The sequence below is a fragment of the Mastigoproctus giganteus genome, chromosome 6 (genome assembly GCF_048544385.1).
Source record: "Mastigoproctus giganteus isolate SK-2022 chromosome 6, ASM4854438v1, whole genome shotgun sequence".
Lineage (NCBI taxonomy): Eukaryota > Metazoa > Arthropoda > Arachnida > Uropygi > Thelyphonidae > Mastigoproctus > Mastigoproctus giganteus.
The window spans coordinates 158759595-159912895 of record NC_143580.1 but is presented as its reverse complement, the minus strand read 5'-3'; the positions used below and the strand labels follow the sequence as shown (position 1 = coordinate 159912895).

The following is a 1153301-nucleotide window of genomic DNA, read 5'->3' as shown; positions in this document are numbered from 1 at the left end:
ATGCAAATTCTGACTCAGAATAAATTCCTCAATTTGAAATATCCTAGTATCAACAGTGTTACTATATCGCATATTGGATTTAGCATCCATAGCTAGAGGAATGTTCCTTCCAGAAATAAAATCCATAACACGTTCCAATAGTTGGATGAAACAATCGATACTCACACTTTGAGGACAATAAGTTGAGACAATATAAAAAGACAACCACTGTATTAAAAGACTCAGTAAGTATGAACACATGTAACTAACTCAGTACAGGACTCGAAATCATTGTCACATTATTTTTTTGTTTAAATGTGACAGTTCCTTTTCTACTTTCAGGTCTAGTTCTTATACCTAGGAATATTGTTGTTATATTCTTCCTGGAGCATTCCGTTAGACCGCAGAAAGCAACGTGCAGATATAGGATAAGTTTCCTGTGATTGTGCTGACGACCAACGTATGGCTTGAAACCATTTTTTATTATTATTATTTTTTTAATTCTAATACGTGGTCCCAGCCAGTTTTCTTGCCATCCCCACCACTATTTACATAATGTACAGACAATTACATTGCTCAATTATAATACATTGAAATTTTGCACTTTGTGCCTGCTCAATTATTAGGTATTGAAACCCTACAGTTTATAGCATGTGAGTATGAAGTGCTCTTGAATCATTTCACCTGTCTTCTTCCGTCATGTATGCGGCAGCTGAAAAGATATATACGCATCCGTTTAACTCACAAAAAATTTGAATGCGCTGTTAGCATTAGCTGAGGCACATGATGCAAGAAAGCAAACTTATACAGCATCAACCAAAAAAAAACCTTCCCATTTTACCTATCCGGTCATTCCAGATGTTTGCGTAGTTCAGCCTTAAATTTATTTAAGCTATCAACTTCCACAACAACAGATGGAAGAATGTTCCAGCAATCAACTAGCAATTCCAGCAATCAACCTGCTGGCTAAAGGCAAACTTCCGCACATCAATTCTACAACTGTATTTCCTCGAATTGAATTTATGCCCTCTCAGGTTCTTAATCAGAGCAAGCGGAAGTATCCCATCAGCATTGAGCATGCTCAAGCCATTCAAAACCTTATACACCTCAATCAGATCACGTCCCAGATGCCTAGTCTCCAAATTCTGCAACTTGCAGAACTTGCCTCTCTTGGTAAGAGCACCCCATTGTTCCTCATGTTGCCCTTCTCTATATTCGTTCTATCAACTCAACATCTTTCCTAAAATGAGGCCTCCAGACCTGTAGGCAGTACTCAAGGTGTGGCCTTACCATTGCCTTATACAAAAGGATAATCACCTCCTTGTCTCTGCTAGCAAGATTCCTATATATCATTGACAAAAGTTCAAAACCTGCTCTGGCAGCCCGTCTGCACTGATCAGAGAACTACATATCTGACTGCGCAATAACCCCAAGGGCTTTTTCATTCTCCAGCTCCGTGAGTGTAGTACCATTGGTACAATTCCCTCGGGTTAGTGCTACCCACAGGACTGGATTTCCCTTTAGGCACAGGGCCCGAGGCCTACGAATAAATAGAAAAATTAAAAAAAAAAAACTCTTCTCCTTTCACTGTGACTAAGTAAAAATTAGCTGAGAAAGAAGTGCCCAATCGACTCTGAGCTTCAATTCAATACACATACGCCATCTAGCGAATTTCTCGAAACTAGAAGAATCGATGTGAAAAAAATTGCCTAGGGAGACCAAAATCCAACCCTGGCTACCCATAGGCAGTACTTTGCATTTACCACTTTCAACCGATCTGCGAAATTTTCTAGATCCTATTGCAGCAGCATACTGTCTTTATTATCGTTATTTACCCTACCAACCTTGGTATCATCCGTAAACTTGGATATTAACCTAATATACCTTTATCGATATCATTGATAAATACACAAAACAACAATGGGCCCAGCACTGAACCCTGGGGGACTCCACTAATAACATTAGTCCATGTAGCGCAGTGTCCATTTATTACCACTACCTGCCATCTCCCAATCAACCATCCCTTTATCCATTACAACAATTTGCCAAAATGCTATACGGCTCCAATTTGTAATGCATTCTTCCATGTGCATCAAAAGCTTTCCTGAAATCCAAGTAATGATATCAAAATTATTTTTTGCATCCAGTTCCTTTGTTACCACATCAAATTAGTCAGAGAAGACTTCTCTTAAGAAACCGATGCTGTGTCTGAACTATTGCTGCAGTCTTGTCTAAGTGATCGTGCTGTTGTTATTCAGTTTTTAGGAGCATTAGCAACTAAGGCCATATTGCTCCGTGGATATGCGATGGTCATTCCCTGACCTTTCCGCATCCTCCGTATTTTTTTTTTTTTTTTTTATGTGAACACCAAACACGAGAGGTATTAGAACCTATAGTACTTAGTACCGTGCTTGGGTTGGAGGTTAAGAAGACGAAAGAAGATATTTGTTGACATTGGACTTGAACTTCTGTAGATTGTAATTTTCAGGAAATACGTATGAAGGAAGGTTGTTCCAGAAAACAGCAGTTGAATGAATAAATGAGGAAGATGAAAAGTTGGTTCTGTGGGTTTGAAGTTGGACAGTAAATGGATGTTGGCTGGTGGCGGCACGTGTTCGGACTGTTTTGAAAGAGAGAGCAGGAATTATAGAAGCCAATTCAGAAGAACAGTGCCCATGGAAGTAGCTGTAGAAGAGGCATGCAGCAGAAACAGTGCGTCTATGAGAAAGCGAGTGGAGAGACTCTGTTAGATATGAATCATTAATTAACTTAACTGCCCTCTTCTGAATGGAATCAAGAAGCCGGAGAGAGGTTTTGGGGGCACCACCCCAGATATGGGAACAATATTCCATTTGGTGGCTCACGGGCTCGAACTCCGGTCTAATCTAGAAGCATGTGCTACACACTGCTGCTCCTGGCTACGGAGGCGCCAAATGATCGTGCAACACTTCTTTAACCAGTGACTCCATTATTTCCCATAGAACAGAAGTTAAACTAACTGCTCTATAGTTATTTGTGTCACCCTTTCAACCCCCTTTGTGAATTGGGGATACATTTGCACATCTCCAGTCCGTGGGAACCTCCCCTGAATCTAGTGAGTGATGCGTTCATGATTATGGGGAATGGTTTACTAACTTCCCTCGCTGCCTCCTTCAATATAACTGGATAGATTCGTGCCTTTTTTAAGTTTAACTTCAACAATTGCTCCTCCACTTTGATCTCCATTATTGCAAATCATTTAGCTCCCTGCTAAAGTTTAGTAAACTTCTGTCCTCCCCTCCTTACAGAATTCTTCCTGTGTGAATGTAGATCCAAAATACTCATTCGCTTTATCAGTTATCTGAGCAGGATCACCAATAGTTGAACCACCAATATCAAGTGGACCAATCTGATTCATCCCCTTCCTTCTAGAGTTTACATAATTAAAGAAATCTTTGTTGTTTTTCTTTTCATCCTTTGCCAAAGATATCTCGTAATCAGCCTTCGTTTGCTTAAGTTCCTTTGTGACGTGATTACAGACTAGCTTATATCTAAAGGGACGGCTTGTCAATCGCCATTACAACACCCCCAGCTATTTAAATCTAGATATACAGTAAACGGAATTATATGAAATTTTGTGAAGAACAATACAACGCGATGAATATGTTCTTTAACAAGACCCACATATAATATGCACATCCTCTATTTCCAGTAATCATTTCAATGATACACGAATAAAAACACGAAATGGTTTCCAACCGTGAAGTTTAAATAACCGTAGGTCTCGCTGTGCTCTTAACAGTAACAGATTTTGCATTCCAGTGAATATCTGGTAGTTGGTTGCCATTGGCAACTTATCAATATATTCATTTTTTTTATAGGTGAAACGAATCACAGTCACTGTAAAGCGCGCAGGCACCGTTCACCATGATGGGTGTGTAGCCACTATGTCGGTGTCTTTTTGTTATTCGCCAGAATTCCCATTAAGTAATTAAATAATATCAGTGTTAAGTCAAAACTCTACATTCAACACTGTAATTATGTGATTACAGCTGAATTGAGCTTGAACTTGGTAAGTTAAAGTTATATTATGAGGTGATACATAAGTAAAACATTTCTATGACACACAATTTTTGTGAAATTTGAACAGCTTAGCAAGGCCTACAGACTTTCGATCTGCAAACATAACAGAAATTACCAAGACTCGTGAGGTATTATCTGAAATTAGACTTCATTACATTTTCTGGACTGGGTTAAATTCCTTTACGTGGACATGACGAAAAAGACGATTCTAAAATTCTGGGAGTATTCAGAGGATTAATAAAATTCGCCTGTACATTAGATTCCAATTTAAAGAACCATTTAGAAAGTAATGCGGCATTTAAAGGCATTTCAAAAATTATTCAGAATGATATTCTTGACTGTTTGCTGCAAATATGCCTGGATGAAATAAAAAGAGAAATTAAAGAATCTTCATTCGTAGCTGTCATGGCTGATGACACAACAGATGTTTCAGAACATATACCATTTGTATATGTTCTGAAACATCTGTTGGTATTTGTAATTATTTATTATAATTATTATTAGCCATAGGGTGCAAGGCAGCCTGAGGCTTATGCTGCACCAGCCAAAAAAAAAAAATTACTGAGTTAGTCTGAGAGAGAGCGCGCGCGCGAGCGAGCAAGAGTCAGAAGTATTATTATTATTATTATTATAAGCCATATGGTGCAAGGAAGCCTGAGTCTTATGCTGCACTAGCCAAAAAAAAAAATTCCCACATTACCCTGAGAGAGAGAGAGAGAGAGTGAGTGTCAGTCAGAAGTAGAAGGGAATCACCAAGAAAGCACGAAGAGAAGAATGATGATATCCAACTCAGAACCCTGGGTTTGCCAAACCCATACTTATTAGATGTGAGCCCCTGGGTAGAAAGGAATCACCAAAAAAGAGAAGAATGATGGTATCCAGCTCAGGATCCTGGGTGTGCCAAACCCATACTCATCAGATGCGAGTCCCTGGGGATAATTGTTGGTAAACGGTAATTGTTCTGAGATATGAACTGAAGGGAGACATTTTTGGGGTTTTTTTTCACTCCGAAAAACCAAACGGCAAACGAAATATCGAAAGGCACCTGTGGTGGATGGAAGGAATCTATCCAGTTATATTAAACGAGGCAGCAAGGAAATAAGCAAACCCTTATCCATAATTATGAACGCTTCCTTGGAATCAGGGCAGGTACCCTTGGACTGGAGATCTGCAAATGTAACCCCAAACCACAAAGGAGGATCAAAGGGAGACGCAGGTAATTACAGACTGAGATATAACTGGATAGATTTAACTTCTGTTCGGGGAAATTAATGGAGGAACTGGTTAAAGAAGCATTGCAGGATCATCTAGACTTCAGTTATAGCTCGGACACAGCTTGGGTTTGTTAAGATGAAGTCTTGTCTCACCAATTTGATTGGATACTATGATGTAGTCACAAAGGAACTGGATGCAAAGGACAATTTTCATATCATATATTTGGATTTTAGAAAAGCTTTTGATACTATTGCACATGGAAGACTACTGAACAAATTGGAGCAGTGTGGCAAATTGCTGCTATGGATAAAATGATGGTTGAGTGGGAGAAGACAATGGTAATCAATGGACATTGCTGTTCGTGGTCTAATGTTATTAGGGGGTCCCCACAGGGTTCAGTCTTTGGTCCATTGTTTTCTGTATTCATCAGTGATATTGATGATGGTATATCAGACTTAATGTCCAAGTTTGCAGACGATACGAAGTTTGGCAGGATTGTTAATTACACTAATGACATTACGCTGCTGCAACAGGATCCAGAAAGGTTGAGCAGGTGGGCTGAGAGGTGGCAACTGAAGTTTAACATTGACAAATGTAAAGTACTGCATATGGGAAGCAGTAATCCTAGAGTAACGTATCAACTGTGTTGTACTACACTGACAGTAGTAGTGGAGAGTGAAAAGAACCTGGGGGTAATTGTGCAGGCAGACATGAAGTTTTCTGAGAAGTGCAGACTGTCTGCAAGAGTAGATCATGGTGTCTTGTCAATGATATACAGGAATTTTTCTGGTAGGGATAAGGTGATTATCCCCTTGTATAAGGCAATGGTCAGACCACACCTTAAGTACTGTACACAGGCCTGGAGGCTTCATTTTAAGAAGGATGTAGAGCTTTTGGAACTAGTACAGAGAAGGACAACAAAATTAGTGAAATGTAATAAAGGGTTGCTCTTACGAAGAAAGACTTTCGTTTTGCCAATTGCAGTGTCTGGAGACTAGACACCTGCGAGGTGATCTGATTGAAGTTTGTAAAGCCTTGAATGGTTTGAGCATGCTCAATGCTGATGAGATTCTTGCAGTTGCTCAGAATAATGGTCAGAGAGGGCATAAATTCAAATTGAGGAAAGACAGTTTTAGGATAGATGTGCTTAAGTTTGCCTTTAGCCAGCGGGTGGTTGATTGCTGGAATAAACTTCCATCTGTCGTTGTAGAAGTTGGTAGCTTAAAGAGATTGAAGGCAGAACTAGACAAACATTTGGAGCCAGTGGTCGTGTGGAATGAGAAGGGTGTGTATGTGTGTGTGTGTGTGTGTGTGTGTGGTTTTTTTTTTTTTTTCCTGCTGATACTATATAAGCTAGCTTTCTTGCATCATGTCCCCTTACTAAAACCAATGCATTCTAGATAAGTTATACATAATCCTCGAAGGAAATACTCAAACTGGTTGCTCAGACATTTGATGGTGCAAGTGTGATGAAAAGCAAGACAGGGAGAGTTCAGTCTAAAATAAAAGAAATGTATAAAAATGCACATTTTATTCACTGCTATGCACACCAACTGAATCTGATGATGGGAAATGCATCAAGTGTATTCTTTTCGAACCTCATTTTGATACCAACGTTTTTCTCGAGATCAGCACATGTAGACATGTAGAGTATCTTCTGTATAGCGGCTCCAGGAACATAAGTTCATCTCCGCCCTGTTATTCTGTGATGATACAAAATTCTGTAGAGCCGCCAGAAACGTGTACTGTTATGTTTGTGTATATTATGTGTTGTTGTTGTGTTTTTTAGTTGTTTCTGGCCTCTTTGCCACCGGGCAGGCGATCTACTGGAAAGCGTGCCCGATGCCCGTCCACACCACATGTAGGTGGGCCACAACTAGATATGTCCCTATCCAAGTGGAGATAGACAATTACAATCTTTGGCTGCCCCGAAGAGGGCGAAGTCCCGCACCCACTCGAGATAGTGCTATACCAGTGGGTGCCAGCAAATCCCGTACCCACAGCAACCCAAACTTAGGGTACCATCATAGAGGAAAAAATTAATAAATAAAATCATAATTAAAAAAAAAAAAAACAAAAGTAAAATAAACTTAAGATAAAAATTTATACAGAAGAGTAGGGGGAAAAAATGAATGAATTGTATAAAAAATGAAAATAAAATAAAACAGTATTAAAAAAAGTAAAACAAAATAAATTTAAAAAAATAAAATATATATAGATACAAAGTAAAAAAAAAAACAAAAGTAAAATAAACTAAGATAATTTATAAAAGAGTAGGGGAAAAAATAAATTAAAAGAAAATGAATATTAAAAAAAAAGTAAAATACAATTTAAAAAAATGTGTATGTATGTGTATATATAGAGATAAAAAAAAAAGAATTTCTAATAAAATAAGTAAATGATGAAGTAAAATTATATAAAATAAAAAAAAAAGTTTCCCAGTCTTTCTTCTATTTTCTGTAGCTGGTACGACTAAAGAAAATAGAAGAAAAGAAAGAAGAAAAAATTATCCAAAAGTAAAAATAAAATATATTAAAAAATAAAAAAACAGGAAGAGAGAAAAGAGAAAAAAATATATATAAATAAATTTAAAAGAAAAAAAAAAGTGAATTATTGTATAAGATTGGACAAATCCCGCACTCACTGGAGGCAGTGCAATACCAGTGGGTGCCAGCAATCCTCGGGTTACCCAGCTCTGAGGGGATAAAAGTAAAAAAAAAAAATAATAATAAAAATTGGATCTGTGATCTTCTAGGAGCTATTCAAGGTGAAAATATTTTATCTTTGCAAGACACTGCTCACTGTTGAGGCTGACATTATTGAAGGTGCTGGGGGCACCGTAGGAAGTGAAGCTGAAGTAGGATTGGCCAACAGAAGTTTTCTTCTATCATATAAATCGGAAGCAAATTGTTGTAGGATTGTAAGGTGTGATGCAGATTCTACTAGATATTTTTCGTTGCCAGGTGAGGTCTTGTTCGGATTTCCGTAGGTCAGCATAAAGAGAGCAGTGATAAAGCAGGTCGTTCCTGTCTTCTAGTTGGAGACAAAGGCAAGAATCAGTATTGCTTATTTTGAACTGAAAGAGTTTGGAGTTGAAAGAGCCATGTCCAGTTATGATAAATGATGTGTAGAGGTTTGGAGAGAACCATAGGGATTCTTTCTTGTTGGCGGTAAAGGAGACATCTGGTATAAATTTATATGTAGTTCTGCCTTTATGGGTTGTTTTCCAACGACCTTGCCAAATTTTTGTTAAAGCCGACCAAATCCGAGTTTTTTCAGCTTTGGTGTCTACAAGGACATTCTGTATTCCATAGAATTCCATGGAGGTCTGATATTTTTGAAAGTGGCAGAAGGCCCGATGTAAAATATACAAGTCCAGATGTAATACTCCAGCTACGACCTGCAGGGCATCAGTTGAGACAGTTCTGCAGGTACGGAGCATTGTAAGAATCACGGATATTTGCAAGGCGAGTAGTTTTGATTTCAGTATGACGTTCTTAATTCTGTCCTACCAAAAGGGAGCAGCATAGGTTTCATTAGGTATGAATACTACCTTGTAATGTAAGAGAAGAACTCTGCGTCCCAGTCCCCAGTCGGTTCTCGTAATCCGAACAATAGCCATAGTAAATATCTTGATTTTATCCATTAGGTGGTTTATGTGGAGAGTAAAATTGAGCTTATCGTCAATGATCACACCAAGATGTTTTAAGTGCTTGACGTATGGTATTTCCTTGTTAGCTGTTTTCAAGATAGGAAGACGATGGATATTTAGTTGACTTTTAAAGATCATGAGCGGGTTTTGGATGGAGATATTTTAAGTTTCTTGACAGTTGTCCATTTAATGAGATCCTTTAACACCGGAAAACCTCTTTCTTGAATTTGCTGCCTGGAATTTCCTGAGAATGGAGTAGCAAAATCGAACTGTCTGGTTAGCCACGTATTTAGTGTAATGTTCCAGAAGAGCGGCCCCAGAACAGAGCCCCTGAGGACAATCTCTATTGACAGCTCGTGTTATACTGCAGGTTTTTGAAGTAAACTATATAGACCTGTGATCCAAGTAGGCTGGGATTGCTTGGTACAACTGAGAGGAGCATGAGATGTTCCTTGATTAGTTAGCATTAGTAGAGGCATTTGATGCAAGAAAGCAAGCTTATGCAGCATCAGCCAAAAAAAAAAAAAAAAAACCCACTTCCACTTCACCCCTCTGTTCGTTCAAAATACCTGTCCAGCTGAGCCTTAAACTTATTTAGGCTATCAACCTCCACCATAAGGGATGGGAGTCTGTTCAACCAACCAACCACCCGCTGGCTAAAGGCAAATTTCCGCACGTCTATCCTACATCTGTCTTTCCTCAATTTGAATTTATGCCCTCTCAGGTGATTATTCTGAGCTAGAGGAAGAATCCCATCAGCATTGAGCATGCTTAAACCATTCAAGGCTTTATACACCTCTATCAGATCACCTCGCTGGTGCCTAGTCTCCAGACACTGTAATTTGCAAAACTTAAGCTCTTTCTTCGTAAGAGCACCCCTTTGTTCCATTCACTAATCTTGTTGCCCTTCTCTGTACTCGTTCCAGCAGCTCTACATCCTTCTTGAAATGAGGCCTCCAGACCTGTATACAGTACTTAAGGTGTGGCCTGACCATTGCCTTATACAATGGAATAATCACCTCCTTATCCCTGCTGGAAAAATTCCTGTATATCATTGACAATACTCCATGAGCTACTCTTCCAGCCCGTCTGCACTGCTCAGAGAACTTCATATCTCCCTGCACAACCACCCCCAAGTCCCTTTCATTCTCTACCACTGTCAGTGTAGTACCACAGAGTTGAAATGTTGCTCTGGGGTTGCTGTTTCCCATGTGTAGTACTTTACATTTGTCAATGTTAAACTTCATTTGCCACCTCTCAGCCCATCTGCTCAACCTTTCCAGATCCTGTTGCAGCAGCATAGTGTCAGTAGTGTCCTTGACAACCCTGCCAACCTTTGTATCATCTGCAAACTTGGATATTAAGCTTGATATACCATCATCAATATCATTTATAAATACAGAAAACAATAATGGACCCAGCACTGAGCCCTGAGGGACTCCACTAATAACATTAGTCCACGATGAGCAGTGTCCATTAATTACCACTCTGTCTTCTCCCCCTCAACCACCCCTTTATCCCTCCAATGTGCCTCCAATGTCACACTGCTCCAATTTCTGTAGCAGTCTTCCATGTGCAACAGTATCAAAAGCCTTTCTAAGATCCAAGTATATAATATCAAAGTTATTCCCTGCATCCAGTTCTTTTGTGACTGCCTCATAGTATCCAATCAAGTTGGTCAGGCAAGACTTCCCCTTAACAAAACCATGCTGTGTCTGAGCTATAACTGAAGTCTTGTCTAAATGATCCTGCAGTGCTTCTTTAACCAGTGACTCCATTAATTTTCCTGGAACAGAAGTTAAGCTCACAGGTCTATAATTACTTGTGTCAGCCTTTGATCCTCCTTTGTGAATTGGGGTCACTTTGCACATTTCCAGTCTATGGGTACCTCCCCTGAGTCCAAGGAAGCTCTCATAATTATGGCTAAGGGTTTGCTTACTTCCTTTGCTGCCTCCTTTAATATAACTGGATAGATCCCATCCACCCCAGGTGCCTTTCTTGTGTTTATCTTCAACAGTTTCTCCTCCACTTTACTCCCAGTTATTTCAAGATTCTCTAGCTTACTGTTAGAGTTGAATACACCTCTGGCATTCCCCTTGCTGAATAACTCCTCATGTGTGAATGTCGATGCAAAATATTCATTTAGTTTGTTAGCTACCTGAGCAGGATCATCAACAGTTGACCCATCAATATCAAGTGGACAATCTGATTCATCCCCTTTCCTTCTTGAGTTTACATAAGTAAAGAACTCTTTGCTGTTTTTCTTTGCTTCCCTTGCCAAGGATTTCTCGTAATCTGCCTTCGCCTGCCTAACCTCCTTTGTAACTTGGTTGCATATCAACTTGTATCTATCATAGGCTTCTGTGTCATGTGTTAATTTGTAAGTATCCCATGCATTTTTCTTCTCCGCCATATGCCTCATTAGTTCATCTGACTTCCATTTTGGCCTAAACCTTGAACAATATTTCTTAGTTGGTATGTAAAGCCTAGTAGCTTCCAAGATAAGTTCTTTGAATGCTTCCCATTTTGAATTTGCTGTTGGTAACATCATCAGTTGGTCCCACTGTATAGAATTTAAATACTGTCTCAGTCCACTGTAGTCGCCTTTACGGAAGCAATAACCCTTCCCTTTACCCCTAATGGTAGTTACCTCCCTTGAGTAAATCCCACTTCAGCACACTGTGATCACTGCCACCTAGTGGTTCATTTATCTGCAGATTCTTAATGCATGAAGAATCACTGCTGATAATCAAGAGTATTACTCCCTCTAGTTGCCTCGCGAACATGCTGATATAGAAAACAATCATCCAATAAATCCACAAAAGCCCTGCTAGTGTGTGAGTAACCAGCCCCCAAATTCCAGTCAATATCTGGGAAATTAAAATCTCCCATTATAAGACTCTGATTTACTGGGGCACTCTATTTCCCTGTATAGTTCCTTATTATACTCATCAGAGTCATTAGGCCTATAGCACACTCCTACTCTCAATTTTGATCTCCCAATGCTTATGTCACACCAAACTGACTCAACACTACACTGTCCAGCGATGTCGACTGGCTTCACTTCCTTGGTTTTTATGTGTTTCTTAACTAATAGCATAACCCCTCCCCCCTTCCTATCCTGTCTATCCTTTCTGTAGACGTTGTACTCCCCAAATTGCAGTTCTGCATCCCTTATATCTGTGTGACACCACGTCTCTGATGTCCCAACAATATCTGCCTTTGATGTTTTGAGCAATACCTCAAATTCATGAAATTTATTTACTAAACTCCTAGCATTGGTGTACACGCAAGTATACCTGCACCTATTTCTATTCTTAGCTACCCTAACACAACCCATGTGTTTACTTGTACCGCAATGGCTCCCAGCAGTCTCTGAAATACCATGCATCTTGTTTTTCAGGCTTCTGCTCATTCTAATAGAAGCAGTGCAAGAATCTCTTTCACCTTTGCCAGTGGCTACTGTCAATCTATTGGTCTTTGTCTCCCCCCCAAGCTAGCAGTTTTCCGACCCACCTAACACTGCCTCGATAGCATCAGCAAACATTCTTGCACCCTTTCTATTTAAGTGTATCCCATCCCTGTAGAAGCAATCTCTCCTGTTAACAAGTACAGTCCAGGCTGAAAAAAATTCTACTCCTTGAGCCTTGCACAATCTTTCCAGGGCCGAATTGATCGACATGGCTCTCATCATATACTCCCTCCTATCGTGCCTGGGCAGAATTGCAGACACTTTCAAATTCAACCCTAATTCTCGGCTTTTGTTCAACAGTGACCTGTACTTGTTAAGTAATTCTGCCGGTCTCCTACTCTTAATATTATTAGTGCCAACGTGTACAACTATATCACCTTTTGTGCCCTTAAAAGATGATATTCGCTCTACAACGTCATCAACCTTTGCCCCTGGCAGACATACCCTGGTCCTGTTCCACCTATCTTTTTTACAAAGCATGTTCCCCGTTTCCCTGACAATAGAGTCACCAACAACTACTAGTTCCTTCGGGACCAGCGCATTCTGCCTTGGGGGTTGTCTCTGTGTCACGCGATGCCCAAGTGCAAGCTCTGGCGTTGATGTGGGCAGCTGAGAGCTTGATGGGCCCCTCAATTTAGTTTCTTCGAGGGCATCCACCCTGTCCTTCAAGCTCTCATATAGGCCCACAAGAACTCCGAGTTGTTGCCTGATATCGATACACTCCTTGCATCGCGCACACACAAAGACCTCCCCCTTGGCAGTATCATGTCCCGTACCCGATTGCTCTGCAAACATCAAGCAAACAGTGCATTTTATAATTCCGAAGGCTTGCGAGGGCACTCTCCCACCAGAAGGAGTTAAAAGCACCTTCAAGTCTATGAAGATGGCCATTTCATATTTTGATATGGAATTTTGGATGTAATTTTTTAACGTAAGAAGTGCATCTTCACAAGACTTGCCCTTAACGAATCCGTACTGGTGAAGTGAAAAGATATCTTGAGCTTGGAAAAGATCATAGATTCATGGGGCGAGTAGTCGTTCGTAGAGTTTTTCCAAATTTGGTAGGAGAGAAATGGGACGGAAGGCTCTGTGGGTCTGATGGTGGCTTGTTGGGTTTTCTTAGTCTGACTAGTGCATTTTTCCAGAGATGGGGGGGGGGGGGAAATACCACAGAGAAGACATTTGTTGAAGAGATTTAACAGGATGTTAGGATAAGATCAGCACAGCGTCTCTCTGTTTTCAAAAAGCATATGGACAGCTGTGTTACCCGGCCTTCCCCTACTACAGTGGTTCCCAAACTTTTTTGACTCTCGAACCCCTTTCAACATAATATTTTTTTTCGCGAACCTTTTTCAATGTAAATTTTTTTTTAAACGAACCCCTTTCAACATAATATTCTTTTTTTTCGCGAACCTTTTTCAATGTCAATTTTTTTTTAAACGAACCCCTTTCAACATATTTTTAAAGCGAACTACTAAGGCTATATTCTCTGAAATCGTATAATATTTCTGAATTTTTATTATAAAATATTTCCAGTACTACACTGGTGTGCAAAACTTAAGGACCAACACTATTTCTAAAGGCTACAACCACAAAATCGTTACTTAAGGTACTCTACTGATGAGAGTAGATTAGTCTAAACAGTGATTGTCGACGCCAGCTAATCTGGCAAGAGGTTTGGCACACGGTATTACCCCGCAAACATCACTGAAAGGGATCGATATGGCGATAGAGGTGTTCACGTCTGGGGAGCGTTATCTTGGATGGACGTATAGAACTCCAGATACTGGAAGGCGTTACTTTAACTGGTGCACGCTATATTGAGGTAATTCTTCCCCATGATATGCGTTTGGAAAGTGAGGACATTGTTCGTTTTGCTAGGACTGCCCGTTCCATTGATCTAAATCCCATCGAACACATGTGGGATGCTCTGGGGTGACGCCTAGTGGCACGTCCACACCCAACAGAAAATGTTCCGTTCCCCAGCCGAAGATGGCGCTGACAGAGGAACGGACGATGTTACCGCAAGAACTTAATAACATTGTTCTAAGTATGGACAGGCAGTTAAAAGCCTGCATCGACATTAGAGGTAGCCATATCTCATACTGAAGACCACCTCTTCCCTTTGTTCCATCTTTGGCAGTGATGCATCTGTGTCATGGCAGCCAGTGCTATGTTGCCATTTTTGAATAAAGTCCGTCTGTATCGTTTTGCTTCCGTTGTGTTGGTGTTGTTTCATTCATTTCTGTACCTCACGAGGTTCCTTTGGTATGCTTTTCCCATATCCACGCTACTCCTATGAGAAGCTACAGGTGAATACCTGACTGGTCCTTAAATTTTGAACATCAGTGTACGTTTTTATAAGCGACATAGTGTAACAATAAAAATTATTATTAAGCATCATTTATGCTTTGCTAAGCAGTTATTCATCAGTCCAAACTAGATTTCGAACAGGCTAAGAGCAGAAAACTTGCTTCTTGTACAATGGTAGCCTACCATTTTTGTCTTGCCAAAACTATTGGCTGCAATTTTTGCCCATCTCTGTTGGCACTTATGTCAAAACCAGATGGTTCTGTTGCTACCTCAGCCAAAAATAAAGCTGACCTGCTAGCATCCTAGATATGGGGATGTAAATACAGTATATGAGTTGATTACAAAGTTAAAGAAGATTGTGGTTGATTACACCACGAGCGAAGCCAACAAGGTTATAAAGACAGCATCAAATTTTATACTAGATAAATGGGTTGACATGGAGATAATTACTACAGCCTTGCTCATTGATAATGAGCATTTGAAGGCTAGGATTGATGAGCTACAATTAAGAGCCAATCTATTCGATGATCTTATTAGAGATCAATCCAAGCTGTTAACAGTTGGAGAACAACAGGCAGTTTCTTATGCAGATAAATTGAAATCAGGTGTTGTAAAGGTGGAATTGGGTGCCCAAGTTGTTTTTAGAGGATCATGAAGGTGTGTCAGATGGAAGTCATTGGATTCAACCTAAAAACATTCAGCAAAAACAGGGCAATACTCTTATATTGCGAGCAGAAGACAATACTCAATTTACTTCCAGTCAAGAGGTGAAGGATGTTGTGGCTCAATCCCTGAAAGAAGGCTTTAAGGACATTAAAGTTAGAAATTTAAAAATGATAAGAAATAAGGGAGTGCTGATTGAAACAGTTAAAAGGGAGGATTTGAATAAAATTATCAATTCTGAACAGTTAGTAAATAAAGGTTTAAAACTAGACAACATTAAACTTTCAGACCCTTCAATTTTAGTATATGATGTGCCAAAGGATGTGGAAAAGGAGGAATTTTTTGAGGACTTGTTTTATAAGAACTTTAAGGATTTTGGTTTTACTGAATTGGAAGTTAAAGAGGGTGTATTATTTAGATTTTGTACTGGATCTAAAGCCAGGTATAATAATTGGGTTATAAGTATGAATCCAAAATTATACAGCTGTATATTAGCTTGTGATAGGTTATACATTGGGTTTGCTTCTTTTAAATTCAGAAAGTTTGTAATAATATCCAAATGTTTTAAATGTTTGGGATTTGGGCATTCAGCTGGTAACTGTACACATAGGACTGTGTCTTGTGGGCATTGTGCCCAGGGGGGGGCATAAATATTGTGATTGTCAAGATAAGGATGGTACTCCAAAATGTGTTAATTGTAAAAGGATGGGAAGGATTTATGATTATTATTATTATTATTAATAGCCATATGGTGCAAGGAAGCCTGAGGCTTATGCTGCACCAGGAAAAAAAAAAGTTCCCGAGTTACCCTGAGAGAGAGAGAGAGAGAGAGAGAGAGAGAGAGAGAGAGAGTCAAAAGGAGAAGGGAATCACCAAGAAAGAGAAGAATGATGATATCCAGCTCAGGACCCTGGGTGTGCCAAGCCCATACTCACCAGATGTGAGCCCCCGGAGTTATTCTATAAGAGATGTTAATTGCCCTGAATATATCAGGGCATTGGAAATTGCAAGTATGCGAATTAATTATGATGAATAATGCTAGTACGTATGATCATAGAGTAAATTATTTAAGAATTGTTCAATTGAATGGGCAAAAATCAAGAAATGTCATGGATGAAATTAAAGTTGGTATGATTGAAGGAGGTTATGATATTCTGTGTCTCCAAGAACCTTATGTAGGTAAATTTGCAAACTCTTGTAAGGTCACTGGATTTCCAATAACTGCTCATGTTATACACACTACTGTAGTTAAACCTAAAACTGCTATTGTAGTTTTTAATAAGAGTTTTAATATCACTGTTATATCTAGTCTTTGCTCTGAACATGCTACTTGTATTCATGTTTCAACTAATGTGATATCATTTTATTTAGTATCTCTATACTGTCCACCTTCATTTAATATTGATATTTCAGTGCACTACTTAGAAAATGTAATGAATTTTGTAGCTTCTAGTAATCTTATTTTAGCAATGGATGCTAATGCAAAATCACATTTGTGGTATAGTGATATAGTTGATTATAGAGGTGTTCAATTAGAGGAATTCATTTTATGTCATAATTTAAGTGTTTTGAATGAACCTTTTAAACCATATACTTTTGATAACATTCATGGTGTTTCCAATATTGATTATCACCTTAGTAAATAATCAATTAAATAGAAGAGTCAGTTCTTGGGATGTTGTTACAAATATGACTAACAGTGATCTATTGTAATAATTATAAATTTATCTGAAATTAGCAATACAGATATGTCAACAGATGATACTTTGAGATTTAATTATAAAAATATTAAGTGGGATAAATTTAAAGGTGCTGTGTTGGATAGTTCAATTTATACTAGGGACAATTTAAATTCATTAACTGCTTCTGAATATGCATTTTTTGTTCAATCCTCTATTTTTTAATGCTTTAAATTGGCTGCTAAGAGAAGAAAACAGAGAGGTTATAAAGTACCTTGGTAGTCTTTGGAGCTATCAGTATTAAGGAGGGAAGTGTTTAGAATGAGGAAGCTTTTTCAGAGGGTTAGGAGTAGAAGTAATAATGAAGCATTAAGGTATAAAGAAATGTATAAAATTAAGAGGAGAGAATACCATAAGGCAATCTCTGAACACAAATTTAATGCATGGAAAGAATTGGTTTGTACTATTGGAAATAGTGAGCCATGGGGATTGTTGTTTAAGTTAACTAGAAACAAGTTGAATGTTAATAATTTAATTAATACTGTGTATTCAAATCATACTGAGTCTACTGATTGGTATTCTATAATTGCTGCTATTACTAGCACTTTATTTTTGAATGACAATTGTGGGGAAGATAGTGTACAGCAGCAACAAATTAGACAGGGGAATGAACAATACACTGGATCATCTGAGATGGAATTGTTTAATATTGATGAAGTGAAATTTGTATGTTTCTAAGGTTGGGGATAATAAAACACCAGGTTTAGACTTGATTGAAAATAATTGTGTTAAAAAGTTTGACTTGTGTCCAGAAATAATGGTTAATATGTATAATAAGTGTTTATTGAAAGGAGTTTTTCCAGGATTTTGGAAAATTGCTCTGTTAAAATTATTACAAAAACCTGGCAAATTTTTGACTGATCCTAGGGGTTATAGACCCATTTCTTTGTTAGCAAATTTGGGCAAAATATTGGAAAGATTGTTGTTGTTAAGGCTAGAGAAATTGTTCAACGAACAAAATCTTCATTTTAAATATCAATATGGTTTTAAGAGAAATAGTTCAACAGAGGATGCCCTATGCGATTTGATTAATTTTAGTGTAAATTCTGGTGAGAAATATGTGTTAGCATTATTTATAGATTTTGAAGGAGCATTTGATACTGTATGGTATCAAAGTGTGCTTTTTTCATTAAGAGAATTAAATTGTCCAAATTTGTTATACCAAATTATTAAAAGTTATTTAATGGATAGACAGATTATTATAAGATCCCAACATTTTAACTTTTAATAGAATTATTGATCGCGGTTGTCCACAAGGATCTGTGTTGGGTCCTATTTTATGGAATCTGGTCTTAAACCAGTGGTTAAGTAGAACAGTCCCTAATTGTTATAAGGTGGCTTATGCTGATGATTTGGTTTTGTGCATGACAGGAAGATCTAGAGCAGTATTAGAAAGTAGAATGGAGGTTATTGTTCAGGATTTGACTGATTGGGCTACATTAAATAAACTAAAAATTTCATCTTCTAAAACTGTCATGATGTTATTAAAAGGAAAATTAGACTACAACAGACCACCTCAATTATTAGTAAACAGTAAAAAATTCCTCTTGTTTCCCAGGTAAAATATTTAGGGGTTATCTTGGATGACAAGTTATTATTTTCCCAACATTTGAATTATTTAAGTAGGAAAATAAAAAATTACACTGCTTCTATAGTTAGGGTTACCAGAAAAGATTGGGGATTAGGTAAACGCATTTTGTATCTATATTATAAAGCTATTTTTATTCCGATTGTGTCGTATGCTGCATCAATTTGGTATGTTCGTACTGTCAATGTAAAATTTAAACAAAAACTATTATCAATACAAAGAATAATGTTGTTAACTATTTTGCGTGTTTGTAAGACTGTTTCGACTAATGCTCTACAGGTGATTGCGGGGGTATTGCCTTTGGATTTAACAGTCGTGTATAGAGCTTTTTGTTATTTTATAAGAAAAGGAATAAAAATTACATTTCTTGGGATTACTAATGAAGTTTCTTCTGCAGTCAGCAAACAGAAGAAAGAAATTTTGGTGAAATTAATTAAATTATGGCAGGACCGTTGGGATTCCAGTAGTACTGGTAGAGTAACTTATTTATTTATACCTAGTGTTGAATTTAATTTTAATAACAAATTGCATCGCTGGTTTTATCCAAGTATGGAATGCTCATATTTGATTACAGGGCATGGTTCCTTAAAAAGTAAGTTGCATCAGTTTAGTTTAGTGGAAGATCCTTACTGTGTTTGTGGAAGGTTGAAAACATGGGATCATATCTTATATGAATGCAATTTGTATGATGAATTTAGATTAGACTTATTTAATTTGGTAACTAATTTTATTAGGGGTTCTGAATTAATTTGGCTGTCTAATGAAAGGAATTTTGTAGAATTTCAACGGTTTTGCAGGTTGACATTTAATAAAAGGAGGAGTATACATGTTGTTACTAATACTGACTAAAGACCTGTGTTTTTTTTTTTTTTTTCCCCCCCCTCCTCTGGATGGATAGGCATTCTGTCTTGGAGGCGGGGAGAAATTTTTTTTTTTTTTTTTTTTTTTTTTGGCTGGCCTTGTGGAATGACCATGAGGTGGGATTGTTGCACTCACTAGTAAGATGTATTCTCCTAGTTGGTGCTTTTTTTTTTTTTTTTTTTTGCTGGCTCTTGGGTGTGGGCACCCCAGGAGCGGGACTGCTGGCACCCACCAGTCTTGCACACTTACTGGTGGGTGCGGGATTTAGGTGCAATATGCACAGCCAGAGTTAATAGATCCAGGCATAGCTCCTCGTGCCAGGGATGGGCACCAGGCGGTAATTGCCCAATGGACTATCACCTAGTGGCAGAGTAGCCTGTTTGACTTATAACACATTACACACACGTGTACACACACTTACACTAACAGGCCATTATGAGAATATGATATTATATGATAAATTGGTGGAGATGGATGTATGTCCGGGTGCCACCCTTCGACAGTTAAATACATACATACATAGCATCCTATTTTTCTTCCAACTCTTTTATTGATGATCTTGATAAATCACCTCAAACCATTCCCAGTACACTCCGTTCAATACCTCTTGTGGTTTTCCATCAAAAGGATTTTTCGAATCTTGATGCTAAGAAAGCTCCAGGTCGTAATGGTGTTTCTTTACTTGTTCTCAAAACCTGAGCTCCTGGACTTATTTCTGTTCTTTGCTGCTTTTTTTTTTTTTTTCTTCTTTATTCCAAAGGTGTTTTTCCTTCTGCTTGGAAATTTCCTCATATCCAGCCAGTTCCTAAAAAGGGTGACAAATTCTTCTCATCCAGTTATCGTTCCATTACAATTATGTCTACTTTTTCTAAAGTAATGGAGAAATCAATTAACCACCAACTCTTAAACTCTCGAGAATCATTCCGTCTGATCAACAATCTCCAGTATGGGTTTCATTCTGGAGATCGTTTTTGTCGATCCACTGGTGATATTCTCACTTATGTTACCCCATCTAGGGACAAATTCAATGGTAAAGTTGTGTGTAACACAAGCAGTTGCTTTTGACATTTCAAAGGCTTTCGATCATGTCTGGCATAAAGGTCTTCTAAATAAGCTCCCAACTTATGGTTGCCATTTTTTTTTTTTTTTTTTATTATTGGGTAACCAATTTTATCTCTACCGCTCACTGGTTAGTGGTAGACGGCTCTCTGTTTTCTAACTTCTCCACTAATGCTGGTGTTATCCAAGATTCAGATTTCTCCTACACTTTTCCTCTTGTATATTAATGATCTTCTTCCTTTGACTGGAAATCGTATCCATTGTTTTGCTTACGATAGCACATTGCATTCCATCTTCTAATTTGGGAAACCTTTCCCTGCTTAAACACCTTCAACTTCTCGAATATCCACTAATATTTCCTTATATGGTGATCTTCAGGTAATTCTCCAGAAGGGCAAAGATAACTTAATTGAATTCTTCTAAAACTCAGTCTTGTCTTATATCTCGCAAAAAGGATTCTTTTGCTCCTATGTTTATCTTCGATGGCGCTCTGGGTTCTAGGCTAGATCTTGGAGATTACCCTGACTTCTAATCTCCCTTGGAATAAAGCACATTACAAATATTGCTTCCTCTGCATCTAAAAAACTTGGTTTTCTCTTGGCGTTACTTTTTTTCCAAACTGTTGTTGACTCAGTAGAAATCGCAGATCTGGCCTATCACGGAATATTGAGACCACATCTGGGGCGTTTCCCCCAAAGTCTCTCTCAGGCTTCTAGATTCCGTTCAAAAGAGGGCAGTTAGATTAATTGTCACATTTCTAACAAAAAAAAATTGATATTAGGGTTACCTGTAAGTGATTACCTCTACCTATATATTTATTGTGTCTGAGACTGGCTAACTCAGCCACAGAATGAAAAAGACCATTAAAATTCCCCGCGTCAACGGGATTCGAACTCAGTGTGGGGAAGGACGCTGACGATACTACCGTGCATCAGTGTCATCTCTAACAGACTCCCTACTATCTGTCTCATATTTCTACAGATACTTCCACAGGCACTGTTCTTCTGAATTTATTTCTATAATTCCTGTTTTCTATAACACTCTCTCTTTTAAAGCAATCTGAACACATGCTGCAACCAGTCAACATCCTTTTACTGTCCAAGTTCAAACTCACAGAACCAACTTCATTTATTCATTCAATTTCCGTTTTCTTAAACAACCCCCCCCCTTATGTATTTCCTGAAAATTACAATCAGCAGAAGTTCAAGTCTAATGTCAACAAGTATCTTCTTTCAATCTTCAACCCATGCACGACACTAAGTACTATAGGTTCTAAAAAGTAAATAAAAAAAAAAGTACCTGAACATAATAATGGTCCTTGAGAATTAAAAAAAAAAAAATTTAGTATGAAAAACGTATTTATTTAACATGATAGTGTAATATAGTAAACTAATTATAAGGAATTGTGGGAGATGCGGTTTCTTTCTCTGGCAATTCTTTACTTTTTATTTAATTTGATTTTTCTTTACTGTTTATTATTAGTTATATTTTGTAGTTTACAATAATTACCTATGTAAAGGTAAGCAGACGCCATTATAGAATTTTTAGTTCGAACCCCCAGGGGTTCACCAAACACCGGTTGGGAACCGCTAGCTTAGGGTATACCGAGGTTTCCAGGTGTGGGCTTACACGTTTTACCAGGACATCTAAGAATGGAAGGGACCAGTCCACTTCTAACTGTAAAGTGAACTGGATGAACACTGACAACGAATTGAATTACTCCAGTAATGTTGCTTCAGAACCACATGGGATGCCGGTGAAGATGTCATCGATGTGTCTGCACCATGTTGTAGATACGCATGGGATTATGGTTATGGTGGGTCGACCAGAAGTGTTCCGCGATTGCGGATTGGTCAGTCTCATCAAGGCGAATTGACCTGTTGTGCTCTGTAAGGGGTCTTGAAGGCGTCTCGAGCTCTCCCCTATGTAGCAGCTGTCTTCTCCCTCCAACACAGCTGATGTGCAAATGATTGCTCTTGCCGACGATCTCTCCATCTTAGTACATGGTAACACCAAGTCCGAATTGGAACAACGGGCTAACTCTGTACTCAATAACTTGCTGGATTGGACTCTGAAAAATAAATTAAGTGTCATCATCTAAAACCAAGATGATATTTCGCCAAAAAACTAGACATTGTACTGTCCACCCATGTCAACTGGATGCAATGCCTTAGATTTTATGTGTTACTTAACTAACAGCATAACCCATCCTCCCCCGACTATCCTTTGTGTACACATTGTACTCTGAAAATTCCAATTCTGCACTGCTTATATCTGTATGACACCATGGTCTCTGACATCCGAACAATATCTGCCTTTGATTTCTTGATCAGCACTTAAAATTAATCAAATTTATTTACTATACTTCTAGCATTTGTGTACATGGAAGTATACATGCACCTGTTCTTATTCTGAGTTACTATTATCACAGCTCATGTATTTACTAGTTTCACTATGACTCCCAGCAGTCTTGAAACCCAGCAACCAGTTCTCTGGGCTGCTGCTCATTACAATAGAAGCAGTACTATAATCACTTTCACTTCTGCCAGCAGCTATTGTTAAACTACACTGGTATGCAAAATTTAAGGACCATTCGAGTTTTCACCTGTAGCTTCTCATAGGAGTGGCCTCGATATGGGGAAAAGCATACCAAAGGAACCTCGTGAGGTACAGAAATGAAGGAAATAACACCAGTAGATTAGGTTGGGGTTCTAACAGAGTACGGCTCTATGAATTTTGGCGTCAATTTTCGTTTGTTTTGCCGTTTCGGTTTTGAGCGTGTGCCGGTGAGGCGAGCCGAGGTTTAGGTTTAGCTGTTGCGCCGAGGCTTAGTTGCCGATTCGGAGGAAAGATATTTTAGTTCTTATTTCGTCCGCTAGATGGCGCCACTTATTTTCGAGTTTAATTAAATATACATTTATTTTTCCCGAGGCTCGAGCCCATGTCGTCGTTACTGGCGGTCCGGTGCACGGCACAAGGTGGCGCGGACACGGTGAAGCGGTTGTTTTAAGTGTTCCTGATTGTCACTCGATTTTTATGTTATAAGTGAATGTTAAAAAGGTTCTCACATGTTACAGTGCAACGGCCAAATGGTTCTACCTCTCCCGAGGTGAGTATATCCCGGATCCGTTTATTCTAACGCTTTCAAATTGTGTGTAAGTTTAATCGAACCAAGCACGTTCTGCAGTAGAAGATCGTCGTTTTCAGCAGTTCGGATTTCTGCCTACTGGATTGCAGCCCCAATCAAGGTCAGAGGGGAGTGATAATTCCCCCCTCAGCTGAAGTTTCTTAAAGTGACGTCTCGCCGTAGGGCGAAACGACATACAGCGTCAGTCACAAAGCCCTTGCACAGTGCCAAATGGAAAAGGTGGCTTCGTGTTCCTGGAAAGCTTTACGATCCTCCCCCATACAAATTTCTGTCGTCCAAAATGTCGGATTATAGTGTTTCAATAGCCGAGTTGTCTGGTGAATTGACTTTCTCTGAAGTTCCAGACACCAGTTTCAAGGAACCTCCAGCTATGATGGAAAAAACACTGGAAGACAAATTTCCCCCTATAAAAGGACCTTTAAACTCTACTAATACGATTAATGATTTTCAAGATTGTGAACAAACTGGTAGCGCAGCTATTCTAGACTATCTTTTTGGATTGAAAGCAAATATGCTTGATGTTTTTATAGAGAGCTCTACTGTGACACCTCTTATGTTTGTCGAGATGTCCAAAAATTGGAACAATATGGAAAGGTTAGTGATAGATCTAACTATAGAGAATGAAAAGTTAAGAACAAAATTAAATGATTTTAAAATTCAGAGGAAACAACAAAATGTCTTGCCAACCGTTCCGGCTCCCACCTATTCGGGTGTGGTTGCCTTAGGCGCTGGCAAACAATCTCAGAGTATTGTTAACTTATCGGACGTCCAAACAAAGCACGTACTCATAGTTAAAGCAAATGCAGATAGTAATTGTAAAACTAGTGAGGAAGTTAAAGCTGAAATTTCTAAAAGTCTTAAACCTGAATTTAAAAAATTAAAGTAAATCAATAAGAAAAATAAGAGAAAAGGGAGTTCTAATCGAAACTGACAACAGCAAGGATCTAAATAAACTTAAATCCTGCCCTAAGTTCAAGGAGTTAAAATTCTCTGTGGATTCCCCTAAAAAATTAAATCCCACTGTCATAATATATGACATACCTAAAGATGTCAATGACTCTGATTTTCTGGAGGACGTATTCAATAAAAACCTTGTGGATCATGGGATTTCCCAGGAAGATTTCGAGTCTGTTAAGGTTCGTTTTAAAATCAGGTCTCGGAACAAAAACAATCAACATTGGGTTCTTGAGATCCCAAATAAAATTAGGAAAGCGTTTTTGGCTTCAAATTGCAAGGTTTTTGTCGGATGGTCCGTCCATGGTATGAAGGATTTTTTCACAGCATCACGCTGTTTTAAATGTCTTGGCTACGGACACTCGGCTAAAAACTGCCACCAGTCCGAGTTTACCTGCGGATATTGCGGTGACTTGGGTCATCAAATTCAAGACTGTCCTAAAATGGAGGAACCTGTTGTTTGCCCAAATTGTCGGCTTAAGAAGAGGAACGTGGACCATTCCTTCAAGGACGTTAAGTGCCCTGAATTTGTGAAAGCCCAAGAGGTAACAAAAATTCGGACCGACTTTACCTAACTCTGAAATGTCTTGTGTATATACTTTACAGTTAAATTGTCAACGATCTTTATCGGTTTTAAGTGATCTTTCTAAGTTAATGGTCCAACACAAATTTCAACTTTTAGGGTTACAAGAACTGTATTCTTATAAGGGTGTGGTCAAGGGCCTCCCTCTCAGCTGTCGCATTATTACTTCAAACCCTGTTACGGTCGGTGACCGTGGTAACGTCACCAGAGTTTGGGCCGCCCTGGTTGTTGCTGACCCCTTCATTAATGTAACAAAAATTTCTAGTCTTTGCACCACACATGCCGCATGCGCATGCTTGGAAGGCCGTTTTGGAAAAATTTATGTAGTTTCTCTGTATGCTCAATGTAGTCAGGCTGGGCAGGCCATAGAGCCATTTCTAAATTACATGGAAGACGTCTTGATCCGTTTAACTGGTTTTCCCATCATTTTTATGATGGATGCTAATGCTCACTCCCAGCTTTGGAACAGTCCTACTACAGACTCAAAAGGTGAGCTTTTGGAGGAGCTTATTCAGTCTAATAACCTCACTCTGTGGAATACCCCGGGCCATCCGCCTACTTTTGTTTCTTCTCTGGGTGAATCTTATATTGACATTACCCTTTCAAACTCTACTCTTGGTTATAGCATTTCCAACTGGCTTAGCCATACTTCGTGGTGCTCGAGCGACCACAATGTCATCACGTTTATGATCAGTCCAAACAACAATCCTAGGGTTGTTAGGTGCTGTTTTGACTTCCTGCGGTTTAAGACAAAACACATTGACTGGAATATCTTTGATGTAAAGGCCCAAGAGCTTACTTCAGAAGAAATAATCGTCCAACTTGGTTCGCTTCCTGCTGATATGCAGGTTTCTAGAGTTCAAGAGATTCTAACCACCGTCTGTGAGTCCACTCTAAAAAGAAAAAACGAAAAATGAATAGTGTTTCATGGTGGACCCCAAATCTCACAATTCTCAGAAGAAACTTACAAAATGCTCGTGGTAATTTTCAGAGAGCAAAGAGAGCTAACAGGCCCAGAGATGAGATTGACAGACTTGGTGAGTTGTATAAATCCAATAGAAGGAGTTATTTCAATACCATTTTCCAAGAGAAGAAACTTGCCTGGGCAAGGTTTGTTCAGCATAACATAAATGAAGATCCGTGGGGATTACCCTACAAACTTGTTACTAACAAGGTTCATCCCGGCGATGTTCTTTCTTCTATTATTGTAAATGGTAACGAAACCCTGGACTGGAGTTTGTCCATAAATGCTATCTTGGACGGCTTGCTCCATGAGGACACTGCTTCCTGTGAAAACATCATCCAAACTACAATGAGATTAGATCATTTATCTTACCAAGGGCCCCGAACCGAAGCTCCTTTTACGGATACGGAGTTGGAATCTGCTATCTCAACCTTAAGGGATGGTAAATGTCCTGGACAGGATCTCCTTGAGGTTTCTGTACTTAAAAGATTTTGGAAAAATTGTCCATTAATTATATTAAATCTTTTGAATGCTTGTCTGTCTTCAGGATTATTCCCGCTGGCTTGGAAACAGGCTAGACTTAAACTTCTGCTTAAGTCCTTTGACAAACCCTCCAATGATCCGGCCTCTTACAGGCCCATTGCACTACTGCCCATCCTTGGCAAAGTCTTGGAAAAATTAATTGTTTCTCGTCTTCTAAATTATTATTTAGACAGAAACCTAAGTTCCCCACTTCAGTTTGGCTTTACACGTGGAAGGTCTTCTGTTGATGCTATTTGTCAGATCTTGAGTTCTGTTCAAAATTCCAATTCTAAATATGTCCTCGGTCTCTTTGTTGATTTCCAAGGGGCATTTGATACTATTTGGTGGCCAAGTGTCCTGGCGAGGTCCAGAGAGGCTGGGGTATCTGCTCCTATTTACCGTCTCCTTTCGAATTACTTTGATTCTCATAGCATCACAGTTTCCTCAGGATTCTGCTCTGTCTCCAGATCTGTTTCTAGGGGCTGCCCTCAGGGCTCTGTTCTTGGCCCTGTGTGCTGGAACATGGTCCTTGATGGGTGGCTCGCGGTTGATCGAGACAACATCCTTCAGATAGCTTACGCAGACGACCTTGCTATTCTGATTTCTGGTAATTCCCGCCGGGAGCTAGAGTGCAGAGCAAATGAAGTTCTAGAGGACTTGGATATCTGGTGTCAAACACATAAACTTCAAATCTCGACTAATAAAACAAAACAAATGCTGCTAAAGGGCTCTCTTGATGTGAATAGGCCACCTGTTATTAAGTTGAATGGAGTAATGATTAGGAGTACTCGGCAGCATAAATACTTAGGAATTTATCTTGACGACCGTCTTAATTTTAATTACCACGCAAAATATGTACTTAAGAAAATAAAAGCTATGACCTATAAAATTATTAAGATTACCAGGAGTACTTTTGGAGTAAAGAAATCTTCCATTAAATTATACTACTCTTGTATATTTATACCAATTGTGTGTTATGCTGCTGGGGCCTGGGGATACAGAATCGGTAACTCCCTTGTTCAAAAATATCTTTGAACAAAGATTCTTTCTTCTCGCTGTAAGTAGAGCTTGTCGAACTGTCTCTACAGCTGCTCTCCAGGTCCTCAGTCATCGACTGATAATCCAATATGAAGTAACGTTACACTATCTTTTATATTGTAGAAGAAAAATGTTCCTGCGATTGTAAAATCGCAGGAACATTTTCTTGCAAGGAAAAAATATATTTCCTTGCAAGAAAAGGTAGACATTAAAAGAATGAGAAATGAATGTTGTAGAGCATGGCAAAATACCTGGTCTACCTCTACTTTGGGTAGGGAGACCTTTAAGTTTTTTCCCGAGGTTGTTGATTACGACAAGAAAATGGACTGGTTCAATCCTGGTTTATATGTTACGTTTTTATATACCGGTCATGGAAGTCTCAACTTTAAATTGTTCTCACTAGGATTAAGTAACACTCCTCTATGTAGTTGTGGTGCTCAAGAAACTGTCGAGCACCTCGTGTTTCATTGTCCTCTGTACGATGATTTAAGACTGGACTTTCAAATTCTCACAAATGTATTTGACTGCTCCGGACTGCCAAGATTGGTTAACTGTTCCGAATATTATACTGCCTTCTCCACCTATGCAGAGAAATTGTTTAAACGGAGGAAAAGAATTCTTGCTCCTGAGGTTCAGTAAAATGCTAGACTGTTTCTTTGAATTATTCTTACCTGATGTATTGATCAGTCCGCTGGACTCCAAAGCCCAGTATTTATTTATGTATCATCATTGTATATAGAATTTTTATGTACCACCATTGTATATAGTCTTTTTATGTATAATTAATCATTGTACTTTTATGTACAATTAATCATTATAAATTGTACCCAATGTATAGATTACTTTCAGCGGTGAATAGGGGAAACCCTGGAGCCCGCCAAAAAAAATAATAAAATACTTTGAACTTTGAATACTATCCCCACAGCTACCCTTTCAGTTATAAGAATATGTGTAAATGTGCCTGTTATAGTTAAGAGTGGCGTGTGAGTGTGACGTAGGAAATTTATTTCGCCTTGTTCTGATTGCAGGGGGTATGAACCGATGTGCTGATTGGTCGGGGGGTATAAACAGAGTACGGCTCTGAGTCTGCCGGTGATTTCTGGTCGGTTGATGCCGTAGAAATCATCTGTTTTACCGCGTTGGTTTTCAAGGTAGCATTGGAGGGTGCGCAATGAATTGTGGGTTCACGCACACACCGAACAGCAGATCCCCAAGAACAAAGGATTTGGCGGGAAAAACGTGGGCACTGTAGACTTCGACTAACATATGGGTACTTGGGGGCCACAACAGTTCGTGCACGGAGATTGCCATGACAAAGGAAGACCCAGAAAAATGTGGCGCCATCTGTTGAAGCATTCTGAAAGCTAAAATTAAAGATTTTATTTAAGGTGATTAAAGATATATATATATATATTTTTTTTTCCCACATACTGGTACTTGGGGCCACAACAGTTCGCGCACGGAGAATGCCATGACAACGGAAGACCCAGAAAACTGTGGCTCCATCTGTTGAAACATTCTGAAAGCTGAAATTAAAGATTTTATTTAAGGTGTTTAAATATATATTTTTTCCCTCATACGGGTACTTGGGGCCACAACAGTTCACGCACGGAGATTGCCATGACAACGGAAGACCCAGAAAAACTGTGGCGCCATCTGTTGAAGCATTCTGAAAGTTTAAATTAAAGATTTTATTTTTCTCCAAAAGCACGGAGACTGTCATGACAGTAGAAACATTGTAACATCCAAGAAACTGTGGCTCCATCTGTTGAAACATTCTGAAAGCTGAAATTAAAGATTTTATTTAAGGTGTTTAAATATATTTTTTTCTCAGTAGCTATGACTTTGACGTTTAAAATATATTTCCATAGCTTTGCAAGATGTGTTGCCATCTGTCGAACCATTCTGAAAGCTGAAATTAAAGATTTTATTTTTAAGTTACGTTGATGTTTAAATTTTTTTTACCAAAAGCACGGAGACTGTCATGACACTTGAAACAATCAAGAAACTGTGTCGCCATCTACCGATCCATTCTGCAAGTTGAAAATCTGAAAATTAAGTATTTTTATTTCATATTATATGTTTAATGTTATGTTTTTTTTTATGGTTAAATTTATATGTATATATTTTTACCCATAACTATTTATGACGTTTCCTCTGCAAGTTGAAATTGTATCCTGATGTTTAGAGTCTTTCTATCCTGAAAAAAAACCTGAAAAGTAAATGTATTGATGTGTATTTATATATTTATTTACTGTCTTCATGAAACGCTGGCGCCATCTTCTGTTTCTGTCTGCAACTTTGATTTTTTTTTTAATCTATATTTGAAATCATTTTCTTTCCTAAAAGTAACTTCTCAATTTTTTTTTTTAAAAGGTTATTGAGTAATGGAAAATTAAAACTTGATTTCTACTTTCTAAGAAAAAAGACAGACAATATTTTTTTCAAATAGATGTTTTTATTTGTAAATAATAAAAAAATAAAATAAAATAAAAATTACAACTTAGGGGATTATCATCAGGTTTACCCCCTCTTTGAATAGTAACATCCAAACCACACATAAGGCGCAAAGAAAAATTATAGCAGCCATAAGTATTCTTGGTTGTCGTATATTAAGGCCATCTGGAAAAGAAAAAAAGAAATGTTAGAAGATTACAATGATCCACGTGTCGTGGGAAGTTTTAGTGGTGTTAATGCATTACAAAACATACAAAATTACCCCGGCGTATCGTGAAAGAGTACTTGTCATCTCAACCTGCTTATGTGAGGCACAAACCTCAAAGAGTTAATTTTCCTAGAAACCAAATAATAGTTCCTGGGCTACACCATACGTTTCAGTGTGACTTAGCAGGCGTTTCCAATCTGTCTGATGCTAATGGTGGAGTTCGTTATTTACTCGTCTGTATAGATGCCTTTTCTAGATACGCCTGGGTGAGAACACTTAGAAATAAAACATCAAAGCAGATGGTAAAAGCATTGAAATCAATTTTCAAGGAAGAAACGCCATTCAGTCTTAACAGCGACCTAGGCAGGGAATTTACAAACAAAGATGTGAAGGCCTTATTTAAGTCTCTCAACATTAATTTTTATACAACTAGATCAGAAAAAAAGGCCGCAATAGTTGAGCGTTTTATCCGAACTCTGAAAGAAAAAATATTTAAATGGATAACTTATTCTGAAAGTAAGAAATATGTGCATGTTCTTCCCGACATTGTAGCTACTTATAATCGAACCCCACATCGAACCATAGGAATGCCACCAGCCGATGTCACTTTGCATAATGAAGAAGATGTCTACAGGAAATTGTACTTGAAAAAAACCAAAGAACAGATTCCTAAATTTAAACTGGGGGATAGTGTCGTTCTAAGTACAGGTTCACATCTTTTCCGCAAAGGATTCTGGGGTAGCTGGACTCGTGAGATTTTTACTATATCTCAAGTATTGAAACGAAGAAAACCAGTTGTGTACAGAGTACAAGACAAAACAGGCGATACGATCGAAGGTACCTTTTATGAACAACAGCTACAGCTTGTTAATATCCACGACAAGTTGCCACTCGACACATATCTTATTGAAAAAGTACTTAAGGAGCGATGTGTGGGTGGAGAGCGTGAATTGCGTGTTAAGTGGTTAGGATATCCAGCTTCCTACAACAGTTGTGTTTCGGCTAAAGATGTTCTTCTTAACCCTACCGAGTAATGCGTGTATGGATTTCCATCCCCAGAATACGCAATTTATTTTGCCATCGTCTTACCCGACACTATAGCGCTCAAAGGCAAGTGGGAGGTAGCACTTGCAGATATACACGTACCTAAGTCATGGGACAATATTTCCGAAGGTTGGGCTGAGTTTGCAATTCTGCAGAAAGAACCGACAGTTAGGAACCCCGAGATTTACATGCTGCACGACGAGTACGAAAATTCGACTAAATTGATTGAGCATATATGTAGTCTTAATGGCAATTTAGAGTTTAAAGTAGAAGAGACAGAATTCAAAGTGAGATTCACAATTCGTGTTAAAAATGGCTGCGAGTTGCGTATGACTTTACGAACTGCCAGAATTCTAGGGTTAGTCCATAAAGCATCGAGCGATATTGCTGACAAATCTAGAACTTTCAAAGGGGAGTACATTGGAAAGTGGATACCTAAAGGTAAAATAGTGTTACCATCAATAAAGCCTAACAGTGAGTGTGCTGATAGGAAGGTTGTGCTCGTACAACCGCCGACTTGTGATGTTCGCGAGCATAAAATTCCTTATGGTAATTACAATAGCGTCTCTGAAATTCTAAAGGTTATGACTTTTATAGCCCCCGAAATTAAAGGTTCTGTTAATGCACATGGTTTTGTTTCTTTCGAAATAGAAAGCAGTGTGCGTCTTCGCTTCCCTGAGACTGGACTCGGCGAGTTACTCGGTTTTGAACGTATGCCCGAGGGTTTCGAAGGAACTGTGAGATCGAAATTTCCGTGTGATATAAATAGAGGTGTCGGTTCTTACTTTCTTTATAGTGCCGTGATCGAAGATCAGCTTGTGGGTGATACGAGAGCACCTCTTTTGCGAGTAGTACCGTTCGGAAACAGTGGTGAATTCTTACATTTGGATTATTACCCTGTGCTTCTCTCAAACATTCAATCCGTTTCTATTCAAATTCGCACAGACAGCAGGCAGTTATTTCCTTTCAGAGGTGGTAAAACTCTAATTAAGTTGCATTTTCGACCCCAATGAATGTGTACGTGGAATACTACAAAGTGCAGGCGGGGGGAAATCCCTTCTTTGCAGGAGCAGCAATACAGAGGGGTCAGGGCTTAGGCAGTATATTCCAATCTGCATTTACATTTCTCTCTCCATTTCTGAAACCCGCTGCCAAGTTCATCGGTCGCCAAGTGTTGTCGGCAGGCCGTAATATGATCAATGATGTCATTTCGGGAGCACCCGTGAAACGCTCATTTATAAAGTTGAGCTTCTGAAGTAGGACAGGCCATTAAGCAAAAAGTTCGTAGCCAGAGTGGAGGCAGGCGTTGAAAAAAAAATATCAGGACATCTTTCAATGATGGTTGAAGTTATGATGTCAGAACTAGACCTGTTTGCCCAGCCTGCTACTAATCTGTGCATCGAACGATCTTCATACGTTACTTTCTTGCCTTTAGCATCTGTGGATATGCCCGGGCCAATAGAATTTTCCATACCAGGAACATCGGAAGAATATCTGGACCTGGGAAAAACTTATTTGCGACTCAAAGTACAATTAACTCAAAGCGATGGAAAAGAACTGCAGTCAAGTGTGGGCGTTGTCAATAACTTTTTTCACTCCATGTTTAAACATGTGGATCTTTTCGTTCAAGACAAATTAATAAATCCAAGCAGTGACACATATGCCTATAGAGCTTATTTAGAAACGCTTTTGAATTTTGACAGAGGAGCAAAAAAATCCCAACTCGCTACAGAACTGTTCGTAAAAGACAATGTTTGTGATGTTTCACAAATGTTTTCTCAGCCCGACAGCGGTATGAATCAACGTATGAAGTTTTTTTCGAAAACCAAAACTGTGGAACTTCTGGGTTGTCTCAGACTAGATTTGTGCCATCAGGACAAATATATTATTAACAGTGTATCGCTCCGTCTGAGAATGGTTCGCAGTTCGCCCGAGTTGTCTGCTGTCTCTCGACAATACGGCGAAGATTCACATATGCGAGGCGTGTCTTTTTGTGCATAAAGTTAAACTTAACCCCAGCATACAGTTAGCACACATGAGTGTTCTCGAAAAACACCCCCTTGTATATCCCTTTAACAGAGTTGATGTTACTTACTTCTCAATCCCGAAAGGTATGTCAGACTCTACCAGAGACAATATATATCTAGGCCAGATCCCCGCTCGTTTAATAGTCGGTATTGTGTCCAGTGATAATTTCAATGGCTCCCTCAAAACCAACCCCCTTAATTTTGGTCACTACAACCTCTGTTATTTACTTCTGACGGCTGATGGAGTCCAACATCCGTACCACTAACACCCGATTATAAGAACGGACATTATACCAGATCCTACATATCACTTTTTACTTTGCTAAACAAGTGGAATTCAGACTGTGGAAACGGCATACCACTCTTGGCTTATACTGAAGGGAATGTGCTTTATGGTTTCGACCTGACTCCAGACAGCAACGCGGTCGGCGAACACATCAGTTCTTTACGACGAGGTGGAGTTCGACTTGAACTGAAATTCGCAGAACCTCTACCCGAAAACGTAACAGTGATCTTCTATGCCGAATTCGAAAACATTCTTTCTGTGACTAAAGACTGATCAATCCTAATTAATTATGAACACTGATCAAATTTTGAAGGTTTTAGAAGCAGACAGTGAATTGAGAAAACATCTGATCGGTGTCTGTGCCAGGGACGAATTACCGTCCAGAATACATAGAAAACCAACGCTTCTAGTCATCAATACTGACTTTTCCCATACGCCAGGTACTCACTGGGTGTGCATTTTCCTAGGAAAAAACGAAAGTCAATATTTCGACAGCTTTGCAAGACTGCCGACACAGGACATTGCAGATTTCCTTAACCTGAACAGTAAAAAATGGACTTATAACAAAGTGGTAATTCAACATACAGAATCTATAGCTTGTGGACTACACTGTATTTTTTTCCTAACTCATAGATGTAGGGGTATTTCTATGCCAAAGATTGTAAACAAATATTATTGTAAAGATTTGTGGGCAAATGATGTAATTGCCACATTACTCAGCATTTACTTACAAAATAAAATTTTTATTTATTTTTAAAAAAAGTGTCTGTTTTATAGAAAAAAAAAATTACCACAACGATATCCACGTATGTTTACGTCTCACACGGCGAGGTGAAATCAGCGCTGTATATCGGCGCTTGACCGGCTTACGGGATTTTAGCAATCCTCCCTCGGGCTGCTGCTGTTGTGACGTTTCAAAGGGAATTGTGGGTAACGATGTGGCGGTGCTGAGGTTGATACGGCCGTCTTGATGTTGTTTGATACCGACGACGTTGCTTGTTTTGCGGCATTAGTTTTCAGACCTAAATATGCCTGTAGTAGCTGAAGATACATTTAACTTTAGACTCAGGCTGCAAATCCAGCCTTTTTAAGATTGCAGACATTTGCTCGTCTAAAGAGAGCATCTGTTTTTGTTCTGGCGGTGCAGCTACAAGCAAGAATTTGCGGAAAGATTCGCTCATCTTCTGATCAAACTTGCAATTAGTGTTGCTACTATGCTCGCTAATAATGGAAACAGAGCACCTCCTTGTTGAATTATTAATTTCCGCCAGGTCTTATATGCCACTTTTTTATCTGCTAGTGTTCTTAGCAGACGTTTTTTGCATTGTAACTTGCTTTTCACTCTGTCTGGCAAAGGAATACTGCCTTTGATTATGTTTTTGCAGATTTCACAGAGTGAATTTATTTGTGTGGGGTCTGAGGTCTTTAATAGAGCGCTTGCCTGTTTTGGTCGAGCTTCCGACAGATACTTTATGAAGTTAGCGTTATGTTTTAGACGTCTAGCCATGTGGGTATATAAATAATCGTAGATCCTTCGCTTGGCAACACGTGTGATCGCAGTCTCAACCTATCCTCAGTGTCCTGACAAAAATCAAATAGCAAATATGAATGTGGCTCTCGTGTTGCATCTTTATATATGTCGACTAAAACACGTGACCTTCCGGGAAACACTTGACTAGCTAGATGTGAGATTTGTCTCAAGTCGCGAGGGTTTTTAAAAACAATCAGATAGTGCGAATTCAAGCCAATAGTGCGGAACTGAGTGCCTTGGGAGAACAGATTTTGCGTTAATAAAATAACACTCAGATTTCTGTGGTGCGATCCCTTTATAAATATCTGAGAAACTACAATACTATCTTTTGCCTGGTTAATGAGATCGTCTAAAACAAGTAAATTGTTTACTGTTGGATCGAATTCGGGGATGTTTAAACCCTCCACGAACTCGATTTGCGGGTAACACCGAAACTTATCTTGAAGTTCTGAATAGCAATAGACGATTCTTTGAGGTGGTGGAGAAATTAAATTTTCACTATTTTCTAATAGCGACAACACAAACGTTGTCTTTCCACTCTGTGTTGCTCCCGAGACTATCGCTGTGAAGGGGTGATTGAACATTTTGTAAATGATCGCGCGCGAGTCTGGACCATGTATTTATGTGTGTTCGCGTGCCGATGCGAGAGGCAGGAGTAGCAACGGTAAAGACAGAAGGTGACGTCTCCAGAAAAACGAAACATTGTCCCCTTTTTAAAAAAAAAAAAAACTGAGTTTTGAAAAAAGGTGCTTTTGGAAGTTCCATGACAACACGAAAAAGGATTCCCCTCATCTAAGCGCGCCCGTCACTTCGTGACTGGGTGAGAGGGTTGCCGCGATCCCCCCGTGTGCATGCCCATCACAACGTGATGGGTGGGAGGGTGCCGCGATCCCCCCACACCCCAGCGCCCAGCGATTCCCATCCGAGTGCCGTCACGAATGTGACGTCGGTGGGAATAGGATGGGGAAGCACGTGCTCGATCGAGCTCACCAACATCCTGAAAAAAAAGGAGACGTCACCAGAGGTAGCCACTGAAAAACTGCTTAGTGTCAAAAACATGGGGATTTCACTGGGTTTTTTTTTCTAATGTTGATAGTATGATGACTAGGTGGTTAGCTTTCACTGTGTCTTGGAAATATCCATAAGGGTAAGTGCGTGTGTCGTCTCCTACCACACGTTTAGTGAAAGTAAATCCAAACCTTTTTGATACTGAGGACTCAAGGAGACGAGAAGTATGTTTCTCTCCGGACAGAAAACGGTACCTCGACAGAAACAGCAACATGTTCGCCTTTTGCAGCAGCAATCATAACGTCCATGTTGACCAACTTTGTGTTTTAAGGGTCTTCGCGGCATTAAGGGTCACACCCTTGCATTTGGTCACTGTTTTACCTCCTGAGGTGTGGAAGGAGTAAGATTTAGGACCGGTCGAGGCAAACTCAACAATGTGGTCCCCAGACAATTCGTCTGTGAGCTGACCCAACGAGTGACCGATGGGTGGACGTTCGTCGCCCGGTTTTTGGATGAACACTATGCTATCGGTATCGGAGTACAATAAAGATTGGCGTAGAGGGGCCATAGCCTTGTAGAGCTTCATTTGGCCATAGGAAGCGACGAAAGAGCCAATGACTGCATTACCCCAACGGTATGGTTCCTCCGTTCCATCAATCGGGGCGATTGCAACTTGCATTATTTCTTCCGACACTAACATGGCGTCGTGTATGATTTTTGTGTCATCCATGAAAAGCTCTACAAGGTTTCATAAGTGTTACATACTGCTGTGCTCACCCTGTTAGTTCTCATTGCGAGCCGACCCCATAGAGAATTCAAACATAATTTTGCGAGCAAGCGCCTAGCGGGGTTAGCCTTTATTTTGTGCCTATCCATAGAGATACCTTCCCTACTTTTAAATTCGGTGACATATGCATCGGGTTCAACCCCTTCGGGCCAGCCCGACGCCTCCTGTTTGATTTTCAAGAAGGTGTCTATGTAGCCACCAAATAAAGACTTATGGCTCTCTTTGAAATGCCAAACTTCGTAGATGTTATCAATTTTATAACCGCTCTCAACAGCCAGGTAAAACTCAGGCGTGCACCAGATCCCCGAAAAGCTCCGATCCTCGTGATTACAAGTGGGCGACATCTGCTCGGCACAAGCAACGCATAGTGGGAACACTAGCTTGCCATTGGAGCTTATTGGGAGGACAGGTAAGAACTCCTTGTCGGGCGCTGTCACCCTAGCATGAATAATACCAAAGTATGCATTGTGACTATAGTCAAAGTCGCTAAGAATGACTTCAGGGTGACCGCGGGGAAATACGCCGTATTTGCAAACCCACGGATAAAAAGAACAGAAATCCACATAGTGAATCTCCTCGTTATCCGCCACCTGGTGGTAAAGTTTAAAACAGTCAACTCTACCGCCTCTGAGAGCACTACGTGGTGTAATTGATTCGTGCGTTATGAATGCTGCAACAAACTCTTTCATGGCAGGGTCGTTTTTCTGTTGGTTGTCAAACTGGCATTCCCATACGGAAACCACATCATATCCCTGAGCCCTAATGAAGGCCTCACGGTCCATAGTTTCAGCGTATAGAGCGCCCATAGGCTTGTTCCTCTGTGTCTATAGTGCTAGATCGAAAACACTTCTTGCACCCATGATAGTAACAACCGTAGAACTCGTAAGCTGTGCTACCACATACCCCATCTAATAAAAAAGGACCTAGTCTAGCTTCCCCTCCCCGTGATCGAGCGTGTTGAATTTTAATGTTGTTCTGTTGTTCCTGCCACGAAAGCCAAGCCAATGCCTTCCTACTCTGTGTGTTGCTCCCTATGTAGCCGCCAGGTGGCAGGATAGCCATTGTGTTTGGTTCTAAATAGTTTCTGGCGAAGATCCTGCTACAAGCACCGGCGATAGTAATATCCTGACAGAAAGGGTCAACTTGTGAGACTGCTATGAAGAGAGAATGGAACTTATTGCAAGAATCTCTCAAAACCCTCACGTCATCTAAGGCATAGGCCAAAAGCTCACATTTCAGGTTGTAGATATCTCGTGACTTCTCTTGGTACCATAACACGAATTCCGTACGGGTTTCTTCGCTCATGAATTCCGGTTTAAAATATTTTTGGTCGGGCAAAGCTCCCACATAATCTAATGTATCTATCTTGTGGAATTCGTGAGGGAAGAAGCCCTTACGCACCTCTGGCAGCTCGAACATAGCTGGTAGTTTTCGGAGTGGAACTGCTAGATATGAATAAGAGTCCAAGAAGACTATGTTTAACGATGACAGAAAGATGCGCAAAATCTTCGACCCATCATAGATCGTGTGAGGAACTATTTGTTTCGCGAAAATATAAGAAAGCACAAAGTAACCGTCAAAACCACGAAGGTTGTGGGCAATTACTCGCACATTCTTATATTTTGGCTCACTGCGTCGAAGTTTTTGGCCATCACTACCTCGTTTCAAGGTCTCTCGGACTCCTAACAACTCATCCAAAAACTCAGCCATGCAATTTCGGCCCCAGTAAACGCATTCCTGGTCGCCAAAAGAAGCAACGCAGAGCACAGCCACGTGTTCGCCGTCCAGCAAGACTGTTTCTGTGTCAAAGTAAACAACAGAAACATCTTGCTTCGAGTCCTCAGGTTTTGGAACAAAACAATTTTGTTTTTTGTGCACAGTCTTACAGTGGCTACAGAAGTCGGGATTGATGCATTTGTGTGCTGTATTGGTAAGAAAAGTGCACAAACGCTACAGCGATGCACTTCAGAGCAAGTTTTGTTTGCCCTGTGAGCGTTAATGCATGCTTCGCCTTGGAAAAAGCGATTACAAAAATTACACAAGAGAAGGTTGTCTTCATTATGAACGGCGACAGCTCTGCATCTATTGCACTTGAAAGAGCAATTGTGAGTGTTTAATCTTTCTCGAGTAGGTAAAACTTTAAGGCAGAGGGGACAATAGTAATCACTGCCAAACAGAGCTTTCAAAGATCGCACAAGATCATAATGTCTGTCGTGACTGAGAAGAAATACCTGTTTATCAGCAGCGGGGCCCCGATACGCAACTTCAAAACTGCACTCTGCGGAAATTACAACAAGTTGGTAATCGGGTATCGCACGCTGAAACAGTTCAACTTCATTCAAACCACAACTTTCTAAAGCAACCCCTGCGATTCCATGTAAATTTGTAGGTCTGATAGTTTGCATACTACGTTTATCCTCTCGCACCTGTCTGTATGTTTTAGCATCGTCCTGATGGGCAGATATACCGACAGCTATAGCTCAGGCAAGATATAAACTATCGGTAATTGTTGATTTGAATGACAGCTTTTTTTTTTTTTTTTTTAAAAAAAATCATTCAAATTCAACATTGCCCTTTTTTTATATTCTCAGAACGATTGCCACCCTCCCCCTATTGGTGATATTAATAAGAATTACGTCCAGACTCAAGTCGTCCGTTATCATAAATTCACTATTTGATTGGTCGACTGCTATGAAAGCTGCCATCACACGGTCAAACGTTAGATCTGTCAGGGGCATGAATGGTAAATTTATAGGACTTTTTAGACTGGGGGCATCTAAGCACAACCTAACATGGGAATAATCGCCTTGATTGCTTAAATTGGATATTATTCCCTCTAGCATCCGTCGAAAGTTCGAAAAAAACAGATCCCCGTCTGCTAAATCTACCAAGTTTCTAAACCGGACTTCATAAGTTTTAAATAAGGGCCGGTATTTTCGAGAATAACGAGCAACCCCATCCTCCACCTGGTAGTTGCTCCCGAAAGCTTGTGCGGCTGCTGGTTCTCTTTCTTCCGTCTAAAATTTAAAAAAAGCGTCGCATAAGATTTAGGGGATTTGTTTTTGCGAAAAAAAAAAAAATCTATAGACATACTTTCATCATCATTAACGTTAAAAAAATCTCCATCCAGTAAAGATGGACTCTCCATCTCCACTTCACATGCTCCTACACCTTCTAATCCTGCGTCATGTGAGCATCCAGGTTGATGCAGAACACCATAATCACCTACACCGGCACCAAAGAACTCGTCATTCTGAAAGAGTAACGTAATAAAGAAACACAATTACCAAACAATAATTCTATAAACATTTAAAATAAAAAATTTTTCAGTAATGAAAAAAAAAAGAAATACTCACACTTGTATACAGTAAAGGCTGGCAGAAATTAATCTCCGCCTCCACCATCTGCACTTCTTCATATTCCTTTTCCATCTGAAGAATGTCATCTAGGAAGGCAGAATCGTCATCCATAGCGAGAAAAGCTTCTTCAGTATTCATATTGATTCTTTGTAAGCATGTGTGAAATGTGGTCGTATTGACCCCTTTTAAAGCAAACTCGTGGATTGAAATGGCATTTGACGACAACCAATCAATGCTTAGATTCAAGAGTATGTGAATGTCACAACCAATAGGAAATTACTATGGTATTGGGAGTGAAATCCTTATTCATCAGTAAGGGTGTGACATCTTGGAATGTAATCTTTGAAGGTGATTTATCTTTTGCTTCTTGTCGATCTAAATTTGAACAAATGCTTTGGGGAGCGATACCAGCGTTAGTTATGTGAGATTATATACCCTTCGTATGACATGTCACAAGCAGGCACATTTGAAGGTGAGTTATCTTTTTTTTGTTTTTGTCAAGCCAAATGCTTTGGGAGTGATACCAGCATTAGTTATGTGAGATTATATATCCTTTGTACGACATGTCACAAACAGGCACATTTGAAGGTGAGTTATCTTTTTTTTTTGCTTTTTGTCAAGCCAAATGCTTTGGGAGCGATACCAGCGTTAGTTATGTGAGATTATATACCCTTCGTATGACATGTCACAAACAGGCACATTTGAAGGTGAGTTATCTTTTTTTTTGTTTTTGTCAAGCCAAATGCTTTGGGAGTGATACCAGCATTAGTTATGTGAGATTATATATCCTTTGTACGACATGTCACAAACAGGCACATTTGAAGGCGAGTTTTCTTTTTTTTTGCTTTTTGTCAAGCCAAATGCTTTGGGAGCGATACCATCGTTAGTTATGTGAGATTATATATCCTTTGTATGACATGTCACAAACAGATACATTTGAAGGTGAGTTATCTTTTTTTGTTTTGTCATGCCAAATGCTTTGGGAGCGATACCATCGTTAGTTATGTGAGATTATATATCCTTTGTACGACATGTGTCTACCTACTCCTGACACGTCACGAGTTTATGAGCCAATAACCAAACGACTAGATTCTAAACACACAATGTTATAGCCCTTGGATCGCATTTACAGTTTGGAACTTTCTCAGTGCGGTTGTTTTTCCCAAAATGTCGCGCCATGAAATGTTTGATGACATAAGAAAACCTAACGTAACTTTCTACAGACGTCTGAGTCACAGTAGCACAGTTCGTGTTTATTGCCACGAATTCGAGCCACATGTTGCGATCGAGACAGCTAATACGCATATGATGTTATCGAGAAGACAGTGGGATGAATTCAAAGACAAAATGGGTGATATCTTACTTTCCGTAAGAGCAAGATCTAAAGATGAAATCCAGATACATGGACTCCGAATCAATACCGATGGTGGCATTTGTGATTTCTATTGGAAGCAATTCTCACTAGCAGCAGAAAGACGAATGACTCTACACCTTTCTGAACTTGAATCTATATCTACTAGAATCACAGACATAGATTCTTTTCTTCAGCGTCTAGAAGACGAAAAACCTGCATTTCTGTTAATGCAAACAGTTATATTGGAACATCTTGACTGTGTTAGAGAGCGTATGAAGAATGACGTATTCATCGGTTCTATCGATGTTTCGTTTAACGATGTTTATGCTTATTATATTAGAAACGTTGAACCATCTACAAGTGTTAAAATTTTTTCTGCTAAGTGTTTGAAAGGTGTAGTTACTGAGTTCAAGTATTATGGTTTGTACAATGCTGTAATTTCGGTGATCGAAGAACTTCAAACTGCTTACACTACGAAATATACGAAGTATCCGTTCTGATCAAAGCAATGTACATATGTAAGTGTTTGTGTTGATTTTTTGTGATTAGTAACTACATCTGTAAAACTTATCAATAAAACATATCTATTTGAAAAAATATTGTCTGTCTTTTTTCTTAGAAAGTAGAAATTAAGTTTTAATTTTCCATTAATCAATAACCTTTTTAAAAAAAAAAAAAATTGAGAAGTTACTTTTAGGAAAGAAAATGATTTCGAATATAGATTAAAAAAAAAAAAAGTTGCAGACAGAAACAGAAGATGGCACCTGTGTTTCACGAAGACGGTAAATAAATATATAAATACACATCAATACATTTACTTTTCAGGTTTTTTCCACAATAGAAAGGCTCTAAACATCAGGATACAATTTCAACTTGCAGAGGAAACGTCATAAATAGTTATGGGTTAAAATATATACATATAAATTTAACCATAAAAAAAAAACAACATTAAACATATAAAATGAAATAAAAATACTTAATTTTCAGATTTTCAACTTGCAGAATGGATCGGTAGATGTAGATGGCGACACAGTTTCTTGGTTGTTTCAAGTGTCATGACAGTCTCCGTGCTTTTGGTAAAAAAAATTTAAACATCAAAGTAACTTAAAAATAAAATCTTTAATTTTAGCTTGCAGAATGCTTCAACAGATGGCACCACATTTTTCTGGGTCTTCCGTTGTCATGGCAATCTCCGTGCGTGAACTGTTGTGGCCCCAAGTACCCGTATGAGGGAAAAAAAAAAATATATATTTAATCACCTTAAATAAAATCTTTAATTTTAGCTTTCAGAATGCTTCAACAGATGGTGCCACATTTTTCTGGGTCTTCCTTTGTCATGGCAATCTCCGTGCACGAACTGTTGTGGCCCCCAAGTACCCGTATGTTAGTCGAAGTCTACAGTGCCCACCTTTTTCCTGCTAAATCCTTTGTTCTTGGGGATCTGCTGTTTGGTGTGCGTGCACGAACCCCCAATTCATTGTGCACCCTCCAACGCTACCTTGAAAACCAACGCGGTAAAAAACAGACAATTTCTACGGCATCATCCAACCAGAAATCACCGGCAGACTCAGAGCTGTACTCGGTTTATACCCCCCCGACCAATCAGCACATCGGTTCATACCCCCTGCAATCAGAACAAGGCGAAATAAATTTCCTACGTCACACTCACATGCCACTCTTAACTATAACAGGCACATTTATACATATTCTTATAACTGAAAGGGTAGCCGTGGGGATAAGCACCGGACTCGCCAGTAACGACATGGGTTAGAGCCTCGGAAAAAATTAAATGTATATTTAATTAAACTCGAAAATAAGTGGCGCCATCTAGCGGACGAAATAAGAACTAAAATATTTTTCCTCTGAATCGGCAACTAAGCCTCGGCGCAACAGCTAAACCTAAACCTCGGCTCGCCTCACCGGCACACGCTCAAAACCGAAACGGCAAAACAAACGACCGAGGAGGTAGCACACACGAAAATTGATGCCAAAATTCATAGAGCCATACTCGGTTAGAACCCCAACCTAATCTACTAACACCGACGCAACAGCGGAAACTCAACGGTAAAGAGGGACTTTAATCAAAAATGGCAACATCGCACTGCCTGCCATGATACAGATGCATCATTGTCAAAGATGGAACGAAGGAAAGAGGTGGTCCTCAGTAGGCTACTCTTAATGTCGATGCAGGCATTACACCACCTGTCCACACTTAGAGCAATGTTGTTAAGTTCTTGTGGTTACATCATCCATTCGTATGTCAGCGCAACTTCAGCTGGCTTACATTTTCTGGTGGATGTGGACATGCGGCTAGGTATCTCCCCAGAGCGTCCAACGTGTTCGATGGGATTTAGATCAGTGGAACGGGCAGGCCAGGCCAATCCTTACAAACAATATCCTCACTTTCCAAAAGCATATCAACAGCTGCAGTGTGGCGATATCGTCCGTAAACACCTCGGGTCCAATGGCACCTTGGCACGTGGGGAAGGATTACTTCAGTACAGTAGCGTGCACCGGTTACAGTGCCGCCTTCCAGTATCTGGAGTTGGGTACATCCATCCAAGATAACATCTCCCTAGACAAGAACAGGTGGACCGCCATATCGATTCCTTTCAGTGATGATTGCGGGATGATACCGTGCGCCAATCTCTAGCCAGATTTGCTGACGTCCAGAATAGTTGCTGAGACTGAATCTACTCTCATCAGTACTTTGTGGTTGTAACCTTCAGTTTTGCACACCAGTGTATTATTCCATGTATCCCCCCCCCCAAGCTAGCAGTTTTCCGACCCACCTAACTTTGCCTCGATGATAGCATCAGCAAATATTCTTGCACTCTATTTAAAGTGTATCCCAACCTTGTAGAAAGTCTACGTTTCAGCAAGTACAAACCACTCTGAAAAAAAATCTACCCTATGAGCCTTGCAAAATCTCTCCATGGCCAAATTGTTTGACAAGGCTCTCTCATTATATACTCCCTGCTATTGCGCCTGGGCAGAATTGCAGACACTTTCAAATTTAATCCTAACTTGCAACCGTTTTTCAACATTGACCTGTACTTGTTAAATAAACCTGCCGATCGCTTACGTAAGGTCATTTGCGCCAACGTGTACAACAATATCACCTTTTGTGCCCTTAAAAGATAGCTGTCCTACGTCAACTTTTGCCTCTGGCAGACACTGTGGTCCTGTTCCATCTATCCTTTTTGCATCATATATTCCATCTCCATGAGAATAGAGTTTGCCCCGAGCCACAGTACTGTCGCTACTTTTGGATGTTGGTTTGCTGCTCTAGTATGGGCCATTATTCCGTTTAAGTACAAATTAATTAACAATGAAATCTAATAAGATTAATAAATTTTGTTGATTAATTGATAATATTATACAAAGCTAACGGATTTCTAATTTTTACGTTAAACCTTGTTATAAAGTTTGGGATATACATGGAAGTATCCAGCAGCGCCCGGAAATGCAGGGATTATCCCGAGAAGGCTCACATCTGGCGAGTATGGGCTTGGCACACCCAGGGTTCTGAGCTGGATATCATCATGCTTCTCTTTCTTTGTGATTCACTTCTCTCTCAGGGTAACTGAAAAAAATATTTTTTTTTAGCTGGTGCACCATAAGCCTAACGCTTCCTTGCACTATAGGGCTAGTATTATTAATAATAATAACAATCTTTTTCCACATTCTTCTCACACAAGAACACCATCTCGCTTTAAGCGATTGCTGCATTTGTATATTTTTACAAGGTAAGTTATGCACCATTAATTAGAATGGTACCACACACTCAATGCTTACCCTGACTATATAATCTCAGTTCCAATGTCCAGTGGAATATTTTGCCCATCCACTCGACCACATTTCACACAGGTAGTTTTATCAGCAAATTTCTTGCTCCAATTTCAGGAATTGTCATCTGAAAACTTGTACAGCAAAATTTTGGAAAGAAACAGTCTGTACTTGTCTGCAATAGAAGGGCCTCACATCCAGAAGTCAGTGTTTGCACACTGGGTGCTCCATCAATCAATTCCTCTAATATATCCTGGTATTCATGGCACCTGTACAGAGATATAACCAGTCTTCGTTTTCTTCACAAGTACACGAATGTCCTGGAACACCTAAACATTTAATTTTCCAAAGGACCCATGTCCTATAAGCAAGAACGTTGAATACGTTTGGTTGAAACCAACTTTGCATACCCTTCCTAAACTGTTAAATGCTTGTAAATCTTTTTGCTTATTAAACCCTTAATACAATTGTTCCTCGTCTTTCCACTGGTCAATATGAAGTCCACAATCGTTTTCTCCCTCATTATAACAATAGTCACAACGAATCTCAATTGATGTCAGCTTATATGGCTGTCCATGGTGCAGATAGAAGCACTTTCACTTGAATACTAAGACCAGATCCAGTGGCAGCCATCCTGTTATCACTGCAAGGCTTCATTTGACAGAGCCCTACAGACCAATGTGCGGGTAGCAGTGGTTGTTGTTATTTGGTTTTTAGGAGCATTAGCAACTAAGGCCAAATTGCTCTGGGCATATGCGGTGGTCATTCCCTGACCTCTCCGTATTTGGTGGTCACGGGCTTGAACCCCCGTCTAATCAAGAAGCATGCTACACACTGCTGCTCCTGCCCACCTGGCTACGGAGATGCCTAGCAGTGGTTTTGTCGCTGTCCTCAAACTGGGTGGATAAGGCCCAGGTTTGATCCCGCTGATAACGCAAGGAACTTTAATCGGCTTTTTTCACTCCATACTGAGTCAGTTTCAGGCATAGCTAGCAATGTTTTGCTTTCTGTCGAAACTGCAGGCCTGTGCAATTTACACCAGGTACTCAGCTCCAACAAAACGAATTCTATTGCTTCTCTAATTGAGGCGAGTCACTATCCATCAGCAAAACTAAGCATAGGCAATCATAATGAGGTTGTCATAATCAAGTTTCAACCAATCATTTTGGACTAAAATCCACATTAATGGGTCAAGGACTGACTTGTGGGCAGCCGCTTACTTGTCTGATAATACTTCAACATGCTGATGTAACCGTTGTTTCACAGAAGTAATCTCTTATAGCAGAGTAAATCTCTTGTCTGCATTTTGTCTGATGTAATACCATAAGAACACAGTGAAGAATCAGCACAAGAATATTTGCTGATCCTATCCAGGCAATGTAATGTGGGTCAGAAAAGGAAAACCGCTAGCAGGGAAATCCCTTCAATCTACTGATGCTACCAGTCAGAAACCTGCTAGCTTAGAGGGTTTCACAGACCGATAGATTAACAGTATCCGCAGGCAGAGGCGGAATTGATAAGTGCCTCCTATTGGAATGCAAGTTGCTGGGGATTTCAGGAACTGGTGGGAGTCATCATCAAACAAGTAAAGACATAAGCTGTGTTAGGGTAGTTATGTGCAAGAACAGGTGCATGCATACTTGCATAAGCACCAATGCTAGTATAGTAAATGAATTTGAAGTGCTGGTCAAGACGTCAAAGGTGGATATTGTTTGAATTTCAGAGATGTGGTGTCACAGATATAAGGAATGCAGAATTCGAATTTGGGGAGTAGAATGTATACAGAAAGGAGAGACAGGATAAGAAGGGATTATGATATTAGTTAAGAAACAAAATCTAAGGCATTGGATCCAGTTAACAATGGTGAACACTGCAATGTTCAGTCCATTTGGTGTGAAATAAGCACTGGGAAGGCAAAAATTAAGGCAGGAGTGTGTTATAGGACAAACAACATTCATCCAATAAATCCACAAAAATTCTTGCTAGTGTGCAAGTGACCAAACCACAAGTTCCAGTCAATATCTGAGAAATTAAAATTTCCCCATTAAAAGATTCTGATTACTGGCTCACTCATTCTCTGTATAGTTGTTCATTGCACTCATCAGTGTTGTAGTAGTAGTAGTAGTAGTGGCACATGATGCAAGAAAGCAAGTGTAGGAGCTTATGCAGCATCAGCCAAAAAAAAAAAAAAAAAAAAAAATCACACCATTCTCTCCAAATGCCTGTCCAGTTCCTCCTTAAATTTATTTAACCTATCAACTTCTACAACGACAGATGGAAGTTTGTTCCAGCAATTAACCACCCGCTGGCTAAAGGCAAATTTCCGCACATCTATTCTACATCTGTCCTTTCTTAATTTGAACTTATGTCCCCGTAGGTTGGTAATCTGAACAAGTGGAAGGATCCCATCAGAATTCAGCGTGCTCAACCCATTCAAGGCCTTATAGACCTCAATCAGATCACCGCGCAGGTGCCTAGTCTCCAGCCACTGCAATTTGCAGAACTTAAGCCTCTCTTGGTAAGAGAATCCCTTCATTCCCCTCACCAATCGTGTTGCTCTTCTCTGTACACGCTCAAGCAAATCTACATCCTTCCTAAAATGAGGCCTCCAGACCTGTACGCAGAACTAAAGGCGTGGCCTGACCATTGCCTGATTGTCCCTCTGTATAAGGCAATGGTCAGGCCACGCCTTGAGTTCTGCGTACAGGTCTGGAGGCCTCATTTTAGGAAGGATGTAGATTTGCTTGAGCGTGTACAGAGAAGAGCAACACGATTGGTGAGGGGAATGAAGGGATTCTCTTACCAAGAGAGGCTTAAGTTCTGCAAATTGCAGTGGCTGGAGACTAGGCACCTGCGCGGTGATCTGATTGAGGTCTATAAGGCCTTGAATGGGTTGAGCACGCTGAATTCTGATGGGATCCTTCCACTTGTTCAGATTACCAACCTACGGGGACATAAGTTCAAATTAAGAAAGGACAGATGTAGAATAGATGTGCGGAAATTTGCCTTTAGCCAGCGGGTGGTTAATTGCTGGAACAAACTTCCATCTGTCGTTGTAGAAGTTGATAGGTTAAATAAATTTAAGGAGGAACTGGACAGGCATTTGGAGGGAATGGTGTGTTTTTTTTTTTTTTTTTTTTTTTTTTGGCTGATGCTGCATAAGCTCCTACACTTGCTTTCTTGCATCATGTGCCACTACTACTACTACAACACTGATGAGTGCAATGAACAACTATACAGAGAATGAGTGAGCCAGTAATCAGAATCTTTTAATGGGGAAATTTTAATTTCTCAGATATTGACTGGAACTTGTGGTTTGGTCACTTGCACACTAGCAAGAATTTTTGTGGATTTATTGGATGAATGTTTTCTACAGCAGCATATGTCAGAGGGAGTAATACTCTTGATGTGTTTATCCATGCATTAAGAAGTTAGAGATAGGAACCATTAGGTGGCAGTGATCAGTGTACTGATGTGAGATTTACTTAAAGATGTCACTACCATCAGGGGTAAAAGGAAGGTTTTATTTTTGTAAAGGTGACTATGCTCTCAGTTTTTAAATTCTATACAGTGCGACTAACTGTTGGCATTATCACAGCAAATTCTAAATTGGAAGCATTCCAGCATGCTATCTTGGAAGCTACTAGGCTTTTCATACCAACTAAGAAATACTGTTCAAGGTTTATGGTGAAATGGATGTCAGATGAACTAATGCATAGCAGAGAAGAAAAAAAGGAAGGGAAGCTTATAAATTATTAGGTGAGACGGAAGCCCACGGCAGATAAAAGCTATTCTGAAATCAAGTTGTGAAGGCAGATAACAAGAAATATTTGGCAAATAGCACTCTGACGTCTACCACCTACCTAAACATCGTTGCAGACCAGGTACACCCTTTTATGGCAATGGTGTTCCCCCTCTGGCGGTGCCTTCTTTCAGCAGGATAATGCGCCATGCCACACTGTCCGGATTGTTCGAGACTGGTTTGTGGAACATCAGACTTCAATCCCATTGAGCAGAGTTGGAACAGCAACTCTGATCTGTGGCATCTCAACGATGGACCTTACAGGAGTTAAAAGATGTGCCGGCTACATGTTGGTAACAGATATCACAAGACACATTCAGAAATCTTGTAGCGTCCATGCCTTGCAGAGTATAAGCTGTTTTGGCTATATGTGGAGGACCAACATCAGATTAGGTAGGTGGCCATAATGTTTTGGCTCATCGGATTATATCATAAATTGTCGAAGAGCCAAGTAATCATAATGAACAGTACTTATACGCCGAAAAATCGTACATTACGATTTTTCTAGTTTTATATAGATATCCAGCACCTGCTTAACCTGGCAGTGGCAGAACAGGGATTTATAGGTCTACTGAAAAATATCTATTGATCACTGAGAGCTCAAGGTTAGTGGCTCTTCCTGTCTGGCTTCCTAAATATACACAAAGCTTTGATTTGTGTAAAATTAGTTGTGAAATAGTGTATTCCAATTCCCCCGATACCAAATTGTACCAAACATCCGTGGGTTGAAGTGAAATGGGCTGTTATATGAATAGACTTCCTGCCTTTCTGCCTTCCTCTAGATATGGTCAAGCAGCCTGTAACAGCATTGATGCAATATTAGGTAGATAGTCCTATTTCCATGTCCCTTCACCATATATTTTAACTGATTCATGTTATAATGCAACATTTCAGGCTTTTAAACTTCAGTAATCAGTTTAAATTTAACTTTTGCTTTCCAAACGCCTTACACTAATATATTCCAGACAAACAAATTTATAACAACTAATAACATAAAACTTTGATTTTTGACAATGGTGTATTCCAATTTTCAAAAATTTTCTGATAATATTAAGGGAATCAGGGTATGCTGCTATGCAACTGATATAAAAATTGGTAATTAAGCTTTAATGTTAGCAATGGAATGGTTTTGCAATTGTTGCTATATTATAAGCATGGGAGTAGCTGGGGAAGGGATGGAGATTCTAATTAACCGAAAGTGGCAACCCTGGACCTCGGGTCCTGCACAACTGTGTCAATTGTTGGTTAAAGATAAAAATCTGTTTTCAGTACCTTCCTAAATATTGACAGATTTTTACCTGATATGGTTTTGAAGTGATTTTTAGTTTTGTCAGAATAATTGCACATGAGAATCTGTTAGCTGCAAATATTATAGGTTTATGTGTATGTTTAAGTTTATGTGTATGTTTCTAAGTTTATGTGTATGTTTCTATGTGTATGTTTATAGAACTCTTCCACGAGTTCTATAAATATCTACAATATTTTTGAAAGACTTGCATATTTTTTCTCAATAAATATGCAAAAACACAGAAAGAAACATGTTCATTCAGGACAGACTGTTAGCAACATGCGTATTATTCAAATTTCATGCACTTTATGGTGCACCAAATTTGAAATATATTTTTAAAAGGAAACAAATAACAGCAATATATATATATATATATATTATTTAATTTTTTAAACTATTTATACACATGTGCATGATTAATGGTTTTTTTTTTAATGGAAAGTGAGACAGTTTTTGTTTAAATTTTATGTCTATGATGTTCTTTAATTTTCAGCAGGATCAAAATTTTTTTTTTTTTCTAATGAAAATAAAAGCTATAAAAAACACTTCGTTTTTTAGATAGTGTATAATTTTTTAACAAATTTTTTTTGTTTATTATATTAAAATTATACTTGTATAATTTTTTAACAAAAAATTGAGTATTGCATTCCATTAAGAAAATATGAAATATTGTGTACCCAAGAAAAATGTAAGAAACCAAAAATCTTCAGAAATTTTAAAAAGATGTCAGGTGACACACTACAGTCTGTCACAATGAGGGCATTACCACCACACTGTTAAGGAAAGATAAGTTTGGATGCCGACTGGGCTAGCCAGGTAGGTAAAGTGTCTGCCTGGCAACCCAAAGGTCGCGGGTTCGAATCCCACCTCGGGCTTGGAGAGTAAAATGCAAAAACTTTGGGAGGTGCATTATGGCCACAGAAGCCAATGTGCTAACAACTAACAAAAAAAATAAATAAATAAGTTTGGATTAGAAAGTTTATCTATTACTGACATTTCAGTTGCAGCCAAAAGTGCAATGAGTATCTTTTCATATACACCTGGTCGTCGACTTACGACCTATGCGACTTACGACCGGCCGCACTTACGACCACAAAAAAAAATAAATAATAAATTAATTAATCAATGACGGGAGGCCTGAAGACAGCACCAGGCACATACACCCAGTCACTCTCTCTCACATACACCCAGTCGCTTTCAAGTATCTGTTGCATGTGGTGTATTAATTAAAATTCTACTGAAATACACATAAAATGTTTAGTAAAAGGAAAATGACTTCATCTACATATACGCCAGCTAAAAAGTCAAGGAAAACTATTGATTTAGAGTGTAAAATGAAAATTATCCAGCAGTATGAAGGCGGAAAGAAAGTGAATACAATAGCATGTGACTTGAAGTTATCACATTCCACGGTATTGACGATACTTAAGGACAAAGAAAGAATTCGGGAAGCTGTGAAAGGTTCTGCACTTATTAAGCCTACAATTTTAACCAAACGACAGGAACCCATCCATGAAATGGAGAAATTGTTGTTTATGTGGATGGAAGATTTAATACAAAAAAATACACCCATGAGCCTTCACACAGTGCAAGCAAAGGCTAGAAGTTTGTTTCAGTTTAAAATCACGTGCCGTAGACGATTACACAGAAGATTTTCAGGCTAGTATGGGGTGGTTGAAGCGTTTTTAAAAAAAAGATTTTCTTTGCATAATGTCTCTATAAATAAACATTTCCTACCTCAACCCAAGAACATGGCCCTGACGATGCACAACCCAGCACAAGCAAAGATCTGTATATGATTCATATAAATGGGGAAAATCATCTGACATCATTATGATACCAAAGGTATCATAATGATACCTCAAGTGTTTTTTTATTTTTTTTTATTTTTCCATTTCTCTTTATATATATCCTCCAGTAATAATAACCACCTCCTGGGGATTGCACCTTATTTAGGCACTGATTTTGTTGTTTGTATATCAGAAGGTCGATAATGGTACATAATCTAAAGTGTTATAATGGTCAGTCAATACCTAAAGACTATATTAACTTTTTTTTTAAGTGCTACTACCTTCAGTTTTATATATATATATATATATATATAAAAGCACACGGCCATCAATAACAGTTTTTCTGATTATGAAGCTTCTGAGTTAAGCACACATTGCAAAACACACCCAAAAAGTATATAAAGGTAGTACAATTCTTAAACCTCCTTCTGCATATAAAGTTACAGTTTACAAAGCCTTGGCCATAAGAGTGCGATTTGTGGTACACATTTTCAAAAATGTGTACCACAAATCATGAAAGAAAATCAAAACAGTCTCAAAAACAAGAGACTGTTAACAATACAACCAAGCAACTCCCTGATATATTTTGCTGTGTGTGTGTTTCCATGAAGTTCATTCTTGCTTCTACATTGGTATCTGAAGGCCAATGGCCAAAAAAGAGTAGGAGACCAGCGGAATTACTTAACAAGTACAGGTCACTGTTGAAAAAAAGCCGTGAAGTAGGGTTGAATTTGAAAGTGTCTGCAATTCTGCCCAGACACGATAGGAGGGAGTATATGATGAGAGCCTTGTCGATCAATTCGGCCCTGGAAAGATTGTGCAAGGCTCAAGGGGTAGAATTTTTTTCAGCCTGGAATGTACTTGTTAACAGGAGAGATTGCTTCTACAGGGATGGGATACACTTAAATAGAAAGGGTGCAAGAATATTTGCTGATGATATCGAGGCAGTGTTAGGTGGGTCGGAAAACTGCTAGCTTGGGGGGAGACAAAGACTAATGGATTAACAGTAGCCACTGGCAGAGGTGAAAGAGATTCTATTGGAATGAGCAGAAGCCTGAAAAACAAGATGCAGGATATTTCAGAGACTGCTGGAAGTCATTGCGGTACAAGTAAACACATGGGTTGTGTCAGGGTAGCTAAAAATAGAAACAAGTGCATGTATACTTGCGTGTACACCAATGCTAGGAGTTTAGTAAATAAATTTGATGAATTTGAGGTATTGCTCAAAACATCAAAGGCAGATATTGTTGGGATATCAGAGACGTGGTGTCACATAGATATAAGGAATGCAGAACTGGAATTTGGGGAGTACAATGTGTATAGAAAGGATAGACAGGGGAGGAGGGTTATGCTATTAGTTAAAAAACACATAAAATCCAAGGAAGTGAAGCCAGTCGACATTGATGGACAGGGCAGTGTCGAGTCAGTTTGGTGTGACATAAGCATAGGTAAATAGCCTAATGACTCTGATCAGTATAATAAGATACTGTACAGGGAAATAGAATGGGCCAGTAAATCAGAGAGTCTTATAATGGGGGATTTTAATTTCCCAGATATTGACTGGAATTTGTGGGTTGGTCACTCACACACTAGCAAGGCTTTTGAGCATTTATTGGATGATTGGTTTCTACACCAGCATGTTCGGGAGGCAACTAGAGGGAGTAATACTCTTGATCTGATTATCAGTAGTGATTCTTCATGCATTAGGAATCTGCAGATAAAGGAACCACTGAGTGGCAGTGATCAGTGTGCTGAAGTGGGATTTACTCAAGGAGGTAACTACCATCAGAGGTAAAGGGAAGGGTTTTTGCTTTCGCAAAGGCGACTATGATGGTCTGAGACAGTATTTAAATTCTATACAGTGGGACCAACTGATGATGTTACCAACAGCAAATTCAAAATGGGAAGCATTCAAGGAACTAATCTTGGAAGCTACCAAGCTGTGAAAGGTTCTGCACTTATTAAGCCTACAATTTTAACCAAACGACAGGAACCCATCCATGAAATGGAGAAATTGTTGTTTATGTGGATGGAAGATTTAATACAAAAAAATACACCCATGAGCCTTCACACAGTGCAAGCAAAGGCTAGAAGTTTGTTTCAGTTTAAAATCACGTGCCGTAGACGATTACACAGAAGATTTTCAGGCTAGTATGGGGTGGTTGAAGCGTTTTTAAAAAAAAGATTTTCTTTGCATAATGTCTCTATAAATAAACATTTCCTACCTCAACCCAAGAACATGGCCCTGACGATGCACAACCCAGCACAAGCAAAGATCTGTATATGATTCATATAAATGGGGAAAATCATCTGACATCATTATGATACCAAAGGTATCATAATGATACCTCAAGTGTTTTTTTATTTTTTTTTATTTTTCCATTTCTCTTTATATATATCCTCCAGTAATAATAACCACCTCCTGGGGATTGCACCTTATTTAGGCACTGATTTTGTTGTTTGTATATCAGAAGGTCGATAATGGTACATAATCTAAAGTGTTATAATGGTCAGTCAATACCTAAAGACTATATTAACTTTTTTTTTAAGTGCTACTACCTTCAGTTTTATATATATATATATATATATATAAAAGCACACGGCCATCAATAACAGTTTTTCTGATTATGAAGCTTCTGAGTTAAGCACACATTGCAAAACACACCCAAAAAGTATATAAAGGTAGTACAATTCTTAAACCTCCTTCTGCATATAAAGTTACAGTTTACAAAGCCTTGGCCATAAGAGTGCGATTTGTGGTACACATTTTCAAAAATGTGTACCACAAATCATGAAAGAAAATCAAAACAGTCTCAAAAACAAGAGACTGTTAACAATACAACCAAGCAACTCCCTGATATATTTTGCTGTGTGTGTGTTTCCATGAAGTTCATTCTTGCTTCTACATTGGTATCTGAAGGCCAATGGCCAAAAAAGAGTAGGAGACCAGCGGAATTACTTAACAAGTACAGGTCACTGTTGAAAAAAAGCCGTGAAGTAGGGTTGAATTTGAAAGTGTCTGCAATTCTGCCCAGACACGATAGGAGGGAGTATATGATGAGAGCCTTGTCGATCAATTCGGCCCTGGAAAGATTGTGCAAGGCTCAAGGGGTAGAATTTTTTTCAGCCTGGAATGTACTTGTTAACAGGAGAGATTGCTTCTACAGGGATGGGATACACTTAAATAGAAAGGGTGCAAGAATATTTGCTGATGATATCGAGGCAGTGTTAGGTGGGTCGGAAAACTGCTAGCTTGGGGGGAGACAAAGACTAATGGATTAACAGTAGCCACTGGCAGAGGTGAAAGAGATTCTATTGGAATGAGCAGAAGCCTGAAAAACAAGATGCAGGATATTTCAGAGACTGCTGGAAGTCATTGCGGTACAAGTAAACACATGGGTTGTGTCAGGGTAGCTAAAAATAGAAACAAGTGCATGTATACTTGCGTGTACACCAATGCTAGGAGTTTAGTAAATAAATTTGATGAATTTGAGGTATTGCTCAAAACATCAAAGGCAGATATTGTTGGGATATCAGAGACGTGGTGTCACATAGATATAAGGAATGCAGAACTGGAATTTGGGGAGTACAATGTGTATAGAAAGGATAGACAGGGGAGGAGGGTTATGCTATTAGTTAAAAAACACATAAAATCCAAGGAAGTGAAGCCAGTCGACATTGATGGACAGGGCAGTGTCGAGTCAGTTTGGTGTGACATAAGCATAGGTAAATAGCCTAATGACTCTGATCAGTATAATAAGATACTGTACAGGGAAATAGAATGGGCCAGTAAATCAGAGAGTCTTATAATGGGGGATTTTAATTTCCCAGATATTGACTGGAATTTGTGGGTTGGTCACTCACACACTAGCAAGGCTTTTGAGCATTTATTGGATGATTGGTTTCTACACCAGCATGTTCGGGAGGCAACTAGAGGGAGTAATACTCTTGATCTGATTATCAGTAGTGATTCTTCATGCATTAGGAATCTGCAGATAAAGGAACCACTGAGTGGCAGTGATCAGTGTGCTGAAGTGGGATTTACTCAAGGAGGTAACTACCATCAGAGGTAAAGGGAAGGGTTTTTGCTTTCGCAAAGGCGACTATGATGGTCTGAGACAGTATTTAAATTCTATACAGTGGGACCAACTGATGATGTTACCAACAGCAAATTCAAAATGGGAAGCATTCAAGGAACTAATCTTGGAAGCTACCAGGCTTTACATACCAACCAAGAAATATTGTTCAAGGTTCAGGCCTAAATGGTTGTCAGATGAACTAATGAGACATATGGCAGAGAAGAAAAATGCATGGGATACATACAAATTAATGGGTGACATGGAAGCCTATGATAGATATAAGTTGGTCTGTAACCAAGTCACAAAGGAGATTAGGCAGGCAAAGGCAGATTATGAGAAATCCTTGGCAAAGGATGCAAAGAAAAACAGAAAAGAGTTCTTTACCTATTTAAACTCAAGAAGGAAAGGGATGAATCAGATTGGTCCACTGGATGTTGATGGTTCAACAGTTGAGGATCCAGCTCAGGTGGCTAACAATCTAAACGAGTATTTTGCATCTACATTCACACATGAGGAGTTATTCAGGAAGGGGAATGTCGTAGGTGAAGTAAACATTGGCAGTGAGCTAGATTATTTTCTAATAACTGAGAGGAAAGTGGAGGAGAAATTGTTGAGGATAAACATAAAAAAGGCACCCGGGGTAGTAGTAGTAGTAGTGGCACATGATGCAAGAAAGTAAGTGTAGATCTAAGATCTTAAGATCTAAGATCCAAATATATAATATCAAAGTTATTCCCTGCATCCAGTTCTTTTGTGACTACATCATAGTATCCAATCAAATTGGTCAGACAAGACCTGCCCTTAACAAAACCATGCTGTGTCTGAGCTATAACTGAATTCTTGGGCTCAACGTGGACTAATGTTATTAGTGGAGTTCCTCAGGGTTCAGTTTTGGGTCCATTGGGTGGATGGGATCTATCCAGTTATATTAAAGGAGGCAGCAAAGGAAGTAAGCAAACCCTTAGCCATAATTATGAGAGCTTCTTTGGACTCAGGGGAGGTACCCATGGACTGGAGATGTGCAAATGTAACCCCAATTGACAAAGGAGGATCAAAGGCTGACAAGTAATTATAGACCTGTTAGTTTAACTTCGGTTCCAGGAAAATTAATGGAGGCACTGGTTAAAGAAGCACTGCAGGATCATCTGGACAAGAATTCAGTTATAGCTCAGACACAGCATGGTTTTGTTAAGGGGAGGTCTTGTCTGACCAATTTGATTGGATACTATGGTGTAGTCACAAAAGAACTGGATGCAGGGAATAACTTTGATATTATATATTTGGATCTTAGAAAGGCTTTTGATACTGTTGCGCATGGAAGACTGCTGCACAAATTGGAGAAGTGTGGCATTGGAGGCAAATTGCTGCTATGGATAAAGGGATGGTTGAGTGGCAGAAGACAGAGAGTGGTAATCAATGGAAACTGCTCAACGTGGACTAATGTTATTAGTGGAGTTCCTCAGGGTTCAGTGTTGGGTCCATTGTTGTTTTCTGTATTTATAAATGATATTGATGATGGTGTATCAGGCTTAATGTCCAAGTTTGCAGACGATACCAAGGTTGGCAGGGTTGTTAAGGACACTACTGATACTATGCTGCTGCAACAGGATCTGGAAAGGTTGAGCAGATGGGCTGAGAGGTGGCAAATGAAGTTTAACATTGACAAATGTAAAGTACTACATATGGGAAACAGTAACCCCAGATCAACGTATCAACTCTGTGGTACTACGCTGACAGTGGTAGAGAATGAAAAGGACCTGGGGGTAATTGTGCAGGTGGGTAATTGTGCAGGCAGATATGAAGTTCTCTGAGCAGTGCAGACGAGCTGCAAGAGTAGCTCATGGTGTCTTGTCAATGATATACAGGAATTTTTCTAGCAGGGACAGGGATGTGATTATTCCCTTGTATAAGGCATTGGTCAGGCCACACCTTGAGTACTGTATACAGGTCTGGAGGCCTCATTTCAAGAAGGATGTAGAGCTGCTGGAATGAGTACAGAGAAGGGCAACAAGATTAGTGAATGGAACAAAGGGTTGCTCTTACGAAGAAAGGCTTAAGTTTTGCAAATCACAGACTCTGGAGACTAGGCATCGGCGAGGTGATTGATTTTTTTTTTTTTTTTTTTTTTTTTTTTGATTTGGTAGTTGTTGGCGCATCGGCTTCTGTGGCCATATTGCACCTCCCAAGGTTTTTGCAGTACTTTGATCCAAGCCCGAGGCGGGAATCGAACCAGCGACCTTTGGGTTGCCAGGCAGGTACTTTACCCACTCGGCTAGCCCGGTCGGCATCGGCGAGGTGATCTGATAGAGGTGTATAAGGCTTTGAATGGCTTGAGCATGCTCAATGCCGATGGGATTCTTCCTCTTGCTCAGAATAATCACCTGAGAGGGCATAAATTCAAATTGAGGAAGGACGGATGTCGGATAGATGTGCGGAAATTTGCCTTTAGCCAGCGGGCAGTTGGTTTGTGGAATAGACTTCCATCGCTTGTTGTTGAAGTTGATAGCCTAAACAAATTTAAGGCTCTGCTGGACAGGTATTTCGAACGAACGGAGGGGTGAAATGGGAGTAGTGGTTGTTTTTTTTTTTTTTGGCTGATGCTGAATAAGCTTGCTTTCTTGCATCATATGCCTCTACTAATGCTAACTCAACTTTCAGTTTCAAACAATTTATTTATAAATTGTGGAAACAACCCAGAAAATTGGGTGCACTTTGGCCTTTTCTCTTCTATTTATAATATGCATAAAAGCACCATCATAATAGCCTCATGCCATTTATTCAGGTGAGTGCAGTAAAAAGAAAATGTTCAATACTAAGTCTTTTAGATATTATCAGTATATTAGTACCGTAAACCCCCGCTATTCGCGGTCGCTTATTTAATATAAAATGAAACCTAAAAAAAATGTGAATTTTAAAGCGGCGTGAATGTTTTCCGCCATAAAAAAAAACACGGGCGTGGCTAAAATTCTGTCCTGATCAAAACACTGCTCAGTGAGTAGGGGGAGAGGGGTGACAAAATCGTGAGTGTGGATGTTTCTCGCTAATCCTTGTTCAGTATGTGTTATGCGCTTGTCATGGAAGGTTTCATCGTTTGCTTTTAATTTATACGATCATAAATTTATCAATTTATAAATTGATATGCTTACAAAAGTGATAAATCTACCATTTTGCAGTGTAAAACAGACTTTTTCTAGTGTGTTAATGGAAGAATGGAAGTGACTTTATTGTGGACAAGTTCTTTCTAACCCGTACAAAAGTATGGCTACGAATAACAAGAGAAATCTGAAAAGAACAAAGAAGGTGATGACTAGCGCATAAAATTTGAGCTATTAGATAAAATTTCTAATGGTGAAAGTGTCTCCTCACTTTCTGTTATTGAGAAAATCTATTATAAAATCAATGAGTCAACGGTACGATCAATCAAGAAATATGAAAAAAAAAAAAAAAATCCGCCGTAGTGTCCGTGAAAACGTGCTAATTGCTTCAAAAATTTGCTCTGTAACTCGTGATGTTAAATTAGAAAAAACGGAAAAAGGTTTAAATCTGTGGATAGAAGACCGAACTCAAAAGAAAATTCCGTTGAGTTCACTCATCATTCGTGAAAAGGCAAAACTCCTTTATCAACACTTTAGTGAAACTGGTGACAGCACTGGCAGGATAAGTTTTTTTTTTTTTTTTAGCTATAGCAAAGGTGCTGGATTGAACAATTTGTGTGAAATTTCTAATAAATATTACATTTAATATTAAATTGTTTCTTATTTTCATTTCGATGCCATATGCTTGCATTTCACTATGTACTGTCTATGTACATAGTAAAAATTTTAGACTAGTTTTTCTTATATATTTCGTACTTTGGAACGGAACCCCTTTATTACTATGGGAGCCATAACTCAGTATTCGCGTATTCGCGGCATTTCTCAGGAACGTAACCCCCGCGGATAGCAGGGGTTTACTGTAATGTGATAATAATTATTAATAACTGTAATAATTCACTAAATATATTTTTCATATCATTGCCTATGAAAGTAGGATTACAATATGTTTTCGACCAATAAGTTTCTCCTATTTCTTTTCCAAAGAAATCAGTACTAAAACCATTTCTCTGTATTTAATTTCAGACAAAACTGTTTAGGCCAGTTAAAATTACTAAATACTGCTTGGTGACTGTGAAACTGCTTATAAATCTATCTCATCTACCATTTCATTCTAAAAATATCAGTTTTCAATGGGTTCATAGGAGTACTTTCAAGTAATGCAGACTGCAAGAAATATTTCTTGAAAATCATCCATAGGTTTAAACATGGCAATTTATTTAACTTTCTTTTGATTATTAAAATTCAATATTGCTTGAAATATCATGTGGTTCTGGTATCAGCCCAGAACCAGTATAATTGAAATAAGGAATCTGTATATTCGTGGCATATAATTTAAAATCACCGAAACCACTTCCATTTAAAAAATTTAAATCTTCCACCTGAAATAATACTTTCACATGTACTTAGGAGAGTACTGACAATGGAAAAGTTTTAATGGAATTCCACACTTTGACAAATTACTTTGTACCAATTTAAACAAGAATACTTAAAAAAAAAAAAAAAAAATTGTACAAAGAAAGCTTGTAATGAAAACTAAATATTTTACAGTATAGTTATTTGCGGCAAATAAGTAACCCGAGGTTATTCATATAAATATCAATAATCACTTTTATTTCATGAGAACAATACAAATTATTTGCATTTTATAGAAAAATATGTTGTCTTTATTTTTAAGATATTTAATTTCCCAATGACTAGATTCTTGTAAAAGTAACAGCAGTATAACAAGACTGCAAAACATTTCTTGGTAAAATACTACATATAATGTACAACAAAGATGTAACAAATATCTGAATGGGTACTTGTGACAGAAACCTTTAATTATATATAACCATTTGGTGTATATAAATCACATTATTCTATAACGTTTTTTTTTTTAAATTGAATGGAAAAAACTTCATTTAAATAACTATAACATAATCTTACACACTTTCATTTTCTTAAAGAATAAATCAAAAGCAACAGCTTTTGTGTTACCTGAACATACAATTTGGTATTGCTGCATTATCTTATTGGGGGGAGAGAGAGAGAGAGAGAGAGAGCGTGTGCACGCAAGCACGCTTCCTCAACACACGATAGAGAACTATTAACAGATCCTGTAGCTACTTGAAGTCAATGAAATTAAGACAATTCTGAGATAAGAATCAGGTAACACAACCATTTCCTGAATTAAAATTTAAAATATCTCTAAATCTTAATCTTTTCATCATAATATTTCAAATGTCTAGATTATTAATTCTTTACAATTTTTCAACCAGAATAAGAATTTCACAGCATGGCTATTTCAGATTATTTCGATCATTGATGTCCTTTCTTTTCCAACGCCAATCCATTTTACTAAAAAAGAAGCAAACATAATCAGCAAAAATAGTATTTTCACATAATGGATTACTATAAAAAAAAAACTGAAATAACATTAAAAAAAATCTTGTGGCTTCTTCCTTTTTTGTAACAAATATAAAATGGCAGTTATTTCTGACATGAAGGGCATAGTGTTAATAACTATGATCCAAATGGAATAACTTCACCACATTCATTGGCTTTGTAAGAATTTTGAACCTGCAGCTCTTGTTACCTCCCTTTAATTTCATGATAAGATAAAAAATTATACAGCTATATGAAAAATGAGTATTGTTGCAAACACAAGGGTTTTTCAAAGTGTGCCCATCAAGTTTTTGTATTATATCAGTACTGTTCATTGTAACTTACTTTTGCCACATGTATCAAATAATTATTTGATTAAAATATAGTTATTGGTTTAATACATAAGTTTACAGTACAGTTATTTTTCACATGCTTCATACTTTGTGTCAGTCAGCTCTGGACATATTATTCTTGTCTATCTCTCTTATTCTTGTTTATAGCTTTTTTGGGCCCAAGTTGTGTACCATACGAATCAAATTATCAAAACATTCTGGGTGGGATTTTGAATTAGTTTGGTACATGCATTATACATCAGTGTCAAAAGTTTGGGATGCACTGAAGTGCAGTTTAAATTCATTTTTTATTGACAAAATTATAACCCAGGTTTCAGCAAGATGGAAATCTGATTTACCAGCTCATATTTATTATCTTTTAATGTTAATTTAGTGCAGTTAATTAGGGGCACTAGTGAGCTTCTCAGGATATTGATTATGTAAGAATTAAAAACTGTTAGCCTATAGTAAATTTATTTTAAGTTTTTATTATAAAGCCGAAAGCTTAGCTTCTATATTAAATATCTGGTGACAAGTAGTGCGGATCAGTAATGTGGGGGTTGAGATATTGATTTTAGTAGCTTCTAGATCTGCCCCTAGGTGGCACATGATACATTTCCATATATGGCATGCTGCAGGAAAAGGTTGGCTAGCCATGGGCCTGAGTAGGGTAAAAACTCAAAACATGTGGTCCGTAATGATCTGCAAAAAAAAAATGCCCTTCTATCAAGTCCATTTGTTATTTGAAATAAAAATTTTAACCATATTTAATTGACATGACAGTCTCAAGTACAATCATTTCTCTTAATTTAGGAATGGAATTATATTCTTCCATGTAATCATCCCCATATGGTCTAAAAAATGTCTATAATAAGGACTATCTATAAGTGTGTCCAAGTGGTTTCCAAAATTAAATAAATTAAAATGAAAATCAATGGTGGAGATTGATTACAAATACCCATGGCAAGCATTTTGACACAATGAATTGTTTTCAGTATTGCATTATGTCAATTAAATAATAACAAAATATACACAATAAAACAAATTTAACTGACAACATGCCTGTCTACCAAACCTGATTGCCTGTTAAACTTGAAAGGAATATATATATATATAGTCTATATACTAGATTTGCCAACTGTTCAAAATTGCTCACCCAGAGATGATGATCATGCATGATGACAAGGCATTACCAGCAGGTGACTGTTTTTTTTTTTATGTAGATGGTGGAGGCACGTAGTGAAGGAAATCCTGAATTATTTTCACATAAACACATTTTTTTTTAAAGATTATTTTGTAACTAAAAATTACTACAGAGACTTTTTCTTTCATTTGTTTATTTATAATAAACAAATAATTCACTTGTAAATATTGCAAATTTCCAATATAGCACCTTACTGGCACCACGGTTTGAGACTGTGCTGCACAGTAAAAGTATCAGATGGTTTTTATTAAAGTAGTATAAATACAAAAAACTATGTCACGGGGAACTGTTTGATTAAATAAACCAACTGAATATTAAACTGGAACTTTATTTTTGACCTTTATTGCCAATGGCATTTTGTGATCCATATAAATATCACAGAATCCAGTAGTATAAATACAAAAAACTATGTCACGGGGAACTGTTTGATTAAATAAACCAACTGAATATTAAACTGGAACTTTATTTTTGACCTTTATTGCCAATGGCATAAATATCACATATAAATATCACAGAATACCTCCAGATGAAATAAATAAAATATATAAATAATAAACAAAATGACCACTTGGCATGTGTGTTGTAAAAGTACACTGTGTGTAATCATAGTACTAACTCAACAATTATTTATAATACATATTCTCAAATATCTTTGATTAATTGACTTTTCAAAAACATTCATTACCAAATTAAATGATCATTCCCTATAAGGCCTAAAATCCATATTGCATGAGTAAGCCTTTATTACCAAATTCAATGATCAATTAAAGAATATTAATTACATGGTCAGTACAAATATATATTACAAGACAGATCTTCATCAAGTAAAGCCTATAGCAAAAATATTGTCTACCAACAGGTTATATGAAATAATGACAAGAAGAAAGTTTCCTATTCTTAGCCTGTTCAAATTCAGTTTGAATTGGTTAACAACTTTGTTGCAAATTACGGTGTTGGCAGGAAATGAATCTGATGATGTGAATAAAAGTCAGCTGTCATAACCAGTGATCTTACCTTGATTAAATAGTCTTGGTACATTTATTGAAAACCAAGGTTTAAATAAAGGATGAGATTTTAGGGTGGAATGCAGATTAAATGGTTTCAACACTAGAAGAATAACTTTTCTGATGATCTGAGCAAACACTAGGATCAAAAGATTTGAAGTAGTAAATTAAAGTATGCACAAGTACCACTTTTCCGTATTTGGTGGTCAAGGGCTCGAACACCGGTCTAATCAAGAAGCGTGTGCTACACACTGCTACTCCTGCCCACCTGCCTATGGAGGCAGCAGTGATACACCTTTGTGGTGGTTGAGGCAACTAATAATTGAGATCCTATTAGAAAAGTAAAATGTAGTGGGAAATGGACACAGACTAGAATTGTGGCCATGTATAATTTTGAAATAAATGAGGAAAATTTTTGGTGGGTTAGATCTTTTCATAGATAAGTTTGTTCTATTCATGATGCACTGAGTAGCTAAAGCAAATGTTGTGGAGAACAATGTGTATGAATTTACTGAAATTTTTAAGTATGATGTAAACACAGCAAGAGTATACCTAGCTCTCCTCAATAGCACCTCCCACACATTACTCAGACTCCTTACTGTCATTAGCTAGTACTCAAAATATAAATATTGGATTTGACCATCTTAACCTCAAAAGATATGATCATACTGCATGGTGGAAGTTGCCAGATCTCTGTTCTGAAGACTAAACACAGATTTCAAAACATCAAGCTTTCGAGAAGCAAAGTGATGGTGCTGCACTGGGTGATGAGACTGTTTGTTTGGAGATTTTTGGCAAAAGAGATGCTATGGCTAAAATGTGCCTAACATGTGGTTCTTGTTGTTGATGGGGTTTTAAGTGCAATGGCTACTTAGGCCATATTGCACTTATGAAAGTGGTTCATACTGCCTGTGTTGGTTGATTTAGAAGCAGTTAAAAATGGCTATACAATCATATTCATTTTAGGAAGGAGAAGAATTCTGTGAGGTTTGATTTTTTGCCTATGATATGGCTAAGCGACATAGGTTCCTTTAAACTTGCCAGAGAACTGAATGACACTAGTTGAGCATTATTATATAGAGTACATTCCAGAAGTATGTTTGACAGTGAGTGGTGTATGACAGTGATTACACTGAAGTATGATCATTCCCTGATAAAAGGAACAGATGGGTTAAATGAGCATGGCCAATTCTGGCTAGAATTATTTCTTCTTGTCTGTTTGTAATGAGGCCCTTAATTTTGGTAAAGGTTTAATTTGAAGTAGTTCATTATGAATTTATGCTTGCCATTGAAGAGTCCATCGACCTTTAGATATGCTTTGTATATTCTTTTTATAATGAATTCTGATGCCCCAACAAATTCCTTAGTACTGTGAACAGTACTAAGGAATTTGTTGGGGCTGAGCTGGATGGATGGATGGATGGATGTTTGGTAGCATCATCTGCAATTTCATTTCCTGGGATCCAGCAGAATATAACCTTTTGCTGATGCTCTCTGAGACTACTTTAATAATGGGTGAGTAGGTGGGGAATTGTTTTGCATGACCAATAAGGAACTTTGCGAGTCTGTGTATAGTATGCTCTTTTGAATTGATATACGGAAAATATTTTCTAAAGCAAGCTTTACTGCATATAATTCAGTCGTGTAACACTCTGTTGAAAGAGATAATGGTAGTATCGGAGAGTAACACTGCTGCACCCAATCCACTTTCAGACTTCAATCCATTTGTATATATTTTAGCGAAGTCAGGATAATGTTGAATATGCTCAATGTGTAGCTGTTGTATGTTAATGTCCGATAGAGAGTATTTTCCCCACTGGTGCAAAAAATTGTCACAAGATGACAGACCAAGGAGGGTTGGGATTTATAGGATCTTGAAGATTTTATTGAAGTATATATCCCGGTCTTCAGCTAGTTGCTTTATCCTAATACCAGCAGGCCGAACTGCCCGTGGTTTGTTGTTTATTGAAGGTCATCCACAGTTTTCGGAACAAGTTCAATTATATGGTTCATTCTTTCTCTTGCAAACAAAGTGGCATTGAGAACAGACCCTTGTGGAATTCCTTTTTTTGGATAAAGTTTTTAGAGAGGTTCCCTAGTAACAAACATGAAAGGATCTCTGTTGAAGGAAATTTTGGATAAAATATGGTAAATTACCTCTCAGGCCAAGAGAACGTAGATCTTTTAAGATGCCGAAATGCCACGTAGTGTCAATGGCTTTCTCAACGTCAAGGCAGACCATGTGAGGAGAAAAGTAGTCTGTAGGTTTGGATTTAGCCACGAAGTGGTTGTCTTATTCATAATAGTCACGTTTGTAAAAAAAATTTCTGGTAGGACTGGTTATCCAGTTGACAAGACCATCACTGATATGTTTGTTCTCACAACAGATATTGGTGCCTGTCTCAGGCGCCTCCGTAGCCAGGTGGGCAGGAGCACCAGGGCGTAACACACGCTTCTTGATAAGACCGGGGTTCGAGCCCATGCCCACCAAATACGGAGGATGCGGAAAGGTCAGAGAATGACCACTGCATATCTCCGGAGCAATATGGCCTTAGTTGCTAATGCTCCTAAAAACCAAATAACAACCTAACAAACCGGTGCCTGTCTTGGTTCTGACACTGAAGATCTCTGCAGTTTGACTGTGTCTAATGACATGAGAAAGATCACAGTAGGCTATGTGGAGGTCAAGGGGGAGTTCTTCCAAGGACTTTAAGTGCAATAGTAGAAGTTGTTGCTATGCAATAGGAAGTTGAAGAAGGATGGTTCTCTGCATGTAAAGAAGTTATTTAGCTACAAGGACTTTATCTGTGCAGTGGAACTAAACTGCCACTCTGTATGTGACAACAGAGATGAAAACAGAGTGATACATCAAGTGAAGAGTTCAGCCCTTCAACCCCCAATCTATTTTTGTAATTTTGGCAAGAACAGTGGTGTACTTCTTCACTTTTTCTCTGAGGTTCTGTGCATGTAGCACGAAGGTGATCTTTTTATCCAAGATGTTTGACAGAGTGGCAGTTTTGGAGAGACTTGTCTTGGAAGTGAATCGTGGGAGGTCTTTGCACATGAAGCTTACCTTTCAGCATTAATGTGTAATATTTGTTTGGAGAAACCGTAAGCTTGAGTGCAGGCCAAGTCAGAAGCTCCTTTAAGATATTGCTGGCAGTTTCCATGGCCACTCTTGAAGGTCCATCCACAACAACAACCAGGTCATCAGCATAAGAGGACATGGCAATGTCTGGGAATGAGTAAGCCATCCACTCATCAAGAACCATGTTCCATGACAATGGGCCAACAATCAAACCTTGAGCATGGCCCCTGGTGACAAGTCTGGAAATGCTGTGAAACTGGGTTGAGATTGTAATTTTCCCATTTGAGAAATAACTCTGGAGACAGTGATACATCTGTTTGTTTATTTGGTTTTTAGGAGCATTAGCAACTAAGGCCATATTGCTCCGGGGATATGCGGTAGTCATGGGCTCGAACCCTGGTCTAATCAAGAAGCGTGTGCTACGCACTGCTGCACCTGGCTACGGAGGTGGCAGTGATACATCTATGTAGAACAGCCAATTGCCATAAGAGGATTACCCCTCCCAAGGAGATCCATGGCAGTGTGGCAATTTAGAGCTCTATTCTGTCAATAAACTGAAAATATGAAGCAAGTAAGAAATAGCAACTGGTGTCATTCTCAATTGGGGCACAGGCAGAGTGTGAGTTACAAAGAGAGGAGCTCTAACCACCAGATCCAGCTTGCTAATAACAATCCAGTCCCCTGGTCATGCCTGCGTGACCAGGGGACTGGATGACTAAATGACAGTGGATAGTCTGAAACCTTTCCTCCATTGCAATACGGTTCTTGGAATAATAACACGTCCAGCTTCAGCTCTTCCATAAGCTTGTTCAACTGGTTGACAACTGCTATAGATTGTTGCGCATTTGTTTGTGCGATTAACAACTTAGAAGCAGCAGAATTTGGTCTGTCTCCTACCCATAAGCGATCTGGCTGTGTAGGCTATCCACTGCTCGTTTATACTGTGCATGAGGCATCCCTTGCTGAGTGGTCATGAGCCCTATTAATCCTTGTACAGTTTACTCATTATACTGGCGCCTTTCTTTGTTGAGGCACTCTTTAAACAGATGCCCAGTTTCAGAGGTGTCCACAGGCCAGTTCCTTGTAGGAATTATGGGCAGAGTTGTGCCTGTATCCCAGACAATGAAAACATTTTAGAACAGGCACCAAGTCTTTAAAGCAATGTAATGACCAACCCACGTAGTCTCTATGTTGAGATTTAAAAACATTCCTAATTCTTGGAGAAACTTCCGCTATCCAGTTTAAATAAGACTTCATCCTAGCCTTGGTTGAAAACTGGACCTTGATTTCTCGAAGGGCTCCATCTTTCTTGAGAATGTCTTCAAGGTTCCTGGAGAAAATGCCCTTTGGGGGGGGGGGGGAATATCTGCCTTCAGGTAGAGACTCAATGATTGGGCAGAACTTAATTTTATCAATATCTGACTGGGAGACCACCTACATGGAAATCTGTTTATTCCTGATCTTCCTCACTGATTTTACCTTTATGTTACCAATCTGAGGTTTAATGTTTTCGAGCATCTCAGTCTTCACTGGTAGTTAACTTGCTATCCACTTACTCCCCTGGACGTAACACCGTACGGTGGGTATCCAGGGGAGTATGACTGGTTTAGCTGGTGGGTGTTCAGCTTTTAGCCTTTCATTTTTGACCAAAGCTCTAGTATCAATTTTTCCATTTTGCCCATTTTTAGAGTAGCTTCCTTGGATACGGAGATTTCATCCCTTGCGAGGCAGCTTTCTAACCTCCTTCTGAGGACTGCAACTCTATCAATCACTGTAGGGTATTTCTGTTTGAACGTCTTGCATCTAGTGGGAATGGGCAACCTCCTCCAAGTCCTCATCTGAAATCACAAGAGCTCTGGCTGTGAAGTGTGATTTAAGTGGCTTCTCACCCACTTGGCCCGGAGGGGCACAGTGTCTGTATTTTCATCAACTTGCTTAACTACAAAGTAACCTGGTTCCCTGTTGAGACTCTCAAGAAGAACTACCAGCTCCAGTACCTTCTCCTTCGAGTTTACTTCCTTGTCAGACAGACTGAACAGCTGTTCACTCTGTACAAATCGCAAATCCACCCCATCATGGAATATTGTTCCCACATTTGGGGTGGTGCCCTCAAAACCTCTCTCAGGCTTCTAGATTCCATTCAAAAGAGGGTAGGTTATGTTAATTAATGACTCATTTCTAACAAAGCCTCTCCAATGTCTCAGACATTCTTTCTGCTACATGCCTTTTGTATAGATACTTCCATGTGCACCGTTCTTCTGAATTGGCTTCTATAATTCCTGCTCTCTCCTCCAAACCAATCTGAAAACATGCTGCAATCAGTCACCATCTTTTATTGTCAGACTTCAAACTCACAGAACCAACTTTACTACTTCTTCTTCCTCATTTATTCATTCAACTTCCATTTTCTGGAACAACCTTCCTTCATGCATATTTCCTGAAAATTACAATCTACAGAAATTCAAGTCTAATGTCAAGTATCATCTTTCATCTTCTTAACCAACTCATGCATGGTACTAATACCTCTTGTGCTTGGATTTTAATAAAAAAAAAAAAAAAAATATATATATATAAAATAAGTAAATAAATAGTAGTAGCAAAATGATGCAAGGAAGTAAGCATATAAAGCATCAACCAAAACCTAAATATAAAATAATAATAAAAAACTACCCCTATCATCATTTGCCAATTTATTCAAGTAACTCATTTCCAAAACACCAGCTGAAAGTTTACTCCACAATCCTCTGGGATAAGCACTGGCTGAAAGCAAATTTTGCAAAACCATACTTTGCCAATTTAAAGATGGTATTTAGTTTATTTAATTTATTAAACATGTTTTCTTACAGGAGCAAGTTTCAGGACAATTTACAGAAGTCTCTCTTAATAAGAGGACTCCTTTGTGATCATGACTAATCTTGTTGCTCTTCTTTGCACTTTTTCCAACAGATTTGCATCCTTCCAAAAATGTGGATTTTAAACCTGTATGCATTAGTCCAGATGCAGCATAACCACTGCCTCATGCAATGGGGTGTAATTTTCTCTCTATTTGTAGAATTCTTGCATATCATTGACAGAATCCAATGAGCTGTCCTAGAAGCCCATCAGCCTAAACACAGTCTAATATGAAGCCCAGAGAGCTTCATATTAGATTGTGCAATCCCTCTATTTTTTTTATTCTCCACTACCTTGAGTATGGTACTACCCAACTATCATGCTATTCTTAGTTTGTTTTATTTGCTTCCTGGTTATAGGGTGTTAACCATATTTAAGCACATTATTAAACCAGTCTTTATCACTCACACTGGTGCATAAATGGTTACACCAGTGTCACCTTGCTATAATAGCAAGCTGCAACAGAAATGGAAGTAAGTTTTGCGAATTTTCACAGTAGCAGATATTCTGTGATCAAGCTGTTACTGTAGTTCTCTAAAATTTACTTTCTTTTGTGTTATTTCTCAGTGGGTAGTGTGGCCTATTTCAGACAGCTTTTCTGCCACAGCTGCTGAGGAAAGCATCCACTATGCTTTCCTCAACAAGTTCAGACTGTTGTTTGTTTAATAATTCACTTTATTTAACTGTGGGGTAGCAGGCAGAAGTCAGTACCTCTCGAGCATTTCTTGTTGCAGTTAGCAGAAATTTTCATAAACTATATGAGTGGTTTCATTCAGACATTAATTAATTACACCAGTTTACTTTATCATTCCAGTTCATATTTTAGAATGATGGCACAGTGGATTAATCTTAGTGCTAAGAGTATTTTATTACTTTTTTATATATTTTTTAAATTAAAAGGAAATTATAAGTATAGAATTTCACACCATAGACAATAAAGAAAGGGTAGGTTTCCAAGTGTCCAATTTCTCTACTACACTTTTGTGTAAATATTTAATGCTTTCACCCTTTACTGCAATTAGCAGTATCTGCAATACAACATAAAAGTACTATCATCTGTAATTTTTACTGAATTCCTGTATTTTTGATTTCATTTACTTTTTTGCAATAATCATGTGTTGTAATTTTACCTGCTCATAGCTCTCTAATGCTTAAGAATGGGATAATTATGTTCAAGTAACATTTTCATTTCAAAATTACCTAACGAACAGCCTCCTGAAGCTTAGCTAGCATTTATGAAGCCCCTTGTATATACGTTAACTCAAAGAAGTAAAAATATCATATTAGAGTATAACTATTACTCACCGGGTACTTCTACTAAATCCTCTATAACACGGATATATTTTTGAGCTTGATGAGGCAGGTCTGAGAACTTTCTAGCCTTTTCAGTGCTACACAACCATCCTGGCAGCGTTAAGTATTCAACTTCAACTTTTGCAAGATCAGCCACACTAGCTGTTAATAACCAATTAAATAAAAAAAAAAATAATAAAAAAAATCAGTATCTGGTTATATGACCATATTAAAATGTATATTAACAGAAATTCAATTCATACAAGAGTACTGGAAGTACTCTCATAAAAATTAAATTTCTGAAAGTACTGGAACACTAAGAGAAAAAAAAATAACAGCAGTTTATAGATTAAATTTTACTGTGATCCAGAAACTCAACCTGTAATAGAGCATGTACTCTTCAAGGAACACTTTGCACTAATTTATAACACAAGCTGATGGAAATATCTCTTCATTTTTCTAACAGAACAGTTTTCAATCATGCAAGTAACGTTGACCTCCATGAACACTTCCATTACAAGTTTTTCCAGTTCAATCCACAGCAGACCTACTAGGCTCAGAGCAGTTTAGTCCATCAGTCACGTTCCAAGCTTTGTAACTGGGCACTATTCTCTTGAAAATTAAGCATTATCAAGGATGCCAAAATACTGCTCATTTTTCGAAGTACTAGCCAGCTTGTAAAACCATGGTTCCAATATGATACCATGAAAATCAAGCCTAAACCATCTGCAACTATCATGCTTTACAGTTGAGATGATACAATTATTTAAGTTGTGGTGCCTCTTGCAAGTTCTTTCATCTTATGAAAAAAAAGTGTATATCAAGATTACTGTTCACACTGTAACAGAGGATCCCTTCCAACTCCTCTGCTTTGTCATGACCCACTGTTTTCTCCACGAATATGATGTTCTAACTGAAGGCTTGGGAATACCAAGAAGTTCCCAAACTCACTGTATGCTATGTCTGGTACTGTGGCATCCCATCTGATTACATTCAAATTTGTAGAGCAAATTCTATATGACATGTTGATGTAAATAACACCTCCACATTTCAGAAAATAATTTTACATTATGTTCTCAGTTCCCATCAGGACTAAGGCAGTGCGAATATTGTTCCCAGACAACCACAACATAAAAATATTTGTGTTATGTTTTACTTGTCATGCCAGTCTAGATCTGATCTGAAAAAAGGATTATAATAGAATTCCAAGAGGAGAGTGTTATGGAAGATGTTTGTACTTAGGGGCTACATAAAAATTATTTAAGATATGAATGAGGGAGCAGTTACTTAAGTAAGGAATTTTTGTGTGTAGAGAGAGAGAGGTGTGAGTTTTCAGTGAGGGTAGGCTTAAATCAAGTTTCTGTCCTGAGTCCTTTTCAGTGATTTTAGATGAACTGATGGAGAATTCATCTAAAATCACTGCAATACATCATGTGGGGTCATTTTTGACATGGTACTGATTGAATCATCAAGAGAAAAAGTGAATGGATGAACAAAGAAATGTATTGGAAGGAATGAAATGAAGATTAGTAGGGCAAAAACAAAACATCTAAATGCAATTTTGGAGATGGGAATAGAGAGAAAGATATAGCAATAAGGATAAGAGAGTAGGTTGTAAAGCAGGAAAATTCATTTAAATATTTGGGCTTGGTAATGCTACAGGATGAGGATGTAACTAACAGAATCTGTGGTGGATGGCTGAAATGAAGATAAGGAAGTAGGTTTGTTATGCGATCAAAGAGTTCCAATTAGGATAAAGGGTAAGTTTTATAAAAAAAAAATCAGTTAGACAAGAAAAAAGGTTGCATGTAGCAGAAATGCAAGACTTAAGATGGATAAATGGAATTATCAGAAGGGATAAAATGAGAAAATTAATACATTAGAAGTTCAAGGGTTACACCAACTGGGAATAAAAAAAAGCGTGGGGGTGGGGAGAGAACTGATACTGTTTGGGCATGTAAAGAGAAGGGGTCAGGATGAAGCTGTAAACAGGATCTTGAATTTGTGGTAGAAGTCAAACAAGGGCATAGATAATCTAAGAGGCTCAAGGGTAAGTTTTATTTTAAGGAGGTGAGGGAAAGTTGGGTCAAGGCCCTCCAATTCCACATTCCTTTCCACAACCTCAATGGACAGAAATTGTGGAAAGGTACATAGAGGAGTCTAGAGCTTGAGGGGACTTGATTCAAGAGACAGAAAGGTATGGTGCAAAAGGACTCAGCACAGCTAGTATGAACTGTTAATATGCCAATTATAACTTGGGATAATTTATTATATTTCAAGCTCCCTTTCACTTCCCCAACAAAGCACAACTGTGCATCAATTGTTTTTTCTTTTATAATAGTGATTGATGGGTTTTTACACTAAAAGTGAAAAAAACTAATGCTGCAAAGAACTATTGCTCCATCTATTTCTTTATCTTTAATGACAAGTAGTAGAAACTTGTCCACAAAAAATTTCAAATTTGAAAATGATGCACTGCCAATTGATGAAATTTATTTTGCCTCAGCATTTATAAGAACATTTTTGAATGGGAACTTGTGCGCCATGTGGTCACATGTAACAATAAAGTACTCTCTCACTGAACAAAAGAACAGAATCTTCTCCACTTCTGTTTTATTCTCCATGACCTTGGCAGAAGAAATGCCTATGATTAAGTAATAAGCATCCTTCTGGTTTAGTCTGCTGTGGCATTCAACTTCCAAAATGGAAGCATAAGATTTAAAAACTGTTATAATAAATTTGCACACAGCATTCTTCAACGTTTGTAGAAATAACTACCTCAGTACACGAATGTAAGATAATGCTGGAATGAAGACTTATGCTGAGATTTTAAAACAATGACATAAAAGAAACAAGCAAATTACTTTATTCACACCAGAATAGAGGACACGAACAGACTTCCTACTTAAGTGATGATAGCATAACTAGTGTTATCAGCTTGTTGGCCAGTTTAGGATTATTTTCACCATCACCTTTCAAATGCTGGTACTCATAGCAAGCTGCTTTTGATTTTACATTTTTTTTTTTTTTTTTTTTTAAATTATTATTATTATGAAAGCTCACCATAATGAAATATAATTTGGAATTATGTTGATTACTACCATCTGGCAATCAAAAATTTTTCAGTGCTATTACTACCTCTTCTTTCCCTATCCATGCAATTTCGATAACAATGCTTGTTGTTTTTGCACAACTGTATTTCTGTATATCCAAAAGATACACATAAACAACATGTAAAGCATTATCATCACTATGAAATGCTATATCTGTTTTTTTTTTGCATTTCCCCCCTATACACTGCAAGCTGCCTTTTATGCTTATTTCCGTATAAATGTCTAATGACATCACATTTCTTGCCACTTGAAACTGAAAACATCCACATACAGTACACAAATGAAGTATGTTACAACACATGGAAAATTTTGTTTACATGTCTTCCGTAATTTTATGTTACACTTCAATGTTTGAAAGAAACTTCAGTTTCACACTGCAGGGAGTAAAGGAGAGAGAGAGAGAGAGAGAGAAACCATCTTTTTGCAAAAAGATGGGAGTCTTTTTGCTTATTTCTTTGCAAATATCTAATGACATCACATTTGTAACAAACTATATTACAATAGATGAAGAAGGGGTCAAACTGAGTAAAAAGGATGGATTCTCCATTGTAAAGCCAGAGAGTGTTGGCATCTATCTCAATACATCGCACAATTAACTTTTGCAAGATGGTTGACCAATAAGTGTGGGATAATGCAATCTTCTCAGTCATGCTTCAACTAAGTTACTGTTACCTCTGGCTTATATTAATACAATTCTGTTAATACTTACTTATTAGATTTAATAAAATTACCAAAAACATTATTTTCTCTTAACTATTAAAATATATTAAAAGTGTAGAAATTTACTCATTAATGAGATGAAGTATTAAATAATGAGCTTTTTTAGCTTACCAGGTGGAGCTAGCAGTCTTTCTCCATTCAAATTATAGGCTACTCCAATTTTAATCTCCTTAAGTGCATCAAGTATATCCAGCTTTGTAACTGCAATTCTAAAACACAAAGCAAATAGCATATAAAGCTTATAGTAAACAGTATTTGAAGAAAGCAGAGATAGAGAGAAATAATAATTGTCCAAAGTCAGTATATATATTAGAAAATAGTGTAATCTCATTCTTAGATTCCTCATTCAGAACAGCAAAAAAATGCACTGCATAAAACTAACAACAACAAAAATGCTATTATTTCAAACAAATCTGGCATGCAAGTATAAAATCAGCCTGTTGGGAATGTTAATAGATTGTCATTAGACTTTGGGATGATCCCCCTGGGGTGGTAACACCCAAATTCAATCTTATTCACAAAAGAGGTGCAAAAAAGGTGAAGTAAAAACTTAGGCTGACCAGTGTAATCAAGTTGTCTGATTACACTGGTCGGCATCACTTTCCTCCTCCCTGAAATAATTTTGACCGATTCTTGTAAGAACTATGTTCAAAAACCCAGATATGTGCTTATCACTCTCAGTTTCCAAATATTGCAGATTAATGATCAAAAACCGAGACCCGTTGTTAAAGCTTCATTTCCTACATTCCTACTTTGACTGTTTTCCTGAAAACTTGGAAGCTGTCTCTGATGAAGATGGTGAAAGGTTTCACCAAGATATTTCTCAAATGGAAAAAAAATATCAGAATGGAATCCAAATATCTTGGCAGACTACTGTTGGAATCTTATACGGGAGACACCAATGGACGATTATAAAAGGCAAAACACAACAAAATAAGTTTTGTTATCAGATAAACATTTTTGTAAATAGAATAAGGCAGTGAATATTTAATGCATCCCACTGTTGGGAAGCACTAAGTCTGGAGAACAGTAATTTGGGAGTTAGCAGCGTGTGTGGGTGGGTGGGTGGGGGGGGAAGATATTTAGGGAAAAAATGCTTAGAGGATTATGATATAATCAGATATGAAATTTACCAGGTATTGTAAACATGGCAGCTAGGAAGATACATGTTAACCTTCAATTGATTTACAGGACCCTTGCATTAGGGAGAAGAATGTCATTGTCCCCTTTGTATAAAATGATGAGACCATATTTAGAACACTGTATTGAAGTCGAGACGACACACTTAAAAAAAGAATGGCTTGTAGAGAGAGCAACCAGACTGCTAAAGAGTGCTAATCAATGCCCATATGAAGATAGTACAGACTGCAAAACCTAACAACCAGAGGGGGCTCATTGGTAGCCACTGTGGAACTGCAGCACCCCCAGCTTTTTAAATCTAAATATACAGTCAATGGCGTTACATGAAATTTTGTGAAGAACAATGCAATGCAATGAATATTTTTATTAACAGGTCTCGCATATAGTATACTCATCCTCTATTTCCCATAATAATAATAATAATAAAAAATATTGTTCCCAGACAAATATTGTTCACATAAAAAATTATGTGAAATAAATTTCACATAATAAAATAAATAATAATAATAATAAAAAAATAATAATTGCTTTAATTCAAGTATTAAACAGAGCCTGGGCCAGCCAGGCCCAACCATAGCCCAAAGCCTTTAGTTCATGGGAAAACAATTATTTCCAATAATTTCAATAATAAACAAATAAGAACACAAAATCGTTTTCAACTTTGAAGTTTAACAGTAGGTGGAACTGTGCACTAGACAGTTCCACATTTTACTCCCAGTGGTTGAGTCAATGCCTGGTTGCTGGGTTGCCAATACGCATTTTTTAGAGGTGACAAACCGAGTCAAAAGACCTGCAGAGTGAGCAGTACCGATCTGATCATTGACTGTGACGGGTGTGTAGCCACAATGTCAATGTCTTTTTGATAATGATCTGTAGTATTTTTAACTTTGTTCTTATTACTACTATCTATATCGACATGTCTTATAACCAAGACAATTTAATGTAACTTTAAGAAGCAGCACCTCTATACATTAGTCAACGAGCCGCCACTGCTAACAACTATACATTCAGTGTGGACCTGAATGATGTGTATAAGGTCTTGAAGGGAACAATAAAATGATGAATGAGGGAGATAGTTCTCAAAAGGTAGGTGCAAGAAGAAAACCAGGGTAAACAAAAATAAAATTTAAAAATAACAGAAAACCAGACTAAAGTTTTCCTTCAGATAGCAGGCTGTAGGTTGTTGGAATAAATTATTTACCAAGGCAGCCAGAGTTCGGCAAAGTTCACTTTTACAATCACTTAAACTTTCTTTCATTTTCTGAATCTTGAGGAGTGGTTTGGCTTTATCTGTAGATTTGGGGAGAATGTGAGAGAGACATTGTGGGATTGGCAACAAAACATCTTTTCTGAAAACCTCTCCTCAGTTTCATCAACTCTGAAATGGTTAGGAACACAATTTCCTGCCTCCTTTTCAGTAACACTGCTGGTCCAGGCATGACACCTATTTTTATTGTTAAATTTGGAGCGCTTTTGTTTAGCAAACTTCTTGCTGATGTATTAAGTAAATGTCTGAATCAAAATTATTTACTTGAGATTGGAGAGAATATTCTCTTTTCTGTTATAAAAAAAAAAAAAAAAATGCAGAAACCAATCTCTATCTCCTGTTTTTTTGGAAAATTAGTCAATTTGGACCAGGTTCATTTGATAAAAAAAAAAAAGCGGTCTCAGCAATCACAAAACTAATCTCCACCACTTTTCTGACCAACTCAAGCCATTAATAAAAATTGTCAGTTGGACTTCATTTATTTAGATGTCTCCTCTGCCTTTGATGCTGTTAACTCAAACTCTTTCCTGAAGGCTACTACTCAATCACAGGTAATATATGTTATTCTGGTACCTTTCATGGTGGCACCTTATACATTGCTTTTTAATTCTTTGATTCATCGATCATTAGAGCATAGCCTTCTAATAATTATCTATGCAGATGACTTGAAAATAGTCCATTCTCATTCAGCTGATAAAGCAAAACAAAACAAAGAAAAACTTTATTAACAACAACTGTATAAAAATAATCTACAATTTTCTGCTCTTCTTTCACTTTGTCCAAAATCCACAAAAATCTGCTTATCTTTCAGTCATAACATGATCTATTCCATTTCAGTTTCTTCCTATTATAGAGAATGCTATCACTCAAAAAAGTTGCAGTCCATAAGGACCTTGGAACTTAATCTGATTCTGTATATAGAATTTAATTTAAACTTTAATTCATACCTTACTCTTCTACAATAGTAAAACATTAAAAGTAATTTACACCTGTTATGCTATATGGTTATGTAATTTGGCTGATCTCTGCTAAAACAATCTCTCTCTCTCTCTCTCTATCAAATCATGTCTTTAAAAAGACTAATATTAATGTAACATTCTCTTTCACTTGATCTGAAATGTATAAGACTCTAGCACACATTTCAATCTCCAATCTGCTACTCTATTAGTCATTTAAAATACTTGTTGTAAAATTTAAAAAAAACTACAGAAATTTAAAATTTTTGTAGTTGTCAATTATTACTCTGAATCAAGTTTTATTTCTCAATATCTGGTTTTAGAATCCTCAAAACTAAACCAGATTTAACAGCACCAACTTAGTAAATAATACTAAAATTCTATAAAATTACTCAATATTTCTGGTAAAATGAACAGGCGCAGAGCTTGAAGAGCCTGTTGTTTGTCTAGTTTATCTGTTTACAAAGCCCTATTTTATGTTTATATCATTTATACTTTAAATTAGTTACGGTTTGCATGTAAACTATTAAATGTATGTCTATTAAATTGATTATTCATTTGCATATTTTGTATGTGCGTGTTTTTATCTATTAAAATAAAAATACACACACACACACACAGCTTTTTAGTCATGTGCTATACAGGGCAAGTCCTGATATTTTATTTACTATTCAAACCAGAACTGGATGGTCACTTTCCATCAATGGGAACATATAGGTGATTTGATTTTTTTTGGCAGATACAAAAAACATCTACTTTCTTAATCATCCATTCGTTATAATACTAAGTAAAGTGTGTATGTGTTAATAATTTTTAATAATGTTACATCATCACACTGAATTTTATACAGTTTTAAGTTTGGGCAATATTTTATCTTACCAGCTGAAATTTTCCTTATACAGCAGGCCCCCGTTATAACGCGGTTCGCTTTACGCTGATTCGCTATAACGCTGTTCTTACATTATAACCCGTATCTGATTATAACGCTGTTAAAACTCACTGTAACGCTATTTTACTAGCATACAGATTGAATTTTTGGCAAATCCGTCTTCAGTCCAGTCTGTTTTGAGCCTTTTTTTTTTTTTTTTTTTTTTTTTGGCAAAAGGAGAAAATAGCCACCATGAAATTAACTACAGTAATTATTTTTTATAATTTCTACTCTATGTACAAAATTGAAACTTTCAATATGCTCTTATTTTCTTGGTGTGGATAGTTTCAAGGGAGAAATTCTTTTTTAGTACTGTACTCGAGTTGAAAAAATTTACCATCCAGTGTCATATGTTGTTACGAAGTCTGCATTTTCTGTTCTGACCTGTAATAGAAAGATACTAAAAATAGATTTACTCCCTATCTCTTCTTTTGTTTTACTGTGGGAACTATAACTTGCGAAATGTTTTTCACACAATCAATCCCATCAGTGCTAAATGCAGTGCTGTTTCTTGTACAGTATTCTCTTGTCTTCTGAACTCCTCTGACCTTGTGGTTACCCGAAGTACATAAAATTTGTTTGTTTTACTGTTTTGGAAATTCCATAAACATTCTCCATGAGTCACACCATAATTGATTTACAGTACTTTTCCTGCAATAAACAACCATTTGATTTTACTGCACGGTAAAATCGGACTTTTCAGATAAATAAAACATTTGTTATCGTCTTCAGCTCACTTGCCAGAGGAATTCTAGATATCATTCAGTGCATACAGTGTTAGACATACAGACAGTTTACTGTACTCGAACATCGTATCACAATCAGTGCAACGCAGTTACATTTGCAGAGTTATGGCGGATAAGAATGAAAAAGCAACAATGTCTGGACACGGTGCAAAGATTGGAAAGGTAAAAAAAACATTGAGTTTGAAAATTAAATCAGACAGTTTACTGTACTCGAACATCGTATCGCAATCAGTGCAACGCAGTTACATTTGCAGAGAGTTATGGCGGATAAGAATGAAAAAGCAACAATGTCTGGACACGGTGCAAAGATTGGAAAGGTAAGAAAAACATTGAGTTTGAAAATTAAATTAGACGTTTTGAAGAGAATTGATTCCGGTCAAAGACAACTGGATGTGTGCAATAATTTAGGACTGGCAGGTTCAACTGTAAGAACAATCATAAAAAATAAAGAATCAATTTTAGCAGCTGGAAAAACAGCTGTTCCCCTGCAGGCAACTAAATTGACCAGGGCTAGGCCGGCTATTATGACTGAAATGGAGAAACTTCTACATAATTTTATTGAAGACAACATTCAGCGTAGAATTCCTTTAAGTTCAATTATTATTAAAGAAAAAGCGAAGAGCCTATATGAAGATTTAAAGGAAGCTCACCCCGAAAAAAAAAAATGTGGAACCATTTAACGCTAGTAAGGGCTGGTTTGATAGATTTAGAAAGCGCTATAACCTGCACAACGTAGCAATACAGGGAGAAGCTGCAAGTGCAGATCAACAAGGAGCCGAAACTTTCAAAAAAGAATTTGTTAAAATTATTGAAGAGGGATGTTATACTGCTCAACAAGTTTTTAACATAGATGAAACAGGTCTTTTTTGGAAACGAATGCCTAAAAGAAGTTTCATATCGAAAGAAGAAAAAAACATGCCAGGCTTCAAAGCAGCGAAGGATCGGTTAACTTTGTTGTTGGGTGGCAACGCTGCGGGGGATTTTAAATTAAAACCCCTTTTAGTTTACCATTTCGAAAATCCAAGGGCTCTTAAAGGTTTAGCTAAATCAAACCTACCTGTAATCTGGAAGGCTAATAAAAAAGCTTGGGTAACCAGGCCGCTTTTCATTGATTGGTATGCTGAGTTCTTCTGTCCTGCAGTGGAAAAATATTGGGCAAAAAATAACATTGGTTATAAAGCTATTCTAATCATGGACAATGCGCCAGGACACCCAAGCAAAGAGAGCTTAGAAGACTTGAACAATCACATAAAAGTTTTTTACATGACTCCAAACACTACGTCTCTGATCCAACCAATGGACCAAGGAGTAATTGCAACATTTAAAGCGTACTACATAAGGAACACCTTTTCCCAAGCTATTAAAGCCATCAACACTGAAAATGTACCGAGCTTAAAGGAGTTTTGGAAATCCTATAACATTAAAACTGCCATCTACAACATTTCAAGTGCCTGGGATGAAGTGACTCAGAAAACCATGAATGGAGTGTGGAGGAAAGTTTGGAAAAATTGCATAAAGCATTGCCAGGAACCTGATGATTCCGTTGAAAATGTTAAAACACAAATTGTTGAGCTCGGAAAAGAAGCAGGATTACACAAAATTGACGAAGACATCGTACAAGAGATGATCGACAACGACAGGGATGGCCTCTCTAATGAAGAACTAATGGAAATTATAAAAGAACAAGAGCTTGCTATTGATGGAGATGATGATCAAGATACTATAGATGAAGAACCGATGAAGTCGCTGACTGCAAAAGGACTTAGTGAAGCTTTTGAACATTTCGAAAAAATGTGTGATTATTTCCGGGAGAACGACCCTGACATGGAACAAAGTGCCAAGGTAATAAGAAATTTGAAAAAAGAAATGAATCCCTACATGATGTTGTACAATGAGAGGAAGAGGGCCAAAGCACAACCCAAAATTGACACATTTTTCAGTCCAAAGATATGAAAACTCGAGAGCACAGGGCCATCGAATTAATAAATTCATGATTTTCGTTAGTTAATTACCTCATAATTATATGTGTATATAATGTAGAATATTTTATATGTACAAAATTTTGAATATTAAATATTTTTAATCGACATTGGTGCATATTTTCACTACCATTTATTATTGATTAGAAAATATCCTATGGAATAGACCGCAACTCACAAATATATATGTTACCTTATGGGAATATGGCGCTCGCTTAGCGCGGATTCACTTAGTGCTCTGCTTTCCCGGAACGAACTATCAGCGTTAAGCGGGGGTCACCCGTACAAGGGTTGTTAGATTAATTTACACATACACACACATTGCAGAATACTAATGTGCAAGGTGAGTTCAAGTTATAAGGGCTCCAAATTTACTTCACATAAAGTATACAAAGGTAATGCTTGCCTCACTTTTCTCAACGTAGTCTCCTAGAAGTTGCACACATTTTTCACAGCTGTTCTTCCAATCTGTGAAAGATGCAGCAAAGTTTTCTTTGGAGGTGTGTTGGGTCCACTGGCGGAAAGCAGCTGCTTGTGCTAGTCAGCTAGGAAATCTCCTGTCACGAAGCACATCCTTCATTGTTGGGAACAAACAAGTTACTAGGTTCAAGGTCAGGAGAGTATGGAGGATGTGGGATTACTTCAGTGTCCTGATGGAAATGAATGTGATTTACTGTGTGGACATTTATTTCTTAAGTGCTGCAAGAAACTTTTTCTGAGTTTCCTGTCACTGTTGTGTCCTTGGGTACACAATGTGTAAGGATTATTCCAGAAAACAGCAACCATCGCTTTCTCTGTACTTTCAGAAACACAATTTTTTTGGGTAGTGGTGAATCAGGGTACTTTCATTGGGCAGACTGATGCTTTGATTCTGGATTGAAGAGTGGAACACATCCATTGTAATAACCGAGGAAAAGAATGATCCATTCACTGCAGCATCTTGAGTGAGCACTGCTTGACACAAGTTGACACGACTGTCTTTTTGTTTCTGGGAAAGTTGCCCTTGGAACCCACAGAGTTGACACCTTGCTCATTCTGAGATCTTTATGGTATATTGTATGCACAGATCCAACAGAAATGGCTGTAGCTGTTTCAATTTCATCCACTGATAACCATCTGTCACTCAAAACAGTTTCCTCAGCATGGTGAACATTGGCCTCAGAACAACTGTTTCAACGTCTTGGTTCATGTGCATTTTTCTAGCAGGAATCCCATCCTTAATAAAACTTAAGTGCCATGCTATGAACATTTTTCACATCTATAAGGCCCACAGGACACACTTCTGACATTTCCAATGGATTTCGGTTGGACTTTGTGCAATGCAAAAACTGGATAATGATGCATTGTTCTTGATGAGTGAAGGACACCATTTTAAGTATTATAAACATAGTATACTGTTTAGGACACTGAAATAAATGCAACGTAATGCATTGTGCTGCCATCTTCTGAAAACGTTCAGAACTAACTGGCAGTTAGGCAAAAAGCAGTCCAGCACACATACTGATTATTTTGTGAAAAATAAATTTGGAGACCTTATAACTTGAATGCACCCTGAATAACCAGTCATATAATGACTACAAAAAATTAGTGCATAAATAAATCTTGCAACGGATGTTTTTTTTTCTTCTTTCAGGTTTTAACTTTGTGTACGAATGTAGTCTTCAAATAACACATCATAGCACGATATCATTCCCTCTCGCTACTGTACGAGAAAATGCTATTGTGCATTTATAGTGCTATTGTACATTTTAATGTTTTTAGCATTAATATTAGTATTAGACATATAATACACTTGAAATAAAGAAAGACAGAAAATTAACAACATTGTACAGGTGACCCCTGCTTAGCGCTGATAATTCGTTCCGAAAAAACAGAGTGCTAAGTGAATCAGCGCTGTATTCCTGTAATGCAGTGGGTCCCAAACGGTGGTTCGCGAACCCCTGGGGATTCACATTAAAAAATTCTGTAATAGAGTCAGCTTAGATTTACATAGGTATATTATTGTAAACTACAAAATGTAACTAATAATAACAATAAAGTAAAATAAAATTAAATAAAAAGTAAAGAATTGCCAAAGAAAGAAACCACATATCCCACAATTCCTTATAATTACTTTACTATCTTACAGTATTTCATATTAAATAAATATCTAAAACTATTTCTTGACTAAATATCCAAGAGTATGAAAAAGGTTGTTTATATATGGTTACTGCACTTCCATAATTTCTACTACCCACGTAGTATGCATGCATTGTTTAATTATATCTCATATTGTGAATACCTTCACAACGAGTTGCAGAGGTATTGCACTGCTTTGAATAAGTAACGCTTCACCAGTGGAGAAGACTAATGTTACTTATTCTCGGCGGATACCACAGACCCAGACGGGACCGTTTCGAAGCTTGTTGGCTTACTCATCGTTGGGTGGGCAGGTACCCTGTTGTTGCAATAGTGACAACCCAGTTATGAAGTATGACTCCGCAATATGAGAGATGCTTGATGGTTTGCATGGTTTAATTTAAAACTGTTTCTTGACTAAATGTCTAAGAGTATGAAAAAGGTTGTTTATGCATGGGCAATACAAGATATAATCAAACGATGCATGCACACTGCTTGGGTAGTAGAAATGATGGGAGTACATTACCCATGCATAAATAAACTTTTTTACTCTTAGACATTTAGTCAAGAAATAGTTTTTAGATTAAACCATGCACACCACAAGCATCTCTCATATTGTGGAGTTATACTTCATAACTGGGTTGTCACTATTGCAACATCAGAGTACCTGCCCACCCACCAAGGAGAAGACAACAAGCTTCGAAACTGTGCCGTCTGGAGAGCTTAATAATCACACGAGTTTCCGAGAATAGGTAACAACAGTCTTCTATACTGGGGAAGCGTTCCCTATTGGATGAGTTTGAGTGGTGTGAGTATGACGAGTAACCGTCCTTTTCCTCTTCTTCCTCTCCTACTATCACTTTCCTACACCTTTTTTGCTTTCCTAAGTCTAATAGGGACAGAATGTGGATAACAGAGTATCTTATCCCATAATTTTTCAAATGGTGCTGTCTGAGTGGTGGTATCTGCCAAGAATAAGTAACATCAGTCTTCTCCACTGGAGAAGCATTACTTATTCAAAGCAGTGTAATATCTCGGCAACTCGTTGTGAAGGTATTCACAATATGAGATATAATTAAGCGATGCATGCATGCTACCTGGGTAGTAGAAATGACGGAAGTGCATTACCTATGTATGAACAATCTTTTTTAAATAAATGTTTTCCATACTAATTTTTTTTTCATTTTCAAGGATCATTGTTATGCATGAGTACTTTTTTTAGAACCTATCATGCTTAGTACCGTGCACAGGTTTAAGTTTGAAAATATGAAAGAAAATACTTGTTGATATTAGACTTGAACTTCTGTAGATTATAATTTTCAGGAAATACACATGAAGGAAGGTTGTTCCAGAAAACAGAAGTTGAACGAATAAATGAGGAAGAAGGAAAGTTAGTTCTGTGGGATTGAACTTGGAGAGTAAAAGGATGTTGGCTGGTTGCAGCACATGTTCGGACTGCTTTGAAAGAGAGAGAGCAGGAATTATAGAAGGCAATTTGGAAGAACAGTGCCCATGGAAATATCTGTAGAGAAGGCATGCTGCAGAAACAGTGCATCTATGAGAGAGAGAGAGAGAGAGAGAGAGAGAGGGAGAGAGAGAGAGAGAGAGAGAGAGACTCTGTTACAGATGAGTCGTTAATTAACTTAACTGCCTCTTTTGAATGGAATCTAGAAGTCAGAGAGGTTTTGGTGGTACTGATTAATATTGTTCCCAGATGTGGGAACAATATTCCATGGTAGGCCGGATTTGCGATTTCTACAGTCAACAACTGTTTGGTAGAAAAGTAACGCCGAGAGCAAAAGAGAACACCCAGTTTTTTAGATGCATAGGAAGCAATATTTGTAATGTGCTTTATACTAAGAGAGATTAGAAGTCAGGGTAATCCCCAAGATCTTGCCTAGAAATCGGAGCGTCATCAAAGATAAGCAGAAGAATCCTTTTTGCGAGATATAAGACAGGACTAAGTTTTAGAAGGATTGAAATTAAGTTTTCTTTGCCCCAGTGGAGATCGGTTTGGTTTGGATTTTATTGGCACATTAGCAACTAAGGCTATAATGCGCCAAGACCAGCCCCAATGGAGAACTACATGGAGAGCAAACATATAAAGATTTGGCAGTGGATACTCGAGAAGTTGAAGCTGTTTGAGCAGGGTAGGATTTCTCAAAATAGAAGGTGGAAAGCAATGTGCTATCCTCAGCAAAACTATGGATAGCATTTCTGGTCAATGGAAGAAGGTCATTAATATACCACAGGAAAAGTGTGGAGAAAGAACTGAACCTTGGGGAACACCATCATTAGTGGAGAAGTTAGAAGACAGAGCCATCTACCATACCTGCAGTGAGGTCAGAGAGAAAACTGGATACCCAATTATAAAGAACAGCTGGTAAACCATAGGATGGAAGCTTATTTAGAAGACCTTTATGCCAAATACAACCAAAAGCCTTTGAAATGTCAAGAGCAATGGCTTGAGTTTCACCAAACTTTTCCATTGAATTTGTCCATAGATGGACAACATCAGTCCAGAGTATCACCAGTGGAATGACACTGATGGAATCCATACTGGCGATCATTGATCAGATGAAAGGTTACAGATAGTTTAAGAGTTGGCAGTTAATTGATTTCTCTATTACTCTGGAAAGAGTAGAAGTAATTGCAAATTACTTCTACTCTTTCCAAATGATAATTGGATGGAAGGGATTTGTGACCATTTTTAGGAACTGGCTGGATATGAGCAAATTTCCAAGCAGAAGGAAAAACACCTTTGGAATAAGAAAGTGAAACAAGACGACACAAAACAGGAATAAGCTCAGGGGCACAGGTTTTGAGAACAAGTGTAGAAATACCATCAGAATTTGGAGCTTTCTTAGCATCAGATTCATCAAAACCCTTCTGACATCATTTTAATGGAAAACCACAGGAGGCATTGAATGGAGTGTAGAGATGATTTACCAAGTTCATCAAAACATGAGTTGGAAGAAAAATAGGATGCTAGCAGGTCAACTTTATCTTTGGCTGATGTAGCAACAGAACCACCTGGTTTTGACAGATGAGCAAAAAATTGCGGCAAAGCTTTGGCAAGAGACCAGAATGCTCGGCCATTTGGACAAGAAGTAAGTTTTCTACATTTAGCCTGTTCAAAATCTAGTTTGGATTGATTAATAGCTGCTTTACAAAGTATAAATAATACTTAATAATAATTTTTATTGTTATGCAATGTGGCTTATAAAAACGTAGTACTGGAAATATTTTATAATAAAAATTCAGAAATATTATACGATTTCAGAGAATGTAGGCTTAGTGGTTCGCATTAAAAATATTGTGTTGAAAGGGATTCACGAGTCAAAAAAGTTTGGGAACCGCTGCCGTAATGTAACATGTATTTGTGAGTCGCGGTCTACACCACCGTGACTCACAAATAATAAGTGGTAGTGAAAAGACAGCAAATGTCGGTCAAAATATTTAATATTAAAAATCTGTACATGTAAAATATTCTCCGTTACATACATACATATATATTTATGTAGTAAGTAACAACATTATGTATCACAATTAAACTTAAAATTCCAATTAAAATCATGAATCTATATCCTACGGCCCTGGACTTTCAAGTTTTTGTATCTTTGGTTGATTTTCAATTGTACTTTGGCCCTCTTCCTAGTAAACTAAAAGGGGTTTTACTTTAAAATCTCCCCCAGCGTTACCACTCAACAATAAAGACAACCAATCCTTCGCCGATTTAAAGCCTGGCATGGTTTTTTTTTTTTTTTTTTTTCCTTCTTCTTTCGACATGAAACTTATTTTAGGCATTCGTTTCCAAAAAAGTCCTGTTTCGTCTATGTTATAAACTTGTTGAGAAGTATAATACCTGTCTTCAATAATTTTAAGAAGCTCTTTTTTTGAAAGTTTTGGCTCCTTCTTGATCTGCACTTATGGCTTCTCCCTGAATTTTAAATCTATTGACAATCCACTTGTTGAAAGCAATTGATTCGCTTCAAAACGTATAATTTAATTTTCAAATTCAGTGTTTTTCTTACTTTAGTAGGCTTTGTACCGCGTCCAGACGTTGTTGCTTTTTAATTCTTATCTGCCATTATTCATCTTTGAAACTGTAACTGCGTTGCATTAATTATTATACAATGTTCGAGTAAACTGTCCGTTACCTAACACTGTAATGAGTGACAACACTTCAGATAAATGCATGTAATGCAAATATTCCAAGCAATATACTCGATCATTTTTAAAATTTTGATCTTGGAACTACGTAACAAGCCACCGTACTGCAATTAAATTAGTGTAGAATGAAATTTCTCTGAGCATGGGAAAATTTTGAATGCTGTTTTGCTATTCATTTTCAGGCTATCAACTGCATCAGATGAAACGTTTTCGTTAAACATGCCAAAAATCGAATCTGTACGCTAATAAACGAGCGTTATAGTGAGATATGGGTTATAAGAACAGCATTATAGCAAATCAGCATACAGTGAATTGCGTTACAACGAGGGCCTGCTGTATTTCCCAAGCCATCAGTTGTAGTTTATTCAATAGCAGTAATAATGGAGGCATGTGATGCAAGAAAGCAAGCATATGAGCTTAATGTAGCAACCCCCCCCCCCAATTTCACATATCCATTCCCTCTAAAGGTTTGTCCAGTTCCTCCTTGAATTTCTTTAAGCTATCAACTTCTACAACGATAGATAGAAGTTTGTTCCTGCAATTAACCACCTGCTGGCTAAAGGTAGATTTCTGCATATCTATTCTACAACTGTCTTTCCTCAATTTGAATTTATGCCCCACTCAGGTTCGTAATCTGAGGAAGCGGAATAATCCCATCAGAATTCAGCATGCTCAACCCATTCAAGGCCTTATACACCTTAATCAGATCACCTCGCAGGTGCCTAGTCTCCAGCTGCTGCAATTTGCAGAACTTAAGCCTTTCTTGGTAAGAGGACCATTTGTTCCCCCACCAATCTTGCTGCCCTTCTCTGTACACGCTCAAGCAACTCTACATCCTTCCTAAAGTGAGGTCTCCAGACCTGTATGCAGTACTCAAGGCATGGCCTGACCATTGCATTATACAAAGGAATAGTCACCACCTTTTTTACCTACTAGCAAAATTCCTGTATATCATTGACCTGCTCTGGCAGCCTGTCTGCATTGCTAAGAAAACATATCTGACTGCACAATTACTCCCAGATCTTTTTGATTTTCTACCACCCTAAGTGTAGTTAATGAATAGTTAATGATTACTTGCTAAAAGAAAACTTCCTACAATCCAGTCTAAATTTCTTTACGAATAAGAAAATTTTGGCTTTGCTTATATTACATCTTCTCTCAGAACCTCAACCGGGTCCCTTATATGGTGCCTGCTTGCTGTGCTTTGTAACTCATATAATCAAGTCTTGCCTCATATTTTTTAGATCTCAGCAAATGGGTTGCCTGTCTTTAGGCCCTTTCAAGCGGCACCACCATTAGATAAAGCCTAATCACTACGTCACCAGTGAGTTAATCCGTTGTTCTAAGTGGGCTGAGGGATAAAGGTCAAGAACTACAGTAATTCTAGTAGATAGAGCTTAAGCCCCTTCGTTGCCTTTGTTCATTACTAGTACAGTAAACCCCCGCTATTCGCGGGGGTTACGTTCCTGAGAAATTCCGCGAATACTGAAAACGCGAATACTGAGTTATGGCTCCCATAGTAATAAAGGGGTTCCGTTCCAAAGTATGAAATATATAACAAAAATTAGTCTAAAATTTTGTCTGTACGTATTATGTGTACAGTATTTACCTACATAATGACTATGTACATAGACAAACGTAGAAAGTACATAGAAAAATACAAGCATAAGGCATCGAAATGAAAATAAGAAACAATTTATTAAATGTAATACTGTACATATTTATTAGACATTTTAAACAAACCTTTCAAAAACATATCAAGAACATGGGTTGCTGGGCGAAAAATAACTCATAATCGAAGTTTGTTTCTTCATTTTTTTATTGAGCTCCTTTTGAATTTCCCCGTAAGGCAAGAGTAATTGTTCTAGGTCTCGTTTAAACTTGATGCTTCTTTCCAAATTAGGATCCGTTTCTACCACCTTTTCTGAAAGTTGTATAGAGAGGCTAAAGATTTCTTTTAATGACTTACTATTTAACTGTGGTCTAACAACGTCGAGATCTTCCTCCTCAGGATCATTTTGGTTTTCATTTGACCTTGTTACTAATTCATCCAACTCTTCTATTGTAAGTTCATCTGCATGAGTCTCAATAAGTTCCTGAATGTCTGTTGCATCGATGTTTTCAAAGCCCCCGCCTTCTATTCCATGTGCGATTTCTACAATATCGGCAACCAGTTCATTGACATTAGGGATTGTTTTAGCAACAACCACTTCTGGCCACAATTTTCGCCAACACGCGTTAATTGTAGATGCACTTATCTCATCAACTGATGTCTTGATGTTGATCAGGCAATCTGCAATGTTATAATTTTTCCAACTTTGGCTTACAGTTAAGTCTGACTCGCTTTCCATTTTTTCAATTAAGCCAGTAAAAGTTCTCCTAACATAGTAGGACTTAAACGCAGAAATCACACCTTGGTCTAGCGGTTGTAAAAGTGATGTGGTGTTGGGTGGCAAAAAAACAATTTCAACGTTTGGGTGGTCAAATTCTAGACTGCTTGAATGTCCTGGCGCGTTGTCAATAAGAAGCAGAACTTTGAAAGGCAAAGATTTTGAAGCTAAGTAACTTTCCACCTCTTGCACAAAGCTATCATTAAACCACTCTCTAAAAAGTGTAGTTGTTACCCAGGCTTTTTTATTGGATTTCCAATAAACTGGAAGATGACCTTTATTCTTTCCCTTCAAAGCACGTGGATTCTGCGATTTATACACGAGCATTGGTTTGGTCATGTGTCCACTAGCGTTTGCACAAAACAAAAGAGTAAGCCTATCTTTGGAAGCTTTGAATCCAGGAGCAGATTTTTCATTTTGTGTTAAGTATGTTCTGGCTGGCATTCTCTTCCAAAACAACCCAGTTTCGTCTGCATTGAACACCTGTTCGGGAACATATCCTTTGTCCGTAATTAATTTTTTTAGTTCAGTCGGGAAACTTTCTGCAGCCACGAAATCCACTGATGCAGACTCGCCTACCAGTTTCACATTATGAAGGCCATATCGATTTTTAAATCTTTCAAACCAACCTTTGCTGGCTAAAAAACTTATCCCGCCAGTGCTATCACCAGTTTCGCTGAAGCGCTGATAAAGGTGTTTTGCCTTTTCACGAATGATGAGTGAACTTAACGGGATTTTATTGTGAGTTCGGTCTTCTATCCACAGATTTAAAGCCTTTTCCATTTTTTCTAATTTCACATCACGAGTTACAGAGCAAATTTTTGATGCAATTAGCGCGTTTTCACGGACACTACGGCGGATTTTTTCTTCCGATTTCTTGATTGATCGCACCGTTGACTCATTGATTTTATAATGTTTGGCCACTGAGGAGACACTTTCACCATTAGAAATTTTGTCTAACAATTCAATTTTACTCGCTAATGTCATCACCTTCTTTGATCTTTTCACAATTCCCTTGTTATTCGCGGGCATATTTCTGTAGGATTAGAAAATAATTTGTCCACAATAAAGTCACTTTCTTTTAACGTTAACACGCTCGAAAATGTCTGGTTACACCAACACACTGCAAAATGGTAGATTTTCACTTTTGTAAATGTATCAATTAAAAGCAAGAGATGAAACCTTCTATGACAAGTGCATTACACATACTGAACAAGGATTAGCGTGAAACATCCGCGCTCGCAATTTTGTCACCCCCCCACCCATTGAGCGCAGGACGCTTCCTTTTTACAACTTTTAAGTTATTTTTACTCATTTTTAGGGAATAAAGCACAATTACAAAATGAGGAGGCACGCTTGATACACATAAACAAAGCTGTGAGCGTATAGCAACTGAATAAACAACGCCATAAAGGCAGAGACAACTCTAAAACACCTCATTAGCTCACATTTTACTAAAGCACATTTCTGCTTTAGTAAACAATAAAACAATAAAAACAATTTCCAGTTGCTTTCCTGCTAGTGGAATCTGTTATAAACGGGTAGTAAACTCGATCTAATTGCATTTGCGATAATACCGATAGCTGGAATTTTACGTTATTATGGTGAAATGTGTTTTTCCCTGCACTGCTATAAAAAAATAAATACATTTTCAGAATCTTCTCTTTATTCCTATGTTGGGTTCAGTTGGGGTGATTCCTGTCCGACTGCCATTTCTTGTAATCACAAAGGCGAATCGTGCATAAGCGAATTCGGTTCGTGTTATATAAAATATCATTCCCCTGTTTATAAATCGTGTATGATCGAATTCGGGTAGTGCAAACACGTGTTATACGACGACTGACTGTACTACTCTGTGGACTAGGCAAAATGATTTTAGCCACGCCCATGTTTTGTTCATGGCGCTTTAAAATTCAAATTTTTTTAGGTTTAAATCAGCGACCGCAAATACAGATACCGCGAATAGCGGGGGTTTACTGTATTGCTATTATTAGTGTGGCTGTGTTTGTACATGTCTTGTGCTTTTTCATCTCATAAAAGTGCTTGTGTTTGTACTATTTCAGCCCATAAAAGCACTTTGAAATTTTTAATAATGCCTGGAAAATGTTGTTCCTGGATGCCATGGAAATTTTACAAGTGGTCCGAAAGTATAAGTCTTTGGATTTCCCTTGAAGGATACTGTTTTAACTAACACATGGTTAAAAGCTATACCAAGAAAAGACTTGGTGCTATCTGAACATTCAAAGGTAAGTTTGTGGTACATTAATAGCAGTTATCTTAAATAGGAATATTTTAACAGTAATGAAACGATAATATATAAGAATATGAAACAGATATATCCTTGTCAGAATATAGAAGTAAATTATGTCAGAATTTTGGCTTTTGTGGTTTCATTTAGGAAACCAAAGGAAATTTCGGAAAGTCAAAGTCAATGGAACTTCCTGTGAGGATGAATAGCTTCAATCAGATTAGTGACATCTTACAACAGATACCAGTAATTGCCAATAGTAGTGATATTAATAATATTTCTTTTTTTTTAAATGCTGCTTGTAGTTTACTGAATTCAATTGCAGCAAACATTAATAGCAAGAGAGCATCAGTGTTTAAATTCATATATGACCAATTACATTTGTCACAATGTGAAAAGATTGCATACAGATATAACACCGAAGTATCAATATTTTCATCTTTGGTGTTTTCGATATCTCCACATGCCTACAAATTTCTACATTATGCATTCCTACTTCTTCTTCATCCAAGTACTGTTCATAGGCTCTACTCTTCTCTAAACCCAAAAATTCCAGATGACCAGCAAGAGAATCATTTTCTGATGTATGCTAAACAGAAATTGATCGATGAAATTCATCTGAATCTTATATTGATTATAAAGGTGGAAATGTACTGGGAAATTCCTTTCATAGTACTGACACAGCTATAAGTGCATATGTATTTATGATTCAAAGCTTATTGTCAAATTACAACAAAGATGTCATATTTTATCTGTGAAAAAAATTACTGCATTTCAGTTTTGAAAAAAAATATTGTGGGTTTGGAGAAAATTGGTTATTTGTCATCACAGGCATTTACAAGAGACAATCCTGAAAAGAAGTAGCGAAGATTAGAAGAAAAAAAACTTTGAGAAGGCCCTGGAAAATAGTATTAAGAAATGATTATGAAAAGGCTTGAGAATTTCATTTCTTAAAAAAGTTTAAGTGATGATAACTCAATTAACAGAAAAAGTAATACACTATTTACAAATCCTCCACAGCTGAGTATTGTTTATTTTAATCCCATTGATTTGTCACATCCCTTTTTTTTGTTATCATATTTTGAAATGTATTTGCAATTACTGGTTAAATGAACATAACTCTGATAAAAAAATTTATTATCCATCTTTTGAAGGTGCTGAACATCTTCATACAGGTTCATTATCTTGCCTTAAAGCATTGCATTCCATGGAAACTGAAAAATCTGTGAAATATGGTTACAACTTAACATTGAAGGCTTTGAATCCCTCAAGTATGGAGAGACAGTGTAAAACTTGTATTGCAGGTTTTCAATGAACATGTCATTAATAGACGCCTTCTTTTCTTTTAGGTCGAAAAAGAAATTTACTGTTTAATAAAGATACTGCCAATTTCATTAGAATTGTTTTAACATGGTGGTATATAGTGAATGTGAAAACGCCTGTAAGGGAACAAATATTAAAAAACCGTTATTAAGAACCCTTATTAAAATCATGAAAATGTTATTTTTCTAAATAAATTCATTGATTGGTTAGATAGATGGGAAATGCTACAGTCTGATATTAGTACAGGATTTTTAACAACACACACACACACACACACACACACACACACACACACACACACACACACACACACACACACACACACTGCTTTGAAGCATACAACTTATGCATTACTCCAAATGGCACATTATTGTTTTTCAGAATTACATGAGTTATTTTCTTACAGGAAAATTTCAAACAGACACCTTAGAGGAAAGATTTGGTCAATACAGACAATTATCTGGTTCAGTATATCATGTGTTTTATGGCAAGTTTACAAGAATGAAATGAAATTACGAATGTGTTCTGTATTACCTTTAAATTCAATCCTGATATTGACAACTTTTCAATTAGTGATTTCAATACAAATGCATTTCAGGAAAGTCTTGTTGAAGCAGGAATAGAAGCTAATACATTCACATTGTTTTCTCACATTACTGTCACAGAATGTGATTTAATAAAAGAAAAAGATTACGTGCCACTCTTAGTTTACCTTATTGGATGTGCTGCATATGTTGTTATCAAAAGATATCACTGCGAGGAATACAAACGTATTTTAACAGTAAACGAACCATTACCTACTGGTGGCCAATATGAACTAATTCAAAACATGGATACAAGTGGACCGTTATACCCTGAATCAAATGCAATTACTGTTGCTATATATTGTTATATATCATTTCAAAAAATTATATTGTCACAGGCCCTAGAGAAAGAATTCTTGAAGTTACGTAATCAGAGAGCTTTGTTATATCAAATTTCTTTGTAACTATTGAAAATTCTTTGAATTATGTTTGCAAAAATGATCATTTTGGAGAAATAATTTTAAATTTGCTAACTAATACCATTATCAATACTTTGCTCAACATTTATTGTAAAAATAAAAATTATGTATTAAAAGCAACATATAAGCATAAACTTCAAACACTGAAAAAAGAGCTAAATTTAAAGTAAAATAATCTGTGTTCAATAATTTGGATTACAAATTACATGTAAAACGTTCAAAATGTAATAAAATAATTAACTTTAAATATGTTGTCTTTATTTTTTCAGAATGTTATGATTAAAAAAAATTATCACACTTAAGTAGCAAAACTGAAAATTTTTATTTATTTTTTTGCATTGACCCTTGCAATATACATTAGCTTTCCATTATGCACAGAAATAAAGTAGATTTACATTCAACTCTTGCTTTTCTTAATTCTGTGCAGCGATGTAGCTTTGTGTACTTCTTATAGCCCACTTATGATGATGTCAAACACGCAGTGATCAGGCTTTATTTAAAAGTGCCGCTGGTTCAAAAAGCTCAATGTCTTTTTCTTAGGTGTAGTCTCCATACTTTACTGAAGTTTTTATACACAGCATTGTCAATTTGCTCAAGAGTTTCATTCACTCTTGTAGTAGCCATTAATTGCACATTAAAAGTTTTTATGTCTCCAAGTTTCTAAATTTTTTAGACCAAATGTTCTCTTCTCTCTTTGACTAGTTGCTTTCTTTCCTATGGGGGGAGGGTTCTCTTTCTCTATCACTTCTTAAATATTTGAAAATACCATTCACCTTATAAACCTTTCAAGTCAGTCAAAATTACAATCATGCTTTGAAACTGTATTATAATACTGTATCAAAAAGAGAAACAGTTGCATAAATCCCACAATTCTACTTCTGTCTCTGTGTTGAGCATCTTTTCAAAGCCATATTTTACATTGGTTTGTGTGCTTAGTGATGACTAGGTTCTCAGTGACTAGCAAAAATCACCTGGAAATCCACTGGCTCACCCATCCTAGCCATGATGAGGCAGACCACCTTCCATACAAACAAAAAACAAATTTGGGCTTCCAGGGGAGGGAAAAAAAAAAAAAAAAAAAAGAAGTTATATTGTATAAGATGCAATGTGAAGGAAGAACTTGGATAGGAAAGATCAGTGGTAGAAATTACATTTAAAGCTAGTGGAAGGCACAGTTTTGGGGATGTTATCAGAGGCATTGTCCATTGCCAAAAGGTCACAGGGTTAATGATGCAGCTGGCACTATGCTTCACCCATGTTGTTTTACAGCATCACATGGCTCATCAACACCAGGATCATGTTGCATCCAGGCAAGGTAGCTTCCATGATATATGTGAAGAAGACATTGACAGGGAGTGTCTCAACCAACTATGGAAGAAGTGAGCAGCCAGGACAATAGAAATATGCTTAAGAATATCTGATTATGAAGAGTCACACATTAATATATACAGCAGTAATGCACTGAAATAATTACATAAAATTCCATTTGCACTATACAGGTAGTTCTCAACTTTACAAGTTAATTCATTCCGAGCACATGCTCGTAAAGCGGAAATTTATTTCCCAAAGACATAAGGTTAAAAATAGGGGTTATGTTCTCAACAATGAAATTAGTTAGCTAATTAGTTTATTTAAACAATTAATGATTTATCGAAAGAAATTAAAATGTAGCCTGTAAAATCAAGCAAATTATAATAATAGAGAAATTATTTACGACTTACAAATGCTAAAGAATGTTTATTCTTCAACATCACCAACTAAATCACTCTTGATCACTCATTATTGGCTTGGCACTTGTTGGTTTGTTGCACAAGGAGTCGTTTTCAGAAATGTTTCAAGAGGTGTTGTTTCCAAGAAAGCCCAATGAGAGAAATTAAATATTAAGGAATTAGATATCATCAGGTAGGGTTCAACTTTGGAGGGCCAGAAACCATTGTGTAATACAATTTTCGCCCCATGTCGAGAATCCCTGCACTAAAGGAATATATTTTACATTACACTGTCGTGGTATGAGCTTGTCCCAGTGTTGCACTGCTGCCCCACAAACACAAAATCAACAATATTTTGTGACCCCCCCCGCGCCACAAACCAATACCCTTAAGATCGCTGTATATGTTCCAACCATAATCCTGGTATTTTATAGCATGTAGAACCTTAGACATGGTTTCGTAACTTTCTTTAAGTCCGACTGAATGAAACACAGGAACTGATGGAAATTCGTTGCTAATATGAGGCAAAACTGCTTTTAAACTTAATTTTGTGGCATCTATGAATAAACAGCATTCATTTGAGTGCATTTGACTTATGCACTTATCTGTCCACACCTAGTTATTTTAGAAGTCCAATAAAGTCTTTGCAAAAACATATACTATCCTCTGTAGCAAAATAATTCGAAAACATTCCATCTTTTTCGAAACACTGAAATCTTTGTTCCTGTTGCGATATATTCCAGAATCTAAAATTATTCCAACCTAGAATCTAACAGTTCAGCTTGTTCTTTCGGCAAATTTAAGTTTTAAACCAAATCATCTGGTTTGGTTAAATGTACCTCACTACCTGAATTTACTGGCTGATAGTCGACATCTTCTGAAGTGGAGGCATCCGGGGAATACTCAAATTGAACTCGATCACTATTATCTTCCTCACTACTGTTATCCCAAGTTTTTTTTTTTTTTTTGGGGGGGGGGGGGAACACTGGTATTGGCAAATCGTGACTGTGTAGAACAGTCCAAATTGCAGAAGGTATATTTGGATATATTATAGCATGTTTGCTTTTTTTAGACATACCAGATATATTTGTCATACAGCAGCAGTGATCATTTGTGGTTAGATGGTTCTCGCCAAACCATTGGGACTGCAAAAGGTAACACTTTAAGTTGCCATGTAACCACTTCTTAAGGTTTGTCGTACAGGTAACACAACACTTGTGAGCCACCCATTGTTTGTCTTGATAACCAATTTTACATCCAAAATAAAAAGAATACGAAAGTTTTGTAATGTCATAGGTATTTTTCCTTTGAGTCATTGAGTATTTTCTAAACCGTCCAAAAACATAACAAAATTTGTCTGGATGATTGATACACTTCCTATCTGTCTGCTTATTCATTGTAGCACTAAATGAATTTCTGAAAACGTAAATTCAGTTTTGAACACTACAATATAAAAACAACAAAAACATGGCAACTTAATAGTTCCATTCATGGGAAAACACTGAAAGGAAAAATATTTGCCAACTGGCAGGTAGAGCTGGAAATTATTTAACTGCTATCGCAAGGGTTGTGGGCCACACCCTCCTACCCTCGAGGGGCTATTTATGTTAAGAGGATAGATTATATCCCTGAAAGAACATTTCGTGATCAGTTAATACTTGGAAAACCTTGGCACGGCTGCAAAAATCCTCACCAAAAATGCTACGTAGTAGCAGTGCGTAGCACATGCTTCTTAATTAGACCGGGGTTCGAGCCCGTGAGCCACCAAATACGGAGGATGCGGAAAGGTCAGGGAATGACCACCGCATATCCCCGGAGCAATATGGCCTTAGTTGCTAATGCTCCTAAAAACCAAATAATAACAACAACAACAGTAGTAGTAGTGGCATGTGATGCAAGAAAGCAAGTGTATGAGCTTATGCAGCATCAGCCAAAAACAAATACAAAAAAAAAAAAAAAAACACCATTTCCTCCAAATGCCTGTCCAGTTCCTCCTTAAATATATTTAACCTATCAACTTCCACAACGACAGATGGAAGTTTGTTCCAGCAATTAACCACCCGCTGCCTAAAGGCAAATTTCTGCACATCTATTCTACATGTCTTTTCTTAATTTCAATTTATGTACCCTTAGGTTCAGAATCTGAACACGTGGAAGGATCCCATCAGAATTCAGCTTGCTCAACCCATTCAAGGCCTTATACACCTCAATCAGATCACCGTGCAGATGCCTAGTCTCCAGCCACTGCAATTTGCAGAACTTAAGCCTCTCTTGGTAAGAGAGGCTTAAGTTCTGCAATCTTGTTGCCCTTCTCTGTATATGCTCAAGCAAATCTACATCCTTCCTAAAATGAGGCCTCCATACCTATATGAAGAACTCAAGGTGTGGTCTGACCATTGCCTTATACAGAGGAAATCACCTTTTCCCTGCTAGCAAAATTCCTATATATCATTGACAACACCCCATGACCTGCCCTGGCAACCTGTCTGCATTGCTCAGAAAAGCTTCATATCTGACTGCACAATTACTCCCAGGTCTTTTTCATTTTCTACCACCTTAAGTGTAGTACCACACAGTTGGTACGTTTCTCTGGGGTTACTTCTACCCATATGCAGTACTTTGCATTTGTCAAGGTTAAACTTCAGTTGCCACTTCTTCGATCACCTGTCCAAATTTTCTAGATCCTGTTGCAGTAGCACACTGCCATTACTGTCATTAACAACCCTGCCAACCTTTGTATCATCTGCAAACTTCGACACAAAGCCTGATATACCTTCATCAATATCATTGATAAATATACAAAACAACAGTGGACCCAACACCGAACCCCGTGGGACTCCACTAATAACATTAGTCCATGAAGAGCAGCAACCTTTGATTACCACCCTCTGTCTTCTCCCACTCAACCATCCTTTTATCCATTGTAGCAACTTACCCTTAATACCATTCTGCTCCAATTTGTACAATAGTCTTCCATGCACAACAGTGTCAAAAGTTTTCTGAAATCCAAATATATGATATCAAAATTATTTTTTACATCCAGTTGCTTTGTAACCACATCATAATATCCTATCAAATTTTTCAGACAAGACTTTCCCTTAACAAACCCATGCTATGTCTGAATTATTGCTGCAGTCTTGTCTAGATGATCCTGCAATCCATCTTTAACCAGTAACTCCATTATTTTACCTCGAACAGAAGTTAAACTAACTGGTCTGTATTTACTCGTGTCACCATTCGATCCCCCTTTGTGAATTGGGGATACATTTGCATCTCCAGTCTGTGGGGACCTCCCCTGAGTCCAAGGATGCTCTCATAATTATGGCTAAGGGTTTGCTTAGTTGCTTTGCCGCCTCCTTTAATATAACTGGATAGATCCCATCCACCCCAGGTGACTTCTTATGTTTAACTTCAACAATTTCTCCTCCACTTTGCTCTCAGTTATTTGATACAGCTACAATTTGATAACCTTCTGCTAATTTCAAACCTTAATATCTCCTCATGTGTGAATGTAGATGCAAAATACTCATTGTTTGTTTGCTATCTGAGCAGGATCATCAACAGTCGAACCAATCAGATCATCCCCTTTTAGAATTTATAAGTAAAGAAATCCTTGGTGTTTTTCTTAGCATCCTTTGCCAAAGATTTCTCTTAATCTGCCTTCCCCTGCCTAACGTCCTTTGTGACTTGATTACAGACTAGCTTATATCTGCCATAGACTTCTGAGTAGCTTGATAATTTATATGCATCCCATGCATTTTTCTTCTCTGTCATGAGTCTCATTAGTTCATTTGATAACCATTTAGGCCTAAACCTCGAACAATATTTCTTAATAGGTATGAAACTTAGAATTTATTGTTGGTAACATCGTCAGTTGATCCCACTGTACAGAATTTAAAAACTTTCTGAGACCACTGTAGTCACCTTTATGAAAGCAAAAACCCTTTCCTTTACTCTTGATGGTAATTATATCTTTAAGTAAATCCCACATCAGTACACTGTGATCACTGCCACCTAGTGGTTCCTTTATCTGCAAATTCTTAATACACGAATGATCACTGCTGATAACCAGATCAAGAGTGTTACCCTCTCTGGTTGCCTCTCGCACCTACTGCTTCAGAAAACAATCATCCAATAAATCCACAAAAGTCTTACTAGTGTGTGAGTGACCAACCCACAAGTTCCAGTTAATATCTGGCAAGTTAAAATCTTCCATTATAAGACATTCTGATTTACTAGCCCACTCTATTCCTCTGTACAATTGTCCATTGCACTCATTCGAGTCATTAGGCTTATAACACACTCCTACTCTTATTTTCGCTTTCGCAGTGCTTATGTCACACCAAACTGACTCAACAGTGCACTGTTCATCTATATCAACTGGATGCACTTCTTTTGATTTTATGTTTTTCTTAATTAACAGCATGACACCTCCTCCCTTCCTATCCTTTCTGTACACATTGTACTCCCCAAATTCCAATTCTTCATTCCTAAGTATGCTCTCTTCAAATTGTAAATTGTTGCATCAGAATTTGAAACTAAAAACAATTATGTAGAAGTCTGATTATGATTATCACAAGAAAATTGAGGCCAGAATCGACTGCTAAAATTAAGAGAATTAGCTTTTATCTGTTAAAATAAATCAGTATGTCATGCATTACTGGCTAGATTACGCAAAATTGGCATATTTTTGTAAAACGTAACTCCCTCTATATAATCGTGAGGTGATGTGAAATTATCATAATGATTATTGAAATCTATACATTATGGTTAAAAACAGCATTGTTCTTGAAGGTAAAAATCGTGTTGGCTAGTGTAATCAGATCAAGAGTATTATTCCCACTTTTTGCCTTTCGAACATGCTTCTGTTGAAACAATTATCCAATAAATCCACAAAAGCCTTGCTGGTGTGTGTGAGTGACCAACCCACAAGCTCCAGTCAATATCTGGGAAGTTAAAATCCCCCATTATAAGACAATCTGATTTACTGGCCCACTCTATTTCTCTGTACAGTTGTTTATTGTACTCATCAGTCATTAGGCCTATAACACACTCCTACTTTCAATTTTGCTTTCCCAGTGCTTATGTCACACCAAACTGACTCAAGACTGCACTGTCTACCCATGTCAACTAGATGCACTTCCTTAGATTTTACATGTTTCTTAACTAACAGCATAATCCTCCTCCTTTCTATCCTTTCTGTACACATTGTGCTCCCTAAATTCAAATTCTGTATTTCTTACGTCTGTGTGACACTGTCTCTGATATCCCAACATCTGCCTTTGATGTTTTGACTAACACCTCAAGAGGTGCTGGTCAAAACATCAAACATAAAATACTTAGTACCATGGATAGGTTGAAAGTGAAAAGAAGATATTTGTTGACATTAGACTTGAACTTTTGTAGGTTGTAATTTTCAGGAAATATGCACGAAGGATGGTTGGTCCAGAAAATGGAAGTTGAATGAATAAATGAAGGAGAAAATTTGGTTCTGTGAGTTCAAAGTTGGACAGTAAAAGGCCATTGACTGTTTGCGGCATGTGCTCAGACTGCTTTGGAAGGGAGAGTAGGAATTATAGAAGCCAATTCGGAAGAATAGCACCCATGGAAGTATCTATAGAAAATGCATGCAGCAGAAACAGAATGTCTATAAGAAAGAGTGGAGAGACTCTGTTAGTGATGAGTCATGAATTAATCTAATTGTCCTCTTTTGAATGGAATTTAGAAGCCTGAGAGAGGTTTCTATCAGGGCCAGTGCTCCAGATATGGGAACTATATTCCATTAGGGCTATTTGTAAAGAATGAATGGCTGTTTGGAAGAAAAGTAATGCTGAAAGCAAAAGAGGAAAACCTAGCTTTTTAGGTGCAGAGGAAGCAATATTTGTGATGTGCTTAGGCTGATTAGAAGTCAGGGTAATCCCCAGTTGAGATATGTGATCCTGTATAGAAAATAAGGTGTCATCGAAGATAAGCATAGGAGCAGAAGAATCCTTTTTGCAATATATAACACAGCGAATTTTAGAAGGACTGAAATCAACTAAGTTATTTTTGCCTCATTGGAGACTTGGTATTTAAGGAATTGGTAGTGGAAACTGTTTGTGCAGGGCAAGGTTTCTCAAACTGGAATGCAATGTGCTATCATCAACAAAACTATGGATAAGATTTCTGGTCAGTGGAAGAAGGTTATTAATACACGAGGAAAAGAGTAGGAGAAAGAACTCAATCATGGGGAACACCTGCATTAGTAGAGAAGTTAGAAGACAGAGAGCCATCTACCATCACTTGAAGCAAGCAGTCAGAGAGAAAACTGAATACCCAATTACAAAAAACAAAACCATAAGATGGAAGCTTATTTAGAAGAGCTCTATGCCAAACATTATCAACAAAAGCCTTTGAAGTGTCAAGAGCAACTGAACAATATATGAGTATTGATAAATGAAGCTTATGTGTTACTCATCTATTTGTCCATAGATGAGTAACACATAAGCCAGTATATCACCAGTGGACCAACAATGATTGCCAGCATGGATTTATGGAATCCATGAACAAATTTCCAATTAGAAGGGAAAACACCTGTGGAATAAGAAAGTGAAAAAAAAAAAAAAAAAAAAGCGACACAGAGCAGGAGTAAGCTCAGGAGCACAGGTTTTGACAACAAAGAGAGAAATACCATAAAGACCTGGAGCTTTGTTAACATCAAAATTGTTCTAAATCCTTATGACAGAAGACCACAAGGAAGCACTAAATGGAGTATACTGAGAATGGTAGGAAGTGGTTTAGGAAGTGGTTTACCAAAATCATCAATACCTGAGTTAGAAGCTAACAGGTTAACTTTATCTTTGGCTGAAAACCATCAGAACCATCTGTTTTTGACAGAGGAGGGAAAAGAGATGGGCAACAGTTGGGATCAATAGCTTTGGCAAGAGACCAAAATGCACAACTATCATTTGGACAAGAAGGAAGTTTTCCACTCTTAACCTGTTTGAAATCTAATTTGGACTGATTAATAACTGCTTTATAATTGTGAGCTTTGGTGTAAGCAGAAAATGAACCTAGAGATTTGGATATAAGCCTATAGTGATATGCAATGGTCTTATCTTGAACAGCCTTAGCACATTTATTGGAAAATCAAGGTTTAGATAACGGTGAGATTGATTGCCAACATGGATTTACGGAATCCATGATTGCCAGCATGGATTTTTGGAGTCCATGAGCAAATTTCCAATTAGAAGGGGAAAACACCTGTGGAATAAGAAAGTGAAAAAAGCGATACAGTGCAGGAGTAAGCTCAGGAGCATAGGTTTTGACAACAAGGAAAGAAATACCATAAGGACCTGGAGCTTTCTTAGCATCAAGACTGTTCAAAATCCTTCCAACATCCTTATGACAGAAGACTACAGGGAAGCACTAAATGGAGTTGACATCATACTGAGAATGGTAGGAGGTGGTTTATCAAGATCATCAATATATGAGTTAGAAGAAAAGTAAGATGCTAGCAGGTTAACTTTATCTTTGGCTGAAAACCATCTGGTTTTGACAGAAGGGGAAAAAGAGATGGGCAACAGTTGCAGTCAATAGCTTTTGGCAAGAGACCAGAATGCACATCATTTGGACAAGGAAGTTTTATACTCTTAACCTGTTTGAAATCTAATTTAAACTGATTAATAACTGCTTTATAATTGGTGGAGTGTGGAATAAAGGATTTCATCCCTACAAGAATAATTTCACTGACACAATCTGAGCAAATGTTGACATCAAGAGATTTGAAACAGTTATCCAAACAAGGAAAAGAAGAACTCTCACAGATTATCCCATTTTGCATTCTTGTAATAACAAACATGAGGTTGAGAATAGCCACAAGAGAAAGACTCCTTGGAGAAGAGACCATTACCACTCACTTCGACCACGTACTTAGAAGGGTCATGTGTGAGAAAATTAAGCATGTTTGCTGTGTGTTTAGGCCTGTCTGGTATTTCTGGTAGGTAAATGAACAATCTGCGTGAGGTTATTAATAATTGCAAAAGCCTCAGCATCTCGACCAACTGGGTCAGTGTGAATAGAAAATGGAAATCAGCTGGAGTTCTGAACATTAAAATCACCAAGGAAAATTACCTCACTGTTAGAGAAGTTATACTAGAGAAAGTGAAGTTTCAAAGAGAGGAAGTCAAAGAATTAAATGTGATTAGTAGTTTTGGGAGAACGATAGAGGCAACCGATGAATTCGACAGAATGTCTCACTATCAGAAAACTTGGTAGAGATTTTAAAAGATCGAAAAGAGGAGATTCCAAATTACTAAGTCTCTGACAGGGAATATCAGAGCAAAAATATGTTCCACCTTTGAAGCAAAAGAAATCATACAGAGCATAATTTGGTCAACTGAGATGAGCAGTGGTTGAATCAACCAGTAAATTGTTTTATATCAGAAAAGATACATGGGGTTTGGCAGACTGTAAGTGGAAATGGACATCATTGAGATTGGAACTGAGACAGTGCATATTTGTGAAATGATAAGGAAGTGTTTGTAGGGTTTAGATCTTTTCACAGATACGTTTATTCTGTTATTTTGACAATTCATGGTATATTCAGAAGTGAGAAAAGTTGGTGAGGACATGCTGTATGAAGTAATAAAATTTTTGGATACGGTATACACATGGTAAGAATATACCCAGCTCCTTGACATAATGTGGCCTTGAAAATGCCTCTGGCATACACACTCCTTGGCCTCCCCCCAAGTCAGTATCTGGCATAGTAGAGGCAGCAAGATTATACACTAGCTGATCTGGAAGCCTCCTAGAGAGTTACCAACAGTTTCTGTCTGGTGGACTATCTAGAGGCTGGCCCTCAAAATGCAAGGAAGATTTTAACTCGCCATCTCTTCCATCATGCAGTATGATTGATGCATTTTGAGGTTATGATGGACATCATTGTAAAGTGGTGGTACTGCACTGGTTGATGAGAGTCACCTACCATCCAGGATTGCTCAATCCCTGCTTAGGTTGGTGGGCACCCCAGTGATCATCTCCCATATACTAGGTGCTGTATTTCGGGACTTGCACATGGGGGTTATACCAGGGTTTACTAACAACTCCACCACTGTGAACGTGTAAGAAGATGTGCCAGTCACAGACTGACTGGACTTTGCCAAAATTAGGTTCACTTCACTTGAGTATCACCTGAATATCAGTTCCTTCAGCATTTTAGACTTCCAGGTAGCAAGCCAACCCAGCTTGACGTACCTGAGAGAATGTCTGTGACAGCCTCAAGGAACAGATAACTAAATTTATGGCCCCTATTTCTGGAATCATTTGTAACTATAAAATTTGCCTCCATTCATTATTTTACTATCCTCTCTGGGAGCATTATAGGACATCCCATCTAAGGTGACTGGTTGGCAAGCTCTGCACCCCGCACGTCTTGCTGGCTTCATCATGCAGATTATCTGTCTATGGACCCTTTCAAGAAGACCATCTCTTTTTAGGTGAGATCTTCATAAGGGACCCAGTATTTCAAGTGCAATCGTACAATTGTCTTATACATAAGACTATGACCTTCCTATCTCTACAGGCTATTGCTGATATCTTAATTGATAAATCATCAATAGGATACAATAGGCTTTTCTTGTCACCTGGCCAAATTACTCAGAGAAATTCATATCCACCAGTATCATATCTCACAGATCTCTTCATTCCTGTACTGTATTTTGTTCAACTCCAGGAAGTGTATGAGTTAATTTTGGGGTTGCTGTTCCCCAAGTGTATGACCTTGTATTTTGCTGCATTAAAATATAGCTGCACCCTTGAAGTCTGTTCAAGTCATCCTGAAGAAGCACTGCTTGGCACTGATCATTCATTAACAATTTTCTCAATATTTACATCATCTGAAAATTTTGACATCATGCTCTCAATCCCATCATTGACATCATTTATGAAAATCAGAAACCAACAGTGGTCCAAGAACCAATCCTCGGAGGACCCCACTTCTGACATTTCACTGAACACATTAATGCTGAATATCCATCTGCTTGCTGCCTTGCAGCCATTCTGCAATCCATCTAAGGATTTTCCCTGTGATTCCAGCAGGTTACAGCTTGTATAACTTCTCATGGGACAAATCAAATGCTTTGTTGAAATCAGAGTAAACGTCAAAATTATCTCCTGCATCCAGCTCATGAGTGACTCTGTCAAAATATTTAACCAGGTTAGTTACATATTATTTTCCTTTAACAAAACCAAGTTGTGAAACTATGTTGTGTCCTTCTGAATGCTATAAATGCTCCTGGATTGCATCTTAATCATTGCATCTAAGATTTTTCCGCCACTGAAGTCAGACTGTGTAGACTATAATTACTAACTTCACACTTAGAACTGCCATTATGTACTGGCAATAGACCAGAACTTATCTAATCCAAAGGAATCTTTCCCAGCTGTCTAATGACACCTTCATAATTAACCTTAATGGTTCAATGCTCTCTCAAAATCACTGGGTATATGCCATCAACTGAAGGAAACTTACTTGCCTTTAGTCTTGAAAATTTTCTAATAAACAATCATCTGTAATTTTGAAATTGCTAATTTCATATATCTCTGCCTCGCTCACCATGAAGGTTCTTTTGTCAGTAAATATTAATGCGAAGTACATATTCAATCATCAGCAACATCATCTGATCTGGGTTATCTAAAACTTTCCCACACCCATTATACATGAGTCCGATCCGATTTGTTTTCTTCCTTGTATTCACGAAAAACTCCTTGTCCCCATTCCTTGCTCTCTTGGCTAGTGTTATCTCACGCTCAGCCTTTGCTGCTAACTTCAGTGGTACTATTACAGATCAAACTGTAACTTTAATAGTACCATCATCAGTCAAAAAAAAAAAAAAAAAAACACAAAACAGTTCACAGAATTCATCAGTAGTTATATTTTCTAGTTTTTTGGGATTAACAAATTTATATAGCAAATGCACTCCTTTACTGAGGCATTATGGAGAAATTAATTTACAGCACACTACTAAACAGGCAACAAGAAATAGCTTGGCTACATAATCAAAGCCTCTCATCAACTATCCTTATAGGATTTGTTTTTGTGACCTTCTACATAATGGAGTGCTGTATAAATTAAACACTTTCTTTAAAGTTACTATGCAGTGTAAATGTCACAATGAAAAAATTTAAAAGAAAAAGCAGAACTGAATTTAAAAAAACATAGGCAATGGTTCTTAATTCATATTTTACTGTAGTATACCACTGAGATGTGAAAGATTGCTGTAAAAAGAAGGGGCCAACTCATACGATGAATATTGGATTAATTCAACTTATATGTTGGAATATATTACTGTAATTAATTAATGCAATAGCACAGAAAAATTTGTAAAAAGGTTGTGGGATTGCCTACTGCAATTCCTGGATGGTTACATAAAAAAACAAACAAAAAAAACAAACAAACCAGATGGAAATCCAATCTAATATAGCAGGAGAAGAGAGAAAAACCAAAATCAGCCATTCTGTTTTTTTGGAAACAAAATCAGTGTCTTTTCAAACTCAGAACCAAAATTGTAACAGTATTATACAGCACTTGATTTATAATATAATTTCTTTAGCTGAGAGTTTAGCAATTTGGTAGTTTCGACAGCTAAACTAGTCCATATGCATATTCCTATGAGTCAGCGCATACCTTAGCTTAAGTAAATTTAAATTCATTTATTACTGCACTAAGAGAACTGCTAACTCACAGCACACCTGTTTACATTTCTTCCCACCCGGTCAGAATTTAGTAATCTTGCACCAGGGAGCCTTCGATTACATTAGCTTTCTGTAACTTTTAGCGATGGAAGACATATGCAGGATCTAGCACCAAGCATTTATGTAAGTACCAATATTTATACCTTGCTTTATAACTAGCTTAAAATATTGTACTATAAATATGACTAGATAAAATTTCTCCAGAAACCAAATCCTGAACAAATTAAATTTTGATATTTTATGACATAACTGTAGCCGACTGTAAGCTTTTTCTGGTTTAGTACGAAGTAGTTTCAGATACAGTTGTAATCTACATCTAAGCATGACTATTTTTCAAATCTTGTTTAATTTCGCCGATCCCATAGGAGCTAGTTATTGTCGATGACTCAAATTTTCAGAGAAACGGGAAATATATTGTGCAAAAAGGATAAGTGGAATAGGACCAGGGTGTGTCTACAGGGGCAAAAGTTTATGATGTAGTAGGGCAGATATTTTTTAAAGGCACAAAAGGTGATATAGTTGTACACATTAGCACTAAAAGAACAGCGTATTTACTTAACAAGAAGAGGTTAATATTGGAAAAATGTGATGAGTTAGGGTTAAATTTGAAAGTGTCTGCAATTCTGCCCAGGCACGATAGGAGGGAGTATATGATAAGAGCCTTGTCAATCAATTCAGCCCTGGAGAGATTGTGCGAGGATCATGGCGTAGAATTTTTCACAGCTTGGTCTGTGCTTGTTAACAGGAGAGACTGCTTCTACGGGGATGGGATACACTTAAATAGAAAGCGTGCAAGAATATTTGGTGATGCTATCAAGGCAATGTTAGGCAGGTCGAAAAACTGCTGGCTTGGGGGATTCAGAGACTAATAGATTAACAGTCATTGTGGAACAAGTAAATACATGGGCTGTGTTAGGGTAACTAAGAGTAAGAACAGGTGCATGTATACTTGCATGTACACCAATGCCAGGAGTATAGTAAATAAATTTGATGAATTTGAAGTGCTGGTCAAGATATCAAAAGTGGATATTATTGGGACATCAAGACATGGTGTCACACAGATATAAGGATGACAGAATTGGAATTTGGGGAGTACAATATGTACAGAAAGGATAGGATGGGAGGGAAGATTATGCTGTTAGTTAAACATAAAACCTAAGGCAGTGCATCTAGCTGACATGGGTGCACAGTGCAATGTTCAGTAAGTTTGGTATGACATATGCACTGGGAAAGCAAAATTGAGAGTAAGAGAGTGTTATAGGCCCAATGGCTCTGATGAGTACAATGATCAACTGTACAGAGAAAGAGTGGGCCAGTAAATCAATGTCTTCTAATAATGAGGGATTTTAACTTCCCAGATATTGATTGGAACTTGAGTCGGTCACTCACACAATAGCAAGACTTTTGTGAATTTATTGGATGACTGTTTTCTACAGCAGCAACTAGAGGGAGTAATACCCTTCATCTGATTATCAGCAGTGATTGCAGTGTATGGTGTGGGATTTACTTAAAGATGTAACTATCATCAGGGGTAAAGGAGGAGGTTTGCTTTTGTAAAGGTGACTACAGTGGTCTCAGACAGCTTTTCAATTACAGTGGATCCCAGTTATTTGGGCCACCGGATAATCGGCGCAGCCGTTTATTTGGGGCAAATCTTAAAAAACAGAAACCAATCGAGAAAATAGCCATGGTTTACTTCGCTTAATTGGGACAGCATGCCATTTAATCGGGGAAGGAGACAGCAGCACTGGAAATTACCCTACAATTGTCTCCGACGGTACCATGTGGTTCGGTTGAAATTCTAGAGGTCACAACCATAAAACAATAAAAACAATTAGCAGTCACCTGTTTATTGGGCTTTTCTGTTAATGAAATCTATCATAAATGGGCAGTAAACTCGATCTTACTGAATTTACGATAATACCGACAGCTGGAATTCTGTGGGTTATTATGGCGAAATGAGTTTACACTTCCATGAAATCTTCAATCATATAAAAAAATTAATTTTCAGATCTTCTCTTCATTCCTATTTTTAAAGCTTTGTAACTCGTTACTCCCTTCTCACTTGCGCGTATCGTGTTACTTGCAATTTGTGTGTGCCATGTTCTTTGTTATTGATTGCTTATCTTTTTACTGTTTTAAATTTTAACCCCCACCAACAAATGTCAGTGAACAGAAATGTCAACTAGTTAGTATGTACATATTACAGAACGTATTAATTATTCCGATTATCACATATATTCTTCCGATTTTCAAGTATCATTTAATTTTTTAATTGGTAAGATAATAAAGGGTAAATCTGTGCTTAATATATCTTTACTTTTATAGCCTGTGGATAATATTCCTCCTATTTTCTCTAATTAGAATTGCTGTTTAATAGAATTAAAATTCAATTCACAAATGTGATCACAATGACCGGCGTTTACTACACATAGTATAGTGAACAGTACTTTACCATGGTGAGTTCGTCGTAACGTGATTTGACTGTACAGTGAACTGATTGTAAAGGGGGGGGGGTGCATTGTATTTTTAACTATTTATGTGAAACTTCAGATAATTGGGGAAGCCGCTTAATCGGGCCAAAATGCACAAGTCCCGATGTGTCCCAAATAACCAGAATGGACTGGTTATATACAATGGGATCAACTGATGACGTTACTAACAGCAAATTCTAAATGGGAAGCATTCAAGGAATTAATGTTGGTATTTAAAGTCTAGTAGCTTCCAACATTAATTCCTTGAATGCTTCCCATTTAGAATTTGTTAAGAAATACTGTTCAAGATTGAGGCCTAAATGGATATCAGATGAACTATTGAGACTCGTGGCAGAGAAGAAAAATGCATGGGATGCATATAAATTATATAATTATCAGGTGATACAGAAGCCTATGGTAGATAAAAGTTGTCTGTAATTAAGTCACAAAGAAGGTTAAACAAGCAAAAGCTGATTACGAGAAATCGCTGGAAAAAGGATGCAAAGAAAAATAGACAAGACATCTCTACTTATGTAAACTCTAAAAGGAAGTGTATGACAAAGATTGGTCTATTTGATATCGACAGTGACTGTTGATGTTCCTGTTCAAGTAGCTGACAAGCTGAATAACTATTTTGCATCAACATTCACACATAAAGAATTCTGTAGACAAGTGGAGGCCAGAAGTTAATCAAACTCTAGTATGGAGATAAATGACTTTGTAATAACTGAGAGCAGAGTGGAGGAGAAATTGTTGAAGTTAAATATAAGAAAGTCAATAGGGTGGATGGGATCTATCCAGTTATATTACAGTAGAAAGTAAAGGAAGTAAGCAAACCTTTAGCCATAATTATAAGAGCATCCTTAGACTCAGGGGAGGTCCCCATGGACTGGAGTTGTGCAAATAAATTGCACAACTCCAGTCTCCATTCCCCAATTCACAAAGGGTGATACAAGTAATTACAGGCCACCTAGTTTAACTTTTGTTCTGGAGAAAATTATGAAGCCACTGGTAAAAGAAGCATTGCAGGATCATCTTGAGAAGACTGCAGTTATAGTTTTGACATAGCATGGGTTTGTTAAGGGGAAGTCTTGTTTAATCAATTTAATTGGATACTATGATGTGGTCACAAAGAGCTGGATGCAAAAAATAATTCTGATATCATATACATGGATTTCAGGAAAGCTTTTGATAATATTGCACATGGAAGACTACTGTACAAATTGAAGCAGTATGACATTAAGAGCAAATTGCTGCTGTGGATAAAGGGATGGTTGAGAGGGAGAAAACAGAAAGAGGTAATCAATGGATGCTGCTCTTAGTGGACTAATGTTATTAGTGAAGTCCCCTAGGGTTTGGTGTTAGGGTCACTGTTGCTTTTTATATTTCTGAATGATATAGGTATATCAGGCTTAATGTCCAAGTTTGCAGATGATATAAAGGTTGGCAGAGTTGTTATTGACAGTAATGAGAGTATGCTACTGCATAAAGATCTAGAAAAGTTGGGCAGATGGGCTGAGAGATAGCAACTGAAGTTTAACATTGACAAATGCAAAGTACTGCATAGGGGTAGCAGTAACCCCAGAGTGATGTACCAACTATGCAGGTGCCTCCGTAGCCAGGTGGGCAGGAGCAACAGTGCATAGCACAGGCTTCTTGATTAGACCAGGGTTTGAGCCCGTGACCACCAAATATGGAGGATGCGGAAAGGTCAGGGAATGACCACCACATATCCCCGGAGCAATACGGCCTTAGTTGCTAATGCTCCTAAAAACCAAATAACAAAACAAATAAAACAAAAACCAACTATGCAGTCAGATATGAAGTTTTCTGAGCAGTACACATAGGCTGCAATAGCAGCTCATGGGGTCTTGTCAATGATATACAAGAATATTTCTAGTACAGATAAGCAGGTGATTATCCCCTTGTATAAGGCCATGGTAAGGCCACACCTTGAGTACTGTATACAGGTCTGGAGGCCTCATTTTGGGAAGGATGTAGAGCAATTCTCTGAAACTAGTACAGAGAAGGGCAAGGAGATTTGGGAAGGGAAAAAAGATTTGCTCTTATGAAGAAAGCCTTACTTCTGCAAATGGCAGTCTGGAGACTAGGCACCTCCACAGTGATCTGACTGATGTGTATAAGGTCTTGAATTGTTTGAGCAAGCTCCGTGCTGATGGGATTCTTCCTCTTGCTCAGATTACGCACCTGAGGGGGTATAAATTCCAACTGAGAAAAGATAGTTGTAGAATAGATGTGTGGAAATTTGCCTTTAGCCAGCAGGAGGTTGATTTCTGGAACAAACTTCCATTTGTCACAAAAGCTGATAGGTTAAATAAATTCAGGGAACTGAACAAACATTTGGAGTGAGTGGATGGATGAAATGGGAAGTTATTTTCTTTTTGGCTGATGCTGCATAAGCTTGCTTTCTTGCATCATATGTCTCTACTAATGCTGCTTGATTTCTTTTCCTTTCCTCACATTATAATTTGTTTTCTTCAAAATTATATGCCAAAATGTTTCAAGGCATTTATTAACTGTAAAATGGGCAGATTTATTTTAAAATATATGCACATGCAGCAAAGTAACAATTAGTTATAGCTTTTATCTTTCCACTCCGTCCAATAAAATCCTGGGGAAGATGGTTTATGTTTTCTGCACTTTTTTTTTTTTTTTTAACACCATGGTTGGATTATGCAGGGCTAAAACCAACCCCTTGGCTACCAGCATGGATTGCATGGTTTTTAACATGCAGAAACTCAGATTTTTTTTATCTAGGAAAATAGGCAAAGAGACCATAGTATACCTGAAAATTTACAGACAGAATTAACTGATGCACTGTAGCCTTAGTTGGTTTGGCAAAAAAAAAAAAAAAAACAAGCACACAAACATTTTGAATAAAATCGCCACAGTTTTTGAAATAAAATATTTCCAGTTTATATCAGTTATATTAAATACACAACTTCACTTGATATTTCCTGTAGCTCTTTATAATAATCTGCAAAGCAGTCAAACTGGCTTCTCCAAACACTTCGCACAAACTATAGAATTGAAATTCAGCAAGCATAATCTTCAAAAAATTAATTTTTCCTTCTTATGAAAAGTACTAAACTAGATAAAATAACTTCAACATAAGCAAAGAACACAAGAAACGGAACCAAGTATTTAGCTTTTATAGAGCTCCTTAGACAGTGCAAAAAGCATTAAAAATCCCAGCCACAATGCAAATATGGCTGGGATAATGCAAATAGTCCATAGTCCAGTGTGCTGATATCAATCAGTCATTCATTTCACATGCCTTTCCTTTTACAGAGCACATTTATTGACTGCAATTGAATGGATGCATATTTATGTTAAAGCATAAAATTTGCAGTTCATTTTTATGCAACTTTGCATTCCAGCAGTGAATATGTTAAGCAGTGCTTCAAATTCATAAAATTTATTTAAGCAATATCAAAAGGCTTAAATAAATTTTATAAGCAAAAAAAAGGTGTGCCTGTTAGGGTTTTTAGTAACTCTAACCCAGCATATATAAATTCCCGTGCATTTAGCAGGCCCTGTAATCCCCTTGCTTCCTAGGCTACTGCATTTACCAAACTACATTTATCTTTCATAACTCTGAATGTTATGAAAGATAAATGTAATGTTGTTATTTGGTTTTTAGGAGCATTAGCAACTAAGGTCATATTGCTCCGGGGATATGCAGTGGTCATTCCCGGACCTTTCCGCATCCTCCGTATTTGGTGGTCACAGGCTCAAACCCCGGTCTAATCAAGAAGCGTGTGCTACGCACTGCTGCTCCTGCCCACGGAGGCACCAATAAATATAATATCTGGCATAATACTACAATTTATCTATTTGCACATGTATTCAAATTGGGAATACCCAATTTTGCATTAATATAATAATCACAATATGCAAATTACTAAAAGGAGTCTAATAATTCTAAGAAAAAGAGGAAAATTCTTAAATATAACTTACGCTGAATAACCATTAATCATATTTGAATACTGCAGCAGCACAACATCGAGCCAGCCACAACGTCTCTTTCTTTTTGTTGTTACACCAACTTCACATCCTCTAGTTTGCAGTATTTCACCTAACTCCTGAAAATAAAATCATGATATACCAAGCAGCCACATAGAAATTATGCACATTTATTAATATGACTGAACTTTACTGAAGAAGTGCACTGCTCAATCAATTTAAAAAATTTGAATTTCACACTACCTAAAATAAATAGTACTGAATTTTGAATTGTTTTTGAGGAACAACTTTTACTCTATCTAAAACTTTCTAAGTAATTAAAGATCAATCATGCTTCCCAATTAACTGGGAAGCATCCCAGATTTAAACAAAGGAAATTAGGTTAAATCTAAAATATTAAAAACTTTCCTTGTATTGAAAATGATAAATCATCCTACTCAATGACATTTTAGCACCTTCACTGGCTAAAAGCACAGGCAACCATATATTTCCAAAAATATATATTTTACACTTCATTAATGCAAACATCTTATTGACAGGTTCCACTTTTTTGCTATCAAACCTCACTATGTAAACTAGTGACCTTCCTGTTTCACTGCTATTGCAAAAAATATTCCACTATTTAGCAACTATCCACAGTGAAACATTCATAGGGTTCTTTCCAGTAGGTAAGAAATTAGAAACATTATAAGCAAAATTAAATATATATTTACAATATTAAAAAAACGTGAAACATGATGGATTTCTTTTTTCTGTTCTGTATTTTCTTTAAGTTTGCATGTGCTTTTTTTTTTGCATATACTGAGTTGAAGCTAGTGCTTTTTAACCTTTTCTGGATGAGTTCTCTAAACTAGACATTGACAACATCTTTACTACTTTACTATTTACAGACAATACACACAAAGGGACATTAATTTAAATTGGAAAACAGTGGTTCAGGTGGGATGTGCAAAAAACTGAATGAATTAAACTAGAGAGAGAGAGAGAAATTGTTGGAACAAATCTAGTGTTTTCTTGAATAATTTCAAGAGGGCACTCTGGTTGCAGAGGAGAACAATCGCTGGATTTTTGGCTGCTGTAAAGGGATAAGTATTTTTGATATTTTTAGCATATTGTTTGTTAATTAATATGCTACATTGTGTTTTACAAAGATATTAAATAGGTTTAGTAGTTTTCGTTAGCTTCTTATTTTAAATTTAACTAGTGATTTTTGGAAGTTACGACTCCTGGTGTTGGCATCAATATTGTTGAACTAGCAGCCATATTGTAATCAATAGGTTGGTTGTTGTTGGGTTTTTTGGTGCAAAAGCAACTTTGGCCACACTGCGCCTTGTAATCAATAAGAATAGTGTAGTGTATATATGTCGAACTGGTAGCGTGGGGCATGGCATAATACAAAGCACTGTATCTGTTAGCTTAGTATAGTATTATCAATTAATCAAAAATATTTATTAATCTTATTAAATTTCATTGTTAATTAAATTGTATTTAAACAGAAATCACGACCCAGACTAGAACTGCAAAGCAAAGATCACAGACTAGCGAGAGTGCTATGACTCATGGGAGTAACGAAGGGGGAGATTCTCCAACGCATCACAGTCTCAAACGTATGTGAAATGTTTGCAGACTTTTTTAAACAGGACATGATCTAGCCAAGGAGGATGTCTTTGTGTGTGCTAGGTGCCTAGTGTCAAGAAATTAGGCTCCAACTCAGCATTCTGATGGGTGTTTGGTTTGGTTTGGATTTTTATTGGCGCAGCTGATGAGTGTCTATGAGAGCTCAAGGTGTAGGGTAAATGCCCTCGAAGAAATTAATATGAGGGACCCATCAAGATCTCAGCTGCCCAGCTCAATAGCAGAGCTCACTCCTGTGCATTAGGCAACACAGAGGCAATCTCCAAAGCAGAATGCGCTGGTCCTACAGGAACTAGTTACTGTTGGTAACTCTACTGTCAGTGAGACAGGAATATACTATGCAAGAAGGATAAGTGGAACAGGACCAGGGTATGTCTGCCAGGGGCATAGGTTGATGACATTGTAGAGCAGATATCTTTTAAGGGCATTTAAAAGGCGATATTGTTGTAAAAATTGAAACTAATGACATTTAAGAGTAAGAGATCTGCAGATTTACCCAACAAATACAGGTCAATATTAAAAAAAAGTCGCGAGTTAGAGTTGAATGTGAAAGTGTCTGAAATTCTACTCAGACACAATAGGAGGGAGTACATGATGAGAGCCTTGTCGATCAATTTGGCCCTGGAGAGATTGTGCAAGGCTCAAGGGGTAGAATTTTTTTCAGGGTCATCTGTGCTTGTTGACAGGAGAGACTGCTTCTACAGGTATGGGGTACACTTAAATAGAAAGGGTGCAAGAATATTTGCCGATGTATCGAAGCAGTGTTAGGTGGGTGGGAAAACTGCCAACTTGTGAGGGAATAATACACAGACTAAAAGGTTAACAGTGTCTGTTAATCAAGTCACAAAGGAGTTTAGGCAGGCAAAGGCAGATTACGAGAAATCTTTAGCAAAGGATGCAAAGAAAAACAGCAAAGAGTTCTTTACTTATATAAACTCTAGAAGGAAAGGCATGAATCAAATTGCACCACTTAACATAGATGGGTTGACTATTGACGATCATGCTCAGGTAGCTGATGAACTGAATAATTTACATCTACATTCACACACGAGGAGTTATTCAATGAGGAGAATGCCAGAAGTTTTATCAAACTCTAACAGGGAGCTAAGTGATTTTGTAATAAGTGAGAGCAAAGTGGAGGAGAAATTGTTGAAGTTAAACATAAGGAAGACATCTGAGGTAAAGGGGATCTATCCAGTTATATTAAAGGAGACAGCAAGGGAAGTAAGCAAACCCTTAGCCATAATTATGAAAGCTTCCTTGGACTCAGGGGAGGTTCCCATGGACTGGAGGTGTGCAAATGTATCACCAATTCAGAAAATGTGACACAAGCAACTATAGACCAGTTAGTTTAACTTGTGTTCCAGGGAAAATAATGGAGTTACTGGTTAAAGAAGCATTGCAGGATCATCTAGACAAGACTACAGTGTTAGTTAAGACAGCATGGTTTTGTTAAAAGGTCTTGCCTGACCAATTTGATTGGATACTATGATGTGGTCACAAAGGAAGTGGATGCCAAAAATAATTTTGATATCGTATGCTTGGATTTCAGGAAAGCTTTTGATACTGTTGCGGAAAACTGCTGTACAAATTGGAGAGGTATGGCATTAAGGTTAAGTTGCTACAATGGATAAAGGGATGGTTGAGTGGGAGATGACAGAGAGTGGTAATCAATGGACACTGCTCTTAGTGGACAAATGTTATTAGTGGAGTTCCCCAGGGTTTGGTGCTGGGCCCATTGTTGTTTTGTGTATTCATCAATGATACTGGTTGGTTGGTTGAGTTTTATTGGTGCATTAGCAACTAAGGCTATAATGCGTGCATCAATGATACTGATAAAGGTATATCAGGAGTAATATCCAAGTTTGCAGAAGATACAAAGGTTGGCAGAGTTGTTAACAACAGTAAAGACAGTATGCTACTCCAAATGGATAAGTTGGGTAAATGGGCTGAGAAGAGCAAACTGAAGTTTAACATTGACAAATGCAAAGTACTGCATATGTGTAGCAATAACCGAAGAGAAACATACCAACTGCGTGGTACTACACTCAGGGAAGCGGAGAGTGAAAAAGACCTGGGGGGAAATTATGCAGTCAAATATGAAGTTCGCGGAGCAGTGCAGATGGGCTGGTCATGCAGTCTTGTCAATGATATATAGGAATTTTGTTAGCAGGGACAGGGAGGTGATTATCCCGTTGTACAAGGCAAAGTTCAGGCCTATAGTACTGTGTACAGGTCTGGAGGCCTCATTTTAGGAAGGATGTAGAGTTGCTAGAACGAGCACAAAGAAGGACAATAAGATTAGTGGGTGGAATAAAGGGGTGCTCTTACCAAGAAAGGCTTAAGTTCTGCAAATTGCAGCACCTGGAGATTAGGCACCTGCAAGGTGATCTGATTGAGGTGTATTAGGCCTTGTTATTTTGTTGTTATTTGGTTTTTAGGAGCATTAGCAACTAAGGCCATATTGCTCCGGGATATGCGGTGGTCATTCCTTGACCTTTCCGCATCCTCCGTATTTGGTGGTGACGGGCTCGAACCCCGGTCTAATCAAGAAGCGTGTGCTACGCACTGCTGCTCCTTCCCACCTGGCTACGGAGGCGCCATATTAGGCCTTGAATGGCTTGAGCAAGCTGAAAGGATACTTCCGCTTGCTCAGATTAAGAACATGAGGGGGCATAGATTCAAATTGAGGAAACACAGTTGTAGAATGGATGTACGGAAATTTGCCTTTAGCCAGTGGTTGATAGCTTAAATAAATTTAAGGCTGAGCTGGACAGGCATTTGCAACGAATGGAGAGGTGAAATGGAAGTTCCCCCCATTGTCCAATGCTGCATAAGCTTGCTTTCTTGCATTGTATGTATGCCTCTACTAATGCTAATTTTATTATTACTATGTGAGTTGTAGGAGACAGCAATTACAGTATGGTATCATGAAATACTGCAAGACACATCAAACAGCTTTGTTCACTACATATGCAGAATGCAAAGCTGTTATTCAGCCTTTCTGATCTCTAACAAAATATTAATTATGGTTTTAGACAAGTAATAAAACTATTTTATAAAATGCTATTATTTTGTCCCTTAGTAATATACAGTATGAATGAATATTTTATTATTTTTTATTTTTGATATCAATATACAGGCAGTTCTCGCTTTATGAGTTTCCGGGTTTACGAGCTTTTCCCCCCCCCAAGTATCAACAAAATCGAAAATATGAACATTAATTGCAAAAAATGAATGTTAAACATTCATAAATACAGCATTCCAAACCACTTGCATAGCTATACAATACAGTGTACTCCACTTTACGATATTAATCAGTTCCTGAGACACCATCGTATTGTGAAAATATTGTAATGTCAACCCAATAACACATTGTTTTTTTGGAAATTCGTTTCAAGATCTTGGAAGTTGAAATTTTTACTGTATAACTAAGCTATTTATCTCTCTAAAATGTCATTTTTAAGATCACGAGTGTGACCTTAAGGCCATATAAAAGGTTGTGAGCGTGGTTTGTAAATTGTATTAGTTACCAATTCAAATCATTAAAATGCACTACACTTTCATCATTATCATATGTTCCATTATAAGAATCAATTTAAAACACCTCTGTGATATTTTTCTAAAGCACATTTCTGGAGGTCGCAATCATAAAACAATTTGCACTTTCCGGTTTATTGAGCTTTTCTGTTACCACAATCAATTATAAACAGGTGGTAAACTCGATCTTCTTGCATTTGCAAAAATACCAATAGCTGGAATTGTGTGATTTTTTACGTTATTATGGTGAAATGTGTTTCCCCTTTACTGAAATCTTCATCGTATAAAAAACAAATAAATTTTCAGAATCTTCTCTTCATTCCTTTTTTTTTAAAGCTTCGTAAACTTGTTACTCCACGCTGTGTTAGTTGCAATTTGTGTGTGCCGTAAAAAAATGCTTATGCATGCAATCGTGAAATTTATAATTAAAACAGAAGATTATCTTGGAAACAAATGCCTCTTGAAGCATTTCTGAAGACAACGACTCCTTGTGCAACAAACCAACGAGTGCTGAGCCAATAACGAGCGAGCATTTAGTCGATGATGATAAAGAATAAACCTTCGTAAATCGTAAATAATTTCTCTATTATTATAATTTGCTTGATTTTACAGGCTATGTTTTAATTTCTTTCGATAAATCAGTAATTATTTAAACATAAACTAATTAGCTAACTAATTTCATTGTTGAGAACGTAACCCCATATTTTTAAACTTATGTCTATGGGATATAACTTATCGCTTTACAAGCTCGCGCTAGGAATGAATTAACTCATAAAGTCGAGAACTACCTGTATTTACTTTGGTTCAATTGCCACACAGATGCCTAGTTTCCATACACTGCAATATTCAGCACTTAAAGCTCGTACAAATGAATTTTGTAGTCACCCATAACTTTTTTGTTTATAGAAAATTCTGGGGAAAAAAAAAAAACAAAACCAAGAAATAAAATATAGACTGAAATAGGCAAGCTGCTATTAATTTGTCCAACATTGCATAATACGAGTACAGCAGAAAGAGAAATGTAACAAAACATGAAAACCATATATTTACGTAAATTATAATTCTCGAATACGGTATAAATGAAGGCTTCCCAAAGAGTAGAAAAGAAATATACTTTCAATGAGAGATGAAAGTGCAATAATTTCGGCTTCCTACTATTTATGCAATAATTTTTGTAATTTATCCTTTTTCCTTAACATACATTGTTTGGTTTATTCAGACTTACACGCCTAACTGAATGCTTACTCTGATTCACAATATTCAGGCACTTCCCTAAAACCTTGCTTTACATAGTGGTTTTCAGTTCTTGCTGCAATAACAGATTGTATGGACTATGAATATGTAAATATAACTTGGCTTGCTCATGCCAAGAGTGATATTTACATATTCTACATTAAGTTGAGGAAATACAACTTTAGTAACAAAGGAACATATAAAATAATATATAAACATACTCTAGTGGGAGGGTAGGCCATTTATAATAATTATCAATGGAATTTGTTAGCATACAAGGAACACATTTAAAAAATTCGTGGCCTGTGTATGAAGGATTTATTTGAGGAGTCTGCTAATATGATACTTTTCAACAAAGTTCCTTTTCGAGTGAATACACTTTTGCCGCTGACGATGCAATGTGTCGATCCAGCTGTGAAGAAAGTTTTTTCCTTGGGCCTCCAGGAATGCATCCACTTCAGCAATAATGTCACTGTCAGTGATAAAATGGATACCAGCCATGTATTTTTTTTTTTCAAATACGTACACTGGAGATCAAAGAAAGTGCATCACCCCTTAAAATTGTAATTGTCATCCGAATTATGTAAATATATAGCAATATTTCTTACAGATTGCATCAGATGAGATTGACACACGTAGGTGATGATGTAATATTGCATCAACTGTTACTTTCAGCCATATAAGCACGCTATGCAAGAGTTGCAGTCATCCCTTGCTTGTGTCAGGATGGTGATTTACATGCAGTTGACACCATGAAACTGTTGCTTTATGTGAGGAAGGATTATGCTTCCTATTGCTTATAGTGTCTTGTAATCAGTCAACAGTGAGTAGATTTCTTTCCAAACTCAAGTTGGTTCTGCTGATAGGAAAAAAAGGAACCAGATGCATACGAGTCTGTACGCCAAACCAGGATAGCGTTTTGAAGTGCATATGCCTTAAAAACCATAAAGCTTTTTTTGTCTGAACTGAAAAGAGAATGGGAAGAACATACAGGAGTGGTAGCAAGTGCAGTAACAGTCAGAAGACGCCTCTTCAAAAATGGACTTGTAGCTCGTCGTCTTAAGAAGAAGCCCCTCCTCACACAAAAAATGAAAACGGCTCCGATTAATTTGGTGGAAGGAGCATGTCAAATGGACTCCCAAGCAGTGGAAGTCACTTGGATGAGAAGAAATGCAACCTGATGGGAGATAAATGATTTGCCATAGACGTGGTGAAGAATACCATCCAGACCGTATGTCTGGATGGTATTCTTCACCACGAAATTCCCTACCAGCCAAATGGGAATTTCAAGTGAAATTCCCAAAAAGGGAATTTCACTACAGTGAAATTCCCTACCAGCCAAATGATATGGGGGTGCATTTCGTATCGTGGAGTAGGTCACCTGCAGTTTATAAAAAGGTTCCGTCAATGCCAATGGATACCTGGCTATATTGGCAGGCAAATTGCTGCCAACCATTAGAGACCATTTAAACCTGCCAAATAACTGTGTCTTTCAGGACGACTCTGCTCCTTGTCATTGGGCAAAAAGTGTAAGTAGCCACTTCTGTCATTATTTTAGCTTCATTTCTGCATTACAGGTTCGACAGTAATGTGTTTACATTTTCTACAGGTGAAAAAATGGTTGGGAGAATGGTCCATTACAACTGTTAGCTGGACAGGAAACAGACAGGACCTGAATTCTATTGAGAACTGTTGGCAGCGCGTGGAATCTGCAGTTGCCAGAAAGAAACCAAAGACCCTCCGTAAACTACAGGAAGCCACAATTCATGTTTGGAAGCCCAAATTATCAGTTGATTATCTTCAGAAATTGATCTTGTCAATGCCTGGACAGTGTGCTGCTATCGTCAGGGCCAGAGGCGGCAGTTAAACTAAATATTAGTTCACACCTGGTGAACTTTTTCATTTTATTTTACATTTAAAATGATAAACTGAAGCAAATTGATGACATGGCTTCTGATAAAATTTCAGCTATAATTGTAGTATTTACCAAAACTGTTGTATAAAGGTCGCAAATGCTCATTTTGGAATATTTTGAGAGCACTTGTCAAATATTACTTAGCTTTGCCTTAACTATTAATAAATATCTTTTGTTTATATTTCTATTTGCGATGCTAGTCATTAATGTAACATACCATCGCAAAAAAGGGTTAGAAATTCCTAGGTAATGCACTTTCTTTGAACACCAGTGTGTATGGGGGTGGTCCAAGATTTCAAAGCTACACTCATGCAGTGCAGTCAGCAGACTTGTGAGCAAGCATGTTATTCTGGTGGAAAAGAGACTCCTTTGCTGAGTTTTCCCTCACCATTTGTCTTTCATGTTTTCTGTAAAAAAGGTTTGTATAATATTCGCCTATGACTACCTGGTCTTTGTGAAAGTAATACAATAACAACATTCCGTTGGCATCCTAAAAATCCAAGCCTTCACCTTGGCTTTCTTTGGAGGGATAGAAGAACTGTATTTACACTGTTTGGACTGCTCCTTTGTCTCTGACTAAAACAGATGGACCCATGTCTCATACCTGGTCACAAACCTTGCAGGGAAATTTGCTGGATATGGTTGAAAATGATGCAAATGGTCTCTCAACTTGACAACTCCTGTGTGTTTTTGATATGCTGTCAATAACTTTTGTTCAGATGAGATGCCCAAGATAATAGCAATGTACTGAAATGTCACTCGTCAATCGCTTATTATGCATACTGACAATAACTTCTGGAATGATGCATGTTGCAGGTCTTCCACAGGTGTGTGTGTGTCATCTTACAGGGTCTCCCACCCTTGTGTAAATTCTACTGCCCCCTTCTTAACCATGGAATAGGAACAGGTTTCCTCCCTGTTGTAACCATAACCTCATGAATTGCCTTTGGCATTAGTTCCTTTTTCCAAAATATTGAATGGCTGCATGATGACTGATTTTGTCCACCTTTTACACAACTTTGTTGACATTAGGACCTGTAATTAAAAAAACTCTATTGAAACTGCACAAAACATGTTACTATCCCTTCATACTCAGGCAACAAACTTTTCAAACCCCCCCCCCACCTATAAATATACAGTGCTTAATGTGACAAGAAAATATTCCTACTTTGCAGACTCAGGCCACAGAATACAGTAAATAGTGCTGCTTTAAATTCTGGACATAATGAGAAAACAAAAAAATTTCTCACAGCCTGTGAAGTAAATATGCACCTTGACTTGGGGGGGGGGGGAGATACTGCACTGTAAATTGTGTGAAACAAATGCTTCCCCCCCCCCCCCAAAAAAAAAAAAAACACTGCACTGTTATCAGATTGGGATTGGTAAAGATTCCAGCAGTCTAGTGGGAAAATGAAAGCTAACATTAGGTCTTGCTCACACAAACTACTTTGACTTTTACTAGCAAATCAACCCTGTTTTATGCAGAAGTACATGAAGTTCTTATATGTGCTGATATTCCTTTGAACATCTTAAAACACCAAAAATTTTACAGGTTTTTCATAAAATATACTGGAAGGTCCATATCCAACAAATCCACACATTATGTAAAAATTACCCAGCTCAGTTAGCATTAGCAAAGGAACATGATGCAAGAAAGCAAACATATATAGCATCAGCCAAAAAAAAAAAAAAAAGCCCTTCTCATTTCATCCATCCACTAGCTACAAATGTTTGTCTAGTTCTGCCTTGAATCTATTTAAGCTATCAACTTCTACGACAGATGGAAGTTTGTTCCAGCAAGCAACCACACGCTGGCTAAAGGCAAACTTCCGCAGATCTATCCTACAACTGTCTTTGTTCAATTTGAATTTATGTCCTCTCAGGCAATTATTCTGAGCAAGAGGAAGAATCACATCAGCATTGAGCATGCTCAAACCATTCAGAGAAGTGTTCAACTGTAATAGTTGTTTCAAAGGTAACCTTAGAGTGCACCAAATACACGAAACTGTACGTAACTGAAGATATATGTGAGTACATCAGTCCTCGTATAACACGTGTTTACATTACATGAATTCGATCATACACGATTTATAAATAGGGGAACGATATCTGATATAACACGAACCGAATTCGCTTATGCACGATTCGCTTTGTGTTTACAAGAAACAGCAGTGGAACGCAGAATCACCCCCAACCGAATGCAACACGATAGGAATGAAGAGAAGATTCTGAAAATGTATTTATGTTTTTTATATCAGTGAAGGGGAAACACATTTCACCATAATAACGTAAAAACCAACACAATTCCAGCTATCGGTATAATCGCAAATGCAATTAGATCGAGTTTATTACCAGTTTATAACAGATTCCACTGGCAGAAACGCAACTAGAAATTGTTTTTATTGTTTTATGTAGTAACCCCTAGAAATGTGCTTTAGTAAAATATGAGGTGTTAATAGTGTAACTCTGCCTTTATGGTGTTGTTTATTCAATTGCTACAGCTTTGTTTATGTGTATCAAGCGTGCCTCCTCGTTTTTAATTGTGCTTTGTTCCCTAAAAATGAGTAAAATACTTAAAAGGTGTGAAAAGGAAGCGTCCTGGTGCAGACACTGCAGATTCAGAGAGAAAAATAAAAGCAATATCAATAAACAGAGGCAGATTGGGTCAAAAATTCTTACCCCAGAAAATTTATAGTGGCCTCATACTATGATTTATGGCCAAAATCACACTGGCCTCCGGCCCACTGGGGTGTCCCCGGTAAGGCTTATGGCCAGTCCGCCTCTGTCGATAGCGAAAAAATATGAAATTGTGAAATGCTTTGAGCAAAATGAAAGACCATGTGCTACAGTCCTAAATGAGGCAACGCTGAGAATTAGAAAGAATGCAGAGAAAATAAAAACAACTTTCATAGTAGGACCAACTCAAAGTGTAATTAAAATCCATTAGATTAAGACACAAAGAATTAGAGATGGAACGGCTGTCATCTGTTTGGATAGAAAATCAAACAAAAAAAAAAAAAAAAAAAAAAGTTTGCTTACGATAGAAGTAAAAGCAGTAGCAATATTTTATTACGTGATAGTCGTAATAAAATGCGTAAGTATTTTATTATGACTATTTATTGTGTTTGGTAATGTTCTGGTTACAAATGTGTGTTCAATCTTGGGTGGTCGGCACCTAACCCTATTTTCCCATTGGGCCTGTTGTTTATATTGCACGATTTTGCATTGCACGAGGGTTTCTAGGAACGCAACTATCGTGCTATACGAGGACTGACTGTATATCAGACAAAGGGTATTAATATCGAATTTATGTATCAAGGATGTATATTAACCAGATATATGTTAACTGAGCTTAATGGTGTACATTTTTTTTTTTTTTTTTTTTTTTGTTGTTGTTGTTGTTGTTTTTTGCTTTGCAGCAAATTGCAGCATCATCATTCTTCTCTTTCTTGGTGATTCCTTTCTACCTCTCTCTCAGGGTAACTCGGAAATTTTTTTTTTGGCTGGTGCAGCATAAGCCTCATGCTTCCTTGCACTTGTACGGCTAATAATAATAATCTGTGTGATGATCTGACTGAGGTATATAAGGCCTTGAATGGTTAGAGCAAGCTCAATACTGATGGGATTCTTCCCCTCGCTCAGATTATGCACCTGAGGGTGCATAAATTCAAATTGAGGAAAGACAGTTGTAAAATAGATTTGGAAATTTGCCTTTAGCCAGTGGGTAGTTGATTGCTGGAACAAACTTCCATCGATCATTGTGGAAGTTGATAGCTTAAAATGAATGGATGGGTGAAATGGGAAGGTTTTTTTTTTTTTTTTTTTTCTTTTTGGCCGATGCTGTATAAGCTTGCTTTCTAAGCTCTAAACCCCACTATGAGAATGTACCAATGGTATTTTATGGTACAAGGAGCATTCAATAAATTATACCTATCTATGAAGGAAATGAGATAGAGGCAAAAATCTGGTTTTAATTTTCAGTGTAACACCCCTGCCCCTGAACTTCAATACATTTGTTCCATTTTGTTTGGCAATGAGGAAATATCAGACAAATAAAACTCTTTGTCCTGTCCATCAAAGAACAGAAACAGCAGACTTCAATTCATTATCATCAACAAAGTGACATCCATGTAAGTTTTTCTTGAGGTGTTGAAACAGGAAATAGTCTCTGGGGACCAGATTTGGCCCGTAAGATGAATGGGTAAGTTAATATTAGTATTAGTAGCAATGGCCATATGGTCCAAGGAAACCTATGACTTATGCTGCACCAGCCAAAAAAAAAAGAAGAAAAAAAAGCTTTTTCTGTAAAGTCACAGTCTCTCAAAGCAGCAGCAACAGCATGTGGCATGTACACTGGTGCAGTGTGCTGAAAAAGCAGACAGTCGGCAGCACACCTCTGGAACGTTTTTCCTTTATGACATCCCTTAGATTGCACAGTAGGGATGCATATGACTACCCAATGACTGTCTGCTTGTGTTCCAAGCAGTGAATGTACAAAATTCCCTCAGCATCCTAAAAAATGGTGGCCTTAATCTTGCCAGCTGAAGGTTGTATCCAAAATTTTTTTTTGGGTGGGGAGAACCCCTATGCTTCATGCTTGGTCTCAGGATCCCAGTGATTTTTTTTTTTTTTTTGATTTGGTAGTTGTTGGCGCATCGGCTTCTGTGGCCATATTGCACCTCCCAAGGTTTTTGCAGTACTTTGATCCAAGCCCGAGGCGGGAATCGAACCCGCGACCTTGGGGTTGCTGGGCAGGTACTTTACCCACTCGGCTAGCCCGGTCGGCTAGGATCCCAGTGATGAACCCATGTTTCATCACCCGTAACAATTCTGGAGATAAAAAGTTTCAGGATCCCCTTCACAAAGCTTTAAATTCTCCTCACAACACCGTACTCTGAATTGCTTCTGCATAGGGGTCAGAAATCTGGAGACCCAGCTTGCACTGACCTTACTCATCCCCAAATGTTCACGGAGGATGGTTATAACAGATATGTCATATTCCCTAGAGATTTGGGACACCTTTAAACGTCTGTAATTCAGCGCCAGGGTTTCCACAGTTCGGCACATTTCGGGAATGGTCACTATCAAAGGCCTTCCTGGATGTGAATCATCTTTGATGGACTCTCTACTTCACCTGAATTGTTTTTACCAGAATTTCACCTAGTACTCTGACAGTGCATGGTTGCCATACACGGCCACCATCCTTTCATGAATGGCCTTTGGCCCATTTCCTTCTTTGGTAAGAAACTTTGACTCCAATTTCAGTAACTCCATAATTTGATACAGGTGTCTTGCTTTTTTGTTACAACAGAGAGAAGAAAGATAACCCTAAAAACACAGTGGGTTCAAAATTAGTATGATCCAAGTTGAGATATTTAGGAACATGATAAATCATTGAAATATAACCATGGGAAGTATTTCAGGTAGATAATTCATTGAACTACCCTCATAGCTTTCTTGTTGCATGTTTATTTTGGATAATAAAGTGACTCTATATACAGGGGGTCCCCGGTATCCGAGTGTTCATTATCCAAGTCCCCACAGTTATAAGGATTAATTTCTGAAACCGATACAAGCAATGAAAATAACATGGAGGATTTTTGGAAAAGTTTTATTATTCTGCACAGCATAAAAATGATTGAAGCAGCTTGGAAAGAAATTTCCTGTAGATTAATTAATAACTCATGGAAAAAGTTATACCCTGATGCAGTTTGTGAATATGAAGAATGCAATGTGACCGTTACAAAACAAAATGAAATTGTAAGTCCTGCAAAAGAAGTGGGATTCCATGAAGTTAATGATGGGGATATTACACAATTGCTCGAATCAAGTGCAAAACCACTTACAAATGAGGAGCTAGCAGAATTATGCCAACTACCACATAAGAGGAAGCTGAAAATGATGACGTGATTGAATCACCAACGGATAAAGATTTGAAAATTAAAGGAAGCCTTTGAGAAAAGTGACCAAGCACTTCAATATTTCTGTGAGAATGACCCTCTTCATGATTATGCACAAGAGTAACTAAAGGCTAGGATACAATTTTATCTGAAAAAATACAGCATGCAAAAAAAAAAAAAAAAAAAACAACAACAACCCTGGATTCATTCTTTATTTGTAAAACTGAAAATAGTGCAACTTCAATAAACTTTACTTAATCTTACATTGTTCAACATTATAATAAAAAATGTCTAATAAAATAATTCTCATTTTTCAGTTCCTTCAATCCACTGTTTCCAATGTAAAAGTACATAATACACATTACAAAAATTTGGTCCCCGTTTTAAGTGGAATTTTCTGGAACCAGTTATCCTCGGATAAAACATAAAATTTTATAAGCAGTATAAGAAAATAGCTTTGAAAACCTGAATAAAAACTCATACCTATTAGCATCACTTGTCTGAATTGGGCATATAGAAACCAAAATAAATTCTCAAGAATTCTGATCTGTAAGTCGATGAAACTGAATCGTGTAATATATTAATAAATGTAATATTACTGCTTGGAGGGGATATAAACACACACACACACACACACACACACACACACACACACACACACACACACACACACACACACACACACACACACACACACACACACACACACACTTAACCATGGAATTTAATTTTTCAGGATTTTTTAAAATTATTATTTTATTTATTTATTTTTATTTTTTTCAATTCTGATTTGACCATTGACAATCAAGTCAAAATAAGAAAAAACAGTTATGTACAAAGTGTTAATTTTTACAAAATTCCACAAAGAAACTCACAGCTTACAGTCCACTTGTATTTTGAAAATTTCCTGCTGGGGGCTCACACATGTTCCAAGAACTCAATTGTGAAAGTAGTACACAGAATGCTATGGTTTCTGTAATCCAAATATTGAGGTAATCTCCTCTTATTATTTTACAAAGTAATCCAAATATATGTGGGGAGATGTTGAAAATATGATATAGCTTGTTTATTGTGGTCTTTTTTTAAAATTTTATTTTAAGAATTCAGGCAGTTACATTACAGAATAAATCACAGACTAGGATTATTACTATATTTAACACCACTCTTATACCATGTGAAATTAATAATATAGTTTATTAAGCTATTTGCCTAAACTACATACATTAAGGTAATGAACGTTTCAGGCAACTTACTGATACCCATCACCATCTGTTGGGGGAACAAAAAATAGAAAGGGTTACAAATTTGAATACAATTACGACTGCAACTGCCATTATTACCATTACAATTACTTGTATTCTGATATGCAAATAAACAATTCTAAGTTTGGAATGTTTATTTATATAATTGTTTATTTGCAAATTGTAATTGTAAAATCAGAATATAGGAAACTGCAATGGTAATAATAGCAATTGTAATCGAACTATTGAAATTATAATTGTATTCAAATTTGTAACCTTGCTATTTTTGTTCTCCTAACAGCATGGTCTGATGATGGGTATATACCTGAAACATTACCGTAATGTATAGTAGTTTAGGCAAATAGCTTAATAAACTATATTATTAATTTCATGTGGCGTAAAAGTGGTGTTAAATATAGTAATAATCTTAATGGAAAACAACCACATAACATCCTTTCCTAACTATATTAAATCACAGACCCATCCATTTACTGGCCGACCGGGCTAGCCGAGTGGGTAAAGTACCTGCCCGGTAACCCAAAGGTCGCGGGTTCGATTCCCGCCTCGGGCTTGGATCAAAGTACTGCAAAAACCTTGGGAGGTGCAATATGGCCACAGAAGCCGATGCGCCAACAACTACCAAATCAAAAAAAAAAAAAAAAAAAAATCCATTTACTCCAACTTCAAGATATCAACTTCCACAAAGACGGATAAAAGTCTGTTCCAGCAATCAACTACCTGCTAGCTAAAGGCAAATTTCTGCACATCTATTCTACAAATGTCTTTCCCCAATTTGAATCTATGCCCCCTCAGGTTTGTAACCTGAGCAAAGAGGAAGAATCCCATCAGCATTTAGCTTGCTCAACCCATTCAAGGCTTTACACATCTCAATCAGATAACTTTGCAGGTGCCTAGTCTCCAGGCACTGCAATTTGCAGAACTTAAGCCTTTCTTGGTAAGAGCACCCCCCTTGTTCCCCCCCCCCTCACCAACCTTGTTGTTCTCCTCTGTACTCGTTCTAGCAACTCTACATTCTTCCTAAAATGAGGCCTCCAGACCTCTACACAGTACTTAAGGTATGGCCTGACCATTGCCTTGTACAGCAGGATAATCACCTCATTGTCCCTGCTAGCAAAATTCCTATATATATCACTGAGAAGACTCCATGACCATCCCTGGCAGCCCACCTGCACTGCTCAGCAAACTTCATATCTGAGAGCACAATTACTCCCAGGTCTTTTTCATTCTCCACTTCCCTGTGCGTAGTACCACACAATTGGTACGTTTCTCTTGGGTTTCTGCTACCCATATGTAGTTCTTTGTATTTGTCAATGTTAAACTTCAGTTGCCACTTCTCAGCCCATCTGCCTAACTCTTCTAGATCTTGTTGCAGTAGCATACTGTCTTTACTGTTGTTAACAAGAGAAAGAAATATTCTTGATCTGATTAATAGCAGTGATCACAGTGTATTGATGAGGGATTTACTTAAAGATGTAAACACCAACAAGGATTAGGGGAAGGGATTTTGCTTTTGTAAGGATAGCTATAGTGCATTCAGACAGTTTTTAAATTCTACGAAGTGGGACCAACTGATGATGTTATTATCAGCCAATTCTAAATGGGAAGCATTCAAGGATTAATCATAGAAGCTACTAGGCTTTTCATATCAACTAAGGAATACTATTCAAGGTTCAAACTTGTCAAACTTGTCAAGGTTCAAACAGATGAACTAATGAGATTTGTGGCAGAGAAGAAATATATATGGGATGTATATAAAGTATCAGGTAATACAGAAGCCTATGGTAGATATAAACTAGTCTGCCATCACATCACAAAGGAGGTTAGGCAACTTAAGACAGACTGTGAGAAGTCTCTGGCAAAGAATGCAAAGAAAAAGCACAAAGGTCACTTTACTTATACTAACAGAAGTAAGAAGTTGAATTACATTGGTCCACTTGATGTCTATGTTTAATTGTTGATGATCCCTCTCAGGTTGCTGACAGGCTGAATAGGTATTGTGTGTCTACATTCACAGATGAGGAATTCTTTAGAGAGGGGATGCGAGAAGTTTATCAAACTCTAACGGGGAGCTGAATGATTTGGTGATAATTGAGAGGAAAGTGGAAGAGAAATTGTTGAAATTAATTTTAAAAAAGCACTTGAGGTGGATATGTTCCCTCCAATTATATTAAGGAAGGCAGTAAATAAAGTAAACAAACCCTAAGCCAAAATTATGCAAACATCTTTGGATTCAGGGGAGACACCTGTGGACTGGAGATGTGTGAATGTATCCCCTATTCACAAAGGGAATCAAAGGGTGGTGAGTAATTACAGAACTATTAGCTTAACTTCTGTTCCAGGGAAAATAATAGTCAATGGTTAAAGAAGTAATGCAGAACCATCTAGACAGAAGTGCAATTATACTTCAGCAGAGTATGGGTTTGTTTGAGATCTTGTCTGACGAATTTGATTGAATACTGTGACATGGTCACAAAGAAACTGGATGCAAAAAATTATTTTGATTCATATAATGGAATTCAGGAAAGCTTTTGATACTGCTGCACTTTTGAGTGGCAAAGACAGAGTATAGTTATTAATGGACACAGTTCTTAGACCAATGTTATTAGTGGAGTCCCTCGGGGCCCAGTGTTCGGTCCGTTGTTGTTTTCTATATTTATTAATGATACTGATGAAGGTATATCAGGCTTAATGTCTAGAAAGATCTAGAAATATTAAGTGTATGGCTGAGAAATGCTGTTGAAGTTTAACATCAACAAATACAAGGTATTAAATATGGGGAACAGTAATCCCAGATTTTCAAATCAACTGTGTGAGTAGCAGAAAATAAAAAAGACCTGCAGGTAATTGTGCAATCAGATATGGAGTTTTCTGAAGAGTGCTGACAGGCAGCCAAGTCAGATCATGTCGTGCGGTCAATGATATAGGTCAATCATATATTATAAATTTCATTAGCAGGGATAAAAAGGTGATTATTCCATCATACAAGGCAATGGTTAGGCTGCATCTTGAATGCCACATACAGGTCTGGAGGTCTCATTTTAGAAATTTCTGCTGGAATGGGTGCAGAGAAGAGCAACAAGATTGGTATTGATGAGGAGGAACAAGAGTATGGCCATACCAAGAAAGGCTTCAGTTCTGCAAATCACATGTCTAGAGAATAGGCACCTGTGAGGTTATCTGATTGAGATGTTTAAGTCTTTGAATGGACTGAAGAAGCGCAATACCATTCTTCCTCTTTCACAGACCACACACATCATGGGGCATAAATTCAAAATGAGGAAGATGGTTGAGTTAGTTGGTTTTTAGGAGCATTAGCAACTAAGGCCATATTGCTCCGGGATATGCAGTGGTCATTCCCTGACCTTTCCACATCCTCCGTATTTGGTGGTGACGGGCTCGAACTCCGGTCTAATCAAGACGCCTGTGCTATGCACTGCTGCTCCTTCCCACCTGGCTACGGAGGCGCCGAAGATGGTTGAATGTGCAGAAGTTTGCCTTCAGCCAGCAGGTGGTTGATCATTGGAACAAACTTCCATCTATTGTTGTGGTAGTAAGTAGTTTGAATGAATTCAAGGAAGGACTACACAAATTTTTGGAGGGGTTGACAAACGGAGTGGTAAGTTTTTTTTTTTTTTTTTTGGCTTATGTTTTATAAGATATAGATACATTTCTTGCATCATTTGCTGCTATTAATACTAAAATTAATTTGGAAAAAAAAAAAAAAAAAAAAAAAAGATATTATTAAATATATATTATCATATCAAATAATGCTGTTTCCTAATGAAAGCTAGACCTCTATTTTTGCACAATGTACAAGTTAGTGCAAATGCATCATATTACTCCATAGCTAAAACTCTGAATTAGCAAAAATATGCAAGAGTGGCATTGTTTAAGTTATATCTCATATTGTGAATACCTTCAAAACAAGTTGCCATTGCCATCTAAATCTCTCGCAGCCTAAGGCTATAGCCCTTAACATATTTCAGCTCTATTTTTGTTAAATTCCTCATGTTTTCACAAAATTTCAACATGCTAAACCATGGAGAATTTAAATTTAATCCTTCCACATTGTAATCTATAATCCCAAGTGAATGCACCAAGAAAATCACATCAGCAGGGTAGGCTATATTTTATACAACATTGAGCATTTTTGAAATGAAGCCTAACAATATACCACATGAACCAAAGAATTTGGACAAACAAATTTAGTTGAAAAGGAGCTTTGATTTAACAACTTAATACAAAATGGAAATGCCTTTGGCCTGCATGGCATCTTCAACTGTTCTGGGTTCTTTCTACCATCCTCTTGTAGGTGTCAGCCAGAAATCCTTATACTCCTCTTGCAAAGCAACTGACAGAACCGGTTTGGAAGAAAGCCATTTTTGGGTGCAGCCAAATCTGGAAATCTTGAATTTGCATCTCATCAAAAACAGCTTGAAGGCAGAAACTGTATTCCCTGTATCAAATCAAGGTGACATGGATACTGAGTCAGTGTGGTGTGCAATGACTTGCAGTAAAGGGAAGATTTGTTGGGGTGAAGTTGATATTTGGGTTACAAGCCAAATGACTGAAGAGTATGATAAAAATCTCTTTAGACATATTGAATGGGTTAGTAAGTATGACTGTCTCATTATGGACAGCTTCAACTTACTCTTGTAGACTGGAAATACCCAATGATAACATTTTTTGAACAAACTGGATGATTGCTACTTATCTCAGCATGTCAAGAGAGTACAAGGGGCTCAAATATCCTAGATTTGATTCTCAGTAAGGAGCCTAACTGTAATGACTATAAAATGGGTTGTATCTAAAGAAACCTAAGGATCAAAAGTAAAGGTGATGGCTTCAATTTCAAGAGACAGCAGACTATAATGAAATGAGATTTTTTTTTGGGCTCCACTAACTGGGGAGATTACTGTATGATATTGGACACAAATATTTCAATGAAATTATCTTGAAACACTGATAATAGCGGTCAAACGTCCACGATTCCTAATTGTATAAGTGTTGTGAGGACATGTAACAAAGCCACTGATAAGGTAAGAAAAGAAGGATAAGAGAGTTTTCTATCATCACCCTATACTGAAGGATGTGGAATGGTGGTTAGATAGAAAGCAAGAATAAGTTCTGATCTATTACCTATACTAGCTTCTAACATAGTGCTGCTGGACAGGCAGAACCAACAATAATTTTGTATGTCTCAGCTGATATGCATACAAGGGATACACTACACAATATTTGTGGAGGAATGGCTAAATAATTTTGGTCACAGGGTAGCACAATATAGTGTAAAATTGCACTCTTTGAAATGTCATCTATTTACCATAATAAGGGATAAAATTAAGAATAATTATATTTTTAAATTTCAGCAAGACAACAGTGGATGATCAGGGCACTGTTTATGCACTCATACAAAAGTACACTATGCATGGAATAATTTGTCATTCATATGGGGGAGGAGAGCAAGAATAAAGCAACTAAAATAGAGGCAGCTGTTTGTTATTCATTATATTAACATTATTTTAATTACATAATTTTAAAGTTTTTAAATCAAGTTGGCCATCCCAAAAGAGCATGTGGCATGCTGTATGATTCTGAGGGTGTATGTGAGAATGGCAATATTTCATTTCTAACAAAATCAATGGTTTGAAAAATGGGAACTTATTCCCAAAGGGAAGTGTGAATGGTTCATTTTTGCTAAGGAAGCAAGAATAAAACTATCTGTATTGGTGGGGGGGGCAATAAAGTCAACTAAAATAAAGGCAACTGTCTGTTATTCATTATATTAACATTTATTCATTTATTTTTTTGAAAATTGGGCATCCCAAAAGAGACACGTGTTCATGTGCTATACTCGGTGATTTTGATTTTTTTTTAAACGGCTAAACCTTCATTTTTAACAAAATCAACGATGCAGATTAAAAGTCAAACCTATAATAAGGAAATCCAAAAATTCACATTGAGGTCTTAAATAGATATTTTAAATTTTATGTTCCAATATATTTTTTTATCATACTTTATATAACCACAACCATAATCACTTATGTATAAAAGAATGAACTATCCCTTTAAGTAAATTCCTATTCATAAAAATTCCAACTAATGTTCATCAAAGCTTAACATGAAGGATTTATTTTCTGTATTATAAAATGATCTCAAAATGTGCTGTGTACAATAAATTTGAAGTTATTCTACATATTTATCCAAATAGCTACTAATATATACATAAGCATTTATTTTATATCCATTCTTGAACTACTTCCTTATCTAACTCTTAAATATTTAGTCAGAAAAAAAATGGACATATTTCTATAAAAAAATATTACATCTTTTAGTTCAGTAGGGAATGGACCATCTCCAACGCGAGTGCAGTAAGCTTTAACAACTCCATAGACATTTCCTATATATTTGGGAGGGATACCAAGTCCTGTACACACGCCACCAATTGTGCAGTTTGAAGAAGTAACATAAGGATAAGTACCTGTAATTTAAAACAAACTTTTACAGGGCTGACTAATTATGTCACCATAATTACTCAAATGCTACTCAGTTCATTGAATTCTTCCTCCCATGTAAGCAAGAAAATTGTTACTGTCTTATAAAATATTCTCTCACTTTATAAAATGCTACATTCTGTATTTCGTTTATATAAGAATCAGACTAAAAAGGATACCTTGTAATCTTCAAAGAATTTGACTGTTTAAAAAAAAAAAAGCCAAACTATTAATGTGCTCAAATGTAATGATTAACTTAAACAACTAAATAAAACAGGAACTTTGTGGCAAATTCATTTTTTTATGTATCAGAATTAAATCATTACTCATGTCTTTAAATGATACAATCTCATTGCAGATTATATTCATCAAGAAATAAACTATTTCAACACTATAAACATCCTACAGGGGGAACTACGGAATGGGCTTTTCAACAGTAAGTTTAAGTAGCGATTAATGGAGTGGTGGGTGGACCCCCTGACTCTGAGAATGCTAGATACTGGATTAGAGATACCTCTTATGACATGATGATGTTAGCAGTTTGAGAAAGGCAGATATCTACTTCTTGTTTTTACTCAATGTGCACGTGAATAAGAAACTGGTAAAGAGGCTGGAGCATTATGCTCATTTATTAAAAATATTTATTGTAGTGTAAGGTGCTGGAACAGTTCATTTCTTGAAAAATTAAACCAAATGCTAATTCTCACAAAATATTTTCTTCATTAGATGGCATAATTTTTTTACTTTGCCATTATACAGAACCATTCTTTATAATGCAACAACTTGAATAAACAGGAGAGAGAGCACAATCATGAATCAAGAACAATTAATTTGCCATTGTTGGAAATTAGTTAAAAAAAAAAAGTGAAAATTTAGCGATCTCTTGAAAACTGAGCAATGAACATACTGCTAAAGAATTATGTATAGCTACTGATTAAAGCTATTTTTCATTTAACTAGAATAACTTCACATTCACTGTTCTTTTGAGAGAACCTTTCACACTCTATATAATAAGATAGGCACACTTTCTCATTACAGTAAGCAGGCAAAACTTTCTGATTTTCTCAAATACTTTTGCCTGCCTGCACACACAGGCGCACACGCACACGCAGGAATGTGTTAACCTATTTATTACGATAACATGTCCTAACTGATTAAAGTCCCAAAACAACTTCAATAAAATTATCATCTGCAGTGGAAAGGTTATAATCAATTAATTTAATTCATTCAATTATACTCAATTTTCATTATCAATGAAAATAGTGCTGAAGAATATAGTTGCTGATTAGTCATTTCTTATCTTACTACGATATTTTAAACAAAGCAAGAGAGAGAGAATTATGATAAGTATTTATTGTAAAAAATATCCTAACTGTGCATAATTTCATCCACAGTAACTTAATAAATAAAAAATTATCACCAGTTCTGAGTGGTCTGAAATCCACTTTTAAGCATAAAATCAATTTTTTTATTGAATACTAATTTATCTAAATTGCACATCATTTGGAATGCAATTTTGTTAAGAAATCATCGGTTTAAGACTTTTCTAGTGTTGAGCATAATTGAGAGGATATAACCAATTCATATGATCATGGCAAATCATTTAATTCATTTGACCATATTTATATAATTTGAATGACTAGTAGTAGTGAATTTTATTATGTCAAAATACAGATTAGTAATAATTATTCTCTTGACAAGGATGTCCGATGATCAGTAGTTAAATTATTCACTTGATATTATGAATGATTGTTAGTATTTGTTACTCTTCCTTGACTATTTGCATGTGATGGATGCGAGAACAAGATTATACAGTGGTGCCTCACAATTCGACTATAATCCGTCGCCGAATTAGAGTCGAATTGCGGGTCAATATTTTCCATATAAGTTTATGGAAAATTGATTAATTCGTTGTCGGAGACAAATACACAGTATTATTGACTTTACTATATTCTACCATATAACAAACGAAATTACTAAATACATAATGAGTACATACATTTCATTGAGCCTTAGATGTTGGAAGGATGTTTTATTTATCTTATTCTACTCTTTCTCTTCTCCTCTTGGCTTGAATGGGATGAGGAATTGATCAAGGGTGGAATGTCTCTCCCTCTTTTTCAAGATAGCCTTGAAGTGATGCGTAGCAGTGTTGTTAAACAAGTCTGTCATTCTAGTTACAACAGCAGTGTTGGGGTGCCATTTTAAACAAGCAGACTGCACACCTTCTCCCAATGGAATAAAATTTCTTTAATGGCAGCTGTTGGCATCGGCCCTTTTTCTGTCTTCTTCTTCTTCTTCTTCAAGTGAAATTTCCTTTTCTCTCTCTTTTGCTTCCTGTTCGCTGAGTGTTTTGAGTTCTTCCACGGTTGGTTCGTCATCGTGATCCTCCACAAGCTCTTCTACATCAGCCTCATCAACTTCTCCTATGTCAAGGTTCTCCGCCGTCGAAATGATTTCTCGCATGGCCGCAGTTGCTTCTGATTCTTCAGCGGCTTGGACTGCATTGTTGTCATCCCGAAAAAAGGAAGGAACGAGTTTCTTCCATGATGCACGAAGGGTCCTCTGTGTCACTCCCTCCCAGGAAGTTTTAATAAAGGAAATGGCGTGAAGAATATTGAACTCAGTCTTCCAGAACTCCTTCAGTGTCTTATCAGAAGAATGAGTCACGTCAAAAAGCTGTGAAAACAAAGCCTTGGTGTAAAGATTTTTAAAACAGGCAATTACTTCTTGATCCATGGGTTGGATCAGTGATGTGGTGTTTGGAGGCAAAAACTGGACTTTGATGAAATCAAAGTCAATTTCAAGAATGTTTGCCAAGTCTTGGGGGTGGGCACTAGCATTGTCAAGAATCAGCAGTGCTTTAAAAGGTAAATTGTCAATGAGGAATTTTTTTACGCTCGTGGAAAACTCCTCAAAAATCCAATCTTTGAAGACTTTCTGGCCTACCCAGGATTTTGCATTGGATCTCCACATCACTGGGAGTTTGGACTTGATGATTTTCTTCCCAAAGCAGCGAGGATTTTTAGAGTGGTAAACGAGAAGTGGCTTTACTTTAAAGTCTCCGCTTGCATTTGCTGTCAATAACAAGGTAAGCCTTGTGTCCTTATGCTCCCAGGACATAAGCCTTGTGTAAGGCTTATGTCCTGGGAGCGTCACTTCTTCTTGCATGATGTATGTTCGATTTGGTAAGCGTTTCCAAAATAACCCAGTTTCATCCCCGTTAAAAATTTGCTTCGGCAAGTAGCCTTCCTTCATGATTAAATCTTCAAATTTTTTCACAAACTCTTCTGCAGCCTTTTTATCTGCACTAGCTGCTTCCCCATGTCTGAGAACACTATGGATACCTGTTCTACCTCTGAATCTGTGAAACCACCCACGACTTGCCTTGAATTCATCAGTCTGATCTGAGATACATCCTGGAATTTTCTTCTGCAATTCTTCAAAAATTAACCTAGCCTTCTCACAGATCATTGCCTGAGTTACTGGATCTCCTTTCATCTGTCTTTCTCTAATCCACGTAAGAAGCAGCTTTTCCATTTCTTCATTGATTAAAGATCTGTTTCTGCCAGAAATTTTCATTGCTCTAACAAACACCCTAGCACCTATAATCTTGTCTCTTTGTTGCCAAAAAGTTGCCACGGTTGACCTAGGGATGCCATACTCTTGAGCTACATCTGTAATTGTTCTACCTTTCTGCACTTTTTCTATAATTTCTTTCTTCTTTTCTATGCTCAACCAAGTGTGTTTCTTTCCTGAATTATTCTGCTGTTCACTTCTCTTTGGAGCCATTATCAAATTTCACTCAAAAAATAAATAACTGCCAAAGCACAAAATTTTTTACTTTATGAGAAATGCAGAATTATAAATCAGCACAACGTGAACTCAGACTACGATTATTAACGAGATAATGTTGTCTCATAACTGAGGAAGAACTGATGGCATACCTGTAGCTATCTTTGAGGGCTGCTAACGTAGCTGAACGATTGAGGGATCTATTCCCGCTTTATCTATCATTGGTTAAATGTTACTCTCGCTCTTTAATACCATTGGTTAAAATGTATGAAGCAGCCGTCACTATTTAGTGCTATTTAGTAACGTTAAACGCAGTTATGTAGTCCAGCCAAGAATTCTATCGTGCAATATCACGTAGCGTTTTCGCTGGCCCGCGAAATCCGACTGTCGAATAGCGGTACGTCGAATTGCGAGGCACCACCCGTAATGTGAAGATGTAGACTTCTTGAGCTCCTGCAAACGATACGTTTTTCTTACACATTTTATCGTATTTTTAATTAACATATTCATTTGTCTTTTATAAATAGATTAAATAGGTTTAGTACTGTTTGTTAGCTTATTTTTTTTTAAATTAGCTAGTGATTTTGTAAGTTACGACTCGCTACTCATACCGCAATTGTATCGGAGTTTTGGGCGCAAATATTGTAGCATGTAACCAGTAAGTAGCGCAAAAGAATAGTAGGGTTTTAATTGTAATAAATAAGTAGTTTGAAGGTTTTTAATCACTTTTTGGGCATATATATTTTGTATTTAGCTAAGGATATAACTAATTTAACATTGTGAATGTTACGGTAAAGCATAACTTGATAGCGTATATCTCCAACTTGACAGCATAAGATATAACATAAAACTAGATAGCATAATATGTATCGCTGCATTAGCTTAGTATAGTATTTTATAGTCAAGTATAGTACAGTAGATTAATCAATTAAATTTATTAACCTTATTAATTTTCATTGTTAATTAATTAAATCACATTTAAACAGAAATCATGCCCCAGACTAGAGCAGCAAAGCAATGTGCACAAAGTAGCGGGAGTGCTGTCGCAGGGGTAAGAGCCATAGGAACGATTCTCCAATGCATCATAGCCTAAAAAAATGTGCAACTTGTGCAATGTTTGTGGAACTTTCTGAAACTGGACATGATCTACCCAGGGAGGGTGTCTTTGTGTGTGATAGGTGCAGGGAGTGTCAAGAAATTAGGAACCAACTCAGCATTCTGATGGGTGCCTATGAGAGTTTGAAGTTAGGGTAGCTGTCCTCGAAGGAATTAAAATGGGGGGACCCATCAAGCTCTCAGCTGCCGAACTCAACGCCAGAGCTAAATCTTTTGCATCAGGCAACACAGCGGCAAACTTCATGGCAGAATGTGCTGGTCCCAAAGGAGCTAGTTATTGTTGGTGACTCTATTGTCAGGAGATGGGAAATATATTGTGTAAAAAGGATAGGTACAAGAAAAGGATAGATAACAGGACCGGGTATGTCTGCCAGGGGCAAAAGCAGATGACACTGTAGAGCAGATATAACCTTAAAGAGTAAGAGATCAGCAGACTTACCTAGCAAATACAGTTATTGTTGAAAAAAAGCCACGAATTAGGGATAAAGTTGAGCATGTCTACAATTCTGCACAGACATGAGGAGGGAGTACATGATGAGAGCCCTGTTGATCAATTCAGAGAGACTGTGAAAGGCTCATGGCATAAATTTTTTCTCTGCTTGTTAACAGAAGATTGTTTCTGCAGAGATGAGTTACACTGAAATAGAAAGGGTGTAAGAATATTTGCTGATGCTATAGAGGCAGTGTTAGGTGGAATGGAAAACTGCTAGCTTGGAGGGGGGGGGGATCCACAGAGAAATTAACAGTGGCCGCTGGCAGAGGTGAAAGTGACTCTTGCACTGCTTCTACTGGAATGAACATCAGTCTGGAAAGCAAGATGCTGGGGATTTCCAGAACTGCTGGTAGTTTTCATAGAACAAGTAAATACACCCGCTGTGTTACGATAACTAAGAATAAGAATACGTGCATGTATACTTGCATGAACACCAATGCTAGGAGTATAGTAAATAAATTTGATGAAATTGAGGTGCTAGTGAAGACATCAAAGGCAGATATTGTGACATCAGAGATGTGGTGTCATACAGAGATAAGGAATGCAGAATTGAAATTTTTTTGGGGGGGGAGTTCATTGTGAACAGAAAGGATGGAAGGATCATGCTGTTATAGTTAAGAAAACAAAATCTAAGGAAGTGCAACCAGCTGACATGGGTGGACAGTGCAACGTTGAGTCAGTTTGGTGTGACATATGCACAGGGAAAGTAAAATTGAGAGTAGGAGTTTGTTATCGGCTTAACAACTCTGATGAGTACAATGAACTGTACAGAGAAATATAGTGTGCAAGTAAATCAGAATGTCTTATAATGGGGGATTTTAATTTCCTACATATTGACTGGAATTTGTGGTTTGGTGAGTGACTCGCATATTAGCAATTCTTTTGTGTATTTATTTATATGATTGTTTCCTACAGCAGCATGTTCGAGAGGCAACCAGAGGGAGTAATACTCTTGATCTGATTATCAGCAGTGATTCTTCATGCATTAAGAATCTGCAGATAAGGGAACCATTAGGTGGCAGTGATCACAGTGTACTGGTGTGGGATTTACTTAAAGATGTAACTACAATCAGGGGTAAAGGGAAGGGTTTTTGCTTTCGTAAAGGTGACTACAGTGGTCCCAGACAGTTTTTAAATTCTATACAATGGGATCAATTGATGATGTTACAACAGCAAATTCTAAATGAGAAGCATTCAAGGAAGTAATCTTGGAAGCTACTAGGCTTTTTGTCCCAACTAAGAAATACTGTTCAAGGTTTAATCCTAAATGGATGGCAGATGAACTGAGACTCGTGACAGAGAAGAAAAATGCATGGGATGCATATAAATTATCAGGTGACACAGAAGACTATGGTAGATATAAGTTAGTCTGTAATCAAGTCACAAAGGAGATTAGGCAAGTGAAGGAAGATTACAAGAAATCTTTGGCAAAGGATACAAAGAAAAAAAAAGCAAAGACTTCTTTACTTATGTAAACTCTAGAAGAAAGGGGATGAATCAGATTGGTCCTCTTGATATCGACGGTTCGATTCTTGATGAACCTGCTCAGGTAGCTGACGAACTGAATGAGTATTTTGCATCTACATTCACACACGAGGAATGTCTGTAGAGAAGTGGAGGACAGAAGCTTAACAAACTCTGGCAGAGAACTAAGTGATTTTGTAATTACTGAGAGCAAAGTGGAAGAGAAATTTTCGAAACTGAACATAACAAAAGTACCTGGGTTGGATGGGATCTATCCAGTTATATTAAAGGAGGTAGCAAAGGAAGTAAATAAACCCTTAGACATCATTACGAAAGCTTCCTTGGAGTGGAGATATGAAAATGTGTGCACAATTAACAAAGGGGGGATGAAAGGGTGACATGAGTATTTACACACCTGTTAGTTCCAAGAAAAATAATGGAGTCACTGGCTAAATAAGCAATGCAGGACCATCCAGACAAGACTGCAGTTATAGTTCAGAACAGCATGGGTTTCTTAAGGAGAAGTCTTCTCTCACAAATTTGATTGGATACTATGATGTGGTCACAAAGGAAGTAGATGCAAGATATCAATTTTGATATCATATACTTGGATTTTAGGAAAGCTTTTGATACTGTTGCAACATGGAAGACTACTGTACAAATTGGAGCAGTATGGCATTAAGGGCAAGTTGCTGCAATGAATTAAAGGATGACTGAGTGGGAGAAGACAGAGAGTGGTAATCAATGGATTCTGCTCTTCGTGGACTAATGTTATTAGTGGAGCCCCCTGGGGTTCGTTGTCGGGCCCAGTGTTGTTTTCTGTATTTATCAATGATATTGATGAAGGTATAGCAGAGTTAATGTCTAAGTGTGCAGACGATACGAAGGTTGGCAGGGTTGATAATGACAGTAAACTACTGCAACAGGAGCTAGGAAAGTTGAGCAGATGGGCTGAGATGTGTCAACTTCAGTTGACACATCTCAGCCCTGACAAATATAAAGTACTGCATAGGGTAGCAGTAACTGCAGAGTAATGTACCACCTGTGTGGTACTACACTCAGGGTAGTAGAGAAAAAAAAAAAACAGAATAAAAACTACTACCCTGAGTGTAGTACCACCTGTGTGATACTACACTCAGGGTAGTAGAGAATAAAAACAACCTGGGGTAATTGTGCAGTCAGATGTGAAGTTTTTTTTTTTTTTTTTTTGAGCAGTGCAGACAGGCTGCAAGAGTAGCTCATGGTGTCTTGTCAATGATATACCGAAATTTTGCTAGCAAGGATAAGGAAGTGATTGTCCTCCTTATCCTTATCCCTTGCATAATGCAATGGTCGGGCCACACCTTGAATACTGCATACGGAGGTTTGTTTGTTATTTGGTTTTTAGGAGCATTAGCAACTAAGGCCATATTGCTCCGGGAATATGCAGTGGTCATGCCCTGACCTTTCTGCATCCTCCGTATCTGGTGGTCACTGGCTCGAACCCCGGTCTAATCAAGAAGTGTGTGCTACACACTGCTGCTCCTTCCCACCTGACTACGGAGGCGCCGCATACAGATGTGGATGCCTAATTTTAGGAAGGATATAAAGGGTTGCTGTTCCCAAGAAAGTTCTGCAAATTGCAGCGTCTTGAGACTAGGCACCTGTGAGGTGATCTAACTGAGGTGTATAAGGCCTTGAATGGTTTGAGCATGCTCAATGATGATGGGATTCTTCATCTTGCTCAGATTATGAAGCTGAGGGAACATAAATTCAAATTGATGAAAGACAACTGTAGTAGAACAGATGTGCAGAAATTTGCCTTTAGTCAGTCAGAGGGTGGTTGATTGCTGGAACAAACTTCCATCTGCCGAGGTTGACAACGTAAATAAGTTCAAGGCAGAACTAGGCAAACATTTGGAATGAATGGATGGGTGAAATGGGAAGGGATTTTTTTTTTGGCTGATGCTATATAAGCTTGCCTTCTTGCATTATATGTCTCTACTAATGCCAATGCTAATATCAAAAATAATATTAGACAACATTTGTTGATTTTTTTTTTTTTTTTGTCAACTTCAAATATGGGGGAAAAAATTTTTCAATTTTCAGGGAAGAAAATTTTCAGTTTTACAGAAATTTCTAGTTTTGTTTCTTATAAAAATATAGAATTACAAAATTAAATATTACTATTTTTAAAATAAAAAAAAATATATATTTAAATGTTGAAAGATAAATGATTTCTTCATTTGCTTAAAATATTTATTGGATTTGGAGAAAATCAGGTTGAAAGTAATTAATATTTCTGGAACAGGGAGGTATGTAAATTTTTGTACATTTAGTCAAACTCCCAAATCTGGCATTCTCTTATCCAGTACTACATGAGTATAGATAAATTAGGACTTGGATTGGACATTCACCAAAGCAGAGCATAATTGTACAGAGTGCAGATTTCCCCTTTTAAAAAATTTTTACATTTTAATACATTTTACAATTATACATTTTAATATATTTTGCATTAATACCATTAATAAAATATACTAAAATATACAGGTAAAATGTACTTAGTCAAAGCTTAATAAAATAAATAAATAAAAACGAACTTCAAACTTCAGCATTTTAAGCTTTTGCTAACTCTAATCACGGGCATTAAAATATTCATTAATAAAATATAATATTTTATACTTTAATAACACGAATTTTTAATATATTCCTATATTGATAAATTGGTTGTGTTATGGAATTACCTAATTGCTATTTGAGAACATTAACAATTCACTGATAATAGGTGATGTATTACTCAGTTTGATTTTCCCTGATCTGTATATGAAGGATTAGACAGAGATAACAATTCATTCAACTTGCTTACTATTTAGTGAAAGTTTTTTGAACTTTAGATTGTCATTTACAAAGTGTTGACAGAGCAACCCTCCTCTATTTGTATTTGTCCATATGCTGCCTAAAAGAAAATTAAGTAGCTCAGAGGCCTTTCAAAACTTATACACAGTTCTTATCTAATGTGGAAAAGACTGTACTAGAAGCTCATCAACAAGAATTCAGTGAAGTAATTGCAGACAATATGGTATATTTTTGGAATGGGGATACAGTCGGACCTCTCTTTAATGAACTTCCATATAGCAAATTATTCTATGTAACAAAACTTTTTGATTTCCACTTGCTCATTGCATTGAAAATAGCTTCCGTATAACAAAGAAAATTTCCATATAACGAACTGATTTTGAGAGACCCGGATATACATTGTTCGCACCTCTGCCCTTTAGGCAATAGAGCTGATGCTGTAGAAAGCACAAATTAAGAGCTAAACATTTCACAATTTAGTGGTGCCCATAAAACCCTGCAGGAGGAAACTGGCCAACCATGGCACAGAAGAGAAAAAGGTGGAAGGTTCTGGGAGAGACCTTTGCCCAACAATGGCTAAATAGAAAAGGTAAAACCTATACATCCTATACACGACTCTACTGAGAATTTGTGCTGGTCAACTGCTATCTTTGTGTCCACAGCCATTGGCAAAGATTAAGGCATTTCGTGAAGCAGACAATGAGTCTGATCAATCTGTTTTCTACTGTAGGCATCCTATTAGAGAATTAGGAGAGAGCGATTTTCCTTTATCCTGGAAATTCACCTGTTGTTTTGAAGAATGAGTCATCCACGTTTTCAGTAAATTTCACCTGTCTCTGTTTACATGGTAGGTACAAGTGGTCCCTAATTTTAGTTTTGTTTTAGCTGCTGTGCAAGTAACCTTACAGTGTCTAAGAGGAAAACGTTGAGTGTAGTATGAAAAAGTGGTGTGCTGGAAGTGCACAAAAGTGTAGATCGAGGCGTTAAAAAAAAAAAATTGCTTTAAAATTTGGTATTCCTGCCAGTAGTGTGTTAGCCATTCTGAAAAACTGTTTCGATTTTCAAACTGTTTGAGGAAATGGGATCCAATGGGAAGCATGCGAAATTATGCCTGTATAAAGATGTGAACAGAAGCAGTTAAGAGGATGAAGTTTTTAAGAGGATGAAGCTGATTCAAAACCAAAACGTGCCGATATCAGAGTCATTAATAAAAGAGAAGGCTATGGAGTATGCATCTTTTCTGGAACATAAAACATTCCAAGCCTGTTCTGGTTGGCTGGTCAAATTTAAAGAGCACCATGACTTACTTGAAAAAGTTATTCTGATGAAAGTGGAGTTGCAATCGAAGAAGACTGCACCCATTGGAAAGAAACAGTTTTTTAAAAAAATTTGAACAGTGGATTTTAAATTTCAATAGAAAGTTGATAAAAGAAAACAGAAAAATCACGTTGATTGTCGACAACTGCCCTGCCAACCTTCACTCGGTAATTTCGAAACTTACAAGTGTGAGGTTTCCTTTACTCTGAATACCTTGTCTAAATTGCAGCCAATGGGCCAAGGATTTGAAAATGCACTACTGAAGGCTTATACTGAAAAAAATTATACTGAGAACAGAAACCAACCAGCCTATAGATTCTGTTATAGATTTTCGGTTATGCATATTGGAGTTGGTGAAAGTGTGGAGTCAAGATGTGACGGAAACAACGATTAAGAATTGTTTCACAAAAGCAGGTATTGATAAAATGCCAATTATAAAGTAGATTTTTATGTATTTTACCTTTCTTCATAAAAATGGTTATACATAAGTTGTGGTGCAAAAATAACATATACATAATGTGGTGGAATTAACAGCAATGGACTACTACAAGACATTGAGAAATCTTGGGAAAAGTTCCAAGCCAGGTTTGATCGGTGGAGAAATTGTCCTTAACTAATTTTTAAGAGTTGAGAATGATGTAACAGTAACAGAATATCCGAGTGACTCCAACATTTTGGAGTGTATTTAAAGATCTAATGACAATATCGATAATGTGTTGGATGAAAATGAGGGCAACAAAGGAAATGAGGGCAATAGCAATATTCAACCTTCCAAACAAGAAATGTTGGCAGCATTTGAAATTTGCATCAAGACCTTCAGTGGAAAGAAATTGCAACAGAAAAAAATATTTGAACATTTAAACAAGTGCAAACATTTTTATGAACGGTGTAAAACTCACAAAAAATAACCAAATATTTTACGACATAATTCTTAAAAGCGTACTAATACATTGTGCACATCATGTAAGTAGTAATTTCTTAATATGTATGTATTAATAAATTGTTTTAAAATGTTAAAAATTTTATTCATTCCTGCGTATTTCTGAATTTACAGTATTTTTTTACTGTTGCAAAGGTCATATTTCTTTATAATGAAATTTCTGTTTAACGAATTTTTTCAAGGGAACAACCGATTTTGTTATATAGAGGTCCAACTGTAACTAGATTTTTATGTATTTTTGTGGTTGTACATAAGTTGTGGTGCAAAAATGTATGATTTTGTGAAAACTTTTTTATGACCACAGTATGAGGTTGATACATTTGGTGGGGTTTTTTTTGGGGGGGATACAGATTTTAATGCTTACCACTTCTGAAGTGAATTTCTTGAAAATGCCCCAAGGAGAGAGTTTTCTGCTGGTTGTGGTCTATGTGGAGCAAGTTTCTTCTTGAAATTTTGAAAATTTGTCAAAATTAAACCGTACAGGTGCTTTTAAATACTGATTAATTCTTATTTTGACTTGGTTGCTAAACATTACCATGAAATTACTACCAATAATTAATTTCTTTTAAGAATACTATATTCTTAAACTAACAGGTCTATAACATATAGAAGTTCAAGTGTAATGTGAATAATGACCTGCTGTCTTCTTGGCCTTCATACAATATGTGTGATACTATTTGTGTAGTGTATGGGGCTTTCATTAAAAAAATCCATTAGCCTTTGGATCTAAATTCCAGAAAACTTTGCCCTCTGCATCCTGCTGGAAGAATTGTAACCTATTAAGTGCTATTTGAAATGTTATTTTATACGTAACTGAAATGGCCGAAAACAATACAAGGTGTGGCTATTAAATAGAGACTGCGCATGAAGCCACTACACACCAAGCACCACCTGCGAAACAAAGGCACAGCAGCTGACCATGAACCTTTCTGTAGTTATTTGCCAAGTTATGTTCCAACATGCTCATTCACTTTGCAATGAGATAGGTTTTTATTATCTTATGTTTTTGCAGTTTGCAGAAAAAATGACATACAAAAGAATCGAATAACAAACACCCTCAAAATTTTAACAAAACTAAAGAAAACAGCAACTGAAAAAGTTATGAATTGTTACATCAAGTTTATAGGAAAGGTATTATGCCATTAGCTCACACTGCAAGTTTGAATAGAATAAAAGATTTTTAAAAGGAAGAAAGAATGTCAAAGACAGTGAATGTCCAGATCATCTGGTATCCATAAAACTGATGAAAATGTGAACCAGGTAAGGAAATTGATTAGAAGCGATCATCATTTAAGCATTACAATGGTTACATCAGAACTCAATATGGTCAAAACAGACAAATTTCCAAATTTTAAATGAAGATCAAAGAATGAGAAGACTCCAAGCTTGTGAAGATGTTTTGAAAAAAAAATTAAAGAAGATCCAGACTTCCTGAATACCATAATCACTTGCAGTGAAAGTTGGCTGTTTCAGCACAATCCAGAAACCAAAAGACAAAACACTCACTCATATAAAAAAACAAAAGAAGAAAGAAAGAAAAAAGCAAGAATCCCAAAATCAAAAATGAAAACCATGCTTCTTGTTTTCTTTGACATCAAAAGCATTATTATGGCTGAATGAGTCCCATCAAATAACAGTTAAGCAAACATTATTACGGCTGAATGAGTCCCACCAAATCACTGTCAAGCAAACATACTACACTGAATATCCAACAAGGATGCATGAAAAAATTCAAAGGAAGAGACCTGAAGGACGGATGCTCCAGCACACAAAGTGCTCTCTGTTCACTAGTTTTTGGCCAAAAAAACAAATTCCTGTGTGTGAATATACATCCTACTCACCAGACCTTGGCCTTTGTGACTTTTTTTTTTTTTTTTTTTATCTTCTCTAGACTGAAATGTTTACGCAAGGGAACCGATTTTCGGTCAACTGAAGAAACGTCCAAAAAAAGGCTTAAAGAAGATGAAGCCCAGAAATATTTCTGTGTTTGGAATACATGTATGAAAGCAATGTGTGCTAGACCAAGGAAATTATTTTGAAGGGGCTTGTAAGGTCCAAAATATTTTATTATACTGTATTTACTTTATTGCATCAGTCTCGTTATTTAATAGTAGCGCCTTGTGTGTATATATTGGGGGCAGTGATATCTGTTATTTTTCTCTATCTGTCATTTCTTGTATATATACGTCCTCCATTATTCAACACTACTAAAATGAAATTAAAAAATTTTAAATATTTGTAGAAAACAAATAGGTCACTGTTTATTGAGAAATAAACATATAGAGCAGTTTTATAGGCAGACAACATTAAATAATCAAAGCTTTACATATGGACATATAACATAGAGCTTATGATGTGATCACTGTCAAGCATACTAGTTAAACAAACTGCCACGTTTAATATTTTGCAAGTTATATTTCCTATTTGTATATGTCACTTCCTAATGTTCAGCAGCACCAGACTACTAGGAAACACTCACGGTGAGAGATTTTCACACAGCAGTTCGATGCTGATCTTTTCTATATCATCATCATCATCATCAGCCATTTTCAATCCACTGCAGGATGAAGGCCTCTCCAGCAACTTTCCAGTTCCTTCTGTTTTGAGCACTGGCCATCCATTTACTACTCAAAAACTAATGAATTTCATCTATCCATCTCCGCCTTTGTCTTCCAGGTTTTCTTCTAGCTCCTCTTGGGTACCATTCTGTTATTTTCTTAGTCCATCTGTCATCATGTCTTCTAGCTTTCTATATATATATATATATATATATATTTTTTTTTTTTCTATATATATATATATATATATATAGAAATTTCTATATATATTTTCTTTTCTTTTATATATTTATATATAAATATATATATTTTTTTTTTTTTTTTTAAAGAGAAACTCAATGTCCATGTCTGCAAAGTTCAGAAAGCTAAGAGATCAAGGGCAGTCCCTACTCTGGAAAAGAAACTGAAAATTATTGCTAACTTTTAAGCTGGAAAATGAATAGCTAATACTAAATATGAATATGAACTCACAACAATTGTGGCTGATAAACAAAAAATATAAAGACATTGAAAAATTGCAGTGCCTCTCAGAATTAAATGTTTAACCATGGAAAACATCTTGCTGTTAAAAATGAGATATTATGGATTTGGATTTCTCATCAGCAAGCTAAGGGAGAAAATGCAAATTTCACTTTAACAAGGCAGAAGACTAAGATTTTCAACAATCTCAAGGCAGATGAAACAGAACTGCCACAGTAAACTTTCTGCAAGTAAGGTAAATTACTTCGATAAATTTAAATTAAGAAATGGAATTTATGTTTGAGTAAACTAAATGTAGGAAATTTTTATGGTTAGTCATGCGACACACAAAGGGACATAAATTTAAAAATGAGAGTGAGTAATCGTAGACTGGATATCGAAATACGTAAATGAAAAGAGGGAAGATGACAGTGGTTACTTTTACTTTATTTCTTGGCTGTTGCAAGATAAGCTTGATTCCTTCCATCATTTTGCCAGTACTTTACATGTACATATTCCAGAAAAAGGTTACAGTTACCATAAACAACTTTTTTTTTAAGGTATTCAGAATTTTATTGCCATATGCTCTTTTTTTTTCAACAAGCATCATCTTTGGCATTAGCATTAGTTAAGGCATATGATGCAAGAAAGCAAACTTATACAGCATCAGCCAAAAAAAAAAAAAAAAAAAAAAAAAACCCCTCCCATTTCACCCATTCCAAATGTTTGGCTAGTGCCTTAAATTTATTTAAGCTATCAACTTCGACAACAACAAATGGAGGTCTGTTCCAGCAATTAACAACCCGCTGGCTAAAAGAAAACTTCCGCACATCTATTATTCAAACTCTTTCCTCAATTTTAATCAATGCCCCCCTCAGGTTCATAATCTGAGTAAGCAGAAGAATCCCATCAGCATTGAGCCTGCTCAAGCCATTCAAGGCCTTACACCTCAATCAGATAACCTTACAGGTGCCTAGTCTTCAGATGCTGCAACTTGCAGAATTTAAGCTTTCTTGGTAAGAGCAACCCTTTGTTCCTCTCATCAATCTTGTTGCCCTTCTTTGTACTCGTTCTAGCAACTCTACATACTTCCTAAAATGAGGCTTCCAGACCTGTAAGCAGTGCTTAAGGTATGGCCTGACCATTGCCTTATACAAAGGGATAATCACCTCCTTCTCTCTGCTAGTAAAATTCCTATATATCACCGACAAGACTCTATGACCTGCATTTGGCAGCCCATCTGCACTGCTCAGGGAACTTCATATTTGACTGCACAATTATCACCAGTCTTTTTCATTCTCCATTTCCCTGAGTGTAGTACCACACAGTTGATACGTTTCTCTTGGGTTCCTGCTACCGTATGCAGTACTTTGCATTTGTCAATGTTAAACTTCAGTTGCCACTTCTCAGCCCATCTCCCTAACTTTTCTAGATGCAGTAGCATACTGTCTTTATTCTCATTAACAACTCTGCCAATCTTTGCATCATCTGAAAATTTCGAAATTAAGCCTGATATACCTTCATCGATATCATTGATTAATACACAAAACAACAATGGGCCCAGTACCGAACCCTGGGGGACTCCACTAATAACATTAGTCCACAAAGAGGAACAAAGTCCATTGATTACCACTCTGTTGTCTCCCACGCAACCACCCCTTTATCCATTGCAGGAACTTGCCCTTAATGCCATACCACTCCAATTTGAAAAGAAGTCTTCCATGTGCAACAGTATCAAAAGCTTTCCTGAAATCCAAGTACAGTAGGCCTTTGATTTAACAGACAAAAAATTTCTGTCCTAAAGGAAAAACCTAGAACCTCTTTTTTTTATTCACAAATAGAGCATGCTAAAAGGTTGAATCAATGAGTCAGCATTATCTTATCATGCATCCGGTGTTGGGCTCTGGGTATTATGTCACCTAGGTGAGGAGTGATTAGTGGTGCCAGTCTTCCGGTGCAGTTATTCCTATTCTGTTGTTTATATTTTGGTTGTTTTTGCGTTTTACGTAATTGTGATTTTTCACATATTTTATAATAAATGCGTAATAAAGAAGTAATGCATAAACGTGTTAACTTGAGTGTTGCACAAAAATTAGAACTGATTGAGAAGCTTGAAGGTGGTGTAACCTTTTTCATGTGTGCAAGATTTATAGTCATAAAGCAAACAGTTTCATGTACATGAATATGTACATATTCATGTACATTTTAATGCAAACTTAAGGAATTTGCATTAAAATACAATGTAGATGGTTGTTCCAAGACTACTTCTATAGTTGGTAGTAGAAAATGTATGAAAGTGGCCCAAGATAAAAACCTAGAGGAAGCAGTGTACAAATGTTTGTTCAGCAGTGCTCAAGTGGTATTGTGTTAGAGGTGTTGAGTTAGTCAGCTGCAGAAAGGCTTGCTAAGCATATGGGCCTAAAATTTTAGGAGAGTGATGGATGGATGGCTGTGGTGTTTTTGAAAGCACCACGGCATTGTTAATAAAAGAACCTGTGGTGAATCTTTAGGTGCAGATGAAGAACATATTGAGGCTTTCAGAAAATATCTAAATGACCTCAATAAAAATGAGGGCCTCATTTTATCACAGCTTTATAATGCTGACGAGACAGCTTTTTTATCGTGCTGTTCCTGAAAATACCCAGGCTTACAAGCACCACTGGTTGTAAGCTTAATAAGGAGCGAATTTCAGTTTTATTTTGTGCAAATATGGTAGCCTATGGTAAGGCAAAAAAACCTCGTGCTTTAAAGGATTTAATGAACCAGTTATTGGTGATATATTCCCACTCAAAAATGCCTGGTTTACAATGGATATTTTCTGTGACTGGTTCTTTAACCATTTTATTCCTGGTGTGCGACGCTATCAGACAGATGTGCTGAAAATTCCTTCTCATAAAATAAAGGCTGTTTTACTGCTAGATAATGCACCTGCTCACCCAAATGCTCAGAGGTTAATTAGCAGGGATGGAAGAATTAAATGTATTTTTCTGCCTCCTAACACTACTCCCTGATACAGCCGATGGATCAGGGTGCATCGTTGCATGTAAGAGGTTGTATAAAAAGAAGTTTTTGGAAGAAACAGAAGAAGATACAAGAGGCACAGGACACTGCAAAATTTACATGCATACAACATCAGATCTGCTATCTTAAACTTAGCAGCTGCATGGAAAGATATGAAGATTACTACCTTGGCCAATGCTTGGAAGAAGTTGTGGTATGATGTAGAACCTGAAATGGACTTTGAGGGAGTTGAGGTGTCTAATTTTCGGGGACACTCTTCTGAGGGCTGGCAACAAAAATGCAACAGGGAATGATATGGAACAGTGGCTCGAAAATGATGAAGGTGATCCAGGCTATCAAATTTTTTCTGAGGTAGAGATTGCGGAAAATGTTTTTCATGGAGAACAAGAGGACGATGACGATGACAACAAAGATGAAGAATCGGTTGCACCTCATCCTAAATTTCTGTTATAAGACAACAAATGGATAACATCATACATTATATTGAATCATCATCAGACCCTGATGTGCTTCCTTAACATTTTAGAGAATTTCGATCAGTAATAAGGAAGCGGCACCAAGGTGTTAGGCAACTGAAGCTTGATGATTTCTTCAAGACCACTTCATCAACTGGACTTGTTTCACCAGAACTCTGCCAGCAAGGAATTAACACTACTCCCTCCATATGACAGTTGTTTCTGACTATGAAAATTGTGATTCTTTCAATTAAGTTAATATTAATATTGAATATTATGTCTCTTTTTTTAACATTTTTTTGTATGTTTTTATTCAATGGAGTTTAAGAAGGAGGCTTGGCACTTGGCAGGTATATAGATACACTGTATTCATATAGATGGTAATTCGATGTCAGGATGGATAAATGTCGTGAGGGATGATAGTGGGTGCCCGATGCATAGGTCACTATTGTGGAGGTGGTACAGAAATTGCACTATCCCCATTCGACAATATCAAGAGTGTATCGGGAATAACATATTGTGGACAGCGCTGTGGGCGGAGAAAGGTGGTGGATGAACGTGGCCATTGATGTCTGTCTTGCACTGTTTCAGTCAACCACAGAGCCAGAGTGGCACAAATCACCACCATCTTCAACGAGGGAGGTGCCAGAAACATCTCTACCAAGACCATCAAACGATTTAGCCGCAATAGGTTGTGGGAGCCATTGTCCAACCAGATAGTGCCTGGAGTGCCTTCAGAGTCCCATTGCTAACACCATGACTGGACAAAAGAACATCGGCACTGGACCTTGAATGATCGAAGACAAGGTCTCCTGGTCCAATGAGTCCCGTTTCCAGTTATTTCGAGCAGACGGGAGGGTGCATACCTGGCAGAAACCGCACAAAGCTATGCACCTGTCATGTCAACAAGGAAATGTCCAGGTACGTGGATGGTTGGTAACGGTCTGGGGCATGTTAACTGGCACATGTTGGGAACTCTGGTATGTCTAGATGCATCTCTGAATGGTCCAGGTTATGTGTCCATTCTTGAGACCACCTGCATCCCTTCATGGTCACTGTGCACCCCCAGGGCAATGGACTCTTCCAACAGGACAATTTTCCCACAGAGCCATGGTGACTAGAACATGGTTTGAAGAGCATTCTGCATATTTTACCACTATGGAATGGCCTCGCTGTTCATTGGACACGAACCCTGTGAAGCATCTTTGGAATGCTGTGAAAAGGTCTGTTCGAGCTTTGGATCCTCCATCCAGGAATGCGATGGAATTATGGACAGTGGTGCAGCAAGCATGGATGAATGGAAATACCTGTGGAACGCTTTTGTAAACTAGTGGACTCAATGTCTCGTTGTGTGACTGCCCTTATCTGGGTGAGAAGTGGGCTTACCCATTACTAGGTAGGTATCCCATGATTTCTGTCCACTCAATGTATATATTGTGTACATTTTACCAATATACCAAAAAATTCAATTTACTGCATTATTTCTGAATTAATATGGATGTGTAATATGCATGACTTAGATCCTATTAACAAGGATTCAGATTGAATTTGAAATAAAAAAAAGTTTTATTTCAAATTCAGTGCAGTGCAGTGCAGTGTAAAATAGAAAACAACTGCGATTCTTGCATATATCACCCTTTGAGCACACGCACATGCATGCACGCACGCAACGAAGAATACATATATTTATATGAACTGAAAACATGTTTTTAAACAGAAACCTGCTTTAATGAGAAAATATCTTAAACTATTGATAATCTGTTATAAAGCAGTTTAGCATCTGCCATATTTACTTGAATACTTTCTCTTGCCGCCAAGGTTTCAATGCCATACTTTATAAGTTTTTTAATAAAACATATGTGGAGCAGCCAAAAAGTTCCTAGACTTGCATATTAAACTGAACCAGACCTATACATGTCCACTATTGAAGTACTAATGCACTTCTACTGATGCACTTGAGGCACTAATGCACCTTTCACACCACTGGTGCAATAACTAGTAGCAGTACAGGAACCATTCTAGTTGGATGGTGCAAAGACCATCTTCAGCTGCATCAAAACCTCTTATTTGCTGCAGAAGCGAGGGCCTTATAAATGTTTCATTTTAGGGAAAATGAAAAAAATTGTATGGTGAGAGCTCATATTGTGTTTGGCAAGTTCTTATTGCACAAGAAAGTTGACATCGAGAACGTGTACACAATGGTGGGTATCTTGTTAACTGTTCAATGAACTCTTAAGAACAACAGAACATTATTAGATAATGTTACCAGATCATAGAAAATTGTTACCCACTAATTCTGTTGATTGCTGGTAATCATCTGAAGCATCACATGCTGGGCAATCTAATGCATGTTCAAATCATAACTTAAAATTCCATGACAGCTTCCATGTAAAATAAAATGTTTAAAGCTTCTGCAAGTTTATCAACAGTCACAAACAGTTCTGAAATATGAGTTGCACAGCTGTTTAAATTTTTTTTTGGCATATAAGCAGTTAAATGTCTTCCCTAATAGTCATCTACAAAACCTTCTCTTTCCTATTTGAGTCTAAAATGCTATTCAACCACAATAGTACAAGATGGAGAATCCTTAACTTATCATTTTCAAATATTCAGAACCAATTTTCCCTAAACATTGGCAAATTGTTCCAAACTTGATATTTTTGCACTCATAAATCATCCTAAAAGGCTACCCTCATTATGGGGCACTCCCAATTAATAAATATGTGAAGGCTAACCTCCTTGCCATAACCAAAAGAGTCCTAATATTGTTATTCTCATATTTGTCAAGTTTAATTTCAAAATTTCTCTATCCTTAATTGATATATATATATATAACCCTAGGGCCTCTGTTCTGGATACTTGGTTTTGGGAAAAGGAAAAGTTTAATAAAACATGGCATGCACATATAACTTATATTTATATCCACATGAAGTATTTCATACATGTATAAAGCTCCTATATACACACTTCCTTCCTTAACAATTCCCCCCCCCACCCACATCCATAACTGTACCATTCATAACCTGTCATATCTGGTCATTTCGTATACAAACCACAAAAGATTCTCCAGTCTAAATATCTGCCAGTAAACTATTTCTAATGTTCTTAGCCATTCATATTATGCATATGCACAACCAAACTACCTTATTAACAACTCTTCACATATGATAAATTTCAATAAAATGATACCAGTTCTGGTTAAGTCTTTGCAATTACTACTAACAATTATCTATCTCAGACAGTACTCTCTCTTTTAAAATGTTCTTGAATCTTGTCCTTTAAAGCCCCCGCACATATAACTTATTAATTCTCCAGAAAGACTGAATACCATTGGAAAACTCTTTCTACTGGAAATATTCATTACTGTTTGTCAAGTATTGGAGGTGGTACTGGATAAAGAAAATTTTACTTAGTTCCCTCTCACGCTCCTTCCCTCTCCTTTAGGCTTGGGCCTGTTATCAAATTGGAAATTCCTCTAATCCCTGGAATTTTACTGGCTCCTTGCTACTTGGCTGATTTTCTTAGTTCAACTCCTATACCAGCAATTCTGGAGTGCCTTCATAAACGTCCACCCTATGTTTTCTTATTTTCAGGGCCCAACCCAACTCCAGCACTTCCAAAAATAACTCTTTCCTCACTGAAAAACATCCACAACACACTTTTCGAACGAATATTCAACCACACACCAAAACCAAAAATTCTCTTTCCACCGACTTGGATATCACTTTTTAAGAAGGTTGCATTCCCGCATACACCTGGATAATCCTTTATTCTCCTGATTCCTTTTGTCTTTCCCAGAGCTCAGCTTTCCAGTGACCATGGCCCTCCCATAGATTTATGGATTAAACCCACTTTTGTTTTTACATGGTTTGTAGAAAGCTCGATATAGAGAATTCGAGACTCACCCAGTCACACAATGTAAACGTTCCTTTGTATATATTCTCTTTTGTTTCTTTGATGTCATTGTGTTCCCCAAAATCATTCAAATATTTTTAACTTAGAAGTTGGAAAGTAGATTTATTAAAACTACCTTAAAATAATAAAAATATCAGTAAGCAAAGGATTACACTGAATAATTAACAAGCTTTTATGCCCATGTAGATGAGGGTTAACTGAATCTGACAATGCCAAATTGCAATGCATCAATTCACTGTGGTGCTGTGCAGTAAGTCTGGGAACGTTGTGAATGCACTAATAAAAAATATTTTAATAAAAAAATGCTAGATTACTAGTTAATAATAATATCAGTAAAAGAAAATACTGCAACTAGTAAATGGACAAAAAAGACATACCAAAATCAATATCCAGAAGTGCAGCATTTGCTCCTTCTACTAGAACTGTCTTACCCTCTCTTAGGGCTTTATGGATATAGGTGACTGTATCAATGGCAAAAGGACGGATTTTATCAGAATATTCCTGTAAAATATTAAGTGAATTTAAATTTAAAACTCACAGGAGGTTCATATAAAACAATGAGAATTTTTCATGTTTCTAATTTTTAATATTTTATTATATTCAGTTCACATTACACCAATAATGAAAGAAATTTTACTTTTTGATAAGCAGCATAAATACAACAAAAACTTCAAAAAATTCAATTTATATAAGTATTTATTATTACACACAAATATACATGGTTATAAAATGTGGAACTTGTGATAGCAGGATCGACTGTCTCTTACTTTTAATCTATATAATATCAGTGTAAAAACACATAGACAACTCTTAAAGGAAAAAACTACGATAGTAGGGTAAAAGGCATCATTTCAACCATACCTCATATTACGCTCCTCCTCCTCCACAACAAGTTACCAAGTATTGCACTACCTCGAATAAGTAGAGAAGACTATTGTTACTTATTCTCAGTGGGCACCACCACCCAGACGACACCATTTTAAAGCTTGTTGGCTTTTCATATACAGTTGAAATTATGCCTTTTACACTACTATCGTAGTTTCTATGATGTTTTTACACCAATATTGTATAGATAATTATAACTTGTAAAAATATTACGCCCAGTTGCATTTAGTCTTATTTAAACATTATCATGTACACCTTTTAGCATCTCTCATATTGTGGGATTATCTTCACAACTGGGTCATCATGTTTGCAATACCAGGGTGCCCAATGATGAAAGGCCAATAAGCCTTGAAACGGTGCTGTTTGGGTGGTGGTGTCCACTGAGAATAAGTAACAATAGTCTTCTCTATTAGTGAAGCATTACTTATTCAAGGTAGTGCAATACATGGTAACTTGTTGTGAAGGAGGAGCACAATATGAGATACAGTTGAAACTTAGTTGATTTCAACCCTTCTAAAACTCAGCCTTGTCTTATATCTCGCAAAAAGGATTCTTCTACTCCTATGCTTATCTTTGGTGACACTCCGATTTCTAGGCAAAATGATATATCTCTTTTGGGGATTACCCTGACTTCTAATCTCTCTTGGCACAAGCACATTACAAATATTGCTTCTTGTGCATCTAAAAAACTTGGTTTTCTCTTTCGCTCTCGGCGTTACTTTTCTTCCATACAGCTGCTCACTCTGTATAAATCGCAAATCCGCCCTGCCATGGAATATTGTTCCCACATCTGGGGTGGTGCCCCCAAAACCTCTCTCAGGCTTCTTGATTCCATTCAGAAGAGGGCAGTTAGGTTAATTAATGATCCATCTCTAACAGAGTCTCTCCACTTGCTGTCTCATAGACGTACAGTTTCTGCTGCATACCTCTTCTACAGATACTTCCATGGGCACTGTTCTTCTGAATTGGCTTCTATAATTCCCGCTCTCTCTTTCAAAACAGTCCGAACACGTGCTGCCACTGGCCAACATCCATTTACTGTCCAACTTCGAACTCACAGAACCAACTTTTCATCTTCCTCATTTATTCATTCAACTGCCATTTTCTGGAACAACCTTCCTTCATACATATTTCCTGAAAATTACAGTCTACAGAAGTTCAAGTCCAATGTCAACAAATATCTTCTTTCGTCTTCTCAACCTCCAACCCAAGCACGGTACTAAGTACTATAGGTTCTAATACCTCTCGTGATTGGGGATTACATAAAAAAAAAAAAAAAAAAAAAATGATGCCTTTTACACTACAAATGTACTATCATAGTTTTTTCTTTAAGAGTTGTCTATGGTGTTTTTACACCGATATTATATAGATAATTAGAACTCTTTAAAATATTATGCCCAGTTGTGCTTAGTCTTACTTACTTTTAATGTAAAATCCAAATTACGAATGCAGTCATAAAAAAACCAAAACTCACTTGATTAGAATATATGATGGGTGACTGAAAAGTTTCTGGCCTAACACATCTGGCCTTCTTTTTGTTTTATATGTAGTAAAGTTATTACTGTACAGTCGCGCTAATTGATATAGTGGTGTAATGTTGAATTAGCTTCAGGGCCCGATATCCTATGTCAATGCGTGCGTGCGTGCGTGCGTGTGTGTGTGGGGAGGTTGGAGTCAGGAGAAAACTTCCGAAAAGAAACGATGTTTAATATACACGAAATATGCTTATGAAAATGGAAGAAAATTACTATTACAAATGTTTTGCCATTCCTTGGACCGGGATGGTATAGCTTTTCTAAAGCATAACGACCCATGTATGTCCAATGGAATGGCTATTTACATATTTACAGCCTCCTACTAAGTGAATATTTACCTCGTGTCACTATGTGTGATATTGTCATGTTGTTTTGTGGGAGTAAGCTTCCGGTGGTATTTTTCATTACTAAGTTTGTCAGTTTTAAAATTTCTAAATATTTTGATTTAGTCTGGAGGGGTTTTTTTTGAATTCATGTTGTAGTGCAATCAAAAGACGAGCCTTGTCTGAGCACAATAAACCCATGTAACAAACTTAGGCATCAATTAACTTATTGCATTGGTATTTTTAGACAACTTAGTTTAAAAATGTTTCATAGCGTTTTCAATGAATGTATAGGGGTTGATGTTAGGGTGGTGTGTTTTGAGATTCGAATGTATGGCTGCTTTTATATAAGTAGTGGATTGATGGCCATGTGATGAATGTTTTTTCAAAAACTGCATTGCACATTATCATTTAGTATTGATATTTTCACAATCACTTAGTACTGATATTTTCATTTACAGTTAGTAATGACATTTTCATTTTCATTTTGTATTGATTGCTTCATAGTAATTTTAATGTTTACATTAACTTTACGTTTTTAGGCCAAACAGACTTAAGATAGCCTATATATGCTAGCTTGATTACCAGATCCGTATACACACTAATACCTATAGTAAAATACCACTTAATTGAATTAATTGACCAAAAATTTAATCATGTACGTATAAAAATACCACTTTATTGAATTTATTGACCTATATTAAATCATGCACGTATAATGTTGAATTGCCCTATGTACAATGGCATTAACGTTGCATATATGATTAAAACTATAATATACAATTCTATCATTATAAACTTTAAACATTACATATACACTAACGCAATTTATACAGTATGTTTATACTATATAAATATTTGTAATGTTTAAAGTTTATAAATTTCATTCTAGATGTATTCTGAACAATTGACACTAAAATGCATTGTATCATTAGCCAGGGAATAGTAGTGACTTCGAAAGGCATCACATTTCAAATAATGTAACATAAAATTAACAAGGATATATTGTATACATTCTTAAGTTGTAAACTGTTATGTAATTCACAACAATTTTCCAGCACGACCCCACTTTTATCCAACTAATCACTGTATACATAAATAACAATGCAATCTTTAGAACCTTTCACAAAGTTGATTTTCAGTTTTTAATTCTGGCTGATATACCCTAGTTCTGGTCTACTTATCTTTATTGGGAAAAAGTTCTGTTTCCATGACAACAGAGCTCCCAATAAAACAATCCTTATTCACCAGTGTAGCAAGCTCTTGGCCATTCTGACAGGTTCCCAGTTTTATTGTGTCAGGGCATCATTCTTTCAGTGACTGGGAACTCAGCCACAGAAGAAATGAGCAGGATCAATAAACTCCTAACATTAAGAACAGAGAAAAATTATTTGTCCCTGATGTAAGGCGCACCGGTTAAAAAAACATATGAACTCATGGTGGAATATAGTATTCTATCCTTAACAGTGTGTAATCATTATTAAGGTAAATCAATCTTAAAAAATATCAGGTATAACTTTACATATTACTTAAATCCTAGTTCCCAGATAAAATATTTAAGCAATGAATTTTTCAATGTAGAACAGGATGCTTTTCATGGAAGCAGGTCTCTTACATGATGCTTTATCTGTTCATAAATCTATGAATGAACCTTATTTTTGAGTGACTTTATGAATGATTTTGAACTTTTTGTATAGTTTTAAATGATAATTTAGTTTAAAACTCTATACAAAAAGGACATTAAGATAATTTGAAAAATTTTAATCATATGCTCTCCAAACAATTTGCTAGGTTTCTTTGTAGATACAGTATCAGTTTATCAGAATTAATCTTTTATTAACTATCTTAAGTTGTTTATGCCTCTAGCTGCTAGCCAATCATTCAATGATGCTGGTTTTTTGATTTTTGTCTCAAAAATTTCATTCACAGACAGTGAAGATAATGGCAAATGCAATCTCTTACAGTGCATGGTTAAAGCACATCAAAGAAAATTTTATTTAAAAAAATTTTGATTCTTCACAGTTATGGTAAGAAAATACTGAAAATAAATTTGGTATCAAAATGGTGAACATTTTTGAATTAAAATTTGCCGACTGTTAAGGTTATAAAATAGGATTACTTTTTTTAGGGGTGTGTTTATGCGCGTGGATGAAAAATAAATATATGCCTGGTGGAGGGTTAATTAATCTACACTACTGAATCAAAATATTTTCTAACTTGCTTAGCAAACTTGCATTGTCAAACAAGGTACTGGAACTGCAGTACAAACTGCAAATAAATTCACTATTAAGAGCAAAGCAACAATAAAAAATAACTCCCCCTAAGTCTGCTACAGTAATATATTTTCGATCCAGATTAGTAAGTTCTACGTCAATATCTTTCATCGAATCTGCACAAGATATAACAGTCACAAATTTAAATTCATTATGTGTATTCTTATGGTGAAAGAGGCCTATGCGCTCCGGATTCATATTATTGAAATGAAAAAATTATAATTCCTCAGAGCGGTTTAATACTAGAACATACATACAAAGAACGGTTAATATACAAAAGAGCTTTCGGCTGAGTAGACAGCCTTCTTCAGTTAAACAGAAAATATATTAAATGACAGTTAGAATGGAGATGTGCACTGCCAAGTTGGTGCGTGAGGTGCGTGGCTAATTGTTTCAGGTTGAAGTTTGTGGCTGTGACGTATGGTGGTGACGTGGCCAGCATTTGTCTATGGACAGAATTATTGCTTCTGTGATGGGGTTAACTTGACAACCACTGTTCCTGTTCAAAGAGGTATCCGAGCATTTTATGTTTAACGATTTCAACCAGGTGCGCCGTAGGTAATGATGGGACCTGTGCACCATTACCTACGTCGTGGTGGGTTGTCCAGAAATTGAGTCGCTAAACATGATTGCACCCCCTGTTAAGCACAGTCTGACGGTACAGTCAATTTACCAGCAGGTGCATGGCACACAGCCATTGGTTCCCCTGTCAGTTCGGTCACGGCAAACATCGTGATGGAGGAGTTAGAGGGACATGCGTTTACACACGCACCAGATCACATTGCCTTTTGGTGTCGCTATGTAGACAATGTGTTCGTAGTTATCCCTAGAGACTCGGGTCAGCGAATCCTAACCCACCTCAACTCACTATCGCCCTTCATAAAATTCACGATTGAGCTGGAGTCGAACAACACCATACTATACCTAGATACCCTCGTCCGGCGCGAAGACACATGCTTGAAGACGACAGTTTATCGTAAACCTACGTGTGCTGGCCAATTTACCAACTTCGGTCAGCACACGCACGGGGTCACCTCCTCACCACTGCCCGAACCTTGCTAACTCGTGCCTGGACACACACTCTAGCTCTGCAGGTGAAAGACGCACAGAGATCACCAGGGTCAAAGTGGACCTTGCGAGGTGTGGCTATCCCATCGACATCCTTGACAGGTGTGACCTACAAGCATGAGACAACGTGGCGACCAACAGTAACGTCAACAGTGGTGAGTCCTCCACGAGGGCATTTATCCCATACTCCTCCAACCTGTCACAACAGATCGGTAGAATCCTAAAATCACATGGGATAAAGTGCATCCAACTCCCAGGCAAGAAACTGCGTTCTCTCATTTCCAACGTGAAAACACCTGTCCCCACCCTTCTGCAGAGCGGTTTGGTCTATCGCATCTCTTGCCGTGACTGCACTAGCTGCTACTTTGGAGAGACTGGACGTCGGCTCGAGAAACGTATCTCAGAACATAAAAAGGGCGATCCGTTTGGCAGATGTGGAACACTCAGCTATTGCCGAGCATGTCTGGACAACCCACCACGACATTGAACCACACCGCGATGTCGTGGCTGTGGACAGGTCCCACCATTACCTACGGCGCACCTGGTTGGAATCGTTAAACATAAAATGCTCGGATACCTCTTTGAACAGGAACAGTGGTTGTCAAGTTAACCCCATCACAGAAGCAATAATTCTGTCCATAGACAAATGCTGGCCACGTCACCACCATACGTCACAGCCACAAACTTCAACCTGAAACAATTAGCCACGCACCTCACGCACCAACTTGGCAGTGCACATCTCCATTCTAACTGTCATTTAATATATTTTCTGTTTAACTGAAGAAGGCTGTCTACTCAGCTGAAAGCTCTTTTGTATATTAACCGTTCTTTGTATGTATGTTCTAGTATTAAACCGCTCTGAGGAATTATAATTTTTTAATTTCAATAATGTGTATTCTTAATCCGAAATGCAAAGTATAATAAAAATTTAAGCCATATCAAGAAATTATTAAATTCTAATTCAGAGTGCCAAATGGCCTGCAGGCTACTTCCAACCCCTCAAGCATTTCCTGGGCAGCCCAAGTGTTGTCAACTTTCACAGATTAACAGCATTAAACTATCTGAAAATAACAGTAAATACTGATAATTAAAGAGATACACTATATGTTAAAATACTCAAAATGCATATATTATACAAATCTTCCTTAGCGTTGCTAGTTCGAACATGTTTTTGTGTGTAAGGGTCAATGTAGGAAATATTTTGTTTTATTAATGCCAGTGGTATGTGTCTGCATTTGTGCACTGGTTAACATGGAAAAATATTTGAAGCTTGCTGCAGAGAAAGAGAGGGGGGGGGGGAGTCATGAGGATTTTGGAATTTACATCTCTGCCCTAAAGCAACATCTCATTTTGATCCTTTTGTTATTACTTTTGACAAAATATGTTTCTAAAAGTATTCTGTTATGTATTGTTGCAACAATTTTAGAATCTTATCTTGAGATTTTCAAACCTTTTAATTCCACTAGGCTTCTTTATGAAAATGGCATCAATATGTTAAAATTTTTCAAAATAATATTATTACTACTTTTGTTTAAGTATCAGTATTGTTGGTTTAAAGTAATTCTAAAATTCAGTAGCACACAACTATAACATAAATTAATCACAGTACCTTGTATTTAAGTAATTCTTCCTCAACATCCACTTCCAAGTTTGGATAAAGCCGTTCATAAGAGGCCACTAAACTTCGAAATCTGGTGAATATAAAAGAAAGATGTGGTATAATCTGATATACTGATGAAAAATAGGCTGGCAGATCTGATAAGAATGGTATATTTCCTGAAGATTGATATAACATGGGTGCAGGAGAGACTTTAACACCCCTGTTATAAGTAAAACTAAAATTTACCTAATTTTTTTTTTTAAGGGTACACAATGAATAAAATATATGAATTATTAAATACATAAATTCCTTTTACATTTTAATATTTCCAATACACTTTTCTGTAATATACTTCGTTTCTTTTTGAAATAATCGGATAACTTAGGAATAAATCAGATATTTTTAAAAAATTTTATTTTGCAATACAGTGAAACTTCTCCTAACGGACACCTCTCGTTAACGGACATCTCTCTACAACGGACATTTTCAAATTCCCCAACTCACCTCTATTGGTTTTAACGTGTTTGCAGCTTCTGTCTAGCGGACATTCTCTGTAACGGACGCAGACAGGCAATCTGCACTATTTCCTTTAGATTAGCACTTAATTTGATCTCCCCATAACGGACAGCGGGCGAGCTTACGGCCCTTTTCCTAGGAACTTTTCCTCCACGTATTGCCTCAATCGTGTGTTTATTTTCTATTTCCGATTCTCTGAATTTTATCAAGGTTTACGTCGCGGTTCTAAACCCTTTTTCAAGAATTTTAAGGCACGTGTAAAACTCCTGATGAATTCGGTGTGTGCAGGGGGGGGGGAATATGGTCAGCCTTTCGTCTTTTCAGTTTCAGTTTTCAGTTTTGTTCAGTGTCGTGTGAAGTGCACAATGTACTCTCGTAAACATTTAATTTTAAAAGATAAAGTCGAACTCATTAATGCGTATGATCGTCAAAAAAATAGTGTTCGCAATCTCGCTGCAAAATTCAAAATCGGGAAGACGCAGGTAAGCGACATCCTAAAGAAAAAAAATGAACTGCTTAAACAATTTTGGCAACACGGAAATGATCAGGTTCAAAAATGATTCCCGAAAACTCTTGGACTTCAAATTAACAATGTTACGTATGAGTGGTTTTGTCGCGAACGTGCTAAAAAAAAGCCTTTTGCCTATTGCTCCTTTTGCTCCAAAGCCTTTTGCCTATTATTAGGCAAAAGGCTTTGGAGGTTGCAAAATCTATGGGAGTAAATGAGTTCAAAGCTTCTGTGGGATGGCTAGACACGTTCAAAACTCGGCATAAAATTGCTTGGAAAACCGTAAGTGGTGAAGGTGGATCTGTTGATACTGGGGTTGTAACAGAGTGGACCGTCAAACTGGAAGATTTATGTCGTGATTTTGAAGCTAAGGATATTTACGACTGTGACGAAACAGGGTTGTTTTTTAAAGCTCTTCCTGAAAAAACAATGAGTCTAAAAAACGAAAAGTGCCAGGGCGGAAAAATTTCTAAGGAATGCTTGACTGTACTATTGTGTACAAATATGCTGGGAGACTTTGAACAACCTCTTGTTACAGGAAAACCACAAAATCCTCATTGTCTCAAGGGCATAAAGTTGAATCTTTTGAATGTTGACTGGAAGTCTAATAAAAAAGCGTGGATGATACGAGATATCATGAGCGAATGGATAAGTCACTTTAACCAAAACATGATCCGTCAAAACGGAAAAATTATTCTTTTCATGGATAATGCTGCATCTCACCCGCACATTGAATTGTCCAACATTCAAATCATTTTTCTGCCACCAAACACATCTGCAGTGTCAGCCCTTGGATCAAGGGATAATAAAAAATTTTAAACTTCACTACAGAAAACGTGTTTTAAGACATCTCATTGCAAACATGAACAATGTAACATGTGCGAGTGACCTTGCAAAGAAAATCAGCATCCTAGATGCGATTCAATGGATTTCCTCTTCAGTAAACACAATTAGAAAACAAACTGTCGTGAACTGTTTTGTAAAGTCTGGCTTCTCAAACGCAAAAATTGAAGTTGTGAACAGCAATGTGGAGCACCACGAAGAACAAGAACTTCAACATCTATTGATAACGTACGATACTTCAGCTACAAGTGACCCTGGCTACAAAGATATAGACTCGAACCTCACTACAGAAGACGGTGCTCTAGACATCAACGACATTATCATCGATATTTTTCAAGACGTTCCTCATGAAGATGAAGAAATGGAAGGAGGTCATTCTGTCGAAGAACATATTAACGACGAACCACCGATGAAAATAGAAGAAGCGCTCATACAAATCAATTGTTTAAAAATGTTTTTCGCCGCTGAAGATACTGAAGGAATTTCGATGGTTTCTTCACTCCAAACAAATGTTGAAAACAAAATCCAGGTAATCTCCAGGTAATTCTACACTGGGGCAAAGACAACTTAGTTGATTTCAATCCTACTAAAACTCAGTCTTGTCTTATATCTCGCAAAAATGATTCTTCTGCTCCTATGCTAATCTTTGGTGACACTCTGATTTCTAGGCAAAATGATATATCTCTTTTGGGGATTACCCTGACTTCTAATCTCTCTTGGTACAAGCACATTACAAATATTGCTTCCTTTGCATATAAAAAAACTTGGTTTTCTCTTTCGCTCTCGGCGTTACTTTTCTTCCAAACAGCTGTTCACTCTGTACTAATCGCAGATCCACCTGACCATGGAATATTAATAACTCATCTTTAACAGAGTCTCTCCACTTGCTGTTTCATAGATGTACTGTTTCTACTGCATGTCTTTTCTACAGATACTTCCACGGGCACTGTTCTTCAGAATTGGCTTCTATAATTCGCTCTCTCTTTCAAAATAGTCCGAACACGTGCTGCCACCAGACAACATCCAACTTTTAATGTCCAACTTCAAACTCACAGAACCAACTTTTCATCTTCCTCGTTTATTCATCCAACTGCCATTTTCTGGAACAACCTTCCTTCATATGTCTTTCCTGAAAATTACAGTCTATAGAAGTTCAAGTCTAATGTCAACAAATATCTTCTCTCGTCTTCTCAACCTCCAACCCAAGCACGGTACTAAGTACTATAGGTTCTAATACCACTCGTGTTTGGGGTTTTCATTTAAAAAAAAAAAAAAAAAAGCCATCAAAACAGTCCCTTAACCATAACACAGGCAACCTGTCAAACACCAACATTGCATCCAGGTGCATGACCTCATGTTGCTTTTTTGAAATGTGGATATGCTAATCACCATGAGAGAGTTGAATCAAGATTAATCATACAAGATTAATCATAGGCACCATATTTCTACATTTCGGTGGTCTAATTTAAGTGCTGATATGCCCATGCAAGTTACAAATACCTTGAGTCTCGCAGCAAGTATGTGCACTTGTGATGGCTGTCAACTACCACAGCCTATATAAATTAGTGTCTAGCACATAGTTCATGTGGATATTGGTCTTGCTGTCCCTACATTTTACTGGGCCACTGTGTGCTGCATCAGATGAGAGACAATGCTCACCACAGGCATTTACAACATGTGACTGCCCCATATGGCTGGTTGTTTGTGGTGTCATGAGCCTACCCAGTCATGGGTAGGCTCATGACACCACAGAAATAAGAGCATTTAATCCTGTTGGCTGCTGTCAAGATACTAGCACCTGTACTTCTAACCCCCACAATCACGTTATGTTTGAAGTCAGAAAGATCAATGCTGACCCATTCTTCTTTGCAGATACTCAAAAAGTTATCACCATGTGTGTGAAATGCAATCTTATATCAGCTGTTCCTGAGTTTGACCTTGAGCAGCAGCAGTCCATTCTACACAAAGGGCTGCTGCCAATGTAAATTGTTTTTATTGCTGAAAATTATTATAATGTTCAATTAAATGCAAAATAAAGTGATTTAATTAATGGAGAGATGTCATTTTACTAATAGTAGATTACTTGCTTTTTAAAACAGATAATCCATTATTTGTAAAAAGATTTACCCTTCTTGACTTTAGAAAACATATATAACCCTTATGTGTGAATATTCTAGAAACATTTCATTCAAATGTCATGCACAGATCATTTATCGGATAATACTCACTTTTCTTCGAACACAGAGAAGTCTCCCAGGAGGTCAGCTAAGCGAATCCCATTACGGCTGGCCTAATATAATAGTCAAGAGGATACATTTGTTACTTATTGCACTTCAGTGCCACCTGTTAACAACTTCCTATCAAATTACTGTATTCTCTAGAACAGGGGTCCCCAAACTTTTAGAGAAGCAAGCCACATATAAAATTTTGGAATATTTGGCCACCCAGAGAAAATTCCTAATTAGTGAAAACTACATTTTCTGAATAACTTAAACATTATGCAGAGAAATAAATTTTATACCTACCGTATTTCACCATGTATAAGACACACCTTTTTTCAAAAAATCTGGAGTCAAATAACCGGGTGGCGTCTTATACAGTGGTTGTAGATTTTTTTTACTTGCATTTTCCGCTTTTTTATGCTTGTTGTCTTTGCGCTCATTGTTTCGCACTTGTTACCGGTATATTAGGTTACGTTTTGCCACGTTCTGCCCAGAAATGGCTCAGAAAAGATTTTCGTACAGTGCTGAATTCAAGTTATGAGGAGTTGTATGAATTTTATGGTGAATAAAACTTGAGTTCAATAACTTTCTGTAATACATTTTTTTTCAAATTTCGGGCCCCAAAATTAAGGTGCGTCTTATACATGGGAGCGTCTTATACATGGAGAAATACGGTACCTATATCCACAGATTCAAAAATAAATCAATGGATATGTAATATAAAATATACCAGTTTGTTTATATCAAATATTAATTATTTATTTATTAAAATCAAAAAATACAGTCAGTAATATAACAAAATTAATTATTACTTATTTATTGTACTAGTCACAAAAATACAGTTAGTAATACAACAAAATTATAATTAATGCAATGAATATGGTTGTAAAGTGTGACTAAGTTTCGTAATATCAGGTTTTAAAGTACTAGTTCCAATTCTTAAAGTCATGTAAATGTGGGTCGATCAGATGTGATCGTATTTTTGATTTTACATATTTCATTTCTGAAAAGGTCTTGTCACATATAGATGTACTTCTGAAAATTGATGTATCCTTTCTTGCAAAATTTTAATTTTTGGATAATCAGTCAGATAATGTTGAATAAAACTGAATTAGATTTTCATTTTTATATATTGTATTCAGTGCATCATTAGATTGAAGATATACCAACTCTAATTGTAAATTCTCAATAACATTGTTGACGGATACATCAAACGGATTTTGAAAAAGTTCAAACACCTTTGAATTATTTTTAAAATCAGAAAATCTAGACACAAAATTTTCCTGCAACAAATTAACGTTTTGAACAAAATTAACAAAATTTTCAGTGGAAAAATTACAAGCAGGCACATTTTTAGATAAATTATTGCAACGTGGAAAATGTGAAAAATTATTCCAAAGTAGTTGACTTTTAAATAACTAGTTTTGTTTCAAATGCTTTGACATTATAATACAATTCATTGACAAGTTTGTCTCGTCTTTGTAGTTTCATATTAAGAAAATTCAGGTGTTCACATAAATCTGTTAAAAAGGCAAGGTTTCACTCAACCATTTGATATCTGACAGTTCCGGAACAGGTTTCAATTTTACATTCAAGAAAATTTTTGAATTTCCGATGATTCAGACCAGTCTTGCAAATAAAATTTACCTTTGATATTAGAGTTGACATGACTGAATCTATGCCCAAAAATTTTCTGCACAAAGACTGCTGTTGAATTATACAATAATAAAAAATTATATTCCTTGAACCACCAACACAATGAAATTGCATTGGTTTTTTTAATATCAAGATATATATATTCTCTTTCTTGGTGATTCCCTTTTACTCTCTCTCTCTCTCTCTCTCTCTCTCTCTCTCTCTCTCTCTCTCTCTCTCTCTCTCTCTCTCTCTCTCTCTCTCGCTCGCCTGGTACAGCATAAGCCTCAGGCTTCCTTGTATTATATGGCTAATAATAATAATATGAAGCTGACCCATGAACCCAATTTTAGTACCGACTATATTTTTAGTACCATCCATCGTAACTGCTGATAGCAAATCCCAATTTAATTTGAGGCTGTCAATTGCTTCTGACACACTCAAAACTATATTTTCACTGTCGTTGTATCTTTTAAGCTTTTTAATGCAACTAGCCCTTCAGTTACTACAAAATTTTGATTTACACCTCGGATATAAATTAGTAACTGAACTGTTTGGCTTGTATCTTCACTCTTGTCAACTGCTAATGAAAAATGTGTGAATTCACAAACTTTTTCTACGAGATGATTTTGAACATTGGCTCCTAAATCTTCAATTCTTCTTGTTACAGTTGATGAAGATAAACTTACAGATGCAAAATTCTTTACTTTCTCAGGACATACTTCTTCTGCAATTGCCGAACAAATGTGTTTTACAAATTCTCCATTCATAAAGGCCCTTCCTTCTTCAGCAATGATTTGGGAGGCTCGAAAACTAGCTCTAACCGCAGATAAATTTTGATGAGTAAATGTTCTATCTAATCTTCTGTTGTTGACATTGAAAAGTTTGGGTTAGTTCTTGGAGTTTGTTCTGCTGCAAAGCTCCTTGAAATTTACTGTAATTTGAGGCATGTTTTTTGGTGTAGTGACGTTTCACATTATATTCCTTGAACACCAACAAGGCTTCATTGCAAATAAGACATGTGCAAGTATCATCGAGCAGTGCAAAAAAAAGTAATTAAATGGCCATCGCTCATTAAAAATGTGACACTCAGCAGCAAAAATACTTGTGAAGTAAGCACTGACATGTTAAAATTTTATGAAATATTTTAACATAAAGGTTATTATTATATTCATATCGCTCTTATATCACACGAAATTAATAATACAGTTTATTAGGCTGCTTGCCTAATAAACTACATTATTATAATATAAAACTATATTATTAATTATAATATAGTTTAATAAGGTGACATTTCTGGTATCTGATGATACCATTTCTGGTATCATCAGACCATACTGTGGTCTGATGATGGGTAAGGGAGAGGGCTATAAATTTGAATATTTTAGGATATTACAGTTACAATTATCAATTCTAAAGTATTAAATTTTGAATTCCTGTTACAATAGAAAACAGGAAATCTAAGGTAATACACAAAGAGATTAAATTCATACCTGCCGACAACCTCCTCTTGCCGATGCTACCAGAAACTTTATGTGCATACAGGCTGCCAGCAGTTAATTTATAGCAGAGAGATTAACTGCATTAACCAATAGGATAGTGTCATGTTTTTACCCTGGATCCAGGGTTCTTGTATAGCAGAAGCCAGGAGTGACCTTTGCTCCCATACTCTGCACATTGGGGTTCATGTGCAGGCTGGTTCAGGACCGTACAGATACCAATCTGATATTAGACTATGCTGCTGATGCCAGGTTTTATCCTGGATCCGGGATTCTTGTGTAGTAGAAGCTTACAGTAACCTTTGCTCCCATACTCTGAACTTCAGGGTCGGTTTGCACGCTCACAAGTGACTAGGAAATCCCTAATTACTGTCTCTAACGCCTATTGCTATTTAATGCAGGGTCAATTAATGGATTATTTTAACAAAGTATAGGTTTGAGTGGAAAAAAACAACAACAAATATCTAACAAGGCTAAGCTGATAACACAGAGGCATCAACACTATTAATCAACTACCGAATGTTAAAATAACTCACCTGGGGAATCACTCACCTGGGGATTCTTTTCTTTGTGATCGATGTAAGGAGTGCACCGATCTTAAATTACAATTTGGTGCACTGATGGAACAATTTGAGTCCCTGAAAAAACAAGTGCTTGCCCTCGAAAATAATGCATCTGGGAGTTCGTCAGGGACTCAAAACTCCAGCAATCTACCAAGTGATGCACACCCGATTCGAGCCTCAAAACAGAAAAACCAAGTGCAAACTACTCTGGTTAAAAAGGACATTGTTTTATTAGGAGACTCCATTGTCAGGGAAACGGGGAATATTTTTTGTAATAAAGATAGGTGGAGCAGAACCAGGGTATGTCTGCCGGGAGCAACTATTGATGATGTCACCAACAGATTGTCAAATTTTAAAGGGGGTAAAGAAAATATTATTCATGTGGGGACAAATGATATTAAACGTACACGATCTGACGATTTGTTGGAAAAATACAGGACCATGCTGAGGAAATGTCGCGAGCTAGGCCATAATGTCTATGTGTCTGCAATTCTGCCCAGACACGATAGGAGGGATTATATGTTAAGAGCCTTGTGGATTAACTCAAGACTTGAAGGAATCTGCAAGGCTTTAGGGGGTAAATTTCTATCAGCATGGTCCACACTTGTAGGTAGAAGGAATTTGTTTTGTAGAGACGGGATACACTTAAACAAAGGTGGTGCAAAAGTTTTTGCCAGTATTATTGAGGATACCTTAAAGGTTCAGGGAAACTGCTAGTTAGGGGGGATGTGGGTAATACCGACACGCGTTTATCTGATAATATTGGTCAAAGTAACTCTTGCATATACCTCAAGAGTTCTTATCTGTTACCCCAACTGGACGTATTATCTAGATGTTCTGGGGGCAAAGACGTTTCACGTGAGCGGGTAGCTAATATCAGGGAAGAGAGCCTAAAAAACTTCAAGGGTTGTGTTAGGGTCGTTAAATATACAAGAACAGTAAATCTTAATTGTTTATACAGTAACGTTAGAAGAGTCTTCAATAAAATGAGCGAATTCGAACTGCTGGTTAAAACAAGTAACGCGGACATAATAGGGCTTACAGAGACGTGGTGCCACCCGGAAATTGGGGATGATGAGTTTCAGTACGGCTTGTATAATGTATTTAGGAAGGATAGGTTAGATAGAAGGGGTGGTGGGGTAATGCTTCTTATCAGAAGCAGCCTGAGTGCGACGATAGCTTACCAGGATTTCACATGCTAGTATAGAGTATAGAGTCTGTATGGTGTGAGATAGTTGGAAACAAAGGTATAATGTAGAGTAGGAGTAATCTACAGACCAGGTGATTGTGAAGATTATGACAAAAGCCTCTACATGCAAATGGAATGGGCAAGTAAGCGTCAATGCCTTATTATGGGTGATTTCCTCTAATTGATTGGAGTAAATGGGAAGGAAACTCGACATGGGGAACAAAGTTTTTAAATCAACTAGATGACTGTTATTTGTATCAACATGTCAGGGAAAGTACTAGAGAAAAGAATATTCTAGACCTCATCATCACACATGAATCAGATGGCATAACAGGGCTGACAGTAGAGGAACCAGTAGCAGGAAGTGATCACGGAGGTCTTCGGTGGATGATGACGAGAGAGGTAGCAGAAGTAAAAGGCAAAGGAATGGGTTTTAATTTCAGAAAAGGAAATTACGATGCCTTAAGATACTACATGGCCTCTATTAACTGGGTAGATATCGCACAGAGAATGAATACAATTGAACTGTGGTACACTTTTAAAACATTAATCACAGATGCCTTGAATGCGTATATACCATTAAAAAAATACTCCACGAGAAGGGTTCCAAGTTGGATGAATAGTGAAGTTGCCACATTACTTGAGCAGAAAAAGGTGGCATGGAAAGGTTACAGAGCAATAAAAAGTATTGAAGCCTATAACAGCTACAAGGTGATGTGTAATAAAGCCACAGAAAAGGTTTGACAGGCAAAGGCAGTTTATGAGAAATCACTAGCAAACAGAGCAAAGAGGGGGGATAAAGAATTCTTCACATATATAAATGCCAAGAAGAGCAGGACAAACCAGATTGGACATTTATGTAAGGGAAAGGGGATAGTAATAAATACACCAGCTGCCGTTGCAGATGAACTCAATAGTTATTTTGCATCGATATTTACAAATGAAAAGCCTTTTGTGGCAATGGGAAATTGTGGGAACGAAGTTAAAAAATATATAATTAATGATTGAAATTTCGCAAGATTATTTAATGAAAATACTTTCGAGCCTACAGACCAGTAAGACTCCTGGAGTTGATGGAATATACCATATAATCTTAAGAGAGGCGGCAAGCGAGTGCATTGAACCATTGAGGCTAATTATGCGAGCATCACTAGACTCTGGGGAGATTCCCTTGGATTGGAAAAGTGCAAATGTATCTCCCATACATAAGGGTGGCTCTAAAAGTGAAGTTGGAAATTATCGACCTGTCAGTCTGACTTCAGTAGTAGGGAAAATCATGGAGGCAATGTTCAAGGGTGGAATTCGGGATCATTTGAACAGAATTGAAATTCTCAAGGATACTCAGAATGGTTTTGTAAAGGGAAAATCATGTTTAACAAATCTGGTTCGCTATTTCGAAAGGATCACTGACGAGCTGGATTTAGGGAATAATTTCGACATTGTTTATTTAGATTTTAGCAAAGCTTTTGACTCAGTCCCACATGAGCGGTTGCTTTATAAGCTGGAACAGGTTGGAATCACTGGGAAAATCCTTAGATGGATAGAAGGATGGCTTCAGGGCAGGAGGCAGAGGGTTGTGATAAATGGCTATTCCTCAGATTGGGTTGATGTAAGAAGTGGGGTTCCCCAAGGATCAGTATTAGGACCACTGTTGTTTTTAATTTTCATAAACGACATTGATGAAGGGATAGAGGGCGTGATGTCTAAATTTGCAGATGATGTTAAAATTGGTAGACTAGTTAATGATCACTGTCAAGCTGAGCTTCTTCAGAGAAACCTAGACAGACTTCAGGAATGGTCAGAAAAATGGCAGCTGTGCTTTAATCCAACAAAGTGTAAGGTATTACACCTGGGAAAGAGTAATCCCAAAAAAACTTATTCACTTGGTGGAGTTCAACTAAACCCAGTACTGGAGGAAAGGGACTTGGGTGTTACGATACGGTCAGACATGAAATTCTCTGAGCACTGTAAACAGGTTGCAAGGAAGGCCCATGGTGTCCTATCAATGATCTATCGAACTTTTGCAAGTAGAGATAGGGACGTGATAATCCCATTATATAAGGCTTATGTTAGACCACACTTGGAATACTGTGTTCAAGTATGGAGACCGCACCTAAAGAAAGACATCGAGCTTCTTGAAAGGGTGCAAAGAAGGGTAACTCGCCTGGAGAGATCGGCAAAAGGGCGTCCTTATGAAGAAAGACTTCGAATATGTGGGTTGCAGAGTTTGGAAACTAGACACCTTAGAGGAGATTTGATTGAGGTGTTTAAGGCTCTGAGAGGCATCAGTAAAATGAATGAAGACAAAATTTTCAAGATTATAAATGATGCTAGAACTAGGGGACATAAACTCAAGTTACGGGGGGAAATGTTTAGATTGGACTGCAGGAAGTTTTATTTTAGCCAGCGAGTTATAAATTACTGGAATAAGTTGCCTTCATGGGTGGTAGAGGCCGACAGTTTGGGGAAATTCAAAGGTCATCTGGATAGTACTTTCGGGTAAGGGAAGCGCATAGGATGATAGGTTTAATTTCCCTTTTTTTTTTTTTTATTAATTATTATTTATTTATTTAATTTATTTATTTATTTATTTATTTATTTTATTTATTTTTTTTTTTTTTGGCTGGTGCAGCATAAGCCATAGACTTTCTTGCACCATGCGGCCGTTACTAATACTAATACTAATAATCTGTAAAATGTGTTTTTCATAAATTTCATTGTGATCTAATATAAACATTAATTTTTACAATCTAACTGAAATATATGCGGGCCAGATAAAATTCTTTCGTGGGCTGAATCGGGCCCACGTGCTGTAGTTTGGGGACCAATGCTCTAGAACATTTCTAGAAACTAAGAGAAAATTGCAGTTCTCTGTGAAGTAATAATATCAACTTGTATGCTAGAGAATATCAAAATAAAACACACCTTGCATGAATATGTTGGTCCTATTCCTTTTTTGGTGGTGCCAATACTGCAAAAGAAAATATTTTTTCAAACAAACTCTTATTATTTTTAGTACACAATAACAATATATATATATATATATATATATATATATATAATTAAAAATAATAGGTTGTAGTGATACTATGAAAAGTCGAAAAAAGAAAGAAAAAAAAATAATATCATAGAATGGATTATGAATCCTGGACAATACTAGTAATAGCAGATATGCCCAGCAACCATAATGAAATACAGCAGACTCTCGATTTACAGGGATCGGATTAACCGGGACACTTCAAGACACTAAATTAAAAAAAAAAAAAAAAAAATCAACCAGAAATCTTATATAAAATTCAAGTAATAAATATAAAGGTATAAACAAATGTTTTGCAAGTCATAAATAAATAAGAGGTGTTATAAGTTGTCATTGGGAGATTAGTGTACTTATCTTGCAACCCACCGCTGCTTAAAAAAAAAAAAAAAAAAAAAAAAAGACAATGTTTAGTTTGTTTTAGTGCATCATCGATTGTTGTGTTCTGTCACCAGCAAAAGGACAAATTATGTTTTGTTATTGTCAGGGATGTTGGAATTTTTTTTTTTTTTTTTTTTGTTTAGAAATCGCGAAAATTATGGGAAAACGCAAGAGTTGTGCTTTCAATTAAACAAAAACTTGAAATTATTCAAAAGTTTGAAAACGGTGCATCTGTTAAATCTCTAAAGAACCATTACAATGTTGTTGACCAAACCATATGCGTCATTGTAAAAAATAAAGGGAAGCATCGTATTGGACATGCAGGTAGTGCGTGGTAAGTTTTTTCATTTTTTATCTATTGCCATACTTTTTACATAGGTTGCTGAAAATTTTTCAATACAGTAAGTCCCCGGTTTATGTACCTTCGGACTCACGTTACGTTATTTATATATTTTTAATAAGATTGAAGATTTCAGTGAAGGAGACACACATTTCATCATAATGACATAAAAACCCACAGAATTCCAGCTATCGGTATTATCGCAAATGCAATAAGATCGAGTTTACTACCCATTTATAATAAATCACATCAACAGAAAAGCCCAATAACCCGGAAATCTGCTTTAGTAAAATGTGAGCTCACATGGGATAATAGAGAGTTTTCGTCTTAACTCTGTGAAGTTCTTTTCAAAATTTTAATTTTGACTGTTATCGTGATGCAGACAAAGAGAATAAGTGACAGTGGTACTAGTAAATCTATCAAGAAAAGGAAAGCAATCGAGTTGTATCAGAAAATTAAAATAATAAGGATGTATGAAAATGGCCAAACATTAACAACTATCGCTTGGAATTCAGATTTGTCAGCGGCAAAGGTGAACACAATAACGGAGAAAGACAGAATATGAGAAACGGTGAAGCGATTGGCACCAATGAAGTCAACTATAATAACCAAGACGTATCAGTACGAAATACATATCAGTTTTACAGTACAATAACATGCGTTTTTTCTTCCTTTTATATTTTCTTTTCTTATGTGCCACTCTGGCTACTTCACAGCCAGCCCCAGATAAAGTTTTTACTTGAACTAATTAAAAATATATAACTATTTTTATTCTTCTGAGGATATGTGGCTTTTGTAATTTTGGCATATCAGGGATATAGTAGCAATATTTTATTAGTCATTTGCGAGTTACGTAATAAGTCCTGGAACGTAACTCTTACGTATATCGGGGACTTAATGTATTTTTGATTTAACTGGGGAATCAATTATCCGGGAATTATTTTTTACCATCTAACCCAGAAAACCGAGAGTCTACTGTATAGGCAAATAAATTAGATTAATGTATGGGTAGAGGCGCTGCCTTGACAGGTGTGGCAACAATAGAAAAATTTGTTAGGTGGACATCCTTCCTGATAGTAAGATAATTAATAATAATATACCAGTTATTAATGCTCTAAATAATGACAACATCACTCATGTTCAAACATTTGACTTCAATAGTCTATTCACCAGGATAGACCTAACCAACTTAAAATCAGTCATGAATGAAATTTACAACTACAAACACCTCATTAGCTGTAATTCTGTTTATTGGAATAATAGTAATAGAGACATGTGATGCAAGAAAGCAAGCATATCAGCTTTAAAAAAAAAAAAAAAAAATTTAATTTACACAACCATTCCCTCTAAATGTTTGTCCAGTTCCTCCTTGAATTTATTTAAGCTATCAACTTCCACAACGACAGATGGAAGTTTGTTCCAGCAATTAACTACCCGCTGGCTAAAGGCAAATTTATCCACATCTATTCTACAACTGACTTTCCTCAATTTGAATTTATGCCCTCTTAGGTTTGTAATCTGAGCAAGTGAATCCGAGCATCTGAATCTGAGTAATCTGAGCATCTGAATTCCATCAGAATTGAGCATGCTCAACCCATTCAAGGCCTTATACACCTCAATCAGATCATCTCACAGGCGCCTAGTCTCAGGCCGCTGCAATTGCAGCACTTAAGCTTCTTGGCGAGAGGATCCCTTCATTCCTCTCCCAATCTTGTTTCCCTTCTCTGTACACGCTCAAGCAAATATACATCCTTCCCAAAATGAGACCCCCAGACCTGTACACAGTACTCAAGGCGTGGCCTGGTCATTGCCTTATACAAAAGGATAATCACTTCCTTTTCCCTGCTAGCAAAATTCCTGTATATCGTTGATAAAACCTCATGACCTGCTCTTGCAGCCTATCTGCACTGCTCAGAAACTTCCTATCTGACCACACAATTACTCCCACTTCTTTTTCATTTTCTACCACCATAAGCGTAGTACCACACAGTTGGTACTACACTTAGGGCGTTAATTGAGTTAATTTTCCCTTTTTATTCCATCAATTATAATGCCTTCAACAATGTAACAGCTCAACATAACCGCTTTAGAATAATTTATCATATGCAAATAACCATAAGGAAGGAAGCAGTCACAAAGGTCAGCTACACAGCATGTTGGTCCTACATGATTTGACACAACTGAATGCTGAAACTTAATAGTTAAACCTTGTATTATAAAAATGATATGGTATACTATGCTGTCAAACAAACATAATTGTTTGTCAAAAAATTTTAAAAGTATGTTATACAAATCATTACAAAAGTCCATTGAATTAGATATGAAGGAGAATAAGACGACATCAGGTTGCCTTATTCTTATCTTATCAGTCGACACAGAAGCCTGTGGTATATATAAACTAGTCTGTAATCAAGTCAAGAAGGTTAGGCAAGCAAAGGCAGATTATGAGAAATCTTTGGCAATGGATACAAAGAAAAACAGCAAAGACTTCTTTACTTATATAAACTCGAAGAGGAAGGGGATGAATCACATTGGTAACACTTGATATCAATGGTTTGACTGTAGATCAGCATTTCCCAAACTGTGTTCTGCAGGATCTGAACAAGTGCTTCATGAAACATCATAATTAATAATTAAAAAAAAATAAATAAATAAAATAAAAAATTTTTTTTGCATATTTGTAGCGTACACCACTTTTGTATCATCATAATTTTTAACATAATTTTTTTTCGGTTATTAATATACTGGCATAGACTAATAATCAAACATACAGGCGAACACTTTATTTTGGCGGGCTTTTGCATAGAGGTACAGTAATGACATCTACGAAAGAGTAGCAATGCAGTGATCTATGCCATTCGTATGCATTTTAGCCTGGAGTACACGGGTTGAAGTAGAGGGGAAAGCGAACAGATATAATTATTATTATTATTTATTTTTATTTTTTTTTAGCTGATGCTGCATAAGCTTGCTTTCTTGCATCATATGCCTCTACTAATGCTAATGCTAACAACTAAACTCACTTCCTTGCATAAATTTTTTTTCATAATTATCAGTATTTTGAAATATTATTATTAAAATAAATGACCATGGATTTATGGTTGAAAAAAAGGAACTTTAAAACAAGAAGCAAGTATTTCCAGTATTGAAAATGTAGTTGATGAAAACAAACAAAATATTATCACACTTCAAAGTGAGGATAAACAATTGCAGCCTTTTGTTCACCAAAAATCCGAAGTGAAAAAACAGCAACCAACTAATAAAAAACCAAAACGAAAGAATGATGACAGTAATTTGCATTTCAGCTTTACATGTGTTGGAAATAAAGATGCTCCTGATGCACAGTGCGTTGTATGTAATAAAACAGCAAACAGTTCTTTGGATCCAGCTAAACTTGTGTTCCGTAAATATATTGTGAGATGAAAAGTGTTCCATGACTAAAAACGTTTGGGAAACACTGCTGTAGATGATCATTCTCAGATAGCTGCCAAACTAAATGAGTATTTTGCATCTACATTCACACATGAGGAGTCATTCAAGGAGGAGATGGCCAGATGTTTATCAAACTCTAAAAGGAAGTTAAAATGATTTTGTAATAACTGAGAGCAAAGTGGAGAAGAAATTGTTGAAGTTAAACATAAAAAAGGGATCTATCCAGTTATATTAGAGGAGTTGGCAAAGGAAGTAAGCAAACCCTTAGCCATAATTATGAAAGCATTCTTGGACTCAGGAGAAGTCCTCACAGACTGGAGATGTGAAAATGTATCTCCAATTCACAAAGTGGGGGGGGGGGATCAAAGGGTGACATGAGTAATTACAGACCTGTTACTCTGACTTCTGTTCCAGGGAAAATAATGGAGTCACTGGTTAAAGAAGCACTGCAGGATCATCAGTAATAATTCAGACACAGCATGGGTTTGTTAAGGGGACGTCTTCTGTGACCAATTTCATTGGATACTATGACATAGTCACAAAGGAACTGGGTGCAAAAAATAATTTTGATATCATATACAGTCGATTCCGGTTATTTGGGACACATCGGGACTAGTGCATTTTGGCCCGATTAAGCAGCTGCCCCAATTATCCGATTTTTCACATAAAAAAAGGTAAAAATATAATGGACCCTCGCTTTACAATTGGTTCACTGTACAATCAAATCATGTTACAGTGGAGTCACCATAGTACCGTTCACTATACGATGTGTAGTAAGCGTCGGTCATTGTGATCACATTTGTGAATTGAATTTTAATTTTATTAAACAGCAATTCTAATTAGCGAAAATAGGAGGAATATTATCCACAGGCTATAAAAGTAAAGATATATTAAGCACAAATTTATCCTTTATTACCTTACCAATTAAAAAATTAAATAATACGTGAAAATCGGAAGAATATATATGAAAATTGGAATAATTAATACATACTGCAATATGTACATACTAACTAGTTGACATTTCTGTTCACTGACACTTGTGGGTTGGGGTTAAAATTTAAAACAGTAAAAAGATGAGAAATCAATAACAAAGAACAGAGCACACACAAACTGCAAGTAACACAATACGCGCAAGTGAGAACGGACTAACAAGTTACCAAGCTTTAAAAATAGAAATGAAGGGAAAATTCTGAAAATTAATTTTTTTATATAATTGAAGATTCCATGGAAGTGTAAACACATTTCACCATAATAACCCACAGAATTCCAGCTGTCAGTATTATCGCAAATTCAATAAGATCGAGTTTACTATCCATTTATGATAGATTGTGCTAACAGAAAAGCCTAATAAACAGGTGACTGCTAATTGTTTTTATTGTTTTATGGTTGTGACCTCGAGAAATCCAACTGAACGGTCGGAGACAATCGTAGGTTAATCTCCAGTGCTGTGGACTCCTGCCCCGTTTAAACAGCACGTTGTCCCAATTGAGCGAAGTAAACCCTGGCTATTTTCTCGATTGGGTTGTTTTTTAAGGTTTGCCCCAAATAAATGGCAGTCCCGATTAACCGGAATCCACTGTACTTGGATTTCAGGAAAGCTTTTGATAATATCGGACATGGAAGACTACTCTACAAATTGGAGCAGTATGGCATTAAATGCAAGTTGCTACAATGGATAAAAGGATGGTTGAGTGGGAAAGACAGTGTGGTAATCAATGGATACTGTTCTTCGTGGACTAATGTTATTAGTGGTGTCCCCCCCCCCCAGGGTTCGGTGTCAGGCACATTGTTGTTTTGTATATTTATCAATGATATTTATGAAAGTACAGCCTCCGTAGCTGAGTGGTCAGGCACGGGAGTGCAGTAGCACAGACCTTGAGTAGACTGGGGTTCAAGCCCCTGACTGCTAAATATGGTCGATCTGCCAACCTGCACTGGACCAGCATGGCAGATTATGGTCCATCTCCCTCAACATGAATTGTTGAGGATGCTTCCATCCTGCAATGGGTTGATAATGGCAGCTGTTTACCTTTATTTTTTTTTTATTTATGAAAGTATATCAAGCTTAATGCCTACGTCTGCAGATGATACAAGGTTTGGGAGGATTGTTAATAACAATAATGACAGTAAGCTGCTGCAACAGGATCTGGGAAAGTTGGGCAGATGGGCTGAGAAATGGTAACTGAAGTTTAACATTGACAAATGCAAAGTACTGCATATGGGTAGCAGTAACCCCAGAGAAATGTACCAACTGGGTGGTGTCACACTCAGGGTAGTGGAGAATGAAAGAGATCTGGGTGTAATTTTGCAGTCATATATGAAGTTTTCTGAGCAGTGCAGACAGGCTGCCAGAGTAGGTCATGGGGTCTTGGTAATGATATATAGAAATTTTTCTATAGATAAGGAGAGATAAGCAGAGATAAGGAGGTGATTATCCCCTTGTATAAGGCAATGGTCAGGCCACACCCTGAGTACTGCGTAAAGGTCTGGAAGCCTCATTTTAGGAAGCATGTAGAGTTGCTAGAATGAATACAGAGAAGGGCAACAAGACTGGTGAGAGGAACAAAGTTCTGCAAATTGCAGCTCTATCAGATCGTCTCGCAGGGGACTAGGCACCTGCGAGACGATCTGATTGAGGTGTGATAAGGCCTTGAATGGGTTGAGCATGCTCAATTCTGATGGGATTCTTCCTCTTGCTCAGATTACAAACCTGAGGGGGCATAAATTCAAATTGAGGAAAGATAGTTGTAGAATAGATGTGTGGAAATTTACTTTTACCCAGCAGGTGGTTGATTGCTGGAACAAACTCCCATCTATTGTTGTGGAAGTTGATAGCTTAAATAAATTCAAGGCAGAACCAGACAAACATTTGAAACGAATGGATGGTTTTTTTTTTTTTTTTGGCTGATGCTGTATATAAGCTTGCTTTCTTGCATAATATGCTTCTACTAATGCTAAAATTTCATTATAAATGGTGGATAGAGGTATTGCTTAAATCATACAATTAAATTAATGTGTTTCTGGAAATTGTCACTTACAAAATACAAAAACATAGATCTGAGAAATTGTTTTTGCATATATAAAATAATGAAATAAGGCTGGGAATTGAACTATGAACTCTCCTAACCATGACTTGCCTACAGATGTAGCCTTTAATATTTAAGCATTTTTAATTAGAATTCATTATACTTATATAAAAAATTATTTAACATATGTTATCTACAGATACAGTCAAACTATATATACAAAAATATATGCAAAAATAATAGCTGCAATTTCAACAATGATTACAACCCTTAGAACTGTCAATATGCCCAAAATGCACGGTAATTAGCCTTTAGCATTAGCAAGGGCACATGATGTAAGCAAGCATATACAGCATCAGCCAAAAAAAAAAAAAAAAAACAATTCCCCCCCTTCTCATTCCATCCACTCGCTCCAAATGTTTGTCTAGTTCTGCCTTGAATTTGTTTAAGCTATCAACTTCTAATAAGGATGATATGAAAATTAAGAATATTAAAAAATAAATAAAATTAAAGTGTGAGTGCACACTATGATGATGAATAAACTGATATCTGAAGAATGAGCAGATGCTGGCTAAACTAATGTACAGCTAATCACATGATAAGCTCCATGATGTGATTACTGCTTAATAATCTGCTTGTGACAAGCATTTTTTTTTTTTTTTTTTTTCCTGTTTGAACATGGGGTTCTATAAATATTTATGTTTGAAAACATACAGTATAATCTGCACAGTTCTAAATATTCTTTTAAGTCCTGGTAGCAGACCAATCACAGATTCACACTAACTTGAGAAACATTCATTCATTTTGTAAACTTTTCTAATATAATTTGTGCATATGCAAAAAATGCATTTCTCAGTGATACCTGTACTATTTAAATGTATACTGTTTGCTAATCTGGATTTTATTTTAAAAGATGTATCTTCAAACAGTAAAAGATCTATTGATCTTTGTTGTTTGTGATTATTAACTTGTCATATCTGCATTACCCAGTTTTTAGGCTTAAGCAAATGCCATTACTTTTATATCAGGCTTACTGTTTGACAATTAAGTACAGTAGGGATACCCTAAGTAAAGCCATTGGAATTAAAATTAGGAAGCACTTAAACCACAAAACAGTCATGGCAAATTAACACTGCTAATAGGTTATAGATAACGCAGGATGCTATTCTGCTCCTGCAAACTGAATTATCCCTATTTCAAAATAAAATATTTTAGTCATATTTCTGGATCCCTGGCTGCACTAAATTGAGTCATAACTGTTGTAAGGAGTCAATTACTGCACATTATGGAGTTTCCTCCTATTTCTCCTTGACTGGATATGGACCTATACATCTATGATGACATGAATGACTTCAGAATATTGTAAATTATTAGGATTGTAAACTCTTCTAGAGAGGCAATCTGCTTGCGTAGAATATTTCCAGTTTACCACTTGAAGACAAATTCTATAATGGCTGACTACAGCTTTAGATATTAATATGAGGGTATCTATTTTTAGTATTTCTCCAAACAAATCTAAAAACATAAACTATCTTGAATGTGACTTTTGGGTTTCCCAAAAACATTTTGTGATTCCAAACAAAATAACGTATAGTCATAGTAAATGACGGTATCTAAATTTACACCAATATTATATAGTTAATTTAAACCCATAACACATTATGCCTTGTGCATTCACATCCAAAATATACAGACCATAGACACTTTTTATACACTGTCAGTTTTTGCCTGTCTACACTATAGGTGTCCACCACTAACTAGCTTATATATTCCTAGTAGGACAACTTACCCAACAGACAGCACATTAATGATAGAAATGGTTAAACACGGTGTACATGTAAACTTTTCAGTGTGTATTAAACAAAATTTGATACTGACCAAAATGTATATCCTTTACAAGTCTCAGAGTTTATAAATGGGCCACCTTCCACAAAAATTGGCTTTTATTCCTATTCTCATTACAACACTGGTGTGCAAAATTTAAGGACCAGTCAGGTTTTCACCTGTAGCTTCTCTTAGGAGTGGCCTGGATATGGGAAAAGCATACCAAAGGAACCTCATGAGGTACAGAAATGATGAAGGAAACAACGCTGACACGATGGAAACAAAACGGTGCAGAGGGACTTTATTCAAAAATGGCAACATGGTACAGATGCATCACTGCCAAAGGTGGAACAAAGGGTAGAGGTGATCCTCAGTAGGAGATATGGCCACCCCTAATGTCAATGTAGGCTTTGTACTGCCTGTCCATACTTAGAACAATGTTGTTGATAAATTCTTGCGGTAACATCGTCCATTCCTCTGTCAGTGCCATCTTCAGCTGGTGAACATTTTCTGGTGGGTGTGGACGTGCTGCTAGGCATCTCCCCAGAGCGTCCCACATGTGTTCTTTGGGATTTAGATCAGTGGAACGGGCAGGCCAATCCTTATGAACAATATCCTCACTTTCCAAAAGTATATCACAGCTGCAGTGCAATGGAGTGTGGCATTATCATCCATAAACATGAACTCGGGGTCAATGGCACCTCGGAACAGACGCACATGGGGACGGATTACCTCAGTACAGTAGCGTGCACCGGTTACAGTGCCACCTTCCAGTATCTGGAGTATGTACATCCATCAAAGATAACGCCTCTCTAGACAAGAACACTTCGACCGCCATATCAATCCCTTTCAGTGATGTTTGCGAGGTGATACCATGTGCCAACCTCTCACTAGATTAGCTGACGTCTAGAACCACTGATGAGAGTAGATTCAGTCTCATAATAGGAATCAAATTGGGGAAATGTTACCTTATAATGCTTCATGCTGTTTATTATCATTAACTTTATTAAACTATACCAAGCTTTGCATAAAATTTGTCATTCAACTTGCAAGTATTTTCATTTGAAATTGAAGGTTAACATTTCCCCAATTTGATTCCCATTTTTTAAAATTTAATAACCTTGAAACATTTTTTATAACATTTGTAAATGCCTTTTAATCTTTCACAAGCAAAGATTTTGTTAGAATAAACGGCCTTTCTAACTAATTTAACCTCAATCAACTTCAAGAAATCATTAACACAGAAATTAGTGCAAACAAAACAGCTGATTATGCTATCACAATGTTAACAATACATTTCTTTTTTCCTTCTGATTCTCTATTGTTTCTATAAAATTAACTTCAAGAAACCATTAACATAGCAATTCGTGTAAACAAAACAGCTGATTATGCTATCATAATGTTAACAACACATTTCTTTTTTCCTTCTGATATTTTCTCTCTCTCTCTCTCTCTCTCTCTCTCTCTCTCTCTCTCTCTCTCTCTCTCTCTCTCTCTCACTCTCGTTTCTGTAAAATTATAAGCTTCTTTCTCCATGGACTAGCAATGCTAACCATAGCATTGCTAGTCCATGTTTTAGCGATCCGAAATGTAAAAACAACAAACTGCTGATTGAAGAGATTTAATGCAAGAAACATGGATATAATGGCCAATCAAGAATTACACAATAAATAACTTTACAAAAACTAATGTTGCAATCACAGTAATCTGACAGTATTCCTTACACATGCCGATTATAACAATGGCATGCATATGTACAGAGAGAGATATAGTTAGTGCATTCATAAGGAGAAAACAACGTTTTCTAACCTTTTTACACAGTTCATGTAAGACAGTTCAAGTGTATGCAGAGCTGCTATAATATAATGTAATATTATCTGTTCTTAAACTTATATAAAGTGGATTTAAATCACAGGAACAAAAAGTGCCTCTGCTGAAGATGTATCAGAAATTCACAATAGCGAATGGATTTTTTAAATCACTAAGTTGTGTTGAATTCATTAATGAGAAAATTTGCTATTTGATTAGGGAGCAGCAATAAGTCAGTGTCTCATCTTTTAAATAAATGGCAGACTAACTTTTAGTAATTCCAGTTTTTAAAAATATTGCAATATGAAATAAGGCAACATGAAGTCCAATATCTAGGCAACTCATGGTTGATTTTTTGTGAGATTAAGAATCACCACTGTAATATTCATTGCAGTTTAAAATCTGCTGGTTGTAAAAACGTGTAAGCTGACAGAACAGCCAAAATACATTTCCATATATGAATTAGGCTATATAGCTTTTGCTGTATTAATCTGGTGGTGGCGGTACGCCCCAAGTCACTAAAAACATGGTCTCGTGGTATCTCACAGGTGCAGAACTTTTAAATTTTTTTTTTTTCTGGAAAAAGTTCGTAGTGTTTTGGATTCTGCTTGATCTTTTACTAATACATAACAGTACTTATTAAATATGATTGTTTTATATTTTAAATGAAAAATTTGAAAATTAAAAAAAATTTTTTTAGCATTATTTTCAACAAAACAGAAATTTTATTAGTTATTCTGAAAATTCAATAGGAGAATATTGTACTCATAAAATATAAATATGAAACTAACAATCACACAATTTTCCAGCTCAGAAAATGTTAAGCGAGTGTGAAAAGAAAATTTAAACTTTGCATGTATTAATAAATAAAGGAATAAACAGAACAGATAAGTAATAATTGAAAGAAGAAACTATTTTACATCAATATCAATAAACAAAAACCATGTTTTGTACAATAATTAGGATTAACATTAGTAGAGGCATATGATACAAAAAAGCAAGCTAATATAGCATCGGCCAAACAAAAAAAAAAAACTTCCCATTTCACCCATCCATTCATTCACTCACTAGTTCTGCCTTGAACTTATTTAAGTTGTTGACTTCTACTACAAAAGATGAAAGTTTGTTCCAACTATCACCCACCCACTGGCTAAAGGCAAATTTCCACACATCTATTCTAGAAATGTCTTTCCTCAACTTGAATTTATGTTCCTTCAGGTGAGTAATCTGAGCAAGAGGAAGAATCCCATCAGCATTGAGCTTGCTCAAACCATTCAAGGCCTTATACACCTCAATTAGATCACTATGCAGGTGCCTAATCTCCAGAAGCTGCAATTTGCAGAACTTAAGCCTTTCTTGGTAACAGCGACCCTTTGTTCCATTCACCAATCTCACTGCCCTTCTCTATACTCATTCCAGCAGCTCTACATCTTTCCTAAAATGAGGCCTTCAGACCTGTATACAGTACTCAAGGTGTGGCCTGACCATTGCCTTGTACAAGGGGACAATCACCTCCTCATCCATGCTAGCAAAATTCCTGTATATCATTGACAAGACACCATGAGCTACTCTTGCAGCCTGTCTGCACTGCACACAGGCTGCAGCCTGTCTGCACTGCACAAAAACTTCATATCTGACTACACAATTATCACCAGGTCCTCTTCATTCTCCACTACCCTGAGTGTAGTACCTACCAGTTGATACATTACCCTGGGGTTACTGCTACTCATTTGCAGTACTTTAACATTTGTCAATGTTAAACTCCAGTTGGCACCTCTCACCCCCATCTGCTCAACTTCTGCAGATCATTTTGGGGTAGCATACTATCATAACTATAATTAACAGCCCTGCCAACCTTCGTATCATATGTAAACTTAAACATTAACCCTGATATACCATCATCAATATCATTGATAAATACAGAAAACAACAATGGGCCCAACACCGAAAACTGCAGGACTCCACTAATAACATCAGTCCACGAAGAGCAGTGTCCATTGATTACCATTCTGTCTTCTCCCACACAGCCATCCTTTTATCCACTGCAGCAATTTGTCCTTAATGCCATACTGCTATACTGCTCAAATTAGTACAGTACTCTTCCATGTGCCACAGTATCAAAAGCTTTTCTAAAATCCGTGTATATGATATCAAAATTATTTTTTGCATCCAGTTCCTTTGTGACTATATCACAATATCCAATCAAATTTGTCAGACAAGACTTCCCCTTAACAAATCCATGCTGTCTGAACTATAACTGCAGTCTTGTCTAGGTGATCCTGCTGGGCTTCTTTAACTAGCGACTCCATTATTTTCCCTGTAACAGAAGTTAAACTAATAGGTCTGTAATTACTCGTGTCACCCTTAGATTACCCCTTTGTGAATTTGAGATACATTTGATCATCTCCAGTCTTCCTTGGAATCTCTACTGATTCCAAGGAAGCTTGCATATTAAGGTTAAAGGTTTGCTTACTTCCTTTATAACTGGACAGATCCCATCCACCCCAGGTTCCCTTTTTTATGTTCAATTTCAACAATTTCTCCTGCACTTTGCTCTCAGTTATTACAAAATCATTTAGCTCCCTGCTAGAATTTGATAAGCTTCTGACCTCCAATTCCCTACAGACTTCCTAGTGGGTGAATGTAGATGCAAAATACTCATTCAGTTTGTCAGCTACCCGAGCAGGTGCATCATCAACAATCAAACCATCAATGTCAAGTGGACCAATCTGATTCATCCCCTTCCTTCTAGGGTTTACACAGTATAAAGAAGTCTTTATAGCTTTTCTTTTGAATCATTTGCCAAAGATTTCTTGTAATCTGCCTTTGCTTGCCTAAAGTCCTTTGTGACTTGATTACAGACTATCTTATATCTACCATAGGCATCTGTGTTTCCTGATAATTTATGTGTGTTCCATAAACTTTTCTTCTCTTACACAAGTCTCACTAGGTCATCTGACATCCATTTAGGCCTAACCTTGAAAAGTATTTTTTTAATTGGTATAAAAAGCCTAGTAGCTTCCAAGATAAATTCCTTGAATGCTTCCCATTTAGAATTTGCTGTTGGTTACATCATCAGTTGCTCTCACTGTATAGAATTTAAAAAATCTCCAAATCTCCAAGACCATTCTAGTCATCTTTATGAAAGCAAAAACACTTCCCTTTACCTCTGATGGTAGTTACATCTTTAGGTAAATCCCACATCAGCACATTGTGATCACTGCCACCTAGTGGTTCTTTTATCTGAAGATTCTTGATGCATGAAGAATCACTGCTAATAATCAGATTTTGCCCCACAAATGTGCTGCTGTAGAAAACAATCATCCAATAAATACCCAAAAGTCTTGCTAGTTTGTGGGTGACTAACCCCCAAGTTCCAGTCAATATCTGGGAAGTTAAAGTAATTACTATACTCCTAACATCGGTGTACATGCAAGTATACATGTACCTGTTCTTATTCTTAACTACCCTAACACAGCTCATATATTTACTTGTTTCGCAATGATTCCCAGCAGTCCCCAGAATCCCCAGCAACTTGTTTAACTAGTGACTCCATCATTCCAATGGAAGCGGTGCAAGAATTACTTTGACATCTGCTGGTGGCTACTGTTAATCTATCAGTCCATGTATATCCCCAAGCTAGCAGTTTTCTGACCCACCAGAGCATCAGCAAATAATCTTGCACCCTTTCTATTTAAGTGTATCCCATCCCTGTAGAAACAATGTCTTCTGTTAACAAGCACAGGCTACGCTGAAAAAAATTCTACCCCATGAGCCTTGCAATCTCCCCAGGGCCGAATTGATTGACAAGGCTCTCATCATATACTTCCTCCTATCATCTCTGGGCAGAATTGCACACTTCCAAATTTAACCCTAGCTCGCAACTTTTTTTCAACACTGACCTGTACTTTTTAAATAAGTCCGCAGATCTCCTACTCTTGATGTCATTAGTGCCAACGTGTACTAATGACATTAAGAGTAACAATAACACCCTTTGTGCCCTTAAAGGTGATATCTGCTCTACAACGTCATCAACTTTGGTCCCAGGCAAAATATGCCAGTCGTATTTCACCTATCAGGCGCCTCCGTAGTCAGGTGGGAAGGAGCAGCAGTGCGTAGCATACGCTTCAGGATTAGACTGGGGTTCAAGCCCGTCACCACCAAATATGGAGGATGCGGAAAGGTCAGGGAATGACCACCGCATATTCCCGGAGCAATATGGCTTTAGTTGCTAATGCTCCTAAAAAAAAAACCAAATAACAACCAATTTCACCTATCCTTTTTGCACAATATATTTCCTGTCTCCCTGACAATAGTAACCGACATTAACTAGCTCCTGTGGATCCAGTGCATTCTGCCCTGAAGGTTGTCGCTCTGTTGTCTGATGCACAGGAGTGAGCTCTCACATTTGAATTGGGCAGCTGAGAGTTTGATGGGCCCCTATCTCAATTCCTTCGAGGGCATCTACCCTACTCTTTAAACTCTCATAGACACCCATCACAATGCTGAGTTGGCACCTAATTTCTTGACACTGTGCACTTAGCACACACAAAGACATCCACCTTGGCAACATCATGTCCAGTTCCAGAAAGATCCGCAAACATTTCGCAGATTGCACATTTTTTTAGGCTGTGATGCATTGGGGAATCAACCCCTTTGTTTTTCCTCTGAGCCACAGCACTCCTGCTACTTTGTGCACATTGCTTTGCTGCTCTAGTCTGAGGCATGATTTCTGCTTAAATATGATGAAATTAATTAACAATGAAAATTAATAAGGTTAATAAATTTAAATTGATTAATCTATTATACTATACTTGACTATACAATACTATACTAAGCTAATGCAGGAATACGTAATCACTATGTAGTTTTATATACGCAATCAAGATATACGCAATCAAGCTATACTATATGATTATGTTAAATTAGTTATATTCTTAGCTAAATACAAAAGATATATTCCCAAAAAAGTGATTAAAACCTTCAAAATACTTATCTGTTACAATTAAAACCCTACTATTCTTCTGCACTACTGGTTAATGCTACGATATTCCTGCCAAAAACACTGACACAATAGTGGTACGAGTAGCGAGTTGTAACTTACAAAATCACTAGCTAAATTTTAAAAATAAGGTAACGAACACTAATAACCCTATTTAATCTATTTGTGAAACACAAATTAATACATTAACTAATCAAAAATAAGATAAAATTTCAAGGAAATCTTATCCGCTTGCAGCAGCTACAGAAATCTAAGTCTTCACCAAGCGACAAATTAATTAAACATAAAACAGAGTATCTAATTTATGTGGATCTGTCAGCCAAGGTGCTTATTTCAGTTTCAGGAACACATTCTCGTGTGATGCTGCCTTCCACTCCAGTGTGCTAGTTTTCAGGTTTCAGCATCATATCTTCATGTGATGCTGAAACCTCAAAACTAGTGCACTGAAGTAAAAGGCAATAATAGTAAATAGCTGTACAGCACCTGACAAGGTCCATTACATGAGTATTGCAGGTGAAATATTATATCTTATTTCTATTATTCTATTTCATGAGATATTATATCTTATTTGTACATGATCCTACTTTTACCACCAACATCACTATTGGGTAAATACAAACACTAGATTTTGATGGTCTATATTTATCTGAGATGTAAACAAGGTATCAAACAAATTTCATCTTATCAACATAGTGATAACTAAATAGAGTAATTATGCAGTGATGAAAAAAAAATTAAGATCATAAAAACAAGAAATCTGGCACTTGTGAAGAATCTACTCAACATTAAGTCAGAATCTCAGTTATGTCCATGGTATCCCAAAGGGTAATTGAAAGACAACTTCTGAATGACTCCTGTGAGATCTCCTGGCCATAGTCCCAGTTATCATCAAGAGGGAGATCAATGCCCCTCTCAGATTTCAGGGTTCAATTTAGAAAAAAAAGTTTCTTGTTAAAGTTATTTTGTCAGGCACATCTAATTCCACCCTTGTAAAAAAAACTTCCATATCGACATATGGCATTACTAAACTTCTTTCTCTAAATTGTGTCCTGAAGCATTTTAATCTTAATGAATTTTTGAATTTAGATGATGACGGATTTGGAGCCAGCTAATCTAGAGTTTGCTTATGGAACGTACAAACATACATCACACACTCCACACAACATGCAGACTCAGGATTAATGCAGCTCTGGATATCTTTTAATAGCATAAATCAAAGTCTCTACAAGTTTAAACACTTAAACATTTTTCAGCAAAATGTTTTGTTGCTAGTGCAACTTAATTCTCTTATGTAGTCATAGTAGAATGGTGTACCATCTTAAGCCTCACCAGGTACATCACATTTCCTAGAAAAAAAGTTTACTGAAAAAGATGTGCACTTTATGTAATCAGGAAATAAAGATTTACTAGTATAAGTACATTTTTAAAAAATATATTTTGTTCGTTTAGAGCAGATGAGAATTTTTTTTTTTTTTTTTTTTTTTTTTTTTTAATTTTTACAGGGAATAGTCTGGTAATATGTATAACTACTTACAGCCTCTTAGAAATAATGTTATTTCCACTATATTATATATTGTTCAAATTTTGATATGCCTTTTACATATAACTTGTGTTTATACTTTCTGTTACCTATGTGTTATTACTATGCTTGATGTTTGACACAATTAGTAAACGTTCTATAAGTTTTAAACTGATTCAGCAGATTTTTGAACTGAAAGAAATTAAATTATTCTGAATCATCTTGAAAATTCAGGATAATTACTGAGAGTCACTTCAACTAGATGAAAGTGAAAAACTGCTAATGATACAAAGTTGAAACTGGAATTGCATGTGCTAACCATCACTAATGCTTCTGAGAGGATTTAAAGATGGGAGATGTGAATACATTTAACCGATCTCAAAATGGTACTCCAAAAAAATTATTGTGCTCTGTTAGTAAAGCTTTTTTGCCAGAACAGAAAAAAAATTAAGAAGAGGACCACTTTCCTAAAACTGGCTATGCAAAATGAAGAGAAAATTCAAGGAAACAGGTGATTTATCTATAGCTCAAGGGAGAATATCCCAGTCTCAGCAGCTGTTATTGAAGAGATTACTGTTTCTGTCGTCAATGATTACTGTTTCTGTGGCCAATTAAAACACTTCAAATGGTTCCATGGGAACTTTTTGAAGTGTTTTAATTCATCATTCATGATGATACCAATTTCACAATCAGATTAGTTGTGAAAATAAACACAACCTGAACATTTTTTAAGCTGTGTATTATCAATAAATGTAACACAAATGCAATGAAAAATAAAAACATTTTCTGTGAACTACATGGAAAATCATAAAAGTTGGTGGGCAAATGATGTTGGGTTGACTTGAAACAGACAAGCTTAAAGAATGAAGTTATGGAAGGTATCACTGTGTGTGTGTGTGTGTACACTGATGAGCCAAAACATTATGACCACCTACCTAATACAGGATGACCATCAGTAATCCGGTTCCACCGCTAATTCGGACAATTTTTCGCAAACTAAATTTCAAATTTCCCGGGTTGGTGCACCGACCTGCTGCTACTGTTTTGGTGGCATTAGTTTCAGCATCAGCTGTTGGCACGAACTCGTAAACACTGGCAAGCCATTCCCACTTGTTTTTATGCTTTTATTATTATAACCTGCTCACATTTAGCCCCAGCCATGGTTCCAATGCATAAAGGAAGTGCCTCTCGTGGTGTAAAGTGCAAATGCCGTACATTGTCCATAACATATAAAGTTGAACTTCTGAAAAAAACTCGACAGGGGTGTGTCTGTAAGAAGTTTAACTCTGCTTAATTGTAAATTCCAGCAATTTCTCTCAGTTCCTCTTATTTTGGTAATTTTCTTTTAGCCATTCCTTTTTAGATTATTATTATATATATATATTTTTTTTTTTACAACACACTTGTACAAACTTGCGGAAAAACACAACACAATACGATGGATAATACAGCGTGCTAACGAACTTGTTTTCACAAAATCTCTAACAACACTGACAAACTTATTGTGACGCTCGCCGCGCAGGCAATAAACTAATCACAAACAACCTTCACATGTATGCCATGATAGTGTCACAGGTATGTGGCCGACATGGCTTCTCAAGAAATAAAGTAACCTACTTAGCCACATATATGCAACATAAAGACTTTTTTTTCTTTTTTTGATATTTTAAGCGAAAAAACGACAACACTGACATTATAATATTTATTTTAGAATTACTAATCAAATTATTTGCTAAATATTTTTTGGCCACTGTGGAATTTTTTTCTTAAACTAGCTTGGCAGTCAACGTGTTAAAGGTAGGATGAGGTGGTTAGCTGTTGGGTAAACTGTATGTGGTAAAATAACCACCAGTGATCTGGCATCCCACAGGTCCCAACGCTGCCGGATTAGTGACAGTCAACCTGTATGATGCTGGTCCTCCACGTGTAGCCAAAACAGCTCATACTCGGCGAGGCACGGACACTACAAGATTTCTAAATGTGTCTTGTGGTATCTGGTACCACCACATAACCATTAGATCCTTTAACTCCTGTAAGGTCTGTGGTTGAGACATCGCAGATTGAAGTTGCTGTTCCAACACAAACCACAGATGCTTGATTGGATTTATGTCTGGGGAATTTTGAGGCCAGGGCAATACCTGGAAGTCTTCTTCATGTTCCGCGAACCAGTCTCGAACAATCCGGGCTGTGTGACATGGTGCATTATCCTGCTGAAAGATGGTACTGCTAGAGGGGAAGACCATCATGAAAGGGTGTACCTGCTCAGAAATGATTTTTAGGTAGGCGGTAGACATCAGAGTGCCTGGCACATGAATGACCGGACCCAGGGTATCCCAGCATAACATCGCCGAAAGCATGACACTGCCACCACCAGCTTGTTTTCGTCCCATGGTACATCCAGGTGCCATCACTTCCCCAGATAAACAACACACACGTACCCGGCCATCCACATGGGGCAACAGGAAATGCCACCAACGTAGAAGCAGTAGAGGTTCGCCTAACAGTGGGGTTTATATTAACAGTCTGTTCGGTTTATTTACCATCTGGGGCTGATATCTCTCAGAAAGACCTTGATGATCTCATCATGCAGCTGTCTTACTCCTGGGCAATGGACATAACATCCTGTGGGGTAGTGCCGACGTTAATGGAAGGGGACGTGGCATTCTCATATACTTTCTTCAAAATCATAATATATGGGGTATCTATGCCTTGTCTTTCCAGTGCCTGACTGCACTGCACTGCACTGACCACTCAGTTATGGAGGCCCGTTTTTTTTTTATTGAATTGAAGCTCCTAGAGTCGATTGCAAAGAAATATCAACGACCTTCTTCCAATCAATCAAGGTCCAGTTTCAATGATTGCGTGCCCATTGTAGGCACTGTCGCTGGTGAACCATGGTTAGCACGGGCACTTGGAGCGGCCTGCAGCTGTTTGTTTGTTTGTTTGTTTGTTTTTAGTAGTATTAGCAACTAAGGCCATATTGCTCCGGGATATGCGGTGGTCATTCCCTGACCTTTCCGCATCCTCCGTATTTGGTGGTGACGGGCTCGAACCCCGGTCTAATCAAGAAGTGTGTGCTATGCACTGCTGCTCCTTCCCACCTGGCTACGGAGGAGCCACGGCCTGCAGCTATGCAGCCCCATTTTCAATAGGGCTCGATGTACTATGTGTTGTGACACATTACTCCCATCGCCAGCATTTCAATTACCGGTGAGTTGCACCACAGTCGCCCTTCTGTTGCCGCGTACCATTGGGGAGAGCCTTCGCTCACCTCGAGCATCGATGAGCCGTGGTCGTCCAACACCTCTCCTGGCAGTTCATGGGTTCCCCTCCTCGGATCACTTTCGGTAGGTACTAACCATGGCTGACCATGAGCACACCACCAGCCGTGCGGTTTTGAATATGCTCTGATCCAGTCGTCTGGCCATTACATTTGGCCTTTGTCAAACTCGCTTAAGTCTGCTGCCTTTCCCATCTGAAGAACACACACACACACACACACACACACACACACACACACACACACACACACACACACACACACACACACACACACACACACACACACACATTCCTGTATATCATTGACAAAACCTCTGAACTGCATGGGTAATCAAGTCCTTTTCATTTTCCATAACCCTGAATGTAATACCAAAGAGCTGGTATGTTCCTCTGGGATTATTGCTACCCATATGCATACCTTGCATTTGTCAATGTTAAACTTCAATTGCCATTTCTCAGCCCATCCGACTAATTTTTCTAGATCTTGTTGCAGCAGCAGCATACCTCCATTGCTGTCATTAACCACCCTGCAAACCTTTGTATCATCTGCAAACTTAGACATTAAGCCTGATATGACTTTATCAATATTAATAAATACAGAAAACAACAATGGGCCCAGTACTGAACTCTGTGGAACTCCAGTAATAACATTAGTACGCAAAGAGCAGTGTCCACTGATAACCACTCTCCGTCTTCTGCCACTCAATTATCCCTTTATCCATAGCAGTAACTTGCCCTTCATGCCCTTAAAGAAAAAGCAATTAGCCTATATGATGATCTGAAGAAACCTTTAAAAAAAAAGAAAAGAAAAGTGGAATCATTTAAAGCTAGTAAGGGCTGGTAAGATAGATTTAAAATTCAGGGAGAAGCCGCAAGTGCAGATCAAGGAGCTGAAACTTTCAAAAAGGACTTCTAAAAATTATTGAAGAGTGGTGTTACACTTCTCAACAAGTTTTTAACATAGATGAAACAGGACTTTTTTGGAAACGAATGCCTAAAAGAAGTTTCATATCGAAAGAAGAAAAAAAACATGCCAGGCTTCAAAGTGGCAAAGAATCAGTTGACTTTATTGTTGGGTGGTAATGCTGTGGGGATTTTAAAGTAAAACCCCTTTTAGTTTACTACAAACTAAAACAGCACTCTGCTTTTCGGGAACGAATTATCAGTGTTAAGAGGGGTGACCTGTACATACAGAAAATTCTTAAATTCAAGATGTTCTCACCACCTCAGGGTCGTGGACCTTTCAATGAAAAACTTGAAGCCTTTCGTCTCATGGAGGACACATACTGTCCATGTAGGGAACAGTGTGGACAGTGTCCATGCAGGGAACGTGAGAGCTGGCAACATTTGGTGCACCAATGTCCGCTGTACGACGACCTACGTGGAATTCTAATCACCAGACTAACTTACTTACCTCAGAACCGGGAACACCATCTCCTGGACAGCTTCAATGAATATAGTGCACTCACCAAATTTGCACAAGATTTATTTGCAAGAAGGAGAACACAAATTGCAATCAATGATGCATGCCATTAGCCCAGGGCTCCTTGCACATGAGCATCCAAACTGAACCAGACTATGACTGTTATGGTGGGACCTCACTCTCTCTCCCAGGATTGAACATCCATCACAAAGGATAGACGATCCGTCACTACCTATGTGGACTCTACTAGACAATGATCTCTCTGGACAGGACTCTTTCTTCCATGTGCGACGCAATGACTGGGCATGACCACAGCAGCTCTGCTGCAGCACACTGCCTGGTGTTCTGAACTGGGCGCTCTTTGCCCAGTTCACTTTTGAAACCCCATCCATAGGCAGGGAGGGGGAAGAGTTGGGTCTCTGTCTCATCCCCCCCTTCTTTCCCTGGTGGAGCTTGCTCCACTGACACTCCTGGAATTGCCTTCTCTTTCATTCCCATACTTCTACCTGTTCCCCCAATCTTCAGTCTCCCCCCATTCTACCTTTACTGACTGTGAATGTCCCAACTGCAAGCTGCTAAACTTCAATGTGAAAAATTAACCTAACCTTCATTTAAAACCTATCTTGGCCTTATCTAAACCTCTAGTGTCCACCCCATTTTTTAAACATAGGCCCTAGCCACTGAAATCTCAGGAAATTAGGTGGAAAGGCCTGCCAGAGTAAATAAATGTAATACTGGTGTACCTGGTCTGCCTCCACGGGGCTGAGTGTGGGCAACGTTGGGCCTCAGTAGAGTCTAACTTTGCTCTAATGGATTTCTTAGGACTTTGCAAAAAAAGAATTCTGTACTATCTTGATGTTCCCATCCAACACAAAAATGAATGGCCTTCAGTTTTACATTCTATAACACAAAAATGAATGGCCTTCAGTTTTACATTCTATCAGCCATAGGCTCTGAGGTCATTAGTGGCAGTCCTTAATGGTTTTAAGATCGAGTGTTATACACCTTCCCTTCATATCTGGATGTAATTTTTGCTCCGTTGCTGATATTCACTTGTCCAGCCATTATTTCCCTAAAACAAAACAAAAAACACTACAAGATATCAAGTGCGCAAATCCTTTTATAAAAAAAATTTAATTATTCTATGTGACTCTAAACTCCTACAAAAGTATTTCAAAAATATGTAGTGACTGTCCAAATACCTATAGTAATATTTATTTTACTGCATCGTTTTGAAATAGTGTATATTTATATACAGTGGAAGTTTGAAAGCACTTTTGAACTACCCTGTATATAAAACAAAAAAAATAATAATAATCTGATATAAATACTGAAATTATTTTAAACTATTAATTAACATCATATTATTATTAATAGATTCAGCACTGCTTCTTAATCCTGGGGTTCACTAGTGATGGCACTAATACAGAAGAGGCTTAGAGGGGAACAGACATTCTCTGTGTTATCAGACACTCAGTCGAAAACACTGATGGATCCAATATCTTTCCATTTAAGGAGATTTAGGAGAAGTCCGGTTGGCCTGCCTCGCCAAAATCCACTCATGCACACCTTCTCGATGGTAAGCCTTGTTACAGCTAATGAACATGTAGAGTGGTTCTCTTCAAGACACCTGGTCAGCTTGAAGAGGAAAAGACCAAACCCTCCAGCACATGACAGCACCACAAAACAAATGGCCCAGCGGCTTTCACTCCCCCTCTTATGGCAGGAAGAGGATCAGAGTGGAAGAAAAGCAAAGGGTGCTAAGAATCTCTGGGTACGACCAGGCTGCCATGCACGGAAACTCAACTTGCCCTGTTACAACGTAAGATCGCTCATCGGTGGACAGGATATTAGAGCTGGAAAAGGAATTATAAAATGTGAAGTGGAATATCATCGGTCTGGCTGAAACAAGAAGAAATGAATCACTTATAAGTTTATCAAGTGGAAATCTGATGTACACCAATGGAAACAGTGAAAGGAGCAAAGGTGGAGTTGGCTTTCTGGTCCATAAAGATATAAAAAACAACATTTCGGAATTCAAAAGTACAAGGGTGTCAAGACTATTACTCAGGATTTCTAAGAGATACAAGCTAAAGGTTATAATGATTTATGCACCAAAATCGAGCCACAATGAGGAAGAGCTTGAAGAAATGTACACAGAAATTGAGTCTTCTAGACGAGCAGAAAACCCACTACACTTCATTATGGGGGATTTCAATGCTAAAGTTGGAAAGAGACAAAACAGTGCAGAAAGGGAAACTATAGGAAATTTTGGAATTAGTGAAAGAAATGAAAGACTTGTGGAATTTGCAGAATCTCGAAGATTGTCAGTAATGAACACTTTTTTCAAGAAAAGAGTGAGCAGAAAGTGGACATGGAAGAGCGCAAATGGATTAACAGCTAATGAAATCGACTTCATCCTCACTAACAGAAGATATATCGTGAATGATGTTAACATCCTGAACAAGGTTGTTGTTGTTCTTTTTTGGTTTTTAGGAGCATTAGCAATTAAGGCCATATTGCTCCGGGGATAAGCGGTGGTCATTCCCCGACCTTTCCACATCTTCCATATTTGGTGGTCACGGGCTCGAACCTCGGTCTAATCAAGAAGTGTGTGCTACGCACTGCTGCTCCTGCCCACCTGGCTACGGAGGCGCCTAGCCTAAACAAGGTAAATGTTGGAAGTAATAACAGAAGGGTAAGGTGCACACTTGATATAGGTGTAAGAAAAGAAAGGAAAAAAATGACTCGAGTAAATAATACGAAAGTCTTTGAGATAACAGAAGAAGAGAAAAAGCAGTATGTACTGGAACTTGAGAATTCAAGTTTGAGCTTCTGCAGACTGCTCGGGACCAAGATATTGACGAGGAATATTACAACTTTCTGAAAGTGATAAAGCCCAAGAAACCTATAAGTAAAAAGAAATCCAAAGAAGAAAAAATTAGTCAAGAAACGCTTGTCACGATGAACGGAAGATGACAAATGAAGAGCAAGATAAACAGTGACAAGGAGAAAATTGAGTTTACTGAGCTATGCAAAGCCATTAGAAAGAGACTCAGAGAGAACATAAGAAGATTTAACACATGAAAAGTAGGACAAGCATTAAGGGAAAACAAAAAGCTTAAATCGGCAGCCACGAGCAGTAATACAGAAAGACAAATGATACTGCAACTGAAGAATAGCAATGGTGTACTTATTAATAGCAGAGAAGGCATAATTCAAATAGCAGAAGACTACTTGAGAATTATACAAGGAGTGAGGAATTATGCAAATTAGTAACACATATGACATACCCGATATCCTTCCTGATGAGGTAGAACATGTTGAAGAAAATGAAGAATCAGAAAGCCCCAGGGGAAGATGAAGTTACTGTAGAGTTGTTAAAATTGGGAGAAAGAGACATGACACAAAAACTGGCAAGACTCTTCACAAAATGCATTAGATGTGATGGAGGAGTATAATAATGCAATCATAGTTTAGCTGCATAAGAAAGGAGATAAATCAGAAATTGGAAATTATAAGAACAATTAGCGTGTTGTCCCACATCTACAAGTTTTTCACAAGGGTCATTACTAACAAATTAGAAAGAATACTTGATTAGAATCAACCGAAACAGCAAACCCATGTTTAGTCTCTAGAGCAAAGTTTCCGGCATCCCCCTCCCCCATACTTCTCCTTCAACCCTAACCCAAGCACGGTACTAAGTACTATAGGTTCTAATACCTCTCGTGTTTGGGGTTCACATAAAAAAAAAAAAAAAAAAAAAAAAGCTGGCTTTAGGATTCTCAACTATGGATCACCTTCACATAATATCACAGCTAATGGAGAAAGCAAATGAATATAAAACACCATTATGCCTGGCATTTGTGGATTATGAAAAGGCATTTGACTCCATACAGCATAAGGCAATGTTTCGGGCACTGGAAAGACAAGGCATAGATACCCCATATATTATGATTTTGAAGAAAATATATGAGAACGCTACCTCCTTTATAAGAGTACACAAAGACAGTAGGAAATTTAAAATTGAGAAAGGAGTTCCACAAGGAGACACAATATCTCCAAAGTTGTTTACAGCTTCCCTTGAGGAAGCTTTCGACTGGTCGCAGAAAGGAGTCCATGTGAACGGAGAGTACCTAAACCATTTACGATTTGCAGATGACATTGTGGACATAAGCCACGATCCCAAAGAATTAGAGAGAAATCTTAGTCAGTTATGCAGAGTTATAAGGATTTGGACTAAAGATGAATATGGCTAAAACAAAAGTAATGATGAACAAGTATGCCACAGAAAGGATATAATGATTGAAAGAGCAGTATTTGAAAAGGTGGAGTCATACTTATCTGGGACAAGTCATTGGCTGTAATGATGATAAATGGCTGGAAGTCAAGAGAAGAATAAATTTTGGATGGATAGCATTCAGGAAATATAGTCACATACTGAAGAGCAATATCCCAGTTTGTCTGAAACGTAAAATAATGAACCAATGTATACTCCCCACCATGACCTATGATGATAAATGGCTGGAAGTCAAGAGAAGAATAAATTTTGGATGGATAGCATTCAGGAAATATAGTCACATACTGAAGAGCAATATCCCAGTTTGTCTGAAACGTAAAATAATGAACCAATGTATACTCCCCACCATGACCTATGGAAGTGAAACTTGGGAACTCACCAAAAGAATGGAAGAGAAGCTGAGAACGACACAGCAAAGAATGGAACGATTTATATTGGGAATCAGACGGTTAGATAAGAAGAGAAACACATGGATTAGGCAGCAAACTCAAGTAAAGGAAATTCTTATCAAAACTAAAGAACTAAAATGGTCTTGGGCAGGGCACATAGCTCAAAGACATGATGACAGATGGACTAAGAAAATAACAGAATGGTACCCAAGAGGAGCTAGAAGAAAACCTGGAAGGCAATGACAGAGATGGACAGATGAAATTCATGAGTTTGTGAGTAGTAAATGGATGGCCATTGCACAAAACAGAAGGAACTGGAAAGTTGCTGGAGAGGCCTTCTTCCTGCAGTGGATTGAAAATGGCTGATGATGATGATGAATACAGAAGAATACCCACAGGGAAATTTGAACAAAATATTTTCTCATATATACTGTAACTGTATTAATCCTGAACAATACTTTTCCTGAACACACACAGTACAGTGTCATAGTGTTTATGCAAATCTAGCTTAGGCCGCAATTTTTAACTATCCTCATCTTTTATATCCTTAATAATTAAATAAAAAGAAAAACGACAGAAAGCAACATTAACACAGCAATAATACAGGCAAAGAATCATAAAAAGAAATCTACAGAAGCAGATCAATTGATTTCTATTTATGTTCTTATAATAAACTGTTCTTCCCAAACCTTTTCTTTCCTTTCTCCTTTTCTTGCAGGCCATCAACAGCTTGGTGGAAGTCAAATACTAAACAAAATACAGTGTGAGTTTAGGATAAAGTAAATCAAGGAAGTTGCTGAATATTAAAATTAAAAATTTAGTCATTTTAAATAAGAAATAAATCGTATTAATTGTAAAAAATGACTTCTATCAAATTTATATTTAATATTTCCATGTCAGCTAATAGAAATTTGATTGGCAGGTCATCAGTGCGTGGCACCAAAACAACAGAGAATATATTTGCAATACACTACAGCTTTTCAATCTGAAGGCTGAGTATCGATATATCCAAGATACAAAAGTAGCAGTCATCATGATGGTTTGTGGGCTCTCTCTCTCTCTCTCTCTCTCTCTCTCTCTCCACATTCAAGATACAGAAAAAGGCCATATACTTACGACTACTCGCAAAACCTCTAATGCTGACTTGTGACTAAACACAGTAGAAATGAAGTGCCTGCAACTTGTTTTGATCACCAACAGGCATTCCAAAAAGCTTGATGTGCACCATAAAACCCAACATTATCAACAATGTAATGCTTTACATTGCAAAAAAAAAAAAAAAAAAACCCTTATCATGTGAATGCTACAGGAATGTTATATATTACAGAATTGGTACACATGTAATATATATGTTGCAAAAACATAAAACCTGCAATTTCCTACAAAATATTAACACTAAATAAAAAATAAATTATACTTTTTTGATTCGGCATACAAAGTATAGGTTGAAACTGTGAAAAATTTAAACACAAACAAGCTTTTGTTTTTATGCACAGTGGAATTAAAGCAGGGGGTGAAAGGGGCCCGCAATAAATCATATACATGGAAGTTTTCTTAATGAATTACTGAAACCAAATAAATTGTAATGTCATTTAAATCTAAATGACAATCAATTTAAGAAGAGTGATGTGCATTTCATTTCCTTTAGTATAATATGAAAACAGCCTCCATTTAGTAGATGACTCCATAATATATTCAAAATTTCGTAGTTGAGGATCCTCTTTCCTGGATTTGAACTGCCTTAGGTCATAAAGCTTACTGAAATATCAAACTGGGATGCATTCTCAAAAAGGTTGGGAATTATAGTGAAACAGAATCCTTATCATTGAGCTGTCAATGAAGAATCTTCATTCTGATGAATCACATGTAACATCCAGTGCACTGACAGAATTATCTATGTTGGTACATGACACAACGGATCCCTCCTTGGAGTAGAAAAGAATGAATTCTTTTTTACAGCCAATACCAAGCATTTCTAAAAGGTGAAAAGTATGTGGTTAAACTAAAAAAAAAATAAATAACTAAAATTAGCTTAGACCTATACAGTGATTGCCTACTCAGCATTTCAAAATACTCAATAAACGTTAAGAGTGGCAACAAAAAAGACTAAATAATGGAGTAAGAGAATGTGACGCCACACTTCTAACACTAGATATGTTTAGAAAGAAAAAACAAGTGGTCGATAACCTTGTATCAATTTTCCCCCTTCCCAGCTTGTGTACTAAGCTCTAAAAAAATTATCATAACAGTGAAGTTTGTAATAAGATCGTCAAATATCATTTTACAGTAACAACCTCCTTTTTTTAGGCAAAGTAATTAAATATTCCTTTCTCATGGGTACATCAACCAACTATCCAATCAACTTTGTTGATAAGTCAACTTCATTACACTAAGGTCATCATATCTCTTATCTTTGATTGTAAAGTCCTTTCCCCTATTCTTCAGGCCACAAGAGGTTAGCATCAGCCAAAAAAAAAAAAAAAAAAAAAAATCCCTCTAAATGTTTGTCCAGTTCCTCCTTAAATTTATTTAACCTATCACCTTCCACAATGACAGATGGAAGTTTGTTCCAGCAATTAACCACCCGCTGGCTAAAGGCAAATTTCCGCACATCAATTCTACATCTGTCCTTTCGTAATTTGAATTTATGCCCCCTTAGGTTCGTAATCTGAACAAGTGGAAGAATCCCATCAGAATTCAACGTGCTCAACCCATTCAAGGCCTTATACACCTCAATCAGATCACCTCGCAGATGCCTACTCTCCAGCCGCTGCAATTTGCAGAACTTAAGCCTCTCTTGGTAAGAGGATCCCTTCATTCCCCTCACCAATCATGTTGCCCTTCTCTGTACATGCTCAAGTTAATCTACATCCTTCCTAAAATAAGGCCTCTAGACCTGTATGCAGTACTCAAGGTGTGGCCTGCCCACTGCATTACACAGAGGGACAATCACCTCCTTTTCCCTGCTAGCAAAATTCCTGTATATCATTCACAAAACCCCATGACCTGCTCTGGCAGCCTGTCTGCATTGCTCAGAAAACTTCATATCTGACTGCACAATTACTCCAAGGTCTTTTTCATTTTCTACCACTAAGTGTAGTACCACACATTTGGTACGTTCCTCTGGGGTTACTTCTACCCATATGCAGTACTTTGCATTTGTCAATGTTAAACTTCACTTTAACCTGATACACTTTCATCAATACAAAACAACAGTGGACTCAACACCGAACCCTATGGGACTCTGCTAATAACATTAGTACATGAAAAGAAACCCCCACTGATTACCACCCTCTGTCTTCTTCCACTCAACCATCCTTTTATACACTGTAGCAACATACCCTTAATACCATTCTGCTCCAATTTGTACAGTCAAAAGCTTTCCTGAAATCCAAGCATATGATATCAAAATTATTTTTTGCATCCAGTTCCTTTGTAACCACATCATAATATCCAATAAAATTTGTCAGACAAGACTTTCTTTTAACAAACCCATGCTTTGTCTGAATTATTGTTGCAATCTTGTCTAGATAATCCTGCAATGGATCTTTAACTAGTCACTCCATTATTTTACCTGGAACAGAAGTTAAACTAACTGGTCTGTAATTGCTTGTGTCACACTTTGATCCCCCTTTGTGAATTGGGGATACATTTGCACATCTCCAGTCCGTGGGAACCTCCCCTGAGTCCAAGGATGCTCTCATAATTATGGCTAAGGGTTTGCTTAGTTGCTTTGCCGCCTCCTTTAATATAACTGGATAGATCCCATCCACCCCAGGTGCCTTTCTTATGTTTAACTTCAACAATTTCTCCTCCACTTTGCTCTCAGTTATTACAAAATCATTAAGCACCATGCTACAATTTGCTAACCTTCTGGCATTTTCAATCCTTAATAACTCCTCATGTGTGAATGTAGATGCAAAATAACTCATTCAGTTTGTTTGCTATCTGAGCAGGATCATCAACAGTCGAACCATCGATATCAAGTGGACCAATCTGATTCATCCCCTTCCTTTTAGAATTTATAAGTAAAGAAATCCTTGCTGTTTTTCTTAGCATCCCTTGCCAAAGATTTCTCGTAATCTGCCTTCACCTCCTTTGTGACTTGATTACAGACTTGCTTATATCTGCCATAGGCTTCTGTGTTGCCTGATAATTTATATGCATCCCATGCATTTTTCTTCTGTGTCATGAGTCTCATTAGTTCATTTGACAACCATCCAGGCCTAAACCTTGAACAATATTTCTTAATAGGTATGAAACGTTTAGTAGCTTCCACGATTAATTCCTTGAATGCTTCCCACTTTCCTTTCCTTTACCCCTGATGGTAATTATATCTTTAAGTAAATCCCACATCAGTACACTGTGATCACTGCCACCTAGTGGTTCTTTTATCTGCAAATCTTAATACACGAATGATCACTGCTGATACCAGATCAAGAGTATTACTCTCTCTGGTTGCCTCTCGAACATGCTGCTGCAGAAAACAATCACCCAATAAATCCACAAAAGTCTTACTAGTGTGCGAGTGACCAACCACAAGTTCCAGTCAATATCTGCGAAGTTAAAATCCCTCATTATAAGACATTCTGATTTACTAGCCCGCTGTATTTCTCTGTACAATTGTTCATTGTACTCATTAGGCCTATAACCCACTCCTACTCTTATTTTTGCTTTCGCAGTGCTTATGTCACACCAAACTGACTCAATATCAACTGGATGCACTTCTTTTGATTTTATGTTTTTCTTAATTAACAGTAAAACCCCTCCTCCCTTCAATGTATATTGGCATTGGCATTTTATTAAGTGTTTCTGCATTACTATAGTGCAGAAATAGAAATTAATGTTCAGTGGAGATTGAATAGGAAGATTCTGATGAGACTGTGGACCAAAGAACCTATCATTTATATTTTTGTAACTATTCACTTAGTCAACTTGGTCTTAAAAAATAAAATTTGGCTAAGGTAAAGAAAGCCAACACAAGAACTAGGGCAAACTACAGACAACTTATGGGACAAACTGGTTTGCCACTAACGCAGCTTCGTGCTACATGCTCGGTAAACAGGCAACAAGTGCTATTGGTCTGGAGCAAACATCAAGAATGATACAATAGACTTTCATATTATCGGCACCTTCGGGGATTCAAGGTACCGTTATTTCGATTTTTCCATTATCCACAAAGTTTTATTTTTAATGCATTTAATGCAGAAATAATGCGGCCAAATAAGAAATAGAGATTAAGAATGCAATTTTATTAACCTCACATAAACATGTTGACGATCCAGTGTTACATTCTGCCATTAATACAATTCTGTTTACATCCCCTTTATATTTTCTTTATTATATAAAGTTTAGTCTGCACAGGTAGCACAGTGGTATCTTCACCGTCCTCCCCACACCGGGAGGAAAAGGCCTGGTATGAATCCCGTCGATGATGTGAGGAACTTTTTTAGGCTTTTTTTTTACTCTGTGGCTGAGTTAGTGGGTCTTTAGTGTAGATAGCAAGGTTTATTCAATAGAAACTGGGGTTTTTCGTCCAGCAAAACAGGCAAATGTTAGTTAGTTAGTTATTTGGTTTTTAGGAGCATTAGCAACTAAGGCCATATTGCTCTGGGATATGCGGTGGTCATTCTCTGACCTTTCTGCATCCTCCATATTTGGTGGTGACGGGCTCGAACCCCGGTCTAATCAAGAAGCGTGTGCTACGCACTGCTGCTCCTTCCCACCTGGCTACAGAGACGCCACAGGCAAACGGAGCAGAGAATGCATACAATTTACAGACACAATACACATGGGTATGTGAATTAACATTCCATGTGACCCTAATGTAATATTTTGGATTATATCAAGTTTGTCACTAAGCTTTAATGTTGTTGTTCTTTTCTTTTCTGTATGAGTCTTATTAACTTTAGGAGTCATAGTGAGGGGTTTTTAATTTAAAATAAATGTAAAACAGCGGTATAATCTGTGATATCAGTACAGAATTCACTTTGAAAATGGCAAACGTAAAAAAATACAGTAATCATGTGACTTGCTGTTTTCTTTTTTTCAGCACTGCAATACATCCAAACTCAATGTGCCGTTATTTCGACAGTATACTGTATATTGATTGAAACATAAGTGCGACAGACGATGCACTCATCGGTATGTGAACACGATAGACGATAACATCATAGCGTAAAGTGACTGATGTATGATAAATATATATTATATGTATGAAGAATCTTTCTTTTTTCCTTTGGTTAACCTTTAGAACAGGGTACATACTCCAGTATATTTGGTTAAGCTGTGGGTTTTTTTTAATGGATAAATATTCAGCTAGTGAAAAAGGGTTAGGTCAGCTCACACCACTAATTTGGGATGGATTCAAGAGAAAAACAGTGTCCGTAATCTTTAGTCTGCAGTATCGTATATGGTTGCAGTTTTTTCGCTTGAATTAGTCCTGAATTAGTGGAGTAAACTAACCTAACCTTTTTTCACTAGTCAAACATTAGTTTAATAGAAAAAAAGCACAGTTCACCGGTACTGCAATTTTATCAAATATACTGGAGTGTGCACCCTGTTCTAAAGTTAACCCCTTCTTTTCCTAATATTAGGTTTGCAAATAATAGGAAAAGAAAGACAGATTCTTTACACACACACACACACACACACACACACACACACACACACACACACACACACACACACACACACACACACACACACACACACACACACACACACACACACACACACACCATAACACCAATCAATCACTTAATGCTATGATGTTTCATCCATTGTGTTCACACACCAATGAGTACAGGCAACCATCGCATAACACGGTTTCACTCTAACACGATTGATAAATTGTGGAAATCCTCACACAACACGGTATTTATATAACACGGTTTCGCTCTAACACAGAGAATTTTAGTAAACTTCACATGACAGAGTATTTTTGAAATCCTGCTATTATGTTGGATGTAATTTTTCAACATTTCCACTCTTTTTGAATCCCTGCTGTTGACTCTCTAGTAAAAAAAAATTGAGAAATCCCTGTATTTATTTTGTTGGGAAATTCCCATGTTACGTTCTATGCTATCGAACTTGTGCTTGTTGAACTTGTGGGAAAATCTAGATTTCAAAGTTTTATTACTATTGAATAGAACACCAGGCCATCCAAATGTTGAAATTATGTTCCTACCACCACAGTTGTACTAGGTTAATACTACTTCTTTCATTCAGTCATTCGATCAAGGCATTATATCCACCTTTAAAACACATTAACATCAGAAAATTGTTACAATGGATTTTGGAAAAAAATTTATTCAGAATCTATTGAAGTAATGGAGGCATGGAAACATTTCTCAATTATGGACTGTATCAGAATCATAGTTTTATCGCTGAAAGAAGTAAAACCGTCAATGTTAAATGTATGGCCGGAGTCAGTTTATTCAGGAAATATGGTCGATGTGATAGTCGGTAGGAGGGGAAGATTTTATTATATGACTAATGAAACCCTCGTGGGTAGCACAGTTGATAGAACCACCCTCCTCCTCACACTGGGTGGAAAAAGACCCAAGTTCGATTCCCATTGATGAAAGGAGAAATTTTTATGGGTCTTTTTCACAACGTGGCTGAGTTAGTCAGTCTCAGGCGAGGATAGCATGGTTTTTTTTTGTCCAGCAAAACAGAAAATCGACCTCAGGACACACACAATTTATAGACAATATACACAGCGTAACATGACCTTAGTAGCCTATGCTCCTAAAAAAAAAAAGATATGATTACTAAAGATGTTCAAGAATTACTGGTAGAAAAAGAGGCTGGTGAAGCGGATTGGGTAGAAATGGCATCTGAGGTAAAACCAAATCAATTCAAAGGATGATAGTGCATACAAAAATTCTAAACTTCCAAATTTTACACTAAAAAGCGTAAGGGAAGGCATAAAGTAGCCGAGTAATTAGAATCTTATTTTTTGAATGCAGATTCTTGAATGAAAGGAGCCCAAAATTCAAAGGGGAGCTTCAAAAATGCTTAGTTCCATATGATGAAATTCACAACGATTTATCAAGCAAAAGCAAACAAACCAGATTACTGATATTTTAAAGAGAGGGATACACGAAATCTAGAATGGTGTACTTTTGTTAGCTTTTGTTTTTGTTAACGAAATAGTGTATTTTTGTTAGCTTTTGGAACGTAACCCCCCCTTTTCTACTTTTTCTTAGTCCCGTATAACATGGTTTCACACAACATGACATTTTATAGGAACCTAACTACTGTGTTATACGAGGGCTACTGTACATCGTCTGTCACACCTACATGTTGATCAATATATCATTCTCGACTTCTACTACAGACCAATAGCATGCGTTGCCTGTTTACCGAGCATGCAACGCAAAGCTGCTGTAGCAGCAAACCAGTTTGTCCAGTAAGTTTCCCATAGTTTGCTGTGATTCTCGTGTTGTCTTTCTTTACCTTCGCCTAAAATTTTAATAAATAATTTACTTTTTTTAAAAAAACATAACAGGAAACAATTTCAATAAAATCCATTAACTCTTCTTTTTTCTACTGGGATGTAGTGGTGTTAAATCTACACCAAAAATTGATCTTAAAATTGTAATATATCTATTTGAATTATAATCAGTGCAAATTTTAATATTCCACCAGTATGGTTTTAACTTTTTGATCTGCATTTTTCTGACTGCATCAAAAATGGAAAAATCTGGTTATAAAAAAAATCAGATCTCACTATCAGGCAAAGTCCATCAAGCACTCTTAACAAATTTGTAGAATAGCGATAAATGCCTGCTACAGATACAGAAAGTGCACTGTAGTGTTCTTCACATAGCTTTGGGTTTCAACTTTCTGTTTCTATCATTGTGTGCTGAAAGTAAATGGAGGCACAAGACAATTTACAATTTTCTGTGTAATAATTAGCATTTTACAATCCAACAATCTTCAATCTTTACAGTAATAATTTACAGTTTTCTTACTGTTAGCAGACATTATCATCTATATATCCGATCATGTAAATTAAATTCTTATTTCAATTTTTGCTTTTCCATTTTTCTTACATTGTCTAGGTTTATCGATTTTGTTAGAAATCAATCATGTTGCCATTTGTATAGGACTATACTAATATAAATATTAAAAAACAGCAAGAGCTACTTTTTAAGTAACACAACTGTAAGCATTATGTCAGTATTACCATAGAACTAAAACTTCAGTAAATGATTTTGATCCATTTTACAACTGCAGTGATTCAAAGTTTAAAAACTCACCAGTACTGGTAAATACGAAAATAATGTCAGTAATACAATCCTAGTTTGTGTTATAATGCAGGACATTTTTTTAAATTGTTCTAACATATCAAACACATCTAAGAAAGATTCTATAACAATATGTTTTACAATCAATTTAAGAAGAGTGATGTGCATTTCATTTCCTTTAGTGTCATATAAGAAGTGCATGCCAGTCATAACTTAAGTCATGACTTCTTTTACATACACTTCTATTTTGCACATAACATAAGTAAAAACTTTATATATTATATATTTATACATAATTAATATCATAATAATATATTTTATAAAAAATAATTCATTATGAGTAATACAAAATACTTTCCTACATGTAGTAGAACAAAGTGGCCTGAAGATTTGCAATTTCAATTTGGCACTGTAACTAATTTTTAGAAGTTAATAATGCAGTTTCCAACGATAATTTTCCTAGAAATCCTGTTATTAGATCAAGTATGTATCAAAGAAAGAAATAACAATATGGATTTCAAAAAATTCTTTAAACAGCGTGAACTTTTTCCTTTACATGAAATGTAAAGCAATTGTGAAGTTTATTCCGTCTGACACCAGTTTTTGGCAGCTTATACTGGGAGTATTAATAAATAATATTTCCAGAAGTTTTGTTACCAGATAAAATGCACATCCAAGAAGACATTAAAAAAAAAAAAAAAAAAAAATCTATCATGAGTGGTATTCTTTTTTAAATTTTTTACTTAATGTAACACGAACACAGTTTTCTGTTTAATAGGAGGGAATATATGATAAAAACTTTGTGGATTAAGTCTAGACTTGGAGGATTTTTCTTAGCATGGTCTACCTTAGTTAACAAAAAAAAAAAATTTGTTTTATAAAGATGAAATTCATTTGAACAGAGGAGGTGCAAGAGTTTTTGCTAGTGTCATTGAGGATGCCTTAAGGGCTCAGGGAAAATGCTAATTAAAGGGGTTATAGGGAGTCACTGGAATGACACAGGTTAGTGAAATGGACCAAAATCACACTTGGACACTCCTTGTGAGTACTACTGTACAATCAAATAGTGTTCTAGTGTTCAAAAACCACCACTCACACACAACTGGTAAAAATAAACAAAATTTAATTTGTAGTAATATCTGGAATACTGTAAATAACTTAAACCAAATTTCAGCTTTTGATTAGGTCAACCAAATGCTGATATAATAAGACTAACAGACACATGGTGCCATCAAAAGACAAAGGATGAAGAATTTCATTATGGTAAATAGAGAATATCCAGGAGCACTACGCAGGGCACAAGGAGAGGTAGTGGGGGGGGGGGGGAAGATGCTCGTTATTAAAAGGACTTGAAAATGATCAGACTGCATAAATCAGATCAGGTTCAGATAGCTGTTGATTCCAAGTAGTGAGAGATGACATGTAGTAAAGAGAAGATAATAATCAGAAAGTATTTACCTTGACTTCATCAATATGCTTTTGATAGTTCCCAATGATGCTATAGACCAAACAATTCATAGCAAAAATCTCTATAGGCAACTTCATATTGCCACTCACAGACTGGAAATCATGGAGACTAGCAATACATCGTGGGGAAACAGAGCTATACGGATGACTGTTATTTATTCCAGCATGCCAGAGAAGTTACAAAGGGTGCTAACATCTTAACTTGGTTCTCACCAAGAACCCACACTACATTCAAAATGTAACAGTAAAGGAACCAACGGCAGATAGTGACCACAATGTTATAAAATAGATAGTATCAAAAGAGATTTCTGTGCTGAAACGAAAAGGAGACAGCTTCAATTTCAAGAAAGAGGGCTATAGTAGATGGAGGTATTACTTGGGCTCTGTTAATGGAGAGAACTACAAAGGGTACTAGGAAAGTTTTGCAATATGACGCAACAATGAATCACAGGAAGCTGCTTGTTGCTGCATGTTGAGACATGTTCATACGTGCATAGTAGCAGCCGCGCCAAGTCAATGGGCTCAGTTATTCATTAGTAGTGAGAGTGTAAAGTGCTTGCGATGGCATCGTGGTCACGAAATGAGATAAGGATAGTTTTGCGGTATAATTTCGTGCGTGGTTTAACCATAGACCAGTGCTTAGAAGAAATGACTCTTGCACTAGATGATGATTGTCCACATCGTACAACGATATTCAGGTGGTATAGAGAATTCCAAAGGGGAAATTTCACTCTGGAGGATTCTGAGAGGCCGGGAAGGCCACGAACGTCAGTTACGGAGGAAAACGTTACTGCTGTGAGGAAAATGCTTGACGAAAACAGGCGAGTGACCTACGAACAGATAGAGGATACTTTGGGCCTAAATGCACCAGCAATTCGTTCGATTCTGTAAGATCATTTGCACGTGAAGAAACTTTGTCCTCTCTGGGTGCCGCATCAACTGACTGAAGAGCAGATGACACGACGTGTGACTTGGTGCCGGGAGATGTTAAAAAAGTTTGATAAGGGACAATCTCGGTATGTGAACAACATCGTGACAGGTGACGAGACTTGGCTGTACAATTACGATCTGCCGACCAAGGCTCAAAACAAAGTTTGAGTCTTTGATGATGACGACACACCCGTAATTGTCAGAAAATCCCGATCTGTAAAGAAGAAAATGATAGCTGTATTTTGCAAATCGAGTGGAATTGTGGAACGTGTCGTTTTGGACACGCAGAAGACAGTCACAGCTAAGTGGTATACTGAACAATGCCTGCCTAAAGTCATTGGATCTATGAAGAACCTGCGGCCAAAGTCAAGAATGGACACCTGGTACCTCCATCACGATAATGCTAAAGCTCACCGTGCCAAAGCCTGCACCGAATATTTGACCACGACAGGACTGAAACTTCTCGAGCACCCTCCCTACAGTCCAGACCTTGCTGCCTGCGACTTTGCACTGTTCCCGCATGTGAAAATGAAGCTAAAAGGGAGGCGGTTTTCCAGTGATGAGGACCTTCTACGGCCTTGGGACAACGAGTGTGCTTTACTCCCTAGTGAAACTTGGCAGAACTGGTTTAAAGATTGGTTTCGGAGGATGGAGAGGTGTATTGAATGTAGAGGAAATTACTTTGAAAAAATTAAATAAACAAAGCTGTATTGCAAAACTTTCCTAGTACCCTTTGTATATGCTGTTGGATGCGAGTTCATTATGTATTCAAGGGATTTATCTTGGAAGATAAATCCCTTGAAATCACACTGCATTTGTTCTACTGGAGAAGTTTTGCAAAAGAAAGATGCCAGTGGCAAATGAGGTTAACAATTTAACTGAACAAAAAATAAAAAGGATGAAATACTTAGAGGATAACACTAAGATACTGATTTATGAGTATTAAACAAATGTGTAACAAAATCGCTGATGAGTGAGACAAATCACTAGCAAAACAAGCTAAAATTGGAGACAAGGAGTTCTGTTTGTATGTAAACATAAAAAAGAAGAGTGAATCAAATAGACCTCGTACTTGATCAAAGCAAAGTTAGAAAGCCCACAAGAAGTGGTTGACAAATAGGTACTTTTCAACCACTATTTTGCAATGATCTTTACAGTAAAAAGACAGTTTGAACCATGAGAGAATAGTGACAAGGACTCAGATTGTAGTAAATTAAATGACATATCAATCTTGGAGAAGTATAGAAGAAAAAAAACTACTGAAGCTGAGTGAAGGTGAGGCTACTGGAAAGGACAGTATATGTCCTTGTTATATTGAAAAGGCTCAGATGAGTGCATTATCCCATTGGGGATGTTAACGAGATCATCATTAATGTTTTCCTAGCACATAAAGGAGGTGCAAAATATGTGATGATCAACTTGGACCAATGTTTGACTTCGGTGCAAAGATCACAGAGTTGGTGGTTAAGTATACAATACAGAATCAATTAGCTAGGAATGGTATCCTTAAGAGATCATAACATGAGTTTATGAAGGAAAAGTCTTGCTCAACCAATCTAGAAGGAGGGTATCAAAAAGTTTTTCCTCTAACCTTCTTCTGTGTATTCCATGATATGTTTTATTGGCTGTACTACTTGTTTACCTAGTAATAAATGACAGAAGTTTAATTGCTCTAACTCTTATGTTCCTTTTGTTACAGAGCTGAATATGTGAGAGTGTTATCATCGGCAAAGCTGAATATAAAACTATTACCAAATTCCTGTTTTCACAAGGCAAACAGTCAAGGACACTATCCACGAAGATATGTCTATGTGCATGGGAACATCTGTCCATCATATGACATTGTAAAACATTGGTGGAGCCAGTTCAAGTGCAGCCAATAGACCACGATGAGAAAAGAAGTGGGCAGTCATCGACATACTGAATTCATGAAGAAAATTGAACAGCTGATCTTCAATGACTGCCAGATAAAAATTAAACAGACAGTTGCTTCAGAAAGAAAAAAGGCAAGCCTGTCTTTTTTTCTTTCTGAAGTGATCACCATGTGTGACAGTGATCCTGACCTGTTTGTTTCCCAATTGGTGACTGGATGAATCATGAATATATCACTTTAATCCAGAAACAAAATAGGTTTCAAAACAATGGAACCATCCATCATCACTAACTCCCAAAAAAAGGTCAGAGTGCAATATCTGCAGGGTAGGTGTTGCTCAGTCAGTTTTCTGGGATGAGATGGGCATTATAATCATGGATTACCTGGAGAAGGGTACCACCATCAATGCACAGCACTACAGCAACTTACTGAGGCAATTACAACCACCATCAATGCAGAGTATTACAGCAACTTACTGAAGCAATTACATGTGGAAGTTAAGGAAAAGCGATGCAGAATGCTCAGCAAAGGCATGCTGTTGCTTTACAACAATGCATCAGCCCACACTACTATCATCACAACCACTGATCTTGTCCAGAAGTTATGACTTCACATCTTGCACATCTACCTTATTCCACTGACTTCACATCTTGAACATCTACCTTATTCCACTGACTTCGCACCTTTAACTTATTCCTCTTTCCACAGCTAAAATCAGTTTTGTGTGGAAAGCATTATTTGGCAATGCAGAAAAAAAAAAAAAATGCTTGTATAGCTTTTCTCACCACTTCTAACCTCTTCATATAAACTTTTCAGGGGTTTGCTGTTCTACCAGTCTAGTTACACATTTAAAAAAAGACAGTCAAAACATGTACGCACATGCACAAACACACACTTCAAAATCTTTTTACTTCAATGGCATGCATCATTTTATATTAATTTTAAATACACAAATTCCAGCAACAAAAGCATGATTTCAAGAGCAAGTGAGAGCTTCTAGAAAAAGGCACAAGGAAGTGCTACAAAAGATGGCAGAAATGTGTCACTTTGGGTGGTGACTACATAGAGGAGTAATATATGTTCTAAATCTTGACCTCTGTGGGACAGGTAGAACAGAGTCAGGAGAAAAACTTTTTTGATACCCACCTCATAGTTGATTATGACAAAATAAAACAGCTGGATTCAAGAAACAACTTTGATATTATTTACCTTGACTTCAACAATGCTTTTGAAACAGTTCAAGAAAGGATGTTACACAGACTGGAACAAATTGGGATTACCAGGAAAATCCTTCATTGGATCAAGGGGTGGTTAAAAAAAACAAGAGGCAGAGACGTCATAAATGGATATTCCTCAAGGTGGACCAAAGTAGCAAGTGAAGTCCCTCAGCAATCAGTATTGGGGCTACTATTTCTCATCTTCCTTAATGACTTAGGGAGTTACAATTCAGTCAAACATGAAATTTCTATGCAGTGTAAACAAGTGACTAGGAAAGCAGTGTCTTGTCTATGATATATAGGACATTCATAAGTAGGGAAAAGGATGTCACTGTCCATAATTAAAGTTCATAATTACATAAATTAGAAAAAAAAAAACCTAATGAAACAACTATATTTATAGAAAAAAAATTTAAATAACTGAAATCACTTTAACTAAAGCTTTTCAATGATTCTATTTACTCTTGTAATCAACTGTAAACTACTTGCAACAATTTTACAGAAAACAATACATCACCAAATATGCTCACTTCATGTCATGGTATTAGCAAGTGAAAAGGTTACCCACTTATCAACTGTTGAAAAATTTATAGACAGTCCATAAAAATAAGAACTAAAACTGAACATGTCTGTTAAGTTCATAATAAATATTCAGATGTTGAACGGTATTAAATATTTAAATATTAAATATAAAAATGCAATACTAAGAAGTTTTCAGGTTGTCAGGCTATATACAAGTATTCTCATTTTGATTCATTTTTCAAAGGATTGGAACCATTATTTCAATTGATACAAATCAAAAATTAAACAAAAATGGTAAAATATGCACTGCAGTAGACTTGTTAAATTATGTATACTCAGCACATATTTGGAGAGAGAGAGAGAGAAATTGAAATCACTTGAACATAAATATAATTTCGTATGATCATTTTTGCTATAAGATATGTGCAGGAGAGAGGGAGGAGGGGAGAGTTCTGCCTTTCTACTATGTCACTATATCCTCCACAGATTTTCCCTCTATTCCCAAGTTATTTGCATTTGTCATACATCTATTATAGAAGATGCAAGCTGTTTTGGTTCAAACATTTCCGATGTTTATCTAACACCAAAACTTTCTTAATGATAGAAGAAAACAGATTTTTTCTGCATCAAAGAAATAATTTATCACACTTCATCGAATTCTCTGCCTTGATATTTCTGGAAGCAATCTATTCCAATGATCTAGATCACACTACCCAAACGTAAACTGCAAACCTATTACTAAGAATTTATATCTGTCCCCCCCCCCTCAAAGGTTCCTGCTTTCCTACTATTGAAAATATACCTGTCATTCCTTTTAGTGATTCCTTCAGGGCCTTATACATATCAATCAGGCCACCCCCTCCTATGTTATTCCTTGTACAGACAGCACTTAGACAGCATATTACCAACCTACCCTTCTTTGAACACTCTCACTCTCTCTGAAGTTGGCTTTTTAAATGTGGCCTCACTGTTGTCTTATAAGGAGGAATAACGACATCTATTTCCCTACTTGCAAAGGTTTGATAAATCATTGACTTCCTGGCTGCCTGTAATCTCTACTCTCTATATTATAAATTTCTTAGTGCATCAACATCTAACTAATGCTAGTAGCATAGCACAGTTTTGGTGGTGCAAGTCAATAATAACTCAAGAAGCATACTGGTTGTTAACAACTGATCAGGAACCAATCATGGAGAGGATGGACAATGACACACTCATGTTGCATCATCAGCCCAAATACCTAGCCTGTCTTTCACTTTCTGGATTACCACCACAAAGACTAAAACTGAGATAGGAGTTACTGTGATGTTGATACAAAATATATGTATTAACAACAGCCTCTGTAATGGTTGATTGTTTGGTAAAGTCAATATATTAATAAATTATTGTTCATTCTTAACTGGTGAGAAACATGGTAACAGCATCACTATTCCTTGAATATACAGAATACAAAGGGTAGTCACAATTTACCACTTGTTCTCAATAAAAAAAAAAAAAAAAGCTTCCTGTATCACTGGCTTCATCACGACAACCAACATGTATTTGAAGGCTTATTTTTTGATCTGTGTACTAATTATGCACACAGATGAAAATGTGTGCATATACACACAGATGAGATTAAGCTGATCTTTGGTCAGCTTTATGTTGAACTATGACCAACTTCAAAAACTCACATTACAGCTGCCAAAAACCTCACAGAGAGATCAAATATAATTTGCAATATTGTGCAAAAAGAAGTTCTCAGCAATTTTCATGTCTGTGTAATGAGATTGAAAACTTTGTACATAAATACTTTTATATATTGATCTTTACTTATTTTTCCCCACACTACAGTAAAACTGTCGAAAATCAAATCAGAATTTGTAAAAATGATTATTACTTTTTTTTTTTTGATTAATTAATACCCTTAACATTTCAAATAACGTATCATTTGATTTTATTAGCTTCTCAATCTGAATTCATAGAATTCTGGCTTTTATAAATTCAAATCAGAAAATTTAGTTAGAATCTTCTATTTCCAAAGCTATTTTCATGCTGTCATTTACTTTAAATTCTACAATTAGTCAGAAACAGATAACAGATGGCAACATACTAGAAAAATTGTATATTAACAAATACACTGTTAGAAGCAGCCTTCAAAATCCATCAATATATGTATTCCTAAAAGGATTAATTATTATTCAATTGCTCTTACCAAATAAAAGAATTGCTGGAAATCATCCTTCAATTCAAAATATGAATACATGTAAATTTTCAGACAATGTCTCTATCTATAATATCAACCTCTTGAGAAGTACATATGATGTGCCACTTCTCACATGTGATTGCCAATGTTATATCAACCCCCCCCCCCACATTTCAAACTTGGAGATATGGGAGCTTTTTCCTTAGTCCTTATCACAGTTGCCATGCAGTGTTTTATATACTACTCCACTTTATATATCTCTTTTACCCGTGCCTTTTTGTTCCTGTGCTTAGAATGTAATATTTTACAGATGAATTTCAAAACCAACAGATCTCTCTCTCTCGAATTATGCTCACTGTGGTTCTTCCTATACCAGTCAATGGCTTAGAAAGTATCATAGTGAACATAATTCTAGAGATTCTTCTTATACCAGTTAATGAGGTTAGCCACATTTCATTGACAATGAGGCAATGTTCTACTAAATGAAGCTGTGGCAACATTATTGTGGCTAGAGCTTCATTTAGTAGCTCCAGGGCATGGGCAGACCTATATTCCAAATTGTGCTGTGCACATCAACTTGTAATGTACTACAGTAGTAAACTACCCGCCTTCTCTCTTCACTGGAACTTCAAAAATAATGAAATCCCTCACTCTTCTGGTTTCCACTGTAAACTAAATGTGCCCAAAAAGGAATGCAAATAAGATAAGTAGCTCATTCTAATCATCTCTGTCAACAATCACAAACCCATCACTATATACCTTTTCGAAACCCAGGTAGGGGAAAAGAGGAAACTGATAAAATACAGGCCTCAAAGTTTCTCCAATGTGATATTTGCCACCATGGTAGCACCATATGTTTCTACAAATTACAACTGTTTGTAAATGTGCTTACTAAACAACTCTAGGGCCTTTCCTGTTTATCTGGTTCTTTCATTCAATGTTGGAATAAAAAGGTACAATAAAGTCCAATAATTAGGCTTCTGAGCTGCTAGCAACATTATATACGAGGGTGGTTCAATAAAGAATCACCCTCACCTACTTCCACATATCGCAGAATCATGATATTTTGTGTGTAGCATCATACATATCTCTGTACTAAAGGTGTAAAATTTCAGCCCTGTGTCTTAATTTGTTTTTCTCTTACAGAGCTGAACGTGTGACGAAGTAGAATTATGGACAAAGTTTAAGCCACAGCTGTAATCTGGCATCTGTTCTTGAAGGGGAAATCTCCTAAAGAAATCCATAAGGAGATGACTGCTGTATATAAGGATGAAGCCCCATCCTATAGCATTGTGAAGCACTGGCATAGACAGTTTAGGTGTGGTTGGACATCGGTAGAATCTGAACCCATTCCAGGTTGTCTCCATTCAGCTACTGATGACAGCACGTTCAGAAAAGTGGAATCGTTAATCATGGAAGATCGCCGATATCTGTGCAAGAATTCCTTCATGAGCAACTTCATTTACGGAAATTGAGTACAAGATGGATTCCCCAATTATTGACTGGTTTCCAGGAGGCTGATCGACAACAGAAATCACTACAGTTGTTAGCCGTGTGCCAAAAAAATGAGGAAGACTTTTTCTTTCGTCTAATCACTCAGGATGAAAGTTGGATACACCATTTCGACCCTGAAAGTAAAAATAGTCGATAGAATGGCGACATCATGGTTCCCCACCTCCAAGAAGGCAAGGGTCCAAGCGTCAGCAGGATAGGTCTTGCTGACAGTGTTTTGGGATAAGAAAGGTGTAATAATGACTGATTACCCGCCGAAAGGTAGAACAATTACAGGTGAAAATCAAAACATGTAGGTGTAGCATGCTGTCCAAAGGTGTGAGAATGTTTCAAGACAATGCTCCAGTTCACACTTCTGAAATTGCAACAAAACATAGTGGAAATTTCAACTCAGTTTTTTTTTTTTGTAGTTGTTGGCGCATCGGCTTCTGTGGCCACAGTGCACCTCCCAAGGTTTTTGCAGTACTTTGATCCAAGCCCGAGGCAGGATTCGAACCCGCGACCTTTGGGTTGCCAGGCAGGCACTTTACCCACCTGGCTAGCCCGGTCGGCTCAACTCAGAGTACTAAAAATTCTTACTGCATTCAAAATTTTAAGTAAAAACAGTAATGTACAATATTTATACAACTGTTCTTTCTGAGACTATACTGTTTTTCTGCGAAGTTTAAATTCTCATAGAAAACATATGAAAGAAACAATGTAGTATTGTGCTTTTAACAAACATCAACTAGGCCAAATATAATAGTTATTAGCTATTTTATGTCTCCTTTTTTTTAGCTAATAAATAATAAAAAAGAATGCATGAAACATATAGATAGGATGGAGAATGACAGGTGAGCAATTCATAAGTTTGTTATGAGCAGTGGTTAGAATACCATAGGCCCCTTTTGGTGGAGGGGTTCCAACAATTGGATAGAGTGGCAGAGGGGGGACTCCATCGGAATATCTTGTGGGGATGTAAAATTCCAAGATCAGCCTCTGACTATCAAGTACTCTCCGATTACAAGCTTACTTACTTTTTACAAAATGTACTGAGAAAAACTACAAAGTACAGCAAATCAATTTACAGTTTAGTAATATTTATAAGGATAATAAATAATAATTTATGTTCCACAGTGTGCTATTTGGATACACCACAGTGCCTCTTGAGAATGTGTAAGTTTCTGTTATTCAGTTATACTTGCATATAAACTAAAAAAGTACTGCAGCTAAGCACATAGTTCAAGCATAAAGAGCCTAATATTAAAAAAAAAAAAAAAAAAAAATTGGGATATGTACTGATAGAGAATTGTGAATTGATATCTACTGGTAGAGAATAAAACAAGCAATGTGTAAAAGGTGCTGTCATTGGAATGACAACTTTTATAGTAGTGTAGGCAGTTTGTAAGCAACTAACTTTTTATATGATTACACTGTGGGAAAATATCATTTACACAATTTTGTGAAATTGCATAATTAGTCTAAAAATTGGAGCTGATAACATGAATGATGGGTGCTCCTAAGGAGTAAACATCAAATTAAGGTAAATTGATCAAACTGCTTTTTAATAAATGAAATAAATATTACATTATATATTTTAAGAAACACTTAATTTTAATGCATCAGTATGAGTGAGAACAGCTACAAGCAGATCATGCTAAGCATGCAGAGCACCTTGATCATTAGATCAACTTCTTTATTTCAGCTTCTAATACAAAAAAAAAAATGATCTGCTGTGAAAACTGTCAGAGTCACTGTATAGAATTTTCATTCTATATTTATGTCAGTGTTCATTCATATCAGTTACTGATCTAATGACATAAGAAATTACTAACAATTATTCTATAATATTCATGTCAAATAAATTTAAAACAAAAAACAGTTAATTTTACATACATACATACCTAAATGAGCCCTGTTAGATATAAAGAGCCTGCCTTTGCAATTTAACAAACCTTTATTTTCATTCTTAGTAATTTCTTCAAAAAGTTGTGATAAATGAATAACGACTCCATTACCTACAATGACACAATTTCATTTTGACTATAACTTAAAAATTGGATATTTAATGCTTTATTCATTCTTTATTAAGTAATGAAAATATCATCTCTTGTCTTAAGAGAAACTAACTACAAACAACATTATTTTAGATTTAAGAAACAAGCAAACTGCCTGTTTCTTAAAAGCCAGAAGAGAGAAATGAACTCTTTCCACAAGTAAGGATAACATTACTAGAATTATCAGCTTGCTTGGCCAGTTTAGGGTAGCTTTTACCAGAAGTTCTTTTTTATTTAACCTCATTAGTTTATCTTCTTTGAAAACTTTTGAATCAAGAATTAGATCTGAACATGAGTCAGTAGCATTCATTAGCAACCATTTGTACTTCTCAATTTGGTACCTCAAAAAAAAAAAAAAAAATGCTTGTATAGCTTTTCTCACCACTTCTAACCTCTTCTTCATATATAGGTTTGCTGTTCTACCAGTCTAGTTACACATTTAAAAAACAGACAGCCATAACATGTACACACATGCACAAACACACACTTCAAAATATTTTTACTTCAGTGGCTGCATCATTTGATGTTAAAATTTTAAATACACAAATTAAGAAGATGGCAGGAACAGCCTATTATCACCAAGTACTATCAGCACTAAGTGCCAGATAGTTTTTGAAGGAATCCTACATGCTTTTAGATTGTTCAGAAGATGTCCACTGTTGTACCATGTAGGGTTATGGTCAAAACTGGCACTGAGAGCAAAGCTGCTTTTGATTGTAAGATTATATTTTTATTATGAAGGGTCACCACAATGGGATATGGCTTGGAACGACTTTGATTACTAATATCTGTAGCAAATGAAATTGTCCCATTTTCCAGAGCTATCATTACTTCTCTATCTGTGCAATTTTACTAATAATGCCCATTATTTTTCTCTTCCACAACTGTACGTTTTGCTATTGGGAAACATATTTCTGAAGAATGCACCTGCATGATTGGTACAACTCAGAGGAAGTTTATGTTCTGTGCAAAATATGCAAATAAACTTTCAACACATACAACACATCATCACAATGAAATTTTTGCATTTCATTCTATGTACTGCACACTTTCCTTATGCCTATTTAATAGCAAATGTCTTGTGACATCACATTTCCTGCCACTTTAAACTGAAAAATCATATCTAAACAGTACACAAGACAAATGTGTTATTGATTTTATTTTATTTTTTTCAGATTTTACACATGGAAAAATTTGCATACAACTCTTGAAATTTTACATTGTATTTCTTTGGCATCCTAGTAAAAAGACCCTGTTAATCAGCTTTTTACACACACACACACACACACACACACACACACACACACACACACACACACACACACACACACACACACACACACACACACACGCGATAAAATAGTCCCATATTACAGAGAAGTCAGCTCTTACACTCATTATGGCAATCCATGTGCTGATGAAAAGAGAATCATCTCCAAAAACAGCACCATCCAATGGGTGGTACTCAGTTTAGGACAAACACCTTCTCCACTTGGGAAGCATTGCTTATTCAAAGTGTAATGAGTAGGATAATTTGTCATAAGGAAATTCATATAAAGAATGTTCAAATAATGATAATGCCATTTGCAAACTCTGTTTACACTTTTATAGCTATGTAAATTGATGCTTTGCACTATTTACACAACACAGTTCTATTTATTTATTCAAAAAAACACAGTACATGTGCATTAGTTTAAAATTTTCATGTGCTTAACCATTTTATAAACTTTAAAATAGAAGACAGTAATAATTTCATGCAATACTTTGTGCATGGTCATTCCCCCCCCCCCAACGGAATTAATAAGGTTTTGTGTCAAAAATGTGTGAAAAAAAAGTTTTTAAATTTAAACTTTTTGTTAAAAATAAATAATTATATTTACTAAGTTGCAATTCATTAAGAAAAGGTAAAGCAGCGGCATGCTGTGAGCAAAATTTTTAAAAAAGATGAATTTTTTTTTTTTCAGAAATTAAAAAAATTATGAGCCTGCAGATTCGGTGCGCCTTGTTGCCATTTTGAGCACCATTACTGCTAGTTCCTTTTATTAATGTATGACTTGTGTTTTAATACATAAAAATTCTTGATATAGAGATGTCTTGTGGTCCCATAACTGGTGATATCAGACACATTTATCGAATATCACTAAGTCATTAACAGGCAAAACTTTGTGCCAGTATTACTCTGCAGTTTGACCAATGTAATATTTAAGACACCACAGAAATACAATTTATATTTTAGATAATTAGTCGAATCTTCCTACTTAAACCAAGTATGCCCAAACAGGCATGGTTTAGTAGGAAGATATAACAACACTAATAAAAGCCCAGGAGAGTTCTACACAACGATGCTGAATTGCACTACCTTCAATATATTTAGGATCCAAAAGAAAATTATGCCTCACAGACTTACATGATAAACTGCCATAGAGGAAAAATTGGCTTATGCTGATCATAATGACACAAGAAGTAATATTTGTGAATATTCTATGTACATATAAATTAACAGGTGAAGCCTATGGTAGATATAAGCTGGTCTGTAATCAAGTCAGAAAGGATGTTAGGCAGGCAAAGGCAGATTACGAGAAATCTTTGGCAAAGGATGCAAAGAGTTCTTTACTTATGTAAACTCTAGAAGGAAGGGGATGAATCTGATTGGTCCACTTGATATCAATGGTTCAACTGTTGACTATCCTGCTCAGGTAGCTAACAAACTGAATGAGTATTTTGCATCTAATTTACACATAAGTTATTCAGGGAGGGGAACGCCAGAGGTGTATTAAATGCTGGCAGTGAGTTAATGATTTTGTAATAACTCAGAGCAAAATGGAGGAAAAATTGTTGAAGATATAAGGAAGACATCTGGGGTGGATGGGAGCTATGCAGTTATATTAAAGGAGGCAGCAAAGGAAGTAAGCAAACCCTTAGCCAATTAATTATGAGAGCTTTCTTGGACTCAGAGGAGGTACCCATGGACAGGAGATGGGCAAATGTGACCCTGATTCATAAAGGAGGATCAAAGGTGACAACAAGTAATTACAGACCTGTCAGTTTAACTTCTGTTCGAGAAAAAGCAATGGAGGCACTGGTTAAAGAAGCACTGCAGGATCATCTAGACAGAACTTCAGACACAGCATGGGTTTGTTAAGGGGTAGTTTTGTTTGACCAATTTGATTGGATATTATGATGTGGTCACAAAGGAACTGGATGCAAAGAATAATTTTGATATCATATACTTGGATCTTAGGAAGACTGCTGAACAAATTGGAGTAGTGTGGCATTGGAGGCAAATTACTGCTATGGATAAAGGGAAGGTTGAGCCGGAGAAGACAGAGAGTGATAATCAATGGACACTGCTCTTTGTGGAGTCCCCCCCCCCAGGGTTCAGTGTTGGATCCATTGTTTTCTGTATTTATTAATGATATTGATGATGATTTATCATGCTTAATGTCTACGTTTGTAGACAATACAACGGTTGGCAGAGTTTTTAGTGACACTAATGACAGTACACTACTGCAACAGGATCTAGAAAAGTTGAGCAAATGGGCAGAGAGGTGGTAACTGAAGTTTAACATTGACAAACAAAGTACTGCATGTGGGTAGCAATAACTCCAGAGTAACGTATCAACTGTGTGGTAGAGAATGAAAAGGATCTGGGGGAAATTGTGTAATCAGATATGAAGTTTTCTGAGCAGTGCAGATGGTCTGCAAGAGTAGCTCTTGGTGTCTTGTCAATGATATACAGCAATTTTTCTAGCAGGGAAAAGGAGGTGATTATTCCCTTGTATAAGGCAATGGTCCGGCCACACCTCAAGTACTGTATACGGGTCTGGAGGCATCATTTTAGGAAGGATGTAGGGCTGCTGGAACGAGTACAGGAAGTTCAACAAGATTAGTGAATGGAACAAAGGGTTGCTCTTATGAAGAAAAGCTTAAGTTTTGCAAATTACAGTGGCTGGAGACTAGGCACCTGTGAGGTGATCTGAGTGAAGTGAATAAGGCCTTGAATGGTTTGAGCATGCTGATGGGATTCTTCCTCTTGAACAGATCAGGGGGCTAATGAGCTTGATGTGACGGTGGAGCGAAGGTGTGTAAACAATGAACTAGAAACCATTTGGCAAAATCAATGGGATAATTCTGAAAAAGGCCGACATCTCTATGCCTTCAGTTCGGATCGTGAGCCGGGAGTGACGCTCATGGCTCCAACTTGGGCTGGCAGCCTGTGCCGTCCTCACTGGACATGGTCTGAAATCAAGGTTGTTCCACTTGGGGTTGTCCCCAACGGAGGAATGTGCATGTGGATTATCAGAAACAGGGTTGCATACGGTTCTCCACTGTCCATACTATGCAGGCATAAGATTTCGACTAGAGCGAGGGACACTCGCTCTATCAGAAATAAACTTAAAGGAATTGTTTGAAACTAGGAGTGCCTTTGTGCACCTAGAATTTTGTAAAATAGTGTATACAAGAAATAAGGCAATGCCTACAAATTAGATAGTAGAGACCTACCTCCTCGTGGTGGGGTGTTGTAGACCATTCTCACCGCAAGGCTGAATGGTTGAAATTTTGTACTAACAACTAACAAGTTTGTTGTTATGAGTTGACCTACAGTGATCTTTGTGTTTCTATTCTAGAAACTAAACCTACTAGAATGGTTGAATAAAACACGAATGAGAAACAAGTCGCATATGGGTGAGAACCTAGGAGGCGACTTGGAAGGGAGCTCACTCAAATGACAAATGCCCAGATTAATTGCCTGAGAGGCGATTAATCTGGGCAATATCAATAAGTCATAAATTCAAATTGAGGAAAGACAGTTGTAGGATAGATGTGCAGAAGTTTGCCTTTAGCCAAACTTCCATCTATCGTTGCAGAAGTTGACAGCTTAAATAAATTCAAGGCAGAACTAGACAAACATTTGGAGCTAATGGATGGGTGAAATGGGAAGGGGGTTTTTTTTGGCTAATGCTGTATAAGTTTGCTTTCTTGAATCATATGCCTCTGCTAATGTCCTGTGGTCCCATAATTGGTGATATCAGACACATTTACCGAATATGAATAAGTCATTAACAGGCAAAACTTTGTGCACAGAAGTATTACTCTGCAGTTTGGCCAATATAATATTTAAGAGAACAAGTAAATATAATTTTTATTTCAGATAAGTCCAGTCAAAGTCTTCCTACTTAAACCAAGTAGGCACAAACATGCATGGTTTAGTAGGAAGATATAACAGCACTAATAAACGGCCAGTAGAGTTCTACACAACATGCTGAGTTGTTGATCATTATGATCAGCATAAGCCAGTTTTTCCTCATATGGCAGTTTGTCATGTAAGCCTGTGAAGCATAATTTTCTACATTCTGGATCGATCCTAAATGTATTGAAGGTAGGATCCAGAATGTAGAAAATTATGCTTCACAGGCTTACATGACAAACTGCCATATGAGGAAAAACTGGCTTATGCTGATCATAATGACACAAGAAGTAATTCTGTATTTGTGAATATTCTATCCTATGAAATATCGCTTTATCAACAGGAATAAATGTGTACATACCATGTGATAAACTTGCTAAACAAAACTAGTGAACACCTGCCTTTTCAATAATGAACTTTGCTTCCGTCTTAGTGAATGTACACCATTTAAACATAGTGATGCCACATTTCTTGAAAAACATTAAATGTATCAAAGCAGCTAATTCTTAACAGTCCCAATTTTAAGTCTATCACTATGAAATTCTTGGACACAGCAGTATATGGAGGCAACATCACAATACATATAGTTGTAATGAAAGAAGAAAGTGTCTTAAAATGATGCACACATTTTATCATAAATATTTAGTCAAATATTTATAGTTAAACTTAGATTTTTTCCTCTTTAATAAATAAGTTTTGCTGATAAATGATGGCATTAGTTTTTTTAAAAAAATCGAAATGATGTGCACAATGCAAAGTGTAAAAAACATGGTAGTGGGAACTTGATATTTAAATAAGAAAAAGCAATTTTAAAGTCATACTGGAAATCCAATGACAAGTGTGAACTTCAGTGGAGACAAATTTGTCATAAAAACCAGAATTCATGATAAACTGTGAAAGATTTCACCAAGCACAGATCTGGGAAAACTCATTCATCAACAGGAAAGAAAAATGCTGATATGGTATTGTAGCAATCTGCAGAACAAGAGTACGTCAATTTTTCAAAAGTGGAAATCTTACATGTCAATTTGCAGATGACACAAAGGTTGTTAATGACAGTACGTTTCTGCAAAAGGATCTAGAAAAGTCAGGCAGATGGGCTAAGAGGTGGCAACTGAAGTTTAACATTGACAAATTTATTCAAAGTACTGCATATGGGTAGCAATAACCCCAGAGAAACATACCAATTGCGTGGTACTATACTCAGTGTTAGAGAATGAAAACAACCTGGGGGTAATTGTGCAGTCAGATATGAAGTTTTCTGAGCAGTGCAGACAGACTGCCAGAGCAGGTATTGCTTTTATTCCTTTGTTCTGTTGCAAAGTTCATCCATCTTTAAGCAGGTCTTTTAATAGTGAGTCCATCTATTCTGATTACACCTTACCTGGATGCTGTTAACCCTGGAAAAAATCTCAGGTAAGAGATTTCCCGACTTAAAATGTACTATTCTAAATTTTAATATTTCTTAATATCCTATATATTCTAATTATTATTCTATTTTTATTTTGTTTAAATTCAAAATGAGGACACAGATTCTATACAAGAGAAAATCATAATAAGTTACCACTTGTCCGATTTTTATGAATATTAGCGGGTCTTGATCACACAAGTTGTCTGCGACAACTTGTGTGTTATAGATATGCAACACACTAATATAAGGGGAGGGGAACTTACCCACAAGAGAAATGCAACGATCATTAATGATTCCACTAGGCAATAAATGAAAATCAAATTCAATTCCATCCACAACAACAGTGTGACCAGCATTATTTCCACCCTGGAGAGAGAGAGAAAAAAAAAAAAAAAAAGAAAAGAAAGAAAAGTAAATACCACAAACAAATGGGAAGTGGGAGGACAACTTAAATATAAATTTTCATCCAGTTTAAAACTAAATATACATAGCTAAACAGAGGTGTATAATACCATCCAATTTCTTATAGATCAAAATTGAGAATGGTACTGTTGTTGTTTGTTATTTTAGGAGCATTAGCATCTAAGGCCATATTGCTCAGGGATATGCAGTGGTCATTCTTGTTATGTGTTATGTTGTTGTTTGTAGCATTAGCAACTAAAACCATATTGCTCGGGAGATATGTTGTTTGGAGCATTAGTAACTAAAACCATATTGCTCGGGAGATATGCGGTGGTCATTGCCTGAACTTTCCGCATCCTCCGTATTTAGTGGGCACGGGCTCGAACCCCAGTCTAATAAAGAAGTGTGTGCTACGCACTGCTGCTCCTGCCCACCTGGCTACGAAGGTGCCCGAGAATGATACTGTGACAATGCTGATAAGAGTTGAACTAACTCCACCGTAGTTTTAACTTTCTGAGTTTTTATAGGACCTTAACACCTTTCCAAGCTATTTCAACCTGTACTTTAGTATAACAAAAATTACCTAAGAAAGCTAAACTTATGTAAAATTGTGTAAGTTTGCTTCCTTACATCATATTACCAATACTGAATACTAACTGTAATTTCTAAGTTTCAGGAAGTTGAACTTTCTTCTTATAATTAAACAGCTTCTTTTTTGTTTCTATGAACATTTTCCAAAAAATAATTCAGTTGACAGTTTTAGTCTTTTAATTTTCTCATAAAGTTCATGGTGCCAAGCAATCTAATCATTGATATCCCTTATTACTTACAAACCTCTCTCAAATTATATTTTTTTTCACCCAAAACATTCAGCCTAACCTCAATTAAATTATATGCCTCAGCAAATCAATCAAATTCATCCACATCCTATAATAGTATTAGCCATATAGTGCAAGGAAGCCACAGGTTTCTGCTGCACTAACAAAGGAAAAAAAAAAAAAAAAGTGGATAAGAAAATACAATTTATATGCTTCCCTCCTCACATAGATAACTATCCAGTTGACCTTTGAATTCATTCAAATTATCAGCCTTAATTAATCTGTTCCAGCAAACAACTCAGCAACTAAAAGAAAACTTCATACAATCTAGTCCAAAACCTCTTCCCCTGTAATTTGAATTTATGTCCTTGAGTTCTGGAATTTTCTATAACAGTGAAAATTCTGCCTTTGTTCGTTCTACTAACCCCTTTTAGAGCCTTATAAACCTCAACCAGGTAACCTCTGAGGTGCCTGGTTGCCAAGCTCTGTAGTCCACACAATCGGAGTCTTTCTGTATGGTCGTCCTTTAGCCGATCTCCTTTTTGAGTTGCCTGTCTTTAGATCCTTTCAAGAAGTACAATGTCTTTCTTCAGATATCAGATGTCTACATACTTGAACACGGTATTCCAAATGTGGTCTTATAATTGCCTTATACAGTGGAACTATGATCTCCATATCTCTGCAGGATGTTTCATAAATCAGTGATAGGGCACCATGGGCTTTAACGGCTGCCTGTGCAGATAACTTTATATCTGCACATATTTAACTCCTGGATCCATTTCTTCCTCTACTGTTTTTAATTCAACCCCAACCAAGTGAATAATTTATTTTGGGGTTGCTATTCCGCAAGTGTACGACTTGGCATTTTGCTGCATTAAAAACACAGCTGCCACTTTTCTGACCATTCTTGTAGCCCGTTCAAGTAATCCTGAAGGAGCGCTGCTTGGTACTGATCATTAACCATTCAATCGATCTTTATATCATCTGCAAATTTTGACATCAAGCCTTCTAATCTCATCATTGATGTCATTTATGAAAATCAGAAACAACAGTAGTCCAAGAAATGATACTTGAGGGTCCCCACTTCTGACTTTACACCAATCTGAAAAATATCCATTAAACACAAGCCATAGCCTTCTGTGCTGCAGCCAACTAGCAATCAATCTTAGAATTTTTCCAGTAATCCCAACATGTTCCGGCTATACAATAACCTTTCAAGCATTCATATAATCCAAACCTGTTCAAGTTTATACAGTAACCTCTCGTGAGGGACTGAGTAAATGCTTTGCTAAAATCTAAATAAACTATGTTGAAACTGTTCCCAACAACTCTTGAGTAACTGAGTCAAAATAGCTTACTAAGTTAGTTAAACATGATTTTCCCTTAACAAAACCATGTTGTGTGTTATTCAGAATGCTACATCTATCTAATTTCAAATAAGTCAGACTAACCAGTCTTTATATATCGATGATATGTTGGCACTTCTCCAATCCAAAGGAATCTCTCCCAAGTCCAAAGATGCCCTCACAATTAACTTCAATGGTTCAATACACTTCCTGGCAGGCTCCCTCAAAATTACTGGGTATATGCCATCAACTCCAGGATGCTTACATGCCTTTATGCTCAAAAGTTTTTCCAATAAACAGTCATCTGTAATTTTGAAATCAGTAATTTCATATGACTGAGCCTCACTTGCACAACCTCTTCTCAGCATGAAGGATCTTTCTTCAGTAAAGACAGATGCAAAGTACCTGTTTAATTCATCCATATCAGCTGGATTTCTAAAATTTCCCCACATTCAGTCCACAAGGGTTCAATCTTATTCATTTTTTTTTTCTTACTTACATTCATATGCATGAAAAATTCTTTGTCTTCATTCTTTGCTCTCTTATCTAGTGCTCTCATATGCAGCCCTGGCCTCCCTAACCTTATCTTTAGTACTATTACAAATCAACTTGTAGATGCTGTAGGCATCGGTACTTTTCATCGCTCTGTAACTGTCCCATGCTATCTTTTTCTGCTCTATTTGACCAGCCAGCACTAAATTCATCCATTTCAGCATCCTCCTCCTGCAGTATTTTCTTAATGGTACGTATTCGTTCATGATTGCTGTGATTTTTTGCTTTAAAGGTATTCTATAACCCAAGTGTATTCTCTCTCTCTCTCTCACTCTACAATCCTCTCAATTAAAAGATGCCATATAGTATCTTAAACTGTCAAAGTCCCCTCTTTTGAAATTAAAACCCATGCTGATGACTGCATGATCACTACTTGCAAATGGTTCTTTGTATTTTAAGCCCTGTGATGTCATCCAATTCGTGAGTAATGATGAGGTAAAGGATATTCTCACCCCTAGTATTATCTCTGACATGCTGGTACAAATAATAATCATCTAGTTTAACCAGAAAAATATTTCCCAAAGGTCAGTTTCCCTCCCACTTATTCCAATCAATCTGGGGCAGATTGAAGTCACCTATACCAAACATTGCTTGCCCATTCCATATCCATGTAAAGACTCTCATCATACTCTTTACAACCTTCCAGTCTATAGATTACTCCCACTCTCATTATATCTCTGCTTCCAACTAAAATTTTTTATTTAAAAATTGCCTCATATTTTATGCACAATTTCTTTATCTCTAAGAATAATAAATTGTATGAAAAAATCTAAATTAAAGAAATAATATTCGATTGTTTTTTCATACTTATTTTAATGTTTTTAGAACAATAAGTGCATTTTCTAATTTATATCCAGAAACTAAAATAATTCAAAATTAAAAAAAAAAAAAAAAAAACAATACAAAATTATATAATTTCCATCATTTGCTAATATTACTCCACAAACAATACACATTGGATTAGGTGCAAAACTATCACCACACCATGTAAACCCCATTTCTAAGTAACTGTCTTGATACATATGAGTTTTTTTCTTTTTTACAGTTGAACTTGTGCTTCAGTTTTTCTGCTACTCTGTGAAGTATCTTCATTGTATGCCACTATTTCTTGATTCAAATGTTCATTACTATCTTAATATTTTCTCTTTTTAATAATAAAGTTTTCCATGGCCACTGTTTTAAAGTATTTGAAATAGAAATATTAACTAAAACTTTAATGTACAAAACATGCTCGACTATATGCACAACTAGCCACACTGATTTGCCAAAGGAGGAATGCAAGCTAAGGGCTAAGGTCTGCTAAGCGAGTATGAGCGTTCGAAGCGGCGCTGTGCTATTTCAAATACAGTGTACATGACGGACGGCTCAGCTGTTCCATATATGTAGGTGTATGTACATAAACACCGAGATGTGGTCAGCAATTATTTCATGACGACTTCTAATTTACACAGTTGCATGAAAAATCAATGGCCTTTTGTAGTGACGGCCACGATGTAAGCCCATGCTAAATTTGACGTCGTGGAAGCCCTATAAAGAGTAAGGGCACCCACTTTGAGAACCACTGGTTTAAACTAACACAAAATCTATTCTAATACTAACAACACAAACACATTCACTGCATTCTCCCCTGGTCGGCAAAAATTGAACCCAGCTTGCACCTCAGCTGAAGGATAATAGTAAGCTGAGGTGCCCAGAGAGTGCAGTGCAGCAAGAAAGAGCTGAACAAATGAAATGAAAACCAGAAGAATGAATGTGAGTGTAATTGTGTGAGAGAAAGAACACAAACCACATAACGTTGCAGTTAAGAATTCACTAACCCCTAGTCTTAGCTTACCAAATCTACTTCATCTTAGTTATTAAGCTATACAACACACCATTGCATTTCTCCCTCCGTGTGTGTGTGTGTGTGTGTGTGTGTGTGTGTGTGTGTGTGAGAGAGAGAGAGAGAGAGAGAGAGAGAGAGAGAGAGAGAGAGAGAGAGAGAGAGAGAGAGAGAAAATGGATCAATGAAAAAATAACTTAACAGAAAATCTAAGAAAAAAGCATAAAATTAGTATTAAAAAAAAAAAAAAAAAACAGAATAAGAGCAGGGTGTGAATAAAGATTTTGAATGGAAGAATTGCCTGTCTCCCCCATCCCCCCTGGAATGACTGGTGAACAAAAGACCAGTATGGCCCCCATGCCTACTCTAGCAGATACCATGCTGTAGCTACTTAGTCGGCGTAGTGTGGGACACAGACACTATTCAGTTGGGCTTAACCCCTGCCAGTGTGGGAATGAGCAGCAAACAGGCGCTCTAACATAGGGACTCCTTTCCTTATGAACCTTGGTTGCTCTCTCACTCCACCTCTCCCCTTCCTCCAACATGGGTGACTCCCTCCCTCACTTTCATCTGGTGGGTAACCCCACTTCCCTATTACTCCCATCCTAGAGTAGGATGAGCATCCAGGGGGTCCGCTTCTGTTCTTCCTTTCACTCAGGCAGACACCTTAACTACTGCTCTCTCACTCCACCTCTCCCCTTCCTCCAACATGGGTGACTCCCTCCCTCACTTTCATCTGGTGGGTAACCCCACTTCCCTATTACTCCCATCCTAGAGTAGGATGAGCATCCAGGGAGTCCGCTTTTGTTCTCCCTTTCACTCAGGCAGACACCTTAACTACTTCCCCCCCATTTCCCTACCAGTTTACCCCCCCACTTCCTATCTTCTCACTACCACCTTCTTACTCTTGCTTTTTTTTTTTTTTCCTACTGGGCTCTTCCTGTCTGTAGCACTGGCTACCCAGGGTTTGTTCCACCCGTGCTTTCCTACTCCCCTACTGCCTGGCCTGCCTCCTTGTGATGTTGGATGGAAAACAAAGCTTTTGTGTGAAAACACAGGCCCCTAGGCTAAGAGGCCGGATGAACAACGCGACCAACACATCCCCACACTAATACTACACGAACACTCACCAACCTACATAAATCTGACCTTTACAGAGTTTTGTATTCATCACATTGTATGATGTGGAGTTGGGGGGAACCCCTGGAGCTGAATTATAATTAACACTATACACTATTCAACAGTCAGCTGAAAGCAGCAACAAGTCACCTATAACTGTCTTACTTAAATCAATTCTTAAAAAAAGTGTTGAACATCTTACAAATTATTTATACAATAAGCACTCTATACTGTACCTGGGTTTTCCAACTATCGATTTGAGATAGTGATCTTATATTTGTATACCAAAATTTTGCAATTTTTAGGGTCCGTAGTAGTCTAACGAAGGACCCTTGTGATGTCACTCGGTTGTCTGTCTGTCCGTCAGTCCATCCGTCTGTCACAGCATTGTATTTCTGGAGCCACTCAACATATTGACTTGAAATTTTGCATGGGTTTGTACATCATGTGAGCCAACATAAGGCCACATTGATCGCTGTTGACAAAAATTTGTCTGAGAAATTGGGGGACAAAAATGTTGTCGAAAACCTATAGCTTTTTATACACCGTTGGAAAGAGCTCAACAAGTAGGTTTAAAATTAAATTTTAAAATATTTTTAAAAGTAAAATTAGCGGCGCCAGACAGAAAAATGTGAGTAATTTTCATGTCCCCCCATCTCTTTCCATCGCTAATGGAGCTAAAAATTTTAAAATCACATTATCTATGCATTATTCGATGTTTATCAAGGGTAAACTATTCCGATTGAAATCTATCATTTACTTTTTGTGTTAAAATTTAAAAAAAAAAAAAAATTGTTTATTGCACTTGATAGAGCGCTTCTTTGTACTAAGTAACTCTCCTTTCAGTGACAAAAAGGTTGCTAAATAGTTAGTTAATAATTCTATAAGGTCACTTATAAATTTTGCGACAAGAAGTATTTTTTAACAATTTCCAAAGCTGGAATTGTCCCGGCAAGGAGGTACTAAGAGAGCCAGTGCTGAGGCAGCAGTGGTGGGGAGGCACCTGTGCAGAGTTTTGCAAGCCCCTCACCTACCAGTCACTTCACCCCCAAGACTTTAATTGTGCTTCTGCAGAAAGAAGTTGGGATCGCTTCTCCCACCCTTGTCATTCACAACAACTGGAAAAACTCAAACAGACAACATTTTCATTAGTTCCTCAGTAGTTTCATTAGTAACCAGGATACTAGAAATTTTTTTTCACTTACCATAAAGCTCTTTATTTGAGATACTACCTACTGACTGATTTACCTACAGCGCTATCTTTAACCGTTTTGACACTATTCAGACACTTTCCCTATTCAGGGTCTCCTGAATAGGGAAACTTATTTTATAACCACCCGGTACATATGAAGAAAATTTTAAAGGGGGAGTGCCAAATTTCAATTGCCACCCGGGCACCACATATCCTAGGAATGCCCCTGCATAGTTCATCTGACACCCATTTAGGCCTAAACCTTGAACATTATTTTAGTTGGTATGAAAAGCCTAGTACCTTCTATGATTAATTCCTTTAATGCTTCACATTTAGAATTTGTTGATGGTACGTCATCAGTTGATCCCACTGCATTGAATTTAAAAACTGTCTGAGACCACTGTAGTCACCTTAATGAAAGCAAAAACCCTTCCCTTTACCTTTGATGGTAGTTACATCTTTAAGTAAATTCCACATCAAAATACTGTGATCACTGCCACCTATTGGTTTTTTATCTGCAGATTTTTGATGCATAAATAATCACTACTGATAATCAGATCAAGAGTACTACTTTCTCTCTCTCTCTTGTTGCCTCTGTAACATGTTGCTGTAGATAAGTTATCAAATAAATTTGCAAAAGTCTTGCTAGTGTGTGAGTGACCAACCCACAAGTTCCAGTCAATATTTGGAAAGTTAAAATCCCAAATTATAAGTCATTCCGATTTATGGCCTGATATTTCTTTGTACAGTTCATTGTACTCATTAGTGTCATTAGGTCTATAACATAGTCCTACTCTCATTTTTGCCTTCCCAATGCTTATGTCACACCAACCTGACTAATTGACATTGGCCACCCGTGCAACTGAATGCACTGCCTTAGATTTTGTGCACTTCTAAACTAAGAGCATAACCCCCCCCTCTCCTGTCTGTTCTTTCTGTATATATTGTACTACCCATGTTCAAATTCTGTATTCCTTAGATCTGTGTTGACACTACGTCTCTGATATCCTAACAATGTCTGCATTTGATGTCTTGATGAGCACTTCAAATTCATCAAATTTCTTTACTATGCTCCTTGTATTGGTGTACTTGCAAGTATATATGTACTTGTTATTACTTTTAGTTACACAACCCATATATTTACTTGTTCCATGATGACTCCCAGCAGTCCTTGAATTTGCATAATATAGGATTACTTTTAGCCATATAGTGTAAGGAACCTCTTAGATTTGGCTGCACTGGCCAAAAAAATTAAAATAAAATAAATAAAATTAAATTTTAAAAAATGAGCAATTGCCAAAAAAAAAAAAATAAATAAAACAATAAAAAGCAAATAGCAACCGATATATTTCTTTCCTCATGTAGGCAGCTATCCAGCTGAGCTGTGAAATTTCCCAAGCTATCCTCAACCACTTATTGAGGTAATTTATTCCAACAATTAACAACTTGCTATCTAAAAGAAAACTTTCTCAAGTGCAGTCTAAATCTCTAACCCTGTAATTTGAATTTATGGCCTCTATTTCTAAAATCATTTATAATAGTGAATATTTTACCTCCATTCATTTAACTGTTCCCTTTCAGAGCCTTACAGACCCCAATCAGGTGCCATCTGGGGTGTCTAGTTGCCAAATTCTCTAGTACTTCTAGTACTAGAGAGCTTGGCAACATGACATCGGTTGCCATGTTTAGAGTTTGCACTCTAAACATAGTTTAGAGTACAAACTTACAATTGCTTTATACAGTGGGAGTACTTCCTTATTTCTCAAAGCAAATGTTCATTAAATCATCAGCATATCACCATAGTACTTGCTATGTATACATTGAGAACTTCATATCTGATAGTGTCATAACTCCCAAATCTCTTTCTTTCTCTACTGGTTTTAATTCAGTTTCACCAAGTGTATAAACAATTTTGGGATTTTATTCCCAAAGTAAAACATTTCATTTTTTTGCAATGAAACTTAGTTTCCTCTTCTCTGATCATCCCTGAAGTCTATATAAGTCATCCTGAAAAGCACTGCTTGGTGCCAATCATTAACCACTTTCTGATCTTTATGTTATCTGCAAAATTATATGGCACCTTCTATTCCTTCACAAATGCCATTTATGAAAATCACAAACTGGTCCCAGAACCAATCCTTGAGGGATCCCACTTCTAACATTAGACCAATCTGAAGGGTAACCATTAATCACAACCTTCTGCCTCCTGCCCTGCAGCCACCCTAGTATCTTACCTGTGATTTCAACATGTACATGGCTTATACAGTAACCCTTCATGAGGGACTAGACCAAATTGTTTGCTGAAATCTAAATAGTGGTTAAAATAGCTAATCAGGTTATTACTAACTTTATGATTTCCTCATAATACAACCATGATGAATAGCCTTCAGAATTCTGTTTCTATCAAAAAAAAAAAAAAAAAAAAAAGTCCCTATATTGCACTTGTTATCATGACCTCCATCATTTTCTCTCCTACCTACGTCACTCGTTTGTAGTTGCCCATTTGGCTCTTAGAATTGCCTTTATGTATTGGTGATACATTGGTACTTCTCCAATCTAAAGGAATCTCCCGAAATCCAGTGATGCCCTCATAATTAACTTTAATGGTTCTGTGCACTCTCTCTCACTTCTTCCTTCAAAATTATTGATTAAGTGCCATCAGCTCTAGGAGCCTTACTGCCTTTATGCTCGAAAGTTTTTCTAATAAAAAATCAGCTGTAATTTCATAATGCTCCATCTCACATGCATAGCCTCGCATCAATATGAAAGGTTGATTCAAACTACCTGTTAAATTTATCAACATCAGCTTAGTTATCCAAGACTTCTCCACACCCATTATCCAAACTATCAGCTTATTCATTTTCTTCTTCTTCTTTGTATTTACATAAATAAAAAATTCCTTGTTCCCATTCTTTGCTCTCTTTAGACAATGATTTCTCATATTCATCTTTTTCCAATCACTTTTTCTGTGGTACTATTGCAGATCAACTTGCAGCTGTCATAGGATTCAATACTTTTCATCACTCTGTTACTGTCCCATACCATCTTTTTCTGCCCTGTTAGACTGGCCAGCTCTGTGTTCATCCATCTCAACGTCCTCCTTGTACTTGGCGAGCATTTCTGTGAGTATTGCTTTATATATATTCCATAAATTCTAATGTACAAAGGTGGGTCAGTAGGATTGGATGTTTGTTTGTTGTTTGTTATTTGGTTTTTAGGAGCATTAGCAACTAAGGCCATATTGCTCCGGGGATATGCAGTGGTCATTTCCTGACCTTTCCGCATCCTCCGTATTTGGTGGTCACGGGCTCTAACCCCAGTCTAATCAAGAAGGTGTGCTATGCACTGCTGCTCCTGCCCACCTGGCTACGGAGGCGCCATTTGTTTGGTGAATTATTTTTAAATAGCGGGATGTAAACTGAGAATTTTTATTTAAAGGAATAATAATATTCACAAATGCAGTTTAGTATTTGAATATTAGGTTGTAAAAATGTAGTGTTTTAAATGACCTTCTTCAGACCTTCTTAAATGACTTAAATGACATTTTAAATGTTGTAGTCTTGGCATAAAACTGTTCATCACTCGCTGTAACAAATTTAATTCTTCCAATTTCTGATCCTTTAGTTCTTGAATTGAAAGTGGTCTTGTTTGTAAAATTTCACCTTTAGATATCACCAAAGAAAAACGTTGGGTGATCTTGATGGCCAGTGGATGTCGCCAAACCTTGAAGCCAAGCACCCAGGACACATTCTCATCAAATGGTCCTTGAGGTTGTCACAGACATTCTCTCAGATATGCCAGACAAACTGTACTTGCTACCTGGGAGTCTAAAACACTGATGGAACTGATATTCGGGTGACACTCAATTCAAGTGGACCCAATTTCGGCGAAGTCCGTACGGTCTGTAACAGCCAAATCCCCTGCTTGCACCTTCACGATGGTGGGGACTGTTAGTAATCCTGGGTATAATCTCCATGCACAAGCACACGATGGGTGACCACCCAGGTGTGAACCAACGTAAGAGGTCAAGGTGTGGCGGCCACACCACATGGAAGAAAGCCACCTCTCTGTATTACCAGGCAGTACTGGGTGGTAGATAACTCTCATCAACCAGTGCAATACCACCACTTTGCTTATTGGAGGCTTGAAGTAGTGGAACCCATGTTTAGTCTCCAGAGCTAAGTTCTGGGAAACCCTTCCCCATCTCTTCCATCATGCATTATGGTTGATGACTTTTGGGGTTATGATGAACATTGTGGCGAGATCCAATCTTCCTTACATTTCGAGGGTACAGCACTAAAACGGTGTTCGCAGGCCGGCCGCTAGTTAGTACATTGGACCAAACCTATTGGTAACTTTCTAGGAGGCTTCCGGATCAGGTAGTGTATAATCTTGCTACCTCTACTCTACCAGATAGTGACTGGAGGGAGTACGAGTAGTGTCTATGCAGAGGGCATATAGTGTAAAGCCACGTTACGTCAAGGATTTGGATATATTCTTACCACATGTACGCCATATCCAAAAATTTCATTACTTCATACAGCATGTCCCACCCACTTTTTCTTACTATTGAATACACAATGAATTGTCAAACTAATAGAGTGAACTTATATGCAAAAATATCTAAACCTCCCAAGCACTTCCTAATCCATTTCACAAATATATGTGGTCTCAATTCTAATCTCAATGATGTCCATTTCCACTTGCAGCCTGCCAAACCCCATGTACTTATTCTGACAGAATCTCAGTTATTGGTTCATTCGACTATTGCTCATCTCAGTTGCCCAAATTATTTGCTGTATGATTCCTTTCGCTTCAAAGGTGGTACTTGTGCATATGTCCGTTCCAATATTCCCTGTCAGAGACTTGGTAATTTGGAATCTTTTTTTTGATCTTCTCTGGCTTACAATCTCTCTACCTCATTCTGTCAAATTCATCTGTTGTCTCCACCATTCTCCCAACTCCACTAATCATTTGGAGCTCTTTGACTTCCTCTCTTTGAAACTTGACTTTCTCCAGTCCAACTTTCCTAACAGTAAGGTAATTTTCCTTGGTGATTTTAATGTTCACAACCCCAGCTAGCTTCTGTTTCCTAGTCACAACGATACAGCTGGTCAAGATGCTGAGGCTTTTGCAATTACTAATGACCTTGCACAGATTGTTCATTTACCTACAAGAATACTGGACAATCCCAATCATACAGCCAACATGCTTGATCTTTTTCTTACAAACAACCCTTCTAAGTACACAGTCAAAGTGAGAGGTCCTTTAAGCACCTCAGAACACAACTTAGTGATTGTCTCTTCTCCAATGGAGCCTTTGTCTCATAGCTATTCCCAACCGCGTATTGTTGGGCATAACAAGAATGCAAAATGGGATGACCTGCGAGACTTCTCTTCTTTTTATCCTTGGTCGGATTACTGTTTCAAAACTTCTGATGTCACTGTTTGCTCAGATAGCGTCAGTGAAATTATTCTTACGGTAATGGAATTCTTTATCCCACACACCACTTTAAAATCTTGTCCTTTACCTTGGTTTTCCAATAAATGTGCTAAGGCTGTTCAAGAGAATAACATTGCATATCGTAATTGGCTTGTTTCTAATTCTTCAGTTTTATTTTCTGCCTACACAAAAGCTCGCAACAATTGTAAAGCATCAGTCCAAACTAGAGTTTGAACAGGCTAAGAGTAGAAAACTTGCTTCTAGCCCTAATGGTAGTCAAGCATTCTGGTCTCTTGCCAAAGCTAATGGCTGCAACTTTTGACCATCTCTGCTCCCACCTCTGTCCAAACCAGATGGTTCTGTTGTCACTTCAGCTAAGGATAAAGCTGACCTGCTAGCATCCCATTTTTCTTCCAACTCATGTATTAATGATCTTGGTAAAACACCTCCCACCATTCCCAACACGCTCCATTCAATGCCTCCTGTGGTCTTTCATCAAAAGGATGTCAGAAGGATTTTGGCGAATCTTGATGCTAAGAAAGCTCCAGATCCTGATGGTATTTCTCCACTTGTTCTCAAAACCTGTGCTCTTGAATTTACTCCTGTTCTTTACCACCTTTTTTCCAAATGTGTTTTTCCTTCTGCTTGGAAATTTGCTCATATCCAGCCAGTTCCTAAAAAGGGTGACAAATCCCTCCCATCCAATTATCGTCCCATTGCAATTACTTCTACTCTTACTAAAGTAAGGGAGAAATCAATTAACTGCCAACTCTTAAACTACCTAGAAATCTTCTGTCTGATCAACGATCGCCAGTATGGATTCCGTCCATGTCGATCCACTGGTGATATTCTGGCTTATGTTACCCATTTATGGACTAATTCAATGGAAAGGTTTGGTGAAACACAAGTAGTTGCTCTTGAGATGTCAAGTAGATTCATTTTGAGAAATGGAAAGTGGAATGCAATGCTCCTGCTCAATCAGCTTCAACTGTCCTGCTCAATCAGCTTCAACTGCTCGAAAATCTGCTACCAATTCCTTAAATGCCGATCTTCAGGTAATTCTCCAGTGGGGCAAAGAAACTTAGTTGATTTCAACCCTTCTAAAACTCAGTCTTGTCTTATATCTCACAAAAAGGATTCTTCTGCTCCTATGCTTATCTTTAGTGACACTCCGATTTCTAGGCAAAATGATATATCTCTTTTGGGGATTACCCTGACTTCTAATTCCTCTTGGCACAAGCACATTACAAATATTGCTTCCTCTGCATCTAAAAAACATTGGTTTTCTCTTTTGCTCTTGGTGTTACTTTTCTTCCAAACAGCTGTTCACTCTTTACAAATCGCAAATCCGCCCAACCATGGAATATTGTTTCCACATCTGGAGTGGTGCCCCCAAAACCTCTCTCAGGCTTCTTGATTCCGTTCAGAAGGCAGGTTAATTAATGATTCATCTCTAACAGTCTCTCCACTCGATGTCTCATAGACGTACTGTTTCTGCTGCAAGCCTCTTCTACAGATATTTCCATGGGCACTGTTCTTCTCAATTGGCTTCTATAATTCCCACTCTCTCTCTCAAAACTGTCCGAATACGTGCTGCCACCAGCCAACTTCCATTTACTGTCCAACTTCAAACTCACAGAGCCAACTTTTCATCTTCCTCATTTATTCATTCAACTGCCGTTTCCTGGAACAAACTTCCTCCATACGTATTTCTTGAAAATTACAGTCTACAGAATTTCAAGTCCAATGTCAACAAATATCTTCTTTCATCTTCTCAACCTCCAACCCAAGCACGGTACTAAGTACTATAGGTTCTAATACCTCTCGTGTTTGGGGTTTACATATAAAAAAAAAAAAAAAAAAACCACACAAATTCTATGCTGGCAGACGTAACTTCAGATACAGGAAAAGCTTGTTTTGTTAACTCAGGCTGCTTTTCATAAGAAACATCCCATCCCTGCTATCTTTCCTAAATACATTATACATACATACTATAGTGGAACTACTCATCCCCAATTTCTGGGTGAACCCACGGTTCTGTCAGCCCTATGTCAGCATTAGTTGTTCTAACTAATTAGTTGCCCTAACCTAGGACATCCAGACATCTCATTTTTTTGTCCCCTTTTTCAGCCACTGATCCCATTGTTCTGAGAAAGCGTAAATGGGATGCCAAATGTCCCGTTTTTTTTTTAAAAACGCATCCCATTTTCTTTTCTTTCCCATTCCATATGCATGTAAAGATTCATATTCTCGACTCTCTTGTCGAGAATACGACAGATGACTTTTTTTGCATAGCATGGCCGACACGAAACACATGTGCGAATGAATTCTAGTATTTTCTTTGGTGTTTTTTAAAGTATTGATGTTAGTTAGTTAGTTATTTGGTTTTTAGGAGCATTAGCAACTAAGGCCATATTGCTCCGGGATATGCGGTGGTCATTCCCTGACCTTTCCGCATCCTCCGTATTTGGTGGTGACGGCCTCGAACCCCGGTCTAATCAAGAAGCGCGTGCTACGCACTGCTGCTCCTTCCCACCTGGCTACGGAGGCGCCAAAGTATTGATGCGTAGGTTGTGATGTAAACTCTAACATTATTTGAAGGGTCTAGTAATTAATTATAAATTCAATTTGTTGTTAATAGGTCATGAGATGCCCAAGCGAAAGTGCAGTTTCATGGACACGTTTAAACAAGAATTCCCTTTCCTAACTGAAAGTCATAGTGTTAATGGTAAAGTTTTATGAACTGTTTGTACAGCTGAATTTTCTATTGAACATGGTGGTCATTCAGATATTACACAGCAGACTGCTAAAAAGAAGCACAAAGAAGCAGTTGCAGTAAAAAAATGCAAGCCATAAACTAATCTCTTTAATGACAAAAGAACAAGATGTAAATGGTGAACAAAAACATCTTGATGGACAAGAAGGATTGCTAGCTTTCCATGGTATCAGGCATATCCATTCATTTAGATCAGTGGATTGCACATCTAACATCATACAAAACTTATTCTCAAAAATATTCACATGCAAGAACAAAATGTGAAAGTATAGTTGTGAATATACTGGCTCCTTTTGCATTTCGTGAAGTGATAAGTAACTTGGGTGAGGCAAAATATGTATCTGTTATGGTAGATTCTTCAAATAACTCAAGACTGAAGTTGGTCCCAGTTTTGGTGAGGTATATTATACCTAAGAAAGAAATACAAGTGAAATTGTTGGAATTCCAATATCTCATAGGAGAAACGTCTGAGATATTAGTGGATCACATTCTATATTGGAAAAATATAAATTAACCAACAAGATAATAACATTTTGTCATGACAACTGCAACACCAACTTTGGCCATTGTGAGAAAAGGCAAGAATAATGTCCTTCATAAGTTAAGCAAGAGCATATGAAAATGAACATTTTAGGAGTAGGCTGTGCTGCCATATCGTGCATAACGCTTTGCAAACAAGTGCAGATATGTTGCCAATTGATGTGTAATCAATTATTAACAAAGTGTTTCGACATTTTCATGTTTTCACAATTAGAGTTAAGGCACTAAAATCCTTCTGAAATTTTGTTGAAGTGGAATACAAGCAATTTTTAGGAACTGTGAAGACAAGATGGCTTTCCTGGCTACTTGCAGTGGAAAGAATGATCGAAATGTTTGATGGTCTCAAGTCAGGAATAACAGGCATAAATGCATCATTAAAGAGGGTTCTTTCTTTAATGAATGCTTTTTGGACTCATGAAAGGCACCAGTTGTCTGTTGAAACTTTACAGGCAATATTAATAACAAAAACACACTTTAAAGACATTTCTTGTATGGACTTTTACAGTTTGATAAAGGAACAGCCAAACCTTTTGGAAGAAATTCAGTCATCTAAAAAATATGACAAAGGTATTAGCAGTGTATGTCTTTGACCATCTGCTCAATAAAGATTTGTGTAATTTGACAATGTTAATGTGAGACTAAGACAATGATAAATATGTAACCAACCTATGTTAATTTTAATCAAGCTAAACAGTTATGGCTAGCTGGCAGGAAATGAGTACAAGAGGATCATTTTAACTAGTATGAGTGGAATCATGTCAACTCACCATGAGCATCCCTTTTTTTGTTTTATAAATCTGGTCTATCCTAACCAGGAGTTAAAATTCAACCATTTTACTGACAATACTCCTGACATTACTATACACCAGTTAAGACTAAGTTCTTCTACAGTTTCCCCTCACACGGCCCTTGTTATTTAGGGCTTGTTTCCCCATCTTTCTCAACCATTCATTTGAAATGTTACTACCCTCAGAACATCTTTCCAACATTTGCTGTTGAGGCAACAAACAAGAATTCTTGTTTGGCTGTAGACAATTTCATTTCAATTTTAGACATATATTTCTTTTAACTACTAGTCTTTATATTTGAGCGATTTTAGTGCATCATATACACCAAGACTGTGTGTGTGTGTGTGTGTGTGTGTGTGTGTGTGTGTGTGTGTGTGTGTGTGTGTGTGTGTGTGTGTGTGTGTGTGTTAACAAGGAGCATAAACCATAATTCATGAAACTGCTTGGAATGAATTACAGAAGCATTCATATGGGTAATGCTTCTATACTTCACAACAGCACTTAAAAACACCGTATATTACAGGAGAGGTAAAATGCGGTTGTGTCATTACACCTGATAATATAATCCATATAAAATTCTTTATATGCTGAGGCAAATTAGCAGAAGTAAAAGCCATTTAAGTAACAATTTTATGAGATTATAATTTATATGATAAAAAAAAAAAAAAAAAAGATTAGAAGTACTGTATTCACTGTGAATAAAATTCAGATGTGTACGTGTTTGGATATTAAAACCACTGAAATAATAATCTCTCTCTCTTGGCATTACGAACTCCTTTTTAAATTTCATTATATCTTGTTTTGGTTCAAGGCCAATATTTAATATGGTTGCAATCATCAATGCACAGTTTTAAATCATGACAGTTTTTGTTAGGACACTAATCATAATTAAAAATTCAAAGTATGCTCACTTCTAGCAAGACAATTCACAGTTTAAAATATCAAACATGGTTTGATACAGCACAAGCAAGTCATGGGGTTTCGTGGAATTTGTGTTAATAATCATATTCCATAAATTTACATGGGTAGCAAACTACGAAGTGAGTCACAATAATGGTTCCCACCCATGTAAACAAAGCTTTAGAAGTCATAATAATGTAACAGAGTACAGTATATATATGTAATAATAAAATACAGTATTACAAATAACAGTGTTGGTGCACAAATGAACAAGACACTTGGCACATCTTTGGTTGCAAACAGATTGAGGAGTCCTTGAGCGATCATTACGATCATTGACAAATGATGGTATTTATTAAAATTTTAATAAAGGATAAAGGATTTGCTGTATAAGACTTCTGTGCGCTTGTTACAACCATACCTTGTAAATCAAGGTATGGTTGTAACAAGTGCACAGGCCTATTATAAACCAAATACATCTTTACAACTAATACAAAAACATTTCTGCACTAAATATAATGCTAATAACTTAACAAAACTGAAGAATTTATATTAAAATCTAAACACACACAAGAGAAAATTAACAGAGTAAATACAAAAGTCTTACATTGCAATACTTCCCCCCCCCCCCAATTTTGAAGACATTTCAGAAAGAACCAAACAATAAAAGATGAAGTTGGGAGAAACCATATGGCTACTCCATTGACAGTATTTGAGGTTAACTCACTTTAGAAATGATGTTATAATTATAATAACATAATTTTATGTTATAATTATAATTATAATGCCATACTAATAATTTTTTAATCAAATACCATCACCAAGAATGCAAATTATTTCATTAAAAACTCAAAGTTGCTGTTACCAGTTTCAAAACTATTTGGTTACTCATCAGAAAACTGACAGCCTCAATTAGCAACTTTGTGTTGAATGGCAATCAAATGTATCAAATACAAAGGAGCAGCCAAGTGGTGTGTTGAAGTAAAACTTCCATTTGAAAATATAACTTTTATTACTTGCATAATATAACTGCTATTACCAAGTACCCTCCATCTTTAGTAATGAATGTCACCATTGGCTGCTGCATTTTTTTGCAGGAAAATTTTTGAAATCACTGTGGGTGTTTCAAACTTTTCTTAGAACCACTCAAGGATTAACATGAAGAGGAAACAAGCAAGCGAAAGAACTGAACCATGAATTATTTCTGCATCAACTGAGAAGAAAGAGAACCATCTACCATTTATCATAATAAAAATGTAAGAGTATGTAAATAATATGAATGCAAGTATATGGAACATGTTTTTGAAAAATCAGTTTTTTCAGTTATCCATTCCACCCATGTTAAAGAACACCCAACTAATAAAAGCAGTCACTAAAATGGGCATACTTAATTATTGTGAAATAAAACAATACAGCTATGGAAGATAGATACAAAAGCTGATTATTATTTGTTCCCAGTTCTTTTGTGACAATCCAAACATAGCTTATCATAAAAGAGAATGGGCCCATGGTACTGGTTTCCATGGTTTAGAAGAAGAAGAGAATACAGAAGAGCCAGTGGAAGCAGTAACTAAAATAAATTTAATAACTTTTAATATGACAAGTAGCTTTCAGGGTAACAAACCCCTTCCTGAGCAAGAAAGGTACGTACATACAGAAACATAACATAAAACAATAGGAATGGGAAATTATACTAAATATGCTGTGCGTGATCAGATGACTGGGAGAGCATGTACATGAGTGCGAGTGTTCAGTTAGTCACTCGGCCAGATCAGGTAACCGTTGGTGCGCAGTGTGCATATGGGATTGCTGCCAGCATTTGTCATGTTTCAAAACTACGGACTCCAAAATTGGGTGTAGTCTTGTACCTCTACTGCGATTTAAAACTTTGTGACAGCTGGATATATTTAGGGACTCTAACCATAGGCAGTGATAGTAGTGTCAAGACTGGTCAATCATCTCACTATCGTGCCTGGGGTTGAGGTCATGATGAGTTGACCAAAAATGTTCTGCGACTGCTGAGTGCTCAGAGTCACCCAAGCGGATGGACCTATCATGTTCCACGAGGCAGTCCTGAAGACGTCTGGAGCTTTCGCCTGCATAGCAGCTGCCACAAATGTGGCAAGTAATCCAATATACAATACCGGATGGCAAGTAATCCAGTATACAATACCGCATTACTTGCCACGATTGTGGCAGCTTCTATGCTTGAATGGTTTTATGATTACCGAAATGGGACTTGAAAAATTATTATGGTTAATTTTAATGTAGTCATAGGTCTTCAAGATTATGCTTGTTGTTCAAGGTTGTGACAACAATGTAGTGTAACAAAGCATAATATGTTTAGGCCTGTCAATAGGAATGTTATTATCAGAATAGTTATTTACAGAAATGTTATTATCAGCTAATAACGAAGGTATGTTTTCACATCTTGTTGTATTTCCAAATGAACAAGGTGTGTGTTAAATACTTTAAAATCAAGAAAGCCACAAATGAAACATTTGGTATTAAAATAGCATATTGAGACCCTGCAATGGGCTGTCACACATACGAACATTGATGCAATATATTTTTTTTTAGTTTATCAACAGCTGAGTTGCTTATTTTCATTTCTGAATTAAAAAAAAAAAAAAAAAAAAAATGTAATAGAATAAATAAGAATAATATATTCAACCTAAGATGTGAGCTGAATAACATCCATCACATAGGAAAAGGAACCAACAAATAATGGAGGTACTCTCAGCTATGTGAGGATTTATTATAGCAGTAGAAACCAGATGTTGATACAGTGAAAACTATATCCACAGGTGCCTGTGCTGACAAATAAACTGAAAAAGTGGAATGGTCAAGAAGCAGACCAATAAAAAAAATGGAACAGTCATAGAATCCACAAAACATCAGATTCAATTAAAAGATTGAAAAACATCAGATTCAATTAATTACTGATGCCTAATACTGATAATTATTGGTGCCTTTTAGTTTACTAAAAGGCATCAATAATTATCAGTATTAGGCATCTTTTATGTGATATAGCTATATTTCATAGTATCAATTTCAGTGTTCTACTGCTATAATAAAACAACCTACATGAATCATATTCATGCTCTGACAATGTACCATTTCAGGATCTTTGAAAGCAAATTATCATTTATAATTAAAAGAGTTTGTGTCGTTTTATATAAAAAATCTTTCCTCTTCATATATTGTATACAGGGTGTTTATAAATGGTGGGAACACTTTCAGTGATTTATTGCACAAAGACTGGGACAGATATCAGTGTCATATACATACCTTGTGAAAGAGAAAATGTCAAAGTTTTTTTTACATCACATCACAACGATTCAATGTGGGAACCACGTGTGACGTGGCAAATGTCCACACGGTAACTGAACTCTTGACATACCCTGTTTATCTATCCTGTGTGACCGTGGTGGTAGCTTCAATTCTCTGCTTTAGTTCCTGGACGTCGCATGGCAAAGATGGTACATAAACACAATCCTTTATGTAGCCCCACAAGAAGAAATCACACAGAGTTAAGTCCGGTGATCACAGCAGCCATTTCAAGAAACATTCGTCCCTTTCTCCAGCACATCCGATCCAGCACTTGTGTAGCTCAGTGTTAAGGTAGACCCGAACGTCATTATGGAAGTGGGGAGGGGTAAATAAAGTCATCACTATCTTCCTGAACTTGAGGCATCAACCATTGCTACAGCATATCGAGGTAGGATTGCAGTGGTAGAAGTACTACAGGTAACACCAACTGGCAGTGAATGATTGAACTACATGCCTCGGCAGTAACAAATAGGAAACTTTCATGTTTTCTCTTTCACATGGTATTAATAAGTAAATAGTATCTCTCTTACTCCACGTGCAATAAATATTGAAAGTGTTCCCACCATTTATAGACACCCTGTATATATTTCTTCACACTGATAATTTACAGATTGAGATATTAACACAGTTTCCAAAAAAGGTTACAAATCTTTTAATTTTGATGTATTATACTTAAGAACAAGGTTGAACTTTTCTAAAGCTCATTTCTTTTAAACTGAGTAAAAACTAATGTTCTTAAAAAACATATTGATAAACAAATTTTAAATGCAATGTGCATTAACAGTCTGCTTAAACAACACTGTATTAAATCAGTTCTTTGTAGGAAACTGATATTTATATAAGTATCAGCAATAATTAAATTTTCAATGAACAATAAAGGATGAGAATATACAGACAAAAGGGAGTTTAAATAATATGCTTCTTATACTTCCTGATGAAGCACTTATGACACCACTAATCAGTGGGTCAGAGTTGCCAAGCTATTATTAGACAAAGGAACAGTCTTTCCCCCCCAACAAGGTTATCTCTAGAAATGCTACAGCAGAGCAAAATATAGACCTCTGCACCAAGGAATAGAAACACTGCCAAATTCTCCTTCCAAGCTTGTTTTAAATTAAGGGTAAATGCTGAAGTGTAAATGCTTTCACAGATAGTTCTATACATTTAATGACCAATGTTCATATTATCTTAATTAACAGAAACACCATTCTGTTAGCTGGTACAATATAATAAACAGAGCTTTATACTGCTATTTTTTTCTATCAGTTTTTGAAATTAATTTCAAAAAAAGAATTATCCATATATTTTCATATTAAGCTACTCAAGAAAAGAAAAACAAATACACAAATTAAATTTAAATTAGACAGTTTGGCAAACTTACTTTATCTAACTGTGCAAAAATAAATAAATAAATAATTAAACAAAAAAAAAAAAAATATATATATATATATATAAGTTTAGAGATAAAAGTAATCAAGAGTCAACCATCAAGAATGCAAGTAAAGACACCTTTACTTGCAATCTTGATGGTTGACACTTAAAAAGCAGGGTTGTACATTATGCAACAAAATATTGTGTATATACACTGGCAGTTCTGTAGTAGATTATGCAACAATATTCATTCCTAGAATATTCGTATCATTATTTATTAGTTTTATATATGCTTCTGTATTTACAATTTTATTTTAAATTACCCTTTGTTTTACTTAGTACAGTATTAGTAGTGTCAAATGATGCAAGAAAACACACTTATACAGGATCACTCAAAAAAAAAATAAAATAAATAAAATAAAATTCTCATTTTACCTATCTATACCCTCCAATAGTTTATCTAGTTCTTCCTTGAATTTATTTAAGCTATCCACTTCTACAAAAACAGATGGAAGTTTGTTCCAGCAATCAACCACCTACTAGCTAAAGGCAAACCTGCACACATTTATTCAGCAACCATCCTTCCTCAACTGGAATTTACACCTCATGCACACAGTCTGAGCAAGTGAAAGAATCTCATCAGCACATGGCTTGCTCAATCAACCCATCACACAAATGCCTAGTTTCCAGATACTGCAATTTGCAAAACTGAAACCTTTCTTGGTAAGAGCCCTCTTTAACTCCCCTCAACAATCTCATTGCCCTTCCTGTACTCATTTCGGCAGCTTCACATCCTTAACATAAAGCCTCCAGACCTGTATGGAATAATCAATATGTGGCCCGATCACTCAAAAAAAAAATAAAATAAATAAAATAAAATTCTCATTTTACCTATCTATACCCTCCAATAGTTTATCTAGTTCTTCCTTGAATTTATTTAAGCTATCCACTTCTACAAAAACAGATGGAAGTTTGTTCCAGCAATCAACCACCTACTAGCTAAAGGCAAACCTGCACACATTTATTCAGCAACCATCCTTCCTCAACTGGAATTTACACCTCATGCACACAGTCTGAGCAAGTGAAAGAATCTCATCAGCACATGGCTTGCTCAATCAACTCATCACACAAATGCCTAGTTTCCAGATACTGCAATTTGCAAAACTGAAACCTTTCTTGGTAAGAGCCCTCTTTAACTCCCCTCAACAATCTCATTGCCCTTCCTGTACTCATTTCAGCAGCTTCACATCCTTAACATAAAGCCTCCAGACCTGTATGGAATAATCAATATGTGGCCCAACCATTGCCATTTACAATGAAATAATCACCTCCTTATCATTGCTAGCATAATTCCTGTATATCATTGACAAAACCCCATGAGCTGGATGACACCATGTCTGCACTACACAATTACCTCCAGGTCTTTTTCATTTTCCACTAACCTGAATGCAGTTATATAAAAAATAAAACTTACCACACAGTTGGTAAGTTACTCTGGGTTACTTCAATTGCCATTTCTCAGCCCATCTGCCTAATTCTTCTAGATCCTGTTGTAGTAGAATAACATCATTATTCTGTCAATAATCACCCTGCAAACCTTTTTATCTTCTGCAAACTTGGACATCTAATAAGTCTAATAAGCCTTCATCAATATCATTAATAAATTTAGAAAACAATGGCCCAAAACTGAACCCTTGGGATACTTAGCTAATAATATTAGTCCATGAACAGCAGTGTCCACTGAAAACCACTCTCATCTTCTACCACTCAACCACCCCTTTACCCATGGCAGTAACTTGCCCTTAATGCCACTGCTCCAGCTTGCACAACAGCCTTTTATGTGCATTGCTTTCCTGAAATACAAGTATAAGACAACTGATGAGACTACTTGACTATACTTTTTCAGGAGCTGCTAAGTCTAACTTTATTTATTGATTGAAAATTGTTCTTCATGACTTTTGATTTAAAATCAGTAGTGTAGTATTTATTTGAAATTCCCTGCTTAATTTGGTGCATTTTTTCCTTACTTGGCAATTGTAATTGCTTAAGCAACTACAGTTGATTTCTGTCAACATTGTGTTGTATTCATAAGAACATTTGAATTTTGCTGCCATTGTTTTAGCATTGACATAAAAGATACTTGGCGATTTCTACATAGCATTGTAATCAGTATTAGAAAATGCTTATAAAGTATAATTCATGGCAATACATACATGCTTTAATAAGTTAACTTTAATACATAGTACATAATGTAAGACATTTATATTTGTAGATTTTTTTTTTTTTTTTTTTTTGTAGTTGTTGGCGCATCAGCTTCTGTGGCCATAATGCACCTCCCAAGGTTTTCGCAGTACTTTGATCCAAGCCCGAGGCGGGATTCGAACCCGCGACCTTTGGGTTGCCAGGCAGGCACTTTACCCACCCGGCTAGCCCGGTCGGCTATATTTGTAGAGCTTTTTACATCAGCAATTTTGCATAAATATAGCATTGCAAATAGGTCACTGGAAAGTTTGAATCACATAGGCTGGCATCAGTTAGATAAATTTATTATCAATTATAACTACTGTATTTAGAACTTGCAAATGTAAAGGTTTAATGTAATGCATATAACTTAAACTTGATAGGAGATACGAAATACATAACTTAAACTTAACAGGAGACATGAAAGACATACCGTAAGCTCGATATTGCAATATATATATATTCAATAATGTAAATTTCATAGCAAAACAAGTGCATAGTGTTATTACTGCATTAAGTATATAAGTTTAGTGTAGTATTTTTAATTATATTGAATCTGAATGGAAATCATGCCTCAGACCTGAGTTTATAAAATGTAGTTTGTTTAATGTTTACAGTTATCAAAAACAGGACATGATATTGCAAAGGGGAATGTCTGTATGTGTGTGTGCTCGATGTAAAAATTGTGAGGATATTAGACACCAATTCAGTGTTGTTATGGGCCTTTATGAGAGCTTGAAGAAAAGGGTAGGTTCCCTTGAAGAATTTAAATTGGGAGCCCATAATGCTCTCAGCTGCCCACATCAACACCAGAATTTGCACTTGATCATCAGACAACAGAGCAGCAACCCTCAAAGCAGAATGCACTGGTCCCACAGGAGCTACTTATGGTCAGTGATTCTAATGTCTGGGAAACAGGAAATATATTGTGCAAACAGGATAGGTGGTATAGGACCAGGGTATATTCACCAATGTCAAAAGCTCACGATGCTATAAAGAAGATATCTTTTAAGGGAACAAAAGATCTCCAACTTCTAATGTCATTATGGCATTAGAAGTTGGAGATCTGCAGACTTACCAGATATGGGTCAGGTCAAGTCAATTTTGAAAAAAAGTCACGAATTAGGGTTAAATTTGAAAGTGTCTGCAATTCTGTCCAGATACGATAGAAGGGAGTATACAATGAGAGCCTGTACAAGGCTCATGGGGTAGAATTTTTCTCAGCATCATTAGCACTAGTAGAGGCATATGATGCAAGAAAGAAAGTTTATGCAGCATCGGCCAAAAAAAAAAAAAAAAAAACCCTTCCACTTCACCCCTCCGTTCGTTCGAAATAACTTTCCAGCTGAGCCTTAAATTTATTTAGGCTATCAACTTCCACAACAAGGAATGGAAGTCTGTTCCACCAACCAACTACCCGCTGGCTAAAGGCAGATTTCCGCACTTCTATCCTACATCTGTCTTTCCTCAATTTGAATTTATGCCCTCTCAGGTGATTATTCTGAGCAAGAGGCAGTATCCCATCAGTATGGAGCATGCTCAAACCATTCAAGGCTTTGTACACCTCTATCAGATCACCTCGCCGGTGCCTAGTCTCCAGACACTGTAATTTGCAAAACTTAAGCCTTTCTTTGTAAGAGCAACGCTTCGTTCCGTTCACTAACCTTGTTGCCCTTCTCTGTACTCATTCCAGCAGCTCTACATTCTTCTTGAAAGGATGTAGAGCTGCTGAAATGAAATGAGGCCTCCAGACCTGTATACAGTACTCAAGGTGCGGCCTGACCATTGCCTTATACAAAGGAATAATCACCTCCCTATCCCTGCTAGAAAAATTTCTGTATATCATTGATAAGGCACCATGAGCTACTCTTGCAGCCCGTCTGCACTGCTCAGAGAACTTCATATCTGCCTGCACAATTACCCCCAGGTCTTTTTCATTCTCTACCACTGTCAGTGTAGTACCACAGAGTTGATACGTTGCTCTGGGGTTGCTGTTTCCCATATGTAGAACTTTACATTTGTCAATGTTAAACTTCATTTGCCACCTCTCAACCCATCTGCTCAACCTTTCCAGATCCTGTTGCAGCAGCATAGCATCAGTAGCATCCTTAACAACCCTGCCAACCTTTGTATCATCTGCAAACTTGGACATTAAGCTTGATATACCATCATCAATATTATTTATAAATACAGAAAACAACAATGGACCCAACACTGAACCCTGAGGGACTCCACTAATAACATTAGTCCACGATGAGCAGTGTCCATTTATTACCATTCTCTGTCTTCTGCCACTCAACCATCCCTTTATCCATAGCAACAATTTGCCACCAATGCCACACTGCTCCAATTTGTGCAGCAGTCTTCCATGTGCAACAGTATCAAAAGCCTTTCTAAGATCCAAATATATAATATCAAAGTTATTCCCTGCATCCAATTCTTTTGTGACTACATCATAGTATCCAATCAAATTGGTCAGGCAAGAACTTCCCTTAACAAAACCATGCTGTGTCTGAGCTATAACTGAATTCTTGTCAAGATAATCCTGCAGTGCTTCCATTAATTTTCCTGGAACAGAAGTTAAACTCACAGGTCTATAATTACTTGTATCAGCCTTTGATCCTCCTTTGTGAATTGGGGTTACATTTGCACATCTCCAGTCTGTGGGTACCTCCCCCGAGTCCAAGGAAGCTCTCATAATTATGGCTAACGGATTGCTTACTTCTATGCTTGTTAACAGAAGAGACTGCTTCTACAGGGATAGGATACACTTAAAGAGAAAGGGTACAAGAATATTTAATGATGCTATACAGGCAGTGTCAGAAAACTGCTATCTTGGAGGATACACAGCTAACAGGGATGAAAGTTATTCTTGCACTGCTTCTATTGAAACAAGCAGCAGCCTGGAAAGCAAGGTGCTGCAGATTTCAACGACTGATGGGATCATCATGAAACATGTAAAAATGTGGGCTGTGATAGGGTAACTAAAAGTAATAACAAATGCACAAATACTTGCATATAGGAGCATAGTAAATAAATTTCATGAATTTGAAGTAATCGACAAGTCATGAAATGTAGACTTGTAGGAATATCAGACTTGGAGTCACTCAGTTACCAGGGATGCAGAATTTGAATATGGATAGTACAATTTGTACAAAAAGGAGAGACAGGATATGAGGGGGGGGGAAGAGATGTTATGCTCTTAGTTAAGGAAAAAACTGAGCCAGTACTTCCAGTTCATAGGGATATCCAGTGCAATGTTGAGTCAGTTTTGTGTGACATAACATAAGCACTGGGAAGGCAAAAATGATAGTAGGAGTGTGTTATAGATCAATGCTCCCATGAGTACAACAAATAACTATATAGAGAAAGAGGCCAATAAATCAGAATGTCTTATAATGGGGGATTTTAACTTCCCACATATTGACTGGAATTTGTGGGTTGGTCACTCGCACAACAGCAAGACGTTTGTGGATTTATTGGATGACTATTTTCTACAGTAGCATATTAGGCAACCAGGGGGAATAATACCATTGATTATCAGCAGCGATTATTCATGCATTAAGAATTTGCAAATAAAGAAACCACTAGGTGGCAGTGATCAGTGTATTGATGTGGCATTTCCTTAAATATGTAACTACCATCAAAGGTAAAGAGAAGGGTTTTTGCTTTTGTAAAGGTGACTACGATGGTTTCAGACAGTTTTTAACTCTATACAGTGGGCCCAACTGACAATCTTTCCATAAGCCATTTCTAAATGGGAAGCATTCAAGGAATTAGTCATGTAAGATACTAGGCTTTTCATACCAACTAAGAAATACTGTTAAAGATTTAGGCCTAAATGAATTTCATATCAACTAATCAGACTCGTTGCAGAGAAGAAAATTACATTGGATGCATATAAATTATCATGAGAATATAATCTTGTCTGTAATCAAGTTACAAAGGAGGTTATGCAAATGAAGGCAGATTATGGAAAATCTCCAGCAAAGGATGCAAAAAAAAAAGATCAAAGTCTTTACTTGCATAAACTCCAAAAGGAAGGGGGATAAATCAAATTGGTCTACTTGATATTGTTGGTAATTCTGCTCAGGTTGCTGACAAACTGAATGAGTATTTTGCATCAATATTCACAAATAAGGAACTCTTTAGGAAAGTGGAGGCCAGAATTTTATCAAATCTCTTAACATGGAAGTAAATGATATTTGTAATAGCAATTGTAATAGCTTAGAGGGAAGTGAAAGTAAAATTGAAGTTAAACATAAAAAAGCCATCTGGGGTGGATGGGATCTATTGAATTATATTTTATCAAGAGGGCAAGGGAAGTAAAAATGGAGAAAGCAAACCCTTAGCCATAATTATGAGAGCATCCTTGGATTCAGGGGAGGTCTCCATGAACTGGAGATGTGTTAATGTATCCCAAATTCAAAGGGGGATCAAACAGTGACAAGAGTAATTACAGACCTATTAGTTTAATTTCTGTTCCAGAGAACCTAACACAGTCACTGGTTAAAGAAGTAATATAGGATCACCTAGGCAAAACTGTAGTTATACTTCAGACACAGTATGGCTTTGTAAACGAGAAATCTTGTCTGACAAATATGATTGGGTACTATGATACAGTCACAAAAGAACTGGATGCAAAAAATAATTTTGATATCATATACTTGGATTTCAGGAAAGCTTTTGATACTGCAGCACATAAAGGACTGCTGCACAAATTGAAGTAGTATGGCATTAAGGACAAACTGCTGTTATGGATAAAGGGATGATTAAATGGGAAAAGACCGAGTGTGGTAATCAATGGACACTACTCTTCGTGAACTAATGTTATTAGTGGAATTCCCCAGTATTCGGTGTTGGGCCCATTGTTGTTTTCTATATTAATCAATGATTTTGATGAAGGCACAACAAGCTTAATGTCTAAGTTTGTAGATGATATTAAGGTTGGCAGGGTTAAGGACACTAATGACAGTATGCTACTGCAACAAGATCTAGAAAAGTTAAGCAGATCGGATGAGAAATGCAATTGAAGTTCAACATTGACAAATGCAAATTACTGCATATGGGTAGCAGTAACCCCAGAGTAATATACTGACTATGTGCTACTATACTCGGCCCCGGGTGCCAAGTAATTGTGACTGAGTGATTTCTCTGTGCTTAAAGTGCAATTTTCTAAAAGAAATTTATAGTTCTTTCCTTAAGAAAATTATTTATTTAATAACATCTCTTGTTACAAAAGTACTTGTACAAAGCAAGAAAGGAAACCCACCTTTCTTTATTTCTCATATTTTTATTACTAACACATACTACTTTTCGCTTGGTCACACCAGGCACTGCTCCTGCCTCCCCGTGGCAGGGCTGGAAACCTTGGCAAAACTGTTAATCTGTCAAGGGCCAAAAGGAGCAAATATGGATCAATGTGTTTCCGCCTCTAAAGCCAACAAGCTCTCAGCCAGATATAAATATTGAACATGACACGTTGCAACCCAAGAGGTTTAAAGCCAATTCCTCAGCAACAGATTTTCCTGCATTTCTCATAATGCACTCTCTTGCAGATCAGCCTCTCAGTAAGCTGTGTCCAATTGTTATCCAGAAACACCTGAAAAAGTCTTGCAGGATCTCCAAAGACAGTCAAGAGACTGCAATCAGGGGATATACTAATAGAAACAATAAACCATGGACAATCAGAGAAACTGCTAAAACTTACAAACTTTGCTGGAATTCCAGTAAAAGTTTCTCCCCATGCAACCCTAAATACATTTAAGGGTGTTATATCCAGCTCGGATCTATTGAATGTCACCGAGGAGGAGATAACGCAAGAGCTTCCCAAGATCAAAATGTTATTGCAGTGAAAAGAATTATGATTAAAAAAAAAAAGAGAATAAACTCACCTTTAACACCTCAAATCTACCCTCATCAATAAAAGTAGGCTGTCTACTTTCATTCTGCCCTACATTCCTTATCCACTGAGATAAGTGCCAAAGGTACAGTCACTCTCAAATGGCATGCAGAGGAAACCCAGTTTGTCCCAACTGTGGGTCCTCTGATCATACTGAAAGTGATTGCTCAGCAAATGAAATGACCTGCCCCAATTATAAAACTGAAAAGAAAATTGTGAAATATAAGACTGAAAATAAAGTAAGTTTTCAAGAAGCAAGGAAATTAATTGCTCCCAGTATGACTAAATGTGCATATGCCAGTATTGTGCAAAAATATCAATCAGTGGCCACCCAAACTGATATTACAGCCCCTTAACACGTCAATCTCAAACTGGGCTCTGACTGTTCTCTCTCAGCAAGGTCCAATATCCCTAAGCAGGTGAACCAGGCAAGCAATACTGTTCTTACAGTTCCAGCAACATCTCCTCCCCCCCCCCAGTGATTGCTTCTACATCAAATAATCAAAGTACAAATTTAAAAAATATATATTCAAGAAACATCTATGGATACAATTGACTTCTCCAGACAGGAAGACCCTATCTTAGAAATATATGTGGAAGAAGATATGGACACCGGTCGCCATTCTCAAAAAAAGACAAAACTGAAGCTGAAAACCATAAGCCAGTCACATTAAAAAAACAGTCAGATATAGCTTCTTTTACTAAACACTAGGAATGCCTTATATTCTAAAATGGAATTGTAGAGGATTTCGTAGCAACATTAACAATATTCATGACTTAATGAACAGCTACTCTCCAGTTGGTACAGGAAACTGTACAGGTAGAAAATGTCTACCACTATAAAGAACTATTCTATCTATCACAACAAGATCATAATAATTCAAATGCCACCCATCTGAAGTATTACGATCCAAACCAAACATATTGTCATCAAATTATCAAAGATCCTGACCAAACAAATTGTTTTTCAAAATCAAAGTAGTTCCATACGTTTGATAACCCAGATTGTGTTAAGACTAGTATCAACCTAACTCCCATCAAGTCATACCTTCTCTTACCAAGATCTTGATAACCTGCTAATACCTTCCCCTGTCTCTCTTGGGGGATTTTATGGGGATCTACTAAATTAGATAGACATGGCTGACTAATTGAAACCTTTCTGGATAAGCAAAACCTTTCTTAATACTGATGCACCCACTCACATACAGTTACCAACTGCATAAACTTCTGCAATCGATCTATCGATGTGCTCCCCGATTCTGTTTCCAATCATAGAATCGTCCGTTGATGCCATGGATAGTGACCATTTTCTAATTGTTTGTGATCTGCTCACTACTCAACCACCATTAGCCCAGCTCTGCAGGAAATGGAAATTCACTCAATTCAATTGGGTCAAATTTCAGTCAGCTGCCACCCTAGATGAAAAATTTATATCTGCAGCTAAATATTCAATTCCATTAACAAATCCCCTGACTGCAATGGCACCATAATTATTGGTGGAATGAAGACTGCACAAAAACAAAGAAGTTAAAAAATAAATCATGGAATTTATTTCGTAGATCCCCAAACACAGCTAATCTTATTAACTACAAGAAGATAAGGGCAAAAGCACATCTCATTCAAAGGCATAAACTTCTGATTGGAACTGATATTCGGGTGACACTCAAGTCAAGTGGACCCAATTTCAGCAAAGTCCGGATGGTCTGTGACAACCAAATCCTCTGCTTGCACCTTCACGATGGTGGGACTGTTAGTAATCCTGGGTATAACCTCCATGCACGAGTACATGTTGGGTGACGACCCAGGTGTGAACCAATGTAAGCAGGGATCGAGGTGTGGCGGCCACACCACATGGAGGAATGCCGCCCCTCTATGTTACCAGGCAGTACTAGGTGGTAGATGACTCTCATCAACCGGTGCAATACCACAACTTTGCTTATTGGAGGCTTGAAGTGGTGGAACCCATGTTTAGTCTCTAGAGCTAAGTTCCAATCATCCCTTCTCTATCCCTTCCATCATGCAGTATGATTGATGACTTTTGAGGTTATGATGAACATCGTGGCGAGATCCAATATTTCTTACATTTCAAGGGTACAGCTCTAAAACGATGTTCGCAGGCCGGCCGCTAGTTAGTACACCAGACCGAACCTATTGGTAACTCTCTAGGAGGCTTACAGATCAGCTAGTGTATAATCTTGCTACCTCTACTCTGCCAGATAGTGACTAGAGGGAGTCCGAGTAGTGTGTGTGTGTGTGTGTGCATGCGTGCGTGCGCGGGGAGCATTGTCGAGGCCATGTTATGTCAAGGATCTGGGTATATTCTTACCATGTGTACACCATATCCAAAAATTTCATTACTTCATACAGCATGTCCCAACCACTTTTTATTACTACTGAATACACCATGAATTGTCAAACTAATAAAGCAAGCTTATCTGTGAAAAGATCTAAACCTCCCAAGCACTTCCTAATTCATTTTCACAAATATACGTTGTCTCAATTCTAATCTTAACAATGTCCATTTCCACTTGCAGTCTGCCAAACCCCATGTACTTTTTCTGACAAAATCTCAGTTATCGGTTGATTCAACTACTGCTCACCTCAGACGCCCAAATTATTCGCTGTATGATTCCTTTTGCCTCAAAGCACAAGGTGGTACTTGTGCATATGTCCGTTCTGATATTCCCTGTAAGAGACTTGGCAATTTGGAATCTACTCTCTTTGATCTTCTCTGGCTTAAAATCTCTCTACCTCATTGTGTAAAATTCCTCTATTGTCTCTACCGTTCTCCCAACTCCACTAATCACTTGGAGCTTTCTGACTTCCTCTCTTTGCAACTTGACTTTCTCCAGTCCAACTTTCCTAACAGTAAGGTAATTTTCCTTGGTGATTTTAATGTTCACAACTCCAGCTGGCTTCCGTTTTCTAGTCACACCGATCCAGCTGGTCGAGATGCTGAGGCTTTTGCAATTACTAATGACCTTGCACAGATTGTTCATTTACCTACAAGAATACCGAACAATTCTAATCATACAGCCAACACGCTTGATCTTTTTTCTCACAAACAACCCTTCTAAGTACACGGTCGAAGTGAGAAGTCCTTTAGACACTTCAGATCACAACTTGGTGATTGTCTCTTCTCCAATGGAGCCTCTATCTCATGGCTATTCCCAACCTCGTGTTGTTTGGCATTACAAGAATGCAAAATAGGATGACCTGTGAGATTTTTTTTCTTCTTTTTCCTGGTCGGATTACTGTTTCAAAATTTCTGATGTCAACGTTTGTTCAGATCGTGTCAGTGAAATTATTCTTGCAGGAATGGAATCCTTTATCCCACACTCCACTTTAAAATTTCGTCCTTTATCTAAACCTTGGTTTTCCAATAAATGTGCTAAGGCTGTTCAAGAGAAGAATGTTGCATATCGTAATTGGCTTGTTTCTAATTCTTCAGTTTCATTTTCTGCCTACACCAAAACTCACAATTGTAAAGCAGTTATTAATCAGTCTAAACTAGAGTTTGAACAGGCTAAGTGTAGAAAACTTGCTTCTTGTCCTAATGGCAGCCGAGCATTCTGGTCCCTTGCCAAAACTATTAGCCGCAACTTTTGCCCATCTCTGCTCCCACCTCTGTCCAAACCAGATGGTTCTGTTGTCACTTCAGCCAAGGATAAAGCTGACCTGCTAGCATCCCATTTTCCTTCCAACTCATATATTAATGTTTGTTTGGTTTTTTTTTCAGGAGAATTAGCAACTAAGGCCATATTGCTCCGGGGATATGCGGTGGTCATTCCCTGACCTTTCCGCATCCTCCGTATTTGGTGGTCACAGGCTCGAACCCCAGTCTAATCAAGAAGCGTATGCTACGCACTGCTGCTCCTGCCCATCTGGCTGCGGAGGCGCCCATATATTAATGATCTTGGTAAAACACCTTCCCCCATTCCCAACATGCTCCATTCAATGCCTCCTGTGGTCTTCCATCAAAAGGATGTCAGAAGGATTTTGACAAATCTTGATGCTAAGAAAGTTCCAGGTCCCGATGGTATTTCTCCACTTGTTCTCAAAACCTGTGCTCCTGAACCTACTCCTATTCTTTGCCGCCTTTTTTCACTTTCTTATTCCAAAGACGTTTTTCCTTCTGCTTGGAAATTTGTTCATATCCAGCCAGTTCCTAAAAAGGGTGACAAATCACTCCCATCCAATTACTTCTACTCTTTCTAAAGTAATGGAGAAATCAATTAACCGCCAAATCTTAAACTACCTAGAAACCTTCCATCTGATCAACAATCGATAGTATGGAATCCGTCAGTGTCAATCCACTGGTGATGTTCTGCTTATGTTACCCACTTATGGACTAATTCAATGGAAAGATTCGGTGAAACACAAGTAGTTGCTCTTGACATTCCAAAGGCTTTCGATCGTTTGGCATAAAGGTCTTCTAAACAAGCTTCCATCTTATGGTTTGCCAACTGTTTTTAGTAATTGGTTATCCAGTTTTCTCTCTGATCGCTCACTGAGGTTGATGGTAGATGGCGCTCTGTCTTCTAACTTCTCCACTAATGTCAGTGTCCCCCAAGGTTCAGTTCTCTCTCCCACTCTTTTCCTCTTGTATATTAAAGACCTTCTTCCATTGACTGGAAATCCTATCCATAGTTTTGCCAATGATAGCACATTGCATTCCACTTTCCATTTTGAGAAACCTTGCCCTGTTCAATCAGCTTCAACTTCTTGAAAATCTGCTACCGATCTTCAGGTAATTCTCCAGTGGGGCAAAGAAACTTAGTTGATTTCAACCCTTCTAAAACTCAGTCTTGTCTTATATCTCACAAAAAGGATTCTTCTGCTCCTATGCTTATCTTTAGTGACACTCCGATTTCTAGGTAAAATGATATATCTCTTTTGGGGATTACCCTGACTTCTAATCCCTCTTGGCACAAGCACATTACAAATATTGTTTCCTCTGCATCTAAAAAACTTTGTTTTCTCTTTCGCTCTCAGCATTACTTTTCTTCCAAACAGGTGCTCACTCTGTATAAATCGCAAATCCACCCTGCCATGGAATATTGTTCCCACATCTGGGATAGTGCCCCCAAAACCTCTCTCAGGCTTCTTGATTCCATTCAGAAGAGGGCAGTTAGGTTAATTAATGATTCATCTCTAACAGAGTCTCTCCACTCGCTGTCTCATAGATATATTGTTTCTGCTGCATGCCTTTTCTACGGATACTTCCATGGGCACTGTTCTTCTGAATTGGCTTCTATAATTCCTGCTCTCTTTCAAAACAGTCCGAACACGTGCCGCCACTAGCCAACACCCATTTACTGTCCAATTTCAAACTCACAGAACCAACTTTTCATCTTCCTCGTTTATTCATTCAACTGCCGTTTTCTGGAACAACCTTCCTTCATACGTATTTCCTGAAAATTACAGTCTACAGATGTTCAAGTCCAACGTCAACAAATATCTTCTTTCGTGTTCTCAACCTCCAACCCAAGCACAGTACTAAGTACTACAGGTTCTAATACCTCTCATGTTTGGGGTTTACATAAAAAAAAAAAAATGGGGAGCAAAGAAGAATTCTTGGATTCGGTTTTTATCTACCGTAAACAGAAACACTAACTCCAGGTTAATATGGAAGAAAATTCAGTATGTACATAACTGGAAAATAAGATCTGCATATTTGAAAAAAATACAAACTTCGCCAAAAATGAGAAGAAAACAAAATGTCAGAAAACTGAAAGACTAACAGCCAACTATTAGAAGTTGGCAGATATGAATCTCCTATTCCACAGGCACTCAACAAGTTGCCTTCACCTATTTCAAATAAAAAAAAACACTATATTGCCATAGAGCAATACAGTTTTTGCAAATACACAATACAATGGGATAGTGTTTTTTATTTTAAGCGCATAGTACTATATTAACAATACATAATGAATGAAGTGTCTCTGCAACTGATGCACTTCCAAGCAAACTTGGTTTACAAATCGAGGCTATTGCCCTCCTGAGTAATGGCTTATTTTTAAAATAAATAGCGATATACCTCTTCCTATGGAACAATACTTTTTATTTACAGAGTATAATGCAAAAACTAAGCAACTCATAACTAACTGCCTCCATAATATAAAATAAATTTCATTTTATCCTTAACCTTTGACTAGGTGTGTAGCACATGCAGTATTAAGCAGCACAGAAAAATTTGTGTGAATTTCTAAAAAAAATGTGAAAATATTATAATTCCACAAAGTATATCTAAAGATAATTTTTCATATTATTATCCAATTTAAATGTCAGAATTAAGAATAATTCTTTAAGATTTCTCATTTTCAATAATTTATTGTTGTTTATCCCAAAAGCCTGATTGGCACTTCTGTACACCACTTTTAAAATGTGCCATGTCAAAGATTAATACAACCGGAACCAGAGGAATATTGCACTGAATTAAGGGGAGTCAGAAATTTTCTGGCACTTCGGGTCACAATAGGTCATGCAGTTTTCATGGTAGGGTATAGGCTGGAACCATACTTCCAGTCATGCATGCTAACCACAGGAATATGTATGGCCAAAAAAGTTTTATACAATAACTGCCCAATTTATAACACCATGCATTCATGAAAAGCAGTTTGTAAGGCAAAAGTTCATAAAATGGGTGCACCTTTTTCCACAGATATAATGGTATAACAAGAGGACGTGTTCCAGATATAAAATGTTTACTCCCAAAATTTACAACTGGGATAACCACAAGATCCATGTATGACAGCCCTAACAACAAATTTTAAATTTTTTACAATAAAACTTCAAAATAATTTCTTTATTGCAAGCTATAGCAGCAGAACTTTATTGCATTTAGGCCAAAATTTTATTTTATTAACTGAAAACACTTAAATTACTGAAATATACAAATACACAAGTATAGTTCTGCTTAGAAAGAAATCATAATGGCTTAGGAGTCTGCATAAAATGGTAACTACTGTAAAATTTAAATAAAAGTAAAAATAACACTTTTCTAGCATGAGCTTACACAACTGGTTAACCCCCAGTCAATCCTAATTCAAATTTCAGTGATTAACTTAATGCCATGTTTCCCAAACTTTTATGCTTGCAGACCCCTTTTGGCTTCGAAAAATAACCACAGAACGTATCCAATATTAAAAATTTATATCTCAGAACCCACGTTTACAATCTACCTTTTTCAGACTGACACCAAATGACTGAATAATAAACTATCACTATTTGAGTATACATTCAATCGTACCTCACTGGCTACTAGTGTGAAGTGTTTTTTCTCATCTCACAAAGTCGTTTAAAGTTGGGAGTGATTGCAGACAACTGAATTCTCATGACAGGTGCAACATCCAGTCTGTAACGATATTTAGATTTTTTTGCCACATATTGAAAATCCAGCTTTGAACAGATAAGTGTTGAGAAACAGAAGTTTCAGCACTGCATATTTAGACACTTGTGGATAATCTTGAAGACTGCACCAGAATTCAACCAAAGGAAGCTCACTGAATTTCTGTTTCAAGCTAGTATCAGATGTAATATCTATCAAACATTCATAATTTTGCACAGACATGTCATCCGGTTTCTCTGAAACACAAAATGGATTTCGGACTATGGTGGCATCATCAATAGAAGATAGGAAGTATTTCTGAAATGCCTGTTGCAAACCATTTAAATGTTGGATGATGCTACTATAAACAGTTTAGCGAAGGTAAAGAAAGCCAACATGAGAACCACTGTAAACTTTGGGAAACTTTTACCGGACACATGTTTCCCATTACCGCAGTTTCTCTCTGCATTCTCGGTAAACAGATGGTACGTGTTATTGGTAGTGGCAGCAGAAGTCAATAACGATGTATTGGTTAGTTTTTTTCTCATTATTAAAAGCAGATTATTGGAGTTCGTGAGTGTAATGCCTTCGCGGCTGAAATTTACTTACAGGTACACCCTCCAGACTGCCTTGGTCTTAGGGTGTTTATCCCCCTTTCCAGTGTTTTAAAATAAGAAAACAACTTCTACAGATGGTGTATGTTATAAGCAGTCGTAAGTAGATTTCAGCCCACTCATGTACTCCAATAATCTGGTTTTAATAATGAGAAAAAACTAATCAATACATCATTATTGACCTCTACTACTACTACATGCACCATCTGTTTACCGAGAATGCAAGGAGAAACTGCGGTAGCAGGAAATGAGTTTGTCTGGTAAAAGTTTCCCGTGGTTCTTGTGTTGGCTTTCTTTACCTTAGCCAATAGTTTCTTCCAGGCTAGATTCTGTCTCTATCAAAAAGTCATTCAGAGCTGGAAAGATTTCATACTGCCTTTTTTCTACACACCTCTTCCACAATTCAAGTTTACGTTAAAAACAGACAATTCTGTCCTCGTGAACACCGACACTTTTTCCTTGCCAAGATGTATTTACCAAACAGTGAGAAAGATAAATGGGTGATCAATAAAAAAAATAAATTTCCAAGCAAAGTTCTAAAACCCTAACAAGAACTTTCCCTGAGAAAGCCACCTTATTTCTAATTAAGCAGCAGTGCTGCGTATCCATTGCCCATTTCTTCGCAAAGTAACTTAAACACTGCTATTAAATGGCCTAGATTTAATCTGGTTTACTACCTTCACAGCATCATCCAACACAGTTTTTAGGTCTCTATCATTGTTTTGGCAACAAACGCTTGTCAATGGAACACAGTGACTACATGAACAAGATGGTGCCAACTCTTTGATATATGCCACCATCCCCGCCATTTTTTTTTTATCTGTCATTGTGCTCATCAGTGCACACACACACTCACATCAACACACTTTTCCCAACTGATTTCATGTTCTATCCTGTAACTATTTATGATAATAAACATTTTTTCTCCAGTCATGCAACTTTCAAGAGATTTTACAGAGTAGTAAATCTTCCTCTATTTTGTTCTGGAACAAATAATTTGGAAAATTAAATGCACTAGGCATAATCCTTATGGGTTTTGAAAATTAACTATATAATATCGGTGTAAATACACCATAGTTAACCCATTGATTTGAACTACGATCGTAGCGTAGAAGGCATCGTTATAATTGTATCTCATAATGTGGTTGCCTTCACAACAAGATAGCTCAAATAAATAACGAATTTCAAGTAATTCAATTTGAAGTAATTTCAATTTGAAGTAATTCAATTACTTCAAATTGAATTACTTCAAATAAATAACAGTAGTCTTCTCTAGTAGAGAAGACTACTGTTATTTATTTTCAGCGTACCACCACCCAGACGATCGTTTCGAAGCTTTTTGGCTTCGTCATCAGTGGGCGGGTAAGTAATACAACAAGCCATCTCAGTTGTGAAGTTATATCCACATTATGAGAGATGCCAGAAGGGTGTGGTGGTAAAGTATTTGGAAAATTAAATGCACTAGGCATAATCCTTATGGGTTTTGAAAATTAACTATATAATATCGGTGTAAATACACCATAGTTAACCCATTGATTTGAGCTACGATCGTAGCGTAGAAGGCATCGTTATAATTGTATCTCATAATGTGGTTGCCTTCACAACAAGATAGCTACTATTGAATTACTTCAAATAAATAACGCTTCTCTAGTAGAGAAGACTACTGTTATTTATGTAGGTAATACAACAAGCCATCTCAGTTATCTACTGAGATGGCTTGTTGTATTACCTACCCGCCCACTGATGACGAAGCCAAAAAGCTTCGAAACGATCGTCTGGGTGGTGGTACGCTGAAAATAAATAACAGTAGTCTTCTCTACTAGAGAAGCGTTATTTATTTGAAGTAATTCAATAGTAGCTATCTTGTTGTGAAGGCAACCACATTATGAGATACAATTATAACGATGCCTTCTACGCTATGATCGTAGCTCAAATCAATGGGTTAACTATGGTGTATTTACACCGATATTATATAGGAACAAATAATGTACAAATATAAGTAACACTTCTACCCCTGATACGTCTGTTGCTTCAATCAAGTTGCAATGAAAAAGCAAAGCTGAATTTAAGCGCGACATCAATTGTTTTTCTATATCTCCTGACAGATCTTGAATGCAACATTTAACAGTATTAGTAGATAACTGAACAGTTTCAAGTTTCTTTTTCAACCGTTCACCAAGAACAAAAGTTGCTATTTACACTGCGCATGGTTTAATTAGGGTTTCCACAATTACATGGGCTTTTTCTGCAAGTGCAATTCAGTAACTTATTCTGTAGGAAGCATTGGTAACATTTTCATTATCAGTTTTTGAAATTTTCCCTATAAGGCTCTGATAGTTTATTAATGCCTCAAGCTTATGCTTTAAAAAGCTAATATCTTTGACCTTATATTAAGAGTGACTGGTATCACGATGTCTATGAAGTTTGGCAAGTAACATAGAACTGCTTGATAAAACTTTGTTGCACAAAATGCATAAGGTATCAGGGGCAAGTTCATCACAAGTATACGTAAACCCTAGTGGCAAATCATTCTACTTCTGTTTTTGCAGTTCTAGAACTGCCAATACTGGATGGCGACGAAAAAACAGATTCACTTACAACTTGATTACGTTTATACTTACTGTAGTAGTACTTGATTGTTTACTTAAACTACCTCTTTTTAGTCAATGATCCACAATAAATAAAAAAACAAATTAACATTAATGTTACTGCTTACTTCACTAACAGTACTGTAACTAATAAAAATAACTACTTCATTTCCCTTGTAATTATGTTAATGCTATATGAACTACGACTAAACTGAACTAGTGATCCGTGGTGGTGGAGTCACAGCTAGAGATTACTAAAATCTGCAGCAAGTGCAATAATGCAAGTTTGGTAATTTAACGTGCATATTTTTCTTTCTGCATCCGCATGCAACATACTTTGTAATCAGATAGCATACGTAACAATGCATTACATGATTTGATCCTAATTAAACTAATTGCTGCTCGCTTTGTGGGTAAAATGAATTTCTTAACCAAATATTCTAACAATCATTAAAATAAAGATATCACCAATAAAAAAAGTTTTGCAATTATTTTTAACAAAACATTCCTTTAATTAAAAAAAATAAGTAAAATTCAAAGTAGCCAATACAGAAATATATCCACAGATCCCCTGGGAACTGGGGATCCATGGATAGATTTCATATAGTTTGGAAACCACTGATTTAATGGAAACTTTGCACCTTATACAGCTGCAGTAAAATTATTAAAAATCTGTTTATTTATGAAGACAGTTTGAATAAATTCAAAGAAGAACTAGACAAATTATTGGAAGGGACAGAGGTGATATGGGAGGTTTTTTTTTGGCTGATGATTTATAAGCTTGCTTTCTTGCATCATATGCCACAACTAATAATAATATTATCAGCATTTAGTAGATCTGGTGTAGTTGTGGTGGCAACAAAGCCATCCACACGAATACGGTCTTCAAATTCTTCCTCAAGGGACATGCATTCCCCTAAATCCCTCCCATTCATTCACCTGATAGATTCATTTTCTGAAACAGGGTCTACATCCTTCTTGCTAAAACTACTTTTGGCAATTTGGCAGAACAGTTGATTATGCCATTAGGAGAAATGCCACTCCAAGCAAAAATACAACATTATTTCAAAGGACATTAACATATTCTGGTGCAACACTGTTTTACCTTCCAGGTGGCAGATCAAATATATGAAGCTGGTTCTGTAGCCTTGCTTCAAGTTGTAAATGATATCTTAGTCCAGTGGCTGCATGAAATGTAGTGTTTAGACACAGAAAGAGCAATGTAATATATGACAGTTTACTGACCCCAGCAGAATTTGCAGCACTAATCCACAATCATCAGAACTGTCCTTTTCTGCATGAACATTTTTCTATCAATTTGCAATTTGTAATTGCATGCAAAATTTTAGCAATAAGCTAAACTCAGATGTTCTGTTTTGTTTGCACTCACAAAGGAGAGTGGTAACTCCATAAAAATATCTTGAAACCTTTTACACCAGAAAACTGCAATTTGTGTGAAATGTAAAAATGAAATGTTCTTGTTTATACTCTGACACAACCACTAGTTCAGAGGAGTTTATATTAATTATTTTGACAATGAATACAATCATTAACAGTATTTAGAAGTCATGCAGACTTGAATTACAGCCCACTCAAAGTAATATTTGACAGTTTAATATTTGGCAAAACTTTCTGCAATTTGTGTGAAATGTAACCTAACATTAAAAAGTTCTTGTTCATACTCCGACACAATCACTAGTTCAGAGGAGTTTATATTAATTATTTTGACAATGAATACGATCATTAACAGTATTTAGAAGTCATGCAGACTTGAACTACAGTCCATTCAAAGTGTACACGGTTCTGTAATTTGTGTGAAATGTAACCTAACGTTAAAAAGTTCTTGTTTATACTCCGACACAACCACTAGTTCAGAGGAGTTTATATTAATTATTTTGACAATGAATACGATCATTAACAGTATTTAGAAGTCATGCAGACTTGAACTACAGTCCACTCAAAGTGTACACGCTTCTGCATGCATTTTGTACTAACCACTTGGTACATCGGACCTAAACCATCTGGTAATAATTAAAGTTCTTCGGAATGACAAAGTAACTTTCAATTACATCCATAATAATCATCATGTAATAACTAGTATAGTAAACTAATTAACTTAAGTAACGTGTTTTTTTTTTGTTAGTTACAAATAGTATCCTGCTTACGCAGGGCATTGCTTGCCCCCACCCAGAACCAGGGTGGGGCAGGCAGGACACTCATTCCAGATGCATCAAAACCAGTGGTGATAAAACATAGGGTTTAAAAATAATATATGTATATTTATTCACTATTACTTTAACTTTGAAACCAAAAATTTAACGTGTATGATATACATTTAGTATATTTCATTATTTATTTGCTGCCAATTTATATTCATTTATGGGAAGGGGTGGAATGAAGGGAGTACAAAATTTTAATTTTGCCAAGCAGAAATATCTAGTTGCATTTCATATATGCTATAATCAAGTTTCACCTAATACTACTGTTAATCATTAAAAAAAAAAAAAAATCAGTCAGAAGGGGCTGTTGTCACTAATATACAGGTATCCCCAAAATACGTATAGTAAACTAGAGGGTGTATTCTAGTGACATAAACAATGAAAAAATGTTATAAAGTAAACCCTCAATTTTTCAGATTAATGGGGAGGACTGTACATTATTGTCAAATGTCCATTAATTTTGATATTTTTTTTGTACACCACATAACTGAAAATTTAAAGTTACTCTGTATACATATTACAAATGTTGAAATAAAGTTTAAAAATAAAAACCTTTTATTAAATTTGACTTTACAGAGTCACAGCTAAGTTGAGATAATGGTGAATTATCAGCCTCCTTAACTGTTAAGGATGTAGTTCCTTTGGGACCATGTAGTGATTACATGGTCTCAAAGGAACTAGTTGTTGTAGGTGACTATTGTCTGGGAAAGAGTAACATATTGTGCAAAAAGGATAGATGGAACAGGACCAGGGTATGTCTGCCAGGGGCAAAGGTTGATAACATTGTAGGGAAGATATCATCCTTTAAGGGCACAAAGGGTGATATTATTGTACATGTTGGCACTAATGATATTAAGAGTAGGAGACCGGCAGAATTACTTAACAATACAAGACAATGTTGAAAAAAAGCCATGAGTTTGGGTTGAATTTGAAAGTGTCTGCAATTCTGCCCAGACGATCAATTCTGCCCTGGAGAGATTGTGCACGACTCAAAGGGTTAAAATTTTTCTCAGCCTGGTCTGTGCTTGTTAACAGGAGAGACTGATTCTACAGGGATGGGATACACTTAAATAGAAAGGGTGTAAGAATATTTGCTGATGCTATCAAGGCAGAGTTAGGTGGGTCGGAAAACCTGCTAGCTTGGGGGATACACGGACTAATAGATTCCCAGTAGCCGCTGGCAGAGGTAAAAGTGATTCTTGCACTACTTCTATTGAAATGCAATTGAGCAGCAGCCTGGAAAGCAAGGCAATGGGAATTTCCAAGACTGCTGGGAGTCATAGTGGAACAAGTAAATACATGGGCTGTGTTAGAGTAACTGAGAGTAGAAACAGGTGTATGTATACTTGCATGTACACCAATGCTAGGAGTATAGTTAATAAATTCAATGAGCTTGAAGTGCTAGTCAAGACATCAAAGGCAGATATTGTTGGGATATCAGAGACATGGTTCACACAGACATAATCAGTGCAGAACTGGAATTTGGGGAGTACAATGTGTACAGAAAGGATAGACAGGATAGGAAGGGAGGAGGGGTTATGCTGTTAGTTAAGAAACACAAAATCTAAGGATGTGCATCCAATTGATGTGGGTGGACAATGCAATGTTGAGTCTGTTTGGTGTGACATAAGCACTGGGAAAGGAAAAATTAGAAGTGTGTGTCATAGGCCTAATGAATCAATGAATCTGAGAAGTATAATGAGCAAATGTGCAGAGAAATAGTGGGCCAGTAAATTAGAGTGTCTTTATAATGGAGGATTTTAATTTCTCGGATATTGACTGGAATTTGTGGGTTGTTGTTATTGTTGTTGGTTGTTATTTTGATTTTTAGGAGCATTAGCAACTAAGGCCATATTGCTGCGGGAATATGCGGTGGTCATTCCCTGACCTTTTCCACATCCTCCGTATTTGGTGGTGATGGGCTCGAACCCTGGTCTAATCAAGAAGCATGTGCTACGCACTGCTGCTCCTTCCCACCTGGCTATGGAAGCGCCTTTTTGTGGGTTGATCACTCACACACTAGCAAGGCTTTTGTGAATTTATTGGATGATTGTTTTCTACAGCAGCATGTTCGGGAGGCAACTAGAGGGAGTAATACTCTTGATCTGATTATCAGTAGTGATTCTTCATGCATCAAGAATCTGCAGATAAAGGAACCACTAGGTGGCAGTGACCACAGTGCACTGAAGTGGGATTTACTCAAAGAGGTAACTACCATCAAGGGTAAAGGGTTTTTGCTTTCATAAAGGTGACTACGGTGGTCTGAGACAGTATTTAAATTCTATATGGTGGAACCAACTGATGATGTTACCAACAGCAAATTCAAAATGGGAAGCATTCAAAGAATTAATCTTGGAAGCTACTAGGCTTTTCACACCAACAAAGAAATATTGTTCAAAATTTAGGCCTAAATGGATGTCAGATGAACTAACTAGATGTGTGACAGAGAAGAAAAATGCATGGGATATATATAAATTAACATGTGACACAGAAGCCGATATAAGCTGGTCTGTAACCAAGTCACAAAGGAGATTAGGCATGCAAAGGCAGATTATGAGAAATATTTGGCAAAGGATGCAAAGAAAAAACAGCAAAGAGTTCTTTACCTATGAAAACTCTAGAAGGAAAGGATGAATCAGATTGGTGCACTGGATATTGATGGTTCAACTGGTGATCTTGCTTAGGTGGCTAAAAAACTAATGAGTATTTTGCATCTACATTCACACACGAGGAGTTATTCAGGAAGGGGAATGCCAGAGGTGAGTTAAACTCTGGCAGCGAGCTAGATGATTTTGTAATAATTGTGAGGAAAGTGGAGGAGAAATTGTTGAGTATAAACATAAAAAATGCACCCGGGGGGGGGATCTATCCAGTTACATTAAAGGAGGCAGCAAAGGAAGTAAGCAAACCCTTAGCCATAATTATGAGAGTTTCTTTGGACTCAGGGGAGGTACCCATGGACTGGATATGTGCAAATGTAACCCCAATCCACAAAGGAGGAAAAAAGGGGGTGACAGGTAATTACAGACCTGTTAGTTTAACTTCTGTTCCAGGGAAATTAATGGAGGCACTGGTTAAAGAAGCATTGCAGGAACATCTAGAAAAGACTTCAGTTATAGCTCGGACACAGCACGGGTTTGTTAAGGGAAAGTCTTGTCTGACTAATTTGATTGGATACTATGATGTAGTCACAAAGGAACTGGATGCAAAGAATAACTTTGATATCATATATTTGGATCTTAGAAAAGCCTTTGATAGTGTTCCACATGGAAGACTGTTGCACAAATTGTAGCAGTGTGGCAAATTGCTACTATGGATAAAGGGATGGTTGAGTGGGAGAAGACAGAATGGTAATCAATGGACACTGCTCTTCGTGGACTATTAGTAGAGTCCCTCAGGGTTTGGTGTTGGGTCCATTGTTGTTTTCTGTATTTATAAATGATACTGATGATGGTATATCAAGCTTAATGTCCAACAGGATCTAGAAAAGTTGAGAGATGGGCTAAGAGGTGGCAAATGAAGTTTTCATTGACTAATGTAAAGTATTACATATGGGAAGCAGTAATCCCAGAGTAACGTATCAACTCTGTGGTACCACACTGACAGTGGTAGAGAATGAAAAAGACCTGGGGGTAATTGTGCAGCAGATATTAAGTTTTCTGAGCAGTGCAGACGGTCTGCAAGAGTAACTCATGGTGTCTTGTCAATGATATACAGGAATTTTTCTAGCAGGAATAAGGAGGTAATTATCCCCTTGTATAAAGCAATGGTCAGGCCACACCTTGAGTACTGCATACAGGTTTGGAGGCCTCATTTCAAGAAGGATGTACAGCTGTTGGAACGAGTACAGAGAAGGGAAACAAGATTAGTGAATGGATTTTGTTTTTAGCTAAGAAAGGGTTGCACTTACGAAGAAAGGCTTAAGTTTTGCAAATTACAGGGTCTGGAGACTAGGCACCTGCGAGGTGATCTAATTGAGGTGTATAAAGCCTTGAATGGTTTGAGCATGCTCAATGAGGATGGGATTCTTCCTCTTGCTCAGAATAATCACCTGAGAGGGCATAAATTCAAATTGAGGAAAGACGGTTGTAGGATAGATGTGCGGAAGTTTGTCTTTAGCCAGCGGGTGGTTGATTGGTGGAACAAACTTCCATCTCGTAGAAGCTGATAGCTTAAATAGATTCAAGGCAGAACTTGACAAACATTTGGAGCAAGTGGATGGATGAAATAAGGGGTTGTTTTTTTTGCTGATGCTATATAGGCTTGCTTTCTTGCATCGTGTGCCTTTGCTAATGCTAACTGTTTTTAGTTTTAAAGGGAAATATTTAACTATTCCTTTATTAGGAATGATTTAATTTCTTTTCAAAATTAAATTATATATTAAATTAAAATAATAAACTAATATTTATTATATTATACTTCTTTCCAAACAAGTTGTTTTTTTTTTGCTATATTCTCACTTTTTGATTCAGTTTTTGTTTTTCTATGAAGAAAATCTAATTGTTTTGGGATTTAAGACTAAAAAATTGCAGGAAATGGACAAAGAGATTGGGAAAATTTGGCTTTTTGACTTAACATATTAAATTGTGTTCAATGAATAGTTTAATAAACCTAGTCAGACACATTCATTAGTTTTTTTTAAATTTAGCTAGAGATTTTGAAAGTTACGACTTAATATTCATAGAGCCTTTGTATTGGTGATTTGGGACAAATATATCATATAACTAATAGTGGTATCACCTAACTAGCAATGCATGGTAGTGGAATTGTAAAGTTAAATTGTGGTAAATAAGTAGCTCAAAGGTTCTAATCACATAGTTTGGCATGTATTTTTTTTTTTTTTTTTTTTAGCTAAGAAATTTTATTTACAGAATGAATGCAATAGTAAAGCATAATACAAATAACATAAGCTTCATAGCATAATACATATAACGTAAACTCGATAGTGTAATATGTTTTATTGCATTTCAATATCTATTAGTTTAGTGCAGGGGTGTATGTTGCCTCCGTAGCCAGGTGGGCAGGAGCAGCACACGCTTCTTGATTAGACCGGGGTTCGAGCCCATGAGCCGCCAAATACAGAGGATGCGGAAAGGTCAGGGAATAACCATCACATATACCCGGAGCAATATGGCCTTAGTTGCTTGTTTGTTTGTTTGTTATTTGGTTTTTAGGAGCATTAGCAACTAAGACCATATTGCTCTGAGATATGCGGTGGTCATTCCTTGACCTTTCCGCATCCTCCGTATTTGGTGGTGACGGGCTCGAACCCCAGTCTAATCAAGAAGCGTGTGCTATGCACTGCTGCTCCTTCTCACCTGGCTATGGGGGCGCCTGCCTTAGTTGCTAATGCTCCTAAAAACCAAATAACAGTGCAGGGGTGGCCAACTTAATTTGTGATGCGATCTACTTTTTTTTCCTCAAAATGTGCCGCGATCTACCATCTCAAGAATATCATTGCACAATGGTTAAAATAGTTAATCAACACATATTGAAAAACATTGTTTATAAATTTTAAAATTAAATACAATTCAGAATTCTTGTTTTAAATTCATACCTATTTAAATTTTTAATTTGTGTGAAGTTTGTGTCTTAATGTCATCTGTCTGCTAAGCTTTCAAAATCGGGGATATACTTGATAAGGCCAACCGCAAAGTATCTTCTGCATGCAAGTCCATAAGAGTAGAGCGATTCTTCGTCTTTGTTTGTTTCAAATACAAAAAGGCCGATCCGCATAGATATATGGAACCAAACCAGGAATTTAAAAGTTTGCTGCATTTTTTTACATCTAGGTACTTTTCTCGGCAAACATATTTACAAAAGTATTTTTCTGATGACCTTAGGAAGATATCATTTTGCAATGTAATAATTTCATTTTCAAGTAATATTTTCTCCATGTGAAAAATCTCGGCGATTTTTTCTGCAATTTCTGGATAAGAAATATATTGAACAATGTCTTCAATTGTTTTAAAATGGCTGAAGCTGGTTTCAAAATCATCCACAACTTTCTTAATTTCAGAAACATATTTCTCACTATTAATACTTTGGCGCCTCCGTAGCCAGGTGGGAAGGAGCAGCAGTGCGTAGCACACGCTTCTTGATTAGACCGGGGTTCAAGCCCGTCACCAACAAATACGGAGGATGCGGAATGATCAGGGAATGACCACTGCATATCCCGGAGCAATATGGCCTTAGTTGGTAATGCTCCAAACAACAATCAAACAGTTCTTTTATCATTAAATAAGTTTTACTCTTTGATGAAAATGATACTTTTTACTCTTTTTCACAGTATTCATTTTAAATCAAAGGGTATTAAATTAACATATAAGTACTGTACATTTATTAATATTAAGTAAGCTAAATAAGAATTCGACACATCCACTATGCTCTCCACATCATAACTGCGTGAATTTTCACTACACAAGACTAGCAGCTGCACAGTGACAAGCGTAGTCATATGGTTCAACTGATTTTAATAAGCGTATGCAGTGGGGCGCATAATAATAACATTTAGATTTTGACTAATCTATTTTATATATATATATTTAAAATTCGTCATGATCAACCAAAATTAAAGCCACGATCGACTTGTTGGCCACCCCTGGTTTAGTGTACTATTCTCAAATTAAACTGAATTTAAAGAAATTTCATACCTTAGACTAGATCAGCAAAGCAATGGACTCAAAAGTAGCAAGAGTGCTGTGGCTCAGGAGAGAACTGAAGGAAAAGATCTACAAATTGCAGCCTTAGCATATGTGCTACTTATGCAATTGTTGCAGACTATCTGGAATGGGACATAATACATCAAAGGAGGATTTCTTATTTCTTTGAGTGTTCAGTGCAAAGAGTGAGACAATTAGGTGCAAACTCAGCATTCTGATGGATGTTTATGAAACTTTAAAAATATGACAAATGCCCTTGAAGGAATGAAAATGGGGTCCATCAAGCTCTAAGTGCCAAACTCAATGCAAAAAAAAGCAGCAATCCCCAAGGCAGAATGTGCTGATCCCACATTAGGTAGTTATTGTCAGTGACTCTACTGTCAGATAAATCAGAAAAAAATTGTGCAAAAAAGATAAGTGGAACAGAACCATGATATGTCTCCAAAAGTAGATAACACAGAGCAATAACATCTTTTAAGAGCACAAAATGTGATATTGTTGTACATGTTGGCATTAAAGATATTAAGAGTAGGGGGATCTGAGGACTTACTTAACAAGTATAGGGCAATGTTGGGAAAAAATTGAGAGTTAGAATTAAATTTTAAAGTGTCTGCAATTCAGCCCAAACATGATAGGGGGGAGTACATGTCGAGAACTTTGTCGATAAATTTGGCCCTGGAGAGATAACACAAGGCTCACGATATAGAATTGTTCTCAGCATAGTAGTTGTGCCAGAAAACTGCTAGCCTGTGGGGATAGACAAACTAACTGATTAACTAAATCTGTGGGCAGAGGTGATTCCTGCACTGCTCCTCTTGGAACATGCAGAAGCCTGGAAAGCAAGGTGTCAGAGATTTCAAGCCCTGCTACAGGTCATCATGGAAAACAAGTAAATATATGGGCTATATGTTAAACCAGAGGTCGCCAAACTTCTTTGACCGTCGACCCCTTCAAGAGTTTCTTGACTTTTTATCGACCTCCTCTATTTTACTATTACGTAATTATAATAGAACAAGCAAAAAAGACACTTGTGTGAGTTTTTAGATTGTTTATTTTACAGTTACAGTGTTTATTGTATGTATAATATAGTATATATTATTATATTGGCTTAATGTCAAAGGGATACGTTTTTTTTTTTTACGTCCTTCTTAACATTACATATTTGATAGGAGGGATAAATAATATATAAAATATAAAATTTAATTTAGATAACAAAATAACAATAATACAATCTTCCTTATATATATGAAAATAAGACTTTTATTAACTTAGTATACAATTTACTAACGTTGTCAATGTGAAGGGTGTGCTTCATGACTAGACAAGATTAGCAATGTTGGGTTCAAAATTAGTAAGTTTCAGCCTTAAATCACCACAGAATTCTATATCTAGCTTATTTCTTTATTTTGTTAAAATGGAATTAACGTGGCTGAAACCAACGTCAACCATGTACGAGCTTGGAAATGCAAGCAAAAAGGGGAGTTTCAGAATATCCACTTCAGAAAGTTTTAGATATTTTTCAACAACATTTATATTCATTCAAAAGTAACTTAAAGTCCTATTTTTAAAAAGCGTCTTAGCTTCAAAACGCTTTTTAAAAATAGCAAATTCAATAATTTGCTATTTTTAAAAAGCTGACAATTCAATAAGTTCATCTTGTAAGTTACATTCAATATTTTCAATATCTGCAGAAAATGGCGTGATAATCCAATCTGGAATGTGCATGTTTTCAAAATCTGCAAAGCGCAATTTAAATATCATCGTTCAAATTTTGAAGATGTTTTGTGTATATTTCTGTCTTCATCTTTTACTTCCAATTGCCATAGATTCGAAAAGTACTGAAAATCTTTTCGTAACAATGATGATTTAAATAAGGCTAAATTTAGATTGGAAGCCTAAAAGAATCGTCCAAGCTTGAATAATCGTGGTATCTTTACCTTGTAGACAGTACGTCATTAAATTTTGCAAATAAGTCCGCCAAGTAGAAAATATGATTCTTATTTCTCTTCTGTTCATCACTCAAAAACAAATTAACATTTGTAAGAAACTCTAGGGTTGAGTCGAACAACTCAACAAACCTTTGTAGACTTGCACCTCTAGACAACCATCTTCCTTCAGTATGTAAGAGTAATTGGTTCGATACTTCATTTTTTTCACAAAGTTTGGCAAACAATCGCAATTTAAGAGGATGAGCTCTAATTTGATTAATAGATTTAATACACACTCTTAGAGTATCATGCAGTTCGTCACTGAGAGTTTTTACCACCAAATGGTTTTGTTGCAACACACAGTGAATAGCACATACACTTTGATGAACTTTTTCTTTCAGAAAGGCAGCGAAACCTTGATAACGGCCCACCATTGCAGGTGCGCCATCTGTGGCTACTGCTGTTATATTAGTAAATGGAATATCATACTTATTTAAATATTCCTCCAATCGCTGAAAAATTGGCAACCCAAACATCACTTTCAAGATATTTTGCAAATAAAAATTCGTCAAAAATTTGATGTTTGGTTTTACTATAATATCTTACATAAGCCATAAGAATAGAAGAACTACTGAATGTAGATTCATCAAGTTGGATGGAGAACTTACTATTTTTGAGTTCTGATACTACGGTTTTTTCTTCATCTTCAGCCATTTCACCAATACGCCTTTTCACAGTATTCGCACTCAATGGTAAGCATTTTAAAATAGGGCCAGAATCTTTTTTCATTATGGTTTCAATTACTTCTTTGATTGCAGGTATAACAATGTCCTCTGCAATTGTATATGGTTTACCTTTTTTTGATATATTAAAAGAAATATTGTAGGAGGCTGTTTATTGTTTATTTATTATCAGCACCTGCCGAAACTGACAATTAATCCTTGTTTATTGTCAGCTTCGGCAGGTGCTTTCATAAATGATTTTATAGTTGGTCGATGTGTGTATTTCTCTTTCAGTTCTTTAAAAAAAGTCAAGATCTTTATCTTTCTTATTGGGATGGAAACTTTGAAGATGATCTTTCATTTTTGCTGGTTTCATTGCATCGTTACTTAAAGTTTCTTTCGCAAAGAAGACACAGGCCTTGTTTCGTTCGTTAACGAAGCAATAAACCCAAGTTTCAAATATTCTAACGAATATTGTGTGCATTTCTTTTTAGAATCTGAAGCTGCCACTGTGGTTACTGGGGTTGTAACAAAATAATTAAAACTGAAGTCAGTAAGCAAAAGTAATGTCTAAATAATATATCAACTCACGTATTTCTATAGGATGTACAAAACTACCAGCCCTGCTCAACTCTTCAACATAGAGAAGTTTAGTTCGTGAATGAATAACGATTGAATTACAATATGTATGTTGATGAATTTTAGAACATTAATGCTCACTTCTATGTCAATGTGCAAAAATGGGACTAGGATCGAATACGTGTGAGTATAAGTAAATAAGCAACCGTGCATGTGTTGCAATCTCGCGCCGGCCGGGCGGGAACCACCTACATCTGTTTATTGGTAAATACGTCATTTTGGCCTACTTGATTAGCCTCCGTAACTATTTTCATGACCTTGCTCCATCTTACAGGTCCTATTCATGTCACTGTTCCCACAATTCACTCTCAATTGCGTTGTCATTCAGGATGGAGGTAATCCAAGTTAACCGAATTAAATATTACCTGTACAATGATGTCTTATATTTTTCTATCGACCCCTGGGGGTCGATATCAACCACTGTGTTAAACTAACTAAGAACTGCTGCATGTATACTTAGGTGTACATTCATGCTAGAGGCACAGTAAATAAATTTGATGAATTTCAAAGTACTGATTAACATGTTCGCTGTGGCTTATATTTACAGGCTTCCTTTCTACATGTCTTAGGGCACTTTTGTGGGGTATTGGAAAAAATAGGCACCGCTTTTCAGCAAACAGATTTCATATGTGAAGAAGCATCACTCTAAGTAACACCGGGATATGCGGTTTGGAGTTCTAACATCAACAAATGCATCTGAAGGAGATTCAGAATCCACATCACTTGAATAGAATTCTATTTCAGTATCAGATGACATATAATAAAGAGTTGACTCAATGTTATCAGCTTCAACATACTGTCGATTCCTATTTCTCTTCAGTCCTTATGTTCCATGCTGTGGATCCCTTATAACAACCCTTTATGGTAAAATTTTATAGGAAAACACTTTTTACACAAAATTTATCAGTAGACACACAAGAATGATGTTCTGTTTTTTGCAAACTAAGGAATAGAAATTCAGCAAGTATAATCTCCATAAAATTTTGCCTTTTCTTCTTCTTGTGGAAAATACTAAACTGGATAAAATAACTTGGCTGAAATTCGGTTATAGGTGCACCCTCCAGTCTGTCGGCAAGAAGGCAGTGATTGACCGGTGGAGCCTCCGCCCACACTTTTTTCCTCCTCTTTCCCCAGTCATGTGACAAGTAGATGGTGCGTTCTATTTGTAATGGCTCAATATTAGCACAAAACAGTCATGTGACAAGGCAATGGTGGCATATGCCATTTGCTTAATTTCATTATTATTTTATTCACATGAATAAATTATTTTCATTATTTTTTTTCTTAATTTCATGTGACAGTTGCTTAATTTCATTAAGCAAATGTCACATCACTTGGGTTACCTTATTGGCTGATTATTAGGAATGCGTAATTTTCTTCATTTGTGTTTTTCATTGCTAATTCGCTTGAGATTCTTTTTTTTTTTTTTTTTTTTTTTTAAGTGGGAATCTGGGGTCTGCCACCCCCAGAAAAAAAAAATTTATTTATTAATTTGATTAAGCACTTCTGTTCATGTGAAAGAGAAATGTGACATGATGAAAGTGCCATGACTGCTGTTCTCCTGTCCTGAGTTATCTAATTGGCTGATTATTACAAATGCATAATTTCCTTCATTTGCATTTTTGATTGCTAATTTGATTGTGATTTTGGCTGGAAATTCATCAGTTTTTGTTTGCCATGGTTCTGTGTGGATGTCCCCGTGCTGCTGCTGTGATTTTTTCTTTGTTTCCCTTTGTTCAATCCCAATGAAGCGAGTGAGTGCAAAAATGTATCATTTGGAAAGTGAAGGTTGCAAAGATGTGATTGATTGGTGCTAAAGGTGAAATTGATAGCTTCCAAATATAAGTGTTTTCAGTGTGGAAGTATGATGAGCTTGGCCAAGCGCAAGGATCATACAGATGGTTTTGAGTGGGTTTATAGAAAGAAAGGGACCCATCCTCATCAGATCAAATGGTCTGTGCAAAAGGGTTCAAGGTTCTTGGAGAGCAGGCTAACCATGACTGATGTGCCCCTTCTCACTTATTATTGGTTTGTGAAGGTGCCTGTTGACTTTGTCATGAATGAGCTGGTTGTGGATTCTGCAACCGTGAGTGACTGGAGGAATTTTTGTCGTGAGGAATGTGTCGATGTGTGTGAGAGAGAAAGTTGTGTGATTGGCAGTGTAAATGTTATTGCTGAGATTGATGAGAGTAAGTTTGGAAAAAGAAAATACAATCATGGTAAAAGAGTGAATATGAAATGGGTGTTTGATGGGGTTGAACAAGGATCAGTATGCTGTTTATTCAGGGTCATTGAAAATAAGAGTAAAGAAGTTCTCCTGGACATAAGTAAAACTTCCATTTTTCCTGGTACTATTATAGCATCAGATTGCTGGAAGTCTCATGATTACCTAGGTGACGAAGGGTTTAAGCATCTAGCTATAAACCACTCGATTCACTTCAGTGATCTTGAAACTGGCACTAATTCAAACAGTATTGAGGGTACTTGAGTGACATTAAACTGCAACTGTCATCGAGAACAGTCAATGATCAGTTTGACTCCTACCTCACAGAATATATGTGATGTAGCCATTCCGGCAGCAGCAACTTGACTATGTCATCCCTCAATACCATATAACAGAAATATACAAGCCTACAGGCAAGGACAGGGATTGAGAGCATCCCACTGATTAGGTAAGTGTTTTTCTTTGTCTTTTTTCGGTAACTGTACAACTTGTTAGTGTCGATGTTTTTTTTTTTTTTTTTGTTTTTCATGAATTCATGTACTCTCCAGAATTAATCACGTCACACAATGATGAACTCTACCTACCAGGAGACGAGGGGAAAGGCAGTGATTGGGCAGTCTCCAGCAGTCAATGACTGCCTTCTTCCTCTTCTTGTTGCCACCATTTTGGAGGGTTCACCCTTAACTGAATTTTTACCAATAACTTCAACACAAACAAAAAACACATGAAACTGAACAAAATATATAGCTTATAAAGCGCTCTCTGGATAGTGCAACTAATGCTAAGCAAAATCCAACTAGCCTATAGTTCAATCAGTGTGCCACTATCAAACAGTTGTTCATTTCATATGCCTTTCCTTTTACAGTGCTCATTCATTGACTGCAATTCAATGGATGCAAAACTGCATTCAAGGCACAAATATTAAAGTGCATTTTGACAAATTTGTGTTATGACAGCAAATGTGTTAAGTCATCAAATGGAGACATTGCAGGAATATTGAGGGCATGGTGTCACTGAGACATAAGGGATGCAGAATTTGAATATGGGAGTTGTGTTCTTAGTTAGGAAGAATATTAAATCTAAGACAGCAATATCCAGTGCACATGGGTGGCCAATGCAATGTGTATAAGGCCTTGAATGGGTTGAGCAGGCTCAATGCTGATGGGATTCTTCTTCTTGCTCAGATTACAAACCTGAGAGAGAATAAATTCAAATTGAGGAAGGACAGTTATAGAATAGATGTGCAGAAATTTGCCTTTAGCCAACGGGTAGTAGAATGCTGGAACAAACTTCCATCTGTCATTGTGGAAGTTGATAGCTTAAATAAATTCAAGGAAGAACTGGGCAAACTTTTAGAGCAAATGGATATGTGATATGGGATGTTTTTTTTTTTTTTTTTTGGATGATGCTGTATAAGCTTGATTTCTTGCATCATATACCTCTGGTAATGCTAAAACAAAAATGTGAGTAGAGTGTTATAGGCCTAATGACTGTGATGAGTATAACAAACAACTATACAGAGAAATACAGCAGGCAAGTAAATCAGAATACCTTATAATGGAGAATTTTAACTTTCGAGATATTGACTGAAACTTGTGGGTTGTTCATTCACACAGTAGAACACTTTTGTGGATTTATTGGATGATGTCTGCTAAAACAGCATGTTAGAAGGACAACAGGAGGAAGCACAACTCTTGATCTGATCAGCATGCATTAAGAATCTTAAGAATCTGCAAGTAAAAGATCTACTAAATGGCAGTGATCACAGTGTAATAATGATGTGGGATTTACTTAACAACATACCTATTGTCAAGGGCAAAAGGAAGGCCTTTTACATTCATAAGAATGACTACAGTGGTCTCGCAGATTTTTAAACTCAATAAACTCTTTTCATACCAACTAAGAAATACTGTTCAAAGCTTAGACCCAAATGGATATTAGACTGAAATGGACAAACTGGTGAGACTTGTGACAGAAAATAAAAATGCATGGGATGCATATAAAGGTTATACTCCATTTTATGGGTATACCTTGTCACTGCGTTGTGAGCGTGGCCGAACAACAAAGTCATTGTCTGTTCTGTGATTGTCTAATAACTGTGAATGTGTAACGTGCCTTTCTGATTGGTTATAAATTCGCTTCAGATTTTAGAAGTAAATGCAAAATTATCATTAGCTTTGTTTCACCATGTTGTTTAGTCATTATTGTGCTCAATTATTGCTTAGCCACTGCCGTCGGTGCTGCTCTCAGGTATTTTGCTCTGCTGCCATCAAAAATTGTGATTTTTTTTAAGTTTGTTATTGTGTTCAACCCCAATGGAGTGAGTGACTGCAAAAATGTATGGTTTGGAAAAGGATGGATGTTAAGCAGTAATTCAATAGAGTTTGTAAAATGTACCAGCCGGCATGCCAGGACTGATGAGGTGAGTTTTCATTGTATTCAAGTAGTTTTTTTTACGATTTGATTGTGTTCCACAGTTATTGTATTAACTGTGGAACACAATCAACCAAGATTCTCTTGACAGTAGCAGTGGTGTGGGGGGAGCAGCCCCCACAGAAGTGGGGGTATTGGAGGTAGACGCCCCCCCCCCCAGAAAAATAAAAATAAAGAATATTTGCAGACGTGCATGAACAATTCTCATTATTAATGCACACGGAATCGTTTAGGATTATGGGGCCACAAAAGCTGGGATTTAGAGGCAGCAGCCCCTCAAAAATAATTTTTAAAAAAAGCATTTTTGTAGACATGCATAAGCAATAATCATTGTTAATGCACTAGAAATCCTCTAGTAACGTAGTGAGTGGGAGATGCCTTCACCTGTCAATCACTTCTTCCTCTCCTCACCAAATTACATAGGTGCAGCATAATCTGGAGTATTACCCATATAAATTATCAAGTGAAACAGAAACCTAAGGTAGATATAAATTGGTGTGCAATCAGTCACACAGGAGGTTAGGCAAGTTAAGGCAGATTACGAGAAGTCGCAGGCAAAGAATGCAAAGAAGAGTATCTGAAGAGCAGAAAAAAAGATCTCAAGTTTTTAAGGCTTTGAATAAATTGAGAAAGCTGTTGTTTGGTTTTTAGGAGCAACTTTCAACTAAGGCCATATTGCTCCGGGAATATGCGGTGGTCATTCCCTGACCTTTCCGCATCCTCCGTATTTGGTGGTGACGGGCTCGAACCCCGGTCTAATCAAGAAGCGTGTGCTACGCACTGCTGCTCCTTCCCACCTGGCTACGGAGGCGCCTATTGAGAAAGCTCAATGTTGACAGCATTCTTTGTCTTGCTCAGATTACACATATTACACAAGAGGATGATAGCAGAATGAAGAATGGTAGCAGGATAAATGTGCAGATATTTGTCTTCGGGCAGCACATGGGTGATTGTTGGAACAAACTTCCATCTGTTGTTGTTGTTGTTGTAGTAGTGGCATGCGATGCAAGAAAGCAAGTGTATGAGCTTATGCAGCATCGGCCAAAAAAAAAAAAAATAAAAAATTTACAAAACAATTCCCTCGATGTTTGTCCAGTTCTTCCTTAAATTTATTTAACCTATCAACTAGTAGTTGTTGGTGACTCTATTGTCAGGGAAACGGGGAACATGCTTTGTAAAAAGGATAGGTGGAACAGGACCAGGGTATGTCTGCCAGGGGCAAAGGTTGATGACGTTGTAGAGCGGATATCATCTTTTAAGGGCACAAAAGGTGATATAGTTGTACACGTTGGCACTAATGATATTAAGAGTAGGAGACCAGCGGAATTATTTAACAAGTACAGGTCACTATTGACAAAAAGCCGTGAAGTAGGGTTGAATTTGAAAGTGTCTGCAATTCTGCCCAGACACGATAGGAGGGAGTATATGATGAAAGCCTTGTCGATCAATTCGGCCCTGGAAAGATTGTGCAAGGCTCAAGGGGTAGAATTTTTTTCAGCCTGGACTGTACGTGTTAACAGGAGAGATTGCTTCTAGAGGGATGGGATACACTTAAATAGAAAGGTTGCAAGAATATTTGCTGATGCTATCGAGGCAGTGTTAGGTGGGTCGGAAAACTGCTAGCTTGGGGGGGGAGACAAAGACTAATAGATTAACAGTAGCCACTGGCAGAGGTGAAAGAGATTCTTGCACTGCTTCTATTGGAATGAGCAGAAGCCTGAAAAACAAGATGCAGGATATTTCAGAGACTGCTGGAAGTCATTGCGGTACAAGTAAACAATGGGTTGTGTTAGGGTAGCTAAGAATAAAAACAGGTGCAGGTATATTTGCGTGTACACCAATGCTAGGAGTTTAGTAAATAAATTTGATGAATTTGAGGTATTGCTCAAAACATCAAAGGCAGATATTGTTGGGATATCAGAGACGTGGTGTCACACAGATATAAGGAATGCAGAACTGGAATTTGGGGAGTACAACGTCTACAGAAAGGATAGACAGGATAGGAAGGGAGGAGGGGTTATGCTATTAGTTAAGAAACACATAAAATCCAAGGAAGTGAAGCCAGTCGACATCGATGGACAGGGCAGTGTCGAGTCAGTTTGGTGTGCCATAAGCATAGGTAAATCAAAATTGAGAGTAGGAGTGTGCTATAGGCCTAATGACTCTGATGAGTATAATACGATACTGTACAGGAAAATAGAATGGGCCAGTAAAGCAGAGAGTCTTATAATGGGGGATTTTAATTTCCCAGATATTGACTGGAATTTGTGGGTTGGTCACTCACACACTAGCAAGGCTTTTGTGGATTTATTGGATGATTGTTTTCTACACCAGCATGTTCGGGAGGCAACTAGAGGGAGTAATACTCTTGATCTAATTATCAGTAGTGATTCTTCATGCATTAAGAATCTGCAGATAAAGGAACCACTAGGTGGCAGTGATCAGTGTGCTGAAGTGGGTTTTACTCAAGGAGGTAACTACCATCAGAGGTAACGGGAAGGGTTTTTGCTTTCGTAAAGGCGACTATGATGGTCTGAGACAGTATTTAAATTCTATACAGTGGGACCAACTGATGATGTTATCAACAGCAAATTCAAAATGGGAAGCATTCAAGGAATTAATCTTGGAAGCTACCAGGCTTTACATACCAACCAAGAAATATTGTTTAAGGTTCAGGCCTAAATGGTTGTCAGATGAACTAATGAGACATGGCAGAGAAGAAAAATACATGGGATACATACAAATTAATGGGTGACATGGAAGCCTATGATAGATATAAGTTGGTCTGTAACCAAGTCACAAAGGAGATTAGGCAGGCAAAGGCATATTATGAGAAATCCTTGGCAAAGGATGCAAAGAAAAACAGTTCTTTACCTATTTAAACTCAAGAAGGAAAGGGATGAATCAGATTGGTCCACTGGATGTTGATGGTTCAACAGTTGAGGATCCTGCTCAGGTGGCTAACAATCTAAACAAGTATTTTGCATCTACATTAACACATGAGGAGTTATTCAGGAAGGGGAATATAGTAGGTGAAGTAAACATTGGCAGTGAGCTAGATGATTTTCTAATAACTGAGTGGAAAGTGGAGGAGAAATTGTTGAGTATAAACATAAAAAAGGCACCCGGGGTGGATGGGATCTATCCAGTTATATTAAAGGAGGCAGCAAAGGAAGTAAGCAAACCCCTAGCCATAATTATGAGAGCTTCTTTGGACTCAGGGGAGGTACCCATAGACTAGAGATGTGCAAATGTAACTCCAATTCACAAAGGAGGATCAAAGGATGACACAAGTAATTATAGACCTGTTAGTTTAACTTCGGTTCCAGGAAAATTAATGGAGGCACTGGTTAAAGAAGCACTGCAGGATCATCTAGACAAGAATTCAGTTACAGCTCAGACACAGCATGGTTTTGTTAAGGGCAGGTCTTGTCTGACCAATTTGATTGGATACTATGATGTAGTCACAAAAGAACTGGATGCAGGGAATAACTTTGATATTATATATTTGGATCTTAGAAAGGCTTTGGATACTGTTGTGCATGGCAGACTGCTGCACAAATTGGAGCAGTGTGGCATTGGAGGAAAATTGCTGCTATGGATAAGGGGATGGTTGAGTGAAGAAGACAAAGAGTGGTTATCAACGGACACTGCTCAACGTGGACTAATGTTATTAGTGGAGTTCCTCAGGGTTCAGTGTTGGGTCCATTGCTGTTTTCTGTATTTATAAATGATACTGATGATGCTATATCAAGCTTAGTGTCCAAGTTTGCAGACGATACAAAGGTTGGCAGGGTTGTTAAGGACACTACTGATGCTATGCTACTGCAACAGGATCTGGAAAGGTTGAGCAGATGGGCTGAGAGGTGGCAAATGAAGCTTAACATTGACAAATGTAAAGTACTACATATGGGAAACAGTAACCCCAGATCAACGTATCAACTCTGTGGTACTACGCTGACAGTGGTAGAGAATGAAAAGGACCTGGGGATAATTGTGCAGGCAGATATGAAGTTCTCTGAGCAGTGCAAGCAGACGAGCTGCAAGAGTAGCTCATGGTGTCTTGTCAATGATATACAGGAATTTTTCTAGCAGGGATAGGGATGTGATTATTCCCTTGTATAAGGCATTGGTCAGGCCACTCCTTGAGTACTGTATATAGGTCTGGAGGCCTCATTTCAAGAAGGATGTAGAGCTGCTGGAACGAGTACAGAGAAGGGCAACAAGATTGGTGAATGGAACAAAGGGTTGCTCTTACGAAGAAAGGCTTAAGTTTTGCAAATTACAGAGTCTGGAGACTAGGCATCGGCGAGGTGATCTGATAGAGGTGTATAAGGCTTTGAATGGCTTGAGCCTGCTCAATGCCGATTCGATTCTTCCTCTTGCTCAGAATAATCACCTGAGAGGGCATAAATTCAAATTGAGGAAGGACGGATATCTGATAGATGTGCGGAAATTTGCCTTTAGCCAGCGGGCAGTTGGTTTGTGGAATAGACTTCCATCACTTGTTGTTGAAGTTGATAGCCTAAACAAATTTAAGGCTCAGCTGGACAGGTATTTCGAACGAACGGAGAGGTGAAATGGGAGTAGTGGTTGTTTTTTTTTTTTTTTTTGGCTGATGCTGAATAAGCTTGCTTTCTTGCATCATATGCCTCTACTAATGCTAATGCTAAATTTGTGGAAGTGATTAGTTTGAATAAATTCAAGGAAAAACTAGACAAATTATTGGAGGGGACAAACAGGTAATGTTGTTTTTCTTTTTTCTTTGCCCGATGCATTATAAGCTTGCGTTCTTGCATCATTTGCCACTACTAACAATCTTTCAAAAATAGCAATAACAATATAGAAATTGTTATAACAAAATCATTTTCCTTTACAGAACAAATTTCTTTGGTCTCTAATCATTTTAAACTGCACAAAATTGACAAAACTTGTAAATAATGTATCTATAAATGGTAAAATCACTTCGACTACGACGCACGCCACCACATTAATACTACGACAGCTTTTCCACTGTAATGGAGGATTAAAATGGTAACTTATCATTACAGACTTCGTACTTGCGTTACAATCTGATATACCGTGCTTAGAATTTACTCTGGCACACAAGTAATTGATTGTTTTAGAAAAGCTGAAACCAGACAAGGGGGCGCTGTATATAACAAATATAATTAATATATAACTAAAATTCTCTCAAGCTTTAAATATCGTACAAAAGTTCATACAATATATTTTCGTCTAAAACGATATCGGTATAAGACCTTGAACCTTTTCTCTTAAGGGTTAATATGACTCACCTGACACCTGCACACTATATCAGCACTTCCTGCAAGCAAATCAACAACTTTTCCTTTTCCTTCATCGCCCCACTGAGCACCCAATATTACATTTACATGTGATAATACTTCTTTCCTGGGCCTCTTATGTAATGAATATTCAGATAATTCACCATTCATCCCGGCATGATTAATAATATCAGACCTCTGTGCCATACTTGCAAAAACCAGTCGCCGCTAATTCAAACACCACGCAGTAACGCCACCTTTATTAAAACACAATAAATTCTAGGACAACGATTATGCGCTCCTAAGGTATCTATTTTAGGAATAACGGTAATTAGAACCTTAAATTTTTCATAAAGCTCTTTTATATAACTAATGGCAGATTTTTCCCTCGTTCGAATCTTCCTGACTTCTAATCTCTCCAATCACGCTAGGAATTCTTATGAATCTTTTTCACAACGTGATTGAGTTAAACGATCTCCGGCGAGAATTGCATGTTTTTTTTGCCCCAGAAACCCGGATGTTTCATCCGACAAACAACAAACGTTATGGCCTGAGTTGCTTATGCGCCTAAAAACTTTACAACAAACCAGATTTTTTTTTTTTTTTATCACTTACTAATCTGTACCATCAGAGAAGAATTTTAGTGAATTTTAAATGGTTTCATTATTCACCGCCAAAGTTTTGAAAAAAAGCAGATAAAGTAAATGTCACCCTATGGCCATCCGGAATATTAATTCATCTACCAAAGGATATTATGTTCGTGAATTGCGTGTGTTCTTTGATCGATTTACCTGTTTTGCAGGATGACAAACCGGAGTTTCCAGGGAGAGAAATCCTTGCTATTTACTCCTGAAACCGACTAACTCAGGTACAGAGGGAAAAAATAAATAAATAAACTATAAAAGTTCCTTGCGTCATTGATGGGATTAGAACCCGGAGCTTTACCACCCGGTATAAGAATAGTTGTGCCACTGTGCTATCCGCGCAGACGACAAAAAGTCAATAAATTCTTCTCACCATCAGCAGATCGTCAGTAACCCAGTGGCAAAGGAACTGGTTGCAAAAGATAATTTTGGAATCATATGCTTAGAATTTAGAAAAGCTTTTGTACTGTACAACATAAAAGACTTCTGTAAATATTGGAGCAGTGTAGCACTCGTGAAAGTTAATACTATGGAAAAAGAGATAGGTGAATAGTAGAAGACAATGGTTATCGTTGGGCACCTCTTTTCTTAGAATAATGCTATTGAAGTGGCCTAACTTGTGATCATCTTTTCCAGTTCCTAGTTTATTTGCGACAATAAGTGTTTTGCTTTGTTTATTTAAAAGAGTTGCTTTATGCCTCATTTTGCGTTTTCGCGATAACACAGTGGTATCGCCACCTTCCTCCCCACACCCGCTGGCTGGAAAAGGTCCGGTTTCGAATCCCGTCGATGACGGGAGGAACTTCAATGGTTTTTTTTTTTTTTTTTTTTCACTCCGTGCTGAGTCGGTCTCTGGTGTAGATACCAAGGTTTTCCCTAAGAAAACTGGGGTTTTATTCGTCCAGCAAAACAGGCAAATCGACCAAAGAACACACGCAATTTACAGACATAATACATAAACGGACATACGTAAGAAATTACGGGTGGCTCTAACATAATAATTTTGTTTAGCCTCATTTCACCAATGTATTTCATGCCTGACTGGTTCTTCTAAGAGAAATCTATTTTTTTTTTTTTTTTCTTCGTTACTGTATTTCTACCATTGCTGATCGCGTGCTTGAAATGCTGATCTACTTTCTGCGTGGCCAGTAAACAAAAGAATAATTGTAGGCAGTTCCTCTACAAAAGGAATGTTGCGTTCGGTGTCCATCAATGCGGGAATGAATGAATGATTTCTCAGCCACAGACAAAGATGAACAGGCCCCATCCTCGTTGGCTAAGAACCTGAATCAAGCAGCTACCCGGGTTCTAGTTGCTCTCTTGCAGATTATAAAAATAACAGAACGGCTAGCCATCGTAAATACGTAGTTAGGGCCAACCTCCTCGTGGTGTAGACCTCGATGATTTCCATGAGAAGGATCTCATGGAAATTCTGGGCAAGATTTCCATGAGATCCTTCCTAGTAGAAAAGTGGCCAGAAACGACACAACAACGTTTATATTGCATAAACATAATATTACATTTATTTCTGGCAATTGCAGAGGTGTGTATTATCACAGTTTACCAAGGTGGAATTGAACTAACTTCAGATGCCCTTCAAAAGATACAGTATATATCGACATACTGTTTTGCCTGTTTGCGCAGCCAATACAGAGATTATATTCACGAAGAGACAACAGTTTGAAACTTGTCAATGACGAGAGGAAATTTAATGGATTAAAGTCCATAATAGATTAACGTCACTCCACGGTCTAAGGCGTATATAGCAAGGTTTTTCGCCCCCGAAACTGGGGTTTATTCCGTCCAGCAAAACAGGCAAATCGACCAGAGAACACACGCAATTTACAGACATATTACATGAAACGGTATATGTAAGAAATTATGGGTGACCCCAACATAATAATTTAAATTTGAATGGATTAACTACTGAATCATTTGTGAGTATTAGGCGTGGATAGCAACGTTTTTTTCCTTTGAAACTAGGAGTGTGGCAAAATTACTGGCTTTTTTCAATCAGCAAAAATGCAACTCGACTGCAGGACACCGGCAATATATGGACCAAATACACATCGGCTTATAAATTTGGATAAGGGTGGGTCTTATAACACAGTTTTTTAACATAATTTTTCCTCCGGATTTCAACCCCCTACAATGGATAAAAATTACTATATTAGGGTTACCCGTAAATGATTACATTAACCCGTATTCGTGTCTGTAAATTGCGTGTGTTCTCTGGTCGATTTTCCTGTTTTGCTGGACGAAAAAACCTCAGTTTCTGAGGGAAAAAAACCTTGTTATCTACGCCTGAGACCGACTAATTCAGCCGCGGAGTGAAAAAAGCCCACTAAAGTTCCTCCCGTCATCGACGGGATTCGAACCTGGGCTTTTTCCACCCAGTGTGGGGAGGACGGTGACGATACCACTGTGCTACCCACGCAGACACCCCTACAATGGATAAACTCAGTTTTTCACTTTGGTAAATATATAAGGTGGTCCTACCCTTTGAATCAGATGCGAGACATCCTTTATATCTAAAAACTTTCGCCTACTTTCAGATGGAAATTTGATTTTGCGTTAATTTCAACTTCAATAAGAAAAAAAATTTCATTAGATTTTCCAGCAGATTTTGGTCAGTTTTCACTGTTAGAATTTGAAAACAGATTCTAACACTTGACCTAAATCCACCGATAAATTGGGACAACAGTACACCACAATAGTTTCAAAAGAAGGTGAACATAAATGTAGGTCACTTTAACGCTGGATCTAAAAAAAAATGTTACATTAGGGACACACTGAAAGTTATTTAATCTACTGAAAGTTATTTAAGCAATTTACAGACACGATAATGTGTATCGTGTCTGTAAATTGCGTGAGTTCTGTGATTTGCCCGTTCTGCTGGACGGAAAACCTGTGTTTCCGAGGACCTTGCTATCTACGACGGAGACTGACCAACTCAGCCAAGGAATGAAAACAGCCCATAAAAGTGCTGACTTCATTCACGGTATTCGAATAAAAGTTCCTGACTTCATTCGAATCTCGCGTTTTCTACCTGGTGTGGGGAGGACGGTGGCGATACAAATGTGCTATTCTCACAGAAAAACTAGATTTACAGGACCATCTCAACATCGTGATATCTCATTGGATGATCCGTGCAGCTCTGTATTGGAAAAACCATTTGATCCAGTCTAATAGGCTCACCGGAGAAAGAAATTCAATAGGAAATAGAAAGCTTCTTAGCTCTTAATGTCTCCTCACTACAACACGCAGCAATTCTTATACGCAAAGATAAAGAAGGGTTCTCATTTCGTGAGTTAATGAGATCACTAAAAATGCAACCAGAGCTATATTAAAATACTGCAGTTATTCGACAAAGCTGTAAATTCTTTGATAGTATAAAACTAAAAAGTGTGAATGACAGTTGCAATTCAAAGTAATAGATGTGAAAAATTCAAAAACTGTCAAACTTTATTATTAGAGTTGAAAAGCTACGATGAAGCGTTGCAGGATTCTTCAGTTACAGTGTGTTTTAATACTGCTCTGGCCTATAAAGTATTATTATTATTATTATTAATTAATGTATTAGATCCAAAGCTGTATTAGATCTCAACAGATATGATATACACAATTGCCAACATCCCTTTACTCAACAAGATAGCCTTCCTCAGATAGTGAACTCTTGTGTAGTCTTAACTCCACAATACACTGAGATCCTTAAGATTATAGAAGAGTTGAAGAACAAGAAATCTTATGGACTGGACTGTATTACAGTAACCGAAGTAAAGATAAATAAAGAACAGCTCACTGTTCTCTTGGTGGAGCTTATAGCACGGATGTTAGAGTCGGGAAGCTATCTATCCTACAAACTTATTTTCATTTAAGATAATTCCTATATATAAAAAGGGATCGCCTGATGACTTTTACAATTATAGACCAATAACAATACAGTCAGTTATAAATAAGATAATAGAAAATTATATATTTTCTCATATAAGCAAATATTTACATCAATATGGACTGTTAAATAACTCACTATTCTCATATCAGAAGGGAAAAAGCACACAGACATTATTAGATAATTTAGTAGACTCTTAACTTACATTTAAACAACAATAACCTCATAATGATTTTATTTATGGATTTGACAAAAAAATATGACTTAATTGATGTCCCAATATTGAAACAGAAATTACTGAAATATGGAATAAGGGGAAGAATCAATCAACTCTTAGAATCTTATTTAACCAAAAGAAAAATAACAGTTGAAGTAGAAAATACAAAGGGAAAATCAAAAATAATGTAAAGAGGGGAGTACCTCAGGGTACACATGTAGGGCCAATCATGTTCAACATCTATATAAATGACATATTCGAAGTAATAAAGAACTCCTTTATAAAAATCTATGCAGATGATATAATCTTATATACAATAGGAAAGAACATGAAAAAAAATGGCAATAGACTTACAGCAAGATGTAATACGTTTACAAAATTGGTTGCATGATAATAAACCAGCACTCAGCTTTGAAAAAACAAAATTCTTGGTAATTAGACCTCCTCATCAACCGTGCACATACATCCGTTTATTGAATTACATGAACATGAATGCCTACATGACCAGAATTTTCAGAATTGCAAATGTCTAACTGTGGAAGAAGTTTCAAATCAGTTTTACCTTGGGTTATGGATTGACTTCAGTCTAAGTTGGACAATGCATATAACAAATTTGTACAAGAAAATGAGATTTTATGTGTACTTTTTTTACTACATTAAGAATAAATTAAATCTAAGAACAAAAGTAACCTTATATTATACATTAGTGGACCCACAACTCAATTATTTAGTAAATTGTATGGGCAAGAGCAAATATAACGGAAATAACAGTAATAATAAACAGCTTAATTAACAGTATTTTGAAAGTTTTAATGGGGACAAACTCTTGGAATGACATGAATAAGAGAAAGCAATTCTTCTTGAAATTTAAAACACTATATCCAGTTCAAAAACTGAAGTTAAATCTATTTTTGAAAAATCTTAACACTATTTATGAAGAATCGAATCTACAAAGGAATGTCTCACTTAATTTAAGGAACCCAAAAGCAATTGTTCTGCCACATCCTAGGGTACTAAATAGATTTGGAAATAGGCACACAATGAATATAATAAACAGAATATTGGCTAATGTTGATTTCAAGCTCAGGAGAAGTTATCCTATCTCCAAATTAAAATTCCTAATAAGAAAATTTTTGATACACAACGATACAGTAAATTAGAATAGATATGCAGAAAATTACTATCTCTGTTTGCAGTGTGGAATGTACTATGTGTAGTGATATCATTGTCTTTTCTGTAAGATAACAAATTGCATGCAAAAACTGTTGTAAATGAAGAATTACAACTTGTCAAGAAATTTACTTTTCTTAACAAGTTCATTTATTGCAAACAAATTCTCTTGATAAAATTGTATTATTATTATTATTAGATTTGGAGATAGGCACACAATGAATATAATAAACAACGTGCTGGCTAGTGTTGATTTCAGGCTCAGGAGAAGTTATCCCATCTCCAAATTAAAATTTCTAATAAGAAAATTCTTGACACTCAATGATACAGATTAAAATTGCTATACAGATAAATTACTATCTCTGTTTACAGTGTGGAATGTACTATGAGTAGTGACTTCATTGTCTTTTCTGGTAGTAAAATAATTTGTATACAAAACTGTTGTAAATGAAGAATTTCAACTTGTCAAGAAATTCGCTTTTCTTAACAAGTTCATTTATTGTAAACATATTCTCTTGATAAATAAATTGTATTGTATTTAGCTATAGAGTGCAAGGAAGCCTGAGGCTTATGCTGCACCAGCGGAAAAAAAAAAAAAAAATTTTCAAGTTAACCAGATAGAGAGAGAATTAGAAGGAATCACCAAGAAAGAGAAGAATGATGATATCCAGCTGAGAACCCTGGGTGTGCCAAGCCCATACTCACCAGATGTGAGCTCCTTTTCACACATCCATTTCATCCAAACGTTTGTCCAGTTCCTCCTTGAATTTATTTAACCTACCAACTTCCACAACGACAGATAGAAGTTTGTTCCAACATTTACTATTTACCCACCCGCCGGCTAAAGGTAAATTTCGCACATCTATTCTACAAATGTCGTTCCTCAATTTGAATTTATGTCCCTCGGGTTTTAATTTCTGCAAGCAGAAGAATCCCATCAAATTTCAGCGAGTTCAAACCATTCAAGGCATTATACACCTGAATCAGATCACCTTACAGGTACCTAGTGTCCAGCTGCTGCAATTTGCAGAACTTAAGCCTTTCTTGATAAGAAGACCCATTCGTTCCCCTCGTCAATCTTGTTGCCCTTCTCTGCAATGAATGCTCAAGCAACTCTAAAAACGAGGGCTCCAGACCTATATGAAGTACTCACGGCGTGGCCTGACCATTGCCTTATATAAAGGGATAATCACATCTTTTTCCCTAGTAGCAAAATTCCTGTTTATCATTGACAATACCTCATGACTTGGTCTGACAGCCTCTCTGCACTGCCAGAAAACTTCATATCTGACTGCACAATTACTCCCAGATCTTTTCATTTTCTACCACACTTGGGACGTTTCTCTGGGGTTACTTTTACCCATAAGCAGTACTTCGTATTTGTCAATGTTAAACTTCAGTTGCCACTTCTCAGCTCATCTGCCCAAATTTTCTAGATCCTGCTGCAGTAACACACTGCCATTACTGTCATTAGCAAACCTGCCATTACTGTCATTAGCAAACCTGCCAACCTTTGTATCATCTGCAAACTTCGATACTAAGCCTGATATATATACCTTCATCAATATCATTGATTAATATACAAAACAACAGTGGACCCAATACCGAACCCCGTGGGACTCCCCTAATAACATTAGTCCACGAATAGCATCGCCTATTGATTACCACCCTCTGTCTTCTCCCACTCACCCATAATTTTATCCATTGTAGCAACTTACCCTTAATACCATTCTGCTCCAATTTGTACAGTAGTCTTCCATGCGCAACAGTGCCAAAAGCTTTCCTGAAATCCAAATATATGATATCAAAATTATTTTTTGCATCCAGTTCCTTAGTAGCCACATCATAATATCCAATCAAATTTGTCAGACAAGACTTTCTCTTAACAAACACATGCTGTGCCTTCACTATTACTGCTGTCTTGTCTAGATGATCCTGCAATGCTTCTTTAACCAGTGATTCCATTATTTTCTCCGCAACACAAGTTAAATTAATGCTCTATAATTACTCGTGTCACTTTTCGATCCCACTTTGTGAATTGGGGATACATTTGCCCATCTCCAGTGCGTCGGACCTACCCTGATTCCAAGGATGCTCTCATAATTATTGCTAATGGTTTGCTTAGTTCCTTTGCCGCCTCATTTAATATAACTGGATAGATCCCATCTAGCCCAGGTGCCTTTCTTGTGTTTAACTTCAAAAATTTCTCCTCCGCTTTGCTCTCAGTTATTATTATTATTAATATTATTATCATTAGCCATATGGTGCAAGGAAGCCTGAGGGTTTTGCTGCACCAGCCAAAAAAAAAAAAAAAAAAAATGTGAGACTCTGGGGTAATTAGGCACTCAGTTACAGTTTGATAAACTTCTGTCATTTTCCTCCCTTAATAACTCCTCATGTGCGAATGTAAGATGCAAAATACTCATTCAGGTAAAGAGGAATTTAATAACTTGAAAAGTGACTTTAAAACAATCAAAATCAAAGCATTACAAACAAACTATACGGAAAATGTGACAGTACAACCCATTTTCCCATCTAAGATATTTAATGATATAAGGCTTCTCATCAGAATCTTCAAAAGAACTGATGCCTCCAGTATTAACGTATGACACTTTCTTACCAAATCAAAAATTTCGGTGGATATCTTTTACACTGATTAAAAGATTTTGCATTGAGAAGGAAAACAACAGAAACAGAAAAGGAAATTCTCTTATGTTTCAAAACTAATTGCAGTTTTACGTGTCGTCTAAATGAGGCTTTGGGAGTAGCTCCATGAATTTATTGTTTTCATGTCAACGGACTCAATTTATACCAGCTAATATTTCAAAATATTAGGCCCTCTACCGTTATGACCAAATTTGCTGACTCTTTTATGGGCACATCAAATACGTACTGAAACGAGATACCAACATGTGGGCATTGTGATTATTTAGAACACATCTTCTGAGAAATTCGAAATACACATGTAAAAAGGACGTGCCAATATTTACAAATGGTAAAAGGAATAAACGTTGTGTTAGACAATTGTTGCAGGTTCTCACATTACTATTGTATCCGGATATCAATTTAAAGGGGGTCATGATGCCCAGATTTTTGAGTGTTTTTTAAATAGACCTAGAAGCACTTAAACGCCTGGTTAAGGGGAAGATATGCCCCCTCTCCGCCCAAGGGTCACATGCCTCGAATATTATTATTATTGTTGCTCTTATATCATTTCTCCCTGATTCGGGGTTCCACCTCACGACGGGTATTGCTTCCAAGTACATAGGGTGTTTGTTGTTATGTCTGGTGTTACTGTTGGCCGAGGAACTCTAACTATACTATTGCTGTTCAAGATTGCAACTTTCTGGAGTTCCTTGTAGGCGTTCACTGAGAGACCTATTGCTGCTAGGCTGTTAGAAAGGGTCTTTGGCACCATACCGGCGGTTGACACGATGATGTATTAGATTTCGGAGTTCAGGTGGCAGGGTCCACATGTGTCATCTCACTCCGGGCTCCTTGGCGATGTATTTTCTATAGTTTCTGGTGTTGATTACTGGTCTTGGAATGCCAGCATGAATCCTTCAGTCTCGGGGAAGATTGTCGCTCTCGAAGAGCCATGCATTGGAAGCAATTATATCTACAGTGGCGAACAAAATAACTGCATCACTTTAAAAAAAAGTGCCATTTGTAATAAAACTTTTAAGATATTGCTTGATTACAGACATTTTGTTCGTCGCAAAGCAAAAGTATTGCGTCATATAACGCTTCTATTGCATCACACAGTAATTGCAAGGTATTGCATCAACCGTTTCTATAAATACGGTGTTGGAAGGATATAGACGGATATAGAAGGATTATTATCCTTCTATATCCGGATATAGAAGGATATAGAAGGATTATTATCCTGTTTTATAGCCTGGCTCCATATGTTCAGTTGACAACAAGAAGAAAAAGTGTAGCTGTTGCTCTGTTCCAGGACGGGCTTTCTCCGCGGGCAATCGCTGATAAAATAGGCTGCCACCAGTCAACAGTATCGCGGGTGCTGAAATTAAAGTGTGAAACCAGTGATGTGAAGAGAGAAGACCTGGATCAGGACGTAAGAGAGTGACTACGCCTTCCCAAGATCAATATTCAAAACAGCTATGTCTTCATAATCGCCATGCTAGTGCTCCTGATCTTAAACCTGGATTTAGAGATAGCCTCTGGTGTAGAAACAAATGCACGAAGAACTATCCAAAGACGGATTTCGGAATGTGGTCTTCATGCCTATCCTTCCAAGAAGAAGCGTTTCTTGACCCAACAGATGAGAAAAAAGCGACTTGCGGCGGCCAAAACGCATGTTTCATGGACAAAAGAGCAATGAGACACCGTTATCTTGCAAAACAACAACTGTAAAGTTCCCCACTTAAAGAAAAACACCAGCCAAGGAATTAAAAATTTTTACTATAAAAATAAAATATACAGAAATAAAATATAATGAAATACTGTGATACACTATAGGAAGACTAAAATATTACAATAAATTACGATAAAACGTTAAAAATATAGTTAAAATTATACCGAAGCAATAAAATTATCTAAAATAAACTGGATTAAAAGCAATAAAACCTGAAGCTTTCGGAGACTGCTGTCCCTCCTTCTTCAACAGTATACTATTACTGCAATGACACATCCTTAAGTAGCAGGCTCATGGCACTCATGCACGTGGTCCATCAGACACATGGTCGGCATTCCCACGTGCGCATCGGAAACGGAAGTGGCTAGGGAGCGTGTCAAACAGAACCGGTCATCCCGTCTGAGGACAACCGCCTCAAACAGGGGGTGTAAACGTATCCACCTGTCCCTGTTAATAGTATTACGACTGGATGAACTGATTCTCAAGCTCTTGAGCCACTTGCGTTCCCAAAATCCATGGACACGGTCCGTAATGACCGCGTCTTCAGGGGAGATCCAATGCTGCTTCTCACAGAAATGCTCTTCCACAGCAGACCTCGCATAATTAGCAGTCTTAATAGCGATCATGTGCTCCCTCAGACGGTCTTTTAAACGTCGCCTCGTCTCCCCCACATAACACTCCTCACAATCCGGACACTTAATCTCATAGACCACACTACTAGTATAGTGCTGAGCTACGAGATCTTTAGCTTGAGACACCACTGTGTGCAATCTCCGTCTTGGAAGTTGCACACAGCGGGTCTGACACTCCCGCAGTGCCCGTACAATGCGTTCTGAAAGGCCCGGATAGTAAGGAATGTATGCGGTAGCTACAGGGGCAAGCGACTCCTTCCGATTGGGCTCTACCCTATAAATTAGCATTAGCATTAGCATTAGCATTAGTAGAGGCATTTGATGCAAGAAAGCAAGCTTATGCAGCATCAGCCAAAAAAAAAAAAAAAAAAACCCACTTCCACTTCACCCCTCTGTTCGTTCAAAATACATGTCCAGCTGAGTCTTAAACTTATTTAGGTTATCAACCTCCACGACAAGGGATGGAAGTCTGTTCCACCAACCAACCACCCGCTGGCTAAAGGCAAATTTCCGCACGTCTATCCTACATCTGTCTTTCCTCAATTTGAATTTATGCCCTCTCAGGTGATTTTTCTGAGCTAGAGGAAGAATCCCATCAGAATTGAGCATGCTTAAACCATTCAAGGCTTTATACACCTCTATCAGATCACCTCGCTGGTGCTTAGTCTCCAGACACTGTAATTTGCAAAACTTAAGCCTTTCTTCGTAAGAGCACCCCTTTGTTCCATTCACTAATCTTGTTGCCCTTCTCTGTACTAGTTCCAGCAGCTCTACATCCTTCTTGAAATGAGGCCTCCAGACCTGTATACAGTATTCTAGGTGTGGCCTGACCATTGCCTTATACAATGGAATAATCACCTCCTTATCCCTGCTGGAAAAATTCCTGTATATCATTGACAGTACTCCATGAGCTACTCTTGCAGCCCATCTGCACTGCTCAGAAAACTTCACATCTGCCTGCACAACCACCCCCAAGTCCCTTTCATTCTCTACCACTGTCAGTGTAGTACCACAGAGTTGATACGTTGCTCTGGGGTTGCTGTTTCCCATGTGTAGTACTTTACATTTGTCAATGTTAAACTTCATTTGCCACCTCTCAGCCCATCTGCTCAACCTTTCCAGATCCTGTTGCAGCAGTATAGTCTCAGTAGCGTCCTTGACAACCCTGCCAACCTTTGTATCATCTTCAAACTTGGACATTAAGCTTGATATACCATCATCAATATCATTTATAAATACAGAAAACAATAATGGACCCAACACTGAGCCCTGAGGGACTCCACTAATAACATTAGTCCACGATGAGCAGTGTCCATTGATTACAACTCTCTGTCTTCTCCCTCTCAACCACCCCTTTATCCATAGCAGCCATTTGCCTCCAATGTCACACTGCTCCAATTTGTGTAGCAGTCTTCCACGTGCAACAGTATCAAAAGCCTTTCTAAGATCCAAGTATATAATATCAAAGTTATTCCTTGCATCCAGTTCTTTTGTGACTGCATCATAGTATCCAATCAAGTTGGTCAGGCAAGACTTCCCCTTAACAAAACCATGCTGTGTCTGAGCTATAACTGAAGTCTTGTCTAAATGATCCTGCAGTGCTTCTTTAACCAGTGCCTCCATTAATTTTCCTGGAACAGAAGTTAAGCTCACAGGTCTATAATTACTTGTGTCAGCCTTTGATCCTCCTTTGTGAATTGGGGTCACATTTGCACATTTCCAGTCTATGGGTACCTCCCCTGAGTCCAAGGAAGCTCTCATAATTATGGCTAAGGGTTTGCTTACTTTCTTTGCTGCCTCCTTTAATATAACTGGATAGATCCCATCCACCCCGGGTGCCTTTCTTGTGTTTATCTTCAACAGTTTCCCCTCCACTTTACTCCCAGTTATTTCAAGATTCTGTAGCTTACTGCTAGAGTTGAATACACCTCTGGCATTCCCCTTGCTGAATAACTCCTCATTTGTGAATGTCGATGCAAAATATTCATTTAGTTTGTTAGCTACCTGAGCAGGATCATCAACAGTTGACCCATCAATATCAAGTGGACCAATCTGATTCATCCCCTTCCTTCTAGAGTTTACATAAGTAAAGAACTCTTTGCTGTTTTTCTTTGCATCCCTTGCCAAGGATTTCTCGTAATCTGCCTTCGCCTGCTTAACCTCCTTTGTAACTTGGTTGCATATCAACTTGTATCTATCATAGGCTTCTGTGTCATGTGTTTATTTGTAAGTATCCCATGCATTTTTCTTCTCTGCCATATGCCTCATTAGTTCATCTGACATCCATTTTGGCCTAAACCTTGAACAATATTTCTTAGTTGGTATGTAAAGCCTAGTAGCTTCCAAGATAAGTTCTTTGAATGCTTCCCATTTTGAATTTGCTGTTGGTAACATCATCAGTTGGTCCCACTGTATAGAATTTAAATACTGTCTCAGTCCATCGTAGTCGCCTTTACGGAAGCAATAACCCTTCCCTTTACCCCTAATGGTAGTTACCTCTTTGAGTAAATCCCACTTCAGCACACTGTGATCACTGTGGTTCATTTATCTGCAGATTCTTAATGCATGAAGAATCACTGCTGATAATCAAATCAAGAGTATTACTCCCTCTAGTTGCCTCCCGAACATGCTGATGTAGAAAACAATCATCCAATAAATCCACAAAAGCCCTGCTAGTGTGTGAGTAACCAGCCCCCAAATTCCAGTAAATATCTGGGAAATTAAAATCTTCCATTATAAGACTCTCTGATTTACTGGCCCACTCTATTTCCCTGTACAGATCCTTATTATACTCATCAGAGTCATTAGGCCTATAGCACACTCCCACTCTCAATTTTGATCTCCCAATGCTTATGTCACACCAAACTGACACAACACTGCACTGTCGGGTGATGTCGACTGGCTTCACTTCCTTGGTTTTTGTGTGTTTCTTAACTAATAGCATAACCCCTCCCCCCTTCCTATCCTGTCTATCCTTTCTGTAGACGTTGTACTCCCCAAATTGCAGTTCTGCATCCCTTATATCTGTGTGACACCACGTCTCTGATATCCCAACAATATCTGCCTTTGATGTTTTGAGCAATACCTCAAATTCATCAAATTTATTTACTAAACTCCTAGCATTGGTGTACACGCAAATGCACCTGTTTCTATTCTTAGCTACCCTAACACAACCCATTGTTTACTTGTACCGCAATGGCTCCCAGCAGTCTCTGAAATACCATGCATCTTGTTTTTCAAGCTTCTGCTCATTCTAATAGAAGCAGTGCAAGAATCTCTTTCATCTCTGCCAGTGGCTACTGTCAATTTATTGGTCTTTGTCTCCCCCCAAGCTAGCAGTTTTCCGACCCACCTAACACTGCCTCGATAGCATCAGCAAATATTCTTGCACCCTTTCTATTTAAGTGTATCCCATCCCTGTAGAAGCAATCTCTCCTGTTAACAAGTACAGTCCAGGCTGAAAAAAATTCTACCCCTTGAGCCTTGCACAATCTTTCCAGGGCCGAATTGATCGACAAGGCTCTCATCATATACTCCCTCCTATCGTGTCTGGGCAGAATTGCAGGCACTTTCAAATTCAACCGTACTTCACGGCTTTTGTTCAACAGTGACCTGTACTTGTTAAGTAATTCTGCCGGTCTCCTACTCTTAATATTATTAGTGCCAACGTGTACAACTATATCACCTTTTGTGCCCTTAAAAGATGATATTCGCTCTACAACGTCATCAACTTTGCCCCTGGCAGACATACCCTGGTCCTGTTCCACCTATCCTTTTTACAAAGCATGTTCCCCGTTTCCCTGACAATAGAGTCACCAACAACTACTAGTTCCTTCGGGACCAGCGCATTCTGCCTTGGGGGTTGTCTCTGTGTCACGCGATGCCCAAGTGCAAGCTCTGGCGTTGATGTGGGCAGCTGAGAGCTTGATGGGCCCCTCAATTTAGTTTCTTCGAGGGCATCCACCCTGTCCTTCAAGCTCTCATATAGGCCCACAAGAACGCCGAGTTGTTTCCTGATATCGATGCACTCCTTGCATCGCGCACACACACAAAGACATCCCCCTTGGCAGTATCATGTCCCGTACCCGATTGCTCTGCAAACATCAAGCAAACAGTGCATTTTATAAGGCTGTGAGTCAGACGACAACTGCCCCCCTCAGTTCTGCTCTGAGCCACAGCACTTCCATTAGCTTGAGCCTTTTGCTTTGCTGCTCTGGTCTGAGTCATGACTCTATTAATTTATTAATTAATTATAATTAATTATGTTATGTTATTAATTATGTTAAATATAATTAATTATATTACGTTTGTAATCTAAGTCGTTATATGTATTTATTTAAACGTACAATTTAACTGCTAACGAAGTTCAACTAACGCTATCTAGTACGGTATATAACTATCGTATCACAAAGGCGGGAAAATTACGAACGGTAGCGGAGTTGAAACACTGGAAACCTTTACCGATACTTTTATGCAATTACAAGGCCGAGTAAAGAATAAATACACCAAATTAATCAGAAAATCACAAAATAATGTTATACTACTAAATTTAAATCAAAAGTTTTAGAAAAACAATAATTTCAAATCAATAAATAAGAAAAATCCACTTAGCGGCTTTGAACAGACCGTCTGTAGTAGCCTCGTCAGCAGAACGTTTTCTGTTTTCTGCTGACGGTCTTGGACAAATATATTTGTCCAAGACCCTCTGGGGGTACCCACACTTTCTGAGGTCTGCCGTGACTCTGCAAATTTCCATTTCCTTATCCTCGGGGGTACTACATAGTGACATAGTGACAGTGTTTTTTGACAGGCGGCACCGGTGCTTTTACACAACTCCGCATTTGAATCTCTTGTGAAGTAAGACAGTACTGTCAAGGCCAGATAGCATATGTTAGTGTATGTTCGTATTTGCTTAGTGCGGGTTATGTTGTTCATCTGGCCGCTTAGCCTAGGGTCTGTGGAACACCACAGACTGCTAGTTACCGTCACTGGCACTGGGAGCCGGACCAGGTAAGTGGGAAGAGAACTCTGGCTGGCCGACCCTGGGATTAGCCTGAGCTTCCCAGGGAGGGCCAAAAAAAAAAATAAATAAATAAAATAAAAAATAATAAATAAATTAAAAAAAAAAATAAATAAATAATAATAATAAATAAATAAATAAATAATAATAATAAATAAATAAATAAATAAAATAAATATATATATATATATATATATATTTTTTTTTTTTTAAATAGGAGAAGGTGTGAGAGATTGAGGAGAAGAAAGAGGGCGAGGTAGGGTGGACAACCCCAAAGGGGAACCCACCCTACCTCAGGAAGAAGTGAAAAGATTGTGAAGTCAAGTGACCCACAAAGTCAGGTTGCCTAATAGCATGACCCTGCATTTGATAAATCAAATGCCAGTCCCACTCCCAGAGGAGTATTTATGTGAGTTCCTACACAAGTAGGAAAATCAGTATTGTCCTACACCTCGAAGAGAAGAGGTGCCAGCAAGTGAGTGGGTCCCACATTGGGCAAGAGCCCAGTGTCAGCAATTTAATCTTCTTCAGCCAAGGTGACTTGTATGCAATGAGCTGTGTCCCACACTGGGTAGAGGACTTGGATAATCTTCTCTTAAGGGATGAGAGGAGGCAAATGGATTCATGAAGCTCAAGGATTGCTTGGAGCTCTTGTGTCTACTGTAGAAAAGTCCTTTTTTGGGTTGGTGGGTTTGTCAGATAGCTTCCTTTGTGAACGTAGAGAGATTCCTGTTAAGTCAGGATAAAGATCAATATCCTGTTGGTGTTTTCTTTGATTCCATTCAGGATATGTTCTGCGAATTGAGTTTTGGGTTCATTATAAGATGGGGTGCGCTGAACAGTTTGCTTTAGGTGAATTTGACGCATTTCAAATACAGTCTGGGCAAAAGTAGTGAAGGCTTTGTAGTTGGTTTCGTCAATTATGTAGCGATGTTCCTGCCCACTGGGTATATTTCCAGTTCTGGTAATTAGGAGACTTCTGAGTAAATCATAAAGAGGGCAATTATACATGAGGTGAATCCAGTCTTCATTGTCACCGCATGTGCAGAGAGGAGAATCGGTGAGACCCAGGGCATGAAGCTTGGCCCGAAACGATCCATGACCAGTGAGGAAGAACGAGACGTGAAGGCCTGGTGAGTACCACGGAAGAGGTTTTGGTGCAGTTATCATAACTTGTGGAAGAAATCTTTTAGTTGTTTCACCTTTGGCTGTTTGCTCCCAAGATCTTTGCCAATGCTGGAAGAGCTTAGAGTAAATCTGTTTCATTTTGTTTTTTGGATCATTAGCTACAGTGGGTCCCCACTGTAGGGGACCCACAAGGGGGTACTACAGTGGGTCCCCACCCTATTCAACAACGCCCTGGCTACACTATTCTTATGATGATAAGCCTGTGCCGAGATGTAATGAATATTACTGGCCACGACACATAAGCTTTCTATAAATCGTTGTCTTTATTCTAGACCCATCTCTGCTAACCAGGACATCCAGAAACGGGAGGGACCCAGCTTTTTCCACCTCCGAGGTGAATTGTATAAATGGGGAGAAGCTGTTAAGTAAATTGAGCACCTCATCTTCCTTTCCCTTTTTTAAAATGGTGAACGTATCGACCACATATCTCCTCCACTCGCACATGGGGAAATCTAACTGATGAAACACCCTGGTTTCCAGTTCCTCCGTTGCCAAATTGGCCAAAAAGGCACTAATGGGGGAACCCATGGCCGCGCCATGGATCTGCTTGTACATAACTTTTTGAAAGATCATGGTAGTGCTAGTGAGGCAAAACTCAATGCCTTTACAAATATCATCGATACTTAGTAAACATCTAGCACTTAAGTTATCATCCTGTTCCAAGGCCAATCTTACACAATGCACCCCATGTCCAATGGGGATAAATGTGAACAAAGATACAACGTCAAACAAGATCATAAGTTCATCTTCACCTATAGATCCCACTGGCTTCTTATAAAGTTCACAAATTCCTTGCTATCTTTAACTACTAAACTGGAGTATCCCACTATAGGAGCAATAACTCTAGCTAAAAATCCGGATAAGGCATAGGTGGGACTACCCACAAACGATACTATTGGCCTCAATGGAATGCCCACCTTGTGCGTCTTTGGGAGGCCTTAGAACCGGGGTAATCGACATCCTGAGGCTTGAAGAGTCTAATAATCTTTCATGATCTTGCCATTATGCATGCCAAGGAATTTACCATATGACTAGACTTATCGGAAATGGATAAACTACCTAGACAAACTAACCTAACATAAATGACCAACAAAATAAATACTTCTAATGAAAAGCAGCTGAAAAATGACAACATCCAACATGACAATCCTGGACTTAAAACTGCTCCTTGAAAATAACACTTACTGGATAGCATACCCTAGGGACACATTGGGAACCGACATGTACTACTATCAAATTACTGACCTTAAACAATGAAAATGAAATCAAACTGTTAGCTGACGAACACTGACATGGACCTTTTAAATGCACGCTTTGGAACTGACTATATGGCTATACTCTAAACACACAAAAAATGACAAACCATTTGCACGAACTGACCTAGCATAATTTCTCAACAAAATAATGCTCCCAACAAGAGACACAGGGAATTGAAACCACTGGACTTGAAAACCCTGGACTTAAAATTGCATCCTGAGAATAACAACACCTATCGGATGGATCAATACCCTCAGGACCCACTGAGAATTGATATATACAAATTTGTACTACTACAAATTACTACTTGAAACAACTTGCTGAGAGTGAAATCAAACTGTTCGCTGACGATCTTACCTTTGTTGAGCAGGAGCAATCTTACAAGACCAGACGTGTCGTACTTCGATCGGGAGCCAGCACAGCCACTGGAGATGCACCATGGTTGTGGGTGAGAAATGGAAACTTAGATGATCAAACTCATAACTGTGACTTCGTCTTATTAGAGGCAATTTACCTGGACCTGACCTCTCGTGACAACAGCCATTGATAAGGCAAGGAAGACCCAAGAAACACCCAGAGGAGGCAAAATAACACTAAATGCTAGCCTTCTGAATGTACTTCTTGTCTAGGATAATGGATCCATTACAGTGGCTACATGAATGGGGCGCTCTAGCCCAGTTTACTTTAATCCCCATCCCTTGGGCAGGGGAGATGGTTTTCTGTCCCTGCTTCCCTCTTTGCATTGCTCCCTGCTGACCAGTGTCCCGTTGCCATGCTGCTCTACAACTGCTTTCTTTCGTCAGTCTGAACTTTGACTTTGACAAATGAATGTTTGGGACGGTGACATACTTTCATCTTGGCGTGAAACAGTGCTTCAGAAAAACCTCAAAAGGCTTAATTTTCTAAGACAGAGAGAAGAAGACTAAGGCAATCGGTTAGGAATTAACTTGCTTCTTCTGCAGTAAATTCTCCCCCCCTCCTCCTTTCTGGTTGGCTGCTGAAACCCAACATATTTTCTAACACTTGTCAGTTCAGCATAGTATTAAATGTAATTTTGAACTTGCAAAGAAAAGTACTGCTACATAATGTCATTTAGTAAATATCTTTTACAATTTATTTACTGGCGATCCCACGGAGCAGTAGAGCAGTACTGAAAATTGTTTAATGGGAATCGAAATAACTTGTTTTAAACTATGCTTTTAAGAGTTGACCTTAGTATAATTGTTACATTGTACATAGGTTGTTTAACTTATATATAATTATTGTACATCTCAAGAAATTTTGTAACTATATCTGACCAAAATTGTTCATCTTCCATGCGAGGGGATTTGACCGTTGCTACGCAACTGGCGGAGGCTGGACTGGTGGATTTCCAGGACCCTTCTAACAATTTTGTTGTTATTTTAGGGCAACATTTTCTCCCACTTGGTTTGGTCCAAGAAAGGACAAACGAAACTGATAATGGTCAGAATAATGAGACAGTCCATTTAGATGACTGCTCTTCTTGATTACGTTTTTGCTCTGAAGAATAGTTTATTTGAATTTCTTAAGAATGGGACTAAGGTTATCCCTTCCATGATTGCGGAGGTGGCAAGGTATGGAATTCCATGGAACGCATGTTACTTGAACTATTGAGAATGGAAACCTAAAAACTGAAATTGCATGTAAAACATTGCCTGCTCAAATTTCAGCAGCTAGCTATGCAGGCGTAACTGCCTCTGGTCCAGACAAGCAGGATAATGTGAGTGCGATCCCCTTCGGGACACAAACCACACACGCGGTATAAGTGCGTGCTAATGACAAAAGTGAACTCAAAACAAGTGATGAAATAAAACAAATGGTTACAAAGGAGTTTAAATCAGAGTTGAAGAGAATTAAGATAAAATTAATAAGAGAGGTTAGAGATAGAGGCATTGTAATTGAGGCTGCCTCTAATAATGATCTTGAGAAACTAAAAAAGTGTAGTAAGTTTAAGGATCACAATTTAAATGTGGATCTTCCATAGAAATTGAATCCCACTCTCATAATATTTATCCTCCATTCATAATCTCATAATATTTATCTTCCATTCATAATCTCATAATATTTATCCATAATATTTATCCATAAAAATGCATTCATAATATTTATCCCACTCTTATAATCGTTAATAAAGAGATCACTGATAATGATCTTCTTGAGGATTTATATGATAAGAACTTTGCTGATTACAGTATAACAGATGATGAATTCAAAAAAATGTGTCAAGGATAGATTTAATATTAAGTCTAAAATTAAGAATAACTTTCACTGGGTCATTGAAACCCCTGCCACATTAGGAAAATTCTATTAAATACTGGTAGTCGTGTATATATTGGATGGGCACCACTTGGAGTTAAGGATTTTATTATAGCATCTCGATGCTTTAAATACCTTGGTTACGGGCATTCTGCACGTAATTGCCATCAACCTGAATATACTTGTGGGCACTATGGCAATCAGGGGCACCACATTGAGTCTTGTTCTGACAAAGCTTCCCCTGCAACTGTAAAGTACGCAAGAAGAAAGCAGATCATTCCTACCGTGACAACGGCTGTCCTGAGTATATTCGCGCGCAAGAGGTGACCAAGTTTCGTACTAATTACATTTAATCGCAATATAAATCATAACATCAGTGAACCAATTAAAGTTTTGCAATTGAACTGTGAAAGGTCGATCGCGGTCTCTAATGACTTAACTAGAATAATCTCTGACCATGATATCCAAATCTTAGCCCTTCAGGAAGTGTATTCATATAAAGGAGTTGTAAGGGGATTACCATTATCATCAAAAATTGTACAATCTAATACTGAAACTACTGGAATTGGCAGGAACGCTGTGGCCAGGGTTTGGGCAGCCCTGGTTATAGTTGATCCAGGTATAATTATCACAAAAATAACAAGATTGTGCTCCAAACATTCTGCCTGTGCCTGGCTGGAGCGTACGTTTGGGCTGTTGTATTTTCTTTCATTGTATTTTCAATGCTTTCAACAACATCAATAGATCGAGCCTTACATAAATTACGTAGAGGATATTCTCCACAGGTTGGCGGGTAGAAGTCATTATGTGTATGGATGCAAATGCTGCCTTTACATTGTGGAACAGTCCCTTTACAGATCAAAAAGGCTAGTTAGTAGAGGAGTTAATCCTAACTAAGAATTTACATCTTTGGAACACTGTAGGGCACCCCCCCTACTTTTGTTTCAGCATCTGGTCAATCCTTCATAGATATCACAGTGTCCAACTCTACATTTGGACATAACATAAGAAACTGGCAAGTTAGAACTACATAGTCAGCAAGTGACCATAACCCTATAACGTTTGAAGTTGTTATGGATTCAGGCTGTACGACAAGATGGAACTCATACGATTTTCCTAGGTACATGATTCAGGGTGAAAACTGGGAAACTTTTGAGAACAGGCTGTGTGTAGAAGCCACGGATGATAACATCGAGAGAATTGGGCAACTGCCGACAATGAAACAGGTAGAAGCCGTAAATGACCTAATAAGGTTGGTCTGTGACGCCTCTCTTACAAAGAAAAACGAAAACAGAATCATGTGCCCTGGTAGTCTCATGATTTCACAAATCTGAAAAATGATTTGAAAACTGCTCGGCATAATTAACAGCGTGCCAAGAGAAATAATAGGGCAAGAGTTGAGTTGGACCTTCTGGATGACCTTAACAAACTGGCCAGGCGAACCTACTTTAATCAAATTTATAGAGAAAAGAGGAATGCTTGGGAAAAACTGGTTAAATCGACACTAAAAGATGAACCGACAAAATTGTAGCGGAGAAATTGCACTCTGGGGAAATCGTTTCTTCTATCTTGGCTGATAGGCAACAGACTCTTTCTTGGATAAAGTCGATGAATGCGATATTGGATGGCACTATTTGTCAAAACATTTGTGTACCAGAGAGTATGGAACAAACTAAAGTCACACTTCAAAGGGTTCCCAAAGGCATTTGACCTTTCAATTTTTTTTAGTTTAAATGAAAATATATACTTTTAATTTGGAAATCAAATCGTATTCATCTTTAATCCAAAACCACCAAGAATAGAGAAAGTGGTTAGGAATAAATACTATAGAAAAAAAAATTATTTATTACTGTTTACTATATACAGTATTTTCTTAAATTCATTTTGATCCTTTAGAAAGGCAAAAAAATATAATCACGGCAAACAAGTATCTTTTTTTTCCCCCCTCTCAGCATTCAAAAGCCGCACTTTAAAGGGAAATGTTCCCAAAAAAACATTATACCTTGTGAGGTGGGTTTTTTTTCTTTTAAGTTAATTGTCCCCTATTAGACTTTATTATATTTTAAATATCTTGGTTAGTTCCCCTAATATAATTTGTATCAGTTAATTATACCCCCACTTGCGCATCTGACCTTAGACATCACAGGAGAATTCAAGTTCGGGGGAAACCTTTCAGTTAAATGTAATTCCTTTTGGATAGGCTGAGTGTTCAAAATAACAAAAAAAAAAAAAAACACTAAATATTGAATAATATAGTTTATTGTACATATTTACATAATTACAACAGGGAAAATTCATTAAAACTCAAACACATAACAAAGTCATCCAATTTACCTACTTAGTACCAGACATTTATATATATTGGTAATTAAGTATATTGAGCGTATGCTAGTTGGGGTACTTCCTTCCATACAACATAACTAATGACACCTTTCTGGAAACTGATAACGTTCCTTCTTCCTTACACATGATCACAAAGAAACTAAAAAAAATATCAGATAACATTTCTCCCCTCTATGCAAACCAAATTCTTATTCAAAAAAATGTTTAGACATCTATTCTCTTAACTACTGATTTAGTTGGTGTCCCTTTTCCGTTTAGGCTACTACTTTCTCTAATCCAGGTAATCATATTATTGCCAAATTTCTACAATTATAAGCTTGATAATTTGATAGCTATAATCATCTATCTATCTCCCCTCATTTCCTTCCAAAAATTTCGTTAATCATAACTGTTACACAGCGACTGCTAATAAGTATTAACCTCCTCTCTATTTCTTTCTTCATATATTAAATCATACCTCAAGTAAAACCATTAATAACAAATATCAATCTCCTCTTTATTGTAACGAATGGACCTGGTGCACTGGGGTCCATGGTTAAGAAATATATGCATACAATGATAAATATAATAAGTAGTAGTATATTATAATTATTATATTTAATATAATATAATAAAATATATAATATATTTTATTATAATATATTAAACTGGGTTATCATTGTATGTATATATTTCTCCTCTTTATTCTTCCTACATATATTTAATCATGTTATCATTAAAACCATTAATAAGGAGTATCAATCTCCTCTCTATTCCTTTCTTACATATAATTAATCATGCATTAGTAAAAACCATAAAAAATCACAAGTATCAATCTCTATTCTTTTCAAAAAAAAATCATATATCTAATATTTCCCCTTTTGTTAACGTCTTTCATTCCTAACTCCTTATTAACCTATCTTTACATTTAGGTATTTCTTGTACATATCTCACAGTATCTTTTATTAAAGTTCTGCTAATTTGTATCTGGGTTCCTACAGTTCTTTTGTGTGTGTGAGAGTACTTATGAAAACTGGTCTCTTACTTCGTTAACTAGGCGCGGCTTTGCGATAGGTCTTCGTCCTTCTCGTAGTGAACAATGGATCTACACGTCTGGAGCTGCATCTCATAAATTTCTGGGGAAGTTCGATTGGAGTTGCAAGATTACTTCGTAGGTCTCGATTACTCTTATTTTGTAAGAGTGATACATTTTATCTAGTCAGAATAGCTCTTTCCTCGTTCATCTGCTTAACGTCAGCATCATCTGGCATCGGTTCTGGTTTCTTTCATTACTCTCGTTGTAGGCTCTATCTGGCTACATTTCGTGTTTCCACCATTGCTCTTCCAGCTAGATTACTTTGATACTTCAACAAGTACAGGTCACTGTTGAACAAAAGCCGTGAATTAGGGTTGAATTTGAAAGTGTCTGCAATTCAGCCCAGACACGATAGGAGGGAGAGCCTTGTCGATCAGTTCGGCCCTGGAAAGATTGTGCAAGACTCAAGGGGTACAATTTTTTTCAGCCTGGTCTGTACTTGTTAACAGGAGAGACTGCTTCTAAAGGGATGAGATACACTTAAATAGAAAGGGTGCAAGAATATTTGCTGATGCTATCGAGGCAGTGTTAGGTGGGTCGGAAAATTGCTAGCGTGGGGGGGGATACAAGGACTAATACTTTAACAGTAGCCGGAGGCAGAGGAGAAGGTGATTATTGCGCAACTTCTATTAGAATAAGTAGCGACCTGGAGCGAGGGGTGTTGGGGGTTTCAGGGACGGGTAACAGTCATCGTGAAATAGGTGGGTATATGGGATGTGTTAGGGTAACTAGGAATAGGAATATGTGCATGTATACCAATGCTAGAAGTATAGTAAATAAATTTGATGAATTTGAAGTGTTGGTCAAGACATCAAAGGCGGATATTGTTGGGATAGCAGAGACCTGGTGTCACCCAGATATAAGGAATGCAGAACTGGAATTTGGGGAGTACAGTGTGTACAGAAAGGATAGACAGGATAGAAAGGGAGGAGGTGTTATGCTCTTAATTAAGAAAAACATAAAATCAAAAGAAGTGCACCCAGTTGATATAGATGAACAGTGCACTGTTGAGTCAGTTTGGTGTGACATAAGCACTGCGAAAGCAAAAATAAGAGTAGGAGTGTGTTATAGGACTAATGACTCGAATGAGTACAATGAACAATTGTACAGAGAAATAGTGGGCTAGTAAATCAGAATGTCTTATAATGGGGGATTTTAACTTCCCAGATATTGACTGGAACTTGTGAGTTGGTCACTCACACACTAGTCAGACTTTTGTGGATTTATTGGATGATTGTTTTCTGCAGCAGCATGTTCGAGAGGCAACCAGAGAGAGTAATATTCTTGATCTGGTTATCAGCAGTGATCATTCGTGTATTAAGAATTTGCAGATAAAGGAACCACTAGGTGGCAGTGATCAGAGTGTACTGATGTGAGATTTACTTAAAGATTTAATTACCATCAGGGGTAAAGGAAAGTGTTTTTGCTTTCGTAAAGGTGAGTACAGTGGTCTCAGACAGTTTTTAAATTCTGTACAGTGGGATTAACTGACGATGTTACCAACAGTAAATTCTAAGTGGGAAGCATTCAAGGAATTAATCGTGGATGCTACTAAAAGTTTCATACCTATTAAGAAATATTGTTCAAGGTTTAGGCCTAAATGGTTATCATATGAACTAATGAGACTCGGCACCGAGAAGAAAAATGCATGGGGTGCATATAAATTATCAAGCAACTCAGAAGGCTATGACAGATATAAGCTAGTCTGTAATCAGGTCACAAAGGAGATTAGGCAGGCGAAGGCAGATTACGAGAAATCTTTGGCAAAAGATGCCAAGAAAAACAGCAAGGATTTCTTTACTTATATAAACTCTAAAAGTAAGGGGATGAATCTGATTGGTCCACTTGACATCGATGGTTCGACTGTTGATGATACTGCTCAGATAGCAAACAAACTGAATGAGTATTTTGCATCTACATTCACACATGAGGAGTTATTAAGGTTTGAAAATGGCAGAAGGTTATCAAATTGTAGCAGGGTACTTAATGATTTTGTAATAACTAAGAGCAAAGTGGAGGAGAAATTGTTGAAGTTAAACATAAGAAAAGCACCGGGGTAGATGGGATCTATATAGTTATATTAAAGGAGGCGGCAAAGCAACTAAGCAAACCCTTAGCCTTAATTATGAAAGCATCTGTGGACTCAGGGGAGGTTCCCACGGACTGGAGATGTGAAAATGTATCCCCAATTCACAAAGGAGGATCGAAGGGTGACACGAGTAATTACAGTTAGTTTAACTTCTGTTGCGGGTAAAATAATGGAGTCACTGGTTAAAGATGCATTGCAGGATCATCTAGACAAGACTGCAGCAATAATTCAGACAGAGCATAGGTTTGTTAAGGGAAAGTCTTGTCTGATAAATTTGATTGGTTATTATGATGTGGTTACAAAGGAATTGGATGCAAAAAATAATTTTGATATCATATATTTGGATTTCAGGAAAGCGTTTGACACTGTTGCGCATGGAAGACTATTGTACAAATTGAAGCAGAATGGTATTAAGGGGAAGTTGCTACAATGGATAAAAGGATGGTTAAGTGGGAGAAGACAGAGGGTGGTAATCAATGGGTGCTGCTCTTCGTGGACTAATGTTATTAGTGGAGTCCCACAGGGTTCGTTTTGTATATTTATCAATGATATTGATGAAGGTATATCAGACTTATCAGTTTGATGAAGGTATATCAGACTTATCAGTTTGATGAAGGTATATCAGGCTTATCAGGTATATCAGTGTGCAGATGATACAAAGGTTGGCAGGGTTGTTAATGACAGTAATGGCAGCGTCCTACTGCAACAGGATCTAGATAATTTGGGCAGATGGGCTAAGAAGTGGCAACTGAAGTTTAACCTTGACAAATGCAAAGTACTGCATATGGGTAGAAGTAACCCGAGAGAAAAGTACCAACTGTTTGGTACTACACTTAAGGTGGTAGAAAATGAAAAAGACCTGGGAGTAATTGTGCGGTCAGATATGAAGTTTTCTGAGCAATGCAGACGGGCTGCCAGGTCAGGTCATGGGGTTTTGTCAATGATATATAGGAGTTTTGCTAGCAGGGAAAAAGAGGTGATTGTCCCTCTGTATAAGGCAATGGTCAGGCCACGCCTTGAGTACTGCGTACAGGTCTGGAGGCGTCATTTTAGGAAGGATGTCGATTTGCTTGAGCGTATACAGAGAAGGGCAAGAAGATTGGTGAGGGGAATGAAGGGATCCTCTTACCAAGAAAGGCTTCAGTTCTGCAAATTGCAGTGGCTGGAGACTAGGCACCTGCGCGGTGATCTGATTGAGGTGTATAAGGCCTTGAATGGGTTGAGCACGCTGAATTCTGATGGGATCCTTCCACTTGTTCAGATTACGAACCTAAGGGGGCATAAAAATTCAAATTAAGAAAAGTCAGATGTAGAATTGATGTGCGGAAATTTGCCTTTAGCCAGCGGGTGGTTAATTGCTGTAACAAACTTCCATCTGTCGTTGTGGAAGTTGATAGGTTGAATAAATTTAAGGAGGAACTGGACAGGCATTTGGAGGGAATGGTGTGTTTTTTTTTTTTTTTTTTTTGGTTGATGCTGCATAAGCTCATACACTTGCTTTCTTGCATCACATGCCACTACTACTACTACTACTACTACTACTACTGCTACTATTACTTCTCAGCAATCTTCTCCATACCGTCCGACACTATCTCACCAGTTCTCTCCACTTTGTTCTTTTACACCCATTCTCCCACATTAAAAAAAAAAACTCTCCTTATGCCTTGCTCCGACCCCTTCAATCCCTCATGCCAAAAAAAAAAAAAAAAAAACTCTGGGTCAACTCTGGTCCCTTCCCCTTCACTCCCTTTTTGTTCTCCTCCTCCGACATCTTACTCCCGAGTTCACCACACCCATTCTCTGTAGTTCCCTCCAATCCTATACTTACCATCGAATTTCTTCCTATTTCATTTTCTCATATTTCTTTCTCAGCCTGTCCCATAGCAGTGGCTCAATTTTCCATTTTTTTTATTATTCTTCCAGCTTCGTTCCCATATGGTGCGCTCTTTGATGATTGCCGACCATCCTCCTAAAAATACTCAAATTTCACCTAACGCTTTGTCCTCAATAGCATTGGAAAACACGCATCCCAATCTGGTAACTGCAGAGTCTATTTAGAGAAACTTATTTGCTGGACAAGATGCCCACTTCCTGTTTGTTTAGACGGTATTCTGATTGAAGTGAACTACTCGCTTACGTTAAACCCCGCTTCCTTTCCTGTGTATGTCTCCGTATAACCCTTATTTCGTTTGTTTGTAACCGACCACCTGCTGTCTCGACCGCAGCTTTTGTTTGGCCACGAGTATGATGGAAGTTGAAGGCTCGGTCCCTGCTAATTTTCCTTACCCATCATTAAATTTGTCTTCCCAAAGAATAATTCTTATTAGTGAAATCTGACAATATTGCTACTTTATTCCAACTTAAACAAGAATTCTTACATAATAGAACAGACCTCCAAAGTCTTTATATAATAAAATTGTAAGATTTTGTATCTTACAACCTTTCAATTTTTGAGTGTAAATGAAAATATATACAGCACTTTTAATTTGGAAATCAAACAGTATCCATCTTTAATCGAAAAAATCCACAAGAATAGAGAAAGCGGCATCACATTGAGAGAAAAACTCGTTTATCGGTAAATTTGATTACAATTCGTACGATCTTTACTCAAAAACACGAAACTGTCATTACGATAAAAATCGCTATTTTAAATTCATTGATGAATGTTCGTTTTAATCTTTGATTTGTATGTGATGTCAATGTAAGCATATCCTTAACCTCTCAATATCTCTACATCAGTGAACAAAGTGTAACTTTCAATCTGGAATTGACAACTTTGCTTTTTAGCGATAGTTTTAAAAAATAGTGAAAATATTTTTATGTTACTTATTTGTTTAAAAGTATTTTCAGAGAGATAAAAAAATCAGATTGTCAAGCCCAGTTGTTTTTTCTTTCCTGGTCTCTATAAGGAAGCGGTTTTATTGCACCAGTTACTATTCTTAGCAAGACAGTCACAAGATTTTTAGGCTCTTTTAAAAAAAATCTTATTGGTCCTTTTGAAGCAGAAATTCGAGGCTTCCTATTGTCCTTTTGAACCGCCATATCGGGGATTTCTTTTGGCTGCGATAGGGGACCCTCTTGATTCTAAGCTCTGATTGGTCAATGTCAACTGTCGTTTTAATCGGTGACTTTGCTTTTAAAAGGCTCATTATGAATGCATTAATCACTTGTTTTTTCTGAGCTTTAGCAACATGTCTGAACAATTACAGCTTTTAAACTTCTACTCTGGTGGGGCATGGGCATGCCCCACTGAAAACTGGGGCTATCTACTCTATTGGCCCCATATTTCTGTCTTTTCCCCCCAATCTTCGGTCTCCCTCCCCTCCCCTCTCTACCTTCATCATAGCGAAAGCCCCACACGTCAAAAACTTAATATGATAAAATTACCTTACGCCCAAAACTCGGCCTAGCAAACCAAAGCGACATTACCCCAGCGCAGATTTTTTATTTACTTATATATATATATATTTTTTTTTTTATTTTATTTTATTATTTTTTTTAAGGTCCTAGCCGCCGAAATCCCAGGAAATTAAGCGGCAGGACCTGCCAGAGTGAATGTACAGCTACTGGGTTCCTGGTCTGCCTCCACGGGGCGTAAGTGGGACAACGTTGGGCCTCAATAGGGGTCCAACGGCTAAATGACCAGATGAACAACGGTACAGAACACAACACATGAACAATTCCCACACACTTTTAAATCTCTGGCATTTCCCAGTGAACTGGTTCACCACAATGAAAGCAATGCGGAGATGGGGGAAGCCCCTGGTGCCGTAAGACAACAACACACACTTACACACTTACTTACACTTTTCAACAGTTTGGAAGAAGAGGACGTTCTTCCATTCGCTGACCGGCTTTTGCATGAATATGAGGCAGCCAAGCAGTTAGAGGCGGAGATTGAGTTTTGCCGGAATTTGAAGTTTTCAAGTGTGAGTATTTTTTATTACTGAAAATTTTTTTATCAATTTTAAAATTGATTATAGAGTTATTGTTGCTAATTATATTTTTAACCGTTGCTTTCATGTTTTTTTTCAGAATACGGAGTTCTTTGACCCCGCTCAACTAGATGTTTTTGCGTCTAGTAGTGGCGAACCTCTAGGAATGTCGGGTTGCTCTTCCGACGGTTCTCATATTTTGTGAAGTGCAGGGCTCCCATGAAGAAGAAGAAGAAGATGACACCCAAAAGAACACACACAGTTTGGAGGTGGTTGAAGTTGATGAGGAGGCAAGTATGTCTATATTATTATTATTTTTTTGTCGGTGAAAACGCTTTAAGTGAAAAGTTATGCGATATTTTGTTTTTTTTAGACAGAATTGTCCTGAGAACATAAAAAAACAGGCGATGCTGAATATGAATGACTTTAAAAAAAAAAAAAAAAAAAACAGTTATTCAAATCAATAATATCGATAGTTTATGTCTTGCCAGAGTGCTATCGGTCTGTATTTCTGCCCAGCAGGACAATGCTAAAGAGTACAGGCATGTGGGAGAGGATAGGTGGGGTATACAAACTACCAGGGCTACTTATTTACACGAAATCGCAGGGGTTGCTTTAGGAAGTTGTAGTTTGACGGAAGTTGAGCTGTTTCAGCGAGCGATCCCCGATCTCCAAATTGTTGTCATCTCCGCCGAGTGTGGATTTGAAGTGGCTTATCGGGGTCCTGCTGCGGATAAACAGATATTTCTTCTAAATCACGATGGCCATTATGATCTTGTGCGATCTTTGAAAGCTCTGTTTGACAGCGACTATTATTGTCCCCTCTGTCTTAAAGTTCTGCCAAATTGCCAGACTTGCTACACACAACTGTACATTGCATTTCATTATGAGCGACCGCCGTTCATAATGAAAGCAATCTTCTTTTATGTATCTAATCAATCGATATTTTCTGGTCATAAAATGTTTGGACTGTCACAGGGCAAAAAAAAACTTGCTCTGAAGTCCATCGCTGCCACATTTGTTTGTGCACTTTTCTTACTAGCACTGCACACAAATGCACGATCCCGAGTTCTGTACCCACTCTAAGACTGCGCACAAAACTGAGAACTCGAAGCACAATGTTTCTGTTGTTTATTTTGATACAGAAACAGTCTTACTAAATAGGGAACATGTGGCTGTGGTCTGTGTTGCTTCCTTGGGCGACCAGGAACGTGTGTACTAGGGCCGAAATTGCATGGCTGAGTTTTTGGATGAACTTCTAGGAGTCCGAGATATCTTGAAACAAGGCAGAAATGGCCAAAACCTTTGGCATGTTAAGAAAAAATATAAGAATGTATGCGTAGTCGCTCACAACCTTCATGGTTTTGATGGCTACTTCGGGCTATTCTACATTTTCTCAAAACATATGACACTACAAACTATCAATGATGGGTTGAAGATTTTGGGCATATTTTTGTCTATGTTAAACATAATAAATAAATTTTCTGTTTATACTCCGGGAAGACCAAACGATCAGAGGAGTTTACAAGATACACAGAATACAAGAAACAGCACCGTATTCAGCAGGCTTGAACCCTGGTCACTCAAGGCACGTGTACTTATGCACCCGTGCGCCTGACCACTAGGCAATGGCTGCCTTCTACATAGTCTTCTTGGATTCGTATTCATTTCTAGAATTCATTGGATTGGTATTCAGCTGCAGCAAAAGGCCAACATGTCGATGTTTCTGTCAAGGTGCCATTTTTTGTCAGAAGAGACAAACGCACTTCTCGTATCCTTGAGTCCTCAGTAACAAAAAGGTTTGGATTTACTTTCACTAAATATGTGGTTGGAGACGACACACGCACTTACCCTTATGGATATTCACGAACCCAGTGAAAGCTAGCCACCTAAACATCAAGCTCTCGATATTAGAAAATCCCAGTGAAATCCCCATGTTTTTGACAATAAGCAGACTTCAGTGGGTTCCCTGGTGATGTCTCCTTTTTTCCGGATGTTGGAGAGGACGCCCAGACAAACACCTCCCCATTCTCTCCCCTGACCGTTATGTTCGTAACGGCGTGCGTGGTGGGATCGCGTGTGCAGATGGGGGAATCGCGGCACCCCTGCCACTCGTCACGATGTGACGGGCGCGCTTAGAGGGGGAAAGGCATCTGAACCCCTTTCTTTGTCATGAAGGGTTCTTTTCTATTTAAAAAGAGAACAAAACAATGTTTCGAAAACATCTTTTCTGAGAGAAATTCTCACAATTTTTTTCAAAAAATGGGGACAATTTGTCTTTATCATTGCTAGCCCTGCCTTTCGAACTTGCACAGGTGGGCGAACACACATAAATACGGGGTCCAGACTCTTGCGCAACAGTTACACAATGATGAACCATCCATTTAAAGCAATAATCAGCAGAGCAACACAAAGTGGGAAGACATTTGTGTTGTCTCTGTTGGAAAACAGTCAAAATTTAATTTCGCCTCCACCTCAAAGAATCGTCTATTGTTCTCCAGAGCCCCAAGAAAAGTTTCTACGATACCCACAAATCGAGTTCGTAGAGGGCTTAAACATTCTCGAATTCGATCTTAGAGTAAACGATTTACTCGTCTTAGACGTTCTCATTAACCAGGCAAAAGATAGTGCTGTAGTGTCTGAAATATTTATAAAGGGATTGCACCATAGAAATCTGATTGTGATTTTATTAATGCAAAACTTATTCTCTCAAGGCACTCAGTTCCACACAATAAGTTTCAATTCCCACTACTTGGCTGTGTTTAAAAATTATCGCGACTCCCCACAAATCTAGCATCTAGCAACCCAAGTATTCCCTGTAAGTTATGTGTTCTCGTTGATATATATATATATATAAAGATGCTACACGCGATCCTCATTCATATTTACTGTTTGACCACAGTGTTCCCTTCGTTTTGCCAAACGAAGGGAACACTGTGGACTATGTACCCACATTCTGGATGTCTGAAATGCCATGCTAACTTCATAAAGTATCTCTCGGAAGATCGACCAAAAAGGCCACTCTATTTTGAAAGCCTCAAACCACGCTAAAATTAATTCTCTCTGTGATAGATGCAAAAACCTGATCAAAGGTAACATTCCTTTGACAGAGAGAAAAGCAAGTTACGGTGCAAGAAGAAGCTACCCAGAACGAACACAAATAAAAGAGTCACCTTTAAAACAAGGCAGAAATTAATACATCAGCAAGGAGGAGCATTGTTCCCCCTCTTATCATGCTTCATCACACTGCTCATTACAAGTTTGATTAGAAGATGAGCGAATGTTTCTGCAAATTCCTGCTTGTAACTGCACCACGAGAACAAAAACAGCTAGTATATTTAGATGAGCAGATGTCGCCTATCTTGTTGTCATTTGGTTTTTAGGAGCATTAGCAACTAAGGCCATATTGCTCCGGGGATATGCGGTGGTTATTCTCTGACCTTTCCACATCCTCTGTATTTGTTGGTCACGGGCTCGAACCCCAGTCTAATCAAGAAGCATGTGCTACGCACTGCTGCTCCTGCCCACCTGGCTACTGAGGCTCCTTGTCGGCTTTCTTAAAAAGACAAGACCTGCAGCTAGACTCAAAAGTTAAGATGTATCTACAAATTCTGCAGTCTTATTTGTGCCTAAAAGCCAATTCCGCAAAACACACAATTTTTATGGCACAGCCCAACGCTGAAGCCAGCAGGCCGATACTAGGCTCCGTGTTGTTACCCAGCATTCCGTCTGAAGTACGACAACAACAACAGCCAGAGGCCTTAAAGGAGAAGCGCCGCAAGCCAGTCAAACGGAGATATACAGCGCTAATTTCTCCTCAGCGCCTGAGGAGCAAACACAATTGGATATCATTATAGTGAGTATTTTTTCAATAAAGAGACTTTTTTTTAAAAAGAAATTTATTTAAGAAGTAAATGCTGAACTCCATCTAATGTGGCAATTCCATCATTTGCCCACAAATCTTTACAATAATATTTGTTTACAATCTTTTGCATACAAACGCCTCTATATCTATGAGTTAGGGAAAAAAATACAGTGGAGTCCACATGCGATAGATTCGGGATGCTGAATTAACACTTTGTTATAAGTCCATTTCTTGCTCTTCTTGCTAAGGAACTTGGCAATGTCCGGTGGTGGTGGCGGTCTTGCGAAGCTGTAGAAACATTGGCTTCTTTTTTCCCCAGGTAATTGCTCACCCAGTGCATGCCAGGCATATGTGCAAAGTCAGTATTGAGGACGAGTAAGGCTGGTTTTCCTCTATATTCTTGACGGCAATTTGTCTCGTGCACAGACGCCGATCAGAGGTTTTCCCGATTCGTTGTCGCTTCTAAAACTCTCAGGATCTGTTCAGTGTTCATAGTCTATGAGAACTGCTCTGTCTTTAGTCACAAAAAGAGTGTTTTCGAATTCGGCATACAAGATCACTGTTATGTTTTCGGGAAGAGGCTTAGAGAATTTCATTTCAAGACGGATGCCTCCTCGAGCAGTTGAGCAGATGTGTTCAGCAACTGCATTTTGATCTGGGGTTAAATCGAAGACATAAAGCACGTTGCCTTCTGTATACTCCAAGAGGGATACGTCGTTTCTGCAGTCTGAATTCCACTTGTTTAGGGCTGTAAAAAGTGACAGCTAGGATCTAGTATGATGTCCGTTCTTATAATCGAGTGTAAGCGGTATGGACGGATACTGGACACCGTCAGCATTCAGAAGCAAATAGCACAGGTTGTAGTGGGCAAAATTAAATGGGTTGGTTTCAAAGGAGCCATTGAAACTATCACTGGACACAACACCCACGATCAGACGGGCCGGAATCTAGCCTAGATATATACAAATTGTATTGTCTTGGGTAGAATCGGACATACCTTAGGGAACTGAGAAGTAATTATCGTTAACTCTGTTAATGGGGAAAACAAGCGGATGTGTAAGTTTTGGCTTACTAGTAACAAAAAAATATATAATACATTGGAACATTATATCTTCTTGCAACTTAGATTGACTCAGCAAACATTTAATTAAACATGTCAGCAATTGATTAAAATAGGATTAAGTATTAATGGTTTGGGAATGTACTTAAAAATGAAGAAAATCACTTAGAATAACGGTGAACTTCAACCTACAGAAGGTCAGGTCAGAATTACTCGAAAAGGACCGAGCCAGGAGAATTATATGGAGAAACAGGCTGAAGGAGCTTAGGAGGTCGGCAAGGGCGAAGGAATTTATCGGAGATTATATTAAAATAGGGACGGAACTTTAGAACTAAATGGAGTATATAAGGATTTAGTTGGCTGGAAAGAGAGAATAAGTTGATTGTTTAGTAAGTGAGTTGGGCGGTGAGTTTTTTGTGAGGAAATATAGTGGTGATGTTAAGAGATGAGTGGTAGTAGTGTACCAGGGAATATGTCTAAAGGGGTATAAATCAGAAAAGATTAAATGGAATAGGAGCAGTACAGGCAAGGAGATAATTTTGAGCGGCGTCTGAACAGCTGAATGAAGGATATGCGAAAGATGACGAAAACCAGATAGCCCGTTAACACAGGATTTCGATCTGATAGTAAAAGTGGAAAGAGGAAGTACAGAACAAAGGTATCCCGAAAATCAAAACCCGAATGGGAAATCGTCCTAAAACCAAGGAGCTAGACCAACCTGGAGAAGGGGACTATTAATTGTAAGTACCCTTTGTCATTATTATACCTAGTCCAAGATATAGTCCCGGAGAGAAGTAACATAACGTTGGAACTAAAGAGAATTACAAAATAAGGCACTCTGTACTCCTCTCTGCGAATGACTTCATTTACCTGTACGATGGAAGAACACCCAACTGATGTCTTTAAAACTACTGAGAATTATTCCTCGTAGTAGATGAGATTTAGTATAAACTTTGGTAACTGTGCATACCCCCAGGGGCTCACATCTGGTGAGTATGGGCTTGGCACACCAAGGGTCCTGAGCTGGATATCATCATTGTTCTCTTTCTTGGTGACTCCTTTCTGCTTCTCTCTCTCTCTCTCTCTCTCTCTCTCTCTCTCTCTCTCTCTCTCTCTCTCTCTCTCTCTCTCTCTCTCTCTCTCTCTCTCTCTGTCTCAGAGTAACTCGGGATTTTTTTTTGGCTGGTGCAGCATAAGCCTCAAGCTTCCTTGCACCATATGGCTAATAATAATAATAATAATAATAATAATAATAATAATAATAATAATAATAATAATCCCTGTGGAGTTTACTTGTACTGGACAATTAGTTGAAAATGTAACCTTTATTATTAATTACAATAATGTATGCACTTAATTTTGAACCCTTATGTTAAAGAATGTTGCAATTATATATGTGTATATGTCAGTTTGTCTCACTTTATTCTAGCTAATCCAAAATCCCTGAACTTGTATATGCAGTCAGAGGCTCAAGGGTAACATATAGTTACCTAAATAAAATAAGAGTATGTGGCAAATATATATATATTAATTAATTAAATAATTATATATATATATATAGTACAGAGAAAAAGCATACTCCTACAATTGGTCTAAGTTGCCAGCCAGATTTATTAGGCAATAGACGAAAGTTGCCAATAAAAGAAAGAAAACAGTGAGACAACAATAATAAGGAATATGATTAATAATTTGGTTGTGATTAATGATTTAGGTAATGAAATGGTGAATATATGAGTTAGGTAATGAAATGGTGAATATATGATTTGGGTATTGATATGGTTAATATATGATTTAGGTATTGATATGGTTAATATATGATTTAGGTATTGATATGGTGCATATATGAAGTGACAGGGTGAGTAGTGATTTATAAATTTATATGGTTGTAAAGAAAAACGGTTGGAAAAAGGAATTGTAAATTAAAGAGTGGTTAATAATAATTTTATGAATTTTAAATTGTAATTTTACCATAGTTGCTGGACTTATAAACCAGCTGGTGAGCCCGAAAGTTATTTTAAGAGTAGTATATTGTAAATTAATTAATTTGTAAAAAAAAAAATTGTAAAGGAAGACAGAATGCCTGGGGGTAATAAAAGAAACGGAAACGGGCGTCAGGAAGGGCCAGCACACCTAGACCAACTGTCCACATGTGCTGGAGGTGAAATGGCAGAAAGGCCTCAAGCACTATACTGTGGGGAGGGACGAAATGTTAACTTTAGAGGGAGAGATTACTTAAGAGTGTTCAAAGGCTAGAAACACGAAAACGTAGAAATATTATTAAATAAATTAGAGAAGATAAAGAGGGTAGACGGTTTAAATGAAGAAGAGATATTGATTTTCGTAGAATTTAAATTGAACGGCACAGCATTAAATAAATATCAACAGAAAACTTGGTATGAAAGGGTAAATTCGCTGGGAGAATTCAACGGAATAATGAGAAAATTATTTGCAAAAAAAGAATCGTTCTCATGGGGGTAAGCAAACTAGGGGGAGTATACGCAGACAAGGGGGGAATCGGTAGCGGAATTCATAAAGAGGCTGAAAGTGGTAAAAATGAACACGAAGATTGACACTACGGAACAAGGGGCATTTGAAAAATTACTGATGAGGCAGTTTGTTAAGGGGTTAAACGTTAAGTTTTGGAAAGAAGTCTTGCGCAGGAATCTAGGAACACGGAACCAGGCCTTTTTGTATGTCGAAGAAGAGGAGAATTTGGAGATAGCAAGTAAAAATGAAGCCAGATGGGAAACAAACACTATTAACAAACATTATTAATGTGAATAAACAAACATTATTAATGTGAGTTATATATAATTAAGGGGGAAAAAAGAAGGTGAAGGAACCATTGAAAAGTGAAGAACAAGGCGTAGAAAAGAAACCAGGGTAGACAAATTGGATCAAAATCTAGACTGGTTGATAGGCAAATTTAGCAAAATGGAGCAGGGAAGGATCCAGGCATAGAAAGGGGGATGCGAGCGAAAGAGCGTTGGCGCCCCAATGGCAACAAGAAAGGGGGAAATTTAACGGGGGCTGTTATATATGCAGTAGCCTAATCACTGGGCCAGATTTCGCCCAAGAAACAAGATGGCAGCACCTCACTGGCAGCAAAGGACGAAGAGGAGAAGAGAAGATGGCTGCTACACATGCAATAACTTAAGCCATTGGGCCAAGTTCTGCCCCAGAAATAAATGGAGAAGGACAGAAGAGAGAGAGGAAATAGAAGGGCCATGGCGGCAAGGGCCCCAATACCAACCAAGGATCCCCAACCACTAGCAAGCAGAGGCTGGATGGATCTAAAGCTAAATGTAGAGGGAGAGGAGGAAGTACCCAAAAAGAAAGAGGAGGTGGCAACCATGCTAGTAACTGTGGGTGACCCCGACGCATAAGAAATACTGAGGGGGAAATAAAATCTGTCAGGAGGGACTGGCTGAAAGACCTGGAGAAAGGGAATTTGCTGAAGAAATTAAAAGAATAAAAATGGGGAAAGCAACTGGGGTAAAGAAAAAAAGGGCCATCAGATGGATACCCAGAGATTTCTAGTACGAGAAGGGAGATTGGAAAAGAGGGGAAAACAGGAAATTAGGTTGGAGAAAGCTAGAATTTTGGAAAGGGTTCACAGTGGGGCAAGTAGGCAGAAACTGAGATATAAGTTGAATGGGGGACAAAAACATAAGGAATTCTCAGTAGGAGATTAAGTGTTAATTAAAAGAGAACAACCAGACGAAGGGAGGTTGGGAACGGGGGGGGCTAGGGGCCCCGTATAGAATAATGGAAACGCTATCGGACGTTACGTTTAAAGTAAGGGAACTTGGGGGAAGTGGAGAAACTAGAGTGGAACACGAGAACAGGTTAAAGAGTTCCCTTTTCATAGTTAAGAGATTTCAGGGATTTCATAGTTAAGAGGAAAACCCAGGAGAACTTAAGAGTCAAGGAACGCACCAGAGGGGAAGGGGGGGGAACCGAACCCCTGGGTAGGCTCCAAGCGGTCAGAAGGGCCGACTATTTTATATTGAACGGGGGTGATTTCTGTGGTCGAAATTAAAACAAAGATAAAGGGCGGGGGATTTTTGATAGGGAACCTGAAGCCTAAAATGGCATCTTAGAAAATCCCTTAGACTGAATTTTCTACAGTTGAGAAGGAGAGATTGCAAGCTTTGGCTTACTAGTAACACAAAAAAAAAAAAAAAATATATATATATATATATATATATATATATATATATAGAATATACAGGGTGATTCACTACCAGTGCGACAAACTTGCAGGAGGTGTAGGGGGCACAAAGACGAATCGGAATCACATAGCATTGCAGAGTCCGAAATGCCTTCGTCATGCTGTAGAGGACGTTGAACGGGAGGTTGCGTGAACAGCGATCCCGCTGGAAGTCAGCATTTGTGAACCGTTTCTGTTGAAGAAACCAAGTAGCAAAAGTCCTCCGGAGTGGATAATTCGCAGGCTCCAATGATTGGACGCGTTGCAGATGGTATGAACTCATTTGGTTTGTTGACAGTATCCTCCATACAGTGGATTGGGAAATACCCAATCGTTGGCCTATCGCTCGAGTACTCGTACTCGGATTGCCTTCTGCAAGACGTAGGACATTCTCCTCATTGTCTGGCGTCCTCGTCGTTCGCTCTCGATTCATGGTACCTCTCGTGAAACAACCAGTCTCACGTAACCTTCTGTGCACATGTGCAAAAATCGTATGATGAGAAGGACGCCTGTGCGGGAAACGTTCCTGGTACAACGCGCGCAGAGCGGCGCGCCCGTTACAGTCTGCAGTTCCATACGCGAGGTGCATGTCGGCCAGTTCAACGTTTGAATACTCGTCCATCCTACTGCCTCGGGAACCGGTTCGCAAATGCTGACTTCCGGCGGGATCGCTGTTCACGCGACCTCCCGTTCAACGTCCTCTACCGCATGACGAAGGCATTTCGGACCCTGCCATGCTATGTGATTCCGATTCGTCTTTGTTCCCCCAACACCTCCTGCAAGTTTGTCGCACTGGTAGTGAATTACCCTGTATATACATATAATTATTTAATTAATTAATATGTATATTTTTACTAACTACAGTTATTATTTAGGTAACTATATGTTACCCTCGGGCCTATGACTGCATATACAAGTTCAGGGATTTGGGGTTAGCTATAATAGAATGAAACAAACTGACATATACCAAAAAAAATTGCAACATTGTTTAATATAAGGGTCAAAATTAGATACATACATTATTGTAATTAATAATAAGGGTAAACTATTCAACTAATTGTCCAGTACAAGTAAACTCCACAGGGATGCACAGTTCCCAAAGTTTATACTAAATCTCATCTACTACGAGGAATAATTACAGTTCTCAGTAGTTTTAAAGACATCAGTTGGGTGTTCTCCTTCCATCATACAGTTTAATCAAGTCATTCACAGATAGGAATACAGAGTACCTTATTTTGTCATTCTCTTTAGTTCCAACATTAAGTTACTTCTCTCCCGAACTATTTTTATTCCAATGTTAAATATACAGGGCGATTCACTACCAGTGCGACACACTTGCAGGAGGTGTAGGGGGCACAAAGACGAATCGAAATCACATAGCATTGCAGGGTCCGAAATGCCTTCGTCATGCGATAAAGGACGTTGAACGAGAGGTCGCGTGAACAGCGATCTCGCTGGAAGTCAGCATTTGCGAACCGTTTCTGTTGAAGAAACCAAGTAGCGAAAGTCCTCCGGATGGATAATCCACAGGCTCCAATGATTGGACGCATTGCGGATGGTATTAACTCATTTGGTTTGTTGACAGTATCCTCCATACAGTGGATTGGGAAATACCCAATCGTTGGCCTATCGCTCGAGCACTCGTACTCGGATTGCCTTCTGCAAGACGTAGGACATTCTCCTCATTATATGGCGTCCTCGTCGTTCGCTCTGGCTTCATAGTACCTCTCGTGAAACAACCAGTGTCACGTAACCTTCTGTGCACACGTGCAAATGATGAGGAGCATGCCTGTGCGGGAAACGTTCCTGGTACAAGTACTGGTACTGGTAGTGAATCACCCTGTATATACAGGGTGATTCACTACCAGTGCGACAAACTTGCAGGAGGGGTAGGGGGGGCACAAAGACGAATCGGAATCACATAGCATTGCAGGGTCCGAAATGCCTTCGTTATGCGGTAGAGGATGTTGAACGGGAGGTCGCGTGAACAGCGATCCCGCTGGAAGTCAGCATTTGCGAACCGGTTCCCGAGGAAGAGTGTAGAGTGTGTTTAGTGTCAAACGGCACCAGGGTTTTCCCCCATCTCTGCGTAGTATACATTGTGGGTGTGAAACAGAACACTGTCAAAGCCAGAGGTTTAAAGTGTATGGATTTTGTATATGTGTAGTGTGGTGTACCGTTGTTCCTCTGGACATTTAGCCACTGGGCCCCTAAAGGATTCAAACGTTGTCCACACTCTGCCACGTGGAGGCAGACCAGGTACACTAGTATTGTAGTTATTTACTCTGGCAGGTCCTGCCACCTAATTTCCTGAGATTTCAGTGGCCGGGACCTAAAAAAAAAAAACACGCTACAGATAGGGGTCAGCCAAAAGGATTACTGATTATGCAACTTATGTTGTTATTAAGTTTTTGGGTGTAGGGCTCAGGCAATTTAGAGATGGTTCAGACGCTGGTTATAAGTTAGAGAAGGGGGAGGGAGACTGAAGGCTGGGGGGAAAGACAGAGATAAGGGGGTCCATAGAGAAGACGACCCTCAAATCAGTGGAGCAGGCCCATGCCCCACCAGAGGGAAAAGAGGGATGGCAAGGGGAAAGGCGACCAGGGGTAACCCCCCCCTGCCTGGGTGGTGGAGGAAAAGAACCACTCAAGGGAGCGTGGCAAGGAAAGCTTAATGGCAGCAGCTTCAGGGCTTCTGTCCATTTGGTCATTGCATAATATCATAGTTTGTGAAGAGTCTAAATCAAGAAGAATCAAAGCAGTGTTGTCATCCATGGGACAGAGGTCACATCCCATTAGCGATGGTAGTCGTTGACAGTCCAGCTTGAATTTGGGCAAGACGAGTTGATCAGGTGTATATTCATTCCAGCTGTAGGGATCTTCTTCTTGTGAAGAGCTCCCGGCAATATTGCGAGAAGGCCTTGTACTCTCTGTCGTTGTCCAATAAGTAATGCTCCTGGAATTTTGGATTGAAGTTAATTCTAGTAATCAGAATGCAGCGAAGGTCCTCATACAAAGGGCAGTCATACATTAGGTGAGTCCAACTCTCCAGCTCTCCACAGTGGCAGAGGGGATCATCAATAATTCCAAGACTTGAGAGTTTGGCTCTGATGGATCTGTGACCTGTTAGCAAGAAAGTTGCATATAGGCCGGGGGAAAACCATGAAGGAGACTTGGGATATACCTTGTTGATATGTGGAATAAATGAACGTCACCGTTGTGCCTTTTGATAGTTGGTAGAGAAGCCCGCAACGTATCACCTCCAGGTCCAAAGGAAGGGCGCCTGCCAACACCTGAAGGGCATGGGTACTGACAGTACGGCAGGCCCTGGTAATGGTAAGGAGTAAAGTGTAAAGTGTAAAGTGTGTTTAGGGTCAAGCGGCACCAGGGGTTTCCCCCATCTCCGCGTAGTTTACATTGTGGGTGAACCAGTTGACTGGAAAAGCCAGATATTTAAAAGTGTATGGACTTTGTATATATTTGATGCCTTGTACCGTTGTTCATCTGGTCATTTAGCCGCCAGACCCCTACTGAGGCCCGACGTTGTCCCACTTTAGCCCCGTGGAGGCATACCAGGCACTCACTAGTATATAGTTCACTCTGGCAGGTCCTGCCACCTAATTTCCTAAGATTTCAGTGGCTAGGACATTAAAAAAAAAAAAAAAAAAAAACGCGTACGCGTCGCGGGGAGCGCTAGAAGTCCAAAATGTTGGGCAAAATTAATTTAGGTTGGTGATTTTAGATTGTGTGGGGCGTGTACACGTTGCTATCAGATAGAGTGGGGTGAAGGCTGAAGACTGGGGGGCAAATAGACAGAAATATGGAGCCGAAAGGGAAGGCAACTCCAGTTTACAGTGGGGCATGCCCATGCCCCACCAGAGGGAAGAAATAGGGTGGCAGGGTGGGGAGGGGACAGTAAACTGTCCCCTACCCACCTGCCAGGAAGAGCTGAGACAGTGAGCCAGACAAGAGAGCTGGCTCAGGTTGCCAATGTGGCCTGTGTGCATGGGTGGGAGCAAACCAGACCGCAGGGTCAGGTCCGCACCATCCAGAAAAACTTGAGGCCCAGCAGAGGCGATCCAATGTTTGGCTGAACAGGTTGTGCAAAATGTCACAGTTGGGAGTCATTCATGGGACTGTTGTCCCGTCCGGTAGTCAATGTTCTGGGAAGTGGAGTTTTCTCACTTCTCATAAGAGTTCCAGTTTTGTCTTGCATGAAGGATCAAGCAGTGAAACCTGACATCTGGTTGGGGGGGGGGGTCTCTGAGAAGCCTTGTTTGGCACATCTATTCGAAGTTTGCAGGCAGAGGAATGGTCAAGCGTCTAGCATACAGGTTCTGGGCAAACTTGGTGAACGCTATTTATGAGGCTTCATCTTCCAGTAAGTAGTGTTCCCGGTTTTTGGGATTAAGGCGCACTTGGATGATTAATTCAACACGAAGATCTTCATAAAATTCGCAGTCATACATCTGGTGTCCCCAGGTCCCCACAGAGCCACATGCACACATTGGGTAATGCTATATTATAAGTCAACCTTCATTCCAGCAATAATCTACGCAGCTGCAGTATGGTACACCAAAACATCACTGGTAACCAACAAGAAAATCCTGGATATGACACATAGGACCATCCTATTGACAACCACACGAGCTTGCCGCACGGTAAGCACACCTGCACTGCAGGTGCTTGCTGGCGCGCTACCCCTGGATTTAGAAGCTGTGAAAGCAGGACTGCTCTACTTGCACTCAAAGGGAGTGGCCGCAAATCATCAGGACTTCACAATCAACCCAGCAAGCAGTCAAAAAACGGAAAGAGCCCGACTACAGACCTACCTCCTTCAGGAGTGGCAGCAAAGATGGACAGAGACGACAAAGGGCGAGATCACTCGTAAATTCTTTCCAGAACTGAACAAAATATACCCAAGGCAACCGGGTTGGTTCTTCCCGGGCTTGCACCTGACCTCATTACTCACAGGACATGGACCCTTCAACCAGAAACTGTTCAGCTTCTGCCTCGTCAATGACCCAAATTGCACGTGCGGGGAGGTCGAAAGCTGGGACCACCTGCTTTACGACTGCCCACAATACGAAGACCTCAGATGCACCCTCATCACGAAAATCCATTACCTCCCCAAAGGACTTGAACATCACTTCATTGACACGGAAGAGGAGTACCGAGCGCTCTCCCAGTATGCACAGGACCTCTTCACAAGGAGAAGGGTGTTAATTGCTATACATCGAGACTGATAGTACAGTAACATAAATCGCATAAGACAGAGACAATTCCTGGAAAAGAAAACTGTGGAAGAAAAGAAAATGAACGGAAAAGAAAGGAATAAAGAAAATAAGGAAAAAAGAAGAAGAAAAGAGAATCAACGGAGAAAAAAAAAAAGGGGGGGACAGGGATTGCCTCATGAGTGTCCCAATCTGAATCAAGTGGACAAGAATAGAGACAACAAACTGCAGCCTAGCTCCCAAAGCCTCACGGCAGCCTGAAGAGGGCACCCTAGCCCCCTTCACCTTTAAACCCTACTCCCCCGGGGAGACGATTCTCTCGTCGCCCCCCCCCCTCATTTCCACTCTGGTGGGGCATGGGCATGCCACACTAAACTTGGGGCTGTCTTCCCTATTGGCTCCATATTTCTGTCTTTCTCCCCCCAGACTTCAGCCTTCCCCCCCTCTCTATCTTCACGCTAGCGAAGTCCCACACACCTAAATTTAAATACATCCAAAATATCTTCACCCACGTTCTGGCCCAATTCAAGCGACGCCAACCCCACGATTGACGTTGGCACATGTATGCACGTTGTGTGTACATATATGTGCTTGTATACATGCATATATGCATGCAATATAAATACATTCTTTTTTTTTTTTCTTATTATCCTTTTATTTATTTATCCTTTTATTATTATTTTATTTCTTTATTTATTTTATTTTCTTTTATTTATTTATTTATTATTATTTTTTTTTATTATTATTATTATTATTTATTTATTTTTTTATTTTATTTATTTATTTATTTTATTTATTTATTTACTTTTTTTTTTTTTTTTTTTTTTTTTTAGGTCCTAGCCACTGAAATCTCAGGAAATTAGGTGGCAGGACCTGCCAGAGTAACTTAAGTCTACTGGGTTCCTGGTCTGCCTCCACGGGGCTAAGGTGGGGCAACGTTGGGCCTCAGCAGGGGTCCAGCGGCTAAACGACCAGATGAACAACGGTACACGGCACTACACATATACAATATCCATACACTTTTAAATCTCTGGCATTTCCAGTGAACTGGTACACCCACAATGAAAACTACGCGGAGATGGGGGGAACCCCTGGTGCCGTCTGACACTAAATACACCTTACACCTTACACCTTGCACACATTGGGTTGTTTTCGAGTCCGAGAAGGTGTAATTTGTGGCGGATCGCTCCATGTCCTGTTAGGAGATACGTGCTGTACAATCCAGGGCAAAGCCATACTGGATACTGTGGGTATATTTGTTGTAGATCGGGGAGGAACCTCCGCATGACTTCCCCTTTTGTGGAGGTCGTCCAGCGCTGCTGCCATATCGATCGCAAATAGATCTGGAGTCTTTTCTTCTCCACTGTCCGATTTGCAGTTGGGTCTGTGGTGTGATCCTGGAAGGTAGTTGGATTTCAGCGTCTAAGCTGCTGTAACATGCCTAGGCGAATCACTTCAAGATCAAGAGGGAGGATCCCAGTGAGTACTTGCAGCGCATGAGTAGATACAGTGCGGCACGCTCTGGTGAGGGTTAATAAAATCGGTCGGTGAATGATGTTGAGTAGCCGACGATTTACCGCCGTATAGGCCTTATGGTGCCAGACACCAGAAGCATATGCAATCGCAGGGATGATGGCTGCTTTGTAAAGTATTGCAAGGGTTCTTCTTTTCAGCCCCCAGTCGCGGCGGGTAATCCTGGCAAGCATGGCAGCATAGTTTTTCATTTTCTTCTGGATGTATTTTAAGTGGGGTGTAAATGATAAATTTCGGTCCAGGATCACTCCTAGGTACTTGAGTTCTGTGGCCAACTTGATCGTTCTGTTGTAGATTTTTATCTGCGGTGGTCTGGTAGGAGTTAGATATCCCTTTAGTAGGATAGATTGGGTTTGGTGGCAGAGATATTAAGGTGATGAGTTTCGGTCCACTCTCTTAGTGTAGAAAGTGCTGAGTTGGCAAGCGTTTCCAGTTGTGCTCTTGAATCAGCAGAGAGGATTAGGGAGAGGTCATCTGCGTATGCGAGCGCTTGCACACCTCCCAGTTCCAGGGAGAGGAACTCATCCAGCACGTAGTTCCAAAGGAGGGGACCCAGTACAGAGCCCTGAGGGCAGCCCCTGTGTACCTGATGTTCAACCTTGCAGTAGGGAGCTTGCACTAGGACCTTCCTATTGTTCAGGTAGCTCTGAATGCATCCGTATAGGTTTGATGGCAGGTTGGCAGCTCTTAGTCTTGCGAGGATGCTCTGCCACCAGAGGGCGTCGAACGCCCCTGCAAAGTCCACAGAGATGAGAAGAAGGTATTTTCGTTGGCAGTTTGACGCGGCATTCATGATATATTCTAGTGCATCCAGAGTGGATTTCCCCATTTTGAATCCGAATTGTTTGTCTGTTGTTAAATTTGCTGCGGTGTAATGTACTTCAAGCCTCTGTCTAAGAAGTTGTTCCAGGACTTTGCTGAGTACAGACAGGAGGGATATAGGTCGGTAGGACTCCGGTATATGTTGCTGCTTTGATGGGTTTTTTATGATTAATTTTATGCTGGCTACCTTCCAGTCCGAGGGGAACCAGCCCTGACGAAGACAGTGGTTATATAAGTCTAACAGCAAGTTCGGGACATACTCGGCCTACCTTTTTTACCAGTTCTGGTTCAAGCATGTCCAGTCCTGGGGTTCTTTTGTTTTTTATTTTTTGTATGGCAGTTTGTAAATCTTTAATGGTAAGGAGGATAAAAATCTTTGAATAGTTTCAAGCTTCCTTCTGTTTATTACTAATTTTGCTCTTGGATACCATATCCCTGCAGCATATGTAATCGCCGGTAGAAATATTGCTTTGTAGAACAGCGAGAGAGAGAGTGCGGCGGTTGAGGTCCCAATCCCGTCGCGAAACTCTGGCGACCATGACCGTGTAGTTCCTTAATTTTGTCTGCAAGTGTTTCAAATGTGGGGGGAATGTAAGTCCTGAGTCCAGGATTATTCCTAGATATTTCAATTCCTTAGTGAAACGTATTGTGGTCTCGTTTATCTTAATTTGTGGACGTCTTCTGAGGGACCCTTTCAGTAAGATGGAATTAGTCTTCATTAAAGAGATTTGAAGATTATGATCCCTTGCCCAGTTTTGTAATATCAAGAGCGCCTGGTTCGCAGAATTTTCTAGCTGCGCTCTGCTGTCTGCAGACACGACCAGGACCAGATCATCTGCATAGGTCTGAGAGATAACTTCATTAAGGTTAGTGTTGAGGAGGTCATCAAGTGCAACATTCCAAAGGAGCGGCCCCAGTACCGAGCCTTGGGGACAGCCCCTGTAAACCTGGCGTTTGACTCTGCAATATGGTGCATTGACATTTATTTCTCTGGCTGTGAGGTAGCTTCTTATGGTGTTATAAAGGTTTCCGGGAAGACAGGCACGTCTTAGTTGCCTCAGGAAGCTCGGCCACCAGAGTGAGTCGAACGCTCCAGCAAAGTCTATGGCAATAATCAGGAAATATTTTCTATTGGAGTTTGTGGCAGTTGTAAGGATATTCTGGAGTGCATCAACTGTTGAGCATCCTTGTTTGAAACCATACTGGCTTGTAGAGGATAAATTTTCTGCATTATAATGTACTGTGATTCTACTATGTAGTAGGTATTCAAAAAGCTTGCTTAGCACAGATAACAGGGCAATCGGTCTATAAGAGGATGGGATTTCTGGAGGCTTGGTTGGGTTTTTCAGAATCAGGTGCATGTTAACTATCTTCCAATCAAGTGGGGTCCCGAGGCAGTAGGATGGACGAGTATTCAAACATTGAACTAGCTGATATGCACCTCGCGTATGGAGCTGCGGACTGTAACGGGCGCACCGCTCTGCGCTTGTACCAGGAACGTTTCCCGCACAGGCGTGCTCCTCATCATACGATTTTCGCACATGTGCACAGAAAGTTACGTGAGACTGGTTGTTTCACGAGAGTTACCATGAATCGAGAGCGAACGACGAGGACGCCAGACAATGCGGAGAATGTCATACGTCTTGTAGAAGGCAATCCGAGTACGAGTACTCGAGCGATAGGCCAACGATTGGGTATTTCCCAATCCACTGTATGGAGGATACTGTCAACAAACGAAATGAGTTCATACCATGTGCAACGCATCCAATCATTGGAGCCTGCGGATTATCCACTCCGGAGGACTTTTGCTACTTGGTTTTTTCAACAGAAACGGTTCGCAAATGCTGACTTCCAGCGGGATCGCTGTTCACGCGACCTCCCGTTCAACGTCCTTTACCGCATGAAGAAGGCATTTCGGACCCTGCAATGCTATGTGATTCCGATTCATCTTTGTGCTCCCCTACACCTCCTGCAAGTTTGTCGCAATCACCCTGTATAGTACAGAGAAAAAGCATACCCCTACAGATGCTTTTCAAGGACACTCATGTGGGCCAGCTATATGTTGGGATTAAGCTTAACTTTACGCACAAAAAGGCAAGCTTCTCCTACGTGTATCTTTGCTGTAGTGTCAAGAGATACCAGGCAGAACTCGAGAGAGCTACGAACCATTCTCAGACGGAGTGATAGAATGTTAACAATATATTTGGCCTGGTGGCACAAATCTAGTCCGAGACGTTCTAGTAACACTACTGTCTTGGTTTTATTCGAAAACTACTTCATACGCTGATGAATACCGCTGTCTTTTACGAACAGTTCTGTACTGAGCTGCGAGCTTTTAGCCCCTTGGTCAAAGTTGAAAAGCGTTTCTAAATAAGCTCTATAGACATATGTGTCACTGCTGGGGTTGATAAGTTTATCCTGAACGAAAAGGTCGACATGGTTAAACAGGGGGTGGAAAAAGTTATTGCCAACGCCCACATTCGATTGCGGTTCTTTACCGTCGCTTTGGGCTATGAATCTACAACAGATCCAAATCTGCCCAAATCTTCAACAGATTCAAGTGTGCCCAAATCTGCAACAGATCCAAATCCAAAACAGGTGTGGGATGTGTGTCCAAAACTGCAACATTTATAGCACTTGGGTACAGCCACGTGCCCACGAAAGCAGTGGCTGCCCCAGTTGATGTCAATTTTTGACTGCATATTAAGAGACTGTCATGCACTTGGTGCCAATCCAACAACCCAGTTGTAGGAGTTTCCAGTTTTGGGCTTAGTTGAGAATTTTGATGTTATGAGTTTCTGATTATTTTGGTTGGGTAGGCAGTTTAGGAGATTGCATTGATATATCTCCTGAGTGAATTGTTCTGCAGTAATATCCCTGTCCAGGTCGAAGATTATTATAGAGGGTCCTCTGGTTTTAGGGGCTCAGGTGCTAGGCTGAATGTGGGGATCATTAGAGTTTGTTTGATTATCTCAGCGTCCTCCTTGGACTCGGTCTCAATAAGAACACCTATATTTCTTGTCTTACGTATTGTCTTAATTCTGGTTGTTTTAAAATCTTCTCGCAAATTGGTCATAACTTGGGTTTTAACCGCTAGACTGGTGAACACTTGTGTCAAGCAGGCAAAGTACCACTATGTGGTTGCTTAGTTTGTGGTTTCTTCTTTGGGATTTGTCTGGTTGTCGCAGTATGCTGTTTATCTCTCCTCATCACGTCTGCATAGGTAGGTAGGGGCGTGCTGTGGCATTTCATTGCCCCAGCTTGGCGGCATTCTTTTCAGACTCTAGGTGAATATTTAGTAGGATTGTTTCTAATTTGCTCCAAAGGATCACAATGTCTTCATGGAGGACGGTGGTGATGCTGTTACAGGATTCCTTCATTAAATCCTCGAGCTGTGTTCTGAGGTCGACACCTGCTCTAGGGCAGTGCCTTCAGGCAGGGTGTGATCTAAGGTATGTGTTGACTCTCTTTGTTTAGTTGCATCACTTAAGTCAGGGACTGCTACTTGGGAGCCTGAGTGGTCTTCTGACTTTTTTGGTTCGCTATGTGATCTTACAACTATTGTCGTTTTGGAGGCAGGGCTGAGTCTGGTAACTTCCAGCTCGTAATTTTTTCTGTTATAGGTAGGTCGCTCTGCCTATTCGGGCATCCAGTATATCCATGGAATGAAATTTTAGTGGATAAACACCAGACAGCCACCACAGAAGGAGTTCAAGCCTGAGCAAGAAAATAAATAAAAATTATAAAAAGAAAAAACACGCAGCGCCATCTATCTAGTCAGAAAAATAAAAACAAAAATATGTTTTGTCCCCTCAGCTCAACAGCCAATCACAGAGCCATCCTCAACAGTCTATCACTCAGAAGGAAGGGGCCACAGCAACTCCCTGACTCAACAGACTGTTTAAATATCCCCAATAAACAACCTCAGGCAAAACTATTCAGAAACCAGTCTTAACTACTATCCTGGTAATTTCCACTTTTGTTGAATTCTATATTGTTTGATGTGAAGGAAACCACCTTTCCTGCCATGGTTGCTGCACATGATTCTCAAGTCTGGTCCTTTCTTCTCTTCTCTTCTGTTCCCTGCTAGGTTCACGGAATATTCCCCCAGAGTGTAGGGCAATCCTTTTGTCAGGTGGTACGTCATTCTGCAGTGTATAACATCTAGATCCAGGGGCAGGATTCTCGCCAGGATGTAAAGGGTATGCATCCTAACAGTATGGCAAGCACGGGTGATGACCCGGGAAGAAAAAAAACTATTATTTTTAGACCACCCGAATAATTAAATTCATTTGTCATGCTGTCTTATTACTATAAATTGCGTGTGTGTTCTATAGTCGATTTGTCTGTTTTTCTTGATTAAAAACTTTCCTATCTACGCTTGAGATCGACTAACTCAGCCACAGAGTGGAAAAAAGCCCATTCAAGTTCCTCGTGTCATCGACCGGATTCAAACCGGGGCCTTTTCCATCCGGCGTGGAGAGATCACCAGGAGAGTGTAAAGTGCGTTTAGAATCAAATGGCACCAGGAGTTTTCCCCCATCTCACCAGGAGAATTGAGCATTATATGGTGTCCAAGATCTTTTTGTTAACCACCGTTGTGGCCCCATGGAACCACGTGGGGTAGGCGTACGTAATCGCCGGGATGAAGAAGGCTTTATAATACAGTGTTAGTGTGCGTTTTTTGAGCCTCCAGTCCTTTCTTGTTATTTTGGCTATTAATCTGGCATATCTTATTTTTTCTCTCAAGTATTTGAGATGAGGGTGAAAGGAGAGGTTAGGGTCCAGCAAGATATCTAAATGCTTCAGATCGGCGACTAGATTGATTGTCTGGCTATGGATTTTAATTTGTGGTAGTCTTCTTAAGTTCAGGCTGCCTTTCAACACTATAGATTTGGTTTTTGTAGATGATATTTTTAAGAAGTGCACTGTGGCCCAATCTTGAAGGAGCTTACGTGTTTGGTTTGCTTTGACTTCCATTTGTGTTGGGCTTTCAGTAGCGTCGGTCAGTATTAAATCGTTTGCGAAGACCTGGAAATTTACTGCCACCAAGTCCAGTGCCCGGAATTCGCCTAGATTCCAGAGCAGTGGCCCTAGAACTGAACCCTGGTGGCAGCCCCTGTAGAGCGATCTGGTCAACTTATTATATGGTGCTATCACCTGGATTCCTCTGTTGTTTAGGTAGGATTCCATAATTTTGTACAAATTCATAGGCGAGTTTGCCCTTCTCAGTCTAGCTAGGATGCTCGGCCACCAAATGGTGTCGAACGCCCCAACGAAATCGACTGATATGGCAAGGAAATACTTTTTTGTCACAGCTCGCGGCTGCCCTCAAAAGGCCGCTCAAGGCGTCGATGGTAGAAGTTCCATTGTTTGAATCCGTATTGTGTTGGCATGGTCAGTCTAGCTATTTCATAGCAGTGTCTGCGCGGTAGCACAGTGGTATTGTCACCGTCCTCCCTTCACCGGGTGGAAAAGGTCCAGGTTTGAATCCCATCGATGACGTGAGGAACTTTAATGGGCTTTTTTCACTCCATGGCTAATATAAAAATGCTATCATTTTTTTCCCTTTCGCTCACTTTTTAGAAGAATTTATTCCCCATAGTGCCCGATACTTTTTCTGCGGTCTGTATAATTAAGTAGCGTCACTCCATCGGGATTAACTCCATTTCACTTTCGTTTTGGCACGTGCAACCAGTTGCTGCCCCGGGGGGATGTGGCCGGTGAAACAATATACCGCCGGTAGGTGGTAGATGACTTTCATCAGCCGGTGAAATACCACCACTTTGCTTATGGGAGGCTTGAAGTGGTGAAACCCATGTTTAGTCTCTAGAGCAAAGTTTCCGGCATCCCCCTCCCCCCATACTTCTCCTTCAACCCATGCACGGTACTAAGTACTATAGGTTTCGATACCTTTCGTGTTTGGGGGTTTCATAAAAAAAAAAAAAAAAAAAAGTGCCTAGTCAATTAGTGACGTCAGTCCCATCTCCCGATGGCAACGGGCAGGCAGCAAGCTCTTAATTGCCCCAGGAACGACAAGAGGAGAACGCGACTTTTGACAGAGAAGGGTGAGTAATCAGAACAAGAGACATGATTTCTTACGCAATCAAATCTGATAATCACATTGTCTGTCATTTCAAAATTCCGTTCGTAAAAGTGTATCGATTTATGTTCGATGACCGCAATTGTAAAACAAAAGAAACTGCCCTACACAAATATGAAATTTCCTTTCGCCATATAACATATCATTTTTAGTATTGTCAAATCCCAAAAGTTGACAGTCCCCAAGTGTAATTCTTTGCCCCACATTATTGAACCGTGAGAGTAGAACAGTTCATGGGAATTTCAGATAGGGAATGCAGAGGTATATATATGAAAAAGGGATAGAAAACGACAGCTTTTGGCAGTCTTAATTAGATTTCGGAGGATTCAGAGTTGTAAGAGTCAGAGAGCGGATCCGAGAAACTTAGAGAGTTATTGAAGATATTCAAGAGGTTTTCCAGTATTTGTAGAGTTTTTTCTAGAGCCGAAAGTAGTGAAGAGAGAGGAAAAGATCAGCAGATAAAGAAAATCGAGGAAGACAGCAGACTGAACAGATACCCCGTCCAAAGTTGTACTTATGGATCAAAGAGTAGAATCAAGAAGTGCCGAGGAAGAACGACAATTTGTCGGCAAATTGACTAACCTTTTCTAAAACAATTCAAACCCAACTATTCGAAGTTAATCTTACTTTCCCCCTTCTTTTAATTGATCCATATCCACTGACCTCTCTTCTCATAGAATCATTCTGACAATTGTGTATCTCTACTTTTCAAAATTAGAATTTAACAGTTAACGCGACCTGTCATGAGTATTACAACTTAGTCGTTATGAGTATTATAACTTAGTCGTTATAATACTCATTGTAATTGTAAGTTGACATATCATCATCATCATCATCAGAAATTTTCAATCCACTGCAGGATGAAGGCCTCTCCAGCAACTTTCTGGTTCCTTCTGTTTTGAACACTGGCCATCCATTTACTACCCACTAACTCATGAATTTCATCTATCCATTTCCGCCTTTGTCTTCCAGGTTTTCTTCTAGCTCCTCTTGGGTACTCTTAGCTCCTCGTTCTGTTATTTTCTTAGTCCATCTGTCATCATGCCTTCGAGCTATGTTTCCTGCCCAAGACCATTTTAGTTCTTTAGTTTTGATAAGAATGTCCTTTACTTGAGTTTCTGCCTAATCTATGTGTTTCTCTTCTTATCTAACAGTCTGATTCCCAATATAATTCGTTCCATTCTTCGCTATGTAGTTCTCAGCTTCTCTTCCATTCTTTTGGTGAGTGCCCAAGTTTCACTTCCATAAGTCATGGTGGGGAGTATACATTGGTTTATTTTTTTACGTTTCAGACAAACTGAGATATTACTCTTCAGTATGCGACTATATTTCCTGAATGCTATCCATCCAAAATTTATTCTTCTCTTGACTTCCAGCAATTTATCATTATTACAGCTAATAACTTGTCCCAGATAAGCATATGAATCCACTTTTTCAATTACTGCTCCTTCAATCATTATTTCCCTTCCTGTGGCATACTTGTTCATCATTACTTTTGTTTTAGCCATATTCAACTTTAGTCCAAAATCCTTACTAACTGTGCATAACTGATTAAGATTTTCCTCTAATTCTTTGGGATCGTGGCTTATAACCACAATGTCAACTGCAAATCGTAAATGGTTTAGGTACTCTCCGTTCACATTGACTCCTTTCTGCAACCAGTCTAATCTTCTGAAAGCTTCCTCAAGGGCAGCAGTAAACACCTTCGGAAATATTGTGTCTCCTTGCCGAACTCCTTTCTCGATTTTAAATTTCCTACTGTCTTTGTCTAGGCTAATAAAGGAGGTAGCATTCTCGTAAATTTTCTTCAAAATCATAATATGTGGGGTATCTATGCCTTGTCTTTCCAGTGCCCGAAACATTGTTTTATGCTGTATGGAGTGAAATGCCTTTTCATAATCCACAAATGCCAGGCATAATGGTGTTTTATATTCATTTGCTTTCTCCATTAGCTGTGATATTACGTGAAGGTGATCCATAGTTGAGAATCCTGTCCTAAAGCCAGCTTGCTCTTTCGGTTGATTCTCATCAAGTATTCTTTCTAATCTGTTAGTAATGACCCTTGTGAATAACTTGTAGATGTGGGATAACAAGCTAATTGGTCTATAATTTCCAATATCTGATTTATCTCCTTTCTTATGCAGCAAAACTATGATTGCATTATTCCATTGCTTAGGCATCACACCTATTCTAATGCACTTTGTGAAGAGCCTTGCCAGTTTTTGTGTTATGTCTCTTCCTCCCAATTTTAACAACTCTACAGAACTTCATCTTCCCCCGGGGCTTTCTGATTCTTCATTTTCTTCAATGCATGTTCTACCTCATCAGGAAGAATATCGGGTATGTCGTATGTGTTGCTACTTTGCAATCCATCTTCCCCACTGCTGGCATCATTCCCTCGCTCCTTGTATAATTCTCTATAGTATTCTCTCTTCTATTTGAATTATGCCTTCTCTGCTGTTTATAAGTACACCATTGCTATTCTTCAGTTTCAGTATCATTTATCTTTCTGTATTACTGCTCATGGCTGCTGATTTAAATCTTTTGTTTTCCCTTAATGCTTGTTCTACTTTTCTTGTGTTAAATCTTCTTATGTCCTCTCTGAGTCTCTATCTAATGGCTTTGCATAACTCAGTATACTCAATTTTTTCCCTGTCAGTGTTTTTCTTGCTCTTCATTTGTCGTCTTCGGTTCATCATGACAAGTGTTTCTTGACTAATTTTTTCTTCTTTGGATTTCTTTTTCCCTATAGGTTTCTTGGGCTTTATCACTTTCAGAAAGTTGTAATATTCCTCGCCGATATCTTGGTCCTGAACAGTCTGCAAAACCTCAAACTTGTTCTTAAGTTCCAGTACACTGGAACTTAAGAACGCTGAATTTTGATGGGATCCTTCCACTTGTTCAGATTACGAACCTAAGGGGGCATAAATTCAAATTAAGAAAAGACAGATGTAGATTAGATGTGCGGAAATTTGCCTTTAGCCAGAGGGTGGTTAATTGCTGGAACAAACTTCCATCTGTCGTTGTGGAAGTTGATAGGTTGAATAAATTTAAGGAGGAACTGGACAGGCATTTGGAGGGAACGGTGTGATTTTTTTTTTTTTTTTTTTGGCTGATGCTGCATAAGCTCATACACTTGCTTTCTTGCATCAAATGCCACTGCTGCTACTACTACTACTACTACTACATACTGCTTTTTCTCCTCTTCTGTTATCTCAAACACCTTTGTATTATTTACTCGAGTCAGTTTTTTCCTTTCCTTTCCTACATCTATATTAAGTGTACATCTTACCATTCTGTGATCACTTCCAACATTTACCTTATTCAGGACGGTAACATAATTCACAATATATCTTCTGTTAGTAATTATGAAGTCGATTTCATTAGTTGTTAATCCATTTGGACTCTTCCATGTCCACATTCTGTTCACCCTTTTCTTGAAAAAAAAGTGTTCTTTACTGACAGTCTTTGAGATTCTGCAAATTTCACAAGTCTTCACCTCTTTCATTTATTTCACCAATTCCAAAATTTCCTGTAGTTCGTCTTTCTGCACTGTTTTGTCTTTTTCCAACCTTAGCATTGAAGTCCCCCATAATAATAGTGTAGTGGGTTTTCTGCTCATCTAGAAGACTCTCAATTTCGGTGTACATTTCTTCAACCTCTTCATCATCATGGCTCGATGTTGGTGCATAAATCATTATTACCTTTAGCTTGTATCTCTTAGAAATCTTGAGTATTAGTCTTGACACCCTTGGTGATGTTCTTTTGAATTCCAAAATGTTGTTCTTAAAATCTTTATGGACCAGAAACCCAACTACGCCTTCACTTCTTTCACCGTTTCCATTGGTGTACAGCAGATTTCCACTTGATAAACTTACAAGTGATTCGTTTCTTCTTCTTGTTTCAGCCAAACCGATGATATTCCAATTCACATTTTCTAATTAATTTTCCAGCTCTAATATTCTGTCTTCGCCGATGAGTGATCTTACGTTATGACAGGCCAAGTTCAGTTTCCGTGCATGGCAGCCTGGTCGTACTCAGAGATTCTTAGCACCCTCTTCTTCCACTCTGATCCTCTCGCTGCTGTTGACATATATCCCTATTCTAATAGTATAACAGTTGTATGGCATGACTGCCACCAGTGATTGTGAATTCTCGAGAGAAATAGTGGAAGAGCCCACACGAAGAACACTCTAAAATTGCAATACTATTAGCAGCAAGATTACGCCTGCTATTCAGTTAGTTTACCAAGCAACCGTATACCAATTAACCTAAAGCTTTGACCAGTTCTAATGCTAATGCTAATATCATAAGCCAGTCAAGGCTTCACATGTAATCTTATGAGATCACACTCATAAGATTACAAGATTACACAGGCTTCAAGATTACACTCTCATCACTGGACTCACTGCCCTTTGGCTAGCAACCGATTAGTAGGACACTCAACTTGTTTTCAAGTCCTCCAAATGATATTAGCCGAATGGAGCTACATGATAGCAAAACAGATGTGAATAAGGTCATCAGCTGGAAACAGAAAAACATAAATTTAACATCGGTACCTTGAATGTACAGGACATAGGCCATAAAGATGATGAACATTTAGATGAAATCCTAACTAGAAAGAACAAAAAAATTGCAGTATTTTCTAATACAAATAAAAAATTAAAAGGTTCAAAATTAAGTAATAACTATACAGGGTGTTTCAGTTAAACGTTTCAGAACTTCTAAGAGGGGTAGGGTACATCCTGACAACTCGAAATCATAGAGCAATGTGGGGTCGGAAATGCTTTCCTGAAGCGGTGTTGTACACAGAAGCACCATAAAGAAAAGAGACCGTAAGTGAGAAATCGTTTGAATAATACATGAAAAGAAGCAAAAGGTACATGGATTAAAGTAAGTGTTCGAAGTTTCTTCCACGGGCTACAATGCACGCCTCACATCTCCGACGCATGGACATCCGAACATTCTGGAATACTCCAGGCGAATTTCGAATTTCTTGAACAAGAACACCAAGTTAGTAGGATGGATGATTACACGAACGCAGAGTTAGCCGATATGCATTTGGCGTACGGAGCTGCAAATTGTAGTGGGACAGCTGCACAGCGTTTGTACGCGGAACGATATCCGACGAGGCGTATTCCCAGTCATAATTTCTTTGCAAGACTGTACCAGAGGTTAGCTGAGAGAGGTTCATTTGAAAGAGCTGACAGGGACAGGGTAAGAACAGCACGGACTCCAGCCGTCGAACAGAATGTGCTGCAGCATGTACAGGGGAATCCAAGAAAGAGTACACGAAGTCTAGCAAACGCAGTCGGGGTTTCCCATTGCAGCGTCTGGAGGATTCTCCGAGAACAAGACATGCATCCGTTTCACGTGCAGCGTGTCCAGACCCAGCAACCGGAGGATTATGCACCTCGTATTGCTTTCGCACAGTGGTACCTTGGAAAATGTGCTACAAATCCCCTTTTTCCTGCTGAAGTGTTGTTTTCCGATGAGGCATCCTTCACAAGGGAAGGAATTTTCAACACGCATAACGACCATATCTGGGCGGTCGAGAACCCGCATGCAATACGACGTCGTGCAGCACAGATTCGATTTTCGGTCAATGTATGGGCCGGTATTATGGGAGATCACCTCATCGGACCTTACCTGTTACCGTGTCGTCTAACCGGACCTATCTACTTGATCTTTCTGCAGCAAGTATTGCCACAACTTTTGAGAGATGAACAGATTTCTGCATCGACGCAACAGACAATGTGGTTCCAACACGATGGAGCCCCTGCCCATTATAGCGGAGATGTTCGTAACTACCTGGATGTCACATTTGGTCAACAGTGGATCGGACGTGGTGGTCCAGTGCGTTGGCCTGCTCGGTCACCCGACCTATCATGTCTTGATTTTTATTTCTGGGGTCATATGAAATCGCTAGTTTATGACACCCCTGTTGACAATGCTGAGGAGCTGGTTGCAAGAATCGCAGTAGCTGCCGAAGAAATTCGAAATTCGCCTGGAGTATTCCAGAATGTTTGGATGTCCATGCGTCGGAGATGTGAGGCGTGCATTGTAGCCCGTGGAAGAAACTTCGAACACTTACTTTAATCCATGTACCTTTTGCTTCTTTTCATGTATTATTAAAACGATTTCTCACTTACGGTCTCTTTTCATTATGGTGCTTCTGTGTGCAACACCGCTTCAGGAAAGCATTTCCGACCCCACATTGCTATATGATTTCGAGTTGTCAGGATGTACCCTACCCCTCTTAGAAGTTCTGAAACGTTTAACTGAAACACCCTGTATACAGGTATAGAGTGGCATAGGAATTAAAGAGATAGCAAAAGCAAGTATAGCATTGATGATACACAAATCTCTTACGTTTTGTTAAAGTCGAAATCATAGAGCAATGACAATTAAATTTATTGGAGTGAAATAAAACTATCGGGGATACCTGACTGTCATTGGGGTATATACACCGATGGAAGGCAAAGAAGAAAGTAGCAATAGTTCTTCTCTTCTTTACAAGAAGTAATGACCAAAGTAAACAAATCAGATTGTCTCGTGACAATGGGAGACCTAAACGCTAGAATTGGCAATAGTAAAATCAATTTCAATTATGAGCATATATGGCGAGCAAATTAATAACATAAATGGAATAAGGCTGATTGATTTTGCAACCTATAATTATTTGTTAAAGTATGAGTAACAAGTATTTGTAATTCTACCCGATTACAAATACTTGCTTCCCACACAAGGACTGCCACAAATACACTTGGTCAGCACAGGTCAATTATATATTAGTAAAGAACAAAGTAACAAATTTTGTTTTTGAATTGGAAACTGACTACTTTTTACGAAGTTTCACCATCAAATTCCCACCACGATAGACGAAAACAAAGAAAAAAAATTAATAGAAATAAAGACTGAAGAGTGTTTCAAAGTGAGCCTCTTGAATGACCTTATTATCGGATGGCTTTTCAGAGAGTTAAAAAATTGACACAAGATATACAAACTCGTGAATCAGTTGAAGAAGAATGGACGCATTTGCAAAATATTAAAACAGGCAGCATCTGAAAGTTTAAGCCATAAGAAAAGATGGCCCTGCAGAAGAGGTTAACGACAATGGGATGAAGAAATTGCAAAAATTATAGATGATAAAAGAAAAGCCTTTAAGAAATATTTATCAACAAATGCAGCTGATGATAAAAGTGAATATAAGAGAAAAAAAGCCATAATTAAAAGAGAATCCAGGAATAGGAATAGAGAGAGCTGGAATAACTTTGTCTCAAACTTAGAGGGAGACCTAACAAAACTAAACCAAACCTGATTTACTTATAAAATCAGAAATAACTTAAATCAGGAGACAAGAGAAAAAATAAGAATTAATGTGACAGATACATCTTCATGGCTGCAATACTTCCAGAACTTTTGAACACACAGCACGAAACAATTAAAAATGCCAAGAATAAAAAAAAAAAATAGCCTAGAAGAAATTTCCATATTAGAATTAAATGAAGTATTACTGAAGAATATTCACGTTTTAAGAAAAAAAAAATCACTAGGAGAAGATGCTGTCAACATAGAATTGTTCAAATATGCTGACAATACTTTAAAATTAAGACTTGCAAACCTCCTGAACCAAATATGGCATAGTGATGTCCCACCAAAATCTTGGCAGAAAGCCATAGTCATTCCAATATATAAAAAAGCCAATCGTAAAGATTGCCTTTTTTATATATTATCTCCTTAATAGTGAATACAAAATATTTGCAAAAATAATAAAAAAAAAACAAACAAACTAGAGAGGTATTACAGTTATAACACTGGAGAAGAACAAAATGGATTTCGGATTGATCTTGTACAGATGGAATTTTTACTCTGAATTAAAATGAAACTCCCGATAATAATAGTTGCAATCTATATGTATAGACCAGAATTCAATAAAATTTAATAATAGTTGCATTCTATAATATATATATTGACAGAATTCAATTGCAGTTATATTAGTATCAGAAATATTACAAACCTTGATACTTTACGATATGCTGACCGCCAAAGTACTCCTGATCAATAACAAAAATGAGTTACAATACTCAATATACCATCTAAATCTTATCACAAAAAATTTAATCTGCAAATATCAACCGAAAAAACGAAATGTGGCTTTTCAAGGAAAGTAAAGTAACCCATCCAAAGCAAAATTTGTACTGGTAATATAATTCTTAAACAAGTAAATTTCTTTAAATAATCTTGGCTAGAGCCTGACTTATGAAAGAGAATAATATTGGTAACAAAATTCAACACTATAACAGAGCACTTAGAATAATCAATCAAGTTTCTAATCCAATAAAAGTGCAGAGACATGCCAGAATAAAAGTATACAAAACGCTAGCCAGACTTATAGTCATATGCAGAAGCAAATCCTGGACCATCAAAAAACAAGATGAATGCCAAATCACTTCAGCTGAAATGAAATTTATAATAAAAACAGATAGATTTATGTTGCTAATCCACATAAAAATCAAGGACATATTAGACAGACAGACTAGAAATAACACCCATAACTGAACACATTGAATAGTACAGACAGAAATGCCTACAACTTGTGTGAAAAGAACAGATAAAACCAGGATACAGAAACATATTCCGAAACCTGCGGCTTCTATGACTTTGTGTATGAAGTCATGACTGATTAATTGAGTCAAAGGCTTTCTGTATATCGAGCCCTATTTGGATGCATGGTTTCTCAATTGTTTATAGCATTCATATATACATCTCACCTGCATTATTGTACTGTATCTTCAATTTTTCAACCCTTAATTCCACTTGTTTGAGCATCAGTTATTATTTTTCTTATAAATAAATAAATAAATTTTCTGTTTATACTCCAGGACGACCAAACGGTCAGAGGAGTTCCCATGATAGATTGAATACAAGAAACAGCACCGTATTCAGTAGTCACGGGCTTCAACCCCGGTCACTCAAGGCACGTGTACTTATGCACCCGCGCGCCTGACCACTATGTGTTTATAGTCTGGATGCTAGGATTTTGGATATAATTTTAAAGTCTGTGTTATTCCTCTCTACTGATTTATTTCATTTAGTTTAAACTAGTACGATAGTTGGCTGTTCAGAAAGCTTGTAATGCCTTTACTTATGGCAACGGTCGCATTTTCGTTGCATTTTTTGTCAATCCAAGAACGCAAGTTGGTCCCATCTGAAAACTGCCTGGAGCGCGCCTAAAGAAGTTTCACTTTAAAAATTATCGAAAGGTCTTCTGGTTCGTTGACAGGTCGGAACTGCTTTGTCAGAATACGATTCACGATAGGTTGTAGCTGGCGGTGACTTGCGAGCTGACCGTGATGCTCGACACTAAACTCCTGGAAATTGAATATAATCTGTGATTTTGAGGTCCTCTGCTGTAAACGGTGTCTGTGCAGCTTATGGCCCTCTCTGTGTGTTTTGCTACATCAAGTAAGTCACCCTGAAGCGCTCAAATATTGTTTCCCATTGCAGCTACCTTGCTTTTTTTTCATTGGTTTACATAATTATTGTTTAGATTTCACCACGCCACTTCACTAGCTATTATAAACTGAAGAAATAAACGACATTACACGGGCGGTATGTTTATTTTTGTCCACAATACATAAGGCCAGCTGGTATAAAAAAGAAAAGTTTTTTGTGCAATTGGGGTTGCATCGTAGTGGGTGCGCTGTGCTATTAAAATAAACTCCAAACAATGTATGTCAAAGCATGGGCGCCGGCAGGATATTTTTAAAGGTGGGAATAAATTTTTTCTTCACCAAATTTTCTTCAAAAAAAATTAATGAAAGTATTACTTCGAAATCCAAAGGTATTCAGTATTCATGGTGCTTATGGGGTGAGCCCAATGTGCCATTGGCTCAAGGCGCCAAAATTCGAAAGAGCAACCGAGAGAAAGAAAAAAAAAAAATAAATAAAATAAATGTATATATATTTCTCGCTCAAAGAAAATAATGAACAATTTAAAAAAGTAATTCTATATACAAATTTTTGAAAAATAAGCATTAAAAGCAAAACCCACCAAGAGCTCAATTTGAATATGTTGCAGTCTCAAGGTCTCTCAGCATTCAGAATAATTCGAATATCATAAAAATTGCAGAACGTGATAAATTTAAGCACCCAGACTATTGTTCCTGAACCTGTAGTCTGCACCACATAGTGAAGCAGCTTTTTTTTGCAGTAGGCGGGCATCCTATTGACATTGATTGGACAGACAACAAAATAATGTATAGCACGTGTGACAAGTACATAAAAAAAGTAGTTATGAATGTATTTGCACTTTAGTTTAATCAGTTTTGTACTTCCTTGCTTCTAATTCAAGTATAAAAATAGTTTGCATCTGAAAAGCTTGGGAAACATTGTTCTAGACACTGCAAAAAAAAAATTGTCAATTGAATTTGAAACTTAAATTTGAGCAAACAAGAATTTAGCATTAGTAGAGGCACATGATGCAAGAAAGCAAGCTTATACAGAATCAGTCAAAAAAAAACTTCCCATTTCACCCATCCATTCACTCCAAAACTTTGTCTAGGTCTTTGAATTTCTTTAAGCTGTTAACTTTGTGGAAGCACAACGATAGATGGAAGTTTGTTCCGGAATTCAACTACCCACTGGCTAAAGGCAAATTTCCGCACATCTCTTCTACAACTGTCTTTCCTCACTTTGAATTTATACCTCCTCAGGTTCATAATCTGAGCAAGAGGAAGAAACTCATCAGTGCTGAGCCTGCTATAATCATCAAGGCCTTAAACACCTCAATCAGATCACCTCTTAGGTTCCTAGTCTCTAGATGCTGCAATTTGCAGAACTTTTAAGCCTTTCTTGGTAAGAGGATCCTTTTGTTCTCTGCACCAGTCTTGTTGCTTTTCTCTGTACTCTTTTTAGCAACTTTTTAGCAAACCACCAGTTGCCACTTCCCAGCCCATCTGCCCAACTTTTCTAGATACTGTGCAGGATCTAGAAATTTGCCCCAAAATAGAATGTTTGATAATGAACACCAAGACAAATTTGGAATGATAGAGAAGGAAAATTTAGGATCTGCTTTTTCAACATTATTACTGCCAAAGATTCTTAGGTAGTGCAATCTAGTGATTGAAGGGTAGGTTGGAGATGATTGTGAAGGAAAATGATTAATTCCAATATGGATTTAGAAATTCTACATATAGATGGAATCAGAAAGTCAACTCTAGCATTCTGATTCCCAACATTCTGATTTCAAAGAATGAAAATATTTGTGAAACCATTTTGAAAGCAGTTATTCTGACCAAAAATCTCACATGAATTGTGAGATTTTTGTGAAAATAGCTGCCTTCTCTGCACCCTTTCCAGCAGAGATGTCGTCCTCCTAAAATGAGGTTTCCAAATCTGCTCAAATAAGTTGATTGCATCATTAGCAAATCTTTTCATAGTGCTGAGAATTCTCATGATACTGCCAATATCAGTAGAAATTTTAAGTTAATCAAAACCTACCTGCATTCCACAATGACAGTTGGATATTTGGCAACTTTATCGATTGAAATTATCCATGTTCAATTGATAAAGTTGAACATGGAACATCACAAAGTATTTAGACCTGGATGAAACAATCCAAAGATTTTCAGCTGTTAAGGCCTGAAAAATTAATATTTGAAGCCGAGAATTTAATGAATATGTAATAATTAATGCTAATGTTTGTTAAATTTAAGTTAAAATATATTTTCATTTTAAGATTTTAATATAATAAACTGTAGGAAATAAATGATAAAATTATCAAAAAGTTTATATTTAATTTCTGAACTGAATTACCTTTTTCCAGATTATAAATAGGATTGGGGCACAGGCACAAAATCAAAATTGGCTCGGGTCACCACAACCCTTTGAGCCAGTTTGGCCCCTGAAAATATAGGTGACTTTGAAGAGAAGATAACTATAATAATAATAATGGTTAAAGAGTGAAATGCTACTAGAATATATTTTTTTTTCCTGCCTCATTTCATGGGTTAAAAAAAAATACAAAGGATAACAACATTTTGAGTAACAAGACTAGTGTCATACATTGCAATGTGCTAAATGTGCAAAATGTGAAATATTTGCCGACATTTCTAAAACAGGACATGATCTAGCCAAGGAGCCAAGCCTTTGTGTGTGCTAGGTGTCTAGAGTGCCAAGAAATTAGGTGCCAACTCAGCTTTCTGATGGGCATCTATGAGTGCTTGAGGTGTAGAGTAAATGTCCTCGAAGAAATTAATGACGGACCCATCAAGCTCTCAGCTGCCCAACTCAATGGCAGAGCTCACTCCTGTGCATCAGGCAACACAGAGGCAATCTCCAAGGCAGAATGCGCTGGTCCCAAAGGAACTAGTTATTGTTGTTGACTCTATTGTCAAGGAGATGGGGATTGTTCGTTTGTTTTTTGGTTTTTAAGAGCATTAGCAACTAAGGCCATATTGCTCCGGGATATGCGGTGGTCATTCCCTGACCTTTCCGTATCCTCCGTATTTGGTGGTGATGGGCTCAAACCCCGGTCTAATCAAGAAGCGTGTGCTACACACTGCTGCTCCTTCCCACCTGGCTACGGAGGCTCCGGGAGATGGGGAATATACTCTGCAAGAGGGATAGGTGGAGCAGGACCGGGGTATGTCTGCCAGGGACAAAAGTTGATGACATAGAGCAGATATCATCTTTTAAGGGCACAAAAGGTGATATTGTTGTACACATTGGAACTAATGACATTAAAAGTAAAGATCTGCAGATTTACTCAACAAGTACAGGTAAATGTTGAAAAAAAAAGTCGCGAGTTAGGGTTGAATGTGAAAGTGTCTGCAATTCCGCCCAGACGCGATAGGAGGGAGTATATGATGAGAGCCTTGTCGATCAATTCGGCCCTGGAAAGATTGTGCAAGGCTCAAGGGTTAGAATTTTTTTCAGCCTGGTCTGTACTTGTTAAGAGACTGCTGCTACAGGGATGGGATACACTTAAATAGAAAGGGTGCAAGAATATTTGCTGATGCTATCAAGGCATGTGGAAGCCTTGATAGCATCAGCAAAGCTCCTGAAGCCTTGTAATCCCCGCCCTGTCTTATTTGTACTAATACATATCATAACGGAAGCAACGCAAGAAAATCCATTCTACCTCTTATAATTTTAGGCTGTCCTCAACAAACTAACAGTTTACTGACAGTCCTAACATTGGCTCAATAGCATCATCAAATATTCTTGCACCTCTTCTATTCAAATTCTTGTTTATATTCTGGCACGACCACCAGGTCAGTGGAGTTTACAATAAATCAATCAATACAAATGTTAATTGTATTTAGCAGTCACAGGCGTGAACCCCGGTCCACTCAAAGAACGTGTACTACTGCACTCGCACTCCTGGCCACTTGGTTACGGGCCTAAAAGTGTATCCCACTTTTTTTTTTTTTTTTTTTTTAATGAAAAAGACAAACGCAAGGGGTATTAGAACCTCTAGCACTTAGTACTGTGCATGAGTTGAAGGTTGAGAAGATGAAAGAAGATACTTGTTGACATTAGACTTGAACTTCTGTAGATTGTAATTTCCAGGAAATATGTATGAAGGAAGGTTGTTCCACAAAACCGAAGTTGAGTGAATAAATGAGGAAGAAGAAAAGTTGGTTCTATAAGTTTGAAGTTGGGCAGTAAAAGGATGTTGAGTAGTTGGGACACTGTGTTCAGACTGCTTTGGAAGAGAGAGAGAGAGAGAGTGTTATAGAAGCCAATTCAGAAGAACAGTGCCCATGGAAGTATCTATAGAAAAGACATGCAGCAGAAACAGAACGTCTGTAAAACAGAATAGAAAGACTCTGTTAGAGATGAGTCATTAATTAACCTAACTGCCCTCTTTTGAATGAAATCTAGAAGCTGAGAGAGGTTTATAGGCACTGCCCCAGATATGGGAACAGTATTCTATGGTAGGTCAGATTTGTGATTTGTACAGAGTGAACAGCTGTTTGCAAGAAAAGTAATGCTGAGAGTGAAAGAGAACCTAGTTTTTTTTTAGATGCAGAGGAAGCAATATTTATAATATGTTTATGACAAGAGAGAGAGATTAGAAGTCAGGGTAATTCCCAATAGAGATATATGATCTTGCCAAGCAATCATAGTGTCATCAAAGATAAGCATAGGAGCAGAAGAATTCTTTTTGCTAGTTATGAGACAGGACTGAGTTTTAGAAGGATTGAAATCAACTAAGTTATCTTTGTCCCACTAGAGAATAACCTGGAGATCAGCATTTTAGGTATTGGTAATGGATATTCGAGAAGTTGAAGCTGTTTGTGTAGGGCAAGGTTTCTCAAACTGGAAGGTGGAATGTAATGTGCTATCATTAGCAAAACTATGGATAGGATTTCTGGTTAATTGAAGTAAGTCATCAATATATAAGAGAAAAAACTGAACTTTGTAGAACACCAGCATTAGCGGAGAAGTTAGAAGACATCTACCACCTACCACTATCCACAGTGAGCAGTCAGAGAGAAAACTGGATACCCAATTACAAAAAACAGTTGGAAAACCATAAGATGGAAGCTTATTTATAAGACCTTTATGCCAAACACATTAACAGCCTTGAAATGTCAAGAGAAACTGCTTGCGTTTCACCAAACTTTTCCATTCAATTTGTCCATAGACGGGTAACATAAGCCAGAATATCACCAGTGAATTAATAGTGACAGAATCCATACTGATGATCACTGATCAGATGGAAGGTTTCTAGATAGTTTAAGAGTTGGTGGTTAATTGATTTCTCCATTACTTTAGAAAGGGTAGAAGTAAGTGCAATAGGACGATAACTGGACGAGAGGGATTGGTCACTCTTTTTAGAAACTGGCTGTATATAAGCACATTTCCACTTAGAAGGGAAAACACCTTTGGAATAAGAAAGTGAAAAAAAGGTGACATAGAACAGGAGTAAATTTAGGAGCACAGGTTTTAAGAACAAGTGGATAAATACTATCAGGACCTTGAACTTTCTTAGCATCAAGATTGTTCAAAATCTTTTTCACAGAAGACCACAGGAGGCATTGAATGAAGTGTATTGGGAATATTGATTGTTTACCAAGGTCATCAATACAAGAGTTAGAAGAAAAGCAGGCTGCTAACAGTCCGGATTTAAGAATAGAACCATCTGGTTTTGACAGAGGTGGGAACAGAGATTGGCAAAAGTTGTGAGCAATAGCTTTGGCAAGAGACCAGAATGCTGGACTACCTTTTGGACAAGAAGCAAGTTTTATACTCTTAGCCTGTTTGAAATAAAGTTTGGACTGATTAATAACTGCTTCACAATTGTTGCAAGCTTTGGTGTAGACAGAAAATGAACCTGGAGATTTGGATACAAGCCAATTATGATATGCAATGTTCTTATCTTATCTTAGCACATTTATTGGAAACCAAGATTTAGATAAAGGATAAGATTTTAAGGTGGAGTGTGGCATAAAGGATTTCATCCTTACAAGAATAATTTCATTGACACGATCTGAGGAAACGTTCATATCAAAAGATTTGAAACAGTAATCTGACTAAGAAAAGAATTCACACAGATCATCCCATTTTACATTCTTGTAATGCCAAACAACATAAGGCTGAAAATAGCCATGTGAGAAATGCTCCATTGAAGAAGAGACTACACCAAGTTGTGATCTGAGGTACCTAGATTACCACTCACCTTAACTGTGTGCTTAGAAAGTTTCTTTTTGAGAAAAAGATCAACCACTTTGGTGTGTGATTAGGATTGTTTGGTATTCTGGTAGGTAAATGAACAATTTGTGCAAGGTCGTTAGTAATTGCAAAAACCTCAGCATCTTGACCAGCTGGGCGTGACTAGAAAATGGAGCCAGCTGGAGTTGTGAACATTAAAATCACTAATGAAAATTACTGCACTCCTAGGAAAGTTAGACTGGAGAAAGTCAAGTTTCAAAGAGAGGAAGTCAAAGAGTTCTAAGTGATTAGTGGAGTTGGGAGAATGATAGAGACAACAGATGAATTTCACAGAAATTGGTAGGGAGATTTTAAGCCAGAGATTGAAAAGAGGAGATTCCAAATTACTGTGTCTGACAGGGAATATCAGAGCGGATGTATATACGAGTACCACATTTGAAATGAAAGGAATCATACAATGAATAATTCGGACAACTGAGATGAGCGGTGTTTGAATCAAGAGATAACTGGGATTCTCTCGACAAAAGTACATGGGGTTTGGCAGCATGTGAGTGGAAATGGATATCATCGAGATTAGAACTGGGACCTGGACCTCGCATATTTGTGAAATAAACAAATTTATCTTTTAGCAGATTAGTTTGTTCTGTTATTTTGACAGTTCATGACGTATTTATAAGAATTGAGAAAAGTTAGCAAGGACCTGCTGCATGAAGTAATGAAATTTTTGGATACGGCATACACATGGTAAGAATATACCCAGCTCCTTAACGTAATGTTGCCCCGACAATGCCTGACGCATACACACTATTCAGACTTTCCCTGTCCAGTCACTATCAGTTAGAGTAGAGACAGCGAGATTATACACTAGCTGATTGGAAAGCCTTCTAGAGATTTTCCAAAAGCTTCGGTCTGGTGGACTATCTAGTGGCTGGCTGTTTTAGAGCTCTATCCTTAAAATGTAAGGAAGATTGGATCTCGCCATGATGTTCATCATAACCTCAAAAGACATCAATCGTACTGTATGATGGAAGAGATGGTGGGTTGCTAGAGCTTTGCTCTGGAGACTAAACGTGGGTTCCACCATTTCAAGCTTCCAATAAGTAAAGTGGTGATATTGCACCAGTTGGTGAGAGTCATCTACTGCCTAGTATTGCTTGGTTACACAGAGGGGCAGCAGTCTTCTGTGTAGTGTGGGTGGTCATCCCCAGTATGGTAGGTGCTGTATTTGAGGACTTGGATATGGGAGTTATACCCAGGGTTATTAGCAGTCCCACCATTGCGAAAGGTGCAAGCAGAGGATTTGGTTGTCCAGACCGACCAAACTTTGCTGAAATTTAGTCCACTTGACTTGAGTGTTGCCCAAATATCAGTTCCATCAGCGTTTTAGACTCCAAGGTAGCAAGCACAGCTTGGCATACCTGAGAGAATGTCTGTGATAGTCCTAAGCATCTGTTGGCAAGATTGGCCATGCTGAGAAAAATTCTACTCCTCGAAACTTGCAAAATCTTAATGATTGACAAGGCTCTCTTTGTAAACTTGTGCCTAGTTTGTCTTTGCAAAGTTCCAAACACTCAAATTCAGCCATAACTCATAGCTTTTTTCTGAAGTTTTATATGTGTTAATTAAAGCCTCAGATATTCCTGGAGCATTATAACCTTCAACATTTTTTGCCAAAAAAAAAACAAAAATCAAAATCATAATGCCTCAGAGTGCATATACTTAATATTGGTAGTATACCAACATGTATTGCAGTTCTCCCCAGAAAATTTTGCCAGCTGGGTGGCATGATGAAGTAGCTGGGTGGGGAAGTGTAATACTCGCAATATTAGAAAAGTTTCTGTTATTTATAAATGTGACTTAAGCGAACCAGAGCAAAAATTAATTGCACAATTTAACGTTACATGCTCCTCTTGCATTGATCTCGATCGCTTAATATGTTTGAATTAATATTAATCTTGATCAGTACTATATGGTACTGCGAGAATTGCTTAAATTTTAGCTGGGCGGTCAGTTAAATTCACCGGGCGGTACGCTCATTCGAGAGGTCTTGGGGAGAACACTGTGTATTGTAATGTATATATACTCATAGCGCATGTTCAGCACCTTTTTTGTGCCCCTAATGTGCGCCTCCATAGCCAGGTGAGCTGGAGCAGCAGTGCATAGCACACGCTTCTTGATTAGACCGGGTTCGAGCCTGTGACCACCAAATATGGAGGATGCGGAAAGGTTAGGGAATGACCACTGCATATCCCCGGAGCAATATGGTCTTAATTGCTAATTCTCCTAAAAACCAAAATAACAATAACAATTGTGCCCTAAAAGATGATAATTCCTCAATCCCCCCCCCTCCTCAAAAATTAGTAATATCATCAGCTCTTGCCTCTGGTAGACATGTCCTGGTCCTATACCACCTATCCTTATTACATAAAATAATCCCACTTCCTTTACAGGTGAGTCACCAAGAGTAGTTGCATCCTCGGGACAAATTGCTCCTCTGCATAGTGATTTCTATGTGAAGCCAGATGCATGAGGGTAGGCTCCACTGTTAAGTTGTACAGTTGAGCACTTGATGAGTCCCATTATTTAATTCCTTCCATGGAAACAATGCTTATTTTCTCTCTCTCTCTCTCTCTCTCTCTCTCTCTGCACCTAGCACACAAAGGCATCCCCTGTGTTTTGTTCAACTAAAGTCAGGTCTGCATACCAGTAGATGCAATAAAGCCTTGATTTTTAAGAGAACCACCTTCAGCAATTTGCCTTTCCCTCTGAATGAAGGCATCCTCACTGGGTCATTTCCATTTTAATTGAAATTATGTAGTCCTAGACATAATTTCAATTAAAAATATTTAATTAGTCCTATAGCACTAAACTACCAGTAGCGCTATGTTATACCCAGTGCTACAGTAATAGCACTACAATAGAAATATAAGTATTCTGTAAGATATATAAAAGACCACAATATTATTTATATGCCACAGAACCTCACAAAAGAAAATATTTAATAATTATAGGTATTCTCTGGATCTGTTTACAAACTTTCCACTATATTGGTAGTCCAATATTTATGTTGGCAATGGTAGAAGTTTAGCATCCTAAATATTTAGATAAGTATTAGTATTAATAATGGCAAATGAGGCAAGAAAGTAAACTTGTACATCAGCCAAATAAAAAAATTAAAAAAAAATTTCATTTCACCTTCATCCCTTCTAATAGTTTGTTTAGTTCTTTCTTGAATTTATTCAAGCTGTCCACTTCCACAACAGCAGATCAGTCTATTTCAGCAATCAACCTGTCTAAAGGCAAATTTCTGCATATCTAATCTGCAATCATCCTTCCTCCATTTGAATTTTTGCCCCCCTTGTGTATAATCTGAGAAAGAGGAAAAATCCCATCAGTGTTGAGCATGCTCAATTCATTCCAAGCCTTAAACTCCTCAATGAGATCACCTTACAGGTGCCTAATCTCCAGATGCTTCAACTTGCAGATTGAAGCCTTTCTTGATAAGAGCACCCCCTTTGTTCCCCTAACCAGTTTTGTTACCCTTCTTTTTACCCATTCCAAGAGCTCCACACCCTTTCTAAAATGAGGCCTACAGATTTGTATGCAGTACTCAAGATGTGGTCTGACCATTGCCTTATACAATGGGATAATCACCTCCTTATCCCTGCTAGCAAAGTTCCTGTGTATCATTGGCAAAAACCCCAGACAGTTCTCTGAGCAGCGAAGACAGGCTGGCCTGGTAGCCTAATGTGTTTGTCCCTAAAGTTGAAAAATATTGCTTACAAATTGGGTGCCTTTTAAGATATTAATGCTCCTTGACAACAGTCCCAGTCATCCTAAATATCCAGATGATCTGCATGACAGTGTCAAGGTGGTATACTTCCCTCCAAATATAATGACTTTGATTCAACCAATCAATCAGGAAGTTATCCGGGCATTCAAAGCTTATTACATATGGACAACATTTTCTGAGACTGTAAATGCAACGGAGCAAGGGAAGATGTATCTGTGGCAATTTTGGAAGACATTTAACATCCTTGATGGAATACGCAACATTTCAAGAGCCTGGAATGATATGACAATAACTTGTATGAGCGGAGTTTGGAAAAAACTTCTAAAACATTCTGAGCTTAACAACGAAGACTTCAACAAAGATGAGCTGATGTCTTCTGTTATCAAAGAAATTGTAAACTTAGCCCAGGAGCTGCAGCTGGTCCTGGAGGATAAAGATGTAAAAAAGCTTGCGGATGAATGAGGTGAAGATTTAAAAACAGAAGACTTAGCCCAGTTGAATGTGCAAAGAGTTGAGGAGCAAGAGAGTGCTAAATCCATTGAGGAATTGGAATAACCCAAGAAGTAGTTCAAATTAAAGGAAACTGCAGAAGCATCTCATAAAATTCTCGAACATTTCTTGAAAATAGAAAGAAAAGTTCAAGATTGCTTATCTGCTTATCATGAAATTTATGAAGAGCTGAAAACCATACGAAACAGATGAAGAGCGAAGAGTTCATATCATGTACTACCTCCCTGACCTCTACTCAGTCTACATCATCTTGTGATTAATGTGTTTTGTTAATGCTTCAGATTCGTTTTAAGTTACCTTCAGTTAATCATCTGAAGTGTATAGACTCTGATTCATTGTGTGGTTTGGACGAATTTTCTTAAATATGTACACTTTGGTTTCGATTCCCTTAGTAGTCCTTATAAAGCGTACAAAATTACACATCAGTTTTTACTGTACATTAACAGTCATTTTTTCTTCCTTTTATGATTTATTTTCTTATGTGCCACTCCAGCTAATTCACCGCCGTCCCCAGATAAAGTTTTTAATTGTTATGGTATATAATTATTTTTCTTCATTCTTCTGGGGATATTATTTTGTAATTTTGGCATATCAGGGATATAGTAGCAATATTTTATTAGTTATTCCTGAGTTACATAAAAATTGACTTACGTAAGAAGTCCTGGAACGTATCTCATAACTTAAAAAACAAAAGTAAAGTATTTTTTTAAAAAAACAAGTCAGTCATATTTTTATAATTTTGATAAATTCTAAAAAATAAATCGCTGACATATTTTTGTTGAACATAAGTGTTGGGAATTTGCATTTTATATATATATACAGTAGACTCTCGATTTTCCGGGATAAATGGTAAAAAACAAATCCTGGTTAATCCAAAAATACTTAAGTCCCCAACATACGTAAGAGATATGTTCCAGGACTTCTTACTACGTCAAATTTTACGTAACTCGGGAATGACTAATAACATATTGCTACTATATTATTATTGACAAATCTGAATTCAGTGTGATACTTGTTAATGTTTGACCATTTTCATACATCCTTATTAGTTTAATTTTCTGATCCAAATCAATTTCTTTCCTTTTCTTTGTAGATTTACTAGTACCACTGTCACTTATTCTCTTAGTCAGCACAATGATAACGGCAAAAATGAAATTTTCTGTAAAGAACTTCACAGGGTTAAGGCAAAAACTCACTATTATCACCGCATGTGAGCTCACATTTTGCTAAAGCACTTTTCTGGAGGTCACTACCATAAAACAATAAAAACAATTTGCACTTTTCGTGTTATTGGGCTTTTCTGTTCGTGCATCTAATTATAAATGGGTAGTAAACTCGATCTTATTGCATTTGCAAAAATACCGATAACTGGAATTCTGTGGGTTTTTACGTTATTATGGTAAAATGTGTGTTCCTTTCAGTGAAATCTTCAGTCGTATAAAAAAAAAAAAAACCCCTAAATAAATTGTAAGGATCTTCTCTTCTTTCCTATTTTTTTGCTTGTTACTCCGTATCTCACTTGTGCAATTTGTGTGTGCTGTGATCGTTGTTATTGATTGCTTATTTTATTTATTTATTATTATTTTGTTTTAAATTTTATAATCCTAAAGAAAACAACAAAAAAAACAAATTTGAGTGAAAAAAAATTTACGTAAATCTGTATTTGCATAAGTTGGGCACTTGTTGTATTGAAAAATGAATGTTTAGCAACCTACATAAAAAATATGGCGATAAATAAAAAACGAAAAAGCCAAGTACTACTCACGTGTCCAATACGATGCTTCCCTTTATTTTTTGGGATGTCGATTTTAAGTCTAATAGCTTTCCTATATTTTTTTAGGATGTTGCGTATGGTTTGGTCACCAACATTATTATGGTTCATTAGAGATTTAACGGATGCACTGTTTTCAAACTTTTGAATAATATCAAGTTTTTGTTTACATTATAATTGAAAGCACAACCCTTACATTTGCTCATCATTTTCACAATCCCAAACAAAAAAAAAATGGTTACTATATATATAAAAAAAAAACCTGACATCCCTGACATATATAACGAAACAAAATTTGTCCTTTTGCTGTGCGATGGAACACGACGCACTAAAACAAACTAAACATTTGGTCTCTCTGTTTTTTTTTTTTTTTTTTGAGCGGTGGGTGTGAAGGCAGCAGGGGTTGCAAGATAATAGGCACACTAATCTCCCAATGACGTCTTATAACGCCGCTTCTTGTCGCTTATTTACGACTTGCAAAACATCTGATTATACCTATTCTATTTATTACTTGAATTTTTTTTTTTTTTTTTAATTTGGAAACTTGAAGTGTCCCAGTTAATCCGATCCTGGTAAATCGAGATTCTGCTGTATCTTGAAAATAAAAAACAGCAACATGAAAATAGATACAGTAGACTTTCAGAATAACAGCACCTTCAGGATTTCGAGGTGCCATTATTTCGATTTTTCCATTATCTAGAAAGTTTTATTTTTAATATATTTAATGCAGAAATAATGAGACTAAATAAGAAATAGAGGATTAAGAATGCAATTTTATTAACTGCACATAAAAAACATAAATATGTTGACAATCCAATGTTATATTCTGCCATTAATACAATTTCTGCTTATGCCCCGTTTTATTTTCTTTATTATATCAAGTTTTGTCTGTACGGTAGCACAGTGATATTATCACCGTCCTCCCCATACCGGGTGGGAAAGGCCCTTGTTCGAATCCTGTGAATGATGCAAGGAACTTTTTTGGGCCTTTTTCACTCCATGGCTGAGTTAGTGGGTCTTGAGTGTAGCAATATGTTTTTCACCCAGCAAAATAGATAAATCTACCAGAGAACACATGCAATTTATAGACACTACACATATGGGTGTATGAATTAACTTTCCGGGTGACCCTAATGTAATTGTTTGGATTATATCAAGTTTGTCACTTAACTTTAATGTTATTCATCTTTTCTTCTCTGTATGAGGTTTATTAACTTTAGGAGCCATAGTGAGGGTTTTTTAATTTAAAATGAATGTAAAATGGCAGTATAATTCGTGAATATCAGTACAGTAATCACATGACTTGCCGTTTTCTTTTTTCAGCACTGGAAGACATCCACGTTATATGTAAATGTCCGATCTCAATGTGCTGTTAGCTCGAATGTGCCATTGTTTGGGGTGACCTTATTTTGACAGTCTACTGTACTTCCTTTTACATGTAACAAGATATGGAAAATGAAACAATTTTTCTCAAATCGCTCAGTGCAGCCCTTGAAACAAATCTAACTTTGAATATGATCACTGTGTGGGAGAAAAAGTTGGACACCACTGTTCTATATAACCATTTTTTTTACATAGATTTTATATTTTAAGACAAACAAAATTATGGATAATTTTGTTTGTCTTAAAGTATAACAGTTTGTCTATAACAGTTTTTATAGAATAATTTTCAGGTTGGATATTATATGCAAGATTTTGGAATATCACTTTTATGAATGAGATTTTGTTGTTGTATAATAGATTGGGCCATCTGAATTGCAATATTTATGTTTTTGTAGATCTTTTGCCAGTAAGAATAACTAGCCATCAGAGGAAGAAGGATGGATATAACTGATGAAGAAATTACTAGAAAACTTCAGAAATTAAGAGGTGAAAGTAATAGTAAGTATTATTTATTAACCTGATATATATATATATATACACACACACACACTGAGTGGACAGAAATCATGGGATATGTATCTAGTAACAGGATAGGTAGTTATCCCACCTTTCATCTGGATAAGGGCAGTCGCACAGCAAGGCATTGAGTCCACTAGTTCAAAAGCATTCCACAGGTATTTCCATCCATGCTTGCTGCACCGCTGTCCATATTTCCGTTGCATTCCTGGGTGGAGGAGCCAAAGCTCAAACAGACCTTTCCACAGCATCCTAAAGATGCTCCACAGGGTTCATGTCTGGTGAGTGAATGGGGAAGCCATTCCACGGTAGTAAAATCTGTGGAATGCTCTTCGAACCATGTTCTAGTCACCACGGCTCTGTGGGGAGGTGCATTGTCCTGCTGGAAGAGTCTATTGCCCTGTGGGTGCAAGATGACCATGAAGGGATGCAGATGGTCTGCTAGGACGGACACACAACCTGGACCATTCAGAGATGTGTCTAGATGTACCAGAGGTCCTAACATGTGCCAGTTGAATATGCCCCTGACCATTACTGACCGTCCACCTGCCTGAACTGTTCCTTTTTGACATGATGGGTGTATAGCTTTCTGCGGTTTCCGCTAGATATGCACCCTTCTGTCCGCTCAAAATAACTGGAAACAGGATTCATTGGACCAGGAGACCGATCTCCAATCATCTAAAGTCCAGTGTCAATGTTCTTTCATCTAATTGAGGTGTAGAGTCCTGTGTCGTAGTGTTAACAATGGGACTCTTGTGGGTCGGCAGCTCCCATAACCTATTGCGGCTAATGATTGCCTGATAGTCTTGGTGGAGATGTTTCTGGCACTTCTCTCATTGAAATTAGCGGTGATTTGTGCCACTTTTGCTCTCTGTTGTTGTTGTTATTTGGTTTTTAGGAGCATTAGCAACTAAGACCATATTGCTCCGGAGATGTGCGGTGGTCATTCCCTGACCTTTCCGCATCTTCTGTATTTGGTGGTCATGGGACCAAACCCCGGTCTCATCAAGAAGCGTGTGCTACGCACTGCTGCTCCTGCCCACCTGGCTACTGAGGCACCTTCGCTCCCTGGTTGGCTGAAACAATGCAAGATGTCAACAGCTACGTTCATCCACCACCTTTCTCCACCCACAGCACTGTCCACGATGAGATGTTATTTCAGAAATGGCATACACGTATTTCCAATACACTCTTGATACTGTCGAATGGGGTAGTGCAATTTCTGTACCACCTCTGCAATATAGTGACTGATGCATCAGGCACCCACTATTATCCGTCTTTCAAAGTCGGTTAACTCATGACGTTTATCCATACTGATGTCGAATTGCCATCTATGTGAATGCAGTGATGCAGTGTACCTATATACTTGCCAATCGGGGTGGGTTTGTCCTCTAGCAAGAGGGATGACAGCATCGCGTTAATAAAAATATTCTTTATTATTGATTTTTCTTGTTTATTTTTGTTTGATATTTTGTAGTTGAGATTAACAAATTTTAATTAATAGAACACCATTTTCAATTCATTAAAAAAAGCTAAAATATTTTTATAATAAAACAAAAAAGCATCTTACAGATGCTACATTAGCTTATTTGTTCCATTTAGGGTACTAGTTGTGGAGGGGTTAAAAAATAGCGTAATATACCAATATTTTTGTATCGACTTGTTTGTAATCATCACTGATGAAATGGCATTAAATTTATTCAGTGCAATTTTTGATTACATATGCAACTAAATTTTGCCAAACCAGTTTTGAAATTGATAAAATGTGAAGTTTTTAATATAGCATAATAATTATAATTTAACAGCTTAATTTAATCATAATGATACCCATTATGATTAAATGTGAAATTTTTAATTGAATTTAATAACCTGAAGTTATAGGTAATCTCACTCTTAAATTTTTAAGGAAAGAAATCCTCAAAGAATTTAAAATGTCATAAAAGTTAGTGTGCTGCATGATTTTTATATGCAATTCAGCATGATGAAAGGAATTGATGTTGTGAAACCCTTGGCAATAGGTTGCTTGTCTTTTATACTTTCAATAAGATATAGGCAACAACAGAGAGGTCTGTTGTTACTTGTTCTTACTGGGTACCACTGGGAATAACTAGCAATATTATTAGCCTCAAACTGCAATAAGAATTCAACTGTCATACAAGTTAGTGCACTACACAGTTTTGAGGTTTACCTTTATAATTTATGAGTTTGATTATATGTATGGCATTTCTATTGTGGAAATAAGCCACAATAGAAATGCCATCTGGGTTGTCAGATCTTACAGCTACCTACCCACCCAAAGATGAGAGGTCAACAAACCTTAAATCAAGTGAAGAATGAAAGAGAATGGGCCTGTGGCACTGGTATCCATGGTTTAAGTGAAGAATAATACAGCAGGGCCATTGGAGGCAGTAACTAAGATAATTTAATAAGTTAAAATTAATACAAGAAGCTTTCAGGGTGATGGACCCCTTCCTCAGCAAGTAAAAGTAAAAATATATATACATACATACAGAAATGCAAACATAATATAAACGTTAAGAATAGAATGAATACTAAATAGGCTGCGTGTGCTCAGATGACTTGGAGAGCGCGCACATAAACGTGAGATTATACAGACATTCATTCCGGGGCATATATGGGATTGATGCCAGCATTTATTGTGCTTCAAAACTATTGACTCTACATCCTTCTATCTTGATGTAGATATCTTGATCTACATCCTTCCTAAAATGAGGCCTCCGGACCTGTACACAGTACTTAAGGTGTGGCCTGACCATTGCCTCATACAGAGGGACAATCACCTCCTTTTCCCTGCTAGCAAAATTCATGTATATCATTGACAATACCCAATGAGCTGTCCTTGCAGCCTGTCTGCACTGCTCAGAGAACTTCATAACTGACTGCACAATTACCCCCAGATCTTTTTATTTTCTACTAGCTGAGTGTAATACCAGATAGTTGGTATTGCAGTAGAATGTCGGTTATCCAGAATAATTTGAAAGGCTCATTTCTCTTCTTTTTCTTTTTAATGGTAGTATTTGAGACAAATGTTTATTATGTTACGAGCGGGAGTGCAGTAGCACACGCTCTTTGAGTAGACCGGGGTTCAAGCCCCTGACTGCTGAATACGGTCGATCTGCCAACTCGCTCTGGACCAGCGTGGCATATTATGGTCCATTTCCCTTAGCATGAATTGTTGAGGAGGCTTCCATCCTGCAGTGGGTTGATAATGGCTGCACTTTACTTTTACCTATCCAAATATACACACATGTAAATGTGCAAATGTTTATGTAAAAGTTATTATTATTATTTTTTAAAATAAATAAATTGTTTTTTCACGATATTTAAAGTCTTTTCCTTTTACCTTAATATATTATAACAGAATTTATTTATTCTAACCTTATGTTCGATTATCTGGAAAATTTGGCTATCCAGAAGAGGTCTGGGATTACTGCTGCCCATTTGCAATACTTTGCACTGGTCAGTGTTAAGCTTCTTTGCCATTTCTCAGCCCATCTGCCTAATTTTTCTCAATCCTGTTGCAGTAGCATACTGTCATTAACTAGCTTGCAAACTTAGACATTAAGCCTGATATACCTACAGTATCATTATTAAAAACAGAAAACAACAATGTGCCCAGCATCAAATTCTGGGGGACTCCACTAATAACGTTAGTCCATGAAACAGTGTCCACTGATAGTCACTCTTGTCTTCTCCCACTAAACCATCCCTTTATCCATAGCAGTAAATTGCCCTTAATGCTACAACTTGCCATTATTGCCTATATACATGATAAACATAATATTATCTACAGTCATCCATTTTGAGTGAAACTAGTTTTCCTATCCAAACTACACTCTGAAGTGACAGACATCCCAATGTCACACCTATGATCACTGTTGCACCTTCCAGATAGAAATGAGAACACAAGAACCAGACAACTCTACATCTCCAAATTGAACTGACCCTCTACAAATGGACAGGTTATTCCCAAAACTCTGTACTTAAACTAATCAGTCAAAAGAGAATTGATTGCCATATACAGAATTCAAATTGTTAACCAAATATAAAATAGCCAAAGATCTCATTACTGTAACCCTTTCCATAAAAGTGTCGAGATTATCTTAATTTCCAGGATCGCTAATAACATCGTAGACTGCAAGTGAAAATGGACATCGTTTACTTTAGGAACAGCAGAAGAGGTGGATGACAGGGCAGGTCTTCACTGATCTTCTACCAGATGTGTTTCAAAGCTACTGCAAAAAGAAATATTTGGATTTTAAGATTTTAATTGTTTTGGGCCATGCACCAAGTCACCCTAATTGCTGCTTTTAAGCACTATTACACAAGATGCACACTTAAGATGTTGATAGCAGCAACAGAGAGCAAAAATGCACCAACAGTTCTGGAAGGAATTCAACAACATAAAGAATGCAATTTAAATAATCGTGGAGGCTTTGAACGAAGTGACAAAAGAATGTTTACATGGTGTTTGGCGGCCTCTTTTACCAGATTTTGTGATTTTAAAGGCTTTGATCCTGTAAACGAGCTTCCTAAATTAAAAGCACATTGTGTTGCCTTTGAGGAATTGGAGGAAGAAGATTTAGAAGAGTTGCTTCAGTCTCATGAAGAAGAACTTTCAACTGAAGAACTACAACAACTTGTTGCTGGAGGGCAGGTGGAAGGTGAGGAAGATGACGAAGATGAATGCCTGAAATCTACCATAAAACAGCTTTCTACTTCAGTGTTATCTTCAGTTTTAAATTCATTTGAGAAAAGTATGCAATGGCTAGAAGATAACGAGTACAATGCAGAAAGAAGCAGTAGAGCACTTCATACAATTCAATCTGCTTTGGAGTCATATAAGCAGCTGCTTTGTGAAAGAAGGAAGATAGTGAAACAAAGGAAACTAGATGTCTTTTTTTATGAAAACACCCAAGAAAGAGACAGAAAATGAGTCACAGCCCTGTAGTTCTGGTGGGACCACATTTCATCCAAAGCCCTCATCTGCATCTCCTCCACTTCTCAGTTCCAATAATTATGACAACCTGCTGCCACTTTCCCCATAATTTCTCTGCTTCAACCCGTTCTCATGCCCTTTCGTGCAGTCTGTCTTCATTTATTTTTATGGTAGGAATTGAAATTTAAATTATTTAAATTATTAATTTTACATTTTTCAACTGTGTAAGTGTTTTATTATGATTATTTATTGTGTTTGGTAATGTTTTGGTTACAAATGAGTGTCCAATCTTGGGTGGTCAGCACCTAAACCTATTTTTCCCGTAAGGTCTGTTATTTATATTGCACGATTTTGCATTACACGAGGGTTTCTAGAAACACAACTATCATGTTATCGAGGACCGACTGTAGTTTCTTTGACACTATTTTCTTGTTCCAATGCTTCTGCAAAGCATTTCTCATGGACTTCTTTTGGAAATGCTAGTAGTACTTGTGTCTCGTTCTGTTTCCTCAGTTGTCGCAAATCTGTAACCTTTCAAGGAAGATTTAAGTTTAGGGGGAAAAATAACAGGGGGATAAATCTGTGAGTATGGTGGATGGGGTGACATACAGAGTGATGGAGTGTTTCACAAAAAATTTTCGTTGTCATAATACAAGCACCAATTCTCTAAAGTTTACTTTTTCATGTCATTTTCTTCAAATAGAATTGCACAGTCATTGTAGAACTGTTGTAGTATTCCTGGTTCACATTTTGACCATATGGTACAAATACATTTCCCTGTGCCAAAAAAATATGATAAACATGATCTTCACATTTGCTGAAGATTATCTTGGTTTTTTTTTTTTTTGGGCTTTGGTGAAGACTGTCTTCCATTGAGAGGACTTGACATTTGTTTCTGGGCCATAGCCATACACCCACAATTCATTCTGTAATGGTAGAAGAAACCAAAGTCAGCAGTACATTGGGTGCCTCCGTAGCCAGGTGGGAAGGAGCAGCAGTGCATAGCACATGCTTCTTGATTAGACCGGTGTTCGAGCCTGTCACCACCAAATATGGAGGATGCGGAAAGGTCAGGGAATGACCACCACATATCCCAGAGCAATATGGCCTTAGTTGCTAATGCTCCTAAAAAAAAACTAAAACAACAACAACAACAGCAGTACATTGACAAAGATCCTGACATGTGAGAACACACCACTCTCAGTGATCATTACTGAGGATGCGTGATGCAACCTTGGCTGACACTTGCTGCTGTCCCAAATCTTGTGGTAAAATTGATTGACACATCCTGTAAGAAACACCAATTTCATTAGCAACTTCATGAATAGATAAAACTTATCACTCCTGATCAAATCACCAACACATGCAATTGAATCATTCATTTTAGAAGTTGAAGGGCAGCCATAGTGATGATAGACAAGCAGCTGTCTCTAATGTCTCTAAAATGGTCGAGTCAGTGAAAAGTCTTCTTTAAACAATGCACATAGCATCTTCTGTGAAAGCTGTTTTTAACATTTATGTTGCACTTTTCCCCAGATTTTAAACAAAATTTCATGCATATTCACTGCTCAGTAAAATACTCACTTTAATACAGTGAAACACACAAAGCACCTTCAATTCAGTGTGCCTTAAGCATTAATTAATTTAAACTGACTGTAGATAAATGGGTGATTCATGTGCTACTAAGTGTAGATTAGTCACAAAATGTATTGTGACAAGTTGTAACTCTCTACAACATTGCAGTTTCAAGATACAAAGTCATTCCCCACTTTTGGCCACATCTAAAACTCTGAGAACAGATTAATTGCCAGCTTTTCTCTCTCTCTCTCTCTCTCTCTCTCTCTCTCTCTCTCTCTCTCTCTCTCTCTCTCTCTCTCTCTCTCTCTCTCTCTCTCCCCCCCCATTTGACACTGTTTTATGATACCACACAGCAGATGAGCATGTGGACTCAACTTGCATTACAATGTTCCTGGCTTGTTTATTTCAGCAAAAACGATATGGAAAAAGAAGTTGAATATACACAAAGGCATCTAGCATGCATAGTATGCAAGGATTGGTAATATAGTTTAATACCAGTAACATTCATATCTAGGATTCACAGCTATGCAACAGTAAATGTTGTACTAAGAAGTAAATGTTTTTCTAATGTGCATATATTTGGATTGGAGGGGGAGAAATGTTGTAATTATGACATAGTACTTGTCAGAGAGACTCTTGAGTTCCAGTGGTATGCAGTAGTTTCATAATAATATAAGTAGCATTGTTTTGAAATGCAGTTAAAAACAAGATTGGGATTGTAAAAACACAATATTAGAGTAGAAAATACTATAAAAAGTATTAATTTTTCTTTTGACCTAATCAAATTTTTAAAAATATTATAGCACCAACTGTAGCAGAATTAGAAGACCGACTTGCTAAACTGAAAGGCAATACTCCTTCAACTGAGGCTGCAGTGCCTAAGGTATATTGAATTAACGCATATTTTTCTTCCTTTATTTTACAAAAGTAAAATAGTCTGTGATTTAGAAAATATAAATGAATGTATTAAACAACACAGGGGAGCATATATATATATATATATTCTCTAGAGAATACAAGCAGACAAAACCCACATGATCATTTCAAAGATTACACTGATCAACATATAAAATGTTATGAAAATGAAAATACCCAATCTTGACTAATTTTATGCTGCTCTACATGAAAATCACATTAAAATTTGTTGATTGGCTCTTGTTTTTGAATTACAATTGGGGTTTCATATTAGCGAGTTACTCTACGTTATCAACTAGGATTCTCAGCAAAATGAATGGTAACGCCGCAGTTTCAGAACCATCACACTTTTATCACGTGATCTGCAACTGTCACCTCACTCTGCATCACATGATAAGTTGTTGTCGCCTCAAATGCATCTTTAACTCAGTTGCAGTTCCTCAAATATGGCTAGGTACCAGTGATTTGTACTCAGTTAACGGTTGTTCTCTGTGAGATTCCTACTTTTTGTGCAGTATTTGTGTTGTGTAAGATTAATATGCTCCATAATTGTGTAAATAGTCCGGATAATTTCTGTTACATATGTGAAGAAGTCATGTTAGCTTCAAGAATGCATCCCTTAATTCGAGCCATAAAAAAGCACTTCTTGTAAAACCGCAGCCATTATCAATCCACTGCAGGATGGAAGCTTCCTCAACAATTCAAGTTGAGGGAAAGGGACCATAATCTGCCACACTGGTCCAGTGCGGGTTGGCAGTTCGACCGTATTTAGCAGTCAGGGACTTGAACTCCAGTCTACTCAAAGAGCATGTGCTACTGCACTTCCACCCCTGATCACTCAGCTATGGAGGCCTCATTTCTTGTACTTTGGGTGTAAAGTAGATGACCAGGACAAGAACTGGGCTCCACACATATGCTGCACTACCTGTTTATCAAAACTCAATGCTTTGGTGAATCGAATGGGGTGTTTTATGCCTTTTGCTACCCATGATATGGAGGTAGCCAACAATAGACTGTTACTTCTGTATGGTGCCTCCTATTAGAAAAGAGATGAGAATGAAGAAAAAGTGGACAGTGACGTATCTTAATATACCATCTGCAAATTGTCCCATTCCTCAGTGTGAAGTACTACCCATTCCTGAACCACCCAACCGTTTTTCTGTACACTCTGATGAAGACACTGATGAACGTCAACTTGATATACACAAAGAAGTACAGCAGCCGTCTACATCAAGGGATCCACCATTATGTCCAAACCTTTATCCTTCCGAACAACATAAAATCACAGAAAGTGAGCTGAATGACATCATCAGGGATCTCAAACTGCCAAAGAATAAGGCAGAGCTGTTGACCTTGAGGCTACGACAGTGAAATCTTCTAGCTCATTCTGTGAAAGTGACATTTTATACTCAAAATAAAGACTATGATAAATTCTATCAAACAGAAGGTAAACTCACTGTAAGGATGTTGATGGTCTAATGGCAACAATGAGTATGAGGCATGTTCCTGAAGAATGGGGCTGTTTATAGATGCTTGTAAGGTTAGCCTTAAGGCTGTATTATTATTATTATTAGCCATATGGTGCAAGGAAGCCTGAGACTTATGCTGCGCCAGCCAAAAAAAATTTGAGTTATCCTGAGGGGGGGGGTGAGAGAGAGAGAGAGAGAGAGAGAGAGAGAGAGAGAGAGAGACAAGAGTCAGAAGTAGAAGTGAATCACCAAGAAAGAGAAGAATGATGATATCCAGCTCAGGACTCTGGTTGTGCCAAGCCCATACTCACTAGATGAGCCCCTGGGGTTGTAATAAGGATGTACAATGGAAATATGCTGCCTTTAATACCTCTTGCTTATGCCATCCACAAAAAAGAAACTTAAGCAAACGTAGAGAACATCCTCTTAGGTGTACACTATCAGAAGTATGAGTGGCAGATGTGGTGATTTAAAGGTAATCAGCATTTTATTAGGACTATGCTAAGTATTGTTGCTTTCTCTGTGAGTAGGATAGTTGTGCTAAGAAGGATATGTACTATGAGAAGAGGAGTTGGCCTCAATGAAAATCATTAACACCTCTGGTAGATCCAAATAAAGTTTTGCTTCCACCACTTCACATCAAACTGGGGCTCGTGAAAAATTTCGTGAAGGCTTTGGAAGTGAATGGTCCTGCATTCACATACTTGCAAGAGAAATTCCAAAGACTTAGTACAGGGAAGATTAAGGCAGGCATTTTCATTGGTCCACAAATAAGGCAACTTTTCAAAGATGAACAGTTCGGATGTGGCCTTACTGATAGTGAGAAATCAGCATCGCAAGCCTTTCGAAATGTTTTGACTGGCTTTCTAGGAAATGTTAAAACTGACAACTACAGGCAGCTTGTAGAAGATCTCATTGCTTCTTACGAAAAACTGGGGAGCAACATGTCATTGAACATGCATTTCTTGCACTTATGCCTGAATTTCTTCCTGCTAAACTGTGGTACTGTCAGCGATGAACATGGTGAGTGCTTCCATCAAGACATTGCAGTGATGGAACAAAGATACAAAAGCAAATGGAGTGCCGCCATGTTAGCCAATTATTGTGGAATGGTGAAAAGGGATGCTCCCGAAGCTGAATATAGGCGAAAGGGTCCCATGTTGGATACAGGTATATTTGTAGCTACAGCTTATTGTCATACAGGTATGTTTGTAGCTACATCTTACTAACATATAAATAAAATATACCTTGTACAAATATAAAAAAAAAAAAAAAACTACTTTTTTTCAAAAACAAGAGTCAATATGCCATTTTAAGCACTATTTAAATGTTTAGCACCCCAAAAATCTATTAAGTAAACTTACTTTTATGCTTGTAACAAGATATGACCCAAAATTTGTTGTTCAGTGAATTATTTGATACTAGTCCAGAGTATTATTATTATTAGCAGCCATATGGTGCAAGGAAGCCTGAGGCTTATGCTGCACCAGTCAAAAAAATTCCCAAGTCACCCTCGGAGAGAGAGAGAGAGAGAGAGAGAGAGAGAGAGAGAGAGAGAGAGAAAGTAGAAAGGAATCACCAAGAAAGAGAAGAATGATGATATCCAGCTCAGGACCCTGGGTGTGCCAAGCCCATACTCACCAGATATGAGCCCCTGGGGTATAATAGTATTAGTATTAGTAATGGCCGCATGGTGCAAGAAAGCCTATGGCTTATGCTGCACCACCCAAAAAAAAAAAAAAAAAACGAATAAAACAATGATAATTAAACCTATCATCCTATGCGTTTCCCTCACCCGAAGGTACTACCCAGGTGACCTTTGAATTTCCCCAAACTGTCAGCCTCTACCACCCATGTAGGCAACTTATTCCAGTAATTTATAACTCACTGGCTAAAATAAAACTTCCTGCAGTGTCCAATCTAAACATCTCCCCTGTAACTTGAATTTATGTCCTCTAGTTCTAGCATCATTTATAATCGTGAAAATTTCGTCCTCATTCATTTTATGCTAAGTATTGTTGCTTTCTCTGTGAGTAGGATAGTTGTGCTAAGAAGGATATGTACTATGAGAAGAGGAGTTGGCCTCAATGAAAATCATTAACACCTCTGGTAGATCCAAATAAAGTTTTGCTTCCACCACTTCACATCAAACTGGGGCTCGTGAAAAATTTCGTGAAGGCTTTGGAAGTGAATGGTCCTGCATTCACATACTTGCAAGAGAAATTCCAAAGACTTAGTACAGGGAAGATTAAGGCAGGCATTTTCATTGGTCCACAAATAAGGCAACTTTTCAAAGATGAACAGTTCGAATGTGGCCTTACTGATAGTGAGAAATCAGCATCGCAAGCCTTTCGAAATGTTTTGACTGGCTTTCTAGGAAATGTTAAAACTGACAACTACAGGCAGCTTGTAGAAGATCTCATTGCTTCTTACGAAAAACTGGGGAGCAACATGTCATTGAACATGCATTTCTTGCACTTATGCCTGAATTTCTTCCTGCTAAACTGTGGTACTGTCAGCGATGAACATGGTGAGTGCTTCCATCAAGACATTGCAGTGATGGAACAAAGATACAAAAGCAAATGGAGTGCCGCCATGTTAGCCAATTATTGTGGAATGGTGAAAAGGGATGCTCCCGAAGCTGAATATAGGCGAAAGGGTCCCATGTTGGATACAGGTATATTTGTAGCTACAGCTTATTGTCATACAGGTATGTTTGTAGCTACATCTTACTAACATATAAATAAAATATACCTTGTACAAATATAAAAAAAAAAAAAAACTACTTTTTTTCAAAAACAAGAGTCAATATGCCATTTTAAGCACTATTTAAATGTTTAGCACCCCAAAAATCTATTAAGTAAACTTACTTTTATGCTTGTAACAAGATATGACCCAAAATTTGTTGTTCAGTGAATTATTTGATACTAGTCCAGAGTATTATTATTATTAGCAGCCATATGGTGCAAGGAAGCCTGAGGCTTATGCTGCACCAGTCAAAAAAATTCCCAAGTCACCCTCGGAAAGAGAGAGAGAGAGAGAGAGAGAGAGAGAGAGAGAGAGAGAGAGAGAGAGAGAGAGAGAGAGAGAGAGAGAGAGAGAGAAAGTAGAAAGGAATCACCAAGAAAGAGAAGAATGATGATATCCAGCTCAGGACCCTGGGTGTGCCAAGCCCATACTCACCAGATATGAGCCCCTGGGGTATAATAGTATTAGTAATGGCCGCATGGTGCAAGAAAGCCTATGGCTTATGCTGCACCACCCAAAAAAAAAAAAAAAAAAACGAATAAAACAATGATAAAAAAAACAACTAATAATTAATAAAAGAAAAGGAAATTAAACCTATCATCCTATGCGTTTCCCTCACCCGAAGGTACTACCCAGGTGACCTTTGAATTTCCCCAAACTGTCAGCCTCTACCACCCATGTAGGCAACTTATTCCAGTAATTTATAACTCACTGGCTAAAATAAAACTTCCTGCAGTCCAATCTAAACATCTCCCCCGTAACTTGAATTTATGTCCTATTAATCTATTAAGTAAACTTACTTTTATGCTTGTAACAAGATATGACCCAAAATTTGTTGTTCAGTGAATTATTTGATACTAGTCCAGAGTATTATTATTATTAGCAGCCATATGGTGCAAGGAAGCCTGAGGCTTATGCTGCACCAGTCAAAAAAATTCCCAAGTCACCCTCGGAGAGAGAGAGAGAGAGAGAGAGAGAGAGAGAGAGAGAGAGAGAGAGAGAGAGAGAGAGAGAGAGAGAGAGAGAGAGAGAAAGTAGAAAGGAATCACCAAGAAAGAGAAGAATGATGATATCCAGCTCAGGACCCTGGGTGTGCCAAGCCCATACTCACCAGATATGAGCCCCTGGGGTATAATAGTATTAGTAATGGCCGCATGGTGCAAGAAAGCCTATGGCTTATGCTGCACCACCCAAAAAAAAAAAAAAAAAACGAATAAAACAATGATAAAAAAAACAACTAATAATTAATAAAAGAAAAGGAAATTAAACCTATCATCCTATGCGTTTCCCTCACCCGAAGGTACTACCCAGGTGACCTTTGAATTTCCCCAAACTGTCAGCCTCTACCACCCATGTAGGCAACTTATTCCAGTAATTTATAACTCACTGGCTAAAATAAAACTTCCTGCAGTCCAATCTAAACATCTCCCCCGTAACTTGAATTTATGTCCTCTAGTTCTAGCATCATTTATAATCGTGAAAATTTCGTCCTCATTCATTTTATTGATGCCTATCAGAGCCTTAAACACCTCAATCAAATCTCCTCTAAGGTGTCTAGTTTCCAAACTCTGCAACCCACATATTCGATGTCTTTCTTCATAAGGACGCCCTTTTGCCGATCTCACCAGGTTACTCGGTGAGATCGGCCGACGCGAGTTACCCGTCTTTGCACCCTTTCAAGAACCTGGATGTCTTTCTATCGGTGCGATCTCCAAGCTTGAACACAGTATTCCAAGTGTGGTCTAACAAAAGCCTTATATAATGGAATTATCATGTCCTTATCTCTACTTGCAAACGTTCGATAGCTCATCGATAGGACACCACGGGCCTTCCTTACAACCTGTTTACAATGCTCAGAGAATTTCATGTCTGACCGTATCATAACACCCAAGTCCCTTTCCTCCAGTACTGGGTTTAGTTGAACTCCACCAAGTAAATAAGTAATTTTAGGATTACTGTTTCCCAGGTATAATACCTTACACTTTGTTGGAATAATGCATAGCTGCCATTTTTCTGACCATTCCTGAAGTCTATCTAGGTCTCTCTGAAGAAGCTCAGCTTGACAGTGATCATTAACTACTCTATCAATTTTAACAACATCTGCAAATTTAGACATCATGCCCTCTATCTCTTCATCAATGTTATTTATGAAAATTAAAAGCAACAGTGGTCCTAATACTGATTCTTGGGGAACCCCACTTCTTACATCACAACCCTCTGCCTCCTGCCCTGAAGCCATCCTGATATCCATCTAAGGATTTTCCCAGTGATTCCAACCTGTTCCTGCTTATAAAGCAACCGCTCATGTGGGACTGAGTCAAAAGCTTTGCTGAAATCTAAATAAACAATGTCAAAATTATTCCCTAAATCCAGCTCATGAGTGACCCTTTCAAAATAGCGAACCAGATTCATTAAACATGATTTTCCCTTTACAAAACCATTCTGAGTATCCTTGAGAATTTCAATTCTATTCAAATGATCCCGAATTCCACCCTTGATAATTGCCTCCATGATTTTCCGTACCACTGAAGTCAGACTGACTGGTCGATAATTTCCCACTTCACTCAGAACCACCCTTATGTATGGGAGATACATTGACACTTTTCCAATCCAACGGAATCTGTCCAGAGTCTAGTGATGCTCGCACAATTAGCCTCAATGGTTCAATGTACTCACTTGCCACCTCCCTTAAGATTATAGAGTATATTCCATCAATCCCAGAAGCCTTACTGGCCTGTAGGCTCGAAAGTTTTTTCATTAAATAACCTTGCGAAATTTCAATATCATTAATTACATATTTTTCAACTTCGCTTCCACAATTTCCCATTGCCACAAAAGGTTTCTCATCTGTAAATATCGATGCAAAATAACAGTTGAGTTCATTTGCAACGGAAGCTGGTGTATTTTATTATATCCCCTTTCCCTTATGTAAAAGTCCGATCTGGTTTGTCCTACATTTTTTAGTATTTATATATGTGAAGAATTCCTTATCTCCCCCCCCCCCCTTTTTGCTCGGTTTGCTAGCGATTTCTCATAAACTGCATTTGCCTGTCGAACCTTTTCTGTGGCTCTATTACAGAAAAGTCCAGTCAGTTTCCCAGATATTGACTGGAATTTGTGGGTTGGTCACTCACACGCTAGCAAGGCTTTTTGTGGATTTATTGGATGATTGTTTCTACATCAGCATAATCGGGAAGCAACTAGAGGGAGTAAATACTCTTGATCTGATTATCAGTAGTGATTCTTCATGCATTAAGAGTCTGCAGATAAAGGAACCACTAGGTGGCAGTGATTAGTGTGCTCAAGTGGGATTTACTCAAAGAGATAACTACCATCAGGGGTAGAGGGAAGGGTTTTTGCTTTTCTAAAGGCGACTACGGTGGTCTGAGACAGTATTTAAATTCTGTACCGTGGGACCAACTGACGATGTTACCAACAGCAAAATCAAAATGGGAAGCATTCAAAGAATTTATCTTGGAAGCTACTAGGCTTTATATACTAAGAAATATTGTTCAAGGTTTAGGCCTAAATGGATGTCAGATGGACTAATGAGACATATGGAAGAGAAGAAAAATTCATGGGATACATATATAAATTAATGCAAGACATGGAAGCCTATGATAGATATAAGCTGGTCTGTAACCAAATCACAAAGGAGATTAGGAATGCAAAGGCAGATTATGAGAAATCTTTGGCAAAGGATGCAAAGAAAAACAGCAAAGAGTTCTTTACCTATGTAAACTCTAGAAGGAAAGGATGAATCAGATTGATCCACTGGATATTGATGGTTCAACTGTTGATCTTGCTCAGGTGGCTAACAAACTAATGAGTATTTTGCATCTACATTCACACATGAGGAGTTATTGAGGGAGGGGAATGCCAGAGGTGAGTTAAACTCTGGCAGTGAGCTAGATGATTTTGTAATAACTGAGAGGAAAGTGGAGGAGAAATTGTTGAAGATAACAAAAAAAATGCACCCAGGGGGATGGGATCTATCCAGTTATATTAAAGGAGGCAGCAAAGGAAGTAAGCAAACCCTTAGTCATAATTATGGCTCAGGGGAGGTACCCATGGACTGGAGATGTGCATATGTGACCCCAATTCACAAAGGAGGATCAAAGGGCGACACAAGTAATTATAGGCCTGTTAGTTTAACTTCTGTTCCAGGAAAATTAATGGAGGCACTAGTTAAAGAAGCACTGCAGGATCATCTAGACAAGACTTCAGTTATAGCTCTGACACAGCATGGTTTTGTTAAGGGGAAGTCTTGCCTGACCAATTTGATTGGATACTATGATGCAGTCACAAAAGAACTGGATGCAGGAAATAACTTTGATATTGTATACTTGGATCTTAGCAAGGCTTTTGATACTGTTGCACATGGAAGACTGCTGCACAAATTGGAGCAGTGTTACATTGGAGGCAGATTGCTGCTATGGATAAAGGGATGGTTGAGTGGGAGAAGACAGAGAGTGGTGATCAATGGACACTGCTCATTGTGGACTAATGTTATTAGTGGGTGGAGTCTCTTAGGGTTCTGTGTTGGGTCCATTTGTTTTCTGTATTTATAAATGATATTGATGATGGTATATCAAGCTTAATGTCCAAGTTTGTAGATGATACGAAGGTTGGCAGGGTTGTTAAGGACACTAATGACAGTACGCTGCTGCAACAGGATTTAGAAAAGTTGAGCAGGTGGGTTGAGAGGTGGCAAATGAAGTTTAACATTGACAAATGTAAGTACTACATATGGGAAGCAGTAACCTCAGAGTAATGTATCAACTCTGTGGTACTACACTGACAGTGGTAGAGAATGAAAAGGACCTGGGGGTAATTGTGCAAGCAGATATGAAGTTTTCTGAGCAATACAGATGGTCTGCAAGAGTAGCTCATGGTGCCTTGTCAATGATATACAGGAATTTTTCTAGCAGGGATAAAGAGGTGATTATCCCCTTGTATAAGGCAGTGGTCAGGCCACACCTTGAGTACTGTATACAGGTCTGGACGCATCATTTTAGAAAGGATGTAGAGCTGTTGGAATGAGTACAGAGAAGGGCAACAAGGTTAGTGAATGGAACAAAGGATTGCTCTTACGAAGAAAGGCTTAAGTTTTGCAAATTTCAGTGTCTGAAGACTAGGCAGCTGCGAGGTGATCTGATTGAGGTGTATAAAGTCTCGAATGGTTTGAGCATGCTGAATGCTGATGGGATTCTTCCTCTTGCTGAGAATAGTCACCTGAGAGCGCATAATTTCAAATTAAGGAAAGACAGATGTAGGATAGATGTGCGGAAGTTTGCCTTTAGCCAGTGGGTAGTTGGTTGGTTTGAATAGACTTCCATCCATTGTTGTGGAAGTTGATTGCCTAAATAAATTTTAAGGCTGAGCTGGACAGGTATTTGGAAAGAAAGGAGGGGTGAAATGGAAGCTGTTTTTTTTTTTTTTTTTTGGCTGATGCTGCATAAGCTTGCTTTCTTGCATCATATGCCTTCACTAATGCTAATACTCTTCTTTGCACATGTTCCAACAGATCCACACGTTTCCTAGAATGAGTCTTCCACATCCATCTGCATTATTCAGGATTTGGTCTAACCATTGTCTACAATGGAATAATCTCCTCCTTAGCCTGCTGGAAAAATGCTTGTACAGCCACTCCCAGCTTACATAATACTCGACTTACGGAAATTCGACTTTATGTAAAACTTTGCCGGCCGGTGCAAACTTAAAAAAATCATGGGAACATATTTTGCATCCTGTAGGAATAAATGGAGGTATCATGAAAATATTGTAATATGAACCCAATAACATTGTTTTGTTTTTGGTAATTCGTTCCAAGATCTTGGAAGTTGAAATTTTCACTATATAACTAAGCTATTTATCTCTCTAAAAGGTTATTTTTATAATGGAGCGCCACCCTTTCATTGTTATCATATGTTCCGTTATAAGAATCAATTTAGAACGCCTTTGTGATATTTTTCTAAAACACATTTCTGGAGGTCACGACCATAAAACAATAAAAACAATTTGCACTTTCCGGTTTATTGGGCTTTTCTGTTAGTGCGTCTAATTATAAACGGGTAGTAAACTCAATCTTTTTGCATTTGCGATAATATCTATAGCTGGAATTGTTTGGGTTTTTATTATGGTGAAATGTATTCCCTTTCACTGAAATATTCAACCATATAAAAAACATAAATAAATTTTCAGAATCTTCTCTTCATTCCTATTTACTTATTACAGTGATGAAGGGAAAGTGACCAACAGAAATTGTATTTGGTGGCAGTGCTAGGAAACCAAACAAAATTGATTTAGAAATGAAGATGAAAATGATTAAGATGTATGAAGCAGGACAAAGTTTGTCATCTATTGCACAGAATTAGGTCTTGCTGCTTCAACAGTGAATACTATTTTAAGGGACAGTGTGTGTATAAATGAACATGTTAGAGGATCAACACATTTAAGATCAACAGTGATCACAAAACAGCATTCAGGTGCTATATCGAAGATGGAAAAGCTATTAATAATATGGATGGAAAATCAGATTCAGAAGCAAGGCTCCTGAGTCCAACGGCCATTCAAGCAAAAGCAAGGATAATTATTTATGAAGATATTAAGGATAAGTACGGCAAATCCAAAGCCAAGTTCGTGGCAAGCAATGGGTGGTTTAATAGGTTCAAACATCATGCTGGTTTCCAAAACATTAAAGTATGTAGTGAAGCTGCCAGTGCCGATTCTGCAGCTGCAGAGAAATTTTGTGATGTGTTGGTAAAAACCCCTTCTAAATCTCCACAGCTCTCAACTTCCACAGCAGTGTGCTTATCAGCTGGAGAGTTAATTCTGGCAACGATGCTCAAAAGGTAAACTTGCTGACATTATGCCTGTCTCCTCTCTCTTTTTGTAATTTTATAATTTTGAAATTTTTGTAAATTTGTATTTGTAATTTTTCCTGCACATGAGATAAGAAAATTGAATAAATAATTCTATTTATATGTTCGTTGAACATTTGTTTTTTGCTTCAATCAAATTTTCGAGTGCTGCATAAGCATTTAAGGAAATTCCCACTCACATCCGCAGAACGCAAACCTTACATTAGTTGGAGAGTGGCTGTATATCATTGAGAAAAACCCCATGATCTGTTCTAGCAGCCCATCTTCATTGCTTAGAGAACTTCATATCTGACTGTACAGTTAACCAAGTCTTTTTCATTTGGCCACTACTCTTTATGTGGTACTACACATTTGGTATTACTGCTACCCATATGCAGTACTTTGCATTTGTCAATTTTAAAGTTCTGTTGCCACTTCTCAGCCCATTTGTCTAATTTTTCTAGATCTTATTGCAGTAGCATACCCAAACTTATTGCAGTAGCCTACTGTACCAATGGCCATTGATAACAACTTTTGTCTTTTCCCAGTCAGCCGTCTGTTTATGCAAAGCATTAACTTGCTCCTAATGCAACACTTCTCCAATTTGTACAGCGGTCTTTTGTGTGGAACAGTGTCAAAAGATTTTCTGAAAACTAAGTATATGATGTCAAAATTATTCTCTGCATCCAGTTCCTTTGTTACTGTGTCATAGTATCCAGTCAGATTGGTCAGACAATATTGCCACTTAACAAATCGGCACATTTTGGCCATAGCAGCCCTTGCGTCAATAAATTCCACTTCAACAACTTAACAAATCCATGCTATGAGTGCAGTATGGCTGCATTACTGTCTGGTTGGTAATGCATTACTTCTTTAACCAGTGACTCCATTATTTTCCCTAAAACAAAAGTCAAGCTGACACATCTGGTTTTATTCACTTCACTTTTTGATCCTTTTCTGAATTGGGGATACATTTGCATATTCAGAGTAACTTCCCATGAATTCAGGGATGCATTAATAATTATGGATAAAGGTTTGCTTACCTATTTTGCTGCCTCCCTTAATATACAGGCAACCTCCCATATAATATGGTACTTCTACGACACGGATTTGCTCTAACACGATTGATAAATTGCGGCAATCCTTGCAAAACGTGGTACTTCTATAACATATTTCACTCTTAACATGGTTAGAGAATTGCAGAGAACTGCGCATAACATGGTATTTTTGAGCTTTTGTGTGGGGAGGAAACTTGCTATTATGTTGGATGTAATTTTTACACATTTGCATTCTTTTTTGTGAATCCCCGCTGTTAACTTGCTGGTCGTTATGCAAAAAAAAAAATTATTGGGAAATCCCCTTGTCAGAGTCTGTGCTATTGAACTTGTGCTTGTTTAGGACCATAAAAAGTTGACTTCGAAGTGTGCAGTTCGTAACTTTTAAGGTTCTTGTAAGGTTATTTTGGTTTTTATTTGATCATTTATAAATTTTTCCTGGTCTTGATTACTAAAGTTTGTTCTTAAGAAGCTCATTGGAATAATTCTTTTATTGTGAATTCCAGCCCTAGATTATGCCTAAGGAAATTAGGTATAATTTGGGTAACTGCCAATTTATTTAAAGAATGGATTCTAAATTGTTTTGTGCCAGCTGCAGAAAACTATTTAAAGCAGAAAAATCTAGATTTCGAAATTTTATTACTATTGGATAATGTGCCAGGCCATCCAAAATATTTAAGTCATCCAAAATGTTGAAGTAATCTTCCTACCACCTAATACAACTTCTTTAATTCAGCCATTAGATCAAGGCATTATATGTATCTTTAAAACTCATTACATCAGAAAATCGTTACGATGGATTTTGGAAAAATTTTATTCCGAACCTATTAAAGTGATGGAGGCATGGAAACATTTTCCAGTTGTGGACTGTATCGGAATCATAGCTTTATCTCTCAAAGAAGTAAAACCACCGCCGACCGGGCTAGCCGAGTGGGTAAAGTACCTGCCCGGCAACCCAAAGGTCGCGGGTTCGATTCCCGCCTCGGGCTTGGATCAAAGTACTTGCAAAAACCTTGGGAGGTGCAATATGGCCACAGAAGCCGATGCGCCAACAACTACCAAATCAAAAAAAAAAAAAAAAAAAAGTAAAACCACCAATATTAAATGCATGTCGGCAAAATGTATGGCCAGAGTCTGTTCATTCAGGAAATATGGTCCAACCGGCAGAAAACAGAATCGGTGCGATAGTAGAACTTGCTAAATCGGTGGGAGGGGAAGGTTTTGATGATATGACTACTGAAGATGTTCACAAAATACTGGTAGAAAAGAGGTTGGCAAAGCAGATTTGATGGAAATGGCATCGGAGGTAAACCAAATCAGTTCAGAGGATGATAGTGCAGATGAAAATTCTGAAGTTCCAAATTTTACACTAAAAAGCATATGGGAAAGCATAAACTTAGTCAAGCAATTAGAATCTTATTTATTATTTTTTTTTTAATGCAGATCCTTTGACTGGAAGGAACACAAAGTTTAAAAGGGAGCTTCAAAAATGTTTAGCTCCATACCATACAATATACAAGGATCCATCACGCAAAAGCAAACAATCCCAGAATACTGATTTTTTAAAGAGAGCAGAAGATACACGAAATCTAGATGCTGCAGAAGAAAGTTCAAAAGGTGAAGATACTCTGTAACAGAGAAAACGAATGTTCTCTTTTGAGTGTGCTTAGCAGCAATGAAGAGGAAGAAAATTAAATGAATGTTACATTATCTGACATATATGTATTATTAGTTTGTATTACAGTTTGTAAGACGTTTGTTCAATTATTACTATTTTTAATAAAAATTAAGTTTCTGATAGTTATAAAAAAAAAAAAAAGACATTTTTGTTAGCTTTTGGAACGTAATCCCCCCTTTTTGTATTGGTTATACGGCACTACCCATATAACACGGTTTCACACTACACAGATTTTATAGGAACCTAACTACTGTGTTATACGAGGGTTACCTGTAATTGAATAGATCCCATTCACCTCAAGTGCCTTTTTTATGTTTAGTTTCAACTATTTATTTTTGTCCTTCCTGCCAGTTATCACAAAATCATTTATTATTGTTATTATTATTAGTAGTAGTAGTGGCATTACATTGCAAGAAAGTAAGTTTATAAAGCATCAAGGAAAAAAAAAACTCAGCCCCCTTCACTGTCCATCCCCTCCAATAATTTATCTATTTCTTGAATTTATTCAGATTACCCACTTCCACAACAACAGATGGAAGTGTGTTCCAACAGCCAACCACCTGCTGGCTGAAGCAAAACTCCGCACATCTATCTTGCAACCATCCTTCCTCAATTTCAATTAATGTCCACATTGTGTAGTCTTAACAAGATTTAGAATGTCATCAGCATTGAGCTTGCTCAATCCAATCAGAGCCTTAAACACCTCAATGAGATAAACTTGCAGATGCTGCAATTTCAAAAACTGAAGCCTTTCTCAATAAGACCACCCTTTCATTGCATTCACCAATCTTATTGCCCTTCTCTGCACCTGTTTCAGCAGTCCTACATCTTTCATCTTGAGTACTGCATACAGGTCTGAAGACTTCATAAAATGAGGCCTCCAGACCTGTATGCAGTACTCAAGATGTAGCCTAACCATTGCCTTGTATAATGGGATAATCATCTCCTTATCCTCTTTTTTTTTTTTTTTTTTTTTTAATGAAAACCCTAAGTACAAGAGGTATTATAATCTGTAGTACTTAGTATCATGCATAGGTTGAAGGTTGAGAAGATGAAAGAAGATATTTGTTGACATTAGACTTGAATTTCTGTAGGTACTAATTTCCAGGAAATATGTATGAAAGGTTATTCACCCTAGGGGTTCACATCTGGTGAGTATGGGCTTGGCACATCCAGGATCCTGAGCTGGATATCAGCATTCTTCTCTCTTTCTTGGTGATTCCTTTCTACTCTCTCTCTCTCTCTCTCTCTCTCTCTCTCTCTCTCTCTCTCTCTCTCAGGGTAAACTGGGGAATTTTTTTGGTTGGTGCAGCATAAGCCTCAGGCTTCCTTGCACCATAGGGCTAGTAATAATAATTCCAGAAAATGGAAGTTGAAGGAATAAACGAGGAAGAATAAAAGTTGATTCTGTGAGTTTAAAGTTGGACAGTAAAAGGATGCTGAATGGTTGCAGCACATGTTCAGACTGGTTTGGAAGAGAGTGGGAATTATAGAAGCCAATTCAGAAGAATAGTACCCATGGAATTATCTATAGAAACGGTGTGCAGCAGAAACAGAACATCTATGAGATAGAGAGTGCAGAGACTTTGTTAGAGATTGGTCATTAATTAACCTATCTTCCTGCTTTGAATGGAATCTAGAAACTGAGAGAGGTTTTTGGTACTGTCCCAGATGTGGGAACAGTATTCCATGGTAGGTCAGATTTGTGATTTGTACAGAGTGAACAGCTGTTTGGAAGAAAAATAACGCTGAGAGCAAAAGAGAAAACCGAGATTTTTAGATGCAGAGGAAGCAACATTTGTGTTATGCTTATGCCAAGAGAAATTAGAAGTCAGGGTAATCCCTAATAGAGATATGTGATCTTGTCTAGAAATCTGGGTGTCATCAGAGATAAGCATAAGAGCAGGAATTATCTACCTAGAGATCAGCATTTAGGGAATTGGTAGTGGATGTTCTAGAAGTTGAAGCTGTTTTTGCAGGGAAAGGTTTCTCAAACTGGAGGGTGGAATGCAGTGTGCTGTCATCACTATGGATAGGACTGCTGGCCAATGGAAGAAGATTATTAATATACAAGAGGAAAAGAGTGTGAGAAAGAACTGAATCCTGAGGGAAAGCTGCAAGTAGTTAGTAGTTAAGTTAAGAGTGTCATCAACCATTACACATAGTTAGCAGTCAGAGAGAAAACTAAATACCCAATTACAAAAATCAGTTGGCAAACTATAAGATGGAAGCTTATGCCAAACACAATTAAAAGACAAGAGTGACTCCTTGAGTTTCACTAAATTTTCCCATTGAGTTTTTCCTTAGATGGGTAACATAACCCACTATATAACCAGTGGATCGACACTGACAGAGTTTATAATGACGATTGTTGATCAGAGAGAGAAGGTTTCTAGATAGTTTAAGAGTTGGTGGTTAATTGATTTCTCCATTACTTTAGAAAGAGTAGAAATGCAATTGGATGGGAGAGATTTGTCACCCTTTTTTTAGGAACTGGCTGGATATGAGCAAATTTCTAAGCAGGATGGAAAACACTTTTGGAATAAAAAAGTGAAAAAAGAACACAGAACAGGGGTAGCACAGGTTTTGAGAACAAGTGGAGAAATACCATCAGTACCTGGAGCTTTCTTAGCATCAAGATTATTCAAAATCCTGCTCATATTCTTTTGATGTAAGACCATAGGAGGAATTGAATGGAGTGTACCGGGAATAGTAGGAGGTGGTTTGCCAAGATCATCAATACACAAGTTAGAAGAAAAGTAGGATGCTAGCAGGTCAGCTTTATCTTTGGCTGAAGTGGCAATAGAACCATCAGGTTTTCAGAGAGGAGGGAATAGAAATGGGTAAAAGTTGCGGCTAATAGCTTTGGCAAGAGACCGGAATGCTTGACTACCATTTGGACAAGAAGCAAGTTGTCTACTCTTAGCCTGATTGAAATCTAGTTTAGACTGATTAATAACTGCTTTACATTTGTTGCAAGCTTTGGTGTAAGCAGAAAAGGAACCTGGAGACTTGGATACAAGCCTATTGTGATATGCAATGTTCTTATTTTACCTTAGCACATTTATTGGAAAACCAAGGTTTAGATAAAGGATGAGATTTTAAGGTTTAGTGTGGAATAAAGGATTTCATCTCTACAAAAATAATTTCACTGACACGATCTGAGCAAATGTTGACATCAAGAGATTTGAAGCAGTAATCTGACCAAGGAAAAGAAGAAAAAAAATCCCATTTTGCATTGCATTCTTGTAATGCCAAACATGAGGTTGAGAATGGCCATGAGAGAGAGAAAGGCTCCATTGGAGAAGAGATAATTACCAAGTTGTGATCTGAGGTGCCTAGAGAACCACTCACCACAACTGTGTACTTAGAAGGGTTGTGTGTGTGTGTGTGTGTGTGTGTGTGTGTGTGTGTGTGTGTGTGTGTGTGTGTGTGTGTGTGTGTGTGTGTGTGTGTGAGAAAAAGATCAAGCATGTTGGCTGTGTGGTTAGGACTCTCTTGTATTCTGTAAGGTAAATGAACAATCTGTGCAAGGTCATTGGTAATTACAAAAGCCTCATTAGCATTAGTAGAGGCATTTGATGCAAGAAAGCAAGCTTATGCAGCATCAGCCAAAAAAAAAAAAAAAAAAAACCTACTTCCACTTCACCCCTCTGTTTGTTCAAAATACCTGTCCAGCTGAGCCTTAAACTTATTTAGGCTATCAACCTCCACCACAAGGGATGGAAGTCTGTTCCACCAACCAACCACCCGCTGGCTAAAGGCAAATTTCCGCACGTCTATCCTACATCTGTCTTTCCTCAATTTGAATTTATGCCCTTTCAGGTGATTTTTCTGAGCTAGAGGAAGAATCCCATCAGCATTGAGCATGCTTAAACCATTCAAGGCTTTATACACCTCTATCAGATCACCTCGCTGGTGCCTAGTCTCCAGACACTGTAATTTGCAAAACTTAAGCCTTTCTTCGTAAGAGCACCCCTTTGTTCCATTCACTAATCTTGTTGCCCTTCTCTGTACTCGTTCCAGCAGCTCTACATCCTTCTTGAAATGAGGCCTCCAGACCTGTATACAGTACTCTAGGTGTGGCCTGACCATTGCCTTATACAAGGGAATAATCACCTCCTTATCCCTGCTGGAAAAATTCCTGTATATCATTGACAATACTCCATGAGCTACTCTTGCAGCCCATCTGCACTGCTCAGAAAACTTCATATCTGCCTGCACAACCACCCCCAAGTCCCTTTCATTCTCTACCACTGCCAGTGTAGTACCACAGAGTTGATATGTTGCTGTTTCCCATGTGTAGTACTTTACATTTGTCAATGTTAAACTTCATTTGCCACCTCTCAGCCCATCTGCTCAACCTTTCCAGATCCTGTTGCAGCAGCATAGTGTCAGTAGTGTCCTTGACAACCCTGCCAACCTTTGTATCATCTGCAAACTTGGACATTAAGCTTGATATACCATCATCAATATCATTTATAAATACAAAAAACAATAATGGACCCAACACTGAGCCCTGAGGGACTCCACTAATAACATTAGTCCATGATGAGCAGTGTCCATTGATTACCACTCTCTCTGTCTTCTCCCCCTCAACCACCCCTTTATCCATAGCAGCAATTTGCCTCCAATGTCACACTGCTCCAATTTGTGTAGCAGTCTTCCATGTGCAACAGTATCAAAAGCCTTTCTAAGATCCAAGTATATAATATCAAAGTTATTCCCTGCATCCAGTTCTTTTGTGACTGCATCATAGTATCCAATCAAGTTGGTCAGGCAAGACTTCCCCTTAACAAAACCATGCTGTGTCTGAGCTATAACTGAAGTCTTGTCTAAATGATCCTGCAGTGCTTCTTTAACCAGTGCCTCCATTAATTTTCCTGGAACAGAAGTTAAGCTCACAGGTCTATAATTACTTGTGTCAGCCTTTGATCCTCCTTTGTGAATTGGGGTCACATTTGCACATTTCCAGTCTATGGGTACCTCCCCTGAATCCAAGGAAGCTCTCATAATTATGGCTAAGGGTTTGCTTACTTCCTTTGCTGCCTCCTTTAATATAACTGGATAGATCCCATCCACCCCGGGTGCCTTTCTTGTGTTTATCTTCAACAGTTTCTCCTCCACTTTACTCCCAGTTATTTCAAGATTCTGTAGCTTACTGCTAGAGTTGAATACACCTCTGGCATTCCCCTTGCTGAATAACTCCTCATGTGTGAATGTCGATGCAAAATATTCATTTAGTTTGTTAGCTATCTGAGCAGGATCATCAACAGTTGACCCATCAATATCAAGTGGACCAATCTGATTCATCCCCTTCCTTCTAGAGTTTACATAAGTAAAGAGCTCTTTGCTGTTTTTCTTTGCATCCCTTGCCAAGGATTTCTCGTAATCTGCCTTCGCCTGCCTAACCTCCTTTGTAACTTGGTTGCATATCAACTTGTATCTATCATAGGCTTCTGTGTCATGTGTTAATTTGTAAGTATCCCATGCATTTTTCTTCTCTGCCATATGCCTCATTAGTTCATCTGACATCCATTTTGGCCTAAACCTTGAACAATATTTCTTAGTTGGTATGTAAAGCCTAGTAGCTTCCAAGATAAGTTCTTTGAATGCTTCCCATTTTGAATTTGCTGTTGGTAACATCATCAGTTGGTCCCACTGTATAGAATTTAAATACTGTCTCAGTCCATCGTAGTCGCCTTTACGGAAGCAATAACCCTTCCCTTTACCCCTAATGGTAGTTACCTCTTTGAGTAAATCCCACTTCAGCACACTGTGATCACTGTGGTTCATTTATCTGCAGATTCTTAATGCATGAAGAATCACTGCTGATAATCAAATCAAGAGTATTACTCCCTCTAGTTGCCTCCCGAACATGCTGATGTAGAAAACAATCATCCAATAAATCCACAAAAGCCCTGCTAGTGTGTGAGTAACCAGCCCCCAAATTCCAGTCAATATCTGGGAAATTAAAATCTCCCATTATAAGACTCTCTGATTTACTGGCCCACTCTATTTCCCTGTACAGTTCCTTATTATACTCATCAGAGTCATTAGGCCTATAGCACACTCCTACTCTCAATTTTGATCTCCCAATGCTTATGTCACACCAAACTGACTCAACACTGCACTGTCTGGCGATGTCGACTGGCTTCTCTTCCTTGGTTTTTATGTGTTTCTTAACTAATAGCATAACCCCTCCCCCTTCCTATCCTGTCTATCCTTTCTGTAGATGTTGTACTCCCCAAATTGCAGTTCTGCATCCCTTATATCTGTGTGACACCATGTCTCTGATATCCCAAAAATATCTGCCTTTGATGTTTTGAGCAATACCTCAAATTCATCAAATTTATTTACTGAACTCCTAGCATTGGTGTACACGCAAGTATACCTGCACCTGTTTCTATTCTTAGCTACCCTAACACAACCCATGTGTTTACTTGTACCGCAATGGCTCCCAGCAGTCTCTGAAATACCATGCATCTTGTTTTTCAGGCTTCTGCTCATTCTAATAGAAGCAGTGCAAGAATCTCTTTCACCTCTGCCAGTGGCTACTGTCAATCTATTGGTCTTTGTCTCCCCCCAAGCTAGCAGTTTTCCGACCCACCTAACACTGCCTCGATAGCATCAGCAAATATTCTTGCACCCTTTCTATTTACGTGTATCCCATCCCTGTAGAAGCAGTCTCTCCTGTAGATGTAGAATTCGAAGTGGAATTCCAAGAAATCAAAGAATTCCAAGTGTTTAGTGGAGTTGGAAGAATGATAGAGGAAACAGGTGAATTTGACAGAATGGGATAGAGAGAGATTTTAGGCGAGAGGGGATTGAAAAGAGGAGATTCCAAATTACCGTCTGACTGGGAATATTAGAGTGGACATGCACTCTAATATTCCCGACTATCACCATTGAAGCAAAAGGAATCATATGCAGTGAATAATTAGGACAGCTGAGATGAGCAGTAGTTGAGTCAGCTGACTGTTAAAATAAGTATATTGGGTTTGGCAGACTGTAAGTGGAAATGGACACATTGGGATTAGAACTGAGACCACATATATTTGTGAAATGAACGAGGAATTGCTTGGTAGGTTTAGTTCTCATAGATAAGTTCTATTAGTTTGACCATTCATGATATATTCAATGGTAAGAAAAGGAAGGAGGACATGTTGTATGAATTAATGAAGTTTTTGGATACGGTGTATGCACAGCACGATATACACAGCTCCTTGACATAATGTGGCATCGATCTTGGACTCCCTACTTATTACTATCTGGCAAAGTAGAGGCAGTGAGATTATATGCTCGCTGATCCGGAAGCATCCTAGAGAATTACTAAGAGATTCAGTCCATTGGACTATCTAGTAGCTGGTTTGCAAACACCATTTTATAACTGTACCCTTGAAATGTAAGGAAGATTGGATATTGCCATGATGTCCATCATAACTTCAAAAGACATCAAATCATACTGCATGATGGAAGAGTTGAGAGGGGTTGCTGGAGCTTTGCTCTAGAGGCTAACATAGGTTTCACCACTTCAGGTTTCCAATAAGCAAAGTGATGGTATTGCACCGGTTGACGAAAGTCATCGACACCTGGTATTACCTGAATAACACATAGGGGTGATATTCCTCTTGTGATTAGGGCACCACATCTTGACCCCTGCTTATGTTAAAGGAGGCAGCAAAGGAAGTAAGCAAACCCTTAGCCATAATTATGAGAACATCCTTGGACTCAGAAGAATTCCCCATGGACTGGAGATGTGCAAATGTATCCCCAATTCACAAAGGGTGACATGAGTAATTACAGATCTGTTAGTTTAACTTCTGTTCTGGGGAAAATAATGGAGTCACTTTTTAAAGAAGCATTACAGGATCATCTAGACAAGACTGCAGTAATAATTCAGACACAGCATGGGTTTGTTAAGGGAAAGTCTTGTCTGACAAATTTTATTGGATAATATGATGTTGCTACAAAAGAACTGGATGCAAAAAATAATTTTCATATACTGTTGCGTGTGGAAGATTACTGAACAAATTGTAGCAGTATAGTATTAAGGGCAAGTTGCTACAATGGATAAAAGGTTGGTTGAATAGGAGAAGACAGAGAGTGATAATCAATGGACGTGCTCTTTGTGGACTAATATTATTAGTGGAGTCCCCAAAGTTTTGGTGTTGGTCCCACTGTCGTTTTGTATATTAATCAATGATATTGATGTCCAAGTTTGCAGATGATACCAAGGTTGGCAGGGTCGGTAATGGCAGTATGCTACTGTAACAGGATCTAGAAAAGTTGGGCAGATGGGCTGAGAAGTGGCAACTGAAGTTTAACATGACAAACGCAAAGTACTGCATTCAGGTAGAAGAAACCTCAGAGAAATGTACTAACTGCGTTGTACTATACTTAGGGTTGTAGATAATGAAAAAGACCTAGGATAATTGTGCAGTCAGATATGAAGTTTTCTGAGGAGTGTAGACACTGCTAGAGCAGGCCATGGGATATTGTTAATGATATTCAGAGATTTTGATAGTAGGGAAAAGGAGGTAATTATCCCTTGGTATAAGGAGGCAATGGTCACACCTAGAGTACTTCATACAGAATCCTCATTTTAGGATTTAGAGTTGCTTGAGCAAGTACAGAGAAGGGCAACAAGATTGATGAGGGGAACTATGGGGTCCTCTTACCAAGAAAGGCTTAAGTTATGAAAATTGCAGCATCTGGAGACTAGGCACCTGCGAGGTGATCTGATTGAGGAGTATAAGGCCTTGAATGGGTTGAGCACACTCAATTCTGATGGGATTCTTCCTCTTGCTTAGATTACGAACCTGAGGGGACATAAATTCAAATTGAGGAAAGATAGTTGTAGAAGAGATGTGTGGAAATTTGCTTTTACCCAGCGGGTAGTTGATTGCTAGAACAAATTTCCATCTGTCATTGTGAAAGTTGATAGCTTAAATAAATTCAAGGAGGAACTGGGCAAACTTTTAGAGGGAATGGATGTTTTTTTTTTTTTTTTAGCTCATGCTACATGACGGCCTCCGTAGCCGAGTGGGCAGGAGCGGGAGTGCAGTAGCACACGCTCTTTGAGTAGACCGGGGTTCAAGCCCCTGCCTGCTGAATACGGTCGATTTGCCAACCCGCACTGGACCAGCGTGGCAGATTATGGTCCATTTCCCTCAGCATGAATTGTTGAGGAGGCTTCCATCCTGCAGTGGGTTGATAATGGCTGCACTTTACTTTTTTTACTTTTTTTACATAAGCTTGCTTTCTTGCATCATATGCCTCTACTACTACTACTACTGCGTTGGTTCGCATCTGGGTGGTCATCTCCAGTCTACTAGGTATTGTATTTTAGGACTTGCACATTGGAATTATACCCAGGGTCTCGCTAACGGTCTCACTATTGTGAAGGTGCAAGCAGAGGATCTTGTCTAACCTCTTTAGTGACTTTATTGCAGACTGTTTATATCTGTTGTAGGCTTCTGTATTGTCCGTTAAATTATATGCAACTCATGAATTTTTCTTCTCTGCTACAAGTGCCTTCAGTTCACTTAACATCTAGTTAGGTCTAAATCCAGAACAGTATTTCTTAGTTGGTATGATAAGTCTAGTAGCATCTATGATTACTTCTCTGAATGCTTCCCATTTAGAATTTCCTGTTAGTAACATTATCAGATGGTCTCACTGCATAGAGGTGAAAATTGTCTGAGACCATTATAGTCATCCTTACAAAAACAAAAGCCCTTACTTTTATCCATGATAGTAATTACAGCTTTAAGTAAATCCCACATTAGCACTCTGTGATCACTGCCACTCGGAGGGTCTTTTCCTTGTGGATCCTTAATGAAGGACAATCACTGCTGATATTGCCTCTTTAACATGTAGAAAACAGTCATTCAGTAAATCCACAAAAGTTTTGCTAGAGTGTGAGTGACCAATTCGCAAGTTCCAGTCAGAGTCTGCAAAGTTAAAACCATCCATTATAAGACATTCTGATTTACTGGTCCACTTTATTTCTCTGTATAATTGTTAACTCCACATTAGAATTTGATATGTTTCTGGCTTTCCCAACCCTAAAAAATTCCTCGTGTGTGAGTAGAGACAAAAATATCTGATACAAAGGTGAGCAGAATGACATTAATTAGGATATGCCACTCCAACAAGACTTGAATATTTATTCAAGTTATTTAGGCTGATGGGTAGAAAACTGGGTAGCAGTAATCGCAGAATAGTATACTATTTGGTTGATACAAACTCAAGGCAGTAGTGAATGAAAAAAGACAGGGGAAATTGTAGTCTGAAATGAAGTTCACTGAAGAGTGCAAACATGCTTCTAGGACAGCTCATGGGGGATTCTGTCAGCATTATAGGAATTTTTCTAGCATGGACAAAGAGGTGTTTATTCAGATGAATAAGGAAATGGTTAGGCTTCATGTTGGAGTACTGCATACAGATTTGGATTCCTCATTTTAGAGAGGGTGTAGATCTGTTGGAAATATATGTAGAGTAGATCATCAAGATTAGTCAGGTGTACAAACAGGTTACCATTTCCCAGAAAATCTTGAGATCTGTAAATTTCAGCATCTAGAAACCAGGCACCTGCAATGTTTAACCTGGTGGCAATCATGCAGGATTGATAGTTGTCCTCTAAAAATATCTATTGTGCATTAATTGTTAATAAATGATAAAAATTTGCATTTTTTTCTACTTTTCTAAATATAGTTTTATTTTAGATGTTTTTGAAGTGAAAATTATTGTTTAAATGGAATTAAAAATGCAAATAACTTATCTGGTTAGTCCTGAATAGTTATTGTTTTTGCCTTTCACTTCGACATGCTAGTTTTGCTTACAGTATATCATAAATAACACCTTGTTCTCATGTATAATTTGAAATTGGTGCATCAGCTGATTTGACAGAGGTACTGCTATAGAAAGTAATTAGTTCCTCTCTGTTATGTTTATGTTTAATTGCTGCACAAAATGTGTTTTTTGTATCAGTTATTATTATTTAGCTGTTTATTCCTTTATTTGTTTGCAAAACAGTATTAATATGTGTGCCAATATAAGTTTTAAATTTTAACTGTAAGGGCCTCTGAACTGGAAAATGGAGTGACTGTTAGTTTCATGTTTATATTTTATGACTGTAACTTTGTATTTTATTTCAGAAGTATAAATATTTTAGTTTTTTTTAAAATAACATTTTAAAAAACACAGCATTTTTTAAAATATTTACTTTTTTTAATTAAAAAAATACATGCAAGATTTACTGAAATTCATTAAGAAAATAAGAAATATTGATACACTATAAACAAAAGATAAAAAAAAAAACTTTCCAGAAAATTTAAATGCAAATGGATGATTACAGGATAGATGTCTTGAAATTTGCTTACAACCAGGTAGAGTGATTGATTGTCAGAATACACTTATGCCTAGTGTTGTGCAGGAGGTAGTTTGAATAAATTTAAAGGAGGATTGTACATATTCATTGGAAGGGATGGGAATGAAGTGGAGTAATTTTATTTTGGCTGATGTTGTGTAAGCTTGCCATTCTTGCATCATTTTGCCACTATTAATACTAATACTAATTTGCTTGTAGAGATAGGGAGGTTATAGTTGACGCTTTACTGTATATATATCAGTAAATAACAAATTCTGATCCTTTTGGAATTCACAAGGGCTGATGAAGTGTTACTGCAGGTTCCTTATCTTTTTTTTATTTATTGTGAATGTGGTACTCTTCCTCTTTGGGTGTGAGGGTGTGTTCCTTTGGGTGAGGATTTGGAATATACAAAAACCTGCATCACCTTAAAAAAAAAGTAACATTTGTAGTGAAACGTTTAAGATATTGTTTAATTACAGTCATTTTGTTTGTTGCAAAGCAAAAGTATTGCATCAGATAATTTCTTCTATTGCATCAGACAGTAATTGCAAGGTTTTGCGTCAGCCATTTCTATAAATACAGCTTTGGAAAGGGTATACTCACTCATTAGTATCCTGTTTTGTGGGGGTGTAAGCATGGCTCCATATGTTCAGTTGACACCAAGAAAAAAAAGTGTAGCTTTTGCTCTGTCCCAGGAAGGGATTTCTATGCATGCTATTGCTGATCAGATAGGCTGCCACCAGTCAACAGTATCGCAGGTGCTGAAATTAAAGTGTGAAACCGGTGATGTGAAGAGAAGACCTGGATCAGGCTGTAAGAGAGTGACTATGCCCTCCCAAGATCGATATTTGAAATGGCTGTGTCTTTGTAATTGCCATGCTAATGCTCCTGATCTAAAATTGGACTTTGAGATGGCCTCTGGTGTTGAAACAAAATGCATGAGCTATCCAAAGACGGCTTTCGGAATGTGGTCTGCATGCCTATCGGCTGAGGAAGCCTTTGTTGACCCAATAAATGAGGAAGAAGTGGCTTGTTTGGGCTAAAATGCATGTTTCATGGACAAAAGAGCAATAGGACACCGTCATCTTTTCTGATAAATTTAAATTCAACCTGCATGGCTTGGATGGGAAGTGATATGTCAGAAGACGAAAATCAGAGGCATACCTTCCCGACTGCATAACACCGACTGTAAAGTTCCCCGCCGGTCAGATAGTCTGGGGATGCATATCAAGCAAAGGGGTGGGGCAAAATAAGTTTATTAACAGAATGGTGAATGCAGAAACCTACACTGCTATCTTGGAGGATTGCCTGAAACCTGTTATTAGGGATCACCACATAGACGTCCAGAACTGCGTTTTTCGGCGGGACTCAGCACCTTGCCACACAGCAAAAAAAGTTTTATGCTATTTAGATTTAGTGATGAGTTTTTCTTCTTTTCTCACAAGGCTTAAAACATACTTACGCCAATTCCCTCGGTTTTTCTCCCTTAAGTGCAATCATACCTCAGAAATGATGGCCTAACAGTGTTGGACTGGCCCGGCAACAGTCTAGATTTGAACCCTATTGAAAATTGCTGGTACATAAAGTCTAAAATTGCTCAGAAGAAGCCAACAAGTAAGATTCAGCTGCTTGAGAGCATTGTAAGGGTACGATACCACGAAATTGGGCAACCATATATCCAAAAGTTGATTAACTCTATGCCAGATCATTGCAAGGCTGAAATTGCAGCTCAAGGAGGAACAACAAAATACTGAGGTTTTATTTTACTGATTTACAGTACATAATACTATTACGTTAACTTGTCATTTCAGTTTGTACACGTAAATGCAATAAAATGTATGTTTGGTTGTCATGATTGCCATTTACATGATTTCTCATATTTTCATTAATTATGCATTTTACCCTTTGGGAAGATATTTTTGACAATTAGGTATATCAGGCGGAATCTTTGTATTGGATTTCATTCACAGATATATATATATATCCCATCTGACAATGCATTTCAAACATTTCTGTAGCCCACAGTGCAGTGCAAAACACATTATTTGCAAAATTCACAAGTGATACAGTTTTTTTGTCTGCCACCGTACATTGCTAGAAGTGAGTTTCAGTTTAGTTTGTTATTTAATTTTATGATTTTATTTTATTTCAAATGTTAAGGTTTCTTGGTATTTAGTTACCAGGGTTGCACCTTGCAAAGTATAATGTTAATTACCATATTAGTAGTTAGGCAGTTTACTAGTGTTTTTTTTTTTTTAGAGTAGTTTTGTAAAGACTACTATAAAAAAAAAAGAACACTATTAAACTGCCAAAAGAAATTGATTAATGCACACTATTTCTTTTGGCAGTTTAACATCAATTTTAAATAAATTTTAAAATGATTCAAAATTTAATGTCAGTCAATTTCTTTTGCATATTTAATAACCGCCAAAAGAAACAGATTAACACACACATCAACTGGATGCTATCTTAACTATAGGCTTGAAATTAAAGTCTATCTTAACCTGGTGTAGGCTGCTCAGAACCTGTTATGTGACTCATGCAAACAAAATTTAGTATTTTTTTTTTTTTTTTTTTTTGTTGTTGAAGATTAACAACTGTAATTTACTCTACCTTCCTAAATATAGATCCAGTTTTACTTAAGTTGTTTTTGAAGCAATATTTTACATTTTTCGTAGGGGAATTGTGTGTCAGACAAATGCACCATTTTTTTTTTTTTTTTTTTGGCTGATGCTGCATAAGCTTGCTTCCTTGCATCGTATACTAATGCTAACCCTTTTTTTTTTTTTTTTTTTTCAACTTTCAGTTTTCTCAAACTAGCTAGTGGAACCTCATAGGTTGATGTCCCCATTTTTTGATGCATCGAACAATTTCCATTCTACTTCAGGGAAACACACCACTTACACACTTTGACTTTCTAAACTTCTAACTTTCTAAACCATAGCATAATGCATAGTCTCGGCCTTTGTGGGGAAGTTTTTAGGATATTCCTCGAATAATTGCTGAAAACAAATGATTGGAAAAACATGAGAACTCTCAAAAGTGTCCTTCCTTCTGTGCAACTCTTGTAATTATCTTCTTGAAGAACTTTGATGTTGTGATGGGTGTATAATATATTTTAGATGTATCCTATGAAAATTTGAAAAGGTAGCGAGTATCCTCCTTATAGTTTGAAAAGTTTGCAACTCTAGTTTGGACATGCATGCAAATGGCAGATTCTCAGATAGATAATATCTTTATAATTTTAAATATATAAATATTGTATTTTCTGTTTCACTTTAATTCTTACTGAAACCAGTTTATTTTTTTAAATTTTTTCTCATACTTAATTTGAAGCAGGTATTTAGATCTTTGGATAGTCGTACACCAAGTCAGCAAGCAGATGATCTGTTAAAGCAGTACCAGGAAGAAATAATATTGGCCTCTCAAAGGCTTAAACCTGAAGAGGAAATATCAGCTCGTTTGGCTCAACTTCGAGATAAATCTATGCACAAACAAGAAGAACCAGATTTATCAAAAGTAAGAATTAATATTCTGTTGTATACTCTGTGTCAGTGTTCTCAACCTTTTTTAATAGTACAGCCAACCTAGACTTCAAGAAATTTCTCACAGCTCATTTGTAATAAAACTCATTTGTAATAAACCCTTAAAAGTCATGTAAGTTTTCATTTTTGTGGCTTTGATTATTCTGAGGTTATTATTATTAATTATTATTATTATTAGCCATATGGTGCAAAGAAGCCTGAGGCTTATGCTGTACCATCCAAAAAAAAATTCATTCCTGAGTTACCCTGAGAGAGAGAGAGAGAGAAAGAAAGAAAGAAAAGTAGAAAGGATCACCAAGAAAGAGAAAAATGATGATACCCAGCTCAGGACCCTGGATGTGCCAAGCCCATACTCACCAGATGTGATCCCTGGGGTGGTTATGTCTTTATACTAGAGGTTTTCATTATTCACAGATTGTCTTTGTACAGTATTTAACTACCAATTTAACATTCACAATTCTGATTATTTGCAGGTACTTTCTCTGAATGTTTGTATTACATTTGAAGCATACCTATATATACTTATCTCTAAGGGCTATACTAGACAGGTCCTTAAAGTATGGCACTGGATGCACCTTTGAATGCCTAATTTTACAAGAAGCAGAGGGAAAAGCCATGCAAACTAGACAGGTGTTACAAATGGCGCGTTGGATGATGTTAGTTGGCATTCAACGCCGTCAGAGGCATTGCGAATGCCAGCCACTTGATGTTTATATTGCCTGCGGATAAATTCTCCCCTTAAGCCTTCATCCGTTTGTTTGTTTGTTTGTTATTCTTTGGGGAGGACGATGTTTGACACAGAGAAGTTTATTTGTGAGGAAGAAAGGAGGCCTGCCTTGTACAACATGGCAGCATTAAAAGACTATTCCAACAAAGAAATAAAAGCAAATTGTTGGATTGAAATTGGAAAAGAAATGTATATAATTTAAGTTAATAAAGAATCTCATTATTATTAAATAATATCAAAACAGTAATTGAAAAACTACTGAAGAATATCCACTGCAACAGTTGATATTAATGTTGGCATTAACAAAAAAGAACCACATGCTCTCTCTCTCTCTCTCTCTCTCTCTCTCTCTCTTTCTCTTTCTTTTCCAAAACGAATTTTGAACCTTTCATTTCAAACATAACTTTGATGTCTTTCTGTATCTGAAGTAATTTTATAACATCTATTCCTCTCATTTTTTATTTGGTGGATGAATCCACCATCATTATTTTCTGTTTCTACTCTCAATCAACTGTATACATAAATGCGTAATACATCCAACTTCAACAACATCCATCTTGAAACTGAGAATAGAAAAAGTGAGTTGCTGGTGGTGTCCAATGCAACATTAGAAATGCCCCTTCTAGTTTAAAATGATCTGATGTTAGGAATGCACGTGTAGATTGCTTTTTTTGGAGGCATTCATGCTGCCAGCTGACACCAGTGCTTTAAGCGCTCATCTAGTATTGTCCTAAGATTTGCAGTGAAACCCTGATCCAACCAATGGATTAGGGTCGTATTGTAACATTTAAGTTGTATTTTGTCCATGTGTAATATTATACATGGGAACACATTACATTTATATGTAATATTACACGTGGTCTTATCATAACATATAAGATATATTACTCCATCTGATAGAGAATTTTTGCAAATTTGCACAAATTCTTTACCAGATAGAGATGGAAAGGTTTCCACTTTCAGTCAGTAATTACTAGAAAAGGCACAATGTTGCTGACCTCATAACACATATACAGGTGACCCCCGCTTAATGCTGATAATTCGTTCCGGAAAAACAGAGTGCTAAGTGAATCCACGCTAAGTGAGCTCCGCATACCCATAAGGTAACATGTATTTGTAAGTTGCGGTCGGTGCCATAGGATATTTCCTAATCAATAATAAACAGTAGTGAAAAGATGCACAAATGTCGGTCAAAATATTTAATATTCAAATATTTGTACATATAAAATATTCTGCATTACGTATATAATTATGTGGTAACTATTTACTTATCAAAATTAAACTTAAAATTCCAATTAAAATCATGAATTTAATTGATCTAAATTGATTTTAATTGATTTAATTTAATTGATGAATTTAATCATGAAAAATATGTCGATTTTGGGTTGAACTTTGGCCCTCTTCTAAATAAACTAAAAGGGGTATTAATTTTAAATCCCGCGTAGCATTACCACCCAACAATAAAGTCCCCCAATCTTTCGCCGCTTTAAACCTGGCATGTGTTTTGCTTCTTTCAATATGAAACTTCTTTTAGGCATTCGTTTCCACAAAAGTCCTGCTTCATCTATGTTATAAACTTGTTGAGAAGTATAAAACACAATACCCCTCTTCAATAATTTTAACAAGTTCTTTTTTGAAAGTTTTGGCTCCTTGACCTGCACTTGCGGCTTCTCCCTAGATTTTAAATCTATTCAACCAGCCCTTACCACTTTTAAATGGTTCCACATTTTTTTTTTTTTTTTTTAGGTGAGTTTTCTTCAGATCCATCATATTGGCTAATCTCTCTCTCTCTCTCTCTCTCTCTCTCTCTCTCTCTCTCTCCCCCCCTCGACGTGGGCACCTGTACGTGGTGAGGGGACCTCCCAGTGACGCTGCTGGACTTCCAGACTAGCATCACTGGGATCCAACGCCCACAGCCCAGGTTCCAGGCTTACATCAATGGAATCTGGCGTGTTTGCCGTGCGCTGCGACCCGTGGAAATTCGGAAAGGGGGATCCTGGTGGTTGAGGGGCCCGGCTTCAATACACCACTTTGGTCCCTGCTTCGACAAGATGGGTGGTCCTGGAAGGCCCGGCTAGGATCAATCGGCTAGTAGGCTCGCCTGCGAGGGTCAACCGTGTCAATGCCACGCCCCTACCCTCATGGTCCGAGGGACAGGATTCAGGCTGGCGGCGGTGCGGGTATAGTGTCTGGGTAGCCCTGGCGTCCCACTCCCGAGCGCATTTATTGCATGCCAGGTAGTGGGCGTCCCTTTGGGCTCCGTGGTGGGTGGGGAGCCCGGGCACTGAACAATTTAAAAAACTATATGAATCCTGATAAACTTACTTCTTCAGGGGCCCCAACCCGGTCCCTATCTGAAAACATAGATAACGATCCAGATAGCATTATTGCTAAAAAAAGGCAGCGGACTGAATTACCATCAGGGCCTATCCCGCGGTTTCTAATCATGCACTCCACCAATGAAAAACCGATTGGTAAAATGTCACCTTTCTTCATACAGAAAGGGTTAGATGGGTTAGCAGGTTATCCCAAATCAGTTAAGAGGCTCCATTCTGGAGACCTCTTAATTGAAACTAAAAATGATAGGCAATCCGAACATCTACTCCGAGTAACATCAATCGGAGGAATCCCTATAACAGTGACACCACACAGAACACTCAATTCATCGAGAGGTGTCATTTCGGAGTGGGACCTTCTCGACGTAACCGAGGAGGAAATCTACTCCGAATTAAAACCCCAGGGAGTTATTGCCGTCAAGAGAATTACTGCGCGAAGGGATGGAAAAATTGTTAAAACCAGGAGCGTTATCCTGACTTTTAACTCTCCTAAACCTCCTGACGAGATAAAAGCTGGATACATCAACTGTTTAGTGCGTCCATACGTTCCGAACCCTTTACGGTGTTTTAAATGCCAGAAGTATGGACATTCTCAAATGGCCTGCCGTGGAGTCCTTGCATGCGCTCGATGCGGTGCAAAGGACCACGAAACAACAGCATGTTCAGCCGCAAAACCCACCTGTATTAACTGTGAAGGCGAACACCTGGCCTACTCACGAGCATGCCAGAGGTGGAAAGAAGAAAAAGAGATTCAACGGCTGAAGGCAGAGCTTAACATATCATACCAGGAGACAAGGAAATCGGTGAAACCCCTGAATATCAACAGACCTACCTATGCCCAGAAGGTAGCAGGGAGATGTTCCGTTGGAACTCAGACGGACATGACCATTCCTCCAAAGGAGTCTTTCACTCCCATCGCGTGGTATCTCTTAAGTTCTCAAAAACCTGCACAAAAGGACCAATCAGCTGCCACTCCTATATCGGTACCTCCTAATGCTCCACAAGTAACAAAGGTAATTATGAAAGAAAAGAATAAGAAAGGGGAAGTCCCCCCCTAGTACCCAAGAAAAGATGGATGTCGAGCAGAAGGAGGTACCCGAAGATTCAGTCTTGGAACTCTTTGCGGAGGAGGAAATGGACACGGGACAGCGTCCATTCTTCCCCAAAAAAGATAAATCCAGGACTGATAAAAGTAAGCCCTCAGCACCTCGGAAGCCGCCTGATGGACCCACCAAGCCAAAATAATGGCTAAATTCCTACTATGGAATTGTCGTGGATTCCGGCGAAATATTGATGACATCAAGGCCCTCCTTCAAAAGCACGAGCCAGTTTGCTTTTGCTTGCAGGAGACATATCTAAAGGCAAATGATGATCCCACCATCCACAACATCACATTTTTTCGAAAGGATAGAATTGCGGATGGCCCTGTACATGGGGGAGTGGCTATCCTTGTGGGTAACTAGACCCCAGTGCAGCGCTTTCTAATTACAACCAGCATAGAGGCTGTTGCAATTTGCCTTTCAGTGGGATTTCTATTAACTGTGTGCTCCATTTATTTGCCACCTGGGACTGACATCTCCCAGGCAGACCGTGATGATCTTCTTACGCAGCTGCCTCCCCCTTTCTTACTTCTCGGGGATTTTAACGGACATAACACCCTGTGGGGTAGTGCTAACATCAACGGAAGGGGACGAGTCATAGAGCGTATGCTCAATGACAATGACCTTTCCCTTCTAAATACTGGAACAAACACCTTCTTCCACATGCCTAACCGTACTTTTTCTGCCATTGATCTCTCTATCTGCTCCCCTTCTCTACTCCCTTCACTCACTTGGGAAGTGGAGGAGAATCCATACGGAAGCGATCGCTTCCCCGTGATAACCTTGTTATACAGTGGGAGACCATGTCTTCCTTTTAGGTTACCACAGTGGAAGATTGATCAGGCTGACTGGACTGCCTTCCAACATCAGGCAAATTTTGATCTTAGCACAGTCAGTCAAGAGTCTATCAATGATGCAGTTAAGTACATCACAGAAAATATTGTCCAAGCAGCTGCGAATGCTGTTCCAAAAACATCTGCCCGGTTTCCACCATTTCCTAAACCTTGGTGGAATTCACAATGCACAGCAGCAAAAAAGGCTCAAAACAAAGCGTGGGGGATATTCCGCCGATATCCTACCACGACCAACCTTATAGCCTTTAAACGTGCACGAGCCAAAGCACGATATATCCGCCGTCAGAGTCAAAAGGAATCGTGGATCCGTTTTACATCATCTATTAACCAGTCTACCAACTCTAAGGTAGCCTGGGATAAAATCTAGAAAATGAAGGGAAAATATGCATCCCACCCTTCTTCAATCCTAGATTATAATGGATGCGCTATTGCAGATTCAACTGCAATAGCCAATTCTCTTGGGGAAACATTCTCTAACATCTCTGCAACATCTTCGTATTCCCCAGAGTTCCTGGTCCTGAAATATAATATCGAAAAACAGGCACTTAACTTTAAATCTAAGAGCATTTATCCCTACAACGGGGATTTCACTATTCAGGAACTGAAAAGAGCCCTCGCTCTTTCCAAAGCAAGTGCTGTTCGACCAGATGGCATCCATTATGAAATGATTAAACATCTTTCACCAAAATCTATGGATTGTCTGCTCCTTCTGTATAACAGAATCTTTATTGAAGGGCAGTTTCCGGACTCCTGGCGAAAGGCAATCGTTCTTGCCTTTCCTAAGCCAGGAAAGGATCCAAAAGTCACCACCAATTATCGTCCTATTGCTCTGACCAGCTGTCTGTGCAAAATCCTGGAGAGAATGGTTAATTCTCGTTTAATATGGTATCTCGAAACAAATGACCTTCTCTCCAACATCCAGTGCAGCTTCCGAAGGAACCGGTCCACCTTGGACCATCTTATTAGATTGGAAGCATCCATCCGGGATGCTTTCCTAAAAGGCGAACACTTGGTGTCGGTGTTCTTTGACATGGAGAAAGCTTATGACACAACTTGGAGATTTGGCATCTTAAAAGATCTGCATAGCCTTGGCCTTAGGGGGCAACTCCCCATTTTTATTAAAAACTTTTTAGCCAATCGAACTTTCCAAGTACGTGTGGGATCCTCTCTCTCGTCCCTTCAGCCAAGAGGAGGGAGTACCACAAGGATCAGTATTAAGTGTCACGCTTTTTGCCATCAAAGTCAATTCCATCACAGAACAACTTCCTCCAACTGTAAACTGTGCCCTCTATGTTGATGACTTTAGCATATTTTGTCAGTCATGCAACATAAGGGTTATTGAAAGACAACTGCAGAAAGCCATTGATCGCCTTAATTCCTGGGCACTTGCTAATGGCTTCAGGTTCTCGCCGGAGAAGACCGTTTGCGTACACTTTTGTCGCAAGCGTAATCTTCATCCTGAACCTGAATTAAGGCTTGGACAAAATGTTATTCCAGTAGTGTCAGACACAAAATTCTTGGGACTTGTGTTTGATAAAAAGTTGACCTTTCTCGAACATATTCGTCAACTTCGTACAAAATGCATGAGGGGACTCAATATTCTCCGCTCACTCTCCTCAACGCGTTGGGGAGCAGATCGATGCACCCTACTACGGCTTTACCGTGCACTTGTACAACCCAAATTAGACTACGGGTCTCAGGTATACTCCTCAGCTAGAGATAGTGTCCTCCGATGGCTGGACCCTGTCCACCATCAGGCTATCCGTATCGCTACTGGAGCTTTTCGAACATCTCCTGTCCAGAGCTTATACGTCGAAGCAAACGAACCATCATTATCCCTTCGACGTAAGCAGTTGTCTTTAAACTATGCTTTAAAGTTGAAATCCCTGCCAGACCATCCTACGTGGGCATCCGTTTTTGAGCCATGTTGGGAAAACTTGTACAATACCCGTCAGACTGCCAACCGACCTTTTGGTATTCGTGTCCAAGAGCTAATCAGAGAGTTTAGCATCATGGTAGACAAGGTGGCACAAACACCAAAAGAAACTCTTCCACCCTGGCATGCTCATCGCCCACCGTGCGACTTTTCCCTTAAGAAATGGGTAAAGTCTGATACCTCATCATCTGTCTACCAGCAGCTCTACTCTGCACACCAAGCTGAGCACTCAGACTTCCTGCCCGTTTACACAGACGGCTCGAAGTCTGAATCGTGCGTAGGATCTGCTGCTGTCTTTCTGGACACTATAATATCTCAGCAGATTCCTCCTGAATCCAGCATATACACTGCAGAGCTGTATGCTATAGAGCTAGCCTTGGATCACATTCGAACTTGTCAATTCCAAAGGTCAATAATATATTCCGATTCTTTGAGTGTATTACAGGCTTTATTATCTACGAGACATAATTCTCATCCAGTTCTTTGTCGGGTTCAGCAGAAGAGACATTCTCTTCATGAATGCAAGTTTGATATCCGCTTCTGCTGGATTCCTAGCCACATTGGGATAAAGGGAAATGATTTGGCTGACGCTGCAGCCAAATCAGCAACACCCACTCATAATCGTTGCCTGTCAGTCCCCTATACAGACTACAGCCAAATAATACGCAACAAGATATATTCCCAATGGCAAGAACTATGGCACACACAGAGAACAAATAAATTATATCAAATAAAGCCTGTAATAGAAACATGGCAGTCTAGTCTGCACAGGAATCGGAGCGAGGAAGTTGTTCTTGCTCGACTCCGCATAGGACACAGTCATCTGACACATTCTTTTTTGCTGAAGGCGGATGACCCTCCTATGTGCGAGTCTTGCGACACCATTTTATCAATAAAGCATATTTTAATAGATTGCGTTAATTTTACCGCTTTTACTCATCCAACTGAGCCTTATACACTCAGTCAGATTTTATCAGACAACGACCACGTGTCAGCAGTTTTTAAGTTTTTACAAGCTATTAATATACACACACATATATAAATTGGATCATTTATTTTTAAACTTATACTGCTTTATACATATTTATATATATATATATATTAATAACAATTTGACGAGGTAACCTTTTTAAAGGTTACCAGAATTTATATTTATTGTTATTTTAATCATTTCCTGGAGCAGTATAGCCTTAGTTGTTTTTGCGCCAATAAACCCAAAATCAAATTCAAAATTCTCTCTCTCGCTCTTTTTTTTTTCTTTTATAATATTTAACTTAACTGAATTCTGCATTGGACATTATCTTCAATAAAATTAGTTAGTCTTTTCCATTTTAATCCTAATGGCCGGCCTAGCCCTAGTTGCTTGCAGTGGAACAGCTATCTTTCCCACTGCTGAAATTAATTCTTTATTTTTTTATAATTGTGGCACACATCCACATGTGTGCTTGTCATTGACGGGAATCGATTCGCTTCAAAACGTCTAATTTAATTTTCAAATTCAGTCTTTTTCTCACATTTATAGTCTTCGTACTGCGCTCAGATGTTGCTTTTTCATTCTTATCGGCCATTATTAACTCTTCTAAAATGTAACTGCGTTGGTTGCATTAATTACGATACAATGTTCAAGTAAACTGTCCATTACGCAATGTCTAATACTGTACTGAGTGTGACTAGACTTTGGATAAATGCATATAACGCAAATATTACAAGCAATATACTTGATCACTTTTTAAAATGTTGATCTCAGAACTACGTAACAAGTGACTGTACTGCAATTAAATTAGCGTGCGAGAAAATTTCATTGAGTGTGGGAAAATTTCTCAAGTCGGCGTGGGAAACGTTTTAATGTTGTTTTGCTATTCATTTTCAAGATATCGACTCAATCAAATGAAACGATTTCATTAAATATGCCAAAAATGCAATCTGTAAAAGACGTTATAGTGATCTGTGACAGCGTTATAGTCAGATACAGGTTATAATATAAGAACAGCATTATAGCGAATCAGCGTAAAGCAAACCGCGTTATAACGGGGGCCTGCTGTAAAGTAATCCCTAGATGAAATCAAACCACTGACTTGGAATGAATGATAGAGAAAGCTAGTACCTGATGTTGCAAAAGAACCAAAATATATCTCATTGATAGAGTTACAGAAGATTACAAGTTTGCACATGATGTGGGAGGAGAGGGTTTCAGTGATCTCAAATAAAGTGAATAGCAGCATGGGGGGGGAGAGAGAGAGAGAGAGAGAGAGAGAGAGAGAGAGAGAGAGAGAGAGAGATTAGCCTTAGCTGTCACCTAAGGCACCAGGATTTTTGGACATGTCTAAGGTTTTGGTTGAGTGTTTGAAATGGGCTATTTGATGGAACATAGTGTAAAATTTAAACAAGGATTGGAAGCTCTCATGACCCCCCCCCACACTCCTTATAATGAAACCTACAGGGGCATACAAAAAACATGAAACAAATGTCCATGACAGGTTGTTTTAAGAACGCATAACTTCAGACTCATGTAAGCCACATTCTTGTAAACATCAACAGGAAAAGCTCCTATCTCTCTAATCCATCATTCTGTATAGTAGATACATCTTTAAGTAAATCCCACATCCGTACACTGTGGTCACTTCCACCTAGTGGTTCCTTTATCTGTAGATTCTGCCCCGGGTGCCAAGTGTTTCCATGGCCAAATGATTCTCGTGAGATTGAAAAGCGTTTTTCTCTAAGCGATTAGGTTCTCTTTTGTTTTCTCCCTTGCTTATTAAACTTTTCTGTTAAGCAGCCCTTCTTTGTTAAAAGCACTGAGAAAAGAGCTCAGAAGAAGGAAAGAACCTTTTTCTTTAATTTAATTCATCTTACTAACTGTACTAACCTATACGCTTGGCCACAAGCGGCACTGCTCCTGCCTCCCTGTGGTGGGGCTGGTAATCTGGGCAGTAAAAATATACCCCCAGGGCCAAAAGGAGCTAACACGGATACGAATAGTTATCCACCTTTAGAGCTACCAAGCTCAAGGTGAGAAATTCCTGACAACAACCGACCCCAAAAGGCTTAGAAGGGAACCTCAATGCCATGATGAATTACCAAATTTCTTGGTGATTCATTCTTTATCCTCCCAACCTATAGGAAAATTATCACCATTCTTGATTCAAAAATATTTGGAATCAATTACTGGATCACCAAAAATGGTGAAAAGACTACAATCCGGAGATCTCCTCATTGAAATTGCCACCGCTAAACATTCTGAGCGGCTCTTAAACACAACATCATTTTGTGGGCTCACAGTATCAATTACTCCACACAGAACCTTAAATTCATCAAAGGGTGTAATCAGTGAGTGGGACCTAATTACAGTCTCTGAAGAAGAGCTACTTCAAGAACTAAGTAGTCAAAAAGTTACAAACGTGAAACGGATTATGACTAAAAAAGAGCTGGCGCCTCCGTAGCCGGGTGGGAAGGAGCAGCAGTGCTTAGCACACGCTTCTTGATTAGACTGGGGTTCGAGCCCGTCACCACCAAATACGGAGGATGCGAAAAGGTCAGGGAATGACCACCGCATATCCCCGGAGCAATATGGCCTTAGTTGCTAATGCTCCTAAAAACCAAATAACAAACAAACTAACAAACTAACAGACTAAAAAAAGATGGAAATCTCACTCCAACGAGATCCATCATTTTAACATTCAGTACGCCCGACTTACCATCCTCATTTAAAGCTGGCTATTTGAATTGTCGTATTAGACCATATATCCCGAATCCCGTTCGCTTCTTCAAATGCCGGAAATATGGGCATTCGCAGCAGGCATGTAGTGGTGAGGCCATATGTCCCATCTGCGGCTCAAAAGATCACACTCAAGCGGATTGCTCTGTCAAAACCCCTGTTTGTCCAAACTGCAAAGAAAGCCACCCAGCTTTAACATGTGAGCTATGGATTACAGGAAAGAAAATTCAAAAATACAAAATAGAAAATAAAGTCACCTTTCCTGAGGCACATAGACAAGTTATGTCAACCCTGCCTAGTAGTCGTTCCTATGCAGCTCGCACTCGGAACTTCGTTTCTACTGCAGCTCAAACAGAAGTATCAGTTCCACCTAACACCTCTCTAGCGAACTGGCTCAAATCTACGCTTTCAACCTCAGAGAAAGAAAATTCTCCAAAAAGAACTAGTGAAGCCACAAATACTCCAATCAGCATTCCTACTCATACCCCATCAGTCCCAGTTGGAAAAGAACAATTAAAATCGGAATCCGTCTCTAAAAAACGGAATCTCCCTCCAAACGCATGGATGTAGATGAGCTGCTAGATAATGAGGAACCTATTCTAGAACTCCGTGCAGATGACACCATGGATACTGGAACTGGACGCCTCACATTCTCAAAAAAAGGACCGGAAAAAAATAGTCAGATGAATCACCCTCAGGTAAACCTAAATAATGAATAAGATCATACAATGGAATTGCAGAGGACTAAGCACTCATTCTGATGACTTAAGAGATTTAATAGCTCAATTTAATCCCATAGGTGTATGCTTACAGGAAACATTCTTGTCACCCCAAGTTTTGCCAAAATTTTCAAGTTATACCATTTACAGATGAGATAGGAACTCAGTATCACCTGCACATGGAGGAGTTGCTATTCTTGTTAACGCTAACATACCATCCAGGCTGATCCAATTGAGAACTACCCTAGAAGCTGTGGCAGCTCGCCTTGCAGTTGGTACATCATTTACCATTGTTTCCATTTATATTCCGCCATCTGTACCACTTCTGCTTTCAGAACTTGACAACCTCATTGCACAACTCCCAACTCCAATTTGTCTTTTTGGTGACTTTAATGGACACCATCCATTGTGGGGATCGGCCACAATGGATATAAGAGGCAAATTGATGGAGGAATTCATGCATAATAATGATTTTAATTTATTAAATTCTGGATATCCTACCTACATCCACTTAGCAACCGAATCTGCTTCCGCAATAGACTTGTCAATTTGTTCACCATCCATATTTCTAATCATGACATGGTCGGTATTAATCGATCCCTTCAACAGTGATCACTTTCCAATTATTTGCTCGCTACAAACAGGGGTAACTTCAAATCCTGACCAACGATCCACTTGGCAGTTTAAAAAGGCAAACTGGGGTGGCTATTCTGCCCAGATACGCTTAGACAGACTTTATGTTGAAAGACAGCCTCCATTCCAAAATCCACACCATATCGAAAATACAGAAATCATTTGTGGAATACAGATTGTTTAATTGCCAAACAGGAAAAAAACTGCGCCTGGAATCATTTCCGCAAGTATCCCACCACTAGTAACCTAATTGCTTTTAAAAGACTAAAAGCAAAAGCTAGACAAGTTAGGCGGAAAGCGAAATGGGATTCATGGATTGCTTTTGCCTCCACCATTACCAAAGACATGGACACACAAGTCATCTGAAAAAGAATACAGGCACTAAATGGCAAATTTGCTCGGCTGCCCTCTCCGATACTTCATTGGAAAGGGAAAGACATTTCTACTCCTGAAGAAGTTGCAAATGCATTAGCAGAATCATTTGCAAAAATCTCAGCTTCTGCCACCTATGCCTCCACCTTCCAGAACATCAAAGCAGGTGCAGAACAGTATAAAATTAACTTCTCCACGCGCTGCACATTCCCGTACAACCAACCGTTTACGTTAATAGAACTTCAAGAATCATTAAACAGATCTTCCAATAGTGCTGCAGGTCCAGATGGAGTTCATTACATTATGTTAAAGCATTTACTTGGAGAAGACTTGAGAACCCTATTAATTTTTTACAATCGGATCTTCTCTGAAAATGCCTATCCAACTTCATGGCACCATTCGTTCATTATCGCCTTACCAAAACCAGGAAAATCCTTCCTGTGTTGAAAACTACAGGCCAATATCTCTTACGAGCTGCATGGGAAAAATTTTCGAAAGATTGGTTCATACTAGGCTCGCCTACATCCTGGAGTCAGAGAATCTCCTTCCAGATCACCAGTATGGCTTTCGAAAAAATAGATCAACCCTAGATGTGCTCATTAAAGCCGAGTCTCATATCCGAAATGCCTTTGTCATGAAACAACATCTAGTCATGGTCAATTTAGATCTTGAAAAGGCATTTGATACTACATGGCAGCATGGTATTATTATGGACCTTTACCATCTGGGGCTTAGGGATCATTTGCCAGAAATAATTCAGAATTTCCTGCAATTGCGCTCTTTTCAAGTCCGATACAAAAACGTCCTCTCTACATCTCACATTCAGGAAGAGGGAGTCCCGCAGGGATCAACACTCAGTCCAACCCTGTTTTCAATCCGAGTTAGCAGCATGACACGAGATATCCCAAAAACTGTTCAAACTTATATGTATGCAGATGATCTTACCATTTCCTGTCAATCTCAAAGTATGAATACCATTGAACGGCAGCTACAACTTGCCATAACCAAAATAGAATCCTGGACTTCAATGGTTACAGACTGTCAGAAAAGAAATGCACTGTCACTCACTTTTGCAAGAAGTGAGCTCTCCATCCCAAACCTGAACTACAAATACACAATACTCCAATCCCGCTTGTTAATACCGTTAAATTTCTTGGACTAATATTAGACCACAAACTAAATTTCCAAGCTCACATCACTTATTTGAGAACTTCTTGCTTAAAGCATTTGAATATACTTTGTTCGGTCTCATCTATGTCATGGGGAGCTGATCGGTGTACTTTGCTGCATCTCTATAGAAGTTTAATCCATTCACGGTTAGATTATGGTTGTCCAGTGTATGACTCTGCCAGTAGCACTACTTAAAATGGCTAAATATGATCCATCACAGTGGTCTGAGGACTGCGCTGGGAGCTTTCAGGACTTCTCCGATCCAAAGTCTATATATTGAAGCTCATGATCCCCCATTACACCTGTGTAGAAAAACACTACTGCTTCACTATGCTGCTAAGATCCAGAGTCTACCCTCGCACCCAAGTTGGGAGTATCTCTATAATACTCATTGGGAAGCCTTCTATGAGAGCAAGCCAAATGAAAATAGACCCGCCTCTCTCAGGATCAAAAAGCTTGTTCAGACTTGGAATGTCAATTTAAATGAAATCTTCCAAGACACAACTAGACCTGTTGCTCCTTGGACTTATGTGTCTGTCTCTCAAGATACACACTTCCTCCAGTGGGGGAAAAATATACCTTTCTGCAATATCAGACAGTTACATTCAGCTCATGCTATGAACAACCATGCCTGTAAAATTTATACGGATAGTTCAAAAACTGAGAGTATGGTAGGTGCTGTGGCAGTTTTTCCTTTATGTACAAGTTCAGCCACACTACCGCTTGCTTGCAGCATCTTCACAGCTGAATTATATGCCATTAAGTTAGCACTTAGTAAGATAATTGAGCTTTCCATCTCATCTGCCATAATTTACACAGATTCTCTTAGTGCTGTCTCTGCCATAAGGAAGAATTCCTCCATTTCTCACCCTACATTGAAACAGATTCATTCCCAGCTATTCACTTGCAGTGTGTCCAATCAGGCAATCAGTTTTTGCTGGATCCCTGGCCATTCAGGCATTCCGGGAAATGAAAGTGCTGACTTCTGCTGCTAAACATCCTCATTCCGCTCTCTCACAACATCCTCAGGTTCCTTTCTCTGATTTTAAGTCTGTCATACGCAAAGCCTGCTACGATAAATGGTCACAGACCTGGAAAAGTGACACTACCAATAAACTTTACCAGATAAAAGAAGATCCAAAGCTGTGGCTGTCTGGCTTCTGAAGAAACAGACGAGAGGAAGTGGTACTGGCAAGATTCAGAATTGGATACACTCACCATACTCATCTCTTCCTATTATTGGGTGAAAGCCCACCACAGTGCTCATCCTGTCAGACGCAACTTACAGTCCGTCATTTCCTGGTTGATTGTCCCTTACATTCAACCATCCGGTCAGTTTTCAGTCACTCTCTACATTGAATATATCACCTGATTTATCTTGCATCTTAGGAAATGAAGCAAATATTGAAGAACTTTTATTATATCTAAAACATATTGGTTTGTACAGAAGCATATAATTTAATCTCTCTAACAATATGCTTTTTGTCAATTAACGACGAAGGGAGACAATTTGGCCTTAGTAGCCCTTGTGTCGTTAAACCGAACTACAAAAACAATCTGCAGATTCTTAATGCATGATAATCACTGCTGATAATTAAATCAAGACGATTATTCCCTCTGGTTGCCTCTCGAACATGCTGCTGTCGAAAACAGTCCAAAAAATTCAAAAAGGTCTTGCTAGTGTGCACCTGACCAACCCACAAGTTACAGTCATTATCTGGACAGTTAAAATCCCCCCTTATATGACATTCTGATTTATTGGCCTACTCTATTTCTCTGTACAGTTGTTCATTGTACTCATCAAAGCCATTAGGCCTATAACACATTCCTACTCATATTTTTGCTTTCCCAGTGCTTATGTCACGCCAAACTGACTGAAGATTGCACTGTCCACCCATGTCAACTGAATGCACATCCTTAAATTTTGTGTGTTTTGAATTTTGCATTCCTTATATCTGTGTGACACCACTTCTCTGATATCACAACATCTGCCTTTGATGTCTTGACCAGCTTGAAGTTACTTTGATTCATTTACAGAATTATTTCTGAATTAAATGAATTATTCATTTACAGATTCTGATATAGTACACAATTGAGAAATGCTTCCATGCCTCCATTACTTCAATAGTTTCGGAATCAATTTTTTTCCAAAATCCATTGTAATGATTTTCTGATGGAATGAGTTTTAAAGGTAGATATAATGCCTTGATTTAATGACTGAATGAAAGAAGTTGTATTAACCTAGTACAACTGTGGTGATAGGAACAAAACTTCAACTTTTGGATGACTTAAATCTTTTGGATGGCCTGGTGTTGCTATCTAATAGTAATGAAACTTTGAAATCTAGATTTTTTTACACAAATTCAATAGCACAGAAGGTAACACGCAGATTTCCCAACAAAATAAAATACAGGGATTTCTCAATATTTTTTTTTTGACTAGTGAGTCAACAGCGGGTATTCAAAAAGAGTGTAAATGTTGAAAAATTACATCCAACATAATAGCAGGGTTTCCCCTGCACAAAAGCTCAAAAATACTGTGTTACGCAAGATTATCTGCATGGGTAGCATAGCGATATCATCACTGTCCTCCCCACACTGGGCGGAAAAGGCCTGGGTTCCAATCCCGTCAATGACGCGAGGAACTTTAATGGGCATACTAAAATTACGGTGATTGGTGATAATCTCGGGTCTAATAAAGTGAAGGTTAATGGGCAAGGTATTGAAGAAGTTGGTGAATTTGATTACTTAGGATCAAAAATAAATAAAAATAGTCACTGCTCAAACAATGTAAAGAGACCACAGGCAATTGCTAAAATGTTGGTTACTGATCAAGATCTGCCCAGAAAGACAAAACTGAGAATCATTGATTCGTTAATTTTTCCAGTTGCCACTTATGAATGTGAAGGATGGAATCTGAAAAGAGATGACAGGAAGAAAATTGAGGCATTTGAAATGTGGTGTTACAGGAGAATGCTGCATATTTCTTACTTGGATCAAAGAACAAATGAGTGGGTATTGAATAAAATTGGCAGGACTAAAATTCTTTTTCATAGCATCAACAAAAGAAAACTCAAGTTTTTTGGTCCTATAGTAAAAAGGGAAAACTTTCTGTTGAAAAATGTAATGGAAGGAAAAATCGAGGGGAAGAGGTGCAGAGATAGATCTACAACTAGGTGGAAGGATGGGATCGGTGAACTTCTGGGCATGACACTTTGTGATGCCGCTCGTAGAGCACATCATTGATGCAGTTGGAGTTTCTTGGAGGCCACAACAGCTCCTCAGGGAGCTATGTAACTGGAAGAAGGCACAACTATTGCTGATGGTTCTCATATAAGCACAGAAACAAAAAAGTAATTATCAGTGAATTTGTGTATTTGGTAGGGGAGTTGAGCTGAGCTATCAGGTGTAATGTACATGTAAATGCAATAAAATGTATGTTTGGTTGTCATGATTGCCATTTGCATGATTTGTCATATTTCCATTAAATTATGCATTTTACCCTTTGGGAAGATATTTATGGCAATTAGGTATATCAGGTGGAGTATATATATATATATATATATTTACACACACTACACACACACACAAAGCTCTTTATAGTGACTCTCTTTTTATTGTCCCAGAATGTTATAACAACCTACATCGTAGGTCCCGGCCTATTTCCATAGATCTAATGTTATTTTACATTTATTATAATAACCTTGAAAGACTCATTAATTCACTATAACAACCCAAAAATTTCTACCATTCTATCATGTTTTTTACTTTTTTATTATAATATTTGCATTTCAAAATGAAAGAAAATACTCTGTTGACATACAACTACAACATCTTCAATGCTGATGAAACTGGACTTTTTTTCCCTTTTTTTTTTTAATTGCTACCAGATAAAACACTTACTTTTGAAGGTGAAAAATGTGATGGCCAAAAAAGAGAAAAAAAAAAAACAGTGGATTACTATTGTTCTAGTGGCAAACATGCCTGGCACGAGGAGCTTCCTCTGTAATTAGTAGGAAGCTCCAAAGGTTTGAAGATGCAGATTGCAGTAATGGATGCTAAAATTTGTAGTAAGAAGAGGAACCTACTATTGTTGAGCAAACAGTTTCACTGATGGACATTCATCAAGGATTAGAACTTGTATGTTGTGTTTTTCAAGTGCAAGTGCAGCCTAACTGCGGAAGAGAATGAACCACTGTCAAGCACCTTCATAATTCTCTTTTAAAACATGCTCTGCCACTGAAACCAATTTCCCTCTCTGGTTAGGCATTGGTATGTGTCTACATAGATACTGTACATATGTACTGTTGTATATAATAATCAATTAATTAATGCACATACTGAGCAGTACCTACCTACCTACCCACTGACAAGGAGCCAATAAGCTCCAAAACGATGCCGTATGGTGATGGTATCCACTGAGAATAAGTAACAATAGTCTTCTCCTATGGTGAAGCATTACTTATTATTATTATTATTATTATTATTATTATTATTATTGTTAGCTATATGGTGCAAGGAAGCCTGAAGCTTATGCTGCACCAGCCAAAAAAAAAAAAAAAATTCCTGAGTTACCCTGAGAGAGAGAGAGAGGTAGAAGGAAATCATGGCCCCGGGTGCCAAGCGATTGTGACTAAGCGATTTCTCTGTACTTCCAGTGCGATTTCCAGAAAGCGATTTACAGTTCCTCTTTGTCCTTATCGTTAAAAAATCTATTTATTTTATAACAGCTCTCGTAACAAAAGTCCCTGTACAGAGCAAGGAAGGAAAGCCACCTTTCTTTATTTTCCCATAGTATATTACTAATCCCTACTACTCTTCGCTTGGTCACACCAGGCACTGCTCCTGCCTCCCCATGGCGGGGGCTGGAAATCTTGGCAGAAAAATCTCTCTCTCTCTGCCAAGGGCTAAAAGGATCAAAGATGGACCATGCCAATACTGACTCTTGTGGCATCAATGCCCCATCACATTCTAGAGAGCAGGAAGATTACAACCCTTCCTTTGCAAAGAGACAAAAGAAGGATACAGACCAGAATATCTGGCCTCATTTCCTCATAATACATTCTTTGACTGACCAGCCAGTCGGCAAGCTTTCTCCTTTTCTGATCCAAAAAAGTTTAGAGAATGCCGCTGGCTCACCAAAAATGGTTCGCAGACTAAAATCAGGCGACCTGCATGTTGAAACAACACAATCCAAGCATTCTGACAAGCTACTTAAATTGAAAACACTTGGAGGAACTCCCATAGAAGTGTCACCTCATGCCACTTTAAACTACTCAAAAGGAGTTGTAACAGAATGGGATCTTCTACATGTATCTGAGGAAGAAATTAAACAAGAGCTTTCAGAACAAAATGTTATTCAGGTAAAAAGTTGATTAGTATTCAATGTTGAATGTTATTCAACATTGAATACTAATCAAAAAGGATAGTTCACTACTTCCAACCAGAAACATTATACTAACTTTCAACTTGCCAAACCCACCAACATCTGTAAAAGCCGGATACTTGAACTGTCATGTCCGACCGTATATACCGAACCCAATCAGATGTTATAAATGTCAAAAATTTCGGCATTCACAGACAGTATGTCGAGGGACTGCTGTATGTGCTTCATGCGGATCTAAAGACCATATCCATACTGAATGCTCTGCACAAACCTTACAGTGTCCAAACTGTAGAGGCAACCATTCCACTTACTCCAAAGACTGTGAAACATGGAAAAAAGAAAAAAAAAAGATTCAGAAGTATAAAACCGAGCACAAAGTCTCCTACCCTGAGGCAAAGAAACAAATATCACTAATTACAATAACACGCTCACATGCAGCAACTGTCCAACAGCATAAACAGATAACTACTGTTACCACCACTACCACTTCAGTTCAAACCAAACAGTCCCACCAAACATCTCTATTTCTGATTGGGCTTGCTCAATTCTAGCTCCATCAGCAAAATCATCTTCAATCTCAGCTTCTAATCAAGCCATAAATACACCTGTTACAATTCTGCCAACAATGCCTTCTATGTCACGGCCAACCATAAATACTAAAAACATAGATATAGATGACAAACTCCCTGCCCATGATCATATGGATACATATGAAAAAGAAGTCCCAGAAAAACCAGGTGCCTCTGTAGCCAGGTGGGAAGGAGCAGCAGTGCGCAGCACGTTTCTTGATTAGACCGGGGTTCGAGTCCATCACCACCAAATATGGAGGATGCGGAAAGGTCAGGGAATGACCACTGCATATTCACGGAGCAATATGGCCTTAGTTGCTAATGCCCCTAAAAAAAACCAAATAACAACCAGAAGAACCAATCTTAGAGATACATGCTGAGGAAGAGATGGAAGTTCGCCCAATCTTCCCCAGAAAAGAGAAAAAGCCTGAGCGATCCAAGCAGACCCCCACTCGTAAAAAGTCAGAAACAAATACAAACACAAAGCCAATATAATGGACACAATAATACAGTGGAATTGTTGAGGTTTCCGCAGTAACCTTGATGACATTCGCAACCTAATTGATAAATATCACCTGGTAGGCATCTGCCTTCAAGAAACTAACCTAACTCCACAAATAAACGCAGCAGTAAACCACTACGGTACCTATAGACAAGACCGACGATTTTCCGGAGGAGCTCATGGTGGAGTTGCAATCTTAATTGATTCCAAAATTCCGTGTAAACACCTCCAAATACCAAGTGTTCTGGAAGCAGTTGCAGTTCGAGTCTCAATACAATTTACTTTCTCACTGGTCTCACTCTACCTCCCCCTCCCCTCCAAATCAAGAATTTTCTCTTTCAGAATTGGAACAGTTAGTAACCCAGCTCTACCTCCAGTCTGTATCATGGGAGATTTAAATAGTCACCATGCCATGTGGGGATCCCGTCACCAAGACAAACGTGGTAAATTGATAGAGAAATTACTGGAAGAGCAAAACCTCTCTCTCTCCTTAAGAGAGGTTTTGCTCTCTTAAGGAGAGCAAAACCTCTTACTGAGACATACATCCATTTGCCCACTGGAATTGACATATCCATATGTTCACCTGTCCTATATCCATTGATTGAATGGTCAATATTGAATAATCCACTAAATAGCGACCATTACTGCAAAATACTAACAAATGATGTTGCACATCACGATGGCCAAAAAAGATGGAGATTCCATAAAGCTGACTGGACTAAATACAAAACAACTGCAGCAATAGACGAACAAATAATCACCACTCAGCCCATAGACAATGCTACATCTCATGCCACAAACCAAATTTTAATAGCAGCTGAAGCTACAGTTCCTCGGTCATCTGGAAAATACCATAAACATGACACAGCATGGTGGACTGAAGAATGCAGTATTGCCAACAGAGAGAGAAGAATAAAGCTTGGAATCTCTTCCAAAAATATCTCATTTTCATCAATCTCCTAAATTTTAAAAAGGCCAGAGCCAAAGCTAGATATCTCCAGCATAAAAGTAGAAAGGAATCATGGATATATTTTGCCTCCACAATTAACAAAAATACAGATACCCGTGTCATATGGAACAAAATCAGAAAACTAAATGGGAAATTTCTTTCAGTTCCAACTCCACTAATAATCTGGAATGGGCAGGAGATAACCCAACCCCAAGGAAATCGCAAACTTACTGGCAACTACTTTTGCAAATATATCAGCAGTATCGACATATACTCTATCTTTTCAGAACACGAAAACTGTAGCTGAAAAATACAGACTAAATTTTAATACCAACCAACAACTCCCATATAACCAACCTTTCAACATAGAAGAATTACAAAAAGTTCTGGCTAAGTCTAGGAAGAGTGCAGCAGGACCTTATGGAGTTCACTATGAAATGATCCAACAACTTAATCAAAAATCTCTAAAGGCATTGCTTATGCTATACAATAGAATTTATATGGAAAACTACTATCCAAATTCCTGGCTTCACTCCCTTATAATTGCCTTACCTAAACCTGGCAAAGATCATACGATCCCTACAAATTATCGACCAATAGCACTAACAAGTTGTCTTGGGAAAATCCTCGAGAAAATGGTGAACAGCAGATTAATCTGGTTTCTGGAAACATATAACGTACTTAACATAAATCAATACAGATTTCGTAAAAACGGATCATCTCTGGACCCCATGATAAAAGCAGAAGCAAATATCCGCAATGTTTTTCTAAGGAATGAGCATCTAATAATGATCAGTCTTGATATAGAAAAGGCCTTTGATACTACCTGGTGATACGGCATTCTTAAAGATCTCCATAGTATTGGTTTGCAAGGAAACGTACCACTCTTGGTAAAAAACTTTCTGAAAGTTAGAACCTTCCAGGTAAAATATCAAAACAATCTGTCACAAATATACACACAGGAAGAAGGAGTACCCCAAGGCTCAGTGCTGAGTGCAACCTTATTTACCATCAAAATAAACTCTCATTAAAAAAGACCTGCCAAAAACAGTTGAAACTTTCCTTTATGCAGATGATGTTACTATTTCGTGCCATTCACAAAACATGAACATGATAGAAAGACAATTACAAAGCGCAGTGAACAAAATAGAATATCAGATTATCACAACAAAAAACAATACCCATACACTTCTGTAGAAAACGAAAAATGCATCCAGATCCAGAAATAAAACTAGAAAACCAGCTGATACCTCTAGCAAATAGTATATGTTTCCTTGGCCTGATTCTTGATAAAAAAAACTTAACATTTTGGAACATATCAAATACTTCCGAACAACCTGTCAAAAAAACTAAATATTCTCAGAGTTCTTTCTGCAATGAAGTGGGGAGGCAGATCGGTTCACACTTCTTCACCTATACCATGCTATAATCAGATCAAGACTTGACTATGGGGCCCCTGTGTATAGCTCTGCAGACCAAGTTTGGTCTGCTATGACGTATGGAATCAAATGACACTTGATTCCATACATCATAGCACCTTACGAATCTCTTTAGGTGCATACAGAACATCACCAAAGCGTATATGCAGAGACTCATGAGCCCTCATTATATCTCCGGAGGCAAATGCTGCTATTAAACTATGCAATTAAAATCTGAAGTTTTCCTCATCATCCTACTTGGCAGTATCTTTTCAATCCACAGTGGGAAATTCTCTACAGCAATAAACCCACAGTAAATAAACCAGCCGGAATACGACTAGAAGAAACAATCTCAAAATGGGCCTAAGCTTTGAAAATGTACATGAGGATAATAGCATAAGTATTCCATCATGGCACACTTTCATGCCAAACTGTCACACTTATTTTCAACAATGGGGGAAAAGCACTCTGGCAAATGTCAACATAAAACAGATGCATGCAGCCTATGCATCACAGTTCCCGGAATACCTTCATATATATATACAGACGGCTCTAAAACAGACACCAAAGTTGCTGCAGTGGTCTTTCCACACACTGTTCTTCCACAACAACTTCCAAACCAATGCAGTAGCTATTCTGCTGAACTATTTGCCCTACAAATGGCCTTAAAATACATAGCTTCTTCCCCTCTTCTAAAACATCTCATATACACAGATTCATTAAGTGCAATACATGCTCTCCATCACATCCCTTTCTCTATCAGATACAAGCTCACCTTGTGAAACTTAAAAACAAAATGAGGCAAGTAAAATTCTGTTGGATCTCAGGACATACAGGCATTGAAGGTAATGAAAGAGCTGATCGAGCAGCAAAGAATCCTACAAACACAAACCAAAGGCTTTACAAAGTTCCATATACCGATTACAGACCTATTATAAAACAGTTTCTCCACAATCAATGGTCACAAATGTGACAAAATGAATCAAACAATAAACTGTTTCAAATAAAACATGAACTACAGCTATGGAAATCGAGTCTTCGCAAGAATTGGCATGAATTCATTATATCCAGACTATGCATTGGACATACACATCTTACGTATAATTATTTACTCACAAAGCAAATCCTCCAGAATGCCTTCACTGTTCTTGTCAACTCACTGTAAAACATTTCCTTATAGAATGTCCACAATACCACATGGCGCAACAATCAGCCTTCCATCTCCCTGTTAATTTCCAAGATTCTCTGACCTTATCACAAATCCTAGGCGATAACTCCACCATTGAAAATATATTTACTTATTTCAAATTAATAGGATATTTTGACCAGATATAAATCATATTTAAGAAATATAAACGTCGTTGTCACTAAACATTAATAGATAGGTGCAATATGGCCAAAGTTGCTTTTGTGCCAAAAAACCCAACAACAATCAACCAACCAAGGGAATCACCAAGAAAGAGAAGAATGATGATATCCAGCTCAGGACCCTGGGTGTGCCAAGCCCATACTCACCAGATGTGAGCCCCCAGGGTTAATTTATTCGAGGTAGTGCAATGTCGTGGTAACTTGTGAAGGTATTCACAATATGAGATATACTTAATGATGCCAATTTATTACTACTTAAGTAGTTGGCTACGTACAGAAATGATGCAATTGCACTAACTTGTGTGCACACGCGTAATTTATAAATTAATCTTACTACAACATACAATCGATGCAAAATGTGCACTCTTCATTTTTATTGTTTAATACAGTAGTACATGTTCTGAATTAGATTATCTTATATTGTATTAGTAGAATTACATTATATGTTTAAATTTTCCTTTTTCTTTTGCTGCTTATATGCACTATCGATATAATAATGATCTTCCAATCTAATGACCATTTTTCTCATTCTCCTGAAGGGTTACTGTAAAAAGCTTTAACTGATTTTAATTTCTTTATTTTCAATAATAATTGAATTTTAAATATGTTTTCTGGAGAAACAATTTGTATCATGGAGCCATAACATTAGTATAGTGGCTCTGTTATTTGGAAAAATTCAAATTTAGATCTATTCATTAGCATGATTGGACTTGAATTTATTTTCAAGTGAAACTGGGTTAGCCATTCTCAACAACTAGCATTTGTTGCTTTCGTTCCTGCCTTGAAACATCCTTTCAGGGCCTTGTCGTGATAGAAAATGGGAAGCAATCACATGCAGATGCCTGCTTTCAGAGGGTGCATAAAGAATCACATCAGCAAGTGATTCATTATGCGACCTCTTTTTTCTTGTAGAGTAGTACTTAAGTTAAAGTGGGGCAGCATTTTCTTGTTTTTATCCAAGTGCTTAGTCTTGATATTTAATTAAATCATTTAACCATAGCTCTCAGAATAAGTTATTTCAGAATTCTTTCTTTTGTCATTTTCATTTTTAAATATATTTTTTTGTTTTTATTCTTAGTTTCCCTTCAAAAATCTGTAATGAATATGCATATCATTGAATTATGTGAAATTATTTGATAGTATGTTGAATTATGTGCTATCAAATTAGAACATGCATGTTTGTTCATATATGCAGATTCATTTAAGGAATATTTATGAATATAAGATAGTACCCAAAAGTTATGATAATGGTCACATACAAATGCTACTGTAATAATAAGAATTTTTACAGCCAGGTGTCAGAGTAATTTGTGACATCATACACAATTCTGTGTTTTGTTAGGAATTGTTACGGAATCAATTATTCCGTAATAATTGATGTCAGATCTTTTCCGGATAGCCAAATAAATTTAATCTTACCTTACAATTAAATTAAATTAAATAATTAAGATTAATTAAATTAAAAAATTATAAACCAATCTCGGAAAACATAAACATCCATCCAGGCATTTTTATGATTTTTTTGACTTACCAATGACAAGCACGGACAATCTGTGCATCCCAATAGCATTTACACACATAGCAATTGTAACTTGCTCTTTTCTCATCTTAAAACCTAGTGCAGGCATTTTTCTTTTAGTGACTAGGGTTTTTCTCTGTAATGCTTTCCATAATAAACCCATCTCATCAACATTATAAATGTTTTCTTTCTTGTAATTTGCTATAACTGAAGCAAACTTACTTTTCAAAGGACACCACTGCCAATTCATCTGCAGAAAGTTTCTAGCCTTGAATATCTAGTTCATGTATACTGTGTCTCAGTTTAACATTTTTCAGCCAATCCCTGCTTGCCTTAAAATCTTCATTACCTCTTAATTTTCGATTAAAATCCAATGCTTTTTCCCACAACATTGGGCCAGACACTGGTTCATCTAAACTGCACTTCTGAAGAAACCACAAATAAAGTGCACTCTCTCTAACGTGGCATTTTCAGATGAAACCACAAATAAAGTGTACTCTCTCTAAAGTGGCATTTTCAGATTTTGACATCATCTTTTATCTTCTAGATCCTCTCACTATCCATAATCAACACAAATTCTGTTATAGCATTGGAATTTTTTCCGATGTCGTAAATTGTTGAAGTTCCCACATTAAATAAACCCTTTGGGGAGATTTCCTAAAATTTCACCTTTTCTAATTCTATTAATAATTTTTTTTTATGTTGCAATGTTAAAACTGCGCATTTTCATTTCGTTCAAATTTTACTGTAAAAAATTGAAAAAAATAATAAATCGCACAGAATCTGGAGCTGAACTAATCTGAAATTCATTCGTGGTTTCCGAGAAAAGCCAGGTCTCTATGATATTTTTCTAAAGCACATCTCTGAAGGTCACATAGAATTCTAGAGGTCACAACCATAAAACAATAAAAAAAATTTGCAGTTTTCAGTTTATTGGGCTTTTTGTTTGTACAACTGTTATAAACGGGTAGTAAACTCGATCTTTCGCTTATTAGAATCAAAATTCACTTTGCAAACGTGATCACTATAACCCGCACTTACTGCACGTACGTAGATCAGCCTTTCAAATTTATTTCGGATAACTGACGTTCTACTGTATTGTGAAGTGAGTAGTTAAGAGTAGAATTTACATCAAATTTTCTTCAAGCCTAGTAAAACAACTTCAGAAGCACATGCCATGTTATGACCAGCCTTTGAAGATGCTCTACGAAAAGTATAAACATTCAGGCAGTTTCTTAAGACTCACACCACCCCCATCTGACAGTTTCTGTTCAAGAATTGAATGTCTGTGGTCCTCCACCTCTCCATTATTCTCTGGAATTTTCTCCCTGCGACTTTGCTTCTAAAAATGAAATTGAAAACCCAAAAGATTTTTGAGTAGCACCTTTATCTTGCATTATGAGCAGAAGCACTTTCAGCATCAAAATTTATATAATTTTTAAGATATAGATAAATAAAAGATTTGAAATTAGTTTTGAGCAGTGTTAGTGAAATATCTAAATTGTAGCAACTGTCTTTTGAGTTTTGATTTTTTGTTATCTTTTATCATATATGATTTTTAGATTACCTCTTATGCATCAAGTCACGTAAAAGAAGATCTGGATTTAACTTTTGCAGAGTATATAAAAATGGCTGATGTTGCAGGAACTTCAGTACAACAAGAAGTTGTTGATTTATATCAGAACAAAGAAATTAAAGAAGCAATTAAAAGAACCAAGAAGAAAAACGATGAACTTAAACGTACAAGTCTTGCAGGTTTGCTTTTATAATTTTCTTATTCTCACAACTTCTAATTTTTATTTAGCATCATATACAGGGTAATCAAGAAAAGATAACAGACAATGTGAGGCTTGCACAAGCTGAAATTGAAGAAAGCTGCTGGAATTCAGATCCAGAAGTTGAAAACTGAATCAAATTATACATATATAAATGTAGAAGCTATTACTACATCAAATAATAAATGAAAAGAAAAAGAAACTGGGTTTTTATTTATTTTTTTTAAACATTCATTTAAGAATTTATCTTTTTATAATGAAATTTAGATTTAGATTTTATTTGTGACAATAATCTCATGCTGTCATTTCACTATAAAGTCAAAATAAGAAAAAAATCTGCCAGTTTCATAAAACCTTTTTACACAAAAAACATGCTGCTCAGCAGTGTACACCATTCATTTTTTCAGGATTTGCCCATTAGGGTGCATCTAACCAGTAAATGAACTCATGTCTTTCAAGTTTTCTCTTCCTCCCCTTCAAATAGGCCTCAGGGGTTGGGAAAATAATGACTCATAATAACCGCAATAAATAGATCAACTCCTGGCAAAGGCAAACACTTTAACAAAATAAAATTAAATTAACCACAGGAGAAAACTGTATATTTAATATAAAAATAGAGTACAAGGATAAAACTATGGAGTTAAAAAGCAATAAAAGCAACGCTAAAGCTTTCAAAGATGACCACCTCCTTTGTCAATAGTGGAAATTTACAGCCACTATACATCCTTAAATAATACCACCAGGATCATGACTCTCAGCATGTGTTACCGGAGGAGCACGAGTTTCTGTATTTATTGCAGTTGTTATGAATCTTTCAAGTTTAATGACAAGAACTGACCACTGCCAGCACAGTATTATCAGAAAATATAGGCATTCAAAGATGTTTCATCTTTTCTTGATAATCGTGTATATGAAACTTTTGTGAACCCAGAGGAAAATGTATTCTGTTTTGCCATGTAAGTGGCTGCTTATGATGATGTTCTGTATAATCACTTATTAACAAATCAAAAAAAGATTTTTTTTTGTGTTATAAGTAATATATAAGAGCATTGTTTTGTTTTATAAATAATATATCAGAAAATATAAGGGAACTTCAAATGAACCATATAAGATGTGTATAATTTATGAACTTTATGTATAATTTATGTATAATTATGTATATATTTTTTAGAATTATGTATAATTTTTTATAATTATGTATAATTTATGTGCATGCATAATTTATATGTATATATACACATAAATTATAAATGTATAATTTAATACATACAGTAAAAAATATTATACTTATGTATAATATTTTTTGTATAATATGTATAATATTGCATTGTTTATTAAATTGTATTTAAATGGAAATCATGCCCCACACTACAGCAGCAAAGCAATGGGCACAAAGTAGCTGATGCATTAAAGAATCTCCAATGCATTACAGTCTAAAAAATGTGCAACTTGTGAAATGTTTGCAGATCTTTCTGGAACAGAATATGATCTAACCAAGGATGTGTGTGTGTGTGTGTGTGTGTGTGTGTGTGTGTGTGTGTGTGTGTGTCAACTTGGTGTTCTGATGGACTTCGATGAGAGTTTGAAGAGTAGAGTAAATGTCCTTAAAGGAATTAAAATGGGGGCCCATCAAGCTCTCAGCTGCCCACATCAGCATCAGAGCTTGCACTTCATCATTAGACAACAGCAACAACTCCCAAGGCAGAATGTGCAGGTCCCACTGGAGCTAGTTATTGTCTGTGACTTAATTATCAGGGAAATAGAAAATATATTGTGCAAAAAGGATAGTTGGAATAGGACCATGGTATGTATGACAGGGGGCAAAAGTTGATGACATTGTAGGGTGGATATCTTTTAAGGGCACAAAAGGTGATATTGTTGTACATATTAGCACTAATGACATTAAGAGTAGGAGATCTGCAGACTTACTTAACAAGTATAGGTCACTGGTGGAAAAAAAAGTTAGGGTTAAATTTGAAAGTATCTGCAATTCTTCCCAGACACGATAGAAGGGAGTATATGATGAGAGCCTTTTCAATCAATTCTGCCGTGGATAGCTTGTGCAAGGCTCATGGGATAGAATTTTTTCAGTGTGGTCTGTGCTTGTTAACAGGAGATACTGTTTTTACAGAAATGGGATACACTTAAATCGAAAGGGTGCAAGAACTATTAATAGTAGCCGCAGGAAGAGGTGAAAGTGATTGTTGCACTGCTTCTATTGGAATGAGCAGTAGCTGCAGGAAGAGGTGAAAAAAAAAGGGTGCAAGAATATTTGCTGATGCTGTCAAGGCAGCATTAGGTGGGTTGGAAAACTGCTAGCTTGGGGAGGGAATCACAGACTAATAGATTAATAGTAGCCGCAGGAAGAGGTGAAAGTGATTGTTGCACTGCTTCTATTGGAATGAGCAGTAGCTGCAGGAAGAGGTGAAAGTGATTCTTGCACTGCTTCTATTGGAATGAGCAGCAGTCTTGCTCGGAGTCATCATGGAACAAGTAAATACAGTCCATTCCGGTTATTTGGGACACATCGGGACTAGTGCATTTTGGCCCGATTAAGCGGCTGCCCCAATTATCCAAAGTTTCACGTAAATAGTTAGAAATACAATGTACCCCCCTTTTACAATTTGATTCACTGTACAATCAAATCACATTATGACGAACTCACCATAGTAAAGTGTACCGTTCACTATACGATGTGTAGTAAGCGCCGGTCATTGTGATCACATTTGTGAATTGAATTTTAATTCTATTAAACAGCGATTATAATTAACAAAAATAGGAGGAATATTATCCACAGGCTATAAAAGCAAAGATATATTAAGCACAAATTTACTCTTTATTACCTTACCAATTAAATAAGTGATAATCAGAAGAATATACATGATAATCGGAATAATTAATACATACTGTAATATGTACATACTAACTAGTTGACATTTCTGTTCACTGACATTTGTGGGTGGGGGTTAAAATTTAAAACAGTAAAAAGATAAGCAATCAATAACAAAGAACACGGCACACACAAATTGCAAGTAACACGATATGCCCAAGTGAGAACGGAGTAACGAGTTACAAAGCTTTAAAAATAGGAATGAAGAGAGAATCTGAAAATTAATTTTTTTATATGATTGAAGATTTCATGGAAGTGTAAACACATTTCACCATAATAACCCATTGAATTATAGCTGTCAGTATTATTGCAAATTCAATAAGATTTACTGTCCGTTTATGATAGATTTCACTAACAGAAAAGCCCAATAAACAGGTGACTGCTAATTGTTTTATGGTTGTGACCTCCAGAATTTCGACCAAACCGCGTGGTACCATCGGAGACAATCGTAGGGTAATCTCCAGTGCTGCGGTCTCCTGCCCCAATTAAGCGAAGTAAACCCTGACTATTTTCTCCATTAGTTTCTGTTTTTTAAGATTTGTCCCAAATAAACGGCTGCCCCGATTAACCGGTGGTCCAAATAACTGGAATCCACTCAGAAGGGCTATGTTAGGGTAACTAAAAGTAAGAACAGGTGCTTGTATGCTTGCATGTGCACTGATGCTAGGAGTATAGTAAATAAATTTGATGAATTTGAAGTGCTGGTCAAGACATCAAAGGCACATATTGTCGTGATACCAGAGACGTGGTTTCATACAGAGTTAAGGAATGCAGAATTGGAATTTGGGGAATACAATGTGTACAGAAAGGATGGAAAGGGAGGAAAGGTCATGCTGTTAGTTAAGAAACACATAAAATCTAAGGAAGTGCACCAGCTGACATGGGTGGACAGTGCAATATTGAGTCAGTTTGGTGTGAAATAAGCACTGAGAAAACAAAAATGAGGGTAGGACTGTGTTATAGGCCTAATGACTCTGATGAATAAAGTGAACAACTGTACAAAGAAATAAGAGTGGGGAGGAAGTAAATCAGAATGTCTTATAATGGGGGATTTTAATTTCCCAGATATTGACTGGAACTTCTGGGTTGGTCACTTCCACATTAGCAAGACTTTGGTGGTTTTATTTGATGATTGTTTTCTGCAGCAGCATGTTCGAGAGGCAACCAGTGGGAGTAATACTCCTGATCTGATTATTGGCGGTGATTATTCATGCAGAAAAAATTATTCCTTTAGCTGCAGAAAAATCTGCAGTTAAAGGAAATGCTTGCTGGCAGTTTTCACTTTGTACTGATGGAGGATTTACTTAAAGATGTAACTACCTTCTGGGGTAAAAGGAAGGGTTTTTACTTCCTAAAGGTGACTTTTGTGGTCTCAGACAGTTTTTGTATTCACTAAGATGGGACCAACTGATGATGTTACTAAATTCTAAATGGAACACATTCGAAGAATTAATTTTGGAAGCTACTAGGCTTTTCATACCAACTAAGAAATACTGTTCGAGGTTTAGGTCTAAATGGATGTCAGATGAACTATTGGGACTTGTGGAAGAGAAGAAAAATGCGTGAGATGCATATAAATTATCAGGCAACACAGAAGCCTATGGTAGATGTAATCAAGTCACAAAGGAGGTTAGGCAAGTGAAGTCTGATTACGAGAAATCTCTGGAAAAGGATGCAAAGGAAAAACAGCAAAGATTTCTTTACTTATATAAACTCTGGAAGGAAGGTGATAAATTAGATTGGTCCACTGATATCAATGGTTTGACTGTTGATGATCCTGCTGAGGTAGCTGACAAACTGAATAAGTATTTTGCATCTACATTCACACATGAGGGATTCTGTAAGGAAGTGGAAGCTTATCAAACGCTAACAGGGAGCTAAATGATTGTGTAATAACTGAGAGGAAAGTGGAAGCGAAATTGTTGAAGTTAAACATTAGAAAGGTACTTGGGGTGGATGGGATCGATCCAGTTATATAAAAGGAGTTGGCAAATGAAGTAAGCAAACCCTTAACCATAATTATGAGAACATCCTTGGACTCAGTGGAGTTCCCCATGGACTGGAGATGTGCAAATATATCCCAAATTCACAAAGGGTGACATGGGTAATTATAGACCTCTTAGTTTAACTTCTGTTCTAAGGTGCAAAAGACCTGGGGGTAATTGTGCAGTCAGATATGAAGTTTTCTGAGATACACTGCCAGAGCAGCTCATGGTGTCTTGTCAGTGATGTACAGGAATTTTGCTAGCAGTGATAAAGAGGTGATTATCCCTTTGTATAAGGCAGTACTGCGTACAGTCTGGAGGCTTCTTTTTAGAAAGGATGTAGAGTTTCTAGAATGAGTACAGAGAAGGGCAACAATTTTGGTGAAGGGAACAAAGGGGTGATCTTTCCAAGAAAGGTTTCACTTCTGCAAATTGCAGCATCTGGAGACTAGGCAAGGTGATCTGATTGAGTGTATACAGCCTTAAATGGTTTGAGTAGGCTCAATGCTGATGGGATTCTTCCTCTAGCTCAGATTACGAACCTGAAGGGGCATAAACTCAAACTGAGGAAAAACAATTGTAGAATAGATGTGCAGAAATTTGCCCTTAGCCAGTGGGTACTGTTTTGATTGCTGGAATAAACTTCCATCTGTTGTTGTGGAAGTTGATAAATAAATAAATTCAAGGAAGAATTGGACAGATTTTGGAGTGAGTGGATGGGTAAAATAGGAAGCATTTTTTTCTTGGGCGATGCTGTATAAGCTTGTTTTCTTGTATCATATGCCTCTACTAATGTAATGCTAACAAGTGGTTGATTGTTGGAAGAAACTTCTGTCTATTGTTGTAGAGGTTGATAATGTAAATAAATTTATGGAAGAACTAGACAACCAATTAGAGTGAATGAATTGGTGTATTGGGAGGTGTTGAGTTTTTTTTTTTTTTTTGGCTGATTGCTGTATAAGCTTGCTTTCTTGCATCATTTGCCACTGCTGATGCTAAGCATTTAGTAAACAACAAGAGCATTACTGACCAGTTGATGATGAGTATAATGAATAACTATACAAAAAAAAAAAAAAAAGTTAATAAATCATAATGTCTTATTATGAGGAATTTTAACTTTCCAAAATATCAGTTGGAGTTTTCAAATTCTATTCCATGCCAGTAGCAAACACTTATTGATTTACTGGATAATTATTTTCTAGACCAGTATGTTAGAGAGGAAATAAAAGAAAGAAAGCAGAAGTTCTTTTCTGATTATCAGCAGTGACTCTTCATATATTGAGAATCTTCAGGTATGGGAACTACTGTATAGCAGTGATTATGGTTTATTGATGTAAGATTTATAGATACAACTACTGTCAAGAGTAAAAATGAATGGATTTTGCTTTTGCAAAAGTTATTTCAATAGTTTTAAACAATTTTTAAATTCTTCTCATTTGGACTGAATAATATTGTTAACAAATGCAAATGAATGCCAGATGGAAAGTGTTCAGGGATGTTATCATAGAATGCTTTGATGTATTCTACAAAATAATGTACAAAGTAATCTATAAAGCTTCTTATACCACGTAAGGGTTATTGTTCTAGGGAGAAGCATTGGCAGAAAAGTAAAATTCATGGGATGGGAAAAGAATGGTAAAGGACTGGATTTTACTTTTGCAACAATTATATTGATTTTACACAGTTTTTCAGTTCTTTTCAGTGGGACTGAATAATGTTAACAAATGCAAACAAATGCTAAATGGGAAGTGCTCAGGGAAGTAATCATAGAATATACAAAGCTTCATATATCGCTAAGGGATATTGTTTAAGGCAGAAGAAGAATTGGAAGAGGTGTAAAATGCATGGGATGATTATAAATTATTAGGGGACACATAAGCCTACAGTAAGTATAAACTAGTCTGCAATCAAGTTATTAATGGGGTCAGGCATGCTAAGGCAGATTATGGCTAACACTTTGATTAGGAATGCAAAGAAAGGTAGCAAAAATTAACTACCATTGATCCTCTTCTGACAAACTGAATAAATATTTTGTATCTACATTCACACATGAAGAAGTTTATATGTAGCATACCTAATTGTAACTGGGAGTTAAATGATGTTATGACAACTGAAAGGAAGATGACAGAGAAATTGCTGAAGTTCAAAGTAAATAAGGTACCTGGGGCTGATGGAATCTGTTTAATTATATTTAAAAGAAACAGCAAAAAAAAGTAAGCAAACCTATAGCCATAATTAAGAGAAGCATCCTTGGATTCAAAGTTGTAAGCTTTGTTCCGAACCAGGGAAAAAAAAAAATGGGTTCAGATTCAGTAGTCAAAGAAATAATGCAGACTCCTTGTGACAGGAACACAGTTATACTGCAATCACAGCATGAATTTGAGGGTTCTTGTCTGACCAGTCTAATTAGCTTCAGTGAGATAATCACAGAGAAACTGGATGAAAAAAATAATGTCAACGTTATACTCAAGTTTTACTAAAGCTTTTGATACTGTTCCACCTGAACAACTGCTGTACAAATTGGAGCACCATTAGCATTAGGAGCAAGTAAGTGATATGGATAAGGGATGGTTGAGTTTTACTCTAGACAGAGATTGCTTATTAATGACAACTTCGCTTCATTGACCACTGTTATTAGTGGTGTCTCTTTAGGTTTGTGTTGGGCCTCTTGCTATTTTCAATGTTTATTAATTAATAATAATGACGTTGGCATATCAAACTTAATCTAAGTTTGTCTAAGCTCAATCTAAATCTTAAGTTTGCTGATGATACGGAGGTGGGCAGGGCAGTAAATGATAGTAATCAGGATATGCTACGCCATAAAGAAACGGATTTGGGATTTTAATCCAGGCTAGTGCAAGTTCTCCATGTAATACAGAGAAGTGGCAAGAAGGGCCAGTAGTTTCCTCTCTATGATTTACAGAACAATTTGATATCATACAAAGGTCGAAGGGTATAATGAACAACTATAAAAAAAAATAATAATAATAAATAGAGTTGGTCAGTAAATCAGAATGTCTTATCATGAAGCTCTAGTTGTTAATGGTAACAGTGATTGTTATTGACAGTAATCAGGGTATGCTCCCAGAAGACCTGAATAAATTAAATAGATGGGCATCTATTAGTGTTAAGCCAGTTGAGGCTTAACATTGATAAATGTGATGTACATCATTTGGGTAACAGTAATTCCAGAATAACCTACCAGTTGAGTGGTACCAGACTCACTTTAGTGGAAAATGAAATAGGTAAAGGGGTATTTTGTGTGGCATAAAGCATATGGTGTTCCGATGATATACAGGAATTTTGCTAGCATGAACAAAGAGATGATTATTACATTGTGTAAGGTAATTGTGTGACCACATTGAGTATTGCATATAGCCAGGAAGCCTCATTTTAGGAAGGATGTGAATCTATTGGAATGGGTGCATAGAAGAGGAACAACTATTGTTGGAGGCAAGTACAAGTGGATAATCTTACCGAGAAAGATGAGTTCTGTAAATTTCAGCATCTGTAAACTAGGATCTGTGAGGCAATCTCAAAGTTTTTAAGGCTTTCACAGATTTTCACAAGTGAGTTTCCTGAATGTGTGAGTTTTCGATAGAAGTGGGCTCTATGGAGTGCATTTTATATTTTAAAGTTTTGTAAAAATTAAAATTTCATACATATATCCTTTTAAATATTAATTTCTTATTTTGTCTTTATTGCCCATCATTAAAAAAAATATTGTCAAAAATTAAACTAGAATTTCAAAAAAATCATTAAAAACCTCTCCTCTACATCTATTTATGGATCACTTAAGTTGATTTCATTACCTTGTGGATCTGCATTTTAAGCAAGCTTAGCTTTTGTAAGCCAGAATTGGTTAATAATGGCCATCCAGTGATGTGTCCTAATGATTTTCAAAAATATTTTCATGCTACCATCAGTTAAAACTGTCTGCTATTATTCGGAAACACAGATAAGATAGCAACATGTACTAGAAAAATTTCAAGGAAATTTGTACATAAATGGATATATTATTTGAAATATACTTGAAATGAAAAATTTATCAACGTATGTATTCCCCAGAGCCTGCACAAGAAAACTGTAGATCAACACTCTCATTCCTGAAAGGGTTAAATGGGATGAGTGAACTATGGAATTGATATTCTTTCTCGAATGAGCACAGATGTGTTGAAATTTGCTTTTAGCTAGAGTCATTGATTGATGAATTAAACTACCACCTGGTCTGGAAGTGAGTAAAGTATGTTGATGTCAAACAGCACCAGGGGTTTCCCCCATCTCTGCGTGGCTTTCATTGTGGATGTACCAGTTAGCTGGGAAGGCCAGAGATTTAAAAGTGTATGGATCTTGAGTTTGTGTAGTGTTGTGTACTATTGTTCTTCTGGCCGTTTAGTTGCTGGACCCCCTACTGAGGCCCAATGTTGCCCCACTTTCGCCCCGTGGAGACAGACCAGGAAACCAGTAGACTTAGATCTTGATAGAGGATCCTTTTTTCTTTGGTGGTTTCGCCTTCAGTCCTATGGTTAGTGTGAAATAAATGCAACAGCGTGCACCAACATACACTGTGTTTCTGTGTATGTGGGTCACGCTGTTGCATTTATTTCACACCACATTCAATATATGCTTGGAGCTTAGCTGTTGCTTTTTTGCTTTCAATGTATGTTTCAGTTAGGAATGTGTCGAGTTTGTTCCAGAGGTTAACTATTTGCCCTCTGAGTCTTGTGGTTACTCTGTTGATCTGTTCTTTGAACAGAGTTTCAAGGGTGGCTTTAAGGATCATTGCCTTCTCGGGAACGGTGCCCTCCGGCAGTGAGGGGTCCAGAGGGGGTTCTAGTTATTTTTTGTTGCTGCATCTCTCTGGCTTGTCTGGTTATCTTGGATTTCTTTTGGTTCAATTTGTGAGCACATCTCCCGCTCTGACTTGGGCACTCTTTGCCTTCTATTTTTCCTTTTGGCTGGAGGGGGGGGGTCGGCCTCAGATCTTCGGGGTCTCCCAGGCTATCTGTGGGCGTTCGCTCATTGCCTGAGTCCAGCTGTAGGATTTCAGACTTCCTGCTGGAGATTTCCTGGGTTGGTTTGTTCATTTTGGATTTACGAGTATCCGGATAATCAGGTAGAGAATTCCCCCTTCTTGTAGAGGGTGTAAATCTGAGTGGAAAGAAGTGTCACACAAGTCCATGCGATGATTTGCTTGTGCACAGCACTATTAGGGTTTTGGGGATATCCCCCACAGTCACCTGGGGGGGAACAGCCAGGTATGGAAATGCCCCTAGAAGAACAGGGTTAATTTCTTGTTGGGTATTTTATGACAGCGAAGACATTGACGACATTGAATTTGGAATTATCATTGGAACAGAAGTAGCTTCTCTCCATGGTCAGTTTATGGTAGAGGAGGGGGTGGAAACAGAAATTCATTGTTTCCGGTTAGAATTACACTCAGTTTGGTGGAAATAGTTGGGACACGATCACTGTCCAAAGTTACATTCACTGTAGCACCTCCCCAGTCAATAGCCAGATAGGTACGTGGCAACCACGTTATATCGGTGCACGCCCTATTTCCTTGTTGGTGGCCATTGCAGTCTCACAACAAAGGAAACAGATACTAACATAAATATCTGGTGATAAACCCAATAAAAACACCAAAAGTATCTCACTGGAGGTGTCCACTGACGTTATTCTTCAATTGGAGACACTTTCCTGGCAACAAAAAACACAAACCATGTATTTAAAAACAAAGTTCAAACTTTCCAACTCCACATACAGTAATATTATTATATTTATTATTATTATTAGTAGTAGTAGAAGTAGTGGCATATGTTGCAAGAAAGCAAGCTTATAAAGCATCAACCAAAGGGGGGGAACCCCCCACTTTTACTTCAATTTATTCATATTGCCAACTTCCACAACAACAGATGCAAGTTTGTTCCAACAATCAAATATCCAATGGTTGAGGGCAAACCTCAGCACATCTATTATCCTGCAAGCATCCTTTCTCAATTTGAATTTGTCCCTTCATGTGTGTAGTCTGAGCAAGAGGAAGAATGCCATCAGCATTATGCTTGTGCAATCCCTTCAAAGTCTTAAACACCTCAATCAGATCACCTCATAGGTGCCAAGTCTCCAGATGCTGCTATTTGCAGAACTGAAACCTGTCCTGGTAAGACCACCTTTTCATTCCCTTCTCCAATCTCTTTGCCTCTTTTCTGTATCCATTCCAGCAGATCTAGATTCATGCTAAAATGAGGCCCTCCAGACATGTGTGCAGTACTCAAGTGGCTTAACTATTATCTTATACAATAGGATAATCACCAACTTGTCCCTGCTATCAAAATTCCTATATATCATAAACAAAAACCTATGAGCTGTTCCAATGCTCACAAACTTCATATTTGACTGCCAGATTACCGTCAGGTGTGTTTTCATTTTCTCCTACCCTGAGAGTAGTACTGCACATTTAGTGCACAACAGCTTCTTGTGAATTAACGATGAACAGACATAATTTGAACCAACACAAGGGCTACTAATTCCCTTGTGTTGTTAAACCTAATCGCAACAACAACATTTGGTGCATTAATATCAGATTACTGATACCCATATGTAGTACCTTGGATTTGTCAATGTTAAAGTTCAACTGCCATTTCTCAACCCATCTGCCTAATTTTTTTAGATCTTGTTGCAGCAGCTTTGCCTGAATACCCTCATTTACCACACTGCCATCCTATCATCTACAAACTTAGACATTAAGTTTGATATACCTTCATCAATATTATTAATAAATACAGATAATAACAATAATGGGCCCAGCACTGAACTTTTGGGTGGAACTCCACTAATAACATTAGTCCACAAAGAGCAGTGTCCATTAATAACCATTCTCTGTCTTCTCCCACTCAACCATCCCTTTATCCAGAGCAGTAATATCCCCTTAATATGGCACTGCTCCAATTTATATAGCGGGCTTTTATGTGCAACAGTATCAAAAGCTTTCCTGAAATTCAAGTATATCATATTAAAATTATTTTTTGAATACAGTTACTTTGTGAGTGCATCATGAAAACCAGTCAGATTGGTCAGACAAGATTATCCCTTAACAAATCCATGCTGTGACTGCAGTATAAAGGCGCCTCCGTAGCCAGGTGGGAAGGAGCAGCAGTGCGTAGCACACGCTTCTTGATTAGACCGGGGTTGGAGCCCGTCACCACCAAATACGGAGGAAGCGGAAAGGTCAGGGAATGACCACCGCATATCCCGGAGCAATATGGCCTTAGTTGCTAATGCTCCTAAAAAACCAAATAACATATAACAAACTGCAGTATAATTACATTCTTGTCTAGATGGTTCTGATTTGCTTCTTTAACCAGACTCCATTATTTTCCCTGAAACAGAAGTTATGCTAACAGGTTTATAATTACTCATGTCACCTTGTTGTTTTACTCATGTTATTTTGTATATTTATCGATGATATATCTCTAGGCCGCCATAGCCTAGTGGTCAGGTGCGCGGGTGCATAAGTACACGTGCCTTGGTTGACTGGGGTTCAAGCCCGTGACTGCTGAATACGGTGCAGTTTATTGTATTCTGTGTATCTTGTAAACTCCTCTGACCGTTTGCTCATCCCGGAGTATAAAGAGAAAATTTATTTTATTTATTTTATATTGATGAAGGTATATCAGGCTTAATGTCGAAGTTTGCAGATGATACAAAGGTTGGCAGGGTTGTTAATGACAGTAATGGCAGTGCACTACTGCAACAGGATCTAGAAAATTTGGGCAGATGGGATGAGAAGTGGCAACTGAAGTTTAACATTGACAAATGCAAAGTACTGCATATGGGTAGAAGTAACCCCAGAGAAATATACCAACTGTGTGGTACTACACTTAAGGTGGTAGAATATGAAAAAGACTTCGGAGTAATTGTGCAGTCAGATAAAGACTTCGGAGTAATTGTGCAAGAGCAAGTCATGGGGTTCTGTCAATGATATACAGGAATTTTGCTAGCAGGGAAAAGGAGGTGATTGTCCCTCTGTATAAGGCAATGGTCAGGCCATGCCATGCCTTGAGTACTGCGTACAGGTCTGGAGGCCTCATTTTAGGAAGGATGTAGATTTGCTTGAGCATGTACAGAGAAGGGCAACAAGATTGGTGAGGTGAATGAAGGGATCCTCTTACCAAGAGAGAGAGGCTTAAGTTCTGCAAATTGCAATGGCTGGAGACTAGGCACCTGTGCGGTGACCTGATTAAGGTGTATAAGGCCTAGAATGGGTTGAGAATGCTGAATTCTGATGGGATTCTTCCACTTGTTTAGATTACGAACCTAAGGGGGCATAAATTGAAACTGAGGAAAGACAGATGTAGAATAGATGTGCGGAAATTTGCCTTTAGCCAGCGGGTGGTTAATTGCTGGAACAAACTTCCATCTGTTGTTGTTGTTGTGGAAGTTGATAGATTAAATAAATTTAAGGAGGAACTGGATAAACATTTAGAAGGAATTGTTTTGTAAATTTTTTTTTTTTGGCTGATGCTGCATAATCTCGTACACTTGCTTCCTTGCATCACATGCCACTACTACTACCTTTTGACCCTCCTTGTGAATTGGGGCCACATCTGCACATTTCCAGTCCAAAGATGCTCTCATAATTATGGCTCTGAGATTGCTTACCTCCTTTGTTGCCTCCCTTAATATAATTGGATAAATCCCATCCACCTCAGGAACATTTTTATGTTAAGCTTCAACAATATCCCTTCCACTTTTCTCTTAGTTATCACAAAATCATTTAGCTCCCTGTTAGATTTTGATGAACTTCTGGCATTTCCCTTCCTAAAAACATGCATGAATGTAGATGCAAAATATCTATTCAGTTTTTTTTGCAAATGCAGCAGATCAATATCAAGTGGATTAATGTGATTCAACCATTTCTTTTATTGTTAATATAAGTAAAGAAGTCTTTGCTGCTTTTCTTCGCATTCTTTGCCAGAGACTTCTCGTAATCTACCTTAGCTAGCCTAACCTCCTTTGTGACTTAATAACAGACTAGTCTATATCTACCATAGGCTTCTGTATCACGTGATAATTTATATGCATCCCATGCATTTTTCTTTACTACCAAAAACCTCATCAGTTTATCTGACATCCATTTAGGTCTAAGCTTGGAATGATATTTCTTAGTTGGTACTAAAAACCCAGTAGTTTCCCTGATTACTTCCCTGAAGGCTTCCCATTTAGAATTTGCTATTAGTATTCTCATCAGCTGGTCCCACTGTATAGAATTTAAAACTGTCTGAGCATCTGTAGTTACCTTTATGAAGATGCTGTAGTTACCCTTCCCTTTACCCTCGACAGTAGTTATGTCTTTAAGTAAATTGCTGCTGTGATCACTGTCACCCCAGAGAGCCTGTTACCTGCTGGTTCTTAATGCATGATGGCTTGCGGCTGCTAATCAGATCAAGAGTATTGCTTCCTCTTGTTGCCTCTTTATCATGTTGCTGTAGAAAACAGTCATCCAGCAATTCCATAAAGGTCTTGCTAGTATGTGAGTAACCAACTTACTAGTTTAAGTCAATACCTGGAAAATTAAAATACCCATTATAAGACATTCTGATTTACTGGCCTACTCTATTTTATACTAATTTCAGTCATTATGCCTATAACACACTCCTACTCTCGTTTTTGTTTTCCCACTGCTTTTGTCATACCAAATTGACTTAACATTGTACTGGCCACCCATGTCAACTGGATGCATGTCTTAGATTTAATATGCTGCTTTACTAAGAGCATAACCCCCTTCATGTCCTCTCTGCCCTTTCTGTACACATTTCACTTCCCATTTTTAAATTCTGCATCCCTTATTGCTAAGTGACACCGTCAACTCATCAAACACTTCCTCAATAGAATCCAGTGAATATTCAGGAGAGACTGTTTCTACATGGAGGCAGAAGCAGTCTCTGCTGTTAACAAGCACTGACCACACTGAGAAAAATTCTACCTCATGAGCTTTGCACAGTTTTTCCAGGGCCAAATTGATTGGTAGCTCTCAACATGTACTCTCTTCTATCATGTCTGGCAAGAATTGCAGACACCTTCAAATTTATTCCTAACTTGCAAATATTTTGTAGCATTGCCCTGTACTTGTTAAATAAGTCTTCAGATTGCCTGCTCTTAATATCATTAGTGCCCATGTGTACAACAGTATTACTTTTTATGCCTTTAAAAGATATCTGCTTTATAGCTTCCTCTACTTTTTCCCCTGGCAGACATATCCTGGTCCTATTCCAACTATCCTTTTTTTGCACAATATATTTCTTACTTCCCTGATAGTAGAGTCACCCACACATATTGCAATTTCTCTACTACAAATTGTAGAAAACATCCACTTAAAATGCTTGCCCTACTGGTATTATTGTAACCCACCCACTTATTTATTGAATCCTGTTATATACAGAGGTGTTCAAACAAACTGCATCACCTAAGAATTTCACATTTCTAACCCTTTTTCGCAATGGTGTTACATTAATGACTAGCATCACAAATATAAACAAAAGTTATTTATTAATAGTTAAGGCAAAGCTGAGTAATATTTGACAGGTGCTCTCAAAATATTCCAAAATCAGCTCTTGCAACCTTTATACAACAGTTTTGGTAAACACGACAATTATGGCTGAAATGTTATCAGAAGCCCTCATTTTGCTTCAGTTTATTATTTTAAATGGAAAACAAAATGAAAAGTTCACCAGGTGCAAACTAATATGTAGTTGAACCGCCTCTGGCCCTGATGACAGCACACTGTCAAGGTATCGACAAGATCAATTTCTGAAGATAATCAACTGATAGTTCATGGTTCCAAACACAAATTATGACTTCCTGAAGTTCACGAAGGGTCTTTGGTTTCTTTCTGGCAACTACAGATTCCACACGATGCCAACAATTCTCTATAAAGGATTCAGATCCAGCTGTTTCCTGGTCAGCTAACAGTTGTAATGGACTGTTCTTCCAACCATTTTTTTCACCTGTAACAAATGTAAACACATTACTGTCGAACCTCTAATGCAGAAATGAAGCTAAAGTAACTACAGAAGTGCCTACTTACACTTTTTGCCCGATGATAAGGAGCAGAGTCTTGAAAGATGCAGTTACTTGGCAGGTTGAAATGGTCTCTAAGGGTTGGCAGCAATTTGCATTCCAATATAGCCAGGTATCCATTGGCATTTACGGAACCTTTTTATAAACTGCAGGTAACCTACTCCATGATACGAAATGCACCCCATACCATTTGGATGGTAGGGAATTTCACTGTAGACACCATACAGTCTGTATGGTATTCTTCACCACACCTATGGCAAATCATTTGCCTTCCATCAGAGCTGTGCAGGTTGAGTTTCTTCTTATCTGAGAAAATAACTGACTTCCACTGCTCAGGGGTTCATTTGACATGCTCCTTACACCAAATTAATCGGGTCTTTTTCATTTTTTGTGTGAGGAGAGGCTTCTTCTTAGGATGACAGGCTACAAGTCCATTTTTGAAGAGGCGTCTTCTGACTGTTACTGCACTAGCTACCACTCCTGTATGTTCTTCCCATTCTCTTTTCAGCTCAGATGAAGAAGCTTTGCAGTTTGGTTTTTAAGGGATAAGTGCTTCAAAATGCAGTCCTGTTTTGGCATAGAGACTCGTTTGCATCTGGTTCCTTTTTTCCTATCAGCAGAACCAATATTCTTGAGTTTGAAAAGAAATCTACTCACTGTCAACTGATTAAAAGACACTATAAGCAATATGACAGGAAGAACATCCTTCCTCATGTAAAGCAACAGTAGCACTCTTTCTATGTGGTGTCAACTGCATATAACTCACCATCCTGATACGAGCAAGGAATGACTGCAATTCTTGCACAGTGTGCTTATATTGCTGAAAGTAATAGCTGATGCAATATTATGTCATCACCTATGCATCAATCTTATCTGATGCAATCTGCAAGAAATATTGCCATATATTTATGTTATTCGGAGGACAATTACAATTTTAAGTGGTGATGCACTTTCTTTGAACACCAGTGTATATGTGGGATATTAACAAGGCGCTCTCCAGATATATGTATTAAGAGGTTTTTGAGTCACTCCTTTTAAAGGAGTATAAATCTCTATTAACCTCCTTTTTAGATTAAAACAATAATAAACACTGATCTGTATCAGTATAATCATGTCTTTCCCATATCATGATTAGCATAATTTTTCCTTGTTTGTATTTTTAAATAATTTAAAGATTATAATTTGAATATTTATATTTCCTTATGATTTTATTTTTTAAGGAATAGTGATAGAAAACAGTCCAGAAGAAGATAAAGACCAAATAGCTGAAAACTTGATTGAAAAGGTTAAAAATTTTTTAACTATAATATTTTATCATTAAATCTTTTATGCTAATTTTAGCATAGAAATAGGGGTGTGATAATTATGGTAAATTATCAAAATTATGTACATATGGAATGCAACGTTTTCAACTAAATCAATAAAATTGCCGTACATAGTTTTTCAGATAGAGAGCAAGAAAACAAAATTGTAAATTTAAATTCTCTTGCTGAAAACAGACTTTCTTGTAGAAAAAACACTTATCATACCAAACTAGCAGAGCTTTTTTGTCAACAATTAAGGTTATACTAGGCAAAGTGTGAGTCTGCTACCTGAGTATCATGATACCTTAACAATCAAAATAAAATAAAATCATAAAATTAAAAAACAAACTAAAATAACATCCACCTCTAGCACTACAAACTTATGACTCCTTATCCAAGGAGATGCATTATCACATCCACATTAAATACCGCATTTGGTCCTCGAGGCTGTAACAGACATTCTGTCATGTATGTCAAGCTGGGCTTGCTACCTAAGATTAAAACGCTGATGGAACTGACATTTGGGTTGACATAAGTCAAGTGGACCTAATTTCAGCAAAGTCTGGTTGGTCTGTGACAGCCAAATCCTCTGCTTGCACTTCACGATGGTAGCACTCTTAGTAACCCTGGGTATAACCTCCATGTGCAAGTCCTCAAATACAGCACCTGGTATACTGGAGATAACCACCCAAATGCAAACCAATGTAAGCAATGGTCGAGGTGTGGCAGATACATCACATGGAGGAATGCCACCCCTCTGTGTTAACAGGCAATATCAGGTGGTAAATGAGTCTCATCAACCGGTGTAATACCACCACTTTACTTATTGGAGGCTTGAAGTGGTTGAAGCCATGTTTAGTCTCCAGAACAAAGCTCAGACACCCCTACTCCCCATCTCTTCCATCATGAAGTATGATTGGTCGTTTCAGGTTATAATGGACATCCTGGCGAGATCCAGTCTTCCTTACATTTTGAAGGTACAGCTCTAAAACAGTTTGCAGGCTGGCTGCTAGATAGTCCACAACACTGAACCTTTTGTTAAATCTCTAGGCTTCTGGATCAGCTAATTTATAATCTCAACCAGATAATGACTGGAGGGAGTCCAAGTAGTATGTATGTAGGAGATTGTTGAAGCCGCATTATGTCAAGGAGCTGGGTACATTCTTGCCATGTGTATGCTTATCCAAGAATTTCGACAGTAATGTGTTTCCATTTGTTACAGGTGAAAAAATGGTTGGAAGAACAGTACATTATAACTGTTAGCTGGCGAGGAAACAGCCCAGACCTGAATCCTATAGAGAACTGTTGGCATCATGTGGAATCTGCAGTTGTTAGAAAAAAACCAATGACCCTTCATGAACTTCAGGAAGCCATAATTTGTGTTTGGAATCACGAACTATCAGTTGATTATCATCAGAAATTGATCTTGTCGATGATAAACTGAAGCAAATTGAGGGCTTCTGATAACATTTCAGCCATAATTGTCATGTTTACTGAAACTATTGTATAAAGGTTGCAAATGCTCATTTTGAAATATTTTGAGATCACCTTCAAATATTACTTAGCTTTGCCTTAACTATTAATAAATATCTTTTGTTTATATTTCTAGTTGTGATGCTAGTCATTAATGTAACATAGCATCGTGAAAAAGGGTTAGAAATGTGAAATTCCTAGGTGATGCACTTTTTTTGAACACCAGTGTATGTTATACTGGTGCTCTTCATGTCTGTTGATATTTGATTTCTTCATTCGTATTTCATTTCTTTTGGGTTTTTCTCTAAATTCCCCCAGGGTTTTCTCATCTGGTGAGTATGGGCTTGGCACACTAAGGGTCCTGAGCTGGATATCATCATTCTTCTCTTTCTTGGTGATTCCTTTCTACTTCTCTCTCTCTCTCTCAAGGTAACTCGGAATTTTTTTTTTTGGCTGGTGCAGCATAAGCCTTAGGCTTCCTTGCACCATATGTCTAATGATAATAATAACTTTGGGTTTGGTATTATTCACTTCCAGCACACATCTTGGAACCTAATATGGCAGAAAAACAAGATATACAAGAAATAAAGAATGTCATCATAATTGTTACTGCATTTTGTCATCTGAGTCTGATTCTGACCAGATTTTTCCTATGATATTTAAGTGGCAGTTTCTTCTGAGTATATGTGTTTAAATCACAAATAAATTGGTGTAAATGGTCAAAGAAATAATTACTAGTAGCTGGTGCTAGAAAGCATGCATATAGCACTAATGGCTTAATTTCACTAAATTGTAACTTTTATGATAACTGATAAAAAGGTTTTATTAAAAAGGGTTGTTCTGGACAAAATAACTGTTTCCATGCCAAATTTCATGATTTTATAAATTAAATTAGCATGCAGCACATATTCAAAGTGATCACGGCAAATACATATATGGTCTGTGTTGACTCAGAAATTTTGATGTCATAACTTTTGGAAATATTAATGGAACTCTATCAATTTGTAATATGCATTTACTTTGCATTAAGCCATTTCTCTGCCAAAAATCATCTACTGATTTCTAATATTTCCTATTCTCCAGAAAAATCTTGCCAAAGTATATTTTACCTACAACTTTATAGGTTGATACTACACCCACCACCCTTTTAGATGGAAAGGACAGACAGGATAGGAATGAGGAGTTATGCTCTTGGTCAAGAAATACATAGTTTCTAAAGCAGCACATGGGTTGCCACTGTAATATTAAGTCAGTCTGAAAAATGTTGGGGAAACAAAAAAGACTACAGTGGGAGTATGTTATAGGCCTGCTGACTGTGATGAGTATAATGAACAGGTGCCTCTGTAGCCAGGTGGGAAGGAGCAGCAGTGCGTAACACATGCTTCTTGATTAAACCGGAGTTCGGGCCCGTCACAACCAAATACGGAGGATGCGGAAAGGTCAGGGAATGACTACCGCATATTCCCGGAGCAATATGGCCTTAGTTGCTAATTCTCCTAAAAACCAAATAACAAACAACAAACAAACGAGTATAATGAACAACCTTTCTAACCTAACCCTTTTCTTTATAACCCTTTTTAACCTTTTGTTAATGCAGTTTGTTTGAGATCTCATCTGTCCTTACCAGTCTTTAATTTTTTAGTCACAGCTGCAAAAATTTATGAATTTTCCATATGTGACTGGAAAATACTACTAGAGCAAATCCCTGAATTCTTGTGAAAGTAGGTGTATAAATTGTATCTCATTGTAAATGTTGTATATTGGTACAAGTTTAACTTTTACTTTTGTCAATATAACCATGAATTACACCAAAATTGCTTCAGTGTTTTGCTGCCCCAAAAGTGGTACATGTTATTCTGTAGTGGGGTTAAAATTTAAATTCTTTCCTTTCTTAAAATAATAAGCATTAGATATTGTTCCACATAACAGTTTACCATGATTTTTATATTGTAGCTACTTGCTGAAAGTAAACTGGAAGTCAATGAATTTGAAGAAGATAAAATCAAACCAGATAAAACAGAAAGTGAGGTAGTACAGGTCATTACTCTTAATTTACATTATGTATATAATGTATTTATATATATTAGAGTGTATAAATAATATTATTCAAAATTCAGTATTATTAGTTTGAGGTTTACTGCAGAGTCTTATCCTAAGATCTTATACAAATAGCCATTTACCAGTTTGATGAGTGATAGAAAATATGAATTTAATTTTTTATAAGATTCTATTTGAAAAATTACATGGTTATGTAAATGATCTGCATGGTTCTTTAAAATAATAAGTTTGATAGTTGATACTTTGCACTCTTATAGCTTGTAAAGAGATGTCAAAAATTTGCAAGCTGTCAACAGCTGGAGTAAATTCTTTGCCTGCCTTGTCTTTTACTAATTATTCTGTGCTTTTTATTTGTGCACCTCCCAGCTTAAACTTTTGAGCAGTTTTTGCAGAACAAATAACAGCCTTTGATTATTTGTTGGCTGGATAGAGCTTTCATCCTTCATTTTGTAATAGCATTTATTGTAAAACAGCTGTCAAAAATTTGCATGGAGTTTGTATTTGCCCGAACATAATATAATCATTAAGATATAACTATAATATAATCAGAACTGCACTTCATATGAAATATCTTCAAGCTTTACTTTACTATGGTGAAACACTATCTGTAAAAAGGTCCAGGTAGTTCAGTTAAAGCAGTGCTGTTGAAGGTGCCAGTAGACTGCCTGTATTAATTACAATCACTGAACTTTTTGATCACTATATTAGTGATCAAAAAATTCTGGGAATTTTGCAACCAAGCTGCTAGGTATCATGAGATATTCTAAAGGATGCTGCAAAAATTCTACTGTTTGCCACCGTTTACCCTCTTTATGCATTTAGAGATAACTAGTAAGCAAAATAAACTAACATTTTCTATTAGAGTTTTGAACGATAAGTTTACAGAATAAAATATTTAATTCTGATATTCTTTCATAGTTTGGACTATAGAAATTGGAGGCATATATTTCATACAACTCAGTTATTTTCATCTTTAAGCATGTTGGATCACATTTTCATTAAATTGTCCTTGAGTGACAGAACTCCAATTTGTTCAAATATGCTGTGCAAGACTGTACATAGTATTGTACACTGGCATCAGTTGCATCAAGTTGGTGGGTGCCATTCTGGGATTGAATTGAATTGAAAAATTCACATCTGGATAGACTGTGTTAGCAATAGTCAACTAGAAATGTTTCCACTTACAGCTGAGTTAAATAGAGCAGAAATACGTCCACTGATATTAGACCATTTAAAAAGGCTAAAAAGTAACTTAGGGCACTATTTTCTGGATTTACGTGTTGAAAAGTATGATTAAGTTAGGTTCACTGGAAACTCAAGAGTCACAGAATTCAGTACCTAAGAGGAAGAAGAATTTGTTGAAATGCATAATGATAGATCCCTAAACATGAAGCGTAAGGAAGTCCCATTGAATGACTTTTGGGTTCAGGTTTCCAAGAAATACCAAAGTTTAGGACAAAAAGCACTTGCCATCTTGCTGCACTATTCTATATCATATATATGTGAACTTGGTTTTTCTGCTTTATTTATGCTTTATTCTGCTCTGTTTTCCTTGGTTTATTTCTAGTGATTCCCTCCCACAAACACTCAATTCCTCATCACTAGAAATAAGTTTATTTCTAGTGATGAGGAATTGAGGGTTTGTCTATCCGCGATTCATACAAGGATCAGCAAAATTTTTAAGAAATGGCAAGCTCAAATATCCCATTAAAAAAGAGATTATTTGTGAGTAGTTATATTTATGTGTTAACAAATTGTGTATATTTATCTTTATATTTACTTTTATTTTGCTTTGGAAATATATACATGGCTTTTGTGATTTATGTAATAAATTTGACATACTATCATTACTATGATCGTACAATAGTGTACACTCAGATATTGTCATGATACTAAGTACAATAGAAATTTCATTTGTCATGTTAAACGATATTATGATATGCACTATGCCTACTTATATTTTAAATTTCTATTTCTAAATATTCACAAGTGATGTAATTTTAATTACATTTAAAAATGTCAATTATTTGCTTGTGAATTATGTATCATGTACACTGGGTGATCATTGAATTATGACCACCTACCTAATACTTCGTAGGTCCTTTGCCCTCAGTACAGCAGCTACCCAACATGGCATTGATTCAACAAGATGTCGGAAGTGTTCTGGAGGTATGGCCAACCAAGCTGCCAGTCAGAGGATTAAGAAGATTCCCGACACGGATGACAGCCTCTAGTCAACCTCTGTTGTGGTTCCCCTTTACTCTGACAAACAGGCATATGTTTTTCGGAGAAGTGAGTGATCCACACCTTTCAGTAAATTTCTCCTGTGTATGTTTACCTGGTCACAGTAGCTGAATATTTGTGTGATTCCGACATTTTGCAGGTGAGTCTTTTACGCTGATGAACCTTGGTTAGAAGAAGATGCCATAGGGGTTGTCTGCTGGTATAGCCCATATGTGCGAGCATGCCAGATATTGTTCCGGGTTGGCCCATGTTGTTTTGGGTAGTCAACTCTTCAACAGTGCTGTGCCTGTTCGCTTGTACGAGTCATCGGACCAGACACTCACCTCTAACATTAATCTTTTGCTGACCTTTGCAGTTTTACCATCAGGTCATTGTTTGACCATTTTGATGGCAGTCCTGTTACACTTTAACTACGACGACTCTCGAACACCTCACCAGTTCAGCCATTTGGGAAATCGAGGCACAATCTCATCGAGCACCCACAACCTGTCCTTTATCAAAGTCCAATAAATCCTTCCTTTAACCCATCATGCTCGGAATTTTACTACCTACTGAACCACTGACACCTTATCTATGCTACGTAGGTCGACTAACTCCACACCCTCATACCTCACGTGGTCAACGGGTCACATTCAGTTTTCATATGGGTGGTCATATTCAGTGATCACTCAGTGTAAGTACCTACAATAAACTGTTGAAACTAAGCAACTTCACTAGATATTAAAATGAATACTGATCAAATCTTGATTTCTCACTTCATGTGATAATGGAAAACCACGATTACTACTGGTGGGGAAGAGAAGAGGTGCTGCCAAAATGTGAAAGGCTGCTCAAGGATGCTGTCACTATAAAAAAAAAAAAAGGTGGAGAAATGCTGGTTTACCTTGTGAATATCTTTGGTATAATCTCCTTCTGCAACCACACACTTGATTCATCATACCTATCTAACATAAATATAACATTAGTCAACAGTACGACCTTCAATTTCATATCTAATTGACAAGTTAAACCAGATTGGATTAACAGCGATCACAGAGCAATTACTTTCAACTTAGGCCGTCTTAGAAGTAGATTTATTGAGCCTCATTCGTTACAACTTCGGAGATTGCAACTAAGCATGCTGACTGGGGTAAGTTTGACAGGTTTGTTAGGACAATTTTTGGTGAAATGTCGTCAGCTGATTTGAATAGGATTAATGCATTTGATTTGGTTCAACTATTACAACAAAAGTTATTTGATGCCTTGAGGGAGTCAGTGAAATTAAAGCAAAGTTAACATGCTCCGGTGCAATGGTGGTCCTCTGATCTTACTGATCTCCGGAGGGAGGTCAACGGGCATGTAAGAAGTTCCGTCAGAAATTGTGGGATAATAAAGAATCTAATGCTAGGTTGAAAACTGAGTATCAGTTGATCAAAGGAAAATATACCCGTTTAATAGCTAAAAGGAAATTTGATGCACGGAAAAACTTAGTGCAAACAGCCGGTAATGAGGATCCATGGGGTATTGTTTATAAGTTGTGTTTACACAAATTAAGACCATCTGGGGATGTGATGTTCTATGCGTTGTGCAGACTCTGAAACTGTAGATTGGCTCAGCAGTATTAATGTTATACTTGATCACCTTGTCATTGGATTTCTTCATCATATGGATGAGGTGAAATATTCTGACAGTACTGATCAGTTAGACTATGGTTGTGTTAGCGAGATTCAAGAGAAACCATTTTCAATGGAAGATCTTAATTCAGCTGTAAACAAAATTCGTAATAACAGGTGTCCTGGTATGGACTTTTAGCATTAGCATTAGTAGAGGCATTTGATGCAAGAAAGCAAGCTTATGCAGCATCAGCCAAAAAAAAAAAAAAAAAAAAACCCACTTCCACTTCACCCCTCTGTTCGTTCAAAATACCTGTCCAGCTGAGCCTTAAACTTATTTAGGCTATCAACCTCCACGACAAGGGATGGCAGTCTGTTCCACCAATCAACCACCCGCTGGCTAAAGGCAAATTTCCGCACATCTATCCTACATCTGTCTTTCCTCAATTTGAATTTATGCCCTCTCAGGTGATTTTTCTGAGCTAGAGGAAGAATCCCATCAGCATTGAGCATGCTTAAACCATTCAAGGCTTTATACACCTCTATCAGATCACCTCGCTGGTGCCTAGTCTCCAGACACTGTAATTTGCAAAACTTAAGCCTTTCTTCGTAAGAGCACCCCTTTGTTCCATTCACTAATCTTGTTGCCCTTCTCTGTACTCGTTCCAGCAGCTCTACATCCTTCTTGAAATGAGGCCTCCAGACCTGTATACAGTACTCTAGGTGTGGCCTGACCATTGCCTTATACAATGGAATAATCACCTCCTTATTCCTGTATATCATTGACAATACTTCATGAGCTACTCTTGCAGCCCGTCTGCACTGCTCAGAGAACTTCATATCTGCCTGCACAATCACCCCCAAGTCCCTTTCATTCTCTACCACTGTCAGTGTAGTACCACAGAGTTGATACGTTGCTCTGGGGTTGCTGTTTCCCATATGTAGTACTTTACATTTGTCAATGTTAAACTTCATTTGCCACCTCTCAGCCCATCTGCTCAACCTTTCCAGATCCTGTTGCAGCAGCATAGTGTCAGTAGTGTCCTTGACAACCCTGCCAACCTTTGTATCATCTGCAAACTTGGACATTAAGCTTGATATACCATCATCAATATCATTTATAAATACAGAAAACAATACTGGTGATCCCCGCTTAACGCTGATAATTGGTTACGTAAAAACAGAGCGCTAAGTGAATCCGTGCTAAGCAAGCGCCACATTCCCATAAGGTAACATATGTATTTGTGAGTTGCGGTCGGTGCCATAGGATATTTCCTAATCAATAATAAACGGTAGTGAAAATATGCACAAATGTCGGTCAAAATATTTAATATTCAAATATTTGTACATATAAAATATTCTGCATTACATACGTATATAATTATGTAGTAACTACTTACGTATCAAAATTAAACATAAAATTCCAATTAAAATCCATAAATTTAATTGATCTAAATTGATTTAATTTAATTGATGAATTTAATCAAGAAAAATGTGTCGATTTTGGGTTGAACTTTGGCCCTCTTCCAAATAAACTAAAAGGGGTATTAATTTTAAATCCCCCGCAGCGTTACCACCCAACAATAAAGTCAACCGATCCTTCGCTGCTTTGAAACCTGGCATGTTTTTTTTTTTTTTTTTTCTTTCAATATGAAACTTCTTTTAGGCATTCATTTCCACAAAAGTCCTGCTTCATCTATGTTAAAAACTTTGTTGAGAAGTATAATACATAATACCCCTCTTCAATAATTTTAACAAGTTCTTTTTTGAAAGTTTCGGCTCCTGGATCTGTACTTGCGACTTCTCCCTGGATTTTAAATCTATTCAACCAGCCCTTACTAGTTTTAAATGGTTCCACATATTTTTTTTTTTTTTTAGGTGAGTTTTCTTCAGATCATTATACTGGCTAATCTCTCTCTCTCTCTCTCTCTCTCTCTCTTTTAATAATATTAACCGAATTCTGCATTGGATATTATCTTCAATAAAATTAGTTAAAGTCTTTCCATTTCAATCCTAATAGCCGGCCTAGCCCTAGTTGCTTGCAGTGGAACAGTTATCTTTCCTGCTGCTAAAATTAATTCTTTATTTTTTTTTTATAATTGTTCTTACAGTTAAACTTGCAAGTCCTAAATTATGGCACACACATTCGCTTGTCTTTGACCCGAATCGATTCGTTTCAAAACGTCTAATTTAATTTTCAAATTCAGTCTTTTTCCTTGCATTTATAGTCTTCGTATTGCGCTCAGATGTTGCTGCTTTTTCATTCGTATCGGCCATTATTAACTCTTCGAAAATGTAACTGCGTTGGTTGCATTAATTATGATACAATGTTCAAGTAAACTGTCCGTTTCGCACGATGTGATGCATTTATCCGAAGTAGACTTCGGATAAATGCATCACTCAGTATCGTATTAGACTTCGGCATTTATCCGAAGTCTACTTCAGCGAAGTAGACTTCGGATAAATGCACACAACGCAAATATTACAAGCAATATATTTGATCATTTTTTAAAATGTTGATCTCGGAACTACGTAACAAGTCACTGTACTGCAATTAAATTAGCGCGCGAGAAAATTTCACTGAGCGTGGGAAAATTTCTCATGTCGGCGTGGAAAACGTTTTAATGCTGTTTTGCTATTCATTTTCAAGCTATGGACTCCAACAAATGAAACGATTTCGTTTAAATATGCCAAAAATTCAATCTGTAAAAGAGCGTTATAGCGATCTGCGACAGCGTTATAGTCAGATACGGGTTATAATATAAGAACAGCATTATAGCGAATCAGCGTAAAGCGAACCGCGTTATAACGGGGGGCCTGCTGTAATGGACCCAACACTGAGCCCTGAGGGACTCCACTAATAACATTAGTCCACGATGAGCAGTGTCCTTACCACTCTCTGTCTTCTCCCCCTCAACCACCCCTTTATCCATAGCAGCAATTTGCCTCCAATGTCACACTGCTCCAATTTGTGTAACAGTCTTCCATGTGCAACAGTATCAAAAGCCTTTCTAAGATCCAAGTATATAACATCAAAGTTATTCCCTGCATCCAGTTCTTTTGTGACTGCATCATAGTATCCAATCAAGTTGGTCAGGCAAGACTTCCCCTTAACAAAACCATGCTGTGTCTGAGCTATAACTGAAGTCTTGTCTAAATGATCCTGCAGTGCTTCTTTAACCAGTGCCTCCATTAATTTTCCTGGAACAGAAGTTAAGCTCACAGGTCTATAATTACTTGTGTCAGCCTTTGATCCTCCTTTGTGAATTGGGGTCACATTTGCACATTTCCAGTCTATGGGTACCTCCCCTGAGACCAAGGAAGCTCTCATAATTATGGCTAAGGGTTTGCTTACTTCCTTTGCTGCCTCCTTTAATATAACTGGATAGATCCCATCCACCCCGGGTGCCTTTCTTGTGTTTATCTTCAACAGTTTCTCCTCCACTTTACTCCCAGTTATTTCAAGATTCTGCAGCTTACTGCTAGAGTTGAATACACCTCTGGCATTCCCCTTGCTGAATAACTCCTCATGTGTGAATGTCGATGCAAAATATTCATTTAGTTTGTTAGCTACCTGAGCAGGATCATCAACAGTTGACCCATCAATATCAAGTGGACCAATCTGATTCATCCCCTTCCTTCTAGAGTTAACATAAGTAAAGAACTCTTTGCTGTTTTTCTTTGCATCCCTTGCCAAGGATTTCTCGTAATCTGCCTTCGCCTGCCTAACCTCCTTTGTAACTTGGTTGCATATCAACTTGTATCTATCATAGGCTTCTGTGTCATGTGTTAATTTGTAAGTATCCCATGCATTTTTCTTCTCTGCCATATGCCTCATTAGTTCATCTGACATCCATTTTGGCCTAAACCTTGAACAATATTTCTTAGTTGGTATGTAAAGCCTAGTAGCTTCCAAGATAAGTTCTTTGAATGCTTCCCATTTTGAATTTGCTGTTGGTAACATCATCAGTTGGTCCCACTGTATAGAATTTAAATACTGTCTCAGTCCATCGTAGTCGCCTTTACGGAAGCAATAACCCTTCCCTTTACCCCTAATGGTAGTTACCTCTTTCAGTAAATCCCACTTCAGCACACTGTGATCACTGCCACCTAGTGGTTCATTTATCTGCAGATTCTTAATGCACGAAGAATCACTGCTGAAAATCACACTTCATTGAATCACACTTCATTGAACGGGAAGTTATTAAATGTTTCTTCAAACTGTTTCCTGAGCATCTTCTTGTTTTCAATAAATGCCTGCTTGAAGGAATTTTTCCCTCGCCTTGGAATGATGCTCTTCTTAAGATCATTTTGAAGTAAGCTGAAAAACCTAAAACCGAGCCCTCTTCTTATCATCCAATTGCACTTCTTCCAGGTTTGGGCAAGGTCTATGAACACATGCTTTCACAGCAAATATTGTAATATACACAAGAAAATTTAGGGTTCTCGAATAAGCAATGTGGCTTTACTCCTAGTTGTGGCAGAGAAGGTGCTTTAAAATCTTTGGTTAAATTGGTTAGAGATTCAAATGCAAAATATGTTCTTGGCATTTTCGTTGATTTTGAAGGAGCTTTTGATAATATCTCTTGGGACAGTGTGTTATTGATGCTTCGCCTCGCAAAATGCTCCCATCAGCTTTATAGTGTCATAGTGAATTATTTTCCGGAAAGATCTTTTTTTTGGTAACTAGATTTGCTCTTTGAGGATGTTCGCAAGGATCTATTTTTGGGCCACTAATGTGGATATTGGTATTAGAGGATTGGTTACGAAAGGAATATTGTCATATTCATATGATTGCATATGCAGATGACCTGGTAATATTAGTTGAAGGCTCTTCGTGGTTACAAATTGAACAATGACTTATGAAATAATAAAAGAATGCTTGGTGTACTTCCAAAAATTAACACTATCCAGGTCAAAAACCAAAATATTATTGCTGAAGGGGAACCTATGTGTTCATAGAGAACCTCATGTGCTGATTGGTTATGAAAGTATAAAGCTCATTGAGAAAATTAAATATCTTGGATTCTTCATTGACAGAGGTCTTAGATTTGACACCCATATCAATTTTCTATCTGAAAAAGTTGCAAAATTTTTAACATGATAGCAAGAATTACTAGGAAGGATTGGGGTATTAGAGGTAGGGCGCTATCTGTTCTTTATGACTGTGATTTCCTTCCTGTTGTTTCATATGGTATCTCAGCATGGATAGACTGTGATAATTTTTAAAAAATGTATAAAAAAACTGTATTCCATTCAGAGGATGATGCTCCTGAAGATGGCTGTAGTTTGTAGAACTGTCTCCACTGATGTGCTACAGATTGTCACAAGGAAAATGCCTTTCTGATTAACAGAGTAATGACTTTCAACATCTAGCATTAGCATTAGTAGAGGCATATGATGCAAGAAAGCAAGCTTATGCAGCATCAGCCAAAAAAAAAAAAAAAAAACTACCCGCTGGCTAAAGGCAAATTTCCGCACATCTATCCTACATCTGTCTTTCCTCAATTTGAATTTATGCCCTCTCAGGTGATTATTCTGAGCAAGAGGAAGAATCCCATCAGCATTGAGCATGCTCAAACCATTCACGGCTTTATACACTTCTATCAGATCACCTCGCCGGTGCCTAGTCTCCAGACACTGTAATTTGCAAAACTTAAGCATTTCTTCGTAAGAGCAACCCTTTGTTCCATTCACTAATCTTGTTGCCCTTCTATGTACTCATTCCAGCAGCTCTACATTTTTCTTGAAATGAGGCCGCCAGACCTGTATACCATATTCAAGGTGTGGCCTGACCATTGCCTTATACAAGGGAATAATCACCTCCTTATCCCTGCTAGAAAAATTCCTGTATATCATTGACAAGACACCATGAGCTACTCTTGCAGCCCGTCTGCACTGCTCAGAGAACTTCATATCTACCTGCACAATTACCCCCAGGTCCTTTTCAGTCTCTAACACTGTCAGTGTAGTACCACAGAGTTGATACGTTTCTCTGGGGTTGCTGTTTCCCATATGTAGTACTTTACATCTTCAATATTGAACTTCATTTGCCACCTCTCAGCCCATCTGCTCAACCTTTCCAGATCCTGTTGCAGCAGCATAGCGTCAGTAGTGTCCTTAACAACCCTGCCAACCTTTGTATCGTCTGCAAACTTGGACATTAAGCCTGATATACCATCATCGATATTATTTATAAATACAGAAAACAGTAATGGACCCAACACTGAACCCTGAGGGACTCCACTAATAACATTAGTCCACGATGAGCAGTGTCCATTGATTACCACTCTCTGTCTTCTCCCCCTCAATCACCCCTTTGTCCATAGCAGCAATTTGTCTCCAATGCCACACTGATCAATTTGTGCAGCAGTCTTCCATGTGCAACAGTATCAAAAGCCTTTCTAAGATCCAAGTATATAATATCAAAGTTATTCCCTGCATCCAGTTCTTTTGTGACTGCATCATAGTATCCAATCAAATTGGTCAGGCAAGACTTTCCCTTAACAAAACCATGCTGTGTCCGAGATATAACTGAAGTCTTGTCTAGATGATCCTGCAGTGCTTCTTTAACCAGTGCCTCCATTAATTTTCCTGGAACAAGTTAAACTCACAAGTCTATAATTACTTGTGTCAGCCTTAGATCCTCCTCTGTGAATTGGGGTCACATTTGCACATCTCCAGTCTATGGGTACCTCCCCTGAGTCCAAGGAAGCTCTCATAATTATGGCTAAGGGTTTGCTTACTTCCTTTGCTGCCTCCTTTAATATAACTGGATAGATTTTTGCCATGGAACTTCTTTTATTATAAAAGGAGTTGGATTTGGCTAATGATCCTAAGGATGAGGGCACGCAAATCTTAGCTATCTTAATGACTCTTTGGAATCATAGATGGGCTAACTCAAATAAAGGTGAAATAACTTGTATGTTCTTTCCCTCTGTTGTTGATGTTCCGTCAGAAAAATTGTTTGTGCCTAATCTACAAACTTTTTTTAATTAAACGGTCATGGCTCATTTTTAGCAAAGTTGAATCAGTTGGGTGTTTCAGAAAGGTCGCAGTGCCCCTGCACTGGAGACATGGAGTCACGTTTTATATTATTAGATATGAGTATTTGGATCTCAGAAATGAATTTTTATTTGCTAGTCCAAATCTTGCTCACCTGACTGAGGACAATGAGGCTCAATTAATTAAGACTGAGGAAGATTTTCAGGCTTTCCAAAATTTTTCCAAGAAATTGTTCCAGAGAAGATTAGTGCTGCTTGAACTTGTGGAAAGAAGAGTAGAAGGCTTATAGCCTATCGTATCATGTTGACTTTAAGATCAATGACTCCTTGCACCACTTTGGTCTTATTTATTTCATACGGCTCATTTGGCCATGTGCTTGTCCTAGTTTCTTGTGCCTCAATTTATATTTCTGATTTATATTTCTGTATACCATATTAATCTGTATATCATATTTATATGTATATCATATGAAGATATATAATACATATATGTATATAGTGGAGTTGCCAGTTTCTGGCTAGGGAATGCTTGCTAATAAAAATGAAAATGTCCCTTTTCTTTGCTCTCTTTGTCAGTGATTTTTCATACTCAGCCATAACGTTTTCTGTGGTATTACTATAAATTAATTTGTAGCTATTATCGGCTTCAGTACTTTTCATCATTCTGTAACTTTCCCATGACATCTTATTCCCTTAGACTGGCCAGTTTTATATTCATCCAACTCAGCATCCCATGTTTTCTATTTTTTTAATGGTATATATGTGTTCATGACTTCTGTGACTATTGCTTTAAAGATATTACTTAATTCCAATGTATTCCCCCCCTTCTGCCCAGTTCATAGAGGCTGTGTAGTGTTTTAAACTTTCATAATCCCCATTTCCTGAATTTATAACCTGTGCTTTTACCTTTAACAACTGCAACAGCTTTCTTCATCTTCCTTCATTGGAAGCTGTTGAAGCTATTGCAGTTGCTAAAGGTAAAAGCACAGGTTTTAATTTTGGGAATCATTACTGTAATATGAGGCCTCTGACATCAGCTGGTTTGTGAGTAATGAATTTCTCTAACACACTGATACAAATAATAATCATCTAGTTTACTTAAAAATTTTGCTCCCATAATGAGTTTCTCCCCCACTTCCTCCAATCAAAATCACCCATAATAAGGCATTCATACTTGTTTACCCATTCCATCTGTAAGTAGATCCTCTCATCATGCTCTTCACAATCCACTAGTCAGGAGCATACCACCATACTCTCATTTTACCATTGCTTTTAACTACCTCATACCACACAGATTCTATGCTAGCAGCTGAATCTGGAAAGCTTTTGTTGTTCTCAAGCTACTTTTGATCCCCCCCATCCCTTATCATGCCTATCCTTCTTATTGCTCTATTTTTTGGGTGAAACCAAGTTTCTGTTAGCCCTATGATATATACATATATTTTTTTTTATATGAAAACCCCAAAGACGAGACGTATTAGAACCTATGATACTTAGTACTGTGCATGGGTTGGAGGTTGAGAAGATATTTGTTGACATTAGACTTGAACTTCTGTGGACTGTAAATTTCAGGAAATACGTATGAAGGTTGTTCCAGAAAATGGCAGTTGAATGAATGAACGAGGAAGATGAAAAGTTGGTTCTGTGAGTTTGAAGTTGGACAGTAAATGGATGTTGGCTGGTGGCAGCAAGTGTTCAGGCTCTTTTGAAAGAGAGAGTGAAAATTATAGAAGCCAATTCATAAGAACAGTGCCCATGGAAGTATTTGTAGAAAAGGTATGCAGCAGAAACAGTACGTTTATGAGACAACAGAGAGTGGAGAGGCTCTGTTACAGATGGGTTATTATTTAACCTTACTACCCTCTTCTGAATGGAATCTAGAAGCCTGAGAGGGGCTTCTAGATTTTGTGGGAACAGCCCCCAGATGTGAGAACAATATTCCATGGTAGGGCAGATTTGTGATTTGTACAGAATGAACAGCTGTTTGGAAGGAAAGTAATGCCGTGAGCGAAAGAGAAAACCAAGTTTTTTAGATGCAGAGGAAGCAATATTTGTGCCAAGAGGGACTAGAAGTCAGGGTAATCCCCAAAAGAGATATATCATCTTGCCTAGAAATTGGAGTGTCACCAAATATAAGCATAGGAACAGAAGAATCCTTTTTGCTGGATATAAGACAGGACTGAATTTTAGAAGGATTGAAATCAACTAAGTTGTCTTTGCCCATTGGAGAATTACCTGGAGATCGGCATTTAAGAATTGGTAGTGGATATTCAAGAAGTTGAAGCTGATTGAGCAGGGCAAGTTTTCTCAAACTGGAAAGTGGAATGCAATGTGCTATCATCAGCAAAACTATGGATAGGATTTCTGGTCAATGGAAGAAGGTCATTAATATACAAGAGGAAAAGAGTGGGGGAAAGAACTGAACCTTGGGGGACACCAGCATTAGTGGGGAAGTTAGAAGACAGAGAGTGACCTACCATCACCCTCAGTGAGTGGGCAGAGAGAAAACTGGATAACCAATTACAAAAAACAGTTGGCAAACCATAAGATGGAAGCTTGTTTAGAAGACCTTTATTCCAAACACAATTGAAAGCATTTGATATGTCAAGAGCAAACCTTTATGCCTTTATGAAAGCATTTGAGATGTCAAGTGCAAACCTTTATGCCAAACACAATTGAAAGCCTTTGAGATGTCAAGAGTAACTGCGTGTGTTTCACCAAACTTTTTCATTGAATTTGTCCATAAATGGGTAACATAAGCAAAAATATCACCAGTGGATCAACACTGACGGAATTCATACGGAAAAACACCTTTGGAAAGAAAGTGAAAAAAGGCGGCAAAAAACAAATAGGAGTAAGTTCAGGAGTGTAGGTTTTGAGAACAAGTGGAGAAATACCATCAGGACCTGGAGCTGTCTTAGCATCAAGATTCGTCAAAATCCTTCTGACATCCATGTAACGGAAGACCACAGGAGGCTTTCAATGGAGCGTGATGGGAATGGCTGTCGGAGTTTTACCAAGATCATTAATACATGAGTTGGAAGAAAAATGGTATGCTAGCAGGTCAGCTTTATCCTTGGCTGAAGTGGCAATAGAACCATCTGGTTTTGACAGAGGTGGAAGCAAAGATGGGCAATGGTTGCAGCCAGTAGCTTTGGCAAGAGACCAGAATGCTGGGCTACCATTAGGGCAAGAAGCAAGTTTTCTGCTCTTAGCTTGTTCAAAATCTAGTTTGGACTGATTAATAACTGCTTTACAATTGTTGCGAGCTCTGGTGTAGGCAGAAAATGAAACTGAAGAATTGGAAACAAGCCAGTTGTGATATGTAACATTCTTCTCTTGAACAGCCTTAGCACATTTATTGGAAAACTAAGGTTTAGATAAAGGATAAGATTTTAAGGTGAAGTGTGGAATAAAGGATTCCATTCCTGCAAGAATAATTTCACTGACATGATCTGAGCAAACGTTGACATCAAAAGATTTGAAACAGTAATCCGACCAAGGAAAAGAAGAAAAGAAATCTTGCAGGTCATCCCATTTTGCATTCTTGTAATGCCAAACAACACGAGGTTGGGAATAGTCATGAGATAAAGGCTCAGAAGAGACAATCACCAAGTTGTGGTCTGAGGTGACTAACTAAAGGACCACTCACTTCTACCGTGTATTTAGAAGGGTTGTTTGTGAGAAAAAGATCAAGCATGTTGGCTGTATGGTTAGGATTGTCTTGTATTCTGGTAGGTAAATGAACAATCTGTGCGAGGTCATTAGTAATTGCAAAAGCCTCAGCATCTCGACCAGCTGGGTCTGTGTGACTAGAAAACGGAAGCCAGCTGGATTTGTGAACATTAAAATCACCAAGGAAAATTACCTCACTGTTGGGAAAGTTGGACTGGAGAAAGTCGAGTTGCAAAGAGAGGAAGTCAAAGAGTTCCAAGTGATTAGTAGAGTTTGGAAAAATGTTAGAGACAAGAGATGAATTTGACAGAATGAGATAGAGAGATTTTAAGCCAGAGAAGATCAAAAAGAGGAGATTCCAAATTACCAAGTCTGTGGCAGGGAATATTGGAATGGACATATGCACAAGTACCACCTTTGAGGCAAAAGTATTCATACAACGAATAATATTTGGGCAACTAAGATGAACAATCGTCGAATCAACTGATAACTGAGACTGTCAGAAAAAGTACATGGGGTTTGGCAGACTGTAAGTGGAAATGGACATTTGTTGAGCTTAGAACTGAGACCACATACACTGGTGTCAAAGAAAGTGCATCACCCCTTAAAATTGTAATTGTCATCCAAATAACATAATTATATCACAATGTTTCTTACAGATTGCATCAGATAAGATTGAAACGCATAGGTGATGATTTAATATTGCATCAGCTGTTACTTTCAGCTATATAAGCACACTCTGCAAGAGTTGCAGTCATTCCTTGCTTGTGTCCGGATGGCGAGTTACGTGCAGTTGACGCCACAAAGAAAGAGTGCTATTGTTGCTTTACATGAGGAAAGTTGTTCTTTCCCATCATATTGCTTATAGAGTGTCTTGTAATCAGTTGACAGTGAATAGATTTCTTTCCAAACTCAAGAATACTGGTTCTGCTGATAGGAAAAAAGGAACCGGAAGCAAACGAATCTTAATGCCAAAACAGAACTGTAAAGCTTCTTCATCTGAGCTTAAAAGAGAATGGGAAAACATGCAGGAGTGGTAGCAAGTGCAGTAACAGTCAGAAGACACCTCTTCAAAAATGGACTTGTATCCCATCGTCTTAAGAAGCAGCCCCTCCTTACACAAAAAATGAAAAAGCCCGATTAATTTGGTGTAAGGAGCATGTCAAATGGACCCCCGAGCAGTGGAAGTCAGTTATTTTCTCGGATGAGAAGAAATTCAACCTACATGGCTCTGATGGGAGATGAACAATTCACCGTAGACATGGTGAATAATACCATCCAGACTGTATAGTGCGTACAGTAAATTCCCTACCAGCCAAAGGATGGGGGGGTGTATTTCGTATCACCTGCAGTTTATAAGAGGTTCTGTAAATGTCAATGGATATCTGGCTATGTAGGAAGGCAAATTGCTGCCAACCATTAGAGACCAATTCAACCTGCCAAGTAACTGCATCTTTCAGGACGACTCTGCTCCTTGCCATCAGGCAAAAAGTGTAAGTAGGCACTTCTTTAGTTTACTTTAGTTTCATTTCTGCATTAGAGGTTTGACAATAATGTGTTTACATTTGTTACATGTGACAAAATGGTTGGAAGAACAGTCCATTACAACTGTTAGCTGGCCAGGAAACAGCCGGACCTGAATCCTATAGAGAACTTATGTTGGTATCATGTGGAATCTGCAGTTGCCAGAAAGAAACCAAAGACCCTTCCTGAACTTCAGGAAGCCATAATTTGTGTTTGGAACCACGAACTATCAGTTGATTATCTTAAGAAATTGATCTTGTCAATGCCTCAATGGTGTGCTGCTGTCATCAGGGCCAGAGGCGGTTCAATTAAATATTAGTTTGCTGCACCTGGTGAGCTTTTCATTTTGTTTTCCATTTAAAATGATAAACTGAAGCAAACTGTGAGGGCTTCTGATAACATTTCAGCCATAATTGTCGTGTTTACCAAAACTGTTGTATAAAGGTTGCAAGTGCTCATTTTGGAATATTTTGAGAGCACCTGTCCAATATTACTTAGCTTTGCCTTAACTATTAATAAATATCTTTTGTTTATATATCTGTTTGTGATGCTAGTCATTAATGTAACATACCAGTGCAAAAAGAGGGTTAGAAATATGAAATTCCTAGGTGATGCGCTTTCTTTGAACCCTTTTTTGCAATGGTATGTTACATTAATGACTATCATCACAAACAGAAATATAAACAAAAGAAGTAATGAAATTTTTGGATATGGCGTACGCATGAGAAAGAATATACCCACATCCTTACATATCGTGGCTTTGACAATGTCCCCCCATACACTAATATTTGGACACCCTCCAGTCAATATCTGGCAGAGTAGAGGCAACAAGATTATACACTAGCTGACAATGAAGCGACCTAGAGAGTTACCAATAGGTTTGGTCTGGTGTAATAACTAGCGGCCAGCCTGTGCACACAGTTTTAGAGCTGTACCCTCGAAATGTAAAGAAGTTTGGATCTCACCATGGTGTTCATCATAACCTTAAAAGACATCAATCATACTGCATGATGGAAGAGATGGTGGAGGGTTGACCAGAACTTAGCTCTGGAGACTAAACATGAGTTCAACCACTTTAAGCCTCCAATAAGCAAAGTGGTGGGATTGCACCAGTTGATGAGAGTCATCTACTGCCTAGTATTGTCTGGTAACACAGAGGGGCAGCATTCCCCTATGTGGTGTGGATGCCACGCCTCGACCCCTGCTTGCGTTAGTTCACACCTCAGTGGTCACCCACAGTGTGCTTGCTCATGGGATTATTCCCAGGATTATTAACAGTCCCACCATTGTGAAGGTGCGAGCAGAGGATTTGACTGTCACAGACCATCTGGACTTCACCAAAATTGGATCCACTTGACTTGAGTGTCACCCGAATATCAGTTTCCTCAGCGTTTTAGATAGCAAGGTAGCAAGCATAGCTTGTCTGGCATATCTGAGAGAATGTCTGTGGCAGCCTCAAGGACCAAGCATTATCAGCATATATATCAGCATTAGTTGCCTTAAACAGAATTGAGATTCACTCGTTTTACTGAATGTATATGTGTCTAGAATTCTTCCTGGATAGCTAAGAATATATGAAAGGCTTGTGGATTAACTCAATACTTGAGGGAATCTGCAAGGCTTTTAGAGGGAAATTTTTTAGTGTGGTGCACCCTAATAGGTAGATCTGTTTTGTTGCCTTTTTTGGGACCTCTGCTTTAGTATTAATAGTGACAGTGATGCAAGAAAGCAAGATTATATGGCATCAGCAAAAAAAAAAAAAAAAAAACCCACTGACCATTTTACAAAAAAACAATATCCTCATTATCCCAATCACTACTGTAGAGTTTACCCAAAATAACTAGAGTTTACCTAAACTAAGATATTTCTGAATTATTTAAGGAATAGTCTGGGAATAATCACCATAGATAGAAAAAGCATATCAGTTTGTCTTTGACCACTTGATTGGTCAGTTCTTAAATGAAAACAATTGGTAAAAGAATTTTTGTAAGTTATTCATTTCAAAAATATCATTACGAGTGTGTATGTTTATAAATAAGGTAACATATAGCCTTAACCAAAATATTGTTCATATTTCTGGTGGAGCCATAATAGTGAACTATGTAAAAATTCTCTCTTGCAATAATTATTTTTATGGCTTGCTGCTGCAAAATCCAATCTTTCCCTTATCTTATTTTTAGAATTCAAGATTCTAAAATGGGCATACGTTAAAGCTTGTAACTTGTTTACCCGGTCCATATCATATATCTATAATATTCTTAACTATACTTGTATTTCCAAATTAATAGTTCTAGTTTTTACTTAATGATCTTTGCTCAAATGTATACCTCAGTTATTCGGCTTCCATCAATCTGGGATAAAATTGACATCAGAGTCTCTTGGAAAAATACTAAAAGGATTTCTGTACCATCTGTTTTCTTACAGAAATACAAATAGCATAGGACTATCATGTGTCTGTTGGGTACAAAAATTGACAATGTAACAAACAGTTTATCAGGTTGTAATAGTACTAGTGGGTGCATGGTAATACATGGGGGGACTAATGATTTAAAGCTTAATTGAACTCATGAATTGGTTATGAAATATAAGTTCATATTGAAAGCTTTGTAAGGTGAGACAGAATGTTTTTGTGTCTGCAGTTCTGTTTAGAAATGATAGAAGAGAATTTCACAATGAAAGCCTTGTAGATTAACTCTACACTTGAGGGACTCTGCAAGGCTTACAGGGAAAATTTTTCTTGATATGGCTAGCCTTAGTTGATAAACCAAATTTATTCTTTAAAGATGATATTCACTTAAAAAAAGGAGTTACAAGGGTTTTTGTTAAGGGCCAAGGTAAACTGCTAGTTCAGAGTTTTAGAGAAGTCATCACATGATTTAATGAGGTCAGTCAGTGGCATGGGACAAAACTACCCTTGTACCCTCTCATAGATCACTTTGCAACCATTAATTATCCTAAACACTGAAATAGGAACTGTAACAAAAGCAAAATTTACCAGCAATCTAAGCTCGTATGGAAAAAAACACTTTTAAGTAACTATATGAGGTGTATCAGAGTTGTCAGGCCAATAAAGTACAAAACTTAACTTGTCTCTACAGTGCCAGGAGTATTGCAAACAAATTAAATGACTTTGAGCTTTTGATCAAGCCAATTAATGCTGGCTAGTTGTGGCTACTTTGGCTACATAGTGCCACTGAGAGATACGAGATGAAGAATTTCATTTTTCATTTCAGTAAATACTATGTATTCAGGAGAGACAGGGAATGATGCTTCTGAGCAGAAGTTGCATGAAAGCAACAAGAATATTCCCTGGGTCAGATAAAGGTAACATTGAATCAGTGTGATATGAAATGACTTGCTGTAATAAGAAGCTGATAGTGAAGTCATGTTTACCAGATGACTGAGAAGTATCTCTGGGCAGCTTAAAAAGACTAGTAAGTACAAATTTTTTTTTTATGGATGACTTCAACCTTCCTCTTATAGATTATAATTATGTCTACCAGAAATACACTGTATGGTAACAGATTTTTGAACAAAGGACGATCGGCACTTATCTCAGAATGCCTGAGAGAGCACAAGGAGCTTTAATATCCTAGTTCTGGTTCTCACTAAGGCTTAATGGTATCAAAAACTTGAGAGTGGAAGAACCAGTAGTAGGCGGTGACCTTGCCTTTACCTTTGACTGCAGAGGTTTCTTTAGAAACCTTTCTTGGGCTTGATTAACTGGAGAGACTACTGTATGGTGTTGAATACAGATACAAATATGCTATGGGAAATATTCAAGGGATTTATTCTTCAAGCCACAGAACTATTTATATCAGTGTTCAGGTTCCATAAATGTAAGACATGAAAATGGATGACAGGTGATGTTAAGAATCTAATTGTGCAAAAGGAACATGCACTGGACAGTTACAGACAGGCATGTGATTTATGATCATTATAAGAGAATGCGTATAACTGCTGATGGAGTAAGACAGTCAGAAAATGATTATGAGAAAGCACTGGCAAAGAAAGAGCTAAGAAAAGGGATGTGGACTTCTCATGTGTGAATACAAAAAAGAAGTAAGTAAATCAAACTCAAATTTTATGGGATGTTAAGGAGTTAGATTGCTGTAAAATAAATAATATAATGATCCCAGAAAAGCATTTATTAGAAAAGCTACAGGAGTTTGAAGGAGGACATCTGGTTTGGTATGGTTGTTAAAGATCACACGAGGCTGTTCAACAATCTAGTCATGGGGAGTAGAATTTTAGTTTTGGCATTGACCAAAAACATAGGATAGATTTTTTCTCTAAACCTAACCCTAAAACTAAAGCTTGTAAATGATCAAAATCAATGTGTGATTGTTTTTTGCTTATTATCACTAGTGTTGTTATTACCAAGAGTCTTCATCAATAACATGTACAGGCCCTGCTGTAGATAATACACTGTTTTTCATTTGTGAAATACTCTCGGTATGATATTTAGGCTTCATCTATTAGCTATATGTGCATATGTAATCTGCAGATTGTAAAATTTTTAATGTGTTAGTTTTGTAACGCAGTTTTATTTCTTTTTGTATTATTATTTTACATGTATGCCCCTCTGGCCATGGGTCACCCTTCCTACAAAAAATAAAATTTATTTTTGATGATTGAGTAATAAACTGATATTTATTTATTTATTGTTATTATTATTTTTTTTATCTCTGATTACTAGAAAGAGGCTAACTCAGATCCCACAACTGTTCATTAAAAAGCAGTTGATGATTTTTCCATTCTTTCTAATAAATTGTCTAATCCTTCTTTAAATTAATTCAAACTACCCACTTTTGCTAATACTAGATGGAAGTTTGTTCTAACAATGAATGACTCTTTAGCTGAAAGCACATTTTTGTGCATATATCTTCCAACTATCCTTTTTTCAATTTAAAATATATCAACTTGTATGTGTCATGTCAGAAAGAAACAGTGAGGATGTCATCAGCACTGAGTTTGCTCACTCCATTTAAAACTCTAAACACTTCAATCAGATCTCTTTGACATTGCATTTACTATTTACTGAACTGAAGTGTTTTTTGGTAAGAGAACCCTTTGTTTAGTAATATTTCATTATTACTTGATTAATTAATTAATTAGTAATTATTCTTTGACATTCTGAAAATATATCTACATTGCTATAGTTATACCCACTATAGTTGTTCAGTATCACTTAAGGAAAAACTGGATACCTTAGTTAACTTTGCACTTTATTTCTTAAAACCCTTGCAACCCTGGTACTAAATTACATAGGAGTAATTAATCTCTGCATCACAATATTGTTGTCGTGTGCAATCAAAAATCAGGTGGTGTGTATATATCATGTCACAACCATTTCCACAGAATCTACTGAAGAAAGAAAGATATTTTTCTAAAAACTTTGGATATTTGCTTAATTTTAACTCTTGTTTATATAATTGTAAATGGTATACGTTTTATACTACTTCCAATTTTGATTAGTGATTTAAATCAGCATAAATTTGGTAAATAATGGATGTGCCACATATAGAGATAGCCACACTCTAGTAGTTTAAATCATGTATGTGTTCATTTGCTTAAAGTAAACAGTGTTCTAACTTTCAACTTAAAGTCCAGTAACAGTGGAATTTGGAACTCTCTACAAACTTAGAAATGAGGAGATTCTGATTCTTATTTGAAAATATTTCCAGAAATCTGGTAAATCATGTCAATGTCCTGATGGCATTGATATTGAATTCATTTATGTTAATAGAAAAAGTAAACTCCCTCCTTGACATAACTTTCTACCAAATACAAAAACAATGTTAATTTGTTGAGGTCAGCTACTAGTAATCAATGATAACACAATAAATGTTTAGCATTAATAGAGACATATAAGATGCAAGAAAGCAAGCTTTTACAGCATCAGCCAAAAAAAAAATTCCCATTTCACCCGGCCATTCGCTCTAAAAGTTTGTCCAATTCTTCTTTGAATTTATTTAAGCTATTAACTTCCACAACAACTGATGGAAGTTTGTTCCAGCAATCAACCACTCGCTGGCTAAAGGCATTTTTCTGCACATCTATTGTACAATTGTGTTTCCTCAACTTGAATTTATGCCCCCTCAGGTGCACAATCTGAACAAGAGGAAGAATCCCATCAGCATTAAGCTTGCTCAAACCATTCAAGGCCTTATACACCTCAATCAGATTACCTGGCAGGTGTCTAGTTTCCAGACTTTGCAATTTCCATAACTTAAGTCATTCTTGGTATGAGCAGCCCTTTGTTTCCCTCACCAATCTCATTTCCCTTCTCTGTACAAATTCCAGTAGCTCTACATCCTTCCTAAAATGAGGCTTCCAGATCTGTATGCAGTACAGTCAGTCCTCGTATAACACATGTTTACACTACACAAATTCGATCATACACGATTTATAAATAGGGGAACGATATCTTATATAACACGAACCGAATTCGCTTATGCACGATTCGCCTTTGTGTTTACAACAAATGGCAGTCGAACGCAGAATCACCCCAACCGAACGCAACACGATAGGAATGAAGAGAAGATTCTGAAAATGTATTTATGTTTTTTATATCAGTGAAGGGGAAACACATTTTATCATAATAACGTAAAAACCAACACAGTTCCAGCTATCGGTACAATCGCAAATGCAATTAGATCGAGTTTACTACTAGTTTACTACTAGTTTAGATTCCACTAGCAGAAACACAGCTGGAAATTGTTTTTATTGTTTTATGGTAGTAACCCCTAGAAATGTGCTTTAGTAAAATGTGAGGTGTTAATAGTGTATCTCTGCCTTTACGGTGTTGTTTATTCAGTTGCTACACGCGTGCAGCTTTGTTTATGTGTATCAAGCGTGCCTCCTTGTTTTGTAATTGTGCTTTATTTCCTAAAAATGAGTAAAATACTTAAAAGGTGTGAAAAGGAAGCATCCTGGTGAAGACACTACAGATTCAGAGAGGAAAAGAAAAGCAATATTGATAAACAGAGGCGGACTGGGTCAAAAATTCTTACCCGGGAAAATTTATAGTGGCCTCATACTATGGTTTATGGCCAAAATCACAGTGGCCTCCGGCCCACTGGGGTTTCCCTGGTATGGCCAGTCGGCCTCTGTCGATAGAGAAAAGATATGAAATTGTGAAACGCTTTGAGTGAAATGAAAGACCATGTGATATTGCACGTGCTACAGACCTAAATGAGGCAACGCCGAGAATTACAAAGAATGCAGAGAAAATAAAAACAATTTTCATAGCAGGAACAACTCAAAGTGTAATTAAAATCCATTAGATTAAGACACAAAGAATTGGAAGAGATGGAACGGTTATCATCTGTTTGGATAGAAAATCAAACAAAAAACAAGTTTGCTTACGATAGAAGCAAAAGCATTAGCAATATTTTATTATGTAATAGTCATAATAAAATACAGTGGTACCTTGGATTACGAGTAACTTGGTATGCGAGTGTTTTGCAAGACGAGCAAAAATTTTTAATAAATTTTAACTTGATAAACGAGCGAGGTCTTGCAATACGAGTACTGTACAGTCAGTCCTCGTATAACACGTGTTTACACTACACGAATTCGATCATACACGATTTATAAATAGGGGAACGATATCTTATAGAACAGGAACCGAATTCGCTTATGCACAATTAGCCTTTGTGTTTACAAGAAATGGCAGTCGAACGCAGAATCACCCCAACCGAACGCAACCCGATAGGAATGAAGAGAAGATTTTGAAAATGTATTTATGGTTTTTTATATCAGTGAAGGGGAAACACATTTCACCATAATAACGTAAAAACCAACACAATTCCACTATCGGTCTAATCGCAAAAGCAATTAGATCGAGTTTACTACCAGTTTATACAGATTCACTCACAGAAACGCAACTGGAAATTGTTTTTATTGTTTTATGGTAGTAACCCCTAGAAATGTGCTTTAGTAAAATGTGAGGTGTTAATAGAGTTGTCTCTGCCTTTACGGTGTTGTTTATTCAGTTGCTACACGCGCGCAGCTTTGTTTATGTGTATCAAGCGTGCCTACTCGTTTTGTAATTGTGCTTTATTCCCTAAAAATGAGTAAAATAATTAAAAGGTGTGAAAAGGAAGCATCCTGGCAAAGACACTGCAGATTCAGAGAGAGAGAAAAAAAAAAAAAAAAGAAGCAATATCGATAAACAGAGGCGGACTGGGTCAAAAATTCTTACCCGGGAAAATTTATAGTGGCCTCATACTACGGTTTATGGCCAAAATCACACCGGCCTCCGGCCCACCGGGCTACACGCGTGCAGCTTTGTTTATGTGTATCAAGCGTGCCTCCTCGTTTTGTAATAGTGCGAGCGATGAATCTGATTTCCGTGAAATCCTCAAAAGGAGGCAAAAGCAAGTGTCATTGGAAAGATTCCTTGTTAAAGTCGCACAAAAAGAAAAAAATCAACAGATAGCAGTGATTCCGTTAGAGACAGTGAAAGTCGTCCTACCCAATAATTAATAAATTCGATTGCTCGCAGAAACGAGCAATCGAATTATGTATATTAAATTTAAATATTAAAAATATAAAAAGGTATGTATTTTGTATTAATCAGTTTTACAGTATATGAATATTTTTGAGTTTTGGAACAAATCATCTGGGTTTCCATTATTTCTTATGGGGAAATTCGCTTTGATATACGAGTGCTTTGGATTACGAGCACGTTTCCGGAACGAATTATGCTCGCAAACCAAGGTACCACTGTACGTAAGTATTTTATTACGATTATTTATTGTGTTTGGTAATGTTTTGGTTACAAATGTGTATTCAAATCTTGGGTGGTCGGTACCTAACCCTATTTTTCCCATAGGGCCTGTTGTTTATATTGCACGATTTTGCATTGCACAAGGGTTTCTAGGAACACAACTATCATGCTATACGAGGACTGACTGTACTCAAGGTGGCTTGACCATTGCCCTTATACAAGGGGATAATCACCTCCTACCCATATGAGTATTTTGAATTTGTCAGTGTTAAACTTCAGTTACCACCTCTCAGCCCATCTGCCCAACTTTTCCATATCCTGTTGCAGTAGCATACCGTGCTTACTGTCATTAACAACCCTACCAACCTTTGTATCATCTGCAAACTTGGATATTTAGCCTGATATACCTTTATCAGTATTATTGATAAATATAGAAAACAACAAGCCCAACATGGACCCCTGGAGAATACCACTAACAACATTAGTCCACGTCGAGCAGTGTCCATTGATTACCACTCTCTGTCTTCTCCCGCTCAACCATCCATTTATCCATTGCCCTTAATGCCATACTACTTCAATTTGTACAGTGGTCTTCTATGTGCAAGAGTATCAAAAGCTTTCCTGAAATCCAAATATATAATATCAAAATTATTTTTTGCATCCAATTCCTTTGTGATTGCATCATAGTATCCAATCAAACTGATCAAACAAGGCCTCCCTTTAACAAACCCATGCTGTATCTGAACTATAACCAGTCATCTAGATGATCCATCATGCTTCTTTAAACAGTGACTCCATGATTTTCCCCAAAACAGAAGTTAGACTAATAATTCTGTAATTACTCATGTCACCCTTTGAACTCCCTTTGTGAATAGGAGATACATTTGCACATCTTCTGTCTATAAGGATCCCCTTAGTCCAAGGATGCTCTCATAATTGTGGCTAAGGGTTTGCTTACTTCGTTTACTGCCTCCTTTAATATAACTGGATAGATCGCATCCACTCTAGGTGCTTTTCTTATGTTTAGCTTCAACTTTATCCTCCACTTTTCTCTCTGTTATTACAATATCCTTTAGCTCCTTTGTGTTTATTAAAGTGTAATAAAATTTTGTCATTCTCCTCCCTAAATAACTCCTCATGTATGAATGTAGGTGCAAAATACTCATTCAGTAGAAGGATCATCAACAGTCGAACGATCGATTTCAAGTGGACCAATCTGATTCATCCTTCTAGAGTTTACATAAGTAAAGAAGTGTTTGCTGTTTTTCTATGCATCCTTTGCCAAAGATTTCTTGTAGTCTGCCCTTCGCTTGCCTAACCTCCTTTGTGTCTTGATTACAGACTAGCTTATATCTACCATAAGCTTCTATGTCACCTTAGAATACAGTTTTTATATTTACCAGTGCAAACTGATAAAGCATTTTCTCAAAGTGTTTTGGCCAACCCTAGGATTTACCAGTTTGCATTGGTAAAAGCCTGAAATATCAATGCTTTTCACTTTATTTCTGACTTTTACTACTCTGGAGTAAGTCCTTACATTTGAAAGTTTGTTTTGGCAAAAAGGATGATGAAGGCAATTTGTAAAACTAACAATTCAAAATAATTAAAGTTATTTGTGTTTTTGTTTATTTTATTATTTTGTTAGAAAAGTTTTCTTCACAAATTTTGATATAGAAACATAAACCATAAACAGATATGATTAAATTTCTTATTGACTTGATACAGAATATAGTGAATAGGTTACAGAAGAAACTCTGTCAAACAGCAGATGTGACCCCTCTGCCCTTGTTTAAAAATCAGAAAAGTGAATGAAGCAGGAGATCATTATTGTATCTCTTTTTGCATCATTTGATCATCTCTTCTCTGATTTTAAACAAGGACATAGTGGGATATATCTGCTATCCCCACAAGGTTGTTTGGGTAACATATTCACTATATATAATGATTATTCCTCTATATGCTTTTGTTTAAAATTCAGCAAAGAGATAACTTGACATAGTGTATAATGTTAATTGTAATGCAGCTCTGATGATTTCCCCCAACTTCGCATCAAGCAATGTGATAAATACAAACTCTGTAAAGGTCAGATTTATGTAGGTTAGTGATTGTTCGTGTAGTGTTAGTGTGGGTTGTGTTGTTCATCTGGCCTCTTAGCCTAGGGGCTTGTGTGTTCACAAAGAAACCTCTAGCTTACCATCCAGTGCCATGAGGAGGTGAGCTGGGCAGTGGAGAGATCGGAAGTGGGAGAGGGTTAAAGTGGTAGAGGAAAGAGAGGTAGTAGTGAAGGTGCCCACTTGATTGAAGGGGGGATAGAAGAGGGTCCCAGAGCAGGATGGGCATCCTGCTCTGGGGGTGGGAGGTGATAGTTGGTGGTGGGAGTAACCCACTTAGAAAAGGGGAGGGAGCCATTTAGGTTGAGGTGGGGAGATAGCTGGACAGTGCAAAAAGGGAAACAATGATAATTTCCTGCTTCTTTCACTTTTCTGATTAGTAAACAAGTACATAGGGAGATATATCTTCTATGCCTGCAAGGTTTCCTGGCTAACATATTCGCTACACATGGAGTGCCTAATACTTTATTATTATTATTATTATTATTATTATTAGCTATATGGTGCAAGGAAGCTTGAGGCTTATGCTGCACCAGCCAAAAAAAAAAATTCCCAAGTTACCCTGAGAGAGAGAGAGAGAGAGAGAGAGAGAGAGAGAGAGAGACACACACACACACACACACACACACACACACACACACACACACACACACACACACACACACACACACACACACACACACACACACACACAAAAGTAGAAGGGAATCACCAAGAAAGAGAAGAATGATGATATCCAGCTCAGGACCCTGGGTGTGCCAAGCCTATACTCACCAGATGTGAGCCCCCGGGGTTATAATGGAAAAGAATTTGCAAATGTGATTATCAAATATATATCTGAGCAGGGCTTTCATTTAACCTATTTATCATTTCACATAACCTATCCAATGATTTAACAGAAACTGTTAAGTGATAGGATTTAGTGTATCTGAGCAGCAATAGATATTTGATATTTCAGACTATTACCAAATCCTTTGTAAAAAAATATTCTGAATTTTGGACTTTTACCAAGGCATATTACCAGATTTTGGGCTTTAATATACAGTAATATACAGCTAGGCCTTGCATAACGCGAGTTCGATTAACGCGATTTTCAGTTAACGCTATTTGAAAAATTATATCACTTTTCACTTTACACAATGCAAATTTCCGGTTAACGTGATCTTTTTTTTTTATGCGATAGTTGAAAAAGATTTGAATCGCGCGTTAAGCTTACCGCGAGTCGTATGGTCAATAAACAAACGTTTGCCTGCTGCCCGCCTCGGTGTGTTCTATCAACCACCGGAAGAAGACTTATTACTTATTTGTCTCCTGCTAATAAAGTCAATGCACACTTGCATAAAAATTGAAATTTTTAAATGAGCCAGATGAAAATGTTACCGCGAGGGAGATAACAGTAAAAGAATTAGATGAAATCTTTCGTATCACATAGAACCTCAAACAAAAGATTTGATGTTCTCTGCAATATTTATTTCGCCAGGGCCCAGAGAAGATTGTTGTCAGCTATCGGAAATTGATTGATGAAAAGAGAAAGTCAACACTGTTCAAATATTTCCGCAACAGTCATTTCTTCATTGTGTATTTTATGTCAGAGGTTCCGAAACTTTCTCGATTCACGGCGCCCTTAGTGTCTCAGTAATTTTTTCAAGGCGCACCCAGACCAAAAGAAATACCTAACAGTTCCGTTTGGTAGTTAGGTCCAAACAACTTAATAAGAAATTCTGACACTGTGAACTACCTCGAGCTAGTAGTTTGCATGGTTTCCGACAGATGTCGAGTATCGCTGTGTTTCCCTCGAAAATTTAAAATATTCCGCAGCGCACAGTTTGGGAACCGCTGTTTTATGCAATAAACATTTAATTCCATAATTATTTTCATTATCTTTTACATTGTATACAGTTAAAAAAAGTTATTTAAAAGGTATTTTTAAAATTCTTTATGGACATTCCAGAAGGTCAAGGACCAATTATAATTTTTCCTATTGATTATTATATTCAATTAATGCGTTTCCGTTTTGCGCAATGCTCTCGCGGGACGAATTAATCGCATTAATCGAGGCCAGCCTGTATATCTTCTTCTTCTTCTTCAAAGGAGTGTTTCCATTTACAATGGGTTTCCTCAGCCTACAAGTTATTTCTTGTTAGGAATTTTTTCCCACCATAAAGTGCGGTTCAAGGTGTCTTGGTCGGTTAAGCCTCAGGCTGTCATGCACTCCTGTACTCCATCCATCCATGTCCTCCTAGGTCGTCTTCTTCTTCTCCTTCTTCCAGGAGGTATCCATTCCAGGATAGCCTTTGGATATCTGTTTTCTTGCATCAGTTTTACATGTCCATACCATGTTAGACGCTTTTCTTTGATGGTGTCAATAATAGTCTTTTTCACTTCCATTTTTTCCCTTATGTCTTCATTCCGTTTTCTGTCTCTTCTAGAAGTTCCTGCTGAACGTCTCCAAAAATCCATTTCTGTGGAGAGCAATTTGTTTTCCGCTCACCTATTCAATGTCCAGGTTTTCAAAGCCATACAATAGAAGACTTTGTACAATCATTTGAAATATAAGTTTCTTTGTTTTATTTAGGATATTTTTGCTCCACAGAACAGAGTTTAACATGCTGATAGCCTTTCTGCCATCTGTAATTCTCTTATTGATTTCTGCTTGGGATAATCCATCACTTTGTAAGATTGATCCCAAATATTTGAATTTATCGACTTGTTTGATTTTAAAACCTGCAATATTTAGAACATGTCCTGGCCCTGAAGGCAACGTTTCAGTCTTGCTAAAATTGATTTTTAGACCCCATTGTTTATATTCCTCAAACAATTGACAACATGCATACTTTGCTGCATTTTCTAAGTCTTGTGCTATCACCACCTGATCATCTGCAAAAAAGTAAATTGTGAATATAGGTGTTCTTATTAATCGGCAATCCCATTTTATTCCTTTTTTTTTTTACCAGGATCTTAGGCAGATGTCGATATAAATTTTGAAAAGTGCTGGTGACATGCCTTTTGAAGTGTGGAATTCAGGTGATAAAGCTGATCCCACTTTAATTCTGCATCTATTATTCCTGTAAATTGCCTTAATAATGTTAATCAGTTGTCCATCAATATTTGCCTCTTTCAGTGCTTCCCATAAGAGTTTTCTTGGAACACTGTCATATGCCTTTTCAAGGTCAATGAAAATCATAAAGATTTTTTTTCCTTTTGATTGGCATTTTTCAAGGATCTGTCGTACTGTTGAGATATGATCTACACATGACCTCCCAGCTGAAAAACAGCAGTTCTTCTGATACCTCAATTCATTCTTCTAAATGGTTCCTGATCCATTTTCCAAGGATCTTTAACAGCAGGTTCAGGACGCATATTCCTCTGTAATATTCCAGCCTGTATATACTTTTAACATATCTCTTTATATTGAGATAAATGTAGGTTGGCTAAATTTGATTTTTGTGAAATGCTGCATATATACATTTAATATTTTATTATAAATTATATTTTTATATATTAACTGTAATAACTTGTTTTGATTTTATTTTTTCTTTTGTGTTTAAGCAGGACTCAGAAGAGCTACCGTGGTGTACAATTTGCACAGAAGATGCTACTTTGCGATGCAGTGGATGTGATGGAGATCTATATTGTACAAGATGCTTTAGGTAATATTGCTGTTTAGCAGTAAAAATTGCTAAACAGCATTTTATCTTTGATGGCATTGATATTGAATTAATTTATGTTTTAATAGAAAAAGTACTTGACATAACTTTCTACCAAATACAAAAACAATGCTAATTTGTTGAGGTGAGCTACTAGTAAGCATAATAACAAAAGAAATGCCTAGATTACAGTTTTTATATGAAAGCACATAAATCATTACATCATCTTCTCCCCCTCCACCAAGCTTTTTCAAGGAGGGCCAAGAAAGAAGCCCTTAAGAATGAAAGAGTATGAGAATTCTGACGTCAGAGTAACCATCTGTTGGTGTAGCAAATTTTTAAATAATTATGTTTTTACATACAAACTTCAGTATTCCATGTTAAGCCACCCCCTCTTCAAAGTGGATTTTACTGTTAAAGATTTAATCCCATTTAGCAGTAATAATTTTTGGAAAAAAAAAAGTAACTGAAATACATTTCTTTCGTTGATTTCAATTACTTTTTTTTTATTATCCTGTTCTATATAATTCCATTATAAATTATAACTAAAACCTTGTCTTATTAATTTGAGCTGATATTTTGAAATTCAGTATGTTTCAAATTTTTCAAATATTTTCAGCTTTAATTTATACACAATTTAATCCAAAATATACTTGCATTACTCCTCATAGGAGTAATGAAAGTATTTTTAATGATTGGCTCTTTAAAATCTTAAGTAGAAAACTTTCATAGTCCCTCAATCAAAAGTCAAAAGAATTTGTGTAAATGAAACTTTGGATTGCACTGCTTAAAAATGTCTCCATTTGGATGACATCTTTCTTTCCCTATATCTTTAGCGTTAAGATATCAGGCTTTGTACCTATTTGGTATAATCAGTTGCTTTTTAAATGTTTTGAAATATTTGTGATTAAGTGCTTCCAATCTAGTCCCTATAAATGCTCATTTTTTTATATTATTATTAGTAGTAGTATTTAGCTACATGGTGCAAGGAAGCCTGAGGCTTATGCTGCACTAGCCAAAAAAAAAAAAAAATTCCCTGAGTTACACTGAGAGAGAGAGAGAGAGAGAGAGAGAGAGAGAGAGAGAGAGAGAGAGAGAGAGAGAGAGAGAGAGATAAAAATAGAAGGGAATCACCAAGAAAGAGAAGAATGATGATATCCAGCTCAGGACCCTGGGTATGCCAAGCCCATACTCACCAGATGTGAGCCCCTCATTCTGTGGTAATAAATGAAAGCATTTACTTCAAATTTATGAGTAGTGCTCACAGACTCAATCATCATGAGCACTAGTAAATCATCTCTCCTTGCAATGCCACCAGAAGTCAGAGAACTGCATATTGCTGTGATAAGAAATGATGCAAACAGTGTGAGATTACTGGTTGATTCTGGAATAGATGTAAACTTCCCACTGTAGAGTGCTGAGCCTCCAAGTATAAAGGATAGAAGCACACCACTTTGTGAGGCAGTATCTTTGATTTATCATCATATCGTTGAGGTAATTCTAGAATCAGGAGCGTTGGTGAACAAGTCAGATAATTTTGGATTTACTCCATTGCATAAAGCAGAATACCATGAAAGAGCGCTGCTTACAGAATTGCTCATCACTGCTGGGGCTGATGTCCACTTGCAAGATCATAATTTCAATACTCCTCTTCATATATGTGTTCATAATTCATTAGTTCATTATAATGCTGGTACAGTGCAAGCTATAATACTTACTAGAACACAAGTGAACAAACCACTTTGGTAAAATTGCTTTGCATTATACAGCACTGTGGGGACTAGGAGAAATAATTAAAGTCTTGATTAAGGTAAATTCTGAAATTGATTACATGGATCTGAAATGGAGGACACCACTTTTTTGTTACATTTGTGAAATCAGTGTGCCTAAAAGAAAACATGAGATGTTTCAGCAGCACTTGCCATCAATTAAGGTCCTAATAATGAATGGCCATGATTCTTTAAATCTAGCCTCATGGCTTCATCAACATAAAATTCTTTCACCAAATTATCATATGGATAAGGACTTCTACAGATGGTACCTATCTGTGCAACCAGAATGTTCGAAGCATCTCTATAGACAAGCCATCCAACAGTATCTATATTATCATGATAGCAATGCAGTTTGAATTCAAGTGCTTCCTCTTCCAAAAACACTGAAATCTTTAGTAGAAAGTTATGATACTGATTATAGATATAACTGATAGCATTTTAAAAAGCCTTATAAAAGAAAATAAATTAAATTTTTTAAATTATTTAATTATGTAATTATGGTTTAATTATGTAGATAGTTTAAGAGAAATAAAAGTTTTACTTTGTGTAAATATAGAATATCTCATATAATATGAGAAATCCGACTGAACCATGTGGTAATTAAAAATGTACCACATTTTTAATTACCACATGGTTCGGTTGGATTTCTTGAGGTCACAACCATAAAACAAAAACAATTAGCAGTCAGCTGTGGGCTTCTCTGTTAGTGCAATCTATCATAAACAGATAGTAAAATAGTCTTATTGAATTTGCGATAATACCGACAGCTGGAATTCTGTGGGTTATTATGGTGAAATGTGTTTATACTTCTATGGAATCTTCAATCATATAAAAAAATTAATTTTCAGAATCTTCTCCTCATTCCTATTTTTAACTTGTTACTCCATTCTCACTTGTGCTTATCATGTTACTTGCAATTTGTGTGTGCTGAGTTTTGTTATTGATTGCTTATCTTTTTACTGTTTTAGATTTTAATCCCCACCCACAAATGTCAGTGAACAGAAATGTCAACTAGTTTAGTATGTACATATTACAGTACGTATTAATTATTCCGATTATCATGTACATTCTTCCAATTTTAATGTATCATTTAATTTTTTAATTGGCAAGGTAATAAAGAGTAAATTTGTGCTTAATATATCTTTACTTTTATAGCCTGTGGATAATATTCCTCCTATTTTCGTTAATTAGAATCGCTGTTTAATAGAATTAAAATTCAATTCACAAACGTGATCGCAATGACTGGCACTTACTACACATCATATAGTGAACAGTACTTTACTATGGTGACTCCATCGTAACGTATTTGATTGTACAGTGAACCAATTGTAAAGCAGGGGTCCATTGTATTTTTAACTTTTTTTACGTGAAACTTCGGATAATTGGGACAGCCGCTTAATCAGGCCAAAATGCACTAGTCCCGATGTGTTCCAAATAACTGGAATCGACTGTATATTGTATCTAAACTTTTTATGTATACTTCTAAATCAGTTATACCTGTTAAAACTTTTCACTCTTTATATTAGCATTGAATGTTTTCCTTCTTGAATTTTAAAACAAACTGATAAGTAATTAACATTTTTGATTTACAAAATGAAAATTTCACATCACAGAATTAAATTTTTATTTGGAAGTGAGGTTTATCAGATTACTGCCAAAATATCGTAACTTGTTTCTCAGTTTATTACCATTTAAGGACTTGCTATTTTATAAGAGCTTCTCTGTCTTTTTTTTTCAATGTTTTTTTTTTTTTTTTTTTTTTTTTTTTCCAGTAAAGTAAATATTTATGAAAGTTGATATGCATACTGTAAACTAGCTTATTTTTATTCATAAATATAATTTAACTACCCAAATGGTTCAGACACTGAAATTTGAATTTGATGATAGTGCAATTAATTAGTGATTTTTAATTGGTTTTATTTGTTGGATAATGTGTATTTTAATACTATTATATTTTTTTGATATTAGTATTTTTTGTTACTATTTTTTGATACTATTACTAGTTGTTATTTGGTTTTTTTTTTAGGAGCATTAGCAACTAAGGCCATATTGCTCCGGGGATATGCGGTGGTCATTCCCTGACCTTTCCGCATCCTCCGTATTTGGTGGGTCATGGGCTCGAACCCCGGTCTAATCAAGAAGCATGTGCTATGCACTGCTGCTCCTGGCCACCTGGCTACAGAGGCGCCACTATTACTAGTACAGTCTGTACTACTATAGTCTTGTAGTTATTACACAAAGCATGAAACTGACATAATATATTCACTAAACACTGTAAAAATCCAAAAAAAATGCTCCTTGTATATTTTCATTTTTGTTAACAGCACCAATAGAGCAGATCTCATCCAATTCTATTTTACCAGAAAAAGTTTCAATTGGAAATATTAATTGGTGTTCAGGTTATACAATTCTCAAGTTGGTGTGTATTGAATAGTTAATACCACCACTTAGATTTATGAAATCTGAAGGAGTGGCCTTCAGTTTCCTTTGACATTATAGATGAGGTTGTCATTTTAGCACCATCTGTTATTTGGAACAAACATAAAATAAGACAAATAAATCTAAAATAAATAAATGTAAAATAATAAAACATTAAAAAAAAACACCAAAAAAACTAATGGATACATGGACTATGACTCACATTTTTAATTTATTTTCATCCTGAAATTTTCTCATGCTTGTAAGTCTAATGTTGACGTGCAACTACCACAGCAGAAATGAGGTGCCTGAAACTTGTTTTGATAACCAGTAGTCATTCCAAAATAGGCTTCATGTGCACTAAAAAACTTGGTGCCACCAATGATGTTATGCTTCAGACCTGTATAATATCCAAAAACATAGCAGAACAAGTCTGATAGTCATTTCAAACTTCAAAAAAGAAAAGTTATTATACAAATACTAGAGCCTCTTGTTTATTGCAGTATTGGAATACACTAACATAATAAATATAAATGTCACATAAACATAAAACTTTCAACTGCTGCAAAAATATTGATACTAGAGAAAAAACAATGGTACTTTTAGATTCAGCACACTGAATACAATAAAAAAAAAAAAAAATAGAATACAGTAAGGAACAGTAAAATATATAAAAAAAACTTTATTTGTTAGACAATGTTATTAATTATGATTTTTAAATAATTTGACAGTAATTTTTAACAAAACAAAGGTATATTAAAGAATGTTGAAAAAATATATCATATTTTTTTATGAGGCTGGACTTAATGGAGCAGTGCATTCTGTAGTATTGACTAGTAAAAAACAAATAGAAAATATCATTTTTGAAATTCTGGAAAGAAATTCTGCTTCTAAACTTGAGCTAAATTATTAAATTGAGGACTGTGTCATCCTTTTGTGTGTTTTAAACAGATAACTAGTTGTCTCGGTTTCTGAATTTCTAGTTACCTGTAATTAATGAGGTATAAAGAAGTAAAAACTTCACTTATTTTAATATAGCCAATAAAATAAATTGCAGAATTCAGGACTACCTTGTCACTGAATGTGCTGAGTTTCTTCAGTTTCATCCCATAGTTCTAGTTAATTAGTTATTTTATTTATTTATTTATTTTTTTCACTCTAGTAACCAGAGAGAGAGAGAATGGTCAAATAAATAAGACTTAAACCCAATAATTTACTTAGAAACAGACAGTGAGTAGACCTAAAGGTAAAAGGAATATACCAAAAAACTCATAGATACCTCTGTTTTTCTTTGCAAACAAAAGAAATGGCCACTAGGTAGTATCACCTACCATTTAGTAATAACCCACATTAATACAGCACCAAACGGTAAATTGTAACCAACGGCACAACACAAGGCTCCACTCATAGGAATAAAAATTAATCACATGAAGAAATTTATTGAAGTCCTTAATTTTTGTTTCTAAATACAGCTTATCCTATCCCCTTGAACCATGGCCCAAATTTTGCTATGTAGCATGGTGCAAATTTATCACTTTCAGAAAGTGATAAAGCCCAAGAAACCTATAGGTAAAAAGAAATCCAAAGGAAAAAAAAGAAATGGTCAAGAAACACTTGTCATGATGAACTGAAGACGACAAATAAAGAGCACGATAAACACTGACAATGACAAAATTGAGTATACTGAGTTATGCAAAACCTTAGAAAGAGACTGAGAGAGGACATAAGAAGATTTAACACAAGAAAAGAAGAACAGGCATTAAGGGAAAACAAAGGGGTGAAATCAGTCATGAGCAGTAATATAGAAAGACAAATGATACTGAAACTGAAGAATGGTAATGGTGTACTTATAAATAGCAGAGAAGGCATAATTCAAATAGCAGACTACTATAAAGAATTATATAAGGAACGAGGGAATAATGCCAGCAGTAGGGAAGATGGATCACAAATTAGCAACACATATGACATACCTGATATCCTTCCTGATGAGGTAGAACATGCATTGAAGAATCAGAAAGCCCTGGGTGAAGATTAAGTTACTGTATAGTTGTTAAAATTGGGAGGAAGAGACATGACACAGAAACTGGCAAAGCTCTTCACAAAATACATTAGGAAAGGCATGATGCCTAACGAGTGGAATAATGCAATCATAATTTTGCTGCATAAGAAGGGAGATAAATCAGAAATTGGAAATTATAAGAACAATTAGCGTGTTGTCCCACATCTACAAGTTTTTCACAAGTTTCACAAGTTTTTCATTACTAACAGATTAGAAAGAATACTTGATGACAATCAACCAAAAGTGCAAGCTGGCTTTAGGACAGTATTCTCAACTATGGATCACCTTCACGTAATATCACAGCTAATGGAGAAAAAAAATGAAAATAAAACACCATTATGCCTGGCATTTGTGGATTACAAAAAGGCATTTGACTCCATACAGCATAAGGCGATGTTTCGGGCACTGGAAAGACAAGGCATATGATATTGAAGAAAATATATGAGAGCACAACCCCCTTTATTAGACTAGACAAAGACAGTAGCAAATTTAAAATTGAGAGAAAGGAATTTGACAAGGAGACACAATATCTCTTAAGTTGTTTACTGCTGCTCTTGAGAAAGCTTTCAGAAGATTATATTAGTCGTCACAGAAAGGAGTCAAGGTGAATGTAGAGTATCTAAACTATTGATGATTCGCAGATGACATTGTGATCATAAGCCATGATCCCAAAGTATTAGAGGAAAATCTTAATCAGTTATGCAGACTTAGTAAGGATTTTGGACTAAAGATGAATATGGCTAAAAAAAAAAAAAAAAAAAGGAATGATGAACAAGTATGCCACAGAAAGGGATATAATCACTGAAGGAGCAGTAATTGGTAAGATGGATTCATATACTTATCTGAGACAAGTCATTAGTTGTAATAATGATAAATGGCTGGAAGTCAAGAGAAGGATCAATTTTGGATGGATAGCACTCAGGAAATATAGTCACATAATGAGTGCAATATCCCACTTTGTCTGAAATGTAAAATAATGAACCAATGTATACTCCCTACCATGACTTAGCATTAGCAGAGGCATATGATGCAAGAAAGCAAGTTTATGCAGCATCAGCCAGAAAAAAAAACTTCCATTTCATCCCCTCCGTTGGTTCGAAATACCTGTCCAGCTGAGCCTTAAATTTATTTAGGCTATAAACTTCGATAATAAGGGATGGAAGTCTGTTGCACCAACCAACTACCCGCTGGCTAAAGACAAATTTCTGGACATCTATCCTAAATCTATCTTTCCTCAATTTGAATTTATGCCCTCTCAAGTGATTATTCTGAGCAAGAGGCAGAATCCCATCAGCATTGAGCATGCTCAAACCATTCAAGGCTTTATACACCTCTATCAGATCACCTCGCCAATGCCTAGTCTCCAGACACTGTAATTTGCAAAACTTAAGCTTTTCTTCGTAAGAGCAACCCTTTATCCCATTCACTAACTTTGTTGCCCTTCTCTATACTCGTTCCAGCAGCTCTACATCCTTCTTGAAATGAGGCCTCCAGACCTGTATACCATATTCAAGGTGTGGCCTGACCATTGCCTTATACAAGGGAATAATGACCTCCTTATTCCTGCTAGAAAAATTCCTGTATATCATTGATAAGACACCATGAGCTACTCTTGCAGCCCATCTGCACTGCTGAGAGAACTTCATATCTGCCTGCACAATTACCCCCAGGTCCTTTTCATTCTCTACCACTGTCAGTGTAGTACCACAGAGTTGATACGTTGCTCTGGGGTTGCTGTTTCCCATATGTAGTACAGTAAACCCCCGCTATTCGTGGGGGTTACGTTCCTGAGAAATGCCGCGAATACTGAAAACACGAATGCTGAGTTATGGCTCCCATAGTAATAAAGGGGTTCCGTTCCAAAGTATGAAATATATAAGAAAAACTAGTCTAAAATTTTGTCTATGTATGTATTATATGTACATAGACAGTACATAGTGAAATGCAAGCATAAGGCATCGAAATGAAAATAAGAAACAATTTAATATTAAATGTAATATTTATTAGAAATTTCAAACAAATCTTAGTGCATTTGCTAGCTAAAAAACTTATCCCGCCAGTACTACACCAGTTTTGCTAAAGTGTTGATAAAGGGGTTTTGCCTTTTCATGAATGATGAGTGAACTTAACGGAATTTTATTTTGAGTTTGGTCTTCTATCCACAGATTTAAAGCCTTTTCCATTTTTTATAATTTAACATCATGAGTTACAGAGGAAATTTTTGAAGCAATTAGCGCGTTTTCACGGACACTACGGTGGATTTTTTCTTCCAATTTCTTGATTGATCGTACCGTTGACTCATTGATTTTATGAGGTTTTGCCACTGAGGAGACACTTTCACCATTAGAAATTTTGTCTAATAACTCAATTTTATTCGCTAATGTCATCACCTTTGATCGTTTCACATTTCCCTTGTTATTCGTAGCCATATTTTTGTACGGGTTAGAAAGAACTTGTCCACAATAAAGTCACTTTGTTCTGTTAACACACTCGAAAGTCTGTTTTACACTACAAAACGGTAGATTTATCACTTTTGTAAGCATATCAATTTATAAATTGATAAATTTATTCAATTTATAAGCATATAAATTAAAAGCAAACGATGAAACCTTCCATGACAAGCGCATAACACATACTGAACAAGGATTAGCGAGAAACATCCACGCTTGCGATTTTGTCACCCTCTCCCCCCCACCCAGTGAGCGCTGTTTTGACTGGGAAAGATAATTTTAGCCACGCCCATGTTTTTTTATGGCGGAAAATGTACATGGCTCTTTAAAATTCACATTTTTTTAGGTTTAATTTTATATTAAATCAGCGACCACGAATATGCGAAACTGCGAATACAGATACCGCAAATAGCGGGGGTTTACTGTACTTTACATTTGTCAATGTTAAACTTCATTTGCCACCTCTCAGCCCATCTGCTCAACCTTTCCAGATCCTGTTGCAGCACCATAGTGTCAGTAGTGTCCTTAACAACCCTGCCAACTTTTGTATCGTCTGCAAACTTGGACATTAAGCTTGATATACCATCATCAATATTATTTATAAATACAGAAAACAATAATGGACCCAACACTGAACCCTGAGGGACTCCACTAATAACATTAGTCCACAATGAGCAGTGTCCATTGATTACCACTCTGTCTTCTCCCCTCAACCACCCCTTTATCCATAGCAGCAATTTGCCTCCAATGCCACACTGCTCCAATTTGTGCAGCAGTCTTCCATGTGCAACAGTATCAAAAGCCTTTCTAAGATCCAAGTATATAATATCAAAGTTATTCCCTGCATCCAGTTCTTTTGTGACTGCATCATAGAATCCAATCAAATTGGTCAGGCAAGACTTTCCCTTAAAAAAACCATGCTGTATCCGAGCTGTAACTGAAGTCTTGTCCAGATGATCCTGCAGCGCTTCCTTAACCAGTGCCTCCATTAATTTTCCTGGAACAGAAGTTAAACTTACAGGTCTATAATTATTTGTGTCAGCCTTTGATCCTCATTTTTTTATTGGGGTCACATTTGCACATTCCAGTCTATGGTTATCTCCCCTGAGTCTAAGGAAGTCTCATAATTATGGCTAAGGGTTTGCTTACTTCCTTTGCTGCCTCCTTTAATATAACTGGATAGATCCCATCCACCCCAGGTGCCTTTCTTGTGTTTATCTTCAATTTCTCCTCCACTTTACTCTCAGTTATTACAAGATTATCTAGCTTACTGCCAGAGTTGAACACACCTCTGGCATTCCCCTCGCTGAATAACTCCTCATGTGTGAATGTCGATGCAAAATATTCATTTGGTTTGTTAGCTACCTGAGCAGGATCATCACCAGTTGAACCATCAATATCAAGTGGACCATTTGATTCATCCCCTTCCTTCTAGAGTTTACATAAGAAAATAACTCTTTACTGTTTTTCTTTGCATCCTTTGCCAAAGATTTCTTGTAATCTGCCTTCGCCTGCCTAACCTCCTTTGTAACTTGGTTACAGATCAACTTATATCTATCATAGGCTTCTGTGTCACGTGTTAATTTTTTTGTATCCCAAGCATTTTTCTTCTCTATCATATGTCTCATTAGTTCATCTGACATCCATTTAGGCCTAAACCTTGAACAATATTTCTTGTTTGGTATGTAAAACCTAGTAGCTTCCAAGATAAGTTCTTTGAATGCTTCCCATTTTGAATTTGCTGTTGGTAATATCATCAGTTGTTCCCACTGTTTAGAATTTAAATACTGTCTCAGACCCTCGTAGTCACCTTTACAAAAGCAATAACCCTTCCCTTTACCCCTAATGGTAGTTACCTCTTTGAGTAAGCACTTCAGCACACTGTGATCATTGCCACCTAGTGGTTCCTCTATCTGCAGATTCTTAATGAAGAATCACTACTGATAATCAAATCAAGAGTATTACTCCCTCTAGTTGCCTCCCGAACATGCTTATTTAGAAAACAATCATCCAATAAATCCACAAAAGCCTTGCTAGTGTGTGAGTGACCAAACCAGAAATTCCAGTCAATATCTGGGAAATTAAAATCCCCCATTATAAGACTCTCTGATTTACTGGCCCATTCTATTTCCCTGTACAGTATCTTATTATACTCATCAGAGTCATTAGGCCTATAGCACACCCCTACTCTCAATTTTGATCACCCAGTGCTTATGTTACACCAAACTGACTCGACACTGCACTGTCCAGCGATGTCGACTGGCTGCACTTCCTTGAATTTTGTGTTTCTTAACTAATAGCATAACCCCTCCTCTCTTCCTATCCTGTCTATCCTTTCTGTAGACGTACTCCCTAAATTCCAGTTCTGCATTCCTTATATCTGTGTGACACCACATCTCTGATATCCCAACAATATCCACCTTTGATGCTTTGAGCAATACCTCAAATTCATCAAATTTATTTACCAAACTCCTAGCATTGGTGTACACTCAAGTATACATGCACCTGTTCTTTTTCTTAGCTACCCTAACACAACCCATGTGTTTTCTTGTACTGCAATGACTCCCAGCAGTCTCTGAAATATCCTGCATATTGTTTTCCAGGCTTCTGCTCATTCCAATAGAAGCAGTGCAAGAATCAATTTCACCTCTGCCAGTGGCTACTGTTAATCTATTAATCCTTGTATCCCCCAAGCTAGCAGTTTTCCGACCCACCTAACACTGCCTCGATAGCATCAGCAAATATTCTTGCACCCTTTCTATTTAAGTGTATCCCATCCCTGTAGAAGCAGTCCCTTCTGTTAACAAGTACAGACCAGGCCAAAAAAAATTCTACCCCTTGAGCCTTGCACAATCTTTCCAGGGCCAAATTGATTGACAAGGCTCTCATCATATACTTCCTCCTATCGTGTCTTGGCAGAATTGCAGACACTTTCAAATTCAACCCTAATTCATGGCTTTTTTTCAATAGTGACCTGTACTTGTTAAGTAATTCTGCTGGTCTCCTACGCTTAATATCATTAGTGCCAACGTGTACAACTATATCACCTTTTGTGCCCTTAAAAGATGATATCTGCTCTACAACATCATCAACCTTTGCCCCTGGCAGACATACCCTGGTCCTGTTCCACCTATCCTTTTTACAAAGCATGTTCCCCGTTTCCCCTGACAGTAGAGTCACCAACAACTACTAGTTCCTGTGGGACCAGCGCATTCTGCCTTGGGGTTGCCACTGTGTTGCGTGATGACCAAGTGCAAGCTCTGGCGTTGATGTGGGCAGCTGAGAGCTTGATGAGCCCCTCACTTTAAATCCTTCAAGGGCATCCACCCTGCCCTTCAAGCTCTCATATAGGTCCATAACAATGCTGAGTTGTCGCCTGATTTTGTTACACTCCTTGCATCGTACACACACACAAAGACATCCCCCATGGCAATATCATGTCCGTACCTGATTGCTCCACAGACTTATGGAAGTGAAACTTTGGCAAACACTCGCTAAAAGAATGGAAGAGAAGCTGAAAACTACACAGTGAAGAATGGTATGAATTGTATTAGAAATCAGACTGTTAGATAAGAAGAGAAACACATGGATTAGGCCACAAATACAAATAAAGGACATTTTTATAAAAACTAAAGAACTGAAGTGGACTTGGACAGGACACATAACTCAAAGACGTGATGACAGACGGACTAAGAAAATAACAGAATAGTACCCAAGAGGAGCTAAAAGAAAACCTGGAAGATAACAACATAGATGGATAGATGAAATTCACAATCTCTTTTGTGCAATGGATAGCTATTGCACAAAACAGAAGAAACTGTAAAGTGGCTAGGGAGGCCTTCATCCTGCAGTAGATTGAAAATGGCTGATGATGATGGCAGAAATGAATAGTCTTTAATTGAGAAGTGTAGGCATAGTGAAGTCTTGGAAGTAGTTATGTACTAAGCCTTAAGTTGGGAAAATATACTCACATTTCAAGTTTGTGACATGAAATTTGAATGATAGTAACAACCAGTGGAGACATTGAGAGAATTTTTCAACAATCCACTCAATCATATGGTAGCAAACTTTTACCGATATCAGTAAACATGTTACTTTAGTGGCTATTAATAAGTTTTCCAAGGTGAGTAATATTCTACAGTTACCACTGAAAATATTGCATTTGCTCAGTGAAGTATATTGCATATACAGCTGAAAGAAAACTCGATAAAGGTAAGAAAGGCAACAAGAAATTATTTGTAAACTTCTGGAACCCTTAACATAAATTTCTGTTTAGTGCTGATTGACCTGAATTATTACTAAATCAATCACTTAAATCTATGATGTTATAATCTTACCCCATGCACCAATCAGTTTGTCTGTTACTCATGCATGTCATTTAATCACTTGTTTGCATACTCTTATTCACTATTATGATATGCAATGTTAATTTTATGTGGTCCACCTGTGAACTGTGTATATTACCAAATCAAACAATGTTTGGTTTACTCTTAGAGCCTTTCTTCATTTCTTTGATCAGCTGTTTCAATATTCCTCTTAATAGTTAATTACATCACCTGCTGAACACCATCAAATATGTTATCCATATGGCACTGAAGATATACCTAACTTTTGACTTTGTATTCAGCAGAATTTCAGATATTGGGGACTCATTTGATATATTATATGTGGTACTTACATATAAGTTAAGCACAGTTCTCAACTTTTATATAACAGCATATAGTGGAAATACTACCCCCCCCCCAAAACAAAATATTAATTTTAACGATGAGATATGGAGCAGTCCTATTTCTCCCTTTTTGCCCTTGTATAAAGGTGAGTAACTGTAATTCACTTAACAGTAACTTTTATACAAAGGCAAAAAGGAGTTAATATTCTAAATTGCAGGTTTCACGTTTTGCAAATTTATGTAACCCAATACGATAATACTTGGGCACCTCCGTAGCCAGGTGGGAAGGAGCAGCAGTGCGTAGCACACGCTTCTTGATTAGACCGGGGTTCGAGCCCGTCACCACCAAATACGGAGGATGAGGAAAGGTCAGGGAATGACCACCGCATTTCTCGGAGCAATATGGCCTTAGTTGCTAATGCTCCTAAATAACAAACAAACAACAAACAACAAACAAATGATAATACTTCAATACCCCAATACAATAACATTACTAGATGCAGTTATGTTACAGAAATTGACAATAGTACTAAACAGTAACCAAAAATAAAATTTTTTATTTTATTTCAAAATAATATTCTCTGCTATTTTATGAGTGCTCAGACAATTTATCAAGCATCAATAAATTGAATGATTCAATAGAAGCTACGAAAACTTTTCCATGTCTTACATATAATAGGTTGGCTGCTTAGCAATCACATTGCATCTGACCTTCAGGTAGCTTCTCCTAATTAGGCTACCTATTCAGGCATCTTACCTCTAATTAAATAGGGGTAGGATGCCTGAAAATTGTTCCTGAGCTCTTCCAAGAAAGCAGAGCATCGTGTTTTGTTCCTGTTTACAATTATATAAAATTTCCATAAGGTAACCACACCCAATAGTGTTATTGCATTAAGAGTGGGTTACTATTAGTTTTATATATTATTTCTCCCTGATGTGGAGAGGGTTCCACCTGTGACAGGTACTGGCATCAAGCGCACAGAGTGGTTGTTATGTCTCGTGTTACTCTTGGTCGAGGAACTTTTTGACTAACCTACAAGTGTTCGGGATTGCAATTTTCTAGAGTTCCTTGTATGTGTTCTCTGAGAGACCTATCACTGCTGGCTGTTATGTAGAATCTTTGGCACCATACCAGTGTGTGATATGATGATTGGGATGGTCGTTACTTTTTGCATATGCACATCTTCTTGATCTCCTGACTTAGGTCCATGTACTTCCTAATCTTTTCCTCGTTGGTTTTTTAGAGGTTGCCAATACTGGCAAGGGTTATGTCTGGTCTGTTGTGCCGGATTGTCTTGTCTGTTATTATGGCGCAGTCCCAGTATGGCTTGTGGGTTGGGGTTAATAATTGTAATATGGTACACTTTCTTTGATCAACTGGTATTTCCTCACCAGCATGTGATATATTATCCTGGCTACCTGGTCATGCCTATGAGTGTACTCCATCTGGGTGATCACTTTGCATCCTGCGGTGATGTGTTGGATCATTTCTGAGGCCAAGTGGCATCATCGACATGTGTCGTCTGACACTCCAGGCTCCTTGGCAGTGTATTTTATATAGTTCCTGGTGTTGATTACCTGGTCTTGGATGGCAAGCATGAATCCTTCTGTCTCGAGGAAGAGTGTCCCACTTGTGAGCCATACATTGGAAGCTGTTTTATCTGTGTGGCCTTGATGGAGGTCATTGTATTGACTACCATGGAGTGTGTTCTTTGCCCATCTTTCTAGCTTTGTTTGTACTGTCTGGGCAGGAGGGGACTCCTCACTTAGGCTGAGTAGGGTATGTCACTTGTCTATCTTCCTTACAGGCAGGTAAAGTGCTGCTGCATTTTTGTGGAAATAATTCTTCAGGTTAGCTATTGCTATCTTCTGTTGCTTGAGGTCTAACAGGCCCCTTCCTCCTCCTTTTCAGTCTCTCCATGGCTGACTTCGGGTGGTATTGTTAGCTCTTGGTCATCACTGCCCTTGTCTTTCTCACAATATCCTCCAGCTTGGTGTTAGTCCAATCTATGATCCCAAAGGAGTATGTTAGCACTGGGACTGCATAGGTGTTTATGGCTTTAACTGTATTCCCTCCATTCAGCTTTGCTTTGAGCAGGCCTCTGATTCTGGTATTTTTCAGTCAAGCAGGCCTTGATCTCCTTGTGCTGTAACTGCTGAGCTTGCATCATTCCCATGTATCGAAACCACAATATGGGGTCTTGTCTTCCCCCATGGCATGGCATTGATCTCTTTACCAGTCTGCAACTGGTAGTTTCGGCTGACTAATTTCCCCCTGATACAATCCGTGGGCCTCAATTTTGTCTAGACCAAATTCCATCCTGATATCATTGCTGAATTTTTCTTGGTGATCTGGTGTAGTTGCTTCTTGATTGCCAGGTAGAGCTTGATGTCATTCATGTACAGCAGGTGGGAGGGTGTACAGATTTTTCCTTCCTTCTTTGAGGCTGTATCCATACTTGCTGTTGTTGAGCATGGTGGATAGTGGGTTGAGTGATAGACAGAGCCAAAGTGAACTTGGCATCTCCCTGAAAGATTCCTCTCCTGATGGGGATTGGTCTGGTTGTGATGTTCTTGACCTTGATGGTGGTACTCCATTTTGCCATGGTTGCTTCTAGGAAGGTTGTCACTGTTGGATTGATTCTATAGATCTTCAGCATCTCTGTTAGCCAGTTATGAGGCATGGAGTCAAAGTCCTTACAGAAATTGATGTAGGCTGTGCTACAGGTTGCAGTCTTCTTGTAGGCTTGCTCTATAACTGTGGCATCTATGATTAATTGCTCCTTGCATCCTTTCTGTTGTTCGGCCATAATTTGACCCAGCAAAATTCAAGCAGAATTTTGCTGGATTTCTTCTATCTTGGTCTCCTCACTTAGGAGATCAAGATAGAAGACCAAGATTTAGCCTTCAGATACGTGATTTCTTGAGCAAGAAGCTCTTGGTAACATCATTTAGGTGAACTGTTCTGTTAGGTTTGTGTGTGCGTGCGTGGTGCAAGTGAGCTTCTTCTTGTACCGGTAGTTGTGGACGTTATCTATTCCTGGAATTCACCAGTTGTGGGACTTTCTGATTGACTATTTTATACTTCTTTCTCCCATTCTCTCATCTCTTGTAGATCCTTGGTTTTTTCCTTTCTATCCCAGGGACCATAGCTGTTATATCTTATTTAACTGCTCCATATGTTGCCCCAGAATTCCGGCGCCTCCGTAGCCAGGTGGGAAGGAGCAGCAGTGCGTAGCACACGCTTCTTGATTAGACCGGGGTTCGAGCCCGTCACCACCAAATACGGAGGATGCGGAAAGGTCATTCAGGGAATGACCACCGCATATCCCGGAGCAATATGGCCTTAGTTGCTAATGCTCCTAAAAAAAAAAAACCAAAACCAAAGCCCCAGAATTCCTCGATTGTCTTCTGCTTGGGTGGACTATTTCCATCTTTCCCATGTTGTAGAATACTCCTGTAGAAGGCTCTTTGATTTTCATCAAAGATGTGGTTGTTTATTTTCCTCTGGGAGCCCTCTTTGTATTGGCGTAGTCTCTTGTTTTGAGTGTGAGGAGGTTCTACTTCAGTGTGTCTAAGTATTTTCTTATTCTCTGATTTTTGGTCTCATGTTTACTATGAACATTGTCTCTTTCTTGAGGATGCTCTTCACTTTTCCAATGAATTTGTTACTGAGTCAATTGGCCTGTCTTGACTCTTAATTCTTCTATCTTCTGCCGAAGTCTCCTTTTCCAAGTTAGTGGTTCCTTGTTTTTTTTGTTTCTCTTCCATTAATCCTAGTGGTTGCTATGGCAGACAGTATGCAGCTGTGTGGATGACCACCAGTGTTGCACAATTTTTCAAGAATGTGGCATTATTTGCCAGTTGAGGTGGTCTGTGACTACAGGATTCTATTGGGTCTATGGTTTGGTATCACATGGGTCTTTGTTGGATCCATTCCCTCAAAGGCTTAAGTTTTGCAAATTACAGAGCCTGGAGACTAGGCATCGGCGAGGTGATCTGATAGAGGTGTATAAGGCTTTGAATGGCTTGAGCATGCTCAGTGCCGATGGGATTCTTCCTCTTGCTCAGAATAATCACCTGAAAGGGCATAAATTCAAATTGAGGAAGGACGGATGTCGGATAGATGTGCGGAAATTTGCCTTTAGCCAGCGGGCAGTTGGTTTGTGGAATAGACTCCCATCGCTTGTTGTTGAAGTTGATAGCCTAAACAAATTTAAGGCTCAGCTGGACAGGTATTTCGAACGAACGGAGGGGTGAAATGGGAGTAGTGGTTTTTTTTTGGCTGATGCTGAATAAGCTTGCTTTCTTGCATCATATGCCTCTACTAATGCTAATGCTAATTCTGTTAGGGCCTTCTTCCACTCATCTTCTGTTCTGGATATCATACCCTTGTCTCTTTCCACTTCAGCTGTTCTGGGCTGTATTTCTTCTTGCTCTTCCTCCTCTGGTTCGACATTGTCCATATTCTTTGTAGTTGACTGCTACTGTCCTGCTTGATTTTTTCTAAGACTGCAGGAGCTATCAGTTTATTCACGATGATGGTCCTTCTCTGGCCCGCTATTTGCTGTTTGGTGACCTGAATATCCCGGAATCGTTCCAACCCCTTGGTATGTAGTCTCAACCTGTATGTTGTCATATCGGTCTCCAGCTTGGTTATTTTGTAGTATGTTCGCATGATGAACATATTCATTTCGATGCTGCACTTCACATGTTGGTATTTTCTTCCTTCTGGATGGTCGCTAGTGCAGTTGCATTGGGCTGGATGGTTTTGCCATTCCCATGTGGTAGCCATATGGGGTGTAGTGCCACTTGCTCCACTATCTTCCTTGGGAGACTGTCTGAATTTTCAAACTGACTACTCTGCCTAAGGCCTGAATGCGAGTGCCTATCCTGTGCCACACTTGATGTAGTATGATTATTATTTCTCTTCGACATTCATCCATCTATGGAGGTGGACCTATTTAGCTTCAGCACCCATTGGTAGTGTTGGTTCTTGGGAATGACAACAGATGCTCTGCTACCTGCCTCAGCCATGACTTTGATCTTTGGAGAGGTAGAACTGTCAGAGAAACTTTTGCCAAAAAAACCAAATAACAAACAAACAAACCCGTCATGAGGCAGAAAAAATCCCATAAAGAAGAAAAGGTTTCTATGTTTTTTTTTTTTTTTATTAATATAGAAACCTTTTCTTCTTTATGGGATTTTTTCTGCCTCATGACGGGTTTGTTTGTTTGTTATTTGGTTTTTAGGAGCATTAGCAGCTAAGGCAATATTGCTCCGGGGATATGCGGTGGTCATTCCCTGACCTTTCCGCATCCTCCATATTTGGTGGTCATGGGCTCGAACCTCTGTCTAATCAAGAAGCGTGTGCTATGCACTGCTGCTCCTGCCCACCTGGCTACGGAGGCGCCCTCGTGACGGGTACAGGTACCAAGTGCATGGGGAGGTTGGTTGTGTCCGGTTACTATTATTATTTTTACTGTTGGTCAAGAAACTCTTGCTATCCTACAGGTGTTCAGGATTGGACTTTCTGTATTTCCATATAAGTGTTCTCTGGGAGGCCTATTGTTGCCAAAGGAGGCTCTTTGGCACCATGCCACTGATTGACATGATGATCAGGATGATCATTATTGTTCCATATGTAACATATCCTTGACTTCCTGCCTTAATTCAGAGTACTTCTTGATCTTTTCCTCTTATGTTTTCTGGAGGTTGCCGATACTTGTGTTGGGCACCACTGTCAATCAGTTAGGTAGCCATTTCCTTCTTGTCGATGAGGGTTATGTCTCGTATGATGTGTGGGTGGGATTTCTTGCCCCTCATTATGGCATGGTCCCAGTAGTCTATGAGTAGAGGTCTCTAATACGTCCTGAGACTCATTCTTGTATGTAATACAGTAAACTTTCTTTGATTAGCTGGTATTTTTGTGCTAGCTTCTGATGTATTATCCTAGCCACCTGGTTGTATCTGTCAGTGTAAGCTGCCTGGGTGATCACCCTGTATCCTTCAGTGTTTTGCTGGGTTGTTTTTGGGGCAAGGTGGCATCACCGACATGTGTCATCTGTTATTCCTCATCTGTTATTCATCTGTTATTCCGGTGTCCTTAGCGATGTATTTTCTGTAGTTCCTAGTGTTGATTACCTGGTCTTAGATGGCAAGCATGAATCCTTCAGTATCAGAGAAGAATCTTCTATTTACGAGCCAAGCGTTGGATGCCAGCTTATCTACGTGATGGAAGTCATTGTAGTGTGTGCTATAGCTTAGTACTCTTCATCGCCCAACTTTCTGTCTTTATTTCTTCTGTCTCTGTCAGTGTAGTCGACTTGTTGAAGTTGAATGTTGTGCGCCATTTGTCTATCTTTCTTAGTGCTTGGTAGATTGACTCACTCTGTGTTTTCCTGAAAGTAATCACATAGGTTCTTAATCATCTTCTTTTGTTCAATGAGGTCAGTCAATCCCCTCCCTCCTTCTTTACGGGCTATGGTCAGTCTCTTGATGGCCGACTTCAGGTGGTGTTGGCGACCCTTGGTCATCATTATCCTGCTCAATCTCACAATCTCCTCCAGCTAGGTGTTGTTCCAATCTGTGATCCCAAAGGAGTATGTTGGTACTGGGACTGTATAAGTGTTTATGGCTATGACCATGTTCCCACCATTGAGCTTTGATTTTAACAGGCTTCTCAGCCAGGTGGGGCTTGTTCTCCTTATGTTCTAACCTGTGGGCCTGCATCATCCCCAGATATTTGTATATCTCTCCCTCTGCCATGGTTTCAATCTCTTCACCGGTCTTCAGCCAGTAATTTTGTCTGATGGGATCCATAGTTCTTGTATTTGTCTAGGCCAAATTGAATTCTGATGTCAGTGCTAAACTCTTGGTGATCCACAGTAGCTGTTGGAGTTGATTCTCAGTCACAGCATAGAGTTTGTCATCCATGTACATTGGGCCAGAGAGGGTATACAGGTTATTCCATCCTTCTTTTATGGTATATCCATACTTACTGTTATTGAGCAGGGTGGACAGTGGGTTGAGTGCTAGACCAAACCATAGTGGGATCGGGGCATCTTCCTGGAAGATTCCTCTTCTGATGGGTATTGGTCTGGTCATGATGTTCTCGACCTTGATGGTGGTCCTCCGTTTTGCCCTGGTTGCTTCTAGGAAGTGCATCAGGGTTGTGCTGACTGTAGATCTTATGTGTCTCTATCAGCCAGCTATATGAAGTCAAAGGCCTTGTAGTAATCGATGTAGGCTATGTAAGGTTGCGGTGCTTCTTTTCAGCTTGCTTCATAATTTCAGTGTCAATGGTTAATAGCTCCTTACATCCTCCTTATCTGCCTACATCCCTGCTGCTGCTTGGCCATGATGTTCTGGCTCTCCAAATGGTTTGGTTTCTTAGTTATGCAGCTGGTCAGTATCTTGTAAATTGTTGGGGAGGCAGGTGATTAGTCTGTACTTTTTGCTGGTTTGTGGTGTTTTTGTCCTTAGCCTTCAGGTAGGTGATTCCTTGAGTCAGAGACTCTGGGATTGTGCCAGGGTGCCTTATTATCGGTGAACTGCTCTGATATGTGCAGCTGAATTTCTTGTACCAGTAGTTGTGGATGTTATCTATTCCTGGGGTTCACCAATTCTGGGACTTCCTGATTGACTGTTGTACTTCTTCCTCCCAAATCTCCCATTCTGTCATCTCTTGTATGTTCGTGGTTTTCTTCCTTTCTTGATCTGTCTGGGGGACACAACCATTTTGCTGCTCCACAAGTTCCCCCAAAACTCCTTGATTACTTTCTGGTTGGGGAATTTGTTGCCTTCGTCCTCCTCTTGTGAGATTTTCCTATTGAAGGCTCTCTGGTTTTCGTCAAATATCCTGTTGTACGTGTTCCTCCAGGCACTCTCCGTGCAATGGCGAAATCTCTTGATGAGTGCCAGGAGTTAAAGGTCGAAGAATACCACAAGGTATTCTTCGACATTCTGATTATTGGTCTCGTGTTTACTGTGGATGTTGTCTTTATACTTTATTCTTTACACTTGTTGAAATGTCCTCAATTGTTATATGTTTGTCAAATTATTTGCAAGGCAGGAAGATTTTGGTAAGATCTCAGCATTTGCTGTACTCAAAGAATATTTCAAGAGGTCCCCGGGATCTGTTTTGGGGCCAACCTTCTGGAATATGGTATTGAATTTATGGTTACAAAACACAGATATGCAATGCCATAAAATTGCATATGCAGATGATTTGGTGTTGGGTTTTGATGGCATGTCAAGACAGGATTTAGAGATTAAGGCAGCTACTGTAATGGATAATCTGGTATGTTGGGCATCAGATTATAAGTTAAAGATATCTATTAGTAAAACTAATGATGTTATGTAAAGGAAGATTAGATGTGGGAAGGCCTCCGAGGGTATTAATTGAAGGGAAACAAATCCTTATAGTAAAAGAGTATTTAGATGAAAAAATTAAAAACCTTTCCTCGTTTATTATTAGTATTAGTATAAAGGAATGAGGCCCGAGTAAGAAGACTCTTGTATTATACTATAAGGCAGTATTTCTGCCTATCATTGTGTATAGAGTAATGTTTGGTATTCAAGATTACCAATTGCGAAATTCAGTCAGAAATTATTGTCTATACAAAGAAAAATGATACTATCTTTGTTTAAAATGTAGAACTGTTTCCACTAATGTTGCTCAGGTTATATCTGATTGTATGCCTCTAGATCTCTATGCTACTTACAGAATTTTTTGTTAGTATTTGAGAAAAGGGGGTTGAACTTACTTTTATGGGTATTACTAATTATTTAGATATAACTAAGTGTAAGGCTAAGAAATTGATAATGACTGCTTTGATGGATCAGTGGCAGGCTAGATGGTGCAGTTTTAATGTTCACGACTCCAGCTGGCCTCCGTTTTCTAGTCACACCGACCCAGCTGGTCGAGATGCTGAGGCTTTTGCAATTACTAATGAACTTGCACAGATTGTTCATTTATCTACAAGAATACCGGACAATCCTAACCATACAGCCAACACGTTTGATCTTTTTCTCACAAACAACCATTCTAAGTACACAGTCGAAGTGAGAGGTCCTTTAGGCACTTCAGATCACAACTTGGTGATTGTCTCTTCTCCAATGGAACCTTTATCTCATGGCTATTCCCAACCTCGTGTTGTTTGGCATTACAAGAATGCAAAATGGGATGACCTGTGAGACTTCTTTTCTTCTTTTCCATGGTCGGATTACTGTTTCAAAACTTCTGATGTCACTGTTTGCTCAGATCGTGTCAGTGAAATTATTCTTGCAGGAATGGAATCCTTTATCCCACACTCCACTTTAAAATCTTGTCCTTTATCTAAACCTTGGTTTTCCAATAAATGTGCTAAGGCTGTTCAAGAGAAGAACATTGCATATCGTAATTGGCTTGTTTCTAATTCTTCAGTTTCATTTTCTGCCTACACCAAAGCTCGCAACAATTGTAAAGCAGTTATTAATCAGTCCAAACTAGAGTTTGAACAGGCTAAGAGTAGAAAACTTGCTTCTTGCCCTAATGGTAGCCGAGCATTCTGGTCTCTTGCCAAAGCTACTGGCCGCAACTTTTGCCCATTTCTGCTCCCACCTCTGTACAAACCAGATGGTTCTGTTGTCACTTCAGTCAAGGACAAAGCTGACCTGCTAGCATCCCATTTTTTTCCAACTCAAACTGGTCTTTTCAACTGGTCTTGGTAAAACACCTCCCACCATTCCCAACACGCTCCATTCAATGCCTCCTGTGGTTTCCGTCAAAAGGATGTCAGAAGGATTTTGACGAATCTTGATGGTAAGAAAGCTCCAGGTCCCGATGGTATTAGTAGTAGTAGTAGTGGCATGTGATGCAAGAAAGCAAGTGTATGAGCTTATGCAGCATCAGCCAAAAAAAAAAAAAAAAAAAAAAAATCACACCATTCCCTCCAAATGCCCGTCCAGTTCCTCCTTAAATTTATTCAACCTATCAACTTCCACAATGACAGATGGAAGTTCGTTCCAGCAATTAACCACCCGCTGACTAAAGGCAAATTTCCGCACGTCTGTTCTACATCTGTCTTTTCTTAATTTGAATTTATGCCCCCTTAGGTTAGTAATCTGAACAAGTGGAAGGATCCCATCAGAATTCAGGGTGGTGCTCAACCATTTCAAGGCCTTATACACATCAATCAGATCACCACGCAGGTGCCTAGTCTCCAGCCACTGCAATTTGCAGAACTTAAACCTCTCTTGGTAAGAGGATCCCTTCATTCCCTCACCAATCTTGTTGCCCTTCTCTGTACACGCTCAAGTAAATCTACATCCTTCCCAAAATGATGCCTCCAGACCTGTACGCAGTACTCAAGGCGTGGCCTGACCATTGCTTTATACAGAGGGACAATCACCTCCTTCTCCCTGCTAGCAAAATTCCTATATATCATTGGCAAAACCCCATGACCTGCCCTGGCAGCCTGTCTGCATTGCTCAGAAAACTTCATATCTGACTTCACAATTACTCCCAGGTCTTTTTCATTTTCTACCAACTTAAGTGTAGTACCACACAGTTGGTACGTTTCTCTGGGGTTACTTCTACCCATATGCAGGACTTTGCATTTGTCAAGGTTAAACTTCAGTTGCCACTTCTTAGCCCATCTGCCCAAATTATCTAGATCCTGTTGCAGTAAGTAGCACACTGCCATTACTGTCATTAACAACCCTGCCAACCTTTGTATCATCTGCAAACTTTGACATTAAGCCTGATATACCTTCATCAATATCATTGATAAATATACAAAACAACAGTGGACCTGACACCAAACCCTGTGGGACTCCACTAATAACATTAGTCCAAGAAGAGCAGCACCCTCTGTCTTCTCCCACTTAACCATCCTTTTATCCATTGTAGCAACTTACCCTTAATACCATTCTGCTCCAATTTGTACAATAGTCTTCCATGCGCAACAGTGTCAAAAACTTTCCTGAAATCCAAATAGATGATATCGAAATTATTTTTTGCATCCAGTTCCTTTGTAACCACATCATAATATCCTATCAAATTTGTCAGACAAGACTTTCCCTTAACAAACCCATGCTGTGTCTGAATTATTGCTGCAGTCTTGTCTAGATGATCCTGCAATGCACTTTAACCAGTGACTCCATTATTTTACCCGGAACAGAAGTTAAACTAACTGGTCTGTAATTACTCGTGTCACCCTTCGATCCCCCTTTGTGAATTGGGGATACATTTGCACATCTCCAGTCCGTGCATCCACCCCAGGTGCTTTTCTTATGTTTAACTTCAACAATTTCTCCTCAACTTTGCTCTCAGTTATTACAAAATCATTAAGTATCCTGCTACACTTTGATAACCTTCTACCATTTTCAAACCTTAATAATTCTTCATGTGTGAATGTAGATGCAAAATACTCATTCAGTTTGTTTGCTATCTGAGCAGGATCATCAACAGTCAAACCATCGATGCCAATCATTCATCCCCCTTCCTTTTAGAGTTTTTATAAGTAAAGAAATCCTTGCTGTTTTTCTTAGCATCTTTTGCCAAGGATTTCTCGTAATCTGCCTTCACCTGCCTAACCTCCTTTGTGATCTGATTACAGACTAGCTTATATCTGCCATAGGCTTCTGAGTTGCTTGATAATTTATATGCATCCCATGCATTTTTCTTCTCTCTCACGCATCTCATTTGATAACCATTTAGGCCTAAACCTTGAACAGTATTTCTTAATAGGTATGAAACTTTTAGTAGCATCCACGATTAATTCCTTGAATGCTTCCCACTTAGAATTTACTGTTGGTAATGTCGTCAGTTTATCCCACTGTACAGAATTTAAAAACTGTCGGAGACCACTGTACTCACCTTTACGGAAGCAAAAACACTTTCCTTTACCCCTGATGGTAATTAAATCTTTAAGTAAATCCCACATCAGTACACTGTGATCACTGCCACCTAGTGGTTCATTTATCTGCAAATTCTTAATACACGAATGAGCACAGGTCTTGTTCTCAAGACCTGTGCTCCCGAACTTACTCCTGTTTTTTGCCACCTTTTTTCACTTTCTTATTCCAAATGTGTTTTTCCTTCTGCTTGGAAATTTGCTCATATCCAGCCAGTTCCTAAAAAGGGTGACATATCCCTCTCATCCAATTATTGTCCCATTGCAATTACTTCTACTCTTTCTAAAGTAATGGAGAAATCAATTAACCGCCAACTCTTAAACTACCTAGAAACCTTCCGTCTAATCAATGATTGCCAGTATGGATTCCGTCAGTGTCAATCCACTGTTGATATTCTGGCTTATGTTACCCATTTATGAACTAATTCAGTGGAAAAGTTCAGTGAAACACAAGCAGTTGCTCTTGACATCTTAAAGGCTTTCGATCGTGTTTGGCATAAAGGTCTTCTAAACAAGCTTCCATCTTATGGTTTGCCAACTGTTTTTTGTAATTGATTATCCAGTTTTCTCTCTGATTGCTCACTGAGGGTGATCGTAGATGGCTCTCTGTCTTCTAACTTCCACTAATGCCGGTGTCCCTCAAGGTTCAGTTCTTTCCCCCATTCTTTTCCTCTTGTATATTAATGACCTTGTTTCATTGACTGGAAATTCTATCCATAGTTTTGCCGATGATAGCACATTGCATTCTACTCTCCATTTTGAGAAACCTTGTCCTGCTCAATCAGCTTCAACTTCTCAAATCTGCTACCAATTCCTTAAATGCTGATCTCAATGTAATTCTCCAGTGGGGCAAAGACAAATTAGTTGATTTCAATCCTTCTAAAACTCAGTCTTTCTTATATCTCGCAAAAAGGATTCTTCTGCTCCTATGCTTATCTTTGGTGACACTCTGATTTCTAGGCAAAATGATATATCTGTTCTGGGAATTACCCTGACTTCTAATCTCTCTTGGAACAAGCACATTACAAATATTGCTTCATCTGCATCTAAAAAACTTAGTTTTCCTCTTTCGCTCTCGGCATTACTTTTCTTCCAAACAGCTGTTCACTCTTTACAAATCGCAAATCCACCCTACCATGGAGGTGCCTCCGTAGCCAGGTGGGCAGGAGCAGCAGTGCGTAGCACACACACTTCTTGATTAGACTGGGGTTTGAGCCTGTGAAAACCAAATACGGAGGATGCGGAAAGGTCAGGGAATGACCACCACATATCCCCGGAGCAATATGGCCTTAGTTTCTAATGCTCCTAAAAACCAAATAACAATAACCTACCATGGAATATTGTTCCCACATCTGGGGTGGTGCCCCCAAAACCTCTCTCAGGCTTCTTGATTCCGTTCAGAAGAGGGCAGTTAGGTTAATGATTCATCTCTAATAGTCTCTCCACTCGCTGTCTCATAGATGTACTGTTTCTGCTGCATGCCTCTTCTACAGCTGTTTCCATGGGCACTGGTCTTGTGAATTGGCTTCTATAATTCCCGCTCTCTCTTTCAAAACTCCGAACACGTGCCGCCACCAGCCAACATCCATTTATTGTCCAACTTCAAACTCACAGAACCAACTTTTCAACTGCCTCGTTTATTCATTCAACTGCTATTTTCTGGAAAAACCTTCCTTCATACGTATTTCCTGAAAATTAAAGTCTACAGAAGTTCAAGTCCAATGTCAACAAATATCTTCTTTCATCTTCTCAACCTCCAACCCAAGCACAGTACTAAGTACTGTAGGTTCTAATACCTCTCGTGTTTGGGGTTTACATAAAAAAAAAAAAATAGTAGTGACACTGGTCAAGTTACCCGTTTGTTTCTTCCAGATGTTAACTTTGTCTGTGATAAGAAAAAAAACAGCTGGTTGTTTCCATAAATGGAAACCTCTTATTTTATGACAGGACATGGATCTTTTAATTATAAGCTGCATTATTTTGGGTTAAAACTTGACCCATTTTGCTACTGTACATGTGTTGAAACCTGGGATCATGTACTGTATGATTGCATTATTTATGAGCAGTACAGACAAAATTTAAGAAACACTATTGTTGAGTTTGGTCCTGGAAATGAAAAATTATACCTCCCAAATAGAAGGTATTTTAATGCCTTGCAAAATTTTGCAAGATTGGTCTTTAATAAGCAGAGACAGATGTCTTTCCTTGTAATGTCAACTTCTGGTTTTTCTGAGCAATAAAAAGAGGTGGAAAAAAATTATTTTTATTATTATTTAAAAAAAATTTTTTTTTTTGCTGGACTGTAGTTTCAGGGTAACTGTAGGCAGGATATTATATATATCCAGTTTGGATTTATAATCCAGGAGATAAGACTTTTTTTTTTATATTTATATATTTTTTTATTTATGTATTTATTTTGTTTTATTATTATTATTTTTTTTATGCTGGCTAATATGTGCACATTGCAATTGATGAGCAGGATTGCTGGCATCTGATTTTTTTTTTTTTTTTTCAGATGCAGAAATTTTTATTTATTTTTCCTGGCTCTCGGGTGTGGGTGACCTGTCAGTGGGATTTTGCAGGCACCTGCCGGTTTTTCACCGCCACTGGTGGGTGTGGGATTTTCTGGTGCTATGTTAGGACTGACATAGGAGTAGACCCAAGTTCGGCTCCTTGTGCTAGGGCGAGCATAGAGTGGTATTTGCCCATATTGGTGGCTGCCACCTGATGGTAGAGATGCCTGGTAAATACACATATACACTTCAGGCTGATGTGATTAAGAGGATTTTTTTTTTTTTTTTTTCTCTCTTACATGACAATTGGTGGAGATGGACGAACTGGTGCCACTGTGAGACTGGTATACATATACATGTGGATGTTGTCTTTCTTGAGGATGGCTTTCACTTTTCTGATCAGCTTCTTTTTCTGTTACCACATTGATACCGGATCAGTTGGCCAATATTCACTCTTATCTCTTCTATCTTCTGCTGTAGCCTTCTCTCCAATGTGGGTGGTTCCTTGTCTTGTTTAAATGTTTTGTGATGTTGTTCTCTGGTCCCTTCTATTCATCCTAGTGGCTGCTACAGCAGTACAGTAAATGGCTGTGTGGATGGTGTCTAGTGTTACTTCGTTATTGTTGAGATAATCCAGTATTATTCACTTATTGCGGTGGTCTGTTACTTTAAAGGATTCTATTGGGTTTCTGCTTCAGTAAGGTGTGGGTCTTTGTGGGTTCATTCCCTTGAATTCTGCTAGTGCTTTCTTTCACTCTTCTTCTCTTCTGAATATTGCAATCTTGTCTGTTTGCAATTCAGCTGCTCTGGGTTGCATTTCTTGTTCTTGCTGGTCCTCCTCCAGTTCTGATTCTGTAATGGCCATATTCATTATTGTTGTTTATAGTTGGTCGCTCACATCCTGCTTGATTTATTTCCAGATTGCAGAAGCTATCTTGTTCGTCTTGGCTATAATTCATCTTTGGTCTGCTATTCGCTGTCCTGAACATTCGGAAATCATCCCAACTACTTTGTGTGTAGATATACTTTGTCCTCTATGTTGTCATGTCTGTCTCTAGTTTCTTTACTTCACAATATGCTCACATGAAGAATGTATTGATTTAAATGCACAACTTCATTCGTTGGCTTCTTCTTCCCTCCTGAATAGTCACTAGCACAGTTGTGCAGGAAACACTTCCACCTAGGTTGGACTGGATGGGCTTGCCCTTCAGTTCTGGTAGACATATGGGAGACAGCATATCTGCCACTGCAGTCTGCGGGAGAATTTCTCTTGACTTTTTGAAATGACCCCTCTGCCTAAGGTCTGAATGTGAGTGACTTTGTCCTGTGCCACATTTGATGCAGTGCTTTTAGTATTTCTACTTGTCATCCTCTAGCTGTGGAACTGAGCCTGTTTTAGGTTTGGCATCCAGTGGTGGGCGGTAGTTATGGTAGCGACACCAGATAATGCCACTTTCTGCCTCAGCCGTCCCTTCGAGCTTGGGGGAAGTAGACCCAATGAAGTGACTTTTGCTATATATATATTTATTATTATTATTATTATGCCAGCCTCCCGGAGTGGAGTACATGCATTCACTTCCACCAAAGTGAGACTTGAACCCCGGTCTGTCGGGCTGGTAGTCCAATGTTGTAACCTGGAGTGGATCGGATCTATCCAGTTATATTAAAGGAGGCAGCAAAGGAAATAAGCAAACCCTTAGCCATAATTATGATGAGAGCATCCTTGGACTCAGGTGAGGTCCCACGGACTGGAGATGTGCAAATGTATCCCCAATTCACAAAGGGGGATCGAAGGGTGACACAAATAATTACAGATCAGTTAGTTTAACTTTTGTTCCGGGTTAAATAATAGAGTCACTGGTTAAAGATGCATTGCAGGATCATCTAGACAAGACTGTAGCAATAATTCAGACACAGCATGGGTTTGTTAAGGGAAAGTCTTATCTGACAAATTTTATTGGGTATTATGATGTGGTTACAAAGGAACTGGATGCAAAAAATAATTTTGATATCATATACTTGGATTTCAGGAAAGCTTTTGACATTGTTATGCATGGAAGACTACTGTACAAATTGGAGCAGAATGGTATTAAGGATAAGTTGCTACAATGGATAAAAGGATGGTTGAGTGGGAGAAGACAGAGGGTGGTAATCAATGGGTGCCACTCTTCGTGGACTAATGTTAGCATTAGCATTAGCATTAGTAGAGGCATTTGATGCAAGAAAGCAAGCTTATGCAGCATCAGCCAAAAAAAAAAAAAAAAAAAAAAAAAGTAACATAAATAAATAAAAATAACCACTTCCACTTCACCCCTCTGTTCGTTCGAAATACCTGTCCAGCTGAGCCTTAAACTTATTTAGGCTATCAACTTCCACGACAAGGGATGGAAGTCTGTTCCACCCACCAACCACCCGCTGGCTAAAGGCAAATTTCCGCACATCTATCCTACATCTGTCTTTCCTCAATTTGAATTTATGCCCTCTCAGGTGATTTTTCTGAGCTAGAGGAAGAATCCCATCAGCATTGAGCATGCTCAAACCATTCAAGGCTTTGTACACCTCTATCAGATCACCCCGCTGGTGCCTAGTTTCCAGACACTGTAATTTGCAAAACTTAAGCCTTTCTTCGTAAGAGAACCCCTTTGTCCCATTCACCAATCTAGTTGCCCTTCTCTGTACTCGTTCCAGCAGCTCTACATCCTTCCTGAAATGAGGCCTCCAGGCCTGTATACAGTACTCTAGGTGTGGCCTGACCATTGCCTTATACAAATGAATAATCACCTCCTTATCCCTGCTAGAAAAATTCCTATATATCATTGACAATACACCATGAGCTACTCTTGCAGCTCGTCTGCACTGCTCAGAGAACTTCATATCTGCCTGCACCACCACCCCCAGGTCCCTTTCATTCTCTACCACTGTCAGTGTAGTACCACAGAGTTGATACGTTGCTCTGGGGTTGCTGTTTCCCATATGTAGTACTTTACATTTGTCAATGTTAAACTTCATTTGCCACCTCGAAGCCCATCTGCTCAACCTTTCCAAATCCTGTTGCAGCAGCATAGTGTCAGTAGTGTCCTTGACAACCCTGCCAACCTTCGTATCGTCTGCAAACTTGGACATTAAGCCTGATATACCATCATCAATATCATTTATAAATACAGAAAACAATAAAGGCCCCAATACTGAACCCTGAGGGACTCCACTAATAACATTAGTCCACGATGAGCAGTGTCCATTGATTACCACTCTCTGTCTTCTCCCCCTCAACCACCCCTTTATCCATAGCAGCAACTTGCCTCCAATGCCACACTGCTCCAATTTGTGCAGCAGTCTTCCATGTGCAACAGTGTCAAAAGCCTTTCTAAGATCCAAGTATATAATATCAAAGTTATTCCCTGCATCCAGTTCTTTTGTGACTGCATCATAGTATCCAATCAAATTGGTCAGGCAAGACTTCCCCTTAACAAAACCATGCTGTGTCCTAGCTATAACTGAAGTCTTGTCTAGATGATCCTGCAGTGCTTCTTTCACCAGTGCCTCCATTAATTTTCCGGGAACAGAAGTTAAACTCACAGGTCTATAATTACTTGTGTCAGCCTTTGATCCCCCTTTGTGAATTGGGGTCACATTTGCACATCTCCAGTCAATGGGTACCTCCCCTGAGTCCAAGGAAGCTCTCATAATTTTGGCTAAGGGTTTGCTTACCTCCTTTGCTGCCTCCTTTAATATAACTGGATAGATCCCATCCACCCCAGGTGCCTTTCTTGTGTTTATCTTCAACAATTTCTCCTCCACTTTGCTCTCAGTTATTACAAGATTCTCTAGCTTACTGCTAGAGTTGAATACACCTCTGGCATTCCCCTCGCTGAATAACTCCTCATGTGTGAATGTCGATGCAAAATATTCATTTAGTTTGTTAGCTACCCGAGCAGGGTCATCAACAGTTGACCCATCGATCTCAAGTGGACCAATCTGATTCATCCCCTTCCTTCTAGAGTTTACATAAGCAAAGAACTCTTTGCTGTTTTTCTTCGCATCCCTTGCCAAGGATCTCTCGTAATCTGCCTTCGCCTGCCTAACCTCCTTTGTAACTTGGTTACAGATCAACTTGTATCTATCATAGGCGTCCGTGTCACGTGTTAATTTGTATGTATCCCATGCATTTTTCTTCTCTGCCATATGCCTCATTAGTTCATCTGACAACCATTTAGGCCTAAACGTTGAACAATATCTCTTAGTTGGTATGTAAAGCCTAGTAGCGTCCACGATAAGTTCTTTGAATGCTTCCCATTTTGAATTTGCTGTTGGCAATATCATCAGTTGATCCCACTGTATAGAATTTAAATACTGTCTCAGTCCATTGTAGTCGCCTTTACGAAAGCAATACCCCTTCCCTTTACCCCTAATGGTAGTTACCTCTTTGAGTAACTCCCACTTCAGCACACTGTGATCACTGCCACCAAGTGGTTCATTTATCTGCAGATTCTTAATGCATGAAGAATCACTACTGATAATCAAATCAAGAGTATTACTCCCTCTAGTTGCCTCCCGAACATGCTGATGTAGAAAACAATCATCCAATAAATCCACAAAAGCCTTGCTACTGTGTGAGTGACCAGCCCCCAAATTCCAGTCAATATCTGGGAAATTAAAATCCCCCATTATAAGACTCTCTGATTTACTGGCCCACTCTATTTCTCCGAACAGTTTCTTATTATACTCATCAGAGTCATTAGGCCTATAGCACACTCCTACTCTCAATTTTGATTTACCTATGCTTATGTCACACCAAACTGACTCGACACTGCACTGTCCAGCGATGTCGACTGGCTTCACTTCCTTGGATTTTATGTGTTTTTTAACTAATAGCATAACCCCTCCTCCCTTCCTATCCTGTCTATCCTTTCTGTAGACATTGTACTCCCCAAATTCCAGTTCTGCATTTCTTATATCTGTGTGACACCACGTCTCTGAAATCCCCACGATATCTGCCTTTGATGTTTTGAGCAATACCTCAAATTCATCAAATTTATTTACTAAACTCCTAGCATTGGTGTACACACAAGTATACATGCACCTGTTCTTTTTCTTATTATTAGTGGAGTCCCACAGGGTTCGGTGTTGGGTCCACTGTTGTTTTGTATATTTATCAATGATATTGATGAAGGTATATCAGGCTTAGTGTCGAAGTTTCCAGATGATACAAAGGTTGGCAGGGTTGTTAATGACAGTAATGGCGGTGTGCTGCCGCAACAGGATCTAGAAAATTTGGGCAGATGGGCTGAGAAGTGGCAACTGATGTTTAACCTTGACAAATGCAAAGTCCTGCATATGGGTAGAAGTAACCCTAGAGAAACGTACCAACTATGTGGTACTACACAAAGTGGTAGAAAATGAAAAAGACCTGGGAGTAATTGTGCAGTCAGATATGAAGTTTTCTGAGCAATACAGACAGGCTGCCAGGGCAGGTCATGAGGTTTTGTCAATGATATATAGGAATTTTGCTAGCAGGGAAAAGGAGTGATTGTCCCTCTGTATAAGGCAATTTTCAGGCCACATCTTGAGTACTGCGTACAGGTCTGGATGCCTCATTTTAGGAAGGATGTAGATTTGCTTGAGCGTGTATAGAGAAGGGCAACAAAATTGGTGAGGGGAATGAAGGGATCATTCATTCCCCTCACCAATGTGATGCAGAACTTAAACCTCTCTTACCAAGAGAGGTTTAAGTTCTGCAAATTGCAATGGCTGGAGACTAGGCACCTGTGCGGTGACCTGATTGAGGTGTATAAGGCCTAGAATGGGTTGAGAATGCCGAATTATGATGGGATTCTTCCACTTGTTCAGATTATGAACCTAAGGGGGCATCAATTCAAATTAAGGAAAGACAGATGTAGAATAGATGTGCAGAAATTTGCCTTAAGCCAGCGGGTGGTTAATTTCTGGAACAATCTTCCATCTGTCGTTGTGGAAGTTGATAGGTTAAATAAATTTAAGAAGGAACTGGTCAAACATTTAGAGGGAATGGTTGTGTAAATTTTTTTTTTTTTTTTTTTTGGCTATGCTGCATAAGCCCATACACTTGCTTTCTTGCATCACATGCCACTACTACTACCACCACCACTGGGTCATCGTGTCCCTTTTATTATTATTATTATTATTATTATTATTAGTAGTAGTAGTGGCATATGATGCAAGAAAGCAAGTTTATAAAGCTTAAGACATAAAAGGGAAAAAAAACCATCCCACATCACCTGCTCATCCCATTCAATAATTTGTTTAGTTCTTCCTTGAATTTATTCAAATTACCCACTTCCACAACAACAGATGCAACAATCAACCACCCACTGGCTGAAAGGAAAATCTCTGCAAATTTATAAAGGACACTAAAAAAAAGTTGAAGCACATCATGTATGCATAACATCATCCCAAGCGTACATAATCATTGGAAACCAATGAGAGATAAAAAGAGACAAATGTCATGGAATTAGATTGCCAACTAATTGACCAATCACACAAATTTCTTGGGAAAGTTTGGCATGGCATTAAAAAAGTTGTTTAGTTAATTCCTGCCTTTCTCTTCATTACTGCAATCAGAGGTGGTGTTTTCTCCAATGGCCATGTTTCAAGATAAATTTTTGCAGTCCTCAATGCTCAATAGATGAAAAACTGACGTGCCAAATTTTAACAGTGGCATAACAGTTGAGTTTCTTTTCATGTAGTTGAAAAAATTGCCAGGCTTAATTGTAAAAATTTTGCCATTGTTAAAAATTTAGCACTTCAGTTCTCCATTACCTTTGAAGCAGTGGGCTGCAGAAATTTGCAGCGAAACATGGCTATTATGTGTGCAGAGATAAAGTCAGCTCGGGTAGCAAGAATGAACTATGCCCGACTTTCACATGTAAAACAGCTCCAGTCAAAAAAAGTTATGTTATGTGCTATTTAGAAATTTTTGGATGGTGACCCACATACAGAAACAAATGTTTCTGTATGTGGGTCACCATCATCAAAACAACATCACATTGTCATTACCAATGTATCAGTCACAATTTGTTGTTGTAGGGGCTTCATGCCGCATAAGCTACTTTGGATATAATGCGCCTGTCACAAGTTTATTAAGATACAGTAGAGTACATTTGTAAAGTGGTCAGTTTTAGATTCATTCCACATGAATGAGCTGACATTTCACTGCTGAGCGAGTGAAACATCAGTTCATTGGTATGCAGCTAACCAAGCAATGGGGGAAACCTTGTCAATAGATGACTGACCAGTCACACACATTCTCCATTTACTGAATGAATAGAGGGAAGCTGCTAATAGCAGGAAAGGAATCTGCCATGGTTTTCATAGTCTCTTTCTTTACCTTTGCTGAAAACTGTTCTTGTTTCATGGAAATTTTTGGTACATTGGCTACTCAGTTCTTAGTACTCCAGTTCATATGTTCATGGGGAAATCTGCATTTTGTGTAGAGAGAAAAACCCAGAATAGCTCTTGGGGGTATTCTACTCCCTACACCCAAGTTAGCTAACTAGAAACCTGATTGAGGTGGCCTTTAAAAATCAATCCGCCATCTGTTGAGACTCAAACCTGCACATAAATGACAAGTGGTGAAACCCTATACTTCCCCAGAAAACTAAAAAAAACCGAATATCTGTATGAATACAGTATCATCATCAACATGCAGTACACAAAAAACACATTAAGTAATGAGGTTTTCACACATATGAACAGTTAAGAAGATCCAGGACAATCTGCACACTGCAAATAAATGTGTTGAAATGTGTTATTGTCTGCATATATATACAAGTTCATCAATAGGGGCTCACATTTGGTGTGATCTCTCTCTTGCAGAAATTTTTTTTTTGCCTGGTGCAGCAAAAGCCTCAGACTTCCATGCACCATACGGCTGATGATAATGAAACATTCATCAGTATGTACTTAGGCGTGTGGTAATTGTCTTTGCATTTGAAATGCATTTATTTTTATCAATATTTCTGAGTGAAAATGTCAATTTTGAACATCATGCAATCATCAAATTTTGCCAATGTTTGAGAAATCTGCTTCTGAAATATTGGAAACGAAGAGTTAGGTTTATGTCAAGGATTGTCTGTTTTCTGTTATCGCATTTGATTAACATCATAGATTCAAAGAGGAAAGAGAAAGTTTAGTAGATAATGCCTGTCGTGGAATACATTTAACTACTCTTATAATTTTCCTGAAATTCACATTGAAGGAGGCTGTAAATATGTACATAGCTATCCCCCCGTTTGTCCGGGGGGGGATAGCTATGTACATATTTACAGCCTCCTTCAATGTGAATTTTCACCCTTTGTCACTAAGTAGAAGACAGATGGCCAAGTGAGGGAATGTTGTTTGCAATTTACATTGTTTATTATCATTTTTATTGTTGTTTTCATTATTTAGCATCATATTATTTTTAATACCATTTCATTAATATAACATTTATAGGCCTCCCAAGCTAAAGCTAGTTTACATTTGCTAACTTGGTAGCCTGGTCCATATATACCTAATTCCCTACAGATAAATACCATTTAATTAAATAAAATCAACCAATATAATTTCATGCACATATAATGTTTAATTGCTCTATGTACAATAGCATTAACGTTGCACAACTGACAAATACCTAATACAGGCATACCTCGAATAACGAATAGGATGCGTTCCACGAAATTACTTCGTTAAGCGAAACTTCGTTTTCAGAGGTAAAAATACTATGGCCGGAATAGGGATACGTTCCTACGTAAAGAAAATGAAAAGCTTTTTTTTCGAACAAAGAAAAGTTTTATTAAATAAACAGTCAACTTACATACAAAGTGAAATCACATTTTAAAATATGAGTCTAAAGTTGATTGCTTATGCTTTTTTTCTCTTTCATTTAACAATTGCCTATAGGAGTTATTGCATTTAACACTGATCGCTTAACAATAAAACTTCTTCCTAAATCAGGATCATTTTCACTAAAAAAATTTAAAACGTTTTCAATGTCATTTAAGCACCTTTTTAAATCTTTGGTTAACACTTTTTCGGCAGGAACTTCTTTAACTTCGTCTTCATTATCTTTGTCTTCGTTGCTAACAAGGTTTTCTAAATCTTCCACTGAAAAACCATCATCTTCTGCATTCAATAAATTTCTAACATCCTCTTCATCGACATTTTCGAAACCTATTGATTGAGCCACCTGGATAACTTCATTTATAATTTCTTGGATGTTATTTTATTCTTCTAGTACAACTTCTGGCCATATTTTGCGCCAAACCCCATTTAAGCATTTCTTAGTGACTTCTTTCCAAGAACTATCAATGTTTTCAATTGCGTTTCTAATGGTGTAGTTTTTCCAAAAAGTTTTAACTGTCATTTCCACTTTATCCTCTAGTTCAGTTAAATTGCTTAATGTTCAACGCAGACAATAAGCTTTAAATGATGCTATTATTCCCTGATCCCAATGGTTGAATCAGGGAAGTTGTGTTTGCTGGAAGAAACACAACTTTGACAGGAATGCATGTGTCCAACGTGTTAAGATCAGTATGATGTCCCGGAGCATTGTCTAACAACAAAAGAGCTTTTTCTTCAAAGTTGTTTTTTTGACAATACCGTTTTACTTCAGGACAAAAGTGGTTAACAAACCAATCAGTAAATAACTCCTTGGTAACCCACGCTTTTCTATTTGCTTTCCATATTACAGGTAAATTCATTTTTATGTTACCTTTTAACGCCCTCGGATTTTCTGAATGGTAAACTAATAACAATTTTAATTTATAATCGCCAGAGGCATTTGATCCAAAGAGTAACGTTAAACGGTCTTTGGCTGCTTTGAACCCAGCAGCTCATTTTTCTTCAATAGAAATGAAGCTTTTTGTTGGTAGCCGTTTCCAGAACAAACCACTTTCGTCAACACTGAACACCAAATTTGTTGGAAAATTTTCACGTTCAATTATTTCCTTTAGTTTTTCTGGAAACTTATTTGCAGCTTCTGTTAATTTTACACTATGAATCCTGGCCCGTTTTTTAAATTTCTCAAACCAACCACGAGAAGCCCCAAAGGTTTCCGTAATTTCTTCAGTTTGTTTAGATTTCAGGTGATTAAACTGGAATATTTTTTTTTATGTTAAATGGGGCTTGAAATTGCGGACTTCGTTATATCAAAGCTTCGTTATCAGAGGTAACGTTAACTGAGGTATGCCTGTACTGTAAACTTGACCAGATATCATTATCATAATCTTCAATAAGAACACAATATATATATATATATATATCCAATATGTTAAATTAAATAAAATAAAACATAAGCCAGTAGTATGGCAAAGAGTGTTGTCTGTTCTATATTTTATTTCTCACTGCATAAGGACCACCGCCGTGCAAATCCTCTGCATTGGTGGATCGATCGGAGGAGGGAGGGTGAATTGGTACTTCGATCTTTTCACCATGGCGACGATTTGTATAGCGATTGAAATGCAGCGATTCCATGACCATTATTGGCCTCGTGGTCCTCTGTCGATATGGGGCATGATGGTCAGTCTATTTTATTTTAGTTTATTTTGATTTTGTTATCGTCTGGTAGTTCCTTTAACCCTCTTTTGGTGATATTTCACGTCTTTCGGAACTGGTACCTCTGGGGGGTACCGCTAAATTAATAAATAATTGGCATTAGTCTAAATTTTGTATAGTTTTAATTGGATTAAAAGTTCGAAATTATGTAAGGGTTTACGGGCTACTATTTATATCTATTCTTTTTTTTTCGTTCGATTGTTTATTTGGGTTATTTTTATGCTAATTTTCGCTCTACAGTTTTTGCCATACTACTGGCTTATGTTTTATTTAATTTAATTTAACATATTGGATGTATTTCAGCTTCATATGGAGGAATTGCACGTCGCTGCCTCTAATGAATGCTTAACTATTTATTTACTTATTTCATTATAATTTAATTTTATTTAATATAATTCAATGATAGTTTATATTTCGGCTTCATATGGAGGAATTGCAAGATGCTGCCTCTAATGAATGCTTAATTATTTATTTTATTATAATTTAACTTTTGTCAACATTTAATATAATTCAACAGTAATGGGTCGATATGCTAATTTAGCAACGCCTGTGCCGCCATCTATTTTCCTTTTTTTTTTCTATATAAGCTGATTCAGCTTACAGTATGTCAGTGGTGTGGCTCTGCTCTAGAGTGCTGTCTGTTCTATATTTTATTTCTCGCTGCATAAGGACCACCGCCGTGCAAATCCTCTGCATTGGTGGATCGATCGGAGGAGGGTGGGTGAATTGGTACTTCGATCTTTTCACCATGGCGACGATTTGTATAGCGATTGAAATGCAGCGATTCCATGACCATTATTGGCCTCGTGGTCCTCTGTCGATATGGGGCATGATGGTCAGTCTATTTTATTTTAATTTATTTTGATTTTGTTATCGTCTGGTAGTTCCTTTAACCCTCTTTTGGTGATATTTCACGTCTTTCGGAACTGGTACCTCTGGGGGTACCGCTAAATTAATAAATAATTGGCATTAGTCTAAATTTTGTATAGTTTTAATTGGATTAAAAGTTCGAAATTATATAAGGGTTTACGGGCTACTATTTATATCTATTCTTTTTTTTCGTTCGATTGTTTATTTGGGTTATTTTTATGCTAATTTTTGCTCTACAGTTTTTGCCATACTACTGGCTTATGTTTTATTTTATTTAATTTAACATATTGGATGTATTTCAGCTTCATATGGAGGAATTGCATGTCGCTGCCTCTAATGAATGCTTAACTATTTATTTACTTATTTCATTATAATTTAATTTTATTTAATATAATTCAATGATAGTATATATATATATATATATATATATATGTTGCCTGTAATGTCTCTATGATGATATTTTTATCCCTAGATCATGCCATGACAGCCTGGATAGTAATGATCATCCAACACTTCCATTCAAGCTCACCAGTATTTCAAGTGATGCAATATAAGTATAAATGAAAAAAAAAAAAAAAAAAAAAAGAAGAAAAAGAACTTCAGATTAGAAGAAATCTTTCTGTTATGCTGAGTACTGACTAATAGCCAGCAATTTATCATTATTTTATATTAAGAAGGAATGAAAGCTTAGCTTTGTGATTGATTCTGAGTGAATAAATGCTTTGTGGTTTATTCTGAGTTTCCTGAAGGAATAAACTTATGCTCTGGATAGCACAAGGCCAGGAGGGCCTTGTGCTGTCCAGGTCATTTAAGTTTGAAGTACCTATATATATACCTTCTCTTATAATAAACTGATGTTTATTTATTCTTTTAATATATAGTTCATTAATTGCTTATCTAGCACCATCATTTCAGGTTTTGGACACCATCAGAAAGGGCCATGGAAAATGTCAGTTACAGAAATGCAGCAGGTATAAATGAAATCAGACCTGAAATACTGAGAGTTGTAGGCTAAATAGTATCATGATGGTTATATCCATTATCTAAAGGTCATTTTCTGAAAGACAAATTCCAGAAGATTAAAGCAAAGCAATTGTACCAATATGTAAAAAAAGGTAAAGAAAGCTGAATGTCAATTACAGAGGACTCACTACTTATATTATTTGGTAAAAAGTATGCAACTATCTTACAGACGATGGCTAGAAGTATTGTGAAACTTAATTTTTGTGAAGAATAGTCAAGTTTTAGGCCAAAGAGAGGCTGCCAATATTACATATTCACACCAAGACAAACTAAAAAAAAGTAATAGGATATATAAGAACTTGTATTCAGAATTTTTTTTATCTTGAAAAAAGCATATGTTAAAGTACTTAAATATCTACTCTTTCAAATTTTAGAAAAATATGGCTTCAAAATAATCTTTTTTTGGGGGGGGGGATAAATTTATATAAAAATGGTAGATCTGAAGTGAGTATTGAATGGAACATTGTAAAATGGTTTACGGTTAAACTTGGAGTGACATAGAGCATAGTAAGTTACTGACCATGTTAATGTGGGAGATGCCGACCGGGCTAGCCGGGTGGGTAAAGTGCCTTCCTGGCAACCCAAAGGTCGCGGGTTCGAATTCTGCCTCGGGCTTGGATCAAAGTACTGCAAAAACCTTGGGAGGTGCATTATGGCTACAGAAGCCTATGTGCCAACAACTACCAAAAAAAAAAAAAAAAAAAAATGTGGGAGATGTAAAAATTGGATCATTCATGCATGTACTTCAATAAACTCTGAGTAAATTAGAAAAAAGGTTGTGGAGAATGTAGCATGAAAATTAGTTACATAAAAGTAAGTTATGAAAGACTAGGAAAATTTAGGGTAGATTAATAAAATAGCCAAAAAATAACAGAACAAGTAAATTTATCTATTTAGGAACAATTACTAATGAAGATAGACAGTCAAGGAAATGAACAAAGTAATAAGTAAATCAGAAAGTGCAGGAAGCCAATTAAACAAAATTTATTAGGAGCAAAAGCGTATTTTCTAATTCAGTAAGGATAGTAACCGTAATTACATATTATTCGAATTAGCTGTTTATAATATAAGTCTGTTAATAACTGTTAGAATCTTCAGAAATCAAGAGTTTAATAAAAATAAATGGAATTAATAGATGGAAGCAGCAGAAAAGTCATATTAAAAATCATAAAATATAAGAACGAGGTTCAGTATGTTTTAAAATTATAAATAAATCAAAAAATGAATGAGAGGTTTACCTCAGCAGTTTCTTGCAAAATGCTTCACTACTAACACGCTCTATTATACTGCATACTTATTATGCTTAAATATACTTATACTTAAATATACTTTTTAAGTACAAATTTAAGTTTAAATATACTAAGTTTATTTAGCTATTATACTATTTAAGTTTAAATATATTAAGTAAATTATACTTAAATATACTTATTATACTTTAGTATAATAAGTATATATACATTTAAGTAAACTATATTAATAAGTAAAGATACATTTAAGATACTTAAATGTATCTTTCCAGAAGATTTTCCTTTGGGTGTAAAGATACATTTAAGTATCTTAAATGTATCTTTACACCCAAAGGAAAATTGGTGATCCAACATATCTGGTATCAATAGTTTCAGAACTCCAAACCTGACCCAAAGAATATGTTAAATCAGGGTTTCCCAAAAACTTTTTCAAGCATGGACCGGTATTTGCAGATTTTCTTTTTTTTCACGGCTCACCTATAGCTATAAATTAATGTATTTTCAATAATTATATTCATAGGTTCAGGAAATAATGACACTACCATTAGGACATTTAACTATCAGTAATAATGCAATTAAGTATTCATTAACATCAGTAAATATAATTAAAAGATAGGTAATTCATTTCTTTATCAAATGTTTACATAAAATCGACATTGTTAGGATAGGAAATAAGGAAATTTTTTTTTAGTTTTATGTAGGTATATTTCAAATAAGTTGTTCACTGACCACACTTTGGGAAACCCTGCATTAAATCACCAACCAATACCATCAAGCAAAAAAAAAAGACATTAGCATCATTAAATTAAATAAAAACAAATTCGAATAATATGTCATTACGGTTACTATCTTTATTGAATTAGAAAATATAAGAACAACAAGGCTCAGTATCTGTTTGTTCCACAAAAATGGTCAAATATTATTCGAATTTGTTTTTATTTACTATAATGATGCTGATGTCTTTTTTTCACTTGTTGTTAATGGTTGGTGATTTAATGTATTATTGTGGTCAAGTTTGGAGCTCTGAAACTATTGACACCAGATACATTCGATCATTGATTTTCCTTCGAGTATAAAGATACATTTAAGTATACTTTGAGGCTGTCACAGACATCCTCACAGATATGTCAGACAAGCTGTGCTTGCTACCTGGGAGTCTAAAACGCTGATGGAACTGATATTCGAGTGACATTCAAGTCAAATGGACCCAATTTCAGTGAAGCCCAGATGGTCTGTGGCAGCCAGATCCTCTGCTGGCACCTTCACAATGGTGGGACTGTTAGTTATCCTGGGTATAACTCCCATGCACAAGCACACTGTGGGTGACCATCCAAGTGTGGACCAACGTAAACTGTCGTGCCCACACCGCATGGAGGAATGCCGTCCCTCTGTGTTACCAGACAATACTAGGTGGTAGATGACTCTCATCAACCGGTGCAATACCACCACTTTGCTTATTGGAGGCTTGACGTGGTTGAACCCGTGTTTAGTCTCCAGAGCTAAGTTCCGGTCAACCCTCCACCATCTCTTCCATCATGCAGTATGATTGATGTCTTTTGAGGTTATGATAAACACCATGGCAAGATCCAAACTTCCTTACATTTTGAGGGTACAGCTCTAAAGCGGCGTTTGCAGGCCAGCCACTAGTTAGTATACCGGACCAAACCTGTTGGTAACTCTCTAGGAGGCTTCCAAATCAGCTAGTGTATAATCTTGCTGCCTCTACTCTGCCAGATAGGGAGACTGAATAGTGTCTAATCTCTAAAATCATTAATCTTTATTTCATATTTTACCAGAAAACTTAAATGTCTTATTCGGGTTTTCACTGTCTTGCCACAGAGACAAAAGTTCTTTTATATTCCACGATTTTGGGTGGCATATATTTAAAATTTCTTATTGTCAGTGGTATCATTATTTAATTTAAAATCACTCTGTTGCATTAATAACTTGTCACAAGGTAATTTTTTAAATGTGTTCTTACTTTCAGTTCCTTCAAATTCTTTTAACTTCATGTTCTCAATTTTAGCTTCATAATTTTTCAAATTAGCAATAGTATTGATTGTTTGGAATAATTAATTTATCTGCTTTTACCAGTGATTCTGTTAAAGTTTCTGAAAGGTAAGAGATCTCCTGCTGGATGTCGATCATTAGTGCTAAATTGTTAAGAAATTCCAGATTTAAAAGTCGATTTAATAATCCAGAAAATTTAACTTCTGATTCAAAATGTTTGCACAAAGCAGGATAATTCTTCCAACCCACAATTGCCATTCGCAATCTACTCATTGTAGTCCAAACACATGACCGATATTTATAGTTTCCACATCAAGTTCTTTAGCAATCATCCTTAATTTGCACTGGTTTTTTGGAGATTGGTGATAGTTTTTTTTTAAATTATTGCCTGTATGCCATTATATTTTAGAACATTTTCTACACAGTGAAAGCCTTGACGAAGTTTCAAAATCTGCCAACATTTCATCTTCGTAAAGTTTACTCAATATCTTAGTTGCCTCAATTCCCCCCCCCACGTTGCTACTGTCACTAGTTCTTTGAATACTGTGCAAAATGTCGGAATCACACGGATATTCAGCTGCTGTGACTATGTAAACACAAAAAGGAAAAATTTACTGGAAGGTGTGGATCACTCACTTCTCCGAAAAACATATGCCCATTTATCAGAGTAAAGGATAACCACAACACAGGTTGACCAGAGGCTATTATCTGTGTTGGGAATCTCCTTAATCCTCTGACTCGCTATGGAAAGCACATTGACTAGTGTGAGTTCTCGGCATGTGACTGCATAGGTTTTACAGAAACCACTAACACTCTGGAATGGGAATCCCTTTCACCCTTAATTCACGCTTTCTAATTACCTAAAGGCCAGAGGTGAGAACAATGCATACAAAGTTGTCTCTCGTAATCTGTTCATTACATGGAAATTTTCTTCGTTCAGCGGAAACTATTTTAAATGTTTAAACAGAGGGGAATTCAAAAATATTTGCTATAAAGAAGTTGGTTAAAAAGGTCCGACTAATTAAATCAAAAATAAAGCTATTTTAAAATACATAACTGATTAATTGCACCATTAAAATGCTGGGGATGGGGCCCTGCTTGCCCCATCATAGTTTCTGCTCTGGATACTCAATAATTGCATTCAGGATTTCATTTGTAAAATAAATGATCGTCTCAACAATGAGCTTGCAAATTTAAAAAATAACAATGGGCTCTCGCGAGAGCACTATAGCTCACCACTGAATACACGTGATCATTTTTTAAAATGTTGATGTTGGAATTATGTAACAAGCCACCATACTGCAATTAAATTAGTGTGGAAGAAAATTTCACAAGTTTACATGGGTAACTTTTTAATGATTTGCTAATCATTTTCAAGCTATTGATTACATCGCATGAAACACTTTTGCTAACCATGCAAAAAATTTAATCTGTACGCTGGTAAAAGAGCGTTGTTGTGAGTGTTAAGTGAGTTATGGGTTATAAGAACAGCGAATCAGCGTAGAGTGAACTGCACTATAACAAAGGCCTACTGTACTTTATATAAGCTAACTGTTTACTTGACTGTTCATTTGGACAAAAGACTATTCATTATTGTAATCTGCCAGAGGATGAAAAGTCAACGAGCTTTGAAACAGTTTATTGGCTTTTTAAAAAGCCCAGACCATACTGTCAGTATGTCTCAGATTTCTAAATGTACGGTATAGAGGATTCTCCTTTTCAGGAGATTCTATTTACACTGGTGTTCAAAGAAAGTGCATCACCCCTTAAAATCGTAATTGTCGTCCGAATAATGTAAGTATATGGCAATATTTCTTACAGATCACATCAGATAAGATTGACACGCGTAGGTGATGTAATATTGCATCATCCATTACTTTCAGCTATATAAGCACGTTCTGCAAGAGTTGCAGTCATTCCTTGCTTGTTTCAGAATGGGGAGTTACATGCAGTTTATGCCATGAAGAAAGAGTGCTACTATTGCTTTACATGAGAAAGGATGTTCTTCCCATCTTATTGCTTACAGTGTTTTGTAATCAGTCAACAGTGAGTAGATTTCTTTCCAAACTCAAGAATTGTGGTTCTGCTGATATGAAAAGAGGAACCGGATGCAACCGAGCCTCTATGCCAAAACAGGACCGCGTTTTGAAGCATTTATGCCTTAAAAACTGTAAAGCTTCTTCGTCTGAGCTGAAAAGAGAATGGGAAGAAAATACAGGAGTGGTAGCAAATGTAATAACAGTCAGAAGACACCTCTTCAAAAATGGAGTTGTAGCCCATTATCCTAAGAAGCCCCCCTCCTCACACAAAATATGAAAAAGGCCCAATTCATTTAGAGTAAGGAGCATGTCAAATGGGCCCCCGGGCAGTGGAAGTCAGTTATTTTCTCAGATGAAAAGAAATTCAACCTGCATGGCTCTGATGGGAGACAAATGATTCACCGTAGATGTGGTGAAGAATACCATCCAGGTATTCTTCACCAAAACATATGTATGGTGTCTACAGTGAAATTCCCTACCAGCCAAATGATATAGGGGTGCGTTTCGTATCGCAGAGTAGGTCACCTGCAGTTTACAAAACGTTCCGTAAATGCCAATGGATACCTATCTATATTGGAAGGCAAATTGCTGCCAACCATTAGAGACCATTTCAATTTGACAGGTAACTGCATCTTTCAGGACGACTGCTCCTTATCATCAGGAAAAAGAAGTGTAAGTAGGCACTTCTGTAGTTACTTTAGCTTCATTTCTGCATTAGAGGTTCGACAGTAATGTGTTTACATTTGTTATAGGTGAAAAAATGGTTGGAAGAACGGCCCATTACAACACTTAGCTAGCCACGAAATAGTCCTGACCTGAATCCTACAGAGAACTGTTGGCATCGTGTGGAATCTGCAGTTGCCAGAAAGAAACCAAAGACGCTTCGTGAACTTAAGGAAGCCATAATTTGTTTGGAACCACGAACTATCAGTTGATTATCTTCAGAAATTGATCTTGTCAATGCCTTGACGGTGTGCTGCTGTCATCAAGGCCAGAGGCAGTTCAACTAAATACTAGTTTGCACCTGGTGAACTTTTCATTGCTTTCCATTTAAAATGATAAACTGAAGCAAACTGAGGGCTTCTGATAACATTTCAGCCATAATTGTTGTATTTACCAAAACTGTTGTATACAGGTTGCAAATGCTCATTTTGGAATATTTTGAGAGCACCTGTCAAATATTACATAGCTTTACCTTAACTATTAACTATTAATAATATCTTTTGTTTATAAATCTATCTGTGATGCTAGTCATTAATGTAACATACCATCGTGAAAAAAAGGGTTTAGAAATGTGAAATTCCTAGGTGATGCACTTTCTTTGAACACCAGTGTAATTTAAAAAAATATTAGCAACTTAACAAAGAACTGTGGATAACAGAATTTTTTTATCAGCTGAACATAAGCCCAAGCCTTAAGGTCGAATGGGCCAAGCAAATGGGAATGAAGATCTCTCCAGCATAGAAACTGGATGCAGTAAAGCATAAGAATTTTATTTATTATGTAAATCATAATCAATAAAACTCCATTTTCAATTCAACATAAAAAGCAAAAAAGAAAAAAAAAAAAAAGATTTTTATAATAAAAATGAAATATAACAGATGCTATGTCAGTGCCTGATGGTAGATTTGACTTTTCTAGTGGTGTACATCATCACTGATAAATGTTTAAATTGTCAAAATAAATAAAAATTATCTTAAGTGCTTTGTTTTGTCAAAATCAATCAAAATCTACCAAACAGCTAACGATCATTACTGTCAATACAAAGAAGGATACTGGTATCATAATTTGGTAGCCACGAAATGGTTAGCAAATTATGACAACAGTCTAGAGCAGTGCTTCTCAAACTTTTTTGGATCACCGCCCCCCCCCCTAAAAAAAGGCCCTCGCCAGGGCTTTTTTTAGTCCACCAATATAAAGTGAAGCTAAATAACTAAAATGAATATTTGTCTGTTTGCCTCCAAAAACGTAAATGCAGCCCTGCATGTATGTGTGTGAATTATAAAGAAAACTATTTACTGCACTTTATTCTTTCTTCGTAAAAAATTACAACTACATAAATAAAGTCGGTTATAGTCACTTAAATTAAGTCTTAAAAATTAAAGTTAATTACATAAATAAGTCATGATATTAATGGAAATAGCTAATTATATTTTGATATTTAATGCGATGGATGAGCTTGGTGGAGATTTATTAGCTTATCAATATTAGGTTTAATATCTGTAAGCAGAAGTCGTAAATCGCCACGTTTAACAACATCCAGACAATTTCCTTGTTTTGTCAGCAATTGATATACAGCACTGAAACCGGTTTCGACTAGATATGATGTTGGAAAATAAATAAGTAATTTTTTTACAATTCCCCTCAATGCAGAATAATGGTCAGGGATTTTCTTTTGTAACCAAAATTCTTGATATGAATTTTGAAATTTTGGCTTCAGTTCAACTTCATTTTGTAACTCAATCAATTCTTCTTCTACAAAACGTTCACAATCGTCATTATTTAAAAAAGAATTTATAACCCAATCAGCATTTTTTAAATAAGCCATAAAACCCTTGTAACGGCCAATCATTGATGGTGCTCCATCCGCCTTCTGTCGCCCCCTTCCATGCCTAGCGCCCCCATGGATAATTCAAATGCCCCCCAGGGGGCAATATCGCCCACTTTGAGAAGCACTGGTCTAGAGGAATATGAAGGTTTTTTAGAATTCTTTACATGTTTGACTTTAATTCCTGTGTGCATTCTGCCTTGGATCATTTACAAAATTTGGAACATAGTAGCTTTCACTAGGGATGAAGTTTTTATGTACATTAAGTTCATTTATGTCACTAACAAGGGCTCAAAATGGAAAATTTTATGAAACAGAATGCCTTTAAGAATAATACATGCAGAAGGCAGTCAATGCATATACCCGACATTACCAATGTCATTTATGGTACACATGATGAGCTGGAATAGTGTTTTAGCATCCATTCCAAGGCTCTGCCAAAAACTCTAGTCAGGTTACTCTTATATTTTTACTCAGCGGACATCCTGGCAGAATCAATGACCAGTCAATATGTATTAAATATATATTAGTAGAATACTAAAATATATTTTATGTAAAAATATTTAACAAGTTGCAAACCGATCCTCCCCTATCCCAATAGATCCTTAACCTTGTTTGCAGATTTTCACTCCACGGACATCTTCAGGAATGTAACCTCTGAAAAACTGAGTTTTTCGACTGAGTTTATATACATAAACTGCACATATACACATGTTTGGAAGGAACAAAGAAAATCAATTGTTTACAGATACAGTAAAGTATTTTTAATAACTTGTAATTAAATACAAATTTGCTGATTATGTAAGGATTGTGATTTTTGACCTATGGAGGCAGCACCAGGAACATCAGTTCAACTCCTCCAACCTTTGTAAAACTGAGAAACTCTGCAATACACTTTTTTCTTGGTACTTTATTGGATTGGTATGCTATGTACTATGTTAATTAGCAAGTAAATCAGCCGGGCAATGAAATTTCTGGTTATGTTAAAAACAAAGTGATTCACACAGTCAGAAGGTTATCAATATGAAGGAATTTAGAGATAAGCTCTATTTTTGTGACGTTGGATCAAGACTAAAAAATATTGACTGTTTAAAAAAAACAAAAAAAAACAGTTCCATTACTATTATGATAGATCATAATATTAGAATGAAAGTTGCAACTATGTAACACCAAATCCAACAAAAGTATAACTTATGCTTGGAAGCATCTTTTTTACTGGAAAACTGTCAGAGGTAAAGTTATTAACTTGTATGTGGTCACCTAATTTATTTAAAATCATTGAATTGTATGTTTATTGATAAAACTGGGAGCATGTTTTGCCTGTTTTATATTTTTTGTTTATATTTTTTATATATGGACATGGAACTTATGAACCATGTTGAGATGTGGTAAGCTAGAGAGTGTCAAAAGAGAAATGTACAGGAATGGTATTGATGTGTTCAGAGTGACAGAAACATGATGGAGAGAAGTGGGCAAATTTGAAAGTGGAGACTATAAAGTTGTGCACTCTGGAAGTAATGGTGGATGGGGGGGATGACAATAATTATTTTATTTTATTTTATTTTAACATATAATATACACAACAGGCATGCACCCAGTTAAAGTGTATAACAGAGCAGAAAAAAGATAATAGAACAAAGATTGTACAAAACATAAAAATAAATAGTAGAATAATACACTTTGTACAATGAAAGTTCATTCAAACAGGAAAAGTCCAATTCACGGAAATAAAAAAGGTATTCATGACGTCAAGTCCAGCACCATGAAAAATCGCAGAGAGCAGGTTACTGCAGGAGACATCCCACACACAAATTAATGAGGACATCTTTAGCCCAGAACTCTCCGTCAACCAGTCAACGAACTCCAAATAGTTCTGCGAAACTGTTTCTTGTTCACAGCCATATCCAAATTAAACTTGTTCATGAGTGCCAATGTTCTTTTGAAGAAGGAGTTCCTGGATATCTGTAATCTAGAGTTACCAATGTGGAATGTAGTCTTCTGTCTAGTAGCCACTGCTGGAGTATGAACGTCAATATGGCATAGAAGATCCGGTAGGTAGGTTGAACCAGCGAAGATGTGATACAACAGTTTTAAATCAAGAACAGTTCGCCGAGTTTCCAGAGACAAGCTTGAAGTAGGAACAGAGATTCTGGTAGAAGATTCTGTGGTAATTATGACATGAAGATTCATGAGAGCACTGGTCAATGTGGAATCATTGGGACACAGACTCATCATGGCCAGACTTGCAGCAAAACTGGTAAATATGGTGATTATACAAGTATATATGCCAACCTCAAAGAGTGCTGACGAATTAGTTGAGAGTACGAGTAGAGTAGAAAATAATTAATTGAGAAGACATATGAACAGTTGGAAGAATCAATATAGAAAACTAGATCAAGAGACTACACGATAATCATGGGGGACTGGAATGCAGTGGTTGGAGAGAGAAGATAAGAAAAGACTGTGGGGGACTTTGAGTGAGAAACACTAGCAGAGACAACGTTTAATGGAGTTTTGTAAAGAAGAGAGACTACTGGTTGCAAATGTGTTTTAAGGCTCCACTGCGCAGAAGATATACATGGAAGAATCCTAGTGACTCACAAAGGTATCAAATAGATTACATTTTAGTAAAGCAGAGATACCATAACCAACTGAAGAAAGCAATGTTATTTGCCGGGAGTGGATGGAAATTCAGACCACTCACTTGTGAAGATGAATGTGGAACTAAAATTGAAGCGTATAAATAAAAGAAAACCGTTCATGCGATGGATTATCGAGAAACAGAGGAGAGAACAAAAAATATGTTTCAATATATTGCTACTGAGGCAACAATGAACAATTTAGAGCAAAACTGGAAACTGGTCTTTAATGAAGGAGATGACATGTAAAGTGGCATCAGAGGCACTGAGGAAGAGTGAAAAAATTAGGAGGAAGCCTTGGATCACTGATATTATTCTGCAGAAAATGGATGAGAGGAGAGAAGACCCAAAGGTTGAAATAATGAAGAGGATCAAAGGAACTATCAAAGAATAAAATCATTAGAAAAAAAGGCAAAAGAACAGTGGTGGGCAGAGAACTGTCAGAAGGTTGAAATGCTTGAACATCAGGAATGGATGGACTTGGTGCACAGAAAAATCAGAGAGTTAACAAGAAAGTGCAGCAGAATTCAAACAATGGGAGCAATAAAGGACTAAAAGGGAATGACAGTACTGAATTTTGAAAAACAAAAGGAAAGCTGGAGGAGATATGTGAAAAAAAACTCTGACAACTTAAGCATATACACATGGAAAAATACAGCTTTAGAAGAACAAGACAACATGGAGGAAGAAATATCTAAGGAAGAATTCAATGCAGCCCTAAAGTCTCTTAGCAATAACAAAGCACCAGGAATCGACAACATAACTGCAGAGCTTTTAAAATACAGTGGAGAAAATGTGGAGAAATCTCTATTTGAAAGTCTGTATTGAGAGACATATTGAACAATACCTGGATGATTCACAGTGTGGCTTTTACAGAGGCAGTTCGATGGGAGATGCTATCAGAAATTTGAGTGTTGTGAGAGAAAATGTATAACAAGGGAAGAAACCTTTATGTATGTTTTGTAGATTACGAGGTGTTCGATAGAGTAACCTGGAGAGAATTGTTCCCATTGCTTGAGAAAACTGGATGCAAGATTATTGGACTGATCATTGACTTGCATAGAAGACAAAATGCGATGATAAGAGTAAGAGGAGAACTGACTGAAAAAGTTAAAAAGGGAGTAAGACAAGAATGCCTACTTTCACCTGGATTGTTCAATGCTTTTTTTTTTTTTTTTTGTAGTTGTTGTCGCATTGGCTTCTGTGGCCATAATGCACCTCCCAAGGTTTTTGCAGTACTTTGATCCAAGCCCGAGGTGGGATTCAAACCCGCGACCTTTGGGTTGCCAGGCAGGCACTTTACCCACCTGGCTAGCCCGGTCGGCAATGCTTTTTAAAAAGTAATAATAAGGGAGGCAGTCAAGAATGCGAAATGTTAAAATAGGAGAAAAGAATATACAGGCTATTAAGTTTGCAGACGATCAGGCCATTTTTGCAGGCTGCTTGGCTATGCTGCAAAAAATGATCATGATCAGACGACTAAATAAGAAAGTACTAAATTATGGAATGAAGATTAATGTGAAGAATACAAAGGCAATGATGATTGGGAGAAGGGCAATCTCCTTCCAAATTGAAATTGATGGAGAAAGAGAAGAACAGGTTGATCATTTTAGGTATCTAGGTCAGGTTTTTACACAGGACATATCGTGGAAAACGGAGATTCAAACCAGAACTGCAATGGCAAAACAATCTTTCAAGAATAAACTGTCATTGATAACACAGAAGAAGAAATCCCAGAAACTTAGGAAGAAGATAATAATGACATATATCTGCTTGGTGACACTATATGCAGCTGAGACGTGGATTCTTACAAAGAGAGACAAAATGAGACTTGAGGCCTTTGAGATATGGTGCTGCCACAAGATGGAAAAAATTAAATGGACTGAAAAAGTGTCAAATTACTAAGTACAGTAATACCCCGAAGTTACATGATAGGTGGGTCTGACGAAAATCGCTTAAGTCGACTGCGCGTAAGTCGGGGTACAACTTTGCATATAAATACATATAAATTTTGTTTAATTGGGACCAAGGACTAACAAAAACACTAGTTTAGAAGAAAAATATTTAATAAAATTGCAATTCTTTATACATATTAATACAAAATATGTACAGTATTAAAAAAATAAATGAGTTACGTAAAAAAGTTATTTTGATGTCGATGGCTTCATAAAATCTAACAAATTTGTCTGGCGACACAGCGCCTTTTTTTCATGCAGAATTTCTTCGTAGCAAGCTAATAATTTTTTTATTCCTTGCTTTGTAGCTATAACGTGTTCTTCGTTGGAGTCTGTGTTCTAAAATTTTTAAGCCCTTTTCAATTGAGCTGAGACCTTCTGTCAAGCTTGCAATTGTCATGTGCTTTTCTGGTGGAACTGGGTCTGATGTGTCGGATACTTCAGTGACGTTTTGCTCACGCATCTCTGTGAGCTCATTCATTGTCAGCTCCCGACTATGTGAATCCAACAGCTCGTTGACATCATCACCATTGATTTCCAAATCTAATTGCCCGGCAAGATTAACAACTTCTTCTATCACATGAGCGACATGATCAGTTTCTGGTGTTGTTTTCATCTCGTTTTTGAAAAAAAAATGGACAAAGTTTCTTCCAGACACCATTCAATTTTTTTTGTGAATTTCATCCCAAGATTCTTCAATGATTCTTATGGCATCTAAAACATTGAATTGTTTCCAAAAGTCTTTAACCGATATCTCACTATTTTGTCTAATAGCTTCATTCAGACGTGCAAATGAATGCCTCATGTAGTAAGCCTTGAATGTTTTGATGACTCCCTGGTCAATCGGTTGAAGCAAGCTGGTTGAACCAGCTTGCTTCAAGCAAACTGGTTTGAAGGCAAAAACATAACTGTCACACGTGGGTCGAAATTAATTAGGGTGGTGGGAGGGTGACAGGGTGCATTGTCAATAAGAAGCATCACTTTAAATGGAATCTGTTTAGACTTGCAATAATGTTCGACTTCGGGTATGAAGTGGTGACCAAACCAGTCCTCATAAACGGAAGCTGTCACCCAAGCTTTGTGATTTGACTTCCAAATCACTGGTAAGCTAATTTTAGATATATTTTTTAAAACTCTTGGGTTTTCGGAGCGATAAATTAAGAGAGGTTTTAACTTGCAGTCCCCAGTTGCATTCCCGCCAACCATCACTGTCAATCGGTCTTTGGAAACCTTAAAGCCTGGAAAGTTTTTTTCTTCGTGCGCGATAAAAGTTCTCTTAGGCATCTTCTTCCAGAACAGGCCAGTCTCATCCACGTTAAATACGGTTTCACTGCTTTAGTCACCTTCTATCATAGCCTTGAGTGTCTCAGGAAAAGAAGATGTAGCTTCTTTATCGGCACTTGCTGCCTCTCCGCGATACTGTGCCAGTTACAGCAAGTTTTAAATCGGTTGAACCAACCATTACTAGCTACAAAGTTTTCATCTTTGCCCACCTTCCCAGCTTCTTCTTTCAACCTCAAAAATCAGCTTAGCTTGATAGCACACAGTGTTCTGATCGACTGGACAATTCTTCACTTTTAGTTGATTATCACACCATAATTTCAGCATTGTTTCCATCTCAGTAATAATACCATGACGTTTACGGATTATGCTTGAATTCAAGGATTGAGCCTTTTTCACCGCTTCGAAAATTCTTTCTTTATCTTTTATGATTGTTCTTATTGTGGATTCCAGTAGCTCAAACTTCTTTGCCAATTCACAAATTTTCATTCTGCTATCAAAATCCTTGATAACGTTAAGTTTACATTCGAAAGATATCGTTTTCCTTTTCTTACTAGGTGCAGGAGAATCAGATTTACTTCATTTGAACGACAGTTTTTTTAAGGGTTTAGAAAACGTATAACAAAAAAATCTTAACTTTCGTCGATCATAGAATCGTAATTGTGTGCGTAGAGTTTGCGCGAAACACGTCCAATGCATATCACAGCAAGAGAAACACTGAGGGTCATTTTTCATATGCCATCGATATACGGCTCGCCCGAAACGATCAATTTCTCTTGTGAAAACGATGTAATTTCTGACAAAAGTTGAGCACGAATTCGAACGCACACATAAATATGACAGTTGGAATACAAATTCTTGTATATGTGTGTGCAGCTCATGCAGCAGAAAAGTTGAATTTTGTTCATCTTTCGCTCTCACTCTTCACCGTCGCACCATATATTGATAGCATATGAAAAACGACCTTGTAGATAGTGGGCGGCAGTGTTGCCAAACGAAAAAATCAAGAACTGTGTAAGTGGGAGTATTACTGTATTAATACATACTTACTCATAATGATAAGTATTATGAGTATGTGTCCAAGAACAAAGAAAAATACTTCACAGAATAACATCAGCCAGACTCAAATGGGTGGATCACGTGATACGACAGTGGATTGCTTCTGAAGGCCATGGAGGGCAGTGTAAAGGGGAAACACCCTAGGGGAAGACCAAAAAATACCTTCACCAGGACGTTACTGGATGAAGCAGGACTTAAAAATTTTGAAGAACTAAAACAAATGGTACAGGAGAGAGATAGGGGGAGATGATTTATCAGAGGATCGGCCCAGTCACAAGACCGAATTACTGGATGATGATGTTTTATATTTTTTGTATTATTGTTATGTGGTGTTGAGTGAATTCTTGGAATTAATTCGCTAGTTATAGGGAGTACCTGCATTCATCTGATTGTGCGTACAAGGAATTCTGTTCAGTAAAGATATAAATACCTATTCTTTGGGGAATTAAGATTGGGTGGGTTTTTGGTTAAATATATAACTGCAATGTCACAAATTTACTAGAAAGATAGAAGGTTGAGAATTTTGTGCCAAGACTGAAGATGACCTTAACTCTATGCTACTAACATAGATCTGATATAGCCTCCTCTCAGGAAAGGACACTCAACATGATTTGTTTTGCTCTGGCAATGAACTAGTTCATTACATTAGCAGGTAATTAAGGATTGAAGATATGGTAGTTCCTTTTGGACATCAGTTCAGAAGTTTTTTTTTGCTTTGCACTTGCTTTTGGTTGACATTGCCATTTTTTCTTTGCTTTTGTAAGGTTTGTTGATCTAAATTTTACCATTTTTTTTACCACGAACATCTGTTTGTGGGAAGGTAACACATTTTATGATTTTTTATTTTTATTTTTATGAAAACCCCGAACACGAAAGGTATCAAAACCTATAGTACTTAGTAGCGTGCATGGGTTGAAGGAGAAGTATTGGGGGGGGGGGGATGCTGGAAACTTTGCTCTAGAGACTAAACATGGGTTTCGCCACTTCAAGCCTCCAATAAGCAAAGTGGTGGTATTTCACCGGTTGATGAAAGTCATCTACCACATCTTTAGAACCTAACTAACTGCCAAGTGTAATTAACCAGTCTGTTGCTAGAGTAATATTAATCAGGTTGAATACCTTCTCCTGAGAGGACTATAGAATCACTTTTTTCCCCCCATTTGTAAATAGAATCAAATCCTCTCATGTACCTTTGCCCACAATTATTTTCTTAACTTCTATAGTATTTTCTGTTTTCATTTAAAAAAAAAAAATCTCATTAATTTTTTGTTTGGTGTCTGCATTTAATAGGCAACAGGCAAGCAAAAGCATAATATCTTTCAGGTAACTTCCATTCTCACATGGCATCTGTGGGACACCAGCAAGAGTAGTCTAATCTTGCCACAGAGCTTTGGTTTTGATAGCTAAATGCTTACAGCTAATATTATATGTTCATGTTGCACCTGTGTTTCAATGCTGGAATAAGTGACTGTAAATTCTTAAAAATATAATAAAAACATTAATAATATGATTTTCCTTATTAATTTTTGTTTGATATTTAGTAACTAAGTTTATCAGATCATAATTAATTGAAAACAGTTGTCAATTCAGTAAAAAAGCTAAAATCATTTTTTTTATATTTAAAACAAGAGAATATTTGTTCAATTTAGGGGGGGGGCATGAGTAAAAAACACAAAACTACTTCTAAAGAACTTTTTAACACTTTTTTTTATAACCTCAAGTATTACATTAAACACATTATTCTGCTTAACATGTTTAATGTTAAGCAGAATAATGTAATGAAATTACATTATTCTGAAGCAGAATAATTAGTTATTTTTAATATGACAGCAAAATACTATTTTGTTCTATAATAAATTCCTTCTTTATAATAACAATAAATGGCAAGAACCCCATTTTACAAATTAAAATAAGATACATGCATCCATTCTTAACATTACCTGAATGATTCTGACATCAAATACAACAGATACACAAATTCTTCTAGAATTTTTTAAATAATATGAACATGGCTGTGTCCAAACTGTAAGTGCCTATACACAAACAAGAAAATGCCATTCCCCTCCATTATATGAATAGTGTCCATGTAATACTGGGAATAGTTTCTTCCCCATCATAATACTGCAATCATCATAATAATTTTGATGCAGTAAGAAAAACAGAGCCCCAAAAGTATTTTTATTGACTTTCCCTTCAATGTTTCCATTCTTAAGGAATGACAGATTACATAAAAAAAATTAATGTGATCTTAGAGAATTTTGGGACGCTATTTTAAAATCTTGTAATACTTAAATGAGTTGCAACACATCAACAGGAAACCTCTCCCTTAAGAGAGAGGTTTCCTGTTGATGAGTCAAGACATTTCCTAAATTTGCACCAATTTCAAAACTTGTATATCGTTTTTCTGAAAATTTATTGTACATTACCTGTCCAAATAAAAAGTTGCACTTCACCACAGTCAGTCAAGGATGTTGTGCTATTTCTTTTTCCATGAATTTTTTAAGTTTTCTTATTTAAACATTCACCCTTTTACTACTTGTAGGATTACCTATTTTAAATGACTTAAAATTAAAAATGCGAATGGAACACTGACAAAGAAACTCAGTGGTATTGAAGATGTGCAAAGGTTTCTTTTGCATTAGTCAAAATTAAATGTGATGTGGACTTTGCACTGAATGTATTAAAAGTTACATTATAAAATAAATAAATCCTGAAATAACTAAAATTTTATACCTCCATGAGTTATAATGTGAATGAACAGCATGAGATATGAAAGGGTAAAAAAAATCACTAGGAAGTTTAGCCTCTATTACTGGGACTTCAGCATATAGTGAGATTGATGGCTCAGACACATCAATAAAAGATACAGAACTTGCAAGTTCAAGAGTCACAGTATAGTTAAAAGATGCCATACAGTGAAAACCAGTACAATAAGGTTTCATTACTGTGGATGGAACATATTTAAAAAAAACTCCAATTAATTTTGACTGTGGATTGGAAAGAGCACCAATGTTTGCATAAAATATTTCAATATGCAAACCAGAAATTATATTGGAGCATACCTGAGTTGGAGTAACTGTGTCAGATAAAGATTTCAAGGGCTTTCCTGCATCAAAAATCTTTAGCCAGTCACCTAAGTTACTGATATCTGAGTTTCCAAAAGCACCAACATATTCTGGATTATTACTCCCAAGTAATATTTGAAGAACATAATCTTGAACAGACTGGCAAAGTTTTTCCCCTTTTCTCATGTTTATTTTTAGCAAGCATCCAGTTCTCATATTTTCCTTAAACTTTACACCTAACCTTCTTTCTTCACTAGTTGTGCATAATCCATTGTGTGTACTTCCCAACACAGAAAGCTGCTTTTCACTATTGCTATTAATTATTACTTGAGATCTGGAATTAGTTTTACTTCCCTTCCCAGCCAACAGAGGTTGTCCAATACGATAACCTGGATTTCCAGCTTTTCTGAAAATAATATCAGAATCGTGGATCCATTGAAACTTTACAGAAAATGACTGAGTGATTGATATTCTACTACTATCATTAATATTTTCAAGCTCAAACTTTGCATTCACTGCAACTATTCCCATAGTTCCATTATGAATGACATCAAAATGAACTTTAGTTAAAACATTGTTACAAGACTTAGTAATCTTATTATATTGGGGAGGTGGAATATGACTAATCACTGAGCAGTTTTGTAATACTTGATCTCTGCATGCATAACTATGTGGAAGAGTGACAGAAACACACAAGTTCATACTGGTACAGTGAGTGTGAAATTCTTCACTACAATAATAACATATACCTTCATAAGATCCATTTTCACATTCACTTACTTCTGTTTTATTATAATATGGAAGTTTAAGAAAATAAATATCTCTATAATATGACTGTGCATTAAAACTTGATTTCTTTTCACATTCTATACTCAAATTCCTTATTGGTTGTTGACATGAAAACTTCTGATCTATCATATATGGCACCTCTTTCGTGGTTTCACAGAAAGTAGTAAACATCTGATGTGGAAGTCCTAGTAAGAAAGTGAACACAATTATAGCACCCATAATTATTTTAAAAATTATGTAATGGATTTTTATTTATAATAGTTAATGCTAATTAACCATAATTTCCAAAATATAAAATTACTCAGGATATTCCACAAGTCTGGGAGAGAGAGATTGGTGAAGGGAACAAAAGGGTAGCCAGGTACAGCTTCAGTTCTGCTAATTGCATTGAATGGATTGAGAAATCTCACTACTGAAAACTCAGACTACACATGTTAGTGGGCATAAATTCAAATTTAGGAAGGATGGTTGACTGTTGGAACAAACTTCCATCTGTTGTTGTTGTGAAGTGGGTAGTTTGAATAAATTCAAGGAAGGACTAGACAAATTATTAGATGGAATGGACAGATGATGCTGCTTACTGTGATCACTTCAGAATAACCAAGGGGGAAAAAAAAAAATGCAGGTGTTCAGCATTGTTTACTGATGCAGAGCATAAACTTTTTACATAAAAAGGTGGAAGTGGACAGAAAAAAAAATAAATAAAAATTAAGAAATATAAAATACTTTAATCTGGCAGTCTACTATTTCTTTGAGAAAATTAAGAATTAGAAAAGGGTTAAAGCCGTACTGTAAAACAGTCACATTGGTAGGAATACAGTACTTTCTTTCACAGAGTAATGACATTGACACATATACATTTACAAATTGCATGAAGCAAAATCAGTAACTGGCCAAACAACATGTCTGAGTTCAAGATCAAATCAGGATGCTCCACATGTGTATACCATGACAAGGCAAACAATTGACAACACAAACCAAAGTTTTCATTGCAACAAGTGGAGTTTTTTTTTTGCATATTAGTATACATCTGATTGGGACTTCATAAAAGTGATAACATTATCCATTGTACGTAAAACACTTCCATATGATACTCTCCAGAAATTAAAATGAATAAAAGATTAATGCAAAACGATTATAGTAAAAAATTACTGTATTTATTGTAAATCATTAAGAATCATCCTGTACATATAATATATACAGCAGGCCCCCGTTATAACACGGTTCGCTTTATGCTGATTCGCTATAACGCTGTTCTTATATTATAGCCCGTATCTGACTATAACGCTGTCACAGATCACTATAACACTCTTTTACAGATTACATTTTTGACATATTTAATGAAATCGTTTCATTTGATGGAGTCGATAGCTTGAAAATGAATAGCAAAACAGCATTAAAACGTTTCCCACGCCGACTTGAGCAATTTTCCCACGCTCAGTGAAATTTTCTCGCACGCTAATTTAAGTATACTCACTTGTTACGTAGTTCCGAGATCAACATTTTAAAAAATGATCAAATATATTGCTTGTAATATTTGCGTTATATGCATTTATCCGAAGTCTAGTTAGTCATCACTCAGTACAGTATAGACATCGTGCGTAACGGACAGTTTACTTGAACATTGTATCATAATTAATTCAACCAACGCAGTTATATTTTCGAAGAGCTAATAATGACCGACAGGAATGAAAATGCAACAACGTCTGGGCGCAGTACGAAGCCTATAAATGTAAGAAAAAGACTGAATTTGAAAATTAAATTAGACGTTTTGAAGCGAATCGATTCCAGTCAACGACAAGCGGATGTGTGCCATAATTTAGGACTCGCAAATTTAACTGTAAGAACAATTATGAAAAAATAAAGAATTAATTTTAGCAGCGGGAAAGATAGCTGTTCCACTGCAAGCAACTAAGACTAGACCAGCTATTAGGATTGAAATGGAAAGACTAATTTTATTGAAGATAATATTCCAATGCAGAATTCAGTATGCAGAATTAAATATTAAAAAAAAGAGAGAGAGAGAAAGAGATTAGCCAATACGATGATCTGAAGAAAACTCGCCTTAAAAAAAAAAAAAAAATGTGGAACCATTTAAAACTGGTAGAATAGATTTAAAATCCCGGGAGAAGCCGCTAGTGCAGATTAAGGAGCCGAAACTTTCAAAAAAGAACTTGTTAAAATTATTGAAGAGGGGTATTATGTGTTATACTTCTCAACAAGTTTTTAACATAGATGAAGCAGGACTTTTGGGGAAACGAATGCCTAAAAGAAGTTTCATATTGAAAGAACAAAAAACATGCCAGGTTTCAAAGCGGCGAAGGATCGGTTGACTTTATTGTTGGGTGGTAACGCTGCGGGCCATTTAAAATTAATACCCCTTTTAGTTTATTTGGAAGAGGGCCAAAGTTCAACTCAAAATCCACACATTTTTCATGATTAAATTCACCCATTAAATTCATTATTTTAATTGGAATTTTGTTTACTTTTGATACGCAAGTAGTTACCACATAATTATACGTATGTAATGCGGAATATTTTATATGTGCAAATATTTGAATATTAAATATTTTGACCGACATTTGTGCATCTTTTCATTACCGTTTATTATTGATTAGGAAATATCCTATGGCACCGACCGCAGCTCACAAATACATATGTTACCTTATGGGAAAGCGGCGCTCGCTTAGCGCTCTGTTTTTCCGGAACGAATGATCAGCGTTAAGCGGGGGTCACCTGTACAGGATGACTTGGAATTATATGTCAAAATCTACATTGGGGTCCTGTCAACAAAAGGAAGTGAATTTTTTTTTTTTTGGGAATTTTTTCTTAAGTGGCATAGTTTTTAAGAAAATTGATATCAAAATATCATGAAGTGACTTTTGGAATCACAGAAATGGATGCAAGATGACATTATTATACTGAAAAAAAAAAATAAAGAATGTAAAATGTTATCAATGCAAATTTAGAAAATAAAATTTATTAAAAAAAAAACATGAAATGCATGTGATTTATAAGGTATTGGTTCCTACATTTAGTCTGTAGAATGATGGTGTAGCAAATACAAATACTACGTTCTAATCATAATAGAACATAGCACAGGAAGCATTTGCAAAGGAAAAGTGCTATTTGGAAAAAAAACAATATATCCACCTTTTTTTTTTTTCCCCTTAAGCAGTTTTTTAAATAATGTTAATGCAAATTTTGTTCGTATAATTAAAATGTAAAAGAAAAAAAAAAGATTGCTGTCATTCAACACATTAGAGAGGGAAGCAGTACTCTCTAAAATCAACAAGAATTTTATGTATTTTTTTTAATAAATTTTATTTTTGGAATTTATGTCAAATGCACAGTGTTCAGTATGTTATTTACTGTATTCTACTGTAATCATGTCATTTGTCATCCATTTCTCTGATACCAGCACTGACTTCACAAAAATTTAAAAGTTTCTGAAGTCAGTTTAATACCGTTTTTCTTAACCAGTAGTTAAACAGGGCCACGACAGGTCTCCCCACCTCCAAAATATTAACATGTATTAATTGTTGGTGCTACTGGCTGAAACTTTCTGCACCTTCCTAGATACAGAAAGTTTCACTTGAGTAATTTTGAAAATGATATATACTTTTCATGCATAATTCTGATTAAACGGTTATTCTATTTACTCCGAATTATACATTGAAAGCACGTAGTGCAACTATTTTTTTAATATAGTTCTCACATGTGACCTCCTTGGGTGCTACTATAAATTATTAAATTTTAGACCTTTCATGATATACTTTTGAAAGTTAAAGTGGATAATAGGATAATAATCTTTACAGTACACACACAGGTTTAATCAAAAAATTTGGCAAATGAGCTTAAAATCATTGAATGTATAATAGTAACTAAAAGATTGTGAATGGAGCTTAAGAACGACAGCTTTTGAGAATGCACAACAAGTTAACTTATCAACACCAGTATAGTGGAAAGCTGCATTGGGTGAATATCTGTTTTTCCTCATTTGTTATATGTACTGAAAATAATGAAATCTGAACAATATATGCAGACATTGTATTTTGTTATGTGATGCTATGAGGGAGGAAGGGAACAATTTAAGTGGTTTACAGTTTCGTGATGAAAATTTTTTGCTTAAAGATGAAGACAGAATTGGTTACCCATCAATAACCCAAAACGTCATTTGAGAAATTGCTGAAGAGATATCTTTCATTTGGTTTGGTTCAGGCTGTTTTGAAGATTAGTTTGTTCAATGCATTTTCACTCAAGATAAAAAAACACAGCATCAAGTCCTCATTCAACTGAGTTGTTAGAGTAAACTGTGTTGGATACTGAATTTTTAACACAGACTATAGCTGATGAGTGGTGAGTCTTGGGTGTATGGATGTGACCCAGAGACAAAGATTTCAAGGTTAAAGACTTCTGATTGAAAGTATTCATCACCATGGCTAAAAAAAAGTGTGGCAGTCAACTCATATGTGAAGGTTATGCTGATTTAATATTTTAGCAATGAGGTATGGTGTCAACAGAATTAATTCTGTAAAGAATCACTGTTAATGCAGCTTACTCACAAAAAAAAAAAAAAGTTTAAAACAGTTGAGAGATGTAATCCATGTAAATTACCTGAAAAATGGAACTGGTTGGCTCCTTCGCCACCACATCACTGGCTGTGAGATTCTCACTGATAAACATATTCACTCCATGACCACACTCACCTTATTCAACTAACTGGATATCATGCAAGTTTTGGCAATTCCAAAACGTAAAACAGGGCATAAAATAGTCTGAGTCAATTCAAGAAATTCAACGAAACACCACAGATCATCTAAAAGCATTCATAAAAGACTACTTCTAAAATGTTTTCATCAGTTGCAGCATTATGGAAGTGTGTGGCTCCAGAAGGAGATTATGTTGAAGAATATTAATAATGCAAACATTTTTTGCATTATTAACGAGGGACAAAAAAAATGCAGTTTATGGCAAAACATCAATTGCACAACAGACATTAGCAGATGCAAATGGAGTTGAATCAGCTACTGCAATGGTTTCCAAAGTGTGTACCATGCTATTGTATTCTCTTCTGCAGTATAATCTCTCCATTCACTTACTGTGATGGCATGTTTGTATTATCAGGGTACCTGCCCACCCACCGATGAGTAAGCCAACAAGTTACGAAACAGTGCCGTCTGGGTGGCAGTGCCCACTGAGACTAAATAACAGTAGTCTCCTCTACTAGAGAAGTGTTATTTATTCGTTATTTATTGTTATTTAAACACTGTCTTTACACTATGTATGTAGTTAAATTTATGGGTAACTTTATCTACACCAATATTATATAGCTTCTGTAAATATAGATGCTTTGTTTGTTATTTGGTTTTTAGGAGCATTAGCAACTAAGGCCATATTGCTCCGGGGATATGCGGTGGTCATTCCCTGACCTTTCCACATCCTCCGTATTTGGTGGTGATGGGCTCGAACCCCAGTCTAATCAAGAAACGTGTGATACGCACTGCTGCTCCTTCCCACCTGGCTATGGAGACGCCTAAATATAGATGCAAAGTAACTGTTCAGTTCATCTGCAACATCAGCTGGGGTATCTAATACTATCCCATGTCCATTACATAAGAGTCCAATCTGGTTTGCCCTTCTTTCTTTGCATTTATATTTGTGAAGAATTCCTAGTCCCCATTCTTTGCTCTCTTTGCCAGTGATTTCTTGTAATCTGCCTTTGCCAGCCTAACTTTTTTTTGTGGCACTATTACAGATCACTTTGTAGCTGTCATAGGCTTCAGTACTTTTTATTGCTCTGTAACTTTTCCATGCCATCTTTTTCTGCTCAAGTAATCTGGCAATTTGTTTAAGAATTATTGCTGATTGTACCACAGATGGTCAAACACTCCCTCTCTCTCTCTCTCAAAATTTTATCTTTAAAATTTTTGGTTTAGAGGTGTTCTTTAAATTTCTTATCTATTGTGCTCTCAGCGGTCAGTTACATTTTAATGCTGCCAAATATAAGGTTCTACATTTGGGAAATAATAACCTGAGAATAACTTATATGCTAGGTGGTGTAAAGCTGAAAGTTTAAGTGTTTTTTTACAGGATGTAAAAAAAAACCAAAAAAAAAAACCAACTTTTATGGTGCAATTAGACAAAGATTAGCATGCAGCATAAACATGTGCCTAGGAAGGAACACCAGTGTGTTTTCACTGATTTACCATACCTTTGTGTCTTCCAGTTCCAGTATGAAAGTTAATGGTGAGAACACATTTGGAACATTGTATTCAGATCTGGAAGCTACACCTAAGGAAAGACAGCTTCTTGAAATGGTCCACAGAAGAGTGCCTTGTCTGGTAAGAACAGCAAAGGAATATCCATATAAGGAGGGGCTACAAATCAAATGGATTGGTTACAGAACTAGCTTGGAAACTATGCATCTTGGGGGAGGGACAACAACTGACTGATGGCAGAGTTTTCACACTGATATGGAATGAAAACTAGTGACATAAATATGAACTAATAGACTTGACCTATGAGAGCTTGTTTGGTCAGTATGTTATTGAACACTAGAATAAACTGCTTTTCTGGGTGATTAAGGTTAACAGTCAGTTAAAATTTCAAGATCAGCCAAAATTGGTACTTTTTGGCAGCAGGAAGAGTGTGATAAAGATAAAGGCATTATCTTGCTCTTAAGTTTTTTTTTTTTTTTAATGAAAACCCCAAACAGGACAGGTATTAGAACCTATAGTACTTAGTATTGTGCTAAGGTTGGAGGTTGAGAAGACGAGAACAGATATTTGTTGACATTAAACTTGAACTTCTGTAGACTGTAAATTTCAGGAAATACGAATGAAGGAAGGTTGTTCCAGAAAACGGCAGTTGAATGAATAAACGAGGAAGATGAAAAGTTGGTTCTGTGAGTTTGAAGTTCTACAGTAAAAGTCTTACAGTAAAAAAATAAAACTACATCTGAAATGCTTCTGTGCAGTCCTGTAATTTTATGTAATTTCAAGTTCAAGAGTACAGAAATAAAACCTTATAAAAATATAAAATAATTCAGTATTACTTACCCCAGTGATTTATATTCATATTACTACCACTAATTATGTATACAGGATCACCAGCATGTAACAAAACTTTTAATGGCAAAGTTGTTTCATTTTCTTGGTTCCAGAAGTAGTGCTTGTAAGAGTAAAAATGTTCAAATTCATCTGAAGTTTTAACTATTTTCTTTTCATGGAAATAGAGTCTTTCTTTTAAATTATCATACACAATACAAAACATATTTTTTGTTACAACTGTTTGATAATTTGTATTATTTTTATAAATGATATTTTTTTGAAAGCAGTACTGGCTATTAAACTGAACAGTCATCTCAGTACATTCTGAAAAAGCACTTCTGTCACCTTCAGTACAATCACTATCACAACAACAGTTTATATCACAAATTTCAGAATACCAATTACAGGGACAAAAAATATCTGATACATCTCTAAAAGTAAAATCATCATCATTATCCTTTGGTATTAATGTTTCATTGATTGCTGGAAACAAAATGGTGTCATTTGTTACATTTAAATCAATGTTTACTTTGGAACCATTTTGTAGCAATTCAGTGATATTTTCTTCCAATTCAAGGAGTGTTATTTCTGTAAAAGGTATTTCTGCTACTGGCATGTAAGAAGTATTCAGTTTATGTCCTGCAATTTCATTCACTGTGCTAGTTATGTTATGTGCAAAAGTATCAGTAGAATTCGGTTGCTCTTTAAGTGCATTTTCATTTCCTGTACACATATCTGGTAAAACGCAATACACTAAAAGACAAAGATTGAACAAATATTCTTTTAAAGGTAAACTTCTCATACTGATTACTCTGAATCAACAAACTTTGGTTATTGAAGACATCTAATATAGATCTTTATGCAGAAATGTAATTTCATACTGCTATTCCATACTTTTTAAAATTCCTCATTATGATATTAATTTCTACATGAACTTTTCCCATAGCAATAGTCTGTAACTTATACCTGTCTATACCAGAATATATTACATCAGGTTTTCTCAGTTGCATGCCACCACCAAGGAAATGCTGTGAAAACTGTTCTTGCAAAGTACCAACAGGGCGCCAGACAAGACAGCTCAACTTATGAAAACCAGGCGAGGTTGGTACATGACAAAATCCATACCCCCAAATTTCAGTGCGACCAAATCGATCTTGATGCCAAACTTGAAAATGAAATTTTGGCCACCCTGAAAGAAACAAAGACAGTTTTTAATATCGCAAACTGAATAACACAGATATTAGAGAAATAGAATCAATAAGTTCCTATATATTATATATATTTAAATATTTAAATTATACAAATTTGTATATTTAAATATTTAAATTATATATTTAAATTATATATTTAAATATATATATATATATATATATATTTAAATAATGGCTTAAAGTTTAAAATAAAATAAATAAATATTAAGCTGTCATTAGAGGTAGCAAGTGGCGATATTTCACGTTTTTCGGAATTGGTAGTACCTTTGAGGGGGGTACCGCTAAATCATATTATGATTGGCATTATTTTAAATTTGACATTGGTTTTATTAATTGGATTTAAAGTGCTAAATTATATAGGGTACAATCGGCTACTGTTTATGTCTTATTACCTTTACTTTCCCTTTCCTGTTCGTTTATTTTATTTTTCGTATTTTTATGATAATTTTTCGCTCTACATTTTTGCCATACTACTGGCTTTTGTTTTTATTTTGAATTATCGGATATATATATATATATATATATATATAGGCAGGGTGTTTCAAAATTATGTATACACACTTTAAAAATTTATATTTAATGAACAATATGCACCAATTTAATTTTCTTAAACTTATTTTGTAGCTTAAAAATAGACAATTTTTTTAAGAAAATTTAATCTTTGTTTTATTTTATAGATACCTCTAAAACGATGGGAATACCCAATTGTTTTGAAGAAAGAAAGGCAATTATAAAATGGTATTGAAAATATGAAAATGTCAATGAAGTTCAGCATGCTTGGAAATCATGATATGAAACAAAAGCGCCCATACGTTTAACAATTACTCATTTGCGGGATAAATTTGAGGAGCACGGAACCATTCAGAATATCAACAACTTAGCATGTGGCAGGAAGAGGACATCCAAAAGTAATGAAAACATTGAAGCTCTAAGAAATGCAATCTTATGCACTCCAAGAAAATCAACAAGACAGTGTTCACAAGAGCTAGGTTTAAACCATACACGTTTTTAGAATGATGAAGGAATTAAACTTTGAGTCCTTTATACCTCGATTAGTGCATGCAATCCAGGAAGATGATCCAGATTGATGACTGCAGTTTTGTGAGCAGTACATTCAAAAAATGGCCAAAATCATGCTTTTCAGGATACAATGTGTGGTCAATGAGGCCACATTGGTGATGATCAGGTTTAGTATATTCTTTTCTCTAGTACTTTCCTTGACATGTTGATACAAATAACAATCATCTAAATAATTTTAAAATTTGGTTTCATTCCCATTTGCTCCCATCAATTAGAGGCAAATTAAAATCACCCATAATAAGACATTCATGATTACATGCCCATTCCATTTGCAAGTAGAGGCTCACATCATAATCTTCACAATCACCTGGCCTGTAGATTACTCCCACATGCATTATACCTTTGCTTCCAATGTCTCACACCATACAGATTCTATACTACCATATGAAATGTCTGAATCCTGGAAAGTTTCATCATTCTCAGGCTGCTTTTCTTTATCTGCTCTATCCTTCCTAAATACATTGTACATACTGTACTGGAACTCACCATCCCCTATTTCCAGGTGGTACCATGTTTCTGTAAACCCTATTATGTCTCACATATGGTGAGTATGGGCTTGGCACACCCAGGGTCCTGAGTCGGATATCATCATTCTTCTCTTTCTTGGTGATTCCTTTCTACTTCTCTCTCTCACTCTCTCAGGGTAACTCGGGAATTTTTTTTTTTTTTTTTTTTTTGGCTGGTGCAGCATAAGCCTCAGGCTTCCTTACACCATAGCTAATAATAATAATAATAATAAATAATAATGTCATCTTTACTTGTCCTAACCAGTAGTTCGAATTCACTTATTTTATTAATGACTGAAATTACTGTATAAACAATTAAGATTTAGTATACTTGTATAGTTTACTAAATATTTAGTATACTTAACTACCCTGACATGTCCCTTGAAGTTATTAAACTTTCTTCCTTGGCATTAGCTGCCCACTCAGTTGAAACATTTTTGCCCTCTGAACATCTTGCTAATATGATCTGTCGCAGTAACAAACAAGAACTCTTGAGGTATACACAAGTGTTACTTTGACCAATATCATTAGATAAATGGGTATCTTTATTACCATTGTCCCCCGCAAACTAGCAGTTTCCCTAAATCTTTAAGATATCCTGAATGATACTGGCAAAAACCTTGCATCACCTTTGTTTAAATGTATTCAGTCTCTACAAAAGAGATTCCTTTTACCTACAAGGGTGGGCCACACTGATAAAAATTTCTCCCAAAAAGCCTTGCAGAGTCCAAGTCTTGAGTTAATTCACAAGGCTTTCAGCATATAATCCCTCCTTCATGCCTGGGCAGAATTGCAGACAACAGACATTCTTACCTAACTCACAGCATTTCTTCAGTATGGTCCTATATTTGTCTAAGAAATATAGCTAATGTTACCCATCTATGAATAAATCCAATAGAAAAGTTTGGTGAAATAAAAGCAGTTGCTTTTGATCATATTTGGCATAAAGGTCTTCTAAATAAGCTTCCATCTTATAGTTTGTCAACTGTTTTTTGTAATTGGTTATCCAGTTTTCTCTCTGACTGCCCACTGCAGGTGATGGTAAATGGCTCTCTGTCTTCTATCTTCTCCACTAATACTAGTGTTTCCAAAGTTTCAGTTCTTTCTCCCACTCATTTCCTCTTGTATATTAATGACCTCCCATTGACCAGAAATTATATTCATAGTTTTACTGAAGACTCTGAAGACTTGCCCTGCACAAACAGCTTTGACTTCTCGAACATATACTAGCAATTCTTTCAATGCTGATCTCCAAGTAATTCTCTAGTGGGACAAAGATAACTTAGTTGATTTTAATCCTTTTAAAATTCAGTCATGTCTTATGTCTTGCAAAAAGGATTCTGCTACTATGCTTATCTTCGATGAAACTCAGATTTCTAGACACTTATTATTTCTCTCTATTAGGGATTATCCTGACTTCTAATCTCTCTCTCTCTCTCTCTCTCTCTCTCTCTCTCTCTCTCTCTCTCTCTCTCACACACACACACACACACACACACACACACACACACACACACACACACACACACACACACACACACACTCTCTGCATTACAAATATTGCTTCCTCTACATCTAAAAAACTGGGGGTTTTCTACTGCTCCCAGCATTACTTTTCTTCCAAACAGCTACTTACTCTGTAGAAATCTCAAATCCATCCTACCATGGAATACTGTTCACTCATCTGGGCAGTACCCCAAAGCATCTCTCAAGCTTCTAGATTAAATTCAAAGGAAGGGCTTAGGTTAATTAACGACCCATCTCTAACATAGTCTCTCCACTTTCTGTCTCATAGATGCTCTGTTTCTACCATACACCTTTTCTTAGATACTTCCATGGGTAGTACTAGTCTTGTGAATTGGCTTCTATAATTCTGGCTCTCTCTTCCAAACCAGTCCGAACATATGCCACAACCATTCAGCACCCTTTTACTATCAAATTTCAAACTCACAGAACCAACTTTTCTTCTTCCTCATTTATACTTTCAACTGTTTTTTTCTGGAACAACCTCCCTTCATACATATTTCCGAAAATTTACAATCTACAGAAATTGAAGTCTAATATTAACAAGTATCTTCTTTTATCTTCTCAACCTTCAACTGTGCAAGGTACCAAGTACTATAGGTTCTAATACCTCTCGTGCTTGAGGTTTTCATAAAAAAAAAAAAAAAAAAAAAGCTCAGACCAAAAACTTTTCAAATTCCCTCATATGCCTGAGTCATCTTTAGCAGCCCTGCAGCCACTCAGTACTAAACCTTTCAGTATGGTAAATACTTTTTGCTTTCTTTCTTTTTAATTAATTTATTTATTTTATTCATTATTATTTTTTTTTTCAGGCTGTTTTTCTTTTCATGCCAGTGAGTGGACTGCAGGCATGTCTTTTATCTATATGCCCAGATCAAGAAACACCTGGCTCAGCTCCTCATGCTACAGTTGAGAGCCAATCCAGGTGATAGTGGATCTCTGGCTAACCAGATTGCTAATCATTACAAGGACATAATAGCAGGGTATGAGGGAATATTTAGGAATAACTGCACAGACAGAAAACCCAAATAGTAGTCTTACCAGTTGCCTAGAATCACAACATGCAGCAGAGACCCAGAACTCCATTTTAGCAGCAGTTCACAACAACAAAAAAATTGCAGAGAGATTTTTGCTGTATATAGAGACTCCCCCCCACGCAAAAATTTCAACAGCAAAACAGAGGGAAGTACATATACAATTAAACTATTTGGAAGTACATATACATTTAAACTATATGGGCTCTCATACCCAATTCTCAGGAAAATATACTGCTAAACTGAACTGTTTCTTTTTCTGAAATATCACTTTATTCTAGGGGAGTGTCAAACTTAGAAGTGCTCAGTGGCCTCACAAATGGTTCTTGGGTAGCTTGAGGGCTGCACTAATGTACATAAAAGGTTTGTATAACTTACAAATATCATTTAAATTTTATGTTATTGTATCTCCTAAAAGGTGCTGTGAAAGTTGACAATATTTGAAGGGAGGGCCACAAATTTTCCACAAATTCGCGACCCCCAAATCACCAATCTGACATACCTGCTTTACTCAATAAAGACCAGACAAGCACTAAGGAAATGTATATATTTTCCTCAAGTTTCTTAAATAACATACATATTCTCCTTATATAAAACATGCTAAAACTTTTAACATTTCCTCTAAAACAGCATTTCCCACACTGTGTTCCACAGAACACTAGCATTCTGTGAGATGTGAACAAGTGTTCTGTGAAAAATTGCAATTAATAATTTAAAAAATAAATAAAATTTGCATATTTGTAGTATACACCACTCTCGTATCATTATAATTTTTAACATAATTTTTTTTCAGTTATTAATATACTGGCATGGACTAATAACCAAATAGACGGCGGAACACTTTATTTTGGAGGCGCCTCCGTAGCCAGGTGGGAAGGAGCAGCAGTGCGTAGCACACGCTTCTTGATTAGACCGAGGTTCAAGCCAGTCACCACCAAATACAGAGGATGCGGAAAGGTTAGGGATCACCGCATATCCCGGAGCAATATGGCCTTAGTTGCTAATGCTCCTAAAAACCAAATAACAAACAAACAAAAACTTTATTTTGGAGGGTTCTGCATAGAGAAGTATGCGTAAAGACAATGACATCTACGAAAAAGTAGCAATGTAGTGATCTAATATGCCATTCGTATGCGATTTAGACTGGAATACATGGGTTGAAGGATAGGGAGAAGCGAACCGATATCATAACTAAACTCACTTCCTTGTATAAATGATTTTTCATAATTATCAGTATTTTGAAATATTATTATTAAAATATATGACCATGGATTTGTGGTTGAAAAAAGGAACTTTAGAACGAGAAGCAAGTACTTCTAGTATTGCAACTGTGGTAAATGAAAACAAACACAATGTTGTCACACTTCAAAGTGAGGATGAACGATCACAGCCTTTTGTTCCCCAAAAATCCGAAGTGAAAAAATGGGAGCCAACTAATAAAAGACCAAAACAAAAGTATAATGAAAGTTATTTGAATTTTGGCTTTACATGTGTTGGAAATAAAGATGCTTCTGATGCACAGTGCATCGTATGTAATAAAATATTAACAAACAGTTCTTTGGCTCCCGCTAAACTTGTGTTTCGTAAGTGTTCCATAAATATATGTGTTCCATGACTAAAAAAGGTTAGGAAACGCTGCTCTAAAGTAAGCACACCTCAATGCTTTTCATTCAAATCTGCAAGAACAGACACTTTGATAAATTTGTCTTTTGTTTACAGCTCAAACAGGTATTCCACCTTAATTTCAAAAGGAATTTGTATCAGGACAAATTCCTTTACTTTTGCCATGAAAATTACTCACATGAGGAACAATGAAAGTAGTAATAATAATAATAATAAAAAAAATCTATTCTGACCATTATGAACTCAGCACGAACAATGATGCATTGTGTGTCAGTGTACCTTTATTATTGCGATAACCACTTGTACCTTAATTCCAGAACAAAAGCATTTATCTTCCCATTCACACTATATTCCTCATCTTTTATCATGATACGTAGATTTCAGGAAAGCTTCTGATACTATTGCACACAGATGGCTGCTGTACAAATTGGAGAGGCATTAAGGGCAAGTTGCTACAATGGGTAAAGGGATGGTTGAGTGATAGATGACAGAGAGTGGTAATCAATGGACACTGCTCTTCGTGGACAAATGTTATTAGTGGAGTTCCCCAGGATTTGGTGCTGGGCCCATTGTTGTTTTGTGTAATCATCAATCATATTGATGAAGGTATATCAGGATTAATGTCCAAGTTTGCAGATGATACAAAGGTTGGCAGGGTTGTTAATGACAGTAAAGACAGTATGCTACTCCAACAGGATCTAGATAAGTTGGGCAAATGGGCTGTGAAGTGGCAACTGCAATTTAACATTGACAAATGCAAATTACTGATATGAGTAGCAATAACCCAAGAGAAATGTACCAACTGTGTGGTACTACACTCAGGGAAGTAGAAAGTGAAAAAAGACCTGGGGGTAATTGTGCAGTCAAATATGAAGTTTGTTGAGCAGTGCAGATGGGCTGCCAGGGCAGGTCATGGAGTCTTGTCAATGATATATAGGAATTTTGCTAGCAGAGACAGGGAGGTGATTATCCCGTTGTACAAGGTAATGGAAAGGCCATACCTAGAGTACTGTGTACAGGTCTGGAGGTCTCATTATAGGAAGGATGTACAGTTGCTAGAATGAGTACAAAGAAGGACAAGATTGGTGAGGGGAACAAAGGGGTGCTCTTACTAAGAAAGACTTAAATTCTGCAAATTGCAGCACCTGGAGAGTAGGCACCTGCGAGGTGATCTGATTGAGGTGTATAAGGCCTTCAATGGCTTGAGCAAGCTAAATGCTGATGGGATACTTCCTCTTGCTCAGATTAAGAACCTGAGGGGGCATAGACTTAAACTGAAGAAAGACAGTTGCAGAATGGATGTGTGGAAGTTTGCCTTTAGCCAGCTGGTGGTTGATTGGTGGACCAGACTTCCATCTTTTGTTGTGGAAGTTGATAGCCTAAATAAATTTAAGGCTAAGCTGGTCAGGCATTTAGAACGAAAGGAGGAGTGAAATGGGAAGGTTTTTTTTTTTTTTTGGCTGATGCTGCATAAGCTTGCTTTCTTGCATCGTTCTTCTTCTTCTAGTCACATAGCTCCACGAGGAGTTGTTGTGGCCACCAACAAATTCCTCCAACTGCATCGATCATGTGCTATATGAGCAGCATTGCAAAGTGTCATGCCCAGAAGTTCACTGATCCCATCCTTCCATCTAGTTGCAGGTCCTTCTCTGCACCTCTTTCTCTCGGTTTTTCCTTCCATTATATTCTTCAACAGAAAGTTTTCCTTTCTTACTATATGACCAAAAAACTTGAGTTTTCTTTTGTTGATGCTATGAAGAAGAATTTTAGGCCTGCCAATTTTATTCAATACCCACTCATTTGTTCTTCGATCCAAGTAAGAAATACGCAGTATTCTCCTGTAACAACGCATTTTAAATGCCTCTTCCTGTCAACTCTTTTCAGATTCCATTCTTCACTTCCATAAGTGGCAACTGGAAAAATTAAAGAATCAATGATTCTCAGTTTTGTCTTTAGGGGTAGATCATGATCTCTCCATAATTTTATCAGATCAGCGACCAATGTTTTAGCAATTGCTTGTTGTCTCTTTACATTGTTTGAGCAGTCCCTATTTTCAGGTGCCTCTGTAGACAGGTGGGCAGGAGCAGCATAACACATGCTTCTTGATTAGACCGGGGTTTGAGCCCGTGACCACCAAATACGGAGAATGCGGAAAGGTCAGGGAATGACCACTGCATATCCCTGGAGCAATATGGCCTTAGTTGCTAATGCTCCTAAAAACCAAATAACAACAATAACAACACTATTTTCATTTATTCTTGGCCCTAAGTAATCAAATTCATCAACTTCTTCGATATCTTGCCCATTAACCTTCACTTTACTGGAATCGAGATTATCACCATTCACCATAATTTTAGTTTTACACACATTCAGAAACAATCCTTTTTTCTTACTTGCTTCACATACTTTCCTTAGAGTTTCTTTAAGATGATCCTTAGAATTACAAATTAGCACAGTATCATCTGCATAACAAAAGTTGTTCATCTTCAGCCCTCGATTTTGATGCCAGCCAGTCTCTAAATCTTCACGCATGATATCTTCGGCATAAAGATTAAAAAGGTGGGGTGACAAAATACAGCACTGCCTAACACCGTTACGTATTGTGAAAAAGTCCATGTTTCCCATGTTCATTCTCATAGTTCTTGCATCATATGCCTCTACTAATGCTAATGATATATGGCATTACATTTAGAAACAAACCACATGATACACATATAATTCAATGTTAAAAACACAATATTTAACCATAAGCCCACAGCTTACTGCTAACTAGTCTACACATCATAGCAGCTATTCTCCCCACTTTCTTTTTTTCTAATATGTATTTGTATTTTTTATAGTACTATGTACAAATGTGTAACAGTGATATTTGCTTTGTGACTAACTTTTTTGAATACTTTAGTGAGAGTAATAAAGTTCACATTATAGTTAAATGTGCGCATAGCTTTTTGTTTGTTTGTTTCAGCACAGAAAAGAAATCGCCAAGTTACAACTTTGTCATCATTAGCAAACAAGAATATCTTATATTCTTTTCTACTTTTTAAAGTTCATTCAGTGACATTAAATCAAACTCCTTTAATGCTATTTTCAACTAACATAAACAACAATGTAACTTATCAACACAGGGTCTGTAATTATGTTAAGCATTGGTTTACTATAAACAATATCTATTTACATGAACGGAAAAAATAAGAGAATAGTTGTCTCTACAAGAATATATCACTGCATCTCTGAACAACATGTAGCTGACATCTATAATCCCAACATTTCACCAATATTTAGTTTATTTTCTGGAAAATGTATTTAAATTAGCAATTTTAAAGTTTTGAGTGCTAAACATTGTTATGCTATATTTATATCATATAAAATATTAATTTTAAACAAACGTAGATGTGTGAAAATGTGTCTTCTCCAAGTTATGGTAGGTGAAAGTGAAAAGAAACATAAATGCTGTAACTAAGTTAACTTAGTTTTGCTGTTTAGAGTTTAGTTGATTATAAACTGCACAGTTGGTACATTACAGAGTAACGTACCAACTGTGCAGTATATAATCAACTTATTAAAATTTGCCTTTAGCCAGCAGGGTGTTGATTGCTGGAACAAACTTCCATCTGTCGTGGAAGTTGACAGCTTAAATAAATTCAAGGCAGAACTACAAACTTTTGGAGGGAGTGGATACGTAAAATAGAATTTTTTTTTTTTTGACTGATACTATATAAACTTGCTTTCTTGCATCATATGCCTCTACTAATGCTAATATCTAAATATAGTGGATCTAATTACTGGCTTGGTTTGATGTATAAAACTGACATCCATAATCCCAACAACCTTTAAAAAAAAAAAAAAAAAAAAAAAACACACTAAACTGCTATAACATGATGCACTCAGAAAATGACACAATGACTACCTGTAACTAAAGGAAGCTCTGCTCACATACCTGAATATGTGGTTTCTTGTACATTACTGATGGAATGAATTACTGTTTACTAGTCAGCTGGAAAGGGCAGCCATTATATTTTTGGAGAATAGAGAACACTGTTGAGGTAAGGTTTAAATATCTTGATATAATTAGCTTTATTAAGAAGATGTTTGTTAAGTGCTTTGGATATCTTGCATTAAAAGTAAATTTTTTCTGCTCTTGGAATAGGTCCAAGTTTGATTTTAATGTTGTGCATATTTTTTTTTGATGGAAAGGAATCATTCTAAGTCTCTCATAATAAAATAGTTTATTCATGCAGATAAAGGAATTATTAGTATGATTAATGATATGTAAAGATATATAAGAGTTCACAGCCACTTAATATTCATTAGATGAAGAAGGAAGTAGTCCATTTTGCTTGTTCTTTAAGTGAAGAAAGGAAAGTTTTTACAAGGCAAGCACTGTCTTTCTAAATTCAGTCACTATTTGCATACTGTCTATAAAATTTTGGAAACAACAGACTTGAAATTGGAACATTTTAACTAACAATTCATTGGCTTATAATTTTTTTACTGAAAGGAGATGTTTTGTGATTTGATAAAAATACACTATTTTAGGTTGGTTGGTTAGTTAGTTGAGTTTTATTGGCGCATCAGCAACTTAGGCTATAATGCGCCAAAACTCTGTCACTATTTTAGGTGAAGCACCTGGTTGCAATGACAGTGAGAAAAGAGAGTGCAACCTCAATACAGGTAATTCCCAACTTTACAAGTTAATTCATTTCCAGCGCTTGCTCGTAAAGTGAGAATTTATTTCCCACAGACGTAATGTTAAAACCAGGGTTATGTTCTCAACAATGAAATTTTACCATAGTAATGTTAAATAAAGGACAACAAAACAATAGTTTATGCTTAAACAATGATTTATTTATCCAAAGAAATGAAACATAAACTTTAAAATCAAATCAAACAAATTATAATAATAAAGAAATTATTTATGTCGTACAAATGTTATAGAATGTTTATTCTTCATCATCATCAACTAATGCACACTCACTGATGGTTTGTCACTTGTTGATGCTTCATCACTCATTGTTGGTTTAATACTCATTAGTTTGTTGAAAGCACAAGGAATCGTCTTCCTCTTCAGAAATGCTTCAAGAGCTGTTTGTTTCCAAGACAAGATTCTCTTTTCTGTATAAATTCGTGATAGCATTTCACACAAAGATCTTTAGCAGTCATTCCAGCCGCATGTTTGCTTATGATCTCATATTTTGTTTCCAATGTTATTTCCCTTTGCTGTTTCTTTTTATTAACATCACTTTCTGTGGTATTACTTCGTTTTGGCATACAGTACAGTATTAATAAGGGGGATAAATTTGAAATAAGACAAGATAGTGAAAATGAAGACACAACCACTCTCTGTAATTAGCGTGGTAACTTCTTTATATTATGTGAGTCAGTGAGATGCTTTTGTCTGCCTAACAAAAAAAAAAACAAATGCATGCACAGTAGTACTGTATTATATAGCTATACGAGTAGTGCGAAATGCCTTATTTATGAATGTTTAGCATTTATTTATTGCAATTAATGTTCATATTTTCAATTTTGTTGATACCTGATAATTGGAAAAAAAAAAAAAAAAACACGTAAATCTGGAACTGCCTATATAACGCTGGTATGATCATGCCTCCCAAAATGAATTATGAAAAAAATTTGTGTTTAAAGAACTAGCAATTTTATATTGGTAACTGGAAAAAGTAAATACTGTATATACTCGTATCTACTGTATATCTACTACCATATTTCCAAGAGAGGAAATTAGCTAAATACTGGCCGTATATTTGCTTTGATATATTGAGTATTCAGTTGCAGAATAATTTTTTGTAAACGACAGGACTCATCACAGACTAATTACTGTAGACACTCGATTTCTCCCCTCAGCTAGATATGCAATAAAAGTGAACATCACCAGAATGCTAATTACAAACATATCACTTCTGGAGGGGAATTTTGCTATCATTCATCAAGTGCACATTCAAATGCTTAGGATAGCAAAAACTGCTAAGAGCTAAACTAGGCAAAAATATACATGAACCGGTGAGTGATTTATGGAGAAATCACGTGACTTCATTTTGGCATTATGATAGGCTGGACAGTTTGGTTTTGATTTAGTTTTCTCAAAACACGGTAAATTCTATAGCATCAAATACATGACATTAGGATGCAATGGCTGCCAAAAGAAAAAAATTATAGTTTAAGAAAAGTTAGATTATCAAAAGAGTTAAAGAGTGGCAAAATGAAATGCAGTATATTTTGCGAGCATGGAATTCCAGAAGGAACAAACTGCAATTGGATGAAATAGAAGAAAAACTATGTTCATTAGTAGACCCTGTAGAAAGTGCAGTAAATCTCGAAAGTAAAAATGAAAACTAGAGTGTGAAAATAGTGACGTGGACCAATGCTTATACAAGTGGTTTCTATAGAAGCGTATTGAAGGAGTATCGATAAATATGGTAATTTTGAAAGCACATGCACTTAAATTTCATAAGCTACTTGGTGGAGATGATTAAACAAAGCTTCTGAAAGGTGGATTTAGAGATGGAAGGCTCATCATGGAACATCCCAGCAAATCTGCATTTAGTGGCAATGGCATTACAGTACTAGAAGCATTTCCTGAATTTCTGCATAATGTGATTCAAGGTGGTGAATTCACAGGTGAACAGTATACAACTGTAATGAAACAGTTGTGTACTATAAACTTCTCCCCAACAAGTCAGTGGATATTAAAAAGACACTCAGCAAAGCAGCCGTGAAACCCAAAGAAGAGAGAACTAGTGTTACTGTGCACAAACAAGACTCAAAATCACATGCTAAAGCTATTGTGAATCAGTAATCGAAGTCCCAGTGTTTTTAGCATTTCACACCTGAAATTCTTATCTGTGATTTATAAAACAGCTCTGATACTTGAATGGTGAATGATATTTTCGCTTCTTGGTTTGAAAATGAATTTGTATGATCGGTGAGATAGTAATAGTAATAGAGGCATGTGATGCAAGAAAGCAAGCATATGAGCTTATGTAGCATCAGCCAAAAACAAAAATTCACATAACCATTCCCTCTAAATGTTTGTCCAGTTCGTCCTTGAATTTATTTAAGCTATCAACTTCCACAACAACAGACGGAAGTTTAGACTCAAGCGTTTAGGGCAAAAGCCTCAAGCTATGGAGGAGTCTAGACTATGTATAAATATAGCGCAAACGCATCAGAAATACATAGCTATATCTGAATAAATCAGAATATTAGTAAAACGGCATCGTTTTAAGTTATATCTCATATTGTGAATACCTTCACAACGAGTTGCCATGATATTGCACTACTTCGAATAAGTAACGCTTCACCTAAGGAGAAGACTAATGTTACTTATTCTCAGATGGATACCACCATCCAGACGGCACCGTTTCAGGGCTATTTGGCCCTTCTTCGGTGGGTGGGTAGGTACCCGAGTGATGTAATGATGGCAAAACAGTTATGAAGTATAACTCCACAATATGAGAGATGCCTGATGGTGTATCATGTATTTAGACGAAGAAGGGCCAAATAGCCCTGAAACGGTGCCGTCTGGGTGGTGGTATCCATCTGAGAATAAGTAACATTAGTCTTCTCCTTAGGTGAAGCGTTATTTATTCGAAGTAGTGCAATATCATAGTAACTCGTTGTGAAGGTATTCACAATATGAGATATAACTTAAAACGATGCTGTTTTACTAATATTCCGTCTAAATACATGATACACCATCAGGCATCTCTCATATTGTGGAGTTATACTTCATAACTGTTTTGCCATCATTACATCACTCGCGTACCTACCCACCCACCGAAGAAGGGCCAAATAGCCCTGAAACGGTGCCGTCTGGGTGGTGGTATCCATCTGAGAATAAGTAACATTAGTCTTCTCCTTAGGTGAAGCGTTACTTATTCGAAGTAGTGCAATATCATGGCAACTCGTTGTGAAGGTATTCACAATATGAGATATAACTTAAAACGATGCCGTTTTACTAATATTCTGATTCATTCAGATATAGCTATGTATTTCTGATGCGTTTGCACTATATTTATACATAGGCCAGACGGAAGTTTGTATTCGCAATTAACAACCTGCTGGCTAAAGGCAAATTTCCACACATCTATTCTACACTGTCTTTCCTCAATTTGAATTTATACCCCCTTAGATTCGAAATCTGATCAAGTGAAAGAATCCTATCAGAATTCAAGGTGCTCAAACCATTCAAGGCCTTATACACCTCAATCAGATCACTTCGTGCCTAGTCTCCAACCGCTGCAATTTGCAGTACTTAAGCCTCTCCTGGTAAGATGATCCCTTCATTCTCCTCACCAATCATGTTGCCCTTCTCTGTACATGCTCAAGCAAATCTACATCCTTCCTAAAATGAAGTCTCCAGACCTGTACGCAGTACTCAAGGTGTGGCCTGACCACTGCCTTAGGATAATTACCTCTTTTTCCCTGCTAGCAAAATTCCTGTATATCATTGACAATACCCAATGACCTGCTCTTGCAGCCTGTCTGCATTGCTCAGAAAACTTCATATCCAACTGCACAAAATGAAAAAGACCCTAAATGTAGTACCAACTGTGTGGTACTACACTTAGGGTCTTTTTCATTTTCTACCACCTTAAGTGTAGTATCACACGGCACATTCCTGTGGGGTTACTTCTACCCATATGCAGTACTTTGCATTTGTCAATGTTAAACTTCAGTTGCCACTTCTCAGCCCATCTGCCCAAATTTTCTAGATCTTGTTGCAGTAGCACACTGCCATTACTGTCATTCACAACCCTGCCAACCTTTGTATCATCTGGAAACTTCGACACTAGACCCGATATACCTTCAACAATATCATTGATAAATATACAAAAACAACAGTGGGCCAAATACCGAACCCTGCGGAACTGCACTATAACATTAGTCCACGAAGAGAAGCACCCATTAATTACCACCCTCTGTCTTCTACCACTTAACCATCCTTTTATCCATTGTAGCAACTTACCCTTAATAGCAGTCTGCTCCGATTTGTACAATAGTCTTCCATGCGCAACATTATCAAAAGCTTTCCTGAAATCCAAATATATGATATCAAAATTATTTTTTGCATCCAGTTCCTTTGTAACCACATCATAGTATCCAATCAAATTTGTCAGACAAGACTTTCCCTTAACAAACTCATGCTGTGTCTGAATTATTGCTGCAGTCTTGTCTAGATGATCCTGCAATGCATCTTTAACCAGTGACTCCATTATTTAACCCGGAACAGAAGTTAAACTAACTGGTCTGTAATTACTCGTGTCACTCTTCGATCCCCCTTTATGAATTGGGGATACATTTGCACATCTCCAGTACATGGGGACCTCCCCTGAGTCCAAGGATGCTCTCATAATTATGGCTAAGGGTTTGCTTAGTTCCTTTGCCACCTCCTTTAATATAACTGGATAGATCCCATCACCCTAGGTGCCCTTCTTATGTTTAATTTCAACAATTTGTCCTTCATTTTGCTCTCAGTTATTACAAAATCATTAAGCACACGGCTATAATTTGATAACCTTCTGCCCTTTTCCTTCCTTAATAACTCCTTATGTATGAATATAGATGCAAAATACTCATTCAGTTTGTTTGCTATCTGAGCAGGATCATCAACAGTCGAACCATCAATATCAAGGCGCCTCCGTAGCCAGGTGGGAAGGAGCAGCAGTGCATAGCACACAATTCTTGATTAGACCGGGGTTCAAGCCCGTCACCACCAAATACGGAGGATGCGGAAAGGTCAGGGAATGACCACCGCATATACCGGAGCAATATGGCCTTAGTTGCTAATGCTCCTAAAAACTAAATAACAAACAACAACAACATCAATATCAAGTGAACCAATCTGACTCATCCCCTTCCTTTCAGAGCTTAGCATCCTTTGCCAAAGATTTCTTGTAATCTACCTTCACTTGCCTAATCTTCTTTGTGACTTGATTACAGACTAGCTTATATTTTCCATAGGCTTCTGTGTCGCCTGATAATTTATATGCATCCCATGTATTTTTCTTCTCTGCCAAGAGTCTCATTAGTTCATTTGACAACCATTTAGGCCTAAATCTTGAACAATATTTCTTAATAGGTATGACATGTCTAGTAGCTGCCACTTGCAGCTACTATGAAATGCCACTTGCTTTCCAAAAAAATTGAAGAAAAGGCTGTTACTGTTGGATCACTGCCTAGATCATCCTTCAGCTGATGTCCTGAAGTTGAAAGATAGAGCAAGTTCAGAATCGTGTTTCTGCCAAGGAATACAACTGCACTAATTCTGCTTATAGATCAGCTCTTTCAAGCATTCAGAGCCTATTATCATCGAGAACTTCTTGCTGGTGTTGTGAACTTCACAATTCAAGTTCTAGAATTTCTGAAAACATTAAGAATGAAAGGCATTGCATAGAATATTGTATTAGTGAAGGAGAGTATACTCAACAGCAATTGAAAACTGCTGAAAAAAATGTATTCGAAAAGATGAGATCACTAATAAACCTTCAAATAGTAGCATTTTCAGAACAAGAAGCAAAGGCTGCTTGTGATGTACTTGGTGGCAGTTTTGAAGCAAATGACCCGTCTGCTTGGATTGAGGTTGATGCAAAAGCTCCAGATGCAGATTAACTTTTTTTTTTTTTTTTTTTTTTGGTAGCTGTTGGCGCATCGGCTTCTGTAGCTGTAATGCACCTCCCAAGGTTTTTGCAGTACTTTGATCCAAACCCGAGGCGGGAATCGAACCTGCGACCTTTGGGTTGCCAGGCAGGCACTTTACCCACCCGGCTAGCCCGGTCGGCTTGCAGATTAACTGAGTGAGGAAGAAACTGCAGCCTCTGTGAACAGCGGGAAGACAGTTGACAAACAGAAGGCCAGTGACGTAGGGGTGACTCAGAACATAATGTGGATGACTCGTGTAAGAAAAAGCACAAGAAATTAACAAAGTTAATTTCTTGAAAACATTAAGAGGTGATGGCATGATAAAAACATCAGAGTAATAGTGCACATCTTCATTTATTGTATCTGCCCACTATTAAGAATTATGTACATACTGAAAAAATGCTGTCATCAATTCCGGCAAACTAAATTACACAACTCCATAACAAAATTGTGTGTTAGTAGAATATAACGGGAATGATACAACCTTTAATACATTGTCTTTTTGTCTGTATATTTATAAAACATTAGTAGAAAGTATGGGCTCAAACTTCCCCTTAAAAAACCCATGCTGTATCATAACTATTCCTGCAGTCTTGTCTAGATGATCCTGCAATGCTTCTTTAACCAGTGATTCCATTATTTTTCCCGGAAAACAAGTTAAACAAACAGATCTATAGTTACTTGTGTCACCTTTTGAACCCCCCTTTGTGAATTGGTGATACATTTTCGCACTTCCAGTCCATTTGGACCTTCCTTGAGTCCAAAGAAGCTCTCATAATTATGGCTTCCTTTAATATAACTTTAATATAACTGACTCCTTTAATATAACTGGATACATACCATCCACCCTCAATCCAAGACAGTTTTTAAATTCTGTACAGTGGGATCAACTGCCAATGTTACCAACAGTAAATTCTAAGTGGGAAGCATTCGAGGAATTAATCGTGGATGCTACTAAAAGTTTCATACCTGTTAAGAAATATTGTTCAAGGTTTAGGCCTAAATGGTTTGGTCTTGGCGCACTATAGCCTTAGTTGCTAATGCGCCAATAAAATTAAAACCAATCAACCTAAATGGTTGTCAAATAAACTAATGAGACACGTGACAGAGAAGAAAAATGCATGGGATGCATATAAATTATCAAGCGACTCAGAAGCCTATGGCAGATATGTTAGTCTGTAATCAGGTAACAAAGGAGTTTAGGCAGGCGAAGGCAGATTATGAGAAATCTTTGGCAAAAGATGCTAAGAAAAACATCAAGGATTTTTTTACTTATATAAACTCTAAAAGGAAGGGGATGAATCTGATTGGTCCACTTGATATCGATGGTTTGATTGTTGATGATCCTGCTCAGATAGCAAACAAACTGAATGAGTATTTTCCATCTACATTCACACATGAGGAGTTATTAAGGTTTGAAAATGGTAGAAGGTTATCAAATTGTAGCAGGGTGCTTAATGATTTTGTAATAACTGAGAGCAAAGTGGAGGAGAAATTGCTGAAGTTAAACATAAAAAAGGCACCTGGGGTGGATGGGATCTAAACAGTTATATTAAAGGAGGCGGCAAAGCAACTAACTAAGCAAACCCTTAGCCATAATTATGAGAGCAACCTTGGACTCAGGGGGACGGACTGGAGATGTGCAAATGTATCCCAATTCACAAAGGGGGATCGAAGAGTGACATGAGTAATTACAGACCCAGTTAGTTTAACTTCTGTTCTGGGTAAAATAACGGAGTCACTGGTTAAAGATGCATTGCAGGATCATCTAGACAAGACTGCAGCAATAATTCAGACACATCATGGGTTTGTTAAGGGAAAGTCTTGTCTGACAAATTTGATAGGATATTATGATGTGGTTACAAAGGAACTGGATGCAAAAAATAATTTTGATATCATATATTTGGTTTCAGGAAAGCTTTTGACACTGTTGCGCATGGAAGACTATTGTACAAATTGGAGCAGAATGGTATTAAGGGTAAGCTGCTACAATGGATAAAAGGATGGTTGAGTGGGAGAAGACAGAGGGTGGTAATTAATGGGTGCTGCTCTTCGTGGACTAATGTTATTAGTGGAGTCCCACAATGTTCGGTGTTGGGTCCTCTATTGTTTTGTATATTTATCAATGATATTGATGAAGCTATATCGGGCTTAATGTCGAAGTTTGGAGATGATACAAAAGTTGGCAGGGTTGTTAATGACAGTAATGGCAGTGTGCTACTGCAACAGGATCTAGATAATTTGGGCAGAAGGGCTAAGAAGTGGCAACTGAAATTTAACCTTGACAAATGCAAAGTACTGCATATGGTTAGAAGTAACCCAAGAGAACCGTACCAACTGTGTGGTACTACACTTAAGGTGGTAGAAAATGTAAAAGACCTGGGAGTAATTGTGCAGTCATATATGAAGTTTTCTGAGCAATGTACACAGGCTGCCAGAGCAGGTCATGGGGTTTTATCAATGATATATAGGAATTTTGCTAGCAGGGAAAAGGAGGTAATTGTCCCTCTGTATAAGGCAATGGTGAGGCCACGCCTTGAGTACTGCGTATAGGTCTGGAGGGCTCATTTTAGGAAGGATGTAGATTTGCTTGAGCGTGAACAGAGAAGGGCAACAAGATTGGCCCTTCTCTGTAAGAGAGGCTTAAGTTCTGCAAATTGCAGTGGCTGGAGGCTAGGCACCTGCGTGGTGATCTGATTGAGGTGTATAAGGCTTTGAATAGGTTGAGCACGCTGTATTCTGATGGGATCCTTCCACTTGTTCAGATTACGAACCTAAGGGGGCATAAATTCAAATTAAGAAAAGACAGATGTAGAATAGATGTGCGGAAATTTCCCTTTAGCCAGTGGGTGGTTAATAAATAAATTACTATTAAAATACTATGAGACAAAATAACTAAAAGATTCCACCCTATGAGGGTGGAATCTTTTAGTTATTTTGTCCCATAGTATTTTAATAGTAATTTATTGATATTCCAGTGAGGAAATTTTAACTGCATGGTTTTATGGTACTTTCATCTTATTTTAATAGCATTTTATTCGTATTGTAATTTTGCGTTTATGACAAAATAAATGTCTTCCTTCACTAAAGGTTGCATTGGGGGGGTTAATGTTTCTGGGGTCAGGGTGGGGTTCTCCGCTGTGATCCTGTGATCCTGGTGTGTTGGACTGTCCATGTGTCAATAGTGAGAAATACATTATGAGTTTTAAACGATTTTAATTATGTAAATTTGTTTTAAGTATCATTTCATAATTTATTGGTATAAGGAGATTTGGGAAAGAAGAAATCCTATGCACTGAATAAAAGATAACTCCTTGTTTTTTTTTCTATGTTTTTTTTTTCTTGTTTTTTTTCCTTGTTTCATTTTCTATTACCCTAAGTGGTACTACACTTAGGGTAATAGAAAATGAAAAAGACCTGGGAGTAATTGTGCAGTTGGATATGAAGTTTTCTGAACAATGCAGGCAGGCTGTCAGAGCAGGTCATGGGGTATTGTCAATGATATACAGGAATTTTGCTAGTATGGAAAAGGAGGTGATTATCCTTTTTGTATAAGGCAATGGTGAGGCCACACCTTGAATACTGCGTACAGGTCTGGATGCCTCATTTTAGGAACAATGCAGAGTTGCTTGAGCATGTACAGAGAAGAAAAATAAGATTGTTGAGGGGAACGAAGGGGGTCTTCTTACCAAGAAAAGCTTAAGTTGTGCAAATCGCAGCGGATGTAGACTAGGCACCTGTGAGATTATCTGATTGAGGTGTATAAGGCATTGAATGGGTTGAGCACGCTGAATTCTGATGGGAGTCTTCCACTTGCTCAATTACAAACCTGAGGGGGCATAAATTCAAATTGATGAAAGACAGCTGTACAATAGATGCGCAGAAATTTGCCTTTAGCCAATGGGTGGTTAATTACTGGAACAAACTGCCATCTGTCATTGTGGAAGCTGACAGCTTAAATAAATTCAAGAAGGAACTAGATAAATTTTTTGAGGGAATGAATGTGTGAATTTTTTTTTTTTTTTTTTAGCTGATGCTACATAAGCTCGTATGCTTGCTTTCTTGTATCACATACCTCCATTACAATTACTAAATTTCCTTTATTTTCAACCTTAACCTTTCTCACTATTAGTTTTATTTTACGATTATATTTTCAGTTGAAGCCAACTTAAGCTTCTATTCAATAAATACAAGTTTCATCATTTTCACAAAAGTAGTTTTTCTAACTCTTAAAAATATCCTTTTTTTTTAAATTTAAATGAGATCTCCGAGAATTAATAATTCACGAGATGGAAACTCTATCATGTCTGATGCAAAGTGAACTAAGAAGCAAGAAAACCTCTACACTAGAACACTATATATTTTATTTTTCCAATATTCCAGATATACACATATATGCATATGACACAGTATTTTATAAATAAAAATAAATAAAATAATTACCTTGAAGGCCCTTTGTTGCATAATGAATGTCAACAGGATGACACCAATAAGCTCCACTTTGACTATGTGGCTTATCTACTTGAGTTTGGCCAGATTTCAATCCTTCTATAATTTTCCATCCTCTGCCTGGTAATTAAAAAACAATATTAAGTCCTCTAGTTGTTCACCAAATTAATAAGCCTGTACACACATTATAAATATGTATATTATTAGCATGTTCTAAGGTATATTCAAAAGTTTACAACACTTCTAATAGAACAATTCCACCATATTTTAGGATGGAACAAGCCAAGTTTTAATTGAGCATTCTATGACAGTTTACGTTAGGAGGTGAGTGAGCATTCTGTGACAGTTTATGCTAGAAGAAGGTGAGGGGGAAAAAAAAGTTCCTTTCATATATGGTATTGACACTCTCTCTCTTTCCCTCTCCCTTATAAATTAGTTATTTATTTACAGTTAGGCACTAATTAAAACTTTTGTTGCTAGCACCACCTACAATCTTTTTTTGACTCATGATTAAGTAAATCTGGATTGGGGAGGGCAGAGACATTTTTGGGCTTAATTCTCACTATGGCTGAATTAGTTAGCCTGGCAAAGTTTGCTGGACAAATACAAAGGGTACTAGGAAAGTTTTGCAATATGACGCAACAATGAATCACAGGAAGCTGCTTGTTGCTGCATGTTGAGACATGTTCATACGTGCATAGTAGCCGCCACGCCAAGTCGATGGGCTCAGTTATTCATTAGTAGTGAGAGTGTAAAGTGCTTGCGATGGCATCGTGGTCACGAAATGAGATAAGGACAGTTTTGCGGTATAATTTCGTGCGTGGCTTAACCATAGACCAGTGCTTAGAAGAAATGACTCTTGCACTAGATGATGATTGTCCACATCGTACAACGATATTCAGGTGGTATAGAGAATTCCAAAGGGGAAATTTCACTCTGGAGGATTCTGAGAGGCCGGGAAGGCCACGAACGTCAGTTACGGAGGAAAACGTTACTGCTGTGAGGAAAATGCTTGACGAAAACAGGCGAGTGACCTACCAACAGATAGAGGATACTTTGGGCCTAAATGCACCAGCAATTCGTTCGATTCTGCAAGATCATTTGCACGTGAAGAAACTTTGTTCTCTCTGGGTGCCGCATCAACTGACTGAAGAGCAGATGACACGACGTGTGACTTGGTGCCGGGAGATGTTAAAAAAGTTTGATAAGGGACAATCTCGGTATGTGAACAACATCGTGACAGGTGACGAGACTTGGCTGTACTATTACGATCTGCCGACCAAGGCTCAAAACAAAGTTTGGGTCTTTGATGATGACGACACACCCGTAATTGTCAGAAAATCCCGATCTGTAAAGAAGAAAATGATAGCTGTATTTTTCAAATCGAGTGGAATTGTGGAACGTGTCGTTTTGGACACGCAGAAGACAGTCACAGCTAAGTGGTATACTGAACAATGCCTGCCTAAAGTCATTGGATCTATGAAGAACCTGCGGCCAAAGTCAAGAATGGACACCTGGTACCTCCATCACGATAATACTGCAGCTCACCGCGCCAAAGCCTGCACCGAATATTTGACCACGACAGGACTGAAACTTCTCGAGCACCCTCCCTACAGTCCAGACCTTGCTGCCTGCGACTTTGCACTGTTCCCGCATGTGAAAATGAAGCTAAAAGGGAGGCGGTTTTCCAGTGATGAGGACCTTCTACGGGCTTGGGACAACGAGTGTGCTTTACTCCCTAGTGAAACTTGGCAGAACTGGTTTAAAGATTGGTTTCGGAGGATGGAGAGGTGTATTGAATGTAGAGGAAATTACTTTGAAAAAATTAAATAAACAAAGCTGTATTGCAAAACTTTCCTAGTACCCTTTGTATATCTGGTCTTGCTCCTGTTAAATTGGAAGTTCTTAAAGTCAGATGGTTTCCCCCTCCAAGTGGATTAAAAACCCCATGCTACATATTGCTTCATTGTGCAATGGATGTGTTAAACAGAAAAGTACAATGCTGAATCAAAATGTGACAACTGCCACAAATGAAAGACTTTTATTTTTATTGCAAATGTTGTTTGCTTAGCTTACACACATTATGCACTGAAATTTTTTTCAGGTTAGTAATCCCGAAGCTAAAATGCTCTAATCTAAACAACTTCACTTTAAATCTGTACAGGTACTTCAGGTTACTGAGTTGCTTAATATTTACTGATGGCAACTATCCTGGGCACTTGGCAGGATATTTTGCAAGCATGGGCACTGGGAGGATATTTTGCAAGGTGGTGCAAAAAAAAAAAAAAAAAAAAAAAAAACCAAACAAACTACTGTAGAACGTCGATTATCCGAACCACTGCCACCCTGAAAAAAATTACAGTATCTACTTTTACTGCACTGGTTTTTATGCTGATATATTACTCCTGCTGCTTAATGCATTAATTTCTGATTATTTATAGAAATAGCCTTAATTTGTTATCACAGGAGCTAAAAATCAATTGTTGGCTTAACTACTGTGTGGACCCAGGACAGCCTCCCATGACCTTGATGCATCATTGTTTGTTGAATCATTGTCGATTATGAGTGCGGGACTACGTGGGGGGTGGCAATTAGCTTTCACTCAGTCTGCTGAAGCCTCTGTAGTGTGAGGTTATTGCAGGCATTTTGTTTCTAATCACTCATTATTCGAGTTTTTGTTCTTGGCTATTTCAAAGTGACAACACTTTTAATAGAATAATTCCACCATATTTTAGGATGGAACAAGCCAAGTTTTAATTGAGCATTCTATGACAGTTTACATTAGAAGAAGGTGAGTGAGCATTCTGTGATGGTTTATGCTAGAAGGTGAAGGGGAAAAAAAGTTCCTCTCATATATGATATTGACATTCTCTCTTTCTCCATTATAAATTAGTTATTTATTTACAGTTTGGCACTAATTAAAACTTTTGTTGCTGTGTCATTTTGTTTTATTTCTTTACTTTACCACCTCATCTTATAAAGATAAAGATGAGAGATCCAACCAGGTTGATTAGACAAGACTATCCCTTCATGAATCCATGTTGAAATTCCTTCGGGATTTCATTCTTATATTATCAATTCTTATCCTGTATGTTCTTAACAAAAGACTCCATGATCTTTTCTAACAATGGAAGTCAGACTTGTTGGTCTTTAGTTTCCATTACCTCTTTAGGTCATCATTTGTGGATCAGGGAAACAGTGCTCTAGTCCAAGGGGACTAGAGGAAGCACTCACCTCAGAATCTGATGGCGATCTTGCAAAATTACTACTGGTGGGATACACTCATCTACCATCTTTTTAGTGCAACTGAATGTATGCTGGACATAAAATGATAAAGCACGCAAACCTATGTTGGTATAATTACGTTCATTTCCAAATTGGAAATATGTACATAACAGAGTCGAATGTTTCATGGTATTTTCTTACAACTTCTTCAGTGACAGCTGTCTTTGAAATGTTACAATCACAAAAGGTCACTTCAGTCACAAGGACTTGTTGTTCTTGTGACTGAACAATGTGTATGTATCTCTGTACTCATATGAAGTCCTAGCAGATGATTGGAGGTGTGAAAATCTCTCTCTGATTTACCAAGGTGGTTCCAGGAGTGAAATGAGTAATTGCAAACCTGTAATTTTAACTTCTGTGACAAAGTGTGGTATGATTTATTGGGAGTTTTGTGGTGCAGTAACTCTGTGGCAGAGAAATTTATGGTGCCTCCGTAGCAAGGTGGGCAGGAGCAGCAAGTGCACAGCACATGCTTCTTGATTAGATCAGAGTTCGAGTCTGTGACCACCAAATACGGAGGATGCAGAAAGGTCAGAGAATGACCACCGCATATCCCCAGAGCAATATGGCCTTAGTTGCTAATGCTCCTAAAAACAGAGAACACAACAGAGAAAATTATATTGTTGTTGTTGTTATTTGGTTTTTAGGAGCATTAGCAACTAAGGCCATATTGCTCCGGGATATGCGGTGGTCATTCCCTGATCTTTCCGCATCCTCCATATTTGGTGGTGACGGGCTTGAGAGAAAATTATAGAACAATTATATAATATAATTATAGAATATAAATTATAGAAATTTATAGAATAGATTAAGGAAGCATGCACTTCTAGATCACCTGGACAGAAAGTCAAATGAAATGAGTGAAATCAGTAATTGCAAACTTGTAATTTTAACTTCTGTGACAAGGTCCTCCGTATTTGGTGGTGACGGGCTCGAGAGAAAATTATAGAACAATTATATAATATAATTATAGAATATAAATTATACAAATTTATAGAATAGATTAAGGAAGCATGCACTTCGAGATCACCTGGACAGGAAGTCAAATGAAATGAGTGAAATCAGTAATTGCAAACTTGTAATTTTAACTTCTCTGACAAGGTGTGGTGTGAGTTATTGGGAGTTTTGTGGTGCAGTAGCTCTGTGGTAGTAGTAGTAGTAGTGGCATGTGATGCAAGAAAGCAAGTATATGAGCTTATGCAGCATCAGCCAAAAAAAAAAAAAAAAAATCACACCATTCCCTTCAAATGCCTGTCCCGTTCCTCCTTAAATTTATTTAACCTATCAACTTCCACAACAACAGATGGAAATTTGTTCCAGAAATTAACCACCTGTTGGCTAAAGGCAAATTTCCACACATCTATTCTACATCTGTCTTTTCTTAATTTGAATTTATGCCCCCTTAGGTTAGTAATCTGAACAAGTGGAAGGATCCCATCAGAATTCAGCGTGCTCAACCATTTCAAGGCCTTATACACATCAATCAGATCACCACGCAGGTGCCTAGTCTCCAGCCACTGCAATTTGCAGAACTTAAGCCTCTCTTGGTAAGAGAATCCCTTCATTCCCCTCACCAATCTTGTTGCCCTTCTCTGTACACACTCAAGCAAATCTACATCCTTCCTAAAATGAGGCCTCCAGACTTCAACTTTTGCCCCTGGCAGACATACCCTGGTCGTGTTCCATCTATCCTTTTTACACAATATATTCCCCGTCTCACTGACAATAGAGTCACCAACAATAACTTGTTCCTTTGGGACCAGCGCATTCTGCCTTGGAGATTGCCGCTGTGTTGCCTGATGCCCAGGAGTGAGCTCTGGCATTGAGTTGGGCAGCTGAAAGCCTGACGGGTCCCTACACCTCAAGCTCTCATAGACGTCCAGTAGAACGCTGAGTTCATGTGTAATTTCTAGACACTCTCTGCACCTGGCACACAAAGACATCCTCCTTGGCTAGATCATGTTCTGTTCCAGAGAGTTCGGCAAACATTTCACAAGTTGCACATTTTTTTAGGCTGTGATGCGTTGGAGAATCGCCCCCCCTCAGTTCTCCCCCGAGTCACAGCACTCCTGCCACTTTGTGTCCGTTGCTTTGCTGCTCTAGTCTGGGGCATATTTTAAATTAATAAGATCAATAAATTTAATCAATTAATTGTCAATACTATCCTAAATAGAACAGAATCTATTTAGGAAAATAATAGAATCCTAAATGCAGTGATGCGTATTATGCTATATAATTATACATTAGAGCTGCCTAGTTACCACAATTAAAAATTTGAATTCCCTACTACTCTATACAAAAACAATGGCTGCAAGATTCGAACGAAATAACGGTTTTACGTATATTAAGTAGTAATCTACAAAAACTCTTTGTCTAAATTAAAAATAAAAATAACCAGCGTAACTATAACTATAAGACTATGTATAAAGTACAATATAAAATAACAATTAGGTAAATAAAAAGGCAAACACTTAACGCTTTTTCGGAGCCTGTAATTCACAGCTGTAATTTTTAAAGAGAGTCAGCGCCGTCTCAGTGTGCTACTGCAGTAGAGAAAATTATAGAATAGATTAAGGATGCATGCACTTCTAGATCATCTGGACAGGAAGAGAAGTACAAATATCAAATTCCAAAGGCTAATATCAAATTCCAAAAAAAAACTATGCAAAAAATAATTCTGAATATTAAAGCTTCTGACACCACAACACAAATACATTTTGTACAAACTGGAACAATGTGCCACTATTAGGAAAGTGACAGGGTAAATAAAACATTTAATTACAGAGGTCAAAGGGTGGCTATGCACTGCTTTACTATGAGTTGAAGAGAGTATTGAGTGGAGTCCCAGTGTTTGGTATCAAGGTACCATCTTTCTGACATTTGTTAATGAGCTGGCACTTTAATTGCAGCATGATATACATACAATTAGTCCCGTCACGGCAAAAGACTGAATGTAAGCAGTTTTTCTTCCTTGTGTGAGTAACGTGATAAATCAGAGGTTGATTACTAAATGAGTAAATGTAGACCTATGCAACTTCACACCAGAACTTAAATTTTTTTGAAGGGTTTTCCTTACTCTCCCCCAAACCTGTTCTGTTCTTCCTCTTAATTTCCATCCCCCCACACACTTATGTGGGTGTGCCATTGGTTAAGCGAGATAAATTGCGCAAATGATATATCTGAGTCTCCACTTTGAAAGTAGCCTTCTGTTCTCTATCCTACCATTAATCTACTCTTTTACTGTCATGGATGTCTATTTTTCCTAAACTACCTAGAGTGGCAGAAGGAAGCCTATAATTCAGCTTTATTTTCTAGCAGACAGCCTATGAACTTCCTGGTGATTGCAACTTGCTAAGAGGCCAATTGTACAACACAACATGCCACTAAACATAAATCAACATAACATAGGGGCTGGCTATGCAAAGATGCTCATTATAGACATAACAAAGACACATATACATTTGTTAATAATGCTGAAGAAGAAGGCATACAAACAATGTCAAAAACTAGTAAGAGTGCTAAGTGACAGTAACCGAAGTGTTCTGCTTCAAGAAGGCAGTTTTTAGTTTTTCTGAAAAATGATAGTTACACAATATAAAATATAAAGTCCAACGTTATTGCTTGAGAAGCACCAAACTTAAAGTAGTATAAAATAAATATTTAAGAATAATTATGCAATCCAATGAGTCCTCTCAACATATATAATTATTGCAAGCACATGGTGTTTTATTTCTGATGTAGAGGAAGTTACTAGTAGGAACAAAGGTAATTTTATTATATAATTGCTAGGCTAGGCCACACACCTTGGTACTGTACACAGGTTTAAAGACTCAATTTTAGGAAGAGAAGAGATTTGCAATCAGCTCAAAAAGATGTAAGTCAGTAGGTAAATAGATAGATAGTTCAGTTTTGTGGGTTGTAATTTCTTCAGACTAAACGTATACATGGAAATTTTTTTTTCTTTCGCAAGTAGCACAAACTAAAGGATATATGCTTAATTCAGAAGGAGAGTTGTACTGTGGATATAAGAAAATCTTTTAGTCAAAGGTTCATTAACTGTTGCAAAAAAAATTGCCAACTAACCTTGTATGTAAGGAAGCATTGGGCAATTACCTAGATGAAAAATAGGAAACTTTTCTTTTCTTTTTTTTTTTTTTTAATACTGATCCAAATAACTTTCATTCACTATATCAGTTTCCCTTTATTCATATTAATATAACACCAAACCTCTAATATCATTCCCAACTAATTTTTTTAAAAATTAATACAACTGCATTACCTGTATGTATATTCCATTTGCAAAAGAGATTATGATCTAAGAATCCACTTGCACCACCAATTTGACCAATAATGTGGAGTTCGGCCATTCACTGAAAGTAAATGCTCAATTATAGATATACAAAACATGAAAACAAAATAATTAAATTGAACTAAACTTTTCCCAGGTCTTTGTCAATCATGGGATTGACGCTGTCAAAAATTTAAAGAATTTCCTATTTATTATTATTATTTTTTTTTGTTAGTTTTTTATAAATTTAAATACACTAAGTATGAATAAAACAATATTCATAGAACTTTGAATCATCTCCAGTTTTTGAAGTAATTAAAAAAAAATTATTTGTATATGTAAACACTGATACAGTATATTTATACTATATCCATGTAGTAGTAGTAGTGGCAAGTGATGCAAGAAAGCAAGTGTATGAGCTTATGCAGCACAGCCAAAAAAAAAAAAAAAAAAAACACACCATTCCCTCCAAATGCCTGTCCAGTTCCTCCTTAAATTTATTTAACCTATCAACTTCCACAATGACAGATGGAAGTTTGTTCCAGCAATTAACCACCCGCTGGCTAAAGGCAAATTTCCACACATCTATTCTACATCTGTCTTTTCTTAATTTGAATTTATGCTCCCTTAGGTTCGTAATCTGAACAAGTGGAAGGATCCCATCAGAATTCAGAGTGCTCAACCCATTCATGTTTATTATCAAGGGTTATAAAAATTATAAAAAGAGGATATGTTCCTTTACCAAGCCAACATATCCTCTATGGAAGTCCATAAATTGCCCTAGAACAACAAATAATTTAAACATAAACATTACCTCACATGATAAACTAAGAAACTTCAGTCAAAAATGAATATCCGGATGCTTTTTTTTTTGTCATTACTTCAAACCAAATAACAGAAAGTAAGTCACTTATTACAACTACATTTCACCTTCCTCAACACTTCTCCACTGGTTGGAGGCTATGCTGAAAATGTTCCCCATGTTCTTCACTCATATCATCCAAATCACCCCAGGGGCTCACATCTGGTGAGTATGGGCTTGGCACACCCAGGGTCCTCAGCTGGATATCATCATTCTTCTCTTTCTTGGTGATTTCCTTCTACTTTCTCTCTCTCTCTCTCTCTCTCTCTCACACACACACACACACACACACACACACACACACACACACACACACACACACACACACAGGGTAACTCAGAAATTTTTTTTGGCTGGTGCAGCATAAGCCTCAGGCTTCCTTGCACCATATGGCTATTAATAATAATAATAATAATAATAATAAATTTGGTTTAAAAAAAAGTACCAATTGCTGGGGCAAATAGTACAGCTATTCTGCACCTGAGTCTTCAGTACTGTTGAAATCTATTTTTTCCACATCTCCTTCTAGAGTTTCCCCAAGTATGACCATCATATACAGTGCCCAGATCTGAGGGAAAAGAGGGTGGTACTCTCTTTTTTTTTTTTTTTTTTTTACTAAAACTCCAAATATTAATGGTATGAGAAGAATAGTACTGTACATGGGCTGAAGATCAAATAGAAAGAAGCTACTTCTTGACATTAGACATAAATTTCTATAGAGTTTGGCATTTATTTAGAAGAAAAGTAATGCTAGGTGTGAAAAAGTTTGTTTTTTTTACATAGAAGAAAAAATAGTTGTGATGTGATTGTGCCAAGTGAGAAACTAGAAATAGGGGTAATTTTCATTAGAGATGTGTGATCTAGTCTGGAAATCTCAGTGTATCAAAGATGAGAATGGGAGCAGTAGCCTTTTATTTAAAAAATAAGACTGCATAGAGGTTTAGAAGGATTGAATTTAGCTAAGTTTTCTTTGGGCTTCTGGAAAATTACCTGGAGATCAACATTTTGAATGACATTGTTTCTTCAGAGCAATTTTTTTTAAGTGAAAGGCAGAATGTAGTGTATTATCATCAGTAAAACTAAGAACAGGATTTCCAGTCAGTGGAAGCAGCATTAATATGCAAATGAAAACAGAACTGAATACCAAGAAGCTGTTCAGAACTACCAGAGACAGAGAGACGTTTGCTGTGGTGGTCGCCGACCTCTGTTACAAGACGGCACATAGAGAAGAAGGAAACAAGTAGAAGCACTGAAACTTGAGACACACTAGCATGAAATTAAGAATTTATAAGACAGAGAGCCATCTATCATTACCTGCAGTGAGAGATCAGAGAGAAAACTGGTTACCAAATTGCAAAATACAGGTCGTTCCCAACTTTACGAGTTAATTCGTTCCTAGCGTGTGCTCGTAAAGTGGGAATTTATTCCCATAGATATAATGTTAAAAACAAGGTTACGTTCTTAACAATGAAATTAGTTAGCTAATTAGTTTATGTTTAAACAATGACTGATTTATCCAAAGAAATGAAAACAGCCTGTAAAATCAAGTAAATTATAATTTAAAGGAATTATTTATGACAACAAATGTTAAAGAATATTTATTCTTCATCATCATCGTCGACTAAATGCACACTTGTTGATCACTCATTGTTGAGTCAGCACTTGTTATTGGTTTGTTGCACAAGGAGTCGTCTTCTTCAGAAATGCTTCAGGAGGCAGTTGTTTCCAAGATAATCTCTTTTCTTTTCTTTATAAATTTCACGATAGCATGCATAACTGAGCATGGGCTTGGCAAACCCAGGGTTCTGAGCTGGATATCATCATTCCTCTCTCTCAGGGTAACTTGGGGAATTTTTTTTTTTGGGTGGTGCAGAATAAGTCTTGGGCTTCCTTGCGCCATATGGCTAATAATAATAAGCATTTTTTAACGGCACGCACAAATTGCAACTAACAAGGTACGCACAAGTGAGATTTCAACTAACACAATTTGCGGGGAATAACAAGTGTATTATTATTATTATTATTAGCTATATGGTGCAAGGAAGCCTGAGGCTTATGCTGCACCAGCCAAAAAAAAAAAAATTCTTGAATTACCCTTAGAGAGAACAAGGGTCAGAAGTAGAAAGGAATCACCAAGAGAGGGAAGAATGATGATATCCAGCTCAGGACCCTGGGTGTTCCAAGCCCATACTCACCAGATGTGAGCCCCTGGGATTGCATTATAACAGAACATATGATAATGATAAAAGTGTAGTGCATTTAATGATTTGAATTGGTAACTAATACAATTTACATCATAAAATGACCTTTTATAGAGATAAACGGCTTACTTATACAGCAAAAATTTCAACTTCCGAGGTCTTGGAATGAATAACTAAAGAACAATGTGTTATTGGGTTCACATTATGATATTTTCATGATATGGTGGTCCCTCTGGAATGGATTAATATTGTAAAGCAGGGTGCACTGTATTGTATGCACTGTATTGTTGCGTGGTTTAAAATGTGGGATTTATGAATGTTTAACATTCATTTTTTGCAATTAATCTTCATATTTTCGATTTTGTTGATACTGGGGAAAAAACTCGTAAAGCAGGAACTGTCTGTAAATCCATAAGATGGGAACTTAACACAATCAAAATTCAAGAGCAACTGCTAACCTTCCATCATTTTTTTCAAATATGTGGAACATGGGCCAGTATATCCATACTGGTGATCATTATTATATATTTTCCCAATAAAAATTAAAACTCTATAATATGGTATATCTGTTTTTAATTTCCTTCAAAATTATGGTTAATGTACCCCTTTTCACACAACTCGGTTATCTTTTTTTTTTGCTCCCAGCATTACTTTCCGTATAACAACTAATCACTCGGTACAAATCTAAAATCTGCCTTACCATGGAATACTGTTTTCAATTTGGATGGCTCCCCCCCACAAAGCATCCCCCTCATGCTTCTGGACTCCATTCAAAAGAGAGAAGTCAAGTTAATTAATGACTTCTCTTTTACAAAGTCTCTCCACACTCTCTCTGTCTCATAGATACTTGGGGAAAAAAAACTCGTAAAGCGGGAACTGCCTGTACAGATGGAAAATTCATAAGATGGGAACTTAACACAATCAAAATTCAAAAGCAAACATCAAGAGCAACTGCTAACCTTCCATCCCTTTTTTTTCAAATATGTGGAACATGAGCCAGTATATCACAAATGGGTGAACACTGATGGAATCCATACTGGTGATCATTATTATTTATTTTATATATTTCTCTTCTAAACCAGAAGAGAAATGATGCTGTAACTAGTCAGCATTCATTTATTGTTCAACTCCAAACTCCAAAATACCAACCTTTTCTCTTTTATCCCTTCTATTTTTGTAACAATCTTTCTTTCTCTTCTGTCTTCTAAGCTTTCAACCATCAGTACTAAGTATTATAGATTCTAATACCCTCATATTTGGAGTTTATATTATAAAAAAAAAAAAAAAAAAAAAAAAAAAGGTCAACATATCTAAGGCATTAGGTCAACATATCTATTATACATTACACCAGCATTTGGAGGAATTTCAATTGTTAAAACTTTCTCATTTAGAAATGGCAGGTGTCTAATCTCAGCGGAAAGGTACTTGTACCATACTTGGGAAAACCTTCAGCCAAAAAAGATGAATAACAAACCCAAAGCACAAAAAGATACACTTTCTAAGGATAAAAGGTGTACTGTTTGCATGCTTTCAATGCAACTAACAAGATATTACTTGAAATGAACATCACTTCAACTTGTATGTAATGTGCATAGTAAAAAAAGCGAAATTTGAAGTCACCCACTCCATATAAAGCAATAAATGTTTTCTTCAGATTTTTCTTTTTTTTGAACTCCAGATTATGGGTACACCTTGTCACCGCATTGCAAACACAGCCAAATTCGGGACGGATTAAAGCAAAAGAAGTGCGGTTTTTTAATAGACTGTCATTTTTGGCTAGTGAAAAAAAGGTTATGTTAGTTTTATGCCAGTAATTAGGGCCAGATTCAAGCAAAAGAAGTCACTTCCCCCAGAGGTGTACCCATAATCCGGAGAATAACCCTTTTTTTACAGCAAGTAAATTAATAATTTCTAAAGAAAATTAATTATTTTTTATATTACCTAAATTATAATTTTTTTTTCCTTTAATTTATTCTCTAATATTATAAAATGAACAGTAATATTTTTCCCTTGTTATGTATGCATAATTATAATGTTTAAGAAGGGTAAGAATAAAAAATAGTGTTGTTTTTCTATTTGGTAATTTTATCATATATTAAATCTGGCTCACTCATTCTAAAATTATTGTTGTAGAGTTGACTTTGCCTTATAGCTTGATGAAATCCTTGAAGCATGATGTCATTGACTCGGAATAAAGAATGGTTTTGATAATAACTATTAATGTCTATTAAAGTGACCAGACGTCCCAGATTATGCAGGACAGTGCCAGATTTAAGTCGTTAGCCCCCACATTGCAAACTGTCCTGAGTATAAGTAGCTACCATATCATGAAGTTAATTGATGCGAATTAAGAAGAAAGTGGACTTTTTGACAAGATATATTTAAAAAAATATGCTGGTGATTCAAAAATAAAAGAATGGAATGACGAAAGAATGACAACAGATATGAGGTGGGTCGAAATATTTAAACATTTTGACACAAGGGACACACCATGCAAGCATTTGAAAACGGTAATTGGATTTGCATTGCAACAGAAAGTGTTTTTTTCAGTAGTAAATAAGTTGTGGATGTCAGAAAAAACACAACTGACCATAGAAATGCTGAAAGCAATACTATAAGTTAAGTTTAATTTGGCTAATTCTTGTGAAGAATTTTATGAAGAAATAGCAATTAATGAAAAATTATTAAGAAAAATTCACCCAGCGGAAAAATATATTTAATTATATTATTTAATTTCTATTGTTTTTATTGTTAAAAGAGTATGTACTTTTATTATTATTATTTCACAGAAATACCTATATAATATAATTCTGTGAAATAAAACAAATATATGTGAAAAAAAAATAAATATAGGTTATATTAACCCCAGAGGCTCACATCTGGTGAGTATGGGTTTGGCACACCCAGGGTCCTGAGCTGGATATCATCATTCTTCTCTTTCTTGGTGATTCCTTTCTACTTTTTTTTCTTTCTCTCTCTCTCTCTCTCTCTCTCTCTCTCTCTCTCTCTCAGGGTAATAGGGAAATTTTTTTTTTTTTTTTTTTTTGGCCAGTGCAGCATAAGCCTCAGGCTTCCTTGCACCATATGGCTAATAATAATAATAATATAGGCTATATTTGTTTCTTTTTTTTTTTTAAGTGTGATATTTTATTTTATAAGTTTGGTTCAGAGAATTATATGTATTTAATTTACATTTTTAAAATTTTTTATTTATAAATTGTTTTTTAAAATGTGTATAATTTTTAGGCGGGGGAGGTTGTAAAATCGATGTCCCACATTGGAATACTAAGGATCTCATCAGTTTAATTTATACATTATTATCAAATCCATTCTTGAATATTTATTTATTCCCGATACTGGGCTTGAGTTTTGCATCTACAAAGGTATCATATATCTAAAGTGACCAGATGTCTTGGCTTTAAGTCGTTTGCCCTGCATTGCAAACTGTCCCGGATTGGACATGTAACCTCCATACTAAATGGCAAACATAATGCAAATGATTTGCATTATGTTTGCAGGGAACCAATAGTACAACGGAAAGAGGTTTTCTGGTAGTAAATAAGCTGTGGACGCCAACAAAAACACAGCTGACCGTAGAAACACTTAAAGCAATACTACAAGTTAAATGCAACTTTGCTAATTCTTGTGAAGAATTTTCTAAGAAATAGCAAATAATGAAGAATTATTCACTCCAGGGGAAAAATATATTTAATTATATTATTTAATTTCTAGTGTTTTTATTGTTAAAAGATTTATTATTATTTCACAGAGAAATAGCTATATAATATAAGTATTTCTGTTAAATAAAACAAATATATATGAAAAACAAAAAGAAATATAGGCTATATTTGTTTTGGGTTTTTAAGAAGTGTGATATTTTATAAGTTTAGTTCAAAGACATATGTATTTAATATATATTTTGTATGTGAATATTTTTTATAATAAAAATTTAAAAAAAATGTATGTGTATATTGTTTTTAGGTGGGGGGTTGTAAAATTGATGTCCTGCATTGGAATATTAAGGATCTGGTCACTTTACATATCATTCAAAATGTCTGAGGAAGGAATCGATTTTATGATATTAGCCAGTTAATTTTTAAATACGAAATTAAAGTAATTGATGTTTTTGCACAAATTACTAAAATCAGAATATCTTAAGACATTGATTGTATTTGAACAATTAGTATAATGGAGAAAATAGGCTCATGTGTGTTTGTATTATTTCAGGTATATATGATTACATAGAGACGCTCCCTCCCCCCCAACTATTATTTTAACAGAAAAAATTGAACAAAGAAATATAAAAGATATGCAAAAACGCATGTCAATAGGCAGGGAATTTACTGATTAAATTTTAACTGGCGGTCAGATCAACTTATAAAAGACATTTAATATTATATACAGATTATGAAAACAATTCAATGGGGAATAAAGACAATTCCAGGTATAACTACAGTTTAAAGCCAGAGGTCACGGTCAGCTTGCAAGTCACCGCCAACTCCAACCTGTCGCGAATTGTTCTGACAGAGCAGTTCTGACTTGTAAACTAACCTGTAATTCTTACGGAGCATGCGCAGCGCTTGCTGAATGTGATTTGACAGAATTAAAAATAAGATCTTTCAGTTATTTTTTTAAGTACTTTTAATCTGTTTTCAGATATAATTTAAATAATTTTCTACATTTTCAGGAAGAATAATGAAATCTAAGAACTTTCAGTAATTGTTGTATACTTTTAACGTTTAATGCATCACAGCCAGATCGCAAGTTAGTATCAGCTCCAACTTGACTGAGCATGTACGATGCTCACTGTATCTGCCAGTCCACAGAGTAGTAAGATACAGTGTCAACTTCCACAGACAATAATGTTAATTCCAGTTACACGTTAAAACGCATAGAAAGTGGTGCCACAAATTTCGGACCTAAGAAACAGGCTGGAACATTGCAAAGAGAATTTTCTACAGCTTTATAATTGTGATGGACAATATATCGGTAATACTCCAGATCTTGGGTACAAGTTCATATTTCGACTAACAGTCAGAAACAATGCAGTGATTGACAGCTGCCACTCACTGCTTTCCACGCCCACATGTAATACGCCAAAGTCACGTGATATCATAATACATCAAAGTCTAAATGAACATAAAGAGAAACTACAATACATTATTAAAATAAGCGAAAAGAATTATAAATTTTGAAAAATAAGTCGGTTTTTTAATTAAATATCTTCCAAAGTTTAAACCTAATCTTTGGTTTAAATATCTTTTACAGCTGTTTTTTAAATAGGGATCTCTTTTTTTCGCTATAAAACAGCGGTGAGGAGGGGAATGAAAAGCCTAACTATGATTCCTGATAGCGAGGGTCAGGCATAATCTTTGGTTAGAATATCCATTACCGCTGTTTTTAAATAGGGAAGTCATTTTCCGCTATAAAAACAGCGGTATGGTGGGGAGTAAACGTCACATTCACTCGCTCCATTGGGACCAAACAAGGAACAACAACAACAAAAAAAGGAAAATAACACGTGACGGCAGTAGAGCACACAGCAGCAGAGAGTAATATGCGTAAAAGGCACAATAACGAAAGCAGAAAACACCTGACATGACAAGCAAAAGGTAGCACAAAATATACTAACAGCACCAGGAAAATGGCAACGAAAAAAACCAAATGCACACGTGCAAATGATAACTTCGTACTTCCCTCTAAACCAAACTAAATTCACATCCAATGAAACAATCAGAAGCAAAAATTATGCATTCACAGTAATCACCCAATCACAGAACTCAACTCTAATATATCTCCAGTAGTTTAAGAGCATGCCCACTGCACAGAGAAAACTTGTACCCAAATTCTGGAGTATAGCAAATATATCAATTCACTGATTATTAGTATGAAATATTCACAATTCATTATTGTTTCAATACAAAAAAAAAAAAGACAGTGTAAAAGATGGAAGAATAATGAAATATAAACATAGGTAAAAATATCGGCATGCTTAAATTAACTGTTATGATAGCCATATGGCAACGCTAAAAGCAGCTGTTTTCTTCCTCCTCAGTTCAAACCTCTGTTTTTGCCCCACTACCTTTTTCTTTCTCCCCTTTTTTCTCCCTTTTTATAATTTAAATTCATTTAAGTATACATATGGTAATTTACATATGTATTTTTAATTTAATTCTTTTCCTTTATTTATTTATTACTTTTGCTATGGCATCCTATAAAATGAACACTGCATCATATAGCTGCTAACCATAGCCACTGATGATTTTTTTTTTTTTTTGTATACTACACGAAAATACAAAGAATCTGGAATCAATGAAAAATTAGGAATACAATTATGTGACTAATTTTGACTGTTTTATTGCTGAGTTGGTTATTTTCTTTAACAAAATTTAGCATTCTTTCATTTAGATCACTATTTATTTGAATTAGCTTTACAACAACAAAAAAAAAAAAAAAAAAAAAGGACAAACTTCACACTTTATTATTCAAATTTCTTTAATTTATAAAGTTTCTCATTACATATGAAAGATTTGAATTATACATTGTCTTCTGTAAATTGAAATAGTAATATCATCACATGAACTCTTCCGTAATATATACAGTACATCAAAAAAACATACTGATTTGTCATAAAATTAAAAGCAAGATTTATATGCCCAGTACAAGCAACATAAGCAAATAAATTAATAATAAAAAAGCACGATGTGTCACAGTCTTCAATACAATCCTTGATTTCATAAACCATAAAGATGCTATGCTATGATGTTACTGAGAGATAAGCTTTGCTTCCTTTGTAAATACAAAAATCAGTATCTTTCTTACAACTCCAGCAATCAAAATTCAGATAATTTTCATACTGGAGTTGTAAGAAAGATACTGATAAAGACTGAAACATGTTTAAGACTTTCTTGTGGATAGTTCACTAGACTAAAACAAGTGGGAGCTGTCATTTTCAACAATATCAGAACCTTTTTTTTAAACTATGATGCCAATTCTGAACTATTTTTTTTTTATAATTTAAATAGGTTAAACTATAGTTTAATCTATTTAAATTATATAATTTATATATTAATTTATATAATTTAAATAGGTTAAACAGGTATTTTTCATATTTACAATAATCTTCAGGTCTGGCTTTCAGAGACATTCTGAAGATTACTTTGGAATGTCTCTGAAAACCAGAAGAAGACACTTCAGTGGTTTGGAGTTCACCAGACAATAGAATTCCATCCAATTCTATGAAATGAAATTGTATCTTATTTGTGGATTTGTCATGTTTTATGTAGTTCAGAATAGTCAGTTAATATTGCTTTGATACAACTGATCTCTAATAAAAAAATCATGACACAATTTTTCCCTCTAGCTTTTCACAGCACATGTTTAACATTTCCCAGTAACTACATGTGTTTAACATATTTAAATTTTTTTTTTTTTTTTTTAAGGGATTTTGATGCAGGACTAGACCAGTAAGCCAAGTTCACATTTTTTATTTTAACGTAATTTTCAAGAATGACTGAATAAGCACTTTTTGCATATTATCTTTGTGCTTGTGGTTCCCGATCTACTCAAGGTCAATAAAACATGTTTTATCACAAACATGTTATTTTTACAAAATTTTCCTTATGAAATAACAAATCAACTTCAGAAAAGAAGAATATTTGATACACATATCATTGTGTTCAACAATTCCTTTGATGGCCATTTCAATCGATACTCTTCACATTAAAATCTTTAAAATACAACAATTTTTCAATATCAAGATCTTTTGGGCCTAATAGTAAATTTTTACATGTTTCACAATTGTTGCTCTTGAAAATATTTCTGGCTAGGTTGTTGTTTGTTTGGTTTTTAGGAGCATTAGCAACTAAGGCCATATTGCTCCGGGGATATGCGGTGGTCATATCCCCTGACCTTTCCGCATCCTCCGTATTTGGTGGTCACGGGCTCGAACCCCGGTCTAATCAAGAAGCGTGTGCTACGCACTGCTCCTGCCCACCTGGCTATGGAGGCGCCTCTGGCTAGGTAACCTGAGACATATGCCAGTACATTTTCATCAGAAATATCCATATCTTCACTGTACCTGGTTGATTCTCTCTCACTTTGTCAGTGAGACTTACTGGCTCACTAGCAATCTGGTGAACCAATTCAAGCAAAGTATCAGTATGGTTTAAGAGGCCAAGAAGAACAGCAACATCATCAGTTTTCACAATTAGATAATGCACTTTGTTTATTCATTACATGCACAGTTTGTCTTTTTCCTGCATAGCTGTTATTTGCTTCCTTAAACAATTCAGCAAAACAGGGCAGAATTTGGCTTATTAGCAATGTTCAACATTAAATACTCCAGGGTTTTTCTGCTTGGTAAACTCAGCTTCCTTCTCGATAACTTACAAGTAAAAAAGTCAAAACCATAGATGATAATTAAAAAAAAAAAAAAGGTTAATATGAGCAGGAATGGCAAGTGGATAAATGTGGCTCTCAGAGCCACATGCGGATCTTCGTTGAGTTAAGTGCGGCTCCCATTGAAAATTTAAATCTGTTTTTTTTTATTATTATTTCAGAACTTTTTTCACGGAATCTTGTTAAATTAACTAAGTAACTAATATTTTGTTATACGGATTTTATGTTGTGTTTATTTTTTTTTTTTTTATGTCTAGATATTTTGCTATTTTTATTTTGATTATAAATAAATACACTGCTGGCGCCATCAGCGGACTTGTGCAACACTACACCGGGAGTGGGTAGAAAATGTGACCAAACCTCCCAAAAGAGTTTTAATTTCAGACTTTGGAATTAAATTTATTTAAATTTTTTGATAACATGACCTCAGAAAATATCAAAAAAGAAAATACAAACAAGAAAATTGAATCTTTCAAAAAGAATGGGTAGAAAATTTTGCTTTTATTGACAATAATGGAAAGTCGTTGTGTCTTATTTGTAAAGTTACAATTGCAAACTACAAAGTAAGCAATTTACGTCGCCATTACGAAGTAAGTCATCCCCACTTTTCAACTCAATATCCACTCAATTCAAAATTGCAAACAGAGAAACTTAAGTCCTTGCAATCTGGTCTTCATAAGCAACAAGGACTCTTGTCTTCTTTTAGTTGCAAAGATGACAGAGCAAACGACGCTAGTTTTTTGATAGCTTGGAATATTGCTCATGTCAAACGTCCATATGGAGAAGGAGAATTTATTAAAAGAAACTTGGAAGAAGTGGTTAAAGTTCTGGATCCAGATAATACAAAACTACATAAATTGATCGCTCAGGTTCCTATGTCACGTTGTACAACTGAGCGTCGTATTGGTGCAATTAGTAAAAATGTTGAAAATAGTTTGATGTGTGATTTGAAAAATTGTACAGCATTTAGTTTAGCTCTCGACGAGTCTACATTCATTCAGGATGTTCCACAATTGGCCGTTTTTGTCCGCTATGTATCTGCAGATGTAAATGTGAAGGAAAAAAATGTTAGACCTAGTAGCTCTTATCGAAACAACTTGCAGTATCAATTTTAGAAATGCGCTTGATGAAGTAATGAACAGGTTTGAATTGCCTCGTGATAAACTCGTAAGTGTTGCAACTGGCTGAGCGCCTGCAATGATAGGGAAAAACCAAGGTCTCATTGGTCTTTTAAACAATGATCCTAAAATTCCACATTTCTTACCTCTTCACTGCATAATTCACCCCTCGAGCATCTCATAGCGAAGTACTTCAAATATGAAAATGTGTGAAAGATTGTTTTGAAGATTGTGAATTTAATTAGAACAAATGCCAAAACACATCATCAATTTAAGAACTTTTTAGAAGAGTTGCGAGTGAATGACGAAACAGATGAATTGCCCAGTGATTTATCCCTATGGTGTGTTGTAAGATGGCTGCCAACTTACAATGTTTTGAGCTGTTTTGTGGAACTCCTAAATCCTATCATAACATTTACAAAAGAAAAAGGAAAAAAATACCCAGAATTAGAAAATGAAACTTGGCTTTCTGACTTAATGTTCCTTACAGACATTATAGAACATTTGCAAACACTTAATTTGGCTTTACAAGGAAAGGAAAAAATTATTATTGATTTGTCACAAACTGTATTTAGTTTTGAAGCTAAACTTTGGCTTTTTGTGTACGATCTTAAGAACAAAATATTTAATAATTTTCCACAAGTAAAAGCAAATATAATTAATATCAAAGAAGAAAAGTTAGATGAATACAAAGAAAGATTGGAAGAATTGCAAAAAGATTTCAAACATAGATTTGAAGATTTGTAAAGTTTTAAATCTACATTTGCATATTTTGTGAACCCATTTATTTGTGATATTATTGAAGATGGATTTCCAATTTCTGAAATAATACTTGTTGAAAAAGCGGCTGGGGAATTGGAGTTATTAGAGATGAAAGAGGATCAGGCATTGCAAATGCAGCACAAATCTACTTCTATAATTGAATTTTGGAAACTCGTGCCAGAATCAAAATATCCACATTTAAAGAAAGCTGCTTGCTGTCTAATTGCAATTTTTGGTACAACATATTGCTGTGAATCTTTGTACTCCACAATGAAGTTCGTGGTCGAAATATCATTCACAGTTGACCAATCATCATCTCACTGAATTGCTGCAGATGGCTTTAACAAATTTTACGCCAAATTTCAAAGATTTGAAATTCATTAAATATTATACTTTTTATTAATGCATTTTTATTATATTTTATTTTTATTATTAAAATTTTGAAATAATTATTTTGTATTTTCTTTCTCTTAATTATATTTTCTTATATATATATATATATATATACTTTACATAGCATTTAAGACTTGTGTAGAATATGTAATCATACTAATTAAATTAAATTTGTGTATTTAATACTATGTAACCATGGTGTGGCTCTTTATAATATATGAAAAACCGGAATGCAGCTCTCATTAACCTCATGCATGCCCACCCCTGGTATATACAGTATATAGAACTGCACATTTTATAAGGGAAAAGTAAACTCCCCAACCCAATTATGCCTTTACATCAATAAATTCAAATTATTCGATAAACTATTACTTTGATTAATATCAATACACTATTCATATCAATGTTGCTGAGTGGTCAGAAATGGGAGCGCAGTAGCACACACTGTTTGAGTAGACTGCAGTTCAAGCCCCTGACTGCTAAATATGGTTGATCTGCTAACCAGTGCATAGCAGATTATGGTCCATTTCCTTCAATATAAATTGTTTGAGGAGCTTCCATCCTGCAGTGGATTGATAATGGCTGCTGCTTACCTCTTATTCATATTAATTAATGTAATAAGTTTGGAATTAGTTAATAATTAGCTATTCAGTAGTGTTTTTTTTTTTACATTTCATTAAATATTTCCTGGTTCTATCAATTATGATAAATTACCTTAAATGTTCTTTTGTAAATCAGTATAATCGCACTCCAGATTTATTACACGAGAAGCACTTCTCTTCATAATGTCAGCATGAGAGGCACTTCTGGTTCATAATGTCAGCAGACAAATGCAAAAAAAAAAAAAAAAATAAGAATAATAATGTATAAAAAATAATTATAATGATAGTAACCAAAATGCAATAAAAAATGAACTCGCTATGCTAATAATAATACAGAAATAATTAAAATTGTAACCAAAATGCAATTAAAAATAAAAATCACTATGCTAATAATAATACACAAATAAAACCCGGGGGGCTCACATCTGATGAGTATGGGCTTGGCACACCCAGGGTCCTGAGCTCGATATCATCATTCTTCTCTTTCTTGGTGATTCCCTTCTACTTCTCTCTCTCTCTCTCTCGGTAATTCAGAAATTTTTTTTTTTTTCTTCATATGTATTAGCATTAGCATTAGTAGAGGCATTTGATGCAAGAAAGCAAGCTTATGCAGCATCAGCCAAAAAAAAAAAAAAAAACCCACTTCCACTTCACCCCTCTGTTCGTTCAAAATACCTGTCCAGCTGAGCCTTAAACTTATTTAGGCTATCAACCTCCACCACAAGGGATGGAAGTCTGTTCCACCAACCAACCACCCGCTGGCTAAAGGCAAATTTCCGCACGTCTATCCTACATCTGTATTTCCTCAATTTGAATTTATGCCCTCTCAGGTGATTTTTCTGAGCTAGAGGAAGAATCCCATCAGCATTGAGCATGCTTAAACCATTCAAGGCTTTATACACCTCTATCAGATCACCTCGCTGGTGCCTAGTCTCCAGACACTGTAATTTGCAAAACTTAAGCCTTTCTTCGTAAGAGCACCCCTTTGTTCAATTCACTAATCTTGTTGCCCTTCTCTGTACTCGTTCCAGCAGCTCTACATCCTTCTTGAAATGAGGCCTCCAGACCTGTATACAGTACTCTAGGTGTGGCCTGACCATCACCTTATACAATGGAATGATCACCTCCTTATCCCTGCTGGAAAAATTCCTGTATATCATTGACAATACTCCATGAGCTACTCTTGCAGTCCGTCTGCACTGCTCAGAGAACTTCATATCTGCCTGCACAACCACCCCCAGGTGCCTTTCATTCTCTACCACTGTCAGTGTAGTACCACAGAGTTGATACGTTGCTCTGGGGTTGCTGTTTCCCATGTGTAGTACTTTACATTTGTCAATGTTAAACTTCATTTGCCACCTCTCTTTTTTGCCTGGTGCAGCATAAGCCTCAGGCTTCCTTACACCATATGGCTAATAATAATAATAAAAAAATAAAAATCATAATAATAGTAACTGAAATGCAATGAAAAATTAACTCGCTACGCTAATAATAATACACTATGCCAATAATAATACACAAATATTAAAATAATAGTAACCAAAATGCAAAGGAAAATGAACTCGCTGTGCTCAATGAATTAATCTTTTCAAACCAGTACTAATTTTATTAGCAATGGGCACGTGCATTAGCACTCTGAGGATTTTGATGGCCGCGTTAGTTTATAGGTCCGAAATTGGTGGTGCTGGGAGTAATTCAGCAAGTTCACACTCTGTATCTTATTACTCTGTGTGCCAAACTATGTGCTGGGAATTGTCACGGAGCATGCACAACGCTCATTGTATCTGTCGGTCTATATAATGGCAAGGTACTACATACTCGCAGTAAATCAGTTTTTTCTCTTATCTGTATTCTGTAAAAATAGCTATTTCAATTCTTTCTTACAGAAAGAATAAAAAACAATTTCCTGACTATATAGAATTTGATTATAAAAATAATAAATGTAAGTAATTATAAAAATAATAATGGACTAGGAGGCTTCGCCCTCTTCTCATCCACCCCCCCGCACACGCTTTTCTATGTAAAATGTAGAGGTATATGGAGTAAGTCAAATCTTTTCTACGTAAAAGACACACCTCTCGAAACGCACTGGTTTAAATCTAAATCTAATCAGGAAATAACCTATGTAATTATTTACCTGTGCATTTGTAATGCGTGGCTTCCTCAAGGTCGAATAAATATCACAGTAAAACTCCAAAACAGTGTACACCCTTCAACATGGTGGCAAGCAAAACAGTGAGAAAGCAGCAAAACAATGGGCGGGGAAAGCAGATGCTACTGCTTTCCCCGCCCACTGTCCTCCTAGGTTGATATGCCTAGGGTGATTTCCCCCACATTTACCGCTGTTTTTAAATCGAGAACTCATTTTCCCATTTTAAAACAGCGGGATGGAAGGATAAACACCCTACCTAAGCTAAGCCCCCTACCTTGATGACACAAAACAATCAAAAAAGGGAGGTCCCTTCACCTGTCAATTATCACGGTCTTTGCTTTCAACAAAGTGCCTGGCGGTGTATACTATACTGGACTTCAGCCAATATCACTATGTAATTATTTACCTGCATTTACATAGGTCACTTAGGAAAAGGCCTTTTGCTTCAGGTTCCATAATACACGAGGACTTGCCTTTCAATCGTAACATCCTTGTCCTTCTGTGGGTGACACTTACCTTTCTGTCATAAGGTCCTTCTGTGGGAAAAGGCCTGTATACCCATTAAATTTAAGTACAAAGGGAATTATTATTATTATTATAGTCTTTGGTGGTTCCTAGACATTTGTCCAAATCCACCTAATATCACTGACTTTGTTATATGTAAACAAGCCTGGAAAAAAAAATAGTGATAGGTTTGTGTAAGTGTGAGTTTATGTTATACACTGGCCACCCAGCCACCAGGGAGCAGTCATCACCTAGGATAACTGCTACCTGATGCCCGTCTCTATGAACATGGAGCTGGGCCTACTACACTTTCTGCTAACTGCACAAAATTCCCGCACCCTCTGATAGAAGTGCTAGACCAGATGATGCCAGCAATCCTGCCCCCCAAGTTGCCCAGGCCTGGGAGCCAGTGTAAAAAAAAAGAATAATAATGATAAAAAAATATATACATAAAATATATAAAAAAAAAATAATAATAATAAAACTCACCTCACAAAAGCATTTAGGAATCAAAGCCTCCTACTCCTGTGTGCAGAAGAAAAAATAAAATAATAATAATAATAAAAAAAAAAGATATCAATCCTGGTCAACAATCCTGCACTTAGTTACTTACATAGTGCCAGCAAAGAGAAAAATAAATAAATAAAAACGAAGGTCAGGGTGGTTAGGGGAAAAAAAAAAAAACCTACACAAATCTCACCCTGGAAATTTATCCTGCACTACGTTAATTTCCACAGTACCAGCAATCAAAAAAAAAAAAAAAAAAAAACAGGACAAGAATAAGAGGGGGAGAGAGGGAAAAAAATCTATACAGTGAACAGTTATTAGTGTACAAATATCCAGACTGACAACTGTCTTCATTTTAGAAATACAGAAATAGCAAACCTTTGAAAAGCAACAAACTTATTACATGGCATACAAGTAATTATTTTCATTTCCATAACTAAAATCACTAATTATATTCTATAATTCAGCTGTGTAATTCTCATACAACAAACAATCATATAATACATGGCACCAAGTTTCTTCAACACCACATGTATGGTAAGGGTTTGACTTTAAACCAAAATAATACAATTTACTATTCAAAGAACCATGCCCTGTTAACAAAAAAGAAGTCTCCATACTAGGAAAAAAATGCTTATTCAGTTTAAAGTATGCAAAAGAATTATTTCGAATAAAAAGTCTTCCATTAACTTAGCATATATTTTTTTTCTTTTTAACCTTAGGATCAATGTTAAGGTCACACACAATGTTTAAACATGTGAAATTATTATGCTTCCTAATATGGTAAAAAAAAAGGTCTATATATTATAAAAATATCTGACATGTGGCCTGCTAATACCTGCAGGGCATTTGTTGACACAGTTCTCCAAAACCCTCTGAATTGCCAACAGCATTGTTCTTTGAATAGAATTTAACTTGGCTTTAAACTTAATCTTATTCACACAAGTTACCAACACAGATGATACATTGGTCATTATTAGCAGAAAAACTGCTGTATAATAAAGATTTAAAATTGATCTACGTAACCCCCTAGTGCTGCACTAAAACACTTTTATTCATCAAATAATGCAAGTGTGAAATAAAAGTCAACCTAGCATCTAATAATACATCTAAATACTTAGTTTGGGTAACAAATTTAATTTGCTTACAATTTAACAAAATTATGGGTACACCTTGTCACTGCATTGCTGGCATGGCCAAGTACAAAGGGAAGATAACCTTGACAATCTGCCTAATATGCTAAGGCAATTTGGCATAGTCAGTTCTGTATGTTGTGGCATAGTGTTTGGGTAAGGTGCTAGCTGGGTCCCCCACATTTGTGCCATCAGTACTCTTGTGATGAAGCACGAACCTCTGTAAAAAACAGAAAAGTGTAGTTTTGTATTGTGTTCTGATCTGGTTTCTTGGCTGTAGGGCCCACCACCGCTAGAAGGTGAACCAGGCTGTCCACAGTACTGTAGCTGCTCTCCACCAGGGATTGCCTGAGCTTTCTGATGGAGAAAACAAAAAAAAAAAAAGCATCCTCCAGATGTAGGTAGGAAGGGAGCGAAGGACTGGGTACCCTGGTCTGGGAAGCCCATCCAGAGCCAGTGAAATAAAAAAAAAAAAGTGTGCAGGGTTCTGGGCTGTCCCTATCCAAGCATTTGGAAGGCCCTGGTGCAACAGCCAGGAAGTTAAGTGACATGAGCAAGAAGTGTTAGTGGAGAGGATGGCTGAATCCCACTCCCTAAGGGAGGGTGTCCGCAGAGGTTAATAGAGAGAGAGAGACGGCGAATCCCACACCCTAAGGAGGGTGTCTGCAGAGATTAGTCATCTGTACCAGATGACTAATCTCTAGGCAAACGGTTATCATCCAATTATACAACTACGATGTATTTCATTCGCTTGATGTAGTACACTACTAGTATATAAACCGGCAGATACAGTGAACATCGCGCGTGCTCCGTAACCGCAGTTTAGCGTCACAGTCAGCTCCAACCTGTCATGAATCGTTTAACCCACAGACTATAAAGCGTGATGCTTTCGCACTATACTTATACATAGCCCACAGACTAGTAACATATTTTACTATGCTGTTCAACTTGTCATGAATCCACAGACTGGTAACTACTCTGTGGTTCTGACGGAGCAGGCAGGCGCTGAATGTGATTCCACAAAATTAAAAATAAGATCTTTCAGTTATTTTTATATACTTTTAATCTGTTTTCAGAAAGAATTTAAGGTTTATCTGATTTGGTGGCCCACAGTATACTCACCGCATTATATCAACACACATATTCGTCGTTTTACAAGTTGCATTTTGCTGTTTGAGTTATAAAAATTTAGTGAGCAGACAACGAACACAACATAAATCTTGTAAACAAAAAAGAATCTAGCAAGCCATCACTGCTTTCCAGAAGAATAGTACATAGGGTAAGCCGCTATTCTGTGAAGTGAGCAGAGTAAACTACTCTGCGACTGCTTTTGGTATGAAGTGCTCGCTAGGTGGGGCTGCAATCAGAAGAAATTTTTTTCATGCATGTGTTCGAAAGCCCACAGCACAGAGAAGTAAGATATGCGCGTTTACTGTTTGCAAGAAGACACGTTGCTTGTTCTGGGACCGTATGTGATCAGTAGAGGTTGCTAATTACTTGTTTCTAACTACTCCGTGCTCCAACCCAAGGTACAGTTCAAAGTGTACTGTAACTAGCTATCTTATATGAATATCTGGTTGTTATTGATGGGAATGTTTCTTTCCGTTTCTTGTGTTGAATGATAACTTGGTGTAACCGCATGGATTTAATATAAATATTACACTATGCACCACATTTGAAACGGAAATTTATTTTTACAGGTTACATACTTTTGCCACAACTTATTCGATAATGAATAAAGATGCAGTATAGGCCGTTGCCTACGAAACCTCTGCAAAAAATTTTTTTTCTCCACGCTGTCGCTAACTTTTAAAATTCTATAGTCAGTTTATATCACCAATTATTTAAAAATTGCTTTAATCTTTTAACTGAGCTGTATTGTATTATTAAATACGTTAATTTCCCTCAGCGTATTCGAAATTATTATTATTATAAGCAGTAGCGTAGCCATCCTTTTTCGGGCCCGGAGGCAAAGATGGGCTTGGCACACCCAAGGTCCTGAGCTGGATACCATCATTCTTCCCTTTCTTGGTGATTCCCTTCAATTCTACCATATAGCTAATAATAATAAACAATTTCGGGACACTACTTTAATTAATGAAAATTGCAAAAACAGGAGACAGCCAAAGACGCTGGTCCCCTAAAGGGCACCGAGGCAATTGCTTTGCCTACCTGCATGGTAGCTCCGCCACTGATTATAAGCCATATAGTGCAAGGAAGCTTGTGGCTTATGCTGCACCAGCCAAAAAAAAAATTTCCGCGTTACCCTGAAAGAGAGAGAGAGAGAGCCAGAAGTAAAAGGGAATTGCCAAGAAAGAGAAGAATGATGATATCCTGCTCACGGGAGCCCCAGGAGTTATATAACACAATACAACTTTTCTCCAAGTGAGCCAATACGTAAATTGTTTTCGAGGTATATATAAAAAAACAGTTATCGAAAAGGCAAATTAAAGGAAACCATTTTATTATGTCAATTTCATTTAATTTAAGAATGATTAGTCATAAAATTGTTGTTGTATATGCATACTTTGTGAACAAGAACAATCAGAATTAACTTGAAATAATGACCATTTGGTGTTGACTGAGTAGGGTTTCTTTTCTTTTTTTTTTTATGAAAACCCCAAACACGAGAGGTATTAGAACCTATATTACTTAGTACCATGCTTGAGTTGGAGGTTGAGAAGACGAAAGAAGATTTTTGTTGACAATAGACTTGAACTGCTGTAGACTGTAATTTTCAGGAAATACTCATATTATGCCACCATACACCAACTGTATTAAAATTGTAGTTTTATCCTGTTTAAAATATTGAAATGACTAGATAGAACAAATAAAGTTTAATCGAATAAATAAACGATTAGTATGTATAAAATAAAATATAACATTAAACTGCAAGATACTATTTACAATAAAACAATTAAAATACTAGATAATATTATCGCTTTTATTATCTAGTATTTTAATTGTTTCATTGCAAGATACTATTTACAATAAAACAGTTAAAATACTAGATAATATTAGCACTTTTATTATCTAGTATTTTAATTGTTTTATTGTAAATAGTATCTTGCAATTTAATATTATTTTTATTTTATACATACTAATCGTTTATTTATTCGATTAAACTTTATTTGTTCTATCTAGTCATTTCAATATTTTAAATAGTATAAAACTACAATTTTAATACGGTTGGTGTATGACGGCATGAATATTCCCAACCCCAGAGGCCTATGTGAAGATTCAGGAAATACATATGAAGGAAGTTTGTTCCAGAAAACAGCAATTGAATGAATAAACGGGGAAGAGTACAGTAAATGGATGTTGACTGGTGGCAGCACGTTTTCGGACTGTTTTGAAAGAGAGAGCGGGAATTATAGAAGCCAATTCAGAAGAACAGTGCCCAGGGAAGTATCTGTAGAAAAGGCATGCAGCAGAAACAGAACATCTATGAGACAGAGAGTGGAGGGACTCAGTTGGAGAGGAGTCATTAATTAACTTAATTGCCCTCTTCTGAATGGAATATAGAAGCCTGAGAGAGGTTTTGGGGGCACCACCCCAGATGTGGGAACAATATTCCATGTTAGGGAAGATCTGCGATTTGTACAGGGTGAACAGCTGTTTGGAAGAAAAGTAATGCCAACAGCGAATGAGAAAACCAAGTTTTTTAGATGTAGAGGAAGCAATATTTGTAATGTGCTTGTGCCAAGAGAGATTAGAAGTCAGGGTAATCCCCAAAAGAGATATATCATTTTGTCTAGAAATTGGAGTGTCACCAAAGATAAGCATAGGAGTAGAAGAATCCTTTTTGTGATATATAAGACAAGACAGAGTTTTAGAAGGATTGAAATCAACTAAGTTGTCTTTTTCCCACTAGAGAATTACCTGGAGATCGTCATTTAAATAATTGGTAGCAGATATTTGAGAACTTGAAGCTGATTGAGCTGGACAAGGTTTCTCAAAATGGAAAGTGGAATGCAGTGTGCTATTGTCGGAAAAACTATGGATAGGATTTCCAGTCAATGGAAGAAGGTCATTAATATACAAGAGGAAAAGAGTGGGGGAAAGAACTGAACCTTGAGGGACACCAGCATTAGGGGAGAAGTTAGAAGACAGAGAGCCATCTACCATCACCCTCAGTGAGCGATCAGAGAGAAAACTGGATAACCAAAAAACAATTGGCAATCCATCAGACGGAAGCTTGTTTAGAAGACCTTTATGCCAAACACGATCGAAAGCCTTTGAGATGCTAAGAGCAGCTGCTTGTGGTTCACCAAACTTTTCTATTGAATTTGTCCATAAATGGTTAACATAAGCCAGAATATCACCAGTGGATCGTTGATCAGACGGAATCCATACTGGCGATCGTTGATAAGATGGAAGGTTTCTAGGTAGTTTGAGTTGGCGGTTAATTGATTTCTCCATTACTCTAGAAAGAGTAGAAGTAATTGCAATGGAACAATAATTAGATGGGAGGGACTTGTCACCCTTTTTAGAAACTGGCTGGATATGAGCAAATTTCCAAGCAGAAAGGAAGACACCTTTGGAATAAGAAAGTGAAAAAGGCAGCAAAGAACAGGAGTAAGTTCAGGAGCACAGGTTTTGAGAACAAGTGGAGAAATACCATCAGGACCTGGAGCTTTCTTAGCATCGAGATTCGTCAAAATCCTTCTGACATCCTTTTGACGGAAAACCACAGGAGGCATTGAATGGAGCAAGTTGGGAATGGTGGGATGTGTTTTACCAAGATCGTCAATACATGAGTTTGAAGAAAAATGGGATACCAGCCTGTCAGCTTTATCCTTGGCTGAAGTGACAACAGAACCATCTGGTTTTAATAGAGATGGGCAAAAGTTGCGGCCAATAGCTTTGGCAAGAGACCAGAATGCTCGGCTACCATTATGGCAAGAAGCAAATTTTCTACTCTTAGCATGTTCAAAATCTAGTTTGGACTGATTAATGACTGTTTTACAATTGTTGCGAGCTTTGGTGTAGGCAGAAAACGAAACTGAAGAATTGGAAACAAGCCGATTACGATATGCAACATTCTTCTCTTGAACAGCCTTAGCGTATTTATTGGAGAACCAAGGTTTAGATAAAGGATGAGATTTTAAAGTGGAGTGTGGAATAAAGGATTCCATTCCTACAAGAATAATTTCACCGAGACGATCTGAGCAAACTTTGACATCAGAAGTTTTGAAACAGTAATCCGACCAAGGAAAAGAAGAAAAGAAATCTCGCAGGTCATCCCATTGTGCATTCTTGTAATGACAAACAATACGAGGTTAGGAATAGCCATGAGATAAAGGCTCCATTGGAGAAGAGACAATCGCCAAGTTGTGATCTGAGGTGCCTAAAGGAACCTCTCACTTTGACCGTGTACTTAGAAAGGTTGTTTGTGAGAAATAAATCAATCGGTTTGGCTGTATGGTTAGGATTGTCCGGTGTTCTTGTAGGAAAATGAACAATCTGTGCAGGTTCATTAGTAATTGCAAAAGCCTCAGCATCTCGACTAGCTGGGTTGGTGTGACTAGAAAACGGAAGCCAGCTGGAGTTGTGAACATTAAAATCACCAAGGAAAATTACCTCACTGTCAGGAAAGTTGGATTGGAGGAAGTCAAAGAGCTCCAAGTGATTAGTGGAGTTGGGAGAATGGTAGAGACAACAGATGAATTTGACAGAATGACGTGGAGATTTTAAGCTAGAGAAGATCGAAGAGAGGAGATTCCAAATTACCAATTCTCTGATGGAATATTGCACCGGACATATGCACAAGTACCACCTTCGAGGCGAAAGGAATCATACAGTGAATAATTTGGGCAGCTGAGATGAGCAGTAGTTGAACTGACCGATAACTGGGATTCTCTCCAAAAAATTCATGGGGTTTGGCAGACTGCAAGCGGAAATGGATATCGTTGAGATTAGAATTAAGACCATGTATATTTGTGAAATGAACTAGGAATTTTTTGGGAGGTTTAGATCTTTTCGCAGATAAGCTTACTCTATTAGTTTGACAATTCATGGTGTATTCAATAGTAAGAAAAAAGTGGGGGGGACATGCTGTATGAAGTAATGAAATTTTTGTGTATGGCATACACATGGTAAGAATATACCCAGATCCTTGACATAACGTGTCCTCGACAATGGCCCCTCCCTACATACACACTACTCGGACTCCCTCCAGTCACTATCTGGCAGAGTAGAGGTAGCAAGATTATACACTAGCTGATCCGGAAGCCTCTTAAATAGTTACCAATAGATTCGATCCGGTGTACTAACTACCGGCTGGCCTGCGAACACCATTTTAGAGCTGTACCCTCGAAATGTAAGGAAGATTGGATCTCGCCATGATGTTCATCATAACCTCAAAAGTCATTAGTCATACTGCATGATGGAAGAGATGGGGAAGGGTTGACTGGAACTTAAAACTCTGGAGACTAAACATGGGTTCCGCCACTTCAAGCCTCCAATAAGCAAAGTTGTGGTATTGCACAGGTTGATGAGAGTCATCTACCACCTAATTTTTAATTTCTTCCTACTGTTGATATATATTTTTTCTTTTCTTTTTTTTTTATTTTAGCTATATATATATATATATATATATTATAAAAGTTGCACAATGTAAATAGGATGTACATGTTTGCTGCTTTACACTCTGCCAGGCTTTCTACTGTATGTATTGAAGGCATCTTATAACACAAGTAAGTACTATACCAGGATATAAATATGCGGATGGTGATTTGTAGGAAAATGTTTTGGTAACCTTTCCATCCTTTGTGTTGCCATCCAGTGGCTTATTTGGGGGGGGGAACTCAGGAGTCATAGGCCTCTACCCTTAACTAACCGTATAAGTGTTCCTAAGTCCCTTAACTAACCGTATAAGTGTTCCAAAGAAAAATAAATATAGCGTTATAACTGTGTTAAGATACAAGTTTAAGGTTTTAATTTTGTTCTGAAATTGTAATTTTATTGACATTTAAATCGAAATCATGACTCTGACCAGAGCAGCAAAGCAAAAGGCTCAAGCTAATGGGAGTGCTGTGACTCAGGGGAGAATTGAGGGGGCCGGTTGCCCTCTGAATCACAGCCTTTTAAGATGCACTGTTTGCTTGATGTTTGCGGAGCAATCGGGTACGGGACATGATACTGCCATGGGGGATGTCTTTGTGTGTGCACGATGCAAGGAAATTAGGCGAAAACTCGGCGTTGTTATGGGCCTATATGAGACCTTGAAGGACAGGGTGGATGCCCTCCAAGGAAATAAATTGAGGGGCCCATCAAGCTCTCAGCTGCCCACATCAACGCCAGAGCTTGGACTTGGTCATCTTGCAACACAGAGGCAGAATGCGCTGGTCCAACAGGAACTAGTAGTTGTTGGTGACTCAATTGTCAGGGAAACGGGGAACATGCTTTGTAAAAAGGATAGGTGGAACAGGACCAGGGTATGTGTGCCAGGGGCAAAGGTTGATGACGTTGTAGAGCAGATATCATCTTTTAAGGGCACAAAAGGTGATATAGTTGTACACGTTGGCACTAATGATATTAAGAGTAGGAGACCAGCGGAATTACTTAACAAGTACAGGTCACTGTTGAAAAAAAGCCGTGAAGTAGGGTTGAATTTGAAAGTGTGTGCAATTCTGCCCAGACACGATAGGAGGGAGTATATGATGAGAGCCTTGTCGAGCAATTCGGCCCTGGAAAGATTGTGCAAGGCTCAAGGGGTAGAATTTTTTTCAGCCTGGAATGTACTTGTTAACAGGAGAGATTGCTTCTACAGGGATGGGATACACTTAAATAAAAAGGGCGCAAGAATATTTGCTGATGCTATTGAGGCAGTGTTAGGTGGGTCGGAAAACTGCTAGCTTGGGGGGAGACAAAGACTAATGGATTAACAGTAGCCACTGGCAGAGGTGAAAGAGATTCTTGCACTGCTTCTATTGGAATGAGTTTGTTTGTTATTTGGTTTTTAGCAGCATTAGCAACTAAGGCCATATTGCTCCGGGAATATGCGGTGGTCATTCCCTTGACCTTTCCGCATCCTCCGTATTTGGTGGTGACGGGCTCGAACCCCGGTCTAATCAAGAAGCTTGTACTACGCACTGCTGCTCCTTCCCACCTGGCTACGGAGGCGCCCATTGGAATGAGCAGAAGCCTGAAAAACAAGATGCAGGATATTTCAGAGACTGCTGGAAGTCATTGCGGTACAAGTAAACACATGGGTTGTGTTAGGGTAGCTAAGAATAGAAACAGGTGCATGTATACTTGCGTGTACACCAATGCTAGGAGTTTAGTAAATAAATTTGATGAATTTGAGGTATTACTCAAAACATCAAAGGCAGATATTGTTGGGATATCAGAGACGTGGTGTCACACAGATATAAGGAATGCAGAACTGGAATTTGGGGAGTACAACGTCTACAAAAAGGATAGACAGGATAGGAAGGGAGGAGGAGGGGTTATGCTATTAGTTAAAAAACGCATAAAATCCAAGGAAGTGAAGCCAGTCAACATCGATGGACAGGGCAGTGTCAAGTCAGTTTGGTGTGACATAAGCATAGGTAAATCAAAATTGAGAGTAGTAGTGTGCTATAGGCCTAATGACTCTGATGAGTATAATAAGATACTGTACAGGGAAATAGAATGGGCCAGTAAATCAGAGAGTCTTATAATGGCGGATTTTAATTTCCCAGATATTGACTGGAATTTGTGGGTTGGTCACTCACACACTAGCAAGGCTTTTGTGGATTTATTGGATGATTGTTTTCTACACCAGCATGTTCGGGAGGCAACTAGAGGGAGTAATACTCTTGATCTGATTATCAGTAGTGATTCTTCATGCATTAGGAATCTGCAGATAAAGGAACCACTGGGTGGCAGTGATCACAGTGTGCTGAAGTGGGATTTACTCAAGGAGGTAACTACCATCAGAGGTAAAGGGAAGGGTTTTTGCTTTCGTAAAGGTGACTATGATGGTCTGAGACAGTATTTAAATTCTATACAGTGGGACCAACTAATGATGTTACCAACAGCAAATTCAAAATGGGAAGCATTCAAGGAACTAATCTTGGAAGCTACCAGGCTTTACATACCAACCAAGAAATATTGTTCAAGGTTCAGGCCTAAATGGTTGTCAGATGAACTAATGAGACATATGGCAGAGAAGAAAAATGCATGGGATACATACAAATTAATGGGTGACATGGAAGCCTATGATAGATATAAGTTGGTCTGTAACCAAGTCACAAAGGAGATTAGGCAGGCAAAGGCAGATTATGAGAAATCCTTGGCAAAGGATGCAAAGAAAAACAGAAAAGAGTTCTTTATCTATTTTAAACTCAAGAAGGAAAGGGATGAATCAGATTGGTGCACTGGATGTTGATGGTTCAACAGTTGAGGATCCAGCTCAGGTGGCTAACAATCTAAACGAGTATTTTGCATCTACATTCACACATGAGGAGTTATTCAGGAAGGGGAATGTCGTAGGTGAAGTAAACATTGGCAGTAAGCTAGATGATTTTCTAATAACTGAGAGGAAAGTGCAGGAGAAATTGTTGAGGATAAACATAAAAAAGGCACCCGGGGTGGATGGGATCTATCCAGTTATATTAAAGGAGGCAGCAAAGGAAGTAAGCAAACCAATAGCCATAATTATGAGAGCTTCTTTGGACTCAGGGGAGGTACCCATGGACTGGAGATGTGCAAATGTAACCCCAATTCACAAAGGAGGATCAAAGGCTGACAGAAGTAATTATAGACCTGTTAGTTTAACTTCGGTTCCAGGAAAATTAATGGAGGCACTGGTTAAAGAAGCACTGCAGGATCATCTGGACAAGAATTCAGTTATAGCTCAGACACAGCATGGGTTTGTTAAGGGCAGGTCTTGTCTGACCAATTTGATTGGATACTATGATGTAGTCACAAAAGAACTGGATGCAGGGAATAACTTTGATATTATATATTTGGATCTTAGAAAGGCTTTTGATACTGTTGCGCATGGAAGACTGCTGCACAAATTGGAGAAGTGTGGCATTGGAGGCAAATTGCTACTATGGATAAAGGGATGGTTGGGTGGCAGAAGACAGAGTGGTAATCAATGGACACTGCTCAACGTGGACTAATGTTATTAGTGGAGTTCCTCAGGGTTCAGTGTTGGGTCCATTGTTGTTTTCTTTATTTATAAATGATATTGATGATGGTGTATCAGGCTTAATGTCCAAGTTTGCAGACCATACAAAGGTTGGCAGGGTTGTTAAGGACACTACTCATACTACTATGCTGCTGCAACAGGATCTGGAAAGGTTGAGCAGATGGGCTGAGAGGTGGCAAATGAAGTTTAACATTGACAAATGTAAAGTACTACATATGGGAAACAGTAACCCCAGATCAACGTATCAACTCTGTGGTACTACGCTGACAGTGGTAGAGAATGAAAAGGACCTGGGGGTAATTGTGCAGGCAGATATGAAGTTCTCTGAGCAGTGCAGACGAGCTGCAAGAGTAGCTCATGGTGTCTTGTCAATGATATACAGGAATTTTTCTAGCAGGGACAGGGATGTGATTATTCTTTGGTATAAGGCATTGGTCAGGCCACACCTTGAGTACTGTATACAAGTCTGGAGGCCTCATTTCAAGAAGGATGTAGAGCTGCTGGAACGAGTACAGAGAAGGGCAACAAGATTAGTGAATGGAACAAAGGGTTGCTCTTACGAAGAAAGGCTTAAGTTTTGCAAATTACAGAGCCTGGAGACTAGGCATCGGCGAGGTGATCTGATAGAGTTGTATAAGGCTTTGAATGGCTTGAGCATGCTCAATGCCGATGGGATTCTTCCTCTTGCTCAGAATAATCACCTGAGAGGGCATAAATTCAAATTGAGGAAGGGCGGATGTCGGATAGATGTGTGGAAATTTGCCTTTAGCCAGCGGGCAGTTGGTTTGTGGAATAGACTTCCATCGCTTGTTGTTGAAGTTGATAGCCTAAACAAATATAAAACTCAGCTGGACAGGTATTTCGAACGAATGGAGGGGTGAAATGGGAGTAGTGGTTGTGTTTTTTTTTTTTTTTTCTGGCTGATGCTGAATAAGCTTGCTTTCTTGCATCATATGCCTCTACTAATGCTAATGCTAAAGCCAAGTCTATCTAAAAAAAACACTCAAAAACCTGGTCATCATGTTACGATGATATCTGGATACGGTACTGTCACCATCAATATATGTATGGCAGCTGCACTTGAGATTCATTACTTTGGAGGCCTGTACATGAAGAACACAATCAATCAGTGTGAAATTCTGAAGACAATGTATGATGATGGTGGTGGAGATGAAACTGACATACATTGAAATGGTATTATGTACTGCTAACAGATTACCTTATATGAATATACATAGGACATTACATTAAAATTAAATATATAGGACTGCATTTATCAGTGGCTCTAGTATGTTGAATTACAGCATGTTCAGAAGTATATTTACAACATGCCTTATAAAGGTATCCTTCAAGTTAGCCATTGTTTGAATGTTTCCTGATATACTTTGTGCTGCCATCACAATGAAAAGGCATTTGAATTGAGGTTTGGTAGCAAATACTATAATTGTTGTCATTCATGAATACATCTTGAAACAATCATGCCACTGGGTGAGCAGTATGAAGATTCCTTATCCTGTGTGAAGATGGTTGTTGACAATTAATTTTATTCTTGAAGGTTAGCAATAAAATGTTTAGTAAGAAATTCACAATTATATCTAACTATCAGAACATAAGATTTTAATATTGAAGTATGATTTATAATAAAATCTACCATGGATCCATTACATTAATAACTCACAAAGAGTTAAAAGGATCACCACCACATGATGGTCACAATGTATTTTGTGGGCTCACTTTTCCCATATCCAAAAATTGTGTGTTTTCATTACATCAGTAAGCTAGTGGAAATTTTTCTTGTTGTGATCACATAATTAGCCCAAATGTAAGTGAAAGCAAATGTGGCATGTTTCAGTAGATCAGTTAGTGCTACCTGTTGTATCTTATGAATGTTGTACAGATCCTAAAACACAAATGAGTCTTTAAGTATTATTAAAGTTATGAATGGGCAGCATATGGTTGGTCAAAAGTTGGTAACAAACTAGTACAAATGCTATCATTCAAGGGTCAAGCCCTTGAATGATAACATTCCATCTACACACATCATGTATTGTTTCACATTGTACTTTCATACTAATTATTGTATAACTTTAATTATTAATCTTGTCACTTTCGTCTTTAAATGGAACAACTCACATGGCATCTATTAGATACCATTTTTGTTTTATTATAAAATATAATGTATTAGCATTAGTTGAGGCATGTGATGCAAGAAAGCAAGCTTATACAGCATCAACCAAAAAAAAAAAAAACCCCTTCCCATTTTGCCCATCCAGTCACTCCAAATGTTTGTCTAGTTCAGCCTTAAATTTATTTAAGCTATCTACTTCCACAACAACAGATGGAAGTCTGTTCCAGCAATCAACTATCCGCTGGCTAAATGCAAACTTTCACGCATCTAATTCCTCCTCAGGTTCTTAGTCTAAGCAAGCAGAAGTATCCCATCAGCATTGAGTCTGCTCCAACCATACGAGGCCTTATACACCTCAATCAGATCACCTCGCAGGTGCCTATTTTCCAGATGCTGCAACTTGCAGAATTTAAGCCTTTCTTTGTAAGCATACTCCTTTGTTCCTTTCACCAATCTTGTTGCCCTTCTCTGTACTCATTCTAGTAACTCTACATCCTTCCGAAAATGAGGCCTCCAGACCTATATGCAATACTCAAGGTGTGGCCTGACCATTGCCTTATACAAAGGGGTAATCACCTCCTTGTCTTTGCTAGTAAAATTCTTATATATCATTGACAAAACTCCATAACCTACTCTGGTAACCCGTCTGCACTGTTCAGAGAACTTCATATCTGACTGCAGAATTACCCCAGGTCTTTTTTCCTTCTCCACCTCCCTGAACGTAGTACCACACAGTTGGTACGTTTCTCTTGGGTTACTGCTACCCATATGCAGTACTTTGCATTTGTCAGTGTTAAACTTCAGTTGCTACTTCTCAGCCCATCTGCCTAACTTTTCTAGATCCTGTTGCAGTAGCATACTGTCTTTAGTGTCATTAACAACCCTGCCAACCTTTGTATCATCTGCAAACTTGGACATTAAGCCTGATATACCTTCATCAATATCATTGATAAATACACAAAACAACAATGGGCCCAGCACCGAACCCTTGGGGGACCCACTAATTACATTAGTCCACTTACAGCAGTGTCCATGCCCGTGCCCACCAAATACAGATGCGGAAAGGTCAGGGAATGACCACCGCATATCCCTGGAGCAATATGGCCTTAGTTGCTAATGCTCCTAAAAACCAAATAGCAAACAAACAAACAAGCAGTATTCATTTATTACCACTCTCTCCCACTCAACCATCCCTTTATTCATTGTAGCAACTTGCCCTTAATGCTATATATTGCTCCAATTTGTACAGTCGTCTTCCATGTGCAACGGTATCAAAAGCTTTTCTGAAATCCTTTCTGACTACATCATAGTATTCAATCAAATTGGTCAGACACAACTTCCCCTTAAAAAACCCAAGCTGTGTCTGAATTATTACTGCAGTCTTGTCTAGATTGTCCTGCAATGCTTCTTTAACCACTGACTCCATTATTTTCCCTGGAACAGAAGTTAAACTAGCAGGTCTGTAGTTACTCGTGTCATTCTTTGATCCCCCTTTGTGAATTGGGGATATGTTTACACATGTACAGTCTCCCCTGAGTCCAATGATGCTCTCATAATTATGGCTCAGTGTGAGCCATAATTATGGCTCAGTGTTTGCTTACTTTTTTTTCTGTCTCCTTTAATATAACTGTATAGATCCCATCCAACCCAGGTGTCTTTCTTATGTTTAACTCTAATAATTTCTCCTCCACTTTGCTTGCAATTATTACAAAATCATTTAGCTCCCTGTTAGAGTTTAATAAGCTTCTGTTCTCCACTTCCTTACAGAATTCCTCATGTGTGAATGTAGATGCAAAATACTCATTCAGTTTGTCAGCTATCTGAGCAGGATCATCAACAGTCGAACTTATTGATATCACGAGGACTAATCTGATTCATCCACTTCCTTCTAGAGTTGATATAAATAAAGAAATTTTTGCTGTTTTCCTTTGCATCTTTTGCCAAAGATTCCCTATAATCTGCCCTTGCTTGCCTAACTTCCTTGATTACAGACTACCTTATATCTACAGTAGGCTTCTATGTCGTCTGATAATCTATAGGCATCCCATGCATTTTTCTTCTAGACTACATATGTGTGGTCTATGTATTGGATATGTAGACCACGTTTTATTTAAGCGTTAAGTTCTGATGGTTATGAAGAGTTCTGAATTAGTGGATTATTGCTCTGTCTTATTGTAATTATGACCTTTTAAGGTATGTTGAAACTCCAAAGGAGCTCATTCTTCCAACTTGGTAATGAGTTTACCAATAGCAGAATGTTAAGCAATTAGAAATCTTCAGTTTAAAAATGTTTCCCATAGGCAGAGTAAATATTTATAAATTCTAAAATAGTACTTAAAAATCATCTTTAACTTATGTATGTCTATCTTTTCGTTTTTATTTGTTTAGTTAATATTTCATACCCTTAGGTCACTTTCCCTTCTAAGAAGTTTCCCCGTGTAAGAAGTTCTAAACTTCCAGTTCCTTGGAAAACTTCTTATCTGGGTTCTACTGTATTTGCCTACAGAGATACGTCAAACCAAAAACTGAGAGAGGTCCAAATGCAAATATTTTCAAATTTATATATGTTTCAGTAGGCTACTCCACGCATTGAACACAATTTGATCTTGCATTTTCAATTCATCTATCACCGTCCATTTTATAGTCACCTTTACAAAAGCAAAAACCCTTCCTTTTACCCCTTATGGTAGTTACATCTTTAAGCAAATTCCACATCAGTACACTGTGATCACTGCCACCTAGTGGTTTCTTTATCTGCAAATTCTTAATGCATGATTAATCACTGCTGATAATCAGATCAAGAGTATTCTCCTCTAGTTGCCTCTCGAACATGCTGCTGTAGAAAAAAGTCATCAAATAAATCCAAAAAAGACTTGCCAGTGACCAACCCAAAAGTTCCAGTCAATATCTGGGAAGTTAAAATTCCACATTATAAGACATTCTGATTTACTAGCCCACTCTATTTCTCCGTATTATTATTTGTTGTACTCCTCAGAGTCGTTAGGCCTATAACACACTCCTACCCTCATCCTTGCTTTCCCGGTGCTTATGTCACTCAAACTGCTCAACATTGCACCATCCACCAGTGTCAACTGAATGCACTGTCTTAGATTTTATATATGTCTTAATTAACAGCATAACCCCTCCTCTCTTCCTACCCTTTTGGTACACAATGTACTTCCCAAACTTCAATTCTTCATTCCTTATATCTGTGTGACATGACGTCTCTGATATCCCAACAATATCTGCCTTTGATATCTTGACCAGCACTTCAAATTCAGCAATGGACACTGCTCTTCTTGGACTACTGTTTTTAGTCAAACCTCCTCCGGAGTTCAGTGCTGGGGCAGTGTTGTTTTTTTGTAATATGCCTTCAATGATATTGATGAAGGCATATTAGGCTTGATGTCTAACTTTGCAGATGATGTTATGTCAGAGTATGCTACTTAGCATAAGTATTAGTAGAGGCATATGATGTAAGAAAGCAAGCTTATACAGCATCAGACAAAAAAATAAAAAATCACGTTTTACCCATCCATTTTCACCAAAAGTTTGTTCAGTTCTTGCTTGAATTTATTTAAGCTGTCAAATTCCACAACAACAGATGGAACTTTGTTCCAGCAATCAATAACCTGCTGGCTAAAGGGAAATTTCTGCACATCTATTCTACAATTGTCTTTCCTAAATTTGAGTTTATGCCTTCTCAGGTTCGTAATCTAAGCAAGAGGAAGAATTCCATCAGCATTGAGCCTGCTCATCCCATTCAAGGCCTTATACACCTCAATCAGATCACCTTGCAAGTGCCTAGTCTCCAGATGCTGCAATTTGCAGAACTTAAGATTTCTTGATAAGAGTAACCCTTTCTTCCCCCCTCCAATCTTGCCAACCTTCTCTGTACTCTTTCCAGCAGCTCTGCATCCTTCCTAAAATGAGGCCTCCAGACCTGTACACACTGAAGGTGTGTCCTGACCATTGCATTATACAAAGGGATAATCACCTCCTTATCTCTGCTAGCTAAATTCCTGTACATCATTAACAAGACCCCACGACTTGCTCTGGCAGCCTGTCTGCATTGCTCAGAAAACTTCATATCTGACCTGCACAATAGCCACCAGGTCTTTTTCATTCTCAACAACTCTGAGTGTAGTATCACACCCAGAGTTGTTGAGTACGTTACTCTGGAGTTAAATGCTCCCCATGTTCAGTACTTTGCATTGGTCAATGTTAAACTTCAGTTGCCATCTCTCAGCCCATCTGCCCAACTTTTCTAGATTCTTTTGGAGTAGTGTACTGTTATTAACTCTGTCAACCTTTGTGTCTTCTGCAAACTTGGACATTAAGCCTGATATACCTTCATCAGTATCATTGATAAATATAGAAAATAACGATGAGCCTAACACCAAACCCTAGGGAACTTCACCAATAATAATAGTTATAATATACTCGATATACTAAAGTATCTCATAACTAACTTGCTGGGTTGGACTCTAAAAAATTAATAAAAGGTGTCAGCATCTAAAATCAAGATGATGATATTTCACGTAAAACTAGACCATAATAGACTTCCAGTTTGCAAGTTTAATGGAGTACCTTTGCCACTTGTTGCCAGTCATAAGCATCTTGGTATCATTTTTGATGAAAAATTGTCATTCTTATGAGACATGAGTCATGTCAATTAGTTTTAATGACTTGGAAATGTGATGTATTTTAGCTTATTTTGTCTTGCATCCTTGTGAACGATCACAGAGAGTTTCACGTCAGGATCTTTGTCAGTGTGCTGCTGCTGACCTACACTTGGTTTCTTCCATTACTGGTGACAATTAACTGGGGTAGGGCTGTGATCTGGAAACAAAGGTTTAGTCCTCTCAATTGAACACTGTCTTCTCCAAGGCCTCAAAAAATGACAATCATCAATTATTGCCCCCTCCACAGCTTAAAGTCTCCTTGAAAGGTCACCAATATGTAATGACTGAAGAAATTATTCTGAATGCAGTGCAGGAACTATTAGAAATTCCAAAAGAAGCCTATCAGGAATGCTTCTGCAAGTTCTTGTTACTTTGAAGTATTGTCAAAGAGACTACTTTGAGGAGATTCATCTGATATTAGAGTGATAAAAAATTATGTAACATGTAAAACTCAGTCATAGATGATTGTAACCATCTCTTATAATCATCTGTGTATTACATTATTGTATGGAATGATATAAATATGTATGGTAAATAAATATAAAATAGCATTAACATAACTTATAATATACTTATGTATAACATAAGTTAAAATATTTCGTTCTTGTAAATAATGCTTTTGTGCTATTGTTTTGTTTTCAGTACTTTACTCTGAAAAATGAATTTCAATAGGATTGCAAGTGAACTTCTCAACAGCAATTAATGATTTGTGTCTAATCGAAAACTATAATTTCAAGATTTATTCATTATTATTATTTTATTCATTTTTTTTTAAATGACCGATTGTGATTCTGACCAGACAATGGATTCTGATGATTTGAAAGAGTTTATTGGTGATGTAAAAAGAAAAAAATCACAGCTAGCACCAATGAAAGGAACCAAAAAATTTGCATCAAAAATGCGATGTCACTCGTCAAAACTCCATGAAATGTCCAGCTCTGATTCTGATGGATCCATTGACACTGGACTTAAAAGTACACATTTGATTAAAAGTCCCCCTGAAGAGCTCAGCAGAAAATCATCACAAAAAAGTAAAGTTTGCAAAAATGATTGTTTACTTGAAGAGGACTCAGATTGTGACCATCAAATCAACTACAAGCTTCCCTGCAAATATGGCAATTGCTGTTACAGAAAAAATGAAGATCATATAAGGGAGTTTCACCATCCAAAAGGTAATTATTTTTCAACCAAAACTCTTGTACTGTTTTTTTTTTTTATCTTTCATGAAGAGCGCAGTTTTCTGTAAGCTGAGGATTATCTTGTCCTACTAAATATTTGGGTACCAGAAGTTTTTTAACCACTATAATTAAAATCTGTTCTTAGTAATCACGATAAAACAACTTTTGTATATCCATGAGTGACCTTGAAACATGCTGCAACAAAATCATGTTTCAAGAAGCTGGCCTCTTATAAGATGCTGATTTCGGTTGGCACATCTCTGACTTCAATAATTATATATATAGTAGAAGCTGTTAGGCATGTAGAAGCTGTAAGGCAAATTACTTAGGATAAGATAGACATTGGTTTACAGAAACCTTTTGAACTTTTGATTTACATCACTAACCACTGAAAATAATAGTACTCCAAGAATGTACAGTTTAACCAACAATTTGTTTTTTTTATTATAATAACATTATTAGTAAGATAAAATAATCTCAAGTAAAGGAATTATTATTTGCAGCCAAAGATCTTGAACTCTTGGAAATAGATGTGTTTTTTAAAAATTTTGCTGTTTTCTTGAACACAATTTAATATTAATTATTAAATTGTGTTTAATAAATAATTTTAATAGTCCTAGTTATGTTTCTTAGCATATTTTTAAATATAGCTAGAGATTTTATACTTTACAACTTGATATTTGTAGAACCTTTGTAGTTTTGAAAATAAGTAGCTCAAACATTCTAATCATATTTGTTGGCATATATATTTTTTTTGTTTTTAGCTAAGAAATTTTATTATCTAGTAAGGCTGTCACTAATTTATAACATTACGAACATAATGAAATATGTATAGCACTATGACATCGATGGTTCGACTGTTGATGATCCTGCTCAGATAGCAAACAAACTGAAGGAGTATTTTGCATCTACATTCACACATGAGGAATTATTAAGGTTTGAAAATGGCAGAAGGTTATCAAATTGTAGCAGGATACTTAATGATTTTGGAATAACTGAAAGCAAAGTGGAGGAGAAATTGTTGAAGTTAAACATAAGAAAAGCACCTGGGGTGGATGGGATCTATCCAGTTATATTAAAGGAGGCGGCAAAGCAACTAAGCAAACCCTTAGCCATAATTATGAGAGTGTCCTTAGACTCAGGGGAGGTTCCCATGGACTTAAGATGTGCAAATGTATCCCCAATTCACAAAGGGGGATCGAAGGGTGACACGAGTAATTACAGACCAGTTAGTTTTACTTCTGTTCCGGGTAAAATAATGGAGTCACTGGTAAAAGATGCATTGCAGGATCATCTAGACAAGACTGCAGCAATAATTCAGACACAGCATGGGTTTGTTAAGGGAAAGTCTTGTCTGACAAATTTTATAGGATATTATGATGTGGTTACAAAGGAACTGGATGCAAAAAATAATTTTGATATCATATATTTGAATTTCAGGAACGCTTTTGACACTGTTGCGCATGGAAGACTATTGTACAAATTGGAGCAGAATGGTATTAAGGGTAAGTTGCTACAATGGATAAAAGAATGGTTAAGTGGGAGAAGACAGAGGGTGGTAATCAATGGGTGCTGCTCTTCATGGACTAATGTTATTAATGGAGTCCCACAGGGTTCGGTGTTAGGTCCAATGCTGTTTTGTATATTTATCAATGATATTGATGAAGGTATATCAGGCTTAATGTCGAAGTTTGCAGATGATACAAAGGTTGGCAGGGTTGTTAATGACAGTAATGGCAGTGTGCTACTGCAACAGGATCTAGATAATTTGGGCAGATGGGCTAAGAAGTGGCAACTGAAGTTTAACCTTGAAAAATGCAAAGTACTGCATATGGGTAGAATTAACCCAAGAGAAACGTACTAACTCTGTGTTACTACACTTAAGGTGGTAGAAAATGTAAAAGACCTGCGAGTAATTGTGCAGTCAGATATGAAGTTTTCTGAGCAATGTAGACAGGCTGCCAGGGCAGGTCATGGGGTTTTGTCAATGATATATAGGAATTTTGCTAGCAGGGAAAAGGAGGTGATTATCCCTCTGTATAAGCAATGGTCAGGCCATGCCTTGAGTATTGCATACAGGTCTGGAGGCCTCATTTTAGGAAGGATGTAGATTTACTTGAGCGTGTACAGAGAAGGGCAACAAGATTGGTGAGGGGAATGAAGGGATCCTCTTACCAAGAGAAGCTTAAGTTCTGCAAATTGCAGTGGCTGGAGACTAGGCACCTACGCAGTCATCTGATTGAGGTGTATAAGGCGTTGAATGGGTTGTGCACACTGAATTCTGATGGGATCCTTCCACTTGTTCAGATTACGAACCTAAGGGGGCATAAATTCAAATTAAGAAAAGACAGATGTAGAATAGATGTGTTGGAGGCAATGGTGTGATTTTTTTTTTTTTTGGCTGATGCTGCATAAGCTCATACATTTGCTTTCTTGCATCAAATGCCACTACTACTACTACTATGTATAACAGTATAGCTCAATCTATCAATGTAATGTAAACTTGCTAGCATAATACATACCACTGCTGCATAACACTGAAGAGTGTTGTAGTGAGGTTTCTGTTAATTTAATGTATTCTCAAATTGAATTACAGTTTACATAGAAATCATGCCTCAGGCTAGAGCAATGCAGAGAACTCAATGTAGCTGAAGTGCTGTGGCTCGGAGGAGAACCGAAGAGGTTCTCTTACAAATCATGCCTTTACAAAATGTACTACTTGTTCCATTAGCATTAGTAGAGGCATTTGATGCAAGAAAGCAAGTTTATGCAGCATCAGCCAAAAAAAAAAAAAAAAAAGAAACCACTTCCACTTCACCCCACTGTTCATTCAAAATACCTGTCCAGCTGAGCCTTAAACTTATTTAGGCTATCAACTTCCACAACAAGGGATGGAAGTCTGTTCCACCAACCAACCACCCGCTGGCTAAAGGCAAATTTCTGCATGTCTACCCTACATCTGTCTTTCCTCGATTTGAATTTATGCCCTCTCAGGTGATTATTCTGAGCGAGAGGAAGAATCCCATCAGCATTGAGCATACTCAAACCATTCAAGGCTTTATACACCTCTATTAGATCACCTCGCTGATGCCTAGTCTCCAGACACTGTAATTTGCAAAACTTAAGCCTTTCTTCGTAAGAGCACCCCTTTGTTCCATTCACTAATCTTGTTGCCCTTCTCTGTTGCCCTTCTCTGTTGCTCTTGTTGCCCTTCTCGTTCCAGCAGCTCTACATCCTTCTTGAAATGAGGCCTCCAGACCTGTATACAGTACTCTAGGTGTGGCCTGACCATTGCCTTATACAAGGGAATAATCACCTCCTTGTCCCTGCATAAAAAATTCCTATATATCATTGACAATACACCATGAGCTACTCTTGCAGCCTGTCTGCAGTGCTCAGAGAACTTCATATCTGCCTGCACAACCACCCCCAGGTCCCTTTCATTCTCTACCACTGTCAATATAGTACCACAGAGTTGATACTTTGCTCTGGGGTTGCTGTTTTCCATGTGTAGTACTTTACATTTGTCAATGTTAAACTTCATTTGCCACCTCTCAGCCCATCTGCTCAACCTTTCCAGATCCTGTTGCAGCAGCATAGTGTCAGTAGTGTCCTTGGCAACCCTGCCTACCTTTGTATCGTCTGCAAACTTCGACATTAAGCTTGATATACCATCATCAATATCATTTATGAATACAGAAAACAATAATGGACCCAACACTGAGCCCTGAGGGACTCCACTAATAACATTAGTCCACGACGAGCAGTGTCCATTGATTACCACTCTCTGTCTTCTCCCCCTCAGCCACCCCTTTATCCACAGCAGCAGTCTTCCATGTGCAACAATATCAAAAGCCTTTCTAAGATCCAAGTATATAATATCAAAGTTATTCCCTGCATACAGTTGCTTTGTGACTGCATCACAGTATCCAATCAAACTGGTCAGGCAAGACTTCCCCTTAACAAAACTATGCTGTGTCCGAGCTATAACTGAAGTCTTGTCTAAATGATCCTGCAGTGCTTCTTTAACTAGTGCCTCCATTAATTTTCCTGGAACAGAAGTTAAACTCACAGGTCTATAATTACTTGTGTCAGCCTTTGATCCTCCTTTTTGAATTGGGGTCACATTTGCACATCTCCAGTCTGTGGGTACCTCCCCTGAGTCCAATTAAGCTCTCATAATTATGGCTAAGGGTTTGCTTACTTCCTCTGCTGCCTCCTTTAATATAACTGGATAGATCCCATCCACCCCGGGTGCCTTTCTTGTGTTTATCTTCAACAATTTCTCCTCCACTTTACTCTCAGTTATTACAAGATTCTCTAGCTTACTGCTAGAGTTGAATACACCTCTGGCTTTCCTCTCGCTAAATAACTACTCATGTGTGAATGTCGATGCAAAATATTCATTTAGTTTGTTAGCTACCTGTGCAGGATCATCAACAGTTGACCCATCGATATCAAGTGGACCAATCTGATTCATCCCCTTCCTTCTAGAGTTTACATAAGTAAAGAAGTCTTTGCTGTTTTTTTTTTGCATCCCTTGCCAAAGATTTCTCGTAATCTGCCTTCGCCTGCCTAACCTCCTTTGTAACTTGGTTACAGATCAACTTGTATCTATCATAGGCTTCTGTGTCATGTGTTAATTTGTATGCATCCCATGCATGTTTCTTCTCTGCCATATGCCTCATCAGTTCATCCGACATCCATTTAGGCCTAAACCTTGAACAATATTTCTTAGTTGGTATGTAAAGCCTAGTAGCTTCCAAGATAAGTTCTTTGAATGCTTCCCATTTTGCTTTTGCTGTTGGTAACATCATCAGTTGGTCCCACTGTATAGAATTTAAATACCGTCTCAGTCCATCGTAGTCGCCTTTACGAAAGCAATAGCCCTTCCTTTTACCCCTAATGTTAGTTACCTCTTTAAATAACCCCGGGGGCTCACATCTGGTGAGTATGGGCTTGGCAAACCCAGGGTCCTGAGCTGGATATCATCATTCTCCTCTTTGTTGGTGATTCCTTTCTACTTCTCTTTCTCTCTCTTTCTCTCTCAGGGGGTAACTTGGGAATTTTTTTTTTTCGCTGGTGCAGCATAAGCCTCAGGCTTCCTTGTACCATATGGCTAATAATAATAATAATAATAATAAAGTAAATCCCACTTCAGCACACTGTGATCACTGCCACCTAGTGGTTCATTTATCTGCAGATTCTTAATGCATGAAGAATCACTGCTGATAATCAAATCAAAAGTATTCCTCCCTCTAGTTGCCTCCCGAACATGCTGATGTAGAAAACAGTCATCCAATAAATCTACAAAAGCCTTGCTAGTGTGTGAGTGACCAACCCACAAATTCCAGTCAATATCTGGGAAATTAAAATCTCCCATTATAAGACTCTCTGATTTACTGGCCCACTCTATTTCCCTGTACAGTTTCTTATTATACTCATCAGAGTCATTAGGCCTATAGCACACTCCTACTCTCAATTTTGATCCCCCAATGCTTATGTCACACCAAACTGACTCGACACTGCACTGTCCAGCGATGTCCACTGGCTTCACTTCCTTGGATTTTATGTATTTCTTAACTAATAGCATAACCCCTCCTCCCTTCCTATCCAGTCTATCCTTTCTGTAGACGTTGTACTCCCCAAATTCCAGTTCTGCATTCCTTATATCTCTGTGACACCACATCTCTGATATCCCAACAATATCTGCCTTTGATGTTTTGAGCAATACCTCAAATTCATCAAATTTATTTACTAAACTCCTAGCATTGGTGTACACACAAGTATACATGCACCTATTTCTATTCTTAGCTACCCTAACACAACCCATGTGTTTACTTGTACCACAATGGCTCCCAGCAGTCTCTGAAATACCATGCATCTTGTTTTTCAGGCTTCTGCTCATTCCAATAGAAGCAGTGCAAGAATCTCTTTCACCTCTGCCAGTGGCTACTGTTAATCTATTCGTCTTTGTCTCTCCCCAAGCTAGCAGTTTTCCGACCCACCTAACACTGCCTTGATAGCATCAGCAAATATTCTTGCACCCTTTCTATTTAAGTGTATCACATCCCTGTAGAAGCAATCTCTCCTGTTAACAAGTACAGTCCAAGCTGAAAAAAATTCTACCCCTTGAGCCTTGCACAATCTTTCCAGGGCCGAATTGATCGACATCTGGAACAGGATGTGACGTAGTCTAGAGAGAGAGAGAGAGAGTTTCATGCAAAGAGTATGAGAAAATTAGGCCAAATTCACCATTCTGATGGGTGTTTATTGAGAGCTTGAAGAACAGGTTTGATGCCCTTGAAGGAATTAAAACGGAGGTCCCATCAAGCTCTCAGCTGCCCACCTCAACACCACAGCTTCCACTCGTGCATCAGGAAACAGCAGCAATCTCCAAGGCAGAATGTGTTGCTCCCTGAGGAGGGAGTTATTGTTGGTGACTCAATTTCAGGAGAATGGACATATTGTGTCAAAAGGTCAGGTGGAATAAGGGGGCTTTTGCTTTTATAAAGGTGATCTATAGTGGTCTCAGACAGTTTTTAAATTTTATTCAGTGGGACCAACTGATGACGTTACCAACAACAAATTTTAAATGGGAAGCATTCAGGAAAATAATTGTGGGAGCTACAAGGCTTTTCATGCCAACTAAGAAATACTGTTCAAGGATTAGAACTAAATGGATGTCATGAACTAATGAGACTCATGCCAGAGAAGAAAAATACATGGAATCCATATAAATTATCAGGTAATACAGAAGCCCATGTTAGATATAAAATAGTGTGCAATCAGATTGCAAAGGATTTAGATAAGCTAAGGCAGATTATGAGAAGTCTTTTGCAAAGGATGAAAAGAAAAACAGTGAAGTGTCTTCTTTACTTGTGTAAACACAAGAAGGAAGGAGATGAATCACATTGGTCCACTTGATATCAATGTTGTAACTGTTGATGATCCTGCTCAGGTTGCTGACAAATTGAACAGTTATTTTGCATCTACATTCACACATGAGGAGTTATTAAGGGAGGAGAATTCCAGAAGTTTACAAACTCTAACCGGAGCCTGAATAATTTTGTGATAATTGAGAGGAAAGTGGAAGAGAAATTGTTGAAATTAAACATAAAAAAGGCACCTTGGATGGAAGGGATCTGCCCAATTATACTAAGGGAGGCAGCAAAGGAAATAAGCAAACCCTTAGCCATAATTATGAGAGCAGCTTTGTATTCAGTGGTTTTCCTGTGGACTGGAGATGTGCAAGTGTATCCCCCAATTCACAAAGGCATATGAAAGTATCACACAAGTAGTTATAGACCTGTTAGCTGATATCTCTAATGAACTGTGAGCTGGCAGACATGCACTTAGTGTATGGATTAGCAGAGGGCCCACACGGTGTGCGCCTCCATGCGGCATAACATCGCTTTGCAATAAATGTGTGGGAAGGTATGGTCAGTGACTGCTTAGTCAGCCCATACCTGTTACCATCCCGCATGAACTCTACTAAATATCGGATCTTTCTTGAACAAGTTCTACCAGGGTTACTTGACGATGTTCCAGCAAATGTGAGACGCACATTTGCTGGAATAAAGTTATCATTTTCCTCAGTTTTTTTATTGATTCCTTAATTCGCATTATGTTGAAGGAATGAAAAACAGTACTGTATAACATCGATTTGCAAAAAGAACAACTTTTGCAAATCTGTGATTTGTAACAAAGTGTTTTATGTATTTCATTTTTTATAGAAACTTTTTTTGAAGAATGTTTTTTTAATACGTTAGTGAAGTTTTAATAATATGTAAATGAACTGTTTGTGTTATATTTTGTATTACTGTAGAAACCTATAAATCCAACTCCAAAGAACCAAGTAAGGAGCAGAGCAAAGTTAGAAACAGGGAGACATATTTGCAGTCACTCTTTAGCCGTCAGAGTTCTTCCTTAAGTTTTTATTTAACCAAAGTTCATGGCATTTTGGAAAAATTCAACAGGAGCGAAGCTATGGATATTAAAGGTACTGTTTATTTAAGAAGAAAGAAACTGTAAGAAGCAAAAAATCTCAGTAATTTCTTATATATGACACAATAGAATTAGTTACTGCAAGGGTTCCTTGTCATCCTTTTGAATGGAGATATTTGCATGCTTTTATAATTATTGTTGTTATTAATTTATTATTATTATTATAACTGTATATGAACTTTTGTAGAAAACTATGAGGTCATTTCATTAACTTTTTCTGTGAAATGGATAGTTTAAATGCATGTATCATGAAAATTAATTTTTTATAATTGGTTAATAAATTCATAATTGGAAAATTAATTCAAGCATAAATCCCAGTGTCACTTTTTTGTTGATTCTAGTTTCAAGAAAATCAGTGTAAAGTGAATAGTCGTAAAGTACAGGTTATTATGTTACTATTCAAATCTATTTAGATGATCTATGTTTTTCCATTAGTGCATTTTGTGCTGCAACATGCACATAATGCATCATGATTTCATGAATTGGGGGGGGAAGAAGGAAAGAGAGAGAGAGAGAGAGAGAGAGAGAGAGAGAGCTAGCTAAATTTTGAGCATTACTATCCCGTACTGTAGCATCATTTGTTGGATTTCAATTTGTGAAAACTTCAAACATTTTTCTTTCAAGGAATCATGTTTCAGCTATAAAGCTGTATACTGGAAAGGACACTGAACTGCTACACAGCTGCAGGCAAGAAATTCTGGATTGCTCCTCTCAAAACTGTGGTCTAGCACTCAATGATTTCCATATCTTTGGCATAGTATACAAAAAAAAAAAGTAGCAGACGTTTTGAAAGTGAAGGACCAAAGCAATTTGTTACTTGTTGGATATCATTGCTTGTCACTGTTTTTGATGCAGTGTCAACAAAATATGCCACATTAAGAGGAAAAATGTTTGAAGAAGTTAGCATTAGCAAGAGCACATGATGCAACAAAGCAAGCTAATATAGTATCAGCCATAAAACACACACACACACACACACATGCACACACACACACACTTCTCATTTCACCCATCCACTTGCTCCAAATGGTTGTCTAGTTCTGCCTTGAATCTGTTTAAGTTATCAACTTACAAAGACAGATGGAAGTTTGTTCCAGCAATCAATCACCCTCTGGCTAAAGGCAAACTTCCACACATCTATCCTACAACTGTCTTTCCTCAATTTGAATTTATGCCCTCTCAGGCAATTATTCTGAGCAAGAGGAAGGATCCCATCAGCATTGAGCATGCTCAAACCACCATTCAAGGCTTTATACACCTCAATCAGATCACCTTGCAGGTGTCTAGTCTCCAGACACTGTAATTTGCAAAACTTAAGCCTTTCTTCGTAAGAGCAACCCTTTGCTCCATTAAATAATCTTGTTGCCCTTCTCTGTACTCGTTCCAACAGCTCTACATCCTTCTTAAAATGAGGCCTCCAGATCTGTATACAGTACTCAAGGTGTGGCCTGACCATTGCCTTATACAAGGGGATAATCACCTCCTTATCCCTGCTAAAAAAATTCTTGTATATCATTAACAAGACACCATGAGCTACTCTTGCAGACTGTCTACACTGCTCAGAATACTTCCTATCTGCCTGCACAATTACCCCCAGGTCCTTTTCACTCTCTACCACTGTCACTGTAGTACCACACAGTTGATGCATTACTGTGGGGCTACTGCTTTCCATATGCAGTACTTTACATTTGTCAATGTTAAACTTCAGTTGCCACCTCTCAGCCCACCTGCTCAACTTTTCTAGATCCTGTTGCAGCGGTGTACCTGTCATTAGTGTTATTAACAACCCTGGCGACCTTTGTATCATCTGCAAACTTGGACATTAAGCCTGATATACCATCATCAATATCATTAATGAATACAGAAAACAACAATGGACCCAACACTGAACCCTGGGGGACTCCACTAGTAACATTAGTCCATGAAGAGCTGTCCATTGATTACCACCCTCTGTCTTCTCCCACTCAACCATCCCTTTATCTATAGCAATTTGCCTCCATTGCACTTGACATCACTTGACAGGTCACAATATACTTGAGTCTCTGATGAGCTGCCAGTTACATTTGTTTCTAGGAAGCACCTGTTTCTTAGTGACTCAAATTCTTCTGGTAATGCACAAAGTTTTAATTTGAGATTGGTGCACCCCTTATATTGGGTGCAAAGAAAAGAATCATCATTTGTGCTTAGTTTGTCTACTAGACTGACCTAAGCATACATGCCACAGTCTATACAGGCAACTTACCCACGACTTACACCAGAAATGCCCACAGGCATTTCCCTCTAAGTCATGATGGCCTTGGATGATGTACTGAAAGTGAATCTTGTAATAACCATTACTTAAGTAAAATTTGAACTTAAGAAAGATTACAAAATTTAAATTTACAATATATTATAGAATTTCAACTAACAAAGTAGTACAAAGTAGTATGAAGTTAAAATTATGCTACCAAAGTTACTGGAATGATATTTTATATTAACAGAAATACACCTAATTCTGTTTTTGCACGAACTTTTTTTACACGAATTTGGTTTAACACGAATTCAAAATAAATATTTCATTCTCTTTTTACGTGAGTCATTTTGATTTAACACGATTTCTATAAATTTTTTTTTGCCTAAATTTTAAGAAAAATTTTTTTATTTGTGGCATATTAGTATCATTTCTATATTACACGCACCAATAGATTGGATAACAGCTAGTGTATGCGTTTTGAAACGCGTGCTTTTGCTTACCAATGTGTACGTCTAGGTATCTATGAATCATCAACGTTTTTATTGGATTCGGTGCACATCTACGGTATTCGTGCATTGTATCTTCGGCAGACATGTAGTAGTAAGCTCTATTTCAAAGTGAAAGAATCTTTAGTGAAATTTGTGCACATATAAATTTATTAATTTTGCCGATAGTCAATAAATTGTAAGTTTACAAAATTTTCATACCTTTTTTTATTAATTATAACTGAGATATGTTTCGGAAGCCCTTATATAATGTCGAATAATTCGCCTATTACCAAAATGAAAAGGAAAGCGGTTTCTTTGGAACTTAAAATTCAAATTTTAGATCGTCTTGCAACTGGACAAGGGGCTACGTTTCATGAAAGCATGAAAACATTTCATGAAAGCATTTTGGTGTACATGAAGCTACCGTAAGAACTATTAAGAAAAATGAAGCTGCAATTAAGAAGTCGGTATGTTCTGGAACAAAAGTAAGTGTTAATTCATCATCATATACAAGAGATATTGTCAAGGAAAAAATGGAAAAGGCCCTGGTAATATGGATAGAAGATCAGTCACAAAAAAGAGTACCAGTAGATGGAAATGCCATCAAGCAAACAGCACTAAGAATTTACAGACAGATTAAAGAAAAGGAGCCAAGCACTTCATCTCAGTTAAACAGAAAGTATGAATTTTCTGCGAGTACAGGTTGGATGACAGGGTTTCTTAAAAGGAATGCTCTTCATAATATAAAAATTAAAGATGAAACTGCATCTGCAGATGAATCGGCTGCTAAAGTATTCCCGCAGGAACTTGCAAAAATTATTGAAGATGGAGGATACACTCCTGATCAAGTGTGGAATGCAGATGAAACTGGTTTCTTCTGGAAACGAATGCCGAACAGAACGTATGTAGCCAAATCGCAGAAAACTGCTGGTGGTTTTAAGGTAGCTAAGGATCGTGTGACCTTATTATTTTCCTCCAACGCTTCAGGAGATCGTATGTTGAAACCACTGCTGGTAAATCGAGCCCTAAACCCACGTTCAATGAAAGGTGTAGATATCAATAAACTGCCTGTTCACTGGATGGCAAACAAGAAGGCCTGGGTGACCACTACTATTTTTACAGAATGGTTCAACAAATGTTTCGTCCCAGAAGTCAGACGTTATATGAATTTGAAAGGTCTCGAATTTAAAGTTCTTCTGATTCTTGACAATGCACCCGGCCATCCTGTCTTGGCACACCCAAACGTACAAATTTTATTTCTGCCACCTAATACTACATCTTTGATACAACCGCTAGACCAAGGTATAATTGCGACAATTAAAACATACTACGTAAAACGAACATTCCAACACATTTTGGACAAACTGAATGATGAAACACTAAGTCATTGATGTGTGGAAGAAATTCTCAATTATGGATTGTATCAATCAAGTTGGATTAGCGTTAACTGAATTAAAACCAGCAACTTTAAATGCGTGTTGGAAAGCGGTTTGGCCACAATGTGTAAAAAGCAAAGATCCCATCATCCCTAATACGACCGAATTTCCCAACATCATTACAATGGCACACAAAATTGGTGGAGAAGGATTCGATGATCTATCGTTTGAAGATATTGATGAATTGTTAACCGACAAAGCCCTAAGCGAAGATGAAATATTAGAGGTTGTCCTTGGGACTCCTTATCCCACAGAACGTAGTGATAATGAAGAAAATGATCCTGTTCTAAATGCATATTTAATAAAAGAAGGTCTGGAACTGGCCAGAAAATTAGGTAATCATTTTGTCAAACATGACCCTAATGAGGAACGCGCTGGGAAGTTTCAACGTGAACTGAAGTTGTTGACAGCCTCTTACAGAGAATTATATAACGGCCTAACCAAAACACGAACACAACGATTAATAACTGAATTCGTTCGTAAAACCGGTGAAACATCAGCACCAGAGGAGACTCGTGCTGATTTTGCTGAAGAGATCACAGAAAGAATTTCATTAATAGAGGAAGAAGACGATGTCCACAACATTTCTAGTGATGGCAGTGATATTCCAGTCGTACGCAAACGTATGCGCCGTTTATTATCAGAAAGTGAAAATGAATAAAATCTTGTTATGTGTAAAACAGATTTTTTTTGTTCATGAAGAATTTTTTTTCATTTCATATGCATACAAATTTATTTTAGTACATTTTAATTACATATTATTACATGTGTATTTTGTTGAAATAAATTAATAAGCTTAAAACGAATATTTTATGTGTTTTTTTTATTTATTTTTACTGATTTTTTTAGATTCGGAACCAATCTTCTTTTCTTCCATAAATACAATGTCTTTTTTTACACGAATTTTTTTTACACGTATTTTTCAGGAACGTATCTATCGTGTAAAAACAGAATTAGGTGTACTTAGAAAAGTTAAGAATTAAAGTTGCAAAATATTGTTGAAATTACTTTTGCAAAATTACTGAAATAACATTTAAATATTACAGAAATTAAATTTAAACAAATTTTAAATAAATTACTGAAATAAGATTTAAATATTACAGAAATTAAATTTAAACAAATTTTAAATAAATTACTGAAATAAGATTTAAATATTACAGAAATTAAATTTAAACAAATTTTAAATAAAAAAATTTGTCCCAGATACCTGATCGTAATCTCCTTCAGTTAATCTGCCTGACCCACTATAAACACACATCTGCTCTCTCTCCCTTCAACTGCGTACAAATATGAACTATTGGACTCATCTCTCCACATGTGTTTTGTAGTTAGCAGATTTTATACTGCAGTTTGAACCTTTTTAACTTATTTTATCTCCTGTATGCAAAAATGTTTATTAGGCAGAATAGTTCAAGTGCTTTTTCCATATATCATCTTGGCCATATGTCTTGTTATATTAAATATCATGAAGTGTGTAGCTTCTTTACAATACAGGGCACTCATGCAAAACAGCCTATTTTACCCTACACTCAAAGCTCTCTATAGAACATTAAATTTCTTTTTAATGTTCCTACACGTTATAATGTCCTATATGGTTGGTCCTTGCCAATTTCTAATTAACATAATGCTATTTCATTCAGTATAACAACATTGAAAATAAAAGGATTTTTCTATAACCACCATAAATTTCTACCTCTTAATCTGAATTTTTACTTTTTTTTTTATTACAATCTTCACATTTAAAAATGACAGAATGCTTCAGATATATTGAAGTAATTGTAGCCTGACTATGAGAAATCATTTATTAAGGTTTCCCATGTTCTTTTCTCACAATGTGGTAATGAAATGAACATCCGCTAGAGGTTAATTTCATTATTTAGGGTGTATGTTTATTGGTATGGCTCCAAGAAAGAAGATAGCTCTGCCAATCACAGATAAAATTAGGATTTTACAAGCTGTAGGTAATGGTGTGCATTCTAAGATTGACATCACCAAACAGGTTGGCATTCCTAAGAGTACTCTGTTCACTATTCTGACAGGTTGGAAAAAATATTGAAAGTTTCAAGAAATCAGCTGCACCAGGTAGGATTCTCGCATGAAAGGCGAAGTATCCAAATCTTGAACATACTTTTGGAATGACTAAGGCTGAATCTTTTGCATATCAAATGGATATTGAAGAATTCAAAAGTTCAGATGGATGATTCCAGAAATTTAAGACTTGTAATGGCCTGTCTTTCAAAAAAGTGTGTGGCGAAAGTGCAGCTGTGGATATTGACACTACAAGGGAATAGAAGGAAAATCATTTAGAAAATGTTTTGTTGACATGTGATCACAATGACATCTTCAATGCTGATGAAACGGGACTCTATTTTTTTTTTTTTTTTTTTTTTTAATTGCTACCCTTACATTTAAAGGCAAAAAATGTAGTGGCGGAAAAAAGTCAAACAACGGAGTATCGTTCTCCTAGCAGCAAACATGTCTGGCACAGGTGTGACATGTAAAGTGTGTTAGTTGTCTGACGGCACCAGGGATTCCTCCATCTCCGCATTGTATTCTTTGTATGTGTGACACAGAACTCTGTGAAAGCCAGAGATTTAAAGGTGTATGTGGAGTGGAATGTTGTGTAGTGTTGTGTACCGTTGTATCTCTGACCATTTAGCTGCTGGGCCCCTAGTGGGACCCAATGTTGTCCACACTTTGCCATGGGGAGGCAGGTCAGGCACCTAGCAGATTTTTAATAGTACTCTGGCAGGTCTTGCCACCTAGTTTCCTAAATTTCAGTGGCTAGGGCCTATATATAAAAAAAAAAAAAAAAAAAATTTAAATGCTAGATATTAGGTTAAGGCTGAATTGGAGTTTAAAGTTAGGGTAGAGTTAAATTTAGGTGCTAAGTTAAGTTTAGTTTAGATTAAGAGCAAGCACAATGGTTGGGTGAGTTAGAGCAGGGAGGAAGACTGGAAAATGGGGTGATAGGGAAAACCAGCCCCAGAAATATCAGTGGGGATAAGCCCCACCGGGGGGGGGGGGGGGGGGGAGACAGGAACCCGTGTCCTCTCCCCCCACCAGGGGAAGGGGAATAAAGGTACCACATAAGGAAGCACAATACAGATCGCCAGATGGCACTGGCAGCAGAGCTGCATGTTATCAGATGGAGGGGCGAGACACATTTACACATTCATAATCTGCATTCTCACTCTACTTGCATCCTATTTTTATATTTCTCCCCCACATTTTATTGTAATTTTGTTTTCTGTTAGTTTATATTTTTTTCTCCCTCCTCACTCACTCATTAATCTTTTTTTTTTTTTTTTGCACACACCAGAGGGGGGATGAAATAGTGTGTAGTGTAAATTTAAATACCAATGCATAATAATTAAGCTAAATAAGTAAGAATATAAACGATTAAAACTAGGGTTGGTGTGTACTTAACTGTAGCATTTATAGATTGTGTTCTTTCTCTCACACCCTTACGCTCTATTCATTCTTCTGGCTTTCATTTCATTTGTTTGACTCTTACTTTCTGCACTGCACTCTCTCTGGGTACCTCAACTTACTGTTATTCTTCAGTTGTGGTGCTGGTCTAGCTGCAAGTTTTTGCAGGCCAGGGGAGAATGCAGTGATAGTGTCTGTGTTGTTAGTAACTGTTTTCTAGCATTTATGAAGTAATGTAAGTTATTACTAACTTTGTATTTTTTCGGCCAATTACATTTTCTCTTTCACTCATTCACTCTCTCTTTCCATCATGCTCGGTCACACACGCTCTCTCTCTCTCTCTCTCTCTCTCTCTCTCTCTCTCTCTCTCTCTCTCTCTCTCTCTCTCTCTCTCTCTCTTACAAAAACTGACATTTATTCCCTTTTTGCCATAATTCCTCTCGCTCAGTCCCCAGCCTATTCATTCTGTATGTCATTCTCATTCGTTCATTCTTCTTTCATTGGGTACGACCTCTGGGTACGACCAGGCTGCCATGCACGGAAACTGAACTTGGCCTGTTATAACGTAAGATCACTCATCGGTGAAGACAAGATATTAGAACTGGAAAAGGAATTAGAAAATGTGAATTGGAATATCATCGGTTTGGCTGAAAGAAGAAGAAGAAATGAATCACTTATAAGTTTATCAAGTGGAAATCTACTGTACACCAATGGAAACAGTGAAAGGAGTGAAGGTGGAGTTGGGTTTCTGGTCCATAAAGATTTTAAAAACAACATTTTGGAATTCAAAAGTACATCACCAAGGGTGTAAAGAGTAATACTCAAGATTTCTAAAAAGTACAAGCTAAAGATTATAATGATTTATGCACCAACATCGAGCCATGATGATGAAGAGATTGAAGAAATGTACAACGAAATTGAGTCTTCTAGATGAGCAGAAAACTCACTACACTATTATTATGGGGGACTTCAATTCTAAGGTTGGAAAAAGAGAAAACAGTGCAGAAAGGGGAACTATAGAAAATTTTGGAATTGGTGAAAGAAATGAAAGAGGTGAAAGACTTCTGGAATTTGCAGAATCTCAAGGACTGTCAGTAATGAACACTTTTTTCAAGAAAAGGGTGAACAGAAAGTGGACATGGAAGAGTCCAAATGGATTAACTACTAAGGTAAATGTTGGAAGTGATCACAGAATGGTAAGATGTACACTTGATATAGATGTAGGAAAGGAAAGGAAAAAACTGACTCGAGTAAGTAATACAAAGGTCTTTGAGATAACAGAGGAGGAGAAAAAGCAGTATGTACTGGAACTTAAGAACAAGTTTGAGCTTCTGCAGACTGCTCAGGACCAAGATATCGACGAGGAATATTACAACTTTCTGAAAGTGATAAAGCCCAAGAAACCTATAGGAAAAAAGAAATTGAAAGAAGAATAAATTAGTCAAGAAACACTTGTCATGATGAACCGAAGACGACAAATGAAAAGCAAGAAAACCATTGAGAGGGAGAAAATTGAGTATACTGAGTTATGCAAAGCCATTAGAAAGAGACTCAGAGAGGACATAAGAAGATTTAACACAAGAAAAGTAGAACAAGCATTAAGGGAAAACAAAGGATTTAAATCAGCAGCCATGAGCAGTAATACAGAAAAACAAATGATACTGAAACTGAAGAATATCGATGGTGTACTTATAAACAGCAGAGTAGGCATAATTCAAATAGCAGAAGACTACTATAGAGAATTATACAAGGAGCAGGGGAATGATGCAAGCAGTGGGGAAGATGGATTGCAAAGTAGCAACACATACGACATACCCGATATTCTTCCTGATGAGGTAGAACATGCATTGAAGAAAATGAAGAATCAGAAAGCCCCGGGGGAAGATGAAGTTACTGTAGAGTTGTTAAAATTGTGAGGAAGAGACATAACACAAAAATTGACAAGGCTCTTCACAAAGTGCATTAGAATAGGTGTGATGCCTAAGCAATGGAATAATGCAATCATAGTTTTGCTGCATAAGAAAGGAGATAAATCAGAAATTGGAAATTATAGACCAATTAGCTTGTTATTCCACATCTACAAGTTGTTCACAAGGGTCATTACTAACAGATTAGAAAGAATACCTGATGAGAATCAACCGAAAGAGCAAGCTGGCTTTAGGACAGGATTCTCAACTATGGATCACCTTCACGTAATATCACAGCTAATGGAGAAAGCAAATGAATATAAAACACCATTATGCCTGGCATTTGTGGATTATGAAAAGGCATTTGACTCCATACAGCATAAGGCAATGTTTCGGGCACTGGAAAGACAAGGCATAGATACCCCATATATTATGATTTTGAAGAAAATATATGAGAGTGCTACCTCCTTTATTAGACTAGACAAAGACAGTAGGAAATTAAATTGAGAAAGGAGTTCGACAAGGAGAGACAATATCTCCAAAGCTGTTTACTGCTGCCCTTGAGGAAGCTTTCAGAAGATTAGATTGGTTCGCAGAAAGGAGTCAATGTGAACGGAGAGTACCTAAACCATTTACAATTTGCAGATGACATTGTGGTCATAAGCCATGATCCCAAAGAATTAGAGGAAAATCTTAATCAGTTATGCACAGTTAGTAAGGATTTTGGACTAAAGATGAATATGGCTAAAACAAAAGTAATGATGAACAAGTATGCCACAGAAAGGGAAATAATGATTGAAGGAGCAGTAATTGAAAAGGTGGAGTCATATACTTATCTGGGACAAGTTATTAGCTGTAATAATGATAAATGGCTGGAAGTCAAGAGAAGAATAAATTTTGGATGGATGGATAGCATTCAGGAAATATAGTCACATACTGAAGAGCAATATCCCAGTTTGTCTGAAACGTAAAATAATGAACCAGTGTATACTCCCCGCCATGACTTATGGAAGTGAAACTTGGGCACTCACCAAAAGAATGGAAGAGAAGCTGAGAACTACACAGCGAAGAATGGAACGAATTATATTGGGAATCAGACTTTTAGATAAGAAGAGAAACACATGGATTAGGCAGCAAACTCAAGTAAAGGACATTCTTATCAAAACTAAAGAACTAAAATGGTCTTGGGCAGGACACATAGCTCGAAGACATGATGACAGATGGACTAAGAAAATAACAGAATGCTATCCAAGAGGAGCTAGAAGAAAACCTGGAAGACAACAGTGGAGATGGATAGATGAAATTCATGAGTTTGTGGGTAGAAAATGGATGGCCAGTGCTCAAAACAGAAGGAACTGGAAGGTTGCTGGAGAGGCCTTCATCCTGCAGTGGATTGAAAATGCTGATGATGACGATCCCCTGGTGTGGAGTCCCCAGGTTCCTCCACATAGCAGGGTAGTCCTGGGAGGGGGGATACCCAGGTCAATCCGGTTTTGTCATGTCAGGACGCAGAGTACTACTATCCTTACAGTTTTTAAGGCATCGTCTGGGCATGGTGAGAGATGTGGGCAGTTTTAACCATCGGTTATTGTTTAATTGCTGGGTGGCTGAATTGCCCTTCTTTGGATAGCTCTTCGCATTTCGAATACTTTCTGCGTGAAGGGTTTAAAGGCTTTATAATTTTCCTCTTCTGTGACGAATAGATGGTCTTCTACCCTGGAAGGAGGTGCCGATCTATGCTATTAGCTGTGTTCTGGGGATGTCATAAATCTTACAGTCATATAGAATATGTGCCCAGTCATCACTCTTGCCACAGGTGTAGTTTGGGTCATCAGTCAGCCCCAAGGAGGTTTGTTTTGCCTTTAAGAAGCTATGACTTGTCAATATAAATGTTGTTAAAAGTCCAGGGGCATACCATTACTATCCATGGCAGAAACCTTTTGGTAACCAGACCTCTAGTTTCCTGCTCCCAATTTGTTTACCATAGCTCATGGAGCTTCGTGGCTATTCTTTTTCTTTCAGCTTTGATGGCATTGGCTTTATCAAGGGTTATCCCCCAGAAAATCTGTGGGTATACCCTTTTTAAGTCTATAATACAAGCCTCTTTTGGCTACTTCCAGGTAAAGTGGGAGATCTCCGGGCAGCACCTGTAGTACAGATGTGCTAACTGTGCGACATGCTCAGGTAATAGTGAGAAGTATTGTCCTTTGTATTGATTCTAATTTATTCCTGTTTTTTACTATGGCCGAGCAGGTGAACCACGCACCAGCTCCATAGATGATAACAGGTAGGAACATTGGATGATATATGATTGCCAGTTTTTTTTTTTTTTTTTGAGTCCCCAGTGTGCTCGACTGGTCCTGGCAATCATACCTGCATAATTTCTCATTTTCTTTGCCAAGTAGGTCAAATGGGGGTAAAAAGTTAATTTTTAATCGAAGACTAGGCAAGATATTTTAGTTCTGTTACCACTTTTATAGTAGTTCTGTTAATTTTGATTTGTGGACATCTTATAGCCAAACTGCCTTTTAGAAGTATTTGTTTGGTTTTGTCAGGCAATATTTAGAGCATGTTCATTTGTGCCCGCTCCTGCAGCTGCAAGAGGGCAGCATTTGATCTTTGCTCTACAACCACTTGCGTGTTACCTTTTACAAGGAAAATCGTGTCATCTGCAAAGGTCAAGCTTTCCACAGGGTCCAGAACCAAGGCCAGAAATTCATCCAGAACAATGTTTCAGAAAAAAGGGTCAAGGATTGAACCGTGCAGTTAGCCTTTATTTACAGGGCATGCCATTTCCTGGAACTTTGTGCATACTGAGACACTTTTGTTTGTAAGGTAGCTGTTTATTACCTTATAGATGTTTTGTGGGGCATTTGCCTGGTGGAGTCTCCTAAGGACACTAGCCCACCAGATTGAGTCAAATGCTGCAGCAATTTAATGTAATAGAATTACATTAAATGTTAAAGCTTTTACTTGTTTTGTTGCTGATTTTATGAACAATCGATATAACATCCTACCTTTTCTCATTCCCCTGGAGGGTCATTGTATAGAGCAGTGGTTCCCAATCTTTTGTCACTCAAGTCACACTTTAAATTAAAAGATGAATATTAACAGCACACCGAAATAGTGATTGTCATTGAACTCGATGGAATTTTTCCTAATCTTGCAGCACACCGGTTGGGAACCACTGGTATAGAGCATCAACAATATTTTGTCTTTAATTCACTGAGCCAACTTACTATCGATTAGTTGACCAGTAAGTAATGAAAATAATAAATTTTTAATGATAAAATAATAATTTGCAGACTATCCTTTTGAGTATCAGAACATTGAGCACTGCTCTTCTTGGTCTAATGTTATTAGTAGAGTCCCTCAGGGTTCAATGCTGGACCCCTTACTGTTTTCAATATTTATTTGTTTTTTTCTTTTTTTTTTTTGTTTGTTGTCTAGATGGTACCATAGGTTTCCTGCAAACCTGTGCAGTACCGCTCATGGAAAGGATTTTGCTATGTTATGAGTACTAAAACTGTTGTGATATTCACTGCAGTTTAAAATCTTCTGGCTCTAAAACCACACAAGTGGACTAAGGTTTGTGTCGCTTTCCATTCTGAAGGGATACAGTTGAATGACGTATGCTGTTAGGAATGGTTGGAAATTCGGGCTAAATCAGAATTGATCTCCATCCCCCTTTCCTCATCACCAGCACACAAAGAGTTAAAATTGTAAGTTTGCAATTAACTTTATGCCTAATACCTTGCCTTAATATTTACTAGTAGCCTATACATTACTGGTAAAAAAACATCTTACCTATTATACTTCTGATGAAGTTCTTTATGTACTCTTTTATCAGTACATTCTATGTCTTTTTGTGTACTTTAAATGAGGAAGTTGTTCCTTTTGCAATACCATACATTTTGTTTAAACAGGAACAAAAAAGCACCCTTATTCCCACTTAGAACAATATTATTGTGAAATCCCAGAATATCTCTCTCTCTTTCTCTCTCTTTCTCTCTCTTTCTCTCTCTCTCTCTCTCTCTCTCTCTCTCTCTCTCTCTCTCTCTCTCTCTCTCTCTCTGTGTGCGTGTGCCTGCCTGCAATTAGCAGTAAATGCTGATTATAGCACTGTCTGGAATTTAACTTTTTTTTTTTTTTTGTTCAATTGTGTGGGGAATCCTATGAAGGGAGCCATGAAATTTTTAATGTCTGCAGTGCTCCTGTTTAAAATGCATCCTCACTTGTATTGCTTTTATTTTTATGGTTCAAAGGATTAAATCTGGATATTGGATATAACTCTCCTTCCACATGATTTTTGATTTTCAGAAAGGGACAATAGAGACTAAATTTTAGGATTTGGTTCTAGTGCAGGTGATGTTTGTTGATTTCATATTTAGCTTGAAGCATTGAAGGTAAAAAGTTTTCTCCTTATGACTCAGTGACTTTCCATTATCATTGCATTTCCATTCTCTCATCAGCTTTGTTTTAATTCAGCATTGTTTGTTGCTTTCCTTGCTCATACAGTAATCAGTATCTCGTTATGTCAAATAGAGCTTCATGTTTAAAATGATCAGGATATGCTTTCTGCTTGTACTGCTTTTTTCAGGTTGGTCCCCAAAGGCATTTATTCTGTTTATATGTACACACGCACATACTCACTTGCTTGTGGATTTTGTTTCTTATTTCACACATTAAATGGAACAACAAAAATGTAACAAGAAAATAGCAGTGCAGGAAATGAAAGTCCAGGCAAAATAAAATTTACCTGAAATCGGTAATACTCAGTAAAAAAAAAAATTAAATCAGGAATGCAACTATTTATAAATATAAGTATGTTAAGAATATTTGTTTGAGATAATAAATTTCAAAAAAGTTAATATTCCAGCTATAAGTACAGTATTCTTCTCCTTTCTTTCCATATTAAGCTTACAGCTTGGTCTGTCCATTCAGTTTTATAGCCTGATTGCATCATTCCTTCCTTAATTTGGATCTTCCTCTCTTGCCTTTAGGTATCCAGCTCTTATTTATTTATATACAGTAATACCCCGACTTACACGAACTCGGAGTTACGCGGTTCTTTGATTTTTTCGTTTGGTGTATATCTAAAATTAGCTTACCAGTGATTTGGAAGTCAAATCATAAAGCTTGGGTGACAGCTTCCGTTTTTGAGGACTGGTTTGGTCACCACTTCATAACCAAAGTCGAATGTTATTGCAAGTGTAAACAGATTCCATTTAAAGTGATGCTTCTTATTGACAATGCACCGGGTCACTCTCCTGCCACCCTAATTAATTTCAACCCATGTGTGAAAGTTGTGTTTTTGCCTCCAAACACAACCAGCTTGCTTCAACCAATGGACCAAGGAGTCATCAAAACATTCAAGGTTTACTACACGAGGCGTTCATTTGCACATCTGAATGAAGCTATGAGACAAAATAGTGAGATATCTGTTAATGACTTTTGGAAACAATTCAATGTTTTAGATGCCGTAAGAATCATTGAAGAATCTTGGGATGAAATTCACAAAAAACATTGAATGGTGTCTGGAAGTAACTGTGTCCATTTTTTTTCAAAACCGAGATGAAAACAATGCGAGAAACTGATCATGTCGCTCATGTGATAGAAGAAGTTGTTAATCTTGCCAGGCAATTAGATTTGGAAGTCAATGGTGATGGTGTCAACAAGCTGTTGGATTCACATAGTCAGGAACTGACAATGAATGAGCTCATAGAGATGCGTGAGCAAAACGTCATCGAAGTATCCGACACTTCAGACCCAGTTCCACCAGAAAAGCACATGACAATTGCAAGTTTGACAGAAGGTCTCAGCTCAATTGAAAAGGGCTTAAAAATTTTAGAACACATAGACTCCAATGAAGACCACGTTATAGCTACAAAGCAAGGAATAAAAAAATTATTAGCTTGCTACGAAGAAATTCTGCATGAAAAAAAGAAGGCGCTGTGTCGTCAGACGAATTTGATAGATTTTATGAAGCCATCGACATCGAAATAACTTTTTTACTTAACCCATTAATTTTTTTATACATATTTTGTACTAATATGTATAAAGAACTGCAATTTTATTAAATATTTTTCTTCTAAACCAGTGTTTTTGTTAGTCCTTGGTCCCAATTAAACAAAATTTATATGTATTTATATGCAAAGTTGTACCCTGACTTACTCGAATTCGACTTAAGCGATTTTCGTCGGACCCACCTATCGCGTAACTTTGTGGTATTACTGTATATTTTTTCACTAACGTTGTGTTTTCCATCTGGTTGATGTGTTCATTTCATATTCATCTTCTATTTTTTTATCCAGTTGTTTATGCATTCAATTTCACTGTCACAGTATTAATGATGTGAATTATAGTATAATTAAGATAGTATAATAGTATAATTAAAAAAAAAAAAAAAGTGTAGATTCCTAGTCTTTTTTTTTTTTTTTTAACCCCCCAAAGTATTCTGTTTTGCTAAAATTTGGAATCATCAGTTACAAAATTACCTTATTTTATTTAGACCCAGTTATACTGCAGATGTTTTGTACCACACAGCAATAAATATATATATACAGCAAAACCCCGCATAGCACTGATAATTGGTACTGAAACTGTTCCATGTCATGTGAAACCATGCTGAATGAGGTATAATTATAATGGGTTTAAATGAATGCATACCAGAGAAACAGTCTATAAACAACTTATAATAAATCTATAAACAATTTGCACTTGATAACCAATTAAAAGGATTTGAAATAAAAAATACTGCAAAAATTTTATTAATGGAAAGGTAACATCATGAGAGATGAGAAAAAAGCTTTATTGTTTATTTGGGTATTTCAAAAATGAAGTTTGGTTAAGTCATCTCTTCTTTTTCTCGGTATGCAAGTCTTTGTAGCATTGAATCCCTTCATAAATTCCTTCATTGAATCCATTCATAATTGCCTTGCAGGTAATGTCAAGCCCCAAAAAACTTTCTTCAATTCTTCTGTTGAAAATTCTTTTGGTGCCACTTCGGTGTTATCCACGTCAGAATTGTTTTCCTCTTCTTCATATGCAATTTTCTTATCAGTTTCAAGGAGAGTTGCATCAGCTAAGTTATTTGCATGTGAGTCAATGCAGTCATACATTGGCAGTGTTCAAAGTTTCGAATCCCAAGTCTTTTTCAATCTTCACAATGTCTTCAGCAATTGTCTGAACTTGCGATTCAAAACCAATGAAATCATTTGCCAAATGGGGCAAAACATGCTGCCAAACATAACGCATGTTATTGGCAATGATTTCTAACCAAGACGCAGATATGTTTTCGATCGTATTTAGAGAGGTAAAAAATAAATTGTGAAATAAAAAGTTTGAAAAGCTATCATGTCGTCTTGTCAGGATGGAATTAAGAAAAGTGGACACTGTTGCCACTGACTGCCTGAGGCGACTACTGTCATATGTGCAACATATATGAGACAATACAGTTGGCATCGCAGCATATATGTACCCGTACCTAGGCTACAACAATACAGCATGTATGTAGAGTACGTGTCTAGGCTATTGAATGAGTTTTAATATGTACAGTAAATTTTCAACTTAAATTTAATTGAAAACCGTGTTATAGTGAAACCCATGCTGTTTGAAGCCATGCTAAGCGAGGTATTGCTATATATTTAAATATAAGCCCTGCTACTATAATTTTTGATTTGCCAATTATCTTTCATTTGGAGTTGATTAAAATACTGCCAGATGTTGGAAGAATTTTTCAAGGAACAATTTCGGAAGGAGTGGGATTTTTCTCTTAGTTATTCCAGGCTTTTCAATTCTTGTAACCTTCCAATTGGCCTGTGAACACACATTGTGGACATAATATTCTATAAGGATTATATGGATTGGCACTGTAACCAAAGTAAAAAAAAAAAAAAAAACCTAATTTTAGGTATAGCTTTAATTTTGGATTTTAGATATTCAGCTTTGCTGGAAGGGGACAGACAACATGTGACTAATGCTGATGGAAGGGCTTATTTTATTATTTAAATGATTTTTCTTTATACAGTAAAATTTATTGCCTTAACTTTTTTTTCTTCTCTTTTTCCACATAGACCTTCTGTCACTATCCTGGGGAAAATTAAAAGCTTCTGCTCAGGTATCTTTATATTGATTTCATTGTCTTTTCTGTAATGGATGATTTTTAATCTCTGAGGCTTGTTCAAAAAATTTAAATTAACAATGGTACATACTGTATTTTCCCATGTGTAAGACACTCCCATGCATAAGACACACCTTAATTTTGGGGCCCGAAATTTGAAAAAAAATGTATTACATAAAGTTATTGAACTCAAGTTTTATTCATCATAAATTCATACAACTCCTCATCACTGTCAAAACTTCCATCCATTAGCTTATCCGCATCTGTGTCTGATGACGAATTACTGTCTTCATATATTGCCTCGTCCTCAGTTCTATCTATGGCATTTGAAATGCCACACTTCTTAAATGAGTTGACAACGATCTCAATCTTGATATTATCCCAGGATCTTTTCACCCAGGTACAAACTTCTCCTATAGTTAGTTTCTTCACTCTTCCTGCTGGTGTCAAATTGTCCCCAGAAGACTTCATCCATTGGTTCCATTCGTCTCTCATGGCAGTTTTGAAGGGTTTTTTAATGCTGACATCAAGTAGTTGGAGCTGGGATGTCAAGCCTCCATGTATGATGGCAAGTTTTGTTTTTTTGCTCTGCAGCAATCTTCTTTGTATTTTTTTGTTATGTGTGCCCTGAACTGATCAAGCACCAATTGGGCAGGTTTATGTAAGAGCCCATCTGGTCTCCTGCTCCAAACTTTGAGCGCCTCCATAGCCAGGTGAGAAGGAGCAGCAGAGTGTAGCACATGCTTCTTGATTAGACTGGGGTTCGAGCCCGTCACCACCAAATACGGAGTATGCGGAAAGGTCAAGGAATGACCACCACATATCCTGGAGCAATATGGCCTTAGTTGCTAATGCTCCTAAAAACCAAATAACAAAAACAAAAGCTCCAAACTTTCTCAAACCAGATCTTCATCCCATCCTGATCCATCCAACCCTTATCATGAACGTGGACAATCACTCCTCGAGGAATGTCTTTTTTTGGCATTGTTTTGCGTGTGAAAATCAGCATAGGAGGCAGCTTGGTTCGGTCGGCACAACAAGCTAGAACAACTGTATAATGGCTCTTTTCATGTCCATGCTTAGTCCATTCCATTTCATGAACCTGAAGCACCAATTGTGTCCTCCTTTGAAATCAGTAACTTCTTTTTCATCAGCAATTCTTCTTGCCTCATGCTGAACCATCTTTGTGGACACAGGAATTCCAATTGCCCTTTGCTCTTCAATCCATTCAGTTCACAGTTACAGTTTTCACCCCTTTCTTATCAACAGTTCTGTTACTTGGGACATCAAATTGAAGGGGGACTTCGTCCATATTTGCAATCTGTCCCAACTCAAAATGTTGATGTGTCTTCCAACATTGAATGACAAAAAGGTGAAATTCAAGGACCTTCTGCTTATAGCTTTCAGGCATCTTTTTGGCAAGTCTGGTGCATATACGCATGCTTAGTCCATTCCGTTTCATGAACCTGAAGCACCAATTGTGTCCTCCTTTGAAATCAGTAACTTCTTTTTTATCAGCAGTTCTTCTTGCCTCATGCTGAACCATCTTTGTGGACACAGGAATTCCAATTGCCCTTTGCTCTTCAATCCATATCTTTAATTCCCTCTCTAAATCAGGCTATTTTGCTGACTTGCCTCTCATGGCCTTCTTCTGCTGTGGCGTTTTCAGTAGGGTTTCTTCTTCCCATAGCCAGTCTCAGATTGTTTTCTCAGTTGAAGGAGGACCAAACTTACGTTCAGCAGCACGATTTCCATTCACTTTTGCAAACTGGATCACTTTTAACTTGAATTCAGCACTGTATGAAAATCTTTTCTGAGCCACTTCTGGGCAGAAAATCTACAACCACTGTATAAGACGCACCCAGTTTTTAGACCCCAAATTTTTCAAAAAAAGGTGTGTCTTATACATGGGGAAATACAGTATGTACATATGTAATATATAATATACGATATATGTATAAATTATAATATATTATATAATATACATAAATATACATTTTTATATAAGCATAAATGTATTTATAAATATACATATATATATATATACATACTAAAATAAAGATTAAAAAAAATCATGCAAGTATCATGGCAAACCAGTAGAGTGAAAGTAAAAGTAAACCATACATAATAAAAAAAAAAAAGGGAAGGATAATCAGGGTAAAGGGTATTTATTATAGGAGGAATACTCCTAAAGTAATTTAGAAAAGCCAAAATATGATGTCAAATAACAATAATATTTTAGATTGCCAATTAACTAAAATTTAGGGTGTCTCATGGCACCAGGTCCAAATTATGCAAAATACCACTAAAAATGGAGATTAAAACTAACTACAACACTGAACCAACAAAAATGAAAATAAAATAGACTGACCATTATGCCCCATATTGACAGAGAACCACAAGGCCAGTAATAGTTGGGAAATCATTCCATTTCAACCAGACGCCTCCGTAGCCAGGTGGGAAGGAGCAGCAGTGCGTAGCACACGCTTCTTGATTAGACCGGGGTTCGAGCCCGTCACCACCAAATACGGAAGATGCGGAAAGGTCAAGGAATGCCCACCGCATATCCCGGAGCAATATGGCCTTAGTTGCTAATGCTCCTAAAAACCAAATAACAAACAAACAGCCATTTCAACCATTAGACAAATCCATGCAAATGTGAACTGATATATGTATGAGCATTAGCATTAATTGAAACCTACGATGCAAGAAAGCAAGCTTATGCAGCATCAGCCAAAAAGAAAAAGAAAAAACCCCTCCCATTTCACCCATCCATTCACTCGAAATGCTTGTCTATCTCAGTCTTAAATTTATTCAAGCTATCAACTTCCACAAAAGGAGATGGAAGTCTGTACTGGCAATCAACTACCTGCTGGCTAAAGGCAAATTTCCACACCTCTATTCTATAACTGCCTTTTCTCAGTTTGAATCATTGTCCTCTCAGGTTAGTAATCTGAGCAAGAGGAAGAATCCCATCAGCATTCAGCTTGCTCAACCCATTCAAGGCCTTATACACCTCAATCAGATCACCTCGCAGGTGATCTGATTGAGGTGTACAATTACCCCCAGGTCTTTTTCATTCTCCACTTCCCTGAATGTAGTACCACACAGTTGGTACGTTTCTGTTGGGTTACTGCTACCCATATGATGTAGCATTAGTAAAGGCATATGATGCAAGAAAGCAAACTGATATAGCATCAGCAAAAAAAAAAAAACAAAAAAACTTCCCATTTCACCCATCCACTTGCTCCAAATTTTTGTCTAGTTCTGCCTTAAATCTGTTTAAGCTATCTACTTCTACAATGGCAGATGGAAGTTTGTTACAGCAATCAACCACCCACTGGCCCATCTATCCTGCAACTGTCTTTCCTCAATTTGAATTTATGCCCTCTGAGGCGATTATTCTGAGCAAGAGGAAGATTCCCATCAGCATTGAGCATGCTCAAACCATTCAAGGCTTTATACACTTCAGTCAGATCACCTTGAAGGTGCCAAGTCTCCAGACACTATAATTTGCAAAACTTAAACCTTGCTTTGTAAGAGCAACCCTTTGTTCCATTCAGTAATCTTGTTGCCTTCTCTATACTCATTCTAGCAGCTCTACATCCTTCTTAAAATGAGGTCTCTTACTCAAGGTATGGCCTGACCATTGCCTTATACAAGGGGATAATCATCTCCTTATCGCTGCAAGAAAAATTACTGAATATCATTGACAAGACACGATAAGCTACTCTTGCATACCATCTGCACTGCTCAGAAAACTTCATATCTGCCTACACAATTACCTCCAGGTCCTTTTCATTCTCTACCACTGTCAGTGTAGGACCACATAGTTGATATGTGGTCCTACAGTGATATGTTACTGTGGGGTTACTGCTTCCCATATGCAGTACTTTACATTTGTCAATGTTAAACTTCAGTTGCCACCTCTCAGCCCATCTGCTCAACTTTTCTAGATCCTATTGCAGCAGCATACTGTCATTAACAACCCTGCCAACCTTCATATTGTCTGCAAAAAACTTGAACATTAAGCCTGATATACCATCATCAATATCACTAATAAATACAGTAAACAACAATGGACTCAACTCTGAACCCTTGGGGGATTCCACTAATAACATTACTCCACGTGAACAGTGTCCATTGATTACCACTCTCTGTCTTCTCCCACTCAACCATCCCTTTATCAATAGCAGCAATTTGCCTCCAATGCCACATTTCTCCAATATGTGCAGCAGTCCTCCATTGCAACAGTATCAAAAGTCTTTCTAAGATCCAAATATATGATATCTAAATTATTCTTTGCATCCGGTTCCTTTGTGACCACATCATAATATACAATCAAATTGGTCAGACAAGACTTCCCTTTAACAAACCCATGCTGTGTCTGAGCTAAAACTGAATTGTTGTCTAGATGATCTGCAGTTCTTCTTTAACCAGTGCCTTCATTAATTTCCCTAGAACACAAGGTAAACTAACTAAGGTCTATAGTTACTTGTGTCACATTTGAACCCCAAATGTATCACACCTCCTGTCCATAGGGACCTCCCCTGAGTCCAAGAAAGCTCTCATAATTATGGCTTAGGGTTTGCTTTCTTCCTTTGCTGCCTCCTTTAATATAACTGGATAGATCGCATCCACCCCAGGTGCTTTCTTTATGTTTATCTTCAACAATTTCTCCTCCACTTTTCTCTCAGTTATTACAAAATCATCTAGCCCACTGCCAGAGTTTAATTCACCTCTGGCATCTCTCTCCCTGAATAACTCCTCATGTGTGAATGTAGTTGCAAAATACTCATTTAGTGTGTTAGCAACCTAAGCAGGATCATCAACAGTTGAACCATCAATATCGTGGACCAATATGATTCATCCCCTTCCTTCTAGAGTTTATATAAGTAAAGAACTCTTTGCTGTTTCTTTTTGCATCCTTTGCCAAAGGTTTCTCATAATCTGCCTTTACCTGCCTAACCTCCTTTGTGACTTGGTTACAGACTGCTTATATCTATCAAGTGCTTCCGTGTCACCTGTTAATTTATGTATCCCATGCATTTTTCTTCTCTGCCACGAGTCTTATTAGTTCATCTGTCATCCATTTAGGCCTAAACCTTGAACAGTATTACTTAGTTGATATGAAAAGTTTGGTAGCTTCCATGATTAATTCTATGAATGCTTCCCATTTGAATTTTCTGTTGGTAACATCATCTGTTGGTCCCACCGTATAGAATTTAAATAGTCTTAGACCACCATAGTCACCTTTATGAAAGCAAAAATCCTTCCGTTTACCCCTGATGGTAGTTACCTCTTTGAGTAAATCCCACTTCAGCACACTGTGATCACAGCCACCTAGTGGTTCCTTTATCTGGAGATTCTTGATCCATGAAGAATCACTAGTGATAATCAGATCAAGAGTATTACTCCCTCTGGTTGCCTACCAAACGTGCTGCTTTAGAAAACAATCATCCAATAAATCCACAAAAGCCTTGGTAGTGTGTGTGTGTGAGTGACCAACCCACAAATTCCACTCAATATCTAGGAAATTAAAATCCCCCATTATAAGACACTCTGATTTACTGACCCATTCTATTCTCTGTACAGTTGTACATTATACTCATCAGAGTCATTAGGCCTATAACACACTCCTACTCTCAATTTTGCTTTCCCAGTGCTTATGTCACAATAAATTGACTCGACACTGCACTGTCCAGCCATGTCAACTAGCTGTACTTCCTTGTATTTTATGTGTTTCTTAACTAATTGCATAACCCCCCTCCTACTTTCCTATCCTGTGTATCCTTTCTGTACATATTCTACTCTCCAAATTCCATTTCTGCATTCCTTATATCTGTGTGACACCACGTCTGTGATACCCCAACAATATTTGCCTTTGATGTTTTGACCAACACCTGAAATTCATGAAATTTATTTACCAAACTCCTAGCAATTGTGTACACAGAAGTATACATGCACCTGTTCCTGTTCTTAGCAACCGTACCACAACCGATGTATTTACTTGTTCCACAATGACTGAGAACAGTCTCTGAAATCCCTTGCTTCCTTTTTTTTCCAGGCTACTGCTCATTCCATTAGAAGCATTCCAATAGCTCATTCCAATCACTTTCACACATCTGCCAGCGGCAACTGTTAATCTATTATTCCGTGTATCCCCCCCAAAATGCTAGCAGTTTTCCGACCCACCTAACATTGCCCCGATAGCATCAGCAAATATTCTTGCACTCTTTCTATTTAAGTGCATCCGATCCCTGTAGAAGCAGTCTCTCCTGTTAAAAAGCACAAACCAGGCTAAGAAAAATTCTATCCCTTGAGCCTTGTACAATCTCTTCAGGGCTGAATTGATCGAGAAGGCTCTCATCATATACTCCCTTCTATCATGTCTGGGTAGAATTGCAGACACTTTCAATCATCATCAGCCATTTTCAATCCACTGCAGGATGAAGGCCTCCCCAGCAACTTTAAAATTCAACCCTAACTCGAGGCTTTTTTTCAGCATTGACCTCTACTTGTTGAGTAATTCTGCTGGTCTCCTACTCTTAATATCATTAGTGCCAACCTGTACAACAATATCACCTTTAGTGCACTTAAAAGATCATATCTGCTCTAAAACATCACCAACCTTTCCCCCCCCCCCTGGCAGACATACCTTGATCCTGTTCCACCTATCGTACTTTGCATTTGTCAATGTTAAACTTCAGTTGCCACTTCTCAGCCCATCTGTGTAACTTATCTAAATCCTATTGCAATGGCATACTGCCTTTACTGTTGTTAACAACCCTGCCAACCTTTGTATCATCTGCAAACTTGGAAATTAAGCGTGATATACCTTCTTCAACATACCTTCATGATTAATGTTATTAGTGGAGTGCTTCAACCCTGGAGCACTCTACTAATAACATTAATCCATGAAGTGCAGTCTCTATTGATTACCACTGTCTATCATTCTCACTCAACCATCCCTTTATTCATTGTAGCAACTTGCCCTTAATGTCATACCACTCCAATTTGTAAAGCAGTCGTCCGTGTGCAGCAGTATCAAAAGCTTTCCTGAAATCCAAATATATGATATCAAAATGATTTTTTTGCATCCTGTTTCTTTGTGACCATATCATAGTATGCAATCAAATTAGTCAGTCAAGACTTCCATCTAACAAACTCATGCTGTGTCTTAACTATTACTGCGGGCGCCTCCGTAGCCAGGTGGGAAGGAGCAGCGGTGCGTAGCACACGCTTCTTGATTAGACCGGGGTTCGAGCCCGTCACCACCAAATACGGAAGATGCGGAAAGGTCAGGAAATGACCACCGCATCTCCCGGAGCAATATGGCCTTAGTTGCTAATGCTCCTAAAAAAAACCAAATAACAAATAACAATTAACTATTACTGCAGTCTTGTCTAGATGATCCTGCAATGCTTCTTTAACCAGTGACTCCATTTTTCTCTCTGGAACACAAGGTAAACTAACTAAGGTCTATAGTTACTTGTGTCACATTTTGAACCCCTTTTGTGAATTGGGGATACATTTGCACACCTCCAGTCCATAGGGACCTCCCCTGAGTCCAAGGAAGCTCTCATAATTATGGCTTAGGGTTTGCTTACTTCCTTTGCTGCCTCCTTTAATATAACTGGATAGATTGCATCCACCCCAGGTGCCTTCTTTATGTTTATCTTCAACAATTTCTTCTCCACAATTACAAAATCACTCCATTATTATAAAATCACTTAGCTCCCTGTTAGAGTGTGATAAACTTCTGGCAATCCCCTCCTTGAATAACTTTAATGTATGTATATGCAATAAGGATGATAAAAATGGCATGAAAAGTTAAATGATAGTTGAAAGATAAAATAATATGAAAGTTTTACCTGAGTGTGCAAAGCAGCTGCACAGGATACAAAAGAATATATATATGAGGCAAATGTAATAAATCTAATGAAAAGTGTGAAGATGGAGGCATAAATTACACAAAATGCCAATACTAATTGGAGGATAGCTGAAATAGGAAATATTGAAGGCGGGAGAAAGAGAGAAATAATGTGAATATCTGATATGTTATAATGAATTAAATAAAATTTTAAGCTGAATTGGACAGCCAATTAGAGAGAAGGGAGCTGTAAATGATTAGTTTAATTTATGAATTAATAATAGCAAGTATCAGATAAGGGTGGACTAGTTTGGTTAAAAGTCTAATAAAGAGGGGAGAAACTTACAAAATTAAAATCTGATGCTAGCTAAAAATAAATATTGATACATCATCAGGGGATTACACCTGATCATGTATCAAAAACTGTTTCTATATTTATCCATACTTGTGGAAGAAAGGGAAATTTAAAAATAAGTGAGAGCAAATAGGAGGGCAAAGCAACAGAACTTCCACAAAAATATGGACAAGGTAGTCCCGATGCAGTGTATGTTGTAAAACATAAGAAATTAAGGTAAAATAAGAAATAAAAAGCAGTGGCTGCTCGTGACTCTGATGTTTGGGTGTGCTGCATCTTTAAGTTACATTAAATTGCCTTGGTTATAAGACATGTTGACATACACAGTAATAATAATAATAAGCAAGTTAAAAATACTACAAAACATTAACTAGACATTTACCATTAACAGATTTGAACTTTTATTTAAAAACAAAATCTATTCTTCAGTTTTTATTTGTTGAAAATAGATTAATAACTTTTTTATTCAAGTTTGGTGCACTGTTGACCAAGTTTTTCTCTATTGAAAGCATTGCTTAAGCATTTAGCCTTTCCCAATTCATAGTGCTGCTTAAAAATGTTTTTATTCTTTTTAATGTCGAATGGCAGTGTTCATGCTCTGAACAAAAGAACTTTTATGAGTTTTGTAAGTTCACCAAGAACTTCAGCTAGATTATTTTTTGAGATAAATTTCAGCAAAGTCAGTTAATTTGCAATAATTGTGTAAATCATGTCTGCTAATGAAAACTTGTAATTCCCTAATACGTTTTTCTCTTTCAATCATGGGATATGCCTCAGTAGTCTCCCTTAATTTTTCCATGGGCATTTTCGTACGAAAAATAACAAAGTTCTCGTTAAACAATTTAGCAGCAATTAATTGCGTTGTAAAAGAATATCTCTCACCTATGTCAACGCTTTCATAGTCGCATACTTCCTTCACTTCAGTCATGAGTGTTTTTCAAGGATTTTCACGTAGAATTCCTGATTTTTAGAATGGCATTGTTAAAGTTTGCTATATATTCATGTATTTTAACTGCCTCAATTTCTCGAGATTGCATTTGATTATAAATAACTTCCACATGAGGCATTATCTGATGGAAAAGTTCTAACCAGAACTCAAATTATTCATTACTCAAGATGTGAAAAATTCCAGTTGCTTCTGAAATCATCTTATCTGCATTTGCTGTCACTTGTAGTTCCTCCATGCACTCTTTCAAGGATTCAAAATTTTCATAAACACTGTTCATGGTGCGTATATCATTCCCTCTTGTAGGGGAAGGTTGGACAACACGGCTGTCCGTATGCTTTCTGAGAACAGAGAGAGACGCTGTGGTGATCTTGAGAAAAATGTTGGTATCGACATGAGGTTTGAAAAGAATATTCTTGAATCTTGGGTACTACTTGCTACATTTCTCATCATCAGATTCAGTTGGTGTGCATAGCAGTGAATAAAATGTGCATTTTTGTACACTTCTTTTATTTTAACCTGAATCCCCCTTTCTTTCCTTTCATCACACTTGCGCCATCAAATGTCTGAGCAACCAGTTTTTGAGTATTTCCTTTGAGGATTATGTCTAACTGATCTAGAATGCACTTTGATATTCTTTCTGCCATTTGGTTTTCTGGAGTGAAAAATTCTCAAAAATGCTCAAAAATGTTGCCATTCAGTTCATATCTCAGAACAATTACCATTTCTGTATATTCGGAAACATCTTTTGTGTCATCAGCCATGACAGCTACGAATAAAGCTTCTTTAATTTCTCTTTTTATTTCATCACAACATATTTGCAGCAAACAGTCAAGAATATCCTTCTGAATAGTTTTTGAAATGCCTTTAAATGCTGCATTACTTTCTAAATGGTTCTTTAAATTGGAATCTAATGTACAGGTGAAATTTATTAATACTCTGAATACTCCTGTATTTTTAGAATCGTCTTTTTTGTCACGTCCACGTAAAGGAATTTCAAACTGTCCACAAAATTTAATGCAGTCTATTATTTTAGATAATACCTCACGATTCTTGGTAACTTTTCTGTTATGTTTGCAGATTGAAAGTCTGTAAGCCTCACTAAGCTGTTCTTTAATATTTATGCTTCCTAAAAGCAATAGTGAAATCACATTATCAATATGTTTCTTCGAACTCTCATGTTTTAGTTTTTTTCTTTCATTCTGTTTATGTTTGTAAAGCCACTTTCTGTCCACATTAAGTCACCTCCGAACAATAAACATGGAAAACAAAACAATGCATTTTTAACACAAAGCCAGCTTTTCACAATCACAAAGCCAACTTTTTCTTTGGTACCATTGGCACCTCCGTAGCCAGGTGTGCAGGAGCAGCAGTACGTAGCACACGCTTCTTGATTAGATCGGGGTTTGAGCCCGTGCCCACCAAATATGGAGGATGCGGAAAAGTCAGGGAATGACCACCGCATATCCCCGGAACAATATGGCCTTAGTTGCTAATGCTCCTTAAAAAAAAAAAAAAAACCCAAATTTAGTACCATTCAGTTTTAAAACTGCGAATATATTTCTTATTATTACTTATTCCCCGCTGAGAAATTTGTATCTTTGGTGTGGCGCTGCCTTTTTTTAATCGTATTTTTTTCTTGGAGAGATAATTGTGAAAAACTAAGTTGCTGAAGTTTATTCACGGTCATGCGAGATTTACTTCATGGGGAAGCATGGAGACCACGATCGAATCAAATTTCACAAAATCATGTGTCGTAGAAATAATGTTTTACTTACACATCACTTACACATAATATAATTTCAACTTACCAAGTTCAAGCTCAATTCGCAATTAAGCTGTAATCACATAATTACACTGTTGAATGTTGAATATTGACTTAACACTGATATTATTTAGTTAATGGGAATTCTGGTGAATAACAAAAAGACATTGATATTGGGGCTACACACCCATCATGGTCAACAATGAAATTGCACTGCACACTTTTCAGTGACTTTGATTCGTTTCACCTATAAAAAATTTATATTGTCAAGTTGTCAATATGCTGGTTGCCAATGGCCAACCAGCATATTGGCAACCAAATATTCACTGGAATGCAAGATATTCACTGGAATGCAAAATGTGTCACTGCCTGACACACAGTGAGGCCTGCGGTTAATTAAACTTCAAAGTTGGAAATGATTTTGTATTTTTATTCGTTTATTATTGAAATGATTACTAGAAATAGAGGATGTGCATACTATATGCGAGTCCTGTTAATAAAAATATTCATTTTGTTGCATTGTTCTTCACAAAATTTCATATAGTTCCATTCACTGTATATCTGGATTTAAATAGCTGGGGGTGCTGCAGTGCCTATGGATGAGCCACCCCTGGTAAAAAGGTCACAGAATTAAAATAAGTGCTTGCAGTGTAACTTAGATGCAATAATTGGCGGCTATAAATGAGAATTATCAAATGGCACAATTTAGAAAAACTTGGGAGAATTTGTATAAGAATGCGAAATTAGAAGATAATGTAAGCAAATAGTATAAGGCAAGAGAATGAAAGTGTAGATAAAAAAGATGAAGATAGTGAGAGGTAAAGGACAGTCAGAAAATTTGTATCACACTTGTATTACTCTAATAGCTTTACGAATGAGAAAAAAGAAGTATAAAGATAAAAAGCTGAGAAAAGAATATTAAGGTATACTCAGAAAAACGTAAAGCCGTTTTTTTTTTCAGAATGGGCCCTGGCTAAGAGAGAGTTAGTAGAAAGGGAGAGACTAATACCAGATGCTTGCGATGTAAGAATTTTGTGAAATGCCAAATAATAGCCTAGAAAATAAGAGCCAAAAATATATAAACCGTAAAAATTACGAAGAAGTTAATGCTTGCAAATAGAGAGTACAAAATAGATACCTGGAATTTTCAAGTAATGTTTAGTAAATAGTTAAAGTGGGAAAAAACAGCAGGAAAATATTCAGTTGAAATATAAAACTGTATTTTGTGCTTTTGTATGGGTGGCTCCTAGAACAAAAGTTCATCTCCGTCTCATTGCTCTGTTCAATTTTTACAGACTCTGTCAAGGTAAGTCCAGTGTGTGTTATGTAGTAAAAAAAAAAGGACCGGAGTCACATGCGGGTTGAACAGGATAGTGGAAGAGGAAGGTAAGAGAAGGAAAAAAAAAAAGAAAAAAGTTTTTCATCCTGCATGGGAGAAAGTGATAGAACAGGAAAAAATTTGTCTGTGAGCTTATGTGTGTGTTCTGTAGTGTACTGTTGTATTTTGGCCTTTTGGCTACCTAGAAGCAGCGATCACCTGGACAACTGCCTCCAGGTACTTGTCCCTAGCCACAGGAAGGCAAAGCCGACCGGGCTAGCCGAGTGGGTAAAGTACCTGCCCGGCAACCCAAAGGTCGCGGGTTCGATTCCCGCCTCGGGCTTGGATCAAAGTACTGCAAAAAACCTTGGGAGGTGCAATATGACCACAGAAGCCGTTGCGCCAACAACTACCAAATCAAAAAAAAAAAAAAAAAAAAAAAAAACAGGAAGGCAAGGCCTTCCCTACTATCTGCTTGCCCTCCACCCTGAGGAACAAGTTTCTCAGGGAGAAAAAACAAGTGCAAGATGAAGAGGGGGAAAGGAGAAGAGAGGAGGACTCCTCTGGCCCAGGGGAACCCCAATCCAGGATAACAGAGAGAGAAAAAAAAAAGTGAGAGAGTTTGTAGCCTGGCCTGGAAAGCCCCAGCCCAATGCAGAGTGCAAGAGAGAAAAATAAATAATAATAATAATAAAATAAATAAATAAAAAATAATAATAATAATAAATAAATAAGCAAATAAATTCAAAAAATAGCAAGGGCTTAATTTTTCAGTACTCACCTTAACAGCTCCACAAATTTCCACAGTTAACATTTCTTCTAAAACTTTCACTCCTACCGAACTTGCAAGTTTAGAGCATGGATTCAACTTTGCGATAAAAAGCCACCAATATCCCATAAAAGAAAGTATTATTGAACTTCAAACAAAATTCGAACATCACCCTGACAAATGGCGCATTTACATCAGACTGACATTATTATTAACTCAAGACTCTCCTTCCAATCTAATATATCCAAACAACAACTCAACGATATACATAAATTAAGTAATACTTCTGACATTATTATCCAAAAAGCAGACAAAAGAGATACCATAGTAATTTTAGATAAAGCAACTTATATAGAAAAAATGGAACAAATTCTAGCAGACCAAGACACCTATATAATTAATAATTCCTATAATATATCCAAATTAAAAAAACAAGCTTGACATTATCCTTAGAAAACTCCGGTCTAATAAAGAAATCACCCTACATACTTTACAGTAGATTGGCATACGAAGCAGTGTTCTCCCCCATATGTTTGGAATTGCCAAACTACATGAACCGGGCCACCCCTAAGACCAATTATTTCTTTTAGTAAATCCGCCTTCGCAAACCTATCCTCATTTCTAGTAAAAATCATATCTCCACTCACCAGGTTTTCCAAATTTAAAATCAGTAATACCAACCAAGCCTTTGAGAAAATCAAAACCACCATAATCGCTGATGATGATATTCTAGCATCGTTTGATATCATATCACTATACACCAATGTACATATAAAAAAAATCAAGGTGAGTACTGAAAAATTAAGCCCTTGCTATTTTTTGAATTTAGTCCAATAAAACTGTACTTTAAGACATACTGTAACTTCTAAATAAGCAAATAAATTAAATATAATAATTTTTTTGAAGTAAAAAAAAAAGAAAAAAAAATTTTTGATCCCACATCCCAGTCAGGAAGTGAAAGGAGCAATGAACAGGGTGCCAGCAACAGAGTGTGGGGGGAAATTTCCATACCCTGTGCCAGACAGAAAGGAAAGGATAGTAGGATGTTATTGCTCCTCAGGCTCCAGTGGTGGTCCTGGAGCCAGGGCAGAGTGCAGGAGAGGAAAAAAAAAAGGGTGAAGTCTTTCATTCACTAAATGTAGCATGGCCAACAGTATGAGGATTGTATTCTATCAGTTGGTTGACATTAGTCGGCAGTTGAAGCCTCTGGGTTCTGGTAGTATTGGTTAGCATAGGTCTTAATCTTCTCAAATACTTCTGCAGCAAAGACCTGGAACACCTTCAGTTTGTGTGGGTTGTCTATTAATTGGTGTAGTTGTTCTTCGTTGTAGGTGGGGATTTCTCTCTTTAGGTTCTTTCTTTGCTCTTGGTAGAGGGCATGGTTGAGGAGCACATGCTTCCAATTTTCCTCCTGGCTGCAGTGACAGCAGTTTGTGTCAAGGAGTCCTAGCTGGTGCAGTTTGCTATTTAGTGACCCATGCTCGGTGAGAATGAAAGAGGACTGGAGGGTTGGGGAGAACCACTTATTGGTTGCTTTGGCTGTAGTGAAAGTTACCTGTGGAAGGAAAACCCCTGGTTACAGCACCAACTGTTGAGGTATCCCATCTGGTCTGCCATAGTTTTACCATTTCATTATAACAGCATGTTTTTTTGTGTTTAACTTCTGTGTTTAGGTCAATCTCTACTCCTGCTATTGCTGTTGGGATGCATTTCTTGATTCTGTAGGATAACCCCCTGAAGATAATATGGAGGTCCAGTGGGAGGTTGCCATCCAATACTTATAATGCAGCCATGGAGACTGTGTGGCAAACCCACTGGGAGGCCAGCAGCATTGATCTTCGGATCAAAGCTAATTTTTCTTCCATTTTACTGTTTGTGGCCTGGTGGAACCAGGCCCCCGCTGTGTATTAGACAATGGGCAGAAAAACTGCCTTATAATAGAGGGTCAGGGTGTGCCGTGAGAGTCCCCACTCGTTCCTTGACACTGACTATGGATGCAGAGAATTTCTTCATTTTGTTGTGGACGTGCTGTGGGTGTGGGAGGAAGGACAGTCGATGGTCCATTATTGCACTGAGAACTCTGGTTTGTTCAGTGATAGGGAGTTGATTTCCATTAATTTTGACCTGAGGGGGCCTTCTCAGATCTAATCTTGTTTTAAACATCATGCTGAATTTTGTTAGACTGATCTTGAGTTTATTCAGTGTGATCCATGGTATTAGACTAGTGAGGACCATTTGGGCTGCTTGTTCTATTGCTGTGTGTGATTTTCCAGAGAAAACAATGGTCAGATCATTAGCGAATGCTATAACGTTTGTTTTTTCAAATGTGTAACTCAGCCAGTCTTGGAGAACCAGGTTCCAAATCAGGGGCCCCAGCACAGAGCCCTGGGGGCACATCCCGATGGATGGTCTTTTGGACTTGGACGTGTTTAAATCTAATTACAATATATCTGTTTGTGAAGTAGCTTCTTAATAGCCAGTAGAGGTGTTTTGGGCACTATGCTTTTTAGAGGCAGTCCACCGCAATCTCCCACCAGATATTATCGAAAGCCCCCCCTTGAAGTTGATAAATAGTGCTAACTCTTACTTTATTATTATTATTATTAGCCATATGGTGCAAGGAAGCCTGAGGCTTATGCTGCACCAGCCAAAAAAAAAAATTCCCAAAAATTCCCTTTCTACTTCTCTCTCTCAAGTTACCCTGAGAGAGAGAAGTAGAAAGATTCCTTTCTACCTGAGAAAGAGAAGAATGATGATATCCAGCTCAGGACCCTGGGTTTGCCAAGCCCATATTCACCAGATGTGAGCCCCTGGAGTGAAGTTAGCCTCAGACATCTACAGGTGGAGAACTAGATCGGTGAGGGCATCTTCACAGAACCTCCCCGTCATGAATCCGTACTGGGCTGGTGAAATTAGGTTTTTCACTTTCAAACCAGAGGGTGATGCAAACAGCGATAAATTGCTCAAGCATTTTCTCGAGGTTGACTAATAGCGGTATTGGTCTATATGAGCGGGGTCTGTCAATAATTTATTGGGTTTCTGAATAAGACTGAGCACGGCTACCTTCCAAGCCTGTGTGAAGTGTGAATTTTACAGACATTTGTTATATAGCAGCAAAAGATGATGTGGCTTCACTGTGTAGAATCTGATTTTGAATGCATATTTTATGTGATCCATCCTCGGGCATTTTTTTGATGTTTATTTTTGACAGTGCAGAGTCAAGTTCTTGCAGTGAGAAGAGATTGGCTTGAGAGTCCGTCATATATTCTATTTGCTTTGTGTATGGTTTGGTGCTCCCAGAGGTCCCCTTGGCGGTCATCCTCTGGGAATAATTTATCAATTATTGTACTCACCGAGTCTGTCCAGCTGGTTGTTTCTGCACTGTCTGTTTGTACCGTGCCATATATATCTGTTGTGAAGGTTTTATCTCTGGCTTTCTTATAGAAGAGCATGGAAATGATGGCATTTCCTGATTCTTTTACTAATTCGTCCAGGTTTGCTTTTTCCGTGTGGCAATAGCTTTAGTATAAATATTTTTCTTGTTTAGGTACTGTCTATGGATCTGGGCAACATAAGAGGGCTGGCCAGTCTCGATGGTTTTTATATCTCTTCCATGCCTGGTTGCCCTGTCTGCAGAATTTGGTGAGTTCTGCTGTCCACCATGTGCAGAGCATATATTTTTGGACCTTCTTCCTTGTTGACTGATATGCTGCTTTAAGGATTGATTCTTGGATTATATTGCAGTAGTCTTTAGGAGCAGTTTGTTTGTACTTGGTTGGGGTCTGGTAATGAAAATCGGCCTTAATGGAGTGTTCAGATGTTGGACAATTTGTCATTCTCAGTGAGAACCTAGTGAACTTTGGAATTCTCATGCTTTTGTTTGTCAATTGTTTCTTCTGTACAATGGAGATGACTCGATGGTCACTGAGGGTCCAGACCGCAACTGTCTTCCAATCCAGTACCTAGTCTCTCAGGCCATTGATGGTTATTGTCATGTCGATATTTGATTGCCCTGTAGAGCTGCAGTAGGTGGTTAAATTGTTTGGTTGGTTGGTTTTGTATCTGAAGATTTCTGCTTTGGATGAGCTCCTTCAGCTGCAGGCATCTGGGGTTGTACTGTGCCACAACCGGGATTTGGCATTTACGTCTGCAGAGATTAGCATATTGCACATACCAAGGAGGTCAAATGCACAGTCTAGATATTCAAGAGAATCCTCAACATTCCCTGCTGGTGGCAGTAGAGGGAGATGAAGTAGAAGGACAGGATATAGTACCTGATGTGTACGCACATTCCATATTTTGCAGAGCCCACGGATGACCAGCACATCAATTTTCTTATTCTGGATTATTATGCAAGCCTTTGGATCAGTATTGACAGATCGTATGAGTCGGTGGAGTAGCCTGGGATTTTGTGTGTATTCCCCGAGGGTATTTTTGTGAAGAAGGACTCTTGGATAGCTGTTATATTTGCAAGGATATTTGCTGATGCTTTCGAGGCAGTGTTAGGTGGGCCGGAAAACTGATAGTTTGGGTGGATTCACAGACTAAAAGATTAACAGTAGCCACAGGCAGAAGCGAAAGTGATTCTTGCACTGCTTCTATTGTAATGAGCAGCAGCCTAGAGAGCAAGTTGCTGGGGATTTCAAGGGGATATTGTTGGAATATCAGAGACATGGTGTCACACAGATATAAGCAGTACGGATTTGAATTTGGCGAGTATAACATGTACAGAAAGGACAGACAGGGTAGAAAGGAAGGAGGGGTTATACTGTTAGTTAAGAAGCACACAAAATCTAATGAAGTGCATTCAGTTGACATGGTCAGTGCAATGTTGAGTCAGTTTGGTGTGACATAAACACTGGTAAAGGGAAAATGAGAGTAGCAGTATGTTATAGACCTAATGATGCTGATGAGTACAATGAACAGTTGTGCAGAGAAATAGAATGGACCAGTAAATCAGAATGTCTTGTAATGGGGGATTTTAATTTTCCAGATATTGACTGGAACTTGTGGTTGGTCACTTACATGCTAACAAGACTTTTGTGGATTTATTGGAGGATTGTTTGTTTTCTACAGCAACATGTTCGAGGGGCAACCAGAGGGAGCAATACTCTTGATCTGATTATCAGCAGTGATTATTCAAGCATTAAGAATTTGCAGATAAAGGAACCACTAAGTGACAATGATCACAGTGTACTGATGTGGGATTTACTTAAAGATATAACTACCATCAAGGGTAAAGGGAAGGGTTTTTGTTTTCGTAAAGGTGACTACAGAGGTCTCAGACAGTTTTTAAATTCTATAGAGTGGGATCAACTAATGATGGTACCAACGGTGAATTCTAAATGGGAAGCCTTCAGGGATTTATCTTGGAGTCTACTAGGCTTTTTGTACCAACTAAGAAATGCTGTTCAAGGTTCAGGCCTAAATGGATGTTAGATGAATTAATAAGGCCTGCGGCAGAGAAGAAAAATACATGGGTTGCATATAAATTATCAGGTGACACAGAAACCTATGACAGATATAAGCTAGTCTGCAATCAAGTCACAAAGGAGGCTAGGCAGGCAAAGGCAGGTTACAAGAAATTTTTGCCAAAGAATGCAAAGAAAAACAGTGAACAGTTCTTTACTTATGTAAACTCTAGAAGGAAGGGGATTAATCAGATTGGTCCACTTAACATAGATGGTTTGACTATTGATGATCCTGCTCAAGTAGCTGATAAACTGAATGAATATTTTGCATCTACATTCACACATGAGGAGTTATTCAAGGAGGGGAATGCCAGAAGTTTATCAAACTCTAACAGGGTGCTAAGTGATTTTGTGATAACTGAGAGTATAGTGGAGGAGAAATTGTTGAAGTAAAACATAAAAAGGTACCTGGACAGATGGAATCTATCCAGTTATATTAAAGGAGGCAGCAAGGGAAGTAAGCAAGCCCTTAGCCATAATTATGAAAGCATCCTTAGAGTCAGGCATGGACTAGAGATGTGCAAATGTATCCTCAATTCACAAAGGGTGTTCAAAGGGTGGCACAAATAATTATAGCCCTGTTAGTTTAACTTCTCTTCAGGGGAAAATAATGGAGTCACCGGTTAAAGAAGTAATGCATGATCACCTAGACAAGACTGCAGTAATAGTTCAGACACAGCATGGTTTTGTTAAGGGGAAGTCTTGTCTAACCAATTTGATACTGCGATGTGGTCACAAAGGAACTGGAAGCAAAAAAAAATTTTGATATCATAAACTTGGATTTCAGGAAAGCTTTTGATACTGTTGCACATGGACAGCTGCTTTACAAATTGAAGCAGTACAGCATTAAGGGCAAGTTGTTGCAATGGATAAAGGGATCGCTGAGTGGGAGATGGCAGAGAATGGTAATAAATGGACACTGCTCTGTGTGGACTAATGTTATTAGTGGAGTCCATCAGGGTTCAGTGCTGGGCCCATTGTTGTTTTTTGTATTTATCAATGATATTTACAAAAGTATATCAGGCTTAATGTCCAAGTTTGGAGATGATAAAAAGGTTGGCAGGGTTCTTAATGACAGTATGCTACTGCAACAGGATCTAGAAATGTTAGTCAGATGGGCTGAGAAGTGGCAACTAAAGTTTAACATTGACAAATCCAAAGTACTGCATATATGTAGCAGTAACCCAAGAGAAACACACCAACTGTGTGGTACTACACTCAGGGAGGTGGAGACCTGGGGGTAATTGTGCAGTCAGATATGAAGTTCTCTGAGCAGTGCAGATGGGCTGCCAGAGCAGGTCAGAGTTTTATCAATGATATATAGAATTTTGCTAGCAGAGACAAGGAGGTGATTATCCCCTTGTATAAGGCATTGGTCAGGCCACACCTTGAGTACTCCATGCAGGTCTGGAGGCCTCATTTTAGGAAGGATGTAAAGTTGCTAGAACGAGTACAGAGAAGAGGAACAAAGGGGGTGTTCTTACCAAAATAAGCTTAAATTCTGCAAGTTGCAGCATCTGGAGACTAGGCACCTGTGAGGTAATCTGATTGAAGTGTATAAGGCCTCGAATGGTTTGAGCAGGCTCAATGCTGACGGGATACTTCTGCTTGCTCAGACTAAGAACCTGAGGGGGCATAGATTCAAATTGAGGAAAGACTGTTGTAGAATAGAAGTTTGCCTTTAGCCAGTAGGTAGTTGATTGCTAGAACAGACTTCCATATGTTGTTATGGAAGTTGATAGCTTAAATAAATTTAAGGCTGAACTAGACAAACATTTAGAGTGACCTGATGGGTGAAATGGGAAGTTTTTATTTATTTATTTTTTTTTTGACTGATGCTATATAAGCTTGCTTTCTTCCATCATATGTATTAACTAATGCTGATGCTAATAAGTATGCACATCAAAATTACCTTTTGGAAACTGAGCCATAGCGCACATAACTATGTATTTGTAGTGGTAGTGATGCAAGAAAGCAATCTTATACAGCATCAGCCAAAAAAAAAAAAAAATCCCATTTCACCTATCAGTCACCTCCAATAGTTTATCTAGGTCTTCCTTGAATTTATTCAAACTATCCACTTCCACAACAATAGATGGTAGTTTATTCCAACATCAGTCCGCCCTGTTGGCTTCAACCAATGATGGGATTGGTGAAGGCAAATTTCCTCAATTTTAATTTATGTCCCCTGATGTGCACAGTCTGAACAAGAGGAAGAATCCGATCAACATTGTTTGTTCAAACCATTCAAAGCTTGGAAACATCTCAATCAGATCAGTTTGCAGGTGCCTAGTCTCCAGACACTGCGATTTTCAGAACTAAAGCCACTTTTGTAAGAGCACCCCTTTGTTCTCCTGAAATCTCCTTATTCTTCTCTGTATTTGTTCCAGGAACTCTATATCCTTCCAAAAATAAAGGCTCCAGACCTTTATGCAGTACTCAAGATATAAGCCTGACATTATCTTATACAATGGGAAGGTCACTTCCTTATCCCTGCTAGAAATTCCTGTATATCATTGACAAAACCCCATGGCTAGCCTGGCAACCTGTCAGCACTACTCAGAGAATTTCATATCTGACTGCATAATCCCTAAGCATAGTACCACATTGGTACATGCTCTGGGATTACTGCTACTCATATGCGGTACTTTATTTTTGTCAATGTTAAACTTTAATTGCTATTGCCCAGCCCATCTGCCTAAATTTTCTAGATCTTGTTGCAGAGCATTCCTTCATTACTTTTGTTAACCACTCTATCAAACTTTATATCATCTGCAAACTTAGACATTAAGCCTGATATACCTTTATCAATATCATTAATAAATACAGGAAACAATGGGCCCTGCACCAATCCCAATGGAATTTTACTAATAGCATTAGTCCACAAAGAGCAGTGTCCATTGATAACCACTCTCTGGCCTCTCCCAATCAACCTTCCTCCTTCATAGCCGACCGGGCTAGCCGAGTGGGTAAAGTACCTGCCCGGCAACCCAAACCTCGCGGGTTCGATTCCCGCCTCGGGCTTGGATCAAAGTACTGCAAAAACCCTTGGGAGGTGCAATATGGCCACAGAAGCCGATGCACCAACAACTACCAAATCAATCAATCCTCCTTCATAGCATTAACTTTCCTTTAATGCCACACTGCTCCAATTTGTACAGCAGAGCTTTTATGTACAACACTATCAAAAGCTTTTCTGAAATTCCAGTTTAGGTTATTAAAGTTTTTTTGTTTTTTTTTGCATCCAGTTCTTTTGTCACTGCATCATAGCATCCAATCAGATTGGTCAGACAAGATCTCCCCTTAATGAACCCATGCTGTTACTGAAATATAACTGCACTCCTATCTAGATGGTCCTATATCATTTCTTAATTACAGACCTGTGAGTTTAACAAAAGTTAAGCTCGCCGGTCTGTAATTACTTATGTCATCCATTGATCCCCCTTTGAATTGGAGATACATTCACACATCTTCAGTCCACAGTGACCTCTTCTGAATCCAGAGATTCTCACATAATTATGGCTAAGGGTTTGCTTCCTTCCTTAATATAAGTGGATAGGTTCCATTCATCCTAGGTGCCCACTTTCCTGTTAGTTATTACAAAATCATTTAGCTCGCTGATAAAGTTTGTTAAACTTCCGGCATCCACTTCCCTAAAGAATTCTTGTGTGTGAAATGCAGTATATCTATTCAGTTTTTCAGCAACATGATATGGATCATCAACAGTTAAACCATTGATATCAAGTGAACCGATATGATTCATCTCCTTCCTTCTAATGCAGAGGTAAAGAAGTCTTTGCTGTTTTTCTTTACATTCTTTGCCAAAGATCTCTCATAATCTGCCTTGGCCTGCCTAACCTCCTTTATGATATGATTGAAAACTAGTTTATATGTAACATAGGCTTCTGTATCACCTGACACAGGCGCCTCCGTAGCCAGGTGGGAAGGAGCAGCAGTGCGTAGCACGCTTCTTGATTAGACCGGGGTTCAAGCCCGTCACCACCAAATATGGAGGATGCGGAAAGGTCAGGGAATGACCACTGCATATTCACGGAGCAATATGGCCTTAGTTGCTAATGCTCCTAAAAACCAAATAATAAATCACCTGACAAGTTATGCATCTCATACATTTTTCTTCTCTGCCATGTGTCTTATAAGATCATCTGACATCCATTTAGATCTAAGCAGCCTTGAACAGGTATTTCTTAATTGGTAGAAAAGCCTAATAGCTTCTATGATTATTTCCCTGAATGCTTCCAATTTAGAATTTATTTTTGGTAACATCATTATTTGGTCCTACTGTATGGAATTTAAAAACAATCTGAGAACACCGTAGTCTCTTTTATGAAAGCAAAAACCCTTCCCTTTATCCTTGATGTTAGCATATAACTACCATCAAGGGTGAACGAAAGTAAATCCCACAGTTAGTTAAAAGCAAGGCCCACTAGTTATAAATAAATCCCACATCAATACACTATGATCACTGCCACCCAGTGGTTCTATTATCTGAAAATTCTTAATGCATGAAGAATCACTTTGACAAATTAATTTGATAATTTTAAAATTTGTCCATTACATAAGACAATGAAAAGTTTTTCATTAATTTGTTTTAATTAATAAACAAATTTTCATTATTTTTTATGTATTGGATGATTTTTTAACTTATGATTATTGCTGAAAAAGTAAAGTAATAAGGATAAGCAATATGTAAGTATATATATATAAGTATATACAGTGGGGCCTCGTACCACAAACTTAATTCGTTCCACGAACCGGTTCATGGTATGAAAAGTTTGTGGTACGAAATGCAATTTCCCATAGTATCCTATGGGAAATAAATTAATTGGTACCAGACCCCTCCACAAAAAAAGGCCACCATTTACATACATTATTTATTCTTCTTCATGGTTACAGGTTCTTCATGTTGAGAAGCTTCAGGTTCTTCAAGTTCTTCTGCCTGTTTCTGCTTTTTAGCATTGAAGAATCTATCCAGTGTTGATTGCTTTTCTCTCTTTTTAAGGAGGCTCCTGAAGTAGTGAAGCACTATATCATTGTAGAGGTCCCCCAATCTGTTCACATCAGCTGTGTTGGAGTGCCACTCCAACACCCTGTTGTGAAGCTTCTTCCAGTCCTGAAGAATCCCTTTGATAGTAGCTGAAGGCATTGGACGTTTGGTGATGTTTTCCTCTGAGGAAACATTTTTTTCCGTTTCCTCAACCTGATGTTAATGCAGCTCCTTCAGTTCTTCTGTGGTCAGCTGTACTTCATGCTCCTCTATTAACTCCACCACATCTTCTTCTTCCACTTCCAAGTCCAGGTTCTTAGCTGCTGCCACAATGTCCTTCATGACTTGGGCTCCATTATCAGTTTCTTCTCCTTGAACACAGGCTGGCCACAGGTTTCTCCAGGGAGAGTTCAGGTTCATGACTGACACTTCATGCCAAGCTTTTTCTATGAGTCTAATGGCGTGTACATTGTTAAATTCTTCCTTCCAAAATTTCCTCAATGTCATGAAGCTGGAAGCATGGCAAACTTCAAAGCACCTGGTGAAAAGTGCTTTGGTGTAGAGTTTCTTGAAGTTTGCTATGATATTCTGGTCCATTGGCTGAATTAGAGGTGTAGTGTTGGGAGGTAAGAAAACAATCTTCAGGAAGCTGAACTCCAATTCCAGGGCATCTTCTAAATCAAGTGGGTGACCAGGTGCATATTATCCGTGGTGAGGACAGCCTTCAGTGGCAAGTTCTTTTCCTCCAGGTATTTCTTCACTGTAGGTGCAAAGACTTCAAGCACCCAGTCCTTGAAAAGACATCCATTTAGATCTTAATTGGTAGAAAAGCTTTTGGGTTAGATTTCCAGTAGACTCCAAGTTTACCTTTGACAATTGAGTGCTTCTTAAATGCTCATGGTGTTTCAGAATGATACACCAAGAGAGGCTTGATCTTCAGGTCTCCACTAGCATTGGCAGCAAAGAGGAGGGTCAGCTTGTCCTTCATAGGCTTGTGGCCTGGCAGAGCTTGTTCTTCCTTTGTGATGTAGGTTTTACTGGGAATTTTTTCCAGAAAAGCATAGTTTCATCACAGTTGAAGACCTGTTGTGGTAGATTTCCTTCATCTTTCATGAGCTTCTGAAATTTCTTGACAAATTTATCAGCACTTGCTGCCTCCCCATGCCTTATGACACTGTGAATGCCAGTCCTCCCCTTAAACTTCTCAAACCACCCCCTGCTTGCCTTAAATTCAGATTCTTCAGAGCTTGGCCCTGGAGTTTTTTCCTTCAGGTCAGCATAGATGTGCTTGGCTTTCAGACAAATGACTTCTTTGCTGATGGTATCTTCTGCCATTTACCTTTGGTGGATTCACAATAGCAGCAAGTTCTCCATTTCTTCAATGATGGGGTTTCTTAGGGTACTTAATCTGGTCACTCCCTTTGCAACCTCAACATTCTTGATGGTCACCTTGTTCTTCAAGATGGTTTCAATGGTGGATTTGTTGACTCCATATTCGGTTGCCAGATCAACTACCCTAGCTCCTTTTTCATGCTTGGCAATGATTTCTTTCTTGGTTTCAATAGTGATTTTCTTGAGTGTTTTCTTGGGCTGACTTACACTGACACTTTTCTTAGGACCCATTTTTTTGAATCTTTTCAAAAAACAAATTTGGAACTTTTCTGAAACAAAAGAAAGACATGGTGAATAAAACAGAATGTGTGTTGTGTTTGTATTAACCACTTCCCTGATTATCCCGAGTTAACTCGAGTTAGCATTTTAATGTCATAAATTATTATCCTGAGATATCTCGTGGTTGTGTAAGAATTTGTGTTCTTTCAATACTTACCCGAGTGAAGCTGTCAGAAGCAGTGAGTAAAGCCGTTGGTAAAGTAGTGCATTCATTGCAATATGGCTCTTGTGGCCATTCCCCCAGTGGGCACGTTTCTTGGAATATTTTTATCTGAGACAAGCGTCAGAAGATGCCTGCTGATACCTTACATATTGTTGTCACCTGGCGTTCTTTCCTGAGCACTGTGCTGCACGAGGTTGTCTGTTTCGTTTTCAAGAATTAATTATGGATAAGAAATTATGGATAATTAATAATGAAGAATTACTTCTGGATAATGACTGAAGAATATTGCAGTTCTGATCAGGATAACTCCTCTAGGAATATACAACATTGAATATCTCATTGAACACTTCAATTTGTTCCATAATCAAGCACCGTATTACCTAGCATAAAAGCAATAAAAATCGTTATTTTAAAAACATTAGTATTTTTTTGACACAGAAATAGGGAAAATAGTAAGGGAAGAGGTTAAAACCTACGAACCCAGGTTCGTGGTACAAAAAGTTCATTCTATGGGGCGCTCGCCGTACGAGGCCCCACTGTATATATATCTATATCAGTGATATATATGTATTAAGCTAATTGAAAAGTAAACTATTAACTTTATACAGATATCCTAGCTGCTCATTTGCTTGTATATAAGACCCCAGGTATGAGTACTGTGCACCAGTGTACTAAAGCTGGCAGAATAGAATACAGTGAAACTTCCCTTTAACGGACAGCCATGGGGAACGAGAATGTGTCCGTTAGAGAGAAGTGTCCGCTAACAAGAAGTCTGAGGGATAAAAAAAAAAAAAAAAAAAAAAGAAAAATCGTTAAACGTTTAATGTAAAATTAAATTAAAATATATACAGATTTTGAACAATATTTTTGTAAATAATATACAATTACATACACAAGAGATAAAGAATAAACGTTTAATATTAAATTAAATTATATACAGATTTTGCACAATATTTTTGTAAATACAAAGGGTACTAGGAAAGTTTTGCAATACAGCTTTGTTTATTTAATTTTTTCAAAGTAATTTCCTCTACATTCAATACACCTCTCCATCCTCCGAAACCAATCTTTAAACCAGTTCTGCCAAGTTTCACTAGGGAGTAAAGCACACTCGTTGTCCCAAGCCCGTAGAAGGTCCTCATCACTGGAAAACCGCCTCCCTTTTAGCTTCATTTTCAAATGCGGGAACAGTGCAAAGTCGCAGGGAGCAAGGTCTGGACTGTAGGGAGGGTGCTCGAGAAGTTTCAGTCCTGTCGTGGTCAAATATTCGGTGCAGGCTTTGGCGCGGTGAGCTGCAGCATTATCGTGATGGAGGTACCAGGTGTCCATTCTTGACTTTGGGCGCAGGTTCTTCATAGATCCAATGACTTTAGGCAGGCATTGTTCAGTATACCACTTAGCTGTGACTGTCTTCTGCGTGTCCAAAACGACACGTTCCACAATTCCACTCGATTTGAAAAATACAGCTATCATTTTCTCCTTTACAGATCGGGATTTTCTGACAATTACGGGTGTGTCGTCATCATCAAAGACCCAAACTTTGTTTTGAGCCCTGGTCGGCAGATCGTAATAGTACAGCCAAGTCTCGTCACCTGTCACGATGTTGTTCACATACCGAGATTGTCCCTTATCAAACTTTTTTAACATCTCTCGGCACCAAGTCACACGTCGTGTCATCTGCTCTTCAGTCAGTTGATGCGGCACCCAGAGAGAACAAAGTTTCTTCACGTGCAAATGATCTTGCAGAATCGAACGAATTGCTGGTGCATTTAGGCCCAAAGTATCCTCTATCTGTTGGTAGGTCACTCGCCTGTTTTCGTCAAGCATTTTCCTCACAGCAGTAACGTTTTCCTCCGTAACTGACGTTCGTGGCCTTCCCGGCCTCTCAGAATCCTCCAGAGTGAAATTTCCCCTTTGGAATTCTCTATACCACCTGAATATCGTTGTACGATGTGGACAATCATCATCTAGTGCAAGAGTCATTTCTTCTAAGCACTGGTCTATGGTTAAACCACGCACGAAATTATACCGCAAAACTGTCCTTATCTCATTTCGTGACCACGATGCCATCGCAAACACTTTACACTCTCACTACTAATGAATAACTGAGCCCATCGACTTGGCGCGGCGGCTACTATGCACGTATGAACATGTCTCAACATGCTGCAACAAGCAGCTTCCTGTGATTCATTGTTGCGTCGTATTGCAAAACTTTCCTAGTACCCTTTGTAATATACATTCAATTGTGCTATGCATATTATGACTTTATCTTAAGAAAAATACATACAGTAATCACTTATTTTCTTCTGCACCTTCTTCTGGCTGATAATTTTGTTTTCAACATTTTTTTGGAGTGAAGAAACCATCGAAAGTCCTTCAGTATCTTCTTCAGCGGCAAAAAACATTTTTAAACGATTGATTTGTACGAGTGCTTCTTCTATTTTCATCGGTGGTTCATCGTTAATATGTTCTTCGACAGAATGACCTCCTTCCATTTCTTCATCCTCATGAGGAACTTCTTGAAAAATATCGATGATAATGTCGTTGATATCTAGAGCACCATCTTCTGTAATGAGGTTTGAGTCTATATCTTTGTAGCCAGGGTCACTTGTAGCGGAAGTATCATACATTATCAATAGATGTTGAAGTTCTTGTTCTTCTTGGTGCTCCACATTGCTGTTCACAACTTCAATTTTTGCGTTTGAGAAGCCAGACTTTACAAAACAGTTCACGACAGTTTGTTTTCTAATTGCGTTTACTGAAGAGGTAATCCATTGAATTGCATCTAGGATGCTGAGTTTCTTTGCAAGGTCACTCGCACATGTTACATCGTTCATGTTTGCAATGAGATGTCTTAAAACACGTTTTCTGTTGTGAAGTTTAAAATTTTTTATTATCCCTTGATCCAAGGGCTGGCACTCTGCAGATGTGTTTGGTGGCAGAAAAACAATTCGAATGATACAATTCAATGTGCGGGTGAGATGCAGCATTATCCATGAAAAGAATAATTTTTCTGTTTTGACGAATCATGTTTTTTTTAAAGTGACTTATCCATTCGCTCATGATATCTCGTGTCATCCACGCTTTTTTATTAGACTTCCAGTCAACATTCAAAAGATTCAACTTTATGCCCTTGAAACAACGAAGATTTTGTGGTTTTTCTATAACAAGAGGTTGTTCAAAGTCTCCCAGCATATTTGTACACAATAGTACAGTCAAGCGTTCCTTAGAAATTTTTCCGCCCTGGCACTTTTCGTTTTTTAGACTCATTGTTTTTTCAGGAAGAGCTTTAAAAAACAACCCTGTCTCGTCACAGTCGTAAATATCCTTAGCTTCAAAATCACGACATAAATCTTCCAATTTGACGGTCCACTCTATTACAACCCCAGTATCAACAGCTCCACCTTCACCACTTACGGTTTTCCAAGAAATTTTATGCCGAGTTTTAAACTTGTCTAGCCATCCACAAAGCCTTTTCCCTAATAATAGGCCCATTAATGGGAATTTTTTTAGCACATGCGCGGCAAAACCACTCATACGTAACATTGTCAATTTGAAGTCCAACCGTTTTCGGGAATGATTTTTGAACCTGATCATTTCCGTGTTGCCAAAATTGTTTGAGCAGTTCATTTTTTTCTTTAGGATGTCGCTTACCTGCGTCTTCCTGATTTTGAATTTTTCAGCGTGATTGCGAACACTATTTTTTTGCCAATCATATGCATTAATGAGTTCGACTTTATCTTTTAAAGTTAAATGTTTACGAGAAGACATTGTGCACTTCACACGACACTGAACAAAACTTAAAACTGAAACTCAAAAGATGAAAGGCCGACAAAATTCCCCCCCCCTGCACACACCGAATTCATCAGAAGTTTTACACGTGCTTTAAAATTCTTGAAAAAGGGTTTAGAACCGTGACGTAAATCTTCATAAAATTCAGAGAATTGGAAATAGAAAATAAACACACAATTGAGGCAATACGTGGAAGAAACGTTCCTAGAAAAAGGGCCGTGAGCTCGCCCACTTTCCGTTATGGTGAGATCAAATTAAGTGCTAATCTAAATGAAACAGTGTAGATTGCCTGTCCGCGTCCGTTACAGAGAATGTCTGCTAGACAAAAGCTGAAAACACGTTAAAACCAGTTGGGGAATTTGAAAATGTCCGTTAAAGAGAAGTGTCCGTTAGGAGAAGTTTCACTGTATATAATTAAAATATAATATACATACGTTAAAGCTAATAATAAATAGAATATAATGAATGGTACATTATGAAGGACCAACAGACCATTTAGCTTTACCTAAACAGTGATTAGTTGCATCTGCCTGATTCTAATTATATCTACTAATTAAAATCAAATGAAGAATATCCATTATGGCTAGGCATAGAGATTGGTTATGCTGTCAGCTGAGTTTAGTTTGGGAGTATATTATACTTGTAATAATAGAGCAGTTCACAAGAAAAATAATAGCTAATTTATTTTTTATTCACACAGGTATAAGGAATGCAGAATTGGGATTTGGAGAGTACAATATTTATAGAAAGGATAGACAGAATAGGAATGGAGGAGAGAGATGTTTCTTAACTAACTATGCTGTTAGTTAAGAAACATAAAATCTCAGGAAGTGTATCCAGTTGACATAGATAAACAGTGCAATTTTGAGTCGGTTTGGTGATGAAAGCACTGGGAAAGCAAAATTGATAGTAGGAGTGTGTTATAGGCCAAATGACTCTAATGAGTATAACGAACAACTGTATAGAGAAATAGAATGGTCCAGTAAATCAGATTGTCTTATAAGGGGGATTTTAACTTTCCGATATACGGACTGGAACTTGTGGGTTGGTCTCTCACACACTAGCAAGTCTTTTGTGCATTTATTGGATGATTGTTTTCTATCGCAGCATGTTTGAGAGGCAACCAGAGGGAGTAATACTCTTGAACTGATTATCAGCAGTGATTATTCATGCATTCAAAATCTACAGATAAAGTAATTACTAGGTGCAAAGTGAGCACAGTGTACTGATGTGGAATTTAATCAACGATGTAACTACCATTAGGGTTAAAGGGCACAGTTTGTACTTTCATAGAGGTGACTATAGTGATCATAGACTGTTTTTAAATTCTATACAGTGGGACCAACAGAAAATTCTAAATGGGAAGCATTCAACGAAGTAATCTTGGAAGCTACAAGGCTTTTCATACCAACTAAGAAATACTGTTCAAGGTTTAGGCCTAAACGGATGTCAGATGAACTATTGAGACTCGTGGCAGAGAAGAAAAGCACATGAGATGCATGTAAATTATTAGGAGACACAGAAGTCTAGGTAGATCTAAGCTATTCTGTAATCAAGTGACAAAGGAGGTTAGGCAGGCAAAAGCAGATTATGAGAAATCTTTGGCAAAGGATGCAAAGAAAAATAGCAAAGAGTTCTTTACTTACATAAACTCTAGAAGGAAAGGGATGAATCAGATTGGTCCACTTAACATAGATAGTTTAACTATTATTGGTCATGCTTAGGTAGCTGATAAATTGAATGAGTATTTTGCATCTACATTCACACATGAGGAGTTATTCAAGGAGGGGAATGCCAGAAGTTTATCCAACTGTAATAGGAAGCTAAAGGAGTTTGTAATAACTGAGAGCAAAATGGAGGAGAAATTGTTGGAGTTAAACAAAGGAAAGACACCTGGGGTGCATGGTATCTGTCCAGTTATATTAAAGGAGGCAGCAAAGGAAGTGAGCAAACCCTTAGCCATGATTATGAGAGCATCCTTGGACTTGGGGAAGGTCCCCATGGACTGAAAATGTGCAAATGTGACTCCATTTCACAAAGGAGGATCAAAGGGTGACACAAGTAATTATAGACCTGTTAGTTTAACTTCTAATCCATAGAAATAATGGAGGCACTGGTTAAAGAAGCATTGTAGGATCATCTAGACATGGCATCGGTCTGTTAAGGGGAAGTCTTTGACCAATTTGATTGGATACTATGATGTGGTCACAAATTAACTGGATGCAAAAAATAATTTTGATATCTTATATTTGGATTTTAGGAAAGCTTTTCATAATGTTGCACATGGGAGACTGTACAAATTGCTGTACAGTTGTTGCTTTGGATAAAGGGATGGTTGAGTGTGAGACAGAGATCAATGGACACTGTTGTTCCTGGACTAATGTTATTAGTGGAGTCTCCCAGGGTTCAGTGTTTGGCCCATTGTTGTTTTCTTTATTTATCAATGACATTGATGAAGGTATATAAGGCTTAATGTCCAAGTTTGCAGACCATACAAAGGTTGGCAGGGTTGTTAATGAACTAATGATAGCATGCTACTGGAACAGGATGTAGAAAAGTTGAGCAGATGGGCTGAGATGTGGCATCAGAAGTTTAACATTGACCAATGCAAAGTACTTCATATAGGTTGCAGTTACTGCAGAGTAACCTACCAAGTACAGCTATGCAGTACTACACTCAAAGAAGTGGAGAGTGAAAAAAACCTGTGAGTGATTGTGCTGTCAGATATGAAGTTTTCCAAGCAATGCATACAGACTGCAAGAGTAGCTCATGGGGGTGCTGTTAATGATATACAGGAATTTTCCTAGCAAGGATAAGGAGGTGATTATCTCCTTTTATAAAGCAATGGTCTGGCCACACCTTTGAGTACTGCATACAGGTCTGGAGGCCTCATTTTAGGAAAGGTGTAGAGCTGCTAGAACGAGTTCAGAGGAGTGCAATGAGATTGGTGAGTGGAACAAAGGGTTGGGTTTCTTTTACCAAGCAAAGCTAAGTTCTTCAAATCACGGTCTTTGGACACTGTGCACCTGCAAGGTGATATGATCGAGGTGTACAAGGCATTGAATGGTTTTAGCAAGCTGAATGCTGATGGGATTCTTCCTCTTGCTCAGATTTCGAACCTGATGGGGCATAAATTCAAATTGAGGAAAGACAGTTTTAGAATAGATGTGTGGAAATTTGTCTTTAGACAGCAGGGGTGGATGATTGCTGGAATAAACTTCCGCCGGTCATTGTGGAAGTTGACAGCTTAAATAAATTCAAGGCAGAACTAGACAAACTTTTGGAGTGAATGGGTGGGTGAAATGGGAAGGTTTTTTTTAGCTGATGCTGTATAACCTTGTTTTCTTGCATTATATGCCTCTACTAATGTCAATGCTATATGCAAGTGTGAAAATATTTAATTAACTTGAAACATTATTTTGGCATTTGGTTTTTGTTTTATTTTTATACATTTGTTATCTGTTTATTTTTTTTAGTTTAATTATATGTTTGATATTCCTTGGCTGATTAACCAGTATCCTTCTGAATTTCGGTAAGTTGTATTAAGTTCCAGTACCATAATTAACAGAATTTTTGTGTTTAATATGAATTTATTAATATTTATAATTAATAACATTAATTTTAACATTTTGAATTAATAACATTAATTTAAATATGGATACCATTGTACACTACTAGAATATTGGAGAATGTGTTTAATAGAAAATCAGTTCGTGATTTAGCTTTCCTCATGACAGTAGCAATCCTTTCTTTGATATGCTGTGCCAAGGGCATACTTCTGTGCAGCCTAGTACTTATATGAAATAGACATTTAGAAATAAATATGTATTCTTCTATTGTCAAATTTCAGCACATATTCAATTATGATAATTATCATGAGACTACTATTACAAAACACCTATAAATTAGAGATTCAGTGCTTACTTTTGCTACTGCTGCCATTATCCTCTGCACAAAGCAACAAGTTGTTGATCACATCATTCAACCAACAAGCTTAAATTTAATTTTAGTGAAAAGAGAATTGGAATAGAAACTGGAAAGCACTCACGTCAATTCTTTATCCAATGTATAATGGAGAAGGATCATGCCATTCACTATAACTAATATAAATGAAAGTTTACATTTGATTATGCATTTTGTCAGTATATACAAACTAAAATAATTTCCTACTACATTGCCTCAAGTATACCTCTTACACACACACACACACACACACACACACACACACACACACACACACACACACACACACACACACACACACACATTGTGCTTGTAAACGGAAGTCGTGTCTGACCAGTCTGATTTATTACCATATGAGGTCATAAAACATGTGGATGCAATCAACAACACTGACATTATATACCTAGAATTTCGTAAACTTTTGAAACAGTCCCCCCCCCATAAGAGTTTTTTTTTTATGGGGAACTGTTTTTTTTAATCGATTCTACCCACATTATGAAATACCCTGTGTAAGATGGTGGTGAGCACATATGTAGAATACTATATTCAGAACTGGAGGCCACGTCTAATAAAAGAGACATAGAACTTGTAAAATGGGGATAGAGTTCAAAGACAAGCAAATTTATTGGTAAGGGGGTTGATTGAAATGTGTAAAGCTCAGAAGGAAATGTGTAAAATAAATGAGAGTGGACACCTTAATGGACACCTCTTGTTGTGGACACTCAAGCTTGGGTCCCAGTCAGAAGTATTAGAAATTACATATTAAATAACATCTCCAAAATGGACACTCTCTAATGTGGATGTGGACACTTTAATAGTTGTCATTTTGGTATTTTTCACCCTACCTAGACAGGACACTTTCAAGGATAATTAACACACATGCACATTTTCTTTGGTCAACTACATTTGCAATGACATTATAGTAATACTAATTAGACTTGTGGTGGCTATGGACTACTCACAGATCAGAATCATTAATATGCTTGTCATTGCTGGTAAGGAATGTTTATAAACATTATCTGATACAGTTCCACTGTTGCACATCACTTAACAGGGCAAATTGCCAAAAATGAGAAATACCGTTTCTGAAAGGGAAAAAAAAAACAAAAAAAAACAGTACTGTGCCAAGTTGTATACAGGATACAGTTTGTGGTGTGTACATAAAAAAAAAAAAAGTGTGGGAACACTTCTTTCAAAAAAAAAAAAACTTTAAATAGATAATTTTGACTAGCAGCCCATAAGGATTTTCCATTTCCACAAATACGGGATATCCACAAAGCTCTTTTAGAAAAGGAAACCATTATTGTGTGAATAGAGCACATAATAAAAATCTGAAACCACTTCCAGGTGATAGAGGATATCTTCAAGTCTTCATTCACCAACTGGAAAATTGCATGCTGCAGTAGATGGTAGCATAATCACAAAACTAATCATGGTGGAATTTACCAACCCTAAGAAAGTGCAGTACATACTTTGGCTAACAACAGTCTCTGCCACCTCTGTTATGTGTGAATTTTGAATATTGTTTAAATATTCAAAGTATGTCAAGTACAATATGTCAAGCTTAACATATCAAGGTCTACAGTGTGCAACATGTTATGCCATTGTCTGAAGCTGAAACCATACAAGGTGCAGTTCGTACAAAAGCAATTGATCAACTACAAAACCAAGAGGATTAAATTTTGTTGGCAAAATTCCTCCATGATTATAGTTTTACAATTATGCTGCCATCTTCTTTAGTACACACATTTTCCAATTGGCAAACAAAAACTTGAAGATATCTTTTATCACTTGGAAGTGGTTTCTGATTTATATCATGTACCCTATTCATACAGTGACATCTTAATTTTGTAAAAGAGATTTGTGGACACCCTGTGCATTCAGTATTCTTGTTTATTCAATAAAATTTCTATATGATGCTGGTCATTACTTTCATAACTGTTTTTTTGACCGTGATATGATGACAATAATCCCCATGCTGTCACCTCTTTCATTCTGCTGTGGAAAATGGTGGTTATTTAAGTAGCTACGTACAAAGTCTATTTATATGTATACAGATTTTTCCATGGAATATTGGTTGAAATTTTGCTAAGCATTACATTGATTGTGTGCTCATTTTTTATGAAATGAAATTTCATGCTATTTGCAGCAGAGCTGTATGCAGAAATTTAAAAATGGAGGGGGGGGGCTTCAAAATCCAGCATCACACGAATTTATCTGATTAGTGTTCATGCAAATGAATAAAGATGCAATTTCTTATTATTTATTTTATTTTTATTTATTTATTATTTTTTATTTTTTATTTTTTTGAGTTCTTATTTGCTTATTTTCTTAATTTGTGATTTTCATATTTGTTATTTTTAAGAATTTTGGTAGACTAAACACAATAATATAATCAGGTCAACATCCGATTAAGGTTAGTACATGATGGTGGGCTTTATTTTATTTGATATTGATTGAGCTTTATTCGAACTAAAAGTTTATAATATAAATAATTTGTTTTATATTGCTTAGGGTCCATTAGAACTGTGTGTGTGTGTGTGTGTGTGTGTGTGTAATATATTGAAAGTGTATAGGGGAAGGACAGCAATTACCAAATTTGCGGTATACACTAGAAATTAATATCAAGAATTAAAAGAAATCAGTTAAAATGAAACAAATATAAAGAACTAAAAGCAATGAATATGAAATTAGGTAAAATAAAATCAAGTGAAATCAACTAAGGTAAAATATAAAATAAAATGTTGTCTCTCCCCATTTTCCTTTTTATTTTCTCTTCTCAGCAATTTTTATCTGTACATAATACAATTATGGTCATTGGGTACTTTCTGCCTATCTATGGCCCTTGTTGTTGCAATTTTGTTGCCTTGTCCATAAGTTTCTCCTCTATCTTCCTTTCCAGAACAAAATTTTATAGTTGTTTGTAGAAAAGGCCTGCATTCATTTCCCATTGCTGTCCAAAACTGAAAACTGGTTTCCAGTTGGGACAGGAGTAAGGTTCACAGGCTCATTTCATATGACCAAGTCAGTCATTTTTGAACAAGGGTTTAGTGGATATTTTTTTTCCTTCTGAAAACTTGGTTTTTCATTCCACATAGCTGTCAACCCAGCCATAAAGTACACACAGTTTTCAGATACGATGTACAGTTTATAATTTAAATTCACGACCATAGTTTCCAAAGAACCCAACCAAAATTCCCTACCCAAAAATTATCGTACTGCATTTCTGACCTTTCTCACATTTGTCATTTACATCTGTTTACCACTCATATGCAAATATTTGCAGTTATTATTGTGAAGATTTTAGTGATTAAAACTCTTGTTGTTCTGTTTGTTTTGTTGCCTAAATTTGAACATGAACATATAACAAATATCATCCAGCAACATTCTGTTATAGTTTTCAAAATGGAACTTGAAAGTCGCCAATACCTTTCTAGATGTTTTAATCAAAATATGTAAAGATTAATTACATTTGTGTTTTGAAAATCAGTAGACAGTTGATCATTCATTCGTCTACTCATACAAAACCCTGGAACATGCAAAAAAAAAAAAGATAATTAGAACTAAACTATATTCTGTTTACTATAAAACAAGGTTAAATAAAATAGTTTTGTTGATTATACTATTATAGCTGCCAGCTCTACATTCACAGCTAAGAATGTTTCTTTTTTTACTCAATTTGACTACTTCTCCATCAAATTTTAATTTATGTCTCACTCTCATAATATGGTTGGTGAGAAAGAGACTTCTGTGTGTTTTTGCAAAAACTCAGTTTTTTCCTCCATCGTTTTAAAAAAATATTAAAACTATGTTAAAACTTTGCAAATTTCTGCTTATTTTCATTAATGAATTGGCTATTAGATGTGCTGGTCTACATGACAAAAGAGAATTGTGGGATAATAACATTGATCTTATTTTCTTAAATGTGGGATAATAACATTGATCTTATTTTCATTAATGAATTGGCTATTAGGTGTGTTGGTCTATATGACAAAAGAGAATTGTACATTATAAGAGAATTGATCTCTTATAATGTGCAAAATTTCACACATTATAAGAGACATTGTCTCTTATAATGTCCACACATTATGTTGCCTCCATCGTTCTCCAAATTCCATTAATCACTTGGAATTCTTTGACTTCCTCTCTTTAAAACTTGACTTTCTGCAGTCCAACTTTCCTAACAGTGAGGTAATTAGTGAGATCCTAATGATATTTATCCACTTGTTATCAAAACCTGTGCAACTCCTGTTCTGTGTTGCCCTTTTTCACTTTCTTATTCCAAAGGTATTTTCCCTTCTGCTTACCACATCCAGCCAAATCCTAAAAAGGGTGACAAATCCCTCCCATCCAATTATTGTCCCATTGCAGTTACTTCTACTCTTTCTAAAGTAATGGAGAAATCAGTTAACTGCCAACTCTTATACTATCTAGAAACCTTCCATCTGATCAGTTATTGCCACTCAGTCAGTGTCGATTCATTGGTCATATTCTGGTTTATGTCACCCATCTATGCACAAATTGAATGGAAATGTTTGGTGAAACTCAAGCAGCTGCTCTTGACGTTTTAAATGCTTTTGATGATATTTGGCATAAAGGTCTTATAAATAAGCTTCCATCTTATGGTTTGCCAACTGTTTTTTGTAATTGGATATCCAGTTTTCTCTCTGACTGCTCACTGTAGGTAATGATAGATGGCACTCTGTCTTCTAACTTCACCAATGCTGGTGTTCCCCAACATTTTACTCTTTCTCACATTCTTTTTCTTTTTACTCTTTCTCACATTCTTTTTCTTTTTATTATTATTAACCATATGGTGCAAGGAAGCCTGGGGTTTATGCTGCACCAGCCAAAAAAAATTCCCGAGTTACCCTGAGAGAGAGAGAGAGAGAGAGAGAGAGAGAGAGAGAGAGAGAGAGAGAGAAGCAGAAAGAAATCGCCAAGAAAGAGAAGAATGATAATATCCAGCTCGGACTCTTGGTGTACTCACCAGATGTGAGTCCCTGGGGTTAAATATGCATCTAGATTCCATTCAGAAGAGGGCAGTTGGGTTAATTAATGATTCTCCACTCTGTCTCATAGACGTACTGTTTCTGCTGCATTCCTTTTCTACAGGTACTTCCACAGGCACTGTTCTTCTGAATTGGCTTCTGTAATTCCTGCTGTCTCTTTCAAAACAGTCCAAATGTGCTGCCACCAGCCAACATCCATTTACTGTCCAACTTCAAACTCACAGAACCATTTTCATCTTCCTCATTTATTCATTCAACTGCCATTTTCTGGAACAATCTTCCTTCATGCATATTTCCTATTACAGTCTACAAAAGTTCAAGTCTAATGTCAACAAATATCTTCTTTCGTCTTCTCAACCTCCAACCCAAGCACGGTACTAAGTACTATAGGTTCTGATAACTGTTGTTTGGAGTTTTCATAAAAAAAACAAAAAAAAAAAAAAACCACTACAGCTTTTCACTCTGCAAATTTTTATAGCCACCATACAAAAGTATAAATCATCATTGTGGTTTGTGTGCTCTCTCCATACTCCATATTTGAGGTTCAGTGAAAAGTAATGACTATTGACTACCACAAAATATTGATCTGCAACTTAACTTGATGACATTAGACATTCCAAAATAGGCTTTGTATGCACTTACAAAAGTTTGTTCAGTGCATGTGGAGCCTATTTTGTTTTGCTTCATTGATGACAAATATTGATACTAGAGAAGGACCAATGATTTTATGTGCTGAATCCAATGAATCATTGGATTCAGCACACAATATATATATATATATATATATATATATATAAGAAACAGTTAAATATAAAGAAACCTGTTTTTTTAATATGCACATAGCAATCAGATTGAAACAAATGTGCACACAAACCTGTTTTTTAATAGATCCTAAGAATGAACTTGCAAAGCAAATCAAAACCAGAGGCACATATACTCCTTTCAGCACCAATGCGAGAAATTTTATGATATGCAAAAAAAATACTGGTAATTGAGTATCAAAAAGATATTAAAAAATTATGAGATTTTATCACTACTTCTACTTTCTGAAACAAAAATATTTGCTAGGGAATACAATTAAAAAGATAGAACATTAAAACCTAGAAAGAAATAATCATTCATAGACACTGGGAACCAGATCACTAAATCTTTTTGATCCATTTTAAACAGGAACCCCCCCCCCCAATTCTTCATTGTTGGAACAGTAACAGAAATAATTATTCAGATCTTAACACATTGGTATTTGCATGTACTAAACTAAACAAATGAAGACGGAAGAATAAATTTATTATTATTATAACACTTTTTCTCCTTTATGGGTCATTATTTCTCATCCCATGATGGATACTGTGGACCATTTTTAATTTTCCTTTTTTATTTATTTTATTTATGTATTTTTTATTCTTTTGCTGTTTAATATCACTCTGTTCATCCAGCTGTAACTCACAATGCATTTTGAAAAAATTTTCTTTGATTTCTTTCTTAATCCTCTGTTTGTTATGTGGTGTCGAATTGACCCTGCACAACTAACAGCAATTGCGCTTCATATATTCTTTCCACACAGCTGAAATGGGTTCTTTGAATTGGTTTCAGAAAATTCTAGAAATGCCTGTCTGTAAGAATTCATGATTTAATTTAATAACAAACTGATTTCAGTTTAGTATTAAATTATATTCACATGTTGATTGGCATATGTCATGAAGAGATTTTATTTTTTCTTTGCTGCCATGTGCTTTCCTCCAATTAGTAACACTTGCTGGCTTCGTGATATGGATGCATAATCTGAAATCAAATTGTTTACACATGCACTTCACTTTTCATGCAGTGGGCCCCGCTGTTCATGACACACTCCTCTCAAATCGAAGCGTAGGTTGAGGGGTAGATTAAATTTGCATTCCCTCTCCAGCAGGTCTCAAGTGTGTTTTAATTATCAAAAATTTAATTAAAAATATATGTTTTTAATAAAGAACATGGATTTTTCACGGTTGTTTTAAAAAAAATTGAAATTGTTGGTGGCGTCAAAAAATGAATGATTTTGAAATATTTTTTGCTGCTTTTTCAAATTTTTGCACGCCAGAGGAATTTTGCATTTGCACATGGCCAATACAGGGTTAAAAATGGATACACTACTGTCTTATCTGTCATAAAATAAATCATGTTACCAGCAATGATGCTGAAGCAGAAGCTTTAATCACTTGAAATAAAAGCACTTTACCTGTATTGGGTTCAGAATCTGTTTATTACTAATAGAAGCTAACAATTGCATGTTCGCAGATGTTTTCTCCACTGCTTCTTCACTGAATACAAAATTAAAAATAAGATGGTTTACCTCTTAATTTTTTTCGATTTTCAGTTACCTTAACTTTACTTTTAAACTTTAATATAAACTAAATGGAGTTATTAACATTTCCAATTGGGGAAGCAATAAACAACATAAATTGAAACAAGGGGGTGCAAATAGATCATAACCAGATCCACATATTCAAAATTTTGATCCAGTTAAAAAAAAGGAAACCTAGTACAAGTAATACTACAATACAATCAATAACCTCAGGGGCTCACATCTGGTGAATATGGGCTTGGCACACACAGGGTCCTGAGTTGGATATCATCATTCTTCTCTTTCTTGGTGATTCCCTTCTACTTCTCTCTTTCAGGGTGACTCAGATTTTTTTTGGATGGTACAGCATAAGCCTCAGCCTTCCTTTCCCCATATGGCTAATAATAATAATAATAATCCCAAAGAATACCTTGAGGCAATATAGAATCCTAGAACCTGGAGATCTTTACCTATTAACCATTCTTAAATCCACCTAATTAGCACTTAATATCCAATAGTTTGATCATGATTAATTTTAGCTGTGACATATATATGCTGTATATATATATATGACTAGATCCAGAGTATCTAGTCAAATATATATACAGCAATACCCCTCATAGCACTGATAATTGGTACCGAAACTATTCCATGTTATGTATTCCATGATTAATAGATTACCAGTAGCCACTGGCAGAGTTGAAAGTGATTCTTGCACTGCTTCTTCAGGATAGGAAGGGAGGAGGGGTTATGCTATTAGTTAAGAAACACATAAAATCCAAGGAAGTGAAGCAAGTCGACATCGCTGGACAGTGCAGTGTCGAGTCAGTTTGGTAAGCATTGGGAGATCAAAATTGAGAGTAGGAGTGTGCTATAGGCCTAATGACTCTGATGAGTATAATAAGAAACTGTACAGGGAAATAGAGTGGGCCAGTAAATCAGAGAGTCTTATAATGGGGGATTTTAATTTCCCAGATATTGACTGGAATTTGTGGGTTGGGTAACTCATACACTAGCAAGGCTTTTGTGGATTTATTGGATGATTGTTTTCTACATCAGCATGTTCGTGAGACAACTAGAGGGAGTAATACTCTTGATTTTATTATCAGTAGTGATTCTTCATGCATTAAGAATCTGCAGATTAAGGAACCACTAGGTGTCAGTGATCACATTGTGCTGAAGTGGGATTTACTCAAAGAGATAACTACCATCAGGGGTAAAGGGAAGGGTTATTGCTTTCGTAAAGGCAACTACGATGGTCTGAGACAGTATTTAAATTATATACAGTGGGACCAACTGATGATGTTACTAATAGCAAATTCAAAATGGGAATCATTCAAAGAGCTTATCTTGGAAGCTACTAGGCTTTACATACCAACTAAGAAATATTGTTCAAGGTTTAGGCCTAAATGGATGTCAGATGAACTAATGAGACACATGGCAGAGAAGAAAAATGCATGGGATACATATAAATTAACATGTGACACAAGCCTGTGATAGATATAAGCTGGTCTGTAACCAAGTCACAAAGGAGGTTAGGCAGGCAAAGGCAGATTATGAGAAATCTTTGGCAAAGGATGCAAAGAAAAATAGCAAAGAGTTCTTTACTTCTGTGAACTCTAGAAGGAAGTGGATGAATCAGATTGGCCCACTTGATATCGATGGTTCAGCTGTTGATGATCCTGCTCAGGTGGCTAACAAATTAAATGAATATTTTGCATCAACATTCACACATGAGAAGTTATTCAGTGAGGGGAATGCCAGGGTGTATTCAACTCTGGCAGTAAGCTAGATAATCTTGTAATAACTGAGAGTAAAGTGGAGGAGAAATTGTTGAAGATAAACACAAGAAAGGCACCTGGGGTGGATGGGATCTATCCAGTTATATTAAAGGAGGCAGCAAAGGAAGTAAGCAAACCCTTAGCCATAATTATGAGAGCTTCCTTGGACTCGGGGGAGGTACCCATAGACTGAAGATGTGCAAATGTGACCCCAATTCACAAAGGAGGATCAAAAGCTGACACAAGTAATTATAGACCTGTGAGTTTAACTTCTGTTCCAGGAAAATTAATGGAGGCACTGGTTAAAGAAGCACTGGTTAAAGAAGCACTGCAGGATCATCTAGACAAGACTTCAGTTATAGCTCGGACACAGCATGGTTTTGTTAAGGGGAAGTCTTGCCTGATCAATTTGATTGGATACTATGATGCAGTCACAAAAGAGATGGATGCAGTGAATAACTTTGATATTATATACTTGGATCTTAGAAAGGCTTTTGATACTGTTGCACATGGAAGATTGCTGCACAAATTGGAGCAGTGTGGCATTGGGGGCAAATTGCTGCTATGGATAAAGGGGTGGTTGAGGGGGAGAAGACAGAGTGGTAATCAATGGACACTGCTCATCGTGGACTAATGTTATTAGTGGAGTCCCTCAAGGTTCAGTGTTGGGTCCATTATTGTTTTCTGTATTTATAAATAATATTGATGATCGTATATCAAGCTTAATGTCCAAGTTTGCAGACGATACAAAGGTTGGCAAGAGTTGTTAAGGACACTACTGACACTATGCTGGTGCAACAGGATCTGGAAAGGTTGAGAGGTGTCAAATGAAGTTTAACATTGTCAAATGTAAAGTACTACATATGGGAAACAGCAACCTCAGAGCAACGTATCAACTCTGTGGTACTACACTGACAGTGGTAGAGAATGAAAAGGACCTGGGGGTAATTGTGGAGGCAGATATGAAGTTCTCTGAGTAGTGCAGACAGGCTGCAAGAGTAGCTCATGATGTCTTGTCAATGATATACAGGAAATTTTCTAGCAGGGATAAGGAGGTGATTATTCCCTTGTATAAGGCAATGGTCAGGCCACACCTTGACTACTGTATACAGATCTGGAGGCCTCATTTCAAGAAGAATGTAGACCTACTGGAACAAGTACAGAGAAAGGGCAACAAGTTTAGTGAATGGAACAGGGTTGCTCTTACGAAGAAAGGCTTAAGTTTTGCAAATTACAGTGTCTGGAGACTAGGCACCGGCGAGGTAATCTGATAGAGGTGTATAAAGCCTTGAATGGTTTAAGCATGCTCAATGCTGATGGGATTCTTCCCCTTGCTCAGAATAATCACCTGAGAGGGCATAAATTCAAATTGAGGAAAGACAGATGTAGGATATATGTGCGGAAATTTGCCTTTAGCCAGCGGGTAGTTGGTGGGTGGAACAGACTTCCATCCCCTGATGTGGAAGTTGATAGCCTAAATAAATTTAAGGCTCAGCTGGACAGGTATTTCGAACAAACGGAGGGGTGAAGTGGAAGTTTTTTTTTTTTTTTTTTTTGTGGCTGATGCTGCATACGCTTGCTTCCTTGCATCATATGCCTCTATTAATGCTAATGCTAATTTGAAACCGTGCTAATTGAGGTATAATTTTAATGGATTTTGGTTGAATGCATAGTAGAGAAACAGTCTATAAACAAATTATAATAAATCTATAAACAATTTGCTCTTGATAGCCAATTAAAAGGATTTGAAATAAAAAAAATGTTGCAAAAATTTTTTAATGAAAAGAAAACATCATGAGAGATGAGAAAATAACTTTAAAAAAAGGCGGTTGTTTATTTAGGTATTTCAATAATGAAGTCATCTCTTCTTTTTCTCAGCGTTCAAGTCTTTGTCTCATCAAATCTGATTTTGTAAAATTTGCCATATCTTGATGTTATGTTCAACATTCAGATCTCCATTCATAATCCTCACAGGCCATGTCAACCCCCTGAAAAACTTTCTCCAATTCTTCTGTTGAAAATACTTTTGGTGCCACTTCAGAATTGTGTTCCTGTTCTTCATATGCAGTTTGCTCATCAATTTCAAGGAGAGTTGCATCATCTAAGTCACTTGCATGTGAGTCAATGCAGTCACGTACATTGACAATGTCCAAAGTTCCAAATCCCAAGTCATTTCCGATCTTCGCAATATCTTTGGCAGTTGTCTGAACTTGCGATTCAAAACCAGTGAAATCATTTACCAGATGGGGCAAACCATGCTGCGAAACAGAATGCATGTTGTTTGCAGTGCTTTCTAACCAAGATGCGGATATATTTTTTTCGATCGTATTTAAAAGGGTAAACAATAAATTGTGAAATGAAAAGTTTGAAAAGCTGTCACGTCTTCTCGTCAAGATGAAATTAAGAATACTGAGTCAGTTGCATGTTGCAGCTGACTGCCTGAGGGGAGCTATTGTCACATATGCATGTGAGACAATAGAGTTGGCACCACAACATATATGTACTGTACTTAGGCTGTGACAATGCAGCATATATGCAGAGTATGTGTCTAGGCTATTGAATGAGTATACAGTGAATTTTCCACTTAAACCTAATTGAAAACAGTGTTATACTGAAACCTATGCTGTTTGAAGCTGTGCTAAACGAGGTATTGCTGTATAGCTGTAATCACATATGAGAAAATAGTTTGTCAGTTTGGTAATTTGCTGTTTTATGACATCACAACTGCAGGATTTCAAGTGGTTACTTTAGTATGTAATAATATTATTTTCATTAATTTCATTCACAACACAGTTAGTTTATATTAAAGGTGAAAACTAAAATTAAGATTAAAATCAAAGTAATGAAAAACAGAAAAAATGATAATTAACAGGTAAGCCATCTTAATTTTACTTTTGTAGACATTGAAGACATGAAGGGGAAATATCCACAAAATGAATGATTACTAGATTCTATTAGTAATAAATAGATCCGAAACCCTATTCAGTTGAAGTGTTTTTCTTTCAAATGTAGCATGCCATCTGATCAGGATAACCTTGCCATTTAACATTACATAGAAAAAGCTTTATTAAAAATTTTGCTGATAAAAACAACATAAAACAACTAAATTTGTAGAATAAAAGTACAAGCAACCCCCGTATAACACGGTACTTCTACAACACGGTTTCGCTCTAACGCGATTGATAAATTGCGGCAATCCTCGCAAAACATGGTACTTATATAACACAGTTAGAGAATTTCGGTAAACCTTGCATAACAAAGTATTTTTGTGCTGCAGGGAAAACCCTTCTATTATGTTGGTTGTAATTTTTAAACATTTCCACTCTTTTTTGAATCCCCACTGATGACTCGCTAGTCAAAAAAAAAAAATTTATTGAGACATCCCTGCATTTTATTTTGTTGGGAAATTCCCGTGTTATTGAACTGTGCTATTGAACTTGTACTTGTTGAATTTGTGGAAAAATCTAGATTTCAAAGTTTTATTTCTATTGGATAGCACACCAGGCCATCCAAAAGACTTAAATCATCCAAATGTTGAAGTTATGTTCCTACCACCACATTTGTACTGGGAATGTACAACTTCTTTCATTCAGCCATTAGATTAAGGCATTATATCCACCTTTAAAACTCATTCCATCAGAAAATCGTTACAATGGATTTTGGAAAAAATTGATTCTGAATCTATTGAAGTAATGGAGACATGGAAACATTTCTCAGTTGTGGACTGTATCAGAATCATGAATCTATCACTGTAAGATGTAGAACCGTCAACATTAAATGTGTGTGGAAAAATGTATGGCCAGAGTCAGTTCATTCAGGAAATATGATCGAATGGGCAGAAAATGGAATCGGTGTGATAGTAGAACTTGCTACATCAGTTGTTTGGTTTTGGTTTGGTTTGGTTTGGATTTTATTTGCGCATTAGCAACTAAGGCTATAATGTGCCAAGACCACGCTACATTGGTAGGAAGGGAAAGTTTTGATGATATGATTACTGAAACGCTCGAGGGTAGCACAGTTGATAGAATCGCCCTCCTCACCACACTGCCTGGAAAAGGCCCGAGTTCGAATCACGTCGATGAAGGGAAGAATTTTTTTGGGGCTTTTTCACAACATGGCTAAGTTAGTTGGGCTTGGGCAAGGGTAGCATGGTTTTTTTCTCCTGGAAACTAGGGTTTTTCATGCAGTAAAACAGAAAATCAACCTCTGGACACACGCGATTTATAGACAATATACACAGAGTAACATGGCCTTAGTTGCCAATGCTCCTAAAAAAATAAAAAAAGATATGATTACTGAAGATGTTCAAGAATTACTGGTAGAAAAGAAAGAAGCTGGCATAGCAGATTTTGCGTAAATGGCATCAGAGGTAAAATCAAATCAATTTAGATGATGATATCGCAGATGAAAATTCTAAACTTCCTAATTTTACACCAAAAAGATATGGGAAGGTGTGAAGTTAGCCGAGCAATTAGAATCTTATTTTTTGAATGCAGATTCTTGAATGAAAGGAGCCCAAAGTTCAAAAGGAAGCTTCAAAAATGCTTAGTTCCGTACGATGAAATTCACAAAGATTTATCAAGCAAAAGCAAACAAACCCAGATTACTGATTTTTTAAAGAGAGCAGAAGATACACAAAATCTAGAATGGTGTATTTTTGTTAACATTTTGTTAGCTTTTGGAACATAAAAGTCCCTTTTTCTTAGTTCCGTATAACACGGTTTCGCACAAAACATTTTACAAGAACCTAATAATCGTGTTATACGAGGGTTACCTGTACACACAAATATAATTAAAAGTGTTAAAAGGAATAAGAATAATAAAAGCAATAAAAGGGATGAAATATCCATGACAAGCATACTGAATACAATACCTAGGCCTCCACACTTGTTGCTGGCTGGATTCAAATCTGCAGCCTGGCAGCAAGCCACTACTAATAAATTCCCGCATGGAATATATATTAGTTATTAGCATTCATTGTTTCAATATTTCATACCAAAATAATTTTGGGAACTAAATATTAACATTTTGAATGAAAAAAAAAAGTGATTTTTCAAAGGTCAAGAATAGGTCAGAAAATTTAGTTAGTCAAAAGTGTTGGACACCCTGTGAACTCAACTTATAATATTCTCAATCCTGCTATACTTCAACAGTATGTGTAAATTTTGATTTAACTGAATGTAAAATTTTACAGTAAATTAAGATTTTTCAAACTTGGTAGATTTTATAAATCAGATATATATATATAAAATTGAATACAAAAATTGTCTTACTGCTAGTAATTAATTCATCTAAAATTTTCTGGATTTTATTTCTGTTAACTATCAGAAACTGTAAGAATATTTTCAACAATATCTTTTTAAATTCATTGGCCATATAGATCATGTCCATTATTAATTGTTCATGGTGAACAAAGAGAGAGCAAACAAAGATTAGAAAGATCTGGACATTCCTATCCCAATATAAGTTTCTGTCAGGTAAAGTTGCATTAATTAATATTAGTATTAGTAGTGATAAGGGTTAGAAAGTAAGCTTATACAACATAGCCAAAAAAAAAAAAAAAAAAATCCCATATCACTTATCCAACCCCATCTAAATAATCAGTCTAGGTCTTCCTTAAATTTATTCAAACTGCCCAACTTCACAACACCAGATGAGTTTCTTCCGGTGATCAACTACCCACTTGCTGAAAGCAAATTTCTGCTTATCTATCCCACAACCATCCTTCCTCAATTTAAATTAATTTTATGCCCCCCCCATATGTTTATGAGCAAAAAAAAAGGGATGTCAGCATCATCATTTAACTTACTCAATCCATTCAAGGCCTTTTAAACCTCAATCAGATCATCTCACAGATGTCTAATCTCCCAGTTCTGCAATTTGCAGAACTGAAGTCTTTCTTAATAAGAGTACCCTTTTGTTCCCCCCCCCCTCAGTAATCTCATTTCTTTTCTCTGCACCTGTTTCAACAGCTCCATATCCTTCCCAAAATGAGGTGTCCAGGACCGAATTCAGACTCAAGATGTGGCCTTAACCATTAAGGAGTAATTACCTCCTTAACGGCACCTCCATAGCCAGGTGGGCAGGAGCAGCAGTGCATAGCACACGCTTCTTGATCAGACCGGGGTTCAAGCCCGTGACCACCAAATACGGAGGATGCAGAAAGATCAGGGAATTTAAATAAACATTTATTGCAATAATAAATATTCAGAAAAAAAATCATTAAAAATACAGTTATTCTAAAAACAAAAAAATACATATTGTTACTGCAAAGTTTTGTTATGTTTAAGCATCCACACTACCTGTCCGAATAAAGTGAGCTCTTAAGAAACATAAGCAATCAATAGTATTATCGTTTAAACTGGATCTAATTTTGGTACATATTTTATTAGCGGCAGAAAACACCCTTTCGGGTTCTATGCTGAATGATGCTATTGTACTGAGATAATCGTAGATGATCTCAGTCCATATTTTCTAGGCTTTGAACTTTTTTAGCAAAAATAGTTAAAAGTATTTCATTAATTTCCGACTCAAGTTCATCTTTTAAAATCTCATTGGAGTCGGGCAATTTCTTATTTTGGAAAGAAATTTGTGGAACACTGTTCTGTTCCATGAAAATTATGTTCATCATTTTCTGAAGGAGAAAGACGTTTTATTAAGCAAAGTATAATTTTCACTATAGTATCTGTACTGAGTCTGGGGCAGAGCAAAGAGTGGGGATAAAGAATACAGAAGAGAGCAAAGAGTGCAGTTAAGGAATTCTTCACATATATAAATGCAAAGAACAGAAGGACAAATCAGATTGGATCCTTATGTAATTGACGTGGGATAGTATTAGATACCTCCGCTGAAGTTGTAGGTGAACTCACCAGTTACGTTGCATCGATATTTACATAAAAGAACCTTTTGTGTCAATGATATGTTATGGAAGTGAAGTTGAAAAAATGTAATGATGTTGAAATTTCAAATGATTATTTAAGGAGAAAACTTTTGCACCTACAGGTGAGTAAGGCTCCTGTGGTTGATGGCATATTCCATATAATCTTAAAGGAGGTGGAAAGCGAGTACATTAAACCATTAAGGCTAGTTATGAGAGCATCACTGGACAGGAGAGATTCCGTTGGATTGGTGTAAATTGGAACATAAAAGCGGTTGGTTCTAGGAGTGTAGCGGGAAATTACCGACTGTCCGGTCTAACTTCAGTAGCAGGAAAAATCATGGAGTCAATGATAAAGGGTGGAATTCAGGATCATTTAGATGGAAACGGAATTCTGTAGGATACACAGCATGGTTTCGTAAAGGGAAAATAATGTTTAACAAATCTGGTTAGCCATTTTGACAGGTCACTCGTGAGCTGGATTTAGAGAATAATTTCAACATTGTTTATTTAGTTATCAGCAAAACATTTGACTCAGTCCCACACCTGGTTACTTTATAAGTTGAAGCAGGCTGGAATCAAAGGGAAAATCCTTAGATGAATAGCACGATGGCTTGAGGGCACCAGGCAGGGGGTTGTGATAAATGATTATTCCTCAGATTGGGTTAATGTAAGAAGTGAGGTTCCCCAAGGATCAGTATTGGAACCACTGTTGTTTTTGATTATCTTAAATGACATCTATGAAGGGATATAGGGTGTGATGTCTAAACTTGCAGATGATGTAAAGATCAGTAGAGTAGTTAATGATTGCTGCCAAGATAGACTTCTTCAGAGTGACCTAGATAGACTTCCGGGAAGGTCAGAAAAGTGGCAGCTATATGCTTTAATTCAGCAAAATGCAAGGTGTTAAACCTGGGGAACAGCAACCCCAAAATAACTTATACACTGGGTGCAGTTGAACTAAAGTCAGTAGTGGAGGAACGGGACTTGGGAGTTATGATACGGTTAGACATGAAGTTGTCCGAGAATTGTGGACAGGTTGCAGTGTTGCCCTATCGATGATTTATCGAACATTTCTAGTAGAGATAAGGACGTCATAATCAAATAAAGGTGATAAATACGATAAATATTTGTATCGACGATTTATTGTAAACTCTACTGACTTGGTTGTCGTGCCGGAGTATAAACAAAAAATTTATTTATAACCTTTATGTGATTAAATTATAAACTATTTTTTTTAAATTAGCACCAAAAAACCGGAGTTTTTGTATCAACACCGGTATTTGAATACCAGAAAAAAATGACTGGTATTCAGGATCCCAGGATCTCGGTATTGTAAGCCCTAGGTGCAAGGAAGCCTGAGGCTTATGCTGCACCAGACAAAAAAAAAAAAAAAAAATTCTGAATTACCCCAAGAGAAAAAACAAGAGTCAGAAGTAGAAGGGAATCACCAATAAATAGAATAATGATGATATCCAGCTCAGGACCCTGGGTGTGCCAAGCCCATACTCACCAGATGTGAGCCCCTGGGGTAAATTAGTCCATAAATAGCAGCATCCATTGATTACCACTCTCTGTCTTCTCCCACTCAACCTTCACTTTATCCATAGCAGCAATTTGTCTCCCATGCCACACTGCTCCAATTTGTGCAACAGTATCAAAAGCCTTTCTAAGATTCAAATATATGATATCAAAATTATTCTTTGCAACCGGTTCCTTTGTGACTACATCATAGTATCCAATCAAATTAGTTAGACGAGACTTCCCCTTAACAAACCCATGCTGTGTCCGAGCTATAATTGAAGTCTTGTCTAGATGATCCTGCAGTGCTTCTTTAACCAGTGCCTCCATTAATTTCCCGGAACAGAAGTTAAACTAACAGGTCTGTAATTACCTGTGTCTCCCTTTGATCCTCCTTTGTGGTTTGAGATCACATTTGCACATCTCCAGTCCCTGGGTACCTCCCCTGAGTCCAAGGAAGCTCTCATAATTATGGCTAAGAGTTTGCTTACTTCCTTTGTTGCCTCCTTTAATATAACTAGATAGATTCCATCATCCCAGGTGCCTTTCTTATGTTTATCTTCAACAATTTCTCCTCCACATTACTCTCATTTATTACAAGATTATTTAGCTTACTGCCAGAGTTTAATACACCTATGGCATTCCCCTCCCCGAATAACTCCTCATGTATGAATGTAGATGCAAAATATTCGTTTAGTTTGTTAGCTACCTGAGCAGGATCATCAATATCAAGTTGAACCATCGATATCAAGTGGACTAATCTGATTAATCCCCTCTTTCTGGAGTTTACATAAGTAAAGAACTCTTTGCTGTTTTTCTTTGCATCCTTTGCCAAAGATTTCTCATAATCTGCCTCTGCCTGCCTAACCTCCTTTGTGACTTGGTTACAGACCAGCTTATATCTATTATAGGCTTCTGTGTCACCTGTTAATTTATATGTATCCCATGCATTTTTCTTCTCTGCCACATGTCTAATTAGCTCATCTAACAGCCACCCATTTCACTCTAAATAAAAAAGTACTGCTTCAATAAAGAATTATATCACCATATAAATGTATGTCATTACCCACACCTGGGTTTGATCCTGGTTGGAAGTCCCATCAGTAGGGAAGATAGCACCATGAGTAAAAGTGATTTACCCAACAACCCTGTAGTGACAAATATCCACTCACTGACAAATATCCACTTACTCACCAATGATACTTAATGGTGAAGAAAGTTTGAAGATGTTTTAAAATCTCAGTGAATCGATGGCTAATGCCACCTGCTGCAAATACTATAAAACATACCAGCCAAGGATGCACATAGTTTTAAACAATTAAATTTGCTATTAAGTGCCTCCTCATTATGGAGACATTCCACACTAAGTTTCTAGTATTGCACTGCATACTTTAAATGAAATGCACTGCTCCAAGGCAGGAGCAGCAGTGCATAGCACACGCTTCTTGATTAGACCGGGGTTCGAGCCCGTGACCACCAAATACGGAGGATGCAGAAATGTCAGGGAATGACCACTGCATATCCCCGGAGCAATATAGCCTTAGTTGCTAATGCTCCTAAAAACCAAATAATAAACAAACAAACAAACTGTTCCAAGGCGCTTTCTTAGCCAGGTGGGCAGGAGCAGCAGTGTGAAGCACATGCTTCTTGATTAGACCGGGGTTCGAGCCATGACCACCAAATACGAAGGATGCGGAAAGGTCAGGGAATGACCACCGCATATTCCCGGAGCAATATGGCCTTAGTTGCTAATGCTCCTAAAAACCAAATAACAACAACAACAGCAGCACTGCTCTAATGGAGTATATTGTCATTTATTTATCTTCACTGTGGTTTTAAAACTTTCTAAGTTATCACGTATCTCATATATTGTGGATATTTCTTATCAATGGGTTTTTCAGGTCACTCACAGTATGCATACTTACTCACCAATGAGATCCTGGTTGGGATCCCATTGGTGAGGAAGTAGGCACTGTAAATTCTAGAGAGTGGCATACATCCTAAACAAACGGTGTATATTTCTCTACTGAGCATTGTCTTTTATTTAAAGATATCGTTTCAATACTAGGACCAAGTAAAGTTGTGTGAAGTGCCTCCACAATATGAGATCATTGCACTCAGGAGCAAACTTAGTATGTTTACTGCTGTGTACAGACTGAGGCTATGCCCTTCTTGTACTATGTTTTATAGCTCTCATGGCATGAGCTTTTGCTTTACATTCACTTATGTTTTAAAATTATTGATCATAATTTTATTTCTCTACAAGACTCTCCTAAAACTGTCCAATTATCAACAGCAGTGCTTACCTTGTTTTTAAATTCAGTAATTGCAGTATAAAAAATGCTTATATTAATTAAAATTTAGGAACAAGTGAGTATTTTTCTTGTACATGTAGATAAAGACGAGGAATTTTTTTTTTTTTTATATTTGAAAAACTAGCATAATTCCAAGTATGGGTTGAGAAGTAAAAGATGCTCTCTTAACATCCAAAAAAGGAGTAGAGAAGAGCAATAAGATTTGTTACACACACACACACACACATATAGTTTGAACAGGCTAAGAGTAGAAAACTTGCTTCTTACCCTAATGGTAGCCAAGCATTCTGGTCTCTTGCCAAAGCTATTGGCCACAACTTTTGCCCATCTCTGCTCCTACCTCTGTCCAAACCAGATGGTTCTGTTGTCACTTCAGCCAAGTATAAAGCTGACCTGCTAGCATCCCATTTTTCTTCCAACTCATTAGCATTAGTAGAGGCATTTGATGCAAGAAAGCAAGCTTATGCAGCATCAGCCAAAAAAAAAAAAAAAAAAACCCACTTCCACTTCACCCCTCTGTTTGTTCAAAATACCTGTCCAGCTGAGCCTTAAACTTATTTAGGCTATCAACCTCCACCACAAGGGATGGCAGTCTGTTCCACCAACCAACCACCCGCTGGCTAAAGGCAAATTTCCGCACGTCTATCTTACATCTGTCTTTACTCAATTTGAATTTATGCCCTCTCAGGTGATTTTTCTGAGCTAGAGGAAGAATCCCATCAGCATTGAGCATGCTTAAACCATTCAAGGCTTTATACACCTCTATCAGATCACCTCGCTGGTGCCTAGTCTCCAGACACTGTAATTTGCAAAACTTAAGCCTTTCTTCGTAAGAGTACCCCTTTGTTCCATTCACTAATCTTGTTGCCCTTCTCTGTACTCGTTCCAGCAGCTCTACATCCTTCTTGAAATGAGGCCTCCAGACCTGTATACAGTACTCTAGGTGTGGCCTGACCATTGCCTTATACAATGGAATAATCACCTCCTTATCCCTGCTGAAAAAATTCCTGTATATCATTGACAATACTCCATGAGCTACTCTTGCAGCCCGTCTGCACTGCTCAGAGAACTTCATATCTGCCTGCACAATCACCCCCAAGTCCCTTTCATTCTCTACCACTGTCAGTGTAGTACCACAGAGTTGATACGTTGCTCTGTGGTTGCTGTTTCCCATGTGTAGTACTTTACATTTGTCAATGTTAAACTTCATTTGCCACCTCTCAGCCCATCTGCTCAACCTTTCCAGATCCTGTTGCAGCAGCATAGTGTCAGTAGTGTCCTTGACAACCCTGCCAACCTTTGTATCATCTGCAAACTTGGACATTAAGCTTGATATACCATCATCAATATCATTTATAAATACAGAAAACAATAATGGACCTAACACTGAGCCCTGAGGGACTCCACTAATAACATTAGTCCATGATGAGCAGTGTCCATTGATTACCACTCTCTGTCTTCTCCCCCTCAACCACCCTTTTATCCATAGCAGCAATTTGCCTCCAATGTCACACTGCTCCAATTTGTGTAGCAGTCTTCCATGTGCAACAGTATCAAAAGCCTTTCTAAGATCCAAGTATATAATATTAAAGTTATTCCCTGCATCCAGTTCTTTTGTGACTGCATCATAGTATCCAATCAAGTTGGTCAGGCAAGACTTCCCCTTAACAAAACCATGCTGTGTCTGAGCTATAACTGAAGTCTTGTCTAAATGATCCTACAGTGCTTCTTTAACCAGTGCCTCCATTAATTTTCCTGGAACAGAAGTTAAGCTCACAGGTCTATAATTACTTGTGTCAGCCTTTGATCCTCCTTTGTGAATTGGGGTCACATTTGCACATTTCCAGTCTATGGGTACCTCCGCTGAGTCCAAGGAAGCTCTCATAATTATGGCTAAGGGTTTGCTTACTTCCTTTGCTGCCTCCTTTAATATAACTGGATAGATCCCATCCACCCCGGGTGCCTTTCTTGTGTTTTATCTTCAACAGTTTCTCCTCCACTTTACTCCCAGAAGATTCTGTAGCTTACTGCTAGAGTTGAATACACCTCTGGCATTCCCCTTGCTGAATAACTCCTCATGTGTGAATGTCGATGCAAAATATTCATTTAGTTTGTTAGCTACCTGAGCAGGATCATCAACAGTTGACCCATCAATATCAAGTGGACCAATCTGATTCATCCCCTTCCTTCTAGAGTTTACATAATTAAAGAACTCTTTGCTGTTTTTCTTTGCATCTCTTGCCAAGGATTTCTCGTAATCTGCCTTCGCCTGCCTAACCTCCTTTGTAACTTGGTTGCATATCAACTTGTATCTATCATAGGCTTCTGTGTCATGTGTTAATTTGTAAGTATCCCATGCATTTTTCTTCTCTGCCATATGCCTCATTAGTTCATCTGACATCCATTTTGGCCTAAACCTTGAACAATATTTCTTAGTTGGTATGTAAAGCCTAGTAGCTTCCAAGATAAGTTCTTTGAATGCTTCCCATTTTGAATTTGCTGTTGGTAACATCATCAGTTGGTCCCACTGTATAGAATTTAAATACCGTCTCAGTCCATCGTAGTCGCCTTTACGGAAGCAATAACCCTTCCCTTTACCCCTAATGGTAGTTATCTCTTTCAGTAAATCCCACTTCAGCACACTGTGATCACTGCCACCTAGTGGTTCATTTATCTGCAGATTCTTAATGCATGAAGAATCACTGCTGATAATCAAATCAAGAGTATTACTCCCTCTAGTTGCCTCCCGAACGTGCTGATGTAGAAAACAATCATCCAATAAATCCACAAAAGCCCTGCTAGTGTGTGAGTAACCAGCCCCCAAATTCCAGTCAATATCTGGGAAATTAAAATCTCCCATTATAAGACTCTCTGATTTACTGGCCCACTCTATTTCCCTGTACAGTTCCTTATTATACTCATCAGAGTCATTAGGCCTATAGCACACTCCTACTCTCAATTTTGATCTCCCAATGCTTATGTCACACAAAACTGACTCAACACTGCACTGTCCAGCGATGTCGACTGGCTTCACTTCCTTGGTTTTTATGTGTTTCTTAACTAATAGCATAACCCCTCCCCCCTTCCTATCCTGTCTATCCTTTCTGTAGACGTTGTACTCCCCAAATTGCAGTTCTGCATCCCTTATATCTGTGTGACACCACGTCTCTGATATCCCAACAATATCTGCCTTTGATGTTTTGAGCAATACCTCAAATTCATCAAATTTATTTACTAAACTCCTAGCATTGGTGTACACGCAAGTATACCTGCACCTGTTTCTATTCTTAGCTACCCTAACACAACCCATGTGTTTACTTGTAACGCAATGGCTCCCAGCAGTCTCTGAAATACCATGCATCTTGTTTTTCAGGCTTCTGCTCATTCTAATAGAAGCAGTGCAAGAATCTCTTTCACCTCTGTCAGTGGCTACTGTCAATCTATTGGTCTTTGTCTCCCCCCAAGCTAGCAGTTTTCCGACCCACCTAACACTGCCTCGATAGCATCAGCAAATATTCTTGCACCCTTTCTATTTAAGTGTATCCCATCCCTGTAGAAGCAATCTCTCCTGTTAACAAGTACAGTCCAGGCTGAAAAAAATTCTACCCCTTGAGCCTTGCACAATCTTTCCAGGGCCGAATTGATCGACAAGGCTGTCATCATATACTCCCTCCTATCGTGTCTGGGCAGAATTGCAGACACTTTCAAATTCAACCCTAATTCTCGGCTTTTGTTCAACAGTGACCTGTACTTGTTAAGTAATTCTGCCGGTCTCCTACTCTTAATATTATTAGTGCCAACGTGTACAATTATATCACCTTTTGTACCCTTAAAAGATGATATTCGCTCTACAACGTCATCAACCTTTGCCCCTGGCAGACATACCCTGGTCTTGTTCCACCTATCTTTTTTACAAAGCATGTTCCTCGTTTCCCTGACAATAGAGTCACCAACAACTACTAGTTCCTTCGGGACCAGCGCATTCTGCCTTGGGGGTTGTCTCTGTGTCACGTGATGCCCAAGTGCAAGCTCTGGCGTTGATGTGGGCAGCTGAGAGCTTGATGGGCCCCTCAATTTAGTTTCTTCGAGGGCATCCACCCTGTCCTTCAAGCTCTCATATAGGCCCACAAGAACGCCGAGTTGTTGCCTGATATCGATACACTCCTTGCATCGCGCACACACAAAGACATCCCCCTTGGCAGTATCATGTCCCGTACCCGATTGCTCTGCAAACATCAAGCAAACAGTGCATTTTATAAGGCTGTGAGTCAGAGGACAACTGCACCCCTCAGTTCTGCTCTGAGCCACAGCGCTTCCATTAGCTTGAGCCTTTTGCTTTGCTCCTTTGCTGCCTCCTTTAATATAACTGGATAGATCCCATCCACCCCGGGTGCCTTTCTTGTGTTTGTCTTCAACAGTTTCTCCTCCACTTTACTCCCAGTTATTTCAAGATTCTCATGTATGATCTTGGTAAAACACCTCCCACCATTCCCAACACGCTCCATTCAATGCCTTCTGTGGTCTTCCGTCAAAAGGATGTCAGAAGGATTTTGATGAATTTTGATGCCAAGAGTGCTCCAGGTCCCGATGGTATTTCTCCACTTGTTCTCAAAACCTGTGCTCCTGAACTTACTCCTATTCTTTGCCGTCTTTTTTGACTTTCTTATTCTAAAGGTGTTTTTCCTTCTGCTTGGAAATTTGCTCATATCCAGCCAGTTCCTAAAAAGGGTGACAAATCCCTCCAGAAATCGTCCCATTGCAATTACTTCTACTCTTTCTAAAGTAATGGAGAAATCAATTAACCGCCAACTCTTAAACTACCTAGAAACCTTCTGTCTGATCAACAATTGCCAGTATTGATTCCGTCAGTATCAATCCACTGGTGATATTCTGGCTTATGTTAGCAATTTATAGACTAATTCAATGGAAAAGTTCATTGAAACACAAGCAGTTGCTCTTGACATCTCAAAGGCTTTCGATCATGTTCGGCATAAAGATCTTCTAAACAAGCTTCCATCTTATGGTTTGCCAACTGTTTTTGGTAATTGGTTATCCAGTTTTCTCTCTGATCGCTCACTGAGGGTGATGGTAGATGGCTCTCTGTCTTCTAACTTCTCCACTAATGCCGGTGTCCCCCAAGGTTCAGTTCTTTCCCTTACTCTTTTCCTCTTGTATATTAATGACTTTCTTACCTTGACTGGAAATCCTATCCATAGTTTTGCCGATGATAGCACATTGCATTGTACTTTCCATTTTGAGAAACCTTGCCCTGTTCAATCAGCTTCAACTTCTCGAAAATCTGCTTCCAATTCCTTAAATGCCAATCTTCAAGTAATTCTCCAGTGGGGCAAAGACAGTTGATTTTAACCCTTCTAAAACTCAGTCTTGTCTTATATATCGCAAAAAGGATTCTTCTGCTCCTATGCTTATCTTTAGTGACACTCCGATTTCTAGGCAAAATGATATATCTCTTTTGGGGATTACCCTGACTTCTAATCTCTCTTGGCACAAGCATATTACAAATATTGCTTCCTCTGCATCTAAAAAATTTGGTTTTCTCTTTCGCTCTCATTGCTACTTTTCTTCCAAACAGCTGTTCACTCTGTATAAATTGTAAATCCGCCCTGGCATGGAATATTGTTCCCACATCTGGGGTGGTGCCCCCAAAACTGCTCTCAGGCTTCTTGATTCCATTCAGAAGAGAGCAGTTAGGTTAATTAATGATTCATCTCTAGCAGAGTCTCTCCACTCGCTGTCTCATAGATGTACTGTTTCTGCTGCATGCCTCTTCTACAGATACTTCCATGGGCACTGTTCTTCTGAATTGGCTTCTATAATTCCCGCTCTCTTTCAAAACAGTCGGAACACGTGCCGCCACCAGTGAACATCTATTTACTGTCCAACTTCAAACTCACAGAACGAACCTTTCATCTTCCTCGTTTATTCATTCAACTGCCATTTTCTGGAACAACCGTCCTTCGTACATATTTCCTGAAAATTACAGTCTACAGAAGTTCAAGTCCAATGTTAACAAATATTTTCTTTCGTCTTCTCAACCTCCAACCCAAGTATGGTACTAAGTACTATAGGTTCTAATACCTCTCGTTTGGTATCAGCAGTTACAAGCTACAACACTGACTTTCAAAAATATAAAGAGCAAGCTGAACAGAGTAAGTTGAATTTCTCTACCAAGACATCTCATCCCTATAATCTACCATTTCTAAAAGAGAATTAATTACAACCATTAAAAACTTGCCTAATAGTGCACCAGGTCTCGATGGCATTTATTATACTATGATCCAACACCTAAACTCTGATTGTCTGGAAATCCTACTAGCTCTATATAATAGAATTTTTCTGAACAACCTGAATCCATCCGTGTGGTGGCATGCAATTGTCCTTGCATTTCCCAGACCCGGAAAAGATCCTTCCTATACATATAATTATCGCCCGATTTCACTGACCAGCTGCTTAGGGAAAATCCTTGAACGAATGGTTCATAATAGACTTACGTGGTTGTTGGAAAAAGATGTTTTATCACCCCACCAATTTGGATTTAGAAAAAATAGATCAACACTTGATCTACATGTCAAAGTGGAAACAAATATTAGAAACTCATTTATAAGAAAGCAGCATATGGCGATGGTGAATCTAGATCTTGAAAAAGCTTTTGACACAACGTGGAGATTCGGAATTCTACGAGATCTATTTCAATTAGGATACAGAGGACAACTTCCACAATTTATAGAAAAATTCCTTGCTGACAGAACATTTCAAGTACGATATAAAGGCTGTTTATCTACAATATATATACAACAGGAAGGGGTTCCCCAGGGCTCAGTATTAAGTGCAACCCTGTTTGCACTGCGTGTGAACAATATCACAAAGGTTATACCACCATTATTGGAAATCTGTATGTATGCAGATGATCTTTTCATTTCATTTCAATCACAAAGCATGAACACAATAGAACGACAGCTCAAATTATCCATAAACAAAATCGAAGTATGGACTAAAAATAATGGATATAGAATATCTGAGAAAAATCAGCTGTTATACACTTCTGTAAAATGCGTGGTCTTCATCCTGAACTGGTCTTATACTTAAATAAAATTGCTCTACCTGTTGTTCAAAATTTCTCCTTCTTGGGCTTAACATTAAATAGAAAACTAAACTTTCATGAACATATACTAAGACTTTGAACTAGTTGCCTCTTAAAACTTAATATCTTCACACAGTATATTCAATGGCCTGGGGAGCCAACAGGTCCACATTATTACTATTATATAGATCTCGTTTGGATTATGGATCTCCTATATATGCTTCAGCAAGAAGGAGCATCTTACGTCGCCTAGATACCATTCACCATAATGCTCTCCGCATAGCTCTAGGAGCATTTAGAACTTCTCTAATTTACAGCCTGTATGCGGATGCATCGGAACCCCCGCTGCACCTTCGACGAGATTATCTACTGTACATGTATGCGGCAGAAATATACAGTCAGCCATCACATCCAAATTGGTCCATTATTCACGATCCACCATGGACAAGGAATTATGATTCCAAGCCAAATGAAAATAAACCAGTAAGACTGCGTCTGACACTTAGCTCAATTTTGGGAAATACATTTCCAGCACATTTCTGCAGTAGATATAAACTCAGAACCTCCTTGGATTCCGACTGTGCCTTTGTCCATATCACATCTTACAAACAGGAATAAAAAAGAGATCTCTCCAATTGTTATACAGAAGCTTCATGCACTGCACAGTTTTGAAAATAGAAACAGTATTCAGATTTACACAGATGGTTCAAAATCGAACAACTCAGTAGGTGCAGCAGTAGTTTTACCGGAATATATCTGTCTCCTTGCCTCATGTTTGCAGCATTTTCACAGCAGAATTATATGCTATTAAACTAGCACTGGATGATGTTACCAAGCATCAACTTCTACCTGCTCTAATTCATACTGACTCCCTTAGTGCAGTAGCAGCTTTACAGAACCACAAATATTCCTCAAATTCCTTGATTCAGCATATCAAAAAACAACTCGGAGTTTTGCATAAAGCAAGAAAACAAGTGTCTATCTGTTGGATTCCCAGCCATGCTAGAATCCCAGAAAATAATCATGCAGACCAAGCCGCAAAAAATCCAGATCTTAATATACAAGATAACTTTCAGTTTGTACCATTTACAGATTATAGGGATGTATTTCGTACCAAATATACTTCCATCTGGAAACAACTTTGGAGGGACCAATCATGCAATAAACTTCGCAGAATAAAAAAAGATCTATGTTTGTGGCATTCTAGCTCATGTATAAATAGACAGGAGGAAGTTATATTAACAAGACTGCGCATTGGGCATACCTTCCTCACTCACAAACATTTACTTTTAAGAGAAGATCCCCCGCTCTGCTCTGTCTGTCAGATACAACTTAGAGTAAGGCACATCCTGATTGATTGTCCAACCTATTCAGCTGTTCTTACCACATCCTTTCAATCATTAGCAAACTTGCAAGCTCCTCTAACCCTCTCTCATGCACTTGGTGACAAAGCAAACCTAAGTGAGCTCTTTATATATGTTAAACATCTCGGAATAATAAATACACTCTGATATATCCATCCTAAATCATTAAAATGAACGTAATGACGCTGACAGACACATATTGGCCACAGTTGTCCTTGTGTCGTGAAACTTTCATACCAACAACAACAACCTCTCGTTTGGGATTTACATAAAAAAACACTAACACACAGAAATTATTTACTCTACATGATCATAAAATTGTCCAATTATCGACAACTCTGCTTACCTTGTTTTTAAATCCAGTAATTTCAGTTTAATAAATTGCTTATATTAATTAAAATTTAGAAAAAAAGTTTTTTTCTACATGTAGACAAGAACAAGAAAAAATATATCTTTAAAATGCTTTGAAAAAACTAGCATACTTCTTTAATTCCAATTATGGGTTAAAAAGAGCAACATGATTTGTTGCTCTTCTCTATTTACATATATATATATATATATATACAGGATGTCTCAAAAATACACGGCACAACTTCAGGAATGAGTTCCTCGATGTAGACAATAAAAATATTTTATATCAACACAGTTCCGGAAATGCTTGGTTTCCGAGTTTTGAAGATCTGTCTATGACACTTAACTGTTCACATCACCTTATAGTAATTGTTAAAAATGTCCACCTTCTGCCTGAACACAGGCCTCACATCGACGTCTCATGGACTCGTGAAGGCTATGACAAATTCCTAGCATGTTTCGTATTGTCTCACAACCTGTCTCACAAGAGAGAGAGAGAGAGAGATGGCACAATTCGATTGCAGAGAGTTTCCACATCAGCTAACAGAGTCGAATAGACCAATGACTTTAAATGGCCCCACAAGAAGAAATCTAGTAGGTTTAAATCAGGACCTGTCTGGACATATTCGTTCTGGGAACCTTTCGTGGTACAAACGACAAGCCTCCAGAGCATTGCCATCCACCAAACCGTACATAAAGTGCATATCCGCTTGATTTGAGTACATGGTCGGACTGGAAAACCACCAGATTCTTTCAGTACCTTGTGATCAAGGAAATCACCAGCGGGAGATAAGACATTCCGGTTAATAACTCGGGAACCAAGCATTTCCGGAACTATGTTGATATAAAATATTTTTATTGTCTACATATGAGGAACTCATTCCTGAAGTTATGCCGTGTATTGTTGAGACACCCTGTATATATATATATATATATATATATATAGAGAGAGAGAGAGAGAGAGAGAGAGAGACGGCGCCTCTGTAGCCAGGTGGGAAGGAGCAGCAGTGCGTAGCACACGCTTCTTGATTAGACCGGGGTTCGAGCCAGTCACCACCGGATGCGGAAAGGTCAAGGGAATGACCACCGCAAATTCCCAGAACAATATGGCCTTAGTTGCTAATGCTCCTAAAAACCAAATAACAACAAACAAAACAGAGAGAGAGAGAGAGAGATGGCATTTGGAAGCAAGGCATAAGTATTGTGACCTGATTGAAGTACTTAGGCCATTAAAAGCATTAAGTAAACTAAGGGTATTTTTCTCTTCCTAATGTATATACAGGGTGTCTCAAAAATATTTGTACAAACATTTAGGGGAGGTGGGTAACATCTAAAGGAATGTGAATCGCATAGGAACCCATAACCGGAAACGTCACAGGAAAGTAGTAGCAGAGGCACAAGAGACAGAAATGACACAAGACAGTAATTAGTGGCAAACATTTATTTGACATAATATTAACAATGGAGTACGAGATGGATGCATTTCATGATGTTACAACAGGTGATCGAAGGTTCCACCATAAGACGCGATGCATGCGTGACACCAATGCAGCACGGATTGGCAGACACAATCGAACACACCTGGAGTTTCTTTGACAGTAGCAGCAGGGCAGACGAGTCTCGAGATCCATTTCCATCTCCACAGGCGATTCATACACGATAGATTTGTGAAGGCCCCCCCACAAAGAAATCAAGGCTCGATAAATCAGGTAAGTGTCGGGGCCAGGCAACAGGTCCACCATGGCCAATCCATCGACGCCCAAAATGCCTGTTCAAATGGTCACGAACATCCCTTCCGTAATGGGCAGGCACCCTATCATGTTGAAACCAAATGTTGCGTCTCATATTTGCTAGAACATCGTCAAGTAACCCTGGTAGAACTTGTTCAAGAAAGATCCGATATTTAGTGGAGTTCATGCGGGATGGTAACAGGTATGGGCCGACTAAGCAGTCGCCAACCATACCTGCCCACACATTTATTGCGAAGCAGTGTTGTGCCGCATGGAGTCGCACACTGTGTGGGCCCTCTGCTAATCCATACACTAGGTGCACATCTGCCAGTTCACAGTTCGTATATCAATGCATGCTCTTTGTGCAGCGACTACTGCTTGAATGAGTAAACCAGAAATTTTCCCTCTCGCGAACTGATGAACAGCGCCGTGTACCAACTTACGGTGACGTTTCCAGTTATCGGTTCCTATGCTTCACATTCCTTTAGATGTTACCTACCTCCCCTAAATGTTTGTACCAATATTTTTGAGACACCCTGTATATACACAAATGGATATAAATTTAAATTAAAAAAGAATAACTGAAGTCTAAATGCAGGAAAATATGTCTTTAGTTGAAGATAAATTGGCTAATGGAATAAATTTGTACCTACTTTTTTTTTTTTTTTTTTTTGCATTAAAAGGGATTGGATAAATATTTACATATATATCAGATTGAAAGAAATGAAGGAAGGATTTTTTTTTAATATATATTTAACTGATAATACATATGCCTTGCTTTCCTGTGTCAATTCAGTAGGAACTGAATAACTATAGTTTGTAATTCATAGGGGCCAAGAAAAGTTACTGAAAAAAAATGGAGAGAATTGCCAGAGAGGAAGTAATATTAGTTTATGAACTAATTTTACTTCCTCTTAGTGGATTATGTTCTAATAGGTTTAGAAGAAAGTGGCACATTATAGTATAAATGCGATGAATACCTGTAAAAAACAGCTAGTTAATATATGCAGTGCATTATATTTCAGGTGTATTTTATTATTATTTTTTTTCCTTAAATTAAATCAATTTTTTTTCTTCTGTGATTAATAGAAGTGAAAAGTAAATATATTATCTCCTCATCAAATAATTACTAAGATTATAATTTTACAAAATGTTTGTCATATAAGTTAGTCCATTAGCATCCGGCGCCTCCGTAGCCAGGTGGGCAGGAGCAGCAGTTCGTAGCACACACTTCTTGATTAGACTGGGGTTCGAGCCCGTGACCACCAATACGGAGGATGCGGAAAGGTCAGGGAATGATCACCACATATCCCGGGAGCAATATGGCCTTAGTTGCTAATGTTCCTAAAAACCAAATAACAACAACCATTAGCATCCATAGTTTCCATGAACAGTAAAACAGCTGAAATCGTGCAGTGACATAATTACCTAACATTCCATATTGTGAATTCCTTCACAATGAGTTGCCTGTCTCGTTATACCTCGAATAAGTAATGCCTCCCCCAGTAGAGAAGACTATTGTTACTTATTCTCTGTGGGTGCCACCATCACCCAGATGGCTGTTTCAGGGCTTTTGGCCCCTTGCCTCTGTAGGTAGGTAGGTACCCTGATGGTATAACAGTTGACAACCTAGTTGTAAATTCATTTCACAATATGAGAGATGCCAAGTGGAGGTGTTGTTTAATACATCAGTATAACTACCCACTCATTGATGAGGGCCAAATAGCCCTGAAATGGCCATCTGGGTAGTGGTGCCCACAGAGAATAAGTAACAGTAATTTTCTGTAGTAGGGAAGCATTACTTATTCGAAATATAATGAAATAGGCAACTCTTGAATGAATTCACAATATGAGTTATTATGTAATGATGCTTATTCACTGACTTTAAATGACAGCAAACTCTTCCTGCAGTCTGAGGCTATTTAGCCCTAATTCCTACACATACTTATTACAATATTTATTATTCTTCTGTTGATTTTTTTTAAGCCTCTCTGATCTCTCGAATATACTGTATATGTATCACTCCACGAGTGACACTACATTCGTGTATCTTGCATTTAGATCAGGGGTTCTCAACCAGGTGGGAATTCCCTCCTGAGGGGTATTTTGGGGTTTCAGGTGGAGAATTGGGACCACAGATTGACAGACTCAAACTGTGGTAATATTGATCTTTCTACAAACTACAATTCTGCATATTATACATAATCTATACTACATCACACTTTATTTGATGTCACATATTAAATTAAAAATAAAGATAAATATTTCACTTTTTATCTTTTTTGGAATGCACCTTTTGAGTCAGACAACCTTGGAAAGGGAGGAGGAGAATGACATCATTCTTTGAAATGGGGGGGATTAACATATGATGAAAAGGGTGCATGGGGCAAAAAAGGTTGAGAACCACTGATTTAGATAGTCCATGCATGCAAAACCTGCACGAACTCTCTAAAGCTACAGATTTAATATATGAATTTTTTTTTTTAACATACAAGTTGTATAGAAAACATAAATAATAATTGCCATATTTCTGTTTGTCCAATTTTAATGAAAAATATATATTAACAAATATTTTTAAAAAGGCCCAAATATAAATTTTCGCAAAACTCCATCCGCCAGGAGTCGTTGTTACATGCATATGGACAGATGGATATAGTGAAGACAATTGGTGTGTGTGTGTGTGTGTGTGTGTGTGTGTGTGTGTGTGTGTGTGTGTGTGTGTGTGTGTGTGTGTGTGTGTGAACATGCCTAAAAAGCACAAAGTACAAAAGGTGATTGTTAATCTCTGATGATTCATTACTATGCATGTCTAATAGGTTCAGAAGGAAGAACAATTGTAGGTGACAAATCAGATTAACACCGCTGATAGAAATATCTATAAAAAAGCATGCAACACAGAAAATTAATGCATGTTTCAGAGGGAATGGAGTGAACTGGTGAGCTCTCATCAGTATGGGGATCATTTTAAGACTATATAGTCAAATCACTTTTTGAGGTCTGCTAAGTGGAATTTTTTATTTCTTAAAAATTATTGGTTTTTGTTATCTTTTGTTTAAAATTAGTAATGCCGTTACTATTTGTGATTATCTGATAAAGTTGGCAAATTTGTTTTCTTGGCCTTTGAAATTTGTATTGACATAAGAATAATATAAAAGCTTTTCAGTATTTTTCTGTGCAATTCCTTAGGAATATAATTAATATTAGAAGTATTTTTATTATGTTCATAAATTTATAGCAAATATAAACATGATTTTATAACATAACTGTCACGTAGTACATAAATTAAGCATACTGCCATTGATAAGCTAAAGTTAGTGTAGGATATATCTTCTAGTTTTATGGTACTTTTAAATTAAATTTAGACCAAAATCATGCCTAAGGCTAGAATAACAAAACACAAAATAACAGAAATGCTTGGGCTCATTATTAGTAGTAATAGTAGTAGCGTTGGAAAATGATGGAAGAAAGCAAGCTTATACAGCGTCAACCAAAAAAAAACAAGTTAACACTTCCCATATCATCTATATAATCTAATAGTTTATCTAGCTCTTCTTTGAATTTATTCAAACTGCCCACCTCTACAACACCAGATGGGAGTTTTTTCCAACAATCAACCACCCTCTGCCCGAAAGCAAACTTCCTGCAGCCATCCTTTCTCAATTTGAATTTATGTCACCCAATGCTTGTAGTCTGAGCAAGAGGAAGGATTCCATTAGTATTGAATGGATTTAGCTTACTAAATCCATTCAAGGCCTTTAAACACCTCAATCAGATCTTGCAAGTGCCTAGTCTTCAGACACTACAGTTCACAAATCTGAAGCCTTTCCCGACAAGTCCAGCCTTTTGCTCCCCACAGCAATAATATTGCTCCTCGCTGCACCCATTCCAACAGATCAATGTCCTTGCTAAAATGCAGCTTCCAGACCTATATTCTCTACTCAGGATGTTGCCTAACCATTTCCTTTATGCAATATAAAGGGGAAATCTTGCCTGACCAATTTGATTGGATATTATGATGTGGTCACAAAGGAACTAGATTCAAAACATAATTTTGATACTCTTGCACATAAAAGGTTGCTGTACAAATTGAAACAGTATGGTATTAAGGGAAAGTTTCTGCTATGGATACAAGGATGGTTGAGTGAGAGAAGACAGAAGGTGGTAATCAATGGATGGCCCCTCCCATCAAAATCTTGGAGCAATTGGAATCTAGGGTCAATAAGTTAGTTAATGATTGGCTCAAGTCCGGGAAGATTTCAAAGTCCACATGTTGGCAATCACACGCCACAGGCTGCCAGCTCCCCCAGTTCTATGGCCTGCCGAAAGTGCACAAGCCAGGCATTCTTTTAAGACCAATTGTCTCTTGCTGCAATTCTCCAAATATGAACTGTCGAAATACGTCACCCGTATTTCGACAGTTCCTAGTAGAAAATACTAGTCATACATTTTTGATCAGTAAAGAATTCTTGCACTTCATCAAACACCTCACCATTCTTGAAGACAAGATCATGGTATCCTTTGATGTTGTCTCTTTATTTACTTCCATACCTGTGCAGCAAACCATTGTGTATATGCCAAGGACCATTTGATTAGAAACACCAGCTTACCAGACAGAATCTCTCTATCCACGGAGGATATTTGTACTGCCCTTAATTTGTGCTTGTCCGGCAGAGTGGTCACGTTTGGTGACTCTCTCTTCAGACAAATCGACAGCACGGCTGTGGGTGCCTCAGTGAACATTGCAATGGAGGAGTTGGAGGAACACATTCCTGAACCTGCTGGTCCCATCACCCTCTGGTGTCGATATGCTGACGATGTCTTCACTATTATCCCCTGAGGTTCAGAGACACAACTACTACAACATCTCAACTCCCTATATCCCTTCATCCAGTTCACAATAAAATTAATCAAGCAACACTCTTTCCTTCCTGAACGTTCTGGTGAAGCCATAGGCTCACTTCTAGAAACTTTAGTTTACCGAAAGCCCATCTGCTCTGGCCATTTTGCCAACTACAAGTCAGCGCACTATTCTCTTGAGCCTGGACTCATTCCATCTCCATGGACACCAGGCTCAATGAGGTCTCTAAGATAAGAGCTGACCTCACAAACTGTGGCTATCCCACCTATGTCTTGAACAAGTGATCTAGAATTCTGTGAGCTTGCCGCACACCCGAGGGCCCCCCAATAGTGACGAGACAACCCCTACTGCCTACATCCCATATTCATATCACATTTATACCCGGGCGCTTCATATCACATTTCTAAGATCTTCCGTGGGTACCGGATAAAGTGCCTGCAACTTCCTGATGGAAGATTGTGATCTCTTGCTACTGCTGCATCTGCTGTGTAAAAGAGGGGGGACAAGTGAAGACACCTGTTTCCCCCTTTACACAGAAGACACCCATTCCCCCCCCCCCCTCTTTTACACAGCAGTACAATATACCACATCACCTGCCTCTCAGAACATGAAAGGGCTATTCAGTTGGCTGACTCTGCACACTCTGCAGTTGCAGAGCACTATTGGTCAAGCAACATGACCTCAATCCCAGACGTGATACCATGGTTATTGACCAATCCCACCACTACCATCAACGAATGTAGCTTAAGTCACTGCACATATGTGGTTACCATATCGTTTTTAATCACAATAGAGGCATGCGGCTACACCCAATCGTGGAGTCTGTAGTGTTACAATATGACAAATGCTAGCACTCAGCCCGTGTATGCACCCTGCATCAACAACAACAATTGCTTGGTTCTGCCCAGTAAATGCTTTAGCATTCATACACATCCTCATGGATGCTTTCCCTTTTTACTCAACATGACCCTCTCTGCACATTCCATTTATAATGTTTTATGTATGTATTCTCACAGCTGACGAAGGGATACTTAATCTCGAAAGCTTTTGTTAATATTATTAAACTTAGTTACTGTTAATTACTTATATTATTAAACTTAGTTACTGTTCTTACCAGTTGAACCGAATTCTTTATTTATCTGTGGAACCCAGTACCACAGGCCTCTTCAATTTTAAGTATTGTTGTTTTCTCTGTGAGTGGGATAGTCATGCCAAGGATATGCACTAAGGGAAGAGGAATTGGCCTCAACAAAAATCATTAACACCTGAAATTAAGAACATAGCATTTGAACCTCTGGTAGATACAAATAGTTTTGTTTCCACCACTCCACAAGAAACTGGGGCTCGTGAAAAATTTTGTGAAAGCTTTGGAAGTGAACAGTCCTGCATTCACATACTTGCAAGAGAAATTCCCAAGACTTATTACAGAGAAAATTAAGGCAGGCATTTTCATTGTCCACAAATAAGGCAACATTTCAAAGACAACAGTTCGAATGTGTCCTTAGTGATAGTGAGAAATCAGCATGGAAAGCTTTTCAAAATGTTTCAACTGGTTTTCTAGGAAATGTTAAAGCCAGCAACTACAGTCAGGTTGTGGAAGATCTCATTACTTACAAAAAACTGGGGTGCAACATGTCATTGAAGATGCATTTCTTGCACTCACACCTGGATTTCTTCCTTCCAAACTGTGGTGCTGTCACTGACGAACATGGTGAGTGCTTCCATCAAGACATCGCAGTGATGGAACAAAGATACAAAAGGAAATGGAGTGTTGCCATGTTAGTCAATTATTGTTGGATGGTGAAAAGAAATGCTCCCAAAGCTGAATACAAGTGAAAGAAGAAAAAGTCCAGTGTTTTATACAGGTATGTTTGTATGTTTAAAAAAATGGGTTTATTTTTGTTTATGATGTAATCTTGTTCAATTCTTTTAGCTGTTCACAAATCTTTAACCATTAAAACATGGAAGGTTAGCTATAATGTTCTCATAAAGAAAATATAGTCAACATGTGTACATAGATTCAAGGCAGAACTTGACAAACATTTGGAGTGAGGGGATGGGTGAAATAAGTGTTTTTTTTTTTTTTTGTTTTTTTTTGGCTGATGCTATATAATCTTGCTTTCTTGCATCATGTGCCCTTTGCTAATGCTAATGTGTAGTGTCAGTGGTGTACCTCTGTACATCATTTCTTTGCCTTCCCCCCAAGCATGATTTAGCAGAGAAATGGCTGCAAAATTATTTTTCTGGCTGACCGACTAAAAAGCGAACTCAAACAAAATGTATACAGTTGGTCCTATCTAAGTAGTGCTTGGAAATCATGTTGAAAATGGTATTCTTATAGTGAAAGCTTCGTTGCCTCACAAGCAGTTCTCTTGTATCTGCAAATATTAACATTGGGGAAAACTGTAACTGCTCTGAAGACTGAAAAAAGTTTTACCCACTTCAGGAATCCATCAAGCAAGGTAGTGAAAATCATCTACCACTTAGTCTTGCTTTGTATCTCATGCAAACAGTGAGTATGAGGTTTCCAGAACACCTTTAACCTCTTATAATTACTGAAAAAGAGAAATCTTAAAGTTAATAGTAAAAAGGAAGTTGAGTACTTTCCCAAGTATAGTAAAAGCACAGCTAACTGGAACATTGTAAAAATTCATAAAAAAGGGGGGACATTTTCTCCACCTATATACCTACTCTACAAATACTGTGAATTAAACGTTACAAAAAAAAATTGAATAAAAATTGTTTAACAATATTGATTACTGTTTATACATTATTGCATAACAAGTTAGTTATCTAGCCACTTAATTTTATAGTTAGGTTACTAACTAGATATTAAATTTCTGTTTGAAGGTGCAGTTCTGCACAAATCTGTTTCAAGGTGTAGCTCTCACAATATGTTTGACCATTCAGTGCAGCTCACTTGTGCAAGAAGTTGGGGACAACTAGTATAAGTCTGTTAAGATTTGTGAAAGATTTGTATATTTGATTTGAATAGATTTGATATAAGATTTGTGAAAGTAATGCTAATAAAGAATAATGGTCAGAATATTAAATTTGTTTCAAATTGGAGAACAACTGTTACAGAAACATATGTAATGCTAAAACAAGTATAGTCATCCCCCAATTTGAGTGGGGATTATGTTCCAGGAAAACACCGCCCAGTCCAAATCCATGAAATGCAAAACGTAGTTTGTGACATAATGAGGATTCCATATCTGCACACAGAAAAAATGTGCAAAAAAAAATTAAATTGAAAAAAATTGTCTTCATTTGGTAAGAAAAAACAAAAAAAATTACAAACATGTCCATAAAATTAATCTTGCTATACTTACCTCTAGATTTTTAATCTAAATTAATTCATTGCTTCTTCATCGCTATTTCGCTATTTTTCTGTGATAAACTTGCAACAGTATCCGGCACTTTTTTAAATTATTTGCTTAGAAGCACGTTATTTTTCTGTAAATTTGTTCATAAGGAACTAAAGCTAACGATAAAGTCCTGCAAAAATTTAAACTCCTCTCCAAATTAGAATCCATATCCAGAGCTTCTTGGCTAAGCTGATTTGCAAGTCTTAAAAACTCAGTTAGTCTCTTCACAGTCAAATTTTTGTGTACATCTTCATTTTAATCTTTTTTGTCATTTTTGTTATCTTCTTCTTCACATCGTGAAAAAATGTCATCCACTGATAATTGTTATCTATGAGATTCAAGGACCTCTGTGATATCTGCTGTTTCCAGTTCTTCAAATCCCTCTCCACTAATCATTTTGCTAATTCTCACAATCTCAGCTACCTCCAGCATTTCAACCGTGTCTTCTCTAGTGCAGCTTTGTGACCACAGCTTTTTCCACACTGCATGCTTTGTTGAGTTCTTAAATTCACCCCACACGAATTCAATATTTTTTACCGAATCAAGAATATTATAATTCGGTCAATAATTTTGAATGGAAACACTGCCTATTCCATCAGTAGCTTCAGCCAATTGTAAAAAAGATCTTCTTAGATAATAAACTTTAAAGGAAGCTATAACACCTTGGTCCATCGGCTGAATTAACGAACTTGTATTCACTGGAAGAAAGGTAACTTTCACATTTGGGTGCAGATCAGACAAACGTGTATGGTGACTTTTTTCTTTTTTTTTTTTATGAAAACCCCAAACACGAGAGGTATTAGAACCTATACTTAGTACCGCGCTTGGGTTGGAGGTTGAGAAGATGAAAGAAGATATTTTTTGACATTAGATTTGAATTTCTGTAGACTGTAATTTTCAGGAAATACGTATGAAGGAAGGCGGTTCCAGAAAACGGCAGTTGAATGAATAAACGAAGAAGATGAAAAGTTGGTTCTGTGAGTTTGAAATTGGACAGTTAATCGATGTTGGCTGGTGGCAGCACGTGTTCGTACTGCTTTGAAAGAGACAGCAGGAATTATAAAAGCCAGTTCAGAAGAACAGTGCCCGTAGAAGTATCTGTAGAAAAGGCATGCAGCAGAAACAGTATGTCTATGGGACAGAAAGTGGAGAGACTCTGTTAGAGAGGAGTCATTAATTAACTTAACTGCCCTCTTCTGAATGGAATCAAGAAGCCTGAGAGCGGTTTTGGGGGCACCACCCCAGATGTGGGAACAATATTCCATGGCAGGGTGGGTTTGCGATTTATACAGAGTGAGCAGCTGTTTGGAAGAAAAGTAACACCGAGAGCGAAAGAGAAAACCAAGTTTTCTAGATGCAGAGGAAGCAATATTTGTAATGTGCTTGTGCCAAGAGAGAGAGATTAGAAGTCAGGGTAATCCCCAAAAGAGATATACAGTGAAACTTCTCCTAACGGACACCTCTCGTTAACGGACATCCTCTACAACGGACATTTTCAAATTCCCCAACTCACCTCCATTGGTTTTAACGTGTTTTCAGCTTCTGTCTAGCGGACATTCTCTGTAATGGAAGCAGACAGGCAATCTGCACTGTTTTGTTTAGATTAGCACTTAATTTGATCTCCCCATAACGGACAGCGGGCGAGCTCACGGCCCTTTTTCTAGGAACGTTTCTTCCACGTATTGCCTCAATCGTGTGTTTATTTTCTATTTCCGATTCTCTGAATTTTATTAAGGTTTGCGTCGCGGTTCTAAACCCTTTTTCAAGAATTTTAAGGCACGTGTAAAACTTCTGATGAATTCGGTGTGTGCAGGGGGGGGGAATATGGTCGGCCTTTCGTCTTTTCAGTTTTGTTCAGTGTCGTGTGAAGTGCACAATGTCTTCTCGTAAACATTTAACTTTAAAAGATAAAGTTGAACTCATTAATGCATATGGTCGGCAAAAAAATAGTGTTCGCAATCTCGCTGCAAAATTCAAAATCGGGAAGACGCAGGTGAGCGACATCCTAAAGAAAAAAAATGAACTGTTCAAACAATTTTGGCAACACGGAAATGATCAGGTTCAAAAATCATTCCCGAAAACTGTTGGACTTCAAATTGACAATGTTACGTATGAGTGGTTTTGTCGCGAATGTGCTAAAAAAATTCCCATTAATGGGCCTATTATTAGGGAAAAGGCTTTGGAGGTTGCGAAATCTATGGGAGTAAATGAGTTCAAAGCTTCTGTAGGATGGCTAGACAAGTTCAAAACTCAGCATAAAATTTCTTGGAAAACCGTAAGTGGTGAAGGTGGATCTGTTGATACGGGGGTTGTAACAGAGTGAACCGTCACATTGGAAGATTTATGTTGTGATTTTGAAGCTAAGGATATTTACAACTGTGACAAAACAGGGTTGTTTTTTAAAGTTCTTCCTGAAAAAACAATTAGTCTAAAAAACGAAAAGTGCCAGGGCGGAAAAATTTCTAAGGAACTCTTGACTGTACTATTGTGTACAAATATGCTGGGAGACTTTGAACAACCTCTTGTTATAGGAAAACCACAAAATCCTCGTTGTTTCAAGGGCATAAAGTTGAATCTTGAATGTTGATTGAAAGTCTAATAAAAAGCGTGGATGACAAGAGATATCATGAGCGAATGGATAAGTCACTTTAACCAAAACATGATAAATTATTCTTTTCATGGATAATGCTGCATCTCACCCGCACATTGAATTGTCCAACATCCAAATCGTTTTTCTGCACCAAACACATCTGCAGAGTGTCAGCCCTTGGATCAAGGGATAATAAAAAAATTTTAAACTTCACAACAGAAAACGTGTTTTAAGACATCTCATTGCAAACATGAACGATGTAACATGTGCGAGTGACCTTGCAAAGAAAATCAGCATCCTAGATGCGATTCAATGGATTTCCTCTTCAGTAAACGCAATTAGAAAACAAACTGTCGCGAACTGTTTTGTAAAGTCTGGCTTGTCAAATGCAAAAATTGAAGTTGTGAACAGCAAATGTGGAGCACCAAGAAGAATAAGAACTTCATCTATTGATAATGTACGATACTTCAGCTACAAGTGACCCTGGCAACAAAGATATAGACTCAAACCTCACTACAGAAGATGGTGCTATAGATATCAACGACATTATCATCAATATTTTTCAAGAAGTTCCTCATGAGGATGAATAAATGGAAGGAGGTCATTATGTCGAAGAACATATTAACAACGAACCACCGATGAAAATAGAAGCGCTCATACAAATCAATCGTTTAAAAATGTTTTTCGCCGCTGAAGTATCTTACTGAAGGACTTTCGATGGTTTCTTCACTCCAAACAAATGTTGAAAACAAAATTATCAGCCGGAAGAAGGTGCAGAAGAAAATAAGTGATTACGGTATGTGTTTTTCATAAGGTAAAGTCATAATACGCATAGCACAATTGTATGTATATTATTTACAAAAATATTATGCAAAATCTGTATATAATTTAATTTAATTTTACATTAAACGTTTAACGATTTTTCGTTATCTCTTGTGTATGTAATTGTATATTATTTACAAAAATATTGTTCAAAATCTGTATATATTTTAATTTATTTTTACATTAAACGTTTAACGATTTTTCTTTCTTTTTTTTTTTTTTTTCTCCCTCAGACTTCTTGTTAGCGGACACTTCTCTCTAACGGACACATTTTCGTTCCCCATGGCTGTCCGTTAAAGGGAAGTTTCACTGTATATCATTTTGCCTAGAAATTGGAGTGTCACTAAAGATAAGCATAGGAGCAGAAGAATCCTTTTTCCGAGATATAAGACAAGCCTGAGTTTTAGAAGGTTTTAAATCAACTAAGTTGTCTTTGCTCCACTGGAGATTGGCATTTAAGGAATTAATAGCAGATATTCGAGAAGTTAAAGCTGATTGAGCAGGGCAAGGTTTCTCAAAATGGAATGCAATGTGCTATCATTGGCAAAACTATGGATAGGATTTCCAGTTAATGGAAGAAGGTCATTAATATACAAGAGGAAAAGAACTGAACCTTGGGGGACACCTGCATTAGTTGAGAAGTTAGAAGACAGAGAGCCATCTACCATCACCCTCAGTGAACGATAAGAGAGAAAACTGCATAACCAATTACAAAAAACAGTTGGAAAACCATAAGATGGAAGCTTGTTTACAGGACCTTTATGCCAAACATGATCGAGCCTTTGAGATGTCAAGAGCAACTGCTTGTGTTTCACCAAACTTTTCCATTGAATTTGTCCATAAATGGGTAACATAAGCCAGAATATCACCAGTGGATCAACACTGATGGAATCCATATTGGCAATCATTGATTAGATGGAAAGTTTTTAGGTAGTTTAAGAGTTGGCAGTTACTTGATTTCTCTATTACTTTAGAAATAATTGAAGTAACTGCAATGGGATGATAATTGGATGGGAGGGATTTGTCACCCTTTTTAAGAACTGGCTGGATATGAGCAAATTTCCAAGCAGAAGGAGAAACACCTTTGGAATAAGTAAGTGAAAAAAGGTGGCAAAGAACAGGAGTAAGTTCAGGAGCACAGGTTTTGAGAACAAGTGGAGAAATACCATCAGGACCTGGAGCTTTCTTAGCATCAAGATTCGTCAAAATCCTTCTGACATACTTTTGACGGAAGACCACAAGAGGCATTGAATGGAGCGTGTTGGGAATGGTGGGAGGTGTTTTACCAAGATCATTAATACATGAGTCGGAAGAAAAATGGGATGCTAGCAGTTCAGCTTTATCTTTGGCTGAAGTGACAATAGAACCATCTGGTTTTGACAGAGGTGGGAGCAGAGATGGGCAAAAGTTGCAGCCAATAGCTAGGCAAGAGACCAGAATGCCGGCCATTAAGGCAAGAAGCAAGTTTTCTACTCTTAGCCTGTTCAAAATCTAGTTTGGACTGATTAATAACTGCTTTACAATTGTTGCAAGCTTTGGTGTAGGCAGAAAATGAAACTGAAGAATTGGAAACAAGCCAATTGCGATATGCAACGTTCTTCTCTTGAACAGCCTTAGCACATTTATTGGAAAACCAAGGTTTAGATAAAGGAAGAGATTTTAATGTGGAATAAAGGATTCCATTCCTACAAGAATAATTTCGCTGACATGATCTGAGCAAACGTTGACGTGAGAAGATTTGAAACAGTAATCCAACCAAGGAAAAGAAGAAAAGAAATCTCACAGGTCATCCCATTTTGCATTCTTGTAATGCAAACAGTATGAGGTTGGGAATAGCCATGAGATAAAGGCTCCATTGGAGAAGAGACAATCACCAAGTTGTGATCTGAGGTGTCTAAAGGACCACTCACTTCGATCGTGACTGGGCGCATTGTCAAGAATGAGCAAGATATTGAGTGCAATGTTCTTTTGGCGCACGCTATAGCCATAGTTGCCGATTCGCCTAATAAATCCCTACACCAGCAACAACAACAGCTATGTTCCTTTTCAGGCAATATCTTTTTGTTTCAACTCAAAAGCATTTTAAAAACCAATTCTTGAAGATTTTAACTGTCATCCAGGCTTTTTTGTTCGATTTCCAATGAACTGGTAAGGAACTTTTTTTGATATTTCTTTAACAGAACAAGGATTTTCTGATGTATAAATTAGAAGCGGTTTACACTTAAAGTCACCCTCTGCATTGCCACATAACAAATGTATTAACCTATCTTTTGCAGCTTTGAAACCTGGGGTGGTATTCTCTTCTTTTGAAATGAATGTGCAGCTCTGCATACACTTACAAAATAAGCTGGTCTCATCAGTTAAACACCTGACTTGTTGTATAGCCTTCAGTTGCAGTGACATCCTTTAAAGTTTTTGGATACAAAGAAGCAGCTTCCGTATGTGCACTGGCTGCTTCACCCGTTAATTTTAGATTGTGAAGGTGACGTCTTTTAAAATTTCCAAACCAGCCCTTACTGGCCTGAAAGCCACCTGCATTGGATGGACCGGCTTCTTGTTGTAAGCGATTAAAAATTTTTGCAGAGCTTTGTTCGAATAATATCTGAACTAAGAGACACTCTTGTTTGATTAAGATCTTCTATCCAGAAAAAAATTTTTTTTCAGTTTTCTCTATTAACAGATTTCTCACTTTCGTAGTGCTTTTTGCAGCCAATGATGTGGAACAGATAACTGAACTTTTAATTTTCTCAGCATTTTCCCTAATTCGTTGAATGCTAGATTCATTTATGCTGTATTTCTTGGCCAATGTCACAACCTTTTCACCATTTTCTAATTCCTTAATGATTTTTAATTTTTCCTCTAAATTTAAAAAAAAAAAATTTTTGTAGCTTTCTTCATTTTAGGCACTAATCAAACGCACACTTTATATAGACAAGAAATATTAAATCGTCAAAAACAATGCTTACTGATTAAAACACTTTACATTACGTGAACCAGAAAAAAATTCTGTCTGAACAGCTAACGTAGGATAACTGATGAAGAGGGTTCCCAAACTAGGAAGTTGTTTCAAAAATAACCGGACAATCTCACCACCATTTATTGCTATGTTTGGTTATAAGAATCATTTTTGAATGCCTTTGTGATATTTTTCTAAAGCACATTTCTGGACATCCTGACCATAAAACAATAAAAACAATTTGCAATTTCCAGTTTATTGGGCTTTTCTGTTAGTGCAATATAATTATAAATGGGTAGTAAAGTCGATCTTATTGCATTTGCAATAAGATTGACAGCTGGAATTCTGTGGAATTTTATGTTATTATGGTGAAACGTGTTTCTCCTTCAATGAAATCTTCAATCATATAAAAAACATATATAAATAGTCAAAATCTGCTTTTCATTCCTATTTTTGAAGCTTCGTAAACAAAAATCACGCAGGTAGCGAAACTCTCTGCACAATAAAATTTTGGTATTAAATACCTGATCATGCAATAGCAAAATTGCTCAATATTTTTTACATAAGAGGACTATATTTTCAAATTAGTCTTCATCATTTTGATGATATTACTTTTTTTTTTTTTTTTTTTCCCTGCCTTTTCCTATTATTATATGGGGTCAACGTTTTTTTAATGTTTTGGCATGCAATTTTTACGGCTGGATGCCCTTCCTGACGCCAACCCTCACCCTTTATCCGGGCTGGGAACATGCGGTGGTCATTCCCTGGCCTACCACATCCTCCGTATTTGGTGGGTACGGGCACGAATCTTGGTCTAATCAAGAAGCGTGTGCTGTGCACTACTGCTCCTGCCCACCTGGCTATGGAGGCACCATTTTGATGATATTACTCATTATTGATATTCTGCTGTGGAGAGACAAACAGAAAAACAAAATTACTGTATTAAGTTCTGAAATGACTAGAATTTGATTTCAAATTCTCCTGCCTCCCAAGTAACTGGTAGCTTTTGTTTGGTGTGTGAGCAAAGGATATCACTTAAAATAGATATACCGCTGTCGCTGTTTGTAAATTTTTATTGAAGTTCTATGGTGTTAACTGTAAATTTTTATTGATCACATTTAATATCTCCCCACCCAAAAAAAATCTATTAAAAGAACTTTAAAAGAAATTTATTAAAATGAAGTATAGATGAAGTTATTTAAACAGGCCACAGCAGAATCATTTTTTCATGTTTATTATATTGCACAGTTTTTTCATTTTTATTTATATTGCACAGTTTTTTCATGTTTATTATATTGCACAGTTATTTCATGTTTATCAATTAAGATTTATGAATTTTTTGAATTAGTTCAGAAAATTACAAGATGGGATGGAATACCAGAAGATGCTTATTTTGTAGGAAATGAGTTAAATGACAAAGTTTAGCACTTTTCTTGTTTGAATTTTTTTTCAAAACCTTTTGGAAAAAAATTTATAAATTTCTGAAAATTAATTTTCTACATATGGTAGTATTATTCAACAATCTTATGATTTTAATTTAAAAATGCATATTTTTAAAATTTATGCCAATGATTTATATTGTATTTCTTCTAAAAGTTTTTTTTCCCCCATTTCTCATTAGGCAAAATTGGAAATCATGTTTGGCACACACCACACGTAAGTTTACTTGTTATTGCTGAATGTTGCTATGCATTTTATAGTTTTTCTACTATAAAAGGGTCCCAGAAAAGAATAGTCAAAAGTGCAAACTTCTCTGGTTGAAGGTGATTGTCATCGAAATCTTGTAACATTTTTTGTGATAAAGATAGGTGGATCAGAACCAGGGTGTGTTTGCCCTGGGCAACAATTGATATTACCAACAGATTGTTATATTTAAAGGGGAGGAGGGTAAAGAGAGCATTATTATTCATTTATCCAACCATTTGTTGGATAAATACAGGGCTATACTGAAAACATGCCACAAGTTAGGTTAGAATGTGTGTTTGCAATTTTGCCCAGACACAATAGGAGAGATTATATGCTGAAAGCCTTGTTGATTAACTCAAGACTTCGGGGAATCTGCAATGTTCTAGGAGGGAAATTTTTACCAGCATGCTCTACGCTTGTATGTAAAAGAAATCTATTTTGTAGAGATGGTATTCATTTGAACAAGGTAGTGCAAGAATTTTTGCCAGTATCATTAAGGGTTTAAGGAAATTGTTAGATAGTGGGTAGAGAAGGGTAATATAGATCTGCATTTTTCTGATGATATGGGTCAAAGTTATGCGTGCACTTACTTCAAGTATTTCTGTTTGTTGCAACAACAGCCAATGTTCGCAAGATGTTCTGAGAGTAGCAACATTTCAAATGAAAGGAATAAGTGGGAGAGAAACTCACCATGGGGAATTTTTTTTTTAAATTAACTAGATGATTGTTATTTGTACCAGCATGTTAAAGAAAGTACTAGGGGTGAGAATTTTCTTGACCTCATCATTACTAATGGAACAGATAACATCATAGGGCTTACAGTACAGGAACCATTGTCAGGAAGTGATCTTGCAATCATTAATTGGAAGATGTTACAGTAGTTAAAGGTAAAGGCATGGATTTTAACTTCAGAAGTGATTTGACAGTTTAAGGTGCTGTACGGTATCTATGAATCAGACAGATTGGGGAAGAAGCACGAATACATTCCAATTATGGAATATTATTAAAGCAAAAATTGCAGACAGCATGAACTCATACATACTACTTAGAAAATATTGCAGCAGGAGATGCTAAAATGAATGAAGGAATGCAGAGCTGGCTGGTCAAATATAGCAGAAAAGGATAGCGTGGGATAGTAAACTAAAGTTAGGTAGGCTAAGGCTGCATATGACTAAGAAGAATGGAGACAAGGAATTTTTCATGTATGTGAATGCAACAAAGAAGAAGAAAGTGTATTAGATCAAATCCTTGTGCATTGGGTGTGGGAAAGTCTTAGATAACCCAGCTGACATTGCGTAGAATTGAATAGTTACTTTGTGTCTATCTTTATTGAAGAAAGACCTTTTGTACTGAAAAGAGGTTGTGTGAGTGGGAGCTAAGCCATATGAAATTAGTGATTTCGAAATTACAGATGACTGTTCATTAGAAAATTTCCAGCCTAAAGAGCAAGTAAGACTCCCGGAATTGATGGCATTTACCCGGTAATTTTGAGGAGTATATTAAACCATTGAGGTTAATTTTAAGAGCATTTTTATATTCAGAAGAGATTACTTTGGATTGGAGAAGTACCTGTATCCCAATACATAACTGGTCTGTAGTTACCAACTTCACTCTTATTATTGTTATCTAAGACTGAAGTTGGTAACTACAGACCAGTTAGTCTAACTTCATTGGTAAGGAAAATCTTAGAATCAGTGATTAAGAGGACAATCCAGGGATATTTAGATAGATAGATATGGCATTCTGAAGGACACACAACATGATTTTATTAAAGGAAAATCATGTTTAACTTAGTAGGCTATTTTCACATGGTTACTCATCAGCTGGATGAATGGAACAATTTTAACATAGTTTATTTGGATTTTAGCAAAGCATTTGACTCACTCCCTTATGAGATTTTCTGTGTTAAATTGTATGTATTTTGTAAATACTGTAATTATCTTGTTAATATCATGGTGCTTGTGTTTGATTTGTTGTTTGCTCTCAGAATTGAGAGTAACTGATTTTATTGTGTTTTAAATCAGTAGTTAATCTTAAATGTTTATATTGTACATTACTTGTGTAGTTAGCTCATTATTATGTTGAAGAGACAGTTTTTCTCTTCTTGCGTTGTCTGTTTGGCTCTGAGGAGTGGGATGGACCTCTCCCTGCTCCCTCAGATCCAACCTTCAGTTGGCTATTCTGGTTGAGTGAGATGATTTTCCTCTTTAGCCTGTCTTACTGCTGGCTGCTTCTCTTGCTGCTTATGTTTTGATTTAATTTTGTTTTCTTGCGGGGCTGATTATTTGTTGTATTTTTCTTTCCTGCCTGATTGCAGCTGCAATCAGTTGGGTTTTTGCTAGTACCATATAGTTCTTAGTCTAGCATTTTTAGTTGTAAATGGGTTTTGGTTCTGAGGGGTGGGATGGACCTCTCCCCGCCCTCTCAGATCCAATTGCTTTGTTGGCAATTGACATCCTTTTTTTTTTTTTTTTTTTTTATGCTTACGTATGCATTATTGTTAATTCTACGTGTCTTGTTATTTGAAACAAGTTTTGTTTTTCGCAGCTTGTGGTAGCAGCTTTGCACTTGCTGGTTATGTACATATGTTTATAGATTAGATTACTTGTGCAGAGACATTTTCTCTGCATATTAATTAATTATTGTTTAATACTTAACTTATTATTTTGATCTGTTATACTTAGATTTAAATTTAGAATTGCTTTTGATTCGGTTAACTAATTTATTTGTACAGTATTTATTGGTTTTGCCTTTGGCATATCTTTGCCTTGGGTGAGTTCTGTTTGTCTCTTTTTGTTTTGTATATATGTTTCTACATTTCTTCTGGTTGACTATTTCTGTTAATTTCTTGGTTGACTAATTTTTCAGCCAAGATTTTAATTACTTATTTTGTAAATATTGTATATTTTACTCTCTGCTTATGCAGTGTAATTTGTTAATATGTTTACTGCTATGTTTCATATCGGTGACATAAGTATTTATTATTTATCTTAATTTATTCTTTTAAGTGGCTATCTAATAGCCACTTGTACATTACCTATGTTCTTTCCTTGAGACTTTTCTTTTTCCCCTTGTCGGTGCAAGTTGGGCTTCCTTCCCGGCTAGGGGAATCTTTCTTTCAAATGTACAAGCCTTCAGGCTTCAAAATTTTACCTCTTCAAGCTCTCTCGCTTATTAGATTTTCCAACTAGTTTCCTCTTTCCTCTTTTTCCTGAGAGAGTGTTTTGCTCTCATTTCTTCTTCTACTTTCTTTTCTCCTACTTTATCCTCCCTATTCATTATTTACTATAACCGGGATTCCGCTTGTTGGAATCCCACTAAGTGTAATTTAGATAGTTCCTGGAGCGCCTCCACGTGGCTAGGGATGGGAGTCGGGACGCAGGTAGCTTGCTCCCTGCCTCCCGGCTGCTAAGACTCCAGGGCCGGCAAACAACAACCATCACAACACACATATATACTTACACACACACACACACTTACACACACTTGCCGGCTATAAATAACCTACAGATGCTACAGCGGTATATAGGGGTAACCCTGGAGGCCGCAATCAATACAAGAATACCTTGTCCCTTGTCCCTTATGAGAGGTTAACTGTATAAGCTGGAACACATTGGAATTACTGGAAAGTTTTTAAGAATAATTTCTAGGTAGCTGCAGGACAGAAGGCAGAGGGTTGTGATTAATGGATATTCTTTAGGATGGTGTAACGTTGAGGAGTCATCATCATCATCAGCATTTTCAATCCACTGCAGGGTGAAGGCCTCTCCAGCAACTTTCCAATTCCTTCTGTTTTGAGCACTGGCCATCCATTTACTACCCAAAAACTCATGAATTTCATCTCTCCATCTCCGCCTTTGTCTTCTAGGTTTTCTTCTAGCTTCTCTTGGGTACCATTCTGTTATTTTCTTAGTCCATCTGTCATCATGTCTTCGAGCTATGTGTCCTGCCCAAGACCATTTTAGTTCTTTAGTTTTGATAAGAATGTCCTTTACTTGAGTTTGCTGCCTAATCCATGTGTTTCTCTTCTTATTTAACAGTCTAATTCCCAATATAATTCGTTCCATTCTTCGCTGTGTAGTTCTCAGCTTATATATTCTCTTCCATTCTTTTGGTGAGTGCCCAAGTTTCACTTCCATAAGTCATGGTGGGGAGTATACATTGGTTCATTATTTTACGTTTCAGACAAACTGGGATATTGCTCTTCAGTATGTGACTATATTTCCTGAATGCTATCCATCCATCCAAAATTTATTCTTCTCTTGACTTCCAGCCATTTATCATTATTACAGCTAATAACTTATTCCAGATAAGTATATGACTCCACTTTTTCAATTACTGCTCCTTCAATCATTATTTCCCTTTCTGTGGCATACTTGTTCATCATTACTTTTGTTTTAGCCATATTCATCTTTAGTCCAAAATCCTTACTAACTGTGCATAACTAATTAAGATTTTCCTCTAATCTTTGAGATCGTGGCTCATGACCACAATGTCATCTGCAAATTGTAAATGGTTTAGGTACTCTCCGTTCACATTGACTCCTTTCTGCGACCAGTCTAATCTTCTGAAATCTTCCTCAAAGGCAGCAGTAAACAGCTTCGGAGATATTGTGTCTCCTTGTCAAACTCCTTTCTCAATTTTAAATTTCCTACTGTCTTTGTCTTGTCTAATAAAGGAGGTAGCACTCTCATATATTTTCTTCAAAATCATAATATATGAGGTATCTATGCCTTGTCTTTCCCGTGCCCGAAACATTGCCTTATGCTGTATGGAGTCAAATGCCTTTTCATAATCCACAAATGCCAGGCATAATGGTGTTTTATATTCATTTGCTTTCTCCATTAGCTGTGATATTACGTGAAGGTGATCCATAGTTGAGAATCCTGTCCTAAAGCCAGCTTGCTCTTTCGGTTGATTCTCATCAGGTATTCTTTCTAATCTGTTAGTAATGACCCTTGTGAACAACTTGTAGATGTGGAATAACAAGCTAATTGGTCTATAATTTCCAATTTCTGATTTATCTCCTTTCTTATGCAGCAAAACTATGATTGCATTATTCCACTGCTTAGGTGTCACACCTTTTCTAATGCACTTTGTGAAGAGCCTTGCCAGTTTTTGTGTTATGTCTCTTCCTCCCAATTTTAACAACTCTACAGTAATTTCATCTTCTCCCAGGGCTGTCTGATTCTTTATTTTCTTCAATGCATGTTCTGCCTCATCAGGAAGAATATCGGGTATGTTGTATGTGTTGCTACTTTTCAATCCATCTTCCCCACTGCTGGCATCATTCCCTCACTCCTTGTATACTTCTCTATAGTAGTCTTCAGCCTATTCGGTTCATCATGACAAGTCTTCTGGTATTTGAATTATGCCTTCTCTGCTGTTTATAAGTACACCATCCCTATTCTTCAGTTTCAGTATCATTTGTCTTTCTGTATTACTGCTCATGGCTGCTGATTTAAATCCTTTGTTTTCCCTTAATGCTTGTTCTACTTTTCTTGTGTTAAATTTTCTTATGTCCTCTCTGATTCTTTCTAATGGCTTTGTATAACTCAGTATACTCAATTTTCTCCCTGTCAGTGTTTTTCTTGCTCTTCATTTGTCGTCTTCGGTTCATCATGACAAGTGTTTCTTGACTAATTTTTTCTTCTTTGGATTTCTTTTACCCTATAGGTTTCTTGGGCTTTATCACTTTCAGAAAATTGTAGTATTCCTCGTCGATATCTTGGTCCTGAGCAGTCTGCAGAAGCTCAAACATTTTCTTAAGTTCCAGTACATAACTGCTTTTTCTCCTCCTCTGTTATCTCAAAGACCTTTGTATTATTTACTCGAGTCAGTTTTTTCCTTTCCTACATCTATATCAAGTGTACATCTTACCATTCTGTGATCACTTCCAACATTTACCTTATTCAGGACGGTAACATCATTCACAATATATCTTCTGTTAGTGAGGATGAAGTCGATTTCATTAGTTGTTAATCCATTTGGACTCTTCCATGTCCACTTTCTGTTCACCCTTTTCTTGAAAAAAGTGTTCATTACTGACAGTCCTTGAGATTCTGCCAATTCCACAAGTCTTTCACCTCTTTTATTTCTTTCACCAATTCCAAAATTTCCTATAGTTCCTCTTTCTGCACTGTTTTGCCTTTTTCCAACCTTAGCATTGAAGTCCCCCATAATAATAGTGTAGTGGGTTTTCTGCTCATCTAGAAGACTCTCAATTTCGGTATACATTTCTTCAACCTCTTCATCATTATGGCTTGATGTTGGTGCATAAATCATTATAATCTTTAGCTTGTACCTCTTAGAAATCTTGAGTATTATTCTTGACACCCTTGGTGATGTACTTTTGAATTCCAAAATGTTGTTTTTAAAATCTTTATGGACCAGAAACCCAACTCCACCTTCACTCCTTTCACTGTTTCCATTGGTGTACAGCAGATTTCCACTTGATAAACTTATAAGTGATTCATTTCTTCTTCTTGTTTCAGCCAAACCGATGATATTCCAATTCACATTTTCTGACACGTCAGAATTTACATATGTCATGTCAGAATTTACATGAGTAGTAAGGTCCCCCAAGTATCAGTATTTGGACCACTGTTGTTTCTGATTTTCATAAACAACATTGATGAAGAGACAGAAGGCACTGGTAGAGTTGTTAATGTCAGTGCCAAGCAAGGCTTCTTTAGGAAGACTTGAACAGAATTCAGAAATGGTCAGGAAAGGTGGCAACTATTTTTTAATGTGGCAAAATGCAAGCTCTTACACTTAGGAAATAGCAACCCCAAAATAAATTATATACTTGTGAGGGTGAATTAGAAACAGTTGAGGAAAAAAAAAAGAATCTGGTATCTGGAAGTTACGATATGGGCTGTTATGAAGTTTTCTGAGCAGTGTAAACAGACAGCCAGGAAAGCCCATGGTGTCCTATTGATGATTTATCGAAAGTTATTCTGTTGAGAGGCCTCTGTAGACGAGTTGTCAGGAGCAGGAGTGTAATAGCACACATTCTTTGAGTAGACTGGAGTTTAAGTACCCCAACTGCTAAATGCAGTAAATCTGCCAACCTGCACTGGACCAGTATGGCAGATTATAGTCCATTACCTCAACATGACTTGTTGAGGATGCCTCTTTCCTGCAGTGCCTTATAACTTCCTAGCTCTACTTTATGCTGTAGAAATAGGGAGTTATAAGCCAATTGTAAAACACATTTAGAATACCATGTTTGGGTATGGAGACCTCATCTGAAAAAAGGACATTGAGCTTCTTGAAAGGTCCAAAAACAGGCAACTTGCATAGTGAGATCAGCAAAAGGGTGACCATATGAGGAAAGACATTTGATTATGCAGACTACAGAGCTTGGCAACCAGGCATCTCAGAGGTGACCTGATTGATAAGGCTCTGTGAGGAGTTAGTAAAATAAATGAAGGTGGAATTTTCACTGATATAAAGAATTCCAGAACTAGGGGCTATAAATTCATTCAAATACAGGAGAAGAGGTTTAGACTAGAGTGTAGGAAGTTTTCTTTTAGTCAGCAAGTCATTGATTGCTGGAACAACAAACCTTTGTAGGTAGTTGAGGCTAACAGTCTGAATAAATTTAAAGGTCAACTGGATATTTACTTATGTGAGGAAGGAAGCATAATTTGTATATTCTTATCTACTTTTTTTTTTTTTTTTTTTTTTTTTTGTCCAATGCAGCATTAGCCTGTAGCTTCCTTGCACTAATGGCAAATTTTATTATTACTTTGTAAAGGTTGGCAGTAACTGATTCTAGTTATATAAACAGATTACCTTTATTACCCAGCCTATTCGATTTCTATATCACCTCTAGAATATAACCTGACTTCCTTATCCTCTTACTATGATTTTAGTATTCATAGTGGCAAATGATGCAAGAAAGCAAGGTTGGATAGGATCAGCAAAAAAAGGAAAAAAAAAACCTCCAATAGTTAGTTTTGTTCTTCCTAGAATTTATTCAAACTGTTATTGAGCTTGCTGAATCCATTCAAACCCTTAAACATCTCAGTCAGATCACCATGCAGCAGGGGCAGTGTGTTAGTGGACACTGCTGAACTGCAGCACCCCTACCTTTTTAAATCTAAATGTACAGTCAACGGAGTTATATGAAGTTTTGTGGTGCCTCCGTAGCCAGGTGGGAAGGAGCAGCAGCAGTTTGTAGCAAAAGCTTCTTGATTAGACCGGGGTTCGAGCCACCCGCTGGCTAAAAGCAAATTTCCGCACATCTATTCTACAACTGTTTTTCCTCAATTTGAATTTATATCACCTAAGGTGATTAGTCTGGGCAAGAGGAAGAATTCCATCAGCATTGAGCATTCTCAAACCATTCAAGCCCTTATACACTTCAATCAGATCACCTCGCAGGTGCCTAATCTGCAGACACTGTAATTTGCAAAACTTAAGCCTTTCTTCGCACTGGTGCCTCCGTAGCCAGGTGGGAAGGAGCAGCAGTGCATAGCACACGCTTCTTGATTAGACCGGGGTTCAAGCCAGTCACCACCAAATACGGAGGATGCGGAAAGGTCAGGGAATGACCACCGCATATCCCGGAGCAATATGGCTTTAGTTGCTAATGCTCCTAAAAAACCAAATAACTAACTAATTAACTAACTAACCTTTCTTTGCAAGAGCAACCCTATGTTCCATTCACTAATCTTGTTGCCCTTCTCTGTACTCGTTCTAGCAGCTCTACATTATTCCTAAAATGTGCCATCCAAACCTGTATGCAGTGCTCAAGGTGTGGCCTGACCATTAACTTATACAAGGGAATAATCGCATCCTTCTCTCTGCTAGAAAAATTCCTGTATATCATTGACAAGACACCATCTGCACTTGTTCAGAAAACTTCATATCTGACTGCACAATTACACCCAGGTCCTTTTCATTCTCTACCACCCTCGGTATAGTACCACACTGTTGATATGTTACTTTTGGAGTTACTGCTACCTATATGCAGTACTTCATTTGTTTCACATTTGTCAATGTTAAACTTCAGTTACCACTTCTCAGCCCATCAGATCAACTTTTCTAGATCCTGTTGCAGTAGCATACTGCCATTAGTGTCATTAACAACCCTGCTAACCTTTGTCGTCTGTGAATTTAGACTTAAGCCTGATATTCCGTCATCAGTATCATTAATAAATACAGAAAACAACAATGGACCCAACACTGAACCCCTGGTGGACTCCACTAATAACATTAGTCCACAAAGAGCAGTGACCTTTGTTTTCCACTCTTTCGTCTCCCACTCGGCCAACCCCTTATCCATAGCAGCAATTTGTCCTTAATGCCACGCTGCTCCAATTAGTGCAGTAGTCTTCCATGTGCAACAGAATCAAAAGCCTTTCTAAGATCCAAATATATGATATCAAAATTATTCTTTGTATCCAGTTCCTTTTTGGCCACATCATAGTATCCAATCAAATTGGTCAGACAAGACTTCCCCTTAAACAATTAATGCAGTTATAGTGACAAATGGGCCTGGAGTACTGGGGTCCATAGTTTAACAGATATTTATTTAAAGTATACCCAGTAAAATAAAATAAAATAAAATATTTCCAGAAGCTTTCGGAACTCGTGTCCCTTTCTCAACTGACAGAATTTTTAAGTACATTACAAGCAAACTGTGGCACGTTACTCATTCGTCATTGTTGTAGCACGGACGTGTGCTGCCTTGCGCCAGTGATCATCCATCAATAAAACGGTTGTCTCCAGGATTGGATGTATACGCATGCCTTTCTGGCGATTTAATGCCTTAGGGTTGTTCATTATGTTTAGTGACTCTAGCCATAGGCGGTGGCGAAAGTGTCGCGCGTGGTCCACTATCTCAAAGTCGCGCTTGGGGTCAAGATCGTGGTTGGTAGCCCAAAAATGTTCTGCAAGCGCGGACTGGTCAGTTTCGGCAAGCCGGATTGCTCTGTCGTGTTCCGTGAGGCGATCCTGGAGACGTCTCGATGTCTCACCTACGTAGCAACTGTTACAGGCCCTACAGGTGATACGGTACACTACATTGCTGCGTAAGACAGGTGTGACAGGGGTCTTCACACTGGAGACAAGTGAACGTAGGTTCCTACCTGGTAATTGTACACATTTTATGTTGTAACTTCTCAGGATCTTCGAGATACGTCCTGACACTCCTGGATAGTACGGAATGTAGGCGGATGATATGCCGACTTGCTTCGGAGGTCTTGGGTTGGAAGTAAGCTCTTGTGCCTGTAACAAGCATCTGTTTAGTACATGGGATGGATAACCGCATCTGGTTAAGTCCGCCTTCACACGGGAGATCTCGTTACGTCTAATTGTGTCGGTGCTGGAATGGCTCCAGGCCCTGGAGAACAGGGTGCGGGCAGTGCTATTGAGATGGCTTGGAGCGTGGCCGGACCCGTAGTTGGTGAATTGACCGCACCACATGGGTTTGCGGTATACTGAGGTCTCTAGATGTGGGCCTACGCGATGCACTAGCACGTCCAGAAACGGGAGCGAACCGTCCACCTCTGATTCTACGGTAAACTTGATGAAATTGGATAGAGAGTTGAGGTATTCTAGTAGTACCGTTTCAGAACCACGTGGTATTATGGTAAAAATATCGTCGACATATCTACACCACGTTGTAATAGGTGTAGGTGGGTTCTGGTGTATCTGCTTCTCCAGATCTTCCATGGCGATGTTAGCTACTACGGAACTGACAGGGGCACCCATAGCAGTGCCATGTACTTGTTTGTAGAGTGAGTCTTCAAAGGTGAAGATGCTGCTAGAGAGGCATAGGTTGAGGGCGGTACAGATGTCATCAGTGGATAGTGACGTCCTGGATTGGAGGCTTAAGTCGCTCTCAAGGAGCCTTCTGGCGCAGTGCACGGCCTGTTGGACGGGAATCGAGGTGAATAAAGAAACCACGTCAAATGATGCCATGACAGAGTTATCAGGGATTGAAATGTCCTTAATGGTGTTAATGAATTCACTGCTGTTTTTAACGGTGTGAGATGTATTACCTATAAGAGGCGAGAGGAGGCTCGCGATGTGTTTGGACAGTTCATACGTTGGGGCACTGCAGCAAGACACTATAGGTCTGAGAGGAATACCCGGTTTATGGATCTTTGGTAATCCGTAGAATTGTGGTAGTTGACAGCCAGTACCACGCAGAAGATGGTGAGTCGCGGTCGGGATCTTCTTATCTTTAAGCCATGCGTGGACAAGTTTATTAACATTTGCTTCCAGACGTTTCAAGACTTTAACGGGAGGATCAGGTAGAGGTTCATATACGTTAGGATCGAGTAATAGGGCCAAGGCTTTCTCTCGGTAGGCTGATCGGTCCAGCACAACAGTCCGGCGCCCTTTATCCGCAGGAAGTACAACGATGGAGTTGTCTTTTCTTATAGATGACAGGGCGGCACGTTGGCGGTGGTTGAGGTTTGAGCACGTTTTTTCGAGTGTTGCGGAGGACTGCGGCAGTCTTGAATCGGATCTCGTTGGCAGTTTCTTCGGGAAGGTTGGTAATACTGGCTTCTATGCCCATAGCGAGCTGTGTGATGGGAGGTTTCGATGGTATAACGGCGAATTTCATACCGTTTGATAAAACACTCAGCTGCTCGTTGGACAGTTGTTTGTTACTTAGATTCAAGACGAAAGAAGTCGTGTCGTCTGAACGAGTGTTCGTCTTTAAGGAGTTAGTTTCTATGCTCAAGTTTATGAACTTGCGCTGTTGGCGTAAACGGTAGGTATCCGAGGTCTGACTAGCCCGATGGCAGATGGTATGTATAAGGTTTGTAAATACAATAGGCGAGACCTTACCTTGTATATGTTGTAACAGTCTGGACTTGTTGTAGTCAGCGTTCCTGATTTCATGGTGGAGATGGGATATCCATAAATTTAACGTGCGCAGGCTGAAGTTAAAGCAGGCACGATCCATATGAGAGTTGTGGAACGGGGCTTTGTATCGGAACCCTTTAGGTATAATTCGATTGCTTTTGCATCTGTGGGCGAAGCGTAAATGTTGCCTGTAGCGAGCTATTGAGAGGAAGCATTTTTGCAACTGTGCACAATCGTTGTAGGTATTATGGCCATAAAGTGATCGAATAGTGACAAATGGGCCTGGAGTACTGGGGTCCATAGTTTAACAGATATTTATTTAAAGTATACCCAGTAAAATAAAATAAAATAAAATATTTCCAGAAGCTTTCGGAACTCGTGTCCCTTTCTCAACTGACAGAATTTTTAAGTACATTACAAGCAAACTGTGGCACGTTACTCATTCGTCATTGTTGTAGCACGGACGTGTGCTGCCTTGCGCCAGTGATCATCCATCAATAAAACGGTTGTCTCCAGGATTGGATGTATACGCATGCCTTTCTGGCGATTTAATGCCTTAGGGTTGTTCATTATGTTTAGTGACTCTAGCCATAGGCGGTGGCGAAAGTGTCGCGCGTGGTCCACTATCTCAAAGTCGCGCTTGGGGTCAAGATCGTGGTTGGTAGCCCAAAAATGTTCTGCAAGCGCGGACTGGTCAGTTTCGGCAAGCCGGATTGCTCTGTCGTGTTCCGTGAGGCGATCCGGAACACGACAGAGCAATCCGGCTTGCCGAAACTGACCAGTCCGCGCTTGCAGAACATTTTTGGGCTACCAACCACGATCTTGACCCCAAGCGCGACTTTGAGATAGTGGACCACGCGCGACACTTTCGCCACCGCCTATGGCTAGAGTCACTAAACATAATGAACAACCCTAAGGCATTAAATCGCCAGAAAGGCATGCGTATACATCCAATCCTGGAGACAACCGTTTTATTGATGGATGATCACTGGCGCAAGGCAGCACACGTCCGTGCTACAACAATGACGAATGAGTAACGTGCCACAGTTTGCTTGTAATGTACTTAAAAATTCTGTCAGTTGAGAAAGGGACACGAGTTCCGAAAGCTTCTGGAAATATTTTATTTTATTTTATTTTACTGGGTATACTTTAAATAAATATCTGTTAAACTATGGACCCCAGTACTCCAGGCCCATTTGTCACTATTCGATCACTTTATGGCCATAATACCTACAACGATTGTGCACAGTTGCAAAAATGCTTCCTCTCAATAGCTCGCTACAGGCAACATTTACGCTTCGCCCACAGATGCAAAAGCAATCGAATTATACCTAAAGGGTTCCGATACAAAGCCCCGTTCCACAACTCTCATATGGATCGTGCCTGCTTTAACTTCAGCCTGCGCACGTTAAATTTATGGATATCCCATCTCCACCATGAAATCAGGAACGCTGACTACAACAAGTCCAGACTGTTACAACATATACAAGGTAAGGTCTCGCCTATTGTATTTACAAACCTTATACATACCATCTGCCATCGGGCTAGTCAGACCTCGGATACCTACCGTTTACGCCAACAGCGCAAGTTCATAAACTTGAGCATAGAAACTAACTCCTTAAAGACGAACACTCGTTCAGACGACACGACTTCTTTCGTCTTGAATCTAAGTAACAAACAACTGTCCAACGAGCAGCTGAGTGTTTTATCAAACAGTATGAAATTCGCCGTTATACCATCGAAACCTCCCATCACACAGCTCGCTATGGGCATAGAAGCCAGTATTACCAACCTTCCCGAAGAAACTGCCAACGAGATCCGATTCAAGACTGCCGCAGTCCTCCGCAACACTCGAAAAACGTGCTCAAACCTCAACCACCGCCAACGTGCCGCCCTGTCATCTATAAGAAAAGACAACTCCATCGTTGTACTTCCTGCGGATAAAGGGCGCCGGACTGTTGTGCTGGACCGATCAGCCTACCGAGAGAAAGCCTTGGCCCTATTACTCGATCCTAACGTATATGAACCTCTACCTGATCCTCCCGTTAAAGTCTTGAAACGTCTGGAAGCAAATGTTAATAAACTTGTCCACGCATGGCTTAAAGATAAGAAGATCCCGACCGCGACTCACCATCTTCTGCGTGGTACTGGCTGTCAACTACCACAATTCTACGGATTACCAAAGATCCATAAACCGGGTATTCCTCTCAGACCTATAGTGTCTTGCTGCAGTGCCCCAACGTATGAACTGTCCAAACACATCGCGAGCCTCCTCTCGCCTCTTATAGGTAATACATCTCACACCGTTAAAAACAGCAGTGAATTCATTAACACCATTAAGGACATTTCAATCCCTGATAACTCTGTCATGGCATCATTTGACGTGGTTTCTTTATTCACCTCGATTCCCGTCCAACAGGCCGTGCACTGCGCCAGAAGGCTCCTTGAGAGCGACTTAAGCCTCCAATCCAGGACGTCACTATCCACTGATGACATCTGTACCGCCCTCAACCTATGCCTCTCTAGCAGCATCTTCACCTTTGAAGACTCACTCTACAAACAAGTACATGGCACTGCTATGGGTGCCCCTGTCAGTTCCGTAGTAGCTAACATCGCCATGGAAGATCTGGAGAAGCAGATACACCAGAACCCACCTACACCTATTACAACGTGGTGTAGATATGTCGACGATATTTTTACCATAATACCACGTGGTTCTGAAACGGTACTACTAGAATACCTCAACTCTCTATCCAATTTCATCAAGTTTACCGTAGAATCAGAGGTGGACGGTTCGCTCCCGTTTCTGGACGTGCTAGTGCATCGCGTAGGCCCACATCTAGAGACCTCAGTATACCGCAAACCCATGTGGTGCGGTCAATTCACCAACTACGGGTCCGGCCACGCTCCAAGCCATCTCAATAGCACTGCCCGCACCCTGTTCTCCAGGGCCTGGAGCCATTCCAGCACCGACACAATTAGACGTAACGAGATCTCCCGTGTGAAGGCGGACTTAACCAGATGCGGTTATCCATCCCATGTACTAAACAGATGCTTGTTACAGGCACAAGAGCTTACTTCCAACCCAAGACCTCCGAAGCAAGTCGGCATATCATCCGCCTACATTCCGTACTATCCAGGAGTGTCAGGACGTATCTCGAAGATCCTGAGAAGTTACAACATAAAATGTGTACAATTACCAGGTAGGAACCTACGTTCACTTGTCTCCAGTGTGAAGACCCCTGTCACACCTGTCTTACGCAGCAATGTAGTGTACCGTATCACCTGTAGGGCCTGTAACAGTTGCTACGTAGGTGAGACATCGAGACGTCTCCAGGATCGCCTCACGGAACACGACAGAGCAATCCGGCTTGCCGAAACTGACCAGTCCGCGCTTGCAGAACATTTTTGGGCTACCAACCACGATCTTGACCCCAAGCGCGACTTTGAGATAGTGGACCACGCGCGACACTTTCGCCACCGCCTATGGCTAGAGTCACTAAACATAATGAACAACCCTAAGGCATTAAATCGCCAGAAAGGCATGCGTATACATCCAATCCTGGAGACAACCGTTTTATTGATGGATGATCACTGGCGCAAGGCAGCACACGTCCGTGCTACAACAATGACGAATGAGTAACGTGCCACAGTTTGCTTGTAATGTACTTAAAAATTCTGTCAGTTGAGAAAGGGACACGAGTTCCGAAAGCTTCTGGAAATATTTTATTTTATTTTATTTTACTGGGTATACTTTAAATAAATATCTGTTAATGCAGTTATAGTTCAAACTTGTGTCTGAATTATAACTGCAGTCTTGTCTAGATGATCCTGCAGTGATTCTTTAACCAGTGCCTCCATTAATTTCCCTGGAACAGAAGGTAAACTAACAGGACTGTAATTACTTGTTTAACCTTTGATCTTCCTTTATGAATTGGAGTCACATTTGACATCTCCAGTCCATGGGTACTTCCCCTGAGACCAAAGAAACTCTCGTTATTATGGCTAAGGGTTTGCTTTACTTCCTTTGCTGCCACCTTTAATATAACCGGGTAGATCCCATCCACCCCAGATGCCTTTCTTATGTTTATCTTCAGCAATTTCTCCTCCACATTGCTGTGAGTTCTTTCAAAATCATTTAGCTCATTGACAGAGTTTAATTCACTTCTATTCCCCCCCCCCCCCCCGAATAACTCCTCTTGTGTAAATGTAGATGCAAAATACTCATTCAGTGTGTTGGCTACCTGAGCATGATCATCAACAGTTGAACCATTGATTTCAAGTGGACCAATCTGATTCATCCCTTTCCTTCCAGAGTTTACATAAATAAAGAACTCTTTTCTGTTTTTCTTTGCCATGGTTTCTCATACTCTGCTTTTGCCTGCCTGATTTCCTTTGTGACTTGATTACAGACCAACTTATATCTGCCGTAGGCTTCTGTGTCACCTGTTAATTTATATGTATCCCATGCATTTCTCTTCTCTGCCACATGTCTCATTAGTTCATCTGACATCCAATTAGGCCTAAACCTTGAACAATATTTGTTAGTTGGTATGAAAAGCCTAGTAGCTTCCAAGATTAATTCTTTGAATGCTTCCCATTTAGAATTTGCTGTTGGTAACATCATCAATTGGTTTCACTGGATAGAATTTAAAAACCACTGTAGTCACCTTTAGAAAAGCAAAAATCCTTCCCTTTACCCCTGATGGTAGTTACCTCTTTGAGTAAATCCTACTTCAGCACACTGTGATCACTGTCATCTAGTGGTTCCTTTATCTACAGATTCTTAATGCATGAAAAATCACTACTGATAATCAGATCAAGAGTGTTACTCCCTCTAGTTGCCTCCTGAACATGCTGCTGTAGAAAACAGTCATCCAATAAATCCACAAAAGCCTTACTAGTGTGTAAATCCACAAAAGCCTTACTAGTGTGTGAGTGGCCAATCCACAAGTTCCAGCCAAATTGGGAAATTAAAATCCCCTGTTATAAAACAATCTGATTTACTGGCCCACTCTCTTAATCTGTTCAGTTGTTCATTATACTCATCAGAGTCATATGGCCTATAACACACTCCTGCTCTTAATTTTGCTTTCCCAGTGCTTATGTCACACCAAACTGACTCGACACTGCACTGTCCACCCATGTCAAGCTGCACTTCCTTAGATTTTTTGTTTCTTAACTAATAGCATAACACCTCCTCGCTTCCTATCCTATCCTATATGTCCTTCCTATACACATTGTATGCACCAAATTCCTTCTTCAGGTTCATGGTTCACATTGGAGACCAACGTTTTCCATTCAACTCTGTCTCTCGCACTAACAGGTGAATGAATATATTATAAGATAATTTCATCATCACCCAACATACCAACCGGCAGATGAATACATAATGTTAGATTTTTTTAGTTGTGTATTTTATGGTGTTATTTTTGAATTTCATGTAGGGTTATTCATTTTATCAATCATTCAGTGTAATTTTTTTAAATCGTTTTCTTAAAATTTATTTATTTTTTCTAAATTGAAAGTAATAAGACTGAACTACTGTTGTACAAGTTTATAGTTCATGAATATCCAAGCCAGACCTGCTCTTCGTTATATAATTTGATTTTATTTTTTAATATTATTATATTAGTATATGTTTATGTTTACCTTTTAGTTTCACTTAATATGCAATTCCTACACCCATTACATACATCCAACTATATTAATTTAACTGTATATATCTATATATATGCCACACCTTGAGATCTGGAGACCTGGAGGTCCCTGACTCTCTTTAAAAATTACAGCTGTGAATTACAGGCTCCGAAAAAGTGATAAGTGTTTGCCATTTTATTTACCTAATTGTTATTTTATATTGAACTTATAAGTAGCAATATAGTTCTAGATACGCTGTTTATTTTTAATTTAGATAAATTTTTTGTAGATTACTACTTAATATACGTAAAACTGTTGTTTAGTTCAAATCTTGCAGCCATTGTTTTTGTATAGAGTGGTAGGGAATTAAAATTTTTAATTTTTAATTGTGTTAACTAGGTAGCTCTAAGGTAAAATTATATAGTGTGATTCATATCCCTGCATTTAAGATTCTATTAGATAATGTAGTATTGACAATTAATTAATTAAATTTATTGATCTTATTAATTTAAAATATGTCCCAGACTAGAGCAGAAAAGCAAAGGGCACAAAGTGGCAGAAGTGCTGTGACTCAGGGGAGAACTGAGGGTGGCAATTCCCCAATGCATCACAGCCTAAAAAAATGTGTAACTTGTGAAATGTTTGCCGAACTCTCTGGAACGGAACATGATCTAGCCAAGGAGGATGTCTTTGTGTGTGCCAGGTGCAGAGAGTGTGTCTATAAATTAGGCGTCAACTCAGCATTCTGATTGGCATCTATGAGAGCTTGAGGTGTACGGTAGATGCCCTTGAAGAAATTAATATGAGGGGCCCGTCAAGCTCTCAGCTGCCTAATTCAACACAAGAGCTCACTCCTGGGAATCAGGCAACACAGCGGCAATCTCCAAGGCAGAATGCGCTGGTCCCACAGGAGTTAGTTATCATCGGCAACTCTATTGTCAGGAAGATGGGGAATATATTGTGTAAAAAGGATAGATGGATTAGGACAAGGGTATGTCTGCCAGGGACAAAAGTTGATGATGCTGTAAAGCATATATCATCTTTTAAGGGCACAAAGGATGATATTGTTGTAAATGTTGGCACCAATGACATTAAGAGTAGAAGATCTGCAGATTTAATTGTACAGGTCAAGTACAGGTTAATGTTGCAAAAAAGTCATGAGTTAGAGTTAAATTTGAAAGTGTCGGCAATTCTGCCCAAACACGATAGGAGGGAGTACATGATGAGAGCCTTGTCAATCAATTCAGCCCTGGAGGAAATGTGCAAGGCTCAAGGGGTAGAATTTTTTTCACCCTGGTCTGTGCTTGTTAACAGGAGAGACTGCTTCTACAAGGATGGGATACACTTAAATAGAAAAGGTGCAAGAAAATTTGCTGATGCTATCGAGGCAGTGTTAGGTGGGTTGGAAAACTGCTGGGGGGTTTCACAGACTAAAAGGTTAAAAGTAGCCGCAGGCAGAGGTGTAGGTGATTCTTTGACTACTTCTATTAGAATAAGCAGTGGCCTGGAACGAGGAGTGTTGGGGGTTTCAGGGACTGATGGCAGTCATTGTGAAACAGGTGGGTATATGGGATGTGTTAGGGTAACTAATAATAAGAATAGGTGCATGTATACCAATGCTATAAGTATAATAAATAAATTTGATGAATTTGAAGTGTTGGTCAAGACATCAAAGGTGGATATTGTTGGTATAGCAGAGACGGGGTGTCACACAGATATAAGGAATGCAGAACTGGAATTTGGGGAGTACAATGTGTACAGAAAGAATAGACAGAATAGGAAGGGAGGAGGTGTTATGCTGTTAATTAAGAAAAACATAAAATCAAAAAAAGTGTATACAGTTGATATAGATGAACAGTGTCAGTGAGTCAGTTTAGTGTGACATAAGCACTGCAAAAGCAAAAATAAGGGTAGGAGTGTTACAGGCCTAATGACTCGAATGAGTATAATGAACAATTGTACAGAGAAAAGAGTGGGCTAGTAAATCAGAATGTCTTATAATGGGGGATTTTAACTTGCCAGATATAGACGGAACTTGTGGTTAGTCACTCGCACACTAGTAAGACTTTTGTGGATTTATTGGATGATTGTTTTCGGCAGCAGCATGTTCGAGAGGCGACCAGAAAGGTTAATACTCTTGATCTGATTATCAGCAGTGATCATTTGTGTATTAAGAATTTGCAGATAAAGGAACCATGAGGTGGCAGTGATAACAATGTACTGATGTGGGATTTACTTTAAAGATATTATTACCATCATGGGTAAAGGAAGGAATTTTTGCTTCCATAAAGGTGACTACAGTGGTCTCAGACAGTTTTTAAATTCTGTACAGTGGGACCAACTGATGATGTTACCAACAGCAAATTCTAAGTGGGAAGCATTCAAGGAATTAATCGTGGAAGCTACTAAAAGTTTCATACCTATTAAGAAATATTGTTCAAGGTTTAGGCCTAAATGGTTGTCAAATGAACTAATGAGACTCGTGGCAGAGAATAAAAATGCATGGGATGCATATAAATTATCAGGCGACACAGAAGCGTATATGGCAGATATAAGCTAGTCTGTAATCAGGTTACAAAGTAGGTTAGGCAGGCGAAGGCAGATTACGAGAAATCTTTGACAAAGGATGCTAAGAAAAACAGCATGAGCCTGTTATATATAAGGAAGTTTTGCCAGAAGATTTATTACTGTTGAGGAAGAAAGCTGGTGTTTCCAAAAGCTACATCACCTGGTTTTGACACATTATTGTCTTAGTTGCTAATGCGCCAATAAAACCCAACGACCAACCAACCAACCGAAAGCTACAGGTTTTATCGCTTTTAATTTTATCACAATGATTTTATTACAGTTTTAATCCTTGTGTAGTGTATCATAGTAGTTATACATTAAATTTTATTGTAAATATGTTATTTTAATTTGTAAATTCTAGTCAGAGTAAAGAGCTATTTCAATTAATGGTTGGTGTATGAGCTTATTTATCGTCAAGACGTTCTTGTACCTGTTCTGTTTAAGTGTATCACATCCCTGTAGAAGCAGTGTCCCCTGCTAACAAGCACAGACTAGGCTGAGAAAAATTCTACCCCTTGAGCTTTGCACAATCTCTCCAGCGCCGAATTGATTGACAAGGCACTCATCATATACACCCTCCTATCATGTTTGGGCAGAATTGCAGATGCTCTAAAATTTAACCCTAACTCATGGCTTTTTTTCAACATTGACCTGTACGTTTTAAATAATTCTACCGGTCTCCTACTCCTAATGTCATTAGTGCCAACATGTACAACAATATCACCTTTTGTTCCCTTAAAAGATGATATCTGCTCTACAACGTCATCAACCTTTGCCCCTGGCAGACATACCCTGGTCCTGTTCCACTTATCCTTCTTGCACGATATATTATTCCATTTCCTGACAATAGAGTTACCGACAAAAACTAGTTTGGGACCAGCATATTCTGCTTTTATTAAACTGAATCAACCTTTCCAAGGTTAAGGATAATACTGATAAATCTATTGTATGCCTATAACAAAAAAAAAAAAATTGTCCTTTCATTGTTCTCCCCTTTTGTTGATAGTCACCTTATATCTTATCCCATCTGTCTCTCCTCACATAGACCTTGTCTTATTGATAGATCAGAAATATCAGTTAGGGCCTCAGCTACAAATGTTTAGATTTTTCTCATTAAGAAAAATGTTACTTATTAAATAGAACTGAGTACAGTAATACCCCGACTTACGCTACCCCGACTTACGCGAACTCGGAGTTACGCGGTTCTTGATTTTTTCGTTTGGCAACGCTGCCGCCCACTATCTTCAAGGTCGTTTTTCATATGTTATCGATATACGGTGCGACGGCGGAGAATGAGAGCGAAAGATGAACAAAATTCAACTTTGCTGCTTTTATGTTTTTTATATCAGTGAAGGGGAAACACATTTCACCATAATAACGTAAAAACCAACACAATTCCAGCTATCGGTATAATCGCAAATGCAATTAGATTGAGTTTACTACCAGTTTATAACAGATTTCACTAGCAGAAACGCAACTGGATTTTTATTGTTTTATGGTAGTAACCCCTGGAAATGTGAGGTGTTAATAGTGTATCTCTGCCTTTATGGTGTTGTTTATTCAGTTGCTACATGCGCGCAGCTTTGTTTATGCGTATGAAGCGTGCCTCCTCGTTTTGTAATTGTGCTTTATTCCCTAAAAATTAGTAAAATACTTAAAAGGTGTGAAAAGGAAGCGTCCTGGCTAATACACTGCAGATTCAGAGAGAAAAAGAAAAGCAATTATCGATAAACAGAGGCGGACTGGGTCAAAAATTCTTACCCGGGAAAATTTATAGTGGCCTCATACTATGGTTTATGGCCAAAATCACGCCGGCCCACCGGGGTTTCCGCGGTAAGGCTTATGGCCAGTCTGCCTCTGTCGATAGAGAAAAAATATGAAATTGTGAAACGCTTTGAGCGAAATGAAAGACCATGTGATATTGCACGTGCTACAGGCCTAAATGAAGCAACGGCAAAAAGCACATGACAATTGCAAACTTGACAGGTTGAAAATTGAAAGGGCTCAATTGTAAAGGGCTTAAAAATTTTAGAAAACATAGACTCCAACGAAGAACGTGTTATAGCTACAAAGCAAGGAATAAAAAAATTATTAGCTTGCTAAGAAGAAATTCTGGGTGAAAAACAAGAAGGCGCTGTGTCGTCAGACGAATTTGTTAGATTTTATGAAGCCATCGACATCGAAATAACTTTTTAACGTAACTCATTTGTTTTTTAATACATATTTTGTATTAATATGTATAAAGAACTGCAATTTTATTAATATTTTTCTTCTAAACTAGGTGTTTTTGTTAGTCCTTGGTCCCAATTAAGCAAAATTTATATGTATTTATATGCAAAGTTGTACCCCGACTTACGCGAATTCGACTTACGCGATTTTCGTCGGACCCACCTATCGCGTAACTTTGGGGTATTACTGTACTTAGTCTGTATCTTCAAAGCTCATAATAAACAAATATATAATGACCCTATTATTCTCTCCAATCTTATATATTTCTGAAATATTTTCCATTGCTACTTATTCACATCTACGATATATCAACTGATTGAAATTTTGCCTTTCTGTACAAATTAATGTAAAATCTATAATTTCCTTCTCTAAACTATATCTTTGTCAATAGCTTTGTCCTTCGCTAGTCAGTAATGGCCTGGCATCCCTCTGAAAAACAGCAGGAAAAAACCTAAATTAGTTCTTTTAGATGATTGCATTACAATTATATACAATATCCTAATGCAGTCCTCTAGGAGGACTAATTTAGTTTTTTTTTTTTTTTTTTTTTCAGGTGTTTTTCAATCATACACTTCTCCTAGTCCCTCCTTGATATTAATTAACATATATCAGATTGATCCCTCTGTTATGTTTATCAACTTTTAGAAAAGAATTAATTTATACACTTGAAGCTCTGTACAGCGACCCTGTAGAGGAATGAGAAAAACGGTTGTTACATCGGAAGGATGTGATATCAATCATTCATAAAATCAGAAAAAATACAAGTAAAAGCTTGAAAATTTAATGTAAAGCTACTAATACAATATAGTATAATCTTATTTATAATATGTACTATAGTATTAAACAAGAAAATTATGATTGTAGAGCACAGTAAGGTCACAATTAAATTGTAAATTTCACTACATAGGCTACATATCTATCAAAACATGCTGTTTCAATGGTTGAGCATGTTTTAAAAGAGAATTATGAAGGTTCGCGATAGCAGTTATTTCACTTTTGCAGTTAAAATCAACATACAAGTTCTAATCCTTGATGATCATCTTTCACTGATACTTGCTCAACCACAGTGGGTTCTTCATCTTCATCACTACAAATTTCGGAAGATTCCGTGTCTGCAATGAGTTCCGCTTCATTCGTGCATATCCTGAAACATTCAGTGTCTGCATCCACTTCTGCGTAATCTTTGAAACTTAAATTTTCCTTTACGTTTAGGTGATGATGCAATGCACATGCTCAAATATTTCTTCCCTATTATCAGACTGTTTCTCAGAATTAATAGAGGAATAAGCAGCATGTGAAACTTCACATGTTGCATCATTCAAGGCAGTAAATCCAGCATGTTTGAAGCAGTTGGTAATCAGTTTTTTTTTTTTTTCTTCAACCTCATTCCATGCTGAAGCACATAAATACATTCCCTGCAGGATGTCGATTTCACATTGATTTTTGCTTCCAAGACATAGCACAATTTTGTTTAATAGCATTCTTCGGTGGTAGTTTTTCATAAAACAATTTTCCTTCCATTCATTTGTAGCATCAGTGTCCATGGCTGCATTTTCACCACACCTTTTTGAAAGACAGGACATGAAGAGTTAAATTTCTGGAACTATCCATCTGAACTTTTAAATTCTTCAATATCCATTCAATACACAAACAATTCAGCCTTAGCTTTTAAAACATTAACATCTCGGGCACGTTTTCTGCACACATCATCGTTAGCCATTCCAGAAGTACCTTTTCCAGATCCAGATACTTCACCTTTCATGCTCAAATCCATCCAGTGCAGCAGATTTCTCTAAACTTTCCAATCTTTTTTCTGATCTTTCAGAACAGTGAATAGAGTACTCTTAGGAATGCCGAACTGTTTGGTGATGTCAGTCTTAGAATGCATATCATTATCTACAGCTTGCAAAATCCTAATTTTATCTGTGATTGCGAAAGCTATCTGCTTTCTTGGAGCCATCCCAATAAACATACATTCTAACTATGTAATTAACATCAAGCCAGTGCTCATTTCATTACCGCACTGTGAGAAAAGAGCATTTTAAATCTTTACAAATGATATTTCATGGTCAGGCTGCAGTTGCTTCAATATATTTGAAGCATTCTGTCATTTTTAAATGTGAATATTCTAATAAAAAAGTAAATATCCAGATTAAGAGGTAGAAATTTGTGGTCATTATACTGAATGTAAAATAGCATTAGAAATTGGCCAGGGACAACAACATAGGATGTTGTAATGTGTTGGGACATTAAAAAGAGCATTGCTATAAAGAGCTTCAACTGTATTTTATTTGGTTCCTAACCCCACTATGGGCTATCTTCAGGGTATTCCAGTGTGAGGTATTTACTCTCCTCTAATACATATTCTATGTAAATTTAAAGCCATATGCATATTATTGTTTTATGTTCAATTTTTTTTTTCAGTATTATAATCATTCTATTCTTTTTCTTCCCCTTTTTTTCCCTAAATATTATGACTGAGCCATATGTAAATAATTGCTACAGTGTTTTAATTATTTAATGTGTGTCCTCTGACCTTCATAAAGCTTAGAAGTACCCTTTGTACCTTTCACATATAATAAATTCATATTTAATTGTTGACATTATTGTGTTACATATGAAAACAAATTTAATGCTAAGCACAACTGCAGAGGCCATCAGAAATTTAAATCCGACATCTTTATAATAGAATTTTTTTTTTTTTTTAATGAAATCTGCTTTAGCATTATTAAACCCATTATGGAAAGCAGCTTGCTGAACACTTTATTACAGAAATATAAAAGTTTTTGTAGGCTATTCAACCATTCTGCGTTTATCATTCATTTCATGCTGGGTCAATCTACTGGTAGGTCATTCAGTAACTTTGTCAGATGGAGCAACCTACTGGCAGGTTGTCAAGTATGTAGTTCTGCAAGTGGGGGTGATCCACTGGTTGTTAAATGATTTGCTTGCTAAAAATTCATGAGAGTATGACTAAAATATAGCCCTGCTGTATTTCATAGAGCAGTTATATTTGATAATAATATACATACAATTGTAGTATACTTTTTAACAAGTGATATCTTATTACCGCAAGTTGTCATTACATTTCTTAACTTACGCAAGCTGCGGATGACATAAGAATATGATTATAAAGTGCAGTACCGTTCTCCACTAATTATATCTCAATTATATTTGATAGTAATGTTAACAATTATTAATATGTATTAATAAAAGTATTAATTAATACACAATTAATTAATACACAGGAATTGTTATTTACTTTAAAAGATATTTTCCTATATAGAATGAACAATGCGAGATTACAAGGGATTTTTTTTTTTTTAAACTGACCTTAAATAGTTTCTTACTACAGAAAAAGCAACATGACATTTGTCTGACAGTGATGTGCTTTCAAACAATGGACAAAAACAAATCATATTATTGTGAAACAGAAAAAATAAGTGGAAAACAGAAGATTTTACCCATTACATCATTGTCACTTTATCAGGCGGAGCAACCTGCCAATGAGTTGCTGAAATATTTGGCTGACAATATGTCTAATTATTTATTACTATACAGTACAGAACAACTCGGGGAAATTATTTAATGTTACCCCACAATGTGAGCACTTGTATGTGGTAAGGGTACCTCCCTGTGACCCCTGCTGGTTCTCCAGATTAGTATCACTGGGATCCAACATCCACAGCCTAGGTTCCAGGTTATTGTAGGAATCTGCTATATGCTGCAATATGTGGAAACTTGGAAAGGTGGATCATGGCAGTTGAGGGGGGGTGTTGGTGGTCCTGGATGGCTCAGCCAGAATCAATTTTTTAGTTTGCCTGCAAGGGTCAACTGTGTCATTGCCATGCCCTATCAGGATTCGGTCTGGCGGTGGTGCGGGTATAGTATCTAAGTGGACTTGCATCCCACTCCCAAGTGCATTTATTGATTGCCAGACAGTGGGTGGGGACCCTGGGCTCTGAACCAAAACAAAATCTCCGTAAATCCTAATAAAGTAATTTCTTCTGGGGCCTCAACCTAGTCCCTATCTGAAAAATTGAATGTTGACTCAGATAATGTCACTTCTGCTGAAAGGCAGAAAACAGAAGTTATATCAGGTCCAACTCATCATTACATTAGCATTAGTAGAGGCATTTGATGCAAGAAAGCAAGCTTATGCAGCATCAGCCAAAAAAATAAAAAATAAATAAAAAATACCCACTTCCACTTCACCCCTCTGTTCGTTCGAAATACCTGTCCAGCCGAGCCTTAAACTTATTTAGGCTATCAACTTCCACGACAAGGGATGGAAGTCTATTCCATGACAAGGGAGGGAAGTCTATTCCACCAACCAACCACCCGCTGGCCAAAGGCAAATTTCCTCACGTCTATCCTACATCTGTCTTTTCTCAATTTGAATTTATACCCTCTCAGGTGATTATTCTGAGCAAGAGGAAGAATCCCATCAGCATTGAGCATGCTCAAACCATTCAACGCTTTATACGCCTCTATCAGATCACCTCGCGGGTGCCTAGTCCCCAGACACTGTAATTTGCAAAACTTAAGCCTTTCTTCGTAAGAGCACCCCTTTGTTCCATTCACCAATCTTGTTGCCCTTCTCTGTACTCGTTCCAGCAATCATTCTTGAAATGAGGCCACCAGACCTGTATACAGTACTCAAGGTGTGGCCTGACCATTGCCTTATACAAGGGAATAATCACCTCCTTATCCCTGCTATAAAAATTCCTATATATCATCGACAATACACCATGAGCTACTCTTGCAGTCCGTCTGCCCTTCTCAGAAAACTTCATATCTGCCTGCACAACCACCCCCCAGGTCCCTTTCATTCTCTACCACAGTCAGTGTAGTACCACAGAGTTGATACGTTGCTCTGGGGTTGCTGTTTCCCATATGTAGTACTTTACATTTGTCAATGTTAAACTTCATTTGCCACCTCTCAGCCCATCTGCTCAACCTTTCCAGATCCTGTTGCAGTAGCATAGTGTCAGTAGTGTCCTTGACAACCCTGCCAACCTTCGTATCGTCTGCAAACTTGGACATTAAGCTTGATATACCATCATCAATATCATTTATAAATACAGAAAACAATAATGGACCCAATACTGAACCCTGAGGGACTCCACTAATAACATTAGTCCACGATGAGCAGTGTCCATTGATTACCACTCTCTGTCTTCTCTCCCTCAACCACCCCTTTATCCATAGCAGCAATTTGCCTCCAATGGCACACTGCTCCAATTTGTGCAGCAGTCTTCCATGTGCAACAGTATCAAAAGCCTTTCTAAGATCCAAGTATATAATATCAAAGTTATTCCCTGCATCCAGTTCTTTTGTGACTGCATCATAGTACCCAATCAAATTGGTCAGTCAAGACGTCCGCTTAACAAAACCATGCTGTGTCTGAGCTATAACTGAAGCCTTGTCTAAGTTAAATGATCCTACAGTGCTTCTTTAACCAGTGCCTCCATTAATTTTCCAGGAACAGAAGTTAAACTAACAGGTCTATAATTACTTGTGTCGCCCTTTGATCCTCCTTTGTGAATTTGGGGTCACATTTGCACATCTCCAGTCCATGGTTACTTCCCCTGTGTCCAAGGAAGCTCTCATCTCATAATGGCTAAGGGTTTGCTTACTTCCTTTGCTGCCTCCTTTAATATAACTGGATAGATCCCATCCACCCTGGGTGCCTTTCTTGTATTTATCTTCAACAATTTCTCCTCCACTTTACTCTCAGTTATTACAATTTCTCCTCCACTTTACTCTCAGTTATTACAATTTCTCCTCCACTTTACTCTCAGTTATTACAAGATTCTCTAGCTTACTGCCAGAGTTGAATACACCTCTGGCATTCCCCTCGCTGAATAACTCCTCATGTATGAATGTCGATGCAAAATATTCATTCAGTTTGTTAGCTACCTGAGCAGGATCATCAATAGTTGACCCATTGATATCAAATTGACCAATCTGATTCATCCCCTTCCTTCTAGAGTTTACATAAGTAAAGAACTCTTTGCTGTTTTTCTTTGCATCCCTTGCCAAAGATCTCTCGTAATCTGCCTTCGCCTACCTAACCTCCTTTGTAACTTGGTTACAGATCAACTTGTATCTATCATAGGCTTCTGTGTCACATGTTAATTTGTATGTATCCCATGCATTTTTCTTCTCTGCCATATGTCTCATTAGTTCATCTGACATCCACTTAGGCTTAAACCTTGAACAATATTTCTTAGTTGGTATGTTAAGCCTAGTAGCTTCCAAGATAAGTTCTTTGAATGCTTCCTATTTTGAATTTGCTGTTGGTAACATCATCAGTTGGTCCCACTGTATAGAATTTAAATACTGTCTCAGTCCATCGTAGTCGCCTTTATGAAAGCAATAACCCTTCCCTTTACCCCTAATGGTAATTACCTCTTTGAGTAAATCCCACTTCAGCACACTGTGATCACTGCCACCTAGTGGTTCATTTACCTGCAGATTCGTAATGCATAAAGATTCACTACTGATAATCAAATCAAGGGTATTACTCCCTCTAGTTGCCTCACGAACATGCTGATGTAGAAAACAATCATCCAATAAATCCACAAAAGCCTTGCTAGTGTGTGAGTGACCAGCCCCCAAATTCCAGTCAATATCTGGGAAATTAAAATTCCCCATTATAAGACTCTGATTTACTGGCCCACTCTATTTCCCTGTACAGTTTCTCATTATACTCATCAGAGTCATTAGACCTATAGCACACTCCTACTCTCAATTTTGATCTCCCAATGCTTATGTCACACCAAACTGACTTGACTGCACTGTCCAGCAATGTCGACTAGCTTCGCTTCCTTGGATTTTATGTATTTCTTAACTAATAACATAACCCCTCCTCCCTTTCTATCCTTTCTGTAGACATTGTACTCCCCAAATTCCAGTTCTGCATTCTTTATATCTGTGTGACACCATGTCTCTGAAACCCCCACAATATCTGCCTTTGATGTTTTGAGCAATACCTCAAATTCATCAAATTTATTTACTAAACTCCTAGTATTGGTGTACATGCAAGTATACATGCACCTGTTCTTTTTCTTAGCTACCCTAACACAACCTATGTGTTTATTTGTACCCCAATGATTCCCAGCAGTCTCTGAAATATCCTGCATCTTATTTTCCAGGCTGCAGCTCATTCCAATAGAAGCAGTGCAAGAATCACTTTCACCTCTGCCAGTGGCTACTGTTAATCTATTAGTCCTTGTATCCCCCAATCTAGCAGTTTTCCGACCCACCTAACAATTTAGTTTTAGTTTTATTACCTGATAATTTAGTCTAATAGTGAGAAGCCTTTAGGAAAAATTTTACCCTTCTTTATCCAGAAGGATAAAGACGGGTAACATTATCAGTTAAATGACTTTGCTTAGGTGACATTCTTGTAGAGACCAGAAGTGACAAACTTTCAGAACAGTTCTCTGAGCCACATCTGTGGAGGGAATGCCAATCACAGTTATCCCCCCCCCAACGTTGACACTGAACTCATCCTGTTGTATCATCACAGAATGGGATCTCCTTGAATAGTCTGAAGAAATCTGTTCTGATTTAAAACCCCCAAGGAGTGACAAAACAGCTTAAAAACAAATATTCATGCATAGGGATGGGAAACTTGTTCCCACTAGAAAGATCACCCTGATGTTTAATTCACCATCATCTCCTCCTAATGAGATTATAGTTGGCTGTATTGATTGTTCGGTGCATCCATATGTCCCAAATCCTTTAAATTTTAATTTAAATGATTTGGGACATATGGAATGTGCTACAAAGGACCGTGAAACAGCATCATATTCAGCTACAAAAGCCACCTGCATCAACTGACAAGAAACACTTCTTACTCACTAGCATACCAGAGGCAGAAAGTAGAAAAAGAAACTCAGCAACTTAAGACAGAGCTGAACATATCGTATCAGTAGGCAAGAAAAGTGGTGAAACCCTTGAATATAAACAAATCTAGCTATGCTCAGAAGGCAGCAAGGAGATGTTCCCTTGGAATCCAAATAGAAATGACTATCCCACCGAAAGATTCATTCACTCCCATCACATGCTACCTGTTAAGCTCACAAAAGGATCAATCAGCTGCCCCCTCCCATATTGGTACCTCCTAATGCTTCACCAATAATATTCTTAGAGAAAAGAATGAAAAACTAGAAGCATTCCTAGTTCTCAAGAAAAAATGGATGTTGAGATGGAGGTACCACCAGATGATTCAGTCTTGGAACTATTGGCGGACGAAGAAATGTACACAGGACAGCATCCTTCTCAGTCTTGGATTTCACTGGAATCCACGACTTAGAAGAATAAGCCCCCAGCACATCAGAAGCCAACCAACAGAACCACCAAGCCAAAATAATGGCTAAATTCCTACAGTGGAATTTTTATAGATTCCAGTGAAATTCTGACGATGTGAAGGCCCTCCTGCAAAAGTATGAGCCAGTTTGCTTTTGCTTGCAGGAGACATATTTGAAGACCCTTGAAACCCCTTCCTTTCACAATACTATTATTGTATGCAAGGACAGAATTGGGGACGAACCTGCCCAGGAAGAGGTTGAAATGGGTATAGACAACCACACCCCATTTCAACCTCTTCTGCTTTCCACCAACATAGAAGTGGTAGTAATTTGCTTTGCAGTAGGGTTTTATTAATAGTTTATTGATTTATTTGCCACCTGGGGCTGACATCTCCTAGAAAGACCTTGATGATCTCATTATGCAGCTGTCCACCATGTCTTACTCCTGGACAATTTCAATGAACATAACACCCTGTGGTGTAGTGCAGACATTAATGGAAAGGGATGTGTCATAGAGCATATGCTCACTGACAATGACCTCTTCATCCTAAATGTGGGAACTTACACCTTTTACCTACCCGTATGTTCTCTGATACTGAGCTTTCTATAAGCTCCTCTTCTCTCCTCTCTTCACTTGCTTTGGAGGTAGAGGAGAACCCCTATGGAATGATCACTTCCACATGATAACCAGCCTACTTAATGGGAGTCCATGTCTACCTTTTAGGTTACAGTGGTGGAAGATTGATCTGGCTGAGTTTAACATTAGTACAATCAGTGAGGAGCCTATCAATGATGCAGTGGCATATATCACAGAAACTGCCAATGCGGCTGCAATTACAATTACAGAAACATCTACCCAGTTTCCTCAATTTCCAAAACCTTTGTGGAATGCTGAATGCACAGCAGCAAAAAAGGCACAAAACAAAGCTTGGGGGCCATTTGAATAATATCCTACCACAACCAATCCCTTAGCCTTCAAATATGCACACACATTGATGCATCCCTTCAGAGCCAAAAAGAATCAAGAATCCACTTTACATCCACTATTACCCAGTCAACCAGCATTAAAGTTGTCTGGGATTATTGTCAGTGTCAGTTATATTCCAAGACCTTCATCGGTCTTGGAATATAATTGTTGCATTATTGCAACTGCAATAGCCAGTGCTCTTGGGAAGACTTTTTCTACCATCTCTTCAACATCTTTTTATCTCCAAATAGGCCTACAAGGCTGGGACAATTCATATTGAACAATTAGACTTTACACCAGCCGGTATTCAAATAAACAAATTTCAATCCTGCAACTAAAACACTTTATTTACAATAAAATAAAATGTATAATAGTCTAAAACTGATGTGATTTAATTTACAATAAAATAAAAATATATATAAAATAAAATATGATGATAAAAGCGATAAAAAAAACAGTTAATAAAATACCGAACAACTATAGCTTTGGGAGACAGCGGTCTCCTTTCTCAACAGCATATTTCTGCTGTGTGGCACATCCTTAAATAGCAGATCCACAGCACTCGTCACATTGTTCCTCGGGAATATGGCTGGAATTTCCCATTTATAAACCGGAAATGGCTCGGGAGCGCACTAGCTGAAACCGTTCATCTTGCCCAAGAACAACGGTTTCAAAGGAATTGCTATCTGCCGAAATACGTAAACTCTCAAGCCATTTACGGTCCCAGAACCCTTGTGCATGATCCGTGATGACAGCATCCTCCGGGGAGATTTAATGTTGCTTCTCCCAGAAGTGTTCTGACGCGGCAGACTTTCCATAGTTTGCGGACTTTATTGCATTCATATGCTCCCCCAGACGGTCTTTCAGTCGTCGCCCCGTCTCACCTACATAACACACCCCACAATCCAGGCATTGGCTTCTTTCGTTATGGGGTCCTTAACACAAGATATCACTGTGTACAACCTCCGTCCCGGGAGTTGCACACAGCGTATCTGGCACCCCCGAATTATTCGTGCAATGTGGTCTGAAAGGCCACATTACACGAATAAGTGCAATGTGCATACATAGTAGGGAATGTATGCAGTGCTCACAGGGGCGAACGGCTCAATATGGGTGGACTCCTATCCTCTAATAATTCTGTCCAACACCCTCTGGGGGTAGCTGCATTTCATGAGGTCTGCCGTGACACAAATAATTTCTTTATCTCTGTCCTCGGAGGTGCTACAGTGGGACCACAACCTATCTACTAAAGCCTTGACAACACTACCCTTGTGTTGGCTGGCTTGTGCCGAGGTATAATGAGTATACAGTAAACCCCCGCTATTCGCGGTTTCGCTTATTCGCAATCGCCGATTTAATATAAAATGAAACCTAAAAAATGTGAATTTTAAAGCGCCGTGAATATTTTCCGCCATAAAAAAACATGGGAGTGGCTAAAATTATCTTTCCCGGTCAAAACAGCGCTCAGTGGGTGGGGGGAGAGGGGTGACAAAATCGCGAGCGTGAATGTTTCTCGCTAATCCTTGTTCAATATGTGTTATGCGCTTGTTATGGAAGGTTTCGTCGTTTGCTTTTAATTTATATGCTTATAAATTGAATAAATTTATCAATTTATAAATTGATATTCTTACAAAAGTGATAAATCTACCGTTTTGCGGTGAAAAACAGACTTTTTCGAGTGTGTTAACGGAAGAAAGTGACTTTGTTGTGGACAAGTTCTTTCTAACCCCTACAAAAATATCGCTACGAATAACTAGAGAAATGTGAAAATATCAAAGAAGGTGATGACATTAGCGAATAAAATTGAGTTATTAGATAAAATTTCTAATTCCTCAGTGGCAAAACATTATAAAATCAATGAGTCAACGGTACGATCAATCAAGAAATCGGAAGAAAAAATCCGCCGTAGTGTCCGTGAAAACGCGCTAATTGCTTCAAAAATTTGCTCTGTAACTCGTGATGTTAAATTAGAAAAAATGGAAAAGGCTTTAAATCTGTGGAAAGAAGACAGAACTCAAAATAAAATTCCGTTAAATTCACTCATCATTCGTGAAAACGCAAAACTCCTTATCAATGCTTTAGCGAAAATGGTGATAGCACTGGCTGGATAAGTTTTTTAGCTAGCAAAGACGCTGGTTTGAAAGATTTGTTTGAAATTTCTAATAAATATTACATTTAATATTAAATTGTTTCTTATTTTCATTTCGATGCCATATGCTTGCATTTCACTACGTACTGTCTATGTACAGTCATATTATGAAGGTACATATAATACATACATAGACAAAATTTTAGACTAGTTTTTCTTATATATTTCATACTTTGGAACGGAACCCCTTTATTACTATGGGAGCCATAACTCAGTATTCGCGTTTTCGGTATTCGCGGCATTTCTCAGGAACGTAACCCCCGCAAATAGCGAGGGTTACCTGTATTGACCTCGGCACATGGGCTTTCTAAACACCTTGGTCTTGAGCCCACAACCATCCCTAATAACCAACACATCAAGGAATGGTAGGGTTCCCTCTGCTTCCACCTCCGAAGTAAATTTAATAAAAGGGGAGAAGCTATTAAGTACATCAAGTATCTGATCCTCCCTCCCCTTTTGTATAATGGTGAATGTGTCATCAACATAGAATTTGCTGTTGGTAACATCATCAGTTGGTCCCACTGTACAGAATTTAAAAACTGTCTGAGACCACTGTAGTCACCTTTATGGAAGCAAAAATTCCTTCCTTTACCCATGATGGTAATTATATCTTTAAAGTAAATCCCACATCAGTACACTGTTATCACTGCCACCTGATGGTTCCTTTATCTGCAAATTCTTAATACACGAATGATCACTGCTGATAACCAGATCAAGAGTGTTACTCTCTCTGGTTGCCTCTTGAACATGCTGCTGCAGAAAACAATCATCCAGTAAATCTACAAAAGTTTTACTGGTGTGTGAGTTGACCAACCCACAAGTTCCAGTCAATATCTGGGAGGTTAAAATTCCCCCATTATAAAACGTTCTGGTTTACTAGTCTATTTCATAATACAATTGTTCATTGTACTCATTCGAGTCATTAGGCCTATAACACACTCCTACTCTTATTTTTGCTTTCGCATGCTTATTTCACACCAAATTGACTCAGCAGTGCACTGTTCATCTATATCAACCGGACTTCTTTCGATTTTATGTTTTTCTTAATTAACAGCATAGCACCTCCTCCCTTCCTATCCTTTCTGTACATATTGTACACCCCAAATTTCAATTCTGCACTGCTTATATCTGTGTGACACCACACAGATATAGGAATTTGTTCGAAACATATCACTGTTAGACTGATAGTTACTATTATTATTAGTCATCTGTTAGAATCTATTTAATGTGCTATACTTGTATAATTTCTTAATATCCTACACTTGTGTATTGTTTAATATGCTATACTTGTATAATTTCTTAATATGCTGTACTTGTATAAATATAGTTTTAAATTTACTTAAAAGGTGATATAAATTCTTTAATTTAAATAGAATGTTTTAATTTAATTTAAAATTATGTGTGGTAGCAGTTAAAATGTCTTGAAATATTTAATTTTTTATAGAAAAATGATGCTGCTTTTATATGAAGAAGGATTGAGAGTAATAATTCATACATCCAATTTGATAAAAGGAGATTGGTTTCAGAAAACTCAAGGGCAAGTTCATTTTTAAATAATAATATATAATTATGGAATACTAATATGGGGTTTTTCACAATGAATTTTATTGACAGTGAGCAGCACTGGGCATGCATGTTGGATGCATCCATTTTTGCCATAGGCAGTTGATAAACAGCTAAATATTAAATAATGCCTTGTGTTCACAGTTATTATAGTGAGCTTTATCTTAGAAGAAATTATGTTTTTGTTGAACATTTTTATTTTGTAGAAATAATAGGCCATCACTGAAATAAGTAATGCAATCTTTCCAGGAGAGTTTTCATAAAAGTCAACTAACAAAAAGAACCATTGTATAACTCAACTGAAAATTTTGTATTACTGGTAGTTTGTTAACATAATGGTTAACAGTGAAAACCATTATGTTTTCAATAAAAACCTGCACAAGATGAAATTAGTTTTGTTTTTTTTTTTTGGTTTTTTTTATCAGAGAACTGAACATATCATGCAGGTCATTTCAAAGAATTACTTTTTCTTTAACCCGTTTGCAATTCTGCACATGATATATAAGCAGTGGTGAGCTATAGTGGGCTCGCAAGAGCCCATTGTTGAGGCAATCATTTATTTTACAAATGAAGTCCTGAATGCAATTGTTGAGTATCCAAAGCCGAAACTACGGTGGGGCAAGCAGGCCCCCATCCCCAGCAGTTTAATAGCTCCATCGATCAGTTATGTATTTTAAAATTGCTTCATTTTGATTTAATTACAGTTGTACCTCTATTTAAACTACTATATAGCAAAATTTTTTTCAATTCCCCCTTGGTAATTACATTTAAAATAGTTTCCATAGAATGAAGAAAATTTTCATATAACAAACAGATTACAAGGGACAACTTTGTACATATTGTTCCCACCTCTGGCTTTTAGACAATTAGAAAACGCAAATTAAGGGTGAAAGGGATTACTGTTTCACAATGTTATTGGTGTCCATTAACCCTATGCAGTCACATACCGAGGTCATGCTAGTCAATATGCTTTCCTTAGCCAGTCAGAGGATTAAGAAGATTCCCGACATGGATAATAGCCTCTGGTCAACCTGTGTTGTGTGGTTTCCCTTTACTTCGACAAACAGGCATATGTTTTTTGGAGAAGTGAGTGATCGACACCTTCCAGTAAATTTCTCCTGTCTATGTTTACATGGTCACAGTAGCTGAATATCCATGTGATTCCGACATTTTGCACAGTATTCAAAGAACTAGTGACAGTAGCAACGTAGAGGGGAGGGTTAAGGCAACTAAGATATTACATAAACTTTATGAAGATGAAATGTTGGCAGTATTTGAATCTTCATTGAGACTTTCACCATACAGAAAATGTTCTAAAATATAATGGCATACAGGCAATAATTAAAAAAAAAAAAAAAAAAAAGCACTGTATGCATTATATCACCAATCTCCAAAAAACCAGCGTGAATTAAGGACAGGAATTGTGGGTTGGAGGAATTATCCCGCTTTGTGCAAACATTTTGAATCAGAAGTTAAATATTCCGGATTATTAAATTGACTTTTAATCTGGAATTTCGTAACCATTTACCTTTCAGGAGCTTTTCAGAATCACTATGGTAAAAGCAGATAAATTAATTATTCCAACTATCAATGCTATTGCTAATTTGAAAAATTCTGAAGGAATCAAAATTGAAAGTAAAAAAATTACATCGTGACAATTTATTAAATGCATTGTTTTATCCTTAAAGGATAACTTATTAATGGAACAGGGTGATTTTAAATTAAATAAAGAAAATAAACGATACCATTGAAAGAAATTTTAAACATATGCTACCCGAAATCGTGAATTTCAAAGAACTTTTTGTCTTGGTGGCAAGACAATGAAAACCGAATAAGAAATTTAAGTTTTCTGATAAAATATGAAATAAAAATTAATGATTTTAGAGATTTGTCAAAGACAGTTTTATTTTTAAAATCGAGTGAAATTCCCTTTTCAATTAAGAAAGGCAGAAATATCTTTGAAACCATTGCAATTAGCAGTGCTGAAGCTGAGCAAGCTTTCAGCGTAATGAATAATATTTTGTGAATGAATGAATTAATGAATGACTTGACTAATGTTGACATTAGTCATTCATTTATTCATTGAATAAATGAATTTGTTCATTTATTCAATTGCAGATTATGATGACCATACATCTTAATGGAAAACCATTGCTTCAATTTGATCCGGATTGTTACATGAAATCATTCATCTGTAATCATCATTCAGCTATTGAGCAAAACAGATTGACAACAAATATTAATAAAGAAATAAATTGTATATGACAATTTTTAGAATAAATTTTTCTTGAATATTTGTGTAATAATTTTTTTTTTCATGTAATCTGTGATTTTTGTATACCTTTTCTAGAATAGTTTGTTTTTTATATAATATTTTTTTATTGTGGAATATTTTGTGATAGTTTTTATGTTATTTGTGATATGAGAAATATTTCATGTTATTTTTTATTTGCAATATTAAAATTTTATCATGAAAAAAAATTTATCCATTATATTTTCCTAGTTGTAAAAAAAAGAATAAAAATGTTTCGCGCATCTGCCAAGCATGCGTGGTAGATGGTTTATGTGAAACATCCTTTGCTGATTCATCTATGATGCTACTAAAACACTAACTCAAATTGATAAAATGCCTTTATTAAACAAAAATACACATACTAACTGTATAAACTGTATATTAAAATAAAATTAAAATGAAATAATGGTATATAACAAGAATAAACTGCAATAAAATATAAAATTAAAAGCGCTAAAAAGATCTTAAAATTACTAAAAACCACTAAAACAGATGCTTTTAGCAGCAGCGGCCTCCTTCATCAGTAATAATGGTTGCAGGTTATCCGACAGTTTGTATATGTATACATATACACCCCTAGCAGGTCCGCGACACAAACTATGGCACCTGCACATGTTCCACTTCTCGTGCGTTGGAACCAAAGATAGAACGAACCACTCTAAACCATTTGTCTCTCCCTTGGATAAGGGCTTCAAAGAGTGAATGAATGCGACAGCCCTTATCCCTATTAAGACTATAGCGTCCAGATGAACATATCCTTAAACTCTCTAGCCATTTCCGGTTCAAAAGCCATGTGCTCTATCCACGATCACTGCTTCTTTAGCTGTAATGCCATGCCCAGTTTCCCTGGCATGTTCAGCTATGGATGAACCCACATAATTGGCTGTCTTGAGGGCCCTGTAGCATTCCTCCAGGCAATCATGCAGCCTATGTTTCATTTCCCCCACATAACATCCCACAATCCAGATGCTCGATTTCATATACGACCTCACTAGTGTTAATCCCTGCAATAGAATCTTTGATTGCGGAAACGACTGTGTGCAGTCTCTGACCTGGCAGCGGCACATAGCGTATCTTACATGAATGTGAAATATGGGAAATGGGTTCCGAAATGCCTGGATAGTAGGGAATGTATGCGGTGGCAACAGGTGCAAAAGCATCCCTGCAACTGCTACTCATATCTCTTAAAAAACCCCTCAGTAATTCTCTGGGGGTAACTGCACATTACTAGGTAACCCATTTAGTCTCATCGTCCCTCTCCTCAGATGAAGAGCAGTGGGACCCTGTCCTTCCCATTAAGGCCTTAACCACACTATTTTTGTGGCAACCAGCCTGAGCAGTTTTAAAGTTTGTGTTATTGGCCACAACACATAGGTTTTCTGTAAACCTTATTTTCAAGTGTCAGCCTCCTCTGTACACATACACATCTAGGAATGGAAGGGCCCCCTCACTCAACATCAGAGATAAACTGACAATAGGGCGAACCGTTATTCAACCAATTAAGTACTTCTGTTTCGTATCCCCTTTGTATTACTGTGAACGCATCATCAACATTCCACGCCTGTAATGGGGGTGGACTAGAACTCCCCAACTTTCTGTCTTTGAACTCTTCCATGGCTAAATTGGCTATAATTGCACTAATAGGTGAACCCATGGCCACTCCACAGAACTGCTAGTACATAACATTTTGAAACAACATGGCGGTACTAGATAAGCATAAACTAACACCTTCACAAATGTCTTCACCACTTAGGGCTGTCCTATCCTTCAAAGTACCATCCCTACTCAAAGCCTTCTGCACACAATCCAGGCCATGTTCAACACTACTGTGGATCTACCCTTGTCCACACGTAGTACCATGATACTATCGTCTTGTTTTAATTCCTCTAATGCTCTTTGTGCAGCTGTTAAATTGGAAGAAGCTTTGCACGCTGAACCTAACACGCACAACGTCCTAAACCGGATCTCATTAGCTGTGACCTCAGGTAGATTGGCCACAGGCCTCTCTATACCCATAGCGGATATAGCAATGGGTATAGATTGGCCACAGGCCTCTCTATACCCATTGCTATATCCGCTATGGGGAGCCTACGAGGAACCAAACTGAAATTGGGGCCTAGACGTAATAATTATTTCTGTTCATTCGTTAACTCCTTGTCACTCAGGTTATGAATGAACTCGCCCCGAGTGACTAATTACTTTCCCCCACAGCTTCCTCTCTTAATCTGTTATATTTACTTAATATGATAGCATAGCTTAATTTATTATGGTACTCACCTTTTTTTTATAATCTGCAATTGATGTTTGAATAGGGTGGATGATAATTTTAATTTAAATTGGAAGTAAGTAAGTTGGGATTTTAAAAACGGAAGTTAAAATATGCGCAGGGAAGTAGAAGTGCACGTCTTCGTCCTTGGTTGTCAATATTAAAGTTGAAAATAATGGTTAACATTGGAGGCCAATGGCCATAACAAGTGGCTTTCGTTATGCACGTCTTCAGTTTGGCAATGATGGGTTGAGAGTAAACGCGTGTATTTAAGAAAGCTAAGTTCCCGTGATGCTCCTGGTTACATGTGGAAATCTCAGGTGCATGAGATTCCAAGCCAGTGAGATGTTGTAAGGTAGTTTGGTTTTCTATACTTGGAGATTGGAATGGCGGCGGAACCATTCTATAACTTGGGCTTCATGTTGGAAAATTTTAAAACTGGATTTTAATTTGATAATGGGAATGGCTGAGTCTACTAAGGGGGTGTGATTGTGAGATTGAACATGTGATGCTAGTTCTGTGTTGGTTTGACCTGTCCTAAAGCTGTTGTAGTGGTAATGTGCTCTTGCGTTTGATGTTTTAATAGAATCATATTTTGAAGTTGTGCTAGCAATGTAACGTGCATTGCAGTTAGGTTGACATTTTATTAGGTAAATAATATTGTTCATATTGCTGATATGATATTTTTGTTTGTCTTTGTATGAATTAAATAATGAGCCAAGTTTATTATAAGTTGCGAATGTGAGGGTGATGTCAGTACCTTTGAATATGCGGCGAAACTGATTGCAAAAATTACTATGGTAAGGTAGAATAATACGTAAATTATTATTAGAGATGTCTTTGGGTGGATTATTAATATTATTTTGGACAGTAAAAATGGTTTGTTGAATTAATTGAGTAATTGAGTTGAATTAATTAGGATATTTTCTAGATATGAATTTTGTTGTGAGATATTGAAGTTCATGGTTAAGATCGTTTTGTGTAGAACTGTATTTTATAGCATTGTAAATCTGATTATAAAGAACAGCTTTTTTTATGATAAGGGGGTGGTGCGAATCAAAATGTAGGTACTTTCCAGTATGGGTATTTTTTCTAAAAATTCTTGTTCTAATTTGGTGTCATTCCTATATATGGTGAGGTTCAGAAAATTAATTTGTCCATTTTCTTCAAGTTCTAGGGTGTATTTTAATCTGTTGTGTACTTCGTTAAATTTAATGAAAAGATCGTCTATTATGGCTCCTCAAATAGGCCTCTGAGGTTGGGTATATTCATATTACTTTCTTAGCGTTTTTTCACCAACCTTTCATGGAGTAAAATAAAATTAAAATAAAATAAAACAAAACAAATCTTGATAACTATATTTACAATAACCTGTATTTACAAAATTAATATACGTATTACAATATTAAAAGTATTAAAACACAAGATTAAAATGCATTAAAATATACTAAGTTAAAAGCGATAAAATCCCGTAGCTTTCAAAGGCTCCAGCCTTCTTCTTCAGCAGTACTCTCTATTATTCAGTACACCTTTAAATATCAGCAGGGTAATGGTAGGCATCACATGTTTCCATTCTCACGTGTTCCGCTCTCTTGCATTGTGGAACCGGAAGTGGCTCGAACGGAAGTCGTACGGAACCGTTCATCCTTTTTTAGGATAATAGTCTCTAAAAGGGGGTGAATCCGTACACCCCTATCCCTATTAATGTTGGTTGTAGAGCTGATCCGCAAACTCTCGAGCCACTTACGGTCCCAGAACCTATGCGCCCGATCGGTGATAGTGGCATCGTCTATTATGGATTTTGGTGCTATTAAAAGGATGTCATCTGCATATCTTATAAATAATTTTATATCTGGGGAGTACGGTTGTAGTACATAGTTTTCTATTGAAGCTAGGTAAATTTCAGAAAGGGGGGCTGAAATCCCTAATCCCATAGGTAGTCCGTATGTTTGCTGGTATATCTGATTAAGAAATCGGAAATATCTAGCATCTAATAAAAAGGTTGTAAGTTCTAATATACTATTAATTGAAAGGGAAGTGCGATTGGATAAGGTATTGTCATCTGTTAAGAAATTACGTCGAGTTTGTAACGTTGAAGGTAAATGTACATTAGCGTACAATTAGACTACATCGAACGATGCTATTATGTCGTTGTTGGTTATTGTTATGTGTTTTATGTTATCAAATGTTTGGGAGGTATTGTTTACTTTGAATTTCAAAAATCTGGTGAGGGGGAAAATGATTTTAACTAGAAAAGAAGATAAATTAGTGAAGGCTGATTTACTGAAAGATATTATAAGTCATAGTGGGTAGTTGGGTTTATGAAGTTTGGTAATTCCAAACATATGTGGTAAAATGTTGTTCCGGATGCCAATTTGTTGTAAGCTGTGTAGGTTGATTTCATTGTTTGACCTTAATTTCCTTAGAATGATGTCTAGTTTATTTTTATGTTTAGAAATATTATATGTATTGTCTAGTTTATGTATGTTTCTGAGTTGGAGAGTATCGATTCCATTTTTTTTTTGTATTTATTTTTATTAATTATTACTATGGTGTCGCCTTTGAGATCTACAATTATAGAATGGTTCTGCCACCATTCCAATCTCCAAGTGCTAAATACTAAACTACTTTACATCACACCAGCTTGGAATCTCATGCACCTGAGATTTCCACATGTAACCAGGAGCATCACGGGAACTTAGCTTTCTTAAATACACGGGTTTACTCTCAACCCATCATTGCCAACTGAAGACGTGCATAACGAAAGCCAAGTGCCTCCGTAGCCAGGTGGGCAGGAGCAGCAGTGCGTAGCACACGCTTCTTGATTAGACTGGGGTTCGAGCCCATGCCCACCAAATACGGATGATGCGGAAAGGTCATAGAATGACCACCTCATATCCCCGGAGCAATATGGCCTTAGTTGCTAATGCACCTAAAAACCAGATAACAAAAACATAACATAACGAAAGCCACTTGTTGTGGCTATTGGCCTCCAGTGTTAACCATTATTTTCAGCTTTAATATTGACAACCAAGGACGAAGACGTGCACTTCTACTTCCTTGCGCATATTTTAACTTCTGTTTTTAAAACCCCAACTTACTTACTTTCCAATTTAAATTAAAATTATCATCCACCCTATTCAAACATCAATTGCAGATTATAAAAAAAAAGGTGAATTCCATAATAAATTAAGCTATGCTATCATATTAAGTCAATTATAAATGGTATTTTAAGAAATCTATAATTGAATCTGTTATATTTATTCACTTGCCTTTGTCTATGTTCATCTGAGATCCGGGCAGCTTTGGCCATCACTGTTCTGGATACCTATGTTCAATGTACTAATTCCAAACATTCACTTAAATGCCTGGCACTCGTTTCTTTACACTGGTATACATCAAATCTTTATGCAATTTACGAATCCAGATACAGATATCCACCACCTTTCTCTGGTATATCATAGTAGCATGTTTTAGCCGACTGTCTTGAAATGGTAATTTCCATTTGTCTTGAAATGGTAATATTAATTACCATTTCAAGATGGTTGGCTAAAACGTCCTACTGTGATATACCAGAGAAAGTTGGTGGGTATCTTGATCGGTAGCTCCTGTTTAGTGGTTTTTAGTAATTTTAAATATCTTTTTAGTGCTTTTAATTTTATATTTTATTCCATTTTATTCTTGTTATATACCATCTTATTTCATTTTAATTTTATTTTAATATACAGTTTATACAGTCAGTATGTATATTTTTGTTTAATAAAGGCATTTTATCGATTTGAGTCAGTGTGTTAGCAGCATCATAGATGAATCATAGAATTTCTGACAATCATAGAATTTCTGACACCTCTTCAATGAACATCCTTCGCATTTCTTTTAGATATTTTGATTTGTGTATATTGATTATGAAATTAAAGAGCTTTTGTATTGTAAATATTTTATTGATCATTTGCAAATTTCCATAATTTCTAGAAGACAAGATACAATGGATTTATGATAACTATAGTAAGAGATGTATACTTGCAATTGCAACGTATCTAAATGTCTCAAAAAACAGCATCAGTTGAGGTACTCAATCTTTTTGTTGAAACAACATATGCAGCTGTTCAGGGCACCTAACAATGGAATATTACCTGCCCCAAACAGCTGTACATGTGAAAATGCAAGACGAAAAAAAAAATTGGTGACAAATCTTTGTATTATTGCAGTCATATGACAAATACTTGCAATCATACTTACTGCAGTAGTAACTGCAGGAAATATGATTGTGACATCATACTATTCAAAAATTCTAAAAAGTTCAAACTCAAGATATTGTAGTGGTCACGAAAAATGTGTCACACACTCTAATCATACTACTAGTGAGTGCTCCCCCACAGACTAGTGGTGTGAGTGTGGGACACGCCTCTGGCAGTTGCTATGGATGACGTCACTTCCGTGACCGATCAGATTTACTTGGTAGGAACCCTCGCCACCTGGAGGATGTTTCACATCAAAAGTCGGCAAAAGTGCGAGCCCATTGTTAAAATATTCACAGCTCACCACTGTACATAAGTATTTCATGTGGAGGCTCAAGAACCCCAAGTGATACAAACATACATACATTTTGAAGGTAATTTCAAGTAATGTGTCCATTTACTTACAAATTGCTTAAAAATATTCAAGTAGGCTGCCATATCATATCTCATCTGTGTTTCAATCAGATAATATTAAATAGCAGTCAAAAAATAGCTTTGAAAAATTGGAAAAAATGCAAGAAAGATACCTTCTTCTGCATCTTTCAAAAAAAAAGGGGGGAAAATAAAATTCTCATCAATCATACCTTTTCCATCACCACAAATGTGGCTTTCCAGTTCTGCTTTGAATATTACCAAACTCTCAGTCTTTATACACTGTGGCAGGCAATTTATTCCAGTGGAAACATCTTGAAATCCAACCTTCTGTTACATCCCTACCATTTAAAAAATGAAGCTCCTTCACTCATTTTACTAATTTCCTTCGCATCTTTATATAGCCTAGTCAGGTCCCCCCTTCCCTAAGATGTTTCGGTGCCAAGATTTGCAGTTTGTACCTTCTAAGGCATTCTTCATACAGACATCAATTAGCATGCGTTGTCATAATTGTTTCTCTACTTTGAATCCTTTCTAGCTCTGCGTGGCCTCAGACCAGAACAAACACAATATTTTAAATGTAGCCTTACCATCTTCTTAAATGGATAGTGCCATGCTTTACCTTATTTGCAAAGGCCCTATATATCATAGGCAGGACACCATGTGCCTTGTTGTTAGCCACCTGTTTACACTGTGAAAAATTTCATGTCTGACTGAATAATAATTCCTAAGTCTCTTTCATCCCAAACCACTTGTAACTCCTCTTCCCTGATTATAAGTAGCTCCTGAATTTCTGTTGCCCAGGTGCTAAACCTTATACAGTGGATTCCAGTTATTTGGGCCACCGGTTAATCAGGGTAGCCATTTATTTTGGGCAAATCTTAAAAAACACAACCCAATCGAGAAAATAGCCAGGGTTTACTTTGCTTAATTGGGACAACGTGCCGTTTAATCGGGGCAGGAGATCTCAGCACTAGAGATTACCCTACAATTGTCTCTGACCATACCACGTGGTTCGGTCAGATTTCTGGAAGTCACAACCATAAAACAATAAAAATAATTAGCAGTCACCTGTTTATTGAGCTTTTCTGTTAGTGCAATCTATCATAAACAGATAGTAAACCCGATCTTATTGAATTTGCGATAATACAGATAGCTAGAATTCTGTGGGTTATTATGGTGAAATGTGTTTATACTTCCATGAAATCTTCAAACATATAAAAAAATTAATTTTCAGAATCTTCTCTTCATTCCTATTTTTAAAGCTTCATAACTAGTTACTCCGTTCTCACTTGCGCATATCGTGTTACTTGCAATTTGTGTGTGCCACGTTTTTTGTTATTGATTGCTTATCTTTTTACTGTTTTAAATTTTAACTCCCACCCACAAATGTAGAGTACAGAAATGTCAACTAGTTAGTATGTACATATTACAGTACATATTAATTATTCCGATTATCATGTATATTCTTCCAAATTTCACGTATCATTTAATTTTTTAATTGGTAACGTAATAAAGGCTTTTGTGCTTAATATATCTTTACTTTTATAGCCTGTGGATAATATTCCTCCTATTTTCGCTAATTAGAATTGCTGTTTAATAGAATTAAAATTCAATTCACAAACGTGATTACAATGACCAGCACTTACTACACATCGTATAGTGAGCGGTACTTTACTATGGTGAGTCCATCATAACGTGATTTGATTGTACAGTGAACCAATTGTAAAGCGGGGGTCCATTGTATTTTTAACTATTTACGTGAAACTTCGGATAATTGGGGCAGCCGCTTAATTGGGCCAAAATGCACTAGTCCCGATATGTCCCAAATAACCGGAATCGACTGTATTTAGAGTTTTCTGATTTGGACTTGCTAAGTGCAAAATTGAATACATTCTCTGGACTTCTGATTTAGAAGTTGATGAAATTGAGTCAGGTGATACACAAGTAGACAGAGGATATTACTGCATCAAAAAAAGGAACTTGAAATAACTGGGCCCTTTTTATTTTTTCATAATTTTTGCCATGATTCTTTTTTTATTTTATTTTTTTTATTATTGTTTTATTTATTTTTTTTACAATAATTTCACTCTGTTGTTAGAAAACTGTCAAAATAAGAACAAATTAATATTTAAAAGTTTATGCATAAAAGGTTTATTTTTTGTAGTAGTGGTTAGTTTGAAATTCCACAAAGGAACCTACACCCAGAGCCAGCACCTCTGGGTGTAGGTTAAGTACCTCTTCTTATAAAACTTAAATGATGTGAGTGTTGCATGAATCATGTGAGAAATAATGGATGGAATAATATGGATATGCTGATTGTGCATTATGAGGTTTTTTAAAAATGCATTTGGTTTACAAATAACAAAACAAAATGTGTTTCAAGTATTGTGAACAGTGTCATCTAAGACCAACATTTAATATAATAGGAATACTGGCATGCAAATTCTGAATATCCAATAGAAATCAATCTACCACCTTACAGAGCCACACATTATGCAAATTATTCATGCCTATAAAAGCACACGTTGCAACCACATCAGAATGATGTATTCAGAATAATGATCAATGACTATACCCCTCTTCATGTTTTTGATAGGGGTACTGTAACTGCATAGAGTTACTGAGAACAGATCCTCAAACCCTATGTGTGACTTTTTAGGGGTGCAGTTGAGCCAAATTTTCTTTTTGTGCCACTGCACATAGAGCTCAAGGGTGGAGGAATACCTTGAAACTGAAGATATACAACAACTGCTGTGGCCAGCATGATCATTAAACTTAAGTTCAATAGAACACGTGTGGGATGCCCTTGGATTACACTACATGCCGATAGCCAACTCCTCAGTCACTTGGTGAGCTAAGGTCTGCACTGGTGAAAGAATGGATTTGTTGCCACAGAATCTTATAGATTCTCTTATATCGAGTATGGTTCAGGTTCACTGCAGTTAGGCTGTTTAGTCATTGGAGAGGATCATATGCCCTGCTGATGTCATGTGACCTTTTTTGGTAATTCTTATACAACCCCTATAAATTTTGCTTATTCCTGTCCGAAGTTTCTTGCTGTCACCTCATTTCATCGTTATTTTGTGGTACACTACCATACCAAATTCTGTCCTACTTCTTCGCAAGCTGCACAAGTTACTCCACATTTTCTGTGTTCTGTTAATTTTATCAAGCAGTGTAGAAGCAAAAGCCCATTTGTGCACATAGTAGCAAGACCATTCACACTAATTCATTCTTATAGGCAAAACAGTGAACAGGGATTATTACAGATATTTTTATAGACGTTCCTTCGAAGCCTTCTGTAAAAAAAAAAAAAAAAAAGGCAACACATTCCCTGGCATTATTCAGCTATTTTCTGGACACTGCGAATGGAAAGTGTCTTCTCACCAGCCCGGAATGACTCAGTTTTTTCAAGCAGCATGATTTACAAGCCTAATTCGGAGGAGTATGCAGTCACACAAAGGTGGTTCAAAACATCAGTTACTAAATTGATGGTGACAGAAATTAGTTTGGAAGAGAATCCATGTATTTGAAATGTCATAATAAAGTATGCGTATTGAACTTTTCTTGACATTTCTCTGTGTGAAAATCAAGAAAACAGGAATGAGCTCTTCTCCTCACCTTGCAAACATCTAAGTACCATATCCAGATCATGAATACATCCTACAGAGAACGTTCAAAAAAGCACAGATTAAATAAGTAGGTTATAAGAAATCAAACATAAACCCCAACCATGGAATGCCTAATTCAGATGAATCATATGAGTAGTAGTATTTTCTCCAGATGCATTGGCCATAAACTCCAGTCACATGTTTTTCTGCTTATGTGGAACAAATTACCCGAATGCCAAATGCAATTAACAGTGAGTATTACCATTATTGACCATGTCTGTTATTCAGTTATCAGGGTACTCCCTCCCTTAAAGTCTTTATTAAACCCACAGGAACTGTCAACACTGTCATGGCATGCAGCAAGTAATTCAAATATTCATGTTCTTAAAATACATTCACTGTTATGAACCACTGTTAATATATAGTTTGATACAATTTAATAATGTAGTTTATCCCAAGAAAGAACTGTTACCGCAAGGGTAATGTATAAGGCTAAATTATGCTGGTTTATACTGGCATAATTTAGTCTTGATAGCTCTTGTGCTAATAAAACTTTGACCATTCACAAACTTGGACAATATGCAAGCTGTTTATCAGGTTGGGTACACTTTGTTTATGAGATTATTCCCTAACCTTGAAAGGTTGTTCCATAACAGTTTGGAAAGGGAATATTCAGATGATCTCTTAAATATTTGGCATTAAATTAATGATTCATTTAATTTTCTGATTTTTAACGAAGGGCACCGGAGAGATATATACAGGGGTGTGTGCTGGAAGGGGCTTGCCTTTGTTAAAAAAAAAAAATAAATAAATAAAATTGTTTAACAACTATTAATCAGGACGATCCTTAGCTAAAATAGTAGTATTAGTAGTAAATAAATTTGAATTTGAGGTATTGCTCAAAACATCAAAGGCAGATATTGTGGGGATTTCAGAGACGTGGTGTCACACAGATATAAGGAATGCAGAACTGGAATTTGGGGAGTACAATGTCTACAGAAAGGATAGACAGGATAGGAAGGGAGGAGGGGTTATGCTATTAGTTAAGAAATACATAAAATCCAAGGAAGTGAAGCCAGTCGACATTGCTGGACAGTGCAGTGTCGAGTCAGTTTGGTGTGACATAAGCATTGGGATATCAAAATTGAGAGTAGGAGTGTGCTATAGGCCTAATGACTCTAATGAGTATAATAAGAAACTGTACAGGGAAATCGAGTGGGCCAGTAAATCAGAGTCTCTTATAATGGGGGATTTTAATTTCCCAGATATTGACTGGAATTTGGGGGCTGGTCGCTCACACACTAGCAAGGCTTTTGTGGATTTATTGGATGATTGTTTTCTAAATCAGCATGTTCGGGAGGCAACTAGAGGGAGTAATACCCTTGATTTGATTATCAGTAGTGATTCTTCATGCATTAAGAATCTGCAGATAAATGAACCACTAGGTGGCAGTGATCACAGTGTGCTGAAGTGGGATTTACTCAAAGAGGTAACTACCATTAGGGGTAAAGGGAAGGGTTATTGCTTCCGTAAAGGCGACTACAGTGGACTGAGACAGTATTTAAATTCTATATAGTGGGACCAACTGAAGATGTTGCCAACAGCAAATTCAAAATGGGAAGCATTCAAAGAACTTACCTTGGAAACTACTAGGCTTTACATACCAACTAAGAAATATTGTTCAAGGTTTAGGCCTAAGTGGATGTCAGATGAACTAATGAGACATATGGAAGAGAAGAAAAATGCATGGGATACATACAAATTAACACTTGACACAGAAGCCTATGATAGATATAAGTTGATCTGTAACCAAGTTACAAAGGAGGTTAGGTAGGCGAAGGCAGATTACGAGAAATATTTGGCAAGGGATGCAAAGAAAAACAGCAAAGAGTTCTTTACTTATGTAAACTCTAGAAGGAAGGGGATGAATCAGATTGGTCCACTTGATATCGATGGGTCAACTGTTGATGATCCAGCTCAGGTAGCTAACAAACTAAATGAATATTTTGCATCGACATTCACACATGAGGAGTTATTCAGTGAGGGGAATGCCAGAGGTGTATTCAACTCTGGCAGTAAGCTAGAGAATCTTGTAATAACTGAGAGTCAAGTGGAGGAGAAATTGTTGAAGATAAATACAAGAAAGGCACCTGGGGTGGATGGGATCTATCCAGTTATATTAAAGGAGGCAGCAAAGGAAGCAAACCCTTAGCCATAATTATGAGAGCTTCCTTGGACTCAGGGGAAGTACCCATGGACTGGATATGTGCAAATGTGACCCCAATTCACAAAGGAGGATCAAAGGGCGATACAAGTAATTATAGACCTGTTAGTTTAACTTCTGTTCCCGGAAAATTAATGGAGGCACTGGTTAAAGAAGCACTGCAGGATCATCTAGACAAGACTTCAGTTATAGCTCAGACACAGCATGGTTTTGTTAAGGGGAAGTCTTGCCTGACCAATTTGATTGGATACTATGATGCAGTCACAAAAGAACTGGATGCAGGGAATAATGTTGATATTATATACTTGTATCTTATAAAGGCTTTTGATACTGTTGCACATGAAAGACTGCTGCACAAATTGGAGCAGTGTGGCATTGGAGGTAAATTGCTGCTATGGATAAAGGGGTGGTTGAGGGGGAGAAGACAGAGAGTGGTAATCAATGGACACTGCTCATCGTGGACTAATGTTATTAGTGGAGTCCTTCAGGGTTCAGTATTGGGTCCATTATTGTTTTCAGTATTTATAAATGATATTGATGATGGTATATCACGCTTAATGTCCAAGTTTGCAGACGATATGAAGGTTGGCAGGGTTGTCAAGGACACTACTGACACTATGCTACTACAACAGGATCTGGAAAGGTTGAGCAGATGGGCTGAGAGGTGGCAAATGAAGTTTAACATTGACAAATGTAAAGTACTACATATGGGAAACAGCAACCCCAGAGCAGCGTATCAACTCTGTGGTACTACACTGACAGTGGTAGAGAATGAAAGGCACCTGGGGGTGGTTGTGCAGGCAGATATGAAGTTTTCTGAGCAGTGCAGATGGGCTGCAAGAGTAGCTCATGGTGTATTGTCGATGATATATAGGAATTTTTCTAGCAGGGATAAGGAGGTGATTATTCCCTTGTATAAGGCAATGGTCAGGCCACACCTAGAGTACTGTATACAGGTCTGGAGGCCTAATTTCAAGAAGGATGTAGAGATGCTGGAACGAGTACAGAAAAGGGCAACAAGATTAGTGAATGGAACAAAGGGGTGGTCTTACGAAGAAAGGCTTAAGTTTTGCAAATTACAGTGTCTGTAGACTAGGCACCAGCGAGGTGATCTGATAGAGATGTATAAAGCCTTAAATAGTTTGAGCATGCTCAGTGCTGATGGGATTCTTCCTCTTGCTCAGAATAATCACCTGAGAGGGCATAAATTCAAATTGCGGAAAGACGGATGTAGGATAGACATGAGGAAATTTGCCTTTAGCCAGCGGGTGGTTGGTTGGTGGAACAGACTTCCATCCCTTGTCGTGGAAGTTGATAGCCTAAATAAGTTTAAGGCTCAGCTGGACAGGTATTTCGAACGAACAGAGGGATGAAGTGGAAGTGGTGATTTTTTATTTATTTATTATTTATTTATTTATTATTTATTTATTTTTTTTTTGGCCGATGCTGCATAAGCTTGCTTTCTTGCATCAAATGCCTCTGCTAATGCTAATGATGTTAAAAAATATGTACAAATGGAAATATTTACATTTGTTAGTTTACCAGGTGAAACAGTATTTGATTGAGATGTTTTTATTGCTTCGCTAGTTGAGGTGAGATTAGCAAAGAAAACTGCAGAAAATGAAATACTAAAAGTTTGGAATTCCATTCCTGAAACTTTTGTCTGTTTAAAAAATATGGCAACAGCATTACTAAAAATTTTCTCACAACATATTCATGTGAGTCATTGTTTCAGTGATGAACTTTGTTAAGTCTAGTCATAAAGTAGTCTCAGGGATGAAATCAGTGCTGCATGCATAGCTCTAAAAGTTGCCAAGTATAAGCCTGACGAAAAGTATCTGTCGTCAATGGTGCAGCAATAAAGTCTCACTGATGTTTTATAGTTATAATATGAGAGGTTTATCATTTTATATTAAATTATTTGTTTTGTAAGCTAAAAGTTACTTTATGTTTATGAAGGATTTTATTTTAATACATTTATTAAAACATCTTTGAAATAATGTCTTTTATTTCATTCTTTTTTTGGTTACGCTTTTATCAAGTAAAACGTTTATGAGAAAAATAATGATACATATCTTGCAAAATTCCGAGCGGCACGCGAGGGTAGTTTTTTAAAATATTTTGCCACCCCTGTCAAGGCACCTCCGTAGCCAGGTGGGCAGGAGCAGCAGTGCTTAGCACACACTTCTTGATTAGACGGAGGAAGCGGAAAGGTCAGGGAATGACCACCGCATATCCCTGGAGCAATATGGCCTTAGTTGCTAATGCTCCTAAAAAACCAAATAACAAGCCATCCCTGTCCTATATTATTCAGAGACTAATTATTACAAATTCTATATTATTCAGAGACTAATTATTACAAATTTTATATTATTCAGAGACTAATTATTACAAATTCTATATTATTCAGAGACTAATTATTACAAATCTCTAATAATTAGTCTCCGATGGGTCTGGTGATTGTTTATAAAAATTTACCCATGGTGTGTGATACAGATACTTTTACTTCTGCCAGTTTCTGGTATGAAATCAGTGAATGCAATAGAGAATTTTCCAAAAGTTTCCACACTTGATCTATGTGCAAGATTTGATGTCAGTTTTTTTATTTTCAACGGTGCTTTAGATTTCCAGGTGACAACCACTTCAGAAGCATGTGCACACAAACCTTTGCATTGGTAGCAATTCCAATTCATTCTATATATGCATAATTTACCCAAATGGAATAATTTGTTTATTGAAGAACCATCAATAGGAGGAAAATTTCTATCAAACACATTCAATTACTATTTAAGACTGAGACACTTCAAAAAGTGATATATTTTTGCTTTATATTATCACTTGTTTTACTTTTCAGTATATGGATTAGTCCATTGTTCCCATCTCTTAAAGAAGATTCATTTCCAAAACATGGAGAATCACCAACTAATTTTAAATCTGATCTCCTAGAGTATTTAGAATCATATGGCAGTGTACATCTTAAGCAGTGGTGTGATCATGTAAAAGCTCATGATTTTTCTCAATCAAAGTAAGTATTACTTTAATCTAGATTTTTTGGTGGTGTGTGTGTGTTGAGGGATGTAAATATACATTATGATATTTTAAAATTTGATTATGCAAATTTATGATTTATCTATAATCAAACTTATGCTTTTAAAAGTTTTAATTTTTTAAAAATTTAAACATCTGTGCAATTATGTAAATTAAAAAGAAAATAAAAATTTAAATGATTCAGTCATCTTATCTGTATACTTGTTTAATAAGTGTTTCATTTGTTTACATAAGTGTTATATGGTATAAAAATGTTAATAATATTTTTACCCCATGCAATACTTATACAGCATTTAGATAATTATAATTGAGCTATCACTCTAGAGCAGGGATGGGGAACCTCTCGCCTGCAAGCAAAATTTTACCCCCAGTCTAATTTGAAACTGCCCACTGACAAAGTCCTCTAAATTTGAAAGTGTCTGCAATTATCCATAGGGGCTCATGTCACTCGTGAATGTTTTTTTTTTTTTTTTTTTTTTGGCTGGTGCAGCATAAGCCTCAGGCTTCCTTGCACCACATGGATGATAATAATAATAATTCTGCCCAGGTACGATAGGAGGGAGTATATGTTGAGAGCCTTGTTGATCAATTCGGTTCTGGAGAGATTGTGCAAGGCTCCAAGGGGTAGAATTTTTTTCAGCCTGGTCTGTGCTTGTTAACAGGAGAGACTGCTTCTAAAGGGATGGGATACACTTAAATAGAAAGGGTGCAAGAATATTTGCAATGCTATCAAGGCAGAATTGGGTGGGTCGTAAAACTGCTAGCTTGGGGGAATACACGGATTAATAGATTAACAGTAGCCGCTGGCAGAGGTGAAAGTGATTCTTCCATTGCTTCTATTGAAATGAGCAGCAGTTTGGAAAGCAAGGCAATGGGGATTTCCAGGACTGCTGGGAGTCATAGTGGAATAAGCAAATACATGGGCTGTGTTAGGGTAACTAAGAGTAGAAACAGGTGCATGTATACTTCATGTACACCAGTGCTAGGAGTATAGTTAACAAATTTGATGAGCTTGAAGTGCTAGTCAAGACATCAAAGGCAGATATTGTCGGAATATCAGAGATGTAGTGTCACACAGACATAAGCAGTGCAGAATTGGAATTTGGGGAGTAAAATATGTACAGAAAGGATAGACAGGAAGGGAGAAGGGGTTATGCTGTTAGTTAAGAAACACATAAAATCTAAGGAAGTGTATCCAATCGATGTTGGTGAACAGTGCAATGTTGAGTCTGTTTGGTGTGATATAAGCACTGGGAAAGAAAAAATGAGAGTAGGTGTGTGTGTGTGTGTGTGTGTGTGTTATAGGCATAATGAATCTGATCAGTATAATGAGAAATTGAGGAAAAACAAGAGTTGACCAGTAAATCAGAGTGTCTTATAATGGGGAATTTTAATTTCCCAGAGATTGACTGGAATTTGTGAGTTGGTCACTCACACACTAGCAAGGCTTTTTTGGATTTATTCGATGATTGTTTTCTACAGCAGCATGTTCAGGAGGCAACTAGAGGGAGTAATACTCTTGATCTGATTATCAGTAGTGATTCTTCATACATTAAGAATCTGCAGATAAAGGAACCATTAGGTGGCAGTGATCACAGTGTGCTTTACTCAGAGCGATAACTACCATCAGGGGTAAAGAAAAGAGTTTTGCTTTCGTAAAAGTGACTACGATTGTCTCAGATAGTATTTAAATTCTGTACGGTGAGACAAACTGATGATATTACCAACAGATAATTCAATATGGGAAGCATTCAAAGAAATAATCTTGGAAGCTACTAGGCTTTTCATACAACTTAGAAATATTTTTCAAGGTTTAGGCCTAAATGGATGTCAGATGAACTAATTAGACATGTGGCAGAGAAGAAAAATGCATGGAATACATATAAATTAACAGGTGACACAGAAGCCTATGATAGATATAAGCTGGTCTGTAACCAAGTCACAACGGAGGTTAGGCAAGCAAAAGTAGATTATGAGAAATCTTTGGCAAAGAATGCAAAGAAAAACAGCAGGGAGTTCTTTACTTTTGTAAACTCTAGAAGGAAGAGGATGAATCAGATTGGTCCACTTGATATCGATGGTTCAACTGTTGATGATCCTGCTCTGGTAGCTAACAAACTAAATGAATATTTTGCATCTACATTCACACATGAGGAGTTATTCAGGGATGGGAATGCCAGAGCTGTATTAAACTCTGGCAGTAAGCTAAATAATCTTGTAATAACTGAGAGTAAAGTGGAGGAGAAATTGTTGAAGTAAACTTAAGAAAGGCACCTGGGTTGGATGGAATCTATCCAGTTATATTAAAGGAGGCAGCAAAGGAAGTAAGAAACCCTTAGCCATAATTACCAGAGCTTCCTTGGACTCACAGGAGGTACCCATGGACTGGAAATGTGCAAATGTGACCCCAATCCACAAAGGAGGATGAAAGAGGGAGACAGGTAATTACAGACCTGTTAGTTTAACTTTTGTTCCAGGGAAATTAATGGAAGCACTGGTACTGGTTAAAAAACATTGCAGTATCGTCTAAACAAGACTTCAGTTATAGCTCGGACACAGCATGGGTGTGTTAAGGGGAAGTCTTGTCGGACCAATTTGATTGGATACTATGATGTAGTCACAAAGGAACTGGATGCAAAGAATAATTCTGATATCATATATTTGGGTCTTAGAAAGGCTTTTGATACTGTTGCACATGGATGACTGCTGCACAAATTGGAGTAGTGTGGTATTGGAGGCAAATTGCTGCTATGGGTAAAGGGATGGTTGAGTGGGAGAAGACAGAGAGTGGTAATCAGATCCTGCTCTTCGTGGACTAATGTTATTAGTGGAGTTGCCCAGGATTTTTAATTCCCCCTTCTGTTTTCAGTTCTTCTGCTGCTGGTCTCTCATTTCCTCTTCCATTAATCCTCGTGGCTGCTATCACAGCACAATACAAGGCTCTGTGGATGGCTTCCAGTGTTGCACCATTGCTGTCAAGGTAATGTGGTATTATGTGCCGATTGAAGTTTTCTGTGACTCTCCACAAGGGTCTGTTCGACCTCTGCCTCAGTACCTCTGGCATGGTGCCGTGAAGGGTATTGTATGGTCGTGGTACCTGCGTGTACCGGTGAACTGTACAATAAAGATCTTATTTATCACGTGTGTCTTTGTGGGGTCCATTCCTTCAAATTCTGTTGGGGGGGCTTTTTCCACTCGTCCTCTATTCTGGATATCATGACCTTGACTCTTTCCACTTCAGCTGCTGTAGGTTGTATTTCTTCTTTCTCTTCCTCCTCTGTTTCGGTGGTGGTATGTTCTTCCTCCTTTGGTTTCGTATTGTTTATCCTTTGTAGTTGATCGCTCACGTCCTGCTTGATTTTTTCCAAGATTACAGGAGCTATCAGGTTCTTTGTGATGATGGTCCTTCTCTTGTCTGCTATTCGCTCTTTGGTGACCTGAATATTTGGGAATCATTCCAACTACTCGCCCTGTAAGTTGTCATATCGGTCTCCAGCTTCATTATTTCGCAGTATACTTGCATGATGTACATATTCATTTCAATGCTACACTTCATGCGTTGGCGTTTTCTCCCTTTCTGGGTGGTCACTAGCACAGTTATTATTATTATTGTTGCTCTTATATTATTTCTCCCTGATTGGGGGATTCCACTCCGTGATGGGTACTGCTACCAAGTACACATGTTGGTTGTAATGTCTGGTGTTACTGTTGGTCAAGGAAATCTCTGACTATCCTACAGATGTTTAGGATTGTGACTTTCTGGAGTTCTAGATGTTCTCTGGGGGACCTATTGCTGCTAGGCTGCTATGTAGAGTCTTTGGCACCATATATCGGTAGTTGACATGATGATCTGGATGGTCAATACGTCTTGCATATGTCACATCTCCTTGACCTCATGTCTCAGTTTCGTGTACTTCCTAATTTTTTCTTCATGGGTTTTCTGGACATTGCTAGTGTTGGGCACTGCTATGTCAATCAGGTAGGTAGCCTTTTCCATCTTGTACACAAGGGTTATGTCTGGTCTGTTGTGCAGAATGGTCTTATCCATTATTATGGCGCAGTCCCAGTACAGCTTGTGGGTTCGGGTCTCTAGTACTGCATGGGGTTTGTATTTGTAGTATGGTACACTTTCTTTGGTCAACTGATATTTCCTCACTAGCTTCTGATGTATTATCCTGGCTACCTGGTCATGTCTACGAGTGTACTCAGTCTGGGTGATCACCTTGCACCGCGTGGTGATGTGTTGGATAATTTCTGAGGCCAGGTGGCATCGTCGACATATATTATGTAACATTCCGGGCTCCTTTGTGATGTATTTAATGTAGTTTCTGGTGTTGATTACCTGGTCTTGGATGGCCAGCATGAATCCTTCAGTCTCGGGGAAGAGCGTCCCTCTTGTGAGCTATGCATTGGAAGCAATCTTATCGATGTGATCTTGATGGAGGTCATTGTAGTGTCTGCCATGGAGTGTCTTCTTTGCCCATCTTTCTAACTTCGTTTCTTGTGCCGTCTCTGTGGAAGGGGTTCCCTTGTTTAGGTTGAGTGGGATATACCACTTATCTGTCTTTCTTATGGCCTGGTGGAGTGGTGCTCTGTTGTTCTCGAAGTAATCCTTCAGGTTAATTATTGCTGTTTTCTGTTTCTCTATTAGGCCTATCAGGCCCCTTCCTCCCTCCCTCCCTCTTTCTGAGCTATTGTTAGTTTCTCCACTGCTGACTTTGGGTGGTGTTGGCGGCTCTTGGTCATCATTGTCCTTGTCTTTCGCATGATATCTTCTAACTCGATGTTTGTCCAATCTATGACCCTGAAGGTGTATGTTAGTACTGGAGCTGCATAGGTGTTTATTATTATTATTAGCTATATAGTGCAAGGAAGCCTGAGGCTTATGCTGCACCAGCCAAAAAAAAATTTCTCAATTACTCTGAGACAGAGAACTAGAGTCAGAAGTAGAAGGGAATCACCAAGAAAGAGAAGAATGATGATATCCTGCTCAGGACCCTGAGTGTGCCAAGCCCATACTCACTAGATGTGAGCCCCTGGAGTTACTGTGCCCCTCATGTGGGTAGTCTCAGCAAGATGGAGAATGCCATTAACATTCAGCTTACTCAATCCGTTTAAGGCATTACCCACATCAGGTCACCCACAGGTGCCTAGTCTCCAAATGCTGCAATTTGTAGATCTGAGGCCTTTCTAGATAACAGCATCCTTTTGTTCCCTTCACCAATCTGGTTGCCCTTCTCTGTACCTGTTCCAGCAGATTTACATCCTTCCTAAAGTGCAGCCTCCAAACCTGTATACAATACAGGTTCGGAGGCTGCACTTTTAGCAAAGTTTCTGTATATATCATTGACAAAACCCTAGGAGCTGTCCTTGCAGCATGTCTGCACTGCTCATTGAATTTCATGTCTGACTACAGAATTACCCCCCCCCCATGTCTTTTTCATTATCCACTACCTGGAGTGTAGAACTGCACACTTGATAAATTACTCTGGGATTACTACTACCCATATGCAGAGCCTTGCATTTGTTAATGTCTTTAACTGCCATTTCTCAGCCCACCAAACCAATTTTACTAGATTTTGTTGCAGTAGTTCATCCTGATTAGTGTCGTTAACCATCCTGCCAACCTTTGTATCATCTGAAAACTTAGACATTAAGCCTGATATACCTTCATTAATATCATTAATAAATATTGAAAACAACAATGGGCCCACCACTGAACCCTGAGGGAACTCCACTGTTAACATTAGTCCAAAAGAACAGTGCCCATTGATAACCACTCTGTCTTCTTCCACTTAACCATCCCTTTATCCATAGTGCTGATTTGTCCTTAATGCCACATTGCTCCAGTTTGTACAGCAGTCTTTTATACTAGTAGTAGTAGTAGTAATGCAAATGATGTAAGAAAGCAAGCTTATATAGCATCAGACCAGACAGTCAAACAAACAAACCCAGACAGTTCATCCATCTGTGCCTTTCAAGAATTTCTCTAGTTTTTCCTTGAATTTAATTAACCCATCCACTTCCACAACAACAGATGGAATCCTGTTTCCAGCAATTGGCACCTCCATAGCCAGGTGGGAAGGAGCAGCAGTGTGTAGCACACGCTTCTTGATTAGACCTGGGTTTGAGCCCGTCACCACCAAATACGGAGGATGCGGAAAGGTCAGGGAATGACCACCGCATATTCCCGGAGCAATATGGCCTTAGTTGCTAATGCTCCTAAAAACTGAATAACAAACAAACAACAGTTCCAGCAATCAATCACTTGCTGGCTGAAGGTAAATTTCCGCACATCTATCCTGCAATCATCTTTCCGCAACTTGAATATATGTAGTCTTGGCAAGTATAACAATGCCATTAACATTCAACTTACTCAATCCATTCAAGGCTTTAAACACCTCAATCATATCTCCCTGCAGGTGCATTGTCTCCAGATGCTGCAATTTGCAGACTGAAGCCTTTCTGGGTAAGAACATCCTTTTGTTCCCTTCAGTCTGGTTGGCCTTCTCTGCACCCGTTCCAGCAGATCTACATCCTTCCTAAAGTGAGACCTCCAGACCTGTATACAGTACTCGGGTTGTATAAGGCTAACCATAGCCTTATACAAAGGGATAATCACCTACTTATCCTTGCTAGCAGAGCTTCTGTATATCATTTACAAAACCATGTGAATTGTCCTGGCAGTATGTCTGCACTGCTTAGAGAATTTCATGTCTGACTGCACAATTACTCGCAGATCTTTTCATTCTCCATTACCCTGAGTGCAGTAAGTTACTCTGGGGTTACTGCTAACCATATGCAGTACCTTGCATTTGTCAGTGTTAAACTTCGACTGCCATTTCCCAGCCCATCAACCCAATTTTCTTAGATCTTGTTGCAGTAGTTCACCATGATGACTGTCCTTAACCATCCTGCCAACTTTTGCATCATCTTCAAACTTAGACATTAAGTCTTATTATACTGTTATAAATATCACTGATAAATGTTGAAAACAACAATGGCCCAGTGCTGAGCTCTGGGGAACTCTGCTAATAATATTTCCACAAAGAGCAGTGGCCATTGATAACTTTTCTGTCTTCTTCACTTAACCATCCCTTTATCCATAGCAGTAACTTGCCCTTAATGCCACATTGCTTCAGTTTGTACAGCAGTCTTTTATGTGCAACAGTATCAAAACCCTCCTGAAATCCAAATATATGATGTCAAAATTATTTTTTGCATCCAGTTCCTTAATCACTGCATCATAGTGACCTATCAGATTGGATAGACAAGACTGCCCTTAACAAATCCATGATTGATTGCAGTGTGTCTAGATGGTCCTGCATTACTTCTTCAACCAGTGATTCCATTATTTTCCCTGAAATAGCATTAAGACAACAGGTCTGTAATTACTCACTTCGCTTTTTGTGATCCCCCTTAATGAATTGGGGGATATATTTGCACATCTCCAGCAGATCTACATCCTTCCTAAAGTGAGGCCTCCAGACCTGTATACAGTACTCGGGTTGTGGCCTAACCATAGCCTTAGATGGTTGTGGCCTAACCATAGCCTTAGATGGTTCTGGCCTAGCCATAGCCTTCATAGCCTTAGATGATTGTGGCCTAACCATAGCCTTAGATGGTTCTGGCCTAGCCATAGCCTTATGATTCCATAAGGACCTCCCCTTGGATTCAGGAGAGGTCCTTATGGACCTCTCCTGAATCCAAGGGGGGAGGTCCTTATGAGGAGGATATATCCCCCTCATAAGGACCTCCCCTGAATCCAAAGATGCTCTCATAATAACACACTCCTACTCTCAATTTCGTTTTCCCAGTACTTATACCACCCCAAAATTATGGCTAGGGGGTTTGCTTACCTCCTTTGCTGCCTCCCTTAATATAATTGGATAGATTCCATCCACCCCAGGGCTCTTTTTATGGCCATCTTCAAAAATTTCTCTTCCACTTTCCTTTCAGTTATCTCAAAATCATTTAGCTCCTCTTTAGAGTGTGATAAACTTCTGGTGTTCACTTCCTTTAAGAATTCCTCATATTTCAATGTATATGCAAAGTACCTATTCAATTTGTCCACAACCTGATCACGGTCATCAACATTTAACCCATAGTCACCAAGTGTCCCAATGTGATTCAACTCCTTCCACTGTTAATATAACAATAGATGTTAATATAACAGATAATATGCTTACTATTAATATAACAGTAGGTGTGAATAGAGCTTGCCTGACCTCCTTTGTGATTTGATTACAGACTAATTTATATCTACCTTAGGCTTCTGTATCACTTGGTAATTTATATGCACCCCATGTACTTTTCTTCTGTTCCGCGTGCCTCAGTAATTCATCCATTTAGGTCTAAGCTGTGTACAGTATTTCTTCATTGGAATGAAAAGTCTAGTAGCTTCTTTATAATGAATACCCATTCATTATTATATTGATTGTCAATACATATAACATATTGAGAAATTATGGTTATTATTACAGAGGCTTGAGTTAATAAATAATATATAATTTCAGTCTGCAGAAGATTAGTGGTGAGCATTTTTGCTTAAAATTTATTTTTCTTTAAACTGTGAAAATCAGCAACAGAAATGTATGATATGTTAAAAACTGTTTATTGTGATGAAACCAGTGGTTCAAAGATGGGTGTAAGGATATTTGTGATGACCCAAGAAGTTTTGCATCCATTAGTCTCTCAAAATGAGGAGAGAGTTGAAAAATTTTAGGAAATTGTGGAAAGCGATCATCATCATCATTATTATTATTATTATTATTATTATTAGCTACATGGTGCAAGGAAGCCTGAGGCTTATGCTGCACCAGCAAAAAAAAAAAAAAAAAAAATTCCCCAAGTTGCCCTGAGAGAGAGAGAGAGAGAGAGAGAGAGAGAGAGAGAGAGAGAGAGAGAGAGTAGAAGGAAATCACCAAGAAAGAGAAGAATGATGATATCCAGCTCAGGACCCTAGGTGTGCCAAGCCCATACTCACCAGATGTGAGCCTCTGGGGAGTAATTCGTTTGATCCCTCAGTTGGAGATGAATCGTCATATTTTGCATGAAGATTCAGGGAAAAGGAGTCTGTGCAAAATTTGTGCTGCATCACCTGATGGCTGAGCAGAAACAGCAAAGAGTGTCATCATGTGAAAGCTTCATCCAGACTTCTGAAGACAGTCCTAATTTCCTTGACTGTTTTGTCACGTGCAGTGAGAATACACTGGTTTCAGTATGCCCCAGAGATGAAACATCAGAGTATGCAGTGAACTTCAAAATCATCTCTCCCATAGTTTTGCTTAAGTATATTGAATTAATCATCACCAAGGCCTAAAAAGTTTCATTTACAGAAATCCAGGATCAAGACAATGCTGACCATGTTATTCAACAAGCTGTGTGATTTACATGAAATTTGTACCTGGAGGGGAGAGAGTCAGTGTTGCATTCTTAAGTACAGATGCTTCAAAAACTATTGAAGCACATTTCTCAGGTGAGGCTGCAATTTTGAGAGAAAGGTAGCTGGTTATTGTTGCACAATGGCCCACCCATTCTGCATTTGTTATGAAGGCATTTCTGATAAAACATGTCATTTTACAGTAGAGCACTCATTCACCTTACTCTTACGAGCTAGCACCAGTGGATTTCTTCCTCTTTCCCAAGGAAAACTGAACTGCCTTCAAAGGAATGATATTTCAGAATGTTTAGAACATAAAGAAAAATGTAACTGCCAAACTGAACATCTCTTTGGGTGCCTTTACTGATTCTTTTCAGAAACTTTTAGAATAGTATAATAAGTGCATTCAGTCAGGTGGAGATTACTTTGAATTAAAAGAAAATCATTTCTGAGCTCCTTCCCTTTGTGCACTTTTTATTGCATTAGTCCGTGAACTTTACTTCCACACCTTGTATTAGGGTGTGACAAGGCACCCCCCCATAGCTTTGCTTAAGTATAAAATTAAATATTTTATAAAATTATAAAATATTTAATTTCATTAACCCATCATATGAAGAACTAATAATGCTATATATAAAATAGTTGACATTTTTTGACTTTTTTTATGTGTCCATACGTGGGTTTGTGTGTGCATCCTGAGTGCGCTTGCAAGCAGGTTCTGCTGCTTCGATGCAAGATTCTCTTTTTTTCAGCTACACCCCCCCATAGCTTTGCTTAAGTATAAAATTAAATATTTTATAAAATTATAAAATATTTAATTTCATTAACCCATCATATGAAGAACTAATAATGCTATATATAAAATAGTTGACATTTTTTGACTTTTTTTATGTGTCCATACGTGGGTTTGTGTGTGCATCCTGAGTGCGCTTGCAAGCAGGTTCTGCTGCTTCGATGCAAGATTCTCTTTTTTTCAGCTATATAATTTATTTCAAATTTCTCAGTTTGCAAAACATGCAGATTGGCTCACAAACACATGTGCACAGATGCACACACACACAGATATAACACACTGGTTAAATATGACCTAAGATGCTAATTTACTGTGAACCCAACAGCAGCAGCAGCTGTATATTTACCTTTGTTTAACTTTGAAATTCAGCTTCTTGTATAAGTACTGAAGTGTAATTTTCCTTATTATTGAAAGTGTGCATTTTCTTTTTTCAGGGTTCATTTTATTGGGTCTGTACCTGGCCGTCATGTTGGAAACAAGAAGACAGCCTTTGGTCATTTGAAGCTGCGAAAAGTATGGAATGACTTTGTCTTATGAAAAAAACATAACTAATTTTCAGCATATTAAATACTTCATATAAAAGGTGTATATCACTACATATTTGCAGTCCAAAGGGATCTCCCCTGAATCCAAAGATGCTCTTATAATTATGGCTAAGGGTTTGCTTGCACTGTTTTCTGTCTCTCTTAATATTATTAACATTTAGCTTCAACAATTTTCAGTTATTATAAAATCATTTATAAAATTATAAAATCTCAGTTATTATAAAATCATTTAGCTCCCTGTTAGAATTTGATAAACTTCTGGCATCCCCTTCCCTAAAGAATTCATCATGTGTGGAATGCAGATGCAAAATGCCTATTCAATTTGTCTGCAACTTGGGCATTGTCATCAACAGTTAACCTATAGACATCAAGTAGCCCAATGTGATTCAGCTCCTTCTTTCTATTGTTAATATAAGCATAGAAGTCTTTGCTGCTTTTCTTTGCATTCTTTGCCAGAATTTTTTTCGTAATCTACCTTAGCTTGCCTAAACTCTTTGTGACTTGATTGCTTCTGTACCACTTCATATTTGTATGCATTTTCTTCTCTGCCACAATTCTCTTTAATTCATCAGACATCCATTCAGGCCTAATCCTTGAACAGTATTTCTTATTTGGTATGAAAAGTTGGTATTACTTTTCTACAATAACTTCCCTAAATGCTTCTCATTTAGAATTTGCTATTGTTAATGTCATCAGTTTGGTCCTATTGCATAGAAATTAAAATTTCATAGCCATCCTTATGAAAGCAAAAGCATTTCCATTTAACCTTTACAGTAAATCCCACATCAATACACTGTGATCACTGCCACCTAGTGGATCTTTTACCTGCAGATTCTTAATGCATGAAGAATTCTCCATACGTTAATGGAGAATTCTGATATCCATCAGAATTCTCCATCAGCTGATAATCAAATCAAGTTTTGGATTCGCTGTGAAAATTTCCATAACAACATCATTTTGAATCCAGGTTGCTACGTGTATGGATAAGCTTAGCATGCTTCCTCTTGTTGCCTCTAATATTCTGATGTAGAAAACAGTCATTCAATAAATCCACAAAAGGTCTTGATAGTGTGTGAGTGGCCACCCCTCAAGTTTCATTCAATATCTGAAAAGTTAAAATCCCCCATTAAAAGACATTCTGATTTACTAGCTTACTTTTCTCTATATATTTGTTTGTTTTACTCATCACAGTCATTGGGTCTACACCATACTACTAATCACATTTTTGTTTTCCTGTTGCTTATGTCACAACCTGATTCAACATTGCACTGGCCATCCATGTCAACTGGATGCATGGCTTAGATTTAATATGCTTCTTAACTAAGAGCATATCCCCCTCCTCCTCTCCTACCTGTCTGTCCTTTCTATACATTGTACTCCCCATATTTAAATTCTGCATCTCTTATGTTTGAGTGACACCATGTCTCCAATACCTCTACAGTGGCTGTATTTGATGACTTAATCAGTACCTCAAATTCATCAAATTTATTCTTTCTGTTATTCATGTAATAGTCTGCACTTGTTTAATTGTTAGAAATGTGAACCAGTCATTCATCAGTATTATGACTGAAATCTTAGATTCCTGCGAAACATCTTTCTTTCCTTCTTTGAAACATGGAATGTAATTTTTAACAAACTTTCTTTTTTTTTTTTTCAGCAAGACAAAACAAGACTACAAATGACAACTACAGCTTTGTATTATGTCTGTGGACATTTCAGTAAGGGGTCCATTTTAAATCCTAGTTGCTTCGTGTGTGTATGAGCTTAGCATGTATAAACTCCAGATCTTGATCCATATAATTACTTATTATGGCAGTTACTAAAAGTTGATTTGTACAGGAACAACTTGCATGCACTTGGAAAAAGAAAGACAAAAGTCAACTATTTCTGAGAACATCAGTCACCAAGGAACACTGCTCGAGGTTATATTTCCCTATCCTCTTAGAAATGATGATTGAAGAATATTGAAGGTGTTTTAATATAACTAAAAACCTTCAGATTTCATTTATAAGTGAGCAGTGGAGAATGGAAAAGACCTAGAGGTAATCGTACAGTTAGATATGAAGTTCTCTGAGTATTGCAGACAGGCTGCCAGACAGCTCATGGGATTTTGTCAATGATATACAAGAATTTTGTTCACACAGATAAGAAGGTGATTAACTCTTTGTTCACACAGATAAGAAGGTGATTAACTCTTTGTTCACACAGATAAGAAGGTGATTAACTCTTTGTATAAAGCAATGGTTTGGATGGTTAGGCTACATCTTGTTTACTGCATACATACAGGTCTGGAAGGCACCTCTGTAGCCAGGTGGGAAGGAGCAGCAGTGCGTAGCACACGCTTCTTGATTAGACTGGGGTTTCAGCCTGTCACCACCAAATACAGAGGATGCGGAAAGGTCAGGGAATGACCACTGCATATCCCAGAGCAAAATGGCCTTAGTTGCTAATGCTCCTAAAAAAAAACCAAATAACAAATAACAGGTCTGGAAGCCTAATTTTATAAAGGATGTGAATCTGTTGGAACAGGTGCAGAGAAGACCAACAAGGTTGGTGGAGGAGCAAAAGGGTACTCTTATCAAGGAAGGCTTCAGTTTTGAAAACTGCACCATCCAGAGACTAGGCACCCTGCAAGGTAATCTAATTCAGGTGTTTAGCCTTGAATGGATTCAGTAAGCTCACTCAATGCTGATGGAATTCTTCCTCTTGCTCAGACCACACATGAGAGGAGGACAAATTCAAATTGAGGAAGGACGGCTGCAGAATAGACATGCGGAAGTTTATCCTTAGTCAACAGGTGGTTGAATGCTGGAACAAACTTCCATCTGGTTTGTAGAGGTGGGTAGTTTGAATAAATTTAAGGAAGAACTGGATAAACTGTTAGCAGGGATGGACAGGTGAAATGGGAAGTGTTGAACTTTTTTTTATTTATTTATTTTTTTGCTAATGCTGTAGAAGCTTGTAACTAATAATAATAATTATTATTATTATTATTATTATTATTAGCCATAAGGTGCAAGGAAGCCTGAGGCTTATGCTGCACCAGGCAAAAAAAAAAAAAATATTCTGAAGAATTATCCTGAGAGAGAGAGAAGGAGAAGGGAATCACCAAGAAAGAAAGATGATGATAATATCATTATTATTCTTTTAGACAAAATATGATATCATAAGTTATTATTCTCGTAGATCAAATATGATATCATAAGTACTACAGCTGAATAGCTAGTTAAAACACCAGAACTTTTTTTCTGAAACTTGCACTTCCCTAACACACATTTTAATAAACAGTCTGTACTAGTCACTAATTCAATATTAGAAATGCAATGTATTTCAAAGTTGCTACTGTTCCTCAACTAATGAAATAGTTTTGCATTCAGTTTAGTACAGATAATTTAAAATATGTCTACAGTGAAATTTGAAGTATGAATTTGAATCCCATGGCTTATGAATAGTTTGTCTAATTCAAAAATGTTTGTCTAATTCACACTGTTAGAATGAAATTGAATGACACTAGGTGCCTCCGTAGCCAGGTGAGCAGGAGTGGCAGCGCATAGCACACGCTTCTTGATTAGACCGGGGTTCGAGCCTGTGACCATCAAATACGGAGGATGCGGAAAGGTCAGGGAATGACCACCGCATATCCTCGGAGCAATATGGCCTTAGTTGCTAATGCTCCTAAATAACAAACATAAACCTTCTTGATTAGAATGACACTATAATCAGAAATTTGCTACTGTACATTGTATATATCACCATTAAATTTTACATTTTTATCCACTGTTCCAAACATTGTGTGTGGAATCATGGGGAATTCAGATACCTCCTCACACTATAGCCCACATGTAATCCATTTTGAACAAAATAGGTTACTGGTGGCCCATAATGAAACCAAAATACATTGATCACCAATGGTACAAAATGTGATTTCTGAATGTAGATGTACATCTTCCTTTAAGTAACCACATGTATATGCTCGGTATAAGAAAGAATAACAGTGAATGTGCTTCAGAGAAAAAATACTTTCTAAAGAGAGGATAAGAATAATAACTATTATTCTTATCCTCTTATTCTTATCCTTAAGGTTAGTGAAATATTTCTCAATTTCTTACAAATAATAACAAAGATAACTGAACTTTGTTTTTGCCATTATAGTCATGCAGCTCAATGTATAGAAGGCTTTACATTAAAATAAGAGCTATACTGTTGTAACTGTACTTACCTGCTAAGAAGGTATGTATATTTTGGGATATTATTTGCTGTTTAATACTTGTAATTGATCCAAGCATAAAGGTAACATTCCTTTCTTGTAGCACTGCCACTTATTCAGTAATCCCCTCTTGCCAATTTCATCTACATAAGCTGGTTATGGAGTGCTTGTGTAGACCACTGAGCAGTTTAACTTACACAAATGGCGGAGAGTAAAGAGATAGAAAATCCCCAGTTTGTAGGTATGAAGCTGTAAAAGTGTATGATTGATTACAGAGGAAATTAACCACAGAAGCTGCTTTAGAAGCTTTCCTCTCATTTTCTATATTACTTTGCTAAGCTAAGTTAAAAAGACAAAAGATTTTAAAAATTTTTTGGCTATGCTTTATCTTAGTGTATAGTTTGTAATCTTTTTCTTTCAAGCAGCTTCTGTGGTTAATCTCTTCCATAAATAGTGATTTATTTACACAAAAAAAAAATAATAATTCCACACAACCAATGTAAAATTTTACAACTGTAATCAAAAGTACATTATCCCAAGGCCCCAGGTGCCAACATACCATAGCCAAGCAATCATTGTGCATTCTCAAAAGTGTTTCTCTAGCAAGGAATTTTTCTTCTGTTAAGTCTACACATTAGCATATTTAAGTTACATCAAATTCAGAAGACTTCTCCCTTACAAGCAGAAAGTGAAGTCAGGAAACAAGACACCTTTCCTAACTTCACTTACTGCTTGTAAGGGTGAAGTCAGGAAACAAAAGACACCATTCCTTTATTTTTTGTTTAATTAATCCAGCTAACTTAATTCACCATGTGGTCACTCATGGCATTACTCCTGCCTCCCCATAGTGAGCCAGTAACATGGAGTAAAAAGGAGTAGAAATTGACAATAATGAATTCTTACTTTTATAGTTTAAGAGCTCTCATAATGAATATCATGACTTCTCTTTCTCTCTGTCGAACAGAATGAAAAAGAACACAAACAAGCAGGAATCTCCAGCACCCTGATTTTACATTCTCTGTCAACTCAACTTGAGAGCAAACTCTCCCCCTTTCATCATTCAGATGCCTCAAAAATGCAACAGGATCACATAAAATGGTGAAATTAGCATTAGTTGAGGCATATGATGCAAAAAAGCAAGCTTATACAGCATCAGCCAAAAAAAAAAAAAAAAAACCATTTCCCATTTCACCCATCCAGCCACTCCAAATGTTTGTCTAGTTCAGCCTTAAATTTATTTAAGCTAGCAACTTTCACAACAGATGAAAGTCTGTTCCAGCAATCAACTACCCGCTGGCTAAAGGCAAACTTCCGCACATCTATTCTACAACTGTCTTTCCTCAATTTGAATCTATGCCCCCTCAGGTTCTTAATCTGAGCAAGCAGAAGTATCCTCTGATACTTCTGCTTGCTCAGATTAAGAATACTTCTGCTTGCTCAGATACTTCTGCTTGCTCAGATTAGCATTGAGCCTGTTCAAACCATTCAAGGCCTTATACATCTCGATCAGATCACCTCGCAGGTGCCTAGTCTCCAGATGCTGCAACTTGCAGAACTTAAGCCTTTCTTCATAAGCACATCCCTTTGTTCCGCTCACCAATCTTATTGCCCTTTCCTGTACTCGTTCTAGCAACTCAACATCCTTCCTAAAATGAGGCCTCCAGACCTGTATACAGTACTCAAGGTATGGCCTGACCATTGCCTTATGCAAAGGGATAATCATCTCCTTGTGTCTGCTAGCAAAATTCCTATATATATCATTGACAAAACTCCATGGTCTGCTCTGGCAACCCGTCTGCACTGCTCGGAGAACATCATATCTGACTGCCCAATTACCCCCAGGTCTTTTTCATTCTCCACCTCCCTGAGTGTAGTACCACACAATTGGTACATTCTTTTGGGTTACTGCTACCCGTATTATGGAGTACTTAGTATTTGTCAATGTTAAACTTCAGTTGCCACTTCTCAGCCCATCTGCCTAACTTTTCTAGATCCTGTTGCAGTAGCATACTGTCTTTAGTGTCATTAACAACCCTGCCAACCTTTGTATTATCTACAGACTTGGACATTAAGCCTGATATACCTTCATCGATATCATTGATAAATACACAGAACAAAAATGGGCCCAGCACCGAACTCTGGGGACTCCGCTAATAACATTAGTCCACGAAGAGCAGTGTCTGTTTATTACCACTCTCTGCTGTCTCCCACTCAATCATTCCTTTATCCATTGCAGTAACTTGCTCTTAATGCCGTACCGCTTCAATTTGTACAGCCGTCTTCCATGTGCAACAGTATCAAAAGCTTTCCTGAAATCCAAATATATGATATCAAAATTATTTTTTGCATCCAGTTCCTTTGTGACCACATTGTAGTATCCAATCAAGTTGGTCAGGCAAGACTTCCCCTTAACAAACTCATGCTGTGTCTGAGCTATTACTGCTGTCTTGTCTAGGTAATACTGTATCACCTCTTTAACCAGTGACTCCATTATTTTCTCCGGAACAGAAGCTAAACTAACAGGTCTATAATTATTTGTGTCACCCTTTGTGAATTGGGGATACGTTTGCACATCTCCAGTCCACGGGGACTTCCCCTGATTCTAAGGATGCTCTCATAATTATGGCTAAGGATTTGCTTACTTTCCTTGCTACCTCCTTCATTATAACTGAATAGATTTCATCTGCCTCAGGTGCCTTTTTTATGTTTAGCTTCAACAATTTCTCCTCTATTTTGCTCTGTTATTACAAAATCACATAGCTCCCTTTTAGAATTTGGTAAACTTCTGGCATTCCCCTCCTAGAATAACTCGTCATGTGTGAATGTAGATGCAAAATACTCATTCAGTTTATCAGCTACTTGAGCAAAATGTCTCCAATGAGAAGATTTACTTATAGAGACCTCTCCCCCAAGACACTCTGAGCTGTTATTACAGCTCACTTCTTTAAGTAGAATACTAGTTCAAGTCACCGCACACAGCACATTGAATTCTTCCAAGGAAGTGATCACCAAATGGAATCTATTAAAAGTTTCTGAAGATGAAACAGTCCAGGAACTAAAATATTATAATATAATTCAAGCAGAAAGAATCATGATAAGAAAAGATGACAGCTTAGTCCCAACACAACTTAATCATAACCTTCAGTATGCCAAATCTACTAGCTTCACTTAAAGCAGGCAACTTAAACTCCACGTTTGACCCTTAATCCTGAATTCCCTAAAATGTTACAAATGCCAGAAATTTGGTCACTCCAAGACAGCATGCAGTGGAGACACAGTATGTCCAAACTGTGGTTGTAAAACTCATACACAAACAAGATTCAAGGCACCAGCTCAGCAGTATTCTAATTCCAGAGGCAACCATCCACCATACCCTAAAAATTGTGAACTCTGGAAGATAGAAAAAAAAATTAAGACTGAAAATAAAGTTTTGTGTCAAGAAGCAAGGAAACAAGTTAAGTATGCCAAACTGCACTTATGCTTCTGCTATGCACAGTCACCAATCAGTAGCATGTCAAACAGAAGTGTTGATTTCTCCACACATATTGATCACAGACTGGGATCAATCAGTACTCTTGATGCATCCATTTAAACTGCACCTAGTAGACTGATACAATAATATACCACTTACAATTCCATCCCAAAACCTTCCTCATTGTCAAGTAGCAGAGAAATTGCAAAAATCAGATCCTCTTGAGGTGAAACAATCACATCCATCAAGTATGGATACAGATGGTATGACAAGTCAAGAAGACCTCCTTGAAATACATGCAGATAATGTTATGATAGATAGCAATGACTCAGGATTCCCTGCTTTTCCCAGAAAATAAAAATTAAAACTTGACCATTATAAACAATTCGCTCATAAAAAGCAGACAGATTCATCTTCCTCTTACAAAACCAAATAATAGAATTCGTCATATAGTGGAATTGCAGAGATTTCACAGCAGCATCAATTATATCTATGAACTAATTCATCACTACAATCCCATTACCATGCTTACAAGAAACAAATTTGACACTTCATCTCCCCTTCAATCAAAAATTATACTATCTTCAGACAAGACAAAGCTGGCACTAATAGAGCTTGTGGAAGAGTAGCCATACTCTTGGACTGAAGGGTCCCCTCACATGTTACTATATGTAATACCAATTACATATAGTAATTGGTATTACTGACACTGGCCTCAATTTATTTTCTGCTTAACCATCCATATACAATTCAGGAACTGGCAAACCATAGTTTGCAATTACAGTCTCCTGTCCATTTATTAGGAGACTTTAATGGACATCATTCATTATGGGGGTTCTCTCATTTGAGATGGACACTTAGAGCTTATTGAAATGCTACTTGACAAAGAGAATAAAACACACTACTGAATACTGGCTCATTCACTGGCTTTTCCTACTGGGCCAACCTCTGCAATAGATCTCTCAATCTACTTTCCAGTCCTCTCAATATCGATCACTATCCACTAATACATAGAATTCAAACTACCTATTCCAGAACAACAGAACCCCAAATGAAATGGAAATTTTCCAAAGCAAACTGGACAAAATGTACCAACTAAGTACCTTTTGCTGATCACATAACTGAGTCTTCTCCTGTTGGTACTGTCACTGAGCATGTCATAATGCAGCTTCAATAGCTGCCATCCCACAATCTCAATTAAGAAACTGTAGGCATGCCAGTCACTGGTGGAACAAAGATTATAATAAAGTGAAAAGAGAAAAAAATGCAGCATGGAACTCCTTCTGCAAGTATCCCACTACTAACTGCCAACCTTATTAACTATAAGCAGTCTCCTGTTTCATCCGGTGAAAGGCTAAAAAGGACTCCTGTATAAAATTTGCTTCATCAATCAACAAATCCAGAAAGAACAATCTGGAAAAAAAATAAAGCAGTTAAATGATGAATATCTGTTACCCTCTCCTCTTCTTAACTGGAATGGGAAGGATTGCAATAGTCTTAGGAACTGTGTTCTCTGAATTGTCTGCCTCAGCTGTATATCAGCCATCATTCATTTCAAAAATTTAAAGCCAAGGCTGAGAAATCCAAACTAAGCTTCAAAGCTACCTGTCCTTTACCATATAACCAACCACTCACACTATCACTATCTGAACTGAAATAATTCATAAATACATCAAGAAATAGTACTGACAGGATTTACTATATAATGCTTCATCATTTAGGTCAGAAATCATTATTATTGACAGAATTGAAAAGATCTCAGTTCTCACAACTATAGACCAATTTTTATGACCAGCTGCTTGAGTAAATCTTTGGAAAAAATAGTGTACCATCGACTCACCTAATACCTTGAGTCAAAAAACATAATCAGTTTGGCTTTTGGACAAATAGGTCATCCTTTGATAATCATCGTGGTAAAGGCTGAATCAAACATAAGAAATGCATTTATCAGAAATCAACACTTTGTCATGGTACATCTTGATATAGAGAAAGCTTTTGATACCACATGCTGCTGTGGCATCTTAAGAGCTCTCCATTCTATTGATGTGGGAGGCTATTTATCATACTTTATTCAATACTTCTTTCCACAGAAGCCATTCCAAGTTCAGTACGTCAGGTTCTCTCTCAAACATACATACAAGAAGAAGGAGCCCCACAGGGCTGTTCTCGGTCCCACTTTATTTGTAGTATGAATAAACAATGTCACAAATAGCATTCCAAATGCTGTCAACTCATACCTCTACTCTGATGATATTTTCATATCCTGTTATTTTCAGAATATGAGCTACATTGAGAGATATCTAGAAATATCAATAAATAACATTGAACTGTAGATAGCACAAACTGGTACAGATTATCAAACAGATATATTCTGATGATTGACCACAAATCTACAGCTATGCATTTCTGCAACAAGTACAAAATGCCTCCTGAACCTGAGTTACACTTGACCAATCATCCTATTCCTATCGTGAACAGCAAACATATCCTAGGACTAATTTTTGATAAGAAGTTTGACTTCCAAACACATCTACAAACTACTTACATTAAAAAAAATGAACATACTCCGGGTCATCTCTGGTACAGGTCCTTGCACCCTGCTCCACTTATATAGGTCCCTAATTAGATTTCCACTAGACTATGGTGCACCTTTTTATGACTGCTAGGGAGTGTATACCTTAGCATGTCTTATCCCCATCCAGCACTCTGCTCTTAGGATTGCCCTATGTGCATTCAGAACGTCCCCAATTCAAAATCTGTATGTTGAGGCTCACGAGTCTACACTGAGTATCAGAAGAAAGATGTTACTGATGAAATGGACCACTCGGCTAAAATTAAAAACCTCCCCACTCATTCTATTTGGCCATTACTACATGATTTGCAGTGGGACACACACACACACTGTAGAAACAAACCTAGACTAATTTGGCCTAAGGGTATCAGATTAAAGAACGTAACAGAATACTGGAATGTTCACTTTTATAATATCCTCATTGACTTAAGAGATCTGAATCCTCATGGAACCTTAACACTTTCTTGTGATGATTATTTTAGCAATGGGGTAAAAGTGCTATAGCAAATACAGCAAACCCCCGCTATTCGCGGGGGTTACGTTCCTGAGAAATGTCGCGAATACCGAAAACGCGAATACTGAGTTATGGCTCCCATAGTAATAAAGGGGTTCCGTTCCAAAGTATGAAATATATAAGAAAAACTAGTCTAAAATTTTTTCTATGTATGTATTATATGTACCTTCATAATATGACTATGTACATAGACAGTACATAGTTAAATGCAAGCATATGGCATCGAAATGAAAATAAGAAACAATTTAATATTAAATGTAATATGCCTTTGCTAGCAAAAAAACTTATCCCGCCAGTGCTATCACCAGTTTCGCTCAAGTGTTGATAAAGGAGTTTTGCCTTTTCACGAATGATGAGTGAACTTAACGGAATTTTATTTTGAGTTCGGTCTTCTATCCACATGTTTAAAGCTTTTTCTATTTTTTCTAATTTAACATCATGAGTTACAGAGCAAATTTTTGAAGCAATTAGCGCATTTTCACGGACACTACGGTGGATTTTTCCTTCCGATTTCTTGATTGATCGTACCGTTGACTCATTGATTTTATAATGTTTTGCCACTGAGGAGACACTTTTACCATTAGAAATTTTATCTAATAACTCAATTTTATTCGCTAATGTCATCACCTTCTTTAATATTTTCACATTTCTCTTGTTATTTTTAGCCATATTTTTGTAGGAGTTAGAAAGAACTTGTCCACAATAAAGTCACTTTCTTCCGTTAACACACTCGAAAAAGTCCGTTTTACACTGCAAAACAGTAGATTTATCATTTTTGTAAGCAAATCAATTTATAAATTGATAAATTTATTCAATTTATAAGCATATAAATTAAAAGCAAACGACGAAACCTTCCATGACAAGCGCATAACACATACTGAACAAGGATTAGCGAGAAACATCCACGCTCGCGATTTTGTCACCCCTCTCCCCCCAAACCCACTGAGCGCTGTTTTGACCGGGAAAGATAATTTTAGCCACGCCCATGTTTTTTTATGGCGGAAAATATTCACGGCGCTTTAAAATTCACATTTTTTAGGTTTCATTTTATATTAAATCGGCGATCGCGAATACGCGAAACCGCGAATACAGATACCGCGAATAGCGGGGGTTTACTGTATTAACATTCAACAATTACATCTTGCTCGTACACAAAATTATTTCCACTTTACTGAGATCTACACTGGTGGTTCAAAGTCTGGCAATAAAGTGGGTGCAGCTGCTGTCTTATCTAATAGAACTATTTCTGTTTTTCTTATGGCTAAATGCAGCAATTATGTTGCTGAGCTCTATGCCATTAAGCTTGCCCTTGAAAATATTTTACACCTGTCAATCAATATAATATACAATGGGGGCAGGGAGGCATTGAAAGGTTTTTAGCCCATTATAGATTGCAAAGGTTTTCATGAAAGACAGTATTGCCAATCTGACTCCTCTTGTGTGTTCACAGAAAAGTTCAGGTTTGTAACTATATTCTTCACCTTTACAGAAGACCTTGAAGTATGGAAGGTGAATGAAGATTGTTCAGAGAATCAAGCATCTATTGCTTGATTCTCTGAACTATTGACGAAAGGAACTATTGACAGAAGAAATTCATGAAGACATGCAGCAAACATTAGGGAAATCTTGTCCTTTATTTGCAACAGCCAAAAATTGGGTTGCAAAAGCAGTGTGGAAAAGACGATGCTGAAAATGCACCCTACAGTGGGAGGCCTTTTACTGTGTTGACATCTGCAAATGTGGATGCCATTTGTGACCTGATCATGCAAGACTGCAGAATAACATTGAGACAACACTTGACATCTAAGAGCGAGCTCACAATATTGTGGTGGATGTTTTAGGAATGAAGAGGGTTTCTTCAAGGTGGGTCCCTAAAGCACTGAATGCAGATCAGAAGCGGGAGTGAGGTGTTGTCACGAGACTGTGCAGCATTTTGAAGTTAATGAAGCTCAGTTTTGGGGCAGTATGTCACTATGGACAAAACATGGATGCACCACTTTGACCCTGAAACAAAAGAACAGTTGAAATAATGGAAATATCTCTTTTCTCCCCCTCCTAAAACATTTTGGATGCAGACGTTGGCTAGAAAAGTCGTGGCATCCATCTTCTGGGATGCAAAAGGTAATCATGGTTAAATTCCTGGAACAAGGTGCCTAAGGCAATATCAGTGATTGGTAGGTTGCCTTAGGCATAGAAGCGTGTTTAACACGTTTCCCTGAAGATGTGGCAAACACAATTCACCTAAAAACTGCAGCAATTTTGCACCATGCTCACCCTGCTTCTTCCAATCTCAACCGCAAACAAATTTCTGCCCTTAAGACATTGAAACAAGACTTATCCATCGTCATCCTACCGGCAGATAAAGGACATCGAACAGTCGTAATCAATCGCACAGATTACGAGACAAAAGCCTTGCTGCTCTTGCAGGACACTTCTGTTTACCAACCCTTAACCATTCCTCCCATCGAAGCCTTGGAACGATGGGAGGCGAAAGTGAACATCCTCGTCAACAGTTGGTTTAAACAGAAGAAAATAACAGAATCCACACGTAATCGACTCCATGCCTCCGGCTGCCAACTTCCACAATTCTACCAACTACCAAAGGTTCACAAAGAAGGCATACCGTTAAGACCCTTTGTCTCCTGTTGTGGCTCACCGAGTTAGGAATTAGCAAAGTTTGTCTCTGGGCTCCTTTCTCCCCTAGTAGGCAAGACCACCAACACTGTCTCCAACAGTAGTGAATTTATAGAACGGATCCGAACCCTATCCATCTCACAAGATCAAATCATGACATTTGATGTAGTGTCACTTTTCACCTCCATCCCAGTAGAACTTGCCATCACATGTGCAAAACAACTCTTAGATAACGACCAAACCCTTGGCAGCAGAACCAAACTAACATTAGACGATATCTCCACTGCCCTCAGACTGTGCTTAACGGGTAGTGCAATTATGTTCAATGACTCCATTTACCAACAGGTACATGACACAGCCATGGGTTTCCGGGTTAGTTCAGTCACGGCAAATATCACGATGGAGGAATTAGAGGGTCGGCATTTACGAATGTACCAGATCCCATTACCTTTTGGTGTCGCTATGTGGATGATGTGTTGGTGGTTATCCCCAGAAATTCGGGTGACTGACTCTTAGACCACCTCAATTCTCTGTCACCTTTCATAAAACTCACCATCGAGTTAGAATTGGACCATACCATACTTACACACCCTTGTCAGGCACGAGGGCATGCGCTTGAAGACAACTGTCCATCGTAAACCAATGTGTGCTGGCCAATTTACCAACTTCCGGTCAGCACACGCATGTACCCATCTTCTAGAAACCTATCACAACAGTTTTCTAGAGTCTTAAAATCACATGGGATAAAATGCATACAACTCCCAGGCAGAAAGTTACAATCCCTCATCTCTAAAGTGAAAACCCGGTCCCCACCTTAATACAAAGTGGTTTGGTCTACTGCATCTCTTGCCGTGACTGCACTAGCTGTTACATTGGGGAAACTTGGTGACAACTCGAAAAATGTCTTTCCGAACACTAAAGAGCAATCTGCTTAGCGGACATAGAGCACTCAGCTATTGCCGAACACATTTGGGCAACCCCTCACGACATTGACCCACACCACGATGTCCTGATTGTGGATAGGTCCTGCCACTATCGACGATGCCCCTGGTTGGAGTCTTTGAACATCACATGCTCCAATACCTCAGTAAACAGGAGTAGTGGATGTCGGGTCCACCCTATCATAAAAACAACAGTTCTGACTAATGACAAATGCTGGCAATGTCCACATGCATCACAGCCACAGGCTTCAACATCCAACAATTAATCACATAATTCGTGTACATGATTGGCAGTACACGCCCTCATGTTCCACTCTTAACTGTCAGTTTGACAAAAATAACCGAAAGCTTTTTTGTATGTATCTAATCTAATATATATATGTATGTATTTTCCTATTATTAAACTTGTCATAATTTATTCTGTCTCCGTTTTGCTCTGTGCCACAGTAATTCGATATTAATAATGAATCCAGAGTGCACAGGCCTCTTTAATCATATTTCTCTGATGTTTCTTGTGTTTCTCAACTTCTGAAATATTCACCAATTCCTTAAATGCTGTTATCCAGGTTGTCCTCCTCCAATGTGGAAAAGAAATTGAGTTAACTTCAATTCTTCTAAAACTGAGCCCTCTCTTATTTTCCATAAAGAAATCCGCTGCTCCTGCACTCATCTTTGATGATACTCAGATTTCTAGACAAAATCACATATCTCTATTAATTATTACCCTGACTACTAATCTCTCTCACTCTTGTCATTAGCAAATATTGAATCCTCTGCATCAAATAAACTGGTTTTTCTTTTTCATTCTCTGGGCATTATCAACCCACTGTGGGATGGAAGCCTCCTCAACAATTCATGTTGATGGAAATGGACCATAATCTGCCATGCTGGTCCAGTGCAGGTTGGCAGATCGACCATATTTAGCAGTCAGGGGCTTGAACCCCGGTCTACTCAAGGAGTGTGTGTGCTACTGCACTCCTGCTCCTGACCACTCGGCTACAGGTGCAGCATGAAGTAGTGCCCTACAACCTTACTCAAACATCTAGCCTCTAGTAAAAAGAGGGCAATCAGTTTAATTAATGGTCAGTCTCTTACTAAGTCTTTCCATTCTCTGTCTCATAACCATTCAGTTTCTACTGCATGCCTTTTTTGGCATGTTGACAAGCATAATACGACTGTTGTGATCTCCATGTCTGTCTCTCTGTCAGCATGTAACTTGGCTCCCAGTGGACGGTTTCCATGAAAATTTATATTTGGGCTTTGCAAAAAGATTTGTCAAGCAATACCAAATTTAATTTTGGACCAATAGAAATCCAGCAATTATTATTTATTTTTTTTTTTCATACATATCACATATACTATCTATATACCTGCAGGTAAAAGACCCTCTGAGTGGCAATGATCACAGTGTGCTGATGTAGGACATTCTTAAAGACATAACTACTGCCAAAGGTAAAGGGAAGGGCTTTTTCTTCTGTAAGGATGAGTACAGTGGTCCCAGAAAGTTTTTAAATTCTATACTGTGGGACTATCCGATGATGTTGCCAGCAGCAAATGCTAAATGGAAAGCATTTAGGGAAGTAATCGTAGAAGCTACTAGGCTTTTCATACCAACTAAGAAATACTATTACAGGCTTAGACCTAAATGAATGTCAAATAATGAGCCTTGTGGCTGAGAAGAAATATTCATGGGATGCATATAAATTAACTTGTGATACTGAAGCCTATGGTAGATATAAACTTGTCTGTAATCAAATCACAAAGGAGATAAGGCTGGCTGAAGCAGATTATGAGAAATCTCTGGCAAAGAATGCCAAGAAATGCAGCAAAGACTTTACTTATGTTAACAGTAGTAGAAGTAAGGGGATTGAATCATATTGGTCCCTGTTATCAGAATCTAACAGGGAGCTAAATTATTTTTATTACATAAAAATTATTACATAAAAAAGGCACCTGGGATCTATCCAATTATATTAAGGGAGGTAGCAAAGGAGGTAGTTAGTAGAGGAACATGATGCAAGAAAGCAAGCTTATGTAGCATTAGCCAAAAAAAAAAAAACATTTAATGCATCCATTCCCTCTATAAGTTTGTCCAGTTCCTCCTTGAATTTATTTAAGTTATCAATTTCCACGACAGATGGAGGTTTGTTCCAGCAGTCAACTACCCACTGCCTAAAGGCAAATTTCCTCACATATATTCTACAACTGTCTTTCCTCTATTTGAATCTATGCCCCCTCAGGTTCATAATCTGAGCAAGAGGAAGAATCCCATCAGAATTGAGCCTGCTCAACCCATTTGAGGCCTTACACACCTGGCTCTATCGTTGCCTGATGCAAAAGGATAATCATATCCTTTTCCCTACTAGAAAAATTCCTGTATATCATTGACAATACTCCATGACCTGCTCTAGCAGCCTGTCTGCACTGCTCAGAAACTTCATATGTGACTGCACAATACTCCCGGGTCTTTTTCATTTTCTACCACCCTAAGTGTAGTATCAAATAGTTAATACATTTCTCTGGGGTTACGTCTACCCATATGCAGTAGTTTGCATTTGTCAATGTTAAACTTCAGTTGCCATTCTCAGCTCATCTGCCCAGCTCTAGATCGTGTTGCAGTAGCATGCTGTCATTATCACCCCTGCCAACTTTTCTATAAACTGCAAAGTTGAACATTAACAGATATACCTTCATTAATATCTTTGTTAAATATAAAAAACAACAATGGACCCAACACTGAACCCTGAAGACTCCACTAATAACATTAGTCCACAAAGAGCAGCATCCAACGATTACCACTCTGTCTTCTCCCACTCAACCACTCTTTTATCCATTGTAGCAACTTGCCCTTAATACCATACTGCTCCAAATTGTACAGTAGTCTTTCCATGCGCAACAGTATCAAAAGCTTTCCTGAAATCCAAGTATATGATATCAAAATTTTTTTTGCATACAGTTCCTTTTTGAAGTTAAGCAAACTCTTAGCCTTAATTATGAGAGCATCTTTCGATTGAGGGGACCTGTGGACTGGAGATGTGCAGATGTACCCAAATTTACAAGGGGGGGGGATAAAAGGATGACATGAAAAATTACAAACCTCTTGGATAGGAATGGTCAGACAGGAATGCACTTATACATGCAGTAACAAAGGAACTGGAAGCAAAAAAAATTTTGATATCATTAGACTTGTATTTCAGGGAAGCTTTTGATACTGTTGCACATAAAAGAGCTTGAGTTGAGTGGAAGAAGACAGAGAGTGATTATTGATGGACACTACTCTTCATGGATTAATGTTATTAATTGTCCTCCAAGGTTCAGTGCTGGGTCCATTGTTGTTTTCTATATTTATTAATGATATTGATGAAGATATATAAGGTGTAATGTCTAAGTTTGCAGCTGATACAAAGGTTGGCAGGGTGGTTAATGACAGTAATAAGGGGAGCTGCTGCAACAAGATCTAAACAAATTAGGCCAATATGCTGAGAACTGGCAGTTGAAGTTTAACATTGACAAATGCATGGTACTGCATATGGTTAGCAGTAATCCCAGAGTAATGTATCAGCTTTGTGGTATTACACTCAGGGTAATGAAAAATTAAAAGGACCTGCGGTAATTGTACAGTCTGATATGAAATTCTCTGAGCAATGTAGACAGGTTGCGAGGACAGCTCATTTTGCTGTGATATACAGGAACTCTGGTAGCAGGGACAAGAAAGTGATTGTCCTGTTGTTATAAGACAATAGTTAGGCCACATCTTGAGTACTGCATACAGGTTTGGAGGCCTCATATTAGGAAGGATGTAGATCTGCTGAAACAGATACAGAGAAGGACAATGAAATTTGTGAAGGGAATAAAAGGGCATTCTTAATAAGACAGGCTTTGGTTCTACAAATTGCAGAGTCTTGAGACTAGACACGTATGAGGTGATTTGATCAAGGTTTTTAAGGCTTGAATGGATTGAGTAAGCTCAATATTGATTGCATTCTTCCTCTTGCTCAGACTAAACACATGGGGACATAAATTCAAATTGAGGATGGATGGATGGTTGCAGTCTAGATGCAAGGTTTGCCTTCAATCTGTGGGTGGTTGATAGTTGGAACAAATTTCCATCTAGTATTGTGAAGTTGGGCAGTTTGAATAAATTCAAAGAACTAGATAAATTATTGGAGTGGGTGGGCAAGTGATATTGGAGGTTTTTTTTTTTCTGATGCTTTATAAGCTTATTTCCTTGTATCATAAAGCACTAATAATAATAATAATGGCAGACACTACAATGACCTCCATCAAGATCGCATCTATAACATTGCTTCCAATGCATGGCTCACAAGCGGGACGCCCATTCCCAAGACTGAAGGATTCATGCTGGCCATCCAAGACCAGGTAATCAACACCAGAAACTATAGAAAATACATCGGAATGTCAGGTGACACATGTCGACTATGCCACCTGACCTCAGAAACGATCCAGCACATCACAGGGAGATGCAGGATGATCACCCAGACTGAGTATACTCATAGACACAATCAGGTAGACAGGATAATACATCAGAAGCTAGCAAGGAAATACCATTTGACCAAAGAAATTTTACCATTCTACAAGTACGAACCCTAGGCAGTACTAGAGACCCCAACCCACAAACTGTACTGGGACCGCGCCATAATACCGGATAGGACATAACGCTTGTGACTAGAAGGAAAAAGCTACCTATCTGATTGACATAGTGGTACCCAACACTGGCAACCTGCTGGAAACTCATGGGGAAAAATCAGGAAGTACACGAATCTAAGACAAGAGAGTAAAGAGATATGGCAAAGCCCACCGGGCTAGCCGGGTGGGTAAAAAAAGTGCCTACCTAGCAACCCAAAGGTCGCGGGTTCGATTCCCGCCTCGGGATTGGATCAAAGTACTGCAAAAACCTTGGGAAGTGCATTATGGCCACAGAAGCCTATGCGCCAACTACCAAGAAAAAAAAAAAAAAAAAAAAAAAAAAAAGATATGGCAAATGCAACAAGTAACAACCATCCCGATCATCGTGTCAACCACAGGTATGGTGCCAATGATCCTACATAGCAGCAATAGGTCTCCCAGCAAACACCTACAAGGAACTCCACAAAGTGGCAATCCCGAACACCTGTAGGATAGTCAGAGAGTTCCTCGACCAACAGTAACACCAGACATTACAACCACCCTGTGTACTTGGTAACAGTACCTGTCATGGAGTGGAATCCCCCAATCAGGGAGAAATAATATGAGCAATAATAATGTACTGTATATTGCAGCTGAAACACTGCATATTAATGTTTATTGCCATGTGTTGGTTGGAGGAAATGGGCAATGTTGTGGATTGCAACAAAATGTTCTCTGTTCATCTTAAAAGTCTTTACTTTTTGCTTTTTTATTTTATTATGAATCTTGAATTATTACTATTTGCTAACGTGCCTGAAATGTAATGTAAAACATACATTAACTAACTTGTTTATAGATACTTCCATGGGCACTTTCTTCTGAATTTGCATCTGTAATTTCCTTGCTCTTTTCCAACCCAGTTCAAACATATGCTGCAGCCAGTCAACATCCATTCACTGTCCAACTCCAAACTCACAGCAACTTTTCCTCTCCCTCATTTATCCTTTCTACTTCTATCTCTGAAACAATTTTCATTTACATGTATTTCTCGAAAATTACAATCTGAATAAATTCAAGTCTTATGTCAGCAAGTATCTTCCATCTTCTCAGCATTCAACCCATGCACAGGTACTAAATACAGATTATAATAACTTTTCATGTTTTGGGGTTTCATTTAAAAGAAGAAAACAAAACTGATTACCATTGATCAAGTTCATAAACAAAAAGGTAATATCCTTGTACACATTGGCACTAATGATATTAAGAGTATGAGATCTGAGGACTTACTTAACAAGTACAGGGCATTGCTGGGAAAAAGTCGTGAGTTAGGATTAAATTTGAAAGTCTCTGCAATTCTGCCCAAACACATTAAGGAGGAGCACATGTTGAAGCAGCCTGGAAGGCGAGGTGTTACAATTTCAAACACTACTGTGGAACAAGTAAAGACATAGGTTGCATTAGGGTAACTAACAGTAAGAATAGATACAGGTATACTTGCATGTACACTAATGCTAGAAGCATCGTAAATAAACTTCATGAGTTTGAAGTACAGAAGAGTCCCAATTATCTGAGGTAATGTGGACTGAGGGAACCTCAGATAATCAAATAACATTGTTTGGTTTAGTGAATTATTATTAAATAAACTAGATTTGGATACATTAACATTGATGATATACACTATTTTCAGGTTAGACCTTATTGAACATAAGGACTCTTAAATTATACAATAAAACACTTAATTTTATTTTCAACTGTTTTATTACAAAAATTTTAAAAAAATAATAATACATGTATAAAAATTAAAAGTCATAGACAAGAAAAATCCCTTAATGGGTTTCTGTTTCATAGACGCTCCTCACTTTTTTAGCTGAATATATATTTTGGGTGTCTAAGTAACCAAACATTGGCAGGTGTGGTATCCTCCTGATGTGCAATATAACGTAAAGCTGACTCGATAGCATTTAGACCTTCCATGTGTGTCTTTTTTTTTTTTTTTTTTTTTGTTTCTGTGCACTTCATCGTCATCTTCACTTTCATCTCTTGATCATCAATAAGCTTTACAATCATGTCAACAATAATTTCCAGCTGAGAATTCATGAGAATCATCCACTTTTTAATATCCTCTGTAGTAAGAGTGAACTGAGTTTTGACAGGTTTCTTGAACCCATAAGATTTTTTTATTTTTCAGAAAAATAATTTCATTGTAATGTTTTTTGAAATGCTGGTTATTTGAGATTTACAGGATATGATATAATTTTAGCATTATTTGCTCCCATATTTAGGTTTATATCAAACAATTAGCAAACTTTTTTGAATTCCTGTATCAGTAAATTGGAAAACTATGTATCTTGGACAACATTAAGACTGTGAGATATTGTGGGTGGATCACTGAAACCTTTACATCTTCTTCTCCCTTAGATGACACACCAAATACAACAGGACCTGGCGCCTCCGTAGCCAGGTGGGAAGGAGCAGCAGTGCGTAGCACACGCTTCTTGATTAGACCGGGGTTCGAGCCCGTCACCACCAAATACGGATGATGCGGAAAGGTCAGGAAATGGCCACCGCATATCCCGAAGCAATATGGCCTAAGCTGCTAATGCTCCTAAAAACCAAAAAAAAAAAAAAAAAAAAAAAAAAAACAACAGGACCTAAAGGTTATATATCTATAGAATATAAGAAAGAAAAAACTTGTTGTTTCTGATATTTTCTCACTATTTCTGAATTGTGGAATATATCTGTAGGCACCATGTTGGACACTGCTCTTTTTTTTTTTTTTCTTTTTTTTATTTGGTAGGTTCTTTATACCAATGGACCTAATAAAGATACAGTTACCAGTGGATGGCCTGTGATCGGACAGTTTTCAAGCATTGGTTCTCTAGGCACAAATCAAAATCAATGGTTATGTGGAGAATGGCTAGCTAGCCTATCCACTGTGAGAGCAGGGTCACTGAATTCAAAAGAGGTGCCGTTAAAATTAGTAGGTTTTTTTCACTTGCTTTATTATTTATTCATTGAAAACAGTATTAAATTGAATATAAGTGAATTTATTTTATTTATTTTTTTTTTTTTGTGCAACTTACAATGGCTTATGGGGACCAGAGGTGTAGTGGAGGGTATATGCCATATGCCCTCTGGATTGTTTAAGGTGAATAGCATATACCTTCTGGTTTTTGAAAAACTTGAAAATAACAAATATTAATAAAATATTTACTGAAAATTAAAAAATAAATTTATTAGAATTTGATTCTTAGGCAATACTTATAGTTTTATTATTTTTAAACGCTCTTATTAGCATGTGAGTACACTTACATTTTGATAGGTGGCAGTTCTAACTGACTACAAACTATAATATTCTTTAATTTTGTGCCTGGAGATTGGTTTTAGTTTTGTAGTCAGTTAGAACTGCCACCTATCAAAATGTAAGTGTACTCACAGGATTCCCTGAACTCATGTTATAAGATATAAGATGAAATAGAATAAGGTTTGTGAGGAAATTCTTCTCATATTTACTAAAAGTAAGTACTAAAGTAAGTAAGTACTAAAACCTTGTATTTTTTTAAATTAATTTTGCTATTCTTATGTATAGTTATAATTTATATATATTCAAAATTTAAAAATACTAGACTACATCACTCATACTAAAGTTCATTTTAGTATTTTTTGTTTTAATATTTATTCTATGTATTTGCATAATATTATTGAAGGACAAGAAAAACTTTTAGAGGAAAATCTAAACGCAGTGGTTATTGCAGCAGAAGAACCACTATAAAAATTTTTAAAACTGCTTACTATATAGCAAAATTATATAATAAAAAAAATCCACCATTTTCTGATCATGAAGATCTTATTAAATTACAAAAGATAAATGGTCTAGATCTTGGTTCTATTCTTCACTCTTGGTATTCTGCAATGAATATAATAAATCATATTGCGAAAGAAATGAGGGAACAAATGATTTCCCAAATTGTTTCCTTAAATTCAAAATTAAGTATACTCATTGGCAAATCGACGAGCTTAAGCAACAAAGCATTGATATGTATAGGGGAAGGAAATCCAGAATATGTTTCTTGAGCTATGTGAGTTAGAATCGCAAGATTCCATGCACATTGAAAAAATACTTTTGCACACTTCAAAAATCCATGGTTTAGATGAAGACTTTTAAAAAAAATTTAATTGCAATTGCTACTGACGGAGCAAGTGTTATGATAGAAAAACATTCTGGTGTAGTAGTGAAGATATCTAAACATTTTCACTTGGCACTGCCTTAATCATAGATTATAATTGTCTGTGTCAGATGTCATTAAAGATGTAAGTGGAATAAATCATTTTAAAACATTTTTGGACAAATTTACATTTTATACAGCCAGTCTCTTAATAAGTGTTGGGTCCTTATAAATGCTTGTCACGAATTAGAAACAAAATTTAAGAAAATTGCCATATTGGGATTGCTGATACTATACTATACTATACTATGAATGCCTTCATAGTGTCAGCAATCCCAATAAGGCTCTTTAAGAAAATTAGATGAATTCTTGGGAGTATGCTGGATTTTGAGCAGTTTCAGTACAGTGAAAACCATATGGGAATCATATGAAGCTTTGCATTGCCATTTTAAAAAGTCATCTGCTGATCCAAATTTAAAGTCTACTTACACCGGCTTATTGAAAAGATTTGAAATTCCTGAATTTGTTTTAGATTTAGGACTCGTGAGACATTCTTCAAGAATTATCTATTTTATCGATAGAACTTCAGTCTCGAACAACATCGCTACCAAAAGCTGAACATCTAATAAAAAGAACTATCCGAATTTTAGAAAGTTTCGAAGATCATCCTGATGAAAAAACTCAATTAGCATTAAAAGCAAATGATGATTTATTATTTAAAGATATACCTTTAGTTCATAATTACAAAATTATACTTATTAATTACAAACAGTTCATCCAAAGTATGATTGATAGAATGAAATTAAGACTTTGTTCGAACAGTAAGAATGAACAACTTCTAAAAGATATTTCTGTGCTAGATCCAATAAATATAAAAACAGAAGACGTGTTGTGGAGAAGCAGAAATAAAATGTATCTGTCGTCACTTTAACCTAGACGAAATGCAGGCAATTTGAGGACCGAGAGACTACACTGAAAATGTTCAAGTTATGCCAGAAATTTTAAAACCTGTTTTTAAAACAATTTCAATGTTGCCTTACTCAACAGCTGAGTGCTAGAGAGGCTACAGTTTAATGAATAATATTATAACAGATTTAAGGGCATCATTGCTAATTTAAAATGTGGCTAGTCTCATGTTTATTAATTCCAATGGACTGCCTCTTGAACAATTCAATCCAAAAAAATATGTTCGATCATGATTAATAAATCATTGTTCGGCCACTGACTCGAGATCAAGAGTTTGCTCTGATGAAAAAGAAACTGAAAATGCATCATGCTAGATTTTGTGGAATATTTTTAAATAATAAAATTGTAAACATCAATGCAGTCAATTTTCATTACTTACTCATAACAAATAAGAATTTTTAAAATTATATTAATTTAGTACAGATTTCATATATAATAAATAACTTTATATCTAAATGCTAATTCATTACTATTCCCCCAACAAATTTTGGCTTCCTTGTGATTTAATTTTTACTCTAAGCAATTTTTCAACATTATCAGGAAATGTTGTTTATGGGAAAGATAAGTTGAGAGACAAAGAAGTAGTATATCTTTGTACTAGGAAAGTGGATACAGGCTGTTCCCACTTTACGAGTTCCCGGGTTTACAAGTTTTTTTTTTTTTTTTTTGTCAAGTATCAACAAAATCGAAAATACGAACATTAATTGCAAAAAATGAATGTTAAACATTCATAAATACTGCATTTCAAACCACACTCATAGCTGTACATTACAGTATACCCCCGCTTTACGATATTAATCCGTACCAGAGACACTGTTGTATCGTTAAATTATTGTAATGTGAACCCAACAACACATTGTTTTTTGGTAATTCATTCCACGGCTGTAGAAGTTGAAATTTTCACTATATAACTCTCTGAAAGGTCATTTTTAGTGTGTAAATTGTACTACAGCAGTTACCAATTGAAATCATTAAAATGCACTACGCTTTCATCGCTATCATATGTTCTGTTATAAGAATCAATTTTGAACGCCTTTGTGATATTTTTCTAAAACACATTTTTGGAGGTCACTACCATAAACAGTAAAAACAACTTTCTGGTTTATTGGGCTTTTCTGTTAGTGCAAGCAATTATAAATGGAAACTTCATGTTATTGCATTTGCAAAAATACCAATAGCTGGAATTGTGTGGTTTTTTACGTTATTATATGAAGTGTGTTTTTTTTCCCCTTTACTGAAATCTTCAATTGTATAAAAAACATAAATAAATTTTCAGAATCTTCCCTTCATTCTTTTTTCTTTTTTAAAGCTTCGTAAACTTGTTACTCCACACAAATCATGTTAGTTGCAATTTGTGTATTCCGTTAAAAAATGCTTATGCATGCTATCTTGGAGGCAAACACCTCTTGAAGCATTTCTGAAGAAGACGACTCCTTGTGCAACAAACCAACGAGTGCGGAGCCAATAATGAGTGATCAACGAGTGTGCATTCAGTTGATGATGATGAAGAATAAACATTCTTTAACATTTGTAAGTCATAAATAATTTCTTTATTATTATGATTTGCTTGATTTTACAGGCTAAATTTTCATTTCTTTGGATAAATCAATCATTGTTTAAAACAAACTAGTTAGCTAATTTCATAGTTGAGAACGTAACCACTATTTTTAACGTTATATATATGGAAAATAAATTTCCGCTTTACGAGCATGCACTAGGAACGAATTAACTCGTAAAGTCAGGAACTACCTGTACTTTTACATTTCTCTGCCGTTCAACAGCAAGTATAACAAACATTACTGGACATGCCTACAACGTTGTATAGTTCGGTGTTGATTGCCTAGTGATGTGCTAAAAATTTTATTTCATTGACTATCAGAAGTTTTTCATATGCTGATTACCAAAATACAGAATATTATGTTGAAAAATTGCTTGTTTTATTCTATGCGACCAAAGCGAATTTGATTAATAAGCCTGATATTCACAGTACACTTTCTGCTTTTCGTAACATTTATAGAGTATACCCTCTGCTAATTTTACTACAGCAATGACAGAGACTGTAATATAAGAGAATAAAAGTTTTACAAAAATTTATAATTAATAATTACAATATTTAGAAATAATTTTAATATTCACTATTGAGAAATTCCACCAACTGTTTCTGTTTCAGTAGGGGTAAAAGTCATGTAGTTGATTTGTAGCTAATCCTGTGAATAAAGAGGGATATGAATAAAATATTCATTTTTGTATTCACTGCATAGTTGGCAGCTCTCTGGATTTACAGCAGAGAATGTCTTTTTTACTCAATTTGACCCTTCTCCTTCTCACCATCATATAGTCGGTGAAATAGAGTTTCTCCATCTTTTTCTCTTCACAAAAATAAAAATAAATAAAACTGTGTTAAAATTTCCTTTTAGCAATTCTTTCTGGAAGTACTAAAAGGAAAAATACATTTAACACATTTGCTGCCTTTTATATTTGCAACCATCCTCCCTATGTGCTTTGGGGCACTTCTCTGTGGTTCTGTAACAAGTAGGCAGTTCTCTTAACTAAATGGATTCCATCTGTGAAGAATTGTCACTCCAAGTAATGCCGGCATCTGTTGTTTGTAGTGTTCTAACATCAACAGATGCATTTGAATGAGATTCAGAATCCACATCATTTGAATAGGATTCTATTTCAGTATCTGATGATGTGTTATAAAGAGCTAATCTGATGTCATCATCTTCAACATACTGTCCAATCTTTTTCTTTTTCAGTCCTTATGTCCCAGGATATGGATCCATTATAAAAACCCTTTAGAGTAACATACTCTTACACAAAAGTTTCATTCAACACACACACTAAGGATGTTGTTTTGTTTTTCTCAAACTAAAGAATTAAAATTCAGCAAGCATAATCTTCAAAAAATTTTACCTTTTCTTCTTATGGAAAATGCTAAACAAAGTAAAATAACTTTACCACAAACAAAGAGCATATGAAACTGAACCAAATATACAGCTTTTATGGCACTCTCTAGACAGTGTGATTTACTCTAAGCAAAATCCCAGCCATATTACAAAAGCCCATGGTTCAATCAGTGTTCCAATATCGCTCAGTTCATTTCATATGCCATTCCTTTTACAGCACTCATTTATTGACCACAGTATAAGAACTTTTTAGAATTACTAAATTGAAATGGGCAACAAGTGATCATAGTAGCTGGCACTGACTCATGTTCAAATCCAGTTCATAATCAAAAAGTTTTAGTATTAGTAGTGGCAAATAATTCAAGAAAGTAAGCTTATACACCATCAGCAAAAAAAAAATTCCATTTCACCTATCCATCCCTTCCAACAGATTGTCTAGTTCTTCCCTGGATTTATTCAAGCTATTCACTTCCACAACATCAGATGGAAATTTGTTCCAGAAATCAACCACCTGCTGGCTAAAGGCAAACTTCCACACATTTATTCACACATTTATTCTGCAACCATCCTGTCTCAATTTCAGTTTATGTCCTGATCAAGAGGAAGAATCTATCCCATTAGCATTGAGCTTGCTCAATCCACTCAAGCCTTAAGCACCTCAATCAAATCATCTCACAGGTGCCTAGGCTCCAGACACTGTAATTTACAGAACTGAAGCCTTTCTGAGTATGAGCAGCCCTTTGCTCCCTTCATCAATCTCGTCCTTCTCTCTATCCACTCCAGCAGTACTCAAGATGTGGCCTGACCATTGCCATGTACAATGGAATAATCACCTCCTTATCCTTGCTGGTAAAATTCCTGTATAACATTGACAAAACTCCATGTGCTGTCCTGGCAGCCTGTTTGCATTTTTCATTTTCCACTACCCTGAGTGCAGTGCCACACAGTTGGAGGTTTAATCTGAGATTACTGTTACCTATACGCAGCACTTTGCATTTGTCAATGTTAAACCTCAATTGCCATTTTTCAGCCCAACTGCCTAATTTTTCTAGATCTTGTTGCAGTAGTATACCATCATTACTGTATTTAACAACAGTGCAACCTTCATATCATCTGCAAACTTAGACATTAAGCTTGATATACCTTCATCAGTATCATTAATAAATACCGAAAACAACAATGGGCCCAGCACCAAACCCTGGGGAACTCTGCTAATAACATTAGTCCATGAAGAGCAGTGTCTATTGTTAACAACTCTGTCTTCTTCCACTCAACCATCCCTTTATCCGTAGCAGTAACTTACCCTTAATGCCGTACTGCTCCAACTTGTACAGCAGTCTCTTTATGTGCAACAGTATCAAAAGTTCTCCTGAAATTTAAGTATATGATATCAAAATTAATTTTGCATCCTTTTCCTTTGTTACTGTATCATAGTACAGTATCCAATCAGATTGGTAAGAGAAGGTCTCCTTTTGACAAACCCATGCTGTGACTGAAGTATACCTGCACTCCTTTCTAGATAGTTTTGCATTACCCTTTAACCAGTGACTCCATTATTTTCCCTGGAACAGTAGTTATGCTAACAGGGGTCGTAATTATTCATGTCAATCTTTGATTTCACCCCCCCCCTTTGTAAAAGAGAAATTGGAAATCAAGAAAAAAACTTTGGAATTACAAGCTTCTGGTAAAAGCAATACTCAACAGGCCAAGTTATTATCCCTCACTTATACAGAAAGTCTGTTCTTGTTTCTCTTTTCTAACTTCAATAAAACAGTTTGCTTTTTTCTTTTAAAATTATGCCAGTGTTTCAAATTCAATACACTGCTAAACAAAATTAACAGAACACGTAGAAAATGTGTTGTGACTCATGCAGCTTTTTTTTTTTTTTTTATGTAAACCCAAACACGAGAGGTATTAGAACCTATAGTACTTTGTACCATGCTTGGGTTCGTTTTAAGAAGACAAAAGAAGATATTTGTTGACATTAGACTTGAACTTCTGTAGACTGTAATTTTCAGGAAATACTTATGAAGGAAGGTTGTTCCAGAAAACGCCCATTGAATGAATAAACGAGGAAGATGAAAAGTTGGTTCTGTGAGTTTGAAGTTGGACAGTAAATGGATGTTGGCTGGTGGCAGCACATGTTCGGACTGTTTTGAAAGAGAGAGAGCGGGAATTATAGAAACCAATTCAGAAGAACAGTGCCCATGGAAATATCCGTAGAAAAGGCATGCAGCAGAAACAATGTCTATGAGACAGCAAGTGGAGGGACTCTGTTAGAGAGGAGTCATTAATTAATCTAATATGCCCCCTTCTGAATGGAATCTAGAAGCCCGAGAGAGAGAGAGAGAGAGAGAGAGAGAGAGGTTTTGGGAGCACCGCCCCCAGATGTGGGAACAATATTCCATGGTAGGGAGGATTTGCGATTTGTACAGAGAGAACAGCTGTTTGGAAGAAAAGTAACACCAAGAGCAAAAGAAAAAACCAAGTTTTTTAGATGCAGAGGAAGCAATATTTGAAATGTGCTTGTGCCAAGAGAGATTGGAAGTCAGGGTAATCCCCAAAAGAGATATATCAACTTGCCTAGAAATTGAAGTGTTACCAAAGATAAGCTTAGAATCAGAAGAATCCTTTTTGCGAGATATAAGACAAGACTGAGTTTTAGAAGGATTGAAATCAACTAAGTTGTCTTTGCCCCACTGGAGAATTACCTGAAGATCGGCATTTAAGGAATTGGTAGCGGATGTTCGAGAAGTTGAAGCTGATTAAGCAGGGCAAGGTTTCTCAAAATGGAAAGTGGAATGCAATGTGCTATCATCGACAAAACTATGGATAGAATTTCCAGTCAATGAAGGTCATTAATATACAAGAGGAAGAGTGGGGGAAAGAACTGAACCTTGGGGGACCCCGGCATTAGTGGAGAAGTTAGAAGACAGAGAGCCATCTACCATCACCCTCAGTGAGCGATCAGAGAGAAAACTGGATAACCAATTACTAAAAATAGTTGGCAAACCATAAGTGGAAGCTTGTTTAGAAGATCTTTATGCCAAACACGATCGAAAGCCTTTGAGATGTCAAGAGCAACTACACTTGTGTTTCACCGAACCTTTCCATTGAATTAGTCCATAAATGGGTAACATAAGCCAGAATATCACCGGTGGATCGACACTGACGGAATCCATACTGGCGATCGTTGATCAGATGGAAGATTTCTAGGTAGTTTAAGAGTTGGCGGTTAATTGATTTCTCCATTACTTTAGAAAGAGTAGAAGTAATTGCAAAGGGATGATAATTGAATGAGAAGGATTTGTCACCCTTTTTAGGAACTGGCTGGATATGAACAAATTTTCAAGAAGAAGGAAAAACACTTTTGGAATAAGAAAGTGGAAAAAGGCCGCAAAGAATAGGAGTAAGTTCAGGAGCACAGGTTTTAAGAACAAATGGAGAAATACCATCGAGACCTGGAGCTTTCTTTGCATCAAGATTCGTCAAATTCCTTCTGACATCCTTTTGACAGAAGACTACAAGAGGCATTGAATGGAACGTGTTGGGAATGGTGGGAGGTATTTTACCAAGATCATTAATACATGAGTTGGAAGAAAAATGGGATGCTAGCAGGTCAGCTTTATCCTTGGCTGAAGTGACAACAGAACCATCTGGTTTGGACAGAGGTGGGAACAGAGATGGGGAAAAGTTGTGGCCAATAGCTTTGGCAAGAGACCAGAATGATCGGCTACCATTAGGGCAAGAAGCAAGTTTTCTACTCTTAGCCTGTTCAAACTCTAGTTTGGACTGATTAATAACTGCTTTACAATTGTTGTGAGCTTTGGTATAGGCAGAAAATGAAACTGAAGAATTAGAAACAAGCCAATTACGATATGCAACATTCTTCTCTTGAACAATCTTAGCACTTAATCTTATTGGAAACCAAGGTTTAGATAAAGGACGAGATTTTAAAGTGCAATGTGGGATAAAGGATTCCATTCCTGCAAGAATAATTTCACTGACATGATCTGAACTACTTGCCAGAAAAAAATGAATATACTTAGAGTTCTTTCTTCGACAACATGGGGTGCAGATCGCTATACCCTGCTTCAATTGTATAGAACTCTAATTAGGTCTCGTCTTGATTATGATGCCCCAGTCTATGACTCTGCCAGGGAAAGCGTGCTTACACGCCTTGCACCTATTCAACATTCTGCCCTCAGAATTGCTACAGGAGCATATAGGACATCGCCAGTACAAAGCCTTTATATTGAAGCCCATGAAGTTCCACTCTGTCTCAGAAGAAAGGTGTTACTTCTGAATTATGCCGCTAAAATTTGAAGCATGCCTACCCATCCAATTTGGCCTATACTTAGTGATCCACAGTTTAAAATTTTCTATAGAAATAAACCCAGTATAGTTCGGCCTACTGGTATCAGATTACAAGCACTATCAGAAACTTGGAATGTCCATCTCGAAAAAGTCCTCCAAGATCCAACCTGTTCAGTCGCCCCATGGGCCTATATTAAACCATCCTGCGACAATTACTTCCTAAACTGGGGGAAGCATTCCCTGGCAAATATCAATATACAACAACTCCATACTGCTCACACAGAGAATTATCCTCTTTTTGCAAAAATATATACCAATGGATCAAAGTCTGATAGTGGAGTAGGTGCTGCAGCAGTTTTCCCTTTTAACACCATCTCTGTATCACTTCCCACTGAATGCAGCAGTTATACAGCTGAGTTATTCGCCATCAAGCTTGCCCAACAAAATATTCTCCATCTGTCCATCAAAAAGAGTATAATATATACGGACTCGCAGAGTGCACTTATAGCCCTACAAAACACCTCCTCACCAAAGAATCCTTTAATAAAAACTATAAGATGTATGTTGATACATACTCAGGAACACCAGCTAGTAGTTATCTTTTGCTGGATCCTAGGCCACAATGGGATATCTGGAAATGAATCTGCAGACTATGCCGCCAAACATCCTTCTAATTCAGAGTCATTGTGTGCTCTCGTTCCATATGCTGACTACAAATCTAATATACAAAGAATATGTAAGAAACAATGGACACTTATATGGCAAAATAAAACAGATAATAAGCTCTTTCAAATAAAACCAGATCCACAGTTATGGGCCTCTAGCTTCTGGGAAAACAGAAAGGAAGAAGTAATCCTAGCCAGAGCAAGAATTGGTCACAGTCACATTACCCACCTATTTCTCCTCACAGGCAGTGATCCTCCTCAGTGTATACACTGCAATTCTCAGCTCACAATGAAGCACATTCTTGTTGAATGCACCTTATACTCGCATGCCTGGCAACTCTCATTCAGTTTTCTTCCTAATCTTAAAGAATCTTTGAAGCTCCGTTATATCATAGGTAACGATGCCAACCCCACAGAATTTTTCTCATTTATGAAACGGATAAACTTATATGATCATTTCTGACTGTTTGCAAAACAGTCATCATGAGTATCATCCACATCGCTGATAGGCACAATATGGCCTGAGCAGCCCTTGTGCCAAAAATAACAACAACAACAACAACAACGTGATCTGAGCAAACGCTGACATCAGAAGTTTTGAAACAGTAATCCGACCAAGGAAACGAAGGAAAGAAATCTCGCAGGTCATCCCATTTTGCATTCTTGTAAAGCCAAACAACACGAGGTTGGGAATAGCCATGAGATAAAGGCTCCATTGGAGAAGAGACAATCACCAAGTTGTGATCTGAAGGGCCTAAAGGACCTCTCACTTCAACCGTGTACTTAGAAGGATTGTTTGTGAGAAAAAGATCAAGCATGTTGGCTGTATGATTAGGATTGTCCAGTATTCTTGTAGGTAAATGAACAATCCGTGCAAGGTCATTAGTAATTGCAAAAGCCTCAGCATCTCGACCAGCTGGGTCAGTGTGATTAGAAAACAGAAGCCAGCTGGAGTTGTGAGCATTAAAATCACCAAGGAAAATTACCTCACTGTTAGGAAAGTTGGACTTGAGGAAGTCAAAGAGTTCCAAGTGATTAGTGGAGTTGGGAGAACAGTAGAGACAACAGATGAATTTAACACAATGAGGTAGAGAGATTATAAGCCAGAGAAGATCAAAGAGAGAAGATTCCCAATTGCCAAGTCTCTGACAGGGAATATCAGAACGGACATATACACAAGTGTACCACCTTTGAGATGAAAGGAATCATACAGTGAATAATTTGGGCATCTGAGATGAGCAGTAGTTGAATCATCCAATAATTGAGATTCTGTCAGAAAAAGTACATGGGGTTTGGCAGACTGCAAGTGGAAATGGACATCGTTGAGATTAGATTGAGACCACGTATATTTGTGAAATGAATTAGGAAGTGCTTGGGAGGTTTCGATCTTTTCACAGATAAGCTTGCTCTATTAGTTTGACAATTCATGGTGTATTCAATAGTAAGAAAAAGTGGGTGGGACATGCTGTATGAAGTAATGAAATTTTTGAGTATGGCATACACATGGTAAGAATATACCCAGATCCTTGACATAATGTGGCCTCGACAATGCTCCCCGTATACACACTACTCGGACTCCCTCCAGTCACTATCTGGCAGAGTAGAGGTAGCAAGATTATACACTAGCTGATCCGGAAGCCTCCTAGAGAGTTACCAATAGGTTCGTTCCGGTGTACTAACTAGCGGCTAGCCTGCGAACACCATTTTTGAGCTGTACCCTCGAAATGTAAGGAATATTGGATCTCGCCACGATGTTCATCATAACCTCAAAAGTCATCAATCATACTGCATGATGGAAGAGATAGGGAAGGGTTTACCGGACTTAGCTCTAGAGACTAAACATGGGTTCCACCACTTCAGTAAGCCTCCAATAAGCAAAGTGGCGGTATTGCACCGGTTGATGAGAGCCATCTACCACCTAGTACTGCCTGGTAACATAGAGGGGCGGCATTCCTCCATGTGGTGTGGGTGCCACACCTTGACCCCTGCTTACGTTAGTTCACGCCTGGGTGGTCACCCACCATGTACTTGTGCATGGAGGTTATAACCAGGATTACTAACAGTCTCGCCATCGTGAAGGTGCAAGCAGAGGATTTGGCTGTCACAGACCGTCCAGACTTCGCCAAAATTGGGTCCACTTGACTTGAGTGTCACCCAAATATCAATTCCATCAGCATTTTAGACTGCCTGATAGTAAGTACAGCTTGTCTTGCATATCTGAGAGAATGTCTGTGACAACCTCAAGGACTTGTGAGAAGCAGGACAACATTTGGTATGATGGTGTACCACAGAATAACGATGAAATGAGGAGAGAGCAAGGAACTTCTGACAATTATAAGGGAAATTTATAGGGTTGTATGAGAATTACCAAAGAAGGTCACATTACATAAGAATTCAATATAAGAGGCCCAAAAATATGGTCACATGACATTAGTAAGATATATGATCGTTTTCAATTACTAAACAGGCTTGACTGCAGTGAGCCATCCTTAATATAACAGTATCTATAAGATTCTGTGTCAACAAATCCATTCTTTCACCAGCACAGACCTTAGCTCACCAAGTGACCGAGGAGTTTGCTATCAGCATGCAGCATGGTGCCCAAGAGCATCACACACATGTTTGATCGGATTTAAGTCTGGTGATTGTGCTGGTCACAGCAGTAATTGGATACCTTCAGTTTCAAGATATTCCTTCACCACTTGAGCTCTGTGCAGTGGCATTTCATGAAAATAAAATCTGGGCTAACTGAACCCTAAAAAAGTTGCACATAGGGTTTGAGGAACTGTTCTCGGTACTTCTGTGCAGTTACAGTATCTCTATCAAAAACAAAGAGGGACGTGGGCTTTGATCATCATTCCACTCACATGAGAACACTGTGTCCACCATAAGTGTCCCTTTCTCTGATGTTTGAGAGATGATACTGCATTCCTCGTTGACTCCAGATAAATTCTCATCTAGAATCTGTTTGTAGGCTAAACCAGAACTCATCACTCATCAGGGGCTCCACGTCACATATTTGTAGCACCAGTTTTGACGATCTCTGGGGTAGTTTGGGGGTATAATGGGATACAAACCACTGGCTTCTTTGTGTAGAATCCACTTGAATTGAGCTTTCCTAACACAGCCCAGTTGGAAACGTTGCTTGTGGCAGCAACTACCTCAAGAGACAGTTGATGACAGGACGTCACATGGTTCCACCTTGCTATTAGAGCCAGATAGTGGTCTGTTCTGGTTGATGTAGCCATTGAGCAACCTTGGCCAGCTCTTCTTGTAATAGTTCCTATCTCTTGGCACTATGGAAGCAGTTTCGTGAGACAGGAACCATTACAAGAAGAGCTGGCCATGGCTGCCTCCGCCTTCTACTGCAGCTTCAAGTCGTCCACCGGCCTGCCATCTCAAAGAATCATATAAATGAAAATGACTTGTCATCCTCAATACTGGAATGTAGCTATTCCACTGAGCAAGCCAAAAAATAGGAATGAAATTGTGTCTCAACCCATGTTTTTATAGGCATGAATAATTTGCATAATGTGCAGCTCTCTATGGTGGGAGATTGATTTCAAATGCATACTCAGAATATGCATGCCAGGATGCCTATTACATCAGATATTCGCCTCTGGCGACACTGTTCACAATGAAATATTCATGAAAAATATTTTTCATGAATATGAAAATCGAATGTACATAACATCTATGTAATGAAGTCATTACTCATAGATATGTCAAAGAAAGGTATGGTCAAATTTATTTTACCAACATTTTTCGAAACTATTTTGGAAATTGATTACCATAGCAGACTAAACCAGATGTGATTCTGACTTAATCATAGGCATTTCTACTGCCAGGGTCATGCAATGTCTAAAACAGGAGGAGGAGGAGAGGATTCTGGTTTTTTTTGCCCAGTGAGTTTATGGCTGCATGGTGCACTAAAGTACTTTATGACTGCATGGTGCACAAGTTCCCATTAAAAAACGATTTTCCTATAAATGCTACAGTAACACAAATTTTATCAATTAGTGCATCATTTTCAAATATGAAATTTCTGTGGACAAATTGCCGTTACTTCTTGGTGTCGTTGAAGATAAAGAAATGGACAAATCAGTGCATCAGTTTAGTCAGTTTCAGTGTGAATTCCTACCAGATGCTATTATGGAAGAAGAAGAAAGAATTGATGTACAGTGGACCTTGGTTTGGTACTGACAAGTGTACAAGGAAGCTTGAAATATAGCACATTATCCCAAGTTAGTTATTCTTGGCATTTTAACAGTACTTCATAGCAGTGTTACATATAAGGGAATATTCAGCCAGGTTAGAAAAACAAAAACTAGTTAAGATCTTTTCTTTGTGATGAAGCTTTGGAAATGCTCCTAACAGCCAAGTCCAAATGGCAGGGCCATTGTTGTGGACAAAACTTTGACTCAGTGTTTCTGAAGTAAACAAAGGTCTGCAGCGATATCTTTCTTGAAGTCTAAGAGAATTTCTTGATGTTTAATAGAATAACTAAACAGATATCTGCACAAAAAAATATTACGTAAGCTAATATTTAAAAGCATATTGTACTGTTAAACAACCTATAGCTATATTTTTTAATATAAAATATATATTTTGCCAGTGAAATTTAATTTCTAGTGCAGGGTGGACATTAAAAAATTCTTCTGTTTCCCCTTCTGCTTACAAATGCTTGTCCTCCAGCTTTTTGAAAGTTAAAAGTTGTCCTTAATTTTGTTATATGATAACAGTAGCATTCTTAAGTGTGTTTTCCACAATTTTGCCCTTCAGTTTTACATCTGCAAAGACATATCACATCGTTCAAAAGGTTTTAATGATAAAAAGAATTAGGAAAATTATATAAATGGAAAAGTATATCACTGTGAACAGAGACTGTATATTGATATGCAACCTTAATTTTTGATAAAACAAACATACAAATTGTTCAGTTTCTACAAAAATCCTGATAACAATTTGTTTATTATTGAAATATTGCTTGAAGTTTAATAATCAGCTATTGACTATATAAAAAAAGTTATAATTCCATCATATAAAGCAACTATGAGATCACACTTGTAATGCTTTTTCCAATTATGGGGACTACACCTAAGAAAAGACATGGAACTTCTTGAAAAATGTGAAATAGGCAATGTAGAGATTGTTATAAGAATACCCATTTAAGGATACTCAAAGTATGGGGCTACAGAGCTTGGGAACTAAGTACTTTACAGGAGATGACTGAAATTTGTAAAGCTCTCAGAAGAGCCAGTAAAATTAATTAGGGTGAAATTTTTTCATGGTATTAAGTGACACTAGAACCAGGAGACTTAAATTAAAACTAAGGGGAAACTATAGAGACTAAGTAAGCAATGCTCCTGATGAAATTGGCAAAAAGACATCCATATGAAGTGATACGAGATATGACAAGTCTGTAAGTCTCTCAGAAGACCAGTAAATTTAATGAAGATGAAATTTTCAACATATTAAGTGACTTAGAACCAGAGGAAGTAAACTAAAATTGAGGAGGAAGAAATGTAGACTGGATTGTAAAAAGTGTTAATCTAGTCAGTAAGTTTTTGGAATATCTCACCTTGATGGATAGTTGAAGTCAGTGATTTGGGGGAAGTCAAAGGCCTGCTAGATTGCAGTCAAAAGTCACCCCAGCAGATTGTAAAAATTCTTGGATTCCTAGTTTCACAGACATTGTATTTCTAGTTTTTGATTTCTAGTTTCACAGATTGTATTTATAATTTGAAATTATAGTAACATTTATCAAAATATATTCTAAATTCATTTTAAATACAGTTGACTTTTGACTTTTCAGAAATATTGTTTTATGAAATTAGAGATATGAGTTATATTGTCCATAGAAATAATAGAAAACGAACATAAATTTAAAAATATATATGTATATAGTCTTATACATTATGTAAATGTGATTGTAAAATTTTGGTAAAGTTTACCAGATAATCTATTAGCATTCCTAATATAGAATGAAAACAATGCATTAAAGTCAGTTATACTTTTGCCATGTACAAATCAGAATAATACTAACTCTACAATATTACAGTGGCACAAGATAGCTCTGTGTTCTATAGAAGCATCTTATGTACTAAAGTTAACATAAATATTTACAATATTTATATGTTATAAATCCATTTACCTATTTTACATCATCAGGGGATAACAATCACCAATATGCAAATAAAAGATAATTAGCTCATTACCATCCATTTCTTGTGCTCCTTATACCAGTATTGAGTATCATTATTCTTTAAAATTTAAATGATAATTATTGTTCATATTGTAAAGTTAAATTTACACAATCATCATTGTCAAAATCTAACTCAGAGAGTGAAATGGTAATTTTATCACCTCTTGTGCATTTTCAATTTGTGTTGGTTTAGTATGCTAGTAATACTTAATATATTATTTATAATTTAATGTATAGATTAAAAGTTAATTATGTAATTGTGTTAAAAAATTTTAAAGTTTTTAATTTTTCAAAGTTTAAGTATGAACAGAAAATCCACCATCGTAGCTGAGTTTGATTGATATTGATAGCTTTGAGAAGTTAGCATTTTATGAATTTAATGCTAAGAAGTAAGGTAAAGACTGGTATTTTTATCTCATCATGACTTGAGTTTACTGCATAATGGTTGTTCCAGAGGACTTTCTTTTTAGTATACTCTGATCTCCCCCCCCCCAAGATGACAACTAAATTTTGTTAGTGGCATCGTGAACAGAAGTCCTAGCTGTCGTCATTCAGTTTGATTTTTATAGTATAAAAATTTCATATAATACAAGAAATAATTGCAAAATATGATTTCTGTGATTGTTATTGTAACTACTTTCTTACCAAAAAAAAAGACCTTGAGTGTGTTTTATTAAATTTATAGGTATATCCTTCTGTGGAAAATGTTCGGGCCACTTTAGAAGGTTACCCTGCTGGAGCTTCATTGCCTTACAGCATTTCAGTTGCAAAGAAGCAGCCATATTTGAAAACTTTCTTACAGTAAGCATTTTATATATTATGTAAACTAATATTGTCTTGAAATTTTAAAAATATATAAGTATTAATATTCGTATTAATGATGTAAGGGAGTGAGCTTCCTTACATTATCATATAGTATTAATTTTAAAAAAATGAAATCCACTTTGATTGCCCAATTCTTCTGTAAATTTATTCAGACTACCTACATTGGTTTAAACATGCACTACACAAGGCCCCGGGTGCCAAGCGTTATAGTGATCAAGCAATTCCCTGAGTGATTTCTAGAGCATTTTTCTCAAAGCTACAGTTTTATTCATTTGTAAAAGTTTTCTTACTTTCCAATTAATTAATTGTAAACTTAGTATTACAAATTGTAACTAAGTTACATAAAGGGAAACCACCTTTATTTTTTTCTATTAAACTAACTTACACACTGCTTGGTCACTCTAGTGGCACTACTCCTGCCTCCCCATGGCGGGATCGGTAACCTGGGAGAAGAAATCCACTCTCCCAGAGATGAAAGGAGCAAAGATGAAAAACATTATATTTCCACCTTTAGAGCCATCAAGCTCAATACTAGCAAATGACACCGAAAATAACTATTCTCAACCCAAGAGGTTGAAAACAACCCCTTAACAGAGAAATATCAGCATTCCTCATACTGCAGCCTCTGAGTAAACTATCCCCATTCCTTGTGCAAAAATGCATTGAGTCTGCTGCAGGTTCAACAAAAACAGTAAGGCGATTCCAGTCTAAGGTTCTTTTGGTAGAGACCATGAAATCCCAGCATTCTGAAAAGTTATTAAACATGACTACTTTTGTCAGACAACCAATAAAAGTTACTCCACATGCCACGCTAAACTCCTCCAGGGGAATAATCGCAGAATGGGACTTATTAACTGTATCAAATGAGGAGATAGTTCAAGAGCTATGTGAACAAAGTGTCAACCAAGCAAGGAGAATTATGATTCAGAAAGGCAGTGTTCTTGTTCCCACTAGGAGCATAATTCTCACTTTCATCTCTCCCATCCTACTGTCATCTGTTAAAGCAGGCTATCTCCATTACCGTGTCCGTCCTTACATCCCAAACCCAATCAGGTGCTACAAGTGCCAAAAATCCGGACACTGCCAAACTGCATGTCGAGGTGAGGCAATATCCAAATTGTGGATCAAACTGAATGCACTTCTACCATTCCAACCAATGTACCTCCAACAGCAAAACCAAAAGTGACAGAAGTGACGGAAACCACCAAATTCAACCACCAAGGCAATGGTCAGGCCACACCTTGAGTACTGTATGCAGGTCTGGAGACCTCATTTCAAGAAGGATGTAGAGTTGCTGGAACGAGTACAGAGAAGGGCAACAAGATTAGTGAATGGAACAAAGATTGCTCTTACAAAGAAAGGCTTGAGTTTTGCAAATTACAGTGTCTGGAGACTAGGCACCTGCGAGGTGATCTGATTGAGGTGTATAAAGCCTTAAATGGTTTGATCATGCTCAATGCTGATGGAATTCTTCCTCTTGCTCAGAATAATCATTTGAGAGGGCATAAATTCAAATTGAGGAAAGACAGATGTAGGATAGATGTGCGGAAGTTTGCCTTTAGCCAGCGGGTGGTTGGTTGGTGGAATAGACTTCCATCCTTTGTTGTGGAAGTTGATAGTGTAAATAAATTTAAGGCTGAGCTGGACAGTTACTTGGAACGAATGGAGGGGTGAAAACGGTGCTTTTTTTTTTTTTTTTTTTGGCTGATGCTCCATAAGCTCGCTTTCTTGCATCATATGCCTCTACTAATGCTAAAAAATGCTAATGCTAAATTCAACCAGAATGGATATTGACCAGCACAATGATTCAGATGATGGCATATTAAAACTTCGTGCACCTGATGAGATGGACATATTACATCCCTACTTTCCAAACAAAGACAAAACAAAATTGGATCAATGCAAACAAGACAACTAAAAAGCAGTCAGAAACAAAAACAATCAACAAAACTGCTTAATGGAAAGAATCCTTCCATGGAATTGTAGAAGCTTTCGCAATATAAAAGATGATTTACATGATCTCATCCACTGCTATGATCCAGCAGGTATATCCCCACAGGAAACTTATTTAAATTCACAAGTGTGTCCTACCATAAAAAAAATTACACTATCTTTAGAAGAGATAGAAGTACAGTAAACCCCCACTATTCGCGGTTTCGCATATTCGCGATCGCTGATTTAATATAAAATGAAACCTAAAAAAATGTGAATTTTAAAGCGCCGTGAATATTATCCGCCATAAAAAACATGGGCGTGGCTAAAATTATCTTTCCTGGTCAAAACAGCGCTCAGTGGGTGGGGGGAGAGGGGTGACAAAATCGCTAACTTGGATGTTTCTCGCTAATCCTTGTTCAGTATGTGTTATGCGCTTGTCATGGAAGGTTTGGTCGTTTGCTTTTAATTTATATGTTTATAAATTGAATAAATTTATTAATTTATAAATTGATATGCTTACAAAAGTGATAAATTTACCGTTTTGCAGTGTAAAACAGACTTTTTCGAGTATGTTAACGGAAGAAAGTGACTTTATTGTGGACAAGTTCTTTCTAACCCCTACAAAAATATGGCTAAGAATAACAAGAGAAATGTGAAAATATCAAAGAACGTGATGACATTAGCGAATAAAATTGAGTTATTAGACAAAATTTCTAATGGTGAAAGTGTCTTCTCAGTGGCAAAACATTATAAAATCAATGAGTCAACAGTACGATCAATGAAGAAATCGGAAGAAAAAATTCGACGTAGTGTCCATGAAAACGCGCTAATTGCTTCAAAAATTTGCTCTGTAACTCGTGATGTAAAAAGCTTTAAATCTGTGGATAAGAAGACCGAACTCAAAATAAAATTCCCTTAAGTTTACCGTTTTGCAGTGTAAAACAGACTTTTTCGAGTGTGTTAACGGAAGAAAGTGACTTTATTGTGGACAAGTTCTTTCTAACCCCTACAAAAATATGGCTACGAATAACAAGAGAAATGTGAAAATATCAAAGAACGTGATGACATTAGCGAATAAAATTGAGTTATTAGACAAAATTTCATTCGTGAAATTTTGTTTAATTCGTGAAGTTTTGCCATTTCACGAATGATGTTTTTTCAAAAAACATCATTCGTGAAATGGCAAAACTCCTTTATCAACACTTTAGCGAAACTGGTGATAGCACCGGCGGGATAAGTTTTTTTTTGCTAGCAAAGGCGCTGGTTTGAAAGATTTGTTTGAAATTTCTAATAAATAGTACATTTAATATTAAATTGTTTCTTATTTTCATTTTGATGCCATATGCTTGCATTTCACTGTCTATGCACTGTCTATTTTACTGTCTATGTACATAGTCATATTATGAAGGTACATATAATACATACATAGACAAAATGTTAGACTAGTTTTTCTTATATATTTCATACTTTGGAACGGAACCCCTTTATTACTGTGGGAGCCATAACTCAGTATTCGCGACATTTCTCAGGAACGTAACCACCGCGAATAGCGGGGGTTTACTGTATTCACTCACCAGCCCATGGAGGAGTGGCGGTTCTTATAAGAAACAACGTACCATCCAAACATATTGCTGTTCAGACTCTTTTTGAAGTAGTGGCAGTGCACATTGAAAAAGCAGTCAGAAACAAAAACAACCAACAAAACTGCTTAATGGAAAGAATCCTTCCATGGAATTGTTGAGGCTTTCGCAATATAAAAGATGATTTACATGATCTCATCCACCGCTATGATCCAGCAGGTATATCCCTACAGGAAACTTATTTAAATTCCCAAGTGTGTCCTACCATAAAAAAAATTACACTATCTTTAGAAGAGATAGAAGTATTCACTCGCCAGCCCATGGAGGAGTGGCGGTTCTTATAAGAAACAACGTACCATCCAAACATATTGCTGTTCAGACTCCTTTTGAAGTAGTGGCAGTGCGCATTGAAAATGCCATTACTCTTACAATAGCATCTATATATATGTATCCCTCCTAATTTCTCATTCTCTTTAGATGAACTAGAAAATCTAATAGAACAGCTATCATCTCCTTTCTGCTTACTTGGAGACTTCAATGCTCATTATCCGATGTGGGTATCTCCAACAATTGACAAGAGAGGCAAGTTAATAGAATCTGTTCTTGATTCTTATCAATTTACCCTTTTGAACCCTGGTGAACCTATCTATATTCTTTTTTGACAAGATCTATGAGTGCAATAGACCTGTCAATCTGTTCTCCCCCCCATATATAGTATTATGGAGTGGTCAGGTCTTGAAAATCTACCAAACAGTGATCACCTGCTGATTCTCTGCAAGCACAGGCAAACTCGCCTTCACTACGTTGGGCACACTGGAATGAATATGCATCTCATGCTCAGCTAGATGATAAAATAATTCAATCCCAACCCATCGACAGTGTCACAGAACACGTAACTAATCAAATATTACAAGATGCTACCTCTGTAATACCAAAATCTTTTCCAGGGAAATGGAAACACCATAATTACTGGTAGAATCAAGATTGTACACACGCCAAACAGGACAAAAATAGAGCTTGGAATTTATTTCGTAAACTTCCCACAACTACTAACCTAATTAACTTCAAAAGACTGAAAGCCAAGTTCTGCCAAATAAGAAGAAAAGCAAAGAAAGATGCCTGGATTAGCTTTTCTTCAAGTATAAACAAGCACATGGACAGCAGAATTATCTGGAGGAAAATACAAATGCTTAATGGCAAATATGTTCAGTCCCCAGCTACAATACTAAACTGGGAAGGGAAGAAGTTGTCATCACTGGGAGAAATAGCAAATGCCTTAGCAGAATCATTTGCCAGTATATCAGCAATAGCCACCTACAACCCAACCTTTCAACAAATTAAAGAAACTGCAGAGCAGCATAAGATTAATTTTTCCACGAGTTTCACATCCATACAGTCAAACATTCACATTAATAGATCTTTTAGGGATGCTCAATAAAACATCCAATAGTGCTGCTGATCCAGATGGGATCTACTATATAATGTTAAAAAAAAAATGAACAACAGAGCAAAAAGAACATTGTTAAACTATTACAACCAAAAATTCTTAGAAAATGCTTACCCAGTCTCCTGGTGTCACTCAATAGTTCTAGCTTTCCCAAAGCATGGAAAGGATTGTACCTTTCCACACAACTATAGGCCAATTTCGCTGACTAGTTGTTTAGGCAAAGTCCTGGAAAAAGTGGTTCACAGGCGGTTAATCTGGTTCCTGAAAACTAACAACTTGCTAAATAGTAATTAGTACGGGTTTCAAAAGAACTGTTCCACGTTAGACCTAATGATAAAAGCAGAGGCAAATATATGTAATGCCTTCATAAGGAACAACATCTGGTCATGATTAATCTTGATATTGAAAAGCCTTCAATACCACCTGGCGATATGGTGTACTTCAGGATCTTCATTCTTTCAGATCGAGAGGTCAATTTATACAAAACTTCGTATGCCACAGAACGTTTAAGGTCAGATACATGAATAATTTATCCAAAACATTTGAACAAGAGGAAGGTGTACCACAGGGTTCCATTCTCAGTACAACATTATTTGCAATAAGAATTACAAACATGACAAGGGATGTACCAAATACAGTAGAATCATATGTTTGCTGATGACCTCATTATTTCTACTCAATCCCAAACTATGAACACCGTTAAAAGGCAACTTCAAATTGCCATAGCCAAAATATAATTATGGGCATTATGGAATGGTTATTCCATAGCAGAAAAGAAGTCCACTGCTGTTCATTTTTGTAAAAAATGCAAACTACATCCAGATCCAGAAATATTTTAAAAAAATAGCTAGCCTGATTCCTTCACTAACAATTTTCGTTCTACATTTAGATAATAAACTTAATTTTGCTTCCCATATAGCTTTCCTTCGGAATATTTGTCTTAAAAAACTGAATATCCTAAGAACTGTCTCTGCTATGTCCTGGGGTGCTGACAGAAGCTCTCTTCTACATCTTTATAGAGCTTTAATAAGATCGTGCTTGGATTATGGAGCTCCTGTCTACAACTCTGGCAGGAAAAGTTCTCCATTACACCATCTAGCATAGCGCTCTTAAGATAGCTGTGGGAGCCTTCAGAACATCTCCAGTTCACAGCCTGTATATTGAGGCAAATGAACCCCCTCCTGCATCTCAGGAGAAAAATTTTATTGTGTAATTATGCAGCAAAGATTGAAAGTACTCCAGGCCATCCCAGCTGGCAGTATCTGTTTGATCCTCAACACACCATGCTGTATCACAATAAACCTAATGAAAACCGCCTCACAGGGATTCGACTGCAAGAACTCATGGTCAGTTGGAACATTAAATTTCATAATATATTCCAATACCTTGCTACTTCTGAACCTCCCTTGACAGAATTCATACCTCTCTGTGACAATTTCCTTTTAGGATGGGGAAAATCCTCTCTGGCAAATATCAACTTTCAACAGCTACACAAATTGCATTCCTTGGAAAACTCAAAGAAAGTTCATATCTATATGAACTGCTGTTGTTGCAGCAGCAGTTTCCTCCACTTTCTTAGTAGCTGCATCTCTTCCTACTGAATGCAGTATCTATACTGCAGAATTATTTGCAATAAAACTGGCTCTAGATAACATAAACAAATACCATATCAAACAAACTCTAATATATACAGACTCCTTAAGTGCAATCACTGCCATTCAATCTACCTTTTCTTCCTCTCATCCCATTCTTAATGAGATCCAGTCTAAATTATTTTACCATCAGCCAACCACAAAGTTACCTTCTGCTGGATTCCTGGTCATGTTGGCATCCCAGTTAATGAATGTGCGGATGACTCTGCTAAGCATCCTACACTTGACTATAAATCCATTGTTAAAAAAAACATATAGGAAAAAATAGTCTCACCTCTGACAAACTAAAATCCATAATAAACTGTTGCAGATAAAAAAAAAAAAAAGAACCACAACTGTGGACATCTAGTTTCAGAAGAAGCAGGCAACAAGACATGATTCTGGCAAGACTCTGCATCGGTCATTCATATCCAACTCATCTGTATTTGCTTCTGGATGAGACTCCTCCTCAGTGTTTCTTTTGCCAGTCGCACCTAACAATAAAACATATTCTTATTGAATCATCTGTCTGACTTTCATCTGTCTGAAAATCCAGCTTAAGCTGCCTCTCTAACTTGCAGGAACCCTTAACCTTATCACATATTCTTGGTAATAAAGCAAATTTTGAGGAACTGTTTAAATATTTAAAATGCATAAATTTGTATCATAGTATCTAATCATAATAATGTGAAATCAGTGATACCTAAACCATGAACAAGCACAATATGGCCCAAGAGGCCCTTGTGCCAAAAAACCTCAAATACAACAACAACAACTTGCACCACATACAAGTTTATTTCAACAATAAGTTACTCACTGGCTGAGGGTATATTGTTGTACATTTATTCTACAACCATAATTTTTCAATTTAAATTTATGTTGTCTTGTGTGTGTGTTATCTGAAAAAGAATCCAGTTTACTCAATCCTTTAAAAGCTAGCTGCCTAATTTCCAAATGCTGTATTTTACAGAATTCCAGTCTTTCTTAATAGGGCCAAAGTTACTGTTGCACCAAAAAAAGTAGTGTGTGTACCCAGTACACATGAAAGATTCTTTATTTTATGTGAAAACATCTATGGTGGCACTAGAGTAAAACCGTTTAAATTTTTGAATGGTTTGATCGAAACTTACTTACTTACACTACTTAGAAGGTTGATGTTGATCAAAATCTTGAGAAGCGGATTTTATTAAAGTCTGCATTTTATTTCTTGCATAATGTTACTACCCACTTTCTTGCATGATATTCTGCTTTTATTCTTGCATAATATTACTTCCTGCTGCTTACTCTACTGAATCAATGTTAGTGACTCAGTTAGCATCGTTAGCGCCATTTAGGAAGTGACATCATTTGCATCATTTAAAATCTAACAGCCGCCTAATGGGAAGTGACATCAATTGTGTCATTTCCGTAAAAAAATGTTTGTTAACAATCAATTACATCATTTCCGTTACCATAAGAAAATTTCGTTACTAATCGATTTTACTCTAGTGCCACCATAGATGATTTCACATCAAAAACCCAAACTTTCTTGATAAGACATTTTCTGCCCTTGACTATCCTTGTTCCTACAGATCTACATCCTTCCGAAGATGTGCCCTAACTATCACCCTTTATCCAGTGTGATAATCACCTCTTTTATTCTCTTTGACAGAATCGATTTGACAGAACCCATGAGCTGTTCAAGCAGCCGCTGCACTGGTCAGGGATCTTCAGATTGGATTGTACAATTACCCTAGGTCCTTTTGATGTGAAAACATCTGTGGCGGCACTAGAGTAAAATCGATTGATAACAAAATTTTTTTATGGTAATGGAAATGACGTAATTGATTGTTAACAAAAATTTTTTTACGGAAATGACGCAATTGACGTCACTTCCTGAATGGTGCTAATGATGTTAACTCAGTCACTAATGTTAATTCGGTAGAGTAAGTAGTTGATTCAGCAGAGTAAGTTCATACTAAGATATGAAAATGACATCACTTCCTAAATGAAGCCAACTCAGTCATTAACGTTGATTCACTAGAGTAAGCAGCAGATAGTAATATTATGCAAGAAATAAAATGCAGACTTTAATAAAATCTGCTTCTGAAGATTTTGATAAACATCAATCTTCTAAGTAGCATAAGTAAGTTTAGATCAAACCGTTCAAAAATTTAAACGGTTTTACTCTAGTGCTGCCATAGATTTTTTCACATAAAAAAACATCTTTCGTGTGTACAGGGTACACGTGCTGTTTTTTTTTATTTATAAACTACCTTAAGTGTAGTGTTATCAAAATGCAGTAACTTGCATTTGTCTAGATACTGTTGAAGTAGCATACCTTGATTAATGTTATTAGGCATTCTGCTTTGTTAGGCTTTGTATCATCAGTGAACTTAGACATTAAATATGAAATTCCTGCAGAAATGATCTTAAGTATTCAAAACAGTAGAGGCCCAACACCTCATAACATTAGCTCAATATCATTAAATAATGTATAATCATATCAGCAAATGCCAGGCTTTATTGTAAATTAAGCATATTATACCAAAATTATTCTTTGCAATCTCATAATGTGCAGTGATTGCTTTGTAGCTCATTCCTATTTAGATGATCTTGCATTAACTTTAAATATTGACTTAATTATTTTCCGTTGATTTCTGCACCAGAGAAATTATTCACTTTGTCCTTTTTTGCATAATTATTTACTTTGCCTATCCTTGTGAATATGATAGACATTTGCATATCTCCAAAGATTCTCTTATTAAAAGTTTTGATTTACCTCAGTTGCTGCTGATAATATAATTTGGCAAATTCCATCTGTCCACAGTACCTATTTTCTTTTAGCTGCAACAGTTTCTCTTATTAGGGACTTTGGATATCCCATCTCTAAGAAATTCTTCATGTTTGAATATAAATGCAAAATATTTATTTAGTTGACAACAATAATGTGTAGAGGATCATCAGTAATTATGCCATTCATATCAAGTGGACCAGATAACAAGAGTCTTTAAAGAGTCTTAAAACAAGTAAAAGGGGGCGTCTCCTTAGCCAGGTGGGCAGGAGCAGCAGTGCGTAGCACACACACTTCTTGATTAGACCGGGGTTCGAGCCCATGCCCACCAAATACGGAGGATGCGGAAAGATCAGGGAATGACCACTGCATATCCCCAGAGCAATATGGCCTTAGTTGCTAATGCTCCTAAAAACCAAATAACAACAAGTAAAACTTGTTTTTAGACTCTTTAAAATTTAAACTAAAAGTCCGTGTACTTGTAAGGGTTGTTCATGAAAATAGATCGAGTGTTGACTGTGATTAGGGTTGTATCACATCTGAAAACAAAATGTTTGCCTACCATGTTGGGTTGACAATGGTCCAAAGCTTAGAAAGAATTTTAATTTTATTATAGCTTTTGAACTGCTCTTTCATCCAATTAAAAAAATTAGACTACTTACATGATCAGAAAAATAAAAATATCCTACAAAAGAAATCAACAACACCAGAAATTTTAAGTAAAACCATAAAACTAACCAACCTCACTAGAACTTAAAAAAACATGGTTGTTACCTTAGTCATGACCACTCTCTTATACAATTTCAGTTATGATTTGTTGCTATATCAATGCAATATACACAGCAGAGTTGCCATAGGTTGGTTGGCTACCCAACCAAAAAAAAAAAAAAAAAAAAAAAAAAAACTGTGCACCTCCTTTCCTGTGTGATATTGTAAATATATAGTAGGATTGACTTGGACCACCTAGTACACTAAATAAATTTTAAAAAAAGGTATTAAATTAATTTTTATATTTATCACTTTTACATATTGTCATTTCCTCTAATCCTCTGAAAATATAAAGTAGACCCTCGTTATAACACAGTTCACTTTACCCTGATTTGCTATAAACACTGTTCTTATATTATAACCTGTATCTCACTATAATGCTCTTTTACTAGTGTACAGATTGAATTTTTGAATTGAATTCTTTTACAAATTTTATTTTTTGACATGTTTAACAAAAACGTTTCATCTGATATAATCGATAGCACAAGAATGAATAGCAAAACAGCATTAAAACATTTCCCACGCCGACTTGAGAAATTTTCCCACGCTCAGTGAAATTCTCTCCATGCTAATTTAATTGCAGTACAGTGGTTACATAGTTCTAGATCAACATTTGAAAAAATTATCAAGTTAAGGAATATGATGTATTGCTTGTAATATTTGCCACATCACTCAATACAATGTTAGACCTAGTCCGTAACAGACAGTTTACTTGTATCATAATTAATGCAATGCAGTTACATTTTCTAAGAGTTAATAATGCCTGATAAAAATGAAAAAGCAACAATGTCTGGATGTGGTACAAAGGTTACAAAGGTAAGAAAAAGATAGTTTGAAAATTAATTTAGACATTTTTGAAGTGAATTGATTCTGGTCAACGACAAGTGGATGTGTGTGCACAATAATTTAGGACTGGCAGGTTCAACTTTAAAAAAAAAATTATAAAAAATAAAGAATTAATTTTAGCAGTAGGAAAGACAGCTGTTCCTTTATTTATTAGGAAATATCCTATGACACAGACCGCAACCCACAAATACATATGTTTCCTTATGGAAATAGAGCGCTCACTTAGCGCTCTGTTTTTCCAGACCGAATTATCTGCATAAAACAAGGGTCACCTGTATTGGTTTTTCTACTCATCACTCATTTGGAAAGGTCTAGGTTTGAATTCCATTTCCATTCTTTGCAACCAATGACTGGAGGAATTGAGGAATTAATTTGGGCTGCAATTAGCCAATTTCAGGTGGGAGGGTTTCCCCTCCCGTGAGTTAGTCTGGGTTTTTTGGCCTGCACAACATGCAAATTGGCCCATGAATATGCATTTCTACAGGTAATAAACAATAGAATAATTTGGTTTGAGTCACTAATGCTCTTAAAAATCAACAACTACAGCGTTCTCCGAAGGTAGAAATCTAGGGATATTAGATCCAAGCAGGAATGATCAATTCATGTCATCATATCCAATATCCTGGAAATGTTTCATTCAATATTGACATATATGAAGATGGTAGTGGCACACACATGTGTACCATCGTCTGTGTGCATATTGCATAGTGCCGTCACCACCAAATATGGAGGATGCAGAAAGGTCAGGGAATGACCACCGCATATTCCCGGAGCAATATGGCCTTAGTTGCTAATGCTGCTAAAAACCCAAACCCACATTGCATAATGCATTTATCATTTGATATATCTCTAACATCCAGAAATATGTTTAATTTAAATTCAAAGAAAAATGGTCCAGGTATTCCACACAGAAAAATCCCTCCTGAAACCGCCATTTCAGAAAGGTTATGAGTATTATTTTGCATCTACATTCACACATGAGGAATTATTAAGGGAGGAAAATGCCAGAAGTTTATCAAACTGCAACAGGGTGCTTAATGATTTTGTAAAAGTGGAGGAGAAATTGTTGAAGTTAAACATAAGAAGGGCACCTGGGGTGGATGGAATCCATCCAGTTATATTAAAGGAGGTGGAAAAGGAAGTAAGCAAACCCTTAGCCATAATTATAAGAGCGTCCCCGAGTATATAATCAGAGAGTGTCCGTGGGGACTAAGGGGAAGTCCCCCACGGACTGGAGATGTGCAAATGTATCTCCAATTCACAAAGGGAAGAGGGGGAACTAAGGGTGACACGAGTAATTACAGACCAGTTAGTTTAACTTCTGTTCAGGGTAAAATAATGGAATCACTGGTTGAAGATGCATTCCTGGATCATCTAGACAAGACTGCAGCAATAATTCAAACACAGCATGGGTTTGTTAAGGGAAAGTCTTGTCTGACCAATTTCATTGGATACTATGATGTGGTCACAAAGGAACTGGATGCAAAGAATAATTTATATATCATATATTTGGATCTTAGAAAGACTCTTGATACTGTTGCACATGGAAGACTGCTGCACAAATTGGAGCAGTGTGACTTTAAACCTGAACTGAAATTACAATCAGCTCAGTGGAAACATCCCATCTTTACCCCCTCTAATTATTGCCATCAGCAATCAAAGGTGAAACAAATGGTCATCATGGCCTACAATTATGAGGGTATGATTGCTGCTGATCATTTGCCACTTGGAAGCTCAATAGCTGGAGACTACTATGAACATTTTTTCATAAGAAATTATTCTAAAAATTTTGTCAGAAGCAGCCACAGACTTTGGAAGCTGATGTTTTCATACTCTGTGACAATGCAGGGCCTTATATCACAGTCTGTATAGCTTGTTCTCACCAATTACAAGTGGGACGTGCTACTCACTCCTCCCCTATAGAGCTGATATGAGTTCTTGCAATTGTAATCTATTCCTTAAACTCAAGAAATGTTGAACTCTCTTTTCACAAGAGAAAAGAGAGTTCAACATTTCTCAAGAAATGTTGAACTCTCTTTTGTGTGAACTCTCTGTTCACACAAAATTTCTTGTAGTAGCACTGAGTGCAGCCATGACCCAACACATCAGACAGCTTAACTTCAACAGCCTGCTAAATGGCATTCAAAAATTACCCCAAGGAGACTGCATTAAAGCTTTTTTAATGTAAATTATATTACAAAGAAAATTAACTGCTTTTATACATTACTTTTGAGATAACTTGCTTATATAACAGATAAAAAACTTTTGAAAATGCTATTTGTTTAAAGGAAGTGTAATACCAAGGCAATATCTTTATTGAACATATTTTTTTAAGTTTCTAAATACTAAGATGCATTTAGGGCTAAAGCCTCAAGCTGCGAGCAAATTTAGGCTATGTATATATTAAGTGCAATAGCATCATTAATACACAGCCATTTCTGAATAAACAGAATATTTATAAGGCAGCATCGTTTTAAGTTATATCTCATGGTTTTAGTTATATCACTTGGGTACCTACCCACCCAACCCACTGAAAAAGGGCCAAATAGCCCTGAAACGTGCCGTCTGGGTGGTGGTGGTGGTACCTATCTGAGAATAAGTAACATTAGTCTTCTCCTTAGGTGAAGCATTACTTATTCGAAGTAGTGCAATATCATGGCAACTTGTTGTGAAGGTATTCACAATATGAGATATTACTTAAAACGATGCCGCCTTATAAATATTCTGTTTATTCAGAAATGGCTGTGTATTAATGATGCTATTCCACTTTAGTCTAAATTCGCTCGCAGCTTGAGGCTTTAGACCTAAATGCATCTTAGTCTAAATACATCATACACCATCCGGCATCTCTCATATTGTGGAGTTTTACTTCATAGCTGTTTTGCCATCATTGTATCACTTGGGTACCTACACACCCACCGAAGAAGGGCCAAATAGCCCTGAAACGGTGCCGTCTGGGTGGTGGTACCTATCTGAGAATAAGTAACATTAGTTTTCTCCTTAGGTGAAGCATTACTTATTCAAAGTAGTGCAATATCATGGCAACTCGTTGTGAAGGTATTCACAATATGAGATATAACTTAAAACGATGCCGCCTTATAAATATTCTGTTTATTCAGAAATGGCTGTGTATTAATGATGCTATTGCACGTAATATATACATAGTCTAAATTCGCTCACGGCTTGAGGCTTTAGACCTAAATGCATCTTAGTCTAAATACATCATACACCATCAGGCAGCTCTCATATTGTGGAGTTATACTTCATAACTGTTTTGCCATCATTGTATCACTTGGGTACCTACCCACCCACCCACCCACCCACCGAAGAAGGGCCAAATAGCTCTAGGTTTAAATTTTATAACTCATTTGTTTGGTTTAATAGACCTGGTCCAATGGATTATTTTTCACATTAAATTCACCAATAGCTTTGAAACGATCGTCTGAATTAAGATTTTTCATGATTTAGGTTTGGATTTTATAATTCATTTGTTTGATTTAATAGATCTGGTCCAATGGGGTTTTTTTTCACATTAAATTCACAATAGCCCTGAAACGGTACCAGGGGAGCCTGATGATGTCCAGAGTTTCCAAGAGTAGGTAACAACAGCCTTCTCCACTGGGGAAGCGTTGCCTATTTGAGGAGTTTGAGTTTTTGAGTGGTGTGAGTTGAAGGAGTTACTGTCCCTTTCATTCTTCTACACCGTTTCTTTTCCTCTTCCACTCCTACTATTACTTTCCCTCTACCTTTTTGCTTTTCTAAGTCTAATAGGGACAAGTAGATAGTCGAGTTATTATCCCACACATATCCCACACATTTTGTCATTTTGTGGGATAATATATTATTATCCCAAAAAATGACAAAAATAATATACTGGAAGTAAGAATTTTTTAAAATTTTTTTTTATATATATCTTTAATATTTTAAAATTTTCAATTTTCTATTTTTAAAATTTTTTATTTAAAAATTTTCAACTTTAAAAGCCTCTGAGGTTGGGAATATTCATAATAACTAAGACACCATGCTACTCTTTTACACTTGAACTAAAACTCTCAGAGAGGTAGACTGGAAAAATTCATACCTCAAAATACAAATAGCCCTGAAGGGTGCTGTCTGGGTGGTGATACCAATCTGAGAATAAGTAACATTAGTCTTCTCCTAGGTGAAGCGTTACTTATTCGAAGTAGTGCAATATCATGGCAACTCGTTGTGAAGGTATTCATAATATGAGATATAACTTAAAATGATGCCGCCTTATAAATATTCTGTTTATTCAGAAATGACTGTATTAATGATGATATTGCACTTAATATATACATTTCTAAATACTGTAATTTGTTTTTGTCAGCCAGTGGTGTAGTGAAGGAAGGGGTCGCAGTAAAGCTTGTCCTCATATTAAAACATATGCCCGCTTATCGCCAGATAGTAATTATATAGCTTGGTTTTTACTGACAAGGTAAGTCTACTTTTTATTGTTTTTTACCTGTCTTGTTCAACTCTTAATATTTTATTGTTTGATTGCTAGCCAAAAATCCAGATTATGAATAAATTCAAAATCCTTTTGTAATTAATTGTGGACAGAACTGGCTTTACACATGAACACAGGGTACTTACCTGGGCCCCTGTCTTGTCTAGGACTCTAATTATGGATGCTGCTTTTGCAGTAATTAGGACAATGGGATTCAGACACCCCATTTCTGAAGAAACTTTGTGGAACACTGATAGATCTGTAAAGAATATATAAAGTAGAAAGAGGACAACCTATAAAAAAAATATATATATTTTATGTGTTGGAATAACATCATAGTTGCATAAAAGACACCTCCTAAAGAAATAAGAAGAGAGCCTCTTTTTCCAATATAGACCATACAAAATGGTGCAGTTGAATGTTGACTGTTGCAATAGCAAAGGAAATTTATCAATTTTAAAGCCATTTCGGTGGCAGAAGGAAACTTTTTTTTTTGTTGTTGTTGTTGTTCCTCCCCTCCCTACCCACTGGAAATAAAAATTGCAATTTTGCAATGACTAACCACTGTGAATTACTATTAATCTCAGTACAATTACTCTCAGTACAGAACAAAAGCTGAGAATTAGGGTTGAATTTGAAAGTGTCTGCAATTCTGCCCAGACACGATAGGAGGGAGTATGATGAGAGCCTTGTCGATCAATTCGGCCCTGGAAAGATTGTGCAAGGCTCAAGGGGTAGAATTTTTTTCAGCCTGGACTGTACTTGTTAACAGGAGAGATTGCTTCTACAGGGATGGGATACACTTATATAGAAAGGGTGCAAGAATATTTGCTGATGCTATCGAGGCAGTGTTAGGTGGGTCGCAAAACTGCTAGCTTGGGGAGAGACAAAGACCAATAGATTGACAGTAGCCACTGGCAGAGGTGAAAGAGATTCTTGCACTGCTTCTATTAGAATGAGCAGAAGCCTGGAAAACAAGATGCATGGTATTTCAGAGACTGCTGGGAGCCATTGCGGTACAAATAAACACATGGGTTGTGTTAGGGTAGCTAAGAATAGAAACAGGTGCAGGTATACTTGCGTGTACACCAATGCTAGGAGTTTAGTAAATAAATTTGATGAATTTGAGGTATTGCTCAAAACATCAAAGGCAGATATTGTTGGGATATCAGAGACGTGGTGTCACACAGATATAAGGGATGCAGAACTGCAATTTGGGGAGTACAACGTCTACAGAAAGGATAGACAGGATAGGAGGGGGGGTTATGCTATTAGTTAAGAAACATATAAAAACCAAGGAAGTGAAGCCAGTCGACATCGTCGGACAGTGCAGTGTTGAGTCAGTTTGGTGTGACATAAGCATTGGGAGATCAAAATTGAGAGTAGGCGTGTGCTATAGGCCAAATGACTCTGATGAGTATAATAAGGAACTGTACAGGGAAATAGAGTGGGCCAGTAAATCAGAGAGTCTTATAATGGGAGATTTTAATTTCCCAGATATTGACTGGAATTTGGGGGCTGGTTACTCACACACTAGCAGGGCTTTTGTGGATTTATTGGATGATTGTTTTCTACATCAGCATGTTCGGGAGGCAACTAGAGGGAGTAATACTCTTGATTTGATTATCAGCAGTGATTCTTCATGCATTAAGAATCTGCAGATAAACGAACCACTAGGTGGCAGTGATCACAGTGTGCTGAAGTGGGATTTACTCAAAGAGGTAACTACCATTAGGGGTAAAGGAAAGGGTTATTGCTTCCGTAAAGGCGACTACGATGGACTGAGACAGTATTTAAATTCTATACAGTGGGACCAACTGATGATGTTACCAACAGCAAATTCAAAATGGGAAGCATTCAAAGAACTTATCTTGGAAGCTACTAGGCTTTACATACCAACTAAGAAATATTGTTCAAGGTTTAGGCCAAAATGGATGTCAGATGAACTAATGAGGCATATGGCAGAGAAGAAAAATGCATGGGATACTTACAAATTAACACATGACACAGAAGCCTATGATAGATACAAGTTGATATGCAACCAAGTTACAAAGGAGGTTAGGCAGGCAAAGGCAGATTACGAGAAATCCTTGGCAAGGGATGCAAAGAAAAACAGCAAAGAGTTCTTTACTTATGTTAACTCTAGAAGGAAGGGGATGAATCAGAATGGTCCACTTGATATTGATGGGTCAACTGTTGATGATCCTGCTCAGGTAGCTAACAAACTAAATGAATATTTTGCATCGATATTCACACATGAGGAGTTATTCAGCAAGGGGAATGCCAGAGGTGTATTCAACTCTAGCAGTAAGCTACAGAATCTTGAAATAACTGGGAGTAAAGTGGAGGAGAAACTGTTGAAGATAAACACAAGAAAGGCACCCGGGGTGGATGGGATCTATCCAGTTATATTAAAGGAGGCAGCAAAGGAAGTAAGCAAACCCTTAGCCATAATTATGAGAGCTTCCTTGGACTCAGGGGAGGTACCCATAGACTGGAAATGTGCAAATGTGACCCCAATATACAAAGGAGGATCAAAGGCTGACACAAGTAATTATAGACCTGTGAGCTTAACTTCTGTTCCAGGAAAATTAATGGAGGCACTGGTTAAAGAAGCACTGCAGGATCATTTAGACAAGACTTCAGTTATAGCTCAGACACAGCATGGTTTTGATAAGGGGAAGTCTTGCCTGACCAACTTGATTGGATATTATGATGCAGTCACAAAAGAACTGGATGCAGGGAATAACTTTGATATTATATACTTGAATCTTAGAAAGGCTTTTGATACTGTTGCACATGGAAGACTGCTACACAAATTGGAGCAGTGTGACATTGGAGGCAAATTGCTGCTATGGATAAAGGGGTGGTTGAGGGGGAGAAGACAGAGAGTGGTAATCAATGGACACTGCTCATCGTGGACTAATGTTATTAGTGGAGTCCCTCAGGGCTCAGCGTTGGGTCCATTATTGTTTTCTGTATTTATAAATGATATTGATGATGGTATATCAAGCTTAATGTCCAAGTTTGCAGATGATACAAAGGTTGGCAGGGTTGTCAAGGACACCACTGACACTATGCTGCTGCAACAGGATCTGGAAAGGTTGAGCAGATGGGCTGAGAGGTGGCAAATGAAGTTTAACATTGACAAATGTAAAGTACTACACATGGGAAACAGCAACCCCAGAGCAACGTATCAACTCTGTGGTACTACACTGACAGTGGTAGAGAATGAAAGGGACTTGGGGGTGGTTGTGCAGGCAGATATGAAGTTCTCTGAGCAGTGCAGACGGGCTGCAAGAGTAGCTCATGGAGTATTGTCAATGATATACAGGAATTTTTCCAGCAGGGATAAGGAGGTGATTATTCCATTGTATAAGGCAATGGTCAGGCCACACCTAGAGTACTGTATACAGGTCTGGAGGCCTCATTTCAAAAAGGATGTAGAGCTGCTGGAACGAGTACAGAGAAGGGCAACAAGATTAGTGAATGGAACAAAGGGTTGCTCTTACGAAGAAAGGCTTAAGTTTTGCAAATTACAGAGCCTGGAGACTAGGCACCAGCGAGGTGATCTGATAGAGGTGTATAAAGCTTTGAATGGTTTAAGCATGCTCAATGCTGATGGGATTCTTCCTCTAGCTCAGAAAAATCACCTGAGAGGGCATAAATTCAAATTGAGGAAAGACAAATGTAGGATAGACGTGAGGAAATTTGCCTTTAGCCAGCGGGTGGTTGGTTGGTGGAACAGACTTCCATCCCTTGTGGTGGAGGTTGATAGCCTAAATAAGTTTAAGGCTCAGCTGGACAGGTATTTGGAACGAACAGAGGGGTGAAGTGGAAGTGGGTTTTTTTTTTTTTTTTTTGGCTGATGCTGCATAAGCTTGCTTTCTTGCATCAAATGCCTCTACTAATGCTAATGCTAATTGTATCCATGCAAAATCCACATGGCTCGACAAACAACGTTGTCTGCTCTACTAAATGTACCACATTTATTCTTACCTTCAAATGTACCACATTCTGGGTTGAATACAGCAAATGAAACATTGTGGGAATGCAGGTGCTATTTCAATCAGTATTTTTAAATAGTAGTTACTTTATTATTATGTAAAAGGCCAATATTTAGTATCTTAGTTTATGTATTGAACAGAAACGTTCATATTTGTCAATTAATACTTTTCATATTAATCAATGCAAATGCAGTGAATAAAAATGACAAAAATAATATACTGGAAGTAAGAATTTTTTAAAATTTTTTTTATATATATCTTTAATATTTTAAAATTTTCAATTTTCTATTTTTAAAATTTTTTATTTAAAAATTTTCAACTTTAAAAGCCTCTGAGGTTGGGAATATTCATATTCATAATAACTAAGACACCATGCTACTCTTTTACACTTGAACTAAAACTCTCAGAGAGGTAGACTGGAAAAATTCATACCTCAAAATAATACTTTCATTAACAGGAAATAAAAAAAAAAATTAACTCGTTGAGAAGCAACCAAACAGCTAATGATTTTAATACCATTTTTCAAGAAATTCACACATTATTAGAGTCTAAATATACTACATGAAAATTATTCTTGCATCCATTTCTTTTGTATCAACTTCATAATAACATAAGATTGCTTGTGTATTTATTTGATGAGTTTAATTTGTGAACCCCATGACACAAGGGCTAGGAGGAGCTATCAAACTGTATTCAGTATATACATAAAGAAAAATGAATCAAGTTATTAGTAAATACTACTTAAAATAAAATGGAACGTAAGGTAAAATAACTAGTAAAGGTGAAGGTATATGACAAGACGCATTCAAATCATGGAAGAAGCTATGGGATTGGTGTTTACACTCTCAAGGGAACTACTTCGAAGGTGACGGTGGCAAATAAGACCCAGGATGAGTCTAATTTATTTTATAAATACATTTCAGGAACTTTTGGGTAGCACCTCATATATCACCACTTTATCCACAATAAATGGTAAGATTAGTTGCTTATCTATTTGCATAGTCTGATCAATTATATTCCACTTTGCTGCTTGAAAATTCCAAGCTTTCTCCTGGTATGTTTTGTGCTTATCTTTTTTCTGTACAGAGGAGATAATCGGCACATGGCCACTGCCATGAAAATTTTCTAATAGGTCCAGTCAAAATTATGGTACACTGATGAGAATATAGAGACAGATCAATGGCTGATGTATTTCTTATACTTAATTTATATGGGTAGGGGCCTTGTTATTCAACAAGCTAATTTGTTGGTTATCTAACAATGGCTCAATGCTTCCATAAAATTTCCTCTAGGGATCTCATACAAAAAGGATGATGTGCATTTATACCACCCTGAAAAACAATAAAGGGTGGGAAGCTGCAGAACAAGATCATTCGGCTCGGATCTTGAAACAGGGACATTTCATGGTAAACAGATGGACAATAGGTAATGCTAATTCCTAAGGCTACGTGCACAGTTATTATTTAAAAATTTGTCTGAAGCACTAACATCCTTGTGGGGTATGCTTATGCGTGTCAAAATTGCACACACTTCTTTCTGAGGAATTAATATTTTTCCTGTCTTCTCAATAAATATTATACAGGTGACCCCCGCTTAACGCTGATAATTCGTTCTGGAAAAACAGAGCGCTAAGTGAATCCGCACTAAGCAAGCTCCGCATTCCCATAAGGTAACATGTATTTGTAAGTTGCGGTCGGTGCATAGGATATTTCCTAATCAATAATAAACGGTAGTGAAAAGATGCACAAATGTCGGTCAAAATACAGTAAACATCCGCGTTTTGCGTATTCGCGGTCGCCGATTTAATATAAAATGAAACCTTAAAAAATGTGAATTTTAAAGCGCCGTGAACATTTTCCACCATAAAAAAAAACATGGGCGTGGCTATAATTATCTTTCCCGGTCAAAACAGTGCTCAGTGGGTGGGGGGGAGGTGACAAAATCGCGAGCGTGGATGTTTCTTGCTAATCCTTGTTCAGTATGTGTTATGCGCTTATCGTGGAAGGTTTCGTCATTTGCTTTTAATTGATATGCTTACAAAAGTGATAAATCTACTGTTTTGCAGTGTAAAACAGACTTTTTCGAGTGTGTTAATGGAAGAAAGTGACTTTATTTGGACAAGTTCTTTCTAACCCGTACAAAAATATGGCTACGAATAACAAGGGAAATGTGAAAAGATCAAAGAAGGTGATGACATTAGCGAATAACATTGAGTTATTAGATAAAATTTCTAATGGTGAAAATGTCTCCTCAGTGGCAAAACATTATAAAATCAATGAGTCACGGTACGATCAATCAAAAAATCGAAAGAAAAAACCCGCCGTAGTGTCTGTGAAAACGTGCTAATTGCTTCAAAAATTTGCCCTGTAACTCGTGATGTTAAATTAGAAAAAATAGAAAAGGCTTTAAATCTGTGGATAGAAAACCAAACTCAAAATAAAATTCTGTTAACCATATTCACTCATCATTCGTGAAAAGGCAAAACTCCTTTATCAACACTTTAGCGAAACAGGTGATAGCACTGACAAGTTAAGTTTTTTAGTTAGCAAAGGCACTGGTTTGAAATTTCTAATAAATATTACATTTAATATTAAATTGTTTCTTATTTTCATTTCGATGCCATATGCTTGCATTTCACTGTCTATGCACTGTGAGCTCTTCCGCTGGACCTCGAGGTGACTAGATGTGGACTCGTGTATTTACTGTCCAAGGATATACCCGCCTCCATCTATGACTTTACCTTGGACCCAACCAACAGCCGGACGGTAGAGAAACAACGAATAGTGGCTCACATGTTGAAGATTTGGCAGCACAGATGGGAGATGTCGCCAAAGGGTCAAGTTACAAGAAGCTTCATACCGATAGTCACAAAAATGTACCCAAAAGCCCCCTCGTGGTTCAATCCTGGGCTAAATACAACCTTCCTCCTGACGGGCCACGGCCCATTTAAAGCAAAACTGAACGCACTCGGAATAATAGAAGAGTCCACATGCACCTGTGGAGAACCTGAAACCTGGCAGCATATTATGCACGACTGTGAATGCTACGAAGAACACAGAAGTAGACTTATAACTGAGATTCAATACTTGCCGAAAAATCAAGAGTACCATCTACTGGATTCAGAAGATGAATACAAAGCCCTCAGCCGATTTGCATTTGACGTCTTCAATAGACGACGAACAGAAATAGCCATCCACAACGATTAGATGACCACAAATAATAAATAAAGACAAACTGATAAAACATCAACACAGAGGAAAGGATCGCAAAATACTAAGGACAAACGGCGTAATATGCAGCAGAATAAATGAAACAGCATCGACCTAGGAACCAATGGGAGTGGCTCCAGCCAGAATGTCGTCGCTCCCAGGATGAAACCACACACCTAGAAAAGGACCAAACCCCACCAACGGGTCATCAACAGACTGCACTTGCTGGAGGGCACTGCAAATTGCCGCTATGGCGAACTGGGCAGGGCTCCCTTGCCCAGCCCACTTTCACTCCCTATCCCTGGTGGGGTGAGGGGAAGGACTTCCTGCCCCCTCCCCACCCCACCACCCCCTCATTTCCCTCTGGTGGGGCAAGGGCATGCCCCACTGATATACCTGGGGTCGCCTTCCCTATTGACCCCATACTTCTGTCTTTTCCCCCCAGCCTTCCGTCTCTCCCCCCTACTCTACCTATATCACCAGCGAAAAGCGAATGCCCCACACAACGTAAAAAATTTTAAATTTTAAATGCCAAACTCGACACACTTGCAACCTCTTTCGGCCTAATTAAATTCAAGCGTTTATCTCCCCCCCCCCCTTTTTTTTTTTTTTTTTTATATATAGGTCGTAGCCACTGAAATCTCAGGAAATTAGGTGGCAGGACCTGCCAGAGTACTTATCTAAAAATACTGGTGTACCTGGTCTGCCTCCACGGGGCTAAGTGTGGGCAACGTTGGGCCTCAGTAGGGGTCCAGCGGCTAAATGGCCAGATGAACAACAGAACACAACACTACACATGTACAATATCCATACACTTTTAAATCTCTGGCCTTCCCAGTGAACTGGTACACCCACAATGAAAGCAACGCGGAGATGGGGGAAACCCCTGGTGCCGTTAGACACTAAATACACTTTACACTTTGTCTATGCACTGTCTATTTTACTGTCTATGTACATAGTCATATTATGAAGGTACATATAATACATACATAGACAAAATGTTAGACTAGTTTTTCTTATATATTTCATACTTTGGAACGGAACCCCTTTATTACTATGGGAGCCATAACTCAGTATTCGCGGCATTTTTCAGGACCATAACCCCTGCGAATAGCGGGGGTTTACTGTATTTAATATTCAAATATTTGTACATATAAAATATTCTGCATTACATACGTATATAATTATGTGGTAACTATTTACATATCAAAATTAAACTTAAAATTCCAATTTAAAATCATGAATTTAATTGATCTAAATTGATTTTAATTGAATTAATTTAATTGATGAATTTAATCATGAAAAATGTGTCGATTTTGGGTGAACTTTGGCCCTCTTCTAAATAAACTAAAAGGGACATTAATTTTAAATCCCCCGCAGCGTTACCACCCAACAATAAAGTCACCCGATCCTTCGCCGCTTTGAAACCTGGCATGATTTTGCTTCTTTCAATATGAAACTTCTTTTAGGCATTCATTTCCACAAAAGTCCTGCTTCATCTATGTTATAAACTTGTTGAGAAGTATAACACACAATACCCCTCTTCAATAATTTTAACAAGTTCTTTTTTGAAAGTTTCGGCTCCTTGATCTGCACTTGTGGCTTCTCCCTAGATTTTAAATCTATTCAACCAGCCCTTAACAGTTTTAAATGGTTCCACATTTTTTTTTTTTAGGTGAGTTTTCTTCAGATCATCATATTGGCTAATCTCTCTCTCTCTCTTTCTCTCTTTCTCTCTCTTTTTTTTTTTTTATAATATTTAACTTAACTGAATTCTGCATTGGACATTATCTTCAATAAAATTAGTTAAAGTCTTTTTCCATTTTAATCCTAATAGCTGGCCTAGCCCTAGTTGCTTGCATTAGAACAAGCCGACCGGGCTAGCCAGGTGGGTAAAGTGCCTGCCTGGCAACCCAAAGGTCGCAGGTTCGAATCCCGCCTCAGGCTTGGATCAAAATACTGCAAAAACTTTGGGAGGTGCACTATGGCCACAGAAGCCGATGCGCCAACAACTACAAAAAAAAAAAGCAGTGGAACAGCTATCTTTCCCGCTGCTAAAATTAATTCTTTATTTTTTTATTATTGTTCTTACAGTTAAACTTGCAAGTCCTAAATTATGGCACACATCTGCTTGTTGTTGACGGGAATCGATTCGCTTCAAAACGTCTAATTTAATTTTCAAATTCAGTCTTTTTCTTACATATAGTCTTCGTACTGCACTCAGACGTTGCTTTTTCATTCTTATCAGCCATTATTAACTCTTCTAAAATGTAACTGCGTTGGTTGCATTTAATTACGATACAATGTTCAAGTAAACTGTACATTACGCACAATGTCTAATACTGTACTTAGTAATGACTAGACTTCAGATAAATGCATATAACGTAAATATTACAAGCAATATACTTGATCATTTTTTAAAATGTTGATCTCAGAACTACTAACAAGTGACTGTACTGCAATTAAATTAGCTTGCGAGAAAATTTCACTGAGCATGGGAAAATTTCTGAAGTCGGCATGGGGAAACGTTTTAATGCTGTTTTGCTATTCATTTTCAAGCTATCGACTCCATCCAATGAAACGATTTCGTTAAATATGCCAAAAATGCAATCTGTAAAAGAGCGTTATAGTGATCTGTGACAGCGTTATAGTCAGATACGGGTTATAATATAAGAACAGCGTTATAGCGAATCAGCTTAAAGCAAACTGCGTTATAACGGTGGCCCTACTGTAATTCAGTATTCCAAAATGTATTCGTTGGAGTCAGATGAGTTTCATGTAGACTAACTACGAGTTTGAGATGACAGATCAGGTAGTAGTAGTAATAGAGGCATGTGATGCAAGAAAGCAAGCATATGAGCTTATATAGCATAAGCCAAAAAAAAAAAAAAAAGAATTCACACAACCATTCCCTCTAAAAGTTTGTCCAGGTCCTCCTTGAATTTATTTAAGCTATCAACTTCCACAATGACGGATGGAAGTTTGTTCTAGCAATTAACCACCCGCTGGCTAAAGGCAAATTTCCACACATCTATTCTACGACTGTCTTTCCTCAATTTGAATTTATGCCCTCTTAGGCATTCTGTGTGTTATCAGACACAGTCCAAAACACTGATGGATCCAATATCTTTTTATCTCAGAAGATTTAGGAGAAGTCCAGTTGGCCTGCCTCCCTAAAATCCACTCATGCACACCTTCTCAATGGTAAGTCCTGTTACGTCACTTAGGTGGTAACGAACATGTAGAGTGGTTCTCTTCAAGACGTCTGGTCAGCGTGAAGAGGAAAACACCAAACCTGACAGCACAATGAAACAAATGGGCCTCGGTACCCAGCAGCCCTCACTCCCCCTCTTATGGCAGCGAGAGGATTAGAGTGGAAGCAGAGAGTGCTAAGAATCTCTGGGTACAACCAGGCTGCCATGCACAGAAACTGAACTTGGCCTGTTACAACATAAGATCGCTCATTGGTGAAGACGGGATATTAGAGCTGGAAAAGGAATTAGAAAATGTGAATTGGAATATCATCGGTTTGGCTGAAACAAGAAGAAGAAATAAATCATAAGTTCATCAAGTGGAAATCTGCTGTACACCAATGGAAACAGTGAAAGGAGCGAAGGTGGGGTTGGCTTTCTGGTCCATAAAGATATAAAAAACAACATTTTGAATTTCAAAAGTACATCACCAAGGGTGTCAAGACTACTACTCAGGATTTCTAAGAGATACAAGCCAAAGGTTATAATGATTTATGCACCAACATCGAGCCATGATGATGAAGAGGTTGAAGAAATGTACACCGAAATTGAGTGTCTTCTAGATAAGCAGAAATCCACTACACTATCATTATGGGGGACTTCAATGCTAAGGTTGGAAAGAGACAAAACAGTGCAGAATGGGGAACTATAGGAAATTTTGAAATTGGTGAAAGAAATTAAAGAGGCGAAAGACTTGTGGAAATTTGCAGAATCTCAGGGACTTTTTTCAAGAAAAGGGTGAACAGAAAGTGGACATGGAAGAGCCCAAATTGATTAACAACTAATGAAATCTACTTCATCCTGAGCAGATGGCTCAGGACCAAGATATCGACGAGGGATACTACAACTTTCTGAAAATGATAAAGCTCAAGAAACCTATAGGTAAAAAGAAATCCAAAGAAGAAAAAATTAGTCAAGAAACACTTGTCATGATGAACCGAAGACGACAAATGAAGAGCAAGATAAACACTGACAAGGAGAAAATTGAGTATACTGAGTTACAAAGTCATTAGAAAGACTCAGAGAGGACATAAGAAGATTTAACACAAGAAAAGAAGAAGAACAAGCATTAAGGGAAAACAAAGGACTTAAATCAGCAGCCATGAGCAGTAATACAGAAAGACAAATGACACTGAAACTGAAGAATAGCGATGGTGTATTTAGCAGAGAAGGCATAATTCAAATAGCAGAAGACTACTATAGAGAATTATACAAGAAGCGAGGGAATGATGCCAGCAGTGGAGAAGATGGATCGCAAATTAGTAACACATATGACAAACTCGATATCCTTCCTGATGAGGTAGAACAAAGTATTGAAGAAAATGAAGAATCAGAAAGCCCCAGGGAAAGATGAAGTTACTGTAGAATTGTTAAAATTGAGAGGATGAGACATGGCACAAAAACTGGCAAGACTCTTCACAAAATGCATTAGAAAAGGTGTGACGCCTAAGGAGTGGAATAATGCAATCATAGTTTTGCTGCATAAGAAAGGAAATTTTGAAGAAAATATATGAGACCTGTTCTGCAGGTCTCTCCATTGTAGTGGGTTCTAGCCTGACAACGTTCCTTGTAAGCCACCGGCTTCTGGCTGGACCCAAACGCTAATATTAATATCCGGAGAAGCCTGGGTTTTATGTGATTGTCTAGTAGTAGTTATTAGGACAAAGATCATGTGTCCTTAAGTCTTACTCGGATAGGCATTGAGAGCAAGCTTGCGACATTGAGGATCGTGTTGTGTCTGCACTTTGGGCTCCTTTCTAGATGATTGGGCTCCAAAGTGCCGCATTAACTATGGCTCCTCATCAGTAATCGATTCAGAGAATCGTGTGTTGTCAGAGAATAATACCAGGCAGAATTAGCAAACAGAACATAGTTTATTACACTACACAAGTTACACATACAATTACGAGAAAAATATTGATTAGGTATATAGCACGGTAGCATCAGGCTTTATACCTTTACATATTTAGGTAACTAATGTCTTAATGTCATTATGGCATATGTCAGTAAGATTTTGTGGTGCTCTTCATGTGGTTTCTGGAAATCCACTATTGGCCGTTTTACATGTAATAGACCTTGTAGCACTCCAGTGGGATATGTAAGTTTAACAATTACAATTATCATGTGAAAATCATGGTGTCAGTTTACACTGTCAGTTAGATTCTATATGCTAAATGTAATAGCCTCAAAACTTAACAAAACGTAAGGGTCTATGAGGAGAGAGGTCCATATAAGAGAATACAAGAGTAGGGTAGATTGGTCTTTGGTTCGGTTTATAATTAAGCAATGAAGGTCGACTTACCAGTATTAGTCTGCATAGTTTCCAGGGAGGTGGTACATCATCATCCTCTTTATCTCCCCCTCTTCTTATCTTTAGCCTCACTTTTCACACTTCTTTGTCTTCTTCCTATGAAAAACTCCGCGGATTCCTTCTGGCAACATCCAACCTCACTCCCTTTCCACTTCTTTTTACCAGTGATCCACGACCTGACTAACAGCACAATGACAGAAAGCCCCCCCATTAACTCCCCTGTCTCACGTATATATCTGCCTCCTCCTATTTGCTTACCCCTCCACATTACTATGGTTAATTTCATCAGGTAGAACAACGCTGACACCCACGGGTGTGGCCCCCATTTCACGTGCAAAACCGAAAGTATTTCCACCTTCTTCCCGTGATGTAGATGCAGTTCTACAGATACAGCGCAGTGGCAAAAGTATGGTGCGCTTGTTCTCTCACTGGATACTGCAATCCGTGAAAATGTCTGTATTTTCACAGAACGCTACCTCCTTTATTAGACTAGACAAAGACAGTAGCAAATTTAAAATTAAGAAAGGAGTTCGACAAGGAGACGCATTATCTCCGAAGTTGTTTACTACTGCCTTTGAAGAAGCTTTCAGAAGATCAGACTTGTCATAGGAGTCAATGTGAATGGTAAGTACAGATGACAGATTTTGCAGATGACATTGTGGTCATAAGCCACGATCCCAAAGAATTAGAGGAAAATCTTAAAATCAGTTGTGCAGAGTTGATAAGAATTTTGGACTAAAGATGAATATGGCTAAAACAAAAGTAACGATGAACAAGTATGCCACAGAAAGGAACATAATGATTGAAGGAGCAGTAATTGAAAAGGTGGAGTCTTATACTTATCTGGCACAAGTTATTAGCTGTAATAATGATAAATGGCAGGAAGTCAAGAGAAGAATAAATTTTGGATGGATAGCATTCAGGAAATATAGTCATACTGAGGAGCAATATCCCAATTTGTCTTAAACGTAAAATAATGAACCAATGTATACTACCCACCATGACTTATAGAAATGAAACTTGGGCACTCACCAAAAGAATGGAAGAGAAGCTGGGAACTACACAGCAAAGAATGGAACGAATTATATTGGGAATCAGACTGTTATATAAGAAGAGAAACACATGGATTAGGCAGCAAACTCAAGTAAAGGACATTTGCCAAACTTGTCTAGATCCAGTTGGAGTAGCATACCATCTTTACTGTCGTTAACAACCCTGCCAACCTTTGTATCATCCCACACTTGGACATTAATCCTGATATACCTTCATCAATATCATTGATGAATACTCAAAACAACAATAGGCCCAGCACAGAACCCTGCGGAACTCGACTAATAACATTTGTCCATGAAGAGTAGTGTCCATCGATTACCACTATCATCCCTTTGTCCAATGTAGCAACTTACCCTTAATAGCATACCTCTCCAATTTGTACAGCAGTCTTCCATGTGCAACAGTATCAAGATATCCTGAAATCCAAGTATATGATATCAAAATTATTTTTGACATTCAGTTCCATTGTGACCACATATCATAGTATCCAGTCAAATTGGTAAGACAAGATCTCCCTTTAACAAACCCATGCTGTGTCTTAACTATTACTGCAGTCTTGTCTATATGATCCTACAATGCTTCTTTAACCAGTGACTCCATTATTTTCCCTGGAATACAAGTTAAACTAACAGGCCTATAGTTACTTGTGTCACCTTTTGAACCCCCTTTGTGAATTTGTGATACATTTCCACACCTCCAGTCCATGGGGACCTCCCCTGAGTCCAAGGAAGCTCTCATAATTATGGCTAAGGGTTTGCTTACTTCCTTTGCTGCCTCCTTTAATATAACTGGATAGATCCCGCCCACCCCAGGTGCCTTCCTTATGTTTAACTTCAACAATTTTCTCTTCCACTTTGCTCTCAGTTATTACAAAATCACTTAGCTCCCTGTTAGAATTTAATAAACTTCAGGCATTTCCCCTCATTGAATAACTCCTCGTGTGTGAATGTAGATGCAAAATACTCATTCAGTTTATCAGCTAATTGAGCATATCATCAATAGTCAACCCATCTATGTTTAGTGGTCCAATCTGATTCATCCCTTTCCTTCTAGTGTTTACATAAGTAAAGAATTCTTTGCTGTTTTTCTTTGCATCCTTTGCCCAAAGATTTCTTGTAATCTTTCTTCACCTGTGTCACTTGATAATTTATATGCAACCCATACATTTTTCTTCTCTGCTACGAGCCTCATTAATTCATCTGACATCCATTTAGGCCTGAACCTTGAACAGTATTTCTTAGTTGGAATGAAAAGCCTAGTAACCTCCAAGATTAAGTCCCTGAAGGCTTTCCATTTAGAATTCAATGTTGGTAATGTTATCAGTTGATCCCACTGTACAGAATTTAAAAACTCTCTGAGACCCCTGTAGTCACCTTTACGAAAGCAAAAACCCTTCCCTTTAGCCTTGATGGTAGTTTCATTTTTAAGTAATTCCCATATCAATACATTGAGATCACTGTCACCCAGTGGTTCCTTTATCTGCAAATTCTTAATACATGAATAATCACTGCTGATAAACAGATCAAGAGTATTACGGGGATGTGGTCGCCTCTCGAACATGCTGCTTCTGTAGAAAACAGTCATCCAGTAAATCCAAAAAAGTCTTGCTAGTGTGCGAGTGACCAATCCACAAGTTCCAGTCAATATCTGGAAAGTTAAAATCCCCCATTATAAAACATTCCGATTTACTGGCCCTCTCTATTTCTCTGTACAACTGCTCATTATACTCATCAGATTCATTAGACCTATAACACACACCTACTCATTTTCTCTTTCCCTGTGCCACACCACACTAACTCAACATTGCATTGTCCACCATCAATTGGATGCACTTCCTTAGATTTTATGTTTCTTAACTAACAGCATAACCCCTCCTCGCTTCCTGTCTGTCTATCCTTTCTGTACCAGTATGTACAGAAAGGATAGACAGGACAGGACAAATTCCAAATGTGTACTGCATATATCTGTGTGACATGTCTCTGATATCCCAACAATATCTGCCTTTGATATCTTGAATAGCAGTTCAAGCTCATCAAATTTATTAACTATACTTCTGGCATTGGTGTACATGCACCTGTTTCTACTCTTAGTTACTCTAACACAGTCCATGTATTTATTTGTTTCACTATGACTCCCAACAGTCCTGGAAATGTCCATTGCCTTGCTTTCTATGATGCTGCTGCTCATTCCAATAGAAGCCGTGCAAGAATCACTTTTGCCTCTGCCTGTAGCCACTATTAACCTTTTAGTCTGTGTATTCCCCCAAGCTAGCAGTTTTCCAACCCACCTAACACTGCCTCGATAGCATCAGCAAATAATCTTGCACCCTTTCTATTTAAGTGTACCCTCTGTAGAAGCAGTCTCTCTTCTCAACAAGCACAGACCAGGCTGAAAAAAATTCTATCCCTTGAGCCTTGCACAATCTCTCCAGGGCCGAATTGATCAACAAGGCTCTCATCATATACTGCCTCCTATTGCGTCTGGGCAGAATTGCAGACACTTTCACATTCAACCCTAACTTGTGACTTTTTTTCAACATTGACCTGTACTTGTTGAGTAAATCTGCAGAGTAAATCTCTTACTCTTAAAGTCATTAGTTCCAATGTGTACAACAATATCACCTTTTGTGCCCTTAAAAGAAGATATCTGCTCTACAACATTATCAACTTTTGCCCCTGGCAGACATGCACAGGAGTCAGCTCTGCCATTGAGCTGGGCAGCTGAGAGCTTGATAGGCCCCCTCATTAATTTCTTCAAGGGCATTTACCTAACACTTCAAGCTCTTGTAGATGCCCATCAGAACGCTGAGTTGGCATTCTGATGGACATCTACGCATCTAGCACACACAGACATCCTCCTTGGCTAGATCATATCCTGTTTTAGAAAGTTCAGCAAACATTTAACATTTTGCACATTTTTTGAGACTGTGATGCGTTGGTGAATCATCCCCTTCGTTTCTCCCCCGAGTCATAGTACTCTCACTAATCTGTGATCTTTGCTTTGCAGCTCTAGTCTGGGTCATGATTTTTGTGTAAATACAAAAAAACAAGTGGAAATTTTAAAAAATCTGTTTAATTAACAGTGGAATTTAATAAGATTAATAAATATTTTTGATTAATTGATAATACTGTTCTAAGCTAACAGATCCCTAATACAGCGTATTAGGATCTAGTTTTACATTATACCTTATGCTATCAGTTCGAGATATATATGTTACACTATTTCTTATCGATTACAATATGACAGCTAATTCAACAATATTGGTGCCAAAACTGGGAGTCATAACTTCCAAAAATAACTAATTAAATTCAAAATAAGAAGCTAACGAACGCTACTAAACCTATTTAATGTCTTTGTAAAACACAATGTAGCATGTTAATTAATGAAAAATACAGTAAAATTATCAAAATACTTATCCCTTTACAGTGACCAAAAATGCCTAATGTTTTAATGGCAGCCATATGTAGCATGAAACTGATTCTTACATTGTTTCTATTGTGACATATATTAAGTTGAAAAGAAGAAAGGCACGGGTATTGAAAGGCCATCTAGAGGCCTACATGGGACTAGTAATTACTTGGGATGTGTGTGTACTAAAAACACAAACTGGCCCCATTTAACTCATTGTATTAGGTGTATAATAAATAAATAAATTGAATGAGTTTGAAGTATTGTTTAAATCAGTGGTCGTCAACCTGGTCCCTACCGCCCACTATTGGGCGATTCAGGCTTTCGTGGTGGGAGTTTTTGTCCGTTGTTACAAATTTTGTTCTTCCTCCATATATCAAATACATTGCTAACAACTTCACGAGTTTGACTTTTTAAAATATGCTTTTGCAATTTACTTTTGAATTCCATCTCTAAACTTTGAATATATATATATAATAATTCACTGGACACTTCTCGAAGTATACTCGTGGACGAGGGAGCAACGAATGAGCTCCGTAGCCAAAGGCACGAGTTTAGTGCGCATAACGAGGGTGGGGTTTACCACCGACCATCACTCAGTCTTCAAGCTGTACCTCTTTCATGGTGGGGGCAGTACATGGTTAGATTTGTGAGAGTAAGTGCGCGTCCACAGCTTGGAACAAGTTGATAAATTGTGCAACAAATTGTGAACCCATGTCTCAAAAAAAGAAATATGCTCGTGGCTATTTACCAGAATATCTGAAGATGGCTTTCATCGAATCTGTTACAAATAAACAGCTTCCAATGTGTTTGCTGTGCCACAAGACATTATCAATGAAGCAATGAAGCCAAGTCGATTGCGAGAACATCTTTTTACAAAGCATTCAAAAGATAAAGATAAGCCCATTGAATATATTCAAGAAATGTATAAAATATTTCAAAATCGTTCAACAATAACTGTCATTTAAGTCTAAGAAACAACATGCAAAGAACGAAGATGGATTAACTGCAGCTTATCGTATATCACAATTAATTGCAAAAAGTGGTAAAGTCCATAATATTGGAGAAACTTTGATAATACCCTCTATCAAATAATTTATCTCAACAGTAATGCATCAGGATATACCTGAAGTTTTAAAAGCATTGCCCCTTAGCGATAAGTAAAGCGATGCATTGACAAAATGGCAGTTAATATTGAAGATAAACTTATAGGTATTCTCCAAAACTCTTCATTTTCCATACAGTTGGACAAGTCTACCATTGCAGATAATAATGCTCTATTGATGACAGTAAAATTTATGTACAGTATCTTGATGAAAACAATACATTTCAAGAAGAAATGCTATTCACTGTAAATCTTATTACAGATACAAAAAGATTATCAATATTTAATGCTGTGAAATCATACTTTGCAAAAAATGATATACCCTTGAACAATATTGTTGCATGCACTACTGATGGAGCTCCATCAATGGTAGGTCACTATCATAGATTTGTTGCTTATTTGAAGGAAGAAGTGTCAAACATTTTGTGTATTCATTGTGCAGTGCACAGACAACATCTTGTAGGAAAACATTTAAGTACAAGTCTCCATTCATCATTAAGTATAATAATTAGAGCTGTAAATAAGATCAAATCTAATGCCAAAGATGATAGAATGTTTCGACAGCTGTGCCAGGACAATAATGAGCAATTTATTAGGTTACTTTTACACACAGAAGTTTGATGGCTCTCAAAGGGTACATGCTTGTTTCGTTTTGTAGCATTATATAATAGTGTCATACAGTTTTTTGAAAGTAATAATGATCTTATTACTTTAATTATATCCAATTTAATTTCGTTGAAATGGCTACTGAACCTTTCAATCTCCCCTGGAGTTACATCATCTTTTATAGATGACAGTTCAGGAAACTGAAGAAATTCTCTCTTCAAAAGATTATGATGGAGAGGCACACTATAGCCATAGCAGCTAATGCGCCAATAAACAACCATACCACATACATTATGATGGAGAAATGATTTAAAGATATTTTGAACTTGAAGGCGTATGACTAGACGATAAATCCTTTTACTGCAAATTTTGCTGAGGTTGATATAACTTGCCAAGAAGAACTAAAAAAAAAAGGTAAAGTGCAGCCATTATCAACCCACTGCAGGATGGAAGCCTCCTCAACAATTCATGCTGAGGGAAATGCACCATAATCTGCCACGCTGGTCCAGTGCGGGTTGGCAGATCGACCGTATTCAGCAGTCAGGGGCTTGAACTCCGGTCTACTCAAAGAGTGGGTGCTACTGCATTCCTGCTCCTGACCACTCAGCTATGGAGGCCTTGCCAAGAAGAACTATTCGAACTTAAATATGTTGAAGAGAGCAAATATAATTTTGATAGTGGTGGATACCAAAAACTCTGGCAAAATAAAAAAATGCCTGCATTATATCCAAATATATGGAAAATGATATTTAATTTATTGATACCTTTCCCTACCATATTGATACCATATCTTGTAGAATCAGGCTTTAGTGCTGTTAATCATATTATCACCAAACAGAGAAACAGTCTGAATATCACTGAAAGAGGGGACCTTCGTTTGTTCCTTATGAAAATAAGGAACAAACGAAGCATCAGCCTCAAGGATCTCATTAATCATTAATTAAAGGTAATTTCAATAAACTTTATTGTTTTCACATTTAACTTTTTTTTTCTTCAATTTAAGCAGCTTCCGCACTAGTAGGTGCTGTATTAATGGAGATGCAGAAATTCGTTAAATTTAAATTATCTATGTATTAGCATACATAAAGTATAAATAAAAAGATAAATTTAAGTACATATTTTTAACAAACCCACCCCTCTAAAAATTACTTCGCACTTGCGCTAAATTGAGTTACTGCAGCACCGATGGGCAGTAAGGAAATTTTACCCTCAACAAAGATACAAAAGTGGACGGTAGATATTAAAAGGTTGACAACCCCTGGTCAATGCCACTCATAGGTTATAAGAAATGTGATGTCACTCTTGGGGATGCAGAATTTAAATTTAGCAATTATAAAGTGTGTAGAAAGAACAGACATGACAGAAAGATGGGTTGTGTTTTTGTTAAGAAGCACATGGATAATAAAACAGTACAGCCAGAAGACATAGGTCAATGTAACATTGAGCCAAATACTTGAAAAACAGAAATAGTGATAGGAGCCTTTTATAGACCAAATGAGTACAGCGAACATAATGAACAACTAAGTAGACAAATAGAGCAGGCAAGCAAATCAAAATGCCTTGTCATGGACAGATTTTAACTTTCCAGATATTGATTAGAATTAGGCGGCAGTTTTCTCAGTAGAAGAACATTTCTCAATTTGCTGGATAATTGTTTTCTACACCAATGTTATAGAGGACACAAGAGAAAGCAATGTCCTTGATCTGTTATCAGTAGTAATGGAAATGGTAAATATATTGTGTGATAGGCGGAATAGGACCGAGTGTATCTGCCAAGGATAAAAGTTAATGATGTTGTAAAACAGCTATCATCTTTTAAGGGTACATTCTTTTCTGATATTCTTTTACACATCTGTAGTAGTGATATTAAGATAGGAGATCTGAGGATTTACTTAACAGATGTTGGGCAACACTGAGAAAAGGGGAGGTTTCTTTAGTGTAATCTATGGAATAACTACTTATTATCCTGTTAAGGATGCTGACAAACTGAATAAATATTTTGCATCTACATCCACATGTGAAGACAAACTTAAGGGATTCCAGAAGTATGATGCAACTATTGGGAGCTAAATGATTTTATAATAACTGAGAAGAAAGCTGAAGACAAATTATTGAACCTAAAAGTAAATAAGGCATTTGGGACTGGTGGAATCTATCCATATATTGAAAGAAGCAGCAAAACAGGTAAGCAAGCCTTTGGCCATAATTATGAGGCATTCTCCAATCGTATAGAAGAAAGACCCTTTTATGGTGAGAACCTGTATGAGTTAAGCTGGAAAGCGTGAAATTAGCAATATTGAAATTTCAGAGAATTGTTTATTAGAAAAAATTTTGAGCCTTAAGGTGAGTAAGGCTGCTGGAGTTGACAGCATATACCCAGTAATTTTGAGGGAAGCATCAAGATTGTTCACTGAACCATAAGTTTAATTATGAGGGCATCACTGGACTCAGGAGATATTTGGATTGGTTGGAGCAGTGCCAGTACATACAGGTAATACAGTGACGTGGATAACTATTGACCATCCTGATAGGCTTAAGGGTTGGTCAGAAAAGTGACAGTTATATTTTAATGCAGCAAAATGCAAGTATTACACTTAGGGAATAGCAACTCTAAAATAACTACACACTTGGTGCAGTTAAACTAAACATGGTAGAGGAAAAAAGATATTTTGAAGCCATGAAGAAGTCAGATATGAAGTGATCCAAGCAGTGTAGACAGGTCCAAGGATCCTATTGATGAATTACACTGGTCTACAAAAAAAATATTTTTTTTGCTTCTTGTTAAACTTCAGGGTGATTTTTGTATATTTGATATTGATGAATTCAAATATGACAACCATATTGCTGTAGCACCAACCAGTTTTAAGGGAGAAGAGGTTAAAGTCAAAAACTAAGTATTTAGTAAAAAAAAAATATATATATTTTAAGAAAATGTTACATATGGTACTAAATGAACATTGGGTCTGTTAACCTTATTCTATTTACAAAAATTGTAGATCTGAAAACAAAACATTTATTTTGTCATTTTTGGCCTTTTATAATCGTCCGTTGGTATCTCCCTTACTAGATTCCTACAGTAGTCTGCCAAAATATTTGAGCTCCATTTTCCCTATTATATTTTTTCCATTTGAGAAATATCTTGGTGAAACTTTTCACTGTGTTCATTGGAGACCATTCCCAAGTTTTCAGGAAAAAAGTCTAAATGGGAATGTAGGAAATGAAGTTTTAACATGTTGCATCCCAACTCTGTGTATGCTAAAATTAGCTCACCACAGTGTCACTGTAATTTTGTGATTTCTCATTCCTTAAAAAGTTCTGGCAGACATTTTCCAGGCTCTTATTTCTGTAGCATTTAATTTTTTAGTGAATTCCACATCTTGGAATAGCAGTTTGATTTGAGAACTCACAAAAATTCCCTCTATTATCTTGGCCTCGCTGATTCGTGGAAACTTTTGCCTCAAACAGGACGATCCTTCTCCTTTTTTGTCCATCGCTTTCACAAATGTTGTTATCAAACTTAGCTTGATATGCAATGGAGGCAAATAGATTTTTGACTTATCCACCAAAGGAAGGTGTGCTACATTTTTCTGGCCTGGAGTAGTTTCTAAATGGTCTGGCAATTTTTTTAATCCTGTAGTGGCAATCTTTTGCTCATCTGTCCCACTCACATAAAAAGCAGCAGTATTTAGTGTATCCACCTTGCAACCCAGTTGGCAAAGCTAACACTTTTAAGTCGGCACAGATACAACAGGAGAGATTGTTTGTACAGGGATGGAATACACTTAAATAGAATAGGTGCAAGAATATTTGCTGAGGCTATCAAGGCAGCGTTAAGTGGGTCGGAAAACTGTTAGCTTGGGGAATTCACAGACTAATGGATTAATAGTAGCACAGGCAGAGGTGAAAGTGATTCTTGCACTGCATCTATTGGAATGAGCAGCAGCCTGGAAAACGAGTTACTGTGGATTTCAAGGGCTGCTGGGAGTAATCATGGAACAAGTAAATACATGAGTTGTGTTAGGGTAACTAAGAGTAAGAATAAGTGTACGTGTATGTATATTTGCATGTACACCAATGCTAGGAGTATAGTAAATAAATTTGAAGTATGGTCAAGATATCAAAGGCGGATATTGTTGGGATATCAGAGACGTGGTGCCACATGGATATAAGAAGTGTAGAATTGGAATTTGTGGGGTAAAATATATACAGGAAGGATAGACAGAGTAGAAGGGGAGGAGGGGTGATGTTGTTAGTTGAGAAACACATAAAATCTAAGGAAGTGCATCCAGTTGACATGGGTGAACAGTGCAGTGTTGAGTCAGTTTGGTTATGACATAAGCACTGGGAAAGCTAAATTGAGAGTAGGAGTATGTGTTATAGGCATAATGACTGTGATGAGTACATTGAACAACTGTACAGGAATATAGAGTGGGCCAGTAAATCAGATTGTCTTATAATGGGGGATTTTAACTTCCCAGATATAGACTGGAACTTGGGGGTTGATCACTCACACACCAGCAAGATTTTGTGGATTTATTGGATGATTGTTTTCTACAGCATGTTCAAGAGGCAACCAGAGGGAGTAATACTCTTCATCTGATTATCAGCAGTGATTCTTCATGCATTAAGAATCTGCAGATAAAGGAACCACTAGGTGGCAGTGATCACATTGTACTGATGTGGGATTTACTTAAAGACTTAACTACCATCAGGGGTAAGGGGAAGGGTTTTTGCTTTTTTTTTTCCTAAAGGTGACTTCAGTCTTCTCAAGGAGTTTTTAAATTCTATATAGTGGGACCAACTGACGATGTTACCAACAGGAAACTCTAAATGGGAAGCATTCAAGGAATTAATATTGGAAGCTACTAGGCTTTTCATACCAACTAAGAAATACTGTTCAAGGTTTAGGCCTAAATGGATGTCAGATGACCTAATGAGAGTCTTGGCAGGCAAGAAAAATGCAAGGGACACACAAATTTTCAGGAGGTATTAGGCAAGCAAAAGCAGAATATGAGAAATTTTTGGTAAACAATGCAAAGGAAAAATCGGAAAGACTTACTGTAACCTACTGTAAACTCTAGAAGGAAGGTGATGAATCAGATTGGTACACTTGACAGCGACAGTTCAATTTTTGATGAAACTTCTCAGGTAGCTGACAAACTGAATGAGTATTTTGCATCTACATTCACACATGAGAAGGTCTGTAGGGAAGTGGAGGCCAGAAGCTTATCAAACTCTGGCAGGGAGTTAAATGATTTTGTAATAACTGAGAGCAAAGTGAAAGAAAAATTGTTGAAATTGAACATAAGAAAGGCACTTGGGACGGATGGGATCTATCCAGTTATATTAAAGGAAGTAAGCAAACCCTTAGCCATAATTATGAAAGCTTCCTTGGACCTAGGGGCGGTCCCCATGGACTGGAGATGTGCAAATGTGTTCCCAGTTCACAAAGGGGAGAATCAAAGGGTGACACTGGTAACTGCTTGGTTTATGGGGTAGCATTTTATTTGCTTGATAACAGGGACTTGATAACAGAGACTGCCTCTACAGGGATCGGATACACTTAAACAGAAAGAGTGCAAGAATATTTGGAAAACTGCTACCTTGGGGAGAATTCACAGACTAATTCACAAAGGGGGTTCAAATAATTATAGACCTGTTAGTCTAACTTCTGTTCCAGCTAAAATAATGGAGTCACTGGTTAAGGAAGCAATGCAGGATTATCCAGACAAGACTGCAGTTATAGTTCAGACAAAACATGGATTTGTTAAGGGGAAGTCTTGTCTGACAAATATGATTGGATACTATAATGTGGTGGCGCCTCCGTAGCCGGGTGAGCAGGAAGCAGCAGTGCGTAGTACACGCTTCTTGATTAGACCGTGGTTCGAGCCCATGACCACCAAATACGGAGGATACGAAAAGGTCGGGGAATGACCACCGCATATCCCCGGAGCAATATGGCCTTAGTTGCTAATGCTCCTAAAAACCAAATAACAACAACAACAAACTATAATATGGTCACAAAGAAACTGGATGAAAAGAATTATTTTGATATCGTATACTTTGATTTTCAGAAATCTTCTGATGCTGTGGCATGTGGAAGACTACTGTACAAATTGGAGCAGTATGGCATTAAGCGCAAGTTGCTACAATGGAGAAAAATATGGTTGAGTGGGAGAAGACAGAGAGTGGTTATCAATGGACACTGCTCTTCATGGACTACTGTTGTTAGTGAAGTCACCCAGGGTTTTTTGTGGTAGACCCATTGTTGTTTTCAGTATTTATCAATGATATTGATGAAGGTATTTCGGGTTAATGACTAAGTTTGCAGATGGTATGAAGGTTGGCAGGGTTGTTAATGACAGTAATGATAGTAAGCTACTGCAACAGGATCTGGAAATGTTGGGTGGTACTACCCCGAGTGTAGTACCACCCAAACATATCAATTGGGTGGTACTACACTCAGGGTGGAGAATGAAAAGGACCTGGAAGTAATTGTGCAGTCAGATATGAAGTTTTCTGAACAGTTCAAAAAGGCTGCAAGTATAGCTCATGGTGTCTTGTCATTGATATACCGAAATTTTGCTAGCAGGATTAAGGGAGTGACTGTCCCCTTGTATAAGGCAATGGTCAGGCCACACCTTGCATACTGTATACAGGACTGGAGGCCTCATTTTAGGAAAGATGTAGAGCTGCTGGAACGAGTACAGAGAAGGGCAATGAGATTGGCGAGTGGAACAAAGGGTTGGTGTTCCCAAGAAAGGCTCAAGTTCTGCAAATTGCAGCGTCTGGAGACTAGGCACCTGCGAGGTGATCTAATTGAAGTGTATAAGGCCTTCTTGAATGGATTGTGCAAGCTCGATACTAATGGGATTCTTCCTCTTGCTCAGATTACTCACTTGAGAGGACATAAATTCAAATTGAGGACAGTTGTAGAATAGATGTGCAGGAATTCGCCTTTAATCAGCAGGTAGTTGATAGTTGGAACAAACTTCCATCTCTTGTAGTGGAGGTCAGCAACTTAAATAAGTTCAAGGCCAAACTAAACAAACATTTGGAGTGAATGGATGGTGAAATGGGAAGGGTTTTGTTTTTCTTTTTTTTCTTTTTTTTTTTTTTTGGCTGATGCTATAAGCTTGCTTTCTTACATCATATACCTGTACTAATGCTAATATTCCATTTGTATTCTTGATAGCATATTTTTTGCAAAAGAACCTGTAAGTCTGTTTGTTTCATTTGTTTTAGTAAGTTGTTGGCGCATCGGCTTCTGTGGCCATAATGTACCTCCGAAGGTTTTTACAGTACTGTGATCCAAGCCCGAGGCGGGATTCGAACCCGCGACCTTTGGGTTGCCAGGCAGGCACTTTACCCACCCGGATAGCCCGGTCGGCAACCTGTAAGTCATCATATGTTTCTTTCATATGAGTTGCATGGGACAATGGTTTAGATGAATATATATTTCCGTTATGGAGTAAAACTGCTTTCAAACTGACCTTGGATGAATCAGTGTCACTGAAAGGGATTTCATCCCTTTCAGTGATATACCATCCCAATTCTCAAAGTGGTGTGACATGCAACACCACTTTGAGAATTGGTTAAGGTGTTGAATTAATTTATCATAAATTTAATTTTACTCTACCATTTAAAATTCTTTTTTCTTTAGCACACTGTATTATGATTTTTACAGTGCTAATTTATCTAAAGCTGCATGGGGTGTTCAAGAGAAAAATTCATCACAATTAATGATTCGTTCCTATGAAGCAGGAGTCCTTTTTCTTCCACAAAAATTTGTAAGTGTTTTATTTATTATTATTATTATTAACTTCAGTAAAAGTGCAATATGTTAAGGAAAAATTAAAATAAGAAAAAAAATTCTTATGTTATTTCCAGACATCTCCATCAGATCATTTAAAATATAGTAAATGCAAATCCCTTTAATTGATATATTTATTACTGATGTTTTTTTTATTCTCTATTGTTATAATAATGGAGAGCTATCTTTCAATTTTATTAGTCATAGGGAAAAGTAGTAGTCTGAGGAAGCTAAATTCAATAAATATACTGTGTTTATTATAATTATATTATCCATTTGGCCATTGGTCAGAATTTGTAAATGAGAAATTGAGCACCACATAGTTATCAAATATATACACATTTGCTTCAGTAACATTCCATTAAAAAAATAAATTTTAAAAAATCAGAAAAAAGCTACCTCAAAATATAATTATATTACTAACAATTGAAGTCAATACTATCAGCATATAGAAATAAAAGCAAAGGCTTTTAGATTTTCATTTTGCTTTTTTCCTTTGTGATCAATAAAGAACCCTTTTCTGCAGCCTTGAAAAACATTCCAGTTTTTTCAAGGCCTTCAATTGCCTTACACAATGTAAAAATAGAATTCCCCTAGAGAGGAAAATGCATTATTGATATAACATTTTAATTTGACATTACTAATTTATTTTATTCAGAATGTGGAATCTGAATCACAGTTTTTTGGTATAATGAATACATCAAACAATTTATCCTGAAAGCTTGAAATATGCAACAAGTCAATTTTCTGAACAAAACATATGTGATACTTTACTATAATTGATCGCTGATTATACTCTTGAATGTCAGTGGAAAAAATCAAGAACATAATTCTACATAGCTGTGTTCAGGTAACTTTAATAAATTTTTAATTTACCAATTAACTTGGTAGAACAGCTATACAATAAATAATTAAAAAGTAAGAGTAACAAACATGTTCATAATAAACACCTACGGAAAGCTTGCTGTAAATATTCACGTAGCCATCAAGGAAATTTTCTTCTACAGGTTTATTTACAGTCCAATGCAAACAACATTACCCAATGAATGATACCCTTCCTTACTTTAGATGACAATAAAGATTTTACTATTATAATGATTGATTGATAAAAAAAATATATCAGCTAAGGTTTATTTTCAGAGGATATATATATATATATATATATATATATATATATGTAAGGAATGAAAACTCCTTTAACTCACATTGATAACTTTAACTCACATTAACTCACATAGGTATCAGCAACATGAGTTAAAGGACTATAATTGGAAGTTTAGAATATAAGACAAATATATTCTAAATATATAATATATAAGACACCATTCACCCTGTCAAAACAATTAAGGAAGCCTAAAATCTCCCTGTCAGCAACAATTACACTAGTCAACATGTAAAATGTTACCAAAACGAAAATACCCAATCTTGACTAATTTTATGCTGCTGAACATGAAAATCACATTACAATTTGTCGATTTTTTTTTTTTTTTTTTTTTTTTTTTTTATGAGAACCCCAAACACGAGAGGTATTATAACCTATAGTACTTAGTACCGTGCTTGGGTTGGAGGTTGAGAAGACGAAAGAAGATATTTGTTGACATTGGACTTGAACTTCTGTAGATTGTAATTTTCAGGAAATACGTATGAAGGAAGCTTGTTCCAGAAAACGGCAGTTGAATGAATAAATGAGGAAGATGAAAAGTTGGTTCTGTGGGTTTGAAGTTGGACAGTAAATGGATGTTGGCTGGTGGCGGCACGTGTTCGGACTGTTTTGGAAGAGAGAGCGGGAATTATAGAAGCCAATTCAGAAGAACAGTGCGCATGGAAGTATCTGTAGAAGAGGCATGCAGCAGAAACAGTGCGTCTATGAGAAAGCGAGTGGAGAGACTCTGTTAGAGATGAATCATTAATTAACCTAACTGCCCTCTTCTGAATGGAATCAAGAAACCTGAGAGAGGTTTTGGGGGCACCACCCCAGATGTGGGAATAATATTCCATGGCAGGGCGGATTTGCGATTTATACAGAGTGAGCAGCTGTTTGGGAGAAAAGTAACGCCGAGAGCGAAAGAGAAAACCAAGTTTTTTAGATGCAGAGGAAGCAATATTTGTAATGTGCTTGTGCCAAGAGAGATTAGAAGTAGGGTAATCCCCAAAAGAGATATATCATTTTGCCTAGAAATCGGAGTGTCACTAAAGATAAGCATAGGAGCAGAAGAATCCTTTTTGCGAGATATAAGACAAGATTGAGTTTTAGAAGGGTGGAAATCAACTAAGTTGTCTTTGCCCCACTGGAGAATTACCTGAAGATCGGCATTTAAGGAATTGGCAGCAGATTTTTGAGAACTTGAAGCTGATTGAGCTGGACAAGGTTTCTCAAAATGGAAAGTTGAATGCAATGTGCTATCATCGGCAAAACTATGGATAGGATTTCCAGTCAATGGAAGAAGGTCATTGATATACAAGAGGAAAAGAGTGGGGGAAAGAACTGAACCTTGGGGGACACCGGCATTAGTGGAGAAGTTAGAAGACAAGAGAGCCATCTACCATCACCCTCAGTGAGCGATCAGAGAGAAAACTGGATAACCAATTACTAAAAACAGTTGGCAAACCATAAGATGGAAGCTTGTTTAGAAGACCTTTATGCCAAACACGATCAAAAGCCTTTGAGATGTCAAGAGCAACTACTTGTGTTTCACCGAACCTTTCCATTGAATTAGTCCATAAATGGGTAACATAAGCCAGAATATCACCAGTGGATCGACACTGACGGAATCCATACTGGCGATCGTTGATCAGATGGAAGGTTTCTAGGTAGTTTAAGAGTTGGCGGTTAATTGATTTCTCCATTACTTTAGAAAGAGTAGAAGTAATTGCAATGGGACGATAATTGGATGGGAGGGATTTGTCACCCTTTTTAGGAACTGGCTGGATATGAGCAAATTTCCAAGCAGAAGGAAAAACACCTTTGAAATAAGAAAGTGAAAAAAGGCGGCAAAGAATAGGAGTAAGTTCAGGAGCACAGGTTTTGAGAACAAGTGGAGAAATACCATCAGGACCTGGAGCTTTCTTAGCATCAAGATTCATCAAAATCCTTCTGATATCCTTTTGACGGAAGACCACAGGAGGCATTGAATGGAGCGTGTTAGGAATGGTGGGAGGTGTTTTACCAAGATCATTAATACATGAGCTCAAAGAAAAATGGGATGCTAGCAGGTCAGCTTTATCCTTGGCTGAAGTGACTACAGAACCATCTGGTTTGGACAGAGGTGGGAGCAGAGATGGGCAAAAGTTGCGGCCAATAGCTTTGGCAAGAGACCAAAATGCTCGGCTACCATTAGGGCAAGAAGCAAGTTTTCTACTCTTAGCCTGTTCAAACTGTAGTTTGGACTGATTAATAACTGCTTTACAATTGTTGCGAGCTTTGGTGTAGGCAGAAAATGAAACTGAAGAATTAGAAACAAGCCAATTACGATATGCAACGCTCTTCTCTTGGACAGCCTTAGCACATTTATTGGAAAACCAAGGTTTAGATAAAGGACGAGATTTTAAAGTGGAGTGTGGGATAAAGGATTCCATTCCTGCAAGAATAATTTCACTGACACGATCTGAGCAAACGTTGACATCAGAAGTTTTGAAACAGTAATCAGACCAAGGAAAAGAAGTCTCGCAGGTCATCCCATTTTGCATTCTTGTAATGCCAAACAATACGAGGTTGGGAATAGCCATGAGATAAAGGTTCCATTGGAGAAGAGACAATCACCAAGTTGTGATCTGAAGTGCCTAAAGGACCTCTCACTTCAACCTTGTACTTAGAAGACTTCAACTTCTTCTTCTCACTTCAACCTTGTACTTAGATTGGCTCTTGTTTATGAATTACAATTGGTCTCATATTAGCGAGTTACTCTACATTATCAACTATGGCTCTCGGTAAAATGCATAGCAACACTGCAGTTTGAATACCACCATGCTCTTATCATGCGATCAGCAACTGTTGCCTTACTCTGCATCATGTGATAAGTTGTTGGCACCCCAAATGCATCTTCAACTATGTTGCAGTAAGCAGCAGAGTTGTTCTCTGTGAAATTCCTACTTTTTACACAGTATTTTTGTTGTGTAAGATTAATATGCCCTTAATTGTGTGAATAGTCCAGATGACTTCTGTTACATAAGTAGAGAAGTCATGTTAGCTTCAAGAAAGCATCCCTTAACTCGAGCCATAAAAAAGGGCCTACTTGTACTTTGGTTGTAAAGTAGGCGACTAGGACAAGAACTGGGCTCCACACATATGCTGCACTACCTGTTCATCAAAACTCAACGCGTGGGTGAATCGAAAGGGATGTTTTATGCCTTTTGTAGTGCCCATGATATGGAGGGAGCCAACAAATCACGTCACACTGTTACTTCTGTATGGTGCCTCCTATTAAAGAATGGATGACAATGAAGAAAAAGCAGACGGTGACATATCCAAATATACCATCTGCAGTTCGTCCCATGCCTCGTGGTAATGTACTACCTATTCTTGAACCACCTGACCATTATTCTGTACACTCTGATGAAGATGAAGACACTGATGAACATCAACATGATATACATGAAGAAGTACAGCAGCCGTCTACATCAAGGGATCCACCAATTTGTCCAAACCTTTATCCTTCTGAATTACATAAAATCACAGAAAGTGAGCTTAATGATCTCATCAGGGAGCTCAAACTGCCGAAGAAAAAGGCAGAGCTTTTGTCCTTGAGGCTACAACAGTGGAATCTTCTGGATCATTCTGTAAAAGTGACAATGTTTCATACTTGAAATAAAAATTATAATAAATTCTATCAAACAGAAGGTGAACTCACTGTTTGTAAGGATGTTGATGGTATAATGGCAGCAATGAACATGAGGCATGTTCCCGAAGAATACCGGCTATTTATAGATGCTTCTAAGGTTAGCCTTAAAGCTGTGTTATTACACAATGGAAATATGCTGCCTTCAGTGCCTCTTGTGTATGCCATCCACAAAAAAGAAACATACACAAACATGGGCAATATCCTCTTAGGTGTACGCTATCAGAAGTATGAGTGGTAGATATGTGGTGATTTAAAGGCAATCAGCATTTTATTAGGACTACAAAAGGGTTACACTAAGTGCTATTGCTTTCTCTGCAACTGGGATAGTCGTGCCAAGGATATGCACTACAAGAAGAGAAGTTGGCCTCAACAAAAATCATTAACACTTGGAATGAAGAAAGTGCATTTGAACGGTAGATCCAAATCAAGTTTTGCTTTTCCATAACACTAAATCAAACTGGGGCTCATGAAAAATTTCATGAAGGTTTTGGAAGTGAACTGTCCAGCATACACACACTTGCAAGAGAAATTCCCAAGACTTAGTGCAGAGAAGATTAAGGCAGGCGTGTTCATTGGTCCACAAATAAAGCAACTTTTCAAAGACAAACAGTTCGAATGTATCCTTAGTGATAACGAGAAATCAGTATGGGAAGGCCTTCGAAATGTTTCAACTGGTTTTCTAGGAAATGTAAAAGATCCATTTCTTGCACTCACACCTGGATTTCTTCCCACCAAACTGTGGTGCCATCAGAAACGAACATGGTGAGCGCTTCCATCAAGACATGACAAAAGTAAACAGAGTGCCGCCACGTTAACCGATTATTGTTGGATGGTGAAAGGGGATACTCCCGAAGCTAAATGCAAGCGAAAGGCAAAAAGGTCCCATTTTCAATACAGGTATGTTCATAGCTACATCTTACTACCATATAAATAAAAAATATCTTGTATAAATATAAAAAACTACATTTTTCAAAAACAAGAGCTAATCTGCCATTTTAAGCATTATTTTCATGTTTAGCTCTCCAAAATCTATAAAAGTAAACTTACTTTCATGCCCGTAATAAGATATAACCCAAAATTTGTTGTTCGGTGTTATTAAACACTAATGAGAGACAAATACAGAGACATGTCATGAACATCATAGAGGTTGATAATTAACAGAATTGATTGTATTACACTGAAGCTACAGCCATATTCATGTGCAGTTAAAAAGTGGACTACAACTTGATCTACCAAAAAACAATGTCAGCAGTTGACAGAGAAATCACAATCATTATAACACACTTTGAGTTACCAAGAACTCCCAGCTGATCAGGTGGAAATTCTTTACAGAATCAATAATAGCAGACTTTGAGGCCTGTTGGCTGTACACAGTACTTTTGTAAGTGTTAAACCTTAAAGTATTTAATATACTCATAGTACAAGGCTGTATGGATTTAGAAATAAATTTGAGAAATTATGGACTTGATGGCCAGCAGGCTTTGTATTGTGAGTTAGAATGTTATTTTTTTGTGTTTACTTGTAGTAGTTGAAAATCTACTGGCCACTAAACATAAAAGGCATTAATACTATGAGTTAGTAAGACTGTTCCAGGGCAAAATAATGGAGTCATTGATTATGGAAGTAATGTGAGACCAGCTAGACAAGAATGCAACTGTACTGCAGACACAGCATGAATTTTTTAAGGGGCAGTCTAGTCTAACCAATATGATAAGTTACTATGATGCGGTGACCAAGGAACTGGATGCAAAAAATAATTTTGACATCATATACTAAGATTTCAGGAAGCTTTTGATACTGTTGCGCACAAAAGACTGCTGTATAAACTGGAATAATGCCATATTAAGGGAGTTACTGCTATGAATAAAGGGATGGTTAAGTGGAAGAAGACAAAGTGGTTATCAATGGGCACTATACATAATATATATATAATAACAGTAATAAGTAATACATTTTATTTTGATTTATAAGTTTAAAAAAAACATAATTGAAATTAAAATATGATATATATTTAATGTAATTTAATCTAATTTAAAGGAAGAAACTAATTAAGACTAGTTAAAGAAGTAATGCAGAACCATCTTGTTTGACCAATCTGAATGAATACATTATGCAATAACAAAGGAACTAGATGCACGAAATACTTCTGATATCACGTATTTGGATTTCAGGAAAGCTTTTGATACCATTGCACATAAAAGACTGCCATAAAAATTGGAGCAGTGTGGCATTAAGAGCAAGTATTGCTATGGATAAAAGGATGGGTGAGTGGGAGAAGACAGAGAGAGTGGTTATCGTGGACACGGCTCTTCATGGATTAATGTTATTAGTGGAGTCCCACAGGGTTCGTTACTGGGCCTGTTGTTTTCTGTATTTAATATTCATAATGACAAAGGTATATCATGCTTAACGTCTAAGTTTTCTTCGGGTGATGCAAAGGTTGGCGGAGAGTGAATGACGGTATTGAAGGTAAATTGCTGCTGCAACCAGGTATAGAAAAATTAGGCAGATAGGTAAGAAATGGCAATTTAAGTTTAACATTGACAAATGTAAGTAACTGCATATGGGTAGCAGTAATCCCAAATTAACATACTAATTTTATAGTACTCCACTCAGGGTAGTACAAAATGAAAAAGATTTGGAGGGTAATTGTGCAGTCACGTATTAATTTCTCTGGGCAGTAAACACAAGCAGCCAGAACAGGTCATTGGGTTTAGTCGATGATATACAGGAATTATGCCAGCTAGCAGAGATGAGGAGTTGATTATCCAGTTGTACAAGACAATGGTTAAGCCCCATCTTGTGTATTTCATACTGTTCTGGAGGCTTTGTTTTAGGTAGGTATAGATCTGTTGAAATGGGTGCAGAGAAAGGCAGCAAGATTGGTGAGAGGGAAAAAAATGGTTCTTTTGTTCCTCTCACCAAAAAAACAACTTCAGTTCTGCAAATTGCAGCATCTGGACACTAAGCACCAGCAAGGTGACCTGATTGAGGTGTTTAAGGCTTTAAATGGAGTGAGCAAGTCCAGTGTTGATGGAATTCTTTTTGCTCAGCCTATATACATCAGGGAGCAAAAATTCAAAGTAGTATTAGCATTAGTAGAGGCATACGATGCAAAAAAGCAAGCTTATATAGCATCAGCCAAAAAAAAAAAAAAAAAAACCTTCCCATTTCACCCATCCACTCACACTAAAGGTTCGTCTAGTTCAGACTTGAATTTATTTTAGCTATCAACTTTCACAACGACAGATGGAAGTTTGTTCCAGAAATCAACCACCCACCGGCTAAAGACAAATTTCTGCACATCTATTCTACAACTATCCTTAATTTGAATTTATGCCCCCTCAAGTGCGTAATCTCAGCAAGAGGAAGAACCCCATCAGTATTGAGCTTGCTCAAACCATTCAAGGCCTTATATATCTCAATCAGATCACCTCGCAGGTGCCTAGTCTCCAGACTGCAATTTGCAGAACTTAGCCTTTCTTGGTCACCACAACCCTTTATTCCACTCGCTAATCTTGTTGCCCTTCTCTGTACTCATTCCAGCAGCTCTACACCTTTCCTGAAATTAAGCCTCAGACCTGTATGCAGTATTCATGGTGTTGCCTGACCATTGTCTTATACAAAAGGGTAATCAACTCCTTTTATCCCTGCTAGCAAAATTCCTGTATATTATTGACAAAGCCCCATGAGCTACTCTTGCAGACTGTGCACTGCTCAGAAAACTTCATATCTTACTGTACAATTACCCGCAGGTCTTTTTCATTCTTCACTACCCTGGGTGTAGTACTGCACAATACGATTTAAATTTGTATTGATTGATGTATTGTAAACTCCACTGACCTGGTGGTCATGCCGGAGTATAAGCAAGTACATTTAGTTAGTATGTTACTCTAGGACAGCGGTTCCCAACCGGTGGTTCACGAACCCCCAGGGGTTTGCGAAAGTGTTCCAGAAGATTCGCACTAAAAATTCTATAATGGCATCTGCTTAGATTTGCGTAGGTATATTATTGTTAACTACAAAATACACTGTGCTGCCATTTTATTAGGTACACCCCTGCTGTGCACATAAATGGTTTGTCCCACAATGTTGCGAGTCACATGACGACAGTTGTGGATATAAATTCAGCAGAACAACCTTTCTACTATCAGTTAAGCATACAAACCATAGCAAGAATGGGGAAAAAGAGTGAGCTAACGGACTTCGAACATGGCATGGTAGTAGTTGCAAGACATGCTGGACAAAGCATCTCTTAAAGGCAGTTCTCCTGAACTTTTCATGCACCACAGTTTCAAGGGTGTATCAACAATGGTGCAACGAACAGAAAACATTCTCTCAATGGCACTCCTGTGGAACAAAATCGCTTGTTGAAAGAGGTCAGAGGAGGATGGCTAGAATTGTGCAAGCAAACAGACGGCCCACAATGTCGCACATCACGTCAGAATACAACCTTGGTGCGCAGAACAAAATATCGCAACAGACCACTAGTCGCACTTTATCGCGAATGGACTACAACAGCCGACGGCCACATCGCGTACCTTTGTTATCAATGAAGAACAAGAGAGCATGCCTCCTGTGGGCACAACAACACCAGCATTGGACTATCAAGGATTGGAAAACAGTTGCTTGGTCTGATGAGTCAAAGTTCCTGGTGCATCATGTTGATGGAAGACTCAGAATTCGGCGAAAACAACATGAATCCATGGACACTAGTCGACATGTCTGACGGCTACTGTGCAAGGTGGTGGAGGCAGTGTTATGGTGTGGAGAATGTTTTCTTGGCACACGATGGGTCCATCGATACCCATAGATTCACGTCTGAATGCAAGACATGTCTAAACATCATTACTGACCAAGTGCATCCGTTCATGTTGACAGTTTATCCTCAGTCAGATGATTACTTCCAGCAGGATAATGCACCGGTGCCCAAAGTCCGAATCACTATGTAATGATTCCAGGAACATGACAATGACTTTTCTTTGCTGCAGTGGCCCATCAGTTCCCTGGATCTTAATCCTATTGAACATCTTTGGGATGCAAAGGGCTGTTCACTGCAGGCTTACACCTCCGCCGAATCTCAAGGAACTGTGTAACACACTCATGTCTGCATGGTACTCCATTCCTGCATGTTTTCAGCATCTTGTTCAATCCATGTCTAGATGAATTCAGGCTGTTTTGAAGGCTAAAGGAGGCTCAACACACTACTAGGTAGGTGTACCCTAATAAAGTGGCAACACAGTGTTATAACTAATTATAAACAAAGTAAAATCAAATTAAATAAAAAGTAAAAGAATTGTCAAAAAAGAAACTGCATCTTCCACAATTCCTTATAATTAGTTTACTATATTACAGTATATCATGTTAAATGAATATAAATATAAATACGTTACTCTGATACTCTTAAATGAATGTTTTAAATACTAATTTTTTTTTTGATTCTCAAGGACCATTGTTATGTACAGGTACTTTTTTCTTTTTTAGAACCTGTAGTACTTAGTACCATGCATGGGTTGAAGGTTGAAAAATTGAAAGAAGATACTTGTTGACATTAGACTTGTTCGTCTGTTGATTGTAATTTTCAGGAAATACATAAGAAGAAAGATTCTTCCAGAAAATGGAAATTGAATGAATAAATGAGGAAGAAGAAAAGTTGGTTCTGTGAGTTTGAACTTGGACAATAAAAGGATGTTGACTGGTTGTGGCATGCGTTCGGATTGCTTTGAAAGAAAGAGCGGGAATTAAAGAAGCCAATTCAGAAGAACAGTGCCCGTGGAAGTATCTATACAAAGGTCTATGAGACAGAGAGTGGAGAGATTTTGCTAGAGATGAGACTGTTGTGTGGTAGCATAGTGATATCATGACCGTCTGCCCCCACACTAGGTGGAAAATTCCAATCCGTCGATGATGCGAGGAATTTTAATGGGCTTTTTTCACTCCATGGCTGAGTTAGTCAGTTTCAGACGCAATGAATATATGGGTAGATGTAATCATTTACAGTTGACCCTAATATCATAATTTTTTTTTTTTTTTTTTTGTTAGAGATGAGACATTAATTAACCTAATTGCCCTCTTCTGAATGGAATCTAGAACCCTGAGAGGTTTTGGGGGCACCGCCCCAGATGTGGGAACAATATTACGTGGTAGGCAGAATTTGCGATTTCTACAGAGTCAACAACAGTTTGGAAGAAAAGTAATGCCAAGAGAAAAAGAGAAAACCAAGTTTTTTATATGCAGAGGAAGCAATATTTGTAATGTGCTTTATGCCAGGAGACAGGAGAGATTAGAAGTCAGGGTAATCCCCAAGATCTTGCTTAGAAATCAGAGCGTCATCGAAGATAAACATAGGAGCAGAAGAATCCTTTTGCGAGATTAAGACAGGACTGAGTTTTAGAAGGATTGAAATTGAGTTATCTTTGCCCCACTGGAGATCAGCATTTAAGGAAATGGTAGTGGATATTTGAGAAGTTAAAGCTGTTTGGGCAGGGCAAGGTTTCTCAAACTGGAAGGTGGAATGCAATGTGCTATCATCAGCAAAACTATGGATAGGATTTCCGGTCAGTGGAAGAAGGTCATTAATATACAAGAGGAAAAGAGTGGGAGAAAGAACTAAATCTTGGGGAATACCAGCATTAGTGGAGAAGTTAAAAGACAGAGAACCGTCTACCATTAACCAGTGAGTGGTCAGAGATAAAACTGGATACTCAATTACAAAAAACAGCTGGCAAACCTTAGGACAGAAGCTTATTTAGAAGACCTTTATGCCAAACATGATCGAAAGCCTTTGAGATGTTGAGAGCACCTGCTTGTATTTCACCGAACTTTTCCATTGAATTTATCCATAAATGGGCAACATAAGCCAGAATGTCACCAGTGGTTCGACATTGACAGAATCCATACTGGCAATTGTTGATCAGATGGAAGGTTTCTAGGTAGTTTGAGTTGACGGTTAATTGATTTCTCCATTACTTTAGAAAAAGTAGAAGTATTTGCAATGGGACGATAATTGTATGGGAGGGATTTGTCACCCTTTTTAGGAACTGGCTGGATATGAGCAAATTCCAAGCAGAAGGAAAAACACCTTTTTATAAGAAAGTGAAAAAAGGCAGCAAAGAACAGAAGTAAGTTCAGGAGCTGAGATTTTGAGAAATACTGTCAGGACCTGGAGAAATACTGTCAGTGGAGAAATACTGTCAGGACCTGGAGCTTTCTTAGCACCAGATTCATCAAAATCCTTCTAACATCCTTTTAAACGAAGACCCCAAGAGGCATTGAATGGAGTGTACTGAGAATGGTTTGAGATGATTTACCAAGATCATCAATACATGAGTTGGAAAAAAAATAGGATGCCAACAGATCAGCTTTATCTTTGGCTGATGTGGCAACAGAATCATCTGGTTTTGACAGAAGTGAGAACAGAGATAGGCAAAAATTGCAGCCAATAGTTTGGCAAGAGACCAGAATGCTCGGCTACTATTGGACAAGAAGCAAGTTTTCTACTCTTAACCTGTTTGAAATCTAGTTTGGACTGATTAATACTTACAAAGTATAAATGATACCTAATAATAAAAATTATTATTATGCTATGTCACTTATAAAAATGTAGTACTGAAAATATTTTTTAATAAAAATTCAATAATATACGATTTCAGAGAATATAGGCTTAGTGGTTCACTTTAAAAATATTATTTTGAAAGGGGTTCGCTAAAAAAATTTTATGTTGAAAGGGGTTTGTGAATCAAAAAAGGCTGGGAACCTCTGCTCTAGGGTTACTGCTACCCATATGCAGCACCTTGCATTTGTCAATGTTAAATTTCAGTTTCCACCTCTCAGCCCATCTGCTCAACTTTTCCAGATCCTGTTGCAATAGTGTACCATCTTTACTGTCATTAACACCCCTACCAACCTTTGTATCATCTGCAAACTTGGACATTAAGCTTGATATGCCTTCATCAATATCATTGATAAATACAGAAAACAACAGTGGGCCCAACACGGGCCCCTGGGGCACTCCACTAATAACATTAATCCACAAAGAGCATTGTCCATTGATTACCACTCTCTGTCTTCTACCACTCAACCATCCTTTTATCCATAGCAGCAATTTGTCCTTAATGCAATACTGCTCCAACTTGTACAGTAGTCTTCCATGTGCAACAGTATCAAAAGCTTTCCTAAAATCCAAGTACAGCAGACTTGAATTAATGGCACCCCAAATAACAGCACATTCAAGACAACTGCACATTGAGGTCGGACATACAGTGCAAATGTCTTGCAGTACCAGACAAAACGACAAGTCATGTGATTACTTTATTTTATTATTATTATTAGCTATATGGTGCAAGGAAGCCTAAGGCTTATGCCGCACCAGCCAAAAAAAAAAAAAAAAATTCCTGAGTTACCCTGAGAGAGAGAGAGAGAGAGAGAGAGAGAGAGAGAGAGAGAGAGAGAGAGAGAGAGAGAGAGAGAAGAGAGAGAGAGAGAGAGAGAGAGAGAGAGATGTGTCAAAAGTAGAAGGGAATCACCAAGAAAGTGAAGAATGATGATATTCAGCTAAGGACTCTTGGTGTGCCAAGCCCATACTCACCAGATGTGAGCCCCTGGGGTTATATTTATTAAATTTGCATTTTAAAAGTGAATTCTACAGGGTGTCTCAAAAATATTAGTACAAACGTTTAGGGGAGGGAGGGAGGGAGGGAGGGAGGTAGCATCTAAAGGAATGTGAATCGCATAGGAACCCATAACCGGAAACATCACAGGGAAAGTAGTAGCAGAGGCACAAGAAGCAGAAATGACACAAGACAGTAATTAGTGGCAAACATTTATTTGACATAATATTAACAGTGGGGTACGAGATGGATGCATTTCATTATGTTACAAAAGATGCTCGAAGGTTCCACCATGAGACGCAATGCATGTGTGACACCGATGCAGAATGGATTGGCGGACATGGTCGAACACACCTGGAGTTTCTTTGACAGTAGCAGCAGCGTAGACGAATCTCTCCACGAGATCCATTTCTGTCTCCACAGGTGATTCATACACGATAGATATTTCCGCACAGAAAGAAATCAAGGCTCAATAAATCAGGTGAGTGTGGGGGCCAGGCAACGGGTCCACCACGGCCAATCCATTGACGCCCAAAACGCCTGTTCAAGTGGTCACGAACACACCTTCCATAATGGACAGGCACCCCGTCATGTTGATACCGAATGCTGGATCTCACATTTTCTGGAACATCGTCAAGTAACCCTGGTAGAACTTGTTCAAGAAAGATCCGATATTTAGCGGAGTTCATGCGGGATGGTAACAGGTATGGGCCGACTAAGCAGTCACCGACCATACCTGCCCACACATTTATTGCAAAGTGATGTTGTGCCTCATGGGGGCGCACACCGTGTGGGTTGTTGTGAGCCCACACATGAGCATTATGCTGATTGAATAAGCTTTCCCGAGTGAAATAAGCCTCATCCGTGAACAAAACATAGGCTGGAAAATTCAAGTCTTGAACACTTTCTTGGAGAAACCACTGCAAAAGCCACGCGTGCAGGATGATCTTGGGGGGAGCAGTAACTGAACTCTTGGAAATGAAAGGGGTGTAAGGAATCGTCGTGCCAGACATGTTGTACACTTCAACGAGGCACTCCTAAGGCAGAGGGAACGGCTCATGTGCTGGTAGTAGGATTGTTCTGGATGGCATTCAACACACTTTCTTCCATGGCGGGAGTTCGCATCGAACGTGGTCTGCCTGCACTACTCCTGTAACCTCTAAATGAAGCATTCTCCAGACTATGAAGCGTTCTCCATAAATTTGTTGAGCGGCTCGTCTATTGTCCTCTGCTAATCCATACACTAGGTGCATGTCTGCCAGCTCACAGTTCGTATATCGATGCATGCTCTTCGTGCGGTGAGTACCGCGCCGTCTACTGACATACGGTGACGTTTCCGGTTATGGGTTTTTCTATGCGATTCACATTCCTTTAGATGTTACCTACCTCCCCTAAACATTTGTACCAATATTTTTGAGACACCCTGTATACTGATCTCACAGATTGTACCACTCTTTTACATTTATTTTAAATTAAAAACCCCTCACTAATGCTCCTAAGGTTAATAAACCTCATAAAGAGAAAAAAAGAAGAATAATTGAGAACATTAAAGCTTAGTGACAAACTTGATATAATAATAGAAAATGAAACTAAATGCTACTAGGCCTAATCTTTTAAGAGTTTAAGATTATCTATATAATATTGATATAAATATACCGTAGACAACTCTTAAAGAAAAAAACTATGATAGTAAATGATGCCCTTTACATTATTATTGTAGTTTTTTCTATAAGAGTTGTCTATGGTGTGCTTACACTGATATTATATACATAATAGAAAATAGAATGGGCATAAGTAGCAATGTATTAATAGCAGAATATCACATTGGATAATCAACATGTTTATGTTTTTTATGTGCAGTTAATAAAATTGCATTCTTAATCTCTCTATTTCTTATTTAGCCTCATTATTTCTGCATAAAATATATTAAAAATAAAACTTTTTAGTTAACGGAAAAATCTAAATAACAGCATTGTGGCTCCCAGAAGGTACCGTTATTGTATATTATATCAAAATTATTTTTTGCATCCAGTTCCTTTGTGAACACATCATAGTATCCAATCAAATTGATCACAAAAGACTTCTTAACAAGCCCATACTGTGTCTGAACTACAACTGCAGTCTTGTCCAGATGACTCTGCAGTGCTTCTTTAACCAGTAACTCCACTATTTTCCCTGGAACAGTAGTTAAACTAACAGGTCTGTAATTATTTTTGTCACCTCTCGAAATTAAGGATGGATATTTGCCGAATAGATGTGCGGAAGTTTGCCTTCAGCCAGCAGGTTTTTGATTGTTGGAACAAACTTCTATCCGTTGTTGTGGAAGTCAGTAGTTTGAATAAATTCGAGAACAAACTATTAAAGGGGATGGACAGATGATATGGGAAGAGTTTTTTTCTTTGCTGATGCCATATAAGTTTGCATCATATGCCACTACTAATACTATTACTAATTTCATTTGCACAGTTTTAGTCTCATATGCATTCTTAATTATAGTTGCTGTGGTACAAGCTTCATCATTCACCTTAAACTCTTCAAATTCATCAACAAAATCCATAGGCTTCTTCAAAGTCCCCCATTCATTAGTGCAGTGGTGTCCAACCTTTTCCCGTATGAGGGGCCGTATTCAAAGTTAGATTTGTTTCGCGGGCCACACAGAGTGATTCGAGAAAAAATTGTCACATTTTCTATATCTTGTTACTCGTAAAAGGAAGTTTCTATTTTCATGTTACTGTTTTTTCTTTTCCAGCTATATATTAAAAAATGCAAATTCCCAGCACTTTTATGTGCAACAAATCTATATCGATGATTTATTTTTTTAGATTTTATTAAAATTATAAAAATGACTTACTTTTATTGGTTTTTTTTTTGTTTCTGTTTGAAATGCTTCACTTTTGTTCATAAAAAAAATACTTTACCTTTGCTTTTCAATGCTCATTTTAGAAAATTTACAATATTAAGGTGAATAAATAAATATAATGATAACCCTAAAATTGAAATATTCGAAAAGTTTATTAAGTACAATAAAAAATAACATTTACTGGACAAAACTTAACATTTAATGCAATGATAGAGTCTGGATATTTTTTAATAATTGTTAAAAATTTGGTTGCAAATTTGCGATGCCAATCTCAATATTAAGATTGTGCTCAAGATTATGTCAAGATTATGCTCTGATGGAATTTCTCGATGGAGCTCCAGGTCCTGATGGTATTTCTCCACTTGTTCTCAAAACCTGCACTCCTGAACTTACATCTGTTCTATGCCACCTTTATTCACTTTCTTATTCCAAAAGTGTTTTTCCTTCTGCTTGGAAATTTGCTCATATCCAGCCAGTTCCTAAAAAGGGTGACAAATCCCACCCATCCAATTACTTCTACTCTTTCTAAAGCAATGGAGAAATCACTTAACTGTCAACTCTTAAACTATCTAGCAACCTTCCGTCTGATCAATGATCATCAGTATGAATTCCATCAGTGTCGATCCACAGGTGATATTCTGGCCTATGTTTCCAATTTATGGACAAATTCAATGGAAAAGTTCAGTGAAACACAGGCAGTTGCTCTTGACATCTCAAAGGCTTTCAATCGTGTTTGGCATAAAGATCTTCTAAACAAGCTTCCATCTTATGGTTTACCAACTGTTCTTTGTAATTGGTTATCCAGTTTTCTCTCTGACCGCTCGGTGGGCGATGGTAGATGGCTTTGTCTTCTAACTTCACTACTAATGCTGGTATCCTCCAAGGTTCAGTTCTTTCCCTCCATTCTTTTCCTCTTGTATATTAATGACCTTCTTTCATTGATCGGAAATCCTATCCATAGTTTTGCTGATAATAGCACATTGCATTCCACTTTTCAGTTTGAGAAACCTTGTCCTTTTCAATCAGCTTCAACTTCTCGAATATCCGCTACCAATTCCTTAAATGCCAATCTCCAGTGGGGCAAAGACAACTTAGTTGATTTCAATCCTTCTAAAACTCAGTCCTGTCTTATATCTCTCAAAAAGGATTCTTCTTCTCCTATGCTTATCTTTGGTGACACTCCGATTTCTAAGCAAGATGATATATCTCTTTTGGGAATTACCCTGACTTCTAATGTCTCTTGGCACAAGCACATTACAAATATTGCTTCCTCTGCATCTAAAAAATGTGGTTTTCTCTTTCGCTCTCACCTTTAATTTTCTTCCAAACAGCTGTTCTCTCTCTGTACAAATCGCAAATCCTCCCTACCATGGAATATTGTTCCCACATCTGGGGCGGTGCTCCCAAAACCTCTCTCGGGCTTATAGATTCCATTCAGAAGGGGGCAGTTAGGTTAATTAATGACTCCTCTCTAACAGAGTCTCTCCACTCGCTGTCTCATAGATATATTGTTTCTGCTGCATGCCTTTTCTACGGATGCTTCCATGGGCACTGTTCTTCTAATTGGTTTCTATAATTCCTGCTCTCTCTTTCAAAACAGTCCGAACACGTGGCGCCACGAGCCAACATCCATTTACTATCCAACTTCAAATTCACAGAACCAACTTTTCATCTTCCTCGTTTATTCATTCAACGCGTGTTTTCTGGAACAACCTTCCTTCATACGTATTTCCTGAAAATTACAGTCTACAGAAGTTCAAGTCTAATGGCAACAAATATCTTCTTTCGTCTTCTCAACCTCCAACCCATGAGGGTATTTAGTACTAGAGGTTCTAATACCTCTCATGTTTGGGGTTTTCATAAATAAAAAATGCTCATCTCTTATTCTGTTCTTTTTAAATATTTGTTTGATTTTACGAGTGAAACAAATCTGCATGCAAACATACGTTGATCTGAACAAAGTAGCCATTTTCATGGCATTTTCTTTTATTGCCGGAAAATCTTCAGATGGGAAATTCTTGTAGAATTCAAATAGTTTATTTTTGCAGTCTATATACTTATTTTTGAATCATATTTTGGCTTGAAGCTGAATACTTTCAAGTTGCAATCTGAGGTTGTAGAAGTAAATGGGTTTTCAAACAAAAGCTTATGTCTTTTTCATGGGATTTTATATCAGAAAATCGACTTTCAACCTTGTCAAAAAGTAATTGTAATAATGAAAGGCAATGATTCTTTGGAAATGGGTTTCTCCCTTAACTCACTACAACATTCAAAGTGAACTAAATTGTCTTGCTCGACTGGGATTTAAATAATAACTTATTCTGAAATGATTTGATGTCACCAAACAAATCAGATTCCTTTCCCTTGTAGTTTTAAATGAAGAGCATTTAAATGACTAGAAATGTGTGTATGAATTGCAAGATCAAACAGCCACTTCATATTTGATAGTTGTTTTATTGGTTTCCCTTTTTATGTGTTGAAACATTCGGTGATGTTTCAACAGCCACATTAAGGCCATGTGATCTTGTAAAATTTACAGTTGAAATAACCACATTCATAACGTGTTGGAGATCCAATACTTTCCCACAGAGAGCTTCTTGATGCACAATGCAGTGAAGATATTTATTTATATTTGTTGTCATATTTTTTGCACCGCCAATTGTGACTCCTACCAGGTTTTTAATATTTAATCCTAACTTTTCGATAGATTGCAAAAATTTTCATAAAGATTTTCACCTGTAGTTGTTCCATGCATACTCTGTAGATCAGTTGAATCTTCAACTGACCAATTACAAAATTATCATTAATTCCACATATGAAGATGAGGACTTGGGCTGATGTAAAACATCAGTATTGTCATCCAGTGCCAAACTAAAATATTTCATTTGTTTTATGTTTTCCAAAAGTTGTTCGAATAAATCCTTTTCAATATCTTCCACTCTTCGCATAATTGTTTGTCGAGACAAACTAATTTCTTGTATGATTGCTCGTTTCTCTGGACAAATTTCTTCCAAAGCTTTTAACAAACAACGTGTGAATTCCAATTGGAGTTTCAGCTCCAATATCTATCATTTTCCTGGTTATTCTACCAAGAAAATGATAGATATTGGATATAACAAATTCACCATCATTGAACGGTTTACTTTCAAAAGTGATCAAATGTGCAACAAGATTTAGAAAATCTTGATAACTGGCATGTACAGCAGATAAATTTCTTGACTGATACGTTTTCAGTATGTTTTGTTGTTTTCTTAATTCGTTTTGTAACTTTGAGCACTTTTCTTTTTGCAGCACTCCTTTATGTTGATCATAAGATTTATAATTGGAATCAGTGTTATATTCTTTAAAAACTCACACAGTCTCTTGACACACCAAACACACTGCTTTTCGTGGTAATCAATGAAGAAATAGTCTTCAGTCCACCTTGGATCAAAAACAGGACACTCAAAATCAATTTTTCCCTTTTGGAACATTTTTAAGAATGATTTTTTTAATTCAATACAAATTAATAATTAATTCAATGCAATGAACAAACTATATCAAAATACATAACTGTATTTAGCATACATATGATTGCACTGAATCACATGTACATGTTTGATTCAGTCGAGCTGGACGCTTGCATGTCTGTACATGCAGTGGAGATCGATGCTGTTTTAGTTCACTTTCCGTGCGGGCCATATAAAAATTATTTCCGGGCCGTGGGTTGGACACCACTGCATTAGTGTGTTATCACATTCACTTTCAAGACCATGTTTTTCAATGATATTCTCTTCAGAGCCCCCCCCTCTCCCTTTTGAATATATCACAAAAAATAGATTACAACTAAAAGACTCTTAGCACAGCATAATTGCAACTGACCTACAGTTGATATTTTTCAGAATGTATTTATGTTGTAGCTACCATAAACTGGCTTTATTTATATAAAAATAAATTAAGAAGTCATTGCTGTCTTTCAGGAAATGCAGAACTGGGTGGTCAAATGCATTCTGGTGGTGAGGCAGTTATTGCCTCACTGCACTGAACTTTGTATTAATCATTAAAAATCACATTATTTCTCTTGCAGCAAAAACACACTTTATAATACATATTAACCAGGTTTTTATAATAAACAAATATGTTTACATAGAAAAGCCTATCCTTTCTCAGATGAACAATATGTACTTCATATAAATGAGAACCTTGTATAAACTAAGTTTTGTATAGATGAGATTCTACTATATTAGCAAGGTTGTCTAGATATTTTCAAGTTAATCTCTCCTGATTACACTGGCCAACAGATTTACACCTTCTGTATTTTTCTCATAATAAATTGTTTTACCTATAATGTATGTTGTAATGCTGAACACTAGCATGACCTTAATTTCATTATCTTATCCGGTTTTTGGGAGAATTAAATTTGTGTTTTCTTAGTTTATTAACAAATCATTTAACAAGCTTTTTGAAAACAAATTTTTATGAGCTGAAAATGATTTTAGCCCTGATGCCCCTCCCTCAACTTCCTTCAAAAGTGTCCAGTGGTAATTAGAAAACTTGTTTGGGCTTCACTTGCCTTAATGAAATTTTTATTTTCAAGAAATGTCCTCTTAAAATATTTCCATGTTCATCACTGACAGCCATTCATTGCTTATATTACAACCTAATCCTTTGTACACCTGCAAGAACTAGTCAAGTTCCTTGTAATTTTTTGACCTTTGAGTTTCGGCAAGGTATTTCATGCTGCCTTTTCACACAATGACATTTTCAAAGAACTGTTTCGTTAACATCTTCATTTGTGAAACAGTGAATAGTCCCTCTTTAATCTTTGCCTTGTTCAGTCAGTGAAATTTTCGTTTCAAGTATTAGGAACCATCCTTCTTTCAGCACTTTTACAAGTTTTTTTTTTTTTTTTTTATTAAATCTCATTTGATATGAAAAGGGAATAAAATAAAATCTTTTCTCCTTATCAAATAGTAGTACTGTAGTTAGTGATTGAAAATTAATGGAGTTTCTCATCCTTCAGGTCAACCTCTTGACAAACTTCCAAGAAATTCTTTCAGTTCTTTCAAAGCCACTGTTTCCCTTTTTTCAGCCTTTTTTTTTTTTTCTCATATCTGATTTATAGTTTTTCCCCAATCAGCAGTTGTTAAGTAGCCTTGTATAGGATGAAACCTGCTCCTCACTTGCCTTGCTGATATGTATAGAATGATCTTTTGGAGATCTGAGTGTAGATGACTCATAAGTCAGTTGGATATGTGTCTCCTATTATTGTAAGCTCTATCTCTGCTCAGGTTTGTTTCCTGCCTAATGTGTTTAATGACAGATTTATCAAGGGATCTGTGATATCACTCATGAATGTGCCAAGGTGTGAGCGTGTTGAAAATTGGTATATTGCTAAAACTAATAATAATAATAAATTTATTTATCCCTATCTTATGTTACACTTGTTTGGAGATAACGGCAAAAGGGAGGGAGAACACATAAGCCAAAGGCTTTTTAGCAGGTGTTCCCTTAGAACAAGATATGAATAACAACAAAAAAAAGTTCTGAAGTTGTACATGTATTATTCAACAGATAAATCATAAATAAATTTTTGTACATTTCATAATAGCAAACTTCAAAAACCACCTCCCCCCCCCCAGTTGTAGGAGTGAGAAGGAAAAAAAAACATATTACATGGTTTACAACACTACTTATAATTTCATTATGAACATTATGAAAGAAAAAATTATGCATTATTGAAACTGGTGCATATGAAATGGACATTAAGAGGGGCTCACATCAGGTGAGTATGGGCTTGGCAAACCCAGGGTCCTGAGCTGGATATCATTCTTTTCTTTCTTGCTTGCTTTCTTGGTGATTTCCTTCTACTTCTCTCTCTCTCTCTCTCTCTCTCTCTCTCTCAGGGTAATGTGGGAATTTTTTTTTTTTTTGCTGGTGCAGCATAAGCTTCAGTCTTCCTTGCACCATATGACTAATAATAATAATAAAGAAAAAATGTCTGCTTAGACTATCTCAAACTTTTTGACTACTGTTCATTTACCAAATTTACATTATTTCATTATTGGTAATGCATTTCCTCTTTGTTAATAAAGTTCAGGACTTCAGCAGAAGGTAATTTGAATCAGACATCCCTGATTCAAATAGCTTCTTGAACTGGTTTAGTGAGTTGGCATTTTTAATATTTACAGGAAGATTATTCCAGGTTTTAGCACCTCTGTATTTTATATTTTTCTGTCCTATGGCTTTCCTGAAATGCATTACCTTCAGGTTTGGTTCATTTCTTAAATTGTATGATATTTCTTCTTCTATTGTTATAAAAAAGGATCTGAAGAGAGGAGAAAAGTCTGGTGTCTTCAAAGCATTATAAACAAAGACTGCCTCAGCTTTCTGTAGCAGTTGGTAGGAGTCTGCTTCCTTGTATCTCGAATTTACCAATGCATTCCAGGAAAGGCTAAAATTGAACGAATGCATTGATTGAGAATGGAGTTGATTCGCACAAGGTTTTCTTGGCGGGTGGTAGGTACCCCATGAGATGATTCCATAGGTGAGGCTGAATTAAAGAAAGGAATACTGGTCTGAGAAGGGATGGAGACAACCAGACAGTCTTGGGCAAGTATTCCCACTAGCAACAAAGTCTTCTTTCTTAAGGTGATCATTTGTTTATCCTTAGCTTATCATCTATTCCCAGAAACTTGGTTTCATTCACACTTTCAAGTTGTTTTCCTTTGTATTGTCTTTGTTATTTAAAAATCAATATATACTGGTTTATTTTTTGTTCTAAACACCATATATGTTGATTTTTCTGGATTTAGAATAAGCTGATTCTTTTGAAGACAGCTATGCATTACAGAAAACTTGCTTAAGATTTTAAGTTGAAGCTGTTTAGGGTCTTTATCTGTGATCAGAATGGAAATATCATTGGCATACACATCTAAGTGGGTAGATGGAAGAAGAGTGAGAAATTCATTGATGTAAAGAATAAATAGGATAGGTCCAGTGGTGAGCATTGAGGTACATCCCTGGAGAAATAACAAATGTCCAAATAAGACTGATTTGTTTTTACGAAAAACCACCAATCAGTAAGGTAATCTTCAAGGAGAAGGTTAATTTTTCATCTCAAGCAAGATTGTTGAGTAGAATATTATGATTTATGCTGTTGTTATTGTTGTTATTTTGGTTTTAAGGAGCATTAGCAACTAAGGCCATATTGCTCCGGGATATGCGGTGGTCATTCCCTGACCTTTCCACATCCTCCGTATTTGGTTGTGACGGGCTCGAACCCCGGTCTAATCAAGAAGCGTGTGCTACGCACTGCTGCTCCTTCCCACCTGGCTACGGAGGCGCCCATGATTTATGCAGTCAAAAGCTTTAATTAAGTCTAGGAATAGTGCTATTGCATAGTGATCCATTTCAAGACTATCCATGATCCTTGTGCAAAAGTCAACAATTGCCAGGTCACTGGATCTTTTTTAATGATAGGTATACTGTTGTTGATGGATGAGCTGATTAACTTCAAGTAAACACGAGTCTGCTATTAAGAATTTTTTTCAAATAATTTTACAAAAACTGAGAGTAGAGCTATTAGACGAAAGTTGTTGATAGAATTGCAATGTTCTCCCTGTAGAACAGGTACAAGGACTGCTTTTTTGAATTGAGAAGAGAATTTACCAGATTGAAAGGAGAGATTGAATATATATTTCAATAGTAGAGGTGCTACCCAAATGTCCCAAAATTTTAAGGTAGCACAGGAACTACATCTAGTACAGACTTGTGGCACTAGGTAACACTGCATGCAACCTTTGTGAATCAGTGTGCCCCGTGATGTTGGGCTGGATAGAGTCATTGAATATTTATGCGCAATTCTTTGGCAGTATGTTTTGTGTAGTTTGCGATTGTTGCAATGGCTGATGTGAGAGAGCAACATGTTTGCATCAACCTTTGTTTCCTTCTTAATGATACAGCAGCAGAAACCCATCAGAAGCTGAAAACAATCTTTTGGTGACAATAGTTTAGCCAGACGCAGACCTATTATTGGTTTAACCGTTTTAAAAACGGTCAAACGTCAGTTGATGACTACAATCGCTCTGGGTGCCCATCATCGAGCACCACCTAGGAAAATACCACAAAAGTTTGGGTGGCGATCTGTGAAGACCATAAGCAGACTATCCACGACATTTGTCACATTGTAGGACTATCGTACAGCACGTGTCAGCAGATTTTGTCAGACGAGTTGAACACGAGAAGGATTGCAGCTAAGTTCATGCCACGGTTACTGAGTGAAGACCAAAAGCTGCATTGCATGGAAGTTAGCAGGGATCTTCAAGAATGGACCAGGAATGATCTTCCTTTCTACGGTCATCACTGGTGACGAGAGTTGGGTGTATGGGTATGACCCAGAAACCAAGTAACAATCATCCCAGTGGACGAGCCCATCTTTGCCCCGACTGAAGAAAACCTGGCAAGTGAAGAGCAGTGTTGAAGTCCATGCTGATCTGTTTTTTGGACATTGACGGGATTATCCATAAGGAATTTGTCCCTCCTGGCCAGACCATCAATGCAAGGTTCTACTGCAACATCCTGAGGCTATTAAGTCAAGCCATCAGGAGGAAACTTCCAGAGAAGTGCCACACAAAGAACTGGGTTTTTCATCATGACGGATCGCAAGCCCACACATCTCACTGTGGTACAGTTTTTGGCATCCAGCATCATGATAATCATCCCCCCACTGTTATTTGCCAGCTTAACCCCCCCCCCCCCCCCGCGCGACTCCTTCCTCTTCCCAAGAATAAAAATCAAGCTGAAGGGTTGAAGATTTGACAGCATAGAGGATATCCAAACTGAATTGCAGGCAGTGCTGAACACTACGACAAGGAGGACTTTCAGTATGCATTCAAATCATGGGAGAAGCACCGGGATCGGTGTTTACACTCTCAAGGGGACTACTTTGAAGATCACAGTGGCAAGTAAGACCCAGGATGAGTCTAATTTATTTTATAAATACATTTCAGGAACTTTTGGATAATGCCTCGTATATGAATGAGATGAGGACCTTTTTCAGCAGAGGAGGAGATATTTCATCAAAGCCAGGGGCTCCCTTTTCTTTCAATTCATATACGAGTATTGGTAAACTACCTCTTACCATGGCAGAGCAAGAAAAAAAAAAAAGAGTTTCTGATTGAGTAATTAGATTCTCTCATTTCATTTCTCTGGAGTAGAGTTCGTCTTGAAAAAGTTTGTTCACACTTCAGATAAAGTGGTTACAAAAGACAAGAGGCTTTTTCTGGATATCTGAAATGAGTACCTCATTCTCAACCTTATCTCCAACATAGCTCTGTGATTTCAGTTTCCTTCCAGGTACTTGCTTGTTATGATGCCTATAAATTGGAAATCAGAGAAAAGAAAATACTATAGTATCCAATTTACAGGCATCATAACAAGCAAGTACCTGGAAGGAAACTGAAATCACAGAGCTATGTTTTAACTGCTTTAATTCATGTTGCTAACCTGCTGACATCCTACCTTTCTTTTAACTTGTGTATTGATGATATTGGTAAACTACTTCTTACCATTCCCAGTACTTTCCATTCAGTGCCTCCTGTGGTCTTCCGTCAAAAGGATGTTAGAAGGTTTTTGCATCCAATATCTTTCTTAGCATCCAATCTGGATGCTAAGAAAGCTCCAAGTCCTGATGGTATTTCTCCACTTGTTCTCAAAACCTGTGCTACTCCTATTCTGTGTCACATTTTGAGCAATACCTCAAATTCATCAAATAAATTTGATCAATTTGAGGTATTGCTCAAAACATCAAAGGCAGATATTGTGGGGATTTCAGAGACGTGGTGTCACACAGATATAAGGAATGCAGAACTGGAATTTGGGGAGTACAATGTCTACAGAAAGGATAGACAGGGTAGGAAGGGAGGAGGGGTTATGCTATTAGTTAAGAAATACATAAAATCCAAGGAAGTGAAGTCAGTCGACAGTGCAGTGTCGAGTCAGTTTGGTGTGACATAAGCATTGGGAGATAAAATTGAGAGTAGGAGTGTGCTATAGGCCTAATGACTCTGATGAGTATAATAAGAAACTGTACGGGGAAATAGTGGGCCAGTAAATCAGAGAGTCTTATAATGGTGGATTTTAATTTCCCAGATATTGATTGGAATTTGGGGGCTGGTCACTCACACACTAGCAAGGCTTTTGTGGATTTATTGGATGATTGTTTTCTACATCAGCATGTTCGGGAGGCAACTAGAGGGAGTAATACTCTTGATTTGATTATCAGTAGTGATTCTTCATGCATTAAGAATCTGCAGATAAATGAACCACTAGGTGGCAGTGATCACAGTGTGCTGAAATGGGATTTGCTCAAAGAGGTAACTACCATTAGGGGTAAAGGGAAGGGTTATTGCTTTCATAAAGGCGACTACGATGGACTGAGACAGTATTTAAATTCTATACAGTGGGACCAACTGATGATGTTACTAACAGCAAATTCAAAATGGGAAGCATTCAAAGAACTTATCTTGGAAGCTACTAGGCTTTACATACCAACTAAGAAATATTGTTCAAGGTTTAGGCCTAAGTGGATGTCAGATGAACTAATGAGGCATATGGGATACATACAAATTAACACTTGACACAGAAGCCTATGATAGATACAAGTTGATCTGTAACCAAGTTACAAAGGAGGTTAGGCAGGCGAAGGCAGATTACGAGAAATCTTTGGCAAGGGATGCAAAGAAAAACAGCAAAGAGTTCTTTACTTATGTAAACTCTAGAAGGAAGGGGATAAATCAGATTGGTCCACTTGATATTGATGGGTCAACTGTTGATGATCCTGCTCAGGTAGCTAACAAATTGAATGAATATTTTGCATCGACATTCATACATGAGGAGTTATTCAGCGAGGGGAATGCCAGAGGTGTATTCAACTCTGGCAGTAAGCTAGAGAATCTTGTAATAACTGAGGGTAAAGTGGAGGAGAAATTGTTGAAGATAAATACAAGAAAGGCACCTGGGGTGGATGGGATCTATCCAGTTATATTAAAGGAGACAGCAAAGGAAGTAAGCAAACCCTTAGACAGAAGTATGAGAGTTTCCTTGGACTCAGGGGAAGTACCCATGGACTGCAGATGTGCAAATGTGACCCCAATTCACAAAGGAGGATCAAAGGGCGACACAAGTAATTATAGACCTGTTAGTTTAACTTCTGTTCCTGGAAAATTAATGGAGGCACTGGTTAAAGAAGCACTGCAGGATCATCTAGACAAGACTTCAGTTATAGCTCAGACACAGCATGGTTTTGTTAAGGGGAAGTCTTGCCTGACCAATTTGATTGGATACTATGATGCAGTCACAAAAGAACTGGATGCAGGGAATAACTTTGATATTATATATTTGGATCTTAGAAAGGCTTTTGATACTGTTGCACATGGAAGACTGCTGCACAAATTGGAGCAGTGTGGCATTGGAGGCAAATTGCTGCTATGGATAAAGGGGTGGTTGAGGGGGAGAAGGCAGAGAGTGGTAATCAATGGACACTGCTCATCGTGGACTAATGTTATTAGTGGAGTCCCTCAGGGTTCAGTATTGGGTCCATTATTGTTTTCTGTATTTATAAATGATATTGATGATGGTTTATCAAGCTTAATGTCCAAGTTTGCAGACGATACGAAGGTTGGCAGGGTTGTCAAGGAGACTACTGACACTATGCTACTGCAACAGGAGCTGGAAAGGTTGAGCAGATGGGCTGAGAGGTGGCAAATGAAGTTTAACATTGACAAATGTAAAGTACTACATATGGGAAACAGCAACCCCAGAGCAACGTATCAACTCTGTGGTACTACACTGACAGTGGTAGAGAATGAAAGGCACCTGGGGGTAGTTGTGCAGGCAGATATGAAGTTTTCTGATCAGTGCAGACGGTCTGCAAGAGTAGCTCATGGTGTATTGTCGATGATATATAGGAATTTTGCTAGCAGGCATAAGGAGGTGATTATTTCCTTGTATAAGGCAATGGTCAGACCCCAACTAGAGTACTGTATACAGGTCTTCAGGCCTCATTTCAAGAAGGATGTAGAGATGCTGGAATGAGTACAGAGAAGGGCAACAAGATTAGTGAATGGAACAAAGGGGTGCTCTTACGAAGAAAGGCTTAAGTTTAGCAAATTACAGTGTCTGGAGACTAGGCACCAGCGAGGTGATCTGATTGAGGTGTGTAAAGCTTTGAATGGTTTGAGCATGCTCAATGCTGATGGGATTCTTCCTCTTGCTCAGAATAATCACCTGAGAGGGCATAAATTCAAATTGAGAAAAGACAGATGTAGGATAGACGTGAGGAAATTTGCCTTTAGCCAGCGGGTGGTTGGTTGGTGGAATAGACTTCCATCCCTTGTCGTGGAAGTTGATAGTCCAAATAAGTTTAAGGCTCAGCTGGACAGGTATTTCGAACGAACAGAGGGGTAAAGTGGAAATGGTTATTTTTTTTTTTTATTTATTTATTTTTTTTTTTGGCTGATGCTACATAAGCTTGCTTTCTTGCATCAAATGCCTCTACTAATGCTAATGCTAACATTTTTTCACTTTCTTATTGCAAAGGTGTTTTCCCTTCTGCTTGGAAATTTGCTCATATACAGCCAGTTCCTAAAAAAGATGACAAATCCCTCCCATCCAGTTAACATCCCATCGCACTTATTTCTAAAGTAATGGAGAAATCAATTAACTGCCAACTCTTAAACTATCCAGAAACCTTTCATCTGATCATGATCTCCAGTATGGATTCCGTGAGTTTCGATCCACTGGTGATATTCTGGCTTATGTTACCCATCTATTGACAAATTTAATGCAAAAGTTTGGTGAAACTCAAGCAGTTGCTTTTGACATTTCAAAGGCTTTTGATCATGTTTGACATGAAGCTCTTCTTTTGGTATAAGGCTGTAATGATAGACCTCTCTGTCTTCTAACTTCTCCACTAATCCCAGTGTTCCCCAAGGTACTTTCTCCCACTCTTTTCCTCTTGTATATTAATGGCCTTCTTCCATTGACTGGAAATCCTATCCATAGTTTTTACTGATAATAGCACATTCCATTTCTTTCCAGTTTGAGAAACCTTGCCCTGCACAAACAGCTTCAACTTCTCGAATATTCTTTACCAATTCCTTAAATGTTGATCTCCAGGTAATTCTCAAGTGGGAAAGATTACTTAGTTGATTTCAATCCTAAAACTCAGTCCTGTCTGATATCTCACAAAAAAAGGATTCTTCTGTTACTATTCTTACCAATGACACTCTGATTACTAGGTGAGACCATATATCTCTGCTGAATATTACCCTGACTTCTAATCTCTCATGGTGTAAACACATTTCAAATATTGCTTCCTCTGCTTCTGAAAAACTGGAGCTTTTATATTTTGCTCTCGGTGTTACTTTTCTTCCAAAGAGCTGGTCACTCTGTACAAATCGCAAATCCACCCTACCATGAAATATTGTTTCCACATCTGGGGGTGTTACCCCAAAACCTATCTCAGGCATCCAGTTTTATCCATCAAGATAAAACATTCTAATGTTTTATCTTCTCAACCTTCAACCTATGCAAGGCACTAAGTACTATAGGTTCTAATACCTCTAGTGCTTGAGATTCTCATAAAAAAAAAAAAACTGTAAGGGTAGTAAAGAACAGAATTTAGTGTATACAGTAGTATCAGGAGAATTATAACTAAATTAATTAAATTTCAGCTTTGATCAGGCTAACTAACATATTAGTTGGACTTACTAAGACATTCTGCAATATATGAGATGAAGAATTTCATTGTAGTGAATATTTAAGGTGGCAAGAATATTCCCTGAGTCAGATCAATGAAATGCAGATGTTGAGTCTGTGTGGTGTGAAATGGTAGCGAGGGTATGTTACGGGCCAAATTACTCTGAAGAGTATAACAAAAATCTCATTAGGCAGGTTAATTGGGTTAGTAAGTAAGATTATATCATTATGGACAATTTCAGCCCACATCTTATAGATGTACTGGAAATATGTTATATGTTAATTAGCATTAGCATTAGTAGAGGCATATGATGCAAGAAAGCAAGCTTATTCAGCATCAGCCAAAAAAAAAAAAAAAAAAAAAAAAAACACACACCACTCCCATTTCACCCCTCCGTTCGTTCGAAATACCTGTCCAGTTGAGCTTTAAATTTGTTTAGGCTATCAACTTCAACAACAAGTGATGGAAGTCGGTTCCACCAACCAACCAACCACCCGCTGGCCAAAGGCAAATTTCCGCACATCTATCCGACATCCGTCCTTCCTCAATTTGAATTTATGCCCTCTGAGCTGATTATTCTGAGCAAGATGAAGAATCCCATTGGCATTGAGCATGCTCAAACCATTCAAAGCCTTATACACCTCTATCAGATCACCCCTCCGGAGCCTAGTCTCCAGACTCTGTAATTTGCAAAACTTAAGCCTTTCTTCGTAAGAGCAACCCTTTGTTCCATTCACTAATCTTGTTGCCCTTCTCTGTACCCGTTCCAGCAGCTCCACATCTTTCCTGAAATGAGGCCTCCAGACCTGTATACAGTACTCAAGATGTGGCCTAACCATTGCCTTATACAAGGGAATAATCACCTCCTTATCCCTGCTAGAAAAATTCCTCTTTATCATTGACAAGACACCATGAGCTACTCTTGCAGCTCGTCTGCACTGCTCAGAGAACTTCATATCTGCCTGCACAATTATCCCCAGGTCCTTTTCATTCTCCACCACTGTCAGTGTAGTACCGCAGAGTTGATACGTTGCTCTGGGGTTACTGTTTCCCATATGTAGTACTTTACATTTGTCAATGTTAAACTTCATTTGCCACCTCTCAGCCCATCTGTTCAACCTTTCCAGATCCTGTTGCAGCAGCATAGCGTCAGTAGTGTCCTTAACAACCCTGCCAACCTTTGTATCATCTGCAAACGTGGACATTAAACTTGATATCCCATCATCAATATCATTCATAAACACCGAAAACAACAACGGACCCAACACTGAACCCTGAGGAACTCCACTAATAACATTAGTCCACGTTGAGCAGTGTCCATTGATTACCACTCAACCATCCCCTTATCCATAGCAGCAATTTGCCTCCAATGCCACACTGCTCCAATTTGTGCAGCAGTCTTCCATGTGCAACAGTATCAAAAGCCTTTCTAAGATCCAAATATATAATATCAAAGTTATTCCCTGCATCCAGTTCTTTTGTGACTACATCATAGTATCCAATCAAATTGGTCAGGCAAGACCTGCCCTTAACAAAACCATGCTGCGTCTGAGCTATAACTGAATTCTTGTCTAGATGATCCTGCAGTGCTTCTTTAACCAGTGCCTCCATTAATTTACCTGGAACAGAAGTTAAACTAACAGGTCTATAATTACTTGTGTCAGCCTTTGATCCTCCTTTGTGAATTGGGGTTACATTTGCACATCTCCAGTCTATTGGTACCTCCCCTGAGTCCAAAGAAGCTCTCATAATTATGGCTAGGGGCTTGCTTACTTCCTTTGCTGCCTCCTTTAATATAACTGGATAGATCCCATCCACCCCAGGTGCCTTTTTTATGTTTATCCTCAACAATCTCTCCTCCACTTTCCTCTCAGTTATTACAAAATCATCCAGCTCACTGCCAATGTTTACTTTACCTACATCATTCTCCTTCCTGAATAACTCCTCATGCGTGAATGTAGATGCAAAATACTCGTTTAAATTGTTGAACCATCAATATCCAGTGGACCAATCTGATTCATCCCTTTCCTTCTTGAGTTTAAATATGTAAAGAACTCTTTTCTGTTTTTCTTTGCATCCTTTGCCAAGGATTTTTCGTAGTCTGCCTTTGCCTGCCTAATCTCCTTTGTGACTTGGTTACAGACCAACTTATATGCCGACCGGGCTAGCCGAGTGGGTAAAGTACCTGCCCGGCAACCCAAAGGTCGCGGGTTCGATTCCCGCCTCGGGCTTGGATCAAAGTACTGTAAAAACCTTGGGAGGTGCAATATGGCCACAGAAGCCGATGCGCCAACAACTACCAAATCAAAAAAAAAAAAAAAAAAAAAAAACCAACTTATATCTATCATAGGCTTCCATGTCACCCATTAATTTGCATGTATCCCATGCATTTTTCTTCTCGGCCACATGTCTCATTAGTTCATCTGACAACCATTTAGGCCTAAACCTTGAACAATATTTCTTAGTTGGTATGTAAAGCCTGGTAGCCTCCAACATTAGTTCCTTGAATGCCTCCCATTTTAAGTTTGCTGTTGGTAACATCATCAGTTGGTCCCACTATATAGAATTTAAATACTGTCTCAGACCATCATAGTCGCCTTTACGAAAACAAAAACCCTTCCCTTTACCTCTGATGGTAGTTACCTCCTTGAGTAAATCCCACTTCAACACACTGTGATCACTGCCACCTAGTGGTTCATTTACCTGCAGATTCTTAATGCATGAAGAATCACTACTGATAATCAGATCAAGAGTATTGCTCCCTCTTGTTGCCTCACGAACATGCTGATGTAGAAAACAATCATCCAATAAATCCACAAAAGCCTTGCTAGTGTGCGAGTGACCAACCCACAAATTCCAGTCAATATCTGGGAAATTAAAATCCCCCATTATAAGACTCTCTGATTTACTGGCCCACTCTATTTCCTTGTACAATATCTTATTATACTCATCAGAGTCATTAGGCCTATAGCACACTCCTACTCTCAATTTTGATTTCCCTATGCTTATGTCACACCAAACTGACTCGACACTGCCCTGTCCATCGATGTCAACTGGCTTCACTTCCTTGGACTTTGTGTTTCTTAATTAATAGCATAACCCCTCCTCCCCTCCTGTCCTGTCTATCCTTTCTATACACATTGTATTCCCCAAATTCCAGTTCCGCATTACTTATATCTGTGTGACACCACGTCTCTGATATCCCAACAATATCTGCCTTTGATGTTTTGAGCAATACCTAAAATTCATCAAATTTATTTACCAAACTCCTAGCATTCGTGTACACGCAGGTATACATGCACCTGTTTCTATTCTTAGCTACCCTAACACAACCCATGTGTTTACTTGTACCGCAATGACTCCCAGCAGTCTCTGAAATATCCTGCATCTTGTTTTTCAGGCTTCTGCTCATTTCAATAGAAGCAGTGCAAGAATCACTTCCACCTCTGCCAGTGGCTACTGTTAATCTATTAGTCCTTGTATCCCCCCCAACTAGCAGTTTTCCGAACCACCTAACACTGCCTCTACAGCATCAACAAAAATTCTTGCACCCTTTCTATTTAAGTGTATCCCATCCCTGTAGAAGCAATCTCTCCTGTTAACAAGTACAGTCCAGGCTGAAAAAAATTCTACCCCTTGAGCCTTGCACAATCCCTCCAGGGCCGAATTGATCGACAAGGCTCTCATCATATACTCCCTCCTATCGTGTCTGGGCAGAATTGCAGACACTTTCAAATTCAACCCTAATTCACGGCTTTTTTTCAACAGTGACCTGTACTTGCTAAGTAATTCCGCCGGTCTCCTACTCTTAATATCATTAGTGCCAACGTGTACAACTATATCACCTTTTGTGCCCTTAAAAGATGATATCCGCTCTACAACGTCATCAACCTTTGCCCCTGGCAGACATACCCTGGTCCTATTCCACCTATCCTTTTTACAAAGCATGTTCCCCGTTTCCCTGACAATAGAGTCACCAACAACTACTAGTTCCTTTGGGACCAGCGCATTCTGCCTAGGGGGCTGCCTCTGTGTTGCCTGATGACCAAGTGCAAGCTCTGGCGTTGATGTGAGCAGCTGAGAGCTTGATGGGCCCCTCAATTTATTTCCTTCGAGGGCATCCACCCTGTCCTTCAAGCTCTCATAAAGGCCCATAACAACGCTGAGTTGTCGCCTGATTTCCTTACACTCCTTACATCATGCACACACAAAGACATCCCCCTTGGCAGTATCATGTCCCGTACCCGACTGCTCCGCAAACATCAAGCAAACAGTGCATTTTAAAAGACTGTGATTCAGAGGGCAACTGCCCCCCTCAGTTCTCCCCTGAACCACAGCACTCCCATTAGCTTGAGCCTTTTGCTTTGCTGCTCTGGTCAGAGTCATGATTCCGATTTAATTCAATAAAATTTCAAAACAAAAATTAAATCCTTAAGTTATATCCCAAAACAGTTATGTTATATATATATATATATATTTTTTTTTTTTTGGTATCTAGTGTTTTCTACGAGTTCCCTTTATACAACTTCCGTATCACGTGTACCACTATAGTTATGTATTAATTATTTGTTACGATTAAGTCGTTATATATATATAGAGTTAAAAATACAATTTAATTGACAATAAAGTTTATCAAGATTAATAGATTTACTTATTAATTGACAATATTATAATATGCACTATACTACACTAAGCTTATGCTATCGTGTAAAAATGGCGGGAATTCTCGAACGGTACTTCTACGGACTCGTAAGTATTGATTTGCTTCCAAATCTCGCTATCTCAATTTAGAATAAACTAAGGATCCTGACTAGGTCTATAATCTACTTATAGAAGATAATTTGATATAACAATTGGTTAATAAATCGACTAAATTTGGTTAAAAAAAAAAGACCTCTCGTTCAATTTGCAACACGTGGATTTGATACCGTTACCGATAACGTGGATTTGATACCGTTAACAGTTTTTTTGGATGATTCTACTTATTCCAGTATGAGAGAGAGAAGGGGATTCTAATATCCTAGACCTGGTTCTTACTATGGAGCTTTACTGTATTAAAAACCTGACAATGGGTGAACCAGTAGCAGACAGAAAATGGTTTTTGACTAAAGAAACTTGATATGGTTATAGGTAAAGACAAAAGTTCCTGTATCAAATGAGGGGACTATAATGGGACAAGATATTTCTTGGGCTCAATTAACTGGAGAGATTACTGTATTCTTTCAGTCTTAAATATGCTATAGGAAATATTCAAGGAATTTATCTAGGCAGCCATAAACCTATTCATTCCAGTGTAGAAGTTGTTTGAATATAATGGACAAAATGAATGACTGGTAACTTTAAGAGTTTAATTGTACAAAAGGAAAGCACATGGAACCCCAGGGCCTCACCATCTGGTGGGTATGGGCTTGGCACACCCAGAGTCCTGAGCTGGATATCATCATTCTTAGTGACTCCCTTCTACTACTGATCCTTGTTCTCTCTCTCTCTCTCTCTGGGTAATTCAGATTTTTTTTTTTTTTTTTTTTGGCTGGTGCAGCATAAGCCTCAGGCTTCCTTGCACACCATATGCTAATAATAGTTACATATTATTGTGTAATTTCAATTTGTATGACCATTATAAGAGAGAGTAACAAAACTCTCATAAGGTAATATTAATGAAACTGATTCCAAGAAAACTCTAGCAAACAAGGCTAATAACAAAGATAGGAAATTCTTGTGTGTATTAGAAAAGAGAAAATCAAATGAATTCCTTAATTGATTGCAGTGGAAAACCCAGCAGAAATGTCAGATGAGTTGAACAGATAATTCCCAATGATATTTACAATTGAAAGCAAGCTCAAAACTAGGGAATATTAAGCTGTCAGATTGCTTTAAAATAAAAATGGTATCCTCATTAAATTGACAGTTCATGAAGGAGTCATGCTTGAACAATCTGATAAATTACTTTGATGAAGTCATTAAACAGCTATGTGCAGAAAACAATTTTGACATTATATACCTAGGTTTAGTAAAGCGCTTTTGATAACATTCCTCACGAAAGGCTGCTATATAAAGAAACAAATTGGAATTACTGGCAACATCTTACACTAGATCAAGGGCTGGCTAAAAGATAGGAGGCAGTGTGTTTTCATAAATGGTCAGTCTTCAGAATGCCCAGAATAACAAGTGTAGTCCCTTGGGGATCAATGTTGGACCCCTATCCCGTTTCTAGTTTTCATAAGTGATATTGACAAGAGTATCAACAGGAAACTGAGAAAGTTTGTTGATGATTTGAAGGTGGGAAGTCTGCTTCACTATTTGAGCCAGGCTATGTTGATTCAAAAGGACTTGGATCAGTTTTGCATATACAGTCCTAGAGATGCAACTAAAGTTTAATACTTCTAAATATATGATTATCCATTTGAGGAAATGCAGAAGTATCAGAGTCACATATAAGCTGAGGGGGGGGGGGAGGCTCAGGACAAAAAAAAAAAAGATAGGGGCTACAATTTGGCCAGATGTGAAATTTTCCACATAGCATAAACAGGTAGCTGGGAAGGCACATAGTGTACTCATTTATAGACCCTTTGCCAGTAAGGAAGAGGAGCACATCATTATTCCTCTATACAAATGGTAGTTAGACTATCCAAACTTATATGTAGTACTTAAGATACAGCCTAACCATTAACTTATATAACAGGAATCAGCTCCTTGTTTCTGCTAGCAAAATTCCTGTTATCATTCACAGAACGCCACTTGATCTAGCAGCCTATCTGCATTGTACAAGACTTTGTATAAGACTGTACAATTACAAATAGATCTTTTTCATTCTTTACTGTCTTGAATTCACCCAAATGATGTGTTATTCTGGGATTATTGCTACTAAAGTACTTTGCATTTATATGTGCTAAACTTCAACTGCCATTTTTGCCTAATTCATCCTAGTTTTGTTTTAGTAGTGTATCCTGATTACTCTCATTAATCTCCCTGCCTACCCTGATATCATCAGTAAACTTAGACATCAAATTTAATATGCCTACCTCACCCATTTAAAGTTTGAGAATAGGTTGAATACTGTTAATAAATATTAAAACAGTAAATGGCTGCCCAACACAGAACCCTAAGGAACCCCACTAATAACATTAGTCCATGAAGAAAGAGCAGTGGCCATTGATAACCACTCTGTCTTCTGCCACTCAACCATCCATTTATCCACAGCAGTAATTTGTCTTTAACCTCAACTCCACATCCAAAAGGCTGGAGTGAGCCTGGTTCCTTCCTACTTGCGGAAGGTTTTATGGCCCTACCTTAAGATAAAGCCATTCGGACCTCACTGCACAAACTGAAACCCTGAATATTCTATGTGGATTAGGTTCTGGATGTTTGAGGCCATAACCTTGAACTTCTTTCCATCATAATAAAACAGGCCTACGTGCTCTGGATTCATAATGCGAAAATTTATTTTTATTTTGTTACACAGAGCATTAAAAACTACGATAAATGAATTAGCTTTCGGCTGGGTGGCAGCCTTCATCAGATTAAAATACTTTGAATGGCAGTTGGAATAGAGATGCACTGCCAGGATGGTGCGTGAGGCACGTGGTTAATTGTTTGTTGATGTTTGTGGCTGTGACGTATGGTGGTGACGTGGCCAGCGTTTGTCTATGGACAGAATTACTGCTTCTGTGATGGGGTTAAGTTGACAACCACTGTTCCTGTTCAACGAGGTATCCGAGCATTTTATACTTAACGATTCCAACCAGGTGCGCCTTAGGTAATGGTGGGACTTGTCCACAACCACGACATCGCGGTGTGGGTCGATGTCGTGGTGGGTTGTCCAGACATGCTTGGCAATAGCTGAGTGTGAGACGATGTGTTCGTAGTGATCCCTAGAGACTCAGGTCAGCGACTCCTAACCTACCTCAACTCACTGTCGCCCTTCATAAAATTCACGATTGAGCTGGAGTCGAACAACTCTATACCATACCTAGATACGCTTGTCCGGCGCGAAGACACATGCTTGAAGACGACAGTTTATCGTAAGCCTATGTGTGCTGGCCAATTTACCAACTTCCAGTCAGCACACGCACGGGGCCACCTCTCTCAACCGCCCGAACCTTGCTAACTCGCGCCTGGACACACTCCAGCTCTGCAGATGAAAGGCGCAAAGAGATCACCAGAGTCAAAGTAGACCTTACGAGGTGTGGCTACCCCATCGACGTCCTTAACAGGTGTGATCTACAAGCACGCGACAACGTGACGACCAACAGCAACGCCAACAGAGACGAGTCATCCACGAGGGCATTCATCCCATACTACCCCAACCTGTCACAGCAGATCGGTAGAATCCTAAGATCGCATGGGATAAAGTGCATCCAACTCCCAGGCAAGAAACTGCGTTCTCTCCTTTCCAACATAAAAACACCTGTCCCCACCCTTCTACAGAGTGGTTTGGTCTATCGCATCTCTTGCCGTGACTGCACGAGCTGCTACTTTGGAGAGACTGGACGTCGACTCGAGAAACGCCTCTCAGAACATAAAAGGGCGATCCGTTTGGCGGATGTAGAACACTCAGCTATTGCCGAGCATGTCTGGACAACCCACCACGACATCGACCCACACCGTGATGTCGTGGTTGTGAACAAGTCCCACCATTACCTAAGGCGCACCTGGTTGGAATCGTTAAGTATAAAATGCTCGGATACCTCGTTGAACAGGAACAGTGGTTGTCAACTTAACCCCATCACAGAAGAAGTAATTCTGTCCATAGACAAACGCTGGCCACGTCACCACCATACGTCACAGCCACAAACATCAACAAACAATTAACCACGTGCCTCACGCACCATCCTGGCAGTGCATCTCTATTCCAACTGCCATTCAAAGTATTTTAATCTGATGAAGGCTGCCACCCAGCCGAAAGCTAATTCATTTATCGTAGTTTTTAATGCTCTGTGTAACAAAATAAAAATAAATTTTCGCATTCTTTCCATCATCTAAAGAACATTCATCAAATGTCAAGTCCAAACTTGAGACAGAAGTATACAGGTGGCTTCCCTTCCTAGATGTGTTAATTTTTCACCAACATTCTGATTTTTGAACTGTCAGTTGCACTGGAACAAAAATAATGTAACTTCTATGCTGATGAAGTGCAGGCTGTTGTTAGTACCAGGATCACTCAGCTCATGATGAGCCAAGGTTTTAATATTCTGCTCAATATTTGTAAGATACTTATAAAGATAAAAGTTCTGGATTAAGAAAAAATTTTAATTCACTGCTTAGCTGAAACATATTAGCAGGAACTTATTTTCAGATCTTATATAACAAAACTTTTATTTCTAATTCTCTTAAACACCTATACTTATTTGTGTTTTTATCTTTTAGGGTTCTGAAGGTTACTTCAGCACATTAAAGGAAGAGGGAAATTTTCTCAGATTTTCTATGCCATATGATGTTCCTTTGTTACCTTATAAGAAAACTGGTAATTGATTTTGAAATACATTAATTGTAGCTTAAAATTTAATATTTACATTTATTTCTCTAGAATATTCATCACCCCTAAAGTTGGTGTATTCAACTTTAAGGGTGATGAATACTCTAGTACATGTTAAAATTTTAACATGTTTTACTGATCATATTTAAAATTTCTTGTTACCATCGCTATTTCTCATCATTCAACTTAAAAAACCTTTCCTACAAATAATGACTAGTCTTCTGATTTCTGCTCAGCCTGTTTCAATGGGTTATACGATTCCTTCAACAGTCAGCCCTTTAAGTTGCACAACCAGTGAGCTTCACTAACCCACCCACTGCTGACAGCCATATATATTCATAATATCAGAGATGAAAGGCATAGTCTCTAGAGCACAGGTATGAAATTAATGTAATTAATACTTCACTGCATTACTGCATTATAAATGCAATTTAATTGTAGATTTTTGACATCAACATTCAATTTTAATATAAATTAGACATTCTAGTTCAATTCCGTGGGCTTTCTTCAGTGATAGTAACATAAAATAAAATGGAGGTAACTTATTTTAACATGATGTATGATAAATTTAAGATCACAAAAGAGAACTATCCAACTAAGAGGTCTCTAAAACAATTGAAAATGGTTAGGGTTTCAAAGGTATCTACTGGCTGCAATAGTCACATAGCAGTGTGAACTGATTTTTACAATCTTACTCTATCATTGTCAGATTCTGGTAGGCTGTGAGTTCCTATGTGGGTTGCTGTTATCGTCCCCACATTTTCAAAAGCTGTATTCTGCATTGATTAGGAGAAGGGTTTGCTACTTTTTCATGTGACACATAGTGGTTGCTGTTCACATTGATCTGTTACTGTGGTATATCAGGAGCATGGTGAGAGTAAAGCTTGGAATGTAGGAAATAGTGAAATTCGGTATGGGATAGTATAATTCAGACCTTATCAGACACTCAGCCTAAAACACTGATGGATCCAATATCTCTCTATTACAGAAGATTTAGGAGAAGTCCGGTTGGCCTGCCTCCCTAAAATCCACTCATGCACACCTTCTCGATGGTAAGCCCTGTTACGTCACTTAGGTGGCAACGAACGTGTAGAGTGGTTCTCTTCAAGACGCCTGGTCAGCGTGAAGAGGAAAAGACCAAACCCTCCAGCAATGAGAGCACAACAATACAAATGGCCCTCAGTCCCCAGCAGCTTTCACTCTCCCTCTTACGGCAGCGAGAGGATCAGAGTGGAAGCAGAGGGTGCTAAGAATCTCTGGGTACGACCAGGCTGCCATGCACGGAAATTGAACTTGGCCTGTTATAACATACGATCACTCATCGGTGAAGACAGGATATTAGAACTGGAAAAGGAATTAGAAAATGTGAATTGGAATATCATCGGTTTGGCTGAAACAAGAAGAAGAAATGAATCACTTATAAGTTTATCAAGTGGAAATCTGCTGTACACCAATGGAAACAGTGAAAGGAGTGAAGGTGGAGTTGGGTTTCTGGTCCATAAATATTTTAAAAACAACATTTTGGAATTCAAAAGTACATCACCAAGGGTGTCAAGACTAATTACTCAAGATTTCTAAGAGGTACAAGCTAAAGATTATAATGATTTATGCACCAACATCGAGCCATGATGATGAAGAGGTTGAAGAAATGTACACTGAAATTGAGAGTCTTGTAGATGAGCAGAAAACCCACTACACTATTATCATGGGGGACTTCAATGCTAAGGTTGGAAAAAGGCAAAACAGCGCAGAAAGAGGAACTATAGGAAATTTTGGAATTGGTGAAAGAAATAAAAGAGGTGAAAGACTTGTGGAATTTGCAGAATCTCAAGGAATGTCAGTAATGAACACTTTTTTCAAGAAAAGGGTGAACAGAAAGTGGACATGGAAGAGTCCAAATGGATTAACAACTAATGAAATCGACTTCATCCTCACTAACAGAAGATATATTGTGAATGATGTTACCGTCCTGAATAAGGTAAATGTTGGAAGTGATCACAGAATGGTAAGATGTACACTTGATATAGATGTAGGAAAGGAAAGGAAAAAACTGACTCGAGTAAATAATACAAAGGTCTTTGAAATAACAGAGGAGGAGAAAAAGCAGTATGTACTGGAACTTAAGAACAAGTTTAAGCTTCTGCAGACTGCTCAGGACCAAGATATCGATGAGGAATATTACAACTTTCTGAAAGTGATAAAGCCCAAGAAACCTATAGGGAAACAGAAATCCAAAGAAGAAAAAATTAGTCAAGAAACACTTGTCATGATGAACCAAAGACGACAAATGAAGAGCAAGAAAAACACTGACAGGGAGAAAATTGAGTATACTGAGTTATGCAAAGCCATTAGAAAGAGACTCAGAGAGGACATAAGAAGATTTAACACAAGAAAAGTAGAACAAGCATTAAGGGAAAACAAAGGATTTAAATCAGCAGCCATGAGCAGTAATACAGAAAGACAAATGATACTGAAACTGAAGAATAGGGATGGTGTACTTATAAACAGCAGAGAAGGCATAATTCAAATAGCAGAAGACTACTATAGAGAATTATACAAGGAGCAAGGGAATGATACCAGCAGTGGGGAAGATGGATTGCAAAGTAGCAACACATACGACATACCCGATATTCTTCCTGATGAGGTAGAACATGCATTGAAGAAAATGAAGAATCGGAAAGCCCCGGGGGAAGATGAAGTTACTGTAGAGTTGTTAAAATTGGGAGGAAGAGACATAACACAAAAACTGGCAAGGCTCTTCACAAAGTGCATTAGAAAAGGTGTGATGCCTAAGCAGTGGAATAATGCAATCATAGTTTTGCTGCATAAGAAAGGAGATAAATCAGAAATTGGAAATTATAGACCAATTAGCTTGTTATCCCATATCTACAAGTTGTTCACAGGGGTCATTACTAACAGATTAGAAAGAATACTTGATGAGAATCAACCGAAAGAGCAAGCTGGCTTTAGGACAGGATTCTCAACTATGGATCACCTTCACATAATATCACAGCTAATGGAGAAAGCAAATGAATATAAAACACCATTATGCCTGGCATTTGTGGATTATGAAAAGGCATTTGACTCCATACAGCATAAGGCAATGTTTCGGGCACTGGAAAGACAAGGCATAGATACTCCATATAGTATGATTTTGAAGAAAATATATGAGAGTGCTACATCCTTTATTAGACTAGACAAAGACAGTAGCAAATTTAAAATCGAGAAAGGAGTTCAACAAGGAGACACAATATCTCCGAAGCTGTTTACTGCTGCCCTTGAGGAAGCTTTCAGAAGATTAGACTGGTCGCAGAAAGGAGTCAATGTGAACGGAGAGTACCTAAACCATTTACGATTTGCAGATGACATTGTGGTCATAAGCCACGATCTCAAAGAATTAGAGGAAAATCTTAATCAGTTATGCACAGTTAGTAAGGATTTTGGACTAAAGATGAATATGGCTAAAACAAAAATAATGATGAACAAGTATGCCACGGAAAGGGAAATAATGATTGAAGGAGCAGTAATTGAAAAGGTGGAGTCATATACTTATCTGGGACAAGTTATTAGCTGTAATAATGATAAATGGCTGGAAGTCAAGAGAAGAATAAATTTTGGATGGATAGCATTCAGGAAATATAGTCACATACTGAAGAGCTATATCCCAGTTTGTCTGAAACGTAAAATAATGAATCAGTGTATACTCCCCACCATGACTTATGGAAGTGAAACTTGGGCACTCACCAAAAGAATGGAAGAGAAGCTGAGAACTACACAGCGAAGAATGGAACGAATCATATTGGGAATCAGACTGTTAGATAAGAAGAGAAACACATGGATTAGGCAGCAAACTCAAGTAAAGGACATTCTTATCAAAACTAAAGAACTAAAATGGTCTTGGGCAGGACACATAGCTCGAAGACATGATGACAGATGGACTAAGAAAATAACAGAATGGTACCCAAGAGGAGCTAGAAGAAAACCTGGAAGACAAAGGCGGAGATGGATAGATGAAATTCATGAGTTTTCGAGTAGTAAATGGATGGCCAGTGCTCAAAACAGAAGGAACTGGAAAGTTGCTGGAGAGGCCTTCATCCTGCAGTGGATTGAAAATGGCTGATGATGATGAATTCAGTAAGTTTCTTTTAGGAAAGTGTCAATGAATTCTCTCCTCCTCTTCAAGTGATATTTTCTTCTTGATATTATTTTCAGAGGTGGAATAGCACATGGTATATAATCACTTCTAAGTTCTCCAGTCTAGTGTATTTTCTGTGCTGAAAGAGAGTTTTCATATGACTCCATAAATCTGAATCTAATTTCCATGTGATGAGAGGAAGGTGAAATTCTTTTCTGGCCACTTGGTCGCTCTTTTAGTTGTATCATTCTAGTTGGTGATTTCAAGCACCAAGGAAGCAAGGATTCTTGAAGTCAGATTACATACAGAAGATATCAGACCTACTTAATGACAGAGAAATGTACAGCCAGCTAAAATCAGACTCCACAAAAATACTATGAAAGACAAAAAAAAAAAAAAAAATACCTTAAGGAATTATTCTCAACCAGCAAAACAAGACATATAAAAACATCTAAGCCCAAATAGTTTAGAATCTCCCATAAACTTTGGTAGTATGAAAGCACATAAAGGATGCCTGTCTTTATAACTTATAGCATTGTTATACATCACCCCAATCAGCACCAACAATGGCTGATTGGGGTGATGTATAACCCCAATCAGCACCAACAATGGCTAATAAACCTTATAACCAACCACCGAAAAACACTCACTAAAGACTTTTGTAGAAAGCATAAAAAATATTCAAGTTCATCAAAAGGATAAGAAGAAAGAGCCTCACTATGGGAATCACTATTAACACTGTTAACAACAGTTTTATGTCGGATTTTGAACTATAAACCCTAGTCACATTCGAGCACAAATACAGAATATGGCTAAGATTTGTGGATGATATTTTTGTAATATGGTCACATGGAGAAGATAAACTATAGGAGTTCAGTTCTTTATTGAAACTTTATCCTCATAAAAAAACAAATGAGGCTCTACCCTTCTTGAATATGCTTATAAAACTGTTTGAAAAAGCATATGTACAAAATTTTGTAAATATGCTTTTTCAAACAGTTTACAAATATTAAAAGTTTAATGCAAAATATTACAAGTTTACAAAATTTGAAAGATCCAAATTTAGAAAGCCAATAGGTACAAAATTAGTCAACTTTCAGTCTAACTATCCCATAAAAATTAAATTGGGGGATAATGAAAAGCACCACCCAGAGGGCAACCACATTTGCAACCCCCAGAAAGCCAGGCATAATAAAAAAAAGGATATACAAGGACCTTATCAGTCAACATTAGAATTAGAATTATTGGAGCAGAATTAAGCACATCGAGAGAAAACTGTTAATTGGGAGGATAGTAGAGGGATCCATTTAAACATTAAAATTTTAAAAAAAAAAAAAAATGTTTTTCTTTTTTGGTGATGATGGCAAGGCAGATAGTAAAAATTTGTACAGATAGCTGGCATGTGTAATCTAGACCCAATAGGGAGCACCAGGTGGCTATGAAATACAGTGGACCCCCACTTTACAATTGGTTCACTGTACAATCAAATCACTTTACCATTCACTATATGTAGTAAGCGCTGTTCATAATGATCACATTTGTGAACTGAATTTTAATTCTATTAAATGGCAGTTCTAATAAGCAAAAATAGGAGAAATATTATCCACAGGCTATAAAAGTAAAGATATAAATCACAAATTTACATTTTATTACCTTACCAAAATTAAATGATACGTGATAATTGGAAGAATATTTACCAAAGATTAACAAAATAAAAATAAATTTACGCTTATGTACATAGCTTAATTAATACTGTAATATGTAGTAGTAGATGCATGTGATGCAAGAAAGCATGCTTATGTAGCATCAGCCAAAAAAAAAAAAAAACACTTCACCATCCATTCCCTCTAAACATTTGTCCAGTTCATCCTTGAATTTCTTTAAGCTATCAACTTCCACAACAACAGATGGAAGTTTGTTCCAGCAATCAACTACCTGCTGGCTAAAGTAAATTTCCACACATCTTTTCTACAACTGTCTCTCATGAATTTAAATTTATGCCCCCTTCAGGTTTGTAATCTGAGCAAGAGGAAAAATCCCATCAGCATTGAGCTTGCTCAACCCATTCAAGGCCTTATACACCTCAATCAGATCACTCCACAGGAGCCTAGTCTCCAGATGCTGCAATTTGCAGAATTTAAGCCTTTCTTGGTAAGACAACTCCTTCATTCCCCTCACCAATCTTGTTGTTTCTTCTTGCATTCGCTCAAGCAATTCTACATCCTTCCTAAAATGAAGCCTCCAGGCAGTACTCAAGGTGGGGCCTGACCATTGCCTTTTACAAAGGGATAATATTTTATACATCCTTTTCCTTACTAGCAAAATTCCTATATATACCCCAAGACCTGCAATGGGAAGCCTGTCTGTACTGCTCAGAAAACTTCATATCTGACTGCACATTACCTCCCGGTCTTTTTCATTTTCACCCCCCCCATAACTGTACCGCCACACAGTAGGTATGTTTCTCTGGGGTTACTTCTACCCATATGAAGTAGCTTGCATTTGTCAATGTTAAACTTCAGTTGCCACTTCTCAGCCCATCTGCCCAACTTTTCTAGATTCTTTTGCAGTAGCACACTAGGCACCTCCGTAGCCAGGTGGGGAGGAGCAGCAGTGCATAGCACACACTTCTTGATTAGACCGGGGTTCGAGCCTGTCACCACCAAATACGGAGGATGCAGAAAGGTCAGGGAATGACCACCGCATATCCCCGGAGCAATATGGCCTTAGTTGCTAATGTTCCTAAAAAAAAACCAAAATAACCAAAAGTAGCACACTGCCATTATGTCATTAACAATCCTGCCAACCTTTGTATCATCTGCAAACTTCGACATTAAGCCTGATATACCTTCATCGGTATCATTGATAAATATACAAAACAACAGTGGTCCCCAACACTCCTGTGGGGTCTCCACATTAGTCCACGAAGAGCACCATCCATTGATTACCACTCTGTCTTCTCCCACTCAACCAAACGTTTATCCATTGTAGCAACTTGCCCTTATTGCCATACTGCTCCAATTTTAACAGTAGTCTTCCCTATGCAACAGTATCAAAAGCTTTCCTGAAATCCAAGTATATGATATCAAAATTATTTTTGCTGCATCTCCTTTATGACCACATCATAGTATCCAATCAGATTGGTCAGGCAAGACTTCCCTTTAACAAACCCATGCTGTGTCTGAATTATGACTGTAGTCTTGTCCAGATGATCCTGCAATGCTTCCTTAACCAGTGACTCCATTATTTTCCTTGGAACAGAAGTTAAACTAACAAGTCTGTAATTACTCATCACCCTTTGATTCCCCTTTATGAATTGGGGATACATTTGCACATCTCCAATCTGTTGGGATTTCCCCTAAGTCCAAGGATGCTCTAATAATCATGGCTAAGGGTTTAGTTACTTTCTTTGCCGCCTCCTTTAATATCATCATTCTTCTTTTTTTGACTCTCTCTCTCTCTCTCTCTCTCTCTCTCTCTCTCTCTCTCTCACTCACTCACTCACTCAGAGTAACGTGGGATTTTTTTTTCTTTTTTTTTTTTCTTTTGGCTGGTGCAGTATAACCCTCAGGCTTCTTGAACCATATGGCTAATAATAATAACTGGGTAGATCCTACCACTCCAGGTGCCTTTCTTATGTTTAACTTCAACCATTTCTCCTCCACTTTGCTCTCAGATATTACAAAATCATTAAGCTCCCCGTTAGAGTTTAATAAGCTTCTGTCCTCCACTTCCCTACAGAATTCCTCATGTGTGAATGTAGATGCAAAATACTCATTTAGTTTGTCAGCTATCTGAGGAGGATCATCAACAGTTGAACCATCGATATCAAGTGGACAAATTTGATTCATACCCTTCCTTCTAGAGTATAAGTAAAGAAGTCTTTGCTGCTTTTCTTTGCATCCTTTCCCAAAGATTTCCCATAGTCTGCCTTCGCTTGCCTAACCTCCTTTGTGACTTTATTACAGACTAGCTTATATCTGCCATAGGCTTCTGTGTTACCCGATAATTTATATGCATCCCATGCGTTTTTCTTCTCTGCCACGATTCTCGTTAGTTCATATGACATCCATTTAGGCCTAAACCTTAAACAGTATTTCTTTATCAGTATGAAAAGCCTAATAGCTTCCATGATTAATTCCTTGAATGCTTCCCAGTTACAATTTGTTGTTGGTAACATCAGCAGTTGGTCCCACTGTATAGAATTTAAAAACTGTCTGAGACCACTTTATTCACCATTATGAAAACAAAATTCCTTCCCTTTACCTCTGATGGTAGTTATATCTTTAAGTAAATCCCACATTACTACACTGTGATCACTGCCACCTAGTAGTTTTTTTATCTGCAAATTCTTAATGCTCGAATAATCACTGCTGATAACCAGACCAAGAGCATTACTCTCTCTGATTGCATCTGAAACATGCTGCTGCAGAAAACAATCATTCAATAAATCCACAAAATCTTGCTGGTGTGCAAGTGACCAACCCACAAGTTCCAGTCAATATCTGGGAAGTTAAAATTCTCCATTATAACAGATTCTGATTTACTGGCCCACTCTAATTCTCTGTACAATTGTTCATTGACAATTTCCATGTTTGGTCAAAACAAATCTCCATACCATGTGGAGACTAATTTTCAATACCATTTTAGTGTTAATATGTGGTGTAGAATCCACAGAGATCAGTTGACTGGTCTTTTTTATTTTTGAGAGTTGTCTTTTCAGATAGGTCTGTCTATAATTGCTGCAACTGTTAGATGTTCCTTTGGCCACAGTGTCAAATGTACTTGGAACACAACTGCGCTCCTGTCATTGTTCATATGCAGTGGTTACTCACCTCAATAACTCATGCAATGGATTGATTGCAGCGATCTACAAAATTTGCCACCTAGGTCACCAGACCTAAATCTTTTAAATTTTCGCCTGTTGGGATTATTTTATTTTTTTTTTTTTCCATTTATTAATGTTGGGATAGATGATAGATCTTTTATACCACACAAATGGACAAACAAGTTGCATCACTTGAAGGCATATTGAATGCTGCAATCCTCAAAGATAGCCATGACGAGATTAGGTGAGTAATGCATGCAATCACACACCAGCAGCTTTTGAGAATCTATTCTAATGAAACATGCATTGTTACATCCTATTCATCTATGTATCTGTAAATAACTGCTTTCCTAAATAAAAATAAATCAACACTATCAGTTATGTTTGTGTCTATTGTTGTTATTTTTATTTTATATTGCTCATAATTGCTTTGTTTTTTCCCTAAGATTCAAACAGCCACAGCAGGGCCAGCCATGAGCATGTTCACCAGTTCTGTTGAACAGGGCCCCATGCTCAAATGGTCTTAATAATAATAATATCATCTGCATCTGTGTCTTTTCCACATTTATATCAATGAGCCTACCATCTTAATGTCTATTTATCCACATTTTTGCCACTCCAAGGGCGCTTGCGCTAGTTGACTTGAAAATTGCTAGAAGTAGAGCGTATACCTTATTCTCAATGTGTGTTTCGTTTGATATCAAACATAGGACATTATTTAAAAATGGAATTTTTGTGTTATACTCACTTTCAGTAATATCTGTATTGTTTTTAACTTCTGGAGGTAAGGAAATAACAAATAGTGCCCTGCAAGTAATTCTTGAACAGGGCTCCACAAATATTTGGGTCGGTCCTGAGCCATAATTCTGTAATTGGTTGGAAATATGCACATTTAACTCAAAATTGCTCAGAACTCAGCTCCTGAAGTTGTTATATCTTAATGAATCACTCTGTCTGTGTTGTTGTTGTTGTTGTTTTTTTTTTTTTTTTTGTTGTTTTTGTGTGGGCCTTGAGGAGTATTTATGTATGTGCATTTTTCAAGTTCACGTATGTTTTAAACGTGACCATTTATGTACAAATTGCTTTAATCTTCCAGTAATTGCTGTCATCTCTTATCTGTGTTTCTAAGTAGTAACACATACAGTTTATCTTAGATGGCAGCATGAAAAGAGATTTTAAAATCATATGAAGAGGATGATGAAATCTTCATCCATAATCATCATTATTGTCCAGTTTTGACTTAAAGCTAATATTCTCAGCTAATAAAGGATTAATCCCACAAAAAAATACAACATACAGTAATTTATTTACTGTATGTGTGTGGGTGTGTTTTTAGTGTTTTTGTGTGTGAACATGAAAATAATTATTTTCACGAGCATATTTCTGTAAAGTAATAGAATTTCTTAATTGGCTTTCAGATGAACCATGGATATGGGATATTCCTCATATAAAAGCACCTGACCGTCATGGCAATATGTGGTGTCCACCTTAGGTTCCGCTTCATATAGTCAAGTGGAAATTTTCCTTTTTATTATTTTAGTTCTGTTGGAGCTTAGATATTAATAAACATTTTTAATATATGATGTTTCTTCTATGTGTGCAAATTTGTATGTGATAACACAACTGTGCTATGTCGGCCTCAATGTAAATAATAATAGAGTAACACTAGTTATTTGTGAAAGTGTCACTCTTTTCTATTATTTTTACCCACAAAAATGCCTGTAAGTCATCATTAAAAAAAAAAAAAACATTTTATATGCACTTCTGTTTGACAAGAAAAAATATATATACTGTACATGTATTTAATCGTTTCAACTATTTATTTAGTTAGCCTTTGCCTTTTGATCGCTATTCTTCCACAGTGAAGGGGTGGGGTGGACTTTTATGGATTTTTTTCATTCCATTGCTAAGTTAATAAATGTGCATAGTCCAAAATTGGCAATCTTAGCATCTAGAAAATTCTAATCACAGATAACGGAGAACTCATTTTTAACTAACTGTATTAGTATGTAACCATCATATAATGAAGTAAAAATTGGTGTGTAAATCTGTCCTGTGGCAGACTTTTTTTTTTTTTTATAGACCGTGTATCTCTTTCTTCAATTCTTCTTATCTTATGTGGTTTTCCTGGTGCATAAATCAAAAATTTATTTTTATAATTATTTTTTTTTTTTTTAGAATTAGGGAATCCAAATTCCTTCATTATTTCCCAAACACTCTTCCTGTGGATCATATAACCCATCAATAATCTATCATATAATCCATCATGACTACTACAAAAGCAATTTATATAGTACTATTGTAAGCTCTCTCTCTGAAATCTCTACATCTGGCATTGTCATTTGTCCTTGCTCTTCGGCTAGTGGCTTTTTTCTTTTCCTAGCAGATAGCAGATTTGGACTCTTCCACTTATGCTTCAAAATTGTATTTTCAATACAATTTCAGAGGGAAAAAATTAAAACCATAGAATTATGCAAGGCCATTCCTGGCTCCTTGGCCACCTGTGTACAGCAAGTATTTGGTGCCACTTTACATATTTTTAAAAGGAAAAAACTTGTCCAAAAAACTTTTAGTTTTTACTAGTAATATGAACACACAATGACACAAATTTAAATTAAATTTTACTGAAACTGATACACAAAACTACATAATTCTTGAAGTGTCCTTCCATCCATCCATCTCTCATTCTATTTTAAAAAATCATTTGACTTAGAGAAATACAGTAAACTTTGTTTCTACTCACTAGGAAGTCCCAGGAAAACTATTCTCATTTTCGACCCCAGAAGAAAATTGTTTCCAAAATCATAAACGTAAAGTTTGATTTTTCAACTTGCAACATCATTTTCTTTTGCAGAATTAAATTGCAAAAGTCATTGTAGTTATTAACTAACTACACTAACTACAATGGGACATGCATTGTTTTAAAGAAAATTCCATAAATATTTTTAGTTTTGACTCCAATTCCTTTACATTATGCAAAAGAACTTGAAAGTTAGTCAAAAAAATAAGATTTTTTCGGGTAGCATTGCCTTGTCGACCAATACAATTTTTCAGGATACAATGTACATAAACAATATACAGGAATTTTTCTAGCAGAGATAAGGAAGTGATTATCCCCTTGTATTAGGCAATGGTCGGGCCACACCTTTAGTACTGTATACAGGTCTGGAGACCTCATTTTAAGAAGGATGTAGAGCTGTTGGAACGAGTACAGAGAAGGGCAACAAGATTAATGAGTGGAATAAAGGGTTGCTCTTACAAAGAAAGGCTTAAGTTTTGCAAATTACATTTACAGTGTCTGGAGACTAGGCACCTGCAAGGTGATCTGATTGAGGTGTATAAAGCCTTGAATGGTTTGCGCATGCTCAATGCTGATGGGATTCTTCCTCTTGTTCAGAATAATCGCCTGAGAGGGCATAAATTCAAATTGAGGAAAGGCAGTTGTAGGATAGATGTGTGGAAGTTTGCCTTTAGCTAGCAGGTAGTTGATTTCTGGAACAAACTTCCATCTGTTGTAGAAGTTGATAGCTTAAATAGATTCAAGGCAGAACTAGACAAACATTTGGAGCGGGTGGATGGGTGAAATTAGATTTGTTGTGTTTTTTTTTTTTTTTTTTTGACTGATGCTATATAAGCTTTCTTTCTTGCATTGTGTGCCTTTGCTAATGCCATATTGAAGTGTGCTTGAGATCTTCATTACTGCCTATGAAAAAGACCGCAAAAATTGACTTGAAGGTTAGTAATAGAATAATTTTTTGGACTTTTAAGATGTTTATTCAGATTAGAACAACTTTTATAGTTCGAAATCTATTTAATAATATCTTTAAGCAATGCCATTCGTAAAAAAGGCAGTTATAATCAAACTTAAGGAAACGTTTTCATTAATTTTGGATATGCAATTGTTGAGTTTTTCAGATTTCCTTTCATATTTATGACTGAGAAACACGAGATACCGTATTAAGAAATCATCGGATGAAGATTCGTTACGTTTTTGTGCTGCTTAATGGGCACTTTCATAATTCCTCCAAAAATTAATTTCGATTAAAACAATATTTGAAAAAATTTTAATAATCTCCATGCAATGAACTTCAAGTGTACGCTCTTGATTTTCTAGGCTTTATTTATCAAGTAAACTTATGAAATTAAATGCCAGTAAAATGATTATGCAGTTTCAGGGTTCTATTCTCACTGCATTCATTCTTCGATACAATGACAAGAGTTAAATACATTAATACTAATTATGTTTTATCATAACTAATTTTCTAATTGTAAGGCATAATATAACTCTCAGAGAATAAAAATTCATACGATGAATGTAGCTTACTATTTGTGGTTGATAGGATTATGTGCACTTGCATTTTAATTTAAAAAATTACGCATTTTAAAGTAGGAAACAATTTTAGCTTAGAATTTTTAATTTCAATTTCAATAATTTTATACAAGTGCACATATACAGTATTATGAAGAATTTAAATATAAAACTAAAAGACACTAAACTACCAAATAAATTAAATAAATAAAACAATATTAAAAATACTAATGCATTCACTTCACCTCACAACTTTTAATTTTATATAAATTTTCATGCTTTAATTGTAGCAAATACTTTGATTAAATCATCCATATCAGTGCTCTATGAAATATCATTTTCTCCAGCAATTATTGCAAGGACACTTAGTCTTTCTTGAAACATTGTAGATCTTAAATAATTTTTAATGATCTTTAATTTATAAAAAGATCTTTCTTTTTCTAAAAACCAGTTGAAACAGAAATTGGAAGAGTCAAAGAAATTCTCAGTGCTATCGCAACATTTGGAAATGCATTTATTATATTATTGTTACATGTCATTTTAAGAAATTCTTTTGGATCATCACTACTAATATTTAATGCTTTTAATGATTTCAGCTTTTCAAAAAGTTCTTTGTCAATTGCTTTCACATGTAGAAGAATCTGCCAATTTTATATGTAAATTACTTCAATGTATTTTAAGGTCTTCAGTGGTGGACAAAAAAACTGCATCACTTGTGAATTTTGTAAATAATGTGTTTTGTGCTGCATTGTAGGTTGCAGAAATGTTCAAAATGCATTTGTTAGATGGATATATATCTCTGTGGATGAAATCCAATAAAAAGACTCCACCTGATAAATATCTTCCCAAAGGATAAAATGTGTAATTAATGGAAATATGAGAGGCAATCATGACAACCAAACATCCATTTTATTGCACTTACGTGTACACACTGAAATGACAAGTTAAAAATAAGAGTATTATGTACTGTAAATCACCAAAATAAGTCCTCAATAATTTGTTGTTCCTCCTTGAGCTGCAGTTACAGCCTTGCAATGATCTGACATAGAGTTAATCAACTTCTGGATATACGGTTGCCCTATTTCGTTGTACCAAACCCTTACAATGCTTTCCTGCAGCTGAATCTAGTTGGCTTCTTCTGAGCAATTTTAGATGACATTATGTACCAGCAATTTTCAGTAGGGTTGAAATCTGGACATGTACCAGCAATTTTCAGTAGGGTTGAAATCTGGACTGTTGCTGGGCCAGCCCAACACTGTAATGCCAGCATTTCTGAGGTATGATTGCACCTTAAGGGAGAAAAACGAGGGAAAACATTGGTGTAAGTATGTTTTAAGCCTTGTGAGACAAGAAGACGAACTCGTCATTAAATCTAAATACCATAAAACTTACCAATTTTGCTGTGTGGCAAGGTGTTGAGTCCTGTTGAAAAATGCAGGTTTGGATGTCTGTGTGGTGATCCCTAATAATGGGTTTCAGGCACTCCTCCAAGATAGCAGTGTACGTTTCTGCATTTGCCATTCCATTAATAAACTTAATTCGCCTCACCCCTTTGCTTGTTATGCATCCCCAGACCATCTAACCGGCGAGGAACTTTATAGTTAGCATTATGCAGTCGGGATAGTATGCCTCCGATTTTTATCTTCTGACATATCACTTCCCATCAGAGCCATGCAAGTTGAATTCTGATTCATCAGAAAAGATGACAGTGTCCAATTGGTCTTTTGTTCATGAAACATGCATTTTTTTAAACGCATGTTTCATGGACAAAATGCAAGTTTCAAAACACATGAAACATGGGTTTTGAAACTTGCTTAACCTAAGCAAGTCGCTTCTTCCTCATTTGTTGGGTCAACAAAGGCTTCTTGGGCCGATAGGCATGTAGACCACATTCCGAAAGCCATATTTGGATAGTTCGTGCACTTGTTTCAACACTAGAGGCCATCTCAAAATCCAGTTTTAGATAAGGAGCACTAGCATAGTGATTACAAAGGCATAGCCGTTTCAAATATCGATTTGAAATGACTTTCATGGGACAGTGCAACAGCTACACTTTTTTTTCTTGGTGCCAACTGAACATATGGAGCCATGCTTACACCTCTGCAAAATAGATACTAATGAGCGTATAACCTTCCAATGCCATAGTTATATGCAATACCTTTGCTTTGTGACAAACAAAATGACTGTAATCAAACAATGTCTTATACATTTTACTACAAATGTTACTTTTTTTAAGGTGATGCAAATTTTTTTTTTTGTCTGCCACTGTAAATAAGAAAAATTTAGTAAGAAGTTGAAACATGCATCTATATCTGCTAACATGTAAAATATAGTTCTTATTGAATTTATTGCTATATCTAAAAGTGTAAAATAAAAGTCCATCTTATAATTTTCAGTCTGTGATTGGGTTGTCTGGCGACTTGTAGTCAAATTGATTGATGAACAGCAAAAATTTGTTTAAAAATTTCTGTCCATTAATTTTTCTCTAGTTCATACAAGCAACATTGTTCTTTATCTGCAGTTATTTGTTTTGTTAACATGGATTTCATTGTAACGTATTTATTGTAATTAGAAATATGAGTAGAAGATATTTCATGTCTTTGCAAATTAATAATAGCATGCTTCCAATTGGAAAAGCCAGTTAAACATAATTGAATATTTGCAGTTCCAAATATTTTACAAAAAAACAATATATACCATTTGTTGAAAGTGAATATATTAACCAGTCACGATTTACCTTTTCATTGTTTGCTAATGTCCTTGTATAATATACACTTGAAAATTGTCCTTTTTCATTCAAAGGAAATGAAATGTTATTCACTTATTGAAGTCTAATTTCCACCAGCATGTCTATCCACTTCATAAAATTTTGGGGTAATGACCAGGGTCTGTGGTGGCTTCTGAGGGAATGTTTTCATCCAGTACTTCTGATTTTTTACATCCAATAGAAGCATAATTTTCTTGCTCCATTATAGGTTGCTATTACATTATAATCATCAGAAATTTGCTCCGATTCATCACCTTTTTCTACAAGTGCAGTAGTTGTAGTACTTTTGCAATATTTTAACATGATTCCTTCTTGTTTTTCTGGGTTTTTTTTTGTTGCTACTTGTTTGTCTGTTTTTTTTTTTTTTTATATATATATTCAGCTCCACTTAATTTTTTTCGGAAACATCTTACCTGGGTGATTAATCCTATAATTTTTTTAATGATTTGAAAAATTAATATTTAGTGTATTTTGCTCTAAGATATTTGAGTAATTTTAACTGACTTTTATTTAATGAGTTAAAAACGCTTACCCTTATTATTTTTGCAAATAAAATTTTATTACTATTAAATTAATAAAAACAGAAACGCTTTTCTAAATGATAATATTCTGTCTTCTCATACATCATGTCTATGTATCTCTTACTTTAGTCTCGATTTAATCCTCCACTTGCACAAACACACGAGTACATTGTCTAAGACTTGGTGCCACAATCATTTAATACAAATTCCACGCAAAGTATACTCTTAACAATCGACACAATTATACACAACGTGAAAAACAAAGTAGTTAGGGCTCCTATTGATATAAAATGTATTCATGGAGGCTAGTGCTGGTTTTCAGTTTTTACGGTATTTGATCATGCATTCCCCATGCTTTTGAGCGGCCCTGGAAGTATGCTGATGAATACCTGAATAAGAACACACACCAACACACAGTGGTACTAATACAATAAAAGTATGCTCAAGAATACTTCAGTGTTACTTGCTAATATAATAGTCACTGATGCTCTGAAATAATTATAAAAAAATTGCCATTTGTACTATACTCACAATAAAAGCATCAAGATATATTGGAAATGTTGTCAACTAAAGCTGTATGCCATACATAAGTGCTGATACCACAAGGCACATTTTGAATGCTGCATACCATATTCTCACATTTATATTGTAACAGGCTCACATCAAAGTGTTAGTCAAATTACTATTGTTGCAATTCCCACATGGCAGAGGTGTGATGGGGAAGGGGCATGCATGGGTCACATGTTAGATTTTTGGAGATTATCCAAGCTTCTTGTTAAAAAAAATTGATTGATAAAAATTTAACACCTTTAAGTGGGGATGATCTTTACCTGAAATTCTTCTCTAATGAACTCCTAGTTAACAAATTGGCAGCATAACCCCGCACAATGCCAATTTTACAACACAATACACAGAAATATTTGGCCACCTTTGATATTAATGAATGATATTATTTTAATCTTATTCTTTTACCCTTCTGCCCTTAATGACTGCTCAAAATTTGGAAGAGAAAAACACAAGTACAGCAAAGTTACCAAAGTGAGCTGAGCACTACAAAATTACTTTAGTAATATTCAGTGTAAAAAAAAAAAGTAAATTTTCACCAACAACCCAAGAGGATCCATAAATTAAGGTAAAGTCTTTCAGGATTTTTTCTGCTGCATTCCAGTTGTCAAAAAAGAACACTTTTAATTGATGATTGTTAACATTGATTGACTATATTTTGTTAAAAAAAAAAAGTCACTCCAGAGACATTATGATACATTTTATTCAGGACACAGGCACACAGAGTCTAGATCATAAACACTTGCTATATAATAGAGATTTCAAAAGAATTTATCCAGCAAGCTGGAAATATGAGACAATCCAGTTTCCCAAGTTTGGGTTTTTTGTGCAGTACATACATTCTTTACCGTATAGTTGAAAGCCATCACTACTCTTGAATATCAGTGGTAATTGGTAACTAAGTTCTCCATAGCTATGTTCATTGTCATCAGCCATTTTTAATCCACTTCAGGATGAAGGCCTCTCCAGCAACTTTCCAGTTCCTTCTGTTTTATTCAATGGCCATCCATTCATTACCCACAAACTCTTGAATTTCATCTGTCCATCTCTGTTGTTGTCTTCCAGGTTTTCTTTTAGCTCCTCTTGGGTACCATTCTGTTATTTTCTTAGTTCATCTGTCATTATGTCTTCGAGCTATGTGTCCTGCCGAAGTCCATTTCACTTCTTTAGTTCTGATAAGAATGTCCTTTACTTGTGTTTGCTGCCTAATCCATGTGTTTCTCTTCTTATCCAACAGTCTGATTCCTAATATAATTCATTCCATTCTTTGCCGTGTAGTTCTCAGCTTCTCTTTGATTCTTTTGGTGAGTGCCCAAGTTTCACTTCCATGGTGAGGAGTATACATTGGTTCATTTTTTTCATTTCAGACAAATTGAGATATTGCTCCTCAGTATGTGACTATATTTCCTGAATGCTATCCATCAAAAATTTTGTCTGCCCTGAAGAGGGCAAAGTCCTGCACCCACTGGAGATAGTGCTATACCACTGGGTGCCAACAAATCCCGTACCCACAGCTACCCAAACTTAGGGTACCAGAATAGAGGAAAAAATTAATAAATAAATCATAATTAAAAAAAAAAAGAGTAAAATAAAATAAACTAAGATAAAAATTTATAGAGAAGAGTAGGAAAAAAATAATAATAAAAAAAAAGAAAATAAAATAAAACAGTATTAAAAAAAAAACAACAAAAAAAGTAAAATAAAATAAAGAAATATAAATATATATAGATACAAAGTAAAAAAAAGGAAATTGCTAATAAAATAAATAATAAATAAATAAAATGATGGTGATATAAAATTATATAAAATAAAATAAGATAAATAAAAAACTAGTTGCCCAGACTTTCTTCTATTTTCTCTAGCAGGTATTACTAAAGAAAACAGAAGAAAAGAAAAAAAAATTACGCAAAAGTAAAAATAAAATATATTAAAAAATAAATAAAATAAAATAAAAAAAGAAGAGAGAAAGAGAAAAAAAAGAAAAGAGAAAAATACATATATAAATAAATTTAAAAGAAAAGAGAAAAATACATATATAAATAAATTTAAAAGAAAAAGAAAACAGATGAAAAAAATTAAAGTGAATTGTCTAAGATTGGACAAATCCCGCACCCACTGGAGGCAGTGCAATACCATTGGCTGCCAGCTTCCTCGGGTTGCCCAGGCCTGAGGGGAATGAAAGTAAAAAAAAAATAAAATAATAATAATAATAATAAGAAAAAAAAAAAACTGGATCTGTGATCTGCTAAGAGCTATTCAAGATGACAATATTTTATCTTTGCAAGACACCGCTCTCTGTTGAGGCTGACATTATTGAAGATGCTGGAGGCACCATAGGAGGTGAAGCTGAAGCAGGATTGGCCAACAGAAGTTTTCTTCTAGCAAATAAATCAGAAGCAAATTGTTGTAGGATTCTAAGGTGTGCGGCAGATTCTACTAGATATTTTTCGTTGCCAGGCAAGAAGGTGTTTATACAGTCTTGTAGGGATTTCTGTAGGTCAGCATAAAGTGGGCAGTGATAAAGCAGGTGGTTCCAGTCTTCCACGGCACCTCCGTGGGCAGGAGCAGCAGTGCGTAGCACGCGCTTCTTGATTAGACCGGGATTCGAGCCCATGACCACCAAATACGGAGGATGTGGAAAGGTCAGGGAATGACCACCGCATATTCCCGGAGCAATATAGCCTTAGTTGCTAATGCTCCTAAAAACCAAACAACAACAACATCCAGTCTTCCAGTTGGAGACAAAGGCAAGAATCGTTATTGCTTATTCTGAATTTGGAGTTGAAAGAGCCATGTCCAGTTATGATAAATGATGTGTAGAGATTTGGAGAGAACCATAGGGAATTTTTCTTGTTGGCAGTAAAGGAGATGTTTGTTTGTTATTTGGTTTTTAGGAGCATTAGCAACTAAGGCCATATTGCTACGGGATATGCGGTGGTCATTCCCTGACCTTTCCACATTTGGTGGTCACAGGCTCAAACTGCGGTCTAATCAGGAAGCATATGCTATGCACTGCTGCTCCTGCCCACCCAGCTACAGAGGTGCCAGTAAAGGAGACATCTGGTATAAATTTATATGTAGTTCTGCCTTTAGGAGTTGTATTCCAATGATCTTGCCAAATTTTTGTTAAAGCAGACCAAATCCAGGTTTTTTCAGCTTTGGTGTCTACAAGGACATCATTCTGTATTCCATAGGATTCCATGGAGGTCTGATGTTTTTGAAAGTAGCAGAAGGCACGATGTAAAATGTGCAAGTCCAGAGGTAATACTCCAGCTATGACCTGCAGGGCATCAGTTGAGACAGTTCTGCAGGCAAGGAGAGTAAATTCTGTCATACCAAACTGGAGCAGCACACATTGCAATAGGTATGAATACTGCCTTGTAATATAAGAGAACTCTACATCCAAGCCCCTAGTCGGTTCTCGTAATCCGAACAATAGCCATAGTAAATTTCTTGATTTTATCTATTAGGTGGTTTACATGGAGAGTAAAATTGAGCCTGTCATCAATGATCACACAAAAATGTTTTAAGTGCTTGACATATGGTATTTGCTTGTTAGCTATTTTCAAGATAGGAGGACGATGGATATTTAGTTGACCTTTAAAGATCATGAGCCTGGTTTTGGATGGAGATAATTTAAGTTTGTTGACAGTTGCCCATTTAATGAGATCCTTTAAGACCGGAGAAGCTTTTTCTTGAATTTGTTGCCTGGAGTTACCTGAGAAGACAATGACAAGGTCATCAGCATATGCGAATGGAGTAGCAAAATCGAACTGTCTAGTTAGCCACGTATTTAGTGTAATGTTCCAGAAGAGCAGCCCCAGAATAGAGCCCTGAGGACATTCTCTATTGACAGCTTGTGTTATGCTGCAGGTTTTTGAAGTAACCTGTATAGATCTGTGATCAAAGTAGGCTCAGATAGCTTGGTACAACTGAGAGGAGCACAAGATGTTCTGAAGGCTTGCGAGGGCACTCTCCCACCAGAGGGAGTCAAAAGCACCTTCAAAATCTATGAAGATGGCCATTTCGTATTTTGATGTGGAATTCTGGATGTAATTTTTTAACGCAAGAAGTGCATCTTCACAAGACTTGCCCGTAACGAATCCATACTGGTGAGGTGAAAAGATATCTTCAGTTTGGAAAAGATCATGGATTCGTGGGGCGAGTAGTCGTGCGTAGAGTTTTCCATTTGGTAGGAGAGAAATCGTACAGAAGGCTCTGGGGTCTAATGGGGGCTTGTTGGGTTTTCCTAGTAGTTTGACTAGTGCATTCTTCCAGAGACAGGGGAAAGTACCACAGAGAAGACATTTGTTGAAGAGATTTAACAGGATGTTAGGATAAGTTTCTCCGAACTTCTTAATGGCAGTATTCTCCAGCAAGTCAGGTCCAGGACATTTTTGGACATTGATTTTATTTAAAGCTGTTTGAAGCTCTTGTTGAGTAAACAGGTCAGTATCCACAGTGGAGTATTATTGAAGATTGAGGGTTCTTGTTATGGATTGAGTGGGCGAGTCTGTTGACTGATCATCCTGAGGGAAAAGTTTATCCAGAATCATGTGACAAGTCATGCCAAGTCTTGGTTTCAGAGTCATCGGTCACTATGGAGTTGTAAATATCATTGGATGGCACTTTTGTCTCTTCTAAGTTTATAGACTAGTCCCCATGGGTTTGAGTTGCCCACGTTGGAGATGAAAGACTGCCAGGTAGCGATTTTTTGCTTTGAGATTTCGAGAATATACTGATGTTTTATGGTTCTGTATTCATTTCTGAGTCTTTGTACTTCATTGGGAGGCCAAGAGCCTCCCAGTGAAGTACAAAGTCTTAGTCAAGCATTCAGTTGCTCATAAGTAAGGCAATTTTGAAATAGAAGGCTTGTTCTTCTGCATTAAGCTGACTAAATGAATTTTATCACGGAAGTCATGTTTAACTGATTCCGATAACAGTGGCCATTTTATATGCTTTATAGCAAATCTTCTCAAGTCCTGAGGAGGTAACCTCCGATTCTGTAAATTTGCGGTTAGTTTAAATGAAATTGCACGGTGGTCATAGAAATAGCTGTTATATCAAGTGAGGTATTAAATGCCACTATTGCAGATTTTGGATGTTTTGTGTCAGCATGTATGATCCGGGCAGGGATTGGGAAACCCATTAATTTTGAGTTGTGTCCATGGAGACTTCTGGAAAAATAGGGTTCTTGTAAGCAGAGCAAATCATAGGAATTCTCAGTGATGGCAACTTGGACTTCATCTGTGACATTCTTGGAGCGATGAGCATTCAGTTGCAGTATGGTAATATCCTGATGGTTAGGGAAAGTTGCATTAAGGGCAGCGGTCGGGTTGATGTTACTCATTAATGGTTCTTGTTTTAACCTGTTCTAATGTATTCTGGACATGAAGTGTCCTTTACAGAGTGATCGTAATCCTTATGACGTAATCCTCTTGCAGTTGATGCATTTTGGTGTATCCTGTTTTTGAGGACAGTCTGCGTGTACATGTCCTTCCATGGTGCAATGACCCCATGACACTACTTTTTGATTACAGTTGTGGGATGAATGACCAAAAGCCAGGCATCTAAAGCACTTGTTTACTGTTGTAAACCGACGGTACTTATGGGCTGATACCCAAGATAAAGTCTGTCCTGTTCAAAAAGACATTTTAGAAATTTTGCAGGGAAGCCAATGACCCAATTTGTTAAGTTGGCTTTAGATCCTGTATTAAACCTGAGATTTATGGATTCTTTGACTTCATCAAATTTGAAGCCAAAATTCTGAAGGTTCTTATGGTATATGTCAAATATGATAACATCTTTTGATAACTCTTTGGGAACATCATACACAAGTATTGTGGGATCATTCATCTTTGGCTTGGCTGCAGAGAGACCTTGCTTTATAATTGTCTCAGAAGATGCAATGTTGTCTAGATCATTAGAGCTAGTGGTTTCCAGAACAATGCCTTTATTCTTAATTGTGCGTAAAGATCTAATTTTAACATTTCTGTACTCTTCTCTCAGTGTTTTTGCAACTGTGTTTTTGATTTCATTACTTATTTCCATTTTGCAATTAATTGTGGCCCGTATGATCAATACATTTTGTTTTGGAGTTGTCTGGGAAGTTTAATGCTGTTCATTTGATCTAGGTTGTCTTCTGCAAGTTGTGGTGAAACAACAGTTAGAGTAACTTTTGCACTTCACAGTGTTCAATCCATGTTGCAGTATGGTGGCATGTCTTCTTAGAGGAGTCCGATGGGACTTGAAAATGGCATGCTTGGTAGATAACTTGTTTTCTGAGTTCTTCTGCTCTTATTTTTAATTTCTCATTTTCTATGATGAGAGTTATAAGTTCCATTTCAGTCCATTTATCCATAATAAAGTTTATGGCAGACATTATGTTATTTGCCTCATGGATGATATAGGCCACCATGACACGTTTAATCTGTGATGTGGCTTCATTTATAGATGTTAGGGAGTCAGTTATATCCTCTTTATTAATGTAATTGTTATTTTTCGTTATTGTATCTTCTGCTTTGCTACTGCAGGTATGCACCTGGCTGGAGGCATCAACAGCATACAGATGCTGTTCTGGCAGTTGGGAGCATTTTTGTGTTTCATTTGCTGGTGGGGGTTGGTTTGCCTCTCTTTCTTGATTAATAATTTCCCTCGGCTCTTCTAGTTCTGGGAATTCCTGGTCTAACCTGTACCAACGGTCTTCCCTTATCTGACGCTGCACTGTTTGTGGGCCTATTGCCAGGGGCCCTGAACTTAGGGTGTTCCATTTTTATGTTCTTTGAAAGTCCTCAAAAGAGGGGATGAAAACTGATGTAGTTTGAGGGACAAGTCTTTTTTATTATCAATTTTGAGGGTATGGCCCTAGAAGGGTATAGATGGTCTTAATGGAAAAAGGAGATTAAGACCTGGGAGGTCTTAATTCTTATCCAGAAAAGTAATTGGATGAAGGTGAGGGGTAAACTAAGACTCCTCTTGGAGGTGGTTGCTGCAACATAGGTACTGACACATTTTGCCTCCAATTTTTGTAAATAAATTTGTTTCAAAGGAAAATGGGTTCCTTCCAGAGGTAACAAATGATGCTGATTCTTTTGAGACCTGTCCTAAGTCTGTGGCTGGTATAGTTACAGAGAATCACCTGTTATAGATGACACTCATGCACATGAGATTGGTGGTTTGGTATGACAAATCTTTTTGACAGGAAATTCAATGAAGTCTCTTGGGTGCATATAAGTCACTGGGAGGGTACACTTATATGCTGCTGATCCTGTTGGGATGGTTATTTCTTTCCCAGCAGATCCTGGTGGAAAGCTATAGTTCAATTAATATGTGGAAAATCTTTTTTCCAAGGTAGTGATTAGGCAGGTGTTATCCATGGTAGAATTTAGAGAGTAAGGGAAATTGGTACAAATAAGGATGTTTTTTTTTTACTTAACGGATTGTTGGAATCCATTAAGTAGTTGATTAGTTATGGGAGTTTGAAGTTGACTACTAACCTCCATAGACTTAGCATGTGGGACAGAATTTTTTGGGAATACTGATGATTCAGAGAAACAATTTCTGATCAATGCCGGTTTCGCTCATGTTCAATGATTTATCTTGATGGGGTTACAAAGTTATTGGTCTTGGAAGTTACGATATCGTAACACTATCCAATATGGCGGAGAACAAAGGCAAGTACATCGTCAGAGGTATGTCTCAAGAAATACTGTCAAAATAATTTGTGAAAATAGTCTCAAGAGAAAGTTGTCTTTTTAGTCAAGGAGAGTCCACAGCCCAGTAAATAAATCTGGAAATTCAAAGCAGCAGATGAGCAAGAGTGATGATACAGCATCTCTAATTTCAATCCTAAGACTGACCATTGGTCACTTCCATAGGAACATTAGATTCGATATAGGAATTTCCAGCCTTCCCCATGAGAAACACTTGAAATTTTACAAACATGTACTTCAAATAATTCTAAATCAGATACACTTCTTGGCACTATCTTTGTGGGTCTTAATTGGGAGGGTTTATTTTGGAGTGTTAGTGTTGTGGGGGAAGGCACCACCCCTGCATCGCTGACGCAGCACCTTGTGCGTGGGATGAAACTTTTTTTCTTCCTAAAAGATAAATTCCTTGCTGTTTCTATGTTGTTGAGAACTGAAAATAAAATTATCTGTATTCTTATTAAAGTTTTTCTTGACCACAGTTCCACCTGTGCTTGAAAAGTTGAAAATTCAAACCTATATCTTTCCTTGCAGTTTATCTGCAATGTTGATGTGTAAAATTAAGCAGTGTTAAAAGGTTAAAATTAAAGAGTTTGTGTGTGGACGCTTGAAGTCTTGTCGACTTTATCTGCAATATATATTTCTATCGCCAGTTTATTTTTACACATTAAATTTTCTGCATTCTTAAAGTTTTTTCTTGACCAAAGTTCCACTTGTTCTTGAAAAGCTGAAAAATTAAACCTGTGTGTGTGCTTGAAGCCTCATCTAGTTTATATGCAATGATTGTTATTTTCTCAAACCTGTATATGTTGATGTGTAAAATCTATTCCAAAGTAAAATCCAAGATTAAACAGTTGTTAAAAGTTATTACCTGTTCTTGAAAAGCTGAAAATTAAACCTGCATTTGTTTTGGAGTATTATCAAGTTTTTATCTGCAATGATTACATTTTTTCTCGAATCTGTATATATCTATACAAAATAAAATTTAAAATTAAGCAGTTGTTAAATGCTTAAAAGGTTATTTTTCCCTCTAATACCAAAGAATCACACAGATATTTGCAAAAAAAAATTTTTATTGGGTGTAACCAATAGACAAATTCTAAAGATACCATAAGCATATAAATTATTCTTAACTAGCAACAGGTGAAATTCATGTCCATAAATATAATAGTCACTCATATTTTTTACATAGCACATTTTCTGCCTTTTTTCCATCTAGTTAAACAGAAAAGCACTATATTTTAGAGAATAACTGGCCTCTAGTTCTCTCGTCATAGCTACAACAGCCTGGTAGATGGCATAGGAGTTGAATTTTGGATGTCTATCTTCTCTCTCTTACATTTAGCTAAAAAATTTTGCAAAGTAATAAAAGGACTTGTGCTTAGATTATGTCCATAAACAGGTAAAAAAAAAAAAAAAAGCATTTCGAACAAACCAGAAAAATATTCAGATCTGTCGCTCACATACCTGATCGAGGTCTTCCATAACAGTAAGCTCCATTAGATGGAATAATGGTTTTTCTGATTCCAATAACTAAAAAATCATCGGTATATGATGTTTTAATGTGTAATACCTCCAGCTTAGAAATGTCAAGAGTTAATTGAACTTCTGTCCCTTGGTCATTAAGCACCCTTATAGTTGCTTTGGATTTACCTGTTTAAAAATGTAGTCTCTTCTGCCCTTCCAAGTAGGAGTACAATTTCACAAATTTTTGACTTCAATTCTAGCTTTTGGATAGTCTTCTAGAGCTATTAACATCTTCCAACAAGGCTGGAAATCAAAAAACAAAACTCTAATCATAGTTCTCTTTAAGTAAATGGCAGGTTGTGTGTGTGTGTAAATCTATCGTATAAAAATTAATCTTATGGTGTTCAGATTCTTTAATTTGGTAAAAGTAGGTAGATACTGCCAAATGATTCGGCATTTGCTATTGCTCCCAAAGAGGGTGACTCCTTCCCTTCCCAGTTTAATAATGAAGCTGGGGGGCTGCACATTTGCCATTGTTTGTATTTTCCTCCAGATGAGTCTGGTGTCCATGTACATTTGTTTACTCAAAGAAAAGTTAATCCAAGCATCTTTTTTTATTCTTATTTAGCGGAACTTCGCTTTCATTCTTTTAAAATTAATTAGGTTACTAGTTATGTAGATTTACAAAGCAAATTCCAAGCTCTATTGTTTTTTCCCTGTTTAGCATGTGTACAATCCTGATTCCACCAGTAATTAATGTGTTTACTTTTTTCCCCCTGCAGATTTTGGTATTGCAGAGGTACCAGCTTGCAATATCTAATTAGTTATATGTTCAGCGACATTATCTGTTGGCTAGGATTGGACTGTTTCATCCTCAAACTGAACATGAGATACATATTCATTCTATTGTGCCCTACAAAATTTCTAAGTGCAGCAATGCAATGCAAGGGAGTTTACCCATGTCTAGAGCTTAAAGAGAATTGTGATTAATTTTTAGGAACATTAGCAACTAAGACCATATTCCTCCAGATATGCTGTGTGTAAATTGCACATGTTGGGTGGTCGATTTACTGTTTTCTGGACAAAAAAAACCATGCTACCCTCGTCTGAGTTGAATTAATTCATCCAAGTTGTGAAAAGGGCACATAAAAATTAATTCAAAGAAAGTGCATCACCACTTAAAATTGTTATTGTATATGGCAATATTTCTTACAGATTGCATCCGATAAGGTTGACTCACATAGGTGAGGACGTAATATTGCATCAGCTGTTACTTTCAGCTATATAAGCATGTTCTGCAAGAGTTGCAGTCATTCTTTCCTTGTGTCAGGATGATGAGTTATGTGCAGTTGATGCCACGAAGAAAGAGTGCTATTGTTGCTTTAAGTGAGGATGTTCTTCCCCTGATGTTGCTTATAGCATGTCTTGTAATCAGTCAACAGTGAGTAGATTTCTTTCCAAACTCAAGAATACTGGTTCTGCTGATAGGAAAAAAGGAACTGGATGCAAACAAATCTCTACGCCAGAACAGAACCACGTTTTGAAGCACATATGCCTTAAAAACTGTAAAGCTTCTTTGTCTGAGCTGAAAACACAATGGGAAGAACATACAGGAATGGTAGCAAGTGCAGCAATCAGGACTTTTAGCCTGTCATCCTAAGAAGCCCTCCTCAGACAAAAAATGAATAAGGCCAGATTAATTTGGTGTGAGGAGCATAGTACGTAGCTCTAAAATGTAGCCCCAAGCAGCAGAAGTCAGTTATTTTCTTGGATGAGAAGAAGTTCAACCTGTATGACTGATGGGAGACGAACGATTCACTAGAGACATGGAGAATACCATCCAGACTGTATGGTGTCTACAAAGGTTCTGTAAATGCCAATGGATATCTGGCTATATCAGAAGGCGAATTGCTGCCGACCATTAGACTATTTTAACCCACCAAGTAACTGAATCTTTCTGGACACTGCTTCTTGTCATCGGGCAAAAAGTGTAAGTAGGCACTTCTGTAGTTACTTTAGCTTCCTTTCTGCATTACAAGCTTGATGGTAATGTGTTCTCATTTGTTCCAATTGAAAAAAAATGGTTGGAAGAACAGTCCATTACAACTGTTAGCTGGCCAGGAAACAGCCTGGACCTGAATCCTATAGCGAACTCTTAGCAGTTGCCAGGAAAAAAAAACCAGACCTTTCGCGAACTTCAGGAAGCCATATTGAAATCTCTGAGCGAGCACAAGGGAAGTGGTAACTGGTCTAGTAGATTTTCTAGGTCATTTGAGAATGAGAAATATATACATATATAGATGCTATTGTAATTAGTGTGTACTGCCACTACTTTAAAAGGAGTCTGAAGAGCAGAATGTTTGTATGAGACACTGTTTCTAACAAAACTCCCCCCCCCCCCCCCGATCTGGCAACCAAGTGTAATTTTTAATGGTAGGACACTTGTGGGTTTTAATAAGTTTCTTGTCCATATTGCTTGTTTTTATCAGCTGATAAAATCATGTAAATCATCTTTTGTATTACAAAAGCCTCTACAATTCCATTAAATGATTCCTTTTTACAATGTCGGTTTCTTTCTGACTGCTTTGCAGTTGTAGCTTGCTTGAATCAGTCTATTTCGCTTTCTTTCTTAGGAAAGAAAGCGAAATACTGATTCAAGCAAGCTTGAATGTGAGATTGACATGTCTTTTCTTAGGAAAGAAAAGACATGTCAATCTCACACGAAGCTCTAAAATTCTATCATCTGATACACTAATATTCTGGTGGTTAAAAGCAGTGGATGTAGTTATACGGGTTCTGTCACTTTCGGTTTTGGAGTTACATCGGCTGGAATGTATTGCAATTAGGCTTGTTCAGTACTTTTGTTGCAAGGGCACTGAATGTGGAGAGCAAGGAACGTGCCCAGTTGGCAATAGATACATTTGGAGGAACTGTAACTGTTTGAATAGTTATTCATGAAAATGCTGAGCAGCTGACATCAAGAATTGATCAAGCTGTTGAGAATTATGCTCCTAGTCAGAACAAGAATCTCTTTCTGAGTAACGATTCTTCTTTGCTTGGATGACTTTTTGTATACGTAGCTCTTAGACAATTTCCTCCTCTTATACAGTTAATAAGTACTACAGAGAGTAACTTATTGGTTGCCTTCCAAAAGTAGTAAGCTTTAATAGCTTTCCAAAATGTTGGGATTTCAGTCTCTACTAGATCTCCAGACTATAATTGCTTTACTGATTTTGGTGACCCTGCAGCTATGTATTTCTGCACATGGAACAGAGAATTTATTCAAGGGCTGATCTAAGTTAGTGATAGTTTAAAGGGAAAAAAAGAAGTGCTTTCCTTTCTAGAACTTAAATATAGTTTGTAAGAACTGACTATTAACAGGAACATAAGCAAACGTTTGCAACTCAAAACTATTCTTTCAGAAAATGCTATAGAGAATCGCTTGATCACTAGAGTATGTCACCTATGGCCAAAAGGTTTTTTTTTTTTTTAAATTTCATTCTATGAAGTAGTTGATTCAAATAACCAGTGATTATATTACAGCACCTACTGTAATTATTTTTGCTTCACTGTGCACACCTTTTGACATAATTCATCCCACATTCTGGAATGTTCTTTAGCACTAGTTGAGGCAAGAAAGCACATCTGTTCTACAACTGTCTTTCCTCAATTTGAATCTATGCCCCCTCAGGTTCTTAGTCTAAGCAAGCACAAGTATCTCATCAGCATTGAGCCTGCTAAAACCATTCACCTTATACACCTCAATCAGATCACCTCCCAGCTGCCTACTCTCCAGATGCAGCAACTTACAGAACTTAAGCTTTCTTCCTAAATGCATCCCTTTGTTCCTCTCACCAATCTTGTTGCCCTTCTGTCTTGTTCTAGCAACTCTACATCCTTCCTAAAATGAGGCCTCTAGACCTTCACACAGTACTCAAGGTGCAGCCTGACCATTGCCTTATGCAAAGGGATAATCACTCCCTTGTCTCTGCTAGCAAAATTCCTATATATCATTGACAAAACTCCCTGACCTGCTCTGGCCGCCCGTCTGCACTGCTCAGAGAACTTATCTGACTGCACAATTACCCCAGGTCTTTTTCATTCTCCACTTCCAAATGTAGTGCAACATAGTTGGTAAGTTTCTCTTGGGATACTGCTATCCATATCCAGCACTTTGCATTTGTCAATGTTAAAACTTCAGTTTCCACTTCTGAGTCCATCTGCCTAACTTTTCTAGATCCTGTTTTTACCCCTCCAACTTTTGTATCATTTGCAAACTAGTACATTAAGCCTGATATACCTTTATCGATATCATTGATAAATACACAAAACAACAGTGGGCCTAAATCTCCTGTGGAGATTCCACTAAAATATTAGCCACAGTGTTCATTTATTACCCCTCTGCCATCCCTTTACCCAGTACAGGGATGGCAGAGGGGTAATAAATGAATGGTAATAATTGGATACTACCATGTGGTCACATGGTAGTATCCAATCAAATTGGTCAGACAAGACTTTCCCCTTAACAAAGTCATGCTATCTGAACTATTACTGCAGTCTTGTCTGGGTGATCCTGCATCACTTCTTTAACCAGTGACTCCATTATTCTCCAGAATCGAAGTTAAACTGATAGGTCTATAATTATGTCACCCTTTGAATCCTCTTTGTGAATTCATTTGCACATCTTCAGCACGCTCAATCTAAAGATGCTCTCATAATTATGGCTAAGGGTTTGCTCATTTTCCTCACTGCCTCCTTCAATATAACTATATAGATTCCATCTTTCCCAGGTGCCTTTGTTGTTTAACTTCAACAATTTCTCATCTACTTTGCTCAATTACAAAATCATTTAGCTCCTTGTTAGTGTTTAATAAATTTCTGTCATCCCCTTCCTTACAGAATTCATGTGAATGTAGATGAAAAATACTCATTCAGTTTGTCAGCTATCTGAGCAGGATTATCACGAGTCAAACCACCATCAAAAGGACCAATCTGATTCTTCCCCTTCTAGTTTACGTAAGTAGTTTTCTTTGCATCCTTCACTTGCCTAACTGCCTGTGACTTGACTACCAACTAGCTTATACCTGCCATAGACCTTTGTCACCTGATAACTTATATATGCATCCCATGCATTTTTCTTCTCTGCTACGAGCCACATTATTTCATCCCATATACATTTAGGTCTAAATCTTAAACTGGTATATAAAGCCTAGTAGCTTACAAGATTAATTCCTTGAAGACCATTGGTGTACATGCACCTGTTCTTACTCTTAGTTATCCTAACACAGCCCATGTATTTACTTGTTCCATGATGACTCTGATCATTGTAATAGAAGCATTGCAAGATCACTTTCACCTCCGCCAGCAGCTATTGTTAATATTTTAGTCTGTGAACCCCCCCCCAAGCTACCAGTTTTCTGACCCACCTAACACTGCCTCAATAGTATCAGCAAATATTCTTGCACCCTTTCTATTTCAGTGTATCCCATCCCTGTAGAAGCAGTCTCCTGTTAGCAAGCAGACCATGATGAAAAAATTCTACCCAATGAGCCTTGCACAATCTCTCCAGGGCCAAATTGATACAAATTGTATACTCCATCCTATTATGTCTGGGCAGAACTGCAGAACTTTCAAATTTAACCCAACCCCTGACTTTGCCAATATGTACAATATCACCTTTTGCATCCTTGAAAGACATCTGCTCTACATCTACTTTTGCCCCTTGCAGACATAACCCTGATCCACTTATCTTTTTACATTAAATATACTCCATCTCCCTGAAATTATAGTCGCCAACAATAACTAGCTCTTATGGGACCAGAGCATTCTGCTGTGCAGATTGCCACTGTGTTACTGATGCACAGGAGTGAGCTCTAGCATTGAGTTGGGCAACTGAGAGCTTGATGAGCACCTCATTTTCTTCAAGGATACAACCCTACACCTGTGTCATAGATGCTAATCAAAATGCTGAGGTGGCACCTAATTTCTTCAGTCTGTGCACCATCACACACAAAGACATCCTCCTTGGCTAGATCATGTCCTGTTCTAGAAAGATCTCCAAACAGTTCTCATTTCACACGTGGTTTTTTTTTAGAATGATGCATTGGAGAATCACCCCTTTGGTTCTTCTAGCAAGCCACAGCTAATCTGTGCACGTTGCTTTGCTGCTCTAGTCTGGATTCTGATTATGTACAATTTAATTAACAATGAAATGTAATAAGATTAATAAATTTTACTGATTGATAATAATATGGCCACATCTGATGAAGCTTACTTTTGGGCATCGGTGCTACATTTATACTTTTCGCAAGATTTTAGGCATTTCCGTTGTCTTTCGATTTTTTGCACCCTGATCATTCAGGTAATAATAGTGGTGCTTATTTCCTGGTGTACTATCTTTAAACATTTGGCATTTGTTTTTAACAAATGTCATATTTGACAATGTTGATCCAAATTCATACATACCAAAAACCATTCTTTTCAACTGTTGCATTTTGATGTTAAAAGAACAGTTTTATTGCTAGTTATGCCAATCCCTATGCTTCAAGGTCAGTTTGCTTTCTTCAAAAAAGCTACCCTTTGAGACTGATACAGTACTATGGCACTTTGCCAATTATAATCCACATGGTGCCTCTTGTTCCTACTTAATTCAAAACTTGAATTGAAATGGTAACATTTGTAAAATATTAATATCAACATAGAACATATTGAGTATTACAGCTCTGATTCATACTATCTAATTGAAATGGTAACAAAAAACTCATTCTTTTCCTTGAAAAAGTCAATTGTTTTCATCTTCATAAACTGACTAATCAAAGGATTCACATTTTTGAAATTTCTATATTCACATCACAAAAAAAAAAAAAAAAAAATTGAAAGGAGAATGAAAGCTACACTACAAGTGAAAATTTCTTCAAAAATGATTGACAGAAAATGTCACATGACAGTTGAATTGACAAGCAAACATCACTGAGTAGGCAGTACTAACAATTTACCAGCCAAAACAATAGTTTGTGGTGGCTACACAGTGAACTGCAGTTTTTTCCCTTGTTCTTAGCCTTTCTTTGGTCAAGTACTTTATCTTAAGTGGGCTCCATATGGTCTCTCAATGTTATATATGCCTTAATTAATCCAATGGCTAAGTAAAACTTGTGCTGGTGTTGGGAGGCAAAAACATTAACTGTATATTCAACTTAAGTGTCCCAGCAGAATGTATTGTGTGCAACAATTTATAATCTCAATGCTGCAATGCAATTGGCATCGCAGCATAAGAGCAGTGATTCTGTTTACTCAGTTTTCCAACGTTACACAGCTCCTTAAACTGGAAGTGTTTGGCAGAAAATAAAATATACCCTTGTCAAGATTAAAAATATCCTTCTCATTTTTTAACAATGGATCATACAATATAATCCAATCTGTGGCCTTTTCTTTCTAAAATGATCCACTCACCACAAATATTTCACAAAACCAAGTTGTCTGTACTATTACTGCAATCTTGTCTGGGTGATCATCCTACATCACTTCTTTAACCAGTGACTCCATATCTTTGGAGCTAGCCACTACTGCATTTGAATTCACTAATTCCATATTCTGCAGTTAGATAAGCAGCCATTTCTTGCAAAGCTGGATTGCCAGTATCACATGCACCTGCATGTGATACTGGCAATCATATGAACAAATTTGTTAATACTATTTAAAGTTTTGCACCACCAAATTTGTTTTTTTATCATCACTGCTCCAGTGTCAGACACTTGGAAGTTTTTGGTTTTTCAGAATTGCAGACAAAGCAGGTAAAAGGATGTATTCCACAGCAATGTTTTACATTGTCCTGTCCTATCAGCCTCTTGTATAACTCTTATTTGCTTATCCTAGTGTATAATCTTCACTGCAGGTACTTGTACAATTGAATGGAAAAGTACAGCTGGATTTCCAGATATTTCACTGCTGAGAACACCCAATAAGAATGTGTTTGTTAGGTGGGATTAGGAGAACGACCACTTAGTTCTTTTGCATACACAAAAACAAATGAGTTGGATGAGAATGAGAAATATATATTTTTGCCAGAATCACATCTCACTTGCTTTACCTAAAACTATATGCATATAGTTTTAGGCAAAGCAAGTTTTTGGTTTTTCAGTATTGCAGACAAAGCAGGTAAAAGGATGTATTCCACAGCAATGTTTTACATTGTCCTATACTATTAGCCTCTTGTACAACTCATGTTTTCTATTAACCATACAAAATATATTTCTCACATGGTGAAAAATAAACTAGTTGGTCACACAGTCACTTCCCATATCATGCACCTGCATGTGAAAGATTAACAATATTTATTCATGAAGTCAGTCTCTGATAGGAATGTATTAAATATTTTAAAAAATGTTAACACTTTGTTGGATCACATTAGCACACAAAACAGACATTGTTATACCTGCAGTAATACTTTATCAAACATAAAAAAACACTTAGATGTCAACAAAGTTGTGGAATACTACTGACAGTTGTCATCCATGAAGCCTGTTTTGATGTTCATGACATATGGTTGCTGCACTCATCTTATGGGGTTTATATAATTTTGATTGACAAGAAAGGTGGCTTTTACTAATAGGGAGGAGTGACTGATTTCTAGACTATCAGCAATATGAGTTAGTTGAAACCTTGTGCATTTATTTTCTGAAAATAAATCTTTAATTATTACTTTTCATAATCTAAGTTCTTTTAATAATCATTACTGCTTACTAAATTGAGACTCAGGATGTCATCACTGTACCATATCATGTATTGTGTTAGGTAGGAAAAATGAATAAGGCTTTAATTATGTGGTGAGGTATGTTACAATTGCAAAACACAGAAAGGGGCCAAATAAGCAAAAAGAATGAGTAACCACTGGAGAATTAAGATTGTACAAAGTAAACTTTTGCACTGAAATCACCAATATTTATTTAATACCCAACTCACATTTTAGATTTTTATTTGGTAAAACCTAATATCAGTACAACTACTCTTCATCGGGCTTGTTATACACATAGGTTAAACAACACTTGCCACAATACTGCCTGTCAAAGTGAGAGGCCATAAACACACCAGCTCCACATTCTTTGCTAGGACATTCCCTTCGCAATCGAGTTATCTTGCCATTTTCATCTACCTGTAAAGAAAATACATCTTTTTTGATTTCCTCGTGTCAAATCAAACAATTTTCAGATCAGTTATTCCTCAGTATGCACTTTATCAATACAATAACAAGACAAATTTCAGATATTAACTGTCTTGATATGAAAGTGCTCGTTATTAATGTTTTAGTCCACATTACAAAGAATTTCTTCAGATATTAGATGTGTTAGGTAGGAAAGATTCATTTAAAGTTATGTAGTTTTTATTAATGAAATTTATCGTTTATATTTAATTTTTAATTTTTTTGTAACAAATTTACTAAGCTTCAAAAAAATTTGGAAAACTTTTAAAAGAGATGTCTCTTGGCCAGAACATTGACATACAGAGGGTGATTAAAAAGATCATAACTTGGGGCTAAACTAATATTTCAGAAATGATAAAGTTTACAAGTTATTTGGGTGGATCTCCTGCAAGGTAATCTTGACACTACACATTCTCTGCTTATGCAACTTCTAGAAGCATTCTTGTTAAGCTTCTTTTAGAATTGCTAATAGCTCTTGTGTTGCATTCTGAATATTTTGTCAGCTGTTACAAATCTGACTTTTCACAGACCACAGAAGCTTGGGATGGGTGGGGACCAACCAATTTGGCAAATGAACTGAAAAGCACCTGTATGGCTTCTCTCACCACCTTAACCTCTTCTTTGGTAGAGGTTAAGGTTTCTTTTTTTTGTTTGTTTGTTTGTTATTTGGAGCATTAGCAACTAAGGCCATATTGCTCCAGGAATATGCTGTGGTCATTCCCTGACCTTTCTGCATCCTCCGTATTTGGTGGTGACAGACTCGAACCCCAGTCTAATCAAGAAGCATGTGCTATGCACTGCTGCTCCTTCCCCACCTGGAGAGGTTAAGGTGTACACAAATTAACCCGCTATAGGTGCTGGGCTCAATTATAGTCAAGTACAGTGGGTTCCAGTTCTTGGTGACCAGCTCACTGAAAGTGTATTGAAGTCTAACGGAACCAGGGGTTCACCCCCATCTCTGCATTGCTTTCATTTTGGGTGTACCAGTTTACTGGGAAATGCCAGAGATTTAAAAGTGTGTGGGCTTTGTATCTGTGTGATGTCATGTACCATTGTTCATCTGGTCGTTTAGCCACTGGACCCCTGCTGAGGCCCAACGTTGCCCCATGGAGGCAGACCAGGAACCCAGTAGACTCATTTACTCTGGCAGGTCCAGCCGTGTAGTTTCCAGAGATTTCAGCGGCTAGGACCTATATATCAAAAAAAATAATAAAAAAAATTTTAAAAATTAACTAATTGATTGCACGATGGTGGTGTCGCTTGAATTTGAAAAGGCCAAAATATGGGCGAAAGGTGATTTGACATGCTTAAATTTGAGATTAGTTCCTTATTTGTCTCAGCTGATTGCAAAACACTTTCAGCCAGGCACTGCGTCCACCATCATTGTTTGGCTGGGTCGGGTTATCTCAAATTGTTTTTGAGTGCTCAGGAGGATTGATCATTGTAGTTGAGTCATACTCAATGTCTCTTGTATGTCTTGTCCTTGTGTGGTTCTTCTCGTCAGTTCCTGATCGCATTTCGAGTTCTTGTGAAGAGGTCCCAGGTAAATCTGGACAGGATTTGGTATTTGTCCCTTGAATCCAATAGGTGATGTTCTTGCTGTTGGGGTATGAATCTTAATCTCATGAAGATTCCCTGTAGGTCCTCGTATATGTGGCACTGGTACATCAGATGCTCCCAGCTTTTTCTCCACAAGGACAGTTAGGTTATAGTGCACTCTGGGCTGATTAAGCAGCTACACCAATTATGCAAACATTCATGTAAATATGTAAAATACAGTGGGTTCTGCTTTATGATTGGTTCACTGTACAACCAAATTATGTATGGTGGACTCTCCATAATAAAATACTGTTGACATACAATATGTAACTAAGCACCGGTCATTGTGATCATGTTTGTAAAATTCTATTAAACAGCAATTCTAATAAGTGAAAATAGGAGGAATATTATGCACAGGCTATAAAAGCAAAGATTTAAAGCACAAATTTACACTATAACCTTACCAATTAAAAAATTAAATGATACATGAAAAGAATATTTTCCACAGGTTAGCAAAATAAAAATAAATTTATGTTTAGGTACAAGCTTAATTAATACTGTAATATCTACATACTAATTGATATTTCTGTTCATGGACTTTTTTTGGGTTGTAAAATTTAAAACAAAAAAGATACAGCACAGAAACTGCAACTAACATGATATACAGGCAAGTGAGATAGAGTAGCAAGTTTACAAAGCTTAAAAAATAGGAAAGAGATGATTCTGAAAATGTTTTTTATATGATTGAAGATTTCATGGGAGGCGAAACATTTCACCAAACGTAAAAACCCACAGAATTCCAGCTATTGGTATTATTACAAATGAAATAAGATAAGAGTTTATGATCCATTTATAATAGATTGCACTAACCAAAAAGTCCAATAAACTGGAACAGGCAAAAAAAGTTTTTTTTGGCTGTGACCTCCAAAAAATTCAACTGGACCACGTGGTTTGGTCAGAGACAATCTTATGGTAATCAAATACTGCAGCCCCATAAACACCACATTTTTCCAATTAAGCAAAGAAAACCCTGGCTATTTGTCAATTAGATTCTGTTCTTTAAGATTTGTCCCAATTAAATGGCTGCCTCAATTAACCAGTAGCCCAAATAACTGAAATCCACTGTATGGTATTTGTTACTGAGTCTGCACTAGACAGTAACACAAGCAGTAAATTCAATGGGCTTTGTTTAGATTTCGTAAAGTTGAGCCAATAGAATTTGTCTTATCATCTGTTGATTTTCAAATAAACAATTACTAATATTGGACTTAAGAGGCAAATATCTGTTTAAAAACCATGAATATATGATGTTGCTGCAAAGCATTACTGCTGAGTGACAAACAACTGATGGCAGCTCAGGCAAGGTGAAGGGTTTATTCCTACTAAAATGTTTGTGTGCGGCTGTCAGAAGTATATGAAAATCATGAATCCGATGCCAAAGATTCTGAAAATGCTTCTGATGTAATGGAGATAAGCCATAAATAACTCCAACAAGTTGTGGTACGTTGCAATTGTGATTTCGTGCAGGAGATGGGGGATCTGACAGCTTATAAATAAACAGTGCCATGTTTCAAAAACAAACAAAATGCAGGGATATGAGTTCATTCCAAAAATGACAGTTTTACAGTAATTCAGGAACTGCTAACTATGCCAATGCCAAAACTGTAGCAATGTTGAAGATGTATTTTCTGAAAATGTTTACAGACGTCACAAAATTAGCAGTTCAAGGGACAAATACTTGAACATTAGCATAATTCGAAATGCAACCGAAATTTCATACTTGTTAGGATAATAGCATTTCTGAAACGTTTTACTGCAATGTTTGTGGTGCATAATAGGAACAAAGTGTATCTTCCTAGGGAAAAGGTTGAGGACAAAAAGCAGAGCTCTTAAGCACATAAAAAGTGATGTACATGTTGGCACTAATGGTAAGTGTTGATCTGAGGACTTAAGTAAAGGGCTATGTTGAGAAAGAGTCAAGTAGGATCCAATTTCAGCAGGTACAATTCTGCCTAGACACAACAGGAGCAAGTACACGAGTCTTGTCAATTTGGCCCCGGAGTGTGTGCAAATGCAAGGTACTGTACATGGGTAGCAGTTAACAACATTAACATACCAACTGTGTAGTACTACAATCAAGGAAGCAGAAAATGAAAAGTGAGTTAACTGTGCAGTCACATACAAAGTTCTTTGAGAGCAGTGCAGACAGGCTGCTAGGCCAGCACACTGGGTTTTGATAACAAGGATAAGGGGGGCAATTATTCCTATGTATGAGGCAAAGATTAAGCCACATCTTGAGTACAGGCAACAGTATTTTTTAGCTTTTGTGCTGGAAAAAACCCTGCTATTATGTAATTTTCAACGTTTCCATTATCCCTGCTGCTGACTCACTAGTATTTATTGCCTCCATGATATTTTTCCAAAGCACATTTCTGGAAGTGACTAAGATAAAACAAACAATTTGCAGTTTCTGGTTTATTGGTCTTTTCTGTTAGTGTAACCAATTATAAACGGTAGTAAACTATCTTGCATTTGCAGTAGTACCAATAGCTGAAATTCTGTGTGTTTTCATGTTATTATGGTGAAATGTGTCGCCCCTTCCACAAAATATTCAATCATAAAAAAACACATTTTCAGAAACTTTACTCTGTATCTCACTTGTGCATACTGCATTTTTTTCTTATCTTATTATCGCAGTGTTCTTTGTTGCTTATCATGCTTACTGTTTTAAATTTTACAACAAAAAAAAAAAAAGAGTCCGTGAACAGATAATCACCTCCTTATCCTTGCTCGCAGGGATAAGGAGGAGATTATCCATTAAGAATTATTAATATGTACAGTCAGTCCTCGTATAACACGTTTACTCTACACGAATTTGATCATACACGATTTATAAATAGGGGAACGATATCTTATATAACACGAACTGAATTCGCTTATGCACGATTCACCTTTGTGTTTACAAGAAATGGCAGTTGAATGCAGAATCACCCCAACCGAACGCAACACAATGGGAATGAAGAGAAGATTCTGAAAATGTATATTTTTTATATCAGTGAAGGGGAAACATTTCACCCTAATAACGTAAAAACCAACACAAATGCAGCTATTGAGTTTACTACCAGTTTATAACAGATTCCACTAGCAGAAACACAACTGGAAATTGTTTTATGGTAGTAACCCCTAGAAATGTGCTTTAGGAAAACAGTATCTCTGCCTTCACGGTGTTGTTTATTCAGTTGCTACACGCATGCAGCTTTGTTTATGTGTATCGAGCATGCCTCCTCATTTTATAATTGTGATCGAATTCGTGTAGTGTAAAAACATGTTATACAAGGACTAACTGTATACAGATTTTAAAAAAAAATTTAAGTAACAAACCCAAATTATGTGGCACACCAGTTGAAAACCACTGCTCTAAGACTAACTAAACTCATTTTCATACTACAGTTCCCAGTATTCCATGCAATGCACTACTGCCATGTTTTGTACACATACCAAAAGACGTTTTGCCCTCTTTTGAAAAGAAAAATGTGTTATGAATGTGATTGCATACTGATGTTCCATGCAATTTATTGTTTAATTTACTATTCTGATATTCTCATGCTATAACAGCAGTAAAATTTCTTTAAGTTAGCATTCAGAAAATGTTAGCTATTCAAAAATTAACTCCCCTTGGTGTTAGCAGCTTTGAAAGTAACTCAGTACCTAAAAGGTTAAATGAAATGACAACCTTACCTCCAACTGCTGAAGCCCCCTCTTTTAATACCCTTGCTAATCCATTTTTAGGCCTACCATAACATGCATATTACACTGGTCAACACCTAAAAATGTTACAGAAGCAAAAATACCCAATCACAACTAATTTTATGCTGCTGAACACGAAAATCACATAAAATCTGTCAACTGGCACTTGTTTTCGAATTACAGTTCGGGTCTCATTTAGCATGTTACCATACATTAGCAACTATGGCTCTAGGCAAAACACATGGCAACACCACAGTTTCAGTACCACAATTCATCCAGAGCCTCATTTGTCACAGAAAGTCTGCTTAATGATCACATCAAGTAACTTGAACTGCCGAAGAATAAGGCAGAGATTTTGGCCTCAAGGCTACAACATCGGAATCTTCTAGATTAGTGTTTCCCAAACTCTGATCCGTTGACCAGTTCCAGAGGGCCTGCGAAACGTTCAGAAGGTATCGAGTAACGTGTTTATTTTCCTAAAAATATGCTGACAGAATCAAGTTTCAATATAGAACATTACTTATTTTTGATACGATTAGTATATATATACAAGTCACTTCCCTAGCAGGGCATGTTCAATCCCCACCACTAGTGCACATTTACACTTATGCATGTATGAATACTTGAAATGGTCAGCTAATAAAAAGCAACTTGCAGTTATTCTGTGACTTGCAGACTGAAGAGACTCAGATATTTAATATTCTTTCCCACAATGTGTGTGAAAAGACATTCTTTACTCTATTATACACAAAATCAAAATACAGGATTAAGTTAAATGTAGATCCTGATTTGAGAGTACAAGTTAGTACCACTGAGCCAAATATTTTAGAACCAGTTTCCTTAAATGGCATCATCCTTATTACTTAAATTTATACAAAAAAAAAAGAATTTATAAATATGAAAATATTTAGTTGAAGTGCTAATTGTATTTTTTATATATATAATTTATTTATTTTTTTACTATGAATTGCATACATATTTCAAATTATTCATTCTACATATAGCAAATTGATAATATAGTTATTATATACAGTGGGCTAACTTAAAATGACATCAACATCCGATATTCTCAGAAACCTTGCACATTTTAATAATTTATTTTAAGGACCGATGATATTTGCAGCTACCGATGGCTTTCCGATATAGCTGGAACAATACCTGGGTGGAAATTTGATGCAGAGTGCACAGAACATCACTCATACCATTATTCTCAACCAATTAGTCTTTTTTTATTGTTCAATGCATAGCATGCGAAACATCTCTCATATGATTGGTTCAGATCTATGATGATCTGAAACTTAAAGCTCCATCAACCAGTGACCGTACTGTGCACTTTGAAGACTTTAAAGCCAGCAGAAGCTGGTTAGAGTGCTTCAAAATAAAAAAAAGGGTGAATATATAAAACATGTTGAAAGGCATCCAGTGCTGATAAAAAAGGAGTGAGACCCGTAAAATTGAACTCCAAGAGTTTGTTGATCGGGAAGGTTATCTTCCCAACAGGTTTTTAACATTGACGAAACCGGCCTCTTCTGGAAGTGAATGCCCAGGAGAACCTACATCATTAAGGATGAGGCTAGTTTACCTGGGCACAAGCCTACGAAAGATACTCACTCTCTGTTGGGTGATAATGCCTCTTGAGATTTTAAGCCAAAACATTTGCTTTATATCACTAACACCCCCAGAATATTTAAACAACAAAAGGTTGACAAAGGCATGCTGGGAGTGTTCTGGCACAGTAACAAAGCCTGGGTTACAGGATGTCTTCAATGAATGGGAGCTTTAAGTTTTCTGTCCTTCAGTGAAGAGTTATCTTGAGAAAAATAAGCTTCCTGTGAAGGCACTGCTCTTGCTGGATAATGTGCCAGGCCACAATCCCAACCTTGTTCAACCTCTTGAGGCACAATTTGACTTTGTTCAAGTCAAATTTTTGCGCCATCCAACACCACTCCTTTTCTTCAATCAATGGACCAGCAAGTGATTGCAAACTTCCAAGAAAATCTGCACCACAAAAATGTTCGCAAGTTGCTTTGCAGCAACCTCTGCTGAAAATGCTGTCACCCTCAAAGATTTTTGGAGGTCGAAGTTCAACATGCTCGATTGTGTGAGGCTGATTGTAAGTTCTTCGAATGACATTTCCACCAGGTACCTTGATAAATGATATTGTCACTCTTGGTAAATCAATGGGTCTGGAGGTTAGCGAAGAGTATGTGGAGGACCACATTGATGCTCATGGGTATGAGCCAACAACAGAGGAGCTACAAGAGTTAGAGAAAATTACAGAGAGTGACACTGGAGAGGAAGAAAGACACCCAAAGAGTGTCAACTGAAGACTCATTTCTTGTTGAAAGTGTTTAAGCAAAGTGATAAAAAACACCCTGACACTGAACTCATGTGCAAAATGGAAAACAGTCATTTCTTACTTCAGAAAGCTACAAAAAAGTAAAAAAAAAAAGTCCACATTGGACAGTTTTTTTGCCAATAGCAACAAAAGACTGAAAAGACACCTGGCGCTTGATTTAATCCACCACACTACACCACCACTGATTTCATCAGCTCTGCACTTGAAGTCTTAGCATATGTCTTCAAGGGGGAAAAGGTTGATGACAGTGTAGAGCAGATATCTTTTAAGGTCACAAAAGGTGATATTTTATCTGCAATAAGGCCTCTGAGGTCGGGATTATTCATACTACCAATTTTAAACACACACACCAACCGTTTATGACTGGTTGAATAATGAAATAAAGTAAAATAAAATGATAGAAAAGACTGTAAAATAATATTTACAAAAAACTTTTAGTCATTTACAAAAAACTAAACTATAACAAAAGTAAAATAAGTAAATAAGTTAAAATGCATTAAAATATAAATATAAAAGCGATAAAAAACACTAGAGCTTTCGGAGGTGTCTTCCTCCTTCCTCAGTAATAGTGAGACTTAAATGACACATCCTTAAATACCAGGTTCACGGCACACATGGATGACCAGGCGCATACTCAGCATTCCTTTCACTTGTACCGGAACCGGAAGTGGACTGGACACGTGGAAAATTAAAACGTTTGTCTCTTGTCAAAACCACCGCCTCAAAAAGGGGGTGAAGCCTAACTCCCCTGTCTGTTTATACTATTGTTACCAGAGGATCCAATCCACACTTTCCAGCCACTTGCGGTCCCAGAATCTATGCGCCGGTCAAGGATGACAGCGTTGTCGGGGGAGATCTGGTGTTGTTTTTCCCAATAGTGCTCGGCAATGGCGGATTTATTGAGCTCTGCGGTCCGTATCGCTCGTGAATGTTCTCCCAGACGGTCCTTGAGACGCCGTCCTGTCTCCCCCATGTAACATTCCCCACAATCCGGGCATGTGATCTCATACACGACCCCACTACTAGAATCCCTAGTAATGGGGTCTTTGACCTGTGACACTACTGTGTGCAACCTCCGGCCCGGAAGCTGCACACAGCGTGTCTGAGAGTTGCGAAGCATATCCGGGCCTGTCAGATCGCATTGCGAGGATGCTTACAAATAATTATAGACCTGTTAGTTTAACTTCTGCTCCAGAGAAATGAATGGAGGGACAGGTTAAAAGAACACTGCAGGATCATCTAGACAACACTTCAGTTATAGCTTGGACACAGCATGGTTTTGTTCAGGTGAAGTCTTGTCTGACCAATTTGATTGGATACTATGATATGGTCACAAAGAAACTGGATGCAGAGAATAACTTTGATACCATATATTTGGATCTTAGAGAGCTTTTTGATACTTGCATATGGAAGACTGCAGTACAAATTGGAGCAATGTGGCATTGGTGGCAAATTGCTGGTATGGATAAAGGGATGGTTGAGTGGGAGAAGACAGTGGTAATCAATGGACGCTGCTCTTCGTGAACTAATGTTATTAGTGCAGTCCCTCAGGGTTCAGTGTTGGGTCCATTGTTGTTTTCTGTATTTATAAATGATATTGATGATGGTATATCAGGCTTAATGTCCAAGTTTGCAGACAATATGAAGGTTGGCAGGGTTATTTAGGACACTGACAGTACACTGCTGCAACAGGATCTAGAAAATTTGAGATGGGCTGAGGTGGCAAATGAAGTTTAACATTGACAAATGTAAAGTACTACATATGGTAAGCAGTATCCCCAGAGTAACATATCAACTCTGTGGTACTACTGACAGTAGTAGAGAATGAAAAGGACCTGGAGGTAATTGTGCAGGCAAACATGAAGTTTTCTGAGCAGTGCAGACAGTCTGCAAGAGTAGCTCATGGTGTAGTTCAGTGTTAGCTACTCACAGTGTTATCACATTCAAAGACTACATAGCTTAAATGAGGAAAATTATCCAATATGCAGAGCTGGCCAAAATCAATGACAGTTTAATAGACCACATTCTGTTCAGCAATGAGAACAACTTTTCACAACTGTGATAAGATGTGAAAGCCAACTCCATTTACTGAATGGGAAACCTCACCTAAAGTCAACGTATGGCTTGGAATAATAAAGTAAGATTTACGATCCCTTCTTTGCAGAAGCTGCAGTGACAGGACTTGTTTACCTCTATATGCTTCAACAGTTTCTAGAACCCAAATTCTTGAAAATAGTATACTTGAAACTGTCTTTCAACAGGATGGGGCACCATATTATTCCAGAACTGTTCAGACCATGTGATGCCTTGGGGACTGCAGTCTCCTGATTTGACACCACTGGATTTCTTTGCCTGAGATTTTATTAAATTGAGTTTATCACAGAAAAATTTGAGATTTAACAGATCTGTAAAATCACATTCAGAAAATAAACCCCAAAATGTTCACAAATATCCTGCAATGCAGCAGACCGATTCAAGATTTTCAGGGAATACTGATGGAAACTACACAAAGGTTATTAGCATTAGCAGAGGCACAATGCAAGAAAGCAAGCTTACGCAACATCAGCAAAAAAAAACCTTCCATTTCACCCCTTCATTCGAAATACCTGTCCAGCTGAGCCTTAAATTTATTTAGGCTATCAACTTAAACAAAAAGGGATGGAAGTCTGTTCCACCAACCAACTACCTGCTGGCTAAAGGAAAATTTCCGCACATCTATCCTACATCTGTCTTTCCTCAATTTGAATTTATGCCCTCTCAGATGATTATTAGTATTAGTAACGGCCGTATGGTGCAAGAAAGCCTATGGCTTATGCTGCACCAGCCAAAAAAAAAAAAAAAAATCCGAACAAAACAATGATAAAAACAAAAATTAAATAAATAAATAATAATAATTAATAAATAAAAATAATAAAATGAAATTAAAAATTAAATAAAAAGGAAATTAATCCTATCATCCTATGCGCTTCCCTTACCCGAAAGTACTATCCAGATGACCTTTGAATTTCCCCAAACTGTCGGCCTCTACCACCCATGAAGGCAACTTATTCCAGTAATTTATAACTCGCTGGCTAAAATAAAACTTCCTGCAGTCCAATCTAAACATTTCCCCGCGTAACTTGAATTTATGTCCCCTAGTTCTAGCATCATTTATAATCTTGAAAATTTTGTCCTCATTCATTTTACTGATGCCTCTCAGAGCCTTAAACACCTCAATCAAATCTCCTCTAAGGTGTCTAGTTTCCAAATTCTGCAACCCACATATTCGAAGTCTTTCTTCATAAGGACGCCCTTTTGCCGATCTCACCAGGCGAGTTACCCTTCTTTGCACCCTTTCAAGAAGCTCGATGTCTTTCTTTAGGTGCGGTCTCCATACTTGAACACAGTATTCCAAGTGTGGTCTAACATAGGCCTTATATAATGGGATTATCACGTCCCTATCTCTACTTGCAAAAGTTCGATAGATCATCGATAGGACACCATGGGCCTTCCTTGCAACCTGTTTACAATGCTCAGAGAATTTCATGTCTGACCGTATCGTAACACCCAAGTCCCTTTCCTCCAGTACTGGGTTTAGTTGAACTCCACCAAGTGAATAAGTTATTTTGGGATTACTGTTTCCCAGGTGTAATACCTTACACTTTGTTGGATTAAAGCACAGCTGCCATTTTTCTGACCATTCTTGAAGTGTAAGGTTTACACTAGAGGCAAACTGTCGGCCTCTACCAATTTTAACATCATCTGCAAATTTAGACATCACGCCCTCTATCCCTTCATCAATGTCGTTTATGAAAATTAAAAACAACAGTGGTCCTAATACTGATCCTTGGGGAACCCCACTTCTTACATCAACCCAATCTGAGGAATAGCCATTTATCACAACCCTCTGCCTCCTGCCCTGAAGCCATCCTTCTATCCATCTAAGGATTTTCCCAGTGATTCCAACCTGTTCCAGCTTATAAAGCAACCGCTCATGTGGGACTGAGTCAAAAGCTTTGCTGAAATCTAAATAAACAATGTCGAAATTATTCCCTAAATCCAACTCGTGAGTGACCCTTTCGAAATAGCGAACCAGATTTGTTAAACATGATTTTCCCTTTACAAGGTATCCTTGAGTATCCTTGAGAATTTCAATGCTATCCAAATGATCCTGAATTCCACCCTTGATCAATGCCTCCATGATTTTCCCTACTACTGAAGTCAGACTGACAGGTCAATAATTTCCAACTTCACTTTTAGAGCCACCCTTATGTATGGGAGATACATTTGCACTTTTCCAATCCAAGGGAATCTCCCCAGAGTCTAGTGATGCTCGCATAACCAGCCTCAGTGGTTCAATGCACTCACTTGCCGCCTCTCTCAAGATTATAGGGTATATTCCATCAACTCCAGGAGCCTTACTAGTCTGTAGGCTCGAAAGTTTTTTCATTAAATAATCTTGGGAAATTTCAATATCATTAATTACATATTTTTTAATTTCGCTCCCACAATTTCCCATTGCCACAAAAGGCTTTTCATTTGTAAATATCGATGCAAAATAACTGTTGAGTTCACCTGCAACGGCAGCTGGTGTATTTATTACTATCCCCTTTCCCTTACGTAAAGGTCCGATCTGGTTTGTCCTGCTCTTCTTGGCATTTATATATGTGAAGAATTCTTTATCCCCCCTCTTTGCTCTGTTTGCTAGTGATTTCTCATAAACTGCCTTTGCCTGTCGAACCTTTTCTGTGGCTCTATTACACACCACCTTGTAGCTGTTATAGGCTTCAGTACTTTTTATTGCTCTAACGTTTCCATGCCACCTTTTTCTGCTCAAGTAATGTGGCAACTTCACTATTCATCCAACTTGGAACCCTTCTCGTGGAGTATTTTTTTAATGGTATATACGCATTCAAGGCATCTGTGATTAATGTTTTAAAAGCGTACCACAGTTCAATTGTATTCATTCTCTGCGCGATATCTACCCAGTTAATAGAGGCCATGTAGTACCTTAAGGCATCGTAATTTCCTTTTCTGAAATTAAAACCCATTCCTTTGCCTTTTACTTCTGCTACCTCTCTCGTCATCATCCACCGTAGAACTCCGTGATCACTTCCTGCTACTGGTTCCTCTACTGTCAGCCCTGTTATGTCATCTGATTCATGTGTGATGATGAGGTCTAGGATATTCTTTTCTCTAGTACTTTCCCTGACATGTTGATACAAATAACAGTCATCTAGTTGATTTAAAAATTTTGTTCCCCCTGTCGAGTTTCCTTCCCATTTACTCCAATCAATTAGAGGCAAATTGAAATCACCCATAATAAGGCATTGACGCTTACTTGCCCATTCCATTTGCATGTAGAGGCTTTTGTCATAGTCTTCACAATCACCTGGTCTGTAGATTACGCCTACTCGCATTGTACCTTTGATTATTCTGAGCAAGAGGCAGTATCCCATTGGCATTGAGCATGCTCAAACCATTCAAGGCTTTATATGCCTCTTATCACATCACCTTGCTGGTGCCTAGTCTCCACACACTGTAATTTGCAAAACTTGAGCCTTTCTTCGTAAGAGCAACCCTTTGTTACATTCACTAATCTTGTTGCCCCTTCTTTTTACTCGTTCCAGCAGCTCTACATCCTTCTTGATTCAGAAATGAAGCCTCCAGATCTGTATACAGTACTCAAGGTGTGGCTTTACCATTGCCTTATACAAGGGAATAATCACCTCCTTATCTCTGCAAGAAAAATTCTTGTATATCATTGACAATACTCCATGAGCTACTCTTGCAGCCCATCTGAACTGCTCAGAGAACTTCATATCTGCCTGCACAATAAACCCCAGGTCCTTTTCATTCTCTACCACTGTCAGTGTAGTACCACAGAGTTGATACGTTGCTCTGGGATTGCTGTTTCCCATATGTAGTATTTTACATTTGTCAATGTTAAACTTCATTTGCCACCTCTCAGCCCATCTGCTCAACCTTTCCAGATCCTGTTGCAGCAGCATAGCTTCAGTAGTGTCCTTAACAACCCTGCCAACCTTCGTATTGTCTGCAAACTTGGACATGAAGTTTGATATACCATTATCAATATCATTTATAAATACAGTCAGTCCTCGTATAACATGTGTTTACATTACACGAATTTGATCATACACGATTTATAAATAGGGGAACGATACATCTTATATAACACAAACCGAATTCGCTTATGCACAATTCACCTTTGTGTTTACAAGAAATGGCAGTCGAACGCGGAATCACCCCAACTGAACGCAAAACGATAGGAATGAAGAGGAGATTCTGAAAATGTATTTATGTGTTTTATATTAGTGAAGGGGAAACATTTCACCATAATAACGTAAAATTCCAGCTATCGGTATTATCGCGAATGCAATTAGATCGAGTTTACTACCAGTTTATAACAGATTCCACTAGCAGAAACGCAACTGGAAATTGTTTTTATTGTTTTATGGTAGTAACCCCTAGAAATGTGCTTTAGTAAAATGTGAGGTGTTAATAGTGTATCTCTGCCTTTACGGTGTTGTTTATTCAGTTGCTACACGCGCACAGCTTTGTTCATGTGTATCAAGCGTGCCTCCTCGTTTTGTAATTGTGCTTTATTCCCTAAAAATTAGTAAAATACTTAAAAGGTGTGAAAAGGAAGCATCCTGGAGAAGACACTGCAGATTCATAGAGAGAGAAAAAAAAAGCAATAACGATAAAACAGAGGCGGACTGGGTCAAAAATTCTTACCCGGGAAAATTTGTAGTGTCCTCACACTAGCGTTTATGGCCAAAATCACACCGGCCACTGGGGTTTCCCCAGTAACGCTAATGGCCAGTCCGCCACTGTGATAGCAAAAAAATATGAAACAAACGCTTTGAGCGAAATGAAAGACCATGTGATACTGCACGTGCTACAGACTTAAATGAGGCAACGCTGAGAATTACAAAGAATGCAGAGAAAATAAAAACAAACTTTCATAGCAGGAACAACTCAAAGTGTAATTAAAATCCATTAGATTAAGACACAAAGAATTGGAAGAGATGCAACGCCTGTCATCTGTTTGGATAGAAAATAAAACAAAAAACAAGTTTCCTTACGATAGAAGCAAAAAGCATTAGCAATATTTTATTACGTAATAAAATACGTATTTTATTCGTAAAAAATACTTACGTAATTTTTATTATTTATTATATTATAATAAAATATAATAAATATTATAAAAAATTATATTTTTTATTACGTATTATAAAATATGTAAGTATTTTATTACGATTATTTATTGTTTGGTAATGTTTTGGTTACCAATCTGTGTTCAATCTCGGGTGGTCGGAACTTAACCCTATTTTTCCCATAGGGCCTGTTTATATTGCACGATTTTGCATTGCATGAGGGTTTCTAGGAACACAACTACCGTGCTATACGAGGACTGACTGTACAGAAAACAATAATGGACCCAAAGCTGAACCCTGAGGGACTCCACTAATAACAGTAGTCCACAATGAGCAGTGTCCATTGATTACCACTCTGTCTTCTCCCACTCAACGATCCCTTTATCCATAGCAGCAATTTACCTCCACAGCCACACTGCTCCAATTTGTGCAGCAGTCTTCCATTGCAACAGTATCAAAAGCCTTGATAAGATCCAAATATATAATATCAAAGTTATTCTCTGCATCCAGTTCTTTTGTGACCGCATCATAGTACTTTGTATCCAATCAAACTGGTCAGGCAAGACTTTCCCTTAACAAAACCATGCTGGCCCGAGCTTTAACTGAAGTCTTGTCTAGATGATCCCGCAGTGCTTCTTTAACCAGGGCCTCCATTAATTTTCCTGGAACAGAAGTTCACAAACTCACAGGTCTATAATTACTTGTGTCAGCTTTTGATCCTCCTTTGTGAATTGGGGTCACATTTGCACATCTCCAGTCCATGGGTACCTCCCCTGAGTCCAAGGAAGCTCTCATAATTATTGCCAAGGGTTTGCTTACTTCCTTTGCTGCCTCCTTTAGTATAACTGGATAGATACCATCCACTCCAAGTGCCTTTCTTGTGTTTATCTTCAACAATTTCTCCTCCACTTTACTCTCAGTTATTACAAGAATCTAGCTTACTGCCAGAGTTGAATACGCCTCTGGCATTCCCCTTGCTGAATAACTCCTCATGTGTGAATGTCGATGCAAAATATTCATTTAGTTTGTTAGCTACCTGAGAAGGATCATCAACAGTTGACCCATCAATATCAAGTGGACCAATCTGATTCATCCCCTTCCTTCTAGAGTTTACATAAGTAAAGAACTCTTTGCTGTTTTTCTTGCATCCTTTGCCAAAGATTTCTCATAATCTGTCTTAGCCTGCCTAACCTCCTTTGTAACTTGGTTACAGACCAGCTTATATCTACCATAGGCTCCTGTGTCACGTGTTAATTTATATGTATCCCATGCATTTTTCTTCTCTGCCATATGTCACATTAGTTCATATGACATCCATTTAGGCCTAACCCTTGAACAATATTTCTTAGTTGGTATGTAAAGCCTAGTAGTTTCCAAGAAAGCTCTTTGAATGCTTCCCATTTTGAATTTGCTGCTGGTAACATCATCAGTTGGTCCCACTGTATAGAATTTAAATACTGTCTCAGACCATTGTAGTCGCCTTTATGAAAGCCAAAACCCTTCCCTTTAACCCCTGATGGTAGTTACCTCTTTGAGTAAATCCCACTTCAGCACAATGTGATCACTGCCACCTAGTGGTTCCTTTATCTGCAGATTCTTAATGGATGAATAATCGCTACTGATAATCAGATCAAGAGTATTACTCCCTCTAGTTGCCTCCCGAACATGCTGATGGAGGAAACAATCATCCAATAAATCCACAAAAGCCTTGCTAGTGTGTGAGTGACCAACCCACAAATTCCAGTCAATATCTGAGAAATTAAAATCCCCCCCCCATAAGACTGACTTACTGGCCCACTATTTCCCTGTACAGTTTATTATTATACTCAGTCATTAGGCCTATAGCACAATCCTACTCTCAATTTTGATCTCCCGATGCTTATGTCACCAAACTGACTTGACACTGCACTGTCCAGCGATGTCGATTGGCTTCACTTCCTTGGATTTTATGTGTTTCTTATCTAATAGCATAACCCCTCCTCCCTTCCTATCCTTTCTGTACACATTGTACTTCCCAAATTAGAGTTCTGCATTCCTTATATCTGTGTGACACGTCTCTGATATCCCAACAATATCTGCCTTTAATGTTTTGAGCAATACCTGAAATTCTTCAAATTTATTTAGCAAACTCCTAGCATTGGTGTACACTCAAGTATACATGCACCTGTTCCTATTCTTAGCAACCCTAACACAACCCATGTGTTTAATTGTACCACAATGACTCCCAGCTGTCTCTGAAATATCCTGCATTGTTTTCCATTGTTTTAATGCTCATTCCAATAGAAGCAGTGCAAGAATCACTTTCTGCCAGTAGCTACTGTTAATCTATTACTCCTTGTATTCCCTCAAGCTAGCAGTTTTCCGACCCACCTAACACTGCCTCGATAGCATCGGCAAATATTCTTGCACCTTTTCTATTTAAGTGTATCCCATCCCTGTAGAAGCAGTCACTCCTGTTAGCAAGTACAGGCCAGGCTGAAAAAAAATTCTACCCCTTGAGCCTTGCACAATCTTTCCAGGGCCGAATTGATCGACATAGCTCTCTCATATATTCCCTCCTATCGTATCTTCGCAGAATTGCAGACACTTTCAAATTCAACCCGAATTCATGGCTTATTTTCAACAGTGACCTGTACTTGTTAATTCTGCCGGTCTCCTACTCTTAATATCATTAGTGCCAACGTGTACAACTATATCACCTTTTGTGCCCTTAAAAGATGATATCTACTTTACGTCATCAACCTTTGCAGGGACCAAAGGTTGATGACGTTGCAGTATATTCAAATCATTGAACCATTTGTTTTATATTCACCCTGTTTCAACAATACTTTTGGGATACCCAGTATATTAGTAAAAAACCAGAGCTTAAATATTACAAATATATAGAACAGAAGAATTTGAATACATACTTTATAAAATTTCAAGACAGCCAGTTTTACTTTCTTCTTCTTGTGCTTATTTTTCTTTGGTGTAGTGTAGTTCTTCTTCTTGCGTTTCTTAGCACCACCCCTAAGTCTCAGCACCAAATGAAGAGTAGACTCTTTTTGAATATTATAATCAGATAATGTTCGTCCATCTTCTAGTTGCTTCCCTGCAAATATAAGACGCTGCTGGTCTGGAGGTATTCCTAGGAAAAAAAAAAAAAAAGTTAAATTAGTCATAAGCAAAAGGAAAAAAGCCTATCATAAAATAATTGTATGGATCTAATGGCATCTACATATACATAAAGGCTGAAGTAGCTGTTTTTCTATGGGAAATCAAATTTGTCAAATGGTTCACAGTTTCATAAAATAACATTATGGTCACATAATACACTGAGGGCTCACTTTAAATATGGTCAGCTTTTACAAACTGAATACAGTAAAACATTACAATAAAGTTTAAGTCACAAAAAATACCTTACGAAAATTATTTTGTTTCTCAGAGCAAACTAAACTAGAATTACAATTAATAAGCTTTTGGCTGGGAGGCAGCCTTCTTCAGATTGAAGACATGAATGGCAGTTCGAATAGAGATGTGCACTGCCAGGATGGTGCGTGAGGCACATGGTTAATTGTTTGTTGATGTTTGTGGCTGTGACAAATCGTGGTGACGTGGCCAGAGTTTGTCTATGGATAGAATTACTGCCTCTGTGATGGGGTTAACTTGGCAACCACTGTTCCTGTTCAAAGAGGCATCCGAACATTTTATATTTAACGATTCCAACCAGGTGCGCTTCAGGTAATGGTGGGACCTGTCCACAACCACGACATCGCAGTGTGGGTTGATGTTGTGGCGGGTTGTCCAGACATGCTTGGCGATAGCCGAATGTTCTACATCTGCCAAACGGATCGCCCTTTTATGTTCTGAGAGACGTTTCTCGAGTCGACATCCAGTCTCTCCAAAGTAGCAGCTGGTGCAGTCACGGCAAGAGATGCGATAGACCAAACCGCTCTGTAGAAAAGTGGGGACGAGTGTTTTTACGTTGGATATAAGAGAACGCAGTTTCTTGCCTGGGAGCTGGATGCATTTTATCCCATATGATTTTACGATTCTACCGATCTGTTGTGACAAGTTGGGGTAGTATGGGATAAATGTCTTTGTGGATGACTCGTCACTGTTGGCGTTGCTGTTGGTCATCACATTGTCACGTGCCTGTAGATCACACCTGTCAAGGACATCGATGGGATACCCACACTTCGTAAGGTCTACTTTGACTCTGGTGATCTCTTTGCGTCTCATCTGCGGAGCTGGAGTGTGTCCAGGCGCGAGTTAGCAAGGTTCGGGCAGTGGAGAGGAGGAGGTGGCCCCGCGTGTGTGTGTGCTGATCGGAAGTTGGTAAATTGGCCAGCACACATAGGTTTGCGATAAACTGTTGTCTTCAAGCATGTCTTCGTGCCGGACAAGTGTATCTAGGTATGGTATAGAGTTGTTCGACTCCAGCTCAATCGTAAACTTTATGAAGGGCGATAGTAGTAGTAGTAGTAGTGGCATGTGATGCAAGAAAGCAAGTGTATGAGCTTATGCAGCATCAGCCAAAAAAAAAAAAATCACACCATTCCCTCCAAATGCCTGTCCAGTTCCTCCTTAAATTTATTCAACCTATCAACTTCCACAACGACAGATGGAAGTTTGTTCCAGCAATTAACCACCCGCTGGCTAAAGGCAAATTTCCGCACATTTATTCTACATCTGTCCTTTCTTAATTTGAATTTATGCCCCCTTAGGTTCGTAATCTGAACAAGTGGAAGGATCCCATCAGAATTCAGCGTGCTGAACCCATTCAAGGCCTTATACACCTCAATCAGATCACCGCGCAGGTGCCTAGTCTCCAGCCACTGCAATTTGCAGAACTTAAGCCTCTCTTGATAAGAGGATCCCTTCATTCCCCTCACCAATCTTGTTGCCCTTCTCTGTACACGCTCAAGTAAATCTACATCCTTCCTAAAATGAGGCCTCCAGACCTGTACGCAGTACTCAAGGCGTGGCCTGATCATTGCCTTATACAGAGGGATAATCACCTCCTAAAATAGCTAACTGAATAAAATCATCATTTACCCACAGCTGTATGTAGATAAATATTGTTTTCCTTAGGTATGGAATTCGCAGAGCAAGAAAAATCAAAGGGGTGAAATAAATCAGAGAGGAGATGACTCGCTTAGTTCTAAAAGCTTTTTAGAAGCCAATTGACTTAGCGGCGGAATTCTAACCTAGAATTAATCTTTCTACCAAGTATACTATACTGCATGGAGACACGAAAAACTCACACACAGTACGTTTAAAAAATAGGAAAATAACTACGATGTACGTCAAATGAAAACATAAAAAGTTAAATAATCATTTTTTATTCAAACCTTTTTCAACGTAAATGTCCTTCTCTTGCTAATACAAGTCTTCCGCCATGTCTAATGCTTGGATACCATCAGAGAAGAATGTCCTTGTTGCTTGCTCAGAAACTCATGCACTCCAATTTTCGTCCAAATCGAACAGCGAAGAAAATTCGTTTCACACATCATAAAAGCAAGCAGACGATAGTGAGTTGAGGTGGGTTAGGAGTCGTTGACCTGAGTCTCTAGGGATGACAACGAACACATCGTCTACATAGCGACACCAAAAGGATGTGATCTGCCACGTGTGTAAACGCATGTCCCTCTAACTCCTCCATCACGATGTTTGCTGTGACAGAGCTGACAGGGGAACCCATGGCTGTGCCATGTATCTGCTGGTAGATTGAGTCGTTAAACATGATTGCATCCCCTGTTAAGCACAGTCTGAGGGCGACGGAAACGTCATCAGGCGTCAGCCTAGTTCTGTCGCTAAGGGTTTCATCGTTGTCCAAGAGTTGTTTTGCACAAGAGATGGCAAGTTCCACTGGGATGGAGGTAAATAGTGATATTACATCGAACGAAGCCATGACTTGATCCTGTGAGATGGATATAGTGGATCCTTTCTATGAACTCAACTGTTGGAGACTAATTATTAATTATTGATTAATCCTTTCAGGAACAAGTTTGTCAAACATGTGAACTTAGGATAGTATATCTCCCATTAGTGGTCGTTTTGGAGTAGGATTTTTTGTGGAAATTTGAAGATTTCCAAAATGAAACTTTATATACATAAATGCTTTAAATATTAATTTTTACTTTGAACTTTGCCAAAATTAGAGTAAAACTACTGTAAAAGATCAAATTGAATTTTATAAAAATAAAGGAACCTTAGGGGAAAAACTCCCCATTGCAGTATTACATATCTATTGCATTAGCATTAGCATTAGTAGAGGCATTTGATGCAAGAAAGCAAGCTTATGCAGCATCAGCCAAAAAAAAAAAAAAAAGTAACATAAATAAATAAAAATAACCACTTCCTCTTCACCCCTCTGTTCGTTCGAAATACCTGTCCAGCTGAGCCTTAAACTTATTTAGGCTATCAACTTCCACGACAAGGGATGGAAGTCTGTTCCACCTACCAACCACCCGCTGGCTAAAGGCAAATTTCCGCACGTCTATCCTACATCTGTCTTTCCTCAATTTGAATTTATGCCCTCTCAGGTGATTATTCTGAGCTAGAGGAAGAATCCCATCAGCATTGAGCATGCTTAAACCATTCAAGGCTTTATACACCTCTATCAGATCACCTCGCTGGTGCCTAGTCTCCAGACACTGTAATTTGCAAAACTTAAGCCTTTCTTCGTAAGAGCACCCCTTTGTTCCATTCACTAATCTTGTTGCCCTTCTCTGTACTCGTTCCAGCAGCTCTACATCCTTCTTGAAATGAGGCCTCCAGACCTGTATACAGTACTCTAGGTGTGGCCTGACCATTGCCTTATACAATGGAATAATCACCTCCTTATCCCTGCTGGAAAAATTCCTGTATATCATTGACAATACTCCATGAGCTACCCTTGCAGCCCGTCTGCACTGCTCAGAGAACTTCATATCTGCCTGCACAATCACCCCCAAGTCCCTTTCATTCTCTACCACTGTCAGTGTAGTACCACAGACTTGATACGTTGCTCTGGGGTTGTTGTTTCCCATGTGTAGTACTTTACATTTGTCAATGTTAAACTTCATTTGCCACCTCTCAGCCCATCTGCTCAACCTTTCCAGATCCTGTTGCAGCAGCATAGTGTCAGTAGTGTCCTTGACAACCCTGCCAACCTTTGTATCATCTGCAAACTTGGACTTGCAATTGCAATTTCATCAACTTTTGGAATCAAATTCCAGCTTCTTATAGACAAAACTAGCAGTAGCCAACAGTAGTAAACTACTTTTCAAAGCTAATTTCATCATGCTGTTACCTATAAGAAACTTTATACAATTACTTGGAAACATAACAAATGGCAGCACTTACTAATAGTCAATTGAGAAAATGGACATTTGAAATAGCCTTAAATTGTATACCCCCACACATGGAAAAAATCTCACAGAGAGAGAGAGCAGTGTTAAAATGTAACATGCCCTAAGAAAGATCTGGCAAGTCCTATTTATTGTCAAAAAAAATCATTCAGGACAACAAATAGGATTCACAGAATTCCTAGGCTTGCAGCCATGAATGAAAACCAAACCAATTAAAAAGGTGTCATGTTACATCCCTTGTAATAACTTGGTGTATCATGTCATACTGAAGGGGTGTCTTACAATCCTTGAAGTTTATGGAAAATTAATTTCTCATCTATATGCAATCCATATAAATATAAACTTGCATTAAAAAAAAAAAAAGTTATGCTTTTCAAATGCGTAACTAAACTCAACAAAATCTGTTATCTTTAGCATTTTTATGACCATTAGATGGAATGATTGTCACTGTATAAACAGAAGGGAGTCATCAGGATCTCAACATCAAGATCTTCAAGTAACACTGATTTTAGTAGCACAAAACAATGCACTGAGTGCCCAAGTGTATTTTAATATTATTAGTCATGCATGATACAAGGAATGATTGTCACTGTATAAACAGAAGGGAAGTCCATCAGGATCTCAGAATATCACAATGATCTTCAACACTGATTTTAGTAGCACAAACCTATGCACTGAGTGACCAAGTGTATTTTAATAGTATTAGCCATATGATTCAAGGAAGTCCCGAGCTTACTTGAATCATATGGCTAATAAACACACTTGGTCAGCTCAACCAGAAGAACAGTGTGATACGCTCACCTTACAGGTACCTATCCAACTGACCTTTGAATTTTACCAAATTATAAGCTTCAGCATGGAAGTTACTTATTCTTGTATAGCTCACTAGCTAAAATCTATAATTTAGTCTACTAAACCCCTCCATAATTTGAATTCATATCCCTAGTTCTGAGATCATTTTTAACATTGAATGCCATCAATTAGGTCCCCCTGAAGTGCCTAATTACCAAACTTTGTAGCCTACATTTTTAATCCAAAAAGTATCTATATTTTAAAAGGGATGCATTTTTGCTGTCCGTCCCCAGTGAACTGCCCATCTTCAGACTCTTCCAAGAAGCCAAAAGATCATCTCTCCCCGCCCGCCCACTTTCAGGTTGTCTCCAACCTTTGACAGTTCCAAGTAGTTGCTTTTTTTACAATTGATTAAATTGCAAAACTATAACCTCCATATCTAAGTAAATCCAATAAATCATTGATAGCATGCTATGGGCCCTCTAACCCTCAAATCCCTTTATTTTTTTAAAGGTAATCCCACCAAGTGGGGAAGTTGTCATTGCTGCATTAAAACAAAACTGACCCTCTCTAACCAGCCCAGATGCCTATATAAGTCATATTAATGCATTGCTTGGTACTGAACTGAACAAGTCAGCAAATTGTTGATGTGCTGTATGCTCTAGCCTGCCCATGCCATCCTATTTTAATTAAACAGGCTAGCTCATTATTTATCAGCTTAGTGTATTATTCTCAGGTTAAATTAAATTTAAATGGAAACCATGCCCCAGAAGAGCACAGGAAAGCTACAGGAAAGCTGTGGCTCACGGAACTGAAGGGATGGGTCTCCTATGAATCGGAGCCTAATGAAACTTGTTACTTGTGCAATGTTTGTGAACTATATAGCAGAACATGGAGCCAAAAGGGGGGAACCCATGTGTATTTGGTGCAAACAGTAAAAGGAAATTAGGCACAAACTCAGTGTCCTACTGGACATTTATAAGAGTTTGAAAAGCAGGGTGGATGCCTTAGGAGGAACTAAAAGGGGGTCCCCCAATCAAGCTCTCATCTGCCCAACTAAATGCTGGAGCCCTCACTTATTAGGCAACACAGCAGCAATCCAAGCAAAATGTGCTGGTCCTGAAGAAAGTACTTATTTCCAGTGACTACTGCAGGGAAACATGTACAAATCAAGGACAGGAAGTATTAAATCGGGGTACATCTGCCAGAGGCAAAAACAGATGACACTGTAGAGTAGATATTAGGGCACATGATATTGATGTACTAATGACATTCAGAGTAGGAGATTGAGCAATTTTGGAAAAAAGTTGCTTTAGAATTAAATTTGAAAGTGTCTGCAATCCTGCCCAGACACAGGAGGGAACATGTTGAGAGCATTATCAATTAATTCAGCCCTGAATACACTGCAAGGCTCATTGGATATTTTTCACAGTATGGTCTGTACTTGTTAACAGGGAAGTTTTTTTTTTTTTTTTTCCCCACAGGGATGGGATACTCTTAAAAAAAGGAAGCGTGCAAAAATAGGTTGATTGGAAAACTAGTAGCATTAGCAAAGGCACATGATGCAAGAAAGCAAGTTTCTATAGCATCAGCAAAAAAAAAAAACCTCATATTTCACCCATCCACTTGCTCCAAATGGATGTCAAGTTCTGCCTTGAACTAATAGATTCAGGATACAGAAATAAATAGATTAATTGAAGTTGAAGGCAGAGGTGAAAGTGATCCTTGCACTGCTTCTGTTGGAACATGCAGCAGCCTAGAAAGCAAGATGGCAGGGATTTCAAGCGGTGCTGTGGGTCATCATGAAACAAGTGAAGACATTTACTTCAAATTCAGCAAGAAATGTCTGTATATTTTCAATTTAATGTTTTTAACTGCAATCTTAACATTAGTATAAAAACATTAGTCTGTCTTTACACTGTAATTAACAACACCCATATAGTTGTTTACAGCATTGCATTATCCACAATTTTCCAGGTGACATAAGCTTGGCTTTAGCACTGAACAACCGTTCAGTCATTCCTGAAGCCCTGTAGCCTTATATCTGGTTCCACTTCTGAACATTAGTGTTATAAGAAACTTCAGAAAGCTGTGGCTTTTTAGAACTTCCTACACATTACTCATAAAATAGACCACTATTGATGGCTGTGTGCTAACCATTTTAGATACATTAGGTCAGTGTTTCTCAACCTTTTCGTTTTTGGGACACTTTTAAGGACATTAATACTTTGCAGCACACTACATATATTATACTCACATATGGGTATATCATTCTACTGCATCACTGAGTGTATTCTGAATTGATTTGAATGTACATACACTTCCGCCACTCAGAAGCCTGCTCAAAGCAAAGCTGAACAGAAGGAACACAGTTAAAGACAAACACCTATGCAGTCCCAGTGCCATATCGAACCTCTTCCGTGCAGGAAATCAAACACACATTCAGAGTGGAAGTTATATCTGTCGAGTAATTTAATAATACATTTATTATTTGTTTTAAATGCTTTAATGTTCTTTTTTGAACATACATGAAATTTAAAAGAAAGTGCAAAAAATTAGCAATTTTTAAATACAAAAAACATACAATTATTACATTTTAATCAATGAGACAGTTGGGTTTGATGGGAGACAGTTTTTTTAATAAAAAGATTTATATTGTGGATAGGATTACTCTCAGCTCCTCTTCTACCAACTTTAGTCTCTTTTTGTTTAATCTCATTTAAAGCGGAAATCCTGTTTCGCACAAGTAGGAAGTGGAAAATGGCAATAAAATTGTAATTGCCTTTTCGGAAATTTGTGGATATTCATTTTGATTCAAAATTTGCTAATAGTGTTATTGAAGTGAATTTCCAGTGACTGGTCACTGCTGATCAAGAAATTCTTCTTCTTTGCAGATTAAGTTCCAACACTGGAAGGTTTCTTGTTGCAAATAGGTCTTTACCCACAAATATTTTTTGGTATCAAGGGATGGAAAGAAATGCTCAATTTTTGTCTTTAACAACTGTTTCACTTATTACATTAATTATTTTAGTATAATTCCTTTTGTCAAGGAAAACATTTAATTTTTTTTCATTTAAACTTTTTCCATATACAGTAATACCCCGAAGTTACGCGATAGGCGGGTCCGACGAAAATCGCGTAAGTCGAATTCGCGTAAGTCGGGGTACAACTTTGCATATAAATACATATAAATTTTGCTTAATTGGGACCAAGGACTAACAAAAACACTAGTTCAGAAGAAAAATATTAATAAAATTGCAGTTCTTTATACATATTAATACAAAATATGTATTAAAAAAACAAATGACTTACGTTAAAAAGTTATTTCGATGTCGATGGCTTCATAAAATCTAACAAATTCGTCTGACGACACAGCGCGTTCTTTTTTTCACGCAGAATTTCTTCGTAGCAAGCTAATTTTTTTTTACTCCTTGCTTTGTAGCTATAACGCGTTCTTCGTTGGAGTCTATGTTTTCTAAAAATTTTAAGCCCTTTACAATTGAGCCCTTTTCAATTTTCAACCTGTCGAGTTTGCAATTGTCATGTGCTTTTCGCCGTTGCTTCATTTAGGCCTGTAGCACGTGCAATATCACATGGTCTTTCATTTCGCTCAAAGCGTTTCACAATTTCATATTTTTTCTCTATCGACAGAGGCGGCTGGCCATAAGCCTTACCGGGGAAACCCCGGTGGGCCAGTGTGATTTTGGCCATAAACCATAGTATGAGGCCACTATAAATTTTCCCGGGTAAGAATTTTTGACCCAGTCCGCCTCTGTTTATCGATAATTGCTTTTCTTTTTCTCTCAGAATCTGCAGTCTTCACCAGGACACTTCCTTTTCACACCTTTTAATTAAGTATTTTACTCATTTTTAGGGAATAAAGCACAATTACAAAACGAGGAGGCACGCTTGATACGCATAAACAAAGCTGCGCGCATGTAGCAACTGAATAAGCAACACCATAAAGGCAGAGATACGCTATTAACACCTCACATTTCTAGGGGTTACTACCATAAAACAATAAAAATCCAGTTGCGTTTCTGCTAGTGAAATCTGTTATAAACTGGTAGTAAACTCGATCTAATTGCATTTGCGATTATACCGATAGCTGGAATTGTGTTGGTTTTTACGTTATTATGGTGAAATGTGTTTCCCCTTCACTGATATAAAAAACGTAAAAGCAGCAAAGTTGAATTTTGTTCACCTTTCGCTCTCATTCTCCGCCTTCGCACCGTATATCGATAACGTATGAAAAACGACCTTGAAGATAGTGGGCGGCAGCGTTGCCAAACAAAAAAAATCAAGAACCGCGTAACTCCGAGTTCGCGTAAGTCGGGGTAGCGTAAGTCGGGGTATTACTGTACTCAACTTTTCTTTAAAGGCAAATAACTTGTCAGTAGAAGTGAGTAAATTTTATTATGGGTCTTGCACACTGATATTTAATTTATTAAGCTGTACATATGCACAAGTACATTTCCTTTCGATAGCCACCAAACCTCAGTATGCATCATTAAAGAAAAATGATCCAGACTCCAGTTCCTCACAATCTTCCGAAAATATATATTTTTGTGGTCTAGTTTTGTTATAATTGACCATTTTAACCATATGATCAAGTACAAGTTTTAAATCTGGTACAACTGTCTTCACTACTGGAACTTCTGTGTATAAAACAGTGTTTTTATATTTGAATTGTCGTTTTACTAAGTTTACAAATCCTTTTAGTGTTCCTGTCATAGCTGGAGCACAGTCAGTACAAATGCCACACACACACACACACACACACACACACACACACACACACACACACACACTTCCATAAAATAGCACACTTTTGTAAATTATTACTTCAATAATATCTTGCCTGGTTGTTCTTTCAGTAAGTTCTTTACAACAACAAAAAAAAATAATAATAATTGTATCCCTTTTCGATAAATGCTATTAATTGGGCTTTCCCCCTAATATCTGTAGAATTATCTACTTGCAATGCAGACAGTCACCGAAAATTATTAATACATTGAACTTGTTCTTCTTGAGCTTTATCAGATATTTTAGCCATACTATAAAATTCTATACCTTGTTTCCTAGTTAAGGCCTGAATATTCCATAATTTTGGACAATAAATTCTCAATGTTTCATAGAAAAATGCCGCAATTTACTCAGCACCATTGATTCATTCGACAATTTTAAACCACACAAAGGTAGAGGACAATCTTGAGTACCAGTACAGTCAACCCTCAATTTTAAGGACAAATAATAATACAGTAATGTACATATTAATCTAGACCATATTTTTTATGGTTATACAAAACTTATTATTAATTAAAAATGAATTACCTATTTCCATTATTATTTTGATAATTACCTACTTTACCATATTTTTTTATGGTTATACAAAAATTATTAATTAAAAATGAATAATTAGCTATTTAAATTATTGTTTTGATAATTACCTACTTTTATTTTTATAATCAAATTCAGGAAATTGTTTATTCTTTCTGAAAGTGTTCAAATGGCCATTTTCCCAGATTACAGATAATAGCAGGCGGTGACTTGCGAGCTGAACGTGACTCGAGACACTAAACTGAGGTCTAACCACTCTTTGTATTGTTTCTGTCTCAGTCTGCCTCAAGCTATCATGTGGTCAGTTGTATACAGGGTGTTTCTGATTTCTGACTTTATTTATTGAATAATTTTGCAATCCTTACTATTTAAAATGGCATCAAGTGATAGGAGTTAAAAGAAAGCGTGTGGACTTAAATGTGGCACAGAAATTAGAGATAGAGAAATTAGAACAAGGCATCTCATTAGCAAGTGTTTGTGAAATTTATGCCGTAAAAAACAAACTGTTTCTGATATCCATAAAGCAAAGGCCAAAAATGCAACATTCTTCTTTAAAATAGTGTTGATAGGGGGGAATAGAAAACACATGAAAGTTGTGCAAGATAAAAACTTACGTAGCAGTATGTTCAGAGATCTAGTTGTGTTAATGTACGAAGTTTTGAGTTGAAATATGCATGTGAAACGCTTGGAAAACACATGGGACTTAATATTAAGGCAAGTGATGGGTAGCTGTGGCATTTTAGAAAAAGGCACGGCATAGTGAACAAGAAAACCTGTGGTGAATCTAAGTGCAGACACTTTCACAGGTTGAGCCATATAGAAAATTTATAAATGAACTTATTAAATCTGAGAGCCCAATTTTATCACAGGTTTACAATGCCAATGAAACTGGCCTGTTCTATTGTGCTGTTCTTGAAAATATGCTGGCTACAAACATGAACACAGCACTTAAGTTAAGTAAGGAGCAAATTTCTGCCTTTGTGCTAATGCTGATGGCTTGCATTACCTGAAGCCCATGGTGGTAGGGAAATCAAAGAAACCATGCACTCTTTAAGACATTATTAATCAGTTGCCTTTTATTTACACCAGCTCAAAGAAAGAATGCCTGGTTTACTTCAGATTTTTTCTCAGTAGTTCTTCAACCACTTTGTCCCTGATGTGAGGCACTTCCAGACAGCTGTTCTGAAAATTTTCCCCCAATAATGTAAAAGCATTGTTGCTTCTTGACAATCCCCTGCTCATCCTAGTGCAGAGAAGTTAGTTAGTAAGGATGGCAGAATTAAATGTCTTTTGCCTCCTAACACAACTTCAGTTATTCAGCCAATGGACCAGGGAATAATTGCAGCCTGCAAGAGGCTGTATAAGAACTTTTTGGAACTAATGGTTGTTGTTGGAGGATGAAGACACAAGAGGAGCCAGGACACTTCAGAATCTACAAGTCTACAACATTGTCTGCACTCTAACTTTGCAGCTGCTTGGAAGGAGATGAAGACTACGACTCTGACAAATGGTTGGAAGAAGTTGTATAATATTGAACCGGATTTGGATTTTGAAGGATTTGAGGGCAACTTTTGGCACACCCCTGTAAATGCTGGCAACTGGGAAACAACTGAAGAGTTCTGAAATGGCTTGAAAATTATGAAGGTGATCCTGACTACCAAGTGCTCAATGAAGAAATTGTGGATGAGGTTCAATATGTCAGGGGAAGAAGACATTGAAGAAGAGCAAATTCCATACCAGCACAGCCTACGCTGTCTTAAATGAGAAATCTAATGGACATCGCCATCCACTACATAGTGACATCTTCTGACCATGAAATTGTCCCTTACTATGAACATTTTCAGCAGTTCAGGGTGATAATTATTAATGAAACAACATCAGAGGGGCAAACAACTGAAGCTGGATTCTTTAAGCAAACTTCAACTCACAATCCTATTTCACCTCCAACTGCTTGTACATCTCAACCGTCTACAAGCAAAGAGATGACATTTGTAAACATTTCAGAAGAATCTGAAGCTGGGAATTCCCCTTAACCTCTACCTTCAGATACTGAATAAAGATTACTATACTACTACTACCACCACACTATGGTCACAGCAAAATACTCTTCAATTACACTGTCAAAAAGGTGAGTAAATATTACATTCTGTATTATAATTTAATATTCTCATTACTGTATATTGTATTAAAGCTTTTTTTTTACATTTAAAACAATAAAAAAAATGTCCCCCAGGTTGCATTCGATTTAACGGACTTTCAGCATTAATGGACACCCCTTCTCCCCTATTAGCCCATTAAATCGAGGGTTTACTGTATATGAAAATCCCATCACCAAATAATCATTGTATTTACAATGTTTTCTATTTTGATGGTAATTTACTTTTAGAATATACTAATACAGTTAATTGAAAATATCTGTTCTATACAAATTAACTGAATATGACATTTTAGAAACACAAAAGTACTTTTAAAAAAATTTTACTATGCTGCTTACGAATTGCACTTATGCAACTGCAGGGTGCCTTGGAGACACTCAAGTGATATAAATGGCAGAATAAAGGTGAACAGATCTGCTACTAGAAATCAAAAGCTAAATAAAGGATTAAAGGTGAACAGATCTAGGAATCAATACGTGACATCACACTGACCACTGGAAGGGGCCGGGATTGGTGCAGCGTAAATGAAATTTATTTGAATTTTCTGCAGCACACAGGCTGAGAAACACTGCATTAGGTTATAGAAAAACAAGCTGGAAATGGACACTATAGCTGTTAGCAATAGAAATGAAATTCTCTAGGAACAGTATATCAACAGTCTTGAAAGACTGTTGATACAACAATATTCATAGATGGCTTGCACATTTTAGAAGAGTATGACGTTTGGAACAACCAAGGTGAAGAATACAGGCAGTTCCCGCTTTACAAGTTCCCGGGTTTACAAGTTCTTTTCTCAAATACCAACAAAATCAAAAATATGAACACTAATTGCAGTAAATAAATGCTTAACATTCATAAATACAGCATTTCAAACCACTCTTGTAGCTATACAATACAGTACTACTCTGCATGTATTTGTTTGTTCAGGCAGAGATAAGCGAGGTCCAATTCTTAAAGAATTTTGGAAAGAATTCCATATTTAAGATGCACTCAAAACAATAAAACAAGCACAAGACAAAATTACAGAGAACATGAAGTGTGTTCAGAATAAAATAAACTAAAATAAACCCTGTCAGTTTATTGATAACTGAAGAATTTCAAGAACCAGCAGATCATACAAAATGAAGCAGAAGAGGTTGTAAATGTTGCTAACCAATTGCAGCTTGAGGTTTCTAAAACTGGTGTCACTGATCTGCTTCAAACACAAAATGGAGAGCTCACAAATGAAGACCTCATTGAAGTGGCAAAATGTGAAGTTGGGTTTAAGGTGAAGGTGGTTTAGCAGCTGAAATCCTATTCCTTCACTCTCAAGGGCAAAGCTTTTTAACGAAGAAAAAACAAACCGAGTTCGAGACACAAAATTCAAATTTCCAGTACCCTAGAAAAGTTGCTACAGATTTAAAAAATGCTTATGCATGCTATCGTGAAATTTATAAAGAAAAGAGAAGACTGTCTTGGAAACAAAATGACTTGAAGATTTCCGAAGCAGGCAACTCCCTGTGCCTTCAACAAACCAACAAGAGGTGAGCCAACAATGAGTGATGAACCATCAACGGGCGTGCATTTAGTTGATGAAGAATAAACATTCTTTAACATTTGTATGACAAATAATTTCTTTATCATTATAATTTGCTTGATTTTAAAGGCTATGTTTTCATTTCATTGGATAAAAAGATCATTGTTTAAGAATAAACCACTATTTTGCTGACTATTATTTAACATTACTTTAATCAAATTATATTGTTCAGAATGTAACCCCCGTTTTTAAAATCGCCCGTTTTTAAAATCGCCTCTATGGGGAAATAAATTCCCTCTGAGTTTGCTTTACAAAGCATGCTAGGAACAACTTAACTCGTAAAGTCGGAAACTACCTGTACTAACATCTGAGTGCATTGAAGACATCAACAAGATTTTGGATGAAACAATTCAAAAATACATGACAACCACATATGCAATGATACAACCATTACATGTGGTTTACAACTGTTGCAAGAGCACTTTTTTTTTTAGGCCTGATAACAGGTGATGAGACCTAATCTTCCATTATGGCCCTTGTTCTAAATGCCAATTATGGAATGGATAGATCCATTATCTCCAATGAAGAAAAAACTTCAAATTACCAGATAAAAAAATAGCTTTGGAATGGAGCTATCCAATTTTGGTTGATTTTTTAGAGAAAAGGTCAGACTACTAATAAGGAAAGATATTGCCAAACACATGATAGGCTTAGTAGGGCACAAAACAAAAAGGGGAAGGCTGTAATAAGATACCAAATTGCATTGCACTGTAATAATGCAAAGCCACACACTGCCCATATGAATCAGATGAAAACAGCAGAGCTAGGATGGAGAGTTTGCTTCATTCTGCAATAGCCCAGGCTTGGCACACTGATCCCTTCCCCATACGAAGAGAAACTCCTCAACACTAACAGAAAGTGTGAGTGACGAGGGGCTGAAAAGTTCAGTGACAGATTGGCTCCAACAGCAGGTCCATCCTTTTACCACAGTGCATGTGAGATGCAAAAGAACAATGGCAAAAAATTAAGCCGGATACATAAAACAGACATGCTTCCCAGTATTTGTTTAATAAACTTTGTTCTTGTCGTCTTTATACTTTTATGACAAAAGTATTACTTATGGTTGGACCCTTATATATGTAATAAAAAAATAAAAAAAATTACTTCATTTTATTTTCTTCATAACCTATCATATCTAAATTTTGATCCTTCAGAATATTAAGACTAATTTCAATATATCATGGTAGGAAATATTAGGGAAGAAGATTTGGAAGGGTAAAATCACTCCTACCAGAAAGTTAAATGTATTAAGTTCCTAAACATTATATCAATCCCTTCAATGTATGGAATGTCATTTATTTAAGCAGTGATGAATTTCAGTAACACATTCAAAACAGTGATAACACACTGTTTTGAATGTGTTACTGAAATTTTTTGGTGTGCGAAATATTTCATTAAAATTATACACTCCATTCTGTGTAACACAGAATAGTGCATAATTTCTTTATAAAATATAGTTCAGGTGTGTATTTTTTTCTTTTTATTAATTACAATTTCCATTGTACCCAAACAACATTGACTAGCAAATCCAAGAGACGCAGTTGTGATTTTTGAGCGGTGTGCTGGATTTGCCATGAAGCCAAAATGCACAGTACAGTCACCATCTTAAACATGGCCAGAAAACAAGTTGCAGATTAGGAAAGAACACCAAGTTAAATTGTGAAAGTAGGTTATTTGATAGCAAGTGGACTGTCAAATATTTCTAGACATTAACACCAAATACAGTAAACACTTCAGCAATTTCTTTGGCCTTCTGCACTTTCCCATGCAGAAGGCCAAAGAATAAAAGCCCAAGGACTCTTCACTATATAAAACTGCAGTTGAACATATACAAAGGACAAAATATTCAACAATCAACTACAGCAGGCCCTCGTGGTTCGCTTTACGCTGATTCACTATAACACTATTCTTATATTATAACCCGTATCTGACTATAACGCTGTCACAAATCACTAACGCTCTTTTACAGATTGCATTTTTGGCATATTTAACGAAACCATTTCATTTGATTTCCTTTGATAGTCAATAGCTTGAAAATGAATAGCAAAACAGCATTAAAATGTTTCCCATGCAGACTTGAGACATTTTCCCAAACTCAGTGAAGTTTTCTCACACACTAATTTAATTGCAGTACAATGACTTGTTACGTAGTTCCAAGATCAACATTTTAAAAAAAAAAAAAAAAATGTTGAAGTATGTATGTTGCTTGTAATATTTGCATTACATGTATTTATCCAAAGTCTTGTCATCACTCAGTATAGATATTGTGCATAAAAGGCACAGTTTACTCAAACATTGAATCATAATTAATGCACCCAATGCAGTTATATTTTTGAAGAGTGAATAATGGCAGACAAGAATGAAAAAGCAACGATGTTTGGAAGAAAGCCTGAATTAAGAAAAAGCCTGAATTTGAAAATTAAATTAGATGTTTTGAAGCAAATCAATTCCAGTCAACGACAAGCAGTGTGTGCCATAATTTAGGACTGGCAAGTTTAACTGTAAGAACAATTATAAAAAATAAAGAATTAATTTTAGCAGTGGGAAAGACAACTGTTCCACTGCAAGCAACTAGGGCTAGGCCAGCTATTAGAATTGAAATGGAGAGACTACTAATTTTATTGAAGATAATATCCAATGCAGAATTCGGTTAAGTTAAATATCATAAAAAAGACAGATTAGCCTATATGATGATCTGAAGAAAACTCACCTAAGAAAAAAAGTGGAACCATTTAAAACTAGTAAGGGCTGGTTGAATAGATTTAAAATCCAGAGGGAAACTGCAAGTGCAGATCAAGGAGCCGAAACTTTCAAAAAAAGAACCTGTTAAAATTATTGAAGAGGGTATGTGTTATACTTCTCAACAAGTTAACATGGATGGAGCAGGACTTTTTTGGAAATGAATGCCTAAAAGAAGTTTCATATTGAAAGAAGAAAAAGAACATGCCAGGTTTCAAAGCAGCGAAGGATCGGTTGACTTTATTGTTGGGTGGAAACACTGCAGGGGATTTAAAATTAAAACCCCTTTTAGTTTACCAGGAAGTGGGCCAAAGTACAACCCAAAATCTACACATTTTTCATGATTAAATTCATCAATTAAAATCAATTAAATTCATGATTTTAACTGGAATTAAGTTTAATTTTGATATGCAAGTAGTTACCACATAATTATATACATGTGTAATGCAGAATATTTTCTATGTACAAATATTTGAATATTAAATATTTTCACCAACATTTGTGCATCTTTTCACTACCGTTCATTGTTGATTAGGAAATATCCTATGGTACTGACCGCAACTCACAAATACATGTTACCTTATGGGAATGCGGCACTTGCTTAGCACTGTTTTTCCAGAACTAATTATCGGCGTTTAGCAGGGGTCACCTGTATACAGACATTGTAACAGTTAGTACTCAGCACACCCCCCCCCCACTTTAAGTCTCTTGGCTGTTAGAATATTAGTTATAATTTTGGGAATGAAATGACTGTAACGAATAAGAACATTTAAGCATGAACACTATACAACCAAAGTATCTGGACACGCAGGAAGTTGCAAAAATGTCATTTAGGGAGGGTATGATGGTCTCAACCCTCCTCTCTATAATTTCTAAATTCCAGCAGAAATCAGCAAGAATTTGTCCCCATAGCCAGTTTTGACTTATTCAAGCTGTTCCATAGGTATTCAGTAGGGGTGGAATCTGACTTTTGAGTTAGCTAATTGAACTTTCACAGCTTCACTGTCCACAAAACAGTCCAGCACAACTCAGTATACAGCATGGAGTACTATAATACAGAGAGGGCCTGTTGCCATAGAATTGCCAGTGTATATATAACATGTATTTCCCAAAATATACAAACAGGTCATATACAGTAAGCACTGGTTATAGTGATCATGTTTGCAAATTGAGTTTTAATTCTATTAAACGGAGATTCTAATAAACGAAAACCGATGAATATTATCCACAGGCTATAAAAATAAAGATAGAAAGCAGAAATTTGCACTTTATTACCAATTAAATGATGCGTGAAAATCTGAAGAATATTAACTACAGGTTAGCAAAATAAAATATACATATTAATTAAACACTTTATAATGGGATTATAATTTTAAACAGTCATTTACTTTAGATTGCTTTAAATTATCACTGCAAAGTATATTTATAGATTTTAATATTGTATAAGTCTATATTCACGATCACTTGCAGTTTCTTGCAACGCTCTCCTCAGGATGGCTATAGCATTATGGGTTTGCCGTTTTGTAACCAGGATTCATTCAGGTTCATCTCATCTTCATTTTTGTCCTTCTTGGAGAAATTCAGTAACAGACTGGGCAATTTCTTCTTCTGTTAAAATTGTAGTAGCTACCCATTTATAACAGATTGTACAAACAAAAAAGCTCAAACTGAAAACAGCAAATTGTTTTATGGTTGCGATTTCTACAAATGTGACCTTCAGAAATGTGCTTTAGAAAAATAATGGAGGCATTCAAAATTGATTCTTATAAATGAAGACGTAATTCTAATAAACAATGAAAGTGTAGTATATTTTGCTGATTTCAGTTCTTTGAAATTTGATTCTCTAAAGCAGCTGATTCTAATAACCAGAGATCACCATAACCTTCTATATATATATAGATATATATATATATATCTCACATTGTTTCAGGCTCTAACAAACACCAAAAAACGAAGTCCAAATCTTCTGAAGGTCTCATGTCATCAAAAAACCTCCAAGCTTCATGAATCAAAGTACATAATTGGACAGGGAATACTATCTGGGCCACCTCCACCACACCCAAACATGTCCACCAGAACAAAACATTGTAGAACAACATTCATCACTCCACTACAACTTCTGCTGCCAATTTTCTAGGGTTCATGTGTTGGGTGGGTATAAGCTCAATATTAAATTGGAATTACTTTGTTTATAGTCAGTTTTTTTTTGTTTTTTTTTTAAATGAAAGTGAAAACTGTGTGGAAAAAAAAATAATAAATTTGTTTTATGTTGATTTGACCAGTCTTCTTACACCATATAGGTGTAAGAAAATATCTCCAATATACAGCTCCCGTTTCCAGCAAGTAATATACAACCAAAATGTATAGTGCACATATTACTTGGATTAAGATTATCATTAAACTTAACAAAATTAAAATAACCAAAAAGTTATCAACATACCTTCTTTATCTTGAATCTTTGCTTTTACATTTTCTATTGTATCACTTGGTTCCACCTGCAAGGTAGCAAAACATTACTGAAAATAAATATCTAAAAGCTTATACACTATTCTTTTAATTAAGAATTACCAAATGCTTAATTTAAAAATTAAACACACACACGCACTCTTGTTTCAGTACATCATTTACAGATATGCTGGAATACAGAGCCCAGTCACAATATTTTCAACATTCTCAAGGATGCAAAGACTTACTAATATTAATAATAGAAGGGATTAATCAAATTGATCCATTGATATATTAACTATTGATGATAGAGCTCAGGTTGCTGACAAATTGAATGAGTATTTTGCATCTACATTCATATAAGGAATTCTTCAGGGAAGGGGATAATCAAATAAAAGGGCTCTAAATGATTTTGTAACAAAAGAGGAAAGAGGAAGAGAATTTGTTGAAGTTAAACATAAGATATCGAGGGATTAACTGTTGATAACTCTCAGGTTGCTGACAAACTGAATGAGTATTTTGCATCTACATTTACATAAGGAATTCTTCAGGAAAAGGGATGCCAGAGGCTTATCAAATAAAAGAGAGCTAAATGATTTTGTAATAAAAGAAGAAAGAGGATTTGTTGAACTTAAACATAAGTCACCTGGGGTGGATGGATCTATCCAATTATATTAACGGAGGCAGCAAACCTTTAGCCATAATTATGTAAGTATTCTTCGATTTAGCAGAGGCCCACACAGACTTGAGATGTGCAAATATCTCAAATTCACAAAGGGTGACAAGTAATTACAGACCTGTTAGTTTAACTTCTGTTCTGGGGAAAATAATGGAGTCACAGGTTAAAGAAGCAAGCAGGATTATCTAGACAAGACTGCAGTTAAAGTTCAGACATAGCATGGGTTTAAGGGGAAATCTTGTCTGAACAATTTGACTGCATATTACGATGTGGTCACAAAGGAACTGGATGCCAAAAATAATTCTGACATCATATACAGTCCATTCCGGTTATTTGGATACATCGGGACTAGTGCATTTTGGCCCGATTAAGAAGCTGCCCCAATTATCCGAAGTTTCACGTAAATAGTTAAAAATACAATGTATCCTCCCCCTTTACAACTGGTTCACTGTACAATCAAATCACGTTATGACAAACTCACCATAGTAAAGTACCATTCACTATACGATGTGCAATAAGCACCGGTCGTTGTGAATTGAATTTTAATTTTATTAAACAGCAATTCTAATTAGCAAAAATAGGAGGAATATTATCCACAGGCTATAAAAGCAAAGATATATTAAGCACAAATTTACCCTTTATTACTTACCAATTAAAAAAAAATTAAATTATATGTGAAAATCGGAAGAATATATGTGATAATCGGAATAATTAATACGTACTGTAATATGTACATACGAACTAGTTGACATTTCTGTTCACTGACATTTGTGGGTGGGGGTTAAAATTTAAAACAGTAAAAAGATAAGCAATCAATAACAAAGGACACGGCACACACAAATTGCAAGTAATACAATACATGCAAGTGAGAACGGAGTAACGAGTTAAAGCTTTAAAAATAGGAATGAAGAGAAGATCTGAAAATTAATTTTTTTACATGATTGAAGATTTCATGGAAGTGTAAACACATTTCACCATAATAACCCACAGAATTCCAGCTGTCAGTATTATTGCAAATTCAGTAAAATAGAGTTTTGTCCATTTATGATAGATTTCACTAACAGAAATGCCCAATAAACAGGTGACTGCTAATGACAGCATGCATACATAGAGTAAATCCAGAAATTGTTCAAATTCATTAATTATCATAGAAGGCTCACCATCTCATTCAACTGAGTCCATGTAACTAGAAAACTGAAGCCGAAAAACAGAAGCTGGAGTTGTGAACCTTAAAGTCAAAGAAAATTACCTCACTGTTACCAAACTTATACTGTACTCAAGAAGAATTACTAAAATCTTGCCATGTACTCTTCATGACAAGCTGGGTAACCACAAATTGAGATATGTACCAGTTTCTTTTGTGGGAGGGAGAATGCATAAGGAGAATATCACCATGAAATTTGTCTAAGAAGAGTACTCTAATAAAAGATATGAACTTCTAAAAATTATAAAATTGCTGTTACAAATGTTTCACAAGATTTGTGTGTGACTTCCAAATTGTGTGTGAGGAATCCAAATTGGATTTAGACAAGGCATATGTTGCAAGTTCAATTCAAATTTTCCTTCTTGAGTAATGCTCAAGACATGGCAAAAACTTTCTACCTGATACAGATTTAAGAAAACAATCCAGCACTAATTAATAATCACATCTCAGAAAATCCATGGGGAAGGATTTGCATTTCTTACTTTTAGTGCAATTGCTTATTAGGTAAACAAAACCTTACATTTAGGTAAACCTACTAAACCTGCTCCTGTGATTGGTCATACAGCACTCTGGTAAGCTAGTAACCAGTTTGACACCACTTTAATATAGCTGATAATGAGATGTAAATGCCCACTATGGGTATGTTTGGAAGATATGCCTGCTTGAATCTGTTTAATTTCTTTCAGAAACAGTTGTATACTGACATTCACAAAAGGCTTTTGCCACCACTATAACTAGTCATACAGCATAAATGGAACTTTGTGATCTTTGTTATTACATGTGAGAAATGACTGAATTTCTCCACATTACATTAAAACTAAGAGGTCACTGAAGTTGAGACTGCACATAGGCAATTACAATTATTCCTTAAGAATAATTTTTTAGCCACCATTAACTATGTTTTTCTCTGAAGCACATTCACTGATCAATATTTTCTGATACTGGAAATTACCTCACTGTATCAGAAATGCATTTAAAATTTATATTAAACTATACATCACAATATTTTCTGTGACTGTTTATTGCTATTTGCTTATATTTAATGAACCAAACTGTTATTTACATTTAATCACTAGCACTACCTTTAGTCATCATAAAGGACTACAGAGGTAAATAAATTCATTTGTTTAGTACCCAATATTCACTGAAATGTCTCTCCAAAAGTGCTAAGCTATTAAATATAGCTCTAAACTCTTAAAATTATAAAATACACAACCCCCTGAGGGTGCCAGATTTTAAGAGATTACATATACTGCACTCATATTTATCAAATACTTGAGTACAGAATCTTATTTTTTATTTATCACTCAACCTAAGTGATATCTGCATTGGGTAGGCATAAGATGAGATCTGTTCATTTTTTAGTGTGGAGTCCACACAACGTACATACTGGCAATATATGACCCACCCTCCAATTCTATAGATGCTCACTTATCCTATTGGGGGGGGGGGGGATCTATGGAATTAGAAATTGATCCAAAACTTCCCAGGGAACAAACAAAGTGCACTGAAACCGTAAGTCTTGAAAGCTTCCCTCATACCCCAAAAATTGTCCAACTTTCTCCTCAGAGTAATGCCCACACATCAAAAATACATTTCCATTTACAACAGAACCTATTAAATTTTACAAAAAAATTTAATATTTATTTAATTTTATAAAAATAAGGATGAGTCAACATTTTCTAAAGAAAATCTTAATTTTATGAAAACTTTTCCACTGGGACTAGTTATTACATGCAGACAGACTGACATGAAGGCAACAGGTGCTTTATACATTTGAAAAAAAGCACATAAAAGAAAAAAAAAAAAAAAACAGATACCTGGCAATATTGGTAGAAGAAATAAGTTAAATTCAATTTAGGGCTAGTATTTTAAGAAACATTATTGAATATATTTTTTTCTGGATATGGACAGGGTTCCAGAGATCATGATACCGGCACAAAAACAATTTCAATACAGAACCCCCCTCAAAAGGCCATAATACATCTTACTGATTCTAGACTAACTAAATTTAAATTGCAATGTTATTTGCAAAATTAATGTGAAGTACATACCTCAAGAGTGATAGTCTTCCCTGTTAAGGTCTTCACAAAAATTTGCATTTTCACTTTATTCTAGAAAAGAACCATACAGATAATCAAGAATACTGTTTAGAAAATCTCCAATTTAATAAAATATATAAAAATGAGCAACAAGAGTTTTTTTTTATATATTTATTTAAATTCAGATGAAAGCTTTTTCTCATGTATATAAATTAACACATACAAAGAACAAATCTGTGACAAGTCTATACACAAAAACCAAGGATTGTGGCAAAGAGATTAATCAGAGTGCCATTATTTAAGTAGCTGTTAATTCCACGTGCCTTTACTTTTACATGAGTTGTTTATTGACTGCTTAAGACTTAAGGAATATCATTTCTAATGTCTTTTGACACATGCATAAAGACAGCAAATATTAAGGATGCACCAGTTAATCAGTATATAATCGGTAATCAGCACCTTCGCCAATTCATCATTAATCAGCTCTTGTCGCTTAATCAGTTTTATGAATCAACCATTTCCTGCTAAATTTAAGCCAGTTAATCACTGCCAAGAGATTCATCAGATAGCTTTGATATACTGAAATGGATTAAGTAAACATTTTGAGTTTTCGGCTGCTGTTATAGCCAATTTATTTTTATTAATACAGAGAACACAAAAACTTAAGGTAACTTAACGGGTATTTAATCAAATTTATCGTCTTTTTAACATAGTATAAAAGGGGAAAAATTAGAAGTACAGGTAGTTTTCGACTTTGAGTTAATTTGTTCCTAGCGTGCACTCGTAAAGTGGGAATTTATTTTCCATTGACAATGTTAAAAATAGGGGTTACGTTACCAACAATGAAATTAGTTTATGTTTAAACAATGATTGATTTATCCAAAGGAATGGAAAATGTAGCCTGTAAAATCAAGCAAATTATAATAAAAAAATTTGACTTATGTTAAAGAATGTTTATTCTTCTTCATCATCGACTAAATGCACTCTCGTTGTTCACTCATTATTGGCTCGGCACTCAGTTTGTTGCACAAGGAGTAGTCTTCTTCACAAATGCTTTAAGAGGCGTTGATTTATCTTGGAAATTCTCTTTATAAATTTCAATATGCATAAGCATTTTTTTAACGGAACACACAAATTGCAACTAACATGATTTGCGGAGTAACAAGTTTAAGAAGCTTAAAAAAAACAAGGAAAGAGAAGATTCTGAAAATTTGTTTTTTATATGATTGAAGATCTCAGTAAAGGGGCACACACATTTCACCATAATAACATAAAAACCCACACAATTCCAGCTATCAGTATTTTTGCAAATGACCTTTTTATAATTGCTTGCAATAACAGAAAAGCCCAATAAACCAGAAGTGCAAATTCTTTTTGTTTTATAGTCCTGACTTCTCTGGTGAGTATGGGCTTGGCACACCCAGGGTCCTGAGCTGGATATAATCATTCTTTCTTGGTGGGTGGGTGCTCTCTCTCTCTCTCTCTCTCTCTATTTTTTTTTTTTTTGGCTGATGCAGCATAAGCCTCAGGCTTCCTTGCACAATATAGCTAATAATAATAGTGCTTTAAAAAATATCACAAAGCCGTTCAAAATTGGTTCTTATAACATATGATAACAATGAAGGTGTAGTGTGTTTAATGATTTGAATTGGTAACTAACACAATTAACACTATAAAAATGACCTTTTAGGGGGTTATATAGGATACTTGTTAACAGGAGACTACTTCTACAGGATGGGATACACTTAAATAGAAAGAGTGCAAAAATATTTCCTGATGCTAGAGGCAGTGTTAGGTGGGTCAGAAAACTGCTAGCTTGGTGGAATACAAGGACTAATAGATTTTAACACCAGCCATTAACAGAGGTGACAGTGATTCTTGCACTGCTTCTATTGGAATGAGCAGCAGCCTGGAAAACAAGATGCAGAGTATTTCAGAGACTGCTGGGAGTCATTGCTATACAAGTAAATACATGGATTGTGTTAGGGTAGCTAAGAATAGGAACAGGTGCATGTACACCAATGCTAAGAGTTTGGTAAATAAATTTGATGAATTTCAGGTATTGCTCAGATGTGGTGTCACACAGATATAAGGAATGCTGAACTGGAATTTGGGGAGTACAATATGTACACGAAGGATAGACAAGATAGGGAGGAGGGGCTATACTATTAGTTAAGAAACAAAATCCAAGGAAGTGAAGCCAGTCGACATCGCTGGACAGTGCAGTGTCAAGTCAGTTTGGCGTGACATACGCATTGGGAGATCAAAATCGAGTAGGAGTGTGTTATAGGCCTAATCACTCTGAGTATAATAAGGAACTGTGCAGGAAAACAGTAGGCCAGTAAATCAGTCTTATAATGGGGGATTTTAATTTCCCAGATATTGACTGGAATTTGTGGGTTGGTCACTCACACACTAGCAAGGCTTTTGTGGATTTATTGGATGATTGTTTTCTACATCAGCATGTTCGGGAGGCAACTAGAAGGAGTAATACTCCTGATCTGATTATCAGTAGCGATTCTATGCATTAAGAATCTGCAGGTAAAGTAACCACTAGGTGGCAGTGATCACAGTGTGTTTAAGTGGGATTTACTCAAAGAGGTAACTACCATCAGGGGTAAAGGGAAGGGTTTTTGCTTTTGTAAAGGTGACTACAGTGGTCTGAGCCAGTATTTAAATTCTATACGGTGGGACCAACTGATGATGTTACCAACAACCAACAGCAAATTCAAAATGGGAAGCATTCAAAGAATTTATATTGGAAGCTACTAGGCTTTACATACCAAGTAAGAAATATTATTCTTGTTTGTTAGTTTTTTATTGGCACATTAGCAACTAAGGCTATAATGCACCAAACTCAAGTGATATTTAAATTTTCACTGACCTAATTACTTAGGTCACAGTGTCAGTATATAAAATAACAAAGGTATAAAATGTAGAAAAAAATAAATCAATAAAGAAACAATAACATGTAAATAATATATATAAGTAAAAACATTTATTGATTTAAAATAACTAAAAATGGCAGACACATTGTCAGATAAAATCTGACTGAGTGTATACGGCTCAGTCAGATGGTTAAAAGCGGTAAAATGGATATTGCTAAAATCTGGACAGTCAATTAAAAGGTGTCTAATCGTTAAAATTGTGCCACAGGACACACACATAGGAGGGTTATCAGCCCTCAACAAAAACGAATGAGTTAAATGACTGTCCTATGCGGGTCCGGGCAAGAACAACTTCCTCCTTACAATTCCTGTGCAGACTGACAGGCAGCAGTTATTATTGGGAATTGCTGATTTGGCTGCGGCGTCAGCCAAATCATTTCCCCTAATCCCAATGTGGCTGGGAATCCAACAGAAACAGATATCATATTCACGTCCACAGAGGAAGTGAATCTTCTGAATACTAGACAGAACTGGATGAGGATTATATCTCACAGACATTAAAGCCTGTAACATGCTAAGAGAGTCGGAATATAAAATGAACTGTTGGTATTGGCATTTACTAATGTGATCCAAGGCTAACTCAATTGCGTGCAGCTCTGCAGTAAATATGCTACATTCAGAGGGAATCTGCTCCGATGTAGTGCTGTCTGTAAAGACAACAGCAGATCCCACATATGATTCTGACTTCGAACCATCTGTGTAAACTGGCGCAAAGTCAGAATGTTCAGCTCAGCATGCTGAATGAAGCTGCAGGTAGACAGATGGAGTGTCCGACTTTCCCCAATTCCGAAGGGACAAATCACATTTCGGGACATGAGCATGCCAGGGTGGAAGAGGTTGCTTAGGTGTTTGGGCAACCTTGTCTACCTTGATATTAAGTTCTTTGAGTAGCTCTTGGAGACGAATACCAAAAGGACGATTGGCAGTCTTAAGGGTATTGTACAAATTTTCCCATCGTGGCTGAAAAACGGATAGCCACGTAGGGTGGTCTGGCAGGGATTTCAGTTTTAAATCATACTTTAAAGACAACTGTTTATGTCGAAGCGATAACGGTGGTTCATTTGCTTCGACGTATAAGCTCTGGACAGGAGATGTGTGATATGCTCCAGTAGCGATATGGAGAGCCTGATGATGGACAGGATCCAGCCATCGATGGGCACTGTCTCTGGATGACGAATATACCTGGGACCCATAATCTAATTTGGATCACACAAGTGCACGGTAAAGCCGTAGAAGGGTGCATCGGTCTGCTCCCCAAGATGTAGAGGAGAGTGAGCGGAGAATATTAAGCCCCCGTGTGCACTTTGTGCGGAGTTGACAGATGTGATCCAGAAATGTCAGTTTTTTTATCAAATATGAGTCCCAAGAATTTTGTGTCCCCTGCTACTGGAATAGCATTTTGTCCGAGCCTTAATTCAGGTTCAGGATGAAGATTACGCTTACGACAAAAGTGTACGCAAACTGTCTTCTCCGGCGAGAAACTGAAGCCATTAGTAAGTGCCCAGGAATTGAGGTGATAAATGGCTTTTTGCAGTTGTCTTTCAATAACCTTCATGTTGCATGACTGACAAAAAATGCTAAAGTCATCAACATAGAGGGCACTGTTTACAGTTGGAGGAAGTTGTTCTGTGATGGAATTTATTTTGATGGCGAAAAGCGTGACACTTAAAACTGATCCTTGTGGTACTCCCTCCTCTTGGCTGAAGGAACGAGAGAGTGAGGATCCTACACGAACTTGGAAAGATCGATTGGCTAAAAAGTTTTGAATGAAAAGGGGGAAATGCCCTCTAAGGCCTAGGCAATGTAAATCTTTTAAAATGCCAAATCTCCTAGTTGTGCCATGCGCTTTCTCTGTGTCAAAGAACACTGACACCAAGTGATCGCGTTTTAGGAAAGCATCCCGGATGGATATTTCCAGTCTAATATGATGGTCCAAAGTGGACTGGTTCCTTCGGAAGCCACACTGGATGTTCGAGAGAAGGTCATTTGATTCTAAATATCATATTAAACGGTAGTGAATTTCGGATAATTGGTAGTGAATTTCGGATCCTTTCCTGGCTTAGGAAAGGCAAGAACGATTGCCTTTCGCCAGGAGTCCGGAAACTGCCCTTCAGTAAAGATTCTGTTATACAGAAGGAGCAGACAATCCATAGATTTTGGTGAAATATGTTTAATCATTTCATAATGGATGCCATCTGGTCCAACGGCACTTGCTTTGGAAAGAGCGAGGGCTCTTTTCAGTTCCTGAATAGTTAAATCGCCGTTGTAGGGATAAAAGCTCTTAGATTTAATGTTAAGTACCTGTTTTTCGATTTTATATTTCAGGACCAGGAACTCTGGGGAATACAAAGATGTTGCAGAGATGTTAGAGAATGTTTCCCCAAGAGAATTGGCTATTGCAGTTGAATCTGCAATAGCGCATCCATTATAATCTAGGATTGAAGAAGGGTGGGATGTATATTTTCCCTTCATTTTCCGGATTTTATCCCAGACTACCTTAGAGTTGGTAGACTGGTTAATAGATGATGTAAAACGGATCCACGATTCTTTTTGACTCTGACAGCGGATATATCGTGCTTTGGCTCGTGCACGTTTAAAGGCTATAAGGTTGGTCGTGGTAGGATATCGGCGGAATATCCCCCACGCTTTGTTTTGAGCCTTTTTTGCTGCTGTGCATTGTGAATTCCACCAAGGTTTGGGAAATGGTGGAAACCGGGCAGATGTTTTTGGAACAGCATTCGCAGCTGCTTGGACAATATTTTCTGTGATGTACTTAACTGCATCATTGATAGGCTCTTGACTGTGCTAAGATCAAAATTTGCCTGATGTTGGAAGGCAGTCCAGTCTGCCTGATCAATCTTCCACCGTGGTAACCTGAAGGGAAGACATGGTCTCCCACTGTGTAACGAGGTTATCACAGGGAAGTGATCACTTCCGTATGGATTCTCCTCCACTTCCCAAGTGAGTGAAGGGAGTAGAGAAGGGGAGCAGATAGAGAGATCAATGGCAGAAAAAGTACGGGTAGGCATGTGGAAGAAGGTATTTGTTCCAGTATTTAGAAGGGAAAACCCATTGTCATTTAGCATATGTTCTATGACTCGTCCCCTTCCATTGATGTTAGCACTACCCCACAGGGTGTTATATCCATTAAAATCCCTGAGAAGTAAGGAAGGGGGAGGCAACTGCATTAGAAGATCATCAAGGTCTTCCTGGGAGATGTCAGTCCCAGGTGGCAAATAGATAGAGCAGATGGTTAATAAAAATCCCAATGTAAGGCAAATTGCAACAGCTTCTATGCTAGTTGTAATTAGCAAGGGCTGCACTGGGGTCTGGTTACCCACAAGGATAGCCACTCCCCCATGTACAGAGCCATCTGCAATTCTATCCTTACGAAAAATTGTGGTGTTATGCATCATGGGATCGTCATTTGCCTTTAGATATGTCTCCTGCAAGCAAAAGCAAACTGGCTCGTGCTTTTGCAGGAGGGCCTTGATGTCATCAATATTTTGCCGGAATCCACAATTCCATTGTAGGAATTTAGCCATTATTTTGGCTTGGTGGGTCAATCAGGTGGCTTCCAAGGTGCTGAGGGCTTACTTTTATCAGTCTTGGGTTTATCTTTTTTGGGGAAGAATGGACGCTGTCCCGTGTCCATTTCTTCCTCCGCAAAGAGTTCCAAGACTGAATCTTCGGGTACCTCCTTCTGCTCGACATCCATGTTTTCTTGGGTTCTAGGGGGGACTTCCCCTTTCTTATTCTTTTCTTTCATAATTTCCTTTGTTGCTTGTGGAGCATTAGGAGGTACTGATATAGGAGTGGCAGCTGATTGGTTTTTCGGTGCAGGTTTTTGAGAACTTAAAAGATAATGCGCGATGGGAGTGAAAGACTCCTTTGGAGGAATGGTCATGTCCGTCTGAGTTCCGACGGAACATCTCCTTGCTACCTTCTGGGCGTAGGTAGGTTTGTTGATATTTAGGGGTTTTACCGATTTCCTTGCCTCCTGGTATGATATATTTAGCTCTGCCTTCAGCCGTTGAATTTCTTTTTCTTCTTTCCACCTCTGGCATGCTCGTGAGTAGGCCAGGTGTTCACCTTCACAGTTAATACAGGTGGGTTTTGCGGCTGAACATGCTGTTGTTTCGTGGTCCTTTGCACCGCATCGAGCGCATGCAAGGACTCCACGGCAGGCCATTTGAGAGTGTCTATACTTCTGGCATTTAAAACACTGTAAAGGGTTTGGAACGTATGGACACACTGAACAATTGAGGTATCCAGCTTTAATCTCATCAGGAGGTTTAGGAGAGTTAAGTCAGGATAACACTCCTGGTTTTAACAATTTTTCCATCCCTTCGCGCAGTGATTCTCTTGACGGCAATAACTCCCTGTGGTTTTAATTCGGAGCAGATTTCCTCCTCGGTGACGTTGAGAAGGTCCCACTCCAAAATGACACCTCTCAATGAATTTAGTGTTCTGTGTGGTGTCACTGTTATGCATATTCCTCCAATTGATGTTACTCTGAGTAGATGTTCAGACTGCCTGTCATTTTGTGTTTCAATCAAGAGGTCCCCAGAATGGAGCCTCTTAACTGACTTGGGTGTACCTGCTAACCCATCCAACCCTTTTTGTATAAAAAAGGGTGACATTTTACCAATCAGTGTTTCAGTGGTGGAATGCATTATTAAGAACCTTGGGACAGGCCCTGATGGTATTTCAGTTCGCTGCCTCTTTGTAGCAATAATGCTATCTGCCTCTCCGTCATTATTTTCAGATTTTTCAGATAGGGACTAGGTTGGGGCCCCTGAAGGAATATGTTTATCAGGATTCATGAAGTTTGAAGTGGTTCAGTGCCCGGGCTCCCCACCCACCACGGAGCCCAAAGGGACGCCCACTACCCGGCATGCAATAAATGCGCTCGGGAGTGGAACGCCAGGGCTACCCAGACACTATACCCGCACCGCCGCCAACCTGAATCCTGTCCCTCGGACCATGAGGGTAGGGGCGTGGCATTGACATGGTTGACCCTCGCAGGCGAGCCTACTAGCCAATTGATCCTAGCTGGGCCCCTCAACCACCAGGATCCCCTTTCCGAATTTCCACGGGTCGCAATGCACGGCAAACACGCCGGATTCCATTGATGTAAGCCTGGAACCTGGGCTGTGGGCGTTGGATCCCAGTGATGCTAGTCTGGAGGTCCAGCAGCGTCACCGGGAAATCGCCTCACCACGTACAGGTGGCCACGTCGAGGGGAGAAATATTATTCAAGGTTTAGGCCTAAATGGATGTCAGATGAACTAATTAGACATGTGGCAGAGAAGAAAAATTATAAAATTAATGGGTGACATGGAAGCCTATGATAGATATAAGCTGGTCTGTAACCAAGTCACAAAGGAGATTAGGCAGGCAAATGCAGATGAGAAATCCTTGGCAAAGGATGCAAAGAAAAACAACACAGTTCTTTATTTATGTAAACTCTAGAAGGAAAATGATGAATCAGATTGGTCCACTGGATATTGATGGTTCAACTGTTGATGATCCTGCTCAGTTGGCTAACAAACTAAACGAGTATTGTGCATCTACATTCACCCATGAGTTATTTAGGCCTCCCTAAGAGGGGAATGCCAGAGGCGAGTTAAACTCTGGCAGTGAGCTGGATGATTTTGTAATAACTGAGAGGAAAGTGGAGGAGAAATTGTTGAAGATAAACATAAAAAATGCACCCCAGGGGTATGGGATCTATCCAGTTGTATTAAAGGAGGCAGCAAAGGAAGTAAGAAAACCCTTATCCATAATTATGAGAGCTTCTTTGAACTCAGGGGAGGTACCTATGGACTGGACATGTGCAAATGTGACCTCAATTCACAAAGGAGGATCAAAGGGCAACAAGTAATTATAGACTTGTTAGTTTAACTTCTGTTCCAGGAAAATTAATGGAGGCACTAGTTAAAGCACTGCAGGATCATCTAGACATGACTTCAGTTAAAACTCTGTCACAGCATGGTTTTGTTAAGGGAAAGTCTCGCCTGACCAATTTGATTGGATACTATGATTTGGTAACAAAGGAACTGGATGCAGGGAATAACTTTGATATTATATATTTGGATTTTAGAAAGGCTTGATAGTGTTGCACATGGAAGACTGCTGCACAAATTTGAGCAGTGTGGCAATGGAGGCAAATTGCTGGTATGGATAAAGGGATGGTTGAGTGGGAGAAGACAGTGGTAATCAATGGACACTGCTCATCGTGGACTAATGTTATTAGTGGCATCCCTCAGGGTTCAGTATTGGGTCCATTGTTGTTTTCTGTATTTATAAATGATATTGATGATGGTATATCAAGCTTAATGTCCAAGTTTGCAGATGATACGAAGGTTCGCAGGGTTGTTAAGGAAACTAATGATGGTACGCTGCTGCAACAGGATCTAGAAAAGTTGAGCAGATGGGCTGAGAGGTGGCAAATGAAGTTTAACATTGACAAATATAAAGTACTACATATGGAAGCAGTAATCTCAGAGTAACATATCAACTCTGTGGTACCACACTGACAGTGGTAGAGAACGAAAAGGACCTGGGGGTAATTGTGCAGGCAGATACGAAGTTTTCTGAGCAGTGCAGACGGTCTGCAAGAGTAGCTCATGGTGTCTTGTCAATGACATACAGGAATTTTTCTAGCAGGGAGATTATTATCCCCTTGTATAAGGCAATGGTCAGACCACAACTTGAGTACTATATACAGGTCTGGAGGCCTCGTTTTAAGGATGTAGAGCTGTTGGAACAAGTACAGTGAAGGGCAACAAGATTAGTGAATGGAACCCTTACGAAGAAAAGCTTAAATTTTGCAAATTACAATGTCTGGAGACTAGGCACCTGAGAGGTGATCTGATTGAGGTGTATAAAGCCTTGAATGGTTTGAGCATGCTCAATGCTAATGGAATTCTTCCTCTTGCTCAGAATAATCATTTGAGAGGCATAAATTCAAATTGAGGAAAGACAGATGTAGGATAGATGTGCGGAAGTTTGCCTTTAGCCAGCGGGTGGTTGGTTGGTGGAACAGACGTCCATCCTTTGTTGTGGAAGTTGATAGCATAAATAAATTTAAGGCTGAGCTGGACGGGTACTTGGAACGAACAAAGGGGTGAAATGGGAGCTTTTTTTTTTTTGGCTGATGCTGCATAAGCTTGCTTTCTTGCATCATATGCCTCTACTAATGCTAATGGCAAAAATTTGAACTTAGAGGCCAAGGAATGAATTACCAAAAAGCAATGTGTTATCATTGGGTTCAACATAAAGATATTTTCGCGATATGATGGTAACGGATTAATATCTTAAAGTGAGGTACATTGTATTGTATAGCTATGCAAGTGGTTTGAAATGTGGTATTTATGAATGTTTAACATCCATCCACTATCATTTCCTTCATTGATTTCTAAGCAGTAATCTCAAATTTAAATACAGATTCAATTCATAGTAATGCCTGGGGTATCTTGATCTTCAGTAGAACTGGTTGAAGCATATCCTGTTGAAATGTCCTCAAGAGAATCTCCTCTTATCCCTTTAATCTTGCTCCAGAGCTTCTAAAACCCATTCGTTTACTTTGTTTTTCATATCACTTCTTTGAAGTTATGTTAAATCTAGGATCTATAAAAGTAGATAAACACAAAGATTTATTTTCCACGCACGTAAGCAGATAATCTTTTAATAATTTAAGCTCCTCAACTGTGGTAAGAATTCCAGTGAAATTATCATTTTGGCAAGCTTTGAACAAAAATAAATAAGTCAAAATTGTAGGATTATCATTGAATTGGTAGATTCTTTTACTAACTTTATTAGTTATTTCTTCAAATGGACCTAGGAGTTTGACAATTTTTTTTTACAAAACTCCACTGGCATGAACTTAATGTTGGAATATTGTTATCTACAGCATATTTTGCAAGAACATTTTGCTGTTAATACATCGAATCCAGCATATAATACATCGAATTCCAATGAGTGGATACATCTTTTTTTTTTTTTATGAAAACCCCAAACACGAAAGGTATCAAAACCTATAGTATTTTTAGTACCGTGCATGGGTTGAAGGAGAAGTATTGGGGGGGGGGGGGGCATACTTTGCTCTAGAGACTAAACGTGTTTCACCACTTCAAGCCTCCAATAAGCAAAGTGGTGGTATTTCACCAGTTGATGAAAGTCATCTACCACCTATTAACTTGTTTTATTATTAACATCTTGAATTAACTTGTTTCTTTAAATTCAGCTGCTCCTGTATTTCCATTAATTTATTAACTGCTGAAGCAGAATGACTGAAGTATTTTACAATATTCCTATTGTTAGTAATAACAGTCCTTCAGCCTGCTGGGCAAATATGGAGTAATTTATTGAAAGTTGTGTGTATGAATGATTGACTGTAAACAACTATCAGTGTCACAAGCTACCATATTTGCTCCAGAATATCACACTATGACAAAGAGTTCGCCCTTAATATTTATATTCTTCTAGCACATTGTTCAACTCTTCAGTGATCTGTATCCATGTACAAGAGATTGAAAAAGCAACTCTTAGGATTGCTGTGTTGTTTGAACTCATTTGAAAGCCAATGGCCTATAATACTCAGAACTGGAGAATTATTTGTAATAATTGTCCAAATATCAGTGCTTAAAGAAATATAGCCTTGGAATATTGTAATTTATGCAATTCAGATCCTCATTTTAGGCTGTGGATCTATTGTAATTAGATGTCCATGTGCCAGTTTTCCGGGATTTGTCCTGGTTTATGTGAAACTGTCCTGGTGTCCCGGAAGTTTTTTTCAGGATGCTTAAATGTCCCGATTTCTTGTTATGAACATTTTTGTACAAATGCTTTTGTGCACAATCAAAAAATAGCAGAGTTCAAAGAATTGTCTTCAATCACGTCACAAGTCACAGCCTGTACATTGCCTGTTCACAGTGTGTTCAGTGCATGCAGTTTGATCAGTTTATAGGTAAAGATAAGCAAAATTTTTTGTAACAGTTTTTTTAATTAGTTTAAGCTACATAATAAAAAAAAAAATTCCTAAACATAAAATGTAATTTCTAAAAGGACTTCCAGAAAGAATGAAGTTTTATAAAAAAAAGGGAAGACACAAAAATGAGGTTGAAAGCAGAATATGCTCATGTTTCACCAACATAAGTCGCAGTGGAAGATGTGATATCAAGGTAAACTGCAGCCATTATCAACCCACTGCAGGATGGAAGCCTCTTCAACAATTCATGTCAAGGGAAATGGGCCATAATCTGCCATGCTGATCCAGTGCAGGTTGGCAGATCAACTGTATTTAGTAGTCAGGGGCTTGAACCCCAGTCTACTCAAGGAGACTGCTACTGCACTCCCACTCCTGACCACTCTGCTACAGAGGCCATCAAAGATAATGTTAATTCTAAAAAACACGCAATCGAACTTCAAGAAATTGCATCACCATCCAAACTGGAACATTTCCTTATCAAATAAAATTCAAATGAACATGACAAGGTAGCCATTGCTGAACTTTGTATCATGAACAATGTATCATTTAATTAAGCATCATCAATCACTTAGAAATTCTGATTGCTCCTCAAGCCTTTTCAGTCAACTTTTTGATTACTCAAAAATGCACAAAAATTTTCCAGTGCACGAATGAAAACAACTGCATAATAAAGAATGTACCAACTCCTTATTCACTTAACAGTTTTAAATTTGTAAATAGTACTAATTCTTTGGAAATTCCTCCAATGCAAACAATCATAAGTCGGAGAAAGTATCTCCACTGTTCCATTATTTCAACAAGAAAAATGGTCACGAACTATCGTCAACTATTCTTAGTTCTCTGAAGGAAATAATATCCCCAAAGAAAAGTTAATACAAATGAAAACTACAATACAAAATGTTACTTTTGGACAATCAACAGAAGAGGCCAAATCAACATTTTCTCGACTACAAAATTTGGTTAATTCCAACATCAAAGATGTCAGATATCTAGCACATATATTTCATAATCCTGCTCGATCAGGAGCAGGAAGACTAGCAGTTGACAGAATTGGTACTTAAAAAATATTTTCTTACTTTCAACACTTATACTGTTCAAATGGAACATTTAAAGGAATTTTGTGCTACCGTTGATAGAGTATAAAAAACTGCTCTCACTTGCTGGTTGTCATTCTTTCCTGCCATTAAATGCATTTCAAAAATTTTCGAAGGATTAAATTTTTTTTTTTTATTTAATTGAAGAAAGCCTCATGTTTTGGTTGAGAAATCTTAATTATCCATTGGGAAAAGCATATTTGTGGACTGCCCACAGTTTTGTCAGTTTCTTCAACTAAAAACTGGAAAAGCAAATAATTATTTTAGAGGTTAAAATATTGTTGAAGAAACAATTATGTTAGATAACACTAGACAACAAAAAATACAGTAAACCCCTGCTATTCACAGGGGTTACGTTCCTGAGAAATGTCGCGAATAACGAAAACACGAATACTGAGCTATGGCTCCCATAGTAATAAAAGGATTCCGTTCCAAAGTATGAAATATAAGAAAAACTAGTCTAAAATTGTCTATGTATTATATATATACACCTTCATATTATGACTATGTACAGTGAAATGCAAGCATATGGCATCGAAATGAAATGAAAATAAGAAACAATTTAATATTAAATGTAATATTTATTAGAAATTTCAAACAAATCTTTCAAACCAGCACCTTGCTAGCAAAAAAAAAAAAACACTTATCCCTCCAGTGCTATCACAAGTTTCGCTAAAATGTTGATAAAGGAGTTTTGCCTTTTCACGAATGATGAGTGAACTTAACGGAATTTTATTTTGAGTTCAGTCTTCTATCCAAAGATTTAAAAACTTTTTCCATTTTTTCTAATTCAACATCACAAGTTACAGAGCAAATTTTTGAAGCAATTAGCGTGTTTTCACGGAAACTACGGTGGATTTTTTATTCCGATTTCTTGATTGATCGTACCATTGACTCATTGATTTTATGTTTTGCCACTGAGGAGACACTTTCACCATTAGAAATTTTGTCTAATAACTCAATTTTATTCGCTAATGTCATCACCTCCTTTGATCTTTTCACATTTCCCTTGTTATTTGTAGCCATATTTTTGTACGGGTTAGAAAGAACTTGTCCACAATAAAGTCACTTTCTTCTGTTAACACACTCGAAAAAGTCTGTTTTACACTGCAAAACGGTAGATTTATCATTTTTGTAAGCATATCAATTTATAAATTTATTCCATTTATAACCATATAAATTAAAAGCAAACGACGAAACATTCCATGACAAGTGCATAACACATACTGAACAAGGATTAGCGAGAAACATCCACGCTCGCGATTGTCACCCCTCTCCCCCCACTGAGTGCTGTTTTGACTGGGAAAGATAATTTTAGCCACGCCCATGTTTTTTTTATGGTGGAAAATATTCACGGCACTTTAAAATTCATTTTTTTTAGGTTTCATTTTATATTAAACCGGCGATCGCGAATAGCGGGGGGTTTACTGAATTGTCATACGTCCGCAATGAAAATGTGATTCTGGAGGAAATAAACACACTAATTCCGAAAATTGCCATAAAACATCTATCACATCTACATAAAAAGATGTATCAACTTTAAAATAAAGGGATATATACATGTAATTAAGTTTGTAATACAAGTGTAAAAAAATGTTTTCTATAACTCATTTAACTTCGATAAAATATCATAAATCGTAGGGAAGTGGTTATTTCAATAATATTTAATCAGCATACATGTAATTGTCCTTAAAAAAATGTTTGCTACTCAAGGGATTTTATTCCTGCTTACCTTCCCTCACAAGAAACCAGCAGTAATCCCCCATCATTACAGGATACAAGTGACCTTGGTACCACTTTTCCTTGTTGAAAAGTCTTGATTAAACTGCTCCCCTTGTTTATCACTTACATTTCCCAGATTTTCGAAGAAAAATTCGAGATGGGAATGAAGAAAATGAATTTAACATTTGACAGCCCATGTTTTTGTATCACTCGAGTAAATTAGACACCAACATTTCAGTTTTCTCTTCTTTCCTCTTACCCACAGAACCAGGTAATACTGCCTTAAATGATCGTCAAGCTGCCAATTTAACCTCCTTTAACTGGATTTCAAACATTATCTTTCAGGGGCTTCCTACCTTAAAATTCCTTCCTTAAGTTTGACATGTTAAATTAGGAATCATTTCTGAAGTATGCAAAGCCGTTACCTTCTTTAGCTAGTCCCTTCACGAAATTTTTTGTCAATCCAAGTTTGATGTGCAGGGTTGGAAGAAGAACCTTGTTTGATTGCATTAAAGTAATATATTTTCTATTACATTGTCCTGGTATGAACTCGTTCTGCTTGGGCCAATGTTGCACAACAATGTTCTCTTTGCACAGCTATCCCATAAACACAAAAACAACAATTTTTGTGAAACCCCTTGCAAACCAATAACCTTAAGGTCACTGCATATGTTCAACCATAATCCTGGTATTTTATAGCATGCAGAACCTTAGACATGCTTTCATGGCTTTCTTTAAGTCTTAACTAAATGAAACACAGGAACTGATGGAAATTCATTGTCATTATGAAGCAAAATGACCTTTAAACTTAATTTTGAGGCATCTATGAATAAACGCCATTCATCTGACTCATTCACAACACCTATTTGTTTCAGAAGTCCAATAAAATACACTGTCCTCCGTAGCAAAATATTTCGAGAACTTTTCAAAACACTGAAATCTTTGTTCCTGCTGCAAGTATGTTCCACTTAAGTTCAGCTTGTTCTTTCAGCAAATTTAAGTCTAACCAAATCATCGAACTCATCTTGTTTGATTAAATGGACTTCACTACCTTAACTTACTGGCTCATAGTCGACATCTTGTGAAGTGGAAGCTTCCGGAGAATCCTCAACTTGAACTTGATCACTATTATCTTCCCCACTACTGTTTTTCTAAGTTTTGGGGCACATCATCATGTAGAACGGGCCCAATTACAGAAGGTATATATTTGGATTAATATACCCTCTAGATTATGCAAAATTGGCATTTCAGGTAAATTGTTAACTCCCTCTATATTTAATAACTGTGGTGATACTATCACGGTGATTTTCAAAATCTATGCATAAAAATTGGTTAAAAACAGCATTTGAGTTCTTGGCAGTAAAAATAGTGTTGGATAGTGTAATAGAATACAGGCATACCTCGGTTAACGTTACCTCTGCTAACAAAGCTTCGATATAACGAAGTCGGAAATTTCAATCCCCATTTAACATAAAAAAAAAATATATTCCAGTTTAATCACCTGAAATCTAAACAAACCGAAGAAATTATGGAAACCTTTGGGGCTTCTTGTGGTTGGTTCGAGAAATTTAAAAAACGGGCCAGGATTCATAGTGTAAAATTAACAGGAGAAGCTGCAAATCAGTTTCTAGAAAAACTAAAGGAAATAATTGAACGTCAAAATTTTCCAAATTTGGTGTTCAATGTTGACGAAAACAGTTTGTTCTGGAAACGGCTACCAACAAAAAGTTTCATTTCTATTGAAGAAAAATCAGCTGCTGGGTTCAAAGCAGCCAAAGACCGTTTAACGTTACTCTTTGGATCAAATGCCTCTGGCGATTATAAATTAAAATTGTTATTAGTTTACTATTCAGAAAATCCGAGGGCGTTAAAAGGTAACATAAAAATGAATTTACCTGTAATATGGAAAGCAAATAGAAAAGCGTGGGTTACCAAGGAGTTATTTACTGATTGGTTTGTTAACCACTTTTGTCCTGAAGTAAAACGGTATTGTAAAAAAAAAAACAACTTTGAAGAAAAAGCTCTTTTGTTGTCAGACAATGCTCCTGGACATCCTACTGATCTTAACACGTTGGACATATGCATTCCTGTCAAAGTTGTGTTTCTTCCAGCAAACACAACTTCCCTGATTCAACCATTGGATCAGGGAATAATAGCATCATTTAAAGCTTATTATCTGCGTCAAACATTAAGCAGTTTAACTGAACTAGAGGATAAAGAGGAAATGACAGTTAACTTTTTGGAAAAACTACACCATTAAAAACGCAATTGAAAACGTTGATAGTTCTTGGAAAGAAGTCACTAAGAAATGCTTAAATGGAGTTTGGCACAAAATATGGCCAGAAGTTGTACTAGAAGAAGAAAATAACATCCAAGAAATTAGAAATGAAGTTATCCAGATGGCTCAATCACTAGGTTTCGAAAATGTCGATGAAGAGGATGTTAGAAATTTATTGAATGCAGAAGATGGTTTTTCAGTGGAAGATTTAGAAAACCTTGTTAGCAACGAAGACAAAGATGATGAAGACGAAGTTAAAGAAGTTCCTGCCGAAAAAGTGTTAACAACCAAAGATTTAAAAAGGTGCTTAAATGACATTGAAAACGTTTCAAATTTTTTTAGTGAAAATGATCCTGATTTAGGAAGAAGTGTTATTGTTAAGCGATCAGTGTTAAATGCAATAACTCCGTATAGGCAATCGCTAAATGAAAGAGGAAAAAAGCATAAACAATCAACTTTAGACTCATATTTTAAAATGAGATTTCACTTTGTATGTAAGTTGACTGTTTATTTAATAAAACTTTTCTTTGTTTGAAAAAAAAAGCTTTTCATTTTCTTTACGTAGGAACGTATCCCTATTCTGGCCATAGTATTTTTACCTCCTAAAACGAAGTAATTTCGTGAAACTCATCCTATTCGTTATTCGAGGTATGCCTGTATATGATTTCTGCCATTTGTGCTTAGATAAATTATTCGGTTTGATATAAGGAAAAAAAAAAATTTCATAAGTTTTAAATTAGATTTTTATTCAACAGCAAAAAATTTAGAAAACTGGTCGAAACCCTATGGACAATTCCAGTTCTTAAACTGGATGCTAACAAAAATTATTCCAAAATGAGGATATGGCAAATTATCTGGAATAATTTGAAAAAATTGAAATTAAGTTTGATGAAAATTTATATGTCAGTTTAGAGTTAAAAAAAAAATGGCATAAAAGAAATCAAAAATAAAGATTGGAGTAAACTGAGTTGTTGAAAAATGAACTATATTACTTTTAAAAAAATCAAATTCCTTGAAAAAGAGCAAGCTTATTAGATTATTTCATATTTATTATTATTAGCTTGTTGCTTAGGTTTTATTGGCACATTAGTGACTAAGGCTATAATGCACCTATTATTAGCCATATGGTATAAGGAAGCCGGAGGCTTATGCTGCATCAACCAAAAAAAAATTTGAGTACCTTGAGAGAGAAGTAGGAGGGGAAATCACCAAAAAGAGAAGAATGATGATATCCAGCTCAGGACCCTGGGTGTGCCAAGCCTGGGGCTCACATCTGTCACCAGATGTGAGCCCCAGGGCAACACTGGCTGCAAGCAAATATTTGCTCATTTTATTAGTCCCTAGAGTAATTTTTACCTGGTACAAGTTAACTGATTCTATAATATCTTCTCTATCAACAGAGCAAAAACTTGCAACAGCTGGAGCCAGAATTGTTGGATAATTCCAGGATGGTAATTTGAAGCCAAATCCGGCAAAAACGTTAAAAATGGACAGGACTGAAGCAGGCAATACAATGGACTGATCACTAATCAGTGTACTAGGTGAGAGTTAAGTACAGTTAAAGCAATGATTACCCGCTTTTAATTTGAGGGACCTAAACTGAACAGATTTTAACAATAAAATTTAAGAAAAAAAAATCTAAATGCCATGGTTCAGCTAAATATATTAATGAAAAAGTTCATATTTATGGCATAAATTTTGTTGCTCAAATTTAAGTTCATTGTTTCTGTTAATTGTACATTTTGAAAATAAAAATGTGGGGGGGATGTCTTTTTTTATTAAAAGAAAGTACATTTTTTTCCCTGAAAGATGGAAATCCCCCCCAATAACATCACCATAATGTCCAGTTTCATGTTTTTCTAATATAAACACCCTAGTTGAAATGGTTGCAGAGAACAAGATTAGGGAGAACTAAAGGGAAGGAACTTACTAGGAAAGGCTTCAGTTCTGCAAACTGCCACATCTGGAGACTAAGCACCTGCAAGATCTCATTGAAGTGTTTAAAGCTTTCAATGGATTGGATCGAGTAAACTGCTGATGGAATCCTTCCTCTCGCTCAGACTACACAAAGGGAGAAATTCAAACTGAGGAAGGATGGTTTCAATGGGTGGTCAATTGTTGGAACAAACTGCTATCCAGTGTTGTAGCATTAGCATAGGCACATGATGCAAGAAAGCAAGCTTATATAGCATCAGCCAAAAAAAAACCCCTTATTTCACCCATCCACTCGCTCCAAATGTTTGTCAAATTATCACTTAAATCTATTTAAGCTATCAATTTCTACGACAGATGTAAGTTTGTTCCAGCAATCAACCACCCGCTGGCTATAGGCAAACTTCCGCACATCTATCCTACAACAGTCTTTCCTCAATTTGAATTTATGCCCTCTCAGGCAATTATTCTGAGCAAGAGGAAGAATCCCATCAGCATTGAGCATGCTCAAACCATTCAAAACTTTATACATCTCAATCAGCTCACCTTGTAGGTGCCAGTCTCCAAACACTAATTTGCAAAACTTAAGCCTTTCTTTGTAAGAGCAACTCTGTTTCATTCACTAATCTTGTTGCCCTTCTCTGTACTCGTTCCAACAGCTCTACATCCTTCTTAAAATGAGGCCTCCAGACCTGTATACAGGTCTCAAGGTGTGGTCTAACCATGGCCTTATACAAGGGGATAATCATCTCCTTATCCCTGCTAGAAAAATTCCTGCATATCATTGACAAGACACCATGAGCTTCTCTAGCAGACCGTATGCACTGCTCAGAAAACTTCATATCTGTCTGCACAATTACCCCCAGGTCCTTTTCATTCTCTATCACACTGATAGTGTGATACCACAGTGTTGATACATTACACTGGGATTACTGCTTCCCATATGTAGTACTTTACATTTGTCCATGTTAAACTTCATTTGCCACCTCAGCCCATCTGCTGAACTTTTCTAGATCCTCTTGCAGCAGTGTACTGCCATTAGTGTCATTAACAACCCTGCCAACCTTTGTAGTCTCCAAACTTGGACATTAAGCCTGATATACCATCATCAATATCATTTATAAATATTGAAAACAATGGACCCAACACTGAACCCTGACGGACTCTACTAATAACTTTAGTCCACAAAGAGCAGTGTCCATTGAGTACCACTCTGTCTTCTCCCACTCAACCATCCCTTATCCATAGCAATTTGCCTCCAATGCCACACTGCTCCAATTTATGCAGCAGCAGCCTTCCATGTGCAACAATATCAAAGGCTTTTCTAAGATCCAAATATATGATATCAAAGTTATTCTTTGTAGTAGTAGTAGTAGTGGCACATGATGCAAGAAAGCAAGTGTAGGAGCTTATGCAGCATCAGCCAAAAAAAAAAAAAAATCACACCATTCCCTCCAAATGTCTGTCCAGTTCCTCCTTAAATTTATTTAACCTATCAACTTCTACAACGACAGATGGAAGTTTGTTCCAGCAATTAACCACCCGCTGGCTAAAGGCAAATTTCCGCACATCTATTCTACATCTGTCCTTTCTTAATTTGAACTTATGTCCCCGTAGGTTGGTAATCTGAACAAGTGGAAGGATCCCATCAGAATTCAGCGTGCTCAACCCATTCAAGGCCTTATAGACCTCAATCAGATCACCGCGCAGGTGCCTAGTCTCCAGCCACTGCAAATTGCAGTGGCTGGAGACTAGGTCCTTGGTCAATGGTCAAGGCGTGGCCTGACCATTGCCTTATACAGAGGGACAATCACCTCCTTTTCCCTGCTAGCAAAATTCCTATATATCATTGACAAAACCCCATGACCCGCCCTAGCAGCCTGTCTGCACTGCTCAGAAAACTTCATATCTGACTGCACAATTACTCCCAGGTCTTTTTCATTTTCTACCACCTTAAGTGTAGTACCACACAGTTGGTACGTTTCTCTGGGGTTACTTCTACCCATATGCAGTACTTTGCATTTGTCAAGGTTGAACTTCAGTTGGCACTTCTTAGCCCATCTGCCCAATTTATCTAGATCCTGTTGCAGTAGCACACTGCCATTACTGTCATTAACAACCCTGCCAACCTTTGTGTCATCTGCAAACTTCGACATTAAGCCTGATATACCTTCATCAATATCATTGATAAATACACAAAACAGTGGACCCAACACCGAACTCTGTGGGACTCCACTAATAACATTAGTCCACGAAGAGCAGCACCCATTGATTACCACCCTCTGTCTTCTCCCACTTAACCATCCTTTTATCCATTGTAGCAACTTACCCTTAATACCATTCTGCTCCAATTTGTACAGTAGTCTTCCATGCGCAACAGTGTCAAAAGCTTTCCTGAAATCCAAGTATATGATATCAAAATTATTTTTTGCATCCAGTTCCTTTGTGACCACATCATAATAACCAATCAAATTTGTCAGACAAGACTTTCCCTTAACAAACCCATGCTGTGTTTGAATTATTGCTGCAGTCTTGTGTAGATGATCCTGCAATGCATCTTTAACCAGCGACTCCATTATTTTACCCGGAACAGAAGTTAAACTAACTGGTCTGTAATTACTCGTGTCACCCTTCGATCCACCTTTGTGAATTGGGGACACATTTGCACATCTCCAGTCCGTGGGACCCTCCCTTGAGTCCAAGGATGCTCTCATAATTATGGCTAAGGGTTTGCTTAGTTGCTTTGCCGCCTCCTTTAAAATAACTGGATAGATCCCATCCACCCCTGGTGCCTTTTTTATGTTTAACTTCAACAATTTCTCCTCCACTTTGCTCTCAGTTATTACAAAATCATTAAGCACACTGCTACAATTTGATAACCTTCCATTTTCAAATTGTAATAATTCCTCACGTGTGAATGTAGATGCAAAATACTCATTCAGTTTGTTTGCTATCTGAGCAGGATCATCAACAGTCGAACCATCGATGTCAAGTGGACCAATCATATTCATCCCCTTCCTTTTAGAGTTTATATAAGTAAAGAAATCCTTGCTGTTTTTCTTAGCATCTTTTGCCAAAGATTTCTCGTAATCCGCCTTCGCCTGCCGAACCTCCTTTGTGACCTGATTACAGACTAGCTTATATCTGCCACAGGCTTCTGCGTCACCTGATAATTTATATGCATCCCATGCATTTTTCTTCTCTGTCACGAGTCTCATTAGTTCATTTGATAACCATTTAGGCCTAAACCTTGAACGATATTTCTTAATCGGTATATAAAGTCTAGTAGCTTCCACGATTAATTCTTTGAATGCTTCCCACTTAGAATTTACTGTTTGTAACATCGTCAGTTGATCCCACTGTACAGAATTTAAAAACTGTCTGAGACCACTGTACTCCCCTTTACGGAAGCAAAAACCCTTTCCTTTACCCCTGACGGTAGTTACCTCTTTGAGTAAATCCCACTTCAGCACACTGTGATCACTGCCACCTAGTGGTTCCTTTATCTGCAAATTCTTAATACACGAATGATCACTGCTGATAACCAGATCAAGAGTGTTACTTTCTCTGGTTGCCTCTCGAACATGCTGCTGCAGAAAACAATCATCCAATAACTCCACAAAAGTCTGACTAATGTGTGAGTGACCAACCCACAAGTTCCAGTCAATATCTGGGAAGTTAAAATCCCCCATTATAAGACATTCTGATTTACTGGCCCACTATTTCTCTGTACAATTGTTCATTGTACTCATTCGAGTCATTAGGCCTATAACACACTCCTACTCTTATTTTTCCTTTCGCAGTGCTTATGTCACACCAAACTGACTCAACAGAGCACTGTTCATCTATATTAACTGGGTGCACTTCCTTTGATTTTATGTTTTTCTTAATTAACAGCATAACACCCCCTCCCTTTCTGTCCTGTCTATCCTTTCTGTACACATTGTACTCCCCAAATTCCAGTTCTGCATTCCTTATATCTTTGTGACACCACAAAGATATAAGTTGGAGGATACAAAGATGCGTTGGAGAATTGCCCCCCTCAGTTCTCCCCCGATTCACAGCACTCCTGCCACTTTGTGCCCATTGCTTTGCTGCTCTAGTCTGGGGCATGGTAGTTTAAATTAATAAAATCAATAAATTAAATATCAATAGTATTTGAATAGAAACTATTAAATAGAAACAGTGAAGCGTATTACTATATAATTATGCGTTAGAGCTACCTAGCTACCTCAATTAAAAAATTTGAATTCCCTACCACTATATCCAAAAACAATGGCTACAAAATGGAACGAAATAACGGTTTTACCTATCGTAAGTAAAATCCACAAAAACTCTTTATCTAAATTAAAAATAAAAAATAACCAGCGTAACTATAACTATATGACTATGTATTAAGTACAATATAAAATAACAATCATGTAAATAAAAGGCAAACACTTATGTTTTTTGCGGAGCCTGTAACTTTTAAAGAGATTCAGCGCCCTCTCCTTATTCTTTATATTCAATTACAAAGTTATTCTTTGTATTCCTTTATGACTACATCATAGTATCCAATCAAGTTAGTCAGACGAGACTTCCCCTTAACAAACCCATGCTGTGTCTGAGCTATAACTGAAGTCTTGTCTAGATGATCCTGCATTGCTCCTTAAACCAGTGCCTCCATTAATTTCCCTGGAACAGAAGTTAAACTAAGAGGTCTGTAATTCTGTCTCTCCCTTTAATCCTCCTTTGTGGATTGGGGTCACATTTGCACATTTCCAGTCCATGGTTACGTCCCCTGAGTCCAGGGAAACTCATAATTATGGCTAAGGGTTTGCTTACTTTGCTGCCTCCTTTAATATAACTGGATGGATTCCATCCACCCCAGGTGCCTTTGTGTTTTTATCTTCAACAAATTCTCCTCCACTTTACACTGTTATTACAAGATTATCTAGCTGACTGCCAGAGTTGAATACACCTCTGGCATTCCCCTCCCTGAATAACTCCTCACGTGTGAATGTTGAGGTAAAATATCCATTTAGTTTTTTAGCTAACCAACTTATGTCTATCATAGGTTTGTGTCATGTTAATTTATGTATCCCATGCATTTTTATTCTCTGTCACATATCTAATTAGTTTATCTGACACTCATTTAGGCCTAAATCTTGAACAATATTTCTTGGTTGGTATGCAAAGCCTAGTAGCTTCCAAGATTATTCTTTAATCTTGGAAGCTACTAATTCTTTAATCCAAGATTATTCTTCCAAGATTATTCTTTAAATGGGAAGCATTCAAAGATAATTCTTTGAATGCTTCCCATTTTGAATTTGCTGTTGGTAACCTCAGTTGGTTCCCCGTATAGAATTTAAATACTCTCAGACCACTGTAGTCACCTTTACAAAAGCAAAAACCCTTCCCTTTACCTTGATGGTAGTTACCTCTGAGTAAATCCCACTTCAGCACACTGATCACTGCCACCTAGTGGTTCCTTTATCTGCAGTCTTGATGCATGAAGAATCATTACAGATCAAGAGTATTACTCCCTCTAGTTGCCTCCCAAACATGCTACTGTAGAAAACAATCATCCAATAAATCCACAAAAGCCTTGCAACCATGTGAGTGACCAACCCACAAATTCCAGTGAATATCTTTGAAATTAAAATCCCCATTATAAGACACTAATTTACTGGTCCACTATCTCTGCACAATTGCTCATAACTGATCAGATTCATTAGGCTTATAACACACACACACACACACCTACTCTCATTTTTCCTTTCCCAGTGCTTATGTCACACCAAACATACTCAACATTGCATTGTGTACCAACATCAATTGAATGCACTTCTTAGATTTTATGTTTCTTAACTAACAGCATAATCCCTCCTCCCTTCCTGTCCTATCTATCCTTTCTGTACACACTGTACTCCCCAAATTCCAGTTCTGCACTGCTTATGTCTGTGTGACACCATGTCTCTGATATCCCAACAATATCTGCCTTTGATGTCTTGACTAGCACTTCAAGCTCATCTAATTTATTAACTATACTCCTAGCATTGGTGTACATGCAAGTATACACGCACCTGTTTCTACTCTTAGTTACCCTAACACAGCCCATGTATTTACTTGTTCAACTATGACTCCCAGCAGTCCTGGAAATTCCCACTGCATTGCTTTCCAGGCTGCTGCTCAATTGCATTTCAATAGAAATAGTGAAAGAATCACTTTTACCTCTGCCAGTGGCTACTGTTAATCTATTAGTCTGCGTATCCCCCCCTTCTTGCACCCTTTCTATTTAAGTATCCCATCCCTGTAGAGGTGGGTAATTTGAATAAACAGACAGAAGTGATAGATTGAAAATGTTGTCTGATGCTATATAAGCTTGCTTCTGGCACCCTTTGGCATTATAATTTTTATAAATTTTAAATATAGCACAAAATACAAGAAAATTCAATTACAACTGAACAGTTACTTCGATGTGATTGTGCTGACTAAAGTTTAAAACTGGAGTGAGAAATGGTCTTGCAGAAACAACTGTAAACAAACTCACATGAGATTAACAACTAACAGTGAGATCAAATTTCCCTCTATCCTGAATACTTAAAACTGCCCATCAAACTTCCATGGGGATAATTCTTAAACTCTTATGAATTTAATGATGCTGTTCTTTCTGGTTTAGCACCATAAACTATGAAACAGTAAGGCTGAATTTCTTATCCGAGAAAATAACTGACTTCCACTGCTAGAGCCCATTTGACATGCTCTACACCAAATTAATTGGGCCTTTTTCATTTTTTGTGTGAAGGAGCTTCTTAGGATGATGAGCTACAAGTCCATTTTACTGCTGCACTTTCTATCGCTCCTGTATGTTCATCCCATTCTCTTTTCAGCTCAGATGAAGAAGCTTTATAGTTTTTAAGGCATAAAAACTTCAAAACATGGTCCTGGCATAGACTCGTTTGAATCCAGATCAGCAGAACCAGTATTCTTGAGTTTGGAAAGAAATCAACTTGCTGTCGACTGATTACAAGACACTATAAGAACATCCTTCCTCACGTAAAGCAACACTCTTCATGGTGTCAACTGCATGTAACTCATCATCCTGACACAAGCCAGGAATGACTGCAATGCTTGCAGAGCATGCTTATATAGCTGAAAGTAACAGCTGATGCAATCTATAAGAAATATTGCCATATACTTACATTATTCGGTTGAAAATTACAATTTTAAGGGGCATCACCAGACCAGACAGACAGAATAAATAAATAATAAAAAAATAGGATGTAGTGACAAAACTGAATGTCTAACAAAAAAATATTAATTTATTAAACTGGATTGGATCAGGGCACTTCTAGTTATAGCAGAAATACCCAGCACTATAATGGAATATAGATAAATGTATATGATCAGTGTATTGGATAGGAGTGCTGACCTGTCAAGTGTAATTACAATGGAATAAATTGAGAATGCCTGCAAAGTATATTACTGGAAATTAAATAAAATAGTACTTAATGCTAAGATTCTAACCACATTCTTCGTAGGGTCGGTAGCCAAAACCGAAGGAACCACAGCAACAAGCAAGTCGCTGTTTCTGTTATGATGTATATGTACAAAACTTATACATCATAGCCAACCCAACAAAGCCCAAAAAGGAAGGAAGAAAAAGAATATAATTCATAACTAAAAGTAAAATGCAGAATTATGCTAAAATAATACCAATTAACTCTAAAGGAAAACTGAATGAAGGCAAATTGCTCAGTTTGAAATTTAAACCAAGTAAAAGAAAGAATAATCTTTAATCTATTATTTGTTCTCACCTGGCTGCTTTTAAATGTTTCTTTTTGCTTGTTTCAGGTAATATGACAGACACCAGCCCTTTCTTCCACCAGCATACAGTGGAAGAAAGGCTAATAGCACTTGTGTGGTACCACAAGAGGACATGCACAAACAAGATAGTAAAACAGCAAGACTTTGGAGAGATAGATATATAGATATTTGGAAAGCCAGTGCCGTCCAAATCGAATTTATCATTGGAAAAAGAAGGCATTTCAGACTGGCAGTGTACTGGACACCAAACCAAATGCAGATGCCTGAAAGTGTATCATCTGGAAATGCAAAATATTTGGACACCTATTCTGAAATATCCAAAAACATTACAAAAAACAGAGTTGGGTGTTTAGCAATCATCATATCATACAATGGAACATGACCTTAAAATGAACCAACTATAACTTGTGAATTATCAGATGCAGATCACAAAAGGCGACAGACTGCTTGTGACATTGCTGTGGCATTTTGATACCATTCCTAAAAGGTCAAAAGTCACATTTAGTGATGAGTGCTGTTTACCATGCAATGCTTACTTCTGAAGTGATGCCAATCCACATAATGTAGAAGTGCAAGACCATCCACCACATTATGATTTATGATCTGTCCACCACCTCATTGATCCTTACTTTTTATGGGCCGGTCAACAAGCAGTCATATCTGAACATGCTGGAAAATTACTTCATACCAGAATTTGAGATACGTGGAATGGTATTTGAAATTTATTTTCAGCAGGATGGGGCACCTGCAGTTCTAAATTAGCCCAACCAAGTTTTCCCTCACCACTTGTACATTATTATTATCAGCCATATGTACAAGGAAGCCATAATACAAGGAAGCCTGAGGCTAAGGCTGCACCAGCCAAAAAAAAAAAAAAAATTCCCAAGTTACCCTGAGAGAGAGAGGGTAGAATGATGATATCCAGCTCAGGACCCTGGGTTTGCCAAGCCCATACTCATATGTGAACCCCTGGGGTTAAATTGAATGGCATCTACTGACGAACTGAAACAATGAATTCAGAATGCATTTCCAATGATAACCAACAGAACGTGTCAGTTTTCACACTGTACATGAAGAATTATGGCAGAAACACTATCACTTCACAAGACTTCACTCGTATACATATCTAATGTCAAATGTGGGGGGAGCTATATTTACCAATTAGTTTATTGCTCTGAGAGCACTGTTTTCTGTATTCACAAGATAACGTCTGGCTTCAAGGCCGAACTACATTGTCAGCTCATATTTTTCTGTTCGAACAGAAATTTCGTTAGGCGTGACAAGAGGAAAATAGAGATGCTAATATAAAATTAAATTTGAAGTAAATAATCTGTTTTCAGTGCACAAGTAAGAATATCCGAAAATAAATAACTTCAACGACTCGTGTGTTGCTCCTGTGCCTATTCCGAAGCACCCTCCACTTTGAACAGCTACTCGGCATACTCACCGCAAATGTCCAGTCAGTGACGCTCAAAAATGGCCAAATGAGGAAAATAGACCTACAGAATTACAAATTGAGAGGACGAACAAGTAGATCATTTCAATTTGCACAACTCAATTTCTTACAAGTGCAATTTTTAGGGTTGTGAAGTAGTTTTTTGTTATTAAATTTCATTAAAAATTTGTTTCGTATTTTGGCAGAATAAGTCCTTATTCAAAATTAAACTTAGTATTTTAACTTTCCTTTAACACAACTAATTTTTCCTAAGCGCTGACTGAATTTTGAAATTGTGTATTTTGCCCTTGAATGTCATCCTTAATTAGAATATACAGTATAGGAAATTAAATTCTTCTTTATTCATCCATAAGTACATCGTGAAACGATTTATCTTCTTCTAAGTTCTGCAGTAAATGATGGAATTCGCCTTTTTCTGTTCTCTTCCAGTTGATGTCATGTACCCATTGTGTACTCATGTTTTCTCAGATATAAGAAAAGCACATGCATTTTCTAAATCTTCAAAATCTGAAGAGGATGAACTGTGGCAATTCATTTTGCTTCAGCTTTTCTCAAAGAGAATGACACATGTACAACGTTACAGGTTGCCAGACATATCCCTTTTGGAAGTATAATAATTTCCAAGATAACTTTTTTTAACATTTGAAAAAAGCAGAAATCATAAAACACCCTGTTGAGATGATTATTTAGGAAGAAAGAATTAACTGACAATAAAGTTGTTGAAATGCACCCTTAAAGACTCAAAAACGACATTCTATCCTTTTTACAAAGAGGGTTGTAGAATATTTATATTATGCTTACTTTGTAACCTTTTACATTCTACTTGACTTTTATTTCGTTGTAATGATTTAAGGCTCAGGCAACAAACTTTTTTTATTTAAAATTCCCAATATCAATATTGATTTGCTGTATGAAAAATATGTTCTGCTGAAATCATTCCATAGAAATATTGAGACAAAAGACCTCAAAAATACCACAGATGTTTGGATAAAAATTTTAAATGTGTACAAAGTACGTAATAACAAACAAAATATTAATTTTGTTTTTGCTTTGCTTCACTCAAATGCAATAAGTGAGCGAGTATTTAGCTCAATGTTTAACACATGGAAAAAGGATAGAAACAAATTAGACCTAAAGAATGTTGAAGGAGAACACTGTTGCAGAAAACCAATCAAAAAATGTCATGCAAAGAATTTTACACATTATGTACTAAAAAATGAACTGTTAAAGAAAATTCGCTCAAATGAAAAAAAGTATTGCTAGGTAAATATTTCCTTTTTGATAAAATAAATCAGGTTTATTGAATATGTATTGTAAACAATTATGTAAAACATTTGATATTAATATTTATAAAAAGTTTCTTTTAGTGTTTATAACTCTTGCAATAAAATTTTCCAAATTAAACAAATTAAAGCACAGCTATAATTCAGTTAATTTTATTAAAATTGACTAATTTTGTATTCCACGACTTGTAAAAATCAAAATTAGAAATAAAATGGTTATTAAAATTGCTCGGTTTTCTTAAGATATAATGCGAGTACCTCTAAACGAGAAATGAATACCCCAAACATAAGCACTAGTACTTCAAGATCATATTTTTAATCTGGCCACCTTACGTTACAGTGACGTTTCTTCTCCGACCAACTTCAGTTTACACTAAACCGGGACCACAGAGTACTATTCTGTGACAGGGTTCCGTGATGTGATAGTGTGTTTCCGCCTTTATTAACATCTTGTGCCATGACAACAGCAGATATCATGCCAATGCATTTCAATTCAACATCTAGAGAACGTATTGTACTATTATAAGTAGTAGTATTAATGTCTTTAAATAATATGTGGTAGGAGTGGGTGTATTTCATGCAATGTCCTGAGATTATGGAACACCCTGTAGTCCACTCCTCCACTACTTTTTTTTGTAGTGTCCTCCAATATTTTTGGACTTCAAAGTGGCAGCCAATTTAGTTTGGCCAGTCTTCTTCTCCCCCCACCACATGCACCCGATGATCCAATTCATTCCTGAGGTACTCTATAGAATTGAAATTGGAGGTCTGCCCAATTTTGACACATGTCAAACCAGTCCATCACAACACAAGCATGACATGGGGCATTGTCCTGCAGATGCAGGTATGGGCCTTCCCTGACATGCTACAACAACATAACGGATTAGCTATAGACCTTAGCATTCACGGATTTTTCAAAAAACAGACCTGCCAAACAATGAAAAATAGCCCCAGACCCTCAATCCTGCCTCTACCAACCTTCACTGCAAGGTCCAACAGGTAGCTTTCTCCAAGCATTGCTTCTGACATGCCACCCAGGCATAACCATCAAACTGGTAGAGCAGATACCATGACTCCTCACTCCAAAACACAGCTTTTTAACTCCTGTTAACTCATATATTTAACTCTTGAATTTTTAAAAGCAGTCAGCTTAATATATAAAGCTGAAACCAGGGATTGAACGAGGACACCCGACCGATGAGGCAAGTGGTTTTTCTTTGTCTCGGTTCATTATTAAATGCTAGTTAAATAGCATAGAAAAACATTCATTTTTGTTATTTTTTTACTGTCGAGTTGCAGCTTCTTTTCTTTCGTAAAATATCCCCTAAAATTACCTTTTCCCCTTTTCTTTTCCAGCCCCAATTTTGTGGGGAAAAAACCAGCGGGAGTTAGGAGGCAGCAGCCCCCACAAAAAATTTAAAAAAAAAAGAAAAGAAAAGCCTTTCTGTGTTTGTTTAATTTTAAAAATTGTTGATTTGCCATTCCTTTTCTTTCGTGAAATTTCCTTTTAAATTACCTTCCCTTTTCAGCTACCTATCCTACTTATTCCAATGTCACGTGACATTGTGATCCCTGAAAAGCATGCATTTTTCTAACTCGAATTTTTAAATTTATTGGATTTATCGTTTGTTTTCAGCCACCATATTTGTTGCTGTGTCACATGTCACTTGACATCCACCGGGCGAGGAGAGGGGGAACGCAGTGGGTGGAATAAAACCCATCAATCACAGCTTGCCCCCTCTTCCTCCGCTGCCATTTTGAAAGGGGTACCCATTTCTGAATCTCTACCCCAGGTTGTTTCCAAACTGTTTCAGCAACAGCCTACTTCCCTTTGCAGATCACATAAATTGTCAATCTATTGAAATGTCACATACAAGTTGCTTATGTGGTAACTTGTATGTGACATTTAAGTTAACTCCAATCTTATCATCATGCATTCACAATCATGTCTCCTCTTAAGCACATTTTGAGAGTCTGACGAGGGGCAATAGGTAGGACAACCTATCAACAGAGGGGTGTCAGGATATTAATGACAGGGCAGTGTATATTCCTAAGTTTATTAGGAATACAGCTATGTTAATTTCCTTCCAACCATATTGCAATGGTGGACAGAGGAACGGAACAGAACAGGATATTTGTTCTACCACCAACCTTATTCACATTCTGTTTCCGGGTTGCCTATAAATTTACCAGTTTTATTATGCAGCCAAAAAATAACAATAAAAAAACATGAAAGCTGGTTCAACCCTCAGAAACTTAAATGAAACATAATTAAGTTATATTACTGCTTACCAAATAAAAACTCAAACATATCCTGATATAACATAAAAATAGCCAAATGGCTCTACAGTGGAAAGTAGATGGTCTTTTATAGCTTACTTTTACAATTAAAGTGAAATGGTTGCCTTTTCAGCTGAACTTTATAATAGGGTCCCCACTCCAGACCGCCTCAATCTTAGTGTTTACCCCCCCCCCCCCGCTTTCCACTGTTTTAAGGTAGTAAAACGAGTTACCGATTTTAAAACAACGGCAAGGGTATAAACACCCTAACACTAGCCATAGCGGGTTAGCCATGTCAATCACTGCCTTCTTCCTGTTCTTCGCACAGAAGGGGTACCCTGTCCTAAGGTTTTATCGCGTTTTCTTATATTTATTGATGTTACTAAGAAGGTTAAAAAAAACTAAAAGGTTTAATTTTAATACTTATTTGAAATTTAACAGCTTTATTCCTTATAAAATAGAGTTCGCTGCAAACGAATGACACCTAAGCATTTGGGGTTCCAAAGGAAGAGCGGAGGCATCTGGCTAGCTACCCCAGACCGGACCACTGCCATATATTGCAAAATAAATTAACGAAGAAGTTAGGACTCATGAGACAGTCTTGATCAGGGCCGACGGGCTTGCACATCAGCTTTTAGAGAGTTGTGTGTGTAGTAGTAAACTCCCCATCTTATTCTTGAATCACCGGATTCTTGTAGGGAGAGTTTTGTGGAAGCTGCGTAATTATTTTACTTTTTTTAAACTCAACCGATCCGGTTACAACCAATTAATAATGAATCAATATCCGCTTTACGTCTGCAAACACGCGCGCACACGACAATTGGAGCCGCCATATTTTTTATTGGTGTTAAATGCTAATCAGACAAACCCCACGACAATTAGCAAAATATTATGTACGTTAAAACCTACTCTTTACTTGCATAACTGGACACCTAAATCATGAGGTAACTATTCCATTCAATACTTGCATGCGCAATTTGAACAAATGCGCAATCCCTACAAAAACACCCTATTTTAAGAAAATAACCTGTATAAATCTCGTAATTATAAAAAAATAATAATAATAAAAAAATCTTAATCTGAAAAAAATAAATAAAAATCATCGAGTACTCAATGCTTGGTACAACTTCAAGAAATAAAGCTCATGTAACAACACAAAATAAAACAGTCACGTTGGCACAAAATTTCCCTATAACGCCAGCATCAAGTTAAGTACCAGCAAATATTTTAATAATACACACATAAATATTATTAACATTATTTTAAAACAATTTAACTGAACAAAAAAACTTTTGCGTATACTCACCACGAAACAAATTCGCAAAACCAAACACTAATCAAAGGGGCACCAAAAGTAAATGAAAGAGATAATCTCGAACCAAACTAAAAAAAAATAGATAAAGCGCCTCTGTTAATATTTGTACGGCAACAATTACTCAATAATAAATAAACTGGCATTCAAAAACTTAAAAAACATTATATTGTATTGTAGATAGGCTATACAAACTATTATATTTGGAATACAATCGCCAATCAGGAAACCATAACCCTGTATAATTTCTACGATCTTATCCTACTCACGGAAACCTGGACTTCGTCTGACCAAGAAGATTTCATTTTCCCCTCAATCGCCAACTACAACGCTGCAGCGGCATCGAGAGCCACAAAAAAAGGTGGAGGAACCGCCATCTTCCTGAAGGATTCATTTGTGATAGCGTCAGAATCCAAATGCCCCTCATCTACCTTCGAGGCAATCCACATCAGAACAAAACTGTCAAATAACTGTCTGGATATCATATCGGTCTACATACCTCCTAATTCCTCCATGGAAAGATACTCTGAATTTTAAAACTGGGCTATCACTAAAATCTCAAAAAAGAATTCCATCATTATTGGATGGAATTTTGATTTGCCGCTACCATGTAGTGATCTGTCTAAATTTGTAACATCACACTTTTGACAACCTAAATTTAAAGCCTTTAACTTCATCGCCCACCACAGGCAACAACACACTCGACCAAATCTTCTCTAAAGCTCCTACGTCTTCCAAACTTCCGCTCTCAATTGCATTCGATATGACCATGATCCAATTTCAAAAATACTGTCCTTCAGCATCCCATCCCAGTGCGAAAAGAATCCAGTCTACAAAAAGAGATCAATTAAACTGAAGATCAATGCTGGTAAGACAAAGGCCCTGACAACAGATGGGTCGCAAGCCACCATCTATCTCGAAGGCGTCCAGATCGAGCAAGTGCAGGACTTTAAATACCTTGGGTCGCTGGTCCAGGAGAAGAAAGTTGCATCCGCCATGGAAATCCACAGCAGAATTGGACAGGCGGCCACTGCGTTCGCCTCGCTCAAATGGTGTCTGTGGAAGAGGACCAACATTTCCACAAAGACTAAAATCCGACTCTTCCGGACTTTGATCCTGCCCATTCTTCTTTACGGATCGGAAACATGGATTTGTCTCAAGTTAGATTTGAACAAACTTGAGGTATTCCAAATGCGATGCCTGCGGCAGATCTTGGGCATCTCTCTTCGCGACGGCATCACTAATGATACTATCCGCGCCAGATGTCAACAGCAACCAACCATTGCCGACCAAATCCAGAAGCGAAGGCTCAGATGGTTTGGCCACGTATGTAGAATGGGCACGAACAGAATACCATCCACACTCCTTTGGAGACAACGACCCACCCAATGGAGCATCCAACGGACCGCGCCTAGGAAAACGTGGGCCAAGCAAGTGGAAGATGACTTGAAGAGCCGACGTCTCGACCTTAACCAGGCCAGGACTGAAGCCATGGATCATAAGGTATGGAAGAACATCACAGAGCAAGTCCGAAACCCTGCGGCACCTACAGCAGCATACTGGTTGCGTGGCCAACCGCCTCCCCCAGCTGCCAGCTAAGGACCAAAGAAGAAGAATTAAACTGAAATATTTAAAACAGGAGATCTATCTAGAGCTGCTAAGCCTCTACCCTTGGGACAATCTAGTCAACTGTACTAAAGAATTAGCATACACCTTCTTCTCGACTTGGTTGGACTTATTCTCAAAAATCGCAACATCAAAAATCACTTCTCCTTCTTTGAACTCAATGTTTGGTGGATATCACAACTTGAGTCCCTTTCAAATTAAAGCAAAAGTCTTTCAAGAACTTTAAAAAACCTAACTCGGAAAACGATTATCTAAATTTCTTGGCTCACCGTAATAAATTTAACAAACTAAACAGGAAATAAATCCAACTATTCACAGCTAATAGGATTAAGAAAACTCAACAATATACCCCAAAATATCCCATCCACTACCGTCAGATTTCAAATTCAACTGCTAGTTGGAACACACACAATTTGTTTCAGCAGCAAAAAAATCCCTGCCAACAATTTACAGAATGTATGCCGTCCATCAACAAATTAAGCAGTATTGCTGTTTCGAAAGAGACAACGAAAAACGCAATTAAAAATCTCCCTTCAAAAAGGTACCGCAGGACACGAAATTATACCAATCTTCTGAACAAAATCGCTGGTGTCTACATTTTAGACCTTCTAGTCTTCTTTTTCAATCAGGCCATAAATAACAACTTTTTCCCTCAGAATGGACTCACTACAAATTTTCCCACTACCGAAGTGCAAAAACATCAAAAGCAACAAAGACATCAGGCCAATATCAATCTCATCCTCTGTACTAAAACTCCTAGAAAGATATATGCTACCGACAGTGAGAAGCAACTTTTCCCAATACATTATAGCCAGATTCACTACGGAATTATCGGGAGATCCACATCGACCAACCTCCTCGCAACAAACCAAATAATGCTTTAACGCTCTTGAACCTCCTCAAAGAAAGGGTCCTGAGAGCAAACATCAAAAACAAATCCTATCAGGCCATTTACTCATCTGGAATCCCCCAGGGCGGGACCCTATCCGCAATAATCAACCCCGGGGGCTCACATCTGGTGAGTATGGGCTTGGCACACCCAGGGTCCTGAGCTGGATATCATCATTCTTCTCTTTCTTGGTGATTCCCTTCTACTTTTGACTCTCTCTCTCTCTCTCTCTCTCTCTCTCTCTCTCTCTCTCTCTCTCTCTCTCTCTCTCTCTCTCTGTCTCTCTCTGTCTCAGGGTTACTCGGGAACTTTTTTTTTTTTTCCTGGTGCAGCATAAGCCTCAGGCTTCCTTGCATCATATGGATATTAATAATAATAATAATAATAATGTTCTCCGCATCCTCCAACAGTTCCTACTAACCCATAAGCATGTAATGTCTTATGCGGAAGATGTTAAAATCAGTGCAACCTCACGCTCAAGTTAATCAGCTAAATGTACTGAAGAGCTGATCTGTAACACCCTCCAAGAGTTCGCTTTATACCTCAAATCTTTCAATCTTGCACTCAACCCCTCAAAATCCAGTCACCTTCAAATCTCGCTTAAAAAGGGGATCTTTCCGATAATCACCTCCCTGAATACCCAAATAATGCCGACCATGTGGATCTGGGAATGAATTTTCTCTGACTCAAAATTCAATTTCGCTACTCATCTGAACTACCTGTCCAAAAAACTCACAAGAGCTATTTGGCTGGCAAACCAAAACCTTCAACTTATACACTCTGCCCATATTATAATAAAATTCTTTTCATAAATAATCAAGCCAAAAATTCTCTACGCTTGCCTGTCTGGGCCGGCGTGGCCAATGCAAATTTCATAAAGATCTCTTCCCTTGAATACTGGTTTCTTAAATGGATTTTCTTCAAGTCCGGCTATGAATCTGCCTCTTCCCGAACTTTCGTGGTTGGCTGCCTAAACTACTCCGACTTTTCACGTTCAATCTGGTACAACAACCTTTCTTTCTTTACAAAACTGTACAACGAGAATATTGATTATCCAGAAATTTGGGAAGTTATAGCTTGGAGAATCCCCAAGAAATCAGCAAGATTCAAGCCAACACTAGTCCCTTTACTAAACCGACCCCTTTAATCGAAAGGCACTTCCCATTCAACTCTCTGTCCTTTGTCAACCGTTTGAATATAAACTCGCTCCTAATAGCCAAAAACAGAGCTCTCCTGTCACAAGCGGCTAAACTCATACTAAAGTCACAAGCGGCGAACTAAACATAACCACAATGCTACATCCTTCCTCTCCTTTAATCCTGACTTTACAGTCTAGATATCTAGGGGAACACTCAGCAGATAACTCCGGTATTTTAAGTTTTTCTTAAATTGCAGTTCTCATGCATTAGCTGATCTCGAGAATTTAGTGATAGCCAAATCCCGCAGTTTTGTGCACTTTATATCAACTACATTTGGAATTCAATTTTGCCTTTTCTATTAATTGTACTCTATTCTAATTACATGTGTCTTTATGCTTTACTGTAAGCCCCTGTAGCTGTTACATTAGTTGTCCCAGGGCAAGCTTAGCATTGTTAGCATGTTTATTATACTGTATTGATGGCACATCTCTACACGGTCAGGCTGGTCTGACGCTTTGTCCAGGATGCCTCTTGGACAAACCTGCAACCACTGGCTTGTCTGGAGTTGTTACCTCCATGCAATGTAGGAAGGAGAGCTAATGAACGGAATTTATTTATATTTATTTATTTTTTATATTAGGCCACCCGAATATTTAAATGTATATGCCGTGCTGTGTGCGTTATGTCTGTTAATTGCGTGTGTTCTATTGTCTATTTGTCTGTTTTGCTGAACGAAAAACCCGTTTCTGGTAGGAAAACCTACCAGAAACTGGGGAAAAAGCCTATTAAAATTCCTTGCGTCATCGATGAGATCGGAATCCGGGCCTTTTCCACTCGGTATGGGGAGGATGGTGACGATACCACGGTGCTACCAGCGCAGACAGACAGGCTATATAGCAGTGAGTGGTGATTTTATGATACATGTCGGTTTTATTAATTCATGTATTCCCAGATGGACCCTCCTTTCCGACACCCCTCTCGCTGTAGCGCTGTGGATAATAACACTTCTAACTTCCCCATAGCTTGGGTTCGATTCCTATCTCTGAACAAAATTTAAAAAAATATATTTCTTGTAAAGATAAGTAGATAGTGGCTTAGTTCTTCGGTCTCGAGGTAGGTTGCCTGTTTTTTAACTTGCTACAACCTTGGTTTCTGTCCTCATAACAAGTAAGCTATTGATGTTGTTGTTTGTAGGATTGGACGCTCATCAGCGAATTTATATTGCAAAAAGAAAATTTGAACAGGTAACGCAATAGTGATAAATGGTACACAAATTTGCCCAATTTGTGTACTTCAGTAAACAAATTGGTAAGAATTAACTATTGTCCAATTTACAGTAATTGACAATTTGTTCGCCATTTTCAGGGTAACATCACCGGAAAACAGATGGTTGACTGAAAGTGCAAATTCAGTAAGCTGTTCTTCTTGGCCATGCTTGCTATTTTCTTCAGAAAAAATGTTTGTAATGAAAAAGGATATAATGATTAAAAAAATATACACACTGGCTTGCAAAAACACGAACGATCTCAGAGACATAAAATAGTGAATCGATCTGGAATTATTCGGTGATGAACGCAAACAACTGAATTGGATGAGCAAAAAAAAGACTTCATATACAGGAATATAACGAAAATGTAAATAATTGTGCGTTACTTGTCGTAGAACAATTTATTGGTTTTAAAGAAGTGAGCGGTGGGTTCAGCGAGTGGCATAGCTGACTATGACTATTTTTCAGTGCATCGAAAATGTGAACTTCAAGAATAAGTTACTTGCTTAAATTTAAAACGGAGTTGCTACAATGGTGGGCGAATTGAATGGATTTCAATAAAGAACAGGGAAAACATATCCATGCACAATCTTTGTTCACTGTTGTGTTTAACCCTGGGGGCTCACATCTGGTGAGTATGGGCTTGGCACACCCAGGGTCCTGAGCTGGATATCATCATTCTTCTCTCCTTGGTGATTCCATTCTACTTTTGACTCTCTCTCTCTCTCTCTCTCTCTCTCTCTCTCTCTCTCTCTCTCTCTCTCTCTCTCTCTCTCTCTCTCTCTCTCTCTCTCAGGATAACTTGGGAATTTTTTTTTCCTGGTGCAGCATAAGCCTCAGACTTCTTTGCACCATATGGCTATTGACAATAATAATAATAATAATTTAAATTCATTGTTTTTGTATAACAATTTCATTGTAAAATGATTTACGTTTACTGTTGTGCACATGTATAATGATTTACGTTTACTGTTGTACTCATGTATAATGATTTTTTTGTGCACGTGTATAATGATTTTTTGTGCACCTGTATAATAATGCAGAACTATAAACGAGTGTAAGTTATTTTTTAAATTCTAAACAGATTGGCAAGTTATTTGTCAAAATTACCTAAAAGAACTAATGTTCTGGACAATATTATAAGAAGAAGATTTCGTTCCAAAACCTGCACCAACTAGATGGAATTACTCCTCCCGCATGGTTAATACCGCTAAGGAAAATCGCGCTTCATTAATTAGTCTCTTTCGAAGACATCATTGAAACCCTGAAAAGTGGGATGAAGTAACCATAAAAACTGCTATGGGATTTAAGAACAAATTTAATGAACCTGTTACCGTATTTCTCTTGGAAGTGTTCAGTGAAATATTTTCGTTCACTGATGTTTTATTTAATATTCTTCACACAAATACCGACACATTTTGTATTGCATAAATAAAATAAAGTAGGAAACAAAGTTTCTTGAAAATAAACGATAACACTTTTTCAGATTTTATAAATTAATAGAAAGTGACATTCTGTATATACAACGAGGCCAAATAAGAGATACAGAAAAGTTAACCCTATTGATCCACAGCAGCAATACAAATGTTATACTATGAAATCATAGACATGAGACTGCAATTCCAGATAACTGCAATTTCTGGCAAGAGTCTGCAAAGCCATATGAGTATGAGTTGTGTTGGGTACCGTGATTTAAATTTTGCTTTGTTGTTCATCTGGCCACATCGTTACTGGAAGACCCTCTCAACGTGGATTGAAGCCTTCCAGAATCCATCAGCAATACAGGCCAGGAAAAATAGTGAGGCTACGTAGGAGAGTTTAGGTCAGACAGGAAGGCAGGGGTGGATTATAGACACGGAAGTCCTCCAGGATTGTTGCTCGTTGTAGGGGGTTTTGACGTACCAGTAACGTAACTTATATTGCGTCGTGAATAATATGACTGTAATTGGCGTGTGTTCTACGGTCAATATGCGGTTTGCTGGACGGAAAAACTGTGAAATCTTCGTCTGAGCCGAATTAACTGAGTCACGGTGTAAAAAAGAGCAATAATAGCGTTATACATGGCATAAACTGAGTTCCCGCCCGGCTTGAGAAAGACGGTGATTATACCAACTGTGCTACCCACAATGGCATCAAGGGAGATGAAAGAATGAAAAAAAAAAAATGATTATACACTGGTGTACAAAATTTAAGGACCAGTCAGGTTTTCACACCTGACTGGTCCTTAAATTTCTTGAGGTACAGAAATGATGAAGGAAACAACACCGACACAACAATAAAAACAAAACGGTACAGAGGGACTTTATTCAAAAATGGCAACAAACCACTGGCTGCCATGATACAGATGCATCACTGCAAAAGATGGAACAAAGGGAAGAGGTGGTCCTCAGTAGGAGATATGGCCACGCCTAATGCCGATACAGGCTTTGCACCGCTTGTGCATGTTTAGAACAATGTTGTTAATACGTTCTCACGGTAACATCGTCCATTCCTCTGTCAGCGCCATCTTCGGCTGGTGAACATTTTCTGGTGAATGTGGACGTGCGCGCTAGGCGTCTTCCCAGAGCGTCCCATATGTGTTCGATTGGCGGAACGGGCAGGCCAGTTCATACGAACAATGTCCTCACTTTCCAAAAGCATATCAACAGTTGGAGTGCGATGGGGAGCGGAGTTATCATCCATAAACACGAACTCGGGGCCAATGGCATCTCGAAACAGACGCACATGTGGAAGGATTACCTCAGTACAGTAGCGTGCACCGGTTACAGTACCGCCTTCCAGTATCTGCAGTTGTGTACGTCCATCCAAGATAACGCCTCCCCAGACGAGAACAGTTGGACTGCCATATCGATCACTTTCAGAGCTGTTTGTGGGGTGATACCATGTGCCAACCTCTCGCCAGATTAGCTGACATCCAGAATCGCCGCTGAGACTGAATCTAGTCTCATCAGTAAAGAGTACCTTAAGTAAAGATTTTGTGATTGTAACCTTTAGAAATAGTGTTGGTCCTTAGGTTTTGCACACCAGTGTAGTAGGGTCTCCCGTAAATGATTAAATATATCCTTTTGTTATTATTATTATTATTATTATTATTATTATTATTATTATTATTATTAGGCATATAGTGCAAGGAAGCCTGAGGCATATGTTGCACCAGCTAAAAAAACTTTCCGAGTTACCCTGAGAGAGGGAGAGAGAGAGAGAGAGAGTCAGAAGTTGTAGTAGTAGTAGTAGTAGCAGTAGTGGCATGTGATACAAGAAAGCAAGTATATGAGCTTATGCAGCATCAGCCAAAAAAAAAAAAAAAAAATCACACCATTCCCTCCAAATGCCTGTCCAGTTCCTCCTTAAATTTATTCAACCTATCAACTTCCACAACGACAGATGGAAGTTTGTTCCACCAAATAACCACCCGCTGACTAAAGGCAAATTTCCGCACATCTATTCTACATCTGTCCTTTCTTAATTTGAATTTATGCACCCTTTGGTTCGTAATATGAACAAGTGGAAGGATCTCATCAGAATTCAGCGTGCTCAACCCATTCAAGGCCTTATACACCTCAATCAGATCACCGCGAAGGTGCCTAGTCTCCAGCCACTGCAATTTGCAGAACTTAAGCCTTTCTTGGTAAGAGAATCCCTTCATTCCCCTCACCAATCTTGTTGCCCTTCTCTGTTCACGCACAAGTAAATCTACATCCTTCCTAAAATGAGGCCCCCAGACCTGTACACAGTACTCAAGGCGTGGCCTGACCATTGCCTTATACAGAGGGACAATCACCTTCTTTTCCCTCCTAGCAAAATTCCTATATATCATTGCCAAAACCCCATGACCTGCCCTGGCAGCCTGTCTGCTTTGCTCAGAAAACTTCATATCTGACTGCACAATTACTCCCAGGTCTTTTTCATTTTCTACCACCTTAAGTGTAGTACCACACAGTTGGTACGTTTCTCTGGGGTTACTTCTACCCATATGCAGTACTTTGCATTTGTCAAGGTTAAACTTCAGTTACCACTTCTTAGCCCATCTGCCCAAATTACCTAGATCCTATTGCAGTAGCACACTGTTATTACTGTCATTAACAACCCAGCCAACCTTTGTATCATCTGCAAAATTCGACATTAAGCCTGATATACCTTCATCAATATCATTGATAAATATACAAAACAACAATGGACCCAACACCGAACCCTGTGGGACTCCACTAATAACATAAGTCCAAGAAGAGCAGCACCCATTGATTACCACCCTCTGTCTTCTCCCAATTAACCATCCTTTAATCCATTGTAGCAACTTACCCTTAAAGCCATTCTGCTCCAATTTGTACAATAGTCTTCTATGCGCAACAGTGTCAAAAGCTTTCCTGAAATCCAAATATATGATATCAAAATTATTTTTTGCATCCAGTTCCTTTGAAACCACATCATAATATCCTATCAAATTTGTCAGACAAGACTTTCCCTTAACAAACCCATGCTGTGCCTGAATTATTGCTGCAGTCTTCTTTAGATGATCATGCAATGCATCTTTAACCAGTGACTCCATTATTTTACCCGGAATAGAAGATAAACAAAGTGGTCTGTAATTACTCGTGTCCCCCTTCGATCCCCCTTTGTGAATTGGGGATACATTTGCACATCTCCAGTCCGTGGGAACTTCTCCTGAGTCCAAGGATGCTCTCATAATTATGGCTAAGGGTTTGCTTAGCCGCCTCCTTTAATATAACTGGATAGATCCCATCCACCTGAGGTGCTTTTCTTATGTTTAATTGCAACAATTTCTCCTCCACTTTGCTCTCAGTTATTACAAAATCATTAAGTATGCTGCTACAATTTGATAACCTTCTGCCATTTCCAAACCTTAATAATTCCTGATGTGTGAATGGAGATGCAAAATACTCATTCAGTTTGTTTGCTATCTGAGCAGGATCATCAACAGTCGAACCATCGATGTCAAGTGGACCAATCAGATTTATCCCCTTCCTTTTAGAGTTTATATAAGTAAATAAATCCTTGCTATTTTTCTTAGCATCCTTTGCCAAAGATTTCTCGTAATCTGCCTTCGCCTACCTAACCTCCTTTGTGACCTGATTACAGACTGGCTTATATCTGCCATAGGCTTCTGAGTTGCTTGATAATTTATATGCATCCCATACATTTTTCATCTCTGTTACGAGTCTCATTAGTTCATTAGATAACCATTTAGGCCTAAACCTTGAACAATATTTCTTAATAGATATGAAACTTTAAGTAGTATCCACGATTAATTCCTTGAATGCTTCCCCCTTAGAATTTACTGTTGGTAACATCGTGAGTTGATCCCACTGTACAGAATTTAAAAACTTTCTGAGACCACTGTACTCACCTTTACAGAAGCAAAAACCCTTTCCTTTACCCCTGATGGTAATTAAATCTTTAAGTAAATCCCACATTCTGAGTAAAAGTGAATCACCAAGAAACAAAAGAATGATGATATCCAGCTCAGGAACCTGGGTATGCCTAGACCATACTCACTAGATGTGAGCCGCTGGGGTTATTTATGTATTATGTCTGTAAATTGCATGTGTTCTCTGGTCGATTTGCCTGTTTTGCTGGACGAAAAATCGTAGTTTATGGATAAAAACCATGCTATCTACACCTGAGACCGACTAACTCAGCCACAGAATGAAAAAAGCCTATTAAGGTTCCTCGAGTCATCGACGGGATTTGAACCCGGGTCTTATTCACCTGGTGTGGGGGAAGATGGTGACGATACCAGTGTGCTACCAGCGCAAACAGGATGAAAGAATACCAGTACAGCATTCAGCTATCACGATGAAGGACTTGAGCCAACTTATTTACCCTGCCCTCGTGGGTAGCACAGTTGGTAGGATCGGCATGCTCCCCATACCGAACGGAAAAGATCTGAGATCGAATCCTGTCGATAACGGGATGACTTTTTATGGACCTTTTTCACAACGTAAAAATAATAATAGAAATAGAGGCACGTGATGTAAGAAAGCAAGCGTATGAGATTATGTAGCATCAGCCAAAAAAAAAAAAAAAAAAATTAGACAATCATTCCCTCTAAATGTTTGTCCTTGAATTTATTTAAGCTATCAGCTTCCACAGCCACAGATGAAAGTCTGTTCCAGCAATTAACCACCAGCTGGCTAACGGCAAATTTCCTCACATCTATTCTACAACTGACTTTCCTCAATTTGAATTTATTCTCCCTTAGTTTCGTAATCTGAGCAAGTGGAAGAATCCCATCAGAATTTAGCGTGCTCAGCCTATTCAAGGAGTTATACACCACAATCAGATCACCTTGCAGGTGTCTAGTGTCCAGCTGCTGCAATTTGTAGAACTTAAGCCTCTCTTGAAAAAAGAGGATCCCTTAGTTCCTCTCACCAATCTTGTTGCCCTTCTCTGTACACGCTCAAGCAAATCTACATCCTTCCTAAAATTCAGCCTCCAGACCTAAACGCAGACTCAAGGCGTGGCCTGACCATTGGATAATCACCTCCTTTTCCTTGCTAGAAAAATTCTGTATATCATTGACAAAACCCCATGACTTGCTCTTGCAGCCTGTCTGCGTGTTTTTCTCCCAGAGACTCGGGTTTTTCGTCCTGCAAACATAAAATCGACAAAGAACATATGAAATCTACAGACAATAATACTACAGGCAATATGGCCTTTGTCGCTGATGCTCTTAAAACCACAGAGTAGTAACATATCTTACTTCTATGTGCTTAAAACCCTACTACAACAACAAGTAATGTACTCTTGTTTTTGATCAGGCATACGTGGTTAGCATTTAAACTAACTTATAATATAAAATATAATAAAAACTAAAAGGTAAGAAACTAATAAACTTATAAAATAATAAAAATCATAATATAACAAAACTTATATAATCAGAAATTATCAGATCTCAGTTTGTTTCCTGGACTGTCAGTGTTAAAACTGGAGATCTGGCAAATATGTGCGTAAAATATGCAGTACATAGAAATTAATAACATAATAAAATATAGCTGCACCTTTTTTCGGCTCCACACCAAGTCAATGTTTGGTAGTACAGTGCACAGAGTAGTAGGGTTTCTCGTATAGACGGTGGAATTGTTGTTTATCGAGACCTGTACTTGTTTCTGGCAGAATCAGTGATGTAATTCATGGTTGTGTTTGTGCCGGTTGTTTTTTAAAAAGTAATTTTACGTTCTGTGATTAAACTGGAAGGGTACCGTTGTTCTTACGTAAATCATTTTGAACTGATTAGAAATAATTATGCATCGATATATCTATTTCATTCTCATGGCTACTACTTGTTTTGCATTATATGAAGATCAAGTTGGCAAATTTGATTGGAGACAGCAATTTCTTGGTAAGCTGTTATTTGCACACATCGATCCAGTTTTAAGCGGAACACAGAAATTTATTATTGCGACTGAACAAAATGTGTTAGCTTCTATTAATAGTCGAACAGGGGCGATAGCATGGAGACAAGTATTAGAAAAAGGAAACAGTGGGGAAATAGATGCGTTGTCTACCGAAGGGGAATTAATTTCCATTAGTGGGAATGGGCAGTTTATTCGTAGTTGGGACTCCTCATATGGATTGCTGCAGTGGGAAACTGCCCTTCCCACATTGTCTTTAACTGAAGATTATTATGTAAAGAAGTTCTACGTTAATTCAGTAGATAAGGAAGTCGTTGTAGTTTATGTAAATTCTGGCTCTAGCATTAGAGTTGCTATACACAACTTCGGAGATGGCACAATGAAAACTTCCGAATTAATATCGTCTCCCTGGATGCAGAGAGAAACGAAATGCGAGTTTGTTAGTGTTAAATATTTTGTTTGTATTGATATACATCATTTATCTTTACAACTTCTGCTTGTTGGTGAAGGATCGAGATTCATCGCTGTTCCATTTCAGTCATTCATGATTAAAGCCTTTCAAAATATGGATTTTGAGGAACACATAAGTATAGTGCCCTTTGCTTATCAAGCTGTTGCATACAAACCCATTTTTGCTGTTCAGTGTGGTACTGAGGGATACCTGATTTTGCAGTTTGAGCCACCAGGTATTAAAGTTGTCAAATATTTGGTAGGTGTAAAAAACATAGCTGCATCCATTGTAGATAATAAACAACTTATTTTCTCAGTGATTTTAAAAGATGAGCATTACGAAGTATTAGTCTTAGATCCAGTCACTTTACTGGAAATTCCTGAATATGAAGGTAGCTTTGATATACTCCCTAATCACGGCCAGGTGCAAATGGTTTTTATCTTGCCATATAATAAAAAGGATAAAAGTTTTGGATATAAAATGCTAATTTCTATGGAAGATCATGCTCTTATTCTTGTACACCAGCATGGAAAAATTTTATGGAAACGTGAGGAAGCGTTGGCATCTGTTTTGTCTGCAGAAATTTTAGATTTGCCACTTTCGGAAACAGATGCCAAGATTGAGCAGGAATTTGGAGTAACCAATACAAATTTAATAAACATGTTTGTTAATCGAATTGCAACCCAAGTACTTCAATTACAAGCATTTTTGTTACAAACCCTGTCTGGATTGCAGAGTGAAAATGAAGAAGAGGGAACTTTAATTAACTTAACCAGAGATAGATTTGGACTTCATAAAGTCATTGTTGTTGCTACAATTCCAGGAAAACTCTTTGGTGTGGATAGTCTTACTGGACAAATTGTGTGGAGCTACTTCATAGAGAATTTCATTCCATTTACCCAACATAACGATGCATATTTGCCACTCTTTGTTCAGAGAACAACCACTCATTTTCCATATACTCCTCAATGCACTTTACTTGGAAAACACAAAATGAATGGGCATGGTTACATTTTTTCATTTAACCCAATTACAGGAAGACCTATTGAATATCAGGTTTTGTCCTACGATATTTTACAAGCAATGATGCTTGGCTTTGTTGATGAAAATCATTTGCGCCCAATTCTTGTACTTGATACTGACCTTAAGGCCCATATATTTTCCTCATCTTCTGAATCTCCTCTTCAGTACTGTAAAGATATCCATTATATTTTTACAGCTGATGTAGAAAGTGGTACCGTTAGAGGTTATAGTCTAGCTTTTGCTCATTTAGATGAACTTCAAGCTACAGAAGTCTGGAAAGTTGTATTTCCCCAACAAATAATTAAAATAACAACCAAAAGACCAACGGAACCAGTCCATTCCCAGGGTCGGGTGATGGGAGATCGTAGTGTGTTATATAAATATCTTAATCCTAATTTAGTTGTAATTATCACCGAAGGAACAGACCCTACTCAAAAGCCATTTCTTTCTGTTTATTTACTAGATGGTGTAACAGGACTGATAATTTACTCAGTTACACATAAGAGAGCTAAGGGCCCAGTAAACATTGTTCACTCTGAAAATTGGGCTGTATATAGTTACTATAGTGAAAAGTCACGACGCTTAGAAATGTCATCTATTGAATTATATGAAGGCAAAAGCCAAAGTAATACAACAGCTTTTTCTTCCCTTGTTCCACCACCAGTACCTCTAGTAGAACATCAGACCTATATATTCCCCTCAGGTATAGATACAATGACAGATACTATTACTGAGAGAGGGATGACAAGTAAGCATTTGCTCATTGCTTTACCATCTGGTGGAATTCTTGAACTTCCCAAAGCATTTCTGGACCCAAGGAGGCCAATCCATCTTACTCCTGAACACAGAGAAGAGGGGTTAATCCCTTATGTACCTGAACTACCACTGCCTTCTGAAGGTATCATCAATTATAATCAAAGTGTGCTAAGGGCAAAAGGAATACAAACAGCACCGTCTGGCTTAGAATCTACTTGTCTTGTATTTGTATTTGGCTTGGATTTATTTTATACCCTTGTAACTCCTTCAAAGACATTTGATATACTTAAGGATGACTTTGATCATTTACTAATATCTGCTGTATTGCTGGGTCTCTTATTCTTTTCCTATATTTCTAAGAAACTTGCTGCTAGGAAAGCTCTGAAAGCTGCATGGAAATAAAATTAGTTGTTTGATGGTAAATGATTGTGGTAATATTATTAATTTTGAATTTTTTTTTCTTTTATGAAAATATTCTTCTCTCTCTCTCTCTCTCTCTCTCTCTATATATATATATATATAGAGAGAGATATTTTTTTTTGATGTGTGATAGAGAATGCTTAGTTTGTTATGTAATATATTAATAATTCTTCAGATAGCATTCTACTCTGTTTACACTCCAGGATGGCCACAGAGGGTCAGAGAAGTTTACAAGATAGAGAATACAAGAACAGTGCTGTATTTGTTAGTCACATGGGCCAGAACCATGATCACCTTAAATGCATGTACTATTGTATCCTGCATTTGACTACTTGGTTATGGCATTAATGCACACAATAGGTTTAATTCTTATTTTAGTGACTCTGTAACAAATTATTTGCTACATCCATCCATCCACAAAAAAAAAATCAATCAATTTTAAGGTAAGGATCAGGTGGGACAAAAAACGAAGATACTTTTTTTGCTATCATAAAATAATAATATAAAAGCAGGTATGGCTGTTTCAGGTACTCAGTACTTGTAATTCTGCAGCTGGAAAAACTGCACAGTCCCCCTCAAGTGAATTATTGCACATTGGCAAGTGTGTATGTTTGGGCTTGGAGGTGGCTGTGGGTGTGTCAGACCCATTCCCGTCTACTGAGTGTGATATTAAGATGTTTCTTGTACTGCAAGAGTATAATAGACTGGTGCACTATCTTTCTGAAGGATGCACTTTTGATTTGTGATTCCACTTTAGCAGTTGTGAAAAGTTTGGCTATACTTTATAATTAGTACTTCCCTCGAAAAAGTATGGTACAGTTTAAAAATACATAAAGTAACAAAATGTAGTATGAATTACCAACATTTTGTTGGTAATGATAACTTCTACAGTTTGTCAATGGCAATGAAATTAGTTCGCAACAGGCTTATCACCGACACGTGGCCTTTTTTCCAATACTCACGAACAGGAGTTGTATGGAGTTGCAGTTTTGTGTATTGTTAATTTATACAGTAGCAGCAGTCCACTGCATTCTACTTATGCATGCTGAAATGAATGCTCCCCAGCAGGATGTTAAAAATGCTCATATAGACCACCCCATAAAAATATATTGGTTAGATTCCAGTGGGTAAGACATTGCATGTTACACACTACTGTAGCATTGCCTTAAGTCCACAACACATGTTCAAAATCCACACTTTCCATCTCCCTCCTGACAGATACTGGAGAGCATAGTATGTATATTTCTGGGAATAAAATAGTGTTAACTGAAGCAACAAGATGTTCGATAGATTCTAGTGTAGCACAAAGCAAATAGCTAATCAATAGAATGTGGAGTTGTTATTAAATTGTTCAGACTTTAACCTATATATGACAACTTTTGAGTATAGCAACACTGAATGCTATTCAGTATAACAACAATACACTCAAATAACCATCATTTTCCATGAACTGTGGAAAAAACGTACCACAAACTTCTTAATGGCATTGTGCAATTGATTTTCTGACAGAAGCTCTTTCACAAAATCAGTATTTCCAAAGTCTAAGCAAATAAGGTATACATCAATAATGCATGATTCATCAGTACAAGTAAAATACATACTTTCTGTTTATGGCCCTTTCTTATTGTACCAGTTTTTCATTCTTGAGTGTTACGATATTAGCATTAGTAGAGGCATATGATGCAAGAAAGAAAACTTATGCAGCATCAGCCAAAAAAAAGAAAAAAAACTTCCAGTTATGGTGTCTGGAGACAAAGCACCTCTGAGGTGACCTGATTGAGGTGTATAAAGCCTTGAATGGTTTCAGCATGCTCAATGCTGATGGGATTCTTCCTCTTGCTCAGAATAATTGTCTGAGAGGGCATAAATTCAAATTAAGGAAAGACAGTTGTAGGATAGATGTGTGGAAGTTTGCCTTTAGCCAGCGGGTGATTGATTGCTGGAACAAACTTCCATCTGCCATTGGAGAAGTTGATAGCTTAAACAGATTCATGGCAGAACTAGACAAATATTTGGAGTGAGTGGATGGATGAAATGAGAAGTGTGTGTGGCTGATGCTATATAAGCTGGCTTTCTTGCATCATGTGCCCATCTAATGCTGATGTTTTGCTGGCAAGTATTAGAACCATGCTACGCATGGACCATTTCACTCGTGAGGTCTACGAATAGCTCTTAGGAGACCATGCATTTTTTACCAGACAGAAATGGGATCTTCCAAGATGTTAATGCACTGTGTCATCGGGCTCGTACAATGTACAAGTGGTTTGACGAACACTGTGAAGATATTACCCATCTTGATTGGCCTCCAAATTCACCTGACAGCAATCCAATTGAACACCAGTGGGATTTTAGAATGGGAAGTGAGGGGTATAAGATACAGCCATGATCTATTCCAACACTGTGGTAAGCCTTGCAGGTAGAATGGCTGTAGATCCCTATGGATGTCTTCAGAAATTTAGTGGAGTCAATGCTTAGGTGATAGTGACTGTTATCTGTGCGAACAGATAACAGCTGTGGAATGACCGAAAAAACACACACTTACTTCAACTTACTATTATTGAAAATTGGTTCAGTCTACTTATGTGGATGCAATTGGTAATTAATACACAGCAGTGGTGGCACTGTCGTTTGTAAGAAAAAAGTTGATACAACAGATAACAGTGGCTGTTATCTGTGCCCAACATGGTATTAGCTCATCATCAGCCATTTTCAATCCACTGCAGGATGAAGGCCTTTCCAGTTCCTTCTGTTTTATGCAATGGTCATCCATTTACTACCCACAAACTCATGAATTTCATCCGTCCATCTCCGTTGTCGTCCTCCAGGTTTTCTTCTAGCTCCTCTTGGGTACCATTCTGTTATTTTCTTAGTCCATCTGTCATCACATCTTCGAGCTATGTGTCTTGCCCAAGATCATTATAGTTCATTAGTTTTGATAAGAATGTCCTTTACTTGAGTTTGCTACCTAATCCATGTGTTTCTCTTCTTATCTGACAGTCTGATTCCCAATATAATTCGTTCCATTCTTTGCTGTGTAGTTCTCAGCTTCTCTTCTATTCTTTTAGTGATTGCTCAAGTTTCACTTCCAAAAGTAATGGTGGGGAGTATACATTGGTTCATTATTTTATGTTTCAGAAAAATTGGGATATTGCTCCTCAGTATGTGACTGTATTTACTGATCCATCCAAAATTTATTCTTCTCTTGACTTCCAGCCATTTATCATTATTACAGCTAATGACTTGTCCCAGATGAGTATATGACTCCACCTTTTCAATTACTTCAATCATTATATCCCTTTCTGTGGCATACTTGTTCATCATTACTTTTGTTTTAGCCATATTCATCTTTAGTTCAAAATAATTACTAACTCTACATAACTGATTAAGATTTTCCTCTAATTCTTTGGGACCATTGCCTATGATTACAATGTCATCTGCAAACTGTAAATGATTTAGGTACTCTCCATTCACATTGTCTCCTTTCTGTGACCAGTCTAATCTTCTGGAAGCTTCCTCAAGGGCAGCAGTAAAGAACTTCGAAAATATTGTGTCTCCTTGTCGAACTCCTTTCTTAATTTTAAATTTGCTACTGTCTTTGTCTAGTCTGATAAAGGAGGTAGCCTTCTCATATATTTTCTTCAAAATCATAATATATGGGGTATCAATGCCTTGTCTTTCCAGTGCCCGAAACATTGCCTTATGCTGTATGGAGTCAAATGCCTTTTCATAATCCACAAATGCCAGGCATAACGGTGTTTTATATTCATTTGCTTTCTCTGTTAGCTGTGATATTACGTGAAGGTGATCCATAGTTGAGAATCCTGTCCTAAAGCCAGCTTGCTCTTTCGGTTGATTCTTATCAAGTATTCTTTCTAATCTGTTAGTAATGACCCTTGTGAACAACTTGTAGATGTGAGATAACAAGCTAATTGGTCTATAATATCCAATTTCTGATTTATCTCCTTTCTTATGCCGGTATTAGGTAGTTGGTCATAATTCAGTGATCACTGAGTGTGTGCGTGGACATATATACGCATATATAATTTTTTTTTTCTACTTATTATATAAAATAAACAAAAAAAAAATGCACATACACAACTGAAATTTTGCACATTTAATGATAAATATCTGGAAAAATGGAAGAGACTAATAATTAGTTTTATATTTATATTTTATGTCCATATCATTTTTTGTTATTTTTAGCAGAATTAATAAATTTTGTTTTTTGAAAATAACATGTCAAAATTACACATTTTTAAATTTTTCATTAAAAAAATAAAAAATTACTAAAAGTATTAACTTCCATTAGTAAAAGGCCAAACATTGTTATACATTATTGTTTATCCATTGTTATCCATGTTATCCATATATTGTTATCCATTATTGTTTTCTGTATTTATAAATGATATTGATGATGAGCTTAATGTCCAAGTTTGCAGATGATACAAAGGTTGGCAGGGTTGTCAAGGACACTACTGACACTATGCTGCTGCAACAGGATCTGGAAAGGTTGAGCAGATGGGCTGAGAGGTGGCAAATGAAGTTTAACATTGACAAATGTAAAGTACTACACATGGGAAACAGCAACCCCAGAGTAACGTATCAACTCTGTGGTACTAAACTGACAGTGGTAGAGAATGAAAGGGACTTGGGGGTGGTTGTGCAGGCAGATATGAAGTTCTCTGAGCAGTGCAGACGGGCTGCAAGAGTAGCTCATGGAGTATTGTCAATGATATACAGGAATTTTTCCAGCAGGGATAAGGAGGTAATTATTCCATTGTATAAGGCAATGGTCAGGCCACACCTAGAGTACTGTATACAGGTCTGGAGGCCTCATTTCAAGAAGGATGTAGAGCTGCTGGAACGAGTACAGAGAAGGGCAACAAGATTAGTGAATTGAACAAAGGGGTGCTCTTACGAAGAAAGGCTTAAGTTTTGCAAATTACAGTGTCTGGAGACTAGGCACCAGCGAGGTGATCTGATAGAGGTGTATAAAGCCTTGAATGGTTTAAGCATGCTCAATGCTGATGGGATTCTTCCTCTAGCTCAGAAAAATCACCTGAGAGGGCATAAATTCAAATTGAGGAAAGACAGATGTAGGATAGACGTGCGGAAATTTGCCTTTAGCCAGCGGGTGGTTGGTTGGTGGAACAGACTTCCATCCCTTGTGGTGGAGGTTGATAGCCTAAATAAGTTTAAGGCTGAGCTGGACAGGTATTTTGAATGAACGGAGGGGTGAAGTGGAAGTGGTTTTTTTTGGCTGATGCTGCATAAGGTTGCTTTCTTGCATCAAATGCCTCTACTAATGCTATACTCCAAGCAGAATTCAAAAAACTATTTCCAGCAATAATAAAGAAATTGGCTACTTATCAGGTGACTAATCAAATGTTTTGTTACAAATGATAGTGCCACCACTGTATATTAATTACCAACTGCATCCGCATAAGTAGACTGAACCAATTTTCAATAATAGTAAGTTGAAGTAAGTGTGTGTGTGTTTTTGGTCATTCCTCCTTTGACACAACAGTGAACTGTAGGTCAGTTGCAAAGCCAACATTTCGTTTCATGGAATGTTGGGATGGGATAATGTCACATTTCTGGGCAGGCCAATGAAACTTTTACATGTCCATCTCTTCAGATCAAAGCACTTCTGGCTGTATAGAATGACATGGTTCATAATGAAACAGAAAAGAGCTTTCCTCAAAGTGCTGCCAATTTACAATATTGAAATTCACTGTTCCCAATTTCTTTCCATTCCATTCCATTTATAATCTATATGTATAAAACACTTAGGTATGCTGCCCAAAAATTCCAACTGCTAATTGTTGGCAGCACCCGTTCACACGGTTCACTTTGCATGACCACCATACTGGGCATTCTTTATTAATTTTTGTACTAACGTTTTTCGACTGAAGAAAGTCCATCTATGCCTGAAAGCTATTGATGTATGTTTATTTTAACTTTATTTTATCTGTCTTCAATTTTAATAAACTGTTCTAAGTTTTAAGAAGTGTACAGATGGTGGACAGTGTGTAATAACTTGAGAAAATGTAGAAGAAATGCTAGAGAACATCAAAGGAGAGATCTAATAGGCTAAGAGACCGAAACGAGACTCTGCGACTATGAAGACTGACAGAAAACATTGAAGAAAGAGAAGCAAGATTGGAAATGAGAAGATGTGCAAAAATGCCATAGGACTAATCAAATGGAAGTACCAGATGTGAATAATCAACAAGCTCTATGTTGTCATGAAATAAGGGTGTTTTTTTTTTTTTTTTTTTTTGGCTAATGCTATATAAGCTTGCTTTCTTGCATCATGTGCCTTTGCTAATGCTGATGTACGAAGTAGGGTTCCCCAAGGACCATTGTTGTTTTTGATTTTCATAAATGACATCAATGAAGGGATAGAGGGCGTAATGTCTAAATTTGCAGATGATGTAGATTGGTAGAGTAGTTAATGAGTGCCTCCAAGCAGAGTTTCTTCAGAATGACCCAGATAGACTTCAGAGATGGTCAGAAATATGGCAGCTATGCTTTAATCCAGCAAAGTGTAAATATTGCACCTGGGGAACAGTAACCCCAAAATAACTTATACATTTGGCGGAGTTGAGTATAAGGGACTTGGGTATTACGTTATAGTCAGATATGAAGTTCTCCGAGCATTGTAGACTGGTTTCAAGGAGGGTCCATGGTGTCCTATCAATGATTTATAGAACAATTGCTAGTAGAGATAAGGACATCATAATCCCATTATATAAGGCTATTGTTAGACCCCACTTGGAATACAGTGTTCAAGTTTGGAGACTACACCTAAAGAAGGACATTGTTCTTCTTGAAAGAGTCCAAAGATGGGTGATCGCCTGGTGAGATTGGCAAAAGGGCATCCATGTGAAGAAAGGCTTCGAATATGTGGGTTGCAGAGCTTGGAAACTAGGCACCTTAGAGGAGACTTGATTGAGGTGTTTAAGGCTCTGAAGGCATAAGCAAAATGAATAAGGACAAAATTTTCACAGTTATAAATGATTCTAGAACTAGGGGCCATAATTTCAAGTTATGGGGGGGGGGGAATTGTTTAGTCTGGATTGCAGGAAGTTTTATTTTAGCCAGCAAGTTATAAATTACTGGAATAAGTTACTAATGGGTAGTAGAGGCTGACATTCTGGGGTAATTCAAAGGTCAGCTGGAAAAGAGAGGAGGGAAATACATAGGTTGTCCATTTCCTTTTCTCTTATTAATTTTTATTATTATTTTTTAAATTTTCTTCTTATTATTATTAATTTGTTTTTATTCTTAATATTATTAATTTGTTTTTATTCTTAAAATTATTAATTTGTTTTTATTCTTAATATTTTATTTTATTTATTTTTTGTTATTTTATTTTATTATTATTTATTTATTTTTTTTTTATTTTCTGGCTGGTTAAGCATGAGCCATAGGCTTCCTTGCACGATGTGGCCATTACTAATACTAATGATGGAAAGGTTTCACTCGACCCACTGTCTGAGTCGCATACTCTATTACGAGAGATGCTTACAGGGGATACACATGAAGCAAATAACTACAGAGGACATATACGAGAGTACAACTCAGCAATGGTGTTCACATCAATGGGTGCAGAGATTAAATCACCACCTGGAAATAGTCCTTACTGTTTTAGAATATGTGACCAGGTTTACCATTTGGTCTCATGGCTGTATCCAAACGAGGAACATAAACCAGGATATGGACAACTTTGTTTTCGATTCTGCTGAAGCAACAACAAAACAGCTTGTTTTGTTGTTGCTTCAAAAAAGCTTGAAAAACTATCGAACCAAGGGTATGGCCGAAGTAATGCAACAATTAGATGAGATGGCTAAGAGACGATATAATGCATCTACATCCAAAACAGATGTTGCTACAGTATTTGTTGGAGAAGACAGGGAACCACCTGCAAATAGACATATGCATATATCCCACAGGTGACTGCTGTAGAATTATATCACCACTAAACAAGAATGGTGAAAACCAAAGGATCTAGATTAAACTATTTATACCATAATCAAAAAGATGGCATATATTATTACACTGGGTACATCTAGTGTAAAATAATGGTCCAAGTTCAAACCATGAGAAACAGTTTCCGACAGTAAGAACACCTCTGCCAAACTTCAATGGAAAGACACACTCTACTAAATAATATTCTCTGTGCATCCACCAGACCCAAACATGGCAATGAGATCAGAAAATTTCCATAGTGCAGCTTTCCAATTGTAATGAGTTGTGCACTTGGAAAATCATAGTTATGAATTGCTTATTATGATTTGGTTTATATGCTATAGCTCTTCTATAAAACCCAATGCTATTTAGCTCTGTACATATTATTCTTATACTAATGTCAATTCCTGTGACATCTCTCTCTGAACTTCAAATTGACAGGTATTTAATGAGGATCTACATATGTCAATCTTTTGAACACCTTCCACTTCCACCAATTTCTGTGGTCAATTCTACCCAAACATTTCCCAGTTGTATGGCTGCCAACTTATGACTTTCATCAAGGTGTAATTGGCAGTATTCATAAAGTTTCTGGACCAAAACAGGCAAAAAACAGTTTTTTTTTTTTTCAGAAAAGGCCGTTTATTATTATTTTGGCTAAGGTAAAGAAAGCCAACACAAGAACGACGAGAAACATCGGGTAACTTACGCAGAAAATTAGTTTCCCGACCCCGGACTCTAGCACTGCTCGCTCCGTAAACAGACGGTAGGTGTTATCGGTCTGGAGCCGAAATCGAGAAGGATATATTGATTGACAGGTAGGCCTGGCAAACGATGAAATGATTGGTAGTGGGCACGACAGACGACAAGCTACTGTGTAGTCATTGGTTGGCATTATAATGTGTATTTATGAGTCAAGAACGGTAAACAGGTAATAGTAGCAATGAATCTTTTAAAGATGGAAGAAATTTGTAAGGAAAATAAAACATTGGTTGATTTTTTGATAAACTAAATTAATAAAAGTTTCATTCTGTTCATTTTTATGTTCATTATGTTTTTTTCTCATTATTAAAAGCAGATTTTTGGAGTTCATGAGTGTTTTTACTATACTGTTGATTTAGGTTTGATTACGAAAAAAGGAAAGGTTTCTTTAGTTTTCATTATATTTTGTAACCTGACCTTAAAAATAAAAGTACAGTAATAAAAAATTAATAGTTTGTTAATAAATAATTTATGTGCTAGTCCACCCATGATTCTAAAGAAAAAATATTAGGTTACCCCTCCATTTTGGGAGGGGTTCAAGCACCCATGGGATTCAAGTGGAGGCAACTTGAATTAGGGCATATTATTGAACAAGAAAATAAAAATACATTCATAAAAAATTTATTTTTTTTTATGAATGTATTTCTAAATATGACTGTGATTCTAAAGAAAAAAGGTTAGGTTACCTCCTCCACTTTGGGAGGGGGTCAAGCTCCCATGGTATTCAAGTGGAGGTAACTTGACCTTTTTTCACCATTATAGAAAGCATTCATTAGGGCAAGTTACCATGAGTGCTACTAAAGTGATACTAAAACGATGTTATAGTGTGTTGTGTTCGGGCACCAATCAGCACATAGTTTGCCACGCCTACCTGTCAATCAATATATCGTTGTAGACTTTGCTTCAGACCGATAACACCTACTGTCTGTTTACCGAGTGAGCAGTGTTAGTGCCGTATCAGGAAACTAATTTTCCTTGTAAGTTATTCGACGTTTCTCATCGTTCTCATGTTGGCTTTCTTTACCTTCGCCATTATTTTTTATTTATTTATTTTTTTGTGGCATTTTTGCCCGACCTTGGTACCAGTACCCACACAGGTACTGGTACCAATTGCATGGGTGGTTGGTTATGTCCAGTTAATATTATTGTTCTTACTGTTGATTGATGGACTCTCTTACTATCCTGCAGATGTTCAGGATCAACTTTTTGGAGGTCCTTGTAAGTGTTCTATGGTAGGCCTATTGCTGCTGGGTTCTTCACGGAGGCGCTTTTGCACTATGCTGGTGGTTGATGCACAGGGATAGTGATGGCATTACTTGTTCAATATTGACTTGGCGCATTATAGCCTTAAATGCTAAGGTGCCATAAAATCCTAAAACAAACAAACAAAACTTGTTCCATGTGCTACATTTCTTTGACTTCCTGTGTTAGATCTGTGTACTTCCTGATCTTTTCCTTATAAGTTATCTGGAGGCTGCTGGTTTTGGGGAATGCTATGTCAGTCAGGTTGGTAGCCATTTCCTTCTTGTCAATAGGGTTACGTCTGGTCTGTTGTGTGGGATTGTCTTGTCCATTATTATGGCACAGCCCCAGTATAGTTTGTGAGTAGAGGTCTCTAGTATGGCCTGAGGTTTGTACTTGTAATATGGTACACTTTCTTTGATCAACTAGTATTTTTGCACTAGCTTCTGATGTATTATCCTGGCAAACTGGTTGTCTTAAGAGTGTACTTCATCTGGGTGATCACCCTACATCCCACGGCCCTGTGCTGGATTGTTTCTGGGGCCAGATAACATCATAGACATGTGTCATCTGTCATTCCAGGGTCCTTGGTGATGTAGTTCCTGGCATTGATTACTTGTATGGTGAGCATGAATCCTTTGGTCTCAGGGAAGAGTCTTCTGTTCGTGAGCCAACCCATCTTATCTGTGTACCTTTGGTGGAGGTCATTGTAGTGTCTGCCATGGAGTGTCCTCTTTGTCCATTTTCTATCTTTATTTCTTTTGTCTGTATGAGTGTTGTGCTCATGTTGAGGTTGAGTTTTTTGTGCAATTTGTCCATCTTTCTTATGACTTGGTAGATTACTGCTGTAGTTTCCTTGAAGTAATCCCACAGGTTCTTAATTTCCTTCTCTTGTTCGATGAAATAAGTCAATTCCCTCCTTCCTTCATTGTGCACTATGGTTAGTCTGTCGATGACCGACTTTGGGTAATGTTTGTGACTCGTGATTATCGTTATCCTGGTAGATCTCATAATCTCCTCAAGCCCGATGTTTGTCCAATCTGTGATCCCAAAGGAGTATGTTAGTACTGGAACTGCATAAGTGTTTATGGCTGTGACCATGTTCCTGCCATTCATCTTGATTTTAGCAGGATTCTCAGTGTCTGGTGGTATTTCCTAGTCAGGCAGGCCTTGATTTCCTTGTGATGAGCTTACATCACCAGATATTTGTAGGTCTCTCCCTCTGTCATGACTTTGATCTTTTCACCATTCTTCAGCTGGTAGTTTTGACTGACAGTGTTTACATTCAGTCTGCCAACAATCCTTCTGCTGCTTGGCCATAATGTTCTGGCTCTCCGAGTGGTCTGATATCTTCTTAGTTTTGCAGCTGTTCAGGATCTTGTACATTGTTGGGAGACAGGTGGTCAGTTTGTACTTTGCCAGGTTTGTGGTATGTTAGTCCTTAGCTTTCAGATAGGCAGTATCTTGAGTCAGAAACTCTGGGATTGTGTCAGGATGCCTTATCTGGGTGAACTTCTCTGCTATATGCTTGTGTGTACAGCTGAATTTCTTGTACCAGTAATTATCTATTCCTGGGGTTCTCCAGCTGTGGGACTTTCTGATTGACCCACACTGGGAGGAAGAAGAAAACAGACAAATATCATGTTATCTGTTTTCTTCTGGGCCCTCTCTCTCTACAACGGCGAAGCCACTTGCTCAGTGCCAGGTGTTTCTCCTTGAGGATGTCAAGGTATGCTTCAACCCTCTGATTATAAATCTCATGTTTGCTGTAGCTGTTGTCTTTGGATGGTCTTCACTTTTTCTGATCAGCTTCTTACTTCTGTTACCTCATTGGTATTGGTTGAGTTGGCTTATCATCACTCTTATCTCCTCTATCTTCTGCTGTAGCCTTCTTTCCCAGGCTGGTGGTTCCTTGTCTTTGCATTTTGTGTTATATTGGTCTCTGGTCTCCCTTCCATTCATCCTGATGGCTGCTACAACAGCAGCACAGTAAATAGCTGTGTAGATGGTGTCTAGTGTACTTTATTGTTGAGATAATCATATTATTTGCATATTGGGGTGGTCTGTGACTTGCCGCAGGATTCCGTTGATTCTCTGCTTTGGTATGGTGTTGGTGTCTGTGAGATCCAATCCTGCTCCAGGTTGTTGTTCTTGTACTTGCTATCCCTCCTCCAGCCCTGGTTCTGTTTGTTCTGCATTCATTGTTTGTAGTTGGTCGTCATATCCTGCCTGATTTTTTTCCAAGACTGCAGGAGCTATCAGGTTCTTCTTGATGATGGACCGTCTCTGTTCTGCTATTCACTGTACAGTAACTTAAACAGTTTGAAATTGCTCCAACCATTTCATGTGTAGTTTTGTCCTGTACATTGTCGTGTCTGTCTCTAGCTTTGTTACTTTGTTACTGTCTATGCAAGATGAAGTTATTCATTTTTATGCTCCACTTCATGCCTTGGCGTCTTCTCTCCTGGGTGGTCACTAGCACAGGAAGCACTTCCTGTTGGTTGGGCTGGATGGTCTTGCCCTTCAGTTGTGGTAGTCATATGGAAGATAACGCCACTATCTCCACTGCATCTGAGGGGCTCACATCTGGTGAGTTTGGGCTTGGCACACCCAGGATCCTGAGCTGGATATCATCATCCTTCTCTTTCTTGGTGATTCCCTTCTACTTTTCTCTCTCTCTCTCTCTCTCTCTCTCTCTCTTTCTCTATCTCTCTCTCTATCTCTCTCTCAGGGTAACTCAGGAATTTTTTTTGTTTTTTTGGCTAGTGCAGCATAAGTCTCAGGCTTCCTTGCACCATATAGCTAATAATAATAATAATCTGCAGGAGACTGTCTCCAACTTTTAAAACCAATCCCTCTGTCCAAGGCCTGAACACAATTAACTTTATCCTGAGCTTTGCTCGATGCAGTATGTTCACTATTTCTACTTTACATCTTCATCCAACTATGGAGGAGGAGGACCTGTTTAGCTTTGACATCCAGTGGTGGGTGGTTGTTATGGCAGTGACACCAGATGGCACCACTCTCTGCCTCAGCTGTAACTATCACCTTGTGGGAGGTCTGTCCAGTGAAGTCACTTTTGCTGCCCCCTTCTGCGATTCCCCCAACCCTGTGGTGGGAATCTGACCCGGGTCCATGATATTGGTGGTTCAGTGTCATAACCACTGGACTTCAATAATAAGTTATTATTATCTTTCTATTCATTAAAATAGCATTAGCATTAGTAGAGGCATATGATGCAAGAAAGCAAGCTTATTCAACATCAGCCAAAAAAAAAAAAAAAAAACCCACTCCCATTTCACCCCTCCGTTCGTTCGAAATACCTGTCCAGTTGAGCCTTAAATTTGTTTAGGCTATCAACTACAACAAGTGATGGAAGTCGGTTCCACCAACCAACCACCCGCTGGCCAAAGGCAAATTTCCGCACATCTATCCAACATCCGTCCTTCCTCAATTTGAATTTATGCCCTCTGAGGTGATTATTCTGAGCAAGATGAAGAATCCCATTGGCATTGAGCATGCTCAAACCATTCAAAGCCTTATACACCTCTATCAGATCACCTCGCCGGTGCCTAGTCTCCAGACTCTGTAATTTGCAAAACTTAAGCCTTTCTTCGTAAGAGCAACCCTTTGTTCCATTCACTAATCTTGTTGCCCTTCTCTGTACCCGTTCCAGCAGCTCTACATCCTTCTTGAAATGAGGCCTCCAGACCTGTATACAGTACTCAAGATGTGGCCTAACCATTGCGTTATACAAGGGAATAATCACCTCCTTATCCCTGCTAGAAAAATTCCTGTATATCATTGACAAGACACCATGAGCTACTCTTGCAGCTCGTCTACACTGCTCAGAGAACTTCATATCTGCCTGCACAATTACCCCCAGGTCCTTTTCATTCTCCACCACTGTCAGTGTAGTACCGCAGAGTTGATACGTTGCTCTGGGGTTACTATTTCCCATATGTAGTACTTTACATTTGTCAATGTTAAACTTCATTTGCCACCTCTCAGCCCATCTGTTCAACCTTTCCAGATCCTGTTGCAGCAGCATAGCATCAGTAGTGTCCTTAACAACCCTGCCAACCTTTGTATCATCTGCAAACTTGGACATTAAACTTGATATCCCATCATCAATATCATTCATAAACACCGAAAACAACCAACGGACCCAACACTGAACCCTGAGGAACTCCACTAATAACATTAGTCCACGTTGAGCAGTGTCCATTGATTACCACTCTCTGTCTTCTGCCACTCAACCATCCCCTTATCCATAGCAGCAATTTGCCTCCAATGCCACACTGCTCCAATTTGTGCAGCAGTCTTCCATGTGCAACAGTATACAGGAAAGCCTTTCTAAGATCCAAATATATAATATCAAAGTTATTCCCTGCATCCAGTTCTTTTGTGACTACATCATAGTATCCAATCAAATTGGTCAGGCAAGACCTGCCCTTAACAAAACCATGCTGCGTCTGAGCTATAACTGAATTCTTGTCTAGATGATCCTGCAGTGCTTCTTTAACCAGTGCCTCCATTAACTTACATGGAACAGAAGTTAAACTAACAGGTCTATAATTACTTGTCAGCCTTTGATCCTCCTTTGTGAATTGGGGTTACATTTGCACATCTCCAGTCTATGGGTACCTCCCCTGAGTCCAAAGAAGCTCTCATAATTATGCCTAGGGGTTTGCTTACTTCCTTTGCTGCCTCCTTTAATATAACTGGATAGATCCCATCCACCCCAGGTGCCTTTTTTATCCTCAACAATCTCTCCTCCACTTTCCTCTCAGTTATTACAAAATCATCCAGCTCACTGCCAATGTTTACTTTACCTACATCATTCTCCTTCCTGAATAACTCCTCATGCATGAATGTAGATGCAAAATACTCGTTTAGATTGTTAGCCACCTGAGCAGGATCCTCAACTGTTGAACCATCAATATCCAGTGGACCAATCTGATTCATCCCTTTCCTTCTCGAGTTTAAATATGTAAAGAACTCTTTTCTGTTTTTCTTTGCATCCTTTGCCAAGGATTTTTCGTAGTCTGCCTTTGCCTGCCTAATCTCCTTTGTGACTTGGTTACAGACCAACTTATATCTATCATAGGCTTCCATGTCACCCATTAATTTGTATGTATTCCATGCATTTTTCTTCTCTGCCACATGCCTCATTAGTTCATCTGACAACCATTTAGGCCTAAACCTTGAACAATATTTCTTAGTTGGTATGTAAAGCCTGGTAGCCTCCAAGATTAGTTCCTTGAATGCTTCCCATTTTGAGTTCGCTGTTGGTAACATAATCAGTTGGTCCCACTGTATAGAATTTAAATACTGTCTCAGACCATCATAGTCGCCTTTACGAAAACAAAAACCCTTCCCTTTACCTCTGATGGTAGTTACCTCCTTGAGTAAATCCCACTTCAACACACTGTGATCACTGCCACCTAGGGGTTCATTTATCTGCAGATTCTTAATGCATGAAGAATCACTACTGATAATCAGATCAAGAGTATTGCTCCCTCTTTTTGCCTCACGAACATGCTGATGTAGAAAACAATCATCCAATAAATCCACAAAAGCCTTGCTAGTGTGCGAGTGACCAACCCACAAATTCCAGTCAATATCTGGGAAATTAAAATCCCCCATTATAAGACTCTCTGATTTACTGGCCTACTCTATTTCCCTGTACAATATCTTATTATACTCATCAGAGTCATTAGGCCTATAGCACACTCCTACTCTCAATTTTGATTTCCCTATGCTTATGTCACACCAAACTGACTCGTCACTGCCCTGTCCATCGATGTCGACTGGCTTCACTTCCTTGGACCTTATGTGTTTCTTAATTAATAGCATAACCCCTCCTCCCCTCCTGTCCTGTCTATCCTTTCTATACACATTGTATTCCCCAAATTCCAGTTCCGCATTACTTATATCTGTGTGACACCACGTCTCTGATATCCCAACAATATCTGCCTTTGATGTTTTGAGCAATACCTCAAATTCATCAAATTTATTTACCAAACTCCTAGCATTGGTGTACACGCAGGTATACATGCACCTGTTTCTATTCTTAGCTACCCTAACACAACCCATGTGTTTACTTGTACCGCAATGACTCCCAGCAGTCTCTGAAATATCCTGCATCTTGTTTTTCAGGCTTCTGTTCATTTCAATAGAAGCAGTGCAAGAATCACTTCCACCTCTGCCAGTGGCTACTGTTAATCTATTAGTCCTTGTATCCCCCCCAACTAGCAGTTTTCCGACCCACCTAACACTGCCTCGACAGCATCAGCAAAAATTCTTGCACCCTTTCTATTTAAGTGTATCCCATCCCTGTAGAAGCAATCTCTCCTGTTAACAAGTACAGTCCAGGCTGAAAAAAATTCTACCCCTTGAGCCTTGCACAATCCCTCCAGGGCCGAATTGATCGACAAGGCTCTCATCATATACTCCCTCCTATCGTGTCTGGGCAGAATTGCAGACACTTTCAAATTCAACCCTAATTCACGGCTTTTTTTCAACAGTGACCTGTACTTGCTAAGTAATTCCGCCGGTCTCCTACTCTTAATATCATTAGTGCCAACGTGTACAACTATATCACCTTTTGTGCCCTTAAAAGATGATATCCGCTCTACAACGTCATCAACCTTTGCCCCTGGCAGACATACCCTGGTCCTATTCCACCTATCCTTTTTACAAAGCATGTTCCCCGTTTCCCTGACAATAGAGTCACCAAAAACTACTAGTTCCTGTGGGACCAGCGCATTCTGCCTAGGGGGCTGCCTCTGTGTTGCCTGATGACCAAGTGCAAGCTCTGGCGTTGATGTGGGCAGCTGAGAGCTTGATGGGCCCCTCAGTTTATTTCCTTCGAGGGCATCCACCCTGTCCTTCAAGCTCTCATAAAGGCCCATAACAACGCTGAGTTGTCGCCTGATTTCCTTGCACTCCTTACATCGTGCACACACAAAGACATCCCCCTTGGCAGTATCATGTCCTGTACCCGACTGCTCCGCAAACATCAAGCAAACAGTGCATTTTAAAAGACTGTGATTCAGAGGGCAACTGCCCCCCTCAGTTCTCCCCTGAACCACAGCACTCCCATTAGCTTGAGCCTTTTGCTTTGCTGCTCTGGTCAGAGTCATGATTCCGATTTAATTCAATAAAATTTCAAAACAAAAATTAAATCCTTAAGTTATATCCCAAAACAGTTATGTTATATATATATATATTTTTTTTTTTTCGGTATCTAGTGTTTTCTACGAGTTCCCTTTATACAACTTCCGTATCACGTGTACCACTATAGTTATGTATTAATTATTTGTTACGATTAAGTCGTTATATATATATATAGAGTTAAAAATACAATTTAATTGACAATAAAGTTTATCAAGATTAATAGATTTACTGATTGACTGACAATATTATATTATGCACTATACTACACTAAGCTTATGCTATCGTGCAAAAATGGCGGGAATTCTCGAACGGTACTTCTACGGACTCGTAAGTATTGATTAGCTTCCATATCTCACTATCTCAATTTAGAATAAACTAAGGATCCTGACTAGGTCTATAATCTACTTATAGAAGATAATTTGATATAACAATTGGTTAATAAATCAATGCGATTCCCCCAACCCTGTGGTGGTAATCTGACCCAGGTCCATGATATTGGTGGTTCAGTGTCGTAACCACTGGACTTCAATAATAAGTTATTATTATCTTTCTATTCATTAAAATAATTTTCCTCTTAGTGATATTTATTGAGCCAACGGGAGAAGAGAGATGCAGGTTAAGTGGTAATATGTAACAAATACTAAAATACATAACAGAATCTTGTTTTACTATGCTTCTGTAAAACAAGCTTCTGTTTAGCATTAGCAGAGGCATATGATGCAAGAAAGCAAGCATATACAGCATCAGCCAAAAAAAAAAAAAAAAAAAACTTTCCCATTTCATTGATCCATTCGTTCCAAATATTTGTCTAGTTCTGCCTTGAATTTATTTAAGCTATCAACTTCCACAACAACAGATGGAAGTTGTTTCAGCAGTCAACTACCTGCTGGCTAAAAGCTTATTTCCACATCTATTTTTCCTCAGTTTGAACCTCTGCCCCCCCCCCCTCAGGTTTGTAATCTGAGCAAGAGGAAGAATCCAATCAGCATTGAGCCTGCTCAATCCATTCAAGGCCTTATACACCTCAATCAGATTGCCTCACAGGTGCCAGGTCTCCAGAAGCTGCAATTTGCAGAACTTTAGCCTTTCTGCATAACAGCACCCATTTGTTCCCGTCACCAGTCTTGTTGCCCTTCTCTGTACTCGTTCTAACAATTCTACATCCTTCCTAAAATGAGGCTTCCAGACCTGTACACAGTACTCAAGGTTTGGCCTGACCATTGCCTTATACAAGGGGATAATCACCTCCTTATCCCTGCTCGCAAAATTCCTGAATATGATTGACAATACCCCACGACTTACTCTGGCAGTCTGCACTACTCAGAAAACTTCATATCTGATATGCAGAATGAAAGAGACCCCCAGGTCTCTTTCATTCTCCACTACCCTGAGTGTAACTCCACCCAGTTACTACATTTCTCTGGGATTACTGCTATCCATATGCGGTACTTTGCATTTGTCAATGTTAAACTTCAGTTGCCACTTCTCGGCCCATCTGCCCAACTTTTCCAGTTCCTGTTGCAGCAGCAGCGGCATACAGTCATTACTGTTATTAACAACCCTGGAAATCTTTGTACCATCTGCAACCTTTGACATTAAGCTTGATATTCCTTCATCAATATCATTGATAAATATACAAAACAACAATGGGCCCAACACCGAACCCTGGGGGACTAAACTAATAACATTAGTCCACGTAGAGCAGTATCCATTGATTACCACTCTCTGCCTTCTCCCACTCAACCATTCTTTTATTCATTGTAGCAACTTGCCCTTAATGCCATACTGCTCCAGTTTGTACAATAGTCTTCCATGTGCAACAGTATCAAAAGCTTTATGGAAATCCAAGTATATGATATCAGAATTATTTTTTGCATCCAGTTCCTTTGTGACCACATCATAGTATCCAATCAATTTGGTCAGACAAGACTTCCCCTTGAGAAACCAATGCTGTATCTGAATTATTACTGCTGTCTTGTCTAGATGATCCTGCAATGCTTCTTTAGCGCCAGTGACTCCATTATTTTCCCTGGAACAGAAGTCAAACTAACAGGTCTGTAATTACTCATGTCACCCTTTGATACCCCTTTATGAATTGGAGATACATTTGCACATCTCCAGTCCGTGAGGTCTTCCCCCAAGTCCAAGGATGCTCTCATAAATATGGCCAAAGGTTTGCTTACTTCCTTTGCCACCTCCTTTAATATAACTGGATAGATCCCATCTACCCCTGGTGCCTTTCTTATGTTTAACTTCAACAATTTCTCCTCCACTTTGCTGTCAGTTATTACAAAATCATTTAACTCCCTGTTAGAGTTTGATCAATATCTGGCCCTCTCCTCCATGAATAATTCCTCATTTGTGAATGTAGATGCAAAATACTCATTTAGTTCAGCAGCTATCTGAGAATGATCATCTACAATCAAAGCATTGATATCAAGTGGATATCAGTGGATACCAATCTGATTCATCCCCTTCCCCAATCTGATTCATCCCCTTCCTTTTAGAGTTTATATGTAAGTAAAGAAGTCTTTGCTGTTTTTGTTTGCATCCTTTGCCAAATATTTTACAAAATCTGCCTTTGCTTGCCTAACATCCTTTGTGACTTGATTACAGTCTAGCTTGTATCTATCATAGGCTTCTGTGTCGCCTGACAATTTATGTGCATCCCATGCATTTTTCTTCTCTGCCAGAAGTCTCATTAGTTCATCTGACATCCATTTGGGCCTAAACTTAGAGTAGTATTTCTTAGTTAGCTCTGGGTTTAAAATACTGCTCTAGGTTTAAAAGCCCAGTAGCTTCCAAAATTACTTCCTTGAATGCTTCCCATTTAGAATTTGCTGTTGGTAGCATCATCAGTTGGTCCTACTGTATAAAACCTAAAAAATCTCTGAGACCACTGTAGTCGCCTTTACTAAAGAAAAACCCTTCCCTTTACCCCTGATGGTAGTTACATCTTTAAGTAAATCCAACATCAGCACACTGATCACTGGCTCCTAGTGGTTCCTTTATCTGTAAATTCTTAATGTTAGAGAGGCATGAATGATTATTCAATCATTCATGCCTCTCTAACATGCTGCTGTAGAAAACAATCATCCAATAAATCCACAAAAGCCTTGCTAGTGTGCGAGTGTCCAACCCACAAGTTCCAGTCTATATCTGAGAAGTTAAAATCTCCCATTATAAGACACTGTGATTTACTGGCCCACTATTTCCCTGTGTAATTGTTCATTCTACTCATCAGAATCATTAGGCCTACAACAAACTCCTACCCTCAGTTTTGTTTTCCTGGTGTTTATGTCACACCAAACTGACTCAACATTACACTGTCCATCTATTTCAACTGGATGCACTTCCTTAGATTTTGTTTCTTAACTAATAGCATAGCCCCCCTCCTCCATTCCTATCCTTTCTGTACACATTGTACTCCCAAAATTCCAATTCTGCATACTTTATATCTGATTGACACCACATCTCTGATATCCCAACAGTATCCTCCTTAGATGTTTTAACCAGCACTTCAAATTCATCAAATTTATTTACTGTACCTGCAAGTATACATGCACCTGTTCTTATTCTTAGTTACTCTAACACAGCCCATATATTTACTTGTTTCATGGCTCCCAGCAGTTCCAGAAATCCTCAGCAACTTGCTTTCCGGGCTGCTGCTCATTCCAGTAAAAGCATTGCAAGAATCATTTCCACGTCTGCCTGCGGCTACTCTTGCTCTATTAGTCTGTGAATCTCAAGCCAGCAGTTTTCCGACCCACCTAACACTGCCTCGATAGCATCAGCAAATATTTGTGTACCCTTTCTGTTTTAGTGTATCTCATCCCTGTAGAAGCAATCTCTTCCCTGTTACCAAGCACAGACCACGCTGAGAAAAATTCTACCCCCATGAACCCTGCACAATCTTTCCATGGCCAAACTGATTGACAAGGCTCTCGTCGTATACTGCCTCCTATCGTGTCAGGATTGCAGACACTTTAAAATTTAACCCTAACTTGCGAATTTTTTTCAACATTGACCTGTACTTTCTAAGTAAATCCACAGATCTCCTACAATTAATGTATTAGTGCCATTGTGTACAACAATATTGCCTTTTGTGCCCTTAAAAGATTATATCTGCTCTACAATGGCATCAAATTTGTCCCTGGCAAACATACCCTAGTCCTATTCCACCTATTCTTTTTGCATAATATATTTCCCATTTCCCTGACAATTGAGTCACCAACAATAACTAGCTCATGTGGCACCAGTGCATTCTGACCTGAAGGTTGCTGCTGTGTTGCCTGGTGCACATAACAGTGATCTCTGGCTTTGAGTTGGGCAGCTGAGAGCTTCATGGTCCCCTCATATTAATTCCTTCAAGGGCATCTACCCGACTCTTCAGTCTCTCATAGACACCCATGGGAATGCTGAATTGGTACCTAATATCTTCATATTCTCTGCACATAGCACACAGAAAGACATCTTCCCTGGCTAGATCATGTCCTGTTCGAGAGAGATCCACAAACATGTCACATTTTGCACATTTGTTTTAGACCGTGATGCATTGGGGAATTGCTCATTCAGTTCTCCCATGAACCACAGCACTTTCACTACTTTGCGCACGTTGCTTTTCTGCTTAATCTGTGGCAGGATTTCCATTTAAATACAATTTAATTAAAAATGAAAAGGATTTATAAATTTAATTGATTAATTGCCAGTACTATCCTAAGCTAATGGATTCCTACTACAGTGCTATATATTATGCTATCTAGTTTCATGTTATACCTTACGCTGTGAAGTTCGAGTTATACATAATGCTATTCTGTATCGATACTGCACAATGGTGGAAAGTTTCAAATGGTACAAGTTTTACTGATACTAAGTAATAACCCACAAAATCTCTAAGTTCAAAATAAACTAAGTATCGTAACTTGGAATATAAAGCTTTTGTTATAAGCTTTATATAAGCTTATAAGCTTATATAAAGCTGGAATATACAAAACACTTCAATTTTAAAGGGAGGTCTTTTCAATTGATCAAATTTTCAAATGCTACCTCAGCATTATAGAACATGGTTTTTTTGTGGGGGGCCGGGGGGAGAGAATTCTGTACCTTGCCACATGCAGCCAATTAAGTCAATAAAATGGTAAAAATTTAAGAGAAACTTCTGTATTAGTTGGAGCCTTAAAAATTTTGCCCACACCAAGCTAATATCGTTCCCTAATTTAAGCAAGGTCATGCGCTATATTTATCTAACATGACCACGAGGTACCATTCTTGATTTCCATATATAACGTAATTATGTATTCATAGCAGAGGAAGAGACATACACACACAATGTCAAAAGTTTCTGTAAGTGCTTTATTTTACTTTATCAAAAGAAGCGAGTACAGTGATCAGGGCTAGGCGAAGCCCACTAGTTATTATTGTTATTAAAGTCCACACTGCACTGGAAATTAAATTCCACTGGCAAAATACACATTTTAAATAAAATACACCATAGCATTGTTTTACCAATATGGTATATTCTTTTAAATATTAACTTAACCCAACAATTTTCTGTCTGTGGATTGCTGTGTAGATATTCTATTTGACATCAACTGATTTTGATTGCTTCAAGAAAAATATTATTGCAGATTTTGCCTTCGAAAATGTTGTCACCTTTGTTCATAACAATGGATCTGCTATCTAGACTTGGCTCTCAGCATTTCCAAAGCTTCATCAGAAAGAGAAGATCTGAACTCTCTTTTTCTAATTTGGCTGAATATTCTCTCACTCAGCACTGCTGACTTGTAAAACACCAAGAATGATTTTGGATAACTAGTTATATTTCAAGCTTAATTGTGTGCTTGTCAGTTCCCCAATCAAGGACCACTCTACATTAATTCCTTCTTCTTTCATAACAGCATATGATAGTGTATCATAATGAAACTGACAGAAATACTGAAAAACGTATTACTTCATCTTTAACAATACCAAAAAGTACTGGAAACCTGTTCACAAAAGACTTCAATTTTAAAGGGAGGTCTTTTCAATTGATCAAATTTTCAAATGCTACCTCAGCATTATAGAACATGATTTTTTTGTTGGGGGGAGAATATGTGTACCTTGCCACATGCAGCCATAAAGTACTTCTTACTGAGAAAAGAACATAATCTTATGTTTTAGATTTTCCATGACCTTGGCAGAAAAAATGCCTGTGATTAAGTCAGAATTGTCCTTCTGGTTTAGTGTGGTATAGTAATCACTTTCCAAAATGGAAGTGGAAAATTTGAAACTGTTGGTAAGATACATTTGCACATAATATTCTTCAACATATCTTACAGTAATAACCTCAGTACATGGATGTGAAATAGGCTGGATTGAAGAGCTATGTTTGGATTTTCAAACATTGCCATAACATTTAAAACAAACATGCAAATTCTTATTCAAGCTAAAAGAGAAATATAAACAGATGTTCTGCAGACGTTAGGACAGTATGCCTAGAATTATCTTTCTAGGCTCGATTATTATTGCTTTCACCAGAGGCGCCTCCGTAGCCAGGTGGGAAGGAGCAGCAGTGCGTAGCACACGCTTCTTGATTAGACCGGGGTTCGAGCCCGTCACCACCAAATACGGAGGATGCGGAAAGGTTAAGGAATGACCACCGCATATCCTGGAGCAATATGGCCTTAGTTGCTAATGCTCCTAAAAACCAAACAACAACAACAACTTTCACCAGAAGTTTGCTGTTTAGAAGATTTTCTTGAATTTGTCATTTAAAATTTTTGTTTTATCATGAACTGTATTTGAACATGAGCCAGTGCTACCCACTAGTGATCGCATGTTGCATATTTCAATTTAGTAATTCTGAGAAGTTCTCATATAGCTTTTCTCACCATTTCTAACCTCTTCTTTAAATAGACTTGTCAAAAGTTTTCATTTTTCTACCAGTGTAATTTCACATTTAGCCAAAGACAGCTAATGTGTATTTGCATGCTTCAGAATCTTTTTTTACTCCAGTGTCATGCATCAGTTGAAATTGTTTAAATATGGCTTACCTTTTTGCACTTCTTTTTGGATACTAGTTAATGTCCTTTTTAGATGCTAGTAAATGTGGTTGTTCAGAAGATGCCCAGTCTTGTACCCTGGAAATCTTAACTTCACTTTTGCATTTCTTTCTGTGCACTATGGAGTCATTATGTTTATTTGTTTGCAAATATCTGATTATCACAGTCTTTGGTCCTGATGAAGTTTGCTGCTGTGATATTCCACCTCTAATAACATTAGGATTAGTAGAGGCATATGATGCAAGAAGGCAAACTTAGGCAGCATCAGGGGAAAAAAAAAAAAAACCTCCCAATTCACCCATCCACTCACACCAACAGATGGAAGGTTTTTGATTGCTGGAAGTTTTTTCCAGCAATCAACCACCTACTAACTAAAGGTGAATTTCTGCACATCTATTCTATAGTTGTCTTTCCTCAATTTGAATTTGTCCTCAGGTGAGTAATCTAAGAAAGAGAAAGAATCCCATTAGTATTGAGCTTGCTCAATCCATTCAAGAAGGTCTTATACACCTCAATTAGATCACATTGCAGGTGCCTAGTCTCCAGGCGCTGCAATTTGCAGAACTTAAGCCATTCTTGGTAAGAGCATTCTTTTATTCCCCTCACCAGCCCTTCTTTGTACTCGTTCCGGCAACTCTACATTCTTCCTAAAATGAGGCCTCCAACCCTGTACACAGTACTCAAGGTGTGGCCTGACCACTGCCTTGTACAACGGAATAATCACCTTCTCGTTCCTGCTAACAAATTTCGTATATATCATTGACAAGACTCCATGACCTGCTCTGGCAGCCCATCTGCGCTGCTCAACAAACTTCGTATCTGACTGCACAATTACCCCGAGGTCTTTTTCATTCTCCACTTCTCCGAGTGTAGTACCACACAGCTTGTATGTTTCTCTTTGGTTACTGATACCCATATGCAGTACTTTGCATTTGTCAATGTTAAACTTCAGTTGCCACTGCTAAGCCTATTTGACCAACTTATCTAGATCCTGTTGTAGCTACTGTCTTTACTGTCGTTAACAACCCTGCCAACCTTTGTATCATCTACAAACTTGAACATTAAGCCTGATATACCTTCATCAATATCCCTGGGGAACTCCACTAATAACGTATGTACACGAAGAACAGTGTCCATTGATTACCACTCTCTGTCGTCTCCCACTCGACCATCCCTTTATCCATTGTACCAATTTGCCCTTAATGCCATACTAACTCCAATTTGTACAGTAGTCTTCCATGTGCAACAGTATCAAAAGCTTTTCTGAAATCCAGGTATAGGATAATCAAATTTATTCTTCGCATCCAGTTCCTTTGTGACCATATCATAGTATCCAATCAAATTGGTCAGACAAGAAATCCCCTTAACAAACCCATGCTCTGTCTTAACTATTACTGCATGTAGATGATCCTGCAATGCTTCTTTAACCAGTGACTCCTTTATTTTCACCGGAACACAAGTTAAACTAACAGGTCTGTAATTACTTGTCACCCTTTTAACCCCCGTTTGTGAATTGGGGGTACATTTGCACATCTCCAGTTCATGGGGACTCCCCTTGACTCCATGGAAGCTCTCATAATTATGGCGAAGGGTATGCTTACTTAATTTTGCTACTTTCTTTAATATAACTGGATAGATCCCATCCACTCTGGGTGCCTTCCTTATGTTTAACTTCAACCATTTCTTCTCCACTTTTCTCTCAGTTATTACAAAATCACTAAGCTCTCTGTTAGTTTGATATACTTCTGGCATTCCCCTCCTTGAATAACTCCTCATGCGTGAATGTAGATGCAAAATGCTCATTCAGTTTATCAGCTACCTGAGCAGGATCAATAGTCAAACCATCTATGTTAAGTGGACCAATCTGATTCATCCCTTTCCTTCTAGAGTTTACATAAGTAAAGAACTCTTTGCCGTTTTTCTTTGAATCCCTTGCTAAAGATTGCTCGTAATCTGCCTTCGCCTGCTTGACCTCCTTTGTGACTTCATTATAAACTAGCTTATATATCTGTCATAGGCTTCTGTGTCTCCCGATAATTTATATGCATCCCATGCAATTTTATTCTCTGCCAGGATTCTCATTAATTCATCTGACATCCATTTAAGCCTAAACCTTGAACAGTATTTCCTAATTTGTATGAAAAGCCTAGTAGTCTCCAAGATTAAGTTCTTGAAGGCTTCTCATTTAGAATTCACTGTTTGTAACATCATCAGTTGATCCCACTGTATAGAATTTAAAAACTCTGAGACCACTGTTGTCACCTTTACAAAAGCAAAAACTCTTGCCTTTACCCTTGATAATAGTTACATATTTAAGTAAATCCCACAGCAGAACACTGATCTCACCCAGTGGTTCCTTTATCTGCACATTCTTAATCCATGAATAATCACTGCTGATAATCAGATCAAGAGTTTTATACCCTTTGGTTTCCTCTTGAACATGTTGCTGTTGAAAAACAGTCATTGAATAAATCCACAAAATCTTGCTAGTGTGCAAGTGACTAACCCACATTTTCCAGTCAATATCTGGAAAGTTAATCCTCCATTATAAGACATTCTGATTTACTGCCCACTATTGTTCATTATATTGATCACAGTCATTAGGCCTATAACAGATGCCTCTCATTTTCCTTTTCCCAGTGCTTATGTCACACCACACTCACTCAACATTGCGTTGTCCACCACTGTCAACTGGATGCACTTCCTTAGTTTTTGTGTTTCTTAACTAACAGCATATCCCACCCTCCTTGTCCTATCTATCCTTTCTGTACACATTGTACTCCCCAAATTCCAATTTCATACAGCTTATATCTCTGATGCATCTCTGATATTCCAACAATATCTGCCTTTGATGTCTTGACCAGCACTTCAAATTTATTAACTATACTTCTAGTATTGGTGTGCTTGCAAGTATACATGCACCTGTTCTTATTCTTAGTTACCCTAACACAGCCTATGTATTTACTTGTTCCACGATGACTCCCAGCATTCCTAGAAATCCCCAGCTCTTTGCTGTCCAGGCTGCTGCTCATTCCAATAGAAGCATTGCAAGAATCACTTTTGCCTCTGCTTGTGGCTAGTGTTAACCTTGTAGTCTGTGAATTACCCTAAGCTAGTAGTTTTCGACGCACCTAACACTGCCTTGATAGCATCAGCAAATATTCTTACACCCTTTCTATTTAAGTGTACCCATCCCTGTAGAAGCAGTCTCTCCTGTTAACAAGCACAGGCCATCCAAAAAAAAAATTCTACTCCATGAGCCTTGCACAATCTCTCCAGGGCCAAATTGATTGACAAGGACAATAGCAGAGAATATATGATGAGAACCTTGTCAATCAATTTGGCCCTGGAGAGATTGACAATTCTCTGCAGAATTGCAGACACTTTCAAAGTTAACCCTAACTCGCAAATTTTTTCAACGTTTGACTTGTACTTGTTAAGTAAATCTGCAGATCTTACTCTTAATGTCATTAGTGCCAACATGTACAACAATATGACCTTTTGTGCCCTTAGAAGATATCTGCCCTACAACGCCATCAAGTTATGCCCCTGGCAGACATATCCATCTCCTGTTCCACCTATCCTTTTTGCATAATATATTCCCCGTCTCCCTGACAGTAGTCAGCAACAATAACTAGTTCCTGTGCAATGTGCACATTCTGCCTTGGAGATTGCTGCTGTGTTGCCTGATGCACAGGAGTGAGCTCACATATTGGATTGGGCATATTAATTTCTCTGAGGGCATCTACCCTGCACCTAAAATTCAGAAAAGAGAAGTTTAAAGAAGGCTCGTAGTATTTCTAGAGAACTCTGTCGAAAGTTTTGGAGCCTTCCAGAAACATCCCTACCTTTCTTCTGCACAATATTCTAGAACATTCAGGAATATTCTCGAATGTTCTAGAAAGTAATAAATTCCAAAGATTATTAAACCAACTACTGGTCTTTGTTTTCGGTCATTATAATAAGGTATTTGATATCTGAGGGTAATGAGAACTTTTTAAGTACAGTTTAGTTTTTGAACATGTTTCCTGCGAGAATGTGGAAATTATTTTATTGAGGAAATTGGTGCCAACAAATGTTTTCTAACATGACCAGCACGCAGTGCATTCATTTCCACATATTTAATTTGGCCTGTAAGCAAACATTTTTCTTTGTCAGAAAGTTTGGCTGAAATCCAATATTTGGGTACACTTGTGTCCGTGCTGTGGACATGGTTGAAGAACCAAGTGATTGTACAGTCAAGTGTGGGTGATAATTGAGAAGGCGTTTTCTTTCTGATTTTTTTTGTGTCATGAAGGAGGGCGGTGCTTAGCTGAGGTAGGGTGTTTATCCCTCCATCCTGCTGTTTTAAAATTGGGAAAATGAGTTCCTGATTTAAAAACAGTGGGGAGGGGGAAGCAAACACCCTAGGCATATCAACCTAGGAGGACAGTGAGTTGGGAAAGAAATGAGTGGCAACTGCCAGTCACTGCTTTGTTCCTGCCCATTTGTTGAAATATGGACTGGTGCCCAAGATCTGGAGTTTTAACAAAAATGTACACGTTATAACAAATAATGGTACCATAACATAAATATAGAAATGGCAATAATGTATGCATTAAAAATAAAGGTTAACTTTACAACGTGGTACCCCTTCTGATTGATCGTTATGAATAGCATGATTGACAGGCCTGTCCCCTCCCAGTAATTCTGACCTCTTCAGTATACTGTACTTATTTTGTGTTTATTACCCCTTGTGGTTGTTTTAAAACAGGGAACTCGTTGTGAGATTTTAATAGAGTGGCCAGGGGTGAGAGAATTAACTGTAAGGTTAATAAAAAGCAATTGGTGGGAAGGTCTAGGCCTGTCAATCACTGATACTCACAACAATTGATAGGAAGGAGTACCAGATTTTAAATGCTAACCAAAATAAATTTTTGAAACCTTGAATTTTTTAAGAAATTTAGAGTTACGACAGTTTACAGTTACATGCAGAACTTGAGTTGAGACAGTTTATGAAACCAGTTTACCATGCAAGCTATTAGATTAATAGAAAACAAAATATCCACATGTGCAATCAATTAGATTAGTCATGTGGTTCCCATCTAAAGTTTTGGTTTTGATGTGTTTCACAAAGTACTGTAACTACACACAGTTTACTAGTGGGCAGTATTAAAAATGCTCAACACAGAGTTTCAACACTGCTAAAAATATAGTTGTTAGATTATTTTGCAAGAAGATTATAAGAATTTCCTGGAAAATAGAAAAAAATAAATAAAATATGGGTCAACAGTATGAAGATATTAAAGGGTAGTTAAAATATTTTAGGTTAAGTTAAAAAATTTTTGTTGATTGTCATGTAAGAAATATAATGGTTTATATTTACAATGGTACCCCATCCAATGAATCTTTGTTACAAGGAATGAAGATAAATGTAGCACAACTTATTCCTGGTAATGCTGGTGGTTTTTGTTAGAGCTGTTGTTCTCAACCGGGGTATGTGTACCCCAGGGATTACCTCTGTTGTTGCATCCAAAATGGCAGATTTTCACGTGTTTAGTAAAATGTTTATCAGCTAATTTCAAAATTTTTCTGTTTGTTGTGTATTGATTTCTAATGGCTTAGAAATTATCATGTTTTGAGAAAAATAAATCAAAACCAAACTACCATCCTATCATAATGCCAAAGTGAAGTCACATGATTTTTTCAATCACTTCTCAGTCCATGTATATTTCAAGGGTTGTGTCAAACATTAACTACAAAATCACTTTGTAGTTGATGTTTCTAAAATTAACCAAAAAAAAAAAAAAGTCATTTGACATTTTCGTGGTTTACCAGTAATGTACTTTAGCCTAACATGACCAGCTAATCTAACTTGTAAAGTACTAGTGAGAGATACAGTTCTATGACATGATATGCATTGTTATTTGTATAAAATAAAACTAAAGTTACCACAAAATGAAAATGCAATTTTGTAATTAACATTGTTTGACACTAAACCCTTGATTTTTTGTCTGGTTTACCACCACTTAGCAGTTTTTGCTATCCTAAGTGTAACTTTTGTAACTAATATATTGAATTGCAACCACTTGACGAACATGGGTAGCAGAACGATAGCTGTATTCCTCTCCAGACATAGTTCCAATTAGTGTTCCACTGAAATACTTTTTTATTGTATGTCTAGCTGCAGGAATTTTTGTGATTTTTGCCGTGTATTGAAGAAATGGGAAGAAACTGGATATTTACAGTAATTATTCCATGACGAGGCTTGTTATTTACAAAAATTGCCAGGCAACTCAATATATTGAAGCGAACATACAGCCAATTTTTAGCTGTTTTCCCCTATTAGTAATATGGATGTACAGTATATACGAATCCCAGAAATGCTTTGTGTTGTGAGTTTGTGCTGGAGCAACATAGAAATTTTTCTGCGTAACTATTTTTAATTTTTATTTCACTATTCATTCATGGATAAATCAGCGTTTGAGCTTGCTCAAACCATTCAAGGTCTTATTCACCTTAATCAGATCACCTTGCAGGTGCCTAGTCTCCAGAAGTTGCAATTTGCAGTACTTAAGCCTTGCTTGGTAAGGGCACCCCTTTGTTCCCCTTACCAATGTCGTAGTCCTCTGTACTCATTCCAGCAGCTCTACATCCTTAAAATGAGGCTTGTAGACCTGTATGCAGTACTGAAGGTGTGGCCTGACCATTGCCTTATACAAAGGGATAATCACCTTATCCCTGCTAGCAAACTTTTTGTATATCATTAACAACACCCCCCCCCCCCATGAGCTACTCTTACAGCCTGCCTGCACTGCTCAGAAAACATCTGACTGCACAATTACCCCAGGTATTTTTCATTCTCCTCTACCTTGAGTAGTACCACACAGTTGATATGTTATTCTAGAGTTACTGCTGCCCATATGCATTTGTCAATCTTAAACTTCAGTTACCACTTCTCAGCCCATCTGCTCAATTCTAGATCCCATTGCAGAGTGTAATGTGCCAACCATTGTATCATCTACAAACTTGGTCATTAAGCCTGATATACCTTCATTAATATCACTGATGAAGCAGTGTCCATTGATTACCACTCTGTATTCTCCCTCCCTTCCCTTTATCCACTGCAGCAACTTTCCCTTAATGCCATATTGCTCCAGTATTTACAGTAGTCTTCCACATGCAACAGTATCAAAAGGATTTCCTGAAATCCAAGTATATGATATTAAAATTATTTTTTGCATCCAGTTCCTTTGTGCAAAAAAAAATTATTGCAGTGATGAGCAGAATCAAATCCCTCTTTGTTTAATATATGAACAGAAACTCAGCAATATCTGTATGAAACCCACTCTGTTGATCAGACGTTTTGAAAGAAATCGAGACTTGAATGATAAGTGCAGTATTACGTAAAGAATTCTTTGGCAAACTGTATTTACGAGTGTTAAAAAGGATTATTAGAAGCCTCAATGAAAGTGAGCTATCCTATTGCTTGTTAAGAGAGACACCTACACTATTGGTGTTAAGAGAATTTTAAATTGGTATGTGGATTATACTTGTACTAATAGTGATCACAGAGTTCTTTCTTTTATTATTAATTTACAGGATAATATTGGCATTTCTAATGGTTATATAGAAGAGTTTAAAAGATTTTCCTATAAGAAGATTAATTGGATTAGAGTTAGTCTTTACAGAATGACTTTAGTAGTGATAAAATACAAACATTAAATTTGTTAGATGCAATGGAATATTCAATGTATGTACAAAATTCTTTATTTAGAGCATTATGTTATGCTCCAAAAAAAAAAAGTTAATAAGCAAGTCCCATGGTGGACTGCTGAATTATCAGTATTAAGGAGGGAAGTATTTGCAGCTAGGAAAGCTTACCAGAGGTATAAGAGGTGGGGGATACATGAGGCTGATCATTTCAATGACGTATATAAAATAAAGGATATATAGTAAAAAAATTTGACAGTAAAATTAAAGTTTGGAGGGATTTAGTTTTAACTGCAGGTAATAATGACCCATAGGGTCTTATTTATAAGATTATGACAAGTTATCTAGTAATAATATTTTTAACACTGTTATTGTTGACAATTTGGAGACAGTTGATTGGGATACTGCTATTAGTGTGGTCACTGGTAGGCTGTTTCCTAATGATGACATTGAAAATGATACTCAGCAACAGGCTAAGACTAGACTGGATATCTTGTCTTATACTGGCCCTGAAGATGATTCTTTATTTACTTATGATGATTTGAAAATTGTGAATACACAACTTATTGTTAATAAATGTTCTGGTCCTGACTTGGTGGAAAACAGTGTAATACTAAAATTTTTTTATCTATACCCTGTGATAATTCTAAATATGTATAACAAGTGTTATTTAGAAGGTGTCTTTTCTGGTTTTTGGAAGTTAGCATTGTTAAGTTATTAAAGAAAACTGGGAAAAGATTAACACGACCCTCAGGGATATAGGCCAATTTGGGCAAGTTCTATGAAAGATTGTTTTTAAAATTTAAGCTCATTGCTGTATGAAAGGAATTTTAAGTTTGTAAACCAATTAGGTTTCTCCAAAGGTTTTTCTGCAGTAGATGCTGTAAGAGATCTGATAACACATATTGAACAGTCTTCACATAAATATGAATTAGTCATATTTGTTGACTTTGAAAGGGCCTTTGACAGTGTCTGGTTTCCAAGTATTTTGTATGCTTCAAGATTTTTACAATGCACAAATTTGTTGTTTAGAGTAATTTATAGTTACTTGGAGGATAGACTGATAGTGTTGAAGGCCTAGCATAAATTTTTCAAAAAATGATATCTAGAGGTTGTCTGCAGGGCTCAGTTTTGGTCCTGTCTTTTGGAATTTAGTGTTACATCAGTGGTTGGTTACCATTCAGGAATGTTTTTATAAGGTTGCCTATGCAGATGACCTTGCAGTATGCATATCTGGTAAATCTAGGAGAATATTAGAAAATAGAGCTGAAGTTGTTCTATCCAGTTTAGTCAAGTGGGCTTGCCAGCATAAGCTGACGGTATCCCAATCAAAAACAATTATGATGTTATTTAAGAGAATATTAGATTTAAATAGACCACCTAAGGTTTTATTACAGGGGAACAAATTCCAATGGTGACATATTCAGGCCAAATATTTAGGGATCACCTTAGACAGTAAATTACTGTTTATGCTGCACTTATATTTGAGTGAAAAAATTAAGAATTTTACCTCTTCTATTATAAGAATTACTCGCTCAGACTGTTTAAAAAGCATGCTTTAACATTATATTATAAGGCAATTTTTCGGCCTGTTGTTTCATATGGTTCGGTTATTTGGTATAAAAAATCGGACAATGTTAAATTCAGAAAGAAACTTTTGTCTATACAGCAATTAATGTTGTTAGCGATTCGTAGAGCCTGTAGAACAGTATCCACTAATGCCCTACAAGTAATTGCTGGGCATTTACCTTTGGATTGTTATATTATCTACAGAGCATATTGCTACCATCTTAAGAAGGGAATCCCATTCACTTATTTAAATTTATTAAGTGATTTTGCAGTTCAAAGTGTTGTTACTAAAAAAGTTATGAAAAAACTTGCATCTTTATGGCAAGGCTGTTGGAATACCAACGAAACTGGTAATGTGACAAGGCTATTTATCCCTAATGTTCAATTTCTGTTTAACAACAAAAAGTGTAATTGGTTTTATCCAAATATGGCCTTGTCTTATATACTGACAGGTCATGGTTCTTTGAACGATAAATTGTTTAAATTTTGATTGGTGATGAATCCCAATTATTCGTGTGTGGTGCTTGGGAAACCTGGCACTATATCTTGTATGATTGCTATTTATATTCAGAATATAGACACAATTTAAGGCAAGTCATACCAGAACTAAGTGCTGGTAATGAACAAACTTTTAACCAATTATGTATATTTTAGTGCCCTACAGAAATTTAGTTGCAAGCTTTTTAGTAAACGAAAGCAATATATACCTTGGTAAATTATGAATGAACTATACTTTTTTTTTTTCTCTCTCTCTCTCTCTCTCTCTCTCACACCCACCCCTCCTTGAACTCACATGAGTTTTTTTTTTGTTTTATTGGCATCAGTGGGTTGATGGTGCAGGATTTTCCACTCCTGTGGGTTCAATGGATTTTTTTAAAATTTTTATTATTATTTTTTGTTTTTTTATTATTATTTTTTGTTTTTTTATTATTATTTATTTTATTATAATTATTTTATTTATTTATTATATATTTTTTTTTGTGTGTGTGTTGTCTGGGCAATCTGGGAGCAGGATTGCTGGCACCCTCTGGTCTAGCACTACTACCAGAGGATGCAGGATTTTGTGTGGTTGGCACAGTCAAATTAGTAGACCCCTCCACATGAACAATTTTTTTTTTTTTTTTGGCTCATTTCATACAGTACATACTATAAAGAACAGTGATACTAGATGGAATTAGACAACAGTCTAGGGTCACCAAAGACAATACATACATATATACACTATTGGTGTTGTATTACAAGGCTGTCTTTCTGCCTATTGTAACATATGTTTGTAATGTTTGGTATGTTACAGTTGTACGTGTGAAATTTAAATAGAAACTTCTTTCAATTCAGAGACAAATGATCCTTTCATTGTTAAAAATTTGTAGAAGTGTCCACCAATACTGTGCAGGTTCTGTTGGGTGCTGTTTGACTTGTATGTGGCTTATAGAGCCTTTATTTATAATCTAAGGAACAGTTTATTGTTATAATTCATAGTATTAAAAGGGGATATAACAATGGAATACGGAAAGGCAAAAAAATTAATTGTAAATCAACTTCTGGAAGTATGGGAGGAGAGTGATACTGGACGTGTCACCAAACTCTTCATGCCTAGGGTGGATATCTTTTGCTTTAGATGAAAGACTTAGTTTTTCCCTGAAATGAAAACATCTTACTTTTGACAGGTCATGGATATTTTAATATTTTATTTTGGACTAGCTGTGGATCCAAGATGTTTTTGCTTATGTGAAGAGGTCATGTATTGTATGACTGCCTTATATATGAACAATTCAGTGAAACTTAAGCAAATAGTACCAGAATTAAGTAGTGGTAACAATATATACTGACTATGAGCAGAAAAAGATTTAATGCATTGCAGGAATTTGCTAGATCTGTTTTTCATAAGTGCAGGCAAATGTCTATGTTAATAGTATCTCCTGTGCAAATTTTTTTTACTGGTATTTTTTTTTATATATATATATATATATATATATAATTTTTTTTTTAAATTATTTACTTTTTATTTTATTTATTTTTTTTATTAATATATATATTTTTAAATTGGGGTTACGATATTATTAACCTGGTCTGAAGTAACGGACATTTACCTTAAGAGCCAGGGGGCTTTGTGGCCATTAAAGGCAACTTTTTTTTTTGCTCCCAGGTTGGGCTGCCTGGGAACTGGAAGAGAATTGGCACCAACTGGTATTGCATTACCTCTGGTAGGTCCAGAGATGGTGCTAACAGCACTGACAGTGAGTATACTGAAGCCTGGCTCCATGAGACAGGACGGGCACCGGGTAGCAGGCCCCCTTCATTGAACCTCCCTCGTGGCAAGTGGACCTTTTTTTTTTTTTTTTTACACCGCAAACACGCTGATACACACACTTGACACTACCTGCCCATTCGTAGAAGTTCAACTTGGATACAAAATATACAGGTGGAGATGAACATTTGTTCGGATGCACTTTAGACATGAACCCATACCTACACTGTTGGTGTGTCTGTTGCTGATTTAGTCGGTCTCAGGCATGGCAAGGTTTTTCATCCAGAAAAACAGACAAATCGACCATAGAACACATGCAATGCAATTAACAGACAAGACACAGCTAGGCAGATGAATTTAATTATTCGGGTGGCATGGTATTCCCACTTAACCTTTTGATGTAGCATTCAGGAAAAGTGTCTTGGAAGTAAAACAAACTTGTGCATTCAGTGATACTTTAATAATCGATTCACAAATTGGGTAACCCCCGAGGGTAGCAAAGTGCATAGAAACACTGCTTAAACTACACTAGTAGAAAAGCACTCAACTCTAATCAATGACTCGTTATTTTTATGGTTTTTTTCACAATTTAATGTATTAGTATCAGCCGTAAAGTGCAAGAAAGCCACAGGCATTGGGCAATAAAATAGAAAAAAAGTAGATAAAATGCAAATTATGCACTTTCCTTTCCAGCTGGGTAATATTCCAGTTGACTTTTGAATTTCTTCAAAGTGCAAGCCTCAACTACTTGCGGAGGCAACTTGTTCGACTAATCAACAACTCGCTGGCTGAAAGAAAACATGGGTGAGTTGGTTGGTTTCAGGTGAAAGTTGCTGGTTTTTTCTCTGCAAAACTTGGGTTTTCATCCGGCAGACAAATATACAGCAAAAAATCATAGGGTTATTCAGAAACTAACTTGTAAACCCATGATAAATTGAGTGTGTTCTACGGTCCGATTTGCATGTTTTGGTGGACGAAAAAGTCAACTTTTCTGGAGATGAAACCAACTTGTCCATGCCATGATCAAATAACTCGCCCCTGGAGTGAAAAAAAAAAAAGCCATAAAAGTTTTCATGGGATTTGAAAACCCAGGCCTTTTCCATTTGATGTGGAGAGGACTATGATTATAATCACGCTACACTCAGGAGACAGGCAATTAGACATTAGAACACATGTACACTGTTTGACTGAATTAACAGAATAAGTTTTTCGTGAATATTTTATTGTGAACAGTTGCTGAAAGCGAATATTTGATATAATAAGCATTATGGCATGCAAATTACGAGTATCCAATAGAAATCGATCTACCAAATTTCAGAATCGCACATTATGCAAATTATTCATGCCTATAAAAACAGGTTGCGACCACTTCATTCCCACATTTTTACTTGCTCAGTGAGATAGCCACATCTCCAGTACTCACAATGACAAGTTGTTTAGAGGATTCTTTGAGAAGGAACCATTGGACAACAAGCTGCACAGTCACAGATGGAGGCAGCCCATTGGCCTAATGTGTCGTGCAGTATCGCCTCCCCACTATGGAAACAATTTCAGGAGTTAAAAGCCATAAGATCTGGCCAAGGATGCCTGAGGGCTACGTCCATGATAACAGACTGCACCCTACAACATCCTGTCATTTATGGTTGCTGTGACCACAGGTGTAAACATCAAGCAGACTGTGTTAAGAAGGCTCAATTCAAGTGGACTATGCAAGGAAGCCACTGATTGTTTAAATAAAATGAATCCCAAACCAATTTGGTAATCTTATGCCTGTTGATCCCTGCTGAAAACCAGTCTAGCAAATAATTAAAAGATGAATTCAAAGCAGCCAGAAATGTCAGTGTCCTAATTGAAACTGAAACCAAAGAAGCAGAAAAAATTATACAAAACACTAAAATTGCAGAGCTGGGCCTCAGCACCGAAGAGAAAAGGACCAGCCATCTTTGACCATATTTGACCTGGACAAGTCACACCTGATCAACTTATACCAGATGAATTTGGCCTTCCTGATCAAGACCCTAAGAAATTTCACCCAAGTACCCCTCTCAGACCAAGGATGTAAGCAACTTGAACTGGATTATCTAGCTGGTGCCAGAGCCTTGCAAACCATTTCTGGCCAGACCTGGATATTCATCAACTGGGGCAGTCACCGCTTTTATGACCACATGGCTGGCCCAAGTGTTTCAGATGCTGCAAGTTTGGCCACGCGACACATGCACTCAGAGGCAATTTGCGGTATTGCTCTGGAAATGGGCACAACTTTAGCACGTGTCAGAACAGGGGTGCGCCAACTGCAAGAGCTTAAAAATGGATTCTGTGCACTCAATCCGAGATAATACGTGCCCAGTGTATCTCAAAGCAAAGCCAATACCAAACCAGACTGATCTATGGGGGACACGCACAAAGTATAATACCACAGGTCAAATCCTTGGAACTTAATGCGCATAGAGCCAGAGCAATGGCTGACCAGCTCAGAAAAAAGGCAGAGGGGAATGTCGATGTGTTAATCCTGTAAGAAGCTTTCTGCATGAAGATGGTCAGGGGTCAGCCACCGACCAACAAAATAATTCAAGCAAACAGTGAAACCCCATGGGCCATTATTGTGGTAAGATCTGGACCTAACAGCAACAAAGGTGACACCTCTGCACGGCTTGGGCTGCTTGTACCCATATTCTCTCTGCCTTGGGCGTCTACTGCTGGCCCCAGGGAGGACATCACCTTTGTGGTCAGGTATCTCCAGCCAGTAACCAACACCATATCAAATGCCAAGATTATCATAGGCACTGATGTCAACTGCAGGTCCCTGATCTGGCACAGCCACACTGCTGACCAATGAGGAACCTGAAATGGACAGTGGCTGGAAGAGTTCCTAGCAAACACTCTGATCACAGTTTTAAACAAATCAAATAACCTGCCAACTTTCTCCAATATGTGGGTGGCAACAATAGATATATCCATGGCTACTATAAACACAAATAATGTCACCAGTTGGGAGGTACAGGAAGCCTGGACTGCCATGCCATTACTTTCCCACTTGCAAATAAGACTATATACAGGAAGTCTCAAAAATATTGGTACAAACGTTTAGGGGAGGTAGGTAACATCTAAAGGAATGTGAATCGCATAGGAACCCATAACCGGAAACGTCACGGGAAAGTAGCAGAGGCACAAGAAGCAGAAATGACACAAGACTAATTAGTGGCAAATATTTATTTGACATAATACAGTCGATTCCGGTTATTTGGGACACATCGGGAGTAGTGCATTTTGCCCCAATTAAGTGGCTGCCCCAATTATCCGAAGTTTCACGTAAATACAGTAGTTAAAAATACAATGTACCCCCCCCCCCTTTACAATTAGTTCACTGTACAATCAAATCACGTTACGACGAACTCACCATAGTAAAGTACCGTTCACTATACGATGTGTAGTAAGCGCCGGTCATTGTGATCCCGTTTGTGAATTGAATTTTAATTCTATTAAACAGCGATTCTAATTAGCAAAAATAGGAGGAATGTTATCTACAGGCTATAAAAGTAAAGATATATTAAGCACAGATTTACCCTTTATTACCTTACCAATTAAAAAATTAAATGATACGGGAAATTTGTAAGAATATACGTGATAATACGTACTGTAATATGTACATACTAACTAAAGTAGTTGACATTTCTGTTCACTGACATTTGTTGAAATTTAAAACAGTAAAAAGATAAGCAATCAATAACAAAAAAATACTACACACAAATTGCAAGTAACAATACGCGCAAGTGGGAACGGAGTAACGAGTTACAAAGCTTTAAAAATAGGAATGAAGAGAAGATTCTGAAAATTATTATTTTTTTTTTATATGATTGAAGATTCCATGGAAGTGTAAACACATTTTATCATAATAAACCACAGAATTCCAGCTGTCAGTATTATCGCAAATTCAATAAGGTCGAGTTTACTATCCGTTTACAGAAAAGCCCAATAAACAGGTGACTGCTAATTGTTTTTATTGTTTTATGGTTGTGACCTCCAAAAATCCGACCAAACTACGTGGTACGGGCAGAGAAAATCTTAGGGTAATCTCCAGTGGTGCGGTCTCCTGCCCCGATTAAACAGCATTTTGTCCCAATTAAGCGAAGTAAAATCTGGCTATTTTCTCGATTGGGTTCTGTTTTTTAAGATTTGCCCCAAATAAACGACTGCCCCGATTAACCGGTGGCCCAAATAACCAGAATCCACTGTATTAACAATGGAGTACGAGATGGAGGCATTTCATGATGTTAAAACAGATAATCGAAGGTTCCACCACAAAACGCGATACATGCGTGACACCGAAGCAGCATGGATTGACGGATACAGTCGAACACACCTGGAGTTTCTTTGACAGTAGCAGCAGTGCAGACAAGTCGAGATCCATTTTCGTCTCCACAGGTGATTCATACACGATAGATTTGAGAGCCCCCACAAAGAAATCAAGGCTCGATAAATCAGGTGTGTGTGGGCCAAGCAACCGGTCCACCACGCCAAATCCATTGACGCCCAAAACGCTTGTTCAAATGGTCACGAACACACCTTCCATAATGGGCAGGCACCCCATCATGTTGAAACCAAATGTTGCGTCTCACATTTGCTGGAACATCGTCAAGTAACCCTGATAGAACTTGTTCAAGAAAGATCCTATATTTAGCGGAGTTCATGCGGGATGGTAACAGGTATGGGCTGACTAAGCGATCACCGAGCATACCTGCCCACACATATATATTGCGAAGCGATGTTCCCCACAGGGGCGCACACTGTGTGGGTTGTGAGCCCACACGAGCATTGTGCTGATTGAATAAGCCTTCCCGAGTGAAATTAGACTGATCTGTGAACAACACAATAGAAGTCATGAACACTTTCTTGGAGAAACCACTGTGCAAAAGCCACACGTGCAGGATCTTGGGGGAGCAGTAAATATCCTTTGGAGATGAGAGGGGGTGTAAGTAATCGTCACGCCAGACATGCTGTACACTGCAACGATACTCCTAAGGCAGAGGCAATGGAATGTATGCTGGTAGTAGGATTACTCTGGACGGCATTCAATGCACTTTCTTTCATGGCAGTAGTTCGCGTCGAATGTGGTCTGCCCGCACTACTGTTACCTCTAAATGACCCATAATCGCACAAATTTTGATGCACGCACAAACAAATGGTGGTCCCATACATGTCTGTCTGGGAAGCATTCTCCATAAATTCGTTGAGCAGCTCGTCCATTGCCCTCTGCTAATCCATACACTAGGTGCATGTCTGCCAGCTCACAGTTTGTATATTGATGCATGCTCTTTGTGCGGTGACTACCGTGCCGTCTACCAACTTATGGTGACGTTTCCGGTTATGGGCTCATATGCAATTCACATTCCTTTAGATGTTACCTACCTCCCCTAAACGTTTGTACCAATATTTTTTTAGGCGCCTCCGTAGCCAGGTGGGAAGGAGCAGCAGTGCGTAGCACATGCTTCTCGATTAGACCGGGGTTCGACCCCGTCACCAAATACAGAGGATGTGGAAAGGTCAGGGAATGACCACCGCATATCTACGGAGCCATATGGCCTTAGTTGCTAATGAATTCAAAGCAGCCAGAAAGGCCATGCTGATCACCCGGTCATGTGAGACAGCTATACCAAGAAAGAATCAACTCCATGAACAGTGCTTTGATGGAACCAGGACCTGCCGCAACTCAGAAAATTAGCCGAAACGTGGTGCAAGGCTTTTCAACAAACAAGAACTTGGCCAGCCGTGGAGGACTTGATTATAGAACTTCTAGAAATGCATATACTGACCAAATCACGATCCAAGCAAGAATTCTGGGAACGACCTGTCACTACTACAGGCAATGCCAACCACTGGGGAGTGGTGTACAAGGTTACCATGAACAAACTTCCCAGGGTAGAGGTTACCTCAGCAACAAGAGTACTAAATGGCGACATGAGTGTGATCTGGGAAGACACACTTAACATACTGGACAGTATTTAGGACTCTGGTAGACAACCTATCCACAGAACAGCTACAGATATGTCAACAGAATGGAACCTACCACACCACCCATCAGACAAGCGACCTTCACAAAGGAAGCAATCAATTGTGCCGCCTCTAATCAAAGGAAACAAATATCCTGCTGGAGCCTGAAATTATCAAGAAAAGGGTTCACCCCAGACCTGATACTCACCGAGTACAACTTGTTTAATGATGGGAACCTTCCCGCTGAAGTGGCAAACTGCAAATGTAAAGCTAATCTCTAAGAATCCGTCTAACCCTTAGACCCCTACTCCTGCAGGTTATTAACAAGCTACTGGAGTGCCTCTTATACAACCGCCTGCCGAGGCACTACAAGATGGCTGGTTATCACCCAGTCAGTTTGGCTTCAGGCAGGAGGGTCCGTAGTGGATGCCCATATACTCTTACTAAAACAAGTACAGGCTTGTTATAAGAAATTCTTCCGATTTCTGTGGACTTTGCTGGGGCGTTCAACTCCCTTTGGTTGCCGAGCATCCTAGTGAGGTTCAGGGCTGCAGTCATCCCTGAAAACCTTTACTGCAACATCTCCCACTATCCCTGACAAATGGCCACCGAACCAGGGTGGACGTGTTCGCAACGCTCTGTAAAAGTTCTGTTTAAATATGTGGTTAAACCCTAGTTTAAATTTTAAATTGTGGTCTCCTTCAAAGATGCTGTTTAGAGGATCCCGCTAGAAAAAAAATTTGAACATTCAATTAGGAATTTAGCAGATTACTAGCATTAGTATCTATATCCTTTGTTTGCCAGACTGCACTGGTCACCATGTGGCTGGCAGCAAGGCTATAGAAAGGTGCCAATATAACGCTGTGGCCACGCTAGTATGCTGTAATTGACTGGCAAGGCTGCGCCCCCACCAGTGTAAACTCCATCAGGGACAATAAGTGCCCTATATATTAAAGAGCAAGGAGTACATACCAATTGAAACTCGATTATGGGTACACATCTTAGATCACATAATAACAACAGGGTACTATTTGCACATTTAAACACCCAGAAGTCCAAGGCGGTTGCCGTGCAGTTGACCAGGACAACAAACGAGGAAAACCTGGATATCCTGCTCATCCAGGAATCATATACGCACAGTAAGAAAGTCAGGGGATATCCCCCTGAAATATAAAATCGTGCAAACTGATGATGAAACGCCATGGGCGGCCATTCTAATCAGAAATCCAGACTACATAGTCACCAAAATCACAAATTGCTGTCTCCCATGGGCTGTATGTGCCCACGTCATCACTGCACTGGGCGAATTTTATGCAGTATCACTTTACTGTCGGCCAAGAGAAGATATCCACCCAGCCATAACTTATCTGCAAAAAGAATGCAGAGAAAATAAAAACAACTTTCATAGCAGGAACAACTCAAAGTGTAATTAAAATCCATTAGATTAAGACACAAAGAATTGGAAAAGATGGAACGAGGAATTCCCAAAGGCTAAAATCGTAGTGGACGCCGATACAAACTGCCGTTCGCCGGCGTGGTTTAGTGAAACCCCGGAGCGACGTAGCATGGTAAAAGGACAACACCTGGAGGAGTATCTGGCAAACAGTTGCTATATGATCCTTAACAAACCAAACAACCTACCAACATTTTCAAACGATGTGGGAGGCCATGATTGATGTTACTTTGGCTACCAGATCTCTAGCGGACCACATTCCATTCTGGACTGTCAGAGAAGACTGGACCTCATCTGATCACCGAACAATACAATTACCTTTCAACTAAACTGGAAACTAAATAGACAAATGCAACACAGATACGCTGTTGAGAAGGCAGACTGGCCTCTGTTCCAGGAGTCATTACATACAGCTGCTCAAGCACTTGACGCAGAAGGACTAGACCTGGATAGACACCAAGCTAAAATTGTCAAGCTTATCACAGATGCAGCAAACAATTCCATAAAGTGGAAAAAACCTATGCGGGGAGCTGTTACCTGGTGGTCCCCAGAATTACAACAACTCAGACGTTTGGTAAACACCTGCCGAAAAACTTTTCAACGTGTCAAGTGTAGCTGGCCTGCAGTAGAGGTGGAAGCACTAGGACAACAGTACCAAATGGCAGGAATCAATATACAGCAAAGATCCGTGAACGAAAACAACGCTCCTGGGAGCACCTAGTGTCCACAGTTGGAAACGACAGCCCCTGGGGAGTGGTCTACAGAGTGACCACAAATAAACTCCCCAGAGGTGAAGTCATCCCCACAACCAAGAAGCCACAAGGGGAGTACACCAAAACGTGGCAGGAATCCAGTAATATCCTAGACGCCATGTTCCAGAAACACTTGGATCCAACCACCCCAGAACAAACATTGCTCTGCCTAAGAAATAGTACCTACATAACAATCGAACAGGAGGAGCCGTTTATTGAACTGGACATTGCAGCCGCCAAACTAAGAAACAGGAAATCACCAGGCGCTGACTTACTAGAGCCGGAAATCGTAAAAAAGGCAGTCGAGACTATTCCAGAAAAAATACTAAATTTATTTAACCAGTGCCTAAAAGAAGGCTATTTCCCACACACCTGGAAAACGGTGAAGCTTCGGCTCATCCTCAAAAATCCAACAAAGCAGCAGGACCTCCTGGGGTTCTACAGACCCATAGCCTTACTGTCCGTACTGAGCAAACTGATGGAACACCTACGAAATCAGATAGAAACTCACCATTCAAATGCAGGCCTTCAATGCCGAAATCAGTTCAGGTTCAGAAAAGGACACTCCACCATAGATGCATTGGAAAATATTGTTAACACCGCAACCACAACCAACCGAAAGTACTTCCTCGTCATTGCAATAGATTTTGCTGGGTCGTTCGACACTCTCTGGTGGCTAAGTGTCCTCGGCAGGCTCTGGGAGGCTAACCTGCCAGCAAATCTATATAAATGCATCAGTACATACCTCACAGACAGATCAGTCACAGTCACTACCTCATATTGCTCCGTATCACGGTTGATACACAGAGGATGCCCACAGGGTTCTGTTTTGGGCCCTCTTCTTTGGAATGTCCTAGACGACTTCCTAAATCTCAACCTTGGAAGCGTCACATGCCAGGCTTATGCAGACGATCTTCTTCTGATGCTTCCTGAGGACTTCCAAGCACAATTAAAGAACGCCCCAAATACAGCAGTCACTATCCTGCAAGACTAGGCTGAAAACAACAAACTCACAATTTCTCCAACCAAGACATGTTTAGTCCTACTCAGGGGGACCCTAGATATTAGGGTCCTAGATATTGGAGGCCTCTCCGAATCAAAGCCCAGGGGAAAACCGTCAAACTTGCAACGGAAGTAAAACATTTGGGAGTCATGCTCGATAGGAATCTATCCTTCACACCACATCTGACATACATCAGAAATAAAATACCCATAACAGTAACACCACATAGAATACTAAACTCATCGAGAGGCGTCATTTCGGAATGGGACCTTCTCGACGGAACCGAGGAGGAAATCTGCTTGGAACTGAAACCTCAGGGAGTTATAGCCGTCAAGAGAATTAGTACGCGTAGGGATGGGAAACTTGTTAAAACCACGATTGTTATCCTGACTTTTAACTCTCCCAAACCTCCTGATGAGATTAAAGCTGGATACATCAACTGTTCAGTGTGTCCGTACGTTCCGAACCCTTTACGGTGTTTTAAATGCCAGAAGTACGGACATTCTCAAATGGCCTGCCATGGAGTCCTTGCATGCGCCCGATGCGGTGCAAAGGACCACGAAACAACAGCATGTTCAGCCGCAAAACCCACCTGTATTAACTGTGAGGGAGAACACCCGGCCTACTCACGAGCATGCCAGAGGTGGAAAGAAGAAAAAGAAATACCACGGCTGAAGGCAGAGCTAAACATATCATACCAGGAGGCAAGGAAAGTGGTGAAACCGCTCAACATCAACAAACCTACCTACGCCCAGAAGGCAGCAGGGAAGTGTTCTATCGGAACACAGACGGACATGTCCATCCCTCCAAAAGAATCATTTACGCCCATCGCACGTTATCTTTTAAGCTCCCAAAAACCTGTACAGAAGGACCAATCAGCTGCCACTCCGATATCTGTACCTCCTAATGCTCCAGAAGTAACAAAGGCAACCACCAAAGAAAAAAATAAGAAAGGTTAAGTACCTCCTACTACCCAAGAAAACATGGAGGTTGAGCAGAAGGAGGTACACGAAGATTCAGTTTTGGAGCTCTTTGCTGAGGAGGAAGTGGACACAGGTCAGCGTCCGTACTTCCCCAGGAAGGATAAAACCAAAACTGAAAAAGGTAAGCCCTCAGCACCTCGGAAGCCGCCTGACGGAACCACCAAGCCAAAATAATGGCTAAATTCCTACAATGGAATTGTCGTGGATTCCGGCAAAATACTGATGACATCAAGGCCCTCGTGCAAAAGCACGAGCCAGTTTGCTTTTGCTTGCAGGAGACTTATCTGAAGGCAAATTTTGATCCCACCATGCACAACATCACAATTTTTCGAAAGGATAGAATTGCGGATGGTCTTGCTCATGGAGGAGTGACTATCCTTGTGGGCAACTGAACCCCAGTTCAGCCATTGCACATTACAACCAGCATAGAGGCTGTTGCAATTCGCCTTTCAGTGGGATTTTTAATAACCGTCTGTTCTATTTATTTGCCACCTGGGACTGACATCTCCCAGGAAGACCTTGATGATCTTGTAACGCAGTTGCCTCCCCCTTTCTTACTTCTCGGGGATTTTAATGGACATAACACCCTGTGGGGTAGTGCTAACCTTAATGCAAGGGGACGAGTTATAGAGCGCACGCTCAATGACAATGACTTTTCCCTTCTAAATACTGGAACAAACACCTTCTTCCACATGCCTACCCGTACCTTTTCTGCCATTGATCTCTCTATCTGCTCCCCTTCTCTACTCCGTTAACTCACCTGGGAAGTGGAGGAGAACCCATTCGGAAGTGATCACTTCCCTATGATAACCTCGCTACACAGTGGGAGACCATATCTTCCCTTTAGGTTACCATGGTGGAAAATTGATCAGGCTGACTGGACTGCCTTCCAACATCAGGCAAATTTCCAACTGAATCCAGTCAGTCAGGAGCCTATCAATGATGCAGTAATGTACATCACAGAGGTTATGGTCCAAGCAGCTGCAAATACTGTTCCAAAAACATCTGCCCGGTTTCCACCATTTCCCAAACCTTGGTGGAATTCCCAATGCACAGCAGCAAAAAAGGCTCAAAACAAAGCGTGGGGGATATTCTGCCGATATCCTACCACGAACAACCTTATAGTGTTTAAACGTGCATGAGCCAAAGCACGCTACATCCACTGTCAGAGTCAAAGGGAATCATGGATCTGCTTTACATCATCTATTACCCAGTCTACCAACTCTAAGGTAGTCTGGGATAAAATCCGGAAAATGAAGGAAAACATACATCCCACCCTACTTCAATCCTAGATTATAATGGATGCGCTATTGCAGATCCAACTGCAATAGCCAGTTCTCTTGGGGAAACAGTCTCTAACATCTCTGCAACATCTTCGTATTCCCCACAGTTCCTGGTCTTGAAACATAAAATAGAAAAACAGGCACTTAATTTTAAGTGTAAGAGTGACTGTTCCTATAACGGGGAATTCACTATACACGAACTGAAAAGAGCGTTCACTCTTTCCAAAGCAAGTGCTGTTGGACCAGATGGCATCCATTATGAAATGATTAAACATCTTTCACCAAAATCTATGGATTATCTGCTCACTCTGTATAACAGAATCTTTATCGAAGGGCAGTTTCCGGATTCCTGGCGCAAGGCAACCGTTCTTGCTTTTGCTAAGCCAGGAAAAGATCCAAAGGTCACTAGAAATTATCGTCCCATTGCTCTGACTAGCTGTTTGTGCAAAATCTTGGAGAGAATGGTTAATTCTCGTTTAATCTGGTATTTAGAATCAAATGACCTCTCCAACATCCAGTGCGGCTTCCGAAGGAACCGGTTCACTTTGGACCATCTTATTAGACTGGAAACATCCATCCGGGATGCTTTCCTAAAACGCAAACGCTTGGTGTCGGTGTTCTTTGACATGGAGAAAGCGTATGACACAGCTTGGAGATTCGGCATATTAAAAGATTTGTACAGCCTAAGCCTTAGAGGGCATCTTCCTGTGTTTATTCAAAACTTTTTAGCCAATCGATCTTTCCAAGTTCGTGTGGGATCCTCACTCTCTCTCGTTCCTTTAGCCAAGAGGAGGGAGTACCACAAGGATCGGTTTTAAGTGTCACGCTTTTCGCCATCAAAATAAATTCCATCACAGAACAACTTCCTCCAACTGTAAACAGTGCCCTCTATGTTGATGACTTCAGCATTTTTTGTCAGTCATGCAACATGAGGGTTATTGAAAGACAACTGCAGAAAGCCGTTGATTGACTCAATTCCTGGGCACTTGGCTTCAAGTTCTCGCCTGAGAAGACCGTTTGCGTACATTTTTGTCGTAAGCGTAATCTTCTCCTGAACCTGAATTAATGCTCGGACAAAATGCTATTCCAGTAGTGTCAAGCACAAAATTCTTGGGACTTGTGTTCGACAAAAAGTTGACCTTTCTTGAACATATTCGTCAACTTCGTACAAAGTGCACGAAGGGACTAAATATTCTTCGCTCTCTCTCCTCTACGCGTTGGAGAGCAGATAGGTGCACCCTACTACGCATTTTTCGTGCACGTGTACGATCCAAATTGGACTACGGGGCCCAGGTATACTCCTCAGCTAGAGACAGTGTCCTTCAATGGTTGGATCCCGTCCACCATCAGGCTATCCGTATCGCTACTGGAGCATTTCGAACATCTCCTGTCCAGAGCTTATACGTCGAAGACAACTGCTTACGTCCCTTCGACGTAAGCAGTTGTCTTTAAGCTATGCTTTAAAGCTGAAATCCCTGCCAGACCATCCTACATGGACATCTGTCTTTGAGCCACGTTGGGAAAACTTGTACAATACCCGTCAGACTGCCAATCGACCTTTTGGTATTCGTGTCCAAGAGCTACTAAGAGAGTTTAACATCATGGTAGACAAGGTTGCACAAACACCAAAAGAGGCTCTTCCACCCCGGTATGCTCATACTCCATCGTGCGACTTCTCCCTTAAGAAATGGGTAAAATCTGAAACCTCGTCATCTGTCTACCATCAGCTCTTTTCCGCACACCGAGCTGAGTATTCCGACTTCCTGCCCGTCTACACAGATGGCTCGAAGTCTGAATCGTGCGTAGGATCTGCTGCTGTCTTTCGGGACACTATAATATCTCAGCAGATTCTTCCTGAATACAGCATATACACTGCAGAGCTGCATGCTATAGAGTTAGCCTTGGATCACATTCGAACTTGTCAATGCCAAAGGTCAATAATATATTCTGATTCTTTGAGTGTAATACAGGCTTTATTATCTTTGAGACACAACTGTCATCCAGTTCTCTCTCGGGTTCAGCAGAAGATATATTCTCTTCATAAATACAAATTTGATATCCGCTTCTGCTGGATTCCTAGCCACATTGGGATAAAGGGAAATGATTTGGCTGACACTGCAGCCAAATCAGCAGCTCCCACTAACAATTGTTGCCTGTCAGTCCCCTATACAGACTACCGGAAATAATACACAAAAATATATATTCCCAATGGCAAGAACTATGGCATAGAGAGAGAACAAAAAAATTATACCAAATAAAGCCTCTAATACAAACATGGCAGTCCAGTCTGCGCAGGAATCGGAGCAAGGAAGTTGTTCTTGCCCGACTCCGCATAGGACACAGTCATCCGACACATTCGTTTCTGCTGAGGGCGGATGATCCTCCTATGTGCGAGCAATGCGACACCATTTTATCCGTTAAACATATTTTATGTTACTGTTCCAGTTTTAGTAATGCTCGTTTTATCGCTTTTAACCATCTGACTGAGCCTTATACACTCAGTCAGATTTTAACCGACAATAACAATGTGTCTGCTGTTTTTAGCTTTTTAAAATCAATAAACGTTTTTGCTCATGTATAAAATTTATATTTTACTGTGATTTTTATTGATTTATTTTTTATACCTTTTATACATTTTGACATAGTGACCTAACTAATTAGGTCACTGAATGTTTAAAATTCTTTATATATGACCTGGTCTTGGCGCATTATAGCCTTGGAAGCTAATGTGCCAATAAAAAATCAAAAAATCAAATCAAACTCTTTGCAAGAGTCACCCGTAAGGACTGGGGCTTAACGAAAAGGACCCGTATCCTCTTCAACATGACAGTATTCCTGCCAGCCATTTCATATGCCTCCAGAGTCTGGTACCGCGGTCAACAGGAGAAAGCTCGAGACGATACAAAGATATACCCTGCTAACGATCTCCAGAGCCTGCAAGATGGTGAATATTCGTGCGCTGCAGGTCATTATTGGTGCCCTCCCTCTGGACCTAGAGATCGTTCGTCGCGGAATCCTCCACCACCTCAGCAAAGGAAAAACGTCCACCTGCCTGAACTACACGATTGACTTAGCCAATGACCCTAAAATCGAAAAGAAGTGACTCACACTGCATCTCCAGCAAATCTTGCAAACCTGCTGGGAAAATTCAAAGGTGAAATCACCTGGAAATTCGTGCCGACAATTCAGACAGTATATTCAAAATATCCCCACTGGCTCTCTCTCCAGGTCTCCTGGTCACATACCTACTCACCGGACATGGTGCATTCAGACACAAGTTATCAGGCTTCCGACTCAGTGACACTCCTCTCTGCCACTGCGGCCAAACAGAAACATGGGAGCACCTCATGTATCACTGTCACCTGTATCAGGATCTACGCTGCCAGCTCATCACTGAAATTTGATTCATACTGCAAAACCAGGAACACCTCATCCTAGAAGAAGAAGAAGACAGCTACAAAGCGCTAACAAAATTTGCTCAGGGCCTCTTCGGCAGAAGACGGACTTTCCCCCAGCCGCAACCACAGCAATGAAGAGAATGCAAGTACCCATCAAAGCTGCCCATAATCTGAAAAACAATTTGACACCACCAGAACAAATCAAACCCACAGGGATCCAACTTCATAGCAGAAGGACCAAAATCAAATCACAAATGCACATCCAAACTGACTGGACTAAATAACCTCAGATGGGATCCAAACCAATGAATGGCTACAAAATAAACTGGACTTTTGGAAACCTCAGAGAGGACAATGTCCCAGAAATGGCATTCCACCGACTGAAGAAACTGCAGAGCCTCTCTGCACACTAGCCTTATTGGCGATCTGACCCGGTGCCCTTGCCTGGCCCACTTTTCTTCCCTTTCCCTGGCCGGGGGAGGTGACGGTCCCTCTGTCTCCTTGCCACCCACACTTTCCCTTCTAGTGGGGCATGCTCATGCCCCACCAGAAGATGACACCAAGGTTTGGTGTCACCTCCCTCCCTATCGACTCCATTCCCCTGTCTCGTCGCCCCCAGCCTTAAGTCTCCCTCCCACTCTACTGCATGCAAACGAAAGCCCCACACATCCAAACTTAATTATTACAGCCAAATTAGATTCGCCCACAATTTTCAGCCTCAGAATTCTAGCACAACCACTACGTGATCACCTCTCAATTTTTTTTATTTTTACTTAGTTATTATTTTTTTTTAATTAAAAAAAATTTTTTTAGGTCCTAGCCACTGAAATTTCAGGAAACTAGGTGGCAGGACTTGCCAGAGTACTTATTTAAAATTTTGGTGTAACTGGTCTGCCTCCACGGGGCGAAGCGTGGGTAACATCTGGCCTCAGCAGAGGCCTGGCAACTAAATGGCCAGAAGAACAACGGTACACAAAACTACTCATGTACAATATCCATACACTTTTAAATCTCTGGCCTTTACAGTGTCCTGTATTACACGACAATGTAAACTAAGCGGAGATGGGGGAAACCCCTGGTGCCATTTGACCCCAAACACACTTTACACTTTACACTAACCCTGTCAAGGCAATAACAATCAAGGGGCCCTACCAAACCCTTTCTAGGAACATTTACAGGAGCTACCTGAAGGGTTTGGTCCTGGGCCCACTTTCGTAGAATGTCCTGCATGGCTTCCTGAACTTGGATGAGGTGTGCTCCCAGGCATTCACAAGCCCACTTGGAGAACCTGTCCAACTGTTTGCTGAACATACTGCAGCAAGGCTGAACATCTCCCTGGCTAATGGAAAACCCCAGATTCAGCAAAATACCTCGGCTTAATATTGAATCACAATCTCTCATTTCAAGGATATCTCAAATATATGCGGAAAAAGGTCAAGCGCTACACTGCAATGATTTCCAAGGTCACTAGCAAGCATTAGGGACTCAGTCAACCTACACTGCACCTGTTTTATAAGGCAATATTCACGGCAATCATCACATATGCTGCTGTAGCATGGTTGAGTAAAGCTACCACCCCTGCGAACAAAGGGACAATAGATTATTTATTGTCCTTTTGTCCCAAAGAATTATCCTCCTGACCATCACCCACACCTGCAGCAGGAAGTAAGTAAGTAAGTAAGTAAGTATGTTTTAGGACAGGGTGGCTCCTAGCTTACAGTGCTGTAAGCACCAATGCTCTGCAGATCCTGGTGGGGTTGTTCCAACGGAACTCAAGATCATTTGGCGAGGACTCCTTTATCACCTGGCAAAAGGAACACTCAAAACATGCCTAAGCTACACCACAGACCCCACTAACAACTGGACCCCCAAAGTCAACAGGCTACATGCTCACCTGTTACAGGTGTGACAAATAAGATGGAATCACACCTGCGACATCACCAAATCTCACACAGCTGAGTCTATCCCAAGACCCCAGGTTGGTTCTCGCGGGACCTGAAACCAACATATCTATTCACTGGACATGGAGTCATAAATGCAAAACTCTCCTTACTCGGGATCCAGGAGGACCCTCTTGTGTCTGCAGTGGCTTGGAGAGCAGGCAACATCTTAGGTATGACTGCCAGCTCTATGATGAGCTCCACAACAACTTGATCACGAACTAACATACCCACCTAGAGGACAGGAACAACATCTGCTAGACTCCAAGGAGGAGACCCTGGCATTCTCCTACTATGCACAAAAGCTATTGACAAGAAGCAGAACGCTCATCTTGATGGATTGACATTGACTACCCATGTTATAAAGTGAGACTTGCAACTGCGGCCTGAGACCGTCGTTGGTGGCATTAGCTGCAAACTAGACAAACACCACAGACAGGTTCCCTTCTGTAGAGTGACCTTCATTGGATAAAACCACAATAATTCAAGCTGACAATCTACATAGATTGGTTGTTTGACCCATGTGTGAAAGCTCCTCAGATTAAGACTTGCAAAGACAACACAAACTACAGATGAAGACAACAGGCAATTGCCTTGACATAGCCATTTGGTGATCCTAATAAGGTGCCCTAACTGTATTTTTCTTTAAATCCTATCCCCCTGGCAGGGGGGGAGAAAGTAAGTAAGTATGTTTTAGGACAGGATGGCTCCTAAAATGTTAGTTCAACTCCACGTTGTTTCAGAAATAAATAAAATCTATTTAACAATAACGAAATCTTCCCATTTAGCACTAACAATGACATAGTTATCAGCAACTGATACTTAATCCCCAAAATAGAGGATAAAATTACGATGTAGTACTTTTAACCGAACATTTTAAAGTTAACTTAAAAAAAGAAAAGTTGTAACATCAACTTCTTTAAATTTGACATTATTGACATTGTTATTCACAACTTTGCCAAAATTTACAAGTAGATACAAATATATATATATATGACTACCAACAAAATAAGTGCTGAATTCAAAGCTAAATTTGACTTCAACAGCATATCTAACGTTTACACAAATTTTGAATACATAGCCATCAATTGCACAATTATCACCTGGAAAAGGAACACTCAATTGCACAATTATAAAGACTTACATCCTTTATACATCCGCTGAATTGAGTGCATGAGTACAAAGGATAAGACAAAACCATGGAAAATAACCCACGAAATATATAGTTATTTACAAGAAGTAAAATCTTGTTCCACAGGTTTTTTTCTGTTTTAGCATGTGTACTTGTCTAAACAACGTTCTCTGTGAATCACCTGGCTTCCGACAAGGTTGCACACTAATATGTGTTTCCAGAAGACCTGGGTTTCAAATGATAGTCCAGTGGTTGGGTTAGGACAAAATCTTGCACCCTCAAGACCCACTCAAATTTAAATAAGAGTAAGCTCGCAGCATCAAGATCGCGTTGTGATTTTACTCAAAAACCTTTCTTTATAATGAGATTCAAGAGCACTGCTTAACAATGGTTCTTTTACAATATCTTATTCAGTGAGTTATATGTAACTAGAGAGAATAGTCAGGATGCAAGAGGGTAAGCAAACAAAACAAGGTTTACTAAAATACTAAATTGTACAGCAGATTATTAGACAAAATATATCATGATTTGTGTGACACTTGTACAAGACAGATTAGATGCAACTAGATAGTAGGTTAAATTACTGCTGTTTGTATAAGTGGATAATAGTGTTCTTCATGTCAGCTTTTTTGCTTGTCAGTCTTATAGGTATCAAAATGATTGTTTTTGTCATAACATACAACTGTCCTAATGCTAGAACAGGAGAATATATTAAATTAATAGTACAATTAGTATTTTCACAACTAAGTTCATAAGTCGCATTATACGTTAAAACTGAGTACTGAGAAATTGATACAATTGTCTGATGGTCTATGAGGAAAGATGTCTTGTAAATGCATTAAACAAGTGTAGAGGGTGTAGTTTTGGCTTTGGGACAATTCAGTGTAGTCTGTTATTAAGCAACAAGGGTTGACTTACCTGAATAATTCTGCACCGCCTTGGGGGGGGGCAAAGTTCTTGACCTGACGTTCATTGTGGCTCTTTGCTCATCTTTTCCTAGTGATTTGTTTTCCTTCTCCTTCTTCGCTCACACACTTTCAAAAATCGGCCAATAACTCTCACTGCTCACTCCTTTCTGTCAAGTCTCACACAAAGTCAACTCTCCCCTCTGTATCCCCTTCTTAAACATATATCTCCGCATCCACTCCCTGAATTACTAATGACCTGTTTGGATTTCAAGGGTCAATAATGTGGGGCAAGGAATTACACCAGGAGGTCTGTCGCCTATTGCGACTAGACACTACAAGAAAATGATATGTTATCTTAATGTATTTATAGAGTTCTGATTACGCAAAATGTGATGTGTCTTGTTCTGCTAATTCTTCTACTTATGACAATAGTCACTTTCTGCCCTCACCGTTCCTGGGGATATTACGTGTCTGATGCTTGCCCGTAACAGCCGGGAGAACAGCCTGACGTCACGACCGCATCCCCTGGGGCATTCGAAAACGAAAGTAAAACACCACAAGCGCCAATGAAGTGATGCTATTTCTTTAGTTGTACAGCCGTGGAAAAAGTATAGGGCACCTAGAAGCATACATGCTTCTTGAAAGCAAGCGAAAGGGATAGAAATTACAAAAATTTTCATACACCTTCCTCCTATGGCCATAAATTTTGGGCAAAGGGAAAAGAGAATTTCATACGCTCAAAATTTACAAGTTTCTTTGAAGTGTACGTGTAACATGAAATCTTCCTGTGGGAAAAATATAGACACAAACATCTCTCCTCTTACAAAATTGGATTACCCTTAACTATGATAAATGGTACCCAAAACAAAAATAATGTTTTCTATACAACAATTTCCAATATCTTCTGAGTCATTTAGGAACTACCAATGATAATTTTATGTAAATTTTAACATCCAACAATCCTACCTTGGTTGAACAGACAAACTGGTCTCCAAACTGACCTAAAAAATCAGATACAACAAAGTATATTTTCACATGAGTTAAGAGGTGTAATGTCTTGTTTATCACATGTCCAATGTCTATAGTGTAACAATGTACTCTTTGTTTTTTTAATGGATTAACACATATTGTTTTGGTATCATTGCACTGAATGTTCTCTAAGCTGGAAACGTCAAAACTGGAAGATTGAAGCACTGGAATACTTATTGGACTGTCCATTGTTGGTTCTGGGAAACACTGGAAACTTTCTTCTTAAAGAATTCTCAGGATGCAACTCCTTTATCGTACTATTGACTCAACATAATAGCATTACATGCAACAAAAAATCAAAGAATCAATATCTATTCTTGTTTTAACATAATTAGTATGATATAACACTAGACATACTATTCATTGTGACATTTAACAACTGACACAATACATGTATACAATACACATGACATTCTATTATAATGAATATATTTATGTATGTAACTAGTAAACAGTAAAGATCGTTTTTACAGCACATGATCAGTCTCTTTTTTTTTTAAAGGAAAACTTAGCAAATAATAAACTCAAAGTGGTTAAATAATATAAATGCTCAAATATATGATTGCAAATTGTACATACTATTTGCAAGAAGACAAAACCATTGAATATAAGGAATACATATGAGTAAATATGGTTGCAAGTTTCAACCTATGACTGACTTGCAATGTTCCAAGACTACAAATTCAACTGTAAAAATTTAGGCAGTTGTATCAAGTGACCAATTGAATAGTTTTTTTTTTCTTTTTTTTATTTTAACTGTTCACAACCTTCTGGAGGTGTTATCATTCATCTTGTCTGATTACCTCCGGTTAGGGAGAATTCTCGGCTTCACAAGTCCTTTAAGTTCAAGCCACTGAGTACACTTGTCAGCTGTGAAGACAGCATAACGTTCCTTTAGATGATTCCATGGACATTTGTGGGGATAGTACTTCACAGCGGGCATGAACGTCATGTCAGGGCAGGAGAAAGATTCAATGTTCACTACAGTTCTGAATGGGAGAACTGCTTGCATTCAGAAGAAAGTCAACAGTCATGCACAAAAAAACTAAGACAACCAGCAAAAAATCTCATCAATGCAACTGTGAGCAAGCAGAGGGTAAGACGTTAAGTGAAGAAAATGATCTCATTTGCTCACTCTTGCTTCTTACCGTTCAACACGTTCAACTGATAGGTTTGCAACATTTACTCATCTTTTAGATTTTTGTTTTGAATTGAAGGAGAGGGGGTGAGGTCTCATGTCATTTACACTTCACATATACACTTTCCACTCACTCTTCTTGTACTCTCTCACATTCAAAACTGTCACTTTCTTAATTTCCTTTCAATTCTTTCCTTACGAAAATGGAACTCTCAATCTATTTGCGAAAAAGAAACACGCCAGTCACGCATAAAAGCTTAACAAGATTCCCATCAAAAGGAATTGGGAACTATTCTCTTAATTCGAAAATGAACTCAGTTTCCTCAATCAGCGCACTGTTTTAATTATCAGCTGTTTGGTTTTTCGAAGGCATGAGCACAAGAGCGATACTTTAGAAGTTTTCTTTTCATTATAGTTGATATTAACTATATATGCGTACTATCTAAACCCTCTTTACATTAATACAATATCACTCATTCCTCTAATTTCATATGTGATAAAGTTGCAATTAGTGGATATACTTCTTTTCGAAAAAAAAAATAATATTTATGGAACTATAATTCCGATTTATATTGTTTCAAAACCTTAACTCAGGATGAGGCTGAGTATTCTTTACAAAATGGCAGAAGAAAAGATCCTCTTATCTACATATTGAAATATGAGTGTTACCATTTCTTTCACTCTACTCTTCTCTTCAGAGGAACGATAAAACAAGCAGTGACTGGGCGGAACCAGCCATCCTCAGGACATCCGATCTTCAAATGAAAAAGTCTAAATATACATATATTTTTTTCTCAGGATCCTTTCTCTTGGACTTAAATTTTAGCCATGCAATGAGAGAGCGAGAAAACAAAAAGAAACTAGGGGTGCACCCGTGAGACCCTAACCCATCTGCCTCCTTCCTCTCTACAATGGCCTATATAATTAAACATGTTTTGTGGGAGGAGGGTGATAATAGGTTCCATAAAAATAATTTCTCAATGGTCAAATTTGATTAGGAGTGCTAGTACTTATCCTCTTTACTCTTTTCTCTTGCTTTTATTTGAAATCCAGGTTTTTCTTTCCTGTGTTTCCACCTTCATCCTTTAATTCTCTGTTCTCACTGCATCATCCATAACATAACTGCTGAAAAAAACATTGATAGAGTCTGATGAAAACTATCCTTTCTTTTCCCCTTAGAAGTATAAATTTCGTGGGTCTGATACTCTAATTAATCAGAAACTTCATTTAATGCGTCTCTTAGCCCCACGATCTAATCATCTTTGGCCGAATGCCACATTTGTCTCAGGACACTATGAATCAATTTATCGTGATACTGGAATCGTCATTCATGTGTAACTTTTCCTTTCCAAGAACTGACTCCTTTTCTTTAAAGACAGAGGAAACACAATTAACGAAACTTCCCCTTATACTGTTTCCTCGTTCTACAGAATTTCAACCTTACGATTTTCCTTTTTTTTCTTTTCTTTTTTTTTTATCTCTCCACACATCTCTGATAAGACCTGCCAAATCCATTACTTTTCCATTACTTGGTGCATCTAACTACACGGCAAGAGGACCTCCCAACATCCACTGAATAGTCCTATCCACTCCACTCGGTTGATCTGCTTGATCTGCACTTCTCTGTTCTTCACTATTTTGATCTGGAGGTTCACTCCTCTGAACCTCCATTCCTATGGTGGGATGATTTTGCTCTACCTCCTCTCTTCTAACCGAAACTGATTCGGGAATTATCATTTCATTTTGTGATGACGGAATAAGGATTACCACATGTGGTGTATGAGTCACTCAACTACAGCTAGCAAATTGTAGTCATGTGTCTGTGCTGGCCTACGGGTGGATTCAACTGACTCCCCAGACTGTTTTATCATGGATGGCCTAGTCAGGCTCTCATTTGGAGACATCGTCAAAGGTTCTGGAATAGGTGCAGTTCTAGTTGGCTGAAAATACACAGGTCAGGGGTCTATGGGTGGGATCAAAGCAGATTCTTCCACAATGTCTCTGTACAAGATTTATCTTGTAGTTCCCCATCTTCTGATTCCTCTGACTCTTCTACTCTAAGTTTCGGAAAAACTTTTTGATCAACAACCTTCGTCAATCTATCAACTTGTACAAGCTGCTTGTCTTTCTGGTTATTCATACTCAGTATTTCATAGTTGACCAATGAAAGTTGACTGATTACCCTGTAAGGACCTGTACTCAAACGAGCTTGTTTTTTCGTAGTCCCTACTTTCACCATAGGAGTGAAAGGTAACCAAGACTTCCTACACGAATATTCTTATCCACAGCTACTGCTGCTCTACGTTCATCTTGTTTCCGCACTACTTCCTCTAAATGTTCGGAAACAATTTCATAAATTCTCCTAAGTCATACACAGATCTGTTCCAAATAGTTCTCCAACGATGAATAAGTTTGCCTTATTTTTGCATGCCATAAGTCTGAAGGTAACACCAAATCTCTGCCATAGATTAAAAAGTTAGGCGATTCTTGAGTAGCACTGTGAGTTGCAGCATGATATACAGCAACTGCCAGTGGGACCATGACATCCCAGTCCATCTGGGTATCATTCACCACATGGGATAAAATGTTTGCTAAAGTCTGATTCAAACGTTCAACTTTAGCGTTGCACTGGGGGTGAAAAGACGAAGTGTGCAGCTGATGAATATTCAGTTTTTCACACACTTGTTGGACTAAGGAAGACATGAAGTTCGCACCTTGATCAGTGAGAATGTATTTAGGTATTCCATGTCCGGCAACCACATTGTTTATAAAAGCTGTAGCCACTTCATCGGCCTTCTGACTCTGGAGTGGGATCACCTCAGCATAACGAGTAAAATTATCCACTGCTAACAATAGATATTTATGCCCTCTCAGAGTCATTGGAAGAGGTCCTAAAATATCCAGGAACACTTGTACCCAAGGTGAATTTTCAACTGGAACTCTCATCAGAGCCGCTTTGGCCTTAGGATTGTAGCCCTTATGCTCCATACAAGACGGACATGACTCAATATGGTTCTGAGCATCACTGAACATCCCAATCCAAAAGAAATTCTTCCTGAGTTTCTCTGTCTTCTGTAATGCCAAATGTCCTCAACTGAGAACATTATCATGACATGCCTTCAACACCTCTGTCTTCAAGCTATTTGGGACTACTAGTTGTTCTGTTGGCTCCTCTCGTGTCGCGCCAGGGTCAGATAAAGTGTAGTGATATAGTATTCTCTCCTTAGATAGAAGGAATCTGGGATTTTTGCTGATGCCTGGGGCATTCCTTCCAACTGTTCAATTAACTTTTGCAAAATGGGATCTTCTCTTTGCAGGGTTTTAATCAAAGTTCTGGTTTGCTGTTGGGGCATCACCAGTGATTCCATAGTTACATCGGCTGATATGGGAGCAACTAACTCAGTTGTTTTAGTTTTCCTTGGCCTTTTCTTCTTTTCATCCTCCTCTAACACTGGTCTTGAAAGAAAATCTACATTTGAATGTACTTTACTCAGACTGTACACAATTTCGAAATTGTACTCTTGTAACAACATGCTCCAATGAGCCAATCATGGGGAGGGATTTTTCAGATTGAGCAGATAACTCAACGGTTGATGATCTGTTATCAGGGTGAAATGATTGGACACTAGAAAAGGTCTGAACTGTGTTACTGTGAAAACAATTGCCAGAGCTTCTTTCTCCATCGTTCTACAGTTCAATTCCAATTTCTTCAACAGCCAAGAAGCATAGGCAACTGGCTGTCTTGAATTTTCATCCACCTGGAGTTCCAAACAGGCCGCCACGCTAAACGACAAGGGGTCTGTGGATAAGACGGTTTTGTGAAGTCCGGAAAAACTGGCACAGGTTCGGTTGTCAAGGCAGTTTTTCGTTGATCAAAAGCCTGCTACATGGAACAGTCCCAAACAAAAGGCGTTTCACATTTTGTAAGGTGCGTGAGCGGTCTTGCAATCTCCGCAAAATTTTGTGTGAACTTTCTGTAGAAACCTGCCATTCCGAGAAACGATCGGACTTGTTTAATTGTTCTGGGCTGTCTAAAATCTCTAACTGCAGCGACATTAGCAGGAATTGGGTGAATGCCATCCCCGCTCACCAGGTGGCTGAGGTAACAAATCTGTTGTGTCAAAAATGCACACTTTTTAGGTTCAATTTTAGGTCATAATCTCTCAGACGCTGGAAGACTTCTCTTAGTTTCCCAAGATGCGAATCCCAGTCTGTTGACACGACGATGACGTCATCAAGATAGGCGAATATTGATTCATTTCTCAAATCCTGTATTCTTTAAGATAATAGGCATTTTTAAAAATTCATTTAAGGATTCACCAGTGGTAAAAGCTGTTTTATGATGGTCTGCTGGGTATACCTTAATGTGGGGAAATCCACTTTGCAAATCAAGCGACGAAAAATAGGGTGCCTGTCTGAGAAGTTGCAGGATCTCAGCCATATCCGAAATGGGATACGAATCAGAAACAGTTTTAGAATTTAATCTCCAAAAATCAATACAAAGTCGATATGATTTGTCTTTTTTATGTACTAAAACAATTGGTGCCGAATATGGTGAATCACTGGGCTGGATGATGTTTGCCTCCAAAAGTTCATTTACCTTCTTTTGGACTTCATCTTTTAATTAAAAAAGGAACTCTATAGGCTGATTGCTTCCCAGGTATGTTGTCCGTCAATTTAATTCTATGCTTAAACACCTTCAAATTACCTAGCTGAGCTGGAGATTTAGCAAAATAGGACTAATATGAACTCTTACAAGGATAAGAAAAGAAATACCTAGAAATGAGTTTAATCAGGTAAAGCGATTTTTGGTAGGACAATATACCAGGTAGACAATGTAAGTTGCAGACAAGACAGAGATAGATATTTCTGACATAGACGGGTGTCTGAACAAAATAAAAGTGACTATCAATGTCACAGAACCGTTTTACCAGGTCAAAATTATTTTCGAAATGATAAACCTAATGCCCACCACAAAAATGTACAAAATGGGGTATATATTTTAGATAATGATTCTCAATTGCCATTGATCACAGGATCAGTTCAAAATTTTGAGGCTAAATTTCTTGTAGATACAGGCGCGAGCAGAACGTTAATAAGCATAGACCTTTTCAATAAAATTAAGCATGATTAATCTTTAAATCCAAGGGCTCCAGACTTGACTGTAACTCGCATTTCAAGATATGTGGTTCCCATACATATGGAAGTTACAGCAAATCTTAAGCTAGACAGTGCAATTTTTCAGGAAAATATTTTGGGTGGCTAATGGGAATTTTAAAGGGTAGTACGATGTAATATTGGGATTAAATGTTTTAAGACGTTTTTCGTTCATAACAGACTTAGACAAAGGTATAATACGGTCAGTTCCGTTGAAGGTCTGCTTAAGGGAAGTAGGTATTAAGGACAGTTCATGAGTTCTAAACCTGTGGTAGCTAAACTCACATGTAAACATGTACTACCAGCATCTTCAGAGAGGGTAGTGACAGCATATTGTAACCAGCTTGCTGTTTCCACCGAACAATTAGTGTTAACAGAGCCTAATTAAAGCCTAGGTCATGAAGATCTAGCCGCCAGATGTTCAATTGATAAACTGGGTCCAGATTGAATGGTATCGGTACTGGCAATCCCCATTCCTTTTGGAAGATGTAATGGCCTTTACATCTTCCAAAAGGAATGGGGATTGCTAGTTTGGAAAGTGTTGATAATAATCCAGTTACTTTTGCAGTAGAGGAGAATAAGACATCTTCTGTGACTTTACAAGATTTTGATCTTGATCACAGGCACAGACTATCAGACTTGTTGTATTCATACTTGTTGTATTCATACAACAAGTCTGATAGTCTGTGCCTGTGATCAGCCGCCAGATGTACAATTGATAAACTGGGTCCAGATTGAATGGTATCGGTATTTTCCTGAAAAATTGCACTGTCTAGCTTAAGATTTGCTGTAACTTCCATATGTATGGGAACCACATATCTTGAAATGCGAGTTACAGTCAAGTCTGGAGCCCTTGGATTTAAAGATTAATCATGCTTAATTTTATTGAAAAGGTCTATGCTTATTAACGTTCTGCTCGCGCCTGTATCTACAAGAAATTTAGCCTCAAAATTTTGAACTGATCCTGTGATCAATGGCAATTGAGAATCATTATCTAAAATATATACCCCATTTTGTACATTTTTGTGATGGGCATTAGGTTTATCATTTCGAAAATAATTTTGACCTGGTAAAACGGTTCTATGACATTGATAGTCACTTTTATTTTGTTCAGACACCCGTCTATGTCAGAAATATCTATCTCTGTCTTGTCTGCAACTTACATTGTCTACCTGGTATATTGTCCTACCAAAAATCGCTTTACCTGATTAAACTCATTTCTAGGTATTTCTTTTCTTATCCTTGTAAGAGTTCATATTAGTCCTATTTTAATTACCATAGTATATCCTGTTTGCATTTCTAACCCCATTTCCATTAAAATCACAACCTTGTCTATTATCATAGGGCAACCGATTTTTTGGTAACGAAGTGTGTTAGCACGCTCCGCATCTCGCACACCGAGAAGGAGAAGAATTCTGTGCTGGCCGATAATTACTTGAAAGACCACAGTGGGCAAAACGATTCTCTCCCTGCTCTGTAGCATCTATGCGATTCCGTAGATGCTACACACACTTCTGGTCATAATTCGGTTCTCCGTAGCATCCATACTCACGGTCGTTGACCCCATTTGTGGCATATCCTAGCAACACCCTTCTCGACTGTGAGTGCCTTATGGGAAACGCTACGCGGTCGCAGAAAGGGGGATGCATAAGCTTCAGTATTACAATTTTGGCCTGGATTATTCCCATTATTATCTGTGCCTTGCATTTTAAAATTATTATGGGTTATACTATTTACAGCTAGTGTGTGCAGCGATTGCTGTAGGTCTTTTATCTGGTCCTGTAATGGCTTAATAATTTCTTTAAAATAGTTTTCTTGTTGATCCCACATTTCTCCATCACTGTTATTTTGACTAAACATGGCATTAAATGGCCTGTGTTTGGTTTCTGTAAGAAGTTCGATAGTTTCTTCCCGTTTTGCTACCATAATTGCCTGCCGAAAGGTTAAGGGATTCTGGGAAAGTACCATCCTTTTAATCTTATTTGAAACACCCCTAAGAAATTGAGCCAGCATGGCCTGATCAAGAATATTTAATGTTTCTGGTGAATTACTTTCCGTTTTAAACGCCTGTCTAGCTAAATTCTTTACTCTAGCACAAAAATTGGCCACATTTTCTGTAGTCTTTTGAACAGCATTGACGAATTCGTGTAGGCATGTGACTATGGGTTCTGTTTTCTTGAATGGTGCCACTACTACATTTTTGAACACACTAGAAATTTTTCTTTGCATAAATCAGTGGATTGTGCCCTACATATAGATAGATTTTGCCCTACATATAGATAGAAGCTCCAGATCGCGCCAAAATGCTAGTTCCCCTACGCTTTCTAAAGTTTAAAAAAATATTGAACAGATGGGCCTTCGTCCACTTTGCCAAAAAAAACTGGTACAAGGCCAAGATAGCCAGCAACGTTAGCCACATGCAGCCTGCCAGATTTGGGAGGGGATGGTGTCTGTTGTGTGCCAAACACCACAACTGCAGGCTCGACTTCAACGTCTGTTGATGTTTGTGGAATTTGTTCTTCCATATTGGATTTATTAGTCTATGTGAAATTAAGTGACTCTTTTAATGTTTGAGTAAAAATTTGGGATGGGGGGGGTCCCTCCAAAATAGGGTACTTACCTTTACGTAACTGAAATAGAACTATACTGATAGTACTGAGCAATTCTAAAAATAAAATCAGATTCTAGAACATAGCAACTAAAGTTTTTTTTTTTTTTAAATTTATTATTATAATTTATTTATTTATTAATTATTTTTTTGGCTTATAAATAAACTAGTTCTAAATGCTTCTAGTTGCTAACTGCTATTAATATGTATGTACTTAAAGACGTCTGTGTTGTTTGTATTGCTGAAAGAGAAAAATTAAATTAGTGAAAATGCCTCTAACCATTCTTTGTATACACACAAAAGCACTAGTGCTGGACATTTCCCCTTCCATTCTATTACCTCAATAATCTCCTTTAATTTGTCTTCTATTCACTAGTTTCTCCTATTGTGACTTTGCTCTTTAGTCTACAGCAATCCGAACTACTCACAAGCATTCAAATAAAACGGTTTTTCATCCCGCAACGGTACATTCCAATCCTGGTCATGATTAACAACGGTGATCCACAGGTTTTTTTCTGTTTTAGCGTGTGTGCTTGCCTAAACAACGTTCTCTGTGAATCATTCGGCTTCTGACAAGGCTGCACACTAATATGTGTTTCCAGAAGACCTGGGTTTCAAATGATAGTCCAGTGGTTGGGTTAGGACAAAATCTTGTACCCTCAAGACCCACTCAAATTTCAATTAGAGTAAGCTTGCAGCATCAAGATCGCGTTGTGATTTTACTCAAAAACCTTTCTTTATCTTATTCAGTGAGTTATATGTAACTAGAGAGAATAGTCAGGATGCAAGAGGGTAAACAAACAAAACAAGGTTTATTAAAATACTAAATTTTACAGCAGATTATTAGACAAAATATATCATGATTTGTGCAACACTTGTATAAGACAGATTAGATACAACTAGATAGCAGGTTAAAACATTACTGCTGTTTGTATAAGTGGATAATAGTGTTCTTCATCTCGGCTTTTTGCTTGTCAATCTTACAGATATCAAAATGATTGTTGTTTGTCATAACATACAACTGTCCTAATGCTAGAACAGTAGAATATATTAACTTAATAGTATAATTAGTATTTTGACAACTAAGTTGATAAGTCACATTATATGTTAAAACTGTGTACTAAGAAATTGATACAATTGTCTGATGGTCTATGAGGAAAGATGTCTTGTAAATGCATTAAACAAGTGTAGAGGGTGTAGTTTTGGCTTTGGGACAATTCAGTGTAGTCTGTTATTAAGCAACAAGGGTTGACTTACCTGAATAATTCTGCACTGCCTTGGGGGGGGGAAAGTTCTGGACCTGACGTTCATTGTGGCTCTTTGCTCATCTTTTCCTAGTGATTTGTTTTCCTTCTCCTTCTTCGCTCACACACCTGCAAAAATCAGCCAAAAATTCTCACTGCTCACTCCTTTCTGTCAAGTCTCACCCGAAGTCAACTCTCCCCCTCTGTATCCCCTTCTTAAACATATATCTCCGCGTCCACTCCCTGAATTTCCCATGACCTGTTCGGATCTCACGGGTCAATAATGTACGGCAAGGAATTACACCGGGGGGGCCTGTCGCCTATTGCGACTAGCCACTACAAGAAAATGATATGTTATCTTAATGTGTTTATAGAGTTCTGATTATGCAAAACGTGATGTGTCTTGTTCTGCTAATTCTTCTACTTATGACAGTAGTCACCTTCTGCCCTCATCATTCCTGGGGATATTATGTGTCCGACGCTTGCCCATAACAACCGGGAGAATGGCCTGCCATCATGACCGCATCCCCTGAGGTGTTCAAAGTGGAAGTAAAATGCCACAAGTGCCGACGAAGTGACACTATTTCTTTGTACAGGCCGTGTAAAAAGTATAGGGTACCTAGAAGCATATATGCTTCTTGAAAGCAAGCGAAAGGAATAGAAATGAAAATATTTTTCATAATCTACTTAAAGCTTAGAGTATATTTTACCCCTTGTAAATAACTGTATATGAAGGGGAATAGAAGAAACAGCATAGGGAATCAGTAGGAAGAAATACAGGAACTGGAAAGGTTGGTGAAGAATAGTATAGTGAGGAATCATAGGATTTCCTGTTTTCTTTTCTCCTGCCGTCGTCTGGTGAGGCCTGCTCACTCATTTTCTAGGGTTGCCTTCCCTATTTTCCCCATATTCTGTCTTCCCCAAGTCTTCAGTCTCTCCACACTCTACATATACGCAAGTGAACGTCCCACTCGCCTAAATTTAATTACGTCAAAACTCAATCATGCTCACTAGCATTTGGCTTCCAATTTCAGCATTTCCCCCACTTTTGTTTAGGCCCTAGCCACTGAAATCTCAAGAAATTAGGTGGCAGGGCCTGCCAGAGTAAAACTTCAAACTACTGGGTACCTGTCTGCCTCCCCAAGGCTTAGTGTGGGCAACGTTGGGCCCCAACACGGATCCAACAGCTAAATATCCAGATGAATAATGGTACACCAAACATAAAATACAATACAACATATACAATATCCACACACTTTTAAATCTCTGTCCTCAGTGGTGTTCTGTTTTCGCATGACAATGTATATTAATGAGGTTATTCTTTTGTGTTAGGTTATTTTCTTTGTGGGGCGAGGTCGGCAAATATATGTTTACACTCTCCATATCCTCTTTTTTCTTTACTAAGTTTTCTTCTATCTTTCTTTTCTGATAAATCCATCTGTGATTGCTCACTGCACTATGCTTCACCAATTCTTCCATTTCCTGTACTTCTCCTTACTGACTCCCTATCCTTTTTCTTCTATTCCCATTCACTTGGGTTTCCTAAGTGAATGTCCAAGATGATTAGTAGATCCTGGTCCCCTCCTCGTGGCAGGGATGGAAGGTGCAACATTGTGACTGGGTGTTTCTGTTTCTCATCTACTAAGAGCCAGGTGCCAGTCGGTACACAAGACCAAAACAAAGACTACACATTCACATTACAACATTCCACATAAAAATGGCTGGCTTTGGCATTTTAGCTCCACCACAAGATGAATAACAGTGGCTAATGGGGAAAACCCTAAGGTCCGCTTCTCAACATATGAATATGACAATGTACACTACCTGGAGATGGGGGAACCCCTGGTGCCATTTTACACGAACACACTTTAACCCCAAACCACTGCAGAGTTCGTCGAAATAGGTGCTGTGAAAATGTGAATTGGAGCCCTGAAAAATGGGGTACAGTTGTGTTCTCTGATGAATTCTGTTTTAGCCTACAAACAGATTCTATAAATTTTTTCATCTGGACACGAGGAATGCGGTACCATCCCTGCAACATCAGAGAAAGGGACACTTACAGTGGAGGCGGTGTTCTCGATTGGGATGGAATAATAATGGATGGCTGTATCCCTCTTCATATTGTTGATAGGGATTTTCAACTATGCAGAGTTTCTGGGAACAGATTCTTGAACCCTATGTGTGGCTTTTTAGGGGAATAGAAAATCTAGTTCCAGATTTTCTATTCATGCAGGACAATGCCATGCACATATAACTCAAGTGGTGGAGGAATATCTTGAAATTGTAGATAGTGGTATGGTGTTTTCTGGAAGGCACCTACGGTGGTTTCCCACATCTTCACAAGGTACTTTGTGGAGAAGTACAGAACCGCTGTAAAAGCCAGAAAAAATGTAATGTCGTGTTTGTGCTAGAGTATGCTCTGTTCTTGTGCCTCTGGCTACTTGGCCCCAGGGCTCCTACTGGGACCGAATGTTGCCAACCAACACCACGGGGTGGTGTGCCAGCTGCCCATTATACCCTGGCACACTCCACCAGTGTTGCCTAATCTTTCTGAAAAGGGGCCACAAAAAATAAATTTTGGAATGTGGGAGTATGGAAATAGATTGTTTGTATGCTTAATAGTTTTATGGCTCATTGGTATCTGTGGCCATAATGCATGGAAATAGAAAAGAAAGTTGGGAGAAAATGTAGTTAAATAAGAGCAGGTCATGACGAAGGAGGGCTGCTAGAGATGGAAACAGGGAGTTATGGGGAAGGGGACTGTCCACAGGGAGAGAAAATCAAGGGAGTCAGATGCTCCCAAGGAGTGCCATGTGAAGTCCATATGGTCGGTATCGATCCTAACTCCAGAAGTGATTTACATGGCAGCATACAAATCTCACGATGGAGAGTTCGTCATCAACAGATCCTACGCAGGGGAAACGACCCGAATTTGAATTATGTCAAGGTTTGCACTTGAATGCGACTTGGATGAGAAGGATTTTTCCAGGTCAGCAAAGAGAAAAGAATGGGAACACATCGAGGAATGATTTAGAAAAGCAGACTGATACATTATAGGTGACTGGGGCTGGTTGTTAGATGGTTTATGGAGGAGTTGATGCCAGGATAAGATGAATTCGCTTGAAGAGAAAAAGGGAGAACTAGCAAATGTGGAAAAAGCTGTGAAAGCATGTTTGGTATTGATTAGTTGCAGGTTGCATAGCAGTCAGTTTAAGATCTGTAGGTAATCACTGCCAGAAGTCAAGACATATGGTGCAAGAAGAGATTTAGTTTTCCCAGTCTTCAGTTTCTCCACATAAACATTGATCATCTTCAGAAAGACCCAGTTCACGCAGCTTTATCTTGATGGAACCAGGACAAGTTAAGAGATATGGGGTATCTAAGTTTGGTGAAAATCATTGAAGGCACTTCTTATCACTGGAAGGAACCGAGGGAAGAAATTTCTTGGTAATATGACGCTTATCCGCATTTGACCAACGAGTTTGCCAGATGGAGACGAGTTCAGGCCAAATGCAGTTTTTCTCTGCTTTGATGTCGGTGTCAGCCTGTGTTTGAATACCAAGAAAGGAGGCAATTTGATTCTTGCTAACATGGTAAATTAAACCCTGGAAAATGGCATGAAGGTCTAAGGGAAGATTCCCACTGAGTACAATGCAGTAGAGGTTCTGTAAGCGAGAGTCATAAGGAGAAGGACGATTCTCTGTCTATGTTTGAGATGGGCTTAGACGAATTGCTTGTTGGTCCGCTGCTATCATACTTCTGCACCACAGAGAACAATTGGAATGAAGACGTTGGAGTACATGAGCTGAAGCGATCTAATCTCCAACCCCCAATCTCTCCTAATGACACTTGAGAGCATGGGCGTAAACAGCCTTGTTTTGTCTCTGATTGCCTTCAGGTGAGGGATAAAGGACCAGCGTTGCCCTTCAGCATGAGGGTATTGCACTTTTTTGATGGAGAGTCTGCGCGAGTAGCACAGTGGTATCGTCACTGTCCTCCCCACACCAGGTGGAAAAGGTCCGGGTTCCAATCCCGTTGATGACGCGAGGAACTTTAATGGGCGCTTTTTTCACTCCTTGGCTAAGTTAGTCGGTCTCAGGCGTAGATAGCAAAGTTTTTCCTTCAGAAACTGGAGAGTTTCGTCCAGCAAAAAAGAGAAATCGACTGTATAACGCATGCAATTAACAGACATAAGAAACACAGCAAGCCAGATGAATTTAATTATTCGGGTGGCCTAAAAATGATAGTTTAGTTGGTTTTTTTTTCTTTCTTTATGGAGATAGTAAGTTGTGAACTGCTGTCCAGGCAGCCAGGTCATGCAAAACAATGTTAACCTGGGTTTCCAGTGCTGAGTGTGATGGACTCTCAATGAGGAGAACGAGATCATCTGTAAAGGAAAGGGTAGAAGTATGTTCGAACTGTTTCATTAACCATTCATCAATTACCATATTCCAAGCAGCAGGTCCTAGGTCCTTTGTAATACAATGGTTTGTTTTTATAGAGATCTTTCTGTGCTCAAATTAGTTGGGGAAACACTTGTACAAAGCCAATTGAGCACTCTGGGTCCCTGGTACGCTTGAGAACACTAGGCCACGACACGCTATCAAACGAACTATGGAAATTGATGATGACCTAATGGTGTGTGAAATGTTTAAAATGGCATCCACTGTAGAGCAACCTTGCTTGGACCTATATTGATTTGTGGCATTCGTCCATTTCCTATCGTAAAAGAATCGCAGCCTGGAAAGCAGAAACCATTCAAAAGCTTTGCCTAAGATAAGAAGCAGAGCAATTGGACGGCATGATTTGGAAGGCTGTGAAAGATTTGCACTGTTCCAATGACTGCCATGGCCAACACGATCACCAGACTTAAATCCAATCGAACATGTGTGGGATGCCCTTGGGCATCGAATTGCACGCCAACAGTCAATTTCCTTACTAAGTTACTTCCTGGTAACTTGATAAGCAAAAGTTTGCGTTGGTGGAAGAATGCGATTTTTTGCCACAGAATCTTGTAGGCACCTTTATATCGAGCGTGGTTCAACACTGTCAGGCCACACGTAATTAACAGACATAAGACACAGGACGGCAGATGAATTTAATTATTCGGGTGGCCTAAATATAATAGTTTGTTTTTTTTTGTTGTTGCTTTTTTTGCAAAGAGCACAAATAAAAATTTGTAATTTCGTTAAATTTTGTCTCGGTTATTTATTAGTTGGTACTTTGTAATGCCTTTCCCCTTGTACAGCGCCATATAATCCCCTTTCGGCAGAATTTGGAACTTTATTTATTTTATTTTTTTTCCCCCGGAATCCTTCTCCCCATGCTTTGAATAGTTTACTTACTAATTTTGGTAGCAATCCGCTTATTACCTAGAGCTACAGAGAGCTCTGAATAGGAATATTTTAATTATGGCCACCCTGTATATTCAATAATTCAGCAGACTTTTGGTAAAGTTTCTGTGGAATAATTTTATCTAAAGTTCGTTTCCTCTGGTGCGACGATATGTCAGATACATCATACATATTTATGTACTCCATGTTGAAAAATAAGTCATTGCTATGAAACTAAACAACACTGTCTCTGAATGAGTCACACTAAAGAGCATATTATAAACAGAGCAGACGTGCTGCATTTGGTGGCTGTGGGAGAAATAAAATACAAAAAAAACCTTTCATTTTGAGATTGCGTTAGTTTGAACAAAGCAACAATATCGGTTCTTTACAGTTTTGTCAGTCGTTTTCCTCATCCGGGTTAAAGACACGACTTAAATAACTGTTGAACGTTACTTTATGTGTCATAATTCCAAATTAAAACGTTTTTAGATATTAATACATCTTAGAATTTTTTTTACTTTTAAAATATCCGTGTATAGGGCAAAAAAGTGAAGAGTTAAACTCTTTAAAACCAGATTTTAGTTGATACTACCAGCAGTACTAATACTTTGGGGGGCCAAAGTAGTGAGTTAAAGATTTTTTCACCGACTTCTACAGAGTGATTCACTACCAGTGCGACAAACTTGCAGGAGGTGTCACATAGCATTGCAGGGTCCGAAATGCCTTCGTCATGCGGTAGAGGACGTTGAACGGGAGGTCGCGTGAACAGCGATCCCGCTGGAAGTCAGCATTTGCGAACCGTTTCTGTTGAAGAAACCAAGTAACAAAAGTCCTCCGGAGTGGATAATCTGCAGGCTCCAATGACTGGACGCGTTGCAGATGGTACGAACTCATTTGGTTTGTTGACAGTATCCTCCATACAGTGGATTGGAAAATACCCGATCGTTGGCCTATCGCTCGAGTAGTCGTACTCGGATTGCCTTCTGCAAGACGTAGGACATTCTCCTGATTGTCTGGCGTGCTCGTCGTTCGCTCTCGATTCATGGTACCTCTCGTGAAACAATCAGTCTCACGTAACCTTCTCATCATACGATTAAAATCGTATGATGAGGAGCACGCCTGTGCGGGAAACGTTCCTGGTACAAGCGCAGAGCGGCGCGCCCGTTACAGTCCCCAGCTCCATACGCGAGGTGTGTGTGTGTGTGTGTGTGTGTGTACTGGTTCAGGGTGGTTCCCAGGCAAATGCCCATCATCACCTAAATCATTTAAAATAGAAAATCTGTAAAGTGGACCTGATAAATAAAAAGATAGCTAAGAAATAAGAAGACAAAACATATTTTTGAAAAGAGAAGTAAAGTAAAAAAAAAAAAAAAAAAATTTTAAGTTAAGTTAAGTTCATAATCTAAGCTAAGTTAAGTGTATAAACAAGAAATTTTGAATAGGAAAGAATAAAAGTAAATATAAGAGAGATGTTTGTGAATGTAGTATGTTGTTTATGTTAGGTCACTTTGCCATCAGAAAGCAGCTGAACTCTTCAACTGAAATCTGATGCCCATCCCTGGCACGTGGAGCCTGACCTGGTTCTATCTTTAAAAGCTTAAGCGCCGAAGCGCAATTAAACACTCAACAGAGAGAGTGCTAGACTGTTGAGTGCCAGCTGTCCAGCCTTGGGCCGCCCAAACCCAAGAACTGAACAACAACCGAACAAAAAAAAAAAAAACCCACTTAAGTTGTCCATGCCCAGGAGCCTCAGACCCGACCAAAAGCTTCCAGGTCTGAAGCTCCCAAGCCCTGATGCAATCAATGAAGATGCTGGTTGTAGACGGCCAATTCAATGTCCGTGAGGTTTCGTATGATAGATCTTTTAGGGAACACAGCATTTGCATACTCTTGTAAGGCCTGAAAGTTGTTAACTCCTTGCACCAATGTATGTACGTTATCTTCATTAAAATTAGCTATTTGTTTTCCCAAAACAGATAGCTAATTTTATTGTCACCGTTCAGCATTATAATAAGGACAAGAGAACAAAATATGCTGCCAAGTCTCTGCCGCTCCACAAGAACACCATGGATCTGGCTCCAACCCACAAGAATACAGTTTATCTCTGATCGATCCATGACCTGTTAGCAAAAAACTGGTATACATAGACGGACAGAACCACGACGACACCGGTTTAGTAATGGCAAAATCTGCCACAGGAATGATCTTCCTGGTTATCTCTCCCACCTCTGAAGAACTCCACCGTGCTCTCCATATTCCGACCAACCCAGTCTAAATTCGAAGTTTCTCCTCCTTAACTGTAGCTGTAAGATTCAATGACATCCCTAGATATTGTGCAGGAATACCTTTCCGCATCGCATACATCATTCCTCTATAGACCACATATAAATCCAGAGGTAACAATCCAGCAATCACCTGAAGTGCGAATGATTGTAAGTCGTAGTCTCGCATATTCTGTGCCTGGCGAAACGCTGGGGTTTTGGAGCAAGGAGGTAGCCGGCCCACAATATTGGTTTCAAGTGCAGATTCTAATATTTATTTTATTTAAAGGAAGCAAATCCCTTGTGGGCTGTTTCCCTTAAATAAAATAAATATTAGAATCTGCACTTGAAACCAATATTGTGGGCCGGCTACCTCCTTGCTCCAAAACCCCAGCGTTTCGCCAGGCACAGAATATGCGAGACTACGACTTACAATCATTCGCACTTTGACCCAAAATAATAGTAATACTTTCTTTCCTGAAACATCCGTGTGTGTCCTATGGTCGGTTTGTCTGTTGTGCTGGAAGAAAAACCCGAGTTTCCGGGAGGAAAAACCATGCCACACCTCGGCAGAGACCGACTAACTCTACCACCTAGTAAAAACAACATGAAACTTCTTTCTATAAGGAAAGCATCACTCAGTTGCAGGTTCCAAAAGAAACTTAACCGAAGCTGTTTTCACCGGATGTGAGATCGCAGATTCAATTATCCACTGCTTCTCACGAGGCACCACCACGTCAGTTAATGAATTCCTTACATTGGCTATGTGAGTAGATGACTCCACACCATGACGCAGGGCATCAGACTTCGACCAATATCGTCATCCTTGCGCAGGGGCCATGCTAATCTTCTCTGTATCGTTCCAATTTTAGTATATGTACTGCCGAAGCAAGTACTTTTTTTTTTTTTTTTTCCCTCAGACCGAATAAACATTTACATGTTGTAAAAAATCTTCATCGTTCATTGAGGTATTCGAACCTAGGACTTTTGCAGCCCTTGTGGAAGTATGGCAAAAATTCATGTACGACCAATCCTGAGAAAATTAGGATAATTGACGAAAGGATCTACGATTGCCGTTATGACATTGCACAAATATTATTTTAACAAGATTTATATTTCTTGTTATGACTGCTCCTAAAGTATTAATCCAAACATTGTTCAGTGTGTTGGAATTTACAGCAGATTCGCATTCAGCCTCAATGCTGTTTGGACGTTGCACGTGCATTACTCCCTCACCGCACCTCTCCTTCGTATGCACGATTGTCATTTAGATGTCTGTCAATTCATCACTTACATTGTAGACCCCTAAGAGTACACAATGATCGAAATTGGTTTAGACAAAATAAAAACAATGAATATCTTGAATGCAAGATACTGAAAAGCAATGAATATCTTGAATGCAAGATACTTAAAAGTAATGAATATCTTGAATGCAAGATACTGACAAAGAATATGAGAAATAACTCCCACCAGTTTGCAAGTAAGAAAAGCCCGTATATATTTCGCTGTCATTGGAAAGTTGACCAATCTTTGTCCTAAATACAAACAAACATTGATATTGTCTAATAACAGATGGCAAAATACCGGATATCTTATTCTTTTTTGCAAAGTGACATTCATTCTCCTCTGTAAATGTCTACCTACATACCCCTCATCTCTCCTCTCCTAGCTGGTATGCAGTAGTCAGTTATAACCTAAGTTAATCAAGAATGATCGCCTACCTAACATTAGTTAGGTAGGCGATCATTCTACAAGAGCACGCCTGTGCGGGAAACGTTCCTGGTACAAGCGCAGAGCGGCGCGCCCGTTACAGTCCGCAGCTCCATACGCGAGGTGCATGTCGGCCAGTTCAACGTTTGAATACTCGTCCATCCTACTGCCTCGGGAACCGGTTCGCAAATGCTGACTTCCAGCGGGATCGCTGTTCACGCGATCTCCCGTTCAACGTCCTCTACCGCATGACGAAGGCATTTCAGACCCTGCAATGCTATGTGATTCCAATTCGTCTTTGTGCTCCCTACACCTCCTGCAAGTTTGTCGCACTGGTAGTGAATCACCCTGTAGAACCCTGTTTTCACCCTGTGAATATTACTAAATGAAGCATATTTGGAACGTTAAAGTTTAATTTGGAATACCATTCCACTGAACAAGTCTTGATCATGCTTGACGATGCTTTCAACAGTAATAACAGTTTGTTCCAGCCGAGAAAGGAAGTTTTTATTTTAATTTTTCTTCTCCTTAGGGTTGGTAGACACTTTAGCATTAGCATTAGCATTAGCATTAGTAGAGGCATTTGATGCAAGAAAGCAAGCTTATGCAGCATCAGCCAAAAAAAAAAAAAAAAAAAAGTAACATAAATAAATAAAAATAACCACTTCCACTTCACCCCTCTGTTCGTTCGAAATACCTGTCCAGCTGAGCCTTAAACTTATTTAGGCTATCAACTTCCACGACAGGGGATGGAAGTCTGTTCCACCCACCAACCACCCGCTGGCTAAAGGCAAATTTCCGCACATCTATCCTACATCTGTCTTTCCTCAATTTGAATTTATGCCCTCTCAGGTGATTTTTCTGAGCTAGAGGAAGAATCCCATCAGCATTGAGCATGCTCAAACCATTCAAGGCTTTGTACACCTCTATCAGATCACCCCGCTGGTGCCTAGTTTCCAGACACTGTAATTTGCAAAACTTAAGCCTTTCTTCGTAAGAGAACCCCTTTGTCCCATTCACCAATCTAGTTGCCCTTCTCTGTACTTGTTCCAGCAGCTCTACATCCTTCCTGAAATGAGGCCTCCAGGCCTGTATACAGTACTCTAGGTGTGGCCTGACCATTGCCTTATACAAGGGAATAATCACCTCCTTATCCCTGCTAGAAAAATTCCTATATATCATTGACAATACACCATGAGCTACTCTCGCAGCTCGTCTGCACTGCTCAGAGAACTTCATATCTGCCTGCACCACCACCCCCAGGTCCCTTTCATTCTCTACCACTGTCAGTGTAGTACCACAGAGTTGATACGTTGCTCTGGGGTTGCTGTTTCCCATATGTAGTACTTTACATTTGTCAATGTTAAACTTCATTTGCCACCTCGAAGCCCATCTGCTCAACCTTTCCAAATCCTGTTGCAGCAGCATAGTGTCAGTAGTGTCCTTGACAACCCTGCCAACCTTCGTATCGTCTGCAAACTTGGACATTAAGCCTGATATACCATCATCAATATCATTTATAAATACAGAAAACAATAAAGGCCCCAATACTGAACCCTGAGGGACTCCACTAATAACATTAGTCCACGATGAGCAGTGTCCATTGATTACCACTCTCTGTCTTCTCCCCCTCAACCACCCCTTTATCCATAGCAGCAACTTGCCTCCAATGCCACACTGCTCCAATTTGTGCAGCAGTCTTCCATGTGCAACAGTATCAAAAGCCTTTCTAAGATCCAAGTATATAATATCAAAGTTATTCCCTGCATCCAGTTCTTGTGTGACTGCATCATAGTATCCAATCAAATTGGTCAGGCAAGACTTCCCCTTAACAAAACCATGCTGTGTCCTAGCTATAACTGAAGTCTTGTCTAGATGATCCTGCAGTGCTTCTTTCACCAGTGCCTCCATTAATTTTCCGGGAACAGAAGTTAAACTCACAGGTCTATAATTACTTGTGTCAGCCTTTGATCCCCCTTTGTGAATTGGGGTCACATTTGCACATCTCCAGTCAATGGGTACCTCCCCTGAGTCCAAGGAAGCTCTCATAATTATGGCTAAGGGTTTGCTTACCTCCTTTGCTGCCTCCTTTAATATAACTGGATAGATCCCATCCACCCCAGGTGCCTTTCTTGTGTTTATCTTCAACAATTTCTCCTCCACTTTGCTCTCAGTTATTACAAGATTCTCTAGCTTACTGCTAGAGTTGAATACACCTCTGGCATTCCCCTCGCTGAATAACTCCTCGTGTGTGAATGTCGATGCAAAATATTCATTTAGTTTGTTAGCTACCCGAGCAGGGTCATCAACAGTTGACCCATCGATCTCAAGTGGACCAATCTGATTCGTCCCCTTCCTTCTAGAGTTTACATAAGTAAAGAACTCTTTGCTGTTTTTCTTCGCATCCCTTGCCAAGGATCTCTCGTAATCTGCCTTCGCCTGCCTAACCTCCTTTGTAACTTGGTTACAGATCAACTTGTATCTATCATAGGCATCCGTGTCACGTGTTAATTTGTATGTATCCCATGCATTTTTCTTCTCTGCCATATGCCTCATTAGTTCATCTGACAACCATTTAGGCCTAAACCTTGAACAATATTTCTTAGTTGGTATGTAAAGCCTAGTAGCTTCCACGATAAGTTCTTTGAATGCTTCCCATTTTGAATTTGCTGTTGGCAATATCATCAGTTGATCCCACTGTATAGAATTTAAATACTGTCTCAGTCCATTGTAGTCGCCTTTACGAAAGCAATACCCCTTCCCTTTACCCCTAATGGTAGTTACCTCTTTGAGTAACTCCCACTTCAGCACACTGTGATCACTGCCACCAAGTGGTTCATTTATCTGCAGATTCTTAATGCATGAAGAATCACTACTGATAATCAAATCAAGAGTATTACTCCCTCTAGTTGCCTCCCGAACATGCTGATGTAGAAAACAATCATCCAATAAATCCACAAAAGCCTTGCTACTGTGTGAGTGACCAGCCCCCAAATTCCAGTCAATATCTGGGAAATTAAAATCCCCCATTATAAGACTCTCTGATTTACTGGCCCACTCTATTTCTCCGAACAGTTTCTTATTATACTCATCAGAGTCATTAGGCCTATAGCACACTCCTACTCTCAATTTTGATCTCCCAATGCTTATGTCACACCAAACTGACTCGACACTGCACTGTCCAGCGATGTCGACTGGCTTCACTTCCTTGGATTTTATGTGTTTCTTAATTAATAGCATAACCCCTCCTCCCTTCCTATCCTGTCTATCCTTTCTGTACACATTGTACTCCCCAAATTCCAGTTCTGCATTTCTTATATCTGTGTGACACCACGTCTCTGAAATCCCCATTTATATTTACATCTGTTATAAACTATTTAGTGTCTGTATTATTATTGGTTTTGGTCTGTTTTACTATGGCTATTGTTCACATTAAGAGAACTGACTGGGGACTTGGATGCTGAGTACTTACAAGACAACCCAGTATTCACACCTATTGCAATGTGTGCTGCTCCAGTTTGGTATGTCAGAATTAAGAACGTCAAACTGAAATCAAAGGTATTCTCAATGCAAAGATTTATGATTCATATAATGCTCTGCACCTGCAAGACTGTTTCAACTGATGCCCTGCACGTCACAGCTGGAGTACTACCTCTGAACTTGCAAATTTTACATCGTGCCTTCTGTTACTTTCAAAAACATCAAACCTCCACGGAATTCTACCGAATACTGAATAATTGCAGACACCAAACCTGAAAAAGTCCTGATTTGGTCCGAATTAACAAAAAGTTGGCAAGATTATTGGGACACAATCACTAATTGCAGAACTATATAAAAATTTATACCAGATGTTTCCTTTACTGCCAACAAGAAAAATTCCCTCTGGTTCTTTCCAAAACTCTACACGTCATTAATGATAACCAAACACGGCTCTTTTAACTCCCAACTCTTTCAATTCAAAATAACTAATACTGATTCCTGCCATTGTCTCCAACTGGAGGACAATGGCGTTAATCAGTATTAGTTATTTTGTACATCGACCTACAGAAATCCCTACAACACTGTATAAACACATTCTCACCTGGCAACAAACACATCAGAGAGTACTGGGACAGGATTTGAAATGAATGCTTTTCAGTAAACACGTTTGAATTAACCTTTGCCTGAGGGGTAAGGAAAAAAGTTTTTTTTTCAGATGTTTGTTTTTTCTCTCGGTAGATGGCGATAGTTGTAATTCAGAATTTAATTTAATTTTCCGTTTACAGTGTATTTTTTTATTTTGGGGGATGGGATGTGAACTGGGGATGTTGATGTCCAGCAGACTTCGACGATTCCTCTCAGCAACAAACAAGTTGTTTGTTTGCGGGATGGAAAACCTTGAGGAATGAAATTTTTTTTTTCCTGAAAGATAAAAATTTCCTGTTGTTTCCATCTGTTGTTGAGACTAAAATAAAATTATCTGTATTCCTAAAAATTTCGCTTGTCAAAGCTGCACATGTTCTTGAAAAGGTGAAAAATTAAAACTGTTTGTTTGCTTGAAGTTCATCTGCAATGATTGTTGTTTTCTCAAAAACTGGAATTTGTGAATATCGAAAACTAGACAATTCGATTTTTTTCTGGTTATATTGTTCTTTGGAATTAAAATGGATATTTTCCCCTTGAAAAAGCTATACAGAATATATATTTTTTCCAATGTCAACAGTTTATTTTTCTACCTATATCTCCATTCACAGTAATTAGGTTTAGGATTCACAAGGACTGATAAAATTTCAAAAGCAAAGTTAACTTTACCCAGATCCAGCCCTTTTTTTGCACTTACCTGATGGGGAAATTTGCAAAATACACTCGAAATTCTCGATCCTAACCATACACACACGAAAATTAGATGGAGAATTATTCTCCTTAATGGCTTGATTTTAGTCCTTTTTTAAGTTGATTGAATGTAAATGAGTTTACTTAAATATTATATTAACCGCAGAACACAAATTCAATCTGCTCGGAGATACACTTTTGACTACATTCGAAAACTTCAGCCGACGAGTTGTACAAATCAGCCCCTTTTGATTCAAAGTGAGTTGAAAAGAACATAGCAACATTCCAGGATTTCTGTCCTATTCTCATTATTCAGTGGAAATGAACTTTTCAAGTGTAATGAAAGTGGTTGTTTACACTTTTTGTTCCAGAGAGAAACACACAAAGATTATATTCATTTTAACAAAATACGAATTTACATCTTCACAAGAGATAATTGTAGTTAGCAGAGCAAACATTTTTTGGGAAACACAAGCCGTTTACATATTAAAACGATATAATGCAAATTCCTTTTTCTTGTTAATTTTCACTGGTTATTTTTGAATATCATCAGATCATCAGATTTCATCTTCACAAAACACGGCTATACATGCCAATAACTCCAGTTAACTAAGCTGATCAATATCCCAGGGGTTTACATGTGGTGAGCATCGGCTTGGCACACCCAGCGTCCTCAGCTGGATATCATCATTCTTCTCTTTTATGGTGATTCCCTTCTGATTCTTGTTTTCTCTCTCAGGGTAATTCAGAAATATTTTTTTTAGCTGGTGCAGCATAAGCCTCAGGTTTCCTTACACCATATGCTAATAATAATAATAATTTCCGCTCGGAAAGAGAAATACCGAACATCGCTTTTGGGAAGTACCAATCCAATCGGGGGAAAGAGACATTTCCTGTTTGTAGGGAACATAAACCACTCGTTTTATATTCAAGACGGAATACGATTTCTGATGGATCCAAATTGGTAAAAAAAGTTTTAAAAGTACAAAGCCTTTGTGTATGTGTGACTAGCATTAGCATTAGCATTAGTAGAGGCATTTGATGCAAGAAAGCAAGCTTATGCAGCATCAGCCAAAAAAAAAAAAAAAAAAACCACTTCCACTTCACCCCTCTGTTCGTTCAAAATACCTATCCAGCTGAGCCTTAAACTTATTTAGGCTATCAACCTCCACTGCAAGGGATGGAAGTCTGTTCCACCAACCAACCACCCGCTGGCTAAAGGCAAATTTCCGCACGTCTATCCTAGATCTGTCTTTCCTCAATTTGAATTTATGCCCTCTCAGGTGATTATTCTGAGCTAGAGGAAGAATCCCATCAGCATTGAGCATGCTTAAACCATTCAAGGCTTTATACACCTCTATCAGATCACCTCGATGGTGCCTAGTCTCCAGACACTGTAATTTGCAAAACTTAAGCCTTTCTTCGTAAGAGCACCCCTTTGTTCCATTCACTAATCTTGTTGCCCTTCTCTGTACTCGTTCCAGCAGCTCTACATCCTTCTTGAAATGAGGCCTCCAGACCTGTATACAGTACTCTAGGTGTGGCCTGACCATTGCCTTATACAAGGGAATAATCACCTCCTTATCCCTGCTGGAAAAATTCCTGTATATCATTGACAATACTCCATGAGCTACTCTTGCAGCCCGTCTGCACTGCTCAGAGAACTTCATATCTGCCTGCACAACCACCCCCAAGTCCCTTTCATTCTCTACCTCAACTCTGTAGTATCACAGAGTTGATACGTTGCTCTGGGGTTGCTGTTTCCCATGTGTAGTACTTTACATTTGTCAATGTTAAACTTCATTTGCCACCTCTCAGCCCATCTGCTCAACCTTTCCAGATCCTGTTGCAGCAGCACAGTGTCAGTAGTGTCCTTGACAACCCTGCCAACCTTTGTATCGTCTACAACTTGGACATTAAGCTTGATATACCATCATCAATATCATTTATAAATACAGAAAACAATAATGGACCCAACACTGAGCCCTGAGGGACTCCACTAATAACTTTAGTCCACAATGAGCAGTGTCCATTGATTACCACTCTCTGTCTTCTCCCCCTCAACCACCCCTTTATCCATAGCAGCAATTTGCCTCCAATGTCACACTGCTCCAATTTGTGTAGCAGTCTTCCATGTGCAACAGTATCAAAAGCCTTTCTAAGATCCAAGTATATAATATCAAAGCTATTCCCTGCATCGTTCTTTTGTGACTGCATCATAGTATCCAATCAAATTCGTCAGGCAAGACTTCCCCTTAACAAAACCATGCTGTGTCCGAGCTATAACTGAAGTCTTGTCTAAGTGATCCTGCAGTGCTTCTTTAACCAGTGCCTCCATTAATTTTCCTGGACTTTTTCTCCACCACTTTACTCCCAGTTATTTCAAGATTCTCTACCTTACTGCTAGAGTTGAATACACCTCTGGTCCCCTCGCTGAATAACTCCTCATGTGTGAATGTCGATGCAAAATATTCATTTAATTTGTTAGCTATCTGAGAAGGATCATCAACAGTTGACCCATTAATATCAAGTGGACCAATCTGATTCATCCCCTTCCTTCTAGAGTTTACATAAGTAAAGAACTCTTTGCTGTTTTTCTTTGCATCCCTTGCCAAGGATTTCTCGTAATCTGCCTTCGCCTGCCTAACCTCCTTTGTAACTTGGTTGCATATCAACTTGTATCTATCATAGGCGTCTGTGTCATGTGTTAATTTGTAAGTATCCCATGGATTTTTCTTCTCTGCCATATGCCTCATTAGTTCATCTGACATCCATTTTGGCCTAAACCTTGAACAATATTTCTTAGTTGGTATGTAAAGCCTAGTAGCTTCCAAGATAAGTTCTTTGAATGCTTCCCATTTTGAATTTGCTGTTGGTAACATCATCAGTTGGTCCCACTGTGTAGAATTTAAATACTGTCTCAGTCCATCGTAGTCGCCTTTACGGAAGCAATAACTCTTCCCTTTACCCCTAATGGTAGTTACCTCTTTCAGTAAATCCCACTTCAGCACACTGTGATCACTGCCACCTAGTGGTTCATTTATCTGCAGATTCTTAATGTATGAAGAATCACTGCTGATAATCAAATCAAGAGTATTAATTCCTCTAGTTGCCTCCCGAACATGCTGATGTAGAAAACAATCATCCAATAAATCCACAAAAGCCCTGCTAGTGTGTGAGTGACCCGCCCCCAAATTCCAGTCAATATCTGGGAAATTAAAATCTCCCATTATAAGACTCTCTGATTTCCTGGCCCACTCTATTTCCCTGTACAGTTCCTTATTATACTCATCAGAGTCATTAGGCCTATAGCACACTCCTACTCTCAATTTTGATCTCCCAATGCTTATGTCACACCAAACTGACTCAACACTGCACTGTCCAGCGATGTCGACTGGCTTCACTTCCTTGGTTTTTATGTGTTTCTTAACTAATAGCATAACCCCTCCCCCCTTCCTATCCTGTCTATCCTTTCTGTAGACGTTGTAATTGCAGTTCTGCATCCCTTATATCTGTGTGACACCACGTCTCTGATGTCCCAACAATATCTGCCTTTGATGTTTTGAGCAATACCTCAAATTCATCAAATTTATTTACTAAACTCCTAGCACTAAAAACATTTTGTCTGATTCCCAGTATCTGCAAGCGATTTCTCATTGGTTGAAAATATAACCTGATATTTATCTCCCTTCTTTGGAATGAAATACTGTATGCAGGGTGTCTCAAAAATATTGCTACAAAAGTTTAGGGGAGGTAGGTAACATCTAAAGGAAATCATAACCGGAAACGTTACCCCGTAAGTCGGTACACGGCGCTGTCCATCAATTCGCGAGAGGGAAAATTTCTGGTTTATTCATTTAAGCAGTAGTCGTCGCACGAAGAGCATGCATCGATATACGAATTGTGAGCTGGCAGATATGCACCTAATGTATGGATTAGCAGAGGGCCCACATGGTGAGCGCCCCCATGCGGCACATCGCTTCGCAATAAATGTGTGGGCAGGTATGGTCGGTGACTGCTTAGTCGGCACATACCTGTTACCATCCCGCATCAACTCCCCTAAATATTGGATCTTTCTTGAACAAGTTCTACCAGGGTTACTTGATGATGTTCCAGCAAATGTGAGACGCAACATTTGGTTTCAACATAACGGGGCGATTGCCCATTATGGAAGGTGTGTTCGTGTCCATTTGAACAGGTGTTTTGGGCGTCGATGGATTGGCTGTGGTGGACCCGTTGCCTGGCCCCCATGCTCACCTGATTTATCGACCCTTAATTTCTTTCTGTGGGGGACCCCAAATATATCGTGTATGAATCGCCTGTGGAGACTGAAATGGATCTCGTGGGAAGACTCGTCTGTGCTGCTGCTACTGTCAAAGAAACTCCAGGTGTGTTCGCCCGTGTCCGCCAATCCATGCTGCGTCGGTGTTGCGCATGCATCGCGTCTCATGGTGGAACCTTCGAGCATCTGTTGTAACATCATGAAATGCATCCATCTCATACTCCATTGTTAATATTATGTCAAATAAATGTTTGCCACTAATTACTGTCTTGTGTCATTCCTCCTTCTTGTGCCTCTGCTACTACTTTCCCGTGACGTTTCCGGTTATGGATTCCTATGCGATTCACATTCCTTTAGATGTTACTTACCTCCCCTAAACGTTTGTACCAATATTTCTGAGACACCCTTGGCAAAAGATGCTAAGAAAAACAGCAAGGATTTCTTTACTTATATAAACTCTAAAAGGAAGGGGATGAATCTGATTGGTCCACTTGACATCGATGGTTCGACTGTTGATGATCCTGCTCAGATAGCAAACAAACTGAATGAGTATTTTGCATCTACATTCACACATGAGGAATTATTAAGGTTTAAAAATGGCAGAAGGTTATCAAATTGTAGCAGGATACTTAATGATTTTGGAATAACTGAAAGCAAAGTGGAGGAGAAATCGTTGAAGTTAAACATAAGAAAAGCACCTGGGGTGGATGGGATCTATCCAGTTATATTAAAGGAGGCGGCAAAGCAACTAAGCAAACCCTTAGCCATAATTATGAGAGCGTCCTTTGACTCAGGGGAGGTTCCCACGGACTGGAGATGTGCAAATGTATCCCCAATTCACAAAGGGGGATCGAAGGGTGACACGAGTAATTACAGACCAGTTAGTTTAACTTCTGTTCCGGGTCAAATAATGGAGTCACTGGTTAAAGATGCATTGCAGGATCATCTAGACAAGACTGCAGCAATAATTCACACACAGCATGGGTCTGTTAAGGGAAAGTCTTGTCTGACAAATTTGATAGGATATTATGATGTGGTTACAAAGGAACTGGAAGCAAAAAATAATTTTGATATTATATATTCGGATTTCTGGAAAGCTTTTGACACTTTTGGGCATGGAAGACTATTGTACAAGTTGGAGCAGAATGGTATTAAGGGTAAGTTGCTACAATGGATAAAAGGATGGTTAAGTGGGAGAAGACAGAGGGTGGTAATCAATGGGTGCTGCTCTTCTTGGACTAATGTTATTAGTGGAGTACCACAGGGTTCGGTGTTAGGTCCACTGTTGTTTTGTATATTTATCAATGATATTAATGATGGTATATCAGGCTTAATGTCGAAGTTTGCAGATGACACAAAGGTTGGCAGGGTTGTTAATGACAGTCACAGCAGTGTGCTACTGCAACAGGATCTAGATAATTTGGGCAGATGGGCTAAGAAGTGGCAACTGAAGTTTAACCTTGACAAAAATCAAAGTACTGCATATGGGTAGAAGTAACCCCAGAGAAACGTACCAACTGTGTGGTACTACACTTAAGGTGGTAGAAAATGAAAAAGACCTGGGAGTAATTGTGCAGTCAGATATGAAGTTTTCTGAGCAATGCAGACAGGCTGCCAGGGCAGGTCATGGGGTTTTGTCAATGATATATATAAGAATTTTGCTAGCAGGAAAAAGGAGGTGATTATCCCTCTGTATAAGGCAATGGTTAGGCCATGCCTTGAGTACTGCGGGCCTCATTTTAGGAAGGATGTAGATTTACTTGAGCGTGTATGTACAGAGAAGGGCAACAAGATTGGTGAGGGGAATGAAAGGATCCTCTTACCAAGAGAGGCTTAAGTTCTGCAAATTGCAGTGGCTGGAGACTAGGCACCTTCGCGGTGATCTGATTGAGGTGTATAAGGCCTTGAATGGGTTGAGCACGCTGAATTCTGATGGGATCCTTCCACTTGTTCAGATTACGAACCTAAGTGGGCATAAATTCAATTTAAGAAAAGACAGATGTAGAATAGATGAGGAAATTTGCCTTTAGCCAGCGGGTGGTTAATTGCTGGAACAAACTTCCATCTGTCGTTGTGGGAGTTGATAGGTTGAATAAATTTAAGGAGGAACTGGGCAGGCATTTGGAGGGAATGGTGTGATTTTTTTTTTTTTTTTTTTTTGGCTGATGCTGCATAAGCTCATACACTTGCTTTCTTGCATCACATGCCACTACTACCACCCTGTATATATATTTTTTTACCATTGTCTGTAATTTTCTTTTTGAAAATGGGATATGAAATGGGATTTTCTTTTTGATGATGGGATATCAAGTTTAATGTCCAAGTTTGCAGATGATACAAAGGTTGGCAGGGTCGTTAAGGGCAATACTGACGCTATGCTGCTGCAACAGGATCTGGACAGGTTGAACAGATGGGCTGAGAGGTGGCAAATGAGGTTTAACATCAACAAATGTAAAGTGCTGCATATGGGAAACAGTAACCCCAGAGCAACGTATCAACTCTGCGGTACTACACTGACAGTGGTGGAGAATGAAAAGGACCTGGGGGTAATTGTGCAGGCAGATATGAAGTTCTCTGAGCAGTGCAGACGAGCTGCAAGAGTAGCTCATGGTGTCTTGTCAATGATATACAGGAATTTTTCTAGCAGGGATAAGGAGGTGATTATTCCCTTGTATAAGGCAATGGTAAGGCCACATCTTGAGTACTGTATACAGGTCTGGAGGCCTCATTTCAAGAAGGATGTAGAGCTGCTGGAACGGGTACAGAGAAGGGCAACAAGATTAGTAAATGGAACAAAGGGTTGCTCTTACGAAGAAAGGCTTAAGTTTTGCAAATTACAGAGTCTGGAGACTAGGCACCGGCGAGGTGATCTGATAGAAGTGTATAAGGCTTTGAATGGTTTGAGCATGCTCAATGCCAATGGGATTCTTCATCTTTCTCAGAATAATCACCTCAGAGGGCATAAATTCAAATTGAGGAAGGACGGATGTCGGATAGATGTGCGGAAATTTGCCTTTGGCCAGCGGGTGGTTGGTTGGTGGAACCGACTTCCATCACTGGTTGTTGAAGTTGATAGCCTAAACAAATTTAAAGCTCAACTGGACAGGTATTTCGAACGAACGGAGGCGTGAAATGGGAGTGGGTTTTTTTTTTTTTTTTTTGTTTTTTTTTGGCTGATGCTGAATAAGCTTGCTTTCTTGCATCATATGCCTCTGCTAATGCTAATGCTAATGCTAAAATCTAAAAGCATCACTGTTAGCTTTGCTCTTGTTATTCACAGGGAAAACAACGCGAGTGTTGGGTTTATTTTGAATTTACAATGATATTTTTTTTCTTTAATTTCTTTTGAAAAGACTAAATTTTTAAACCATATAAAGCTATTCCCCTTCCAAGGGAGCGTAGGGTTTATCGTTCACAAACGGATAATAGCGGCGAAATCAAAGCGATAATTTCCGCCTTATAACTTCATAGCATTAACACCGACATACATGGAAAAGAAAACAATAAAATATACCTCTTCGTTTGGAATTTAATGGATATATTTTTTTTTTCTTTGAAATTAAATAGATATTTTCACATTGGAAAAAACTATACAGAATTCTTTATTCCATGTGTAGTTGATTTTGAAAATCTAAAAATCCACATCGTTATCTATATTTTCAAAGACCGAATTAAAACCAGCGCATTCTCACAGGATTAAAACACAGCACGTGTGTTTATTTTCCAACACATATACTGTATATCATCATCTGCTCTCATTTTACAAAACGGAACAGGAAAATGATCGGTGTTCCAAACAATCTTCAAGCTCAAATTTTAAGTGAATAATCTGTTTTGACGCGCAAAAGACTGAAAGTAAATCATATTTACATTTTAACTCCACACATACGTTAAAATGTAAATCATATTTACATTTTAACTCCACACATTCCTGGAACTAGTTCCCCGGAGCTGTGACTGTAGAACTGATGATATTTGCCGAAACTCGGAACTACTATCACAGTGTAAATAACGCTCTGGAAATTATGAAAAATTTCAAATTTTAAGAGGTAAAATTTCAATGCTGACGGTTCGTTTAGTCTGGGTTTCATACAGACTAAACAAAGTACTTATGGCTTTTTAAAAATTATTAACTTAATGTTTGAACACAAATAACTTGATTTTCATGAACAAGTCCTATTTCCATCCCGAAAAAAAAAAAAAAAAAAAAACCCAGCTTTTTTTTTTTATTCCTGACAGCTTAAAAAAAGAAGGTGAAATGAAGTTTTTTTTTTTGAAAGAATATTTAAATTAAATAGGTACACGTTTCTGACCCCACAAACCCTCCCCACCTAGAGTTGAGGTATCAGGTGGACGTATGACTCATAGATCATTTCCTGTTCTTACATGCATCAGATTTTGTGTTCTTAAAGAAAATCTTATTGGCTAACTTGTAGCCATTCTAGGCTTTCCATTGGCTGTACCCAGAACCCTTTTTCGGTTCTGACTGGTTACTTGCAACTGTCGTTTCAATCCGTTTTTTTAACTGCGTATACGGTATATTTATTATTATTATTACTAGCCATATGGTGCAAGGAAGCCCGAGGATTATGCTGTACCAGCCAAAAAAAATTTGAGTACCCTAAGAGAGAGAAGTAGGACACCAAAAAAAGAGAGAAGAATGATGATATCCAGCTCAGGACTCAGGGTCTACCAAGCCCATATTCACCAGATGTGATTCTCTGGGGTTTCATAGGAAACTAGCCCATTCAAAGATTTGTAAAACTTTCATGCACTTTTTTTGCACTGTGTAGTTCCAAACATCAAGTTTATTTAAAACTCGAATAAAGTATAAAGTCTCGTTTCTGAAAATAGAAAAATTTTATTCTTGGGTATGATTTGTGCATGTCAGACAAAATCTGCAACCTTGTCTTCGACTCGTAATCTCTACAGTCGGGAAGGATTTAATTTGACTCCACTGAAAAGAATTAATGAATTATGGAATGAATTATATTTTTCTTTTGACTGTAAGTTGTTGATAACTGAAAACGACTTTCAAATGCAAATAGCCGGCGGGGTAACAGTTTTGAAGAAAATTCAAAGTCGAGCTTTCTAGTTTTCAATGTTTGGGAGGGTGAAATTTGAAAACTGGTCATTTCAGAAATAATTATCATAGTGTATTTGCTGGACGGCCAACTCCTCGGAACTTGTGAAATCGGTAATTTTACGTACAAATCGTTTCTTTTGAAAACGCTTGTTTTGCCTTTCACGACAATAGAATCATTTTTTAGTATCAAACGAAGAAAAACATCTCTGGGAATGGACATTAAATTGAAACTGAAGCGAACTCAAAAACACAATTTGAAGATAACATTAACCCAAAGACGAGTTACAAGTCCGAACTAATCTCCAATTGATTTGAATCAACATTGTACATACGTTTGACTAAGTGTGAGGGAAAAAAAAAGATAATATATAATACTGCCCTGTTCCAATGCGAATGTGTGATTTCACTGTATCTACAGGTGAATATTTGACAAGGTTCCTCTCTCTTTAGCGGAAATAGCTAAAAATAAAATTATCACCAACTAAATATTAAAGTTTTTTTCTGGACAAAGTTCTGTTCTGGTGGCCTCCGATGTTGAAAACTGAAATAAAAATTGTTTTTTTGTAATCTTTGAATCTACTTAATGTGGAAAAAAAAATGCAAAGTAAAAGTTTTAAGATTAAAATTTAACAGTTCTGTTGTTAGTGTCATATCCAAAGTAAAAGGTTAAGATTAAAAATTTAACAGTTAATTGTGTTGTTAGTGTCATATCCAAAATAAAAGGTTAAGATTAAAAATTTAACAGCTAGTTGTGTTGTTATAAGTTTTAGCACTTAAAAGCTTATTTTTTTTTCTATCGATAATACTAAGAACCACACAGAAATTTATAAAGAATAATTTATTGGTGCTGGCTAGACATTTACAAAGCAGCAGTAACCATACAAAATTATTTCTAAACAAGTAACAGAATGTGAAATCCAATGTCAAGATGTAAATAGTCACTCATATAATTTTACCGAGAACACATTTTTTGGTCTTTTCAACATCCAGTTGAAAAGGAATGCGATGTATTGGAGAGAGAACAGCCATCATCAACTCTCTGACCACAGCAACGACAGCATGGAAGATTACATCCTCCCTCTTATATTTAGCTAAAAAAATTGTATCGTATTAAACGGTACCATCGTACGGACATAAATTCAAATTATTATATTAGGGCCACCTGTAATTTCTTACATCTACCCATATATTTATTTGTCTGTAAATTTTGTGTTCTCTGGTCGATTTGCCTTTTGCTGGACGAAAAACCTTGCTATCTACGCCTGAGACCGACTAACAGCCACGGAGTGAAAAAAGCCCATTAAAGTTCTTCGCGTCATCGACGGGTTTCGAACCCGGGCCTTTTCCACCCAGTGGGGGGGGACGGTGATGATACCTCTGTGCTACCACGCAGACATTGTACGGACATAATGTTCATAAACAGGTTGAAATGGTATTTCGACCGTTGTTGGAAAAATTTCCCCTCATATGTGACTTACTACCCTGTAGTGTCAGACGAGGACTTCTTAGGTAAATGATTCATTGCTGCGCTATATAAAGCTTAATAAGTCAGATAACAGATGTACCCAGGCATGTTTTGTAAGACGTTAAAATGATTATTTGCAATATTTAGCCGTGTTTGAATCAAAAGGGCTCACATCTGGTGAGCATGGGCTTGGCACACCCAGGGTCCTGAGAAGGATATCATCATTCTTCTTTCTTGGTGATTCCCTTCCCCCCCCCCCCGGGTAATTCAGAAATTTTTTTTTGGCTGGTGCAACGTCTTAGGCTTCCTTGCACCATATAGCTAATAATAATAAAGAGCAATTTAATAATTAAAGAAATTGCAGTAGCAAATAATTTGGTACGTATTTGCAAATAATTGTGGTACATATTTCACAGTAATTCAACCTGTTTATCTATGGGAAGAATTGCCTAAAATCGTTGGCCTACAGGTTGTTCCATGTTTAACCCTTGAAACAGAAAATTCAGTCGCAGCTCTAGTGTGGAATGATGGAAGTGGCAAGCTTGGCACTTTCAGAATTGGAACTTTTAGCGTTGAAAATTCCTTTTATTGACGATTTATTTCAAATTTTGGAATCCGAAAGAGCAATGTTCCGGTTGATGCTTGACAGTACTATGAAAGATAAGGAGTTATCACGTGAACAATTGAAAGAATAATATTGCTTTAGAAGTTTTGATATTTTGTTTATGAACATCACGATTGGAGTGCCATTCCTTTTAATATAGTCAAGAATTGTTTTAGCAAAGTGTAAGACAAACGGCAAAAATTCAGTGTTCAACCTGTATGTCATTTTCCAGGTGTGATTGCCATGATTCGTGAGTGTGAAAAAAGACAAAAATGCGTGTTTTGCGGCATTATGAATTCGCATTCTGTCTGCTAAGCTTGTAAATAATTTGTTTGTTTTCAATAAATTATGCTTTTGTAAAATTTAAGTGTCTGTGATTCCTTATTTTTTAGAATAACTACTGTTGATTAAAATAATTTAAAATGAACTTGGAAATTCTCATTAAGTAGTTTCAGAAACACTTATTGGTGAATAAATTTACTTTAATTATTATTGTGCTAAATAACCTACACTTAACCGCCTAATCTTATTCTTAAAACTTTACACTGGAAAATTTTCACTTTAAGTAGATTCAGAAAAACTTATTGGTGATTAAATATATATTGTAATTATTCTTGGGAAGGATTTGAACATATTGCAGTAATGCATAAGTCAGATTTTATTTTCAGAAGCTTTCAACCTGTACCAATAAATGAAGCCACTTGGAAATTAAACACACTTTAAATCAGAAGTTTAATTATTCTTGAGAATAATTCTAAGTTAAACATTTAATGCTTTGAAACAAATGTTTCCTCAAAGACAGAGGAAATTAAATATATATTTTTCAGAAAGCATTAGCAAAGGCACATGATGTAAGGAAGCAAGCTTATATAGCATCAGCCAATAAAGAAAACCTTTATTTCACCTATCCACTCACTCCAAATGTTTGTCAAGTTCTGCCTTGAATCGATTTAAGCTATCAACTTCTACAACAGATGGAAGTTTGTTCCAGCAATCAACCACTTGCTGGCTAAAGACAAACTTCTGCACATCTATCCTACAGCCCTCTTTCCTCAATTTGAATTTATGCCTTCTCAGGCGATTATTCTGAGCAAGAGGAAGAATCTCACTTGCATTGTGCATGCTCAAACCATTCCAGGCTTTATACACCTCAATCAGATCACCTCGCAGGTGCATAGTCTCTACACACTGTAATTTGCGAAACTTAAGCCTTTCATCGTAAGAGCAACTCTTCGTTCCATTCACTAATCTTGTTGCTCTTCTCTGCATTCGTTCCAGCTCTACATCCTTCTTAAAATGAGGACTCCAGACCCGTACACAGTACTCAAGGTGTGGCCTGACCATTGCCTTATACAAGGAGATAATCACCTTATCCCTGCTAGAAAAATTCCTGTATATCATTGACAAGACACCATGGGCTACTCTTGAAGACCGTCTGCAGTGCTCAGAAAACTTCATATCTGGCTGCACAATTACCCCCATGTCCTTTTCATTCTCTACCACTGTCAGTGTGGTACCAGAGTTGATACGTTATTCTGCGATTATTGCTTCCCATTTGTCAATGTTAAACTTCATTTGCCACCTCTCAGCCCATCTGCTCAACTTTTCTCGATCCTGTTTCAGCAGTGTAGTCAATTAACAACCCTGCCAACCTTGTATCATCTGCAAACTTGGATATTAAGCCTGATATATCATTTATAAATACAGAAAACAATGGTCCCAACACTGAACCCTGAGGGACTCCACTAATAACATTAGTCCACAAAGAGCAGTGTCCATTGATTACCACTTTTCTCCCACTCAACCATCCCTTTATCCATAGCAATTTTCCTCCAATGCCACACTGTTCCAATTTGTGCAACAGTCTTCCATGTGCAACAGTATCAAAGGCTTTTCTAAGATCCAAACATATGATATCAAAGTTATTCTTTGCATCCAGTTCCTTTGTGACTACATCATAGTATCCAATCAAATTAGTCAGACAAGACTTCCCCTTAACAAACCGATGCTGTGTCCAAGCTATATCTGAAGTCTTGTGCAGATGATTCTGCAATGCTTCTTTAACCAGTGCCTCCATTAATTTCCCTGGAACAGAAGTTAAACTAAGGTGTCTGTAATTACCCATCTCCCCGTTTGATCCTCCTTTGTGGATTGGGGTCACATTTGCACATATCCAGTCCATGGGTACCTGCCCTGAGTCCAGGGAAGCTCTCATAATTATGGCTAAGGGTTTGTCTACTTCCTTTGCCACCGCCTTTAATATAACTGGATAGATTCCATCCATCCAGGTGCCTTTCTTGTGCTCATCTTCAACAATTTCTCCTCCACTTTACTCTCAGTTATTACAAGATTATCTAGCTTACTGCCAGAGTTGAATACACTTCTGGCGTTCCCCTCCCTGAATAACTCATGTGTGAATGTTGATGAAAAATATTCATTCAGTTTGTTAGCTACCTGAGCAGGATCAACAGTTGAACTATCGATATCAAGTGGACCAATCGGATTCATCCCCTTCCTTCTACAGTTTACATGAGTAAAGAACTCTTTGCTGTTTTCTTTGCCAAAGATTTCTCGTAATCTGGTTACAGACCAGCTTCTGTGTCACATGTTAATTTATATGTATCCATTTTTCTTCTATGTCACATGTCTAATTAGTTCATCTGACATCCATTTAGGCCTAAATCTTGAACAATATTTCTTTGTTGGTATGAAAAGCCTAGTAGCTTCCAAGATTCTTTGAATGCTTCCCATTTTGAATTTGCTGTTGGTAACATCATCAGTTGGTTCCACCGTATAGAATTTAAATACTGTCTCAGACCACCATAGTCACCTTTACGAAAGCAAAAACCCTTCCCTTTACCCTTGATGGTAGTTACCTCTTTGAGTAAATCCCACTTCAGCACACTGTGATCACTGCCACCTAGTAGTTCCTTTATCTGCAGATTCTTGATGCATGAAGAGTCACCACTGATAATCAGATCAAGGGTATTACTTCCTCTAGTTGCCTCCCGAACATGCTGCTGTAGAAAACAATCTAAGAAATCCACAAAAGCCTTGCTAGTGTGTGAGTGACCAACCCACAAATTCCAGTCAATATGCCGGAAATTAAAATTCCCATTATAAGACACTAATTTACTGGCCCACTATTTCTCTGCACAATTTTTCATTATACTCATCAAATTCATTAGGCCTATAACACATACACCTACTCTCATTTTTCCTTTCCCAGTGCTTATGTCACACCAGACTCAACATTGCATTGTCCACCCACATCAATTGGATGCACTTCCTTAGATTTTATGTGTTTCTTAACCAACAGCACAACCCCTCCTCCCTTCCTGTCCTGTCTATCTTTTCTGTACACATTGTACTCCCCAAATTCCAGTTCTGCACTGCTTATGTCTGTGTGACACCATGTCTCTGACATTTAATGGATTGTCATTTTTTTTCTTGAAAATAATTCTAAGTTAAACATGGAGGTGGTGGCAGCGATTTCCCCCCTCAACCCATCTAGTTTTATCACTACTATCGTCGAAGAATGATTGGTCCATAATTAACTTTCAAAAATAATTCTTTTTGACATCACAACTGTTACATTTACCATACACACAACCGTGGGATTCAGCAGCTGCAAGGATACATTGCCACCAACAACCCAAGATAGAGTCCAGCAAAGGTAACTTACAAATAAATTAAAAAAATAACACCCTTCAGGGAGCAAAATAAAACTAAATAATAAAAATTAAAAATGTAGACAGTGGCATCACCTAACAAATAAAAAATTAAAACACCACCACCACCACCTGGCAGAACAGAAAAAAAATTCCCCCAACCCCATTTTAGATTTTCACAGGCATTACGCGTATTCAGACCCCCTCAACATCACTACTGATGTGGTGTATATTTACAGATTTTGCGATGGAAATGCTCACTCAATACCAACATTTTCTGAAACAGATGTCAACAACACAATTCCCATGTTTTGTCAAAATCAATCCCCCATTCCATTTGGGGAGCAATTTTTAACAGGTTCAGTGTGTTAATGTGTTGTGGACTATCAACTGATTGTTCCATTTATTTTTGAGGGTCATCTTAAGTAGACTAGTCTAAAATTTCTGCAAAATGAACACCAGAAACTGTTATGTGCCGTTGGCTACAAAACATTGAACATACTTCCAACAAGATGGGGCTCCTTATTGTTGCCGTACAGTGGTTAATCACCTCAATGATTGATGATATGGATTGGTCACAATGGCTTCTAAAATTGGCAACCTAGGTCACTAACCTAAACTGTGTAACTTTGCCTGTGGGACTGATGAAAGATCTCGTATGGCAAACACAAGATGCATTACGTAATCACATACATAGAACATTCTAGCAGCTACTGACTAAATGGAAGGGGAGGGGGTAGAAATATATAAAACACAATGAAATTTGAAGGACATGAAGACCGCCCTTGTGTAAACTGAAGTTATTGGAGAAAAGATAACTATGTCAGTCAGACGGAGTATCTTTTCAGGCAAATTTTGCATAAATAAATGAAAACAGGATTTTTTAAAAAAAGATTTCTGCCACCCGTCCTCTGTTAGATTAGTGACCACAGAATGTTCTGTGTATCTTTTCCCAACCTCATGCTTTTATATTTACTTGATTGTGTCTGAAATGCTGTGGCTCAAATAAGACAGCCACATGGAGAATAGACAATGAAATGTTGGGCACTACTGTATGAGCAGTGAAATAAAGTCATAGATGATTGTTTTTGAGAATCTACTCTAACCTATGTGCATACATATTTGTAAATAGACTAACTTTCCTAAATAAAAATAGATCAACACTTTACAGTTGAGTTCATGCATCTATTGTTATTTTCTCTGCATAAGACAACATACAAGGAACTAGTCTTTGCTTAGGCACAGTAACACAGACTCCTAAGTACTGAAAGCAGCCCATATGGAATCACATAGTTGTTCACAGGCAGTCATTTATCATTTGTGAAGTAATCTAGTGATGCATTATGGGGATTACTGAAAATTTGTAGTTTCACTACGAAACAGTGGGTTCATACCAGTGGTTGTATTATTTTTTAGTAGTCTCCTCAGAACTGCATTTATTTGTTATAGCATGTTTACACTAGACATGATTTTTACCACCAAGAATTTAAATGCTATTTTTAACCAATTTTTATGCATAGATTTCGAAAATCACCATGATAGTTTCACATCACGTCACAGTTATTAAATATAGAAGGAGTTACGTTTGACCAAAATATGCCAATTTTGCATAATCTAGCCAGTAATGTATTGACATACGGATTTATTTTAAGATATAAATCTCTTAATTTTAGCAATCAATTCTGGCCTCTGTTTTCTTGTGTAAACAATCAGAATTCTACCTATGGTTTTTAGGTTTATATTCCAATGCAACAATTTGAAGAGAGCACACTTATGTTTTTGGTGAGGATTTTTGTAAACTGTGCCAAGGTTTTCAAGTATTAACTGACTGTCATATGTTCTAACGGTTGTAAATCTATCCTTCAAACATAAACAGCCCCTCGAGAGTAGGAGGGTGTCGCTCTCCTACCACTTCACAAGATGTCAACTATCAGTCAGTAAGTCCAGGTAGTGAGGTACATTTAATCAAACAAGATGAGTTGATTTGGTTTGAGATTTACATTTGCCAAAAGAATAAGTTGAAGTGTTAGGTTCTAGTTTACAGCAGTGGAATATACTTGCACCAGGGACAAAGATTTGTTTCGAAAAAGACATGAAAAGTTTTTGAAGTATTTTGCTATGGAGGACAGTTATGTTTTTGCAAAGGCATTATTGGACTCCTGAAAGAACCATGTGTATAAGTCAAATGAATGGTGAAAGTGTATAAGTCAGATGAATGGTGTTAATTCATATATGCCCCAAATTTAAGTTTAAAAGCAGTTTTGCTTCATAATGGCAATGAATTTCCATCAGTACCTATGTTTCATTCAGTTGGACTGTCATGAAAATCATGTCTAAGGTTCTACATGCTATAAAATATACCAGGATTATGGTTTTATTATTAGCCATATGGTGAAAGGAAGCCTGAGGCTTATGCTGCACCAGGCAAAAAAAAAAAAAAAAAAAAAAAACCAAATTACCCTGTGAGAGAAGTAGAAAGGAATCGCCAAGAAAGAGAAGAATGATGATATCCAGCTCGGGACCGTGGGTTTGCCAGGCCCATACTCACCAGATGTGAGCCCTGGGGCATGTGTAATGCACAAACAGAAACAACAATATTTCACAAAATATTGTTGTTTCTGTTTGTGGAACAGCTGCGCAGCAGAAGAACATTATGTTGTGCAACACTGGGACAAGTTCATACCATGACATTGTAAAATATTTTCCATTAGTGCAATTAAAAAAGGTTCTTCCACCCCTGCACATCAAACTTAGATTAAATTTAGTGAAGGGACTAGATAAAGAAGGTAATGGATTTGCATACATGAGAAGTGTTTCCTAATTTAACATATACCGAACTTAAAGAATTTTCGTAGGACCCAAATTAAGAAACTCCTGAATGAGGATATGTTTGAAACCCAGTTAAAGGAGGTTGAATTGGCAGCTTGGTGATCATTTAAGGCAGTAGTACATGGCTTTTTGGGTAATAGGAAAGAAGAAAACTGAAATATTGGTGTCTAATTTACTCGAGTGCTACAAAAACACAGGCTGTTGAATGTTATTTACAATTTATTTTCTTTGTTCCAATCTCTTAATTTTTCCCTGAAAATCTGGGAGAAGTGATGAACAAGGGGAGTGGTTTCAAGATATTTCCACGATGGAAAAGCGGTACAAAGGTCGCTGGGATCCTGTAATGATGGGGATTACTGCTGGTTCCTTGTGAGGGAGAGTAAGCAGGAATATAAGAGAAAATTCCTTTGTAGCAAACATTTTTAAGGACAATTACAGGTATGCTGATTAAATATTACTGAAATAACTATTTCGCTATGATTTATAATATTTTATCTGAAGTTAAATGAGTTATAGAAAACGTATAATATTTTTTTACACCTGTATTACAAACTTGAATAATAAATATATATCCTTTATTTTAACATGAAATGTACATTGGTACATCTTTTGATGTAGACACAATAGACTTTTTATGGTGATTCCAAAAATCACCATAAAAAAGGTGATTTTTGGTGGTCACCAAAAAGCTTGTTTATTTCTTCCAGAATCACACATTTTCATTGAGGTATAACAAACTATTTTTTGGTGGCTAGTGTTAACAAGGCTGGGGGGGGGGGATATTCATGGGTGAAATAACTCCAAATCGCTTTGAATTTTTGTTCATCCAAATGAAATGCAAGTTTTGGAAACAAAAAGTCTGATGGGATTAGACTTTTTGTTTCCAAAGTGGGTTTAGCAGAAATTCATGATGCACTTGTCATTGGATTGCTGATGTGTAAGCAAGAGTATCTTGGTGAGACAAAACATGTTTTGTCAACATTCCTTTTCTTTTAGACTTGATAGTGTCTCAGTTGATGTTATGGGTTAGCATAGTATATTCCTGTTACGCTTTTGTTTTGGAATTTGGTCCGCCATTATTATTCCTTTGGAATCTCAAAAATGTTGCTGCAATCACCTTTCAAGATGAACTAGTTTAACCTTCTCTTGAGATTGTGACCTCTAATAATTCCATTATTTGGACTGCTGCTTTGACTCAGGTTGAAAATGATTGACTCATGTCGGGTTACAAATCCTACTCAAAATTTTTCTAGTTCTGCTTCACCAACAAGTCTGAGGAAGTCATGTAGCAACCATATTTCTGATAAGTGTCAGAAGCCAATGGACCTATCTTGCAGAAACCACTGTTAAACTCAATTCAATTATGTTTTGTATACCTGTTCATACAAGATGACTCTATATCAGGCCTCAAATATGCTTGGTTGATATTGGCAAAATAAGCAACTGTTGTTTGCATCTTGCCAAAGGATAGGCATGACTTTAACCAAATGTATAGTACAATATACCCTAAGTATACTAGTTTCATCTAATCAGGTAGAGTTTCTCCATATTCTAGCCTTTTTTTTTTTTATGCCATTTCTCTCTTCCCACAACCTAGTGTGTAACCTAGGTCTAACATATTTGCCAAGATCCAGCCTACAGCAATTCCCTATTTTGTTGATTGATATAATTGACACTGTTGCGCATGGAAGACTACTGTACAAATTGGAGCAGAATGGTATTAAGGGTAAGTTGCTACAATGGATAAAAGGATGGTTAAGTGGGAGAAGACAGAGGGTGGTAATCAATGGGTGCTGCTCTTCGTGGACTAATGTTATTAGTGGAGTCCCACAGGGTTCGGTGTTGGGTCCACTGTTGTTTTGTGTATTTATCAATGATATTGATGAAGGTATATCAGGCTTAATGTCGAAGTTTGCAGATGACACAAAGGTTGGCAGGGTTGTTAATGACAGTGTGCTACTGCAACAGGATCTAGATAATTTGGGCAGATGGGCTAAGAAGTGGCAACTGAAGTTCAACCTTGACAAATGCAAAGTACTGCATATGGGTAGAAGTAACCCCAGAGAAACGTACCAACTGTGTGGTACTACACTTAAGGTGGTAGAAAATGAAAAAGACCTGGGAGTAATTGTGCAGTCAGATATGAAGTTTTCTGAGCAATGCAGACAGGCTGCCAGGGCAGGTCATGGGGTTTTGTCAATGATATATAGGAATTTTGCTAGCAGGGAAAAGGAGGTGATTGTCCCTCTGTATAAGGCAATGGTCAGGCCACGCCTTGAGTACTGCGTACAGGTCTGGAGGCCTCATTTTAGGAAGGATGTAGATTTGCTTGAGCGTGTACAGAGAAGAGCAACACGATTGGTGAGGGGAATGAAGGGATCCTCTTACCAAGAGAGGCTTAAGTTCTGCAAATTGCAGTGGCTGGAGACTAGGCACCTGCGCGGTGATCTGATTGAGGTCTATAAGGCCTTGAATGGGTTGAGCACGCTGAATTCTGATGGGATCCTCCCACTTGTTCAGAATACGAACCTACGGGGACATAAGTTCAAATTAAGAAAGGACAGATGTAGAATAGATGTGCGGAAATTTGCCTTTAGCCAGCGGGTGGTTAATTGCTGGAACAAACTTCCATCTGTCGTTGTGGAAGTTGATAGGTTAAATAAATTTAAGGAGGAACTGGACAGGCATTTGGAGGGTATGGCGTGATTTTTTTTTTTTTTTGGCTGATGCTGCATAAGCTCCTACACTTGCTTTCTTGCATCATGTGCCACTACTACTACTACTACTAATCACCAATTTTCCACCACCATTAGTATTAGCAGTGGCAAATGATGCAAGAGAACAATGTTATACAGCACCACTACCACCACAAAAAAAAAAAAAAAAAAAAAACTACCCACATCAGCTGTCCATTCCTTTTAACACTTTGTCTAGTTCTTCCTTGAATTTATTCAAACTGAACTGCTGACATTCACAGTAGCAGATGGAAGTTCATTCCATATCATATATTGCACATCAATGTGTTCTTGGCAATTAGTCATTTTGGAACCACTCTGAAAAACATCTCCAGTGCTCCCACCCTCTTCTGTTTGAATTCTGCTGCTCATTTTTCATCATGAAATAAGACAGAGCAGATGTGCCATTAAGCACCCCCCCCCATGTCTATAGGATAATATGCATCAAATTTATCTAGGGTAGGGAAAGAACACTGAATTCAACTGATTCTCAGGCAGATTAAGTCATGAAACTGCACTTTTGCCTTAGTTTAAGCAAAGGACTAAATAAACAAAGTTATACCGTAAATATTTTTATACAAGGCAATGAACATTTCAATATCCATTGTTTACATTTTATGTTTTTTTTTTTTACAGGAATGGGGAGGGACATCCATTAGTTTTTTTTTTTTTTTGTTTAGATCATTTGTAGCCCACATATTTGACAATTTAAACAGGTACTATGTATATATACGAGGGTGGTTCAATAAAGAATTGCCCTGACCTAGCTGCAGAGGTGCTAGCCTGTTTATTCTTGGCACAGGTTTTAGTCCTCTACATAGCCACTGTACAGATTTATACATTTTCCCCATCAATGGATGAGGCTATGGATATAGTTTTTGTAGAAGTGGCAAGGTTGGTCTTTGAACCATGATTCTGTTGCAGAAATGAGTGTCTCATCGTCAGGAAAGTGGGTCCCTCAAAGAAATGATTTGAGGAAAGGAAACAAGAAGTCTGATGGTGCAAGATCAGGTGAGTAGGTTGGATGGGGCAATATTTCATATCCACATGTGGCCGCTTGTGTTATTGCAATTTCAAGACTGCGGCATTGTCTTGAAGCATTTTCACACCTTTGGACAGCATGCCACACCTACATGTTTTGATTTTCACCCATAATTTTGTGAGTAAGTTGGCATAATAGGCACCTGTAATTGTTCTACCTTTTGGCAGGTAGTCAGTCATTATTATGCCTTTTGCATCCCAAAACACTGTCAGCAAGACCTTTTCTGCTGATGCTTGGACCCTTGCCTTCTTGGGGGGGGGGGGGGGGAACATGATGTTGCCATTCCATGAATTGCTTTTTACTTTCAGGCTTGAAATGGTGTATCCAACTTTCATCCTGAGTGATTAGACAAGAGAAAAAGTCTTCCTCATTTTTTTTGGCACAGGGCTAACAACTCTTGTGATTTCTGTTGTTGATCAACCTTCTGGAAACCAGTCAATAATCGGGGGAATCCATTTTGCACTCAATTTCCATAAATGGAGTTGGTCATGAAGGACTGTTTCAATAGAGTCCACACTAATCTTCACCTCCTGGGACAATTCACGCACAGATATCTGGCGACCTTCCATGATTAATGACTCCATTTTTCTACTCATGCTGTCATCGATGGCTGAATGGGATGAACAATCTGGAATGGGCTCAAATTCTACTGATGTCCGACCACACCTAAACTGTCTATGCCAGTGCTTCAACAATGCCATAGGATGGGACTTCATCCTTATATACAGCAGTCATCTCCCCATGGATTTCTTTAGGAGATTTCCCCTTCAAGAACAGATACCGGAAAATAAAATATAATGACTCTGCGATATGTGGAAGTAGGTGAGGGCGATTCTTTATTGAACTACCCTCATATGTATTCGAAAGACTGAGATAAACAATAAAAATCAAGCTTTTATTTACCTTACCTTTACTAGCTGATACATAGACAATTTACTGTGGTTTAGCGGTGCTTAGAAAAATTTCCAGATCAGGAACTAATAGGAGTTGAGATCTTTAGTTATGAAAACCTTAACCCTTGTTTTTTTTTTACAATATGACTTGTTTTTAATGAAATATCCTTCACAGATGTGGGAAACAGACCACCAATCTAATTTCTATAACAGCTTTAATTTTGGTACAACACTCAGATGCACAAAAGGTTTCTGTTTTCACCAATTTCCCTAGGGACATAATGATAATGCAGTATATGTGATGTTATAAAGAAACAGGGCACAATATGATATATCCATAAAGAAGTTCAGATAAACAATGCTTGCTGTTGGCTGCTGTGACTTGCGAGTTCCTGGTTTACCCTGTGTCATAAGTACTCCAAAAATACACCCTGGTGCCAGTGAATTTTTTTATCTGTTAAATCGGGAGTTTATACAGTTTACAAAAATAACACAACTTTTTAACACAACTTAATCAATCCTTTCATTAGTTCATTTCAAAGAAAATGTATTTGTGATTACTTCCATACTACAAAGAAAATGTATCATTAATCAAGATTGATACATTTGCACTGCAACTGTCTGTTGCCAATAACAGGTGGGTATTATTGTATCTATGTCACATTTTAGATATCATAGTAAATACATGAATTTCTTTAAGATTTTATACTAGAAAATTTTATAGAAAATGCTACCACTTAAGAAAACAATTTGCTTGCACATAACTTAACTGTTCCTTGGCTCTGTTGGCAAACTGATTGCATCAGGCTAGATTTTCTATAATGGTATAATAAAAAAACTGTTTCACCAAGGCAAAACTTTGAATTGCGAAAAATTTGCTTAACTTATGCTAAAACTGACAAAACAGATCTGGATAGATTTAGTAGATATAAACAATTTGTTTCAATAATGAAAAAGAAACCATTGAAACAAATGTGTTTGTTTTCCATCTCATGATTGGCATAAAATAAACAATATCCATGCTAGTATGATGTGCATTTTATTTAGAGAGAGGATTCAAAGGGGTGGGGATAGTAAAAGCAATACTGAAAGATTTTTGCTTTTTTTTTTTTTTTTTTAAAGATTATTTTAATTAAAAAAAAATTGTTGGATGTTATTTATTAGAAAAAAATGACTAAAAGGACTTCTGTGGTAACTACAGTATTTACTTATATTTCTAATTTCCAGCACAGGCTCTTATCACACCGTAGTAGCCAAATGGCCAATTTGCAAACAGAATATTGTTTTGGTTTTCCACCCACACTGGTAATGTCATGCACTCCGGAATAACTGATGGGGAAAAATCCTATTCCCATCATATGAGATTGAAAATAAGATATTTTAATTTCATTAGTTGCTTGTTTTAAAATAATAAATTTTCGGTTTATATTCAGACATGGCCACACAGTCAGAGGAGTTCATAAGACAGAGAGAAATACAAAAAACAGCGCTGTATTTAGTAGTCACATGAGCTTGAGTCATGGCCACTCAAATCATGTGTAATTATGCACCTATGGGCCTGATCACTCAGCTGGGTTTAGTTTTTAAGTTTACTTCAACTTTATTTACCTACTATTTTTTATAATAAAAATTATAATAAATCTACAACTAATATATTTTACTTAAAACAAAGATACACTTGAAAAAAACCTGTGATAGGCGAGTTGAACCCACAACCTTGTTTATTATTTTAAAGTAGACATTTTACAATACATATAGTGAGTAAGCTCATTGGCTCTTCATTAAACATATTGTGGTAAATTATAAGTATTAAATATTTTTGTAAGTTTATTCTAAAACCAGATATAGCAACATGAATAATATCACATTTGCCTCAAAATGGAGTGGAAATTAATTCCTCTTTCCTATTCTTTAGTCGGGAAAAATTACAAAAAAAAAAAAAAAAAATCTGAAGCCTGAACATACTAATTCTTAAATCCAAACAAACCAGTTCAAACCCACACATTTGGCAACTCTAGCTGAAAAATGAGGTACAACATACCATCAATTCTGGCAATTAAAAACCAAAGTTACTGCAAAACAACAGTATGTGGTCAATCAAGGCCAAAAGAAGATTTTATTTTATTACTTTGCTTATGAAAGCAGCAAATTGAAAAAAAAAAAAAAAAAATTAAACAAAAATAAGTTTAGTTGTGCTGCATTTATTCATAATAATTGGAACCTCCACTGGTAGTTTTTAAACGTGAAAGGATACCATTCAAGTTACCACAGTATATTACCTGTCAGTAATTGCATAAAGTAAAAACTTTGCTGCTAGCTCTTCAGTCCACAATATTCATAATAAATGCGTATTTAGACTAAGGCGCATTTAGGGCTAGAGCCTCAAGCTGCGAACAAATTTAGACTATGTATATAAAGTGCTTAGCATCATAATACACAGCCATTTCTGAATAAACAGAAAATTTTTAAGGTGGCATCGTTTTAGGTTATATCTCATATTGTGAATGCCTTCACAACGAGTTGCCATGATATCATGGCAACTCGTTGTGAAGGCATTCACAATATGAGATATAACCTAAAACGATGCCACCTTAAAAATTTTCTGTTTATTCAGAAATGGCTGTGTATTATGATGCTAAGCACTTTATATACATAGTCTAAATGCGTATTTATAACATTTTTAGGTTAATCTACCTACTACCAGTCTAAATCTATTCACCCATAATATGAATAACTTACAAGATACACATACATTCCACCTACTGATGATGGTAAAAATGTTAGTTATAAAAGGGTGTTCCGAAATATTATCCTATATACTATTCGTGCATATTAGCATTAGCATTAGTAGAGGCATTTGATGCAAGAAAGCAAGCTTATGCAGCATCAGCCAAAAAAAACCCACTTCCACTTCACTCCTCTGTTCGTTCAAAATACCTATCCAGCTGAGCCTTAAACTTATTTAGGCTATCAACCTCCACTGCAAGGGATGGAAGTCTGTTCCACCAACCAACCACCCGCTGGCTAAAGGCAAATTTCCGCACGTCTATCCTAGATCTGTCTTTCCTCAATTTGAATTTATGCCCTCTCAGGTGATTATTCTGAGCTAGAGGAAGAATCCCATCAGCATTGAGCATGCTTAAACCATTCAAGGCTTTATACACCTCTATCAGATCACCTCGATGGTGCCTAGTCTCCAGACACTGTAATTTGCAAAACTTAAGCCTTTCTTCGTAAGAGCACCCCTTTGTTCCATTCACTAATCTTGTTGCCCTTCTCTGTACTCATTCCAGCAGCTCTACATCCTTCCTGAAATGAGGCCTCCAGACCTGTATACAGTACTCTAGGTGTGGCCTGACCATTGCCTTATACAAGGGAATAATCACATTATCCCTGCTGGAAAAATTCCTGTATATCATTGACAATACTCCATGAGCTACTCTTGCAGCCTGTCTGCACTGCTCAGAGAACTTCATATCTGCCTGCACAACCACCCCCAAGTCCCTTTCATTCTCTACCACTGTCAGTGTAGTACCACAGAGTTGATACGTTACTCTGGGGTTGCTGTTTCCCATGTGTAGTACTTTACATTTGTCAATGTTAAACTTCATTTGCCACCTCTCAGCCCATCTGCTCAACCTTTCCAGATCCTGTTGCAGCGGCATAGTGTCAGTAGTGTCCTTGACAACCCTGCCAACCTTTGTATCGTCTGCAAACTTGGACATTAAGCTTGATATACCATCATCAATATCATTTATAAATACAGAAAACAATAATGGACCCAACACTTAGCCCTGAGGGACTCCACTAATAACATTAGTCCACGATGAGCAGTGTCCATTGATTACCACTCTCTGTCTTCTCCCCCTCAACCACCCCTTTATCCATAGCAGCAATTTGCCTCCAATGTCACACTGCTCCAATTTGTGTAGCAGTCTTCCATGTGCAACAGTATCAAAAGCCTTTCTAAGATCCAAGTATATAATATCAAAGTTATTCCCTGCATCCAGTTCTTTTGTGACGGCATTATAGTATCCAATCAAATTGGTAAGGCAAGACTTCTCCTTAACAAAACCATGCTGTGTCCGAGCTATAACTGATGTCTTGTCTAAATGATCCTGCAGTGCTTCTTTAACCAGTGCCTCCATTAATTTTCCTGGAACAGAAGTAATTACTTGTGTCAGCCTTTGATCCTCCTTTGTGAATTGGGGTCACATTTGCACATTTCCAGTCTATGGGTACCTCCCCTGAGTCCAAGGAAGCTCTCATAATTATGGCTAAGGGTTTGCTTACTTCCTTTGCTGCCTCCTTTAATATAACTGGATAGATCCCATCCACCCCGGGTGCCTTTCTTGTGTTTATCTTCAACAGTTTCTCCTCCACTTGACTCCCAGTTATTTCAAGATTCTGTAGCTTACTGCTAGAGTTGCATACACCTCTGGCATTCCCCTCACTGAATAATTCCTCATGTGTGAATGTCGATGCAAAATATTCATTTAGTTTGTTAGCTACCTGAGCAGGATCATCAACAGTTGACCCATCAATATCAAGTGGACCAATCTGTTTCATCCCCTTTCTTCTAGAGTTTACATAAGTAAAGAACTCTTTGCTGTTTTTCTTTGCATCCCTTGCCAAGGATTTCTCGTAATCTGCCTTCGCCTGCCTAACCTCCTTTGTAACTTGGTCGCATATCAACTTGTATCTATCATAGGCTTCTGTGTCATGTGTTAATTTGTAAGTATCCCATGCATTTTTCTTCTCTGTCATATGCCTCATTAGTTCAACTGACATCCATTTTGGCCTAAACCTTGAACAATATTTCTTAGTTGGTATGCAAAGCCTAGTAGCTTCCAAGATAAGTTCTTTGAATGCTTCCCATTTTGAATTTGCTGTTGGTAACATCATCAGTTGGTCCCACTGTATACTCTAGTTGAGGTTTCGTGACCATATCGTGCCACTGTATATTATGTCTGTATAAGTGTGCTCACAGGGTGATTTGCATGTTATGAGGCCAAAGAAATCTAGAATAACTCATGAGGAAAAATGATATTTCCAATGACTGACTACAGCCTCAATTTGAAGAGGGCTTTAGAAATTCCTCCAGTTATTAAACAGACTATTGCAAATGAGTGATAAATGTGGAAACCTCTACATTATTGTAGAAGACCAGAACTAAAATGTTATAGGTAAGGTGAAGGTTCTATTAGTTGCCACGACATTAGTAATTTACACTAACTGGTTTGGAAGCGAATCATTTTAAAAAATTTTTTCTATTTCTTTTAATAATATGATGTCATTTTATATGAATTTGATCTATCTTCCAGATTACTGAATTATAGGTAACATGGTGGTTATTATTCACGAATGATGCATTTGGTTTTCAAAATTGTTATTTATAATAAAACTCCATAACATTAGGTATAATCCTGTGTTTCAAAGTTAATACATCCATATGAAATCAAAATTATGAGTTTGTGTGGTCAACAGTTGATTATAGGTTATGTTTTGTATTGATGTACAACTACAAATTAAGCAGTTGATATGTCATTGACACCCATGTCGATAACATATCAACAAATGAAAAGAATTGCTTAGCTACATTAATTACTGGCAGTACAAGCAGAAAATTGGCACCTCCACTGGTAGTTTTTAAATGTGAAAGGATACCATTTCAGTTACCATGGTATATTAACCGTGAGTAATTGCATAAAGTAAAATTTGCTGCTAGCTCTTCAGTCCACAAATTACTAAATAACAGATGCGCATCATGATCAGTGACCAATCACGTCACTTCTTTCAAAGTATGGTTGATCATCGGTGATTGTGGATGTGTTATTCAGTTGAAGCTTAGACATCAAAGCGTGTGTAGTTGAATTGCCTCCTTGTCTCTCAGTGATAAACCCACGTGACATTTTACACAAATGGATAATCGAAAGAGGAAAAGTGCAGCAAAGAAAAGAAAAGTGATAACGCTGGAAGTGAAATTGGACGATTAGACGATTTGAAAATGGCGATAGCAAAGCGAAGATAGGACGAGACCTAAGACTGCATGAAGCTACGGTACAAACCATATTGAAAAAGTCCGATGAATACAAAAAACAAGGTAAAGTCACTTCAACATCTTTTAGTTTAAATTGCACTAGGAACAGAAAGCTGCTTATGGTTGAAATAGAGCATTTACTTCTACTTTGGATTGAAGGCTGTAATAAAAAAAATCCCAATCAGTTTGGCGAGCATTCAGGCCAAAGCGTTGAAGTTAGTTGCCGCATTGAAAGAAAATGGTAATCACACGGAAGAACCTTTTACTACCTGTAAAGGCTGGCGTCATTGTTTCAGAAGTCAGCACAAACTGATTAATTTGAAGCTACCTGGTGAAGCTGCTAGTGCAGATAAGGATGCTGCTGTGAAATTTGTACCCAGATTCCAAAGATTAGTTAAGGCAGGTGGTTACGATGATCGTCAAATATTTAACGTCGATGAGACAGGTCTTTTTTGGAAGGCAACCCCACCAAGAACTTATGGAACGAAAGATGTAGGATCGCAAAGTGGCCATAAAGATAGATTAATTCTTTTATTAGGAGGCAACGCAGAGGGTGACTTTAAATTAAAACCTATGCTTAAATATTGGTTTGAGAATCCCAGAGCATTAAAAAATCATAAAGCATCTCTACCAGTCATTTGGCGTGCAAATAAAAGGTCATGGGTTACAATAACATTGTTTCAGGACTGGTTTCAATCTTATTTTTGTCCACTGGTAAAGAGAAACTGTAGGCAAAATAATTTAACTTTTAAAGCACTACTACTGTTCGATAATGCTGCAGGTCACTCTGGTTCTCTTGGGGACTTGAATGTGAAAATTTGCTTTTTACCACCAAACACAACTTCATTAATCCAGCCAATGGACCAAGGAGCTATTTCAACTTTTAAAGCATATTATCTTAAACAGACTTTCGGACAGGCTATTGACACTAGAACTGGAGATCATGCAATTTCTTTAGATGAGTTTTGGAAGAAATATGACAAAGTATGCGACTGAAAACATCCAAGCATCAAAATTTTTGCTGCGCTGTGCAAATAACTTTGGAGGATTCGAATTGAAAGTAAATGAAGTTATAGAAGAAATATCTGACTGTGTGATTGTTAACACTGCTGCCATTCAAGAGACTATAGATATGCAGCCAGAGGAACTTAGTGAAGGTGAACTTATTGACATAAATGAGGAAAGTAGTTGTGACAAAAAGGATGAAGCTATCGCAGAGGAAGTGAAGCCAGCAATAAAACTTCACATTAAAGGAAATCTGAGATATTTCACAACATTGAAAGTGCAAAGGATAAAATGTTGGAAGCTGATCCAAACTTAGAATGGAGTATGACAATTTGCCAAGGCATAGAAAAGATACTTGCTCCGTATCGTAAGTTATACGACAAGAAGGCAAGCAATGCTCAAACTAAGTTTTTTACAAAGAAATAAAACACCAAATCTGAATTTTTCTGTTTTAAATTACAGTGTAATAAATAAATATTACGTTTACTCCTTTTTCATACATTTATAACCAACAGTAAGAGTTTTTAATGTTCTGACAAAAATTTTTAAAGGTCACTGAAAAACCGTGATTTTTGATTATTAAGATCGCTTTGCACAGTCATTTTTATGGTCCCACACTACTGCGCAAAGCAAGAACTGCCTGCACAATGTGGAAGGAGATGAATGATTTAACTCTTGATGACCCTGCTCAGGTTGCTGACAAACTGAATAGATATTTTTCATCTACATTCATGCATGAATGTTTTGAGGGATGGGAACACCAAGTTATAACTGGGAGATAAATGATTTTGTTATAAATGAGAAGAATGCGGAAGAAAATTGAAACTAAAAAAATTGCCTGTGCACCCTGTACACACAAAAGATGTTTTATGTGTAAACATCTTTGACGACATCTACTAAATTTCAAACAGTCAGAATTTAAATCATAAACTATGTAATTTATGCTCATGCCCGCTACTTACTCTACCGAATCAGTGTTAGGGATAAATAGGATACACACGCCCGCTGCTTACTCTACAAAATCAACATTTGGAAGAGATTAGGCCAATAGCCTAATTACCCATTTGATTGTAGCCATCTGTTGAATAGTATGATTGCAACAATACAAGTACAGATAGCCCTTGTTTTGCGCTGGTCCGAATTGCACCAATTCGCAATAGCACCGATCACTAACCACAACGCCATTATTATTTATTTATTTTTGATTTTTTTATAAATTGAAAGTTTCGAATCGGCATCATACTGTGCTCCGTATCGTGCACTGTTCACATATTTAGGACAATCTGAGCCAATTAGCACATTCATATCAGAGACAAGAAAGATTCTCGCACTCAAAGTAGCCACTCGTGGATGCGGGTAGTAAAGGTCCATGCGGTGAAGCATTCAGTTGGTTGTTGTTTACGCCATTCACACTTGTTGGAAATTTATTACGCTAACGTTTTTAAAAATTAATTGTGCTATTAATAAATTAAATAATAATAGTGATAGCAATGTGCATTTTTCTCAATCGTGTTATAAAGTTTTAATTTAATAGAATAAAGACACGCCATGTCTGGTAAAAGTAGATAATTGAATCCTAGTGCAATATTTGGAGGATAGAATCCGATGAAAGCCGCCCTAATGTGTGTAGGGCTATGAATATGCCTCCATCGACTATTACTACAACTATGAAGAATGCTAATAAAATAAAACAATCAATGCAAAGTGGTAGGTAAAATTTTTGGTGCCTGGAACCTAACCCTGTGATTTCCGATTGACTCCATTATATAAAGGGTTCCATTTGCGCCTGTCCCCCCAGGAACCTAACCCAGACGTAAATAGAGGGCTACCTGTATTTGTATTGTTACAATCATACTATCATGTTACTCTGTCATGCTTTATTGCAAATTACACATGCAGCACTACAAGATACTACAGTATACAGTGGTCTCAAAGTTTTTAAATTCTGTGCAGTGGGATCAACTGACGATGTTACCAACAGTAAATTCTAAGTGGGAAGAATTCAAGGAATTAATCGTGAATGCTATTAAAAGTTTCATACCTACTAAGAAATATTGTTCAAGGTTTAGGCCTAAATGGTTATCAAATGAACTAATGAGACTCGTGACAGAGAAGAAAAATGCATGGGATGCATATAAATTATCAAGCGACTCAGAAGCCTATGGCAGATATAAGCTGGTCTGTAATCAGGTCACAAAGGAGGTTCGGTAGGTGAAGGCAGATTACGAGAAATCCTTGGCAAAAGAAGCTAAGAAAAACAGCAAGGATTTCTTTACTTATATAAACTCTAAAAGGAAGGGGATGAATCTGATTGGTCCACTTGACATTGATGGTTCGACTGTTGATGATCCTGCTCAGATAGCAAACAAACTGAATGAGTATTTTGCATCTACATTCACACATGAGGAATTATTAAGGTTTGAAAATGGCAGAACGTTATCAAATTGTAGCAGGATACTTAATGATTTTGTAATAACTGAGAGCAAAGTGGAGGAGAAATTGCTGAAGTTAAACATAAGAAAAGCACCTGGGGTGGATGGGATCTATCTAGTTATATTAAAGGAGGCGGCAAAGCAAATAAACAAACCCTTAGCCATAATTATGAGAGCATCCTTGGACTCAGGGGAGGTCCCCACGGACTGGAGATGTGCAATGTATCCCCAATTCACAAAGGGGGATCGAAGGGTGACAAGTAATTACAGACCAGTTAGTTTAACTTCTGTTCCGGGTAAAATAATGGAGTCACTGGTTAAAGCTGCATTGCAGGATCATCTAGACAAGACTGCAGCAATAATTCAAACACGGCATGGGTTTGTTAAGGGAAAGTCTTGTCTGACAAATTTGATAGGATATTATGATGTGGTCACAGAGGAACTGGATGCAAAAAATAATTTTGATATCATATATTTGGATTTCAGGAAAGCTTTTGACACTGTTGCACATGGAAGACTATTGTACAAATTGGAGCAGAATGGTATTAAGGGTAAGTTGCTACAATGGACAAAAGGATGGTTCAGTGGGAGAAGACAGAGGGTGGTTATCAATGGGTGCTGCTCTTCGTGGACTAATGTTATTAGTAGAGTCCCACAGGGTTCGGTGTTGGGTCCACTGTTGTTTTGTATATTTATCAATGATATTGATGAAGGAATATCAATTTTAATGTCAAAGGTTGCAGATGATACAAAGATTTCCAGGGTTATTAATAACAGTAATGACTGTATGCTGCTGCTGCAACAGGATCTGGAAAAGTTGGGCAGAGAAGTGGCAACTGAAATTTAACCTTGACAAATGCAAAGTTCTGCACATGGGTAGAAGTAACCCCAGAGAAACGTACCAACTGTGTGGTACTACACTTAAGGTGGTAGAAAAAGACCTTGGAGTAACTGTGCAATCAGATATGAAGTTTTCTGAGCAATGCAGACAGGCTGCCAGCGCAGGTCATGGGGGTTTTGTCAATGATATATAGGAATTTTGCTAGCAGGGAAAAGGAGGTGATTGTCCCTCTGTATAAGGCAATGGTCAGGCCACGCCTTGAGTACTGCGTACAGGTCTGGAGGCCTCATTTTAGGAAGGATGTAGATTTACTTGAGCGTGTACAGAAAAGGGCAACAAGATTGGTGAGGGGAATGAAGGGATCCTCTTACCAAGAGAGACTTAAGTTCTGCAAATTGCAGTGGCTGGAGACTAGGCACCTGCGCGGTGATCTGATTGAGGTGTATAAGGCCTTAAGCACGCTGAATTCTGATGGGTTCCTTCCACTTGTTCAGATTACGAACCTAAGGCAGCATAAATTCGAATTGAGAAAGGACAGATGTAGAATAGATGTGCGTAAATTTGCCTTTAGCCAGCGGGTGGTTAATTGCTGGAACAAACTTCCATCTGTCGTTGTGGAAGTTAATTTTTTTTTTTTTTTTTTTTGGTAGTTGTTGGCGCATCGGCTTCTGTGGCCATAATGCACCTCCCAAGGTTTTTGCAGTACTCTGATCCAAGCCCGAGGCAGGATTCGAAACCGTGACCTTTGGGTTGCCAGGCAGGCACTTTACCCACCCGGCTAGCCCGGTCGGCGTGGAAGTTGATAGGTTGAATAAATTTGAGGAGGAACTGGACATGCATTTGGAGGGAATGGTGTGATTTTTTTTTTTTTTTTTTTTGGCTGATGCTGCATAAGCTCCTACACTTGCTTTCTTGCATCACATGCCACTACTACCTCCCATGATTCTTTGCACAATCTCCTCTTTACTCTGTTTTTCTTTGTTATGAAACAGAAATGTCATTTCTGCATCACAAAATTGTGACAAATTGATTTTACTACTGACTGAAATTTAGTAGGTGCCGCCAAAGATGTTTACACACACAAAAAAAAAAAAAAAGGCACCTGGGTGGATGTGATCTATCCAATTATATTAAAAGGCAAGCAAACCTTTAGCCATAATTATGTGAGCATTTTTAGTTTCGGAAGACATCCCTATAGACCGACTAGAGATGTGCTAATATATCCCCAGTTCACAGAGGGGGACATGAGAATTACAGATCTGATAGCTTGACTTCCCACAGAAATTACAGAATCACTGATTACAGGTGCCTCCGTAGCCAGGAGCAGCAGTGCGTAGCACACGCTTCTTGATTAGACCAGGGTTCGAGCCCGTGACCACCAAATACAGAGGATGCAGAAAGGTCAGGGAATGATCACCGCATATCACTGGAGCAATATGGCCTTAGCTGCTAGTGCTCCTAAAAACCAAAATAACAACAACACTGATTACAGAAGTAGTGTAGGACCACCTGGACAGGAACAACATGCTTTTGTTAGGTGGGCAATCTTGTCTGATCAATCCGATTGGGTATGCACCAGCAAAGCAACTAAAAAAAAAAAAACATATGCAAAGAATAATTTACATTACCTTGTGTGTAAATTGGCTTTTTGTGATTCGTTTCGACAGTTCGTTGGTCACGCCAAGGGGTACACTATTCTAAAGTTCTACCGAAAACAAATTGAAAATATCTCACATGAGAAATACTGCCTATATGGGTTCCTGTGTAAGCTTTAACTGATACTTTAGGTTAAGTCTATTCTTTCTATTTAAAATTGTTCTTGAATCCTGTCTCCTCACAGTGGAACTGAACTGATATTAGGGTAAATGGGCCTGTAGTACTGGGATCCATTACTTAAATATAAATACGTATTTATATTCAAACTGATATTTTTGCTTTACCCAAGGTATATATTAATTTTTTAAAATGAATTGTATACAATGGCTAATATTTTTAATGTATGGAATGATATAAAGCTATGTGATAAAAATAACAGCCTAAAATTTTGCTTGTTTTACTGTCTCTCTGCCTTAACATTAAAAAATTAAGGCAAATGAATTTAAAACATAAGGCTAATATGTTTGGAATAAGTACCAACTCTAAAGGTACATTTCACCTATGAGCTGGGCCGTTTTAACGCATGGGTGCACCTGGCAGACACCTCGCAATGTAACATATGCCCTCCCTGCATGTTACCTTGTGGTCGAAAGCACCGCAAACACTGAACATAATGACATATGAATGATGTTTTTGGCTTTCATTAAATAGTTGTTTTTTAAGTGCCAAAAATATTAATATTTAGAAAAATAATTAAATTTAATTCTTGCTTGGCCCAGAGAGAATTAAATGGTAAGCAAGCAGGGGGATTTGCCTCCTGCACGCTTTTCTGCATAAAATGTAGAGGTATATGGAGCAAGTCAAATCTTTTCTACGTAAAAGACACCTGTCGAAACGCACTGGCCAATATCTAATCAGGCAGTAACCTATGTAATTATTTATCTGCCTGTGAATTTGTAGTGCGCGGCATTCTCTACGTCGAATAAATATCACAGTAAAGCTCCAGAATGGTGTACACCCTCCAACATGGTGGCAAGCAAAACAGTGATTGACAAGTTGCGACTGCCATATTTCGACAAATGGACAGGAAGAAAGCAGTCATTGGCAGATGCCACTGCTTTCCTTGCCCACCGTAGTTTGTTTCCCCCACATCTGCCACTGTTTTTAAATCAGCAACTTGTTTTCCCATTTTAAAACATTGCTTTTTAATTCATTTACAGCAGGATGGAGGGATAAACACCCAACCTAAGCTAAGCCCACCGTCCTTGACGACACAAAACAATCAGAAAAGGGAGGTGCAATCAGCTGTCAATTATCGCCATCTTCCTCCCTTTCAGCGAAGTACCTGCATGGAATTATACTGGTAATTAGTTACCCGTGTTTACATAGGTCACTTAGGAAAATGGCCTTTTGCTTTGGGTTCCATAATACATGAGGAATATTGTTGCATCCCAAAGAGCAGGGCAAAAATATTTAACTGAAATACTAAACCACAGTATACAATATTCATTAATATACAAAAAACGTTACAATGGAACATCAAATTAAACAGAGAATCACGGGGACAAGGTTGGTGAACATTATGGAGGCAGTTGTCAATAATTAATTGCATTTATATTGATGTACTTTCTCCGTCCTCTTCTCCCATTGGCTCGAATAAATATCACTAGGAGGAAAACTTTTTTAATGTATAGATAGATATATTATATAATTTTTAAGTGTCCGCTAGGTCCGAGCAAAGCGAAGACACGGTTGCCTTATAGGTCTGCTGTCGGTTGACAAATTTATTGCTCGGCGAATTGTATTATTTAGATTCGCCTCATGCATCATCGTCATTGCAGTTGGCCACCATACTGGTTCTATTATTTGTCACCAATATAGTATTTTACGTCCTGTAGGTCAAAAAACCTTGACGTGGTGATGGAGCATAGTTTCCAGTAGCTCTTTTAATACATAAGGTTAGGAATGCAACTAAGAGAGAAACAAAAAAATTAAAACTGAATAGGGGCCACAATAGGAAATTCGCCGGGGGGGGGGGGCGAGAGTTCTTAAAACGGCCCTGCAATGAGTAGCATTTCAGTTTCGAGAATGAGTAAATGGTAGTTTATTATTACCCAGCTTTTAATCATTTTAGTTCCGTTTACTCAGTTTTCCAATACTGTATAATTAATTTACCTCCAAATTTTTAATTGTGAACTTAAATTCAAAAAAAGTGTGGCTCCACCTGGGACATTTTATATTGGCTCTGAAGAAATCACGGTAAAACTTTTTAGAACAGGGTCTCACTTCCAAAGCAGCGGCAAGAAGAAGGCAGTGATCTACATGCCTAACCCGCTAGGGTTAGTTAGCATGTTTATTCCCCCCCCACTGTTTTTAAATCGGGAACTCGTTTTCCTATTTCAAAACAGCAGAAAGGGGGAGATAAACAACCTAGGACTGGGGCAGTCTGTAGGGGGGGACCCTATTCTAAAGATCAGCCGAAATCACTAACTTCAGCGGTAGAAAGGGGTTCGCTGACAGTATTAGAAAGCATTGTAAACAAAAATACACCTTACGCGAATACTATTAAGCTTTATTTTCAAATAATTAAACAGTTATAGACGTAATAACAATTTCTATATTTTTCTCCTAATAGAATATAACAATCAATCGATTTCTTAACTATAAACAAAATACTGTGGCACATTAATATTGTTCCAATAGTACAATATGGAGATACAGGCGCTCCGAAATGGGGGGTACCGAGACTGTACTCCGCATTTTCGTCCAGGGTAATAAGTACATTTCCTTGTAATTGATTTAATCAGTTTTTGTTAAAGCACAACCTACATTTTTAGTTAACAAATACATACTATAACATACCATCAGGAATGTGCTATGAAATGATTAATCATAATTGTGGAAGCGATTACGAAAATTAACAAAACGTTCACCACCAATACTCTATGCGTCCACACCGTATTCTCCTACTAGTAAGACCAACCGCCACTTCACGCGTTCTCATTTCAACTGACCACTGCAACTAGTCAGGAAACCGATGACGCATTGCAGGTACATGAGAGCCAATCACGCTTGCGTTGAGAAGAGTCGTTGGGGATCATAACCCGCGCTTTCGGTAAACAGAGGTGGAGATG

The 1153301-nt window shown here is 37.6% G+C and overlaps 7 protein-coding genes, 1 non-coding gene and 2 pseudogenes across 16 annotated transcripts; 5 read left to right on the top strand and 5 right to left on the bottom strand.

Moving 5' to 3' along the window:
* Nucleotides 1–61297: 61297 nt before the first annotated feature.
* Nucleotides 61298–297707, bottom strand: Adss (adenylosuccinate synthetase). The gene is made up of 13 exons (XM_090375434.1): nucleotides 297469–297707; nucleotides 234532–234634; nucleotides 227517–227630; nucleotides 207360–207417; nucleotides 179835–179880; nucleotides 172030–172091; nucleotides 167944–168025; nucleotides 160628–160751; nucleotides 137715–137869; nucleotides 115898–116022; nucleotides 75838–75935; nucleotides 71906–72055; nucleotides 61298–62053 (listed from the first exon to the last, which is right to left on the bottom strand). The coding sequence occupies exons 1-13, from the start codon at nucleotides 297661–297663 to the stop codon at nucleotides 62001–62003; spliced, it is 1365 nt and encodes a 454-aa protein (XP_090231560.1). The 5' UTR covers nucleotides 297664–297707; the 3' UTR covers nucleotides 61298–62000.
* Nucleotides 77926–95982, top strand: LOC150084700 (uncharacterized; annotated as a pseudogene).
* A 61959-nt stretch (nucleotides 297708–359666) lies between the features above and the next one.
* Nucleotides 359667–528714, top strand: LOC150084697 (abscission/NoCut checkpoint regulator). Of its 4 annotated transcripts, none has more exons than XM_090375430.1 (9): nucleotides 359667–359870; nucleotides 373942–374044; nucleotides 381404–381483; nucleotides 410042–410224; nucleotides 437085–437277; nucleotides 454472–454536; nucleotides 457982–458065; nucleotides 488526–488623; nucleotides 528313–528714. In XM_090375430.1, exons 2-9 carry the CDS (start codon nucleotides 373984–373986, stop codon nucleotides 528392–528394), a joined length of 846 nt encoding a protein of 281 aa, XP_090231556.1. In that variant the 5' UTR covers nucleotides 359667–359870; nucleotides 373942–373983; the 3' UTR covers nucleotides 528395–528714. The 4 variants fall into 4 exon arrangements, with proteins under 4 accessions (XP_090231556.1, XP_090231558.1, XP_090231559.1 ...); XM_090375432.1 differs by having other exon boundaries at nucleotides 359668–359870; nucleotides 410045–410224; XM_090375433.1 differs by having other exon boundaries at nucleotides 359668–359870; nucleotides 457982–458056.
* Nucleotides 489899–490823, top strand: LOC150084698 (ankyrin repeat domain-containing protein 61-like; annotated as a pseudogene).
* Nucleotides 528715–545519: 16805 nt separating the features above from the next.
* LOC150084696 (tectonic-1-like) lies at nucleotides 545520–555349 on the bottom strand. Its single transcript, XM_090376564.1, has 2 exons — nucleotides 554557–555349; nucleotides 545520–547680 (listed from the first exon to the last, which is right to left on the bottom strand). Exons 1-2 carry the CDS (start codon nucleotides 555347–555349, stop codon nucleotides 546329–546331), a joined length of 2145 nt encoding a protein of 714 aa, XP_090232690.1. The 3' UTR covers nucleotides 545520–546328.
* A 73-nt stretch (nucleotides 555350–555422) lies between these two features.
* On the bottom strand, nucleotides 555423–604146 carry LOC150084695 (B9 domain-containing protein 2-like). Of its 5 annotated transcripts, none has more exons than XM_090376559.1 (5): nucleotides 603963–604146; nucleotides 598657–598748; nucleotides 584198–584288; nucleotides 576628–576753; nucleotides 555423–555736 (listed from the first exon to the last, which is right to left on the bottom strand). In XM_090376559.1, exons 3-5 carry the CDS (start codon nucleotides 584283–584285, stop codon nucleotides 555423–555425), a joined length of 528 nt encoding a protein of 175 aa, XP_090232685.1. In that variant the 5' UTR covers nucleotides 584286–584288; nucleotides 598657–598748; nucleotides 603963–604146. The 5 variants fall into 5 exon arrangements, with proteins under 5 accessions (XP_090232685.1, XP_090232686.1, XP_090232687.1 ...); XM_090376560.1 differs by having other exon boundaries at nucleotides 598657–598745; XM_090376561.1 differs by lacking the exon at nucleotides 603963–604146 and adding an exon at nucleotides 598968–599067 and having other exon boundaries at nucleotides 598657–598745.
* Nucleotides 604147–604246: 100 nt separating this feature from the next.
* Nucleotides 604247–921737, top strand: gkt (tyrosyl-DNA phosphodiesterase glaikit). Of its 2 annotated transcripts, XM_090376556.1 has the most exons (16): nucleotides 604247–604369; nucleotides 620440–620969; nucleotides 628804–628977; nucleotides 646554–646597; nucleotides 679205–679260; nucleotides 694185–694281; nucleotides 726280–726314; nucleotides 761495–761587; nucleotides 779475–779645; nucleotides 790278–790356; nucleotides 812152–812334; nucleotides 829268–829383; nucleotides 844736–844843; nucleotides 871493–871595; nucleotides 911033–911129; nucleotides 921523–921737. In XM_090376556.1, exons 2-16 carry the CDS (start codon nucleotides 620573–620575, stop codon nucleotides 921594–921596), a joined length of 1827 nt encoding a protein of 608 aa, XP_090232682.1. In that variant the 5' UTR covers nucleotides 604247–604369; nucleotides 620440–620572; the 3' UTR covers nucleotides 921597–921737. The 2 variants fall into 2 exon arrangements, with proteins under 2 accessions (XP_090232682.1, XP_090232684.1); XM_090376558.1 differs by lacking the exons at nucleotides 871493–871595; nucleotides 911033–911129 and having other exon boundaries at nucleotides 921523–921597.
* Nucleotides 921738–946395: 24658 nt separating this feature from the next.
* RpS27A (ribosomal protein S27A) lies at nucleotides 946396–1020930 on the bottom strand. The gene is made up of 5 exons (XM_090375429.1): nucleotides 1020853–1020930; nucleotides 987762–987821; nucleotides 983820–983874; nucleotides 964352–964569; nucleotides 946396–946589 (listed from the first exon to the last, which is right to left on the bottom strand). Exons 2-5 carry the CDS (start codon nucleotides 987807–987809, stop codon nucleotides 946440–946442), a joined length of 471 nt encoding a protein of 156 aa, XP_090231555.1. The 5' UTR covers nucleotides 987810–987821; nucleotides 1020853–1020930; the 3' UTR covers nucleotides 946396–946439.
* An 11895-nt stretch (nucleotides 1020931–1032825) lies between these two features.
* EMC1 (ER membrane protein complex subunit 1) lies at nucleotides 1032826–1035784 on the top strand. Its single transcript, XM_090376555.1, has one exon. The coding sequence runs from the start codon at nucleotides 1033043–1033045 to the stop codon at nucleotides 1035782–1035784; it is 2742 nt and encodes a 913-aa protein (XP_090232681.1). The 5' UTR covers nucleotides 1032826–1033042.
* Nucleotides 1035785–1109913: 74129 nt separating this feature from the next.
* On the bottom strand, nucleotides 1109914–1110020 carry LOC150084691 (U6 spliceosomal RNA). The gene has a single exon (XR_016547138.1). It is a non-coding gene; the product is annotated as a U6 spliceosomal RNA (small nuclear RNA).
* Between the last annotated feature and the right edge of the window lie 43281 nt (nucleotides 1110021–1153301).

Excerpts from the sequence above, each read along its gene's own strand:
- LOC150084697 (XM_090375430.1), top strand. The coding sequence starts at position 373,984 with ATGGATATAACTGATGAAGAAATTACTAGAAAACTTCAGAAATTAAGA. Across the intron at positions 381,484-410,041 it reads CTGAGGCTGCAGTGCCTAAG|CAGGTATTTAGATCTTTGGA; the intron begins GTATATTGAATT and ends CTTAATTTGAAG. Across the intron at positions 454,537-457,981 it reads CTGAAAACTTGATTGAAAAG|CTACTTGCTGAAAGTAAACT; the intron begins GTTAAAAATTTT and ends TTTATATTGTAG.
- RpS27A (XM_090375429.1), bottom strand. The coding sequence starts at position 987,809 with ATGCAAATTTTTGTGAAGACCTTAACAGGGAAGACTATCACTCTTGAG. Across the intron at positions 964,570-983,819 it reads AAAGATTCAAGATAAAGAAG|GAATACCTCCAGACCAGCAG; the intron begins GTATGTTGATAA and ends TTTTTTTCCTAG. Across the intron at positions 946,590-964,351 it reads CTGTCTTGAAATTTTATAAA|GTAGATGAAAATGGCAAGAT; the intron begins GTATGTATTCAA and ends TTTTCTTTACAG.
- LOC150084696 (XM_090376564.1), bottom strand. The coding sequence starts at position 555,349 with ATGAGAAGTTTACCTTTAAAAGAATATTTGTTCAATCTTTGTCTTTTA. Across the intron at positions 547,681-554,556 it reads TATGAATATAAATCACTGGG|GACTTCCACATCAGATGTTT; the intron begins GTAAGTAATACT and ends CTTTCTTACTAG.
- EMC1 (XM_090376555.1), top strand. The coding sequence starts at position 1,033,043 with ATGCATCGATATATCTATTTCATTCTCATGGCTACTACTTGTTTTGCA.
- LOC150084695 (XM_090376559.1), bottom strand. The coding sequence starts at position 584,285 with ATGGCCGAACTCCACATTATTGGTCAAATTGGTGGTGCAAGTGGATTC. Across the intron at positions 576,754-584,197 it reads CAAATGGAATATACATACAG|GCAGAGGATGGAAAATTATA; the intron begins GTAATGCAGTTG and ends TTTAATTACCAG. Across the intron at positions 555,737-576,627 it reads TGCAACAAAGGGCCTTCAAG|GGTGGCCAAAATTTCATTTT; the intron begins GTAATTATTTTA and ends TGTTTCTTTCAG.
- Adss (XM_090375434.1), bottom strand. The coding sequence starts at position 297,663 with ATGGCACAGAGGTCTGATATTATTAATCATGCCGGGATGAATGGTGAA. Across the intron at positions 207,418-227,516 it reads ATCTAACAGGGCTCATTTAG|TATTTGACTTCCACCAAGCT; the intron begins GTATGTATGTAT and ends TATTTTGTTTAG. Across the intron at positions 179,881-207,359 it reads AAGGAGAAAGGAAAGAAAAG|TATTGGCACCACCAAAAAAG; the intron begins GTTTGGGAAGAA and ends TTTCTTTTGCAG.
- gkt (XM_090376556.1), top strand. The coding sequence starts at position 620,573 with ATGACCGATTGTGATTCTGACCAGACAATGGATTCTGATGATTTGAAA. Across the intron at positions 679,261-694,184 it reads CAGTATCCTTCTGAATTTCG|ATCATGTCCATTATTAATTG; the intron begins GTAAGTTGTATT and ends TTGGCCATATAG. Across the intron at positions 779,646-790,277 it reads CATGATTTTTCTCAATCAAA|GGTTCATTTTATTGGGTCTG; the intron begins GTAAGTATTACT and ends TTCTTTTTTCAG.